The 1153433-nt window shown below is 36.3% G+C and overlaps 5 protein-coding genes, 1 long non-coding RNA gene, 3 other non-coding genes and 2 pseudogenes across 14 annotated transcripts; 7 read left to right on the forward strand and 4 right to left on the reverse strand.

The window, feature by feature from the left end:
- Positions 1-3972: 3972 nt before the first annotated feature.
- Positions 3973-528109, reverse strand: CFAP299 (cilia and flagella associated protein 299). 2 transcript variants are annotated; one of them, XM_074318035.1, is made up of 6 exons: positions 527972-528109; positions 512565-512695; positions 309970-310054; positions 73574-73716; positions 17294-17423; positions 3973-4213 (listed from the first exon to the last, which is right to left on the reverse strand). In XM_074318035.1, the coding sequence occupies exons 1-6, from the start codon at positions 528080-528082 to the stop codon at positions 4118-4120; spliced, it is 696 nt and encodes a 231-aa protein (XP_074174136.1). In that variant the 5' UTR covers positions 528083-528109; the 3' UTR covers positions 3973-4117. The 2 variants fall into 2 exon arrangements, with proteins under 2 accessions (XP_074174136.1, XP_019575478.1); XM_019719919.2 differs by having other exon boundaries at positions 309964-310054.
- LOC141570341 (U6 spliceosomal RNA) lies at positions 387029-387135 on the forward strand. The gene has a single exon (XR_012494335.1). It is a non-coding gene; the product is annotated as a U6 spliceosomal RNA (small nuclear RNA).
- LOC141570336 (U6 spliceosomal RNA) lies at positions 443091-443197 on the forward strand. The gene has a single exon (XR_012494329.1). It is a non-coding gene; the product is annotated as a U6 spliceosomal RNA (small nuclear RNA).
- Positions 477220-477561, forward strand: LOC109439634 (BET1 homolog; annotated as a pseudogene).
- A 37222-nt stretch (positions 528110-565331) lies between the features above and the next one.
- Positions 565332-588908, reverse strand: FGF5 (fibroblast growth factor 5). 3 transcript variants are annotated; one of them, XM_019719937.2, is made up of 3 exons: positions 588165-588903; positions 579935-580038; positions 565332-567327 (listed from the first exon to the last, which is right to left on the reverse strand). In XM_019719937.2, exons 1-3 carry the CDS (start codon positions 588520-588522, stop codon positions 566980-566982), a joined length of 810 nt encoding a protein of 269 aa, XP_019575496.2. In that variant the 5' UTR covers positions 588523-588903; the 3' UTR covers positions 565332-566979. The 3 variants fall into 3 exon arrangements, with proteins under 3 accessions (XP_019575496.2, XP_074180492.1, XP_019575505.2); XM_074324391.1 differs by lacking the exon at positions 588165-588903 and adding an exon at positions 587834-588133; XM_019719946.2 differs by lacking the exon at positions 579935-580038 and having other exon boundaries at positions 567177-567327; positions 588165-588908.
- A 58584-nt stretch (positions 588909-647492) lies between these two features.
- On the reverse strand, positions 647493-667358 carry PRDM8 (PR/SET domain 8). Of its 3 annotated transcripts, XM_019720138.2 has the most exons (8): positions 667051-667358; positions 663383-663550; positions 655653-655769; positions 655150-655405; positions 653985-654121; positions 651495-651715; positions 650263-650494; positions 647493-649865 (listed from the first exon to the last, which is right to left on the reverse strand). In XM_019720138.2, exons 6-8 carry the CDS (start codon positions 651711-651713, stop codon positions 648262-648264), a joined length of 2055 nt encoding a protein of 684 aa, XP_019575697.2. In that variant the 5' UTR covers positions 651714-651715; positions 653985-654121; positions 655150-655405; positions 655653-655769; positions 663383-663550; positions 667051-667358; the 3' UTR covers positions 647493-648261. The 3 variants fall into 3 exon arrangements, with proteins under 3 accessions (XP_019575697.2, XP_074180500.1, XP_074180505.1); XM_074324399.1 differs by lacking the exon at positions 663383-663550; XM_074324404.1 differs by lacking the exons at positions 655150-655405; positions 655653-655769; positions 663383-663550; positions 667051-667358 and adding an exon at positions 654278-654381.
- On the forward strand, positions 654526-658670 carry LOC109439959 (uncharacterized). Its single transcript, XR_002136582.2, has 3 exons — positions 654526-654869; positions 655344-655600; positions 657854-658670. It is a non-coding gene; the product is annotated as an uncharacterized LOC109439959 (long non-coding RNA).
- Positions 667359-749981: 82623 nt separating the features above from the next.
- ANTXR2 (ANTXR cell adhesion molecule 2) lies at positions 749982-891492 on the forward strand. The gene is made up of 17 exons (XM_019720146.2): positions 749982-750808; positions 751415-751486; positions 753559-753630; positions 769724-769805; positions 770266-770373; positions 770490-770558; positions 771369-771449; positions 787502-787562; positions 789934-790032; positions 791876-791945; positions 806384-806462; positions 816047-816142; positions 829771-829815; positions 831297-831389; positions 836403-836570; positions 836874-836954; positions 890735-891492. The coding sequence occupies exons 1-17, from the start codon at positions 750657-750659 to the stop codon at positions 890771-890773; spliced, it is 1467 nt and encodes a 488-aa protein (XP_019575705.1). The 5' UTR covers positions 749982-750656; the 3' UTR covers positions 890774-891492.
- LOC109439975 (large ribosomal subunit protein uL24) lies at positions 813163-813679 on the forward strand. Its single transcript, XM_019720155.2, has one exon. The coding sequence runs from the start codon at positions 813201-813203 to the stop codon at positions 813597-813599; it is 399 nt and encodes a 132-aa protein (XP_019575714.2). The 5' UTR covers positions 813163-813200; the 3' UTR covers positions 813600-813679.
- A 150004-nt stretch (positions 891493-1041496) lies between the features above and the next one.
- LOC109439540 (protein FAM136A) lies at positions 1041497-1041904 on the reverse strand (annotated as a pseudogene).
- A 44105-nt stretch (positions 1041905-1086009) lies between these two features.
- Positions 1086010-1086116, forward strand: LOC141570236 (U6 spliceosomal RNA). The gene has a single exon (XR_012494247.1). It is a non-coding gene; the product is annotated as a U6 spliceosomal RNA (small nuclear RNA).
- Positions 1086117-1153433: the final 67317 nt, after the last annotated feature.

Raw genomic sequence — 1153433 nt, forward strand, 5'->3', positions numbered from 1 at the left:
TTAGATTTGTCTCTTGCAACCAGATTTTGGATAATACACTTAAACTATCACTTGGAGAAAATTACACTTAACCTGCAAGGCTATTCTATTTAGTTGAAGGAGTCTATAAATAGATTAGAAAAACAGCAAGAAGAAATCATAGATGTTTTGGATTTTGAAGGGACCTTCAAGAGCCAAAGTCTGGAGAGATAAAGTGATTTGGCCAATTACCAACATTAGCTTGCCAAATAGTCTGGTTCTTAATGCTCTTTACTCTTTATTGCATTGCTCAGTTTCTTGTTTAATTTCCTTTCAGTCAGCTAGCTCATTTTTGGTCCTGTGTCTTTGGCCCACTGTCCTTCTGATCCTCACTGACTTTCACATATTCCCTTTCCTTGGCCCTGCATTCAACCATTAGCTTCAGGTTTTAATTACTTTCTTAATGTACCCTGGACTCAGGCATAACAATTCTCTAATTGCTTTCTCTCCTCTACTGGGTAAAAGTCACCTTAATGAGCTTATATGAAAGGAATTTCCAATTTCCAATAGTTGCATTAGTTTGACCTTAGAACTGTGACCACAGAACAAGGCAAGATGTAAGAGGTATGCTCAGTACAACAGTTGTCATTTAAATATTTATAGGAGTTGGGGTTCTGCTGATAGAAAGAATATAAAAACAATTCAGAAATAGAATGAAACCTTAAACAGATTCATTCAATATCCATCAACCTGGGTGGGCGCTACAAACTCAAATCAGACTACAAAATTAGATAATATGACATTGAATCCAAGGTTCTTGGATAGCAAGGCAACTCATGTTTGAAAGGCATGATATTGGAACCTTCAGAGGTCTAGACTTGGCTTGGCATTGGCTGAGAGGTCTGGTCATGAGAAAAATGTCCTGGATATTTGTAGTCCACATCCCAATTATGGGCTGAACGGTGTCCTGCATGAAAAATTCATAGTTGAAGTACTACCCCCTCCAGTACCTCAGAATGTAACTGGACTTTAAGATAGGGCCTTTAAAGAAGTAATTAAGTTAAAATGAGATAATTAGAGTGGACTCTAATCTAATCTGATTGGTGTTATCATAAGAAAAAGAAACTCTGACCCTTGAAGAGACACCAGGGCTGCCTGCACAGGGGAAAAACCATGTTAAAAAACACAAAAAACAGACAGAAAACAGCAAGAAGCCTGCCATCTGCAAGACAAGGAGAGAGGCCTCAGAAGAAACCTTAATCTTGGACTTTCAGTCTCCAATAAATTGGTGTTGTTTAAGCCACTCAGTCTGTGGTATTTTGTTATGGCAGCCCTAGCAAACGAATACATCCCACAACCCAATTCAAATCTCCGTTCAGTATTTACTACCAGTAAATTCAGTTCAGAAGTTAATGTAAAAATTCCTTGTTATGGTATGATTGATTTTTTTAGTGTCTTAAACCTTGGAATTAAATATGGGGTATAATCTGTAGATACTTGTATATTAAATATTTCAAATATTTTAAATACCTATATTTAAAAATGTTTGAAATAGCTAAAACATTTTTTTAAAAACTGGCATATTGGAGTCCAGAGTATCTACTAGGTAGGTCTCACTAGTCTAAATTTAAATGTGATATTTGAATAATTAATTCAGACATGATTTTAAATTGAAATATTATAAATTTTTAAACCTTATTCAAACTTTTAAGAGAGATGAGTCATCATAAGTTTAATTTATTAAACTCATAAGAGTCATTTAAATATGCATGAAAGCTTATTTGCTAATTAAAAATTTTATATCATTAGAAAGTTAAATGTAATGAAGTTTATAAATATAATTTAAAATGTTTAAAGGAATTTAAACTATAGAAGGACTCATAAAATGATTAAAATTTCATCAAATCTACAGATTGAACAAGAAAATTTATGTATATATTTAAAGTATAAGTAACTAGCTTTGAATTTATAAATATAATAAATCAAATATTTATTTTATGTCAAAATAATCTCAAACTTACAGAAAAGTTACAAGTACAAAACAAAGATCTTTTCCCCCTAAAATATTTACAAATAATTTGCTGACATGATGTCCTTCGAGTCCCAAATGCTTTAGGGTAATTTCCTACAACCAAGGACATTTTCTAATATAACCACAACATCATCATCAAAATCAGGTCATAAACATTTTTACATTACTATAATCGAATCTTTAGAAACCATTCAATTTTCACCAGTTGCCCCCAAATTCCCTTTATAGGCTAAGGATACAACTCAAAATCATGTGTACATCCGATGATAATGTCTTTCTACTCTCCCTCAGTCTGGGACGGTTTCTCGGTCTTCTATTTTCATGATCTTGACAATTTTGAAGGTCTCAGAGCAGTTATTTTGTGTAATGTCTCTGGATTTGGGTTTGTCTGGGTGTTCTCTTGGTTGAATTCAGGTTATGCAACTTGGGCAGGATTATTATAAAAAGGATGTTGAACTCTCTGGCTGCATCTTATTCAGTGGGGAACAAATTCGGTTTGTCTCATAGTCTCTTTTATCAGTTACTGAAATTGGTGTCTTCCAGACTTTTCCATTAGTTTAGTCCCTCTGTAATTAATGGGTATTTTGTAGGGAGAGACTATGCAAATATCCCATTCCTCCTCAAACTTTCCATTTATTCATTTATGTGGATCAGAATGGACTCATGGTTTCTTATTTTACGCCTGTTATTATTATTATTATTATTTATTTTGATGTCCAAACAGTCCCAAGATTTGACCAGTGGGAATCCTTTCAAGCTGGGTTCTGTGTCTTTTTGATAAACCCCCTTTATTTCTTTGAGAACTTCTTTGCTTTCTGGCACAAAAGGATATTCTGGACTCTTGTATTTTCCCTGCCTCAGCCCTGGAATCAGTCATTTTCCCCAAGAATCCCTGCTTCCTTTTGGTAAAAACAGTATTGAGAAACTGAGATCTGGGTGCTAGTTGTGCTCATTGAAACTGGGTGTTGCGGCCCCTAGGTCCTCTCCATGGATGGGACAAAGCAAAGGAATATGTACGTATACACACATTAACATATATTCTGTATCTGTTTATTAAAAATGACGAGATCACACCAATACATCCAATTCTAATTGACTACTGCCCTCTTCACTCTGACCGGGAGCTGACACCTTGTGCAGGGGACCATCACCTCCCTCACAAATACGCCCTTCTTACCCCATTGGAACACTGACGCTCTGCTCTGGGCTCTCCCTACTGCATGCTGGACAGATTCCCCACCTTGCTTGGCCCCACCTAACTGCCTTAGTACTGGATTGTGCAGAAAGGGAAGAGAAGAGAAGAGAATGAGAAGCAGAAGACGAAGAACCAAATATTCATTTTAAATCACAAGTGGCCTCTGAATAGCATCTTTTCTGCACAAAAGCCACCTGCAGGGGGACATAAGGAAAACGTGTTTGTTTTTTTGTTTGCTTGTTTGTTCTGTTTTTCCTCTCTTATGAAGTCCTCATCTCTCTAAAATTTTCTGGCTTCCTTCAGATTTCATTTTCTCAGCTTCCTTGTCCTGGGGTTCATATCATCCAGGCACATAAAAATATCTAACACTTTTATTCATTTTATGCATCATCTTATGGGATATTTCAGATACTATTCACGCATTTGCTGTTATTGAAAACCTTGTATTTATATTTCTTGATGCCTGTCCTCCAATTTGTGACCCTTATCAATATTCAAGGTTTTATGCCACATGACATAATTTTTGGTCCACTAGATTTGGCAATAGTAGGACCTGAAACATTTTTGTTTTGGAAAATCTGAGCTACAAAATATGTCACTAATTACTGTATCCTTGAAGTAGCAACAAGATTTTCTCCCATGAACTGTTGCAATCAGCCTCAGTGGTCAGGGGTAGAAAATTAGAAAAACCTCAAATCAGATTAAGAGGCTAGCTGCACAATAAATAAATAAATAAATAAATAAATAAATAAATAAATAAATAAATAAAAAACAGCCAAGGCTATGGTTTCCTTTCTAATTTTCTTTATTAGCTTTTAATATTCTAATTTGTCTTCCAGCTATTGAACTCATTTATTATTCTAATTTGTTTCAGGTTACAGGTTTCATTTAAATTTCGCAAACAATTAAGGAATCATCTAACATGTTGGTAGTTAAGTCTTTCTTCTGGAAATGTGGTCAAAAATGACAGCTTGTATGTACAGTTCTGTCTCGATAGGGATTCTAGTAGAGTTGTCACCTGGTCGAGCCTAAAATACATAAATCATATTGTTAATCAGTCCAGTCCATGCAAATAATTGGCGTTAAATTAATTTTCTTCTTGCTTCAATATGGTAACAAACAGATCTGAAAAGGTTGTGGCCATGGAGACATTTTCATGTTTCCTCACAGATTATCTTTTTCAGGAGTGGTGATAATTCCAATCAGGAGATTTGAGGCCCTGGGCTGTGACATTATTGAAAATATTTAGGATCAAAACAGTGTCCCAGACTCATATAATAATTGTCTAGACTCTGCTGAACTCCACGGGTCATTAACTCTGCAGAATTCCCAGTGAAGGACTTTGCAAATGCATGTGATCACAGGTTAATAAATCAGAAAGAATCCTATCTTGAGTTTGTGAAGTAAAAATGTGTCGAGTTTGGAACTAATTCAGACTAGTGAAAGTAACCTGTTCATGGTGGGTTTCATGAAAAGCTGATCACTTTCAAAATTATTGATATACTTTCTTTCCCTTTCAAACTATAATCATTAAAAAAAAAAGATTTGTTCCCTTTATCTTTATTCAGGAGAGTCTATCACACTTACAGGCTCCTAGTGAGCTCCTGTGGGAACTGATCTAGTATTGATAAGAGACGTGAGATACTACAAGAGTTAGACAATATCTACAATTGGAAAATATTATTCATTGGGCCTTTTCTATGTTTGATATACAAAAGAATAGTTACTTGCTCTCTCTTCTTTTGTGCAAAGAGAGGATAAGAAATTTAGATCTGGGACTAGAGAGAAGCTTTGGTATTGTCTTTTCCCCATAGTACTTAATTTCTTATGCTAGCTGGGAATGAATATATAGGATTATATTTTTTATTAAATAGAATCAGACTTTTGAAATGGGTGAAACAAAAAGAATGGGTGCCCTGAGTGGCTCATGCATCCAAGTTTTTTCTGCCTTTCATTGTTTTTGTGCTATTTTACAACTCTTTAAGTTATAGAAGACTGATAAGGCAAATTATTCTTGGCTACAGAAATGCAAATTAATTGTATCCACTGGCATGTAATTAAGTATTGCCCTGTATTGGGACCTGCTTTGCATCTATTTGTAAACTAATTTCAATTTTTATTTCCCAGGTACGTCATTCTCTTTTAAACTGTGTGTGATATCTTACTGGTTCCCTCTATAATTAATAAATTAAATAAAATTTTTGGCACATTCATTTTATATCTGTATGAAAGTCATATATGACTATATCCTTTTTAGAAAAATTGGAAAGTGGGGGTGGTAGATGAGGGTAAAAGGGATCAAATATATGGTGATGGAAGAGGAACTGACTCTGGGTGGTGAACACACAACATGATATATAGATGATGTATTACAGAATTGTACACCTGAAACCTATGTAACTTTACTAATAATTGTCATCCCAATAAACTTTAACTGAAAAAAAGTTGTCTTGTAAACATTTTCGAAGTGTTTGTTTCGATTGTTTCGGTGAACAATCATTCACCGGTGATGCCCAATAGATTCACCTGACAGCTGAGAAGCCTGTGTTGCCAGAGGAGTGCTGGACAACTTCAATCCAGGCATTTCTTTTCGGTCCAAGAGGTGAATTTCCAGGAGCAACAGAATGTTCACTTTGCTGATCCCTTGTTTCTTTAACATATTTTCCATTTTACTATTTTTGTGCTTTGTTTTTGTTTTGGGAAGTTTTACAATCGATAAATTATTCCCCATTGGTGACAGCAATGATTCGGAATTTGGTTTTATGGCCTAACTTCTGTGAACTCTGTGAATGAATGGATTATAGAGATTTATTCTATCTTGCTGAGAGACAACAGAGAAAATGATTTGTTACTATTTTCTTTTCTTTATTTGTCTACTTGTCTATGTGGGCTCAAATGAAAAATCTGGTACCCACTAGGAAAGAGAATAACTTTTTGATATATGGAGCGTTAATATTTTTGTGCTGACTTTTGGCCCATGGCTACAGTTTAGATCTGAAGCTATAAGCTATCTATGTGACTGTGTGTGTGTGTGTGTGTGTGTGTGTGTAGTCGTTGTTCAGGTCTTTTTCTCTTTTGTTTCTTCTCAGAACCCTTGTCCAATCTTGGGGCTTACTGAGGACACCGAATAACTTTTTTGCATGATATAACTATCAATATTGTAGCCAAAGGTTTTCTACCTTTTATGTACAGAATACTTGAAATTTAATGGAAAAAAACCTCTATTAAGATTCTATAGAAAACTGTGTAGAGGGCAATAATAATTACAGAAGCACTACAATATAGTAACATGCACATGGAAGAAATGTTCATTCCTAACAATAATTAAAAATGCAAATTAAAATGACCCCACATAAATTTGGACTACAAAATGAACAACATTCAAAAAGTATGCAAAATAAATAGGGCATGGTGAATGGGTAGTCTTATTTCATGTGTACGTAATTGGAAAATTGATATGGTGTGACTGCAAAGTGATTTGATAATATCTTTCTAAAGCTTTATAAAGTATATCTCTTTAGATGAACAATTTCCATTTTAGGAATCCATCTTAATGAAAAACAAAAACAAAAACAAAAATAAACCAGAAACCTGGTTATAGAGAGTTTCTTTAAACTTCAGGAGAGGAACAGAAACCAACCTAAGTGTCCATCAATGGGAGATTCTTACATAAATTCTGACTACTTCATAGGATAGAATATTATTTACATTTTTATACAGGTAGTTTTTTTTTTCACCGAATAGTGTATCCTGAACATCTACTAGTTCATACTAGTTCATCAATTTCAACAAATATAGCTTGAACTGGTTTTTAAAACTGCTGCATATAATTCACTGTGTTGATGTCGTATAATTTATTTAGCCATTGCCTAGTCATGGACATATAAATAAATTCCAGTTTTTAACTACTGCAGTGAAAAATGCTATCCTTTTAGAACTTTCACTGTTTCTAAGTTGATACACCATCAGGAAGCAACAGTCATTCACTGAGCACCTACTCAATGGCACATTAAACACCTTCTCTCATTTAATCTTCACAACGATCTTTTGTGAAATGGTTGTGTTTACAGATTTTACAGATGAGTAAACAAGGTAGAGAAGTGCTCAAAGGGGTTAAGTAATTTGCCCCAATCACAAAGCTCCTAAGATCTCTTTAACTCCAACTCATTTTACCTATTGCCCCTCTTACACAGTTTTCCCTGTCTGAGTCCTGGCTAATCCTTGTCCTGTTGTTCTTCCATCCCCTTTCAACTGCTCCCAGGTATCCTGGGGAGTCCTTAGGTTTGCAGTTCTCAAGTGTAATTCATTAAGAGACTTAAGCAGGTCTTTGAATTATTATACTGCTCTGCTTATGGCCATGAGTGCATTTTCTTTTTTGAGTAAGTCCATCAAACTTCTCAGATTTTTTTAAAAGTAAGTTTTATTTTTCAAAGGTTACAATCCTATCCTTGGGAGCAGCCTCAGGTTCTTGTGAGGTGGTTTTCCGGGCTCCAAGTTGGGGCTGCCATTTGTTTGTTTTGTTGTGTTTTTTTACTCTTGCTGCAGCTAGTGGGGGCAAGTTATATTGCTTAGGGCACCAACGTTTATGCTGAAAATATCTCAGCCGGCAGTAAACACTTAGACACTGCCAATGTGAGATTTTCCTCTCTTGCCAATGGCCTTGATCACTGTTGATACTATGGGTTCCATGTTCCAAGATGCTTCACTTCAATAGCCCTCACCTCGCTTTTGGGATTTCAATACTGCAGAAACTGTAAGAATTTGCCCAGGTGGTGACTGGTTACGAAGCATTCATGGGAGTCGACTACTTGTTCAACTGTTGCGACCCAGGAGAAATCATGCTCTTTGAATTAGAAGTCGCCCCTTAACCGTGGTCTCGCACTTGCAGTGACTCCATGCCTGACTCATGTTTTGTAGTGCCTGCTTCTTTGTCATTAATTATCAGGTCTTTGAAACCATGGAGGCAACAATTATTTTGTTCTTTTAAATAAAAACCTTCAATTTTTAAAATTCTAAGCACATTTTTAATGTTATTAGCTTTTGTTAATATTATATAAGTTTTAGGTGTACAACTTTATAACACAACATCTGTATACTCCATTGTTCTTATTCAATCATTTCATCCAGGTAGAAACCTCACTTTCCATTGTCTCCCATGCTCCTTCTCCTGATTTGTGACAAAAAAAAAAAAAATGTGTGAAAATGCGAGCCTGAATTGGGGCTAAGCTGTCTTTTTCAGATGCCTCCATCCTCACATCCCTTGGCTCTATTGGTACCTTTTACCTTTGGCATAATGTTTGATCAGGATTGTCCTTCTAATTAGAAGCTTAAAACAGTAATTTTTTTTTTTGGTCATGAATGTATTACTGGGATATGTACTTTTCTTTTTACTGCAGTTATTCAACTTGGATGGTAAAAAGTTATCATTTGTGCTCTTTATTACTAAATATTGACATACATATAATAATTCAAAATTATATATTTTAGTTTTTCTTTCTTCCAGCTTACCTTTCCTGCACTATTACTTCGTATATGAGTTCATACATTGGACACTTAACAACAATGTGCTTATCTCTAGGGGTTGTTCCATACTACTGCATATAAAATTAAAATCAGTTTTCCAGGTCAAGAGGAGGGCATAGCATTTAAGTTTTAGGAGTTTTAATTCATAAAAGCCAAGGTCTGTTATGTAATTTTTAATATATTCCTCAAGGCCATTGATTTTAGCAGCAGTTAGTTGAGTAAATACTTAATTTATATGTGGTAGACTTTTAGTTCAGGTGTACCAGGTGATTGCCCAGGGGAGAAAATGTTTAAAAGCTTCTTAGTATGTGGGTGTTTTAGGGCTATAATCAACCAACATTCAGTAATTTGGGCAGCAAAACCAGAAAGTTGGCAAGGCCTCAACTTTACTTAATAACTGCGACTGTGCCACAGTTAAAAAGCAACGTTTACAAGAGGCCTCCGAGGAAAATCCAGGAGCCGAATAAGTGGAAAGTGGTGTGGGTGATTCAGTAAGTGTCCCTTGCCCCATTACTTCAAGTTTGTGTGGTGTTTGAGGAAACACTGTTGGAGACTGAAGACGCCATAGCCTTGCTTCTTGCTTAACTTACTTTTTTCAATGTGAGGTGTGTGTTTTGGTTTTTTTTTTAATATCCAATAGGAAATATACCTGGGCCCTGTAAAAAGATGGATTGTAAAATTGAGGACCTTCACTGGAAGGGTGGAGCTTTAAGAGATTAAATTTGAACCATCTGTGGAAAGGATGTAGGAATGTTATGGGCCTCCATTTTGAGAAGAGCAATTTCAAGGCTGTGACAGGCTCCATCTGATTTTAATGTCTGCATGGTAAGGGACATTAAGACCAGCCAATGAACTGCAAGGCAGCATTAAAGAGGCAATTAACACCTTTCCTACTAATACTACCGTGTTTCCCTGAAAATAAGACCTAGCAGGACCATCAGCTCTAATGTGTCTTTTGGAGCAAAAATTAATATAAAACTTGGTCTTACTTCAATATAACATAACATAATGTAATGTAATGTAATGTAATGTAATGTAATGTAATGTAATGTAATGTAATGTAATGTAATGTAATACTGGGTCTTATATTAATTTTTGCTCCAAAAGACGCATTAGAGCTGATGTCCTGGCTAGGTCTTATTTTTGGAAACATGGTAGCAAGTGCTCAGTCCACCAGTGGTTGCTTGGGAGGGGCAGGACAGAGGAGAGAGGAGCTGTGAGAAGGTACTTTCTCTAAAACAAACAAACAAACAAACAAACAAAACCAAAAACATATTTTTATTGGTAGATGTTATTTTTAACTTTAAACTTTGCTCACCTAGATAATCTTTTGCTTATAGAAAAACAGAGTTTGGCTTTTCTTTTTTTTTTCTTTTCTTTTTGCATTTGTATAACATGACTACACATTTATTTTAAAAATAATAAAAATAATAACTTTTTTCATTCACCCATGGACCTAACACATTGCCATTGCTGTAAACACCCAGGGTCAGCACCCCACAGTTCAGTAATGAACCCCTGGGGTTAATTCACCTACTCCGGTAATTTTCATCTAAAAATAGTGTTAGTTCTACATATGTTTCTAGTGCCTAAGATCCTAAAATATTTTAAAGTTAACCGCAAAAGTTTCCAGGATTATTTTTGGCCCTACTATTCATTTCTTTAGCAAATATTTAATATTCAATTTATTCATTCCACAGATGTTTACTGAGCACCTACCATATGCTAGCATTGGAGGTGCAATGGTAAAATGACCAGCAAGGGTTTCTGCCCCACGTTTCGGTTTATGTTTCACAAGTCTCTGTTACATATATTGTTTCATTTGTGCCTCCGGACAAACCTAACGGACAAAGTGATTCTTGATGAGGCAGTGACAGCAAGAATGGGTACCACCAGTCCCACTCTATAATGATCCAAATAAGTGAGAAAAAAGAACAGCAGTTTATCAGCGGAAGCATCTACTGCGGTTGGTTACATTACTGCAGAGGTTATCCAGAAGTCTTTGGTATGTGGTCTGCACTTTCTAGTCTGTTTGTGCAGCCTCAGGAAGGTGTAATTTAGACTACTTAAAATTAAGTCTGTTGAATTAAAACTTGTTTCAGAGGAACGAAGTTTGCTCACTCTATGGACATACAGTAAGGTGAAGCAACAGCTAATAAAGTACGACTACGTATGTAAAGCAGTGGATATCAAATCCAGCTAATCTCCCTAAGGATCACTTAGGGAGATGTTAAAAATACAGATTCCTGGGCCTTACCACAGCCGGATTCAGTCTGAATTTCTAGGGGTGGAGCCTAGGGCTCTCAAGGTTGGCTACCGTGAGGAGATAAGAAGGGAAATACTTGACCGAACTGACAGACTATTCCTAATCAAGCCACCGTGGGTTGGATGTTGACAATAAACTCTTGGAATAACATTCTGCACTCCAAAATAACACATTTTTTATGTTTCAACAGCTGTGATTTTCATTTTCAAAAAGATGAGTTTGGATCATGGGGCACTGGTGTACAGTGAGGGGTACTTATATGTAAAAAGAAAAGAAATGCATCCTGCCAAGTCAGTGCACAATCTACATCGTCCATGCCTTTCAAGTTCTGTGACTCTCAGAATGGATCTAGAAAGGTTTATTCTACAGTGTCTTTTATTTCACCAATTTCCTACATCTAATAGAAACCACAGCATTTCTAAGATCTTTTAACATGTTCTTTTTCTGTTTACCTGTTTTGTCATCAGCCATTTATCAAGCAACTACATTCAAGATGTACTCCATTAGATACAAAGTAGCAAAAAGGAGACTGATTTATTGAATTTCATTATTTTTCATACAATGGGTTTTCTTTTGTGTACCAATGAAATTTAGGCAGCAGAAAAATAACATGCCTCCTTTTATAAAGGCCTATGCATTTTCAGACTTAGAAATTTTGATGTTAAGTCATGACACAAGTGGTAGAGACTCTTACTGGACTATGCAGAATGGCAAAAACTCATTTGATTTGGCTTCCACAATGGCAATTCAATTTTCTCTCCAAACTTCTCTGCCATTACTCTCTTTCTGATACCTTGGTCTCAACCTTGGTTACACATTAGAATAACCTGGGGAGCTTTTGAAAAGTACAGATGCCCAGGCCTTTCACCCAGACCGACACAACCTCAGTCTTTGGAGAGGAGGCCAGGCTTTCCATGTTCTAAAGCTTCCTGGGTGATTCTGATGTCAGGCTTGTGTCGAGGATCACTTTCTAGCCACAAGAAGGTCCTCTCCCTTGCTACACAACCCCACGCTCTGTGCTTCCTTTGTATGTGATGTTCCTTCCTACAACAATACCCCTTCCATCCAGTCCCATGTCCTCACCATTCCTACTCTTCAAATTCAGTTTAGATGCTACCCCTCCATCACCTCATTTTTCAATGCCTTAGGTCAAAAGTAAATTCTGTCTCCTCTGAATTCTTATAGAGCTTTTTCTGTTCTCTCAGGTCACTTTCTAGATTATTATTTCTGTGCATATTATATTTCCCCACCCACCCATCAATTAACCTGTAAGCTCTTTAGGGCAAGAAACCCACCTTTCTGATTCACTTTTTATTCTTCACAGTGTCCAGGAGGTGCTCAGTAAACATCAAATGAGGAAAAGGAGGATGCAAGGAAAAATGAAGAGGTGACAGATGCACTGACATCCATCCAGCTCATCTTTTTTTCTCTATAGTCCTCCAGTACTAGTCTCCCCTTCTCCCCATCCTCTCCCTTTTCTGAGGGTTGGGGTGAACTGAGATCTCTCAACCCCTTTTTCTAGATATATATGCATTCTACAAGTTTGGCCTTTACCCGAATCATCAGGTAGTTGAAATATTAAAAACATCAACCCAGAAACTTGCCAACTACAGCACGACCCCTAGTTCTAGTTCTCTTTGTTTTCTACTTGAATTGTTGTTATGCTCTCATCCTCTCCAGGTTTTCCTCCCTAGTCTGTCCTAATCTACACCCTCTCATGTCCTTAAAACATAACTTTCATCCTGTTATTTTGCTGCACAAGAGTGTTGGCATATTTCTCCATTTCCTATCAAGGTCAGTCCAAAATCCTCATCAGTCCTGCATTCAAGGCTTTTCATAACCTTTCCACACTTAATTCCCACTTCACTACTTCTGCAAGCCGCAGCAGACAAATTGAACTACTTAGATTCTCCTTTGTCTGTTTTACTTGCACACTCTTCAACCTTATCTTTGCTAGTAGGTTTCAGTCCTGGGATTGCCTGCCTCTTCATCTGTATGAGTTCAATTGCTCATCATTCTTCAAGTCCATTTAAAAAATGACCTCCTCTAGTATCGCATAACAAACATTATTCCCAATGCTGTCCCCTCACCATCCCCCTCCACTGGTTCCTGCTGTAGATCATAAACCACCTCTTCTTCCACTGAATTCCAAAAGCATTTCTCTCTTTTGCAACATATCATTTTCTGCCTTATACTGTAGTTATGTTATTTACATACCTGTTTCCCTAAAAATACAAGTACTAAGCACTGAAAGGGCTAGGGTTGAAGGCTTGCTCATCTTTACATGCTCTGTGATGTCTCATAATATTTAAGTTTAAGCTCCATTGCTAGATTCTACTAATAATGAACTATGTGATCTTGAGCAAGTCATTTAACCTGTTTGAGTCAATTTATTCATAAATCAAAAAATATATTCTAGTTCAAAAGTCTTAAATTGAGATGGTTTAAATTACATATTCTTGGTACCACACAAGAAGACTTGAAAGCACATACCAAAATGAAGATTTCTGCATGACCTCTAAGAAACTTAAAAGTTGTTTCCACTGATGAATTTCTGCATTTTTTTTTTTTTAACTTGGATCAATATAGAGTGTGATGGCTGTATTCTTTCTATCATTGCTATAGCAGGTATCGGTGACATAATCCAATCCTCAACTTTTAATTAGTGTAGCACTATTTTTATGTGTTTGTAGGGAATCATTCATTCAATCATTTATTAATGAATATTTATTGAGCATCTATTAACCAGGTAGTTTTCCAGGTGATGGGCTTCACATTTAGTAAACGGGAGAGGAAAGGAGAGAACAGTTAATGTAATTAAGGGAGATTTTTTTTTCTATTTATACACTCTATTTTATACAATCTCAACTATTTTATACAATCTCTCTCATTAGTACATCATGAAGGTTTTAGACCACTTATGCTATGCTAAGACTCAAAGCAAACTCTCCCATGGTTAATGTTTAATAAAAGCAAAAGAAAAATGCCTATTTTTTTCATTTGTCCAGATAATGTAGGGGAGTGAGTGCAAAGTGCTTCCACTCAATCCTTCTAAAGATAATACACTGGAAACATTTTGGTGGGTGTGAATCACTCAAACAAGCATTCTTCACTCAAAAATAGAAACTTGCCTTATTTGTTCCAGATGTTATACAGCTGCAGGGAAGTTAAAGCCAGTGGTCCTGTTTTCAATGCAACCAAACTCTTATTGCATTTGGAATTTCTTAACCAATGAACACATATTATTTGTTCTAAGACCTGCACAATTTGCTTTTTCCACTGTAACCATTCACAAACAACTATGTTTCATGGGAACCATACTTCAGAATTAATGAGTCCACATCTGTGCTGTACAAAAGAAACACATCCTGTTTATCACTGTTTCCGCCTTTCATTTATCTTGACCTCTTTAATTTGAAGCATAAAATATTTCAAAGAGAATACTTGAAGGGAAGGAAAAAGAGAGTTGAGTTGTACTGTTCTTACAATGTTTTAGAGTACCTTCATTGTGGAGTTATAAGAAGGTGTTTATCTTAGGAAGAATTTCAGCAAAATTATTAAGAAAAATATTGAGTGTGAAACGTAATTCTTATCATTGCGCATTAGTAGTTTTAAAAACTTGACATTTTAGCTTATTTCTTGATTCTCCTGTAAGTCTGTAACAGATGCTATGTGGATGAATAAAATATAAAAGGATCATGGCTCTGAAGAAGGTGAACACATTAAGAAATTAAATAGGGGATGTACTGGTTCATTTTATATCTAACCATACAAATTAAGCTACATGTGTTATATGGACACTTACGTTACAGAACACAGTGCCAGATCTCTTGAGATTATTATTATTATTATTATTATTATTTTTTATGTTTATTATTATTGTTATTTTTTATGGAGATTTTCTCAAATTGTATTTCATGGACAATCTGTAGCAGACTGACACTGGCTGCTTATGAAAATATGTACTTGTGGGCCCAGTTGAGTCAGAATCTCTAAGAATTGGGCCTGGAGCTGTAGAGGGACCCTAGAGATCAGAAAAGAAAACACTTTGATCTTCCAGGTGTGAACATGAAAGCCCAGGGAGGTGAAATGCATTTCTCCAGGCCTTGTTGCCAGGTAATAGTAAAGGCCTAGAATGTCATTTACTGATACTGAGACTGATATTGTTTGCCAGTAAGTCAGCTATTAAGTTTTACCTTCAAAAGATAAAATTTAAAGAAATGTATCCAAATATTATCAGGTATCCCATCCAATAAGTCTTTACTCTTATCACTAATTAACTAAACCCTTGTTCTTTCTCTAGGATTGGGAAATACCTTTCTTTCAGACTCATCATGAATCTTTGGAATTATATTCAAGATCTTTTCAGAAAAAAATGAGGAAAATGTTACATTTCATGGGTTGTTGACTAAATCTTTGAAAAGTGTTTTAGTTTGACTAAATCTTTGAAAAGTGCATTTAATAATGATTCCAGAAAGACCATAAAAAGTATAATTCATGACATACAATCTTGAAGTATGTATATGCCATTAGTTAAAATAGAGCCTTCAAATAGTTGAAGTGTGATGTCATTCAAAACTGATTCAAATATTTGTTTCACACATCTTAATGAAGCTATTAATAATGTTACATCTTTTCATATATATATATATATACATATATAGCTTTCTAAAAGGAAAATACTCTGTAAATGCTATTTATTAAGTTTTCTGTACTTTGTCCCAACTAATAATATTTGACAGCCATTTATGGTAAGTAAAGAGGTACCACTAGAGAAAAAGGTGTGCTGATAAGCTTCCCTGGTATTCACAGATTTATGATAAATATGGCCCTAAAGATTTTCAGGTCTAGTCCTTCATTTTACTAATGAGAAACCTGAGACCAAAAAGAGAGTAATGTTTTTTGGAAGGAGATAGTATTGTGTCAGAAATTGCTTCCCAAGCCTCTCTTCTCCCTTTCCCAGAACTTCTGTTTTCAGATGACTGATCATCTGAATAAAAATTACGTTTCCCAGTCTTCCATGTAGCTAGATAGGACCATCTAACTAAGTTCTTGCTTTGGAACATATGCGAATATTTGTGTGGTAGCTTTTGGGAAATGTCTTTAAAAGGCAGTGGGAGCATGTCCTTTGCACCCTCGGAATTCCCTTTGTTAATTCTGTGTGGAATGTGGTGGTTTTGGCTGGAAATCTATTTTGGCCTATGAGGATGAAGCCCTCCCTGGCCCAGATAACTGTGGAGCTGCCATTCCAACTTTGGACTGACATTGTCTACACTCACACACGGGAAAGAAAGAAGGTTTTTCTGTTAAAGTCCTTGTCTTGGGGTTTCTGATATTTGGAGCTGTATCTGATTACAGACAGTACTCCATTTCTTGCTACAGAATTTCATGCATTCATTCTTTGAGCACAAAATTATTGAGCACTTTTTATGGCATGGAAATACACTAAGTGGATATGAAACAAAAATAATTTTATTTCTGATTCTCAGTTTCTAAAAAGTATTGGAAAAATTTTTAGAACCATATTCCCCTTTTTCTTTGTCCCATCTTCGCCACTATCCCAGGCATATCATACAGTTCCTATTTCTTTCACTATGAAAAAATATTTTTCTTGACTTTGGATTTTAGATTGGTGCTCTCATGTGAGTAAAATATTTTTCAAAAGTTAAAAAAAAAAAGTATAAGGCATTCAAGCACATACGACTTTAAGTCAAGTTTTAACCTTCACCCCCAAACATGAAAAGTCATGATTAAAAATCATGATATAAATGCAGTCTTTGAAATATGTAAGATTTAAATATTTGTCCTTGAACAAATTCAAAATATGATAGGTCATATCTTTAAAATATTTAAGTAAAATGTATTTTCTAAGTTAATACTTAAAAATACACTAAAGACCATCCTGTTTTCAGTGTTAGTTACATATAGAAAGCGATATTAGAATTCTGGGTGCATAGGTGAGGTGAGAGTCTCTCCCAAAAATGACTCATCTCCCCATTTATAGCAAAAAGGGACTGGAGATCCCAGGATCAGAACAAACAAATGCATGACCAACTGGCTCCCAGATCTAATTCTGCTGCTAGGTATCAAGAAGTGTTCCCGTTTCTAAGTTCTTTTTAAATTCCCCCTAAACTTTTCCTTATTGATACCAGATAATTCATTAAGTTTTGGAATTTTTTAAGAACAATACATGCTCTAAGTTTCAACATAGTTTTTCATTTCTAGATTTAAAAACATAAAGCAGTCCAACATTTAATAGATTTTTGAATAATGGTATAAATACAGTAACACTTGGAGATAAATGTAAAAGCAGACTTACCTTTGGGTCCACATTGAGAATTTTTCTGTCTCTTTTGTATTTGAAAAGTAAGCCTTCTGGATTACCAGCAATCACTTGATAATTGGGAGTTGAATTCCAAACAGCAATATGACTCTCCCAGTTGTAAAAGCTATAAAAATAAATATTTATTAGGAATTAATATGTGTAATACATTAAACTGACAAATATATTTCAGAAAATATTAGGGGCAGTTCAGTTTCAAGATAAATGAATCTGACCATAGTCTGCATAACCGTGTAGAACATATGTGTACCTAAATTCTTGCACAAGACCTTAGACTGGGTTATTCTCAAATCATTTACATATTTCTCAAATCAGATACATATTTATGGCCATTTTGCATGATTTCCCGGTTTGGACACTCTAGGACTTAGGGGTTATTCCAGTATTATATTCCCAGGAAGTCAAGAAGAAAATTGAAGCAATTTAAAGCTATTTTTTCCAGCTCAGACTCTTCAAGGTATTAAGAGTATTCAGGGTATTCAGAGACTGTTTACTGGAAGGAGAGGCAGGCTAACTCATCTCTTTTCATTAAAAAACAAATTAATTTATTTATTTCAGGCTCTGTTTTTCAATATTATATTTCCAAGGGACTGAGGGAACAATTTGCATCTGATAGGTTACAGTGGCCAGACATGATGTGATGTATTCTGTCACAACCCATGTGAAGTTGCTCTCACTTCATAGACAAGGCAAGTAGACTAGGGGAGATCAACCAGGATAGTTAAGGCTCTACAAATAATATGTCATGAAACTAATATTTCAGTCCAGATCTGTGTGTTTCAAAGCATATGTGTGCTCTTTCTATTGTTCAACTTTGCCTGCAGTTTATCCTTTTATTTTTGTTATCTATGGAAATGTCCTATTTTTTTCATGTCTTGTTTTGTACCTACTTATCAAAAATGAATTTAACACTGTCACAAGTTGGAAGAATCATCAATATATTTATTTTGCATATCTCATTCCTGTGAACACATTTCTAATATTATTTTAATATGTTCAAATATTGACACATTCCTACTATGGCTAATATTATCCTATTTCTGGTTTGTTTTGCCCTCTATTATTCCCCTTCTTCATTTTGAAAGAGATTTCATTGATTAAGTTAACTCTGAATTATATTGTTTTCTGAAGCATCAACTTTTGTGCTATAACCTGAAAATGCAATGTTTACCCTCAAATGTTTTAATACTCAGAAAGGACTGATTACATAAATCATATATTTATATCACAGGCATAACATGAGAACTATTTCTCTTTCTTCCTCCACTACTCTATGTCCAAGACATAGGAGTGTCTCCCTTTCTGAGGCACAAAGTTAGGAAAAGTAGTTTTCCAACTATGTTTACTCAGTCCTCCTAAAAAGAGCAGGGATGAGTAATAACTATGTATGGTGCCAGGTGGGTACTAGATTAAGTTGTCAGGAGGATCACTTTGTAAATTATATAAATGTCTAACCACTATGCTGTACACCTGAAACTAATGTAAAATAATACTGAATGTGAACTGTAATTGAAAAATAAAAAAAAAGAGTGGGGGACAGGGGGAAAGATGAAGGGGAATAAGAGGTTCAAATGTCCAGGTATAAAACAAATAAGTCATGGGGATGTAATGTACAGCGTAGGGAATATAGTGAATAATATTGTGATAAAATAGTACAGTGTCATATGGTTCTGGACTTATCATGGTGATCACTTCTTTAGGTATATAAATGTTGAGCAACTATGGTGTACACCTGAAACTAATGTTGTATTGTATGCTAGGTATATTTTAATAAAAATCTTGAAAAAAAATAAACATATCAACGAATGACACACAAAAAAAGGGAGCTGGACTGACTATCTGGTGCATTGAGGAAAGGAGCGGAGATTCATGGTTTCCGGGGCCTCACTTTAGCTGGCCTTCATAAGTGAAGTTTATCACGGAAGACTCAGCCCCCTGTAGGATGACAGTAGATAGCAGCCTATAGTACTGGAGATAAATTCAATTCACTGGTAAAGGTATTAGAAAACAGTTTAACTATGCACCCAAACTGGGTTCTCTAATTCAGTTCAATCCATAACAGATAATTTGATGTCCATCTTACTGGCTGTTCAGGTAGGAGATTACTAAATTGGAATAGTGGACATGGGTGTGATTCTAAAGCTTACATATAAGTCTCTCTAAATAATTATTTATGAGATGTGTACATATCGGTAATCCCAGTAAAATGCTTGAGTCATAGCAATGCTCGGAAATGTCATGGTTTATTTCACATCTACCTTGTTGTTCAGACCTTAAATGAAAGCCTTGTTAAAGTCCAAACAGATTGTATGTATAGATATATACATATGTATAAACACACACACACACACACACACACACACACACACACACACACATTTACTCTTTATATTAAAAAGTTAATGTGTAGAGCACATGGTATTAGGTTGGTGCAAAAGTAATTGGGGTTTAAAAGGTTAAAAATAATTGCAAAAACCGCAATTACTTTTGCACCAACCTAATATTTTACTGAATCAATTTGGATTGTTTGTCAATACTTTTGTTCTTCTGGTAGGGATGGGAAACAGATTTCATTTCAAATCCAATTCAAATAGCTAATAATTATTAGTATTTAATAAAGATAACATTTACTTAATAATTATCAATTATTTTGAGCCTAAGGAATCTATTATCTCATTTAATCTTATCATCAACCCCATGAAGTAGGTAAACAATTATCCCATTTTAGTCATGCACAGCCAAGGTGATCCTGAAGTGTACTTGGATGAAAATGAGGGGCTGGATTTGAGAAGATACTACAAAGTGGACTCAATGGTGAAGAGAGAGATATTGATAAGAATACAGGATTACTCTCAGATTTCTGGTTTGAATTACTAAGTAGTTGGAATTATTTACTAGAACATAAAATATAAGAGAAGGAACAGATTGCAGGAGGTAAGGGGGGGTGGGGTTCATTTTTGGACACATTGAAGCTGAAATCCCCATGAAACACACAAGGAAATAAAAGTAAGAATCTTTGTGTTGTTTACTGCCCTATTTCCAATACTGCCACTCAGCCCATCCCTGACACAGAGTAGATACAGAATGCATATTAATTGAATAAATAGATAATGGATGAATTTCTGAACTTTAGACAGTTTTTAAAGATGAAGTAATAGATCTGAAAGTATCAGTGGTGCTTAAATTCAAAGAGGTGGCTGAGACAGACAAAGGAGAACACAGAACCAAGGATGAACTCTGGAACATCAACTTTACAGGAAAGGAAGCAGAAGAAGAAACTGAGAGAGAAAAACAGTGATCTGAAGCCACAGAAAGAACCAGGAGAATGTGATTTTGTTGTAGAAACTGTAAGGAGACTATATCGTGAAAGAGTACTTTGAGAAAGACAACAGTGCGAAATGCTTCCTAAGAAGAGTCCATCAAAATTTGCCCTTGGAAGGATTTTACAGGGAGAGCAGTAGCAGTGAAATGGCGGGAGCAAAATTCACGTTATAGAGAATTTAAGGAAAAATGAGAAATGATTAATTACTGTATAAAATTAATTCCTTTAAGAATTAAGTTGTGGAGAAAACAAGAAAACTAGGACAGCACTAGATAGGGATAAAAAAAAAAAATCAAAGGACAGGGTATTTTCTTTTTTTGAAGATGGAATATTCTTGATTGTATTTTCATGGCGTGAAGAGGAAAAATTAGAAAATGCAGAACCCTAAAGAGGTAAAAGCTGTAAAAAGGGCTTTGTCATAAAACATATATGAGAAGATTTATTTAATATGCAACAGTACTAACCCATTCCTTTATCTATGTAGACTATTTTATTTCAGTAAGAGCCCTGAATATTTATTATAATTCCTATTATACAGATGACGGAACTGAAGCTGAGAGAAGATAATTACATTTTTTAAGTTTAGATATTTAGTCAGTACTAGAATAGTTTCAAACCCAGACTATAAATCTAAAACAAGTTCTCTTTAAAAAATTTTTATATCATTGTGGTAAGAACACTTCACAGGAGATTTGCCTTTCTAACAAAAATTTAAGTGTACAATACATTGACTGTAGGTATAATGTTGTACAGCAGATCTCTATAACTTATCCATCCTGCTGAACTGAAACTTTATGCTCATTGATTAATTACCCAATTTTCACTCCCCCATCCCCAGGCAACCACCATTCCACTCTTGGAGTCTATGAATTTGACTATTTTAGATACTTCATATAAGTAACGTCATACAGTACTTGTCTTTGCAAAATTTCACTTTGCAAAATGTCTCTAAGTTTCATCCCTGTTGTTACATATTACAAAATATTGTTCTTTTTAAAGGCTGAATAAATATTCATATATATATATATCACATTTTCTTTATCCATTCATCTGTCAATGGACATTAAATTTCCATATCTTGCCTATTGTGAATAGTTTCTTTTAGAACCCAGATAGTTGATTTTTTTTTAAATAATTCATTTATCCACTCTATGTCTTTTGACTGAGGAGTTTAATCTATTTACACTTAAAAGTAATTATTGATAGGAAAGGATTTTACTCTTGGCATTTTATTAATTGTTTTCTGTTAGTCTTAGAATTCTTTTGTTTGTCTTTTCCTCTCTTCCTGTCTTCTTTTGTGTTTTTGGTGATTTATCTTTTTATTGATATAGGGTGAAAATTTTATCTTATTCTTTTTTGTATCTTCTATAAGTGTTTTAATTTTTTTTGCAGTTACCTTGAGGTTCACATAAAATATCTTATAGTTGTAACAATAAATTTTAAGCTGATAATAATTTAAGTTCAATCACACACATAGAAAAATATTACACTTTAACTTCTCCCTGCTATGTACTATATGTTATTATTATCACAATTTACATCTATTCATATAGTGTGTGTTTTAATGTTTTTTGTTATAGTTATTTTTAAAACTTATACCTTTTAACTTTTATAGAATAATTAATAGTGATTTACCCACTACCATTACAGTAACACAGTACCCTGCATTTATTTATATATTTACCTTTATCATTGAGTTTCATACTTTCTTATGCTACCATGTTTCTGTTTAGCATCATTTTATTTCAACTTGAAGAATTCCCTTTAGCCTTTCTTGTAAGGCAGGTCTAGTAGTGACGAAATCTCTCTCCCAGCTTTTCTCTGTTCTTGGAAATTATCTCTCCTTCATTTTTAAGAATAGTTTTGCTGGGTATAGTATGGTTAGTTGGTAGCTCTTTTCTTTCAGTATTGTGAATATATCATTCCACTTCTTTCTGGCCTGTAAGGTTTCTGCTGAAAATCTGCTTATTGTCTTATGGGTGGGTGGGGACTTGGATGTGACAAACCACTTTTCTTATTCTTTCAAAATTTTCTCTTTGACTTTTGACAATTTGATTATGATTTGACTTGATGTGGATTTCTTTATATTTGTTTAATTGGTGCTCTTGAACTTCTGGATCTGAATGTCCATTTCCTTTTTCAGACGTGGGAAGTTTTCAGCCATAATTTGTTTGAGTAAGTTTTCTGGTACTTTTACTCTCTCTTTTTCTGGGAATCCCTTAATGTGTACATTGGTTCCTTGATGATGTCCATAGACCCTTAAACTTTCTTCATTCTTTTTCACTCTGCATTCTTTTTGCTCCTCTGACTTACTTCCAATGACCTGTCTTTGAGTTTACTGATCATTTCTTCTGCTTGATATAGTCTGATATTGAAATCCTCTAGTGAATTTTTTTTAGTTCAATTATTGTGTTCTTTAGCTCCATGATTTCTGTTTTGTACTTTTAAATATTTTCTATCTCTTTGCTGAATTTCTCACTTTGTTTATGCATTATTTTCTTGAACTCAGTCAGCATCTTTATGAAAGTTATTTTGAAAATTATTTTTTAGGTAAATCATATTACTCCATTTATTTTGGGTCAGTTTCTAGAGATTCATCTTATTCCTTTTTTTGGGAACATCTTTGCCCAATTCTTGATTTTCCTTGATTCTCTGTTTTCTTGTCTGTACGTTAGACAAAGCAGAAACCTCTCCTAGTCTTCAAGGACTGGCCTCAATCAGCCTGGCTGGAGATTCTGGAGGCCTCTTCCAACTTTTTCCCTCTCCACATAGCAGCAGGTAGCTGTGGGTTTTGTCTGTTTGCTCTGTCATGAGCAGGGGGTAGATTCTCTGGTGTCTATCAGCCCAAGCCACTGTCTCCATTTTCCCCTAGGTGTACAGACTGTTCAAGACCTATCAGAGCTCCAAGACTGGCAGGATAAAAGCAGGTCCTCTGGTGAGCCTCCTCAGAAAAGTTGGAAGTCTGCATAGACAAACTAATCCCTTCTCCTGAGGGAATCTGCGAGCTAGGTTTTGTTGTTGTTGTTGGTTTATTTGCTATTTTTTATTTTATTTTATTTCTATCATAAGGTGCTTGCTGAGGGATAGGGATTCCAGCAAGAGGGTGAGCCATACCTGTCTACTAGCTTTGAAGCAGGTTTTGCATTTGTGTGCAGAAGCCTTTCAGTTAATATCTAGATTTCTCACAGAGAGAACTTGTCTGGGGATTGTTGCTAAATCTGTGTGTTTGTAGGGGGAATGAGGGTCCATAGCTTTCTACTTGGCTATCTCGCTGATGTCATCAATCCATATGTTCTTTATTTTTTTGCTATTCTTTGATTAGTTTTAAGTGGCAAAGTAATTGTCGATGAAGAATGGATTAACGTATATTTCAACCTTAATTCCACTTCTTTTAAGCCACCTACATCCACATCTTCACTCTAGATGTTGTAATAACTCATAACTCTATTTGAATTTTTATTGTCTATTAGAATTTTTTGTTAGTTCATCTATACTGCTGTTTTGACCTCATTGAAGCCTTGGCTTCCTGACTTCTCCTTTTTATCCTAATTTACAATAGCTATTATTTTTTCTTACTTCCTTACTTGTCCATCATTCACAAGATACTTGCCAATAATTACGAATTCCGTGCTCAGTTGACCGTCTCTATATTGAAAAAATACCAGCTCTACACAAATCCAAATGTTTCATTTCTCTGTTTCTGCATATGATCTTGGGGCAACTCTTACTGAAAATAACATACTGTACTATTGATGTAATTTTAAATTCCAAATCTCTATCCTCAGTTGGATTCCAGACACTGTAATTTTTTACGTTTTGAGTTACCTTTCCCTATCATTCATTACATTATTCCAGTCTCCTATTCCTTTACTTTCCTCCTTACTCTCAGAGGATGACCTCACCTCTTACTTTATTAAGAGAATAAAGTACATTAAATGGGAACATCATCAACATCCTATGCCATCACTAGCACATTTATTTATACTGACAATGTTCCCTACCTCCTTCCATTTAATTCAGAGGAACAGGTGCCCCTCTTCCTTTCCAAGATAAAAATAATCTCCATGTGTGGTCTGAATTCCATCCCTTATTGCCTCTTAAGTTACTTAAAATAATTATCCAAAATTTCTCTAATATAATCACTCACCTCACTGTAAACTTTCCCCAGAACTAACAAACACATGCAAATGATCTCAACTAAACAAAGCAGAAAGAAAGAAAAAAGAAGAAAGAAATGAAAGCAGAAAAAAAAGTAGAAGAGGAGTAAGAAGGGGAAAGGGAAGAAGAGAAAAGAGAGCTTAAACAATTTCCTCAAACTTAGATTCTCTCCAGGCTGTCACATTTTTCTCCTAATACATTATAATTAAACCCATCTTCTCTACACCAACCTACCCCACCCCTTCTCCAACTCAGATCTCTCGCTTGAGCTGCTGATCCACATGACCTGCTCAACTGCACTTACTGGGATAAACTATAAACACCTAAATCTCAACATAGCAAAAATTGAAATTTTCTTTCCTACCCTCCAAATTTATCCTTGCTATACTCTCTGTATCAATAAGTAGCACTCAAGAAATGTTTACTCACTAAATAAATGATACATGCCCATTTTTACTATTATTATTTGTGATCCAATTGGTTATATTACTTTCAGTTATTACAGAATTAAAATAAAGAAGTAGCAAGTAAAGTTATTTTTAAAGGAAAATTAAGAGAAGTGATTTGGAACGTCAGTTCTGGGACTGATCTGGGACTTAGGAAATCTAAACCCTCGTGCAATGGTTTTAATTTTATCTGAAGTTCAGAGGTTGAACTATATATTGAAAAGGCTCTTTATAATGCTAATATTCTTTGATTGTAAAAGCCTTCTTTGATTCAGTAAGTTCTTATACGTTATTTCAATTTATGTATCAGTGTTCACATCTTAAAAATACTTATAGAAAAGTTCAAACATACTGTATCTACAATACATAGAAAACCTAAGAGATCTTTTATGTGAAATGATTTAAGATTTTTGGAATAAAAGAACAATTTTCCATTTGCTCCCCATGATAGACATCCTAGGAATTGAGTATTTCAGTGCATAGGTATAAGAGTATACTTATACACAACTTATACAAATAAGTTGAAATAATAAATATGTGCAAAATCTGTTCATTAAGTGATAAGGGGACCTCTGTGCATGTTTTTGGAAACAATTACTTGTTTGTCATTTATTTTACATGGTAATTCCTGATATCAGAGAAAATATTTTGATGAGATCGCGGCAACAGAACTTTGGACCACCAGGGGGAGAAAATTTCACAGTCATTGTCTCCAGAATACCTTGCTTACCCTTGTTTTTATCAATATCTTCCTTCAAATGGAATGGAAAGGGCATATTTATGGAAATTATGAAAGCACAAAATGGACAATGTTAAGTAGGGTGACCTTATAACTTTACCGTTTAAACTAGGATCCTTTTGAGAAAGAAATGGGTTGCTACTAATAATTGTGCCAAGACAACAAGAGTAAGCCCAGATAATGCTGGGTAAACTGAGATGTGTGGTCTCCACACCTACAAACCATTTAAACATTGCTGTTTTAGTTGATTTATCCAATGTTTGTATAAAATGCTTCCAAAGTTTTGCCATAAATTTGCCAAAAATATGATAAAGAGGTTTAAACAATGCTAAAACATGTGTTCTCATGGTTGATCCTTTTTGTTTTATTTTGTTGCTGTGGAAAAATTATATGGAATTGCAATTGCTGTATAGAGACATGAAATTTAATCTAGAATAACAAATATTCCTGTTCTTTTTCTATTTTGAAAATAATATCAAAGCAGTAAAACATTCTATAATAACTAATTTTCTGAACCATCATATTCCATGTAAAAATACGCATATGTTTGATAAGTTGGTTGGTAAGAATATGAAATCTAAAATTTATTGTTTCCATAAGTTAGTTAATTTGGCTCCTATTCATGGCTATTTATTGTATTTCAAATTCAATCAGTTACTTAATAAATGCATATGCCAATTGGGAAAATATAGATAATTATTGAACAACCAAGTATAACTATTAATATATTTGAAAAAATTAAAAGTCCTAGTGACAGATAGTCAGAAGAGTCACTCAATTCAATTCCATACAATTTTGAGCATCTATCCTGTGCCAGTAATGTTCTCGAGTATTTAACAATGAAAAAAAAAACAAAAAAAAACAGTTCTTACCTTCAAAAAACTCAGAGTTTGTGGGATGTCAAAAATGCAAACAAAGGATTACAAAACAGTGTGAAAAATAATACAATAGAAATTTATGTAAGATATTTTGGGATAGTAGGAGTCAAAAAAGAATATATGTTTTAGTTAAATTGATTCGAATGAGATTTTCCTGATGGAAAGCAGCAGGGCCAAGCATTTTAGACAGTAAGGACAGTAGAAGTTATATTACGTAAGAACTGAAAAATGTACATACGTCAGTGTTAACCATTATGAGAGATTTTCAGGAGCACTTTGGGAGATAAGGCAGAAGGTAAATAGCTGTGGGCTGAGAATTAAATATGAAATATGATTCTTAACTAACTCCTGATAAAGTGCAGAAACTTTGGGTGCGTCTTCTCTTTGGGGCCAGAGTAGACTCAGAGTAAAGGAAGCAAGGACAGCTCATAAGTTTGGCTCTCCTATCACTTTAAGACACATGGATGGGAGGGAGAGTTCATTGCCAGCTGGCCATCACTCCTAATTTTCACTTGAGTAATAAGACAGATGGGCACCTGTTCGGCATGTTCACCACGTCATGTGCTTTGAACCAAAAGTGTGGTGTCAAGTGGATGGACTCATTGTGAGTGGAATATAATACTTGGGATACTTGACTAATTGTAATAGTCCTCAAGGGTAGAGAATAATGTAACCTGGGTATATTTCTTAAGTCACCACTAAGGAGCTCCTTATGCAGAGCGACCCTTCTAATAGATAGAGGTTTTGAGGAAGGATTTCATATTCACTTCCATTCTCCTAAACTGAAAGCTGGCCTCCTCATTGGGAACCCTGGACCTCTGGTGGAGCAGTCGGAAAGGAATGGGTGATTATAACAGATGCACTCATTACCAGATCTCTCCCATGGTGGGCTATGGAGACAGATTTATGAGTTACACACAGCTCTTTCTGATTTTTCAATCAGAGCAAGTATTAGAAACATCCTGGAGTACCTCTCAGTTGCAGATCATAGAGTGAGAACCTCAAGGTCAAGCAAGAATGCCAATAGCTAGTCTTAAAGCAAGTGTGGCCATTTGTGGTCAAGAGACTGAAGAGGAAGCACTTTTCCAAAGCAGAAACGTGAGGAGATGGTGTACGGATGGGATGGATGTCACAGGGAGTCTGACCTTTCTGATATTATGGAAATAACTGCTGCCAATGTTAACTTGCTTTACTGTGGTACTTGATCATTTACAAAGAGCTTTCACCTTTAGACTCTTGTTGAATGTCCAAAACAATCATGTGATATAAGCAGGGTATGCAAATATTTATTATTATTATTAATTACTACTTTAGAGGAGAGAAAATTGAAGCTATGGAATGTTCTAGATATTATGCAGCAAAATCAATATTAAATCTGTGGTTTTAAGGTGAGTATTTCATTGCCTGCCTTTGCTAACTATTACTGTATGTCAGGCTTCTTGGGCTAGGCGAAAGTCCTATATCCCATAAGAGCAATAAAGATTCTCCCTTGAGAGCAAACTCTAGGGAGAGAAAGGCAAGGAATAAACTCCAAACAGGGAACGCTGTGAGCCAAATTGTTCCTTTATAGTAAACAAACAAACAAACAAAGCAGCTACAAAGGAGTTGTTTCATCTCAGGCAGCATATAGAGTGATCCCTCTCAAAAATTGGGCCTGTTTTATCACATGCATTAGAGCTGGGTTAGAAACCTCTGAGCTTTGCTAGAGCTTGCCAGGCCAGGTGTACGTGGGGTATGTGCATTAAAATCTAACAGATTTCTTGGCCAAACCCAGGAGGTGACTGAAATAAACTTTCTGTGCAGTCTCTGTGTTCTAGAGGCCCCTCTTGGCATGTCACGGGTATTGTAATGAGGGAGATCTTGCAGGAACAATTGCTTGTGTGAGGACCAGGGTTATCACCTGAGCGAGACCTAGTGTGCATGGAGATGAATAGAACTGACAATCTAGTCCAGGCATCTCCAAATCCATGTCGTCATTTATGGCAATTTTGTCAATTGGCAAAGTTAAAGGGGTGCTCCCCAGATTAGGCACCATCTCCTGTCCTTCCTCCTACCTAACTAGGCCATCTGAGATGTTCTACTAAAATCAGTGTTTAAGTAAATGAAGCTTTTGGAAGGTTTCTGGCCATAAAGTAGTCTTTTGTTCAATTTTTCCTGCAGGTAATGAGGAAAATATGTTGTCTGGAGGCCACATGACTTAGAACAAGGCAAGGAGCTGAGAGAAGTGCCTGTAAAGTCACTAATTCACCCACACATTCATTTTTTTGAAACTTAACATTAATGGAGAGGATATATTACACATCAAGCACAATTTTATGTGTTTAGGATAGAATAAGAAATAAGATACAGTTCCTGCCTCATGAGTTCAGTGTCTAATAGGAGGAAACAGATAATCCCAACACTACAGTATGCCTGGAATTTGAAAGGAAGACAGAGGAGGGAAACTTGACCCACACTGAGGGAAGAGAAGGAATGTAAGGGTAGCTTCCTGGAGAAAGTAACTCAAGACCTGAATCTTAAATGAAGAAGAGGAATTAGCAAGGTAGAGGGATGGAATCAGGGATGGAAAAATAGCCTTCCAACTGCATAAGACAGCATGGGGAATGCATGTTTTTGACAATCGGAATAGGGGTCTGGGGGTAGAGAGGCTCCACAGAACAGAAAGTGTAGACAGGTGGGTGAGAAATAGACTAGAGATATACCCAGATAACAAGTCACAGAAAGCCTTATTTACCACACTAAACAATAGTATCTTTATCCTCTAGGCAATGGGAACACCTGAGGGTTGTAAATAGAAAAGTAACATGGTTAGATACGCAATTTGGATAGATTATTCTGGCAGTGGGCAGACAGTGAATTTAAAGGGCTAGCTGTGAAGAGTGCTAGAAACCAGGGGATAAGATAAAAGTCTGTTTCATTAATCCAGGCTAGAATTGAAAAAGGATTATAAGTTATGGAGTTGGAGAAAAGAGATATAATTAGGGGATATACAGCAGATAGCAATTTTAGAAGCCATTAGTGAGAAGTGTTACGAATGACTCTTAGGTTGCTAGACTGAAAGATTGGATGGATAGTGGTACTAGCACTTAGGAATATTAGAAGAAACACCTTTTCTACATGCTTCCAGTTTCTATGAGGAGAAATTTTTCTTTAACACATCTGGCCTTTTGCTCTACTGATTTGGTGGGAATGAGAACAGTGGACCCCATGATCTTAGTGTATCCTAAATGTTTACAAATGTTATATCCTCTTGTTGGATTGACCACTTTAACATTATATAATGGCCTTCTTTGCCTATTATTGCAGTCTTTGGTTTAAATTCTATTTTGTCTGATGTAAGTATAACTACTTCGGCTTTCTTTTGATTTCCATTTGCGTGGAGTCTCTTTTTCCATCTCTTCACATCCAGCTTTGTGTGTCCTTACAGCTGAAGAGTCTCTTGTAGGCAGCATATGATTGGGTCTTGTTGTTGTTGTTGATTGTTTGTTTTTTAATCAATTCAGTCATTCTATGTCGTTTGATTGGAGAATTTGGTTCATTTACATTTAAAGTGATTACTGATAGGTGTAGACTTACTATTGCCATTTTGTTTTCTGGCTGTATGCAATTCCTTTGTTCCTTTCTTCTCCTGCTCTCTTCTTTTGTGTTTTAATAATATTCTGTAATGCTATGCTTAAATTCCTTTCTCTTATATTTTGTGTATTTATTAAAGGTTTTTATTTTGTGTTCACCATGAAATTTAGATAAAACATCTTATATTTTTAAGTCTATTTTAAGCTGGTAACAACTTAACTTCAAATGTATACAAAAGCTCTACATTGACACAGTCCCCCCTCATTTTATGTTTTCGATGTCACAATTTACATTGGGTATACATAAGAGAAGAGCCTGAGAAGGAGTCAGAGAATTGCATACTGTAGGGTAGATGTTGAAGAAAATTTGCCTTCATTGGTTGATGTAAGCTTTTGTCTATTAGCTTTTATCTGTTCCTATAGGTGAGGTGATTTCTGTGCTATGATCTGGGGTTGAGTAAATTCCCCCTTTGGTCTCATTCTCCCGAGCAGGGGAGATATGAGATGATGTTGCTTTTCTGTCACTCTTTGGTCTCATTCTCCCGAGCAGGGAAGACATGAAATGAGGTTTTCTGTTTGGTCTCATTCTCTTGAGTAGGGGAGATATGAGCTAACATTTGTTGTTCTGTCCATTTTGTGAGGTGATTGTTAGCTCAAATAAATTCTTGATCAGGGGTTGAGAGAATGCTTCTTTGTTCTGTTTGTTTCACCCACATCAGCAGATGAAGTGAAGAAGTAGCTAAGTTATATCAGGACGATGTGACAGGCACATTGCCAGGCTCTGGAAGACCTTGGGCTGATGGTCCCAAGCAAGAATAGTAGATATTGCTTATCCGGACGAATTGGCTCTTTGGCCGGATGGACAACATTCATATCAGAAACTGCCAGACCCTCCTGGAACTGGCTATTCCTTGAGAAGGGAGGCAGGAACATAAAACTTGACTCTGGGGTGCATCTAAAGAGATATATAAAACAGACGTCAGGTGGACTGATTGATTGATTGCTGTTTCAAGGAATTGCTATTCAGAAGATTTGCTGTTTCAGGACTGCTTTACAGGATTGGATTGTTTCAGAGTAAGAGATCAGAACTTGCCTCAATGGACAGTAGAGACTTCTTTTGTTGGTGAATTGTCATCATTCTAGCATCTCTGGGAACTTGTATGAACCTGCAGCTTGCAGTATCAGAAGACGTCCTAACTTCCAACAACTATAACAACAACAACGCCAACAGCAGCAGCATTCTTGGGAACTAGAAAACAGCGGTGTGGGAGACGTCTGAGGTTCTCTCAGCTACAGACCTGGCACGTTTTTGATTTATGACTTTTCCAGTGCTGTTCTCCACCCCAGTTTGGTGAGCTTGTGGCATCTACTGTAATAGTTACTATCCTATAGAGCTTATTACTGCTTTTGGATACTCCTTACTGATGTTATGTGTGTATTTAGCCAAGCGATTTTTGATCAATAGTAAACATATGTTGAGATATCTTAAACTTATAAGTATGTGTGCTCCTTTGACATGACATTGGTATCAATGTATATAGTTTAGTCTTAACCACCTCTAATCTCTGTCATTAGCACATTCTATCAATTGCCTTTGTCTTTTACTATTGCATAATGCTAAATAAGTTGATTAAATATTACTAAATAAATAATCAATTAGCCCAATTCTAGCCTGTGTGCCTCCTCCTTCTTTTCCCCGCTCGTCATTACACATACAAATGCAGGAGGAGTATTCGGATAGGACAGTACCATGGGAATCAAAGGGAACAGAAGGTATAATGAAACAACGGGGAGATTTCCCTTATCAAATTCCAGAAAGGAATGAGACTATGAAATTTGGTAACAGCCACCAAATTTAGGGGCTAGTGTGTATTTTTCTTAGGCTGAGATTGTATAGATAAGTAGTCATTGCTGCTGCTATTGGAATTATAAGCTTAAAATTCTGTTCTTTAAGAAAAACAAACATTCTTTGACTCAACATATTCTTCCTATACTGGCAGGTCTTGGCAACTCAAATTTTATGAATATGACAATATTTTGAGCTATTGCATCAGCAACCTCATCACTCATTTTTACAGTATGAATACCGAGATGTTCTTGAGGCTTATCGATCTATGAATAGCAGCAAATTCTGCATTGTAATCACCATACTTTTCCTTCATCTCTGTAGATAAAGTTCTAGACTTATAATTTTCCAATCATGACTATGTGATCAGGTAAGGATTTTCATCAAAAGCAATGTCAATATATTAGGGAGAGGAAATCATGGCATGTCTTACGTCCTAGGGATTAGGCAGAGAAGTCAGGAAGAAAAAAAACTGGGATATAGGTGTGTTGTGAGGGAGACTGGCCCCTCCTCCAGCCTCAGGCACTTTAGCTGTGCCTTGAGGTAAAATGGCTCTGAATTGTGTAAAATAAAAGAGTTGCGCAATGTAGAACCTTTTTATAAACAAGTATTATGGAATGAGTTTGAGGCAGCGTAGAGCTGTGATGGAGGATCACAATGCTGGGGGAGAGCGACTTCCTTCTTTGCTGCTGTACATGAAGACGCATCACCAGATGAGCAGTGGAACCCTGGCTCCACTTACGGTATCTTTCTTAAGTGGACAGAAGCTTTACTAATACAGTAGGTGGATGCATTATGAAGTTTTGATGGTGTACTTGTCCAGGAAATGGGATTATTTAGCAGTACAAGTAAGATGACTTTGAGAAGAAGGCTGAGGTTTCTGTGTGCAAATTACAACCCTCTAGGAAGGGAAGGCAACTGAGCTGCTTGGAGGCTAGGTTTCAACAGGGACAACTTGTTGAAAGGGGGCTGGTTGGCTATCGGAAATGGTTTTGTTAGTTTGTGTCCTTCAAAGACAGTAACTAAGAGTTTCCCCTTAGGAACAGATAGGCAGAATTCAAAATATCCTGTGATCTCTACTCTCTGGAGTTGTATCCACAATAGGTGATGCTGCTTGGGAAAGAAGACTTGCTGATGTAACCAAGTTTACTAAATGTATGACCTTAAACTAGGGAAAACGTTCTGGATTATCTGGATTGACACAATGTAATCACAAGAGCACTCAAAAACAGAAAATAAGACATAAGAAGTCAGAGACATTCAAAGCATGAGAAGAATTTGACGCACTTGCTGTCTTTAAGATGGAGGGGCCACGGGGACCTCAGTCCTATATCTAGAAGAATTCTGCCAACAATCTAACTGGGCTTCAGAGTGAATTCTTCCCCAGAGCACCCATAAATGAATGCAGCTCTGCCAGCACCTTATTCTCAGTCTTGTGGGACCCTGAACTGAGAATCCAGCCATATCAAGCTGGACTCCTGACCTAAAGATGGACATAATAAATGAGTTATTATTTTAAGGCACTAAATTTGTGGTAATTTGTTACTCAGCAATAGAAAGCTAATATATTAGGCATCGTGGGGGCTTGGAGTTACCTTAAGGGTGCGTGTTGAGGAGGAAATAAACATTTTATGACAGTTGGAATGCTGGGATGGACTGGAGGCTCAAAATTTATTTTCAATATTAAAGGAATGTGATCTCATTTGGTACTTGAGATTGGAGGAGCAGGACTATAAGGGATAATCAGAATGTGAACTGGAAGAAATAACAAAAATAACACTGAAACAACATAAATTAAAGCAGTGAGGATCCACGTAGTAGAAAAACAACCTTAGGCAGAAAGAGAAGCCAACCACTTCACAGCCTTTGACTTTTCACTGGACAACTTTATATTTCTGTAGATAATATGGAAAGGTATCTTTTATAAATGTCTGTCTACTTCAACTGGATAGAGCTAAACCAAGGAAAGTTGTGCTGGTTCTTCTGGGCCAGAATTAAAATGGGAGCAGTTATTCGTTGGGGCCCATCATGGTGATGGTAGTAAGAATTGAGGAGGAAAAAGCATTAAGTTTAAAAAATCAGGGCTGCTCAGCCAGCTATGTCTCCTCATCTGACATACCTCCTGGTGAAGGCCTTCTTCATTCAAATAATAGAGTGCTCAGTGTTTTGTATTTACAAATGAGATCATTGCTCATACCATCAATTCCTATATCAAAATTTTTTTCCAATCGACTACAGTGCTACTCAATCTTTTTTTTCCTTTGCAACCAATTCTTCTCTTTCCTTTGCCATTTGTTAATAGCGAAAAAGAGGCAATGTTTTATCATGTTTATGAATCATAATTCGATGAGTCATCGCTAAGTCATCCCTTTATCCACCCAGTCACCCAGGCTAGAAATATGGGTCACCTTAGGCTTTTCCCTCTCCCTCACACTGCATCCTGTCTCTCATCAAGTCTTACGGATTTTATCTCCTTAATCTTTCATGTCCATCCACTTCTTTCCAAATGCTGCATCACACACCAACTCTTACTTGAATTAATATAGTTGAATTAATGCAATCAGTCCCCCTGCCCCTTTTGTCTGCATCCCCTTCATCCATCATCCCCTTGCAATTACAATTATCTTTAAAAATATCACATCAGATATTATATCCCTGCTTAAAATACTTCCAAGGGCTTTCTAAATCCATCTGTAGTTTAGCACACAAACTCTCCAAAAGCTGGGAGCTGCCTCTCTGGCCACCCCATGCACTCTCAACACCATATTTTTCTTGAGTGTTTTCTACTATGTGCATTTCTTTAAATATGCCATTCTGAGCCCTGGAGGTGCCTTACTACCTGTTTCCTTCCTGGACTGCCATTTCCACATTTTTTTCTTTCATCTAGCTAAGTCCTACTCATTCTTCGAATCTTGTATCATACACTAGGTCCCATGGGAACCTACAGCCCTCAGATATCCTAATTTATATTCCAGTCTCTGGGATGAATAGATAGATACTCTGCTATAGAAAGTGAGGTTCTATCCTGTAATCATTGATTTACTTTTCAGTCTTCTCTACTAGACTTTCAGTCCCATAGAGGTAGAAACCAGGCTTTATTTGACTATTCCTAGAGCTTACTGCAGTACTTAGCACTTGGTTGGATCCAGAAAACATTCAGCTTATTCCTCTGCTGCTACGAGGCTGCCATGAGTCATGTGATTTGACATTGACTGTCAGCATCAGCTCCCTTCTTGCTCTTGTGTCTACTTTCACCTTCTTTTTCCTCTAGTCTTTTACAAAGAGCTTGGGGTCAGGACATTATTAGACACTCACACATTAGCACAAAATAAGCTGTCTCCTCTTTCATTTGTTGATATTATGTATCTCTACATAACATCAGCAAATGAATGGTTGTGGGGGTGTATGCCCAGTCATTTCTAAGAGGAGATATTTCTGGGAGGACAGGTAGTTTCATAACTCTCTGTCAACCACATCACATACTCAGCAACCTCTTTTGCTTGTACAAAGTATAATTCTCTTGTCAGTATGACTGAAGCACCATGTAGCCCACTGGAAGCTAAATAGCAGAGGTCATTATAGTTGGAAAAAATACACCGCATTTAAGAGTCCTTTGTTTTACCCTAAAAAAGCTAGTAAGATATGCCTTTGGCACACATTTGAACTTGATACTGATGATGAAACCTAAAGAGGTAAACCAGCAATATTTTGTTCAGGAAAGACAGAGGAAGAAGATTGAGAGAGAATGCACTGTGAATATTATTAAGCCTCTAGACTCTAGACTCACAGGGGTGTCCAAACTTTTTTCAACGTTTTTCACCAAGGGCCATATGCGGTAAAATATACAAACAGCCAGGCCACTCACTCGAGGTGAAGTACGTATTGCGTCACCTGGTTTATTTAAGTAAACTAAATATATTTTTGGAATTTGCTGTGGGCCAATTAAAACTGGATTGCGGGCCGCAGTTGGCCCGCGGGCCGCAGTTTGGACACCTCTGCTCTAAATGAAATGATCTAGGAGGATATGTAGGTTAGTTTTTATTTGATTGGCACATACTCAAGGATTTTCTAAGTTTAAAAGTAATGGAAAAAGTTCTAAAGGAAAAGATAGATCGATTTAACTTCATAACAGTTTAAGATATTGTTATATCAAGAGAAATCATAAATAAAAATAAAGGCAAACACAGAGAAAATTAGTGCCACAAATGTCCTTAAATTATAAAACTCTCTTATAAAGCAATTTTAAAACTTTCAATGACTCTAACTTTAAACATTGGGAGAAGACAAAAATAGATAGATCACAGAAAATAAAATAATAGTCAACAAATAATTGAAATAAGCATAAGCTTTGCTAACAATAAACAAATTTAAGTAAAATAAAACGTTTTTGTCTTTCAGAAAGTGGAATACTTAAAAAGAGTATAATATTCCCTACAGCTAGGGTGCTGTGAGACAAGCATGCTCATTGATAGCTTGAGGGAGTACAAGTTATTACACTTCTTTGGAAAGCGATTTGTCATGGTGCATAAAAAGTCTTATAACTATTCATATCACGTGACCCAGCAATTCCATTTCTAGGAAATATAGACAAAGATATATGCACATAAAGACTCTGTACAGGATTATTTATAATAGGAATGGTTTGAAATTAGTGTAAGTCGTCCCAACTCTCATTCTGGGCAATCAGAATGTCAAATTCTGACTTAAACTAGGAGTGCAACAAGCAGTAGCAAAGAGTTAATAATGAAAAAGATGGAACCTGGAGAGAACTGTGGTTTTTAAATGGCGGATACTGTGGTCCTCCTTTGTATTGTAAAATCAGTTTGGTGGGTCACAGCCAGAATGAAAATACGGAACAGTGTAGACTGGAATAGAGGATATCAGAGGGTAATTCACTAGGTAAAGATGAACAAAAGTTTCACAAAATATCTATCCAGCATATTTATTTAGAGACTCAGGTCATCTCCTCTTCCTCTATCAAAAAAATAAAAATAAAAAAATAAAAAATTGTGGAACATTTAAACATACCTAAAAGTAGAGAGGCTAGAATAATGAATCCCCATGTACCCATAGTCCAGCTTCAACAACTATTCATAAAAAGTCCTTTAGTTTCATCTCTCCCCTCCCACAAACTCACTCCTACCAACTAAATTAGCAAGTCCAGGACATTATATCATTTCAACTGAAAAATCTTCAGTATGAATCTCTGTGATATTGTGATATAATAAAAAAATATAAATTTGGTCTTCATCTCATTCCTTGCCCAGAGCTCCTAAAACCCTTGTAATTTCCTGATAGAAGTTAGAGGAGAATCCATTGTTATTCATAAAATCCTTTAAACCTTACTTGAGTTTATGTTAATGAGGTGACTTGGTGAGGGCCCTAGATAGCTTCAGGATGGGGGTTGGTTGCCAGAGGAACCAAATTTGGGATTACAGGGTTAAAATTTTCAGCCCTCCTTCACCCTCCTTCAGACTTCCAGGGAGGGGAGAGGGGCTGGAGGAGATAGAGATTTAATAATAACTAATGGCTGATGATTTAATCATTCATGCTATATAATGGAACCTCCATAAAAACCCTAACCAGTGGGGGGTTGGAGAGCTATGGATTGGTAAACACATCTATGTGCCAGGAAGGTGACACACTCCAAACTCTACGGGGACAGAAGCTACTGCTCTTGGGACTTTCCGTGACCTCACCCTATGAACTTCTTCCCCTGCCTGTTCATCTGAATCTTTGATTATATCCTTTATAATAAACTGGTAAATGTAAGTACATATTTCCCTGAGTTTTCTGAGCTGTGTTAGCAGCTCATATGTGATAGGGGTTGTGGAACCCCTGACTTTGTAGCCAACGTCAATAGAAGAGTGGGCAGCCTGGGGATCCATTATTTGCAACCAGCAACCAAAGAAAGGGAAATCTTGTGGGTCGGAGACCTTAAACCTGTGGAGTCTGGGTAGTTCGTGTCAGAATATAAAGCTAGTCTGACACTAACTACCTGAAATTCTGACACGACCTGGAGTTGTGTCAGACTTGCATTAAATTAGAGGATACTCAGCTGGTATCCTGAGAGTTGGAAAATTAGTGTGAGGAAACCCCCTCACCCCCACCACACACACATACACATTTGGTGTCAGAAGTATTGTGAGTAGGAAAACAATTTCCCTTTACTTTCTAAAAGGTGGTTCTTTCTAAAAATATAACTCCAGTTTTATTATCATACCTTAAAATTACAATAATTCTTCCATATCACCAAGTACACTGTTAGCATTCGAATTTCGCCAACTGTCTCCTCCTTAATTTTTTTTTTTTTTAATTTATGGTTTGCTCAACTCAGAATCTAAACAAGGTCCATATTTTGTAGGAATCTGAGACTTCAAACAGTGGAGAACAAAGAGCCCCAGAGAGCACTGAAATGATTAGAACAGCCATAAAATGAGACACTGGCAGCTGCTAGAACTGTAATCCATGAAGAATTTTCAGAGAGATTGTAAATACTTACAATATAATCAGAGTTGTGTGTATACAGTAAGGCAGCAATAAATACACTTTCATGAACACACCTACACATGTCGTTCACCACTTGCGCGTCACTGTCATTTTCGATGACACTTCTTCCTCCTTACTGTAATACACCGTGAAAATGGGCCCATACGTTCTTGAATGCTTACTGGCATTTAGAGCGGCATCTATAGTATACATGCTGTTTTCCACATACATTGAAAAACTGTAAGGAATGATAAAGTAGAAGGGAAGGGATAGTGGTAGATGTGGTGAGAGAGTCACAGTTTGGGACTCAGTGGATTCAACCCCAGCCTCACAAATGGGTGACACCTGAGTGTCAGTAACCCCTTCCCTGACTGACTGGGGGCAAACTGTTCTATCAGCAGAAGCCCTTTGAAGGCAAAGGCCATAACAACCATGAAGGAAACCCTACTTGAGCTAGTCATTTTTTCCCCTTGGAATGGGTTATTTAAGAAAAATGTAAATGTTTTGCAGCTCTTGCCTTGTTTAGCAAGTAGCAGGCATGTCGCTGATTACATAGCACACATTTGATCTACAGTCTCTGACCTGGTGAACACACAATTTTGCCCAAGAGCCAATCTCCCATCTCTCTTTTAATACATATGGGTGTATATGTGTACGAGTATATCTCTAATATACGTGTTATATATGTATGTATATACTAAAATATTTATAACATTTTAAAATATTTATATTTATAAAATTTTATATTTGTAACATTTTAATATTTATAACACTCTAAGATTTTGAGTTGGGAATTTAGGAGAAAGTTCAATTTTCTCTTTTATACTTTATACTCTTCTATAGTTTACATATTTTCGATAATGAGTATGCATTACTTTTTAAATCCAAAAAGAAGAAAAGTTTTTCCTTTTAAATAGAGGAAACAAAAAAGCTCCTTATTATAATATGTGTATAGAGTTGATAAATGAGATACATGGTTTTCTTTTGGCTCCAAGTATCTGTCTGGATCTGATATGCTGTGTAAGATTATATGAAAGATCTTGGAATATCAAGCGCAGTTGATTTTGAGAAACAGTATCCTTGAAACAGTTTTTATCTGCGACAGTAAGAATTGACATGAAATCCATCTATAAATAGTAAGTTATTGTTTTATTTTTAAGAACAGTATTTAAAATTGCTCCTTAACTGTTTAGTCATAACATCATGAAAAAGAACTGTACCCATTTCCTTATCTGTTTATATTTTAATTTGCAAGTAAAAGTTTAAGCATATCTGCCAACTATATATCTCAAAAAAATGTGCTACTTACCTATTTACAAAATTATAATAGTCATTCTTCAAAAACAGTAAACAAAGCTAGTACTGTAAAAGGAGCATTGTTACTGCTGATGGTAGAAAAGAGGACCTCCTTGGATATTTCATCCTCTTTCATTGTTTCAGTTACTATTTATATTTTTAAAAATATTCCACCTTCATTCCTTGCCCAGACATCTCAGAGATTTAGACTTATATATCTTTCTACTGTATTCTAGATATTCCACTGGCTCTTTAACTGCAACATGTCCAGAACTGAGACCTTGATCTTCCCCCTTAACTACTATTACCCTGAATTTTCTATCACATATTTGTTGGTACCTCTGTTAACTGACACACCCATGCTTTAGATGTGGTGTTTTCAATTTTTCCCTCTCCTCATTGCCCGTTTCCACTTGGTCCTGCCAGTTTCCCTCCATAAATATTTTTCATATCAGGTCCCTTATCATCATGCCTCCTTCCACCACTGCCTAACACAGGCCCTGAGCAGCAGCTTGTTTGTCTCCTTGCCTCCTGTTTTATATCTATTCAACTCATCTTCCACACAGCCTCCAGGGGAGTTCCTCACACACAGATTTAACTATGTTACTTACTCCCTGATGCAAATCCCTTTTAATGACTCACCATCACGTATAGCATAAATTCCAAGCTTCTTAATTTGGTTTGCATGGCCCTTCATGTCATGTCATACTGCTCCCAGTTTGAGGTTATGCTATAGCAACCCTGAACTGCTAATCATTTCTCTTTCATATATCGTGTTGTTTTTCAGTTTTATGCTCTCGTCCATGCTGTCCCCTCCGCCTAAATGCCGTTTTCCCATCTTTCATGTCTGGAAATGCCTACGCATTCCTTTAGAATGAGCTCTGTCAGCACCCTCTGGGAAGCCTTGCCTTCTCCTCACACTAATTTCTTCTCTGTTCTCCTCTCTACTTGGGTATGCCCTGGGCATATCAATACCATTGTGTTTCCAATTGCATTGTATAATTTCTCTCAGTGTCTGACCTACTACTAAACAATATATTCCTCGAGGGAAGGAATTGCATCTTATTTATCTTTTATCAAATCACTGAATGCTATGCCCTACTATATAGTAGGCTCATAAACAGAAATTTAGAAAATAAAGTCATAACTAATGTGCGGGAGGACATACTGCACTGTTTTCCTCAGCCCTCCTGAGGATTAAGGACATGAGAATTGAGCTTGGTCCTTGGCTTTGTCAATTAATGTGGGAGAAACTGTGTCACACAAATTCAGACTAGAAAGAGACAAATGTGCAAATTAGCAAATAAGAAAATGGTTTTTAAAATCAGGTTAATAGAAGGAATTTGTGTTTTTCGTAAGGACTGGGTTGTAATTCTCAATAGGAAAAAACATTGTATTGTTAAATTGGGTTTAATTTTAGTTACCTTTACAAAATCAGCCACAGCCCTTAGGAATAGAAATCCTTACCCATACCTTAACCACATCTCAGTCCTTCCTTTCCCAAATCTCCATATATACTCCCAAAAGTAGTAGAAACTGAGCTCACCCCTTCCTACTACAGAAAGAAGTAATGGGCATTCTGGGGATTTCTGGACGTTACTAGTAAATGACAACAACAACAGCAGCAACAAGTCCTGGAGGTTGAAACATCACTATTTTGTAGTAAATGTCACATATCTCAGGGCAGGCTGGCTCAGGAACATCGCATGGAAAGGAGTTAAAAGCAAGATGCATTATAGGAAGAGAAAGTAGGAGAGGGGCTAGAATTGAAGGATAAGAGGGCATCCAGGTGACATACCTTTTCCAGACCTAAGGACATCATGTGAAGATATAAGTCATGAATCTTGGTCTCTGCTGTAGTACAAGGAAGCAGGTTAGGTATGCTGACACTGCAGTCCGGCTCCTACTCTACATGACCCCACCCCCATTGCATTGGTTCAGTTTGGTTTAATTAGGAAATGCTTTCATCTCTAATCCGATCCATCATGTATTCAGCAGGTGAGTGATGTCCAGAGTGATGAGCTAATAGTCCAGCTCCACATTAGTCTGATGGATATTGATCAATCCTCATTATGAACTATTTGTCAGGAAGGAATTTTGATCAGGATTATTTTTCTTGTCCTATAAGTATGAAAGGGAACATACTAGGACAGAAGTAACTTCAGTGCAAGATTCTGGGGTGGTGTTGAGGGTGGGGAAGCACATCATACAAGAGTAGTATTCGCATTGAGGAGGTTTCACAAGTCAAAATTTTTACCAAGAATTTCTAAAAATAAGTCGAATAATTCTCTAAGAGGGTAGTTATGTTTGTGGCCTATGTCATGGAAGTGGATGGGGTATCCTGGCAGGCTCATACATACTGAGGGCACATCAAAACCATGCCTAAGCAAATGATCTGGGGTAGGCACACAACTTCTGACACGCAAGAGAGTTGGTTTCATGTGAAAAAATTACAGCTTCTTTTGATTTTATCTGGATGGTGAGCTTTGCAATAGTAGTATCTAACATTGTCTGGAATTAATAGACACTTAAGTTTTCCTTGAATGAACTCGATGTCCTGATTCTATGTGAACCTGATAAATTTGGACTAAAACAATAGAAACTAATGTCTACCTTGTAATGAAATGATCCAGACATATTGAGTTTGTGAGTCATGGACTCAGAAGAAAAACAGTTTCTTATGTAGCCTGGAAAATGAAAGAACTGCTTAAGTTTAAGTAATGGATAATTCAACTTTACCCGAGGATCTCACACTAATAGTTGAAAATAGAAAACATTTTAATAGCCTGAAACTATAGAAAGTTCTATCCACTTGAATTATAATGTGCTGAGAATTGCAGATGACTGCATTGCTGCCTCAGACATGATTGTGACTAGAGGCTAAATTCTTGAACTTCATGTAGCACATTTGTCCAATAAGTTGAATTAGAGGGTTGCATGGTAATTCAACATGGTTATTAAAACATATGGAGGCTAAAATATTGATATAATACATTGGATTATAACCTGAATTGGAGAATCTGGAAATCATTCTAACTAGAAATATTCTGTTTTGTAATTTGCTCAACTTGTAGCATGCTTTAGGAACTATTATTTAGAACTAAATGTGCATTTACTGAAATAATGTAAAGAAAATAAACTCAGGTCCTCAGGGTTTTGGGTTCAGTGCCAATTGTGGAAACTACAGACAATCCCTGGCTTTTGCCCATACAACTTATAACCAACAGTTATGCATGGTGTTCTGGGGGCCTCTTCCTTTACCCTCCTGATTGACAGAGGCGTTCCTGGGGCTGCGGAATACCTCAGCCACCACCAGTCTACAGATCTTTTATTTCCACTTAGCTTCCTTACAGATGAAGCCTGTAAATAGAACTTACATCCTCAGAAACCACTTCCCTGGACTCAGAGCTTCCCCTGATTTAGCAGCTTCCATTGAAGCAAACCAAACATCACTGTAGATTCTATCAGCCTCTCCTGCCTCTCCCCCTTTCTTCATTTACTGGAGCTTCGATTGTACAGCCTCTGCCTGGGAAGGGTAGGGATGACTCCCTTTCAGTTTAGAGTTGGGGGAAGATATATTATTGGTAACAAATTCTAGAATTTGTAAAAACTTTTAAAAATATAAAACCAGTACTATAAATACCAAAAGTTATCAGTTTGCCATTGAAAGTTAACACACATTCACACACACACACACACACACACACACACACACACACACTAGAAGTAATAGTATTATTGAATCCACCTAACTGCGATATATAACATTGTTGGGAAACTACAATAAATGTTTATAATAGCCAGTTTGCAAACTTCTGTAACATAAATCATTTGTAAAGTGGGGTCTACAAGGATAAGCTAGGTATGATTAGTCATAAATCAGAATCTATTATTTGTTAGCTTTTTCCACCATTTTAAAGTCGGGAGGAAATTCACTTTGTGAATCATAGCCACGGAAACTAGAAATTTATCTCGTAATTAAAGTTAAGGCATGTGATAACAAAAGAGATATAAGCAAACTGCTTGTTTTAGATGTGTTGTGAAATCAACTGAATCATTGTAGGCTGATTGGAATTACCCGGTATTATGCAGCTGCTTTATGAGTGTAATAGAAAACCAGAACAACATAAGATCCTGACACTTAAGGTGAATAAATCAAAGAAATCATACTTGATTGACATCTTCTTATCTTAAGAGGCTTTTCAACAATGTTTACAAAGGGGCAGCAAAGGAGCAGTAATGATACAGCATGTAGCACTGAGAAGAATATCAAATTTCATCCTAGTTCTACTTGTACCATTAACCTGGACAGGTAACTATACCATTTCTTACCAACAATTTCTACATCTACACAATCAAGCATCTGGAGTAGGCACTTTCTAGAGTCCCCTAGAATGCTACAATTTATGCTTCTGTGTAATGATTAATTTAGAGTAGCAGTACTGAATGCGTTGCTACCCTAGCAAATGGTTTGTAGAGAACAGAAAATTGTATGATGTATTCTGGAAGTTGTCTATTTCATGAAACGAGCAAAATAATAATCTATTGTGTTTTTAGAGTCTATTTTTGATGTACAAAATCTTCCCTTAAAACACAAAAGGCTCAGATTCTTTGGGAAATGTTCCATGGAAAGGAAATGAAAGCATTAGCCTGGCAACTGCTAATGGTGACTATTGAACTATTTGGAGGCTTGTTTATCTAAAGGTTAGCCAAAATTCTGGTAAAGAATATGGGCTGGAGTTCCCTCAAACACAACATTTAATGTGAGGCTTCCAATACTTGTGTAAGTAATTACACAGAAGAATAGTTTCCCTTGCATTATTATGATATTTCTAATTCCTTTTCAAATCTAGAAACCAAAAGGCATTCAAAATCTAAAACAGAGAAAATATTATTATTGTTCTTTTCTTTTTGCTAAAATAAGATTGACATGAAGATATAATTTTGAACAGTAATATGTTTAAGGAACAACTAAACTAACTTATATTGACCATATCATTTTTTTTTTTTGTCCAGACTTAGGTCTCCTACCCAGATTTATTATTTATGAAACAGTATGTTACCTTTTAACAGCCTCCAGGACACTGTTACTTGGATGCGCCACCTTCATCATAAAACACAAGTCCAAAATGTACTCATAATCTCCCCTTAAAAGCTATTTTTCCTTGTCCATTTCTTTTAGTATCACCCTAGGTAGAAATCTTGGAGTCATCTTTGATTCTTCTGTTTCCATTTCTAATATCTTTCTATCCAGTTTGTCATCATGCCTTTCCTTTCAAATAATTTTTTCCATCCAAAGGTTGCTCGTATTAACCATTTTCTCTCTGCCTTTGCTCCCAGCAACCATTATTCCCCTTTCAGTTAGAACTTTCTGGAACTTGCTCTGGTTAGTTTGAAGAGATAGGAATTTATTTTAAGTATCAAAGTAAGAGTTCCCAGAACTCACACATGGTTGGAAGTAGCTCATATTTCTCACCAGCCAGAGTGTAGATCTTACAATACATGAGTTATTGGGAAGAGTCACTGGAACAAACTAGATCTAAACTTGAGGCTGCTCTGGATCTTCCCTAACATAGTTTAAAAACAAGTGTCAGAAGGGTCTTACTATTTCCATATAACTTAATCACATTTCCAGACAAAGAGCTACAGTCTTTAAAAGAATACAAAAATACCCAGCACTCAGCAATGTAGAATCCACAATGCCATCTAATCAGTATATTAGATAAACATAGTAGTAGGAATATGTGATCTACAGCCAGAAAAAAATATCAATTAATGGAAACAGACTCAGAAATGACAAAGGTGATGGACTAGTAGACAATTATAAAACAACTAGTATACTCGAATAAGTATGCTAAAAAATGTACATGGTAAGGGAAGAACATGGAAGATATGAACATAACTCAAATGAAAATTTAGAGAGGAAAATGTAATTTCTGAAATAAAAAAAATACATTTGATGGGATTACCTAATAGATTAGACATTGCAGAAGAAAAAAATCAGTGAACTTGAAGACATGTCACTAAAAGCTATAAAAAAAACTTAACAGAAGTTCAGTGAACTAAAACATGTAATTGAAGGTGAGAGGAGAGAGGAAAGATTCAGGGGGAAAGTAGACAGGAGGTTCAGAAAAAAATACTCGAAAAAATAAAGACCTAAATTTTTCCAAATGTAATTGAAACTGTAAGAAGCTCAATTAACCTCAAATAGAAACTTGGTATATTAAAGAAAAACACACCAAGGCAGCAACATACTGAAATTTGAGGAAAATATACCAAACTGTGGAAAGTCAGTGACAAAATTAAATTTTTTATAAACTAAAGAAAAAGACACATTATATGCAGACTTAACAAAGGATAAGAATGATAGATAATATGACACTATGCAAACTAGAGAAAATGGAGTGACATTTTTTAAGTACTTTAAAAAATCTGTCAACCTAGAACTTTATACTCTGTGATAATATCTTTCAAAGATAAAGGTGATATGGACACAAAGATAATTGAGAGAAATTACCATTTTTAAATAACCTGTGACTCAAAGCAAAAAGCATAATTGTATTTAGAAAATATTGTTAAATGAATGAAAATGAAAACAAATATACAAAAATTTGTAGGATGAAGCTAAAGCAATCCTTATAGAAACATAGTAATCAATGCTTATATTAGAAAAGAAAAAGTTTTCAAATTAATGATCTAAGAAAAAGGAAATAAGTATAAAAGTATAAATCAATAAAACTGAAGACAGAAAAACAACAGAAAATTTATGAAATCAAAAATTTGTTTCATGAAAAGATGAACAAAATTGAAAAGCCAATTGAACTTTATCAAGAAGAAAAAAGAGAGAAGACATCCTACAGAAAGTAAAAAGGGTAATGAGGGAATATTATGAACAACTTTATGTTAATAAACTTGACAACTTAGATGAGATTGACAAGTTCCTTGAAAGATATAAACTAAATATTCAAGCTCAGTTAGGAAATAGATAACCTGAAGAGCCCTGTGTGTAAACTCATGCAAAGATGCTCACTGTCCATCATTAGAGACATATAAATTACATCCACAACAATATATCACTACATTAGTGGTTCTCAGTAGGGAAGAGGGTATTTTCCCTCGCGGGACTTTTGGCAATGTCTGGAAACAGTTTTAGGTGTATAACTGGAGGGTTACTACTGGCATCTAGTGGGTAGAGGACAGGCATGCTTCTAAACTTCCTACAATGAACAGAACAAAAAATTATCTGGCCCCAAATGTCAACAGTGCTGAGGTTAAGAAACCTGACACCACATACGTACTAAAATAGCTAAAATTAAAGACTTATAATACCAATGTTGGCAAGGATGTGGAGCAAAAGGAACTTATAAAACGCTGGTGGAAGTGAAAAGTGTTACAGCATCTTTGAAAAACAGTTTGGTGGTTCCTTATAATGTTAAACATGAGTTTATCCTATCCAACAATCCTATTGATAGGTATTTACCCAAGAAAAATGAAAACTTATGTCTACACAAAGACTTGCATATGTTCATAGCAAGTTCATAGCAATGTTACTTTGTTCAGATTAGCCACGAACTGGGAAGAACTCAAAGGTTCATCAACTGGGAAATGAATAAACAGATTATGGCATATCTATATAATGGAACACTACTCAACAATATATAGAAATTACTCATACATACAAGAACCTGCATGAATCTCAAAAGCATTAATCTAAGTGAAAAAAAGCCATACCCCAAAGACTGCATGCTGTTTAATTGCATTTATATGAAATTAGAGAAAAAGACACGCTCAAGTACCAAAGAATAGATCATTGGGGCCAGCGTGGGCATTGGGGATTGACTACAAAGGGGTAAAAAGTAAATATACTTTTTTTAGGGGTGACAAAAATGTTCTCTATCTTGATTGTGGTGGTATTTGTATGACTTGTATACATTTGCCAAAACTAATGAATTGTACACTTTCAAATCAGGAAGTTTTATAGTATATAGATTATCTCTCAAAATAAACTGATTAAAGGAAGAAGAAAGAAACTGCATGCCAGATGAGGGAAACCCCTTCTATAACTATGGGTTTCAGAACCACTCAGCCTCTGCCAAAAGTTGGAAGCTTCCTGCTCAGGTAGGAGCTGCCTCTTCAAAGCCAGCTCTCTCTACCTCCTTAGCCACAGTGCACACCACCCATCTGGATGCTTACCACCCTGCCTCTCTCGCCATCAACTCCCAAACTGAAGTAGAGAAACCTATTTCTCAGTCAAAATCCTAACTGTACTGGAGTCTGTGTAATGTGGTTTTTAGCTATCCCGATTCCCGTACATTAAGGCATATTAAATGGAAGTTGGAACCGAAAATGAATGAGCCATTTCAAAGTACTCATAACAGTTCCTCAACTCACCTTCAAGGAGTGACCAGCCAGTCTCTTCCCTGTTTCTTACAAGTAATATGTTTATTTTTTTTCCTTCTTATTTAAGACCTCTCCCTTGCTGCCTCCTAACCTTTCTGTCTTGCTTACTGTCTAGTCCTTCTTTCTTCTTATCTGGTTATTTACTATCTTTCCAAGCCTAGCTCTAGCCCTTCGTTCTGACGGCACTGCCTTTAGGCTGAGGGAAGCAGGGCTTACATCTCAGGAGCCCCCGTGCTTTGGGGAGTGCCTTTTTTTAAAAAAAAAAGGTCTAAGTACTCTTATTTAGTAGTGGTACTTAGTAGTGAGGATAGACTGTGGTAGGCAGTGCTGTGTGGGCGGAGAATCAGACGGCACCAAGTCCTGTGTTATCCCTGACCTCTGTTAGTGCCCTCCAGTGTGCTCTCTGACCCTCTACTCCTGACTTTTGCTTGTGGGGTCCACAAGAAGACTCAAAGAACTCCAGGATTCATACCTCCGAGATCTTCCTGGACTCTCCAGATGGGCCAGGAGGGTGGCCTGGCAAGGGGATGGCTCCCACCAGCTGTTGCGGCATTGTTTCACGGGATCATGAGAGGTTATACTACCAGGATGGGGCTGAAGGTTGATAACTTTTTTCAGACACAGGAAGTGTTTAGGACAATGCGTTATCCCTGATGGATGCGCCAGTATCACTGTCTGTGTTAGCATTGCAGCTGTGCTCAGGTCTAGAGCGTTCCATGCCTCCACTGGCCTTAGGCAATAAGAAAGGCCATGTTCTAGGATTGGCCATACCTAGCTCCTCCAAGGGCTTTCGACATCCTTGCTCAGCTGTGCCAGCTGGCTCTTCCAACAGATGTTCTGTCTTGACTCTGATTGATATGGTGACATCATGTTCTTCCAGATCCATCTTAGGCCATGTTGGTTGAAGTTGCACCTCCCTCATTCCCTCTGACCGTGAGCCCTCACCTGTCCTCCTGGTATAATGTGTGGAAGGCAGGGGTAAGGGCATCATTTGATGTCTAAGTATTCTCTAACTGCAGCCAAAATATTAATTTCTCTGGTGGAGAGAGAGTAAAATCTTGGAGAAGAGGCATTCTATCTTAAATTTCTTTTGCATTTTTTCATTGCATCTAGCTCTGTTAGGCACTAGCATATGATTATTGTTTATTTGTTTTTCTTTGACAGATTGGTTGCTAGGCCCACAGAATAGTCAATCTTAATAAATCAAACATTTCATTCAGAGGATCAGATGTTTAATATTTTCTCTCTAAAAAAGAAGCTATTAAATAATGTTGGCTTATTGCCTTGAGGTCAGCACTCCTCAAATAAAGAAAAGTAAAATATACATTTTTTTCCTTTGGGCAATTCCAGGCAAATTCTGTTTTAGAAATTGAGTTGTAAGTCTGTTATGATGTCAAAGACTAAACCATTTTTGGATGTATGAAAAAAGACGAAGTAAATGGACACAGGTTTCTTGAATGTAAAACAAGTGTCTCTTCCTTTTTTGGAAATCATTCTCCCTCAAGAAGTACTTCTTAAGGCATTATGATGATCCTGACAGAAGCAATTCTGACTTCCTTTGTCTGATATGTGTTATGGTTTTAAAGGCTGGTGTGATGTACTTTACTATGACATGAAAGTCATCATGAGATTTACGGAATTGACCAGAATCTTATTGCAGCCAGATTTTTCCTAGAACCTAAGCCTGACATCAATTTGGACAATGAATCCACTCAATTTAAATTTCCGTTTAGCATAGAGACAAATGAGCGGCAAAAATATCTGCCATTTGGAATAGATACCTGCTTCTAAATCTATCAAGATCCTGTGTTGGTAGTAAACCTGAACTGAAAAATGTTCTGATTCTTTTTTTAATCAATATGTTAACTTGTATATTTGATGTGAAAATTATTGCAAACTGATTTTCATTTATGTCAGAACAATATCTTCAAATGTGGATTTGGCAGAATAGAATAGGAGGAGTAGATGAGTAAAAAAGATGGGAAAGCTTAGAAAAATAAATGATTACACTGGAAAGAAAGATATTTAAGATGGCTTAAAAACACAAAAACTGAACAGAAAACAAGCAAAAACTTTGAAATAATGGAGCAGACTAGAGACATAAGAGAACAGAAAGGGACAAACAATTTATGTTTTATTTTATTTAAATACTTTGAAGTGCTCAACTATAAATGCTTAAAGATTTTAAATATAAATACTTATTTTAAGAATATATTAAGTTTGGGATGAGTCAAGATATTGAAAGCCAAAGATTAGGAAAAGTTTAGTAAGGTAAAGTGTTATTGAACACTTATTAAATTATCCAAATTGCTTTTTAAAAAAATTTGGAAGTATTTGCAATACTCTATTCTAAGAACTAGAACATATGGCACAAATCTCGCAAAGAACTCTGAGCTCATATTTCTCAGACTATTCTACTTTTCAAGTAGCCACTGATGACAATGACCTAATGAAGTTAATAATTTATGTAAAATAAACTGTCCATTGGAGATAAAATTCAGATGTAAACTCTGGTGTGCAAATCTGCTGGGCTAAGAGAGCTTTTTATGACCAAAAATATATTTAGTGATTTGAAACTTTTCCTTGCATATTGAATTTAGATGTGAATATCAATTTGTAAAGTTTTTAAAGCATGAATTAATTCAAGCAACTGTTATTAAAAACAGTTAATAATAGGTTGCTCAAATTCCACTTATAGTTTTCAAATAAATCAATTATTTGACTAAATTGAACCATTCAAAAAACCTGGTATTTTTGTAAGCCTGTTTCAGAAAAATACTGAAATTGAGTAGAGATTAAAGCATACGGTTTTCTAAATTTTACATAGACTATTTGTTCCTTTTTAAAATCACAGATTTTATTTATCATTTTGGAATACTGAAATATTTCAATTTATAAAAGAAAATAAGACTTTTAAAATTATAGGACATTCTTTTCCCATAGAAGTTTTAGACAGGCAAGGAATAATGAAAAAGTTTTCTTAGAATAGAAACTTTAGAACTGCAAGGTACACATTACATATCAAATTTATAGTTTAAATGTTTTCTGGGACTGTTAATAGTACATATTATTAATACAGATTCCTTTGGAATCATTAGACCATTATAGAATTCATTTCCCATATCAGTTTAGAATAGCTAATTATGAGTTTATTATTTAAATTATTACTTCAATTAAATTACAAATTTTAATCTGGTACCAAAGCCAGAAACTAAATCTTGTAACAAATATCCAGGTAAACTCTTCTAGAAAATACTGAACTTTTTTAAATGCAATGATGAACCGCCCCAGGCACTTACGAAAGTTCGGTGATTACGAAACTAAATATAGTTAATTATTGGTATTCAAGTAGTGGAAAAAATGAAGGCAATTGGTGAGACATTTGAATTTAAATGCATAATCACCACTGTAGATATTTGTTTTAAGTAAGTGATTACAGATTTTGAGTTTGTAAAATTGAGAAGAATCATGGAATTAACAAAGTTGGGTATGTATTTTGTAGATTACAGTCTTTACCATGCTATGAGACTTTCCAGAAGTTCAGGGATATAATGTCAGCATTTGCATGTGACTCTCATTACAAGAGAGTTCAAATCAGGGGGAACTAAGACAGAATGTGTGTTTGTGTCTGTGTACACACGCACGTGTGTGCACATACACATGTGAATGTTTGAATATTTAAAATGCATTGCCAAATATTTTAATTCAATCCAGACTTATGCTTTTGGTATAGATCAAGCACAAGAGTAAAGCAGTGATGAGAGAGATGAGTATTAGTACCTAAGGATAGCATCAATGAACTTGCAATCTCCTTTAGCAAATACGATATATCAATTGGCAATTGAATGACCTTAGCAATATTATCCGAGGCATGGTACACCAACACCAACAAGGCAATTTGGCTTGCGCAGTTACTTCCAAAGCATATTTTGATCTGGAGACGTAATGAGAAGCAGCACTTAAAGAGATGCTTTCTCTCTGGTGACTCTAATGTGTAGAGGCAGGTGCATCACCAAAGCAGTGTATGAAAGAGTGAAATTCTGACATGGGAGGAACTCTGCCTTGGATTCTTTCTCCACTAATTTTTTTCAAGCCTTGTTACTTAAGCAGGTAGGAATGTCATGTTATACCCATACTCTCAAAATAGTAAACAAAAAGTGGAGGAGGACAAAACCTGAACTAAACTAAATGCTTTTAAAGTTTAAACTCTATGGGACATCCTATCAGCAAAATCAATTAAGGATTATTGACTTGTGTTTTGTGGCTGTTTTCACAGCTCTGATAAATGTGACCCACAAGATTTCTCCAGGACTTGCAGTCAAGTCGACATCATACACAGATGTGAAATGTCTCAGCTGCAACACCACAGTTCATTACACACCCTCTAACTTAGCGACTATTTTGGACCATTGAGAAAACAGCGTAAGAGTTTATTAGAGTTGAGAAATTCAAACACCAATGAACAAGACACTTGAAGCTCCCTGAGCAAAGTTGGAAAACACTTTGCATTTGTCTGTTAATCTCAAGATGAAAAGCATGATAAAAAATTGCAGAGACAAGCTCTTTGCCACAGAGAAATTCTGCACTGGAAGCTAATGGGAACTAACAGAACCATTCCAGCAGTCTCAGGTCAGGAGTAGGAATTAGATGGCCATCCACATTTATGGGCCAGTTCACCAGTAAGTTTAGTCAGATGAAACATATCACAATTTTACTATTTAAAAGCACCGCTCCTGACGTTTTACTGTTTTTTTTCGGAAGGCTGTATATGTATATACAGGCAAAAGTGTGTAATTTTAGAGAGGAAGAGAAGGAGAACAAACATTAGCCTACATCTAGTTGGCCAACTCAAGAGGAAGAGGAGGAATTCAATTGGAGAGCCTCGAGAAGAAAAAATGAAAACTATTCTAAAATTTTAAAAAGAGATTTAATTTAGAGTTCTCTTTGGAAATTGTAGGCTTAATAAGTCTTTAGTCATATTCAAGCTAAACTAAGTATCCATATCCAAAAGAAATGAGGGAGTTGGACAAATAGTTGGAAATGATCAGGCCAAGAGGATAAAATGTTAATAATTATTAAATCTGTAGTCCAGAAACCTGTTATTCTAGACAGTGGAATAAGATGAAATTTCACACAGTGACCCAGTTTCAGTGAGTTTTAACATTCTAAGCACACAAAAGAGGCTGTCACATACCTATGGCAATACCTAAGGGTCAGGAAGCAACTTAGAACTGACAAAGTGAAGACAAATATCTTCCTTAAAAAAAGTTTACTACCTTTGATGACATGAGAATGACTGCTGCTCTTTTTTACCCTCAGAAGGACCTGGAATGTTTAATAAGTGTATCTCATAACACCCATTACATCATTATACTGCTTCTTGGATGGTTTGCTGAAAGGAGAAGAGAATGTTTCTAGCAGATTCTGAGAGTTGCTAAAAAAAAAAATTCAACCCTTTGATAAAGGATTTCAAAAATTAAAATTGCTTAATATGTAATGTGTTCGCGTGTGTGTGTGAATGTACATGTTCTAGTATGATGCTACAAGAACAGATTCTATACCTGAAATTATGTTTTATACTGCACTGGGTGTACTTTGTTTACCTCGCTGCATTGCTTCTCCAACTTTCATCACACCCCAAGGGAGAGTCCTGTCTCAATAGGCTGCTGTAACGTCTGATTTGTTGTTTACCATGGTGATGCTTTGTGCTACATGTTCCACAGATGTCCGTTTTCTAGTTTCACATCTTATCCATTCATCCATTGATGGACATCTTAGCTATTGTGAATAACGCTACAGTGAACATGCGGGTGCAGATTACTCTTTGAGATCCTGTTTTCATTTCCTTTTGATATACACCCGGAAGTGGGATTGCTAGATTATATGGTAGTTCTATTTTTAATGTTTTGAAGAACCTCTATACCGTTTTCCAACACGTCTTCATTCCTGAAATACTTTTCTCGCTTGAATTCCATAATATGATTATGTTCTGCTTTCCCTCGTGTGCCACGGTACCTTCCTTCTCAGTTCAGTTTACTGGGTTCTTTTCCTCTTCCCAACATCTAAAATTTGGCATTTTCATGTATATGTCTTGTCTTTTCTTCCCTAGTTAGTCACCTTCCTTCCCAGAGATTTAAGCACCAACATTATATGAATACTTTAAAATTTGTATCTGTAGACTTCTTCTCAACTCTAGACATATCTCATAAATAACTCAAACTTAACATGTTGGAAAAGTTAATAATAACAAACGTTTTTATTGTACGTGCTATGTGCCAGTCACTGTTGTAAGTGCTTTACATACATCAACTCATATAATCTTCTTGGTACTTTTCTTATGTAGGTGCTATTATTATCCCTGGTTTATGAACACAGATAATAAGTTACGGAGTTTGAGTAATTTGTCCAAGATCATAAGGTAAGTAATGGGCAGAGAAAAGTTTTTAGCTTAGTTAGGTTCTAGAGATCTTGCTCTTTTACTACTAGACTCTGTATGATCTCTTTGCCTAACGTCTTTTCCTTTCTCTCCATGTGAGAAGTTAGGAAACACTTCTCATTTTTTAGGAACTTTACCTATTCAGAGAGGCAGCTCCTGCCTGCTTATCCTCAGTCTCAGCTTCCTATCTATTTCCGTGAAATTATTTATTAAAAGTTGAAGGTCATACAATTTACTCATCACTTTTGTCAGATGCCATGGATTATTTTGTCCAGTACTCGAATCCCTTTCTGGTGTGCCTTCCTGTATTACAGAGGCGAAAGACCTAAAACCTAGTGTTCTAAGTTTACCACACAGCTCAGTTTTCCCATGTCATTTAGTTTTCACCAACCAGAAGCTCTCACAGGAGAAATTAATTCAGAACTAAGTTATGTGGGAAGAGACAGAGGACCTGAGGAATAATGTTGCTCAAACAGGTTATGGAGAAAAAGCATAATTCTACCAAAAAAGCACAGTTCTACAGCTCCTCAGGTATGGCAGAAGATTCCAGATACTGCAGCTCCTGATTGTTGCAGAAGCAGCATGTTTCTGGAGCTGCCAAGAGGGGTGGAAGCTTCCTGATAATGTATTTCCTGATTGTAGTGGAGGCTGCAGCTTCTTTGTTAGCTGAGTTCTGCAGTGTGGCTTAAGTGTGGGAACTAGAGTCTGTTTCTTCTATCCTCAAGTGATTCTGTGGACTTTTTTTTTAAAATTTATTGGGGTGACAATTGTTAGTAAAATTACATAGATTTCGGGTGTACAATTCTGTATTACATCATCTATAAATCCCATTGTGTGTTCACCACCCAGAGTCAGTTCTCCTTCCATCACCATATATTTGATCCCCCTTACCCTCATCTCCCACCCCCACCCCCTTGTGGACTTTTTAATGCGTATGTCCTTACTAAATCTCTTTGTGCTTAAGCCAGCTTCAGTAGACTGTTGTCTGTAACTAAGAACGCTGATCAGTACATCTAATAATTTTTGTGTCTGTCTTATCTACTAGAATATAAGCACTCCAAGAGAAATTAACCTTTATCGTCAATTAATGAAACTCCAATGTCAGTTACAGCTTAGGTCATAGTAGGTGAATTTCACGACATAGATTTTAGAAAGGTTTAGTTTCTCCTACAATGATAGAAACTGCTTTGGAATAAATACCCTCTAAGGAACTTCCTGCCAGTCCACTCTGCTCTTGCTTCCACTCATATTTGGAATACCCTGTCCTCCACTTTTCTACTGAGCAAACCCCTACTCATTTTTCAAGGACAGACTGAATTATTTTCTCGCAGCAGCCTTTCCTGTACTTCCCAAAATGATTAATTAATTATATCTTAATTTGTGTTCCCATAATACTTTGTAGATCTTTTGTTATATCATTTCTAGAATAATAGATTACATTTTATTGTACTGAGTGACTATGTTATAACTACTACATGACATAAAATGTATGGGTGAAAACCATTAAAATAACAGTGCTTGTGAAAATGTGCTATAAACTCACAAATATAAGTTACTATCTTTATTATGACATGCAGAAGCAGAGAAAAATTGTTGCTCAAGTTCACTCATTTCTATTCCCAGACAGGTCGAATTCCAGTTTATTCCATTTATCTTCTTTCTGTGGACTTACTTACACATGATCTGATTTTTTCAGGCTCTGGAAAGAAGGGCCAGGGAGCCCTAGGAAGCCACATGTTAATTTGTGTGGCTGACTGGAAGAGTGGAAGGTTCCCTCAGCGTAGTTCCTTAGAAAATTAAGGGATAATTCGGTTTGGAACTAGTTCATTCCTGGATACAGACATTACAATACTGCCCTCAAGCAAATAAACATAAGTGAATCATTTTTACTTCCTTTCATCCTTTTAATTGAATTATTATACCCACTTTGAAAATCATGCTGTATTGCAAGTATCCCAAAAATAACTATTCCTCTAGTCATTTGGAGAATTTTCTTTTTATAGTATTTAATATATGATGTAACTCATTCAAACAATAAATGTTTATTATTTTCAATATTTTCCTTAGAGATTTTTATCAGCACATGTTAGAGAGGAGATAATATTTTGTATTTTGAATATTTTATTTGAAACATTTAGCATTTGTGATATTAATACCATACCTCTCCACTGATTTTTATTTTATTTTTGTTAATAAACCAAAATTTACATCAAAAATAAAATAAAAAAGTAAAGAAGTAATATTTACAAAATTAAACATAAGCCAGATGTGGAAGCATGCTTTTCCAGATTAAACATTTACTGAGTTGGCAGGAAAAAGACTTTCTTCCTCATTCACCCAAGTAAGTTTTGTTTGAATGGATTCTAATTTCTTATTCCTTTACCCCTTTCACCATTTTTCTGTTGCTTTGTTTCCCTAATAGTGGTTTTCCTTACCACTGCCTTCCACAGTTCTGCACAGCTGCTTCCCAGATGAGCTAAATAGCTCATTTTCATCTTTATACAAGTTTAAACTATGGGCTAATCCTGTATGGCTTTCTGAGAAACAGTGACTGAAATCTCTTTGTGACAGTTCTCATTGCTACACACATTATTTTAAAGGGAGTATTCAAGGGAACGTGACTATAGAAAAACACAAAACATCATTATTCGGTTCTGCATCCTGCAAATCATATATATTTTTTGAAAACTAGTGGGGACAAGGCCTAGATTTATGAAGAACATGAGGTATGTTTTCAGAAAATAAAGAAAACAGGCTTTTCCAGCAAATTGGGAGAGCTTTCTAATTTCATTCTTAGCTACTAAAGGTTGATTAACCAATTTCCACAGAGTATTTCACACAAATGCCTTTAAAATGGTGTCACTCAACATGAATTCAAGAACCAAAGCAACAATTCTTGTTTAATGGACTTATTTCATGTCTTCACACATGAAATGAAAATATTCAAGGAGAACATTTCCCAATTTTGAGATAGTTCAACAAACTTCAAGCCCTTCCTCCCTCTCTTCTTTCTTCCCTCCCTGCCTGCCTGCCTTACTTCTTCCTTCCCTTTCTCTTTTTCTTTCTCTCTTCCCCCCTTCCTTTCCTTTCCTTTCCTCTCCTTCCTTTTCTCTCCTCCCCTCTCTTCTCTTCCTTCCCTTCCTTTCCTTTCTTCTCCTCCCCCTCCCCTTCCTTTCCTCCCTTTCCTTTCTTTCCCTCCTTCTCCTCCCACTTCCCTTCTTTTCCATTCCTCTCCTCTCCTCTCCCCTTCCCCTCTCCCTCTCTCCTCCCCCCTCCCCTCCCCTTCCTTTTCCTTGTTCATTTTCTGTGATTTCTGGACAGTGCATCATAGTCAAAGTACTTAGGTACCCAGCATACTCTACAATTTAAACAATAAAATTCTAAATGTTTGATATCGCAGACTTCCACTCAGATGGATGATGATGAATAGAAATTATGGGAACTAATAAGAAGGCATGGTGGCATTCCTAGTGATTTGCCTTTTCATGTTGGACTTGCTTATTGCTTTCTTTATTTTAAAGTAAGAGAGGGAAATGAGAGCTGGAATTCTGGATTATGACTAAAGAAGCTAAATTACTTAAGAAAGTTCCATTATTCCATTCCATTCCATTTTGGCACAGAGGTGCATGCACTTGTTACTGGATTGCAAGTTGTGTTTATGAATCAGAATTACTCTACTTGAGGGTTTATATGGTTCACATGCTTTCTTAAAAAATGATATGTAAAAAAATAAGTAAAACTCAAATATAAATATTGATAGAAAATAAACATGCTGCATTGTTAAAAGCATAAAAATATTGGTATGGGAGTTTGAGATCCATGTCACTGACAAGTTAACTTCCCTTCCGTTGTGCCTTTAGAAGTTAACGGGTGATTCAACATAAATGACTCAGAATATTAATGTATTAACAAGTCTTTACTATATTTGTATGTGTATGTGTGTATATATGTGTGTGTGTGTACACACGCGAGTGCATGTAAAAGCTTGAATAGACATATTGTACTGCTGTTTGCATACCTAAATAATATCAAATCTGCTAATGTGGGAAAGTCACACAATCAATGAATTATATTAATCATTCCTGAATTCAAATGTTCAGGAAAGCTGTAGTTAGGTTTGACTACTTGAGTTATTGTGGTTAGGACTAGGTGTGAAACCTTTGTATGTTTCTGGATCTTCTTATAGAAATAGACAAGGGGAAGACATAATCAAATCAGGGTTTCTGTTTCATTCTTACTCAAGTTTGTCCATGGATACAAATTGAGGTCTGACGAAATTGAACTTAATTATTTAGTTCTTTTAAAATGGCTTTTTTTTACTCCTAAACATAGGCATAGGGAAAATAGAAAATAACACACAGATTGTTTTCTTTACATCAAGATTTTTAAGATCAATTCAGTTCTTCAAATTGTTGTTCTGGTTTTGAAATTCTTTTATATGACAAACATTTTGTAATATTAGAAAATGAAATAATATATTGCTTGAAGAAACTGGTCTTGCCTTGTTTCATTCAATTACATAAATTAGTAAAAATGAAATGAATTTAATATTATAAGTAATTTAGCAGTTGAAGTTCTAAAGTTTAAGCATAAGCCCTTGTTTCCCAACTTACTGCCGATGCAATTCTTTTATGTAACAAATTAGAAACAAATGAGATTTTGATAATATAAAGAAAATCATTCCATTCACTCTGCACATATCACACATACTATACTCCTGGATATTTATGAAAACAATGAAATCAGGACTATACTAAAATTTTAATTATTCTCTAACCTCTACTTCATGTGGTAAGATAGACTTTGGTCTGGAGAACTCATAGAAAGGTTCTAATCTTGCAGTTTGAAATCTAGTGAAAATTCTGTCCTACCACCAAAACAAATTTTGAGAGTCAATGGCAAATGTCCAAACTTAAAATGTAATATAATAAGATAATATAAATATAATAGAACAATCTTTTGATAGAATTGCTATGCTATTAATATCCAGTACAAACTCAATATTATTGTTATTAAAGAATAAATATCAGCTGTACATAAAAGTAATACACACCTTTCTCTTTTATTTGAATAGTTTTCCACAACGCTAAAATGTTTTTTTTTAAGTTAAATATTTTAAGCAAAGACTACATTTCTGAAATCTTCCAAAATTGCATTAAAGTTTTCCTTCGTAAAAATCTCTTGTTTCATTCAATGTATTCATGTAATAGATATTTAATCAGTCCCTGCCACATGCCAGGCCTTAGGTTTACAACAGCAGTACAAATATGTTAAAAACAGAAACATATTCCCTCACATTTCCACAGGAGAGCAGCTCCATGGGCGAGGTAACTGATTTAAAGAGGTCACCTGATCGCTTTGGGCCCTGTGTTCCCAGAGGTAGAGTCAATGCACTGAAAGTCGGTAGGTAGCTGGTTAGTGAGATAGGGTTACAGGCCTATCACAAGTTGAGGAAGAGTTCTCAGGACCAACACTAAGAGCCATCTTTCTCTCAGGCAGCCCTGATATTTTGTGTCAACAGAAGGATGCAGAGGCATCCTCCTGGACCAATGTTTTTTTGTTGTTGTTGTTTTAAGGGGGGGCGCAGCTCACAGTGGCACACACAGGGATCGAACCGGCAACCTTAGTGTTACTAGCACTGTGCTCTAACCAACTGAGCTAACTGGTCACCCCACGGACCCGTGGTTCTTAAAGTGTTGTCCCTGGACCAACAGCACCGCATCACTCGGGACTTGGACAGAAATACAAATTCTCAGGCCTCATCTCAACTCTACTAAGTTAAAAACTCTGAGTGGGGCCCCAAAATCTGATTTTAACAAGCTGTCAGTTCATTCAAAAACATGCTGACGTCTGAGAACCACAGACTAGACAATTTTATCAGAAAACCCAGTGTTTAGAATTATGGGACTGCCATTGAGAAAGCTGATACTTTGGTTCCAGCAGCCTCTGCTTTTCCCTGCTTCTATCTTTGCTCTCTCCATAGTTTTCACTCAGTTCTGTAGACAACATGATCATGTAAAAATTTAATTCACATCACATTACTCCACTGCTACGAACTCCCCAGTGGCTTCCCATTTTACTCAGAAAAAAATAAAAACAAAAACAAAACAAAAACTGACGTCCTTACAATGACCTGTGAGGCCAACGATCTGGCTCCTGTTACCTTTTTGACCTTATTACCGCACCTGCTTCCTTGGCCACACCGCTGCAGCCACCCTGGCCTCCCCGCTGCTCCTCACACAGACTGCCTCACAGCCTTCTGGCCTCTGCTTACCAGCCCTTCTGCCTGCTCTCTTCAGGGCTCACTTCCTTCAGGTCTCTGTCAAAGGTCAGCTTAACAGAGCACTGAGGTCTTCCATGACCAAATTAATTTAAAATGGCAACCAGAAATCCCCTTTCTCTGCTAAGTTTCTCCATAGCACTTATCTTCCTACAAATATACAGAGGCTGAACTACTTAACATATATATAAATAGATATAACATACAGTATATTAGGTATTATAGTATATACTATACATTATATAATACATATATTTGTATATATTTAGATAGATAGATAGATAGATAGATAGATAGATAGATAGATAGATAGATAGATGATAGTTTTTGTCGTTGTGTATTTTCTGTCTCCTACTACTGGATTATAAATCCCATGAGAAAAGGGATTTCATTATTCTGGTAAATGTTGTGCCCTCAGTTCCCAGAACTTGAACATTGAATACTGAAGGTGTTCAATAACTATGTGATGAAAGAATGCACATTGGGCTTTTGTGTTAGTTCTTTGTCAGTCATAGCCCTGAGAACATAGGGCTACAGGTATTTGGCACCCCAAACCTCCAATACCACGGTTGTTCCTGTGTTGAGGGACTCACAGTAAACATGATAACATCATGTTTAACTGATGTAAAGGAAAAGAGGTGGACAAAATTATATGGAATCACATTGGTAAACTCTGTGCAGGAATAAAGAGCTCTGAAAAAGTAGATCACACTTGAATTGTGTCCTCAGGGAATGGTTCACTGAGTGGAGAATGTGGGTACAGGTACTTCTGGTAGACAGTCATGAAAGAGCATTATTTATTTAGGAAACAGTGAGTAGTTCTTTGTATGTAATTCAATCATTGGGCATGTGGAGAGGTGAGTAGACACAGGAAACAAGACAGGAAAAGTTGATGGAAACTGTTTTTTTCTTCATACTGGAAGATTTTGATTGCCTTGAATCTTAAGAAAAAAAAAAAACATTAGGTGTTTAAGTAGCATTCTAAGTTACTGAATGCTAATCTCCACTCACGAAGTTTGAGATGATTTTAATGACAAGGAAGGTAGAATTTCCAGGACAAATAGAAATCAGGATAGGAAGAGAACAGTTAATATCTCTTAAGTTCAATTCCAGAATGGTTCCACAATTTTCCCATAGGAAGTATTGTAGACAGATACAGATTTAGTCCATGTTGTTTTATTCTCCACTCTTCTTTGCATGTTAACTCAGTCAAGAGAAAATGTCTTAAATACTATGTCATTATAGCAATTAATTAGAAAAAGTGAACTTGTTTTTACTTAACACCTGGGCTAATCTAGTATGGTTTTAAAAATAATATTTTAATAGTGTCATTTTTTTTAAAGTAAAGCAAAATAAAGAGACTCCAGTCATGTACAAATAGATAAATACACAGGATGCTGGAATGTTAAAAGTATCTGGACTAGGGATTAGGAGATTTAGCACCTAGTCCACTTCTGTTGCATCTACTCTTTAGTCTTAATCTTTAGGGTAGATGCATTACTCTTAGAAGTCATTACTCTTCTAATTTGTGAAATCTACATTCAAGCTTCCTTAGATTTCTAGATTGCCAGTCATCACTAGATTTCTAGTGTTCTTGAGGTTATGAACATAGGACTTCTGAACAGAATCTACCTGGAATGTATTAACCATATATTCTAAGAATTGGAGCGATGTTGTTTGCTACCCCAGAGAGCAAGACGCGTTCCCTAAAGTATCACATTACTTCACTTTTTTGATTCTGTGGTGGTCACAGATACAGTATCTGCAGAAAGATAGTCATGGTGCATCCCTACTTATTTTATTAACCCAGATTAGATGGTCACCATATAGCTGAGACAGGGAAGTTGTAGGACGATGGAGACATTTATTTTATGTCTTCAAGTTTCTTCTTGATACATACAACAAAATTAATCTTTAATGGAAATAATGGGTTTGGCATTTTGTGGGATGGTGTGGAAAATTAAATGGCAATTACTTTAGGAAAATGGTTTTGAGCAATTTTGGCACAACATTTATTTGCACATGGGAAGTTGTCTATGACACCTGCTAACTCTACACTATAACTTTAACTCTATTTAAATTTTGTTATAACAAATACATCCTTTCTTCTAACTTAGAAAATTAAATGAAAAACTCTGAATATCTAGGTTAATTTGCTACATATCCTTTCTTAAAGGAACCCTTGTACACTGTTGGTGATATTGTAAATTGGTGCAGACACAATGGAAAACAATATGGAGGTTCTTTAAAAAAAAATAAGAATAGAATTGCCATATGATCCAGCAACTCCTCTTCTGGGTATTTTTCTGAAGAATATGAAAACACTAATGCAAAAAGATACATAGATCCTTATGTTCATTGCAGCATTATTTGCAGCATCCAAGATATGGAAAAAACCCAAGTGTCCATTGATGAATAAATGGATAAAGAAGAAGTGGCGCGAGCGCGCGCGCACACACACACACACACACACACACACACACACACACACACACTGGAATACTACTCAGCCGTAAAAAAAAGATGAAATATTGCCATTTGAGACAACATGGATGAATCGTGAGGGTATTGTGCTATGTGAATTAAGTCAGAAGGAAAAGGTCAAAAATCATATGATTTCACTCATACAGGGTATATAAAACAAAAAAATAACAAACAAACTGACAAAACAAATTCAGATAGGGACAACAAAATAGTGGTTTTTACAGACGGAAAGGTGTTGGAGGGAGGATGAACTGGGTAAAGGGGGTCAAATACATGGTAAAAGAAGCAAACTAGACTTTTGGTGGTGAACATGCAACAGAGTATACAGATATTGAATTATAATATTGTACACTTAAAATATATATTATGTTATTAACCAGTGTTACCTCAATAAATTAAAAATAAATAAATATGTAGATTTTAAACAGGAAATAGATTTTAAACAGGAATAGATTTTAAACAGGAAATAGGTTTATATAAATAAATCACTGATAGTTTATGTTATTTTAGCTACCAGAAAAATTTTACCCCCAAAATGAAAATATACCATTTTAGAGGTGATATTGAGCAATTCTTTTATGAAGGGTCAAACTGAGCATCGCTAACCATGGGACAATTTGATATTAGAAGCCTTTTCATATGATGCGATATGTTACTCACCAATAGAGAATTCTTGCTGAAAAAATATTTACACTAAATATAATCAAGCCTTTAGACTTATCTCCTAGTTTAAAAAAAATACATAGAAATGGATGATACAACAAGGAAATAATAAGACAATTCCATAGGGCAGGGCAATATAAAAGGCAACTGGCCTTATCTCTTTAAAAAGTCAATGTCATGACCAAGAAAAAAACTATCTTGTTGGAATGTGGGGGGTGAAGGGCTGTCACAGAGTGAAAGACAGTCAGGAAACATAAGCAATGAAATTTTTGTCTATTGATTGAACAATGGTTTGCAAAACTAGCTATCAAATACATATTGGGAATAATTAAGAAATCTAAATATGAGCCGGATGCTAGATGACAATAGGAAATAATTATTGATTTTCTTATTTATGATAATAATGATGCTATATCGGATAATGTTCTTATTCTTTGTTAAGAACAGTGGTACAGAGCAACCTGACAGAGTCCAAGCAATGAACCTACCCAGAGATTCAAGTGAAATATTTAAGGGGAAAAATCTGCAAGCTACTTTAAAATGCTACACACACACACACACACACACACACACACACACACATCAACATACTTTAGAGAGTTAAAGAAATTTTGGAAAAATGTTAACAATTTTTTAATCTAGGTTGTAAGTATATTGGTATTTTTGTACTGTTCTTTGAGCTTTTTCAAAAAAGTTGGAAAATTGCTCAACTTCAATGCCACTGAACAGAACACTTAAAAATGGTTTACATGGTAAATTTCATGTTATGTGTATTTTACCAATTTTTTTTAAATGTTGGAAAAAAATCTTGTGTAAAGAATAATTCTATCTTAACCACAGTAAATGTTGCCAATAAATTAGAGGTTGTCTCAGATCTCTAATTATTCACTTAAGGTTTACCCAGAGACATAATCTTTAGGAAAACACATTCTAGGCAATTAAAAAGACTACCAGGTGATTGTTCTGGGATTCTGACATATTTTAAAGCAATGAGCCAAATAGGGCCTGGATAAAATTCTATCATGGATAAAGTGCAGACAGATATTCCAGTAGGAATTCAGTAGGTGCTATTAGTTCTAGTATATTTGGATTTTATAGACAGGCAGGAGGAGGTCCATCTGAATACAGCTTTTGGGACCTGCTTCTCCATCCATGGAAGATAGTACATAATGTTTAGCTTGGGATAAAGGGAAACTAAATAAGATAAGTATCGGAAAGTTAAATTTATTTGTCAAAGAATTCCAAGTAAATATTACAAAAATTATGTGAACCACAGTACAGAGGATATGAATAGATTTTAAAGTATTCTGGGACATAACTGAGGTTCAACAAGTCAGGGCCAATTTTTCCCAAAAGACTTTAAGGCTGAAGCCACAATTAAAGGCCACTTTTAGTTCCGTTAGAGCTCTTTCACACACAAAGCTGTGGGACACTGTAATTCTTACTCATAGTGACTGAAAATAAAAGCCTGGTTAAGTACAAAGGGCTGTTTTCTGTCAAGCTCAATGAAAGGAGGAAGTGGCAAGGGTGGGTACAGGATGGCTGAAATTCCCCAGTCTTAACTATGGACAGCAGGATTGCTTAAAATTCTGAAAAACAATCCCAAATAAGGCCTTGTAAAGTCAGATACACATGTGCATATATATATATATATATATATATATATATATATATATATATATATATATACACGCATGTGTATATATGTGTGTGTGTGTGTGTATATATTTACATATCTCCTGACAATGACTAGAACATGGGTATAAGACCAAAGGGGAAAATGATATCTTTTTAAGACAAACTCCTAAAGTAGAATCACATATTGATTAAAAAAAAAAAAAAAAGTGGCATTTGGAGTTCCACAGATCTTTATTTGGTTCTAGACTTCTAGTTGTGAGTGCAAATGTGTCTGTGTGTAACTTTGGTTAAGCCAATTAACACTTCTATGACACATTTTGTCAAAACATGAAAAAGATCCCATAAGCCTATGGTAAAGAATAAGTGAAATGATGTACATAAATTATTTACAGTGCCTTGTGCAATGGAAGTGTTCAGTTAATTTTTATCACCATCATAATCATCTCAGACTCTGACCCCGTCCAGCCGTGTTAAGCACAGTGGTATGGAGCAACCTGACAGAGCCCAAGAGCTGAAATTAAACCCACCCAGAGTGGTTGAGCAAAGGAAATTGCTGCTGGGCTAACGGTAAATAGGACTTCTAAAATCTAAGACAGTCATTTAGACCAGAAGTCACAAACTCAAATGCCTAGAAGAATTTGAAAGGTACTATAAATGAGCGGCTCAAGGGTGACGGTGCAGCAGCTCGTATGTGTGAGTGGTCATGTCCGTGTTAATCTTGTGAGATCATACCCCATCTCAAGGAGCAGCAGCAATTTAATTTTAGATAATGGTTGGGATGAGAGAATGAAGGCCCATGTGAGAAGACTTTATTAATTTTTAAGAGAATCTGCAAATCCAAAATGTGTATATGATATTTCATGTTTCTCAAACATTGAAAAAATGTTAAATACATTGTGCAGGCCAAATAAAACATGTCTGCAGCCAGACACTACAAACTGGTGATCTCTGATCTAGAGCTTGTTACATCATGCCTATCTAAGATCAGTACTGGTCCTAAAGATTGGGATGGGATTGAACCTCTGGGTTGGGGACACATAGACCAGAACAGAGCTCATATATATGTAATATATATATATATATATATATATATGATATATATGTATATGAGATATATATGTATATGAGATATATATATATATATATATATATATATATATATATATATATATATAATATGTATGAGAAAGAGAGAGAGACAAAGGAGAATGTGAGCCATATACTCATATGTGATTTTGAATTTTCTAATAGCGACATTAAAAAAGTGAAAATAGGTGAATATTTTAATTGTGTATCTAATTTAACCTAACATATCCAACATATTTTTAACATGTAATTAATGTGAATTTCTTAATAAGATATTTTATATTTTCTCTGATGTCTTCAAAATCAGGTGTGTATTTTACACTTATACCACACCTTAACTCAGGGTTAGTCACATTTAAGGTGCCTGATAGCCATATGGGGCTGGTGGCTACCTTACTAGACAGCACAGGTCTAGAGTAAGTTTCTCACACTTAACTATGCATATCGAAAATTTGGGGATCGTGTTAAAAATGCTAATTCTGATTCACTGGTTGGGATAAAGCCTGAGATGTTTCACTTCTTACGGAAATTGCCTTTCTTTATATCAAGAATCATATCAACAATCTCAGGTGATGTCAGAGCTACTGGTGCATGGACCACACTCTGAATACCAAGGAGCTAGATGTTGTGGGAAGTCTCCCTCAGTCAGCATCCTTTTTCACCCAAAGCATTTCCTCCTCTTTCGAATTCAGCAAATATCTGTTGAAGAGACTTAACTGATATTCTAATAGTTAGTCAGTCATCATATTTAGATGTGGAATAACATTAATAACTTTAAAATAAGCAATATTTTATATACCACTTGCAGAAACACCGACTCACTCCTTTTTTAAACAAAACAAAAAAGCTTGGGAACCTGCCAATATATTACCAGATGTTTTCATGAAAATGCACTTTAGCACAGGATACAGGATAAGCACAACTTAATAATTCTAACTTCAGAGGTTTGGCATATTCAACATTTTAATAAAACAGACAATGGAATTGTTAGGGGAATTTGACTATAATACCTCTCAAAGCTTTAGTATTTAGGGGCATTCCTCAGTCAAAGGTATGAATATTTCACGGACTGTCCAAAGAGAAACAAAAAGAACTTTTTATTTCCTCCTGACCATCCTATTTGAGGGATAAGTAGAGTTCCACAGGTAGATATATCTTAGATCTTTGTTCAGCAATATATATAAAAATTTAAGCAGCTACATGTGGGGCAGGATATAACTCAAGGATTCTATATAGTTCAATTTTCCTCAAGATACAAAAGCTTTTAAACACAGGATAGTGTTCTGGAGGTGAGCAGTGAATTATAATGCCTAAGAACTTGTTTTCATTCATCATCAGTTTGCCTGTGAACTTTTAGCAACTGGTTGTCTCTATTTTTTTCCTTTCTCAGATGGTAAGAATAACGCTTGTTGAACCTATTTCGTGAAGTTGTTACAGAGAAGTGTAAAGGAACTTGGTAAACTTTAACATGCTATTATAAGTTATTCAAAAGTATGCTGAGAGGCAGGTATTGACTCTTAAACACATGGTCAAGATGGAGTCTGAACTAAAAAGATGATCAAGGACTCAGGGCCCTTTCTACTGTTGCATATCATAGCAGTTGTGGCAGTCTTTTGATATTTATATTTTCCACAGTAAAAATACAAGACAGGATTCTAATCAGAGAACTAATGTCCCTTCCTACACAGAAGAAAACAGCATGTCAAAAGGCAAGTAAATAGAAAGAGACCTTATGAAATTTTAAAATCTTCGTTTTAGTTTCAAATTGAACTAGGTATAGGACTATGTATACCAAAGATATTTTTTCCTCTAAAAACCGTTTTTAAGTCATTTATTGGCATGAAATCTCTTGAGTGAAAAATCTGAAGTTTGATTCTGATAGATGGCTTAAACTCATGTGGTGAAAATTATCCAGTGGGATCATTGGAATAGAACTAATTTTGTTTAAAAGGTAAAATATTATCTGCCACTGAGGAGAAAAAAAAATCCAAAATGATAAAACTCTCTAATTGAGAAAATCATAAAATATTATTAAAATATATTGACGAAGGCACAAGTAAATTTAAATAAATAAATGGAAGACTTAATATGATAAAGATGTCAGTTAATTGTACATTGGTCATAACTTGAAAGGAATTCCAATCAAAATTATAACTTTTTTGTGGGTGAACTTTACAAGTTGATGCCTTAATTTATATGGAAGAGTAAAGGGCTAAGATAGCACAGATACTCCTGAAGAAGAAAATAAGGTGAAGAAATTGCCTTTCATTATATCAAGAATTATTATGAAAATATAACAAATGAGCAAGATTCTGTTATTTCAAGGAGGATCTACAAAAACAGAGTGAACCCAGAAACAAACCAACACATACAAAACTTAAGTTATGACATAAATGGTGTTGCAGATGTGCAAGAGGAGTGGTGGACCTTTCAATAAGTATTGTTAGGACAAATCATTAGTCACACGGGAAAACAAAATAAAAAAGTGTACTCTTACCTAACCACCACATACAATATTAAACTCAGGTAGTTTAAAGTTATAAAATAAAAAGCAAAACTACGATAGTCTATAGGACAATATCATTATGACCTTCTGCAAGGTAGGGATTTGTTAAACAAAACATAAAAAATGCAAACCTCAGAGGAAAAGATTAATAAAATGCATTAATCTGATACTATCAAAATGTATGCCTTCTGACCATCAAAAGTCAATGTAAAGGAAGTGAAAAGAGAATTACATATTGGAAGAAGGTATTTTTCAATACATATAAGAGGCAAAGGATTAATCAATATCCAAAAAATAAAAAAATAAAAATCTATAAGGAAGAATAAATAAAGCCAAGGAAAAATGAGGAAAAGTCTTAATAGACACTTCACAGAAAGGAAATCTGAACAACTAATAAAAGATGCCCAAAATCATTAGTAATCACGGAAATGAAAATTAAAACCATGAGAGATCATTTATAACTCACTACAGTGGAAAAAAGTTTGTTAATATGATGTGTTGGTGAAGGGGAGGGTTAACTAGAGCACTTATATAGTACTTCTGGTGAGTACAAATTGGTATAACCATTTTGAAAACAATTGGGTATTATCTGTATAGTCTTGTGTTTTTGGCTTTGCACTTTTTTCATAAACTGAGGAAAAATAATCAAATATTTATTTTGTCTTTCTTCATAAATTGAATTCTATTTCAGGGTAACCAAATAAGTAATGAGGAAAAGTTTTTCTCTATGTAAGAATCTAGCTAAAAAATACAGAATAACTGATAGAATTTGAAAATCACCGTTATGCAACCCTTAGTTCACAGGTTCACAAAAATATTTAGATAGCCTCCATTATTGTATTCTAAAACCATTGGGTAAAAGTTGATGGGATCTTTATAATGGAGCGATCAGACTCACACCATCTGACCCACTGATGAAGCTCAAAGAGCTTCACATATTAAAAATTTTTACTTAAAAAAAAAATGACCTTGAATTTCATCAAGCCAGTTGACAGGATAAAGAAGAATAGAAGTGGATGCAACAATCAATAGCACAAGAATGATCAGCCACATTTAGAATATGAGACATTTCTTAGGACAAATGACCTGGTTTCTCCAACAAATCAACAGCATAAAATATGGAAAGAAGGAGGGCGACTATCATAAATTAAAAGGGTTGCAAAAGATAGAATAAGAAAACAATATTGTTTGGATTTTGATTTGGTTAAACCAACTGTCAAATGATAACTTCAAGACAATTAATGAAATATGAATAAAGACTAACTAGGTAATCACATTAAATGATACTAAGGAATTATTTTGTTAGGTATGATAAAGTCATGATGTTTTCTTTTAAAATGTTATTAGATAAAGATTCATACGGAAGTGTTAACAGGTGAAATGACATAGCTTGTATATGCTTTAATATAAACAAAACTGTTAAGGTAATAGAATTTAGTATTTTTAGTAAATTATTAGCTATACGGGTGGTGATGAAGAGGAAGAGGTCTAGGTTAACATCAGGATTTTGCCTTGGGTTGCACAGGTAGTGCCATTTGCAAAGACAGGGGATACAAAAGGCACAGCAGGCTTCAGAGATTAAAATAAGTTTAATTTTGAAAATTAAGTTTTAGGTGCTAATGGGATACCAAGAGGTTCTCTGAAGTGAGCAGCAGGATAAGTCTGAGATAAAGAAGAAAGATCTGTGCTGGGGTTGTAGTTGTGAAGACAGCTCCACTTCAGAGAAATGATCAAATCACCCAGGGAAATGTATATGGTAAGAAAAGAAGACCAAGGATGAACTCTGGTGGATAGCCACATGTATGAAATAAACAAGGGAAGAGTTCAATTAGGGATTCTGAGAATAAAAGGTTAGAGTATTTGAATAGTTTTGAGAAGAAAAGATTAATCAGCATAATCAAATAATGTAGAGAAGTTACAAGTAAGATGAGAACTGAAAATAATCCATAGGATTTTGAAATGGGCCGTCACTGGTGATTTTAGCAGGAGTTGTTTCACTTGAATAATGGTGGCAGAGAACTAATTGCCATGGGTGAGCGACTACATGAGAAGTCCGAATTGGAGATACTTGTTATTTTGAGAGGAGTTTAGCTGGAAAGTGGAAGAGGTAGGGCGATGGTTGGAGTACAAAGTGGATTTCCTTTCTTTAATATAGAAATAGCGTCTGCATGTTTAGAGGCAAAATAAAGGAGCCAGTCGAGAGGGTCAGTTTGAGAATCTATAATATAAAAAAAAGAGGAAACAATAGATGAAGTACAGCTTCAGTGGAAAGAGGAATAGAACACATCAAAAACAAATTGGATAAATTAGCTCTAAATAACACAAGAAGTTCTTTTGTCTCCGAATCTGGAAAAATGTGACAGTACATGCATAAAGGAGTATTTTGCTTAGTAAGAATGATTTTTTTTTTTTTTCCCAAAGAAAAAATCCTGTTTCTAAAAGTAAAGTGCAGCCACCTGGGGTGAAACCTACTTTGTTTCAGAAATGCCACCAGAAAAGCCTGACACACTTTTAAGGCACATATTCCCTCATGGTTCTTGGGGAAGCCTATGCCTTGCTGTGTGGGAGGCATGTGTACAAGTTTGCAGCAAATTGACCCTCTGAGAGGTGGGTGGATGGTCAAGATGGCATGGTGGTTGCCCAGACTCCAGGGCAGACAGACATGCTCTGAATGTAGAAGGCAGTCTCAGGGGCCAATAGAATCAAATTCTGACTGGAAACAATCAGAAGGGCACTCTGAAGGGAGTACTGGTTTACAAGGAAGTCAATTTTGGTTGACAGAGAGACAGACAGGTCAGGTGGTAGTTTCTGTTTAGACCCAACGTTCTGTGAAATGTGAGGCAAATCATATATAGAGAGGAGTCAGGGTGAGCAGTTGAGAACAATGGTTTTGAGAGTGGTTAAGCTTTAGACTAGTTTCAGGGAGGACCATGAAATTAAGAGTTGAGAAAAAGCACAGAAGTGGGTGGCTGAGGGCCACTCCAGCTGAGTTTGGAGACCATAAATTATCAATAGCAGCCACCCACACCTTTTAAAAATGTCCTGGAATCTCCTTCAAGCAGTGCTCAGATGTCCAACTACAGGTTCAGGCAAGAGATGTCTGGATCAATCTACTTTGGGGGTTAGTAGGACAGATATAATCAAAGCACAAAAGACGTGCAGTGGGGACTATGGCAAGAGAAGTTAAATGATAGGCCAGTGTCTAGGTTAGATAGGAAAAGGGTAAGTCCATGCAAGTGGTGATGAGTTAGGGAGTCTTTAGATAATAAGGATGGATAGAAGATGGCAGGGATGTCAGAGGATAGAGTGTTGTTACCAGTGTCAAATAATGAGTTGCATACAGCAGCGGAGAGTTAAAGCAGAATGCCGCTACTGCTCAGGTATTCCATAGTAAGTGAAATAGAGTAAACTTCTATAAGAAATTTAGCTTGAGAGCTATTCAGAAGGAGGCAGAAGAATGGGATCTGTGAATAGATTGGCAGTGTAGAGTAGGTCCTATGTGATGGGATCAGGGCTCCAGGGGAAAGGGTAGGTAGGGGTCAATAGTAAAAAGAATGATGAGCTGAAGGAATATCAGAATAGGCCAGTGAGGAGTTCCATGAAGGTAAGCTAGCCAGAGGCCTGCATTTTGGTGGGTGGCCAAAGAAAGTGGGAGGAGAATGTGGCAGATAGACTGCTCTTGTGGCATCTAGACAGACTGAGTCCCAAGTGGTGCAAGTGCCTAATGAGGTTAGCAATTTTTAGGCTCTCCTTATCACTTAAAAGGAATGTCACTGGGAACTTACTTATCTCATCTCTGAAGAGAGCCCTTCCTCAGGCTGTTAATGGAAAAAATGCATCTATGTTGATTCCCTACTTTAAAATGTATCTATTTTTTATTCAAACCACTCTGACCACATTCCTACTACATATACATTAGCATTCTAGGCACAGTGTAGAACATAACATAAAAATCCTTTATCCCTGCCTCTGGAGCTTGTTCTCTTATCAAAAGTGTGAGAAATGTGCACAATTTACCTCAAATCTGTGGGTTTTGGAAGAAGTCTTCTTTTTCCATTAAAGTAAACTTCAAAATCTTCAGTCTTTAGCCTATGGGCATAGTCAATGTATCCTGACACCTCCTGCCCCTGAGAATTTCTGTCACGAATAAAGATCACGGACTGGTACAACAAAAAAAAAAAAAAGAGAATGAAGAGAGTAAATGAATCAAAGTCATTTGAGTAAATTGTATATGCTAATCCAAGCTACAGTTATTGAGTGTTACATGTGTCAGATCCTATCCTGTTTTATGTTTCAACCTTACAATGATTCTATGAGGTAGGGACTATTATTTCCTCCTGATGAAGAGATTTATGAAAAGTTAACTGAGCATGGAAAAAATGTACATTTACAGTAGTTTTATATAACAATATAAATAATAACTCTTAGAGGTCAGGTATTGTTTTAAGTGTTTGTAATACATAATTTATTTACTTACCCCCCAATCGTATTGTCTTCTCTTTGTCATCATTTTCAGATTAAAAACAACAACAACAACAACAAACACAAAAACCTAAGAACAGACAGGGTGAGTACCTCATTCACCTCAAGTACCTCAAGGTCTTATAGCTAGTAAATGGAAACACTCAGATTAAAAACCAGGCTCATGGGTTTGTCCTTCTAATCCCTACATTCTTTTTTTTTTTTTTTTTCACTTGACCTCCTATGTGTTTTCTGTTATAGAGATATAGATTGGGTACCTTTTTCTCAGTACCATAAGAGTAAACAAACAAACAAAAATGTTTCTACAAAATTGAAATCTCTTTACAAATTAAAATTGCTTTACAAAATTAATTCCATAGGTCAAAATTATACAGGAAGTACATAATTCGCATTGATAGTAATTCCTTCACAAATGTCATTGAACACACGTTACATGTCAGACACTGTTATAGGTGCCAAGGATACAGTGATAAACAAGACAGTACAGGTCCTAACCTCTCAGAACTTATGTTCTGGTGATGGAAGACAGACAATAGACATGAAAAGAAAAAAAAAAAAAAAAACTTCCAGTGAGTGGTAAGTGTCATAAAGCAAATAAGGAAGATGGTTGTCTAGAGGGTTGTTGAAGGTGAAGGCTACTTTTGGTGATTAGAAAAGACCTTGCGAAGTTCACACTTAAGCCAAGACTGAAAGGATGAGAAGAAGTAAACCATGTGAAGATCTAGAATAGGAGTCTATCAGGCAAAGGGAACAGCTGGTACTAAGGCTGTAAAGTGGACAGAAGGTAACACACATGGATGAGTTACAGTCTTTTCCCTATCAATCTAATAGACATCGATCTCAAGTTCTAGGAGGAAAAAAGAAAAAAAGAAAAAAACAAAAAACAAAAAACCCTACTGTCATTGGAGAAGCTCTTAATGTATTTATTTCTAAATCTAGATCAAAGGCAGAAATCTGTAAACAACCATCCTTTTCCTCTTAGCAACCACTGGATGTTACTTATTGGGAGTTTGTGTAGTCAATACAGGAAGCACTGATGTAGGTTACCTTAGATAACAGAGCTTCCAAAAAGGTGAAGTTAGAGAACTTAAAGAATTCTTTTCCCTGCTGACCTGAGAAAACACATTACTAACAATATCCGAATAGAAAAATGGAAGAACAGACACACTATTTACAATTAGTTGTTATTCTGTTGATAAGCATCATCTTCTTGCTTTCTCTGGTCGTTTGGCATCAGGTGATGAGAGTACTGTGCCGAGAAAGACTGTGAGACATGTTTTTGCCTCAAGGAAGTGTTATGATGGATTAGTAATATTTCCCAAAGATATGGCTGGAGGAAAGAGCATTCATTGTTATTCCTGTACTTAACCTTATATAGATTCAATCCTTAGTCCTCTTCATTTCTCCCACATAACTTTATATAGATTGCGCCATAATTTTAGTCTTATTTTTTAGCTTTTATAGCACAAATGGATAGTAAGTCAAAGAGACTTCTTGAGACGCTTACACTACTAAACCAAGAGCTAGCATTGTTGTCCCTTCCCTGCTCAAACAAGACTATAAGCTATAACTATCAATACTTCATATGGAGTCCTAAAGGTGCTTGGAATCTTTATTCCATTAAGGCTGCTCCTGATGTTGTTAGGCAAGTCATGCAAGGACAGAGGGAAAAAAAAGGTCCAACATAAGTCCTCTACTTTTAAAATGGAACTCAACAGAAAAAAAGCAAAGATCTCCTCTCTCTCTCTCTCTCTCTCTCTCTCTCTCTCTCTCTCTCTCTCTCTCTCTCTCTCCCTCCCTCCCTCCCTCTCTCTCTTCCTGCCTCTCTTTCTCTCCCCCTTTAAATGCAAGACGAGCCAGGCTTATTTTTCCAGCAGAATAGCCTATCAGACATTGTGACTGACCTTCCTGCTGAAAACAAATAAAAAGTCTGGATATAATCTAAAAAGCAACTTGTAACATGCATTTATGCTTTGGCAAGAAAATGAAGAGTACTCAGAGTCCAAAAACTAAGGGAAAGCAGAAACCCAGAAAGGAAAGCAGAGTCCTAAAGTCATCTTTGTCCTGTAGGCATTTTCCCGACCCAGGGGAATTTAAGCAAGGGTTTTAAGACCTTGTGGGGTGGGGGTGGCAGGAAACAGAATCCAGCCTGCAGGTAGAAAGACTAACAGGACTTATTGCCTCAACATAAAGTTGAGAAATCATAAATGATGACCAAATATTTTTGATGTGTCCAGAGAAAAGAAGATTCATTCCATAGTTATACATCCACATCTTTCTAGTGAGCAAAATACAGAAATTTTTAGACCAAAAATAGGAGATATTTAGTTAATAACAGACTCTTACTCAAAGAAATTCTGCATGATGTACTTCAGGTAAAAGAAAGTGATTCCAGCTGCAAAGTCTGAGACAAAGAATAGAATGACAATCAAATAAATTAGTAAATACAATATTGAACTGTATAAAATAATAATAACAATTTCTTTTATAATAAAAAAGAATAGTATGTCTAAAGTTTATTCAATAAACATGTGTTTGGAGGGAGTGCAGAGTTAGTGTTGGAATATCTTTTTTTAGAATGAGGGCAGCTATCAACATACGAGTATTATATAATTTTAGAATTTGATAAATATGCATGTATAAATCTAGGATCACCATCAACAAATAGGAAGTAGTATATATGACCTTTAAAATATTGGAGGAAAAAAATAAAATGAAAAAGTGATCAATCAGTGAAACAAAAGGAACAAAAGGAAAAAAATATGGAAGAGCAGCACAAATAAATTACACTAAAATGGAATGATAATGTTATGAGCTGAATTGTATTCTCTCAGAATCCACATGTTGAAACCCTAACCCCCCACTACTTCAGAGAATACACTTAGACTAAGGGTCTTTAAAGAGGTAATTAAGTTAAAATGAGTCAATTAGGGTAGTCCCTAATCCAATCTGACTTTCTAAGAACAGGAAATTTGGACACACAGAGAGATATTAGGGGGTTATGTGCACAGGGGAAAGAAGATGTGAGGACACAGTAAGAAGGGGCCATCTGCAAGCCAAGGAGAAAGGCTTCAGAACAAACCAAATCTGCTGACACCTTGATTTATCTTGGACTTCTAGCCTTGAGAACTGTGAGAAAATACATTTCTGTTATCTAGTACACCCAGTCTGTGGCATTTTGTTATGGCAGCCCTAGCAAACCAACGCAGATAGTAATGAATTAAAATAATTAAGTAATTACAATAAATGCAAATGGCCAAATGTTTAAGTTAAAGGGCAATGGTTATTACAGTGGATACAAAAATTATGATACAAAACATAAGGTTGAAAGTTAAATGATCAAAGAATATATATATGTAAAAAAAAGCTGTATAGTATATTAACATTAGTCAAAATGGATTTTAAGGCAAAGCATTACTAGAGATGAAGAGTAACTAGATATTGATAAAAGATTCAATTCACAGAAAGATATAACAATTCCAACCTTTGACCATATAGCCTTAAAATATGTAAAGCAAAAATTGAGAGAGGTATAAGGATAGACAAGTCATCATCACTGTGGTAAATTTATCTTTCTCATCAAGTTCTAGATCAAATAGAATAAATACTTAAATGCTATCGAATTAATATAGATTTAAAGAATTAAAAACACAAAGTTGAATGCTCAGTTTTCACATTATTCAAATATCTAAACATGTTCACTCTTCAATGTTCTTGTGGGTAAAATGACTGATGGTCTAAAATTATAAATATTTGATCATAATTTCACTATTTTACATTATTATATATAGTCCTCTCATGTGAGCTAAAGCGCTCTGTGTATGGAAATCTGAGTAAATTTATTTCAAATTTCACTTTTCCAGACTTGTGAGAGTTAAGTGTCTCTCTATATTCATAAGTCTAATGGCCTTAAGTAGGTTCCTGCAAAACCCAGCAAGTTTCTACCAAACCAAATGGAACACCCTCAAAACCAAAAAACAGCAAAACAAAGGATAACATCCTGCTTGGACCTCAGCATTTAATTAGTTAAGCCTTCTTGCAGCCTCTTCTTATTTCTCCTTCTTGAAGCCTCTTCTTATTTCCTCTTCTTATTTCTCCTTCTTATAACTCTATAGAGCAACAGAATAAATTCTTCTGCATATAAATATATGATGATGGAAAGAGAACTGACTCTGGGTGGTGAACACACAGTGCGGTATATAGATGATGTAATACAGAATTGTACACTGAAAATATATGTAATTTTTCTAATCATTGTCACCCCAATAAATTTTAATTAAAAAAATTAAAGAATTTTCACACACACACACACACACACACACCACACACACACACACACACACACACACACACACACACACAAAGAATAAACTCTTCCTTTTGCCTTGCATGGAACCGCTCAGTTCACATTCAGATACTGTCAGGGCTTTACTTTCTGCCCCATATACTCAATTTGTAAGGAACATGCAAATACTCTTTCTCAATGGGAATTCTACTGATCATCGTATCTATGATTTCTTTTATTTTCAATAGAAACAAAATGGCTAATTAAAATTTCTACAGTTTTAAAACTAGAGAAGATAATCACAAGGAGCTGCTTTCACACAAATCTATACAGAGCAAATGAAAATGACTTCGCTCATGTCTTTCCAAGTATGGCTGTGTGTAAAAGTATATTTTAAAAGTCTTTTTAGTGAAGTAAGAAGAATATTTGCTATAACTAAAAATCTTCCAAATGAACAGCATGCTTCATGAAATTATTTTTAAAAAATTGATTAGAATTATTGATGCACAGTAACTGGTGATAAATTGTCAAGAAATTAAAACTCAACATTTAATTTTAGAAATATATCATTGTAAAAGCACAGTGTAGGCTTATGAGAAAAAGTAAAGAGACAGAAGAGGTGAGAGGTCATTGTAAAGCACTCGCCAGCTAGTCAAAATCTTCCTGACTCTTGTTTAATTTTTATTATATGAATTGTCCAAGATTTAGAATGAAGTTAACTAATACTTTTGACTCATTAATTTCATGTATTCATTTATAAAATATCTATTTTCCTCCAAAGTGAATAGTAGTTACTCCTACTAATAATTCGACTAGCCATCACTTATTAAGCCACTATGTCCTGAGCAAACCATTAGAAGATTTATTTACATTCATTATCTTACTTACGTTTCTCAGAAATGGATAATGGCTAGACAGCATTATTCGCCTCATTTTATAAATGCAGGAGCTCAAAGCATTGAGAGTGTGAGGTACCTCCTCAAGGACATGCAGTTTGAGAGTGGGGCAGCCACACTCATGCCCAGACCCTTCCATGAAGACCCTGTCCCTCACCACCACACAATGTCCACACGGCCCTGGATCCAAATGCTGGCCCTGCCACCTGCTTCGTTTGAGACGCTAATAAGTTAGTTACCCTTTTTAAGATTCAGTTTCCCCTATTATAAAATGGGCATCACAACTGACTCTCAGGGTTCCTGTGTGAATTAAATAATACTATTTTTGCTAAGCAAGTAACAATGCCTGGCACATGGTAGACACTCAGTAAATATTATCTATTACTTAACATTTTTTTATTATTACCATTACTCTTGTATTTATACAGTGTTAAGAGTTTTATCAGTTCCTTAGAGATAAGGAAATGGAATAATTGTATCAAAATTCCATTGCTTAGGTGTGTATACTTATGTTTAGGTTGCAGTACATAGTATTTATTCCTTTGTTAAGTTTAGTCATTCTCAGTTAAAACTTTGGATGTATTTTGAAGTGAAAATTCAAACAATTCTTCCAAGCATTATACAGGATGGACCTAATTGACAAGAAATCATGATTCTGGCATCCAGAATGTGCAGAATATATTAAGAGAGCGTTTTGAAGAATTATGTTTATTTCAGCCTGAGTGTTACATATTTTAATAATTGAAAGCTTTCTTATTTGGAGCCCTCTATTGTTTCTAAAGGAATTGGAAAATGTTATAAATAATTGTTTCAAGTTTCTCTAATAACTTTCTTTTTCTTTAACTATAACAGCTTCACTGAGGTATAGTTTATATAACATAATATTCACCCCCAAGTTTTAAGTGTGATTTTTAGTAAATTTGCAGAGCAGTGCAGCACAATCCAGTTTTAGAATATTTTCATCACCCTGAAGAGATCCCTTGTGCCCATTTCAGTCATTCCTATTCCCATCCCCTGCTCCAAGTAACCACTAATCTACTTTTTGTCTCTATAGAGTTGCCTTTTCTGGATTTTTCATATAAATGGAATCATACAATACATGGTCTTTTTCATTTTAATAACATTTTTTATCACAGTTAATTTCCCAAAAGACACATGAAAACCATACTGTATATATTTAAGGGGTCTTTTAAATGATGATGTTATGCTTGCAAAAGGAAAACTGCCAAAATAGTCATTGTTCTTAGATAAGACCCTTTAATCCTCTCTAGACAAGTCAAGGTATAACCAACACAAGTATTTCAGTAAATCAAAAGCTATTCATTTGAAACTCTGAATATCTATCTATGTTTATTTGCAACCTAAGCAGAAAACACTAGTTTTTGTTTAAGCATCATCAACAACAACAACAACAACAAAACCCCACAAGAACAAGTTATTGATAAATATCAAGATACAAGTATTCCTGATACCGAAACAGGGGTTTGGATGCCAAGGAGTATGTGAAATCTGAGATTTTTACTGAGATGGTCTGTGACCTCAAGTGTGAGGCCAATGTCAGTTGAAAAGACTTATGGAAGGCTTACTTAGGTCCTCATTACTTCTCATGTGTTGGTAAAAGATAAATTAAAGTACAATTTAGACCATTAATATATCATTTCAATCTTTGGCTGCTTCTCTTTTCCCAGAAGTGGATTAAAATACAAAATCATAAACTTGTTAGGAGTTGACTACATGTGTTGCCTGATTTTTCTTGCCAAACATTAACAAGGAGACATAAACCTGATAGATCAAAATGGGATTTTTTTCAACAGTGAAAAAACACTTAAAAAAAAAAAAAAGGCGTACTAAGCAGTACGTCGCTGCACTAAAACTGAAACATCCATTTCAGGGAATGAGAGCTGTCAAACAAGCTAAGTTCTTGTCCTCTGAGACTGTCAGCATGCTCCTCGATGGAGACAAATGAAGCAAGAATTCTTATCTCCTAGAATTGTAAAACTCTGCAGTGCTTTTATGAATCAGTTATTTTAGGGAGTTTTTATTTTATTTCAGTAGAGAAATCAGTTTGCAAATGGAGTCTAAATTCTGACAAACAATTGTTCTCTAACATTTCAAAAGGTCTGTCAGTATAAATTTCTCTGAAACAAGTTATTTTCTGAAGTTTTTTTATACTGATAATTATTTCTAAAATTCTGTCTCCTCTTACTCAACTGCATTTCGACACATAAATTTTCACTACTCACAGAATTCTGAGGGTTACGTTTAAGACAAATATGATAATTATTTTTGTCTTTCCCATTGGAGGCCTAGGCTCAGAAACAGCACTTTTACTTCCACATCCTGTTGGCCAAAGCAAGTCACAGACCAGCCCAAATTCAAGGTAATTCAAGGTGGAGAAAGAGACTTCTCTTAATGGGAGGAGCAAAGCGTCATTGCAAAGGGACAAGGAAAAAGACAAAGTGGAGAACTGGGGCCATTTTTGCAATCTGTAGTTATTTACCATAAAGAACTAAGAGTTTTGCATGTAGTTGGTTCACATGTTCATTTTGCAATGGTTAGGGATGTGATTTCTGAGGGGAATCATTGTCTTTATTATTTTTTCTCTCTCACTTTATATGCGATAGCACATTTGAAATGGCTTTTTTTTGCATTACCAGTGAGGTTAAGAATAATTTAGAAATATCTGGTCTCACTGTAAATACCCAAAATATTCTGGAAACTTTAGCAAATAAAAATAATATTAAAAGCATATATAAACTCTACTGGAAAGGAGAAAAAATTATAATATTTGTATACAAATTGATAATATATTTAGAAAATCTAAAACAGCTAACTGAAAAACTTCTAAGACAGCTCAATAAGTTGATCCAATACAAAATATCTATGCAAAAAATAATAGCTTGGCTTTACACTAGCAATACCTATTAGCTGCTGTGCATGCATTCTTTATTTGCATTATTTTTTTAAATTATAACATTCCTCCAAATATTTTTTATAAAAAGACTTTTCTAAAATAATATTTATAAACTAAAAAGAGACTAAATTGCTAAAGGAAAGTTATTACTATAAATGTACTAAAATTCTAAGTAAATACCAATGGGGTATTTTTTATTACTTAAAATTTTACCTTGAAGAATAAATGGTTAATTCACTTAAGATAATTTTGAAAAGGAGAAATAAACAACAGAACTTGCACTATTAGATAGAAGGTTAAAATAATTAAATCTATGTCATTGGTACAGTAATAGATAATGTAAAGTAATAACTTCAGAAACACACCCATCCACATAAATGTACATGCACATAGTATACATATTTTTCTATCGAGTGATATTTTCTCAATTTTCTGCAATGAATATCTACTCTAACTACACAATCCCAAAATCTTGTCTTTAAGCATACCAGTCTATGACATCCATCTCCTATTTTCTTAGCTGACATACGCTGGAAGCCCTAACTCAACAACCCTTTGAGATCTTTGGAGCTGCTCGTCCATTAAACCATCACATGTCACTGCTCATTTAACTTGCTTTATATATACTCTTTCCTCTTTATCCAGCTTTGATTCCATAGTGAAGCATCACAATTGCTCACTTGCCTATTACCCCTTCAAATTCCTTGCACACATCCTTCTGTTACACTCATTGAAAAAGTTCCAACACTGCTTCAGCCCAACTTTCCTTTTATTCTGTTTTTACATAGCAACAACCAAATTTGGTTAGAGTAAAAGAAAACTATGATGACTATTAATATTAATAACCATAAACTCAATTGGATTCATAGTTCTTGCATAATAATTGTATATGATGTGTTCTTCCTGTCTCCTACACTCTCAGTTTTTTTCATATCTTCTCTCCTCAAACTTTAACAATACCTGTCTCACACTCAATGATTTCTCTCTCTGAAAACAGAAGCAGTCAGACCAGGACCACCTCATTTTCCTCCCATTAAATCTGCCTGTGCATCTTCATGTGAACCAAAGTTCTTCCTTCTATCCTGTTTATAAGAGCTGGAATACCCAGGCTTCTCAAGGCCAACCTCTTCTTGTGTGCATTGAACCACATTTCCTCTCTTGTTACTGTTGAATCATTGATTGTTTTTGTTTTGTTTTTCACTTTCTGTAAGATCATCACTATTGACATATAAACATGGTATAATAGCTGCTGTTTGAAAAAGAAGCAGCTAGTTACAGTTTCAAGTTTCTGCTGCTCTTTATAATCCTCATGATCTCTTTAGCCATTACAGTCTTTTTCCTGGACCACTCTGCTAAGTAGACGTCTCTCGTGTCTACTATTCCATCTTGCCAAATCCCATGGTGAATTCTCATTTTTTTATTTTATTTTACTTGAACTTCCTACAGCACTTGACATAACTGTTCACCTTTTTCTTTCTTGAGTTTTTTGTTTGTTTGTTTGTTTTTGTTTATTTTTCATCTGGCTTTAGTGACATCACATTTGCCAAGATTTTCTTCTGCTTCACCAATCTTTACTGGCTTCTTCTCTTCTTTCTGATCTGAGGTTTTGGAGTTCTTCAAGGCTAAATCCTCATCTTTATCTATATTCACTTACCATGTATCTTATTTAGTTTCATGGCTTTAAGTATCAGTTTTTACTCCTTCATGAACTTCAGACTTGTGTGGATAGTTTTTCTCAAAACCTTTGGCTCTGGCCTTGAGGTTTCCCTTGAATTTCAACATTGTATGTGTTATAGTCTACTACATCATTCTAACTGGATGTAATCCAGGCATCATTGTTCTATAAATCCACTTTTAATTATACTTCCTACAACAGCAAATAGCTTTACCATCAAAGTGTAGAAGCCTCTGTATTAACTTTGATTTCTCTTTCATGTCCCACATCTAATCAATCACCAAATCCTCTTGATTTTACCTTTAAGATCTATCTCAAACCATGCTTTTGATTTTTATGACCGTAGCCAACATCTTACTTCAAACCTCATAATTTCTCTGCTGATCTATCATAATTACTCTCCCTGACACCATTCACTCCAGCCATCTGCAAAAGTGTCACAGAATTTCCTCTCTGAAACAGAAATCTGAATATGTTTCTCCTTGTTGGTGTTCTGAAGTACAACATCTTTGGTATTCTAGACTGCCCAAAATCTGATGCCAAACTGCCATTCCAGAGCCACTCTCACCTCCCCCTTTTAGGCAACCCCTTTTGTGTAAGATATTTATGTTTAAGTTCATATTTACAATTTATTTGTATTCAATAATGTATTCATATATTTTCTACGACTCAAATACTACCTCAATGCATATCAAGAAATATAGTTTTCCCTTCATTCCTCCCTAATCATGATACTTGTTTCTCAGAAGAACCTCATTTGACTCTTTTAGCTGTTTCTAAATAACATTAATACTGACATTTCTTAATTTTTTAACTTTTAACTTCAAAAAATTGCTTTCACTTTTCTTCTCTCCCCGCAGTAGAGCAAAATCATAGTTTTAGGTTAAGTGATCATACAGTGTTTACAATTTTAGTACCATTTAAACATTTGCCACCGCTGAGCCGTAGAATCAGCAAGGTCAAAGTATTCATTCCCTCAGATATGAAATCATTTCCTTTCTCCAACAAGTCTTCATTTCCTAAGAGGCTAATTGCCTTGGCTTTCCACTCCCCTCAGTTTTCTATGTACCTATCACTAACCCACTCCAAAAATTCCAGTAGAACAGCGGTATTCCTATCTTCCCCATGCATTCATAATCTTCTGGTTTTTATTTTTCTTGGAGACATACCCTCAGGAGAACACAGTCTTCTTTCACCTGTACTTGATTATTTCTAGGCTTCCACCAGAGCTATCATTTTGGGGAATTTTCTACAGCATCATTTTGGGAATTTTCTGTTTCTCACTTGAACTCCCATAACAGTTTTTAAAATATTTCTATTTTTGCACTTACTACTTTATATTGTAGTGTTTGAGGTCATTGCAGGCTATCTTTATCTAACTTTGTATCTTTATTTTCCCTCCTGGCTCTTGGTTCAAGGCAGGTTTGTAACCAATATGGTTTTGGAATTTAGGTGATTAAACAAAGTCCAACAAGATAATCTTCCATGGTGCTATTTATTTAATCATGCTTCACAGAAAATGTCACCATGCCATGGAAAAATAGTGCTAAATGTTAACTTTTAATGAGTGCTTATGTGCCAGGATTTCCTTTCATTTAATTCTAACACACATTCCATAATGTAGATACCATTATTAATCTTGTTTTACAGATAAGAAAACTACTGTACGAAGAGGTGCAAGGCCTGGGCTCATATGGTTCATGTGTCAGTCAGAATTCCACCAGAAAACAATGAAAACAGTTATTATTTACACAGGGATTAATGGATGGCACGTAGGATCCCCATGAGGAATACTGCATGAAGCCACGGATAATGATATTGAAATGGACACCATCCTGGCCACCAGCCTCCCCCTTCATCCCCCAAGTGGGAGAGTTTATCAGAATGCAAAAAAGAAGAGAGAAATATATAGATTTAGAACATCCTGGAGAAGAAGAACGACCTTATGTCAAAGGACATAGACAGTTGTAGGTAACCCCACAGAAGAAGGGCCAAGGAAATAAATACCTTCCTGCTGGAGTCTCAGGTTGTACATATCTAACTAGGGCCAGAGACCTGATATCATGCATGTACTCCCACAGAAGCAGCCTCAAGTAGAGAGTAGGGTGGAGAAGAAAGGAAAGGAATCTGAAACAGCAAAACAAAGGTACTAGGAATAATTGGTGACTGTGCTGTCATTTGTACCCAAGCATTTGGCTGTATGGCCTCTGCTCTTAATACTATACGATGCATGTGGGGTGACAGGCAAGAAGGGAGGTTCTGTTTTTGGTTCAGATTCCAAAAACAAAGTGACTCTTAGGAACAAAGGGATTTTTACTTTCTGTCTACCATCAGCATTAGTAGGACATCCATCTTGCAGGGAGAATATAATTGATTAGGAGAATAAGAGATAATCTAGGAACCTAACAGAAAAATGACATCGCACAGACATTCTCCTTAGCAGGAGAATAGGCACTCAGAACTTTGTAGAGTTATTGGTTTGGATCAAAGGCTTTGGCCACAAGCAAAGACTGAAAAAATCAGAAATAAGAGAGGCTGAAGAATGTGGTCATCCCAGTGGGATAACTGCACCCCGAGACACACAGTAGAGGATGTGACCAAACTAGAATAGAGTTTCATCAATTGATGACTAAATATGGGTTAGAAATACTTCCATAGTGATTAGAAACTATAAAATGATACCTGAACTCACTATACAGGCTTTATAATTCATTGAATCTGAATATCGTTCTGAATATTGTTCATTATAGACTGGATTTTGTCAACATCAAAAAATCCTTTCATTGTCTCCACACAATTCTGAATTAAAAAACAAACTGATCTATATCTTTTAATATAGGTTTCGGAGTATATATAGGAGCAAATCATATTATGCTTTAGAAGGGTTCATTCAAATATACTTAATGAGATACTAGTGTGTGCTGGGTGCTGTCTTAGGTGCTAGAGATCTTATGGTAAACAAACTAGGATCCTGACCTCATGGAGTTCACAGTCTAGTGAAGAAGACAGACAACTTCTAAATCTGGAAATCTGGAGTGAACTTCCTCTCCTTTACCATCTAAGCATTTTTTCTTATCCTTTGAAACTCATCTTCTTGGAGGGTTTTGTGGACCAATCCTCCCTCGCCCATGCAGTGTCCCCACAGACCCCGTTTCTTAGCTCTTCCCTAAACCAGCACTCTCTATCTTATTGGTCTCTTGACTGCTTTATCCCCGTTAGATGGTGAGCTGCTTGTGAGCAGTGAAGCTGTCCTTTACCTTGGTTCCTCCGAGGCAAGCCTCATGTCCAGCACAGAGAAGACATGGAATAATGTTTATTAATTAAATGCATAAATAAACAAAAGAAAAGAGAATAAAACTATCTTCTACCCACTTCCCATGTTAACCCTGAAAAAGGCAGGAGTCATCTGCATGCTTGATAATAAGAATATAGCAGTCACAATTTATTGATAATCTTCCATGTGACAGGGGTTTTACTTGTATTTCTACTAAGTAACTTAGGCATTTCTAGTTCCATTTTTTTAATCACATAAGAAAAACATTAACTGTTTTGCCCAAGGACCCACAGCCAAGTTGGTGCTTTGAATGAAAGTTCAAAAAAAAAAAAAAAAAAAAAGCCTAATTCAAGTCTTTGCTTCCTTCAATGCACTTGCATGCATTCCAGCAAACACGGAAGAATGTCTCAAATTAGTTGTAAATTGTTGGTATGATAATGAGCACATTTTCTAGCAAGATGTCCCCAACCCTATGTATGAAGTAGGAATACAGTACAGTTATGAAAACGCACTACTATGCTTCCCCTTCTTGTGCATGGTCTAAGGAAATCTGACTCAATTATTATTTCATTTTCCTTGCTTACTCACTGGGGGTTTACACTTGGGTTCAGGGCACCATTTTTTCTTTAACCTATAGATAAAATATCAAGCCCCTTATTTTAGTTGATGAAATAAACTTTTAAAACCTTGTAATCTAATTAAGGTAAAGATCAAAGTACCTATCTCCCCGTGGCCTTAAACAGACCTTTAAAATGTTTAAGTTTAGAAAAAAAAGAACTTAAAAATAATATCAACATATCTGAATTTACAAATAACTTGTGGTTGTTTGGGGTTGAGGGGAGACACAATGGGAGAACTTTGATGTTCTTGAGAAATATCAGCATATTACTTGCTTATTCAAGTTAATCCACACATTATGAGAAAACTCTCAAATTAAAAATGATGGGACATGCTGAACTCTTTTCCTGTTACAGCTTGTCAGTGTTTATATGGATACCTAGCAGCATGTTTACTTCAATAATTACTGAACAAACCACAAGACGTTGAGTAAATTGATTTAATTAAGAACATTATTCAGAATTCACATATATCTGTCCACTTTACAAAAAAATAAAAATGTAAGTTTAAGAATAAAGATGGATAATCAAAATATATATATTGTAAGTCTCAACATATGTTTATAATTCATATAACATAATACATACAATAAATGTTTAATTTATTTATTGCAATCAACACCTACTAGAATGTATGCTTACCAGAGCATAGAGACTTTCTCCTGTTCACTAGTGTATTCCCAGAGTTTGAACAGTGTATGACACATACTAGGTACTCAATAAATATTTGTTGAATGAATAAATGAATGGCTAATTAAATTAAGGAAATAAGGCATGAGAGCAATTCATGTTGATTGCCATACATTTTTGCTTAAGTTATCGTGGGGATTGGATTGAGGGGCATAGACAATGCAAACAAGTGCGAGAAAGAATAAATATGGTTATGAGGAATGGCATAGTAATAAAGAATGTACAGATAAAGCAATGAGAAAAAAAAAAACAGCTATAGTTTGGAGTTGCTCAAAGGACATAGGAAAAAACTCAAAGAATTTAAAGATTTGTGTTTTCTGGGACCAGTTATCCGTAAGTGACACTGCCTGGAAGTGAAACCCTTCTGGTAGAAACTCTAGGGTCTATCCAGGGGTTTATTAAGTGTCCCACCTCTCCCTCAACCTCTCAAAAATAGAGGTGATTGTGCCCAACCCAGCAATCAGTGAGCAAATGAACAAAGATAGACTGTGAGGTTTTACCTGGAAGTAAAATTCAGGGTGACCATGTGGAGAGTTAAAAGGCTTATGTAAAATATCACGGCTGTAAAGGTAGCAAAATCCTAAACACTATTATTCAGTGCTGAATAAATTTCAGAGATATGGAAAGGGGAGTAGGTAGAGACCAACTCACTATTAAAGGAGTATTTCAGGCCATACATTCATTCTTACATTTAATAAATATTCATTGAGAGTCCATGAGCAAGTCACTATTTTAGACACTGATGATAAATGGTGAATAAGATAATATACCTGCACTCAATAGATTACTTTACAGTGAAGAAAGAAGAATCATAAATATGTAAACAAATAATTGCAGGTAGAGATATTGTACTGTGAGAACAATAAAATTGATATGAATTGGAAAGAACCTAGCTACCGGATAGAAGGTTGAATTATGTCTCTCTGAAAAGGAAATGTTTTAATTGCAACTTGACTAATGAGAAAGCAATGGGAAAATGCAAGGGAATAACATTCCAGGCAGAAAGCGCAATGGCCTTCATACAGGAAATAGCTTGGCTTGTTCGAGAAATAGAAAGGCCCATATGTCTGGGTATAGTGAGAGCAGGGAAGGGGTAAGGAAGGGATGACATGAGATAATTTTGGCATGAGGTAGGAATCGAGTCAAGGAGAAAGCTCTAAGAATGGCTTTTAATTTGATTTAAATACAATAGGAAGTCACTGAGTAGTTTTATGTAAGAGTGCTACGGTCAGATTTTTAATTTAAAGACATCACTGGAGAATTTGAAAAGTCTACTGGAGAAGATAGTGATAACAAAGAAAGAACAGAAGAGATGACTGAGATGTATAAATAAGGTGAAGATTTTTCCCTAATCCTTCAGGATTGGAGGACTGCTGCAAGCAATTTGAGCACAATAGACAAAAATTCTATTTATTCATGTTTCAGGCAGTATGTTGGCATTTAACTTACATTACGGTGAAAGAAATGGTAGTAAGATTGGATTTAGCAGGAATACTGCAGACCCTTAAACCTTATCCACCACCTACTCCTGCAAAGAGTCTGAAGGAAATGAAAACTTAAGATTAGTGAACATGCGTGACTACGTGGAAGCTTTGTGGGCAATACCTGGAGTCAGAGCATAAACACTTAGGCTGAATCATGCTCGAGGCAACCCTAAGTCTAAGATTATACAGCTCGTTAAAAGGCCTCCTTTTCCCATATACCATTTAAGCTCACAGACATGCTTTGGCTATTATAATTAACATCTAATATTTGCTGAATGATCAGACTGGGTCATGCATTGCGCTAAACACTGTACACACAATATTTTATCTAACTACTCACAATGAACTTACTAAGCAAGCACTTATCACCTTCATTTTACTGGTTAGAAAACTGTGACTTAAGTAATTTTGCAACAGAGCTGTAATTGGAAGCCCAATGTGTCTGAGCCCACTTTCTTCACCATTACACTCTACTGCCCTCTACCACCCTGATAGTGAGGAAAGGCTGGATGGGTCAGCCAATCATATGAGAAAGAAAGGAGGTGCTATCCATTCCCCAACGTCTAGGGTGGAAGTGGTAAAAAACTTGGCCAAGTTCACCCAAAAAGTAGGTAGTGGAGCCAGGATTAGAACTCAGAAACACTGGAATATTGCCCAACAATATGCTGCAGCCTCTTCTCATCTATATGTAATGTGTTATTTCTGTCTGGAGAAAGATCCAGGCAAAATCCCCCAGCTCTTCCACCTCCAGTAGTCATCTTGCTTATACCAGGCCCAGAAGTGATGAATCAGGTTCCAGGATATGGAAACTGGCAGGGGAATTAGGGGCATACAGTCTCTTTTCCTTGTTTGCACACTAAAACTAGGGTGCATGGATTAGGCTAGTTTTCTCTTGGCCTTAGAAAGAAATTCTGGCTTGTTTTCTTGCCAAAACTTTCTTATTAGACTGATAAAGATTGAAAAGAAGGCTCGGATGAAAAGAAAACAAAAAGTCCTCCCAATCTATTTCAAGTGTCTTTGATCACTTAGGACAAAATCTGGTACAGACAAAAAGGCAACCTTCATGTGGTTTAGCTTAGCTCATCATGGGTCTGCTATGGGATTTGGGACGAAACCTCATTTTATAAGAGGGTACCCATTTGCCTGGTTTGGTTTATTGTCTTAGGATCCTTCCCATTGGGGAACGTTGTTGTCATACAAGTTTCAGTTGTCTGGGGATCAAATACAATTTTTTTGATTTAGATCAAAATATAATCATAATACTACTTTAGATACAACTTACATTACCTAGTATGATTGTGTAATTTTTCATTTTTATCAATTGTTTACTGATTTTTAAAGTTTTTATTAAATTTATTAGGGTAACATTGTTTAGTAAAATCATATAGGTTTCAAGTGTACAATTCTGTAATACATCATCTATTGCATTGTGTGTTCACCACCCAGAGTCAGTTCTCCTTCCATCACCATATGCCTATTTGACCCACTTTTCCCTGTTCTACCTCCCCCGCCTCCCCCTTACCCTCTGGTAACCACTAAACTGTTGTCTGTGTCTATGAGTTTTTGTTTGTTTGTCTTGTTCATTTGTTGCTTTCAGTTTTATATCCCACATATGAATGAAGTCATGTAGTTCTTGACTTTTTCTGCCTGACTTATTTCACTTAGCATGATAATCTCAAGATCCATCCATGTTGTTGCAAATGGCAGTATTTCATCTTTTTTATGGCCAAGTAATATTCCATTGTATATATGTACAACATCTTCTTTATCCAATCATCTGTCAAAGGACACTTCTGTTGTTTCCATGTCTTGGCACGTAAATAATGCTGCAAAGAACATAGGGGTACATATATCTTTAAACATAAATGTTTTCAGATTTTTTGGGTAGATACCAGGAGAGGGATTGCTGGGTTGTATGGTAACTGCATTCTAAATTTTTTGAGGCACCTACATACTGTTTTCCATAGCAGCTGTACCAATTTACATTCCCACCAACTGTGTATGAGGGTTCCTTTTTCTCCGCAGCCTATCCAACACTTGTTATTACTTGTCTTGTTGATGATAGCCATTCTAACAAATGAGAGGTGGTATCTCATTGTGGTTTTGATTTGCATTTCACTAATAACTAGTGCAGTTGAGCACTTTTTCATGCATCTGTTGACCGTTTGTATGTCTTCTTGGGAGAGGTAATTTTTCGATTACTTACTTGGTTTCTAAAAATCTTGATAAAGGACCCAATAGTGACAGAAATTGCTGAGCCTTGTGTGGATCTGTCTACTCATCTGGACAGCATAAGAATACAGTCAGGGACTGTGTTGGAACATCAACTTGGGGGCTTGAAATAATTGCATAGGAACCTTTGTATGGTCACTTTGAACATTAGGATTTTCAAGATCAGTACTCTAGAGGTTATTTCCTCCTAGATAGGAGAAATTTATGACCCTTATTGCTAGTGAGACCACAAAATTGAGGCTAATTGAACAGTGAGACTTCAATTAAGATGCTTACCTCAGTCAGAGGCAATGCATTAATTCCTACGTCATGTTATAGAGTAAAATCAGCACTGGTGAGCAGCTCAATTATTCAACATATATTAATAAAGTGTTTATTGCTATTGTGTAAATTAATAAGATACCATCCTTGCCCTCAAAGTTCCTACACTCTAATGTATAATTACATATTTATCCTTCTTGGCAACATTTAGTTGTCATGAGTGGCCGTTTGTATAGTAGAAAGAGTCTAGAATAGGTGGGAGTGAAAACATTAACATCTATGCCCAGTTCTGCAATTAGTCAGCTATATGACCAAAGATAAACAACTTAAGCTCTTTGTGACTCAACTTCCTCATCTGTAACAGAAAGGCGGAGGGAATGGTTAGACATCTGAATCGAAAACTCTAAGAGGCAAACACATTTTTTGTGGCTATTTTAGTTTGGTGTTTCACAAAAATTCTGGCATAAGTTGTGTGCTTCATAAATATTAAATAAAAATAAGATCATCTTAATCCTCACCTTGCTTTGCTCATAAGTCTAGAGGATTTTTAAAGAACTTAAAGCTATCAGGTATCATGCTAGGGAAAAAAAAATCAAAACAAACTCTGAGGATAAGCATTAGATAAAAAGAACTTCCCTTAATCCTAAACTCTCTGAAATCAAAAACATGCAGGATGTGGTTTAAGGGTAATGTGCAAACACAAAATTGTGATCTCAAGATTAAAAATATAATAAATGTGTGTTTACTTTTTTATCTGCCCGTTCAAAATACCTTTGCTGTTAACCATGATAATTATGCCCATATAACCCATTAGCGTTTATCTTTAAGACAAAAACACCAACTTGTCTACTTATATCGATGCCAATTTAGAATATCAAATCATCCAAGTCCTTTCTGCTTGTATAATTTATTGAGGTGTTTTTAAAGCCCATCAAAAAGGTAAACATTTTTGATAGACATGGCTATAGAAGTACCTATACCTTACTAATTAATGAAAATTAGAACACAACATACACAATTGAGGTCAAGTTACATATTTTGATTATGAGAAACATCAATTTGAATGTTGATTAGTAAAATTTGAAATGTCAAATTTGTGACTTTTTCATAAAAATATATTTATTAACATCAACAGATTAATTGATGAATATTTTCAATTTTCCTGAGGTAAGCACCTAAGAACAATAGCCTTTGCATAAGGGTTTTCACAAAAATTATCTCATTTGCAACTCACAAAATCCCTGGAAGGCAGTTTTGTCATCTGGAGAGTGGGGGCAACAATAACAGTTCAGCTCTGTTAGGCTTCAGAGTGGGCTTGCTTTTTCCTGGGTGGGAACTTGATAATTTCTCAGATGTTTTCCAGGAACTTCAAGGTCTCAGCAGCAAGGAAGGAAAATGAGCTGCTCTATCTAGTGTAGCTCTGTAAAGCAGAGAGGGGCTTTTCCTACCTTGAAACACATTCAGGGGGATTTTTCAAATGGGAAATCCACAGAGGATATCTTTTAAAGACCATTTATCTCCTTGGGAATTTTTATAGGAGGAGGTAATTTTAAGATGACCATGAACAAGAATTTGGCTTTTAAAATAAATTTTACTTTTTAAAATTATTTTAAATAAATTTTACACTTTTTAAAGTGAATTATTTTCTGTTTTCTTATTTTACCCACAGTATAGCCCAGAGGTGTATATAGGAAAAAATCGCTATAGTGGCAATTTTGCAGATGAGGAAATAGAGCAATGGCTGAGATGACTTGACTTGCCTAGAGTTAGTATGCTGGTGAAGGCCTAAAGGAGTGTGAGGCAGATCTCCTGATTTTTTCAATCCCTTAAGATTTCCATTAGGTTACACAGGCTTTTTGTCCTCATAACTGGCCCATGAATTCAGCAGTACAAAAGACGGTATTTATTTTCCTGAGTGTGATGCAAGAAAAATATTGTTAAGCATGTTTGAGGTCATTCTTTGCTGTTCTAGATTATGACTTGTCATTTTCTCAGTTATTGCTTACTGATGAAGCTAATGATAATGAGGATGTGATACTGTTGACCAATCAACAAATGTACTCTAATTACCTACAATGGACAGAGCAGTATGATAAGTACAAAAGGAATATGCAGAAACATAATGTATTTCATGTGCTTCCAAGTAGTTTACAATTCCTTTGGAAGAAAATGTTTATCTACACAAAAAGCAATGAAAATATTTATGTACATGAAAAGCAATGAATAACTCAAGAAAGCTCATATGCATCAAATGAATATACGAAATAAGCAGTTTAAGTGTTTGGAAAAAGAATCATATCACTATGGGTTGGGGTGATCAGGATAGACTCATTGGAAGACAGGAATTTAATGGGTTTTGATATATTTGTGCATTTGAGACAAACAGAAGTGTCCATATACCTAACAAAGATCAGCCAGTTAGAGTCCACTAATTTTCTCTAAAAATTAGGCGATACATTCAGTCAATATGTTAAAATAATACCACGAATAACGTGGTTAAAATTAAAGAAGTACAAAATGAATTATAGGTAAAATATTTGCTACCTCTAATTTTAGCTTTTTTCCCTCCTGAAACAGGCACTGATAAAACCAATCTCTCTACCTCAGAATGTTAATTTTTAAAAATATGATAATTCTTATCATTCGCCTCAAAAGAGAACATCTTTTGATAGTAACTAACAAGTTACTAAACAATATATTTTTAAATAGTACTATTAAAAATTATATGTCTTACAATGAACTACAAGAAAGGGATATTAAAGTAAACAATCCCATTTATAATTGCATCAAAAAGAATAAAATACCTGGGAATACATTTAACCAAAGAGATGAAAGACCTGTACACTGAAAACTATAAGACACTGATGATAGAAATTGAATATACCAATAAACTGAAAAACATTTTGTGCTAATGGATTGGAAAAATTAATATTGTTAAATTGTCCATACTACTCAACACAATTTACAGATTCAATGCAATCTCTATCATAATTCCAATGTCATTTTTCACAGAAATAGAAAAAAAAAATCCTAAACCTAGTATGGAACTACAAAAGGCTGAATAGCCAAAGCAATCTTGAGAAAGAACAAAGCTGGAGGCATTATACTTCCTGATTTTAAACTATAATACAAAGACACAGTAATCAAAACAGTATGTTATTGGTGTACAGACAGACACATAGACAAATGGAACAGAATAGAGAGCCCAGAAATAAACCCATGCATACTCATATATGGTCATTTAATCATAACAAAGGAAGCAAGAAGATACAATGGGGAAAAGATAGTCTCTCTCATAAATGGTCAACCACATGCAAAAGAATGAAACTGGACCCCTCCGTTACGCCGTACACAAAAATAAACTCAAAATGGATTAAAGACTTGAAGGCAAGACCTGAAACCATAATATTTGTAGAAGAAAATATATGGGGGTTAAGCTCCTCGACTGTGGTCTTGGCAGTGATATTTTTGGATGTGAGTCTAAAAGCAAACGCAACAAAAGCAAAAATAAACAAGCAGGACCACATCAAACTAAAAAGCTTCTCCACAGCAAAGGAAACCATCAACACAATGAAAAGGCAACCAAATGTAAAGAATGGTAGAAAATATTTGCAAATCATATACCTGATTAGGGTTAGTACTCAAAATATGTAAAGAACTCATACAACTCAATAGAAAAAAAGTTTTAAAAATAGGAAGAGGAACCGAATAAACATTTTCCCAAAGATGTACAAGTGGCCAATAGTACTTGAAAAACTGCTCAGCATCACTAATCATCAGGGAAATGCAAATCAAAACAACAAAGAGATATCATCTCATATCTGTTAGAATGGCTATTATCAAAATGACAAGAGATAGTTAAGTGTTGGCAAGGATGCGGAATAAAGGGAACCTCTGTGCACTGTTGGTGGGAATGTAAATTGGTTCAGCCACTATGGAAAACAGTATGGAGTTAATTTTAAAAATTAAAAATAGAACTATAATATGATCCAGATATTCTACTTCTGGGTATGTATCTGAAGGAAACAAAATCACTATCTTTGTTCTTTTTAAAGTTTATTGGGGTGAGAATCATCAGCAAAGTTACATAGATTTAAGGTGTACAATTCTGTAATACATCATTTATATATCACATTGTGTGTTCACCACCCAGAGTCAGTTCTGTTTCCATCACCATATATTTGATCCCCTTTACCCTCATCTACCACCCCCCTTCCCTCTTCCCCTCTGGTAACCACTAAACTATTGTCTATGTCTATGAGATTTTGTTCATTTGTTTGTCTTGTTCTTTTGTTGTTTTCAGTTTTATATACCACATATCAGTGAAATCACATGATTCTCAACTTTTTCTGTCTGACTTATTTCCCTTAGCATTATAAACTCAAGATCCATCCATGTTGTCTCAAATGGTATTATTTCACATTTTCTTATGGCAGAATAATATTCCAGTGTGTGTGTGTGTGTGTGTGTGTGTGTGTGTGTGTGTGTGTGTGTGTATATCAACTTCTTTATCCATCATCTATTGAAGGACACAATGGTTGTTTCCATGTCTTTTTGGCCACTGTAAATAAAGCTGTGATAAACATCAGAGCACATATGACTTTATGGATAAATGTTTTCAGATTATTTTGGGTAGACACCCAAGAGAGGGATTGCTGGGTCATATGGCAATTCTATTTTTAATTTTTTGAGGAATCTCCACATTGCCTTCCATAGCAGCTGCACCAGTCTGCATTCCCACCAACAGTGTATGAGGGTTTCTTTTTCTCCACAGCCTCTCCAGCACTTGTTATTATTCGTCTTGTTGATGATAGCCATTCTAACTGGGGTGATGCTATCTCATTGTGGTTTTTATTTGCATTTCTCTGATGATTAGTGATGCTGAACATTTTTTCATATGTCTATTGGCCATTTGTATGTCCTCTTTGGAGAAATGTCTATTCAGGTCCTCCGCCCACATTTAAATTGGATTGTTTGTTTTTTGTTGTTGTTCAGTTGTATGAGTTCCTTATATATTTTGGATATTAGCCCCTTATCGGAGGCGTTGTTTGCAAAAATCTTCTCTCATTCAGTTGGTTGCCTCTTTATTTTGTCAATGGTTTCTTTTGCTGTGCAGAAACTTTTTAGTTTGACATAGTCCCAATCATTTATTTTAGCTTTTACTTCCCTTGCCTTTGGAGTCAAACTCATAAAATGCTCTTTGAACCCAAGTTCAATAAGTTTAGTAAATAAAAAAAAAAAAAATTCCTTTTGCAATTGCAACAAAAAGAATAAAATACCTAGAAATAAACTTAACCAAGGATGTGACAGACCTATAATACTGAAAACTATAAGACATTTTTAAAAGAAATTGAAGAAAATACAAAGAAATGGAAAGACATTCCATGTTCATGGATTGGAAGAATCAACATAGTTAAAATGGCCATGTTACCCAAAGCAATATACAGATTTAATGCAATCGCCATCAAAATCCCAATGGCATTTTTTAAAAGAAATAGAACAACAACAACAAAAAATCATCATATTTGTATGGAACCACAAAAGACCCCAAATAGCCAAAGCAATCCTAGGAAAAAAGAACAATGTTGGAGGTATCACACTCCCTGACTTCAGCTTGTATTACAGCATAATAGTAATCAAAATAGTATGCTATTGGCAGAAAAACAGACACAAAATCACTATCTTGAAAAGACAGTTGCACTTCCATGTTCATGCAGCATTATCCACAATAGCTAAGATGTGGAAACAACCTAAGTGTACATTCATAAATGACTGGATAAAGAAAATGTGACACACACATACACACCACATATAGGTACAGATATATATATATATATATATATATATATATGTATATATATACACATATATATGTGTGTATATATATATATATATATATATATATATATATATAATATCTAATATATAATAACACCACATATATGTTATTATTATTCAGCCACAAAAAGGAAATCCTGCCATTTGCAACAACACGGATGAAACTTGAGGGCATATACTAAGTGAAATAAGTCAAAGACAAATACTGCCTGATCTCACTTACATGTAGAATCTAAAAAAAACAAACTCATAGAGACAGAGGACAGATTGGTGGTTGCCAGAGGCAGGGGGTTGGGAATGGGCAAAATGAGTGAAGGTAGTCAAAAGGTACAAACTTCCAGTTTTAAGATAAACAAGGGGAAGTAATATATAGGTATGGTGATTATAGTTTTAAAAATTATGTATTCCTGATTTAGGAAAAACAATAATTCCAGTATAAAACTACCCTAACAATGATTATCAAAGTAGCTGAAAGCCTAGAATTGTATTTTGCAACATTATACAGAGAAAATAGTTGGATGAGCAAAGCTTTAAATGAGAACTTTTTAAAAAACGGAGTGACTTTAGAAAATACAGTTACGATAAAAAATCAAAAAGGCTGTTCTGTTTTCTAAAAAATCAAAAAGGCTGTTCTGTTTTCTAAAAGTGCAACTGTAATATGAAATATTAAAACTTTCTATATCCTCAAAATTAGGTGTAGAACAAGAGAAGCTATACTGCCCCCCCCCCAAAAAAAAAAAGATGTTGACATCTTAATTCCTGGAATCTTTAAATAGGTCTTCTTACATGGCAAAGGGACTCTGAATTTGTGATTCATATTAAGAATTCAGAGATGGAGAGATTATCCAGGATTGTCTGGATCAGCCCAATAAAATCATAAGGCTCCTTAAAAGAGGAAAATCTTTACCAGGTGTGATCACAGATGGAGATGTGACTACTGAAGAAGGATCGAATAAATGCTACATTGTTGCATTGAGTGTGGAAGAAGGGGACCATGGGCCAAGGAATGTGGGCAACCTCTAAAAGCCAGAAAAGGCAAAGAAATTGATTCCCTCCATGAGTCTACTCAGGAGGGAACTCCGAGCCTTGCTGATACTTTGATTTTAGCCTGACAAGACCCATGCCAGAGTTCTGACCTACATTGTGTGGTTTTAAGCTTCTAACTTTGCTGTAATTTGTTATAAGGAACATAGAAAACAATACAGCAAGAAATGTAGCTTACTTTTCTTTTATACTAGAAGGGGTTATTCAAATATGAGTTACACCCAGGGATTATTTAGAAGAATCCCATGCTATAATTAATTACACATAGGCTTGTGCAAAAGTGCTGAGCCAATTGAAGACTTGCAAGAGTTAATGAATTAAGTAAATAGGCCCAGTCAGTGAGATACAGAAATGTTAATGTCATTGCTAGATAGGTAAGTTTACATGTAAGTAAAATGAGAAAAACGAGCAGGTTATGTCATGCAGGAATATGAAGATATCATACAATGGACATTTTACCCATCTCCTTCTGGTTCCTAAAAGGTTATGAGTCTTAATGACACTGAAGGATGAGAGGTATTTTATTCAAAAAGGAATTAAAGCTGGTATATTTGTTTCCTATAACTGCTGTGAAAATTACCACAGACTTGGAGGCTTAAAGCAACAGAAGTTTATTTTCCCTCAGTTCTGGAGGCTGGAAGTCCCAAACAGGGTGTGGCAGGTCTGCATTCCCTCTGGAGGCTCTAGGGGGAGAATATGTTCCTTGTCTCTTCCAGATTCTTGGTGGTGGCACTGGCTTGTGGCTACATCACGCCAGTTTCTGCCTCCATTTTCATATGGCCTTCTTCGTGTGTGTCTATTTTCCCTCTGTCTCCTAACACTTGTGATGGCATTTAGGCAGCACCTGAATAATCCAGGACAATGTTTTCATTTCAAGACCCTAATATCTACGAAAACCTTATAACATAAGGTAACATTCACAGGTTCCAGGGATTAGGACCTGATGTTTTGGGGGCCACCATTCAGCCCACATAGTTGATTCCTAGAGTGCTGGTAATAATTCTATTTGTGCTTTTTAGTCTGGGTGCTATTCTCAGGTGTATTTATTTTTAAAAATATACCTAGACCTACTGAAAAAGAATCTGCATTTTAGCAACATTCCCCAGGTGATTTATGTGTACGTTAAAATTTAAGAAGTGCTGCTTAAGAAACATTTAAAGGTCATAACTTGTCATAACTGCATGAGTGATTGAATGAGGTGACTGGCAGTGAAGGAAAGTAAGGAGTAAGTAAGTGGGAAGGCAGCATATATGACTTTATCACAAATTTTATAATTTAAAGAAATAAAGTTTCAATTTAATGGAACACAAATTTTTAGTTCCAATGAACAAATGTCCACAACAAGAGAAGAATGGCAGAGATATTTGGAGTCTGTTTGTCACTGGTCTCTGAAATTATTCTTTAGGTATCTGTCCATTGCCCAGAGGTGCGAGTCTCTCCTTCATACAAGTACTGATGACATGCTCCACGCTCATCCAAAACATTCCACAAAGTTTGGTTCCTGCTACATGTGAAATTAAAATGATAGTACTTCACAAAATAGTTTATAGGCTTGTAAATTGTGCCTTTTATTATCCAAAATATTTGACCCACTTTTGGTTACTATGTTCAGTAAATACTGCAAAATCTGTTTTGCATAATCACATGCTAATTGAGTAAAGTAAAATATTGTTAAAGTATATAGTCAAGAAAACATAATTACTGAAAACTCACAAAAGTTAAAATGTAACACTCTCTTCCAGTTATAAATACTTTGCATTTATACTCTTTTATACTTGGATTAGAAGATCTAGAAAGCAAAACAAATCAATAGTAAAAGAGCAACACTAGATTTTATTTTATTTTTAATTCAATTTTTTTTAAACTAGATATCTCTAAATGGTAACAATTATGTCCAATTTCTTAAAACATTTGAAAGGTACTATCTTCTTGCTTCCAATGTGAATGTAAAGTGGCAATATTTATATTGGAATCTCTGTTTGATAAAAACATATACTTAATCATCACAATAGATATTTCTGTAATAGAAAACACATTCTCTAAGTGGGACCTCAGCTTTTGTGACAACAAACATGGCTGTTTTGGAAATGAATTTTAAAATCATCTACTTATTTACTTAAATAGTAAAGATTAACATTAACAAACTTAAATCTTTACATTTTAAATTAAAGCTGAATTATGGAAAATTAGAACTTTAAATTTCCTTTAAAATGTACTATTTTTGAAAATTGTATAAACTTTTTTTGGCAGCAATTGCCACAATTTTATCACTTTTTTCTTCTGAACCTAAGTATCAGTGATGTTATCTTTGGTGAATACATGTCTTGATTTCCTTTTATTTACCAATGTGCTTTTAAGCTATTTTAGTCTACAAATGTACATGTACCATTTTGAGTAATGGACATGTTTTCCAATGTGATGTAATAGGAAACAGTAAAACGAGACTTAATTTAGAACTTTAAAATTCCCTTGGGGTATAATTACTGACTCTCAGAATTGGCACCGAGCTGCACACCATAGACCACAATATGAATGGGGCCTCTTGGAGTTGTGCAGTGCACATCCTGTATCACTGTACACGACAGCTGTAAGGAGCGGACACATGGAATGCCAGCTCCAGGGGACACTTAAAGTCCATGAGCATTAAGCAACAAATATTTGGGAGTATCAAAGGAGTAAAACTCCATTTAGATTGTGCCCATTGTTCCGACACAGAAAAAACAAATCTCACATGATTTCTGTGGAAGCCTTATTTGGAAGCAGCTCCTGTAACCTTGCCAAGGAGTAGATTTATTATGAGTAGGGATAGTATAGTTGTGACATGAAAAATTGTTTGGAATCATTAACAAGTACCAGTTCCTGCTGATGCAAAGATTTGCGTTCTCTCTTTCACACGATAGTGACTGTTTCGGGAATAATAAGAAATGATTTTGTTTTTAAAAAGTTAACAAGAAGAAACAGAAAATTATTAGATGCTACAATGGTATGTCATCAATGGATAGTATCAGTGTTACACATTTGGAAGACTAATGACATAGCTTTTATTATTATAATATCTCTATAATATGAATGCAGATAAATACCATTCACTAACAGTTGTAAAAAAAATTATTGTAGTTAACTGTTACTTGGGAAGTCAGTTAAAGTGCAGTTCCACACTCTCAGAGATTCTGATTTAGAAGCATGGGAAGGGGCCTAGAATTTCCACTTTAATAAGTATGAACTCCCAAATTCCTAATGCCAGTAGACTTGCTCTCCCATTTTGAAAAAACCCTCTGCCATAAACTGCCATTTCTGAGAAATTTGAGAAAAATACAGATACTTCTTCATATATTTACTACACGGGCTGAAGTCCAGATATGCCTAGATTTTTAAAATTCTACAGGTGATTCTGATTTCCAACTAGGCTGAGTACCATTGGTAAATAGAATTAACTTCCTTTCGCTGTTTATTATTAAATGCTTTTCATAGTTGACCTATTTCACTTATGAAAAATAGTTAAACTTCTTTCAATAGTTTGATCAGGAAAATAATAAATTTAAAGTGTTTTAAAAACATTTTCATTATCTTGATCCCCTTCCCCAACACACTCTTTCCCGTTTTGCTTCAGTAGATGGTCATATCATCTACCCTGTTGAAGAGACTGTTCAGGGAGTGCTGACGAGCATGGGTTTGGGAGTGAACAGTCCTCGATTACAGACCCATTTCAGCTATTTCCCATCCATGCCACACTGGACATGTTACCCAGCATTTCTACAATACTAAATAAATACCTTGTAGATAATTGTGCAAATTAGATGATTTGTGCAAAGCACTTAATGCAATCCCTGGGCCGTGATGAGCTTTTTTATTTATTTATTTTTCACATAGTTTCTTTCAGTTTATTTATGTCTTCTTTAATTTCTTTCATGAAAGTCTTCTTTTTTCAATTACAGTTGACATTCAGTCTTATTTTATATTAGTTTCAGGTGTACAGCATAGTGGTTAGACATTTATGTAATTTATCATTTTCACTACTCATATAAAATCATACAGTATTTGTCTTTCTGTGACTGGCTTATTTCACTTAGCATAATGTCTTCAAGATTCATCCATGTTATAGCATATGTCTGACTTTCCTTCCCTTTTAAGACTACATTCCATTGCACGTATATATACAGTGAACCCTTGTATACATGGTGCCTAGATCCTATAATTAATATTTTTGCAAGAGACTCTATTCAAAAATATTAACTCTATAACTTAGCTGGGTAACCTTGGGCAAGTTACTTAACCTCTTTGAAACTTAGTTTCCTTATCTAGAAAAGGGGGATAACCATTGTACTTACTTTATGCATTGCTGCAAAGGTTATAGGATATAATCTATGCAGCATACTTAACACATTGCCAGGCACAAGACAGATATATGCAGTCAATGCAAGCTATAGAAATTAGTATTTGCTGAGTACATGAATTAATGAATGCATAATAAAGTTTCTGAATCTTCTAAAGGAACTTTACTAGCTATATTGTAGCTGTTGGATGTAGAACTGTGGTGTCGCTGTTTAAGGATAAGCATTCTGAAGACTATGAATGCAGAAAATTTTTGAAATAGCTGAACCAATGCACCTATATATTTACTATTTTAATTGTTCTGGTTACATGCAATGAAAGAAGGTCTCCAGTATATCCCTTGGATTTCTTCCACACACACAAAAAAGAAAACAATAAAAAGACAATATGAGGGAAATGCTACAGTTTCTGACTTATTAATATATCGTAGGAACTACTGGCTATACTGAGTTTCAGTTGTCTGTTGGAGCCAAGAGGAGAGGTGTGGGAGGCGGGGAAGGGCCACACCAAGGTGAAGCAGGAAATAAGAGGGGCGTTGGAACAGTCTTGCCAACACAAACTAAGACTAAGGCCCTTGCTCTCTCCAGGTTCCATTTCTGTCCCTGAGGAGTCCAAGGGCATGTGTTTAGGGTTAGGGCAAGGGAGAAGGTGCTAAGTGGGTCCAGGTGGAATTTTCTTAAGGCACATTGGCGTTTCTCCAGGTTTCAGGTCTTGCTCACATACTTTCTACAGCTGCATTGCTGCTTAAACCACAGCTGGTGTGTTCTCTCTTGTCCAAGAATGGTTTGGACTATTCCTAAGACTTGATGTAAGTGATTTTAAATACTATCAGAAAGATGTACTTTGTTAATGAGAAAAAAATGAGACAAAACCAAAAGATTTCAATATGCTGGAGTAAACAATATTAGAGATAGTACCGATGATTTTACTCATTTTTCTTACAGAAAGTTACTGTATCATTGAAAAATTCAAAAGGAAGACATGCACAAGATAGGCTGCACAATATTCTAGAAAGAGCATTGTATTAGAGGTCTGAAATCTGGTTTCTATGCTAACTTTGACCTCATCTTTTGTGGCCCTTGTTTATGTTATGTTACACCTTTGGGTTCAATTTTTTTCCATTATGCTCCCTCATAGATCTTATCCAGTTCAAAAATATTATAAGCAAATTGAATCTTAGGTTTTTGAAGCTGCACAGTTATTAAAATCAGCTTTCTTTGATTTCTTCTGTCATGAATAACCATTAATCAAAAATATTGTGTACTGAATATTTAAAATACCAAGCAGTGCCTTTAAAGATATTAATTATTATATTTGAATATATTTTAAAAAGTTACTTTCATAACATGATAAATGTTATTATATATATACATACATACATATATATGTGTGTGTGTGTATATATATATATATATATTCTTATTGATCCATTACCAACTTAACTCATGTTTTCTGAATTATTTACAAAAATATTTGAAACTTGAATTCATGGAAGAAAAAAAAAGACCTTTGTTGTAAATTCCAAGAAACCCAGTTCTGAAAAGTTTTCACATCAGTGAAGGCTTTTCAGGTTACTTGAATGCACCTGCTTGATCAGAGCTCCGCAAAGTATTTTCATTGGCAAAAATATAATTTATGAATAAATAAAAAGTTGGATCCTGAGAAACTGGAATAATAAGCTCCATGCCTTCAAGTCTTTGTGCAGAGGCTTGCATGCAGTTTCTACCAAACTTCTGCAAAATTAATTTCAGCAAGTCCAAGTGCTCGGGATACAAGGGGATGACTGCATACAGAGGCCTTTTCACACATTGGTCCCCACAGTCAGCAGTTCTTTTCTATTAGCTCTCTTGGCAGTCCAGCAGGCCCTCAGGTGGGTCCTCGGTAAACTTCTTTTAGGTGTGTGTGTGTGTGTGTGTGTGTGTGTGTGTGTGTGTACTGAGCCAGTGGATGGCTACCCATCCTCCCCCAGTCAAAACGTTTCCCCTTGGATGAACAATCCGGCACTGTGAGTGTTCTGCAGGTGTCTCTGGGTGTCAGCTGGCCTCTGTTTATTATTGGTATGCTGTGTACAGGGAGGCCGAGCCGGCCATCAGTAACAACTCTCTGCAAATGGGTCAAGGAAATGAAAATAAAGCCTGTGCAGCAGGAACTTTTAGGGTCTGGGGTTTTGCTAGCACACTCTGCCCGAGTTCCTCTTTAGGTGCTACTTTAAAATTGCTACTTGTTTGCCTTGGACCAGACTTCACATGGAGGGCCTGTGAGAGATATGTGAAGGGGGGACCGGCTGGAAGCAGGTGTGCTGCCTTTTCATTTCAGCTTTTACCAGAAGAACACATCTTCTGCTTGGTTCTGAGGCACTTCGCTTTTTCAGAAGTGTGTTTGTATAATTTGTTTTCCAAAAATGGGGGAAGAGTGGTTACTATTAAAGGAGTTAGGAATCATTCACATGATTCTGAATTATTTTGTTTTTCAAATCTATTACTCACAGTTGAATAGAAGGAAACAAACATCTTTTAAAATTGGAAAACTTTTCCTCCTCAACTTATATTTTCAGTGACCCAAGAATAAGAATGGAACTTTCTTATCAGCACTGCTCTGTGATGAATTTCCAAATACCATTTAATATAAGGAAACACCACTGATTTACTTAGTAGGCTTATTCATAGTTAAGTATGTCAAGTTTAGTATCTTAATTACATTATTCAAAACCAATTTCTGCTGAAGGAAGTGCTAATTTATAGCAGTTACTTAACACAATTGTTTTGTGATAAATCAGTTCTGTGACCATCTATGCCATCTTTCCCCGTAACAGACTCCAATAACTATGCGGGGAGATTTTTAACTGGTTCTCAGTGATTAAAATTTTTCTCTCTGCCCAATGACCTATATTACTCAAAATGACAGCTTACATAATTTGAGAAGTTGTTATTTATTATATTCATGAATTCTATAATCAGTCATAAACATTGTCATTTATTCATTTATTCACTGACTCAGTGAGCACCGATTGAACCGACACTGAGTGCTAGGCAAAATGACAGGCAAGGTAGTGACACACGGAGAATAATGATGCCTTTCCAGGCCGCTGTCCATCCATCATATTCCCCTAAGGTATCCAGGGAAGCCTTTTATAACATGAGTCAGATCACATCATCCCTCTGCTTTAAACTGCTACAATCGCTTCTCAGGCTAGCTCCTTCCTCCCCCCCAATCCTCATGCCCCACTCCACCCCTGCCCTACCTCTGCTCCAGCAACTATGGCCTTATTTGCTGTTCCTCAAATGCATGGAACATTGTCCCCTGACTTCCTGTTCTAGAAATTGTAGTTGCATAATTCTCTATTATCTCCACGGTATTTCTCTCCTGGTCTGATTCTGTTCTCATTAACCTCAGGCTTTGGTCTGAACTCGTGTTTCTTTTACGTTTCATGTGGGCAGATGTTTTTGCTGTTTCATTTTTCTCTCATGTATCTCCTGTGTCTGGAACAGTCCTTCATATAGTAGAAATGCAATAAATATTTGTTCGATCATAGAATGAAAGCATTAATACTTGGTCCTTAGTCTAATTAGAGAGGCATGTGAATAAATTTAATATATTACCATAAATCACTATAGTGTTGTGGTACAACATGTTACAGTGATCATATACCTGTCCATATTTCTTAAAATGTAAATTTACTAAAATATAGATCTACATGATATTACAGGTATGTTTAGAAGTCAAGGAAAGCATTGTTTGTGTCAAGCTTTCTTATATTTCTAATATTTCTTGTGGCTACTGTGTTATAGCCCTTTTCATCTGTAATTCTTTTACCATTTCTCAAACTGTCAAGAGATTAAAAAAGAAAATGTATAAAAAGAAAGAAGGAAAGAAGGAAGGAAGGAAGGAAGGAAGGTAGGAAGGAAGGAAGGAAGGAGAGAAGGAAGGAAAAAGGAAAGGATTGTTTTCTAAGAACTTTTAGCGGGTTCTCAAGAAGGTTGTCTAGAATTTTGTCGTTAATCTTAGGACAACGCCTGAGGCTCTGACTATCCATGAGAATGGAACCTTTTTAAAGGTCTATAAATAATAGGAGCATGATGTTGACAACATTGTTGTACTCGTTTTTTGTCAGTTTTATATTAAGATAATCATAGTACTTAAGCTAAAAGCTTTTTTCAATTTTATTTTATTTTATGTGTTGGGATGTTTCCCAATGGACTGTTTCAGTTTAGGTAAATAGAAAAGAAATGATTAAGGTCAGTGTTCATAGTGCTCATTCTTGTAATCTGGAAATGAATAATTCTATTGCTTTTATGCTTATTGAGGTAAGTTATACAATTTCCTCCTCCACACCAGTTAGCTATTTTTCAATTTTTCTTTTTCACTTGTCTAGAAGTCAGGTTAATCTTGACCACCTATCTGCCTTATCTGACCTAAAAAAGCTTACCTATTTCTGGTGGACATGGTCAGCTCCTTAGTATACCTTTTGTCTGATTTCCTTTCTCTCGTTAGTCTCCAAAACCTATCAGTTAATTTGATCTCTTCCTTCACCTAACACACTTTTAACACTCTTAAGTATAACAGGAGTCCTAGGTCGCCTGCACTCCCCTGACGAGGCTGGGCCTTTAGGCAGTGATTTTATACGGAGGGTGTTCTAAACACCTCCAGTGACTTTTCTGAAGCCCACAGACAGTTTCTTTTTACACTCAGAATTCTTTATTGTGCACTTGAAGCCCTCATAAATCCTTCATACCTTCTTCTCCTAGCTGAGGATTGACCGCTCAAATGTTCACCACTTTCAGCTTTCTCTTGTCACATGTTAAATCAATTTCCTATACATGACTCCCTAATATACCCAAATCAAAGAAAATCACATTCCTCTAGCTCTCCTTACATTACACATGTTCATCAATTCTTCTAAGCAGCCATCTGTCTCACTCTAAGCTACATGTACACTTTCTAGACCTAGCTTAGAATACTGAAGTTAAAGTATTTTCCTTTCCCTCACAGGCCATTTCCTGTTGAGAGAGAAACTCTCATTGACCTCGCTTCAATGTGCTTCAGTAATTTAGGTCTTTTCTTTTTCTAAGATTTGTAGTCAGTGATTTTTATTTAATTCAATTAAAATTATACCATGATGACTTCATAAGCTAAATTTAAAAGGGTGGGTAATAGGACCACATTTCAAAATAGGCGATGTGAAGCCTGAGGGAGGGGGAGAGGCAAAGAGAAGGGATGGTTCATCAGCCATCATTTGCCAAGATAGTATATAATCCTGTTTGGTTTGGTACAGCAGGCCTTTTATGGGTAATATATTTCCCAAACCTAAACCAGGGACTACTAGGTCATTTTTTAAATTTAGTAATAATATGTATTTAAGGTATACAACATGATGATTTGATACACACACACACGGTGAAATGAGTACTACAGTCAAGCTAATTAACATATCACCCCTCATATATGTTTACTTTTTTTGTGATGACAGCACCTGAAGCCTACTTGCTCAGCATATCCAGTATTCAGTACAGTATAATTAACTATAGTCATACTGCCTATGCATTAGATCGCTAAACTTATTTATCCTACATAACTTCAACTTTGTACCCTTTGCCCAACATCTCCTCGTTCTCTCCACCCCACTCCTGCTTCTATGACTTTTGTTTGTTTGTTTGTTTGTTTTAGATTTCACGTATAAATGAGACCATACAATATTTGTCTTTCTCTGACTGGCTTATAATTCAGTTGTTTCTGATTCTATTCATATTTACTGTTTGGGGGACTGCAAAATCATTTTGAGGTAATAGTACATTTCTATGGTCCTAGGTGACACTTTAATGTGACAACTCACTATTTTTAGTTCTTTGTGTCAAACTGTTATCAAAGTTTTCTATTATGATAGCTCTCTTGGATCTGTTTATCCCAATTTCAGCAAATTATTGAACATCTAGATTTCCCTTCCTTCCTTCTTTCCTTTTTTTTTTGGGTGGGTGAAGGGAATTTTATGAAACGGTTCCTTATGTTCTCTTGAAAGAATGTAGAAGAATCTAGTGAAATGTTAAAGAGAAGAATAATGAAGCATGTGTGTCTGGAGTTCACTATTGCACAAATAGCCAAGATGTTGTCACATTGAACAATGGAACCAAATATAATAGACCTAAGCACATACAAATAAGTTAGTATATAAAAGGGTAGTGTTTCAAAGCAGTGGTGAAAGGACTGTTTATTTAATAAAAGCTCTTTTAGCTTTTATTCAAAATCTAAACTATTTGGCAAACAAAAGAAAATTTAAAAAATAGTTGCTTTCTGATATTGAAATATATTACACGTAGATTAAATCTGAATAATATATAATAGAGAAACTGTGAAAGCATTAGAAGAAAATAATGGCACCTGAAGAAAGTTGAAATGGTGGTAAAATATACTGAGCACACAAACAAAGCCATATTTGGGAAATTTATTCCATCATTAAAAGTTCTTTTTAAACATTGATTTTTAAAACATAAATAAAATTAAGATGTAAAAGAAAAGTTGGGGACAAAATATAAATCTACCCACAAAAATGTTATTGAATAAGAAATAATTCTAATTACATACTATATACCAGATTTGTCCTACATGTGAATCACTGATGGTCCCTGTTCTCATCAAGTTTCCAGTCTAGTGGGATTAAGCAAATTTTTATTTTATTAAACAAATATCTACACAGATAACTATACAACTAGGTTTTTTCTGAGTTAAAGATTATGTTAGGAAAGTAGCAAAATCTTTCTTATTTTTAATGTTATGGGTATTGTGAAAAAAATACTGTGTTGCAAAAAATTATTCACTACAGTTTTCCATCCCTACCCCTAAACCTAGTTCAATTCCTACTCCAGAGGGAAACATTGTGAAAAATTTGATGCATACCTTTCTAGATTTTTACCTATGCATTCACATTTATACATATAGATAAGAGGTTACCTCAGGCTTTACCCTGTTTATTTTTCTAGCATCAATATTTACTCAGGAGTTCCTTTCAGGCAAACTGTCTACTTTGTTAAGAAAGGAAACCAAGATTTTTCACCTTTATTTTAAATTGATAGCTGAAAATAAGTAAAAATAACTAATTTTCCTAAATACTCCAAGGAAGTATTTTAAATCACATACTCAGAGCTTAAACTAGTTGGAGACATTAAAATTACTCCCAGATTACAAAGACTCTTGGAAAAAAAAATCGTATGAACACAAAACTCACTGGGGAGTTGATTTCTTGCATATTTTTCTATGGAATGTGTGTTCTGGCTCAAGTATTCTCCTCTCCTTGAAACTATCTAAAGACCTTCAAAATCTACTATAAACATGGAAAAAACACCTCTTATGGGTTTACTAATGACATGATGACACTCATGTCCATCTGTGTTTGATACCAATATGTGCCAACATAAGTACACTTTCAGAGCATGGAATAGGCACGTGCTTTTAACAAGTTTAAGGGGTTGCTGAGGAACACATGTAGTTGTCTGAACAAACATTTTAAAGGAAAGGACGTCATTAGCTCACTTGTTTAAGGGAAGTGATGAAGTGCAATAGAGTTCAACCTGTTCAAATACACTTTACAAAGCTTTGAACAGTAATGTTCTACTTCTTAGAGTTTTGGGAGAGAGCAATCACAGAAGACAGAACACAGAAGAAAAATAACTGTGCTAAATAAAATTTTCTAGTACTTTTGAGAGGTATCTAACATATAAGCAATCACAGGAGATTGAAATATGTCAAATAAGGTACACTAATTTTTAAAAACATTCGTTAATTTAGAAAAGAGAAAATAAACAGGATCGAATGCAGCTTATCTTTGTTTAGCAATAACAATAAATCCAGACAAACTGATCAAACTGATTTACAATTAGCTAGGAACTTTTCAAACACTCCCTTTAAATTAGCTAGGCTGTTCTTTTCCTTTTTTGGGTAAGAAATTATATCAAATGTTTGGCTGCCTTGAGTTTGGTCTTAAATCTATATTATACTTCTGGCAATGATCAGACGGTGCTATTTTCTTTTTTTAAATTTATTTTTTAAATTTATTGGGGTAACAATTGTTAGTAAAATTACATAGATTTCAGGTGTACAATTCTGTATTGCATCATCTATAAATCCCATTGTGTGTTCACCACCCAGAATCAATTCTCCTTCCATCACCATATATTTGATCCCCCTTACCCTCATCTCCCACCCCCACCCCGCCTTACTTGTTTGTCTGTCTTATAACGCTTATTATGACTACTCATATAGTACCTTTCCCCAAACAATAGATGTTTAAATGAACTCCAGTTTCTAAACTTTTGAATTCTATGTGAATCAAATTAAGGTCATTTAAATTCTCTCTCATTAGGTGCAGATATAATTGATGAGCCATTAATTTTATTCACAAGCCCAGAAGGCTTATTATTTGGACAAGATATCTACTTCCAATAAATATATTAGAAGAAACAAAAGAAGGTTTTCCTTTCTGTAAATATAGAGAGAGAACCACTTTGCCCCTTTGTTTAATATCTTATATACAATGCTCCTTGGTTTTTACAAAAATTCTTTGAAGAATTTAATATTTAATATAGTTTTAAGAATAAACTCTTAAATTCCAGAAAAATTCCTTTGTTCATGGAAATCTGCCTTTCATAAATATAGTTGTTCAGTGATACCAAATTGCTTCTCAATTTATTATGACAAAGACCCAAAATAATCATTTTTGTCATATGTTTAATGATATTCTAAACTTTGATGATATAACTTATTTTTGTATGCTAGTAAGTAGATTTTAATTAAGTACATACATTTTTTACATGCAGTCTATATTTGTATATAGAGGCAGAAAAAGCATTTTATGTGACTGCTGGACATTATAATTTATATATGATGATAGATTTTCACATTATTCTTACATTATGAAGTGTTCAGTTAAAATATCTTAATGTTTGAAGGCAGCACATTTTTCTCCTGCAATTAAATACTTTCTTAATGTATTAATAGAATACATGTGAAATGTCAATAATCTCTTACAGCACTGTCCACAGACTTCAGTGAGTATGCCTATAAATATTAGTGATGTCATTAGATTCAATTATGAAATATGAAACCAACATGCATTGTAATAATACAACAACCTCAGCCATATTTTAGCCAGTCATTATGATAAAGTGATCTGAAAGTTATTTATGCAAATTATGACCAACTAAAGTATTTTCTCGGTAGCCATTCCATTTTTAATACGAATGTTCTATTCTTCCTAGGTAAGAGTAGGTAGTTTAACAAATGCTAAGTAAATAAATGCAATAGATGCAACCTATTTTTCATGACAGATTTTAGTGTCTCCACCACTTTTTAGAGCTTCTTTCTGTAGTTTAAGTGTTATCTCATCTGGGAAGTTTTCCCTGCTCAAGCCCAGAATACGGGAGGGGAGTTTCTTATGTAAGTGTAAAGTCTCTGCATACAAACCTTTATCAAAACACTTGTCACTTCTACATTAATAGTGTCAGTGCATCCACCCACCTCTTCAGTCTCATGGTAGGTAGAGACTATGTCTGCAGAGAAGCTTCTGGCACATAAAAGATGATCAATAAATGTTGAAGAAAAAAAAATCAAGGTAATCAAGAAACAGCTTATTCTAGCTGTGACTCATTGGTCAACTTATCTCACTGGGTATAGATGATAGACATCACCATTTTCACAAGCTTCATTTTTGGAATTTTGAAGTATATATTACTCTCTGTCTCATGAAAAAGAGACTCCGTCTACCACTGTTGAAAGTTGTGGCTACTGTTACAGGCCCTTTTCATATAACCTTTTTGTTTCTCAGCTACTTCATATAATGCAATTTGATATATTTATTGCCTCTCCTAATCCTGCTTTATTCTAGATTTATTCAAGTCCCTGATTCTTTCCAAATTTTTTGCTTTGTGTTTTGTTGTGCTTTCACATCTGCTGTCCTCTCTGTCCATTTCTGGCTCTGGGCCATCAGTTTACATCAAGTTTAACCTCTCAAATCTGCAGTGCCAGATGCTTTATCTTCAATCTTTGAAGTTCTTTACAACCGGCTCTCCAGCAATGCAGCTTCTCAACTCTCTGCCCTTTCAACACAAAGTAGACACAACTGACCCAGTGTTTGTAGGTCACTTCTCTGAGTGACCACAAATTTGTGAGTCAGCCAGCTGTGGTACAGGGTATAGTCTGTAGCTGCAAAACCACCAGGCCATAAGGAGATCAAACCCAGGGCCTTAGCCACGATCCCTGAAGCACTAATGATTAACAACTCAGTGAAATAGTCACCAATAGATCCTTATTAACTAGATGGCAAATTTGGGTCACATGTTTTTAAACATGCAAACATTTTCATCTAATAAATGAAAAATTTCATGAGAGACAAATTATTATCATAGCTAATCACAATTTAGACAATTAAGTCACATTTTAAAGAATAGTTACACTATGATGGCCATATATTATATAAAATATGCATATTTGTTATGGGTATATATATTTTTTTGCAATTGATGTTGGCTACATATGCTTCTGGCTATCAATGTGATATGATAGCACTGAAAAGGTATTTAAAAATATACACTTTGTATATTTTAAATATTAAATTTGTATTCTTACAATATCTTGGTAAAAGATGACTGGAATTTAAGTGAGTTGTTTTTACGGCAGATTTTTCTATACATAAAGAAAACCACATTATCCATAAAGTACAGAGGCAATTTGGATCAATCAGTTAAAATTCATCATAGCCTACAGAATTGAAATTACTCTCTGGGTATAAAAATGTGGGGGGCCTAGTTTTCATCCTTACATAGTTTATAGTCCTGCTGTGAAACCAAGACACATGCATGTGAAACAGCAATAAGGTAAGACAAGATAGAAACAAAATGAGTGGGGCAGGTAGCTCGTTTCAGTAAAGGGTTAGAGAAAGGAAGGTTGATGTCAAGCTGGGATGATTTAATCAGTGAAGTTTTCTCCATGTCGGTGGGAACTGAACTGAAACTTGAAAGATGAATAGCAGAATGCTTACATGTTAGTTTCCTGAGGGCGCCACAACAAATTACTACAAACTAGGTGGCTTAAAACAACAGGACTTTATTCTCTCCCATTTCTGGAAGTCAGAAGTTCAAAATCAAGGTTTGGGCAGAGTTGGCTCCTTCCGGAGGCTCTAAGTCTCCTGTGCTTCTCTCCTAGCTTGTAGTGTTGTGGCAATTCTTAGTGATTCTTGGTTGTAGACACACCCCTCTAATCCCTACCTCTGTCTCCACATGGTCTTCTTCTCTGGGTCTCGCTGTGTCCCCTCTTTTTCTTAGAAGGATGCCAGTCAATGGATTTAGGGCTGATGGTAAATCCAAGATAATTTCATCTCAAGATTCTTAACTAATTATATCTATAAAGCCACTATTTCCAAATAAGGTCACATTCTGAGGTTCAGGATGAACATGAACTTTTGGGGGGGGACACTGTTCAACCTCACGTTAGCTGGGTTGCTCACAAAGGCAAATTACTCTGATTAAATCCCTTAAAGGACTGGCTAGGTAACACTAAAAAAATGTGAAGTATGTTATTAGACAGCAAGATAGTCTAAAAAATATGAAAACGAAAAATAATTAAAACTTGGCTTGCCAGGTAATACACTTCTGGAGGAAAGATTCAGCTAGAGGATACCCAGTGTGTATCCTCCAATGAACGAGAACAACAATAAAATGGCTATCAATTTTTGAGCCCTTACCATGTGCCAGGCACTGTCAAAGTTTATTATTAACATGTTAAATTTTCACCAAAACCCTAAAATATGGGTGTGATTATTGGACCCACTTTGATGAAGATATTGAGCTACTGAGATGTTAAACCCCTGGACTCCAGTTACAGAGCTGGTAGTAATGTGCTTGGATCCCAGAATTGGACAATCTGAATTCAGGACGCCACCGCCATTTCCAAACTCAATACTGATACAGCCCTATACGAAGGGACACAGCTACATCTGAGAGCAGCTTTTGAAGCTTGTGAAATCCAGGTAAGGGATATTGGTCTCTATTCGAAGAAACAAGGATTATTGAAGTTTGTGAACAGACATGTAACATGATAGAAACAGTTAAATTGGGAACATTGTGCTAATGATTAACATTCAGGAGAGACTGAAGAATCGGGGTCTTGATGCGGTTTGTTAGGAGACATTTGCAGTAAGAATTTTTTGCAATAGTCAAGAGGTGATAAAGACTGAATTAGGGTGTGGTGGCAATTATGACTCATTTCAAAATATGCTGGAGGAACTAATCCTGCCTGTGTAGTGATCCCTCTTTCCTCCTCTCTTTTTCTTGGAATTTAAAGAGTCTATGCAGTTAAGAAAAAGTACGGCGCATTATCATAGAACACTTTTTCTATTTTGTGGACAGTCTTACTTAAAAATTTCACTTGTCACCTAGATCGAAACTATGCAACCCTCCTGTTCCCACCCAAAATATTTAGCTATAATACACTATCAACAAAATCATGACTGACTGATCCTTTCCCATATAATTACAGGGTGTGCCACAGTGCAGATGTCTCTGTACAAAACAGAAGTAGCCTGCAATTAGCCAGAAGAATTCTGCAGCAAATGTGGTTAGAGGCAAAAGGTTTACCCTAAATTTGACAGCTCAAGCTATAGCTATAAATAGTTTGCTGTTTTTTTTTCCCCCTTGTCTTTGTCAAGGACATTTTTGCTTCATCTAAGCATTTTCTGCAAAACAATGTCACAGCTATGGATGCCATGTGTAAAAGCTGTTTTTGCTTTGGATTGGTTTCTCCCCACTCAAACTGGTCTGAATAATCCATTATGAAAATGTCTCTGCATTTTCCGTGCATCTGGAAGGTATGCATATGAATTTACAATGCTTATGTGAGGCATAAGTCAGTGGTTAACCCATCTGATTGTAAATCATGTGACTATGAACCATGACCACATTAAAACTTAACCACAAATAAAAAGGGAGAATAGGCTCTAACCTATAATTGTGGCTCTTAGAATCAAGACTCCCACAAGCCTTTAGTCCTCAATGTGTCACATGTAAGAGATGTTTGAAAAATCACATTAGTTAATGTCTAACATGTGCAGCACATGCAATGGCAGGTTAGCAGCTTTGGAAATGCTTATTTTATGGAAAGACAGAAAGGATCACAATATACTCAGTGCAAAGGCATTATGGCAGACCATGTAACATATACTGAAATCAAAGACCTTTACTTCACAAAATTCAATAAATTCCCTACACATCAGAATTAAGAAGGTATTTTAGAGCATCAGAAAGCACACATTTGAACTCACAATTAAGTTCAACATTTTTTCATGAAACTATGGTTTTATTATCTCAGAAAATAACTTTAAAATACAGATTGACAACACATCACTAGTCACTAAGCTTGGTATTTCCGGTTAAACTAATGCTTCGACCATTTTGAATGCAAATGCTTTCACAAAGTCATTCAGGGTAGCAGCATATTATGATCTATGAATGCCAAATTCCTTCTTCAAATACAATTTTGATTAGTAACCAAAGAAGTCAGAACAAATATGGCTTTGTCATAATGGTAAATACATACATTTTAGAAAATTTTAACAGCCAAATTAACTTTTCAATATTTCAATATTTCAGTATCAAAATGGAAAAATTGAAATATAACTTCATGAACTTTCAAGTATTTACATATAAAATTCTTTAATTTATATATAACATTTTGAAAATTTTATATTTTAAAACAAAATGCTTATTTCTCCTTTTGTTTTCTCTGTTCCTCACTAACAATATTTAAAGTGCTCATAGTTCATCGCAGGTGGTTCTCTTCTTGGTTTTTCCTGTTTGTGATATCTGCATGCAAACTTTAGAAATAGGATAATATAACCAATGAGGTTCCCTCCCCACCCCCAACTTTTAATGGTAACAGGGAAATGGGTTGTGTTTTTATTTTAACGCCAAGATATATCATTACTGAACTGAGGTCCCCTAGCATGTAAGCTTTGAAAGGTCTGAACACTGTCATCAGTCAGGGAATACAATAAATTACTGTCAGAATTTTTAAAAAATGAATGCCCTTTGTCATGTTTATTCAATGTGATAGCCCTTCTTTAAACGAGTTAGAGCAAAAGAAGAGCATCTTTTCAGTACTTTGTGCCACGATATAGGGTTGATACCCAGGGACTTTATTAAAGTTCAGTTTTTAAGAGTATACTTTCCTACTAAAGCCTCGTTATTAAAAATTGACTCATCCGATGTATTGTACTTGAGTCATTGAATTTTTTAAAGGATTAATTAAATGTCCATGACTAATTTCTGATTTTCCTCGGGTGCTTCTTTGTGATAAATGAGTATAACGTAAAATGTGGATGGTATGCTATAGTGCAGTATCAATTACTTCACAGACGGTAGATATATGTATAAATTTTGAATTTAAACTAAATTAACTCTGAAAATCACAATGTATTCCTATGCTGTGATTCTTGAGATGGTTGTACATTTACAACATACATCATGTGTTTCATTGTAAAGATAATTTTTATTTAAAATATTTGGCTTTATCTGTAGGCAATATTAAGTGCCAAAGTGTATTATATTTATTTATCATTACAACTACTCCATTCCCAAATAAGTTTATACATTGTTTTAAAAAAAAAAATCCCTTCTTTAAAGTGCAGAACCCTGTTTCAGGTTGATAATTTGCTTCTATAGAAGTAGTTGGTGCAACTTTGTATCTATAAACCACCATCCTTCCACTGACAATCTGGACACCTGATGAATGAGTCCACAGATAATTCTTATTTTCAAAGTGTACTTACTATAACTGGGTCTGTACTCTTACAATTATTCACCAAAAAGCTAACATCTTCAGATTATTAAAAATTAACAAGATACACCTAGAAATGTTCTGGCATTTTCTACCACATAATAGGATTTAGATGTCACTAACATCATACCATCCAAGAGAAAGTGAATGTTGTGTATGAACAGATACTGTGGCAACCAGTCTCCCTCAGTGCCTGCGGAAAGGCTGCTACTTCCACCAGCAATGATTAGCAACTTTGTTAACATTCATGTTCATTGAAATTATCTGGAGATAAATTATGTGACTAAAGAAAGATAAGGAACATCTAAAATAACAACAAATAGGTAGAAATAATATCTAGAGAGCAGAAAAGCACGGAGAAGCAATGGCTGAATGGTTAAGTTTATGTGTCACCTGCATGAAAATTTCACAAACCACAACAGAAGTCTATGTAACTACAGGGATAAGAATAAAATAAGTTTTCTTAAGTTCAATTACATTTGGTAATATACTGGCAATAAGTATGCTTCCATTATACTCACAAAATTGTTTATAATACCGTGTTAAAGACATTTTTCCTAATATCTTTAATGATTCCATTATTAGATAGATGTAAAGGTAAAAATCAGATCATCAAATACTCATTTATCTAGATGGGTTGTGAGTGCTCTAGTTAATTGAATTCTTTGGTTATTAGAGTATTATTACCTCATAAGTTATATACAAATGATCAATTTTCAAGTGATTAGAGTTATAGCTAACACTCATATAATTTAATAGTATGCCAGGCACTGCTCTAAATGTTTCACATTGATGAACTCAATCCTAACAACAACCCTGTGAGGAAGGTAAGTTATTATCCCCATTTTACAGAAGGGAAAACTAAAGTGCAGAGGGATCACTAATAGTAAGTGTTAAAGACAAGATTCAAACACAAGAAGAGTGACTCTAGGGTCTGTTTTCTTAACCCCTATACCAGATTACACAGAGTCAAATACAAAAATACTCGGGTCAATGAGAGAACCAACCATGGACCTCTCTAGATCAGAAACTATGTATCATTCTTGGGACCTCCTGCTCCCTCATACCCACCTCAAATTGGTGAATAACTTCATTCAGCTTTACTTCCAATCCACCTTTCAATTCCCCCTGGTAACCACTTTAGTTCACTCCTTCCTCATCATTACGTGGACTACTGCAATGACCTCTCAGATCTCAACTGCAGTCTCTTTGCCTACAATCTGCCCACCTTTAATTCACTTTCTAAACTGCCAGCAAAGTGACACAAATTGGTCATATTATTCCCCTGCTTAAAATAGGTTATTGCCTATAACTGAATCATTCATTATAGTAGCCATTAGAACCGTGTAGCTATTAAGCACCTGAAATGTGGTTAATTCTAATTAAGATGTGCCATGAGCATAAAATATATATGGGAATTTGAGAAATTAGTGTTTGAAAATTTTAAATATCTCATTAATAATTTTATTCTGATTATATGTTGAAATTTTAATATATTAGATATATTGAGTTAAATAAGATATAATATATAAAATGCAATGTATTATATCCTACATATTATTAAATTTAAATTTATTATTATTAAAATAAATTTTACCAGCATTTTTTTTTTTTTTTTTTTTTTTTAGTATGGCCACTGGAAAATTTAAAATTATGTATGTAACTGATGTTATGTTTCTATAAGGGTGAACCAACCCATGGGATAAATGTAAGCTTCCCCTGGGTCTAGCTTCCACCTTCCTCTTCAATCTCTTAGCTGGTCATTGAATCAGTGTGCCTGTGGTTCAGCCTGTGATCTAGTTTGGTATACATTCTGTGACCTAGCCTTTGTGATGCTCTTACACAAATTCTAATTTCTAAACACCCAAATCTTTTTGTTGGAAAGCTTTTTGATCTTTGATTCCCTTGCTGAAATCCTAGTAAAATCTCAAAACTTATCTCAGTGGTTTTCTATATGAACTCTTCTTTGATCTATCAGGCAGCACTGATCACTTCTTCATTGATGATGTTCTCAAATCTACGTGCATGTTAATGATTTCCCTTATCGCACAATATTGTAATCACTGGTTCAAACCTATCTCCTAAGACTGACAGTGAGTTCTCCCACACTGTAGATGTGCTTCATAAGTGTCTATGGAATAAAAGAACATAAATGGAGTTTGGAATCAAACAGATTTGCTTTAAATTACATCCCCATCACTGATTAGATATATACATTTGAAAAATTTATTTAAACTCTAATATGCAGATGCTCTAAGAGGTTGACCTAAATCTGTATTTATTCTATTGCATAGCATTTGATAACTCCTTTAAAAAATACATCTTTTATATCAGCTTCTTTGCCACTTAATTTTTTGTCAATAAAAGATGTTTCCAGATTTTGGTTTAAGGTTAACGAGAAATTCCAGTATAAAAGAATTACAGAAATTTATACAAATTAATAAAGCAAGTGCCATCATTTAGAATGGCAACTTCTTACATACTGTATGTTTTTAAAAACTGTAAAATTTTTCTAAACTTACAAAACTCATTCCAGTTAAATGGACACAAAATGCTTATACTAACAAAAGGCCAATTGAAAGATAGTGTATATAATCTTTTCAAATTATATTTAGTGAGGGAGATGGAAAGAAATGTAAAGAAGGCATGGTGGGACTCATTTCATATATTGATCATTTTCCCAGAATTTCTTCTAAACATTGGAGGTTTCAAATATCAAAGACTGTTTTTGATGGCAGGAAAAGTGGAGTGTATCTGAAAGCATCTAAGACAGTGGAGGGAATGTCTAAAGTGCTCATAGATGACCACTAACAAACTAACATCATTGCAGCTAACAATGAAACCATATTAAAGGCATGTGTTAGAGAACCACTAATTCTATTATTCTTTTAAAATGAAGTATGATAGGTGAGACTAAAAAGTGAAAAATAAATAATACCATAATCATATATACCACAACTCAAAGAAATTATCCACTTCTAAAAATATGTATTTTGAGTAAAGCCAGGCTTCAAAATGGATCAGCCTATGTGTTCTAAAACCTCTGTCCTATTGCATTCAAAATATATTTAGAATTAGTTATTTACTACCCCCCTTCCATTCCTACAATCCTGCATCTAGTCTTTCTGTTGTAAGCAGACCAGGAGTTTGAGATAAGAATGTTTTCAGATTCGTTCATTAAAATGAAAATAAAACAATTATATTTTGACAAGTTTTAGGCGAATTCACTTTGAAAGTTTAAGTCAGGTTTTGAAAAATAGTGGATTTTTTTTTCCTTTTAATTCTAATTTGTTACTTCCTGCTTTCTAGAGACAACACGTTTCTCTGACATCAAAAAAGTGCTTGCAAAAAACACTGTTGTGCTGAATTAGCTGAAAATGAATAAAAAACATAAGGATTGTATTTCTACTGAACTTCACAGGAGCTTAATTGCAAGAAAGCAAAGAGTGCTTTAGGCAGAATGGGTTTGAGATTTTACTTAACCCATTCTTGTGAAAGCTAGAAGCACCTCTTTTTGCACTAAGGTTTCCCTAGTCCAGTTTGATCGACCATCTATTTTGCTCTCTTTTGTCCCTCTTCCCAGTTGATACTATATCAGTACAGAACTTGAGAAGAATGTGCAACAATCTTAAGTGGAACATGACAGACATCTTGTCATGCTTTCTTCTGCTAACCATGACTCAGAAGAACCAAGAAATTCTGGTTTAATAGTTCATAAAACTGAGTTGGAACAAACTGTCTAAACTATAGCCTTTATTTACTTTTATATATGTGAATTTAAAGAACAGTCTACTAACGTCTTGTCAACCATTTTTCTCGTAATGACTGACACATTTTTCCCTTTATTTGAATTTTACTTCATAGATTTCACTACAATTTTTAGAGTAAAGTGATAAAGATACCCATTTTATCAATTAAACTCAATACATTACTTACATTTGTTATTCATAATTTATAACTTTTATAATTGTGTGTGTGGGGGGATAACCATTGTTGATAGAAAGTTCTCAAAACTATAGTTTCAAAAGTCAGTTACTCATTTAACATAATGAAAATGATTTTTGAAGCTCAAAATTTATTGTTTTTGTTGTTGAATAAGAAACAGGTGTCCCTTAAGTACACGGTCAGAAAATAAACAGATTAGGTATCATTAGATCCCTACTTTTACATAAACATTATGGAAGAACCAAGCTCAGAATGTCCCTTTGATGCACAGCTAAATGTACACAAAACATTAGACGACCAAGTTTTCAGTGAGATCTAAGTGGATATATGTTGATGTTGCAAAACTCAAATTTGCCTACACAAACTGGATTTTTGAAGGGATAAATGTAGAATACCCATCTGAACAAACATTTCCTAACTCAGGCTTGGTTTATGTAAGAATATAAAGAAACGAGATTCCAGGTATGATTTACTTAACAACTTTTAACTGTTTGTCTATCAATACTGTCTCAAACACACAACCACTGCAAAAATAACATTCAAAAGTAGTATTAAAATTCATAATCACTATAACAACAGCATCAAACATCAATATTATGATTTCACCCAGAATTTTTTTTTTTTTTTTTTTGAGTTCTAATGAATTTCTAGCTTCTCTGAAGATTCTTATCTCTGGGAGGTATGTTTGAGTACTTACTTGTCTAGTCTATCACTCATGGTTTAGGATTTTAATCCAAAAGCATAATAAGTCCTACTGCTACTCATTCGGAAAACTCAATTTGCTTATGAAACCAAATGTTATTAAACATCCAACTCAATGCCATTGGGAGCTAGATTTTTAATTTCAATTATACTTTAATATTCATATATAGTCAGTGATTATCATATTAGATAAACTATCTGATGAAAATTCAAGCCACACTCATAGAATTATATATAATGATGTGATGACACTATATACATCTTCAGACAAAATTTATTGTGATATCAAGTTACTCATTTCAAGCGATTTGACGTGTTTTTGTTTAGTAGCTCTTTGCCAAAATTGTTTATATTTTTGATAACCCTGCTTCTCAGTATCTGCCATGCTTCTAAGAACATGTGAATAACTATGATTTTTATTCATTTCAAACATATATTTGTCAATATTTCATTCTGTGAGGGAATGTGTTCTCAACTTCCTTTATCAGTGAGATTCCACATTTTATATTGATTGTTTACGTAGGTAATAATACAGCTTAACTCCTTGAAATCTTCACTCATTGGCTTTATCCCTAGACTACTTTTCTTTCTATATGTAAAGTCAGCTTACATATATTTAAGGGTTTGCAAAGGTGTAGTAAACCATGTGTTACTTTTATATTCCTCTTCACTGGTCACATGCTCATTCCCAGATTTCAGTGTTAGCTTCTAATATGCATGGAGGGTTTACTTCTTCTTTATCAAAATATGTACTATATCTCCCTCAGTAACTGCTATAATTGCTAATATATATTGAAGACCTCCTGTGTGCAAAATTGGTACTACATATGAGGAATTTCTCACTTAATCTTCACTACTACTCTTGGAAGCAGGTGTCATAATCCCCGTTCCCCTTGATTAAGAGTCAGTGAGGTTAAGCATTTGCCCAAGTTCATCCACCTAAGAAATGCCAGAGCAAGGATTCAAACACAGTCTGGGCAACCTTAAGTCCACAAACTTAAACATTTTTTTCCCTGAAACTCTCAGTTGTAATAGGGAAATTTTGTCTTTTATATTCATGAAAAAGGAGACTGGCTAAGTAACACATTTTCTTTCTCTAGAATAATAATAAAACCTGCTTAAGACGTGAAACAATAAACTGCATAGAAGAAAGCATACGTACTAAACTTATGGACCTTGGGTTCAAAGAATATTTTATGAATTTGACCTCAAAAGCAAGGGAAGTAAAAGCTAAAATAAATGAATAGGGCTATATCAAACTAAAAAGATTCTGCACAGCAAAAGAAACCACCAACAAAACAAAGAGTCAACCAACCAAATGGGAGAAAATATTTGCAAACAACACCTCCAAAAAGGTGCTAGTATCCAAAACACATAAAGAACTCATACAACTCAACAACAAAAACAAACAATCCTATTAAAAAATAGGCAGACGACCTGAACAGACACTTATCCCAAGAAGACATACAAACAGCCAATAGATGTATGAAAAAATGCTCAACTTCACTAGCTATTAGGGAAATGCAAACCAGGACCACAATGAGATATCACCTCACACGAGTTAGAAGTGCTATTATTAACAAGAAAAATAGTAACAAGTGTTGAAGAGACTGTGGAGAAAAGGAACCCTCATATACAACTGGTGGAAATGTAAATTGGACAGCTAGTGGAAATGTAAATTGGTACAGCAATTATGGAAAACAGTACGGAGGTTCCTCAAAAAATTAAGAATAGAATTACCATATGACCCAGCAATCCCTCTCCTGGGTATATACCCCAAAAGTCCGAAAACATTTATCCGTAAAGATATGTACTACGATGTTCACTGCAACATTATTTAAGGTTGCCAAGACATGGAAACAACTGCAGTGTCCTTCATTAGATGATTGGATAAAGGAGATGTGGTATATATACACAATGGAATACTAATGTACCATAAGAAAAGATGAAATACTGCCATTTGGGACAACATGGTTAGATCTTGAGATTATTATGCTAAAAGAAATAAGTCAGAGAGAAAAAGTTGAGAACCATATGACTTCACTCATATGTGGGATATAAAACTGAAAGAAACAAATGAACAAGACAAACAAAGAAACAGAAACTCATAGACACAAACAACAGTTTAAGTGGTTACCAGAAGGAAAGGAGGGAGGGGGATGGTAGAAAAGGGGCAAACATATGGTGATGGAAGGAGAACTGACTGGGTGGTGAACACACAATGTGATGTATAGATGAGGTATTATAGAATTGTACACTTGAAATGTATGTAATTTTACTAACCATTGGCACCCCAATAAATTTAATTAAGAAAAATCTACAACCAGTCAGAAATTAAACTTAAAATTTTGTTCATGTATTATTTCTTTTAAGCCAAAGTTAAGATATAGTCATTGAAAACTAAAGAGGTTTTTTGCTGTTGTTGTTTTCTTGTTTTTGTTTTCTTGAGGTTGGAGAAATATATGTTTGCCATTATATAATTAGAAAATTGCAAAGTCTCAGTCATATGGTCCAGAGTTTAAGAGATATTCAATGTCCCCATTAGAATTTTAACAGGGGGACCATTTCTGCTATTTAGGATTTTGAGTGAAATATTTCTAATCTCATCATTACATACATGTTCTTTCCTCACATGTCATGTTCATGGTACCTTTAGCAAATAAAATCTTCAGTATAAAATCATGGGTGTTATGATGGTGGTTCAAGATAGGTCCAGTGTCTATGGGAAAGAAAATCATGCTATGACCATTAAGATAGATTTTCAAATCTTTTAGAGTTTGTGAAATCTGCCTGTGTTGTATGGTGACGATGAAACTTCAAAGAGGTGGCGTGCGCTAGAAGACAATGGAGAAGCTGCACGTTTCTACTGGTAACTTCATATTTCAAGGAAACCTATGCATTTAAAATGGAACCTGGTGGTTTTCAAACTCGACAGTAATGCTTTAAAGCAAATGATAATCCTTGATCTTTAGGTACAGTAGAACTACAAGAGGAATTCACATAAAAAGGCAAAACAAGAAAAAAACTGGGGGAGAAAATATAGTGATGTGGACTCTGACTTGTTTGTTGGATAATCTTGAGCAAGTCTCCTAGTGATTCCTGAAATATTATACTAGTAGACATATTAGTACTTACCTTTATCTGCCAATTACAAGTTGAATATGTAAGGGTGGAAGGTATATTTTCATTTTTTAAAGGCACATTAACCCTTAGGTGAGTGGTCCATGTCAGCAAAATTATTGGATGGCTAACATACAGAAAATGTTAATATACATCTTTTCATTGTGTGAGAAGGTTAATAGATCTTAATGCTTGATGAGAAGTTCTGAAATGTAGTTACGTTCTAGATTTAAAGTCAGGAATTGGTTCTAAGTCTGCTTACTAAGAGTTATTTTCTTGGGCAAAACTCTCTTATTCAGAGCTTCTGTTTGCTCACCTCTAAGATAGTGATAAAAAAAATAGCCACGTGAAGAATAAATGTATGTTAAAGAGCCTGAAACATAGTAGATGCCTAATGTACTATGTTTGGCTATTCACTCACAGGTGGTGAAAGTAATTCAGCATAGGTCCATAAGGATGCTTGTGGCAGAATAATTTATCAGAGTATTAACAAAATCCTCTTCTAATAATTCTGTATCAGGTAACTTTGTATCAGTATTAACTTTTACCTAAGTTAATAAGGTTAGGTTCTAATGAAAATCAAGTCTTTTCTAAAAGTTAGTTCATGCTGCTCTCCTCCCAAACCTTTATCTAAATATACCAAGAAATCAGTTTACTCTTGGTACTTAAGTCACTTCAACATAGGAGTAAGATATTCCCAAAGGCATGCCAGTTTCCAGGATTTTGGTGGTAAGAACAGCCTCAGCGACAACCTAAAAGCCTAACAGACTGAAGCACCTTCATTCTTGGCCAACACTGGTCAGAACAGAGCCAACTGTCTATTTCTATCAGATGATAGCTGTTCACTTATTTTTCCTAGAATTTTAGATGTTTTCATAATCAAAACCCATCAGTATTTTGGTTTGCACATAATATAAAATCTCCAGATGGAAAACTAACCTCATACTATATGTTAATCATTATTCAAGAGCTGTATTTCAGCAACCCTCAAGTGACTCGGCAATGTGCCGAGGAGAGCAGATACAGGAGATGAAGAAAGTATTAGATGTTTATATTAATCAACCACATTTCATTTAAAGGTTTACCCATTCCAATGAAAACCCAAGTTTTGAAAATTCAAGAACATATTGTCTAACCCTAAACCACTTTAATAAACAAGGACTTTCCACTTACCACAGAAAATCATTTTTCAGAGGCCTGTTATATGTTCTCTTGTCCTCCATATAATTTCTCTTCCTCCTCCTGCTTCTCTTCCTTCTGCTTCCCCTGTCCCCCCCAGCCCCCCTCCCAGTAAAACTGGCCATTATAAGCAGTGCAGTTAATATGGCTAGTAAATAGAAGAGACTTTTCAAACTAATTATTCATCATTTTAATAAAATACCACTTACTAAGAAGATATACTAGCCAATGATCTCATCACTACACACACACACACACACACACACACAGAGCGAGAGAGAATTATATCAAACATATATGTATATATGTGACATATATGTCAATATATTTAATATCTTCAAAATAACCAGATCTGATGGGTACTAGTTTTAATCCTCTAATGGAGATGAGTAAACTAAAGGCTTGACAGCTAAAATTAGTTACCCGAGTTACCCTACAGCTAGTTGCTAATAAAATAAGTTTACAGGTGCATTTCTGCCTAACCCCCCAAGTCTATAAGCTTTTATTTTTCAGCATTCATTGCTTACTGAGTGCCAGGCTCTGTGCTCAGGTACTGAAAGTGCAGATAAAGACAGATAAGACCAAGTTTTTTGCCTTCCAAGAGTTCACAGTTGGGGAAATTACATTGTCTTATTTTTTATGTTTAATTAAAACCTAAGACAGTGATTCTTAAAATCTAACCCCTAGACTATATCAGCATCAGCTTCTCCCCAGGGACTTGTTAGAAACGTAAAATCTCAGGCCCCATCCCAGATCCATTGAATCAGAAACTCAGGAATCGATATTTTACCAAGCTCTCCAGATTACTACTTTGGGGTACATTGAAGTTTGAAAACCAGTGGCTTAAAGAGACAGGGGTTGTAGGGAAATACATACTGAACCTGGAAATGTGGCAGAAGGCTTCCTGGAGGAACTGACACTTGGCCTGTGTCTGGAAGGATTTATAATTTTCTTTTCCAGGCAGAAGGGACAATATTAACAAATACAGAGAGAGAAGAATAGCATGTTTGATATTCCTAGAAACTGAAGGTCAGAGGCAGGGGATGCAAATAGACAAAGTGGATTTAGATTGGGGCCAGAGTCTATATCAATGCCTTCAATATTTTAGGTCTTGCTTCATACAGGGCTTGGTATAAGCCTCTGGAAAATTATTCCAGGGACTCACTGTGAAAAAGACATGGAATTGAGATTTCTGCAAAATTTGTTCGTTTTTGGACATCTAACAGTTACTGACCATGACTCCCTTTAGCTCCTTCAGGATACTGTTAGGTAGTGTGAGGGAAATGCTTTGCTGTTCATTAAGGAAATGCTGGGAGAGAGAGAATTAGAAGAAGAAGGCTTCAGACTCAGGTGCTTCTAGATAGATGCAGAAGCTGGGCTGTGAGAAATTTAACCATAGGTGACTGAATTGGAGTAGAAACAGGTTAATAAGAGGGGAGGAAGGATGGGAAAAGGAGTTAACTAAAATTCAGGTTAACTTTATTCTAAATAACACACATACAACAACAACAAAAGGGAAATTAAGATTAACCCCATGAATATATATGGTTATTATATAATTACTATAGCTAATTCAGTTCACAGAGCAGGAGATAGGACATTATCTATACTTCGTCATTATCTAATATACTCTTGACAGAGAAAGGGTAAAGGATTAGCTCTTCACACTCCAATTTATTACGTCTGGTACCTGCAGAACAATCTGTTATTTATAAGTTTGGGAATATTATTTTTTAATCATCAAACCCATTTTACAAGGGACAATCTCTGAATATCTTATTTGCCCATTTTACTAACCAAGTGTGTCAGAAGGACAAGCTTCTTTGAACAAATGGTATACACATTTTGAACAGTGAGGGATTATATTTAAAGTAAATATTTTGTATTAATCACTGGGGAATCTGGGTTACAGAATGTGGCGGTCTTCAAGAATTGGTAGCATTGTAGCAACCAAAAAACACTTTCGAACTCTGGGGCCTCCAGTGGCTTAGGAACAGCTACAAATTTAGCATTCCCTCATTTTAAGCATTCCAAAATATTTTAGTGATTGTCTTGATAGGATTCCAGTAAAAAACAGCTGTCAAAATGTATCATATATTTGCAAACCTCCTACACAGCACTGTTACTATAATTGGTTGAGGTTTGTTTTGTTTTTTCATTTGACTTTAAAAAGGTTGTGGAAAGCATAATTTCGGTTTGGTCAAACTTTTATTAATGTTCACAGGAGGACTATAGTCCATAATTAGACTTCAGTTTTTAAAGTATTTCATATTTGAAAAGTAAACAAATGCATAGGTGGAAATTTTTCTTTATAGCTTCATTAATCTGAAAGTCAAACCCTCTTGGCCTGTAGTATGTACATGGTATTGTAAATCACCACTTTTTAATCTGTTGTATCTGCTCCATCAAATAACCAAAGTAATTCGGTCAGCAGTGTTTTCATTGGTTTTAATATCTCCTTCCCCACCTCCTTTCCACTCCAAACTATGACTTAATTGCACTAGGGTTATCCTTTTAAAACCATGACATTAAAATAGCTTGGAGTACTACATTTCTTTCTGCAGAAACCATAGGCCACTAAACAGAGGGTCTATTTCACTAGCCATATGTCTATCATGAGTGTCTTAGAATTTGGGGTAAATAGTTTACTGGTTAAATCAGAGCCAAAGACAATAGCAGTTCCAAATTGCAAGATTTCTACAAAATATGTGGAGGTCCCTCTGACATTAAAAAAACAAAACAAATAAAACCCAAAAAAACAAAAACAAAACAAAACAAAACAAAACTTTTGAGGTTTTTCTCTTTTATTCTTCATTATTCTGTTCTGCTTGGCCCTGAACATTGAGTTATATTGCCAGACTCAAGAAGGGTACCTCAAAAAATACTATTTTACTGCTCTGAATTATTTTAACTGTGTTTTGAAGCAAGGCACTTTCCTAAATTGATGAAACCACTTACAGTTTCTTTCAATTGAAAGAAAAGTTACACTGTGGAAAATATTAACGCCACTAATCACTGGGAAAAAATATCGATTCATAAGGCTTCAATAGGCAGCTCTATATGCCTCATAGATCAGAACTCCTAGCCTGACCTCTTGCCGTCCAGGCAGCCTAATGAGTCTCATGATCTACAGGACACTGCCATTTCATTGTTGTCCAAAACAAATTTGTCTACAGGGGAGCCCATAATTCCATTAGTAAATGTTTAAGGTATTTATTTTATAAGCCCAGCAGAGTTGCCAAGGTGATTAGAATATGGATTGAAATTTTGACCATGGGAATGAAGAGGAAATGGTGGATCCTACAGATGCTCTGCAAGAATCATAGACTTGATGGGTAAGAGAACACCTTAGCTCAAGGACAGCACACGAGATACCATTGATGGGGTGGGAAAGTAGGATGCCATGTATAGATATCCATGAAAGTATATAACCTTATGTTTTCAGCAGGGAACTTTAACACATGTGAAACAAGAATCTCAAGTTAAAGAAAAAAATTGCAGAGGACAAGCAAACTTGAAATGCTAAAACCACTACAACAAGGAAAACATTTAAAAGTTTTTGTTGTTGTTTTTGTTTTTCTTGTTATTAGGGTAGTCACACATAGTTTCTCACCAAAAAATTATATTGAAATTTGGCAGCATGTATCAGCAGCCAACCTAACTCCGCTAAAACATTTTTTTAATATAATCACTTAATACACTTGTCTTCTTTATCAATCACAAAGAATTTGCTTGTTTTGTAATACAGACCATGCCATGCAGACAACGGAGTATAAAGACACTCAAACAATTATGAAACTCTTCACTTTATGAACTGGGAAAAGCCTTCTAAATATACTGTTGGTACAAAAAAAATATGAAAGGATGAGGAAAGGCAGGCTATTTAAAGAAAGAAGAATGAACAAGAATAAAACATTAATTATTTAAGGTATTTTGGTGAGCTAAAATTTTTTTGAATGATCCGTTAAATATTTGCTCTACATAGGGTTATTTTTTACTTTACTTACAATTTGCTTCTTCCCAGGTAAGTTATTTACTAACTAAAACTGTAGTGACATTGGGCTTGTTATTCTCTGTCCTCCTCCGTGGGACTTCTCTGCCTGGCTCCATCCCGACAGCTGACCCTGGGAAATGCACTCAAAGCGTCAGGTTTGGGCAATGGAGACACCAGGGATGTTGTTCCAAATGCCATAATATATGAGAAAACTCTTTGAAAAGCTTTTGCAGGAATATATTGCTTTAAGCCTTACTAATATTTGTTACGGTTTTGAAAAAAGACATAGGTCAGTATTAGCGTGATAGAGATAAACATTAATTCTATAGTTTTACATCTACTTATGAAGAAAAATGAGTTCCTGACTATTTTATAATTAAGTAATAATGGATAACATTTACTGAGATAGTTAACTGAAAAATTGCATTGTGGTTAAGAGAGCAGATTCTAGAATGAGACTAGCTAGGTTCAAAATCTTCTTCCATTACTTAATGGCTATGTGACCTTGGACACAATACTTAAATATTCTATGCCTTAATTCATATATCTATAAAATGGAGAGAATAATATACGTTGTGGTTAGCCAGCTTCCAAGATGGCCCCCAGCAGTCCCTGTCTCCTTGTGCAGTCCTCTCCAACACTAAATAGGGCTAACTTGTGTAAGCAATAGGATGTTAATGCAAGTGACATAGTATTACTTTCAATACTCAGTCATAAAAGATATTGAAACTTTTTTCTCTGTTGACTTGTTCTCTTCCATTTTGAAAGTGGAGCCTCAGTCAAGCCTTCAGAAATCTGCAATCTCCAATTACATTTTTACTGAAACCTCATGAGAGACTCTGAACCAGAACCACTCAAGCTGCTCCCAAATTGTTAACTGATAGAAACATGAAATAATAAATGTAGGCTTCGGTGTAATTTTTTACGCAGCAATAGTTAAGTAATATACCCTGCCTAAAAAGGTTGTAAAGATTCAATGAGAGAATTATGTGAGGCCAGTAGAATAGTATCTAGAATATAATGAACAAACAAATAATGTTAGTTATATTTCTGAGCACCAGTATGTTTTAGGAACTGGGACAGAATATGTATATATAAATTGTCTCATTGAAACCTCATATACCATATGGTTAGCATTATGTTTCAAGTGTCAGAAGACCCAATTCAAACTGGCTTAAACTGAACCCTCCCCACCCACTCCCAAATAGGGAATTTGTTGATCCAAGTAACTAAAAGTACAAGGGAGAGGTTTTTTTTACAAGCTGCTAGATTCACGGGCTTAAACAGTACCTCCCTGGTATCTCTCTATCCTTGGGCTTTGCTCTCCTCTCATCTTATTTTAGTTCTCAAGCTCATCCTGGCAAGGTGGCTGCTAGCAGCTTCAGCCTGACATTCTTCTGGGTTCCAGTCCAGGGGGAAAGAAAACGCCTCCTTCTCTCAACAATCCCAGAAAAATTCTCATTGTATCATTTTTGCTCTGACTGAGCAACGTCAGTGTCTCTGACCCAATCACAGAGCCAGGGGAAAGAGAGCATACTCAGCCAGGTTCCATCCCAGGCTTCCTCTTGTGAACACAGAGGCTAAAAGTGGAGGATGGGGTAGCTGCCAGAGGAAAATTAGGGTACTAGGGTCTTGTGATTAGAAGAAGGGTAAAGGGGATGCTGGGCAAAAAATCAGCTATCTTCCAGGCCTCATAACAATTATTTGAAGAAGTTAGTATTATTGTCACATTGCACAGAGGACAATAAAGCACAGAGCTTGAGTGGCTTGCTGAGAATTGCATAGCTCATACGTGGAATGGCCAGTCGGATTCCAGAGCCCACGTGCAGCACCACCTTATTATATTACCTCTCTAAGTGATCCTATAAATTAGCATTTTATTGTGGCTCAGCAACTTGAGTTATTAAGACACTACATGTGTTCCACTCTTTCTGTCCTAAATTATACTCCTCGTCCTACATAATCTGGTCAATTTCTTCAATTATCCTATCTACCGAGCTGTGAAACCTAAATGTTTGAGTCAGATAAAATACCTAAAATGGGCTGGGTTATGAAAAATCAATGTATAATCTTGTTAACTAAACCTTCCCTTGTAGTTACTGGGTGAACAATGAGTCTTAATAAGTTTCCCCTCAGCCTGTGCAAATAGTCTTATTCTAGTTCTTAGCAGACTAGATCAGCAAGTTTTTGTTGGCGGTCCTTTCTGCTCTTTACAAAATCTATTCCTTGGAGATTAAATCTCAGAAACAATCTACAACTCTAGACTACTATACAAAGGTATAGGTACCCACCTACCTCTTTATTTAATAGATCAGGAGTTCATATATCTCTGTTGTTGAAAATTCACATCCCAGCCTCTTTTGACACACCACTTTAAAAATGTTAGTAACTATTAAAACCACTCTAAGTACTTCATGATCAACAATGTTAATAAAAGAATTCTGATGATGATAAAATAATTTCTGTCAATGTTAGCTTCCCTGAAATAAAAAAAAAATGGTATGACTTTTCCCTCAAAACAGCATTCTTTAAATTATTCATCCACAATAGCAGATATCTGGGGGCATCTGATTTTTCCTCTTCCTTTCCCTAATATCTCATGCTGGGGCTTCTTGAACTTGATTAAATATAAACCACCTTTAAAGAAAACCATGTGGTATAATAATGTTATTTAAATATAAAAAGTATATGATTATGTATGTGATAATTATGCAACGCACATTTTATATAAAGTTCTTATGGTAGGCAGGTCATCACAAAGAATCAGCGTAAGCATGAAAATACATGAGTTTGTTGTCCAACGCATGGGCATAACATACTTGGGGAAAAAATCATCTTATCAACCATTTTTCTTTAGATTTTTCAGTTATACCAACTATGTACCTATTTCTACTATAAACATCTAGACTTCATCTGTTTAGTCACCAATTGTGTAATCATTGACAGGCTTAGATATTATTTTTGTATATGTTTCTTTTCCAGGTTCAGTTATACAAGCATATAGGCTCAACTAGTACATTTCCATTAGCCCAAGTCATTAGCAATAACTCTGCACATGTGATCAAAGACAAACATTTCTCTAACCAAAAGTGTGTAGCAATAGATACGAGGAGATTATTGATTTTAAGAGAACTGTGAGGCCAATAAAAGTCATTTGCTTGTTTCTAAGCCTACCTAGAACTGAAATGCTATTTCCCTTAAACACTGAGCACATCATATAATTTCTATATCCAATGCTGTCATGTTGTAAACATTTCAGTTATCCATTTAACAAAAAATGTCTGGGTGGGCCATATATGTAGTATGCTGTGCTAATTGCTATGGGAATAGACAGAAGTATTTTGCCTAAGATTACATAGTGGCAAAGATGGGATTCTGAGAAAGTGGCACTGCCATTCAAGAGCTTACAATAATGGCACAAAGAAACCATCAGCAGAAATAAATCCCAACAAACGGTAACATTATGAAATGCCAAAATGACACATTGGTGCAGGCAACAGTAGTCAAAGAGATTCTGGTAAAGAAAACAAGGGTTGGGGGTGGAGTGAGGGAAGGAGGCAGTTTCTTAGCAAACCTTTTAGAGTTTATTTGAAGAATGAATAGAATTGTAAATGTGGAGCGGGGAAGGTGAACATTCCAGGTAAGAATAAAAAGTATGAATCAAAGTGAAAAATGAACAACCACAGCAACAAAAGTGGGAATGTGGGGAGGAGAACAACAAGGTCCAGGGGAGTGGAACAAGTTGTAGGAAATAATATACAAATAGAGTAAATACAAGTAGAGGTGTTTTCAAGGTCTGTTCCACAGAGCCTGGCGGGATTCTAGAAACTGTATTTTTTTCAGTACCTCTTACATACTGGACTTTTGCATATGCTTTCTTGAAATAAGAGTACTACTACTTTATATACAGAAATATGTAATACACACATAAATTTTAAAAAGCTGATATCCAAAGATTGAGAAGAAGACGCTATGATGCTGAGTAGGGGACTGACAAAGTGGAGATTTAGGAAATGGAGGGGCAGGTGGATGAAAAGGAGAGTGTCATTAAGGGATTGACAGTGGAGACAGGGCTGGAGAGGCTAGAGGAAGATTAAAAAGGCTGGTCTGTTGTAGTAGATACGTTTGTCTGTCTGTCTGTCTGTCTGTATGTATGTATGCATGAGTATACTGGGGTACAAAATAAATGCATACAAGTAGACACTTTGATCAATGTTGCTCAAGCACTAGTTCGCAGTAATCAGAAGTGTCTGGACACTGATGGTAACCACTTTGAGCACCTCTTGTAATTGCAGAAGTCAAATGTGACTTGTATTCATCTTTTGTTATCGGTGTATATTGAGTATTATAATGTTAATAGTTTTCCTTTCTTAAAATGTGTATACATTTTTTCACACACTATATATATAGTGAATATCTGAATACAGGAGTGTGATGACAGGATTTGGACCTACCTTTGGTGATATGAAGAAGGAATAATGGGTTCAAGGGAAAGAGGAGGCAAATAACTCTTGTTATTCTCTCTCCAACACTGTGCTAGACAGTTGACTTGCCTGGTTTCATTTAATCCTGCTCCAGCAAAGCCGGATATACAGCTAGCTAGGTACTGGCCAGGTTGTGACCTGAACTTTGAGTCACAAAAAATAGCTTCTCTGTGACAGAACTAGATAACATGTTGAATAGAGCTGTTGACTCAAAAAAATTCTCATTTAGTGGCCATTTAGAAAATATAGAAGTGCTGAAAAATGAAGTAATTTGTCAGGGCATACTGTGGAGAGATTAAGAGCACAGATACTGGATCAGAACGCCTAGCTCAAGTTTCAGCTTTGCCCCTGGTTTTCTATGTGACATAGGGGTGAGGGACTTAACCCCTTTGCCTCAGTTTTTTCATCTTTAAAATGGAGACAAGAAATCCTACTTACTTTCTAAGCTTGTTTTGAGTATTAATACATGTAAGATACTTAGAACACTGTTGAGTATATATTCAACATTATATGTGTTAGCTGTTATTTTTATGATTTGTCTATTAAGACATAGTATCAGCGCAAAAGCATACACGTAAAAATGTGTGAATTAACCTATACCTGTGACAAAATTGCATTGTGCTAAATACATATGCACAAATGAATGCAGGTAAAATTGAAGAAGCCTGAATAAGACCGATGGGCTGTGTGAATGTCAGTATACTGCTGTAATATTGTACTAGAGCTTGTAAAATGTTCGCATTGGGGAAAACTGTGTGAAGGATACCATTTCTTACAACTGCATGCGAACCTATGATTATCTCAAAATAAAAAGTATAATTTTAAAAAGTGCGGTTTTTCCCTTTATAAATCTGTGGGAGAAATGGCTGTGGTGCAGTTCACTGGTTTATATGAAGGGGAGGATTTCATGTGATATGGAGAGAAGAGTCATCTCTTAAGGTCTCTAAGGCAGTTTGCACCAGCAGTGTGTGAAGGAAGGAGGGAGTAGAAAACCAGAGAGAGGAGGAGGTGGTAGTAAATCAGTAATTTTCTACGAAAAGAAAACTCATCTTAACTGGCAGTGGAGCCTGGATGATGGAGAAAAGATTTCATAATCCCCAAGGCCGTCACAAGAGTTTACTTAATTTGTTCAATACACAATAACACCCAGATGAGGGTTCAGCAAAGGCTGGAACCCAGAGCCCAGAGAAGACGTTTTTTCTAATGCACACAAGGGAGCTCTAAAGGCTAGCTAGTGCAGGTACACAGTAAGACTTGCTCCTCTCCAAATTGGTGTACAAAGCACTGTCTGTACAAGTGGTTTCTAAATAGTTGTTGCACTTCAGCTAGGAAATTTTGAACCAGTTTCTATAGAAAGAAAGAGGGGGAAAAAAAAAAAAAAAGATCCTGAACCTGTATAAAAGGACTGGAAGTTTGGAATCTAGAATTGTTGTTTTGACTTTTCATGTTCCTGTGAAAATACCTGGGACTTAGGTATAATAAAATTATTCCACAGATGTGCCTCTTTTTGGTATGAATTGTAAGCTCATTTTGTTCAACTCAAAGAGCTAAAAGCAAATATTTTCTTTTTAAAATTTTGTCTTTTTTACTAAAGGTAGGTTCTAAAACACAAATACAGATATAATAGTATAATGGATTTCCTGTGTCCATCAACCAGCTTCAGAAATTATCAACATGGTAAATCTTACCTCGTTTATCCATATCGCCACACCTTTACTGAATTATAATAAAGGGAATCATGAATATCTTATTATCTGTATTTAGTTTAGTATATAACTCTAATTAAGGGCTTTAAAAACATATTCATAATAGGATTATCACACCTAAAATTTTCCAATTGTTTCATAAATGTTTTTGAGTCTATTAAAATCAAGACTCAAGCAAGGTTCCAACATCGCATTTGATTAATATGCATTTCGAGATAATTCCTTCTCCTTCTCTCACCTTCTCCTCCCTTCCTCCCCTCCTCCTCCTCCTTTTTCTTCTGTCTGATGAAGAAACCAGTTCACATGCCATTTGAAATTTTGACATTCTGGATTTGGCTGATTTTACACCTGATGATATACAGAGAATATTTCCTCTATGTTCTTGTGTTTTCTGTAGTTATATTTAGAAGTTCGGTTTCCATAGTTTCTGGTAAATAGCTGCCAGTCTTATAGCAGCTTTACTGAGAGAAATGTACCTTTTTTGTTTTCTTTTTGTCTGGCTGTTTATACAATTTTTTCTTTGTCTTAGGTTTTCAAAAGATTTATTATGGGATACCTAGGTATGGCTTCTTTTCATTCATCCTTGTTGGGACTAATAGAGTTTCATCAATTTGTGAAGCCCTTCAATAATTAAAAGAACCCTTTCAACTAGTATCTCTTCAAGTTTCCACCCCATTATCTCTCTCTTCTATATTAAGACCCCTTATAACAGTTGTGTTAGGCCTTTTCATCTGGTCCCAGGTCTTTTATATTCCTGTATGTATTTTTAATCTTTCTTTCATGCATTGCTCTAGATAGTTTTTAAATGCTGGTAAACATGTTCTTAATTTTTCAATTTTAGAATTTTGAATTTTTGCAGATTACGGTTCTGTGGTGAGTTGTCATGTTATCTATTTTCCTGAATATATTCATCACAGTTTTAAATTCTATACCTGGTAACTTCACTATCTTGACCACTTTAAGCTTCTTTTCTATTACTTGTGTGTTTTTTTCCCCTCTTGCTTTTTTTAATCATTTGTCCCTGTCTCCTGACATTTCTGGTAGTTATTGATTAAATGTTACGTATTCAGTATGAAAAATTGTGGAAGTTCCGGATAAAGTTATGTTCTTCCCGAGAGGATTTACTTTCCTTCAAGCTGTATCAAGGACCTTGATACAATCAATGACTGACATACATCAAGGCTGGTGTTAGGCTTGGTGGAGACTGGTCTATTTTCAGTTTGCTCTTATTCACAAAGGATAGCCTTTCCAAGGTCTCAACTGGAACACTGTTTTCTAGGACCCTTTTTCACTGGAAGCCCTAAAATCCAATGTTTGTCCTTCCAGCTCTGTGAGAAGGATCTAAGTTCTGCTTTACATGCCAGACAGTCTCTGATGAAGCTACTCAGCTCTGCTGTTGTCCTGCAGAAGCAGCCACAGAAACTAACCAACGAGCATGGAGTGCCCAGCGAGTCAGATTTGGCCCATGTTGTTGTCTGCTGACGCCTACTTTATACCATCACTTTCTGTTTCACCTTGGTGCTATGCCTGAAAATTGGCTAATATTCCATGAGGAAAAATGGCAGAGAAAGCTGGCTCACCTAAATTTCTCTCTCAAACATGGGGCCCTCAAGCTGCTTTGGTTGTTCACTGATTAACTTTAAAACATTTATTTATTTACCATTTTTTTATCCTGCCTTTTTAATTTACCCAGTAAAAGGGATGTTCTAACACAGAATACTCCAAAAGTGCCAGAAATAGGAGTTCACTAACATATCATTTTTTTTTATTATTATGAAACCATCTTCAATATAATCCCCATATTCTTTAATAGCTTCCTTGACTTCTGGCACAGCAAGATGGTCTAGGTTTATCTCCTATGTTTGGAGGGGGGCAGGTGTTGCAATATGGATAGGCTGGCTTCACTTGAAAGACATGAAGGAGGAGGAGGAAATACTGATTTTACTTTATTTTATTTTTATTTTATTAAGGGAGGAAGAAAGGAAGCAGGGTGCATTACAGATAAAGTGAACAGCAAATAAAAAGCCTTGAAATAGGAGTTGGTGTGAAGCATTTTAGGAACAGCAAGAAAGTCAGTGTGGCCAAAGCTGAATAGTAAGGATGGCAGCAGCAGGAGGAGAGAATAGGTTTAAGGTTAGAGGGATGCATATGGTATAAAGCCTAAGAATTTACTAAGTATCCCTCAGTTTTATATATGTATACAATACTATAAAGATAAAAACACTGGTAACGTTGCATGTAGTGAAAAGGGAAAGAATAGAGCTGTTTTAAGAAATTATGTATAGATAATCTTTTCTAATTCTCGCAACACTATAAATTAGATATTATTTCCATTTTATAGGTGAAGAACTTGGTACTTTGAGATGTTAACTAAACTGTCCAAGTTAATATAACTAAAAAGTGACAGAACTAAGATTCCAACTTCAGTATGTTACATCTATATGACTTGTATTTCTCCATATGCCATGGTGAGAAATTTGGGAGGATTAATTAAGATCAGCACTGATGTAATTAAATAGGGAAGCTGGTTTTGCATGAATGGAAAGTCAAAAGCAAAAGAGTAGATGCAGGAGGCGTTGGGGCTGGGGTACGAATGGGGGACACACAATTTTGCTACACTTTATAGAACTGTAGCAAATATTGCATCTGAACACATAAAAAATTTATTTAACTTTCAAAGAGGAAGAACATTTATTATGGCTCCCTCCAAAAGTAAATATTTATCTATTATTATGAGTATACAGAATAAGAGGAGAATTAATCCTCTTTGGTGTGTGTGGTTTAGATCACACCTGAATATTACAATCTGGGAAGAAGCAATAAATTCTCAAATTGGAGTGTGTATAAAAGAGAGTGGGCATGATGATGGGGCAACCAGTCATCAGAAAGGAAATGATTAAGAAAATGAGGATGGTTAGATTAGAGGAGATTTCAGCAGAAAAATGGTGAATGATTTGTTCTATTTAAAGGATTATAATCAGACAGAGTGACTAGACTAATTCTGCATCATTCCAGATGGGGCTTTAGGCGGGGAAAGAAAGGTAGAAATTGTTAACTTCATATAACTTCAAGGTTATTTTCTGATCCTTGAAATTCATTTAGGCATTCCTATGGTGTCTATGACCCCAAGTTAAGAACCCGAGAGAGAGAGTGACAGTTCTCCATTTCTGGTAACATCCAAATAGAGGCTAAGTGGCCACTGTGGCCTGACATTGTAGAGTAAATGGAGGAATGGAATCACGAACTTTTGGCGATGATCCTAAAATAACTGTGAAACTTGCCAAATTAACATGATATATCTGTACGTTTCCTCTCTAAATCACCTGTACAAGTATATCCTTCTATCCTAAACAGTTGTAAAGGCCTCTATTACCTTCAAGCATTTCATCCATTGCACCTTTTAAATTATTTCCAGGGTGTTAGAATTGGCAAGAGAGTGCTTTGAACCTGGTGGCAACCATCTCCATCCAGGGGGGAAAAAGAGAAAAAGAGATGCAACCTAAGCCAGAACCACCATCTACTCTACAAGACAATTTCTTTTATAAAATGCCAATATCCTCAAATGGCATCAAATTGTCATAGTTATTTTGTTGACTCAGTTGTTTCCTACACTGCAATTCAAATCACTTACTGGAATATTTCAAAGTGTTAAAAATAATATCAAAGCAAACAAAGACTCATGCCTTTCTCACTTTGTACAACCATTTTGTTTATGAATTTGCATCCCAGACAAACTTGTTTTATTTGGATAGCCAGTGTTTCAAAAATATTCTCCAAAGTTCTCACAAGCCCAAGATTTTAAACTTTTGTACAAATATATCTGTACTGTTTTTTTCCCCCACTTTTAGTGTTCTGGTGCTTCTTTTAGTTAATTTTCAAATTATTTATTTTGCAGTGTAGTCTCAGGCAAAGAATACTTAGTTGGAATTGGAAGACTGTGTTCTCATTTCATTCCCCAAACTGATTAACCAAATCAAAAAATACAAAAACTAACGAGCCAAATAGCAAGAAAGTAAATATGCTGCATTAAAGATGGAAGATGCCTAATTATGAATTAGTGAATACAATGAATGAATACATAAAAGTGAACATCCATTATTTTTATTATTAAATTTAAATAATTTCTTGTGTGTAATTATTAAGGTAATCCATGCTCATTGCAAGACACTTGGATATAGAGATGCATAAGGAAAACATATTGAAGACTCTGTAATTCTACAACCCTGAGATATTAAAATTATGTTATAATACTTTCCTGTCTTCTTTTGTTCCTTATAAATATATCTCCATATTACATATTCATTTTAATTAGAAGCATGTTTATATAGATTTAAATATAGGAACTGTAGATTTATTTATATTTATATATTTATATATAGGTTTATATCTTAGTTTTCCACTAGGCTATATTCTCATACCGACACTCTAAAAACACAATTGTTAATAGCTGCATTATAGTTCATCAAAGGAAAGCACTATTTTTTAATGAGTCCTTTCTTTGAATATTTAATTTATTCCATTTTTTATAAGCATGACTTGATGAATATCCTTGTCCATAAATATTTAGAAAAGAACCACTAGATCAAAGAATGTGGTACATCTAAGCTAATTGACACACATATTACCAAATTATCTGCCAGAGTCTGCCTGTTTTCATCATCCATGTGCATGAGTGCTCTTTTCACATTACTAATTTTGCCAAGTATGTTCACTAAAAAATGGCCTAATTAAAAATTGAAAATTAACTAGTTATCTTAATATATGTTTGCTTAATTGAAGGTGAGTTTGGACATTTTTTCACATATTTATTGGCAGTTTGTAATTCTTTTGTGAATTGGTTGTTTTAAGATCTTCGTCCAAAGAAATGTGTTTTTTTTAAAAAGAGAAAATAAACTTTATGTATACATATATATGAATATATTTATATTAGTAGAGAAAAAACTGTGCAAAGAATGTGCCATTGGAAGGGGGTATTTGGAAGTGCACAAAGATTATTTACTTTTTATATGTACCTTTGCTTTGTTTAAATTGGCATTACTTTTGTTTTTAAAAATATAAGTATTACAATGCTTCTGCTTCATGGGTATTTGTCTGTGCAAAATTTTGGTGACCCTGAGAATAACTTCTGTATCTGGAAATTAATCACAGGTAGTTGGATTATTTAAATTGATATTGAATTTAATAAAGTCACAAATTCACAGATATATTTTACTCAAGGTTTTAAGTTCAATTTTTAAGTTGTTTTATATTTTCCATTATTCTTTTCACAAATTGAGTAAATCTTAACAATATCTTTCAAGAGAGCTTTTGACTAATGTGTAATCAACCTAACGTAAACAAACTGAAATCTCTTAATCTCTACCATTTACAGACTTAGTTAATTAAATTCTTTTAAACACTTTCAGCTACAACTCATGTATAAATTTATTATATTAACGTTTTTTTGAAGTACTCCAAGTTAGGAATTTGCTAGATTATATAAATAATGTTAGAAACCCTAATCTATTAAACTCTGAAATATAGTGACACCTAAGGCTCATTAATAACATGAAAAATTATTTTATTTTATAACTTTTGAGCTACAAATTGCGGGTCCTAAAAAAGGACTCATATACACATTAATTGGAATCTAAGGTTAACCAGCTAAATACTCTACTATTCCCAATTCCCTATTAAAATATTTAAAATATTAAATAAAATGAATTGGTGAAAGTATTACCAACAAAACACCCTCCATTTCTAGATTTAACAAAAACATAGTAAGGCTATGATGATAATTTACACTTATCATCTATGTTTGCAATTCTAATGCTCCCAGAGTTTTAAAGAAAAGTAACCAACAGGGAAAAAAGAAAATTGGTATCACCATTTCTACAAAATGAAAGATAAAAAACAGACAGCAGACATCCAGATGGATTTTTCCCTTCCCACTGAGGGACAAATTGGGCCAATTTTTCTAGTCACTATAACAACCATGGATTCAAGTCCATACCTTCCAAATGGAGTTGGATAACAGCACTAGGCCTCTCAACTCAAGAAACTTTAGCAGAGATTATCTTCCGTCTGGATTGAATCAATAGCCTCATACCCTACTCATTTTACCACTTAGTAGGATTCAATGACATCTATTCCCTGCTTCATATTATTCTGAATTTATTTCATATCTTACAGTATAGCCAGGTCACAATTCTTAAGAATGTTTAAATAATATCTGATTACATTTCTTATAGCTCTCAGAGCTATGTTGATTCTATGGTTACACCATTAAAACCAAACTAATGACAATTATAAAAAAAAAATGAGCATATTAGGAAAATGTGCTTTCTCTAGTGGTTATAGACAAATATCAATCTAGTTATATGTGTAACTTTAGTTTACTGGTTTACAGAGTCATTCTATTTAGCACAGGGAATGAGTTTATCATCTGAATCTGAGCTAAGCGAAATGCACAGTACCTGTTTGTCACACAATTGTGTGCCTGTGTCCTTATATGATGTCATATACTCTGTTCTTCATATCCTCTGAAGCAATCAAATACCTGAACCATACTTTTTTCTGGCAACTGTTGACACATTTTTGTCACTTTTCTTCAAGCTGCATTGATGTTGTATTTTTTTTTATAACGTACTTTGTAAAGCAAAGAATTTCTATTGATACCATATTGGCCACTGATCTTTATCCTCTCTGTATTCGGTTGGTACCGTAAAGGTGTTTGTTTGCCCCAAGCCAGTAAAACTTTAGATTTTCATGTCCGGTGTGATTTTTTTGCACTATTATTTGCCTGCCTTTTATTAGCCAGAAATGATAGGTCAAAACTGGTCACAACAACCTAAAGTACTAGCCAGCAAAACTCAGGGCAGCAATTCCAAAACATGTGGCAGCCATTGCTAATAACCCTCCAGTCTCCATTTTTCCTTTTTAATATAAGAATAAAAGTGTTGACTGGATCCATCACTGTTCAGCAAAGACAAAATTTCTTAAAGATCCTTGCAGCTAGGAAGGACCATTTGACTAGATCTGATAAAAATGGCACGTGGGAGGAAATAACTTTTAGCTACTCTCTTAAATAGAAATGTCCATGCTCTCTCTGTTCTTCCCCTTCTTCGCTGGAATTATGGCAGTGGCTAAACGAGTACGTGATAGAAGACATGTATTTAGCATGGCTGAGCAACAACATAGATGAAGCATGGGTCCCTAGCACCAAAGGGCCACTATATCAGACCTACATGTTTATAACCAACTTGCTAACTTCAGGGAGATTAAAAAAAAGGATATCTTGTACTTTATTATTTGTTACTAGTCAAATGGAACTCTACCAACAATATAATCTGAGAATATGTACAGTAATGTGCCAATCTAGTTTTCATTGGTTGGAACATATAATAGATTTTATTCAACTAAATTGATTGGGTAGAAAAAAAATTTAGTTACATTAACTGTACCAGTTCAAAAGTATTGTAGTTAATATTTACATATGTAAAATGTTTCTACAACAAATGCCTATATTTCTGAGCAAATATAGATTTATCTCTTCATTGGTGGGAAGTAAATAAATTCGGCCTATGGTTGATACTTTGAAAAAGCATACATCTATGCTGTTTAGCATATTAAATTAAAAAATATGTTTCAAAATAATTATAGGAGATGGCAGTATAGCATAATACTAAGGGAAAGAGATTTAGAGTAAAAGAGATCTAGAGTTGGATTATAGCTATGCCACTGTGGTAGGCAGAATTCTAAATGGCTCACATGATTCCTACTTCCTGGTATGCATACCTATTATAATCAACTCCCTTTGAATTGAACAAAACCTGAGACTACTGCAGGTGCCAAAAAAATGTATACAAGTGGACACTTTGGTCAATGTTGCTCAAGTAGTAGTTCACTATAATCAGAAGTGTCTGGACACTGATTGTAACCACTTTGAGCACCTCTTGTAATTGCAGAAGTCAAATGTGACTTGTATTCATCTTTTGTTATCAGTATATATTAAGTATTATAATTTTAATAGTTTTTTTCCTTTCTTAAAATGTGTATACATTTTTTGGCACCCCCGGTATAATAGGCTATCACAACTATAATTAGTTATTTATCAGTTGATTTTGAGTTAACCAAAAGGGAGAAAGCCCAGGTGGGCCTGGCCTAATTAGCTGAACCCTTAAAAAAATGACCCAACTATTCCTAAAGTCCAGAAAGACTGGAAGCGTGAGAGGGCCTATGGAGAAGTGACATGTGACAAGGACGTGAGAGCAACCTCTAGGAGCTGACAAGTGTTCTCTGTGGATGAAAAGGGGGCCACATACTAAACCTAACAAGCTCAGGGGAGGCCTGCATGGCCAGCCTTACAAACTCAAGAGACTGAAGGTAACCACATGGGCTGGTCTGAAGATAAAAATTCCTAACTAAAAGCAGGTCATGGTGGGTAGTCATGTCCTAGGCCTGTGGCTTCCTTAACAAAGGTCAGTCTTTCTCGATCCATTGAGATCTTGCTTCCCAGCAATTGCTGTCGGGCTCAAATAAATTCATAAAAGTTCTCTACACATTTGGACATTTCTTATGTCAACATCCCCAACTGACAGATGGTAAGACAACAGGGATACGACTCCCACAACCAGAAGAAATGTATTCTGCCAAAAATTTGAGGGAGATTAGAAGCAAAAATTTCATTAATTGAGCCTCTGAATGAGGAGGCAGCTGGCTGACATCTTCATTTACATAAATGTGTTTTTGAAAGAAAAGATAGCGTACCCTTTAAATATGTATACATGTGTTGGTATATATTTATGTTACCAGATAAAAATGTGTGAAAGGATACACACCTCTGTATCTGGAGGGGATGTTTGGACATGCAGAAATATTAATTAGTTTTCACATGTTCCTTGTTCCATTCTTAACAAGAGGAAGAGAGATCTTTGTAATGGCAAAATGCTTAGCGAAACTGTCTTATGCAGTTATGTGGAAAGCTGAGCTTTTAATCAATAAACTTGGACATATAGTTGAGGAGAGTTCCAAGCAAAGCATTGAAGGTTCTGCCTGGGTTCTTCTAGCTGCTTATAGAAAAATGTCAAAAGATTCAGTCATATACATGTTATTTCAAGAAATTAGGGCTCCCTGAAATCCAACATGGCAGAGAAGATAAACATTATGAGATCCTCCTTCTGTGAACATATTAAAATTAAAACTAAATTACAGAACAATCAACCTGGAAAACCACCTGAAGTCTGGCTGAACAGAAGCCACATCAAGACTGGTAGTGGGGCAGAGATTCAAAATAGGCTGGCCCCAAACCTCCCTGTGGTTGTTGATAATCAGGAGGAATATAAATGTTGAATAACTATGGTGTACCCCTGAAACTAGTATAATATTGCATGTTAGCTATATTTTAATATAAGTATTAAAAATAAATAGAAAGGAAGAAAGAAAGAAAGAAAGAAAGAAAGAAAGAAAGAAAGAAAGAAAGAAAGAAAGAAAGAAAGAAAGAAAGAAAGAAAGAGTTGTCTCACTGAGCTCAACCAAACAGGAGGACGTCTAAGAAGGGGAATCAAAGAGAAAGGAGGGGTTATCTCAAAAAGATCTGTGGGTATGGCTTTTGTCTAGTGGAGTGAATGCCATGGGAACCCATAAAAAGCCCACAAAGTTGCAAGCTTGGCCTGAAAAGTACAGAAGAAATACAAATAAATGGAGGTTGTCAGACAGCCCCCCCCCCCAAAAAAAAAAAAAAAATGTCTAATGCCTGGAAGCAGGATGATGAACTACTCAATTGCAAACATGTGCTACTTTTCATAAAAAGGAAGGATGACTCAGAAGGTGAAACCAAGTATCCAGAGGATAGAACTAAGAGCCACCAAGAATTATTTAGTCTTTACAAAAAATCAAGAAAGTCTCATCTGCCAGCTGGATTAGGAAACTGCTTTGCACCAGTGACTCCTTTTTACCTTCCATTTCCTTTTTGAACCAGAATATGTATAGCTATAATCCATGCCTGTCTCACTATGTATGTGGGGAGTGTTGAGGGCAGGCATTTTGTCCCTACTTTTATAGATCTACAGATGGAGAGGAATTGTGCCCCAAGAGTTGTATTTATGGCTTACAGCAGGAACCTCATCTGCACCTCATTAAGATGATTTAGATGATGAGATTTTTGACTTTAAGGAGATTTAGATACAATTTTGGGCTTGACCTGATGAAATTATGAAAATTTATATTTTGATGATGAGATTTTAGACTACAGCTGATGCTGTAATGGGATGAGTCTTCTGGGAACTTTGGAAAGGGAGTGAGTGTATTTTGCATGAGAAGCAGAATTCTGAGAGGGCCTCCAAGATGTCTGCCCCCTAGGGTACACACCCTGTATAGTCTCTTTCCTTCAAGTGTGGGTGGAACCTGTGAATATGATGGGATAATTGCTCATTTTTTAGGTTAAATTTTATGCCAAATGGTAATAGGATTGTCACTCAGTGATTACCTTACATTATATAAGGCTCCACCATAGCAGTCAATAGAGGTATTTAGAAGTTAGAGGGATCAGCTTCCGCTGGCTTGCAGAAAGCAAACATCCATATTGTGAACTGCCTATGGTAGTCAGTCAGTTGACAAGGAACTATGGGCAGTCTCTAGTTGCTGAATGGTCTCCAGCCAACAGCTAGCAAGAGGGCAGGAACCTTAGTCACAGACACAGAGAAATGAATCATGCTATTAATAACAACAGATGAGCTTGGAAGAGGCCCCAGGCCTCAGATAAGAATCACAGCCTTGTTTAAAACCTTGATTTCAGCTTGGTGAGACCCTGAGCAGGGGACTGAGATAACCTGTACCTGTACTTTTGACCTACAGGCCTGTGAGATAATAAATGGGAATTTGGGAATTGTTTTAAGCTACTAAGTTTATGGTAACTTGTTACACAGCAATATAAATGGAATATAGCTAGTACTAACTGAGCTATTTCACCTTCAGTTAAAGTTCAGTAAAAGACTCACTAAGCCTCAGTTTCCACATCAGTTAAACAGGATCATAATACCTACATCATACCATACATAGTGTATTGGATGAAACAATTCTTATTAAGCTGAAGTAGACTGTCAGGCACCAAGTAAGCACTTAACAACAGGTACTTGTATATGTTATTATTTTCAAGAAAATTATGAAAACCTTAAATTTTTCTTTCAACTGACTCTGTTGGCATCTATCAAAACTTAACATTAGGTAATCTAATCTGCTCTGTTCCCCTACTTATTCTCCACCTTTGGAAAGCATTGCTGGACATCACAGATCAAATGCCTCTTTTTGCCTTAAGCTTTACTTGAATCCTCTTAGAGAGCATTAATCAGTCCATCGTCTGAAGGACCACAATATATGCCGTTTGACTTCTATTGAAGGCATATTTCATCCTACCTGGTATATGGCTTTTTTCTTGTTACTGTTGAACAATCTATCTCCTCAACTTCAGGGTAAGTCATTTATACTTAAAATAGCAAACAGATACAAGTTACTGTTAGTTGATGCCTTATTTCTCAGGTGTGTCACGCAACTTCTTGAACACATCTGTGGAACCCTCTGTGCTTTTCAAAAGCTCTTTTAGAATCATAGGTGTCATTATTCAATATATTTGGTTACTGATGATTCATTCTTCCCGAAGGGAATAAAATGGGTGCCAATAACATTGATGGCACTCTGGACCTCACTTATGAAAACGTTCTCACTTGCAAATTGAAAGCACTAAATATATTCTTATATCCAAGGCAAACAAATTATGTACAACCAGAAATACTACATTTTACTAGAAATTACAGCATTGATTTTTAAAACGGAAATGCTAACATTAATTTGACACAGTTGTATATAGGGCAGTAAAAGGAAATGATAATTAACTAGTGAAACAAAATAAAGGAGAGTTGTATTTGATAAACAGAAAGTGGAAACATCAACTTAAGTTCTGCAAAAGAATGAAAGTCATACAAGATTACAGCAGTCAGGTGATGAAAATCATAAGAGAGGTACAACTGAATACTGAAAATAATACTAAACCAGTTATTGCCTTTATTACCTTATTCAGGGCTTGTAGAAATGCAACATGACTCATACCTGCTTAAAACTAAAATTTACTCCTAAAACACACACAATTTTAACAAACTGACTCTTCACTTAAAAGTCTTAAATCAAGGAGTAAAATAAGAATGAGGCAATGGTTTCACAGCAATTTGCAAAACAAAATTTGATGACATTTGGAAAAATTTCAGTTAGTTAGACTTCAAACACAAAACATCATTCTAGCATGTTATCTGGCACTCACAAAAATCCCAACATTCGTGACAGCTTGTTTTTTGATTACTTGGTGGGTTTTAACTTGTGTGGTATAGTCACGAGAACAAAAGTACTAGAGTGAAGAGACCTGGAGAAGTATTCCTGAGCCTAAGTTAACACTCTCTGTCAAAGAGAAATCATATTCCTGTGTGATCTAACTTTGTGTGTGTGTGTGTGTGTGTGTGTGTGTGTGTGTGTGATAAATATGTTGTTAAACTATTGCATTAGCTGCAAAGACCCCATAAATGATATAAAACTAATCTTTGACCATTGTCAATGATTTCTTATTGCAATTGTGTAGAGAGGATAAAATTCAATTATCTTAAGGAGTTGAAAACAAGCAAATTATTTCCTGTATATATTCTATATCTGTATAAATAGAATTGTATACTTAAACAACTGTTTAGCTGAGTCTAGAATTCTCATATAACATTTATTGTCCCTTCAAAAGTTGAAGCTATTTTCTAATTGCCTTTTAATCTCTATTGTTGACATTTTGGACTATTGGAGACATTTTAACTTTGTCTAACTGTTTTTCCTTTGTAGGTGATCTAGGGTTTTTTCAGTTGTTTTGAAGATTTTTTCTTTGTCTTTTATATTTTCACTTTGTATTATACATTTTCACTTTGTATTTATACATTTTCACTAAGTTGTGTCTAGGTGATGGTTTATTTTTATGAGTAATTATCCTATTGTTAACTCATTTTGCTTCACAAATCTTAAATTCATGACTCGTATGTATTCAAAAAAAATGTTTAGCTATTGTTTTCTCAAGTATTGTCTACTGTCATTCTCTCTATTCTGTCCTTCTGAAACATAGTAGATATGTGTTGAACCATCTCATTATATCATCTGTGTGTCATAACCTCTTTTATAATTTCCATATATTTTTGTACTGCACTCTGAGTAATTTTTTCACTTCTGTATTCCAAATTACTAATTTTCTCTTCAGTTTCTTTAAAATTAATCTGTCCATTGAGACTTTCTTCCTCCTTTAATTACAATGTTTTTGTTTCATCTTAGAAGTTCACATTAGTTGTTTTAAAATTTAATATTTTCTAAGGATCCGATTATTTTTAAATCTATTCATTTAAAAATACTAATTTTAAATTCTCAACCTACTTATCCTAAATTCTTGAAACTTCAATGCTTTAGCATATTTATGTCTACCAATTAATTCATAGTGAATATTTCTTATGTGTTTTGTAAATTTTTATTGTGAGCTCATCTTACTAATGCTGCTTCTTTTTTCCTATGGAAATCATTTGCAGTCTGGGTGGTGTTACTGCCTCTTGAAATAAGTTTAGTATTCCTTTTTATGTCAGTGAAGGGAGGTGTTATCTCTGGCTGAGGATCAATTTCATGATAATTTTTCAGCATGACACTTCCTGAACCACATGGGAGGCCCACATCCAGCGGTTAGATTTCTCAGTCTTTTTTTCCTCTCCTACAGAGGATCTTGGAACAGACAGATAACCCTCCTGTGCCTTTAGGCAGATTATCTCTAGCCTACTCTTTCACCAAGCATACATGTCACAGATTGGGTTCTCTGGAAAACAGACTGAGAAAATGTTTAGTGTTCAAGCCATTTGTTAGGAAGTGCTTTTGGGATTAATACCTGGGGAAGGAAATAAGAGTGGACAGTAGATAAAGTTGAGCTGTGCTGCAGTTACATTAAATGCCTCTGCTGCCTCTACATGTGGCTTTGGAGTTGGTATGGCTCTTTATAATTGTTTCCCACTGAGGAAATAGGGCCAGGCTGTATTTTATAGCCCTGTCAATCAGTCATTGGATGCCGGCAATGCTGAGAAAGAGCCATGGCTTTGGTGAGACAGCTCTCTTTAGCTAGACAATTTCCAAAAGGGGCTAGTGGAAGAGAACTCTCTGTGTTACTTCTAATGACTGGGGTAATATGTTCTTCATTCCTGAAAGGGGATCTAGCAGCATATCATTCACTACAGTGCAGACTTCTAGGGCCCCAACTCCCCGTCTTAGGTGGATTCTAGATCTCATCTCCTGTTGCCACATGAGCATTAACTTATGCTCTAACTTACTAACGTCACAATTACAAACTCCATTCCCACTATACTCCACACCCTACTCTAGGACCAGGTGCAGTAATTGTTCATGAGTTTCTAGTTCCTGTTTACAATTACTGGACTCATCCAAACCAACAGATTTTTGGAAGTCCAATTACTCTTGGACAGTAGGGCTGTCCCAGGCGAAATGGGAAGTATTATTTATTTCAAGTATCTTTCTTTCTTGTGATTTTATCTATGAGGTCAGTTTTTTGGTTTTTATATTTTCTTCTCCCACCCCCCAGCATTTCTATGTTTATGTGGGAAGTTTTTCATGTTATCTTAGTCAATCAACTTGCAGGAAAGGAAGAGTATGTTTTCAATTTTTAAATCTTACCCTGAATTTATCAGAATTCTATCAAATATAATATATGCATATCCCATTATATTTTGTACCAAATTAAAATCTAACACCATTTATGAAATAATCATTCATCCATTGATTTAAAATGATACATGTATTATATTTGAATCCCAAACACACATGAACATGCACACAGATATTCAAACACTGAAATCTGTTCTTGTGTTTTTTATACCTCTCCATCAATCTGCTTACCTATTTCTGTACCAGTATTACATTGATTTGATATTTGTAGATTATAATTTATTATAAAAGATTGTCTTATGTTTTCTGAACATAGACTAACTATTACTTAAAACAAACAAAAAAATCACCTTTAAAACTGTAAAAAAACTCCCGCTAGAAATCTGATTGGAACTTGTTACATTATTTAGAACCTGCGTATTTTTATTTTTCTTATTATTATTTACTTGCATAATTGTTTTATATTTATTATTGATTTTTTTTCTTTTCTTTACAGTTGGGTATTGTAGACAGAGGAAAGCTTTTGCTTTTTTTCTGTATACATTGTGCAGTCATCTACTTTATTGAATATACATTTTAGTTTTTATAGCTTGGGTATTTGAATCTAAGGTGAAGCATTTGCTTCCTCTTTCCATAAAATATATCAATTTTTCAGTTTTGAATAGTGCAGCACATCATTGTAACTAGAGACTGACCATGCTAATAATAAACACAGGAACTAACGGTGGAAGTGTCTTAGCAGTCTAATGCTAAGCAAAATTCTATTGTGGTATAATTTACAGGAGAGTCCTTCTATATTTCCCTTTGTATAAAAACAAAGACCACAATAGTGACCACCCAGAAGTAAAGGACTTGTTGCTAGAAGAGTATATATAGAGAAAAAGTTTGCTTAACCACGTGTTCTTGTTTACATTATACTTTTAGACAATTTTAAATTGAGATTTTAAAATAAAATGCAGTTCCTATCTGATTTAATTCTTTCTAAAATAACTGGTGTGAGACAATAATTGAAACCTACTCTTACCTAGGATGAGAGGAACTTTTAAAATGAAAATCCTCGTATAAACTGAATTACTACCAAAATGAGTATAGGAGCAGGAAAAAAATTAAATACATGTATAAACAGTTACCAAAGAATCAGTAATTTGATCTTCATAGGTTACCCACTTCTCCTGGGGACCCAGTATTCTAGTCAACCCGAACTTCTTTCAATTCTCACAAGACACCATGATATCTCGTGGTCCTAGGGCATTTCACAGGTTACTTTCCTTCTCCTACTTCTCTCCCCCATCAATCATACTTGCTTATCCATGAGGTATTTAGTTTAGAAGTCTCACTGTCTAGGAAGGTTTCCCTGGTAAACTCTTTTGGAAGGGGATCAGCTAATCTCTCCCATTTTCACCTGAATTTCTCCTTACACTTTAATTGCTTCTTATATTTTCATCCCTGAGAAGAAGTTGAATTTTGAGGAGAGGAGACATTCTGGTTTAGAACTGATATCTCCAGCAACTAACAAGAAGCCTGGCAAGTGGTAAGTATTTATTAAATAACTGCTGAATAAATGAATGAATATGTAAATGACTTTAAAAAATAGGAGTGTGGTAGTCTTGTACTACCGTGTTTCCCCAAAAATAAGACTGGGTTTTATATTAAGGTTTGCTCCAAAAGACGCATTTGGGCTTATGTTTAGGGGATGTCATCCTGAAAAATCATGCTAGGGCTTATTTTCTGGTTAGGTCTTATTTTTGGGGAAAGATGGTATGTCAACTTGGGTGAGCTGAAACTGTTTCTCAGAGTCCCCTTCCCTACATAGTTTCTGGTTAAAGTTAGGCAAAAGAGAAATTTACACAAAGTTTGGAAATTGGAAATTAAATAGTAGCCATTGTGCTTTGAATGCCATGTGGTTAGACACGGTGGAAGCAGATGCAGGGAAGGGGGGGTCCTATTTTGTTCTTGGCGTCTTTTGGCCTGTGTTCAGTGCTTATTTCTCAGCTTCTTCCACAACTACATAAGATCTGATTCCTATAATGAGTCCATTATTCCATAATTCTCATGGCAGTTCTGTTTTTCTGCTAAAACCCTGATTGATACAAAGAGTAATAATCATTATTTCTCTCTCCTTCAGATTATTTCATACAGTGTTAAAAATGCTAAAGATCAAAATTAAGGTTAATGATTTTCTATGAGATTTTCAATGCAGAAAAAAAATTGAACCAATTTGGAAATTTAAAAAGACAGTCTGTCTATCCTTATGAAGAGTTTATAGGAGCCATAAAATTGACTAAATCAGGGTAAGATAAGGTTAATGATTTTTCTCTGGCTGTGGACATGTTTCTTAGAGGTTGTCTGCAGCTGTGGGCAAACTTACCCATAACATAATCCCAAATAGAAAAAAATGTTGTGATGGGATCTAGAGGGTTTTATTTTTTTAATTAAAACAAAAATGTTTAAAGGCAACCAGGTCCATATTGAGATGAGTAAAGTTATGGAAAATCAGGAATAAAATATGGAATAAAGTTATGGAATTAATCAGGTTACTAAATAAATTCAGTGTAAGAGTTATTTAAATCATCATTATTTCTATTTTGTTAAATCCCTATAACACTGACATTAAATAATTCCAGTTTGCTATGTTTACTGGAAAGTCTGTCTATAACAACAAAAACAATTTCCAGAAAGAAGGAAATAATGGTGATGTCAAAAGTGTCATGAATATACAATAGTCTATATTATTAATTGGATATTCACCCCCATATTACTTAACACAGATGAGAATAGTGTTTGAAAGGAGAAAAATAACACAATAAAACAAACAAAACAAAAGAAAACTTTGCTCACATTTTCCTTCTATGGCTTTTGAGCACAACCATAATCATAATTGCCCTTTCCTCAAAAGTTTTTAATGAGTACAGAATAAAGTTCAAACTATAATCATGACATTCAAAATTTTCCCTCTAATCAGAGCTCAAACTACCACTTCAAATCTTTTTCCTCATAGTCCTACCTAGTACATTTTGGTCACATAGATATGGTCTACATTCTATATCAACTGTTGAACTGTGGGTACCATCAGAACCAGGTCTATGTGTTGACCAACTTTGTATCCTCTTCAGAGCCTAACACAATACCTGGCACATAAGAGGCATTGGGAAATATTTATTGAATTAAAGTGATTTGAACCACACTGGAAAAAAAGAAAACCCAGAAAGTTTTAGGCACGAATATTACACAAATCAAGTTTTATGTCTTTTTGTGGTTGAAACTTTTATTTTTTGTAAAAATACAAATATATTTTTCAAAATAATTTGAATGAGTTTCACCATTTCTCTTCCAGAGTTAATTTTAAGAATAAAAACCCAGGACGGTACAAAAAACATCAATAATGCTTTCCTGCTGTTTTAACATTTAGAAGATTGTAGGAATTCTTTTTTGGTCCGTACAATTTGCCCTGATTTTACCCATATTTAAGAAAGTTTACCTCTGCTTCCTGGTCATCTTTGACATACAATTCTCTGTTTTGCTAGCCTTAGGAAATATAATACATCATCTTTACATGACCAATATGCATTTTTTTGCAATCAAATTAATAAACACTGGGAGAAGGGAAATGTTGTTATGTCTGTATTAATATCATTTAGGTCCACAAACATATCATTTAGACATTCTTTATTATCCTTTACTATTTACATTATGAATATACGATGGAACATTTGTCCTTGAGGAAACATCAATTTAATTCAACTTACATTGGGAAAATAAAAAACTGACTTTGTGAAAAAGACAGAACTAGTGTTTAACAAAGAAATAATATCCACATTAACTTGCTAATATCTAATACTAGACTAGCAAACTTAATAATGGAATCTTAGCCCTGGTAAGAAACTATAGAAGCTTTCAGTGTAAAAGCATTGTCTTGACATTGGAAAGACTATAAAAAAATATAAGTTTGGTATAAATAAGTTAGTTGTCAGTAAATGTTTCAAATAAATAAATATAAAAGAATAGTAATTTTCTACCAAAATATCCCTGAAACATTGATATCCCTCACTGGTAATAAATCCAATTGTTGTACTCATGAGAAAAGCAATTTTAAAGTTACTTTTTACTGAACTTTGAATATCAAACAATCCTTTGATTAATAATATATTTTAAAAATTGAAGTTTTGGTAGTTATCAAGTATTCAATATTTCTAATTATAATTTTTTCTTTTTAAAAAAAATTCCTTCTAAAGTCTCTGATGTGAAATAACGATGAGATTATAAAAACTGACTGACCAGAACATAAGAAAAAACAAATATTGATGGGTTGTGAGGATAGAAAAGCAGTATTGACTTCTATGTGTGGTTTGAGTAATCATTTCCATTATTTTAAAATTGTTCTTCATATGAAATGATTAAAACCCAAATTATGGTGTGTGCACTCCTGGGAAGGTATCAGCCTTAGCTGCATATAACCAGAAATGTCAAATACATTACTTTCTAAATAAACAATATATTTGAGGATACATTATATTCCTACGATAATAATGCCAATATCCACCCCTTTGCATTGTCCACTGTTTGGCACACTTCTTTCTCCTTGGAATATTCTCATTTTGATCAGTCTAGATGCTTTATATACAGCAGAGGTCAGCAAACATTTTCTGTAAATTGGCAGGTAATAAATATTTTATGCTTTGTGGACCATACCTTTCTATGGCAGCTACTCAACTCTGCCTTTGTAGCAGAAACCAGACGTAAATAATTTGAAAACAAATAAGTGTGGCTGTACTTCAATAAAGCTTTATGCAGGAACATTGAAATTTGAATGTCATATACATTTTATCTGTTATGAAATATTATTCTTCTGATTTTTAAAAATTCACTCAAAAAATGTAAAACCATTCTTAGCTCATGAGTGTACAAGAAAGATTGGATAACAATCGTAAACTTATTGATGGTGGTCAGACATAGAAAAATAATCAGCTTAAATACATTTCCATACTTAGAGAATAAACCATAGCAAGTTTGTATCAAGATAAATAGATGCAGTGGCACCATGCAAAAGCAACCAGCCAAATATCTGAAAACTGTATTTTCTTCACAGAAAAAAAAAATGGAAACAGGGCACAGAAAATAAATCATAATAATAATAATAAAATTAAGAAAGCCACACAGATTAATCTATTATGCAATTTGATTTTCTGTTGGAGAACTGTTACAATTGATTCAACACCGGCACCCTATTTTCTATATTAAAACCTACCTAAACTGCAAAGTAGAAGTATATGGGTTCCCTTTGAAAGATAAAGCTTTAATGGACAATAAGGTGTCTGACAGGACCTGTGTTTTTCCCTTCCTCCCACAACCTTGAGTAACTGATGTCTTCTTGAAAGTAAAGAGAACAGAGTCCACACAATGTAGCTCTCAGATATCTTGGAAGAGAGAGACTGTGAGCAGGATGGTAGGACCACCCTAAAACTGAGACTAGCCCTTTATTATGAAAAGCACCAAAGGAAAGAAACAGGTCTGCTTGAGCCAGTCTTTTTTATTTATTCATGCAAAAGTACAAAAATACTTGCTAGTAAAATGAATTAAGTGGATGTTTCTGCTGGCCACAGAGTTCTAATGAAAACTACACTGCTCATTGCACAAGAATTACAGCTTAGAAAGGGAGCCTTTGAATTTCTTAAGCAGTGACCTATCTAGGATTTACATTAATTGGAATATGTTGGATTTCACCTCCCATTCAGTTTGACTTCTACTTTTCATTATCCACTTTGTCACCTTGAAGAATAAAGGGTGAACTTAATCATTTAATGGTAGTATCTCTAAGCAGTGTTCTAAGTGTTTGTTCTATGTGATTTATGGTCCTTTAATTTCATTCCCAGAATACTTTGTCATAATGTATAATTGAGAAAACACTGATGAATGGTTTCAAAATCAATCAAATGAAATAAAAAGAAGCATTAAATTTTAATGACTTATGAAGACCTTAACATCTCACCCATGATTTTTGTTTGGTTGTTTCTTTCTTTTTGTTAGATCTGACTCCAAAGGAGCTAATTTTGCATTTAGCCTAATGACTTTTGGTTCTATTCATCTCTCTCAAAGAGGAAATAATGTTACATTTGGACTCTGTAACAAAGTCAGGCAAAGTTAATAGGGATATAACACCACTGCCCACTTATCTACCGCTTCCCTTTTCAGACTATTCTAGACTCTATCTCATTTTATTACTATTGACCTAGAAAAACCTCAGACTGAGCTGATCTCTGGGACTAAGATTGTCGTTACCTCTTGACAATTAATGACTTAAAAATGAATATCTGGTTCTACACAGGAGATTGCCACCACCCTTAAAACAACAACACCTTCAACAATCAAAAAAACATACAACTGTTCTTGAACTTATCAGAGAGGTGAATTCACAAACTAACGTGAAATCTAAGGAAAGGCACTCATCTCCAGAGACAGAACACAAGCACTTGCTTACCTGGAGCAGATACCAAAGAACATCTGGAAGAAGAATTCAGCTAACATTTTTAACAAGTTACTGGAGGCCAACAATGAGATAGCAAGAGAATATGGAACACTTGGGAACCACAGACACAAGGAAAATTCATACCAGCTCACAGGCCCTTCTCACAAAAACAGACCAATGAGAGTGATGAGAAAGCCTCATATGAGGTGCAGGCTTATTGGAGCCGAAGAGCAGCCACTTTTAGAAAAGGCACAGCACCCTACCCAGAACCTTCTCTTCATTTCCCCGTGAAAAAAAGCAAGCCTTAGGAGAAATGGTAGGAAACATTATCACCCTTAGGGATCTCATGAAAACTCAATGCAAATAGGAGAAGGGAACTGGAGGAAAAATAAATAAATAAATAAACCCAAACACTCTGCTCTTCGGGGAGAAAGAGAGATACAAAATCTGGAGTCGAGACAGGGTCACTGAGATGGCCCTACTCCAATACCCATTGATAAAGTGCTTGCATAAGAGTAGGTCTTTCAGTATAAAAAAAAAATGAAAAAGAAGCTCCTCTCCTCCAGCCACAGCAGGATGGCAAGCATTGAGGTATTGAGTAACAGCAGTGTTCCTTCTCTGGCAGAGGGACAGAAGCTTGGACCATGACAAGGGAAGACCTAAAGCTGAGGGTGAAGCTGCCTAAAATACATATATTAGATAAGGAAAAAAAAGATAAAAGTCAGTAGCCCCTAAGCATTCATCCCAGGGAGATAGAAAAATAACAGAAAGATAAATTAAGGAAATAGAATACAGGGACTATAAAAGATAAAAGCTATAAGGAGGAACCTTGGAGATAAATTTGGATCATTGATAATAACAATAAAAATGTCCCCTGGGGGGCGACCTGATGGCTCAGTTCGTTAAGCGCAAGCTCTGAACAATAGGGTTGCGGGTTCAATTCGCACATGAACCAGTGAGCTGCACCCTCCACAACTACATTGAAGACAATGAGCTGCTGAGCTTCCAGAGGGACGGCCGGATGGCTAAATCGGTTAACTGCAACTGGACTTGGAGCTGAGCTGCGCCCTCCACAACTAAGATTGAAGGACAACAACTTGACTTGGAGCTGATGGGTCCAGGGGAAAAACACACTGTTCTCCAATAAAGTCCTAGAAATACACACTGTTGCCCTTCCCCAATAAAATCTTTAAGAAACAAAAAAAAAGTCCCCTGGTGCTACTGACAAAAAAAAAAAAAAAGTAAAAGCACAAATGACCAATGGCAAGAATGAAAAAGAACATTACTTCAAATCATACAGACTTTGAAAAGACCATAAAATGATTTTACAAAAAGTTTATGCCATGTCCAGATTAATGGAACCAGATTAATGGAAAAAGAATTCTTGTTTCAGAGAGAATGTTTGACTTATTACTTTTCTTTTATGCTGTGTTCAGCTGCTAATGTCTAGTTCAACTTTTAGATCTGTGATTCTCAAACTTCAGAATTACCTGGATGGAGGACTTGTTAAAATACAGCCCCAACCCCAGAGTTTCTGGGATGGGGGAGAATTTGCACTTCTAAAAGTTCCCAGGGGTGCTGATACCGCTGGTCCAGGAATCACAATCTGAGAACCGCTGGATTCGATTGACTGTTTCATTGGATGTTACAGCTAAATTTCCCCCCAACTCCATTAGAATATAAATGCAAGAATTGAAAAAAAAAAGTTTATGCCAATAAATTGGAAAATCTATGATGACATAAAATTCATATAAAAGTACATCCTACTAAATTGACATAAGAACAAAATACTTTTCTTGAATGCATAAATAATTTTATTTGAATCCATAAATAAAAATCTTTTGTACAACAAAACTCTGGCTCAGACAGTTTCAATAAAACTTACTAATAATATAAAGAAGAAATAATGTCAACCTTGAAAAAAACAAAAACTCTCCCATAAAATAGAAAAAGGGAAAATACATCCAAACTTGTTTTATGGGGCTACGATAATGTTGATGCCAAAATCTGAAAAGAATGTTGCAGAAAGAGAATATTATAGGCCATCATATGGATGAGAATGGGTGCAAATATTTACATCCAAAATATTGACAAATCAAATCTAGTCATATATAAAAGAATAATATATCACTACCAGGTTAGGTTTATTAATATTAGAAAATTAATTGATGTGATTTAATACATTAAACAGGATAAAGGGTGGAATATCAAATTGCCATCTCAAATAACATCCAGAGCAAAGCATTTATAAATTTGTGATTAAAAAAAAAAAAACTCCACAAAATTAAGATTAGAAGGCAACATTCTTAATCTAGTAAATAAAAGCAACAACAAAAAATCTAAGCAAATTTCATCCTCAGTGGTAAATCTTTTCCTCTGATATCAGGAACACGATATGGATGCCCACTATTAGCCTGTCTATTCAAACTGTAGTAGAGAGACTCATCAATGAAATAAAGGGGGGAAAAAGAATAAAAGAAAGAAAGCAACATCTGAATTTTAGAAGGAAAAATGATAATTTATGTGTACATAATTTGATTATGTATACAGAAACACGTAAAAGCAACATTTTTTTAATATTAAATAAGTGACTGTAGCCATTTGGCTTGATAGAAGGTCAGTATTTTAAAAAATAAATTCATATTTCTATTTACCAGCCACAAAGAGTTAAGAAAATGACATTTTCAAGTTACCATTTATAATAATCACAACATCAAACACTTTCTAATGAAAAATTTAGAATATTATCTTGAGAAACAAAGTAAGTCCTAAATAAATGGAAAGGAATATCGTGTTCATGAATTAGAAGGCTATTTTTTTATAGGTCCCAATATTCTCCAAATTGTTCTATAGAGTCAATAAAATTAAAAATTCCATCAGATTTTTTGGTGCAAATTGACCTAATGATTGTAAAACAGTTATTGATATGTAAAGGTCAAATAGTCAAGACAACCTTGAAGAACAACCAGATGGGAGAATTTACTTTGCCTAATACCAAGACTTATTATAAGTCTACATTAATTCAGACAGATGTGTTTGTGCAAGGACAAATAAATGAAAAACAAAATAGATAAGAAAATAGACAAACAGATCTATGATATACAATTATCTCATTCACAAGAAAGGTGCCTCTGAAGAAAGAAAGGGAAGAATAGTTGTTTTAATAAATGGCCCCAATTCCAAGGGATATCTTTACAGGGGAAAAAATAAAACCTCACCTCTCTACCTCATATTATATACAAAAATCCATTCTAGATGGTTGGTAAACATAAACATGAAAGGTAAAACAAGATAACATGGGAGAATATCCTTATGTCATTAGGACAGGGAAATGTTTCTTAAACATGGCAAGAAAAAGGCACTAACCATAAGAAAGAGATTAATAAATTGAACCACATTCATATTGAGAGCTTTTGTTCATGAAAGACACAATTAAAAAAATAAAAACACAAGCTATACAGTGGAGATGATAATTGCAACTCAAATATATTCGTTTTCTAAAATTTCTCTGACAGATTACTACAAACCTGATGAATTAAACCAATTGAAAGGTACTATCTCACAGTTCTGAATGACTGGAGTCTGAGTTCAGTATCATTGGGTCAAAATCAAAGTGTCAGCAGACCCTAGAGGAGAGTCTGTTCCTTGCCTCTTCCAGCTTCTGATGGCTGCAACAATCAAGGCTCTAACTGCCCTTGCAGGACATTTGGTCCTGTTCAGAATGTTCATGGAGACATTTGGTCCATGCCAAAAGGTCCCTGAAGTGTGAAGAGGAACAGCAGAGCCATGAATAAATTATCACCCAGGTTCTTGGTGATCACAACTATGGCCACCAACAGAATCGTCCATATCACCAAAACTGCTCACAGGTAAGGAATAGAAGCCAACAATCAGGTCAATATACGCCTATACTTGAGAGCAATTGCTCACTGATTTCAGAGTAACCCTGTCAAACTTCATAACGAGGAAGAACAAGAATCAACATGAAATCCAAGATTCTTCATGAATTACAAAACAAAACAAAAATAATAATGTTCCATGTAATTTGAACGAGGTTCAATGTTTGTATTCTGACCAAATGTCTTCTTGGATGCTTTGGACAGGAGCAAATGTCCGCTAATCCTAACTCTTTGTTGCCTTATCTTTTGTGTCTGTACCAAATCTTCTTCTGCCTCCCTCTTAAAATGATGCATCTGGTTGCATGCATTTACAATCCATCCAGATAATCCAGGATAATCTTTCATCCAAAGACCCTCAATTTAATCACACCCACAAAATCTTTACCATATAAGGTAACATTTATAGGTTCCAAAGATTAGGACCTGATACATTTACGGAACCATTATTCAGCCTCCTGCACAATGTAACTGACAGGGGGCTCAAATCTAAACTATGTAAAAAACTCCTATAAATCAACAAGAGAAAGGCAAAGCAATACAAATTAAATACACGACTTCACAAAAGAAAATATCCAAATGGCCAATAAACATATGAAAAAATGGTCAAAATAATTAGAAATCAAGGAAATGCAAACTCATTAGATTGGCTAAAAAAGATCTCAAGTTTTGCTGAGACTATTGAGCAACTGGAAGTGTCACGCACTCCTGATGGGAGTATAAACTGTTAAAACAACTATGGAGAACTGTTAATATTTTCTACTAAATGAGAAACCAACAACAACCTATGACAAAGCAATTCCACTGCTACCGGTAAATGTATTTCCTAATGTACGCAGAAGTCCACCAAAAGAAAAGTCAAATAATGTTAACAGCAAGATTATTCATAATAGTCCAGGGCTGGTAACCAACCCAAATGTCTGTAACAGCATAATGGATAAATAAAACGTGGTGTAGTTATACAGTGGTATATTATTTATAACAGATCTTTCTGTGTTCCACCCATATCTCCTTGTTTACCTTTGCCATCTTCAGATTAACTGCATGAACCTAATTTACCATGCACTCAGAGAGCCAGAAGTGCATGGAAATTTATTATGTTATAGGTAACCCTCAACCAATGAGTGACAGGTGCAAGAGCCCAGGCATACCTTGGAATTATTGCAGGATCAGTGCCAGATCACTGCAATAAAGCAAATATTGCAATATAGTGAGTCACACAAACTTTTTGGTTTCTCTGTGCACATAAAAGTTATGTTTACACTATATTGTAGTCTATTAAGTGTGCAATAGCATTATGTCAAAATGTACATATAATACTTTAATCAAAAAAATAACTTTATTGCTAAAAAATTCCAACTATCATCTGAGCCTTCAGCAAGTCATAACGTTTTTGCTGGTGAAGGATCTTGCCTCCGTGTTGATGGCTGCTGACTGAGCAGGGTGGTGGCTGCCGAAGGCCAGGGTGGCTGTGGCAACTTCTTAAAATATGACAATAATGAAGTTTGCTGCATCAATTGACTCTTCTTTTCACAAATTATTTCTCTGTACCATGTGATGCTCTTTGATAGCACTTCACCCACATTAGAACTTCTTTCAAAATAGGAGTCAATCCTTTTAAATTCTAACAGCTAAGTTTATGTAATATTCGAAATCCTTTGTTGTCCTTTCAACAATTTTCATAGACTAGTCACTTGGAGTCGATTCCGTCTCAAGAAACCACTCTCTTTGCTCATCCATAAGAAGCAACTCCTCATCTGTTAATTTTATCATGAGATTGAAGCAATCCAGTCATATTTTCAGGCTCCAAAATTTTAAAAATTGCAAAAATAAACCGCCACATGTTTAACTACCATAATAGCTACAGCATGGTCAAAGTGATCCATGAACCATCTATTTTCTTGTTTATATTACAGCAAATCTCAATTTGAAATTCAAGATTTTATATGTATAAATAATCTTTAATTCACATATGAATCATTTAATATATGACCAAGTAATTGAATCATATATCAAAAACTATTCAAATCAAAATAATAACCTGGATGCACATATAAACTCTGTGAGATAAAAAATACCAATTTTAGGCAATGGTGTAATTTATATGCACTTACTTCGCTAGTCTGTCATTTTGCCTAAAATTAAGCTTAATAACACTCTTAAAAGTTCTTCTTAATGTCAATTTCACTCGTGCTAAGAATTACTCTTTTGGTAGTAGAACAGAACTGAGGAAGATGATACATTTACATACTCGTATAGGAGAAAGTATAGATGTTGGAGACCCAAGTACTAGAGATAATGGGCTTCCAAAAATATTGAGTCACCTGGTTGCCTGGTTCCTCTGAACCAGATGTGATAAAGGTGAGCCAAAGACCATTTGCAGCTACTTAATAATTTTGGTTAATGAGACTTTAACTTCATCATCACTGTCATTATAATCCCTTTTAATCTTCAACTTTGTCATCATCATTATAAACTAGTAAGTACTTCAGATCCTGTAGTGAAGGCTGTAGATTAACACACAGTTTGTATCAGTTTAAAAACCTGTTAGATTTTTATCTACTAAGTTTTTTTTTATTTATTTAAAATGTTTGAAATGTCCTTTTCTCCCCTAATGACAGATGCTTTTCTTGAAGTTGTTCTTGGCATCCAATTTTTACAGAGACATTGTCTGTAATACCACAAACTGGGCAGCTTATAAACAACACATTTATTCCACACAGTTTCTGGAGGCTGGGAAATCCAAGTTCAAAGCACTAGCAGATTTGGTGTCTGGTGAGAACCTGCTTCCTGGTTCACAGATGGCTGTCTTCTTGCCTGGTCCTCACATGGCAGAAGGGAGAAGAGAGCTCTCTATGGTCTCTTTTAAAAGGGCACCAGTCTCAGAGATATAGAGAAAAAATTGAGGGTTGCTAGATGAGAGAAGGGTGGGGATGAGGGAGAAGGTGAGGAGATTAGAAAGTACAAATTGGTAACCACAAGATTGCCACGGTGACATGAAAGACAGTTTGGGGAATATCATCAATAATGTTGTAAAGATTTTGTACAGTATCCAATGGACACTTGTCTTATTAGGGAGACCATTTCATGGGAGGTATAGATGCCTGACCATTGCAGTGTATACCTGAAGCTGAAGCTGAATAATAATAAATATCAACTATAATTTAACATATATATATATATATATATATATATATATATATATATATATATGGTCACGGGATGTGGAGTACAGCATTGGGAATAGAATCAATGGAATTATAATAGATATATACGATGTCAGAGGGGTAGTAGATTGGGGGAGGAAGTTATCACTTTGTGAGGGGTGTAAATGTCTAACTATTACTTCGGTTTGTATACCTTAAACTAATAAAAAAGAAAGAGAGAGAGAGAGAGAGAGAGAGAGAGAGAGCGAGAGAGAGAAAGGGGGCACTAATTCCATTCATGAGGTCTCTGCCTTTGGACCCTGAATCAACTCCCAAAGGCCTCACCTCCAAATACCATCACATTGGGGATTAGGTTCCAACTTATGAATTTTGGAGGGTCATAAACATTCAGTCTATAGTAGGCATGTTAAATTAATATGCAGGAAAAATAACAGTACTTACATTGCAAATAGAGTGCTTCATCTTTTCACTACAGAAATAGTTGCAGACAATATAAATGCGGACTGAACTAAAACCAGTCTGATTATGTTTTATAAAAATATAACAGCATTCCTCTTTTAAAAAAGAAAAGATCTAATACTTAACAAAAATGAAATGACTCAAATTAGAATGCCTGCATAGCTTTACAGTTTTACACTTCTTAGTTTACAATTTGTTAATTTTTTTAAAACTTAAATATAACAAACAATGAACTATATTTTTTCCTTTTAAACTAAACCCACCTAAATCTTTTGCATTTCAAGTTTTTACTCCAGAATGGTAGCAAATAAATAAAACTACAGGGTAACATATTAGGAGACATACATTTGGAAATAATTTGGGGAAATAGCCCATGAATATGCTTATAACTAAAACAATCTTTAATACAGAATGTTTCTTTGAACTGAATGTCAATGCAGAGGGCTTAGCATGTTTCAACATTTCTCCTGCATAAATAGCAGCTAAGGACATAATATTTAGCTTGTTTCCTGAAAAAAAAGTAATCCTACTCTGATATATGACATTATTGTATTCAATAAACTAAATATTGATTGAAAATGCCCAGAGCCTAAAATTCAAACCTGTCGTCATGTGATGACATGTATATAAACTTAAGAATATATGGTCTCTCTATAATGATTTCAAATTTCTTTGGCTGGAATTAATTGTTCTACTTTTTTTATATTCTAATTTGCTCAAAATCTACTACAGAAATTTAAATTGTGCCCCCCTCCCTGGGCTCCAAATTCATATATTGAAGTCCTAACACTCGGTACCTCAGAATACAACTGTATTTGGAAATGGGGCTTTCAAAGAGGTATTAGGTAAAATGAGGTCATGTGGGTGAGCCCATGACAGCTGCTCTTATAAGAAGAGGCAATTAGGACACAGATACACACAGAGGAAAAACCATGCAAAGACACTAGAGGAAGAAGGCCATTGAGAAGCCAAGCCCAAGAGAACCCTTAGGAAAAAATCAACCCTGTTGACACCTTGATCTTAGACTTCTAGCCTCCAAAACTGTGAAAAAAGAAAATTTTGTTGAAGCCACCCAGTCTATGGCACTTTGTCATGACAGCCCTAGCAATGACTACACTGTATATAACACATTGCCTTTGGCTAGAGATAGCTGTACATGCGGATATTTTAGATATTGGAGAGAGGGAATCGCATCCTCTTCTTCTTATTGTATATCTTCCTCTTCCTGTCTTTTCTTTTTCTTTTTGTCCTTCCTTCTTCTCTCATTCCTTTTTCATGGTGTCTCCCACAGTCCTTGTTCAATTGTCAATAAAGTTGTTAATGAATAAAAATTTGTGAACAGCAACTCTGATATTTAGAGAAGGCGGAGTGGAGAAAACAATGGAAATGCTTTAGGAAAAATGAAAGTAATAAATATAAATCCGAAATTTTCGATGAATAAATTTTAAAAGAAAGGAATATTGGAAAGACAGTTCTGTTTTGAACAATGCTCCTCATTTCTATTTTCTTTATTCTTAAGGCGTGATTCCTGATAGGTTTTTTGTTTGGGAACTTATCATGCTGCCTGAAACTCTTACTTTCCTTTTCCTCTTTCCGTGTTTCTCAGATCTCTAAGCTCACATGTAAAAGCCTCACCAAACTCCTGAAACTCTGAACATGGTGTTAACTGGCAACACTTTTTATGATTTTGTCTTTCTTAAAAAACAGTTTCAGCAGAGCCTCGCATAATCCAAAGCACATTTTGTTTCTGATGTCTTCATAACATGATCAAATCATGACATTGCTAAAGTAACTCATATGGGCTGAAGCTTTCAACATGACTTAAACACAAGTCTGTCCTGTAAATAACACTCATGGTTTCAAGCCCATAAGATAATGAAAGAAAGAACAGAATTAATGACCACTGTGTTTTCTTATCTGATAGACAGGTGCACTTTCGCTGGTGTTGAAAATTATGGCTGAGTTCCAAGACTATAAATCCACAGGTGGATTACTATTATACAAGATTGATAATTCTGATTCACAGATTTCATTGTTTCCATACATGTAATGAGCTAGATAACAGTATTATTCCACATGTAAACTCAGCAATTATATCAGAATGTCACAAAGTCTAACAATTACTTGAGTATGAAGAATAAAATCCTTTTCCCAGTTAAGTATGCAAAGCACATAGCAATTTATCATCTAGATGGTCAAGCATGTTATGAATACTTTAAAGTGTTATCCTTTTTTTTTAATATTACTATTTTCAAATGTAATTCTATAATGATAGACTTTTCATTATAATACCATTTTATACAGTTTGAATGATTTATCATGTATTTGTATAAATTATACCATATTAGAAATTTTACATTAGAGAAAATACGTATAGGCATGTATCATTATTTTAAAATATATTGTATACTACAAGCAATGATTTCAAAGGAAAGATTTATCTTCCTAAGTTTTACTTTAGTCCTTGCTAAGATTTATTAGTTGCACTTTCTTTTTTAAATCTCATAAGAGCCCTATAAGGTGAAATATATTTTTATTTCTATGTTATACACAAGGAAAATAAAACAAGTAGCTTGAACAGCTTTTATGTAGTGCGATGAAGATTCAAAACCAGGTTGCAAAGTAGATCCCAAAGCCTTGTACCTCATGCTCAGTACTGCCTCCCAGGCATTGAACAGCATGTAGCATTATTATTCACGGTTCCCTAACTATTCAATAAAAGTTTTAAAATAAGTGGATGAATGTTCTCTTTCTATTTAATGATGTATAAATAGATCTCAAGCATATATGCCTGCATAACCGTTGCCTATTAAATACTAAAAGTGAAATGGTTAAAGAAAAAACACCATATTCTACAGAAAAAGAGGAAGTTGAAACTTCCAAGTCCTTCCAAGACAAATTGGAAGGACTATGTATGATATTCACATTGCTGTATTGTGTGTATGGACAATTTACTTTTAATATTAGACCTCAAATTTTGGAAAAAGAAAAGAAATAACTCTGTCCATTGTTGCAGTGTGTCAAAGAATACATAAGCTGAACCCATGGGCAAATGATCAGAAAGTATAATTCTTCCAAGAGAGCAAAGCCAGTCCCAGGCCTGTAAGAAAATCATGGCAGAAATTTTGCAGAGCATATTGACAATAAGGGATATGTCAGGGATATGATAAATGAAGACACTCTACTTAAAATGAATTTGAGCATATTCATAAACAACATTGGTGGGAAACACACATAACCAAAACACTGATACTCCAGTATAAATGAAAATGTGAAAAAGAAGACCATGATACATTCTATCTCTTCAGTAAAAATGTATCGAACTACCACTAAGTGCCAAAAAAGAAAAACAGTATGTTTTCATGAAGGTTATAATCTAGTATGGAAGGCAGACATTTAACTAGGAGAGTAACAAGAGATGAGGCTGGAGAAGTGAAATACACTAAATCATGCCACAGGAAGGGATTAAGGAATTTTTGTTACACTAAAGGCATGGGAAATCATTGAAGCGGTTAAGCAAGGGAATGACAAGTTAATGTTTGCATTCTAAATAGATAACTCTTCAACGTGAAGAAAGGATTGGAGCCACAGAGAAAATGTAAAGGGACTAAAGAACTGTTGGTGTAATCTATTTGTGACTTGATAGTGCCTTAGAAAAGAGAAATATTTAATAAGTAGAAAGTCAAGATTAGGTGATTTAATAAATGAGAGACGATAAAGAAAAGGTGTAGAACTTGGACTACAGGATGTATTTCTTTTACAAAATTCTGCTTTACCTAACTGGAGAACACTGGAGAGTTTTAGAAAGTTCATGAGTTCGTTGTTGGACGTGTTTGATTTAAAATGCCTCTAAGACATCCAAGTAGGGACATTACTTAGTTGGGTCAATAGACCAGGAATTAAAAAAAGATATTTGATCTGAAGATACAAATGTGTAAATCATCTGCACACAGCCATGATGGTGAATAAGACACCTGAGAGGGAATAAACAGTGAAAAAAGAAGGAAGTCTAGGACAGAGCTCTGTGAATTTCACCATTTCAAGCCAGATGTCACAGAAGTTGGCAAAAGAGACTGAGAAAGTAACAACAATTTCAGGTAAGTACTACGCAGCTATGTCAAGGAAGACAAGGGAAATATTAATTGAGTAGTACGTAGTCAACTATGCAGAATGCTATCAAGACATGATACAAGATGAGAATGTAAGCAACACATAAAAGAAACCATAGCCAAGATTATTGTTGTCATTGTCCATAATCTTCAGGAAGTCAAAGTCAAAATTTATTTCAATACTATATAACTATCTTATATATAACTATAAACCCATAAGGGCAAAGATGAAAAAACTGGGCAACATTCATATTGGGAGCTTCTGTTGATTGAGACACAAAGAAATGTAAAGGCAAGTATAGAGTGAGAAATGATATTTACAATCCATATAACTCACAGAAGACTCAAATACAAAGTATGTAAAGGGCACTTACAAGTCAACAAGCATAAGGCAATCCAATTAAAAATTGGCAATCGCTTCCACAACCTCACAAGAGATATATCCAAGTGGCCAGTAAACATAAGAAAAATTTGTCAACCCTAATAGAAATCAGGAAAATGCACATATTGCAACAATGTAATCCCTACAAACTCACCAGAATGGTATAAAAAGGGATCAAGCATCCCAACTTTGGTGAGGTTATAGAGCAACTGTGAATCTCACATACTTCCAGTGGGCACATAATTTGTTAAAACTACTATGGTGAAGTGTTAATATTTCTACTAAATGTGAAGCTAACAACAATCTGTGGCCCAGCAATTCTACTGCTGGTTGGATTTCCTATAGTAATGTACTCATATGCACAACTCTATCATAAAAGAATGTTCATAGCAGCATTATTTGTAATAACCCAAACTAGAAACAACTCAAATGCCCGGTGTTTGTTTTTCTATCTCTTTTGACCCTAATCTTTCTTTTACAAAATTCTGAAATCATATTTCATAAAAACGATGTCATCTCTCATATACCTCAAATGAAACTCACTGAAATTCAGGGATCCCTAGTATCCAAATCTGAAATACCCTTAAGTAGGTAAATTTGCTGACCCAAAGTGGTACAGGCATCTGTTAAGCAACACACACATAGAAACAAAATTATCATCAGTTGGCTAATAGTTGTCTCTTGCTATCCCAAGGTAAACTACAGGGCTGAAGCCTGTGGAAATCTGGAATGTGTCATTACAAGAATGAATCAAGGAGATGCGGGAAAAGAAAAAAAGGGAAGGACCTAATAGGCATCAATCTTTGTTTGGAATATTGATTTTTTTAATCCAGATGAGTAGCAGTTAAATGTCAGCAACTCCATTCAATGTGATAAATATTACTCCATTAATGTGATAAATGTGTACTTACTAGATGCTGGGTACTAAAGGACCACTGACTTAAACCACTGATAATCCCAGTGGGCAGATTAGAAAGCCCTCAGCTAGTAACTGCATAGCCATGAAAGTATACCATGGTATGGCTGAATGCCAACAGTCTCAGTACCCTCCTTTTCTTTCTTTCTTTCTTTTTTTTAAAGTGACTGTTCCTTGTAAACATAATTTGATATAGTAGTGAAATTACAGACACCAACTGTTTAGAACTATTGCCTTGGTAATGTGTGTAATGAAGGCTGGTTTAGGGAAACAGATTGGAGGCTCAGGATATTGTCCATAGGTATGCTGATGTCACGACATCTGGAGTGACAACAGAAAATGGATTCATCTGGAAGCCAGTTGGGCTCTAAACACAAGACTGCCATTTGTTTGGGCACTGATTGCTTTCATTGAGGCTTTCTAGGTCCATTACATCCCTCCTAAAAAAAAATTAAAATAAAAGAAGCTTAGATCCAAGAATATTTCTCTTTCTTTGTGCATGTAGCCATTTGTCTTTCTTTCTTTTTTTTTTTTTTTTTTTTTTTTTTTTACCTTTGTATGTGTCCAGGAATACTGGCTATATTGAGAGCCTCCAAAATCATTAATTTTAATGCTGCTTTGTTCTTATAAAGCAGTAAACAGTGAGAACAACAAATGAGTCTGTATTTTCTATGATTATAATTATTATCTAGAAATATGTTCAGGTTTAAGGCTCAGGTGAAATTTGAAATTTGCTAACTTGGGAAGATCACATTCCTTTAACGGAGACATAAAAATACTTGCTTTTCATGGTATTTTACAATTTTCTAATTACTTTCATTTGGAGCTTATATTAGATTCAGTTAGTCCACACAACACTATTACTTATCAATGAAACAATTCAAACTATACATATGAAACAATTCAAACTATACATAGTCCTGTCATGAAAATGTTTGTTCAAAATAATATAGATTTTAAGCAACCTAGATGGAACACAGGATTCTGGTCAAAATACCTTTTTCTCCATTTTTAATTGTTATTTTAAACTTAATAATAATGTTTTTAATGTGTCAAACTGCATTGTTTAGACCTTAATCATACAATCAACTCAGGATATAACAAACATCACCTTAGCATCACTTGATTATTCAGTTTATTAACTGTGTATCTTCTTTGTTATTTTTGGCTCCCCTTATTCTATTTGTGGGATCTTGTTCACTCAAAAAATGGCAATGCCAGTCCTTAGAGCAGGAAAGGAGTTATTTTATATGTTATCTACTTATACTCAATTCACAAATGTCATTAATTTTTTATTTGATATATTTCTGCCAACTTACTTCTGAGTCCATCTTAGGTTTTGGTGTCTGGGGTTGATGTGACAATTGTTATGCCCTATTGCTTAAAATTAAATTTGAACAAGTTTAGTATAAAAATCACTATCAAGCTAGTATTTTTATTTATTGAAAAATTAAAGAGATGTAGATGAAGTTCATTTGTAAATTTTTTAATTTTTTAGTTAGGTACTCCGTGTATATTAAATTTTAAAGTTCCCTCCATACCTGATATTTTTTGAAACTTTACTTAGTAAAATATTAAAGAGCATTTTTGCCATAATATATATGTATAAACAACTTCTATATATTACTTGGAGCAAACAAATTTTTATTCTTATTGGCTGTATTAGTTATTTATTTTCCTCCCACAATATTTATTCCCATTTGAATGTGTGGCTCATTACCCTGTTCTTTATATGCAAAGCCTTACAAAATAAGACTGGGCTGAAAGCAAAATAAAATAAATCCTCTTTACAGACAGATATACTTTATGAATATATAGAAACTGCTTCAATGGAAATGTCTAGTAAATCAAACTATTCAGTTATTTTTTGAGATTATTACAATTCTATTACAATAATGGAGGACAGACTAACTCAACTATGAAACAAAGACAATCAAATATCTAGCATTCTCAGGCAAAAGTTATAAATTCCCTTACATTGCAGAGGATCAAATTCTATCTGCAAAGATTTCCATGGTCTCTCAGACATATACCAGGGATCTCCTCTCCTTTTATTCTATCTTTCTTTGCTTCTCTATATCAATAGACTTAAAACCATCATCCACCTGCTACAGATAAACTTAAAGTTGTCTTATAGAGATTTCTTCCAAAATCAAATTAAATAGAAAGCAGAAAGAAGCAGAGAACATTACATTTCTTTTAGGCTGCCTGCCAAATTCTTCCTAAGCTCAGAGCCCAATTTCCATTGAGCCCATTCTGGTTTCTTTAAAGCCACGTATACAAAGGCCAGTCCTTGTTATCATGATTACTCAATTGTCTCTAGCTTGTTCATATTCTGAAGATCATTTTCAAGTTTCTAGTGTGTTTTTCTAATGGCGTTATTTGTGCACACAAGCTTTGAATGGGCTTCATTAGGTTACTTTTCACAGGCTAACTGAAAAAATGCACTACAAATAAGACTGCATACCATCTCTTGCAATTTTCACTATCCACTTGAATGGAAGTCTATGAAAACATCTGTCTGTTCCAATACTAGCTTATTTTCACTTGAATTAACTATTACTTGACGATGAATATAATGTTAATTGTTAGTTACTCAAGCATGATCAGACACTAAGGAGCTGACCCATCTCTGCTCCTGAAGGATGTCATATCAACCTGATTGATAGGTATCTCTAAATCTGATAAACCACAGAATTTTAGTACTCTAAAAAACCGAACAGATTTTTTACTCAGAGAAACAGCTATGGTGTCATTGCAGTGAAACTATATGCAAAAATTAACCCTTAGGATAACATGTCTTTCCGAACTTAAATAGTCTCACAAATTAAGTAGGCTTACTTCTCAAAATACTCATTTTAATAGATTTTTATAAAGGCTTAGTCTGTACCCAACTCTGTATTTAGTATCGAATAATATTTTTTAAAACTACTACTTATTAATAGCTTACTAAGTGAAGGAAATACATCAAAAAGTTAGCAAGCTTCCTTTCTTACAACTCCCTCTAAAGTGGGAGTTGGCCCTTTACTTCTGAGTAAACTGGCTCTAGGAGATTAATTTATTTGCCCAAATACAAAAATCTAATAAATGGTTAAACCAAGACTCAAGCATATGTCCTTTCAGCCTTCTGTGATATTCCCAATTCTTTACTGGCAGAAAAGCTCCAGGTCCTAAATTGCCTGGTCCTTGGGCTCTTTACACCATGACTCCTCAACCCAGATGGGATTGATAGCCAGAAGACTGCAGAAAATTGGGACAGAATCTGAATTCCTTGGGAGATTTCTTAGCTCAAGATACACATGAGACAATCCCTGCTGATGGATGTTCTCACCAGTACTCCTCAAAACTGTCAAGTCTTCAAAAGCCGAGATACCAAGAGGAGCCTAAAGAAGCATGATAATTAAATGTAATGTAGGACCCTGGATGGGATCCTGGAACAGAGAAAAAAGATCTTAGGTAAAAACTCGGAAATATTAATAAAGTAGGGACTTCACTTAATAATAATAAATCAATACTGGTTCATTAATCCTGATAAATGTATCATACTAATGTAAGATACTAATAATAGTGTAAACTCAGTGTGTGGTAATGTGGGAACCCTTCGTACTACCTTCAGAAATTTTCTGTAAATCTAAATCTTTTCTAAAATTAAAAATTTATTTAAAAAGTTAAAAAAAATGCTTCTTTGGAATTCAGTTTACTAAAACATACTTATAAACATAATTCTCAAACTGAATACAATATTTTTGGTGAAAATTTAACAGAAACATATAAAAGCAATTTTATTTGGTGCATCGCATCCATGGCAATATTCCATTAAAGTTTGTTTCATAGTCTATTTGGGTCTCCTGGTCGTTTTAGCAGTATAATTTTTATATAACCTATATCATTAGTTTTATATTTATCATTAAGGCATGACCTTTAACAAACTCTTTATCTAGTTTCATCTGTTTCTTTATGTGTAAAGTTGGGATAACAACAGGTAAGTTACAGGATTGAGGTTAGGACAAAAGAAGACAATGATATCAAGTCTGATGGAAGATCTTCATAGATATAATTTCTTAAAATATATTGCTCTCCTATCCTACTCAAACATCATTTTTGAATATATAAAATCAAATGTTGCTCCCCTGCCTGTACCCATCTGAAAACTTCCGGAGGGCATGTGGAGCAGATTAGAAAGATCCCTTTAAAATTTCACTGTAAGTTGGGCTAAGCACTAGAGCATCTGAATGGATCACCAAACAAGAGTACTGAGGTGTTACAACACAGTGATGGGCAGCCACCATTTCTGAAGGTTTGCTGTCTTACTCCTTCTAGGTCATGTTGTTTCCTGTGACTTAATGCTGCCTATACTGTGGAGTTGGCTCAGATACTTCGTATGTTCATCACCTCTATTTCAGAGTCAATTTCTTTCTCTCTCTCTCTCTCTCTCTCTCTCTCTCTCTCTCTCTCTCTCTCTCTTTTTTCGTTCAGTTTTTTAGCCAGATGAATTGTTTGGCTTTGTCTTGGTTGCAGCAAATAATGCACTGGAAACTCCTCTTTGATATTCTAAGCCTTCGTTCAGAATGCTTTTATCCATCCATCAGAAATGTTTTATTATCCCTCAGGAATATTCACTGCCACAAGTAAGATGACCAAACCCAACTCCCCAGTCCGTGGAAAAGCATAGTATTTTTTTAAAAAGTGATCTGCATCTGAGATAATTTGGGTACTTTTCAATCATGAAATTCGCTTTCTCAAGTTGAGGAGAAATTTGAAGCTCATCATTATTATAAAAAGATGGTCAAACTTTTTAACAAATCAATGTACTTCCTATCAACTATATAAATGACTCCCAAGGAATAATGTATGTGCTGGAGAGATCTTATGCATTAACAGGGATTAATAAAGTGAACAGCCTTTAAAAAGAAAAAGAGAAAAACCACAGAAGGTAAGGGAGAGGAGGTGCTCACAGGCAGAGAAGCAGGGCTATTTGCTAAAAATGGTGCCCTACATGCAAAATGTTAGGGCTGACCTGAATTAGTAAAATATGTACTCAAGCTTTACAAAGGTGGAGATGGGTGTCTATCCATCTACTTTGCACTATTTATTTACCTTCTTTTATTTTATTTTATTTATTTTTATTTTTTTTTGCCCAGCTTCTGTGAACCATAGGAAACCCCTCTGAGCTGGCTGGTCAGGTCTGGAGGAGAGCCACACCCCACGATACAGCAGGGATTACAACTACGACCTGAATGATGTACACTGTCTTTGGATTATTCCCAGAACATCCTGGCCATGGAAAGACAGCAACAGAACTTCTGTTAACAGAACTTCAGTTCAGCAACAGAACTTCCTATTGTTGTCTTTAAAATGAGATCACGCTTTTATGAAGAAACCACCACCTTATTTTCCTACTTTTTTGTCCTATTGTCTTCTTTTACAAAAAAATCATTAAAATTTCACTAAATGAATTACATGAGTAATGCTATCATATACCTTTAAAAGATAAATGAAGTAATTTAATCTATAGTTTGTAGTGAAGTATAAAGATATTATCTTTACGGAAAACTCACATCTGTAAAGAGTTGCAAACAGATTGAACTAAATTTCCCAACAAACAGCCTGGGCCCATATTTACAATCTGGCAATAATCACATTTACTACAAATGATGAAAAATATCACTTGTGTTGGACATATAGAAATGAAAAACCTTTAGATACATTTGCTTTTATGGCTTTTGACATGTGGCAAATTAAGTCATATTTTATAGATTTCAGTTCTACTCATCTTCAAATACCACTGAACAACTGAATAGTCTCTTTTTAAGATCTCTCCTTAGGCTAAGCCAGAAACTAGTTTGTGAAAACTAAGTCATTATATATTGTGGGCTCAAAATTCAATTTGACTTTATATTTATAATTATTTATCCATATATATTAATGGCTATCGTCAAATGCATTTCCTATTTTATCAGAGGTTAAACACAGGATCAAATAAACATATGTGTGTGTGAGTGTGTGTGTGTGTGTGTATGTAAAATAATATATATAAATATAAACTTATCTAAAGAAATAAGTTGGGTTATAATGTTTGAATTTTTCCTTCCTCTTATTTTTTCATTATTTCTAGCAACAAGTTATATGTCTATAAATCATAGTTCTACAAATATTTTTTGCTTAATGTTTCTGTGCTGTTTTGAGATTGCCCCATTAGCATTTACATGCCAGGTTACAGGATTAGTGGAGGAAATTCAAGGAATGTTGTACCAAAAGTGAGCTAATGTGGAGTGAAGCCTGGCTTATGACTGTGCATGACAATATATTAACTCCTTGAAGTGAAGTGTATTCATGATTTAAGTGTATATTTAATAGTTATTTTTATGAGACTTTGGGCAAGGATTTACATCTCCTCCATAAGGAAGAAATGAGACTGTTTTATCTATCTAGATACATGCTTTCAAAAACTAATATTTATCATTTCCTTCTGTTTTTGTAATTAAAATTTAACTAAATTTGAATGAAACAGTTTGATTTAATTTTAGGGACAACAAAATACAACTGTTATCTGCTGGTAAAGGGAAGAGAATTCTCTCTTGACTGAAAACGTAACCAGCTACCTGAACTTGGAAAAGAAACCTGATGATTTAAACTCAACTTCTTCCTAGAAATAAAAATAATACCCTACTGTTTGCTATTACTAATTACTTGCCAATCTACCTCAAAGAAACCCTGATACTTCAATGATCATTAACAAAATAATGTTTGGAAAATGGCCTGAACCTTTCTATGAATGAAACACATTATTATATAACTTAAATGCATTGTGTATGTAAACACACACACATATAACTTTTGATGACATATAAGATAAAAATTAAATTTGGTAACAAGCTACACAATCAAGTTGAGTCAACTACAAAAGTAGATGCAACCAAGTCAACTGATTTTTTTTATATGATATCTAATTGTTTTTATAAATAATACTGTCTACATATATATCTGAATCACCTTTTTATACATGAGGGACTAAGGCAATTGAATTGCCAGAGTGAGTCACATTTCCCATGAATTTGTCTTGAGTTGAGCTTTTAAACACATAACAAAGAGGCTGCCTACATGTCATATTGAATTAAGACCAATATTTTTTGGCTTCCCTGGACATCCACAGCTGGTTGCCTACTCTCACTCTTATCTAAAGTCATATATTCTTTAAAATTGTCTCATTTGTAGGAAACATTTTCAGATCTTGATATCATCATGCTGATAAACAGTTCTCCTCCCCTTACCACCTACCTGATAAGCCACTTATTCTCTGACTCTTCAGTTTTCTTCATAGCACTTATCAAGGGCTGACATTATTCTTTGTATCTGTCTGCTTATCTGTTTGTCTGTGTGTCTGTTTATCATCAGTCTATGACAAATTTGTTTATGGTCTGTTCCCACAGCTAGCATTTCACCACCCTGAGAGCAGGGGATTTGTTTTATCTTCTGCTACAGCCTAGTATTACAATGATGCCTGGTACTTTGTAGAAACTCAATAATTATTTATTGAATGAATAAGAGAATAAATAAATAAGTATAATGCCTTTCATTAGAAAAATACCTTATTTCTTCTATAAGAACTCTATACACTTATTATATCCCTGTTTAATGTCCTATGTTAAGCTGAGACAATATTAGCTGTTCATTAAAACTGGCATAAGTTCAAAGAGTAAATTAGTAGTCCATTAAAAGTTTACCATATGACCCAGCAATCCCTCTTCTGGGTATCTACCCCAAAAATCTGAAAACATTTATCTGTACCCCTATACAGATATATGTACACCTATGTTCATTGCAGTATGATTTACAGTGGCCAAGACATGGAAACAACCAAAGTATCCTTTGATAGGTGATTGGATAAAGAAGATGTGGTACATATATACAATGGAATATTACTCGGCCATAAGAAAAGATAAAATACTGTAGTTTGCAACAACATGGATGGATCTTGAGATTATCCTGCTAAGCGAAGTCAGACAGAAAAAGTTGACAGCCATATGACTTCACTCATATGTTAGATATAAAACTGAAAGCAACAAACAAAGAAACAAAAACTCATAGACACAGACAAATTTAGTGGTTACCAGAGGGTAAAGGGTGGGGGTGTGGTAGAAGATGGTAAAGGGGATCAAATATGATGATAGAAGGAGAACTGACTCTGGATGGTGAGCACGTAAAGTGATATATAAATGATGTATTATAAACATGTATACTTGAAACCTATATAACTTTACTAACCAATGTCACCCCAATAAATACAATAAAATGTTTATTTGCATGACTTTACAACTTTTAATTTACATCCAATACCCATTCACAGATTTTTAGTTATAGTTCAGGCTGGTAGATTTATGTAGGTTTCAAAATTATTGTATACAAAACTTATTATATTACTGTCTCAGAATTATAGCCACATACAGATTATAAGCCACCGTAATGAGATTACTGATGTAGGCCCAATTAATATTTGGCAGTATACAGGTATAGTCCTGGAAATTTTGAAGATAACCTATACCAAACACTTCAATAAGGCTTATAACTCATCAAGAGTTAGAAAACAATGCTAAAATTACTGTCATGGGTATTGGCAGATGATAAAAAATTTATATTGAAGTTCTTCCTTCTTGCTTTCTTTCCTCAAATCATTTGTTGAGAGTCCAACGTACTCTTTTTTAATACAAAAATTGTACAGAGAGGAATGAGCTCAAAGTCTAAGGGACACATAAAAGTAAACAAAAAATAATAGTGCAGTGTGAAAAGCACTAAGCATGGGGAGGAAAGACGTCAGAGAAGACTTTCCTTGAGGAGACTGGTTGATCTTAAAATTAAAAGAGGCATTCAGGGAGAAAGAAGACAAGGAAAATGGCTATTGGGGGCAATTGCTGCCCTATTTTTAAAAGCTGAATTGAACAGTAAGAATGAAAGATTATAGTGTTTCAAAAGACCTTCTCTCCAGTTGTTTGTTTCCTTTATTGGCTAAGTGGAGGAAAACTCAGACACATTTTCTAACTAACTCTCTGTATGATCTCACTGCCTTCTGTATTTCCAGTCAAAAATGAATGCAATTTCTTAATTATCAAAAAACTGAGGAACCATGGTTAATGTGTAATAGAAGAATAGGTAGCAGGTCAATCTTCACATCCGGAAACAACGAGCAGAACTCACAGTTCAAGGTGTGTGATTCTTAAAGCAAACTCTCGGAGTATCTATGGCTTTTCTCCAAGTAAACAGCAAGATTTATGAAGGAAAGCCATGCAACTGAATCGTTTCTTTCAAATATTCCACCCTTTCTGGCACAGTTCCAATCAGATTGGTCTTTTTTCTGCTTACAGTGTCTACACTCAAAACACATAATATTGTTTGTTTGGTTTTTTTTAATGCACGGAAATCTTTGCACAGAATTTTAAAGGAAAAATTGCCTCTAATAGAGAGAGAAAAGGTTATGGAAGCTTTCAGTAATGAGGCAATTAGGGGTTATATCATGGCAAATACATGACATGCTGATAAATTAAAAATTATAAATTATAAAAATAAACCTACAAAGGGCCACATTGAGAGTTGATGAGAATTTTAAAAGTCAGGGATTTTTTTTTAAGACTTTTATATCTAGGAAGTGAACAGGTAATAATCGTGACATTATGAGAAAAAGCATGAATAGCTGATGAAAATCAATTTGGCCAAAAACTTCCGTAGTTTCAGGCCAATGAATTTAAGAATTCAAGATCCTTCATTATTTGATCATGGTGAAATCAAGGAATTTTTTTCTTTACAGTGTAAATTGTGCTTGCCATGGTGGTGCTAAATGAGTGAGATGATGAGGGCAAACAGATGGGGTGGGCACTGGGTAACAGCCAGTGATAACGGGATTAAATGAAAACCAAAAAACGTGAAGAAAGTTCTGCACCTGCACCCATTAAAGCTTGGTAATGCTCACTGGGCCCTGATAGAAACCAGAATGCTTGACTCCTTGTAATTTAAAAGTTATTTTACAAGCCATTACTGTGCATTTCCTCATGCATGCCTTCCTTTTTATTGTCAGTGGAGGGTTCAAGGGAAATTGCCACAAGGCATTTTTAAAATGCAGACGATCTGGTGATTTTACTGTGGCTGTTTTTGTTTACTCACATATTCTTAAGTTAATGTTTATTTTAGCAATGTGGAACTACCTTGTACCTGTTTCAATATGTGATTTAATTTGCATTTTAAAGCTTCCAGAAGTTAAGAAAATAAATAAACCAGGCACCAACTACTCTCACAAAAAAGTACGAAGGAAAGTTTTTCTTTTATTGTTTTTCAAGAGGAAAAGTAGGTGTCATCTTTCAACACGCACACAGAGAAAAGAGGCACATAGAATTAAGCTATATATTTGTGAGTCAGCGTACCTCTCAAATCATTGCAATAGATTCTGAGCAGTAGGTACAAAGCATAGCAATAACACAGAGGAAGTGCTATTTAAGATGACCACCTCAGAAAACCCCCGAGTAAGACTAGAGAACAAGTGGAGTTGAAGGGAAACCTAGGGAGAAAAAAGGCATGTGCAAAGGCCAGAAGAAATGAAACAACCTGATGGTGTGTATGGGAATTTCTAAAGCAGTTCAATATTTTAGCAGTGTAATTAAGCTAATGGCATAGAGGCATAACAGTTTTGAAGAATATGTATTAGTTACTATAGATTGCCCAAATTAGCCCTAAAGTTAGCACCTTAAAACAACATTTATTATTTCATAGTTCCTGTGAGTCAAGAATCTGGGTCCAGCTTAATTGGGTGCTTCTGACTCAGGGTCTTTCATGAGGTTGCAATCAAGCTTTTGGCCAGGGCTGCAGTCATCCCAAGGCTTGACTGGGACTGAAGGGTCCACTTCCAAGCTCACTCAAAGGGGCCTTTCCCAAGGGTTGCTCACAAATTGTCAGCTTGCTTCCTGTAGAGTGAGCGATCTAAGAGAAAGTGACCAAAATGGAAGCCATGGTCTTTTTGTAACCCAATCTTAAGAGTGACACACTATCATTTCTGCTGTATTCTATTTGTTAAAAGTGAGTCACAAAGTCCAGCGCATTCAAGGGGAGAAGATTGCATAGTGCATTAATATCAGGGTGAGGATCATTGGGAGCCATTTAGGAAGCTGCTTACAGAAACATGTGAATTTACTTCCAGGCATGGCTTAAGGTGGCATTGCTGAGGCTGAGGAATCAGCAACCAAAAGAGTGTTGAGCTGGCATTCGTGTAACTTTTTATAGCTTTTACATGGAACCTTTTCTATTACTCTATGAGACCAAAATGGTGGACCCAGTTCTACAAATGGCTAGGAAATCTGTGAATTTCCTTAGGGTAAAGATGCATTTACTTTCTATTTTTTTGTAATGGCAACCTCACCACTGAAGAGGACAAGCCAACAACAGCAACCTGCAGTCTTTTGTTTTATCTAAGAAATTTTGTCTTGGTTAATTAAACTCACTTTTCCTTATCACAAGAAAAAGGAGTTGGTCTCTTTTGCTTGCATGAGGGTTGTGGGGAGCTTTTAGGCATTGTGTCTTTTAAAAACAATTGCTGCAAAGGGCAAAGCAAAACAATGGGCAGTAGGCAGGAACCAGGAAAGACTGACTTTGTCTTTCACACCAAAGAGCTTAGATTTATGCTGTGGACAATGTGTGACCTCTAAAGAGTATTACATTTTATAGAGAACATATTGACAACAATGTGGAAAGAGAGTGGATTTATAGACTATTGCTGGAACTAAGATTGGGCCAGAGAAGACAAAGAAAGAATGGAATTAAGAGATTTTTAAAAAGAAAAATGCATGGAACTTAGCGATTAATTATTGAATGTAGAATATATGGAAAAAGGAAGGGTTTAGGTTAGTTCCCAGTCTCCCAGTATAGTTGATGAGATCAATGGTGAATATAGAAGAAAATATAAGTTTGAAAGAATAATAATAGGAAAGGATAAATAGTAAATATGGTTCTGAACAGTTTCACAAATCTAAGGTCAAAAGAAAATGAAGAACTAACTAAAGTGTGCTACTGGAAAAAGAATATTATATTTTTTGAAATAGAAAAGAGAATCCATAGTAACATTCTTCAGTCTAATGCCTTTTATTTTTCCACAATATTTTTTAGTCTATTACTCCTCTGTCATTGGAATATGTGGAAAGTGCTAAGCCAAAGTTTTGTGGATTTGGAATTAATGAAAAAAGCTCTAAGATTAGAGAAAGGAATATTCTACAGGTTTGGAAACACAGGGGACAGAAAAAGAATATTACTATTGTGCAACAAATCATATCAGTTGGAAAATTACTTACTGAGCTTTGAATATGGAAATATTAAGAATAGTTTTCTTTCCAAAACCAACTGGTATTCTTTTATTGCTATTAAATTTTAAATTGTAATATGTTCTGAAGGAAAATCCCGGACATTTGTGGCTATAGAAATAGAAATTGTTTTTTTGTTATTCATTAATTGTGTAATTGATTTGAGCTTTTCTTAGACTACACATTAATTGCTACAAAAAGAAATACCAGTTACAAATTTATTAATATTGCTTTCACTTCAAAATACTATGAAGAATTTCCTAACAAATTTTACCAAATATTCACAGTTGTTCTCTAGACTGTTTTGTGAAATCTATTTTGCTTGTCCATAGAAGCCTAACAAGTCAGGAATCAAGATCTAAGTTTTCTGTCCCAAATCTAACAACAGTCTGTATTTGGGCAACATCTTAAAATGAGCTTCCTGAACTTGGTAATGATAACAGTTTAGGATAGTTTTGACAATTAATACATAACATTACTGAGTTCTTACTAAGTAACTGACACTATGTTATGCTTTTTATGTGTGTTAGTCTTCTACAAATTTCTTAACATTTTGGGTGGCACTATTATTAGTACTATTTTAACAATAAGGAAACCAAGGACCATGCTTCCATAAGACAAGAAGTGGTGGAATCAAGATTTGAACTCAGGTAGTCTGGCTTAAAAGTCCATTACTCTGTATTACATCATTTGTACACCTGAAATCTATGTAATTTTACTAACAATTGTCACCCCAATAAATTTAATTAAAAAAAATAAATAATAAAAGTCCATTACTCTTAGCCACCTCTACTGTATTTCCTCGAAAATAAGACCTAGCCGGACAATCAGCTCTAATGCGTCTTGTGGAGCAAAAATTAATATAAGACACGGTCTTATTTTGCTATAAGACCGGGTATAATATAATATAATATAATATAATATAATATAATATAATATAATACCGGGTCTTATATAATATAATACCCGGACTAATATAACAGCGGATCTTACGTTAATTTTTGCTCCAAAAGACGCATTAGAGCTGATTGTCTGGCTAGGTCTTACTTTTGGGAAAACACGGTTCATATTTTTCCAGGCATTTGCTGTCCTCAAAGCAACAACACATGGTAGTAGCATGCCAGTTAATACAATTGATGTTCTACAATCTTTATCCTTTTGGAGGAGTAAAGTTAAGTACAGGCTAGTTAATAATTTTCTGAAGATATTCAAGCTATTTAAAAATATAATAGTTAAGCAGTAAATAAAATGTTCCAGAAGGAAAATAAAAGCATGTAGATATCATCATTAAATGATCTGGAATTCTGAGCTATGTCATATTTTCCATGGAGCTGAAATAAAAATTTTTTCTAGAAGCAATATATAGATATTCTTTCACATTGAAAGTAAATATTTTTCTTAAAATATCTAAATGTTATCTTAGAATATACAGGACATTGCCCTAAAACATGATGATCTATTTTCTTTTATTTATTTTCTACCTTATTTTTCCTGGAAGGCTGGGGGTGGGTGTGAAAAGGAAAACTTGAGATTTTTTTCTGAACTAAATTACTGAACCGAAAGAAAAACAATACAATCATGAAAAGTATTCCTAGATGAGAAAAGACCAATTGATAAACACATACCTGTATCCAACTTGGGTGCTGTGGTAATACTGTAGAAACATGGTTCGTATCTTTGAAATATCAGATTTAATTTAAATCAATTTCAAGCCAACTACTTTATTCCACTACTGGTGAGTAATACTCATACAGCCAGTCCCCACAATGTTTAAGTTAGTGAAGAAATGGAAAATCAGGGAAATAACATATGCTAGTGTTGATCTGCTATGGATGTGAAATGCCAAAAGCATTACAAAGAAAGATAGCTCATAACACATGTCAGCACCAGTGAAGTGTGGGGAAAATAGTTAATCTCTTCTTGATACATTTTGTTTTTCCTTTCCTTTTCATTTTCATTATGATGGTTTTTTATTCAACCCTGAACATAGGCTGTATAAATATATTGTTTTATTGTTAATTTAAGTATATTTAAAATAACTAGTATGAAATAAATGGATTTGGAGGCTTTTTAAGAGACATTTTCTTCTCTCTGCAAACATAACTATATTTTATCAAGTATTAGTGATCACCGAAGGCAAAAGGAAACCCACTAAAATACTTGAAAATTCCAGGAAGTTTCAATATATAAATTTTAATGTTACATATTATTCTAATTGTGTCAGAGCAGAAGAGTCCAAGCTTCTGGTTTAGATATGACAGACTGAACACCTCTGCTCCCTCTGCAAAGCCTAATGGAATGACAGGAAAGGAATACAAATTGTATAAATTCATAATGGCAATAAGAACAAGAGAGGAAGTGAAGAAGAGAGAAATCCACACTGTAGAAGATACAAAGCAGATTGTTGATCACTACTTAAAGGCAGAAGAGGTTGAAGCCCAGGTGTTCTCTGCAGAGGGGAAAGAAACTCAGAGGCACCAGGCGCGTGAAGGTGCCAGTGGGTGTGGGGCTGCAATCAGAATTATGTGAAAGCCTGTCTGAGGACCAGTTAGAACTACGTTCCATCCCCTTCTAGCTTTGGCAGCCAGGGAAATGTCCCTCCCTCTCTTATCACCTCAGAAGTTTACAGAAGTTGAAACACACAGAATCTCTGATGAAACTCAGAAATCAGTCAAACAGGAGGATTAGCAGCCATACGAAAAACAGAATCATGAAGTGAAGGCCAACAAATCAGAATGTCTGAGTAAGAAGACCCTGGCCCTCTTTTCTACTTAGGTCTCAGGTTGGCAGTCAGATCTGTACTCGCCACCTTTTTCACCTCATTATGGACAGAAGATTAGAGAAAGCCTTGCTGGGGAAACTGACTTGGAAAGGGACTGCCTTAATTAGTGGCTCCTCCACTCAACCCCTCTATCTACCTTTGTACCTTTGGAAAAGTCAGCCGCAGGGATATGGACCTTCCAAAATGGCTTTTTAGTGCTTTCTCTTAAATAATATAAATAAACCAAGGATCTCCAAACACTGGAGGGAAGTTTCTAACATGAAACAAAAGTGATAGAAAAGCCAAACAGAAAAAGAGACTCAGAGGAAATATAGTCAATGAAAGCATGCAAAATAAGAACCTCGAAATATATAAAAACTAATATCCTCAAAGAATTAAGAGAAAGTAGTTCATCCATGATATAAAAAAGGAACTTTCAGAAAATAAATCAAAGCATTTGGGAATTCAAGAAATAATGGAAATAAAATATTCAATAGAAAATATTTAGAAAGCAATTACATGTAGTGGTGAGTGGAGGGTGGGGTAATGGGAGTGGTCTTATCTGGTGCAGGCAAGAAAGGCATTGTGCATAGAAAACTTAAAAACTGATAAAACCAACTAAAAGGAATCTTTTTATTATTAGCATGAACTATGTCAGTGATAAAATATTCTTATCCACAATACGTTTATGTACATCTAGCCTCTAAACAGTTGTTGGTTCTAAAAAGAAATGAACCCAAGGAAACAAAGATATGGATTGTATTAACATTTCTGGAATTTGTTGTGAAATGACATTTTAATGTTTTAATGGTTATTTACCTCTTTTCATTTCTTATTTTATGCAATTTTGCTTCCCTTCCTTTTTCTCTTTATGAAATTAGCTGGTGGTTTGTCTATTTTAACTTTTTTTTCATAACAACAGGATTTTGAATTATTAGTTAGTTGTCTACCTCATTGACCTCCACTTTCATACTTAATAATTCCTCCTTTGAGCTTCCTCCAGTTTGCTTTGTTTTGTATTTTAATCTAGTTAATTTGTGGAAGTCGTTATTTAATCCACTTATTAATTTTATTTTATATTTTAAATAGGTACTATTGTCATACATTAAAATATGCACATATTTATAGTGTACTATTTATGTTTACCTGTGTAAAACCCATAAGACCATCTGGACAATAAGGCTAGTGAGCATACCCATTACCCACAGAAATTTTCTTGTTCCTTTCTGCAACCTTCCTCCCACCTCTCCTCAACTCCTCATAGTGAGACAATCACAGATGTGCTTTTTACCACAATAGATTAGTTTGCATTTTTAGAAATTTGTATAAATTGAATTATCCATGAACTCCATTCACTCAGTATAATCATTTTGGGATTCATCCATGTTGTAACAGGCATCAGCAGTTCATTCCTTTTTACTAAATAATATTCTTTTGTATGTCTATACTCCTGCTTCTTTGTCCTTTGGCCTATTAATGAATATTTGGGTTGTTTCCAATTTGGGGCTCTTATGATCATGCCCCAATGGCCATTCATGTAAATGAGCATATCTCTTTGATAACTAACTGGGAGAATGGCTAAGTCATATGGTGGGTATATGTTGAACCTTCAAGAAACTCTCAAAAAAGTGCTCCAAAGTGATTGTACCATATTATATTCCCACTAACAGCATCTGAGAGTTCCTATTCCTCCACATCCTTGCTAACGGGCGGTATGATCGGTCTTGTTTATCTTAGACATATTAATAGATGTGTAGTGGTATCTCACTGTAGTTTCAATTGGCATTTACCTATATAAATTTTTTAGCTTCAGGTATACAAAGCAACATAATAGATATTTACATTCCTCACAAAATGTAACCACCTCCCAATCTACTACCCCTCTGACATCGTATATAGCTGTTACTGTACCATTGACTATATTCCCTATGCTGTACTTTACATCCCATGACTATTAAATGTTCTTCTACTTTAGCCTCAGATGTATAGCATAGTGGTCAAGCATCCACACAGTCCATGAAGTGATCCCCCTGATAAGTCCAGTGCCCCCCTGGTGCCCTACATAATCTTTACAACATTATTGATGATAAACCTCATATTGTATTTCATATCCCTGTGACTATGTTGTGACTACTAATTTGTACTTTCTAATCCCTTTACCTTTTCCCCCAACCCCATCCCCTTCCCATCTAGCAACCATCAGTTTTTTTCCTCTATATCTCTGAGTCTATTTCTGTTATGTTTGCTCATTTATTCTGTTCTTTTGCAGATTGGTGCAACCACTATGGAAAACAGTATGGAGGTTCCTCAAAAAATTGAAAATGGAACTACCTTATGACCCAGCAATTCCAGTTCTGGGTATCTATCCAAAGAAATCCAAAACACTAATACAAAGAAATATATGCTCCCCTATGTGTATTGCAGTGCTATTCACAATAGCCAAGATATGGAAACAACTGAAATGCCTATCAATAGATGACTAAAGAAAATGTGGTACATTTATACAATGGAGTATTTACTTGGCCATAAAAAAGAATGAAATCTTACCATTTGCAAAAACATGGATGGACCTACAGAATATTATGCTAAGTGAAGTAAGTCAGACTGAGAAAGACAAATACTATATGATCTCGCTTATATCTGGATTCTAAAGAACAGACTTAATTGTTTACTGCTGACAAGTTCTAAAATACTATACAGAGACACGGCTCCTATATATTTGTATTGATGAAAATAACTGTTTTAAGCACATTCCTTATTGAAGAGATTCTTTCCCCTTATCTGTATGTTCTTCAATTCACCAAAAGTTTATTAAGTATAATGTGGGTACCATAGCTACCAGGTGGAAGACTTGGTCCCTTCCACGGAGGAAGCACGGTAATCTGCCGTGTTTTCCCCTGCCTAGAGTTTGCTAGAAGTCCTTATGATTTTGTTCCCATATTTTTTAAGTACAATGTTCTAAAGACTTACTACTGCCATATAGTGTTACTCAAATCATTGTAGAGCCTGTCCAGAAAAGCTAGGCTGAGGCTCACTAATAAGAAGATGTGTGTCATCGCCACTTCTTCATGTTCTCGCTTACCTTTCCTTGCGTTACAAAGACTTTGGTTTCAACAATTAGTAGGGCATTGCTGTTACTAAGTGTAAAATAAAAAGGAGAAGCCAATAGATGATTATAATTATAAAACTAAAAATGGTCAAAATTACAGTGATTATTAATGAAAAGCTATTTGTGAAATGCGGAAGTCAAATGTTTCAGCTAACACAGTTGCACATCCAATATTTTATAAAAGTTCATGATTAAAGAATCAGGTAAAAATTAAAATAACTGTACCTCAATTTTTATTTGCACAAAATGGTGATGAAAAACCAACTTTATGGGGTTGATGGTAAGATCAGAACAAATGAATGTAAAAGCTTTCCTAACACACGGAAGGCACTGGATATACAGTAGTTCTTGTTTTGATTATTACTATTTCATTCTTATATAAATATAGACATTTAAACATTTTTAAAACAATGATCCTGAGACATAAATAACTTAAAGGAATGTCCAGGATACATTTTGGGGGAATTCAGATGTTTTGTCTACAAGTAGTTGGAAAGAAAGAGTAGTAGTCATATGTGATTTCTGCTGACCTTAGTTTATTTCCAGTATCACACAATGGTCAAAACAAAGCATTCAAATGTGACTTTGTAGCTGGAGCTGCACAGGAGAAAATCACTGCCAGACTTTCTGGTTCCTTCTCTTATTTAAAAATGGCTCAACTCATGCTTCAGTTTTTGGCTTAAACATGCTCACTTCCTCAGTGATGCCACCCCCTTTATTATTCTATTTTTTATTTTTTTAAGGAGGGCGCAGCTCACAGTGGCCCATGCGGGGATTGAACTGGAAACCTTGATCCTACCAGCACCACGCTCTAACCAACTGAGCTAAAGAGCCCCCCCCAAGGCCACCCCCTTTAGACTAGACTCTTGTAAGTTGTCCTATGCCCGAACCCCAATTTCTCCTAGTATAATTTCATAAATTTTTCATAGTTATTTTTAATTGCATTTCTTTCCAATATATCGCAAACTCCATAAAAAGGGAGACATGTCTCTTATTCATTGTTGCAGTCCCAGCATAAAGCTGACTGCTTGGCACTACATTGATAATAATAAATATCTATTAAATAAATGAATTGGTAAATAAATAAATTCCTTAATAAATGTGCAAATTTAAATTGAGGCTCAGAGATAGCTCTAGAATCTGGATCTGAAGCAAACACAAGAGACCATGCATACATATACCTCCAAAGGTTTTGATAGAGTAAGAAAATGTTATTTGCATCCTCAGGGAACCTCTCTATCATGGATAATTATTGCAGATCCACAGAGACCTTCAGGATTGGCATTGCTTTGGAACTAGTTAGAACCCCTTAATCCATAGCTATACATTGAATGTATACATATTGAAATTCAATTAAACTAATTTGTAGAGACCTAGCTATATACCAGGCTAATAGCTAGGTGCTTTGTCATGTAATTTCACTCCAGCGCTTTGTCATGTAATTTCACGCACAAACTCTAATGTGGCAGGATGATCATTTCTATTACAAATTAAGAAAACTGGTTACTAAAGAAATCATAACTTGAGCAAAGTCATGCAGCCTGTTAGTAGAAAAACCAGGATGCATATACAACAAAAAAGTCTGCATGCTGAGTGTGAATGTTCTAGGGTAAAGCAGAGTCATGTGATTATGCTTCGGTTGCTTTTGCATGGAGGTGGGCAGGTCTGCACAGGTCATCAGTGAATTCAACTGAAGCCTAAATTAACTTACTTTTAGCATGTACTTGGAATCAGAGTTATGCTTACTAACATTCACTTGCTGTCAGATGTTAGTATCCTACACTTCATTTTCCTTATCCACAAAGTAACATTACTGTGTGTCTTGTGTCTCTCACAGGATCATGGAGAAACAAATGAGACACCCATATAGAAGCCACATTGTATTAATATAGTGTTTCAAAGATTTAAAGAGATTGTTAACACAGCTATCATCTCAATTTTCTCACTCCATTCCTATTTTTCTGAGCAAGGTTTATTCTCTTCTTATGTTTGTTTGGAGCTTTATAGCCTTACACGTACCGTGTTTCCCTGAAAATAACACCTAGCCAGACAATCAGCTCTAATGCAATCTTTAAAATTAATATAAGAGCAAAAATTAATATAAGACCCGGTCTTATTTTACTATAGTACTATGTACTATAATATTATATAAGACCGGGTCTTATATTAATTTTTGCTCCAAAAGACTGCATTAGAGCTGATTGTCCGGCTAGGTCTTATTTTCGGGGAAGCAGGGTAGGTTACTACTCCTGCGTTCTTTCAGTCCTATGAACATTAGCTTAGTAAATTTACAAATGGGAAAGTTATTTTCAGATTCTGACATAATGAAAATCAAATCCGGTTCCCAGAAAAATAACGTCTACTTACACTAAAGGTTTGTTATGTCATGATTACCATGAAAATGGGTGAAAATTCAAGAAAGTTTGAAGGAAACATTGGACTTGACTTTTAAACATAGCTCTGGATTACTAGAATTGCAACCTTTACTTTGAAATCCTTATCAATAAAATGGGGATGATAAACTCAAACCTTAATATCATCAAATTCCAAATTTTAAGTAGCAATGTTATAAAGAGTTTATGCTGTACTCATATAGTCAGTATTTAAGGAAAACATGCATTTAGGGAAAACGTTTATTTCTGTATTTTAAATCAATATTTATTTGTTTTTAAAAACATCTTTTTTTAATTTCTGAAAAGCACTTACCCATAATGTTAACTAAATTGATGAGAAATAGAATATATTTCTTTGGCAACATACTGTAGGCTCATTTTGGTCTTTCAGAAGTACAATATTTATGACAACCCTCAGGAAATTAAAAGGTATGCTATTTCTACATCAGGAAAAAACAAAAACAAAAACAAAAAAATGCCATCACAAAACACAAAATAAAACTTTTGGTGGAAAATATTGCTTGATCTATTACTGTGTTTCCCCAAAAATAAGACCTAGCCAGACAATCAGCTCTAATACGTCTTTTGGAGCAAAAATTAATATAAGACCGGATCTTATATTAATTTTTGCTCCAAAAGACACATTAGAGCTGATTGTCCAGCTAAGTCGGTCTTATTTTCGGGGAAATATGGTATTATCAGTAGCAAACTTACCTAAGTACTGCCAGGATTTGCAGGGAGATCAAAATATACTTGAGGTAAGCCAACTTGTCATTTTTCACTTTTTTTTCTCCTCACTTAGAGATTGTGTCATATAGAGGCAGCAAAATGCTTTGTGTTTCTTTTACTGGGTTCTAAACAAATCACACAGCCAAGTTTCAATACCATTATGTTTATATAATGAGCTTCAAACACCTACTTCCTAATTTGGATTGATCAGAACATCTTCAAAACATCTGCCCAACTTGGTACCCTGCCCAGGAAGTCTTTTGAAAAAACGAGATGTATTGGCTAAGACGGGGAACTACCTGGAAAATTATGAGGTTTTAGTAAGACTATCAGTACTCCTAACTTTGCCAAAGCGTCAGCCATGTGGAATGCTGTAAGAACTCTAGGCAGCTTTAAAATAAACTCGTTGATTAAATGCAATTATAAGAAATTGTCAACTGTCAGAATCAATATATTTCCTTGGAATAATGTAAAAGTCATCAATGTCGGAAATATGATTAGTAGATTTCCAAAACTGGCTCAATTTTCCTACACAGTATGGTCTGGAGGTAAAGGGATAGCCTACTTTCTGAAAACTCCACCTCCCTTTCAAGTCCTGGGATGCTTACAATCTGACTTTCTAAATAGGTCTTGTAAGACTTTCCAGAGGGCAGGGGCACATAGCAAGGTAAGGGTGTAACACAGAAAAATCAACTGGATTACTGCCAAACAGCATAAAAGGAGAGCATTTTCCTTGATGAATTCACCATGACTCCAGGCCAACCCTCAGTTTTCGAGTCTTAGAAATTTGATTTGGGAGCATTCTGGGAATTGATTTGTGTCTCAGGAACTTACACATCAACCAAAGCTCGTAGATATGTGACAGCTAAAAACAAAGGCTATTTGAAGAATGAAAATTAAGAACTACACCTGCCCATGTATCCAGGTACTTCATCCTTTATCCAGAGCATTTTCTCTAGGCAGTTCAACCACAATGAAAGTCAAATTATAATCAAAAGTTTGCTTTGAAGGACAGAATTTGAATAAGGACTTTTTACTATGTGATTTGAATATTTAAATTTATTCACACGGATGACTACTTTAAATTAGAGGTAGGCCTTTTATGAGGCAACCCTTTCCAAGTACCTCTGAAGCTTCTCTTCCCCTGTTTCCCCATAGCTCACTCTTTATACAAAAACATCCTCTAGAAGAACTACCCCACCGAGTCACTAGCAAACATGTCTGTTCAAATCAGTGTCTCAGATAACTTTTTATCCTAAGAGGTGGGCAAGACACCATTTTAACATTAGATCACAGGGAGGAGGATAAAAGTCGACAAAAAATAAGGGTAAAGAGACGAGATGTGCTGAAGATATATTCTACTATTCCATAAGTTAAAATAGGACCTGCTTTGTGGCTTACTACTGTTTAGGTCTAAGCAGCCTCCTTCTCGAGAGTTCAGGCACCATCAAAATGACTACCAACTTGATCCAGCAATTACCCTTCTGGGTATTTATCCAAAGAAAATGAACTCACTAATTAAAAAGATACATGTACCCCTATGTTTATTGCAGCACTATTTAAAATCGCCAAGATATGGAAACAATCTAGGTGTCCGCTGATAAATGGATGGATAAAGAGATGTGATACACACACACGCACGCACGCACACACACACAGACACACATACACACATACATACAGTGGACTATTAGTCAGCAATAAAAAATGAAACCTTGCCATTTGCAACAATGTGGATGGACCTAGAGGGATCATGCTAAGAGAAATAAGACAGAGAAAGACAAATACTGTATGAATGCACTTATATGTAGAATGTAAAAAACAACAAAACAAAACAAATGAACAAACAAAACAAAACAGAAACAGAATTACAGATACAGAGAACAAACTGTTGAAAGCGTGGGAGGGATGTGTAAAAAAGGTGAAGGGGAGTAATATGCACAAACTTTCAGTTATAAAATAGCTAAGTCATGGGGATGTAATATAAAACTGGTAATATATAATTAATAACATCAGAATAACTTTGTAGGGTGATAAATGGTTACTAGACTTACCATGGTGATTACATTGTAAGGTATATAAATGTCAAATCATTATGTTGTACACCTGAAACTAATATAATATTGTATGTCAACTATATTTTAATTTAAAAAATAAAAATAGGGGCGACCAGATGGCTCAGTTCGTTAGCGTGCAAGCTCTCAACAACAAGGTTGCCTGTTTAATTCCCACAACTTGACTTGGAGCTGAGCTGTACCCTCCATAACTAAATTGAAGGACAATGATTTGGAGCTGATGGGCCCTGGAGAAACACACTGTTCCCCAATATTCCCCAATAAAATTAAAATAAATAAATAAATAAAAATGCCTCTTTGAAGCAAGGTCAAAAGCAGTCATAAAGCCTATTTACTTTTGATTACTTTAGTAGAAAAATTTATTCAGCTTTTATTCTGAAAGCCATTACTTTATTATTTTATACAAACTTAAAGCTGTAAATTAAATAACCTTGGTTGCATGGTAGCTAAGACCACAGCTCTAAAACAGACCTGGGTTTGAATCTCAGGTCACCCATTTCCTAGTTGTGTGACCTTGTCTAAACATGGGAATGATAGCTCACAAAGTAGTAGTAAGGATTGCACTGGAGCATGTAATAAAGTCTTGGCAGAATGTCTGGTGCATAGCAACATAAATTCCGGTTGCTACTGATGTTGCCACGGATGTTACCACTGTTGCTATTGGTGATGCCTTTGAGGGATTCTTCTGATACACTCAAATTCTTCCCACATTATAGAAAGCAATTTATGTTCTATGGAATAAGAATAGTCTAGCTGAGACCATCATCATCTCGTGCCTGGCCTCATGCCTTGTCTCCTTCCTTAAAATCAGATATTTCCCTTCTCAGAATTGCACCCAGCTGCCTCATACACAGCTGGATATGCAATTCTCCTGACTTAACTCCTCAGTGGTCCCCTTCAGGGGCTCAGGCCCTTAACAGGGTCCTCGTAGCCAAGTTTTGCCCAAGTCTCCAGCCTCTTCTTTTTACTGCCTGACCCATTAACACCTGTAGTCCTTCACACACAGTGTTGTCTCTCAGGCCCATGTCTTTGCTCCTGTCTCTCTGGTCTCCTACGGTAGAATGCCCTCTCATCCCCTGTCTACGAGGATAACTCCCCATATCCTTCAATAGTCAGTTCTTACATCCTCTCCCAGCCCCCTGAATTGATGTTTCGCTCACCACGATCCTCCAGCACCCAGCACAACTCTTGGCACAGAGTAGCCTCTCAAAAAATAAATGTATGGAAGGATGCCCCTCTGAGAGGGTACCCTACCACAGAGAGATGAGGAAATCGAGGCACAAGAAACTTGCCGTTTATAGGCCCGAAGTACGATATTGGCCAGATTGTAAAAAACAGTCTTTATATATATATATATATATATATATATATATATATATATATATATATATATATATATATATATATGAACATAGCAGAATTTTTAGTATCTTTTTGATAAATGTGAAGCTCAACAGATCATTCTAAGACACACTATTCACTAATTTGTTAGAATGATCCAGCTATTATGGAAAGACAAATCATTCCAAATCATTTCTATATCTGATTTCTAAAAAGTCTTTGGACCCATTATAATATATTTGGTTGTTGATTTGAAAGTTTACTCATTTTAGTGAAGAATTAATTGCAAGTTGTTACGTATGGATCATACAGTTAGTCACCATTATTGACTTACATAGTTAATTTGTTCAAGTCAAAACAAGATTTTTCGTACAGCCAATACGACAAGTTCAAGCTAGTAGCTAAGAAATGAAGATTGCCATTGTGAGTTGGTCTTCCTCATACTTTATGTTACATACATAACCTAGATTCTGGTCTTAGTACTTATCCGAAGGTTTTGTTGATACATGAGATTAAATGAAACTAATCTACTCTATTCCAGCTGTACTGGCTTTATAATATCAACATGGTACAAATGTGGGGTTTCATTCTCAATATGCTAAACAGTCATAATTCAGATAGTACTGAAGGAACAGATGTTGGGAGATAATGCTTCGGAGGACGGCGTGGCTATTGAGAAATAACCAAATGCCTTAAGTACATAAATGGGGCATTTGTCAGTCACTTGTACCCTTAGCTTTCAAGAAGTATGGTTACCTCATAACCACAGCTTCAACCTGTGTGAACCCACCAGACATTTGGCTTAATTCAGCTTTTGAGGAGTTTTTAAACATTTTGAACTAGGAGACTATTGCCTCCTTATCACTAACATTAGAATTTAGCCACAGAGGAAGCTCCATTTTAGAAATGCACGCAAAGCATGTACCTTTAAACATTGGGATGATAACTCCAACTTCACATTTTAGTCTGATTTAACAGAATACAATCAATTCATAGAATTTGTGTTCTACAATGTCTGGGTGAAAAAGTACATCTTAAGTCTATTGAGAGGGTCCAATCTTGAAGTAGCCTCAACTTGATGAAAGGTAGCAACTCGTTTTTCCATCATCATTAGAAAATATATCACTCTAGATGAGAACATCTCCAGATGACTAAATATTTCCACTTTTTAGGTGCGTAATTTAAAAAAATGACAATAGTAAACAATAGTTGAAGGAAGTATAGTATAATAGAAAGACCTTCAGTCTTGGTTCCAGTTAGGTGAGAATTAGGACCCTGGTCCTGCAACTCACAAGCTTTGTGGCTTTAGACAAGTCACTTAGCACCCATCAGCCTCAGTTTCATCATCTGTAAAATAAATATAATATTACTACACTATAAGATTGTTCTGAGGGGCAACCTCAGGCACATAAAAGGAACCAAATATTTAGCCAGTATTATTGTTTATTCTAATATTATTCATAGAGACTGATGGGTTTAGAGCAAAAGAAAAAGGCAATAGAAAGAGAGGTAGAGAGGTCTCAAATTCAAATTCTGTCAGGGACAAAACAAGGGCATGAGGAAAAGGAACAAAGGGTAGAGTACAGCGTCCTCTGTGGCTAAATTGTAATGTTAGCAATAAGGGGGCAATAGTTATCTAGTCCAAAATATTCAAAAACTCCTCAAAAGTGCAATCGAGCCAAATGTCTGGTGGGTTCACACAGGCTGAAGCTATGGTTATGAGGTAACCACACTTCTTGAAAGTGAAGGGTACAAGTCTCTGACAAATGCCCCATTTATATACTTAAGGCATTTGGTTATTTCTCAATAGCCACACTGTCCTCAGAGCCATTATCTCTGGTGGAATTGGGGAATGCATAAAAGCCTCTTTAAAGCTTTGATTCAAAATCTTTTAAACACCATGGGAAAGAAATTCTCACTTCAGTTCTTCAAGTTTGATCCCCGGCCACCAATCTATAATGCCTAATATTCCAACATAATTAATTTAAAAGTAAGAAAGTCAATGCTCAAAGAGACCATTACTTGTCCTAATCACCCAGCAGTTTACTGGCAGAGTTGCAATCAGAATCTTCTTCTCCAGTATGTTTACTTGAGTTTCTTTCTTTCAATCCCAAGTTTGTCTCTTTGTGGAATCCTGAAGAAATCTCATTTCCTTTTCTGGTTCTTGCATGTTGCTTTCCTTGGACAAAGTTAAATCTATTTCTCTCAATCATCCTGGCCAAAGAGAAAACAACTTTACCTACTTCCACATTGGGCCTCAAATAATAAAGCTCAGATAAAATGCTCTCCCAGCTCACATTCTTCTGATTTTTCAACCCTGGAGCTAGGTGGCTACAGTTTTCTTCCCTCTTTACGCCCCAATATCTAATATCACCAATTTTCTATTAGCTACTTTCTTAATCACCACTGCCTTATGTAATTAAATCTTGATTTATCTTTCTTATTGTTCTGAGAGCAGTATCTCCAGCTAACAGTCAGATAAATCTGATAGTTGTCTAATAGCTATTGATTTTTATTGCTTATCAGAGTTATAATAAGAAGTCAATCAGTTGTGCACTATTTATTATATATATGTAGTATAAATTGCAAGTAGACAGGTTTTATTCTGGCTGAATAACAGCTGCAAGACATTCATTATGTGCTTAATAATTGTCATAGGGACATTACATGCATTAATTCTTTTAACCCCTAAATTAGAATGTAGGTGCTAGTATATTGCTCCCACTTTACAGATGAAGAGGTTGAGGCATAGAGACATTAAGCAACTTGCCTGACGTCACAGAGCTGTAAGACTTGGAAGCCTGCTCCAGAATACACGCTCTTAGCTATCATACTCTACTGTCTCTTAAAATCTACTCATATTACTGAAACAAAAGTTGTACTAAGTTAAAAGAATTTCAAAGAAAATGAGAGTTCCCATTATACACTGGCCCAAACTCCCTCCCTATCTCCTTTCCTTCCTCAGATATGTCTTGAGCTCCTACAGTGTTGAAGCGACACACCAAGATTTTTGTACATTGCCAGTAACATGAGTGAAATCTGGGTCATGTTATGAAGTGTTGACTTAACAAAACAAACTTCTTGTTCAACCAGTCTGTTCAACCCTGTGCCTGATGACCCCAAGGACCCTGTCTGTGTTCGTTACATTTTTATCTAGCTTGTAAATGACAGAACACCACGGGTTTTGTGGAATCAGATTGTCCAGTATCTGAACTGCTAGGGAGGAGGTGAATCGCTGATCCGTTCAGATTAAAGCAGAAATCTGAACTTGGGGAGAAACTTGCTCAATAAAGATTCTTAATCATAAGAGCAGTGATTTATATCAAAATATGAATGAGGAGAGCAGCAATATATAACAGAACTTCTGACAACCCTGACAGTTAGCCCAGATTATTTATATGCATTACAGGCTTCTACTTGTTTGCAACCTTGGCAAATTTTCTTTTGTCTTTATGCTTTACAACAACATCATTTGCTTTCATTTACCCACACAACGGAGAGGCTGTAAGTCAAAACGTCTTTCAAAGAAGCCACAGTCTTTAACAAATGTAAACCATGTGAAAGAATAAAACAGCTAAACTCTAAAAAGAAAAATGGCACTTTCTAGCCACTGACTGATATCTAAGTGTAAAAGGATTTGGCTACAGGGATATATTTGCCTTACTTATGTTATAACATTTACTGGACTCATTTTGGTTTAGCATGCTTTTTCCAGCTATTGAAAAAGAGCAAAAGTGTTAATAGTCATAGTATTTATAATAGTAAAAACAGAGCTAACATTTTGTGTGACTTTTACAGTTTTAAGGCTGATATTCCACAGATCACATGGCAAATTAACCATATGCTGATTCTCTATATTAATCTTTACATATTTTTTCTTTACATTTAAAAATAATGTTGATAGTCATTTATTTTAATATGTTACACTGTGCTTTTGGCTACTGGTAACTAAAGTTTAAATTTAACTCATAATATATCAGCCTTAAGTGTTATTTGTTTTTGTTTTTGCTTTTTTAAGATTTTTTTATTTAGGGAGAGGAACAGGACTTTATTGGGGAACAGTGTGTACGTCCAGGACTTTTTTTTTTTCCAAGTCAAGTTGTTGTCCTTTCAATCTTAGTTGTGGAGGGTGCCGTTCAGCTTCAAGTTGTTGTCCTTTCAGTCTTAGTTGTGGAGGGCGCAGCTCAGCTCCAGGTCCAGTTGCTGTTGCTAGTTGCAGGGGGCGCAGCCCACCATCCCTTGCGGGACTCGAGGAATTGAACTGGCAACCTTGTGGTTGAGAGCCCACTGGCTCTGTGGAAATCAAACTGGCAGCCTTCGGAGTTAGGAGCATAGAGTTCTAACCACCTGAGCCACCGGGCCAGCCCAAGTGTTATTTGTTTTTAACTACATTATCATTTGGATTGTTTTTGTGTGTGAGTGATCAGAAGCAGAGTGAGCTTACAATACAACAACTTTGAAAAAATTGCCTAAGTGGCTCTCTCCATTGAAAGAAAGCTGTTTGGACACATCCATATGTACTCCTTTCAGCATGTTAAAAATACTAACATCAAAGGCATTTTTTTCCATAACAATTTTACACTAATTTAAAATAGAATCCTAGCAAACCTTATAAGAAAAATACCAACCAACAGTCTTTCTAAATTGAATTTCTCTATGAAGAGTATAATTTGAACTGTACATTGAAACTAAGAAAGAAAATGCCAGGCGTTGTGTGGAATGTTGGATTCAGTTTTAGTGACATTCAGTAAAGCAGAATGAATCTGAAATACGTTCACATAAAGAGCAAAAAGACAAAGAACATGATGTTTGCTTCCTACTGCGATTGGACTCTAATCTCGGTGGTCTGCAAAGACAACAAAAATGTACAAACATAAAGCATAGATAGAACAGTCTTTTTTTTTCTAGCCAGTTCAAGAGGAGAAGTGGATGAAATCTAACAGGAAATCCTTGTGCCTGCATCATGGTCAAACTGTGAAAATCACATGGAATAAAGCAACGTAACTGAAAAACTTGCCAAGAGTTGAGTTTGCTGGTGAGAAGCTACCACCTGGATATACTAGAGAAGTTAACCTTTCCTAATAGCTATTGACATGGGTCCAGATTTTCTGATTTGAAGCCCATAGTCTTAACTTGCTGTCCCTCATGGATGATAATAATTGAAAGTTCCTGATTTGTGTTGCCTGGATCTTCAAAAACTCCTCATCAGAGTCTTGAAAATGTCTTGTCACTTAAATCTGATTCATCACAGCTAGTGTGGTTGTGGCAAATGGCCCCATATACCACAGCACTTTCTTGAACTAGAAGAGAACACTAATTTCCTCCAATTTTGTGTTTGCTACATGGATAATTACAATTTAGGAACATGTGTGACTTATTCAATGGAGTTTTATAATATTCAAAGTGGGAAAGAATGGGATTACTGTTCAGATAAGAAACAGTTGGATGAAACATTTGGGACTCTAGAATTTATTTTCTATTCCTAGGAACAGAAGAATGGGAATTAGGAAGCATTGTGGACACCACCTCAGGGATGATGTAGATGCCTGATCGTTGCACTGCACACCTGAAGCTGAAGCTGAACAATAATGAATGTCAACTACAATTTTATATATGTATATAGTTACAAAAAGTGGAGTACAGCATTAGGAATAGAGGCAGTGGAAATGTAATGGCTGTGTGCCATGTCAGAGGGGTAGTTGATGAGGGGAGGGGAGTTGTCACTGTGTGAGGGATATAAACGATAAATGTCTATTACATTGTTTTGTACACCTGAAACTAATAAAAAAAAAAAAAGAAGAAGAAGAAGAAGCATTGTGAAGTAAATACTATGGTGGGCAAGGTGAGCTATTGAGCAGCAATAATGGTTGGGTTGTGTATGACCTAGAAGTCACATAATTTTAATAGTGAAAACAAATGATAATTAAGGCATGGTCTAAAACAGATCTAAATGTCAAAGTGAAGAAAGTAGATTCATGGTGATTATAAAGATTATAAAGCTATGATGAAGGGCAATAGGTGTGCAGCTGAGAGCACTGCTAAAAAGGCTGATTAATCGTTGTGGCTAAAAGAAGAAAAGTTACATAAGAATGAGACTGAAGAAACAGTATGGTGGGGAGGAAACTGGAGGCTGCCATGGCAAGAGTAACTATAATTAAAGACTGAGAATGTGGTGAAGTTGGAAATATAGGAGCCTGTTGCTTTACCAAATTGATGATACTGGAGATGAAGCAGTTTTGAATGATTAGGGGATAAAATGTTTCATGATTTTCTTTATTCAGACATTTTCTGAATACTTACTATGTTTCAAGCACAGTGAAAGATGAAGAGGATATAAACAGGAGTAAGACCTGGAGTGTTACTTGAACTTGGAAAATTCATGTTCATGTCATGGAGACAAATGTAAACATGTAATATGAAATAGAGAGGAACACAATAATATCAAAGCTATAAGGAACCTGCTGGAGGAGCCACTAAATCTGATTCCCTATTTCACTCTTTCAAGCCCATTTGTGGACTATATATGTGTATGTACACAGCATTTTTCTAAATCCACTATCAAATAATATAAAGAACATCAATATATTTATTAACAGAAAATCCTACATGAGCTGAAATTTCCAGAGCATAAAATTATAATAAAGCTTAATAAAGCTGAGAGGTAAAGATGTATAGAGAAGCAACAGACAAAGAGAACTGTAAAGATGGAAATAACGGAGTTGTGGTTTTTTTTGTGTGTTTTTTTTTGATAAGGGTGCTGTGTAGCCAGTCCTGTATAATACATCACTCAGAAAGAAGCACAAAAATATATAAACTGTCACTATCATCATGGTCCCACAGCAAATTACATCATTCTAAAGCAAGGAGTGACAAATTTTTCCTTTATAAAGACAGATATTTTAGATTTTGTAGATCAATACACAAAATTGAGAAAATTATGTAGGGAATTATGAAACAATAAAGAAAATTTATTGATAAAATTCAAACAATAATAATAATGATAGATTTCAATTTTTTGTAAGACAGGTCTAATAACAAGAATGAAAATCCTTGTTTTTTAAAATTATACTTTCCTTAATTGGGGTTCAAATATATTATTACCTCTCATCAAAATCAATTGTAAGTGTTCATCTGTTAATGCCAATCTGTAATGAGATTTTACATACTCATATTTGAAAATGTCTCTTCACACATGTATTGCCAAATACTGATATCAATCCACACAACTATGTTTTTAATTGAGCATATTAGTTGCTTGGAAGGTATTTATAGAATTCTATTGCATTCTTCTTTTGCTATTTTCCTTTTAGCTTGTTATTACATTGCAGATTAATCACTTCCACTTGAAAGTTATGTGGAAGCTTCTCAATTGCACAGTTAAATGGACTTTTAATTATAAAAATTTCCTTTGTATTAGGTTAGTGCAGAAGTAATTGCAGTTTAAAAGGTTAAAAACAATTGCAAAAACTGCAATTATTTGTGCACCAAGCTAATACTTACATAGAAGTCTAAGAAACATTACTGTTTGTATGCTTTGAGTTCCAAATATGTATCCACTACAAATTTGTGTGGAAATGGAGATCTCGCTTTTCACTTTACCTTTCAACAGCACAGGAAATGCATACAGTACCCAGGCATGTCTTATGCGTGGTAAGTAGAATTTTCAGATGGCACCCAACATCCCCACCCTCCGGTGTACATACTCTACATAATCTCTAGGACTGTGACTAGGGTGGATTTTACTCCCATTACTAGACCTGACCACAAGAGCCCTTGAATTCTGGTCTAGATATCAGAGATAGAAGAAGTCCAAGATTTTAAAGATGAGAAGGATACACCATTGCTAATTTGAAGATGGAGAGGGCCAGCCATGTGGCAAGAAATGTGGGAAGTCTCTAGATGCCCAGAGTGGTTCTTGACTGAAACCATCAAGGAGGGTTGATTTTCCATCCTATAACTGAAAGGAATTGAATTCTGCTAATAAGAAGAATGAGCTTGGAAGTGGGTTCTTCCCTAGAGCCTCCATAGGAGAACCCAGCCTGCCTGACACAAATTTCAGCATACAAAACTGTGAGTTAATAAATGGGTTTTGCTTTACACTGTCTAGTTTGTACTAATTTATTTAGTACTTATTGTAGCATTGCTGTAGTTACACAGCAATGGAAAAGTAACATGTTTGATTCAAACATGTAAGTTATTGTTGAAATGACTTTACTGGAGTAAAATCTTTCACTTACCGTGTTTCCCCGAAAATAAGACCTAGCCGGACAATCAGCTCTAATGCGTCTTTTGGAGCAAAAATTAGTATATTATATTATATAAGACCGGGTCTCATAGTAAAATAAGACCCGGTTTGTGTTGTATTGTATTGTATTGTATTGTATTGTATTGTATTGTATTGTATTGTATTGTATTGTATTTTGTATTGTATTGTATTGTATTGTATTGTATTGTATTGTATTGTATTGTATTGTATTTGTTATATTATATTATATACCCGGTCTTATAAGACCGGGTCTTATATTAATTTTTGCTTCAAAAGACCGGCTAGGTCTTATTTTGGGGGAAACACGGTATAAGTACTGTTTCGCTTGTAAGTTTAGGTTGAGTCCATTAAGAAACATTATCAAATCTGAAGCAAAGCTAATTTCCAAAATAATTTGATATTTGAAAATAGTGGTTCAAGGTTGTTCTTCCTGTTCAAAGAAATTTCAATTTCAGCTCTGAGTTAAAAAACAAAACTAAACAAAACAAAAACAAACAAAACAAAACTATAATAAAACTTGACCACTGTTAAGCCATTGAACTGCTGAATAGGGCAGCTCAGGATATTCACTTTCTATTTCTGACAAAAATTCATGGAACTAACAATGAGTGGTTAAAGCCACAAGAGTGAATGAAGTTCACCAGTGACACTGTTGGTTCAGTAATACACTATGGACTCAAATATTTTCCAAAAAGTACCCAGTGATGAATAATTTAAACAACTTTCATTTTCACAAACTTTGTAAATTTCTACAACTAATCCTTTCTCTCCTCTATACATATTTTCAACACCAATAGTTACAGCATCTTAGCTAATTCCACTTCAGGTTGTACTGAATTCATGTTTTCTCAACTTCTTTAAAAACTTCTTGCCTGTAGTTGTTGAATGCAGGCTATTCATAGGGGCTAATTCTTTAGTCACTTTACACTTGGCATTGACTCCTCAAATAAACAATACTGAGCAGTATCCGCAATATCTTTTGGCTGATCAAGGGCTAAGGAAACCACTCAAAATCATTTGCTTTATTTTTCAATTGACTATTAATGTTGCTCCCAACATCTTCAATTCTTTCAGCAACTATTCTTACAAAAAGGCTCATAGTCTCAAACAAGTTTATTTTCTCTAGATAAATTTCTTCAGCTACTACAATCAAACATGATTTAATTAACTCTACATTGGCAAATGGCTTTTCCTGCTTGACTAGCAAATGAGTAACTCAAAAACTTTGGTTGCATCTTCATTTTCATTTTTTACTTTTGTGAAGAAATTCTATTATGATAAGATATCCCATTTTAATTTTCTAATTTTTATGACTATTGTTTTCTTATGAGTTGGGAATTTGTTGATGAGTGCATAGTTCGGTGATATCGACAGGTGTTGTATTATTTTAGCACAACTACTGTGCCACTGCATATAAACACAATGCTTTGCCAATGCTCTGATATGAACATACACGTGGCACGTGAAAGACTATACAATTGTAACAGTATCACTGTGACTCATGGTGCACTGAGCAGCAATGCAAAGTAATGAGAGCATAAAACATTCTATCTGTGGTGGCTACTGAACTTGGTCATAGTAGTGCATAAACCACTACAGGTGATACATAAACAGATGAACATGGCTGTGTTCTAACAACATTTATGGGCATTGCAATAGGAATATAATTTTCACATGTCATGAAATATTATTATTCTTCTGATTTTTTTTCAGCCATTTTAAAGTATAAAAACCATTCTTACAGGCCCAACAAAAACAGGCAGCAGGCCAGATGTGGCTCACAGGCCATAGTTTGCCAGCCCCTGTTCTAAAGCGTAGAGGCTTCCTGCTCAAAGGCAAAACAGGGTGCATTACTGATCAGGGTATCCATGTGTCACTATAGAATTCAGATTACATATGAATCTAGAAGAGCATAAAATATTCATTTCAGAAACATCATTTTGCGTAAGCCTTGGTGTAAGAGGCATGATCAAAGAAGTCAAACATCGAAATATTCTTCGATGTACTCCTTAAGGCAGTGCTCCTTGACATGTAATCCATGGATTAAGCCCCTTGGTCAGGGGGTGTATAATAAATGCACATTAACGCTCCTCCTCTAATTTTATTTTAGTAGAAACTTAAACTTTTAATAAGCTATCCAGTTATTTTTTGTGTATACTATACTTCAAGAACAACTTCCTTAAGATAGAGCTATTTTGGTAGGTGTTGTAAGTGACCAAATCAATGTTTTATGTTCATGAGTGAAACCAGAGGAGTCCGTATGTATATCTAATTATCTATAGTAATGTTGCCAAAATGACTGTGGCATAAACCTTTTCAGTACATATCACTCTAACAAACTGATACTAGGACGAAGGAAAACTAGGAAATTGAGTTTTACATCTATGCTAAACATACACAGAGAGACATACACATAGACAAACACAATCTTCTGTCCCTCAGGAAACAATTTAATGCATCTCTAAAATTTTATAACTTTCTTATAATTATTCAGGTGATAATTTCATGTATTGATATCTATGATTATCAGGAATTTGTAAGATTGTATGTTAGAAAGGTATTAGGAGAGACGAGGGTAAAAATTTATTTTCATTTTTTAATATTTTTTTATTTTTCAATTACAGTTGACACACAATATTATATTAGGTTCAAGCATACAACATAGTGATTAGACATTTCTATAACTTACAAAATGATGACCCCAGTAAGTCTAGTATGAATCTGACATCATACATAATTATTACAATATTATTGACTATATTCCTTATGCTGTACCTTACAACCCAATGATTACTTTGTAACAACCAATTTGTATTTCTTAATCCCTTCTCATTTCTGACCCGCCTCCCCAACCTCTCCCATCTGGCAAGCATCAAAACGTTCTCTGTGTCTATGAGTTTCTTTCTGTTATGTTTGTTTGTTTATTATGTTCTTTAGATTTCACATATAAGTGAAGTCATATGGCATTTGTGTTTGTCTGACATACTCCACTCAGCACAATACCCTCTAAGTCCATCCACGTTGTTGCAGATGGCAAGATTTCATTCTTCTTTATGGCTGAGTAATAGTCCATTGTAAATTATGTACCATCTCTTCTTTATCTATTATCCATTGATGGACATCCAGGTTGCCTCCCATTCTTGGCTATTGTAAATAATGCAGCAATGAACATATGGATGCACATGTCCCTTTGAAGTAGTATTTTGGGTTTCTTCGGATAAATACCCAGAAGTGGGTCCTTCTTTGTCTGTTATAGCCTCTGTTTTAAAATCCATTTTGTCTGATATAAGTATTGCTGCCCCAGCTTTTTTCACTATTTACATTTTCATGAAATAAATTTTTCCATCCCTCTACTTTCAGTCTATGTGCGTCTTTCAACCTGAAGTGAGTCTCTTGTAGGCAGCATATGTGAGGGTCTTGTTTTATTAGCCATTCAGCCACCCTATATTTTGATCAGTGCATTTATCTTTAAAGCACTTGTTGAGAGATACTTAGTTATTGCCATTTTATTATTCACATTTTTAAAAATTTATTTATTTTATCTTAAAGAAATCCCTTTAAGATTCCTTGCAATACTGCTTTGGTGATGATAAACTCCTTATGCTTTTTCTTGTCTGGGAGGCTCTTTATCTGTCCTTCCATTCTAAGTAATAGCTTTGCAAGATCAAATAATCTTGGTTGTAGGTTCTGGTTTGTTTTTCATCACTTTGAGTATTTCCTGCCAATCCCTTTTGACCTGCAAAGTTTCTGTTGAGGAATCATCTGACAGTCTTATGGGAGCTCCCTTGTAGGTAACTTAACTTTGTCTTGCTGCTTTTAAGATTCTCTTTTTGTCTTTAACCTTTGGCATTTTAGTTATGATATGTCTTGTTTGGGACTCTGTATTTCCTGGGCTTGTAGGTCTATTTCTTTCACCAGGTTAGGGAAGTTTTCCATTATTATTTCTTCAAATAGGTTTTCAATCTCTTCTTTTTTCTCTCTTCCCCTTTTGGTACCACTATGATATGAATGTTGGTATCCTTGATGTCTCAGAAGCCCTTTAAACTATCTTCATTTTCTTGATTTTTTTTTCCTTTTTGCTGTTCTGATTGGGTGTTTTCTTCTACCTTATCTGCTAAATTGCTGATTCAATCCATTGTTTCATTTAATCTACTATTGATTCCCTCTAATGTTTTCTTCATTTCAATTATTGTATTCTTCGTTTCTGATTTTTTTTTTATTGTTTTCTATCGCCATTTTTGTTGCCTATCTCTTTGTTGAAGTTCTCCCTGAGATCACTGAGCATCCTTATAACCAGCATTCTGAACAATGCATCTGGTAGATTGCTTGTTTCCATTTTGTTTAGTTCTTTTTCTGGAGCTTTGTCCCGTTCTTTTATTCTGGACATGTTTGTCTCCTCATTTTGACTGCCTCCCTGTGTTTGTTTCTATGTAGAGGTACGGCTGCAATGCCTCCCAGTCTTAGTTGAGTAGTCTTATGTAGTAGGTGCCCTGTGGGGCACAGTAATGCAGTCTCCCTGGTCACCTGATCCAGTGCTTCAGGTGTGTCTCTTGTGTGGGTTGTGTGTTGTTCCCTTCTGTTGTAGTTGAGCCTTGGTTGCTGTTTGCACATCAATGTGAAGGACTGGCCCTTGGGTTGATTAGTTGTGAGGACTGGTTGTGACTACTGTGGAGGAGCTGTTTTGCACCTGCTGACACTACAGAACATGATTCAGGGCTCTGGTGACTGTCCAATCAGCCATTTGGGTGTGTTATCCTTGTTTGGGTTCTCGGGCTTGGTCCAAAGCTGGCCACTGTGAGTTCTGGCCCCAGGCCTCCCCAAAGGGGCTCCACGACAGGCCAAATTCAACCAGAGCCTGTGCCCTGCCCAGGGCCACCTGGCATGAGCCACAGCAATTTTCAGGTGGCTGCCCTCCATGATGGGCTTAGAGGTGCCTTTAAAGGGCAAGTCATGAATCAAGGCCAACTGCTGCTAGTGCCAGACTTGGAGCTGCTTAGCAAGCGTTACAGAACATGCTGAGGCCAGATGCTGCTTGTTTGGGATTTTGTGATGCTTTCAGAGAATTTAGGAAAGTCTCAAGCAAGCATGAGCTGAGACAGGCTATTTATGTGAAAAAAGCCACTGGAAACAGCTTGGGTGGGACTGAATGTTGGGTGGGTGGTATCTCAGGGAATCACCAGAGTGACAGGTGTTAGCCAGTCTCATGGAGACCCAGATATCGCAGCCATCCTGAGTCTGCACACCTGGAGGAGGGTGGGCTCAACAAAGAAACAACGGATTCTACTAGCACTTCTGTCTGTGAGAAAGCTGCCCCTCCAGCACTTGCTCTGAGGTCAGACAATTCAGTTCCTCCCCATATTTTCCTGGAGCCTTTCAAGCTGGAACTCAGAGTGAGTGAGTCCATCAGTGAGTAGTCCATGCATGGGTCCTTACAGAGGAACACCTTGACTCTAGCCTTCTTCCATCTTACCCAGACACAGTGTCTGCTGGTTTTCACAGCCAGAAGTTATGGGGACTTCTCTTCACTAGAACACTAGGCTGGGGACCCTGGTGTGGGGCTGGGACCCCTTGTTCCTTGGGGGGACATCCACTGCCAAGATATTCCTCCCTGTTTTTAACTGCCACATGTTGGTGTGGGACCAGCGAGTTTCAGGTATGTCCCTCCAACTTCTTTTCCATGTCCTTAATTGTAGGATTCATGTTCAGCTAGACTTCAATGCAATTCTCAATGATTGTTGTTCTGCAGTTTAATTATAATTTTCATGTGGTTGTGCAAGGAGGCAAGCACAGCGTTTACCTACTTTGCCATCTTGACTGGCAATCAAGAGGATAATAATTTTAAATATGATTTGAACTCTTGTTTTCCCCAGAAAACCTTTCCTTTGGCAAAATCTTCATTCTTTGAAACTTTGAAGCTTGTGCTAACTAGTGAGGCCAAGATTTAATATAAATGATTTTTCAGTTTAATCCTTAGACAATACAAGAGTTCTAGCATATTCTCATTTGTCTTAAAATTTTCAATGTTTCAAGATATGTTCACATAAACCCTACTTTCAAATATAAGAAAAAATAAACAATAGGTTTTTAAGATAGCACCAACCACATAATAACAAAGGATAACAATGATAACACTTTTTAAAAGAATGCATCTGGGTATACTTGCTTATGAGAGTTTACATTAAAAGTCAAATTTGGGTTATAAGGGAATTATAATTTAAATCCCGAAAATTCCATAGCAGCCATTTAAAGATAACATATACATTAACATACCTTATCATATGCACTTAAACACACTGGAAGAACTTATACTCATCATTTAAAAAGTAAGAGGTTTTATTTATTGCATAAATAATATTGCAGCAATAGCTGAAATTTTAAAACTAAAAAAAAAAAAAAAGTAAAATCCCACTACCTGAACAAATAAATATTCTCTTGCCCTCTAGTCAAAATACACTAATTATTTTTACAGTTGCCAATCACTGTGGAGATAAAACTTTATGTCCTTAGAAAAACTAGAATTTTTCATGTTGCCTAATTATCATTATTTAGGGTCATTTATAGCAATGACATGAAGAGGTGAATTCTAATTATATTCAACAGCCTCTGCATGTTATATAATGAGCCTAATTGCTGATATTTTAATTTTAAAACTGTACTCAAACAAGAACTAAAAGGAAACCAGCCCAGTGCTCACAATCATTAAGTGGAGATTGGGGTTCAGTAGGAGATAGCTTTCCCTGCAAGACCAGCATTCTTGTCATATCTCTTACTCAGCCGTTAGTATGGAACTCACTATGAAGCCAAGTTGTTCCATACCGTTTTCCTATTTTCTTGGACACACACTCGGTTGCAGTCTCAGCTTCCCTTACTATCAGGTTTGGCCACATGACAGAAGTTTTTCTTTATTATTTCTTTGAATATGTTTTCAATTCCTCCCTATTTCTCTCTTCTCCTTCTGGTGCCCCTATGATACAAATGTTGGTATGATTGATGTTGTCCTAAAGGCCTCTTAAACTATTCTCATTTTTTTGGATTATTTTTTTCATTTTGCTGTTCTGTTTGGGTGTCTTCTGCTACCTTATCTTCTAAATAGCTGATTCAATCCTCTGCTTCATCTAATCTACTGCTGATTCCCTCTAATGTAGTCTTCATTCAGTTATTGTAGTCTTCATTTCTGACTTGTTCTTTCTTATGTTTTCTATCTCCACTTTCATGTTTCCTTTCTCTTTGTTGAAATTCTCCAAAATCATTAAGCATCCTTATAACCAGTGTTTTGAACTCTGCATCTCATAGATGACTTGTCTCCATCTTTTTCTAGAGCTTTGTTCTATTCTTTTATTTAGGGCATGTTTCTTTGTCTCCCCATCTTGGCTGCCTCCCTGAGTTTGTTTCTATGTATTAGGTAGAGCTGCTTTGCCCCCTAATATTAGTAGAGTGGCCTTATGTAGTAGGTGTTCTATGGGACCTGGTAGCGCAGTCTCCCTGGTCATCTGAGCCAGGTGTTCCAGGTGTGTCCCTTGTGTGGGTTGTGTGTGCCCTCCTATTTTAGTTGAGCCTTGGTTGCTGTTCACCTTAAGCTGATTGGTTGTGAGGACTGGCCATAGCTACAGTGGAGGAGTTGTTGTGCAGGGGCTGACCCTACAGAGCAGGATTAACTTTAGCAGGGCTCTGGTGCTTGCCCAGTCTTCCCTTTGGGTGTGTCATCCTTGAAGTTGGCCAGGTGATGCTTCAGCTTGGTTTGAAGCTGGCCTCTGGGCATGCCTTCCACAGGGCGTTCTGGATGGCGGGGGCAGGGGGGTGAAGGGGCCACTGCAGGCCAAGTTCAGTAGCAGCCTGTGTCCTGCCTGGGGCCACTTGGCATGAGCCACAATGTAATAAGCAGATGGCCACCACTTGCGCTAAGCTTGGAGCTGCTTCAGAAGCCAAACCATGAATGGAAGCCTGCTATGGCTAGTGCTAGGCTTAGGGCTACTCAGCATGTGGTAACAGACACGCTGAAGGCCTGATGCTGCTTGTTTGGGTTTTTGGACCTTTGGGATATTTTAGGAAAGTCTGAAGCATGAGCCAAGACAGGCAATTTGTATAGAAATGCCACTGGAAGCGGCTTGGTTGGGCCCAAAAGTTGGGTGGGGTGGGGTCTCAGGGAATCACCAGGGCCAAGAGAAGGAATGGTGTTAGCCAGTTTGATGGAGACCCCAATATAGCAGTCACCTCTATCTTCACACTGGGAGGAAAGAAGGCTCAACAAAGAAACAATGGATTCTACCAGCACTTCTGTCTGGGAGATAGCTGTCCCTCCAGCCTTGGCTCTGAAGCCAGACAACTCAGTTCCTCCCTGTATGTCCCTGGCACCTTTCGAGCAGTTGCCCCAGAGCTGGAGCTCAGACTGAATGAGTTAGTCAGCAAGTAAGTCTATCCACAGGCCTTTTAAGAGGAGTACCTGTGACTACACCTTCCCTCTGTTTCACTCGGCCACAATCTTTCCTGGTTTCCACAGCTAGGAGTTGTGGAGAATTCTCTTCCCAGCACTGGAACCCTGGGGAGCTTGGTGTGGAGCTAGGACCACTTGCTCCTCTGGAGGTGATCTCCGCAGCTGAGATATCCTTCCTGATTGTCAATAGTCACATGTGAGTGTGGGACAAGCCCTTTCTGCGTCTTTGCTCCTCCTACCAGTCTGGAGGTGGCTTCTTCTGTATGTCTTTAATTGTAGGTCTTCAGTTCAGCTAGACTTCAGGAATTCTCACTTATGATTGTTCTGTAGTTTAGTTGTAATTTTCATGTGGTCCTGAGAGGAGGCAAGCACAGTGTTTACCTAGTCCTCCATCTTGACTGAAAATCCTAAGTGATTTATGTCTTAAAATAAGCACGGTGGCTCAGAGAAGTCAAGGGTTTGTGCTAAAGTGGAAGAGTCAGGGACTGCACAGGCAAATAAGTACTAGGCCCATGTTCTTACAATCCTATAACTTAAGTCTTTCCAAAGATACCAAAAGCTGCCAGTTGTATGTGCCACTCTCCTAAGTCTGTTAAACCTAGTAAAAATAGATTGTGCAGACAACAGAGGCAATAAGTGTTTTCCAAAAATGCCATACTTTAAGGAAAGGTAACCTGAGATGAGATGTTATATTTTTCCCAATGACAAACGTACACAGGTCAGTTTACTCAGTTTTCAGATTACAAAGCAGATTACATTGCTCTGTAATAACATAAATTAGATTATTTTTCAAGAAGGAAGGGAGGAGTCAAGATTATGTATGCTTTGGTGATTACAGAGAGACAAATGGGCAGCCATCGTTAATAAGTGTCTTCTCACAAACGATATCAGAAACCTGAGGGGAACATGAGAATACAGAAAAGAGGGGAAAAGACTACAGAGAATTCTACAGATATTCCAATTTTGTTCATAGGTCTTACATTTCCATAGTTTGATTTAAACTCAGTCTTGTTTCTTAAAATTTTCATATTTGGTCACAGGAAAGATGCTATTATGCTGCACAGACAGTCTAAACATATGTTGATTGTCAGTATCATTTCAATTATCTAAAGGATATAGTAGCACTTCGTAGTGGCCAAGCTAGATTATTCTTTTTGTATGTCTTTCAGACACTGACGTTTCCTCTGAGGTAATATAGTATTAGTTACAGATAGTAGTAGATCAGCAGATCCAGGTCTAATCAAAAGCAGTCTTTGGTCAGAAAGATTTCAGTTTAATAAACAAGTAAACTATAAATGTTAATTGGAATTAACCTGTAGAAAGCAAGACCTACTAACTTCTTTAGTAAGTAGACATATGTTATGTTTATGGTAAGGGATAAGTATAGATTCCCCTCCTGTTCCACTAAGTCATGACAGGTCATGGAAGGTGAAAAAGACTTAAGTAGGAAAAGGACAGTTGAGTATATGTTGAGCTGAAGGTGATCTATGAAAGATGGCATTAGCACAGTTTATTTCCATGATATCCTTCCAGAAAGTTAAGCATTTTTTCTTCCACTATGTCAATTTTTCCAAGGCTAGTACAGAAATATTTCATGAATCAGAATACAGAATACAGACCCAAATAGAATACTTTTGAGTTTTTCTGATGAGGCCTTATTTGTACATGATACAAGATTTTAAATCTCACTACCAATTAACTAGGGTGAAATGATTAATATAGGCAAACTTAACTAAGACCTCCTGTGCTTACTTTTGAAAATTTAAAATGTAATATATTTGCATTTATTTCTTACTTAGCAGACGTTGTGAGGCAAGATAGCCAGGAAAAAATACTTAATAAAATTCCAGAATTTACCCAAATAGCAATAACTTTAAAAGGGATACATAAAAAAAAATAGCTGTATGGTCTTATCTGAGTACAATTTTCTAGAATGACCTAATCTCCACCACAGACATGCAGATCAGCCTGCATTAAAGCCAACATTTCAGACATTTGGTAAGGTATTTATCTCTATTCTACTTAAGAAACATCTCAGTACTGTATACTAAAGCAGAGAAATAATTTATTTCTTCAGCATTTCCAAGGGAAATTTTCTGTGCCATAAATGTCTTTTTAACAGAAGGAAAAAAAAATAAACTGAATATAAATCCATGAAATGTATGCAAAAAGAGTTTTTGAAAAATAAATATTTATCAACATTGAAATACGTCTTCTACATTAAGCAAAAGAAAATGCAAAGTATTTAATGAGAACTTCCTAACCTTGCTGAGTTATTGAAAAGGCCGAGAAGATTTTTGAAAGGACATTATAAAATAAATCAATTTATGAATCTCTTCAAGCATCACTGTAGAGTTTTTCCACTCCACCTCATTCTCCCACCTGTTTGGAAAGATATGTCCTGGCAGCGTGTCTAGGACCTAATATCATTCCTAACCACATACAAATTGAATTCCAGCCTCATAGCATCAAATCTCTGTGGAATAAAATCTGGCCACATACAAAGAACACAAACTGTTCCTTAACAAGATGGCAGGTATTTGGCACATGATTTGGGTTTTGTTTAAACAAGCTGATTAGCAGTATCACGTTGGCAAGTTCATTGTTTATAATCATTCTATTTCATTTGCCTATAAAAAAGTAGAAGCACACATTTTGTTTTATAAGCCTGGTATGAATCAATAGGGATTTTTTCCCCCTAGAGTAAATACTGCGTAGCTAAAAACAAGATGGGAAAAGATAATTTAAGTGCAAGAGATTTTAAAGCCCACCAACACTGCTGCAAGAAAAAGGTTTCTGTTAACAATTACCCCATTAACCACACTCAAACTTTTGTGGGGGAAAAAAAAAAGACACACCACTAAATTTTACTGTATTTCCTGCTTAAAATCAGTGTAGATAAATGGACTCACATCTAGGATTATTACTTTTAAATATCTCCTTCAAATCTTTCTTGCCAAAGGAGTCTTTGCACTGTCTGAAGAGAACCAACACATTTAGGTGTTTTTGAAAAAGCAGTAAGTTAATTAAACTTGTTTGATGATTGGTGTTTGAGAACTGAATATTAGGATTCAGACATCTTTAATACAAATAATGTCACTTCTATTTTCACAGGGGCAGGGCTATGAGAAATCTCTTTTCTATATCCTCTTACTCATTAAACATCATCCTTTCTAATCCAACCCAGAGATTCTTAAACCATGTCCTCAACTACTTGATGCTCTTGATTTTTCCATTTGTGCTCTTACTTCTAATTCCTACTACTGTTTTTAGGATCATTGTCCATTATCCTTTTTATTCCAAGTGTTGGAAGCAAAATAGTACAATGCTGAGAGACAGGAACTTGGGTAGCAGGCAGTCCTGGGTTCAAGGACGTAGACTCCAAGCTTAGCTTCGTAAACCTCAAGCTTCTCCTTCTAGTACCCATCTTGCTTGGTTCTGAGGCTCCAGTGAGATAATGCACATTAAGTGCTTAGAACAGCAGGTGACACAAAATAAATGTCTTTCCATTAGCGAATACTTAACATTATCTTTAATTATGATATTATTAAATATTTTACTGTCCTTGCCCTCTTCTGACTTTGTATAAACTCAGCCTATAAATATATTGAATCTATTCCATTTTTATTTAAAATATTATAAAACTGTATTTTAAATGAATTTATTTAAAATAATTCGTCCTCTCTTTGGCTACTGTCATACTTATTTTCCTTCTCATCTACAACTTCTTGAAAGAATAGGCTAGACATCCTGTCACCACATTCTCATTTCATTTATTCTTGAACACATTAGTTTCTGTTTAGTATCCAAACCCTAGTATATTTCTTAGAAGGCAATCTTACCTAGTCACATTCTTCTAGCCAGAGCCCTTGCTAGAATTGCAGACTCACCTTCTGGCTGTATGTTGATGCCCTGATATATGACTGACACCTCAAACTCAGTAAGTCTAAATCAAAACACTATCTTAGCTTTCAGATTTGCTCTGCCTCTTCTATTGTGTATTCCAGTTTGTGGCACTACTACCATCCACCCAATAATATTAAAATAATAAGAAATATTATACTAACTGTAAACTATAACAGCAATAACTAAAGCTATTTAAATGTTTACTGTGTGTCAATCATTGTTCTAAGTATTTACAAATATTGACTCAGTGTTCACAAAAATCCTATGAAGTAATTATTATCTGAGGAAGCACAGGTTTAAGGAACTTACCCAAGGTCAAGCAGCTAGTAAGTAGTAAAACCAGGCATTCTGCCTTTGGAGCCAACATATTTAACCACTTCATTATACTGACTTCAACTTGGAAGCTAGAAAGATGAGAGTCACCTTAACTTCTCAATTTCCTTGACTTCTTTTACTGGGTTAGTACCAAATTCTGCTCATTTTAGCTGCTATATACCTAACAAATAGATTTCTTTAGATTCTCATGTTATCTCGCCTATATGATTGCTACATTCTTTGTTTCTAGTTCTTTCCGACACATCAACCCTAATGCTGCCAAAAAGATCTACCTAATACTAAATTCTGATGCATTAATCCTCTGCTTTAATGGTTCCCAATGCCTTTGAGGGTAAAAAAGTTTCACTATACAGATACTGCCCACTTCTTCAATGCCAGCTCTTGTCACTTTTATCCCCATATATAATGTTCCAGGAGAATTGGGATCCCAAATTGAGTCTAGGCTGTGTCCAGAGCTGAAATTCAGGCATGTGTAATAACCTACCAGAGTCTATTGAGCAGAACACTTAAGAACTTTCTGGAAAAATTCAAACTTAGACAAAAATATTTTTTTTAAAAAAATTGAGAACTGACCAAAAAGTGAGGTAGGAGGTTAGGAGTCGAGGTTAAGTTTGAGAGATAACATAATGAGTTAAACTCTGGAAATATTTGAGGAGCCAGTGGCTACCCATATGCCAATGTGCAATAAAATAAACCTCCCTAGTAACAAAGCTCTAGTCATCAGAGGTAAGGAGTTCTTTCAAATACAGCACATTGACCATCTCTTCAACTGTTCTCGGGAACTTGACTACCTGTAACAATTGAAGAAACTAAAATATTAGCTAACAGCATTTCTTGAGACTCTCTAATACAGTGTAAATCAGAGGAGAGAAAGCTACCTTCTTCTTGCCCATTTTGCCATCAACTGCTTCCTATTTGGGTACTATGGGAATTCAGGGTGTCTCTAGCTCTGGCTGGTGGAAGAGCAATTATGCTTTCTGCATCTGGAGGAAATGTGGCAGGTGACGGGGAATTGTGAAGTCTGGAAAAGCAGCCATAGATAACATGGTATCTGTCGGAGTAACAATGAAGTGTTGCAGAGTGAAATGTTGACAGGCCACCCACGGCCCAGCAGAGCGCCTACCCTGCCCAACACAGCCAATGCAGAACCTATTTGTATCAGTGTACATAAATACATTTGAGATAATATTGACTAATCTCAGACATAACTAAGTTGCTGGGGGTGGGTATCAGTTATATCTTTCTGGTGTCTGGGAGCCTGAGGCACTTTTTAGAAAGGAGGAAGAAGCAGCAGAATTTAATAACTCTTTGGTATCAACGAACTTACGGGAACTAGAAATATTAAACATTTGGTAATTTTCCAAATATATTAAAACTTGACCTGCTTACTGTTCTAACCAATATCTGTGCTGGAATTATTTTGCAGAATATGTTGTGAAGTCTTTGAAAGCAATGATAATCTAACTAAAAGAGTGCTTAGTACATTGTAGGCACCTAAAAATATTTACTGGACTAGATTGAATAAAACTTGAGGGAAAAAAGCCCAATTAATTTAACTTATTAAGAAATTCAAATGCAGTAGACTCATGCATTTATTCACCCATTCTTTTATTTATTCAAAAACATTCATAGACTGCTTGGCACTGGTCTAGATTCTAGAGATGTAATGGTACCAAAGCCACAAGTGTCCTCAAGGAGCCCACTGTGATATAAAACAGCAATGGCAACTGCTAATTTGTAGTACTTACTGTATGAGAGACACTGCCATGTTTCCCTGAAAAATAAGACCGAGTCTTATATTAAGTTTTGCTCCAAAAGATGCATTAGGGCTTAAGTTCAGGAGCTGTCATCCTGAAAAATCATGCTAGGGCTTATTTTCTGGTTAGGTCTTATTTTCAGAGAAACATGGTATATTAGTGTCTATAAATGAATCATCTCATTTATTTCTCACAAAATGATGAAATTTGTATTATTTCCCCCATTTTATAAGAAGTGGTCACTCAGAGATTAAGGTGATTTGCCAAAGTCACACAGCTAGGAATTTACAGAGCCAGAATTTCTATGTTAGGTCAGTGCTATCATTCCTCACTCTTCCATCAGTCAGCTATGACACTGGCAGTTTGTGTGATACCAGGTACTACTTCCATTTAAATAGGTTCTCTTGGACTTGTCTAGAGCAATTACGTTTGTGAAATCCTTAGTTTGATGTGTTACTTATTTTTTTATGCATGCAATAAAAGATTTCTATCAAAATAAAGTTTGTCCTTACACTACCCTAAGTTATCTTAAGTGTGACTTTGTATGGACACACTGCCCTCTGTCCTGTTACCTCACATGAAACTGAAGGACCAAAGTGAAGCTGGATGGTAGTAGCCATAAATCTTGCTCTTGTCTGCTACCATTGTGAGAAATCTAATTGTTATGCTCACTCTTACCTCTCACTATGGCCCAAAGCCACTATTCAACAAAACTAATATATATGTATCACCCATCCCAGGGAGTGGTCCCCACTACTCTCACCCGATGTCGCAGCTGAGGTTTAGCCTCCATTGTGTAGGTTGAGAACACCAAGTCCAAAAGGCCAGGAGCCATTTAGTTCAGTCTGTCTTTTGCTGTTGTTGCTTTGTTTTAGTTACTTGATTGTTTGTTTGGAGATGAGGGCAGTCGTGGCTCTGGCATCTGTTTGAATAGGCTGGGAAAGGTGACGCAATAGGGTTTTCCATTATAAGAGTCGTAGGGATTAACAAGACAACAAAAACAAAGATCATACAAACATATTTGCTTCTAAAATTACCTCCAGAGCCTTAGACTATCCCATAAAGAAATTCATCCTCTTCAAGGCCTCATTTAACCAGGATCTCCAGTTCTCAGCTGTTTCAAACAGGTTATTTTTCTGATAACTGGAAATAACTGCTTTCAGGACTGACTCATTTTTAAATATTGAACTACTCTGATTAATTTTTTTGTAAAAACATTAGTCCTTTATATGTCTCAAGTGTACAGAGCTTCACTTCATCTTCTCCATTGACACACAGAACGTAATCCAAATTGCTTCTCGTACAAAGGGTCACTAGGATCTGTGTGTGGCTACCTCCCACCCTTATCTCATATTGCTTTTCCCAGGGCTCACCACAGATCAAGTAACACTGAACTTACTATCCTTGACACACATTAAGTTAATTTATGCATCAAGGTCTTCACACTTACTCTTCCTTTTGCCTGAAACACTTTCATCAGTTCTTCCCATTGCTCTTCTAGCCTCAGGCCTCACCTCAAATGTCACCGTCTCCGAGAAACCTTCTATAACCACGCTTTGGAAGTTATCCCTCACTCTTTATTGCATACCTTGTTTTTATTCCCTTTTGCATTTATCACATGAAATTATCAAGTTTATTTTTTTATTTATGTGTTTATTGTCTGCCTGTCCAAATAGAACATTAATTACATAGAAAAAGGAACTTTGTTTAATCCTCAGCTCTACATCTTCAGTGTCTGCTTTATTCACTGTTCTATAGCCTTACTATCTAGAATATAGAAGACAATAATTATTAAAGAATCATTCTAGAGACCCTGTGATGAAGATTGCAGATTCACTGTACTTTTATAGGTCTTGTGTTGCTTTATTTTTCTGTCTCTTATTTTGGTATTTGATTGTCATTTATCACTTTTGACTGCTATCAAGGTGTTTTCCTCTTACATGGTGCAGTAAGACCACATTATTCATAAATACAGCTTTTTCTCTTTCCTTTATGTCCACTGAACAAACAACTCATTTGTAATTATTATATTTAACACATTATGCATCAAATTTTTCTTCTACTCTTTAAAAAAGTTCTACCTATATGAGGCTTTTGTCTGTTTATGCCCAAGTGTTTGTAACGTTTAAGATGATAAAGATAAGACCCGGAGTTGTTTTCTGCTCAAGTAGAGCATGTGTGGTCTGCCTTGGTGATTTCTGATGCAATCAACTCCAGCTCTATGAGAGAAGAAGATCAGCTGAGGATGCAGTGATGGGGAATGATACAAACAATATTTATACAGATGCTCACATCCATTTGGTCCACATGCTCATTCAAAAAAGAGCACGTAGATGAAAAGAATACAGCTTGTCCCATCTGGGTAGTGAAAGTATCTGCTGATGGTGGCAAGTGGACCTCACTACATGTGAGGAAACTTCCCAGGAATAAAGTATGTGGGAAGAGGCCAGGTGGTAAAAAAGTAAAACAAAACAAGGCGTTTGCAGCCTGTAGATGAACACTAGACTTTACTTGGAAGAGATGCTAATGGAATTGATTTTCTAATGTATCTAGGATTATCAGAATAATCCATACTGGCTATTAGTTAACAACACATCAGATATTTCCCTAAATGAATGAAGAAGTGTGGATGTGTGATAGAAATAGCATCCTGTGCCCAAATAAGGAGAAAACATCTGCACATTTGTATTAACTTGGCTTTCATCACATCTAAGTATATACTCAGTTTGTTTTAATAATGCTACTGTGAGACATTTCCAAATACTATAGCGTATAGGGTGTGTTAGCAAACTGTAATGATCTGGTCACCACTGGGACAATTTTAGCCCCAAAAATCTGGCCTCTGCATCTTACAAAACAGCAAGTTATGGAGACTCAAGCTACATAAATGAAGTTTTTGTTTCTGCTTTAGGTTCTAAAATTTATAATGTATTTTTTTCTGAATAATTCAATCAGTTTGTTCACTTTATTTTAAAAAGTGTCCAATTCAAAACACACCAAAACATATAATTTCATCTAAATACATGTCACAAATAATCTGAGATATCTTAAAAATAGATAGTAAACATGCTTTCTACCCACAATTGGCATTATAAATGTAGATAACAATGATTTCTACTGAAAACTGAAACTTTTGAAAGAGTTATTGCCAAGTTAAAATTCAAGATTATAAATTAAATACCATGTTAGTTTGGCAAGTAATAACTGAACTCACAAACACTATGCAGATATTGGCAACTATTCCACACACTTGTTACTACATATAACAATGAAATTTAAATATTGAGCACATTTGGCAAATCATCTGCTCTGAAACTATGCTGGTAATCAAAGCTGAGAGCAGCATATAGATTTACTGTCCTTTCCTAATGAGAAAGCATTACCATATATAAAACTGCTGGTGACCAGCATCAGGCCTTGTCAAATAAGTATAAAAAACACAGACTCCTCCACGCTCAGCCAGGTGGCAATGAGTGCTGGGCTTTTTGCTGGAATCTGCAGGAAAAGAGCTGAGGAACGCCTGTCTTGTGAGACGTATGTATTGACCTCAAAGGGTGAAAAGCAGGGCACTATTTATTCAGGTGAAAAAATACAAAGCTTTGCATGTTGTGCAGCAGTGATCAAACAAAGAAGATTCCAAAGAATGTACTCCATGTGTGACTTTCAGAATTCAACTGTTGTATTTCCAATATTAAATGGTGAGGCAGAAACATCACAATTGTGAAGGCAGCGACAATTACATTCATAATCAATTTTCAAAAATAGTTTTATAGTTTTTGTGTATAAAACAAAGAAATACTAGGAATGGTTTCCTCTATGACTAAATTTGGCTGTTAATCACAGCTGTAAGGGCAATAATCTACTAGTTGAATGAATTTTATAAATTTTCTTGTTACAAAGTTTCTAATGATGGAAGCTAATACTCATGGTTTGGACAGCCTTTAGATGACTAAAAATGGTCACCATATTCTGTCATGTAAATCTGATGAGGATGTTATCATCAAATTATTTACAAAGTACGCATTATATACTTTCTAGGTGATAGATACAGGACCTAAACCCCGATCTCAAAGAATTTGCAGTAGCAATGTACCACCTCAGGGCGAATTCCCTCTGTGTTTCTTTACAGCTTTTGCTTTAAAATAGCAAGTTAGCAATTTTACCTTCCATGGGTCTCAGTCTTCTTACTTATAAAATGAGACATGAAGCTAGATTATTTACAAAGCTCCTTTCAGATTTGAAAATTCTGAAACGCTACAATAAGTAATTTCAAGAGTTCTGAAGCTGAGGAGATCATGAGTGATGGAGCTGGAGTTGAGATGGGAATGCGAAATAATGGGGCTTTAATAAATAGGTCGGATGGAGAAGCCCATTCCAGGCAAATGGAATTGGGCAAGCGCAGGTTAGAAGAAAGTTGACATAATATCAGAAGTCTAGTCATGGGAGAGACTTGTTTCAGTGGAGACATACTGGTGGGTAGCGGAAGAGAAAGCTGACTGGTAGATTGGGCCAGATGGTGGAATGATTTAATTGTTGAGCTGGGAGTTCAAAACTTATTAAAGAGGCAAAGTATTTTCTAAGAAGGATACATTTCACAGAGATTAATGAAACTGATATATATGGGTGTATCAGAGGGCATAAGTCCAATGAGGAAGCCATAGGTATGTAGGACAGGTATATAAGAAGCATCACTCAGGTGGTTTCAGTCGGAAGTGTACAGGAAGGAACACTCCTGTTACACCATGCACATGGTCTCCAAATCACCATACTGTAGGGTGAAGGTCAGTTTTGCATATGTCTTTGGGTAAAATCTGTCCATGTTTTCATTTTGCAGGGCAGATGCTTCAAATCACAGTAGAAATCTAAGCTCAGAAAAGGCCATATCCTGGTTAAGTGCCAAAGATCTGATCAATAATTATAGTCTCTGGCCATCTTGCTCCTCAGAAGTAGAAATGGCATCGATGTGTTACCACTGCGCTGTGAACCCTGCAGTCGCTCTAATTTAGCAGCAAAACTCTCAAAATAGTGAGAGCTGCAATAGCATTTTAGCAACCAGTAGGATGGCAGAAAATTCTTGTTCACGTACATTTACGTGATTATAAAGAACTAAAAACTTTCTTAGCTCTAATGACTATTTTAGGAAGAGGATAATATCTGCAATGCAAATAAAAACATTTTATAACATTGCCTCAAAAAGGAGTAAATGGAAAGCACAAAAAGGTACAGGGTCATGAGTAACTGGAGGACAGACATTGCAAAATGTGGATTTCGCTAGATAGGGCAACAATCTAAAAAGTTCTCTTGGGGTGGACTCTAATAGCATTCAAACAAAATTTTCACCAAAGTTCTCATGGATTTAGTTAATCCTCAACCCATAGGCTATATTTGGTTGGTTAGTGCAAATTTGCAATTAAATTGTAAAAATGGTTCTTAGCATGTTACCTCTGGGGTCCTTTTTTCTAACTTAGTTCCCACAAGAAGATGAAAAATATTAAGAACCTGAATCACTCAGTATTACTTGTGCCAGACATACTCTGTAGATCCCATGGCAGGCATATTTAATGAGGGAGTCAATTGTTGCCTCAGTTCTAATTTGGCCTTTCCCAGTGTCCAATATGTTTCTCTCAGATGAACTGGTCCACTGGGAGCTTCAAAAAGTCAGGGTGTGTGAAGAGAAGGAACAGGGAAAAACCTCAGTATTATGACAGTTTTCTGCAAGCTTTATTTTTTACAACATTATGTCAATTGATTTCTAATGCTTTAAATTAACCACAGCATAGGCACCTTAATTAATCAAAAATTCCTCTTAGTATCAACTCACGCACATGCTACCATTCCACAGTGGAGTAACATATTTCTGAATTGTCCTACATATGGTCCAAATTAGCACCTGCATAGTTCAGTTATTAAATGAAAAACAGCTCTTTATTTGACCTATAGAGTTCTTGTATACAAGAACCTATCCAACAGCATTATGTCTTCCCTTATCAGATGTGTGTGGTATGACATAATGAATGTAACACTTCAGTGCAATTGGCAAGATTTCAATTCCCAAGCCTGGGGTCACATTTCCCTGCTCGTTGTTTTGAAAGCAGACATTATGCTTTGGGTAGCTAATGGTGAGGCTCTGGAGTTTGTCCCTCAGAGATCTCAAACCAAATCTGAGAAACTGGTCATCTAAATTTAATAATAGCCTGAAAATTCATTCACCAAACAAGAGCTTCTTAGAATAAGTGATGAAAACTCCAGAGCAATGTTAGGTGAATGTGTGGGACCAGCCCCAAAGGCTCTTTTACCAAAACAAAAACAAAAACAAAAAACACATTAAAGGATGATAGCATTGCATAGAGCATTTAATTCTAGTTTTGAGAGTAAGCTTCCTGTTTGTTGCCTTGATAAAGCAACATTCAGATTCAAATTTTAAATAATTTTCTAATAAATTTTAAATTATAATTACACAAATAATACAAATCAATATCATTGCACTGTTTTTATGTGAACTTTAGTATTTTACCATTTTTATTTATTTTTAAATTTTTTTCTAGACTTTAAATTGCAACAAACGATATACACATATGTCTGAAATGCCTAGGCTTCAACAGAAGAGTTCTGAGACTGTGTAAACAAAGACAATAGAATCTACGGAAAGATATACTTTCATTTACAAAGAAAAAGAAAAGTGTGAAGGTGACTGTAGTAAGGGTTTTTAATGATGTAAAAGACTGATAGTCTTGGCAAATAGTGGCTAAACCTTACCCACTGGGTAAAGAACAAGAAAAATGAAATTCATTTGGAACAGCAGGGGTCCAGTTTAGATAATATTAATGACTTCCTCGTTCTAAGGAATTAAATCACCATGTAATAGTTAGAGAGATTTTAAAAATAGATATCTCAGGGTAAATGACAGAAATAAAACAAACAGACAAAAAAAAGCCTTACATGCCCTGGAACAATGAACAATGGTCTTGTATACCTGGAAGCTTATATTCTGACTAATCAGCTGTAGAACAGAAAAGAGACAACCAATCTGACAAAGATTCAGAAATGGTCAACTGGGATTCACAAGGCGGGTATTTAGCACTCATGTGAGAGTCATTTTACATTTGAAACGACTGGGACTCTGGTTCAGAAAGTGAAACTTAAAAATAGGTTGGATGAAAGTGTGTTAAATCCTAAAAGTTATAAAAATGGACTTACTTGCCAAATATTAACATATGAGGACTAAAGTGCACTCCTTGACACTGAAAGAAGGAAGTTTTATAGGAGAGAAAAGCAAATGTACTAGATTTCCATAACACAATAGCTCTTTCAACAAATATTTATTGAGCATCTACTGTGGATAAGGCACTGTGAAATAGCATGCGCTCAATAAGTGTCTCATAAATGTGGTGCTAGTCCTGTTTTCCAAAACCAAAATTATAAAAAAGTTCTAAAATACTTTAAGCAGTTAACATATGGAACTCATTAACTTTAAAAGTTAAGCCAAAAATACAAATATGTTCAAGCGATATTTCATTAAATTCAATGTTGATAGATCCTTATTACGCTAGTTGAAAGACAGTAGAGACTTTCCAGGTATACCTAAAGTTTTATGTTATAAAACGAGTATCAGTCTTCCTTATTAAACATCCCTTGGTAATGACAGAATAAGAAAATATTAGGTTGAGTAATCAAACGGAACTTCTGTAGGACTTTTGACTTCATGGAAATTTAGATATCAGGCACTAGATTTTGTTACTAAGAAGCATAAGGACCTACAGAGATTTAAGAATTGAATGATATAATGATTAATTTGTCACATGGAGGAAAATGTATTGTGAGTCCCTGTGAGATATTTTCCACCTTTGTGAATCTATAAATAATAGTTTATAGAGGCTTCACATTTACATTATATTTCCCGCCACCATCACTACAGCAGCCCATAGAATAGCAAATTCATTCTATTCTATTCTCTCTCTCTATATATATATATATATAGAGAGAGAGATATAGATATAGATATAGATATAGATATAGATATAGATATAGATATAGATATAGATATGTACATATATATATATCTATATATATATCTATATATATATATATATATATATAGATATATATATATACACACACTATATATGTTACATATGTTGTAGAGATGTTATACTAGTGAGAGAGAAAAAATTGACAAAATCTGTGGACCAGGTAAAAATGGGTTGAATGGAGGAAATTCACAACCTGTAAATCAGCAGCCCTCAAAGAATGTTGAAGGATGAATGGATACAACATAGGAAGGGGGTCTTTGGCAGAGGACCTCAGGGCTCTGTACTTGGTACCAATCTGTTCAATTCTCAAAAATTGAGAAGACGTGGAGGTATTATCCAATGGCAGGCTTCAAGAGCTAGGAGAAAGATGTGGGATGACAGAAACAAGATTGGAGGAATCCCAATGAGTCAGAATTGATAGGGTGAAGCTTGAAAAATGAAATTAAAGTGATATGCATAAAATACTGCCTTTGAAGTCTTAAAGGATGTGGAACATCTAGCCTAAAAGGAGTGAAAATGTGACCTTTGGGAAAAGGATTTAACCTTTTAAGTCTCTTCTCTCCTCTGTGTGATGGAGGTAGTAACAGTAAGATTGTTGCAAAGAATAAATGTGCTAGCATATATAATGCACAGTGCTTGGTATTCAGTCAGGGATCGATACATTTTAGCTACTGTTATTATTATTAACTATCTTGTAGAGGATAATTGGAATCTGCCAAATATCTCATTGGGACTCCACAACAAACTATTAAAATAAAACACAATGACAAATACCACGTGCTGTTCAATTGAACACACTGCTCTTTTCTAATCATTAAAACTCTGTTACTCTTAAGAATATAAAATGATAGTAATATTTCAGATCTTCTAAGATAAAAGAGTTAGGCACAATTTTGGGAGCGGAAACATGGATTTTGAAATGAGACTGACCACTCTGTCACTAGCTACCAGTGTGATTTGGGGTAGATTACTTAAGGTCCTTGTGCCTCGGTTTTCTCCTCTGTAAAATGGGAAAAAGATTAGCTAAATAATAGGGTTTCTGGGAGGGAGGATTCCAAAAATAAAATGGGCAAAGCTATTAGCGCAGATCTAGTTCACAGTAAATCTCAATCAATATTGTTATCATTAACAATATGTGTTTGTCATCTAAATTAAACAATTCAAACTGCAACAGAACTAAAAGGCTTTGACAATACTTTGTATATTTTCATGTTAAGTCTTGGTTTTAAAAACAGAGAAACCAGAAATAAATGAGAAAATATGTATTTTACAAAGAAATTTAATAAAGTTAAACTTTCATTATCTGTAAGATAGGTAAGTGGAAGACTCATTCCAATGCTTACAGCTCACATGGGATATTTTATTGATGAGATTGAATTTGGTCCACATTTGGATGATCTTAATAGTAGTATGAAGAAGTTATTTGATGCAAAATCCTATACTTGAGGACTTTATCAGACATTCATTAAATACTAACTTCATGTCAGGGCTGGTCTCCAGAAATCTAGAACGTGTCAGTTCTCCAGAATTGAGCTTCCCCAATATTTCCTTTTCTGCTAACCCCTTCTATTTCACAATGTTCTCTCTTATCTTTCTTTCACTTTTATTGGAAATAAAAGTTATACCTGTTAAACTGTTAACATCCGATAAGACTGTGATTCTCTGAGTGTCTCATGCATACTTACTTTTATCAGGAACTGAAATCATAAAACAAGGGACTGAATCTATCCACCTGGGTTATCTGCCCACAGAGCTCCAAACATCATCTTATCCTGCACTCATTTACAACTCTTATCTATGTTTTACTCACCAAAGACACTAAAAGATATAAGAGGAAATCAAAACCAATGCATTCTCAAGGGCAAGTTGAGATACTCATTTCTTAAGCCACAAATCAAGGTAAAGTAAAATACAATCACAGTGTACCAAGAAAATTTAAGGGCCTTGAGGATCATTGCACTTTAAAAGTAATGAAGATCATTTCCCCTAATTTTCTTTGCAATTAGGCAAGAAAGAATCAGGAAGTTGGGTAGAATAAGCCTGTTCAATAGATGGGGTGTATCTAATATCCTCAAGTACCCTTCATATGTTTGGAGAAATCAAAGAACATTAATAATTTGAAATATTATCTTCTTCAGATTGACAACTTGCTTTCACTTTTAAAGTGCTATATATATATATATTTATTATTAATTTCAGGTGCACAAAATGTAATAGTTAAGACATTTCACCCCTCACAAAGTGATAACCCCTTACTCCAATCCACTGCCTCTCTGGCATCATATATATTTACTACAATTCCATTGACTCTATTCCCTATGCTATACTCCATATCCCATGACCATATGTGTGTGTGTGTGTGTGTATATATATATATATATATATATATATATATATATATATATGAAATTATAGTTGACATATAATATTATTCAGCTTCATAAAGTGCTATATTTTAAATTAAAATTGAATCTATGTTTCTGAAACTTTCATACTTGCATATTTAAAACTCATTTTTAAATGATTTGAGTATCTTTAAATTTTTTCCTGATGGCTGCCTGAAGGTGGAGGAAATGTCTAAGAAATAAGCTCCATTTCCTTTCCTCCCTTCTTTCGAACAATGTCCCCAAACAAATCAAATTCATGCAGCTCAATATAAAAAAATAGCATCTTCTAAGCATAATAATGAGATTTATATCTTTACAATGAAAAATAAAACCTTCAGGAATCAACTTGTTTCTTGTGATTGAACCAAAGCATCAGTTAGTTGGACAGTTGACACCACCCAAGGATTAACGTGGCTTCCTCTTTGTTCTATAATCTCTGTTCTGAGAACTTTGCCCCTAAATAGGATATTAAATGAAATTTTATTTATGTGGTCGCAGAATTTGGCTAAAGAGTTGACATTGAAGATAAACATTGACAAGTGTTCCCACAATCTAAAGAAAGATGCTAGACAATGGTATTTACTAAGTAGCTGGACAGATTTCTCCTTCTATCGAACTCTCTCTCTTTACCCTACTAAGAGAAGGCTAGAGAGATATAAAGAGGAGAAAGTAAAGAGAGCGTTATCTTTCTCTTTTCCCTTGGGATGGGAAGATAGTTGGAGTGATATAGAAGGTACATCCAGGAGATTATGGTCAGCAGTGGGGCAAACTTCACTTTTCTATTCGGCAGGATAAAAATGCATCAGTTTTGGTGGGTCAAGCTGTCAGGTGGAAGGTTTGACAACTGTCCTCCCATCTCACCTGTGTAAGAGGACTGCTCATTGGAACAAGGGAAACTCAGCCCCAATAATAATAGACAATATTTCATGCTATATGTCAAGCACTGTTCTAAGCACTTCATACATGTTAAATTGTTGTATCTTAAGTGTAGGGTATGATTCCAAGTTTACAAATGGGAAGTTTAGATACTTAGTAACCACCCAGTGTCACAGAGTTAGTTAATGGTACATAATTTTTTCTTTATGCCTGGTAGATTGTATACCATAGTTAGAGAACAAAACTAAACTGGTACAGCAAAGAGATTAACTAGAATTGCATCACCTGTATCAGTACACTATAGTGGCTATTCCCAAGGTTGGGGTGTGTGGGTGGGAGGTCTTCCAAAGAGCCCACTGGCACCCAAAGGAATATTATCCTTTGGACACCATTCAAAGAACTGGTGGAAATTGATGCTAAATACAACAGCATCAATCACATAACACCATTCCCCCTTCTTTCTCTAATCTCTCTTTCTCCAACATGAACCAGATGCAGGGGAGGACAGGTTCAAAATAATGTGAAATAAACAACAAAACAGATCACAGCTCCCTACCCCAAATGTAAGGTGACACCTTATCTGATCATCATAATTGCACATTAGACAAATATCTGATTTAGACAAGACTGGACTTTTAAGAACTGAAAATGAATTGAATTACCACGAGACTACATTTTAGTGGATAAAAAAAAAAAGGAGAAAAAAAAGGAAAGAAAACTATGCCTGTGATATTGTTCAGGGAAAAGGAAGGTAGATTCCCCAGAACAAATCTGAGAGCAGCTCTTGGAGAACTATAAAAGTAACCTTTTTTGTATATCCCACTGAATTTGGCGCATTCAAAAAGTTAATTGATTCCTTTTCCTTTTCATATATATTCCGGTATCACCTTGTATGCCTATTCTCTACTAGTTCCTGAGGCTGTAAATTTCGAGGGCCTTCCCCAGCGTTCTGGAAAGTTCTGATGGGCTACTGTTCTCCAGGTTCTTGACTTCTCAACGTCTCCCTCTGCATTCGGCTACATGGATATGGGCATGAAAATTAGTCCTTCGTCAGTTTCCACACCAAAAATGTTTCTCACACAAAGCATTCATGAGCTTAGGGGACTTTACCGAGCATTTGGTATTTACTGGTCAGGATCACATATGCATCTTACATATTTTGCCATCTGTTAAATTACTTTTGGCTAATCCTATGCTACATTACATTCTCTTTGCAATTGTTTCCTGTTGTTATGCTTCCCTCTTCCCTTTTAAAACTTTAGAAATATTTCTTTCTTTTTCTCCATCTCTGTATCTCTAGGTCCCTGGGCAACTAAAGAAGTGGGTAGTCTTAATTCTAGTTCTGACGCCTAAGTAGAACTGTCATCTGCTACCCAAGTTACCAGCATTCTAGTCCCAAATTTTCAAATACTTCAGGCTTTCCACTGCCATTCCTTCACTAGCCTCTCAACAATGTTTGGCCTCTGGTGCTAACTCCTTGTGATTTCTCTTGTTTACCTGACTCACTCCTTCTCTCTGCACATCTGGGTACAAATGTCTTTCATCCGTTGTTAAATGTCCACCTCATCCATCTCCTGATTGAACATTAACAAACATATGCATGTACAAAATCCACAAGAGAGCTTTACCTCTGCCACAGGAAGGGATGCATGTAATCCACATTCAATAAAGAGAAGGGCTATTTTTTATAATCATAATATTAGCTAGGAGTTGGTAGGGAAAGGGACTAAAGCACTATCATGCAGAGTTTCCAAAGATTATATTTTTCATAAAATTTTAGAGTTGTAACACATCTTAGAGATAATCCATTTCAATATCCTCAGTATAAGAATAAGGAAACTGAGGCCCAGAAGGATTAAATAGCTTGCTGATGACCACATAGCTAGTTAAAGGTTAGAACCAGAGTCTTTCAACTTCTCAACTGCTATTCCAAGGTTGTTTCCATTACATAATGCTGTCTTTCTTTATATTATAATCTTTCAGGTACTACCATGTTTCCCCAAAAATAAGACCTAGCCGGACCATCAGCTCTATTGCATCTTTTGGAGCTAAAATTAATATAAGACCCAGTATTATATTATATTATATTATATTATATTATATTATATTATATTATATATTTTATAAGACCCAGTCTTATATTATAGTTAAATAAGACTGGGTTTTATATTAATTTTTGTTCCAAAAGACGCATTAGAGCTGATTGTCTGGCTAAATCTTATTTTCTGGGAAACAGTATTAATATAAAAAAATATGCAATATTCTCCTGTACTAAAAAAAAATACGATGGAATACTAATTGCTTTTTTTCTTATGGCCATTTGTGTGGCTGAGCAATGAGAGGACAAAAAAAATGTGGTGGATAACTAAAATTCATATGGAATCTCAAGGGACCCTCAGTAGCCAAAATAATCTTTAAAAAGAACAAAGTTGGAGGTCTCACATTTCCTGATTTTAAAACTCACTACAAAGTAATCTAACAGTCTGGTACTAGCATAAATATAGACATATAGACCAATGAAATGGAATATAGAGCCCAGAAATAAACCCTTACATGTATGGTCAAATAATTTTTCAGCAAGGGTGTCAAGTGTATTCCATGGGGGAAAGGACAGTCTTTTCAACAAATTGTGTTGAAAAAACTGGATATCCACATGCAAAAGAATGAATTTAGACCCTTACCTTATATCACATACAAAAATGAACTCTAAATGGATCAAAGACCTAAACATAAGATCTAAAACTATAAAACTCTCAGAAGAAACAACAGAGGAAAAGCTTCATGACATTGGATTTGACAATGATTTCTTAGATATGACAGAAAGCTAGACAAACTGGACTTTATCAAAATTACAAACTTTTGTGCATCAAAGGACATTATCAACTGAGTGAAAGGAAGCACAAAGAATGGAAGAATTTTTAAATCACATATCTAAGGGATTAATATCCAGAATATACCAAAGAACTACTACAACTCAACAACAGACAAACAACCCAATTAACAAATAAAGCAAAGGACTTAAATATTTCTCCAAAGAAGATATACAAATGGTTAATAACCACATTAAAAGATGCTCAACATCCCTAATTATTAGGGCAATGTAAATCAAAACCACAAGGAAATACCACTTCACACCCATTAGTGCACTGCTTGTGGGAATTTAAAATGGTACATTCACTATAGAAAACAGTATAGCAGTTACAAAAATTAAAAAGAATTACCACATGATCCAGTAACTCCACTTCTGGGTATTCACCCACAATAATTGAAAACAGGGACTTGAACAAATATGGGTACACCCACATTCATAGCAGCATATTCACAATAGTTAAAAGGTGGAAGCAACCCAAGTGTTTATTGATGGATGAATGTATAAACAAAATGTGGTATATATATATATATCTACAATGGAATATTTGTTAGCCTTTGAAAGGAAGAAAATTGTGACACATGCTGTGACATGGATGAACCTTAAGGACATTATGCTAAGTGAAATAAGTCAGTCACAAAAAAGACAAATACTGTGTAATTCTACATATATTAGGTACCTACGGTAGTCAAATTCACAGAGGTAAAAGTAAAATGGTCATTGCCAGGGTCTGGGGGAAGGGAGAATGGGGAGTTATTGCTTAGGGATGTGTATTTTACCACAATATAAAATTGGTCAATGATAATATTCAAACTGTTTTCACAAAGATGGCACCGAAAGCCAAGAAGGAAGCCCCTGATCCTCCCAAACCCGAAGCCAAAGCAAAACAATATTTACATTTTAAGTATTCACTTTCTTTCCAAGGCATTAAAAAATCCTTTAAGCATTCAAAAGCCACAAGAAATAAACAAGATAACTATAGATGAAAGATGTAGGTTTTTAGCATTAAATAGTAGATGCTGACCCCAAATGCAAATGATGACCAACATTTTTATTTTTTGTTTGGAGATTTTTTTTTTTTAATGAAAAAATCTGAAGCTGTATAATAGCTGAAGCTATAAACAATCAGTTAAAATGTAAGCCAATAATAAGGAACATTCAGAGAGGCAACATTTTCAAAAACATTTTTAAATGATTAGAAAAAAAAAAAGTAGAGCAGGAGAGACAGAAGAATTGAAGAAAAAAATGAAAACATGAAAACTCGCAAAGGTCTAGCATTACCTAATAAGGAAGAATACGTGGAAAAGAGCAACTATTTCACATAGCTTTGACAAGAGAAATTACTATAATCCAACCAAAAATAGGATTAACAATTTTGAGAGGTCATCATAACAAAGACTACATAGAATTTTTAGAAACTTTGAAAAAGAAAAAAAAATTGTATTTTGTCAGAGGTTGCTATGAATTTCCAAAGTATCCAGGAAGTAACTTAAAATATATCTCAACAGTCGCATAACAATAATACATTTTGTACAGTCTCAAACCACAACAATAATTGTTCTGCACTAATTTTTTAAAAATACCTTGAAAAATGTTTAGTGCCAACACTGAAACAGCCAAGAAGATAAAGTTATACTTTTAATCTGAGCCGAGCATTGGTCTATGCATATTCAAAATGAAGTTGCACAATTTAGTGCAGGTGTTCATTACAAGCAGATGAGAGGAAATCATTAAAGCAACTTCCAACCATCTGACTTCCACCTTCAAATAGAAAAGAAAGTGGAAGAGAGCAGGAAGATGGTTTACATGCAAATAAAGGGAAGAGAGACAAAAATGTAAATTTCTTTATAATATATGTGAATGTTTTCATAAAATGCAGTTGGCAGCTTTCCAGCTTTCCTGGTGGGGCTCAATGTTTATAATTCCAGTAGCTAAAACTCACATAATTACAATTTGAATTTCACTTCGAGAATATTGTTGGGCTTCTTTTCTGCCTCATCAACTGAACAGATGTGTCTTCAGGTGCAAGTGTCTACTCACTGTTTCAAACATTTTAAAAACATAAAATAAGATTCATATGTGATACTATTATTAACAAAAAAAAAGAAGTATTCCTTTGCCCTTGGAAGATGAAGGGATTGCTCTTTTATTCGGTCTTCAAGAATAATATATACAAAGCACAGCTGCAGAACCCAGTATCCTTTCTAGCTTTTATAGATTCAAATTTAAGACCTATGAAATGTCTTTCCTGCCATGATTCCAGAATATTTGTTTTTAAAATCAGTATCTCAGTGATACTGCATCAGGTGCCAATGGAAGATAGGTTATCTTTTAGTAATTTCCAGTGTCACCTTTACAGTAAACACTTTCTTTCTATCCGTCATGCTAGAGAAACTACTTAGCAAAAAGTTACATTACTGGAAATGACAAATGCACAACTAATACATTACCAATAGTTTAATCGGAAAAGTCTATTCCAATAAATCGGTTTCATTGAAAACCTTGACTGTCTTTCATTAATTCCGTATAGAATACAAATTCCTGGGGCATTATTTTAAAATAAAAGTAATAAGTTAATATTGATAATTATGTGGTAACACCTGAAACCTAAACTGGTATTATCATCCTTAATATCTCTTATAAAAATATTTCCTTTTGGGGGGTCTGACTAAAGGGACTAGGAAACAGAAGTCTTAGAATATTTTTTACTTAAATAAATGAAAATATCTATTATTCTTCAAAAACAATAACTTGAAAAATGAATATACAATTGCACAAATTAATAAATTAATGTGATATAGGCAGTGTATCTGTGGACACTCAGAGTTGTGTGCTTTAATTTTCTACTAATATTTTAAGCTCAGATAAATTTATTTGTATCAGAAAATTTCATAATAGACTAATTGGCCCTAAAACATGCAGTGACCTAAAGTCTGGAAAAAAAAAAAGAGAAACCAAGAACCATGAACACATTATTAGGTATAGAGTTTAACAAGATCTCATAAAAACCATCAGGACTTTGGAGCACTGCAAAGTTTATGAAAATTCTATGAACCATCTACACTGACCAATAAAATGCCATCTAAATCCTCTCATCTAACTTTATGCCTTTCTTTTTTTGTGCTTCTCTTTATCCTGAGTGTATAATGAGTCACTAAATGTGCTTTATCATCCTTGAACATGAGCAATTAAAAAGATACCTAAAGGTTCAGAAATCATGAATCCTTTACTGTACTGATACTTTTGATCTTGTCAGTCAGCTCTCAGAAGTTGCCCATTATTCCCCAGGAATCCAACATCATGGAGCTTTAAAATCAGGTTAGCCATATTTTAAAGCAAATCTTATACCTGAAATGTAGAAATTACGAGTGAGCATCTGAAATAAAAAACACTTAATGTCGACCTACCACATTCATATAAAAAATGAATTCTCCTTAACTAGCATGATATGCATACTCATATATACATAACAGATATTAACACTATGTGAGCAAATTGAACATAGACTTGATGGAAGTGAATAACTTCATAAAACACTCACATGAAATGTCCAGCAGGAAAAGAACACTACACTGCTGTCCAATTTATCAAGAAAAAGTATCTTAAGCTATGAAAATTTTTTCAGTATTGGAATGCAATATTTCAAGTGATGAACTCTGAAATATTTTAGTGAAAATCAAAACCATTTTAATATAAGAATAAAGTCTTTCCTGATACCATCATCAATTTCCATTCTTGTATTATATAAAGCATTGTATAATTGAGTAAACACTTCTGAAATAGTTTCTAATTTTTCCTTTGCTCTCAGGATGTCAGCTGTCTTTTCATACTTTTATGCCTGTGTCTACCTCACAAGTACCTTCTTCCAGGGGAAACCAAATGGTGACATTTATTATCCACTATATTTAAATGAGATGCTCAGAATTTTGAATGGCCCTTTTTATCTTGTTAAAACTTTTAATTTTACCCTGCCTTTCTTAAATATCCTCTATTCCCTAAATATACTAAATTTTGGCTAATTTTATCAATTTTTAAAAATATGCACTATCAGTAAAAATAAAATAAAAAACAAAAGTATTTTAAACTTGTGTCCTTTATCTGTTTATTTTAAATAGATGAATACATACATTTATTCCTTTATTATCAGGTATGCATGTTGAAATACATAAAACATATTTTTAAAAGGATGCACTAGAGACGAAATATGGGATATTTTAAAAATAATCATGCTTCATTTCCCTCCCAAATTTACATCTAATAGTGAAATAGTGCTTTAAAAATCTGTTTCTAAATTAGGATCTGTTGACCAATTGCTCTTGATGTCTGTCAGAACAGAAAAAAGGTAACTCACAAACTTACTTAGATGCAAGTAGACAAAGTGCAATCCGAGCCGCACTCACTAAATCATGACACTTATTTTTCAACTCCATCCACACATTACACAATAGTGTTGGTTAAAACACAGTTAGCAAATTTCCATTTTCCCTAATATCAATCATTTTCTAAAATTTTGAATAGAGATGATTATTTAGAATTGTCTTAAAATTATTTTCAGCAATAAAATAATACTGGGAAATTTTCAAAATGTTCTTTCCCATAGCCAGCAAGGGTTTGCTTCAAAAAATTGTTCTAGGTGTTTAACTTGCAAATTACTGGAACTGCATACTTCCATTACTAATATCTGAAGGCTCAGTATACACTCCTGATAAGAGTCACTGTTAAAGATAGTGGCTGTAAATCCATGCTTCCATTGTCTTCTTGCTAAAATGTAATTTAGTTTGGCCAACTTCTTGCCATTCTAATCAGCTCATCACTGTTTTTATCTCTAATGTGAGTGATAGGAGCTTGTACCACATGCATGGGGTCACCTCTGCTACTTTTAAATCATTACTTGTGTTTTTATCATCAGTATTATTCCTAATAGGCGGGCTTTCTTTCTTTCCATCCTTATCTTCCTCCCTCTTTCCTTCTTGCCTTCCTTTCTTCCCCTCCCTTCCCTCTTTCTCCTTCCTTCCTTCCCTTCCATTTTGCAGAAATATTTCTTAGCTTCTTGTCCATTTTTTGAGGATTAGTTTAATTAAAGCCAGATATTATAATTAGTAAATCCATTTAACGTGGCACACATAAACTGCAATACGTCAATATGTGCTGAAAGAAAGGAAACAAGTAAAGGAACGACTGCCAACTTCTCACTTTTAAATTCCCACTGTTTCCTCAATATATCTTGATACTGTTCATAACCAATGGCCATAGAATATATAGATTGAATGGGAAAAAAAAGTGCCAATCCCCATTTTAATACTAATAAAGACTAATTTCTTCCTGATTTTTTTACATTCAAAATAGCAAAATGTTTTCAGCACAAAAAGAAATAATAATTACATGACATAATAGAGGTGTTAGCTACAGTCATTATCATATTACGATAAATAAATGTATCAAATCAAGAAGTTGTTTGCCTTAAACCTACACAGTGTTCTATGTTAATTATATCTCCATAAAAATAAATTTATAAACCAAATATTAGTGCTAATATTTTCCTCATGCACTCCACAGCCTCCCTTGATCACCCTGAGGTTATGATTTGGAGACCACTGATATAGATGTTGAGGAGACATAATGATTTTTGAACAGGAGGATGACATTGACAGATAAGTGTTCTAGAATGTTCATTCTGTGTAGAAACTAAATTTGAGTAGGCAACATAACAGATCAATAAGGAGGCCACTTTGCTATTTTTAACTACATATGTAATCTAGCTGAGTAAAAATGAAGCCCTAAATTATAGCAGTGAGAAGAAAGGAAAACGGAAACATAGCAAAGGTGGAATCACTGGAAATGGAGAGGTAATGGAGGGGATAACTTTAGGATGTCTCCTATGTGTCCTTTCTACACCATTTGACAGTTGTCCTGCAGTTCATCAAGATGTGGCACAGGAAGAGGAGTCCTGGAGTAAGTGTGAAGATTTAGCTATTCAGTTTTATATAGGTTTGACACACAAGTAGAGAATGCAGCTGAATGCGGAGGTGAGAAAAGAAGTTTGGAGTGAACATCAAACATCAGTTTACAGTTTTAAGTAGACAGCAAAGGCGTGGGGCACTGTCTCTGAAGGTCATTGATAACGTGAGACAAAGGAGAGAAGAGGCCCTACATCTTTTATTAACAACTTTCATACGTTAGGTTTTTTTTTTTTTGTTTGTTTGTTTTTTCTGACTCACTGAGTCTCCATTTGGAAAACATGAATCTGGGACTGTGGGAACACCAGAGGCAGAAAAGAGACCCAACAGGGGTAGCAGGTCAATATAGTGTGGGAACAGGATGGGGAAAAGGGAACCAGAATATGAGGGACATGCTTGGCACAGGACACATGTATTAATATTGACCATGACTGCATTAATTTTTAAAAAAATTGTAATTTAAAAAATTAATTATTAATATTTTCATAGCTTATTCATGCAAAGCCTGTGTAACACCACTCAAACATTCTTGGTACCCTTGTACCATATTTACAACCTCCCTTTCTCCAAGAGGTAACCATTAAACTAAAATTTGTTTTTCATTTCTTGCTTTTTCTCTATAATATTGCCAAATATACAAATACATATTTTATAAAATATTGTTCATAAAATTTTTATACTTGGTGAAATTTTACCACATGCAGAGAATCCATTTAATGAAATATTATTTGTACCACTGAAAGTTCTATGTTTGTTAACAGCATTTCATCATTTAACATGTACAGTGTCACTGCTAATGGGAAACATTTATTGGTAATCATGTAGTCAGCTTTCAGTTCTCATCAGATAAAATTTTTGTTGTGGCAATCACAGCTTAATTTGTCTGAAGTGTTCTGAGAGACTTAGCACTGATTTTTATCTTCTAACACAAATGTAGTTTTCATCATCCTAGGAATTATCTCCTGTATTGTCAAAACCACCCAAATACATTGATTTTGAGTAGTATATGTCCTGGTTTCTGATTGTAAAAGTAATACCTTCCTTTTAGAGGGAACTTATTAGCCCCACAATATTGTTAAGGCCTCAACATTGCAACTTAAGTGAATACTTAAATTAATAAGTATATAAACAGTTTACATATAAGCTCTTTGACTTTGTCCTAAATGAAATTTAATAATATGTAGTGGAATAAAATTTCAAAATTTACCTGAGTGCTTTTCCCTTTTTATGTGCCTCCTTAACACAGCCCCACACCAGACACACACATACACACACAAGCAAGCAAACAACTACCCCCACCCACAAACACGGGTGCATATACCTAAGAGACTAGACAGGGAAGCAACATCTTTGGATTAGACTCATCAAATTATAAATATCTACATTTCAAAAATGCCAGGAACAAAATATCAAAGCAAAGAACAAGAGGAGAAAAATACTTGCAACCTAAATGACAAAAAGTACCCATATAAATGCACAGAAAAGTACATGAATGTGTAATTCACACAAAAAATACAAATATCACTAATTAATATAAAACATGTTCAATATCAAAGAAATGATTTTTAAGCAGAAAACTACAAAAAATAACAAAAGCAAAAACAAAACAAAATATTATCTATGATGGGAGAGTTTAGAGACAGTATGCATATAAATTGAATAACTATTTCACACTATGAATCAAAAGCCTTAAGATACTTACTTACTGCCTATATCCCTGTACTCTCCTCTAAGAGACAGGTAACAAATATTTAGGTCTCAGACAGTTAGTTAATCCCCATGATTACATTAGAGACAATAAGAACAGTGTAAATGCCAATCTTAGATGATTTGCTAAATAAAATATGATAAACAGTATATCAATATGATAATATTTGTGTAAGTCATTAAGATCATTTCTTGAAAAATAATTTAAACTATTAAAAGAGGCTAAAAGGATATAATGAATAAAGAACTGAAGTAAAAAAAATGATGTATCAGTGCAATTTCTATCAGAAAACAGTTTTTTAAAAAAGTCATTTACACAGTTTTATGTATACATAAAAGGCATATCCTACAAAGTACTTTTTGGGATGGTAAGATAAAAAGTAATTTTTTGTCTTATTGACATTTGAATTTTTTTAAGTATTAATTTAAAATTTTTGTTTTAAAAATAAGTACCCTAATACACAAAATTACAGCTCTCAATATATGAATGCCATAAATTCTGCAAATGTCAACCTTCCTAACATTTTAAAATGATTCCATATATAGACTGTATTCATAGTTTCTTACACCATATGTATTATATAAGGCACTTCTGTACTGCGAAGCTATTTTGTTGCTATTCTGCTTATTTACATGCTAACCTCTCGAGTGAAAGCCAGTACAGCACTGACAAAAATGATACAATTGTACTTCCTTTCCCTATTAATCATGCAAAAAACCAAAAGTAAATGTTGTAAGAAACATATTCTTCAGCGATTTATAGAAGGAAGCTCTTTAACGACTAAAAAGACATTTTTCATAAATGTACGAAATTGAACCATATGACAACAATTAGAAATCTTTCAAAAATATTTAAAAATTCAATCTTAGTAGCCTTTCAAAAAAAATAACACAATTTGAACAAACATTTTATTTTTCTACACAATTATATATTTTTTTACCTTTCATTTCACTTAAGAATAATAATTTGTTTGTGATCTAAAGGTTTTTTTAAATTAATTCTTCACTTTAGTCAAATGTTTTCAAGACACTAACTTAATGGTGAAATTTCTGAATACAAGGGAAAAGGACTAATAAAGTAGAAGGAAAAGAAAATTTCTCAATTTAAATTCCATTAATTGGAATTTATTTTTAAAAATCAACAGTAATTGCCCTGAAATGAAGGGAAACTGTTTTACTAAGTTCATGAATTATTTTTCATTGTACCTTATGTGAGTGTTTCTGCCTTTGGTCTCTTCCCCTTTCAATGCCCTGTATGTAGTCCCAAAGCATGTATACATCAAGTCAAAACAAAGTGTTATCTCCTCTATGAAGAAGCTTCCCTACAGGCAGAATGAGTCACATTTCACAGGTTCTCCCATAATACTTTATACCCATCATTAACAGATATGCCATAAATTAATGATTGATGTCATTTTCAGGCTCAAGCAGCATCAGTGATTCAAGAAAATCAACTTACTTAAAAGTTCCAGGACTGTGGCCTGCAGGCAACTCACTCCCTCCTCTGACTCCAAGATCAATACCTTCTTCCCTTCTCTGTAAATACTTTCTGCTACTCTTATATCACCCTTCGCTGGCCCAGTTTCTCCTCTCTCTGCAATTACCTTTCCCTCCAGCTATCTGCCAGAAAACGGCTTATTTTAAGGCTGAGTTTAAATAACACTTCCTAGGCAAACTCTCCCTATCCCCTTAGTGGGAAGTAAGCTCATCATCCATTAATTTCCTTTGTGCCAATGTGATGTTATCCTTGCTTTTGTTTCTTGAAAGCTCAGACAGAGTCTGAATAATTTTTGTACACTCTCAAATAGAGCATTTGAAACATTTTTTATAAAGAAACATTCTTCAGAAGAAAACTTACACAGATTCTCCCAGTGTATTAAAATGTGCTTTAGAATTTCTTGCTTAGGTTTGTATTTGTAATCTACTTATTTTGTAGGTAATCAGTAAAAACAAGGAGGCTATTTTGAGAGACATTTGAAATGAGTGGATCTGAGTAACATTTATTTTCACGTCTCTCAGCTGTACTTTTTCATTTCTGAATTTTCTTTAGGTTGTACAATATCAAGAAAAACATGACTCACACAATTAAGTTGCAAATGGTAATGGATTTTTAACACCTCGTCTTTTAGTCTCAAGACCTTTCAATTACATTGTCCCAGAAGCACTGAGAGCAGTGTAGAAGGAAATCTCAAAGTCAAATTATAGTAGAAGTCCTGTCGATTGACACAATTAGACTGGTAATTAGTCTGTGTGTCAAAAGAACAATTAAGGACAGGATTATGAAAGGATACAAACTTAATTTTTATGTAAAGCATACAAAGGTCCACACAGTGGCTATTTTTAAGCTACAGATAAGGCCTTTTCTATGCAAGCGACTGCTCCTGAGAGATTCTTAGTATCTTTTTACACAAAATATTTCAATACTTCATCCATAAAGTCTAGTATCCATTTCTTGAAAACATAGCAGAAACTTAGGGGTACTTTAGCAGTAACTTGCATGTGAAACTCATCTAGATTTTGATGATTCTTTTGCCAATAATTTATAATTATTTTTTCTATACTCAGTTTAATTGGGATTTTAACCCAAACTATCCAAATCACCTAACTTACTTTTCTTAGAAACATTTCTTTTGGCTCCCATATTTCATCTGCTTATATAACAATTGATTCAATTACATGAACAATTAAATTTAATGTGTTAGTAAATAAAAGAACAACAAGCATAAAAGGTTTGGAAACAAAGATAAATGGCTCTTGATTACCATACAGTACACCTTCTGGGAGCAGGAGTGCATAGACATGCAATGAAGTGTCTCAGTAACTTTGAACATCCACCATACCATGGGCTTTCAGAGGAAATGGATCCTTTCTGCAGTACAGTGAGTCATGAAATGCCCAGTTAGAGGGCTTCTATGGTACTAATTACTTAACAATAGTTGACTCCCTATTAGAAATATAAAATACAGAGAAAACATAAATATGTGTTAAATCTATCTTTAATATCACCTTACTACTCGTCATTAAAACATTGCCTGCTATTGCACACTGACTACAAAAACAAGAGCATACGCCAAACAGATGTGTCTGAGACTTGACTGATGTTTGATTGAGCTCTATGCAAGAGAGTTGAAGACACCATTAATTCATTTAATTAACATTTATTGACTCCAAAAACATGCAACAAACTGTGCTAGGTTCTAGAAGTATATGGATAAAAAGATCCATTCCTTTACAGGACTTGTATCTTAAGTTGCCGTCTCCAAACTTTTTGTTCAAACATCTCTACCAGTAAACATATTTGAGGATTACCTATATCTACATCTGTTTATTTATAAATATACATTTATCTATATACTTATATAAACACATAAGGGCATATTTATATATGTATATTTATAAATTATATGCATGTACATCTGTACGTATTATGCTGTATGAAATATGCACAGTCAACTTTGAATTCCATGGGTCTGAATGTGGTCAAATTATTTTTTACTTCCACCATTTTATATAAGGAGACATTCACAGAAGTGAGTTTTTCTTTTTAACATGACTAGTGCAAAGAACAGTGCAGCCATCCATTTGATTAAAATATATATATATATATATATATATATATATACACGATGAGTCATATGCACAGTGATTGAAAGAGAAAGTTTATTTCATGATCTACACCAAAAACAAAATACTTATCTTCATAAGTTAACAAATTGGTGGACACAAAAAGTCTTACAACAAGAGTGTTTTAAATTATATTTCAAGGCATGTTCCTAGAGCCTCTGCAAAACCCTAGCATTCATCTGCACATAGTCAGAACACCACTGCTCTCTGGTCTGCAGCATCCAAGTGTAACGTTTGGCGCAGAAGCTCTCTATAATATTTATTACTTGACAAATGTTATTTTAAAGAGGATTGTTCATATACTTGAAAAGCAAAGTATATTATTACACTTTATTTTTCAATGCTTTAGAAATATTTATATATGCAAAGAACTGAAAAACCTAATTGAAATCAGTTACAAATCTTTTTTGTTAACTTTATGTGCTTCAAAATCATGGTGTCAGAGCGGAGAATATATTATAAAATGGAAACATTTATTAATCCATTTGGCATTTACGTTAATTAGCACAACTAAATATGGCTTACAGTTTTAAGGGGAAAGAAAAAGGGGCGAGAAAAGAGATGGGGCAAGAGAAAAGAGAAAGGGAAGGTGGAAAAAACAAAAACAGTATCAACACTTTCCACATTATCTGGCATCTCAGATTGAGAGAAAATAGTGACTATCACCAGCCAAAATCACTGTGCATTATTTTCCAGAAATGAACATAACAAAGTTGTGATACAAGTCTTTGTTTTCTGATAAGACTTTAACAATGATTTGGATTTATTTTTCTCTAACCTTTTAAAGACACTCAAAAATTAATGTGGCTCACACAGAAGATAATTAATTAAATGTAGAATTTGTAAACATGAAACTGAGAATAAAGCTATTGGAATAAATTGCAGCACTCTTGTCCTGCACAGCACATGTACTGTAATTAGCTGATTAGAAATTTGGATAATAATTCACCAGCAATCATCGATTTAAATTGGATCCAGGAGGCCAGCACCAGTGGGGTGCTGTTTTGTGACAGTAAAGCCATGGTGAAAGAAAGACTTTCCAGGCTGACTAAATATCACATCTGGGTGAAGCATGTCTGTTCCTTTCTTTTTCTTTTAGTTAACACATATTGCATGGGACAAAGGAATTTCAAGGCTAAACTCTCTAATACAGATGTACAGCACATGCAGTTGTGCCAGCTCAAAGCAAGATTACAGACACCAGAGGCATTGCTGTGGTATGGCGGTTACAATTGTCCATTTTCATTAATTTGTGGTTTGAAGATACCACCACATTTAGGAAAGGACCCTTCCCTTTCAGTGACTGGTGTGTTAAAAGCTAAGTCCTAACAGCTAAAGAGTGGAAAGTGCCACATGTTTGGAGATCATGCTAAATTTCAAGTATTTCAAACTGAGAGCCATTCAGTTGCAGTAAAAACACAGGTTCTAAACAAAAACTCCTTGCAGATCATGTTTACTAAGTACTTTCCTCGTTTTCACTTGCTATTGTTTGTGAGAAAAGGCACAACTAGTGTTTGACCTTCCACGTCATGAAGGCCTTGGAAAACATGCCAAGAGAAAGAGCCTCACAAACAGAAGTCAGTATCGTATCCCTGCCTCAAAAATAATCCAACTGATGGGAAGACATTTCAACTATGCAGAGAGCTGTTAGTCTTCCTTTTTTTCCTGGTTATTTTACATTCCGTTTGTTAGATGGCATATAACCTAAACATCCCAAGTTCTAAATTCTATAGTTATTTTCCCAACTGATTGCTGCAAGGGTGACCTAGAAAAAATAAAGTAATTAATTCAGCTTCTGATTATAGTATTACTTGCTTTAAATCAGTTCTAAAACTAGGCACTTACTTGCATTACATAAAGTTAAACCTGCTCTCGATGTTCATATCATCATATACTTGAATAATGATATTTCATCTATTCTTTCAAGGCAAAATAAAAAACAAGACAACCTGTGCAATGAGAGGGAGTTTGCCCCAGCATTATGTTTTTTTGTTTGTTTGTTTGTTTGTTTGTTTGTTTTTGTCTGGTACTGACCATAAAAATTATAGGGTTTTGGAGTTGAAAGAGAATTTTTCATTTTCAGACAGGGACACACAGGTTGTAATTTGCTCAAGAAAGGGAGGGAGCTTTGAAAGATGGAGATTTGTCTGGTGTCCAACCCCATTCTGTTATGGGTACTTCCATCTGCATAGCTCCAGCCACACTGAACAAGCGTGACCTCAGGAGATTCACTGTCGCAGGCAGCCTGGACATAAAGGAAGAAATAAGCACGAATTACCTCACTTACCAATTTGTTTTACTCTGTTAGTCTACTGTGTTTCCAGACTCATAAGCTCCTGTAAACGCTTATTGTACAACTGTGATTTTATTGGAACACCTAAGTAAGAGGTATTCAGAAGATAGAATATCACTGACCCTGTAGCTCATATCATGGTTGATCTCGCATTCTCTCTCTCTGAGTTATACATAGTTGACACCCCAATTCTATCTTCCTTTTTTTAATGCATGTGTGTGTTTGTGTGTCTGTCTGTAATTTGCATACATTTTCTAGGGTGAACCCATGTGTTAGGTAGAATAGTGTCCCCCAAAGAGGTTCAGAACCTAATCCCTAGAACCTGAGGATAGGTTGGTTACATGCAAGGGTGAATTAAGGTTACAGATGAAACTAAATTTGTTTATCTGCTGGCTTTGAGGTGAGAAGATTATCTGGGTGGGCCCAATGTAATCAGTAGGGTCATTATAACTGGAGGAGAGAGGTATAAAAGGGGGAAGCCGAGAGATGGCAGCATGAGAAAGACTCAGCCAAACACTGCTAGAGGGATCGCAAGCCAAGGAACACAGGCAGCCTCTAGAAGCTGAAAGTGGCAAGGAAACAGATTCTCTCCTTGAAACTCCAGAAGGAACGCAGCCCTGGCAACACCTTCATTTTACCCAGTGAGACTTGTTTCAGGCTTCTAACCTGTTGGAATTTTAGGATAAAGAATTTGTGTTGTTTTAAGTCACTAAGTTTGTAGTAGTTTGTTACAGCAGCAATAGGAAACTAAGATGGTCTGTAAGGAAACAGGCAAAATAAAAGTGGCTCCAAGATACTAATTATCAAACTTTCTCAAGTTTCCATTAGGGAGAGAATGTGCTTCCAAGCTCACTCTGGCGGCTGTTGACAGAATAAAGTACTTCATGGGCTACTGGACTACAGGCCTTACCTCCCTGCTAGCTGCTGAAGTGCATCTCCACAATTGGGTGGATGATAGCTATCTCTGGTTCCTCCTCTTCTGCCCCTTTTTTCCACTTATAAGAACTATAAGGCTTTATAAGGACCATCAACATTCACTGAGATGACAAATATTGGAGAATAGTAATGGGAAAGATGGGGAGTTCATCGTGAGCAATATCAGGTTTGAAGTGTTTTGATCTAATGAAGAGGATCTATACAGTAGGTATTCTGGAACTCAGAGAAGAAGTCTGACCAGAAGACATAAGTGTGGGTAAGATTTCTGTGGGAAAGTGCTGTGTCACAGAAGCTATGGTAATAAAGTCTTACAAGAAGGAGGGCGAGATTAAAAGTGATAAACACTGATGAAAGATCAAGAAGCGTAGAGGTAAAAAAAAAAAGAAATGCTTCTTCATCTAATAACCTTTTTTCTCACATTTTGCTATGAACTAGGAATTTTTAAAAAATATTTCATTTCAAATTGAAGCATATGAAATATTGTCCCATGAGGTTAGGGAAACAGGCCTAAAGTCACACATAGACACATTACAGGCATGTCTAGCTGCCTTGGCATAAAATTCTTCCAAACAGGGAGCAAAATAGACTCAAGGGACAGAAGTCTGCATTCCCTAAACATTCTGCTCATCTGAATTAGCCTTCACAGAACACTTCGATAAATACTTATAATTATTGGTTATTTCAATTACCAATTGAGCTATGTAATTCCTGTGGGGATGTATGTAGGAAGAAGAAAATAGGACAGTACTATGAAAAATTCAAAATATGCAAAAAGTCAATGAAGATTTTTATTTTTTATGAAAATAACCATTTTATGAAATAAAATAGAATTAATTTTAGTTTTTACTATTGGGTATATTACTGAAAGATGGTATTGAATGATTCAGTCTCTAGACCTATTTGCTCATTAGTTTTTAATTTAAAAAAATGTATCCTCATTATCATCAGGGAATGAGTAAAAAGATCTATAAAAATAAAGCCGTTAATCCCTCCATCACTCTTTCATTCTCACTCCTAAAAAGGCAATTAATGTTAATAACATACTATGTATCCTCTAAATTATGTTTTTCATAGTAATAATGTGATACACAAAAATACACATGACACGTTTCATTTGTTTTTATAAAATGTGGGATCACAATTACCCTTTAACTGGCTTTTCTCATTTGACAAAGACATATTGGAAATCCCTTCAGTCCAATAAATATAGACCTATCATAAATTTATTTTCTAATAGCTACATAATATTCTCCAGTGTGGATGTACTATGATGTATTCAACTACTTCCCTTCTGATAGATATGTAAAGGTATTAAAACTTTATATTAAAATTCACATGATGCAAAAATCAAGATCTCGTGTAGATCCTAAAGCATTCTGTACTGTCTAATGTTACAAATATCGTTCAAAAGACATATTACATAGTAACATGAAATTATTTTTTTTCCTTTTAAATCTATTATAAAATATTTTTTTCTGATTATTGATGAGAGTTAACACACAAAAACTCCTCATTAAAAAAAACAAAAAAAACTCCTCATTGTCAGCTAATTTCCTTAATTCTTATTTTTCTGGGGTGAATAGGGACTGAAGCAACAAGCACAAAACTTCCACATGTTCCCCCCGATCGAATCTATCAATCCCTGCATCTGGACCCCAAAATGCTGCTCACCCTTAACACAGAGGATGAAGCATCCATCTTTCTATCCAAGAGCCAACTCTCCAACTTGTATGCTGGATGCCATCACCCTTCATCTACTCAAGATATTACTCTAGAATTCTTCCCTTTACTGACTCTATCATTACTTTTCCTTCTCCAGTGGATTTTCCCATCTACATACAAACATCCCTTAATTTCATCCACTTCAAAACAGGCAAACCAACAACCCTGTGACCCCTCTTTCCTCTCTAACCACTGGCATATTTTCCTACTCTCCATTACAGCAAACTCATCTAACAAGTGGTATAGTTGTCTATACGCCTTCTCTCTCCCTTTTTTTCCTTGGTCCCACTCCACTCTGGCATCTATCCTCACCCTTCTCTCAGAACAGTTCTTCACAAAGTCACCAACAACTTGCATCTTGCCAAATTTGAGAACCATTTGTTTTCCTGTTAATCCACCAGCAGCATTTGGCCCAGTGGATCGCTCTCTCCTTCTTTAAACAATTCCTTTACTTCTCCTTCAGTTTAGCGTATCTCTGGAATTTCCTCCTGTATCACTTAGGGTCCTTTGCTGTTTTTCCCCCCACTAATACATGGAAAGCTCCATGAGGGGAGGGTTTCTGTTTTTGCCTGTTTTGTTGACTGCTTAATATTCCAGCACTTAAAGTGGGGTCTGGCATGTTGCAGACCACATAGCCAATCTAGAGTATGCTGGCAAAACTGGATTATCGGCTGACTTTTCACGGAATTATCAAGGTAGACACTGGTAATTTTGGTACTGTGAACCTCAAGAGTTCCTATTAATTTGTGAAATGCCTAAACAGCATTAATTATATCCTGTCACAAACCAGCTTTTCTCTTGACTTTCCTAGTTCAATGAAAAATGCCACTATTCCTTTCCCTGGCCAGCTAGATTATTCAGAACAGAACTTCAGTTCAAAGTCAGCTGCCAACTCCTCTAAGGTTTTATGTTTACTATGTACCTTCCAACGGGACCCATTGGCCTCTATCCTTCCATAGCTCAAATTATTCTTCGTACTGTTAACAGATTAATCTCTCCTCAACAAAAGATTTAGGATGATAATTGGCAATTTATAAATGTTTTTTACTACTTAGAAGCAACAGATTAAACACAAACATTTGAAACTGGACAGCAAAGCCCTATTAAATGAAACTATCCCCCTCCATTAGCTTCTAGTTACCTCTACATATCCACGAAACTGAGCCACCCCTTTTTTCTGGAAGTAGGTGCATCCAGCAGTGTCAATGATTTTACAGGTTCCTCTCTACCCTGAATGACCCCTTCATTAAGTACATGTCGAATTGTACTAGCTTGATTTCAGCGTGAACAGATTCTCCCTGTCCTGTTTGCTTATCTTACATGGTACCTTTTTGCTGTTAAGCTCAATGATATGTGAGTGTCCCCTGCCAGGGACCATATAATGCTCTTTGAGGTCACATCCACACAATGCTCTCTCTAGTCTTTCTTACGGTAATCATTTGTACTCTTGTATGAAATGTAAGCTTGGGTAGATTTCTTATTCATGCTTAAGTTCTGGATAGCACCTAGCACAAAACCTTGAACAGAGTACATACTTAATTTTAAAAGTTCTTAACCTAAGTTGAAAAATAGGGCAAAGTGTCATGCAATCTCCAGATAAATGCCATTTTGAAATTGGATTTAGAAGAAAAATTTTATTTTACATAGCTAAACATGCTATGACGAATATTCATTTCACTGAAATGACTGAAGTTGTGAAGTTTTACCTTCACAGACATGTGATATTATATTAAGAGATAAAGATACTAAGATATAAAGATTTAGTTATAAAAATATGGTTTGACCCAACAAAACTAAGTTTTGACATATAGTACGTAATAAAATTTTTCAAATTTATGTAATTCACCTGATGTCATATTTAGCAGATATTAAAATTTTATATCTATAGTGACAAAATTTCCCAGGAAAATCTAACGAACGGAAATGGCATATTTGTTTATGTATTACTTTAATACCTACAATAACATTCAAAATATTTTCATCTGGATTTGTAGAGCAAAGTAATTGATAATATTCTCCAATGATAAACTGCAGAGGCTGTCACTTTCTATACTCAGGGGGGATACTAATTAACCCTGAGTAACCGTCTGAGGCACAGAATATAAGCAATGTGCATAGGGGAGAAAAATAATAATTCACCAGCAAACAGGCAGAGAAAAAACAGACTACATTTAAACAAATACAATGAGTATTATAGGTGATATCTGGTGTCACTACCGGAGTTCACACTGGGGGAATTATGAAATTCCCAGGACTAATCTTGAAACATGATTTCATGTGTTTCCCAGCACTCTGTGGAGGAAACTATATGAAGATGTATTTGGGGCTGCTGCTAAACTAACCACGGGCAATGGGAATACTCTGAGTGTTCGTCTGTTTTCATAGGATAATCAGTATTAAACTCTGAACTTGAGATAGAATTACTTTGCCCAAGGGATGTATACCTGAATAAAACAGGTGGCTTATTAAGAGGAAAGAAGAGTAAAACTGGTGAAGTAAGCAAGCCATGCCATCTGCTAAAACAACTTGGTCTCAGTCCACTGTTCCAGCTCTCACCTCCTGCCAGCCCCATACACCCACATACAGGCCACCAAATGTCGTAGCCAGATGCAAAGACTGACCGTGGCCCTAGCAGGCTGCAAATCAGAGCTGGCTTCATGGGCGTACCTCCCAGCAGTCGCACAGCACTTTGAACTCACAAGGGTCCTGTACTTCATTTATTGTTTATTGTGGTAAAATATATGTAATATAAAATTTACCATTTTTATCATTTTTAATTACACAACTCGCTGGCACTGAGTACGTTTACGTTGCTGTGCAGCCATCACCACCATCCATTACCAGACCTTTATCATCATCCCAAACTGAAACACTTTACCCCTTAAAAATTAACTCCCCATTCTCCCCTCCCCCACTCCCTGGTAACCACTAGACTACTTTCTGTCTCTAAATCTGACTACTCTAGGTACCTCACATAGTAGAATCATACAATATCTGTCATGTTGTCCATACTTAGTTTAATGCTTTACTGTCACTGCCTTGAAGTTCTTAAAAATAATTTTAGAACAAGAGATCCTGCGTCTTCATTTTATACTGGGCCCCTCACAAACTATGTAGCTGGTCCTGCTGTGAATATTTACAGTTCCCTACCTATGTCTTCACACCAAAAAATACTTCCATGTCCTTCTGATTTCTACGTAAATTTCATCTCTCCTGTGAAATGAACAGACACTATGGCCCAGTACACCCCTTAGAGTGCTTGCATTTTGCTCACTTATGGCACTCTTCACATTGCATGTAATCTTTTCTATTTAAGTATGTCTGCCCTGCTAGAGGAAATGCCTGTGCCTTACTTATCCTTGTATCCTTTGGACTTGGTATAGCTCCTGGGTTATGGACTGAATTGTGTCCCCACCTCCACCCCAAATGCATATGTTGAAGCCCTAATTAGTGTGATGATATTTGGAGAGGGGCCTTTGGGAGCTAATTAGGTTTAGATGAGGTCATGGAGTGGGGAGGCATCATGATGGGCAGTACCCCTATGAGAGCTTGCTCTTGTTCTCTTTCTACCATGTTGAAGATACTTTGAGAAGGCAGCCATCCGCAAGTCAGGAAGAGAGTCCTTGCCACAAAATGATTATGCCAGCACTCTGAGCTCAGACTTTCTGCCTCCAGAAAATGTGAGAAAATAAATATTTGTTGTTTAAGCTTCCTAGTCTCTGATGTCTTATTATGGCAGCCTAAGAAGACTAAGACAACTTGATACACGATGAGCACTCTGAAATGCTCACCAAAAAAGTACCCATAGTGGACCACCTTCGGCATTGTTATTGAACTTTGAATATAACATTAGCTGAGGGAGAAAGAATAAAATTTTCCACCAAGAAATGTGATTGTTTTGGTGATCCAGCAGAGAATTGATACAGTCACTGAAACTGTGAAGTGTAACCTAGTGCTTATATTCTCAGGAAGGTATGACGCAGGTCTTAGAGTCATCCAAAAGGCCTGTCCTAGTGTTTCTGATTCTGGAAGTCTCTAGCTCCTTTTCTTTGAAATAAGGCTACCTTGCTTGTTTGTGTCTTTCATTTCTACCTTGTATTCTCATCTGGGGACCTATGACTAGACCTAAGAAGGATGGCTAAATAGGCTTCGAAGCTTATAGTATCGCAAAAACACATATTGGCAAAATGACTGATAATATTTAAATGTCAAAGAAAATGTCCTCAAATTGGAGCCGTTTGGTATAACAACTCCTTGACACACCCCAACAAGTAAACTGAATAAAAGTTCTCCAAGTAGTAGAGTTACAGTGGTACACTGTGTAAAGAGCCTTTTAAAGGAAGTTGGAGTCATTCGTTTCTGACCTAGCAGGCATGTTCCTACTTGCTGTGTAACTCTGGAGATGAGGCTCTCTGAACCTCAGTTTACCCATCTGTCAACACAAGAGGAATTGGTGAAGTGAATCTCCTTAAACTCGGAGCACTTCAAAAGTCACTGAAGTCCCAGTTTTCTCCCATCTAAGTGCTAAGTTCAAGTAGAAAGTTAATCAAAATAGAATTTTCCTTATTGCTAGAAATCAACCATATTATAAATTAAATATTTTAAGATAGTCGACTGTGCCTGACAAAAGAAAAAAAAAAACAACACACACACATTGTACTGACTTTTTAACTGTGAGTTTTCCAGTGAAGAAAGGCGCCATGACCTGTAGTTGAACTGCTGCTTGGACATGTTATTTTTTAAAGGACATGATAGAGATTATATACTTGTGTTAATGACTCTTTTTTTGCTATTCTTTTAAGTCATGTAATAGGCTTGTTCTAATGTTTCTGTTAGATCCTTTTCTATGGAATGAGACTACCTTACTTGTTTGTATCTTTCATGTCAACCTTGTATTCTCATTTGGGGACCTATGACAAGTAAACGAGCCTGGCTGGTGGAGAGCTTTACATAAAATGAAATGCTATAGTGCTGGGAATTCTTCTTTAATTTTAACTTTAAACTCGATCTTTCGGTTGCATGACTGACCACCTTATTATTACCTGTACTGAGAAAGGTCCCATCGATACTAAATGTCTTAGGTCCACAGACCAAAGACAAATGCTGCCATTGTGCAGCATGGTATAATCTGTCAAGGAAATGCACAGGCATTGACAACCATTTCTTTCCTAAGTAAGAGAGTTTCACAAGAATGAAAATGAATGTCTATCACTTCTCCTTTTTACTGTATATTACATTATATCTATGATAACTTGCTGACAATGACTTTTTTCTCATTTTTCCCTCTATTTTGTTGGAATACAATTTAGAGAATATTATTCATACTTTTTTATAGACCTTCCCTACTAACTTTTTGTCTTTATTAAACATAATACAATGAGCCTTAGATTCTTGATCTTAAAAAATTAAAACAGGTAACTTATGACAATCAGTCTCTAAAACATCTATGGGTGGCCATAGTCTTTACTTTTTATTAGAGGTTCAGAGTAAAGTTTCAAACTATTGTTTTTGATAGCCATATTGAACAACACTTCTTAAAAAAATTCAATTTTTCTCTTTTCTAGCATATCTTCATACCTTAATTCTCTATGGCAGGGTTGGTGAACTTTTTCTGTATTGAGCTAGATAGTATGCTATAATTAGTTAACTTCACCATCTAGCACAAAAGCAGCCATAGACAATATGTAAATGAATGAGCATGGCTGTGTTCCAATAAAATTTTATTTACCAAACAAAACAGCAGGCTAGATTCGGCCCACAGGCCATGTTTTGGAGACTCCTGCTCTGCAAAGAATAGATATAGAATAATATCTATTATCCTATTCTTTATATGGAATATATAGACTAGAATAGATCCTGTTCTATAAATGGTGTTATGCACATCATAAATATAGAATGCCAAGATATATTGATTTAAAACAAACCTTTCTATCAACTACGTCACTTTGGGCATGTCTTTTAACCTGTCTCAGCTTCCTGGTCTATAATTTGAAGGTGCTTGGTCCAGGTGAATGTTATCAAACCCTAATATTTCAAATCACTTAAGCATGCCCTGACTACTTATGAACAAATGCTAAGAAACTAAATGCTGAAACTTGTGGACAGTTTTTTCAATCTTTAAAATTAAAATATTTTTGCAAAATATTTTATTTTTTAATTGCTTTCCTTTGAAGAGTAAACTTTTAGAACCACTAATACAATTCCTGAATGGTTATAAATGAAATGTCCCATTCCCCCATAGCTGAACTTTCAATATTGAAGAGAAAGGGTATGAGGATAACCTGGCTGTGGCATCTGATAACAATTTGAATGGCCAAGGTTAAGGCTGCTGTTCTGCCCAGACAGGCTGATGCCCTCTTTCTCCCTCTCTAATTCCTGTCTTTACCTCTGAAAAAGAGAGTGAGCTTTCAGTGAAAGATGGGTCTTTATATTCTGAATCTTCTGAGGAATATTAGGAGCTATAGTACACGACAATTGAGGAAGTACTCAAAAGGTTCACTTTGGTAATAATATAGGACTTCCATTAACTAGCAGAAATGCTGATAAGATTTTCATTTCATGGTACATTCCCTTTGTGTATTAGTGAATTTATGTGAAGTTTCTTCCAGGAAATATATCATTTCTATTCCTATGAGAATGTGAAGCTATCCAATTATCAGTGGGCAATATTTAACGAGATCTAAGATCTCCAAATTCTCTGTAGTTACCTAAGGTAATAAATTGGAATAACTTATTCCATGGTTGGGCCTATGGTTGTTAGAATGCTACTGACAAATGTTTGTTGCTACTTTCAATACTAACAGCGGTCAGAAATATCTGTTTTCTAGTAAATTGTATTATTTTACATGCTCATTTATGTTTCCGCAGCTGCCCTCAGTAGCTGAATTACCTGTGAGGAACCTGAGGGCAGCTGTAGAAACAAAAAGGAGCATTTGAAATAATGACATAACCTGTTTCTTTTATCTTTATATTTCCCCCTTATTAATTTCAACTCTAAGAATAAATCACAGAGGATAAAGAAGACATCGAAGTCATTAAATATATTAAACTTGTGACCAATTTTGTTTTGGAAAATTTATCCTAGCTTTTAATAAAATACTGTATTTTTTTGGAATATTATTTATTTTGTGTAAATGTAAATGAAGTAAAGTAGGAGAGTGAAAATGGCTTAGTTATAGGGTGGCTGTAGCAGGGAGGAAAAAAAAGAAAGAAAAAGCAGGTTATAGTTATTTAACTTAGAGAAGGGAGATTTCATTCCAGGTTCAATATTCTGTGTGATAGCTCTTTCTCATGAAACACACTTTCTATGGGGGAAGCTGCATATGACAATCACTATTTCAGCTGCTTTTAGCTTAGTTCTACTTATATTAAACTCAAGATGAGCTGGAATGTCAGAAATGAAAATTTCTTCTGTAAACATGCACGAAATTCATTTCCTACTTTACAATTCTAAGAATTACAGTATTTTATAAAACTGGATCACTCTAAGTATACTTATATTAAGGAAAGTACAATTTTTATATAATTAATCATTTCATATATTAAATTCCTTTGGGAGAAAGCATAAGAAATTAATTACAATGACCTCAGTGGAATACATAATGTCAACTGTATTTCACTATTCACATTTTGCTCATTTCAAGTTTCACAAAGGGTATCCTACTACATTCACTAAAGGAACTCTTAATCAACCATAACTTTAATACAACTACAATCAAATGATAGTAGATGTTCATAATAATGTCTCCAAAGAACTAAAAAAAAAATCCCTAAATGCTTTGTAGAAGCTTAGAAAATTCAAATTAGGAGATCTTATATGTTTGTACTTTGGAGTACAATTTAATGATTTAATTATAGCAGCCTACTGAAAAAAATTTAAAGTGTGTTTTGTGCCACACATTTAATCTATGCGCTCTAAGACCATACTACTTCACGATAATTGCGATCAAAGTGCGATGTTTTAAACAGTGAAGTGGAAATGTTAAAAGTAATAGCTTACATTAATATTTTGTTTATAAGAAAAGCAGGCACATTTTGTGGAGGTTTCTCAAAAAAACAGGCAATAGTTAAGAATGGAATTATCATATGACCCAGCAATCCCTCTCATTTTTTGGGTATCTACACAAAAAATTTGAAAACGTTTATCCATAAATATATATGTGCTCCAATGTTTATTTACAGTGGCCAAGACATGGAAACAACCAAAGTGTCCTTCGATAGATGAGTGGATAAAGAAGATGTGATATATATATATATATATATATATATATATATATATATACATACACACACACACACACACACACACACACAAAATGGAATACTATTCTTCCATAAGAAAAGATGAAATAGTGCCATTTGTGACAACATGGATGGATCTTGAAATTATTACACTAAGCGAAATAAGTCAGACAGAAAAAGTCTAGAACCATATAATTTCACTGATATGTGGGATATAAAATGAAAAACAACAAAGGAACAAGACAAATAAAGAAACAAAACCTCATAGACACAGGCAATAGTTTAGTGGTTACCACAGGGTAACGGAGGAGGGGGGTGGTCGATGAGGGTAAACGGGGTCAAGTATATGGTGATGGAAGGAGAACTGACTCTGCGTGGTGAACACACAATGTGCTATATAAATAATGTATTACAGAATTGTACACCTGAAACCTATGTAACATTACTAACCCCAATAAACTTTAATTAAAAAAAAAAAAAGCAGGCACACTTTTAAATGTGCCATTTTACATATATATAAAACGAAAATGACACTCTGAGGTAGATCTTATCTTCTCTATTTCACACATGAGGGAACTAAGGACCCAAGAGATTAAGTAACTTGCCCAAGAGGTTGGCCACAGAGCAAATTTGAACTCCGCTTGATCTGGCTCTATCTCCTATGCCTCTGCTCTTAACCAATGTGCTGTGCTGGCTCAAGGGCTTTCCTCTGTGTGTTTGTTTTAATAGTTGCATGGTTTGTCATTCTGTTTTCTACACTATTAAACATATTTAAAGAGGGAGAATATTAAACCATGGAGGAAAAAAAATCTGTATTTAAGACTAATTATTTTCAGGAAATATTGCTTCTTATACAATATACTTGGTACTGTTGTACAAATTTAATCTCTGAACAAAGTACAGTTAAAAGTAAATTATTCTCCCAGGAAATTCAGAAGCAAGAAAAGGAGAAAGATTTTATTTTACTTTTAACGGCCATTTTAGTTGTAATCTTAATTAGATGCAATGAAAACTCAGGAAGGAAACTATCTGCATTCCTGATGGTATCTTGCCATATATAAAACCGTACAGCCATGGCACAGTCTAGTAAAATGTGTCCTAAAAATGAAAAATTAAACCAACTCATAGAGTCTACTGTGTTTCCCCTACCCCGAAAATAAGACCTATCCCGAAAATAAGCCCCAGTTAAGCTCTCAGCCAGATGGATGTATTTAGTACATTATGACAATGTTCCAGAAGAAGATGACATGATTGTATTTGAATAAATATAGATTGTTGTACATGAAAAAACAAGACACCCCTGAAAATAAGCCCTAATGGAGCAAAAATTAATATAAGCCCCAGTGTTATTTTTGGGGAAACATGGTATTAAAATTAGCATGGTAATTTTTAAACTGTAATTTAAAAATTTAAGTATTTATATTCACATTTTAAGGAAGAGGATTCAACTAAATGCATATGATTTACATGTTTCTCAATTTTAAGAAGAAATGATAGTGTTAGGAAAGACATTTAAATGCATTTTTCCAAGAATAGCATTTATAAAAAGAAAAATTATGTTTAATATATGCCCTTTCATCAAATCTATATAATGCATTAGTGTGATATCAAATACAAGTCACTCATATAAAATTATCCATTTATCACATTGTGAGTTTTCAATATGATACAGATTGTTTACTGAAATAACATTATTCATATAGAAGATAATTTTTAAGCTCTTCTCTCTCTCTTTTTTTTTTATAAATCAGATAAATGGGTACTTAAAATTCTATCAGTGATATCTTAGGAAATATTTAAATTTCTATTTACTTGAAAATATATTTTCTCTTAGTTCTTTTAAGTGTTGAGTACAAGGTCGGACAATTAAGTTCACGAACTCATCCTAGAAAAAGTGCTACATACCTCATTGCTGAATATCACTATGGTCACCTTGGAAATACTCCCCTTGGGAAGCTATGCACTGACACCAGCCTAGTCCACCCTTCAAAGCAATTTTGGAACTCTTTTTCTGGAACGGCCATCAGAGCTGTCATCGTATTACCCTTGATGTTCTGAATGTCCTCAAAATGTCTTCCTTTCAATAGGGAGGGTGTTCCAATACAGTTATTTGTTTACTTGCTATAAACTCCCTCACAGACAGTGCCATGTGAGCTGGTGCATTGTCGTGATGTAAGAGCCATGAATTGTTGGCAAAAAGTTAAGGTCCTCTTTTTCACGCAGCCTTTACAGCACTTCCAAATAAGAACTTAGTTAACTGTTTGTCCAGTTGGTACAAATTCATAATGAATAATTCCTTTGATATCAAAAAAGATTAGCAACATTGTTGAAACAAGTTCACAAACTTGATTGTCAGACCTGGTATATGCAATAACCTTGCAAAATGGTATTTCCTCGTCAAAAAAACATTTTACTTCTCATCAATATGCATGGAAAGTAACAAGTATGTATTCTCATATGAATGTAAACGCAAATTAGTCTGCCCCAAATAAGCCATTATTCTTGATCTCTGTTTCCTTCATAGTATAGTAGTTATCACTATATTTTATTCATTTGTTCACTTGTTTATGGTCCACCTTGCCTATGAAGCACTAATTTCCATGATGTTAAGAGAATTGTCAATACTGCCCAATATTTCATCACCAGCAGCCATCACTTGCTAGGTGAACAACAGATGCTGAATAAATACAGATTCATTGAATGAATGAGTGAATAAACTAACATTGAGAAAAGGGGAAATGAACAATTAAATTTTAATAATAATTTCAGGTATATCTGGCTTTTGTCAAAAGAAAATCATATGTGTAAAAAATAATTTGGATGCAAGAAAATGATTTTTATCACAAAACAATTATGTGGTAATGACATAAATTAATAAAATGAACTACAACATGAAATGACAGAGAAAATGGTCTGATTAATTCTATTTTCCAAAATGTTTTGCTAATGTGACTAAAGCAACCATAATCCATAATCATATGAATTAAAAAGAAGAAATATTTGAAAGAAAATTTATGTAAATTGACTAACTTTAAAACAATATGTTCATACAGACAGAATTATGACACTACTTGAATATTCCAAGAGGCAAAGTGAAGTACTTCCTCATTTTCAAATGAAACATATATCTAAACATCTGAGCTACTAGGATTATAATATAACAAAAGCATAAAGAAAAAGATGCTTAATGGCAAATTGTTAAAAGGGAAGAAATGCATATTTCTGGGAATCCCACCTATATATACACATTTGTTTTTAGTATTTGATTTTATCAACTACTAATTTCTATCCCTATTCTTTAATTCATAATTTGTACTTCATATTTATGTATCTATTTGAAGTATTTGCACTGACTCGCATGAAATTTATGTAATTTATTAGCCAATAATATATGTAAATACAATTAATAAGGCATATATTATGTAACACTGTATCGACAAATATTTCACATAAAATAGACTATAAAATAACAATAGAGTTTAGTATTCTTATCTACTAATCTGGCAACTTTCAATAAGCATAGAATTAACACTTCTATTGTTCTTCGAAATTAAAGTTAAAAAGATAATCCTAGCGAGTATTAGTGACTATAACAGTTTAACATGTCAGAGACTGGGCCAACTGATGTGAAAATAATGTTATTTTATAATTAATTTAAAACAACACTACTCTAATACAGGAAGCAACTAGGATTAATGAATAGCCTTACAACTGATTATACTTCTTTTATGCTTTCTAATTTTAATATCTCAACTGTCTACATGACATCTTCCTGTCATTAATAGGGAATTGGTGATGGTCTATTCTCATTTTAAATCTAATTAATTTCTAAAACATTTTGTGCTAAAGTAAAGTAAATAAGTTAACATAACTCTTCAGTATGTTTGGGTAAGAAAAACATGATTTACAAGTCTGCCTATTCTTGGTATTTATTTCGCAGAAAATCTACCATTAATTAAGTAATTTCTTTTAAGGACTTATAAAAATATCATACAGCTATGGTCAATATATTACTCAATAATAGATGAATCATTAATTTCCATCTATAACAATACTAAATAATAAATAATTTAAATCCCATGTACTAAATAATTAAATGTATATGCTGAAAAGTTTATGATTATGTCTTTGTCCTTTTTTTGAATGAGTCCCATGGCCTTTAAGAGATTCATTTTCCAGGTCCCTGGACTATTTCAGACTTTTGACAAGTTTATCCAAGCAGAAAATAATTAAAGACCTTAAAGGAAGAAAAGCAAACGGTAGAACCATTTCTGTTTCCAAAATATAAAGACAATTGATATTTTCAAATACTATATTAAGGAAAATATTTTATAAGTTATGAAGTTTAAGCAAACTATGAAGTATACATCTATAAGCAAACCCTTAAAAGAAAAATTCTTAGATTGACTTAGTTGCAATGTAGCGTTTGTGTACCATACATCTTAGCAAATCAAGTACTTCTACAATTGCATTATGAGAATATTCACAAAATTTCAACATATTGTATCATCTACGTTGGTGGGTTTCTTTTTAATTTTCTAAGAAATTTTATAATTTGGAATGTATTTAGAGTGTGGATTATTAACAGCTACTAAGATCTTTTCTAAAGCATCCTAAAACATAGTTACTTCTCAAACTCATCATTTCAGAATTTACTTAAAAATTGTACTCTTCTTAATATAATCATCACTCAACCTAATGCTTTATAAAACTATGCTATTCACCAACTTATAAAGTAGAACACAAATTTAGAGAAGGTTGCAAATTTTTCTTTTAAGACATCTTTAAAGACAAGACTTTCTAATAATAGCAAAATAAGTCTGGCATATGCAATTTACACAAATGTAGAGTGATGAGGTTGAATTTGAAATAATTTTACTCTACCCTAATTCAGTGTTTCCCTTTTTTCTGCTACAAAGAAAAACATAAACAGGCACATACATAAATGTTACTTTAGTACCATTATTTCACTTGCTCCTAGAAGTCCTGTCCAAAGTATGTTGCAGCCTCTCAATCTTTCCTCCAAATCTCATAGCTATTTTAACATATGTCCCATCTCTCTGCCTCTCTGTGCTGCATTCTTAGTAAGTTTCTCAGTTCTACCATCCAGTTCACTAATTGTCTCTTAACTGTGTTCAATCTAGAATTTATTCCATATAGTAGTTTCATTCCAATAAAAATTGTTGTATTTCTAAAACTTTCACTTGGTTCTAGTCGTGTCTAAATTACTTTTGTTTCCTTTCTGCTTTTTGTTTCATAATGTTTGTTCTTTATTCATGAATATTATCATATTACTCCTTAAAATTAATTTCATCTTGGAGACATTCTTGTGAACATTTGCCTAGTTTGTGGGCTGTATTTCTTAACATTAATTAGTTTGCTCATGTACTTAGTAATCCTGGCTTGCAAGCTCATTTGAATGAACAGTATGTCCCTTCTACCAACTCCTTTCTCTCTCTTTCTATCTTCCCTATTATATTTTTATTCTTCTGTATTTCAGTTGTTTCCACTTAGCCCCCTAATGAGTTAAATCCAAACTAAACCATGAAATAGTTTCTTCTTTATGATGATATCAGTGATAACACAGATTCAGTCACTAAACCGTTGAGCAACTTGACTCATTTCCAATTAAAAAAAAAAAGTGATGTACTGGTGTTCTCACCAACTTTGGTCTACAGTGTCTGACAAAGCCATAGCCCCAGGCTCACAATCACAACCATAATTCTACCTTCCTACCCGGAATGGAACTGGATTAGGCAAGAGCCATTTTGATCCCAGACATGAAGCAGTAGGCCACTCTCTCTAGTTTCAAGTATTGCATAGAGATTTGTTTAGACCATGTGACTCAACAACTGGACCCTAGAGCACTGTAGCTTTAGACTCACCCACAACTTTGTGTTTCTGGTCTATAAAGATATTGATCTTGTTTTTGAATCCAGCTATGTATTTAGATTTTCATTATTTTCACTTTTCACTGCTATTGTTTGGGGCAAAGGTAGTGCTTTAAATATGAACTCATTGTACTAGCCCAACCAGAATGCAAGCTACTATTAGAAACACATTGATACTAAGAAATTTAAAGCACAATGAAGTTAAACTATTATGAGTTAAAATGGTTTTTGAAAAGATGCCTTTATAAATGTCTTTATCTAAGAAAGAAAAATTTGGCATACTGAGATTTGAAACAGAATTCTGATCGATATTCTCTGGTCTGGCTCATCAGGGCAAAGTCATTCTGTGTTGATCTGAAAAGGAGAACAGAAGCACCCAGAATAGTTCAGACTACACCCAGACTGTTGTATTCCTATTCAATGTCATTGACCGTCTTAGTTCATTTTATATTCTTTCTCACCTGGGCATTTGCAAGTCTCCCAATTAGTCTCCCATTACTGGTTTCTCCTCTCCCATCACCAGAAGAATTATTAGTCTAATAAAAATGATCATTGTAGATCTTTACATTTAAAAAAATCCAATTGTACCCTGAGCTTACAAGAAAGAATCCAACTGCCTACGCATGACACTAACAATCTAATCCCCAATCTATCTCTGTGGTCTCAGACTGTAGCATTAAATGCCTTCTTTGTCAGCCAAAACATACCTAACATAATGCTTCACTCCCCCTACCAGCTCCTCTACTTGAGCTATTTTCTTTTTTCCCTAATAGTCTCCTCAGCAGCCCCTACCTCCCCCAATGGCCTAGAAAATTCTTACTTCCTAAAGACCCAGGCTAAATATCTTCCTTTTCTGCACAATCCAGCACTTGGTTTACATCTCATTTGAAGCATTTATCATGTCATAGTAACTATTTATAAATGCATAATTACCACTAAGATCTTCTAGAAAGAATCCTTGTCTTACTCACCACAAGATCCGCAATGTTTACTTTTAGGTATTAGTTGAGTTTTTTACTCAGTGAGTGCAAAAATAATTTTAAAGGATCTGATATTTAATCTTTCATAAGGTTTCATAATATAACTACTCCCTTAAAAGTGTTCAGTAGTCTAAGCCTACTCCTTAGAAAAAGGAAAGAAGTAATCTTTACATGGCAACATTCACAGTGTACATTTCAATGCATTTAGATAAAAGTGTGACTTTGCACCTATAACTGGATCCTAGAGAAAAATGTGTTCCATGACACATCAAATATTCAAGGCAATAACTGAAGGAGGGAAGCACTCCACTGAAAATAACCCCTGGGACCACTAGAAAAGGGTATCAGTGACTTTGCTGAAGGTCACTCGTTTAATGATGAAGTGGATGGAGCTGTTGAGAGAGTGCAGAGCCCAAAAGTAGCAGTCACAGAAACAGCAGCTCCAATTTGTTTAAATATGCACCAGGAAAATAAGGTTTATAGAGGATAAATAGGCCAAAGTCTCATAGAAAGTGACTAGGACAAAATTTGAACCCAGGTCTATTTTATTCCAAAGCTGGTGCTCTGACTTCTTGTAGGGAACAGACTTAAAAATAAAAAAGAGGCAAGAGAGATTGTCAGCCCGTCAGTGTAAAGTTGATTAAACATGACCTCAAAGAACTAATTAAAGCAAGTGATGAGAATGATGACAGAAATAAGGGGAGCAAACTGAATTTATCAGTATGGAATCAGGAATCAAGCCATCACCCTGAAGCAAGAGTAACATAGTTTATGTTCACTCGATTGAACATAGATCAAACACAAAATACAAATGGAAGGTTTATTAAATTCATTCCAAAACTTTTATATGAACATCTTTGGCGAGAGTCCCAGTGGCACTCAATCACCAAGCCTTTTCAGAATCTTTGCCCGCTATCCCCGAGAGAACAGCTCCTTCATCACCATGACATCCCTGGCACCTACACGGTCTTCCCCCTTTTAACAAACTGTTCTTTTCATTCTTCTCTGGAGTCATCCATTGATAAGCCCACCCAGAAATGAAGTTACACATTGTACTACTGCTGTGACCAACAAGCAAGGGTGAAGGCAAACAAACATTCAGCCCCAAAGATTCTTGTCCCGAAATTCACCACACATCCTTGACTGCTGTGCTCTCCCTGCAGGGGTTGAGATAAGTGTGTATCAAGTGTGTATCGATAGAACGATTGGGGTTTTTTTTTGTTTTTTTTTGCATCATTTTTCATAAATGTAACTCATGAAAATATGTAGCATTCAATCTAACAACAATAACAATGACAAAATGCCTTGTGTTTATATTACATACTTAAAATTGTTTCCACAACTCTATACTACTACCTTACTCTCTCAATGCTTCTGATTGTTGATGATGTTTTTCATTAATATATTGATATATTTGTATGGAAATTGGAAAATCATAATTTTAAAGCTCATAAGTCATTTGCACCGTGGAAAATAACAGTTAACAGTGTCACGACAAATTCCCTCAACCTCAGCTTAGCCCACTGCAATATAAAGAGATATTACAAAACCATGGATACAATGACCCTGGAATATATGTATTCTTAAACATAAAAGGCATATTTAGACAGATATTTTAGCCAAATCAAATCAACTGTTACAGCCAGTGATAGAAGCCTGTAGAGTGAGAGTTTTAATAGGTGTTTAATAAATACCTGTTTGCACTGTGTTCTGAGATGAAGGAAAATATACTACTGCATTCATTCATTCATTCAAGGGTATTAAATATAGTTGGCTGGCATATAATATATAATAAAGATTTGTGTTCTTCCCTTGTTGGTTTCTTCCTTCCTTCTTTTAGAATGGAAGAGAATAAAGGTCAAGGAAATCAGTCATAAATGTTTTTCAACACTAAGTGTATTCAGAAAATTCCATGTGTCTTAAGGAAGTTCAATTATCAAGAAATGTAAGAAGGAAGTAAAATGTCAACTCTGAAAAGACGGTCCCTCAGTGCCCCCTAAAAGGACTCCACCTTGAGCAGGCCATTGCCACCTTGTAGCATTTTGATTCAGTGAGTTTTGATACATGATACATTCCTAACATAACAGAATAAAGTATAAACTGGAGTGTGAATCCTTTCCAAAAATTTACTTTGGGGGTAAACTGATTCTACTTGAATTTTAATGCTGTAGAGGTAATTCTTTTCATATCTTAGTTTGTATTTTCACATGTTAAGACAAGTCAATCAATTACCTTCTAATAAAATAAATTATTCAACCACTTAAAATTGTCCTTGATTTCTAAAAGAAATAAAAAGTGATAGGTAACCAAACATCACTTCAGTAATTGTGATATTAGAAATGTATAACCAAAATATATTTCTCTGATCTATTTGGTCTCATCCACTATTCCTGCCTCAAATCTCCCCAAACCCTTGGAATTTCCTGAGCTATAAGAGCAGTGAGCATCATTTGTTAGAATATTTGCTCCCTTGTCCTCATTTCCTGAAAATGCTTCAGAGCTGTAAAGGTAAAACGGGGTCTTGTTTTTCATAACTAGCTCCTTTCCACCACAACTGGGTTTATGTTAATGAAAGTGACTTTTGGAAAGCACCTAAAGATGGAGGCTGGTTGCCAGGGAAACCAACCACATATAAAAGATTGGCTTTTCCAGTCCCACCCCTGATTACCAGGGAGGGTGAGGGGCTAGAGTTTGAATCGATTACTAATGACTAATGAGGTAACCATGACTATGTAATGAATTTCCACAGAAACCCAAAGGGAGGGAGTTTGGAGAGCTTCCAGGTTATGAAACCAGAACATTTCCACCTGCCACCTTGTGGCCCCAAGCTCCATGAGAACAGAAACATAGGTAACAACCTGGGCTTACAACTTATGTCTGAAGTGAATGGTGGTCTTGTGGGACCACCCCTTTACCTGTGGAATCTGATTCTATTCAGGTAGATAGCATCAGAATTTAGTTGAATTCTTGGATACCTTGCTGGTGTCTGAGAATTACTTCTTGGTGTGGGGAAGTCTATACACATACACACACACACACACACACACAGAGCAATTGGGTCCAGGAACCCAAAAGAGTACTAAACATTATAATAGAGATGTCAAACATTATCTATTTTTTAATGAATAATTTTTAGTATGGGTTTCACATGTGCTTTAAATACAAATTTTATTTTATTTCTACTATTGTAATGTTTTGAGCCCCTATTGGTTTTGTTTATAATATAGTATACCCTACCCTTATAATACTAAGTAAAAATCCATCAGTTATTAGCCACCTTGTCCTCAATTACATTGAAAAATTATTTATTTAATGTATTTTTTTAGTTTATTAGTAATAAAAATGATAGAAATAGAGTTCATGTGGCTGATTTGGCTGTAAGCCTTCAAAAATGACTCCCTTTCTGCTTCCTCCACTAATTTTATATGATGTTGATTTGTGCTTCCGTTTTATCCTCTAATATTTCATTGATATTTACCTCATATCATTTTACCTCTAAATTATTTTTATACCAGAGGTGCCAAAAAAATGCATATAAGTGGACACTTTGGTCAACGTTGCTCAGACAGCAGTTCGCCGTAATCAGAAGAGTCTGGACGCTGATGGTAACCACTTTGAGCACCTCTTCTAATTGCAGAAGTCAAACGTGACTTGTATTCATCTTTTGTTATTGGTATATACTGAGTATAACAATTTTAATACAGTTTTCCTTTCTTAAAATGTGTCTAAATTTTTTTGGCACCCTCTATATGTCCCTAATGTTTTTCTAACATAGTAGAGGTCCTCAGCCTTTTCTGTATTCCTGGTACAATTTTGAATATAAGAATATTTGACCACAAACTTAAGAGAATTATGTTATCAAATTACTTGCTTGCTTGGTTGTCCTTCAGTCCTATGCTTCTGTTTGCAACAAACTGTTTACCCTTTTTTCTTGCATGCTCATGAGATACATTTTTTATCATCTAGCTGATATTTTTTTTCTTTGAAAAAAGCTTGACTTTATGCAATACCTTCTACCTCTTAATTCCAAGAATCATACCCTGTTCTACCTTTTGTTTTTTTCTTCAAAGATCTGAAAGAGTCAAGTTTATTCCTTCCAGACTTGACTTTCATCCAGGACCATGAAATGCTTCATATGTTATCAGGGAGTTTTAACCCTTCATTGTCATGTCATATGTTTTGGGGCAGCCAGGAAGCCTGGGCTCACAAAAAAGAACCACTCTGATCTGGTTCCAGCGTTGACACCCAAAATACACAGATGAAAGTTTACAGTTTACTTGGGAAGACACACAAACAAAACTTACATGGAAATAGGATATGATACAATTTGATACTTGTTATAATTTAATATGAGCTTAACGCTTAACTCTGAGGTTATATCCACCAGTCAGAGGAAATAGCTCTCCTTTCCTGGAGAAGGTTATGAACTAAACACTAGGTAATTAAGGCTCATTACCAGCTCTGTAGGAGCTGAAGGAATGAAGCTGAAGGTGACCCCTAGGGAGCTGTACTTTGAAGGAGGCACTGACAGTCCAGATACCCACCCAGCTAAACCTACTCCACTCCGTGCCCACAAGTAATAATGTGGTTTCTTTCAATAATGTCCTAAAGTTCTTCCAGAGGTTGCTGAGTGAAACGGGAACACATAAATTACTTTTAACCTACCATTGCTAGAAATACCAAGATGCATGCGCACGTGAGGGTGAATCAATGGTATCAGTTTTCTATTCCAAAGAAGACACATCGAAGTTAGGTATTAAAATACTCCTAAAGTTTCACTTTGTAAAGAAGTTTGACTTCCACTAACCCATGATACTTTTTAATAAATATATGGAAATATTAGGTAAAAATAAATGCAGTTATGTACTTTGCACTTGTACAAGTTTGTTTCCATATCATTATTGACTTAAGCCAATGACAATGTTTCAGCAGTAAGTAGCTAGTGATTTCTAAATTCTGCTCTTTGTCAGCAGTTCCCTAAGCTCAAATCCAGGTTCCGAAAGGCTAGTAGGCTAATTTGCTCATATAACTAAAAATGAGCCTCTTTGGTGCTCAGTATTAGCCAAAATATATTGCCTACCCAGAGGGCAGAAAAGAGTTAATGCAATAAAAAGAGAGATTTTCAAATAAAGTATTTTATTAAAATACAAGTGAAGTTTTAATACTCTCTTTACCACTGAGGGAATAATATGGTACTTAAATTATAATTAGTTGATAGACATTTAAATATATCAATGAAGAAATGGGAAACTTGAGACTACAATTAAGTATACTGATTCATAAAGATTTTATACATGCAAGCAAAGGTGTCTCCTGCACGTTGACCCTAAAATCGTGTTTTTCTCTTCTGATTAGAAACCATTTCAAAACAGTTCAACCTCAAATAGCATTTAACAGCTAGTGTGTGCAATGCTTTCACAAAATTTTTGATAAATGGGACTAACTCGTTGAAATTCAAGACTTACAACCACATTTAGAAAGAGCTGCATTGCCAGCAATTGTGTGCATTTAACCTTCCAAGTTTAAAAAAAAAAAAAAAAAAAGTGTATTGTTCCTGATATCTTCTAACTTCTCTGTCAAACAAATTCCATTAACTTTGCCACCTAAGCTTTCAATGGTGCAGCCAGGCTTCCAATACACACAGAACACATGCTTCTCCAGCAGCTGACCTGGTCCCAGTGCTTTCCTATTGCCCACACCACATCAGGCCCATCTTCTCTAGAGTATCTGTGATGTCTAATACAGCAAGGTCTCCTTTTCAATAGACGTGCCATAATTTAGAGTTGGTGTCTCACCACTAGCATGGATTGTCTGTCATCTCTATTAAATCTAGAGCTACTGGGATCCAGCCATCGTTAGTCACACAAACACATCTCTTAGGATACACTGTCAGGAACACACTTTCTATCTGTTTTGCAACACCCCTTAAGTCTTAAAATATTCTAAGGTAGTAGTTAATTTTAATCAGAACTCTTCCCATTAAGCTGGAAAGAATAGCATAATTTCAATGAAAACTGGCACTAACATTTTGTGGTGGCGAACTTAACGTGTAAATGGATGCTGTTATATATAGAAAGAGAAAAACACAGTACAAAGTACAAATGTACTTAACAGATAGGCAGGGGCCTACAAACAATAACATCAATTCTCAAAACCCAACTACATACAAACTGGGAAACAATTTTAATACTTAAAATAATTGGAGAGAATGAATAAAACAGGCCCGAGGTAGAGGGAAGAGCATAGCCAACAGTTACCACAGTTATGAACTGAACAGACTTTTAATCCCCCCCATCATTTGTGCCTCAGTCAATAGTGCTTTGGTCAAGCATTAGTCTACAGGTGCGGACGTATTGTGAAATTCAGTTAGCTGCAAAGCACCCATTATCTTAAAGGACAAAGGGAAATGATGTTGAACTGAAAGGCAGTGGTTCTCAGACTTTATGCACCTAAGCCCCCATCCCTGATGACCTAATTCAGTTTTCTACAAGAGCAACATAGCTGATTCTCATGCAGGAGATATGTGGATTGCTCATTTTGTAAAATATTGCTATGTGGTATGTGTGCATATTGGTAAACCATACAAAGCCGCTGCAGTTTGGAAAAGGGGGAAAAAGTGCTTCAATTTGTCCTGATTGGCATTATGTATGTGACCTAGTTTTGGAGAGAGAATGGAAAAAAAACATGTAATTTGGGCTTATAATGAATTGAGTTGGATAAACGGAGTTATTTAAATTTCTTGGAGACACCATAGGTGCTACATCAGTTTTATAGTTAAATGATTCAGGCAACAATAACACAGATATATAAATTAATGTGTTAATTATCTTTAGAAAATGAGAGTTTCCCAAAAAGACATACTGCCAGCAACTTGGAAGCTCTGTATAGGTTAATCATTTCTATGGATCTTCCTAAAATGGATTTTCTACTTCTTGCTCCAACAAATATACTGGACAACATTTAAACTGGTATAGGTGATTTACGTCATCCAAGTGAACACGTACCATGGACTTAAGGTAAAATATCCTGAGTTGATATCCCTATTTGGCTGCCTAGCAGCCGTGTGGAATTGCATGCCTTATGCGCTATGCCTTAGCATACTTATTTGTGAATAGGTAATACCTCGTGTAGGCTTGTGGGGATTAAATGTGATAATGCATGTGAAACAGCCTAAAAACATGCCCAACACAACTGCCCCTTTTCCTCTCTCTCCTTGGCTATTAGTCTTTCCTTTCTCACCAACGTACTTAATTCTTTTAGTTTGATGCTTCTTATCTTCTAAGGTGAATAAAATATATAAACAAGCTTGTTAAAAACCATGTGTTATATGGACAGACTTGGAGTGAGAGCCCAAGGTGACAATGTTAGGGTCTAGGGTATTCAGAGGCATTTCATACTTAATTCAGAGGACTGACAGTATTAAGTTAAATCTCTACTTAAATGGAAGTAGTATTGGAGCACTCTAAATTAAACCACAGAAGACTATTTGAGAATTATTTGGATATACACATAAGGATAAATCAATTTTCACAAAGTATTGATATAAAGATTTCACAAAACATAATAATAACAGCAATGCATTTCCAGCCTTATAGATGGATGAGGTTGTTTCTATAAATAAAGATACTAGTCTATTAGGTTCAAAATGGAAACTTTAGGTTTTTTTCTCATCAAACTCTAATGGTAATCATTTCCAGAGAAATTAAATTCACACTGTACTTTTGAGAGCAATTCTTTATTTTAGCAACAAGCTGAGCTAATCTATCTTTCTAAGTTTTAGGCTCTGATTTTTAGTTTATTGTGTTATTTTTCTCCTTAGGGGAAAGAAGAAAAGGGAAGACAGGGTAAGATACAAGGTATAGGAATAGAGCAATTCTATATTTCCTTTGTGTTCTGAAAAAAAAATATGTTTTCCTAATAATTATGGGTGGCTAATTGTATTCGTGTATTCTTAGCTGCATCAGTAATCTAAAAACAATTGATATATACTTTCTCCTTGAGGGATGACAACAACAACAAAATTTATAGGGCGTGACCATCATCAGTGATTTGTGAAGTTCACACAATATTCATTCATTCACCTCGTTCAGTTTCAGGACACTGATCAAAATCTTTTCCCTCGCACTCAAGTGTATCAGGCCAAATATACTTGTATTTGAAGAATTCTCTGCAGGGGACAGTGTATGATGTGAGCAGTAATGACACAGTTCATTATTCTCATTGCTTCAATCAAGACCTATTACGATAGCACTATGGGTAATGTTTTCAGTTTCTGGCTCCTTTTTTATCCTCTGGTTAATGGGGAGTTAAGAGACCACGTCCCCAAAACTTTCAAGAGCGTTTGTTCAATGGAGTTCAAATACCAGGCTAAACGCAAATGGCAATTTTTATTTGAACCCTGCTTCCTACTAATGTCCAAACCCAGGTGTGGCCTGCATTTGATAAAACATTAACTTTGTTCTCTATGTAAATAAAATGGTGGCTGCCCAGGTGCACCTGCTATGGTATTACGAGCAACCACAAAGTTATCAGCGTGTAACACAGAAAAAATAAACAGAACAAGTGTGCTAAGGGGCACAGTTACATTGCTGTTGTAGATTATGTATACAGTTAAATCTTTCTGTCAAGTAAGTCTAATAATGTAGTTACTGAATATAATGCATAGCTCACATGAAAGCTAATTTCCCCAAGATTCCCATACCATCTTCCAATTTAGGTATTTTCTAATTTATCTCAACAATTACATAACTAGAAGATATTTAAAAGTACCATAAAGAAAAAAAGTGTTACTAAATGAATACGAAATAGGCTATGGTTCCTCTTAATTTCTTTTGTGAAATGACAAAATGACATTTATTACTGACAGGTGTAATTTCAGCCCTACTTGAAAGGCCATGACTTTAAAAGGAGATGAAAGCCTCCAGCTGATGAATGAGGGAAGAAAAGTCTGACAGGAATAACATGAAGGTCTCACGGGACGTGAGTCATGTAGTCCTGCGGTTTACCATTTGGCCATGAAGTTACAAAGATTTACAGTGTGCTCTGAAGGGGTTTGGAACCGTTTATTTGCATTTACTTCTAGAGAACTGATAGAACAACTTTGTGAAACTACAAACAGTGTGACCAGCTCATCCCACAACTGATAATGACATAATGGCTACAGGCCACCCAGAGCAACTTAACCATGACTGATGAAATCCTCTTGCCAGGAAGTTTCCAGGCTAATAACAAGATTTAAGATAGCAATATGGGTATAAAAAGGCTTAATAATTATCATTGAACATGAACCACAGGTTTACATTTAGAAAGGGGCTTATATCACTTTGTAGATGTTATAATACTGAAAATAAGTTCCCAAAGGACCTTTTAGCTATGCATCCATTCTGATAAAACCGTAAGATAAAAGGTCTTTAAATTATATTAATTAAACAACAAACATTCTATACTACTGTTATTAAGGCACTGGGCTTAGAAACTGTTTAAGAACACTGAAAATGTAAAGGAGAAAAGATACAAGTGTGAATGACTATAAGAAAAAATGTGTTGAGTGTCATAGGAAAGATACAAGATAGAATGGGAGATAAAAATAAGTGGCTACAGCTCTTTAGGCATTAAATTAGCATTTTGTTAGAATTTACTCTCTTTTGGGAGAAAATATGTGCAAATCATATATCTAATAATAAGTTCAACAGCAAATTTTAAAAAAATGATCTGGTCAAAAATGGGCATTTGCGTCATTTGACCCAAATACACATTTTTACAAAACAAACATACAAATAGCTAACATGTACATGAAAAGGTGCTCAACGTCACTAACCATCAGGGAAAAGCAAATCAAAACCATAATGAGATATCACCTCATATCTGTTAAAATGGCTGTTATCAAAAAGTCAAGAGAGAAGTGTTGGAAAGGATGCATAGAAAAGAAAACCCCTGTACACTGTTGGTGGAAATGTAAACTGGTATAGCCATTATGGAAAACAGTATAGGGGTTCCTCAAAAAAACTGAAAATAGTACGCCCATACAATCCAGGGTTCCCACTTCTGGGTATATATCTGTCTGAAGAAGATGAAGTCATTATCTCAAAGAGATACCTGCACTGCCATGTTTATTGCAGCATTATTTATAATAGCCAAGATATGTAAAAACACAAAGTAGCCATTAACAAATGGATGGATAAAGAAAAGTGAAATATATACTATTCCACTGTATAGTGTGTGTATGTTATCAGCCATAAAAATATTGTTGTGGAATATTATTCCTCCTTAGAAAAAAGTGTAATATTGCTGCCACTTGCAACAATACGAAGTAAACCTCAGAGACGTTATGCTAAATGAAATAACCCAGACACAGAAAGAAAAGTACTGTATGATCCCACTTATATGTGAAATCTTAAAATAGTCAAACTCACAGAAGCGGAGTAGAAGGGTGGTTGCCAGGGACTGTGGGTGGGAAAAATGGGGAGATACTAGTCAAAGGGTAGAAACTCAGTTATAAGATGAATAGATTCTGGAGATCTAACATACAGTACAGTAACTATAGTAAATAACATTATACAGTAGATTTGAAACTTTCCATAAGCGTAGATCTGTGTTCTCATCAAACAAACAAGCAAAAAATTAAGCATATGTGATGGACCTGTTAATTAGCTTGACTGTGGCCATCATTTCACAATGTATATCAAACCATCATATTATACCCATTAAATACATACAATTTTTGTCAATTAAACCTCAATAAAGCTGGAAAAATATCCTTTTTTTTTTCTTAAATGTGCCTCTCTTCACAATTTCAGTACTATGTCCAATTGGAAGGAACTGGAGGTTCAGATGAGTTCACGGATATTTAGTCCAGTGAAATCAGTGTAACATCTTTCATGAATAGAAGGCAAACACTAATGTCCCTCTGTACCTTACTGGTGTTACTTATTTTTATCAGAGCTTTTATAAAATTAAAGTTGTTAATACAATCAAAAAGAGACACTAATATGATATAAAAGAGGAACTGGAATCTCTTCAATTAATACATTACTTAGAACTACTTCAAAAGTATGAAGATTAAATAAGTAAGCAAATTGTCTGAAAATCCATAGCTATTAATGAGTATTGCTCAGCCTTTTTTAAAGTTTTAAGAAACTTCCTATGGGTAAAATGGTGCCCAGATAGGATTCAGAGAAGGACATAACTACTAAAATGCATTTGGTTTGTTAAAACACAGCTTATAATTTTTGGCTTCTTTCCATTTTATCATTTTTGAAGGTCATCTATGGACTATTCAAATAAAATTACTGTTTTACCAGACAAAATCCACGAGTGGGCACAGGGATACATGGTCACAAAAAATAGAATGTTGCACACAAACATACAGATATATAGACAGGCTATGTATCACTGGAAAACTTCCAAAACATACTGTTAGATATAAAATATAAATTATAAGAAATTCCACTAATGCAATATAAACAAAAAATACAAAAAGTTGTAAACATTAAATGCACCATGCAAAAATCATTATAGCACTCCTTGATATGTACCCAAAGGAGATAAACAGTTATATCCACAGGAAAACCTGCACACAGATGCTTATAGCAGCTGTAGTTATAATTGCCAAAACTTGGAAACAACCAAGATGTACTTCAGTAGGTGTAAGGATATATAAACTGTGGTACATCCACAAAATGGAATATTATTCAATGCTAAAAGAAAATGAGCTATCAAGCCATGACAAGACATGGAGGAAACTTAAATGCATATTACTAAGTGAAAGAAGTCAGCCTGGAAAGTCCGCATGTCACATAATTCCAACTATATGACATCCTGGAAAAGGCAAAACCATAGAGACAGTAAAAATTTCAGTGGTTGCCAGGCGTTGGGGGGCAAGGATGAAGGGATGAATAGACAGAGCACAGATTATTTTTAGGGCAGTGAAAATACTCTGTATGAAACTGTTATGGTAGATACATGTCACTATACATTTTGCCCAAACCCATAGAGTGTACAACACCAAGAGTGAGCTCTAAGGTAAACTATGGACTTTGGATGATGATGATGTGTCAATGTAGGTTCCTCAATTGTAACAAACAGATCACTCAGGTGAGGGATGCTGATCATGGTGGGGTCTGTGCATGTGTGGGGGCAGCAGGGAAATGGGAACTCACCGAGCCTTCCTCTCAGTTTTGCTGTGAATGAACCTAAAACTGCTCCAAAAAAAAAGTCTTTAAAAAATCATTACATATTTCATTATTATTTTGGCCCACTACAAAAATATAAACAAGAAATTAATAAAATTAACTCTTATTACTCTGAATTGCTTCAAATTCAATTGACATTAAAGAAATATTCTGTTGAAATAATCCAACTTTAATCAATATAATTTATTATATTTATCAATATAATTTAATAAACCACATAAAGCAAACCTTGAAACATTTCTAAAAGGATATCCCTCCCAAATAGCTTTCTTCTCTCACTACATAGTTTCCTGACCTTGGAAATATTTACAAGAACAGCATGACAAAGTCATCAAGATTCCTTAACACAGTTAAATAATGTCACAGAAAAACATACTTTAATAACTGTGAATATTATTCAGATTGTACTGTAAAGTTCTGCTCATATGAATAATAACACACAAGGCAAGAATCCTATTTATTTACCAAGTCACATTATTTAACATTATATACTCTTTTTTTCCCCCAAAAAAACAACCTTAAGTTTCTAGACATAGTAAGGTGATCAAATAGCAAATATATGTATACTAAAAGCCCTTGGAAACTTTTCCAAGAAATTCATCCATACATTCCTTTATATTGAGTTATAAGCCCTAATTTAAGTCACACACACTATGTGAACCTCAAGTACACAATTAAAATAAATTGAAATCCCAAATCATTTGTAGAATTAAATTTTATCATGAAACATTTTCACGCAACATTTCTTTCTTTTCAGCTCCCCTTCATTATACTCCTTTTCCCTACACACACACACACACACACACACACACACACACACACACACACAGTTAACTTGACCCATTTTATATAAGAATTCTAACCCACTTCTGACCCTCAACATGATTGCTGTGTTTCAAACTCTCTATTATTACTCATTAAACCTCCAGGCTTCATCCCATAGGCAGGTAACATCTGCTTTCTATCAATGCCAAAAGAGGCAGGATTTTTAAATAAACCTTCCTTAAAAAAAAAAAAAAAAAAAAAAAAAAAAATCAGAATAAAAATGTAGAAATTGTATGGATCTTTAAAATGTAGAAGTCTAAGTTCTTTTATTACATCCAAAATGAGTTTTTTCTAAATGAAAGCACTCCATTTACTCCAAGAAAATTGTGGAAACTATCAACATCTGAGTATCGCAATAAAAGCACTGCTTGTACCTGCCATTCATCCAGCTGGTGAGTAATTCGGAAAACAGTAGCAATAGACCTCGGAGTATAGTATGTGTAGGACGAAGCCAAAATGTTTTTCTAACTTGTAAAGGAAACTTTTCCATGAGCACTACTTTCTGCCAGTTGCTTCTTCAAGGTCTGAGCAGCATCGGCTCCTGTTGATTTAACTCCAATCAATGGAAAGGCAATCCAAGTGAGGCATGCTCCATAAGTTACATTTTCCTATTAATCAGTGTAATTTGAATCCCATCCTCTGATATTACTGGAATCAGTGATCAGTCAGGTACATTGATAAGTGTGAGAATATTGATAAGTAAAATGAACAACAAAAAAAAGTGCAACCTGCTATTAATTATTTAAATATTTCACTTACTATACATTCCTTTAATTAATTCACTTTCCAATGCTGGTGAAAGAGATACATGGCCCAAAAAGGAGTTAGTAAGATAGAACAAGCAAGAAGTTTATAAATTGAGTAATCCATTTCCTAACTATTTAGGTTTAACAACACTTGTGAATGGTATAAAATTTAAGATAGTGCATTTCTTTAATATGAATGTCTCCATACATTATTAAATCATGTAAGTGAATAGATAGACAGCCAGACAGACAGATAGATAGATATAAAGGTACATATAATTACAATATAGTAGAATCAAAAAGAAATTTTAGCTAGGAAATGCTTTATAAACATGTCCACTATATTACACTCTAATCTAAAATAAAAATAAGCAAAACTACCTTATATAACACTGTTGCATTACCTGGGCTCCTAATCTAATGCTATTTCCAAGCTGCCCTCCCCTCCACCCCGTGATAGATTCATGACCGTTATTACGTTTCTACTCCCACAGCATTAACTAATAGAAAGCAAGTATTTCACTTTTACTGTGAAATTTCCCAGTTCTCTTTGTACCAATTAAATTGAAAAACAAGGCCTCAAAACAATACTTCTTATTCTGGACTCACGCCCTTCCAACACTCATAACTTTCATCCTGCAATCAGAAACCAAGCTGTGGTCATCAGCGACTTTGGTTTTCTGGAAAATGACCCAATGTTCCCTGAATCTGACATCAGAAAATAGTGACATTCTTATGACTAAGGGTTTTTTTCTTACCATTCATTTTTACATATTTCTACCATATTTACAGCTTTAACCAAGAAGGCATCATCAACCTTCGTGTCTCCTTCCCCTTTCCCTCCCTCTCTCCATTCTTCCTTCTCTACTTTCTGTCTCTCTCTCTGTCTGTCTCTCTATCGCTCTGTGTGTCTATTTCTCTCTATATCTCTCTCTCTGTCACTCTAATTCCCTCATCCCCCCTCTTTGCTTTTAACAAATGCTGGGCACTTAGATATCCCTGTGAATTAGAGAATATACTGACAAACAAGAACAGCCGCGGTCTCTATCCTCATGGTGCTTCTTGCTTGTCTGCCTAGGAAGACAGACATTGGAAAAAGAAAAGAGCAAGTGTGATGACATTTAGGGTGTGACAGGACCATATAATAAAAATATTTAACATTCTATTTATTATATTCTTCCTGAGGACGTAATAATCCAGCTGGCCTCTAAAAGATGTAATAGGTACTCAATATTTTTTTTAATTATATAAATAAAAAGATAAAAGAATAGAAAATTGGTAAGTAAAGGCAATCGTAATCTTTACTGTGAAGTCCCTGTTCTCTTTCACTTAAGTAAAGGAAACTGTCCCCATAAGAGTAGCTCTCCTGGCTTCCTTCCCTTTTTCCTTCCTCCTTTCCTCTCTTCCTTCCTTCTACAAACAGTTTCTGAATGAATATTATGTGCCAAAGACAAGAAATTTCAAACAACAATTATCAAAATTATTTAACAATTACTATCACAATTTAAATATCCTGCTAAGAAGAAAAAGCTCAGATAAGAGAAGGCTATACAGAGCAAATGTATGTTTATTAGTTTTGTAACAGCAAGAAGGGAAAATATTAAATGTTTATCATTGGGGCATATTTTAAAATTATGGCATATCCATACAATAAAATATTGTGCAACTTTTAAAAATATTGAGGCTGATTGATTTACATGATCTAATATCACAAGCTAGTTCAGGTGTATTGTTACGTGGAAACAGCAAGCTGCAAATGAGTGTATATAGCATAATCCCATTACATAAAACATGGAAAAAGATTTCTAAGTCTATATCTGCAATTCTATTTATAGATGATTTTATAGTCACATATCTGTCTGTAACTATATACCTACCACTATAGTGATGGCTATATATCTTTGTATATACGTAGAATATTTCTGGAAAGATTTACAAGGTAACATTAGGTTGAAAATGGGATTGTCATTTTTTAAATTTATACCTATTATTAAGTCTTATTTACTTGCTTACATATTCACTTATTTATTGTTTTTAACTTATCATTAGGTAAATCAGTCGGGAGCTTCGTTGATTCTTCTTTCAACAAGCACAGTGGTGCCTCAGGATTACAAAAGAAAGACAGTTTGTCCCCCTTGCCCTAAGTGGATTTGTGTGGACTGGCCAAAGCTGTCCTTCCCCAAAAACCATGAGAAACAGGCATGCTGCCCATGAAACACATGAAACAACCCAGCATGACTAATTTTTGTTTTAAGTCCTCAATATACTAAGATAGAAAAATGCCATTAAAAATGATAGGTGACAATAGGTGAATCTGGGTATATTTTTCTGTGTTATATTCTCTGTGTTATATTTTTGCCTTTTGGTTAGTTTGAAATTATTTCGAAAGAAAAAGATTCAAGAAAGAAAAACAGAAAACTGGCATCGTGATATGTTATCAAGTAGATGACATACCTGTGTTTTTTGTTTTTATAAAAATAAACAAATGTCCTCTTTTCATTTTATTTCCAGGTTATGTTTACAGCCAGAATAAAATACCACAAGTAAAAAGCTCATTCATTAAAACATATTCCTGACATTTTTTCTATTTCTTATATTTAAAAGATGATGTAATGCAATCAGTAAGAGTATTTCATAATGTTATCCTGTTGGCTATATAATCTAGTTTTTCAGTTTTCCAGTCTGTATTTAGAGTAAGATGTATTAGTGTAACTTCTTTCATGTTTAAAGTGATTATAATGAAAACACTTTAGGAAAATCATTTTGGTATTTTTCTTCACCTCCTATTAGGCCACTTTTTACCTTTGGAAAATAAAGTCATAGACATGCTTATTAAGCCTTTGGTTGAAAAGTAAATGCTGTTCAAAAGCAAATGTATTTGCAAAGAAGTAGCTCTTCAATGAAAATAATCTAGTTCCCACTTTCTAAAATATGAATAAATGTCTTAACATGACCTCAAGTACAATTACAAATAACCATTTCTTTTAATTGAGGTATGAATCTTACATAACAGCCTTGAAAAATGCAGCTTTAAACAATTTTTATCTATCAACTTAACTTACCTTTTGAGCCCCCAGTTTCACTGGTGGCAAAACATGTGATCTTGCCAGTGTAAAATCAACTTGGTTACTTTTTTTCTAGTTTCAACACACTGAGGAAAACATTTAGCTGGCTCAGAATCCTCCTCCTCCCCATTCTCCTTTTTAATCCTCCTGGGTTTAAATTTTTCCTTCTGGTATCACACTGGCCTCAGAGGACAGGTGTCCAAGCCAAGGGCATTGACATCTATTCATCCTGCCTTTCTGATATGATGTGCAATTCATACTTTTCGACTATACACACTTTCTTTTTATGGTTGTCCCTGCATTCACCATGAAACATGGGTGTCCCTCTTTACTTCCCAGTTGCCAGGTATGGGCACGCACCACCAGCATTTCACAACGCAGATCAAAGATGGGGTTAGCAAGAGAAAGCTGATAAGCAAAGAGGCATTAGAGCACACAGCACCCCCAGCCCTCAGCAATCCTCACCCACTGCTCAGATCTACATACATATGGCCAGCATTCCAGCAGAGAAGGAACTGAGTCAGTCACACCCCACATACTTATAAGGTTAAGGGGCAGGGGAATCTACTCGTATGTGATCTGGACACAGTAGACACCTCCTCATCAAGAAACGGCCTTGTTAGAAAGGAGGAGCCTCTGCACCCCAGCAATTCTTCTGTTGAACTAACACACTTGTTGAGCCAACTCTAAGCTAAGCAACCAAGAGAGGAAAGGAGATTAGACACCAGGGCCACTGCATTTGTCTCGCATCAACCTAAATCTAACGGTTGATTTTTTATATATACTGTATTTAAGTTTTCATCCTGAAATTCTCCTCTGGTATAAGGCAGAGATCTGAGATTTGGTCTCCTTACTTAGTAGTTTTCATGATTTTCTAAATCGGTTCTCTTAAACTTTGGGGAAAATGATATCATTGTCCATTTTTGATTCTTTGAAACCTTTCTTTCCAAGTTTATATATTTTTATCTATTTTATGTTATTTCTTAGGCTAGAGCCTCTAGGATAATCGTGTACAATTGCAGTGATTGTCACCATTCTTGTCAAGCAGTCTCACTTTAATAGGCATGCATCAGGATTTCATCCCTTCCTTCTCCTCATTGAGATTGACTTGGAACATCTTAACTAAAAAATTGAAAAAACAAAACAAAAAAAACCTGCTTTGTTCTACCCCTTAGTCGCCCCCACAGAAATAGATAACTCAGTCATCTTCATTTCTCTCAACTAGATGGAGCTAATCAAACAAAAGCTGCAAGTGTAAAGTGGTGTGGTGATCCTAGGTAAACATAGATTCAGTAGAGCAAATTTCCCTTAGGCTAGTTGTTCCAAAATGTGGCCTGGGAAAAAGGGTAGCTACAGCCAGGCCACTGGCTTTTTCCTCAGCCATACTTTTAGTACAGATTTACTCGTTTGAGAGTCAGTATCATTTTCTCATTCTGTGTGACTTACGCATCTTCTCTCAGTAAATTGCAAATTTAAGTGAAGAATAGAGAAGTGGTACATGAAGTCCTCAAACTCCAACGATACTGATATTTATTGTATATTTATTCTTACCATTTACATTTCAAAATGCACAACACATGGTGTCTTTTCCACCAAGGAAAATTATTCAAATGAAAAGTTTTAAGAAGTATCCAAATCAGATAACCTCAAAATTTAGGCAAAACTGAGTTATAGTAGCACAGTTTCCACTTTAAATAATGTCCTACGATAAAACAGTGAGATTAAAAGCTTAACCTCTTTGATTCATCTTATTAGATAATTAAGATGGATAAAATAAGCCGTCACCTCTTCGAGTCTCAATTTTATCATCTATACACTAAAAGTAATAGAACCTTTTAAGTTTTTCCTAGTGGTTTCTTTCATCTGCCATTTGGGAAAGTCATTACTTTATATAATAATTTCATTTGTGAGTCTTAATAATACCTAATTTATTAAGCACTCACTACGTACAGACACCTACTAGTACATTACATACTCGATCTAATTTAAAGCATTCCATAACACAATGAGTGAGAGCCACTGTTACCCTCATTCCACAGCTGAGGAAACTGAGGCACAGAAAGGGCATATCATTTTCTCACAGGGTTCCAACTAGTAAATTTCAGAGCTCAACTATAAATCTTAAATTCTGACTCCAGCACCTACTCTTTTTACTGTAAAGTCTAAATCCATTTATTAAAAACCTTCTTCCTTATGTTTTGAATACCCAGAACCATTCTTTTACAACCTGTCCATTTCCAAGAAAAAAGAAAAAAAACACGCTGAACTTTTCAATGGTTAAAAGAAAATAGACAACTACAGTGTATAAAAACTGTCATGGGAGCTACAAGTTTAGACAACATTCTTAATTTTGCTACTTTTTGCAGCTATAAAAGAACTTAAGACAAAGCTTGTTTTCTTGTTTCAAACCTCATAACAGGCACAGGGTGTCCAGTCTGTATTATCATACATTTGCATTTGGAAAATAAATTTACACTGTCAAAGGAGAAAACGGAGTTAAACAGAAGCTGATTAAATGCGTGAAAATAATTCGAGGCATTATACCATTGAAGTGGTTCCAAGAAGTGACATGGATGTTAATATAAGATCCTGAACTACATCAGAACTCCAGGATTCAGCAAAAGAGTAAGAGGGGAGTTAATTCACATAGAGGAAGAGAAAATTTTCTTTGGACTAGTTATATCAGATAATATGTTTGTTTAAGGAAAAATAAACAGGTGGGAAAAAGTTCTGCATGCCTACCATGGAAGGAAAGCATATTTGTGCCTAATACATTGCAGAAACTGTTTTAGTACAGCTCATACTTTCAAAAATATTACTCTCATACAGTGGCCAAGGTCAGTTTGCATTTAGGTAATATGCTATAAATAAGTACGGATCATATATGTTGAACTGATCTCAGAGGTATTCTGACACCCTACCTTTTAAAAATATTTTCCCTGTTTATTATTCATGGATTACTAATTTTTCCCTTTGAGATCTGGTAATCTTTAACTTTTTATTTTGTTTTGTATCCCAATTTCAAGTGTATAACATCCAAGTTTCCTACTGATAATCAACAACCTTCATTCCTTCATTGCTAAAAGCTCATATTATGATTTGGTCACATGCCTTACAAAAGCACTACTGTAAATGTTTCAGGAATAAATGATCCCTTACAACCTAAACACAAGTTTCAGACCTCAAAGGTTTCCTGGGAGTGTAACAGTAGTAGCCTGCAAGATCGGGGCAGCAGTATCTCATTTTACATGAAATTCATAACAACGTAATCATGAGGTACACCTGAGACAGTTCTGAGTCTGTCCTCCCTGCTAATAGGGGTCCTTAAATTCAATACCTCAGCAATTTTGAAGTCATACTTTGTGGACTAGTGAAACAAGAATAGGACTGGAGATGAGGGAATTTATTTTCTAGACCCCACTGAGCCAATAACTACATTGCCTAACCTCGAAAAGACTCAGTGTTCTTATCTCTCATGACCAACTCTTTGGATGACGGTAGAAAAATCAAAGGGTGTTCACAGCATATGGATATCAGGCATGTGACTAGAAAGAGCCAAATACTGTCACAGCTAGTAAGGACTTAAAAACCACTTTGCAACAACTTATGGAGGTGTCTTAAGGAACAGTAAATCACAGGAAAATCCTTGTGAACAAAGTATCAGAAAATGAAGGAAAGTATAGTGTAGTTTCAACCGCAGTGTAGGGAACAGACCTAGAGATTAGATATAAGGTGTGATGGCAGGGATCCATAATCCATTTTATGCCCTGCATATCATCTAAAACAGTGCACTACATAAAATAGGCACTTTGCAAACCTTGTAACTGAAATGAATGCATATTCGGGAACTTTTCCTTCTTAAATTTGGCTGAATAAAAGCTACTCTGCACAAAGTTTTTCCTTTCACATAGTTGGAGGTGACTAGAGGGCAACTGTGACATTTAGGCATGCATCATACCACCTTATGGATATTCCTTTTTGCAGAGGTATAATACATGAACACTGGAAGTAATTTACTGTAACAATAACGTGGGCAAGATTCCAGTGTTAGGTGCCCCACTCAAGACTCAAGTGGGGATTCAAAGAAACATTGTTTCTCTCATAGTTTCCTTCCAAGAAGAAGTTGAGGAAATATGATGTGGATGACTGTCATGCAGGGTGTCACGTGGGGTCTCAGCTCCTGCTCCCCACATAAGAACGCAGGATATGGTGAGGCCAAAAATGAACACCCACGGAGCCGTAGATATGGGAGTCATACCACTATATTCTCGCTGGCGGCTGGCTGGGTTGGAGACACAGGAGGCAGGAGCCACACTATCCACAACCCCCCATCCACTTGTCTCTGCCAAACAATCTCACTTGCTAGCAATCCACTTCTCTGCAATCCACACTCCGCCGCTTGCTAGCTCAGCCACCATCTTCTTGGTAGCCCCATTTTTCTGCTAGCGTAGCCACGGCAGTTATATTATTGGCCAATGGCTCACTGGTTACAGCTGACGGCCAACTAGCCATAGCTGATGGCCATCCAATCACAGCTGATGGCCATTTACTACCCGAGCCAGCACCTTTCCATGTGAGGCCGAGAGCCTGGAAACTGCCCTCCTGGCTCTATCCCCACAATGACATTAGGTGAATAGCTTTCCTCAAACAAGGTTTGAGATTGGAAACAAAGTCAGCTAGAGGAGGAAGGTCTCTAGTGTACCAAAGATTTCAAAGTATGATTCTACAATATCCAATATTTGCTATCAGTCATTTGCTTATCAAAGCTACAAGTGGTGAATGTACAGATGTATTAGAAATAGCTAACATATCCAAAATATCCTGACAGGTGGAACAAATGACTTGAATAACATGAAAACTTTATAAAATGTTCAAGAAAAAAATGAAAATTGCTGCTTTTATATGCAAACTAATCAGTTGCATTACTGCAGAATGAAGGGTTTGGCTTAATAACAATTCATATTTAAAAATATGGCATTCTGGTTTACCATAAATTTAATTAAGTTTATATTCTGACTTCACTGTGGCATAGCCAACACAGTCATGGGATACACTACTAACGGTCGTATTTAGATGCCAGGAATCTACAGCACATGCTCTGTATTAGCATACTGCACTCTAAATTAGCACATAGTGGAGTACTGACTGTAATTTTGTGTGATATTTTGGAGTGCCCTCTGGCTTCTTCTAATCTATGCTCATTTATTTAGCAATAGCATCTAATCTTATGTCTTTAAGTAGCATTTGTACACTCCCAAAACTTTAACTCTAATGTGGACTGCCACTCTGAAAACCAAATGTTTATATCCATGCCTGCTGGACATCTTTGCTAGGACATGCCATGGGTGTCTCAATGGAAGTTGACCTCTACTTCATACCATATGTGAAAAAGTAATTGCAGGTCAAATATACATCTAAATGTAAACAATAAAACTTCTAGAAGGTAACATAAAAATATGATCTTAGAATAGCAAAGATATCTTAAATAGAATAGAAAGAGCTCTGTCCATAAAGGGAAAGATTAATAAATTGAACCATATTAAAATTAGGAACTTTCATTAAGAGAGCAAAAATTCAAGGTACGAAGTGGAAAAAGATATTCCCAGCACATATAATCAACAAAGAGTTTTTATCTTTAATATATGAAAATGCTTTAAATTGATAAGAAAACGGCAAAAACTACAGTACAAAAAGGGAAAACTCTTGCACAGACACTTCTCAGAAGAGGATATCCAAATGAGCAATCACCACAAGGAAGACCTCATCAAGAATCAGAGAACTGCAAATAAACCACTGAGACAACATCACACATTTATTAGAATATCTAAAATCAAAAAATAAAATACCAAACGTTAATGAGACTGAAACAATAGAAACTCTTGTACATGGTTGCTGTGAATGGCTGTACATGGCCCGATCACTTTGGAAAATATTTAGCATTATCTACTAAAGCTGAGCACACATATATCCTTTGACTTAACAATTTCACTTGTATGTATGTATCCAATAGAAACTCATGGGCATATGTACACAAAGATATGTACAAGAATCTTCTGAGCATCATTATTCATAACAGACTAAATTGTAAACAGTCCACTGTTTACATAAATAGTAAAACAAACGGTATTCATACAATGGAAAACCACAGAAATGAAATAGTATAAACTACATACAACAACATGTATGACTCTCACAAACAAAATATTGAGTGAAAGAACACAGACAATATGGTTCTACTTACATAAAATTTCAAAAATGGCAAAAGTATTTTATGATGTTGGAAATCACAGTAGTGATTATATTGGGGGGTAGGACAGCAGTAACTAAATGGGAACACAAGAGCCTTACTTGATGTATGTAATGTTCTTTTATTTTATCCTGGGTATTGATCAATGGTTTGTTCATTTGATGGTAATTTATGGAGCTGCACATTTATAAGAGGTATACTTTTATATGTATGCTATACTTCAATTTTTTAAAGTTTTTAAGGGACATTGAAAATTAGAGAATTTCAAGAAGAAATCAATTAGAATGCTACAAGTTTCAATAACAAGTGAGTGAAGGAATTAAAAAATTAAACTTAAAAAGACCAAGAAATTTTAAAAGAAAATAAAATGAATGCTATGTTCAAAAATCACAGTGTGGTAGTAGCATTATTTATATTGTTCCAGAAGGTGAGTAATGAAAAGGTGTTGTTCTTTTTTTTCCCAGCACTGTCTAATTGTTAGAACTCTCTGAAATGTAAACAACCTACAAAGAAATGAGCTACCAATCAATAAAAGTGTTTGAAATATTATCTCTGTCACAGAAGCTGAAAAAGAGATCCTTGTATTGGAAAAGAGGCTGAAGAAGATACACTCTGCTTTTTGCATTTCTAAGACTACAGTTCATGATGAAATTGGTATCAAATGTCTGTCCCTATCTCCTTCTTCCTTTCCATCCTTTATCCTTTCCTGTACAATCCTCCTCTCTCCCCCCTGTCTCCAAAAATATAATAATAGGAATTGACCTCTTTTATTTTCTCAATTCTATTTCAGTCAGGCTAATCACACAAAGACCTCCAAGTGTGATGGGAGCCCCCACCAGGGCCTGATGTCCCGGACTATGTATTCCATGCCCTGCCAACTTCGCTTCCCCCAAAGGAGAAGGTATTTTGGAACGGGATGTTCCTCCTCCCCAAATAGTTTTCCAAGAATCCTGGAGAACTCCGCTATCTCAGAAAACACACAAGAAAATATGTGCATAATTGCCATTGCTAGATAGCAATAAATATTTCATACCAGATTACACATGCCAAGGTGGTATGCAGCATCCTTTCAATGATACCTTATCTATTAGGTCTACGGAAACACCCCCTTCCCAAACACCAGCACTTTAATGAGTTTTATATTCATTTTAGCATATTAGTTCCCAAATAATTGAAGTGTCATTTTATTGATTATTCTTTTTTATTTTTCAATTACAATTGACATTCAATATTATTTAATATTAGTTTCAGGTGTACAGCATAATAGTTAGACATTTATATAATTCATAAAGTGATTCCCCCGATAAGTCTAGTACCCACCTGGCACCCTACATAGTTAATGGAATATTATTGACTATATTCCCTATGCTGTACTATACATCCCCTTGATTATTTTGTAACTACCAATTTGTACTTCTTAATCCCTTTACCTTTCTCGCCCAGCCCCCAAACTCCCTCCTATCTGATAACCGTCAGTTTATTCTTCATATTTATGAGTTTTTCTGTTTTGTTTGTTCATTTATATTCTTTAGATTCCATATATAAGTGAAATCATATGGTATTTGTCTTTGTCTACCCCAATTTTGTTTTGTTTTTTCCTTCGCATTTGCATGAAATATCTTTTTTCCATTCCTTTACTTTCTTTCTATCTGAAATGGATCTCTTGCAGACAGCATATGTTTGGGTCTTGTTTTCTTATCTATTCAGCCACCCTACCTTTGATTGGAGCTTTCAACCCATTTACATTTAAAGTGATTATTGATAGATGTGTAGTTTTTGTCATTTTATTATTCATATTTATGTTCTTCCTTTTTTTCTCCTTCTTCTTCTTAAACATTTAAACTTCTTCTCCCTTTAACATTTCTTGTAATACGGGTTTGGTGGTGAGGAAATTCCTTTAGCTTTTTCTTGTCTGTGAAGCTCTTTGTCTGTCCTTCCATTCTAAATGATAGCTTTGTTAAGTAGTCTTAGTTGTATGTTCTTGCTTTTCATTGCTTTGAATATTTTGCGCTAATCCCATCTGGCCTGCAAAGTTTCAGTTGAGAAATCACCTGGCAGTATAATGGGAGCTCCTTTGTAGGTAAGTAAGTGCTTTTCTCTTGCTGCTTTTAAGATTCTCTCAGTCTTTAACCTTTGGCATTTTAATTATGCTGTGCCTTGGTGTGGGCATCTTTGGGTTCATCCTGTTTGGAACTCTGCACTTCCTGAACTTGTGTGTCTATTTTCTTCACCAGCTTAGGGAAGTGTTCTGTCATTATTTCTTCAAATAGGTTTTCAATTCCTTGCTCTCTCTCTTCTCCTTCTGGTACACCTGTGATGCAAATGTTGTTATGCTGATGTTGTCCCAGAGGTCCCTTAAACTACCCTCTTTTTTTATTATTCTTTTTTTCTTTTTGCTGTTCCAATTGGGTGTTTTCTGTTACCCTGTGTTCCAAGTCGCTGATTCGACCCTCTGCTTCATATAATCTGCTATGGATTCCTTCTATTGTATTCTCATTTCAGTTACTGTAGTCTTCATTTCTGACTAGTTCTTTGTTATGGTTTCCGTGTCCTTTTTTTCACTATCTCTTTGTTGAGGTTCTTACTGAGTTGATCTATCTTCCCCCGAGTTCATTGAGCATCTTCATAACCAGTGTTTTAAACTCTATCTGGTAGATTGCTTACCTCCATTTTGTTTCTTTTGTTGTTGTTGTTGTTGTTTTTGTTTGTTTTTTTGGAGTTTTCTCTTATTCTTTTATTTGGGGTATGTTTGTCTCCTCATTGTGGCTGCCTTTCTGTGCTTGTTTCTGTGTATTAGGTGATCTACTATATCTCTCAGTTTTGGAAGAGTGGCCTTATGTACTATCGTATTTCCCTGAAAATAAGACTGGGTCTTATATTAATTTTTACTCCCAAAGATGCATTAGAGCATATTTTCTGGGGAAGTCTTATTTTTTCATGTACAACAATGTACTGTATTATTCAAATACAGTCATGTCATCTTCTTCTGGAACATGGTCATAACGTACTAAATGTGTCCGTCTGGCTGATGATTTTAACTGGGGCTTATTTTCGGGGAAACACATAGGTGTCCTGTGGGGCCGAAAGGAACAGTCTCCTTAGTCACCTAAGCTGGGTATTCCAGTGTGTCCCTTGTGTAGGTTTTGTGTGCCCTCCTTTGTAGTTCAGCCTTGATTGCTTTTTGGTGCATCAGTGGGTGAGGTCGACCTTCAGGTTGACTGGCTGTGAGAATTGGCCATGACCACAGTGAAGGCTAACACCACAGAGCATTATTTGCCCCAGTGGGTCTCTGGTGTCTGCTGAGACCACCTTTTGGGTGTGCCATTTGTGGAGCTAATCAGATGGTGCTTTATTGTGATCTGAAGTTGGCTACTGGGTATGTTGGTTCTAGACCCTCTTAGGAGGGCCTCTGATGCAGGCTGAGGTCAGCTATTGCCTGTGCCCAGCCCAGAGCCACCTTTCAGAAGCTACAAAGTGATCCTCAGTTGGTAGCTGCTTGTGCTGGGCCTAGAAGCACATGGGTGAGGCCATGCTGCGACCCAAGGCTGGCTGCCACCCACAGTAGACTTGGGGCCACTCAACAAAAGGAACAGAGCACACTGAGGCTAGTTGCTGACTGCCTGGACCCTGTAGACCTTGAAGAATTTTTTGCTTTTGTTTTTTGTTTTTTGTTTTTTTAAGTTTGTAGCATGGCAAGGCTCAGCCACTTAAAGAGCCAAGGGCGATGCATGAGTTGGGTGGAGTGAGATCTCAGGGAGTCAGCAGGATGGGGCAAGCAGTGTTCACCAGATTAATGCAGATTCAGATTTGGCACCCACCAGCACCTACAGACTGTGGGAGAGGGCTCAACAAAGGGACAATGGTGGCCACACAATTCAGTTTCTCCATGTGTGTCTCTGGAGCCTTTTGAGCTGCTGTCCCTTTACTTGAGCTTAGGATGAGTGTTTGTGAGTCAGTGAATCTGTGCATAGGACCTTTAAGAGGATGCCTGGGTTTCCAGCAGCCCTCCATCACTCTGGGACTGGACAGAATCCCTGCTAATTTTCACAGTGAGCTGTTGTTGGGACTCCTCTTCTGGCACTGGAGCCCTGGGCTGGGGAGCTCAATGTGGGGCTGGGATCCCTAGTTCCTCAGAGGGGACCTCTATAGCTGATATATCCTTCCTGATTGCCAACCATCACACATGGGTGTGGGACCAGCCCATTTCATGTCTCCACCCTTCCTACTGTCTCCATGTAGCTTCTTCTTTATATCTTTATGGCTCCTTAGTTATAGGAGTTCCATTCAGCTAGTCTTCAGATGGCTCTCCAGGTTGATTGTGTTGTAATTTTGATGCAGTTATGGGAGGAGGCAAGCACAGTATTTACCTACTCTGCCATCTTGACTGGAAAACCTCTTTGATTATTTTTTACCCCAATCCAGTAAGGTAAAAAGCATTTAGATCAAAGTGAACCTTAGTTCTGACCTATCATGTAGCATCAATTTCAAAGCAACAAACACATATAAAATACTGGGCAACCCCTTGCCCCAACATAATGCCCAGAAAGTTCCTAAATCATTTAGTGTATATATTACTTTTATTGATATTCCTAATCATCTTTAAAATATGGGAAAAACTGCTGTACCAAAATTACATTAATAAATGAATAGACTATTTCGCGTATGTATATATAAATTATACACACACACACTCACACACACACACACACACACATATATGAGCATATTATAAGCAGATTATGCACCATCAAACATTAGTTTCTTAGACTACAATGGCATTATTCTGCTTTAAAAAATAAAGCCCTATAATAGCTGAGGATTAAAACATATCTATCCTTATTAATAAAAGGGAAGTAGTTGGGGTTATTCATGGAGGAAGAAAGGAAGGAAAGGTAGCAGGAGGGAGGGAAGTGGGAGAGGTCTGCATCCAGGAAGAAAACTGATGGCATCAGTTGACTCCTGGGGAAGCTCAGAACTATTCCAGTTACATAGGTGTCGAGGAGTAAGAAGTGGGGCTACATACAAGACGATCAATCAAAAATATATTCCACCTGCATGAACAGAATTATCAATAGGCAGTCATGCCCCTCAAACACTCAGGCAAAAGATTAAAGATTGATATATAAAGAAACTAAACAAAATCCCTAGGGAGAATCAGAACAGGCACTTGATGCCACAAAACAAAATCTTCCGTATTTAAGAGGGTTTCTGACTAATGGTAAGCTCTTTGACCAACTACAAATACAAAACCCATCAGAGCCTACAGTCAGCTTTTTTTTAAAATTAGTTTCAGGTGTACAAAACAATGTAATAGTTACACATTTCACCCCTCACAAAGTGATAACTCCCTTCCCCCAATCTATTGCCTCTCTGACATCATATATATCTATTACAATTCCATTGACTCTATTCCCTATGCTATACTCCATATCCCGTGACTATATATACATATATATATAAATTATAGTTGACATACAATGTTACTCAGCTTCATCTTCAGGTGTACAGCACAGTGGTCAGGCAGCTACACCATCCATGAAATGGTCTTTTGTTGCCTTTTTCTTAAATAAGAATGAATAACCAAAGATCACAAAAAAAAAATTGAGAACAATCTTGCAACACGATAGACACAAATATATAAAAAATATTTACCTTGGAAGACATAGAAATAATTTAGGCAACAGAGAAAATTAACAAAACAAAACAAAAAAAAATGGTAGCCTCCTTCAAGATCACAAAAGAACACAATACTAAGATGAAAGTACATCAGAACAGTTTTATGCCTGTTCAGCCTGTTGATATCAAATGATAAGAACATGACAGTAATGGAAGAAGAGGAATGGGCAATCAAAATTAATAAATTAATCTCAGACAACGGGGCAATTTTAGAAACTGGAAAATACCCAAATATTTAGAAACTAAATAACAACTTTTAGATAAATCATGGGTCATAAAGAAATCAACAAGGAAATCAGAAAGTAATTTGTACTGCATAAAAATGAATGTATGAAAATGAAAACATGACCTATCAAAAGATCTATTGGAGCTAAAGCTGTGCTTAGAGGGTAAATAATAGCACTAAAACACCTATACCACAAAATAGAAAAGTCTCAAAATTGATGACCTAAACTTTCACCTTAAGAAACTAGAAAAAGAAGAACAAATTAAACAAAAGTAAGCAGAAGAAAAGAAATAATAAAGAACAGAGGTCAATGATGTAAGCAACACAATATCTATAGAGAAAATCAATGAAGTCAATAGTTGGTTCTATGAGAAGATGAATAAAATTGATAAATCTCAGGCCAGACAGCTCAGGAAAAAAGAGAAGACACAAATTACAAATATTAGGAGTGACAGTGGATATCAGTAGAGATCTCACAGATGTTAAAATGATAAGGGAATATTACGAATAACTTTATACAAATAAATGTGATAAATTAGAAGTGCCAACACAAAGTAGGCATTCAATGAAAGATGACTATCTTAATTACAATTGTGATTTTTAGCATTGCAAAGGTTCTGTATTGGTCAAATATGAAGAAGAGTAGAGAGTTATAAAAGCAGAATGACAAGTAATCTCACTCTTCTGAGACTTTCCCTCCATCTCTCAAGAACTAAAGTAGAATATAAATGTATTGGCCTCCACGCCAAAGCCAGCAGGTATTCTTGCTATCTTCACCATAACGTAGACATTGGTTCAGATCTGGTCCATCCCCTTAAACCTCTTTACCCGGGATGAGTAAATATAAAAGCCAGCAATGGTGAGACATATGGAATTGGTCCAAAGAAGAGTACCTGGCAGCATACCTGGCAACACATGCACTGTTTTTCTCATCTAAAGGAACACAACCCTGTGATGACCCACTTGTAAAATAGATGTTTCCCCTGGGACTAGAGGGCAAGAGTCAGGGGGCAAGGGGTGAGGAATAGGGAGGCTCAAATGTGTTTCCTTTTCAGTTATAACTTCTAAATAAACAGAATACTGCCTCAAAAGCTTGGCTGTCAAGAGCACTTAATGAACTCTCCACATACTGGAGTTAAGGAAGAAAAGAGAAATTAACATGATTGCTAAATTTCTGTTTGTAATCCAAATCTTGCTGAAAGCATACATACTAACGTACTAAATCAGAGTCATTTGGAAAATGAAGAAGAAAATCTTTTAAATATGGTGCAACATAATGTTTTCCTAATAGCACACACATTCAAAAGTTGTTCGGATATGCAACGTTGACCCAAATTCACCATCACATTTTGCAAATTAGGTTGAACAATAATGTTCATAAATTTTAAAGAGTAACCATTCTATCCCTCTTATTGTACTGACGGTCAGCTGTGTTATTTATTACAGTATAGTCAACGTCTTCCCTGACAGCTAATTTTCACTAGAAAGTTCTTTATGAGACCCTCTGCTAATATTAGGAAGTGAAAGTATTTGTTGACAAAAGAGCATTTTGATTCATTCATTTCTAATAATATGGTTCATGTATCAAGATTATTTCTTTTCCTACTGTTTGTTTTGTATAATTTACAAATATGAAAGTCATTATGTTTGTTGACATTAAATACCAGTTTTTCCTTAAATTTTATGAATTTAAAGAAAGGAGTACTAACATAACGTTGCAGCAAGGGTCAAACAGTCTCATAAATATACTTGGCCCTCACTGCACATGTCTGAATCCAAAACAATATGTAAATTTTCCCTCAGTTACATAGAATAGCAGCTTTATCAACACAATTTTTTAAAATAAAAGCCATTATGTATATCACCATAATCAGCACAACCACTAATCTTACATTTTACTTGATCTATAGCATTTTGCATTGCATCTTTCCAAACTTGACAGTAGTTTTTCAACAGCTCTTAATTAACCTTTGAATTGCTGGGTGACAAGTACACAGAACTGAATTTAGAGGAAGTAATAGCTTTCCTAGATGCACAAAGAACATGAATCCATAGATTCCAATTCTACCAATGCTTCTGGAGGCTTCTTGTGAATGGAATTGGAAATAATCTGTTACCACAAAAGGATTCTGCTAAATGATTATCCTCTCTGTATTAGAGAAAAACTTTACTAATTTTAAGATTGCAGTTAAAGTTCCCTTACTGTAAGCCAAGAATTGAACTCAATGCAAAATGGAGGATTTATTGGACTGGTTCAGCAGCATCTCCCAGAGTCAAAGGCAAGGCCAAATATTCAAGACACAGGACTAGATACGGAGGCAGCTCAGGGAACGCAGCAGGTGGAGCTCATGGCCATGCCTTTAAAGTGGTTAGCTTCATTGTCTCCTTAGCTCTGAATTTCAACGTTTCTAATGTGACTTTCCACTAGAGAGAATCCTATTGGCCCAACACGAACCAGCCATCTAAGCGGATAGGGAAAGGCAGGATACCTGTGGCTTCTGGCAGCCCTCTTCTTGATATGGGCTCCGTTCCCAGAGCAAAGACAATCGAGAGCTACCATCCCAAGGTTTGCCCTTTGTGTTTGACCTCTTGGCTGCATTTTTTTGTTTGTTTCTTTATAAATATTTTACTAGACATAAGCTCACATATTTAAAATTTTTCCAAAATATTATAATCTAGGTTTATTGCTTCCATTTCTGACTGAAATATTCCAAACATAAAGAAAATTACAAAAGAGATTAACATAACTAATATTAACATAATTACCATAAATAATATCCATTAGCCAACATCCAGCTAAGCAGCTTACTCAAATCTTCACATTCTCCCATACTGTTATCATCAATTTTAAAGAAAGAAAACCTGACATCAGAGCCTATTCTTCAGTTCTGTTCTTTTCCCCTTTCCTTTCCAACCTCCTCCTACCTTATACAATGTAACCACTTTCCTAAATGTGGTGTGTATTATCCCCATGTAATTTTTATACAATTAGGACATGAGCGTATCCATAAAAAATTATCAAGTACTTTGTATGTTTTTAAACTTTATGTAAATATTTTTAATAATCATACTTGTAGAGAATTTACTATGTTCCAAATAGTGTTTGAAGCACTTTGTCTGTGTTAGTTCCTTTAATCCTCACACCTGTTCTACTAACTTGATACTGTTATTAACCCAATAAAACACAAAGAAACTGAGACAGAGAAAAGAACAGAGCTTGTCACTGACTGAGGGAGGGTCCTGAACACCTTACTCTGAAACATACGTTTTTCTTTTCACTTAACATGATATTTTTAAAATGATTCCATGTTGATACACAGAACACACCTAGTTTTTCACTTTGATTGACGTGCCACATCCCATTCTATTGACAGAACCACAATTTGTTCTCATGTTTATGAACATTTAGGGTATTTTGCTATTCGAAGCAATGCTACAATGCACCTAGTTGTAATTATCATATATATGTGTGTGTATATACATATATATACGTATACACACACACATACATATGACAATATGTATAGATATAGAGATACATATATAGAGATATAACAGTTTCTCTCAGATATATATCTTCTAGTTTAAAGACTGCGCATATTTTTCTTTTTACCAGATATTACCAAATTGCTCTGTGAAATGCACCTAACAAGGCACTCTCCTGACAGCTCTGAACATGGTGTCTTACTTCTCATTCTCACTTGCATTTAGAAAGAATGATCTTTTTATTTTTTTCCAGTCTTTTGGGTGTAAAATATAACTCATTTTAATTTTCACTTCTCTGATTACTAGTACAGTTGAGCATTTATCTAGCCATGCCCCTGTACCATACTGTCTTAGTGATGGAGACTTTTTAATGTATGTTATTATCTGATAGGACAGATTACCCACACCATTCTTCTTTTTCAGTCTCCCCATTATTTTTAGGAATGTAAATGTCATTCATTTACTAAAAATCAGTAATGACTTTAATTAAGAAATCATTTTTCTGTGAATAAATATTTTGCACTGGAAATATTACACAGCAATGACAAAATGTGTTCATATGCATATGTGGCAGGTAACAGAATCAACTAGTAATTAACCAATCACATTTCCCTTTGCTCCTAGCACACAGCTAGACCACATTTCCCAGTCTTCCCAAGGAGGTGTGGCCATATGACTGAGTCCTAGACAAGAGAAATGGGACAGAGTATTGTAAACCATACTTCCAGGCCTGACGCATAAAGAACCTTCTAATGATCTCTCTCTCTCTCTCTCTCTCTCTCTCTCTCTCTCTCTCTCTCTCTCTCCACACGCTCCACACCCCTCTCCCTCTCCCTCGCTCTCTCTTCCCTGAGCTGATTCCCAATATCCAGAGAATTTTCACAAGCTGTATAGTAAAGATAATAGAACTTATCTATCAAAATAGTTCCCTGAATGAGTACATGAAACAGAAAAAGCCCTACTGTGAGTTTAACACAGTAACTGAGCATAAAGTAAGAGAACAATACATTTTTATAAAACCATTAAGATTTGTTTTGCTTTCTTATACAGCTCATTTTACCATAATCAATACAATACTTCATATATATATAATATATAATATATATATATAAAATATATACAGATATACAAAATATATATTTTGTACACAACTATATACAAGTTTATAATCTATTACGTGAAACCTTTGGAGCTAGAATTGTTTTAGAAGTCAGAATATTTGGAATTTGGTAAGATAATATGGTAGATAAACAAATATTAATCGACATTCCCAGGTAAGCCTAGGACAGCATCCAGTAACCAAACACATTAATTTTTCTCCAGTGAAATAAAGGGATAGTCCCACTAAATGAGATACAGTCTATAAAAAGCTTCATGTCAGGTCAGGTTTCATTGCCAAATAACTTTATTCCAAACTTTATAAGATCCTTTGTTTTTCAGAATTTTGTGGATTTTAAATTCGTGGTTAAGAGGTTGTAGACTTGAAAGTTCACATAAACTTTTGTTATCAGTGCACTTGCTGTGAGTAAATCTGTGGTCTTTTTACTATTAGTAGCTCTATTTTTATTTATAAAGAGAAGCAATACATTCTTAGGATGTTCATACCTCTATTAATGTCTAAAGAATCCTACTACATTTCACTTTTAGACAAATATCCAAGGTAACTTGTTTGCATAGAACATTGGGAATATAACTCCATAATCTGGCAGAGATTCTTTTTTTTTTTTTTTTCAAATTTTGGTGACCTTATATCATCTTTACTCTTTTTTGTAGTCCACAAGCATCCAGAAACATCCAAAGCTAGATCTGAAAATGTATAGTGTCCAGAAAGTAGTAAACTGTATCTCCACTCCTTATGATGGCAATTGTTACTTATTATAATCACAAACGTATCTTTCGTGAATGCACTCAGACACGATGCAGGTTGCTCACTTATGAGTTGCTTCATTGGCTTGATTCTGTCAATCCAAACAAAACGGCATCTCTTCAATATGAGGACATGTACTAGTGGATCTAAGATTTAAATGGGAAAGCTTACTATGTATGCAACATATCTGGGCCTGAAAACCATGTTTGGACTTCTGATTATTTGTAAATGAAGATGTTTTTCGAGTAAAATACATGTTATTTTACTTCAAATGACTATGGAAATGGGACACTAAAGAAATTAATTACACTTAGATCTAAAAATGATTGATAAATTAGACACTAAACAAATAATTAAACGTTCATGTAAAACTACCTGATTAATTTAAATATCTTAAAACATTTTTGTCTATACAGGATGACATTATTGAAAGAGTGGCACTCATTCTTTCAAAAGCGGCAGAACTAAGCTTTGCATCTGCAGTGCCTGGTGGGGGTGTCCCTCCGAGGTCTGGCTCCCAGGTGGGTGCACCCAGCTCCCGATGCTGCAGGTGTTAAAGGCTAAAGGTTCACACCTGCACTCTTCTCAAAAATGTCTGCCTTTGGCTGACAGGAGCAACTCTACTCCCTCCTCCCCCGACCTCTGTGGCAGCTGACCATGAATTGACAGAGACTGGAAAGTTGCAGAAGGGCGTGGAGGAGCACATCCCCTTTGCCTCACAGCAGAGCAAACTGATAACGACTCACACTCCAGGGCTCCCTGTGTAATTAGACCAAGGCTAGGTTTCCCCTGAAACCGCATGTCTGCCTACCTGTTTCCTCTGTCCTGTCATGCTTCCCTCATGCCTGTAAGCAGGTTTCGCACGAGAAAATTTACTAAACCACTTGCATTAAAATCTGCATCTTAGGCTCTATTGCTAGAAAACCTGAGCACAATACACATTATTTATAACTTATTGAACACCTACTAAGGATTCGGTTTATTTGTGCTTTAAATGTTACATAATTTTATTCTAGATATAGCTTAGCTGTATGAAATTTTTATCCCCATATTGTGCATGGGGAAAGTCAGGCTGTGTAGAGTTGAGGAAGTTATTATATTTAGCTAGTAATAAGTGGGAAATCCAAGATTCAAACTCAGATTAATATGGCTCCATAAACTCCACTCTACAGAATTTCTCACTGCCTCTGTATCATATTTTTAACCAGGAAATAAAAAATTAAAGATCTATTCAACTATACTTTTTTTAGTGAAATGGAAATTGATGTGCATTTTATTTTCCACAAACATTGATGTAATTTGTTTAAAATGAAGGTAAGATTGTATGAGTCATATAATTTCCATAAGGGTTTATTAGTGGACAAGCATGGATTCAATTAAAAAGGAAATAAACATATGTATAATACCTTCATTTTCTTAAAAGGGAACATTTTATAGAAGTTGGAAAATAGCAAGGAGGGAAAAGATCATGTCAGCACAATGTTACTGGTCATATACAACGCAATCTTATGTTTCACAGAGATTTCAACACAGGAAATGGGTATATTAGGAACTGCCTAATTCATAGGTTTTCCTGACCCACGTACAGTGGTTTCTTTGAATGACTCTGAAGAAAAAGCTGTAAGCAGTGATTTTATACCAGCTTCAATAATGCATATTTCAAAGCCCAAACTAGTCAGCCATGTAACTATTTACATAGTCAACATTCAGTGGGAAAATAAGTGTCAACAGGTTCCACTTTCCCAACCTGGGACAGCATGTGACCTTTCATTACAATTCTCATGAGTCTCTGATTAGGAAGGGAATATTTCATTTTTATTTTTTCCATTCAATAAACCCAGGATTCTTAGTTTACTACCATCTGAAAAATAACAACACCCCCAACCCTGTACCTTAACCACTTAAAAGAATTACATAATCCTACTACTTTAGAAACACTATAGGAAGGGCCCGTGTATTTTCTGTTTGTTTATGGCAATAGCAAACTGGTCAGCACAAAGTAGAACATTAATGAGATGGACTGTGGTTTCCTATAACATAAAAGAATTCCATAACATAATGTGTTTTTCTAATATTCTTATTACTATAACATCTTGCCAATGACCAACAATATTTAGAAGCCTAATAAAATCTATAAATATCTAATTGTCCCAGGAAACCCATTCAGTCATTTTTTTTTAAAGAGAAACTCAAAACTAGTCAATGCTTCCCTTAAAAACGATCCATGAAAGTACTGCATATTTTTTTTACTTCTATTTTATTCACAATTATAGCTCTAGCAATGTTAAATTTTTCTTTTACTGCAGAAATCATATTACTTATTAAATACTTGTCATGTATCATGCACTGTACCAAGTGTTTAATCTACATTTTCTGTTAAATACTCAATATTAAGATAGGGGTACTCTAAATCTCTATGTAACATAGCAGGGCATCATGGCTTAGAAAACTTTCATAGCCCCTTTGCAGTCTGTAATACAGGATAAGTGATAAATCTGGAACGTGAGTCTAGTGACTGTGTACCTCCAACTTCTATGCTCTTAACCACTAAACCACACTAAATCCTCTAAAGCCAGAATCACACTTCTCTTCCCATTAATAAAATTAGCATGTACTCCATTGAATCCCCCAAATAGAAACATGTGGACAGTACTTAAAAACGCCCTCTCACCATTTCCTACATCAAAACTAAGAACACAGTTTGCAGTTATCTCCAAAATTTCTCAAATTTTTTCCCACCATTCATTCTATCATTTCTTTATCCTAGCCTTCTATTACCTATTGTTTGAAATGTAACAATGGCCTATCAGTTGACCTCCCTGTCTCATATCTCAACCCCCGCCCCTGCAGACACATACTTATTCTCACATACTGCTGCCAGTATACTCTTAAAATACATATCTCATCACTTTGACCATTTGTTTAAATTCTGCCATGGATACCCATCACCTCTGGGGCAATGTCTACGCTATTGAGCACAGAACAACAGAGCCATTAGAACTGGCTGTTGCTTACTGCTTCTTTTTGCCACCTCCCCCACGTTTATTTGGCATATATTCACAAAGTAGAATTAACTAGACTTGGTGACCAACTGGATGCAAATTCTGAGGAGTGGAAGAAGAAAAAGTATTTGGTTTAATTGTAGATTACATGTCAATATCTAACGTATAGCAATGTGGGCATAAACATTGGGGTTGAGTGCAGGGTCTTTTTCTTCAGCTGTCTACTTAACATCTCAACAACTTATTTTGTCAAAGACAATGCAAACTCAGTATCTCCAATACCAGATCCATGTTCTCTGTACCCCATTCCTGATCTTTGAATGCACCATGTCTTAATGAGTATAGCACCATCTAACCCTCTGTGAAGGCCCTTATCCATAACCATTCCCTTTGCCTCAACCACCTCCTCAGCCATATCCTGTCATCACATCCTGCCTAGTTTACCTTCTAAATAACTCACAAATCAATTCTATTTTCTTCCTGGTCCATGCTACCATCTCATCTTCTATCATCTAATCTTGCAACACATATATTGGCATCTATTTATCTCCTCTGTAACTTATTCTCTATACTGAAGGCATACTGACCTTTTCTATCTGAAAGTCTGATCATATCATCTCTCAACCCACTTATACACAACAAGAATTTTTTTGTGTTTTTCCTTCACAGTTGCAATTTTGCTTCATTTGTATCCTTATCTGATTATACACTTTCCCAAGGAACTCTAAGCTCCATAGACACTTGCTATCCATTGTCTCCAAATAACCAGAAGCTAGCACAATGCCTGGTACAGAACCAGTTATCACTATTTGATGAATAACTAAATTTTGTTGAATAATAATTAATAGATGGACAGCAGAGAATCTTCTGTTTTGGTAGCAAGAAGCATCTGACTGACAATTAAGTTCGCGAACTCATCCTAGACCAATTACTACATATCTCATATCTGAATATCACTACGGTCACCTTGGAAGTACTCCCCTTAGGGAGCTATGCACCGGCACCAGAGCCTAGTGCACCCTTCAAAGCAATTTTGGAACTCTTTTTTCTTGAATGGCCATCAGAGCTATCATTGTATTACCCTTGAAGTCCTGAGTTTGATCAAAATGTCTTCCTTTCAATATTTCTTTTATCTTTGGGTAAAGAAAGAAGTCATTGGGGGCCAGATCAGGTGAGTAGGGAGGGTGTTCCAATACAGTTATTTGTTTACTGGCTCAAAACTCCCTCCCAGACAGTGCTGTGTGAGCTGTTGCATTGTCAGCACTGATGTAAGAGCCATGAATTGTTGGCAAAAAGTTCAGGTTGTTTTGTCTAACTTTTTCACGCAGTCTTTTCAGCAATTCCAAATAGTAAACTTGGTTAACTGTTTGTCCAGTTGGTACAAACTCATAATGAATAATCCCTCTGATACCAAAAAAGGTTAGCAACATCGTTGTAACAAGTTCGCAAAATTAATTGTCAAACCTTATATAGACAGTGAGTTCACGGGTCTGGATGATTAACTGAGGGAAAATGTGTAGAATGGAAGAGATGCAGTGCAGGTCAGGTGGAGGTATGAGGTGCTCAGCCCAAAAAAGAGATTGAGATACAAAAACAGAAGAAAGTAGGAAAAATATAACATAATTATGTCATAAACACCAAGATAGGAAAGAAAAGATATTGATAAGCTATGTAAATACCTCAGAGTACTTTAGTAAGAAATTGGAAATTATTGTCTCCAAATAACCCCTTTTACCTCTTTACTCTAATTTCTATGTAGTCTTTTCTTCATACAATCATCACACTTTGACTTCTAAAATTTTCCTTAGTCTCTATTATATATATGAAATGCTCTCAAGATGTTACATCTTCGTGCATCCTCTGTAATTCTACCATTTCTATTAAGACATTCCTGGAAATTGCAAGAAAAAATACCCTTAATCTTAGTCTATTTAAATATTCAATTTATTTAACATTTTCACTGATTTTTCTGAGAAAATGCATTGTGCAATATCTCACATATTAACACAGTGTGTTCAGTTCTGTGAATTTTTTATGTCCTCCTGCAACACTGTGATTTGCCACACTGATGTGAGTTTCTGGATTCGTAGAACCAGATCTGTTCAATGTGCTTTTCCAAGCACTTATCATAAACATACAATTAATAAATGCTTCGTTGCGGTGGTAGTGTCAAAAACTTCGTAGCATAAACAATCAGAAAACTACACTTTCTCAGGAAACAATAAATCTACTTACAGATGAGAAGGAAATGGCTAATCATTTTAGTCTTAAAGAATTATTAAATCTGAAATACATGGGGCATGAGGTAGAAATGTTTTCACATATGAATGGCACATATTTAAAACAAAATTAAGTAGTTACATTAATAGGAAAAAATACTCATTGTGCCATTTGAAGTACCACACAATTAAGCCTTCTAAACATTTTTCTACATGCATTGCACACAAGGCTCAATATTTTGTCTAAACTAAATGCATGGAATATCATAGTCGTTTGTTTTTAAAACAGAGTATTTTGGAAAAAATGTAAAGAAAGAAACGTGTGTTTATATATAGTACTTGTATAGTGATATGTATGTATGATACATGTACGTATACATATATCATATATAGTATATTTGATATATGAAAATCAGAGGCATTCATAAAATAATACTGATTTTTTTAATTAAATTGGGTTACCTCTGGATTGATACAAGCTTTTTTTAAAAAAGTTATGTATCTATATAATATCTATGTCAACAGAATCTATTGAACTGAAAGTTTTAAGGAAACATATTTTAAAGTATTTTTATTCTTTGACTAGCAGTTATATAAACGTATCAAATTTTCATAAAACCCTGCTTCCTCCCAGGGCATAGCCTGAGACTACATGTCCAAGCAGTAGCTTTGTGGGAATGGTATGAATGTATATAATAAATAACTTGAGCACTGAAAATATGGGGTGGGGCTCATGGGAATGGGGAACAGAGGGAAGTGCTGTTTGCCAGAGCTCCAGGTTCTATAGCAGAGTAAATTCAAGGCCTAAATGGAGAAAACTAGTAAATCAATTTTGCAATTAGTTGACTAAAGGGAGAAAAAGGACACCCAGAACATGACTGAATTGCACAAAATAGCATTTGCAACCTGGGACCACTAAAATTAAAAGTACAATAAAAAGTGTGACTGTGGGAAAGTAAATCTAATCTTCTAATTTCCTAGCTACATTTAAAGAAAATTACCTGGGACAATTGCTATGGAATGTGTCCTGCAAGCCTTATTTGGCCACGCAGGTCAACTGTGTCAGTTCTGAAACTATACTATATTTTTTCTAGTATGTATTCTCAATAAGATGACACAAAAAGACCAGCCAATGTGCTTCTGGGTGGAAGTTCTCCATTTATTCTGTATTCACACATGATGTGGAGAGATCCTAATGTTTAGGAAATAGTCTTTTCCCTTGGAGAGTTCAGACCACATAAAATTCACATATAATTTCTGCTGACAGCAAATTAATACAGATTCAAATCTCATGAATATTGTATGTTTTACAGGAATACTTTTTAAAAAGCACATCCATTTAGTAAATGGCTTTAAGTAAGCTTATGATCCTAATAATTAGTCTTTCTAAACTATGTTATATTTGGTTGTAAACAGTTTGGTATAAAACCACTTGGAGTCTGCTTTAAGACAAGATGAGGAAATAGAAAATTAAGCCTAAAGTGCCACACTTCACACAAAGATACGTATTCTCCTGATTGTTATAATATCACAAATTCAAAGGCCCAAATAAATGACTATAAGTTATATTCAGAGTCAGCAAGTTACGAGTCTGACAAGATTCCAGTTTCCAAGTCAGTGACCGCCCAACATCAAATGTTAACTACTTAGCATTCTGAATAAAAGTTAAATTTAGGACCTTCTCTAGGGGGAAAAAAATCATAATGATATAATTAAACATTCGGAGTAACAATGTAGAGAAAACAGATAAACTTGCAGGAGAGCTATTGCATCTTCCCAGGTTCAAATCCACCAACCTACTTGGCAGAAGTGCCTTCAGCCTCCTTTTCTCCTGCTCTAACTTCACTAGTGGTTTCTGCCCCTCTCAAAGGCAAACCCTTTCCTGGTGCTCTGGATCTCATCTTCCACTTAAGAAATTCTCTCCAGCAAGTATTCCCTTTCTCCCCTACACCATCAATAGCCCTCTGTCTACTAGATCATTCCAACAATGTAACACACAAGTTAATATTATCCTTCTTAAAACACAACAAAGCAAGCTTCCTGGACTCCGGGCCCTCCGTCAGCTGTCACTCAACGTCTGTGCTACCCTTCACTACAAAATTCGTAAAAAGAAATTGCTTCTCTTTGCCTTCACTTATATACTTTTATCTTTTCTCTACCTATTTCCATGAAACATTTAACCACAGCCCTCCATGGAAACAGCCCTCGCCAATGCAACGGTATTTTTTTTCCTAGTCATAAACAATGGCAAATTTTTAACCATTTGTTGTGGGCTAAATTACATGCCCCCAACAGATATGTTGAGGTCTTAACCCAACACTTGTGAATATGACCTTCTTTGGAAATAGTACCTTTGTAGATGTAGTAAAATTAAGATTAAATCATATTCAGTTGGGGGGCAGAATCCAATATAACTGGTATTTTTATAAAACCAGAAGACAGAGATTAGACACACAGGGAGAGTGCCATGTGATGGTGGAGGCAGAGATGAGACTGACATCTCTGCAAACAAAAGGACCCCAGCGATTGCTGGCAACACCAGAAGCTAAAGGACAGGCATGGAACACAGTCTCCTACATCTTTCAGAGAGAGCATGGGTCTGCTGACACCTTGATTTCCCACTTCTAGCCTCCAGAACCGTGAGAGAATATATTTCTGTTGTTTTAAGCCACTCAGTTTTTGGTAATTTGTTATGGCAGCCGTGGGAAACTAATATATCATCATATTTAACCTTTCAGCAGCTTTTGAGATGGTGAGCATTCTTTGTTTTGAATTTTTTTCTTCTCCCGTGTTTGTAGTATCACTCTCATCTGATTTTTCTCACTTTCTACTTCTCAGTATTATTAGCTGGCTCTTCCACACAATCCAGATCTTTAAATGCTGGAGTGTCCTAAAGATCTGTCATAAGACTTCAAACTTTTTACCTATACTCTCTGCCTAGTAAACTTTTGCAAGGCCATGACTTTACATACCATTTAGACATTCATAACTTTCTATTTAGATTTATATTCTAGCCAAGACTTCTCCCCTAAGTTCCAGATCAATATGTGTAAATAACCAATCAGCTTCTCTATTTAGATATCTAATAGGCATTACAAAAGTAATACAGCCAAAATAGAACTAATTATTGATTCCTGAAATAAGCATTCTTCAACAAGAATTCTGTCACAATGAATGCCACCATCATCTACGTACTTGTTCAAGCCAAATTTCCTCCCTAATATTCCACATCCAACCCATCAGTGAGTCGTGTCTGCTTTGCCTCCAAAACATGGAAACAATTCAGTAACTTCCCTCTATTTCAACTATTACCATGCTGTTTTAAATGTCACCTCTTGCTGGTTGATTATGAGCTCCCTAACTTCTTGCTTCCACTCTAGCTCTCTTTCCCACATCTTTTACGTTACACAGAAGCAGCAAGATCAGGTCAGGTCACTTTTTGCTTAAGATCATCTATCAATTTTCTATTACAGTAATAAAAGAATAAAAATTAAAGAACAAAATAAAATTTCTTAAAATCTATATGATCTGGCTGCTGACTTCCTCTCTAATTGCATCTGTCTTTATAATCCCCTTCAATAACTATATTCCAACTATCTGGTCTTCTTACGTTGACTATGTTATGATTTCTGTTATCTCAGGAGGTTTTCATATGTTGTTTCTTCTTCTTGGAACATCTCCCCCTCTCAAACACTTTTTTCCTGTTTCGTGTGTCTCTCCCTTCAAATTTCATAGTTATCTTTATTTCCTTCAAATCCCAATATACGTCACCCCCTAAATGTGATTTTTCTGTATACAGTGCTTAAAGCAACCAAACACTCTGTATTCAATAGCTCTTTATTCAATTTTCTAATTTTATGATCTTCAAAGCACTTATCCAGAGCTGAAAGTAACTGTTTCACTTTTATTCTGCTTAATTATTTTGTCTTCCTCCCTAAAATATAAACTCTTTAAGGACATAAAATCTGCAGTGTCCCAGTGACTAGAACAGTTCCAGGTTTGAGCAGGTGCACAAGAAATATGTCTTGAGTGATTGAGAAATGGATGAAAGTTGGGTAAGAAAATATATACACATATCCTTCAGGAGGCTGTTATAGTAATTCGTTTAAGGTAAAATGGGAGTTTGAGTCAAGTAAATGACAGTTGAAATGGTGAAAACTGAAGTGATTTGACTTATTCTGTTGGTACAAAAGTAATTACAGTTGAAAAGGTTAAAAATAATTGCAAAAACCGCGATTACTTTTGCACCCATCTAATACATTTAGGAGATCTTGAGAGGACGTATACCATTATAATAAAAAAAACATGGGTTTACACTCTCTAAAGCTGTTTGTGTTTGTTGGTACTACTGTCTAACGGTGAACCATTTCTTCATCCCTATGGAATCTGATTTCCATCCTTAGTATAGATGTAACTTGTTCTTGTCAAATAGTTTTTTAAAGTTTCTTTAACGTTTCAATTACAGTTGACATACAATGCTATATTAGTTTCAGGTATACAACACAGTGATTAGACATTTATATAATTTACAAGGGGATCACCCCAGTAAGTCTATTAACCACCTGACACCATACATAGTTATTACAATATTATTGACTATATTCCCTATTCTGTACTTTATATCCCCATGACTGTTTTTTTCTCAAATGTACATGTTGCCAAACACAATAGATTTATTTCAGTCCTTACCTTGCTCGATCACTAATGATCGTTGGCTCCTTCTTCAATGTCCTTATCATGAATTCCTGTAACAGCACATTTTTCTGCATTTCTTCCCATATTTCTAGCTGCTCTATTAAGAGTCAGATAAATTCCAAACTTTTCTGTTGTAATTTACAAGGTCCTCCAGAGTCCAGTCTCTGCCCATATTTCCAACCTACCTCTTTAAATCTCATTCAGCCCACTTCCTCCAAGAAACTTTCCCTGATTTCAAGTCCAGGTTAATTCTATACAATTATATAACCAAGGTATGATTCTTTTTTTCTCTGAAGTACATTGAGAATTTTGTCTATATGTGAAATTTTTAAGAGACCTGACAATGAGAAAAATTCCAATCTTTTTACTGAGAAAACTTTGGTAAAATAGACCACCACAGATGCATATTTTTCTTTTGCTCTAAATTTTTCATCATACTACTATGACTATTTTTCTGTAAGTCACTTATTACAGTTTCAGCACGAAACTGTTTTCTTGACTTGGCACATTTTAAGACTTACAGAAGACTGTTATCACTAATATTATATTAACGAAGGGTAAAAATAAATATGTATTCCAAACAATGTTAACAACTTGACATATTTGAAACTAGCACACATTTTAATAAAGCAAGAGCATGTTCTCCTTGGATGATTCAAAATCATCTCTCTCATCATGTGCTTTTTATCCCATCTCCCAGGGTAGGACTGCAGGGCAGACCCTAGAACTATCTTCTAGAGGTAGCATGAAATCAAGTAGGCGGGGCAAAAGTTAGGGACCAGTGGGTGGTGTGACTTGGAGAAGTGTACTGGGAGGTCAAGCTAAAAAGAAGCAGGAAGTTTCTACACAGGCATAGCACAGAATTGGAAATAACAACCAGTCTGCCATGTACAGGCATTTTCCCTGCAACAGATGATTAGAATCTTAATTTTTTTCACCATTGCACTACTTCCACAGATGTAAATTGAAATAAAAATATGTCTACATATATTTCTATAATATATAAATAATAAAGAGCCATATTATATCCCTTGTGAATTACTTTTCAGGGAAGATATTAAAAGTCATATTATCAACTAACTACATATTATACACTAACTGTGCCTTTAGTGTATATACTTTTAGTTGTTGGATGAGATGTACTCACGCTCACTTTTCCATTGCGATTGTCTTCTTCTCTCACTGCCAAAGCCTTCAGAAAATTATCCTGCAGGTCTTTACCAGCACTAGTTAGTGTCCTATAAAAAGCAGGTCTTCGATTACAATATATCAGATAGCAAATATATTTAAAACACTCTGAGGCCAAAGTCCTTCTTTATTCTAAGTTATAATTTTCTTATAACACTAAAACGATATATACACATTATACACAGTCATTATAAAACATGCACAATTATTATAGTCTACTAGATTCCTCAAACTTCATACAGTTACAGAGTCTTTATTTAAAAATAATTGGAATTGAGTCTATAAATAATATACATACCCATATTAATACTCATGCCAGATACAGTTAATTTCATTTACATGCCCATTTTATTCTTTTTATCATGCCATGAAAATTTAATATATTTATACCCCTCACTATAATATTTATAGCCCAACAATTTTAAATTGCCTATAATTTAAATAGAATTTATTTTTTTAATATAAGAAAATTAAAATACTAGAGATGCCTATTCAGTTACTGGTATAGAGCATTAATTTTAGCTCTATGAGTGGAGATAATCAAGGCAAGAAAGGAAACTAGATTGAGTTATCCCTGTCAGATTTTTTAAAAAGCATTAAATATTCAAAAGAAAAATGAATTTCTCTAGAAGTGAAATTTAAAGGAAATGTATCACGAAGATCTTGATCAAGCAACATTAAACCACATAATGAAGAGTGAGTTCTAGAGTGATTTGCGATATAATAATCCTTTCTTCAAATTGCAATTTCCTATATATTCAGTAAACATTTTTATTGTCTACAATGTACCAAGAACTGTACCAGGCACATAATCCCTGCTCGCAAGTTGCCTGTGGTCTCTTAGAGATGAGATACATAAATATTATAATGTCATACCATGTAATATCTGTAATAGAGATATGCATGAATATCAGAAGAGTTATTAAGAGAAATGTGCAATCTATTCAAGGAAGTCACTTAATCTTAAGCTTTAAAACATTTACTGAACTAAACGTCAGAAGATGAGACAGCATTAGTTTGGAATGGAGGTGGGGTGAAGAATGAGAGCGGTGTCAGTAACTACAAAGGAATATAAGAATAGAGATGTAAGAGGGCAGAACATCCTAGAGTAATTCCAAAGCAGTCAGATAGTAAGTGCACAAAGTGAGGGAGAAACCATATAATATTAACAAAAGCTAAAATTTTTATTGACACACTGTTGTGGCAAGAATAGGGATAGATATCAAAAATATTTAAGAGATAAAATGGACCTGGTTATTTCCTTTTGTGACAAGTTAAAGAGAAATTACTACCAGGCTTCATTGAATCAACATGGACATGTACACTGTGTAACCTACTGATTACTTTGTTGATCTAGAAATTAAACACTTTAAATTGATCATAACTTGTCAGCTTTTGCTTTTCTAGCTTTATATGCCTTGGCTTCTAGTATCAATATCAAATAATAATTCAAACAGCCAAATATACATTAAAAATAACTACTAATTGGTACCAATGGAGAGAATCAAATATTTGAGAAATTTTTCAATCCATTGGTCTGTCCAAAAGCGAGTCTTCCATATTACAAAATACCTATGCATGCCCGTCTCTGATATTAAATCTCTAATATTTCAAATTTATTTTATCAGTTGTTTGACCAAAGAAACATGTATTGTTTCTCCATTGCTCATAAGATAACTTCTCATCACTTGGTCAGTTTCTACCTAACTTCCTTGCTTGTATTCTATATTTAAAACCAGAATAAGTTATAAATTCTCTGTGAAATTTGAACAGAGAATTAGTTTTACAAGTGTATCAGTCAGGACTGATTAGGTGATGCTAGAGTAACAAGTGGCCCAAATATCAGTGGTTTATAATTCAAAGGATCGTTTCTCAATAATGCAATGCTTCAATAGTAGGTTGACGGTGGCTCTTCACTTTTGAGGGATGAAGTGAAAGGCTGATGAAACAGCCTTTACCTGAAACATTTTTGCTTATTGTGCAGAGGGAAAAGAGAACATGGCCACACACTGGCTCTTAAAGCATCTGCTTATAAGAGACACATGTCACTTCCCTCACATTTTATCAGCCAGGCCTGAAATCAAGGGGATGGGAAAGTACAGTCCTGCCCGGGGAACAGTAGCAAATATTTGTAAACAGTAGCCCATGCGTCCCTGGTTTCCGATAGCATAACCGAAAAAGACTGAGAGTAGATAGCACAGCAAATAAGAGCAATAAGGTAAACAACTTATGAGTAAAATTTTAAAGTACAGAAAATGTGTTAAACAGTGTAGTTCATTACAATATAACCAAAAAAGACCTTTGTGAAAATTAAGAGAATCTTAGCCCCAAAGCACAACCTTCCCCCAAGACCCACAGAACATTTTAAAAATTATGGTTGAAAGAATGAAATACATTTCGGTATGTGGGCCTCTGTGATAATGGTACACACCTGTTGTTCTTACCTCCCTAACATGCCTCCCCTTTTACTGGTAACAGAACCCTTATTTTTATTTGGGCAATGGTCCCTCCCATATTCTACAGCTTGGTAAACAGTCAATCAAGGTACCTGCTTACTCACAACTCTTACCCCATAAACTCCAGCTAATGAATATGCCTCAAGCTTGACCAATGTCACTTCACCCCATGAGAATGTACAGCATTAACAGAAGACACGGGACGTAAGGCAGTTGGAGTTGTAGTGACTGTCCTTATCTGCTACTACATGGCCTCATCATTCAATTTTTCTTCCAATCTATGATCATCAGAGCTGTTCCAATAACTTCCTTTTTTTTATTTAGTTCATTAGAATTGGCTTCTATTCCTCACAAACAAAACCTATAATTGATACAGTGGCTATCCAGTTAAGATGCTCCAGAGTTCCTAAAAGTTTTCATATAGAAAGTTTACGCCTTACTCCTCAAACCTCCCCAAACTCATCTTTTGTTGTAAATCTTTAGAACATTACAGGTAAGTTAAAGTTCAATTTGATCACCCACCAAAATGCCAAAACACCAAAGGAAACCATGATTAGCAGTTTTGCATGCACCTTTCAAGGTTATTTTCTATAGTTCATATACATATTTCTGTACCCATAAAAACATATACTCATAGTGTCATGTGGTGAGTTGTTCATTTTATTAATATAATTTGTAACTTACTGTCTCATTACCTTGTTGTTATTGTTCCTGGGAATAGTTTACAAGAGTGCCGAGGAAGATCAAAATTATCCCCAGGGATATCAGACATGAAAAGGCAAAAGAATAGATTTATAGGAGCCATTCACTAATAGGGAAGGATCTCCTAATATTCTGCCAGCCCAGGCTCTCTTGCTAATGGGTGAGGTTTTCATGAGCTATCTGGGCCAGACCGGACAAGGGAGTAATAGCAGTAGAATTCTTGCTGCCCCTGGACTATGGCAGATGCTGTTCTTTCATCTATAAAAATAAAAGTTTTCACCTGGGCATATAGCTTCCTGGAATAAAGACTATATTTCCTAGACTCTCTTGCAGCTATTTATGTCCACCTGACTAACTTTTTCACAATGGGAATCAAGTGAAAATCATGTACAACTTCTAGGAAGTGTATTAAAGGGGATAATGTACCATTTTACCCATAGTTGGAATGCAATATAAGGACTGCTGCTCCAGCTGCCACCTGGACCTAAATTGGAGGCCACTATTATGGAGAAACAAGAGAAAGGAGCCCAGTCGCTGACACCTTGGAGCACCAACCCAGCCTTGATTGACACCCTATGCAGTTCTGAAATACAAGATTGAAAAGAGTTTATATTTTGCTGTGGCCACAGTCATTTTGGGTTTTTCTATTATGTTTAACTAACCTTTATATAAACAGATACACTCATCATAGGAAATTTGCTCATCCTTCTAAAAAAGACATCTCTGTGGTATTGACATGGCAATCACAGTGGACTTTAACCTGATCTGTAATGTTGTAAGGATTCCCCAGGAGACTATATTACTTGTGTAATTAAAATGAATTACTTTTTAAATAGTCAAAAAGTTAAGTATTTTAAATGGAAGCATGAGATAATGAAAATTAAACTGAAATATAAGATGGAACATCAATCTTCAATTCCTATTCACCAATTCACCACATTTTTTTGAACCTGGGTTTCACGATGGACTAAATAATCTTGAAAACCCCTAACAGCTGTAATACTTGTGATTTAAATGATCATACTCTATCATCAATCACCAAAATTCATTTATAATCAGTCTAAGAAATGTGACTATTTTACTGACAATACATTAAGATCACACTGTTCCCCTTTTACTATGATTCAAGTCTTACATACACAGACTTACATAATTTCCTACAACCTCTATGAGGAAGATAAAAGTATTTTTGTTATATAAATTGGGAACAAAGAGGATAAAGTCTATAACCCCCCTAAGCTATTTGCAGCAGAGTAAAAAAGTTATATAAACAATCAATTATTATGCCACACTACATCTGACAACCTGAAACTTCTCAGCAAGGGGAAATATTAGAAAAGAAAGTTAATGTAGAGGGTATGGTAAGGAATTCTTAAATCTTTAACATGCATTACTCTTACTTAACTAGATTTATTTAACAGTCAGTGACCTGAAAAACCTTGCTTAAATAAATATTACAAAAAGAGTTACTTCCTCAAGAAGTAAAGTAGGTCTGTTACAAAATCCTAGGCTTATAAGTTTTATAAAGGGAAATATTCCAACTTTGTTGTTTACATTGCACCACACTTTCAAACTGGGGTAAAAGTTATATGGATGAGTTAATTTTTACCAACCTCATTAAATCATTAGCTAAATGTACTTATATAATCCTACATGAGTGACTCTAAATATATTCTTAATCCTCAACAATTAGGCTACTGGTTTATGATTTAATTATGCTGTTTGTATATCACACATATTCACATTATCAGATTAACACTCAGAGAAAGAATAAATAATGAAAGAAAAAAAATTTGGAAACTGCTAAAATAGAAACTTACTTTCTTAGGAGTTCACTTATTTTAAAGATTATAAAATCTTGCAGTAATAGTTATGCGATTAAGCATCGTGAAATTTTAAATGTCTAATTGGGAGTGTTCTAATAGGCAAGGTTTGATTAATCATTGAGATGTGTTCTAATAAGAAATTTCTGAATAATCACTAAATCAAATCTGTGATTTTAGTAGCAATATATTTAATCTACTTGGAAGCTTCAGACTAGTCTCTATGCTAGGCATTTTGCAAACAATTTCAATTATCCTCAAATAAAGCCTTAGAGGAGGATATGTGTATTTCTACTCTGGAGAAGCACTTGATTATAATCAGCTGGAATTCAGCTTTTAATCTAGATATCACCATTTCCAAGGCTTTATTCTACTATAGTGAAGCCTCACAATATATCAAAACATTATATTTATATCATAACATTTTCACATCATGAAAACAGTGAGAATTCACAGGGGATAAGGAACCTTTCGACAGGGGTGGGGCAGGGGAGAGGGGTGGAGGGCGAGGTGTGGGTAGGTGATGTGAGCAGCCTTCACCTGGAAGTGCCCCTGGGAGCTTCCAGAGTATGGCCTTGAGACCCGTATGGAAAGGTAATCAGCCATAATCAGTCCAGTCTATACTGGAATGCTGATGAACTTCTCTGTTCAGAGGTATGTTGATCTCTTCTAAAACCAGCAAACTCCGACACAGTCTATATTTCACATGTTTAGAATTTACATTCAGCTCATTATCATTTGTTTGAAAAAACAATTCAACCTCTCTGTGCCCCAGTTACTTTAATGATGCTTTTGTAAACTCAGTTTGAAAAAATTTAGTGGAGGATAAAGTAAAAAATAATAGACGAGTAAAAGTTTATTATAAAAATTCTATAATGTAATCTTTTTAAAAAACAAACACACTTATCTATAAAAAAAAAGCAGTTTTCAAAAATAGCTTAGTTTCCCATGGTAAGTTTACTGAGAAAACTATTTGTATGTGTTTGTATTTGTATGGTTTCAAATAACATATATTTGATTTTTCAGAGGCCAAAGTAGAAAAATTGTTTGCAAACTTGATTTAAAAACACGATTTTATTTAAAACAACGTGAATTTTTAGACAATGAAGTATTAAATATGCAAGATATATATTTTTATAGTACTTTAATTTAGGGCACCTGTTGCTTTGTCAGAGAGAGATGATCTTGTACATTTTGTCCAGGACAAAACAATAACTTTTTGTTTTGTCTTTTACATAAATGAGGAGGGAAAATATCCCACTTTCCCCCCAAACACAATGTTTTATAAATATTGCCAATACTGGTAAATCTTCACATTTTTTTTCTCAGTGTATTATAATATATTTGCTCTGTTTTAGCTCGGGCTGCCATAACAAAATACCATAGACTATTAGACTTAACGAACATTTTTCTCACAGTTCTAGAGATTGTAAATCCAAAGTCAGGGTACCGGCATGGTCTGTTTCTGGTGAGAACTCTCTTCCTGGCTTGCAGATTGCTGTTTTCTTGCTGTGTTCTCACGTGACAGAGAAAGAACAAGATCAAGTTCTCTGTTGTCTCTTCTAACATGGCAGGAATCCTATCATCCTATCATAGGGCCCCACCATCATAATCTCATCTAAATCTAATTACCTCCCAAAGGCCTATGGCCAAATACCATTACACGGGGGATTAGAGTGTCAACATATGAATTGGGGGTGGGGGGGCAATTCCGTCCATAGCACGCTCTTTCTGCCTTCAGAACTCATTTCCCACATTTTATTTTTCTTTCCGTCTCCTGTCTTGCTTGCCTTATAACCTCTTTTGTGCAACTTGGAACTAGTTCAAGTTTTCTTTTATCATGCGGAGTAAGTTAGAAAGTTTTCACCTCTTGAGATACATATTATGTTACTGAAGTCAGCTATTTGTTCCTCTCCAGCTCTCTTTAGTAAGGTGCAAACCATTTCAAGCCAGATAACCACAAAAAGACCCAAATGACACAGACTACGGTGATTTGCCTCAAATAGCATGGAGAAAAACTTCCTGTTCCATATCTTGAACATGAAAATAATATACTAATTATAAGGTGATTTTAACCTTTATATGTGTGAAATATAACAAGCATACATAAAACAGCATAACACTTAAATACAGAGTTAATATATTATGACAAAACCAATCCTGTAACTCATCACCTAGATCAAGAAACAGAACAATGACTACACTCCGGAACCCCCTGAGTATTCCTTCCTGCTCACAATGCCATCTCTCCCTCACTTTCTCACTTTTATGATACTCGCTTCCATGCTTTCTCCTTATCTCAGTCTTCAACTTTCATGATCATCATTCCTTTTTGTCACTTAAGTGTGTAACCCCAAACAACATAGTTTAATTTGCCTGGTTTTGAACTTTCTATAAATGGAACCATGAAATGCATATTTCAATATATTGTTTCTTTCATTAATATTTTATGTTCCATACATATTGCTGCACATGGCTGTACTTCATTTTCATTGTATTCTCTTATAAGAATAAAACTATTCATTTATCCTTGCTACTACATAGACCTCACAGTTGTTTCTCACTTGGGTCTATTATAAACATGTTGCTAGAATTTCCAGTACTTGCATCCTCGTATAAATTTCTCTAAGATCTGTAGCTAGCAATTAGCTGTGTTCTAGGATATTTGTAACTTTGACTTTACAAAATAATGCCAAGTTCTTTCCAAAATGGTTAAAACAATTTATACACCCACTACTAGAGCCTGAAAGTTCCTTTTGCTCCATCCACATCATTCCCAACATGCTGTATTTTAGTACTTTTTAATATTAAGCAACTCAATGTGTTTGTACTAGTCTCTCATCATGTTTTTAATTTGCAGTACCTTGACTATTTTTATGTTTTGTGTGTATATACATTTTACATCTGAACTGTATGTCCTCTGAAAGCTACAAGAATAACAGAAATTGTACAGAAGGGGAAACACAACCCGGGAACAATTTCAAGTCCTTTCCTTTGAGCACAAATTCAATAGAAGAATCCACCTTTAATATCTGAGGGATTATTTTTTAAAGATCCAAGAGGGAAAAATATTGGAGCTAAATCCAACATGTGGTTTTTGAGTCTCACTTTCTCTTGTAAGCTATTCTTGGTGGCCTTTCATTTTATAAAAAATATGATTTAAACAATGTTCCTTAAGAGTCAGATCAGTCAGGATTACATTTAGAGGTCTTTATGGTTTAGGAACTTTTACACTACATACTGTGATTTCCATGAAATTTCCAAGAGGTCATCAATTTATATTCTAATAACTCTCAGAAAAGGGGACTACTTGAGAAATGAGATTCATTTATTGGTGAGAAGGAATGAGAATCAAATTTCCATTGAGAAGATAAATAGCACCACATTCCCCATCCTTTTCTATGTGAAAGAGTTTTTAAATCATCAAATGTTCAGTAAAGCTATCAGCATCTCTGGCAAAATAACTGCAACTGTCAGGAGCTCACAGAAGAAAGACGAGAAGTGCTAACACGTACACTAGACAGCTGTTTCTTATCTTTTTCTATTTTGAGGGAAACCCAAGTGGGAGGCCTGAAAACTGTGGTATCTTACATCAATCAAACTCTACTCCCCATGGATGAAAAGTTTTGCTTTTCTTTGGGAGAACACAATGGGTTGGCTTCTGTGTGAGAAAGTGTTTCTCAACTCTTTTTTTTTGTTTGTTTTTTAAATTTGGCATATTTCTCTAGTTGATTCTTAAATATGGTAGGTTAAGATGTTCTCACACTTTAAGGGGGGGAAAGGGTTGCTCAGAGAGGAAATAAATGCTCTTAGTCTCTGAATGTGTTTGATTTCATTCTGAAAACACATTAAAATGTAACTACTTTTACTCTCTTCTGGGAAGCAGCTAAATCTTTTATGTGATTTGAAATATACTTCCTGATCCTCCAGTTATATTTATACAGTGCAAGCCAATGAGAAAATAAAAAGCAAGGAAAGTGACCCCTTATTTGATATGCTGTCCTCCAAATTCCTCTCTATCTGTGGGAATCAGCCTTCCTGCTGCATCGAACACTGAGGTTGGTATGCAGAGCACCCTAAGCAGATAAAGTCTTAGAAAGGTGAAGGTCCTGAGGCTCAGCATACTTATGCTAGGTAGATATAATACCTAGTCTCTACGTGTGTGTCTCTAGTTAATAATTTTTGAAAGATTATATAAAGAGGAAGAGAACGTGATACAACGGAATTCCAAAGAACAACTCACCAAAGAAAAGCAATCAAAGCAGAAGCCCATACTGCATTTCTCAAGAATGGTACACGGCAATGGGGACTATCACACATCAGGAATGGTGGGCACTTCAGTGCTCAGAGCAGAAGAGTATTCAGATGAGGGGAGGGACTGCATCAAAGAGTATTGGTGTGAGACTATGGGGAGAAAGATGCCTGAAGAAGACAGTTAAGAAGTTCCTTCAACCAAAGTCAGCCAATAAAGAGTTATGGCTCCCAGAAATGGATCCACCTTAATATCCATCCCACACTTAATTACTGGGGGAAAGCAGCCCAGCAGAGGTGTGGCCTGGGTGCAAATGCACAGCAGGCTTCAAAGAGCATCCAATGGGGCCCTCACTTAATTACACTTCCTATGTGAGATGCATTCTCCTGACAACCACAATTCTCCCTTCCAAAACAAAAATCCTGAGGTTCAAAAACACCAACATAATAACTCATTTCTTTTTATCACAAATATAGTCTCAAGGTAAATTGCCTAAATTGTTTTCAACAATATGCTTATTGAAAACACTGTAAGATTATTTTGCAGATCGTTTGTTTCCTTAAGATATATTCCACTAGGAATGTATGACCAGATTACTGTGTTTTAAAGTCACTACACTTGGAAAAGGTCCTTTCTTTATGAATATGATACCAGCTCAATACATAATTAGGTTCATTTATTGATTTTTATTTCAATTTTTAAGAGACTTAAAGTTTGCCTTATAATTATATAAAATACTTATAGAATTCTAAAATCAAATGTATAATTTAGAGATTTAAAGAAGTCTTGCTTGCATCTCTCCCAGTTCACTCTACCTTATTCTACTCCCTTCCTTCTACATAGACCATCATTTAAAAAATGATTAACCTTATACTGCTTTTTAAAGTGTTATTATTTTTAATATAAGCGTATCTACCTATGATATAACTACCAGCTATATATTTATTTATGTAAATAGTAGCATTCTATACACATTTTTCTCAACCTTGCTTTTTCACTTAGCATTATATTCAGGGAGTTATGCCATAGCAGCAAAAGACATTTTTACTACTTTTTTGGTTGCATAGTACTATATTATAGAAACATACCGTAGTTTAGTCACCTACATATTCATTTGAGTTGTTCCCTGTTATTTGCTATGATAAATATTGCTTTATTATACAGTTTTGTGCATAGGTCATTTCATATATTTACCAGTATATTTTGGAGATAAATTCCTAGACATAGAATTTTGGCCAAAGAACACCGCAACATTTTATTTTGTTAAACATTATCAAATTCCCCTTCAATGAGGTTAAGCCATTTTGTAGTCCTCACAACAGTTTATAAAAGTGTCAGTTTCTACACAGCCTCATCAATAAAGTATTTTGTAAAGCTTTTAGATTTGTGCTGATCTAATAAGTGAGAAACTGTAACTCAGTATACCTTTTGTATTTATATTATAATAAACCAAAGTGAACATATTTTCATGCATACACTATCATACATTTCTTTTTCTGTGAACTATATGTTGATACCTTATTGTAAAAATAGTACTGTTGGCCTCTTTCTTTTCTATATTCTTCTTTAAATGTGAAGAATTTTAGCTCTTTTCTGAGACAGACAAGTGATACAAGTTGTAAATGCTTTTTTCATGTGTCATTCTACTTTACTTATAGTTCCTTTTAACAAGAAAATGTGGGGTTTTTTTAATGAAATGATCAATCTTTCCCTTATTATGGATTTTGAATCACTTACAAATTATAAAGGAATTCATTCATGCTTTCTTTTAGAACTTGAATGGTTTCTTTTTATTTGTTTTAACATTTATATCTCTAACTCCTTGAATTAAACCTGATGTATGATGTGATAAATTGATCCAATTTTAACTTTTTTCTTTTTGCTATTTAGTTATCCCAACAGCAATTATTTAAAAGTCCATCTTTGTTTTTTACATTGATTTGAGGCGATATCTTTATAATTCTTTATAGTGAATTCCCGTATCTACTTCAGTCTATTTCTGTTTTGTATTTTGTTCTACTTTATGTGGTCATGCATCAATACCACACTATCTTGATTATAGAAGTTGTATGTTTTAATATCTGGTAAAATTATCCCTGTCGCTCTTTTATAGGTTTTTTTTGTGGATAGTCTTGCTTGCTTTTCCAAATGAATTTTATAATTAAATTGTCTGTTTTCAAAAAACCATTCATCATATATTAGGATAACTTTAAATATCTAAACATTATAGCTTGTGTTTCTAAAGATGATTGTAACAATGCTTCCCATCTCATATGTTATTTTGTAATATGAGCCTTGCTCTCTCCCATTAAAAAGTGGAATCCACTTCTCCTCTATTTGACCTATATAAGATGGAAAAAGTGACATTGAATAATATTTAAAAGGCCTGAAAGTTTCCACTTTTGTACTTTAACGAATCCACCCACCAGGTTAGATTTCCAACTATTCTGAATCTGCCATGTTATATGCAAGTCCAAGCTAACTACATGAAGATTCCACATGAAGAGAGATAGATGTTTGGCCATCCCAACTGAGAAGACATGTAACTGAATAAGCCATTTTGGATATTCCAGCCCCAACAGATACCACATGGCATAAAGATCAGCTATTTCCAATAAGACCTACCCAAGTTGTAGAATCATGAGAAAGTAAATAAATTATTATCATTATTATCATTATCATCATCATCATCATCATCATCATCAACCACTGAGTTTTGGGCTGGATTGATTTGCAATGATAAACAACTAAAATAGAAATGATCAAGATTTTTCTCCTCAGCATTATTTACATGATGGATTATATTGTTTTCAGTCTCCTTTGTTTCCTGTCTCCCTCTATTGAATCACTTGTTAGATTTTATTTAAGATTTTTGCATCATATTTATAAGTAAGGATAATCAGTAGATATGTTTTTAGGTATAAGCTTTGTAAGATTTGTGAATGAATACTAAATACCCTTCATAAAATGAACTTGAAAGTTTTCTTATTTTTCAATGCTCTGAAACAGTCTAAGTAGCACCTGGGACTACTATCTGATATTTAACAGTTTAGTGGAATTCCTGTGACAACAACTGTGCCTGGAACTCTTTTTTGGTGCAGCTCCTTAACTCCTCTGAGTCAAGAGTTAACCTCAGGCCTGTGTCAATTCAGCCTGCCTAAGAAAATGACCTCTAATCTATTTGCACAGCACTGCTTCCTTTGGAACTACGGAAGGTAGACAGATAGGGAATTTTGTGTCTGCTCTCTCTGCTGTGTGGGGCTGCACTGGATTGAGGGAGCTTTAAATTGAAATGTAGGCCTTGACTAGAAAGGGGTATAAGATTGGTATAAAACTGGAGTTGCAGCTTCTCTGTGTCATGGTCAGGCACATGTACTCCAGCTCACAGACTCGTAGATGCTTCTATGTACTTCAACTATTGCTAGGCCTTTCTCAGAGAGGGAGATGTTCCATTCACCTTATTGCCAGTCCTAAAATTTCTAGTGAGCTAATTAAATGTAGTATTAGATTAGAGCCATGTGTTTTATGAGTCTTATCACCAGACTAAACACAAAAACTATCACACTGTGCACACCTATTCTATTTTTGTCTACAATAATTGATCTGTTTAGACAGTTAATCCTTACTATGGCCAATTTTGGATACTTACATTTTCTAGAAAATGTACCTATTTCATCTATTGTTTACAAATTTATTTTCATAGTGTTGTGTGGTCTCTTCACTTTTTATTAATCTTCTATTTTAATAGTTATACCACCCTAGTCATTTCTCATTTTACATGTTTGTAGCTTCTTTTGTCTTAATTGGGTTAGCTAGTGGTTTGACTATTTTGTTGATGTTTTCCTTCAAAGAACTGGCATTAGGATTTATTAAGTCCACATTTTTCTCACTTACTTTGAATTTTTAAATTAATGTCTTCCTTTTTCTTTGGGGGGGTACTTTGTAGTCCTTTTCCTACCTTTTGAATTGAGTGCTTAATTAGTTTTTATTTTTTCATTTTTATTGATATAGATATTTAATGCTATACATTTTTCTCTGAAAACTGCTTTAATTGTATCCTATAGATTCTAATAGTTTATTTTTTCTATTCTTATTTTTAAGAAATCCTATTTCATTTTCTCTTTCCCCTTTGACTCTAGGGTTATTTAATAACATGTTTTTTAAAGTCCCACTTCAAAAGACTTTTTTATTGTTGTTATTAGTGTTATTTGACTGAATTGTGGTTTGCTAATGCTCTTTGTAGTAATTGTGGGGGTGAAATTTATTAAGGGAGTTTTGGGAGGGTGTATATGTGTGGGCAAGATATAGTCCAATTTGTAGACTGTTCCATGTGGACTTGAAAAGGTAAAGTCTTTATTATCAGAGTTTAGAGTTTACCATATGTTTATTAAAATGGATCTTGTTAATTACATCATCTTTTATCTATTTAGTAAATATTTGCTCTGTTTTGGATTGAGAGAAATGTAATAATGTCCCCTATTATTAGTGTGCATCTACTATTTGTCATTTCATCTACTGTGGCTTCTGATTTATAAACTTATAAATGTTACTGGTTAATTAAATAGGTAATTATTAATAACTCTCATTCATAATACTGTGATTTTAGCTTTAAGAATTATAATTGACCATCATTGTCTATTAATGTTTTTTATTTGAATACTAATTTGTTAGATATCAAAATGGTAACTCATACTTTTTTGGTGTTTGTCTAGAATACTTGTGTTCTTTTATTTATTTTTACACTTCTATATTTCTTTAATTTTGATGTGTCTTTATATGAAATACAGAACATTTTGTTTTTATGATTGAATTGTTTATTTACATATATGTATTGATGTGATTAATAAATTTGGCCTTAGTTTATGTCATATTGCATCTTACAGACACACACACACACACACACACACACAGTTTTTCACCATGAAGTTACATCTTCACCACTGTGTTGTATCTTTTTCTTTATATGTTCTCTGGCATTAAGAAAGGCTTGTATTTTGAGTAAATGATACCTCTATATGAATACCTTTATAAGAAACTTTTGTCCTCTCTCTTTTAGCTAATGTTCACTGTTCCTACTATAAAAAATATTGAAATTAAGTACCAGTATTTTTTCCTCCCACTCTTTCCTCTAAACATTTAACTTGAAACAATATGCCTTTTACTTTCAATGAACTTATTCTATTTTCATATCCTTACCTTATTTTTTATAATTACTGTAGCTATATTGTCAGTGTACGTAATAATTTTATACTGTACTGTCTCCTTCACATCCTATTTAGGCTTAGTTTTACAGATACACACATATTTAGTATTTACCAGTCCTTTGGTTTATGTCTTCCTGGTCATTTTGGTGGTCTGAAGTGCATTCTCCAGTTAATTCCTCAGTTAATTCCTCAGGAGGGCTCATTCTTGCATGCCCTTGGATAGTGTGTTTGCAGCCTTCATTCAAAAAGTTTAGTTTGGCTGGATATAAAATCCTTGAGTCATATTTTCTTTCTTTGACTCTCTTAAATATTACTTTATTATTTGCTGGCATAAAACACTGAAAAATCTGATGACGATCTGAATTTCTTTTTTTTATTATTAAAGTTTACTGGGGTCACAATTGTTAGTAAAGTTACATAGATTTCAGGTGTACAATTCTGTAATAAATCATCTATATATCACATCATGTGTTCACCACCCATTGAAAAGAGTTAGTTCTCTTTTCATCACCATATATTTGATCCCCTTTACCCTCATCTACCTTCCCCTTTCCCCTTACCCTCTGGAAACCACTACACTATTATCTGTGTCTATGAGGTTTTGTTTCGTCATTTGTTTTTCTTGCTCTTTTGTTGTTTTCAGCTTTAGATACCACATATCAGTGAAATCACATGGTTCTCGACTTTTTCTGTCTGACTTATTTCACTTAGCATTACATCAAGATTCATCCATGTTGTCACAAAGGGTACTATTTCATCTTTTCTTGTTGCCGTATAGTATTCCATTGTGCGTATATACCACAACTTCTTTATTCATTTATCTATCGAAGGACACTTTGGTTGTTTCCATGTCTTGGCCACCAGAAATAAAGCTGCAATGAACGTTGGAGCACATATGTCTTTATGGATAAATGTTTTCAGATTATTTGGGTAGATACCCAGGAGAGGGATTGCTGGGTCATATGGTAATTCTATTCTTAATTTTTTGAAAAACCTCCACACTGCCTTCCATAGTGGCTGCAGCAATCTGCATTCCCACCAACAGTGTATGAGGGTTCCTTTTTCTCCACAGCCTCTTCAATACTTGTTACTATTTGTCTTGTTGATGATAACCCTTCTGACTGGTGTGAGGTGATGTCTCTTTGTGGTTTTTATTTGCATTTCTCTGATGATTAGTGATGTTGAGCATTTTTTTCATATGTCTATTGGCCATTGGTATGTCCTCTTTGGAGAAATGTCTCTTCAGGTCCTCTGCCCATTTTTTAATTGGATTGTTTGTTTTTGTTGTTGGTGAGTTGTATGAGTTCCTTGTATACTTTGAATATTAGCTCCTTATGAGAGGCACTGTTTGCAAAAATCTTTTCTCATTTGGTACATTGCCTCTTTATTTTGTCAATGGTTTCTTTTGCTGTGCAGAAGGTTTTTAGTTTGATATAGTCCCATTCATTTAGCTTTTACTTCCCTTGCCTTTGGAGTCAAATTCATAAAATACTCTTTGAACCCCAGGTCCATAAATTTAGTACCTACGCTTTCTTCTACGCATTTTATTTTTTCAGGTCTTATGTTTAGATCTTTGATACATTTTGAGTTAATTTTGGTACATGGTGACAGACAGCAGCCTACTTTCATTCTTTTGCACATGGTTTTCCAATTCTCCCAGCACCATTTATTGAAGAGGCTGTCTTTTCTCCATGGTATGTTTTTGGTTTCTTTGTTGAAAATTATCTGTCCATATTTATGCGGGTTTATTTCTGGGTTCTCAATTCTATTCCATTGGTCTGTGTGTCTGTTTTTCTGACAATACCATGCTGTTTTGATTATTGTTGCCCAGTAGTACAAGCTGAAGTCAGGGAGTGTGATATTTCCAACATTGTTCTTTTTTCTTAAGATTGCTTTGGCTATTAGGGGTCTTTTGTGGTTCCATACAATTTTGATGGTTTTTTGTTCTATTTCTTGAAAAAATGTCATTGGAATTTTGATGGGGATTACATTAAATCTGTATATTGCTTTGGGTAATATGGCCATTTTAACTATGTTGATTCTTCCAATCCATGAACATGGAATGTCTTTCCATTTCTTTGTGTCTTCTTCAATTTCTTTTAAAAATGTCTTATAATTTTCAGTATATAGATCTTTCACATCCTTGGTTAAGTTTATTCCTAGGTATTTTATGTTTTTGTTGTTGTTGCAATTGCAAAAGGAATTGTTTTGTTTTTTGTTTCTTTTGTTTTTTCTTTTTCTGAGATTTTATTTTTAGTATATAGGAATGCAATGGACTTTTGCACGTTGATTTTGTAGCCAGCAACTTGACTGTATTCGTTTATTGTTTCTAATAGCTTTTCGGTGGAGTCTTTGGGGTTTTCTATATATAGCACCATGTCATCTGCAATTTCTTTTTCTTATAAGTCTTGATCTTTTTGCTTATTTTCCCCAAAGGCTATTTTTTTTCATTTCATTAAATTTCATTTTTCTAGACCATGTCCTATTGCTGGCTATTCTGTGCTTTCCCCCCGCCCCCTAGAAAGGTAGCATGTCCTTCTAATGTGTAATTTCAAGTCTTTTATTAAAGTATAATGTTTAGTTTTAATCTTATTTTGTTGTTTTGGTTTTTCTTCTCCAGAAACTAGTATTGTGTGTGTGTGTGTGTGTGTGTTATCCATGCCCTTGATACTTTTATATAGTCTTTATCTATCTACTATTACTTTCAAGTCCTTTTAAACTCTTCATCCTGTGTAATTTTTAATTTTTTTCTCCTTTTCATCTTCTATTCCTCCTAAAGCATTGTGCATTGCTTTTATTCACAACTATGTTCCTTTTAGTTTATTCTTCACTTATTGAATGTATTTTTTCTAACTGTATATTCTGTTAGCTTTCTTAATTTAATAATGAGAATCCAACTTTTTTATCTCATTGCCTTTGTCTATAAGATGAATGTTAACTATATACAAGGTGAAATTATTCTGATTGATGTCACATCCAAGTTAAAAAAAAATAAAAGCACATTAAACAAATGCAACATTAATGAAAATGTCTTGTTGCTGCCTTTTAGCAATTCTTGGCAGCCCAAAATAAACCCAGAATGAAAAAACAGCATTAATAACAACAGTTGATAGTCAACGGGGTTGCTGTGGGCTTAAGATATTTCATGCAAGGATGCCTTTAATACATTGCCTGGCACATAAAAGGTGCTCAGTAAATAAAACTCTTTTTGCTATCATTATTATTATAATTATCATCGTTTGATGGAAAATCAAAACAGAGAAAACAAAGATGGCTGGTGTAATAAAGTTTTGGGTTATATACTTTGACATTAAAATTTTGAGTCTCTTTTATCTTCACCTGTCCCTCCTTATGCTCAGATCAAGGGGAAATGTGGGCATCCCAAATAGGCTAATCATAAACTGTCCACTGCTTTTAAAAAGATTTATGGACATCATGCTAGACTGTAGATCCCAAAGTGGCAGCAATAACGTCTCCCATCCTACATGCTCTTACGCACTGTGCCTATGCCATCCCTCCCAGCAAGGGAGTAGTCTTTTTTTACCCCTCTAGCTCCTGGAATCAGATTACGTTGAACATTAGAATACAGGGAAATAACACGGTGCCAATTCTGGCCCAGGCTTGTTAATTAAACTGGCATCTTTTCTCCCTCTCTTTTGAAACACAATGTCTTAGAAGCCAGCTGCCATGTAAGAAAAGCAACTATACTGAGACCACCATGCCAAAGCCATATGGAGAAGCTCTGGAGAATGAGCTGCCAGTTGGAGAGAAGGAAAAGAACAGAGACAGCGACACTGGTAGAGAAAAGACTGAGGCCCTAAACAAATGACTGAGGAAGCCATCTTGGAAGTGGACCCTCCAGCCCCAGCCCACTAAGATGACACCCACTGAGTAAAGACCCGCTGCCCAGCCAACCCCTGCCTAAAGTCTGGACCCACAGAACTGTGAGCAAAGCAGATATATATATTTAAAGCTATGGTGTGTTTTGTAGAAACAGATAACCAGAATGAATATTTATATAGATGATATGGAATGAAATTTATTTCCTGTGGAAAAAAATATTATAAACCTTTATCTTTATGCCCACAACAAATGATTTTCATGTGCAAAGAATGGAAAGCCACTTTTTATTTTATATTTCATTTCATAAAATTGTCTGTCATTCATAACTAGCTATTCATTCACATATGCTCTAAGAATAAAACTACTGGCTGTAGTAATAAACTCTTGTTCAAAATATATTTAAATCTTTGTATTTAAAGCTTTCATGTTAGGAAAATATTTCCTTTTTTCTATAATTCTTTTCCTCTCTACAGTTTCCGTTCTAATATTCTGGACCATACAAATACTTAGAAGACATATTAGGAGACTTTAAAGTCTAGATAATAAAATAAACCACTCACTTCCAATAAAAAGCACTATGGCTCATGCTATTCTGGTTGAGAATTTCACCTGGCTGGCTCAGAGTTGGTGGCGCAATTACATATGTGCTATGAAAACATTTAACAGGTTATAGCCAGGGAAAAGATATTTTTCTTTTCATTTCCATTTGAGGGCACTCTCTACTTCAGCAAAAGCAGAATCTATTTATATTTTCCCAATTATAAAAGCTATCAAGTGTGGTAACCTGAGTTAACTAGCACCATATTTCCAATTTAAACCAGCAATATTTTAATACCTCTTATTAACTGATGTCCCAGGCAGCTTTTGTTATGTTGCCCCAATTAAGAAAACGAACTAGATTCTATTATTTGAGTGACTATTAGTATTTAAATACTTCCATGAAAGGCACAGTATGTCATTATGCTTTTATCTTAAGTAAATTGATGGTTTCAGCCCCTTTAAAAACATTAGTAGATATACTACTTACATTAAAAGCTTTTACACACAAAAATTGAAGTATTAGTCATATGAAGAAATAGTAGGCCTAATATTAGAGGAATTATACACATAAATTTCCATGTATAAAACTAAAACCCTTTCCAAGAAAAAATAAAAAAACAATTTTAACACAAGATATTATTTATAGTACAGTTAGTTGACATCTGGACTTAGAATATATGGATTAGAAATAACAATGTATATGTTATAAGACTAAATATATCTCATTTATGTATACACTATCTTTCTATTAAGTATTTTATTTTTAAATTAAAGATACTTTAAAAATGTGTTATCCTTTACAAGAAATAATTGGATTAGGAAGTCATTTTTTTAAAACTTAGACTTAGTCTAAGTTGGCATGTTGTCAGCTGAAAATCTACTATAAAAATTTGATTGCTACTTACATAATCTAATGTACAGGAAATGCCTTTGTAAGGACCTTAATACCGCATATTTTATTGTTTAATAAAATGAACAAGTAATTGTAAAAACTACACTTACTATATGATATTTGAAACTCCATAGAGTAAATGATTTTAAAAAAATATTATTATTGGTCACACACTTCAGTTGAACAGTTTCCATGGTTATCAGAGTTTTGGCTTACACTGGAAGTCCACACCTGACCAAATATTGGCACGAATGTTTCAAACAGTTAACAGAGCTACCAGCAGCATGGCCCATGTCACTTATCCAGCATTAACAATATACATATATTTTTAAAGTTTCTTTATCAGCTTTCTGCTAAGTTTGTAAAACCTACCACTTCCAGAAAGGGGGGAAAAAATGTAACTGAGAAGCTCTCCTTACGTGGTTATAGCATAGTTCAGTATATATATGGAGAGGAAATTTTTGTCCTTCTTATTTCATATTTAGAAGTGTGTGTGTCTGTGTGTGTTATGTTAGTTGCGTTGAGTGATACTTTTAAATATGTAGAAAATATTATAAGTTATATACATTACTACACCCTGAGTCATATGGGAAGTTAAGTTAGGGACAATGCTAATATTAGGATAAAAATGATCGTGATTAAAAGAAGAGGAATCAGGGTCAGACTCTAATATTTTTGATATGACTAATAACAATAAATAATAAAACAGAATCTATTTTTAATCTATTTAAGAATATTTTATTACCCAAACAAAAATCTGAAGACATTTGAGCATTAAATTGGCTACAAAAAAAGTAGAATTTGTCTATTTCAGCCAAACATAGGTAGATAAATGTGTTTTTAAATGTAGAAAAGAAAGACTTAATTAGATATGACTCAGGATTCAGCTGATTCAATTAAAATATAAAGGAATAACCTGCACTTAATATCAATCAATAAATATTAACATGGGCTAAACATTTGATAGCTATAATATAGTTATCATGTCTTATCACTGAATTTATATGCCACACATGCTGAATACAGGTTTGAGCTCAATAAATGACTGTTGAATAAATAAATAAAATCTATTGTACTGGGAAAATTAAGGCTATATTGTGTGAAACTTAAAGTAGTTATTTATTTTTTTTACGTTATACTCTTATGGAGTAATCATAAAATATTAAAATTATAATGGCATTTTATATATATAGCTAAACTGCACAATATAAAAATGAATGTTATTTAATAAACTGGTAAAATTTAAGGAATTTGAATGAACAAAGAAATAATTTGAATAAGAGTAACCTGTGTAAATAAATTTTCATATTTTCCTTTTATTTTGCAGGGTTATTTTGGGTTATCAAAAATTATATTCTGCTTTCAATGTTTTTTTCCAAAGTACTTTTTCCTCTCAGTTCCTAGAACACATAAATACTAAATCAAGTAAAAGAATTCATTAAAATATAGTTTAATATGAACAATTAAATACTTTTCTATGAGAGTTTAATTTTCTATTAATATGAACAATTAAATACTTTTCTTGAGCAGTACATCCCCAAATATGTCCAGTATAAGACTAAGCTTACAAGAATTTCATTGAAAACAAGAGTTTCTATTGTCACCCTGCTGAAAAAACCACAATGCCCATTAGTATATTAAAGGCACTGAAAAGAATTACAGTAAAGAAACCTCTTTAACCTGCTGAACTTCTGTGTTTCCAAAATTTATTTGACCACAGAATCACTTTTTGTAATTTCATGGAACATCTATTAACATACATGTAACAAGTATACATATAAACATATTAATATGTTTTTGGAAATGCTGTTATAAACATTTCAATAGTTTAACTCATTGATCATCTCTCTCTTCACAAAGTCTCCCTCTATGATATGTCTAGAATCCCTTCAATTTTCTCTAACTTCTTTCCCATTGTCCTAAACCCAACCTTCATCATCATTTATGTTAATTACAATAGCCTCTTAGCTGGCATTTCCAATTTTACTCTCCAATCAATTTTCCTCACTGAAGCCAGAGTACCGTAAAAATGTGTGTGTATATATATTGATTGCTAGATTAAACCTCTTTAATTGTGTCCTGTAGAACTTAGGACAAAATATAAAAATCGCAAACCTATCCTGAAAGGCTTTGCAAGATTTTTCTTGCCACTCTCCTCCTCTCATGCTCTCTGACCACATTGGCCATGTATAGTTCTTGAAACGTGATGTTTTTTCCTACCTCAGGTCTCCCTACAAGATGTTTCCTTTGCTGAAAATACTGCCTCAGATGGTTTTTGTCTCTCTAATTCCTGCTTATCTATAATATATCAGCTTAAATGTCATACTTCAGAGAGCCCTCCCCGACCACCATTGTAATTTAGGTCACATAGTGTATCATTACATAATTTCAATGAAAGCTAACTATAGTACTTGAAAACACAGCAAATTAAAACAAAAATCATGTTACATAAGACAGGAATACTAGGTGGAGAATAAGTTAAGCAAACCATCACACCCTGATTAGAGTCCCAATTCACACAAACTCACACAGAGAGAGACGATAGCACCTCACTTCCCCTCAGGGGGATAAGACAAAAACATGCTGCAGTCATACAACCTGAGCTTCTCCTATCTTACAGAGTTTCCATAATTAATTATGTAGATGGTATTTTTAGAGCGGAGCTCTCATGTTTTACAATGGCTTTTTGTCATTTTTCTTATGAATACACCTTCTGTCCTTTCCCTTGCTCATCCTCAGCCAGTGTCTCCTAGTGATCTAGTACCATGATAATAATAAGTAAACGACATGGAATTCCTACCACATTATTTTAGTATTCCCATAAATCCACATAGAATCCTTTTCTTTTTCTTTATAGCACTTACAACATTTATTTTTGCATTTAACTGTTAAATGTTTATTATCCTCACTGGGCAGAATCTAGTGAGACCAAAACCCTTATCCATTTTGCCTAACTCTGCATGACCAATGAGTAGTAGAATGCTTCAATAAATGTCTATAAACTGAATGAATTATTATATGAATTACCTACTGGATCAGGTACTCTGATAAGAATTAAGAGAAGAAATGTGATATAACATATAATTCCTTCCCCTAAAAAGTTAAACATGCAGTAAGGGAAGATAGAACATTAAACAGATCATTAAAAGAGTTTCATAAAAGCTATGCAGTATGAGTACCAAATAAGCCTGTAGAAATGGTATATAATACTACAGCAGAAATATTCTAAGGTTCTCTTAATTAACATATAACTTTAAAAAGAAAAAAATATATATATATACATATATATATATATATATATATATATATATATATATATCTTTAACGCATTTATAACTTTGATTGAACTAATCCATCTGCTTCTTTGAAGAAATGTTTAATTCTTATAATGATCAGAACTACCAACCACAATGAAGCAACATGGAAACAAAACAACAAATACACTTAACCCTGTTTATATGGAATACATGTAAACAGAGAAATTACATTTCTGCAATATCTAAGGAAAGTTAGACAAAACTACATGTATATTATTTCTCACAATTATCTTTCCTGTCATATGAAACATTTATTTTCTGTCCACATTATGTCTAACTTACATAATATTCCCATCATGTTTCTTGAAAAAAGCAACATATATTTCTAAATGTCTTTTAAAAAAGCAAATTTCTCTTTTGTAACAAGGTTTTAATTTGACTAGGACACAAAGATCAGAGCAAGAATTGAATCATCTGCTTCTCTGATCCTTCTCTGTGGTTAGCAGCTCTGATAATTATCAAGAATAAAAATCCTCATCAAAGGAATATATGAGAGTTTTGCAAAATTTAAAGGGTTTGTTAGATAGATCCCTGCTAGTCACTACAAAGCTTTCTTATATGGCATAGGAAAAAAACTACTTAGGGCTATTTGTGGCATATTAAGAACTCTTCATTATTTCTGAGTTTCAAGTACACAATATTTACTTTACACCATGGAAATAAAAACCTACATATGGAGAAAATATATACTTCATCCTTTTTATTTGAACCAGAGGTTTTTAGCTTGCTATCCATGTGTAGGGGCGTGCTGGATATTCTGATGTATGATCACCAACTCTGTCTTTCCTCTCTGTTACACGTGTAACACACTTTGTTTTGGTTTCTAATTAAGTTGCTCAATATAAAGAGTCATTTTCCTCTAAATCTCTTTGTGTCATCAAAATAGTAATAAAAGTCTGTATTTATAATTGCAGTTTACAAGTGAATTTGCCTACATTTTTTTCTGACCTTATTTGGGGCATGGGAATTATATAGTCTTGCAACATACTATTTACTTAACCTGCTTACAAATTCTTCATTTTATCATATGATACAATAGCTACTTATGTTTCAAACCAGAATTATTTTACTGATACTCATATGTAATTAAAACAGTTAATTATTTTCAACTATGTATGTTTGTGCTTTCTATTTATTAAAAGAAAATTCAGGAAAATGAAGACTCTTAGAAATGTACCTTATATCTCAATGTTCTTAGTTGCAAACAACAGAATCCACTCTGGCTACGTTAAGCATAAATGTACTTCATCAAAGAATTTTAAGCAGCTCACAAACTTTGTAGGTCACAAATCCAGAGTCAGAAGCTACTGGAAAATTCCTGATCACACTGAATTGGTGGCTTTGGCAAAATCACCATTGCCTTTGCAGTTTGGCCAAGAAACCACAGCTTTTGCAGACTCTATAGCTTATATAAAATTACTAAGACAAGATTCCAGAAGATTCTCCACTGATGGAGATGGTTTTACTCACCAAAAGACATATTCTCAATGTTCTTGCTCCCCTTCACCTTGGACCCCCTCCAAATCCAGGTCTTTTGCCAATATACTGATTAGTCAAGCTAAAATCAAACGTTTATGCCCTAGCAGGAAGACAGGCCAGGAGAATTGATCTCTGGCTTCTACTTCAGGGCAGTTGTTCTGTGTTTTCTTAAATTCTGTGTCTATTTGTTACCCGTTATTCATAGGGTCAAATTAACAGTCAAAATTGTTTACATTTCCCCTATGATCCAGCTTTCGCAGGCATATGAAGATCATATTACAAACCCTCCAACCAATCGTGACTCCATATTCCCAACCATCTCCTTTATATAGCTCTCAGATGCCAAGCAAATATTTCTCCTTCCCTAACTCACCCAGAGCCAGGTACCAAACAACTAGAGACTGCCCCTATTGCACAGGGCCGGCTGACATTATTCAAACTAGCCAATCCTAGGCTGTTCCCCTGGCCCTGCCTTGCCTTTCCCATGGAAAACACAAGAAAGGTTCTGGGCCATGCTTTTCTCCTCACTCCTGCTTCTGACTCCTGACAAAACCTGATGCTTCTCCATGTGGCCCTGTATGGAATGACGTGCTCCCTTCTTTTAGAAAATTAAAGTCATAAATTCTTCTTTCAAAGGCAGTTGTCTTCATGTCTGTCACTTTACCATACCTAATTAAAACAAAATCCACAGAACAAATTTTAGAACAGGAGTCTTAAGGCACACCCCTACACATGGACAGCAAGCTAAAACCATCTGGTTCAAATATAAAGGATGAAGTGTATTTCCTCCTTATGTAGGTTTTTATTTCCATGATGTAAAAAGTAAATATTGCATACTTAAAACTCCATATAAGGAAAGTAACCTTGCTTTAACCAATCAGCAAATGCCTAGTATAACTGCCTAGTTCCTGTTCACTTTAGTCAATTGAAACCCTCTCATTTTGTACAACTCTTTGAAACTCCTTTCTGTTTTCTACACTAGATGTTTCCTGATCCACGAAGCACTAAATAAAAGCAAACTAGATCAGTAAACTGTGTGTGGAAAATATTCCTTTAGCACACTAAATCAGCTTATTTCTATATACGTAGACAGAATGAAAGTAAATTTGTTAAACTCTAAGAAAATCATCAAAATCTTGAGATAATTTTCTATATCTAATTACCAAGATTAATTATGCATTATACTTAAGTATATTTAACTACTAAAACTAAGCCACTATAAACTGCCAAAAACTAGATGAGATGAAATCACCTCATACAGAAATGTTATAAAAGTTATCTGAACTTTCTAAACCTTAACAAAGTATAATAGTAAAGTTTTGGTTGACTTCTTTATGAGTTTTCTATTTAATGTGTGGATGATTTATGTGTTTAAGGAAAGATTCTGAAAATACGTTATTTTGCTGTTTTGTTTCAAGTTAGAAAAATAGCAAATTCATATTCTCAGAGGTTTGAAAACCAGAGATAAACAAACATAGAAAAATGAAATTCCCTTTAATCCAACCTCACAGAAATGATCACTTTTACTATTTTGGGCAAGAATTTTAAATATATAGCATTTAGGATGTTAGTATCCTTTCCTTTACCTATGGCAGATATCAATAATTAATCATCATATTCTGTCCAGGTGATCACAGTATTTGCCTCACAATTTTTCTGAGCACAGTACTAAATCAATGAATATTTATGTATATTTCCATTATTTCTATATAATACTATGCAACATATTTGTTTTTATTTCTTTTTTTAAAATTAAAATGTATTGGGGTGACCACGGTTAATAAAATTGCATAGATTTCAAGTGTACAATTCTGTATATCACATTATGTGTTCAACACCCAGAGTCAGTTCTCTTTCTATTACCATATATTTGACCCCATTTACCCTTATCTACTACCTGCCTCCCCCTCCACCTCTGGTAATCACTAAACTATTGTCTGTGTCTAGAAGTTTTTGCTTCTTTATTTGTTTGTCTTGTTCCTTTCAGTTTTATATACCACATATCAGTGAAGTCATACATTCTCAACTTTTTCTGTCAGATTATACCCCCAATCAGGGAACTACTAACACAACTAAAGGGAGAAATTGACCAAAACACACTTATAGTAGGGGACCTAAATACATCATTGACAGCTATGGCTAGATCATCCAAACAGAAAATAAATAAAGACGTATCAGCCCTAAGTGACACATTGGATGAAATGAACACAATTGACATTTATAGAGCATTTCATCCTAGAACATCAGACTATACATTCTTTTCTAATGTACATGGGACATTCTCAAGGACAGACCACATATTGAAACATAAAACTAGCCTCAGCAATTTCTTACTTAAGAAGTCACGAACATATTCCCAGGTCACGAAGCAGTTTTTTTTTACAATACCACTTTAAAAGAAGACAGCTTAGTATTCAAATGTATATGGGTTCTACATTTTACTGTGTAAAGCTGTCCAGGTATTTTGTATTATAAATAACTGTTTAATGAACATCCTGGGAGCATGTGTGCATATGATGTGAAATTCATTTGCATTAAAAAGCTTCTGATATATATTGCTAAATTGTTGTTAGAAGGCTTTTTGAAACATTTTTTTTGTTTCAAGTATTGAACATCTGTGAGAAATGACTGAATCTTTCACATTTAGCCCATAGAATCTTCTCCAATCTTTTTTTAAAATTTCCCTGAGGCAGGAAACCCAGTAGCTTTGTTTTACCAACAGTTAAGGCTCTTCTATAATTAAAATTGCAAGAGGTACCCACCCTGAAAAGGAAAATGTATTTAGTGGCAAAAACTTCCTTTCTAGCTAGAGGAATCCAACATAAGGTTTAAAGAGGAGACTGGAACATTCCAGCAAAAGAATTTATAAATAGGAATCCTAGAATTCCACACCTGTGCATACTAGTAAATGTTAACAACATTCATTCAACTTTGTAAAGAGTAAAAGGTAGACAGATTTAAGGAACCATGCTTGAAAACAGTGTTTTTATCTTTTGTGTTTAGCCAGGTAACAACTGACAGCTTCAATTACCCAGCTACTATGATGCAAATGAAATTGAAGCCACAAGTTGTGCACCTGTGCTTGCCTCTGGATTTAATATTTCTAATGAGTTCTTAAATCCTGTTCTACAGACAAGCCTGTGAGATTGCTCAACTCAGATTACAGTGGAACAGATGAAATGCTTTTCAAATGGAGATAATACTTTCAAGGAATTCAATAAGGCATAGTATACATAAGGTTTAGACATTGTCAGGTGGGAAACAGACACAACAAAAGTATACTAAATTATGAAGATGCTTGTTAGTATTGTGATGCTTTGCCTAGTGACATTAAAGTAATGACAAGAAAGAGGTAAAGAACAGGACTTAGCTGGACACAAGGCTTCCCCTTGTGGGAGGTCCTCTGTACCGTCTTGGCAGCCACGCTTGGTGCAACTATATCAGATGTGCAGCCCCTCTAGCTCCGTGAGCTCCCTTCCTGCTTTATAAACCATGTGTTGAACTCAAACTTTATTTGCAAAAATGTTAATGGTGTCACTCAAATAACATATAGGTCTCTATCAATGGCAATAATAACAACAATAATAGCAGTTAACATGTAATTGGCTCTTACCATGTGCCAGACATAGGTTACAGGATTTGGGGGGATTTATGTAATTTACTTATGTCATTTAATCCCGACAACAAACTAATGAGAAAATAACTATTACTGTTACTCTGCACGTGAAGAAATGGTCCAAGGCTACAAAAACATTAAGGGACAAGACAGGAGACAATCCTAATTCTACCTGACACTACAGAGAGGTGAGCAAGACAAATTATAACTCTCCAATACTACACACCAGAATATTGCAAAGACATGAACAAAAAGTCAAACCGCTGATAATGAATGTTAATATTATGTTTCCTTCTGACAAACCTTTTCCCAACACTTAACAGTGAAGTATCTAGAAAAGTGCTTTGTTCTTCCTTATGCTAATTTCCCTTAGTTAAAAAAAAAAAAAAAAAAAAAAAAAAAACAGAATATTAAAGTATGATACGATATTCCCAAACTAGCCAGCTCTCCAGGACATTCAATACTGACTGAGATTTTAAGATGACTCAGAGCTACATAGGAAGAAGAGGAAAAGGCAACAGGGTGAAGTTAAAAAATCTATCAGCAAATCTGTGTACTTGCGCTTGCCTCTTACATCTTAATAGCCAGAACTGGGCCACATGGGCACTGTAGTTGCAGGGAGTTGAGAAAGTGAGCATTTTTAGCTGAGCATATTGCCACCTTGAACCGAATCAGAGATCTACTTTTAATGAAGAAGAGGATGGATATTCAATATGTCACTATCAGCTGCTTCTCACAGACCAGAAGAGCCTTTCTGGTTTTTCTCTGTAGATTTTGAAAGATGATAAAAGACTATAATTTAGTATTAAAATTAAAATTATAACTGTAAATTGGAAAATTATATCAGCTGCAGAAACATTAAAAATTATGCTCTAAGCATGAAAAAGAAATGTGTGAAATAAAGCGTAACGGTAAAAATTTTAAACAATTCATGACTCTCACTCACATTTCATGTCCAATACATCAGGAAATGTTTTGAAAGCTACCTTGAAAATATGTCTGGAACATGGCGACAGCTTTCTATTTAGACACTCTTACCACGCTGTTCCAAGCCACCCTCATCTCTTGCCTAGAATATAAAGTTAGTCTTTTAAAGGGTCTCCCCGTTTCCTCCTTTGCCTCTCAACAGAGTAGCCACAGCCATATTTTTAAAGTGTAAAGCATTTTGCCACTGCTTTCTCCCATCTAAAAGATTCCAATCTTTTTCAGAACAAACTCCAAGTTTGTACATTGGCATCCAAGGTCCTACGTGACCTGTGCCATCATCCAGCCCCACACCTCAGACCCTCACTTCCTAGCAGATCTCACTTCTCCACTGTAGCCACTCCTTGAAACACGTCCACTGCAAGCTCTTTGCCTGTGCTGTCACTCTGCCTGGAGTACTTTCTCCCTCAAATCTGCTTTGCTTTTTTCTTCACTTTCATCTCTTAACTGTCATCCTATTGATTAGGCATTGCCTGGCAACACTGTGAAAAATGGCAGCACACTCCCCCTTCTCTAGCACTCATCCCACCTCTCTGGCTTTCTCTTCCTCCAAGCACTTATCATCATGTAACATACAATACATTGTCTTGTTACTTGTCAATTGTCTTTCTCTGTCTCCTTCAGAGTCAATGCCATGAAAGCAGGAACTTTACTTTTTGTTAACTAGTGACTCCTTGTGCCTGGAACGTCGTTGGCCAATAGGAGATACTCAGTAAATCTTTGTTGAATGGCTTGATAGATATCACTGTCTACATAAAAAGAGAAAAAGCCTTACAGTTCAGAAAAAGAAAGAACTGGATTATGGTTTAATTAAATGACTTTGTTTTTTGCCTTAGATGTCTACAACTAATAGTCTCTAGAAAATATCACCTTGATAGCTAGGTACCCATGTTATTTTAAAGTACCTTAAGATTATTTCACTTGACTATTACAGGAAGTACCGGTATCTTACAAATAAAATATATACTATTCCAGAAAGAAATTTCCAATATTAACATGATATATTTTGCCACTCTTTGCATTTCAAATTTTGAAACACTATGATCATAGTTTCAGATATAGTTTCAAATATTTTTTGTGATGTCATTGTAATCACACTCCAAAGTATACATTTAGAAGTTCAAATCCCTTGTGTGCTTCATATAAATATTTTCACCACTGGGGACATGACCTACTTTGCTAACTCACATGCAGTTTAAAAATCAGTATTTATAGTCTATAAGGAAAAATATTTCTACTTGGTGATTTATACAATTTCTTCCCTCAAGTCACATTTATTTTCCCTTCACTGTCTTCAAATGCTGTTCTCAAAACAAGAGATCAGGTGTTTTAAATGTTTAAACCGTAGTAGAAAAAGAAAAAATTCCACTATTTTTTACTTCAGTTAAATTGCAAGTAATTCGCTTTCTTCCTTCGGGTCCACAGAACCTACCTGTTTTCCAGGAAAAGGAAGACACTGTATCTAAAGAGGGTAGGTAAGCAAGGCACCCTAAGACTCTCTGTACGCACACAGAAAAGAAAAACAAAATAAAATATATCAGTTCCAAAATAGTTCTTTAAAATAAGTCCCTGCTAGAGTCCAAGATAAAAATGCATTCATGGTAGCCAGTCAGAGGACTGTCCATCGGCAATGACTAAACCTCATTAGGAAGATCCAAACAGCCAATTAACTCCATTACAAATGAGCGAATGTATCAGCTCAGACTGAGAGGAAATAAAGAATCCAATGCATATATACAGTAGCCATTTAGTACTTTTAAAAAAAAATCCTTACTATGCTAGTTAATGTTTAGAACATAAAGGCATAATTTGTCTTACAGGATGCAGTAGATTCTAAAAGTGAACCAGGGAAGGCTTCTCAAACCATTATCATGACTAAACTGAGACCTGAGACACGAATCATATTTATTCCAGGAAGGAACTGGAAGTGACTGATAGGAGGCAGAGGAAACAGCACATGCAGAGAGAATACAGTCCCGGTCAAGGTGCAAGTGACTGACGGGGGCTTGAAGTATCGGCCGCAGAGAAGAATGGCAAGCTGCAGCCAAATCACATAGGGCCTCGAAAGCACCAACATGTTTCACTGAGTTTTAGGAAAATTGCTTTCACTTCAGGTGGAGAGTACGTTGAAATGGAGATATTCTGAAGACAAGTAAAGAAGGTATAGTAATAATCCAGTCCAGACAGTTACATGGCCTAAAATAAGATAGTGGGTAAACAAAAGTAAATGCATTTGGAATCAATAAGGTAATAAAAGTGGTAGGACTTAGGAATAGTTTGGGTAGTCCCAAAAAGGGAGGGAAATGGCAAGAATAAGGGGGAGAGATTGGCCTCTTACTAGGGACAGGGGCAAACGGTGATGCCATTCACTGAAACACCAGAGGAAAAGTGGAATCTGAAGAGAATAGGACGAGGTTAGTTTAGGATATACTGATTTGGAGGTTACTGAAGGCTACTGGAGGCCAAAACCAAGGAAGAATCCTTGTCTCTTCATTCAGTCCATGAGAAAATCTTATTGGCTCTAACTTCAAAATACATCCAGAATCTGAACTGACCACTTCTCATGATTTCCTCAGCTCTTACCCTAGTCCAAGCTACCCCATCTCTCTCTGGGATTATTGCAACAGTCCCCTAATTAGCCTTCTTGCTTTCTCCCTTGTCCCCTTACAGTGGATTTTCAATGCAGCATCCAGTGTGATCCTTTTAAACTTAAGTCAGATTGTGTCATTACTTGGCTCAAAACCCTCCAAGACCTCCCATCTCACACAGAATAAAATCCAGTCCTTGGCATGGCCTCCAAGGTCTTGGTCTCCACGCCTGCCTCTCTGTCCAAATCTCTCACTATGCTCGCCACCACCACCACCCCACCCCAACTGTCCTCCCTGCCATTCCTCAAACACCACAAGCATGCAACCATCTTCAGGCTCTGTAAATGTTACTCCTTCTGCCTGGAACATTCTGCTGCCAGATCCAGATATCTGCACAGCTCCTCCTGTATTGAGTCATCTTATCAAGGAGGTCTTCCCTGGTGAACTTATCTAAACTATCACCCTGCCTTTCTCTAGCTGTTTGTTTAATCATCCTTTTCTTCATGATGCTATCACTACCTTAAATCAAATTATGCATTTATGCATATGTGTTATCACTACCTGAAATGAAACTATACATTTATTCATATGTGTTAAATAGGATATATTGCCTATATCACTCTATGGAATGGAAAAGTGATGAAAAAAAAATGGTCTGTTTTGATCACTGTTCTATCACTTAGAACTAAGTTCCTAGTACGTAGGAGGTGCTCAATCAATATATTTTGAAAGAATTCAAGAGGAGATATCCAATAGGCACTGGGAGTTATGAGTCTGAAAAGATGCTAATCAACTCGAAATATAGATGTGGTAGTCCTCAGTTACAGCAATTAAGGCCATGGGAGCAAATGTTCCCAAAAGGAGAGGAACACTAGCATTTAAATGTCAGGCAGTCACAGGAGAAAGGGACTAATACATAAAAGTATCTCGAATCTCTATGTTTGGGTTCCACCTTTCTTCGACAGGTTTTATTCTCATATTTCTTTGATTCGTCTATTAGGTATCTCTACCTGACTATCACACAAGTGCCCCTGCCAAATGGCTCCTCTCTAGTTCACACCCTCGCAGTTAAGAAGCTTCGTCAAATCTAGTACCTAATTTATCTCTTGATTCTATTTCCTCCTCTCAATCCCCCTCTGCCACTGTATTCATTCATTCACTCATACAACAAACTTTCACTAGCTATCTACTACACGCCAGATACCACACGAGGAGCAGGGAATGCCAACATAGTTTCACAAACACAGCTAAGTGAAGAAGTCAATAATGTGAACAATTATGAAAAAATGCAGGGAACTGTGCTTAAAACCATGATACTGCACAAGACAGGCTGTGAATGCACAGTTTTGGAAATGGGGGCTGGTAGATTTGTGAACTGGGACATAGTAAGAACTTCACCACGATATGGGGAGATGTGGCCTCAAAGAGATAAAAGAGCGTTTTCAGAGGCAAAGAGTGGGAGACATAAAACAGCATCTTGTGTTTCGGGAAGTAGGTATAACTGGGTATGGTTCTAGTACTTACTTATCAGCAGAAAACAGGAAAGGGGCGATTTTTTTTTTTTTCCCTAGAAGAAACAAATGTTGTCAAGAGTAGTAGGTTGAATTACACTTTGAGCTTCTGAGATCTTTGTATAGGACTTAACTCCTGTAAAGCAATGAGCAAAGCAGGACTGGGCAAAGGGAGAAGCTAACTATAATGTGGGTGCAACAGGGTTCTCACAGAGCTGGCATAGTCCTTTAGAGTTGTCCAGTTTGAGGCGAGGAGGCCAGATGTGAATATTCTGATATACACTGGTTATCGGATGTGGGCTGCTCCTGAGCTCTGGGTGGTAGGGCTGGGAGCTGAGTGTTAACCTTGAGCCAGGCAGCTTCCTTCTGCAAGGGCAACTCCAGGAGAGGGCAACTCCAGGAGAGGGCAACTCCAGGAGAGGAACTCAGCTGAGGCTACAGCAGCCAATACTCTTCTGGAAGCTGGAGAATAAGGGTCTGATCTGAAGGGGGATTGCTTGAGGCTAAATGTTTGTATCTCCCCCAGATTCATAGGTTGAAATCTAATCCCCAACATGATGGTATTTGGAAGTGAAGCCTTTTGGAGGTGATTAGACCATAAGGGTGGAGCCATGATGAATGGTAATAGTGTCCTTCTAAAAGAAACTCCAGAGAGATTCCTCACTCCTTCTGCCATGCTAGGACAAAGGAAAAGACAGCCTTTCTATTACCAGGAAACAGGTTCTCACCAGACACGAAATCTGCCAGTGCCTTGATCTTGGACTTCCCATCCTCCAGAACTGTGAGAAATAAATTTCTGTTGTTTATAAACCATCTAGTGTATGGCATTTTTGTTATTGTAGCCCAAATAGACTAAGACAGGAATCGTTAGGGATCTAAGCGTCTCTCAATGATGACCACTACAAATCAAGGTACTGACACATTAAACTTAGAATGGTCCATGAACCACTATTATAAAGAATAAGTGCTAAAGAGAGACACAGGAAAGGAGTTGCCTTTTTTCTTTTCAAAGTGGCATCAGCATGTTGTAGGGAAAGATCCAGCAAACAGAATGAGATTGCAAATACAGGATAGGGTCTAATGGTCTCAAACAACCGCTAGAAGAACGCTAAGAGTTGCAATTAAATACAAAGATGGAATGATTTCCATTAAGATGAAAACTATCCAGCAACTTCTAACCTTTCCTCTCCCATTAACTTAGAATAGCACACAACAAAGTGGAAAATGCAACTACACTAGAAAGCAGGAATCTTAATCAATAATCTACCAGACTGCAAGAACTTTCCATTAATGTGGATGGGGCTCTGAATCAGGAACCGTGACCAAACAGAAAGAAGTTACAGGTTATACCTACCACTACTTGTAAGCTTACTGCAGAGATTACATGATTTATCAACAGCAGTTGAGAATAGCAGTCATTATCTTCATGGTCTGAAGCAGCTTTAACCAGGCTCACCAATCAATTCTTTTCTTCATATAATAATATCAGAGAGTATCCCTTCTTTTCAAGTATACCCAATGTTGACAAAAGCAAACAAAAGAGCCACAAAGACCTAATAAATTCTAAAATAGAAGGCTCTCTCCAGGCAAGGAGAAAGACATGAGTGGAAGTGTGGAAGTGAAAATGGTCATGGAATGATCATTCAGTGGAATAGAGAGATGACTGGTCCTGGGGTAGCAGGGACCAGTATTCATTTGGCAAAAGGCGGGGAAAGGCCTGACTGTAGAGGGACCTTTGGCTCTGATTCTGGCTTTGCACACTGTCCTCTAAATAACCGAAAGTCACTAAGGGCTTTTTGTAAAAGGTAGACAAATGATGAAAGTGGTATTTTAAGACAACTAGTAAGTCCCCATGTCCTTCTTTTGCTTCTTCATTGCCAACACTGACATACACAGACACTGCAAGGAAAGATGCATCACAGATAATTCTTGTAATCACTTCTTGTCTCTTCCTACCCTACTTTGTCACAAAAACTGCTTCTTCCCTGAGTAGGATAATATCTTCTGTAAAAATTAATGTTACTGTTAAGATTAAAAATTCTTAGTAGTGTATCCCAGTGATTTGATTACAAGCATGATATAGCTCTGAGGAGCACACTTCTGAAAGATGATGATGAGTTTATATAAAGAGCAAATAATAATTGCTAATATTTCCTGAACGTGCTTAGTATGAACTAGGAAGTCTATTAGGCACTTGTGTGCGTTAACTACTTTTATCCTCATAATAATAGATGAGGTAGGTACTAACTGAGGAAAAAGCAGCTTCAAAATTCAAGTAAATGTCCCAGAGTCACACATCTGGTGTCTTGCTCTCATACAGCACACTTCAGAAAGAGATGGGAAAAGTTCAAAATGCACCGTTGCCTAATTCATTGTATGTAACACCTTAAAATAAATATATATGTGCTTATTCAAGAACTAGATATTAGGCTCTCAGAATGTGTGTAGTGCTAGTCTGGGAACTAAAAGCATATAAGACACGATGAAGAGCTAAGTGAATCCATTCTGCAGTGCCTATATGTCAATGTGTTTGTTTGTTGGTTAGTTTTAAGTAGAATCACAGCATATGCCCTGCAATTTATAGAATAATCTTATTTACTAAACTGACAGAAAACCAACACTTCCAATTAAATAATGGAAAGATCTCATTTGATTTTAATGTTTTAATTAGAAAACGTAGGGTTGTACAGAGATGAAAAATCTATACTCATCAAAGATCATTAGAATACTTAGAAGGTTTCACTTCCCTTTTAAATGTTAAGACAATATGATATTAAAGACTTCTAGAGATTTTTAAATTTAAATTTGCTCCTTAATAAATATACATTAGCACAAGCAGTAGAAACTGTGTCACCCGTCTCTAGCGATTTATGATTTTGATTAGTATGTATTAGTAGAATTTGCATAAAGGATTTTTTTTAACTGGGTAGTAGAAGGATTTGGGGCCCTAAGGCAATAGAGAATTATTTTCCATTTGAACTTCTGTTCTTTTTTATATAATGACTATTCTCCTTTCTATGTCAAATGTAGTCTTTCAAGCTACTTTCCAAATGAATACAGTTTCTTAACTTCTTGATCAAAATTGCTGAGCAACTCATCTCAGTTGAAGTTTTCTGAGTACTGAACTGCAGCCTGTGTAGTCTATTGGAACTGCCACAACAAACGTAAACACAAGTCTATGGCAGATGGGTAGCACGTAAACAAAAGAAGTGTTATTTGTCACAGTTCTGGATGCTTGAAGTCCAAGATCAAGGTGCCAGCATGTTAAGAGTTCTCTGGTGAGGATGCCCTTCCTCGCTCATAGTCAGAGCCTTCTCGCTCTATCCTTCAATGGCGCAAGGATCTAGGGCTCTCTGGAAGCTTCTTTTATAAGATATTAATCCTATTCATGAAGGCTCCACTGCCATCATATAAGCACTTCCCAAAGTCCCCACCTCATAATACGTCATCTTTTGGGGTTAGGACTTCAACATGAATTTTGGAGAACACAAAATATTCAAACCACAGCAGACCCCAAGCACAAGACACAGCTAAACTAAACCTTGACTTCTAACCTACAGAAACTATGAGATACCTAACTGCTAAGTAGGGCATATATATGCAGTCCTCATTTTAGAATCATTTGATATTAAAAACCAAACTTAAAGTATCCATATCTTCTATATGACTGAAAATTCCTGAATTATCTCTCTGATCAATTATACACCTACTAAGTCCAAAAATAAAATAAAAAATTTAAAAAAATGTAATGCCTATTATATTCCAAGCATAGTGCTTCATGCTGAGGCTAAATAGGGAGCAAAACAAAACACAGTCTCTGCTTCATAAAGCTTGTTATCTAAAGGAGAGAGAGATTATTCCATTTATCATACATTCACTTGTAACACTGGAACTGCTATATGGCATAATAAGAGTTTATATTCACAGAGGTCAGAAAGTTTCTCTGAGGTAGTGAGCTAGGTGAAGAAGAAGGCTAATATCTTTTTAAGACAAGAAAGGAAATGCCTATAGAGATTCTGTGGGAGGAACCAAAGGATCTGAAAGAAGCCAAAATGACTAAAGCAGAGACATAAAAGGGAGCAGTGAGGGGAGAGACCAGTTATCTAGGTGGGAAATGACCAGATTATGCAGGGGTCTTGTAAATTTTGATAAGGCCTTTTATCACATTCCTAAGAGCTCTTGAAAGCCTTTGAAGACATTTAAGCCAGCAGGGGACTGAACATATTTGCATTCCAAAGAGATCACTCTATGTGGTGGTGAATGAATTGGAGAAGGCCGGTGTGGGTGTAGACAAACTCATTAAAGAAGATACTGCAACTGTCTAGATAAGTGATGATGACAGGTTGAAATAGGTTCACAATAAAGGATGAAGAGGAGACAGATAGAAACAGATAGATATGAATAAACATGTTTAGGTGAAATGTACAGGTATTGATGATAGACTGACTTTCTAGTGGGGCAACAACACCCTAAGAGAATCCCCAATGACTCATGCTTTTATATAACCTCCTTGAGTACAGGTGGAACCTGTGACTTGCTTCTAACCAACAGAATACAGCAAACGTAATTACATTATATCATAGATGACACTGTTTTAGCACACTAGAGAAAGATTCCTTTGCTGGCCTTGAAGAAGCAAATGCCACAGTATGTACTGCCTGCAGACAGGGCTGTGTAGCAGGAAACTGTGGGCAGCCTCTAGTACGTGAGGACAGCCGCCAGCCAACAGCCAGGACACAGCCAGGGCCCTCAGACATGCAGCCACAAAGAAATGGACTTTACTGACAACCAAAAGGAGCTATAAGTAAATTCTCTCCCAGTCAAACCCTCTAACATGAATAAAGCCCTGCTGACACCCTGATTACAGCCTTGTGAGACCCTCAGCAGAGAAACCAGATAAGCTGTGCCAGACTCCTGACCCAAAGAAAATGTTACATAATAAACATATGTTAAGCTGCTGAATTTGTGATGCTTTGTTACAGGTCAATACAAACTAATACATTTGGAAGAAGGGAGATGATAGCTGGGTTCTGGCTTGCATAGCCAGAGTACGTGGTACTTTTCAATCAATGAGTGAGCAAGCAATGGTAATCACCCAGGTTTAGAGGCAGGAGTTCCATAATGAGGTCTGCTTTGGGTATGTTGAATTTGAGGTTTCTTGAGATGCCCAAGAGGTATGTCCATTAGTTGTAAATATGCAGCTGAAGCTCAAGATCAGTCTAGATCAGTGTTGATTTTGTCCCTCAGGAACAGTGGACAGTGTCTAGAAACTTTCTGATTGTCACAACTGGGGTTACTACTGGCATCTCGTGAGAGAAGCCAAGAATTCTGCTAAATATCCTTTAATTACACAGGATAGATCTCCATGCTTCCCCCATGCCCCACCCCCAAAAACAACAACAACAACAACAACAAAAAAAAAAAAAAAAAATAATAATGCCAACAATGAGAAACTTTGGGCTAGGTACATGAATTTATGCATTTTTGTGTAGATGATGTATGGGTCAATGGGCATGGATTAGACTACCTAGAAAAAAAAGCATAACGTGAAAAGTTGAGACAAGCTAGGAGTAAGCCTTCAGGAAGGTGAACACTTTATGGATGGATAGAGAAAGACTAACCCGCAAAGGAAATGAAGAAGGAGTTGCAAGAAAAGAAGAAGAGAGAGTAAGTACTGTATTACATAAAGGTTTGAGTTCTTCCAGTTTGTCCTAGGTATTTCCTCTTCTAAATTGTACTCTTCCTTCAATAATCTCATCCACTATGGAGTTTCAACAGAACTGAGTGTTCTGGGGTTAATCCCAAGCCTTCCCTACTATAAAACTCAATGGTACATGATTTGACTCCTATCACCATGTTCCTAGGTATCTGTGGGTTAGTATAAAAACTTTACCCACGCTGATTTCAATCCATGGCTTGCCCAATAAAAGCATTCACCCAGTAATGAACATGTTATAGCATTTCACCATTAGTGAATACGCTCAAGCTCAGTTTGTCATAGTGTCTATAGTCTTAGAAATGTACATCAGTTCTTCTCTCAGTCTTTACTTGTGCAATATGAATCAAAATATTTCATCTGTTCTCAAGTAGACATCTAAATATCACTCTTCTTTCATGTCTTAAAGGGTGCTCAAACAAAATCTTCCAGGAAAGATAAAGTCTGCTGGCGGTCTAAAGATGGCCTTGAATTTTAGTGGTCTGAACGACTGCAGTACTTCAACAGCAGCTGATCGATTTTCTTTCCATGAGTCAATATGTGAAAAGGTACTCAGCCTCACTCAAAGGTAACTAAGTGCAAGTAGAAATACAGTAAGATACAATTTCTCATTTGGGAATTATAAAATATAAAAAGGAAGTTTGATAACATCCCATAGTGGTTAAGTATAGTAAATCTCATGGCCCTTTAATAGGAATGTAAATTGGTAAAGCTTTTTTGGAGGACTATTTTTAAATATCTATTAAAACTTATATATGTAGTTTAGCCCAGGAATCCACTTCTCAAAATTCACCAAACAGATATACTAGTAAAAGAAGAGCAAAGATATTAATATAAGGATGTTCACTGTAGCATTTTGATAACAGTGAATAATTGAAAAAAAAAAAAATCTACACATCCACCAATAGAAATCTGGTTAAATAAATTACAGGTCACCCATATCTCAAAGTAATGCAGTAAATCTATATCCACCAATACAACATGGTATTCAAAATATATTGGTAAATGATTTTTAAAAGGCCACATTATATTATTCCACTTATATATAAAAATGTATATGCATATATACACATATAAAAACTCTATATATTTTCTATAAAAAGAAAATATCTGAAAGGATGACCACTGTAATATTTTCAGTAGCTTACTCCTATGAGTGGATTAGAAGAGAGACGTTCACTTTTTGTTTCATACAATTTTATATTATAACTTTTAAAATGAATATATATTATTTTGTAATAAAAACAGTTTAGAAAAACGATAATACAAAAACTTTTTTCTTTTGTAATGTACCTTTCATTAAAGTACTGTTGACATATACTATTATATTAGTTTCAGGTATACAGCATAGTGATTCTACATTTATACAACTTATGATGTGATCACCACAGTAAGTCTAGTAACCATCTGTCACTGTACAAAGTTATTATTATTATTACTGACAATATTTCCTGTGTCGTAGTTGCATTGTGACTTATTTATTTTATACCTGGAAGTATGTATCTCTTATTCTCTTTCACCTTTTTCACTCATCCCTCCACCCCCTCCACTCTGGCAACCATCAGCTTGACTTTTTGATGACAGCCATTTTGACAGGTGTGAGGTGATATCTCATTGTGGTTTTGATTTGCATTTCCCTGATTAGTGATGCTGAGCATCTTTTCATATGTCTATTAGCCATTTGTATGTCCTCTTTGGAGAAATGTCTATTCAGGTCCTCTGCCCTTTTTTAATCAGATTGTGTGGTGGGTTTTTTTTTTATGTTAATTTGTATGAGTACTTTATTATTTTGGATATTAACCCCTTACTGATATGCCATTTGCAAAAACTTTTAATCAAAAATAGTAATAATTTCAACATGAAAAATTCTAGTAAATAGTGTTAGTTTCAAAAATAGATTAATCATAGTCTGTATGTGTGTGTATATATACATATATATTAAAATGCCCTCAAAAATAGATTTAATAATATAAAATAACTTTTTCATATGAGTAACACATAGAAAATAATACAGAAAATTTAATGAATTTAAAAAGTATTTCCTTTAAAATTACTTAAATATGGTTGTAGGATCAACTGGATAGATGTCAGAACAAAAAAACAAAAAAAAAAACAGTTTTAGGAAAATACAATGTGATTTTTTTTTTCCTAAGTAAAAGGATGCTTAGGAGGTAGTTTGGGAAGCAGGATCCCAGAGGCCTGAATTTGTAGACATAATATAGAAAAAATTCTATGGTGGGCTACAGTTTTCAACACATGCCTGGAGCAAAAGTAAAATCTCCATTTGTGAAACTAAGAGACTTATGAGTTACATTTTTAATTGTTCATTTCTTTTTCAATAATATTGGATTATTTTAATAAAATGCCATGTTTATTTTCATTATGTTAGTCAAGCAAATACCACTGTAGTCAATCATATCCACAGTACACTGTCACACATTAAAATTAAACATGTAAAATATAAAGATATGTCAAATAAGTGCCACATTACAGTAGCTAAGAAGAAATGTAAACTCAGTCCTAGCTCCCAGGTGATACAACTTACATCCATAATGAATAGAATCCTTCAGGTGCCAAGTGATTGCTTCCTTTCTCCCCAGTGTTGTCCAAATGTTTTTAGAAGCTCACATGGAGAAACTGACGAGATCAAACCAATCAATAAGGACTCTGAGACACAAGGTACATTATTGTGAAAGACCATAAGGAACAAACAAAAAGCTAAGATCTAGCCATTTGCTACAATCATATATGAGCTTGAGCTTTATGTACCAGTTAAACGAAATTCATGCAATCATATTTGTATTAGGCCTATAAAATTCTTGCCTATGCTTGGCTCTTGCTTTGTTTCAAGATTTGCTCCATAAGTGGTAGAAATACTGAGAAACATGGGATTCATTATAACGAGAACCCTAAACTAGTGTGGTGAGAGGGGAAAGGGCCCAAGGAGTCTTGTTGGAGACATGATGCCTGAGATGGTCTTAAAACCAAGTAAACAGGAACTGGGAAGAAGAAACTTCTGAATAAAGATAATAGCATAAGGCCACAGAGAGAGAGACAAGAACAAGTATAACATATTCAAGGAAACACAGCAGTGGGAGATTTCTAAAGTTTAAGATAAATCAGAGTTGAAACTGAAGAGATCAGGGAAGGACTGCTCAGCCACATGAAAGAATTTGGATTTTACTGTATATCTGACAGAAATATTTTAAATATCATTAAGGAACAAACTGACAGTTCTGATTTTCAGTTTAGAAAGCTATTTTGGCAGTTATGTGAAGTTATATCTAAAGACAATAGGCCAGGAGGCAGGAATTTCACTTAGGAGCTGCATAGGTTGAATTGTGTGTCCCCCAAAAATATGATGAAGTCTTAACTTCCAGTGCCTCAGAATGTGAGCACCTTTGCAAATTGTTAAATAAGATGAGGTCAAGACAGAGTAGGGTAGGCTCTTCCTCCACTGTGACTGGTGTTCTTATAAGAGAGAGGGAGAATGCTGTGTGAAGACACAGGCAGAGATTGGAGCGAGGCCAAAGGACTGGTGCCTTCACCAGAAGCTAGGGCAGAGGCGTGGGGCAGATTCTCCCTCAGAGCCCTCAGGAGGACCTACGCCTATGGACACTTTAACTTCACACGTCTGGCCTCCAGAACCGTGAGAGAATAAACTCGTGCTATTTTAAGCCACCCAATTTACAGTACTTTGTTAAGACAGCTATAAGGCAGATCTAAACAGTGGTACAGAAGAGCAGAATTAGGAAAATAACATTAAAGGTGGACAGAAGAAAATGCTTTCTGAAAATATTTATGAGGTAAAATCGACAGATGTTGGCAATAACGAGAAATTCGGAGTGAGGCTGTGAGAGGAATACAGGGTGACTCCCGGCTTTCATGGAAGATGGAGGTGAACCCAAATAATATAATGAATATTAAAGAATCTATTTCAAGGGGGATGTGTTTATTTTTCAATGCATTGACATACTAAGGTAAAGTTAAGGGATTCGGAAAATAAATTCTGGGAACACTGGGCAGGTAGTAAGTGTCCAGTCCAGTGGAGTCACCCATTCTGGAGCAACTGAATGAGGAACCTAATAATATTGCCAAAGTTCTGGGCAGACAGGCAGGCAGAAATCCCTAGTGGGAAAGCTAAGCATGTTCTGGAGAGCAATAAGCCTTAAGATTAAGGGTTCCAGGGCTGGCATCCTGTCTTTGGCCACAGAAAGCCAGACCTCAGGTTGGGAGAAATGAGTCCTGAGAAAGATAGAAGCTTAGGACTTCAGCTTTTAGAGGCTGTTTTATGTGTTCTTCTGGGTTTTTTTCTTAAAGGTTATATTCTTCTTCCCATCACCCTAAGATTCTTCACTTGCTAGGTACCAAAAATAAATACTAGAAAAATCATTAGAACTCAAGATGTTAAATTCCCAAGACATTAGTGTTTATTAAACTGGTCTTAAGTCTCAACAACAGAAAAAGACTTCGAGACCTAAAGTTTAAGTAAGGGAGAGACTGTGGGGTGAGTGGTATCTCTTAGCAGACTTCAGCACATATACTAGACATTAAAACTTACTTTGTCTATTTAAAAAGTTCGTCATACTTATTTCCCACCTTCTCCAGCTCCTATTACCTCCTGCACTTGTTTTAGTCTTACTTTAATACAATTGTATTAGTCTAATTTCTACTATTAAGACTTTAAACTCCTTGAAGGCTGAGAATGTGCCACCTATAATTTTATTTTTGATATTAAAAATAGCACAGTGCTTTGGAGAAGCAGACATTTATTAAGTATTTCTTAAATGGGTGGATTGGTTGTCAAGGTTATACCGTCTGATAAATAAAGGGCTGAGTCAGCAAATAACTTGATGTCTTATTGTTTTGGATGAATTTCAGCTGCTTCTACAGTGACTTACAGCATTCTTTGCCGTTTACTTAAAACGATAGTCTGTAGTTTAAAGAACATAATTGGTATTTTTATCATTTTCTCTTTTGAAAATAAGATATCGTGTTAGGCAAGATAAATTTCCATTGTATGAGCAAAAATTATAGTACACATAGGGCAGATTTGTTCCGAAGTATGCTGTAATTAAAAAACAAAAAACTGGGCATGAGATTCAAAATTTTAGGTTCCTATTCTGCAATCACTAGATTATTTATGAAACTTTCCCCCTAAATTTGTTGTATGGCTTATTTGTTTATTTTCATTCAAGAAAAATTCTGAAAGTGGTAAATAACACTTCAGTATTTTATTTAAGTAACTTACCCTTTTCAGAAACGTGTATAAGACATTTGGCATAGAACAAGAGATTTTATTCATGTTTAGACCATTGTCTTATTTTTGTCATAGCCAAAGACTGTATGTCATAAAATTAGTTTATAGTATAAAAACATTAGTCTTATATAATAGAAATAGAAACCACAGCAATTTAAATCAAATTGTAAAATATCAAGTAAATTTTGTGATAGTCATATAATAATTAGGATTTATCTTTTTTGTATCTAGGGAAGATCTGTACCCAACCTGATATCATTTGGTGAATGTTTCACTTAGAACAATGCATACAAGAGACTATTTTCTGGTCAATTTAATCCCTCAGGAGTGAACCTAAAAGCTCCATCATTCCAGTTATTAATATCTAATTTTTTGTACTATTTGTAAGTTTTCAAGTGATCTTAAGGTGTTGTTTTTTTAAATTAAATTTATTGGGGTGACAATTGTTAGCTTACATAGATTTCAGGTGTACAATTCTGTATTACATCATCTATAAATCCCATTTTGTGTTCACCACCCAGAGTCAGTTCTCCTTCCATCACCATATATGTGATCCCCCTTACCATCATCTCCCACCCCCCTCCCCCATTACCCTCTGGTAACCACTAAACCATTGTCTGTGTCTATGAGTTTTTGTTTCTCATTTGTTTGTCTTGTTCTTTTGTTGTTTTTGGTTTATATACCACAAATCAGTGAAATCATATGGTTCTCTGCTTTTTCTGTCTGACATTTCGCTTAGCATCATATTCTCAAGATCCATCCATGTTGTCACAAATGTTCCTTTATCATCTTTTCTTACCGCCGAATAGTATTCCATTGTGTATATATACCACAACTTCTTTATCCATTCATTTATCGAAGGACACTTTTGTTGTTTCCATGTCTTGGCCATCGTAAACAAAGCTGCAATGAACACTGGAACAAACGTGTCTTTATGTATAAATGTTTTCAGATTTTTTGGGTACCCAGGAGAGGGATTGCTGGGTCATATGGTAATTCTATTTATAAATTTTTGAGGAACCTCCACACTGCCTTCCATAATGGCTGCACCAGTCTGCATTCCCACCAACAGTGTATGAGGGTTCCTTTTTCTCCACAGCCTCTCCAACACTTGTTACTATTTGTCTTGTTGATGATAGCCATTCTGACTGGGGTGAGGTGATATCTCATTGTGGTTTTGATTTGCATTTCTCTGATGATTAGTGATGTTGAGCATTTTTTCATATGTCTATTTGCCATTTGTATGTCCTCTTTGGAGAAATGTCTCTTCAGGTCCTCTGCCCATTTTTCAATTGGGTTGTTTGTTTTTTTGTTGTTGAGTTTCATGAGTTCCTTGTATATTTTGGATATTAGCCACTTATCAGAGGCACTGTTTGCAAAAATCTTCTCCCATTCAGTTGGTTGCCTCTTTATTTTGTCGATGGTTTCTTTTGCTGTGCAGAAGCTTTTAAGTTTCATATAGTCCCATTCGTTTATTTTAGCTTTTACTTCCATTGCCTTTGGAGTCAAATTCATAAAATGCTCTTTGAACCCAAGGTCCATAAGTTTAGTACCTATGTTTTCTTCTATGCAGTTTATTGTGTCAGGTCTTATGCTTAAGTCTTTGATCCATTTTGAATTAACTTTGGTACATGGTGACAGATAGCAGTCCAGTTTCATTCTTTTGCACGTGGCTATCCAATTCTCCCAGCACCATTTATTGAAGAGGCTGTCTTTCCTCCATTATATGTTTGTAGCTTCTTTGTCAAAAAATATCTGTCCATGTTTATGTGGTTTTATTTCTGGGTTCTCAATTCTATTCCATTGGTCTATGTGTCTGTTTTTCTGCCAATACCATGCTGTTTTAATTATTGTAGCCCTGTAGGAACAGATAAAGTCAGGGAATGTGATACCTCCAGTATTGTTCTTTTTTCTTAAGGTTGCTTTGGTTATTCGGGGTCTTTTGTGGTTCCAAACAAATCTGATGATTTTGTGTTCTATTTCTTCAAAAAATGACATTGGGATTTTGATGGGGATTGCATTAAATCTCTATATTGCTTTGGGTAATATGGCCATTTTAACTATGTTGATTCTTCCAATCCATGAACACAGAATGTCTTTCCATTTCTTTGTGTCTTCTTCAATTTCTTTCAAAAATGTCTTATAGTTTTTAGCATATAGGTCCTTCACATCCTCGGTTAAGTTTATTCCTAGGTATTTTATTATTTTTGCTACAATTGCAAAAGGAATTGTTTTTTGTATTTTGTTTTCTGAGATTTCATTGTTAGTATATAGGAATGCAATGGACTTTTGTACGTGGATTTTGTAGCCAGCAACTTTACTGTATACGTTGATTGTTTCTAATAGCTTTTTGGTGGAGTCTTTAGGGTTTTCTACATATAGTATCATGTCATCTGCAAAGAGTGATAATTTAACCTCTTCATTCCCAATTTGGATGCCTTTTATTTCTTTCTCTTGCCTGATTGCTCTGGCAAGGACTTCCAACACTATGTTGAAAAGCAGGGGGACAGCCCTGTCATGTTCCTGAACGTACAGGAAAGGGCTTCAGTTTTTCGCCATTAATTATGAGATTAGCTGACGGCTTGTCATATATGGCCTTTATTAAGTTAGGGTATTTCCCTTCTATACCTATTTTATTAAGTGTTTTAATCATAAATGGATGTTGTATCTTGTCAAATGCTTTTTCTGCATCAACTGATATAATCATATGATTTTTGTCCTTTATTTTGTTTATGTGATGTGTCACATTGATGGATTTGCGGATGTTGAACCATCTTTGTGCCCCGGGGATGAACCCCACTTGGTCGAGATGAATAATCTTTTTAATTCATTGTTGTATTTGATTTGCTAGAATTTTGTTTAGGATTTTTGCATCTGTATTCATCAAAGATATTAGTCTGTAGTTTTTTTTGTGTGTGTTCTCCTTACCAGGTTTTGGTATCAGGGTAATGTTGACCTCATAAAATGAGTTAGGGAGTACTGTCTCTTCTTCATTTTTTGGAAGAGTTTGAGCAGGATTGGTATTAGATCCTCTTTGAAGGTTTGGTAGAATTCACTAGTGAAGCCATCTGGTCCCGGACTTTTGCTTTTGGGAAGGTTTTGGATGACTCATTCAATTTTGTTACTGGTGATCGGTCTGTTTAGATTTTCCAGTTCTTCATGGTTCAGCCTTGGAAGGCTATATGTTTCTAAGAACTTGTCCATTTCTTCTAGGTTATTGAATTTGGTGGCATATAGTCCTTCATAGTATTATTGGATGATCCTTTGTATTTCTGTGGTGTCCGTGATAACTTCCCCTTTTTCATTTCTGATTTTGTTAATTAGTGTCTTCTCTCTTTTTATCTTAGTGAGTCTAGCCAAGGGTTTGTCAATTTTGTTAATCTTTTCAAAGAACCAGCTCTTTGTCACATTAATTTTTTCTATTGTCTTTTTGTTCTCTATTTCATTTAGTTCTGCTCTGATTTTTGTGATTTTTGTTCTTTCCTTTCTTCTGCTGACCTTGGGTTTCACTACTTCTTCTTTGTCTAGTTCTTTAAGGTGTAACATGAGGTTATTTATTTGGTAGTTTTCTTGTTTCTTGAGACAGGCCTGTAATGATGTAAATTTCCATCCTAAAACTGTTTTTGCTGCATCCCAAAAATTGTGGTAGGATGTACTTTCATTGTCATTTGTTTCTATGTATCTTTTGATCTCTCCTCTAGTTTCTTCTTTGACCCAGTCGTTCTTTAAAAGTATGTTGTTTAATCTCCATGTATTTGTGTTTTTCCTGTTTTCTTTTTACAGTTGATATCCAATTTCAAAGCCTTGTGATCAGAGAATATGCTTGGTATGATTTCAATCTTCTTAAATTTGCTGAGGCTGATTTTATGTCCCAATATATGGTCTATCCTTGAGAATGTTCCATGTACACTAGAAAAGAATGTATAGTCTGATGTTTTAGGATGAAGTGCTCTATAAATGTCAATTATGTCCATTTCATCTAATGTGTCATTTAGGGCTGCTATTTCATTATTTATTTTCTGTTTGGATGATCTATCCATAGCTGTCAATGATGTATTTAAGTCCCCTAGTATAATTGTGTTTTGGTCAATTTCTCCCTTTAGTTCTGTTAGTAGTTGCTTGGTATATTTTGGTGCTCCCTGATTGGGGCCATAAATATTGATGACTGTTATGTCTTCTTGTTGTATAGTCCCCCTTACCATTATGAAATGTCCATCTTTGTCTCTTGTTATCTTTTTCACTTGAAGTCTGTTTCATCTGATATCAGTATAGTACACCTGATTTTCTCTGGGTACCATTTGCTTGGAGTGTCAATTTCCACCCTTTCACTTTGAGTCTATGCTTGTCCTTATAGCTGAGATGTGTCTCTTGGAGACAGCATATGGTTGGGTTTAGTTTTTTGATCCAATCCGCTACTCTGTGCCTTTTTATTGGTGAACTCAGTCCACTTACATTTAGGGTGATTATTGATATGTGATGATTTCCTGTCATTCTATCTTTAATTTTCTGGTAAGGCTGTATCTCCATTGTTTCTTTGCCTTTTTGTTGTTGTCTATTATTTCTGTGTGGTGGTATTCTATGATGTTTCCCTCTGTTTCGTCTTTTATTACGTTATATATTTCAGTTCTGTATTTGTTTTTTGAGTGGTTACCCTTAAGTTTATGTAAAAGAAAGTTTGATATTTAGAGTATTCCATTTTCTTCAGCATGCCTACTTTCTCCATTCCCATATTCCGGTTCAGGCCTTTACTCTCCCCTTTTTTATGTTTTGGTTGCCACAAATTGTCCCTGTTGATGGTGGTCGAATAGCCTCCTTTAGTATTTCTTGTAGTGCAGGTCGTGTATTAGAAAATTCCCTCAGCTTCTGTATGTCTGGAAAGGTCTTTATTCCTCCTTCATATCTAAAGGATATCTTTGCTGGATATATTATTCTTGGCTCATAATTTCTCTCTTTCAATAGTTTGAATATTTGGTTCCACTCCTTCCTGGCTTGTAGAGTTTCTGCTGAAAAATCTGATGATAATCTAATGGGCTTTCCTTTGTAGGTTACCATCTTCTTTTCCCTGGCTGCCTTGAGGATTCTTTCTTTGTCGTTGATTTTAGACAGCTTCAATACAATGTGCCTGGGAGAAGGCCTGTTGGGATTGAGGTAATTAGGTGTTCTATTTTCTTCTTGGATTCGAGGATCTAGTTCTGTCCACAATTTGGGAAGTTCTCATCGACAATTTGTTTGAATATATTCTCTGTTCCCTTCTCTCTTTCTTCTCCTTCTGGTATGCCCATTATTCTTATATTGCTCTTTCTGATGGAGTCAGAACGAATCTTGTAGAGTTCTTTCATTTCTTTTAAGTCTCAAGTCTCTTTCTTCTTCCATCTGTGTAATTTCCAGGTTTCTATCTTCGATGTCACTGATTCTTTCCTCCATCTGGTCAACTCTACTACCTAAGCTGGTTATTTCATTCTTAATTTCTTCTATTGAGTTCTTAATCTCCAGAAATTCTATTTGGTTCTTTTTAAAAATTTCAATCTCTTTTGTAAAATGCTCATGTTGTCCTTTGATTGTGTTTCTGAGTTCATTAAACTGTCTTTCTGTGTTTTCTTGCATCTCTTTGAGTCTTTTCAGAACTGCAATCTTGAATTCTCTGTCATTTAAGTCACATATTTCCGTATCTTTAATTTCCTTTTCTGGAGACTTTTCACTTTCTTTCTGAGCTGTCTTGTTGCCTTGATTATTCATAGCAATTACTGATTTATTATTTCTCTTCCTAGACATCTACAGGAGTGGCTTCTGCAACAGGTTGATAGGAAGAGGTCTTTCTTTTGTTTTCTAGTACTTGTTGGTAGAATGTTTTATTTTCTCTCTGACTGCAGTCTTTTTTTCTCTCTCACACGGTAGTGCTATGTTTTCTCTGTACTATTCCAGCTTCTCACACAATGGGGGGATTCCCTGGGAGACGGGCTTCTCCTCTGTTTATAGTTCACCTGGGTCACAGGGCGCAGTGTCCGTGTGGGTATGTGGAGAGCTTTTGAAGTTCCAAAGCTCTTCCTGCACCAGATTCAGAGCCCATATGTTTCAGCAGTTCTGTTTACTCCTGCAGGGATCCACCCAGATAGGTGGGGCCAAGGGCAGGATGAGCTGTGAGAGGTGACCCAGAGCAATGGCAGCGACCACCACCACAGCCGGTCCTGCTTCCACAGCTCCCTCCCCTTTGCCAGAACTAGTTGGGCTGCGAATCTGTGTCTGCGGTCCACAGTTCTGAGAACAGAAAATATTCTGTTCTTTTGATCTGACACCGCTACCATTCCGCTTCTAGCACCAGCAGGTGGGGGCGGGGCGAGCTCTGGGAGGGTAGGGAGGGGACGGCTAGTCTCAGTGCCTAAGGCTTCCATTCTCTGCTCGGCAGTGAGGGCTTAAACCACCATTTTCAGCCTTCTTCCCTCAGTCTTTTCTCCAAGGTCTCTGCCGTGAGCATTGGGTTCAGCCGTGTTATATGCTGCCCCCTCAGTCCTGTGGGCCATAAGCGGACCTCAAGCAGTCCGAGTCCTTCCTTCTCCCGCAGCTGCGGTAGTTCCGGGAAACAGCGAGCTCGGAGCATGGAGCTAGGTCTGCGTCCTGTGCCCGCGGGGTTCCGTCTCCGCACTTCTCCCTTCCCTCCTCCCCGTTTGCGCGATTTGCCCACCTTTAGGTGAATTCAGTAGTGGGCTTCTTTGTCTTGTCTGTCTGCTGTGCATGGAGTCCTTTGTGGAGTTATTGTTGTTCGATTAGTTGTAAATTCCAGGGGAGCTTTACAGAGGCTCACCTCACGCCGCCATTTTGATGACGTCAATCTGTTTTGGGTTTATTTTTTTTTTTTTTTTTTTTATTATTATTTTATCTACATAACTGGTTTCATTAGTTTACTGGCAAAAGATTTCTCTATTTTTTTCTTACTTATATAATTCCTTTTTTTCATCGCCTGATAAAGACTTAACTTGGTAGCCCACTATTCACATGCATAGCACTCTGCAGTACGTGTTTTCATAGGAGTCAAAGTCCTAGCTCCATTTTATATTTATTTTTCATTCATTTTCTTCATGTTTCTAATTTATATCTGCTTGCTATAAGGTACCTTAAATCATTTGTGGAATAAGTTAGAATATAATTATAACTTTTAAAAACTGGCAGAAAGTCGTCTTTAAATGCTCATAGATATAGCTTAATTTTTTGAAAACTGTCCTTAATTTTATTTTTTTCTAAATATGTATGACTTGGGGGTTTTATGCTAGCCCAACCACTTCTGCTTGAGTAGACACAGATAATCAAGGTCTTACCTTCTAACACTCAAGGCTTACCTCAGTACTTTTTGAACTTGCATGCTATTGAAGCATGATTTGGTGAAGCTACATTATAGCTGAACTACTGCTTGTGGGAAACATTTAATGATGCCACCTGGGAATTTTTTTCCCCACCTTTACTGGGATGTAATTGACATATAACACTGTATAAGTTTAAGAAGTACAACTTACTTGTTGATTTGATATGCTTATATATTGGAAAATGATTAGTACTGTAGCATTAACTGATACCTCCATCATGTCACATAATTTCCATTTTCTTCCTGTGATGAAATTTTTTAAGATCTAATCTCTTTGCAACTTTTAAGTATATAGCACAGTATTGTTAACTACAGTCACCATACTGTACATTAGATCCCCAGAACTTACTCATCTTCTAACTGGAAGTCTGTACCTTTTGACAACATCTTCCCATTTTCCCTACCTCCTAGCCCCTGGTAACCATTCCACTCCATTTCCACAAGTTTGGCTTTTTCAAATTCCACATGTAGGTGACATCATACAGTATTGATCTTTCATGTCTGATTTATTTCACTTAGCATAATGCCCTTAAGATCCATCTATGTTGTCCCGAATGGCAGAATTTCCTTCTTTTCTCATGAATGAATAATATTCCATTGTGTACATATATACCACTTCTTTGTCCTTTCATCTATTGATGGACACAAAGGTTGTTTCCATATCTTGGCTATTGTGAGTAATGTTGAAATACACATGGACTGCAGATATCTCATTAAGATCCTGTTTTCATTTCCTTTGAATACATACCCAGAAGCAGAATTATTAGATCATATGCTAGTTCTATTTTTAATATTGTGAGGAAGCTCTATGTTGTTTCCCATGGTGGCTACACCAATTTACATTCCCATCAACAATGCACAAATGTTCCCTTTGCGCCACATCCTTAGATTACTTTTTCAAATTGTTGACTGTTTCTTTTTCTGTGAGAAGCTTTTCAGTTTGATGTAGTCCCACTTACTGACTTTTGCTTTAGTTGCTTGCACTTTTGGTGTCATATGCTAAAAAGTGTTGCCAAGACCAATGTCAAGGAGCCTTTCCCCTTGTTTTATTCTAGGAGTTCTGCAGTTTCAGGTCCTATGTTTAAGTCCTTAATCCACATCAAGTTAATTTTTGTGAGTGGTGCAAAATAGGGGTTCGATTTCATTTTTCTGTAAATGGTTATCCAGTTTTTCCAACACGATTTATGGAAGAAATTATCCTTTTTCCATGAGTATTTTTGGCTCCCTTGGGAAATATTAGTTAACCATATATTCGAGGAGTTATTTTTGGTCTATTCTGTTCCATTGGTCTATGTGTCTATTTTTATGCCAGTACAGGACTACCTCGAAGACATTGCAGGTTCAGTTACAGACCACCACAATAAAGCAAGTATCACAATAATGCAATCACACAATTTTTTTTTTCCCAGTTCATCTAAAAGTTATATTTACACTATACTGTAGTCTATGAAGTGTGCAATAGCATTATGTCTAAAAAGAAAAAAAAATGTACATATCTTAATTTAAAAAATACTTCATTGTTAAAAAATGCTAATATCATCTGAGCCTTTAGCAACTCATCATAATCTTTTTGCTAGTGGATGGTCTTTCCTCAATGATGATGTCTGTTGACTGATCAGAGTGGTGGTTTCTGAAGGCAGATGAGGCTGTGGCAATTTCTTAAAACAATACAACAATGTAGTTTGCTGCATTGACTTATTCTTCCTTTTGGTTTTACAATGAAAGGCCATTATAGGAATAACAATTCATCTAACTTCAATATTGTTGTGTCTCAGGGAATAGTCAGAACACACACATTTACTGATTAAATTTGCTGTCTTATATGGGCATGGTTCGTGCTGCCCCAGAACAATTACAATAGTAACATGAAAGATCACTGATCACAGATCACCATAACAAATGTAATAATGAAAAAGTTTGCAATATTGCAAGAATTATCAAAACATGACATAGAGACACAAAGTGAACAAATGCTATTGGAAAAATAGCACTGACTCAATGCAGAGTTGCCAGAAACCTTCAATTTGTAAAAAAATGCAGTATCTGCAAAGTGTAATAAAGTGAACTGCAATAAAATGAGGTATGCCTGTACCATAATGTTTCAATTACTATAGTCTTGTAATATGGTTTGAAATCAAGAAGTGTAATGTCTCCAGCTTTGTTCTCAAGATTGCTTTGACTATCTGGATCTTTTTCATTCCACACAAATTTTAGGATAGATTTTCCATTTCTGAGAAAAATGACACTGGAATTTTGATAAGAATTGCACTGAATCTATATATGGCTTTGGATAGAATAAACATTTTAACAATATTAATTTTTCTGACCCATGAAAACAGGATATCTTTCCATTTATTTGGGTCTTCTTCAGTTTCTTTCATCCAAAATTGTAGTTTTCATCGTACAGATCTTTCACCTTCTTGGTGAAATTTATTCCTAAACATTTTATTGCTTTTGATGCTGCTGTAAATGGGATAGTTCTTTTATTATTTCATTTTCAGATGTTTCATTGTTTGTAGATAAAAACACCATTGATTTCTGTATGTTGATTTTATATCCTGCAACTTTACTGAATTCCTTCATTAGTTCGAACTGCTTTTCGGTTGAATGTTTAGGCTTTACTATCTATAAGATAATATCATCTGCAAATAATAATTTTGCTTCTTCTTTTCTGATTTGGATGCCTCTTATTTCTTTGTCCTGCAAAATCACTCTAGCTAGGATTTCCAGTAGTATGTTGAATGAAAATGGTGAGAGTGAGCACCCTTGTCTTGTTCCTGATCTTAGAGGAAACACTTTCAACCTTCCATCACTGAGTATGATGTTAGCTGTGCACTTGCCATATGCGGCCTTTAATTATGTTGAGATATGTCCCTTGTAATCTAATTTTTTGAGAGTTTTTAATCATGAAAGATGTTGTATTTTGTCAAATGCTTTTTTTTTTTGCATCTATCAAAATTATATGATGATGTTTGAGATCTTTCTTTAGTCTTCATGTAGGTGTTTATTGCTATAAAGTTCCCTTGTCATAAATTTCAGCTTTTGAAGCACACCATAGTTTTGGAATAATGCATTTTCATTTTCATTTACTTCAAGATACTTTCTTATTTCCTTTTTGAATTATTCTGTGACCCATCAGTTGTCCAGGGGTTTGTTGTTTAATTTCCACATACTTGTAAATTTCCCATTTTCCTTTTGCTATTGATTTCTAGATTCATAGCATTGTGGTCAGAAAAGATACTTGGTGTGGTTTCAATCTTCTTAAATTTTTTAAGACTTGTTTTGTGGACTGTCATATGATCTATTCTGGAGAATGTTCCACGTGCACTTAAGAAAAATGTATATGCTGCTATTGGATGGAATGTTCTATATATATCTTTTAGGTTTATTTGGTCTAAATTATGAGTATGGTTGAAGTCCAACATTTTCTTCTTGATTTTCTGTCTGGATGACCTATCCATTGTTAAAAGTAGGGTACTGAAGTTCTCTACTACTATTGTATGTTCTCTATTTCTCCCTGTAGATCTGCTTAATACATAGGTGCTCTGATGTTGGATATATATGAGGTGTGATCAAACAATGTGGTGAATGTTTAAATTTTTAAAAATGTATTACAGGGAAAGACACATTGCCATTAATCCCTCTGACAATACTCCCCCTCACTTCGAACACACTTATCCCATCATTCTGGCCACTTTCTGAATCAGTTCTGGAAGTCCTCTTTTGTGAGTGTCCTTAGTTGTATTGTCATGGCTGCCTCGATGTCCTGAATCAATTCAAAATGTTTACCTTTCATGGTCGTTTTGACTTTGGCGAAGAGCCAGAAATCACACTGTGCCAGATCTGATGAATAAGGCAGATGAGGACACACTGTAATATTTTTATTTGACAGAAACTGCCATACCAGAAGTGATGTGTGACACTGAGTGTTATCATGATGGAGGATGAAGTAGACACTCACAAAAGAGGACTTCCAGAACTGCTTCAGAAAGTGGCAAGAATGATGGGACAAGTGTGTTCGAAGAAAGGGGGAGTATTTTGAGGAGGATTAATGGCAAGTGTGTTTTACTGTAATACTTTTTTTTTATTTAAACATTCACTGTATTTTTAATCACATCTCATATATGATAATGACTGCTACACCTTCTTGATAAAATGACCTATTTTTATCACTATATAATGACTCTCCTTTGTCTCCACTTTATCATTTTTGGCTTAAAGTCTATTTTGTCTGAAAGATAGCCACCCTGCATTCATTTGGTTTGCACTTGCATGGAATATCTTTTTATATCCCTTCACTTTGGGCTCATGTGTGCCCTTAAAGCTGAACTGAGTCTCTTGTAGGTAGCACATAATTGAGTCTTGCTTTTTTATCCATCTAGCCACTCCATTCCTTTTCATTGGAGAATTCAATCTACTTACATTTAGAGTAATTGTTTATGGGTAAGAACTTACTGAGCCATCTGTTGTTTTCTTGCTCTTTTATAGTTCCCTTGCTCCTTCCTCCTCTCTTGTTTCCTACTTTTGTGAATTGATGATTTTCTGTAGTGGTGTGTTCTGATTGTCTTCTCTTTATCTTTTGTAAATCTACTGTAGGCTATTGCTTTGTGTTACCATGGGACTTACATAAGCATCTTATAGATATAACAGCCTAATTTCCACAGATAATAAATTAATTTCAATTGCATACAAAAACTCTACCTTTTACTCTCCCCTTTTAGGTTTTAATGTCACAATTTACCTCTTATTATGCTGTTATTCATTATCAAATTATAGTATTTATAGTTATTTTTTAATACTCGTCATTTAACCTTTATGTTATACTTAAGTGGTTAATACACCACACTACAGTATTGTTAACTTTACTATTTACCTTAGTATTATGTTGTATATTTTCATATGTTTTCATGTTAGTAGTTAGTGTCCTTTCATCTCAGCTTGATGACCTTGTTTCAGCATTTCTTATAAGGAAGGTTTAGTGGAAATGAATTCCCTCAGCTTCTGTTTGTCTGGGCAAGTCCATTTCTCTGTCATTTCTGAAGGATAACTTTGCCAGATAGAGTATCCTTGGTTGGCAATTTTTTATTTCTTTCAGAACTTTGAATATATCACCCCACTTTCTCCTGGCTTGTAAGGTTTCTGCTGAGAAATCTGCTAATGGCCTACTAGGGGTTCCTTTGTAGGTTACAAACTTATTTTCTCTTGCTGCTGCTAGGATTTCTCTTGCAAGCTATCTTGATTTTTGACAGTTTTATTATAACGTGTCTTGGAGAAGATCGGTTGGGATTGAAAGAAAGGGGTGATCTATTAGTTTCATGAACTTGTATGTCTAAATCTCTCCCAAGGTTTGGGAAGTTTTCAGCCATTCTTTCTTTAAAAAAAGCTCTCTACCCCTCTTCTCACTCTCTTCTCTTCCTGGAACTGTAATAATTCACATATTGGTTCTTTTGATGGTGTCCTATAGATCACATAGGCTTTCCTCATTTTTTTTTTCACTCTTTCTTCTTTGTTCTCCTCTGGCTGGGTGTTTTCAATGTTCCTATCTTCTAAATCACAGATTGTTTTTCTTTTCAGTCTGTTCTGTGGTTGATGCTATCTATGGCATTTTTCATTTCATTCTCTGAATTCTTCAGCTCCAGAATTACTCCAGTTCTTATTTATGATTTCTATCTCTGTGTTAAATTTCTCATTGTGTTCATGTATTGTTTTCCTGATTTCACTGAATTATCTCTCTGTGTTTTTTTATAGCTCCCTGAGTCTCCTTAAAACAGTTATTTGAATTATTTATCAGGTAAATCATAGATTTCCACATCTTTGGGTTCAGTTACTGGAAGATTATTGTGATCCTTTCATGATGTCATGTTTCCTTAATTTTTCATATTCCTTGGAGTTTTGTGCTATTGTCTTCACATTTTAGATAGCAGTCACCTCCACCAATCTTTCCTAGCTGCCTTCAGGGTAGAAATACCTTCTATCAGTCCTGTTTGAGATTCCGAGGCTTTCTCAGACCTTGTATGAATATACTTACTCTACACTTCTTGTTCCCTGTTGGAACAGAATTCTTAAGCTTGTATGTTTTCTCTCAATACTACATTGAACTGATAGCCTCTCTTTTGTTTTCTTGACGGTAGCCCTACAGCTCAAGTTTGTGACTTCCCCCAGGCCTGCAGCTGCTAGCCACTTTCTGCACATGCTCAATAGCATCCTACCAAAGCTCACAGTCCTCAATGTCCAGAACAAGCACAGGGAGCCAGCAGCAGTTGGGGAGAGGTGTAGATGAGGCATGCAGGTGCTGGGGGGTGTTCGTGGGCTAGTTGGGGAATTCACGCAAGAGGCTTCTCCAGCCACGCATGGGCAGGCTTCCTGATGGAGTCCACTATGCAGTCAGCAGTAACAACGTCCCTCTAATGCCATTTTCTGAGAATTTTATCTACTGTTTTCTGATCTCCTTCCTCTCCCAGTCATGGAGCTCCTGACTTAGGACTCTGAATTCTGCGAGTGAGAAATGAGTCTCTTTGGCAGCATCCTGCAAAGCTGGAGGAGCTGGGAGCTCATTCACTAGGTCTCCCTTTCCCCTGTGGAAGAAATCTCAGGCCAGACAGGTCACACTTAGCCCTGAGCCGTGCTACCTTGGAGGAGGGCTGATGCAAGCAAAGTCAAGCTGTTTTTCTATCCACTCCAATTTCTCGCTTTTTTTTTTTTTCCTCCAACAGAGTGCTGGAACTTCTCCTGCTGGAAACCTGGACTTCCACAAAAGCTCTCTTGTCCCTCTGTGGGTAACTGCCCAAGTCAGTGTTCTCCAGGTGCTCCGGCCCACTGCCAAGAGGGGCTGGAACTGGTTCACAGGCTACTGCAGTGTCTACAGCTGGTACTAAGGTCTGTCAGCCTATTACCTAATACATGGGTGGGCAAGAGTCGCTCTGGGTCCCTTGGCATATGGTGCTAAATCCCACGACTCCCACAAATGAACTTTTATTTGTGGATGAATGCCAAATACTTGTTCTTGTGGGGTGGACAAAATCGAGGGACATCTCATGCTGCCATGATGCTGATGTCACTACCTCCTTAGGAAATGTGTTGACACTTCCATATTAAAGGTAAAGGAGAGACTTTTAAGGTAAACAAGAATCTTAAACAATAAGTATATTATTTTGGCTAATCATGGGAAAATATAACCCTCCCTAGTTTGTCAGAGAAGGTTATCACCTTCTCTGGTGCTAAATGCTGATAGAGAACAGGACCTGGTAAACTCTGAGATACTGGTGCAGGATATACTCCACCTAGCTGGTACAGTCAATATGTTGGTGCTCAGAAGAGATAAAATTAGTTAAGAAATGGTCCTCCCAGAACAGCGCTTAAGCCAGGCTTATTTCTGTCTGAGCATGCTACATGATAAAATTAAACAAGTAAACATATTGGGTACTTAAAACAGAGTAAAGACATAGAAAATTAAATACAGAGCTTTTCGAAGGGCTTCAAAAGTCAGCATGTATTTCTTTCATGCTGTCTCCAAGTATCTGTTGCTGGCTATCCAGTGAGACCCCAAACTAGTGGTAGCTTGGGATGGAGACAGAGGAGATAGGGAAGGTGTAGAGTCTCTCTTCTATAGCTCTTTGTCCTGGCTGATCCCAACACACACTAACTGCAGTTCTGACACTACAGGAATCACAAAATTCTGTGCTCAGAACTCAAAATGAGGCTCCAGGTGTGAGTTGACATGTGCGTTACAGGGTTCATACCCACTTTGCTTTCGTAGCTTCTACTATGCAACATACATTTGTGGGCCCACAAATCTGGCAGTGTGTGATACTCTTGACACATATATGGCTATGGTCAACTAAAACCACTATGTTTTCTAGTCTTGAACTGCTCTTTAGCCTGGCTTACCACCACACCACCACTTCCATTCTGCACTTAGGTGGCTGACTTCTTGAGCATGAGGCTAAGATTGTATATAGGTCCCTATATTAAATTATATCTCACTGTTTTGGGCCCATTCAAGTCTGGCTTCAAATTTTTTGAATTCTAATTCAAATGTGTTAATTATTCCTCAAGGCTTTAGGTCACTGCAAATGTATTTGTTGAAGAAATATTAACAGAGTGCTTTCCCTGTGCTAGTAACTATGTTAGGGAGTGGGGTTATAGAGATGAAAAAGACAAAATTGCTTTTTATTTAATCACCAGCACTGGTAAAATTTTTTTCACTTTTAAAATCAAGCTTTATTATTTACTACTCCAGCCCACATATCCTGTGGCTCTATCCATACTGAGGTTTTCACCATTCACTTTATTTGACAAGTACTTTTCCAACTTGTATTTCTTGGTGTGTGCTACTTTTTCTACCTATTATTCTCTCCCATGCTTCTTCTCTAAGCAAGGTCCTACTCAGTTGTCAAGACCTCGCTGAAAGGCCAACCTAGGCCATAGGTAACTCATTCTGAGCAACCTGAGGCTCTCCAGGCCAAAAAACAAGATGACCATGTTAAGCCAGCGTGCCTCACACAATCCTGTTATCTTTCCTTGGTTACCACTCAAGGTTAAGCTTTTTCAGTCATTTTCTCTCTCTTAAATGTATTATCTCCGTACTGTTCTGTAATTCCTCTCATCTGACCAAGCATGTCAGTGCTTTCCTGCCTCTTAAAAAAATGAAAACAAAACAAAACAAAAAACCATGAAAAATAAACTGACCTGCATTCTGGAAATCTTCACCAAATATTTTCTTTACGTCATTGCCTTAATTCAAACCTGGTTCTCCCATACAGAACTCACAAATAAAAATCTATTCATTGCCTCGACTTTGTTTTATGTTGGAGTCAGGATGAATAGTTATCATTGTCTTAAATTATCACTGATGCCTCCAGATCTTTATACCCAGAATTCTTTGAGAACCTTTGATCTTCAAAGGCTTATGTTGCACTGCAGCTTTCTACCCCCATCTGTCCTTGTTATTATGATTGAGCTACACATCTCTTAGTCATTTCTCCACATTCATTGAAGGCCTTTGCACTTCCCTCAGCATCGTTTCCTATCAACCAGTTGCTAATATCACCTTGGGTGTCCGCAAAGTCCAAAAGGACAATCTTAATCTCTCAGTTCCTCTGCTTCTACGTCTTCAATGAACGTCATTTCGACTCCAATTTACCATCCAACTCTCATGCCCATGCTTGGTCCGCTGCCAAACTCAAACACCTATAGCTGTCCACTACCCTACCTCTAACACTCAGCTTTTTTTCTCCCTTGCAACAGGTCTTAAATCTCAGTAAGGCCCCCAATTTCTAAATGCTTCTACTTTCTCCCTATTAAATAGCCTGCTCATCCCTCCATAGTATTTCTTCTCATATTCAACTCCACTGTGCAGTACATCAATCACCCTTAACATGTCTTCACCTCTCTTGCTTGTCCCTATAATACACCCTCACTGATTTAAACCAAATATCTGCTTTATATGCCTGGACTGCTGAACCTTGCTAGAGCAAATAAGAAGTGCATGCCAGTGTCACTATAGATCTGTGGCCTCCAACATCAACAGCTTCTCTAGGAAGACTTCTGGGTTTCACTAGTGAATACTGTCTTTCCATTCCCCATAAAACCATTTCAAAATGTCTCCACTCATCTCAAAGATCTGGCTACAACCTTGCTCAACATAAAATAATAACCTTAATATTGCACAACAAAAATTAAAGCCAATAGGATTCCCTCAATTCACTGCCATCAGATCTACAAACTTAGCTGCAACCACACACATCTATCTTCTTTCCTATAACAGTGGGAGAGGGCTTAGTGATCCAAGTGATGGTAAGTTCTTTTCCCATGGTCTGGGTCATGCCTCTGACAGCTTCTCATGGACCTAGCTCTATTAATTATACTATGTCTCTTCAGAAGGCTTCTCAGCAGAATTTCAAGATACTCAGATCTTTCTGATACAAACAATAGAAATCCTTACTCAAATCAGTTTCCTTCCTAGTCCACAATCATAATATTTTAAGTGCCACTGCAGACTCCTCTCATTCACTCCTCAGCAAAATGTGAAACTAGACATTTCACTAAAATATCAGATCTCGCTGAAGTTACAAATAATCTCTTATTGCCAAATTCAATGAAAACTCATCTTTGTCTCAATCCATTCATTCATTCAATAAATATTTACAGAGGCCTTATTATATCAAGTTCACGAACTAGGTGCTGAAGATAGAGTTGTAAAAATTAAACACAGGTGCTGCCCTTGTGACTATGAGTCCTAATTGGTTACCCTGATAAAATGCTAAGCTACACACTGGGAGGTATACTTACCGAAAGAACTTTAAACTCTCTTCCTAACAGACTTTTAAACCTATAACCAGAGTTCCTCAGCTTTAAGATGGTAACTATTTTCTTGAAAGAGATGACCAAATGTCCTGTTCTCCCATTAGGAATCATATCTTGCTCCCCTATAGTATAGTAATGCACGTACTTTTGTGCACATATCTTCTTACTTGTACTATGATCATGTAAGTTATCTGTCACTCACACTATAGCCATGAGCTAGCTCTTCCAGCACAGGTTTTATATTAAATTATCTTACTGCTCTATATATCCCAGAGCCTTATACATACAAGGTTTCTAAAATATTGTTAAATAAAGAGATAATCAGATAAATGTATATGTGTATCAGCACAAGAATAATGATTTAGTATTAAGTTCACAAATACCCCCAAAAAAAACGCAAAGGCAGTTTTATTAGGTTCTATAGATTCCACGAAGCAAAGAAATAATTTTTATGATTTATGCTATCACAGCTTGTTTCCCTAACTCCCTGTGACATCATGTTTTCTTTTCATTCTAATTAGAAAATTAAGCAAAGATAAATTTAAAGTTCTTGTGTTATAATTGTTGGCACATACACTAATCATTAGCTTTCTGATTAAAAAAAAAAAACCAGCACGTAAACATGCAAAATTTTCAAAGACTTAGGTCAACTCTAAATGATGTTAAATTTTTGTCATTTTCTTAAGAGGAAGATTATGCCTATAAGGACAAAATGAGATGAAGCGTATAGCAATTATCTGAGAAATTAAGATCAATCAAGACAGACAACTTGGATAATAATGTTAGGCCTTTCTCCAACAACAGACTGTGGAGAACCATTTATTTCAACAACAATCTCAGCTTTTATCATAATTTCATGTTGTAATAGCCTTTATGTACAAATATATTTCTAATGTTTGCATTCCCAAAGAAATCTTGTCTAATGGGAAAGCACTTGGAGGGGACACTGCAACCACTGATGTCTGATTTAAAAACATTTCTTTGGGTATTAAATAAATAGTTCTAAAGAAAGAAATTTAAGTCATTTTTATTTCTCTGTAGAATAAGATACTAAAATTGCTGCATGCAGTTTTTGTCATATGAATGTTCCATTAAAAGGCATTTAAGCAAAATAGTTTGCTTTGCAGCACTTGTCCTTTCTATGAGAACAGACATTCCTGAGTGGGGATGCAGTGACTCATTAATATTTTGTGCCCTCTGTATTAAGAAAACCATTTTCATCAAATTGAATTTGGAAATAAGACCAATTAGCCTTTAATCCAATAACGTGAGATATTAAATTACTATTTTTTTTACTTAGTCCAGTAACTTCAATATGTAGTTATTGAACTTTAAAGTGGCCATGCTTTTATCTCCATTAGATGTTTTGTTTTGTTTTTTTCTAAAGGGACATAAAATGATACTCTTTGTAAACAAGTAGAATCTATTCAAAGAGGGAGGTAGGTGAGACCAAGAGAAGGAAGTAGAAAGGTACGGAAAGAATCACCGGGTATACAAAGACGTGGTTAGGAATGACAAGAAGCTATACAGCTTAAAGCTTTGATGTGCTTCAATTGCAGCCTCAAGGGACCAATGGGCTTTAAACAATCATTTTAATTTGGAAGTGGCTTGCCAGTCACCTTTGGTAATTCACCTAAAGTAGCCCATTTTTATGCCAATAATTCTCTTCCTATTGACTTGAAGAATTAAAGACTTAAAATTCTGATCTACTCTATTGTTGGCCTTCTCTTTTCCCACCATGCTATTATGTACACTTAAAGTTTATTGTAATTATTGGCTACCTCTCAGTTAAATTATCAAATTGGCTTAAGTGTTATTAAATTTCTGAAAGATTAATAACAGGATCAAAGAGCAAAGCCCATCCCTTAAAATAGAGTTCTCAAATTTTGGTTTCAAATTACGTCTAAAAAGTTCATGGCCTATGGGTGTCCCAAGCTCTCCTTGTCCTTTTCTGGTGTATTTCTTAAATTCATGTTAGGCTGAAATCACAAACCATCTCTTTGACCATGATGAAAGAAATTTGTAACATAACATGGAAAGTGTATGTTTAAGGGATCCCAAATGATTGATAGGCTTTCAACAGTAATTCTATAGTAGAAATTTATTGCAACACTATTCATCATGAGAAGAAATTAAATTATTTCATGGTACTCTTCCTTCTATATTGTCTCTTTTCCTCCTTCATATTTAAATATTAATATATGAGTTAAAGTTTCTCAGCTAATAATCTTATATGGGGTAATTTAATTAATTCTCCTTTAGTGTATATGTGTATTGTGTTTAACTCAATAAATGTGGATGGAAGTGATCAGATACTCCTCAAGTAAGAATTTTATTATTCTCATTGTAGCTCAGATGAGTTGAGAAAATTATATAAAGTATAATAAATTAATAATTTTTTAAAAAGTTAAAAAATCTATTTACCATTGCTACCCATTCCCTGATTTAATAAATATATATTAAGTGACTATTGCATAGCAGACATTATGCTACATCGAGGGGGACCCTAGAAGCCAGGAGTTTATTTGGGAACGAAATTATCTAACAAAGGTACAGCTTCCAAAAGAGCTTTCTTCTACTGAATAATAACACAAACTCTTGAGTACTGTACAAATTAAAATCAACAGAAATGAAGTATATTAGAAAAAAAGTGCTATTCTGTGCTAGAAAGAAGTAATATTTCTTTACTTTAAAGAATATGGACTGCAAAATATTTGGAGGATTGCATCAGAAAGCAGCACCAGTAAGACTGAGCAAGCAGAAGAACTGATGCTTGCTATAACCAGATATAATTCTCACCATTACTTGTGGCTCACGTCTGTTGCCTGAAAATTTCCAGAATTAAAAAAAAAAAAAAAATTATTGAAGTATAGCTGGCATACAAAGTATTAGTTTCATGTGTACAATATAGTGATTCTACATCTATATAACTTACGATGTGATCACCATGATACGTCTGATAACCATCTGTCACCATACAAAGTTATTATGATATTATTGACTACAGTTCCAGAATTTTTTAGGTTCTAAAAGCATTTCACAAGCAAATTGCTTGCACTAGGTAGGATGTGCATATGCTTTATTAACTAAAGCACAACATTTTTGAGACTCAAAGCAAGTGTTATGAATTATTATGCTGGGACAAATGACGTAATCTGAGTCTATCCAGACATGCATATGGTCTCAACATCAAGGGACCAAAGAATGTATAATTCTGCCATGTATTTTTATTTAAATTGAAATTCAATCTGAAATTCAAAGTTTCAATCTGAACTTGGCTTAGGTGATAATTGAAAATATTTGTAATCTACTGTTTACTTAATGCTTTCAAGTAAATTACTTACTTTAAGAACATGTTACATATTATTTTAATCATTACCATTAATCATTTTATGTGAAGATACAGAGAGAAAATGAGATTTTAAAAAATTCTGTTTTTATTATATTAGTTTCAAGTGTACAAAACAACATAATGATTAGACATTTACACCCCTCACAAAGTGATAACACCACCAAGTCTAGTACCCCTCTGACATCGTACATAGCTATTATAATACTATTGATTACACTCCCTATGCTGTGCTTTACATCCCGTTACCATATATATATATATATATATATATATATATATATATATATATATATATATATATATATGCACGTGCGCACACACACACACACACACACACACACACTTTAATTATAGTTGACCTTCAATATTATTCTACTTCAGCTTCAGGTGTACAGAGCAAAAAAAAATTCTGAAACTGCCAAATATGCGACTATATATAGTTGAACATGGTCTCGTAGAGGCAAGTACAATGCATTGTTTTCCTCCATGTTATTATTACTTAATCATCAAGTACATTTTACTAAACTTTCTTGGTTTTGATATCCAGAGATTCTTTTTGTTTTGTTTTTTGTTCTGCTCTAATGTAATTTCTTTGCAACTGGACGATGAGGAGTTAGTTAACATATTGGTTGAGAATTGACTAAAGGTGCTTATCAGAAGGTTACATTACAACACTTGCTAGAAACTGTTTATTTATTTAAATATTATAGCCCAACCACCACCTCTCAAAGTAGCTCCTGTTGTGAGGTTATATTCTGAGGACTCTTCAAAGGAGTTGTAGGTATTTGCTAGACCTGGCTATCACAAAGAAGGTCAATGAAACACGTCTGGGAGAGGAAGGCTGGTTAAAAAGCATTTGCTATGTAACTTGAGTAACCATTGTCACCCCAACAGACTTTAATTAAAAATAAATAAAATAAAAAATAAAAAAGGAAAGGAAAAAAAAACCACAGCATTTGTTTTGTTATCAGTCACAGCTGCGTCACATCACCTGTGCATTACCTTCAGGCTCTCTCTTGGCCTCTGGAATAATGTAGCTGCCATTGCTGTACAAGTGTATTTTCTCACTGCTGACAATGCAGAAGTTGTGTTTGGGCAGGTTTTGAAAAGTTCTCTATTCATTATCAATTCTCATTCAATTTCACAAAAATGCAACTTTCATTTAAACAAAAAAAACAACAACCTCCATTGAAGCAAGTGAGTCAAAAAGAAGTGAAAATGAAATAGGCTCATTTCTATTTCTTGTATTCACCATACATTTATTTAGCACCTACCCTGGGAGATACAGTGGGTAAACAAAACCCTCAAGATCTATTCTCATGTCTCCCCTCCTCAAAAAATTATTCAAATACACAAGATAATTTCATATAGTGGCTTAGGATACAAACAGTAACTCTAAGTGAGAGATAGTGACTCTAAATAAAATCCACTACAGTTACCTTAGTTTCTAGATTCTCCTCTTTATCTTTTAATGACACTTATTTTCATAAATGTTAGCACCAAGGCTATCACCTTTTCTTTACAGTCACCTTCACCCCAAGGTGTCAAGTCATCTCTTCAATTATTCACACCCACTAATACAAATTAAAATGCACAATTCCAATTTCACCATTCCAGTGAAGGGGCACGGTTATTTGTTTTGTTTTGTTTTTTTCATCAAAGCCCCAGTTAAGGCTACCAGTTAGTCACACTTTAATGTGTATCTGTTTATGGGATGTGGTCCCAAGTGCCCATTATATAAGAAAAAAAGAGTTTGGAACTGATAGAAAGGGACAGAGGGGGCAAGAGTGTAAGAAGTTATTATTTTTAACACTTTTGTGATAGGGTAGACACAAAGGAAAGTACTAGAGAAAAGGCTTTAAACAACCAGTGTAGGCACCTTAAAGGCATTATATTTATAAGAATGACTGAAAGGAGAGTATACAGTGCTGGAAAAGAAACAAGAGAGCAGAAAGGGAAATGGAATACTATAAAAAAGAAATTCAACAGCTTTAGTTTTTCACTTTTTGCTCGGCCATGCCACTGAAGATGTTATTAAACGTCTAGCTTGTCTCCCCTTACGTGTAAAGAAGGGAGGCAAGAGTAACAACGGTTTAGGAAAAAGCCAGATATAGGGATGTAGAGATTCTTCATATATGCACTTTGTGTGTTATGTGTATACATATAGAGACACACACACGTATATACTCATATGCATATGTGCATCTGTTATATCGACACTGTGTGTCTAAATACATATATGTACGTGTATATGTATATGTGTATACACATACATGTATATATATGTGTATATGCATACCTTTAATCCTCACATAAACCCTATGAGGCTGATACTAGTATAACTGGCTTCACAGATGAGGATAAATAATGTTTCCGAAGTCAAAGTCACACAGAGCCAGCAAGTAGATAAGCTGGTATTTGAACTCCTGCAGTTTGGCCTTTGTGTTTGGGTTCTTCCCATTATGACAGATGTGAGTATTGGGGGGGTGGGGACAGGGTGCTCTAGGAAAGTTGCAGATATTTATAACCTGTTATCATTTAAGTCTAAAATTTAAGTTTTAATTTCTACTTTATAAAATATAACTTCAAATGTTCCTATGGAGAAAAATTGAGTTACACTGAATGCTTTACTTTATCTAAATATAAAACTTTTTAAATAAAAACATGCAGTAAAAACCAATTTTGCACTTTATTTTCACTAGCTAGCTTTTGGCATGAATTTAAATACTAGAATTGTGTTAGAATACAAATTAGGCTTTACTTCAATGCTTTCGGCCTTATGTATCTTGCCATTACAGTAGTTCTGGAGAGCTAAATATTTGTATTTAGGTTAGAAAAATCAGTTCATCTTGTTCAATGGCTTTGAAGCTAAAGTCATTTATAGCATCTGGTCCTGTTTACAAGTTTTCAGTCTTCCAAGACACATTAACAAAAAATATAATGGGGCAAATTTGATTTTTACAGAGTTATGCTTGTCATAAATCCTACCTGATATAGGCAGATAGACATTACTATATCTAAAAATAACATGGAAGGAGACTAGACTTTGGGTGGTGAGCACACAGTTCAATATACAGATGATGTATTATATAACTGTACACTTGAAACTTGTATGTTTTAAATGCTACCCCAATAAATTTAATTTTAAAATAATAATATGAATTACAAAATATTTCAAATTCCATATTTTTAAAATAATGTAATAATATAGAAAACCAGTATTAAAGGGCAAGTAATCCTTAAACATTTTAATAATACTAAACATGCAAAGTAGAAATTAAAATAGGAACACTTTTTCCCTTGAATTCTGTACAGAGTTTATTACTAAATTACCAAATAATAAACTAAAAATAGTCTGCATTTACAGAGTGGTTGTTAAGTACCAGGCATTGTTCTAAGTATAATAATTCACTTAATCCTTACAGCAAACCTACCAGGTAGTTTCAATTATTCCTAAGTTTCCAATGAAAATACTGACACAGTGAAGTTCATTAACGGACACAAGGTCTCACAAGTGGTTAATGGGGGAACTGGGATTTGAACCTAGGCAGTGTGACTTTGAGCTTCACAGGTAGCTCCTTTCCTGTAGTACCTCAGTCATACATGGCTCCAGTTGTCTTATTAGGCAGCTTACACATAGAACCTAGTCACTAAACACCTGAGGACTGCATCTTCATCTGGATCCAAAATGTATCACTATACTGAGTACTGCCATTTAGAGCTGTTACCCATGTGTGCTCCATAAATTGTTCTCTAAAAGTTGAGTACAATTTTTCTTTGGCAGGTCACAACTCTTCTTACATAGCATGTTGTGTCACCTTCTCCCACTTTCTTCAACCTAGTGGATACCTAGGTAATCAATAAGAGAGAGAGCTATGGGAAAAGACGCCGTTCAGAGCAATTCCTAAGGCACGAGCGTATACGGTGTAAAATGTGTTCCTGCCATCACTGCCCAGGAGAACTGATCTTTTCATTATTTTCCTCTTCTATATTTGTGCTTCATCTTCATTTTAATCTGATTACACACATATCAAAGTGTTGAGATTTGGAATGAACTATTTGATTTGTCCCAGGTCGTGAAAACACTTAAAGGGGGACCTGCTCTTTATATAACAACTTACGTTTTAAAAGTTGATAATATGAGAATAATTTCCCCAATTTAAGAATTTTTAAAAACCAACTTCTAGGTCTCTGTAAATCTCTCAGGATTTCATATGAAATCTTAGTCTTAGCTTAGTGATTTGTATAATGATCCTATGAGAAACTAACATTAGGGAAATTCCCAAGTTATTATAACTTTAAAGAGAAGAGGACCTGTTATTTTATGCTTGGTTTGACTACAGTTATTGGACACACCATTACGATATATAAAGATTCTCTTTAGTCAACCTTTAGGTCATGTGATGGGCCTGGGGTCAGTAGCTTTATGAATGCCGCAATACGGTTTGTTTGAAGATTCTGGTTATTAATAACAGTCAAGGAAAATAATCACACCCTAAGCGCTGTACAGGGACCAAGTTCATTATCACGTCCATAGTCACTATTTTCATTGTTAGTAACTACTGACTTACAAAAAAAATAGATTTAAAAATATCAGTCATACTTTAGTGGAATAATATAAACAAGTAGTTTTGAATACCTCAATATATTAGTTATATTAAACCATGATTTTATTTCCTCATAGGAAAGATTGGCTAAAGTAAGATATCTAATCATTTAATATGTTCAGTAAATTTCATTTACAAATCAGCATAGACTATAGCTGTAAAACACTCAAACAGAAATTATTACATGCTATGGGCATCTCCCGTATACAATGTCAATAGTAAGCTTCACCTATATCAATATAATACTTCCTATGTGTTCTCAATTCTAATCTTTTCATGTATACTTAGTTCATCCATAAAGCAGGTAGGAACTTTTACTACAGATGAGGAGGGGCAAAAAGAGATTAAGTAGATTGCTCAAGGTGTGAAAAATAATATAAATGCAACCACTTCAAAATGGTATTGGAGCTGCCATGCCAGAGGAACTGCCTTGCACATCTTACTCCTCAAACCTGTGAAATGTTTGTGCAAAATAACCTTTGGACTGGGACTAAAGCAGCATTGAATTCCAAACAACTGTTTGCAAAGAGGACAGAAAAGTAGATGTGACTACGGGACGGAAGACAGTCTTTAATATTATATTTGCATCGCTCTGTTAGCTTATTTGCACCTATACCTCCTTAGCTTATTCACTAACACACATAGAAGTCCCTTCCTTCTATTCATTCCCCTGCCCTTTCTCACAAATCCCCTTTGCCTTCACCTCCTAATCAGAACACTATTCGGGTTTCTGCCTGAATCAGTGATTCCAGCTATTATTTAGATCTCAAATAAACTGCTGGTGCTTCTCACTTCGGCCTTTTATTTTTAGGTTAACGTAATATACAGATAAGTAGGAGCGGAACTTGAACTCAGTCGAACATGAGGCTCCATGATTCTAACTACACATGACGTTCTTCTCCGATAAAAAGGTACATTCAAAATTAGGTTTAATACAGATGGGAAACACCAAACTTCCTACTTTATCTGAATGAAGTCCCTCTCCGAAAACTACCAGACTCATCTCTACTAGCTAGCTAAAAAGGAGCCAGAGGATGAAGTTATCTATTACCTATCAGAATGAAGTATTGAGTACCTGTTTTTCTAAGGCAGCACTAAACAGGGCAGGAGTCTAGCAACCAGTGATTAAGCAGAGTTTTGTATTTAACATTATACTATCCATACTATGAAGAATGACTAGTTGGAGAGCTTTACATTTTGCAAGCTTTGATTAACACAACTTTGGTTTCCACAGATTTATTATCAAACATACCCACACTATCTTGATTAATCTTCCAACTCAGACAGGGCATATACTGATGTTATTTTAAGATCTCAAGTATTCTTTCATATTCCTTTTCATTAGGGTGCTATACATTGGGGGCAAAGAACTTTCTGGTAACAGCACTGAATTCAAAAGAACTGAATGTGCACACACAGTCACACAGTATCAAAGAAAGATATTTGGTCTTTGTCTCTGGTTTCTGGCAAAAAGCTTATAAAACCCTGTAATTTTCCATGTGATAGGGACAACAGTGTCTTTTGTTAATACGCAATGAGCCACTTTCAACCCCGAGTTTATACTAATGAGGTGACTCTCGGTGGGCTCCTAGGTAGCTTCAGATTGAGGGCTGACTTACCAGAGGAATTAACCAACCCTGTGATTAGATGGTTGGAACTTTAAGCCCTACCCCCCATGTCCAAGGAGGAGAAAGGGGCTACAGGTTGAGTTCAATCACCAATGGTCAATGATTTAATCAATCATGCCTATGCAATGGAACCTCCATAAAAACTCCAAAACGACGTGGTTTGGAGAGCGTCCGGGTTGGTGAACACACTGAGGCTGAGGCGCTAGGAGGGGGCTGTGCCCTGAGAGGCCATGGAAGCTCTGCCCCTCCCCCCAGTATCTTGCACTATACATCTCTTCCATCTGGCTGTCTCCAAGTTGGAATAAACTGGTAATAGTAAGTAAAGCACTTTCCAGAGGTCTGTGAATTGTTCTAGTGAATTATTGAACTGTGGCGGAGGGGAGGGGGTGTCATGGGAATCCCTGAATTTGTAGTCTAACAGAAAAAAATGTGGGTGCCCTGGGCACCTCATTTGTGATTTATTCTAAGGTGGGGGAGGTCTTGTGGGATGGAGCCCCTAAACCTGAGGAGTCTGACTCAGTGCCAGAATTGGCTGTTGTCAGGAGGAAAAACACTCCAGAATTAAACACATATACTAAAAAAGTAGCAGGATCTCCTTTTTATCAAGTAATTTTACAATTACAAGTATAAAAATATCCAATATATTTTACATCTTAGAAATGGATGTACATCAAGAAATATTTCATAATGAAGTATCAACATCCAGTTCCCAAATGAAAAATAAAATCTGTAGGCAATTAAGAAATGAGACATTAATACTACACTTTATATCAAATAAAACTTGAAACAAAAAATATTTACATTTACAATTAAAATATTATTCTTTGAATCTTTTCTGGAATATCACTGAGATAGCTTTTTTATTGGGAAAACTGTAGATTCACCTGCAGATGTGAGAAATAATACAGAAAGATCACGTGTACACTTTATCTAGTTTTTCCCCATGGTAACACTGTGTATACTTACAGTATAATATCACGATCAGAATGTTAACATTGATACAACCTACCAATATTATTCCATTTTCCCCCGTTTTAATTGTACGCATGTGTGTGTATGTGTGTGTGTGTGTCTGTGTGTGTAGTTCTATGTAATTTTACCACATGTGTATCTTTCTGTATGTTCCACTTAGTCAGGATACTGAATAGTTTCATCACTACAGAAATCCTTCTTGTTGCCCTTTTGTAACCTCTCTCATCTCCCTCCCATCTCCAACCCTTCCCTTCCTTGTCCCTAGCCTTGAACACCCACTAATCTGTCCTTTATTTAAAAACTTTTATCATTTCACAACTATTCTATAAACAGAATCAGAGTACTGTAACCTTTGGCGACTGGCTGTTTTTAACTCAGCGTAATTGCCTAGAGATTCATCCAACTTGCAATATGAACCGATAGCTCCTTTCTCTTTATTGCTAAGCATTTATAAGTATGAAATATTAAAACTAACAAGTCAGTGAGACTGAGCAGGAATGACCAATGAGTTACAAAAGCTAGAGGGAAATGTAGTTTTTCTAGAAGAGTCTTGGTAACCAAGTAAAGATGCTGTTTCAAGAAGAATAAAGTGATTGTCTCTGTCAGACCAGCACTGAGGATCAGCCATTGGAAAAAACAACATGGAAATCAATGGTGACCTGAACAAAAGCAGATCTGGTGGAGAGGTGAAGATAGAAGGAAGCCTGATGAGAGAGGGTTCAAGAAGGCATTGCAACTTTATGATAGGAAAATCAATGGTATGTGTTTCAAGTCATAGCATCCTACATTAAGACCATACCAGAGAGCATTGCTAATAAACCACTTCTCTGGCTAGCGAATGATAGTCAACTACAAGATAAAATGCTAATTCTCACTGTCACAAAAGTAGCTACAAAATATGCTGTGAATTTTTTAAAAAGTGAAATGTCACATTTATTTCATTGGGAATTTGGTAAAGGAAGACTTTATTAGTAACCATGTTTTTTTATAAATGACACAAAGCAAAAAGCTTTTAATACATTAAATGGAAAAATTAAATAAAACTCACTAGTTCAAGAAATCATGAAAAAATAAAACAGATCTCATACACTACATGGTGCTGATCAATAAATTTGAATATGATTTTTTCTGCAGTAAAAAATATTAAGAGGAAAGGATCTGGACACAGAAAGAATTACTGTTTCAAGTAGTTTTACTGTAAAAAGGAACAGAGAAATGAGATGAAATCTAGAGTGAAATATGGACTCAAGATAGGGATTTATAAGATGAGAAAATTTACAGCATATTTTTCCACTGATGTGAATGATCTAATAGTGAGGGGAAAAAAGTTTATGTTGAAAGTAGAGAGGGCGGCTGGAGCAATATCCTACAGTTGGCAAGAGGGGATAGGATCTAGTATATCAGTGGAATGATTAGCTTTTAATTGAAGCACAGTCAGTTCATTGATAAAAACAAGAGGAAAGTCAAAGTATATGGATACAGACAGATATAGATGGATGGTTTTGGTTGCTGCAGTGATAGTAGCTTTTATAATTTATGTTTTAGTTATTTCTATTTTCTCAGTAAAGGTGAGAATGGTGGGGGATGTGGGGTGTTTTAAACAGATGGAAGGTATGAAAAAGTCATCTAGGAAAGTGGGAGAGTAAATGGATTAGGTAAATGTAATAGGATTGCCTGGAAACGCTAATAAGACACCTGGTTTAGTGATCATGAATTTGGAGTAAATTTCAACCTAGCATGCATTGTTTTCCAGATACATACATCTCCATAGGTACAACCACATATTCAGCAGACAATCGGGTTTTACCAAGTTTGGGATTTTATCAGGTGAATACAAAAGAGTGAGACAGGACCAAGGAAGTAAGCAGTTGAGTCTGCAAATGAGTGGTTACAGTGATGGGCTATGGAATTTTGGTGAATAACTGGCAATTGAAAACATTAGTGAAAATGTGAGAAAATGAGTGGACAGTGAAAAGACATAAAATAAGGAAATTGGAGGCCCTGGTGAGTTTGAAGAATCTTCAGAATTAGCATCCTTGAGGAAGTGAACTGAAGAGATGGTAGTTGGAGAGTTGTCTCCTTGAAATTGAGATTAAAGATAGGTTGAAGTTACTAACAATTATAAAGTCACGGTTACGACATTGGGATTGAGGGACAGAGGTAGAGTGAAAGATGACATAATTTGAAGAGAGAAAGCCAAGGACTTGATATGATACATTGGCGTAGTGGAAAATGTTGAAATCACCTAGAAATCTCTCTCTCTCTCTCTCTCTCTCTCTCTCTCTCTCTCGTAGTCAATTGAATTGATTAGGGTTGAAGAGATTCTAAAGAGAGATCCACTTGATAGAAGGTCAGAGGCATTACAAGGTTTATAAAATTAAGTTCTTATTGGAAACGTTCCTGCCTTAATTATACTGAATAACAATAACAAAAAATCAAAACAGAAGAGTTGCTTATACAGGACCATCTATTCCATAGAATTGGCTGTAGTCAAGAAAAAAGGTATCTCTTTCTACCACACGTTAAAAAATACTTGTGTTATACAGAACCATATCACAGAATAGTATCATAGTCCTTCTCTGTGAAGCAATTTCTTGAATGGATGGTCAATGTATTTGGATATTAATATGAAAAAGGCAGAAGTGTGGTAAATTTCAGAATATAAGTAAATGAGTGGGGGAAAAAAATCAAACTCATACTAACTGCTTTCCCCTAGAGAAACAACACCTTTCTCAATACAATCTAAATATAGGTGTGTGTTTTTCCCTACAATGCAGTAGACATGACATAATTTTTAAGGTCTCAATTATGTATTATTCTTGTATACCAGCTGAGACCAATTTTAAAAATGTATCTAGTATAATTAAAGTTATTTTTGTCTAATTATAGTGTATAGTATGAAGACAAAACTGTTATTTTAAAGTGTCATCTATCTTTAAATAGAAATCAGTTATAATTTATTATTTTTGAATCAAGGAACTACAACATAAATCCCAATAAGTGAAGCTGCTGGAACCTAAGAGTTCGTCACAAAAGTTCCTGAGGTTTGGAGTTTGGCACTGTAAAGTGTGTCTATTGTGAAAGTACCACACAGGGGGTTTGTGGAGAAGAGAAGTGTAAGCACCCACACCAGGTTAAGAGGTGGCTGTCTATGGAGGAAATGATGTGACTGGACCAGAGCAATGGCAGTAAAACCAGGCAGATGTCAGTGAATTTAAGATCTCTTTTTCAAGGAGAATCAACTTGATTGACAGATGAGATTTCAATTAAAAGTGCATCTTCCAAAAGAAGACTTATAAAAGATCCAAGACAGTAATGCTTCTAAAGCTGGTATTATAAAATCAATGCAACAATCTGAATGTGCTATTTGGAAAAACTGCCTCAGTTCTTTTTATAGGATACAGTTCTAAAGGTTCTCAAGTACATCAATAATATTTTCAAGTAAGTATAATCAGGACTTATTTTAGGAGCAGATGGAGTAGGAAGACCACGTGATGTTCCAAAGAATGCCCCTCCCCCAAAGAATGCCCCACCCCAAAGAATGCCCCGCCCATCGTGCTGCCAATGGCTTGGTACTTTGAGATTTCACTGTTAGCAATGCCTTCAGGTGTCCATGGCAATATGATGACCTGAGCTGATAACAGCTCCTTTCCCAACTACCTACAACAAACACATATATGCGTACTATAAACATGAAGAAATAAACCTCCATGAAAGGATGTGAGCAAATGTAAGACACTGGAGAATCAAAATCTCTACAGAAGGAAATAACAGAACAATCTGAAATAATTAGCAGATAGATTCCATTTAACTTGAAACAAATTCAGTTCTTAATTAAAACTCAAATAAGCTTAGAAAGTATAACATCCTTAACATCTAAAAATGGAAACTTTGTTAGACTTTCGTTTGTGGAATTGGATTAATTACCATGGGCCATGCATGACCAGTTTTTCTTCTTTTCTTTATTTATATTATACCGAACCTCCATGAACTGAACAACCAACTCTAGAACTAGAACACTGACAATAATTCACACCTATGTGTGTGTATCCCATCGACTTTAATAGGCTTATCAGGTAATGAGAGTTGAAGTTTCTGAGACTGAGACAAAGAATAGTTACTTGAGATTAGAAATAGGAAAAGAGCTTTTGGAAATTAATGCAGGGAGGTAGGAGAAGAAAAAACAAATCTGTCTATCTCACAATTTACACACGAGCTTCCTGGCTACTTTATATGAACACATCAGTCGATATACTGTCAACTTATTCAATTGACAGACAAATTAAAGTTTATTCCCCAAATTCTCTTTTCCTGAAAAATTATAAGTAGAAATTAAAACAAGAGTGGTAGTAAACATTTCATTCAAAGCATTTCTTAGAAATAGTAACCCACAGACTTTCATTTAGCTAGTCTAGCCCAATGAGATTTCTCCTCTAACAAGGAAAATATCTCAACTACCTTTATCTTGCATGTACACATCCTCCACAGATTCTAATAATAACCATGTAACTATAAAAAACTAAGATTTCTCACATCCAGGAAATCTCTTTATATAGATATGTGCTTCAAATAGTTTCACCTGGATTTACTATACCCAAAAATGATTAAAATAAGAACTGATGTGTGCTTGCTTCGGCAGCACATATACTAAAATTGGAACGATACAGAGAAGATTAGCATGGCCCCTGCCCAAGGATGACACGCAAATTCGTGAAAATAAGAACTGATGTTAAAATATATCTATCTACTATAACTCAGTCTGGAAATTTATGAATGGCAGTGTTTCACATTTAAAGTCTCAAGCAATTAAATGTCATTTTTATCACTTTCATCTAAATGTTATCTCCCACACTAAGTCAAGAAAAAAAGCATAAAATACGTACACTCAAATTTATCAACAAGCAGAAATTACCAAGCATTTTTTTTTTTTTTTTAAGAACACAAAGGTATGACCCATAGGACTTCCTTTTGAGGTGTGAATGAAAAAGGGGTTCTACAGCAAGTAACTTCACAGGGTGATCTGATCATGAATTCCTAACTGGGCAGGTCATGGTGAGTAGTTAAACCCCAGGCCTATAATTTCTTTATTGAAAGGTTTTTAAGCCAGCCCTGTCTGTGGGTCTTGTGCGTCTAGGTTAATACACCTTTGAAATGCCAGGAGTCAAACAACAGAAGGCGTAACCACCCTCAAGAGAGCACGTAATCTTAACTATCCTGTAATCCAATCCCTACCTTGCTTTCTCCCATCTTCATGTAATCTTCCTTAAGTTCCCTCCTTAATTCCAAATGCATAAAAGAAACTGGAAACTGTTATACTCCAAAGCATTTGAGGTCTTGCTTCCTGGCAACTGTTGTCAGTTTGCCTTAAATAAAATCTTATAAAAATTCTTTATAGGTTTGGATGTTTCGTATGTTGACAGAGGTGATTAGAAAATATTTTTTCTTCATCGATTATATACCTTAACCCTTGACATAAAGTATCTTCCAAGATTTCACATTAAAAGGGGGCTAATTTCAGTTCAAATATTTATACACATGCATTACACTTATATGCATGCATAACATTTATAAACATTTTTATATCTATGCATGCACATACTTTAACAGGCACTCTTCTTGCATTGCTTCGTATCCAGGTGCCTTGGCTGGAAAAAGGAGAGGACGGCTAAACTACTTTTGTCATTATTCGTAAACAATTTTCACATTTTATGAAATGACTTCCACTTTTAAATTTTTTACAAAGTCATGGTTGCATTGTTACTTTTAACAGTTTTATTGTATCATTCCTAGCCTCTGTCAAAACAAATACAACTGCACATGAGAGAAGGTAAGAAAGCTTACATAACTCCCCTGGAATAATAGGATAGGTACTATTTCACAAATCTATTAGCACCTACACAAGTAAATTAATGTAGAAAAACACATTACTTTAAAATGTATAATACCAAGTTAACTCCTCCACTTAGGAAAGAACAGGATTAAGTTTTGGTCACTACACATATAACTTAGCAGTATACTGCAGTATTTCTCAAAGAGTGTACAAGAAATAAAAATTGTGAGTCCTAAATGCCTAATCTATTACTGCTACAGAAGAAAAATTGTGTAAAAGATTAGATTTCCATCATACATACACACACAGGGTACCAAAAAAATGAATACACATTTTAAGAAAGGAAAAAACTGTATTAAAATTACGCTGATGGTGACCACTTGGAGCACCTCTTGTAACTGCAGAAATCAAACGTGACTTGTATGCATCTTTTGTTATTGGTATATATTGAGTATTACAATTTTAATATAGTTTTTTCCTTTCTTAAAATGTGTATACTTTTTTGGGCACCCTCTGTGTGTGTGTGTGTGTGTGTGTGTGTATGTGTGTACACACACACACATATATAAATATCCCTTCTATATCATATATCCTACATATATATACTCTTTCATATATATATATATGTGTGTATCTTCCTTCTTAATCATACGTATCATATACATATATACATATATCTTTTATATTAATATATCTACATACACATACTGAGATAGATAGATAGATGATAGATAGATAGATAGATAGATAGATAGATAGATAGATAGATAGATAGATCTCCTTCACCTTCCTCTTCACTCCTATTACTTTTAGGCCTTGCTAACCACATGCGACCCTCTTCTTAGCCCACTTGTCTTGGCCTTGCCAAACAATGCCACATAAGCCCTCATTTGTACAGTGACTTGTTATCACCTATTCTCCACAAATTCCAAAAAATCTTAGAAATTGAGATCTTAATAAACCAAAATTGAAATAGTTTAATGTTTTGCCTCTCCAGTAGTGCATATGTTTTTAGAAAGGAAGCTTCACTTTATTTTCCCAATGAAATTTAAGAGATGATTCATTCCATTCTTTCAAAGGGAAAAATATATACATAAAATTATAATAGTGGGATTTTAAGTAAAATTTAAGACAATGTTTAAGTAAAACTTAAAAGTAAATAAAATTTTTTTAAAAGGGCAAAACTGAAGTAAAAATGCTAGGCAGCTGCCTACTTTGTAGGCTTTTAAGGCTTTCCCTGGATATAAGCACAGGAAGGACCTTTCAGGTATCCTATGTCGTACGGTATATATTTTTTCAAATCCATTCAGGTCTCTCTATCTTCCTAACCTTACCTAACCATCACCAAACTAATAGAAATATATCATCACCTTCCTAAAATATCAATTTATATCCTTTCCAGGCCCTTCCATCTGCTTTTCACACTGCATGCAGAGAATCAGTTTTTCTCTAAGTGCAAAATTAACAACATCCAGTGTATAAAGTGGTTTCCCATTATTCTTACAATACAAAACATACTCCTACTCTACAAAGACCTACCTATAGTGCCACATCTCCCACCATGTTCTCCCTGCTCTCTCTGTCCCAGCTACGCTGCCATCCTCCCCTCATGCTCACCAGGTTCTCTCTGCCACCAAGTTCATATTTATTCCTCCATCTCATCTCAGAACATCTATCACTTCCTCAGGGAAGCCATTCAAACCTCCCAAACCAAGTCAACCCCCCCATCCCATGATAAGCACAAACAATGTCACATACCACCCCTTCACAGCACTAGATACAGTTTGAATTATACATTTATTTGCATTATTTAGTTAATACCTTTCTTAACAATCTTATGTAAAATTCACAAGGGCAAGAACCTTATTTCTTTTCCCACCAATTCATCCCAAGTTCCTAGTCTTGTGCCTGACACAGAGTAGGTGCTGCATAAATATTTGTTGAATGAATAAATGGTTCTGATGCATAAAAGGCAACAGCACCCCATCAACTAACTGAAGCCTGAGCTTTCATGCTTTGGCATCCCTTTCAACTCAATCTAACAAGTTTCTCTTGCTTTTCATTTACTTTGTGGTCAGCACAAAGGTAAATAAGATAGCTTCTACCCCCAAGCAGCTTGTTGCCTAAAAGTGCTGAATGATGTATAATAAAAATGTGACAACAACAGCTAAGAACCTGACTGTTTAATACAAGTCAGCCACTGTTCTTAGAAATGAATACACATGACCCTTACAACAACCCTATGAGAAAGCCGCTGTCATTGACTTGTACAGGATCACACTGGTAATAAACGCAGGAATCGGATCCTGACTCCAGGTGGTCCATGTCCAGAGCTACTGCTCTTAGCATCAACACAACACTGCCTCTCATGAGAATGATTTGATAAGAGCGTAAAAAAGTCATGTAGAAAGTTCCACAAAAACCCATTGGTGAGGAAACTTGCTGAGGCACAATAATATTTCATTGCATTATGAATGTTGAGTAAGACATGCTCGCCAGGAAAACAAGTGTGGAAGGAGGACAATTCAGGCAAAGAGAATAGTAGAAAGCAAATGACCAAGTGTCACATGTGTACTATATATTTAAGGGCTGACCAAGTAGATCAGAGGGAATGCCAGAAATCAGATGAAAATGAGCTTGAACCAAGGATATGAAGGACTTTGTGTCATAAGCTAAAGGTTTTTGACTTTATTTTGTAGAGGATAAGACAGTACTAAAAGATTTTAATCAGGTATTACTATTATGAGAATGATGTTTGGCAAATCCAATTTTAGACAGGATGCAAGAATCTTGCTTGTTCTTCTCCTTCTTCATGATATTATTTCCACCAGTGCCTCCATATTCCACCTCAACTATCAGTTCCCCCAGGAAGTTTTCCCTAAACGCCTTTCTCCAACTAAGTCAGATTCTCCCTTTTGTTTTTTTAAATTATTTACTTATTCTCCTAGCTCCCCTGGAGTTTTACTCTAATACCTACTATTGTTTGTAATTAGGCTTCATGGGTGTTTCAGGGTCATGAGCTAAGTAAGTGTTTGTATGCATATGGAACTGGGAATCATCAGTATTTGAAGTCATAGGAATAAGTGAAATAAACAAAGAAAAACATACCAAACAGAGAACAAAGAAGCAGATGTGAGATACCACATAATAAGCTTAGGCAGGAAAAGTACATCCAGGGGAAAGAGCCCCAAAAAAGGATCCATGGAGGCAGAAGAAGGTAAAGTAAGAGAGAGGTGCACCATGTTAGGCAGGAGTTGACATACGCGTACTTGCAGTATCAAGGAGGTGTCGATCTTGAACGACAAATGCTATTTACAAAGATCAGGTAAGATGAAGATAAAAATAGCAGTGGACTTGGCTTTTTTCAGAAGAGCTCGAATAAAATGGTGCGAGGAAATCAGATAGATAGTTAAGGATTGAGAAATAAGAGCAGCAATTGCAGACTATACCTTAAATAAATTCCATGGTAAAGAGAACCACTGGAGTAAAATCAGATTTGAGAATAAGCTTGTTCAGACACCAAAGGAGAACAATCTCAATTTACCAGTTCCATGTAATTCCTCAAGTTTTCTGGGAAAATTCAGTTTAATAATTCCTACCATGGCGAGTGGGGAGGGGAGAAGTCTTTCAAAATCCTACAGAAAGATCTTTGACCCTACATTTCTCTCATACCCCCTTCAGGAAGTTAAAGACACTTATCTACCCTTTTCCCCACTCCACTGCCCACTTCACCACCTAAGCTTATGCTTCCCACTAGAGTTTGGTCAACTGTGCACCAGATTCTCAGGAAACGAAGAGCATTTAGTCAGCATGTCTTTTTTGCCTGTTTCTATCTAAAAAAGAGAAAAGAACAACCTGAGTAAAGGAAATTTTCTATTTTAATTCACTTGATAAGTAGTTATGTGGTGTAAAACTTACCTACTTCAAGAAAAGCATCTGTTTAAAGTTGACTTGCCTTTTCTGATATTAATGTAAAGTATTTGCTGGCCCTGCCTAGAGCTTTGGTTTTCAATATGAGATAAAAATCATTGAGGTAAGTAATTTCTATCTCACATCAACAATCAAAATACAAAGTACCCATCCTTTATTTTCAGCTTATTTTAACAAATCACCTGCTGAACTAATATCTGCAAAACCTCAAAATAATACAAGTTCTAAATGTTGATAAAATTAGATTCTGACCCACAATGATCTTAAATAAAATTGTGGTTTGTCAACACCACACAAATGTGACTCATTCATATAAGCATGTCATAATATAAAAATAGTGGGAACGGGGTTATATCATGCCCTTTTCTAAAATCAGTCATCCTTGATTGAGAATAATTAAAAAGGACTACCCACACATGAAAGTATTTCAAATAATGTACCATGTTGTAAAATATTGGGCAGTTGGGCCAAAGTGAGCAGAACCAAGATACTGAATTATAACCTTAGCAAAATTACCAGAATAATTAAAATTCATCCTGAAAAATTAAAAAAAAACAATATTTTCCAAAGTACTACACTTTATATGCTTCGTTTTCTCTATTATGTTATAAATAAGAAAAAATAAAGGAGATAAATGTTACATCAAAAATAGTGGTATCTTTGAACACTGTAGAAATTTTTTTCTGTGTTCAAAACTATTGCGAAAAGTTCAAACTGTTAAAAACTCTTAGAACCATATCCAAAATTGTATAAATATTTTTAAATTTTTAAATTAATTTTAATAAATTAGTTTCAATTTATATTTATTTATATTTATAAATTGAAATTAACAAAGAATACATTATTTTAATTACAAAAGCATCTACTGAGAAAAATTCAGTGCAATATTAAGCACAATACACCAATTCCATTTTTAGTACTTTTGTTCCCATTTAAAATAATTTAAAACTCAATAAGCAGTAACTCATATTTTAACTACAAATGTCCAAGGGCAGTGATAAATAAGCAAGAGTTAAGAGGGCTCAAGTTATCTTACAAATGATGAGAAAGATTGATCATTAATGTACTGGTCTGCACTTGCTGTGACCACATATTTGATAAGCTTCAGTGGGCTTTATTACGTCTCCCAGTTTCAGAATAATCAGACTTATATAGCTGTCATTTTAGATATCTATCCATGTTTTAGTTAAGAAAACAATATCACCTTCCATTTGGTCATTCCAGTAATTTTAAGTACTTAGGAGATCCAGGAAATCTAAAGTGCCACAATGAGTACGTAGGCGGCCTGATGGAAGGGGTAAAAAAGGTTTTAAAAAAAGAGCTAAAATCACTTCCTGTGGTTAACATTTTAGAACCTAGTCCAGAATAGTCTGTACCAATATTGTGGGTTTGTTGGTATCTTATTTATGAACATCGGAAACAGACTTGCACGGGTGCCATGCTTTGAGTAGGACGCACGTGTGAGACAGATGGACTTGTATTTCTATCAGATGTAATTAAAGACTTACGGAATATTCTGCCAAATACTACAAATATTAAACATTTTAGAATAAATTTACTATTGCTTTGACAGCAATTTCAACAAAATAGCTGGTTAGTCCAACAAATGAGTAGATTGAGTTTACTGAACTAGTAGAATTATTGCAAGTTAAAATATGATAATTTGATGTAGTCTAATTTTATTAATACAGTACAACTTCCACAGATGTAAACTTAAGGATTTTATTGGAATAAAGTACATCAGGCTCTTGTATGTGAAAACTTAGGAAACAGCTTTTAAATGAGCTCTCCCAAGAAGAAATTAATAAGTCAGAGGAGAACAAAGATTGAACACTGACTGAAACTACTTTCCATGCAGTGGAAGAAGGCCACCCAAAGGAGACTGCCCCTTACAACAGCATTCTCTCCTGGTTTCCCACCATATTCTGTGCAATCCCTTCTCAATGCCAAATGTGTCAGAGAGATGACTTAGGATAACACTATTAAATGACCAACTAATTGGTTAACTAGAAGTCACTGGTGATGCTGGCAAGGGAAATTGTAATTGATATGGGAGTTCAATCCAGGCTGCAGTGGTCTGACGATGAATGGAAGTTCTGATAAGAGTTCCCCCCCAAAAAATAAAATTTGACTTATTGCAAAATAAATGCATAAGCCTGTCATTCAAACAACAACAAATAATGACATCAATAAAATAAGTACGTTTCTAAATTCCTCAGAGCTATCAATGGTTATTTTATATAAATAAAATATGAGCTGCAAAATAGCAAGGTTTAGTGAGAAGTTATGAAACATGTTTTGTCATCATACTCTACAATGGGAGTTTTAGTCAGAGAAATACTGATTTTACACTTATTATACCTTAGAAGAAAAGTTATCAAGAGGAGCTAGAGGAAACCTAAGTGTCCACTGATGGATGAATGGATAAAGAAACTGTGGTGTGTGTGTGTGTGTGTGTACATACACACATCATATTATTCAGCTATAAAAAAGAATGAAATCCTGCCGTTTGTGACATGGATGTACCTTGAGGGCATGATGCTAAGTGAAATAAGTCAGACAGAAAAAGACAAATACTGCTCAATGTCACTTATATGCAGAATCTCAAAAAAAAAAAAAAAAAGAAGTCAAACTCATAGAAACAGAGTAGAATTGGTGGTTGCCAATGGCTAGGGTGGGGAAATAGAGGCTGGTAAATGGGTAAATACTTTCCATTATAAGATAAATGCATAACATAGAGACTATAGTTTATAATACTGTACTGCATAATTAAAATTTGCTAAGAAAGTAGAACTTAGAACTTAAGTGTTCTCACATACACACACACAAAAGGTAAATATGTGAGGTAATGGATGTCTTAATGGAGTTAACTCAATGGTGGCAATAATTTCACAATGTATAGATATATCAAATCATCATGCATAACTTAAATATATACAATTTTTCATTAAGTATGTATTTTATAAATAAACTAATAAGTTACAGAAAATATTCAATGACTTTGAACACTGTCTATGTTATACTGTTAGGTTAAAAAGAAGTTTCAAAACACAATATATGGTATGATCAAAATTTTAAAGTATACAAAATACAGATTCACATATATAAAAAAAAGAAATGAAGGGAAAGAAATAGATCAAAATATCAAAACCAGTTGGCAGAATTACAGGCAATTTTTATCATTTTCACTTATTTTTTAAAATTTTTTATAATGAATATATATCACTTTTATAAAAGGTTCCCCCTAGAATAATGAGCATTGACTTTATCTTATTTAATACTCTGTTTCTTAACTTTAAAATTAGCAAATTTCTGTTTTATTTCAAGCATCTCATTTATTAAAGCCATGTAAGGGCATCTACATCAAATGATAAGACACTTGTTAATTAACAAAAATTTCTTTACCGCTTTGAGAAAATTTCACAAAAGAAAAAATTCACATGAATTACATAATTACTTGAGCAGAAAATTTTTAAAAAATTCTTCTAAATGAAGACAAATTGACTACACAATTCAGTTTTTTTACCCATATTAAGAATTTCATGATGACTAAGAATTGGCAGCTAAATGTGTCTATGTTTCTTTATATCATTTCCTAAAATGTTATTTTAAATATATAGGTAGAATATGTTCTTGCTGCAGATCCTTTATTTGTTAGGAGAGTAAGTCATATAAGTATACATTTCAGGAAGGAAGTTAGAGTTTCAGCCAAATTAAATAGCTTTTTCTTCTCCTTCCTCTTCCTACCTTCATTGTAAAACATAAGTTAATACTGAATTTTAGCACTGTGGAGGAACACCAAATTCATAAAATCAACCTACCTTTATATGCCTTAACAAAATGAAATAAAATTTAGCATATAAACTGTGATCATTTTCTTTAAAAAATATGAGGTGAAACAAATACACATCTCCCTTTATATTAAAATTGAGACAATGTTGGACTTAGCATCAGATATACTGAAATTAATACTCTTAATTGCCATTGATGATCACTTTGAATTTTCTGCATCTACCATACACATTAATATATTTATTTATTCCACAAATGTTGACTATGTACATATTCTAGTCACTAGAACATAGGAGTACCATTAAAGCAATGGGAAAGAGAGAGAAAGAGAGACAGGCTAGGTCCCAGGCCTCTTGAGAGTTTCATCTCATGGCATAAAAAACAATAACAAATACATGAATGACCAAGATAACTACAAACTGTGCTTTTAAAATAAAACGATGCAGGAAATGAAATTGACATAGGTTTAAGGAGCCGAGGATGGCTTACTTAACTCAAGTGGTCAAGGAAGACTGGTCAACATAATTCATAATGGCGCTGAGACCCGAAGGAGAAGGTGTCACACACGGAGAACATGCCGCCAAGCAATCCAAGCAGAGGGCAAAGCAAGTTAGCAAAATGGGAATGCACTTGGGCAGGCGGCTCAGAAAGAAGACCTGGCTGGCCAGAGGGTCATGAGCACATGAGTGCAGGTATAGTGCTATGAGATACAGGTAGAACGCCAGCAACTGTTACACCATGTAGGCACTGATAAACCACAATAAGGAGTTTAGACTTTATATATAAAGGAATTTTACAAGTAAGCAGAGGTCTTAAGCAAACTGAGGTTTTGAAATATGTGTTTAAAAAAACTGTACTGCCTATTATGTGAAGTACTGTAGGAGAGCAAAAAGTGGGAAGAGAGGGTACTTTGATGACTTGGTCTAGGATAGTGGAATTGGAGACAACGGGAAGAGGAGCAGATTTGAATAAAGAATGGGGTTGGGAATCAAACAAACTGTTAACCTCAAGAATATGATACAACCAGCTGTGAGATGTAGAAGAAACAGATATACCAGGCTCAAGCTCAGAGAGAGGTCAGAGCTAAACCCACATTTAAGTATCAGCATATAAGTAGTTTAAAAGCCATGGGAATGTACAATGCAGGAAGTAAAGGAAATAATTATAAATACTATATTCACCTAAAGAATTGGTGAGAAACTATGTTTAGCATGGTTTTATTCTGATGCTAGGACCCTGGGGTCTGAATGACCAGGGAGAGGCTGCCATTCCTTGGGATGGCCAATTCCTAGAGACAGTAAAGGACTCTCCCCAAAGTGCACCTACCCTTCATGTGTAAACCAATAGATTCAAAGCCCATAATCCCAATCATCTATCTCTTCTCTTTTCGTGTGCTCTCCTGGGCTCGAACACTCCAGGCTACTGTCCTCCGGCCCTAATCACTCCAGCCCAGGTACCAGACAACTAAGCCAGCCCTATACTCCAGAGCCTGATGAAATGACTCAAACTAGCAACTCTGGTGTTAGACTACTCCAAACTGTATTTCTTTTTGGCTCCTTTAAAACACATACATCCAAGCCCCTCCCTTTTCTCCTCCATAAAAACTCTCTGCCTTTGGACTCCTACTGGTCACAACTACTTTCCCTGGATCCCTCCAAGAACTAGTTTATCATGAGCCACCACATGCTTATCTACTTTTCACAGACATCTATATAATTAATTCTTCTTGACACTGGACTGTAAACGATAACTAACCCATGAAATTTGGTGGAAGCTAACAGAAAAGTAAAAGTTTATCAAAGTTATTACACACATATACGGGTTGTGTAATATTGTTTACCTAAATATGAAAAAAAATATTTCCTTAAATAAATAAAAAATGGCTATATTACCCTGTCCTATTTATGAATATTAACTATTACATTTGCATATTATATGTGTTATCCTACATATTTTACAAAGGAGTTCTTTTTTAGAACCTGAGCAAAGTTCATTATTCGTTTAAGTGCTTTTATCAAATGGCATTCAGAATTCTAAGTCCAATTTACTACCTGTATTTTTTATGAACATATTAAACTTACAGAAAACCTGATGTCCAGCCTATATTAATTCTATTTTTAAACCATGATATTATCCTTAGAATTTTTTAAAGTCTTGCTCATTAAAACAATCATTACATAAAACATGTGGTCTTTCCTAAAAAGCATACTACAATTACTTTTATTATAGTTAAAAAATTTTGATTCACAGCTTAATGACATCCATATTAGAAAAAAATTAAGCATATTAAACAAAGCATTTCATGTCAGAATATTTTTACTCTTGGCAAATAGTATAAAAATGCTAAACTGAACTTTTTTCTACGAGACTGGAAAGCTACTCAGGCACTGTTAAAACGTAAAAATAATGTCTTTCCTGACATAGAGAAGTAAATAAGATTGATCAACCAAGAAAAACAACCTCTTTATAGAAATACTGTAGAAAATGAAAGGGTATGGATAAAACTGTCTTAAAAAGGCAGTAATCCCTTCCTAGAACATTTTACTAATTTACTGAATAGATATATGGTTTACATCTTATACATAATGACCATTTTATGTACTGAATTTCAAACTATGAGATCGCAAAAGAAATGTACTTGACTTTATTAAGTGCTAATTTAAACAACAACAACAAAACACATTCAGAAAAGGTAAATGTAAAGAATATACATTGGGAACTCTCAGAATCTATAAATTATACTATTTCTAGAAGAAGAAGAATAGGTTAAGAACCCACTTGGTTCAGCATTTATTCAATATCTAACATCTGTTATTATCCAGCAATTCTTCTAGATACTAGAGATTCTTAATGAACAAGATAGAGGAGGTTTCTTCACCCATGGATCTTATACTCTCTGGGATGAGGGTTGATATAGTAGAACAGAAGTGGGTGGTAACTTATAAAATCAAAGTTAGGAGGCTCTTTAAGAGAGGCAACATTGGCAGGCTGACACAGAAAGACCAGGTGCCAAAGATGCTAAGGTTTAGTAGAGTCAAAATCAGAAGCAGGTAAGGATTCTAAAACCCTCTGGGTGATAGAGCCTCTTATCTACTGTATGTATCTGCCATACATACGGAAGAGAGAATGAAGAGGTCCTTACAGATTTCCCCAGAAACACCTGAGTCTGGTAGATTGTATTTAAGATTCATCTAGGGATATTAAGTACAACAGAAAGAAATGTCAGGCAAAAATAAAACAGAATTAGTATTCCATTTTCCTAGACCTAAATTATCATAGTTCACAAATATCATTGCTGATAATTTTTTTAAAAAGTTGAATGTACCTTCTATTATCGGTAAAATAATGTAGTAAACAGCTTAAAATCACTCAATTGATTATTTTGCGTGTTCTTTGGTGATATAAGTTCTGTACATTTTTCCAAAGTATTTGACATAACTGAAATAACACTACTCAATAGCAACACCTAGAAATGTGGAGAAAACAGGTCAACCTACAGAAAGTGCCCAAACATACTTGGGACTTGGCATTCAAGAAGTTAAGTTTCGCTTACTAAATGTTATTATATTGGAGACAATACAGAGCTAGATAAATACAAAAGCTCCTCTTGTCTGCCTGCCTCTTCCACTTTGAAACAACCCTGAGATTACACTGGGTCTTCTGGGATAATCTAGGACAATCTCCCTACTTTAATGTCAGCTGATTAGCAATCTTATTTCCATCTACAGCTTTATCCCCCCTTTGCTACAGAGTAACATATTCACAGGTTCTGTGGACATGTTTGGGGGTCCATTATTCTGCCTACCACACGTCAGTTCTCTTTGAAGCCCTTGCTTTGGAATTTATATATACACTATTAAATATATTTAAAAGACAAAAGTTGAGGTGACATTACCATTCGCTGAGAGTTAGTGTTCAGAGGGAGAACTTATTTAGATTTCAGCTTTAGCATTTAATGGCTATTTAGCATACTTTGAAATTATTGGGGCTTTCCTCATCTAAGAAATGGAGAGAAAAATACTTCACAGGATTGTTGTGATGATAAAGGCAAATTAGGTAAAAGAGTGGACACAATGCCTAACTTAGTATAGTAAGAACTTCAAAAACACTAGCTAATACTATTAGATTACGTTTTACTATCAAAAGCAATAGACTATTTGCTACCTCTTCAAATTTCTGCCTGGGGTTAAGACTATTTTCCTTCATATATTCTATACTGCTTTGTTCTTTATTGCTTTACTAACTTGAACAATTGTTAAAATACACGTCACTATAGCCAGCATGCCAAGATATTTTAGTAAGTTTATATGCTAAATTTTTTTTTATTTCTTGGATGATTTAATAAGAGACTTCTTAGGACTATTATAATCTTGAATGTTATTTTAATCTTTTCAAAAAGAACACTTTCTGGGTGATACTATTATTAAACAAATGATAGAAATGTCATCTAGCCAAAAGTGACAATCCATGGGATTTCACTCTGAATTTCCTTTTATCTGCTAATATCTATTCATAGCCACAGAAAAGAGAAAAGGCTATTAGAGACAGTGCTGATATCACTGTGATGAGTTTAATATGTACTTTCTTATTGATCTAGTACACATTTCTCATAAAAGAATTTCAAGCGGGCCGGGCCGGTGGCTCAGGTGATTGGAGTGCCATGCTCGTAACACCGAGGTCGCCGGTTTGATTCCCACATGGGCCAGTGAACTGCGTCCTCTACAGCTAAGGTTGTGAACAACGGCTCTCCCTGGAGCTGGGCTGCCAGGAGGTTGGCATGAGCTGCCGTGGGCTACTGTGTGCTTCCAGGAGCAGCTGGCAGCCAGCGTGAGCAGCCAGCAGCCAGCGAGAGGTCAGATGGGGGGAGCTCAAGTCTCATAACACCAGCATTGGCCCGGGAGCTGTGTCCTACACAACCAGACTGAGAAACAACAGTGTGAACCAGAATTAGGGGGGAGGTGGAAAAAAGGGGGGAAAAAAGAATTTCAAGTATCATAAAGTCTTTCCTTAAATTCTACATTCCCAAACAGTTGTCACGTGTGCAGTTACAAAGCCATTTTACAAGATTCTCTGACTCTTCCACTTCTTTTATTAATATCCAGTTTTAGATAGTAATCGTTTCTCATATAATCACTCAAAACATGTGTTCCCATATTTTCAAATAATGCCATATATACCAGAACACAAAATATTCTTTTTATTTCTTGGAATGGGATCTCTAAATTAAATGTTTGAATTTCAGTATCAAATTAAATGTTTGATATTGAGTATTGGCGAGTTATACGGCTAATGCTCATATAACTCGTAATTAAACTCTACTCGTATAAACTATCCAGTAACCTGGAACCTTTACCAGGTCTTAAATATAAGCCAGGCAGGCTCTTACTGTAAAATTCTTATATGAGCACAATATTAATGGGGGGGAAATACACAGTAGCACCACTATTATCATCCGTTAACTGGTCATAATAAACATATAATCATTCAAATACATTTGCTATTTTCAGGTTTAGTAGGAGGAAAACCTGTATTTTAGCTCCAGCTTTGACACTAATTAACATGCAATTTTTAAGTAAGTCGCTTTTAAGCCCTTGGAGACATGCATTGTTTCCTTAATCTGTAAAATAAGAAAATAAAAACTAAGTTTCCAAGTTTCCTTCTAGTTTTAGATTTTTACCCACATGTAGTCCCTAATCAAAATTCTCTCAAGAAAAAGAAAAAATCATATTAACAAAACTATTTCATGTGCTTTGAAAAGCCAGTAAAATAGATAACTCTTTCAACAGTTTTAAAAATGCCTTAAACTGAGTACAATATCAGCAATGAGTTTCAATTCTGTTAATTTAAAAAATCAATAGCTTAAAATATTGTGTTATTTGCTATGAGTTCAGGGGATTTAACCAGTAGCAACTGATAATTTTAGCACCTTATTTTGTTTCTGTGGATTATGGAAAGTTTCCAGAAATCACTAGCTATGAACTTCACACGAGCATCCTCATTTCAACGAAGTACTGTATAGACTATTTGTCTTTACAAGTCAGACCTAAAATCCTCAGAACATCTGTTGGCTGCCTCTACTAAAACTAAGCTTTTCCAACAAAGTGTCACCTCTTAGAATTATCGATGATTGTGCTTTCTCAGCTACCATACATGACGATGTTGTCTTTGAACAAACCATTTCCGCTTACATGCCTTAAGAGACCAATAGTCTAAAAATATGTATGTTGGGGGCTGCCGGACTGCTCAGTTGGTTAGAGTGCAAGCTCTGAACAACAGGGTTGCTGGTTCAATTCCCGCATGGGCCAGTGAGCTGCGCCCTCCACAATTAGACTGACAAGGACTTGAGCTGAGCTCGGGCTGAGCTACCGCTGAGCTGCCACTGGGCTGCCGGTGGGCAGCCAGATAGCTCAGTTGGTTATAACACTTGCTCTTAATTCCTGCTGGTTCGATTCCTGCTATGGGATGGTGGGCTGCGCCCCCTGCAACTAGATTGAAAACGGCTACTGGATTTGGAGCTGAGCTGCACCTTCCACAACTAGATTGAAGGACAACTTGAATTGGAGCTGATGGGCCCTGGAAAAACACACTAATCCACAACATTCCCCAATAAAAAATTAATTAAATAAATAATTAATTAATTAAATACAAATATGTCTGTTGGGCATTTTGATACTTTGGCAGGGATAATGAATGCCTTTTTGGCCATCAGTTGATCTTTAACAATAGCACTTACTTGATTAGCTAGATGATTTATGAGCTAATATAGAATGATTTAAAAAATACTTCATGGACAAATGTATCTTATACTGCAGTCTTTGTAGATTGAGTTGAGCTAACAAACCCAATCCCTGAACTTCAGAGGTTTTCTACATATACTATAATTTGAAATTCATTTTGATAGGAATATATTATCTTGAGAATGTAAGTTTTTTGAAACAATCGATCCAATAAACAACAATCAATAGCATCTTCACAATATCCACTTAGACACCTTGATTCCTAGAGTACTATAATCCGTAAGGAAGCATGGGAATAATTTGTGACGGAAGAACACCGGTAAAAGTTTTGCATTAATTTATTTTTAAGAAAAATGGCCTAGTACAGGAGGAAAAGAATATATCAACTAGGTATTGCCCAGGTTTACATTAAATGGCTACAGCTGGATATAACCATAAAAATTTTTAAAAATAAAATAAAATAAAATAAAATAAAAAATCTGGATACACCCATTAGCAGATACTTGGCCAATATAAATCAGAACATATGTTTTAGCTTTATGGCAATAGGCTGTGAGCTTTTTGTCACTTGGTTCTCTTAAGGCTTCCCAAAATGTGTTAATGTTCCAGGTGTCCACTTAATTCAGTTAGCACCAATATAAAGATTTTTTTCAAGATGTAATCTAACTTCATTGAACTAAACAAGTTTATTGGACTAAAGTGATAAAGTTCTCTATAATGCTGCAATAATTTCACATGTCTACTTAACATTAAAATACCTAGTTTGCATTTATTTAATTAATTGATTTGTTTACAATGCTCTCTATCATTCAAAATAGACTAGTTTTCATAACAAATAATTCAGTTCTTTATTAGTCTGCAACAAATGTTTGCCCTTTTGATCAGGAATGTGTCCTAGTCTTGCCTAACAGTTGAAAAGACCAATTGATGATAGAAACATTTGTTTAAAGTTGAATTTGGTGTTTTCCCACACTGTGTTCCACTGTGGGAATATGAAAGTATTTCATCTGTTTTTCTTACGCACGTTAGTATAGTAAATGGTCTGAGGAATTTAGAAATAAACAAATGAGTTTGATTTTCTTTAACTCATCATTTCACAAATTTAGTTGACTATGGAATCCTTATATCCCATAAAAGATATTAACCTCATGTAAAAAGTACTTCAAAACCTTTGGGATGGAAGAGACCACCAAATCTTTACATACTTTATTTTTGACTCTTAATTTGTTTTTAAATGTTCAAATCTATATTTTTTCATCTGAAGCCCCCTATGTCTCTTTCTTTTTTTTTAAATTGAGGCTACTGATAAACTGGTAACCTTAACTTCAACTTTTACATACTCCAACTCAATGAAGTAAATATTCATTACGGTACAGTGCTTGACATTGTAAATCTGTTATATCATCCCTTAGTTTTCACTTTGGTAAACTAAATAGACCAAAGTTCTACTTTTTTTTCCCCCCTTATATCACAATTTATACCTATCTGATCATTCTTCTGGAACCCTAGCTTTTCAAAAATATCTACAATCATACTAAATTATGATTATCAGCATTAAGCATATCAGTCTAATTAATGTCGCATATTCAGTGAATCAGGAGCCACTTTAAACAATGAGACTTGTCCGATATTATTGTTGAGCATTCCCTTGTTAAAATGGAGTTCTTTAAAAATTTTATGTGAAGTCACCATATCCACACCCTCTTCCCTATCTGCCCCCCAAATATATATATATATATTTATACATATATATATATACACATATATATACATACATATATATGTGTGTGTGCATATGGCATATATATATATGTGTGTGTATATATATATATATATATATATATATATATGGCTTCTTTTGCTAGAGAACTCCACTACAGCAAAATCTTTCTAAGCAAATTATTTTAAACTTCATAAATAAATGATAATAAATTAAATAATAAATAATGAATAATAATGAATTAAGACAAAGACTTAAACTTCCAACTAAAGAACATGTAAGGAAATAGAATCAATTCATACCCAAATATTGCATTCAGAAACAAATGGTTTTAGTGGGTGCACATATTTATCAGAACTTAAAAATTAAGTCAGTGTTTTTGAACATTGAATTTCCAGTATTTTTTTTTTAGGCTTAACATTGTTTTTCAAAATATGTAATCGATATTTTTATTTGATCAACTGCTTACTGAAAATATGCATTAACTACTTAAACTGCGAGAGCATTATGCTCATTGAAAAATATATGATATTTTAATTTTTATTTATACATATTTTTATTCCAGATAAGTATGATATGGTGATAAACGAAAGCCTATCAAAAAAAAGTACACATTAAAATAAAATCCTGTGGGTTAAGTGAAATGGAAATAGAATCAAGAAGAAAAATGAGTGAGAAATATTTTCAATTGTTATCAAACTATGTCTGGGTTTTTAATGGAAAATAGTGGACATCATCTGCTACTGTATTTAGTTTCCATTGAATACATTTTAAAAGGTGGCATACAATACACCACGTGTGACATCCTTTATAACAATTTAAATTATGGTGAAAATATTACATATAAACTTAAAAAACACATGAGTAAGTACATAGCTTTTCAAAATTCTTCTAGGAAGTAAATGAACAATATGTGTGAAGACCACTGATACAGCAGAGTGAGGGAGTAAACAAGTGCACTAGGGAAATGTAGTAGGATTGCTAGAGCACTAAGGGTCCACACAGGGGAGTTTTCGTGAATGCAAAGTGAGACCTGTCACTTTTGCAGGTTTTTCTCCAGCCATGATCAAATCTGCAAGTGCAGGTGTGGAGGGAAAAGAGCGTTGGCTTTAACCTGAATTAGAGTTTTGCCAGACAACAAAAATAAAGCAAAAAATGAAAGCAAGGGCGTTGATAATGTCTGCAAGGGAGTCATTACAATGACAGATTGTGGAATCTAAACTAAGTATAGAGGGAAACGAGAGAATGGAGATTTAAGGGATAGTTTTTTGTTTGTTTTTTTGTTTTTTTTAATTTATTGGGGTGACAATTGTTAGTAAAATTACATAGATTTCAGGTGTACAATTCTGTATTACATCATCTATAAATCCCATTGTGTGTTCACCACCCAGAGTCAGTTCTCCTTCCATCACCATATATTTGATCCCCCTTACCCTCATCTCCCACCCCCCATCCCCCTTACCCTCAGGTAGCCACTAAACTATTGTCTGTGTCTATGAGTTTCTGTTTCTCATTTGTTTGTCTTGTTCTTTTGTTGTTTTTGGTTTATATACCACATATCAGTGAAATCACATGGTTCTCTGCTTTTTCTGTCTGACTTATTTCACAGACTGGTGCAGCCGTTATGGAAGGCAGTGTGGAGGTTCCTCAAAAAATTACGAATAGAATTACCATATGACCCAGCAATCCCTCTCCTGGGTATCTACCCAAAAAATCTGAAAACATTTATACATAAAGACACGTGTGCTCCAATGTTCATTGCAGCTTTGTTTAAGGGATAGTTTTTAAAAGTGGTAGGAACCAACTGCAGAGACACTCCCACAGGTCAGCAGCAGGAGGCAGAGGCAGCTCCGGGCTTTCAGCAGCTCAGAAATCTCGCGCCCTACACAACACACACACACACACACACACACACACACACACATACACACAAGTGTCCTAAGATTGAGGAGACCTGGGCACAGGGCTGGCTGTGGAACTCTCAGTGCGCATATGTGCAGGCAAAAGCAGAAACTGCCCTGACTTTGTAAAAATTACCATCCAGACCCCATAGCCCCTCTCATCTAAAACTGCAGTCCCAGGGTCACTCTGGGCACCAGGTGACAGGCTCTGCCTGCACAAGACACAGAGGACTCATTGGCACAGCAGAGGACAACCTGGAGATTACTTGGTAGGCTTAAGCCAAGACTGGCGCTGCTTTTTTTGTTTTGTTTTGTTTTTGTATTTTTGATATTTTTGCCTGTGTTGAGTGTGGGTTATCAGTTGTTTTTACATGTGAGTGTATTTGTTTTTTTCTTTGTTGTTGTTGTTGTTGTGCTTGGCAATTTGCTTTGTTCTGAAATAGCCTTACACCAGGGCCCAGCCCAAGAGGCACAAGATTCAACACACCCAGAGGCCAATTCCAGACTAAACCAGAGTATTACTAAGTTTGAGCTACAAGTGACACACCCAGAGGGAATTCTCTACGCATACAAGAGCCCATAGGGGCCGAGCCTCATTTGAGCGGTCAACCCTCAGGCAGCAGATCATTCACTGTGGGCAGAGCCAAGTCTCACAACTAGTCAGCCTAGGAGTCAATCCCACCTACTGACAAGCCAAAAGCAATTAAAGATCAACTTTAACAGGACAATATACATAACACAAGGGTCACCTTTGGAGCACATACACAGGAGAATAGGGAAGGGTGTAAGTCAAATATAAAGGACACGTACTACATAAGATAATCCAGCAAAGACCAAGAACCCTAGGGGATCTACCTAATACATCGAAGCAAACACACAGAGTCAGCTAGAATGGGGAAACAAAGAAACATGTCCCAAATAAAAGAACAGAAGAAACCTCCAGAATTGGAACCAAATGAAATAGAGGTAACCAACCTATCACAGACAGAGTTCAGAACACTGATGGTGAGAATGTTTAAGGAGCATAGTGATGACATAAAGAAGGATAGAGAAATCATAATAAACAACCAGTTAGAACTAAAGAATACAATAACTGAAATAAAGAACACACCTGAAGGAATTACCAGCAGGTTAGATGAGGCAGAGGATCGAATCAGCGACTTAGAATACAAGTTAGCAGAGATCATCCAATTTGAACAACAAAAAGAAAAAAGAATAAAAAGCAATGAAAATGGTTTAAGAGACCTCTGGGATAAAAATCAAGTGCAACAACATGTACATCATAGGAATACCAGACGGTGAAGACAGGAAGCAAGGGATCGAGAACATATTTGAAGTAATAATGACTGAAAACTTCCCTAACCTGGTGAAGGAAACCAACATACAAGCCCAGGAAGGACAGACAGTTCCAACCAGGATAAAACCAAACAGGTCCACACCAAGACACATTACAGTTAAAATGGCAAAGGTTAAAGACAAAGAGAGAATCCTAAAAGCAGCAAGAGAAAGACAGCGGGTTACATACAATGGAACTCGTATGACTATCAAATAACTTTTCTACAGAAACTTTGCAGGCCAGGAGAGAGTGGCAGGAGATACTCAAAGTGATGGAAAACAAAGGCCGACAACCTGATTGTTTTATCCAGCAAGGCTACCATTTAAAATTGAAGGAGAGATAAAGAGCTTCCCAGAAAAGAATAAGCTAAAGGAATTTATTACCACCAAGCCAGCATTGCAGGAAATATTAAAAGGGCTTCTGTAAACAGAAGAAAGGGCTTCTGTAAACAGAAGGGCTTCTGTAAACAGAAAGAAAAAGATGGGCACTACATAACAATAAAGGGATCAATACAACAAGAGGACATAACCCTAGTAAACATCTATGCACCCAACATAGGAGCACCTAAATATATAAAACAGATATTGACTGACAAAAAGACAGAGATCAACAGTAACACTATCATAGCAGGGGACTTCAACACACTTCTGACAACAAGGGACAGGTCTTCCAGACATAAAATCAATATGGAAACAACGGCCTTAAATGACACATTGGACCAGTTGGATTTAATCAATATTTTCAGAGCATTTCACCCCTAAGCTGCAGAATACACGTTCTTTTCAAGTGCACATGGAACATTTTCCAAGATAGACCACATGTTAGGCCACAAAACAAGTCTTGATAAATTTAAGAAAACTAAAATCATACCAACTGTCTTCTCTGACCATGGTGCTATGAAATGAGAAATCAACTACAGGGAAAAAACTGAAAGACACACAAATTCATGGAGGCTGAATAACATGTTACTAAATTATGAATGGGTCAACCATGAGATCAAGGAAGAAATCAAAAGATATCTCGAGACAAACGAAAATAAAAACACGATGACCCAAAATCTATGGAATGCAGCGAAAGCAATCCTAAGAGGGAAATTCATAGCAATGCAGGCCTACCTAAAGAAACAAGAAAAATCCGTAATCAACAGTTTATCTTCACACTTAAGGGAAAAACAGCAAAATAAGCACAAAGGGAGCACAAGAAAGGAGATAATAAAGATCAGAGCGGTAATACATGAAATATAGACCAGAAAAACAATACAAAAAAAAATCAGTGAATCCAAGAGTTGGATTTTAGAGAAGAGAAACAAAATCGACAAACCTTTAGCCAGACTCATCAAAAAAAAAGGACCCAAATAAAATCAGAAATGAAAGAGGAGAAGTGACAACAGACACCACAGAAATACAAAAAATTTTAAGAAATTACTATGAGCACCTATACGCCAACAAATTAGACAATCTGGAAGAAATGGACAATTTTCTAGAAGCATACAACCTTCCAAGGCTAACTCAAGAAGAAACGGAAAATCTGAATAGACTGATTACCACCAAGGAAATTGAATCAGTAATCAACAAGTTCCCAGCAAACAAAAGCCCTGTACCAGATGGCTTTATAGGTGAATGTTATAAAACATTCAAAAAAGAATTATCACCTATTCTCCTCAAACTATTTCAAAAAATCCAGAAGGAGGGAAGGCTCCCAAACACTATTTATGAGGTCACTATCACTCTAATCCCAAAATCAGACAAAGACATTACAAAAAAAGAAAACTACAGGCCTATATCCCTAATGAACATAGATGCAAAAATTGTCAACAAAATATTAGGAACAGAATTCAGCAATACATTAAAAAGATCATATACCATGATCAAGTGGGATTCATTCCTGGTATGCAAGGGTGGTTCAACATCCACAAATCAATTAATGCGATACACCACATTAACAAAATGAAAAATAAAAATCATATGATCATATCAATACATGCAGGAAAAGCATTTGACAAAATCCAGCAGCGATTTATGATAAAAACTCTTAAGAAAGTAGGAATAGAGGGACCATATCTCAACATAATAAAGGCCATATACAATAAACCCACAGCTAACATCATACTCAATGGGGAAAAGCTAAAACCATTCCCCTTAAGATCAGGAACAAGGCAAGGTTGCCCACTTTCTCCACTTCTATTCAACATAGTGCTGGAAGTTCTAGCCACAGCAATCAGACAAGAAAAAGAAATAAAAGGCATCCAAATTGGTAAGGAGGAAGTAAAATTGTCATTATATGCAGATGACATGATACTATATAGAGAGAACCCTAAAGACTCCACCAAGAAACTATTAGAGCTGATAGATGAATTTAGTAAAGTAGCAGGATACAAAATTAATATTCAGAAATCAGTTGCATTTGTATATACCAATAATAAAATATCAGAAGGAGAAATTAAGAAAACAATCCCATTTACAATTGCTTCAAAGACTGTAAAATACCTAGGAATAAATTTAACCAAAGAAGTAAAAGATCTGTACTCAGAAAATTATCAGACACTGAAGAGAGAAATTAAAGAAGATACAAATAGATGGAAACACATACCATGCTCATGTATAGGAAGAATTAATGTCGTTAAAATGTCCATAGTGCCTAAGGCAATATACAGATTCAACGCAATTCCTATGAAACTACCAAGGACATTTTTCACAGAAATAGAACATATAATCCTAAATTTATATGGAACCATAAAAGACCCCGGATAGCCTCGGCAATCTTGAGAAATAAGAACAAAGTGGGAGGTATAACGATACCTGACATCAAATTATACTACAAGGCTACAGTACTCAAAACAGCATGGTACTGGCATAAAAACAGACACATAAATCAATGGAACAGAATAGAGAGCCCAGAAATAAATCCATGCTTATTTGGTCATTTAATGTACGACAATGGAAGCAAGAATTTACCATGGGGTAAAGACAATCTATTCAATAAATAGTGCTGGAAAACCTGGACAGACACATGCAAAAAAAATGAAGCTGGACCACCTCCTTACACCATATACAAGAATAAATTCAAAATGGATTAAAGACTTAAATGTAAGATCTGAAACCATAAAACTCCTAGAAGAAAATATAAGAAGAAAGTTTACAGACATTACCCAGAGTAAAATTTTTATTGATATATCCCTTCGGGCAAGGGAAGTAAGAGAAAAATTAAACATTTGGGATTACATCAAACTAAAAAGTTTTTTTCACAGCAAAGGAAACCATCAATAAAACAAAAATGGATCCTACTGAATGGGAGAAATTTTTAAATTTAAACTTCTGACTTACACACTCAATCTGCTTTTTCTTTGCACCCTGCAAGAGCTTTCTAATCTGATGATCTCTTACATCCCATTATTATATAAAACCATATTTAGTTTATAGTTTATAGATAACCATAGTTATCATAATAGACTGATGGTGAGATGCAGAAAGTTATTCTAAAGTCAAATTTGAACATATATATTCTCTATCCCACCCCATCATGCTAAAGAAGGAAACTGAATTTATCTTAGATTGTTCGTTTGTAATGGATAAAGAGGGAAATCATTTAATATCTTCTTAATTTAATATCTTAGTATGTATTTAATGTCTTATTATTTAATACCTGATTAACCTTTCAGTGTTCAGAAACTGACTTTAAATTTATTCTCCCATCCAGAAAATTTCCACGTAGAAAAACCAGATTTTAATCATAATCACTTTATTTCCATTTTAAAAAATAAGGAGTATTATTTGTCATGTCAGTAACCTCACTTCTCAGCTTTTTGAAAAGATTCACAATTCAATAAGAATGTATATAAGATTATATTTATCAGATAAAATATGTATCCAAACATTTTTGTTCAAATGAACATTAGTTTTTTTACTTTTATTACTCATCATGTCCCTTTCATTAATGAAGACATTGATAATTCAAAATTGAATAAACCTGAGAAACAAACGTAACATGATGAAAATTGAATTTCTTTTTCTCCACCTTTATTGAGATATAATGAATATAACACTGGCAAGTTTAAGTTGACTTGATACACTTATATATTGCGAAATGATTAGTTCCATAGTGTTAGCTAACACCTGCGTCACGTCACATAATTTCTGTTTATTTTGGTGGTGAGAACACTTAAGATTTACTCTCATAGCACCTTTTAAATATATAATACAATAGACTAACTATAATTAGTATGCTGGACTTTAGATCCCCTGAACTTATTCATTAAATTAACTTAAATTTAAATTTATTCATTAAATTAAATTTATATTTATATATTTTTTAATTTATTCATTAAATTACTTTAATTTCAATTTTAAAATTATAATTTTAAAAGGTCAAAATAGATTTTAAATAGTAAAAAGAATGCTTTATAATAAAATATTTTAATAGAAATTTTTAATTAACATAAAGATATTTACTTTCAATGTAGTTATAATCAACTCCTTTTGGTAGTTTTTTGACTAAAACAAAATTTCCATTTTTCCAAACAGTCTGTACTCTTATTTTATTCAAAAAGGGTACAGAATCTCTAAATAAAAGATATTCCATGAGGGATACTCCACCTCCCTAAAAAAGTTGCACAATGGATTTTTTTGGAATCCATTAAATGGCACCATTTAAACATAGCAAAAACTATAAAATTTTAAACTTTAGAACCACTTGAGAAGGATTAATGATCCTTGCCCTCAGACTAATTTTACTCAATTTGTTTTGTAGAACTATGTTTTGAGTTTGGGGGATTCACACATGCTCTGCCTTCTGTTTAGTATACTCTTTACCCTGATCCTTACCTGCCTGGGACCTGTCAGGTCTCAGTTTGGCTGTTTCTCTGTCTGTGCTGCCTTACCTGGCCCCAAAGCACCTGAGTGAGTGGTCCCTCCTATGGATTCCCAGGGCACTCTGCACGTCCCTTCTCTTATTTGTGTCATATTATAATGGTTTATTTGCTTTTCCGTAACCCCTAATCAATTTTAAGCTCTTTGTGGGCAGGAGTTGATTATCTTCTTAAGCAAAGTATCTGTTACCAAGCATCACAGTTTTTTATGAACCACTGAACTGAGTACCAATCAATCACTTCAGTCATACTCCCTGTACTTGAATGCAGCCACAGGACCCATAATTTCCCAACACATGAAGAGGTCAATGCACTCCACCATTCATTCACCAGGTTCTCACAGCAATGGCATATATTTTGATGAATACTGATTATGCATCAAATTTTTCACTAAAAAGTAGCATCGAAAACCTTTAACTGTCTCTGCAAAGATGTGTTACTGTACAGTTCTTTGCTTTATATATTGTACCTGAAACTTAAGAAGCATCAGAAAAACACTATCCCTCCACCCACTTGCTATCTACTTTACTAAATAATGCACTTTAAGTCCATGATCCCTATTTTCCAAGAGATATAAATGAGGGGAATAGCTTAAGTCCACATAAAAGCAAAAAGTTACATGAAAACAACTACCCTACCTTTTTAAAGTTCAACAGTATTTGTAAGACATAATCGATTCCAGTTTAGGATTTAAGAAAATGTCTAACATTCTAAAATGAGTGAGATTCAACAAACTGATTTATATTAAATTCCAAGCTTAGGACTCCTAAGTCAACATTCTAACAGTGCTAGCTAGTGAAAGTGCAGAGACAGTGCGGCTTGCCATGGCTGAAAGCAGACCAAAAGCTGTGAGTGAGGGATGGCTTCAGGGTCATATGCTGCCAAGGCCTCAATGTAAACACAGGTGTGTGGGAAGGAGCAAGGGCTCTCCCATCTAAGCAGCTAAAGAAACACTGGCAGTCACGCTGTGGAGTCTGAATGCTAAACTTTGAAAATAGATTGTTTTTGTAACGTTGATACATCTTATTACACATGTTAATACATCCTCAACTTAAATGGTTCATGAAGCACACCTTACCCCCATATCAGTGTTTTATACTGAAAAATTAAGAGATTGGAAAGCAGATCTTTTTTTTCCCCTGCTGAGCATCTCCCTGCTGAGTAAAGTAGTTTCAAGTTATTACCACCTCATTTGCTGGCATTTAGCAAAGATTCTTTTTATGGTTGCATGGAATTAATGCCACAAGAGGAATTTTCCTGCCAAAGTCTGTAAATGGCAGAGCAGTGCTTTTTAGATTATGAAATATGCCACACATCATCAATACATTTATCAATAGTAACATTTGTTAACAGGTTTGGAAGGATTTGTTTTCATTTTTAGAGTTTTGCTTCTTTGTAGTTGTTTTGAGCTTTGTTTCTGTTTTTGTGGGAGGAGGGGCTGGTTCAGTTTTCTGATATAGTGTCTGTTCTTATCAAAAAGAGTGTAAAATAACCTTTAGGGTAGCCAGTGTTTATGAACATAGGTTTTTGAAGGCAAACAGTCTGGTTCATATTTTAGCTGAACATCCTACTACTATGAGGTCTGAGCAGGTTACGTAAATTTTCAGGTATTCCTTTGTAAAACGGAGATAATTGTGGTATCTCCCTGTATGAGGTCATTTTGTAGATTAAATGAGTCAATGCACAGGAAGCACTTAGTACAGTACCTAGTAATAGGGCAAAATAACTATTACTGTCATTATCACCACTTTGTTATTAGTATCAGCTTATTTCATTTAAAATTTAACTTAATTTGATATGGTTTTCAAACTGCTTGGTTATATGAAATGACTGACTACAAAATGCAAACAAATATATTTATAATTAGTTTCTCTGCTACAATGTAATATCTCTCCCCTAGCCTATTTCTCCCCTCCTATTTTCTCAGTTTTGAACATTTTTCTTGAGGCAATGTTATGCTGGATAAAATATGGCACTTGCTAAAAACTGATGAAATTCATCTCAGGATTTCACTAATAACACGCCATGAATCATTCCTGATTCACAAAATAACTGACTAATTTTAAATCAACACATTATTCTCTAAAATTGATACAACTGTCATATCCCCAATTGAAGCTAAAAAAACCCCACAAAAGTATGGGTCATTAAATGACATCAAGTGACTCAGTAACAATACATATAATAACAATTACAAATGTTTAAGGTATTTAAAAGTATCCCATTTCCATTTCAGGCAATATGGATGTGAAACGTATAGCATGTTATTAATGAGAAAAAGAATTAAATTTATTAAAACATTGCCCTAAACTTTGTTCTGGAAGCTGATATATTCAGGTACATTGGCTTGAGAGAAAGAGAAGGTAGACTGAGAATCCATTCATTCATTGTTTATTCATTTATTTAACCAACAGTAGCTATGTGACCAAAACTTTGTATACATCAGCTTCAATTTACATAGTGTTTTGTTGTTTACCAAGCATTTTTACATATATTTTCTTATTTGGTCTTCATAATCCATTTAAGAAATGAGGGACTGAACATATGACATGTCCAAGGTGGAAGAGGTTTGTGGTTGGTTTTCCTGAATACTGTCTAGTGCTCTTTTCACTATGTGGTCCTGGAGAAGCATTTTTCATTATGCAAAGGAGAGAGTGAGTCTGAGGAAAACTCATGACCACAGAAAGAACACACAGGCATTCCATCAGTATTGAGACTTTCCTGATGTTCCTAGAATTATGTAGTAAACCCCTTTTGCTAAATCAAATGATACCCATAGCTTTTTTCTTCTTTCTCTCTTTTATTTTTTACCAAAACAAAAATAAAAAGTGTGAGAGAGCTTATAATCAGGAATTTATTTAAATTTTTTTAAGACAAGAAACAGGGAAAGGAGGATGTAAATATATTACACAAGAGGCTTTATAAAATTGATGCAACTATCAAATTTGGCCCTGAGTATCCTACTAGCCAAAGTAAAAATGAACACATGAAAAATTATATAATTCCCATTAGCAGAAATGAATAAGGGCACTTATTTTTAAGGAAAAATAAGATATTTTTGCTGGTATTAAAATTTTAGAGAAAATTTCTTGCCTTGTTTCTTTAATTGTGGATTGATGGATAATACATTAAATGACGCCCTTTCCCAAAATTCTAACCCAGCATTCTTCTATATATTGTTAGCTATTGTCAATACTATTATTATTGTTGTTGTTGTTATTATTATTATTTGTATAATGATGATGTTTATGTGTTTTTACACAGTGTATCTTTTGAGTTAGATACTGTTATTATCCCCACTTAATGGATAACGTTTGTACAAATAAGAAAACTTAATAGCTTGCCTGACATCACATAAATAGTAAATGTTCATGCATTTTACTTATAAATACTCATGCACATCTTGTTACTCAAAATCCCATGTTCTCTTTCAGATAGAAAGATGGCATCAAATTGGCAGTCAACTCTATAGCCAAGGGTTAGAGCAGTGGCTCTCAAAATTTCAGCAGGCAGGAGTCACCTGGAGAGCTTGTGAAACACACTGCCGGGCCCCTCCCTCCATCATAGTTTCTGGTTCAGTACACTTGAGGTGTAACCTGAGAATCTGCATTTCTAATAAATTCCCATGTGATACTAATGCTGCTGGTCAGGGACCACGTATTGAGAACGACTGGCCTAGAATTTTAAAGCTTCTAAATATATACCACACTTTGCTGATTACTTTTTCAGTCATCTAAATTTATTGGGCAACGGAGTTCCAGTCACTGAGATAAAGAATAATGGAAGAGGAGCCCCAGATGATATCTAGAAATACCATCCCTTCCTAAACTATATTTACCAGTGAGTCTTCTAAAATAAACAAAAGGACCAATGCTCACTTTTGTTCTCACTGCCTTCATTTATTATAGACATCTACAAGGTTCACATTATTTCATTTGTTCAATTCTATTTTATAAATGAACAATCTGGATTACATAAAAGGGCGGGGGGAAAAACAGGTAACTTTATGCCTATGTGGCACCAACTTTTTCACTCTGCAAGTTGACTCTCATCCACACTCATATCTATCACTTAGCATTAAGATCTACATTATTTAGACTGTATTACATATTCCAGAGTTGGAGAGCACATGAATGGAAAACATTTTCCCACACAATGAACAAGAGGGATACAAGTGCAGGTAAAGTTGTGGACTTAGAAGCCTGCCGGGTTGCGACGAGGCAAGGGATTGAGGAACTTTGGAGGGGAAAAGATACAAGAGGCAAATGAATTTACAATAAAGGTAGAGTGGGGAAAGTTGAAGGGCGGGGGTATGGATTAGTCTGGAGAAGGAATGTAGAGCAAAATGAATATGAGAGAAAATTAGGAAAATGAGCAAGGCTTGCATTATAGGCCGTGGTTAACAGAGTGGTACCACCAAACATGGACTTAGAATGGCTTTTGCTGTGCTGCTCCAGTCACCAGCAATATCCCCAAACCTGGGTGGGAGTGGAGGGTAGGGAAGGGGAGGGAAAAGGCCCTTATTGATAGCATTTGCCAGTATCCATGGTGTAAAGGTGTAATTACTCCCATCTTGGCCAATTTAAAGCTACCAACAGATGGCCTATCTGGGAACAGAAGTGCCCAATCGACTTGCTAGCTTGTGAAAGCTGGCTCCAGCACACGACTGCCCCAAACCCACCTTAAATGAAAACACAACCTAAAAGAAATAGAGTCGACTTGCCACTCAAACACAACTTTAAGACAACATCTCTACAGCCTTCCGCCAGTATGTTGACCCTAAAATCCTCTTAGGCAGAATCAAGAGCCTTCCCTTCTTTGTAATTGATAGAGAGGCATGGGATTACCTGCTTTCAAGTCTCTAAACAAAACCTTAGCATACAGTTATTTTATCTTTTGGTACTGACATACATCTCTCCTAATAGCTGCTCTCATCACTACATATACCCTATAATACAAGGGTCTGAGATGTTGCAAGACTGCAGCAGCCTGGAGTGAGAAAGCATCCGATGGGGTGTAAGTCAGCTACAGCGGACCAGACCAGTAAACACAGAATTCAGGAGCCAAGAGATAAAAACTGCTGCCTTCAGCTGACTCCCTGTGGTTTGGGGTGGGCTGGTGACCGGCTAAGCCCCTCCACCACAGTTGGCTTCTGGGGAACTAGAAGGAAAGCAATTGCCCCAGGAGCTGAAGGCCCCGTGAACCACTTACCATACATAGCTCTAGTGCTGGCAAACAGTCCAGAAAAGGACCTTACCTCAAAACTGAAGCCTTGGGTTATACATTTTGAAATCTGGTTCTAGATACTTTGCACCTATTTTAGGTCGTTATGCATGTTTATTTTTTAAAAAATACCTTGAGAGAAGCCTTCATGTAGCTCCTTTCTTCCAACATTTATGAGCAATTCACACAGAATTTTTAGTCTGTATCACTGATAGCAGTATTTTATCACTTATGAGTTTTCTAGCATCTCAAAATACTCAGCTCCTTTTGTTTAAAAGAATGTAACGATAAATACTTATGGTGGTATTTCCATGATTTATACTTGTTATTCCTTTTCACAGAAAGGTTCCAGAAAGATTTGGGCTCAAAAGGGGCTTCTTATTTGTATTTTGAGCTTTTTTTTTTTAAACATTTAAGTAGATGCTATTCAGGTCTCGGTTGACATTACATAAGAGCTAGATTTTTTTTTCAATTATTAACACATATACATTTTATATGATTAGAAAATAATTTGGGTGTTCTAAGGTACCCTGAATTATTCTGGGGTATCATCATTTAAATTAAAAAAATCACAACTGGGAAGCTCAAAACCTGGAAATTGCTGCATTCCTCTGCACCTCTGAGAGGATCTGTTTCTTCCCAGAAATTATGGCTGCTGAATGAAAGAGTAGTTTACTTTCATCTGTGTGTGAAATACAGCTTGAGTTGCCTGGCTGCAGCCCTCAGGCTTGTGAATGTTAATCATATGAAGTGTTTATTCATTAGGCGTTCCTGTTTTGTTTTCTTTGGGGCTGCCTGTTTCAGAAGACTTGCTCATATATATATGTTCAAGGAAAGAACAGCCTAAGAGGGTTAAAACATTGAGGAAGAGCTCCAAAATGTGTTGGAAGGCTGTCATTTGTTATGTTTGCGTGTTTGGTTTTGTTTTGTTTTTTATTTTGTGTTACTCTATTTCTTCTCTTGGTTTTCCTCCTTTTTCACTCTCTCAATAGTGGGGTGACAGGGATCAATTTTAATGTCTTCATAATATAGTAACGGGTTTTAGTGTGTGGAAAAAAATGGAGCGCTGGTGAAGCAATTGGTCCCCTACCCCCCTCCCCATAATCCGGCATTACCTTAGGTTGCTCCCAGTATCTGTGAGGCATTTTGGAATCTTTCCCTCTGCAACCCTCTGCCATCTTTTTTCTAATTTAGTACAAATTTGCCCCTTCCTTTTTCTCCCTTCACTGGGAACTAGGACCACTCAACACCATCGCCCTCCTCTCCGTCAGCTTAGTCTGTATCAGTGATAGCAGGATTTTATCACTTATGAGTTTTCTAGCATCTTCATTTGAGTAATCTAAATCAGGCGATCACATATAATAGAAATGTCAAATTCTATTTTTGTCTTCTTGACTTTTGTCTGCTGAAAAATAAGGTCCAGTACATAAAATGAGTAGTAATTTCACAAAATTATCTTGATTCATTTACGTTCTACAAACACTCAAGAATTATAGTTTTGGGGTGGCCAGATGGTTCAGCTGGTTAGAGTGTGAGCTCTTAACAACAAGGTTGCCAGTTCAATTCCCACATGGGATGGTGGGCTGCGCCCCTGCAACTAAGATTGAAAATGGCAACTGGACTTGGAGCTGAGCTGCGCCCTCCACAACTAAACTGAAGGATAATGACTTGGAGCTGATGGGCCCTGGAAAAACACACTGTTCCCTAATATTCCCCAATTTAAAAAAAAGAATTACAGTTTTTATTCCTCTTTTGATTATAAATAAAATTTGATGAATACCTTAAAACACTTAGCCATGGGAAAATAATTTTTAAATGGAATTATGAAATAATTTTAATACAATTCTTAAAATATTGATGCTCGTCATAGAAGAGGAAAAAATGTTTGTCAGTTTAATCTTTCCAGAGTAGAAAATTAAATTAAAAAGTAAAAGATGTAAAAGTATTCTCGGTAGTTTACAGGATCCTTGTTTTTCTATTAATCAATATTCCAGGTACTTTTTTAATATGACACTTACTAGAAGATGTCAAAATATTATGACAAGGTAGAAGAAGCTATAAAATATCTGGAGTTTACAGTTTTTATGTCATTTGGTCCAACTCACAAAAAGCTTAACACATCTAGAATTTATTAAAAATGACTTATTTTGGTACTACTAACTTTATCTGCAAATGGCAAACTCAAGAAAAAGTGTGTTTAAAAGGAAAGGTTAGAAAAATAACAGAAGTAAAACAAAAACGAAAAGTTTGCTAGTTTGCAGTTTATTTTTTAAGCCTTTGAAGTTTGGAATCCTGGACGATATACCTCATCTGTAAAGCTCTAAAATGCTGGGAGCTAAGGTTTAAATATTGGAAAATTGAAAGACACTCATTGTTTCTAAAGTTCTGCATAACACACTACGAGTATAACATTTAACATCGCAATGTTTTGAGTGGCCAGTGAATGTCACCTTTTTCGCTTCTAGGTAAAAATCATCCATTTTCTTAGTGAATGCTGAAAAGAGTGAAATGCATAGAAAATACAGCACACACTTTCACATGTCTCGAATTATGCAGCTGCATTCAGTTTCCTTTAGCTTAAGTACTAGTAATGCAAGTAAATATTATAGTAAGCAATTGGCAGCACAGTGATGTGAAGAATCTAGCAAACTCCCACAATTTTAGGGAGTTATAATTTGGACTTAACATTGACTCCAGGCTTAAACTTGGCATGGAAGTTCTTGATTGGGGTGTGCAATTTGTTTTAACTTACACAATAAAGTCAAAATTAGTTTTCTTGTTATTTAGTCAAAGATGGCCAAAAATAACATAATCTTGGCTGAATTTAGATACTTTTATGCATCTCTAATTTAAAATGAGTTTTAACTTTAAAAATGAAATGCTGCAGACATTTGTAGATAATGAATGCCAGGTCCGCTTGGCAGAGCCTTAGTGTTTGTGCACGTGAGCCTATGCATGGAGTAATAATACTACCTAGTAAGCAAAACACCAGTTCAATGAACCTCTGCTCTGTTCAGTATAATGTTATGGACTGAACTGTGTCCCCTCAAAATTCATATTTTGAAGCCCTAATGCCGGCACACTGTGACTGTATTTGGAGATTGGGTCTTTAGGGAGGTAACTCATGTTAAAGGAGGCCATAAGGATGGAGCCCTAATCTGCTAGGACTGGTGTACTGATAAGAGGAAGAGACACCAGAGTGTGTGCGTGAGCTCTCTCTCTCTCTCTCTCTTTCCCTCACCCCTCCCCGCCCCCCATGCACAGAGGACTGGCCTCAGGACACACAGAGAAGACAGACATCCACAAGCCAGGAAGTGAGGTCTTACCAGAAAGCAAACTGATAGCACCTTGATATTGGACTTCCAGACTGTAGAACAATAAGCAAATAAATTTCTGTTGTTTACATCTCCCAGCCTGTGGTATTTTTTTTATGGGAGCCCAAGCATCATAATACATATAATATATAAAAAACCAGAAGGACCTAGGAATACTTCAACTAAATATTTGTATTTCATCTCCTTAACGTCATTTCCTTTTTTTGCTAAAATTCTTCATAGAGGCTCCTTTGATGGTATCTTATGTTCCTTCTTCATACAATTTTATAGCACTCATTCCTAATTGATTCATTCCTATGATAGTGTTTTTAAAGTAGCCATATGCTACAGATGATTTTCAGAGTTTTGTTTTTCTTCTGAGTGTTTAGTCTGATGTTTCTCTTCCTTTCTTTTATAAAAGTTTTAGTAAGTCTTGTGCTAAAAAGACTTTTTTTAAAAAATTTAAATCATTTTATTCAGACTTAGTGTTGCCAAAAGATAGGATTTAAAAATTGTCCCTGTCCCACTCACTGTTTTGGGGGAGCAGCTGATTTATTTCCTCAGATGTACAATATCAAAACAACCTGATGGACACAGCTTCTGTGCTACTTCCAGTTTTGTTCAGATATTCACCTAGTCTTATTCGGGTGCCCTGGGAGTCAACTTGTCATGCTCTCACTACCTCATTCCCCAACACTGAAGACTGAAGTAGTAAACTGGAGACAAATCTAAAATTTCCAGTAATATGCTATTATTAGGACTTTGCTATTCATTGAGAAGGGAAATTTAGGAAGAGAAGGAAGTTTTCCTGGGGGCCAGGCTGATGAGTGCTCTTTGGGACCTGCTGACTCTGAAGCATCTATGGATCATCCAGGTAGAGATTTCTAATGAATATCTGACTAAACAAATCTGAGGCTGAGGCTATTATTGTAAACTGGAAAAGCGTGGATGGGACGAGATCACACAGAGTCTATAAGGAGAGAAGACAGCAAATAAGAGCCACCAGCCTTTAATAAAGTGATGGGAGGCAAGGACAGGAAGATAGGAAGTAAACCAAAATGATGTGTCAGGGAAACATGCTGGGGAAAGTGTGCGGGAGTGACAACATTGTGGAATTCAACAGAGAAATCAAGGAAATGAAGACCTGAGGAGTGGTGATTTACTTTACATGAAGAACTACAAAGTCTTTGCTGACCTCAGCAAGAACGACGCAATGGGCTGACGAGGACAGAAGTCTAGCCATAGTGGCTGCTGTCCTGTTGAGAATCCTAGCTGGACCAAAGGCTCTAAAAAGGAAAATGACATTAGGATCCAACTGAAGTCATTCACTTCGAAAACAAAAAGAATCAGCTCTTTCATAGAAGTGGGATAAAGTGTGCATAATGAAGGCAGGCACATCTGTAGATGGAAGGGAGGAAACGGGAGTTTGAAGAACTTGAAGGTCTTTCCTATTTCTATGACACAGAATTCAAATCATGTGCACAAATGAGGAAGGTCATAGTAAAGACTGGAAATAACTATTGAAAGAAATGAGAAAAAGAAACAATAGGATACACAGGATAATCACCGAGCAGAGCTGATAATCCAGCTAAAATAGAAAACGGTAGATTTTGGTACAAATCCACACGATGGTGTGAATTTCTACAGTAGGCACTCAGTGACAGACCAAATATGGAAAGGGAAAAGACAGACATGTGGACTTATCTTCGGTTATTATAATACTAGCTGCTTTTTAACAGATTGATTTAGAAATGTCAATGGTTTAACACAATAAAAGCTTATTTCTCATTCATCCAAAATTCTTCAGAATAAAAGCGAGGATTTATTCATGAAGTTATTTAGAGAGTCAAGCTAGTGAAGACTCACCTTCCTTCAGCATGCAACTTCCATACACACCTTAGATGTTGTCATCCAACCAGTAGATGGGGGTGGGGAAGAAGGTGAGGGTCATGCCCAAGGTTTAAATAGACCAGGTCTAGAAGTGGCACACATTTCTAGTACTTACAGCCCATTGGTCAAACTCCAGACACATGCTAAAACCTAACTGCACGCCTGGGTGCTAAGAAGAAAAAAGATTTTTTGTGAACAGCTAGCCAGTTTCTGACATGGGTGGCAGGGGAGGGGAGGTGGTTTAAGAAGTTAGGATGGATATATGTATGGATGGATGGAAAGATGAGGGAGGGAGGGTAGGATGACTGGATGGATGAATAGATAAAAGTGGGAGGGAGGGAGGACAAATAGAAGGAAAGAAAAAGGAAGGAGGGAAAGACAGAGACAGACTAAGAAGTTAATAACACAGGCAAAGGAAGATTTAAGTAGTAATAGTAAATGAAGTTACGCCAGAGGGGAAGGAGAGACTTGAAGTATAAGCAGGTAAGGGACTGGAAAATTAAAACTGGAAAGTAGGAGAAAGCTAGAAATGTTACAGATTGTAACCCAAAGTTAGGATAGCAGAATTTTGAAATCCAAAGATAGAGGCATCCTGGAAATGAGAGGGTCCAAGATGCAGTTACCACCAGTTACTGTAAAAACTGTGAATTTTCAGAGCCATGAGCCACAGGAAATAATGGTGAAAAATGACAGCACTTGGAGTGACAAGTAAAATGGAACCTAGGTGTCAAAGTCCTTGACAAACACAAGAGATGGATTAATATGCCACAGGAGGATGGAAATAGGTGTCAGGAATAAGCCTCAAAGGAGGAGGAGAATTTTTACTGGAAGATGCAGGAAATGGTCCAGAAAATCAACAGGGAGTCACAAACCCTGTGAAACACGGGATGAATAAGTAGTCTCTATGTAGCTGGTTGCCAGAAAACTCGTGTCCACAGCAGGGGGCCTCGTTTTGGTTAGGGCAAAGATGCTGCACTGAAGTATTCTACGTAAAATGAGTGCTACGGGAGAATGTGGTTAAGGGAGGCTGGGAAGACATCTCAAAATGCTCCACGGGGCAGGAAAAAACTAGCAAAATAGTGTCAACTCAGGAGAAAACCGTTACTACAAAAACCTTGGATTTCTGAGCAGTGGCATGGGAATCAAGAGCCAGAGTGAGAGGTGTGATGGTTTTACATAGAACTCTTACACATAAATGTGTTCCAGTGCCTCCGGAAGGTCCCAGAAGAATGGCATTTGTTGCCTCTAGCCACACAGGCCTGGAAGCTGAAAGGTGCCCCCATGTCACACCTAAGGCACAGAATCTCTGATGTGGCAAGGACACTCCATTCTTAGGGACCAGGCCCCCTGGGCCAACCGTGCAGGGTACTGCTCTGAGGTGAGAGATGGACCCCTTGCTATTCAGAAGATCTGACAACCTCTATCCCACTGAATCAGGAAGAAAACTGTTCTGTCCCTTTCTTCACTTTCAAAAGTTGGGCTCTCTCTCCCCTTCAGGAATGCAAGCAGAAGCCTTAGGAAAATAAATGTGGTAAGGAAATGCAAAGGACCAATAAATAATATCTCAACAAGTTAACTTACCACATAATGATACAGTCACAATAATTGAAGTAGTAACAGCATTCTAGATACTCAAAGACTATATTGAAAGCAATAATATTTCCTACTACTCTGCCAATCCATCCAAGCCAGAGGGATTCACTGGATAAACATCTGTCACCCCATTTAATTTTGCATAAGTGTGGAAACTCAAAAGAATAAGTTTTTAAATATCACCAACATGGCAGTCTCTTTGACTCTCTTCCCTGAACTAGGGAAATTCCCCAAAACAACTTGCCAACATGCTCCAATAATGATTTCAGGTTTCAGAGGTGCTATTAGAACATAGGTGAATAACAAAGACAATTACTCAATTTCCCATGTGATTTATTAGTGATGGTGAGGAAAATGGTGCCTGTGGATCATCAAATAGTGCCCTCTTGCCTTTCAATTTAGTGCTTAACTGAGTAATTTCTACTCTACTCATTTCAAAGTTGTATTTGAAGTGGCTACATTTTGGTATAATGCAGACTAGTACTTGGGCTGTGTGACTCTTCGATTTTTACATACTCGTGTAGCCTCATAAAATAATAAGAGCACTACCACTACCCATTTGCACGTGAAAACATTTTTACAAAAGCATTTGAAATAATCGATCATTGGCTTCTCCTCAAAACACTTTCCTCTCTTGTTATCCAGAACAACATACTTCCTTTGTTCTCTTTCTGGCTAACCCTTCTCTGCCTCCACTAGTTTGTTCTTCCCCATTGGCCAGACCTCTGTATGTTGGAGTGCTGCAGACCTCAGTCCCTGCAACCCTTCTCTATCTTATCCATTCACATGATTTTAAAATCCACTACACTTGCAGGACTCACAAATTAATATTTCCAACCCCCACCTCTCCCGTGAACTCAAAATGCTTGCTTATCCAACTGCTCTCTCCGTCTCCATTTGGATTTCTACATGGCATCTCTAACTTGATATGCCTGAAACACCAACTCCAGATTTCAACCCTCATAAAACCCTCCTCCCACTGTCGTTCCTATCTAATTGAAAGGTTATTTCATCCTTCCAGACACTCAGGCAAAACACTTAAACTCATCCTTGAGTCTTTTCTTCACCCCTTATACCCAAACAAAAGTCTGTTTTTTCTATCTTCCAAATATTTCCAAAACCCAGACACACTTCACCAACTCTACCATTATCATCCTGGTCCAAGTGGCACTGTCTCCTGCTTTACTTATTACAATTGCCTCGCACTGCTATCCCTGCTTCCATTCTTATTCCCACTACAATCTATTCTTATTCCCGCCAGCGAGAGATCCTTTATACCAAATTATGTCACTTCTGTAAGCAAAGCCCTCCAATAATTTCATATCTCAAAAGTGGAAGCCACAGTCTACATTACGGCCTGTCATCAATCTGCCCCACCCTCTTTATTTCTCTGATCTCATTTACCTTTAAATCCTCCACTCCAGCCACACTTGGCCTCCTTGCTATGTCCCAAGCACACCAACTTTGCTACTGTCTTAGGGTTATCGGCTCATTTCTCCCTCTGTGTGGAAATATCTTTCCCTATCTACCCTCTTGGCTTGCTACCTTGGTTCCTTTAGCTTTTTGCTCATGTCATCTTCTAAATGAGGTTTTCTTGATCATTCTTTTTAAAACTATAACCCGCACCTAGCACCATCCTATCTCCTTTTCCTGCTTTGTTTGTTCCAAAGCACTTATGTCCATCTATCATACATTTTTGTCTTTTGTTTATTGTCTACCTTCCCCAACTAAAACATAAGCTCTGTAGATACAGAATTTTGTATATGTCTTGATCACTGTATTGGTCACTACTTGGTGCTTATAGTAATGGTGGATATATAGCAGATGCGTAATCAATACCAGCTAGTAAATGAATAAAGCATAACTTATTGACGTGTGAATATTGAATATCATATACTGGTGGCTGCCAAAATTCATATCTGAAAATATTAGCTTAAAAAGATTTAAAGGCATTTCAAAAAAGTGCTTATTCCCTTGGGCTACATGGCACAAAATCAAATAGGACCCTCAGTATATTTTCTTCTACTCTCTAGGAATTTTCCTCAACTTTACTAATCCTACTTTTGAAATTTTTTATTGCACCTATCTTTTCAAAATCTTTCTTGTTCTCCAAGTGTTGTTTTTATATAGCATTATATCCTTGTTTTGAAGAATACTAAATAAAGTACAAAAGCATGTATAAATGAGTGGTGGGAGAAATCACTGAAATTCCCAGATAATTTCAGTATATGTTTCATTTATGCCCATGTGTACATTTATGGGGCTTTGAAAAAAATATGTTTATCTTCGTTTTCCTTTCTTATTTTTCAAGCTTCCTCAAATGTCTGTTGAGCATTAGTTGTATTTCACATTTAGGAATGAGGCAATAAATAATCCTAATTACCTGGAAATGTGTGTGTGGGTGTTGGTGGAATTTTTTGGTGGTGAGCTGGGCATTATGCTTAAGAATTCCTATAACCCAGAATGTTGATGCCTTTGCTCTGGGCACCACCTCCCACACCAGCTGTCCCCATGCAATCCAGGTAGTCACTCATTTCTGAAGGGAAGAACCCGTCACAATTTTGCGTCCATGAGTTGATGTTCATTGTTAGGTATTCTGTCCACCATGTGAAGGAAACGATTATTGTGACCTACCATATACAATGGCTTAATGCTCTTGTTTTTCAACTCCCTCTTCACTCTGGTTTGTCATCAGCCTGGCATTCCTGAGTCCTGAGCCTCTTCGGGACTCAGCAGGGCACATCACCTCCCTCCCAGACCCTACCCCTCTCTCTATCCTGCTTCTTTCACTACCTTTCCCCAGAAAACTATTGAAAATTGTTAGCCACTAAGAGTCATCTCCTATATCTTCATCATGGTGTTTACATGTTTAAATCCCTTTAATTAAGGGCTTTGAGATGGTAAAGGACACAGTACCATGGGATTGGTGTGCCATTGTGAAGCAAAAATCTCTACTCTTTTAAGCTACTGTACAGCTAAAATGCTGGGAGAACAGGTAGGTGTATAAAAATGAACATCAGACTTACGAAAATAATTTTACAGAGTAATTTGAAGTATGGGGATATGGGAAATTTGAAAAAAACTATTTTTAGAGCATTTTGAAAGCTTGTTTATAATTTAGATTACTGGGTCACCCCAATGACTAATTAAATTAAGATTTATAAGACAGGATGCATGCACACGAAAATTTGAGAACAAATGAATTAAAAGGATGATATATGAGAACTCATCTCTTAGTTTGAATTCTCTTAAAAAAATTTAAATGCCTCTGCCTGAATGAGGCAGAAAACTGTTGCCTATTAATAATTGGAATGTTTGTAACGTGCAAGGCTCAGTAGACCAAAGTATGATCTCTTCTAATGGTTTTTATGATTTTAATACCCTTCCTTAAATATAAACAAAGAAAAGGGATTATGTTCTCACTGTTTATGCTATAGCCCTGCAGAATAATAGATGTGTGCATATTATGTCAATCACTTGATAAGACTGCAGTTTGTATGAGACCCACTCAGGGTTTACACTGATTCCCTGAGTCAGGTATGTTAATAACCTGTGCCAATTTTAGTTTCGCCTCTGCTCTCAATCTCTATACAAATACCAGGAGCTAATTTAATGTAAACATTCTAAGTACCAAATGCATCATCATGGCCATCTGTTCTTACTACCATTTCTCATGGTGTCTCTGACTTCAACTACTAATGCAAACATCATTTTAAAATTAATCATAAACAGAGCAGTGTGAATTGTTTTAAGTTAAATTAACATCTCTGAAGATGACTAATGGAAAACACCAATGTGGACACATGTTTTCATTTGGGGAAATGTGTTACATCCCTTCAAACAAATCCCATAATCTACCCCCACAACTTCTGCTTAACAAGTAATCGAGTAAAATATAATAATCTAATTACATTGCTTTACAAACTTATTGTTTTACCATACTGTTCTCATTCAGCTTGGTTTAACAGCACTTTTAATGTTAAAAATATTAACAATAATAGCTTTAGCTCCAAAAAGCATTAGATTTCTGTCATCTACAATAAACCAAACCATAAGATGCATTTTACAATAGTCTTTACCCAAACAGCAGGATGTTTGCATAACAGCTCCACACAGGATACCCATGGCCTTTACAAACCTAAGAGACCGACAAATTCTCAGAAGACATTCTACAACTACGTTTATCCTCTTCTCTTTCCCAGAAATGGCAGTAGCCAGAAAAAACTAATTTGGATTCACATGTCCTATAATTTATTCTGTTGGGTGTTCCTCTGTATCAAGACGGACAAGTGAGGAAAGAAATGAATAGCTGAAGGCCTGTTTGCCCCAACAGGATGATGTAATGGACTAAAAGATAACCACAGAGCCCTGCAAAGGCTACATGTTCCTTTAATGTAAGGGAAGGAATCAGGTTACAACACACAGCTTACTAGATATACCAAACATGATGTGGCAGCACTGTCAAACAGAGGGCAGATTTCCCTGAGTCAAGGCCCCGTAAAACATCTATCACCCGGATAATGTCTCTTTGGGGTGAAGATCTACTAAGGCTTTCTAGAAATTAAATTTATATTTATTCTGGTTAATCCATACATTTTACTGCCATCAGTTGTTCTTTTGCCCACTAGACCCAAGTTAACAGGTAATAACCCTAGCACATTTGAGTGTTTACAGCAGGACCTGGCCAGTTTCCTGGGAAAAATTTTCCAGATAACAGGCTCAGGCTTTAGATATGATGGGATATAGTCTTTCACTAAGTAATTATCAGATCAATGTAGTCAGTCATGAACTAGGTTTCATCTCTTCTGTAGCATTTTTTTTTAGAGTAATGGATAAAGGTGAGGAAGAGACTAAATTAATATCAGCAATCTATCACTAGAAGTTTTTTCCTTTATATGTGTAAACAGTCAAAAGAGGAAAGGAAATGAACTGACTATATTGTCAAAGATTAAAAACAAACTCTAAATCAATTATTTAAAAAAAGTTGTTTAGGTCAGAAACATGGTGGCCTTGATTTCTCCCCTTGAAGTTACAACAAGATTCCCTACACAACACACAAACACATCTGAGAAATCTGTGCATCAAAACTTCTGAAAGTGGGCAAATTCAGGTGAACAGGGGAAGAGGGAAGGGAGAAGGGCAGAGGCGGCTGCCACCAATGCAGCCCAGGCTCACTGTGGCCCCGGGGCAGGGGAGGGCTGAGACTGCAGGTGCACTCTCTGTGACTCCCAACATTCCTGCCTGAGCGATCGGCATATAATACACTGAACCCAGTGATCAGGGCATAAGTCTCAGGGCAAAGAGCAAATATAGAACAGCTACAACTGTGGTCTAACATCCCTTACTGAGAGGCAGAAAACAAAGCCCTGGTTGCCTCCCCCAACCCTCCCAGAGCTCACTCTCCCAACATCCTCCCAGTGTTAACAGAGGCCCCAGAAAAAAAATGTAGCAGTGTTGGATTAAAGAGCACAATACGTACAGCGCTGAGAACTGGAGACACAGTTCCCAAGTGAAGAAGCTCACTGTGGCTAATCCCAGTGACAAGGGAGGCGAGGCAGCTGTGGTCTGGCTGTCACCATTACTCAGAAGAGAACAAAGCCACAAACACACCAGTGGCCTCTCCCAGCAAAACCCACCCCCACCTTTCATGGCTGATCCCAGCAGACACACCCAGGGCTGCTGAGGCACACAGCTCTGCATCTGGCTCCAGCGGCAGCTCTGGGATTTCAAAGGCTCAGAACCCAATTGCCCACCATGTTCTCCCACAGGGGGGTGGTGCCCTGAGATTAAGGCAACCTGGTCATAGAGGAGACGCCCAACTCCCCAGGAAATCTTCCACTGGAGAAGCTGGAACAGGGCAAGAAAAAATAAAACACTCCAGTGCTACCTACTGGAAAACAAAAGAAAGACCTTTGATATCAACTTGCTGCAGAATTCATTCCAGTAGATGCCTAGGAAGAGAAATAATCCAAAAATTACCATGAATAACCAAGGTGGAAAGGCATATGGAGGGCACCAACTACCCACCTGGGGCTTGTGACAGTTGTCCAACAAAGAGTACAATGAGGGTGGGTCTGTCTGTTCACCGAGAAAGTGCCTCAGTTGTTCAGTGAGTTGGATGGGGCAGGGTCCCAATGGAGTTACCAGGGTGGAGCGAGCCGGTCTCCAGAGTGAGTGTAGTTTACCAGATCAATGCAAATTCAGATTTGGCCATGTGTCAGGGTGGCTCAGCACAGGAAAGATGGCACCCGCCTGCCGGTTGCATAGCATGAGGGTTCTACACAGGGAAAATAGCGACGGTCCCTCCAGTCCTCTCTCAGAAGCAATACAACTCAGTCTCCCCCTGTATGTCTCTGATGCCTCTCAAGTCACTGTCCCTCCACCAGAGCCCAGGATGATAGCCTGCAAGCAAATGAGTTTGTGTATGGTCTCTTTAAGAAGATGTCTTGGTTTCCCACAGCCATCTGTCCCACACAGAACATCGAAATCCCTACTCTTTGTCATAGCCAGATGTTGTGGGGGCTCCTCTTCCTGGAACTGGTACTTCTGGCTGGGGAACCCGGTAAGGGGCGGGGGGCCTTGTTCCTCTGGGGAGGACCTCCACGGCCAATATATACCTCCCAATTCTCAACCATTACACGCAAGTGTGGGGCCCATTCCTCACTTCCACCCCTCCTACCAGTCTCAATGTGGCTTCTTCATTATATCCTTAGTTATAGGACGTCTGTTCAGATAGACTTCAGGTGGTTCTCCAGGTTGACTGTTCTATAATTTAGTTGTAATTTTAATGCGGTCTTGGGAAGAGGTAAGCACAGCATTTATCTACTCCATGATCTTGGATCCTGGTTCAATTCAGTTAAATTTTTAAATGAGCTCTTACAATGTACTTAATTGTATTTCTAGACTCCTATTATGAGCTGAATTATGTCCCACCCAAAAATTCATATGTTGAAGTTCTAACCCCTCATTCTCAATACTTCAGAATGTGACTGTACTTGGACATAGGACTTTTGAAGAGATAATTAAGGTTAAATAAGGTCATATGGATGGGCCATATTCCAATATGACTGGTGTCCTTATAAGAAGAGGACATTTGGACACCCAAAGTTACACAAGGGATGCTTCTACACAGTTAGAAGGCTGCCATCCACAAGCCAAGGAGAGAGTTCTTCAGAAGAAACTAAACCTGACAACTCCTTAATTTTGGACATGTAGTCTCCAAAACTGAGAAAATAAATTTCTATTGTTTAAGCCACCCAGTCTGTGGTATTTTGTCACAACAGCCTAAACAAACTCATACAATCCCCATTCATTCAACAAATAAGAACATGACCATGGGTTTGGGGCTGCAGGCTGCTGGTTTAGGTACAGTGTTGCAAGACTGCTCCCCTTCTAGCTACTCAGTACGTCACAAAAACACTTCCAGTGTATTTCTCAATTACTAAAAAACTATATAAAAATCAACAAAGTTTTTTCAGTAACTACCTTCCTTATTCTATTTTAGAATTATCTCATTTGTTTTTTATTCTTTCAAAAAATATCCAACTCATTTAGTCCAACTTTTCTAACCACTACTTTCTTCACCAACTATTTGGAAAGATGCTGCTTTTGTCAGCCTTTATAATCTCACCAGTTGGTGACTCATTCTTCTCCCCAGCTGAATTATAAAGTGGCTCTCAACCTTTTTTCAATGACACACATAAAAATAAAATTTTCACAAAAATGAATTTGGAAATATCTATATGGGGCTTTTCAGAAAAGTAATGCTTTTTTTTTTGTATTTTATGATTATAATATAAATAAAATACAAAGTTTTAGGGAAGATTTTAAAATACTGAATAGACATGAACTTTCAAAAAATATTTTTTTTCAAAACTTTTAATAAGAAACATGAGATTGAGGGTAATTTAAGATGGCAGCATAGGAAGATCCTGAATTTCTCTCCTCTCAAAGACATAACAAATATACAGCTACATATAGAAAAATAGCCTCTGAAATAAACCTGAGAACTAGCTGAATACCTCCTCCACTCAAAGGATAAAAAGTCCACATTAAGATGGGAGGAGAGACAGAGACACACTCCCATCAAAAACCCTATCCTGTAGTGTAGTGACTCACAGTCCAGAAGGATCTAAAAAAAAAAAAAAAAAAAAAAACAATAAATGTTGTTTCTTCCTGAAATGCATGGGGTTTGTACCTCCCACCATGCACACACTCTTGGGTCTTACACCAGAAAGAATGGCCCCCAAAACATTTGGCTTTGAAAAGCAATGGGGTTTATGTTCAGGAGAATCATGGGGCTATAGGGAATTAAAATCCTACCCTTAAAAAGCTCGCACGCAGACCCACTCACCCTGGGACACACCATTAAAAGCAACAATTTGAGAAGAGCGTAGACCATATGTAAAAGAGATTTAGTTGCTAAGCTGGGGAATCTGCCAGGGTGGCAGAAGTCTGCTGGAACTCTCTACAGGGATGCAACACTGGTGGTCCCCATTTTTACAGGCTCCTTCTACCTTGCTGGTGCCAGCGGTGGTGGGAGCCATTTTTGTGCTCTCACTCAAACCTGCTAACAGTAGTTGAGTGAGCAGCCCTGCTACCCACCCACACCACTTGCAGGATCCCACCAGATCCACTGAGTGCCTGCAGCCCACAGAAGAGGATACCCCTTGGACACCTAGTTCTGGTGGATGGAGGGATTGCACTTCTGGGATATCTCCTACACAAAGCCATTCCTTCAAGACTAGGAAAGGCAGCTGATTTGCCTAATATATAGAAACAAGCAGAGAATCAGGCAAAATGGAGAGACAAAGGAAAATGAAAGATCAAGACAAAACATCAGAAAACCATTAATAAAATGGAGATAAGCAATCCACCTGATAAAGGTTTAAAAGAATGATCATAAAGATACTCAACAAACTTGGGAAAAGAATGGATGAACAGTGAGACTTTCAACAAAAAGTTAAAAAACATAAGAAAGTTAAGAGCTAAAGAATACAATAACTGAACTGAAAAATACACTAGAGGGGTTTACAGCAGGCTAGAAAAAACCTGAAGATCAGATGAGTAAGCTAGAAGAGAAAGCAAAGGACTCACCCAGACATAGGAAAAAAATATATATTAAAAATGGAGATCTTTATAGGAATCTCCAGGACAATATCAAATGGCATCACATTCTCATTATAGAGAATCCAGAAAAGGAAGAGAGAAAACATCAGAAAATGTATTTGAAGAAATAATGGATGAAAACGTCCCTAATTTGAGAAAGGGAGGTTAAGAAATCCCAGGGTGTTTCAAGTGAGATGAGCCCAAAGAGCTCTACACCATGACACATTATAATTAACATGGTAAAAATTAAAGAGAGAATCTTAAAAGCAACAAGGTACAGTGTTGCAAGACTGCTCCCCTTCCAGCTACTCAGTATATCACAAAAACACTTGAATACTGTCAGCTGCTTTTCCTGTATCTATTGAGATGATCATGATTTTTATCTTTCATTTTGTTAATCACATTGATTTGCAGATGTAGGACCATTCCTGCATCCCTAGAATAAATCCCATTTGATAATGGTGCACAATCCTTTTAATGTATTGTTGAATTCAGTTTGCTAATATTTTGTTGAAGATTTTTGCATCTATGTGCATCAGTGCTATTGACGTGTAATTTTCTTCTTATGTCATGTCCTCATCTGATTTTTGGTATCAGGGTAATGCAAGGGAAAGCCCATAACGCTATCAGCAAATTTTTCATCAGAACTTCGAAAGCCAGAAAAGAGTGGCATGACAAATTCAAAGTATTCAAAAGAAAAACTTCCAAACAAGAATTCTATACGTAGCAAGATTATCATTCAGAATTGAAGGAAAGTTTAAGTTTTCCAGAAAAGCAAAAAGCTAAGAAAGTGCATCTCCACAAAACTGGCTGAACAAAAATGTTAAAGAGACATCTCTAGACTGCAAAGAAATGGCACTAATTAACAAAAAAACATTCAAATTTTTTTTTAAATCTCACTGGAAATTGTAAATATATAGTAAAAGTAGTGGATCAATCACTTAGAATGCAAGTATGAAGTCTAAAGAAAAAAATTGTAAAATTAGTAACTAAAACTACAATAATTAAATAATGCATAAATAAAAAGATGAAAATGTGATACCAAAAATATAAAATGGGGATATAAAGTTTGGAATATGTTCAAATTTAAGTCACTATCAACTTAAACCATTATATTCATAAGAAGTTGTATGTGAACTTCATGATAATGACAAAGCAAACACTTATAGTAAATAGATAAAATAAAATAAAAATGAAATCCAAATACAACCTAAAGAAAGCCATAAAACCCAAGGGAAGAGAGAAAAGGATGAAGAGAGGAACTATATTTGCTCTAACTATTGTTAAGAGCAAACACTTAACAAATGGCAATAAGCACAAACCTATCAATAATTATTTTAAATGTAAATGGCTAAACTTTCCAATCAAAAGATGCAGAATGGCTGAATAGATTTTTTTTTTTTTTAATGGACCTGCCTATATGCTGTCTACAAGACACTCACTTCAGAAGTAAGGACATAGACAGACTAAAAGTGATGGAATGGAGGAAGATATTCCATGCAAATGGGAACACAAAGAAAGCTAATGTAGTTCTACTCATAACATACAAAACAAAGACTGTAATAATGAAAAACAAAGAAAGAGGTCAATCCAGTAAAAAGACATAACACTTATAAATACATATGTAGCTAATATAGGTGCACTAAGACATATAAAGAAAATATTAAATGATATAAAGGGAGAAACTGAAACTTTACAATAATAGTAGATGACTAAAACCCACTTACATCAAAGGATTAATCATGGAGACAAAAAATATAGAAACATTGGCCTTAAATGACGCATTAGACTTGATGGACTTAATAGATATATTCAAAACATTTCATCCAAAAGTAACAGAATACACATTCTTCTCAAGTGCCATGGAACATTCTCTAGGATATATCATGTTAGGACACAAAATAAATTCAAGAAAATTGAAATCTTATCAAGCATTTTATCTAACCAAAATGATATGACACTAGAAATCAACAATAAGAAAAACACACAAAAATGTGGAGATTAAACATGCCACTGAACAACCAATAGGTAGTTGCATAAATCAAAGAAAAAAATATTTCAATACATAGGTACAAAAAAACAAAACAAAACAAAACACAAAAAAAATCCTAGATACAAATGAAGACAGAAATACGACTCACCAAAATCTTTGGGATGTAGCAAAAGTTGTTCTAAGAGGGAATTATATAGTAATACAGGTCTACTTCAAGCAACAAGCATAATCTCAAATAAACAAGCTAACTACACCTATAGGAGCTAGAAAAAGAAGGACAGACAAAGCCCAAAGTTGTAAAAGAAAGGAAATAACAAAGTTGAGAGGAATAAACAAAACAGAGACCAAGAAGACAATAAAAAAGATCAGTGAAACCAAGCGCTGGTTCTTTGAAAAAAAAAAAAAAAAAAAAGGATAAACTTTTACCTAGACTAACCAAGAAAAAAAGAGATAGGGCTCTAATAAACAAAATCAGATATGAAAGAGGAGAAGTTACAATTCATATCACAGAAATGCAAAGGATCATAATAGACCATAATGTACAATTATAAGCCAACAAATTAGACAACCTAAAAGGAGTAAATACCTAGAAACATACAATCTTCCAAGATCAAATCATAAAGAAATAGAAAATATGGATAGACTGATTACTAGAAAGAAAATTGAATCAATAACCAAAAACTTCCAAAAACATAAAAATCCAGGATCAGAAGGCATCACTGATGAATTCTAACAAACATTCAAATAAAATTTAATACCTAACCTTCTCAAGCTCTTCCAAAGAACTGAAGAGGAGGATATGCTTCCAAATTCATTTTAGGAGGCCAGCACTACCCTGATACCAAAATCAGATGAGGACATGACATAAGAAGAAAATTACATGTCAATAGCACTGATGAACATAGATGCAAAAATCCTCAACAAAATATTAGCAAACTGAATTAAACAATACATTAAAAGGATTGTGCACCATTATCAAATGGGATTTATTCTAGGGATCTGCAAATCAATGTGATTAACAAAATGAAAGATAAAAATCATGATCATCTCAATAGATACAGAAAAAGCAGCTGACAATATTCAACATCCATTTATGATGAAAACATTCAACAAAATGATTATAGAGAGAACATACCTCAACATAATATAGGCCATATGTAACAAACGGATGGTTAACATCATACTCAACAGAAAAAATCTGAAAGTTTTGCCTCTAAGCTCAGGAACAACACAAGAATGCCGACTCTTGCCACATTTTTTAAACATATATTGGAAGTCCTAGCCACAGCAAATAGGCAACAAAAAGTAATTAAAGGTATCTGAATTACTACATGTAGATGACATGATACTATATATAAAAACCCCTCCCAACAAAAAAACATGAAAAAAACTGTTAGAACTAATAAATAAATTCAGTAAAGTAGCACAATACAAAATCAATACACAGCAATCTATGACATTTCTATATACTAATAACAAACTCTCAGAAAGAGAAATTTATAAAACAGCCCCATTCACAATTGCATCAAAAAGAATAAAATACCAAAGAATAAATTTAACCAAGATGGTGAAAGACCTGTACCCTAAAAACTATAAGATACCGATGAAAGAAATTGAAGGAGACACAAATAAATAGAAAGATATTCCATGCTCATGGATAGGAAGAATTAAGTACTGTTAAAATGCCCATACTACTCAAAGCAATCTACAGATTCAATGTAATCCCTATCAAAATTCCAGCGGTATTTTTCACAAAACTAGAACAAATACTACTAAAATTTGCCACAAGAGATCTCAAATAATCAAAGCAACCTAGAGACAAAGCTGGAGGTATCATGCTGCCTTATTTCAAAATATACTACAAAGCTAGAGTAATCAAAATAATATGGTATTGGAATAAATACAGACACACATATCAGTGGAATAGAATTGACAGTCAAGAATTAAACCCACACATATACGGACAATTTACGACAAAGGAGCCAAGAACACACAATGAAGAAAGGACAGTTTCTTCAAAAAATGGTGTTGGAAAAACTGCATTGTCACATGCAAAAGAATGAAACTAGACCACTATCTTACACCATACACAAAAATAAACTCAAAACGGATTAAAGAGTTGAATGTAAGAGCTGAAACCATAAAATTACAAGGAGGTGAGTTCCTTGACATCAGTCGAAATGATGTGTTTTGTTTTGTTTTTAATATGACTCCAAAGGCAAGGAAAACAAAAACAAAATAAACGTTTTTGCATAGCGAAGGAAACCATCAACAAAACAAAAAACAACCTACTGAATGGGAGAAGATATTTGCAAATCATATATTTGACAAGGGGTTAACATCCAAAATATATAAAGAACTCACATAACTCAACAACATAAAAACAAACAACCTGATTAAAAAATAGGCAGAAGTGCTCAACACACATTTTTCCAAAGAAGACACAGAGATGGCCAACATTATACTTACATTATACCTGATTATACTTAAACAGGCACGTGACAAGATGTTCAACTAATTATCAGGGAAATGCAAAGTAAAACACAATTTGAGTTATCACGTTGCACTTGTTAGAATGGCTATTACCAAAAAGACAAGAAATAAGTGTTGGAGAGAATGTGGAGAAAAGGGAACCATGGTGAGAATGTTAACTAGTGTAGTCACTATGGAAATCAGTATGGAGAATCCTCAAAAAATTAAAAATAGAATTTCCACATGACCCAGCTATCCCACTTCTGGCTATTTATCCCAGTATACAAAAACACTAATTCAAAAAAATTATATGTACCCCTATATTTATTGCATCATTTACATTAGCCAAGATATGGAAACAACCTAAGTGTCCATCAACGAATAAAGAAGATGTGGTACACACACACACACACACACACACACACACACACACACAATGGAATACTACTTACCCACAAAAAAGAATGAAATCTTATTTGTGACATCATGGATGCTAAGTAAAATCAGCACGATAAAGGAAAATATCATATGATTTCACTCATGTGGAATCAAAAAAAAAAAAGAAACAAAAACAAATGGACAAATAAAACAAAAACAAACTTAGAGATACATAGCACAGATTGGTGGTTACCGAAGGCGAAGAGGGTCGAGGAGTGGGCAAAATGGGTAAATAAATGGACAGCAAGGTGATAGATGGTGACTAGACTTTTGGTGGTGATTACTTTGTAGTGCATACAGATGTCAAATTATAATGTTGTATACCTGAAACATGTAACATTATATACCTATTTTACTTCAACTTAAAAAAAAGACACATGAGAATTCTTCTGTGAACATAATGCTTTTGGATATGGTTTTATGTTTGCAATGATTATACTTAAATCCTTATCAAGACTTTTTAATGATGATCTTCTTAAATTTTTCACAGTAATATCAAGGATAAATATTGTTCACATAAAAGCGGATAGCAAATTAATATATATTCCCTGTGTATTTCAATTTTGGAAATGGCTTTCACACAGAATTACCAGAATTCAGATAATCTGTACGTGTAAATTATATTTCAAGGGTGAAATCAGTCTTTAAATAGTCTTCCTTCTTTTCTGTGACAAATGTAACAGAGAACATTCTTATGGCAGTGCTGATTTTGAACCTTCAAGTATTTTATTTTAAAATACTAAAGATTTTCCTTGATCCTACACAGATTTTGCTAGGCTCACCCTAATGCTTCAGAATTCATACTTCTCCACTATCTGTATCAGTACAGATTTAAATATTTTAATTTGGCTCCTCAGAAGCTGAAAAAACATAAGCACACTATGTTGTATGCAAATAACAATCCCTTTTAAAAATGCGCAAAGAAAAACCAGCTCCTCCTTCTCTTTCTTCCATTTCTATCTACTGCCCTCTCCCTTCCTTCCCCCCACCTCTCACACACACACACAAACACACACACACACTTAATCAATTATTTTATAAACTCTTGCCTAACTCTCCCTGGGCAACCAATGCACTTCAGTATGAAGTAGTGTTCTGATCATATTTCTTTTAATAAATTTGAAAATGGTATTTTAACATTTTAGATTTCTATTATACTCACTATTTTTATAACATCTTTTATTGTGGAATGTTGCTCTATGAATAAACATTGACATATGCAAACATCACAAATGTTAATTAAATAATGTATTTCTGAATTCCAGGGTTTAAAAAGAACTCTTGATATAAATTTTGTATACTTTCCTGCAACCTAACATAACCATCAGTGCAAAAAGATACCCAGTGTTTTCCTAGTATTTTGTTTCAAGTATTACTTTATCACTTTGAACATTTTATTCTCAATAGTTCAATTAAGAGTTTCTTTGGAACAAATAATATTCCTCCAATCATTTCTCTTCAGGGATTCTAAGCATTTTGATATTAAGTTAATATAGTTACTACTTCTGTAGAATCATAAATTTGCAATGAAAACTTTTTGGTGTACTCATCTGGATTCATGTTGTCTCTCATATTTGATATGAAATCAATGTATTTACTTATAGCATTATTTGAAAAGGAAACTTTTCTATTATCTTCTCTAATTTGGTATTATATACAGTTAGATAAGTTTTTATATAGACTGGTAAAAGAAAAGGTTTGCAGTCATGTGAGGTGTTTTGTTTTCTGACTTTAGTGATTAACTCTGAAACTAGGTTCTTGGGCTGCTCTGACACTGTTATAAGCAATCCCAAAATATTTTTTTTTCTTGGTGCCAACATAGTTTACTTCACGCCACTGCTCTACTGCATATATTTTCCAGGTAAATAAGACATTTAGGCAAAGGAAGAGAGAAATTATTGGGGCACAAAAAAGCCATTTGAGTTGTTTTCCATTAAGTTGCTCAATTAGTGACAAGGTAGTCTACCTTGTGAATCAGATAACTTTCCAGCTTTGAGAAAGAAATTATACATTTTGGTGAAAAATCAGTATCTACAAATATTGAATTAAATATAAAGTACTTGAGAGTATAGGCCTCTTAGCTTCAGACAATTAGTTTGTCAGTGTTTTGTAGGTGTTGGCATTTTTAGAAATTATGTGACAAAACACATTGAAAACTTAAAAGTAATCATATGTTAGCAAAATAGAAAATCCTGATAAATTATTTTATTCAAGTTCATATAACTCCGGAAAATTAAAAAACATAATTATCATTCATAATCATAATTTTAAATGTTTTTATAAAAATCAATTTCTGAATCCAGTAGGACAAATAATGTCCTTAATAAATTAAATTATTTTCAGTTATTTGTTTTCAGAAATAAAACTTTTCTACCTCTACATCAAAAAATTATGTAATTCCATCAAGAATCAGACTTGGCTAATTGCTAACATCAATAACCAATAAGGAAATTTTAAAAACAAGAATTAAGACAGAAATAATTAACAAAATAATTTTGATTACGGACAAATACTAACAATAGTGAGTAATAAAAATAATTAAGAATGAAATCATTTCAATACAAAAATTCAGAGCAAAATAATTCTTAAGAAAAATTGAATGTTTTACTTGCATCCACACAGCAAAGAATTTTATTGATAAATATTATGACAAATCATAATCAGACAGGTAAAAAAGTGAGGGGACAGTCCCATGTCACTACGCAAACTTTGACTACAAATCAAAACAAAGTACAAAAATGCAGGTGGTACATCTTTGCCCCCGGGGGAAATAAGACCATCTGCAATAGGATTGGTATAATTTGTAGAGTGCACCCAAGAAAGATGTGGAATTTCTTGTCTTGACCTAAATCTCCAAAACGATACATAAAGCTACTCTGCCTGATGCTTTTAATTTAGTTCTACCAGTGGGGAGACGAGATTAGATGATCACCTAGGGTATGTTTCTGTCCCAGGATCTGTAACTGCCTCACCATTGTTATATATGCAAAGCCCAGAGCACCAAGAACTCTCTTTTTAAAGTATGTTTGGTAACTTTTTATATTGAATGTCATAATTTCATTAACATAATAAATTTTTAAAACTGTAACTTGATTCTAAGAATTACATAAAGCTGAAAATAAAGTCTGCTAACTGTTAAAACTGAGTCCAGAGATGTGATTTCTCTATTATGTTCAATGTCACTAACACCTAAACACAGCAGGACACTCATTGTGTTACCAGCCATAGGTGTCGGTGATTGCATCAATTTTCAGAGTCAGGATCTGGGACCTCTTGACAAGGTAAAGACTTTTTTTTAAACATTCAGGTTAAAAGAAAATTATCTTAAATATTCAATGTCATGTTTACATTATAATAACTACAAATGTATATTTACCACTAAATACTATTAAATAGCATCTCAAAGGTAAACTCAACCAACCATATTACTTTTTAATACCTCCAATAAACTTCTTATTGTATTAATAGAATGATGATTAGAGTTTGCAATCAGATGAATGAGAGAGGACCTAGACTTTTTTTTTTTTTTTTTTGAGGACCTATACATTCTTAAATGCCATGAGTAATACTGAATCACCAGTCAACAATAGAGCACCTTGGATTTTTTTTTTAACACTTTCACCAGCAGACACTCAGCGTCTGACATGTACAACATAAAAGAAGTACTAAAAGTGAAAAGATCACCCAGATGACAAAACACTGTTTGGGAAGAAATAAAATCTGCAAGACTGGGGCAATCCAAGCAAAGAGAATAGGATGGACAAAACTACAATGTACATAGCAGGTATATAGATCCACCCTACAGCATATGTAAAATATGACGGTTGAGTGACAGCAGGTGAAGCTACAGAGATCAATAAACATTAGATCATGAAGAGCTTTGTATGCCATGTTAAGGAGCTAGAACTCACCAGGATAAGCCAGTGGTATAATTGAATTAGAGGAATATCCTGGTATAATTTGCACTCTAAAAAGATTAAACTGGTATGAATGGAAATTGCCAATATAGAGTCACTTATGTCAAGAGAACCAAAATGGAGCCAGGAGGCCATGAAGAAGTTTGTCTTATGCTTTTCCCAATTATGAACTTTTAAAATTTTGAACCAGCCTTGAAACCACATCCTGAACTTTACCTTCCTCCTTACGATGTCATCCAGACCATCACCTTGAAAGTGGCCAAAACATTTCACCAGCCAGCATCCTTCATTCGTATAGAGGACCTAAATGAGGTTGGAACTCTTGCACTTCTGTGCTTGCCATAGAAAAACATCCTGGAAATTGCTTAGCTCAGAGTCTCACCACCAAGACCTGACCAATCTTTTTTTAACTAGATAAGTTTTGCAATATGGTGGTTTTTGCCTTTATAAGCTCTGGGTTTTTTTGTCTTCTGCAGAGCACTGTTTGAGTTGCTACCTGAATCTGTGTCTTCCAGATTGGAATCCCTTGCTCAAATAAATGTTTTTATTCTTTATTGCTGCCTAAACATTTTTTTTTTCAGTTTACACTGGCAAGAGTGTAGAAAATGGACTATGAAAAGGGGAAGGGTGCTCGCTTCAGCAGCACATATACTAAAATTGGAACAATACAGAGAAGATTAGCATGGCCCCTGAGCAAGGATGACACGCAAATTCGTGAAGCGTTCCATGTTTTAAAAAAAAGAAGAAGAAGAAAAGGAGAAGGGTATGCATTGGGAGGATAATGTTAAAACTGAAAGAAGTTTATTAACTGATATCAATAAAACTGTGCTCACTAAGTAACATAAGAGAGTGTAAGTGTCTAATTAAAGAAGGAGATGAGGTTATTCACAGGGAGAAAAAAAAAACAGCAAGTAGTATTGGGGAGGAAGAGACTTTCCTCACTGTCAAGTTCCTTTTAGCTGGTCCAATAATCAAACACACATGAAACAGGTTAGTAAGAGAAAATGACCAAATTTAATTATATATGTATGTATGGGAACCCCACATATATGAGAGTCAGACACCCCACATACATGCAAAGTTCAGAGACAAAAATGGAAATTGTAGTATATAAGACATTCTGAACAAGGGATGAAGTAATACATCTTGGGACTTCACAAGGCAATTGCAGGGAAAACACATGTTTGGTATTTAGTAGTTTGCCCTGCTACATAGGTAGGTAAAAAGTTATTTCTGGTGATAACTCATCATGAGCCAGGCTCCTAATTTAAATTTTTGTTGACAGTTAAGGGGGAACAGAAGGTTCTCTTGAGCCTAAAGGTCTCAGTTGCCTGTAGCATAAAATAACGTTGTGCATAGCACTGAGACACATCTTGGGGTGGCTTGTTCTGAACCCCCACAGTAAAATGAACAGATTGTGGTGATTGAATTTATAGAGTGAAGCTATACAACAGGAATAATTTCTTCACCATCATGCTTAATCTTTTTTTTGGATCACAAAATCCTTTGAAAAATCTGAAAAGCCATGGCCCTCCCCACAAAACACACAACTAGGGACAACTTCAAGACCCCACAAAGGGTAGGCCAAGGCCTTCCCCGAGCTACACCACACCTTCACCTCTCTCTCTGCCCATTCCTGCTTCCTTATCCTCCCTTCCACAGCACTGCTCTCAACTGACTCACTCCCTACTACATGCCCCACCTACTCATCTCTACCTCAAAGTCTTCCTCCTGGGAAGTCCAACCTGCAACACACACACTGAAGGGAGTGACGCCATTTAAAACTTCCAGCAGAGTTTTAAAGAACGTAAGACTTGGAAATTTTAAAAGATGACAAATTAACACGATACTCATAAACATACATCTTCGGAATACAATGATGACTCAGAAATGGGAAGTTTATTAGTATAATAAACCCTATTCACTACATCTAAGAACATCATATGATCTCAAAAATCAAAAATCAACACAGTACATTTAACAAAATTCATCTTCCATCCTTGAATCTTTAAATTCTCAGTAGTGTAACGGCAAAACCAGCTCAAAATGATCTTACCCTGTTTCTAACAAGACACTGAGTTGCCTTTCAGAGACAACAGACCCACACCGCAAGTCATGAAGCTGAAGCATGCACAGCAGAGAACTCTGACCTCCAGTGCCAGCCAGAAGCAACGTTCTGCCCTATCACAGAACCAAAGGACCAGGACATGACCAGAACTTGAACACCGGAACATTCTCATTCAGAAGTGAAGTGTCTCTCATGCAGGAAGACCCAGTGCTGAAGCCTCTTACCGTATCTTACCATAAATGGCTACATTCCAAACCTCTCCAGTCAAAACCTGCACCCTCAATCTTTGCCATGAAAAACCCTTGATTAAAAGCCATCAGGGAGTTCAGATTTCAAGCAGTAGCCTCCCATTCTCCCCGCTTGGCACCCTATAAATAAAATAGCTTTAATTTTTCCCTTGCAAATCTCGATGTTCAGTGTTTGGCTTTGCTGCACATCAGGTGGATGGACCCACATTCCATTCAGTTCAGTAACAGTAGCACAGAAGTAGGTATTTTCTTAACTCGATAAAAATATGTGACTCAAAACAAATATCCTCGTTACACTTAATTATGACACACAAAACACATTCTCTTTAGAGTAACATGATAAAGATTCCCAGGATCATCACCATAATTTGATTTTATTCTCAATGTACTAATCAAAAAAGTAGACAATAGAAAGAAATACATCATATAAATGTTGGAAAAGAGAACAAAATTTTAAATAATTGCAAATTATATAGTTCATTTCAAGACAACCCAAAAGAATTGACTGAAAAACTATCTTACATGGCAGCAAATTACAAAATTAATATACAATATTAGATAGCTTTTCTAAACAGAGAATTATAAAATAAAAAACAATTCCACTTCAAATAAAAATTGAAAAGAAAAAAGACCTAAATATAAACCCCCAAACCAAAAACACATTATTATATTTTAAATATCTATTAAGGAACACAAAAGAATATTTAAATAAATAAACTAACAAAACACATTCTTGTATGGAATGACTCAATATAATACACTTGCCAAATCTATCATCTATCAAATGCAATACAAATTAAAATACCTAGAAGATATTAAAATTGGACATATGGATTATACATTTCAATTGGAAAAATAAAGGGGAAAGTGGAATTTCTAAAAAGAGAAGTCATAATAATTAAAATAGCTTGCCAATGAATTTTTAAAAACCAAATAGAGAAACAGATCAATGGAACAAGAAAGTAAAAAAAATAAGTAAAAACCTAATTCAGATTAAAAATTTATTTTAGGACAAAGGTAACATTTCAAACCAGTGGAGAAAGAAAAAGGCTACTCAATAAATTATCTTAGAAAAACTGATAACCTTTTGGGAAATTCTCTATCTTAACACTTACAAATGGATGAAGCATGTAACACACACACACACACACACACACACACACACACACACACACACATTAAACCATAAATTTGTAGAGGAAAAACTAATTGAATTCATATTATCAGTGTTGAGATGACCTTTGGAAACTGGACATGCAACACATAAGCAACAGTAGCCTTCCTGCAATTCCTCAGACACAGGAGGCCCACGCCAGCCTAAGGGCCTTACATTTCCTCTTGGATTTTCCTAGACCTCTCCCATCCATCTTGCCCTAAATAGCTTCAAGGTTTTCTCACTCCCTTCAGATTTTTAGTCAAAGGTTACCTTCTTAGTAAGTCTTTGTTCTCAAAATGCAATCTTCCCCTATTCTTTTTTCCTACATTAATTTTCTCCTTAGTACTTGCCACCATTTAACATGTTATTTTATTTATTTATCTTATTTATTATGTAACTTCCCCAAGTAGCCAGCAAGCTTCATGAAAGCAGAGGTTCTTTTTCTGTATTTTTTTACTTCTCAGCGCCTACAAGACTACCTGGAACATACTGCTCAAAACATACTTGATGAATGAAGGAAAAAATGAATAAAAAGTCAAATGAGTAAGAAGAAAGCGTATGGAAAAATATGTAATTAAAATCAAAACAAGAAAAACGACAATAGTGCTGTAATCTGTAAGAGACCAAGTTAGACAACTAGACAAAAGTGGCCATTAGAACAAAAATTAGAATGTCGCTAATGACTTTCTGACAAGAGCAGTTTGGGAGACAATCTCCATGGGTCTCTCATCTCTACATGTGTTGCTAGCAGAGATACTGACTGTCCTTTATTCCAGAATATGTTTTTCAAGTATATTTGTGGAGTGAACAGCTTTGGAAGATGTAGTGTTTAACTCTAGAGTGAAAAGCAGGTTTGCTAATAACTTTGTAAGGTAGAGGTGTCTCTCTACCTGTAAGGTGTCTCTCCTCTGGAGCATGCTTACTACCATTAAAGAAAGAAAATTGGGCTCTTTGTGCTCAGGATTCTTCTCCTGTAATGTAACCCACTGAGTGTTCACATACCAACTTGACTTCTTTGTGTTCCTGTGAATTGGGGCTTGGAGAACAGGAGCAAAAAATGTGTATGCTCTGGTTGCTCTGAATGCTGTGAATAATAAACTGTCCTTCATCTCTGACCCAGGAGTCTTGGTCTCCTGCCATCATCTATAAAACTACAGCAGGTGAACTTATTAGTGTGTAAGTAGGATAAAATCCCGGACTTTTTGCAGTTAGAATGATGCCAACATGACAGGATTTTGTATAGATATCATTATGACTACACGTACACTAGCATTAATAATGATAGTCATTTATTTCCATTCAATACACCTTAGAAACGTCATTCAACTTCTCTTTCATCTAAATGATATTCATAAGTGCATAACATTTATATAGAATAGTTTACTAGTCATTTATTTATCTGGCTATCATAACTCTTAGCTACCAGCAATACAGAGGGTGCCAACAGAAATGTACACATATTTTAAGAAAGGAAAAAACTGTATTAAATTACACTGATGGTAACCACTTTCAGCACTTCTTGTAACTGCAGAAGTCAAATGTAACTTGTATTCATCTTTTGATATCGGTATATATTGAGCATTACAATTTTAACAGTTTTTTCCTCTCTTAAAATGTGTATACATTTTTTGGCACCTTCTGTATACACACTCTGGCTAGGAATATATGGTCCCAGAAGAATAAGAGATATGTGAAGCAGAATTTACCAGATTACCTCCAGTATAAAACACAGCTGTTCCAACCAACCCATAAAACCACTAGCAAAAAAATAAATGCTTATTTTTATGCCAGTGAGATTTTTATATTGTTTGGTATGTCATAATAGCTGACTGATACAAAACCCAACATAGCAACACTCTCAATATGACAAAAGATTATTTCTCCCTTGTGCTATGGTCTTGAGGCAGGCAATACAGGGCTGGGATGGTGGCTCTGCCACACAAAGTTGCCCAAGCACAAAAGCTCCTTCTATCATGTGGCTCTGCCCTCCCCCAAAATCAGCTTTATCTTTCCAAGATAGTTCACTATCTTACCCATGTTCCAAAAAATGGGATGGAGAAAGGATGACAGAAATGCAATATACTTTGCTTTTGAAAACATCCTGGATTTTGCATGTGCCAAGTCTCCTTACATCCCATTGGCCAGATATTAGTCATGTGGCCACACCTAACTGCAAAGAAGGTAAGAGAAGTTACTTTATTTTGGGCAGCCCTGCACATAGCTAAAAATCAGGGGCTATATCTCTGTTAAAGGAAGAAAGAATAAAAATTTCAGTACAACTAGCATTATTTGCCCTCATCTATTCATGCGGCAACCCAAATATTCATCATAACCTCTCTCTTTCACATAGAATATATTGATCACTTCCACAAGGGAGAAAATTCCAAAGCCCCATTGGTTACTTTATCCAGTTAAAAGTCTCTCCTTTCTGGGTGATGTAGAGCCCTTTCCAGTAAGCATGGATGTGGAACCTCGTGGTTTGATACCCTATAAACTAACACATAAGTTTATCTGTCCCCAATACCCTCAATACTCAAAGCTTCTGAAGAAAGTAGATATGGCAAACTAAATTGTCTCTGCTCAGCAAGAAGGGGTCAGTCACTGGGTCATAGCAATAATCAAATCTGACTAGATAGGAGTTACAACTATTCCCTGATCCAAAAATAAGGCAAGGCCCTTGGTTAGTCTCATCTGACAGCCACTGATTCTGCTTTCTGGGAAGAAATGTACATTTTCTTCCAAAGACCGTAGCAAAGTGGTTCTCTATCTTTTGTCCTCCTTTAACATGAATCAAGTAATTATTACAAAGATTGCTCTTCTTAGAGACTGCAATGTCTTTGCTGGTCCAGATTTGGCAGCCCCGGGATTTCCTAAGGGGTTAAATAATTGCAGTCTTTTGCAGGCTGTGTTGTTGTTCTTTACCCATACAATTCCCTCAAAACCTTAGCAAGCTTCCAGGCAATTTGTTTTGGATTAGTTCCATATGTAGGTAACCATAGCCAAAGATTTAATCTAGATGTAGTCTTTAAGCCTGAAGATGCTTGTCTTTTCCTTATTACACTGTGTGCTTTGCTTAGCCCCACTCTGGATGGAAGCTACACCCAGGCTATCTGAATCATTTTGTTTGGGTGGAAAATCAATACTCTTAATTTGATTTTGCCTCTGGTCTGGCTCCTAAATCTGGCAGAGCATTGAGTTTATCTCCTACTAAGGCAGTGGCTTTGAAGCTATCAATTATAATTGCTTTGGTTTGGAATAAAGAAAGAGTTGACTTTTTCAACCTTTCAAGGCCTCAAATGATAGGACTATCAGTGTCATTATTTTGCTAACTTGACATAAAGAGACTTTCTTAACAGAACTGTATATTCCTTTCTACCCTGCTTGCAGACTGGTTAACCCTAGCATGAGTTAATCTCTGTCACAGGATTTTGCTGGAAGAGCATGAAGCAGCCAACCCACCTCAGGATTTTGCAGCTTTCCTATGATTCCCCCGAATGTTATTTATGGCCTCAGTTACCATGTGGTCTGCCTTCTAAAATATTGCAAGCAACAATTATATCAATGCTTTGCTTCAGCATATCAGGGATCAATGAGCCTTTAGCTTCCAATATCGGTGTGTCTGCCTCCTGCCTCCTGCTAAACATATTATGCCACATATCAAGGTTATACCACTTTATGCATCCCGCATCTGGTTTCAAACTCTGTTTTAGTTAGGATGTTGGTTTGGGATGTGTAACAGAGATTCAAATACAGTACATAAAAAATTAGGTTTAGTAATTTCATATTACAGTCTGGATGTGGTAGTCCAGAGCTCTTATGGGGGATCCAGTCTCTGTCTATCATGTAGCTCTGTCATCTCTAAGATATTGCTCTTATCCACATGGTGCAAGATAATTTATTACCACAAACACTTTTCAAAGCAACAGGATGTGAAAAAGGTGGCAGGGGGCAACTTTCCTCCCTTTAAGAAATGTCTGGAAGCTATACACATCACTTCCAAGTGAGCTTGGGAAATGTAATTTTTACTCTGTAGCTACATGTCCTGCTACAAAATAAGAGTCCTTTCATTTTAGGAAAAGGGGCACTTGGATATCAATGAACCAATAATAGTCCCGCTATAACCTTAAGACAGGTGACATTATTTATTTTGACCTAACATTTTGGGGTACTGTGAACCAATATTTACTTGTATAACAATAAAAACTAAGTTCAGTAGAACCTTATTTTAAGAACAGCTGCTGGTCTAATAATACTTATAGAATATTTTACAAGGTATAACATCCAAAATATAAATTTTGGTATAAATAGATGTAAATTTACAGTTTACTTTTACATAATAAGCATTTGATAAATAGTTGTTGAATGAAAGAATGAATGAACTAACCAATTAACAAATATGTACTGAGCACTTTCTAAAAGGCCATAACTGTGTTAGACATCAAAGAGATTAAAAACAAAAAGTATGACATATATTCCCATAATGGAAGAAGTTGGCAGCATTTTACTTAATGATACTGGTGACACAACGTGTTAACTACCTCTAATAAAGGTATAAAATAAGAACACATAAATAATTAATATGATAATGACATAAATAATAAATATTATCAAGAAATTTTCAATAAAATTTCCAATGCGTGCACAGAAAATAACACTTTTCTAAATTTAAAAAATGTGTTCAAACATAATGCAATATATAGATGATGCATTATAGAATTGTATACTTGAAATCTATGTAGTTTTGTTGACCATCACCCCAATAAATTTTAATTTTACAAACGTGTTCTTAAAATAATTTTATAATTTCAAATAAAATACAAAAATTAGATATCCTCTTTTTAATTTGCTCTGAATCTGAAAGTTACTCCAAGGGCAAATGAATTAATTGTTATTTGTGTAATTTTTATATACCATGTTTCCCCAAAAATAAGACCTAGCCAGACCATCATCTCTAATGTGTCTTTTGGAGCAAAAGTAATGTAAGACCTGGTCTTATTTTACTACAATATAAGACCCAGTCTTATTTTAATATAAGACCCAGTCTTATGTAAGACCCGGTATAATATCATACCATGTCATATCATATCATATCATATCATATCATATCATATCATATCATATATCATATCGGGTATAATATAATACAATACCGGGTCTTATATTAATTTTTGCTCCAAAATATGCATTAGAGCTGATGGTCCAGCTAGGTCGTATTTTTGGGGAAACATAGTAATACCAAATTGTTAACCAAATACTCCATACATAAGATTTTAGAAAAAGTATTTAAACATTTAGCATGAAATTGTGACATAATTATTTGCTTACAATGGAATGTTTTTCAAGTAATTTAGTCAATGACAAATAAGTGAACTATTTGTTTACAACCATCAAAGCCATTTGTGCTTTTACATGAAGAATAAAATAATTCATTTACAGTTTTGAGAAATTGATGAAAGCAGACTTAAAGCAGTATTTTTTTTTAAGGTATTCTCATTTTTCCACCAATGTTTCTCTCTTCTATCTTTCCATTCTTAGAAGCAAAATTTAGCTATCACCACAGATAATTTTTAGGAGTATATAGTTATAGATATTGGGATATATTACTTAGAAGGCTGTTTATACATTAAGGGAAATTACTTACCTACACACATATATAAAATGCTTGGTTTAATCACTCAGGTACATGATACATCCATATTGTTTACATAAAGTACACCTTAGGAGAAATCACACAACTTTAGCCTTGTATAACTCTTTTTTTCTCTATAGTTTTGCAAATTTGGGAGTTAACATTGTACGAAATAAATTAAGGACAACAGGTGCACGAAAACATTGCTCAATATCTGCCATGCCATCAAGAACAGATATTTTTTACAGTCCCTTTGATGAGAGTAAATTTTTGTTCTTTTAAGAGTAGACAAAGTCATTTAACATTCTATTGGGCATATAAAATGAGTAATGAAACTGATAAATATTTTATATTAAAAATAAATATTGATGAAAATATTCTGGGAAAGATGGAAAGCTAAGCAGTTATTCCCCTTCATTCAACTTCAGATTGCAATCAACATGCATAAAAATATATTCTAAAAATAGGGCATACATTGTATAAGAACTGGAAACTTTGTACCCCAAACTACAGATTTTTATTTAGAAATAACATGGATGAAAAAAAGAATAAAGTGTTGATTTCCAATATTTTATCATCATAAAAGGTTCCATTTTTATTTGCTTTTAGATTTTTCTATATAGATTTAGACTTTCCTTCCTTTACTCAACAAGTATTTATTGTGTTCTTTGGTGAAACAGGCACTGTTCCCAGCCTTGATGTTCAAACAACGTTCCTACCCTCATGATCTTACAATTTGCTGCCATGAAGAACAATAAATGATTCTGTGAATGTAGTATAGTATCATGGGAAGTAAAGGAGGGCCATCCAGAGCCCCATTGGAAGGCTGCAACTGGAACACTCACTGCAGGAACAAGCCACTCTCAAAACAGAAGAACTTTTGCAGCTACATGTCAATGGCATTCAATGGGTACTGAGCTGCCATCAGAATTAAAAGTGTAGGTTGATGGGCCGTGACCCTGAAGAAAAAGAGGTTTCTCTAGAATGTCCAGGCAGCCAACTCTTCAGAAAGACTAGACAGATTTTTCAAATATCTGTAGCTGCCAATCTAAACAGAGAGCTAGAAATAGAAAATTGGCCCTAACTCTGTAGCTTCCCAAAGTCTGTTAAGAAAAATGGAAGAGGGGGAGGGGAAAGAGGGAAGAGGGGAGAAGGATGGAAGGAAGGGAGGGAGGGCAGGAAACCCTGTAAAGCTGTGGTTCTTCTGCTGCTGGAGCCCTACATTCCAGTGAGGACATACTGAATGCCAGGTACCATTTTGGATACTGAACAAAACAGATGAAAATTCCTGCCATGGTGCTCACATTCTAATGGCAGAGAAGTCAGCAATGAGTGCAAAGTAAGTAAAATATATAGTATGTTAGACAAGGATAAATGCAATAAAGAAAAACTTAGCAAGAGACATAGAGAAGAAACAGTGATTGTAGGGAAAAGGGGTTAATGTTTAAATGGATTCGCCACAGAAGGTCTCACTGAAGTGAGTTTGGGAACAAACCTGAAGGCTCTGAGGGAATGATCCATGAGGATATCTGAGGGAGGAGATTTCCAGCAAAAGACTGAGGCTGGATCATATCTGGAGTAAGAACAGCAAGGAGGCTAGAATGGCTGTAGTTGGGAAACAAAGGGTATCAGTCACGGTGGACATTTTGGCCGTAAGGGTGTGGCTATTAACTTGGTGACAGAAGAAGACAAGAGGACTCTTCAAGATATTGAGACCTTCTATAACACCTCCATTGAGGAGATGCTGCTCAATGTTGCTGACCTCATCTGAGAGGAGATGGCCTGCCACTTCACCCCAGCCAGGGTTCAGTTGTTGGGCTGAGGAGGGGGGAGAGAAGGGAGCCAAGAGATGGACATCACATCATTTTTTTCTTTCTTTTTTTTTTTTTTTTTTTTTTTTGAATAAATGTCACTTTTTGAGGCAAAGAAGGAATCATGAACATTTTAGACACCCTTTTCTTTGCGGAAGGCTCTTGCCTCAGGTGCCGTCTCTTGTCCTAAAAACACTAATCTACTTCCCTTGTCAACCTCCAAACCCCAGAGGCTCTCCCCACCCCAGCCAAATTCCTCTGAAAATTATTCAAGGGGGCTATAATGTCACCCAACCTCATTTGCTGGACCAAATCTGGAGGGAGAACCCCTGAATTAGGTGGCCCAGGGGATTGTCCCCAGGTGGGGGAAGCGGGGGAGAAAAAAACGGTAGCCATTTTTACATTGTTTCGTATAGTATTTATTGATTCAGGAAACAAACACTAAATTCTGAATAAAATGACTTGAAAACTGGAAGAAAACAAGACAATGAATTAGAATTGTATTGGGAGAGAAGCAGAAGTGAATGATAACACTTAGATTTTAGGCTGAGGTTATCACTTACTGAAATGGAAAAGCCTGCAGGATAAGTTGATTGAGGAGGGACAATCAGGAGTTTATGTGTATTAGACATTCAAGAAGATAAATGGAACAAACAATTCAATAATGAATCTGGACATCAGGGGAGAGGTCTGAGTTGGAAACTAATGAGTAGTGAGTGTATTTAAAGCCATACTAATAAAAACAATCATTAAGGATGCAAAGAAGACAAGCAGAAGTTCAAGGACAGCTCTGGAGCACTTTAATATTAAGCAGTTGAGAAGATGAGAGCAAAAGAAATGGAGAATGAACAACCAAAGAAGAAAACCTGGGAAAATTGCAAAGCTAAGTGAAGAAAGTGTTGCAAGGTAGATGAAAAGATCAGCTGTGTGGAATGCCACTGGAAGTCAAAGAAGATGAGGACTGAGAATTGATCATTGGATGTGTTTGTTTTGTTTATTGTCTTTTCTTCTGCTATAAGGTAAACACCATTTGCTGTTTCCTTTATTTTTTCTATCTTAGTCATTAATGATTCTGAGGGACAACAGTGCCTGGCACATAAATCATGTTCAATAAATTTATGTTAGTAAATAAACCTCAGTTATGAGTATAAATATAAAAATCTAGATTAAATAAAATTTAAAAAGGTTTTATGATGGTAAACTATAAATATTATTAAATGAAAAATATAGGACTTTGCTATAAAGCTTCAGGTTCTAGATGGTAACAATTTAAATACAAAATGCAGAGGCTTCCAGTCAAGATGGTGGAGTAAGGGCTGTGCTTTGTGCTTGCCTCCTCCCACAACCACATCAATTACACCTCAACTACAGAACAACTATCATTGAGAATCACCTGAAGTCTAGCTGAACAAATGTCCTACAACTAAGGCTATACAGAAACCATTTCGAGACTGGTAGAAGGGGTGAAGGTGAGGAATAGGCTGGTCCTACACCCACATGTGGCAAGTAAAAATTGGGAGGGATATCTTAGCTGCAGAGGTACCCCCGGAGGAGCAAGGGGTCCTAACCCCACATTAGGCTCCCCAGCCCAGGGTTCCTGTGCCAGGGAGAGAAGTCCCCATTACTTCTGGCTGTGAAAACCAGCAGAGATTGTGCCTGAGTGAGATGGAGGGTGTCCTCTTAAAAGGTCTACAAACAGGCTTGCTTGCTGATGGACTCAATGGTTCTGAGATCAAGCACTGGGTCAGCAGTTCAAAAGGCACAAGGGACATGGGGAGGAACTGAACTGTCTGGCTTCAGACTGAGGGCTAGAGGGGCACCTTTCTCCCAGACAAAAGTGCTGGAAGAAGCCATTTTTCCTTTATTGAGCCCTTCCACCACCCAAGCAGGCGTCATACCTGAGTCTCCATCAACCTAGCGAACACATATAGCCCCACCTTGGTGATTCCTGAGACCCCGCCCCACCCAACATGCAGGCCAACTCAAGCCTCTTCCAGTGATTTTTCCATATAAACATCCTGCCTTGGCTCATGCTGCAGACTCTCCTAAACTCTCTCACAGGTCCACAAACCACAAACAAGCAGTTTCGAGCCTCAGAGGGCCCTGTACCTCTTGCTAAGCAGCCCCAAACCTGGATTAGTGGTAGCTGGCCTTGGACTGCAGCTTAGCCCTTTTTCAGGCATCTCCAAGCCCAACATAAGTGGTAAAAATATGTAGATCACTTTGTAGCTCATAATAAGTGGTCCTGAGCAGGGCATAAGCAGCATCTGAATTTTACCTACACCAGCGCCCCTCCATAGAGGCCTCAGAAAAAACACACCTGGTTGCCAGCTTCAGACCACACAAGAGCACCATCCAACCACATCCACAAACAACACATCCAAAGGCAGATATGGCAGGCACCAGAGCCCTGCTAAAGTGAATCCTGCACCATAGGGTCAGCCCCTGCACAACAGCTCCTCCATTGTAGTCACAGCCATTCCTCACATCAGTCATTCTGAGGGTCAATCCCTCCCACTGACAAACCAACAGCAATCAAGGCTCAATTACAACAAGAAGGCACACAACCCTCACCCTCACAAGGACACATTTGCAACACTCATATCAGGTGACCAGAGATACTGCACCACTGGGCCCCCCAAAATACCTACTACATAAGGCCACTGTTCTAAGACCGGGAGTCATGGCAGCCCTACCTAATACATAGAAACAAACACAGGGAAGCAGCCAAAATATGGAGAAAAAGAAACATATACCAAATGAAAGAAAAAAACAAAGCTGCAGGGGGGAAAAAAAACAGAGAAGAAATCTATCAGAAGCAGAGTTCAAAATACGGGTCATACGAATGCTCAATGATCTCAATGAGAACTTTAACAGTGAGATAGTAAACATAAAAGTAGAGATACAAAAACACAAAAAGAACCAGTTAGAAATGAGGAATGCAATAATTGAAATAAAGAATATATTAGAGGGAATCAAGAGGAGATTAAATGAAGCAGAAGACTGAATCAGCAATTTGGAAGAAAAGGTAGCAGAAAACACCCAATCAGAACAGCTAAAAGAAATAGAATCAGTAAATAAGAGGCTAGTTTAAGGAGCCCCTCGGACAACATCCAGCATAACACCATTCAGATCATAGGAGTACCAGAAGGAGAAGAGGGAAAGCAAAGAATTGAAACCCTATTTGAAGAAATAATGATGGAAAACTTCCCTAACCTGGTAAAGGAAATAGACATACAAGCCCACAAAGTGCATAGTGCTCCAAACAAGGTAAATCCAAAGACGCCAACACCAAGACACATCATAATTAAAATGACAAAGATTAAAAACAAACAGAGAATTTTAAAAGCACAAGAAAAAGGCAGTTAGTTACCAACAAAGGAGCTCACATAACATTGTTAGCTGATTTCTCAACAAAAGCTTTGTAGGCCAAAAGGGACTGGCAGGAAATATTCAGTGATAAAAAGCAAGTACCTACAACCAAGATTACTCTACCCAGAAAAACTATCATTTAAAATTGAAGGACAGATAAAGAGCTTACCAGACAAGAAAAAAACTGAAGGACTTCATCACCACCAAACCCGTATTACAAGAAATGTTAAAGGGACTTCTTTAAGAAAATGATGAAGGAAAAAAAAAAGGATTAAAAATATGAATAAGGGGCCAGCCCGGTGGCTCAGGCGGTAAGAGCTCCATGCTCCTAACTCCGAAGGCTGCTGGTTCGATTCCCACATGGGCCTGTGGGCTCTCAACCACAAGGTTGCCGGTTCAATTCCTTGAGTCCCGCAAGGGATGGTGGGCTCTGCCCCCTGCAACTAAGATTGAACACGGCACCTTGAGCTGAGCTGCCTCCCGGATGGCTCAGTTGTTTGGAGCGTATCCTCTCAACCACAAGGTTGCTGGTTGGACTCCTGCAAGGGATGGTGGGCTGTGCCCCCTGCAACTAGAAAATGTCAACTGGACCTGGAGCTGAGCTGTGCCCTCCACAACTAAGATTGAAAGGACAACAACTTGACTTCGAAAAAAAAAAAGGCCTGGAAGTACACACTGCTCCCCAATAAAGGCCTGTTCCCCTTCCCCAATAAAAATCTTTAAAAAAAAATATGAATAAAATGGCAATAACTACATATCTAGTAACAATTCCTTTAAGTATAAATAGATTAAATGCTCCAATCAAAAGACATCAAATGGCTAAATGGATAAGAAAACAAGACCCTTACATGTTGCTGTAAGAGACTCACATCAGATTGAAAGACACACACAGACTGAAAGTAAAGTGATGGACAAAGATATTTCATGTAAATGGAAATGGAAAGTGTAGTAAGACTTATATCAGACAAAACATACTTTAAATCAAAGGTTATAATAAGAGACAAAGAAGGACCCAGTAATCCTGCTTCTGGGTATTTATCTGAAGAAACCCAAAACACTACCTCAAAGGGCCATATGCACCCATATGTTCACTGCATCATTATTTATAATAGCCAAGATATGGAAGCAACCTGAGTGTCCATTAACAGATGAATGGACAAAAATGTCGTACATACATACAATGTATTATTACTCAGCCATAAAAAAGAATGAAATCTTGCCATCTGCAACAACATGAATGGACCTAGAGGGTATTATGCTAAGTGAAATAAGTCAGACATAGAAAGACAAATACTATATGATCTCACTTATATGTGGAATCTAAAAATCAAAATAAATGAAACAAAACAGAAACAAACTCATAGATACAGAGAACATTTTGATAGTTGCCAGATGGGAAGGGAGTTGGAGGGACAGGTGAAAAGGGGAAGAGATTAAGTACAAATTTGTAGCTACAAAATAGCCATACAGTGCATAGGGAATATAGTCAATAATATTGTAATAACTGTGTATGGTGTCAGATGGGTACTAGATATACCAGGGTGATCACTTCGTAAATTATATAAATGTCTAATCATTATGTTGTACACCTGAAACTAATATAATATTGTATGCCAACTATAATTGAAAAATAAAAAAGTATCTAAATAAATAATGCCAAGAGAATGAAAGTATATAGGAAAGAAAATCTGGAAATAAAACATAAATATTTGCATTTCTAATTTCCACTTTAGCATCCAGATTATTTATTTTACCTAAACCTTGCACATTTACAAATAAGGCCATTTTATATAATGTTTTACAGTGACACATTACAAATTATAATCTTTAATCCTAAATCAACTTCTTTAAAAAAAAACAATATTTAATTATATTAAAAGACAATAAAGAACTCCATTAAAATCATATTAGTTATTTAACTTTTCATACTTGCTCATGCTCTTAAAAATAAAATTTTACACTCATACTATAATAACCAATATAAGTCTGTACTATCAATATGACATAAGCTTTTCATAAAGCGGAATTTGTACTTCAAAAGGATATACAATTTCAGCACCATAGCCACCAAAATAAATTAACAAGTGGTGAATGTTGATTGCATAGTAAAAATACAACAGTAACATGTCATTAAATAAAGTTAAAGCACAGACATTTCTGGGAGGTTCGTACTTAAGATTTTACACTGAGATATATAGATTTATAGATTTATAGTTATAGTATGTCTATAATTCTATTTTACCAATAATACAGTTGTCCAAGGTATTTTATATTCTCAAAGATACAAATTTCACATTTATACTTTCTCACCAAATTTTAGGCAAAAGAGTACTTGAGTCTTCCAATTAAATGTACCCTATTGTTTCAACAAGGCTAATAAAAGAGTCATCTTACTCAGACAAGTAACTCTAAAGCAATTAGTTAGTCCCAGCTAATGACTGATTTTATAATATTAGTTGAATATTGGGTAGGATGCATGGAAACCTACCAGAATTTTCCTAGGCTCTTTGCCAGAGAGAATTCTTGTCAAGAAAAACAGTACTGTGACTTCAACTTTGAACTCTGAACTGTACATTATGTGAACTTGTCAAATACTCATCCCACAAATAACCTCATGATCTTTCTGGAAATCTTGCCAAATGCAATGAATCTGATTTAGTGGAAAAAAATGTTTAAGGCCAAGAAAAATATGCACATTGTGTATAGAGTGTCAATAATTCTGGAAATATTAGTTTACCTCTATTCGTGATTTCACTTTCAAAGAATGCAGTGCTGTTTCTGCCGAAATATTTTTACTATAATTAGTTCATTTTTTCTCCCAAGGAAATATTTTCTTCATACGTTACGGCATTTGTACATTTTCTTAGAGTAATTAATTCAGCTAGTTAAAATGTGATGCTATTAAGTTCAAGGTTTTAGATTTTGCACCCCATCATACCCCATTCCAATGCAGATATTAAAATTATACCTTGTGACCTAAATCCTGCCTACGTCACTACATAAAATACACATAAATAATAGGCCATGCCTGTTTTCAATGTAGAACAGAACTTTTATAGCAAGATATTGGATGGATAGGGATAATAGTAGAACAAAAGTAGAAATTTGGTAGAATTAAGACTCAAACTAGAAATAAAAGGAAAGTCATTAATGGGAAGAACTTTAACATAGAGCCAGGGAACAACATAATAAACATCGTAAGTAATGAGAGCAGAGATCTAAGTTGCAGGGCTGCTCAAGAAACTCTGCCAAAAACACACTTCTTCAGTTTCTGTTGTTTTTATTTTTATTGGGCCACGAGCTTCTGCAGTGGCTTGCTGTCTAGCATATTAGCTTTACTAATGACCTTTTGAGAAATGTAAAGTTCAAATGAACAGCTATCTCTTAAAATTACCTGATGATTCTTCCCCTCATTTTCATAGCATCTAAAATATAGTAAATAGTAGCTATTTAATAACCATTTGTGATTTAATAAATTTTAAAAAATAAACACATCAGGGATCTGAAGCAATAATGAAAAATCAAGTTTGAATCTGCTATTAAATATTTAAAAAATGAAAAGCATAACATCCCATGCCCTTTTATACAAATCCTATGCATTATAGGTAGTTGAAATAAAATGTCCTAACTGCTATCATCAATATATTATAATGCATCTTCCTAACTTGTTTAGATATCTAAATTGCTGTTTAATGCAGCATCTTGATTTGGGCAAGGAAAAACAACTACCTCCTATAGAACAGTGGGTCTTAATTATTTGGGGCGGGGGGGTCACATAATTCTTTGAAGATCTAATTTTAAAACAATGAGCCCTCTCTACAGTAATGTGGACATTCTATACAAAAGCCCATACCCAATTTTGGGGCTGTTCATGCCAGTCACTGAAACCTGGAAAGGTCCATGGGATGCAGATTAAGAAAACTTCCTATAGAGGAGATGACAGTAAAGTTACAGATTTGTTGTTATCTTTAAATGGCCAGGAAAGATTCATTACATCAGTGTCCAGTATAATACCCCACCCATTGTAGGCATCAAATAAAATATTCATTTATATTTTCCAAGCTAAAATTGGTTTTAATAGGTAGTAGTAGACTAAGTAATTCATTGTTGATATGCAAAGTAAAATAAAATATACTGGAGAAAAATTATGTGGTTCAATGATCTTGGTTATTTAATTATGTAGAATTACATAGTTAAATGCTAGGTTAAACAAAGTTAAGCCTGTATTTCTTTATTACTCAACTTTTGAGAGTTGTTATTACATAAACATACAAAATGGGATGATTGTGTAGCATTTCCTCAACTTCTGACCATAAAGTCCCCTTTTCCTCAAAATACCTGATAACTGTTGAAAATTACTTATGACAAGTGTGGTAAGAACTACAATTACTTTTATTAATACTGAATTTTGAATGGAAAAAATCTACTTGAATGGAAATTTCCATTCAAAATCCATTTGAATGGAAATCAAATTTTATTCCTCTGGAAAGAAACCAAGATACCAGAATAAAAGAAAAATAACATATCTGAGCAGATGTCTTAGAAAATTTCTTTAGAACCAAACAAATAATTTTGCATAGCCCTTCATTAGAAGTGTTATCTCTGAATAACCTGAGAGACTTCAAAGTAGTAGGGCACAGGGTCACAGGTGACAGTGAGGCAGTTTGAGCCCAGGAAAGAGTGACTCTGCTGAGAGTGTGAAGGTAGAAAATTCAGCCCGCATATTACGGGGCTGCAACAGCCCTGAAAAATGGCACCGTTGAACAATTCTTCCCCCATGGGAGTACTGTCCAATAGCTGTCCTCTAATTTGTGCAGACACTCTGTGTAGCAGGAAACCTGAAGCAAGGATAAAGGTTTTAAAAAATAGAAACTATTTTTTGAAATGTTATATTTGTTTTTGAAACACATTTTGTACTTCCCCGGTTAAGAACGCCAAATTTCTTACAGTTCATAACATAAACAAAGTAAGAAACATTATGGGGAAGAAATGATAAGAACTAAAATACAGCTCTGCTTCCTACTAAACATGACCCTGCTGCCATACCCAGCCCTACTGAGGATGGTGATGATTTTACAGTTCCTGAAATCAGCTGAGTGGCATGGGTATTACCCCATCTACAGCACTTTACCTCTGATTTCTATTTTAAAAGCAGTAAGTGGGGTAGCTGAATGGTAGTTAAGTCAGAATAAAGCACAGAAGAGGTAAATCAGCTATTAGGTAACTGATGGTTGACGCAAAAGTTGTAACATTGTCAGATGTAGATAAATGCATGTATGGCAGATATTTAGGACAATTACTTATAAACAAAGGAAAATAAAATGATGAAAAGGTAGGTAAGGTTTCTATATTTTACTCAAACTAAAAAAAAATGATTATACCAGTAGATTATGATAAATTATGTATGTATAATTAATATCTAGAGCAACCACTAAAAAAGCTATGCAGAAAGACACACTCAAACAATATAAATAAATCAAAATGAAATTCTAAGAAACAGTTCAAGAAATACATGGGAAGACAGAAAAAACAAAACAGAAAACAAAAACAAAAAATAAAATGGCAGACAAACCTTAACATATCAATACAGATGTTATATGTAAGTAGCCTAAATATACCAATTAAAAGACAGAGATTGGCAGAGTGAATTAAACACCATGGACTAACTATATGCTGTCTGCAAGAAACTCACCTCAAATATAACAATATAGGTCAGTAATGGAAGTAAAAGGATGGAAAACAATGTATCATGTAAACGTTAATCAAAGGAAAACAGAAATTAGCTATATTTATATGGGGTAAAATATACTTTAGAGCAAACAAAAATACCAGAAACAGAGACACATTATCTAGTATTAAAAGGATAAACTGACCAAGAAGACATAACAATCCTAACGTACCAAATAGGAGATGCAAATTATGTGAACTCCAACCTGCTAACACTGAAAAAAATAAGTAAATTCAAAAGTATAGTTGGAGACTTCAACACCCCTCTCTCAAAAATTGATAAAACAACCAGACAGAAAATCAGCATGGATATAGAAGAATTTAACACCACCATCAACAAACAGAATCTCAACATTTATAGAACATTCCACCCAATAACAGCAGAATACACACTTTTTTTCAAGTGCCGAAGGAATACATACCAAGATAGACTATATTCTGTGTCATAAAACAAATCTCAACAATTTAAAAGAACTGAAATCATAAATAATGTGTTCTCCAATAAGGGAATTAAACTAGAAAACAGCAACAAAAAAAAGATAATGGAAAAATCTAAAAACACTTAGGACCTAAACTTCTAAACAATAAATGGACAAAAAAAGAAGTCTCAGGGAAATTAAAAAACACATTGAACGGAATGAAAATGAAAATTCAATATATCAATTTGTGGGAGACTGCTAACGTAGTGCTGAGAGAGAAATTTATAGAGTGAACTGAATGCAACAGGAAAGAGAATAATTCTCAAATCACTAATTTAAGCTCCCAATTCAAGAACCTAGAAAAAGAAGAGCAAAATAAACCCTAAGCAAAAAGAAAGATGGAAAAAGTAAAGAGCAGAAATCAATGAAATTGGAACAGAATAGAGAACCCAGAATGGGTCAACACAAATAAGTGCAATTGATTTTTGACAGAAGTACAAAAGCAATTCAATGCAAAAAATATCATATTTTCAATAAAATGTGGGGGAGTAACAAAATAACTCCCCTCCCACCTTCTAAATTCTTCTAGCTGAGCTAATAATCAAATTAACAGAGTCAGATTAACAGAAGAAAATGTGTAAAGTTTGTTTCTACAAATGTACATTTGGGGGTGCCATATGATATACCCAAAGAGGCACTGGGCAGTTGAGGATCATATGCCATTTTGCACAAAAAAGGAGGAAGGCAGGGTTCTGGGATTTTGAAGGGAAAGCAGGCAACTCCCAAGTAGATGAAAAAGAGAAAATGGGACACAAAGGGTAATCTAGCAGAACAGGTTTTTGCATGGATCCTTGTCTACCACAGTTAATTCAAATAGGCTAAGATGGATATGCTAAGATTCCCTTCCTGAAGCAGGTCTTTCCACCTGAATCTCTTAGGAAGGAATGGGGAGTGTCAAAGGTTCTTTCTGAGACCTTTGTTTCTTAATAACCAGTTTAAAATCAATATCCTAAAAGGAACATTTTGGGGTGACAAAATTTTGGTCCCCTTCAAAACAATGCTGGACAAGAAGACATCCATAAACCAAAATAATGAAACGTGACCCAGGTCTCATTCCTTATACAAAAATTAGCTCAAAATGGATCACAGATTAAAATATAAAACTTTTAAGGAAAAGAAAAAAACCAGGATAAAATCTTGGTAATCTAGGATTAGGCAAAGTGTTGTTAGACTTGCCACCAAAAGCACAATCCATAAAAGGGGGGAAAAAAATGATAAACTGGAAGTTATCAAAAGTAAAACCATTTGCTCCGCAAAAAAACCATGTGATAAGCATAGAAAAGACAAATTACAGTCCAGAAGAAAACATTTACATACCACATATCGGTCAAGGGACTAGTATCTAGAATACATAAAGAACTCTCAAAACTCAAGAGTAAGAAAAAAACCAAAAATTTCAATTAGAAAGTGGGCAAAAGACATGTCAATGAAAAGGATATACAGATGGCAAAAAGGCACGTGAAAAGATGTCCAGCCTCATTAACCAGTAGAATTCTTTAAAACCACAATGAGATATCATTATACACCTACAAGAATGGATAAAATAAAAACTAGTAACACCCTCACATGCTTGTGAGGATGCAGAGACTCTGGATCACTCACACTTTGCAGGAAATGTAAAATAGTACAGGCACTCTAAAAAGTCTGGTGCATGCTTATAAAACTGAAATGTAACTACCATATGACCGAGCAATTGCACTCCAGGGCAATTATCCCAGAGAAATAAAACCTTACATTCACACACACACACACACACACACACACACACACACACACACACAAATAGTTACTCCAATATATATAACAACTTTATTCATAATAGCCAAAACAACCCAGATATCCTTCAATGGGTGAATTATTAAATAAAGTGTGGTACATCCGTACTGTGAATAACTACTAAGCAATAAAAAGGAATGAACTTTTGATACACACAAAACCTCAATGAAGCTCGAGAGAATTATGCTGAGTGGAAAAAAAAAAAAAGCCAATACCAATGATTACATATTGTAGTATCCCAATTATATAACGTTCTTGAAATTACAAAATTATGAAATGAAGAACACCTTAGAGATAGCCAAGGGTTATTAAGGAGGGAGCTGAGGTGAGAGGAAGTAGGTAAAAGGGCACCATGGGGGGTCCTTGTGGTGACAGAGATGCTCATCTGCAGCTTGACTCTATTAATGTCAATATCATGGCTATGACTTTCTGAAATGTTTGTAAAATGTTACCAATGAGGGAGGTTGGGTAAAGGGTACATAGGATTTCTGTATCATTCCTTACAACTGCAAATTAATCTACAAGTATCTTGAAATAAAGATTTTAATTCAAAAAAAGTTACATAAAGAACAATAAGAATATTAACAGCCTCTATTAACAACAAAAAATTAAGAGATGCTTGTGGAATTAATACATGAACAGTTTTCTGTATTCAGCTCCATCAACAGTCTCAGTGTTTTCTGAGTTTTATCTCTGAATTTTGCTTCAAACACCTCTTCTTCCAAAGACCCAGTCCAATTCCATGCTTCTAGTTTATTGTATTTCCTGTCTTCTTCCAGCAATGCAATACCGTACAGAAAGAAAGAAAGAAAAAAAAAAGTATGTTTTTTAAGTGTTTGCTGATCTTTTATGATCTACAACAAGGGTGCTAAATATATATATATATCTCCAGTGAGTCACGAGGGCAGACATATTAGAATGGACACCAGATCATAATACCAATGACTAAAACAAGAATACTCAGCTCCCTAAGATTTTGAAATTCAAGCTTTAAAAGTTGCGAGGAAACTAGCAGGTCTTTGTGAATTGACATAAACTTGTGTGGTGTTATTAACAAATTAATTTAAAAAGGTGGTCATTAGACTAAGGTGACACTAATGCTGGGGTGGTCTAGGTAAGCAAACCAAAATCTAAGCCTGTAAATGCCTCAGGGTTATGAAACCAAAACGCTAAGGACAACCAATCACAATCAACTTGGCTTTAAGCTACAACAAATCAAATAATCTCCTTTCTTTGCTTCTGCACCTTCTCTACATAAGCTGTTCCCTTGGTTCTATCAGCAGAGTGCTCCTAACCTAACCACTTCTGGTTTGGCACTGCCCAATTCAAATCAATTTTTGCTCAGATAAACTCTTAAAATATTTAATATGCCTCAGTTCATCTTTTAACAATGGTCAGTCAAAATTGGTCACATTTATTTTTCTCAGTATTTCCTGCTTAGTAGCCGCTAATGATTAAAGGCCAGTGAGTGGTAAAAGCATCCTTCTCTACAACTCACTACCAAAATATGTGAAAAACAAAGTTAGCTTCACAATGAATTCTTCCAGATGTATAAACATTTACAGCAAGAAGGCACAAATCCAGTTCTGTAAACTAGAGGAAGTCCTCACTTGCCCTTGGGCTCTCCAACAAGAGCCTCATATTAAAGATGGATTCAGAGACAAACACAGCATTCTAGGTGCAGGATTAGCTGATCTCAGTGTCATTAAAATAGGCAGTGGCCCTTCCTTTAAGCAGTGGAATAAAGGATTGAAGGAAAGTCTACAAATCTGCATTAATCCAAAGGGATCAAGCTGTGCCCCCTGCAACTAATTTTTCTACCCTAGCAATGCAGAAGTGATGGGACTTGGACAGTTTCTACCCAACCTACCTATCTTGAAAGTTACTATTTCATCAATGAAAAATTAAGGCTAACATTACTCATGCTCGTTAATATAGTTTACCATCTCATTTAATCCATACAGCAACTCTCAGTACATTTTACCACTGCCCCCAATTTATATACGAGAAAACTGAGGTTTAGCGCTATTAATACCTTCCCCCATGGATATCCTGTTAAGAAGTGGTGAAATCAAGATTCTAACTCAGCTTTTCTAGGCCCAAATACCTGCTCTTAACCACTACTCAATGTTTCTATTAATATGTTTAACAAACACTCCAGGCCCCTTCCCCTGGAGATTTGAAACCGAGGGTCCTTATGACTTTGATTATATTTAGTTGTAAATCCTAGCTCTAGAAATCATCTCTCTCTCTCTCTCTCTCTCTCTCTCTCTCTCTCTCTCTCTCTCTATATATATATATATATATATATATATATATATATACCCCCTTAGAGACCTAGCCTTTTCCCTGAAAATTACCAACTCCTGTCACCAACTCCCAAGGCAGCAGAAGATACCGTGTTTCCCCAAAAATAAGACCTAGCCAGACCATCAGCTCTACTGCGTCTTTTGAAGCAAAAATTAATATAAGACCTGGTCCTATTTTACTATAAGACTGGGTATAATATAATACCGGGTATAATATAATATAATATAATATAATATAATATAATATAATATAATATAATATAATATAATATAATACCGGGTATAATGTAACATAATATATTATTATATAACATATATTGGGTCTTATATTTTTTGTTCCAAAAGACGCATTAGAGATGCTGGTTCAGCTAGGTCTTATTTTCAGGGAAACCGGGTAATAGCCCAGACATGACTGATGGTCACAGGGTCTGAACCTCTGCAGGCTAAAGATAACATCTTGACATAAATTATGCTTTAGTTCCTGAGCCCTAAGGTAGAACCACCCCCTGGCTACTTTCCCATGAGACCGGACAGAGAGGGACTCCGGAACAGACCTCAGAACTGTCCTCAAGGCCTGAAGAAATGTGTTACTTTCCTCACCTCCAACCAGTCAGCTCCCAAAACAACCCTGAACCCCTAGCCCACGGTGACTTGTGGTTTTGCCCTATATAACCTGTAATCTACATACCATCGGGGTTTTGAGCATTAGCTTCCCATTCTCCTGGATGGCACCATTCAACAACAAAACAGCAAATATTTCTCCACTGCAATTCTCGATGTTTAGTGTTCGGCTCTGCTAGAGCCCAGTGGACAAACTCTTTCTGTTCTATAACAGATTCTGACTCAGCAGGCATGGGGGACCCAAAAATCTACTTTAGCAAGTACCCTCCCAGAAGATTTTTGTGAACAGGTAAATTTGGGAAATCCACCCTATGCTATGCTCAATCTCTGAGAATTCTGATATACATAACCTAACTTCTAACATAGATGTAAACTAAATTTACATATTCTAGCTTTTAGATTCACTTTTTTTCCCCCCTAGGAGGATGAAGAACAGCAGATACTCTTTCATCTTAGTATATTGTCCACCTTTTAGGAAATTGTTAGGGAACGCCATATCCCAATATAAAGAAAATATCCAGAGCCTTCCAAAAAAACATACAAAATAAAATATAAAGGTCATATTTAAAAAACAAACAAGCAAAACAACAACAACAACAACAAAAACCAGTAGATGGAAATAAGATTAACATTGTCTTTCCTAAATGCCTTTTTAAAATAACTGAAATAATCTGTATTAAACAAGCACTGAATATGTTCAGGTAAATAAATGTGGAAACAGTCAACATGTTAAATGTCAGAATAATGTTTCTAAAAAGTCAAACTAAAAGCTCTAGGAACTCTTGTTAAACTATCTTTGGTGCTGCTGTAGGGGAGGAAGAATAATTTTTCCTCAACCCTTCCAGAGTCTTGGCTGAGATCATCGCCCCTTCCCCACCCCCCACCCCCTGTAATAAAAGACAGATTAACAGGAGAAAAATAATTACAGTTGAATATCACAGATACTTCCTGGATAGGAGGGAGAGACCCAGGAAAACTCAGTAACTCCCAGAAATGTCCTAAGCCACTGCATTAAACACCTTTTCCAGCTAAAGACAAAAGAGTATGTTGGGATGGAGATGTCAGTGATGGGAGGTTATCAGGCAAGCACAGCAAATGAGGGTCCAGTTGTTGTACAGACCTAGGTCATTCATTGCCTCCTCCATCGATGATAAGAGTTTCTACAGATTTAATCCTCCTCCTCCTCCTCTTCTGGTTACAGAGAGAGAGACACCCTTACAATGGAGATTTCCCTTACAAATAGAAATGTACCTTACAAAACGGTCCCTCTGGGAGGTTTTCAGAGCTTTGCCTGTCTCTGCTGTTTCTTAAAAAGTAACCAGCTTGTGGCGGCCACCAGATGGCTCAGTTGGTTAGAGCAGGAGCTCTCAACAACAAGGTTGAGGGTTCAATTCCCTCCATGGGGTGGTGGACTGTGCCCCCTACAACTAAAGATTGAAAACAGCGACTGGACTTGCTGAGCCGTGCTCGCCACAACCAGATTGAAGGATGATGACTTGGAGCTGATGGGCCCTGGAGAAACACACTGTTCCCCAATATTCCCCAATAAAATGTATTTTTAAAAAAAAGTAACCAGCTCAAGATAATCCTTACGCCAAAGAGGAAAATTTTGGGGGTGGCAAATTCTATTCCCCTTCATTGGTCAATTTTATTAAATATACTGATGCTGTAACATTTTTAATATATATAGCTGTTGACTAAATGATCTTTTTCTGTGTGTTTGGAGAAAAATCCAACTGAATCTATAAATTTACAAACAGGAAGCATTGCTACTGAGATCAGCTTTCAGTGAGCTTGTTTACCAGACTTTTTCACTTTAACCTAAGACTGCTATTTTTACACACTATAATCAACACTATAATCATTCCCCAGTGTCAAATCACTCCCCAGGCCATTCAGTGGCTTAATTGGCAACACCACCCTTTTACTAACAAGTCCACAATAAAGGAAATGTTTCCAAACAGTGAATATGTAACAAGGTAACATGTGATTAAAATTCAATACATTATCTCGTTCAAATTTTATTACTACAGGTGCAGAACACAACTGTTCAGAGGCTTACTAAGGGTAAGGTTCCTTTCCTTGAAGACCATTCTATTTATACACCTGTGTTTACAAAGATTCTAAATGTAAAGACCTAGGAACAGATACTGTAACAAGAAATAACACTAAACATTATCTTCACAGAAGCCTGAATCAGTCCTTTCCCAAGGAAAGGAAGGGATGAAAAAAATCCATGATCCAGTAAAGGTATCCCCAACTATACCTTGCTCTCAGAAATTTATGTATTAATTAGAAAGGAAAAATATTTTTTATCATAACCCAGTGAAGAAACAGTTACTAGGAGCAAGCAATAAGAATTTGCTCCATGTTGATAAAGACTAATTGGAACTTTAAATAATCAGCTGGAAGGGTCTATACATCAGGGTAACTCAGGCTCAGGGAAGTTCTCGCACTCTATGTAATCACGAGAACTCTACACAGGAAAACCCTACAGGAAGAACCCTATGTTTATAATAGAGCGCTGTGATTCTAACTTCCCCTTCCCTTAACTTCCTTTTCCCTTCTGTAAATAACCCTCCATCTTGGCACAGAGGCCAGAGTGTGCATGTGGCTTGCCATGTCTGCATGCACTGGGTTGCAACCCTTTCTTTTTCCCTAAATCCTTTTTGGTGATGAAACACCTAGTCAATATTATTTTTCAGTCGACAGTGTCATTTGTTACACAGTTATCCCTTTCAATTCAGCAGGTATGTATTAAACATCTATTATTCATTCAACAAACTTTTACTGAGAGCCTACCACATGTGTTGGGTATACAGTGTGGAAAAAAAAATGTGAGAAATTATGGGCTTGACTTTGCAAGACATAAAAAAAAATGATTAATAAATAGGTATACTAAGTACAGCTTACAATCCAATTACTATTATAAAGCATACTATACACTGGCTATCCAGAATAATAATACAAAGCGCTACAAAAATTCAAAGAGAAGGAAAGAGGTACATTGATGCAGTAAAGACTTGTAGAGTGTCTTTCCAATGCCTGACACTATTCTACATCAACAAATTCATTTAAATCTTTTTTTTAATTTAGAAATTTAAACACGCAAAGAATGAGAGTAGTATATTAAGTTCCCCAACCACCCAGCACCCAGTGTCCACAATTATCAATGTTTTTGTAAATCATTTTACCTATCATCTCTCATTCTTCTCTAGCCCTCAAATATCTTAAAGGAAATCCCACACATCTTATGATTTCACACTTCTCTAACAGATAAATACTTAAAACACATGTGCAAACATATACATATAATACTGCTCTCACACAATTTGTTATGAAATTTAAATTCTTAAAAACAAGTTAAAATAAAATTCCTTTTTACCATATAATCCTATCTTCTTGCTACCATTTTTTACCTACTTAATTTAATGTCACGTTCTACATGGACTTTGTTATAGAATTTAGTTTACTTTGAAGTTTCTCAAAACCCTTTTCAATTGTTATGTGATTGTGACTGTTGAAACAAGGATGTCGCAGAGTCGGCAGAGATTTCCAAATGGTTTCATTTTGTTTAGTTCTACACAGTGGAAGGGAGGGCATTCCTTCCCATACATTAACCACCTCTTTAAGTGTCCATGGCCATACCATGTTTTGAGTAGTTTGTAAGTCCTCAGACCACTAAAGGGGTATTGCCATCGATGGTAGATGGGAGCCGAACAGTCTCTAGGAAACAGATGGCACCATTCTTTCTGGACCAAGTACTGATTCTCAATGGGCTGCCTCCAGTGTGTGCAGGGTCCCTGTCTATATAAACTATTTGATGAAATAATGTATTTAAAGAACTCATATCTAGAGACTGATGACAATGCAGTATAATGGTTAGAGAACAGGTATTTAAGTATTTTTTTTTTATTGTCCAGTGAGTGCATGCAATGATTTGTCCTAATGTCTAGGTAACAGCTCTTCTTGAACAGGTCCAGGAACTATCTCTTCATTTTCTTTATCATCAAGTGTGCTAGTCTTGGTTAATTTCCTATCCCTTTCATCAAGGAAAAAGTACCAATGCTATGAGAACGCATAATGCCATGTCATGGTTCTTTGGAACTTGTTTGTATTGAAACAATACAAAATGCCTCTGCACTTCTCTAATACCAGTTCTTTCATGCTGAGTTCATCATTCCTAGGAAGCTGCCTCATCCCTGGTGCCACCCATGAATGCCGGTGTGCAATGGCTCTCAAAGGATGACATTGTGCTGTATTGATGATAACCACAAAAGCAAGTCTCACCCAAAGCACACAGGAAAGTGAGATATAATTGACATACAGTTATAAAAGTTTAAGGTATACAGTACAATGGCTTGACTTATATATATTGTGAAATGATTACCACAATAAGTTTAGTTGCCATCCATCATCTCATATAGATACAAAAAAAGGAAAACGAAAAAAATGGTTTTGTTTTCCTTGTGATGAGAAGTCTTAGGATTTACTCTCTTACTAACTTTCAAATACACTATACAGCAGTGTTAACTATAGTCATCATGTTGTACATTACATCCCCAGTACTTATTTATCTTACAACTGGAAGTCTGTATCTTGGACCACCTTCCTTCAACTTCCCCTCTTCCTACACCCCCATCTCTAGTAACACAAATCTTATCCCTTTTTCTATGAGTTTGTTTTCTTTTTTTACATTCCATATGTACGTGAGATCACACAGTATTTGTCTTTGTCTGATTTATTTCACTTAGCATAATGCCATCAAGGTCCACCCACGTTGTCATTAATGGCAGGATTTCCTTTTTTTTTATTGCTCAACAATATTCTACTGTATCTTGTTGGGGCCCAGGGCAAACCACCCCCAAATATCCCACAATGGCATACTGCTAATTGAATTAAGTTACTTGACAGTATAAGAAGGGCACGTTAACCTTCCCTTGTCTCCTGGAGTGCAGGAAATAAATCTCCACTCTACAAGGTGCCCTGAGAAATCCTTATCACTAGAACCAAGAGATCCAGGGCCCAAGAGCTTATATAAACAAACCTTGTTGTCTCTTTCTTAATTTACTACTCAAGACCAAACTTTGTTTAGATTCCTCACTAATGAATACCCAAATCTTGCTTAGATTCCTTTCTAATGAGCAGAAAATTTTTCTTTGTCCTGTCAATTCTTCACAAATTTATTGTTTCTTAGTACAAAAAAGTATAAAATGCTGGCTGACCAATTCTTCATTTCTGACCATTATTTATGATTCTCCTATGTGCACGTATTGTGTTTTCTCCTGTTAATTTAATCTGTGTTGATTTTATTATTAGTCCAGCCAGAAGAACCTGACGGGTGTGCGGAAAATTCTCCCCTCTTTCTGACAATATGTATGTACCACTTTTCTTTATCCATTCATTTGTTGATAAACATTTAGGTTGTTTCTCCATCTTGGCTATTGTAAATAACGCTGCATTGAACAGGGGGGGTACAGATATAAGTGTTTTTGTTTCCTTTGGATATATTCCCAGAAGTAGAACTGGTGGATCATATGGTAGTTCTATCTTTAATGTTTTGAGGAACTGCCATATTGTTTTCCATAGTGGCTACACCAATTTCCAATCTCAGCAACAGTACACAAGGGTTCCAGTTTCCCCACATCCTCACTGACATTTGTTATTTCTTGTCTTTTCGATGATAGCCATCCTAACAGGCATGAGGTAGCATCTCACGGTGGCTTTGATTTGCATCTCCCTAATAATTGTTGATATTGAGTATCTTTTCAGGTACTGTTGGCCATTCACATCCCATTTTGGAAAAATGTCTATTCAGATCCTTTGTCCAATTTGTCACTAGATTATTTGCTCTTTGCTATTGAGTTGTATGAGTTCTTCATATATTTTGGATATTAACCCCTTATCAGACACATGATTTGCAAATATTTTTCCCCATTCCACAGGTTGCCTTTTCATTTTGATAACTGTTTCTTTTGCTCCCTTAGAAGCTTTTCAGTTGCACATAGTCCCACTTGTTTATTTTTATTTTATTTTTTCACTCGTGCTTTAGTTTTCATATCCCAAAATCATTGCAAAGACCTCAAGAGGGTTTTTTCCTGTTTTCTCCTACGAGTTTTATGGTTTCTGGTCTTACATTTAAGTCTTTAATCCGTCTGAGTTCATTTTTTGTGAGTGGTATAAGATCAGAGTCTAGTTTTATTTTTTGCACGTGAATATCCAATTTTCCCAGAACCATTTATGGAAGAAACTATCATTTCTCCATTGGGTATTCTTGGCTCCCTTGTCAAATATTAGTTTACCATATAGTACTTCTTAAAATAATGTTTTCAAGAAGAGCACATAAGTAAAAATGCTTTCCAAACTTCAGCATATGTGCATATTTACATTGTTCTTTACATATAGATGGAAGTTTGGGTTTTGCAGAAATGACTGTGAGGACTATCTGATATAGATTTTCATGTAAAAAAACTATTTTATCTGCCTGGATACTTGTACTGTACGTGTATACTGTACAAACATATTGATCATCTACTAATACTTTATTCTACTTAATTATTTACATGGCCAGGGCAGGATTGGCTGCCTGAAGACTATATCTTACTCATCATTTAATGCATGCTACTCAGTCCTGGCCCAGGATACATAATAATAACTGGCAGAATAATTAAGTTAATTCTATTTAAGGTCAAAACAACAGGATGAGGAAAAGCAGGAAGTTGAAAAGTGTAAGACCCTGCAAGAAATCTCATTTATATGGAACTTAGGAACCATGTGTGAACATCCTGGGAGACGCAGTTAAAGATGCAGCTCGCTACCATGTTGTGGATGACTGAGCTGATTTTTTTTTTTTTTAATTTGGGTAGCATCAGAAAAAAGAATGCTTTTTAGATTAGTAAGTGGGAAAACTATTTATTTCCTATAGAGGCCTGTTTCCCATCAGGTATGTAATACCAAAAATTTTATAGGACACTGCATCATGGTGGAAAGTTATGAGACAGACTAAGTGCAATGAGACTGTCATTCCAAAGTCATTCATTGCATTATCTGTTTCCTCAAACCTTGGCCAGCTTTAAGCAATATAGCATTTTTTCACTCCCTTTTAGTACTTAGGTAACAAATAACATGCTCTTTCATAATTGCATACCAGCCGTTAGGGTTATTGACTTCACATTTTTGTATTTCATCTTATTAAGATGGGCGGGGCTGGGGGGCGGGGAACCAACCTTGACAATCACTTCTCCAAGTCTTACCAATGAATGGTCTTTTACCAAGCTATACCAAATGACTGTCTATGGCATGGAGCTTTGCTGACAACCATAATCTCTAAAATTAGCTTACACATAGAAATTAATTTTACAAAGTCTTTCATATATAGTGACATTTTTTGAAATATCAGAATAAAGTAGAAGGATGAAGACTAATTAGAACAGTGGGTTTTTTGAAGTTGGTGTTTTGTTTTGTTTTATTTTTGTGTAAAACATACCTTAAAGAATTGGATAAAAACTACTGACTCACACACAACAAGATTTGAATATAATATCGTGGAGTTCCCAGACTATATAAAGTCCATTCATGGAGTTCCCCTCTTCAAGGAGTTTGGGAAACCCAGGTTCAAAACTTGATTTGGCCTACGTTGAATTTTTTTCTATAGTTTTTTTTTCGTTTTTTTCCTACTTATCTTTCTTATCAAAACACTGTAAGTAAGGGGAAGACAAGACAGAGGGAAATAAATATTCATGGGAATATAAGATAAACAATCAGTAAGTCCTAATTATTTAAAAAGCTGCTGTACCAAGACCACAAAATGTCATAAAGTACTAGATATATTGGTTTCCTAATTCTTCAACATAGAAAAAATTTAAATTTAAGCTGGTCTAAAATTTAGTTATTTATTCCACAAATGCTTATGACAATCTACAAAGTACCATGCTAGGAATTTTGGGGGAAGCAGTGGGACTAAAACGTAATCTGTGTCCTCAAGAAGACTATAATCTAATAGATGTTCTAAAAGCCTTACATAAGTAATGATAATGCAAAACTGAATGTGACTTGTCATTAGAAAAATATAGGTAATACAGTATTTGTCATGAGCTCCCAGAGGAAATACAAATTGGGCTATTAAGGTATATCAAGGACAGCTTCAAGAAGTGTTTCAGCTGGGCTTTGAATAATGGATAGGATTACCCACGAGGAGATTAAGAAAGAGGTCATTTTAGTAAGAACAAAGCTGTGCCTGGCACAGAGCAGGCCTCAACACATAGTTATTCAATAAATGAACAAACAAAGGAATATGAAAAGGCAAGGAGCAGGGCAGTCCAACGCCCATGTGGGTGAAGGGAAGCTGTTAAAGGATTTTGAGTAGAGAGAAGCAAAACCAGAGAAGAATGCAGGACATAAAAATCTACGTTGAGAGCCATAGAACTGTGGGGCGCATCGTAACCACTCCCTTTTGAAAACCTCTGTACATCCCAATGCATCACCCTGCATCTTGGGCAGGAAGAACTGGAAACATTCTTTTATGTAATGGAATATGAAACACAATTGGATTTCAAATCGCCATCCAAATGTGAAACTAATCTTTCTGTAAATAGTAAAAATGACCTATTATCGTCAAAATGGGGGAGAAGGAAAAAGAAAAAACCACTGACTACCACCTAGAGGAAAAAATCACCACTACAACATCAGAGTATTTATCTGAGGTATCACGTCCCATGATGCGGCTATTTTACTGCTGATAAGCTGCTGTGATAGAACTTCTACCCAAGTGCTTCCCTTTTCCTTTTCCTAAATCCCCAGGCTTTAACATCTACAAATGGGAGCTTGTTATAAATTAATCTCCAAGTCAAAAATTATAACAGAATGATGTAATTTATAAAATATCTTTACATGTTATCTAGTTTGGATCAAGTTTATGGAAAGATCTTGAAATGTCATGCAGAAATGTGCTATATTTCTTTTCTTTCTGATGGGCAAAAATGTGTAGATTTACAATTTTATACAAATAATATAACTACCATTTACACCTATGGTGAGATTCTGATTATCTATGGCTTGTTTTTTAACATATTTTCAGCTACATGTCCTAAATTATAAACCTTCAAAGAAAGGACAATAGGTAGTTTGTCAAAAACCTAACCAAAAAAAAAAAAAAGAAATACAAAAATGAAACTAAAATCTGTATGAAATAAATTACAATCAGAACATGGAGTCTTAACATATGCAACCAACCCACAATGTTAAATGGCAACATCAAATGGACCATCATGAAGACAACCCATAATTAAAATGTTTCTGACATAACTTTTTAATAACCCTTGGGTGTGAGGGTTCCTAAAATATGGGTATCAGCTGGCTTTCTAGCATTTATACTAATGACAATTAAGTTGCTTTCAGCAACTTTTGGAGAAAAGGATGTTTCTTCAGACACTCCACTGATGTGACGGCACTTTGGGGAAAGAAGCTGGTGTTTGCCGGGCCCGGTCCCTAACACACAGTCCAGGTGACCCTGGCCCCGTCCTGCCCACTCCGCCCACCTTTTCCCTCCCTCCTCTGGCAGGATGAGGCATCCAGACCTGGATAAAGGAGTCCCTCCTGGCAACCATGGAGGCTATGCTAATCGTGGATATGGAGCCTGGGAAGAGGACAATGAGAGACTGTCGAAGAAACAAAGTAACTGCTATAAAGTCTCTTTCCGTTGAGACAGACTATGAAGTTAAAAATCAAAATAAATTATTAGCTGAAATGGATTCAATTGGATTCTACAACTGGATTTCTAGGTAAAACTACGAAAAAACTGAAGATTTTATCTAGACAGAACCAGACAAAGCTGCTGTGCTCTATGATGCTGTTTTCATTGTTTTGCCTTTTGTGTCATTTATTGGATTATTAAACTGAGGTGACACAAGGAAGTGTGAATTTTGAATTTGTTACAACTTAACGGCATGGAGTACCACTTCAGTAAAAAAAAAAAAAAAAAAAAACCAGCATCAAAACATTCAAAATTTTCAAATAGTGTGGCTGTTTCCATTGACAATTACCGAAATTGACTTGTTTTATAAACCATATTAGATAACACAGTGCTCTTTGAATACTGTTGCGTAGTTATTTATTTTCCCCTTTCTACAGGGATATTGAAATGGCCCAAAGTCTGGCTCTTACAATTGTTCTGTTGTTTGCCGTCACATTAAACAGCAGGATAAGAGTCTGCTGTTACCATACATGTAGGTTTTTATTCTATGTACAGAAACTCGACGGGAGAATAACAGAATGCCTGGAGAGCCTAATGCTGAGCTCCTGAGGGAGTAAACAAGTGTGTGATGGAATGGTAAATGTATTTTCCTGAATTGCTATCAACTCTGTCTTTAAAATGTTCTTAATTTATCTATACTCATTCAATACAATTATTGCCTCAGCACATCTGTGTTCCAGCCAGTGGTCTGGGTTGGTAGGGGTGATCACAATGGTGAACCAAAAAGGCCAAGTCTCACTTTTCATGGTCCTTAACACGAACATATAGGAAACCATTCACATAAATATACATGCCAAAATAAAGAGTACTATAATTGAAATAAATATGTCAATTAAGATGGGATTCCTTTAAGGCACCCCAAGAGTAGTTTCATGTGGATGCTGTGGGTGGGGGCGAGAGCTAGAAAGAGAAGATGGAAACTATTAGGATATAAAATACATCCTTCAGAAGAAGGGGCAGGGAGGGTTCCATGCCCCTTGACAATGCTTTAGGCACAGTATTCCATCTGCATCTGTTTTATCTTGGAGTTGCACATGAGATTTCATTTGTAAAAAGATTCTGCTGAAGGAAAGAAAAAAAAAAAAACTTTGAAAATCATTGACCTAATTACTGTGTTTCATTTTATTCCTTAAACTTGATAAAAACCTACTTTTGAACTATGTAAAAATCCTTTCACATTCTGGAAAAAGTTTTGAATTGGTTTCTATTTTTAAATTAGATTTGGGATAATATTTTTCTCTAGTTTCCTTTTCCAGACATGTCCCACGACACCAGTAATGCCCAGATAATTCTTGCATGCACCTCACAACCCACTCCAAGACAACTGGGTCTTCCTTTCAGAGAAGATATTTATGCTTGTTAAAAGGACAGTGGACAATAGATTCTGCTCCCTTAGTCAGAAGTGATTGGTGAGTCAATCACAATTTTTTTCTCCTGGAAATTTGCAATTGTGACTCACAACTTTTATCAGTTTCTGATTGCTTGAACAGAGAGGCATATAAGGCTGCAACAGTCATTTTTGTGGCATAATCACAGAGAAACAGAGAAGCAGGTTTGTAGTTAAAGACTGAAGAAAAAAAAATGACAGACGTGCAGGCAAAAGCAGAAATAAGTGACCATGAGACTCTGGAGAGACAGAGACAGTAAACTTCATTCCCGACTTTTGAATCCCTGGGTTCTGATGCCTCCTGAGACCTAGCTCGAAAATGGGCTTCTGTTTCTTTCCTCCAGACTCTCTAAGGCATCCACTCTCCGCAGCTCCTCCAGTTGCTTGGCCCTTTCATTGTCGCAGATTGTCCTTCCTCCTTTTTTACTTGCATTGAGTGTCAGTTTGTAGGTACAAACAGGGTTTTACCATATGTAATAAGCTCGTTGGCAGGTGTTACCTCTGTCTACACAGCTGCAAACATCTCCAGCTCCTGAATCCCACCCTAGGAGGTGTCACAGGTGAGCTCACACAGTCTTGCTATCTTCCACTCTGGTCCATCTCAGAAATGCCTGCTGCTTGCACAATTATCTAAGGATGAGACTTCAAAGCTGCAGAGAGCATCACATCAATGCCCAAATAGCAACCCTAATGTCTGAGTCTGTACTTGGATCTATGCTTGATGCCAGTGATACCGTGATTTATAACAAGAAATATATGTTTGGTCTTCGCCCTGCTTCTGGCACAGAACTCCTAACACCTTTGGAATTTCTGGGAGCAACAGAGGTCTTTTGTTATGTTAATCAGGTGACTTTTGGAAAGCACCTAAGGATGAGGACTGGTTGCCAATGGAGCTAACCATGTGCATGATTAGAGGGTTGGAACTTTCGGTCCCACCCCCCCATTTCCAGGAAGAGGAGAGGAGCTTGAGGTTGAATCCATAGCCAATGGCCAGTGACTTTTGGTCAATCATGACTATGTAATGAAACCTGCATAAAAACTCAAAAGGACAGGGTGCAGGTCCTTTTCAAGAGCTTCCAAGTTGAAGAACCAGAACGCTTCCACTTACCACCATGTCAGGCCCCAAGCTCCACGACAATGGAAGCTCCTTTGTTTGGGACCTTGCCCTATGCTGTTCATCTAGCTTTTGATTCTTCATCTGGCTGCTGATTCATATCTTGTAATATTCTTTATACTAAATTGGTAATCTACTGAGTTAATGTGTTTTCCTGAGTTCTGTGAAGCACGCTAGCAAATTAACAGAACCCAAGGAAGGGATCATGGAATCCTCTGACTTACAGCCAGTCGGTTAGAGTACAGGTAACAACCTGGCCTTGCAATTGGCATCCGGAATTGGAGAAGATCCTTGGAACCTACAATTTGCAGCCAGTTGGTCAGAAGCACAGGTAACAAGGTAGGCTTGTGATTGGTGTCTGAAGTGGAGGGTGATCTTGTAGGTCTGAGCCCTTTACCTGTGGAATAAGATCCTATCTCCAAATAGTGCCAGAATTGAGCTGCATTCTCAGATACCTTGTTGGTGTCCTAGAATTGCTTGTTGGTGTGGGAAAGCCTCCGTGCACCTGTTAGAATGGGGTCCAGTTCCACTCCTCCAAGTGTCTCTTTTAAACCCATTCCATTTAGAATTTGATCCATATTATTAATGTCACTACACAGATGGCTTTGGGATACAAACATGATTCAGATTCAAATCTTTCTTCTTCTGTAGCCTTTAAATTCTGCTGATAAACCTTAGTTATTGCGTAAAAATTTTTAAGTCTATTTAAGCACTCTGATAGACCTTAAGTTCTATTTACAAAATTAAATACCTTCAAACATGTTAAAATGCATTCATAAATTCAACATACTGTTTCCTTTTAAAATACTTCAATTGTCTTATTGGGGAAAAAAGCTTTCCAAAGTACTTAAGCAATTTTTATACATTAAACATATAAAAAGGGCAATCTTAAATTCTCTTAAATGTTCCAGTACAATATATACATTTAGAAACATTTATATATAAAATCACAAGTTGTCAAAACCACAATGAGATATAACCTCACACCTGTTAGAAAGGCTATTATCAAAAAGACAATAAATAACAAGTATTGGAGAGGGTGTGGTGAAAAGTTAACTCTCATACACTGTTCATGGGAATGTAAATTAGTGCAGCCACTATGGAAAACAGTATGCAAAAATTAAGAATAGAACTACCATATGACCCAGCGATTCCTTTTCTGAATATTTACCTGAAAAATCTTATTTGTAAAGATAAATGTACCCTTATGTCCACTTCAGCATTATTTACAATAGCTAAGACAGGAAAATAACCTAAGCATTGGTTGACTGGAAAAAGAAGTGGTGTGTGTGTGTGTGTGTGCGCGCGCATAATGTAATACTACTCAGCAATAAAAATATTAAAATATTGCCATTTGCAACAACATGAATGGGTCTTGAGAATATTATTCTAAGTGAAATAACTCAGACAGAAAAGGACAAAAACCATATGCTTTCATTCATTTGTAGGATTTAAAACAAAAATAACAAACAAAGAAAACAAACTCATAGATATAGACAAGAATGGTGGTTACCAGAGGGCAAAGGAGGTTGGGGAGAGCAAAATAGGTAAAGGGGGTCAAATATATGGTAACAAAAGGAAACTAGAGTTTGGGTGGTGAGCATGCAATAGAGTACAACAGATGTCAAATTATAATGTTGTATACATGAAAATTATATGATGTTATTAACCAATGTTATCCCCAATAAATTTAACTTTAAAAAATTTTTTTAAATCACAAGTTGAATTACACATTTCAGTTTAAAGTTACTAGGCCATTATTCCAAAAGACTGAAATTCACTCAGTTTAAACAAATATAATACTAAATATGGGCAGATTCTTCCTTAACATACAAATGTTAATGCAATAATTTTGACTCTTGAACACTTTAATACTCCATTTTAAATCTTCTTGAGGTTGACAAATGCATAGCCAAGAAGGACCACTATCATCCCACTTAACTGAGATTACTTTAACCAAGGATTTGATAAAAGAGTGACTAGACAGACGAGTGGATATGTGTGTGTCGAGATGCCATTCCCTTGTGTTCATGATCCAGCAAATAATTGAGGTATACTCGGATATCAACATGTTGCTGCATTCCCCAGAATCCTCAATGGGACAAAGCTGCTGCAAAGAATGCCCCCATTTCCCATACTGCACATTGTCTGTGCCCACATGTCTCATAGTTACCCCATTTCATACAAATCCGTTAGCCTCTCTCTCCCTAAAGCAAGGTCCAATGCACCATACTTGGCAAATCAGAATGAATCTCTCCCTCCTCTGTGCTTCTGGAATATGTTGTTTATACTTCTCTTGTACCAGTTAGCACATCCCGCTCTATGCAATATATTTAGTTGAATTTATGTGTTATTCTCCTCTCTGAACTCTAAGTTCCTTAATGAAAGAGGCTTTTTTGTGCTTACTTTTATCCCCAAGTGTGTCACGCAAAACACATTCACTTATAGTACCTTATAACAAACATATTTAAGTTGTAAAGCTTTTATGATTAGTGCTTAATAAGCAAAAAGACCTGTTGATTTGGACTATTAATTAGAAATAAGGTGCAGAAAGCTTGGGACAGTTGAACTGACCCATTATGAGATTTTGCACAGGCAACTGGTCACAAATAGAGAGGCAACACAGCATGAGGCTCAAAGTACTGTCACGAAATTGCCTGGGTATGAATCCTAACTCTCCCATTTACTCGCTGGGTGACCTGGGTAAGTTGCTTAACTTCACTGTGACTCAGTTTCTTATTCCATAAAAGGGGCCCAATGAAAGCCCCTGAAAGCATAAGATGATTATGAGGATTAGATGAGACAATACCTACAGAGCATGTAGCTTAATACCTGTCACACTGAAAGCAAGCCACCACCCAGAACCCAGCACAGACAATGCCCTCGGTGTTATGTAGTATTATTATATTAATGTATAACTGTTCTCTCTTTCCCTATATGGTGAAGTTAAATGAAGTCTAAATTATGGAATGCAAAGAGAAATTGGGCAAAGAGAAATCTTATCCTAGAAAATAACATTCAAGGGCTCTTAACACCTCTGCCTGATAAACTTTCCCAAGGATCAGATGATATCATAGCAACAAAACAAAAGCAAAACCTGGTGAAAGAATTCAAATTTCTACTACCTTAACAAATTAAGAGTGCATAATACATAGCCCCAGGTTCTTAAAATTTTTCATTGAATAAATAAATAAGAAAGGTACCATTTTTCTAAAAGCAAGATAAATGTTGTAGCAGGTTAATTGCTAATTTTTACTTAAAAATAGATTGTTTATATATCCCTTTTATCTATCTGGATATTCCCAGAAATATTTTTTTTTTACTAGAGATACAAAGATTCAGATTAATTTAACTCTAAACAAACTTTGGGCAATAATAAAACTATATGAGGACAGTTAAGAATGAGCAAATTAAGCACCAAATTATGAATTGCTATTTATTTAAATCTCCTCTAAAATAGGTATATTATCATTTTGTGTTTAACTCAACTGTAGAAGTTTTCAATATCCCATGTCACTCATGCCTTTTGGAACTCTAGATGCTCAAACTCCAAAGCTTATTTGAACTTACTGTAAAGCTTTTATGATTCGTGGGGCCACTGTTCAATTGTCTTAATTATGAATCAAATGGCCAAAGGAAATAATCCCTGGTTACATACAGTGCTGCTTTGGTGACAGGGGAAACTTTAATTACGACACATATCCCAAAACATCCCATTTTACCCCAAACCTCATCCTCATTCATTCAATACGTATTTCCGTATGCTTTCCCAATGTAGATGATCATTTTTGAGCTCATTCTAATTCCTAAAACTAACAAAATCTGGCGGTATCAATGGAGAATCCTTCTAAATGCCGAAAACTTCTCCTTAGAAAACAAGAGACAAGAAGGCCAAGGTTTGAATTCTGCCTTTGTCACTAATTCATTGAAGGACCTTAAGCTAATAACGAAATATTCTGTCTCAGTTTCCTTATTTGCGAGAGGAGAAACATACCACCTTCCTGTGGTTGAGATAATTTGGTGCGATGCCTGCCCTTTCATATAACATAAGCAAGTATAATGTCCTGAATTATTCTACATTCAGAAAGCTCAAAAAAGAAAGATCACATATACGACAAGTCTACAAATCAACAGGTAAGAAATACTTTCTTCTCACTGGTCCAGTCACTAATTCTTTTGGAGTTAGGAGGAGATCAGAGATAATCAGAACACTAGGTCCTTTGATCTCTGCCTGGGCTGAATCCTAGCTTCTATCCTTGGATAAATACTAACTGACTGTCTCCCAGGTAACTCCACAAGAGTGGAAACAACATGCATAGAATTTGAGTTAGAAGAGTTTCAAAAAGAGATACAGGGTAGTTCCCTGCACTGAGCTGGAGAGACAAAGCATCCAAGGCAGATGACGGTCCCTAGCTTTAAAGCTTTCTAAGGGTTGAATTTCCTCATATCCCTCAGTTACCTGTTTCAATGTATAATTCCTTCTTTACAGTTATGTCCATCTTTATGACCAACTGAACTTTTCTCTGGGTACAATTTAAAAGTATTTCATTTTATTTGGTCTCCTGTGGAAGAAAAGAACATCTGTTCTGCATCTTCCATATAATAACCTTTCAAATACTTGAAGACAGTTAAATCACCCCTTCGTCTTCCCTTCTCCAAGTTAAACAGCTCTGATCCCACTGAGCCATCTCTTAGGAGCTAGTCCCCATTTCTTACATCACTTTTGCTGATCTTCGCTGGACCTTCTCCAGAGTCTCCATATATTCTTGGCCAAATGCAAAGACTGAAATCGAACACAGCAATAATGCCAAATAAAGCAGAAGGATTACTTTTCACTTCTGTATCCCTCTCTCGATAAAATATTCCAAGTAGTGTGCTTCCCTTTTTTCCAAAAATATATTGCTCTTTCTAATCCTCTTTGCTTTGTAATCATATATACTATCATCTTGTGGTACCTTTCTCCAGGACTCATATCAGATTTCAGGTGCTTCAAATAATCCCTTCCTGTCAGTGAGGAACAAATTTAGAAGCACACAGCTTCAGAATATTTGTCTACCTTCTATTAAAGCTAAACTAGAAAAGCTGTAAAAGCAAAATCAAAATTCATACAATCCACAAAATAACCATCAACATTTATATCTTGATGGCATTTTAGAAACATGTTCTCTTTGCATGTATGCAGAAGTCCATTTTCTTCGAACATAAGAATGACATAATCTGACAGATTTTACAGGAATATCCTGTAAACAAACAAAACAAAAAAATGAAAAGATTAAAATTTAAAGAAGAATTTATCAATACATTTGTGAAAATGGTGAGTCCTCAGTGCATTTTAAATCTGGTATGAGTTTTACCATTTTAATCTACAATCCACTTTATAAAAATAAACATTAAATATACATTTTTTTATATCTCCTTGGTTTAAATGTTTGAATATATTTATCAAGGGATACATTTCTGAGGGTTTTAGAGCTGCCAGTAACTCTATTATTTTTATTTTAAACTATTATGAATAACTATACTTAAAACCAACTGAAATGTCTCTGTTTTTTTTTCCTTTTTCTCTTTACCTTCATGAAGATACCTAACTATGTACAAATTTTCATTTCATAAACGCATTAAGCCAGAATTATATAGTTCCTTAACACATGTTTATCAGTTGTTTCTATTTTTCACACACCACTTAAGCATTTATTGTTTAAGAATGCAAAAACTGAAAGATGTAAAAAGAAAAGTATCACAATGATTTGAAGAAAAACAGCATGTTTCATTTCAGAAATTCAGTTTTAAAAAACGGGATATTTTCCTAAATTTCTCCCATCTCTTCAGGGCCTCTTTTGGGTATCTGCCATTCTTAACCATTCCTTCAAACAGCACTACACAATCGAGGGCATGTGTGGAGGAGAGGACGATGCAAAATGCAAATGCGTAACCTCATACTCAAGCTCATTTCATATTCTGATTGTCAAAAGACACCTTACATTAAGGGAGAAGACAAATTACAAACTGGGAGAAGCTACCTAAAGTATATAAAACTGAAACGAGCATAAATAAAATGTTCCTACAAGTAAGAAAAAAATCACAAATAACCCAGCAAAAAATAGACAAAAGACATGAACAGGCTTTTGCCCAAAAGGAAACATATGAGTATATGGCCAATAAACATACAAAGGGATTTCCAATTCAGTATTTCTAGTAATTAGGAAACACAAATCAAAACTGCAATGAGAAGCCACTTTAAAACTATTTGAACAGCAAAAATAAAAACAAATTCTGATCATACAAGTATTTGATGGGATGTAGAGCCAAAAGATATTTTATTATTCTGTAATAGGAAGGCAAATTGATTCAACAACTCTGGAAGTAAGGTTAAACACTCACATAAACTGCAGCTGATATACTCCAGTGTGTGGCATCTGTCTAGGAGAAAGTCTCGCATATTTGCATTAGCAGACATGTCCATTAGCAGCTCTGCTCACAATAGCACAATCTATAAGCAATCCCAATCCCCACCACCAAGAATATTTAAAATTCAATGGTGATACAATCAGTACAATGCTGTACAGAGACAAAAATAAACTATAGCAACACGTAACAACATAAATGATTCTTAGTAACAAAATATTATGTGAAAAAGCAAGACCGAAAAGAGAACATATAGCAATATAATCTCTTTGTAAACTCAAAACAACTAAAATTTAAAAATTTACTTTTGAGAATCACATATAGATATAAAATTATATTAAAAAGGAAAGCAAGAGAATGATGAAGGCAGAACTCAGGATGTGGTTAATTCGTGATTGTATAAATGACTGCAATTTTACAAAAATGGGCTCGGTCTTTCATATACCTCTCCCTATATCTACACCCTATGCAATATAATTTTGCACCTTCTTTTATCAAAAGGTGGTGTCTATTTGTCCACCCCTTGAATCTGGACAGCCTTGTGTCTTGCTGTGGTGAACAGAATGGTACAGAAATGAGTGTGCCAGTTTGAAGTCTGGGTCTCTCTCCCTTAGACTCCTACCTCTGCCAGGAGAACATGCCCAGGACCCACACTTACTCCCTCACACCCCTGGATGTTAAGAGATCACACGGCACAGAGCTCATTCATCCCAGCCAATGCCATCCCAGACCAGGCAGCCCCGGAACACTCACCAAATGATCACAGACTCAGGGACAAGCCCAGCAAAGATCATCTAAGCCAGTTCCATAGCAGCCCATCCAACGACGGAGCCCAGCCAATCCATACACTTGTGAGCTGAATTAATGATTGTTTTGTTGAGTCACTAAGTTTTGAGGTCATTTTTAATGCAGAATTTTCACAGCAATACAAAACTGATACACCTCGGGTTGGAGGAGTCAGGGCCGTTCTCTGTATGTTCTTATTATTTTGTGTCCTATTCAATTTTTAAAGCTCTATTTCCATTCATTGACACTACCTCCATACTGATAATTTTAAGTATTCTGCTGTATTTCATCTTAGTGATACACCAGTTTACTTAGACTCATTACTCTATCATTAGAGAGTACAGCAAAGTCACTCTGATTTTCAAAATATTAACGTAGGGTAATATAAAATTTTGCCATTGTTGTTTATGTGTTCCCCTATGAAATCATCTAGATATGGTACTGCACAGACTTTGGAAACACACAGACGTCTGCCACTAAACCAGCTATTAGGGTAAGTAACTGAACTTCTCCGTGCCTCATTATCATCACCAGTATGATGGAGATGAGTGCACTTATCTTTCAAGATTGTTGTGGGAACCACATGAGATGTTCATTCATAGTTCATTGACATAATAGATCATCGTAAGTGCATTCTATGTGAAGGGTTTCACAAGTATTGAATTTTGAAAAGTTTTTCCTTTTCACATACTAATAAATGTGAATGACACCTATCAGTTTGATTTAAAATGGATGGAGTATGAATCTGAAACTTACTGAGAAACACAAACCTTAAAACAACCAACACTACATACCGCTACCTGAGATTTAAGAGTGCTGAACTAGGCCTTTTGACATTTTGGAAGCAAATGTACAGGGTCCATTAAATAATGTGTGCTAAATGTTAAATATATTGTCATCCCTATGTCTATCAAAAATCATTCCTCTTGGATCTTGTGTGTGATGTTACCTTTGTTATGTTTCAGTTAAGACATGGCATATCCTGATGGGTAGATATAGTAAAAAATACCACCCATAATGCGACAGTTTTTGATCAGCTAATAAAAAAGCATATGAGCTGATATCATTAATAACTATTATCAGAGATATAGTTAATATATTTTCAGGAGCTGGGAAAAGGCTCTAAAGTGAACAAAAATAATAAGCTATTCAGAAAATCACTAAGGAAATTCTGACACGTGCGACAACATGGATGAACCTTGAGGAAATTACGGTAAGTGAAATAAACCAGTCACAGAATAGACAATACTGTATGATTCCACTTATGTGAGCTATCTAGAATAGTCAAATTCATAGAAACAGAAAGTAGAATGGTGGTTGCCAGGAGACGGGGAGGGGGAAATAGGGAGTTTCATTTAACAGGTACAGAGTTTCACTTTTGCAAGATGAAGTAGTTCTGGATATTGGTTGCACAATATTGTGAATACATGTAACATTACTGAACTGTACACTTAAAATGGTTAAAATGATAAATTTTATATAATGTATTTATACCACAAATATAACATTATTTATTTATTTATTTATTTATTTATTTATTTATTTACATTTGCTACATAACCACTGACCAGCCAATCTAACTTAGGAACAATTTGCCTAATTGTATAATTACACATAGAAGTAAGTTTTTAAAAGGTATACGTAGGTATAGATTTTGGTGATGTGATTATTTTCAATAATGTAGGTTCAAATTGCATGAGTTAAGTCACTGAACTCGGGACAGACAATGGGGGCCATACCTAGAACTCCACTGTCAATGTTGGATAAATGTCGTGTTGCAAATTGAATGACAAATATCTTACTACTACTGCCTTGTCTATGACACATGCAGCAAACTGGCACTCTCAGGTGCTGAATCAGAATGTCATTTGTTTAACTAGCTGTTGAGAACCTACTATTCATCAGGCACTGGGATTGACTCTGATGAGAGGGGTGAGCAAGAGAAAAAAGATACCTGCTTACATGTAGCTGAGGAGAAAGACTGCATATGCCTATCAATCAATCAATCAATACAAACAAAAACTTATCAGGTAATAAGACCTCAGAGAAAAATAAAATAGAGCAATATTGTGACAAGTGACTAGTTGGCTGGTTTAGATTAATGGTCTGGGACTGCCTCTGCTGAGAGGTGATGTATGCACTGAGGTCTGAATGATAAAAAGGAAGCAACCAACACAAGGATCCATCAGGGTGAAGAATTTTCCAAACAAAAAGGGCATCCAGTGCAGAGTCTACGTCAAGAACAAGATTCATGTTCACAAAGGAAAACATCAGAACTATCCGTTAATATAAAAAAGAAAGAAAGAAAGAAAAGGAAAATGATGGAAAACAGCAGAATCATTCTAAACCTACCATATGCATTACAGCCTTGAACTCCACCAACAAATCATTGTGTTTACTCCAGCCCCTTTTCTGGAAGATTATTAACTTGTTACAAACAGCAACAATCCCTACTAAAAGGGAATGTTTTGTTGCACCTATGTAAACAAATTGTATTTATTTATTGCTGTGGGCTTTTCCAAAACTATTCAGAATTAGAATATTTTGAAATCACAGAAAAAAGTTTTAAAGGAGTCCAAATTTATTCTTAGGCTGAGAAAGTTTGTTATCGCTGTCCAAATCCAGGTGCAAAAACATTTTTGCTAATGTTACAAAGTCACTACTTAAGAGGGAAAAGCTACCCAAACACACCTGCACCTTTTCAGAACTGATTTAATATTGTGTTAAAGTAAACATATTAAGGACATGAATGTTTAGTCATCAAAAAGCTCTATTGCCCAAGTTACTACTTAGAGTGAATGAAGCAAGCTACTTGGATTCTGATAAAGATAAACCTGTATTTTAAGACTTCCTTTCCAAACCCAATATTATCAGGTAGTACTCGGTGCTTATGGTTTCACTTTAATATTTGCACAGTCATATGACTTACATGATTGAGAATATATAGAATAATGTATAGGATATGTTCTGAACATATGGTAGTTAATGCCATATTTCATTATATTGGACGAGGGAGTGCAGTAAACAGGCTCTAACACCAAACTCCTTGGCCTTTCATCCTCCTTCTGTCCCTTACTGGTAGTTTAAACTTACACGTAAACTCTATGTACTTAGTTTTCCATCTGTAAAATGGGGATAACAGTGCTTATATCCACCAAGGTGGTTCTGAACATTAAAACAAGTTAAACATGTAAAATTATCTACAGTGCCTGGAACATACCAGCAAATGATAGTTACGATACTACTTATTATTATTATACACAAAATACACTCAGATCAGTCTACTGTCTATTCACTCTCATACTCCCATGGAAGTTTATGTATCTAAATACATGTCTGTAGACCTATGGACATAAAGAGAGAGAGAATACATAAAGTAGAAAATGAAAAAATCATAACAGTGCAAAAAACACAGAAATTAAATTTTAATTTTAAAAATCTACTAATTTTATGATGATAACTCATTTCAAGGATGTGCCATAAATTCCTTTAACCTTATAGCAAAAACAAACAAGCCAAAAAAAAAAACAAAAAAACCCTCTGGTATAAAAGAAAATCTGTGGTTTTTAGAATGTGTAAGTAAAATCAAGAAATTAGGTCATATCTGGAAATTGTTTCAACACTTAAATTAAAAAAGGGAAACATTGTAAACAGATCACTTATAATCATCTTGAGTGGGATAATTCAACTAGTAGGATTATGTACACTAGAAAGAACTTAGTGTATATTACCCATTTCTAAAATTAATATTGATGCTAATAAAATTAATAGTACACATTTTTAGAACTCATTATCCAACTGTTAGAGATCTGAAATGCAATGTATATAACACATATTTTATTGTCCCAATAGATGTTTACAATTACCCTTGAGAATATGTTTAGGGCAAACAGAAGTGTTTGATGTTATGATGTACTGAAGTGACTCATGAGAAATATGAATAAATCCTGTTTACCCATCTCCTGATACCCTTCCATATTACGCACCCATTGATTACCAAAAATGAATGTTTCTAACTCTAAAGGGAGCAAAAGACCATTGTAGTGGTTTTTCCCATCCTCTTAGATCAAATATATGGTTTTGTGGTTGTATTTTTAATTTTCCCATTAAATAAAAATTAAAACAAACAAGAAAAAGAATTTGTCAACTAAGCAAATTAACTGAATATGCTGAAAAACTCTAGAGCAATGTAGTATTGTGGAAAATATCTATTGCTGTTTTCTTATTTTCCCTCAATCAGGACTCTAAACACATTAAAAGAGGGGGGGGAGAGAGAGAGAAAGAGAGACCAACCATGTATGTATGTGTATATATGTGTACACACATGTGTAAAACATAAGCATTTTTTTAGGTTCTCCAGGCTCAATCATATACCATTTCTGTGTTAACTGATTATCATAAATATAGTAATGAGGAGTTAAAGGAATTAACAGATTTTTAACAATAATTATTATATTGTAAATGACTAATTCAGTGACTTGATATAAAATGAGTTTTATGGGCTTGAATTTAGTTGTAAAACTTCATATAAATTGGTAAAAACAGCAAAAAGCTACATGCCACAGGTTTATTTAAATCACTTCATGTCTTTTTTATCCAATAATCTCTAGTCATCAAATTAAGACTCATTAAACATAAACTAGAAGCGTCTCACTTATGGCAGGGCCCTTAGAAAATATTTTAAAATCTCTCTGGTAATAAATTCTTAAACAAGAAAACCACTGCGGGCTCTAGAGCCACTCTGCCTGGATTTAAATCTTCAGCTATGTACTAGCTAAAGGATTTTAGGCATGTTTCTTAGCTTCTCTGTGCCTCAATTTCATCATCCATAAAATTAAATTAGTACTAATAAGCGCATTTTAGTATTAAATGTCTGAATTTTAGTATGTGTCCAATAATGTTAGCTATTTCTGTTAGCACCTAAACACTGACGGCATAAAGTAAAAATGGCTCTAACTAACTCAGCCAACGTGATACCAGAATCTGAGTTACCCAGACCATAGGCCTTGATTCTTCAAGGACAGAATCAAGCCTTTCTCCTCAAATATACATTTTCTGTCAAAGTCTTATCTTTCTACTCATCCCTGATACCCAGGCACAGCTAAAACCAAAATGTATTCCACTTATCCTTCATTCCTCAGGTTCTATTGAGTTTCTGCTTTGGTTTTTGTTCATTCTGACCACAAGTTTCTTGACTAGACTACAGATTTAGAAACCACTGAGGATTGTCTTGTTGTTTAGTTCTTTGAGTGTGGGACCAGAGCTATTAAAATTGAGTTCATTTTAGTAAATCCTTGGACTCTTAAAATGGGGCTTCTAAAAGACTGATTTAACCCCAGAAGTGAATAGGAGGCTGGGGTGGGTAGATGGTTAGAAGGTAAAGCCCTGAACAGAAGAGTTGTTTGTTGTGGTGATTTGAGGTAAAAGTGATTAGCAGATAAGATTGGTAGAAAAACCCAAGAGACGAACCAGATAAGTTATTATTATCTAATTGAACCCAACAATGAATAATAAAGATAATAAACACAACAAACACGACTAAATTGAGCTTATCCCAAGAATGCAAGGATAGTTTAGTATTAGAAATCTCTTAAATATCTTTCACCACTTTAATAAAGAGGAAAAAGTCATATCATCTATATCAGTAAACTGCATATAAAAGGAATTTTCCATGTCAAACACACACACACACACACACACAATAAGCAGAGAAACAGTAGATACTATCCTTTTAAAATCAAGAACAACATAAGAAAGCCCACTATCAACACTTCCACTCACCTATATGCTGGAGTGCTTTACAAGGTCAATAAAAAAGCAAAAAGAAAAAGAAATTAAGCAAAATGATTGAGAGAAGAAATTAAAATACCATTATTTACAGATGATATGATTACCTACATTGAAACCCCACTTCCTCAAACAATGTACTAGAAAATTATAAGGAATATAGTATATATGGCACAATTCACATTTCTATAAAAAATTTAAACATGATTTTTCTAGGAAGCATATGTTTAAATAAATGTATGAAACGAAGAAAGCAAGGGAAATAAATTAAACTTTCTAAGGCAGATGTGTGAGGAAGAAGAGAAATGCAATTGAAAATGAAAGGATAAAGAAGGAAAATATTTAAAAAAATAAATTTTTTTTCATTAAAGAGGAGCCTAGCAGGGACTCATGGTAACAGCCCGCTGTGCAATGAAGAGCACAATGAACTCAACTCTATGCTCCCAAGGTCCTTCAAAAGGGAGTGGGAAGCATGACATTGACTGTGCTTTGGCAAACAAATATCTTCAACGTTCTTGGTTCAGGTACAACTTTTCTGAATAATTTCCTTCATCACATCTCCCAAATCATGTACGAAACTTTTTGTCCTGACTGATCACTAGACTGGTGCTTTTCCTCTCATCTCTTGGAATGGGTATACAGCCAGTGCATTTCTTTCAAGCTCACCCAGCATCCAGAAGAACACATTAGTTAAAAATGCAGACAAAATGAGTTCTCAGGCAGGCACCAATAGTGCACCTTGAGTTTCATCCATAGATTGTGAAGGAAACATTGCTAATCGAATGCAAGATTCTTTATGAAGTGAAAATTGGTTTTCTAAAATCGACATCACTCAAAAACTTATGAGTAATATAGAAACTACTGAATAATTGTGCTTTCATTGTAATTCTCAGCATAATCCTCACTAGAAATATAGAATATATGTCCCTACAACTAGCAGGAATTCTTTATAGTCCATATCCTGGCCCTCTGGGTAGTAGAAAAGATGATTAAAAGGTAGTAGAATGTGTGTGTGTGTGTGTGTGTGTGTGTGTGTGTGTGTGTGTTCGGTAGGGAGATTGTAGGGAATGGATAAGGAAAAACAGAAAAACAGAAAACAATTCTTGGGAAGAAAACAGTACTAGCTACTGTAGGTAAGACATTTTGAATAAAAGTCAAAGTCAAGCAGATCCAAGGTCTCTTGAGCCTTATAAACTCACTATTTTATGAAAACCTGGCTAAGATCTTCTCCTATATTACACTGAATGTCTCACCAGAGCAGAACCAAGTAGATATACAAAACTGCAAAAGAGCAATGTCAATTCTTGAGACAAAAATCTCTGTCTTCTTGAATTCTAATCAGGGAAAGAAAACCAGCAAAAACAGACAGAACAATTTGAATGAACACAAGAGCACATTGCAACATTTCTGGTGTCTAATATTAATTTTAGACAGTTGCTCAACATATGTGCTTAACAAATAGCAATAAAAGATAAACTATGATAGAAAAAATTAGGTAATTTGATAGGGTTTTAAGTGTAAAGGATAAAATTTCCTATTGATCCTATAGGGCAAGAGTGAAATCCTTTTTTTCTGTAAACTTGGTATTATCACTGTAAAATGGTGGTGGTGGTATTATTGTTCACTCTGCTATGTTAGGTTCTCATTACGTGACTCCTTAGAGGGAAAAAGTATCTCAGCTCTGATGGGGTTAGGATGCACTACCCCAAAATGTAGCACTTTGGCATATTGAATATGTTAAGAGAAGCAACAGGTTCACTCTGACCTCCTCCCTGCTCATCCTTCTTCCTTAAAACAGGTCATAAAACCCTCATGTAAGAGGAGCCCTCCCTATATCCAGAGGAAAGGAACATCCTTATCTCCAAAGACAAAGGGACACCAAGAAGAATCTGAACAAACAAGCCTTGCTCAGTTTCTCCCAGTTTACTACAATTACCTCCTTAACCTCTCATATTCCTCCACAACTGTGCAGTCTTCATCAAACCTAGCATAAAATACTCAGGTCTGTTTATTTGGGTCTTTATTTCCTCATGAAGGCTCCTGTGTCACATAAAACTTACATACATTTATATCCTTCTCTTTTGTTAATCTGTGTTTCAGTTTAATTTTCAAACCTATCCAGGGACCCTAAGACAGTAAAGGAAAATTTATCCTCACCTACAGCAGTTAGAACCAGAAATAGCTATAGTTCTGGTCGGTGGTTCTGTTGTTCCAGGTAGACATAATGAATCATGTAATGTAAATATTTCACTCGGAATTATCTGCCCAAATCTGGCATGTATTTGAGACACTAACCTCTACCTCAGTTTCATTGCATTTATACAACCTTTACGTGTCCTTGTCTCCACCATTTGAAATCTTATTGCCATGAGATATTCATATGTCCCTTGTAAACTACCTCAAATTCTTTAGGAGGGATGCATATTTAGACAGTTGATAGAAAGAGGAAGGAATGAAAAGAGGAAAGGATGGAAGGAAGAAGATGTTTTGAAAGCTGTTTAACAGAAGCATGATCTAGCAGCATGGTATTAGAGGATGAAGAAAATTGCGACTGAACCATCAGGTAAGAAATTGAAATAAACCAAGTTGATTGGAAGAAAAACCAGATTAGCAATGTAGAACCAGAGTGATAAACGTATGACTGTAAGAGCAAGTATAAAGAAAACAGTCAACAAGAATCCATGGTTAATTGCCTTTTAGAATTGCTCATCAAGTAGATTTTGAAGATATCCTAAAATAGAAAGCTTAGATTAAAAAAAGATAGTATTACCAGCAATAAAGAAATGGTATTTTTCTGTGGGAAGCAGATCTGTAAGAGAAAAATAATGAGACTATTTTTTTTTGGGGGGAGGGGTTATTTTATTATTGGTGTGACAACTTAATATTAAAAAACAGATATGGAGCTAAAAGCCCAGGAAATAAGTCAGAATTGGAGATCAGACTCAGGAGAACTGAAAACATAAAAGTGGTTGAGATATGAAAACATGGAATATAAAAAAGGTGAAAAAACTAAGGACTGTCCTTTGGGAGAGATCCACGTTACTGAGAAAGGAGAAGAAGATACAGCAAAGAGAGCAGACAACTGCAAACACAAAAGAAAAATAAGAAGTTATAAGGTAATAAATCAAAGGAAGGGAGCATTTCAAGAAACTACTAATCCCAAATTGCTGTTAAAGGCATCAGCAGAAGTCAAGCAAGTCTGATGAATCTGAGAAGAGATCCTTGAATTTGCCTACAAAGGGATTATGAATGGCTACTGAATGAATCAACAAAATTGATGCCAAAAGCTAAATTAAGAACAAAAAAAGAAACAATCTGAATAATATTCTGGAGAAAAGGGCTATAACTTTTTAAATCGTGTCAATTTTATCTCCTTTTTGATTAATCATTTACTGAACTATCATCAGTATTGGATTTCGTCTACATAGTTTTTTTTTACTCTTCTTAGATTTATTTTAAGCTCAAAGAGGCTAAGATTTATAACTAAAGGTGGCAATGATAACAATATGTTAAATACAAAAATAATCAATTCATCTAAGCAATGGGTCCATTCACTTTCTGAGTTAGAATTAACTGCACTTATGAACGTGTTCATGTAAGTATTCAACAAAAGAGTAATAATAAAGATATAGTTGAACTTTGAACAACATGGGGGTTAGAAGCACCGACACTCCATGCATTCAAAAATCCACGTACAACTTTTGACTCTCCAAAAACTTAACTACTAATAGCCTATTGACCAGGCCTTAGCAATAACACAAACAGTAATTAACACCTATTTTGTACTATATATTGTACTATATATTGTATTCTTACAATAAATATGCTACAGAAAATTATTAAGAAAATCATAAGGAAAAAAACACACATTTACTGAATTTACTGAAAAAATCTGCATACAAGTGGACCCACACAGTTCAAACCCATGTTGTACAAGGGTCAATGGTACATTTCTTGATTGATTGATTGATTGATTGATAGACAGATAGATAGACAGACAGACAGACAATGATGTTCCTTGAAATGATCAATAGTATCTAATTACTTGCTTGCTGGAGAGAGTGAAAAGGAAAACAAGAGAGAAAGGGAAAGAGGGAGAGGGAAGAAGGGGAAACTTCAGTTTTGTTACAATATCCAACTAGTTGATAATGAACATTTATCAATATATAATTTTCAGACTCAGTGAGTGTATCTGAAATAATCTTATGATTTACACACACACTTAAATACATGAAAGAATAGCTCAGTACAGAATTTTGTACATAGATCTCATTTGGAAAGTGTTGCACTTGAAATTTCTCAATAACAAATTCCACATAAACATTTATTTACAAGAGTTATAATTCTAATAAACATTAAACAAAACCAAAGTATTCATAAAAAAACAAAATAGAAAAGAACTTATGAAGAGAGAATTTCAGCTGATAATATTCACACTTATTTAACTGGATATAAAAATTTAAGAGGTTGGAAGACACTACTCTTACAATTAGTAAACTAATTAAACTGCTTTTTATATGTGTAGAATAAAAGCCATTACTTGTAGTACTTACTCCCTACAATTCTAAGAAGTAGAAATTATTCATCCTTCTAGATGAAAGCATAAAAGATGATTATCTTGATCAAGCTAAAGAAACAGAAAATGGCAACTGCCAGAACAAAAACTAAGTCAACAGACTATTTATTCTACATTAAATTTGTCATATGACAGATACAGGGCTGCGCTACTGCTGAGAAAAGTGCAAGAGCATGGACAGAGAGAAAGCCCACCCCCATCTCCAAGGCACAGATGTGCAGGGATTACTGATAGTTGAAGGTAGATCTGAAACCTGAATTCTATACCCAGCAAAAATATCTTTCAAAAATAAAGGTAAAATACTTTTGTCAACAAATGATAGGTGAGGAAATTAATTGCTAGCAGACATGCACATAAGAAAGGTTAAAAGAAGTTATTCAGTTAGAAGAGCTGCTCTCCAAAAGAGAAATTTTGATCTACACAAAGAAATTAAGAGTATCAAAATTGATAAAATGAGGGTAAATGTAAAAGAATATATTTCTTTTTTAATTATTTTAAAAGATGAGAATCTTAAGTGAAATATTAACACTGCATTGTAGAATTTATAATGCACTTAGAAATAGTGTATAAGAAGCATAGAACACGGGAAGAATGAATAGAACTGGGGTAAAATTCTTACCCATTATCGGAAAGGATTGCATTATTTGAAAGTAGGCTATAATAAGCTAAAGATGAATATTACAAACTCTATAGCAAACACTACTTTTTGAAAGAGGAATCACTAAAAAAATGAAAGTTTAAAGAAGTATAAATAAGTCAATTATGAAAGTTGAATCATTTTAAAAAACTAGATTTAAAGGAAGGCAGGGAAAGGCCATATTGGACAAACAGAAAACAGATAACAAGATGACAGATTTAGGGGCAGCGGGATGGCTCAGTTGGTTAGAGTGCAAGCTCTTAACAACAAGGTTGCCGATTCAATTCCAGCATGGGATGGTGGGCTGCGACCCCTGCAACTAAGATTGAAAATGTTGACTGGACTTGGAGCTGCGCTGCACCCTCCAACAACTAGATTGAAGGACAACTTGGAGTTGATGAACCCTGGAAAAGCACACTGGTCCCCAATATTCTCCAATAAAATTTTTTTTTAAAAAAATGATGACAGATTTAAATCATGTATATAATTACAAAGACATAAATGGCTAAAATATACCAGAAAAAAAAGCAGTGCTTGAAGACTGAATTAAAAAGCAAGATTAAATATATGCTGTTCATAAGAAACCCACCATAAATATGTAAATATAGGTGTTAAAAGTGAAAGATTGAAAATATACCATGCAAATACTATTTAAAAGCTCAAGTAATTATATGAATAACAAAAGAAGTAAACTTCTGAAAAAGGAATATATTACTGGGGAAAAGGAGTTATGAAATAAATGATAGAGACAATTCTTCAAGTAAACATAAAAATTATGAAGCGTATGCATCTAACATTTGAGCATCAAAATGCAAAAAGCAAAAATAAATAAAACTGAAAACATGCACAGAAAAATCCATTTGTAGTTGACAACATTCATCCCTAAGGAATTGGCAGAACAGGTAGAACACAAAATGAGAAAGCCTGAAAACACAATCAAGCAATTTGACCTAATTGGCTTTTTCAGAACACTCCACGTAAAAGAGCAGAATATACATTATTTTTAAGTGTACCTGGAACATTCATCAACATAGACCATATTCTGGGGTAAAAACAGATCTCAATAAATGTTAAAAGAATGAAATTATATAGAATATATTATATTTTCAAAATAATTTCACTAGAAATCAAAAAGATTTTTTTTTAATATATTTTTTTTTCAACTACAGTTGACATACAATATTATATTAGTTTCAGGTGTACAACACAATGATTAGACATTTATATAACTTACGAAGCAATCACCCCAATAAATCTAGTACCCATTTGACACCATACATAATTATTACAATATTAATTTACAATATTCCCTATGCTATACTCACATCCCCATGACTATTTTGTAACTACCAATCTGTACTTCTTAATCACTTCACCTTTTTCACCCATCCCCCCAATCCTTCTCCCATCTGGCAACCATCAAAATGTTCTCTATATCTGTGAGTTTGTTTCTGTTCTATTTGTTTATTTTGTTCTTTAGCTTCTACATATAAGTGAAATCATATGGCATTTGTTCTTCTGTGTCTCACTTACTCCACTCAGCACAATGCCCTCTAGGTCCACCCACGTTGTTGCAGATGGCAAAATGTAATACTTTTTTATGGTGGAGTAATATTCCATTGTATGTATGTACCACATCTTCTTTATCCATTCACCCATTGATGGACACCCACCTTGCCTCTTTATCTTGACTATTGTAAATAATGCTACAATGAACATATGGATCCACATAGCCTTTTGAAGTAGTGTTTTAGATTTTTCAGATAAATACCCAGAAGTGGGATTACTAGGTCCTTCTTTGTCTCTTGTTATAGCCTTTGTCTTAAAGTCTATGTTTTCTGGAATAAGTATTGCTAGCCCAGCTTTATTTTTCATTTCTGTTTTCATGAAACATCTTTTTTCATCCCTTTCCTTTCAGTCTGTCTTTCAATCTAAAGTGATTCTCTTGTAGGCAGCATGTGTAAGGCTCTTGTTTTCTTATCCATTCAGCCACACTCTGTCTTTTGATTGCAGTATTCAATCCATTTACATTTAAAGTAATTGTTGATTGATATGTAGTTATTGCTATTTTATTATTCATATTTTTTATCTTTTTTTTCCTTCTTCTTAAAGAAGTCCCTTTAACATTTCTTATAATACTGGTTTGGTGGTGACGAATATCTTTAGCTTTTACTCGTCTGGGAAACTCATTTAGAACCAAAGCTATGCTTCGATTCTAAATGACAGTTTTGCTTTGCTGGGTAATCTTGGTTGTAGGTCCTTGCTTTTCATCACTTTGACTATTGCATGCCAATCCTTTCTGGCCTGCAAAGTTTCTGTTGAGAAATCAGCTGACAGTCTTACAGGAGCTCCCTTGTAGGTAAACTTAACTGTTTTCCTCTTACAGCTTTTAAGATTCTCTCTGTCTTTAACCTTTGGCATTTTAATTATGACGTGCCTTATGGTATGGGCCTCTTTGGGTTTTCCATCATTATTTCTTCAAATAGGTTTTCAATTCCTCCCTATCTCTCTCTCTTCTGCTCTGGCACCCCTATGATGCAAAGGTTGGTACAGTTGATGTTTTCCCAAAGACCCCTTAAACTATTCTCATTTTTTTGGATTCTCTTTGATGTTCTAATTAGGTGTTTTCTGCTACCTTATCTTCTAATTTGCTGATTCGATCCTATGCTTCATGTAATCTACTGCTGAGTCCCTCTAAGGTATTCTTTATTTCAGTTCTTGTATTCTTCATTTCTGATTGGTTCTTTTTTATGTTTTCTATCTCCATTTTTATGTTTTCTATCTCTTTGTTGAAGTTCTCACTGAGATCACTGAGCATCCTCATAATCAGTGTTTTGAACTATGCATCTGGTAGATTGCTTGTTTATTTCTCTTTCGTTTGTTTCTTTGTCTGGAACTTTCTTCCGTTCTTTCATTTGGAACTGTTTCTTTGTCTCCCTATTTTGGCTGCCTCCCTGTGTTTGTTTCTGTGTATTAAGTAGAGCTGTTACGTCTCCCAATCTTAGTAGACTTGCCTTATATAGTAGGTGCCCTATGGGTCGCAGTAGTGCAGTCTCCCTTGTCACCATACCATACGAAGTTCACCTGCTGCCTATACATTGCACAGAGCCACCTGGCATGAGCCACAAAGTGTTCCAAAGATGGCCACCATCAGTGCTGGTGTGGGATGCTCTTGGTAGAGGCCAAGCCTTGATCAGAGGCAGGCTGCCACCAGTGCGAGGCTTCAGACTGCTCAGCAAGAGGTACAGACAGGGCATGGCAAGGCTGGATGCTGCTTGTTGGGGGTTTGTGAATCTTTGAGAGATTGTAGGAAAGTCCCTAAAAAGTTATTTTAAAAATCTATAATATTTGGAAGTTAAACAACAACTTCAAAATAACACATGGGTCACAAGGGAAATTTTAAAAACTTTCGAATTGAATAAAAACCAAAGCAAACATCAAAATTTCTGAAATCCAGTAAGACTCTGCTGAGAGAGGAATATATAGCTTTAAAGTTGTATATTAGAAAAGAAGGTATAAAAACAGTATCTAAGATTCTACCTTAGAGACACGAGAAAAAGAGTAAACTAAACCCAATGCAATCTGATGGAAATAAAGATAAGAGCAGAAATAAAATAGAAAACAGAAAAATACTACAGAAAATCATTAAAGCCCAAGGCTGGTTTTTTGAAAAGGTCAATAAAATTAGTAATCCTCTATATTGTTAGATTAAGATCAACTTATTAATACGAGGAATGAAAGAGGGAACATCCTTACAGAGTCTACATATATTAAAATGATATAACAAAATATTATTAATGACTTTATGCTTACATATTTGATACACAAGTGAAGTTAATTAATTATTTGAAAGATGCAAACTACAAAAGCTTATTAAGAAAGAAAGAAATAATCTGAATTTCCCTAAAACCTATTTAAGGAATTACATTTGTAGTTAGCAGCCTTCTCACAAAGAAAACTTCAGGGTTAGAAGGTTTTACTGGTAACCTCTACCAAACAATTAAGGAAGAAATAATATCAATTCTACACAAATTATTTCTAGAATGTTTGGATGATCAAGTAAAACTGTGCAAAGCATTTTATGAGACAAAAATCACCCTTATATGAAATGAGAAAAAGATATTACAAGCAAAGTGGAAGTAAACATACTGAAGAAAACATTGGCAAATTAAATCCAAATATATAATATGTGTGTATATGTGTGTGCATACACTATATATATGTAATATATATGTAACATGTATATTAATATATGTTATATATATATATATATTACATATAGTCAGACAATCACGAACTCATCCTAGAAAAAGTGCAACATATTTCATTGTTGAATATCACTACAGTGACCTTCGAAGTACTCCCCTTGGGAAGAAGCTATGCACTGATGCCAGCTCCTAGTCCACCCTTCAAAGCAATTTTGAAACTCTTTTTCTGGAATGGCCATCACAGTTGTTGTCGTAGTACCCTTGATGTCCTGAATGTCATCAAAATGTCTTCCTTTCAATATTTCCTTTATCTTTGGGTAAATAAAGAAGTCATTGGGGGCCAGATCAGGTGAGTAAGGAGGGTGTTCCAGTACAGTTACTTGTTTACTGGCTAAAAACTCCCTCACAGACAGTGCCATGTGAGTTGGTGTATTGTCGTGATGCAACAGCCGTGAATTGTTGGAGAAAAGTTCGGGTTGCTTTCATCTTTATCTTGCAGCCTTGTCAGCACTTCCAAATAGTAAACTTGGTTAACTGTTTGTCCAGTTGATACATATTCATAATGAATAATCCCTCTGATATCAAAAAAGGTTAGCAACATCAAATGTGTGCGTGTGTGTGCATATGTGTGACTGATCATAAACTATGGTGAATGTTTAAACTTAAAATATTTATTACAGTAAAAGACACATTGCCATTAATCCCCCTCAAAATATTCCCCCTCACTTCAAACGCACTTAGCGCATCATTTTTGCCACTTTATGAAGTAGTTCTGGAAGTCTTCTTTCATGAGTGTCTTTAGTTGCACTGACGTGGCTGCCTTGATGTCCTGAATAGATTCAAAACCTTTTCCTTTCAGGGTCATTTTGACTTTGGGAAAGAGCCAGAAGTCGTACAGTGCCAGGTCCAGTGAATAAGATGGATGAGGACACACCATAAATGTGTTTATTTAACAGAAACTTCCATACCAGAAGCAATGTGTGACATGGAGCCTTTCCGTTGTGATAACAAAATATGGTGAATGCTGCTGCCAAGTGCCATCCAACAGAAAGTCAGGGATCTTCAACATGGGAAGCGGCATGTTGAACCTTAGTAACAGTGTGTGACAAGTTTCAACTTATTCGGTGCGATCAGTCGGGTGGGAACTAACATGTTTTAAAATGTGCCATAAATCATCCTCCATTATGACAACGCTCTGTGGCATACATCGTTTCTGGTATGGCAGTTTCTATCAAATGAAAACATTACAGTTTGTCCTCCTCCACCTTATTCACCAGATCTGGCACCATGTGACTTCTGGCTGTTCCCCAAAGTCAAAATGATTCAGGACATCAAGGGAGCCATGACAGCGCAACTAAAGAAAACTTCCAGAACTGGTTCAGAAAGTGGCAAGGATGATGGGATAAGTGGGTTTGAAGTGAGTGTGGGGTGTTTTGAGGGGGATTAATAGCAATGTGTCTTTTACTGTAATAAATACTTTTTAATTTAAACATCAGCTGTATTTTTATCACACCTCATACATATATACATATATTTATTTATTCATATATGTATGTATATTTACATATATATGTATACATACACATATATATGTATATAGATATACATACATATACCAGGGTGCCAAAAAAATGTATACATATGATTTGTATTCATCTTTTGTTACCGGTATATATTGAGTATTACAATTTTAAAACATTTTTTTCCTTTCTTAAAGTGTGTATACATTTTTTGGCACCCTCTGTATATATAAATATATATAAATATAAACATCAATTATGTATATTATATATTATAATACGTTATAATATATATATATATATATGAATGACATGAGGAAGTTGAATTTATCCCACGAATGCAAGAGTGGTTAAACTTTTGAAAATTAATCAATGTACTTCACTTTATCAACAGACCAAAAGCAAAAAACCATAAGATCATTTCAATAAATAGAAAAATATCATTTGAAAAAAATCTAACTTCTGTTCATCATTTAAAAAAGAAAAAGAAACCTCTTAGGAAACTAGGAATAGAAGGGAATTTCCTCACCCTAAAAAGAGCATCTACAAGAAACCTATAGCTAACATCAACATTATACTTAATAGAGAATGTTTCCTTAACATTGGAGAAACAAAAGCAAGGATGTCTACTCTTTCCACTTTTAAAAATATTATCTTGGAGGTTCTATGTAGTGCACGAAGGAGAGAACGAATAGAAAGCATACAGATTGGTAAAAGAGAAAAGTTTTTATTGATGCTCTTCTACATACAAAATCACACACACAAAAAGGCTACTATAGCTAATAAGTTTAAGAAAGTATGTGATATACAAGGACACTATAGAGAAATCAATTTCATATTTACATACTATCAATGATCAAAAGACAATACCATTTATAAGCATTAAAAAGACGAAATTCTTAGGGATAGATCAAATAAAATATTTGTAAGACTTGTACATTGAAAACTACAGAACATTGCAGAGAGAAAAATAACAAATGATCTAAGTAAATGGAGAGATATTCATATAGTGTTCATACAGCAGAAACTTAATATTTTAACATGTAATTCTCCCCAAATTAATCTATATAGTCAAACAAAATCCTGGCAGGCTTATTTGTAGAAGTTTACAAGGTTATTCTAAACTTCATATTGAAAATCAAAGGGCCTAAGATATAAAATAATTTAGAAAAATAATGAAAACAATGTTGGAGGACTCCTGTTATCTATTTTTAGAATCTAATGACAATGTGTTTTTCACATAATGGTAGACCCACAGGTCAATGGAATAGAATAGAAAATCTGTAAGAAATAGACCCATACATATATGGTCAATTGATTACTGACAAAGGTACCTTCAAATCCAATGGAGAAAAGATAGTCTCTCAACAAATAGTGCTGACAACTGCAAGTCTAAATTTAAAAACAAAAACCCTTGACTCTTATCTTGGAAAATATACAAAAAAAAAAAAAAAAAAAAACAAACCTCAAAACGGATTCTATACTAAATATGAAACCTAAAACTCTAAAAGTCCTAGAAGAAAATAACAGGAAAAAATATTTGTGACCTTGGAATATTCAAATAATTCTTAGCATACACACACAAAAACGCTGAACCATAAAGAAAAACTGTTAAGTTGGGCTTCATCCTAATTAAAATCTACTATTTGAAAGACACTACTAACAAATTTTTTTAAAAATGCACAGAGACAAAATATTTACAAAATGTGTATCTGGCAAAGAAGTTGTAACCAGAATATATAAAGAGCACTTATAAACAAATAATTCACCAAAGGAGAGAGATAGATGGCAAATAGCACATGAAAAGATGACCAGCATCCCTAGTCAGTAGGGAACTACACATTAAAACTGTAATCAGATACCACTACACCTGCTATACTGGATAAAATTTTTTAAATTGACAATACCATGTGTGTTGTCAAGGAAGTGGAATGACTGGAACTCTTATACATTGCTAGTGGGAAAGTAAAATGATACAGACACTTTGGAAAATCCTTTGAAAGTTCCTTATAAAATTAAACATATACCTGCCATGTGAATCAGCAATCCCATTCTTGGGTATTTACCTAAGATAAATGGAAATATATGTCCTTACAAAGAGCTATTTATTTATGAATATTTACATCAGGTTTATCAGAAAAACTAGAAACAACCAATTGTCTATCCATCAACTAGAAAATGGATGGATACAGAAATTGCTGTGCATCCATTAAATGAAACATTACTCAGCAAAAACAAGATCATACATACATGCAACCACATGGTCTCAAAAGCCTTATATGTAGTGAAAAAAAAATGGCTACAGTATGATTCCGTTTATCTGACATTCTGGAAAAGGCAAAAGTCTAGGTACAGAAATCAGATGAGTGGTTGTCAGGCTGGGAGGAAGGCACCAATACAAAGGGGCATGAGAAAACTTTTTGGGGTAACAGAAATGTTCTTATCCTGATTACGGGGGCTCACCACTGTATATATTTGTCAGAACTCATCAAATGAAACACTTTAAAAACTCAATAAATCTGACTTTCAAAAATGAATTATAAAAATAAAGGAAGCTGCCTGGCTTCAGAGAAGATGTTAAGTGACAGCTTCCAGTTAACTGTTTCTTGATCAGCCTCCGCAATTGAGTAGATATCGTGTTGTTCTCAGGGTGGCCTCCACAAACCACTGGCGAGACAATGAATGTTTTACCACATGAGGTACCCCTCTAACAGGCAATCTTTGCTTTGCAGACCCTCCATCGGTCTGATAGAGACTTTGCGAGGAGATCAGTAAGGTCTGACAGTTCCCCTTGACCAGCCCTGCTTCCACCCTTTTCCTTTCATGTTATCACTTCCAGGTTAACATTTTGAATGCTTATCTCCATCTCTGTGCCTGCTTCCCGGAGAGGCTAATTCTGTGAGACACTGTACCTGGAGTAGCCTGAGAAAGCCGGCAGTAAGATGGGGTTTAGGGCCTGGAACTCTCACCGTGAGCCCTCTAGGAATGAGGCCCACAGCGCTGGAGATAAGTAGTGTGCACAGAACCCCAGCACCAGGTGGGCAATGAAGGCACCACTGAATCGCCAGCTTAGAGGTGACGTAGTTCAAGGATGAGGTGCCATCCTTTAGGACACTCTCACCAGGGAAAACACCAAGTGTCTAACTGGCTGCTACATGGGCACTCCGGGCTTCCTGTGCCCAGGGACCAGCGAGCAAGAAGAGGAGACAGCATCTTGTGAAGAGGAACTGATACTGACCAGCAGGAGAAATAGGACGGCTGTTACAGAATGGGGCTGGGGGAAACATGCAACAAACTCGAGTGACGTACTCGGGCACCTATTGGTACGCCCTTATGAAATTTTAAATGAGCACGACAAATGCCGCAACCCAGAGCCTGAGGAGAGTAGGATCACCAGGTCTTCTTCTGAATGAGACCGTGAGAGTTGATACGTATCTGCAGGAAGAGAATGTAGAACAGATAGTGGAAAAAGGAGATGAGAACCAGTCCTGACCCACAACCCAACAGCAGTGATGGGGGCTGTAGCTCACCCCACGACCTTTCTTCTTCAGAGTTTCCTCTCAGGGAGAGGCCCACAGTGCTCTGGAGGAGCTGCTCCCCACAGGCACCAAGAGGTTCTGTGTGTCACAAGGGGTGGAGCAGGGAGACCTTATCACTCACACACCTCTGGAGAAAGGCCCCCAGCCTGGCCCCCGACCTTATCACTCAGAGGAGTTTGCTGAGCTGACAGCCTCCAGCTGTTAACCCTTTCTGCCACAACTTTCAAGCTGAAATCACACTTTTCTTGCAGCAGCCCCCAAGGCAATAACTGGACACAGTAGGGGTACTAGGGCCTGACCACCTCACCCAATGTGGGACTCCTTTGATGGACAACCTTTACTCTGGAGCTTTCTGGTGTGCTGGTAGAGTCTTTGAAACCTTGACATCAAGGTTCTGACCCTGCTTAGTCCTGTTTCTTCACTTTTCCTTTCACAAATGTTACTTCCCCAACAAGCTTTTTGCACTCCTAACTCTCACTGTCTGCTTCCTTGGAGAAGCTAAATCTGCAACAAGCTACCACTCCATGTTTTTTCTATGAGACCTACAAAACATATGAGAATAACTTTTTTAAAATACAGTATTTTTAAAGCAAAGTAAAAAGTTGAAACCATTTCATAGAAATCAGATACAATCTAGCAGAAGCCTTTAAACTTACATAAATTCATTTAATTCACAAGTGTTAATATATGGTGTTCACTTTTGATCATGAAGTGAATAAAGTCACTTTACATGAAACAAATTTTTGTCTTTTCTCCAACTTCATCCTCATAAAATTAAAATAGTATATATAATCAATTAATAGATATTTCCATCTCCTATTTTTAAAAATAAATTGAAGAAAACTCCAAATCATGCCAGAAAGTAGTTGACAGATGATAAACCGACTAGAATGACTAGAACAAGGAAGGTTGGGGATTTGCCTAGCTTTAACATTTAATTCCAGATATACCGGAGGATTAAAGGACACAAGAACCTTTCCCTAAATCACCACAAATATCGTCTTCATTTAAGCAAAAAAAGGTCACAGGGATTCTTGTATATTCAGCATCTGAGACTCCTGTCAGGCTGGTACAGGGAACCATTACAGGAATTCCCAAAGGCTCATCAAAGAGTCTCTCAAGAAGATGACCATAGCCAACCAGTACAATTACCAGCTCCATCAGGGCCACCACTTACTCCATCTATCTGTGTTTCAGATGCTGCATTTCAGTAAAATAAGGTCACTATCCCAGAAGCAGTTTTAAGAGGGGCTAATTCATCTACTAGAAAGATAAGTTCACCCAAAGTGAAGAGGCTGATGATATTACAAACTCATCCAGGAGAGAGTTCAGCCTGAGGGACGACTCAGTTATAACTACTAATTACACTCCAAAAACCCAATATTCAATTTGAGTTGCAAATAGTCAAGGTCCATCTCTCCAACACCTGTGGAAATCCACTGACTTCTCATTACAAATAGAAATTCTCTTGCGCTTATGATGGTGGTTACCTCACTAAACACCATGGCCAGCCCCCAAGGGAAAGAATACTTTTGTCTTGACAAAAGGACCACCAACTAAACTATTCCCATCCCTCTTTCCAACCTTATAGCCTCTGCCTTGTGACTATTACACCCAGCTGGCATGAATCTCAGGGGGGGAGATGAGAGGTGAGGTTTACATGACAGTGAAGCAGAGATGGTTTTGAAGCAAAGGTTGAGGGAGCGAGAAGAATGCAGAACCCACCCACCACCTGCAATTCAGTAAACATGGAAGTAAGTGGCTGCTAGCTGGTAGGAAAAGTCTTAGCAAGAGAAAGGGTACAAATTAAGACAGAGTGGAAGGGAGAATGATTTGTGAAATAAGGAGAGCTTATCTATCCTAGAAGTGAGGAAAAGGGACGTGTCCATCTTCACACCCCTCTTTGCCTGGTTAACTCCTACTTATCCTGTAAGAGTAAATTCAGCAGTGATGCCTCAAGAGGAGCTTTCCCTGTTCTTCACATCCCCCCAAATCTTGACGTAGTACTACTTCAGGGTGTCACCACAGCACCTAGGACAGCCTATATATCTGCTGTTGTAAGTGCTTTTTTTATTAAGATATAATTCACACATCATAAAATTCAAACTTTAAGGAGTACAAGTCAATGGTCCCTAGTATATTTACAAAGTTGTGTAATCATCATCAATATGTAATTCCAGAACATGTTATCACCCCAAATGAAACCCCACAGCTGTTAGGAGTCACTCTCCATTCACCCTCCCTTCAAGCTGTGGCAACCACAAATCTATTCTCTGTCTGTAGGGATTTACCTATTCTGGACATTTTATATAAATGGAACTATACAATATGTAGTCTTTTTGTCTGGCTTCTATTGCTTAGCCTAATGTTTTCAAGGTTTATACATGTTGTAGAATGTAACAGTACTTTACTCCTTTTTATAGCCGAATAATACTCTACCATATTATCTATACCATATTTTTTCATCCATTTATTAGTTGATGTACATTTGGGTTGTTTTACTTTATGGATACTATGAATAATGCTGCTATGATCACTGGTGCACAAATTTTCAAGTGGACATGTGTTTTCAATTCCCTTGGACATATCTATACCTAGGAGAGGAATTGATGGGTCATAAGGTAACTCTATGTTTAACTTTTTGAGGAACTGCCAAACTGTTTTCCATTTTATATTCCCACCAGCAATGTAACTGTCTTTCATCTAACCCTCAAATTTCTTGAGAGCAGGGACTAAGCCTTCTGTTCTATCGTATCCCCAGCACCTAGCATAGTGCCTAATGCAATATGGTTGTCTGTGAGCATTTGTGAAGTGAATGGCTGAACAAAGGCCCACAATAATTTTTTTCACTTTATGCCTTCTTCCAGAAAAATACTTATCAAACTACCCCGCTCTCAATACCTTTAACTTTCATCTCTTCAGACTCCTTCTCTTCTGAAACTCTTATAAATAAGTGACATACTCTTAGGTGCCAGCGCTTCCTGAAACGGGTGCTAGAGGACAGGACTGTGACCCACTTGGGCTGCTCACCTGCACATTAGCGAAGTTAATATAAGATACCCTGATAGCAGAATCAAGTGGTTCCAAGTTGGGACCAGTTGGCAGGCAGTCAGATGTTCATGCATATTTTCAAAGTGATCCTCCAGCAAATATAGGCACAGGACATGTTTGGCTCTAGGACACTCTCTGCTGGCCCTGCTGTCAATAACATGACAATGGACCTGGCAGGGAAGGGAGCAAAGTGACTCCCACATGGGGCAAGAGGAAACATATGGGGCCCACGCACTACAGAGACAGGCTGAGAAGATCTGCAGATGAAAGGGCCTTCCAATTCTAGCAGCTCTGGGTGGGGATTAGTCTCCCACGATTGGCATTTAAGTAGCCTAATGACTTCCAGCTCTGGCCAGTTAATGAGACCAGGCCATAGAATAAATACCCACTTTGATCCTCAAACGCAACATGGACATGAACATGGATGGAATTTACACTTGAAACACGACAAACTCCTCTTGATATGAAACAGGATACATCTCTAATAAAACATGAATATACATTAATTCCTTGTAAAATCTCACAAATATCTTTTTTACTTCTGACTGATAAACATTTGTTGATACCTACAAAAAGAGAAGCCTCCCTTGATGTTTTATAGAAGTCATTTCACATTGAACACATGTACTTTGTATCATTTCAATTTTCTAAGATTAGAAATCAAGTCTAACTGTGTTGAATAAATTACTGAAGCTTTACATAAATTACCTGTGTTAAGCAGAATGTCCCCCCAAGCATGCCCATGCTCTAAGCCCTAGAACCTGTGAACATGTTATTTTACATGGCAAAAAAGACTTTAGAGATATAAAGAAGGTTATAGATCTTAAAATAGGGTGATTACCCTGGATTAGCAGATAGACCCAGTGTAATCACATGAACACTTTAAAGGAGAGATCTTTCTCTGGGTGGAGTTAGGAAAGATCCTGCAGAAGGGGAAAAGTCAGACAGATTTGAAGTGTAGGAGGATCTCGACCCACTCTTGCTGGAGCCGGACTACACAGAAAGCATGAAAAGGAATGTGGGTCAACTTGTAGGAGTAAAGATCAGTCCCCAGATGACAGCTGACAAGGAAAGGGACCTCAGTTCTACAATCACAAGGAACTGAATTTGGCCAGCAACCTGAATGAGTGTAGACAAAGATTCATCCTCAGAGCCTCCAGGGAAATCAATCCAGCCAACACCAGGATTATAAACCTATGATGTACTGAGCAGAGAACCCATCTGAGTCACTGTACTCTGACTTCTGACTTATAGAACTATGAATAAACACATTTGTGTTATTTCAAGCCACTGAGTTTGTAGTAATGTGTTATGGCAGCTATAGAAAACTAATATATTACTAAATGTCAGTATTTTAAATTCCAGTGTCCTATGGTTCTAAAACACAATAACAACTACAACCATCAATTAAAATTGCACATTCCCAGAACCAATTCATATTACACTACTGAACATTATTTCTTTCGTAACAAATACATGGGATTTCTATCAATAATTACTGGATATTTTTTTAAATGTTATCGAAGTATAATATACCGATTTCTAAGTAATTATACTCTTCAACATTTACAACTTTAGCCTTCATTTTTAAGAAGTAAACAGATAATTACTTTGTGAAGTCTTTTTCTGTCTTATCAGTTTGATATAGTTCACTTTAGGTGTACATCTCTTTCATAATGTTTAATGTGTCTTATATAACCATATATTAATAACATTAGCAAAAGCCAGTGATCGTTAATAGAGTTGAATGAATCAATGTTTACAAAAATGTGAGAACATAAATGATGCAAATGTTTCTAGGCCTCAAAAGTACAAAGAATTCTAAGGTAAAAGTCACTCCTAATTTTACTATATAAATACATAAAGCCAATAATACTGAGTGAATTTTTCACAGGATGTTATTGGTATAATGGCCATGTTTTGGTATTTATATTTCTTAAATTAGTAGCTCAAAGTTGCATGTGACATTCTTGCAAGCATACCACAGTTCCTCCAGTCCCTGATCTGCAGAACACACACTTAGGGTGTTCCAAGTTCTACTGCTCAACCAACGTTTCTAAATTACAGCAAAGCCAACAGAGTTGGATTTTTCCAGAGATTCTACAATATACTGTAAAATCTAGATTTGGAACATGGACACTTACTTTTTCTGAGTTCTTTCGGCCAGCCTTGCAATCTCTATAGCTGCCTTCCTTGCTTCAAAATCTTCCCTTTTCACCACTTCTCCAGTCCCTCGGTAGCCTAGCTCCACCAACTGGCGGGCCAGGACTTCATCCTAAACAGAAAATCAATTGTTTGATTTGAGGACAGCTTATTTTATCCAATGCATACTGAATAACTGTTTTAAGCGGAAAATCAAATATGTTGTTTAAAAATGAGACAAGATATATTAGACATGAAAAATTTTAACAACTTCTAAAGACATCTAAAATTCTAAAAATGTCTAACAATATTATACTTCTATAAACATCTGATTTGTCACCCCTTTCCCATGGATGTAAGATGAAAGAAAACATAACATCAATCACTACATTTTCTCTAAGGGATTAGAGGACAAAAGTCTATTGTGTTTTTAGTCAATTTATGAAAACAGCTGTAGATAATTAATAGAGTATCTTTAAAACAATTAAACTAGAGACAATAGTATTCATACAAAAAAGACTTTTAAAAAATCAATCACAGAAAAAGAGAATTGGGCTGCTTTTATAAAAGTCAACATTTCAGAGACTTACTTCCATGAAGTTAATTAACTGATGACACATAGCACTGTAACTTCAAATACAAAACAAAGAGCAGATGAATTTCTCATTTAAATAGACAGATATTGTTTCCATATAATGTTGGTACCAATAAAAACAGAAAAGTAGAAACCCAAGATGACCACAAAAAGCTTCAAATTGAAATTTTTCCCACAACCCATTGAACCTTTTGTATTTCAATTACTTTAAGAATTGTCTCACACATTTTTGTCACTTGCATCACATATTAAAAAAACAATATTGTTTCCCCATCATTTGAAGATATCAATTTACCTGAAGCTACTAATATAAAGACTAAAATATTACATTAAAATATTTATATAGCAGTAATGGTCCTTATACTATCTTAATATGAAATAATTTGAAATATCGTGAAAATGGTACATATTTTATGGCTATAGGCCCTTACTTAATACATCACTATTGAATGCAAGTACTGTCAAATAGGATTAGTAAATGAGGAAACTTTAGGTGCCTCATAATCATCTATTCAACCCATACAAGCTATTTTAAAGTTCAAACTATTGGAACAAAACCAAAAATTTATAAATTACCAATCTAGAAAACTTGCTACTTTTCTTTGCTCAACAGTAAAAGCAAATATTGCACTCTGTGTTGCAATGTTGATACATATGCCAACAAAATACAATGCAAAGCACCAGGCCTGGGGCGAGCTGTCTTCTATTGCGAGCTGTCTTCTCTTTAACTTGTTCCCTTTCTTACTATCCTTGGATCCTTAGTCTCTTTAGTGTGAACACAAAACTGAGCAAATGCCTCCACCTAGTGGAATTAATATTAAATAGAAAAAGCAATGAAGAATTTGGGTTTAACTTACATTAACCCAAATGAAGTGAAATGAGTGTAAATTTTCTTAATATATTACTAAAAGTGAGCCCATGGGAAGAACTCTCAGCTTAGCTCTATGAGACTGTGGGGTTCTAGCTTAATATAAATTGTTTGAAGTCAACATTTTATATAATAAAGGACATTTAAAAATTGTTGTATTAACTTTATGGAGTGAATTATGCATTCCTATGTACATTACCCGGGCCACACAAAATTATTTTGGATAGTTATGCACTCATCTGCACTAACGTATCCTGCAACAAATGACAGGATCTACTTAGAAAATAAGGTTGAAGCTGTTTGCTTCACTCACCATTATAATGCTCTAACTCAGGTGTCCAAACTTTTTTCAACATTTTTTACCAAGGGCCATATGCGGTAAAATACACAAATAGCCGGGCCACTCATTCAAGGTGAAGTACGTATTGCCTCACCTTGTTTATTTAAGTAAACTAAATATATTTTTGGAATTTGCTGTGGGCCAATTAACAATGGATTGCGGACCGCAGTTGGCCTGAGGGCCACAGTTTTGACACCCCTGCTCTAACTAGTGGAATCACGAGTCATTTCTCAACTTTAAATGGTCAATTTTCTTTAAAGATGCTTTTCTTGAAAGAAACTGAGAAATAAAATGTTTTATCTATTCACATACTTAGCATTTCTGGTGTTTTCCATTCCTCTGTGTAGGCCCAAGTCTCCTACTGATATATGATTTTCTTTCTACCTATAAAACTTTAATATTTCTTATAGTACAGGTCTGCTCACAACAAATTATCTTGGCTTTTGTTTGGTGGAAAAAATATCTATTTCACCTTAATATTTGAAAGACATTTTTGATGGATTAGTGTTTCAGGTTGACTTTTTACCTTTTATCCTGTACTTAGGATGTCATCGCATTGTGTTATGGCTTATATGTGGCTGATGAGAAGTGTTCAGTCTTTCCCGTCTGTTTTATTCTACATACCATGTTTCCCCTAAAATAAGACCTAGCTGGACCATCAGCTCTACTACGTCTTTTGGAGCAAAAATTAATATAAGACCTGGTATTATATTATACCCGGTATCATATCTTATTATATTAATTATATTATATAAGACCCGATCTTATATTACAGTAAAATAAGATCGGGTTTTATATTAATTTTTGCTCCAAAAGATGCAGTAGAGCTGATGGTCCAGCTAGGTCTTATTTTCAGGGAAACACGGTAATGTGTCCTTTATCTTTAGATTCCTTTAAGATTTTCTATTTATCACTGGTTTTCAGGAAATTTAAGATAATCACACTTAAGATAGAGTGATTTCTTTGGGTTTATTCTGCTTGGAATGCTTTCTACTCCTTGGCCCTATTGATTTATAGTTTTCACAAAATTTGGAAACTTTTAACCATTATTTTTTCAAATATATTTTATTCCCTACTTCCTTCTGATCCTTCCAGGATGACACATTTTTTTGAAAGAAAATATATTTTATCACTTTTATATTAAACCTAATGGTTTGGAGTATAATAGTTCATCTTAGCACAAATAAGAGATTAGCCATGATAGTCAAAGTATATAAATAAGACCATATTATTTTATTAATGGTTAATGCTTTTATTTACTCATGTGATCACGAGTCATTCACTTTTGGATACTAGCAGTTTGGGGGCTTTAGCTATAAGGAGGCATCATGCAAAACAGAACCCAGAGACAGCTCACCCCTGAAGAGAAGGCTACAGATTTGAAGTTGCACATGCACTGTTCCCTCCTTGTGCTGGTTTCAAGCTCTACTGCCCCCCCACCCTGACACCCCCAAACACACACACACACACACACACACACACACACACACACAGCCTTTGGGCCAGAACCCATTTTCCCCCACATGCCTACACCACTGAGGCAAAGCACCTCTGCACTGTTTCTTTGAGTGGGGGTGGGTGCGAGGGTAGACAAAGATTGGATGGTGTGAGCCAAACTCTTCCGAAGGAGTCTGGGACAAAGGGCATCCAGCAACTGGGACACCCAGGTGTTTCTCATCCGAAGAACTAAAAAGGAAAAAATAAAAAGTCTACAGCCACTAGAATGCTTGACATTGCCCCATAGGTTACGGGATTCAGTTGGCTTTTGTTTGTGTCATTTGTTGCTATATTGTTTATTGCTGAAGAACAGTTTTTGTTGTAGCTCAATCTTAGATTTCTTTACTAAACTTGCTGATTTGTTCTAATAGGGTTCCAATTAATTTTCTTGCATTTCCATGGTAATGAAATCATACTGCCTATGAGTAATAATATTCTGACTCCTTCTTTTAAACATTTACGATATTTTCCTCTTATTGTATCATTGCTTTGGCCAGACTGCCAATAAAAAGTTAAGAATACAAGCAAGCATTTTTATCATGTATCTGATTCCAATGCTAAAATGTTTTACAACTAAATATGATGTTTATTACAGCTGTTTGCTATATACTCTATCAAGTTATGAGTTTACAATTTTATCCTATGCTTTTTCTGCATCTAGAGAGATTATCATATTTTTCTTTTTTAATTTGTTAATGTCATGAGCTCATCCTTGCATTCCTATGATAAATCACACTATTGTTAATCTGATTTATTATTTCTTAATATATTCCTGGATTCATTTTGCATTTCTTTTCATTCAGTTCTTAAGTAAAATTCGTCGTCAGCTTTCTATTTTGTGCTATCTTTTTCTGAGTTGATGTCAGGATTACACAAGGCCTATAAAATGATTTAGGAAAATTAAAACTGCATCCTTTTCTTTTTAATTTTTAATTACAAGGTCTGACAATTAAGTTAGTGAATTCATCCTAGAAAAAGTGCTACATACCTCATTGCTGAATATCACTATGGTCACCTTTGAAATACTCCCCTTGGGAAGCTAAGCACTAATGCCAGCGCCTAGTCCACCTTTCAAAGCAATTTTGGAACTCTTTTTCTGGAATGGCCATCAGAGCTATTGTCGTATTACCCTTGATGTCCTGAATGTCATCAAAATGTGTTCCTTTCAATATTTCCTTTATCTCCAGGTAAAGAAAGAAGTCAGTGGGGGCCAGATCAGGTGAGGAGGGAGGGTGTTTCAATACAGTTATTTGTTTACTGGCTCAAAACTCCCTCACAGACAGTGCTGTGTGAGCTGGCGCATTGTCGTGATGCAAGAGCCATGAATTGTTGGTGAAAAGTTCAGGTCGCCTAACCTTTTCATGCAGCCTTTTCAGCACTTCCAAATAGTAAACTTGGTTAACTGTTTGTCCAGTTGGTACAAATTTATAATGAATAACCCCTCTGATATCAAAAAATTTTAGCAACATCGTTGTAACAAGTTCATGAACTTAATTGTCATACCTCGTATACCACATTTTGTTTATGCATTCATCTACCAATAGATACTTGGGTTTTTTCCACCTTTTGGCTACTGTGCATAATGCTGCTATGAATATGGGTATACAAATATCTGAGTCCCTGCTTTCAATTCTTTTGGCTATATACCCAGAAGTGGTATTGCTAGATCATATAGTAATTCCATATTTAACTTTTTAAGGCACTGCCATACTGTTTCCACAATGGCTGTACCATTTTACATTCCCACCAGCAGTGCACAGTGTTCCAATTGCTCCATATCCTCACCAACACTTATTATTTTCGGGTGGGGGGGGGGGTTTATTTGCTTGTTTGTTTGTTTCTTTGATAATAGCTATCCTAATGGGTGTGAAGTGGTGTGTCACTGTGGTTGTGATTTGCATTTGCCTAATGACTAGTTATGCTGAATATCTTTTTATGTGCTTTTGGCCATTTGTGTATGTTTTTTGGAGAAATATCTGTTCAAGTTCTTTGCTCAATTTTTAATCAGACTGTTTGCTTTTTTGTTGTTAAGTTAAGGGAGTTCTTTGTACGAGGTGTGATCAAACTATATGGTAAATGTCTAAATTTTAAAAATTCTGTTACAATAAAAGACACATTGCCATTAATTCCCCTCAAAACACTTCCCCTCATTTCAAACACACTTATTCCATTGTTCTTGCCACTTTCTGAAGCAGATCTGGAAGTCCTCTTTTGTGAGTGTCTTTTATTGTGCTGTTGTGGTTGCCTCGATTCAAAACATTGAATCGATTCAAAACATTTACCTTTCATGGTCACTTGGACTTTGGGGAAGAGCCAGAAGCCATACAGTGCCAGATCTGGTGAATAAGATGGATGAGGACATACCATAATGTTTTTATTTGATAGAAATTGCCATATACCAGAAGTGATGTGTGACATGGAGTATTGTCATGATGGAAGATGATTTATGGCACACTAAAACACACCTTCTCTCAATCGCAGCTCAGACCTGACTAACTGCACCAAACAAGTTGAAACTTGTCACACACTGTCACTAAGTTTCGACATGCTGCTTCCCATATTGAAGATCCCTGCCTTTCCATTGGATGACACCCTGCACCAGCATTCACCATATTTTGTTATCACAATGGAAAGGTTATGTGTCACACATCACTTCTGGTATGGCAACTTCTGTCAAATAAAAACATTACAGTGTGTCCTCGTCCACCTAATTCACCAGATCTGGCACCATGCAGCTTCTGGTTCTTCCTCAACATCAAAATGACTGTGAAAGGTAAACATTTTGAGTTGATTCAGGACATCGAGGCAGCTATGACAGCGCAACTAAAGACACTTACGAAAGAAGACTTCCAGAACTGCTTCAGAAAGTGGCAAGAATAATGGGATAAATGTGTTTAAAGTGAGGGGGGAGGGTATTTTGAGGGGAATTAATGGCAATGTCTTTCCCTACAATAATTTTTTTTTTTTTTAATTTAAACATTCACCATAGTTTTTCATCACACCTTATATATTCTGAATGTGAATCCTTTATCAGATACATAATTTGTAAATATTTTCTCCCATTCAATGGGTTGCTTATACACTCTATTGATAGTGTCCTTTCATGCACAAAAAGTTTTTAATTTTGATATCATCAATTACAATTATTTTTAATTAACATTTTCTTCAGAGTTCTGAAAATCTAACCATCTGCCTAGGTGTGGATCTTTTTCATTTATCATACTAGGCAGTTTATGGGTACTTACAATCTTGTGCTTATCTCCAACACAGAGAATATTTTTTATTCGATTATTTTATCCCCTTCCTTTTCTATATAATTTCTTTCTGGAATGTGTATCAGATAGACATGGAGCCTCCCGGAATTATTCTTTCATATAATTTTCTTATTTTCCTCATTTTTTTTACTGCATTCTGGATAATTATATCAATTTTAACTAACAGATCATTAATTTGTCCTTTAAAAATGTCCATTCTACTAGTTGGCCCTTTTTAAGATGTCATTAATTATGTATCTATTTTCTAAGAATTCTGTCTTGTTCTATGATTGCTCCCTTTTCATACCAGTCTATTATTCTGCTTATAGATTTAACAGATACTAAAATATGTCTGAGGTAGAAAGTTATAATTTATTTAAACCTCTCTCTAGGTTTTGAATGTTTTCTCTGACATTAGTTGTTGTTCTTATCATCTTGGGCCTCCTCTTTCACGCTATTGTGTTTCCTCAAACCTCTGGAGATGCATATTTATAGACAGAGGATTGGGTTAATTGGTATAGTCATTAGCATGGATTTCCTCTATAGTTGTGCAGGTCTAGTTCCCTAACTGGACTTTCCTCTGAATAGGTGAATTGTGAAAGTTATGTGAAAGAGCAGAGTATTGCGATGTTCAGACTCCACTTGAGGATATGTGGATACGAAGGAAGGAAGGAAGGAAGGAAGGAAGGAAGGAAGGAAGGAAGGAAGGAAGGAAGGAAGGAAGATACCCCACCCTCTCCAACCTAACTGCCAAAATGAGATGGGCTTGGCATAGTAAGTGTAAACTCTTTCTAGATTTTCTTCTCTTCTTCAGCATCTATTCTGAATTTCTAACACTATTTAGTTAGTTCAAGCTTACTTCTGATTATCTCTGAGGCCCCTTTACCCCATCCAAGACTCCGTGTTAGGCATATATTTCACTTGCTTTAGAGAGAAGTTCTCTCATATATCCTTGGGTTAAACATTTGCAGACATACATGCCAGGGACAAGGTATTCCTCTGGCCTAGCTACGTAGAATTGACTTCTTTAATCAATTACAGGCTCTCTCTTGTTCTTTATATTATTGTTGACTCTGCTTTTCTCTAAATCTGTTTTACCTTTCCAATACTTTTCTGCATTATTTATTTAGGGCTATGGTTTTCTCTGCCTTGTTAATCTTATACTATCTTCTTTCTAACTTACCAGAAAGATGCACAATTCCTGGTCCCTAAGAGTAGCATTATTTCTTATTTTGTAGTACTATTATTGATTTGTTCTTTTTCATATTTACAAGGAAAATGAATAGACAGATGATAAAAAGGAAGGATGGATGGAAGGAAGGAAGGAAAGAAGAAAGAAGGAAATAAGTTTGATTATATCCAGGGCTCTCTCTACAAATTTGCCATGTCTGCTTTAGTTCTAACCACAATCTTCTCTTTTTTTATATAATGAAAAGGCTTCACAAAAAAGTCTTCTTGCCTCTAGTTGTACACCAATACAATCCATTCTCGCAGTGGAAAATCGAATGAGTAAACTTGAAAGTGTCCACCGGGTTTAGTGATTGTCGTGTGGGGCGGCCTGCAGGGTCTCAGCTCCCGCTCCCCACATAAGAACGCAGGACATGGTGAGGCCAAAAAGGAACACCCACGGAGCCATAGGTAGGGGAGTCATACCACTGTATTCTCGCTGGCGGCTGGGTTGGAGACAGAGAAGGCAAGAGCCACACTATCTGCAACTCGCCATCCACTTGCCTCTGCCAAACAATCTCACATGCTCCAATCCGCTTCTCTGCAATCTGCAATCCACACTCTGCCGCTTGCTAGCTCAGCCACCATCTTCTTGCTGGCCCCCATTTTTTCCTGCTAGCATAGCCACAGCAGTTATATTAGTGGCCAATGGCTCACTGGTTACAGCTGATGGCCAACTAGCCACAGCTGATGGCCATCCAATCACAGTTGATGGCCATTTACTACCTGAGCCAGCACCCTTTAGCGTGAGGCCGGGAGCCTGGAAACTGCACTCCTGGCTCTGTCCCCACAGTGACACATCCCACATTTGTCCCATGGCAAGAACAAATTCTATGGAATGATGAAGATGGGTGCCAGCTTGTAGGGGGTTAAAAAGTGGAAGATGAGGAAATGAAGGCAGTGAATATTTTACAAGTCATTCAAGAAGAAAAATTGTAAAAAGGTGGAAAAAAAATATATGGTGGGGCAAAATGAAAATACCTCAATGAGCACAGAAGGGACTGTTGAAATTAAAGATGAGAGTAGTTAATCCCTAGAGAGAGTTCCCTAAAAATGTGAAAGGAAAAGGAGAATAATGCAAGCGATTATCATCACCAACCAAGCCTACTAGCTGCAAACAGCAGAACTTACTGTAGCCAGTCCAGATATAAAAAGGAATTAAAATATAGTAGCTCAAAAATAAATCCCTGGAAAAGTGAAGTTTGAAGCCTGTGTAGCTAAAAACAACACTCAAAGCCACATGAACTGTTTTCAGCAAATAGTCCTCTGCTGGCACCCCTGAAAACAGATACTGCAACTCACCTGTTGACCCTAGAACTTCAGCCACTACATCACCTGAAAGACAAAAGCCTCTACTGCCGAATTTAATACAAAATGGATTCCACATGGTGCTTTCTTCCTGTTACTCTTTTCTAAAGTAGGTGTGTATGACTGGCAGCATATAAGTCCCATGAAGATACAAGAGCAGCAAGGGAAACTGAGGAGGTGAATTTCTGCCTCCACCTTAAGAATGTGGGACTCAAGTTGGGAAAATTCTCAAATAATTATAATGATAATAGGTGTTGAAAATTATAACATATTCAGTAAATGGAGAGACAGGCATTCCATATGGTAGATACTATTAACATAGGAAGGAAGCAAGAGGAGGTGGGCAGAAATGAAGGTAGTTGTATAAGTTTCCTGGTAGAAAACTAAAGAGGGTTCCAGCCTGATTAACTCTTCTTTGTTGACCTGAAGAAATGAGGTCATCGACTAAGAGTCAGAAGTCTAAAGAGAGTAAAAAAGGTTTGGAAAACAAGTCGTGGAAAAAAATAAAAAGCAAGGTATATCAAAAGGCAATTCGTAAAAGAAATGCAAATGGACAAGAGACATTTAAAATGATGATAAACCTCGCTAATAATCAGGGAAATTAAAATTAAAACAATTAGTTTTTTTCACATATGTTATTGGTAAAATAAATAACAAGGTTGACAATATCAAGAGCTAGTGATGGTCTGAGGGGAAAGGTGTCTCATATACTGCTGGTGGGAGAGTAAATGGCTACTCTAGAGACCACTTTGGCCGTGTCCATCACAACCCATCAATTCCACTTTCTGATATATTTACAACTGCACACAAGGAGGATATACAAAAGATGTTCATGTCACTGTTGTTTGTGATCAGGAAAATGAACTTCTAAAGGACCATCCTAAGTAAACAATGGATTCAATGCAGCAACTTAAAAAGAAAAGGGAGATCTATGTAGTGACATTAAAAGGTCTCCAAGATCATGTAGAAAATACCAAAAAGAATTACATTTGTTATATGCCAACAAAGAAATTATTATACATAAATATTTTCAACATATTTACAATGAAAATATTTATAATAAATATATATATATATATACACACACACACACACACACACATATACATATATATACAATTTTTGAACACTACTCATAAGTACGCAAGAAGAGGAAAGATACTGGGCTGAACTTCAGACACTGCTGCTGCAGCTTGACTCAGAACCACAATAAATACTCATCATCTCCTACTTTCACCATCCAGTCTAGATTCCCCTCACCTTCTCAATACGTCTGCTGGTCTTGGTAGCATATCTAGTGGTGTGAACCAGATCCTCATTCCTGAGGGGTCTGAACCGCTGGCCATAAAACCCCCCTCAGTTTCAGCTGTTGTTCTCAAATTGGACCACTCCACTTCCAGAGAATACCTGTTAACTATTTTATAGTTTCTCGTTTTGGAGTCTTTTAGATTCCCCATTGTTTTCTTGCTTTTCTGCCACTTGGATGCTGATACCTTCTAGGTGTTGTGGTTATGAATGTTTCTCCCCATCTGATTTTATGTTGGGGTTCATTGGAATAACTCTCACCTAGTTGTTCATGGGTTCTTTGTTTTGCTATTCAGATGCCCTTGGCTTCTGGATCATCCTATTCTCCTTACTTCCTCCTACCTTTCTGACCCCCCTTCCATTCTCCTTGGTGAGCACCACCTCCATGCCCATGCCTTAAGTAATGGTTTTTCTCCCACATTTTGTCTTCAGCACCCCGTCTTGTCTCATGCTATACACTCTCCTCGGGAATTTTCCCTGCTTCTACTCTTGTCTCCTCCCAGTAGTAGCTTTTGAAGTCAATGTAAACAAAAATTGAATGGAATATACCTTAAATATACAGAATGTAGATTGTAGGGGATTGTTGGAAACACTGCGGACATTAGGCTCAAAGCATTTTATTTTTATCATTATGATAAAGTTATAGAAGTACTTTGGGACAGCATTCTTGGTTCAGTTTCACTCCCTGATCATCAGTATGCTCATGAGGAAACTAGATATTTTTATTTAGTACCTCTGTGAACCCACTGGAAGAAAAATATAGTACTCCTCTTAAACAGCAGCTAATTTATACCAAATTGTTTTTCTATTGAATAAACAAAAGAGTATAAATGATTTGAAATAAATGAATTAAGACATTTCATAGAGAACAGTATTTACTCTGAATCTTGAAGCAATAAATAATGGAAAAATTACAACAGTTGGTCATTAGTTGGCTTATTGTATAATCATGGCAAATTAAATGACTAGATTTTTCCGAGAATCTCACTTAATCAATATCTGCCAAATAATTTTAAGATTATATACAAAAGGTTTAATTTTTGTGACTTATTTACTTATATTTTCTAAATAATGGGCAGATAATCTCTAAATAAAACTTCCACATTACTGATCTCTAAATAATTTAGCCATGATTGGGATCCATTCATCAGGGAAATTTTTAAGTAATTCTAAAAACACCCCCTGATTTCTTATCTAAGAAGAGCAATTCAGTAGGACTTTTAGTTCCCCAGTGGTCACAGGCAGCCATTGAAATGAAGAGACTGTGTTTACTTAACATGAAAGAATTACCAAGAAATAATGTGGGAAACCACAGTACAAAAATTTTGCCAAAACTTTTTCAGTATTTGTATATTGATTTAGGGGATTGGTTTCATTAGGTAAGATGATACTCACTCCCAAAACAAATATTGTTATTTGGGTTGGCAGAGATAAATCTAATTGTTGATACTGTTATAAATTTATTTTGATAACTTAGAGGTATCTAGTAAAATGAGTAAAGCATGGCAGACATAGAATGAAAAGCGTCTTTTATCCTCCTGAATCACTTTACCCCTCTCCAGCTCATCAAGTCAACTGGTGTCGTCTTCATTTTTTTCCTCCTACTTCCCTTCCTTCCTAATCAAGTATCATATAAAAAACTTTGTGGTTATTACATTCATACACTACTTGTATACTTATAGTAGTGTGAGATGTTAAATGATAATATAGAGGTGAGGGTCACGACAGGCAAACTCAAAAGATATGATTTAAAGAATAAAAGCATGATTCACAATGATATGGGCAAGACTAATAGAAACCAATATGGGATGGTGAAGCATCCTTAGGCTAGCAATAGTGAGAAGTCTTTAACACCATTAGGCCTACAAGGAAACAGGAGAAGAAACAGTTGCTAGAACAGGGAGTGCTGCCAGCACCTGGGAAGAGTGCTGTAGCTGATGGAATGAGAAGTTGGCCACACCTGATGAGTGCAGCCACATCCAAACCACAACCAGTTCGAAGATAACAGGGAATAAATCCTCTAATTACTCTCTTCTAGCCCTCTGATGTATTGGCTGAAACGAACCCAAACCCAAAAGAGCATAGTTAATGACTTCAGAAGACAGCTTCCAGGGACACAGATAAAGGTGGAGAAGGGCAGAGAATGCATCCAACAAAGAAAATATGGCCATTTTGTACTAATTTTTATTGAAATTAATTGAAACTTTGGGCAGTAGAAAAATATACTACACAATAAAAGTACCTACAAGATAGTAAATACAGTGATACCTCGATTTTCTAACGTAATCCACAAGCTCTGAAACATTCGAAAACAGCTGACAGCTAGGTCTCAGGATCTTCCATTCAGGGGAAGCTGTGTGACATATTTGACTTATGAGTCGTGTTCGAAAACCGAAGCATTTACTTCCAGTTTATGGCATTCATAAACCAAAATGTTTGTCAACAGAGATGTTCGAAAACTGAGGTACTACTGTACTTGTAAAATGTTTGCTGAATAAATAAAGCTTAGATTGGACTGTAAGCACTATACTAAAATTAGGTGGCTAAGATCAAGTGTAGAACTGATTCTTACTTAAATTCTTAGAAATTAAGGCAATATCTACTACTGTAGGCTCTTGGTGAAGGCTTATTAATTAAATAGATAGTTGGATGATAAATGGATGGACAGATGGATGTACAGATGACTCATAAAAGTTTACAGACATAAAAAAATTTTGAATGTAATCTTGTCCAGCTCCTTCATTGGGCAGATGAATTAATAGAGTTTCAAACTGGTTAAAAGCACAATACAAAATTCGGACCCAAATCTCAAGGTTTTTTAAGTATAATATGCTATCTCTCATTTACCACTTAAAATTTGTTCCATTCAAACCAAACTCTGATGACCTGTCACCCCCCCCAGCCCCCCAAAAAAGAGCAAGAATTGCCTCACAAAGCATGACCCATAATACATGGCCCATGATTGCAATACAACTAAAACAATTCTGAGGAGTGCATTTGTCTCTGTGCAACCTACGTGGGCAATTAACTTGCAACCCCAGAAAGTATTTGAAAATATAGGTCCCCAGAGCTAATGGCACTTAAAATTTTTCATTACTCAATCCAAAAATATAGACACTTGAGTAATATCATCATTCAACTACACTTTCATCTTATTTTTTATTAAGGTACAACAAGAATAAGGTTAACCAATGGCAATTTTAAAAGTAAGTTTCTTTGATCATGTCCCTAAATATAGTCCCCCACTTTCTATTTTGGAAGCTTATAAAGTTCTGATTGACAAAACACAAAGTATTAATTTCTTACTCCTAATCAACATTGTTTTTAATTCCCTACTTACATGAAAAGCCCTGCCTTAAAAAAAAGAAAAAGTGGAAACCCTCCTTAATGATACTATGCTTAATAAGCTTGGCAATATTCCACATGTGCTATGAAGATGACTGTATTCTATTGGGATGTTTATTGTCTATATTGCATTCTTTTTAAACAGTCAAAAGTGTGGATGCAAACATTGTTTAGCACCATTACTTTTTCCCTTCATTTCAGTGACTTAGATGCAAGGCATAAAACTCACTTTCATGACTTTGAACATATCTGTATTTAAAAGCTTGTTTTTGAAGCCAGAAGCTATGTTGGAAATATTACCAGGTTTTATTTTTAACACATAATTCCAGAAAGATCATATTTCTTGTCCAAAGTCACAAAACTGGTTTGTGGCAGAGATAAGACTAAATTAGAAGGTTCTATTTTCTTAAAATTATGTTCATATCTAGCATATTAACATGTTTTTGAGAATAAGCACTTTTCAAACCTTGGAATCCACATTCAAATAAAACCCCGCTTAACATGGTCTTTGGAGTTCAAAATTTTCAATCCCCTAAAATGCAGAATTACGCTACTGCAGACTAGACTGCAGATAAGGAGTTTCCGGGGTTGGCGGCAGAATACAAATCCTTTTCAGATTCAGGTGTGGTCTGACACCACATAGTGGCGCTTCTTCTCTCAGGCCTAAACAGGGAGGGGGCAATTTGGGGTTCTGTGGCTGTTCTCCAGGACAGCGGAATCTCTAGGTCAGTGCCCATTTAGTTGGCTCGCTCTGGGAATATACCAGGACTATAGGGACCCACCATCCACCTCCTGCTACTCCCCAGAACAGGTCGCCTTTTATTTTCCAGCCCATCCTACCTGGTTGTCCTCGAGAAGATAAGAACTCTATCCCCATCCCCCGCCATCAACACCCCCATCATTCACACACACACACTTTCATAAAGCGAGGAGGGGCATGGTTGCTAGGTAGAAAACAGTAGCCAATCCGATTTTGCTGTACTGTAGGTTTTCGGTGGTTTTGGGGTTTTTGTTTTGTTTTGTTTTTTTGTTTTGTTTTGTTTTGTTTTTTGGTGGTTTTTTTTACTATCAACATTAGTTGTGATCATAAACTCGATAAACATGAGTCAGGAATGTGCAGGCACAACGACCTGTAATGTGTACCTATAATTAAAAGGCTTTCTGAATCAATTAGCATGGGGTGGAAATCTATGGACCCAAATGCCATATATAGTAACACCAGACACACCAGGTTAGTGTTGCCACTTGCCCTGGAAGAACAGTCTTATGTTAACACAAATTGGCAAAGAAAATAAAAGCAGGGAGTCAAACCTGAATTACAGAAGTCTCAGCAGGCCACCGAATTCAGCCACCAGTTACTGGCAAGAGAGACCGCTGGGAGGTGGCAGGTGAGGCCGAGCTACGGAAGTTAAAGGCTCCCTAGCGTGCGCACGCGCGGGTTTCTGTGCCAGGCGCTTCGAGGGCCCTAAACACTGTACTGACTGATGCAGCGCAGGGCGGGTAGGATGCGGCGTGAAATTCACCTCCGCCGCCGCCGCCGCCGCCGCCGTCGGGAAACTGCGGGGCCTGACGTCCACCGCCAGGGGGCGAAAACCCCATGATGAGGGGAATCGGAAAGGACCCAAGGACTGGAAGGCGACGCGGCCGCTTTGCGGCCCTGCAGTCCTTACCTCCAGGTAGTACAAGTCCACGGTAGTGATCTGCGAGTCGAGGAAATCTTCATAGGTATTGAACTGAGTGACTATATTGTCCACCGCCGTCAGCCCCTCTTCCTGCTCCATTGCAGTTGCCTTGGCCGAAGCGTCCCTAACAACGGAGGCACAAGGGCGTAGTCAGAAGGTTCCACCCACTTCGAACCTTCCAATCAATTGGGAATCGGTGCGGAGTTTTGAACGTTAATCCCGCCCCGGTGTGTTGTTACTCTTTCGGGCTCCTGCCTAACTCCAGGGAACTGGATCAAATTATCCACAATAAATTCACATCTGACACCCGTCAACTGACTCAGACTTGGGTGGAATGTGGAGACTCGCGAGAGATGAAAATTGCAATCCAAAACTTAAAATCATAAAACGGCCACGATATGTAGACAAAATGTTATAGATCAGAGTTTATAATCTCATTGTAAAACAATGTTATGCAGGACAAAAATATAGAGGTTAGTTCTCTGGTACCTGAAGGTCCATTTTTGCAAGTAGAGTATCTCAAAATAGAAGTCTTTGAAACCAAGACTTCTTGTGACCGAAACCAATTCTTTGAAACATTATAACTTAAAGACAAATTATTGCTAGTGTTTGGATACAAGGAAGAATTAATGAATTTTTCAATGGTAGAAACTCAAAGAAAATATCTTTGAAGTCCTCTGTTGGTCCCAAGTGCTTGTTTTTTAAACTTTTTTTTTTTTTTTTTTTTTTTACTTTTTAAGTTTCAATAAGCACACAATGAAAAGCGTTGGCTTGTTGAAGCTGCCCTTTTTTAAGGGTTAAATATTTGTGGAAACTTAGAAAGTAAAGGCTTACACGAAACACTTTTCCTTTAGAACAAAGTTTTGCATTTTTAAAACATGGATTAAAGTAATGCAAAATGGTAGCTGGCAAAACTTTTTATTAGGTTGATGCAAAAGTAATTGCAGCTTAAGAGGTTAATAATTGCAAAAACTGCAATTACTTTTGCGTCAACCGACTAGGATCCATTTTTGGACTTTAATATTTTTCAGATCATCCTTGGGAATTAGCACAGTACAATGTAGAGCCTATGGTAGTTGTTCCCTAAGTACTTATTAAATGATTTTGAAAATTATCAAAGATCTAAAAATGTTTTTTTCAATAAAAATATCTGGAAAAAACTTCACTTTTAGTTAGCTTTCCCAATTTAAAAGGTCATCTCAAAAATTAGGGTGTTACAAATGTACAAATTTTAAGTGATACAGACAATCTCCAAGATATCACTGACTTCTTTTTTAATTAATAAATATATTCTGAAATGTTTTAAAAGGCCTTTTTGACATTGTTTTAAAATTTAATTATTGAATCAGGAGAACAGAAAAGAGAGAGAAACCCTGGACACTCATAACACAAAACAACAATAATAAAAACAACAAAAAAGCAAACTTATGGAGTGCTCCCTGCATACCAGGCACTGTCCTAAGTGCCAACACTGGATTACAACCTTGGTATTTGTACTAAAATTAACAGCCACTTACAATTTGACATCATCTAATATCTAAAACAGGGGTGTCCAAACATTTTTCAACGTTTTTTACCAAGGGCCATATGCGGTAAAATACACAAACAGCCGGGCCATCACTTGAAGTGAAGTACGTATTGCCTCACCTAGTTTATTTAAGTAAACTAAATAAATTTTTGGAATTTGCTGTCGGCCAATTAACAATGGATCATGGGCTGCAGTTGGCCCACAGGCGGCAGTTTGGACAACCCTGATCTAAAAGGTATGAAAATTCAAATAGCCCAAGAATGAGAAGTCTATCTTACTTAAGGCATTCTAACTGATAAGGGACACATAGGTCTCAGTATTCTCTATTATCTAGAGAGTTTTATAAGCCTCTCCTGAAAGAGGCATTATTCTGGGCTAAGGGAGCACAAGAAAGGACTTACAAAAGTTTCAGCCACGTAGTGTGTACAGAAAATATGAATATTTGCTTTAGTATGATACTATTTAAGACTTTACCATGTGCCAGCCCTGTTTTAAATATGCCACATGCATTATCTTATTTAATCATGAAAGTAGCATAAACATTATTCTCAATATAGAGACACAATGAGTCTAAATGAATTGGCCAAAGTCTTAAACATAAAAAAAAAAAAAGCAAACAGCTTATTACTCCCAGTTTCTCAAAAGAGAAAGCAGAGATAGAGGTTTGAAAAGTCACATGGAATTATGAAAGTTGTTTTTATGTTTATTAGAAAAAATTGTATCAAATTGTGAATGGAAACAGATTGGCACAAATAAAAGGATCAAAAGGAATGGCATATTATAAGACATGGAGGCAAGAAAGATCAGGGCCTATGTAGGGAAAAGCTGGACATTGTTTTGACAGTTGTGAAGGACCCAGTAAGGAGAGTAGAGGAAAGGAAGCTGACTGGAGGAGGAAAACCGGTAGGAAAGCTTGGAATACTAGTGTGGGGACAGAGCCAGGAGTGCAGTTTCCAGGCTCCCGGCCTCACGCTAAAGGGTGCTGGCTCAGGTAGTAAATGGCCATCAACTGTGATTGGATGGCCATCAGCTGTGGCTAGTTGGCCGTCAGCTGTAACCAGTGAGCCAATATAACTGCTGTGGCTGCGCTAGCAGAAAATGGGGGCTAGCAAGAAGATGGTGGCTGGCAATGGCGTAGTGTGGCGGAGTGTGGATTGCGGATCCTGTGGCTCCTGCCTCCTGTGTCTCCAACCCACCTGCCAGCAAGACTATAGTGGTATGACCCCCCTACCTATGGTTCCGTGGGTGTTCCTTTTTGGCCTAGCCACATCCTGCGTTCTTATGTGGGGAGCGGGAGCTGAGACCCTACATGCCACCCCGCACCACAGCTAGGTTGAAGAGCTTACAAAAGGTAGTAATCATATCCTCGACCAACAGAGGGTTACAATGAAAATGAGTGCTGATCACTCAAAAAAAGTGTCTCACTGCTAACTGCAAGCACTAATTATATTTATAACATTTGCTTTGAAGTAAACGTATATACTTATTACATTTATATTTATTACATTTGCTTTAAAGTCCTCTTCCATCAAGATTTAATCACTTTCAAGACTGCTAAAGCATCTAGGGAATCTTCGGGTCCATTAAACTATAGCAGTTTGATTACAAGGACCTATATGTTAGTAAAATGTTAGGTCACTGTTAGCCTATATATCATTCTATTATGACCCATTGTGATTGTGCATTTTCAGTGGAAACCGCATTAAATTTACCATTTGGTCAACAGCTCTTTGATGAAGTAATTTCTAAAGGGTCTAAATTTAAATAGTCATGAAAACATTTTCAGTCTATGAGTTTAGTAACATCTTGCAGCTCAAATCACTGAGAATGATTTTCAACAAAATCATTTTCTCTATGATTGTTAAAGAAAAACAGAAAAAAATAAATTTAACCTTGTTCCTCATAGAAAGACTTGAATGATAGTCGATCTATTTCAGTTGTCTTTTTCTTAACTTTCACTTTAAGTTTGAATGCACTTTCAGACCGGTGCCTGAGAAATTACATGAAAGAACAGTAACAAAGAAATTAATGAGCTTCAGCAACTCTCTATTTCCGATTGCAAAGTCTTTGTTATGATCAAGAAGTACTTTATTTTAGATAACATGCATCCCTATTAAAGTTCGGGATTTTTGAAGATTTAAGCCTGGAATTTAGCACCCAACCCCAAAGAAATTCCATTCTTTGTAAAAGGACCAGCAAGTATTATGTATATGCAAGTGGGTGCTCAGCACTGACCCTCAATCTTATTGTTTTTACTCTTCAGTTCACTCTTATTTTCCACAATGGCTTTTCCTACTTTCTCTTCTCTCTTTAATGTTATATCCTCCTGTTTCAAAGCAGATAATCTTAACTCCTACTCCACAAAGGAAGTAAAAGAGATCAGATTAGATATCCTATAGACAAATATGTAACTTATATATCAATCCTTTACTTCTTCCCTTGTGTCAAAGGAAGAGATTTACCTCCACTTAGACCTTTACCCTGCAAAGAATGTTCTCTTTCTACTTTTGCCTTCTCAGGATTTGATAATCCCGTCTCTCCACTATATCATTAATTTATCTCACCTCTCTCTCGCTCTCGCTCGCTCTCTCCCACCTGCTTTCTGATTTGAAGAACAAGGAAACGAACTCAAAAACATACCTCCTTGGACTTCACAGTCCATTGCAACTGTAAGCTCTCCCAACTTTCACAACAAAGCTTCTTGAAAGAGCTATCCCTATCCCCATTTGCTTACCTTCCACTTTCTGCCCAACACATACCAATTTAGTTTTACACACTGTTCTACTGAACTGTTTCCACCAAAGTCAATTATGACCTTTTTGTCATTAACATCAATAGACATTGTTCTATCCCTCGTATTACCTGATTCTCAGGGGTGTTCAACACTATGAGGACTCCCTCCTCTCCAAAGCTCTCCCTTAGCTTCATCACATTACTTAGACGGAGGTTAGTTGGTTGGGTGGTTCACTGGTGGGTCGGTTTTCTATCAGCTGTTTTTCTTAGTTTCCTTTGCTGGCTTCTCTTCCCCTTAACTAACTTTTAAGAGTTGGAATCTCAGGGTTCTGCCCTAGACCTTTTTCAGCCTCTACACTCTCTCACTTTGAGACAATATCCACACTTATAACTTTACCTTTGTCCTATATGCATATAGTCCCCAATCTACATAACTTAGCCAGGTCACTTTCCTGAGCTTCAGATCCCATATCTGTCTACTAAACACAACTGAAGGTATAATGTGTATACAAGAATTTTTCCTCTCCTCCTGTCTCCTAAACTGCTCCTCCCACAGTGTTCCTTCTTTCAACATAGGTCTCTTGGTCATTTATGGCAGAAACCGGGCATTTGTGATCCTTGCCTCTCTTTCACCCCCAAAATATATAGCCCGTTATTTCAGTCTCCCAAGTACATCTCTTGAAGGCTTTAATTCTCTCCAATATCCTATCTATTGCTCCCTTGCCTAAGCCAAAAACCGACATCTAGACTCCAAAAATAGCCGCTTTTCTGGTTTTCTGATAAACCTCTGGCACCCTCTCCATTCTGATCTTCACAATGCAGTCAAAGTGATTGTTTAAAAATACTGATCTAATTTCATCACACTCCTTTGAAAACCTCCACTGGCTTCCCATTGTGCTTAGAATAAATTTTCTTTTTAACATGGCTTATAAAGCCCTTCACATTCTGACTTTCCTCTGACACACTCTATTTCAAAAATTATGTGTTCCAACCACACTGGACTACTGTCCTTTTTCAAAGAAGCCACCATCTCTTTTTCCACTGGATTTTTGAGCATGTATTTGCAAAATGTCTAACCCCTCGTTAGAATCTGTGCACCTGAGGACAAAGACTATGTTATCCTTGTTCACCACTATATTCCCAGCACCTGACATGGTACCTGGAACATAGTGAGTCCTCAAAAGTATTGACTGAATGAAACAGTTTCCTTCATGTTTCACTTCATTCATTTTGGAAACTACTAGGTGAAAGTCATTACACTCAGTGTGAGGAACACAAAGGTAAACAACCTAAATTTTAGCACCTAAGTAGTAGAAAGGCACTTTACAATACTAATGTAATAATAACACAAGACAGAGTGATATTTTTGAAACCCCGTGCAAATTCAGAGCAGCTAGAAATCACTTCTAACTGGGGGGATTCAAGGAAAGTTTAAAAGATAACGTGGCCTTTGTAGTAAATGTGAAGTATGGAGACAGGTATCTGGGGCTCTGAACAAATGTCTATGTGAGTGAATTACATGTGCTAAAGTTTTAAAGTGAAAAAACACAATGTTCAGGAAAGAGTGACCAGGTAAATTTGATTATCTGTGAGCAGGGGATGGTATGATATGTCAGAAGCTGACCAGGGTGTGATTTATCAATTTAAAAAACTTTAATTGTATTCTTCATTCAAAGGAGAGCTAAAGGAAGTGTTTGGAAAGGGCTGTTAATCAGAACTGTAGTTTAGAAAAGTTGTCCTGACAGCAGTAAATGACTGGAAGGGAGGCAGGAGGAAGGAAGGGCAGTCTGAATCTGAGAAGAGCTGTAGGAGAGATACATTAAAGAAACGTTTGGGGAAGGAATTGCACAGCCGTGGAACTGATTTCGAGTTCAATACACACTTTTTACCCTCGAGTAAGATTCAGAAGATTTTCATCTTAGATCAAATTTTGCCTGCTCAAAATAAGAAATGCAACGATGTGGTTGGTTTTTAATGACATCTTGCTGGTACTTAATAAACTCAAATAATGAGGCACTGACTTGAATGTAAAAAAATTCTGATGAAATTTTAGGAGAAAATAAAAAGTGACAAGACACCTTTAGAACCCCAGAGACAAGGTGAGAACAGGCTGCCTCTCTGAGGGGGTGTATTTAGCCTCTCTAAATATACAGTGCTTCTACAGAATTCCTAAGAGGAGAGGTTTGATCTATTTTAAACCAACATCTTCTTTCTAGCTTCTGAGTACAGTGACAAAACTCATCAGGTACTTAAGTATTTTTGCATCCATGGTAATAATATAATACAACCCCAGTCATAACTAAGCCAATACAGAAAGGAGAGAAAAACGATCACTAGACTTAACTAGACTGTCTAGAAGAACCATTAAAGGAAGGGATGCTAATTCCATTAAGAGTCAATTCACTCATACTTGGCTCTACTTTTCCAGGATATCAAATATTCTCTGACTACAAATAAAACAATCACAGCCATTACAATAAAAAGTGTTTTGATCCATTTTTTCCACTGACTCTTATTTATTAAAGCAAAAGTAAAACTTGTTCAGTCAGCAATAATTCAACATAACCAGATCACGTATGTACTGGGCTAGGCCCTGCAACTGCAACAAAACCAAAGCCTGGTCCATTATATCATCAAGGGTATTATAATTCAGGCATGGGAGATAGAGGGCCTGAACTGGCAGCTGGCTGAATGAAAGAAAAGGAGATAAATCAAGCAGATTTGGAGAAACAAATTTGTAAATAAATGAGAAAAATAAAATGTTATTGGAGCTATGATAAAAAATATTTACAGTTACAGAGTGGAATATAGGTGAGAAAAATTGATTCTATATGTGAAGAACAGGCTTATTAGAAAAAATACAAGAATGTTGTATTTTAAGAAATCAGAAAATAATTTTGTCTTCTCCAAAAGAATGAGTTAGGACTGGATTATCTCTGAGATCACATCTAGCTTCAAAATTCTGTGATATTCTCTTATGACATATATGTTCATTAAAAGCATGGTTTAACCTAAAGAAGTCTGAGAACAGAGGGAAAGGAGAATTATTCCCCTATAATGCACTTTGCTGGAAGAAAACACATTGTATTGAATTATTTTATGACCACAAATCTCAACATGCTTGGTAAGATTATCATATTGTCTTCGTGTGTCTGCTTTCTTGTTAAAAAGAAAAAAAGTCTATTTCACATCTTCTTTCCTATTCAAAATTGTCGCCTGCCCTCTCCCTCCCTTTCCACTCACCTCCACCACCACTCCCTGCCTTCCCACCCAATGTAGCCATATCTACACAGCAGTTTAATTTTTAAATATAAAAACAGATAACATGAATATTATTTTAGGGAAATTCAGACATCACTAAAGCTAACCCTAGCCATATAATCTGAACACTAAATGTATGAAGATATTAGAATATATTTATGAAGAAAAATGAAAAGCTTTTATAAATAAACACTGTTACCATTTGGTCTTAACCATAACTTTAAATGTGGTTCTATATGCATGCTTATCAAGTACCAAATGCATTAATAATAACTTAGGCCTCTCTTTATAATACCATGTATAATGCACAATGCTTCTTAATTTTTCCCCTTTCCATTTACTATTTAGTTTATGAGTCAATTATTGGATTTTGTGGGGTTTTGTAAAGGGCTGATAATAAAAATTGATTGCAAAGTGCTCTGAGAGCCTTTCCTAATCACTCTGGAGAGAAAAAGTTTTTTACTCCATGTTCTCTCGTAATATTTCCCAGTAGATTACACATTCCTGAAAGAGTATACGTGTAGCATAAATTCCTGAATTTTTAAAAACTGTAGTTTAAGAATATTGTCCTTTACTTTGATTAAAAATCTAGTATTTGCCTTGAAGCATTACTGCAATGGCAGCTATCAAAAACAATGCAATTATTGGCAATCATTCTAATTAATTTAAATCATTCAAAATTTCCAAATAGTTATTAATACACAGGGGGAAATCTAATTTTTAATTTAAAACAGACTAAAAATATGCTAAGTAATTTAAAATTAAAATGGAAACCCCTACTGATCTCTAGAAGTTTGGCCTGTATAATTATTCAAGAGTGAAGAATTATATTATTTTTATGAAATACTTGCACACTTTCTATTATAGGCCTGTTTAATTTATTGACCATTATAATATACCTGATTATGTAACTAATTTGTTCCTCCACATGTTAATCAATCTTAATTAATAGCTTTTTTAGGCTAATGTAATTTTTATGTAGGTCTTTGGATACTAACAGAGAAAAAAGTAATTAAACCTTCTGTTAGGTCAAGAAAAAAAAATTGTTGAAGAAAATTTTCCTAAGAAGCCGACATTTAATAGATATTGTGCTGATTTAAGTTTTAGAAAATAAAGGTTTAATTATGTTTATTTAATTGGAACTGTAATCAAATCCTATGACTCCTTTGTATCTTTCTTTCTCTATTGAGAGATGGTGATAAAAACTTACAACTTACATCAAGTCATAGTTAAACAGTGAGGTTAATTGAGAGAAATGAGTTACATGAAACAGAAATTATGTTTTCTGCTTTTCATTTAAGTCACGAGCTCTTCAGTCTATGAGGTCTGAACCCATGATATTAGATGACACCTGACTTCCAATCACTGTTCAGGTTCCTAACCCAGAACCAATTGCCCAGATCTAAACACTGTGTCACAGCCAGTATCTGACTTTGTCATTACGATGACGTTTTGTCATTATTCCATTTACAAACTAGCTTTGCTTTTCTGCCCTATATTTTACCCTATTTTCCTAGTTATGACCTTGGTCATTACTTCTGGCCTGGAGGTGGGTTTTTCTCCTATTTTGCTTCATCTTTCCCAGAATAATGCATTGAGCCCAACCTCCTGTGGGTGGCGCTCCTGCCTGAGTCTCCCCAGCCTGAAAGCGAGCTACAAAGGCTGCTGGAGGTGCCCTGCAGGGACAGCTTACTCACAGGTGAAGGCCATAATGTGGTGTGGTTTGAAGGGCATCAAGGCTGCCAGCCCAAAACTCCCCTGGCAGCCTACGTGAAATTCCAGCCAAGGATCATTAGTGTTGCTCCTTAAAATAACTATGTTGTTTTGAATCTGAAGCCTTGTAGCCCCCACTCCTCCCTTTTCATGTAGAAATAATTGTTTTCCTACATGATATGGAGAACTCAAGATTTCTCAAGATTTCAACAATTGTATTATAGCAGAGCAGACAGTTCTGCACGATTTTTGTTTCTTATAGTCAGTTTGTATCCCTTTTATTCTTAGTATTTAGAAAGAAAAACCCTATTTTAAACCTCTTTTTAAAAGGTTTGCCTCCTCACTAAGGATAAGAGATAGTGCAGACAGAAGAGAAGATTGGCCCAGGGATGATGGTAACAGAAGTGATGGAAATTGTAGCCAGAATGAGAAAAATCCAAGCAGAAACACAGGAAACAGTATCAAGACTGATCTTCATCCGGTGATTCTACTTCCAAAAATCCTAGGATGTTCTGAGTTTCTGTTTCACTGTGGAGGTTGTTTTCATTATAAATGCCTTTTGAGCAGGGGTAGATTTTAACGTGATTAAGCCTTTGGTTTCCTGGAAAAAAGAACACATTAATTAGTAAATGGATCATCAAAGATACATTCAATTAATAAATTGAGCTATTTACAATAGCACAGCACTTCCTGGAACAAATGGAGACCTAACCATGTTGATTTGGGGTTGGGAGGAATGAGGTGATCCAAGGAAAGAGCCCAGTCCAGGTGAGGTGCCCTGTTGTGGTCAGAGATGAAAAGCAGCCAGGGATAAACATGGGAGTATGATGTGACTGAGGTGTTGGGAAGAAATCACCAACATGAAGAAGAGATGCATAAAAGAGAGGCAGAGGAGACCAAAGGGAGAGCTTAACAAACTTTACCATTTTGCCCAGGGTTTGCAGTTAAATTGTTCTGAAAACATCTTCTCCTTGCAGAAGAGAGGCAGCAAGCATGGAAACATACACATAGGAGGATGTCTTCTAAAGAATAGTTAATATCTACTCCCAGGCCTACCCCCAATATTTGCATGGCCTGTATCTCACTCTCCCTACTCCCCTCATCCCTGATGCACATGCATGTGGACACCCCAGGCTGAAGGTTAATCCTGGCCCAAGCGCAGCCTCACCACCCCTGAGGCCAGGTCCATACACCTGTAATGTGGAGGCACTGTTAACAGCAAATTCTGGGATCCCGAATACCCAAAGCCTAGTCTAAAAGGAAAACATTGGGTCCAGGTAGAGGTGTCCTTTTGTTCACTTAACTCTCCAAATTGGGAGGGGCAGAACAAGAGAAGGAAGGCACACTTAGAAATACGGGGGCAGACTTCAGCCTCTTCCTCCCTATGCGACACTATGAGGAAGCCGATTGATGGTGAGCAGGGTTGAGGCATCAAAGTGCAGTTCATAAAATGGCCCATGTTCCAAGATTTGACTTCTAAGAACATTTGCTAACCTTACTGGGTTACAACCACATTGTTCCTCATGCACATTTTGGTTTTGTTTGTTTTTTTAATTGGGGAATATTAGGGAACAGTGTGTTTTTCCAGGACCCATCAGCTCCAAGTCCAGTTGTTGTCCTTCAACCTAGTTGTGGAGCGTGCAGCTCAGCTCCAAGTCCAGTCACCTTTTTCAATATAGTTGTGGGGGGGCACAGCCCACCATCCTATGTGGGAATTGAACTGGCAACCCTGTTGTTAAGAGCTCACACTCTAACCAACTGAGCCATCCGGCCGCCCCTATTTGGTTATTTTTTTTTTCTTGAAAAGGGGAAGAAAAATAAAAGAAGATGGACTAGAATCCAACAGTCTCAAGAATAACAAAATATCTGTCCTCTCCTCTCTATTCAGACTGGAAGGAATTTACAGCCATTTTAGAATCATGACACTATACCATAAGTTGCCTGATGTCATATTTCCACTGGTGACTTTACTGTAATGCTATATACACACTCAATTTTCACTTAAAGTGACTTTAAATTCAAGACATGCAAGACTTTATTAACACCACTTAGAAAAATACAGAATATCTCAGTGAGAAAACATTGCATTAAGTGTGCAAATAAGGGTAAACATTCTAATTGATTTGGAAGAAAGGTCAAATGTGTTAACTTCTGCTTTCTGGATCATAGGAGAATTATCAAGTTTACAGCTTAAAGAATATATTTCATTTTACAGATGAGAACTGAAATCCAAGTTTAGAAATCTAGGCAGTACCTTGTATGGTATGTGCTTATAAATATGTGTTGAATGACCAAAAGCCAGAGATAGTGACAGAGCCTGTGTTAGAAACTAGAAAGACTCCTGATTTCTGGTCAATTGTTTTTGCAGAACTGAGACTCACATTTTCCCCAGCCATATTCAACATTAAAACACGATTGTAGTCATGTCAGTCCAAAACCCAGTATACAAAGGGAGAAGGAAAACAAAAAAAATGTGCACTTCCAGTCACAGAAATGCATCTTTCTACACTTTTTAAGGGAACCATAGTGCTAATTCTTTCAAGGGCTATAACAAAATGTCCTTGCCTTGTGCTCGATGGGCACAAGACCCTGGCAAAAAGGAAGCCATTCTAACCTTCTGCTCAGATGGAGTTAGAAGTTTTCAAACTTTTTAGTCCAGATTTGCGTGCGTGCACGCGCGCACGCGCGCGCGCACACACACACACACACACACACAATATCAACGTACATTGATATTGCTGTATATCAATACTTTTGTGTGCCTGAAACCTCTTTCTTCTAAAGAATTAAACCAAACTCTGGCCTACCATAACTTCTTATGGTATGTGCCTCAGCTAATGGCCTATGCTGGTTTTATTTTATAGCAGCAAATATTGCATTTAAATACAGTAGTTACTTGAGTCAGAAAACTGAATTCAGTGAGTCTTTTATTAACAGTCTTTTTTTTTTGTTTTAATAATACAACTACAGATCTGCTAAAAGCATGGAGTCATTCCCTACCAAACCAATGTTCCAAATGTAATTCCATCTGCTTGATACTTTGACATTTTAGGTCTGGAAAAGCACAGGGTGAAAGATGGCAAAGAGCAGGGAAATTATAGTTCAGAAGTACAACAGCTTACTTAGAACAGAACTGTAAGAAAGCAGAATCCAAAACCACTGTGACTAATACATTTCTTCAGATTTATTAAGTAGAAAGGCTCAGAGGCAAAAAGAGAAGCAAGAGGCAAACAGAATTGGCTTTTGCGCCAGCTCTTCAGGATTCTGGTGCCCTGCCCTAAGATTATTTTCGTAGCTGGGTAAGAATGATAGGTTGTAAATGTATAATTCATCGGCAATACAATACTTTCTGAAAATAGTATTTTCTACTGAGATGTTAACAGCAAAAAATTAGATATAAGGGTTACACCAACTGTTTCACTGTATAGGGTGCACCTGTTTTGAAAAGGAAAATGTCTGAAGAATTTGTTCTCCTATTTCACATCCTTTGACCTTTTCAATCATTAACTTCACAATGCTAATAAGTGACAAACCAGACTTTAAATGAATCTGTACTTTAGAAGTAAATTAGATATTTATTCATCCAGACCAAAAAAATTTCTCTTAAAAAACAGTTTAAAATATGTCCTCGTTTTTCATAGGTATAACTGGGAAACCCATGTTGAAAGTGCTGAATATTTAATATTAAAATTGTGTGACTGTTGCTTCAGAAATAACACTTTCTTTGGTACCAGCTTTACTGAAATATAAATCACATCCAATATGATTCACAAATTTCGAATATATAACAAAGATTTTTAGTATATTTTCAGAGTTGTACAACCAATCAACAATCAGTTTTTAGAACATTTTATCACTCCCCAAACAACTGTGTACCCTTTAGTTATCATTCCCCACACCACACTCTCCCACCCCCAGCCTTAAGAAACCACTAATTTACTTTCTGTCTCTGTAGATTTGCCTATTCTGAGCATTTTATATAAATGGAATTTCACAATATGTGGTATTTTGTAACTGACTTCTTCCTCTTATTTTTATGGTTTATCTATGTTATACTCATATTAGTACTTCATACCTATTTTTGGCTGAATAATATTCCATTATGTGAATATACCATATTTTGTTTGTCCATTTATTAGCTGATCGACACATTTAGACTGTTTCTACCTCTTGGCTTTTATAAATAATGCTGCCATGAAAATTGGTGAACATGTCTTTTATGTATACATTTTCATTTCTCTTGAATATATACAGCAAAGTGGAATAGTTGGGTAAAGTGGTAAATCCATGTTTAACTTTTGGAGGAACTGCCACACTGCTTTCCAAAGTGGCTACACAGTCTTACATTCCCACCAGAAAAGTAAGAGGATTCCAATTCCTTCACATCTTCGCCAACACTTCTTATTATCTGATTTTCTTATTATAGCCACCCTAGTGGATGTAAAGTGATATTTCACTGCAGTTTTGATTTGACTTTCTATGATGGCTAATTATATTGAACATCTTTTCACATGCTTATTGGCTATTTATATATTTTCTTTGGGGAAATGTCTAATTATATCCTTTGCCCATTTTTTAACTGGGTTGTCTTTTTAATATTGAGTTGTAGGAAACTTTTCTGTATCCTAGATACAATCCCCTTATCAGATATATGATTTGCAAATAATTGATCTCATTCTGAGAGTTGTCTTTTCACTCTTTTGACAGTGTCCTTTGAAGCACAAAAGTTTTTAATTTTTAAGTTTTTAATTTTAAAGTCTATTTAATCTAGCTTTCTTTTTTGTTGCTCGGGTTTTTGGTAGTGTATCTAAGAAACTATTGCCAAAGCGAGAGTCTTGAAGATTTATCCCTACATTTTCCTTAAGAGTTTTATAGTTTGGGCTTTTATATTTAAGTCTTTAATACATTTTAATTTTCACATGTAGTATGAGATAGTAGTCCAACTTCCTTCTTTTCCAAGTGGAAATCCAGCTGTGCTAGTGCCATTTGTCTAAAAGCCTCTTCTTTCCTCATTAAATTGTCTTAGCACCCTTATTGAAAATCAATTGACCATAGATAAGTGTATTTATGTCTGGATTTTCTATTCTATTGATCTATACATCTATCCTATGCTGTCTTGTTTACTGTTGCTTTGTAGTAAGTTTTGAAATTGGGAAATGCCAACCCTCCAACTTTGTTCTTTGTCAAAATTGCTTTAGCTATTTTAAGTACTTGAAGTTTCTATGTGCATTTTAGTATCTGCTTGGCAGTTTCTACAAAGAAGCCAACTGGGATTCTGATAGAAATTATGTCAAATCTATAGATCAGTTTGGGGAATATTGCCATTTTAACATTACGTTTTTCAATCCATAATCACAGGATGTGATTCTATTTACTTAGTTCTTTAGTTTCTTTCAACAATATTTTGTAGTTTTGAAGTGTTAGGAATAAATTTAACAAGATAAGTGTAAAACTAAGTATTTTTATTCTTTGTGATGGTATTACAAATAAAATTTTCTTGATTTCATTTGGGATTGTTCTTGCAAGAATATAGAATATATACTCTTATATATACAAACAATGCATAGATTTTTATATTATACATTAATCTTGGATGCCACTACCTGGCTGAATTTGTTTATTACTTCTAATAATTTTTAGTGGATTTTCCTTAGTATTTTCTATATACAAGATCATGTCATCTCAAATAGAGATAGTTTTACTTCTTAGTGATGTTTTTTAAAATAATTTACAACATTTTAGCTTTAAATTAAACTGTTGAATATACAATGTCAGATAATAAGTGAGAACTTAGACAATTATCTGGATTTTTCAGTTTTGTCAAAATCTACTTTTCACTAATATATGATTATCTCTGATAAAACATTATTTTTCTCCTCTTTTTGTTGTCTGTTCTTTAATGTAAATTGCTTGGACAATTGTTTCTTCACAGTAAAACTGTTAACTTTCTGAAAAAATAAAAATATTACTATCACTTATTCTGAAAGAATTATTTAATCAATTAAAGGGTCAATAGTCTTTGATTCATTAAGACAAATTTCTTTACAAAATGATTTTATACAGCAATCAATAGGACAGAAGAGCGACATCACATCTGTGGCAGGAAATTTGTAGTGATATAAATAAGAAAAGAGACCATCTGTCCATGAAAACCCATTTAAATGTTTAATGTATGTGTCCTCCATGTCACAAAATGTAAATACCTGCCACTTGTGGCTACTTTTCCCCTCTACATATAAAACCGCTCCTGCAATCACTTTACAGCACAGTGAATATGAAAAATACCAGCAACGAATAGCAATACTTGTATCAGACAAAACAGACTTTAAAATGAAGACTATAGTAAGAGACAAAGAAGGACATTACATAATAATAAAGGAATCAGTCCAAAAAGAGTACATCACCCTATTAAACATTTATGCACCCAACATAGGAGCAACTAAATATATAAAACAAATATTGACCGACATAAAGGCAGAGATTGACAGTAATACAATCATAGCAGGGACTTTAACACCCCCTTGACACCAATGGACAGGTATTCCAGACAGAAAATCAACAAGGAAATGGTGGCCTTAAATGACATACTAAAGCAGATGGATTTAATTGATATTTTTGGAGCATTTTTCATCCCAGAGCAGCAGAATATACATTCTTTTCAAGTGCACGGGAACATTTTCTAAGATAGACCACATGTTAAGCCACAAAACAAATCTCAATAAATTTCGGAATATTGAAATCATATCAAGCAACTTTTCTGACCACACCGGTATGAAACTAGAATTACAAGAAAAAAAACCTGAAAACACACAAACACATGGCGGCTAAATAATATGCTACTAAATAGTAAGTGGGTCAACAACGAGATCAAGAAAAAAAATCAAAAGTCACCTGAGACAAAAATGAAAACACAATAACCCCAAATCTATTGGACACAATAAAACTAATATAAAATAATATTGAATGTCAACAAATAATTTATATATATATATCATATAAATTGCAGCATAGGTAATATGTTATTGTGATAGCTATGTACAGTGCCCAATGAGTAATAGACTTGTTGGGGTTCTCATTTGTGAGGTGCGTAACTGTCTAATCATTATGTTGTTTTGTACACCCGAAACTAATAATTTTAAAAAAAGAGAAAATAAGAGTTGGGGGGAAAAAGAAAACTACCAGCAAGCATCTGGCACAAGACTGATAGCAAAGCAATAAAATTAGTCAAGAATTATATAACTGATCCTAGGAATACTGTGAGGCTTCAACATGTCTCTCTGTCTCTGTCCAAAATCCATCTATCATCCACATATGGCTGTCTTCATTAGAATTTTGTTTCTGAGGCACTCATTAAGGAGCTCAGCTGATGGGTTACTGTGTTACCAAAGAGGTGACTGAGTTCAGAGGCAACCTCCTGACCCCAGGTTGCAGCCTCCCCAACCAGGAATATTATATAGACAAGGAGGGTGGCCATGAAGTTTCTGTGAGAAAATATTTCTTTTAAGAAGTTTTATCTGACAGTTAGGAGAGAGACACACACGAAGAAAGAAAGAGAGAGACAGAGATGCTGCATTTAGGGTGAGATTAAAATTCCTGATCAGAAGGAAATAGGTTAATCTGTGATACAACTTCAGCTCTGTTCTGACGTATTTTGTGTTGTGTACTTCTATAAAGGGGATAAATACATAATCACAGGGAGGTTTTAAGCAATAACTCCTCTAGTGTGGCTGGTTATATTTCATATTTTTAACAATTACCAACTCACACATTTTTTTTAAGACAAAACTTTAACTATTGTAAAAAATAGTTATCAAATTTATATTAAAATTTGGCAGAGTTGATAGCCTAAATTATCACTAACTCAAAATAGAGCAAACCACAAGAATGCTTACTTCCAAGTGACTTATCAGAACATGCCCCCATAAAGTGTATTTAAATACTGTTGATTTAAATCTCAATGAAACACTGAAGCATCCATATTAGTGAAGAGGTAGGAAAATCAATGTAGAGTTGACTCCAAAAACTTAGGTATTAACCAGAATGATCTGAATTTTAATCTTGGACCTACCCTTTTGTGGCTATGTCATATTGGATAAATCACAAAATCTCTCCTAAGCCTGTTCTTTTACTTATAAACTGAAAGTAATAAAGTACTTAGCTTATGACGTATTTTAAAGGATGAAAGGAGAAAATGCAAATAGAAAAATTTAGCACGTTTGGCACATAAAAAAGTCTCAAATAGACTTTGAATTATATACCAGTTCTTAGCCTACCTATCTCAAAATCTTAACTAATAATTTATGTGTCTTATACTCATATTTATTTTAATTGTAATTGAGAGCTAATAAGAATACACTATAATTTCCTCACTTATAACATATGCATTGATAGTGTCTACTGTTGATATTAATGAAACACTTTAAATTTAAAATATATATAATATATATTTTATATATCTACCGTGTTTCCCCAAAAATAAGACCAGGTCTTATATTAATTTTTGCTCCAAAAGACGCATTAAGGCTTATTGTCAGAGGATGTTATCCTGAAAAATCATGCTAGGGCTTATTTCCCGGTTAGGTCTTATTTGGGGGGAAACATGGTATATATGTGCTATATATAAGCATATATGTTTATATATGGTCACCCTTGAATTATCTTGGCACCCTTACTGAAAATCCAAAACTGCAAAATATTGTTAAAGAAACTAATGAACTAAGTATCCACAGGGGAATAGTTTCAGAACCCCCTGATAATACCCAAATGCTTGATGTTCATGTCCCTTATATAAAATAATATAGTATTTGCATATGCACTATGCACATCCTTCTGTATACTTTAAATTGTGTCTAGATTACTTATAATACCTAATACAATGTAAATGCTATGTAAATTGTTGTTGTACTGTATTGTTTAGGGAATAATGTCAAGAAAAAAAAGTCCATACATGCTCAGTACAGACCCAACCATCATGGGCCTAACCGCACAGTACACATCAGCAACAACATAACTTTTTTCCCCAAGAATATTTTTGATCTGCAGTTGGCTGAATTTGTAGATGCAGAACCCACAGATATAAAGGGCTGACTGTTTACAAAGCATATACATGCTATATATAATATGCATACATGTAAGATTTTCCAACTTTTCCACCTTAGCATTCAGCTTATTAACCTCCTTTACTTCCAGGAAGGCAGTACTTCCTGGATGGAAGACTAGCAGATAACAAACCACAACCTGCATTGAACTATATACCCGCATTAATTCAACAGCTGCTATTATGTCTAGGGTGTGTCTTTTTCCGAGGGACTAGGCACACACTAGATGAGACACGATAAGCCCATTTCATCTATGTATGACCTAGAGATCTTAGCATAGGGCTAGGAAATAGTAGGAGCTGAAAACATATTCTGTGAAAAAGAACTACATCCCGTACCTGATGAAAGATAGGGGAAGATGATCAGGTAGATTAAAAAACTGAATGATATGCTATAAATCAATATAAAAATATTTTACTCTATTTTAATATATATTGATAACTACATATCAGGTGTGTCAAAAAAAGGTGTACACATTTTAAGAGATGTTATCTTAAAATGTGCACACCTTTTTTTGGCACCTTCTGTATTGTTACAATAGTACTTTTATGCAATTAGTAAATAAAGATATAAAATTTGGGGTGTGGGCTTAAATAACTTTGTTAATAGGGTTGATTTTAAAAGGTATGGGACTTTGGGGGGAGGAGATTGCTGAAATATTTCTCATCTATCTACCTATTTATCTATCTGCCTATTGATCAATCCATTTTTTCTTTTTTTTTTTTTTTGCTTGAAATTTCTCTCACCTAAAATTTTTTTGTCCAGATATGATGGAATAGAGAACAGGAGGTATCATTGAGTATCAGTGGACATACAATGGACTGTGACAAGTCTCTCAGGCATCTAATTCCTCAGGTTTCCTAGGTACCACACAAATTGTATCATCAAAGTAATTCTACCTATTAAACTCTTAATATGTCCTTGAAACACTTCACAACTCATAGATGGAGAACTTGTCTTGATATATTGTTTGCATCTCTCTTGCTGAATTAAAGCAGTCACCTTCTTGTAAGTCCTCAGTAAGATTTGTAAGGATTTGGGTTTTTTATTTTTGTTTGGTCTGTTTTCAAAAAGGACTGTGGCTGCCTTTGCTTATGAATGAACCCAATATCCTAATTTATCCACTTAGTATATTTTTGTTACTAATTTTCTGTCATAGGTTGTCCCCTACATCAGTGGCCTTCCTTTATAAACATGAAATATTAATATATGATATATGTAATATATGTTATATACGATATATAACATATGCATTATAAATATATATGAAATGGAAATTGAAAAGGATGAGATAAAATGTAGTTCACAATGTGTTAAATAACTGTTGTTTACCAATAGTTCAGATAATTTTGCTCTCAGTAATATTAACTGAAAGCAATACAACTGAGTGGTTTGTTGTTTTTTAAAAAACTCGGTTTAACCCTTTGTGGTACAGCAATTCAAAGCTCTGGGTCTAAATTCAGTATATTTCAATATGTGATTTTAAATAACTGTTGTCACTGGAAAACATTCTTTACAAGCTACATAGACCAAAATGAGAGAGGTGCAGTGCCGGCTCTGCTTATTGAATCACAACACTATTTTTCAATATCATCTGCAAATTACATAAAGGATTTGTGTTGAAATCCAGGAAATATATCTCTATCTTCCCTGATAACAATTGGTATTCTTTTATGCTAGTTAGAAACTACTGTGTATCTTTAACAAGAGGAGGTCTCATTTCCTCCAGTCCAGTACCACCTCGTTTACTGTCTAGTCTTGGCCCAAGTGACTGCCTTCAAGACCAGGTTTTGGTTAAAGAGAAGGAAATGGTTTTGCTGTTGAGGCTGTAAATAGGTGGGTGTGTGCGCACACATATATATGTATCCAGACACACATATGTGTATCAAGGTTTGTTAAAAACATGTGAATAAAAATTGGCAGTTTTCAATTGACCTGTGCCGCAACAAAAATAAAGTTAACATGAAACTCTCAGATGAGCTTTTCTTTAATAGTGCTTGGAGATATGTTAGAGTAAGAGGGAAAGAGAGAAGGTGGAAGGGAGGGCGGGTGGAAGAGAGAGATCTTTTATGTTACAGCAGAAGGAATATTTACAACATTAAAATGTAAGAAGGATAGAGTACAGGAGCAATAAAGACAGAGGCCATATCTGTCTCCTTCCTAAGTACTCCGTTTAAAATCTGATCCTTGTATGGTTTCCAAACCCAGCAGTTGAAACCAAGTATGATGAATGGACCGTAATAATTGTGTGATACGCTTCATATGGTACCTCTCAGAATCACATACTATCTGGAGCATCACTTATGAGAGGAAAGGAATGTGCTGCATCCAAGCCCTTCTCAGCCTTCACTTATGAGTTGGTTTCAATATAAGAAAGAATCATGAAATCAAATGAAAGCACATCTAACAGCAGTCTAAAATGCAGCCAGAGAAGCTTTTTGCCATTTATAGTCAATTCAATTTCTTTCATGAAAACTTGATTTTACAGGTAACTTAATGGATTGCTCCTGGTGGCTTTTGCAATTTTACAGTTGGAAGAGGTAAAGTGGACACTCTCAATTCATAGTGTGAACATAATCTGGCAATTTCTGTATTTCCCTTACAGCATCGATCTTTTCTGGCAAAAAGTGAAAGGTTGGGGCCGGCCCGGTGGCTCAGGTGGTTAGAGCTCCATGCTCCTAACTCCGAAGGCTGCCAGTTCGATTCTCACATGGGCCAGTGGGCGCTCAACCACAAGGTTGCCAGTTTAATTCCTCGAGTCCCGCAAGGGATGGTGGGCTCTGCCCCCTGCAACTAAGATTGAACATGGCATCTTGAGCTGAGCTGCCACTGAGCTCCCGGATAGCTCAGTTGGTTGGAGTGCGTCCTCTCAACCACAAGGTTGCTGGTTCGACTCCTGCAAGGGATGGTGGGCTGCGCCCCCTGCAACTAGCAACAGCAACTGGACCTGGAGCTGAGCTGCGCCCTCCACAACTAAGACTGAAAGAACAACAACTTGACTTGGAAGAAAAAGTCCTGGAAGTGCACACTGTTCCCCAATAAAGTCCTGCTCTCCTTCCCCAATAAAATCTTTAAAAAAAAAAAAAAAGTGAAAGGTTAACTTTAATAAATGAAAAAGCCAAAGGAATACAACTCAAGGATTGAGACGACATTGAACTATGTCGTCTCTTAATAAAATATAAATGTACAAATGTTCACTATGTATGAAACAAAAGAAACTATGAGGAAAGCTTTTTTCCTGAGCTGGAAGAAGCTTGAGTCGTATAGTTAAGGAAACAGGTGCGGAGCATTTAAGTTATTTGACCTAATTATAGAACATGTCAGTGGAAAGGCAGGATCTCCAGTGCAGATTTTCTTACTCTGAGATCAAAATTCTTTCCATGAACCTTACTACTTTCCCTTCACACAGAGGATAATTGCAAAAGGGGCAGTGGGCTCGGTTGAATGGTGTACAATTCTGCTTGTACATAGGCCCAGCAAACAGGTCAGACTAGGAACAGTGACAGTGGCCTTGTAATCTAGACAGTCTCCTAATTGTGACAGAAGCTCTTATCAGAGCTTCAGCTTACTGGTAGCTACGTATTATCATCCAGTGCTTAAATTGTACTTTAAAGAACTATCACTAACTTTCTTCCATGATATTTTAAGTTTTGCAATGTTCCAAAGTTCAAGTCTCTACAACAGTGATTCTCAACACAAGTCACCATATTAGTCTTCTGAGGAGCCCTGGAAAAAGGGAACTTTGGGGCCCCATAGCAGGAGGATGAAATATGAATCACTAGGAGGTAGCCCAGAGTGGGTTTTTTTGTTGGGGATAGGGGAGAGGGGGGTAAAAAAAAACAACACTTTTTGGAATGGTAGTTTTCAAAGTGCCCCCTAATGATTCTATTGTGCAGCTGGGCTGGGAATCACCTAGAGCTTTCTCTCACCCTACTGTTAGTTTAATGTCCTTACGAAAGACTCTACTAGGAGTGACAGACCAGAGTCATAGCTAAAATCTTAGGCCAATATACATTCTACCTTTTTTGTTCCTTTCTTTAGGAAAATTGCGCTAGGACAGTGTTCTCAAATTATCCTGTTCATCAGAATCCCCTGGAGGACTTGCTAAAACACATATTTCTGGGCCCCTGCCCAGGGTTTCTGATTCAGGTCTAGGATGAGACCAAACCATTTGCAATTCTCAGGAGACGCTGTCCCGTCCAGGGACCACCGTTTGAGAACCACAACGCTGAGCAGTTGGTAAAAGCCCACCAGGTTCCTTCTTCCATAATGATCCTTTTCTCCAGAAGCCAAGATTTTTTGACAACTGACTCTCCCAAGTTTCCTTCTGATCAGTGCTTAATCTCTAGCAAATATATTTCTCTTTCAGCAGCTTTAGTAAGCTTCTAGCAGATTTTATCAGCTAGACTCTGCCATTGGCTTTTAGTTCTTAAAGAACAACCCTCTTTTCCTAGAAACGTTTCAAATACATTCGAACAAAGTAATTTTCTAAAGACAAGATATTTTCTATAACTGCAGCCCCACTGTGATTATTCTACTTTGTCCGTGCCCTGTAGACATGAGAGGGCAGAAGCATGTTACATCCTGCTTCTTCACACAGTGCAAACAAATGGGTAAAATCTCCCCTGATTTTCCCTCTGAATGCATTAATTCAAGGAACCTGCTGGACTAAATGGAAACCGATGCCTAAAGTCTGGGGACCGCCAGCCTAAACTTCGATCAGGAAACTATGAGGGCCATTTATAATTTAGAATAAAAAAGGTCCTAACATTTAGAATAAAAAAGGTCCAGAGCATTACACATTTTTAATTCACAAAACAGCAATCTGTTTCAGCAAGCCCTCCAGGTGAGTCTTATGCAGACTATCATTTGAGAACCATTGATCTAAGAAAATAAATATTTGAATGGTAGTATTTTGGAAGGGAAAGAAAAAAAAACCATGCTGGGGTTTTAACAGGTCTGGTGAGAAACAGGTCTGAAAGAGAAACACCTAATGAGGGAAACAAGGTAGCTGGAAACTTGGGAGATAATCCTGGTGGGGGGGCAGCAGCACTCTATAGAGAAGAAATGGAGCCGTCGTTGTTTTCAAGCAAGCTGCGTGTGAACCCTGTTGCCCTCTTGTGGGGTGCTCAGGCAGAATATGCTGGGGGACCCCTTCTGGAGAGGTGAAAAAAGGATGTTTTAGACACAACCTGACTTTCAGGATCCCCAGGGATTCTACCATTCTGAATGTTCACACGACTGCCTCACAAATATGTCAGAAATATGAATGAATTTACTGATGGAGTTGAGAAAGAAATCGGGTTTGTGGAGAGCAGTGAGGGGGCATACAAAGCAGGGGATGGGACGAGAGCACTGCCTGAGTCAGACAGATTTTAGACTTAATTCTGATAGTCACTTCCTAGCTGGTGATCTCAGGCAAATTACTTAATCTAACTCAGGTTTTGTCCTTATCTATAAAAGGGGATAATCATACCTACCTCAGAGAATTGTTGTGAGGATTAAAAGAGATAATGACATGCTTGGCACCCAGTAGGAACTCAATTGTCCAAGGCAGCTGGCAGACCCAGCTCTCCCTCCGGCATAATGGAAGTAGTCCTACCTTTTTTCTTAAGGAGAAGCTTTTTTTGATAGGTTTTTACTTTTCATTATCTGCTTTGTCTTGTGTGAATAGAAATGACCAGAGAGAAAGAGCATCCTCGTCCTCCCCTGAGAGTAGGTGGGAACTGGTTGCATATCATCTCCTTCTCTCATCCTGCTTCCCAACCTTTCCAGGTTTTCCTCCCCCCTCTTGTGTGGGTGGGGGTGGGGGTGCCGCCACAGGCATGTTTATGTACTGCTCCAACACTCCGCCAGCTCTGCTTAGAGAATCATTCTTAATTAGTCACTTACCTAGCATAACTCAGCAAATCTGTGCTTTAAGTAGAACTAGCCTATATAGAACTTAATTTCTTTATTTCCCATTTCGTCTCAAAAAGGTGAAATGGACTATTGAGGATGGACGAGGCTTAGGCCTCATTTTTACCTCAATCTACTGTTTAGGATTTGTGGATTTTAGAAATAAATACTTATGAGGCGTAGAGGAATCCTTCATGCCAGTTACCTGTCAAGGGTAGCAAGTACTCAGCCAGCTACTGCATTACGTTTTGGTTTAAAGCCTCTCTAAATGATTTATTGTTTTTAAATTATTTACATGGCATTATTCCTTTCTTGTAAAATGCAAAAGTGCTGTCAGGAACAGCACAGCAGCAAGGTTATGGATGGTACTACAAGTAAATCAGGGTAATTAGAGGCTTCAAATTGCAAATACTGACAAGTTCTCCACCAGCCACCACTTCACAGATGATAATAACATTTGCATGATTTCCTGACATTATACTCACCACATATTTTCACTGCACGCTCACTGTAATTACTGAGGGCATGATCTCACACCCATGGCAAGCAGAACTCTCACTGAACCCAGCCTTGGCTATTACAGATGCTTAGAAATGAAGCAGGTAGAATTAAGGAAAGAGTTCCCTACATAGCTTTAGGGATCTGTGATATAGCAACTGAATTTTAACAGCTTAGAAAAAGAGAAATATTCTGAAGTACTCCTAAGCTATGATCAGGTCAAATTATAATGAGACTAAAGTATCTCAAAGGCAGGATTTGGGTACTGGATTTTGTGACAATTGGGTCCTTCTATTTGTTTTCTGGTTCTTTGATATTAAAAAAAAATCAAAAGTGATTTTAATCCCTGATATGAAAGCATATTTAGGTATAACTCTAGGTGTAACTATAGAAAGAAAAATTTCGTGTTATTCTTCAAAGATCAGAATAAACAAGTAAAAAGGATTCAATACACCAAAAGGTCAGTGCGCATCTCTAGACATACAAGGTGACTAAAGCAGGTCAAATTCAATATCTGTAATGCATATCCAGCCTTTCTTTTTGTCAAGTTATTCCTCAGTGCTGGGTTCATCTCTCATATATACCAGGACACAAATTCATACACTCTACATGTACAGGTTCAGTGAGCCAAATTTACATCTGACAACTTGCTCTTCTTTTTAAAAACCTACAGCAGCCCCACGGCTGTCTCAATAGAGAAGTTTAGGTTTTGAACTGTGTAATATGTAACAGTTTTGAGAATGAACATAAACCAAACTAAAACTTGGAAAACAAGAAAAAAAAACAACAATTTGGTTCTCAGCATTGCCTTGTGATTCTGGAAGATTTAATCCCTCAGCCTTAGTTTCTTCAACCTGAAAAGGGGGAAATTGGTCATTCATATGTGGTGGGTGTGAGGGCTAAACAGATAAGGCAAAAGCACTCTGTACAGTATTTGTGCTGAAGAGACAGTCAAATATGAATGAAAAGATAGAACAAATGATCCAGAAATGTCTTACCCTAACCCATAGGTGTTTTAGTAATCCACATAGAATGGCAAGCTGTCGTGCGGGGCGTCCTGCGGGGTCTCAGCTCCCGCTCCCCACACAAGAACGCAGGATATGGTGAGGCCAAAAAAGAACACCCACGGAGCCATAGATGGGGGAGTCATACTACTCTATTCTCGTTGGCGGCACTATAGTCTCACTGGAGGCTGGATCCACACTGTCCGCAACCCGCCATCCTAACTGCAATCCGTGCTTGCCATCTCAGCCACCATCTTCTTGCTAGCCCCCATTTGCTGCTAGCGTAGCCACAGCAGTTATATTAGTGGCCAATGGCTCACTGGTTATAGCTGACGGCCAACTAGCCACAGCTGATGGCCATCCAATCACAGTTGATGGCCATTTACTACCTGAGCCAGCACCTTTCTATGTGAGGCCGAGAGCCTGGAAACTGCTCTTTGGGGCTCTGTCCCCACACAAGCCTTCCTCTGAAAAGTTAGCATCTGAGTTCAGAGAAAAGTAGGAGACAGAAAGAAAAGGAGGCTTATTTTCTAGAATTTAATAACACTCCGTAGGAACTAAAAAGAAGGAGAATTTTAGGAATGAATCATCTCTTCCCCAGTCTTGGAAAGCCGATGGGGCACAATATAAAACCCACCTCATTGGGGCTACCAGATCTTAGGCATTGGAAGTTATTTCTCCAAATCGCAGTACTCCCAAACCTAAAGGGTTCTCCTGGTAAATCTGTGAAGTAATGGAATTCATGAAAGATTCCCAGATCTTAGCCTGAATCTGGGAAGTTACAACCATAGTTACTGGATCTAGCTCCTCCAGAACTGTTGCTTTGTATGAATATGTTAAGGAGGGGGTCACTTTTGTAATGGTAAGATATATGAACTTGTAGTAACATATATGCAATCTTTAGAAAAGTAGGAAAAAAAGTCCATTGTAAATAGTTTGTGTTAATTACCCTAAAAGATTACATCAAGCTCTGCGGTAGGTTTACTCATCTTTAATTATATCCATTTTTAGACCAGTAGTAACTTATGAGATTTCTGGAATGTGTTTAGTAATCCACTGAGGAGACTGACTCAGAGTAATAGAAGAAAGATTTTCAGTGTGTCCAATTGCCGTGACTGTTGACTTCTATCATTTGTTCCCCACACTTCAACATGAATAGGGAATGCGTCAAAAGTACATACCAGTTCAATTAGCACAATAGCTAGCATGAAGCTATTATGTGGATGTGACATATTTTCTATTGAATCACATGAGTGGTCATAGCTTCTGCTAAAAACATGCATGTCATTTTTATTAAAGTGCCCTTTCCTTTGCCCCCTACTGTACTTTGGAGACAAAACAGACCATCTTTTGTAGATTTCAGCTATCTGCTCATTTTGTTATTGTTGTTGGTAACAATAGTGTTCTCATTTCTCCCATTCAAGATATGTGGAAAATTCATCTTACCAACCCTCTCAGAGACAAGATCACAAACTTTCTGAATGAGTACCTCATTACTGAATGTGTGGCTTATCAAAAAAGAGCCAAATGTTTAAGCACATCTTAAGGTTATTTAAGGGCTATTAAGGTTATATTAAGGTTATATTAAGGGCTATTACCTATGAGGGCTATTACCATGGTTTTCCACTTTCGTGAGATTTTGAACAAATGACTTCAATTATAATTAATATAGCAGCTGGTCAATCAACATGTTAATAACCAGTGAGTTTCATGTACTTTTAAAAGCTTAGATTTGATATGCCTTAAAAGCAATTTAGTCCAAATTCCTGTATCTCAGCGTATATACACTTTTCTATCTTTGCCTTGTTTTTGTCATGTTTGTGTTTATAGCTGGTAGAATTTTTTCTCTCTTTTCATTTGGAAATAATTAACTCTAAGAAAGACTAAAAGTCTTAAAAGAGAAATGAGTTTATGTATCAGTGGGTTCATGTGAGCTACATTAGGAAGTAATCCATGTTGGGATGGTTAAGTTAAAAACAAGATTTAAATCTAGCAGGAGTTTAAAAGTTGTGGTTATCTATAAATTGAAATAATCTCATCAACTCATTTTACTCCAGAGTGGAATAATGTTAAAAGACTTTTGAGAGTTGACCTACACCAGCAAAAGAAGTAAAGAAATGTTTGTTATTTTTTTGTATTCATTCAATTAGCTGTACTGATTAAAATATGTCTTATTGGCATCCTTTCCACCCCCTCAGTAGTTTGTAACTGTTAAATTGATAATTTCTGAGTGCACTATGTTCGAAAGTTTCAAGGACTATGTATTCTTAGAGAAGACTTTCTTATGTATGTCTATGCATTAGGACCTTCTTATAGGGAGCTTGCAGAGGTTTGCAGAGATTTGGTGGAGGAACAAAGAGTTTTCCATGATATCATTTACAGTCTGAATAGAGGGTTCACCCTTAAATGAGTCACTTTGGAAGTTGGGCTGGAGGAGTTTGCTGAAGAACCAGAAAACCCAGCTGTGATGTTTAATTTTACATGTCAACTTGTTTGGGCTAAGGGATGCCTAGATAAATGATAAGACATTATTTCTGGGTGTGTCTGTCAGGATGATTCTGGAAGAGAGTAGCATTTGAATCAGTAGACTTAGTAAAGAAGATGGCCCTCCCCAATGTGGGTGGGCATCATACAATCCATTGAGGGCCCAAATAGAATAGAAGATAGGTAGATGGATGGATAGATAGACAGACAGATGGATGTTGAATTGCAGGACACCCCCGTTAGTGTCAGAGAATTGCTTGCTAGCATGGGAAACCCATACACACACGTTGGAGTTGCTGATTCCAAAACTTTTATGTGTAGTATATATTATGTATTCCTATGCAGCTTGGTTGACCTGAAATGCCTAGTATTTCTCACAGATGAAATTGCATATAAGAAAACCCCAAATTCACATTATGATCAAATTGTTCCCTTATATATCAATTGAGTTGGAACAAATTAGTTGTTAAAGAGAAAACCACAGGCCCAAAATGGCATCACTCCTGCTGAAATTCCATGATACCAAATCTAGATTTAATACCTGATCTAATTGCAGTTTCAACCTCTTCCAAAAATGTAATCTTAATCAACTGGTCTGGAATTTTCTGGTCTAGCACCAGTCAAGTAATCTGTCACTTGGGCCCTCTCCATCCCTCATAGAAAGAAGAGGCAATCTGCATGATAAAAACCCTTCCCATTCTCCCCCTCAAAAAAAAAAAAAAAAATCCCAAAATAGATAGGGAAGTCACACCGCTGTAGTCTTGCTGGCGGCATCCGCCTCTCTGCAATCCGCTCTTGCTAGCTCAGCCACCATCTTCTTGCTAGCCCCCTTTTTTTCTGCTAGCGTAGCCACAGCAGTTATATTAGTGGCCAATGGCTCACTGATTACAGCTGACGGCCAACTAACCACAGCTGATGGCCATGTAATCACAGTTGATGGCCACTTATTACCTGAGCCAGCACCTTTCTATGTGAGGCCGAGAGCCTGGCAACTGCTTTCTGGGGCTCTGTCCCCACACAGACTCACAGCTAATTTCTTGTGTGGTGGAAAGAAGACTTACTGTCTCAAGCTCTCACTTGGGATAAACACTTTAGAGTTTGTATAGCCACTAAAACGTCTTTGGCATTGCTTATGACTATAAAGGTCTTTATTTCCATGAGAATGTTGAACTATGTCTCCCCAAGTGTGGAAAGAGATCCTCTTAGACCCTGTTTTTGTTCCCCTCTGCATTTTTCTTTGCAGTCCAGAGTACTCCTTGGTGTTTCCTTACCACAATACGTACCTTTTCGTAGAGAATGGATTCAATGGAAACAATCTGTGGCTGAGATGAGCACACAGAAGGTTTATTGGAGAGGGCTCTTAAGAGTTACACCTGTAAGTCGTGTTGCCAATTTTAGCAAATAAAAATACAGGAGGCCCGTGCAATATTTGAATATACTAATACTAAAATGTTATTCATTTTGTTACCTGCAATTCAAATTGAACTGAGAGTGTTGTACTGTATCTGCATCCTTATCTTACAAGGAGGTGAAGAAGGCAGGGGAAAGGGAGAAGGTGATCCTCTATATGGTTACAAGGGAGGCCTCAGCTGATCCTAGCGGTGCCTTGAAACTATTATGGCCTTCCGTATTTATTGCAAATCGTGGCAGGTGGGCCCACCCTTGTGTCTCTGAATTAGCCAGTCATAGGCCTCACGGTGCCTCTGGGAATGGGTGTAGAACTGGACAGGGCAGTTCTGTGAGGCACAACCTTGAGCAGCTGCATCCCCAGCAGTTGGGGAAAGAGTCACAGTACTGAAGAGGGAACTGGGCACCACAACATGCAAGGTTTAAATGCCAACACCTGAGAAGCTCTTCATTTCCTTTTAGGTGGTTTATCTCTATATCTAATTAGATAAGGTAGCCAAATATATTCTGAAAACTAAAATGCTAAACTAAAACTAGAAAGTAGCATTCCAATGTGAGGTGGTAGTAGTAATTTTAGTAGTCAAGTTGCTAGTACTAATATTATTGCCTGCTGGGTCCAGCCCCTCCACCATAGCATATGGGCTTACTTGCTTCATTGTTCATCTTTTCATCTAGACTATATACTTCTTGAGGAAAGTGTTATTTATCTCTGTGTACCCAATGTTTTGTATTGTATTAGGCATTCAGTAGGTACTCAACCAATGTCTACAGAAAACAAATAGGCAGTAAATAAATAAGTAAGCCACCCAAATTATAATTTACAACAGCTAGACCCACCTTTTGTTAGGGTGGAGGGAAGCTGATTTTAGGTCCAAAAATCAATGTGAGACATTATTCTCATCTTTGCTGTTATTTTCTTCAGCAATACAAAACTGGTTCTACCTTCTCTGGCCTTTGAGTCTCTTTATTAGGCAATTAGAACTCTGACCAAACCCTGAATCATTCAGTTCATTAGATATTCACTTAGTGCTTTACAGTTTTGATGCACAACTCTTGACATCTTTTAAAGAGTTAAGGAGACATGGACCCTTTCCCACTTGGATCCCTGCCATTTGGAAATTTTGAGAGTTTCCTTCCTAAACAGAAGATGAGATTCCAGCACTTTGCCTCAACTGTGAAAGCCTGGTGAGAAGTGCAAGAGGCCTCTATTTCTCTCTTAACCTGCCTCACCTCTTATGAATGCTTCCTTCCATTAACCCTTGAGTGAGTCACACTGATGCTTGATGATAATCCCTTGGTGGACATGCTTCTCCTTCCAGAATGAGTGTTGACATGAAGAAGTCTCCAGATCCCCTACAGCCAGACCAGTGATCCCAAATTTTAACCACATTGGATCCTGCCTGTACATCCTGCCTCTGGCTCCATACCCACCTTTACGCCCACAGCATGAAGCTGTGACTACAGAGGCAGACACTTGCAGGGTGGTCCTCTGAGCACACCCTCAGGCAAGAGACATGAAATATTTATTGACTGCAGGCCAACTTTACAGGAACGCTGGCTGAAACCACTGCAAGGGTGCCTCTGTAACACCCAAGGTAGACACAGCAACATTTGCCAACCCCCTCAAATGTCCTGGGGGAGGTGTGTTTGCACTAATCCTAGCAGCCCCAAAAGCAGCAGCTGTTTTCAAAGGCACTCTGATATAATCCTTTGTTTAAGACCAACAGTTGGAGGTGTTTTATTTTTTTCTAAATGAGCTAAATTGTTAACAATTTTCCAGCTTCCTGCAAACAGGTAGAAAAAGAGATAAACAATTAGGTGAGACTCAGGGTCACATTCACTTCTTGTTTTTTTAACCCATACACGTTTCTGTTCTGTGGACGTCTTTGTCTTGGGAAATAAATCAGACTCTGGGAAGTACAAATCAGTTTTTCCCATTTCTGAGCAACCCTGAAATTAGATGGTCATTGATCTTCCAATCCCAGCTATCAAGGGAGTGTTAGTTATAACAGAATTTGAGGTGTCCCTAAAAAAGCCTACATCCCGGTTTCTATGCTCTTCTATTGGGCCCCTAATTATCTTTTAATGAGTGTAAAATAATCTTGCATCTTTGTAAATAACCAATGGAAAGCATGCCATAAATTCCCAAAGGGAGGGCCAAAGGAATTTGTGAAGCACTTCCAAAGTATATAATGTAACCAAGTTTAAACTTTTGGGTCTACTGTGAATAGTATCCTAAGGTATTAAATTCCTTTGGCAAGATTAAGTGTCATTTTTAATTGAGAACTGCATATAACACTCAAAGAAAGATACAATCCACTGCCCTGATACTATAAGAATGTAAGTTTTCCCCTGAACAGGTGCCATGTTTAAAGCTCTACTCTAGGACCCCAGCACAGTGCCAGTATACTGAAAGGGGTTAAATAAACCGTGAATGTTTTTATTAGAAATTAGAGATTTCTGGGGCGGCTGGTTAGCTCAGTTGGTTAGAGTCTAGTGCTCTTAACAACAATGTTGCTTGTTCGATCCCAACATGGGCCACTGTGAGCTGCACCCTCTACAACTAGATTGAAACAACTACTTGACCTGGAGCTGGGTCCTGGAAAAACACACTTAAATAAATAAAAAGTTAAAATAAAAAAAAGAGAGAGAGAAACAAATTAGAGATTTCTGCCATAAATTATTAGCAACCAAGAAATCATTATTTATGGGGCCGGCCCAGTGGCTCAGGTGGTTAGAGCTCCATGCTCCTAACTCCAAAGGCTGCCAGTTCGACTCCCACATGGGCCAGTGGGCTCTCAACAAGGTTGCCGCTTCAACTCCTCGAGTCCCACAAGGGATGGTGGGCAGCGCCCCCTGCAACTAAGATTGAACACAGCATCTTGAGCTGAGCTGCCGCTGAGCTCCCAGATGGCTCAGTTGGTTGGAGCCCGTCCTCTCAACCACAAGGTTGCTGGTTCGACTCCCTCAAGGGATGGTGGGCTGCAGCGCCCCCTGCAACTAGCAACAGCAACTGGACCTAGAGCTGAGCTGCCCCCTCCACACCTAAGACTGAAAGGACAACAACTTGAAGCTGAACTAAGATTGAAAGGACAACAACTTGACTTGGAAGAAAAAGTCCTGGAAGTACACACTGTTCCCCAATAAAGTCCTGTTCTCCTTCCCCAATAATAATAAAAAAAAAGGTTATAAATAACAAAAGGAAATCATTATTTAGTTTGCATAGGCTTTTAGACCTTGGAGTTTGCTAGACCAAGTTGATTTCACATCATTAAACATTAAACTCCCTTGACTACTAGAGAGATCTTGTGGTTTGTGCTCTGCGCCAGCATGCTGGGATACCTGTCTTTTTCTCATTTGGTCTCTTGCTCTCCAGAGGTAAAGGCTGAGAATCTTAAGCAACATGTCTAAGGTGAAAACAAACTCAGTGCTGACCCAATTTTATTACCCGGTGATACTAATGTAGCAACATAAATAGGCATGACTCCCCCCACCAATCATAATTTACAGGAACTGCAGGCCTCTGTGGGGATTTATAAGGCATTGTGATCACTTATTCTTTCATTACTTAAATAGAAAACATGTTTTTACTCCTTTGTAATGCATCCTTTATGCAAACAGAGAGAGAGAGAGAGAGAGAGAGAGAGAGAGAGAGAGAGAGAATAGACAGAAAAGATACTTTTATGCTGCTTTTTGTTTCTAAAATTAAAACTTATTCTGTTCCATGCTCCATTAGGACGGAGTCGGTTAGGGAGGACTTACTATATTCTTCTGGTGCATTTACTATTCTAGCACAGTTACACTTGCTCTCAGGGGTCCTTTATGGAGAATGTAGGACAACTAGCGAACCTCAAAACATGTAAATATATAACCTGTCAGAGTATGGAAACAGGTTATGGAATGCACATATCCTGCAAAGAGAGCCCTATGGTGAAACAAGGTATCACTGTGGAAGCATAGCCCTAATTGCACTCCAGAGAATAAAAGACATTGTACTGCCTCCTCAGCAGAAAGTCACCTCCCTATATGAAAATCGGATACATTTTCCAATTTCCCACAGAGGGAACAACAGAGAATTTAATGAGAAATGCATTGGAACCGGACCTGTTACTGTGTGATTATGCATTCACTAATCTCTCTGTAGGGTACAGAAAGAGGCATCTTCCCTCAGAGGGTTTATCTGAGGAAAGGGAAAACACATCTAAAAACAAATTACCAAAAATAAATGTTTTCACTCTCCCACTGATACTTACCAACATCCCATTGGACTGCTTGTTTGGCCTACAAAGAGCAAAATCATCAGGATTTCAACAGTCACCTATTTTTATGATTGCCAATGACAGTGAAGTTTCATATGATGACTAATCTATTGATACTTAAATACAGCTTGCAAATTCCTGATATTTTTAGTTTGGACTCAGGGTTTGCATTTGAGAAGTCCAAGTAAAGTCAGGGGGTTAACCAGTGTATTTACTCTTGTTGTAAGAACCATTTCATATCTCACATAAAGCTCTCTTAGTCATAATAATCATCTTCATAAAATAAATCTTATTCGACACCTATATCTATCCTATAAGCATTTTTGAGCACTTAATATATTCCAGGACCTATAAATATAATTATATACCCAGTTCTGTAAATTAGGATATCTAACAGCCTCCACAAGGTGTTTAAGTCAGAGGAAAACACATCACTCAAAATTGCTATCAGCTATGAGCATTTCACAGGTTCCTTTTATTAGCCTGGCCCTGGTTTGGGCAATGTGCACTGAGAGCTGCTATCTTCCCCCTGAGAAGTTCAAAATCTGAGAGCACATTGATGTTAATATCCACAGGGAACATACTGAACAAGTACTGAGCAAATAAAGGGATGTTTCATTAGCTGAGTGCCTTGGCAAAGCAAGATCTTAGAAAATACTGAATTATTGGGAAAGTAAGGGAATGGTGATGGAAAGTTAAGAGCTATGCTTATTTGTAGTGTCAAGATGAGATCACTGATTTCTTCATGAATTTCTAGAAGGCTTCATGGAGAAAGTGGGATTTCAGTCAAAACAGAGATGTTCAAAAATTACATGTTTAATTAAGGTTCTAGAGCTATTTTACACTGATTCTACTCTGGCCATCCTCCTTTGGATTAATTCAAATATACAGTCTCTCATACAATGCTAAGTCCAGAATTGATCCCCATTTTTAAAAATCTCTTGATCTAATTTCACAATTACCTAAGTTTTTAAAAATCTAAGATAAGGCTTTAAAAATATCTCTGTTTATTACTTCACTGACATTGTTTTTTCATGTGGTTGTCCAGTTTCACCTGAAGAGGAACTATGTCCTTTTTTGGGTACCTCAACATTTCAAGATTCATGCCATCATTGATGACAAAGTTGGAAATGACATTAGAGATCATACGGTGGAGGATAAAACAAGACCCAGAAAGTGACTTGTGATAATTAAATGTCAGACTAAAGATAAAATAAAAAGTATGTAAGAGCTTTCAATTTCTAATCTAGTATTTTTATTACATAAAATTGCTTAAATACTGATGGATAATTTGTAGCTCAATTGTCTGATGATATGTCTGAATGACATTTAGATGTAAAAATGCCTCCACTGACTAGGTTCTCCAGGGTTTTCTATCAGAGAGTAAGATAGAGGAGATAATTCTTTTCTTCAACTAACTTCTAATCGTATGACTCCTAATCATATGATAGTCTTTTTTTTTATTATTTTATTGGGAAATATTGGGGGACAGTGTGTTTCTCCAGGGCCCATCAGCTCCAAGTCATTGTCCTTCAATTTAGTTGTGGAGGGTGCAGCTCACTGGCCCACGTGGGAATCGAACCAGCAACCCTGTTGCTCAGCGCTCACGATCTAACCAACTGAGTCAACCAGCCGCCCCCAATAATCTTATTTCAAAAACTGGCCAGTACAATTGGGCTGACTTCTAAAAGAAAAATAAATGAGTCGCATTCATTTATCTAAAAGTTTCTTTCAAAATTTTTTCGAAGATCATTTGACTTAAAAATAGATTTCACATGATCAAAATTTAGATGTAGCAATGAAGTAGATCTTAAAATGGGTGTAGATTTCCTTTGACAAGTTAGTTTTGCTTCCCACTGCAGCAATGTCTACAATACTGTTTTCTTTTTTTAATTAACTATACGAGCAATTTTCTGTAACTATAAAAATGGTGCCAGAATTCAAGTGTAGTGCAGTATTTTAATTTTGTTACTGAAAACGTGGGAAGTCATGGCTTAGTTCTTCTTTCCTTTGGAAGGGGGAAAAATGTAAGAAAATTGTTTAGTTTTCTATTTCGAAATCAATTTTATAGAAAATGTACCTACCAGATTTATGGTGTTTCATTTTTAGTTACATGAAATAAAAACATCTAAGATGATATAATTATTAAATTTGGAAATAACTTCTGTTAGTATCACCTATTATCATTACATGATTTTAAACTGCTGTGCTTCTTTCTATAACTCAGCTAAAATAATTATGGTAATTTATATACATCCACACTCTCAAATTAGTTTCTTTATGAGGAAGTAATGGTATATTTTGTTAAATTAATATCAGTGTTATTACATCTTATAGAAACCTCTATTTACCTCTATTGATATTCCAAATAAAGAATATTTTACATTAAATAATATAATTAAACTGAAACATCAGTCTGAGAGTCTTTGTCACCTGTCTCCTGGAAAAATTAGATTCTTAAATTTTAATGTAAAATTAATTGACATTTTTAGATGAACATAATCACAATTTAACAACTTCATTTGAAGTTAAATGGGTCCAGTTATGTTAAAAATCATCAAAAACTACATAAGCAAAAACCCTCTTAGAAAGTTCTAGGTATTAATAAGGAGTTTTATTTATACATGTTTTCTGTACATGGTGAGTTCATTCAATTAATTAATGTAGGTAACTTTATGCTTCAGTGAGCTTTAATTAAGTGCAATTGTGTATGGCCAGTAAACTAAAGATAAGTGTAATTTAAAGGTTTTGTTTTGTTTTAATTTTAGCTTGGCTTTAAATTTTGAAATTAATGAGTTCTGACTTGTATAATATATATTTGGTAGCTATCCTACTGTAACCTTCACATACTAATCAAATCAAACTAGGAGTACAAGACAAGCTATTATGTTTTAGTTAACATAAAACTACCAGCAGCATTAGCCTAATACAATATATGCATTAATTTAGCTTGTTGTTAATCATCATTAATATCATCTTTTCCTTGCCCATTTAGGAGCACATGTCTACTGTTCTCTTGCTTTACAACTTTAATTTTTCGTGCATACTAGGAACTTGATATACAGTGCACAATTCTTAACAATATATTAGAATAAGCTAGAGGATCACTTTTGTGCCTGTAAGGTGATATGCCAGTTGGACAAGACAAATCTTTGCTTGCAAAATATTGTTTCATTTAACCCAAGAGAATTTTAATATAAAGTTTGAAACTTTATAAGTTTCAAATGCTACAAGCATTTCATTTTATATTTTAAAAAATCATACATTAAATGCAGAGAATGTTTAATCAAATTATTGGTTTTATAATAAAACACTATACTAGAGTATATGCATGATGTTTTAATTGATGGATGGATTTTGCTTGTCATTTTATATATATGAATGACAAGCAAAAATATATATATATATATATTTATATATATACAAAATACGTGTATAGTTTGTTTCCATTAAAACAATGCAATCTGCTTCAGTGGTAGTAAGTGAATTTGGCAAGTTTCTACTTTGCATTTGTGCACCAAAATAAACTATACATTTTGTAAAAAAGAAGTTTATCAGTAGTCTCTGAAGGAAAAGAAAGATGCTTATATAGAAACCACAAACTTTCTGTGAACTCTTTTGCTCTTCCTATGAAAGACATACTTCTAAACATTAGCTATACCTTTTTTATTGCCATATTTCTGAAGATAAACACTTCTGTTTCATAGCACTCCATAAAAATGATTACCTAAGAAAATAAATAAATCATATAAATTTTCTTAAGTAAAATTTTCCGTGATTTATGCCCAACATTCAGTATTTGGCTTGACAATTAAATGCCATTTTCAACACATCAAATTCCCAAATTAAGTTTCCCGTATCTCCTGGCCAGCTTTTTAAAAATATACATAAAAACTTTCCTTATAAAAGGGCAGATCTGTTCGCTGGAATGGTTTCCATTAGGATAGGAAACTCAAAGGGTGTTCTACTAAGTAATAAGAATATTTTTGACAGTGAGACTCAACATGGATAAGAGTTACACGATTCATCACCTTCAGTTCTCCTTGTTTATCCAGTAAGTGGGTTGCGCCCCGAGTAGGGATAACAGAGGGTCATAGAAGAGGTATTTTAAGAACTCCAGTTTCATAGTATATGTTTCACAGACAGAATACAATGTTTTCATCCAGCTGTTCAAGAATGAGGGCGAGGGGTAGACAATAGCAGAAATGAAGGCAAGGTAGAATTAGATCTCAAGAAATGCTGTAAACTTAGTGTACTTGTACCTCTAATCTTCTTCCTTATTTCCAACTTTTAATTCAATCAAAAGTCCTTATACTTTCTCCTTAGTTCTAACCCATTATAACCCAGCCACCAAAGGGGTAGGATTCCATATAAAGTCATGAATTTACACACACACACACACACACACACACACACACACACACACACAAATCCAAGCTGAGACTTTGGTGTGTTGGAGAGAATTTAAACAGTTTAAGATGTAGAACCAAACTTACATTATCTGAGGTATGGTAAAAAATATATAATAAAAATAAAAAGTGCAATGAATAAGAAAAATGAAAAAGAAATCCACATGTTACAAATGGGCTATAAACACATTTATAATTCATAAACTGCATTAAAATGGTTGTGTCATATTAATTAAAATAATAAAAGTAAGAAAATATGCTCAATGCAGAGGTACTTTAACAACAACAACAAAAACCCAAAAAGTTAATAAAATATTTTATCTGCATCAAAATATTCTTTAGAAACCAAAAATAAAAATGTATCATGTATGTTCTTTCAGGTTGATCTGTAAAAGTCAGAAAAATATATAGTCCATGCTGTTTAACTTTTTGAAAATAGAGTCCTAGTACGCACCAAGCATAAAGCAAAAAGGCTTTATGTCTTACTGAACTGAAGAAGTGTACTCCCGATATTAGTACAAAGAATTCCAGTTCAGTTCCTATCAGAAAACATTTTTGTTTCAGTCACACTGAAACAAATGACCTGACTTAACTACGGGGTAGTAGAGCTGAAGCTGTGTCCAAAATTTTTCTTCAGAGCTGTAAAGACACCTACAGAAACTCCTGAGGAGAAAGTATGGTTTCTCACAAGGCCAAGATGAACATTATCCAAAACGAAACTTCAGTCTGTATTTCACTGTGTTGGGACTTCTCCTGGGTGTAGAAAGGGGAACCTTTGGCTTGACAGGATTAGGTGGCTTTTTCTTCTCAGGAACAGTAACTGTAAAAGAAAGTTCTGGTTGCTCCGATTGCTTGAATCTCGGCAGGAAGTGGGTAGAGATGTGCTGGGGTTTAACCCGGGGGCTGCAGCCTCGTTTAGCTTTCCCTCTTTTATTCAGGGCCACATACCACTCCCGTCCTGTTTTTTCAGTTCTGTGTATTGCTGAGGCATAGGTATTATAGCTGTTTTCTTGAAATCGCTCCCTGAACTTGCAGTCATCTGTAAATTTGGCCTAGGGGAAAAAAAGAAATTTAAGCAGTAATAATATTTTCAGCATGTAATAAAATGAGGTCTTGTACTATAACGAAAAACCAATAATTCCTTCAACCCCTACCTTCCTACTACATTCTTTTATAAAGAAATATTTGCCTCTTTTAAAGTTGCTTTAAAATTACTATTTTTGTTTCTATATTCCTATTTTATTCATCTTTGTAACACTTATTTCTGTTTACTATCTACTTAATGAAATAATATCAATGCATATAAAAATGACAACAGGAACTCTTTAAAATATTTAAATTTGTTAGTATTTTTTAATTACTTAAAAATTTGTAGATAAAAAATTAACTTTTAACATATTATTTTTTACTTCATAAGCCATCAAGAAAATAAATAGAACGAGATTACTAAGAAACAATTGTATAAAAAACATGAATTCATGTTCAGAAAAATGGGGTCATATTATTCCTTTGAAACAATGATACTTTCTCAGTGTTATCAGTATGATTCATGGTGCTGAGAGAGGGGTAGCATATGGCCCTATTAATATTGCATGTGTTAGAGTTCTTTAGGAAAAAATATATCTTTACACAGCGATACAAGAGAGTATATTTGAAGAAAAAATTACTTTTTGGAGTCACTAGCAACACTTCAGCCAGATAGCTAGCTATTTCTCTCTCTCTCTTTCTTCTTGAAATGCTCATGGAAGAGTAGAAAAATCAGACAAGCAGACGTATGTTACGGTGCACCTTGATAAATGGAATGATGACAGAGGTATGCAGAGGGTACCATGATAGCACAGAGGAAGGGAATCTAAGAGGATAAAGGTGACCAGCAAGGCAGGTGAGCTGAGAAAGGCTTTTCAGGGAATGGAGTGAGAACAGTGTGTTCATAGGTCAGCATGACACTACTGTAACTCAGTGTGACTTACACTTAGCATGCATGGGAGAAGAAACAAGGGGTGAGGTGACAAAGCAGGCCAGTACACACTCTATAAGGGCCTAGTTGAAGAAATTGAAGAAATTAAAGGAATATGGTATGGGAGAAGAGCCTGAGCATGGAGTCAGACAGACATTCCATCAAATACGAATACTGTCAATTGAGGTCTTAGTTTTAGGCTCCTTACAGCACAGTTCTTACACATATAGGGCTATTACGAGAATAAAAATATTTTTCTAGGGAAAAGATCTGTACCTTTCATCAAACACAAGAGTCCATAACCCCCCAAGTATTAGAATTCCTGCCCTAGACCAGACCACCTGGTTTCACAATTTCAGAGAGCACCATTTGTATAGAATTCCTGTGCTCAGAAATATCAAATGTTTTAATGCTTATATATAAAAACACTAAATATATATATATATATATATATATATATATATATATATATATATATACATATACACATATATTAAGTTCTTACTTAACATCGTCAATATGTTCTTGACAATGTGAAATTAAGCAAAAGGATGCATAATGAAATCAACTTTACCATACTAATGGACATAAACAAGAGTTAAGTTCCTATGGCATATTTCTCATTACAAAAACATCACCATACTTCTAAATAAAGATCCAAAAACACTTCTAGTATTAAACATGGAAAGAAATGTGAGCTATACAGACATTTAAGATTAATAAAAACAAGTAAGAAAATTCTTTTCCAGAATTCTTTTCAAGGGTGACTGGAACCCATCCTGGCAGCTAAGGGCACACGGCAGAACCCACCCTGGACAGGATGGCTTTCCATCTCAGGGCGCAGTCACACCCGCACTCAGATGGAGACAATGTAGACACACTAATTCACCTCACATGCACATCTTTGGTATGTGAGGGGAAACCGGAGTCCCCAGAGAAAATCCATGCAGGCATGCGGAGAACATGCAAACTGCACAGACAGTGGGCCCTGCCGGGATTCAGTAGTTTTTCCCTGTACATCGTCACAATGAAACGACATTGAACAAAATGACATTATTTGAAGAGATGTGGTATATATTTTCTATATCAGACCAAGAGGTTCTATACTGGAATTAAAAGTCTTTGCTTTTTCTAATAATGCCAAACTTTTCTTTGCAGTACAGATCACAACATTATAATCTGAAAGTCTAACACTGCAAGGCAATCCATGCAGATCTGTTGATGTGGCCACATGGAATTTTTGACTTGTGCCAAGTACTGACAATAGCAGAAGACAACCAATTTCAGAGCATTCCCAACAGCACATTTATCTTATGTATGAGGTCTGACAAATAAGTTCGCAAACTTGTTGCAACAAAGTTGCTAACCTTTTCTGGTATCAGCGGGATTATTCATTATGAATTTGTACCAACTGGACAAACAGTTATAACCAAGTTTACTATTTGGAAGTGCTGAAAAGGCTGCGTGAAAAAATTAGATGACCTGAACGTTTCACCAACAATTCATGGTTTTTGCATCATGACAATGCATCAGCTCACACGGCCCTGTCTGTGAGAAGAGTTTTTAGCCAGTAAACAAATAACTGCATTGGAACACCCTCCCTACTTACCTGATCTGACCTCCAATAACTTCTTTCTTTACCCAAAGATAAAGGGAATATTGAAAGGAAGACATTTTGATAACATTCAGGACATCAAGGGTAATCCAACAACAGCTCTGATGGCCATTCCAGATAAAGGGTTCCAAAATTGTTTTGAAAGGTAAACTAGGCACTGGCGTCGGCGCATACCTTCCCAAGGGGAGCATATCAAAGGTGACTGTAGTGATATTCAGCAATGAGGTATATAGCACTTTTTCTAGGATGAGTTCGCAAACTTAATTGTCCGATCTCATATGACCGTTTACCTAAGTTATTTACATTGAAGTATAGGTCAATCAACAAAGCTCTTTATTTGGGAGCGAGGAAGCTATATATCTAAAACTTCCACAAGTCCACTGGTGGTTCCCCGGATTTGATCTCTAGCAGGCTGGAAGCTGGTGTTTTAATGAATCACCATCTATGGCTTTCTGTCATCTTGTTGTAACCTACCAGTCTGTCTGGGCCTGTGCTGATATCACTTTAGAAGAGCACACATTTGTTGTTCCTATTTTATTATTATTATTATTAAAAAGAATTTCTTATAAGTCAAATGAAGATTTATCTATAGCTGCTTACCTTTAAAAGGACTGGGCTGTTCTTTCATTTAATTAGATAATCCCAATGTTTTATTTTTTTTTTAAAAGTTATAGCCATCTGGAATGTTTTCTGCTACATAAAAGGATAAGCATTTTAAAAAGGTATGGGGGGGTTTCATTTTAAAAAGTAGCAGGTATATTTACCCTGCTTTAGATTTTTTTTCTTAAAATGCATTTGAAAAACATTTTTTAAATACGTAATACATTATACCTTGACGTCACTTCTACCCCTGTTTCACAAAACTCCCTTTTCCTGAAATAGAGAAAGCAGTGATTGCTGTATTCAATTTTGATGGTTAGGTTTAAGTATACTGCATTATCTAACCTATTTTTTTCCCCTAAGAGTGTCAAAGAAAATAAAGAAAAAATGTGTCATTTTTTTTATTGATGTGGTACACACACACCACAGTGAATTAAACTTATAGCAATTCCACCTTAGGGTCTTCATATGATTAAGAGTTCGCTGACTCCACCCGCAAAAATTATTCCGTCTAAAACCTTTCTCTTTTCCTCTTCAAAATTCGTGTTCTAAAATTCTGTCTTAAGATCAAAGATGGCTGTTCATGCTGAAGATTTTTCAGGGGTCACCTAACTGTCACAAGGGGTAGAGATGTTCAGAATCTGAGGACCCACATACTATTTGCAGTCCCTTAGTCATTCTAAATCTCACATTAAGACAGGAGTAAAGGCAGTCAGACTGTTTTGGCTTTCTTTAATTGACTTCTAATTTAATGTTTTGTCTGAAAAATTCCTCCAGCTACGATGGAACAGAACCATTTGAAGCAAACATTTGAGTGAGTTTTTTCATCAGGAGCTCTAGTTTCTTCTTGAGGGATCGACTGTTCCTGTCAGTATTCCTGGCCTTGTTCAGGCAAGATGGTGACCCTGAGCAGTGTATCTCCTAATAACATACATGAAGCATCTTTATAGCTGACTCACTAAGCAGCATAGGTCTTTGCTACTGGCATTTAAATATACACACATTCACCATTATATAATTTTGGATAATAAATTTCCCAGGCTACTTTTAATTGTTAAAAACTCCCTTGAATTATACGTCCTTTAGCAAATCCATACTTTTAATAATAGAACTGTTTTATTTCCCTAGAAAAACTGAAGTTGACATAAAGATGGTTTCTACAGTTAAGCTGTGAAATAGAGGTGAATCAAATTTCAAATAAGCTGCTGAAATCAGGACCGCAACCCCTCATTGCCCTATCACCATCAGCCACTACAACACAACCAATCATTAAAAATGCTCATAAAGCACCTCTATCTATGTTTCAAATTCCTTATTTCACAAATTTGTTCAACAGATGTTTATTGACTATATCACATGCCAGGCACTGTGCTAGTTGCCACTTTTACAATGAAAAACAATACAGACATGGTCCTACCCATGTTCTTTGTTGACTTAAATTATCTTCGTTTTTCTCTTTAATTTCTCCTGATCTTGCAAATGTAAAAACAAATTATATTCAATGGAACATTACTCAGCCATAAAAAAAAAGAATGAAATCTTGCCATTTGCGACAACATGGGTGGAGCTGAGATTATTATGTTAAATGAAATAAGTTAAATGACAAAGACAAATACCATATGATTTCACTTATATGTGGAGCCTAAAAAACAAAACAAATGAGCAAATAAAACGAAACAGAAACGAACTCATAAATACAGAGGACTGCATTTATGTTGCCAGAGGAGAAGGGGGTGGGAGGTTGGGTAAAAAAGGGAAAAGAGATTAAGAACTACAAACATTCAGTTATAGAATAAATCATGGGGATGTAATGTACAGCATAGGAGATAGAGTCATCAATATGGTAATAACTATCTGTGGTGTTAAGGGGTACTAGGCTTATTGTGGAGATCACTTTGTAAGGTATATATATTGAATCACTATGCTGTACACCAGAAAATAATATAATATAGTATGTCAACTATAATTAAAAATAAGTTAAGAATAATTAGATTAGCAGAAAAAGCTACAATCAACAAGCCATAATTGCAAAATTAAAACGAAATGTTCAAATCAGCTAATTTCTACATAATTTAATATAGCCCCAATTGAAAAAATAAATAAAGCTTAAAAAAATTAAACTATTTTTGCTTGAATATCAAAATTATTCAGAGGAGGGGAAACACGGTGGTATTAAGGAAAATAAGAACTTTTGGATTAGAAGAACACTTTAACTTGATTGTACTCATCTCTTCACACAGGGAGGACACACAAAGGATATTTAGATGAAAGGTCAAATTCAGTTCACAGAAGGTAAAACTTTGGTTAACTGGGATATCTCCCAAAAAGACGAATTCTGCTTAATTGAAATCTGAGGATCAATTAAACCAAACAGAAAATTCTTTCTAAAATGATATTTAAAAACTTTCTAAACCCTCTTAGTTTCTTAGTAAATATCACGTTGTATGATAATCGAGGATCTTTATCACGTTGTATGATAATCGAGGATCTTGTAATGAATGAGGTGAGGCTGTGCAAACCTGTACCAGTTCTCTTTATAAGCAACTGCAGAAGTAAATATGCAGTCTATGAAAGTAATATAGAAAGAGGAGTGAATTTGAAGTAACACCAGTATAAACCTTGATATTTGCTGGGTGTTTAATCAATTTTAATTCTTCCTTTCACTTTGTTTTCTTTGATTTGCCTCTTTCCCTTAATCCTTATGAAGAAATAATTAACCAAATATAAATAATTAAAATGTTTTTATAGGCTGTAAGATTATTAAATAATTAAAATATTATTATACACTGTAATAAAAATAATTATAGACCAAACTGTGCTCTAAGCAAAGTTTCCTTGTGTACGCACCTCTACTTCTCTTTCCCCGGCATCTTTTAAGTGCTTCTTGGTTTTCATCCCCACTCCCACCAGTGGGGTTGCCCCCGACAGGTGCCATTAGCCCAGGCTGTTTTGTATGCTTGTGCAGGATGTTCCCTGCCCAAGGAACCCACCTTTGGTGGTGAATGAAGGCTGAAAGCCAGACCCTGCTCCAAATGCTCCCAAGCAGAGTACCCCAGAACAGGGCAGCATGCACCCAAAGGGGCTGCCCTTTACTCTTTCCTATAGCATCAGTCTCATAAGGGTCAACTGTAGACACATCATGCATCTCCAGAACATGGCCATGTTTCCTGCTGGGCCCTGGCCATCTTTCCATTCTATATCTCAGTTCTTCATACTGGGTAACCAAGGGACAATACAAGCTGGTTTCATAATAAACCAACCTGAGCTCATGTAGTGAAGGATACCAACCACAGGATTTCTCCTCTGAATTTCATAAACTGACTTAGTTTACTGAGGGAGCCGGTTCAAAATGCAGACTGCCCAGGCTCTGTCTCCAGAGATTGTTTCAGTAAGTCTGAGGTGAGACCCTGGACTGGCGTCGTTAACCAGCAGGCCATGTGATTTTGATGCAGGTGAGATGAAGACTACACTTGGAGAAACGTAAGATAGGAGTTTTCTTTCTGATGCTCTTAATTACTCAATAAAGCAGAGCTATTGAGCGCTACAATGTGCCAGGTGTTTTATGTATATTATTTAGTTCTCACAATAATTCCATGACTATTAGGGTGTTATTATCTGATTTTCCAGTCAGAGAAGTAAAGAAAATGATTCATCTAAAGCCCCACATTTATCAAGTGCCAGGGTAGGCCTGTGACTTAAATCTCAGATCTTCTGATCCCTAGATTCAGGCTCTTTCCATAACACCCAAGGGCATCTCCTAGGCTTTTATATAGTTCCACCTGCCCTGAAGTTGCTCCATGTTAAAACACTGATGAAAAACAAGTGCCACTCCTCAAACCATCAGAGAACATAATACCATCTCTTGCTTTAGGCTGAAATGGATCTCTGAAGCTACAAGTCACTTCATCACACCCAGATTTCCTCAACAAAATAAGCCTACTAACCAGCTTTACATAGTGTGAAATTAAGGGAAAACTGGTATGTATTGTAAAGGCGGAATCCTGAACCCATTTTTGAGCCTGAATTACTACACGTTTGCTTTTACTGTATAAATGGAAAGCTCTTAGAGGGCAAGGGAAGTTTCTATTCAAGTGCCTTTAGGTAGCTCAAGGTCTGGAAGAGTGGAGTGCTTAGTAAGTTATTTTTTTAGTGATGATGAGAACTATTGCTCAAGCTTCCATTTCCTTATAGTTAACACACCCAGCTTTAGGGGCTGTCTCCTCTCCTCACTCTGCCCCCAGCACAGGAAGTCCAGTCCAGAATCTCATTCCCGGCAAGCCAGCTGGCACCTTCTGAAACCAGGAAAGGAGGACGTTCTAGTCCTCGCTTAGGGCTGATCAAGCATACATTCCATGCCTGTTTCGTAAACTCTGCAATTAGCTTTCCTTCCAAACATGATCCCTTAAAACCCTGAGAAACAAAAATAATTCCACCGCATGCTTCTCTTTGGATCTTTAAAATAAGCTCAAGTTTCTTCGCAATAGGCAATGAGCTATCATCCATACTTTATGAAAAGACTGAAGACTACACAATAATCACCTTTTCCGGGATTTTTTTTTTTTTCAGGAAAAAAACAAGATGAACAGTAGGGCTCTGAAAGAATTATGAGATTATGACCATAGGAAATCCTTGCCTCTTTAAGAGCTTGATCCTGGGAATTTTGCTTTCCAATTAGGTTCCTTTGGGAAAGGAGATAAGGGGCTACTGTATGCACAAAAAGTTTAGACCTAAAGAAAAAAAGGTCAATGATGAATAGGATTTGGGGCTGGTCTAAATATCTGAGGGGTCACAGCTGCCTGACCCCCAAATCAGAAACTCTTCTAAGAGAGGAGATTGGGAATCATGAAACAGCTGTCTGAGAGCAAATTCAAGACCTTTTTTTAACATTAAATCCTGAATACTTTCCAGGCACTATTCGAAGTGTTTTATATGTATTATCTCATTTTAAATGCTCAACTATCACAATAGATTATTACTTTAATTTTCCTACTTTTAGAGCTGATAAAACCAAGGAATAGAAAGATTAAGTATAATGACAAAGTTTAACTTAGGCAGAATGACACAGTCTAACCGTGCTCTTAACCACTACACTCAGGAAGGCCTTTCACTCTGACATCTGGACCCATCTCAGATAAATGCAGAAAGGCCCTCTATGGCGCTTTCGATAAAGACAACAAACCTGAAGAGAGAGCAGGAACAGAGTAAGGAGGGATCAGGGACAGATGGGCAGGCAGAGCAAGAGAGACAGGAAGAGAAGGGTGCTCAATTCTACAGGGGACCCCAGTTTGGGAATGAGTGAGAAAGTTCCCAGTGAGGGCTCTGACTAGCCCTCATGACTCTTGGCGAAGCAATTACCTACTCCTACTCTGGATGATCCCCAAAGCACTTTGAGAAGAACATACACCTTCATCCTTATAAAGAATGCTGAAAAAACCTGCATGGTACGAATGTGTTAGCATTGTGTATTTAGAGTATACTCCCGAGGTTTTAAGGAGAGCTGTACATCGATTAGTATGAGTGTGTAGATTCAATGAGTGAGTGCACGGAGCAGTACAGACTGAGATGGTTGAGGTTCAAAGAAATAGTCTTCCCGAATTCACAAACTTAGCATGCAAAGAAAATCAACATAAATGTTGCCTAAGTCTAACCATTCTGGGCTGATATTTCTGTTTACCATCTTTGCATCCACAGATGATGAAGCATTTTCTCAATGAAGACTTTCTGTGAACACAACAGACCTCTCTTCTGTTTTAAAAAGTTCATCTTGAGAGGGGTTCCTGCGCAAGTCATTATCGCACTGAATAACCAACATTTGTAAAACTCTGTGACAAGTTCTGTGGTAGACACATCCCCTCCTTTCTAGATTTTTAAAATCAAGTATTGGAGATACAGAAGTAGATGGGGAAAAAGATCTCAAAAAGACCTATGAATAAGACAGGGAGAGACGGAGGGAGGGAAACAAGCAAAAGATTCAAAGCATTCATTCTTTAAAATGTAATTTGAAATGTATTATTAAAACCTGCAATTATTAATTCTTATAAAATAATATGTGAAAACAATGCAATTAGTTCCAAACAAAACAATATCTTCTTTTAAGCTAACTTTTACCTACCAAATATTATAGTGTTCAAAAAGAAAGAGTATTTTAAAAGGTTATAGTTCTGGTTAAATCACTTGTTAACTGCATTAACTTAGGAAAATACTTAACATCTCCAAGACTCTTTTTTACCTAATTATACAATAAGGTGATGTGAGTGAGCTTTTAGAGAACTATGTAAATACAATATCTCTGTCTAGTAACTAATGTATAATATTCTGATTGTTACTATAAAAGCAAAGTTAAAAAATTTAGTTATCCATGAATATTTCTCAATACCATGTGGGTTTACTTGCCTCAGAATTATATGAATACTTTATATTTTCAGTTCACATTTACTTTGTAAATAAAACCCTAAAGGTACTCTTTATTAATTTTGTCCCAGTTTTATTGAGATATCATTGGCATACAACATTGTGTAAATTTAAGATATACGTGATTTTACACACACAGCAGGTCCTCGAATAACGTTGTATCCTTCAACATCATTCTATTATAATGTTGATAAGAAAAAAAACGTATTCCTGTCCAGGGCCACCGCCCGTGTGGAGTTTGCACATTTTCACCCATGTCTGACTGGGTTTCCTCCAGGCACTCCAGTTTCCCCATATCCCAAAGATGTGTACATGAGCTGAACTGATATGACTATATTGTTCCCGTCTGAGTGTGGGTATGGGTGTGACTATACACTGTGATGGAAGGGTGGGCATCCTGTTCAAGGTAGGGTCCCGTCTGGTGCCCTGAGCTGCCAGGAGAAGCTCCCGCCGTCTATAGTCCCGCCTCTGAACTATAAGAGAATAAGCTGGTTGGGAAGGAATTCTCTTGTTTATAGTAATCTGTCTTAAATATCTGTATAGCTCACATTTCTCTCCATTTTAATATTAGAAGTGTTTGGGGTCTTTATTTAGAAGTGTGGTGATGTTTTTGTAATGAGAAATATACCATATGAATTCAACTCGTGCTGATATCAATTAGCCTATGGTATGCCTATATACAATATATACATATAGCTCAAAATTATTGTAAATGTACTCTTTAAATGCCTCTGCACAATTATTAAAGAAAATCATGAATTTACACATTTAATCCTAAAAGCATAAGGGTTTTAGCCTTTCAGTGATGCAATTTTGTAAAACAACTAAATCAAATACTGTAATTCTACTTAAAGTTACAAGAACAATTTTCCAACATGTTTAAATTGAAGCTGATAACAGGAAATAAACCATCTGGGCATAAAACTGATAATTGCTGGGATTAATACTATTTCTGAATTCAAAATCCTTAAAAATAAATCACTTTATAATTTAATTAAGTTTCCATCTAGAAAAAAAGTGCTAATAAAAGCTCTGATAAAAGAAAGTAGGCTTAGACAATCCGTTTAAAAGGAATCCACATAATCATACAACTTCATTTTTTATCTACAATTCAGCTCAAAGTCATCAGAATGACTTTTATATCAAAGAGCTGCAGTGAGTGACAAGAGCAAGACTTGCTTTGTACTGTTTAAAAGTCATTATTCCATGAAATAACTTTAGCCTGCCAAGATGAGAAAAAATAACAGATGCTGTTTTTGCATTATCTGCATTATTTCAGCCAGCCATCCTTAGACATTTGGGTCAAATTTCTGGAAATTTGTTACTTGCTTTTGACAGAGGAATCATGTATCCTAACCTCTCAGTTTGACCTTTCTAATTGGCATCCATTTGTAATACTTCGCTTTCTGTGGCAATTAGCCTTAAACTGGCCCAAGTTTAGTCTAATTTTGTGCATGTACTGGGGCATGAATCTGATTATTTAAAAAAATTAAGATTTTCACCCAAAACAAACAAACCAATAAAATTTTTTTTACATGCACCGCACATTATGATGCTTCAATTTTGAAGATGTTTCAATCTTTTTACAACCTTGAAGTTAACTGAGGAAAAATCATTCAGTGCACATGTGTTTGATCATTGTTTTCTATTCTGTATGTAGATTTTTCAAAATCAAATTTTTAATAAAATGTTATGTCCTACTTTCACAAAACAATGCAGACATTTGCCCCTTAATGTAATTTAAAAAATCAAACAGCAATTATTTTATGAATACCATATTATACCTTGCTAGAATATAATAAACCAGCCCAGAAAATGAAATAGGTAAATCTTTTTATAATTCTTGCAATGGGTGATTAAAGAGGTTAACAAAGGTTTTCAATTTATATTAATAAACTGAGATATTAGTAGTTTATTGTATTTAGATTATCACATAATAAGTAATATTTTTTGAGCACTTACAATGTGCCAAATACTAATCTAAGACTTTTATGTGTATTATCTCATTTAATCCTCAAATAACTGTAAAAATAGCTGGAATTCTACTGTCTTCTCCAAGAGATATTAACAAACCAACTTTGGATGCTAGGGAAAGGAAAATTGAATCTTACACATTTAACCAAGTGAAATTCTCATTGAATTTTTTAAAAGATCTGTAAAGTAGAAATCATAAATAGTTAATTCCAACAAGAATTAAAGAGAATGAGAATTAAAGGACTAGCACTGAAGACTTGCTTTTTAAAATGATTAATGTGACAAAACTTAGTACACTACAGAAAAAGTATAAATCACTTTTAAGTGCTGTGCCTATGTACTAATACAAATTAACAGAATCTGTGAGTAGGAAAACTAAGCTAAACATATTATCTTTAAAATGCGTTATTGTTTCCCAAGCAATCAGCATTTTCAGAACAAAACATAGAAATCTATAATTTATAAATTGATTACAAAATGTGGTCTGAAGAAATGTTTACAAGTGCAAAATTAAGTTTTTATAGTTTTAAGAACTGTTTTTGATGCAACAAAAATACAAGATGAGAATTCTGCAATGAACTGAATAAAATTTCGCTATAAAAGGTCAAAGTTTTCTCATTATTGGTTTCCTCCCTCCATACTTAGTAATATGAAAATATGTTGTATAACTTAGACCCATTTTTGACATCATAACAGCTTGTAAAATTAAATAAGAACCTGGGCAACTAAACACACACACGCCATAAACATGCAAATTTAAATTGTTACATTATACATTATTTCCATACTATTTCTTCTCACTTGGACCATGTTTAAGAAATAAATAATGGCAATCACTTTGAGAATGTTATTTTCAAATATACGTAACCTTAAAATTTTTTGTGGACTCTATCTTTCCAAGTAAATAAAATATTTACATGATTACTTACACAAACATACACAATTCTCTTGGTTAAATGTACATATAATTTTACAAAAACAAAAAACATTAAGTTCTCTGGTCAAATTTTCCTACCTACTAATTTAGAAAATTACTTAATTCCATTTTACAAATGTAAAATCTCCATAATGCTTTTAACAAATATAAAGTGGTTCTACTTACACTTGCATGGAGTTTTCCTTTTTTTGACATCGCTAAAAATTTGTTGCTGAAAACTCCTCGTATTCCTACAATCCCCTGAGACACAGCAAATATTTCCAAAATACCTAGGATGACAGAAATCCCAAAATAAAACACAGACTCCTCCATAAACCATTGTGAAGAACTGAATTGCTACATAAATTCTTTCCATTCTTTATTATGTGATTTTTAAAAAAGAATTTAACATTTTTGATATTCATTATGTAAAAAAAAGGCTAGCACTCAAGTGTTTATTTAAAGTGATAGATTTCAAGATTCAAAAATGTAGTTCTGTTTCATTAGTAATTCTTTTTTTCTTACAAATGATGTCACTTTTAGTAAACAATGTATTGAGTTTGAAATAGAATATTTTCAAATTCTAAAGGAACTGAAAACTTTAAAAAATATTTTTCAAAATAATTCTCATACATTGCTTTTCTATCAGAGATAATACACTACTTTTAATATTAAAGCACATAAAATTTGTACTCAAGATTAGTATAGACTGTTGAAAGCCTTGAAAATAATACTTATTTACACAAAAGAAATCCCTCTTCTCAAGTTATCATAATTATAAAAGTACAAATCAATATATACCATATTTTGAGTAGCTCATTTAAAGATTACACATAACAAGATACTAAAAGCATTATAAATAATTTGGTATTATTGGCTCAATGAAATGTTTAATGGATTATGGATTATGGCTTGAGACATCTTGCATTTTAAATGACTGTTCTGGAAAATATTTAATGAGGTATTTTATTACGTTATTGCTTATATTTGGTATTTCATAGTTAATATTATCAAGTCAAAGTCCCTCTGTCTCCTATAATTTGAAAGCCCACATCCCTAGGTCAAGAGAATCATGCATCACAATTCACAGAGTATTTTAAGAAAGATACTCCTAGTCTGTATATAATTGGAATTTCTGCTGGTTTATCACAGAGTCATATACATTATATGAACACGAGAAAAGCATACTGCTTTTTGATAATTGTCTACATTAAATTGTAAAGAAAAAAAAAAGACAACATAATATAGTTCACTAGAGCTAGTAAAAAGGGAAAAAAATTTCAACATTTTAATCTATAATATTTTGAGCATATATACTAATTAAGATCTCAATAGGACTCTGTTGAATAGAAATTCACGTGACTTTCTTGAAATAACAATCTCCCACTGAAGTATTTGAAGTACATACAAAATTATTCAATTTACAAAAGTAGTAAATTGTGAATACACATATATGATTTGTACCGTGTTTCCCTGAAAATAAGACCTAGCTGGATAATCAGCTCTGATGCATCTTTTAGAGCAAAAATTAATATAAGACCTGGTCTTATTTTATTATAATGTAAGACAGGGTCTATTATAATATGATATGATATGATATAATATAATGTAATACCGGGTCTTATATTAATTTTTGCTCCAAAAGATGCATTAGAGCTGATTGTCTGGCTAGGTCTTATTTTTGGGGAAACATGGTATAAATACATATGAATCTTTATTGAGCACTTGTGTTGCACAATGTGACCTAATGCCTATAAATATATTAAATACTGCCCCTTATTTATTCAATTTGATTTCTTAATATTTGATCGGAAAATTTATGGAAGAAAGGGCTAGCAGAACTATTAGTTTTGTTTAAGTGTTCTTAGCCCAGAGTAAACAAAACACATCTCAAGAAAATTGCAGCTACCAATTATGGATGTTTCTTCAAAAGGAAAAAAAATAAGAAACTATTAGAAAGGAACTACTTTTGCTTTAGAAAGAAACTGCTGTCTCATAAATTCTTTTTTGCAAAATGTTCAAAATACCATTTACAATAGATTTTGCTGTATAAATTATGACTGTGATGCACACCCAAAGATCTAGAAGCATTATCATGTTATCAAATAGTAACAAAACACACAGAATGCTTTGTAAAGTTAAACACACTATGGGATGTTAACGTGTTTAATAGTATTTAACAAATCATGACTAGAAATCTGATATAAGTTATATTTCTATCAAAATTATAGAATGACATTGAAAACAGCATTAATGATTTTGTATATTTGGGAGACGGGCGATGTAATTGTGAATACTGTGTAAATGTGTTAAAAAGCGAGACAGGGAGAACATGAGAAATTGTCCATGTGTGGATTGATAGCTGCAAAAGACACAATATGGAGTTCATAGAAAAGGAGAGTTGGTTGTATGTTTCCCCCAATTTATTCATGGTACTATATTGTTAAGAGGTTTTTTTTATTCCATTTTCTGGAAAATTACCTGTTTTTGTGGGAAAAAAATGCATGGCAGCATAAAAGATAAAATTCTCATTAAGTATATGTGTTTGCTTGCTAACATTTAAGAGGTCAAAACAAAAAGTCTCTATAAATAGCTGTTTAGTGGGAATACTGCTTTGCCTATGTAAACTATAGTTGTCTGACAATTAACATTCTATTTTTAAGACCAATTTTCTTTTAACTTATTTACTAACACATGTTACATTCTGCATGTATATATGAGTATATTATGCAAAATTTGCATTGTAATGAATTTTATATATGAGGAAGATGAAATAATGTATGTGAAAGTGTTATTTTATTACATACTGCATGGTTTCTTTTCTTGTAAGTTCCATCATAAAAATGACAGCTTGCCTGAGAATTAAAGAATTTTATCATTTTAAAAACATTATATTTACATGTATACACATTAGAAACATGGTTATCTTTGGTGACCGTAACAAATGCCGTTTCTTTGGCATGGTAGAGGAAAAAAAACTGATTGAAATGCTATTAAGGGGGAAAAGGAAGTGAAACAGTAAGGACAACTCCTCTAAAAAAATAATATTGAATTGAAAGCTTTAAAAATATACTTTTACATATATCATTCTGTTTAAAATTATGACAAATACAGAGGAAAAAGATGAGGTTAAATGAAATATTTTTTCACACATGTAACTTGGGTATGATTTTCTAAATCTTAATGTAATTATGGCATAATATTGTGATCACTGTTAAGATAGGAATTTACAAAGTAATTTCAACGTCTTTTTTTTCTAGAATATTGGAGCAGATTCTACAAGTCCCACAATTCAACTTTCTCCCCTCCCTAGAGATCACTACGCTAATATATGCCAAATATTTGTAACTCACTAAAGATTCTGCATAATATTTTAAACCCATGTATGTTAAATCACACATATATAAATCCCAAGGAGCATTTCTCTAAAACTGATTTTTTTCCAATTTCAGTAATATCCTGACTCTTATTACCCTGTTTCCCCGAAAATAAGACCTAGCCAGACAATCAGCTCTAATGAATCTTTTGGAGCAAAAATTAATATAAAACCCAGTATTATACTATATGATGTTATATTATATTATATAAGACCGGGTCTTATAGTAAAATAAGACCAGTTCTTATATTACTTTTTGCTCCAAAAGACGCAGTAAAGCTGATTGTCCGGCTAGGTCTTATTTTCGGGGAAACACGGTAGTAGGAGTCAGTAATAATGAATTTGATGGGAATTTACAATTTACACTGTGGATGCCAAGATGGTATACTTTGTGGAAGGCTAAATGTGTCTCACAGATGACAGATAATCAACGAATGTTAAGCTAAATTGGATTGTTTTCTTTGACTTCACTACCTCTCCTTCCCTTTTCAGGGTACCCCACATACACAAGTCTACGGACACATGTTTTAGTACTCTACTGCTATTAATATTTTCGTCCTCACCTGTTTGGGGAGTGGGACAAGGGGAAAAGATCAGTATAAATTAATTCACATTAAAGTGTTAGTGACAATGTGTTATTTTTCCTAGGGTATTCACATTTAAGAGGATCAAAAGAAAAGGGCACCTCAGGGATGTTGCCCTTTTCTTTTGATCCTCTTAAATGTCAATACCCTAGGAAAAATAACACATTGTCACTAGCACTTTAATGTGAATTAATTTATACAAAAAAAATAAAAATAAATAAATAAATAAATAAATAAATAAATAAATAAATGGCAGTGCTGAGAGAAGGAATTCTCTCTTAGTGGAATTTTGGGGTTGACATCTAGGTTGAAGGACAAGCACTTGATGTCTTTCAGATTATACACACACTGTTTAATTCACTTATTTACCACACAGACATGCAATTCAAAGTAAATTAATTTCAGTAAGAAAATATATACCTAGATTTCTTAGTTACTTAGTCCCTTCCAGATTTTTTTTAAATACAACAGGACTCTACTAATGACGGCTGATATAATTAGATAGACTTCTCCCTTTTCTCTTTTTGTAGTGAATAAGACACAGATAGTCAATACATTCAGAAGCTTTCAACAGCACATCTGAAAATCCTAAAAGAAAAATAATTTAAAACTGAAGGTTCTCTACTTGCGTCCCTACAGCAACAGATAGACTGCATTGTTACCAAATCTATCTTAAAATACCCAGTTCAGCAGTCTTCATTGATTAGACTAATAACAAATTTTACACTTGAGTTCTTCCATACAGTAGACACAGATTCTGGTTTATCTAGTTTTGCAGGACTATATAAAGGTTGACCCTACATGACAGCAAAATTGATTGTGAACTAAGATTTTTAAAAATAGGTAAAATTGAGGATTCAGTTTAGTCAAAATATATGATAGCAATTTTCATATTTCATGTGAACACTTTGGTTTTGTGTAGCCATAGCCTTAATCGTTTGCTCCCTAAATTGACAATTACTTAATTGTCTATTCTTCAATGACCCAATGTAAATCAGCAGAAGCACTGTATTGAAACTAAACTTGAAAGCATAAAACTTAAAGCAACACCTTTGCTTCTATTCAATAGTTGGATTTCATCATCTATCTTGTTCATCTTTCTTCATCCTTCCCTAGGATTTCCCCATAGTAAGAGTTTATGTGAAATGAACTTGATTCTTTGTTCTGTCTTCGAAACTTGGGATAACTATTGTACAAGAGAACTAAGAATATATTAAGTAATATATCTTAACTAAACAAATTATATTTCAAAAATCTGTGGCCAGAGTGTACTTCTGATGGTGAAACTAGAAAACACTGTTTGCAAACATGTTAATGTCAAATGATAGTTGGGAAACATATATGTATATGCAAATTATATATATATGTTTGTCTGTTCTGGCAAATATTACAGAAAATTATTGACTTTAAAAGAACACAATGGCAAAGTTTTGACTTTTCTAAAGTAGCAAGCTATGACAAAAAAAAAATGTTTTTTTTTCATTGCTCACTCAGACAGTAGAATTAGATGATGCGGTAAAACTCTGATGTACCCTTTATGGATCTCTATGATTCCAGCTCTCCATGTCTCTTGTGAGACTTAGACAAATGTTTTCTCATATACTCTCACTAAAAATCCATGACCAGAACCTTAGTTTACATATGTCTCAGGAAACCATCGAGTGCTATGCCTTCAAAGAGGTATATGACCAACTGTAATTAACTTGCTTCTGTTTTTCTTTCACAGGGCAGAGACTCATTTTAAATTTCCAAATTGTATATTATCCTACTAACCAAGACATATTCCATGAATTTTTCATGGATCAATGGTCATGAACTCTTATGAAATAGTATTAAACACTCCAGACATCACAAAGCAGAAAATCACCATGATTTGAACACTTACATTATGAGAAAAACCTATGGAAGGCAAAAAACAAACAAACAACAAACCCCCAATTAACCCAAAAGTGATCAAAATATCAAGTTGGTGAGGTACCTATACTATATTGGGTGCAGGAATAAATGAATGAATGAATGAATGAATGAATGAATGAATGATCACAAGCTGTGTGAAACATACAGACTAAACTCTGAAAGGCTATTGTAAACTGGAATGAATTAGGAAAGTGTTAGTGAAATTAAGGAAGTTCTTTTAGGCACTGTTTAGGAAACACTTCTGTTCTTTTGCAGATATCCTTCAAAGCAGATTTTAAAATAAAGTGTACCTTGGGAATAACATATTGGTCAATGTCTTCTTTAGCTGGGTTTATTGTTTGGTGAGCTGTTTTCACTTTTCTTCCTATGTTTTTCTACAACTGCCCCTTGGGTAAGGCCTAAGCTGCAAAAAATACTTGTCTATATGGTTTCTTCCAAGAAAAGAGGGTGAATATCTTGGAAACAAGTCTGGTTTTCAGAGATCACTAACACACCCAAACCCACCCCAGACACATTCTTTTACTCCCCTGGGATCCAAACTGCTGCTTGAGGCATGCTAACTTTAGGTTTTCCCCCTTGGAACACAGAAGTTATCCTCTGTTGGTGCTGATTTTCTGAATAAGCTATAAAAAGACCAAAATAGAAAAGGTTTTCACATAAGAGAAAGGAGGAAAGATTTCCTGGAAGTGGAAAATAAGCTCTGATGTCTGATGGAGTAAAGAGCTGGGTTGGACAAAATGAGGACAGATTGAAATACAGGAATACACAAAAACCCTCCCTGCTCCTAAAAACCTCAGAAAATTCCTTCACCCTAACAGATCTTGCGCTTTATCACCGAAGATGGTGAGTTGTTTGATAAGAGTAAAATGAACCTTAAAAACATAGAAACAGGCTCCTCTAAGAAGCGTGTGGGTGGCCCTGGGACTCGCTGGGACGTATGTGGAAGGCCACCTCACCACGTGCCAGCCGCACAAGCCAGCTGGAGCTGCACAGCCCGAATGACTAGTCAGGGACAGGGGGCGGGCATGGACCCGCTCCTCTTCTGGCGCAAACCTCCAGATCTGTCTCACCCCGCCTCCTGATTCCCCAGGAGAAGGCTAGCCAGCCCGCCACCCTACGGCTGTGGACACCTCCAAGCCCGCCCCTCTGTGGCGCCGGCGATCCTCCGGAGCTTGGGTAGGACGCCCAATGGCTCGTGGGGTCCTTGGTTTGAGACGGAACAAGTTACCAGCTTCAGCTTCTTCGATCTTAAACAAGGAATTTATACACTCAGCAAATTAAGTGTGCAATTTCTGTGGGCCACGCATTGCTCTAGGCAGAAGGAAAGCAATAGTGGTCAAAACAATGAAACTTACAGAGGGTGGAGATTGAAGTACACCTGGGAGCGACCAGGTTCACACTTGAGAGCCGCGTGCCCACGAGCAGTGCCGTCTGCTGACCAGGTTTCCGCTCTCCCTGGTATTTCAGAGGCCGGGGCTATGGTTCTATCCGTTGGGCTAATTTCCCTGGGGCAGCTCTCTGGCCCTACCAAGGTAAAGCCTCGCAGAGATCGCCTCAGTCCCGCACACAACCCCAACCCCAAACCATCTCTCCCCTAAAGGCAGTGAGAGGAAGCTGTATAGCGTCAGTGACATTCTAGAAACGCAGACAGGATGCAAGGAACAGAAGATGAGAAAGGAGGGAAAGAGAGAGAGCTAAAAGGAAAACTCAGAGAATTTAAAACTTGGGCTTAAGAAACACCTACACAATTTGCACCTATACCGAATTGAACCTCTTCTGAATTTCTTCTAAAATAAAAAACTTTCCCCTAATTGTCCTGTGGGACCAAAGGCTGGCCACTCTTCCTAACAAGGTGTTGTCTGGGTCTCAAAATACTAAACGTTGCTAAATCCATCTACAGAGTTAACAATGCAAACGTCCATCAGGTCGCCCTCTCCAAACGTGTCCAGTTTTAGAGATTACTGTCTTCTCCCAGGCAGAGTATTTCTGGTCTCCCCTTAGGATACGTGCAAGCATGTAAACACAATAGACATGCCTATTCATACATTATATATTATTTGGGGGTTTATGGTGACAGTTCAGGGGAGATAAGATTTGATTCTTCTAAAAATTAACTTTCAGCTATGGGCTGGAAAAAGAGATGCACTTTGATGCCTAATGAAAAATACTAGCTTAGTAAACAGAAGCAGAAAGTAAACAGAAACTAACCGAGAAAGATTTTTGTTTTTTCTCCAGGCACGGGCTGGAGGTCCTCTTTGAGACCAAGGTAAACTGGAAACAAGGTGCCTGTCTGTGCACCAGCCTCCGGATAGCCTACACTTCAGGAATCTCCATTCCTTATACCCACGAGTGGGGTGCGCGTGTGCGCACCATATAGACGCATCTCCACCCAACGCGCCCGGCGATTTCGAGGGGTCAGATGGGTCCCAGCAGCCAGGGCTTCGAAAGGTGCGCTGATGGCCCAGGGAATCACCGGTTGTCCCTCCCGAGGCTACCGCCGCCGCTTAGGATGTGTTTTGCAGGAGAGCGAGCAACTTACTTAACATATTGGCTTCGTGGGAGCCATTGACTTTGCCATCCGGGTAGATCTGCAGATGGAAACCGATGCCCACTCTGCAGTAGAGGCTGCCGGTCCGGCGCCCCGAGGGTGTCCACTGGAAACTGCTCTGCTCCAAGCCGCTTCCTTGGCTGCCCAGAGAAGCCGCGGAGGGAGAGGAAGCAGAGGAGGAAGAAGAAGAAGACGTGCTACTGCTGCTCTGGCGGCTGCTGGCGCCTCCCGGGTTCCTATCAGTGGCAACGGATCCCGGTTGCCCTTTGGGGGCGAGGCGCTTCTCCCCGTGAGCCCAGGCGCTGAGAATCAGGTGGCTGAGGAAGAGGAGGACGAAGGACAAGCTCATTCTTCCAGTAGCGGGGGTCCTAAGTACATCTTGTAGGGCTGGTTCTGGGCTCTGTAGCCCCGGTGCGGCTGCGTGCCTCTGGCGCTGCCCCCCTCGCCGCACTGGGTGGACATAGCCTCTGGGAAGAGAGAGGGAGAGGGGGAGAGAGAGAGGCCACCCGAACGGATCTCGGCGCTGGCACTGGGATATTTATAACGCCAGTGATCTCACTGCTCGGTGCACGCCTGAGAAGCTTCCCCTCACCCGCCGCTTTGTGTACTCTCTGGCGGGTGCCGGGAGAGAGCCTGGCGGTCCCGGGGGCGGGGGTGTGGAGGAGGGAGGGGATGACAGAAGGGAGGGGGAGGAGAAGCCCAGAGGAAAGGAGCTGCACCCCGACCCCGGGCACGCGCACACCAGGGCCACGCACCCCAGCGGTTCTCACGCGCCACACAGCCACCCTCGGACTAGAGCCAACCCTGCGCGGAATTCAGCTTTGCGAGCGTTGAGTCCTCTCGGGGCAGCGAAGGAAATGGGGGGTTAAAACGTGGAGGTGAGTTCTCGTCCTCTCAACCTCTGCGCACGCCTGCGTGTCAGCGAAGCACTCTTGCCTACCCAGGACCCAATTTCCAGGTTCTCTTCCCTGTATCCAGCGGACCCCTTTCACGACTCTGGCCTGGGAATCCCCGGGGAACTGCGTCCCTCCAGGAGATCCCACTGCTTCAAGTGCTTCGGCGGGGAACCAAGCAAGGATTCATCGCAGCTCAACTTGGGAAGGCTTTGGTGTGGCCGGGTTGGAGGAGAAGGCTGTTTTCTGTTTGGTGGTGGCTGTCACTGATTTACTAAAGAGTTAAGGAAGGGGTTTATTTAGGGTTTAGAGAGACACTCTGAGCCATTACGCCACGAGTCGTGCTGCTTTCCTGTTGGAAACTCTCCGTCGCGCTAAATATTATGCCGAATTTGTTTTTTCCTTCTGGGAAGCTATCGATCTGTGTCCGGGAGAGGGAACGCTCTCGCACACCCGCGCTCAGAGCCGGGCAAGAGGGGCAGGGGCTGGGCACCAGCACATGTGACTGGCTGTCCAGTTGTCCTCTCTCGCCCCAGGATCCCGTTGGCAGGAAGGATTAGCTAACAGCTCGCTTCAGCTTACTCAGAGCTGCCATTGACTGAAGGGCAGACCCCAATGAATGATTAATGATGCGTGCGCTGGATTTCAGGAAACCTGAGAACCGAGAATTTCCATGTATGCAATGCCCCTACTGTCATTTATCTGAGAAATATACCTGACTCGCATTCTTGGAATAGTTCTGTCTGAAAACATATTTGAAGCTTTAAGCTACGCTCTGATACATTATTCATTGGTCATTTTAATGAAAAGGCTGTGATTTTGACCGATAAGGTCAATTCGCATAAGCCAAGGTTTATGCTAAGATATGGCCTCATCCATTATTGAGTACCCACTTAAGGATTCCTGTCTCCATAATGAAAAGCATGTAGATTTTTCAGGATTGGAAATCTTCCATGGCTAGAATACACACAGCTCAGCAGCTGTAAAACAGAAAGTCAGCTGGACAACTTAGTGAAGCCTCTGTGGGGGGAAAGGGCACATCACACATACATGTGTACAGTCTGGGCACAATGTCCCTGACACATTATATAAGATGCTGTCCTGGGCTGAACACCTTTCCCTGTCCACTGTTCTAGGCTCAAGCTCTACGCTTCTGGCTTAGCTAGAGAGTAGGCAGACCCTTACAAGGCAATCCGGAAAGTGGACGTTGAAAACAGAAACCCAGTTCCCTCAGGACAGTCCACTTGACCTCTTTCCATGGTGAATACTTGTCAGCTGCTGAGCCAGGGCACTGTGTCTTCAAGTACACACAGTGGGTGTGTACAAAGCTGTCAGGGGTTAAGGCCCAAAGGTGCTGCTGGATGCCATCAGTAAGTCCCCTGTGTGTCACACAGTCTACCACATCAAGTGGCAAGAGTTTTTCCAAAACAAATCCAGTTGTTGGTTTCTTCCCCTCCTCTTCCCTAGGAGTCTGCTATATGGGCAGGAGACTGGATCCTGCCACAGACGCACTATCAGCCTCCTCCCCAAACCCTGGAGGTGAGACCACTCTGGGGCTGAGCTTCTGGAGCTGAGAGTTGGCCTCTTGTTATTTTTTTCTTTGTTTCAGCTCCTTGAGCCCCACCTCCACTGAAACAACCATTCTTATATCCTTCTCATCCCCTGCAAGGTTCCAGCTGGGGATCAAACCTTTCTCTAGGGATGAGGCAGCAAGGCCGAGGTGCCTGCTTGGCCTTTTTTAGTCCATCTCAACTTGGAGGGTGTCAGGGTTCGCACTAACCTCCTCTGGGGTCAAAGGGTGAGAATTTAGGAAAAGCTGAGCACGCACTAAGCAGAAAGGAGTGGCCAGTTGTGCTCAGTGATTGAGTTTGGCAAACCAGAGCCCAGGTCCCTTCAATACTAGGGGGTTTAAAAAAAAAAAAAGAAAGAACGTGCTCTCTTAGAACCAAATTGGCATGGTGTGTGTAAACAGGTAGAACGGATGCCACTAAATTTTTAAAATCTGTATCATGAGGGTTGAACCTGTATTTGAGTCATCAAAAAAAAAAAAGACCTGCGAAGCTGAACAGTGTAAGAAGACAACGCTGCGCGTGTTCCGTGCGCTGAGCCGCCGAGCCCCGTCCCTCCGCAGCTCCGAAGAGAGAGGAACGGGTCTCCCTGAGCTCCCAGGCTGTTCCCTCCATGCCCGGTGCCCTGACTAACACGCTGGGCTGCCCATATTCGCTGAGCCTGTGTGCACTGCAAATCTGCAGTCAGAAAAATTCTCATTTCACCGTCTTGGCAACTCCGGGCTCTACTCGAGTAAACTCCACTCACAGAGAGTGAAGCCTGTACCACTTTTCCTCTGGTCATCACTTTCTTATCATCAAAATCCTGCTGGCGGGAGACGTTTTCTCAGTTGATTCACAGGCGGCGGAGCCTGGGCAAGGTCGCCAGGGCTAGCTGGACGTGCACGCACGGCCGGGGCGCTGGGCTGTTCTGAATTCCCACGCTCTCCCAGCCCCGGAAGCAAGGTTGTGGAGATGGTGCCTGCGTCTGGCTACCTGCAGCAAGAATGCCAACGCTTCTCAAAGGCTAGTTTTCAACCATTGCCAGCCGACAGAGGACCAAAAAACTAACAGATTAATGGGTCCCACCAGTCTCTTAGGCACCAGACTCGGAGTGCGCGTGCGTCAGCTGGAGAGGGGGTGGGCATCCCCTCGGATTCATTTGTCTCAGCTCCTTAATCCCTAGACCACACGTTTGGTAGCCCCACCACCTCAGGCTTACCTTTTCCAACCCCAATATCTGAGCCTTCTTTCCCAGCCTCTCCTAATTCTGTGTGGGAAACCGGGCGGTGAATTTCTCTTGTTTTCTGTGGATGTAGGTATGATCCAGTCACTAGCTACAGAAATCAATTCAAAGCCTATATTCTCAACCTGGCACCCAAAAGCTTAAGGAAAGAGAAGTCAAGGTGAAGAAGTCAATATATAAGCTTTTCTTCACCTAGGGATAAGTTCAATATCTGTAACCTTCCTTTGGTTGTACACAGAGTCCAGAAGCTTCCTGAGAGCAGCGCTCTGAGGACAGGCCGCCAGCACGCCTGGTGCTTGCCACCCAGCATCATGCCGGGACTGAGGGAAGGACAAGAGGTAGATAGTGGTACAGAGTGAGCAATCCTGGGCAGTGAGTGCATGCCAGTGTCCCAAGAGGCTCTTCTACTCTGGAACCATGTTGCCACCGTGCCAGCAAGACCTCACACAAGCATTTTTTCCGAGAACTTCAGTGGCTCCACATCTTCCCTCTTGGAGGTGCCCACACTCTGAGGTTTGCCTGGTCTTGTTTTGATCCAAGCAGACAAAAAGCCTAGATGTTTTCAGAATGTTTTCCTATGTGAGCTGCTTGATCCTGACCCTAAAGGACCATATGGCCCTCCCTCTCCATTCCTCCCACCTGTACTCAGAGGGTGTATCTGGATAGTAGCACCACTTTTTGCTAACCAGGTCCCTGGTGACTCCGCAGTGACTTCTAGTTCCATACCATTTTTAATGGAGGCAAAGTTGTATTGTGGGAGGAATCAGAAGCTGATCCTGTTGGGCCTTCAGCCGGTGTTCTTGCCAGGACCCTCTATTTCCTCCAGGCCTGGCTTCTCACCAGCCAAGTTGGCAGCAACTACACAACAAATAGCCTGTGGCTAAAGGAGCAATGAGCAGGCTGAGAGGGTAGGAAGGGCCCACTGTGAGAAGGAAACAAAGACTAAGCGTGTACATGCAGGGTGATGATGGCCTGATTGGAAATTCTGCAGGTCCTGAGGTTAGATCTCTTCCCCTTTCTCCAGGGTCTATTACTTCCCTCTGAGGAGGCATTTGTTTTGACATGGCCACAGGCAGCTGGTCTTCTCTATATCTATAGAGTCAGAAAGCAAAACAACTTTTGCTAGAAGAAAGAGGTTTTTTGTGACCTGAATTGGCTCAATGAAATCAGTTACTTTTTCTAAAAAAAAAAAAGAGAGAAAGAAATAAAAAGTAACTCAAAGCTCAATTAAAGCTCAACTATAAAGCTCAACTCAGGTGCTTTCCAACTAATCAGTGACTATTTTTGCTTTAGCTTCTGGTACATCCATACACTGAATCCCAAAGCACCACAGGTCCCCAGATGTCTCAGTGCACAATATCCACTTGCAAGGAAATTACTGCTCTTAAACTACTAGAAGCCCTTTACCCTGTGTATGGCCAGCTATAAAAGATAGAGGATGCAGTTATGCTTGTTATACATGAGTGAAAAGTCATTTTCGAAGATCATACCACCATCCCTTTCCCCAAACAGAGCCCACTCTGCCCTTTCTAATGGGTTGTGTTCCTGGCACATCTGTATCAAATAATATCTAGAGAGGTAATTCTGAGAATATACAGAGAGGTGGCTTACTACCAGTCTTGATTCCCCACAAGAAGGGTGGGCAATCAGAGACTTTTCTCATCTATGAGAGAAAAAACGGGTGAGTTAGAATTGCTGCTATTGGAATAGTTCTAGTATTCTGGATCTTTTATTTGTATCAGAGAAACAGGCCATCAGCAAATGGGCATTCATTCAAGAAAAAATGAGGGTGAGGATAGAGAGAAAGGAAGAACAGTGTCCTCTTCTAGGGCTTCCTTCTTGTGCCAAATGAGACAGGGGAAGAGAACAGAAGTGAGACCAAGCCTGGTACCCGCGATAAACAGATAGGAAGCTGCTGAAACCCAGGGTGCCTGGGCTATCCATTCACCAATCCAGTCAAAGGCCATTTGTTCAGAAAGTAATTTGATCAAAGCTGGTTTTTCAGACTAAGTCTGAGAACCAGTTGACACAGACTATAAGCTTTTTCTTCCCCCCACATAATAAGATGCTTATTTTCTTCAGTGTTAAAGGGGTAGGGGGATTAAAATTGGAAATGCAACTGTTGGAGAGCAAGCACACAAAATTTTAGAGATATCTTCAATAATAGCATGTGAATGTCTTGCTTCAGTTTAAATTTCTTTTTCCTAAGAAACGTTTAGGCCTCACGTTCTGGAGAAATACTCCCTGCATACTTTTTCTAAAAGCAGGAATTTTCTGAGAAGTCCAAAAAGTGATTTCAGCTTAACTAAAAAAATTAAAAAACAAACAACAAAAAATTATTTGTGAACAGTCATTTTTGTTTCCTCTTGTTTTTGTTTTTTTTTTTTTTACACTGCAAAATTGCTAGCTCAAAAATCCTGGCCCATTCTTTTGATAATCACAGTATAAAAGCATTTAATAATCACAGTATATAACTGCTAGAGTTAAACTACACACATCACTTCCCCCTCAGCTCGCATGTAACATATACAAGGGATTTAAAATGGTGCAAAGGGACATAACACATATAATTTATTTTGAATATTGTGATCCTATATAGATAACAAGAAAATCACGTCCATGACTTCTCATCTATCTGTGTCCTCTCCCTTGGCTAATGCCACCCTTTGTTTTTCATTCTAATAGCTAGCTCAGATCCGAGCAGTGCCAAAAAATATATACACATTTTAAGAAAGGGAAAACTGTTAAAATTGTAATACTCAACATATATTGATAACAAAAGATGAATACAAGTTACATTTGACTTCTGCAGTTACAAGATGTGCTCAAAGTGGTTACCATCAGCGTCCAGACACTTCTGATTACTGCGAATTACTACTTGAGCAACATTGACCAAAACATCCACTTGTAGACATTTTTTTGGAACCCCTGGTATATGAATTAGTCATATATATATATATATATATATATATATATATATATATTCATGTCACAGATTTTTTTTTAAAAAAAAAAGAATTTACCTGTGCAAATCATTCTGCTATCTGCCCTATCTTTGAAGCTCCTGCATGATCCTTAAGGGAGGGATTGAGGAGCATATAGCATATACTATCAAGACTTTCCTTGGTTGTAAAGGAAGCGATTTCCTGCTAAGAGTCAGAGGGATGGGCACACAATGGAACTGTGATAAAAGTCACCACCAAAAGCATTGTAGTTTGCTTACTGCTGAGCTGTTTCACTTTTCTTATAGGTATACACGGTCTCAGGTAAATCATAAGCTCCTCAAAAGCGGTCTCCTTTCAGCATACACTGCCTTGTAATCCCCAAAATCAGAACATATAACTCCTAACTGAGAATCCTTATGAGGAATGGTTTCAAAAGATACCGTGTTTCCCCGAAAATAAGACCTAGCCGGATCATCAGCTCTAATGTGTCTTTTGGAGCAAAAATTAACATAGGATGTGGTAGTATATTATATTATATTATATTATATTATATTATATTATATTATATTATATTATATTATACCCGGTCTTATATTATATTAAAATAAGACCAGGTCTTATATTAATTTTTACTCCAAAAGACATATTAGAGCTGATGGTCCAGCTAGGTCTTATTTTTGGAGAAACACGGTAGCTTAGTAATCATTTCAATTTCTCCCAGAAAGAAGTGAGACTGTTAGCATTTCAAAGTACAATGCATATATTATGCTTTAATTTGTGTGTGTTTTTTAAGGAAAAAACATGAAAGGATAAAAAGTACATTGTAATGCTAGGTCTGTCATTTCCTCTATCAAGGGGACAGCGGATTTGGAAGAGTGTGAGTGTAAGTGTGTATGTGATTTCATCGTTTGCATTACCACTGCTCTTAATTACAGTAATCATTTTTGCAAATGGGTTTTGTTTTCTACTCTGGCTCTGGCTTTTGGCAGACAGCACCAGGCAAACACCTGTTGTCTGAATATACAGAGAAACACCTGTCTGCGGAGCCCCTAAGTACTAACATAGGGGCTGTCATCTGGGGTCTTGGGAACCTTTGCTATTGTCAGAAGAAAAGCAGGAGCACCAGCTTAAGGCCCAGGAGGGCTATAATAGCGCACCGACTTCTGACAGAAGATATCGATGAATCCATTCCCTTCCTCTGCCTACTCCCAAGAAATGCAGCCTGGGGCTGCAACATCTGTCAATGAGTGAGTGAATGTGGTCAGGTTTGAGGAAAATTCCTTTTTAAAGGAAATGAGTTTAATAATACAGGGCTTTGTGGCATCAAACTCTAAATAGGTTTTGTGGATGAATATGCAGCTGGTAAGAGTGGAGGAAGGGAAGCAGAAAGAGAAGAGAAAGTGCAAAGAAATGTTGGGAGGGCATGAAAAATGGGGCAAAGACGTTTTCTGTATGATAATCTCCTTCAGCAAATAACCATTTTGAGTTCCTTGGTGAGTGGTTCTGGGCTGTGTCTATGTAGAGGCAGGTATGTCAGTTTAATAGGTATCATTGGAAAAAGTCAGTATCAATTCCTGAAGTAATCAATTATTCTTTGACAGTTTAGATATTTAGATATCGCTTATTCCTACCCATGGAGAAGAAAGAGAATGAAATGACTAAAAGGACTGGGAAGGAGACAGACATAGAGGAGATAAAAACTTACCTTTTTCAAAGACAGTACCAATATTTATTTTTACATTTTCTAACCTTCTGTTCCCCAAACATAGAAATCCACACCAGTTCAGGGAAATTTCTTGAACCTGCCTCATCCTGTGAAAGATTTACCACGGAGCTAAATATTATGAGGATGGGGCCATCAAGCCTTCCCTCTGTATCCCTTTAGAGTTGGAGCTGTTCTCCACAATATTCTGTGGGAGGGGCTGCCAGCCTGAACGCCTTCTCCAGGTGGATTATGCGTCTCTCTGCTGTTTCATTGCCTGTCACAAATCCACTCTCCTTTCCTTACAGTATGATTTTTCCTAGACTGGGGAGCTCTCTTGGCATTATATGCAAAGAGAAAATGGCGGTGGATGAATAAATGGTGGCAGGCAGGAGGGCAGACAGGAGACATCATTAAGAGAACTTTCTATCTTAAATCCAGCCTTGATTTTCCTCTGCCTCGTGCCCACTATATGCAGTCCACCTGAAACTCCTTTTCCTTTATCTCCCAAATATATGCACAATCCAAACACGTCTTACCATCCCCACTGCAATGCTCGGATTTAAGTCATCATCACCTCTCACATGGATGACTGGTCTCCCTGCTTTTGGCCTTTTGCCCTACCATTTATTTTCAACGCTGCAAAATAATCTTTTTAAAGATAAAAGTCAGTTTATGTCACTGCTCTTCTTAAAACTACCAATCACTTCTCATTTCACTCAAAAGAAAAGCTAAAATCCTCCCGGTGGAGGATTTCAAACTCCTATGCAATGCCTGGGCTCAATGCATTCAAGCCACTGGCTTCCCTGCATTTTCCCACTCAGCAGCCACTTGCTTACGTTAGGACATTCACAAAGACCACTCCCTCTGTTTGGATTGTGCTTTCCCAATATATTTGTCTGGCTAACTCTTTCACCTTCTTCAAGGCTTTGTTCATATTTTTTTCCTCTCAAATGTCACCTGACCCCCTCAGATGAAACTGCACCTTCCACATACTCCCTAACACCCAAGCTATTTTTCTTTTAATTTCTTTCCAAACAGCAATGATTTATTTAATAGACAGTTACATAACTCTGTGATCCAGGCATTCTAGCCAGGTGTTAAGTCATCTAATGCACATAGCAACCTCAGGGAGTAGGTACTCTTGTCTATTCAATAGGTCATAAGAGACTGAGGCACAGAGAAGGTAAGTAACTTACGCAAGTCACACAGCTAGGAATTGGTGGAGGTGAGGTTCAAGCTCAGACAGTCTGATTCTAGGACCAATGCTCTTATAACTCTGCTTTGCTGCATTTATCACTTTCTAACATACTCTAGGGTATAATTCTTGTACTATGTGTATTGTTCAGTGTCTGTTTCACCCTGCTAGCATATAAACTCCATGAGGGTAAGGGTCTTTGCTCTGTTCACAAATATTTGCCAAACAGCAAGAATGATACTTAATATGAAGACGTCATCAAAATGGCGGTGTGAGGTGAGCCTCTGTAAAGCTCCCCTGGAATTTACAACTAATCGAACAACAATAACTCCACAAAGGACAGCCTGCACAGCAGACAGGCAAGACGAAGAGGCCCACTACTGAATTCAACTAAAGGTGGGCGAATCGCACTAGCGGGGGAGGAGGGAAGGGGGAAGTGCAGAGATACTTAATACATTGTGGGTGCCCAACAAATATTTGATGAATGAATAAATGAATCTGATAATTGAGATGATTTCCCCAGCTTGGGAAATGTTATTTCAGGCTCCACTTCTAAGGGACTTCAACGTATCCTTTATGAGATTTCAGGTAGAGTAAAACAAGGAGAAACAGCATTCTAGTTGAGACATTCTATTTCACCCTATGATTTTTGAATGAGTGGAATTGCCTCAGAGATGCTGCTCTGATTTTGTTTTCACTTTGAATTTCCTTTACAACTCCATCCACCCATCCCCACCCCATATTTGTGTGGATAGATATGAGAAGAAATAAGTAAGGAAAGGAGAAGTCGGGTGTGAGGGTGTGTTCATTCTTGTTCTTACACACGTGTACCAAACACCAGGTAACCTTTTAAACCTTATTTATTGTAATAATTTGTAATGAGGACCACACACAGATAGAGGGTCTATGAGCCAGAAAATGGGGACTATGTGGAGACAGAAATGCAGCCAGTTCGTTGTGGTACCCATATTTGAACGCAAAACAAAGCAAACCTCATAATCTAGATTTCTTAGAATTCCAGCACAGCAGAGTGGAAGCCTGCAGCATTTCAAAACCTTGTTCATTCTGTGATGACAGCAGGGGGAGTGGTGGAAAAGACCCCCTAATGAGAACCAATATACCTGAATTCTCCACATAAGAAAACACACACAGTAACTGCATAGCCCTTGTCAAACCTCAGTACTACTAAAAATAGAGATAATAATTTCTGTTCTGATGTCCTTTGTTTTGAGAAGTAAATAAGAATGCAGGTGTGGCTGTGAATGTGAAATCACTATGCAAATTTAATTTATAATTAAAATTAGAGTTGTTTGTTGAATTTGTCAAACAAATGTAGTTCCTTAATATACAAAAAAGTCTAACTAATGTATGAATATAAAAATATTTTAATCAGTTCATCTTGCTTTTGGAGAGACACAGATAGTAAGATAAATAATGTTGTTGCATGTCATAATTTGTGGCAGAAGAGCCTGGTCCAGTAGCTTTTTACAAGGCTGGATTGTTCCCTACAGGTATCTCTGCAACTGAAAGACAATTCCTGTGGACATTTGTAAGTTGTAGGATGAATGGGATTTATCTGCCTTATTCTGAAGAACACTAAAGGAAAGGAAGAAAACCCAAATCAAGAAGCCCATCTGCATTTTCAACTATCTTCTTCAAATCATGATCCTATTTATTGTCAGAACTATAGAAAGGCAGCAAGAGCCACTTGTGTGTCACCTTTTCTGACTCTAAGGCCTTCAGCTGGTGCAGCAGTTTGCAGAATATGGGGATCAGTCCAGACAGCTGGTCCACCCTTTAAAAGAAAGGGGTTTCTCTTCAGATTTCCGTGTTGGAAAACCCTTGTAGCCGCCACCCTAATGTCATGGCAGTTACAGCTGTGTGTCATAAAATCAAACAAATAATCTCACAGTGCCTGAGTTTCTAGTGAAGATCACTTGTATCAGGGCTGGGGAAACTTACCCCTTCCCGCTTCAGTTCTTCCGGCTGGTCACATTAATACGGGCCAAGCGAGTAGCCCCCCCACTGAAAAACTTTTAAGTTTTCTTTCCTGTAGGGATTTTAAGTTTCCCTTTTCTTAAGTTTCCTTTCCCCCAGTTTCTTAGTTCCCTAGTTTCTGATCTTAATCATCTTTCAAATCAGCTTTTAAATCTTAAACAGAAGATTGTTCCTAGCCTGAATCATAGAAGTCCCCTGTCCCCTGCTCGAGACCATTCCAGGCCCAGCTCCTGGGTGAACACTGCCACCTGAATGACTAGATTAACCAAAGGAAAACACCACAGGCTCCACAAAGCTGAACAGAATTTCTGTTCTGACAGCCACCTTATGTCGGTGACTTTGGGTCTTGCCTCTTGGGCCAACACTTTTAACTCTGTTTAACCAAAATCTATTTTTCCTCATTTAGGAGCGTTGGGGATACAGACTATACCCCAGCAAGATTACCAGTTCCAACCAAGAAAAGCCAACATGGTCTTCCAGGCGGCTCTTGAGACCCCTTCCTGTTATCTAAGATCAGATAGGGCGAGAATTCCGTGAATCCCCAATAGGTAGGGACAGCTCTATGCCTCTGCCCAGCAGGAAGCAGATACAGAAGAAAAGACCCCCTATCCCTCAACTTCCTATAGAGATTTTATGGGGATCATGTCTCTCAAGGGGAAAACAAGGCAGGCAGTTAGAGATAGGCATTGGGTCTCTCCATTCCTGCACAACCTACAGAATGTGACCACCCAAAAGACCTCCCCTCTCAGCCCAAAACTTCCCCTTTTCACTGTAATTATCTACCCTTATGAGGAAACAAGTGAGTACAAAATGCACAACTGGATTAGACCAGTTACACCTGCGCAGTAAAGGCCACAACGACCTTCATTTGACCTGGGCCTCAGCATGCCCTCATTATAATATCATACATATACCCAGAAGTTCATTAATATTATTATAACAGACTGAATTCTGGGAAGGAACATGCACAGTTTAAAAAGATGAGGTAATGGTTTGTCAATCACACGTGTCAATCAAGTGGCCTCATGCCTGGAAAGGAACAGCGCATATGGGAGAAAAAGGGATAAAAACTCCAAGTCCTCACCAGTCAGTGCCTCTTGAGTCTTGCTTTTGCTCAGGGCCCACTCCAATCCCTTTGGAGTGTACTTTCTCTTCTAATAATGACCCTTGAGAAACTGCTTCCTGCTCAGCCCGCTTCTATTTCTTTGAAGTGTACTTTTTCTTCTAATAAACTGCTTTTTCACTACCTTACCTCGGTCTCTCATTCAATTCTTTGCTCGATATGCCAAGAACCTGGACACCACACCGAGGATAGCCCACTCTCCTGTAACAATATAATTCAAATGACATACAGCAGATTAACAGAAAAAAAATCAAATTTCAATACATGTGCATGGGGAATTCGCATAAGCATGAGAATTCCAAAGACAATGAATCAAAATGAGGTATATATGTCATTTTGGACAAAGGGGAAAAGGGGGGGAAGGGGTTCGGGGTTTCAAAGGGGAAATAGACATTCACAGGTAGCTGAGAAAGTGGCAAACAAATTCTTGTTAGGCAAGTCAGAAACAATGGGACAGAAGGGAATCTAGTGAACACATTTTTGCTTGGATCCTTCCTGTCTGCCACACTTCATTCGAATGTGCTAAAGTGAATATGGTAAGGTGATTATGCTAAGATTCCCTTCCTGAAGCAGGTTTTTTTCCTATCTGAATCTCTTTAAGAAGGAAAGGGGCAGGAATGGGGGGTGGGAGAAAGCTCTTCCTGAGTTGTTGGGCCTTAATTGTTTTCAGCTCAAAATAATCTGAATGCCAGGGTGGCATAACTGTGGGAGACTCACTTCCAACCCCCACACTTCAAATACACTCTAATCCATTTTCACCTCATTTTCTCCATTAGCAAAACTGAGATACAAACTTGTCAGCTTTAAGGTTTTTCTCATGTATGATTAACTGTAAAAGTTTTTTTAAATGTATTTTAGGGCCTCTTACTGCATTAAGTTTCATCTGCAATGCACTTTGATTGTTTTAGAGAAAAATGAGCAACAGGAGTGTATGTGTAATATAACACAGCATCAGGATAAAAGTTTTGGGCATGTCGAAGATTAAAAAATTTAAAGGTCGATGTGTTTTAAGAAAGAAAAACATAAAGGAATTGTCTTTCAATGGCAAAGCATTTTGAAACATTTGAAATTGTTATTTAAAATATTACTGTTGTACTTATTAATAAAGAGGAGGGAAACTCCTGCACTTTCCTTTGCAATTGTCTTACACCTGATCTATTGCCGTTGAAAGTAGGATTGTCAATGAAACAAAACCCTGAGGGACTCCTCTGTTACAGCTTCTTAAAGGGAATCACCGGAAACTACCTTCTATGTAAATGCTGGAAACCAGAAAGTACTGACGTCTAAATATGAATTGACACAATACAGGTAGGCAGGCATCCAACAGGAAGAAATCAGCATACACCTAAACATCAGCACTAAAGGCTGCTTGAGTGAATTATCCAGTGTTACTCTTCTCCACAAGCACAACTAACCTTGGCCCATAGAACACACAATTGATACTCGGAGACAGGGAGGCTCAGAACACTTCCTAACCTTGCAACCTTGAGCAAGTTGCTTAACCTCTCATGGCCTCAGTCTCCTCATCTGTATAATGGAGACATTAATAACCTCTGCCTCTGAGTGCTGTTTTGATTATTGTTGTAAAAATTACAGAGCTAATACACATAAATGAAGCAGTACTGTCCTTTCCGGGTACATTGGGCACCCCAATAGTGTTGACCATCAAAATACAACCCCTCTTTTTCTTCTCACAGATTTTGGAGAAAATCATTTAGGAGGAGAGGGGAATTTCATTTTAATGCAAATCAACAAGTGCATCTAAATGAACTTTCCTTTTCAAAGTCAGATTTCTTCAATTCTGTGAAAGGTAAAGAAAATGCTATTTACCCCAGTGGTAAAAATCAGATGGAATTTCCATCGTCAAAAATATCAGAGACTATATATATCATCAGAAGACACGTGGAGAAATGATAGTCCTCTGCGTTAACAACAATGGTGCACAAGTTTTGCAGGCTATGAAATCATGTTCTTTCATGTCTTCCCATTACTGGAGTGATGACATTCAGGCACCTATATCATGTGTTGTACCAGTGCGTGCAGCCATATCTCTTCTAGATAACAAAGGCACCTGTCACGCATAATGCCACAATCAAGCCTTCAAATGACACTCCATTTGTCAAATCAGTATGTTACAAAACACATTTTTCTTCTAGAGATTTCCTCAGTGTGTCTACATATTAAAGCCATACTAACAAGTCTTTGTGTTAGAAATATAAAACAGTCAAATAAAACAAGAGCAAACATTCCATTCACATGGGAGTAGAATTCCCAGGAAGCAATAATCATGTACACACTTGGACATGATTATACTTGTTGGTGTTCAACATTAGGCTGAAGGAGCAACTGGACAACAGTAGTCAATACTAAATTCCTATTTGGTTTTATTTTGTTTGTGTTTCTTTTTAAAATTTACATACAGTAAAATTTATTCTTTTTGGTGTAGAAAGTTTTGACAAATGCATACACATGAAACCATCACCACAATGAAGACCTTAATTATTTTTTTCTGTTTGTTTGTTTTTTTTTTAAGGAGGGAGCAGCTTACATTGGCCCATGCGGGGATTGAACCGGCAACCTTGGTATTATCAGCACCATGCTCTAACCAACTGAGCTAACCGGCCATCCCCTAAATTGGGTTTTAATTGACCCTAAGATATATGTAATGCTATATAAATGACAATGTGTAAGAGATTCAGTCCTTTAAATGGAAACTATGAAAAAAATGTCAGAGAAAAGTTACATAGTCTTCTGTCTTCTGAAATGAATCCTTCACTTCACATAATTTTCCTTGACTAATTTCTTCTCTCTTATTCCAGTATTTATTTATTTTTTAAAAAAGATCTCAGCTTAAAAGCTGCTTTCTCATAAAAGCCTTCTCTGACCCGTCTCCCACCCAAATCTAGATAAGACCCTCCCAGGATGTGTTTTCAAAGTATCATTCTTTTAAAAGTATCCCTACATACCACATTTGTAGCTATACAGCTTTTTTTTCTACATAGCTTTTTATGGGATAAGTAGTCTAATGTCTGTCTCCCACACAGCCTAAGCTGAGAAAGGAATTGAGTATGTAATAGGGCTTGATAATCTCTCCAAAAATGACATTTGCTTCAACAATTTTTTTCAGGCACTAGGTTAAAATAAGCCTAATTCTTTCATTAAATTCTTCAGTACGCCATACCAACCTTCCTCTAATGATTAGATAAAAGCTATTTGAAAGTAAAGATCAGTGTGTACAACTGCAAGTCAGTAGGATGATTTATAAAGTGTATAAATGAAATTAAACGTGGAAGCTTTTTTATGTGATCTTGTTTGCAATCAACAAGTGGCATGAGACCTGCCACCGGTCACCCTCATCCATGGGGTGGACTCTACAGTTAGCTACAGTTTTTGTAGCTTTCACTGGACAATAAGCTCTAAGCCAGACTGGGCCACAAAGAATGATCTGGATTTAAATACTGACAAGAAAGGCAACCTAGATGTTAGCAAAGGTGCTTTCACTTTGCTTTACTGCAGAACCAATAATTAAGCAGAGTAAAGGTTGTGCAGCACAAGAGTTTACAAAGGAGAGTATGTGACCGCTTGTTACTTCTCAGTTCTCCCTCACGCTAGTGTGTGCAAAATGCATTGGTTTATTCCGTCTTTTAAAGAACCAAGCCTATGAGAGGAGCCAAAGAACCACAAGCCTACTGCCTTATATACTTGGAGGCTGGGGGAACAGGCTACATCAGCAACTAAGATCCTATCAACTAGGAATTGCCACTCCACAATTAAACGTTCCTAAGTTCTCTTTCTTATGTCATCACTAAATAATATATGGCAGCCTAGCCATGGCCTGCCATAAATTCCATGAGAGCAAGAACTGTGTCTATTTTCGTCACTATTTGAATCCCCATTCCCTAGCATGATGCCTGCAACTGACAACGCACCAGAAAATAGTTATTGCATGAGTGAAGAAATGAATGGATGAATGGGTTTTGTTTCTGGCTGTGCCATTGATTAACATGTGGTTGGCCAAGGTACTTACTTCCTCCATGTATCCGGCTTTCCTCAACTGTAAAATGTAAATCTGTACAAGTGATTAGATTAATAACTAAGATTCTTTAAAAATAAGAAAAATGTCATAAATACAGGATCACCAAGCAAAAATCGCTTATCTCTACTTCTAATCTCAGGCTTTACTGAGTATACTGCAGCCTATTTCAATTAAACTACATTAAATGATCAATGGTATGTTTCAGTCCTGGCAATGCTGATTGTCGGTATGTGGCTTTAAAGATATCACTTAAACAGCATGGACTTTCCTTTTCTTACATATAAACTTAGGAGAAGAAAGAGAATATTTCTGATTTTCTTTTATCACCAACATTTGATTATTCTACTTTCTTGTATATGTTTTATTTAAAGTTGTTATTTTTGTGTGTGTGAAAATCCTTGAATTACTGTGTTTTAAATGCCTAATTTCTAACAATTCTCTTTAAACTTAAGTCAAATCAACAAGTCCTCTAAACCTTATGAAGAGGATAAGTATCCTGGGGAAAAAAATATTTCTGAAGACAATAGACAGTAGGTATAAAACAGGGAGAAACAAAGCACAGGGGGAAAATGAAATCTCAGGAGATGAGGGTCATTGTGCTTGTTGAAGGATTGGGATAAGGAAACATGATCACAGCGTTCTTGCCACAAGACAGGGAAGAGTGCTCTAACTTACAAGAGTGGATTAATCATTTCATCTCCCAACTTTTTGTTTTTTGTTCTCTTGGAGACTACAATTTTGATTCAACCAGAAAAATTTCACTTCTCTTAGGACACAAAAAGCTTTAATTTCTGCAAGGATTTCTTTCAGCCTTTGGAAAAGTGCCAAAGATCCTGGTTTTCTCCAGATTTCAACCATATTTCTGACACTGTGCATCCAATAAGATATGACACATGGACATAATGGGTTGCTAGATTTTTTTTTATTTTTTTTTAAGACAGAAACGAAAACTTTTTTGTTACAAGAGTTAACCTTTCTTAGACTGATAAGACCAGGCAGGGTCAAATATCTTCCATTGTATTCTTTCACATTTTTTTAAAGGATGGTATTTTGCATTTGATGAAAACAAGGCACAGAAAGGTAAGGAGCACGCCTTTATCCAGAACAATTAGATTGAGAAAAAAATTAGGTGTGACCCTATAGACAGATGCTCAAGAGGGACAGAAGATTATCTGAAAAGAAACTAGAGCTGTTTATAGTCACATATGATGCATTTGAGGAAAAAAAAGGTGAGACCTTTTTTTAAACAAACTTTCTGTTCAGTAACTTTCTTACGATCTCAGACTTTTTTAGAGAGCAGTAAAATAGGAGAGGGGCCATGGAACAATGATAATTGTAAATGAGTGATAGAAAAAATAAATTTGCACAGATGAAGAGCAAAATGGTTCAAGACAATACAAAAGGCCTATTTTTGAGATGACGCTAATTAATTTCTAACTTTCTAATGAACATCTTCAATTAATCTTCCACAGACTCCTAAAACTTTATATATCCTAAATGTAACTCAATATCTTTATCTTAGTTTTCATCAGAGCTGGAGACAAGCTTTGGCTATAGCTAGTTCATTTGGAAGATGATCCTAGAAAGCAGAAAAAAGGGAGTTGAGAGTATTGAAAAGAATAAAAGTTTTGCCTCCACAAAATGTGCCTTTTGAGATATTGATTTTAAGCTGGTTTTTAAGAAACATAAGACTCAGAAAGAAACTTTGAGGCCCCCTTTCCTGCCTCAGAGATTCAGATGGAAAGACCTGCTCCAAGAAGCGACTCTTAGTATGGTCACCTTAGCATTAGATAGAAGACCTCCGACAGGGGCCTGAAGCTAGATTCTACCCCCCACCCCAACCCCGTTGTTCCTGGGTTACCTGGCAATAACTTGCCGGCCATGTGTGTTCTACTCTTCCTCAGTTACCTGTGAATTGCCTATTTCCTTCAAAATCTCAGGTGCCTACCCAGTTTCTCCTTTTCCGTAATGCCATATAAATCTCAACTGCCCAATGTGTTTGGGGTCTTATATCTTATGACACCCCCAACATGTGCATTCATAATAAACTTTGTACTTTTTCTCCTGTTAACATGTCTCTGTTAATTTGATTATTAGCCCAGCTAGAAGAATTTAGAAAATAGGAGAAAATAGTTTTTTGGGTTTCTTTTTAGCCCCCACAGTATGAAACCAGAATTGGGGGGAAAGGCAAACAAATAGGGGGCAGATTATTGAACTGGTTACCAGCATCAGGAACTGAGGCTCAGACCCAGTGGGGACATGCTGGGAACCCTGTAGAACCTGCCTCAAAATTGTTTCACAGAGGGATGGGGAACTTGGAGCAACTATTCATTGATTCCTCTGTCTCCCATTCCAGGCTGCAACTGTGTGCTGGCTGAGGGTACCTATGCCTTAGAAGAAAGCCCTGGGGTAGAAAACCAGAGAGGTGCAACAGTTCCCATTTGAGATGGGACCCTGGCAATACACAGGCAACAGCTTACTCCAGCAGTGCTAAGATCATTTGGGCAAAGAAGAGGTGGTGCAAAGCACCCCAGTATCTATTAATATCTCCACTCCAAATTGCTCCTCCTCATGTATATTCACTTTTTCCATTAATGCAATCACCTCTACCAATTTGCCCAAGCCGGAATGCTTTGAGTGATCATACACTTTTCCATCTACCATACCTAATATTGAAAAGTTGTACTCTTTTCACACTTTTTAAAAAGTTGTGGTAAAACACACATAACATAAAACTTACGATACTAACCATTTTCAAATAATGCTGGTTCAGTAGTGTTAAAACACACTGTTGTGAAACAGACTTCCAGAACCTTTTCATCTTGCAAAACCGAAACTTTATACTCATTAAACAACTCCCCTTTTCCCTTTGCTTTTTATACTTTTAGGCGAGCAACAGACCACATCAGCACCCAAGACCCTATCAACTAGGAATTCTTGTTACTCCACAATTAAAATGTTCCCAAGTTCTCTTTCTTATGTATCTTTGGATATGTAAGTTTGTTCAAACAAACAAAATGAAGGTCATTTTAATTTTTATTTAAATATAACTTTTCATTTAAGTATCATTAAAGAAAATTAGAAAACTATCAAAAAGGGAGGGAGGGCAATTTACTTATGATCCTCACACCTAACCATATTTATAATCAATAATTTTGGTCTATTTATTTTCGTTTTTATCTCTTTTAACAAGTAGGCATATTTTTCACATAGTCATAATCATACTATATATACAATATAGTTCCTCTTATTTTAACACAATGAAAACAATAAATTGAAATAGATAATGATAAGTCCTCTATTTAGGCTAAAAAAGTCAATTGTTCAAGTACAAGATAGATGATAGAGGATCTAACATAGTTTGTGTTAAAATGTTCGCAAATATAACACACAAGTTAAAGAACTGCAGTTGTTAGTTTGCCACAATCTCAATGTAAATTTCTATTGAGATAGGCTTCTAAAAATGAATTTCAATAGGGGGACACTTTAAGAAAGATATAAGTAAATGTTTCCAAAGCAGAATAACATATCTTAAAAATAGAACCAGAGAATTATAACCAATATAGTGTAAAAGATCTGAGATTATCATTTGATAGAAAGATCTTGGGATGTTTAGCATAGAAAATAGAATTCGGAGGGCTATACCTTTTTGGAGTTATAACTTGGATGTATTCCAAATTTCAACCCAAATATAAAGTAAGTACTTAAAAAATAACAAAGGCCTTATTGCCATAACTGTATTAGAGTTGAAAAACTGTAAACAGAGTCCTTAATGATTCATGTATGAAAACAAAAGCTCTGTCCCTTATGTATGTTTGATTGGGAAAGGGACTATATGATTTCCAAACCTGAGAAATCTTAGAAACAACTTCAATTTCATGTACAGTTCTAAAAGAGCATAGATTGAGTTTTACATTTAAAAATATGTTTCGTGTTTTTAGATATTAAAAATTAAAATTAAAAAAGGAATGCAAACTTATTTAAATAAAAGAGATATATGTTTAAAAAATACAATCAATATTGATGTGTGGTATATTATTCCATGCCTTTTTCTGTGGTATCTCAAACATTTATCCTCAAATAAATATTTGGGCTGTTTTTGTTTGTTTTAGGAAATGAGGTCTTTTAATACACATGGTTGTGTTTCCTTCACATAAAAATACACCAAGGGTAGAAGATGGCAGAATAGATAAACACTCCTTCCATGAACATACTAAAATTACAACTAAATTATAGAACAATCAACCTGGAAAACCATCTGAAGTCTAGCAGAACAGAAGTCCTCCTTCATAAAAAATATAAAAAAGAAGCCACATCAAGACTGGTAGGAGACGGGAAATGAGCCCCAAACCTCTGTGTGGCCATTGAGAATCAGGAGGGATACCTCAGCCACAGAGGTTCTCCTGGAGGAGTGAGGGACCCCAGCCCCCCACATCAGGCTCCCCAGCCTGGAGTACTGGTGCCAGGAAGAAGAGCCCCCACAACATCTGGCTGTGAAAAACAGTGGGAATTCTGACCATTCTGGTGGGATGGAAGGCTGTGGGAAACCCAGACGTCCTCTTAAAGAGCCCACACACAAACTCACTCGCTCGCAGGCACTCACCTTGAGCTCCGGCAGAGGGACGGTGACTTGGGAGGTGTTGGAGACATACAGGGGTACAGACTCAATTGTGTAGCTGCAGGAGGAGGACTGGAGGACTGTCAGCATTTTCCCTGTGTGAGGTCCATCTCCCGGGCAGCCGGCAGGCATTTGCCATCTTTCCTGTGTTGAGCCCGCCCCCACAGGCCAAATCTGAATCCGATTGGCCAGGATGAGCTCCACTGATCCACCCTGCTGACTCACTGGGACCCCACCCCACCAAACTCCCCCAAGGCCAGAGGCACTTTCTCTGCGAACAGGCAGCTCTGCCTGAATTGCACTCTTTCTTGGAAAACTATCGGAGTTCAGCAGGCCCCAGTAACTGGCCTCGGTGTGCTCTGAGATTTTTGCTGAGTCACTCCAGGCTCAGCACTGGCAACAAACCAGAATTTACATTAACCTCGTGACCACAACTCTTCCCACTCTAGTGAGATCCTGCCTCACTCAACTTGCATATTGCACGAGGCTCTATCAACAGCTAAACCTTAAGGGAGCTGACAGGTGGCAGCAGGCCTTAGAGTGTCCTGGCTTTTTGCAGAGCTACCCTAGGCCCAGTACTGGTGGCAGACTTCCTCGGTTCATAGCATGGCCTCTCTCACATGCCTCCAGGTTTAGCACAGGCAGTGAACAACCACGGATCACTTTGTTGCTCCTACCAGGTAGTGCCCAAAGAGTCACAGGCAGTGGGTGACCTGGGCCTGCACTGGAGCCCCTCCCAAGAGGCCCCAGAACCAACATACTTGGAGGTTGGTTTCAAACCATAACAGAACACTGCCCAGTTAGCCCCACAAGTGGCACACACAAAAGGTGATCTCAACAGGCACCAGAGCCCACTGGGGCGAATCCCACTCAGTGGGGTAAGCTCCCAACACAGCAGCCCATAAGTTATGGATGTGGCCAAACCCCAGCCAGTCAGCCTGAGGGTCAATCCCACCCACTGATGTGCCAATAGCAATCAAGTCTCAACTATAAGAGAAACACACACACAAACACACAAGCAACACTCCTGGAGCACCTAGAGCAGGTGACCAGGTATACTGTGCCACTGGGTCCCACAGGGCACCTACTACATAAGCCCACTTGTCCAGGACTGGGAGACTTAGGAGATCTACATAATACATTGAAACAAATGTAGAGAGGCAGCCAATATGAGGAAACAAAGAAATACATCCCAAATGAAAGAACAGGAGAAAAATCCAGAAAAAGAACTAAATGAAATGGAGGTAAGCAACTTACCAGAGACAGAGTTCAAAACAATGGTTATAAGGATGCTCAAGAAACTTAGCGAGAACTTCAACAAAGAGATAACAAGCATAAAAAAGGACATAGAAACCACAAAAAAGAACCAGTTAGAAGTGAAGAATACAGTAACTGAAATGAAGAATACACTAGAAGGAATCACCAGCAGATTGAATGAAGCAGAGGATCAAATCAGAGATTTGCAAGACAAGGTAGCAAAAAACACCCAATTGGAACAGCAAAAAGAAAAATGAATTTAAAAATTTGAGGATAATTTAAGAGACCTCTGGGACTAAATCAAGCAAGATAACATTCTCATTATAGGGGTACCAGAAGGAGAAGAGAGAAAGCATGAGATTGAGAACCTATTTAAAGGAATAATGACTGAAAATTTTCCTAACTGGGTGAAGGAAATAAATATACAAGTCTGGGAATCACAGAGATTCCCAAACAGGATGAACCCAAACAAGCCCACACCTAGACACATTATAATTGAAATGGCAAAGGTTAAAAACCAAGACAGAATCCTAAAAGCAGCAAAAGAAAGGCAACTAGTAACTTATAAGAAGAGAGCTCCCATAAGATTGTCAGATGAGTTTTCAACAGAAATGTTAAAGGCCAGACGAGATTGGCAGAAAATATCCAACATGATGAAAAGCAAGGACCTACAACCAAGGGTACTCTACCCAGCAAGGCTAGCATTTAACATTGAAGGACAGATAAAGAGCTTCCCAGAGAAGAAAAAGCTAAAGGAGTTCATCACCACCAAAGTTGTATTACAAGGAATGTTAGAGGGACTTCTTTAAGACAGAAAAAAAAAAAATCAAAATTATGAATAATAAAATGACAATGGCTACAAATCTATCAATAATGACTTTCAATGGAAATTAACTAAGTGCTCCAATCAAAAGACATAGGAGAGCTGAAGGGTTAAGAAAACAAAACCCTTACATATGCTGCCTACAAGAGACTCACTTCAGATTGAAAGACACACACAGACAGAAAGCAAAGGAATAGAAAAAGTTATTTCATGAAAATGGAAATGAATAAAGAAAAAAAAAGCTGGGATAGCAATACTTATACCAGACAAAACAGAGTTTAAAACAAAGGCTATAAGAAGAGACAATGAGGGACCCAGTAATCACACTTCAGGGTATTTATCTGAAGAAACCCAAAATGCTACTTCAAAAGGACGTGTGCATCAATATGTTCATTGCAGCACTGTTTACAATGGCTAAGATGTGGGTGTCCATTGATGGATGAATGGGTAAAGAGGTAGTACATACATACAATGGAATATTGCTAGACTATGGAAGGAAATGGGTTCTTGCCATCTGTGGTAGCGTGAGTGGACCTGGAGGGTTTTGTGCTGAGTGTCAGACAGAGAAAGATATATGCAGTGTGATTTTGCTTATATGTGGGATCTAAGCACAAAATTAACAAACAAAACAGAAACAAACTCATAGATACAGAGAACATTTTGATGGTTGCCAGATGGGAAGAGGGTAAGGGTGTGTGAGTGAAAAAAGAGGAAGGGAGTAAGAAGTACAAATTGGTAGTTACAAAATAGTCATGGGAATGTAAAATAAAGCATAGGGACTATAGTCAATAATATGGTAATAACTATGTATATTGCCAGGTGGGTACTAGACAATCAGAGGAATCATTCTTAAATTATATAAATATGCAACCACTATGCTGTACATCTGAAATTAATATAAAATAATATTGAATGTCAAATGCAATTGAAAAATTTTAAAGGGGGGGAGATGAAAGGGAATAATAGGTTCAAATTTCCAGGTATCAAACAAATAAGTCATGGGGGTGTAATATACAGCATAGTTAATACAGTCAATAATATTGTGATAGCCTAGTATGGTGTCAGATGCTTGCTGGACTTATCATGGTGATCACTCCTTTAGGTATATGAATGTTGAATAACTATGGTGTACCTCTGAAACTAATATAATATTCTATGTTAGATATATTTTTAATACAAATCTTAAAAACAAAACAAAAAATGTATATATATCAAGGGTAGCCCTCTTGGACTAGATTAATACATATAGATCTAATTCATTCTCTTAAATATTTTGTTTTATATTCTGTAGAACCATGCAATAATTATATATTCTCTTACAGTTTTTAAAGTTGTTTCCAGTATTTTTTACCATAATTACTTACAATGTAAAACATTCAAATGTACCTATGATTTTATTTCTGTGAGAGATATTCCCAAAACTGGGACAGCTGGATCAAAGGTTATATGCAAATTTTATTTGAATAAATTTTCCAGATCACTTTGCAAAAAGTTTAGCTCTCCTCAGTTCCATCCAGCAGTGCATGGAACTCTTGACTGTCCACTTCTGTAGGAACGTGGCTATTCTGGGTTTTATATTTTTGTAAAGATGTCTTTAATTATTTAAATGGATTTGGTAATGAGATTGGACTGTTTTATATTAATATTATTCTAGAGCATAGAACTAGTATAAATGAAATCAGTTTTTGGCTTGTTATAATTTTTCTAGCAATTAGAGCTGTTCATAAATAAAATAGACTGCCTTATTACGAGATCAGTTTACTGTTTCCGGAAGCCGTGATTTGGAAATAACCTGCCTAAAAATAATTGTTGTATTTGCACAATAGTTTATTGTTTATATAACACATTCATATCTTTAGATTTCCATTAAATTTTGGATCTTCATTAATCTATTATTCTATAGATATGCATGTTTTTAAAATCTCTTGTTTTCTGAAAATTTATTTTAATCCCAAATATATTCTTTCATTATCCTTCTCTCTCTCTCTCTCTCTCTCTCTCTCTCTCTCTCTCTCTCTCTCTCTCCGCCCCCCCAGGTTTCTCTTTGGCATTTTGGAAAAACAGAATATTATGGGGCACATCAATCATCCAGAAGTATAGATATAGTCATCAATATCCTAATTATTTATCTCTTACAAATCACATCCTAACTTAATATTCATTTTAAAGTCTATGTTTAATTCAGACTTCCCTGTAAACATAATAGGACTCTTTGATTTAGACTTATTTCTATTTCTCTAGCTCATGTCAGCCATGCTGAAACCAGACTTCACAATATATGCCTCCCTTTCTCTCCCCATAACTAAATTTTGATTTGAGAATCAAAAGATAGGACTTTTAAAACAAGCTTAATGGAGTAGTTTCGATTAACAGTTAGGTTTTATTTTGGTAGAGGTTGCAGTTCTTAGAAAGCTGGGAAAAGCAAATGTTCTTAGAGCAGTAAACACCAGACCTCAGAACTTCGTGGTTAAATATCTTGGCAACAATGAGAGTACTAAACCATCTCAAGGACAGATGACATGATATTTCCCAGATGTCACTGTTTAGTCGTGTCACTGTCCAGCAGCAGCCACTGATTAGAAAAAAATCCTTCCTCCCCCGAAGGAGCGTGGCCAACACTGAAGGCAGTAGGGGAGATGTTGGCAGGGTACCGGGAACAGGTGGCAGCAGCAGGTGTGATAGGCGAGAGATGACAAGGGCACAGAGTGTGCTGCTGGCAAGCTGTCGGTAACCAGAGTTCAGGAACTACTGATAGCAGTGAAAGTGCAGAGACAGTGGCACGGGGATAGAGGAGCGGGGCCGAACAGACTGTCATAGCAGGATAACAGGTACCCCCTGAACAAGCACAAACTGGGAACATGATGAGAGTGGAAGTGGTGGCCTGCAGCCCCAAACTGGCTTGGGAGGATCACACCACGATGACAGGGAAGCCTGCAGTGCTCCAGCAGACGTGCGAGTCACCCAGAGCTCAGATGCCAGAAGGCAGTCCATACACTGAAGCCACCACGGAGAGAGAAAAACAAAGAGGAAGGAGACTTAGTGATGTTTTATTTTTCATTTACTGTTGATGTCTTGCTTTTTTTCTCCACGCAAGGAACAACGATCTGAGAGGAGCATTTTGGCATCCCCAAATATTCCAAGAAGTCAGAGTTCTTACGTTGGAATCAGAAATTAAACATCTTGTTACAGGTCCAATTCTCTCTGCTCTATAGCCATGTTGAGACCACATGTCAAGATGGCTAATTACAGATGATTGTAAAATACTTCTCTCATATGAGCCAATTGAGTAAATATTTACTGATACCAGATTACGGCATAAAAGTTCTATAAAATAGGAAGTCACTTAGGAGTCCTGCGATGCTGCATTTGGATACTGCCTCAACACTATGTAACCACACACTGTGAAGACATTTTAATTCAATGTGATAGAATTCCATCAATATTCTATTTTGTTTACTTTGACAAATTGTCTCACACAAGAAGATATTCCTCTCAGACGATAATATTCGAAAGTGTCATTCCTGCTCAGGGGAGAGCTGAGTTGCAAAACAGAGTTTAATTTCAGTATCTTACAATATATTATGTTTCCTGATACACCTCATAATAATTTTCAATGTGATGGTTTTAAAAATGTCAACTTGTAGCAATGACAAAATTGATTTATACATTTAAAACATTTTTTCTGAGTGCTTATTTTGTACCAGGTATTATTTTAGGTGCTAAAGATGTCATAATAAACAATAACAAAAAAGCAACCATGAGCTTTATTGAACAATCACTGTAGTGAAGGGAGGGAAATGATAAATAAATAAGCCACTAAAAAATATTAAACATAATAATCAGGATGGGGATATTAGGTTGGAGGATAAAATGTTGCTATTTTTGTAGAGTAGCCAAGAGCAGTTTTTTTGACAAAGTGTCATTGGACGGAGACATAAAAAGTGAGGGAGCAAGCTATGATGACATGGAGAGGAAAAATGTTCTAGAAAAAGCATGCTTGGTGCAATTCAGGGAGAACAGAGAGGCCAATGTGAGAGAAAATGAGAGTGGTAGGAGAAGAGGTCAAAGGGAAGAGGGATGCTTATCACATGTAACCTGATGGCAAAGACTGTGCAGTTTATTCTAAGAAATAAGGGAAACTGTCGAAGGGTTCTGAGCAAAATTATATGGTCTGAATTACTTTTCCAAAGGATTACTCAGGTTGTTGGGTAGACGATAGACTGTAAGAGACGCAAACTCAAAGCTGGAAGTTCTGTTAGGAGGTTATCGAAACAATCCAGTCCTGAGATGATGTGGCTTGGACGAGTGTATTTGCATTGGAAGAAGTGGTTGGATGCTGGATACATTTTGAAGAGAGAGCAACAGGAGCAACTGATGGATAGAATGTGTGTAGTACAAAGGAAACGGAGGAAGCTGGAAAGAACACCAAGATTTTTGAACTAAGCAACCTAGTGGAATGGATACACTGAGACAGGGAAGGCTGCTGGAAAGGTAGATTTTAAGGAGAAAATCAGGAGTTCTGTTCTGGCTATTTATTAGGCAACTAGGTGAAGATACTGAATACATACTGATTATAGGCCATGCTTAGCAGGTTGAGAAATGTTATCTTAAACTGGTCGTGGGACAGGAGACTGTGAGTGTTTGGGGAGAGAAGCTTTTTCTTAAATACTTTTCAGTTGTGAGGAACTAAGTACAACTCTCTTGTGAATATGAATTTCCAAATGCATAGATACATGGACTATAATTTTCTTTATTTTATGTAACAATTGAGCTTATTTCTCTGGGTCCTTACTATGGCAGATTGGCAAAATATTGATGAGTCATTCTTGAGCTTTCCATCCTTCTCTCCATGTTTGGAGCAAAGTTGGGAAGATCTAGGGGGCCTTGGCTATTAGCTATTTGTGAATATAGTGTGCCCTGAACTATCCCTTCAGAATTGTTAAACTTGTGCTAGTGTTTGTTGTATATGTGGTATGAATCCACCAGTCCATTTTCTCAAAAGTTTTCTTCCTCTCTGACAACACTGCTAGAGCCTCACAGTCTCTAAATATCTCTCTCCTCATATACCCTGTTTCCCCAAAAATAAGACCTTGCTAGACAATCAGCTCTAATGCGTCTTTTGGAGCAAAAATTAATATAAGACCCATTATTATATTATATTATTATATTATATTATAACCAGTCTTATAGTAAAATAAGACCTTTCTTATGTTAATTTTTGCTCCAAAAGACACAAAGAGCTGATTGTCCGTCTAGGTCTTAGTATCTCCCTCCAGACTACCCTACTCACAATATCAGAAGGTGCCTTCTTAGTCTATGCATGGGAAAGATTTACCTCTGTCCTTGAGTCTCTAAGGTACCCTGTTGATACCTGAGAGTCCCCTTGGCCCCTTGTCTTCATCGCAAACCCTTTCAATTCTCCTCAGTGTTTGGGTTTTCAGCACCCTGGAACACTTGTACTCTGTTTCTGCTTCTACCCAGACATGTAGTTCCTTTAACACAGTAAAGTAACTTGTTTGGATGGAGGTCAGGGACAGTGGAAATACATAGATAAAGGGAGTCAAATTAATAGCTCAAAATATTATCCTGTCATATTAAGAAGGTGTTCATGACTACTTCTAATAGAGAGACACCTCTAACAAGAGTCATATTTTGAAAATAGTAGATATAGTCTTCTCTTCATCTTTCCTAGCATAAGAGCTTTATCAAGCTGACCCCAAAATACACAACTTTTTGTGAAGGGGAAACAATGGTAAGGATTTGTTATAAAACACAGAAAAAAGGAGTGAGGTGATATTTTACTTCTGACAAGCAAAATAGAATTAGGCAGCAGGACTAGTTAGGAATAGATTTGCAAACCAGCCGGTTGTCTTGATAGATCAGGGTTTCTCAGCCTCAGCAATGTCTCTTTGTTTGGGGGACCATCCTGTCCATTGTAAGAAGTGTAACAGCCTCCATAGCTTGTACCTAGCAGTACTGCACTGCAAGTACGACAGCCAAAAATATTCCCAGATACTGCCAAATATCTCCGGGAGAAAAAGAAAAAAACAAAACAAAACACCCTTCATTGAGAACCACTGTGATAGAAGATTTAATAAATTCCTTTCAAGTCAGGCCTGAAGGACTTGTATAATAGAATTTTCCATAACATGAAGAAAGTACTCCTTTTACCTAGAGTAGTTAAGCCATAGAATAAGGGTATAATCCTAATAGAGGGGGAAATGTATAATTAGGCAAAAACTCCTTCAGTTTCTTTATAGTAGTAAAAATATGCTTCCACTTTTAGTCCAATTACCATCCTCTGGGAATAAGTTTAATTATTTATTTAATTGCTCTTCCATTTAATAGCACTTTAGCTATTTGAAGACAGTTTTCATGTCCCTTCTAGTTCTTCCTCTTTTTGAGTAAATCATTCCAAATTCCATCAACCAATTTTCCGTACTGGTAGATTTTTCTTGTGAATCATTTTCATGGAGGCCCTGGAGGAAAAAGTCTAAGGCGTCTTCATCTCTACGTGAAAGTAGGCAACAGTATACATCCTCAGGGCTTCTTCAGGTGCTCAACAGATGTGTTTCTCAAAACACTGACAATAGCCACAATTCTGTTCCTTTCATGGATGCATAATTATCTTAATTATATATTATTGGCCTTTTGCCAAATGCACGAGCACACCCTTCTGGTGTGGATTTTGGCAGTGGCAAGCCAGAATCCATTATAATGACTGCAATGTTAAAGAAGGATGCGAGAGCCCAGGGACTGCCTGGGAGTGGGGACACCAGTCTCTAGTGTAAGCTCCAATACTGTCAGCCTGACTCTTACTTGGTGACTTAAATAACTGGTGTTTCTTCTTTTTTAACAATCATTGTATCTTTTTACCTTTGTCCTTAAGTTGTCACATGATAACGACTACTGGAAGGATAAGGAGAAGTAACTGATGATTGAAAGAATTCCAAGAGCAGTTACAAGAAATTACCAAAAGAGGAAAGAGTGGGAAGCATATGCCAGAAAAGGAGTTAACAGCCACAGGGGAAGGAGGTGGGTGTGGCAGAGGAGGAGCAATGACAGGAAAGTAGCCCAGAAGTACAGAATATGAATATGCTTTCTCCTTCTTTTTGGAAACTGACGACTCCCAGTCAGCTATACCAATGGGAAGGAAGGAGGGCAGAAGGAGGGTATGGAAAGACCTGAATAAGGAAACTGAACTCCTGAGAAAGGAAAAGGAAGGAAAGTGACACCATAATGAGAGGAACTGTGAATATTAAAAGATAGTCCAAGTATCGGTGTGTCCCAGCCAAAGGAATGGAAAGTGAGCAGAACGAAAAGAAATCTGAATTTAAAATAGAAGTAGGTCATCAGAACAAAATTTAAAGAAGGCAGCAAACTGTGGGACCTTTGTTAAAACATACTGAGAACAGATAGCTCAGAGGTTCTATCAAAGAATTATAAACATAATTCTAGAAATGTATATATTGTTATCATATAATTGTAAATATTATCTATTAAGTAAAAATAATTTGCAAGAGAGTTAAACAGGTGATCTAGTCAGAATAGGAACATAGTTAGGATGCTACTATGCTGCTAGTGAACTGGGAATGTTGATTCATTTAACCAGAATTTAAAGTTGAATGGTTTTCCAAATTCTCCTTATACATTGCCATGGTAAGAAAAAATATTTTGCAGCAATTCTATTCAAGAATGAATATATGTAATTTAAATTTTGGAGGGAGAAAATATATGAAATATTTTCAAGGAAATTGGGGGCTTGGGTTTGGTTTTATGATGTGTTTGCACCCATGATTTGCAACAATGAAATGCTGAATCCTGCTTCACCCAGAAGCCTCTACAAAGGGCTGGGCCTGATTATTCAGCCTCCTCTTTTACTATACTCTACGTTTGACCGAGAAAACAAGCATAGGGCACATTTAAAACGTATTAGAATAAAGAATCATTTATTTTAAAGTTATTCTATTGTGCTTTTAGACTGTGACTACCAACCCAACTAACTGTAATGAACTCCAAAATGGCTTTTTTGTTTGCCATTGTCATGCGGGGTCTCTAGTCTTGCTCCCGGCACAAGAACGCAGGATATGGTGAAGCCAAAAAGGAGCACCAACAGAGCCATAGATAGGGGAGTCATACCACTATAGTCTCGCTGGTGGCTGGGTTGGAGACACAGGAAGCAGGCTCCACACGATGTGCAATCCGCCGTCTGCTTTTCTGCCAACCAACCAACCCACCTGCCCCTTACTAACTGCAATCCACGCTTGCTAGCTCAGCCACTGCAGTTGTATCAGTGGCTAATGGCTAACTGGCTACAGCTGATGGCCCACGAATTACAGCTGATGGCCATCTACTACCCGAACCAGAACCTTTCCACGTGAGGCCGAGAGCCTGGAAACTGCTCTCTGGGACTCTGTCCCCACACTGAGCTAGCAAGAGTGGATTGCAGTTAGCACGGCAGAGTGCAGTTACTGAGGGGTTGGTTGGTTGGCAGAGAAGCGGACGGCGGGTTGCAGATCGTGTGGCTTCTGCCTCCTGTGTCTCCAACCCAGCCGCCAGTGAGACTATAGTGGTATGACTCCCATATCTATGGCTCCGTGGGTGTTCCTTTTTGGCCTCACCATGTCCTGCGTTCTTATGTGGGGATCGGGACCAGAGACCCTGCATGACACCCTGCATGACAGCCACGAAGGCCTGATAGCCCCTCTATTAGAGACTTTTTTTTGGGGTGGGGGGTGACGGGGAGCAAAGCTAATTTATAAATTCCAAAGAAGTTCTTATAAAATTTAAACTTCAAAATGGGAGGAAAATGTATGATAATATGCTATTTAAAACACTATTTATTAATCTTAAGACTAGAAATACATTTGTGGATCATTCCCAGTGTTTCCATGAAGATTAAATGAAAAAAGAAATGTATGTGAACGCTTTGGTAAGTATAAAATACTAAAGAAATTTAAACACTATCATTCATTTTTCTCCTGAAAGGAAAGTCATTGTAAATGAGCATTACTGATAGTTTAACTAAATGAAAACATTAAATAATAAAATGTGTTGTTATTTTATTATATAAAATAAAGATAATTCAGTTCCTGCATATTTAGAGAAAATGAAGTTTGGAAGACACTACAGATATTTAAAAGAGAAAATGAAGGAAGGTTGACGGAAGTTTAAAGAGGCAAAGTGTTTACTACTGTTACTCTTATAAGGAGATAATTCCCTCTCAATACGTGGAAACGTACTAGATTTACTCGTGGGCAAAAATTTGCATAGAAATACCTTGTATTTATAGTACATATTTCAGAAAGAATAAGAAAAATAGACAAATAAGAGTTTTGTAATAATGTGCAATGTTAATAATAAATGATTTTGTAAAGATGGGGAAGATTGGTAAAAAGATATGCTGCCTCAGATAATTTGTATGACTAGCATGTGAAGATAAGTATATATATATATATATATATGTGCATATATATATATATGTGTGTGTGTATATATATATATATATATATATATATATATATATATATATATATATACATATATATATATATATATATATATATATGGTCAACAACAATGGAAACTCTGTACAAGATGAGTGTAAGGAATGAAGGGAGAGTTTTCTGGATAAAAGCTCCTTGAAAGAATGAGGAAAGAAGGGAAGAGATGACACAAAACAGAACAGGTTTGTCCCACTGCCTCGACAAGACAGATACCTGGCTGATTGATTTCAGGAACTCTTGAAATAGGGTCCATTCATGGACATGTGACCTATGCAGCTGCTTAGGGCTGGCTCTTTCTCAGAAAGACCCTGCTTGGTTTAATGCTGTGCTCTTGCCATCTTGAAAGTTTAATAATTTTATCTTTGAAATTATGTTTTGGAAATGAAATCTGATGGGACAATGGAGCATGTGTGAGGTCAGAGGAGATATGCCCAACATGAGCGTCTGTTCTTGCTGCCCCATTCACATACAGTGTGTGTGATGCCCCACGAGCGTGGAGTTGTAGAGGACCCCATGATATGTGAGAGTTCAGTGAGGCTCAAAGCCAGTCTAGATAAGCTTATTATATCTAAGGCTAAGTAAGGCTAGGAGTGAGGGGGGAGCTGCTGACAGTCCTGAGAGGCCACATTTCCAGTGTCAACCAGATCGTGCTTTGGATGCAGAAAACAGCAATGGTGGTATGCCACTTGTCTGTAACAGACACCCACTTATGCTGAAAATAACAGAAGGCAAGGGAATGCTAGGACAAGCCACAATTCCTTTTCCTTTCATTCCTTAGTTATTTATCAGCAAGCCCAAAAGTGAAGTATTGGGAGAATGTATGTCCATCAAGAAAGGAAATAAAAACAGTTGAGTTGGGTTATTTTATATATATATATATTTCATGATTTCTTTAGTTGTGACGGTCATGATCAGGCAATCTCTTTTGAATGATCAAATAAATTTTCTGCTGGCCCAGCCCCAGTTACTATTTGTTTATATTTAACCCACTTCACAGATGAATGCATCAAATTTCACGTTCATGATAAATTAATGTGGGTTCTTTATGGTAATCCTGTAAGAGAATTTCTCCCTCGACTTCTTTTATTCTCTTAGATAAGAAGGAGTTTAAAAAAAAAAAACCAAAAAAAAAGAAAAAACACAACTTCTAAAGTCATAATGAAAAGGCAGCATGGGAAAGCTTGGTTTATCTGGGTTTGTACCCAGCTCCGTCGCTTCCTACCTCTGTGGCCCGAAGCCAGGTACTGGAGCCTGGTGTGTCAGTGTCTTCCTATGTAAAACAAAATAATAGCACCAACCTCATAGGGCAACTCTTAGAATTTAATAAGTTAATACATTTAAAACTCTTGAAATTGTACATGGTGCATATAAATTATCAGTGGAAGTTGGCTGACATTATGATTATATTGCCTGTCACTGTTTTAGCTATAGCTTACATAAAACTGGTCAACTCACCCTGCTGTATCTGAGAATGTCCATCTCTGGGGAACAGTGGTGGGCCTTTCGCAAGAAGCCCACACCATCTATTCCGCATCCGGAAAGGAAAGTTGAGACCAGTTGCTATGCGTCCTGAACAATTGCAGAAGCTTGCGTACGTTTCCTGTTGTCAGGCAGCCGTCCCAGCATTCAGTGAAAACAGCTTTCTCGTGGGCGGAACTTCAGCTTTGTCCAGGTCTAGTGCTTTGTATCTTCCTTGCAGCAGTAACAAGACTGTAGAGAGTTCTGTAAACTCTCATCCAGAAGTCTGAGATTCTTGTGTCTGTTGATGCCAGATGTGTTCATATAATGATCTGTTTGTCATTTGCTTTTAGGTAGAAGACAGAGATGATCTGGTCATACATCCAGGAGGTGGTGCAGTACGCACAAGAGGGTATATGTTGATTGTCAAAGAACAAAAATTCAACAGAGTAAATGTAAAGGTCTAATTGGCTTGATTCAGTGATTCGTGAGTTGGGCAGCCTCCCATCCAGTGCACAGAAAGTTGCTCTCAACAGTTGAGTTAGATTTGTGTAGAACGCCACTGTACTAGCAAGAACCAAATAAATACATGCATGATGTACAAAATAAATTGTGTTATTTCATTGACTGATGGTGCAGGAGAGTTAAATGTTATATTTACATTTAAAACTGGAACTGGCATTGCACAATATGAAGATAAACAAAAATTTAGGCAATAATACAAGTTTTTCATTTTTCTTTACTAAAAAAAACATTAAATAGCTAATGAAAAACGTATGACAAGTTGAGAGAGAAAACAAAAAGAAAAGGAAAAACTTTTGTATTTAGTGCTTTTTTTTAATTTATTTTTTAAATTTACTGGGGTGACAATTGTTAGTAAAATTACATAGATTTCAGGTGTACAATTCTGTATTACATCATCTATAAACCACATTGTCTGTTCACCAACCAGAGTCAGTTCTCCTTCCATCACCATATATTTGAACATTTAGTGCTTTTAATGGCACTCTTTTCCTGCTTTTTGAACAAGAGGCCCCACACTTTCATTTTGCACTGGGCCCTGCAATTATGTAGCCAGACCTGTTTGAAATGTCCGTTCCACACTACCTCCCAACCATCACCCCAAATCCCCTTCCGCTTACTTAGTGGGGCCTCAAATTCTGTTAAAATAACACAAAGGTTGTCATTTAACAGTAACAAAGATGCTTACAATGCTGAAATCTGATTGAGTTCCAGTACTATCACCATGTGTATTTGGGGAACTTACATTTTCTGGCCCTTGATTTCCTCAACTGTAAAATGGGCTAAAGTATCTACCTGCAAGCCACTTCAAACTCAAAGGAATCTATAATTAAACCCATACAAAGCATGTATACATGGCTAAATTACAGCACTCTATATAGATTTTGAGATTACTGGAGAAAAAGGCCCTGATATCTGAAATGGGAAAGAATTAGGACTGAAGGGGATGAACTGCTTCACTTTTTTTGTAGAACCAGCTCTGTTAATAAAACACTCTAGTAGAAGTTTAAAGGAGAAATAAAGAAGGGCTAGAAAGCATGACACTCTATAAAATACCTGCTGTGCCAGGCACTTCGCATCTTATTCCATTGCCATCACATATCAAGCCCAAAGTGAAAGTAAAATTGTCATGTTGAGAGTGAAGAAACTGAGGCTCGCAGGTTAAGCAAATCAAGCGACATTGTCAGTAAAGTGGTAAGGTTTTGAACCGAGGTTTGGATGCCAACAAAGATCATACTCTGTACTGTAACAGGAAATAAAAATATTGTTTGGATAGACAATTAAGTTATAAGAAATAAAAAGATCAAAAGTTAAGTTGCAAGGAACTTGGAGAAGGAAACTCATATGCTCATTCCATACTAGCCTTCATAGGTGATCAACCATGAATCGAAGAAGGACAAGGGAGATTAATTACATTCTTAATGATGTAATTACACAATTTTAAAATTTTGAATAACAAGATGAAAATATATAAAAGTCAGAGTCAAAAGAAAATATGAAATCTGTATATATTTTCGAATAATTGTCTTGTTACTCTTTTCTAACACTAAATAAATTCTTTAATCCTCTAGTTCTCCCATTTATACTTCTAAAATATATCCTTTGCAGACCAGCCCAAATTATGTTTATTTCCTAAATTAATTTTCTTAGAACATTAGTTAATTGGGTTTCCTTCTAGCCTCTCAATCCTGTAATCAATGCAAAATGTAACTGGAAGAGCTAAACTTTTACTTTAAATACACCTATAGTTTCTTCATTAGCTCCAGTGAGAAACTGAAGGCAGAGGGAAATGCTTGCCTAAAATTTCAAAGCAAGCCAGGAACAGACTTTTAAGTTTTATACTTCTTGTAGGAGGTTAGACAATTAAGTTCGCGAACTCATCCTAGAAAAAGTACTATATACCTCATTGCTGAATATCACTATGTTCATCTTCAAAGTACTCCCCTTGGGAAGCTATGTACTGACACCCGCGCCAAGTCTATCCTTCAAAGCAATTTTGGAACTATTTCTCTGGAATGGCCATCAGAGCTGTCGTCGTATTACTCTTGATATACTGAATGGCATCAAAACGTCTTCCTTTCAATAGTTCCTATATCTTTGGGTAAAGAAAGAAGTCATTGGGTCCAGATCAGGTGAGGAGGGAGGGTGTTCCAATACAGTTATTTGTTTACTGGCTCAAAACTGCCTCACAGACAGGGCCGTGTGAGATGGTGCATTGTTGTGATGCAAGAGCCATGAATTGTTGGCAAAAAGTTCAGGTCGTCTAACTTTTTCATGCAGCCTTGTCAGCACTTCCAAATAGTAAACTTGGTTAACTGTTTGTCCAGGTGGTAGAAATTCATAATGAATAATCCCTCTGATAGCAAAAAAGGTTAGCAACATCGTTGCAACAAGTTCGCAATGTAATTGTCAGATCTCATATTATACCCTGTAAATGATTTCTGCTTGCTCATTCCCACCACAGCTCTGTAACTGTGGCCCAGTCCTGGCAAGTTGATCCTCAGAATATTAATGTGAGCCAAATTAGCAAAGATTATGTGATGTTGCCCATACATATCCTTTGACTCATTCATTCCTTTTGTCCACACAACACGCTGTGAACACTGGCAATGCAATAGTTATTTACGGCTAAGTCAAACAGCCCTTCTTATGAGATGTAACTTTTTAAAACTGTGAAAAAATATTTTTCACTTCCCTCATTTATAATATAGAGCAATGTTACTTAACCAGACTAGCTCACTGTGGTTTTCTGAGATTTGAGTAACATATGAGGAAGAGATTTGTAAACTACAAAGTAACTGTTTCAATGCAAAGTTATATAATAAAAAATGAACAAATCATAAAACTTACATTTGAAATTGGGAGACTGCTAGAAATTATAAGGTTTCTATATTTCATTGGTTTGTAGGAATGAAATGAAATTTGGTGTTTTCTGATAGTTTTCAGAAAAATAAACTTGGATATATATCACATTGTATTATTTTCTGTGGTCACTGAAGAAACTCTATTACTCTATGTTCTTTCTCTGTATATGATAGCTAAAAATCTCCCAATCCTAAATAATTTAATTTTTTTAGGATTTTCAAAAAAACCTTTTATTGAGTATTTTATCTCCTCTGGCTAGCATCTCTGTTGTCTTCCCTTCCTTTCATCTTCTGAATCCACTATCTCTAGGATAAAACAGAAGAATTCCAGCTAATAATTGAAGAATAAAATGTTAGAATTAGAATGCCACCATTTGTCAACCTTTAATAAAATAATGAATCAAGGCAGTGACCCTCAGTGGTCATTATCATTTCTAAATGAAACAACCAGACAGGTGACTCCTGATGCACGTTCACAGTTCCACCCATGAAGAATTCTGATCAAGTCTAGAGATCGAACTGCCATTACACAAGAAATAGAGGTGACAGAGAAACATGGTTTAATGACACTGCAAAAATGCAATCAGAAAAATATAGAATGTAGGAAATTTTATAGGACAAATGGCCCAGTTTTCACAGGAAATAAATTCCAGGAAAAAGTAAAGAAAAGATTTGTAGATTTTAAAAGGTTTAAGACACATATAAATAAGTTGCAACTTAGATCTTAATTCAAACATTGTAAAATTAGTGTGAAGCAATCAGGGAAATTTGAACACTGATATCAAGAAATTATTCTGAATTTTTTAAATGTGGTATTTTTTTTTAATTTTTAAAAGATCCCTTATCTTTTACGTTTGCATACTGAAATATTTATGAATGAAATTTTTTGCTGTCTGGAAGTTGCTTCAAAATAACCCATTAAAGCCGAGTTCATCATTGTTGAATTTGGGAGATAAACACATGGGTTTACTCTATTTTTTTTCTACATTTGTATGTTTGAAATTTCCTGTAAAATGAAAAGCATCCAGAATTTAATCATTTGCTGCCACTACCTCTACTGCCACTAGCCCAGGTAGAGAGTTACCATCACCTCTCACCTGAATTATTACAGTCTCTTCACTGATCACACTGACCCACTCTTACCTCCTCTGCCATCTATCCTCAGCACAGTCCCTAGAGTCATTATTTTAAAATTTAAGTCAGATCAAGTTACTGAAGGTGGAAAAGGGTTTCAGCAAGGGGAAGTGTTATAAGGCTTTTATAATAATTCAGACTTGAGATCATCATGACTCGGACTAGGAAGGTTGGTAGTGGCAAAGATGATGAGATGTGCATCATATTCTGATACATATTGATGTGGAGCCAATAGGATTTACTGATAAATTGTATGTGGAATAGGAGAAGAAAAAGAGGAATCAAGGATAACGCCAAGGTGTTTAGCATGGAAATTGTGAGAATAGAGTTGGATACATTTTATGAATAATAGTCATATTTTCCAAAACCAAAAATAATTTAGTAGAAAGAGACAGATACATTGTTTAACATTTTTGTAAATCTCTTTCCTATTTGTATTGAAAGGGAGCTGGATTCTCATATCTGCATGCAATTCTGCAGAGATAGAGCAAATCCTGTAGCCTCTGAAACATGGCAAGCCAGTGTGAGAGATTGAGATTGAGATAGTGTTGACATTGTGGATTCCCCAAAAGTACCTCAGGGTTCTCTGTACTTTTAGAATTGCGGTTGTACACCATTGGTAAATATTAAGTTCAAATGTCTGTTTCTGCTTCTAGAATATGGGAATGACAATTGAATCAATTCCTCAGATTTTTAGAGGCATCATTTTCCTCCAACTTTCAATGTTCATTTTCTATTCCTGGCACAAAATAAGCATTCTTTAAATGCTTTGTTGAATAAATTATCACTGGTTAGAAATATTAATTATAACAGTGTTAAGACTAATAGTGGACTACCTATTAGTTGGTAAATATTAAGCACCAGTGTTCTTAGAAAAAATTGGACAAAGTATTTATTATGTAGTTTAAAATTGTGTTGCATTTAATATTTTAATCACCAACAGTAGTATATTCTTTATATCACTGGCTACAGATTTCACTGACAAGCAGCCTTTAAAAAAGAATTTAAGAGAAAATCTGAAAGTTAACTGTTTTAGCTGTCTCTGAATATTTTTTTTAGAATTAACCCCAGTGTCACTCACATTAGATGTCTAGTAGAATAATGTATATTGTATGCAATTTATTTGGAGTACTGGGCAACAGAATAATCCATTATAGTTCAACACTTTCAAAATAGCAATTACATGTTTGACAAGAATAATATTTTATTCCATTACATGCATATTTAAAATTAATACTGTGTTCCCTAACTTAAAGGGTGGCTGTCAAAAACTTCAGCAAAATCATAATGATGATGTATTAAAATTTTTCCTATTAAATACAATAGAAGACATAGATGTCCAATATTCCTTCTATTCAACATTTTAAAGATCTTAGTTAATGAAATAAACCAGGGAAATAAATAAGAGGTCTATGTCTTAGAAAGGAAGAAATAAAACTGTCATTATTTGATCATGATATGACCACTGATGAAAAATCCATCCAAGAGGATCACCTGATAAACTATTAGCATTAATAATTAGAATTAATCCAGTCTGATAGACAGCCACAAGATCAAACTTTAAAAATATGTAACTTTCTTTCACACTAGCAATCACTAGAAATCACAAAAGAATAAAAGGTCCCATTCACAATATCAATAACAATAGCATAGTTGTGAATAAACCTGGCAAGACCAGTATATTAGAAAAATATAAGTTAACCAAAAGACGTATATGACATAAAAATTTCAGAGATACATATATTCATTGATGAGAAGACTGATATGTCATTTCTCCCCAGATTAATATGTGAATTCAGTGCAATTCTCACTTTCAATAGAATTTTTCAGTAACCTTAACAAGCCAAATCTAAAGTTAATATGAAAGGATAAAATGAGCAGGAATAATAGCAAAGATAATTTTAACAAAAATGAAGAAAAAGAGTTTGATATGTCAGCAGAAAATGTGCTGGTTTTTAAAATGTGGTGTTACAGAGAAATACACAAATAATAATAACAATAAATTAATAGTAAAGTGCACAAAAATAAATGAACATAGGGAACTTTTATATTATCATAAAAGTAGCATCTTGAATAAGTAGGAAGATATTAACTACTTATCAAATGATGTTACAAATATTTGTTATCCATTTGAGAAAAATAATAAAATGAGATTTGTACTTCACACAGGAAAAAGATCCTTAAAAAACCTGATGACAATAATTATAACAATAAAACTATAAAAGAATTAGAAGAAAATATAAGGTAAAGATAAATGTATAAGATACACATTTGCTTTGAGGGTATGGGTGGTTTTCTTAAGCAAACACCAAAATTAAAGTAATAAGAGAAAGAATTGATAAATTGACAGCATAAAAATAAACAATGTTTTATAACCAAGAAATCATAAACAAAGTTAAAAATTAAAAGATGTACTGGAAAATACTTGCATGACTATAACCAGTAAGCACTTGATACTCAAAATATATAAAATATCCTAGAGATTAGTAAGAAAATGCAAGTGATGCAATAGAAAAATGAACAGGAAATACGAATAAGAAATTCACAGGGACTGCCGGGTGGCTCAGGTGGTTGGAGCGCAGTGTTCCTAATGCTGAGGTTGCCGGTTCGATTCCCACATGGGCCAGTGAGCTGCACCCTCTATAGCTAAGATTGTGAACAACAGCTCTCCCTGGAGCTGGGCTGCCTGAGTAGCTGCAGGTTGGCATGGGCTGCCGTGACCTGCCGTGGGATACTGTGTGCTGCCATGAGAGGCCAATGGCAAGTGTGGGTGGCCAGTGCTAGTGGCTGGCAGCCAGCATGTGAGCGGACAGCAGCCGGTGAGAGCTGCCATGAGCTGCTGTGAGTGGCCGACCAGCGACCGGGGACCGACTGCCTCAACGGGGGTGGGGGGAGCGCAAGGCTCATAATACCAGCATGGGCCAGGGAGCTGTGTGTCCTACACAACAAGACTGAGAAACAGGGGATTGAACCAGAGTGGAGTGGGGGAGGCAAAAGAAGGGGGGAAAACAAAAAGAAATTCACAGAAGAGGAAATACAAATACCCAATAAATGTATGGAAAGACAATGTACCAAAATAGTACTAATATATAGGCAAATACAATTTCAAACATGAGACCATAAAAATGACAAAAAATGTTAAATTTGATACTAAATACTGAACTGGGTGTGGGGAGTCCTGCTGTTTTCCAATTGTTGCTAGTCAAGAGGACATTGGTGTAGACACGTGGAAGAGTTGTTTGATGGTTTATATTAAAATGTTCAATGCCTCTTCCCTCTGATCTTAGCAATTCTCTTCACAGTATCCACTGTAGAGAAATGTTTGATCATGTGTTGGAGGATATACACAGAGATGTCACTTCTAAGAGGGAAAAGATAGGAACCAACTAACTGTACTTCCCTAGGAAAATGTGCAAAGTATGGATTATGTCCATTCTCAAAGACACTATGCCATAGTTAAAAAAAGAGAGAGAGAGATTTAAAGAAATCAGCATGTATATAACTCCATCTATTATTGAATAAAAATCAAACACATAAGTGATAAAACAACTTGTTCAATTCTGCATAACATTTATTTTAAAAACAGATTGTACATAAAACAAAACAGCATGATGTGTATTCTAGATGATCACACATTTGAATATTTATCAAAAGATCTGGAAGAATACACAAAAGCGTTAGTTACCTTTGGGAAGGCTTGAGACTAGGACTAAACAATGAATGCTGCAGCTTATCTGTAATATTTCAGTGTTTTACATGGGGAAATTATTCATCTATTATATTCATGCATGAAAATAATTCTAACAAATAATACAATTAAAATCAGGTAGTATATGTATAATGATTTAAAGCACATCTGAAGTTTTAACTCTTTTTCAGATATTAAATATTTTCTTCAATAAAATTTTTTCAAATGCTGTATAAATTAAAATGGCCTTTATTATAGTGTATTTAGGTAAGTGAGTAGTGGTGAATGATAAGAAGAAACAAACATTCTTTTGGAAGACAAGAATAAATCTCTATGTGATTTCTTTATAAATGTCTTCATTTAATAGAAAAATGAGATATTGCACTATTTCTGAGTTTAAAAACTGCTGATTTGGAGTAAATTTTAAGAAGAGCTGAACACGTATTTTTAAATCAATAGACTTATGGATATAGGAGGGATATAGTGGGCAAAAGGAAGCCTTTTGTAACCTTATGCAGATGGCTTAATAGAAAATACACAAGACTCTATTACACACACACACATACACATATATAATACATATATCTTTTTAATGTTTTTATCTTTTTCATGTTACTTTTTACGTACAAGTAGTGGTACTAACAACATAATAGCAGCTTGTGAATATTTTCATGCTAGTAAAATCCTCCAGTACAAGGAAAAATAGATAAAATGTCTTTTAGATAAACCATAATACTTCAGGCATTCACATTTCAGAGTCATTGCTTTTTAAAAGTGGTGCAAAACATAGTTCTACTGGATCACTAGGGAAATTAAATAAAGAATGATAAAGTTCAGAGATTCACTTCAGCAGACGTTGATGCTGGATATTTTTCATCAGCACTAGTGTTTGTGGCAAGGAGCAGAAATTGAATGGCTGCTTCGAAGTCTTGAGAAGGCTGTACATTGCTGGTTCTTTCACACTAACATAGCATTATAAAGTCCACTAAAACTTTAGGAAATAAACACATGTTGCTCATGTTCAAACAGTGATATCTAACTAATCAAAAATAATGTAGACCTAAAATGTATCCAAGTAGTCATTAAAAAGGTCAAATAGAAAATATACTTGAAATATAACAATAGATAACCCCAGTATCAGAAAGATTTTACAAAGAAAAGTTTGAGAGATAGCAGAAATTTTTCTGGGAGAAAACAAAATTCCAACACTGGAAACAAAGGTGTGTAAAAAAGACTCAATGATAGGAATCAAGGCTGAATTTTTCCGTTTTTAAGGGAAATAAGTTGAGAAAGTGACCTCTAGTGGACTCTTAGTTTCACGTGTAAAATTACCTCTTTGCTTCGAAAAATAAATAAATAAAAGTTTTTATTATGAATATAAATTGCTAAGGACATAGAATCTGGACAATGTATTAAAAAAACATTTTGTAACACATTGTATTTATTGTGATTGTTTTCAAAATTTAAAAACTATTATTTCAAAAGGAGTTTACAAATTCTCTTGATAGAATCTAATATACTCAAGGTAACGTAAACTTTAAAAACTCCTTTTCACATGTGGATTAGTGTTTATTGTCCAAAAATGCATTTCTAGTCCGGCTAGGATAGACACAGTTTGGATTCATGCAAATGAGTGGTACGATGTCATCAGCACATGCATCTGTGGACCTGATGTTTCATTTTTTTTTACCTTCCACGTTACTGGTCAATGGTACACATCAATGCCTGCCGGACAGCATATGCTGGTTTCTCACATTCTAAAATCAGGCTAATCCTCTACAAGGGCCCAGAGCCTCTGCTGAGCAAGTGCCAGAGACCAGCAGCAGTTATTTCCTGACTTCAGGATCTTGAAGGAAATTCGTTAAAAAGCACACGTTGGAAACAGGGTTCTGATCTATCGTAGTGTGATAAAATACAAAAGTTTAAGTCCTCACCGAGTTAAAGGCGAGATTTCTCTTCAAAAAGTACCACAAAATATATCTTTATAAAGATAGGAGAGATAACCACTTTTTTCCCTAAAGAAAGATGAAATTTAATGAATAAAAAGGAAATGTATTCAGAAACAATATTTCCAAGTAAACACAGGAATTGTATGCCAATTCCAAAGTGTATGTGGAAATTCCCTGAATGCCCATTTTACTCTTTCTAACCCAGGAAAATTGTCAAATCAGTAATCATCTTGAGGTTAGGAGATGTTTAGGAGCAGAACTTCGTAAATCATCCTCAACTAAGATAATTCTGTAGGACTAACGGGGCTTCAGTAACTGTTGGAAACCTCTGCTAGTTCAACTTAACACCTATTCAGAGAAATATTAAAACGGATATGGTGCGTAAGCTCATTATTACTTTCTCCTACTTTTAATATATACTTCAAACTTAGTTAAACAGGGACTGATTTTTATTCCTGACCCATGCCTTGTGCATTTTTTTCTTTTTACTCAAGTCTCTTAGAATGAAAACCACAGAACCTTGAGCTTTTCCTTGTTATTGGCTTAAATTCTTCTAGCAACTAGGCAATTTAGAAAAAAAAATAGATCTAAAAGGCTATTGAAAGAGAAAGATAATTTTTTTCCAAAGTCAAACATAGATGTGTGAAAATGTTCTATACAGAATCATTTAGGGCTCTAATAGGATAGTATTGTAATAACATTCATGCTTTTACTCTTTTTTGAATACAGACTTCTTAGTGACCACTTGACAATTTGTCTCACCAGCATATGTACAAGTGCTCAAAAGGCATCTTACATCCTCAGGTAGTCAGTTTATCAGGACCTCCCATGCTGCTCACTCCAAGATGAGTGAGCAAACAGGTCTGGCCAGTGTGCCCTAGAGACCAGCATGCCTGGGCTCCACCAGACCACCAGGGAAGGGAGCTCTCCTGAGCGGTGAGCTTCCAAAGGAGTCTGGGGGAGTGGATTTTCACCCATGATGTTTAGGGGAGATATGGAATCTCCTGCAAGGAGTGGAGGAGTCCATGGTTCAGACTCTGCCTTTATATGTCTTAGTCTCCAATCTACAATTCTCAAGGAAAGCAATAGTCTGTATCCCAGGATATTTCACCATTTCCCAGCAACATCTTCCTTTTTGTAGAGAAAGAGTATAGGAGATGCCTCCCTTCATTCACAAAAGAGAGAAAAGAGTTTATAAGCCTAAAGTTGAGAAACCACAAGAAAATGGAAAATTCAAAGACCTATAAAGAGGGATGATGAAAAATAATAATTTTTATGTATCTACTGCCTACTATGTGACTTGGACTTCCATACTTTATCTCCAGTCTTTACAACAACCCCGTACGATTTTCAATATTCCAGTTTACAGTGGAGAAAACTGAGGTTCAGAAAAGTGACTTGCCACCAGTGCACATTGCAACAGAACACAGAGAATGGTAACGCCAAGGCCTTTTGGATTCCAATGCCTACTTTTGCTCCACCTCCCAACAGAGCCTAGGAAAGCCGTGGTCATTGCTTAAGTCATCAGTAATTTCAATATCTGAACAATCGTTCTTATTAGCTGCCTACCCAATAATTCTGAACCCTGACTTAACAAGTATTGTCCCACCAATGAACTAAAAAAAAAAAAAAATCAGTAACAAAACATAAAACAAAAACTTGTGACTTTTCTTGGGCCACTTAAAAGACAAGTACATCCACTCAAGCACACAGAGGTATTAAAGATATCAGATATAATCCCCAAAGACTTTAACTATAATGTAGATATAGAAAGTATGTAGGCTTGTATAACCTATCAATTAAAATACATTTTAGAGTGCAGCAACAAGAGGACAATGAATTGTTATGATTTGAAAGTCTGAAAAAGAAACACAGACTTTGGATTTCTGAGGTATTCGTTTGACTCTTAGAACACTGGAATATTCTAGGCTGCTTGCCATATAAGTGTTTAATTGAATATAAATAAACTTATTATCATGCTTATGTATAAATATGTACAATAGAATTGAGGGTTAATAAAACATCTTATACCTAAGCAAACTGATATTTTGTCAGAAAGAACCATTGTCAGTTTTGTCTATATTTCCAGGACATTTTTCCATCTTAACACTCTCTGAATTCTAAATATCAGTAGTATTTTTAAATTATTTCATTATACTGCAACTTCTTTCTATTATGAGCCATAGAATATGACTGGAATTTAACATGTATGACTTTGGAAATCTCTTCTCATTTGTTAAGACAAAGACCTTTAACTTTCTTAACTCGGTTTCCCTAGAATGTGTATCACATGAACGTGTGCATTTTGATAACAACAACAACAAAAAATCAATGCAGTCAAAACAAAATTACCTTATAACGTACCCATTCGATGGGTCTGCACTTAGGATGACTTCTTTAACTGAAATAGAATAGTTTAATCATAGATTACTAGGGGGGCATCATCTCATCATTATGCATGTTATTTAATACTGTCCTACCACAACGCAGGAAAAATGCTGTTTTAAAGAGAATAATAATGGTAATCAATTGACGGATGTATCTGTTCAAGAAACATATTTATTAAATTATGTTGAAATTTCAGTCACAGATCAATCTGAGAGATTTTTTTCAAACCTATAGAAATTGCTTCCCTAATGACATGTGTCGTGACCTTTAATTTGTCCTTGTCACATCCGACTGTTGTTTCAGGCATATGTCTTCCATATTTTATTACTGCAGCTACCTACCTAACTGAGGGATTAGAAGATATATAATAGGCTGGTGCCACTGATAATGAAATGATGTGAGGCACTCATACAACCTGATAGAACACAGATTGTTTCACATTATTAACTGGAATTTTTTAAACTCTGAAACTAGGTAGATCTGGTTACTAAATTATTTGTGCAGAAAGAGCAATAGAGGAGAAACAATTATACATTCTAAGAATTCAGGTAGCTTTCAGCTTCATATTTGAGACTTAAAACATTATTTCTCTGTTGTTTTACTTATTTGAAAGATAATGGGTAAAATGGGCAACAAATGTCACAAAATTCACCTCAGAATAAAATGTTACTACAGGAACACACAGAAAGAGTTTCTAGGAAGAAAACATGAGGCCCTAGGTGTCTTCTCTGTTTTCCTCCGCTATCAGAAGCTACTTTCCCACACATCATTAAGAATAAATGTACTCTAGAAAATTAACTCTCTCTCCCTTTTGTTTCTTCTCCTTTCTCTTTTCTTTTTCCTTTCATTCCTCCTTTTCTTCCTTCCTTCCTTCCTTCCTTCCTTCCTTCCTTCCTTCCTTCCTTCCTTCCCTCCCTCCCTCCCTCTTTCCTTCCGTCCTTCCTTCCTTTCTTTCTTTTGTGGAGATGGAATAGAAGAAGGGAGAAGTAATAGAAGTTATTGCAGATATTGTAATCTAGGATTCCTGAATGCCTTATCTCTCCACAAAGCCTCCAATAAAAGTTTGATATCAATCTTTCCTTTTTCATTTGTTATTTAAACTATGCTATTGATTATATAAATGCAGTTTCTCACAACTAATTAGTTAAAAGTTGAGTGATTGTAGCAAACCACCTACCTGTAGTATTTCATAACACCTACTAATTTAGCAATCCTTGTTTTCCACAGACATTTTCACATTAAGCCCAACCTATTTGAAGGGGAAAGACTTTCAGTGATACTTCTATCTTAATGCTGTACAGAAAGAAATTGTATCCAACAATTTGAGCCAACACAACTTGATAACTTAAGCTCCCTGCATTACATCATCTGAAATAGGAACTTTCAGAGGGCATACACATAGTAGGGTTAACTAATTAAGGACTGTGACATTCTTGGGACATACCAAGGGCTAATAAAAGGGAAGTATCTTTAAACTCCTTTCCTTCCCTGGCCCTGGGTAAGAAATTCTAACAGAATTACCAAGTCACAAATATCATCCTTCGTGCTTGCTAAAGGTCAGCAACAGTAACTCAGCCAATAGCAACTTCCTAAAAGTTTAGGACAGGAAACAATAAAAGATGCTATATCCAAATAGAAGCTGCAAGGATAACTTAGTTGGATAGAATGTAATTGCTAAAGTTAAAATTAGCCAGGTCACTGTACGCTTGTGGGGGGAAAAAAGTCCCAGGGAACCTGGCAACCAAATAAATAGATAGGAACTTCCTTCCCATTAATAAGCTTCTTTTAGTTCTATGATGAAATGTTATTCCAAAGCCATACACCTATTAACTCACCAATACTCCCTAAATCAAGTTTGGGCACTCACCTAATTATTAAAAAGACTCTGAGCTAAACAACTATGAGTGTGTATTATAGATATATATTTTGATCATGTTAGAATTAAAAATATCTTATAGTCCTGTAGTTCAACCTCACATTTTCAGGTGAGGAAACATGCCCACAGCTGTTACTTGTCCAAGCTCAATTAGCTCTATATTTAGATTGGTTATTTGCTATACTACTGACTTTCTGTCGGTGGTAAATATGTTTTATATTTACCTGTAAATTTTTTGTCATTTTTGCTAAATGTCTTTGAGGAAAATTATGTTCAAATTTATCACTCATCATATAGCAATAGCACGTGTATATGAGTAGTTGTTAAATAAAAATAAAGAATATTTAACTTAAAAGTCAATAGTGATACAGCAGCTAAACACAGAAGACAAACTTTAATTGGCAGAGCGTAATTATTCATGATCAAAAAACATTTTAACCATTTCTTGTACTAACCATTTTGTGGTTTAAAAATTGATTATAACCAGACGATTCTGTTTTCCACTAGGTGGCAATATATCTTTTTCTTTAAGATCTAAGTGTGTTTTTCCAGGGTATGATGAAAAAAATACCTCTTTGAATAGACCCTATTGAATATTAAAATTAAGACAATCTTAAGAATGGGACATGAGAAATTAGGGATGTATTAGGCTAGGGGACAGGTTTGCCCTATAAAACCCAGAATTAAAATTAAAATAAATTCTGCTTCATGTACACTCATAATTAAAATCTACATTGAATTTACATAATAATACTAAAAAATTGGTAGTGATTTGTTGTTTAATTGAAATCAAGTTTGTTATTTATGATTGGTAGCAAAAATCACTGAAAATTTTCTAAGTCCTGTTAATTAAACCATCATCCTTAAGATTAGGGCATAGTATTTTAAGCTGCATTACTTATTTCCATAGCTTATCTTCAATCAGGACTTTGATAAAAATGTATCCATTAAATTACATTCTTTTTTAATACATTTAAATTTCATACCTTTTTTAAGTGTATTTGTGTCCATACTTAGAGATAAGTTAGTCTTGAACCAATAAGACAAAGTATATTCTTTAAAGTCAGACAGGTTTCAGTAAACTATTTGACTAATGTATTAGGCTACTATGACAAAATACCACAAAGTTGGGGGCCTTAAACAACAGAAACTTATTTTCTCACAGTTCTGGAGGTTGAAGTCCAAGCCAAACGTTGACAGGCTGGGTTTCTTCTGAGGCTATTCTCTTTGGATCACAAATGTCCACCTTCTCACTGGGCTGACGTGGTTGTTCCTCTGAATTGTGTGTCCTGAGCCCCTCTTCTTATAAGGACACCGGCCATATTGGATTAGGGCCCACCTGTGCAACCCCATTTTACCTTAATTATCTGTTTAAAAACGCTATCTCCAAATACAGGTACATTCTGAGGTACTAGGGGTTAGGAAGTCAATGTACAAATTTGGGAGGAACAGCCCATGATGACTAGTAAATCTCTGTACACAGAATGCCACATGTTTCTAAACTGAGGATTGTGGTACAGAACCAAGAATCCTAGATTGGAAGCTGGAATTCTAGAGCTAAGGAAAGATCTTAGAGATGATCTAACCCACTGATTCTCAACCCTTGCTGCACAAAAGAATTTTACAGCCCACCAATGCCCTGGCTCCACACCTAGGTATTCTGATTAATTAATTTGGAGAAGGATCAGTCATAGTATTTTTTAAAACCTTACAAATGTTTCTCATATGTGGCCAGAGTGGAGAACCACTGATCTAGATAAATATTTTCCAAAGGTGGTTATAGAATCGCCCAGAGGGTTTATTAAAATGCAAATTCCAATACACTGGCTGCTGCACCTTCATTCGGAATCTCCAGACACAGAGCAGAGTCCATTTATCAAGCTTCCTAGTAATTATCATGAATCCTGAAGTGTGAGAAGATCTGATATAGTCTAACCCTCTCATTTTACAGGTGAGAAGATTGAGGTTTAGAGAAGTTAGTTTATCCAAGGTCACATAGCTAGGGAATGACAGAGCCAGAAGGAGATTAGATGTTAGATCTTCTGACATCTAATTTTTAGCAGAATACCCTGTGCTAATAAAGAACCGTGGGGAGTTTAAAATGATCTGTAGCTCAGGCCCCAGTACAAGACTGCATCTACTCTTGAATTCAGACATGTCCTGACAAATCTAGAAGCCTAGTAGGGCAGGATTATCACACCTATGTTTACATTGAAAAACGCATTCCGGGAGCCCATACTATGTTCCGGGATAATGGGCACCATCAGAACTGACCGGTTCTTGTGAATACTGTATTACATGTCGTGCTGCCAGGCTCTTCTGGCCCTGCCTCCTCAGATGTAGGCCTGAGTCCTTGGTGCAAGGAGACTGTAATAACTAGTTAGCAAATTCAGTGAGACAAAACCAGTGGAGGAGTCTGTTTCCCTGATACCAGTAGCTTCTGCAGCAGGAATCGGTGGCTTAGAATCATTCACGATCAGAAGATGGCAGCCTCTGTGTAGGCATCGACTGGCAGAGAAGCATCAGTGATTGACTGGTGAGCTGGAAGAGGAAGCAAACTTGTATGTAGCTCAAGAGATTTTCAATTCCACTGCTTTTATACAAAGAATGTGGGTAGAAAGAACTCTTGGGAGCTTGGAGTCAGAGACTTAGTTGATGTAGGTTGTGAACACAGAGAAGTTGTGACACAATTTTAGGAAACCTAACGTATTGCTTTCCAAAAAATAAAAGACAAATCCCTTAGGGAGTAATGACCCATGAACATTTTAAAATTTTTCCATAAAGATTTACTTTAAAGGTTTTCTAAACAGGCTTTCTATGCCTTTATATATTTTTTGTGGTTCACAGTAATGACCATATTTGAGTGGGAAAGGAAGAACAAACTGTTGACATATTACGAATCACCAAAAATTGAAAATAGATCTAAAACAGAGCACTACTGAAGATTTAAAAATTTTGAATGTATCTTTATAACACTATGAATCAACTGAGCCTTAATACGTCTGAAATATAGCAATTTTCTAGACTGAGGTACTCCTATGTTTTAATTTAAGTCTCCATAGGGCTGGTTATTGTTCTATATCCATCACAGTGTTTCTCAAAATTTGGGTCAAGAAACATCTGTTCTAGAATCACCTAGGATGTGACTTAAAATGCAAGCTCCTGGGCCCCTTATCTCCAATTTCTGGATATTGTCTAGGAATCTGCATTTTTAACAGCAACCTCGGTGATTTAGAGAGATTGTTCCTTTAGGACCTCTATAATATCCGATAGATATGATTACTTTTTCTCTCCTCTATAGGCTCTTAATATCTATCATTCCTAATGAAAATTTCTGAGAATGGGAGTCTTGGGGAAATTATCTTCTTTTGGAGTTGTTTCCTTACTGAGTCACTGAAATTATGAAGTCATTATCAGAGGTCCTCTTTTCTCAGTATTTTTATCGGATTTGAAAGTTGATCCTGCTCCTGGGTCCCTGAGCTGGCTATTGTAAAAATGCTGATAAGACAGGGACTCAGAAATTGTACATATTAAACTCTAAATTTCCTCTCTTGAAATGTGTTCAAAGGCAAGCCACCATCCCAGAGAACAGAGAAATTTGTGCTATCTGAAATCTCAAGTTCCTATTTCTGAGCTGTTATAAAATTGGCTAAATACCAAAATAAATGTATTTTGAATATTTAAAGGACTTAAGAAATTCAGATGTGAGCTGCTGGCAATCATGTAACTTGATGAAACTTGTTTTACCATGCTATTATCTTGACTATGCATGGAATTAGATATTTGAAAGGTAGGTTTTCTAAATATCTCCCTGGTTTTAAGTTTAGGCATGTTTGGAGGCTTAATAAACAGTTTCAAATGCAGCCTCAAAATGAAAGACCTCTGATTTGGAAGCAGTTTTAGGCATTATCACCCCAGGAGGAAAAGTACCTCTCCACACCAGCGCTTCGTCTTTCCTTAGACTGTTCCAAAATTAGAAATTAAGACCAAAAAAGCAAATGAAGGAAGAAATACTTTCATGTAAATTCCAACCTTTTTTCTTGCTGTTCATGTTCATTGTTTCTATGTTCATACTGGTTTACCACTGCTTTGCTGGAGAAGAAAGAACTAAGGGAGAACTAAGAAAGCCTCAAGTAGGGAGGCAACTGAAGATGGGAGGTCCTGCGATGGAATTCAGAGAGCAGATTGAATGTCCAGGAGGATAAGCTTTTGGCATTCACTATTTATCTAGCTCTGCTAATGCAAACAGTTTAACTTGCAGTTTCTCCAAAAGCATTTTAATGGAGAACTAGGAAGGACTTTGTAGTAATAGTCCCTTTAATTTCTTTCTTCCACCTTCAGTTGGTTCCTACACTGGATTTCTGGGCCTGGAGAACAGTGTAGATACTAAGATTTTTCTAACTGCATGATCTGCCTCATTTTCTGGGCTGGGTGTCGCTGTTTGGCTGTGTTTGCCTTTCTCAAAAATCCAGTTAAATCTTGCCAGGGGGAAAACAGATCTTAACCCATTTGTTTGGAAGAAAAGAAGTCATCAAATCCTTTAAAAAAAAAAAAAAAAGTTTCACACTTAAACAAAAAGTAACTAAACATAGGAAAAACTACTATAAGTTCTACAAGTCATGATGTAACACCAGCACACCCATCTGGAGATGAATCCCCAGGGAAAAGTATAAGCATGCTACAGTTTTCCAGATTTCAACCCCCGCAGCAGGTGTGCTCTGGGATCTTGGTCAAGGGTAGAACTGATTTCTGTATTTCTCCTCTGACACCCACAATCCTGCTTTTCTCCAGAGAAGATGCAAAATAAGGGATAAGAGGAATTTGGAATTGGTGGCTGGACATCTGAAGGCAAGGGACAAAAAACTGATAGAATTAGTTGCTTTTGTCCCACGATTTTTTTCCTTCCACTCTCATTTCTTTTCTTGGGGTTTACAAAGGATCTTAATATTTCCCCAGAGAATCTATTCCCTCGAGAATTTGGGAAAGAGAAGAAAATGTTGTATGTATTCTTCAAATCTCCATTTTAAAAGAGGTGAAATGTATGATAAAATAATGCATTGTAGTTCAAGGTCCATTTAAAAACACTAAAAAACTGGAGCAGGAGTCAGGGGTCCTTTCTGACGATATTAACTGATGATGAGTGTCATTCATGAATTACCATGGTCTGCAGACCCAGAGTTGTCTTCATTAAGCATGGAGCACAGGATACCTTTCTGAGCAAGGTGCTACTTGTTACATGGCACCCAGAAAGAGAAAGGGGCTACTCGTCTGCATATTTTGACCATCTTGTCTGCAGCAGGGCAAGTTACAAGTAGGACTTGTCTTATAGCCCTTTTTGTTCTCAGTGTTATGCTGGCTTTTAATTTTTAAGTACTGGGACCACATTGTACTTATAATTTAGGATTATTATAGCTAAGCCAATGGAAATTAAATTTACTTGAATGGACCTATAGGCTTGTTTGATTTTATTCCTCAAATGTTTTTTTCAAAGACCCTTCTGTAAGTTTAGGACATTAGGAAGAAGCACTGAGTGGTTAAATATACACCCACCAACTCAAATCAGCTGTTATTCCCACCTCTGCTTTAAAATGAGCAAAGATCGTTAAAGGAAGTCAAGGCCACAAAAGATTTCTTATAGAGGTACTAGAGCACCCTGACCACCTGAGGAAGGTAAGTTGTGGCTCAAAGGATATCTCTTTCACCAACAGGAAAGTCAATCATGGATAATAGTATGAAAAGCTTCTACATGAATGATTTTATTGGTTTTTCAAAACACAGCTGTATGATAAGTCCAAAGGTGGTATTATTCACAAGTTCAAGTAAATTAAACTCAGACACATATGCATAGATGGAAAGGTCACAAAATTTGGAGCAGGCCTTCTGACTTAGGAGTCACTATTTTTTCAGTTACACTTTATTATATCTCTTCCTTCTGTTCCAAGGTGACAACCATACCAACCACACAATCCTAAAACAGGATAGACTGGGACCCTTCATAGTCTTCGTCTTGGGTAGATTATGAAAATTAAACTAGGTCAAGATGTGAAAAGTACTTAGTGCCTGCCAGTTGTGTGCCTGTGTGTGTGTGTGTGTGTGTGTGTGTACTAAAATGGATATGTACATTAGTATATAAAATACATAAATATATATATATGTAATATAAACATATATATGTGGATATATGCCATGTGTGCAAACATGCATACATATATATTCCAGTACACACATACACACACACACTCACACACACAAAACGTGAAAAGGGATAAGGAAATAATAATTAGCATAACTAGGTTAGCTATTCAAGTAGGATACTTGCCTATACCTCTAACCCTTTTAGAGTATAAAAAAGAGGAAAAAAAGTTTTAGTGAACTGTTTCTTCATCTACTAGTTTTGGAGAATAGATAACTTTCTAAAAACTTTTAAGTCTCGATTTAAAGTAAGAAAAGCAAAGGTTGCCTTAGGAATGTGATCTGTGAAGCAAAGAGGCAGACAGCACCCCTTTTCCCTGTCCAAGCAGATTACAAAGCCAGCAGGCATTCGGGCCCACCAGTAAGACACGTTTCTGCCTCAATATTCTAGGCCTCATGGCCCACCTGTCAACCAAAATGCATTTGGAAGAGGAAAAGGTGTCCCAACTTCTCACTCCATTCCCAGTTCTGCTTCTAGGCAGGCTAAATTTTCTACACCCCTTGGAGGTATTTTTACACCTTCAGCGGAAGACAATGACATTTCCAAGAAAGGTCCAAATCACACAGTTCAAAACCCAGGCCTTTTCAAACTGTTCAAGAGGCGGCTGGGAGGGTGGGGTGGGGGTGGGGGGGTGCTGGCACTTGGCCATCTCTTTGAATCTGGATGGAGTGTGGGGTAATCCTCAATGCCCAGCAATTGACAGTGCAGTTTCCCGTTGGGCTGGTGCGACCACCGTAGGAGTTACCTGGATGGGTAAGAGTCATCAACAGGGGTTTCCTCATAAAACTCCAGGAATGATGTCAAACCTTCAGAAGTGCTTAAGAGATTGAAAAGAGAGTGGAGGTGAAGAAGGATTGAGGGAAGGGGAACCGGGAGACACCATAGAATGAGCCAAATTGATTCCAGAACATGGGATTGGGCATCGGGAGAAAATAGAAAAACTAAAACCTCTGGGCCGATCCTCGCCAGCGTGCGTGCCCGGCGCTCCCTCGGGCGGCTGTGGCCCGCTCGCCGCGGTGTTTCCGCCCGCGCAGGAGCACTGAGGGCTGCGGCTGCAAGGGGGCGTGTGCGCCTCGCAAGCGCACCTGCGCGGGCCCTGCAGACTAGCGCGGACTCCTCCACCTGTGCCCGCAGCACCCTCCTGCTGGCGGAGAGCGCGGAGTCCGGCGGATACTGGGTGGAGAAAAAGACGGAAAGCCCCTGACCTACGAGGCGAGGCCGCTCTGAGGCTCAGGCCCTCGGAATCCACCCCGGGTAGGGAGGGGGTTGCACTTCCTGGCCGGTTTTCTGGATCTGACTGGTCCCGGGTGTCCAAGGTGTCCCCGGTTGGGTTCACGCTCACTGGGCAGGGCGCCTAAGGAGATAAGCTGCGAGGAGTGGAAGCTTAATAGAAGACAGGAAGCGGGCGGTACATAGCGGTTCAGAGACCCGGGTGGGAAGGAGGAAATGCGAACCCCGCTAGACACCTGTCCCCGCCCCTACCCCCACCCTGCTCACCCCGGCGCCCGACGGCCGTCGCGCTTCTGTGCTTGCAACTGGGCAGTGCGTGGCTGTGACTGCAACACGCGGGACTCTGGGCCTCGCAGGGCCTCAGAACCTGGGAGTGGGTCCGGGACCGTGGGAACTTTCCCCAGGTAGGTCCGGTTTCGGTCTTGACTTTTCAGTACCTGCGAACTGGTGCAAAGATGTGCGTGCGACCCATCCCGCACCTTCTGTTTCCCGCATGCCTATGGGTGTTCGCTATACTCTTCAAGCACATCCTGGGAAATACAGGCGTCCCCCCAACTCACAAACGCCAAATGAGGCGAGGGATTCTGAATCCGTTCCGAAAGCACGCTTAGAGATCACAAGCGCTAGGCGACGGGTAAATCCCAAGCATTCTGTCCCTGATTGGGACACCACAAATGCTGGTGCAACAACCGCTTGGTTTTCCCTTGCCACAGTATTTAGGACCTGCACTTGGCGCTGGGAATTCAGGCCACCTGCCTGGACTTCACAAGACCTGTGCAGCTCCAAGATTGCATTATCTTGTGATCTTGTTTCTTTCGCAGCTGTGTTCAGACGTTTACGCCCATGGCCTCAGCTAGCGACCGCAGCTAGCTGGGCAGATGGGTAGGGTTATGGAGTCTTAGAAACTCATCAGAAAAAATTCAGACACGGAGAGAGTTAAGATACATCCGAAAGCTTGTAAATGCAGGATTAAAATAAAACAAATCTTGAGTTTGCCTTGGCTGAGGGCAAAACTAGCTCTGGGCACCCTTCCCCTACTACTTCCCGCCAAAAAGGTCTTTGTGGGCAGATTGATCAGCACTGCTGCCTAGTCCTAAAGTGTCTGCCAGGAACACACCTACCTGGATCGCCTGGGCAGTAGCTCAGCCAAGGCTCGGCTTTCTTCCTGACTGTGTGGTTAAGTTAATGACCACACAAAGGAAAACGCGCGGGAAGCTCCGGGAGTGTCTACCTGTATCTTTCAAACTATGTGATTCCAGACTATAAGAAACCCCTTTTCAAAGAGCTTTATTTGCTTACCTTTTTCTAGACCTAAGTTCATCTCTGAATCCCCAACAGGTAATGAAGTCAACTATAGTGAAAAGAGATTCTGGAAGGATCTTTAGGTTAGGCCCCAAATAGCTTGGATTTGTTTGTTTTTAAGAAACTTTTGCTCCAGAGATCCACTAGTGTCCCAGGCATGGACCGTTTAGTCAGCTTCTCAGGTATTGTGATTTAAAGATCTCTTGAGGCCCATCTTCCATTTGCGCCCAAATATCTTTCTCACTTCTTGCCATCAACTTTGCTTCACAACCAGTCTTGATCTTTTCTCTAGAAAGTCCCCTTTAGATTTAGTTGGAGCCTGATCAACCCAGTAGAAAAATCAATGCTGCAGTGCAACAAGTACTTCACAGGTAGCAGAACCTGCCTCACTCATTGGACACGTGAGAAAACCAAGATGCAGCTAAACTGAATGATATCAGTAATGAAGCAGGATCAGACTAGTCATGAATAGCAGACAGAGTTAGAACTGGAATTTTGGACTGTTCTCACCATACTTTGCTGAGGATTGGTGTTTCAGATCATCCAACTGTTGCCTAGGAAAACTGAGAGCAGGCCTCAAAAATATGTAGTACAAAAAGTGCTTGGATGATCTTTTAAAAGTCAGTCTTTTTCACCAACCTGGGCCACAATATGGATACACCTCTTTGTCCTGTCCTGGTCTTTACCTGCTCCCTGCCCTAATCATAACTAGTTCTGTAATCACCTTAAGATAATGAAGACTTCAAAATTCTTTTAGGAAAACCTTTGAAAGCCTGCAGTAGGACCTTGTGCAATTTCCCATTTCAGACCTTTTCACAAGTGTCCTCCTTCTGACAGGGGAGGATTGGAAAAATGTGAAGGAAAGGGGTGAGGGGAGGGAAATGGGAAAGTACACCTCCTGTGTTAGATAAACTAGTGTCACCTCTGTAACTAGAACAACCATAGGGTGACTCTGAAGATGCCCATGGATTAAGTACATGCCATCCTAAAACCTAAAGGATCATCATCCATTTGGATTTGCACCTAATGGTTGCCAGATATAACACACACACATATGTATACTCTATTTAAGATTTCTTGTCAGTATATGAAGAGTAGAAAGGGATTTCTCATAAGAGGAAGGGTAGGAAGAGGAGGAAAGTTATCCAGTTCTTCTGTATCATAATGCTCTAGAGCTAGTTTTTGGTGGTTTTGTGTGTGTGTGTGTGTGTGTGTGTGTGTGTGTGTGTGTGTGTGTGCGTGTGTTTTTCCAGAGGCCATGCAGCTGCTCAAGCTGTTAGAAGGAAGTCTGGGCCCTGCAATACAGACTGCTGTGGTCATTTCACCTTAGTTTCTAAAGAAACTTTCCATTGAATCTCTTAATGGGTAAGGCCAGAATGTTGACAGCTTCTACAGGACAAGATACTCTTCCATGTCGGCATCACCAATAGAAACTTAAGTGGGCTTTTCATCTGATCTCCCTGATTGAGGCCTGAAAATTGTCTCTGGCCACTTCTGAAGATGGTAATGATCCTGCTGCTGAAAAGAATGCTGACATCCCAGTGAAAGTTAGCTCCATGGCAGGGACCTTTGTCTAAATGATTTGTCCTGTGATCAAGATGTCCAACGCTTTCCAGCTAAAGATTTTCCAAATAATCATCAAACCTGTCTTCTCACTTTTAGACTCAAAATTGGCTCAGAGTACATAAATGCAAGTGAGGCAGGGTTTATCATCCGTCTCATGCTATTTCTTCTTTTCAGGGACTCAATAAAAATAGATGGTATCTACTCAAAGTAGCCCTTGGTTATAAAAATGCATTTAAAAATACTTTCCAAATAATTGCTTTGAAGAAAATAGTCATTTATTGTCAAAGCATCCAACATACCTGGATAATCTATAAAGTTTAATAAATCTTTCCAGGGATAAAAGAAACACATAACTATTCAGACTCCATTTCACTGGCACAAAATTACACTTTGTATTAAAAGGAAATACATATTTACATAATGATGACATTCTTCATCGAAGTCCATAATCATCTCATGATACATGCACTTCCCCCTGGAAACTTAAATTGAATGGCGACCCCCTTTTTATTCAGTTTTGTTTATTTTTGTAAGAACACACAAACTGTCATCGAGAAATGCAGAAAGCATCTCGCCCTCCTCCTTTATATCTAAAATAATTTTTGCGCTTACATATAATTATTACATCTAAACTGTAAGTGCTTAATAATTTAAGTAGAAACGTATGACAAATGCATCAATATGCTGCAATATATGACATTTTTAAAAATGTACCTTTGTTTTTGGGAAAGTGAAAATGCGTGCATTCAAAAGAAAATCCCTCAAACAACCCACCCAATCAAAAATCCACCATCCTGTCTCGTTTGTGAGCGTGTGTGTAGTGTAGTGTAAGTGCGGGTAAACATTTGAATGAGAAGGCTGGGGGAGATTGTGTGATTGTGTGTGTCTTTGTGTTTGTGTGTGTGTGTGTGTGTATGTGTGCAATGTTTCAGGTCACGAGGAGGTGGTGGATGTCCTCGCTTATTTGTTCCTACAGGTGGCTTGACTGTGCGTGTGAGCGCGTGGAAAGCTGGGGTCCCTTCCGCGTCAATTATGCGAGGTCATGTGCCTGGAGAGGTGGTGGCGCTCCCTGAAGGACTCGTTGCAAATGGGGCACTTGAGTTTCTCCTCCCGCCTCCGCTTCACCAAGGGCTCCATGGCGTACTCCTTTTTGTGATGTGACCTCATGTGGTACACCAGGTCGGAGGTCATGCGGAAAGAGGCATTGCACTTGGCGCACCAGTTCTGCGCGGGCAGACACAGGGAGGTGAAGGAGGGCGGCAGCAGCGTGAGCGCCGAGGGCAGCTGCAGCTGCAGGGGCCCGGCGGCCGCGGCCGCCGCTGCTGCCGCGGCCGCGGAACTCTTGGGCCAGAAGGCGGTGGCGTAGAGGAAGGGGCTCTGTTTGGGCAGGCCGCCGCTCGGCAGGGCCCCGCAACCTCCGTTCAGGTCCGCGGCTCCCTGCAGCTTCACTGCCAGAGGGTCGGTGGCGGCGGGGTAGAGTCTGGTGGGGCCCACAGCGTCGCCGGGGTGGCACGGCTCGAGCGCGCTCAGCTTCTGGCCCAGCACCAGCGGGGACAGCTGCGAGAAGGAGCGCGCTGGCTGCGAGAAGGCGCTTTTGCGCTCGTCGGACGCGGCGCCCTGGCCGCCGCCCGCACCGCCCGCGGCCCCCGCGCCCGCGCCGCTTCCCGCACCGCCGCCGCCCGCGCCTCCCAGTTGCGGCACTGAGGTGAAGGCGCTGCCCCGCGCCGGGCTGCCACCCTCCAGCCGGCTGGGCAGCGGGCCCCCAGGTCGCGGGGCCAGCAGCTTCTCGGCACCGGCAGGCGACGCGGCCACGGGTGTGGAGGAGCCTCCGCCGCCGCCCGCGTCCTGGTCTTCGGCGGCTGTGCCCGCACCGTCGGCTGCTGCCTCCTCCTGCAGACCGGCCGCTCGGGCCGCCTTCTTCACCTCCACGAAGGCACTGCGCTTCGCCTCGCCGGTCTCGGGGCTGGGCGGCGCGAAGAGGCGGCCGTTCTCTTCCAGGCCGAAGTAGCTGCCAGAGGCGCGATACTGCTGCGGCGTGCACACTAGGTCCTCCTTAGAAGCGGGCACCGGCCGCTCTGCGAAGCGGCCCCGGCCCCCCACCAGCCCCGCGCCGCCGCCGCCTCCCTCTGCCGCCTCCTCTGGGAATTTCCTCTTCCCTTTGCCCAGGCCCGCGGCCTTGCCGTCGGGACTCAGCTCCGCCTCCTGGTGGCCGCCGCCGCTGCTGCCGCTGCTGAGGCTTCGGCCGGGGGAGCAGCTGCTGCCTCCCCCGGAGTTTTCCAGCTCCCGGGCCAGGTTGTGGAAGTCCGTGGACGGCTTCGCGCTGCTGCCGCCGCCAGCCACGGGTGGGTTACTGCCCTCGGGGGAGGGCGTCGGGTAGTGGTGGATAGGGCCGGCTTTGCAGAACTTAGGGCCGGGTCCCAAGGGAGCCTCCTGTTGCTGCTGCTGCTGCTGGTCCTTGCCACAGCCGCCGCCCGCGTGATCCTTGGTGCCCACGCCGCCGCCTTGCTGGTCTTGGGGGCTCCTATCAGCGCTGTGAAGTCTTTTGGGGCAGCGGAAGCGCAGATGCGCCACATAGGGGAACTCAAACTGGAAACGTTGGCTGCATTCCAGGCATGTGTAAGGGGACGACCCTGCAAACACCACACACGTACACGCGCGCGCGCGCGCACGCACACACACACGCACACCACATGGTTACTCAGTATCGTCTCCAGGCTACTTTTCCATCACCCCCTTCACAAATCCACCTTCATCTCTCAGGGCCTGAGTGCCTGAGAAAAGAAGATCCTGTGCGACCTGATCTAACTTTCCCTCCTGTTTTGGGGGGAGTGCAGTAATTAAACCAAGTGTCCCCCGATTTCTCCTCACCTATCTGCCCTAGTTTCACTACGGACTAGCTATCAGATGCTTCGTAAAAGACGCCCAAAGAGAGGAAAGGCGCGCCCAGGCGCCAGACTGAGCCCCCGCCGTTCCGGAGTCGCTCCCCCGCTAGCTAAGGGCCCACACGCAAATCGCGAGCCAACCTACCATTCATTTTGCTGTGAGGTCTAGAGGGGCAGAGCAAGAGTAACTCAGTCAGTTCTTTCCCGTACCAAACTAGTAACTCCTCGTCTTTGGCAATCCTGCGGAGAGAGCGGTAAAACAGCTGTCCGTTTTTTATATAGGCTTCAAGGTTCTGCTCTTCTTTATCTCTGGCTGATTGGACCAGACGCAGCCACATGAGACCTTCTGAGGAACCATTTGCCGCTGAGGTGTCTACCTACAGTTTAGAAGAAAAAAATACAAGAAAGAAAGGGGTGGAGAAAGGAGACTTGTAAGAGAATGGAGCCAGAGGAACCAGGACCATTTCCTCTATGCCATTCTTTTCCAAAGAATTGTCTGAGATCAAGATTCCAAAAACTTGACCCAAGTTGGCACCCCATCCTCATGTTTGCAACCAGCAGACAAGATAACCGTCCTTTGAAATGCTGCATCAATCTTATAGCTTATTTAAGTCGCCATTTTCATATACTGGTTGAACAGCAAACGAGGGAATGTCTTCTTACAAATCCAATTAGCGTTAACATCTTCAGAATTTACTTCCAAATTATCCCATATTACAAAAATGTGGGTGGATTTTGTTTATTTTGGAAGTGAAAAGCAAGCTTAGCTCTCAGAAATGATTGTGTCATTCACTCACCTTCCTAATTTTGGCTTAAACAATAAATAATTTTTCTTTGTAAAGAAAGAATAGAAAGTGAGAAGACTTTTATCTTCGAACTCAAATATATGGATTTAATGATGTTTTATTGTCAAACCATTAACATTTTTATTTAAATACAAACTCTGGGCTCTAGCTACCTTTCCCAGACTGAATAATATTTAGGGCAACAGGAGACCTCCTAGGTTGGAAGACAAATGCGTTCAATACTTTGAATAAAAGTACTTACAGAAAGTACTTAGTATGCAAATAGCCTCAAACCTTGTGAAATTTCCCAGAATTAAGGAAGGTAGTGTTCATTACTAGGAAAGCCCAGGATTGAGGCACTGATTTAGACATAGTATTCCAAATCAAATTTTGTCATTTATTCCAGAAAAATCAGTTGACAATAATTTGAGTTTAATTTTCCTTTTCAATTTTTGGTGTGTAAAACAGGATGACTCACATCACTGCATTTTCTACATTTAGAACCTGTCTCAGCTTGTCATTGGAATGATTCTTCCTCTGTTTTCAACTGGACATTACCCGCACACCCTAGGCAGCATTGGCCAAGACTTACCCGGAAGATGTAAGGAACTGTTCTCTTGTCGGTGGACTTGAGAGCTATGAAAGCTATGCTGTCGTACAGGGAAGTATGGCTCAGGACGCAGGGACCGAATATAGCGTTCTCAGGAATGTCGCAGGTGGTGTAAACGCTGGTGAAAATATCTGTCAGACACTGTTGGACAGCCTTGGCATCCCCGTCCCAGATGCCTCGCTGGATGCCCGAATCCTCCATCACTGGAGACAGATACACAGGACAACGAAGCGAATTACATTATTATTCTTTTTGCCTTTATGAAAACAGGCAGAACATTTTAACTATTCCAAATTTTTTTCTTGAATTCGCCTGATTTTTGCATAACTCTTATTTCACAAAAAAAAGCCAATGGCAGATTAAATCTGGCATATTTTGAAAATGCCAACTAAGGAATACTTTCCTTTTAAAAAAATAATGGGAATAGTGGGAGCTCAGGGTGGACTGACTGCTTGTGACAGAGAAAGCAGGGAGCTAGGAAAGACGAGATCGGTATTTTTTGTTTTGTTTTGCTTTGCTTTGCTTTGTATTACCGTATTTGGGAGAGCATAGGACAGAATTTGGGGGGGTGAAGGTAGGGGAGAATAGTACTTTTTACTAGTCTATAGACTTCCCTGACTGGAAGAAACTTCTAACCCTTGGGAGAAAGCACCTCTCCTCTCCTCTCCTCTTAGGTATTGAACCGGATGCCCAGGAGCTGACTTTTATATTTTTTCTTCCAAAGAGGGGAGCAGCATTAGCGAACAGGCGGAGAGAGCGGAGCATGGCGAATGGATTTCAAGTGGAGTGTCAGGGCCACTGATTCCATGTCAGTTAACCTTTCTCTGCAGCCTACAAGAGGGGACGTATGTCTGCTCATTACCATAATCCAACACTGTCCCTCCGAGGCTTTAATTAAAAAGCAGCAAGCAGAGGTAATTATTTTTTTCTCGACATGCTTATTTATGGATGAGGGTGAATCCCAGTTACCTTGTTATACAAGGGGGTGGATTGAGTCGCATGTGCTTCATGAAGTGAGCAGGTACAGGGCAGGCCAGAAGTGTGCCGTCTGAAATACCGCGTGTGTAATGATTGGTGAATTCTCGCTCCCCCAGAAAGGACCCTGTGTGGGCAAAGGGGGGGGCAGCCCCGCTTGCGTAGACCTTGGTGGGCTCTCCAGCTGTTTAATCCGCAGCAATTTAGAAAGTAATGCCCCGATGGAGGGCTTTCTATTAAGCTGCCATAAAGAGATATTTTACTGCCATTACCACTGGACACTGTCTACAAGACTTACCATTTTTAAAAACACAAAACAGCTATTTTAATTTTAAACTGGCTTTCAGCTAACTGCATTGTTCACTCTTTCTGCCTGACTAAAAGATACCTCTAAGTTGGTTTTTCCCTAATAATCCCACCACAGGCAGTAATTTTTGTGTATTTGGTATAATTTAAGTCGCAGGAAAGAGTAGTTCTAATTCTTTTCCCAAGAAGCTGTTCATTACGGAATAATATCAGCAATGTCCATTTTTTATCTTAATGTCTATTAACCAATTAATCTCGCAAATGTGATTCCAAGGTAGTGGTTTTCTTTTTCTTTCCAGCTAACAGAGCATGAAACTTTGGCGAGCCTCTGCTACATCTCCCAAATGTCAAGTATTGGGATGTGTCTGTCAGACAGAAAGAAGATGAATATCCATAAAGTAGAAACTTACTTTATTGTGATACATCATCTATCCCTGTCCATTTTTACCCCACACGCGGTAGCCCTCCTGATCTTCAATTGCAAATTTAAATACATTTTAAAAATCCTCCAGAACCTCTCGTCTCCTTTGCAAAAGAATCCTATTCTTTCCTTTTCAATTTCCCCAATTCAGGGCTTTATGCCTCAATTTCTCCTTTTAAAAGTCTCTTTCACACAAGCGTTTCATTGTGCTGGGCGGTCGCCCCGTCACTTGGGGCAACAGCAGGGACGCAATCATTAAAATGCAGTTCTACCTAACAATACGGTGAAAAGATCCTCGCTACGCCGAGCTAATAGGGGTCCGCGTCGCTGTGGCGGCCGCCACGAGCACCGAACCCGTCACAATAACCGCTGGGCGAGAGCCTGATCCAGCCCGCCGTGCGGTCGCCTTTACCACCCAGCCTTTCACAGCTCAACATCCTCCCCTAGGCCCCCGCTTCTCATCCGCCGGGGCGTACTCTCCAGAGCCGGCTGGGCTTGCCGAAAACCTGTCGCAGCCGCTAGCCGCTCGCCCTCCCCGGGAGGCAGGCATTGTCTGGCGGCCGCGCGCTCCCCGGTAGCTTGCTTCTCCGGCAAAGTGCTCTCCATCGAGCTCCTCCCTTTGTATAATCTTATTGGCAGTAGAGATCCCCTCAACAATTATTTCCCCCCTCTTCTGGATAATGAGGAAACGGAGAGCAAAATTTTTCACTCTCCGCATCAGACCTGCCTTTCTCCCCTCCCCCTCCCCCCATCAATGCAAATAGACTTACCAGGAATAAGGTCAGGATGGAATCGCCCAAATAAGGCCACCAAGAACTGGGAGATGCAATCGAGTGTTTCTTTTGCCTATTGTATCAGTGTATTTCCATGTCAAGAGGTGTTGGTGTTGCTGTCTTGTAGGTTCTGCCTAAAGAGAGGACAGAGAGATAGAGTGATGGGGATAGAGAAAAGAGGGGAGAGTAAGAGGAGAGAGAGAGAGAGAGAGAGAGAGAGAGAGAGAGAGAGAGAGAGGAGTTGTACAGATGGATCCGATGCAGTGACTGACTGGCACGCAGACACACACTTTTTGTTTGCTGCACATAATCTGCCCAATGACGCGTGACAGCCCACGTCCCCTCCCTTTAACTCTTTGCTGGGCTGGGCGCTCTCTCCGGCTCTGCCTGCCTGGAAGCGGTCTCTCTGGCTTGCCGGTGCCCGGCAGGTCCTGAGCGCCTTCCCCAAGAGGCAACGCCTTTCTGAGCGTGGCCCGGCCCGCCTCCTCTTAAAGCATCGGCCCTTTGGGACTGGTAGGAGGGGAAAATCAGTTTCGGGGTCGGAAAGGAAGTACCAAAAGAACTGGAAAAGGCCTTTTTTCCGTTTCGCTTGGCACTTGGAGAATCTCTGGCAGGAAGGTGGCCACTCAATGAGCGCACGGAGCCCACGCGCATTTCCCGAGTCTGAGTTGGGTGCAGGGGAGGGGATTGAGGGTTAGCCCGAGGGATTCTCCTCCAGCCTTTGAGCCATCGCTGCTTCGCGCAGCTAGTTGCCTGGGGCTGATAACCCAGCGCCAGCTCTCTCCAGGAGCGCTCACTTTACCAAGCCCTTCCCAGCAAGGTTCAGAAAGGATGCGCTTTGGTGAGAACTTGGCTCAGTCTTTCTGCGGAGCCGGAGATGGGGTAAGGGGAATGGAGTGGGGATGCTGCCAGACCTTGGAAGGGGATTTACAAGGGGCATCTGATCCCAGGAAACAAGTACCTGGGCAGGGGATGGCGTGAGGGGCAGATGGGTGGGAAGAACCCACGTTACCGGACTCAAACATTTCCTGCTGTTCGGTCCTCTGCCCGGCACGTTCTGCGTAATCCCCGAGAGGGTCCCAAATTGGGGGCGTCCATATTTTAAGACTTCCGTGTGTGTGTGTGTGGGGGGCAGAGGATGAGTCAAAGTAAAAATTATTACCGAGATGTGCTCCAAAGAAAGATGTGCTTTTCACGTCCAGCGGTGGTGGAAAAGTGGATAGAGTTGCGGCGGCTGTCTCGGGAGCCCGGTTTGTGTGCTAAGCCACTTAGAGGCGCTGGCTGGCCCGGTTAGTGTAGCAGCTGATGCTAATGACTTGAGGTCTTTAACAGCCTGAAAGTTGACTCCTTCTACAGGGACCGCAACACATTTTCGCTGGGGGACTCTCGAGGTTCTTTTGCGCCGTTCAACTCTACTCCTAAGGGAAGAAAGGCCTTTGAGTGGTATAGACGGTCCCACTCCCTCAGCCCCACCCGCCACACCATTACATTGAAAAAGGCAATCTGTTAGCTTTAGGATAAATCGGATGTGAAGTACGCTAAAGTAGACGAAGCAGAACCACGACTTATGGAGGAGAGGAGACAGCCTTGTTTTTAATCCAGTGTGAAATAAGGTAAGTGGACTGGGGCTTGGCAAAGGGCAGCTTAAAAGGAAAAGGTGCATACCGTGTTAGATTCTCTCGCAGCTCTGAGACTTCACTCCGGAACCCAGTGAGGCAGCGAGGCCCTGAGCGCCTTTCCTTGCTGGTGCCTGCGGTCCAAGGAAGCCAGGGAAGGATTTTGCTGAGGGAAAAAAAAGATTGCGAGGAACTTCCCACTAAATGAGTTATTTTCTTCTCTCTCTCTCTCTCTCTCTCTCTCTCTTCCATTCTCTTTTCACCCGGCCCTGGTCAGTCCCCCACATAATTTTCCCAGTCCTTCGGTTTAGACAGAACCCTCACCTAGAATTAAACTGGGAAACAGAGAAAGTAGGGTTGGGAAACCCCCATATATTAGGGAGGAAGGGGGGGATTTTCCCTTGATTTCCATGTTAGCTACTGACTTTTCAAAGAAAGCTTCTCAAACAGCAGTTGTCTTTTATCTTACCATATCGTTTTTTATCCATGTGTACATACTTTGGAATAGTTTGGCTAAGGACAACTTATTTAATGACCAAAGCTCAATACTGAGGGCTCTCACATGTCTGTATATCAGAATCTATAACTGTATTTAGCCAGTTGTCTATAATTGCCTTATGACTGGATGCTCCATTCATTTCTGTCTCTCTGTCTCTGTCTCTCTCTCTCTCTCAAGTATCCCTGTCCCGCAATCACTTATTTAAAGAAAGGGTGGGGGAATTAGAAATGTCAAAAGAATTGCCTTAAACATCTAAAACAGTGGCCAGATACTTAAGTGAATACAGAGAAAAGAAGAAGAAAAAGGTAAAAACAAAAACAAAAAAAAGGCAAAAAGAAAGAGACGTGTAAACAACAGCAAGTTAAGCTAGAGAAGTCACCATAGGAGAGTTGTAGTCCCTCAGAAACTACAGCCTGATGAAGTGAAGGAAGGTGTGTATGTGGTTGGGAGTCAGTGTCCGAAATCTAATTCCATTAAACAGTTGAACAGAACACTCATTAGATCCTTCTTTTCCTACTATTTATAGAACAGGAAGCTTGCCTTTCCCAGGAAAAGTCATCTGTCCACGCAAGCCACTTAAGAAAATCCCCTTACATGTTGTGAATATAAAAGAATCACTCTACATGGAAGGCATTTTTCTTTTCCCTGGCCTTTCCTTTCCTAAATATAAAGGGCACATCTTAGACTATGTCTCCTTTGAGGTATTGAAACGTAGATTCCAGTTTGTATAAAACACTGTTTCTGGTACTTAGGTTGGGGGTGGGGAAGCTTGATTTTCCAATTCTGACGAAGAAAATAGCTAAGATTCTATACATCAAAGAGGAGCGAGGTGTATTCAGAATCTGACTATCAGATGATATTTCCTCTCAGTTTAAATTTTCTGCCTCCTTATTAGAGTTCCCCTATTGATTTTGGGGGGAAAATCCCAAAATAAAAGAATTTCTAACATTTTATGAATCCAATTCTGTTTTATGTATTAAATGACTGGCATAACAAAAAAAAGTATGGGTAAGATTAAACTTGAAATTCCTGCTTTGAAGGTTTTTCCAGTATTTTAAGTGGTACATAATTGCTAGGTAATATAAATGGTCTAAATGACAATCATTAATAGGAGGGAAAGAAAATTTACAAATTATTTTTATTTTTCTAGAAATTTATGGGCTAAAATGGTGCATAAACTACTTTGAAATCCCTCTGCATTATTACTTACTGAAATTCTCTGATACTAAATGAAGGGTTGAGGCATTTATTCAGCCCCAAATAGTACTATAAAAATATGGTTTTATCTAATTCACATGGAACAATGGATTTATGCATATATTTGGAGTTCTTTTCCCTGGGATTTTATTTCCAATTAAATGATTAGAGGGATGACAATAGAGAGGGAGGGTATGTTCACTTTGGCTCCACTTTAGCAAGGCTTCTGGCAGTTATGGTAGAAATACATGTGTAGACAACTGCAGTACTGCTTTGGAAGAGAAAGCTGGAGAGAGGCTGATGAATGATTCCTGAGGTGGTGCCTTTTATGGTCTAAGTGAGAGGGTGGAGAAAGGGTAAAAAAGGAAATCTGATTCTTAGGAGTATTAGAATGAACAGGTTGTTTTTACTCCCAGGGTAGAGGAATGGGGCCCAACATTTCTCAACTTTTGTGAGAGGAGGTAAGTAAAGTCTGTAAGAATAACTCACTTAGAAGGATCGTTACTCTATAAGAATGAAAACACATTGTATTTTCTTTTTCTTTCCATTTCTAGGTCCTGGTTCATCCCTCTCTAATCCTGTTTCCAAAGCACTACATCAGCAAAGGCTTAGTTGTCAAAAAAAGCGCAATTCATGGTGAAGGAAAGCCACACCTGAAGACAATGAAGACAAGAGGATGCCAAGGAAGCAGAGACTTTTCCCCTAAGCTTATTAATTTCCCACTGGGAGGTCTCTAGAAGGGGCTGTGTGGATTGGGGAAGGCAGAGAATGAAACTTCATAGCCTCACCATGGAGCATGGAGAATATGAAAGTTTCTAAGGGGTAATTTAGAGGCAGACTTGCTGAGCTGGATAAAGGTTTACTGGTTAGGGGTCTCTTTGTTTTTTACAAGTATACATGGCAATTTCAGTTTGGGTCCATTAGGTGATAAATGAGTGTTTCCCAGCCTGGTCCTGGGAGAGGCAGAGATTTAAGGAAGGAATGGATCATTTTGTAGCCTGTGTGCAGGGACTCCGGGCTACCAGCTACAGGGGTCATTACTCCTGACTTACATTTTTCTCTCTTCAGTTTTTCCTTTCTCATTGAATGGTAGCTGTTTTTAATGCTGCTGCTGTTGCTGCTGCTGCTGCTGCTGCTACTGCTGCAGTCATGATAACCTACCTTTCTCAAGTTTTAAACCTTCTCTCTGAGGGATCTCAAATTCCACTTGTCATTCTGTTGGAGTTCAGCTGTGAGCTGGATAATCTTTGAGAACTTTGTGTCATTCATCTCCTCTCCTGGATCTGGTTTGTAGTCAACTGGCTTAATGGCTTCTGAGTATGACTTCCATCAGGGCTAGCAACTGAAGTGATATTAAAGGCAACTACTCCAGATCTAAAATCAATGCCTCATGTTCACAGCTGTGTGACCTGTGACCCAGATCCAATACCCAGCATCCTGACCCCCTGGAACCTCCCAGTTTTATATCCTTCCCCAGATAAATATTTAGAGATCTGGCAAGGAATATCCTTGTGTTCCGTCAACTCAACTCCACAAGTTACTAAGTTTTTCCAGAGTCAGACCTCAGTAGTAGACAGAGGATGTGAGGAAGGAAATGTAGGAAGGGCCACAGTCAACCACTCTGAGCTTCCTCACCCTCCGGGACAGGCTTTCCAGGTAGACTGGGGACCAAGGGGTGTCCAGCAGTGTCAAACGAGAGGGAGCATCAGATTTTGAGAAGATTGACTCTCTAGGCCTTAGGAATGTCACCAAACTGAGGGGCTGTCCATCATATTTCTTTGTACAATCAGGAAAAGGGACATGATCCCAACACTCACTACCTGAGTTCCACCTCATTTCCTCTCTCTTTTAGACTGTATGTAATTCCTAGTAAGTTAAAAAGAGAGAGGCTGATTGACACACGGTGGTACCTGTTCTCAGCTAGCCCTCTGAAGCGTGAACTTAGATTATCAATTGGGCTGCTGGGGGATAAGCAGCATGAAGCATTTCTTTCCTGGGAAGGGGATCTAAGCAGAACATACACATGACCACGATGTTCAAGCTTATAATTTATCCATGGAATACTTTCCGGAAGCCTGAGGAGAGGGACAGCATCTGATGTTCTCAAAGGAAAAGGAAGACAAAACAGAAAAGAAAAAGATTTGGGGGAGTACATAGCAGTTAGTAACCATAACAATGATGACTCACATTGCCTTGGAAATAAAATTTATTTCTTTACAAACTGTGCTCTCATACCCAAATTCCTCCCCGGTTCATATTGTAGATTGGACTGTTTGAGTGAAACACATCTTTCATGATTTTAATTAAAATGAATTGCAGGTGTTTCATGATTTAATCCAGGGGTATTACTCTAATGCTGATGGAGGACTATATCCCCAAACATGTATGGAAAGCCAATAAGTTTTAACAGATTTTCATAAACATTTAAAAATGACCAATGTAAATCTTTCCTTTTAAGTCTTCACTTGGGGAGGTGCTCTCTTAAAGATTTCAAAGATCAACTTGTCACAAACAATAGTAACAGCGTGGCTACTATAGAAAATACTGTGCATATATTTCAAAGTAGCAGAAATAATAGGCAGGGAGGTTGAAAGATATTTGTTCTCTTGAATTTGCTGATTGAAAGGCCAATTCCCAGATTGATTTGGCAGTCTTCTGGTAATGTAATATAAGGGTAACCAAGATATTCATAATCGCCTTTAACATTTTAAGGAAAACCCATATTTGAAGAATAAATAACATCTAGATTTGTCAAGTACATCATTCACAAATTCCTAATAAGAATAAACACATTGAATATAAAGACGTTGATGTTGAGATTTCCTGAAGGCCTAAAATTCAGTTTAGGTGTGAACAAGTTTATACCTGATCAGACACGGTTGTGTGTGTGTGTGTGTGTGTGTGTGTGTGTGTGTGTGTGTGTGTTTAAGTACGTTGTGGGTGAATATTGTTGAGAGTAGCAATTAAAAAAACTTTCAGGATTGTCATTTTTCTTGGTTGCATATCCATAACGTAGTCAGTGCTCCTTTTTGCATGTTTTGTGTAAGATGGTTTTGAGAAAATAGTTTGTGTGAAGTCATATAGGAGGGCAATTGGTCCTGCAACACTGAGTAGAGTTCTACACTATATATTTTCTACATATGATTTTTGTATCTGGTACATTGTGTATATGGTCAGATGCCTCACATCTACAATCTAGAGTAATTTTACCTTAGGCCCTAGGAAGTTAATGTTTCCAGACAAGGGGGATCCTGTGAACTTGTGAAACTATCCTGGGGAAAGTCAGTAGCTGAGAGTGCAGTGGGTTCCATTTCCTACCTGGGGTGCTGAATGAGCCGCTGTATCCCCTAAGCCACTCACAGCTGAGTTTGTGCCAAAAATTTGGGCAACCAGGCAAGGCACAGAGTGCCTGCTAGAATTCCTGCCTGGATTCTGCGGTGCTCATGACTCTGTAAAGGGAATGACAACAGAACTGAGGGTGCAGAGAAGGCCAAACGCAGAGACAGGCTTCAGCGAAGGCTAAGAGGTCTCTCTGAAAGAGCATCAGGGAGGGCACTGCCCCAACAGCATCGCAGACGCCGCTCCCAATACGTTTGGGATGATTCACCAAGAGTGTAGGATCCTGACACGGGTAGGTACTGGGCAGAACCAGACAAGCCACCTTCATTGGGGGCTCTCTCTTTCACGCGCAAATCCTGAACTTCGGGGAGGAAGAGACCACGCACGCGCTCGGTGCGCCCCAGGACACACGGAGGACTGAGCAGGGACCAAGCACGGTTAAGGGCCTGTCCACGTTTTCCACGTTCTCCAGCCTCCTACCGCCTCCCTGGAATCAGTGCCAACACTTGCCTCCTGCTAGGTGACTACTTTCCGCGAAAAAAGGCGTCTTGAGGACCAGGCTTTCAGGGACAGCTAAGATCCTTTCTACCCTGTTTCCCCGAAAATAAAACCTAGTCAGACAATCAACTCTAATGCGTCTTTTGGAGCAAAAATTAATATAAGACCCGGTCTTATTTTACTATAAGGCCAGATCTTATCTAACATGATATAAGACTGGGTCTTATATTAATTTTTGCTCCAAAAGACGCATTAGAGCTGATTGTCCGGCTAGGTCTTATTTTCCGGGAAACACGGTACCACCACCACCACCATCCCCGTCCCCTGCGCACGTCCTTCCCTGGCAGGTCCTCCGATTGCCATTCCCAGGGTATGGGTCTGTTTTCCCATCTCTCACAACTGACAGTGATCTGTCCCAGTCTTGGTTTCCTCCTCAGGCAAACTAAGGCTGGCAAGCGCTGCCTCCCGGGTCGCGGTGAGGACTCAGTGAGGGAAAGAGGGCGAGTGCACTTTGGAAAGCCAGTTGTAGAGCAGATGGTAAGGGATTACTTCCAAGAGCTGGGGTTAGTTTAATGTCACCCTTGGACATCCCAGAGAGGTCTCAATGCCTTCATTAAGTAATATTCTCCTTAGAGGTCTGGAGAACTAACCAAGAAAGACCAACAACTCAGGTTCAGGCCACAACTCCATCAGGGGAACTAGACTGCCTGGGTTTGAATCCCAGGTCCTGACCCTGGGCAGGTAATTTAACCCGTCTGTGCTTCAGGCCCTCATCTGTGAACCGAGGGTAATAGAGGTCACCTCTTTAAAAAGTTATTGTGAGCGCTGATATTGAGCAAGCGCAGAGCACAATGCTTGGCACATAGTAAATACCCATTTACTATGTTACTCTTGTTACTGTTATAACACTGCCTTGGTTTCCTCGTTAGAAAATTTGGGAATTGTATTGTGCACCCGCTTTCAAAGCCACTCAGTGAAAGCTGAGGATTTCTCCCTGTTTCTAGGGAGATCGTTAGGAGGTACTGGAGGATAAAGCCGGCAGCAGGAACCTGTTCAGGTGTTCAAGGATCCCCTCGACCGCTGAAGGAAGGGCCGGGTGTTCCATCCATAGCCGCAATCCCTCCTCCCTCCTCCCCTCTTTATGGAAAAGCGAGCAGTTTTCTGCCTGGAGGCTTGTACTTTGGGCTCCTACCCGCCCCACCCCCATGCCCATCCCGGAGCTCTTCCTTTAGAAGCCACGTTAGAAATGCGGGCAAAGCCAGGTCCGCGAGGGATGAAAAGCGTGTGAACGCATCGCCGATTAACTCCAGTGCGGTGGCCAGAGAGCCGTGGCCTGAGTGGGCAGAGGAGCCTGGGGACCCAGGCGTCCGCCCTGACCAGGGCTCAGGGCCTCCACGCGGCGCGGCCTGCCCGCGTCCCGGCCCTGAGGCAGCGGGGGCAGCTCCACGTTCGGGGGGCGCGGTGGGACCAGCCCCAGCTGTCCCGGCCGCAGCCACGCGGGCCGCATCCCGGCTTCGAGCCCGCGGGCTCCACGCCGGCGGCCCTCAGGCCCCGCCCCCAAGGCCCGCACGAGGGCTGCGCGCGGAGCATTGTGGGCCGCAGGGCAGACCCCGCTCCGCGACCCGCCTGGGAGGCCGGGCAGAAAGTCCGCACCCAGCCGCACTTCGCAGCCCGGGGCAGGCGCCTTAAGTTCGCCCCACGCCTCCAGTCTCGGGCTCTGCGAAGCCTCCCGCCCAGGCGAGGGACCCGTGACAGAGGTCAGTTGTGGGTTCCCCATTGATCTTTCTTCTGAAGGATCCGAGAGAACTTGAAACTTGGGATTCTCAACACTTAGGTTTGAACCCCAGGTCTTCACTCTACTAGCTGCGTGTCTTTGAGCAAATTACCTAACCTCTGGATTTTTAGCTTGATATTCATTTGTGAAATATCAAAAACAACGTTTATCTCATAGGGTTATGACTACTGTTATGACTATTACTAGGGCAAGCCTGGGTTCAGATCCCAGCTGGACCGCTTGCTTGAGGTAGGTAGCCTTCCCGTGCTTCCGCTTCCTGTGAAGGACGGGTATCTGTGAGCTAGGGATAATAGTACTTAACTCAAAGGCTCATAAGAATTAGATGCAATAAATATGGCAGTGCAGTCAGCCTACCACATACCGTAGTTAAGAGTCCAAATAGCTGATTATTTAAAGCATCTCAATGCCTGCCACTTTGAAATGCTGGGTACATATAATTTTTAAATCTTACCTCTCCTGCTCCACTTTTTCTCCTCTTCAGAGAGAAACAAAATGCAAAGGTGCATGTCGGTATGTGGGGTGATAGCACATGTAGAATCGGGAAGAGGTAGCTTGTGGCAGAAAGTTAGGTGACACTTCGGGAAGCTGCATGCCTCTCCTGGCCTTTGCGCTTCAGTTTCTAGGGACAAGGTAAAATAATAGGACAGGCAGCGAAAAAGGAGCTTAGAATATGGAAAGTGCTCAACAAATACGTTTTTCAGTTGAAAATGGCATTTCAAGTATTAAAGAGACAGCGTGTCTGACGTGGAATGGGAGACCCTGCACTGGGATTGGTTTCCATCTCTCTGTGCCTAGCTGCCAGTAGGCTTGTTGGGAGCATTTCTGTGTGATTTCATGTCATGGCCCTTGGGAGGGGAAGATCTCAGAAAGGGGATGGAAGAGAAGGGGGCACTGCTCTACGGGAACAGGTTTTGGGGACAGGAGGAACGATAAGGTGCACCCTCTTGCATGTGGAGAAGAGATACATCCCTGCAGCCGACGCAAAGCATACCTGACTCAAAGGAAGTAAAACTCAGGAGAGGGGAAAAAGAGAACAGATATAGGGGTGAATTCCCTTGGGGTGAGTTAGGCCTTCAGTGTAAGGTTGGAATCTGTCTATTCCCCAAAGCTTGAAAATTCAATTTGGAGTCCAAATGCTTGCATTCACAGACATCCCTTAATCATCCTTACTACAGCTCTGGTTCTTTCAGAGTGAGGGAGCATACCTACATCACCATATGCCTCTTCACTGTCCCACTCCTTCAGGACCAGTGGCCTCTTCTTACTTTTCCAATGGGGGCACTTACACCTTTGTTGTTGTTGTTCTCTATGGATAATAGGATAATGGAGGGTGCTGTTTTTACTCAGCAGCTAACAGGACGTCTGGGAAAGCGTGGCCCCAAGCAGCATTCAAGACCATGCCTCTCTGCATTCTCCCTGAGGGCAGAGAATGCTGATACAGCAACAACAGTCTAAGGGATTTCGTAAACTTCTGGCTCTTAGTGTCCTTTCCTCTCAAACCCTGACTAAAAAGTGCTGTTAGCAGAAAGGAGAACACAATAAAACAAGTTCCTCAGTTTTTCCACCCCTGGGCAAAGGAGACAACTGATGAAAAGGAGCCACAACTTGGAAAAGGTTTCTTTTTCCTGACCATAAATCTCATCCTCCTGTTCGTCTGCCCAACGAAGCATGATAAGCCCTTTTCCATAAAGTATTCAGTATTAGAGCCACAAAGCTCCCCCAATCAGTAGCCATCTGCTTCTACCATAACTGCTGCTCCCGAAGCAGGGAAAGCAGCAGCAGAGAAAGGGCACCACTGTTAGGCGGCTGGACAAATGAGGAGACTGAATAGCTTTGGTTTTCCTTGTGTATCTGTATCTATAGAGACAGGGGAAGAAAGGCCGCATTATATTGATACAACAATTGTAAAACAAAACACGGAAGAGGCATCTAAAGGGCAATATCGCATGCATCAGGGGTCTCCAGATAAAAGGGGAGCTAACAGATTTATAGAAACCTTTAATTGGTTTTCAATTGAAAGCTAAAGAAGCTGGGGCGAAGCTGTGAAGAGTGGCAAAGTGCTCTCCTTCAGCCGTCTGGGAGGCGTGATCGATTTCATGGAGGGAGAAAAGAAGAATCCGGAACTCGTCCGGCGCCTCTGCGAGGGCAGGGAGCAGCTCCGTGTCAAGAGCTTTTCCTCTTTGGCCAGGGAGTAACTGATGTGATCATACGTAATAACAGGATCTCTCTTCTTCCTCTCTCTCTCCTTCTCCCTTCCTCCCACCTTCCATCAGACTGATAGACACGTGGAGAGGGAAGGAAAGGATGAAAAAGTAAACCTATTTTCCCATCCCCGGAAGAAATAGACCCCAGCCGAAAACCACCAGGCTTTAACCCTGTTCATCGGCTAGTAGGAAGGCCTCTTTGAAAGAAACAGGAGTCCTGCCCTCACCCTACCCCCAGTCCTCTCTCCTTTTCAAGACTTAAACAGGAAAAGCTAAAATCACAGGAGGCCGTCCACTGTGTAGGGTGAGAAGTCTTGGCTTGAGCCCACTGGGTTTGTTTCTGAGCGGATCTCTCCATTCAACCGGCACTGCGCGCCTTTTCTTAACCCTTTCCTGCACGGCGTGCGCCAGCCCACATCAGCCTCCATCCGCAGTGCCCACCCACACAGCAGCCCCAGACGTAGGTCTGTTTCTAAGGCTAATTTATTGGCCCGACCCTCCATTATCTTTTTCGATTTCCTAATTAATCAAAGATAAAAGGCAATGGTGCAAATTACGATTATGAGGAAACTGGAAGACGGTTTTGAATAAAATGGGAGAAAGGAAATATGATTGATTGAACGGCATGACAGTGAAATCTCAAGTGCGAGGAACAGACCCCAGGGGGTCAAACCTGACCCCTTTGTGTTGCAGGTGGGCTGCTCTGTCTGCCCTAGCGTTGTCGCCAAGGGGACAGTCCCCAGATTAGGTCACTTGGTTCCAAAGCCTCCCGAGGAGAGAGCTGGGTTTCCTCTCAGGGTCCCAATCCCACTAGGTGCCGGCCCCCACCCTTCCAACGCACACTCCGCTACCCCTGCTGAATTTCAGGACGCTTGGCTACTGATTCCACTCCACTTCAGGAGCGTCTTTGGATCTAAGTATACCCCACCACTGCGCTAACGCGCGGCAAGTGTCTCTCATAGTTTCCCTTCTGTCTTTGAACATTCCTCTTGCGAGGCTAATTCCTCGTGAAATTGCAGGCAAACAAGTCTAGTAGGTCAGAGATTGTATTTGCTCTTGTAAGGGATTAATAGAGCCCCTGTCTGATGCTGCTTTCCAGAATTACGTTCGGGATTAAAAGGCAGACACGACACGGGAACACATTTTGCATTCACTGGTGGTTGTGATTAATGTTTCCGAGGGGATTTGTGCTGGGAGCTTACAAAATGTGCTCTCCGGGGTCTAATGCCCGACGGCCGCGTGGCAAGGGCGGTCAGGAGGTCTGTGGGCACGCGCCTGAGCACTGAGGGATTAGAGAGATGTCAGATGGGCGCGGGGCGCCAGGCGCAGTGGCCTTTTAGCGCCTTCCTCCCTCCACCCCACCCCGGCACAACTGCTTCGGAGGACAGCAGTGAGGACTGTCTCAGGTGGCAGACTTTAGGTTTTTCAGGGCTATGTGTAAGGAGAAGATACCCTCGAGTGTCCTGACTTTTGGGTGGGAGAAAGGGGCTCATTACCAAGCCACTGAACTTCATCCATCAAGGGGGAGTTCCGAGCTCTGCGCTCAAGGGGAGAGCCGCTCAAACACATCAGTGACCCCCAAATCAAAGCCTCCCAACCCCGGTCCGGAAGAGAATTACCTCACTCCCGCGAACCTACCACTCTCAGGGCTGCTTTCGCACCCAGGGAGTCACCAGTGGAGAGGAGCCAGAGGCTAGGCACGAAGTACGTCCCCCTTTCCGAGCGGGTGAAGGGACACGGGAAGGAAAGTTCCAGGATGCAAGGGGGAGGCAAGGAAAAGGAAAGCAACCCAGCAAGCAAGTAAAAAGGAAGCAAATAAGAAGCGAGAGAAGAGGGTAGTGAGAGGAGGAAAACGGGGAATAGGTGGACGCAGATGGTGGACATTACGGTTCTCCGGCAGAAGGGGGCATCTTACCGGCGGAGACAGCCTTGCATTGGGCTGGGGCGGAATGCCAAGGCAGAAGACGCCCTCCAGCCCGGGCTCCAGGGTGCTGGGCGCCCCCTTCTGGCAGCTGCGCGGCTGCTCCCCGATCCCGCGGGTACTCGGGTGTAGCGGCTGCCCCCTCCCGCGGCGCCGGGGAGTGCCGGTGGTGAGGGGAGGAAGGGCAGGAGTCGGAGTGGGGTGTGTGGGTGGTACGAAGCTGTCAGGCTGTCCCTTCCCTAAGCGCTCCCCCGCGGCCTCCTCATTTGGGGCCTGTGAGTCTCCTTCCCCGCCAGCAGAGCTCCTGCGTGCCCTTCGGTGGCCGGGCTCCCGCCCCAATCGGAGCCTGAGGAGGAGCCCGCCCTCCTCTCCCAGCGCCCGGGTCTTACCGCAGCAGCTGGGAGGGAGGGAGCGACCGCCGGCTGCTGCCGGGCGGCGTCTGGGGGCCGCGAGCCGAGCGCGAGGAGCCGCCATCTGGAGCCTCGGCAGCGGGCGGGGGTGCGGGAGCAAGGGAAGGGGCCTGGCGGCTCGGCCCGAGGCGTAAGAAGTGCAGGGGTCTGAGCGTGGGAGCGGCGCCTGTTCTGCCCCAGTGCCGGTGTGTGTGGTGAGGGAGTGTGTGTGACGGGGGTATGGCCCCTGGGGTGCAGGAGCGGAGGCCTGCCCCTTTTAAGTCCTCTGAATTCCGGGGCAGTCCCGGCTGGCAGGTTTAGCGAAAGAGCCTGGGACCAGCTTGACAGTCCTCCAACCCCCCTTCCTCTTGGGAGGTGGAGAGCTGGGAGGCTGGGAACCAAAACACTCCTACACGCGCACACACCCGCTGTCGGTCAGAAGTGGTTTTCTCATTTCCCTTTCCTCCCACCTAGTCGATCCCACTCCAGGAAATACTTTGGACAACTCCACACTAAGACAACTACTTCAGCCAGAACATGGGACAGCTATTGACAGGATATCACCCTTGGGGATAAATACGCTCTAGTTTCTGTGGAAAAGGAAGGGTATGGGGTGAGGGAGGGTCATCCTTGTACATTTAGCGCAGAGGAGAGAATAATTGAGTGTGTGGGAGTTAGGAAGTGTGGTTTCTCCCTCGCCCCTTTTCCATTTCACATCCAATGTTTTTATATCTTTAACTTTAAAAAAAACATTCCCCTTTCTTGACTTTGGATGGGGGTGTCGGGAGCAAATTCAAGGAAGGGAAAAGGTGATGAGTGTGGGACACAGCCAAGGGAGGTGTTCCGGGAACAAAGGTATAACGCTTCCAGCGCTGTCTCTGAGGGAGATGCGCTCAGCCAAGGTTTTAACCCAGTGTAAGGGGAGCTGATTGGGTGTATGAGTAGTGGCGGGAGGTCTGAATTAAAAACAGAAAAGAAAAGTAAGGCAGATCCACTCCCACCCAGAGGCATTAACCCCCCCGCCCACCAACACCACCACCTCCCCTAGCTGTCTCGGTGTCCGGCAGCATGGCATTATGTAAAAGATCTGGCATGTCACCCAGTGGCACATCTGGTAGGTGTAGATGGCATTCATTAGCACAGGGCTTCTACTCTGCAGCATGCCAAAGCCCTGACAGAGATGCCCGCTGCCAATCATTCATTCGCTGCCAATCCCAGAGCACGGCTGGGCGGGATGGCTCCCTTCCACCCTGGCATCAGGACTGGAGGAAACAATGTGTTGAGATGTGAAAAGATGAAAGCAGAGCTGAGGATGTGAGGCACCCAACAGATGTATCCCATGAGGAGATAACGGTGTGAAGAGTCATTTAGCAAGAAAGCATATGCAGAATCTCAGGAGGGAGGCTTGGGCAGGGGTCTGCCTGGCTAGGGCTGAGTTGAGGGAGGGGCAGGGAAACCCCTTTGGAAACCACAAAGTTGAAGTTGCGTCTCTAAAAACACACAAAGACTTACCTCCCAATCCTAACTATAAGACCTCTTCCTTGCTCGCCCATAAGTATTTCTTATCTAAGTAGCTCTAAAAAGATGAACTTCTCTGACCTCTTCAAGACTTCTGATGACCAGTATAAAGAGCACCTTCCTGTTTTTAATGTTGTATCAGTCTCTTTGCCTTGCAAATTGAGGAAGTAGGGAAGCTATCAGGCTTTACTGCATAAAATCTTTACTGCATTTTAAAAGGTAAAGGGTATTGGGACTAAGGTGTTGCATATGCTCGTATTAACAACATGGCTAAAAATGGGTAAAGTTCTTATTTCAATTTCTAGACTTTCAGAGGGGACAAAGATGAACAAAGGAAAGCAAGGGAATTATTAAAATGGCAAAGGATGGGTAAACATGAAATCTAGAATAGAGGTTGCCTCTGATGCTCTTTTCCTTAGGCTGGGTTGTGGTTACTAGGTGGTCAGTGTATTGTATTTCTTTGTGCCATGCACGAATTTTAGAAAACTTTTTTATCCATTCAATATTTAATAAAACAACAAAACTCAGAGGTTTAAGGGTTTGCGAAACTCAGTATTTGAGCCTAACAGCTCTTTATTGAATATATTCGTGCAAATGTATTATGTATAAAAATATAATATTCTTTTTAGTATACGTATGTAGTATTCTAGTATTATTAAAGTATACAGTATCTGGCTCATGGTTACAAGATGATTGGCACAACTCCAGACATCGTACATTGTTCTAATCATGAAGAAAGGGACAGGGCAAAGAAAATTAGTTCTTTCATTTTATCAGTGAAGGAAATGCTTTTTGGTATCCAGACCTGGGTCACCAGGCCACAGAGACCTGCAAAGGAGTCTAGGAGAACTAGCCTTTAAACTGTAAAAAGATAGGGATAAGGGGATTGGTAATGGTTGTTGAGTTGCAACAAGGGTGTCTGCTAAAAAAACGGAAGGCGAAGAAGACAATGTTAGCACCAGGCAAGAGCAGACTATCAAGTTTTATCATTGTTTTAAATAAAATGTTTTGTTTACATTATAGTCATTAAAACTTATCAGTCAGGGATACTGTACTTAAATTTAGCAATTTCTTTGTGAATTTCATCAAATTCTATTTCAAAATAAACGCTTAAGGTTAATGTGTTCATAAGATAGCCAACAAAATCTGATTGATATTTAAATAAAATTAGTGTTTGGAAGAAAAGTGTAAATGGAATCTCTTTACAAATTTAAATGAAATAAGGAAAATGGCTTTTGCTAAAAGGACTAGTTTTAATCTCAACTCTTGTGATGCAGTGGATGGTATTTTACTTGTCTAAGTCATCTGTCCTTATCTGTAAATGGATTAATACTGTTAATAATGCCTTGCAGGCTTATGGTGAGACTTAGAAATGGTGACACTCATGGTAAGTCTTAAAATGTGGTAATTGTTAGGGACCAGCAGGAAACAGAATTCAGTCTAAATGGATCATATGAAGAGACTACTTAAAAAGATGTGGGCATGGTTGTGGGAACAAATGAGGTGATGAGGCACATAAAACAGCATAACAAGAAGTTCGTAGGAGAGGAATTAGTGTTTCTAGAGCCCAGTCAGGACAGGAACCTTGCAGGGGGGGTGCAGTGGGAGACATAAGGACATACCTACTGCCAGAGAGACAGTGGTGTAACAAGGCCAGAGCAGGAAAGAAACACCCCAACCTTTCTCTTCTGACATCCTCCAAATTCATGGAAGGATAGGGAGAATAGATTTCATGGAGACAAATGAAGAATAACCAGCACATAGCTATTATTATTCACAAATAAGATTCTTAGAGAACCCTTTCTGCAAACTTCTTTTTGAGGCACAATTCCGACTGGAAGTACAGACTTAACAGGCATTGTAAACCTAAGCATCCAAGGTTTTAAGAATTACCTCAGAGCCCTTTGGCTGAAAGGTTCCTACTAGCACTCATGAAAGATTTCCAGAGGTCTTGTCACGCTTTGCAAGCGAAGACCTGGCAGGCTTTGCAAGCCAAAACCTGGAAGAATTTGAGAGTACATCTGATCGGCTTTGGGCATCCCCAGGTCTCTCATCATTCTGAGGCTTCCTGTGTCGGGATTAGTCTCGCTAGCCCTACTTAGTCACTTGCTGACTTGTTTTCAAGGAAGGCAGCCAGGCTACAGCAAAAGGTGACTGCATTATAACAAATAAATCCCACAGCAACAGGAAATCTTACTAATGCCTTCCCTTGAGTCTGTGTGGACTTCAGATTGAAATAACTATTTATCTTTCCAACTTTGCCATGCCTGTCCCTTCCTCCTGAACCTGAACTAACCCATAGAGAAAATGATGAAAGAGGACAGTGGTGGAGAAAGATGTTCCTTTACCTAATTTCAGATAAAAATTATAACTAATATCAGAAAAAATATAACTAATATCAGAATCTGACTATATATATAATATATATGTTATATATTATATATATATACATATACATATATATATATATATATATATATATATATATATATATATATATATATATATAATTTCATTTAAAGCCACTGGAAGTAGTTCTAAAGGCAAACAGCAGATGAAGAAATATCTATTCAAGAAATTCTATGAAAATTTGGTAAGAGAGGTTGGACTCTGTGGTATTTGAACCAAGACCACCCCTCGGCCCCTCAGTAAGCCATAGACTCAACTCCAGACTGCTGCAGCCAAGATCACTGGGCTCCCTTTAGCTCCCATTTCCTAACTGGAGAATTTTCTTTGCAATAGGAGAAGGATTTCTGCCTTTTGCTTCCTGTCCCCAGCTGCCTGTTGTTACTGAGGCTAGATCTCAGGATGAATGTGGTTGGGAGAGGGGAGTTTCCTTCTTCTGACCAATGGAGGGGGCAGAGCTTCCTTCTGACTAACGGCTTACTTGTGGAAGGAGGTTTTGCTTTGGGTGTGGTGCACTGAGAATCCTGGGGCCCTCATAACACATCCCTCAGTCCTTGAGGCAGAGATTCTATGCCAGGAGAAACAAGCTGAGACTGCTGCAAACACCCCACCCAAATTCCCTTCTAAGCACTCAACTCCTAGACCAGGGTGTCACTCAGAGAGAAGCTTGTCATTGTTCCCACCCCCAGCTCTTAGAGCCCTGGCACAGGAATTTTGCCTGTGTGGGCAGGGGGGAGGGAGAGCACCAGATCCTGAAGCAGATATTTCCTAATCTCTTCCTAAAAGAATTGACTTCATTTGCAACAGAGTGGTGAAGTTCAGGCCTACCTAAGGCCTACTTTCAACAACAGTAGAGATTGTGATAAAAGGCAATTGAGAGGAGATTTGTGGATCTACTGTAGATGCAGCCTAGACTGTAAACCAACTATCAATAGTTTGTGTGAAAGAACAGGAATAAGAGCTGGAAGGAGCCCTCCTGGAATTAGTACAAATATCAAACATTGACCTCAGAAACTGTTCCTTCCATCCAAGAATCCACAATATGATTGGATAATTTTATAGAGGAATTCTCCTGGGAACTTTAAAAAAAAAGATTTATATTAAAATAATACAATATTATATTAGTTTCAGGTGTACACTATATTTACTCAATATTTATATACGTAAAGAAGTGATCACCATAAGTCCAGCAAGCATCTGACACTGTACCAAGCTATCACAATGTAATTGACTATATTCCCTATGCTGTACATTACATCCCACTGACTTATTTGTTTTATACCTGGAAGTTTGAACCTCTTATTCCCATTCATCTTTTTTTTTACCCTTTAAAAATTTTTCAGTTACAATTGACATTCAATATTATTTTATGTTAATTTCAGGTGTACAGCATAGTGATTAGACATTTATATAATTTAAAAAGTAATCCACCTGATTAGTCTAGTACCCACCTGGCACTGTACATAGTTTTTACCATATTATTGACTATATTCCCTATGCTTTACTTTACATCCCCATGCCTATTTTGTAACTACCAATTTATACTTCTTAATCTTTCACCTTTTTCACCCTGTTCCCCAACCACCCTCCCATCTATCACTCCAATAAATCTAGTAGCCACCTGACATCATACATAATAATTACAATATTACTGACTATATTCCCTATGCTATACCCTATATCCCTGTGACTATTTTGTAACTACCAATTTGTACTTCTTAATCCCTTTCCATTTTTCATCCACCCTGAACCCCCCCTTTCCATCTGGCAACCATCAAAGTATTCTCTATATCTATGGGTTTGTTTATGTTATGTTTTTTTTAAATTTTTTTCCAGCTTTATAGACAAATACAATTGTACATATTTAAAGTGTACGAAGTGATGATGCATTGTAAAATGATTACCACAATCAAGTAATTAACATCCATCATCTCATATAGTTACCTTTTTTTTTTTTTTTTTTTGGTGAGAATGCTTAAGATCTACTATCTTTGTAAATTTCAAGTGTATGATACAGTATTAACTATAGTCACCACGCTGTGTATTAGATCCTCAAAACTTGCTCATAACTGAAAGTTTATATTCTTTGACCAAAATCTCATTTCCCCCACCCTCACAGCACCTGGCAACTACCATTCTATTCTCTGTCTCTATGAATTTGACTTTTTTTTTTAGATTCCACATATGACTGAGATCATACAGTATTTGTCATTCTTTGTCTGTGTTTATTTCACTTAGCATAAGGTCATCCAAGATCATCCATGACGAAAATGGCAGGATTTTATCCTTTTTTATGGCTTAATAATATTCCATTGTGTGTATGTGTTTGTGTATACACACACAACTTAAGTGTATCAAGAAAATGTGATCCACTTATTTTATATATATATATATAAAATGTGGTATATATATATCACATTTTCTTGATCCACGCATTCATCAACAATCCCTTAATTGTTTCCATATCTTTGCTATTGTGAGTAATATTGAAATGAACATGGGAAACAGATATCTCTTTGAGATACTAATTTTGTTTCCTTTGGTTTTATACCCAGAAGTGTGATTGCTAGACCACATGGCAGTTCTATTTTTAACTTTTCAAGGAACCTCCATGCAATTTTCCATAATGGCTATACAAATTTACATTCTCACGAACAGTGTACAAGGGTTCCCTTTTCTCTATATCCTTTCCAATGCTTGTTATCTGTTGTTTTGTTGGTAATAGCCATCCTAAAAGGTGTGAGGTGATGATCTTGTTGTGGTTTTTATTTGTATTTCTCTGATGATTAGTGATGTTGAGCATCTTCTCATGTGCTTGTCCATTGAGCATCGTTTTATGTACCCATCTATTCAGGTCCTTTCCTCATTTTTAAATAGGATGATGATGATGATGATATGATGATGATTACTGTGTGCATATGTGTATGTGTGTGTGTGTTTTACTATTGAGCTATAGGAGTTCCCTATATATTTTGGATACTAACTGCTTATCAGTAGATGGTTTGCATGTATTTTCTCTCATTCCATAAGTTGTCTTTTCATTTTGTTGATTGTTTCCTGTGCTGTGCAGAAGCTTTTTAGTTCAATGTAGTCCTGCTTGTTTAATTTTGCTTTTCTTGCCTGTGCTTTTGGTGTCATATTCAAAAACATTATTGCCAAGATCAATGTCAAGAAGCTTTCCCCCTATGTTTTCTTCTAGGACTTTTAAGGTTTCAGATCTTACATTTATGTCTTTAATCCATTTCAAGTTAGTTTTTGTGAATGATGTAAGATAGGAGTCCAATTTTATTCTTCTGCATGTGGCTATCCAATTTTCCCAACATCATTTATTGAAGATATTTTCCTTTATCTGTTGGGTGTTCTTAACACCCTTGTCAAAGATTAGGTGACAGTATATGCATAGGTTTATTTCTGGGCTCTCTGTTCTGTTCCATTGATCTATGTGTCTATTTTTATGCCATTGCCAAACTCTTTTGATTATTATAGCTTTGTAATATAATTGGAAATCAAGAAGTGTGATGCTTCCAGTTTTGTTCTTCTTTCTCAATATTGCTTTGGTATTCAGGGTCTTTTGTGATTCTATATAATTTTTAGGATTGCTTTTTACTGTTTCTGTGGAAAATGTGAGGGCACTGTTGAAATAGGCAACAGGCTAGGAATTAGCAGAGTTTAACAGCTGGATGTGATGAAGGAAAGGGTAGAAGAGAATACTACTAGTATCACTGTCATCCCAGAGTGACTTATAGGCTGTGCCTCCCTGATTAGAGAGTACCAAATGTTTAACACTATTTATATGTATGTGGGTGGGTGGGGAATACGAACAACAAACCTGAGGCAGGGGACTAGTTCTCAGAGTTGCTACAATGTATTATCTAACCTGCCCAGTTTCCAAGAAAAAAAATTACAAGGCCTGAAAAGGAATACCAAAGTTTGACCCATATATTGGATAAGAAGCAGGCAAGTGAAAATGCCTGTGAAAATGACCAGATGTTGGATTTAATAGAAAAGGATTTCATAGTAGCCATTATAAATATGTTCACAGAATTAAAGGAAGAATGACTAAAAAAGTAAAGGAAGTTTTGATGACTGTGTTACATCAAATTGATAACATAAAGAAAAAGAGATTAAAAAAAAAGAAACTCTGGAGTTAGAAAGTGACATAAATGAGGTAAAAAAATTACTGGAATTGCCTAACAGTAGATTTGAACTGGCAGAAAAACGAATTAGTGGACTTAAATATAGATTGATAGAGAGTGCACAAGCTGAAGAAGAGTGAGAAAAAAAGAAGAGAGAAAAATGAACAGAGCATCAGAGAAGTGTGAGACACCATGAAGTGTACCAACAGACATGTAACAGTAATATGGGAAGGAAAGGAGAAGAAAAATAGGAGAAATAATAGCTGAAAAAAAATCCCACATTTATTGAAAAACAATAACCTACTCATCAAAAAAGCCCAATGAATTCCAAGTAGAATAAATGACAGGACAACTTTAAATAGACACATCATAGTGAATATGTTGAAAGTCAAAGGCAAGGAGAAAATTTTAAGAGCAGCAAGAGAAAAATCCCATGTCACTAATAAGGGAACCCCAATAAAATTAATAGCTGATATCTCAGCAGAAACAATGGAGGCCAGAAGGATGTGGGATACTATATTCAATGTGCTCAAAGAAAAAAAATAAACCTGCTTGGTTGAGCCCACTCCTTGGGAGCTACTCCCATATGGCCCCCTGGAAAAGAAGAAAGGTCTCAAATCAGTAATCTAAGTTTCTACCTTAAACTAGAGACAGAAGGGGGAAAGAACAGAAGAAAATAAATAACAAAGTTAAGAACATAAATAAAAGAAATCCAAAAAAGAAGCAATGAAAACTCAGCTGGTTCTTTGGGAAAAAATTGCAAAATTGACAAGCCTCTATTAAGGCTGGCAAAGAGAAAAAAGACACAAATTTCTAGTATCAGGAATGAAAGAGATGTGGACATTAAAAGGATACTAAACTGATATTATGAAAACTCAACAAATTCAACATACCAATTCCTTGAAGACTACAACTACCAAAACTCACTCAAGATGGAGCAGATAACTTGAACAGTCCTATCACTACTAAAGAAATTGAATTCATAGTAAAGCAACAACAAAACAAAAACAACAACAACAAATTCTCAAAAAGAAATCTCGTGCTGAAGTGACTTAACTGGTGAACACATAACAATGATTCTAACATCAATTCTACACAATTTCGTCCAGCAAGTAGAAGACAAGGAAACATTTCACAATTCATTTTATGAGACCAGATAAGAAAAAGGCAATACAGAAAAAAAAAAATCAACAGGTTAATATCCTTCATGAACATCGCCACAACATCCCCATGTGAAATATTAGCAAATTCAATCAACCAATATATAAAATGAAAATGACACTAAAGAAAAATGGAATTTAGCCAAGAAATGCAAAGCTAGTTCAATATTTGCAAATGAATCAGTGTACTCTACCATGTTAACATGGTTTTTTGAAGAAGAAAAATGCACATGATCATATCAATTGATTCTGAAATAGTATTTGACAAAATTCAACATCCATTCTTGATAAAGCTCTCAGCAAACTAGGAATAGAGAGGCCTTGTTCAACCTGATAAAGGGTATCTACAAATAATCTTCAGCTATCATTGTACTTTTTGGTGTTAGAATGAATGTTTCTCTCCTAGGAATGGAAAAAGTCAAGAATGTCTGGTCTCAGTGTTACTATTGAACATCATCCTAGATGTTCTAGCCATTTCAATGTGGCAAGAAAAAGAAATAAAAGTATATTGGGGGGGTGGAAAACAGAAGAGATAAAAGATGTATGGGGTGGAAATGAAGATGTATAGGGTAAAAATGAAGAAATACAATTAAAAAAAGTTTGTAGATGATATGATTTCCAACATGAAAAAATGCCGAGGAATTTACATTTAAAATCCTAGTACAAAGATGTGAGTTAAACAAGGTCACTGAACACAGGTGAATACACAAAACAGTCATTTTTACTACTAGCAATGAACAATTGGATACCAAAAAAATTCTTTTTAAATTACAAGTTCCCCACAAAAAAGGAAATACCTAGGAATACGAGGTCTGAAAATTAAGTTCACGAACTCATCCTAGAAAAAGTGCTACATGCCTCATTGTTGAATATCACTATGGTCACCTTTGAAATACTCCCCTTCAGAAGCTATGCACTGATGCCAGTGTCTAGTCCACCCTTCAAAGCAATTTTGGAACTCTTTTTCTGGAATGGCCATTAGAGCTGTCATTGTCTTACCCTTGACGTCCTGAATGTCATCCAAATGTCTTTTTTTTAACATTTCCTTTATCTTCAGGTAAAGAAAGAAGAAGTCATAGGAGGCCAGATCAGGTGAGGAGGGAGGGTGTTCCAATACAGTTATTTGTTTACTGGCTCAAAACTCCCTCACAAACAGTGCTGTATGAGCTGGTGCATTGTCGTGATGCAAGAGCCATGAATCGTTGGCGAAAAGTTCAGCTTGTTTTCGTCTACCTTTTTCATGCAGCCTTTTCAGCACTTCCAAATAGTAAATTTAGTTAACTGTTTGTCCAGTTGGTACAAATTCATAATGAATAATCCCTCTCATATCAAAAAAGGTTAGCAACATTGTTGCAACAAGTTCGCAAACTTAATTGTCAGACCTCGTAGATCAAACCAAACTTGCATTATCTATATGCTGAAAACTAGAAAATGCTGATGAAAGAAGTCAAAGATAATTTAAATAATGGAGAAATATGCCTTGTTCATGAGTTGGAATACACAGTATAGGAAAGTTGTTAATTTTTCCTAAATTAATCTATAACCCTAACATAATTACAATCAAAATACAGAGGCATATTTTGTAGATATAGACAAGAAGATTCTAAAATTTATATGGAAAGACAAAAGAAATAGAATAGCTAAAACAATTTTTAAAAAGAAGAATAAATACCTAGAATTTATAGTACCTGACTTCTAGATTTACTATAAATCTACAGTAATCAAGACAGTGTGGTATTGGCAAAGTAATAGACAAACAGATCATTGGACGGAGAGTTCAGAAATAGATTCATACAAATAAAACCATTTGATTTCTGACAAAGGTACAAAATAATTAAATAGAGAATGAATAGTTTTTTTCCAATAAGTGGTGTTGGAATAATCCATAGGCAAAAACCAAAACAGCTAAAGCTCATATTTTATTCCAATATTAATGAAAAATACATCATAGATCTAAATGTAAAACCTAAAACTATAAAACTTTTAGAAGGAAATAAAGGAGAAAATCTACATGACCTGGGGTTAGGCGAAGAGTTCTTAGGCATGGTATCAAAAGAATGATTATAAAAGAAAAAATGATAAATTGGACTTACAGATTTAAAACTTTTTCTCTATGAAAGGCACTGTTAAGAGAATGAAATGACAAGCTATAGATCAAGAGAAAATATTTACATATCATATATCTAACAAAGGACTTATATCCAAAATTGAAAAAAAACCCTCTTAAAACTCAAGAAAACAAAAAGCCCAGTTAAAACATGGGTGAATGATTTGAAGAGATACTCACCTGTGAAAATATATAGATGGCAAATGAGTACATGAAATGATATTCAACATCTTTAGCTGTACAGATATGAAAATCAAAACCACAATGATTTTCAATATTAGTATGGTTAAATAAAAAAATACTGATAATGCCAGGTACTAGTGTATTAGTCTTGGACTGCTATAATATTATTAAAAATACCATAGACTGGGTGGCTTAAAAATCAGACATTTATTTCTCACAGCTCTGGAGGCTGGAAGTCCAGCATGGTCAGGTTCTGGTGAGGGCTCTCTGGCTGGTTTGCAGACAGCCACCTCTTGCTATATTCTCATATGGCAGAGATGGCAGGTGGTGGTGGTGGTGGGGTTGATATCTGTATCCTGTCTCTTCTTACAAGGGCACTAATCCTATTCGAGAGGGCTCCACTCTCATGAACTGATCACCTCCCAAAGGCCCCACCTCTAAATACCATCACATTGGGGATTCAGCATATGAATTTTGGATGGAACACAAACATTTAGTTCATAGCAGCTGATGAGGATGCAGAGGAATTAGAACTCTCATATATTGCTCGTGGCAATGTGAAATTGTCCAGCCACTCTGGAAAAGTTTGACAGTTTTAAAAATAAAGTTCAATATATACTTATTTGACCCAGCAATCCTATTGTTTGGGTATTTACCCTGGAGAAATGAAACTGATATTCACAAAATCTTATTCACTACCATTCATAGCAGTTGTATTCATAATTACCCAAAACTTGAAACACCCAAAAGGTCTTTCAATGGGGAATGGATAAGCCACTTTGGTACATACATATAATGGAATACTACTCAGCAAGAAAAAGGAACAAACTATTGATATATAGAAAAACTTGGATGATTTGCAGAGGAAGTAAACTGAGTTGAAAGAAGCTAATCTGAAAAGGTTACATATTGTTGTTTTTATTTATATGACATTATCAAAAAGACAAAACTGTACTACTGAGAAGTAGGGTATTATTCACAGGCTTTAAAACCTAGTGGAATTTTTCTGTGTGTATTTCAAATTTACCTGGAACTTGTGACCCCTTTATTCTTTTCAATTTCTCCCGTTGGAATGAGAATGTCTATTCTGTGTATGTCTAATATCTGTGCTTATCCCACTATCATATTTTGGAAGCAGACAACTTGTTCTCTTGTTTTGCATGTCCACAGAAAGAAAACTTTTGTCCCAGGATGGATTATACTCAGTCTAACCCATCCATACTTGATGTAGATGATGAGATTTGGGACTTCTGAGTTGATGATATTTAGATGAGATTTGGACTTAGAGTTGATGCTGTAATGAGTTGAGACTTTGGACAATGTTGTAATAATGTGAATATACTTTACATGTAAGGCAAATGTAAATGTTGGGGGTCCAGGGAGAGGATTGTAGTGGGTTGAAGGGTGTCACCTTCCAAAAGATATGTCCACATACTAATCCCTAGAATCTGAGAATGTGATCTTGTTTGGAAAAAAAGGGTCTTTGCAGATGTAATTAAGTTAAGAATCTTAAAGGTAAGACCACCCTAGATTACCTGAATGGATTCTAAATCTAATGACAGTGTTCTTAGAAGAGACACACAGAAGTATGATGTATAGGACAATAAAGAAAAGGCCTTGGGAAGATGGAGGCAGAGATAGGAGTTCTGCAGCCAAAAACTAGGGAATCATCAGAAAGTGGAAGAGGCAGGATGTTTTCTTTCCTAGATCTTCAGAGACAGCAACACCTTCATTTTATGCTTCTGGCCTCCAGACTATGAGAGAACTCATTTCTGTTGTTTTACTTTATTAATTTTAATTTTATTTTTTTAAAATTGGGGAACAGTTTTTTTCTCCAGGGCCCATCAACTCCAAGTCATTGTCCTTCCATCTAGTTGTGGAGGGCGCAGCTCAGCTCCAAGTCCAGCAGCCATTTTCAATCTTTAGTTGCAGGGGGCGTAGCCCACCATCCCATGAGGGAATTGAACCGACAACCTTGTTGTTGAGAGTTCATGCTGTAACAAACTAAGCCATCCAGCCGCCTCTCCGGGAACTCAGTGGCAGCTCAGTTGTCTTCAAGATAGTTATGGAGGGCGCAGCGCACTGGCCCATGTGGGAAACAAACCAGCAACCCTGTTGTTCAGAGCTCACGCTCTAACCGACTGAGCCATCTGGTCACCTCCATTACTGTTGTTTTAAGTCAGAGAGTTTGTAATAATTACTATGGCACCTCTAGGAAACAAATAAACCTGCCTTTTAATGTTTTTAAACTTAGAGCTCTGTCAAAGGAGGATCACACTAGCATTATAGGAGAGCCCTCATATATGTTTGGTTTCTTTAGAAGCCTAGAATTGTTGGTTCTGGAGTGATTGGGACATGGAAAATATAGCACCAAGTTTGCATAGACCTCTTCATATCCTCTGTGCAGAGCAAATTCTTAGGAAAAGCTTAAGATTCTGTGTCATACAATTTTGCATCGTATTGAACAATTCCTCTGACAAAGATATTTTGTTTTTAATCTCTTTCAATTTGTGGTTGAATTACTTTTAGAATAGGATGTAATTTTAATATATAGTTGAGACTTAATGACAAGAGGGCAACCTTTCTGAGCTGGTTTTCTCATCTGTGAAATGGGAAAGCACCAATATCCAATTGCAGAATTGTTTATTTTTTTTATGAGAAAGAATGTGAATGTGTTTTTCAAAGCTGTAAAGCACTACTTGTGATTGTTGATTTTATGTGTCAATTTGACTGGGCCATGGGGTGCCCAGATTAAACATTACTTCTGGGTGTGTCTGTGACGGTCTTTCTGGATGAGATTAGCATTTGAATCAATGCACTCAGTAAAGTAGATATGACTCCCCAGTGTGGGTGGGCAGCATCCAATCTGTTGAGGGCCTGAACAGGACAAAAAGCAGAGGAAGGGAGAAGCCTGCCTGCTTCAGCTGGGATATTTTGTTTTTTTTTCAGCTCTTGGATTAGGATTTACATCATTGGGTCCTCTGTTTCCCAGGCATTCAGACTTGGATTGGTTTTCTTGGGTCTCCAGTCTGCAGATGGCAGACTGTGGGACTTCTTAGTTACTATAATGAGGAGCCAATTCCTCATTGCCTTATCTATCTATCTATCTATCTATCTATCTATCTATCTATCTATCTATCATCTATCTTGGTTCTGTGTTGGTTCTGTTTCTCTGGAGAACCCTGACTAGTACACTACACAAATCTAATTTAAATATATTAATATTGTTAGACGATTTTAAGCCAAAATATTACAACATTTATGCTTTAATATTTTGGACGATTTACCTATTCCAGGCCAAATTCAGGCTAAGAACTTCCTGTTCAGTTTTTGAGACTATTAAAAAGAGTAAACTGCCTTTGGAAAATTTTGAATAAGCCGTTCTCTCCTGCAGTTAATGTATTCATCAAGTCATTCCCAGTGGGCTATCAGTTACCTGTCACATACCAGAACCATCCAGTTATTTTGATGTTTATCTTATCGGTAAAAGGTTGACTATGGGATTTTTGTTTGTTTCTCTGTTTTGAGAAAACGAACTATTCACTTATGTTGATTTTTATTTTAGAGACTTCCTATGTCTAAGAACAAAAACAGAAAATGTAGATGCTAGCTGAAAATCTCAGCAAAAACTCTAAATAAATATTGCCAAATAATTTTTCTGTTTTAACCTGGATTTTTCTGTCACTGACTGTAGCCTTTATGTTAATTAAGTTCAATCAAATGGAGATTATGATTGTAATAAGAAATTTCAGAAAGAATAAGGTAAGAAAAATATGTCAACCCTCACTATTCATGTTGCAGTCTTTAGCTCCAAAATAATAGAATGAAAGGCTATCTAAATTTATTTATGCAAAACAATTACTTCTCATATCTGATTCATTACTATGTAGCCATGTTAACTCATGGTAGATTCATTTCCTTTATTTGCTTTCTCTGAAGGCATTTTTTTTCACTTTACTGTTTACTGCTTGTCCAATATTTTGTTTTTTCTACTATTCTTTGTTCAAACTGCAAAAATCTGAAATAAAAATATAATATAGAAGTATAGGCATCAGCTAACATTTTCTATGGCATATGGTACTTCAGATGCCATATGTACCAGTGTTTAGTGATTCTGGCAAAGAGGCATAGAATGGTGAAATCCAACTGCCAGGATTGCTGAAAACAAATATGTAAATGCTCCAGGGCTTTTGTTATTCATAACATACCTCTAACACAGCACATACAATATGCTGTTCATTCTGTAACTAGTATAACTAATAAACCACATTTTCCTCTCTTATTTTTTGACGACTTCTCCAAGTGTGTGTGGTCTTTTGCCTCTAACCTTGAACCCCACTACTGAACTCTGCATTTCATGAAGCTCATATTAATGAAAGAGGCCTAGGGAAATACAGCCATCCTTTTTCAAGGGCATTTATTTATTTATTTATTTCAAATTAAAATCTAAAAGTCTTCTGCAGGCCTCTTCTTGAAACAAAGAAAATGCACTGGGCATGTTCTCTAGACATACGTAGTCATTGGGGGAAAGCAGCAAACACCAGAAAGGGCCAATTTGGGTGCAGAACAGCAAAACGTTCTTCACTGTGAGGCTGTTCAGTGGTCTTCCCAACAGCAAAGTTCTGTAGGATGTAAAGTGAGAGGCGGTCTGTGGATAAAATTACTTCCAAAAAGGGAAATACTGATAATTTAATTACTTTTCAGCTGCTACAAGCCTTCAAGCCCATGTAAAATGATCATAATTTAGAGAATAAAAATTGACCTTGTTTTGTTGTGTTGTGTTTTTTTCTGCTGATGTAGACATAGCTGATGTGAAGCACTCCTAATCTCCTCCTTTCTGTTTCATAGATGGACAACCCACACAAAGTGGAGAAAAGAGCAGACTAGTAACCAGCATACTTAGAGGTCAGTACTTTCCCTTTGTCATCAGACAAGCCATTGAACCTCTTTGAGCCTGTTTCCCTATGTACAATGAGGATAATAGGATACTTTCTTCCCTGGGGATATTACTGTGAGGATAATATGATATAATCCTCGTGGAAGTGCACTTATCTAGCATTATTATTATTATTAAAAAGAAAGCATCTGTAGATTTGCTGGTAGTTCATAAACCTAAGGAGGCTTGTACTACTTACCACTGAGTACTTTTCTGTACACACAAAAACCTGGAAGGAATACTGGAAATGGAAAGTTGTGAACGTGGCAATAAGATGGTCCGCAATGAAAATGACTCCTTCTGGGCTTAATTCTTTTAGGTTGAATCAAGTGAAATTGCCATTTTTATAAGTCAAAAGTGGTCTATTGTAAGAAATATCATTTGGTTCTTCATAGCTGTTTTGATGGGTTCCCCATGATAACATAATATAACATAACATAACATAACATAACATAACATAACATAACATAGCATATCACACACACACACACACACACACACACACACACACACACACACACTTTCCTTTCAAGCAGTACCTAGTAACTAGAAGAGCAGTATGATTTCCATTTCTGCTTAATAGCTTTTTTCCTTTCTATTCCCGCCCCCCAATTTGTACCAAGTTATTTTGATTGTGACTCTGAAATGCCTCTCAAATGTGAACCCTTTATTTCCACTGGTAAGCCTCAGTCCGGGTCTTCATTCTTATTTAGATTATTGACATATTCTTCTATCCAATATTTAACCTACTAATTCTCTGTGGTAGCAGCAATGGTAATTTGAGGGCATTGGGAAGGGGAATGGGAATGTAGTCTGCAGGATCAGGAACCTGTCTCCAGATTTAATCTGAGATCCAAGGTAGAATTATGAAGAGATGAGAAGGGCATTAACAGAAGGTTGGGAGGAGAAACTGAATGCTTAGGAGAGCTGTTCCAAAGAGGAAGATCAGATTAAGGAATCGGGGAGCTCTAGGATAAGGTAACAGAACTTGCATTACAAGAGTTATTAAAACTATCTATGCTGTAGTCTTACTGTCAGACGTTGGGATTGGGCAATAAACCTCTTCTTACCTATAGGTGAAAAGCGTCTGGAAGAATTGTTTCCCTGGCAAACGTGAGAACTTAGACTTCCTATAGGAAAAATAGAGTTGTGTTACAGAGGAGCCTGTAGAAAAATTCCCAGATGAGGCCTAAAGTACCTGGAATGCTATCATATAATAATAACTTTTCCTTCCAATGGATACAGGTAACACTAGTAAATTGTGACTTTTTATTATTTTTAAAGCAAGATGGCTTAATGTTGCTGAGCTCTTTTTTGGAAAGTTCCATCACTGAATTGAAAGAAAAAAAATGAGTAAAACCCCCCTTTAAAAGCTGTTTTTGTTTAGATATTACACTTGATTAGTATTTTGATATGTATATATTCACATATAAAATAGGGAAAACCTTGTCTCTGAACTCTAAAGAAGACAAAAGGAAGTTACGGTTGAGTCACCAGTGAAATAATTCCAGATTTCTACCTGGAAAAAAAATAATAAAAAATTCTAAGCATAAGTGTCTCTTTTCTCCTTCCTGGTATGGCATGTTGGACAAACATGCAGAGAATCAGCAATTAGGGACAAGTAGTCCTCTATCATTTAGTTCCAATTACCGAGGAAATAATGCCGATTCTGGGACCATGAACAATTAAAATTTTGTGTCTTCAGATAGAGATGTATGACTTAGAGGAGAAAGCATTCTCAAATTCAGCAGAAATTACAACACATTGGTATCCTAATTTTATCATTGACCTAGGACTTGTTAGACATATCTGCTCTCCTAGAGAAGTCCTACAATCAGAAAACGGTAATAGTGGTAATAGAAGCTCAAAATAGCTTACCTCTGATCATTAGAAGGAACCACTGTAAGGCAGACATACTGCAGAGAATAGCATCATCCACATTGATGCTAACAATTCTCAAGTGAGACTAGGTCATGATACTTGCTTAGATCTTAGTTAAAGAAGTCAGACTTCAAAAGAAGTTCAAACTACCTTCATGAACTTCTACTAAATACATTTTGAAAAATTCAGAAAGGACAGAGAAAAATGCTTCATTACAAAGTAGAGCTCCCAAGAACAGCAGGCACATTAACCCAGGACAGACACATGACTCATTGGATCAGTCAATCAATCAATTAATTCGACACCCTAGGACTAGATTCTATAAGAGACACTAATGATAGAGTATAAATAGGACGTGGTCTTAACCTGCAAGGAGTTTATAATCTAATAGAAGAGGAAGAAGAGAATGACCAAGAGACTATGCAAGTCTCATCGCCATGGTATAAGGTAGGAAGTGACTGATTCTGTTTGGGTTGGCTAGAGAAGGCTTCACAAATGAATTAGCTGAGCTTGATCTTGAGAGATGAATAGGAACCTGCCAGAGAGAGGGAGGGAAGGCATTACAGTCAGAATGGATTTAGAAGGCCTGAAAGAATCAGATGGGAAAGTGGAGGAAATAAAAGATTGTGATTGGCAAATATGGGTTCTAGAACTAGGGAGATGAAGAAAAAATAGAGATTTGGGAACTTGGAAATGCAGTAACTAGATTTTATTAGTAATTCACAGAATAAGGAATTTATCGATGGTCCAGTTATTGTGATCAGTCAACTAGTAGGTGCAAAGCATAAAAAAATTGGCATAAATTGGACACACTCTCAAATGGCAACAGGTAGTCACATATCTGTAATGCTGGATTATCCCGACCTTCTGATCCTTTCATCCCCTAACTCTCACCTCACTAAATGTAGCTAATCTACATGGATATGTATGTGTAACCACTGTGGAATGGTTAACAGCTGAGGGTTTGAAAGCAACTACTTTTACCACAGACTGTTGTGTATCACTCCAGTAGTTACACCAAGGACATTTCTTGGATGTCCCAGTGTTGCTGGTCATGTCCTTACTTCAGCCTGATTTTGCACATTCTTGAAATGACCAAAGGGAACAAATCTGCTGATGAATTCTGGTCAAGGGAGTATCTGAAGAACAAGGGCAACGGTAACATTTCTCCTTCAGATGCAGAGAGAAATGAATTGAGTCAACCTTTTGTTCATCCTCTGGACCAATAGAGGCTTATTTATAGTTTTATATTTTAAGACATATTTTCTGTTTACACTACGACTATACTTATTCTTGTGGATCATCTTCTGAGACGCGCACAGTTGATGCTGGAAAGTGCATTTTATTTTTACTTATTGATTTATTTTTAAATTTATGTTTCAATTACAGTTGACATACAATATTTTATTTGTTTCAGGTGTACAACATAGTGATTAGACATTTATATTACCAGACGGGAGGAAAGTTGGGGGGATGGGTGAAAAAGCTGAAAGGGATTAAGAAGTACAAATTGCCAGTTATGAAGAGTGCATTTTAAATAGAGATAAATACTGTACTGAGGACGTAGGATCTCATTGCTTTTCCATTAACAGGATGTATTTTCTAAGTAAATAATTATTTATCATTATAATGGCATTATAATAACTCAGGTACAAATGTTACTATTAAGGAATTAAGAAAATATTTCTATATATTCATCTCTATATATTTTATAGAATATTTAGTTATACATACATGTGTGCGTACACATACACACACAAAATGTACTTTAGAAAAGAGCCCAACCCAAACTCCTTTATGACAAATTTGCCAACAGAATAAACAATCTTGAATATAATGCAAAGCTTGCCAAGTCCTGTCAGAAAGCTCTTGTGGCTCAATGCAATTCTCGGATGGCAAGGAACCACTAAAATAACCCTTTCACTCAGACTCCTGTGATTCCCTGCAGGGAGCTTTCATTGCAGTTGTCACTGTGGAAAAGCAATAAAATTTAACATATAGATACAGGGAGCGAAGGCGTGTGTGTGTATGTGTGTGTGTATGTGTGTGTGTGTGCGAGCACTCTCATGTGCATGTGTGTATGTATGTATGTATATAAAGGTACAACTGAGGTCTTTGCTCTAATAAACTATATAAGAATAATGGGCAGAAGGGGTATGTTTGGATTTCAATGTCTGTTTTTTTCACTCAATAGAGTTCAAATTTTATTAAAGCTGATAGAGATTTTCATTCATGTGTACAACATATTGATGGAGTTTTTAATCCACACCCCATAGGACAAAATAGTCACACAGAACAGTACTTTTCAAGTCATAGGTTGTGATCCATTAGGAGATTATGAAATAAATTAAGAGAGCTGTGACCAGCATTTACAGAATAGAAAACTACAAGAGTGTGCATGTAGTGTATAGTAAGTGTAAGTGTTTTTGTGTGTGAAACCATTGTGTGTGTGTGTGTGTGTGCATTGGATCACAACTTCCACTTTAAAATGTGGTTGTAATTTTTAAAATGTTGAAATTTGCTGGCTGTATTAGTCTTCCCAGGTTTTCTTAACAAAATACCATCAACTAGGTGCCTTAAACACAGAAATTTATTTTCTGACCGTTCCGGAGGCTGGAGGTCGGAGATCAGGGTGCCAGCATAGCTGGATTCTGGTGAGCGTTCTCTCCTTGACTTGCAGACAGCTGCCTTCCTCACATAGTGGGGGAGAGAGAGTAAGCTCTTTTTAGAAGGGCACACTGATCGCATCGTGAGAATTCCAACCTCATGACCTTGTCCAAATCTCATTATCTCCCAAAGGCCTCTTCTCTAAATACCATCATATTGCAGGCTAGGGATTCAACATATGAATTTTGGGGGTACACAATTCAGTTCATAGCGCTAACATAGAGCTTATATCTTAATTTTATGTTTAGTTTATAGTATTTTCATGCTGGAGACTGTAAAGTCCCTGAAGGCAAGTGTTGGATGTATGTCATCTTTATACCCTCAACAGCCCTAGGAGTGTCATGTGCTTACTGGAAGATCACAAAATAGTTATCAAACAAATGTGGAGAGCTCCAGATGCTTGTACTTAAAAGGGTAATAAAGACAATAGTTTACATTGATAGGGCACTTACTACTTTGCAGAGTGCTTTCCATCAATGATCTCATTGATAATTCAGAACTATTCTGTTGTAAGGAAGCATGTAGAATGTTGCATTAATAAGTTTAATTATCTCCGAAGAGTATTCCACATTACAGAGATCCGCAATAAGACTTTATTTACGTAGGCCCTAACATTTGTGTTAGGGGAAGACCCAGGTTTTGTGAGGCGTGAAGCTTTGTAGAGTTTTGGAGAACTTCATTAAGAAAAAGAATAAAAAATAATGAATAGAAAATTAAGTACAACAGTGAACATTTGTTTAGAAGGAAAAACAGAAATTGCAAAAAATTTTAAAGTTGACAAGTACCTAACTTTAATTCCCAAATGTGTGTTCTTAGACTATAGAACTACAGTGGATATTTTTGATTGACTTTGTATCTTGTGACTTTGCTTAGTTCATTTACTAGAACTGGTAGCTTTTTTGTAGATTCCTTAGGATTTTCTACAAAGACTATGTCTTCTATGAAACAAAGAAACATTTAAAATTTCTTCCTTTCCAACAAGAGTCCATTTTATTTATTTTTATTGCCTTACTTCCCTGGCTAGGATCTCCAGGGCATTGTTGAATAAAAGTGTCAAGAGTGATTGTTTTTGTCTTACTCAAATCTTACAGGTAAAGTAACCAGTTATTCACCACTAAGTATTCTACTGATGATAGACTTTTTCATAGATATCTTTTAGGTTGAGGAAGTTCCTTTGTATCTGTAGTTTACAGAGAGTTTCATCACAAATGGATGTTGAAGTTAGAAAACCATTTTTTTTTTTTTTTTTTTGCGTCTACTGAAATGATTATTATGTATCTTGGCATATTTTTCTTCAAGTTTGTCCTGCTTGGGGTTTATTGAGTTTGTTAGATTTGTGGGTTAAGTATTTTAATCAAATTTGGAAACTTTTCTTCCATTATTTTTTCAAATATTGTTCTGTGTCTCTACCTCCTTCTCTCCTTTGGGGCTTTAAGCATTTGTATGTTTGACCACATTACTAATGTCACATTATTACCTGCTTATTTTTAAATATTTTTCCCCTTTGTCTTTCATTTCAGAAAGTTACTATTACGTTTTCACATTCACTGATATTTTCTTCTCTAATGTCTAATCTGCTGTTGTTCCCCTTCCATGACTGATTTTTTTTCCTTTTCAGATATGGTATTTTTACACCTCTAGAATATATATATATATATATATATATATATATATATATATATATATCTCCAGCCTCCATTTCTCTCCCCTGGTCATGTTTTCCTTTACCTTTTTAATATATGGAGCTTATTCATATTAATGGTTTTAATATTCCTGTCTGCTAGTTCCATCATTTATGTCATTTCTCTCTGTGTTTCTACAGTTTGACTTTTATTCTGGTTAATGTGTTATATTTTTCCTGTTTATGTGAATATATTGTAATTTTTGATTAGATTCAGACATTGTGCATTTATGTTGTTGGTGGATGGATTTTGATTTATTCTTTCTTTTAAGTAATGTTAAATTTTGTTCAGGTATACAGTTAATCAGTTGTATTGTTTAAAGGTTTAATCTTTGTTTGTAAGTGTAGAAAACCCTTTAGTCTGGAACTAATTTAGCCTTACTATTAAGGTGATGCCATTAAGAGAATTTCATCTGGTGACCGTGTGTTATGAGATCTTTTCACTCTGACTGGAGGGAAGACAAACTATTCCCAGCCTTGTGTGAGTTCCAGAATTGTTTTGCCTATTCCTCTTTAGTGCTCCCCCTGCCCCCCAACCCTGACCTTGCCTAGTTTTCTCTTACATGTGTGGAGATCGGTACCTAGCTAAAGACTCAGTGTGATCCATGTACAGAGCTATGGGGCTCTTTCTGTATAGAGCTCCTTCCTCTTCATAACTTTCTTCTGCAAATTATAGCTGCCTTGAACCCTATCTCTGTCTCCTCAATTAGGCAATACTAATGGTCTTTACTTGGGTTCTTCCTTCTTGTTCTATGGACTGGAAACTGTCTCTGAGCAGTAAGCTGGTGAAAACGTAGGGGTCAACTTGTTTGTTTCCCATCTCTCAGGGATCACAGTCCTGTGCTACTCGCTAGCCCATGTCTGAAAATTGCTTTTTCATATATTTTCCCATGATTTTAGTTATTTAACGTGGGAGAGTAAATCTGGGCTCTGTTATTTTTTTCTGGTCAGAATTTAAAGTCTAGAATATTTTTAAGTCTGCATGGTATTCCATTTTATAGATGTATCATAATTGAACTAGTTACCCGTTCTTGGATACTTACATTTTTCCAATCATAAAAATTCTTATTCATAAATATTATGAAAATTATTATGCATACATATTGCTACACTTTAAAGTTTTTAGATAAAATGTCTGAGTGAAAAAGTATAAAACCCAATACTTTTTTTTTATATGGTTATTAGTTACCCCTTTTAAAATAAGTGCTGGGGTTTCTTAGGAACTCATTAATAGCAGTCTTCTTTACTACCCAATTTTCAAACAAACTGGCACATAATACAAAGGAATGCAGTTAGGCCAAAATAGAACCTTGTTGCCTAGAGAAAGTAAGTTAGATCGTGTGAAAGGTAAATGCACCTGCTAAATGAGCCCAGGGTGAACAGACTTACCCAATTACGGATAATACTGGACCGGGGTGGGGGGGGGGAAGACCTTCACTATAGGGACAGAGTCTATATCTGGAGGAGTAATGGGTGGTGTGTTCCCAGTGGAAGACCACTGGCAACAGGTTCCCCGGAGGAAACGGGAAAGAGCTAATAACACTCCAGTTTATTGTTCCCAAATCTACCAGTCAGATAAGTCATTCCACTTCCTGGGGCAGATAGAATAAAGCTGTGTAAAAGACACCAGTGGTTACACTAATTAAGATCTCTCAATATGGAAGAAAATATCAGGAGGGAGGAAGAAATGTTTCTCTGCTAATAAATAATAGTTATTGATATCTTACTGTAACATGTGTTATTTCATTAAATCCTTACCTTATTCCTATGAAGTAGGGACCATTTTATAGGAGAGGCTGAAGATCTACTGAGGGGGACCTAGAATTCAGTAGAATTCACAGTGTTTGTCAGACTGGTTTGTAGGCCACTGCAGCAGAAGAATTTACGGAGCTTTTTAAACTGCAGTGGGTAGCACAATTTCCAAAATATGTGGCAAAGTATAACTTTTATAAAATTTTCATATAACTTGATTTAATTTCTGCCTAGAGCCGTTGTTCTCAATTAATGACAGAAAAATTAATCTACTGACGTTCAGTTAAACCCAGGAATTCATGGATTATTCTGTCATCATAGGTTTAAATTTATTCATATTCAGAGTTGTGTTCCACCCCCTTTTCTAGATGTTGTATGTTAAGTTCCAAAGTTAATTTTTAATGGTTCCACAGCATCAGAAGTTTGGTGTTAACTGTTCTCTAAGCTTCTTGGTGTTTGCTGGCCAGGAATTTCATATTACGCATAATTCTATTCTTCCCTCTGCATGGTTCCTTTTTCTCTACTTGGGCCAACTCCATCTCTTCTTGGACTGGGTATGGATGGGGAAATGGGGTGTTACCTGACTGTTCTTCAAATCTATTGTCTGTGGTATAATCTTTGGCTTTTGCTGTCCAAAATAAGCTCCTGTTTCCCTTTTAAAGTTGTATGCTCTGTGGAACTAAAATTTTTGTTGAACGCTGATAATTAGATTCTTGTTATTATTTTTGTCTAAGGTAATGCTGCTTCTGACTGAACAGGGGAAGAGAAATAAGAAAATTTAGTAATTGGGTGATAAATAGGTAGAGAAACCTTAGTCGCTGTTACCTCAAAATATTAGCCTCTTTTGTGAAAATGCAGAAGGATATTTTGAATCAGACCCATCATTTTCCTAAAATGATTTCCTAGGGAATCATCATTTTATAGGGCTCCCCAATTTGAGCACTGATCTCAGATGGATTCCAGAGGATTTTGAGGATACTGGAGATGACCTGGTTGGTTTTATAATAATGTGAACACTTGGCTGCTCAGACTACACATAAAAGTTTGTTTGAATTTATCACGATGCATATGCTAGTGAATCAAGGAGCCTTTCATAAAGTATTTTGTCTTTCAATCTTTTTCTTTCTCCTGGATTTCTGCTTTTTTACCCACGGTACATTCAGTCTCATTTACCCAAGGTTTCATTCCTTCCCTTCCTAAATGCGGTGGAGTGTATGTGTTTGGATGGGGTGGGCAGATTAATAGTTACCTGGGCATCTATGATGTTCCTGAAATTTTTTATGATCTCACTTAATCTATACAACATCCAGCTAATTCTCAGAAGGGTTAAATAAATTGCTGAAGATTGCATAGGTAGCAGGGAGCAGAGCTGGGCTTCAAATCCAAGCCCATCTGGTGTCAAAGCTAGGCTGTAATTATTTTACTTTGCTGCTCTCCTTGGCAAAGGCTTTAGTGAAATCCTGATTCCCTCATCATCAGCATCTCCCCTTCCTGGCCACATGGAAGACCTGATCTCACTTTTTCTTTTTCCCATATTCACGATCAGACTGAGTCTGTAAAACACATTTTATTCGCTGTATTGCTTTTTCTGTTTTAGATTTCCAATAATAGTATTCTTGTTTTATGGCACTTCGCAAAGTACTAAATGAAGTCATGATGTAAGGCATATTAATTAATACTGGCATAGGTTTGAAGCTCAGACTGACAGTGGTATGGGCAAATTAACCTCTGAGATCCCCATATTTCTTTTTTCTTTTTGTTTTTGTGTTAAGAATATATATATATCAGGTCTGAGGTGTTGAAAGATTCCCTTTGTTTGTGATTATCTGTCTTAATGGCATTTTGGTTCAGAGTGGTTGAATTACAGATTGTTTAGAGAAGATATAGGACAGGTATAGAAGTAGTGAGAGGATAAGAGTTTCCAGAGAGAAGGAGAAGGGACAGGGACAGTTGTTATTTGCTTTTTGGCCTGTGGTCCTTCCAGGTTCCCTGAGGTCCAGCATCGTTTAATATAGAGCCCCATCACTTTCCTGGTCTCAGGTGGTGCGGCTGGCTGCATCCAGGGACACTCCTGTCTGTGCAGCCTGCTGTGCTATGCCCTTGCCTTTCTCTTTGTCTGCGTCTCTGAAATATGTAAGTATGACATTTCTGGAAAGTGTGTGTTCATATATTTCTTAATGTTTCCAGGAGGCATATTTTAAAAACTAGACATCAAAAGCATTTTCCCTTAATAAATAAGGGAAAGTGTGGATTCATTTACATTGGAAAGACATTAAATCTATATAGTGGGGGTAACATTAACATACAATTCCTCCTCTTGAGCCCCCCTTTGCTGGATCGTGTGTACTGTGCTATGGCAGCATTTATACTTGCCAGTTAAAATAATTTCAGTCTCTTGGTTTAAAACAGTCCCATGTTCCATAAATATTCAGACATCCCAAAGTTCAGCTTTCTAGGACTCCTCGTCTCCTATCTTACTTGAAAGATGCTCTCTGGATTCAAGAGGGCTTCTGTGGCATGGTCATGGGAAAAGAAGAGATTGATGTATGTGGGGTTTGTGTTCTCCCTCTCCTCTGCATCATGGCGCCCCAGGGAATCACCTGCAGAAGTCCGAGGCTGATGACCCCTGTTGTCTGGTCTCTTGCTATGGCCAGGGCACAGTGATCCTCCACTTACAGAAGTGGCTCCCCCTTCACTCTTGGTGGCAGTGCTGACCCTCAGCAGCTTCAGCAATGATGCCATCTCATTTCTCATCTCCCCCTACCAGGTCTTCTGGCTCTTGGCTCAGTTATATCTCATCGAAGTTTCTAAATCTGTTATAAACCTCACAGAGAAAGACTCAGAAGGTGCTATTTCTTGCCCCCTTTTTTTGTGCCGAAGTGTCACATGACAGTTTCTAGTCTCTGTCAGACATTCTGTGTTGATGATGATCAACTCAGGTGATGAGCTGCTAGAATTCCAAATGAGACAAGGAGGAAACTTCTTCCTTGCAATTCTCCTTACTTGTGTATCTTAATATGTATTCCTCCCCAGAAGCAGCCCCAGAAACCAATGTTTGGGTGCACTTTTGGGAGAGGATTTCTGGAAACACCAATAGGGGAGTGGGGAAGTGGAATCAGGAGGGGGAGGGGCTAATACAGAGTGCATCATGAAGTAACTTATGATGTGGTTTGAAACAGCATAGAACGTATGCTTCAGAGTTATCTCGTTCAAAGGAGAAGTGAGTTGAGGTATTTATATACCAGTCATTAGTTGAGGGTTGATCTTAGGGTCATTCATATTCACCAATTCTCTGTCTGTTTTGTGTGGAGGCAGAGCAGGCTTTGGTGGCCAGAGAAAGCCATCAGGCAAAGAGATGAAGGTACTATAGTTGGAAGTCAGGCTGGCATGCACAGACGGTAAGGGCTGAGGGGATATGGCGTCTGCTACAGTCCACTCCTGGCTCCACTTAGCTACACTCGTGACCCGTGATGAGTTTGCTCTGTTCTGTCACCGATTCTTCAAATTTTTGGCTGGTCACTGTGTCAAAAACAAAAACACAAAAAACAATAATAACACCCCAAATAAACTATTTAACACAGGGGGGTTAGTGGGAAAATTATAGACCCCACTTCTATAGTTAGCGCTGTGGTTATAACTGCAATTCATTTATTTCCCTCCTTTATTACACATTGTAGATTCTCCTCACCCGTGGACAGCACTTCTGCTTCTTTAGATTGCTCACTCAGATATCCCAAACCTTCGCCCCTGAGGGGTCTGAGGCCCTGGTTACTATGCATTTGTCTGGCTATGGTTCCTGTAATTTTTCACTTATTCGATTTGTGGTTACCATCAGGTGTGTAGGTACTAAGAGGCGCTTCAGTGAAGTCCCTGAATTCCAGATATACCTCTTCCTATTTTATATCTGTCAATACAGTGATTGATAATGATGATCAGGTAGTAATAGTGACATTTCTTTGAAAAAACAATAGTGTTGTTTCTCTGAAACAACTAGGTGTCAGCTTCAACTTTAGGTTTATTGGAAAACTTATTATATCTCCTGCTAGAAGGATTCACCTCAGGGAATCATGAACTCTAGTTCTGCAGAGTTTAAAATTATGGAATGGGAAGCATCAATTCCCTCCAGTGAGTCACTAGGAATAATGGTGTGAGAGACCCTTCCTACTTCCACCTTTTGGTGGCCACTGTTTCAAAGTATATATAGAGCCCATCTTGAAGGACAGGACCTAGTGCTCCAGCATGTGAGCCCTAGCTAGAAATTGCCTTCTCCCTTAAGAGGTCATTCCAACGTTCTGTCAGGCTTGCAGCTTCTGGATGATGCTGTGTACAGGAGGTTAAGGGATCCACTGGTCACGCGTCTTAATTCCTTCACTACAAATATTTGCATTGTATTCATTTTATCTCAATCTTTGTATCCAATAGCCCTGTAAATATTTGGATTTTCCATATTTATCAGTGTAAAATTTCTCTTGAAAGTGGTTATAGGTCACTCTGGGGAAGAATAAGGGGGATCGCTACTGCATGTACTTACAGTGTGCAGGCTCCTTCCGCAAGGACATTGGGTTCCCCTTTGATCAGGAAGCCCTAGGTCTGAGAACTGGCTGAGATTTGGAAACTGGGTGACGAGTCATGACATTTCATTCCAGTGTCAGCCACTGAAACCTTTTGCTTTCTTGCTCTTGATGTTTTTTTAATATATGTGTGAAGCAATACACACCTTGTCAAGTTTGCCTCTTGGAACTCCAAGGTCTATTGCCAGATGGTTCCTTTGGGTAAGGACCCGTCATGGTCATTCCAGTTTTGCTGCCTATGTTCATCTTGCTTCAGGAAGTTAAGTGCTGCCACCTGGTCTCTGCTATTTTGGAATCCTTTCTTTTCCATTGAAACTAGGGGACCCAGTTCCATAAGAGTAAGTCCTGTTCTCATCTCTGACTTAAAGAGGACTGTCACCTCACTCAGTGGTGCTGGTGTCTTCCTTGGTGCTTTAATGAAGGGGGCAGCCTTTGTGCCCTCCTAGGAACATAGCTGAAGGGTTGTCTGGTCATATACAATAAATCTACTTTAATGTGTTCACTTCTCTGAGCCTTTAGACTCGATCATCAATTCTTTGCCAAGGCAATCCTATCTCATTTGCTGTAGACCACTATCATTCCACTTCTCAGTGAGCTACCCCAGCAGCATGTTTGGATTGGCTCAAAGCATTTTTTTTGTTGTTGTTCTCAGTGTCCTGGGCCACGTGAGAGTGGCTGCAGATCAACATACTCAAAACTGCTTTATATCTGCTCCTCCCCCATCCTCTACCCTCAGATTCTTGGGCATGCTTTCTTGGTTCTTACTGGTACAAATTAGTTTCTGAGGCTTTTTTTTTGAGAAATCACTTCTTTTTCCCCAGCAGAGACAGACAGTACTTCCCTAATCTGGGCTGGTCTGAGAGTTGTTCCCGATTACTGTTCTAACACAGCGGTTCTGCAAGTGTGGTCTCCAGACCAGCAGCGTTAGCATCCCATGGGAATTTGTTAGAAATGCAGATTCCAAAATCCCATCCTAGACCTACAGAACCAGAAGCTTTGGGGCTGGTGACTCAATAATCTGTGATTTAACAAGCACTCCAGGCGATGCTGATGCATATTGAAGGTTGAGAACCACTTATCAAAGCCATGAGCAGAAGTGAGGGCAGATGTTGAGAGATGCAGACATCATCTTGTGGGTCATCTACCTTCAGTGAGGACTTTTCATGCAGTGATCCTCTCCCAAAGAGAGAGTTGCTTTTGCTACAGAGTTTTAGAGGACTTGGTGGTTCAAGATTCTTATGTGTATACATCCAGATGTTCTTATTCTGGGTTTCAGGTCCCCTTCTTCCCTATCAGGGCCAGGAATTTAGCAGAGGGTCTTGCCAGGGCACTGGAAAGTCAGCTCTTATTTGTAACTGCTACTTTTCTCTTAAGATCCATAGGCTGGTTTTCAGAGCAGTCCGCCTTCTGGCTGCTGAAGATGAGGGTCTCTTTAAATATTGCCATAACAGACCAGTGGTTTTCACATTATGTTTTGAGTTCGTAGTTCCCTGATAGGACCTTATGATTTGCTTCCTTCCCCACTTTGATGGAACAACAACACCCAAACATCTCCACGGGTCTTATCCTTACCACTGTCTCCTGGCCTCTCAAAACCCAGCCATGTTGCATAAACCAGTGCTCCTCTTCTACAGGAATCCCATCCCAATTCACCAGATGTGAGACTCTTATTATGTTGCTGCAGTATTATCGGAGTTACCTCCATTGCTGTCTTAGTTTGGGTTCCTCTAGAAGAATGTTCTAAGACAAGGATTCAATTGCGTGTAGATTTAGCAAGTCCCATCTCATTGCCCAGGATCATGGCATATGGCCTAATTGTATTGATGACTATTTAAGTGAGTATTTAGTTTCCCTACCTGCTGTAATGGGAAACAGCAAAAGAGGAGGGGGCTAGAAGTGGATATTGACTCAGCCAAACAACAGTGTTTGCCCCAGGAAATATGTAAGAAGTATTACACACAAACACTTGCATGTCGGTTACCCTTGGGGATCTTGCACTTCTGGCTACCCAGGAACTCCAATTCTAATGCATGCAAGGAACTCGAATTCAAGTGAAAGAATTCAGAGTAACTCATTCTTGAGTAACTTTTAAGGTACACAATAGTGGCCTGTATTTACCTTGTAATCCACTCTGTTGTATTCACATTTATTTTGACAAATAATTATTTTCTTTCCTCACAGGAACTGGAAGTAGACAATGGCAAGAGTTGTAAGCAATTGTGTGATATTTCAGATAGTGATAGATCCAGAGAAACTTCTTCCCAACTTGTTGGGGGTGGTTATTTTGCTGCCCCTCCCCATTCTGAATTCTCATTCCAAGTGAAAGGTATTTAATTAGTGTGACATTCATGCCCTCTGCCCATGCCCTTAGAGAGGAAAGAGCAACTTATCTGATAGTTGAATTTTGCAATTTATCTGATAATTTATTCCTCTTATCTCCCATTTCTCTTGGAATCTAGCTGTATAGTTAAAACACATATATAACTTGATTTCTCCTGTCCTAAGATTTACAGGAGCATGCCTCTCCATTCGGGGATGGATGTCTGCAGTAGTAAATTATGATTGAGTAAGTATGAAGAAAGCCCCTGGCCTGTAAGCAAGTCTTAAGTAATCAAAGTGGTATTTTGTTTTTGTCTGCTTGATTCCTTTTGTTTTTCTCTTAATTAGTCCAAAATGTGGTTATAAAATGAAGGATGTTATCTATTATTCCCACCCAACATTGTCCTGTCTTCAAGTCATAGAAACACTTTGAAATTTCCTGACAGACTTTTCCTTTTTGTGTATGGTTTCTTAGAAATGACAATGATTATAATATTATGCCACTTCTTGTAATGAATGTAGTTCCTCTTCCACAAATCTCACATCTACAGTTCGATTTGCATTTTTTTTTTTTTTTTTTTAGCAAATCAGGCATATATTTCTGCAACTTTTTTCGAGCTGTGATATACTTTTCATCAGTCTTCCATGATTTTACTTCACAAAAATTGTTCTTAACAGATAAAAGCTATTTTTCTTTTATTTGTTCATGGCATTCATGTCATGACAGATTGCCTGTTTTCAGGACTGTTCGATGACAAGACAAATGTATTGATAAATCTGATATACAGATACTATACCAGCTTGAGTTCACTTGAAGCAGAGACTGAGACAAGCACCTTAGATGCTGCTAGTTTATTTGGCTGTGGGTGCAGAGGGATTCTGGTTAGACGGTAGGGGAGGGAGGCAGGGAAGGAGGGAAAGTCCAGATGGGACATCTTACTGAGTTGACTTCTGCTGTGTGCAATAGGGGCTCAATCCTACTGGGATCCTCTGACGACTCATGTAGGATGCACTCAGAATTGTCCCTCCAAAGAATGGGAGACCAGGAGGCCAGGTCACTTGTCTACTCTCCTCTTCAGTTGATTGAAGGTTGTTCTTGGGATAGTGAACTACTCCTAATTTCTGGGTCGCCCCTGTGCAAGCAGAATGAGGAAAGGTGGAGTAATGCAGCAGGGACCTGGGCGGGGGTGGCAGGGAAACGTGCGGCTTGCACAGGATCTGTCCCCCACAGCTACAGCTGAGGCTCAAGATGAACTGAAGAGTTGTGGCACAAGGCTCTGAAAGTGTCTGCGTGTATTATTATGCAGACAGTGTTCAAAAGAGAGCAACCATTTGCTAAATTCATCCCATCAATATGGACCTGGTATGACTAAACAATTGTTTGCTTTTTCGCAAATTCAATTTAAGTTGCTTTGAGACCTTGCAAATTCCAGAACAGTCAGATACTCTCTATCTATCTCTATCTCTATCTCTATCTCTATCTCTATCTCTATCTCTATCTCTATCTCTATCTCTATCTCTATCTCTATCTCTATCTCTATCTCTATCTCTATCTCTATCTCTATCTCTATCTCTACATCTACATCTGTATCTGTATCTATATCAATTTCTATATCATCTATATCTATATCTACATCTACATCTACATCTACATCTACATCTATATCTATATCTATATCTATATCTATCTCTCCACTGATCCAGTCAAGACTTCCTTTATCTGGCACTGACTTTGAGTAAATGATGTATATTATTGGAATAATATTTATGTTTTAATATTAATACTTAAATAACGTTAATTGACAGTTGATTAATTGGTCCTGGTAAGAAAATTGCTCCTCTTTACTCTTCTATGTGTGTATCTCTGGGTCAAAAGTTGGGATTGTCTTGTGATTTCAAGATGATGATTATCCTATTGTGACTTACTTTACAAAACTAAAATCAGGGCTTCATAGGTCTCCAAGTGCATTTCCTAGATTGATGCTGTTGACAGGAAGAGAAGGCAGACACCTGGGAGGGAACTAAAAGTGAAAGCTTAGGTTATTGAATGGTGGGTGCCAAAGGAACCTCTCTTTTGGAAGCCAGCCAGAAACTTAAGCTCCAGAAGGAAAAAAAATTATAGTTTATAGTTCAGCTTCTCTAGATTCAATTTCTTTCTATGTATATGAGGCCTGACAATTAAGTTCATGAACTTGTTGCAACGATGTTGCTAACCTTTTTTGATATCAGAGGAATTATTCATTATGAATTTGTACCAATAGGACAAACAGTTAACCAAGTTTACTATTTGGAAATGCTGAAAAAGCTGTGTGCAAAAGTTAGGCGACCTGAACTTTTTGCCAACAATTAATGGCTCTGCATCACTACAATGCACCAGCTCCCACGGCCCTGTCTGTGAGGGAGTTTTTAGCCAGTAAACAAATAACTGTATTGGAACACCCTCCCTACTCACCTGAGCTGGCCCCCAATGACTTCTTTCTTTACCCAAAGAGAAAGGAAATATTGAAAGGAAGACATTTTGATGACATTCAGGACATCAAGGGTAATATGACCACAGCTCTGATGGCCATTCCAGAAAAGAGTTCTAAAATTGCTTTGAAGGGTGGACTAGGTGCTGGCATAGGAGCATAGCTTCCCAAGGGGAGTACTTCAAAGGTGACCATAGTGATATTCAGCAATGAGGTATTTTCTAGGATGAGTCTGTGAACCTAATTGTCAGACCTTGTGTGTTTCTTTTGTTTTCCTATGACATTAAGTAAAACCTTGTTGATATGAGGCCTGACAATTAAGTTCGTGAACTTGTTGCAACGATGTTTAAGTCCATTCTCCATAGTGCTCATGGGTATTAAATAAAAGATTTGGTGCTCACAATTGGCCCTTAGTGTTAAGGGGCAGTAACATCCACATCTTGTGTCCTGGTGATGGTTTTTGGGAATCTCTAAGAGGAATGTCCAGTTCACATTGCGGAGACTTTCCCTTCTTTGTCTTTTGTTAAAGAAGGTAGTAGTTTCCTACAGGGTCTCACTTTGAATAGTTAAGGGTCTCCTTAGCTATTATTGCACCTTCTATAACAGCTGATTTAATTCATTTCTGAATCATATAGATTCAAAACTGTCTCTTGCATTGGAATAAAAAATTTAAGGATTAATTCTCCATAAATTGTTTTATTTTATGATCTGTTCAACCACTTAACATGAGGGATTGGCTCTGGGGTGGCTCTTACTGACATCTTTGTAACTGATGTGGAGAAGGCAGTGTTCACAATGAAATTCCCAAGTTTGCCAATGACTCTAAACTCCTCTGGTTAATGAAATGCCACGCTGATGGGGGTAAACTGCAGGATGTCCTCATGAAGCTGTGTTGTGGGCAGAAAATTGACATATGACCCTCAGAGAGGACAAGGATAAGATAATGAGCCAATGCATTTAGGAAAAACATCCAAACTCTACTTGCAGAGTAATGGGCTTGGAGTTATCCATTACAACTCAGGGATCATTGTGTACTCTTCTCTCAGGATAGTGATGAGTCTGTTAAAGGCTGATAAAATTCTGACAGTCACCAGGAACTGAAGGCAAGGGAAATAAAAAAATACAGACAGTTATAGTGCAGATGTGTTTCTTATTTATAGGTCTGATCACAATATTCAAGAATATAATGAAAAAGAAAGCACTAAAGGGTAAGATCTATGAAGCAACCAAGGAAAATGACAATGCTGCCATGTAAATGTAGACTAAAAAGATAGAAACTCCAATATAGATTGGCAAAGTTTGAGAGGAAATAGAGCTCAAACCTTCAAAATCCTTAAGGAGTTTATTTTGTATATGAACACTAGGTAACTCTCTTAAAAGAGCTAAAACAAAGACAAAAAAACAAAGGAATTTTTAATGGACAGATTCAGCAGAAAGTGGATTTATGAAACTCATTTCCTGGAGAGCTTGTTCCTGATGAAGGAAGAATTTCCAAAATAATTTAATAAATTTTTGTGGTATAGAGTTAAGTTGTTATTTAAGGGGAAAATAACGATTATAGATTTATTTCTAGCCCTTTAAGCTTAATATTCTTATGACCTATCCTTTGGTGTCCATCAGAGACAGAAAAAAAAGCAGCTAATCAGGACCAGTAGTTTTATGAGTTGAAACGTTAAAAGTGGGGACGTATAATTAGTACATGAGTTTCTGAAACATCTGTCACATCATATTGTTTAGTTACTACTGAGACAAGGCAGTGAACATCTAACAGATTTAATCTTGGTAAAACAGAAACACTTCTCAACATTTTTCTTTCTTAAGCAAATTAATGAATTCTCATTTGGGGAAAACGAACCAATATTAGTAAAACTCCTGCTGAAACAACCTGGAAACTCAGGATTTCTTTATGATTTGAGTTTATGGTTTAAAAATAACTAGACCATAACCTTAATTGTTTCAGTACTGTTGATTTTCAATAACTAATTAAGAGAACCCTAGGGTAGAATCAGTCAACTATAGTGTGACAGACACTTGATGTTATTCAAAAACAACCTAAGAATGGTTGTTTGACAGCCATGCATAGACACAGTCCAATTCAAAGGGAATTATACTTTGGTGGCTATGATCTGTTCTCATTTGGTAAAGATTTTTAAGGATGAACAATAGTAAAAAATGAACTAAGGCAGGGTCAACAAACATTTTTTGAAAGTTCCAGATAACAAACATTTCAGGCTCTCTCAACCATATGGTCCCTGTTGCAATTACTCAACTCTGCCATTGTAGCACAAAGACAGCCCTACACAATACATAAACAAATAAGTAAGTGAGGCTGTTTGTTCCAATAAAACTTTACTTCCAGTAACCAGCACTAAGCCTAATTTGACTTGTAGGTCAGCTGACATCTAAACTAAGGGGTAGCTGATGTTAATGAAATATGACTTATGTAAGCTTTCCAAAGAAAAGACATTAAATTAAAGCCTATATTTCACAGGACTCCTCTTTAGTTTAATTGGTGTGTATAGTTGGCCTTTACTTTTAAGACCTGTTCTGTTCTGCCCAGGGTTTTATGTTGAAAAGAGTATGGGATTTGCAGTCAGGGGGCCTGAGCGTGGGTCCTGTTCTTCCACTTGCTACCTGTGTGACCTTGAGCAAGGGACTTGACTTTTCTAAGACTTGGTTCTTTCTTGATAAAAATGAGACTATAATGTTTAGTTGTGAGAATTAAATGAGATAATATTAATGGGAAGGACTTTGTAAACATCACCTATAAATACTTAAATACAGTAACAGATAGTTACTATTACCACTAGCCTGGGTCATTGGTTAACAAGTGCCATTTTCCTCTCTGTCACTATCTTCACAGGCCAATTAGTCTGTGTCTTCCCTACATGAGAAGTAGACCAATCCAAGGAGGATCTGGCAATATAATCTACTTCACTAAAAGAATTAAGTTACCCATTAATCGTAAGGTTTTAAGAAATGTACGTTTATAGAGAAAAAGACACTCTAACATTTGTAAAAAGAAAATATAAAGGGAAGTTTTCGTGGCTGATATAAATGATAATATGAATTTAAGAAGAATGTTAGCAGGCAAGAAATTAGTGAAAATAAAAGAATGGAAGATGAAAATTAAGTCAGAGGTCAAAACCAAAATATGGCCAACAGTGGGAATTTAGTAGGGAAAAGAATTAAAAAAGCAAAGTTAATGAAAGTAGGTCTAATTCAGAGTAAATATCAGAGTCTGCAGGCAAAGCACTGAATAGAAAGCTTGCAGCTCTGGGCTTATCTGTCCTCATTACCAGTGTGACCATTTTGCCTTCTACATTTTGTTTTAGTTATTACACTTGAGACCTTCCCATTTGTATCTGTATTTTATGACAGGCATCCCAAGATAAGGACCAGGGAAGCATTTCAAATAATAGCCCACAGTTCTATTGGTTCTGCATTTCTAATCAGAGAAAGCTTCCTTGAAAAAATGACACCCATGTGCCCTGACTACAAAATGAGTTAAGATAAATGAAGATTAAATAACAGACTTGTTAATCAGGATTTGGGGTAGACTTAAATTTTCACAGTCCATTTTCTCGCTCTCACTTTCTCTCTCTCTCAAGCCTGTATTCCTGCTTATACATTCTCACAAAACACATCCACACCCACGCACGCCTGTCATACTTTCTCTACCCAGATGGATAAAATGGACCTAAGTTGGGTGCACCAATGTGTCTTTTATAATAAGTATTCACTGTCTCAGAGTCAGACAAATGAGGAGAAAATAAAAAGCACACTTTTTTTTTTTTTTGAAAGCATAGAGAAATGACATTCCTGGGTTTTTTTCCTGTTATGACTCAAACTAATCCATTTAGGTACCACGTTCATATTAAGTAGGTATTCAGTTCTGCCATCTGGCAAACAGAAGGTTAAAAGTATGACTGTTTAAGGAGAAACAAACAATTCAAGAGGATTTTATTTTCATCTCAAAAAAGAAGTATTTAAAATATATCTCTTCATCCCCAAACATAGTTATTTTCAGCCACTGGATTATATGTGGACTTGGCTATACAAGACACTGAAGAATTGTGTCTTTTATTATTTTGAAGTTGTAGTGGAGTTGGAAGTTTGGGCTTACTAGAAAAGGAAAAGCAATTAGATATTGGTAAAAAGAAGAATGGGAGTGGTTTGATATGTGAGAGAAAGGAATTCATTGCTTTGAGGAAAAACACTGAAAATTCTATGAAATATTATCTAGGGTTCCCAAAGATGAAAATCTTTTCAGAAAAAAAATAAGGTCAAAATATTAATGGCATTTTTATATTTTTAAAATGAGTTTAAGAATGGAGGAAAATGTATTTTGGATACTTCCTAAATATCGATGGAGAAAATGCATATTCTGGTGGTAACACCATCTCTCTGTTTCATTTCCACCAATTTAGGTATTATTCTGTAATGAAAATAATTTAATAGTGTTTTCCTCAGGCCCCAAATCCCCCATCTTTAATAAGATAAATCATTTTGTATTCTTCTGTTACAGAACTTTCTTTTTCTGATTCCAAATTTACTTAAGCCCTTTCTAGTCAAAAGAGAAAGATTCCTAGGACTATGCTTTCAGTATATGTTCTTCCAAAAGGACTGAAGTAGTCAATGTAAATTCTTTTGTTTTTAACCCAGTGATAGAAAAAGCAAGAAGACATAGCGCTAATGGTTTCCTCATGCCAGGTCAATTGTGGTTGCTACCACTAACTATAAGTAGATAGCACAGGTATACACTTTGACTTTTAAATTTTATTTTGCTAATAGATTTTAATCTATCTCTATAACCCCAACTCACTCATAAAACAGTAATTTTCAAGCATAGGAAGACCATTATTTTAATCAGTAAGTAGAGGCAGGAAGACTTGAAGGAATGACCTGAATTGAATTGAAATTGCTTAACTCAAAATTGCTTTTTATATAATTATATATACCTGAAGTAATAAAGAACGTGCACATACGCTTTGCAGAGCAGCTTGTCAAAGTCTGTTTGCTTAAGAATATCCTGTTTTTGCTCTTTTTTTTAATGCATTACAGAATAAACACTCCACTATGGTAACATATGATGGAAGTGACACTGATTTGGAATGTAAATATATGCAGGGTGTTTTAAACTGACAGCATTTTGTATGTAAAAATACTTTATACATATATATATATATATATATATATATATATATATATATATATATATATATTTGAAGTTAAATTGACAGAGAAGAAAACAATAACAATCATTCTATTCTAATTTTTAAAATATATGTTGGAAGAGGATAGATATTTACTCAAGGATATAATTTTTTACTTTGTTAGAAAAGAGTGACTATCTTACTCATTTTTTCTTTTTTAAATACTTAGCTATGAAGTGGAGCTGGTTGAAAAATTGGCCTTTCATTAGATTGAATCACATGAAATTGCTGATATTCAAAAATTAGTTTTTAACCCACATAGAGAATAATTTCACAGGATTCAACCTAAAATACAGGGCTCCCTCAAAGGAATAACATCTTCCAAAAAAGGATACTTTTAAGACAGAAGTTCTTTCATGTTTTATATATTTTGATTAGTATCTTGAGTTTTGCAATTTTGCCACTTGTCATTTTTCAGATAAATACTTGTTCATGCAACTTCCCGGTGTTATTTTTCTGGAAATTAAGTGGAAACATTTGGAATCCACATGGATTTAAGGCTCAAATCTAGACTCACATTTTTAATGTCTTGAATATAACCATTGGTTTGTCAGGACAATTTAATGAGTTGTTTTACTTTTACACACCTGTGTATGCACCACCAAAGTCAAAATATAAAACTTTCCCCACCTTATGCTCTTTTATAGGCAATGCCTCGACATCCCCAGGCAACCACTGACCTGATTTCTATCACTATAGATTAATTTTACCTTTTATAGAACTTACAAAAGTGAAGCTATATAGTATGTCCTTTTCTGTTCCTGGCTTCAGCCAGCATAATATTTTGGAGATTCATCCATGTTTTTGTATCAGTAGTTCATTTCTTTTATTGCTATGTTGTAGTATTCCACTGTATGAATATATCATAATTTTGTTTATTCACCTGCTGAAGGACTGCTATCAGTTTTCGGCTATTATGAATAAAGATGCGATGACTACTGTGTACAAGTCTCTATTTTTCATTTCTCTTGGGCAGCTACCTAGGAGTGGAATTGCTGGGTCATGTAATAAATGTGTGTTTAACTTTTTAATGGATTACCAAATTGTTTTCTTTCTTTCTTTCTTTCTTTCTTTCTTTCTTTCTTTCTTTCTTTCTTTCTTTCTTTCTTTCTTTCTTTCTTTCTTTCTTTCTTTCTTTCTCTTTCTCTCTCTCTTTCTCTCTCTCTTTCTTTCTCTCTTTCTTTCTTTTAGGTGTACAAAGCAACGCAATAGTTAGACATTTACACACCTCACAAAGTGATAACCCCCCCAATCTACTACCCCTCTGACACTGTATATAGCTATTATAATACCATTGACTAGATTCCCTATGCTGTACTATATATATATATATATAATATAAAGAGTGTAATTATAGTTGACATTCAATATTATTCTGCTTCAGCTTCAGGTGTATAGACCAAATTATTTTTCAAAGTGTAATACCTTGAGTTTTGTGTCATAGCCTCTTTATTAATTTTCTTGTTGCTGCTATAACAAATTATAAATTTCGTGCTTTAAAACATTTATTATCTTACCGTCCTGAAGGTCTGAAGCATAAAATGAGTCTTCTGGGGCTAAAGTCAAGGTGTTTGGTAGCACTGATTTCTTATGGAGACTCTGAGGGGAGAATCTGTTTCCTTGCCTTTGTTAGCTTCTAATGACTGCCTGCATGCATTGATTCATAATTACTGTCCTGTTTCAGTCTTCACATCTACTGTCTCTTTGATTTCCTGTCTCCATTTTGTAAGGAATCCCATTATTACATTAGACCTACCTAGATAATCTGAGATGACCTCTTATGTCAAGATCCTTCACTTCATCACACATGCGAAATGCCGTTTGATATATAAGGTAACAGTCACAGGCTCTGAGGATTAGGACCTGGATATCTTGGTGAGCTATTAGCTTACTACACCTCTAACCTACAAGTGAGTCTCTTGTAGGCAGCATATGTATGGGTCTTGTTTTCTTATCCATTCAGCCACCCTATCTTTTGATTGGAGCATTTAATCCATTTACACTTAAAGTAATTATTAATATACATGTAGTTATTGCCATTTCATTATTCATATTTTTGATCTCCTTTGTTTTCTTTTTTGTTGTTGTTGTTGTTCTTAAAAATTCCCTCAAAGATTCCTGGTAATAATGGTTTGGTGTTGATGTCCTTCTATTCCAAATGATAGCTTTTCTGGGTAGAGTAATCTTGATTAGGTCTCATTTTTCATCACTTTGAATATTTCTTGCCAATCCCTTCTGGCCTGCAAAATTTCTGTTGAGAAATCAGCTGGCAGTCTTATGGGAGCTAACTGCTTTTCTCTTGATGCTTTTAAGATTCTCTCTTTGTCTTTAACCTTTGGCATTTTAATTATGATGTGTAGACCTCTTTGGGTTCATCTTGCTTGGGACTGTCATGGGCTTGTATATTTATTTCCTTCACCAGATTAAGGAAGTTTTCCATCATTATTTCTTTAAATAGGTTTTCAATTTCCTGCTCTCTTTCTTCTTCTGGTACCCTAATAATACAAATGTTGATACATTTGATGTTGTTTCAGAGGCCCCTTAAACTCTCCTCATATTTTTGGATTATTTTTTCTTTTTGCTGTTCTGATTAGGTGTTTTTTGCTACCTCATCTTTTAAATCACTTATTTGATCCTCTGCTTCATCCAATCTACTGTTGATTCCCTCATGTAGTCTTCATTTCAGTTATTGTATTCTTTATTTCTGACTGGTTCTTTTTAATGTTTTCTGTCTCCATTTTTATGTTTCCTATCTCTTTGATGAAGTTCTCCCTGAGATCATTGAGCATCCTAATAACTAGTGTTTAGAACTTTGAACTGGGTAGATTGCTTGTCTCCATTTTGTTTATTTCTTTTCCTGGAGTTTTGTTCTGTTCTTTTATTTGGGACATGTTTCTTTGTCTCCCCATTTCGGCTGCCTCCCTGTGTTTGCTTCTATGTATTAGGTAGAGGTGCTATGCCTCCCAATCTTAGTAGAGTGGCCTTATGTAGTAGGTGTCCTGTGGGGCCTAGTGGTGCAGCCTCCCTAATCACCTGATCTGGGTGCTCCAGGTGTGTCCCGTGTATGGGTTGTGTATGCCGTCCTGTTGTAGTTGAGCTTTGGTTGCTGTTTGCATGTCAACAGGAGGAATTGACTCTCGGGCTCATTGGTTGTGAGGACTGGCCTTGATTACAGTGGAGGAGCTGTGGTACCAGGGCTGACCCTATAGAGCAGGGTTTGCTTTAGCAGGGCTCTGGGGCCTACCCAGTCTGCCTTTTGGGTATGTCATCCTTGTAGGTGGCCAGGTGATGGTCCAGCTTGGTCTGAAGGTGTGCCAACCCTGCACCCTCCTGGGAGGGGACTCACTGCAGGCCAAGTTTAGCTGCAGCCTGTGATCTGCCCAGGGCCACCTGGTATAAGCCACAAAGCAATCTGTAGATGGTTACCACCCACACTGGGCTGAGAGGTGCCTCAAGAGGCCAATCTGTGACCAGAGTCTGACTGTTGCTAATGCCACGCTTAGGGCTGCTCAGCCAGAGGTACCAGACACACTAAAGCCAGATGCTGCTTGTTTGGGTTTCGTGAATCTTTGAGAAATTTTATGAAAGTCCACAGCATGAGCTAAGACAGATTGCTTGTATGGAAAAGCCACTGGAAGCAGCTTGAATGTGCCTGAAAGTTGGGTGGGATGTGGTCTCTGGGAATCACTAGGGCAGGGCAGAGGGAAGGTGATAGCCAGTTTTATGGAGACTCAGATACGGCATCTACATCTACCTGTGTATGCACGCAGGGAGTGGGGAAGGCACGCAGGGTGGGGCGAGGGCTCAACAAAGAAACAATGGCTTCTGCCAGCTCCCTGAACCAGGGGAAAGCCTCCTCTCCAGTTCTCACCCTGAGCCCTACAACTCAGTTCTCCCCAGCATGTCTCCAGCACCCCTTGAGCTGAGCCACTGCCCCAGCGCTGGAGCCCAGAGAAAGTGAGTGTCAGTGAGTAAGTCCACGCTCAGTCCTTTAAGTGCCTGGCACTCCAGCTGCTCTCGGTCTCACTCAGCTACAATCTACACTGGTTTTCACAGCCAGAAGTTATGGGGACTTCTCTCCCTGGCACTGGCACCTTTGGCTGTGGAGCCTGATGTGGGTCTGGGTCCCCGTGCTCCTCAAGGGTGACCTCTGCAGCCGACATATTCCTCCCACTTTTTAGTGGTCACACATGGGTGTAGAACCAGTCTGTTCTGTGTCTCTATCCCTCCTACCAGTCTCAAAGTGGCTTCTTCTGTATGTCCATAATTGTACTGCTTTGGGTCAGCTAGACTTCAAGTAATTCTCAGTGCTTGTTGTTTTGTAGTTTAGTTGTAATTTATGTGGTCCTGAGAGGAGGTGAGCACAGCATTTACCTACTCTGCCATCTTGACTATAAAATAGGTTCTTCAGTCTCTAAGTCACACAAACAAGGCAATATTAGGTGTCTGACTAGTTGCTAATAACAGCTTGAAAATGTGAGTATCACTGGGCTGTGAGTATTTTCTGAAGTTCATCACTCTACTATTTTAATGTGAAATATTTATGGGGGAGGAGAAGATGCAGATCTAGCTTCAATCTCCTGTTGATTGCAATCATGTCTGTCATTCACCTGCTTGAACTGCTAAAAACCTTGAGGAGCCTGATTGTAGAAGCCTCCTGTTAAGTGGAAAAAAGTGTCCCTTGCCTCTTAGCAAGTCATGGAAAACATGTCAACACATTAAGGGATGTGGTAAACTTTTGAATATGTGAACATCTGATGAGGAGATCTTTTTGATCGGAACTTTTATGTTGGTTCAGTAGGCAGGACTGGTTTTCCACTTTGTTTACTTTCAGGTGTCTGAGACAGTTATACACACATGCTAGGATTTGGGGTCAGCGTTCTGTGAAATGTATGGAAACATTTAATGCATGGGCTTTTGAGTCTTCTTTGACCCCCCCCCCCCTTGGTATTTTAAAACAGGAGGTTCTGCCTCTAGGATAGTGACTAGATATTCTAAAATAAATACATTAAATCCCGTATCAAATGTAGTTAGATTTTTTTCCTGGGTGTTTGCAGCACATTTGTACAAGTTGTTAAAAGATTTGTTTTGCTAAATTTTCATTAGCACATTAATGCGAGATAGTAACATTCACTATCACTGACAAATATATTGGGCATCTCTAGTAGGACTTTTTCTTATTACTGGGTTTGTAAATATTCAGGAGTTGGCAGAAACTCTAAATACTGGTAATTTAAGGAATCCAACGGTTATTCTAATCACCTTAGTATTCCAACTAATAATTACCACAGCTGTACTTTTTGAGCACTTATTATATCCCAGGCATTGTTCATAGTGCTTTCCATGTGTTACCTTATTAATCACAACAACCCTATTAGGTAGGTACTACTATTATCCCCATTTTAAAGATGAGAAAACTGAGGCAACTAAGAGGTAAACTACTCTTTTCGAGGTTACATAGCTGGTGAGTGGTAAAGCTGTAATGTGAACAGAGTCAGTCCAGCTACACAAATAGTACTGTTAATTCTGATGTTAGTAATTTGTGTCTTCTCTCTGTCTCTGTCTCTCTTTAAGTAGCCTAGAGAGAGGCTCATTGCTTTTATTGATCTTTTCACTGAACCAGCTTTTGGTTTTGTTGATTTTTCTCTGTTGATTTCCTGTTCTCAGTTTCATTGATTTCTGCTCTAATTCTTATTATTTTTTTGCCTTCTACTTACTTTGGATTTAATTTGCTCTTCTTTTTATAGTTTCCTAGATGGAAACTTAGATTATTGATTTTATATTTTTCTTTTTTTGGAATATATTAACTCCATGCTATAAATTTCCATCTAAGAAAGTGTTTGTTACATTACGCAAATTTTAGTGTTTTATTTTTATTTTAATTCAGTTAAAAAATTTTTAAAATCTCTTGCTATTTCTTCTTTGACCCATGTGTTATTTAGAAGTGTGTTGTTTATTCTCCATATATTTTGGGATTTTCTAGTTATCTTTTTGTAATTGATTTCTGGCTTGATTTCACTGTGGTCTGAGAAGAGACACTGTGTGATTTCTGTTCTTTTAAATTTGTTAAGTTTGGTTTTGTGGCCCAGAATGTGATCTACCTTGGTGAATGTTCCATGTGATCTTGAGAAGAATGTGTAGTCTGTTGTTGCTGAATAAAGTAGTCTGTAGATGTCTACTGATTGATGGTGGTGTTGAGTTCAACTATGTCCTTACTGATTTTCTGCCTGCTGGATCTGCTCATTTTGGGTAAAGGGGTATTGAAGTCTCTAGTTGTGGTGGAGGTGGTTATGGCTTGACTGTGGCTTCCATCCAAGTCAACCCTCCATGATTTTATGTTGTGAAAAGATAAAAGGATCTTAGTCTACCAAAAACCCAGAGGACTAGAGGCCAAAGACAATATGCTGGAAGTGGAAACAAGATGGGTAGGAGCAAAACAGTCTGAGATTAAACTTCTTGGTCTAGACTAAGGCCTATCCCTTGAAAGAGCAGAAACCTCAGTGGGGACTGAAGAATTGTCTGTATCCTTGAAGAAGCTCTGGCAATGTGGAGTGGTTTGCGTGTGAAATGGTTGGCTACTCAGGATCCCAATGATGAATACTTTCAGGAGAAGTTATTCTCATGTGTCAGCAACATTAACTCATTTGCTCAACAAATATTTGCACTGTTATACTGGCAATAATGAGAAAGACAGACTGACGGAGGTCAGACCAGACTAAAGGACCAAATGTCAAGATTAAAACTGAAGATAAAGATCTTTGTTTTTGTCAGCATTATAGGTCATTTAATGATAAAAAATTTTATCCCCAATTTTCTACTTTTTGCTGTTTGCCTAATTTGGGCCTTATTTTTAAAGAACCAACTTTGACTTGGCTGATCCTCCTGATTGCGTGTTTATTTTCCATTTTATTAATTTTTTCTTATATATTTTCTTTTTCTACTTTCTTTGGCTGTTTATTAAAATTGAAATAGGTGTTTAGATAATTGAATTTTAGCCTTGCTTTCTGTTGTATGTTCATTTAGTGTTATAATCTCAGCTTTAGCTGCATCCCACAAATTTTGATAAGTAGCATTTTCACTATTGTTCATTTAAAATATTTTTACTTCAATATTCTCATTTCTTCTTTGACACTTTGATTATTTAGAACTGTATATATTAATTTTCAAACACATGGTTTTTTTATTACTGGTTTTAGTTTATTTTTATTGTGGTCATACCTTGTACATACATTGTATGCAATTTCAATTAATGGCCCAGTATATGTCAGTTTTTGGTAGTGTCCTGTGGGAATTCAAAAATAGTGCGTATTTTACAATTGTTGGATTCAGTGTCTGTTACATGACAATAGATCATATGTGTTAAGCATATTGATAAAATCTTCCATAGCTTTACTAATCTTTTGCTTATTTATTCTATCAATTTCTGAGAGAAGTATGTTATAGTACCCTATTATGATTATCGATTTATTTATTTCATTTTTAGGTTCTCTCAATTTTTGTTTTCCATGTTTAGAATTGTTATCTTTCTGGTGAATTGAGACTTTTATCATTATGAAATGTTCTCGTCAGTCCTAATAATGCCTTTTGCCTTAAAATCTACTTGGTTTGATATTAATTTGGCTATACCAGCTTTCTTTTGGTTAATATTTGCAGTATATATCATTTTTAAAATAAAAAAAACATTAAATTAAATTTATTGGGGTGACATTGGTTAATAAAATTATATAGGTTTCAAGTGTATAATTATATAATACATCACCTATATATTTCATTGTGTGTTCACCACACAAAGTTAAATCTCCTTATGTCACCATATATTTGACCCCCTTTACCCTCTTCTGCTTCCCCTCACCTTACCCTCTGGTGACCACTAAACTGTTGTCTGTGTCTGTGAGTTTATGTTTGTTTGTTTTTCTTGTTTGTTTGTTGCTTTCAGTTTTATATCCCATATATGAGTGAAATCATATGGTTTTCTACTTCTTCTTTCTGATTTATTTCATTTAGTATGATAATTTCAAGATCCATCCATGTTGTCACAAATGGCAGTATTCATATTTTCTTATGGCCAAGTAATAGTCCATTGTATATTTGTACCACATCTTCTTTATCCAATCATCAATTGAAGGGCACTTGGGTTATTTCTGTTTTGGCCACCGTGAATAATGCTGCAGTGAACACAGGGGAACATATATCTTTATGGATAAATGTTTTCCATTTTTTTGGTAGATAACCAGAAGAGGGATTGCTGGGTCATATGGTAATTCCATTCTTAATTTTTGAGGAATCTCTGTACTGTTTTCCATAGTGGCTATACCAATTTACATTTACACCAGCTGTGTATGAGGGTTTCTTTTTCTCCACAGCCTCTCCAACACTTTTTATTATTTGTCTTGTTGATAATAGCCATTATGACAGATTTGAGGTGGTATCTCATTGTGGTTTTGATTTGCAGTTCCCTAATAGCTAGTGAAGTTGAGCATTTTTAAATATGTCTGTTGGCTGTTTGTATGTCTTTCTGGGAGAAATTTCTATTCAAGTCCTCTGCCCATTTTTCAATTGGATTGTATGTTCTTGTTGAGTTGTATGAGTTCTTTATATATTTTGGAAGTTAGCCCCTTATCAGAGGTTTTGTTTGCAAATACCTTCTCCCATTCAGTTGGTTGCCTCTTTGTTTTGTTGATGGTTTCTGTTGCTGTGCAGAAGCTTTTTAGTTTGATATAGTCCCATTCCTTTATTTTTACTTTTACTTCCCTTGCCTTTTGAAGTCAAATTCATAAAATCGTCTCAAAGACCAAGGTCCATAAGATTAGTACCTATGTTTTTTTCTATGCAATTTATTGTTTCAGGTCTTATATTTAGGTCTTTGATCATTTTGAGTTAATTTTGGTGTACGGTTCTAAACAACAGGTTAGTTTTATTGTTTTGCATGTGGCTTTCCAGTTTTACCAGCACATTTATTGAAGAGACATTCTTTTCTCCACCATATACTTTTGGCTCCTTTGTTGAAAATCATTTCCCCATATATATGTGGGTTTATTTCTGGGTTCTCAATTCTGTTCCATTGGTCTGTATGTCTGTTTTTTGGCCAATGCTATGCTATTTTGATTATGGTCACTTGGTAGAATAATTTGAAGTCAGTGAGTATGATACCTCCCGCCTTCTCCTTTCTCAGGATTGCTTTGGCTATTCATGGTCTTTTTGTGGTTTCATATAAATCTGATGATTTTTTTTTGTTCTATTTTTTAAAAAAAATGCCACTGGAATTTTGAGGGGAATTGCATAAAATTTGTATATTGCTTTGTGTAATATGGCCATTTTAACTATGTTGATTCTTCCAATCCATGAACAAGGAATATCTTTCCTTTCTTTGTGTCTTTTTCAATTTCTTTTAATAATGTCTTATAGTTTTCAGTATATAGGTCCTTCACATCCTCTATTAAGTTATTCCTAGGTATTTTATTTTTTTGTTGTAATTGCAAAAGAAATTGTTTCTATAAATTTCTTTTTTCTGAAGTTTCATTGTTAGTATATAGGAATGCAATGGATTTTTGTACATTGATTTTGTATCCTTTACTGTATTTGTTTATTGTTTCTAATAGTTTTTCTTTGGTGGAGTCTTTAGGGTTTTCTATGTAAAGATTCATGTCATCTATACAAAGTGACAATTTGACTTTTCATTCCCAATTTGGATGTCTTTTGTTTCTTTCTCTTGCCTGACTGCTCTGCGAGGACTTGCAGTATTATGTTGATTAACAGTGGTGACAGGGGGCATCCTTGTCTTGTTCCTGATCATAGAGGAAAAGCTTTACTTTTCACACCATTAAGTGTGATATTATAATAACTGTGGGTTTGTCATATATGTCCATATATGTATTATGTTGAGATACTTTCTTTCTATACCCATTTTATTAAGCATTTTAATTATAAATGGATGTTGTATTGTATCAAATGCTTTTTCTGCATCTATTAATATGATCATATGATTTTGATCCTTTATTTTGTTTATGTGATGTATCACATTGATGGATTTGCATATATTGAACCATCCTTGTGCCCCTGGGATGAACCCCACTTGGTTGTGATGTTTAATCTTTTTAATGTATTGTTGTATTCAATTTGCTAGTATTTTGTTTAGGATTTTTGCATCTGTATTCATCAGAGACATTGGTCTGCAGTTTCTTTTTTTATGTTATCCTTACCAGGTTCTGGTATCAGGTTGATGTTAGCCTCATAAAATGAGTTAGGAAGTATTGCTTCTTCAATTTTTTGAAAGTGTTTGAGAAGGAGAGGTATTAAATCATCTTTGAATGTTGGGTAGAATTCACTAGTGAAGCTATCTGGTCCTGGAGTTTTCTTTTTCTTTTCTTTTTGTTTCTTTAAAGTTTATTGGGGCGATAATTGTTAGTAAAGTTACATAGATTTCAGGTGTACAATTCTGTAATACATTATCTATATCTCACATTGTGCGTTCACCATCCAGAGTCAGTTCTCTTTCCATCACCATATATTAGACCCCGTTTACCCTCTTCTAGAGCCCCGCTCTCCCCTCTCCCCTCATCCTCTGGTAACCCCTAAACTATTGTCTATGTCTATGAGTTTTTGTTCTTTCAGTTGTTTCTCTTGCTCTTTTGTTGTTTTCGGTTTATATACCACATACCAGTGAAATCATATGATTCTCTATTTTTCCTGTCTGACTTATTTCGCTTAGCATTATAATCTCAAGATCGATCCATGTTGTCACAAGTGGTACTTTTGGGAAGTTTTTGGTGATTGTTTCAACTTCTTTGCAGTTGATTAGTCTATTTAGATTTTCCAGTTCTTTGTGATTCAATCTAGGAAGGTTATATATTTCTAAGAACATGTCCATTTCTTCTAGGTTATTGAATTTGGTGGCATATAGTCTTCATAGTTTTCTTGTATGATCCTTTGTATTTCTGTGGTATCTGTCATTGCTTCTCTTTCATTTTAGTTGAGTCTAGCCAGCAATTTCTTTAATCTTTTCAAAGAACCAGCTCTTTGTTGCATTAGTGTTTTTCTATTGTCTTTCTGTTCTTTATTTCATTTAGTTCTACTCTAATTTTTATTATTCCCTTCCTTCTGCTGACTTTGGGCTTCATTTGTTCTTTTCTTTCTAGTTCCTTAAATTGTAATGTTAGGTTGTTTATTTGGGATTTTTCTTGTTTTTTTTGAGATAGGCCTGTAATGATATAAACTTCCCACTTGTTGTTACTTTGACTGCATCCCAAAAGTTTTGGTAAGGTGCATTTTCATTTTCATTTGTTTCTGTGTATCGTTTGATCTGTCCTTTTATTTCTTCTTTGACCGGTTGTTCTTTAGCAGCAAGTTGTTTAATTTCCACATATTTGTGTTTTCTTCTGCTTTTTTGCAATTGATCTCCAATTTCAAAGCATTGTGGTTGGAGAATATGCTTGGTATGATTTTAATATTAAATTTGTTGAGGCTAACTTTGTGTCCCAACATATGGTCTGTCCTTGAGAATAGTCCATGTGCACTAGAAAATAATTTGTAATCTTGTATTCTGGGATGAAAGGGTCTGTAAATGTTGGTTATATCCATTTGATCTAATGTCATTAAAAGCTGATGTTTATTTATTGATTTTCTGTTTGGATGATGTATCCATAGCTGCCCATGAGGTATTTAGGTCCCCTACTATAATTGTATTTATGTCAGTTTCTCCCTTTAGTTCTGTTAGTAGTTGCTTTATATATTTTGGTGCTCCCTCATTGGGAGCATATATATTGATAAGTGTTATGTTTTCTTGAAGTATTGTCCCCTTTATCATTATGAAATGTCCATCTTTGTCTCTTGTTACCTTTTTTATCTTGAGATCTATTTCATAAGTTATAAGTATAGCTACACCTACATTTCTCTGGATGCCAGTTGCTTGGAGCATTGTTTTCTACCCTTTCACTTTGAGTCTGTATTTGTCCTTGCAGGTAAGATGTGTCTCTTGAAGGCAGCATATGGTTTGGTTTTGTTATTTTGATACAATCTGCTATTCTGTTCCTTTTTATTGGTGAGTTTAGACCATTTACATTTAGGGTGATTATTGATATATTATATGAGGATTTCCTATAGCCATTTTATCTTTTGTTTTCTGGTAGCTTGGTGTCCCCATTGTTTCTTTGTCTTTGTGTTTCTGTTATTTTAGTTTGGTAGTATTCTATGATTTTTTTCTTCTGTTTCTTTTTTTTGTTGTTGTTGTTATGTGTCTCAGTTCTGGATTTAAAATTTTTTTTGCGTGGTTACCTTTAAATTTATGTAAAATAAACTTTCACATATACCATACTTTATTTTCTTCTGCATGCATCTTATCTGTATTCCCTTTTGCAAATTCAGACCTTTACCTCCTCCCATTTTATGTTTTTGTTGTCACAAATTCCCCAATTTATGCTGTTACTTCATTTCCAAGTTGCAGTAGCAATTATCTTCTTCTCTTTTCCATATATATATAGATATATATATATATCTATATATATATCTATATTAATCTCCTTTAACTTTTATGTTATATTTAAGTGTATATTGTGCCCTATTCTGAATAGGGTTTGCCAGTTCTGGCTCCTGTCTGTTACTATATATATATATATATATACACACACACACACACACACACACACACACATATATATATATATATACATATATAAAATAATATACATATATAACATATATAATTTTATCTTTTTGTTTCAGGTAGAATAAGTCCCTTCAGTATTTCCTATAATGCAGCCCTTGTGGTGGAAAATGCCCTCAGTTTCTGTATATCTGGAAAGGTCTTTATTAATCCTTCATATCTAAAGGATAATTTTGGTGGACATATCTATCATTCTTCAGTGGTTATTCTCTCTTTCAATAGTATGAATATTTAATTCCACTCCCTCCTAGTTTGTAGTTTCTGCTGAAAAATCTGATGGTAATCTAATGGGCTTTCTTTTATAGGTTACCATCTTCTTTTCCACGGCTGCCTTGAGAATTCTTTCTTTGTCATTAAATTTTGACAGTTTCAATATGTTGTGCCTTGTTGATGGCCTTTTTGTTTTTTGTTTTGTTTTGTTTTTGTGGACCACTTTGTTGTTTAAACTTATTTATTTTAAGTGTGTTTTTCCAGGACCCATCAACTCTGAGTGAAGTATTTGTTTCAGTCTAGTTGTGGAGAGCACAGCTCACATTGGGCCATGCAGGGATCAAACTGGTGACCCTGGTGTTATAAGCATCACACTCTAAACAACTGATTTAACTGGCCACGCCTTGAAGGCCTTTTTGGCTTGAGATAATTAGGTGTTTTGTTTGCTTCTTGGATTTGAGGATCTAGTTATTTCCATAGGTTTGGGACTTTTTTGTTGAATATTTGTTTGAATGGGCTTTCTGTTCCCTTCTCCCTCTCTTCTCCTTCTGGTATACCCATTATTCTTATATTGCTCTTTCTGATGAAGTCAGATAGTTCATGTAGAGTTCTTTCATTTCTTTCATATCTCAAGTCTCTCTCTTCCATCTGCATCATTTCCAGATTTCTATCTTTGCTACTACTAATTCTTTCTTCCATTTGGCCAGCTCTATTTCCTAAGCTCACTATTTCATTCTTCATCTCCTTTATTGAGTTATTCAGCTCCAGAATTTCTATTTGGGTCTTTTTTAAAATTTCAGTCTCTTCAGTAAAGTATTCATTTTGTTCATTGATTTTATTTCTGAGTTCTTTAAACTGCCTATCTGAGTTTTCTTGCATCTTGTTATTTTCAGAACTGCAATCTTGAATTCTCTGTCATTTAAGTCACCTATTTCCTTGTCTTGAAGTTTATTTTCTGGAGATTTTTCATTTTCTTTTTGAGCTGCTGTGTTGCCTTGGTTGTTCATGGTATGTGTTGATTATTTCTCCTCCTAGGCATGTATGGGGATGAGTTTAGCAGCAGGTTGATATGAAGAGGTATTTCTTTTGTTTTCCAGTAGGTGGCGCTGGAGCCTTTTACTTTTTTATTGCCTCGGTCTGGCTTCTGTTGGTGGAAGATTCCCTGGGGAGATGGGTGTCTCCTCTGTGACCAGGTCTTCTCCATCTCAGGGCCCCACCCCCCCATGGAAGAGTATGGTGGGTGATAGTGCTCTGAGTCCCTGGAATCCCAGTGCTGCCCCTGCAGCCAGATGCAGTGCTGTGGTGCCTCAGCTGTCCCAGGTACCCTCCCTGGGATCAGCTGTAAAAGGTGGGGGCAGGGTGGGCTGGGAGAGGCCCCTGATGTGTTTGTGGCTTTGTTCTCTTCTGAGTAATGGCTCTGCCAGACCATAGCTGCTTTCTTTGTCTCTGTATCTCCATGCTTGTCACTAGGATTAGCTGCAGTTTGCATCTGTTGCTCAGGAACTCTCTCCAGTTTTCAGGGCTGTAGATATTCTACTCTTTAACCCAACACTCACTGTTATAGTTTCTTCTGGGGTGTGGGAGGGTGGGGAGAGGTGGCCAGGCTTTGTGGCTTTGGTTTCTGCCTAGCAGTGAGGGCTGTTAGACCACTGCTGTCACACTTCTGTGTTCGGTCTTTGCCCTGAGGTCTCTGGCCTGATAGCTGGGTTCAGCCATATTATATGCTGATACCTCAGGCAGAAATGCTGAGGGCAACAAAGAGTGTACCTGCAGAGTGACTCCTCCCCTCTCTTGCAACCCGCAGTGAGCTCCAGGCTGTGTCCATGGACCTGCCTCTGCTCTTCTTCCTATTCTCTTCCCCTGTTCACTCCGATTTGCCCACCTTTACATGTTTTGATGTGGGGATCTCTCAGACGTGTTTGTGTGTTGCACAAGGGATCCTTTGTTGAATCATAACTATTCAACTTGCTGTAACTTCAAGAGGAGGAATCCAGGGGGACTTCTCACGCTTCCATGTTTCTGACGTCTGCAGGTATATCTTTTTACTTTCAATCTTTGCGTCCTTGTAATTGCTTATTTCTCTTGTATTTAGCAAAGAGATTTTTTTGTCTGTTTGTTCGTTTTGTTTGTTTTTTGTTTTGTTTTGTTTTTAATTCTTGTGTAGCCAATCTTCATCTTTTAAATGGAACACTTAAGCCATTTATATTTAATGTAGTTACTGATATATTTGGATTTAAATCTATCATGTTTCTATGTACTTTCTATTCATCCCAAATCATCTATTTTTTCCTTTTCATCTCTTTTCTTTCCTTCTTTGGATGGAGTCAGTGTTTTTCAAATTTTTCTCTAGTATCTTGGTAATCAGACATTCTTCTATTCTTCTAGTGGTTGCACTAGAGATTAATACATCTATCCTTGAATTCTCAAAGTAATGTAAGTTAATGTTATTTTCTTTTTCTGATGATACAAGGACCTTATCACGCATTAATTCCACCCCCTCACAATTTTAATGCCATTGTTGCCATCTATTTTAATGCTTAGTAAATTTTAAAGTTTAAAAGATATTATTGTTATTTTTATACATATTTATGTAGAACTGCACACATAATTACCTTTTTTTCCCCTCTCTCTCATTTCCTTCTTGAATCTCAGGACTTTTATGTGGGATCATAGTCCCCCAGCTTGAAGAATATGCTTTAGAATATCCTTCAATGTGGGTTTGAAATCAACAAATTCTCTGTTTATATTTGTCTTAAAATAATTTTATTTTTTCTTAGTTTTTGGAAGATATTTTTTTTTCAGTGGTAAATTCCAGATTGGCAGTTATTTTCTTTCAACAATTTGAAGCTATTTCATGGTCTTCTATCTTCCATCATTTCTATTCATCCTTCTCAATTCTCTCTCTTTCTGCCTTCTTGGTTCTTCAGTTACACATGTTAGATTTTTTTCTTCAGTGTACATTCTATGTCTTTAACATGTTTTTCTTTATTTTCCATACTTTTGTCTCTCTATACTTTGTGTGAATCTTCTGACTTGCTTTTGAGTTCATTAATTATCTCTTTACCTTATCTAATCTGCTCACAAACCCCTACATTGAGTTCTTAATTTTGGTTATTGTATTTTCACTTTCTAAACTGTAGTTTATTTAGTTCTTTTCAAAATTCTTTTTATTTCCTTTAACATTTCAATCACAATTATTTTAAAGTTACTCTTGACATCCCTGTGTCTCTTTTTCATTTTCTCACATTTTTCTTAGGTTTGATCAGATTGTTTTGTTTTCTCTATTTCTCCTTAATTTGGATTGCATGTCTGACGTTGTGTATGGAACAGTGTAAAGAAAATTTGAGACCTAAGAGATAATATATTTTTCTAGACATATTTTACATTGGCTTCTCAGATTTAGGGACAATCTTCTATACCTTTAATTCAGTCAGGGGTTGGGGTAATTTGAAGATGGACTACAAAAAAATTTACTTCCCTTCAGCCATCGCTGATATTGTTGTATTCTGAAAACAATCCTTTAACCCTCACTCTGTCATCTGTCCCAAATCTTCAGAGCTTAAGATTTCAAATTAGTGTCGATATTCACAGTTCTCTTAAAAATGACTCCTATCTACCTTTTCAATCTATCTTCCATTATTTCTCAAAATTTATATCTATTTTGTGAAAATAATTTATCTAGAACCCAATATATAATCTTCCACTTTATCATTTCTGTGGCAGCATTTTCCTGACTGGAAAGCTCTCCTCTGTCTTCCAAATCCTCATCCCTTTCACCTTCTGGGCCTACTCCAAATTTTATCTTTATGAAGCCACTTTTTATAACAAGCTCATGCCACTATTTGCCTCACCTTTTATTTAGCAAGTATGACATACCGACTGTAGTGCTAGTTATGACAACAAGAGATTTACTTTCCCAGCTAGGTGTAACCTTCCTTACAATAGATACTTTGACTCTCTGACCTCATTATTTCTGCAGCAGCCAAAAATTTTATATCTAATACTTAGGTGTATAGTAATTGCTTGAACAATACAAATCTATTTTAAGCCTCCATTGTTTTCTTAAAATCTGGAAGGGCCATTGTCTAGGGTTCATATTACAGCCTGAAACAACCTTTCTGAGATTTCAGTAATGTGGGGATTCCTTCTAAAAGGGCTCTGATGGACCCTGAGAGACAAGTTAAATTATTTTATTATAACGATCTTTAACTAATTAAAACAAAAGTGTTGGGGATAAATTTTCTATGCTTATGGTTCTTATGTTAATAAAAACAAATTTGCCCATCAAATCTGAACAAAATTAGAAAACTGATGACATTAATTTAATATAACAGATGATATTGTTTTACTAAGATTGAGCCACTCTTTGGTACAGATGATCTGTAGATCAGGTTTTCCAGAGTTCACAGTACTTATACTGCAACGTATGTGGGATGGCTCCATCTTCCATCACTTTTCTCTATTCCAAAACCACGAACAGTTTTAGAGCATGTGTGACATAACATGAGTTTCTTGTCATAACATGAGTTTTTTGTCAAAATAATTAAGGTATTCATTTTATTTATTTATTTTTTTAGCTTAATACTTATTCAGATAGGATTTGTGCAAAGCCAATTTTAAATATTAAAGAAAATTCTACATTTTGGGTATCTCTATCACAAAGTGGTCATCAAGATGATCCATAACATATATATATATATATTCTTCAAACCTGTGAATCCCCAAAAAACATTTCATCACCCTTTGAGAAGTTCAGTCTGCAGATGCAGCTTGAGAAACACTTGCTTACTTGTTCCTTTAGTATCAAATGTCATGCAATCTCAATCTTTTATAAAAAGTTGTACTTGATTGCATGCCCACAAAGTACTATTTTAGACTTAGCATCTTAGTTATTTGTAAATTCTTATTTCGGTCTTCAGGTAGAAGTTAATTTAACAATATACTCTGGGATTATATAAAACTAAGAAGTTTTTTTAACAACAAAGGAAACCATCAATAAAACAAAAAGGCAGTCTACTGAATGGGAGAAGATATTTGTCAATGATGCATCTGATAAGGGGTTAATAATCAAAATTTATAAAATACTCATTCAACTCAACACCTACAAAACAAACAACCCAATTAAAAAATGGGCAGAGGACATGAAGAGACATTTCTTTAAAGCAGACATATAGATGGCAAACAGACATATGAAAAGATGCTCGACATCACTAATCATCAGAGAAATGAAAATAAAACCCACTATGAGATATGACCTCACTCTGGTCAGAATGGCTATCAATAATAAATCAACAAACAGCAAGTGCTGGTGAGGATGTAGAGAAAAGAGAACCCTCATGCACTGTTGGTGGGATTGCAGATTGGTGCAGCCACTATGGAAATCAGTATGGAGGTTTCTCAAAAAACTGAAATGGAACTACCTTATGACCCAGCAGTTCCACTCTTAGGTACCTATCCAGAGAAATCCAAGATGCTAATTCGAAAAAATTTATGCACCCCTATGTTTATTGTAGCGCTATTCACAATAGCCAAGATGTGGAAACAACCAAAATGCCCATTAGTAGATGACTGGATTAAGAAACTGGTACAATTATACAATGGAGTATTACTCAGCCATAAAGGATAATGGAATCTTACCATTTGGAACGTTATGGATGGACCTGGAGAACATTATGCTAAGTGAAATAAGTCAGACAGAGTAAGACAAATACCATATGATCTCACTTATTTGTGGGATCTAAAGAATAGAATAAATGAACAACCTAATCAGAAACAGTTTCAGAGATGTAGAGAAAAACAGCGTTGCTAGATGGGAGGGGGCTGGGAATGAGGGAGAAGGTGAGGGGATTAGAAAGCACAATTGGTAACCACAAGATTGCCACGGGGATACGAAAGACAGTTTGGAGAATATAATCAATAATGTAAGGATTTTGTATGGTATCCAATGGACACTTGTCTTATTAGGGAGACCACTTCAGGGACGGTGTAGATGACTGGCCACTGCAGTGTACACCTGAAGCTGAAGATGAATAATAATGAATATCAACTATAATTTAATATATATAGTCACAGGATGTGGAGTACAGCATAGAGAATAGAGTCAATGGAACTGTAACAGCTATATACAATGTCAGTAGGGTAGTAGATTGGGGATGGGGGGTTGTCACTTTGTGAGGGGTGTAAATGTCTAACTATTACATTGTTTTATACCCGTGAAACTAATAAAAGAAAACAATATACTCTGGACTTCTTTTTCTCTTTTTGAGCATATGGTTTAAGAATCTTACTCAGATTGTGGCATGTTTATATGTTTGAACTGATTTTTAGGTGCCTTTCAATTTTGTTGAATAACTGAAAGAAAAGTTGCAATACTTGAGATATTTGATTTTTAGTCATCAGAAAATGATTTTCGTCCTGAATTTCCAAAATTACAGAAATTCTCCTAGTTTCAGTAATTGGAAAAATAAGTATCACAATTATCTCTTTATTTTCTTATGTGTTGAGCAGATGTTTTAGTTCTTTGTTTCATATCCTCTCTGCCCACTAATTTTAGCTGTTCTACCATATTTAGTTATGAGTAAACTCAGACTTACGTTGACAGCATCTACTATTCTGTATCTTTCTACTTTCTTCCTCGGGCCTTCTTCAGAGCTCTGGGAATCTACTTGTGCTTCTTGGAAGTGTGGGGATAAAAATGCACCCAGCGTGGCCCTCAATCATCAGAGCCTACAGATAAATGCTCCCGCCTCCTGTTTCTCAAGTGGACAATTCTACGAGTGTGCTGTACATAGCTCAGAGGTTCCAGGGGAATTGAGCTCCTATTACCTAGTAAGCATCATTCATTATGAACCCTTATATTGGCTTTTACTCCTGTGCTAAATCATTCCCCCTATTCCATCATTCCTGCTTCCAGAGATCATCTTCCATATAAACTACCACAATTATTTTCCATATAAAGTACCACAATTAAGTTCTTGTCTGATGCTATGCTTTTGGGGAACCCAAATTAAGCCAGTTAGATCATTCCTTTATGAGTTTAAGGATGGACTACAACTATATTTATTTAACAAATATTTACCGAGACCTACCATGTTCCAGGCACCACTCACGATTCTCCTGGAAACGCAGAACGAAGAAAACAAAGAATCTCTGTTACCAAGTTTATATTGTGGTACAAATCACAACCAAGTCCTCCAAGTTTTCCCATAGTGAATGAATCTGGATTGGGTTTGTAAAGAGGCAAAGTAGGTAGGATTTGAGAGACGATTGGAGAGAAAGATCCAGAGCCTGAGATAGAGGAGCTGATGTTCGTTCCTCATACAGAGAGAAGCAGGAAGCCACTAGATTCCTGGAGAGAGAGAGACACATACAATTACGGTTTGTTAAAAGTTTGAGATGGGAAGGGGCCAAACGAGATTTGCCTATGTCACTGTTTTTCATAAGGATCAAGCTTAGTTAATAGATAGGTACTTAATAAATAATTGTTGATTTACGTACAAGTTGGAGGTTAAGTCCTGATTCTACTGCGTACTTTGAGTACGTAATTTAACCTCACAATACTGATTTCTCCATCTATAAATAAGGACAATAATAATATTGACCTCATAGGATTGTAGTACAGTATAAATAAAGGATTAAAAGTAAAAATCACATTTTAAATTATAAAGCAAATATGAATATCATTTGTGGGGTCAGAAAGGCAAAAGAGTATGCAGGTTAGTGAATGCTCCTTTAGGTGCCAGAGAAGTTCAGAGCTCATCTAGAAGGTTCTCTGACTGTTGAATGAGTCATATTTTGATTTTTTTCCCCTCAAAATCATACAGTAGGTCTAAGCACCTCAGTGGTCAAGCTATTTGTTAGTTTTGACATCTGATATAGGTATTAGTTTGCTCTGGTTTATAGTCCATCCCTAATCACAAATGGCGCTGAATTTTTTTGTTGAAAATGACATTGTAAATGTAACCACAAGTAAAGCAAGAAAGCTGCCCTTTCAAGAACAACCATATAATGGCATTCTTTTCATTTGCAGACCTTGGTAGAAAAAGCCCAAGCCTCACTGATGTTAAATAGCGTGGCTCTATCACTATGCATATTTTCTTTCTTTTCCTCCCTGCGTGCTTGAGAATGTCAAATTAATGAAGAAAGCAGCATCCATGTGAGCCATTGTTCTCAGAACTATTAGGCACACGAAAGAGTATTTCATAGACTTAACGTGACAATGAATTACACATCCAAAACAGGTTGTGTGTGTGCTTTAGCAAAACACAATTAAGAGTCATTCTAGGGAAGGACATTGCCACAGCTTTGGCATAATTAGGAATCATCATAATCAAATATAGGAAATTGGCACATCTGCTTTTCAGGCTGTTGATCCAACTGTGAGGCTGCCTGTGTGCACTGGTACAGGCGGTTCTGATGCAGCTCGATGTGCTCTGCAAAGCTGTCTTTGCATAAATGTTTACATAATTTTCTCCCAACACCGCTATCAGCAGTTAATTTTATAACTTTTTCTCTTTTGGGTTATTCTTTCTTTCCATCCCTACTCCTGGTGAAGGGACGATCACTTGGTATTCTAAGTGTTTCTCTTCAAGAGAAGTATAGAGGCAAATCTTGGAAACTGAGACTTTTATAAAATGAGTGAAGGGGTACCTTTCATTTGGTATGTTTTTCTTAACATACAAAAAAAACTCAATCCAACCGAGCTGTGGGGAATGCAAATTAGAGGGACATGAGAGAAGCTGGAGAGAGAATCCACTCAGGGTTTGAGATGGATAAAGAACAGAAGGTCACATTAGGTGAAGTTGAATAGCATGGACTTAAAGAAGTGATTTCCCTACACCCTCCATTTTCTCTAGTTATTAAAGGCTTAAAAAGTCTTCTACAGAAACATTGGTTGAGAAGTTTTTTGGTTTTTTTTTCAATTACAGTTGACATTCAATATTATTTTTTATTAGTGTCCGGTGTATAGCATAGTGGTTAGACATTTATATAATTTACAAAGTGATCACTCCAATTAGTCTACTACCCATGGTTGAGGAACTCTTTCACTTTCAGTTGCTTAATAATTTTGATAGTTCTCTTGTCCTTAATATGATCTAAAGGATCTCTCTTGTCTCCCCCAATTTTGATGTTTTGTTTTATACTGTTCAACTATGCATATTTTAAAATGACATATATTTTATATGTTTAAAAATCCAATTAAAAAAATCTGTCATCTTCTGTTTTCCACATTGTTTTGCTTACCAATGTGCATGTGTCCTATTTTTATTGTAAGTTGTATTAATGACATCTAAATTGCAACAGAATATTTGATAATATTCTAAATATTTATAAGGAATCTCCAGTGTGGAAGGCATAGTTGGCCTCTGTTAACATGAGCCCTTTGCCTTTGATGCAGACGTTTTGGCATATCCCAGTGCTTGTGGGATTTGTACATTTCAGGGAGACATCGGATATATTTTATAACATAATAATTAAGGGGTTTACATGGGTGGAGAAAGGTATGTTTATTTTTCCTCCTAAAGCATTAGAAAGAGGCAACTTTTCAACGATTTGCAAATTAAAAAATAGAAAGGATTCAAACTAGAAAAAGGCAAGATATCTCCCTTAATCATTTCCCCCACTTCGACTTACATTAATATATAAATTATGAATTATTGGCAGTTATCAGTTGTGTGGTTTCTTATGTGTGTATATAAATCCTAGAATGTGAGTGGAGTTGTCTGTGAAAGGTGCTTATTTTAAACTTTTTAAAATGAGCTTTATTTACAGTTTCATTACAGAATCACTTCTTTTCAATGAATTCTTACATTATATTAAACCATAGTGAATGATATGAATTTCTTCAAGTAATATTGTATTTTGCCATGTATAATGTGCACCCATATTTTTGGCCTAAACTTTCAGGGGGAAAAAAATCTTCCGTTTTAATTTTTTAATTCAAATTTTTATTTGTTTACATTTAGGTACTTGTTTTTTTGTATTATAAAGGAATTTTAGCATTTATTTTTTAACATATGATACAAGAAATTTTATGTAACAAATAACTACAAAATACAAGAACAGATACAAGGTACAAGAAATTTTATGTACGGGTAACAAATTTATGATATTTACGCATCATAGAAGGCCAAGTTTGTTGTAAGTTCGTTGTAAGTTCAACAAAACTGATTATCATATTGCAAATGGATATTGCTATTGATTTCTAGAGTTACACGTTTAACTCATAAGCATAAATAAAAGAATTAAAAATGTTTATATAGATACAGAATTGGTACTACCCATGTATAATGTGCATCCTTATTTTTCCTTCACAAACTTGAGCAAAAAAGTGCACATTATACATGGCAAAATAGGGTATTTAAAAAGGCTTTTTCCTCTTTTCACTCTACTATCCTTAGAGCATTGTTTTTTGTTCTCTTGCTTGTTTTTTCGTGCACCTCAAGTAACTGCTATGACACCAAAAAACACAAGCTAGGCGAAGGGTGAGAAGTGGGCTTTTTGATGGCTCCTTCTGCTGGGGATCCATTTCTGCTGTCTTTCACTCTCTTTTCTCGTGGTATCTGTCTTAGGCTTCTCATCCCCACCCCAGGCTGCTTCTCCCTTCGGTTTTTAGATGAGCTGATATTGGCTTCATGTCAACAAATGGGCCCACTGGGTGCTTTCATTTTGTCTGTGAGACTCTGGGAACAAAAGTATTTGAAATGATCCAATGAGTCAGAGTCAGATTTAGAAATAAAATCATGTGTTTGGTGTTTAATTCATAGTCGTCTTGTACTGATAACTTATTCAATCTTTTATAACTTTAGAGTTTATCTATGTGTAATGTTTTGTATGATGCACATGTACACCTGTTGATATTTTTAAAACCATAGAAACCCTCGCATAGATATGGTGTAGTGTGTGTGTGTGTGTGTGTGTGTGTGTGTGTGTTTACAAATCATTCTCGTCCATCTGTTAACAAGTTGTTCAAACTTTCAAACTTTCTCTTTACATCTAAGTGTGATTACTCTCTGGAATTTTCCTCATTTTTTTTTTGCCAGGTCCTGGTAGTGAACACTTAGTTATATCTCTGACTCATCATGGTTGTGATCTGATTTAAAAGCTGAGGAATTGTCAGCAAGTTCTTTGATCGTATCTAATACTAACCAGCAATTTTCAATTTTTTTTCTGCTTGCACTTATCTAGGGCAAAACTTTTTTTAACTCCACATGTGTCTTATCATATTTGCATTTTATAATTAGTTATTGTCATTCCTATCCCTACTTAAAATTACTCTGAAAATTTGTAACACAATCTTCAAGGTTTAAGAGATAGTGTTGTGTGGTGAAAACTGCTCTTTACTGGGAATTTAGTGTTCATGTTCAGGAGCTCCAATTTCTCATCTGTAAAGTGAGGAAATTGGACTAGACAAAATTTTAGTCAACATTTATTGAGCAACTACCATGTGCCAGCAACTGTTGTAGGTGCTGAAGAGAAAAAGAGACAGAGTCTCACTTGGAGCTTATGATATTATTGGAAGAAGAGTGAATTCATAAATAATACAAAAATTATAAAAAGTCTCTATTAGGAAATGCACAGAGTACTAGGGTACATAAAGTACCTTTTTCCAGAGAGAGTCAGGGAAATTTCTTGGAGTAAATTATGTTTAAGATAAGAATGGAGAATAATAATAAGGAGCAGTAAAACAAAGAGAGGCAGAGTAGTATTTAAGATAGAAGTCCCCTTATGGTGGAAAAATGTTGTTACTGGATCATTTCAACTGCGTTTATATAATAGTTAAGAGGATAGGATTGCTCACCTTTCAGAAATAGGGAACTTAGGTTTTGCCTGTAATGATAGATCCTTAATTATTTTAAATTTCATGTCATATTTTTCTTCTTCAAGAGTTCTATCTTAGGCCGGCTGGTTCAGAAAAGGAATATTCATAATTTGAGCTGCATAACTGAAGTAATAGAATGTTCGAGCTGGAAAGAACTTGCGTGTTTGTTCAGTTCAACCCTCTTCGTTTGCCTAATGCTTCTTTAAGGCAGAGAGACTAAGAAACACACACTAAGTCCTCATAGCTGGTTAGGGTTGAGTTTGCAGTAAATGTAGTTTCTGATCTTGGTTTAGTAATTGTTCAGGGATTTCAGGCTGTCTTTTCATAACATGAGGATAAAGAAATGTACATTTTCATAGTATTTTATATCCACCTATCAGGAGAATAAAATTTTAAAAAAAGAATAGAGGCAAAATGGAATAGGATAGATTTTTTTTTTGTTTATTTGTTTTGTTTTGGTTCTAGTTAGTGGTTTCACCATTGCGATAGTTATGAATGTGTTTCTCGAGTTAAAAACATGGACATATTCACTCTTGCTTTCTTCAGGATACATTTTGATATTAATTATATATCTGTGCTAGTATTTTAATTGAGAAATAAATATTGTTTTAAGTTAATATGAGTCTGAATTTCTCTTTTTCCTAATGATATCTAATTTTCTGGTACTATCTTTTAAGTTACAGATTAAAATTCTTATATCAGTTTGGTTGGCTTAATTCTTAATTATGGTTAAGAATTAAGGTTCTGCTTTAATTCTTGGTTAATTCTGGACTCCGTATTTATAAGTTATGTGACCTTAGGCAAGTAATGTAACTACTCTATAATTCTATTTCTTTACCCGTGAAAAGGAGATGAGGTTGTGATGAGGATTTAGTGAGATAGTTTATGTAAAACATTTAGCCTAAGCCTAGAAAAGGTTCACTGTATGTCAGTTGTTATTATTGTTATGAGTCATGAAAAGTTACGTTCTCAGTAAAAATAATGGTTGGAGGTGGTCTCCAGAAAACTGCTTGCAGGAGTATTTGTCAAAGCCAATAAAAAACAAATTTTTACATTTGTGGAATGGACCAAACCAGTTTTGATATTGTTGTTACCGCTGCTGTTGCTAGAGACCAGATTTAGTTTATGGGTCTTGGCTTCCAGATGAATGAAGCAGAGAGCCAATTTTGTATAAGTGGGCCCCTTGATTCCTGGGAGTGTCCGGAATGTGAGGAAGGCGCAATGTGTGTTTCTGTTGCAAATCTCTCTTCCTGCCAGGAGTGACATTATCCGGATAGCTTGGCTCAGCCTGGTTATCCCACCCTGTTGGCAGTAGGACAACTGTGAGACAGAAGCAAACAGTCCGGGACAGGCGAGATAAACCACTGGGGAATGTGGAAGGGGCTGCAGAGGGCTTGTGGAAAGACAACAGGAAGGAAGATGTTTGGGCAAGGGTGTGATAAAATAAAAGCTGAAGTAGATCAACCCCATGGGATTTCAACTGGAAAAGGTGGGACAATATTTTTGAGATGTTAATCAAGTTTTTCTTAGCATTTCCCATTCCCACTGTCTTTCCTCCTAAGCTGGTCCTCCATTCCCTCCCCATGTGCAGACTGAAGCTGGTTGGCACATGCCGTACCGACAGATGACACTGAGGACCAGATCATACCTGTCCTTTCTACACTCCTTCCATGGATGTAAACACCTTGCCACTGAAGAAGCCCCTCTGACTGTAAATGCACCCTGAAAAAGGGAGTGGGGAGTCACTGGGATTGACCGAGATTGCTTAATTACGTCAGGGACTTATTATCCCAGTCAAAATTTAGTAGTTAGAACAAAGGAAATAATATACAAATTTTGAACAGCTGAATTTGCAGATTCAAATGTGAAACATACATACATTACATATATTTTTCCTCTTGAATTTCCAGTTTCTCTCCAAAGTAGACATTAGGTAGAATATTTTAAGAAAGAGTCATATTCTTGCAATACTTGTGAACAAGGAAGTACTAGGAAGTTTCTCCTGAAGATTTTACTGCTGTTCTCTATAATCATGGAGCCAGTATCGACGTATTATAGCTCCATTTGAAAACAACGGTGACAATAAACCCTAAAACTTTCTTGCTGACATGAACTTAACCTAAACCTGAGGGATGGGTCTTTGTGTTAATTCTTTCAACAGACGTTTTATTGAACACCAGTTACAGGTCAGGCAGCATGCTTGGCACTGGGGATATGCTGACAAGAAGCACACAAGGTCAAAAGAGAGGGACGGTATACAAGCAGACAATCTAAGATTCTATGGGAGGTAGAAGGGCTAGGTTTATCGTTCTTACAAGTAATTTTCACATAAGGTTATTTAATCATAAACTCAAATGGAAATTGAATAATCTGTAATTTCCTCTCCCAAACCAACACTCTCATTCCCTAAATAGCTTTGGAGAAGGCCAGGATACTGAGAACACTGTGGGCAAGTGTGTTCTCATTGGTGTATCTGGCTTGCTAATTCAAAGTATAAGACCTCACCTCTCAATTACTCACTTAACATTCCAGTACATTTTTGGAACAATGGATAATTTTAGAAGCTGCCAGGCAGATGGATGAGTGGTAACTGACTTAGCAGATCTAGAAAAGCTGAAACCTAAGCTTACCAATGAGCTAATTAAAACTGCTGAACCCTGAAAATGCTCCCAAATTGAAACCATAAAGGGCTTTTGGAGGTGAGAATACAGGATGGGGCTGAAAGCAGGGGAATAATTGACAGTGTTACAAGGAGGAGTTCCCATTCTTCCTTATCCCCACTGCTCCCGAAGTAGAAACCTGGAGGTTAACTGGTTGAACCAAAGATGTTTTGCTCTTGGAGATATACCAGCTACAGTTAGGAGTGGATATGGAGGGTAAATACCATAATAAAAATGGGGAAAATGTGAAAGTCTACATTCTGAAAAATGAGACCCTCAGCACCCCTATACATGGGGCGCTTAACATCAAAAATACTGGAGGTCAAATTTATACTCCTCAGACAGGAAGTTGTAGGATTCTTCTCTGTGGAACAGCCCATAAAAAAAGACCCATAGATGTTGTCAGTAATACAGCTCTTCTGGGAAGATGAGGGGAGGGAAACGTGTACACGTGAGGCAGTGGTATAAGGGACTTAAATCTTATCTTTTATAAGATGTAGTCATTAGTGAAAAATCAAGATACATCACAACAAGCATGTTATTTGTTATTACACAGTATTAGAACTATAGAGATAATACCAGAAGATGCTGCTAAAGTATTTGAAAATAGATTTATTTGTTTTGCTCTTCCTATCAAGGATTAGTAGTGGGGTAAAAAAAAATGAGAAATGTGTTATTTTACAAAAATTTAAAAAATATAAACACAATCAATAGAGTTCCATGGAGTCAAACATATCTGGAGTCAAATTTCAGCTTCTTCACCTGTGAGCTCTGTGATCCTGGTCATGCTTGTTGTTTTCTGAACTTCAGTTCTCTCCTTGGAAAATGAATGAAAATGTACAGCCAAGCACACAGTAAACCCCATAAATAATATCTATATTTCAGGGTTATTTTGAATATTAAATAAGATTATATTTAAATACTTATAGTACAGAGTAACGCTTAACTAATACTAGTATGACAATGCTCTGTGAAAGAAGAGAAGAAAAATCAACTCAGAGTAAGGAGCGGAGTAAATATTTGACTCTGAGAATACACACAAGCACACACAATGTACGAGGTGTGATCAAACAATATGGTGAATGTTTAAATTAAAAAGTGTGTTATAGTAAAGGACATATTACCATTAATCTCCCTCAAAATACTCCCCCTCACTTCGAACACCCTTATCCCATCGTTCTTGCCACTTTCTGAAGCAATTCTGGAAGTCCTCTTTCATGAGTGTTTTTAGTTGTGCTGTCGTGGCTGCCTCAATGTCCTGAATTGATTCAAAATACTTTCCTTTCATGGTCTCTTTGACTTTGGGGAAGAGCCAGAAGTCACATGGTGCCAAATCCGGTGAATAAAGTGGATGAGGACACACTGTAGTGTTTTTATTTGACAGAAATTGCCATACTAGAAGCTATGTGTGACACGGAGCATTGTCATAATGGAGGATGAAATAAAGACACTCATGAAAGAGGATTTCCAGAACTGCTTCAGAAAGTGACAAGAATGATGGGATAAGTGCGTTTGAAGCGAGGGGGCATATTTTGAGGGGGATTAATAGCAATGTGTCTTTTACTGTAATAAATTTTTAAAATTTAAACATTCACTGTATCTTTTGATCACACCTCGTGTGTGTGTGTGTGTGTGTGTGTGTGTGTGTGTGTGTAGAGGGTGCCCCAAAAATGTATGCACATTTTAAGAAAGGAAAAAGCTCTATACATTTTTTTGGCACCCCTGTTATGTATGTATGTATACACACACACTCTCTCACACACACACTCACACAGAGGTGAATGAGGTATAGGAACAGTAAAACTTATAAGGGACAGTTACATTTGTTCTTTATGTTTAAGTCAAAAGAACCCAGATTAAAAGGAACAATTTCAATTCTAGTAAGAAGGATGTAGAGAGAAAAAGAAGTTCCTAAATAATCTTTTGTTGACTCGTCTCAACTCCTTTGCCCAGAAAGTAACATATAAATAAATCCAAAGGATTAATTGAGTACCTACAATGTGCAAGGCACTAATTTCAATTATAAAATTACATAGTTATTATACTTAATAAAAGTACTTTCACTTTTATTTTTATCATTTCCTGTGAAATAGGTGGGATAACACTTTCCAGTTGCTTTTTTTAGGAGGTAAGAATTGGGGAAGAGTGGTAAAAAGGAAAGGAAACTATAGAAAGGGAACTATGCTAGATATCAGCATAGCCGTGGAAGCAAGATAGAGGTAATCATTTTGTTATAGGTACTTGTTTTTATAACTCAGTGTAGCAATTTGTTTATTAATTTTCCACGAGAAGTACAACTGCCAAATGAACTAAAATACTGATGTCACCTGGTTTGCACATTTTCTGCCCCGTAAAAAAATGTTTCTATGGAAATTCAAATTGGCTGGTAGAAATGCCATCAGAGCACAGTTAGGGGATGAATGTAATGGGTAATGTCATCAAATTCTGACACATGATGTCCCCAACACACTCTAAGTCCGTATTTGCTAAGCAACCAGAGTGTCCACATTAGCTGGCCAAGTCACCTCCATGTCTGGGTGGTGTGGAAACTACACTGACAGAACTGTGTTCTTTGACTAACTTCATGCAGACCATCTGGTGACACTTATTCTTCAGATATATTTCAGTACAGTTGGTTAGGTTAAAGCCTTCTCTTATATCAAGTCACATTCCAGGCGTGCCATCTTGATGAATATTACATATTTTAAATTACAATTAGAAAACTCAGTTTCTCTAGCGATTAAAAATGCGTATGGTATCCATATGGTTTTCTAATATTCTTTAAGTGCATTAAAAGAAAACCCAACATTGAACTACAATGAACTTCAGTTCATTTTGATAAGAATGAAGCTAAAGATGATTAATCTGTTGGACTAAACAAATATGCCATCAGAAGCATAGGCCCTGGTGTCAGAAAATAGAATGCACAGTCTGTGATATTCTTTATATTGTGTGTACATTTAAGATACTATCAAACTCTTTTAATCACTACCCTTATGTTAGAAGCTTTGTTTGTCTTAACTAGTGAAATGTCACTTCAACAAAACCAAAAGAATTTAAAAAAAATACCCACATGCTTAGAAAGCAGAAAATAGCAAAATGTGGGAAAAAAGTCATCTTTGCAAGGAAAGGTCAGCAGAAACATATGGATCCCAAGTGAAATTAAAATAAGGTTTCTGTACAGACTAGATACTGTGGCAGATAACGGTGTCACAGGCCAGACAGAAGGTTGCCAAGGCCCCAGGCTGCTTTCTTACTTCTGCTCTGCTCAAGACTTTATCCAACATTATTTTGGTGATAACACTTGTTATACATCCTCTGGGTCCTCAGATGCTAAATCATCCTGTAATAGACTTCATCCAGGAAACCTAAAGGCCAGCCATATTTCATCATTTCTTAAGTTTCAGTGATTATAAAACAGCCATCTGTACATGTCTGGAAGCATATTTTTATTTGGGTTATTATTTGATAATGTACCGACAATCCTATCTCCAATTCTCTCGAATGTGTCTATTAAAAAAAGTCCATAGGAAATTTTTAAATGGTTATATTTTATAAATTTTTATTTTATTTAGTTGAAGTGTACATAAGACTTCTTGCATTCATATTAAATAGGAAGAGAAGAAGTAATTACAATGGATAACAAAGAATATGTTCATTGAAAAATATTTGACTATATTATGTCATTGAGGTGTTTTTTGTTTCTTTTTAAATTAAGCAAACTGCCATGTGCTTCGAGTTGGAGATCATACATAAGCAACCTATATAGAAAGCCCTCCTGGAACTCTCCATTAAAGCACATTCTTTTACTTTTGTTTAATGTGTTAACTATCAATTTTTATCTGTTAGATGCTTTTATCACCAACCAGATTCATAGTAGGGAATGAATTAGATGCTTTAAAAGTAGCTTTCACATTCACTCCCTCCCCTTCACTACAGACCTTTGAGCCTACTTGGTCAAAAACACCTGACTGTAAGCCACCTGCAACAGATGCCTGGCATTCTGCCATTACATGTTTATTCTTTGAGATTAAGGCAAATATGCAAATACCGTTGGTCAGCTTGGAGACGGAATAGAAGGAAAGGCAATACATTAAATATTTATTAGTGATGCATATGTTACTGTGAATGTTTTTTTTTTTTTTCAGATTTCTTTCAGTTTTCTTTTTATGAGGAAAGCTTGAAGATCTTGTTTGTCTAGAGCAAGAACTGAAAGAATGATACTTTAATGGGAGGAAGGGGGAGAGTAGTTGAGATGGAGCGTGGTAGGTGTGGGAAATGGGATTGGACATTAGTAGGGAGTTGGAGAATGCTGTTTAGGGGTGGGCCATACCATGGGAAAACATTCAAATTGGATAATCTAATGGAGAGGTGATGTATAAGGGATGGGGTAGGAATAGGTCAGGAAGGAGTAGAGAAGGAGACAGCTGTGTAGAGAGGACTGCCTGATTCAAGCTGTGCCCTTTGATGAGAAGACTACAGAGCAAGAGCTAAGGCCTGGTGGAAAGTTACACTGGTTGTACATCAGAAGACTTGAAATTAAATTTCTCCTCTGTGATGTGCTAGTTAAGTTTTGATTCTCTGTGCCTCAGTTTTCTCATCCAGATATATTTTCCAGAAAGCAACTGTGAGTGTCAGATGACACCATTTATATGAAAGCTCCAAACAGAGCTCTACAGAGAAGGAAGGTCAGAAAAAAATGACCGCTTAATCTCAGGAGGATGCAAAAATGAAAAGCACAGGAAGATCTCTTTACCTGAAACAGGTCCTAAGGCTAATACACAGAAGATGTTAATCTGCATATATGTGCTCACAGGCAAATATTTCAGAGGCGTATGTGTATAAATATGGGATAAAGTCAGCAAAGTTAGGAAGAGAGGGGGACTGAGGGAAAATGCCAAAAAACAGCAACAACAACAACAAAACAACAACAAAAAACCCCAAAACCCTCAAAACATTTTCCTGAATCATTAGGATCAAGAATATTAAATATCTGTTGCCAGTGGAGGTCTGACTACAGAGACAGTCAATCAACAATGTAGACGAAATTACCAGGTCCATCTCCTTCACATACTGGAAAGGGAATAGCTTGTAGTTTTTGGCAAAGGGATGACTGCAAATCTTTTGTCATAATTCTTTAGAACTTTATTTTATACCATCCTATACATTTTTAGTCTGCACTGTTAGCTTTCTTATTAAGCCATAGCAAAGGGACTTAAAAATACTTTTTTTTTTTTTTTGCCTTGTTTCCCTGTGGAACTAGCTTTCAGTTTAAATTCCAGCATATAGTAATACGTGAAGACTGTCAATGCACTTTATCTCCTGCAAGATGCTCTTGTAAGAAAAATTACTAGTTAAAAGGGATGATACACTTCTTAAGTCTGCATCGGGGAAAAGAGAAATTATTTGTTTGATCTCATGAGTTTGGTATTGTGTTACGATACCACCTCACATGAATGCAGTTTAAAATTCTATGTGAAGTCCCTCTGTTTTGACTGTCAATTCAGGGTGGGAAACCATTTTGTTAGAAGTGTCAAGGATATGATGAATGGTGAAGATATCAATTTTGTTAGCTGATTTTTTTGACTGCCACATGATTCTTCTTGTACCATATCATGTATGAACAAAAAAGGCATTAATTCAAAGACCAGAAATTCAATGAGTTTTAAACTAATCACCTCAAGGTGCAATGAATTTATCTGCGGTATCTTTTACATATTGATGTTTGTGCCTACTTTGCTCCCTTGGTTTATATTCAGTATTTGTGCTACAGAGTGGAAATCATTAATGAATGCTTTTAAAATGCAAATTTATCAAGGTCAGAGTTTCAAAAACAGAAGTTTTGTTGAACCATGCACTGCATTTTATTTCTCTTTAATAGTTGGTGAGATTATCAATCAAAATGTTCACTATAATTGTTAAAAATTTATAAAAGCCATTATCAGCTTTTTCTTTGTCTAATTGAGCTTCATGTGAGAGAAAAACCTTTTGAACAGAGAGGAGATGTGAATACGATTGGTATAAACAATACAGAGGTTGCAATCTATGGAATTGTGGTATCCTATAGAACTTGGGTGTAAGCAGAATTTTTGCAAAGTAAATCTTGCTCCCGTGATGACTCTCTTTATAAAAGAGGGGCTATACTTCTTGTGGAGGACACCTTTTGAGGTGTCTTCCTAGCACCCCATCTCTAGGAAAAGTCCTCTCATCACTAGGGATGGGGCCCTATCTGTCATGCTTTGGTTACACATTCATGCCTCTGAACTTGAGCTGCAATCAAAGGTGGACACCACTTCCAAACTAAATCAATACAACAAATTTTCTTTCCTGGGAATTTAAAATTGGGACCTGGGCTTTCCCTGTTAGACTCTAGTCACATCCATAAGTTCTATAACAGTCCTCGAATTAGTTCCTATGAGATACTCTGTAGCTTAATAATGCTTCCCATTGTCTTTACCTAGCACACATTGTATCTGTTACTATAACCAAATTTACTTCTTCCTTGGGGTAAACCCTATGGATTGGATTGAAGACTTTGGTTTAGAAGCGGCAGGCTTACTATTGCCAAGACCTTCTGGGACCCTATTCCAACAATGAGATTTCCCATGTGCTATTTCCTCTGAGCCTTCCCACCCACAGTCTCATGTACAGCTGCCCAGTCTCCAGCTTTTTTCCAGGCGTATCTTACCTCCAGACGGCACGTATTTCCCTGAGGCATAGAAATTCCCTTACCTTCCCACTCTTAAGAGTGTCATTCTTCTGATTTACTGTTAAATTTATAGTTTTGAATCAATCTCGGCTTTAGGATTTCATTGGACACAAGATAAAAAGCAATAACATAATAGTAAATTTTATCTATTTTGACAATAGTTTTAAGTGCTCTCAGCAACTCTGTATCTTTCCTCTTCAACTTGTCTTGCCACAGTGCCTGATCATCCTTCTAAAAGCATAACTCTGTTCTAACCCTTCTGATGTTTAAATTTTATTATTGTCTTCACTTTATCTACTCAAAAATGTTCATACACTAAACGATTTTTATCTAAGGCAGAGTTTGGCAAACTTTTTCATTGAAGGCCACATAGTAAATATTTTAGGCTTGTGGGCCATCTGGCTTCTGTCTCAACTATTCTGCTCTCCTATTATAGTACAAAAGTAGCTAAGGACAATATATAAGCAAATGGGCATGGCTGTGTCCAATAAAATTTTATTTACAAAACAGATGCTAGGCAGGACCCAGAGCCTTCTACGTATTGGACCTCACCCAGCTCTGTCAATTTACTTTCCCTTCCCTCCCTTCACACACTCAGTGCTCCACTGAAATTAAGTTTCTTTCTGTGTCCATTAGGTATTCTGTACATTCAATACTCTATGCTTCTGTTCCCTTGGATAGTGGCTGGAGTGAGGCATAGAGAGACTTGTTTCTCCAAGCACATGTTTCATAAGAGGTGCCTTTACATCAACTTTAAGGCAATGTGTTGTCTTATTACTTGTTAAGAGGATGATAATATTCTGAAGGAAACATAATAAAATATATGACTATAACTCAATACTAATACTATGATACAGGTAATACTATGATACAGATAAAGAAGGTAGTCAAAGTGTCGTGCCTTTTAAAAAAAAAAATATACTTCTTCTTCGCCCGTCTTAATTAATGATGCCATCCTTTCACCAGCCCCTATTCTCATATATGGAAGCTAGTTATGCCTTTTCTTTCTGCAATGTTTTCCCCTTCATCTGAGCTAATCTTAAAAGCACTACCCATCCTTCAAGATGCAGGTTAAATGCTTTGTCCGTTATCAGCCCTGATCTTTCCAACTAGAAGTAATTTCTTCTTCTTCAGGATTCCTATTGCACTCCATCACATCGTTTTGATCTTGACATTATGGTAATTTATTTAAGTATCTTAGTTGAATAACTAGAATATCTCACTAGAGCACATCTCTTAATGGACTCTGTGAATCCCAAAGTACACAGATTAGTGCTCTGCAGAGAGTAAACATTAAATAATTATTTGATGAATACATTTTAAAAACTTGTAAAACTGGATTTCTTCAAATTGAAGCTCCCTTTATTTGATGAAGAAGTGTTAACTCTGTATAAAGATCAAGGTCAAAAACAAACGTCTGGCTTACTCATCTTTAAAAAATGTCCTCAGGCACTTGTGGTCCAGTGTTGTTGAACTTAAGGTGGTATTTTTTCAGCCATATTTGCTACATATGAAACCCATTGGCCATTTGGGGATTGACAACTTTCCTACTGTTCCTTTCAAAGAACTTCCTAAGAAAACTGGGATAGATAATCTATGTGCCATATGTGCTGTTAAAATAAAGTTGGATATGCACTAATCAAGCGGTTTCCATGAGAAACGCTAGGCCTCCAAAATACGAAAAATCTCTTTAATTGTAGTTCTTATGGTAGGCACTCCAAATAGCAAAATCACATTTCAAACTTTTTTTATCTAAAAAAGAAAAAAAAAATTTATACCAAAGCTTAAATATCCTGGAGCAGAAACACTATTATGGCTGTTTAAAGTGTTATAAAACAAGTTTGAAACAAGCAAAAGGAAGTTTTTTTCTTTCAGGCTGCCTGTAAAATCTTTAGTGCTTAGCTTAAAAGAGATTTTATTTTCTTTTCGAAAAGGCTGGAGACACAGGTATAGACTATCTTTCCCACAGCAGACTGCAGGTAAGAGAGCAAGAACAGCCACATCTGAATTCCCTTCGCTGAAAGGATTGGCTGAGAACATCCTGATTTAGGTATCATACCTAGGACAAGCCAGGCTTTTTGTTCGTTTCTTGTAAGGAAGCTGATAGATTAAGAGGCATTGAGATTGAATACTGTTAATTTTTAATGCATCCAGCGTCTAAAGCCAGCTGGTTGAAAACTGGAATTGCTGATCAAAAAGACAATATAGTAGAAAACACGTAAAAGTTATAAATGGTTATCCAAATGTGTTTCTATTATTATTTTCCAAGTTTTATGTTATCATAACATATTGTAAAATAGATATTACTATGACAACTTAAATTCTTCTAAGGTATTCTATATTGTAACCTCTTGGACATAGATATAAACATGTAATTTATTTGTTTAAAGTTATCTGGGAGAGGCAGATTGAAAGATTATTTATGCCCTTTGCAATTGCAATTAATTTTGGCTATAACTTGTTTCATCTCCCTTCTGAGTTTTCTGTTTCTATCTATAGTCACTCCTTTTCTTTGAATTTTGTTATTAAAAATTCCTACCTCTGTGTCTGTAGGTGACTAAAATGATTTGTACTTGTCTTGCAATATTCTCAAAGAAGTAGATTGGATTTTGTTTTTTCTCAATCTGATTCTCTTTTTCCTCCTGGGTATCTGAATTTACAAGGAGAGGAATGATTATCAAGTGAGTGCAATGGATAATGTAAAAATTCACAATTTCTTATCTTTTTTCTTTCGTTTATAACCTTTTGCATAATTATAAATGTCAGCAACATGAGTAATTTAAGGTTCATAGAGATTATAGAATGTTTGGACTTGTTAATGTCTTTGAAAACAGAATGTACTCCAGCTACTTTAAATGAAAGGGGCTTATTAAGAGTGTAAATAGCTCACAGAGTCTTTTGGGTTCCTGCAGAAGAGTGAAGGCTGAACTTTCAGTAACAGCCTCCAAAGTATACTCCAGCACTGAGCTGCAAAGGAGCTTCCTGCTCAGCTGTGATCAGGGAGGAGGTGAACCACGAAGCCATCTAATGAGCAGCAGCTACTGCCTCCTGCACGCTGCCTCTGGCATGACCCACACCGGCAAAAAGGGCACCCCACATCCTTTCCTCACGTAACTCATATCTGATTCAAAGTCTGACGTGAACAATATGGGTGGATTCTAAATCATGAGGAAACCCACCTGTAGGGGAGTCTAGGAAATGTCCATTTGAAGCTTTTTCTAGCATGCAGAAAGACATGTTAGAGGAGAGTTGGATCAGTGTTGAGTTCATCCACATGGCTGTCATTTCAGGCAACTTTTATTTCCTCTTTTCTTTGATTCCCACCTCCCCCCACGTTGGGATGCAGATAAACAGCAAAATGACTAGAATATGAATCAATCAAGTTGTATCAACATGCATCAAGGACCTATGAGAAGAATAACTAATTTCCTGTTTCCTTCTGTAGATCTTCCTTCTCTGATGGTGAAAATGTGGCTCCCATTATCTACATTTACTTATCAATCCCCCCAGTTTTTCCTCAGCACTGTTAGCCTCCCCCAACATTGATTCCCTCAGCCTGTAGGGGTTCTGACATTGTCACCACCCTGTACCCCCACTCAGGTTCTGACAGTCTGTACATCGCTACCACTTTGCCTCGGCACTTTCTACAATCCATGTCTGGATTTTCTGACACCCTATGGGGGGAGAATGATCCCGGACAAAAAGCCTCCCCCGTGTTACTTGGGTTTGCCTCCCATGCCTGGCTGCCCCCTTGTGCTGAAGCTCTGCCTACCCTGCTTAGGCGCAGCCGCACACCAGCCCGCCTCCCTTGCACAGAATCCCCCTCCTACTGCTCCGCTCCAGTTCTTAGGCCCGCCCGGTGCTGCCCTGGCCCCTGTTCGCCCCCCTCATGCCCCAGCATTCTGGACAGCTCATCTTCCCTCCCTGCTCGTGCTCTGACACCCTGCTGTGGGGTGGGCCCCCTGCACAGAAGTCCAGACTTGGAGTCCCACTACTCCGCTGTGAACTTCCTCCCATACAGAAGTCCTCCTCCCCTCACTTAGGTTCAGTGCCACCTCCACACACACGTGTCTTCCTCATATGGCTGGTTCTTGGACTCCTCACGCTGGGCCACTGCCCTCCCATGTGAACATCTCTCACCCTTTGCGCGTTCCAATGCTCCATGCCAGGCTGCCTCTCCCTGCTCCAGGGGGATACTCCTCAGTCTGCTGGGCCTCTGACGCCCTGTGCCAGACCACATAGCTCCTCTCCACCCTGACACCATTGCTTGGCCTCACCTAGTGGTGTTGGATCTGAGTTGTTCATTACGGGAATGAAAGAGAAGAGAAATAGGAGATAGACATTGACACTTGGAACACCGTGTCAGGGAAATGGGGGTACGAAATGCGGTAAGACCCAAAGGTGTAATTGTGTATGTATATGAGGGACACAGTGACTGTCCTGGTTTCTCTGGAGCATAGAGCACACGAGGTGACTTAATTTGTTAGCAGGGAGGATATAGAACTAATTTGTGATGCTATTGTGGAGAGCTTTAAATTGTTAGGAAATGATATCCCATTGGCAGTTATTAAGTTGGTGATTAATATGATTGGCTTTACAGTTCAGAAAAATATATCACACTGAAGTGTGGAGGAGGTGTGAGAAGACAGAATACCATTAGAATAATTCCACTGAGAATTGAGAAAGTGACCGACCAGATCTATGATAAAAGGCATGAGAGGAAGGGATGCAGTTACAGGACTTTATCATTCTAGGATGGCATTCTGAGCCTGACCTGGTTTGTGAAGGTCTGACATTGCATGTGAGATGAATTTCATCAAATGAGCCCCCAGGACAGGTGGCTTGGCTTTTGAGGACATTCTAGATGCTGTAGTTGCATCACCTAGATGCCTCCGTCAGGACTGACGCACTCCTTCCCTACAGCCAGGAGTCTGGTTGCTGACAGCTCACCACTGAGTTCCTCATTATAATTGCCCTAACCAAAGAGAGCCACCTTGACCCCAGGTTATGCTCCCTCTAAAGGGACAGACCACATTTTCATGACTGACTGACGAGGGGACACAAAACCCTGGCGCCATTGCTGCAATCAAATCAGAACAACTGAAATACCGTTCCAACTCCAAAGCTACCACTGGGGGTGGCTGAGGCCTCCTTTGTTATTGCATCACATCCAGCTTCCCCTCTGAACGTGACGCAATAACAATTTCTGCTCATCCCTCAGTGTTTGCTCCTGAGAGCGTGCTCCAGTGTGTCTCCTGTGTGCATATCTCAGAGTCTCGGATTTGTTTTGGGACTCTGGATTTAAAACACACTCACTCCCAAATGCAGATGTCATTGACATTTTCTGTCATTGGTTGACATCGCCTGTTGTCATACACGGAGATACTAATTTAGAAGTAACTGCACCTTCCAACAGCATTTTGTTCACTCACAGAAACTAGTTTGGACATTGAGGAAATCTAGTTCTTTAATGACAATACCTGATAAAAGTTTAAATAAGGTTTGTCATCCACGGGTACCAAAGATTTATTTTCTTTCTCTGAATCACTGTAGGTATCACATAATGAATCACTCCGCATGTAATGTGAACATGAGTCACTTCCAGTGTGGTACTTTCCAGGAGAGTCATATTGGTCATTATGGATGCCATACAAGTAGATACATACAAACATATCTACTTGTAGAGATTATATGATTTTTTACACATAAAGTGTACATTTATTTCATTTTATTTTCCTATATTTATTGTTGTCGCTTATTTGGCCCTCCTATTTGTTGTTTGTTGGGATGAGGGAGAGATAGAAATAAATTAAGCTAGGATGTTGGGAAGGTGAACTCCTGAGAGGAGAGGGTATAAGATTTGTGCTTAGAACATTACCAGCTACATAGGAGGCATCCATAATACTTGTTAAATAAACGTCAGTAAAGAAATAAATAAAATTTAACAAGAAGTCCATAGGAGCCCGGCAGGCCAAGGAGATAGTGATAGAGGGCCTAGTGAACACTTTAGTCATCAGTTGTCATTCTCAAGCTAGTCTAACTGCGTTAAACTAAGTTTAAAATGGTTTTTAAATGGATTTACTAGCATATTTTATGTACTGAGGTGATAAATTCTATCGCTGAATTCAAAGTTTGGCTTGATAGAAAATATAATTTTCAGAGAGTAGGGGCTTGCATGGATTGTGAAACAAAATACTTCAGCAGAAATCTAGATAATTTGATGAAAGACAAATATTATAGATTTATCTAAATAATTCCATCTAGCCCCTCTCTCTCCCTCCCTCACCCCCCCAACCCCCACTTCTTTCTCTCTCTGCTTAAAAATCTGCATTCCCTATCCCATTCTTGATTTAAAATGGAAAGAAACAGAGTTCCAGCATGTCTGCCAGGTGCAAAAGTAAGCTTGAAACCTTCCCTGGCTAGCATCTGTCTGTCACAATGCCCCATCCTCCCACCTGATAGAGGGGAAGAAAAAGTTTTGCTATTGTTCCTGCTCCTTCTTCATGGCTTGGTGAGATTCCCAGTTCTGCCCTCGTTATTGCTTGGGAATACAGTGACCGACAGCCCCCCTCATCAGGGACTCTCCTAGGGACTGCTCCAGTTTTATGAGCACTGAAAGTCCCCTGTCCCTGGACATCCTCCATCTGGGACAAATCAGGACAGTTGTTTGCAACTGTCAGGACAGTAATTAATGACTTTCTCACTGACTTTTATTAGATGAAAGTGATTCTGATAATTGTATAATTATTGGTCTGTGCCAGGTTAAGCCACTTCCCTGCTTTTGCTGCGGATCTTATATGAGCATGTGAGTGAAATGAAAAGAGTTCCAGAACTGGGCTGAATGAATTACACAAAGAAACAAACAAAAGAATAGTGATATGCTTTAGTATGTCAATCACCTCTGCTGGCTTTGTCGTCAGGAAAGAAGAACTGAGTGGGATGACTTGAGGAGGGCCTGGGAATTTTGAGGAAGAACATACTTTAAGTTCAAGGTATTCTGCTTTAGTTTGGGCCTAAGGCAAGAGAGTTTCTTAGCCCAGTTTGTGGAGTTCCAGAAGATGAGCAGACAGTGAGTCAAGAAGCTTGGGGAAAAGGAAGCCAATAAATCTAAATTTAAAATACTTCCTGAGGATAGAGTACATGGTAGTATCACGTTTCACAATTCATTACCTTCTGTCCCCTTCTAACTTAACACCAGTTGTCATTATTTTTTGGTACATATTCCCCCCCCCCCCCAGCTTTTATTCAGTCATATACTGATAAGGTATTAATTGCTAAATGTATATGATATCTTTGATTCTATCTTGATTAAAACTAAAGTTGAAAATGAAGACGTTTTAACCAATAATAAATGATAAAAACCTTGAAAAGAAACTTTAACAAGCTGTTGATACAAGTTTCCTAAAAAAGTCAGTCTGTCTCAGCTTTGTTAGGAGAAGTCAAGCAGTTTAATGTATCCATGCTGGGCCCAAACTTGAACTGAGAGGAGGCAGCACATCCCTGAAAGCTTGATGGCTGCAGAGGAATCAGAATTTTAGAACCTCGAGCAAACATGAAGCCAAGGAGGACAGAATTAGGATGATTTTAATATAGCCATCCGTCTGCTCCAACTTCCTTCTAGAGGTCAATTACTTGAAAACAATGGAGGGTTTGTGTTTCTTTCTAACAAAAGTATAAGTTATCTTCCATTCAATCAACCACTTGCCCCATTAGTACCTTCCCTACCCATTCAGGTAAGAAATGGTGGATCCAGTGGATGGTACTGGAATTTCCACCCCCGAGTGGCGGATATTTCCCAACTGAGGGTCCATCAGCATTTATTGAAGCTCTCACCCATTCATTTCTCTTGGTTTAGCTGCTACAGGGATGATGGTCCAAGGTACCATTTTATTGTGCCCTGATATTCTACGTCTCCTAACTGGTCTTCCTGCTTTCATTGTTGCTGCCTCCAAGTCCATTGTATCATGTCAGCTGAATGATCTTTAAAAAACATAGATCATATCACTTTATCCCCTACCCAACCCTCAGGGTTAAATTCTACTGGGCTCCTATCAGACTTAACATAAAAGATCTGAATTCTTTATCACAGTTTATAAAGCATCACATAATGTGGCCCCTGCCTACCTCTCTTACTTCATCTTACTGCAAAAGGTCCAGCCACACTGTTTCTCTTTCTGTTTCTGGAGTTTGCTAAATTAATTCCTGTGGGGAGTTGCAGGAGTTAGGAATGTTTCCTCTTTTAGTTCCTGGAATAATTTCCTTCTTTTTGTTAGTTGTCTACTCAGTCATTCTCTTTCATATGAGCATATTTTAAATCTCTGCAAACCACCTTCTAATCTGGATATGTATGTATGTATGTATGTATGTATGTATGTATATATATATGTGTGTGTGTATATATGTATGTTTTTCTTCTTCAACCAGACTCCAAGCTTCATGAAAACAGGGGCTTGTCATCTTGTTTTGTGCATTAACTGTAAGTCCTAGAGCAATGCCTAATAGATAGTTGATAATAAGTTTTTGTTAGAGTGACTGGTTTCTATACTCAGAACGCTTACAAATATGGTTGTATGTCAACCATAATGTAAATGAAAAGTTATATACACATGACAACAAACAGAAAAGATACTATTAGTTTGGTGCAAAAAAAAAAAAATCGTAAAACAGCAACTACTTTTGCACCAACATGTAATTAAATACTATATGAACATTTTATTATAAATCATTGATTTAAAGACAAAGGAGGAGGTGATACCTCATATCACTATTAATCATTGTAAATTCTAAAAGCCAGTTTCAACAAGGGGAAGGCAGAGGTCATAGGTTGAGGAGCTCAGGAGGAGAGAAGAGGATGGAGTATAGAATGAGTACTCCTAGAATTTGAGTGCATGCAACCGTCAGCTTTGGCACAAGTTTGGTATCTGCTGCCTAGCTTGCCCCAAGATGAAGTTCTTAATATCTGGAGCTTGTGGTGAATGACAGTGGAATTAAATATTTGGTAGTACAAGTCAATTTGCCACTCCTGAAGAGTTGTCTCCCCCTTTTCCCCTCACCTTTTCTTGGATTGGTGAGATGAAACTACAAAGTAGGCTTATAAGAAAAGAGGAAGTTGCTTCGGTAGGTATTGGTTTCCAAAGTAAAGAGGATGTGTGCTTATGCTAGTGGGGGTGGGGCAGAGTGAGGAGACCAGTTACCTCCCTTGGAATTGCTAGTCTTTGGTCTCCCAGCCACACAGAGGACTGTTCTGCACCGTTGCTGAAATAGGCCCAGCCTGCAGGATACAGTATATGGGTATTGTTTAGTTTCTACAGGACATTTGTTTTGTTAAACTAATTCTCCCCTTTCCAAAATCTGGCAAGCGTTAGTCATTTTCAACTCAGGCAAGAACCCACAAGTGTGCGTGTGGCTCTTGGGCTTCAGCTCAGGCCCCGCCCTCGCCCTCAGGCGCACACTGACACACTTAGACAACACTTAGCCAGATCGCTGTTGGCCCAGATTGGAGTGGCTTGTCCGAGCCGCTAGCCCAGAGCCCGCTCGGCCTCCTCCCCTCAAGGGGACAGCCCGGCTGCGCAGTGCCAGAGCGGAGCACTGGGCAGAAAGTTTGGAGTGCGGAGGGGAGCTGGGCCGCGAGCGAGGGAACCAGAAGACAGGGATCTCCACCGCAAGTTTGTGCGGCTGTCGCCGCGTCCCGGGAGAGCCTGCCCCGCAGCACACTGCATCAGCCGGACGTCAGCCCACTCCGGAGGAACGGCACTCACGGTTCGGGTCCGAGGCTGGCGCTAGAGGCTCGGCCAGAGGCTGAGGAGGAACTTGTCTTGCGCGCTGTCGCCGTGGGCCCTCATTGTCTGCAGGAACTCTCCGGAATCCGGAGGGGAAGGGCTGGATTGCTCTTCCACTGGGATTCGTCAAGAGTTCCGGCGGCAGCTGCTGTGGTCGGTTGCAGAGTCTCCCTTTGTCCTCCTAGGACCTCCCTCCCTCATTTTTTCCCTCCCTCTGTCAGTTGGTGGATTCCGCTGCCCCAGGCGCGGGTGCCCTAGCTGCTGGCTGTCCCGCACCCCAGGGGCCCTGGTAACTCCTACCACCGTGGCATCCCCGCCGGGTCCAGCCGAGGCGGCTGCGAGCACGACGGAGTCGCAGGCCCCTGGCCGCAGGATGGTGGCGGGGCTGTCCCTGGCTCGCAGTCCTGGGAAGTGGCTGGTCCCCGGGCTATGGCTGCTGGCGCTCAGCGGTCCTGGGGGGCTGCTGAGAGCCCAGGAGCAGCCCTCCTGCAGAGGAGCCTTTGATCTGTACTTCGTCCTGGACAAGTGAGTGCCAGAGGGAGGTCCAGGTTCTTCTGGTGCGGGTGGCAATGGCTGAGCTGTGGCTGGGGAAGCGGAGATGAGAGCGCACCCTGGGGAGGAGTTTTAGGAACCCGCCGATGAGTGCCCTGTTGCTGTCTCAGTGCAGAGGGCAAGCACTTGGGGATCTGTGCGGGCTTGGGGGGAGGGGAGTGAGAGGAGGAGCCCCGAGCTGCTTGACTCTCAGGGGAGGTGGGGTAGTCACTGCTTGCCAGTCAAGGGGCCTCTTGGGAAATGGGAGTGAGGCCACTGGGGGGTCCCAGGAACCCAGAATTTCTCGGCCTCTCAGTCCTCACCCCGTCCTGCTGGCTAGAGTTTGCCAGGTTTTATCCTAGTTTTCGCCTAGGGTTTGCATTTCCTGTGGAGAAGGCTGTGTTTGTTTTAAAGACCTTGGGTTCTTACTCCAAACAATTAGCAGACAAGTGGTCCTGGAAGATGGGCTGGCTTCTTTGATTTCCTTGATTCTTGCAGCACCTAAGTTTAAGCCACTGATACTGTCACTGCTTTTAGAAGAGGCCAGGCTACCCCCATGTACACGTTTGTTTTTCTGATCAGTTTAATTTCATTTTTCAGGTCTGGGAGTGTGGCAAATAATTGGATTGAAATTTACAATTTTGTCCAGCAACTTACAGAGAGATTTGTGAGGTATTTCTCTCACTTTACTTTTCTAGGCAGGGGAGTATGAGGTGGCGGGGAAGAGACCAAATGTAGGGTATCCCTTTTTTGAAACCTTTTGCAGGAAAAGGATGCCCTGAAATGTTGATTTTTAAGTGGCTCAAAATCGATGTTATACACATGCTGTTATTAGGACAGGCTTTCAGTTGTTGAGGGTTTATTTCATCTGGATCCCAGAAACTTGGCCCAGGCTCTGGGGAAGTATCTTCAAATACTATTCCAAATGTCTTTTCCTTTCTGAATTTTCATCTGTTTTGAATTTCAGTTATGCTTTCTCATAATTTATCACATCAGAATTTTTTATGCTAATAGTATCCATAATATATTTTGCTTTCCACACAATTCTTAGCATTGTAGAGGTCATCATTTAAAAAAAACAAAAAAACAAAAAAAACCTGTTGGTAAACTTAAAATAAACATGTGTTAATAACCCACTACCAGGAAAGGCACTTGCATGTATGTGTAAAGAAATGGCTTGTGTTTACACAATGTGTGGGTGTGTGACTGGTTTAAAATTTAACTGTTCTATATATGCAATTTTACTAGGAAAAACTGGTTTCTCCTCCCATATAAAGCATAACTGCTATGAAATCCAGCTTAGTCTCTTATTTAGAGGTAACTAACAATTAGTGGCATCCCTATTTAAAAATAGCCCCAGGATACCAGGCTTTTGAGGCTTTTCTCCCCCTCCTTTTTCTTTTTTAAAGAAAAAAAAATGCCACGAGCAAATGCAAGTTTATCAAGATAATGGAAAGGACATGAAAAGGAGCTGTATCATTAAATATTGCTTCTTTCAGTCTTGTTAGCCCAAATGTTTTCTGTAAAACAGCCTTGGATGATCAAAACATTTTGAAAGTCATGTTGCAAGTAACTTCAACAATCTGTAGAGGCCTAGGCAATCCTTGCTTTCAGTTATTGGCAGCAGTAAAGTTATCCCTATAAAAATGTATGCTTGTCCATGTTCAATCATCAGTCTCCTGTTTAAGAAGCCAAGCATAACACTCTCATTTCTGGACAGGGTCTGAGGTAAAACTGTCTAGGAAAGAAAAATAAACAAGGCCCCATGTCCTTAAATGTCAAAGGCAGAAGAGAGAGTTTTATGACATTTTCTGATTTAATCCAAGAGTGTGCAAAGAGTCTGTCTTATATAGATTTTGATCGAAAGCAATGGATCGTTTCAGTACAACATTTTCAAGAAGTGGGGCTCTTATTTATTTGGCCTGGTTTGAAAGTTGGAATTCTTTAATGCACAGTTCTCAGGCTCAAGTTTAGTTTCTCGGTTACTAACTAACAATACATTGTAGTAAGTCAATAAAGGGTGACTACTGAAGATAATTACTTTCAAGATATGTATTATGAGCCTTTGAGATCATTCTGGTCGTCAGCTTAAAGGTCTTCATTTCATATCATCAGTTTTAATTCTCAGTATTAGTTGCAAAGAATGTCTTAGAAACAAGAACCATTTTATGAGATAAATGCCTAAAGCTTAAAAGATGTAGCTAACTGGGGCAGCTGTTGACAATTGAAAGACTTGGAAAATTGAAAATGCCTAATTAAAATGCATTTTTTTTAAGTCTCTTTCACATTGTCCATGGCTCTCTTTAGGTATTCTTACTTCAGGATAACTTTTGTGTGAAAGCATGTCATAATTGTGCTAATTAAATCAAACTGAGTGTTCTCCAGTCCTAAGTGTGGCTAACAGTCACTCTGAAGGGTCTGACTTCCTTCAAGGAGATGAGGTAGAACACTAGCATTTTCTAAAAAAAAGTTTTACACTGGCCTAGAATTTATCTTTCTAGTTGGTGTCTTCCTAAATGTCCCTATGGAGTAGTGCTTGAGTGCTGAGAAGCTCTGACTAAATCCAAAATGACTTATGCAGTAATGTTAAGCAGAGTTAGTGTATCTACTTAGGGAGTTCCATTTAAAAGAAGCCTGGATCATTCAGTGAGACCTATTTTAAATGAGACTCCCTAGCTGTACATCTGTATTGTATCAATCTTTCTTTTAAACATGTTTTAACTGCCTCTGTTCTTATTTTGCAGCCCTCAAATGAGATTATCTTTCATTGTGTTTTCTTCCCAAGCAACCATTATTTTGCCATTAACTGGAGACAGGTTAGTGCATTATCATTTCACTGCAGGCTTTTAGTAGAGACTAATCTTAAAAGAATGATTGATATTCCAAGTGGTGATTCAGGCCTCTCAGTGGAATCAAGCAAATGCACAGACAATTTAGTTCTCTTCACTAATAGAGGGGAAAGGAGGGGTATGAGTAATATAAAAGAGCAGATAATCTGAAAATCAATATCATTCATATTGGCTGTGGAATGTGCAATGAAACCAAGAACTCTGCCTTAGTTGTATGTTCACTACTTCCCACCTTTTCCGTCTCTGTTACTGTAAGTAGTTCTATATCTTTCTTGTTGAGATGTAATATATTAATCAACTAGGAATTTGAAGAGCATTACGGAGGAGAAAGACATGGATTTATATGGATAATTTACTAGATTCAGCAGACATCCTGGATTTCTAGTCCTACTCTGAGGTCTACGCTGCTGAATATATTTACCTTTATAAAGGAACTTGCTTTCTATTCTATTACACACACACACACACACACACACACACACACACACACACCGTATAATACACATATATCACATCTTTTGTAAAAGGTGTGGCTTTTTTCCAAGCCAATGTCACAATATTTTATATAACTATTTCTATGTCATTTGAACCCATTGTGCCAAGTTGGAAGTAGTCATTGCCATATTTTAAAGAATGACTGCTTTCTATGGGATTAGTTTTATTTACTAGACTCTGAGTTCCATAGTGGAAAGGAGATTTTCTTCTTCATTTTTATACATCATTTAACATAAAGTATGCAAGATAGTTCTTGCTCAGTTCTTGTGGAATTAACCAATGGTGTGTTAGCATGATTCTGAAATCAAGTTTCTCCAAACTGTAGTTTTATCAGGGGAGGCTGGCGTCCTTTGTTTTGCATAATATGTGGATTTCTCAAAAGTCATGTACGAATACAGTTTTTTTTATAAATTGATTTTGTCTTTAAAAAAATGTTAAGAAAGCATACTATTTAAAGGGACACAGAACGTATGTAAACTTTTAATTTACTTGTGTTTTAAGTATTACTTTTGGAGATGAGATCTCTCTGTAGGGGGGGAGTCCAGCTTACAACCTCAGTCTTCTCATTGATACTTCCCTTCCATACTTTCTTATGTGTATCTGGGTTTCTTCAAGGGCAGAGCGATAATAGTCTCTTATAACCCATACACAACAGCTTCTATACCCAGTGATATAACAGTCCTTGCCTCCGTGAAAAGACGTTTTCTCCACTGGACAGCTTAATTTCCAAAGAAATAGCTGTGGGTCCAGCTTATCCATTAGGAGAAAAAAGCAAACAAACAATGTTAACATTTATGGAGTGCATATATAGAGAAAAGCACTCAGCATAATGCCAGACACACAGTAGACTCTCAGTACTTGTCACCTGCATGTGCTGTGCCAAGTTCTCTGTCTGACACTTTTCATATGGGTCCTCCATCACTTTGAAGATGAAGTGTAGTCACTGGTTGACAAGACGGATATTGCTTAGACATGCATATATAAAGTTTAAATTGTTAATTGAAATTAGGGATTCTTCCCTTATCATTGGTTGAATCTAATAGGGAAAAGGTTGGAGTGGGATAGAGGCTCCTATTTTAAGAGACAGCATAATGTTGCTGTTAAGAGTCACTGAAGCAATTTACTAACTAAATGGTGATGGACAAGTTACTTAACTTCTTTATGCTTCCGTTTTTTCCATCTATATAATGATGACAATGATGATGATGATTATAATACCTACCTCATAAGATTGTGGTAAGAGTTGAAGTCAATCAGTGTAGAGACTGCAGGGCAGAGTCTGGCACATAATGTATTCAAAAGATGAAACTTTGTTGTGGTTATTACTAGCTAGAGCTAGGGAATGTGCAGTGTTTTAATGATCAGGGAGGAATTGTGCTGATATAAAGAGATTATTGTCTTAATTGAAAAGATTTATAATATTCCAGGTGGAATTTTGATAATGTTACTTGCAACTTATTTTATATGTAGTTTGCTTATCTGTCTCTTTACATAGAAATACATTCAGTTTTAATGAATTGTGTTATTTGTGGCATGTTGAATTAGTTTGGGGGGGGGCGGGGGGAGGCAGAAAGTACACTAAAAAGGCCTGAGTTAGAGTTCCAGTTTGGCTACTTACTGATTTAGAGACTATTCAATTTATCTATTCAATTTCACTGTGTTAGATTTTTTATACCTATAAACTGCAGATTTATAAACTAGCAGTTTTTTTCTTTAAGAGAGACGTTGTAAAGATCGAAATAAGATAATGCATGGAGAAGTACTTTCTATATCACAGAATAGTCTCCACTAAAGGATATTGTTTTCTGCTCCTCGTTGTTCTTTTACTAATTTTATTTAATCAAATTAATAACTTCTCAAATTTCTATGCTCTTCTATATTTGGATATAGGGCTATTTTTCATCTATTACACACTTTCGAGTGTGTAAACAATTTGCATATTTAGATGAAAGATCCCTGAACAAATGTTTCCACAACTATTATGGATCTTTGTATCAAAGCCTAGAAACTGGAACTCTACATACCAACTTTCTTGCTGTCATATATCACACTGACAAATAGATCTGAGAACATGAGAAACGCAAAGGTTGTATAGCAGGTTTCACAATTTTGGTTCTGTTACTCAAAATTCTTCAGTATCTTGATAAATGTGAGAAGTACCGCTTGTGTTTCTCAGAGTGTTGCTAAATATTTTCAGTAGAGATGAAGCAAGATTGGAAGGCAGTAGGTCCTTATGTTAGGGCCATGTCTTCTGTTAGGGATTCAGCCTGGTACTATGTAAATGCATGAATAGAATAACAAACATGGCAAGAAATGATCAGTTATAAATTTTAAATACTCATCATTAAAAAACTTTCTTGTTCTAAATATTTTAGTTTGAAACACTCCCTTCTTTTCTGTTGTCCTCATGATTTTTATCCTCCACGTATCTGTTAGTCCATCCTTCCACCTACCTACCTTCCTGCTTGCCTTCCTTATATAAGATGCATTGAACATTGTGGGCTCTGGGGGTAACACAAAGATGTATAATGTAGTGTGTGTGTGCGTAAGGGGTGTGAACATACACATACATAGTTCAGGGCTGTCTTATAGGATCAGTAAGAAGGAAGTGCGAGTGTTGATTCACTAATGAAATATCCAGACTCTCAATATTAGAGAATTTGAATCAGGACTAATTTTAAAGGATGTTTTTAGTTATTATGTTGCATAATTGGGCCAGTGAGTTATGCTCAGTTTTGTTCAATATGATCTTAATGATATAAAAGTGATTTAGTTGAAATCATTTAGTGAACAATTATTATGTGCTAGGCAGTGTGCAAAATGCTTTCCATTCATTACCTCATTTAATCCTCATATCAGCTCCATGTACTACATACTATTATTATCTCAACTTTATGAATGAGGAAACTGAAGCTAAGGAAGGTAATGTAGCTTGTCCAAGGACACATGGTTAATAGGTGGAGAGCAGTATATTAGCCAAAATGGTCTCTTAATATATAAAGTAGATCATGCCACTCTCACGCTTAATACAATCTAATGGCTTAGAATAGAATGCACACTTCTCCCAATGGCCTAAAAGTCCTACCTGATTGCCTCACCCAATCCTTTCAGACAACATCAGGTGCTACAGCCTCACTCACTGGCCTTCCTTCCATTCCCCGAACAGGCCAAACTTGTTTCCACATTAGGAATTTTGCTCTTTCTCTGTCTCAGATCTTGCCCTGGTTAGCTTATTCTTGTCATTTAGGCATCATTGCATGTGTCACCTCCTGTGAGAGGCCTTTCCTGGTCATCAAGTCTGAAGAAACCCTGTCCCTCCTGCCCAGTAATTTCTCACAACACTCTATTTGGTTATCTCTTTTTGGAATTGTTCTATTAATTAATCAATGAGATTAATCATGAGAGCAGAGGGATCTTCTTTGTCTTGTTCACCCATATATCCAACACCTAGAACAGAGCCTGGCACTCAGTAGATGCTCAATTAATATTTGTTGAATGAGTGAATGTTTCTGACTCTAGAACCTGAGTTATTAACTGTTATATTTTCTCTCTTTGAGAAATGATAAATGGTGATATAGTTGCTAATTTTCTCATTCCAATTCTTATAGATCAGTTATATACATTTCCAATTCTCTTTTCAATATACTTGTCCCCAAATTGAAAAAGTTATATAGTTGTGTGACCTGAACACAATCATCAATTACTTAGGAATAACTGTTTCTTAGGCAAACTTGTAGGAAATTAAAGAGAAGCCACTTGATTAAGTTTAGATAACACACATTTGTATCATTTCTATTATTTGAAAGAATTGCTTCTAATTCCTTATAATATTAGTTAAAAATTTACTTGTGATAACGTAGTCCTTTTAAGAGTTGGTATCTCATAATTGGTTCATTCATTTTGCTGGGAAATTTTACAGTATCTGTAAAAGTTTAGAAGGTTCCTAGCAGCGGTTCTACTTTTTGAGACTAGTATGTCCTACTGAAATACTAGCATCAGTATGCAAAGATATGTATGTGCAAAGTTAGAGACTGAAGTATTATTCATAATATATCTAAGATATATTGAGAAAAGAAAGTTGCAGAACACTGTTAAGTATGATTTTATTTTTTAAAATAAAAACAAAAAATCTTCAACTGTTTTTATGCTGTGTGTGTGGTTATAAATACATGGGGAAAAGTCTGGAAGATACGCAACAAACTGTTAACAATGATACTGTGTTAGCAGTGAGAGTCAAGTTGGTGAAAGCCTTCATGTTTTTAATTTCCATATATGTAGGTTATTCAATCTTGTTTTAACAGTAATGTAGTATGTAAAAATTAAACAAGTGCTTAAATTAAAAAGAAATGTTACTGACTTTTCCAAGACAGAGAGAGCTGTCTTGGAAAAACAACGAACTCAGGGATTAGAAAGAGTAAGCATTAGGAACAGAGCATATCCAGCTGTTACATTGGAGAGTCCTGAAGGCTCCTTGTTAAAACGAAAACACCAGGATTAGACTGTGGCCCAAATAGATATAAGAGCTATATACTAGCTGTGTGACCTTGGACAAGTTACTTCACCTCTTGCTGCCCAATTCCCTTGCCTGTTAAAAGGAGCTAAACCTTCCTACCATATAGCAATGTTGGGACAATTAAATGCATACGATGCGTGAGGATGCCTAACTGATGACTGGGTGGGATGGAGGCTGATGTTGGAATGGGATTGGAGGCTATCAGCGTACACGATCATCATCATTTTCATCCTGATGTGCCAGGATTCTAACAGAAGCTCAGAAATGTGACTTTGCTCCCAGTGACACAGCTGTCGGTAGAGCCAGGATTCACATGCAGACCTGACTCCTGAGCCTGGACACTGCACAACTGCACTGCCCGAGACTCTCTCTGTTCCCCCTTTTCCAGTCTTCACAATTAGTCTGAATTTGTCATAATTCAGAGACATATTTATCCTCTAAATGTATTCTGTTACTTTACAAACCAGTGATGTGATGTTAGGAAGTGACTATAGTTGGGCTTAAAAAAAAAAAATCGAATAGGGAAGTAATTCCTCCTATTTAGAAAAGTCAGCTTTGGCCATGTCAGGTGCTCATCCGGAGAGGTCTGGGCATGGCAGCAGCTCAGATGCCAGTCATGGATATGTTAGTACCTTCCGTGAAGTGCCCTATCTACTTTGTGAATATGTTCTGGAAAATGGAACATTGTTATTCATGTCTGGGAGACAAACCCCGCACACTGAAGTGGCGAAACTCACAGGTCGTTTTCTCATGGTTCAGTCAGGCATTGAATGGGGAAATGGAAGAAAAATATACAAAAAGCAGCATGTATGGGCTTCAGGTGTGATCCGTGTACCCCACGTTGGTTCGCGTAGACTAAATTGGGGAAATAGTTTTCATAAAACCCAGGCTGTGTGGAGCATTTTGTAAGCAGATGTTTTTGAATCAGAACTGCTACCTTGGGTTCAGTCGTCTGGACTCTGGACTACAGAGACTTTGGCATATGTTGGCATCAGAGTAACAGGTTAAATAAATAATAAGCACGTTTTTATATAAAGTGGGAGCTAAATCTGCTAGTTCCTAAGATAACAGAATGTATTAGCAATGTTTGTGTTTAGAAAATAACACTTCACTCTTTTGAAACTATAAACATTTTTAAGTAGAGGAGCTAATAGAGAAAAGTGGCTTTTTTGCAATGTACCCTTCGTGCAGTATATAATATAGCAGTATGTAATAACACAGATAAGTAGAGTAAGTGTGTCTGAATGAATGAACAGATTTCCCCTCATAAATTTTTTTCGAATTTTGTCAGCCTGGTTAATATTGTGGTTTATTAAAGGAAGGAGACAATAAAAATAGTACATAAAGTTCACTGAGCACTCACTGTGTATCAGACATTTTGCTAAATGCTTGATATGCAATCGTTCAGGTAAAGTACGGTGCTAAGTGGATTACAAATCATTAGTAATTTTGTATGGACATAAATAACATCTTGAGAACATTGTTTGGTTTCATATTCCACTTAGTCTACGAAGTTTTACCTTCTAAAACAAGCATCTAGTTATGTTATGTAACTGGCCAGCTATTATAAAATTCTCAAGTATTGCTATGTTTAGTTTGCAGTTACTGTTTATTTTCAAGGACGAGTGTCCCTGGCTAATAATCTCTTAAGGATAAAGAACCGAATTGTCCTATGATATAAATACCTAGACATTTATGTTTATGCAGTTTTCTAAATTGGCATTTGGCTGCATGGATGTATGAAACTTTTAGCTTTTGTGGTAGATTGTTTTTCTGTGACCCCCAATGAAGCACAGACTAATACATATACATACATATATACATATACCAGGGGTGCCAGAAAAATGTATACAAGTGGACACTTTGGTCAACGTTTGTCAAGCAGTAGTTCGCCGTAATCAGAAGTGTCTGGACGCTAATGGTAACCACTTTGAGTATCTCTTGTCATTGCAGAAGTTAAACGTGACTTGTATTCATATTTTGTTATCGATATATATTGAGTATTACAATTTTAATACAGTTTTCCTTTCTTGAAATATGTATACATTTTTGGCACCCCCCTGTATATATGATTATACATGTAAAATGCATAATATATAAAATAAATATATTTATTTAAATATATAATTTTAAAACTTTGGGCTGGCCTTGTTGCTTACTCTAATCAATAGATTGCAGCAGACATCAACATGAAACTGTACCAGTTCCAGGCCTAAGCCTTAGCAGGGCAAGTTTCCTTGATAGTAAAAACTGGAAGTGAGCAAGTTGGGGTGTGGAAGTTTCCTTGTTTGTGGTCTGGGCAGCCAGCTGCCATATAAGCTTTGACTACCATGAGACCAACATGGTAGGAGGAAACCCAGGTGAGCCACATGGAGGAAACTACAGATTCTGGTCCACAGTCCTAGCTGAACTCATCGGCAATAGCCAGCACCAGCAGCAGCATCAACTTGCCAATGTGAGTGAGGTCATTCAAACTCTTCCAGCCATTCCAGGTTCCCAACAGTTAATGTATGAAACGTCAGAACTGTTCATTCAATGGACAGTGTCACGAGAAATAATAACTTGTGTTTATACCACTAATTTTTGAGTAGTTTATTATGCAGCGGTAGATAACCACAACAGAGATCATGACTAGGGTAGAAGCTAAATGACCTTGAGGAGATTGATAGTAAAACCTGGAAGTGAGCAAGTTGTTATTGGAGGCTGAAGCAGAGATGACCATTTTATGTAGTGGTGGAAAGTTTGGTGGTAATGTGGAAAATAGAAAGTGTGCATAATGGACATGTGGATAAAGCTAAGGAGATTTCCAGGAAGACTGTTGGAGGTGTCAGTTGGCTTCTTTCAGCTGCTATGATGATGTATGAGAGGTGTGAGATGAGCTATAAAAGGAACTTTTCAGTTTTCAAACAGTGTTTAGAGGAAATATAAAGAGCCAGGACTTCATGGATTTGAAAATAAAACTCTCATCCCCAGTCTCCTTGGCAAAAATACTACCCTGATTTAAGAAATGGCCTTAATTCAATGATCAAACCCAGATTGCTGCCTGTAAAATGTGGCATCAGGGAAAAATCAGATTAAGGGTGCAATTGACAGACCCTTTGTTATGACTTCAGAAAGGTTTAAGAGGATGTTTTGTAGACCCTTTTATCCAGATCAAAAGGCTTAAAAGATGTGCCTCACAGACATTCTTTGGTAAAGGTAGGGCTTCTGAATCTTTTGGGTGTGTGTCTCACCTGATTTACAGTCTAAAGTAGAGAAGAGCCTCTTTTGAGGAAAATTTTGCATGTGGCTTTTGTTTAATAAAGTAGATTATAATTTAATACATAGGAATCTCACAAAATGTTCAAAGGGCTCTTATCAACATGAATTAAAAGAGACAGATATTTCAATATGAAAGAGACTTCTGGACCCTCAGCTTCCTATGGGCAGGAAGGAATCATTCCTATGGGCTACTTCTTATGAAAAAAGAAGGATGACTAAGAAAGTAGAGTCACAGTTCAGAGGGTAGAGTCAAGAGCCACAAAGATACATTCTCAGGTAGTAGGACTGAGCCCCAATCAAAGAATTGAGAATGTATGCAGCAATGAAATATCTGACACTTAGCAATCCCTTCCTCCCTTCTTCCCTTCCTTTCTTCCTTCTTTCCTTCCTTCTTTCCTTCCTTCCTTCCTTCCTTCCTTCCTTCCTTCCTTCCTTCCTTCCTTCCTTCCTTCCTTCCTCCCTTCCTTCCTTCCTGTTATTCAGAAATTATTTTTGCATGAAAAAGCAACCCCAAAACTTAGTGGCTTAAACAACAATTTTATTATCTTGCACAGTTCTGTGTGCGGACGACTCCGCTGGGAGTTTCTCAGCCCACGGTGGTGTTACCTGGTGCTGTAATCACAGAGGCTGGTTGTTTGTGGAGCTCAGCTGGAGCTGTGCAGTGGAATAACTTGGTTCTCCTCCTGTGACCGCTGCCTGTGGCATAGGCTTCTCACAACACGATGACTGGGGTCTAAGAGAAAGGATTCCAAGAGCAAGTGAAGGAAGCAAAGTCTCCAATTCTCTTAAGAGTTGGACTCAGATGTCCAAGAACATCACTTCTATACCTTATTCTGTTACCACGCAGTATCAGCTATGGTGGGTACAAGGGGTGGAGTGTCTAAATTCCATCTCTTGATAGGAGAGTGAGCACATACAAAGTGGGAAGCGATTGAGAGAGGTCATATTTGGAGATTAGCTGCCATAGTTTATATGAAAAGTAATAATGAAATTCCGAGATGACTCTCTTTCTGAAACACACATGTCAACTTTGGGGAAAAATATAAACCTTGTATATAACCAAAATAAATTAGATTGGTAATTTTGGCACTAGTCTTTAGATTCTAGTGCAACTCATAACCCATCTCAGTAAAATTTAAATGACAAATGTCCTTTACTTCTATTATTTATTGTTAACCTCTCCATCTCATTCCTCTTATTTTTTTGTATGAATTAAAAATATTTGTTTATTAACAACATTGATAATATTCTCTTTTACTGTTAATATTTTACTATGACCAGTATTTCCTTCTTGAATTAGAGTAGAATAGATCGACATGGTTCCCTTTACATCCATGATTTTGAATAGTATTAAATTCAGGATTTAAGAATTAACAATATGTAGAAATACTTTGCTAGTACAATGTGAGGGTGGATGTTTCCTTAGAAATGACTACAAATTTCCCAAAATATTTAAAAAAATCTGTGCTATAAAAGAAGTACCTTTTGAGATTCTTTATATTGAACTGTTTATTCACGATCAATACTTAGGCATATGATTTACAGTTTGTACAACTTACTATAAAATTTTAAAATTCTGTGTGTTTTATGAGAAACTAGGAGAGGGACAGGGCTCAGATGAGGCCGACAGTTGGTGACTAACTAGGCTAAGAATTCATACTTAGTTCTCTTGTATTTATAAAGAGACAGAAGTATAGTGAATAGACACAAACAGTTGGTATTGATTGTTGACCACTTATGTGCCATGCAGTATACTGAGTGTTTTACATGTAATAGCCCCTTTAATTTTTGTCACAACTCCACTACGTAAGTACTATCAGTATCCTGATTTTTCACAGGGGAGGAATGGAGGACCAGAGAGGCTACACAACTAGGAAGTGTTAAGACCAGTAGATGTTCGGGCTGGGAATTGAGGCCTCGGCCCCATGCCTGACCTGTATGTTGCGCTCATTGTTTGATGCAAAACAGCATAATGAAGGAATTGAGGGTTGACTGGCCCATGACCTTGCTGGGTCCCTCACATATCATATGATGAAAGAATAATAACTAATGTCTGTGTAATGCTTCCTTTGTACCAAACACTTGAAGTTATTTGATTTTCAAAGAAGACTTTGAAGTTAGTATTAGCGTTACCTTTATTTATATGGGAAGCAACTGAAGGATGCAGAGGTTAGAAAACTTGCCCAGGTTCACATGCCTAGTAAGTGGGGAGAGCAGTTGGCTCCAGAGCCTGGCATCCTATCCATTATACCTCAGATTCAGCCTGCCTTCATTTATAGGTTTTATAGCAGTGTAAAGGAGAAACTATAATGAAGAAGGGTTTCTTTTGGGTGCTACTCACTTCCTTTCTCCTCCCTCTCTCTAATATTCTTTCTGTCCACCCACTGCCTTCTGAATACTCAAGGCTGCCAAATAACGTTGCATTATAAATATCATAGTGGGCACCTAATAAATATCTATAGAATGAATGATTGAAAACCCCATTGGGGCAGGCATTATTATTTACATTTTATGGATATGGAACTGAGCTCCAGGAAACTAAATAACTGCTGATGGTTACATAATTCATTAGTTGCAGAATTAGAGTCTCAATTCATCTCTGATTTACTCCAATCCCTGAGTCTTCCCACCTCATATTATAAAGTTTTGCATCTAATTCTTTTCTAGGACTTTCTAGTCACCGATGCTTCAACATAACACTTTTCACCTCTCTTCTCTTTCCTTTCCCCTCCTGTCTGGTCTCTGTATCAAAAAATTTCAACCCTCAGTTCGCTGACCAAGCTCTCCTTGGAATCAAGAAGAAAGTAAAGTGAGTGAACAAAATCCTTCTAACAGGGCAGGACTAATATCAACAAATGAGAACAATATTAGCCACAACTTTCTCAGTACTTATTATGTGCCATATAAGCCTCACAATGGACCCATTGGGTCGATATTTTCATCCCTCTTTTACAAATGAGGAAACAAGGTAGGGCTTGGAATTCATCTCTGTTCTCTCTGGCTATAAGCCATCCCATCCCATAGGCTGTATTTTATAGTTTAAAAGATTACCGTAGTCATCCCCACAAGCCCTTCAATGGAAGGACTGACTGGCAAAATGGGTAAGGAAAAGAACATTCCAACAACATGGAAAGATTTTTAAATTAGATTGGATCAGAGGTTCTTAATTTGGGCTGCATGTTAGAATACTCTGGGGAGTTTCCATAAAATACCCTAACCCCATCACAAACCAAGCAAATTAGAATCTCCTCAATTAGAGCCCAGAAGAGATTTTTAAAAAAGCCCTTTAGGTGATTCTGGTGTATAGCCAGGGTAAAGAACATGGCATCTGTAGAGATGTGTGTATGAGAATAGCCCTGGACTATGTGTGAGCCATTCTCCTATCACCTTATAGACTCACAGTGTTCACATGTGGTGGGTACTCAGCAGATATGTGTAGCTTGATCCACTGAAATCTGTGAAAAGCTTTGAAATCTGGGAAGTTAAGATGATTGAAAAGTTCAAGTACTATACAGATATGTTGTATAAATGTACATCCTTAGTCACAAGTAAAAGGTACTTAAATAAAATTGTGCCTTAATTGTGCTGGTTGGGAAAGTCATAATTCTCTGCCAACCCTTTTATTATGCTGCTCTTTATAAAAGTATATATTTATTTTAGTTATGACATCATGAATACCTTCCACAATCCAAAGTGTTATATGGATGGAGAAAAGCCATTGATGTGGCACAGTGCCTGGTAGTTCCAGTTGCTATCTGCCCTCCCATCCCCTCCTTTCCCTTCACTTCCTTTCTCTTCCCTGTCCTCCGATTCTTTTCTTTCCCTTTTTGTCTCTTCTTTTCCCTACTCAGCAGAGAAATTTGAGAGATACTAACAGAGATGAAAGTGCTAATTTTATAGATTAAAAAAAATGAGTATTTTTTGTGTGCCCTCCCCCTTCAATCAATATAATTATAAAGTAAATAAGAAAGAGTTGATGATTATAGAGTTTGGTCCCCTGATTTCTCAACAGAAACAACAACAACAAAAGCAGAGGTTTAATATACCATTTTGTTTAAATTCTTCATCTTTCCAAAAAGCATGTGAAGCTGCACAGAACATAATATTTCAGAAATTTAATAACATACAAAAATAAAACTAAAGATCTTGCAAAAGAGGACGTAGCAGTATGATAACCATAGCAACTTAGCAAAACTTTGTGAATTTGAAAGAAATTTACTGTGGGTTTCCTGATGGGGAAGAAACGGTTTAATAGTTGTAGTTAGCAGAAAGGAGGAAGTGTATAGTGATTACTCAGGGGATGATAAGAAACTTCCGCTGTGAGACCTTACAGGGGACATTGTGTGTCTGAGCAGCAGCATCCTTGACGACAGCTTCATAACAAATACCAAGTAGTTTCAGTATTGCTGTTGCTGATAGTTGACAACATAATGTCAAAGCCCAACTTAGTGAGATGATCTTCTCAGGAGCTGTTGGGTTTGAGTTGATCTTTATAACATATCCATGTTTTTCCTTCATTTAGTTTTGTCACTTTCCCCCTTGTTTTCTTTTAGAGATTTAAGTCACAGTATAGATGAATGAATTCTGTTTTTAATCTCATACTTGACTTCGTTTTCCCCAAGGTACCGTATTTCCCCGAAAATAAGACCTAGCCAGACCATCAGCTCTAATGCGTCTTTTGGAGCAAAAATTAATATAAGACCCAGTCTTATATTATATTATGTAAGACCCGGTATTATACTATATCATATCATATCATATCATATCATATCATATCATATCATATCATATCATATCATATCATATCATATCACATTACATTATACCCGGTCTTATAGTAAAATAAGACCAGGTCTTATATTAATTTTTGCTCCAAAAGACGCATTAGAGCTGATGGTCCAGCTAGGTCTTATTTTTGGGGAAACACGGTAACTGTTTATGAATAGAGACATTTAGAACGTATTTTTAGTTGCTTGGGATCCTTTCAAGGCCTGAAATGTGCCCTGTCTCGTTTTGGTTTTCATTTTCCTTAGAGACATTGGTTGATGGAGGAGAGGCTGACAGACTGTAGTGATGCCAGAAGGAGACAAGAGCAGGACTTGTGTGTAGATGTTATTGGCTATGGGTAGGGAACATCTTTCCTCCTATGACTATGCAGCTGCAAAAATAATGGTGGGAATACAAGTATTACAGTGACACGTATAAGTATGGATAGAAGAGCAAGAGGTGTTCTGATTTTTTCAGTGGGAAAAGCTAGGAGAGACCTACCTTCCCAAAGACTCTGAATTCCAGATTTGGCAAGTTGTGTTTTAAGCTTAGAGTCTTCTGCTGGTGTTGTCTGGTCCTCAGAAGTAATGGTGAGCTGAATCTGAACTGAATGGGAAGGTGATTTTTGCCATGTAAAATCTGTGTAAACTTGAATTTCAGTTGTCTTTTTCACTTTCTTTTTGGCAGCAAACATTAATGCTTGAGGACACACTGCCACTCATTTCTGGGAAGCACCAAATATTTGGTTTTTATCTGTATTCAGACAGAATCAGTTTCAAGTTGTTTCTGTAGATACTAAACATAAATATTTAGATAAAACAAGTTTACAAATTATGTAATTTACTCCATCATCTGTGGAATTATGAATTTTCTTGTAATAGACGGAAAAATGTATTGAGCACTTACTTTGTAAAAGGCATTATAATAAGTAATAAGTGCAGAGTTAGGGATACATCATGCATAATAGACATGGGGACAGCCCACTGTAAACTTTCAGTCTAGTTGAGAAGTGAAAATATTAAACTAAATTAGTTGAATTATTTTAAAGCAGAATGTTTTTAAGAGACAAAATTATTCATTGTAGTGAAAATTGAACATGCATATGTTTGGGGCACCATGGAAAAGAGAATGTAATAAAGTTAGAAATAGGTTCAGAATAGGTAAGATTTTTATTTTATTTTTTTTATTAGTTTCAGGTGTACAAAACAATGTAATGTTAGACATTTATCATTTATATCCCTCACACAGTGATAACTCCCTTCCCCCCATCCACTACCCCTCTGACATCGCATACAGCCATTACATTTCCACTGTCTCTATTCCTTATGCTGTACTCCACTTCTTGTAAATATATATGTATAAAATTGTGTATATATATATATATATAAAATTGTAGTCGACATTCATTATTGTTCAGCTTTAGCTTCAGGTGTACAGTGCAGTGATCAGGCATCTACATCATCCCTGAGGTGGTCTCCCTAATGAGACAAGTGTCCATCGGATAGAATAGGTAGATTTTTAAACCAAATATTGAAAGAGACAGTCATCATGGGTTAGTAGAGATGACTGAATCAGGAAGGAGGAAGATTAAGGTCATGCTTTGAAAGTTGTCTTGTGTTTTCTGGAAACTTCTTGAGATGGAAAACTCATCTGATAATAATTTTCATTACAATATTAAAATATAATCAATAAGTTACTTTTAAAATGTGATTGAGGCTCTGGCGAATGCAAGTATTTGAAACACAACATTGCAGCATGCCAAAATAATAATTGTTAATCTTTAATTATTTTTGACATGTGTTTTAATAGTATATGAAATATATATATATATAATTTTGTGTACGACCCCAGTAAGTTCCTTGATGTTCAGATAATACACTTTTTATAATCTGTGTCTTTTTAAATCTGTCTTTATAATCTGTCTTTTTAAAACTTGAATTTCAGTTCTTTCATCTATCCTTTATCATCCTCAGTAGTGTGAGTGCTCTTCATGTTTTATTTAAAACATTATACTTTAGTTTTATATGTCAAGCCTTTTATTTAGAGAGGTATTTTCTTTGCTTCTATTTAAAAACAAATTCTGAAAACAATATATTAAGATTTCTGATCTTTTAAATTTAAAAATTTAAGAAGTTTTAAATATTTTGGATTGTTTTTGCAACATTATTGTATTTAACCTCTTAAGATTTTTGTTTTAATTTTTTATTTTTTTGTCTCTTTTTAAAGGGGTCTTTGAATCTATACTAAAAACATCTGAAAAATGCATCTTCTGTTACTCATATACACAAAATAGTTCTACTTTTATAGTCATATTTCCTTTAGCCATACTTCATTGGGACAACTAATTAGTCATGATGAAAAAGATTATCCTATGTTTTTTTCCTCTTTTTAATTCATCCTCTCTCAATAATCCATTGTCATCCATCCATCTACTTGTTCTTTTATTTGTTCTTCAAGTATGTGTTAAGTATCTACAATATTCAAGAGAATATTGTAGGTGGGTGGGTGAAAAGGTGCTACAAAAATGCCTACATCATGAGACTTGTGACTCTGGGAGACAAAGTAGAAAATGTTAATTTCCATAAGGGTTAAGTATCATGATTTAGGAACTTGTAGATAACAAAGAAAATTTCCAGTTCATAAGGAGGTGGGGGTGAGTCCTTCAGAAATACTTTCTCAATTAAGCTGACCTACTCAATCCTTGTTGTTTTCACTCCTTAGCATTTAATAAAACAAATATGATTGAAGATATCTGTTCTCAGTTCAAAATGTCTAGAATATGCTTAGATTTTCAAGACATTTTACATTGTTAGCATTTTTATTTTTGTAGTTAAAATACAGAAGTCATTAAATACTCATTAAAATGACAAAAACTATGAAGAGCTATCTGCTCTCAAAAACGCATGTTCTTTCCTTTTCTTCCTGAAGAAACTTAGTTGTAATGCTCCCACATTTTTTGAGAAATGATTATTGTGATCTTTGCTCATTTTTCTTTAGTTTAATATTATAATACGTTATTTTCAGAGGCAAAATCACCAAAGGCTTGGAGGATTTAAAACATGTTATTCCAACAGGAGAGACATACATCCATGAAGGACTAAAGCTAGTAAGTTCTTTCACATTTATGAATATGGGAGTGAATGTTTTCTGTAATGAAATAAATTATAACTCTCTAGTAAAACTCAAAGACCCCATAACATGTTTATCTTAGAAAAATTTTTTATTGCTTTTAGTTGTTCTAGGGATGAGACTGATAGAAAATATTATTTATCGTGGTAATAAGAAAAGTTTAAATGGCATTTTGCCTTTTAAGGAATGTTCCATTTTCTCTGTGGTTGTATTTAGACTAATCAACCAAAGTTAAAAATCTATGTCATTCACACTCAGTAGTAACTACTCTATAATGTAAATGTATGCATATTTTGAATAAATAATTAACATAAATTGTTTTAAAAGTCAGTCCATAATATTTTGATTTTGTCAGATTTATAAATTCAGCTTAATGGAACATGCTGGTTAAAAGTTAAGATTAAATTGTGAGTTGAATAATTATTCTTCATTTTCAGGCAAATGAACAAATTCAGAAAGCAGGAGGCTTGAAAACCTCCAGTATCATAATTGCTCTGACAGATGGTAAGTTGGACGGTTTGGTGCCATCATATGCAGAGAAAGAGGTGAGTATTGAACTGAAACTGTTCTTTACACCACAGTGTACTTTGCTGTGTGTCTCTGCATGTATAGCCTGGTATTTGAATAATTCACCTCTCTCTCTCTCTCTCTCTCTCTCTAGGCAAAGCTATCCAGGTCATTTGGAGCTAGAGTTTATTGCGTTGGTGTTCTTGACTTTGAACAAGCTCAGGTGAGTACAGAAGATCTGCAAACTTGAATCTAAATCACATAATTGTCTTGAGGGTAGTTTATCAAATTATTTTCTCATCTGATGACTTATCATGACACTAATCAATTGTTAAAGATTTTCCATAAAAATGTCCACATATCTTGTATGTCTTGATTACCAATAGAAAAATGGATGGACAGGTTTTTTTAGGTTTTATTGCCGAAAACAAAACTCTAAATTTCTTGAACATTTATTTGGTTTGGAGGAACTCATATAGGACAAACATTTGCCCTGAAATAACATGGGTACTCTTGTTCTTTAATGGAACCGACAAGATGATTATTACCGTCTTATTGAGAAGTTTGAGTTTGATGTAAACCTGGACCCTTAGGGGTGTAGAGATTTGAGAATTTCTCTTATGAGTTATTTTTAATAATTTTCCTTACAAAAACCAATTTTTTTCATGAAGTTTTAAGGGTTTATCTATTAATTTTCTTTTCCACTTACAAAGCGATTTGACATTTAAATTTTGGATTGAACTCAGACTCCTGTGTCTCACGCCATTTACAGCTAATAGAGTGCAAAAAGCACTGTGTTGAAATTGAAACTTGAGGCCAGTGTAAATGGGCAGTGTCTAATCTCAATTCATTTCCTTGTGATACATTTAGAGTAAAATCAGTACCACCACCTTCAATTCCTGACAAGCTACACTAGTGAATTAATACTGTAGTGTAATTTTTTTCAGAAACATATAACTGAAACATAATGAAATTTATAAAGTGTTGTATGTCTCAACCAACCTTTAATTAAATTTTCTTCCTTTTCCTAAAGCTCGAAAGAATTGCTGATTCCAAGGAACAAGTTTTCCCTGTCAAAGGTGGATTTCAAGCTCTTAAAGGAATAATTAATTCTGTGAGTATTTCTCTGGGAGTAGGAAAGCCTCAAAATTTTAGATATATTTTAAACTGTAAAAAGTAATCTTGATATCCAGTGCAGGTGGTCATTATCTTGAAGAAAGAGATTAAGAAGGAGTTTGTTTGGTATTATGAACACAGTGTAATTCACAAGATCTGGATTTTGTTTGTAAGTGAGACTTGGTATTAATTTTTGCAAATTGGGCTCTGTGAGGCTGGGTTTATGATTTCAAGTTTAAGATTTTCATAAACAGTGTTAGACACTTCTACTCTTGAGCATAGAATTCCTCACCGTCTTGATATCTTGAGAGTTTTATAGGCTTTATAGAAGAAATGTATAATAAAAATTTGGATTGGAATGTGTGATTACTCCCTCTTCCCAGTATGGTGTTTCCTAGCTATCAGTCAGGCAACTTGTACCAGTGGCTGAGTATTTGACTGCTGTTGTTGTTCTTTCCATTTTAATGATTAATAGTTTCACTGGAGCTCATAATATTTCTGTTTCGAATTCAGTTGAGCTGTCTCTGCTGATCATTAGAATCTGGGCTATCCTGAAGAGGGTATGGGGAAGTGGAGTGATGAAATGCAAAGCAAAACTCCTGGGCTTTCACAGCTGAGGTTTATGTTTCATTTTATTGCCTTTTGCTAGAAGCACTAGGAACAGTTGCTATTAAGTATTTATGATATTTTGGTAAACATCCTAAAATGGAAGTGAATAATATATATTCTCTAAGCCCAAGCTTTTCCTTTAATCTTTAGGTATTTATTGAAGGGGGAAAAAAAATCTCGGTTTCCTCTGACATTTGGTTCTGGCATTTAAAATTTCTCTTTAAAGATCATGTTTTTTGGAAACACGGCATGAGATTTATTGAATTTGGTTTTAATATCACGTAGGCTCTTTTTCTTTTCTAATTAATAGAGCTTTTCAGAGAAAACACAATTTGGTCCTATCACATTATCAGTACTTCTAGTGGACAGGCCAAATGTAAATGCAGAATAAAACAGAGATTTAAATATTTTATGAGTTTACATATATTATTGTGTTTAGTTTTTAGGAAAAAATGCAATATAAAAATAGTAAATATTTTTAGTGCTAGATTCAAGATAAATACTCTACAAATGTGATTAGTTTTCACATATAGGAAAATGGATGGACAGTGCAAAAGGGAGGCTAATTTGACCCTATAAATAAGTAAATCAGTGGATTATATTTTAAATAGAACTTCATTGTGCTTAGGAATTTATAATTATTTTTATAATTATATTGGGAAGGAGAAAAGTCCTCTGGGTTATTACCTTTGGAATTTTATTTTCTATATATAAAAGGTTTAATTCAATATTCTCCAGATAACTAATGGCCTTTTCAAACACACTTTTTGTGGGTTATGATTACAGATTTCTCCTTCAAGAAATTAGTAGTTGACTTCCAGAGAAGATAAAGCTGTTGTTGTTGGTTTCTTATATTTATTTGTTAAATTTCATTTTTTTAAAAATTGTATTAGGGAAACTTTAGAATGGAATTTATCACTACAGTCTTTCTTGCCTGAAGTTCCTGATGGACTTTAGCTTGAGAAAGTTATGTTGGAAGATTTAGCTTGCTATTAGGTAGATTTGTTATTTTAGTTATAAATTGCTAAGCAAGCCTCTTGAGATTCATCTGGCGGGGGCTGATGAGTATAGCTCTCATATCAATATAGTTAAACTTCAGCTCTTTTGTCACAAAAGGAGGAGTAAGTTATTCCCAGGGAAGCCAGCCTCTGGGAAAATCCTGGCAGTAACATGGCCAAGTTACCAGGTAGACAGATGGAGCCTTTACAACCAAAGTTGATCTCACTAGTGGCTGAGATTTTTATCAATGTGGTGATGGTCTGGGATTTTGCTCACTTTGTAGAAATTTAAAGCACTTCATGCACTTTATCTCTCCTCAAGGCAGAAATTGCTGCACTCAATATAGAAAAGCTATAATTCTGCCTCAAATTTGAATTGCATTTTATATTTACAAAGTACCATCTTGTGTTTAAAAATTATGTTTGGTATTTAAAACAAATATAGTGTATCTATTTCAGGGTAAGGGAAGAGAGAAGATAATATCCTTCTATTTTTTACGATTTACCAAATTAATGGATAAAACTGTACTTGGAATGTATTTACACAAAGCTAAGCAAACGAAAGAAATTAGAAAAGTTAAATCTTTCAGATATTTGGTGCCATGAAGCAACAATATTTGCTAAATTGATAGATAATTATTTTTCCTGCTAGAAGTTATTTAAATATATCAGGCCTTATTAATTAAAAGTACATTAATTTATTTCAAGTTACTCTATAATTAAGAAAAAATGATAACATGGTTTTCTTGTTTTCTTTGCCCTCCCTCCCCTGTCCACCAAAATCCAGTAATCTAAATGATCTGTTCCCCTTACTGTATAAGATACCACATTTTGTAAAGACATAGTAGTGTCGAACAGAAAGAGTTCATCCACCCAGCTCTACCAGAGCCAAACACTAAACACCAAGGATTGCAGTGGAGAAATATTGGCTATTTTATTATGAATGACACCACCCAGTAGAACGGGAAGCTAATGCTCAAAAGTCTGAATTACCTGGTGGTATGCAGGATGCAGATTCTATAGGGCAAAATCACAAGACACCATGGGTTAGGGGGCTTGGAGTTGTGTTGGGAGCTGACGGGTTGGAGGTGAGGTAAGGGTAATGAGTCATTTCTTCAGGTCTTGAGGACAGTTCTGAGGTCTATCTGGTTTCGTGGGAAAGTAGCCATGGGGTCAGTCCACTTTATGGCTCAGGAACTGAAACATAACTTAGGTTGTGTTATCTGGGGCTAATTTAGACAGTATGTTTAGATGTTATCTTTAGCCTACAGAGGTTCAGACAGACTGTGTGACCATTAGTCAGGTCTGGGCTACTGTCTTCTGCTGCCTTGGTGGTGGCTGATGAACCGGAGAAAGGCTAGGTCTCAGAGGAGTATATATAGAGAGATATGAATTCTAGAGCTAGGATTTAAAGCTGAATTTAATCAAAGTCATAAGGACCCTCAGTTTCAATTGTTTGTCTAGAATCAACTTCTTAATCAGCAAGGATAGGTGTTTACATTTTGGAGCCTGTCTTTGTTGCGGTTAAAAAAAAAAGAAACACTGTAGTAGTTCTGTCTTTCATGACTTCAAAAGCAAGGGACTGAAAAGGGTTTTTGTTATGAATATTTTGCATGTTAACAACTTAATACCTTTTGTAAAATTTATTTGATTTAGAAAATCATTTTAATGCTCTATTTCAATTTGGAGACATTATGTCATTTCAAAATTTTTAGATTTCTATCCATATCTATCTAATAGATTTCTGTCTATTCTATGTAACATTTTTTTGGAATATTGGTTTAATCTCCAATCTTAACTAGTACTTATGAAAGTTTAAAATTTATTGTTATCTCAAATAGGTACTGGTGAAAAACTTTCCTTCTTTTTCATCCTTCTTTTACCATTATCTAATTTATTCTTCTATTTACTCATTTATTGAGCTCTTACTGTGCTTTGGGCTTGACTTAGGCTTGGAAGAGGGGACACACACTTAAATAAGACAAATTCTCTGCTCTAAAGGGGCTTGAAAATAATGATAATTTGAGATTTGGAATATGACGCTGTCCTGCAAGAATTATAAAGTGTGGGGATTTGGAGGAGGGAAATTTCAGTGAGTCACCCCCATGTGATACAAAGCAATCCTATAATTCAACTCATGTTAAATTGCCAATTTGGTTCAAGTAAAGTTGACAGAAGGATGGGATACGTTTGGTTATCTGAAGTTATGACAGGTTTTTGTGGTGGGATTTGAACTGCACGCCCACAATTGGAGTATATTTAGTTAGAAACAAGGAACACAGAACTTTAGGAACAGTCTGGGCTGCCTTGCTGAGGCACAGGAGGGAGAGTGGCTTGGCTTGGATCATGGAGGGATATGTGGTATAAACGTTGACAGGTAGGCTGGATCCAGATCATGGAGACCCACTATTGTTCGGATGGGGTATTTGCACTTATTTCATAAAGAATCAGGGAACCATGGAATATTATTAATTCAGAACATGAGATGTTCTGAATGTTTAGAAAGAATACTCTAATGGTAATATATAGGATAATTTGGAATATGGAAGGGTATGCTATAAATCTCTTGCAATAGCCTTTGAGAGACATAAGAAAACCTAAGTAGTGGAGACAATATGAGACTGGGAACAGGAAGACCTGAGTGTGAGTTCCAACAATGCCACTGCCTAGCCATGTGACCTTGTGTACATCCTATAATGTAATCTCTCTGAGTCTGAAACTTTTTATCAGTCAAATGGGGATAATGACATTCATTTCATTGGATAGTTTTGTGAATTAAGTGAGATAATGATTAAGAATGATCTAACTCAGAAGGGCTGGGCCTTGAAACATTGGGTAGGAAGTTAGGATAATGTAGGATGAGGTTATTAATCCTTCTGTAGGGCAGTCCACTGAGAGAAACAGCTGGCATTCTAAATAACCAATGACTTAGGTCTAAAAGGGCGTAGATTGATATGTGAGAGGATCAAATCTAGCAAGTGGGCTATAACAAAGATTTCTAGATGGTGTCGTTACCCAAAGTTAAGTATTTGTCTGTGTCCTAGTTCCAAATCCTCAGGCCATGGGACTACATCCCAGTCAACTGGGAAAGGGGAGTCAGTATTCCCAAGACAAAAGCTAGTAGAATTTTAGGACCCTGCATTCAGAAAAGAGCCACAATTCTCGTGAGGGAACCTATGGTCCTAATTCGTGATTTAGAGTAGAAACCTAGTTGTTAAGGGGGAAACAGCATCCCCAATGGACCATATTTCCTCAGGGGTTATTTCAGGCACTGGGATTCTAGGTCTTTTGTAATAAAAGTAGGTCAAGGACCTTGAGGGAAATGACTAATAAACTCTCTGCCCTGGTCAGAACCTTGTCAGGGACAGGGTGGGGCTCACCCTCTAGTATAAAACTGTTTTGCTGAGCCAGGCTCTGAAGTCTCTGGCAAATACTAGCTGGCAGCTATTAGTTGTTGTTATTATTGTGAGGACAGGGAAACTGGAAATAAAAAGGTAAATCTGGGAAGCTTTGAAAAGTTGATAGAACCTGAGAGCTCCCTGGATATATGATGAAAAGGATAGAGAGGGAGTCAAATGTAACTTGGGCCTTCTCCCTGTGACTAACATGAATAACTAAAAGCAGTGAGAGTGGAAGCTGTTTTGTACAGAGGGGCATGGAGTAGTAGAGGACTGGTAGAAGGGCAGAGGGAGAGAAGTTGAACTGGGCCTAGGAAGAAATCCTGGTGGGGGGTTGTCCCTTAGGGAAGTGGAGGTCCAGTGAAATGTTCAGGTCAGAAAACTTCACAATTTCAGTCATTGTTCCTCCTCTTGTTCTTTCTCCCCTCCCATGGCCCACAAACACAACAAGGATTTTTGGTTTCTTGGAAAGGTGAGTGCAGGACTTTTATTTGCAAATGGAATTTTATTCAAACTAGTATAGGTCAGACTGAGATATGAGTACCATGTGGTTTCTGGTTCCGTGTTTCATTATGCAGTGCTGTATTAGAAAACACTAAACATTTAAAAAAGCCAGGATTGGTGAATAATATGGAAAGGAAAATCAAAATGCTCTGTGGAAACCTTCCTCCCTTGTTTTTTTTATTTTTTTATTTTTATTATTTATTTATTTATTTATTTTAAATAAGACCATGGGATATTTTCTCTTTGCAATTATTTCCACAATTTTTTTTTTGATAGAGTACCTCAGAAAGTATTAAGCAGAAGAGATGAATCAGTTGTGAAACTGATTTTTATAAATAACCCTGATCCAGAAGAATTAAGAACACTGCATCCCAGGTGATGGCAGCTAATGCCAGAGTTCCTAAGTACTTAATGGAGAGGTACAGGAGCATAAATAGGAAGGGAATGATCACTCATTTGTGTAGGCCCTTTAAGGAACACAGTAATAGATTCTGTAATACATCTAAAATATTTTTGACATATATTCTAGTAAGGCACTCCCTTCTAAATTCCAATGAACTAAAAAATAAAAATGGAAAATTTGCCTTAAATTACTCTTCTTTTGCTGAAATTTTATAATGTTATTTTAATGTCCATTGTCTAGTGCTGTATTTGCATTTGTACTATAATTTTACTTAATACTAACATTATTCTTTTTCTTTATTTGGTTGGGATTGTAATTTAAGGAAATCAAGTCCACTTTGAATAAATAATTATAGTTTTTTGATATTTTGTGAGAAAACAAAACTGGTGACATTAGGTTACATAGCCAAAATTAGTGCCAAATGTTTATTTCTTAACATTAATCTGTTGGGCTACAAAAGGAGATGACTTATAGAGCCTCACCTGTTCTGGAAAGTAAATTCAATTGAGTAGAAGGACATTGAAAAGGAAGATAAAATGGTTAAGATTTATGACTAAATGTGCCATCAATGTAAATTATAATGGATAAATGCAGTTAGATCTTATTTTTCTCAGTTAGATCTTATTTTTTCACCCAATATTGTAATTCCTAATTTATTCAGTAGCATTTATTGAATACCTGGTATGTTCAAGATACTTTTCTGAGTATTGGGTGACAAAAATGGATGTGGTACCCTTGATTTTCTGAGCTCAAATTTTAGACATGTATGTTTGCTGGTAAAATTAATAGAACTGATAAAACTTTTTTTTTTTTTTTTTTTTCTCTATTCTTGTTGCATAGGAAAATATTTTATTTGACACTGGAGTTTGGAACATAAAATGGACCAGATATAGACTTAAAATGCTTGGCATATATGTTTAACATTTCAGTTAATAAAACATGAGAGTGGGCAAATAGGGCTACGTAATATGAAATAATATATGCATCAGAGTGAAAAACATGTCGGGACTCAATTTATTTAAATTCTGAAACACAGTGCATTTATTATTACTCTGTTCCATAATTTCCATGCACTTTTTGTGGAAAGTCTATTCATCCTTTAAGAAAGCACTAAATGATTATTCTGAGTTTTTGCTAACCAAAAGAAAATAAAAAATAAAAAATGGAGAGGCAGATAAATTTTTGTTTCAAATTGCAATTTAGTTTTGGCAATTTTCTTTGTTATAGTGAGAAAGGAAGACCTAATGTGGTTTGCTATTAAAAATTACAGTTGTGAGATGTAGAGGAACTTGAATGTCATTTGGGTTTTTTGTTTCACAATTTATGATATGGGCACATTTTCACCAATAGTATAATCAGAACTACGCATCTGTTAGGTTTGGAACTGAGAAGAGTAAAAGGCAATGATTATAATTTACGTTCTTCCCTAGATGTCTCAGAGTAAAAGTTTGTTTAGAAATTTGTCACTTGTGCTTATATTACTCGCTTGTACTTGCAAAGGAAGAGAGAATCCTTATTTAGAAATGGGTCAGGGCAGAACATGCTGAATTGAGCAACTGGTGTTTTGAAGCTCCAAGCATTTTTAAAAAACAAACTCAACTAAAACATGTGATTACAAATGACAATTGTTTTTTATTGAAGTATTACCTCTTAGAGGAAAATATACTTGGTAGGCTGTTTGGTAGCTAGAGAGAAAATAAAAATTACATCTCTGTGTATTGAAAGGTGAAAGGCAAACAAGAAATGACTGTGAGAAACATCTTTCCAGCTGTTTTAGCTGCTTATTTTATGCACATGTGTGGCTAATTACTAAAGCTTCATTTTGTTGAGAACTTTAGAATTAATGTTGTGCAGTGATTTTTCCTTAAGAGATTTAAACTTGGAATCCTTCATATTTGAGATGAGCTCCTGTAGTGCTTAAAGCTGCTCAATGAGTCAGAAAAAAAATGCTTGCGTTTTAGACCTTATTATCCTTACTGATATTTTCTGACATGCTATATGTCATGGAAATTAGCAGTTTATATCTGTTAAGAACACACCTAGGGTGCTTGTAAATTATCTGTAATGTTCTGTTGTAGGTGGTATTAAACATCCAAAGTTGGTATTAGAAAATTATTGCTATGATGAATATTTTGAATTTTTAATAAAATGTTAAAAATGTTGGAGATGTTAGGGTATCATTGTATTTAAATATAAGGAAATAATCTATTTTGAGGGGAAAATCCTTATTATTTCGAATTGAACTTAAAAAATGAGATCAGAAAGGAAATCATTCACGGGGAGTTAATATCCTTTTTCTCTTATCACATGTCCTATCTAAATTAGCCCCTTTCTTCAAATAAGATATAAATCTTAAATTTGTGGGGGTTTTTTATTGTTTCTTTTTCTTTAAAAATTTTTCCTGCATCTGGCTCAGTAGGTATAGAGATCCAATTGTAACCCTACAGACAAACAAGATAAGAAATCGCTTTGTAACCAGTGGGGTTCTTGGAAGACTTGTATCTCTGACTGAGCTATGGTCCCCTCCTCCTGCACATCCCCACCCCACGCCCAAAATCTTGCCAACTCTGGCTTCAGAGTGCATGTCTGCCACTTGTTACCTAGTATGCAAATTTGGCCCACAGTGAAATCCTGCAATATGACCACACGACCCCAGATGTAGACTCAATCCAAATTAATTTGAAACATGCCTGGTGTCTAGAGTGAAACACCATTCTGATACTTCATTCAAGTGGCATCAGAGAAGGGACAACACAGTGAGATCTACTTTCATCTCCTGCCAAACATCTGTAATCTCAGGGGGGGTCAGAAGGCAGTATGGTCAGAGCTGACTCCCAAGGCTGCATCTGGTCTTAACTGCTAACGAAAAACTAACCCAGAGGGAGGCATTAGCAACCTTACCTTATTCTACATCAACCTTACCAAATAGAGAAATTCCATGAAATTGGTGTTTATAGTGTTTACTATTCTGATTATCTGAAGTGTACAAATAATGTATCAAAATTGTATACAACCAGTTAGAAGCAACAGAAAATAAGTAATTAAAATTTGTTAAGGTGAATGACATTGTTCCACCTGAAATGACATTGTTCCACCAAACAACTTGGAAGATGGGAACTGTCTGGATTTTAACTTTCTTATGTTCATATATGGTAGGCTTTTTAAAATAATTAGTTTCAGGTATTCAAAACAATGTACTAGTTAGACATTTACACCCCTCACAAAGTGATAACCCCTCTCCCCCAATCTATTACCTCTCTGACATCGCACATAGCTGTTAAAATTCCATTGACTCTTTAATCACACATTTTAAAGGAGGCATTCAAGATCAATATATTTTAAATAGGAAACAAAGTTTTGATGAGAGGACAGTGACTGTCATTATAGAGACTAAATATTTAAAAATATCTTTACGTATTTTATTCACAGTTTGGGACAACATGTTGGAATGTAGAATTTTTACCCAAAGTACCAGAATTTGAATTCCAGTTACCAGAGGGGACGGGGGAAGGTAGTGGAAGAAGATGGTAAATGGGGTCAACTATGTGATGATGGAAGGAGAACTGACTCTGGGTGGTGAACACACAATGTGAGATATAGATGATGTATTACAGAATTGTACACTTGAAATCTATGTAATTTTACTAACCGTTGTAACCTCAATGGATTATAATTTATAAAAAAAGAATTCCATGTACTTTAACATCTTTTTTATCATTGATTTTCACTGGCTTATAAATACAAATTTTGCAGATGGTCTCGTATATACCAACAGCTACTCTGTCTTAGACTCTTGGAAGTTCACGCCTTTATCTCCTATCCAACCTGTGCCCTGTGGGTGCAACTATAGGTTAAAAAAGGTTTAAAGACCCTGTGGTTCACAAATGTAGGAGGGAAAGAAACTAAGAAAAAGAAGAATAGAGAACAGACCTCCTTCGGGCATACATGTAGGCAGGCCTCATTTTCCAATGTTGGCATTCCATTTTAGAAAACATGTTCCCTCATGCTGCTTGCATATCTTGCTTTACTAATGGTTATGCTGCCTGAATTTCCACGGCTAAAAAAACCCTTTTGAGTTTTCCTAGGTATAATCCTACCTAGGCTCTTGGAAGGATGACATTCACATTCACATATTAGTATGAATGAATTCGTGAAATGCAAACAGCTGCATTGAAATGGACTATTTTAGGAGGTAGGGTAAACCTGGGTAGTGATTGTGTTTAGTAAAGGAGTACCCCTGTGAGACAGGGGTGTGGGGAGCAACAAAGACTAATTTAGTCTCTTTCAAAAATTTGCCTAAGGTCAGTTTCACATCCAGAAAAAAAACACAGAGTAAAACCAAACAAAATAAAAAACCCCAAACTTCTGCCTCCCAGTTCTAAATGTCTTTTCTGTTCCCAGAGCTCAGGGAAGTTCTATAGTTTTTGAACAGTGGCATTTGAAACCTAAATGCCACTGGTGTCATTACTTTTATGAAAAAAAAAAAAATGTGTTCTAAGATCTAATACCAAATTAGTTTTTCTAAACACAGTTTAATGTTAGTTTTCCACGTGCTTGCTGTGTCCCCAAACAGGAGTTAGGACCTCTGGTAGCCTGTGGTTCTACTATGGCATCTCTTGTCTTTTAGGTTCTGGTTGATGCTGAGAAGTAAAAAGTCTAAATGTTTTATTTGTATAAAATAGCTTTGAGATAGAAAGCAGTAATAAAGTAAGACAATAGAGAAAAAATAAATAAAAAGAGAGACAGCCCTATGCATTTGTGTATCCCACATACTACTAATTCATAGGATGATTTTAATTTATTCAAAGTTGTGGTTTTGGGAATTTTAAAACAAACCTCTAAAATCCCCAACAAATAAAAGTCCAAGATTAGTGACATACTTTCGAAGAGAATAAATAAGCTATATTTTAGATTGTTTTTGATAGTATAAAGGGAGTCCAGGCAAAACAGGCAGATACATTTTAATAGTTTGTTAGATATTAGGATTTCTAATGGTTAGACAGTCAAAAGTATGGAGGCTCGGAGAGTGCAATGGTTATAAGAATGGGCTTTGGACTCAATCAAACCTGAAGAGATCTGGCTCTACTATTTAAAATTAGTTGTTCTAGGACAACTTTTAAAAATCTCTGTAAGCCCCTTTTTCCTTATCTATAAAATGGGCAGAAAAACTATGTATTCATAAGACTTGGGAGGATTAACTGAAGAAATTCAGATAAAGTGCTTAGCACAGTCCCTGGAACATAATAAGTGCCCAACAAATGGTAATTATTATTACCTTTGTTGGAAATTCATTTGAATTTGTGACTACTGATATTTTTACTACATTTAGAAAGTTTGACTTTTGTCATCCATATTAATATTTGAGGATTTAAAAATAAGGATTAGGAATAGTGTACATATTGTTTGCATCTTAAATATTCCTTAATACTAATGTCACTTTTTAAAATTTTTTTATTGGGGAATATTGGAGAACAGTGTGTTTCTCCAGGGCCCATCAGCTCTAAGTCGTTGTCCTTCAGTCTAGTTGTGGAGGGCGCCACTCAACTCCAAGTTCAGTTGCCATTTTCAATCTAGTTCTAGGGGGCGCAGCCCACCATCCCACGTGGGAATTGAACTGGCAACCCTGTTGTTACGAGCTCATGCTCCAACCAACTGAGCCATCTGGCTGCCCCTAATATCACTTTTTGTGTGAACTGATAATTTTGTGTGAACAGATATTTCAATAGTATACTTTTTTCATGGTGAGCATCAAGTTCTTTGACAACTTATATACCAGGGGTGCCAAAAAATATATATACAAGTGGACACTTTGGTCAGTGTTGCTCAAGCTGTAGTTCCCCATAATCAGAAGTGTCTGGATGCTGATGGTAACCACTTTGAGCACCTCTTGTAATTGCAGAAGTCAAACGTGACTTGTATTCATGTTTTATTATCAGTATATATTGAGTACCGTGTTTCCCCAAAAATAAGACAGGGTCTTAGATTAAGGTTTGCTCCAAAAGACGCATTAGGGCTTATGTTCAGCGGATGTCATCCTGAAAAATTATGCTAGGGCTTATTTTCTGGTTAGGTCTTATTTTCGGGGAAACACGGTATTACAATTTTAATACAGTTTTCCTTTCTTGAAATGTGTATACATGTTTTTGGCACCCTCCATATATATGTATCCCAAAATCTCCAATGATGCGATTTTGCATCTAGTGTATACATGACTTAAAGTGCCCTAGTTCCATTAACAGCATTGACTTGTCTTTAAATTTAGTCTATGGTGCTATTAGCTCTCTCTGAAGTCAACTAAAGCTGACCTTTAGTGGAAACTATTTAGTGGAAACTATTGAGATATAATGAAGACAGATGGCAACACATATTTGAAGAAACATCCTTACAAGATCTTCTGTTGCATTAATGATGGAAGTACAGAGTATGAAAGATAAAGTATCAGTTATCATAGATGGGACACCTGATCCAATGTTCCAACAATCAATAACAGTGTTTAATTTGGTAAAAATTAACTAAAGTGTTTAAAATATTTGTCCCTCTCTGTCAGTTGTCATTTAATGGTGACAATTTTAATATAATAGACTCATTTTGATATCTTCAACATTTGAACTTGTGCAATTACTTGATGAGAATGGATTATGAACTATTTTGTATTTATAGAACTGATTGTTTAAAAATTTAATTATGTAAACTTTTTGCATATAAGCATTAAATTATTTCGACTTCTAATTGTTGTTTTAATAGAAGAACATGGTAAATTCTAGATCAAAAAACTCAAATTAGAAAACACATTATTATCTAAACTTTCTTACACTTTCTTCTTTCTCTTCTCTCCCGACAAAATTCTCTTTCTCTCTCTGGTTATTTTTCATTTGGAAATGGTTTGGATGAACTTAGTTTCAAATTTTGGGTCTGGATTTCTAACATTCAGAATTTATTGAAGGACTAGGTGCTTTTTCCTGTAAATCAACTTTCTTCTGCCTTGTCTTAATCCTAATATGGTTGTTGTTTTGCTTCCTAGGTAGACATTCTTAATATTCTCATTAATTCATGCATTCAGTCTGTGTTACCTGTCGCGTCCTGCACGACAAGATCTGTGGGAACCAAGAAGGGCGGTGCAGGGTTAAGAAAGACAGTAGCCAAGAACAGAGTGCAAGTGGGGCCAAGGGACTCAAGCCTCAAGGACTGAGCCCCGAATCGGGCCAAACGCATAGCTTTTATTCATGGACATAGGAGGAAGTAAAATAGTTTTTTCCATGGTCTGTGATGTCTGTGCCTGCTGGCTGTTTTCCCTAATTGTCCCCATTGTGCTCCAACACATACTGTGCCTTCACAGGCACATAATCCCGTGAGATGAAGTCATTATTTAGAAACCATCTGATAAGAGGGGGGATGACTGACATCATTCCATCGGGTCTCTGCTCTGTGGAGACACTTCCTTTGGTGCCACAGGATCTGTGCTGGGGAACAACCATTTTGGCAGCTATAAGACAACAGTTACCTATGCATTTGTTGGTTGTGTGCATGTATAAAAACAATGGGTGGGTTCTGAAAGCGTTGTTTTTCTATACTCAGAGAGTTTGTCTTCTAATAGAGGAGGTGATTCATCCACTCAAATAATATGATGTATGGTCCAAAGAAATTTAAAAAATTAAAATAAATTTTAGAGAAGGGCAGGTAATTGACTGTGGGGAATTCAGCTGCTTTGCATCAGATGGTGATGCCACTTTTATGACTCATGTTCTAAACTGTTTGCCTTTCAATGAATGTGTTACCTGAATCACTTCTCAATTCAATACTATCATTTCTATGAAAACTCATTTTATTAAAATAATTAAGTACAAATATTAAACACATGTAAATGTATTCTTATGTATAAATGTATATTATACAAGTTACTGCAAGATATAACCAACCTTTACTTATTCTTAATCTTTGAGTAATGTAAATTGACTTATAAAATCTCAGACTTGAGTGCAACATAAATTGACTAATGACCCTTAACTTTTTCTTTAAAATAAAAATACCTTAGAGGGGATTAACAGGGTTTGGCTACAGAGATGTAAATCATCAGTAGTCCTTGAAGGTGTTTATTCTCCAGTCTTAAGGAGAGATCCATAAGGAGAATTGCTCATTTGATCTTGCTATTAGAGCTATCATTTAAAAAATGTTTTGGTAGAGTACATCAAATTAAAAGAGAAATCAATATATACACATTTGTCTCAAATATTATGAGACTTGATTAAATCATGGCCAATATTAGTATGAGAGAGAAAAACCAACATAATTTTAGTTCACACAGGTCATTCTGGGATGCATGTTCTTTGATATGGCCTTTAGAAAATCTCTTTGTAATTTCTTGATTTACTTTATTCTAAGGAATTTAAAAAAAATGATTTCTAGTTCCAACAGATTCAATCTTTAAACCTCTCTTATACTTTCCCTTGATGCTTGAAATGTTTTCCAATGATGTTAACAGAGGCATGGCTAAAAACTAATAAAGAGATTGTAAACTTAATGGCGCAGTCAGTCGCCTTAATAGTATCTATTTTAAAATAAATTTCTTCAGAATCGCTAGCAGACAAAATAGATTTGGGGGTTTTGTGTTGTCCTTTGAACTTCCATTTTGGTAGCTCAACTGTTCCCACTTTTATCTTAGATCAACCAAAGTTGAAGCTATAATACCCCCTGCCCCCCGTTTTGTTAGTTGGAAACTTTTTAGCTCCGTATTCCTTTAGCGAAGCTTTTCTATTCTGTTCCCTTTATAGTCTTGTTATCTGAATTATGTCAAAATGTTTAAAGATGTTAGTGATTTGAAATACTTTCCCTCCAAGAGGGCACATTAACCTTTGACAGTAGTCTTCAATTCTTACTTCAATTCTTAATTGAACCATGGTACTCACTCCTTGAAAGAATGAGTGTTGATTATAAGAGATCAAATAGCAGACCCAGAGGGAATGTTTGGGTACTGAAAGATTTTTGGGTGCCTGTGCAATCTCTTTGGTCATTTCTGAATTTAAAGAGACCTGATCCAGAATTTCTCAGATATAATTTTTACTATATTTGTTTCCTAATCACCAAAGCTTCAATCACTATGTGAAAAGTAGATTCACGATGAAACAATCTGAAAACCCATTCCATGATGCATATTCAGCAATAAAAAGTCCCTGATTTGATCCAGCTGATTTTTAGAGTCTGGCTATTTATATTTCCACTGATATTAAACAAAGCATCGAAAGCATTATTTCCTGCTACAGTCCTTCCTTCCTCTTCTAGTTATGAGCAGGAGATGCTAGAAAACACTGTACATCATCCGTCTTTAGCTTCTGTCAAGAAAGGAATGTCTTTCAAAGATCATCTGGAATTTGTCTGAATTTGATAATGTCGTGCAGAGCAGTTCCAAAAATAAAGGCAGGATTGTCATGTCCTTAAAAAACAGCTTATTTCATCATTGTTGTTTTTCACTTGTAGCCTTGTGCCTTGTTTGGTGGTTTCTGTTTCTCAGAACAAGCTAAGAAGAGCCATTCTATTTCTGTGCTGTGGGAATGCAGGAGTAAAGAATCTGTGTTTTTGAGAATAATATTTGGCTCAGAAAAGGAGTCTGTGTTCTGCAAGTGTAATGTCTGATGCGAATGAGGAGTATTCGCATCCATGGGAATTGAGTGAGGCTGAGAAAGTGAATGGAAATACCCCCGTCAAGTAAAGAAGTGTTTATTTATTGGTATTGTATTGAACCTCTTACTAGAAAATATTAAATTAGAATAAGTAAACAGGAAGTCTGATATGCTATCTTGTTTTTGCTTGATGGGGAAAGTTGATTTTGTGGCTCTCAGGAAATTTTAGTTATCGTTTTGTATACAAGGCTACTGGACTTGGAGGGAACAGCTACTTTATCTGTGCTTATCTGTATTTACTTTAACCAAATAAGCATTCCTACAGAATGTAGTCTCAGAAAATATTCTGAAAGACAACACAGAAATTTCTAACAGCTTGGTCGCTATATATGTGATAGTTAATAGATTTTCTCTGCCATCTATTGAGGTTAAGGGGAGGACCTCAAGGTTATTAGTAATCTTATAATTTACTTCACATGTTACAATTTACGTCCCTATCTTGATCTTTTTTATTTCCTTTTTAGATACTAGCTCAGTCATGCACTGAAATCCTGGAATTGCAGCCCTCAAGTGTCTGTGTGGGGGGTAAGTGGTTAGAATTTAAAAATACCATGTAAGAAAATGTATTTTTTCCTCATTAAAATATATGATTTGAAACTCATGTTGGAAAGAGAATAGCAAAATTAACTTTTTTGGCATCTTTTTCTGTAAGAATTTTTAAATAATTCCTTGAAATATTTCTATTTTAAATTCACATTTTTAAGATTGGAGTGTTATTTTAAATAATGAACATATTGTGTGACAGGCTTTTAGAATCTTCTGTATATTTAGTTCATGTTTGAGACCTTTCCCATGACAGATAAAATAAAATATGAAATTTTTTCTTTTATCTGATTATACAGTCATGTATCTGTAGACTTGGAGCTCCATTGCCTAATATAATATAATATGACTACAATATGAATATAATATAATATAGTATAATATAATATAATATAACATAATATAATATAATATAATACCTGGTCGTGTTTTACTGTAGACTTTCACTGTAGACTTTGAGCTCCATGTAGACTTTGATGGCCTGGCCCAAGTGCAGAATCAGCTGGTTCAGGGCATATAAGGAAGTGACTTATGGCTGAATGGCAGGAAGGAAGCAGGTGGCTTCATTAGCTGGTGCTAACAACACACTCAGGTTTTAACACTTCAAAGCCATCCTGACCTAAAGAGAACGTGATTCTCTTTGGCATATTCTATTTCTTCTTCAAGTCTGACCTGGAGTTCATTTTAACCTGAATTTACTTAGAAAAGGAAAAATATTGGATCTGGTGAGGGAGGAAATATGCTGTGTTATTTACCATAGAGCCTTCCAGCTGCAGGACATGGTATTAGTTCTGCTTCTTTTAGTCTCTTTAATTAATGCTGACTGAGATGTTCAAGAGAAATAGTGCCTTCGAACATCCCAGCAGTTTTATAATCCGTGGTTCACAGATGGGGAAACTGAGGCATAGATAGGTTCAGTGTTTGCTATTGGGAATTGTTCTATTAGGAATTGTCTGTCTGACTCTAAAGCTCATGTTCTTATTCTTTTTTACTATATTATATTTAAAGTTTTACCTGCATTTTATTTTAACTTACAAGTAAAGTTCCTTTTATACCATGTTTCTCCGAAAATAAGACTTAGCCAGACAATCAGCTGTAATGCGTGTTTTGGAGCAAAAATTAATATAAGACCTGGTATTATATTATATTATATTATATTATACCCGGTACTGTATGATATGATATTATATCTGGTCTTATATTATAGTAAAATATGACCAGGTATTATATTATGTTATATTATATTACATTATATTATATTATAGTATACCGGTATTATATTATGTTATATTATATTATATTATATTATATTATATTATATTATATTATATTATATTATATTATATTATATTATATTATACTGGTCTTATATTATAGTAAAATCAGACTGGTCTTATATTAATTTTTGCTCCAAAAGATGCATTAGAGCTGACTGTCCGGCTAGGTCTGTTTTGGGGAAACATGGTAACACCCTCAATGGACAGTGGCATGGCAGTATTTTCTTCTATAGTTAACTACTACATATGTGTTAAATTCTGTTAGATAAAGGGTATTTGAGAGGACTGAGAGTCAATCACTGTTAAAACAGTGAATATACCATCTTGCATCTAAGAAGCAAATATTTATTTGCCGATCAAAATATTTGATCAGTTAACTTGTCTTCTAGCGTATTTCACTCTCTAATATTTAGTGGCTGCTCCTACTGTATAGATAGAGTACAATAAGTTAAATCAACTTTCTTTAGTGACTGGCTATAGATTACGAATAATCCAAAATTCATCATCTCTGACGAGTTGTAAATTTGTAAGCAACAGAAAATGAAACTGGGATTGGTAATGTGCACAAGTTATTTGAGAAGAACTCTGTATGAAATGTCATAGATTAAAGAAAATACAACACATGACTGTTCCAAGAACCAAAGCACAAAAATAATTTTCTTCGCATTCCCATACCTCAATTCCTGAAATTAGAGGAAAACAAAAAGGTTTCTTTTCTGATGATACTTTCCTAAGGATAGAATTTGGGGAAGTTTGTATGGTATATGTCTGGGAATGACTGGTATGCTTCAATTCCAGTATCTTGGTCACTCCTGGGAAACATTTTGTTTAAAAAATAAAATGCCTCCCTATGTGGTGGTGAATGGTATCTTCTCTGTATTTCCTTTAAGGATCTAAGAAAGCAAGTAGAGTTGGAAATAGAGCCACATCTTCTTTGTTATTAGTTGGCTGAACTGTATGAAGAAATTCATTCTGTGCACCTTGATACTTTCAAGTTATGTAGTTTTTTTTCGTTTGTTTGTTTTGTTTTTCTGTAAAGCAGTGATTAAAATGTTTGTTTTTCTTTTTACTTCTAGAGGAATTTCAAATTGTTTTGAATGGAAGAGGATTCAACCTGGGCAGTCGGAATGGCAGTGTTCTGTGTACTTACACAGTAAATGAAACCTACACAAAGAGTAGGTCCACATCGTCTCAATGTTGCTTTAATACCTGCAAATGTTTTCCTCTCTTCCTCAAGTATTTTCCTGTCTTCCCCAACTGAAACCAGCTGTCCTATATTTTTTTAACCAAAGAAGAAAGAAGCAAAGTCCAATGATAATACAAGTAGTAACAATAGTTATTTAATAGCTATTTAATGATGACAATATTTGTTTATAACTTAATAAATGCTGGACCCCATCCTGAGTAGCCTGTTTATAAAGAGGATGATCTTGTGGGTAAACGAGTCAAATAACTTGCCTGTGGTGACACAGTTAATAATGGGCAGAGCTGAGAGTTGAACCCAGTTTTCCTGATTGCACTTTGTATGGACTGTATCAACCGCCTGATTTAATTGCCTCTGTCCACAGATTTATTACTTGTCACTCTTGCCTGAAAATCTAACTAACTTGGACGACTCTACTACTTACTGCCTTATTTAATTGTCGCTTGTTTTCTTTATCTGTTTTCCCAGTAATTTGTCAGTCAGCTTTTTGAGACAGGCTTTTTGTCTTACAGCTATTTTATATCTCCACTGCCCACCCAGCACAGTTTGTTGATAGTTATTATATTTGTGGAATTAGGTTTTATTTTGCCTAGTTAGGATTTCAAAGAAGCAGATGAGTATAATGTTTTTATCTTCATTCTGAGAAAAACTCCTCTTACATGATCTTAGTATTCTGAGCATTTTGGGTTTCTATTAAGACATTATTTTCCTCATTGATGATTATAGTGTCTTCTAAAATTTCATACCATAAGGCAGATGCTGAAACTCTGTGAAGTCTGGTAGAGTTATTTTTTGAGAGGTTCATCTACAGTTTTTGCTGTTTATCTGATGGTACTAAACACTCCAATTAGCACAGCTTTGGCTACACACACAGTAACTGTTCGGTATGTGTTTGTAGCAATAAAGTAGTGATAAATGTTATAATGAATACCTCTCTTTTCTATTAAGATCATTATTTTGGTAAGATAAGACAATAAAATCTGTAATAAATTCTGTTTGTAGTAGGTACCACAATTGAAGGGGTCAAAATAATTTTCTTTTTATTCAGTAGGCATCTGTATCTGAGCATTAGCTTTACCTAACTCCTCTACATAAGGTTAAGTTTAATAAAGTAAATCCTCAAACAAATAAGTGGAGTCAGATTGTATTTTCATCATTCTCATACCATGTGATCATGTAACTTTTGTGAATATTTATAGTCTGGATCATTTTTCTCATATATTATTAAAATTACAAGGACAATTTAAACATTCAGATTTATAAAAAAATTTTCTTTTTATTGTAGACACAACTGTTTTATAAAACTCTTGAAATAAATTCTTTCTCCTTTGGATATTCATCTTTTCCTTATCATTTTAAAATTCTGCTTCAAAAATACATTTTTTAATATAAAATATAAATGTATTTTTACATTTTGAAATATAAAATGATATACAAATTATATACAAAATACAAAATGATATATAAATATAAAAGTATGTACATCATTTATCCTTAAAATATTTGAGATATTTGCAAACTTGAGGAAGAAGATGATAATTTTATAGTATCTACAAAAGTATATGGGCTTAGTCTAAGGTTAAAAAAATTATAATGTATGATTTATTGATACTATATATCAGTGAGGCATATAATCTCTATTTTTCATTCTCTTTTCCTTCTCCTCTTTCTTTAGATGAGTATCTTTTTGGTTTTTCATGCTAATCTATCCAATGTTCTACACATGGACTCTGATTGCCACATGCTCTCCATATTATTCATGAAACTGAGATACATAAAACTCTTTATTAATTCAATGGCATTTTCTTTTCCAGGTGTAAAGCCAGTAAGTGTGCAGCTTAATTCTATGCTTTGTCCTGCACCTACCCTGCATAAAGTTGGAGAGTAAGTACTTCATTAAAAACATTTTTAAAACATTTTAGCTACAAATTATTAGGAAACAGTGACAAATATACAGTGATTGTTTTATTGTATCTTGTTGTACAGATTAAACATGAAATAGTAAGCCCTGGGCAAACTCTCTGGTTAGTACTTTAACTATAGTCTTAGTAGGTCGAAAATGATAAAGTCTGTTTTATTGTGAATATTGATTAAAGGCTCTATAAATATTATTGGGGGGTTTGAGAGCTATTGTTAGAGCATTTATTTATTTATTTATTTATTTATTTATTTATTTTATTGTTAGTTTCAGGTGTACAAAACAACATGGTAATTAGACATTTACACCCCTTACAAAGTCATAATGCCACCACGTCTTCTACCCCTCTGACACCATACATAGTAGTTATTACAATACCATTGATGATATTCCCTATGCTGTACTTTACATCCCATGGCTATATAGTTTTTAAAATTATAGTTGACATTCAATATTATTTTATATTAGCTTCAGGTGTATAGTCAGTGGTTAGGCATTTATATAATTTATGATATGATCCCCCCAATAAGTCTAGAACCCATCTGACATCATACATAGTTTTTACAGTATTATTGACTCTATTTCCCATACTGTATTTCATATCCCGATGGCTATTTTGTAGCTACCAATTTGTACTTCCTAATCCCTTCACCTTACCCGTCCCCCAACTCCCCTCTCATCTAGCAACGTCAGTTGTTCTCTGTATCTACAAGTCTATTTATATTTTGTTTGTTCATTTTTTCTGTTCTTTAGATTCCACATATAAGTGAGATCATATGGTATTTGTCTTCCTTATTCTGACTTATTTCACTTAGCATAATAACCTCTAGGTCCTTCCATGTTGTTGCAAATGATAAGATTTCATTCTTTTTTATTGCAGAGTAATACTCCATTGTATATATGTACTACAATTTCTTTATCTAGTAATCCATTGATGGGTATTTCAGTTGTTTCCATATCTTGGCTATTGTGAATAGCACTGCAGTAAACATAGAGGTTCAAATATCTTTTTAAATTAGTGTTTTGGATTTCTTTGGATAGATACCAAGGAGTGGAATTGCTGGGTCATAAGGTAGTTCTATTTTCACTTCTTTGAGGAACCTCCACTATTTTCCATAGCGGCTGCACCAATCTGCAATCCCACCAACAGTGCACAAGAGTTCCCTTTTCTCCACATCCTCGCCAACACTTGCTGTTTGTTGATTTATTGATTGATGATGGCCATACTGAGAGGAGTGAGGTGATATTTCATTGTGGTTTTCATTAGGACTGATAAATGAATTTAGTAAAGTAGCAGGGCACACAATTAATATTCAGAAATCAATTGCATTTTTATACACCAATAATGAACTATCAGAAAGAGAAATTAATAAAACAATCCCATTTACTATACAATTACATAAAAAAATACCTAGGAATACATTTAACCAAGGAAGCAAAGATCTGTGCTCAGAAAATTGTAAGACATTGAAGAGAGAAATTAAATAGTATACAGATAAATGGAAACATATACTATGCTCATGGATTCGTAGAATTAATATAGTTGAAATGTCCATACTACCCAAAGCAATATATAGATTTGATGCAATCCCTAGCAAACTGGCATTTTTCACAGAACTAGAACAAATAATTCTAAAATTGGAACCATAAAAGACCCTGAATAGCCATGGTAATCCTGAGAAAGAAGAACAAAGCTGGAGGTATCACACTACCTGATATCAAATTATACTACAAGGCTATAGTAATCAAAATGGTACTGGCCTAAAAACAGACACATAGATCAATGAAACAGAATAGAGAGCCCAGAAATAAATCCATGCCTATATGGTCACTTAATCTATGACAAAGGAAGCAAGAATATACATTGGGGTAACGACAGTCTATTCAATAAACGGTGCTGGGAAAACTGGAGATACATGCAAAAAAATTAAACTGGACCATCTTCTTACGCTATATACAAGAATAAACTCAAAATGGATTAAAGACTTAAATGTAAGATCTGAAACCGTAAAACTCCTTAAGAAAAGGTAGGCAATAAACTCTCTAACATTACCCTTAGTAATATTTTTACTGATATATCTCTTCAGACAACAGAAACAAAAGATAAAATAAGCAAATGGGACTACATCAAACGAAGTTTTTTCACAACAAAGGAAACTATCAACAAAACGAAAAGGCATTCTACTGAATGGGAGAAGATGCATGCCAATGATACATCTGATAAGGGGTTAATATCCAAAATTTATAAAACAACTTGTACAACTCAGTACCAAAAAAACCGAACAATCCAATTAAGAAATGGGCAGAGAACCTGAATAGACATTTCTCCACGGAGGACATACAGATGGCCAACAGACACATGAAAAGATGCTCAACATCACTAATCATCAGAGAAATGCAAATAAGAACCACAGTAAGATATCACCTCACACCTGTTAGAGCTTTTAAATAATCAGAGCCATAGTCATTATTTTGAATTTCAGAGTATTGAATTTACACATGCACACACACACACACACACACACACACACACACGAGTTCCAAAGTGAGATTTTAGCTAATTACTATAGTTTTTAAATATTAAGATTAAAGAGGAAAAGGAACATGTTATAAAACACACCGAAAACTTGGAAATATTTGTGCTTTAATTAGTTTCTCAGTTCTGTTAAGGTCTATATTCTCATGTTCTTTGATGTGGCAAATAAACCATAATGATAGCTGTTTAAAATAGGGATGTTCAATTTGGAAAAAGACTTTTATTTGAATCACCAATACACAAGTGATTTCACTAGTATTTCAGTATTTCCATTTGTGATTTTTTCCCCCCTAATCTCTCTATTATGAAGGAAATGATTGCAAATAGTTCAAACATTCCCTAGTCCAGTAGTAGTCAATGCAATATGTTTATGATAATAAATAGATTAGTTTTTTGGATCACTTTATACTGATCTTGAACCTAGAACAGAGGAAAGTAAAATATACAAGGCCCCATTCCAAAGTCTGGATTAGTGTTCAGAATAAAGATTATATTTTCTCCACGGAACCTAAGAGAATCATTTTAGTAATTTGAAACTAACTTGAGTACTTAACTTCTGTGGATGCTTAAACATTCAAGATATCTATTGGACATCACCTGTGGTTATGTAAGTAATGGAACAGTATCAGCTTTCTATTTTAAATTGATTAAAAGGTGCTGCATAATATAACTTAGCAAAGCAAGACTATCAGAATCCTTTATTTTTCCCCTATAAAAAAGCATTCATTGTCTGCGTCTTGTGATAATCTAGCGTTATTTATAACATGCTTATGGCTATATTAGACTGTTTCTTGGAAGTTGAGGCAGGCCCATTTTGCCTAGGTCCATCTTAACTGCCCCGTGCATGGGGGGACTGCATGGCTTTCTGAGTAATCACGTCTTGTGTTAGTAATAATAATTCTATTGATTTATAAAGTTGGGACCTATTTTAATGAATCTACAATTCTATATTGATTCTTCTCGTTGTTTCCCCAATCTGCTCCCAGAGCTGTTTTCTCTATCTTAGTCACTGGCAGCTCCCTCCTTTTTGTTGCTCAGGTCAAAAACTTTGGCTCGTTAATTTGTCTTACACGCAGGCCATCAACAAACCTCATCAGTACTAATTTCAAAACGTGTTCAGAATCCAATCCTGGCCCTACCACTTCCCCTGATACCATCCTAGACCAAGCTCCTTTCATCTCTTGCTTGGTTTATTATCCTGTCCACTAGTTTGTCAGCTGCTGTCTTTGGCAGGAGTGATCCTGTTAAAACCAATTGGTTTGTGTCACTCCTTTGCTTAAAATTCTATCTAAGGAGTTCCCCATTCCACTCGCAGTGAAAATCTAATCACTACAGCATTCCACAAGGTTCTGCAGAATCTGGCCCCTCATGGTGTCTCAGACTTCATCTTCTCGTTGCCCCTTCTGTTAGGGTCACACTGGACTCTTTGCTCTTCCTTACCCATGGCAGCTTACTCTCACATCAGTATTTTTACACTTGCTGTTCCCCTGCTTACAGTGCTATTCCCCTCATGGCTCACTGTCTCACCTTCTCTAGTATAATTCAAACATCACCTTCTCAGTAAGCTCTTCCTGATCACCCTCTTTAATCATACAATCTTCCCCCTCCCTTTTGGAACTCCCTGCTCCCTTTTCATGGTTTATTTTTTTCTCCAAAGCATTTATTTGTTTATTGTGTGTCCTTCCTGCTAAGATGAATTTTGTTTGACTGGTTTCTTGCTGTATCTCTAGCACCTGACACAGTGCCTGACACATAATATATTATATTATATTATATTATATTATATTATATTATATTACCCAGTCTTATATTAAAATTAGATCGGGTCTTATATAAATTTTTGCTCCAAAAGACGCACTAGAGCTGATGGTCCAGCTAGGTCTTATTTTGGGGGAAACATGGTAGTAGATTCACTAAATGTTTGTTACCTGAAAGGATGAATACATTTTTCTCAAATATTTTGATTGACTATTTATATAAAATGCCAAAAGAGTGCATTTGGTTGCTGGTGGGGAGGGGCCTATATTGGGTAGGAGAAAAATGATCAGAATCCTATTTTAGGGGTAATTCTATTTAAGAGAGAAGAAAACTATCTTGTTTTTCTTAAATAGTAGTGACTAGTTAAGGAAGACAGCTTACTTTCTTTTCCGGAATAATTATCAAATGCAATATGCCTGTTCTAGCCCAGACACTGAATTTGTTTTCTCTAGAATTTGCTTGTAGGTGCCATCTATTTTTGAAGAGACTACCACTGTGGGGACAGAGCCAGGAGTACAATTTCCAGGCTCTTGGCCTCACATGGAAAGGTGCTCACTCGGGCAGTAAATGGCCATCAACTGTGATTGGATGGCCATCAGCTGTGGCTAGTTGGCTGTCAGCTGTAACCAGTGAGCCATCGGACACTAATATAACTGCCATGGCTATGCTAGCAGAAAATGGATGCTAGCAAGAAGATGGTGGCTGAGCTAGCAAGGGCGGATTGCAGCTAGCCAGTGAAAGTCGGTGGGTTGGCAGGCAGAAAAGCAGACAGCAGGTTGCAGGTCATGTGGCTCCAGCCTCTAGTGAAACTATAGTGCTACCAGCGAGACTATAGTGGTATGATTCCCCTACTTACGGCTCCGTGGGTGTTCTTTTCTGGCCTAGCCATATCCTGTGTTCTTATGTGGGGAGCGAGACCAGAGACCCCACAGGCTGCCTCACACAACAACCACAGAGACTGCTGACATTCTTTAGTGATTTGTAGATTGGCTAAATACTCAGGAGATGTGATTGTTAAAAATCACATAGAGCATAATAAATATTAGACATGAGAAGTCATCATTTGTTTGGCTTTTAATATTAATATTTCACCTATAAGCCAACTGAAAATATTTTGGGGGAAGAGATCTGCCTAAAATAATTTCTTTTGATTTTTTTTTAAAATCAGTACATGATACCACTGAGGCAAAACTTGAGAAGGTTTTATTTGTTAATGTATTAGGTATTTGGGGACATCATTATTTGTTCTGCTGAGTATGTTGCAAGTAATTTGGAGCTTTCCTTTGCCTTGAATTTTCTTTAGATACTTTTGTAGGTGATGACTTCTCTTATGAGACTGCATTGAAATCAACACAACTGAAACAGTTTAGCCTTGTAAGGTGACTGATGCTTAATGGTTGCCTAATTAGCTTTTGGCTAAGGATTCAAACCCATTAAGTAGCTAGTTAGTCTATATTTCCAATAAACACATCTGGCCCATTGAATGAAGGTTTTTCCTGTGTGAGGGTGACAGATGTGGTGATGGTTCCCCCTGTTCTGTCACTTAAATAATTAACAGCCACTGGTGAAGTAACCTTAGACAGACAGCCTCAAAGCCAGATATGCAGTCTCAGAACTGCATCCACAGCCATGTGCCTCATCTCATTAGCCTCCTCTAACAGTTCCCTTCTTTATGTTATATTTCCGGAATTACATTTTGTTTAAGGATTATTTCTTTAGAAATCCAGGGCTCATGGATGATTTTGGTTTGAAGGAGGGTTATCATGAAAATGTTTGCTTGGAGATACAGACGAAGAATGTGGCAGAGTACTCGGGACATACAAGTAGGTTTGTATGTCCTGTATGACATCAGAAATTGATGTCATAGAGTAAACAAAAGTTAAAGCCACCTGGGCAAATCTTATGGAGGTATATGATTGTTTAGCATTGTTGGAATGGGTCTTTGAAGTACTTTCTTTGAGAGAATCTCTATTTGTTAAACTTTTTTATTTGACAGGGATTTTTAAACTCATCCTCCTCATTCCAGAGCAATCGCCTGTGGTGTAATGTGCAGGTGTCACCAGTATTTGCAATATGGGATTATTCTCTGACCCTTATTTAGTGAGACATCAACAATAGCACAGCTGCTCTGCAATAGTTGAGATCTCAAACCTGCAATTTGGCAAGGAGAACAGAGCAAATTGGGTAAATACACATAAACACATTGTGAAGAAAGAAAAACAGAACAGAATGAACCAGAGCCTTATCCTACAGCTTGTTTGATAGAGATGATTTAAGAAGGCATATGGTATAGTTAAATGTGCTTTCAAAAATGTTGGCCAGAATCTTCTGGCAAATATGAAATAAATATCTAAATTAGTTGAAACTGATAGTATTAGTTCTCCTAAAAGGCAGTGTGGGAAGACACTTGCCAGAGTGTTTTGAGTAAGAAGTGGTGGTCACATCAGTGTATATGAAAAATTTTAAGCATCTGATTCTGAAGGAACACTGAGATGAATGGTGCATCAGACTTGGATTTAGAGCCTGACTTGGCAATAGAATCATCTTGTTTTCCTCAACATTGTTATTTTTCAATATAATCAATTTTCCTGGAATAAAATTGGTTAATTTCTTTCTTGACTGGACAAATTCTGCCTTTAGCCCAGCTTCTCACATGAACACTTCTTTTCAGTATACCTATGCACATATGTGTATATATGTCTATAAAGTCCCTAATTCCATTATCATAGTAGCAGGTGATAACCACAATTTTATTCTTTCTTCCGTTTCCTATGAGGAATGAGAATCTATTTATTTATTTTTATCATGGATACTAGTTATATCATTATTTTGAATATAAACATGAGAATCTTGTTGAGATGGGTTAAGTCTGAGAGACCTCTCTGTTCCTCTACTTCTCGATCTGGCCCCTGACGGTGGAACATTTATCTTTACTTTTACATGGTGTATTGCTTTCTGATTATACCTACAAATGTGATAAATTCACCTAATTTGCATTGTATTTCCATTCTAAATATTATATTCAGTTTTGAAAATTGTGTTTTAAGAGGAACAACAGTTAATTCAAGCACATCTAGTGATGGCCTACAAGATGTTGCCAAGTATGGAAATGCTAAATAGGATGCAATTTAAAATTCTAAATAAGATATAATTCAGGTGTGACACATCAGCTCTCTTCAAACATCGGGTCTGTCATGTGAAGGACAGATTTGACTTATTCTTCTTTACTGCTTCAAGGAAAAAAGAAAGAAAGAGTGGAAGTCAACGGGAGGCACCTTTCAGCTCAATATTAGGAAGATCTTTCTAACAATTAGAATTACTTAGAGAGTGTTTTGGTAACTAAAAGTGTTGAAAGAGGCATAGCTACATGAGGTAGAGGATAGCCTTAAATGTATATTTAAAATCTCTTATGTATCTGCTTCTAAATTTTATATTATCAAAGTTTTTACTGTTACTAACACATTTTACATTTTTGGATGAAAAGCACTAAAAATTGAGTGATTATTTCCATGTCTTTTTATTAAAATCACAAATCAATTAAGAATAAGTTATTTTCAGTGTAATACTGAACACATTAACAATACAACTTTAGGTGTGATGTCCAGTACATCTCTGAAGATAGTTTTTATTCCTTCTGAAATATAGCAATCTTCCTGATTGCAATGTTTGTTTTAATTATACACATATATTGAGATACCTCAAAAATAAATTATTTTATTCAAGGATTTTTATAACCACTTTGAAGAAAATATCCTTAGACAAAACATTAATTTATATATATACTCATAAATAGAAGTGGAATCTTTAAACTATTCACAAAAATGAAACCTCATTTTTTAACTCGTAATCTTTATTATGCATAGAACTAACTTTTAAAAACCTCTGCAGAGTATTAAATAGTAGCACTTGATTTCAAAATACCTTAAGTCACCGTAATTTTAATAACTTTTTGAGTAGTTGCCAGTTTAATTTTCAGTATGTGCACATTGGAAGTAAATTATTTAATGTTTCCAGCAAATGTTCTTTCACAATTTTATTTAATTTTTTCAACTTTTTTAATGGATCATAAAATGACAGTCTTTTAATGGATATACATAAAAGTTAGTAGCAAGTGAATACTTTGCACATAGGTTACTGTGGATTGAAATGTCAATCATATTTCATGGAGTATGAAATTTCTCAGATCAGAGTAGCTCTGACATATGGCAGTGAGCTATTCTCCTGTTTTGGAATTGTCGTATGTCTTTAAACATTAAATAACAGCACTGTGAGCATTAGGACTTACTGAATTTTATTTACTTAATTATATATCACAATACAATTTAATGATTTCTCATGTGGAATGAAGTTAGTTTTGTCACTAATTGAGTACCAATTAATATTAAAATGCACTTCAATCTTTTTGTTACATAAGTTGTTTAGTTCTATCTGCTTTGTAAAACATATTCATAGGATGGAATAAAGAGTGGATTAAGATATTTGTAAGCAATTCTACGCAATGTAGAACCAATTTTTGGAAAAGGAATTTGAGTTGTCGGTTCTTAGCCATATCTTCCCTGGCCGCCCTGCATTATCTCCACCGTGGGCCAGTCCTGTCTCAGGAGGTCCTTCCTTGTGTTCATGACTTCATATCCTCACCTCTCTGGCTGTTTCTTCTCAGATGTCACCTCAGGCTCTTATTCTTACAGTCCCGTAACTCTTGACTTTCACCATTGTTGGATTCCTGACCCATAAAGTCATCTTCTCTAAGACTTCCTTTCCTTGCTGATGAGCTCCAAATCTCTAGAAAAGATCTTTTCCTAAGCTCTACATCCACTATTCAAATGTCCACTATCCCCACTATCCAAATGTCTACTAATTCACTTGGATTTCCCAAGGACACTTTAATCTTGAAGTTCTCAAATTAAACTCATGTATTTCTGTTCAAACCTGCTCCTTTTCCTGTGTTCCCTATGTGAGATTACCCACCCACCTGTGCAAGACAGAACCTTTGAAGTCATCTTTAACTATTCCTTCTTCCTCACCTTCTATATCCAATAAATGTCCAAGCCCTTTATAGTCTTACTCCATAATATCTCTCAGTTTTCCTTTTCACACTACCCTTATTGCCACCATTTTAGAATTGCCACCAATTGTACTTTGGTTCTTATTTGAAATATACTAAGACATTCTTAATTGGTTTTTCTAGTGTAGAAATTTAGTCTTCCAACCCATGCTCTACATGGCAACAAGAGTGATATTTGTAAAACACAATTCTGACTCTATTTCTATCTGAAAAACTCTTAAGACTAATTCCAAATTTCTAAAGATGGCATCCTGGGTTCTTCATGATCTTTGTCAAATGCCCCTTTTCAGCCTGAACTCATATATTCTCACTCTCACACTCTGTGTTGCTGCCATATTGAAGGGTTTTGGTTCCTTGACTGTTCTGTGCCTTTCTTGCCTTCCAGCCTGTCAAGTGGTGTGTTCTCTTCTTGGATCCCTTTCTAATCTCTTTTCCTAACTAAATTTAGATAATTCTTTAGGATTCATCTTAGAGGTGACTTCCTGCAGGAAATCTTTGTTACTGTTCTCTTGGTAAGGCTGAGTTAGTTGTGTCTCCCACATGGTCCTCTAGTACCCCTGTGCATATACCCATTTTATTAATATCACACACTGTTGTAATTGTTTGTTTATGTGGCTGCCTTTCAACTACCTTGTAAAGCTGTGTTTTATTTGTTACTGCAGCCCTATCATCAAGCACAGCCTAGCTTTGCCTACTGAAGGCAATTTATAAATATTTGTTTAATTAACTAGTAATAGAATGATTGAGTGATTAAATGAACTTATTGGCAAACATTCATAAACCAATTTGGAGTGCAGTTTTAGGTTTAAGCACACAGCTCAACACAGCTGTAATGTTGGGTTTAATCAAGATAATGTTTTGTAACAGGAAGGAAATAACATTGAAACATTTCTTTACACGGATCTGCATGATATTATATACTAGGCATTTTTTGAACAGTTTAGGTCTCTATATTTTTATGTGGCAGTAAGTAGAATAAAAGTTTTTAGGTTTAACAAAGTATTAGGTAACTTTTATTGCTGCTATACATTCTTCTGTATTATTTGTGTGTTGTTGTTTTTTTTTAACTTGAATCGAAAAGCTTTATATAAAAGTGCCTTGATATTCTGAATACTCTGTTAGACAAATAGGTGTTACAATGTACAGAGTAACTGCTGTGTTCTAGGTACTGTGTTGGACATTTTATGTATATTATTTTATCAAGCTTTCCTCCCCCAAATAACTCTTAAATAGGTACAATCATCCCCATTTTACAGATTGAGGAATGCAAGATTGAGAGTGTAGTGACTAGGGTTCAAACCCAGAATTCCTTATTCCCCAACATGTGGGCTAAATTTATCCCCTTTTTCAATTTTATTTGATTCTTGGGACAATTAAAGATGAAATCTCCCCCTCACTTTCACTTACATATTTACATATGAATTAAGTAAAAATAACATGGCTTTAAAACATTTTTGTCCATAATAAAGTATAACAGAGTATGGTTCTACTGTCATAATTATGTAGAAGCAGAAGTTATATAGCAATAGGAATGAGAAATCCATAGATATTAACAGAAGTGACATAAAATATGACAGAAACATTAAATACATATATCAATCTTGGGGCAAAGAAAGATCAAGGTATTGAGTTTGGGTCAGAGGGTGAGATAGCTTTATGAATCTTTGTGCCAACAAGGAAGTAGCATAGTTTTGGACAAAGGTATCAGCTCATAAGAGTGCCAATATCGCACCAATCTGTTAACAAATGTTTTTCTAAAGAACAGAATTTAAAACCAGAAATAACTTTTAGAGTGTTTTTAATGTTTGCAATCTTCCGAAAATTTTCCCCAGCAAATATATAAATTCACAAATAAATATCTTAGCCTTTAGTAAATGTCATTATAATTAAGCATGAGAAATATGTGAATATAGTGAAAAACTGGAGGAGTGATACTAAGCCCTTGCCAGTGAGAGGAATTTAAATATAAGACTTTGAAATGTTTATTGAGGATTAAGGCAGTATATGGTAGAAGGGAAAGCACTTTGACCACAGAGTCAGAGAAGTCCAATATTTGGGCAGGTTACCTTTTCAAGCGTCAGGTTTCTTATCTGGAAAATAGAGATCTGCGGCTGCCTACCTCAGTGGGTTGTTGTGAGAGCTAAATGAGAAGAGGAGTGTAATGTGCCTGGTGTATAGTACGGACTCGATAAATGCCGTCATTATCATTGTGGTTGATGGCAGTGTTTTGATCATGCTACTACTACTCTCAGGAAGGTGACGATTATATTGTTTCAGTTGAGTCCACATGTCAAAAGAATCATCAGGTGGCTTTCCAGGTCTGTGGAGACTTAACTGAGGTGTATTTGACACCAGCTGCATTATACTAGACTGAGATTTGGGGGATAATGTGCAGTTATTTGGTTGCCTATAAGATCTCATGCATCAGCATGCGTTTCTGCTTTAGGAAAAGAATGAACTTTGTTACGAAATTAATACTTTGTGCTGTTGATCCCTTGAAAGTTCAATCAATACGATTATCTGCAATGATTATACATTAATACAAATCAAATAATCTTCCCCCAAACTGAAACCATGCCTACCATGTCAATATGCTTTCTGGTACATGCTTTAAAAGAGGGGAATTAGGAACTAGGAAAGATTATTTTTGGATTCAACTATGCTTAGTCTTCAACAAAACAAAACAAGGCACTCATTTCTGCAGAATAAGCAGTTAGGTTTAAGTTTTCTTTTTTAAGTAAGCCACTTGGCATTCTGTGTTGGAATAGTTCAGAAGTTCAGTTAAGTTGATATAAACACCCCAAGTTCTCATTCTGTTCTGGATTTAGCTAAGCTTTTTATTTATTTATTTATTTGTTTGTTTATTTTAAATAAGGGCTTTTGAAGGGAATATTTTACAAGAAATAGTCTCAGAATTCTTGAATTTTGAAGAGGAGTTTAGCTAGAACTTTACTAGTAGTATCTTTCCTGTTGCCTCTTTTTTCCTATATGAATCCAAAGTAAATACCACATTGAGAAAAGAAACACATTAAGGACTTACATTTCATTATGTGTCTGTAGTATGATGAATAGAGTTCAAAATCTATTAAAACCCTAGTTTTACGACTTTGGGCAAGGTAATTAACATTTCTGGGCCTTATGTACCCCATCTGTAAAGCTGTGAAACTGCTACTTACTTTAAGAGGTATTGTAAGGATTAAATGAGGCAATGTCCATAAAATGCCTAGGATAGCATCTGGCACATAGCAGGGACTAAATAATATTTCTCATCTCCCCTCTTTGGCGTCATCATTGAAAATTTTACCAGTGGCTTGAGATTGTTTCTGTTTGATCCTAACTCTCTGTAACTAATAGTATTTGGTACTCGATTCAAGGCATGGAGAAGAAATCTTAATATAACAAAATTCTACTAATTCAGAGTAATAAGGGCAAAGTTTCTGGCTGTTAACTTTTAGAATTTAGAATATATTATGAAAATTGGAACATAGCATCGTATAGAAGCCAGCTTAACAAAATGTTCCCTACTACTTTTGCTTTAATGAATGGATAGCTTGGATTTGTTGACAAACCAATTATTATATGATAATATTCTTTGTTAATTCTTTTTGAAAAGAGCTGTTTCCTTAATATTTTACAATCTCCTTGTGATTTTTTCCTTTGATATTTTTTTTAAAAATTGCTAATTTCTGGCTGACTGACCCCAAATGATTAATTACTAGACTCTGAATTAGTGAAATTTTAATTACTATGAATTGTTTTATAATTTGAAATCATATTTTCAAAATGCGAGCTGTATTTTAACTACAATATTTCTTAGCCGTGGAAAAAATTATCCTTCTTTTTTCTACCTTTGTCAAGATATTTTAATATTCTGGGACCATCTACAACAACTGGTTTATTATTTCCAGTTTCATATTCTTAAACAATGATCTTGTGATGATAGTAATTTCTAGAGATAGGGAAAATAAGCTAAATAGGAATTGAGGACTTTTTTTTCTTGTTTAGGTTTTTGTGAATCAGAAATAATCTCCGCATTTCTCTGGATTAAGGAGTTTCTTTTTTTCTAATTTATTTAAACTATAGAAGTCCCCCGTTATCCATGGGTGATGTGTTCCAAGACGCCAGATTAATGCCTGAAACCGCGGATAATACCAAACTCTATTTATATTATGTCTACACACACACACACACACACACACACACACACACAGTGCCAAAAAATGTACACACATTTTAAGAAAGAAAAATAGTGTATTAAAATTACACTGATGGTAACCACTTTGAGCACCTCTTGTAATTGCAGAAGTCAAATGTGACTTGTATTCATCTTTTGTTATCAGTGTATACTGAGTATTACAATTTTAATACAGTTTTTTCCTTTCTTAAAATGTATATACATTATTTTGGCACCCTCTGTATATATATTGGAGTATTTAACGGCTTCTCTTTAGCATATCTGAACTGCCAGCCTCACTGCTTCTGCACTTTGGGCCATTCTTAAGTAAACTAAAGGGTACTTGAACACAGTCGCTGAGATACCTTGACAGTCAATATGATAACTGAGAGGGCTGCTAAGTGACTAATGGGTGAGGAGCATATACCTCATGGATAAACTGGACAAAGGACTGATTCAAGTCTGGGGCAGGATAGAACAGGATGGTGAAAGATTTATTATACTACTCAAAAGAGCATGCAATTTAAAATTTATGAATTTTTTTATTTCTGGAATTTTCCATTTAATGTTTTTGGACCATGGTTGACCACTGGTAACAAAAACTATGATAAGGGAAACTACAGATAAGGGGGGACTACTACAAAAAAACAACAGGAATCTCTTAATGTTAATGCTTCTTTTAGGAACAATAGGATCACTTAAGGAATTGGGTTCTGGCTATTCCAGTAAGGACTGGAACTAAGAAAGAAAAAAAGCTGGGATAACTGATCAATACCTTTGACTTTTTAAGTAGCCTTTCTGGCTGATTTTGAATTATCCACTATACTCTAATTTTTAATTTATTTTTAATTGTTTCTTCATTTTCTTTCAGAACTCTTGATGTTTCAGTGAGCTTTAATGGAGGAAAATCTGTCATCTCGAGCTCATTAATAGTTACAGCCACGGAATGTGTAAGTAAAAAGTTTGCATAAAGTTACTTGTTAAAAGTAATTATATCCAGAAATGATTTATGGATTCTCACAGTGTTGTTGCATACGAAGAGGGTACAAACAAAAACACTGTCGACCATTATAAGGAAAAGTTTGTGTAGAATTTATTTTAGGTTTTTTTTTTTCCTGTAGTTCTTTATAAGGGATTTTAAGATAGTATACATTCTATTTCGATATTTAAAAAATTCAAAAGTCATATTTAAAATTGACATAAGGTAGGAGAATGATTTCCAAATGAAGCATTTTTTAAAAAACATTAAACCTATAAATGGAATAATGTTTTTGTGTTATGAAGGTTGCATTATAGTATCTAAGACATTTATCCTGTTTTTGAAATTATTAGTGCATCCTAATGATTGAGTTTATTGTTTTGAACATTTTAATGTGGGTGCTTTCTCATATGAGTAAGGAATTTGATTTTGATAGCTTGATAATATCTTAGTTTGAAACTACACTGAAACTATATTTTAGTTGAGATGAATGATTTACATTGCCCAAGATACAATATTTTGAAATGTAAACTCCATTGATAAGATACTGTTTTTCCTTGTAGATTAGTTTTTGGGTTTATGGAAAATTTTTACATTAGATTGTTGAACATGAAAAAAGAAAGTACTAAAAGGGATCGATCAATGGCTATTATATTTATGAGTAAATTTTCTTTGTAAAAAGAAAAAAATACACTCATATATATGTGTGTGTATATATATGTATATATATATATATATAAATCAAAGCAAAAAACCAAATCAAACCAAAACAAAAACCTTGCCTTTAAAAGACCAAAATCCCAAACCTAAACACTTGCTCACATCTCATGGTTTCATAATTTTATATTTTGATCCTTTAATTTAAGAGCTATCCTTCTTCCAGGAAACAAAATAACTCAGTATTATCTGTAAAGAGATAGTTGTGTTTCTCATTGTAAGAAAGCATTGCGAGGAAAACAACATCCATATGAACCCTGGGGTCACTGTGGAATCCCCTTGATAGCTCTTTATCAACACCTGTTTCTATTTTGAAAATGGCTAGTTAGCTCCCCTCCCCCATCATCTGGAACTCATGCTGCCTTTTGTAGGTTTTGTGGATGTTGCAATTTTCAGGTTTTCTGGTCTCTCAGGATGTGGTTGATATTACAAACATTTGTGGTATATAGTTTGTCAGTGTTTAGCTTACTGAAATGGCATCCTTTCTCCATCCTTCTTCCTGTTCTGCACCTCCAACTGACTGTCTTTTTTTACCTCTCTTCCGTGCAAGAAGGGAAATAAAGCTTATCTGTATCTTATAACGACACATGATTGCAGTGTGCAGGGATGCTAAGATTAAATGCCTCGTCTGGAATTTACAAGTTGTGTGCTTTAAGGAAGTCTTCCTTGTTCTCAGGAAAGCGTAATATGACTTGAGTTGATTTAAGAGTAAGGTGATTTCAGAAAAAGGGACATCGGTTGTGCTAGAGATGGAGAGAGAGTGAAGGGGCAAGTTATAGTATTAAGGGATTAAAATAATTTTCATTGAAAAGAGATTTAAGCAAAGACTTAAGGAAGGTGAGGGACTGAGCCCTTATGACCCCCAAGGAAATAGTGTTTCATACAGAGGGAGCAGCTAAAGCAAAGCTCTAAGTTGGGACTGTGTCTGACAAGTTTAAAGAGCAAAGGGTGGAGGTAGCTGAGGGGAGCAGGAGTCTAGAGATGAGTAGGAGAGAGTGGAGGGCGGGGGACCAGTCATGTAGCATTTTCTAAGTCATTGTAGGGACTTGAGTTTTTCTTCTGAGTGAAACAGAGAGCCATTGGCAGGTGATATGGTATGACTTAATGTTTTTAAAAGGATCATTCTGGCTTTTGTGTAAAAACAGACTTTGTTGGTAGGGTCCAAAGTGGAAACACAGATATCAATTCTGTGGCTATTTCAGTAATCTAGGAGAGGGAGGGTGGCTCCACCAGGGAGATGGCAATAGAGATGGTGAGAAGCCGTTGGATTCAAATCTATTTTAAAGATGGAGCTCATGGGATGTTTAGACAGATTAGATGTGGATGTGAGAGAAAGATGTTAAGGACAGTGGGTAATATGAAAAATACCCAGGCATTGTATTTAAGTGATAGCCAGTCTTTCAGGCATAGTCAGATATGATTAGTGAAATGATGCTTTGGGTTTTCACAGGCATTTGGAAGCCAAACAAGATAAAACACCATTATTTTAGCAATTGATTAATCCTTGTGGAAATTCCACAGATAAGGAAGCCCTTCTGTGTTCTCCGAGAGCATCTGAGCTCAGTCCTGTTAAGGCACTTATGTCACTGAGTTGTCACTTCCTGTTTACTTCTGGGCCTTTCTCAGCAGTCTTGAGTCAGTAATGGTGGGGCTTCTGTCTTGCCTGTTGTCCCACTCCCAGTGTCTGGTCCTTACACAGGGCTTGTGTGCCCAAATTATTTGTTCAATGAATGAATGAAAGTAGCTAAAAATCTAGTTTAAAAGTGGGGGAAACTAAAGTTTAAATTTAAGAGATCTCAAATTAGAGCCTGAGGAGGGTTTGTACTAAGGTAGTCATTTCTCTTCATCTATTGCAGAAGATCTCCTAAATGTGTCTCTGCTTTAAAAAACACAGTTAAAGATGTCTCCCCCTGCCCCCAACCACTGCTCTTCTTCTGACTCATTTGGAATAATAATACCAAGATCATGTTTTTCGAACATGTCTTAAGTGCAAAGAACTGGGCTAAGCACTTTATGACTTTATGTCATACTCAAAACTCAAGAGTAGGCTCTTGCTTCACTTTAATTTTACAGATGAAAAAACTGAAGAACTGAGAGCCACCTATATGGTTAGTGCACATGTATGCAAACATGTTAGAAGGTGCTTCTTCTGTTAGGTGGACCCAGCCCTCAGCAGGGGTGCGGGACTCAGTGAGCAGAACGTGGGCAGATTAAAGCCCACACTGTCACGGAGAGAGTGGAGGACTCAGAACCTGGAGTTTCTGGAGGTCAAGTTACTTGCATACTGAGCAAGTAAACAGTTGAGTAAATTCTAGAATTGAGAATTGAACCCAAGTCTGCCTCCCCCTCCAGCGTAAACACTTGCACAATCTGCCATTTATAACCAGGTCCTAAACTGATTTTTATAAAACAGGTGTTGTAAAAGGTCAGATAGTAAACATTTCAGGCTTTGGAGGCTGTATGGTGTTTGTCACAGCTACTCAACTCTGCCAAGTAGTGCCGGAGCAGCCATAGACATTCTGTGCACAAGTGGGCGTGGCTGGGTTCAACACAACTGTGAACACTGCAATTTGAATTTCATGTAACATATTCTTCTTTTGATTTGTTCAGCTATGCAACAATGTAAAAAACATTTCTTAGCTTGTGTATGTGTGTGGAGGGGGGTGTCTTTGTGAAATAGATGAGTTGATTTGGCCTTTGGGCCATAGTGTGCTAATTCCTGATATGGAATATTCCAAAAGAATCCAGTAAATAAAATGTCACCTATTTCATGAGTATTTTTTTCTTTTCCTAACTCTAAATTCATGGAAATAAAATTGTGGGGACCTAGTTCCCCTTTTCTGGGTCTGTTTTGTGTGAATGTGGTTGCTGTGATTGTTTTCTAGATAATTCCATGGTAATCAAGCAATTTTGAAATTTTTGAGTGATTCCTTCCTTCCCATAATTATTTTGCAAGTACAGGAGTGACTCTGGTTTGTTTTTATACTTCTGTGGTTCTCTTAACTAGACTTCAGTTATATTTGACAGAGTCAAGTTTTTGATTGTACTTTATAACTTGCTTAAGAAAGAAAAGGAAAGAAAATTAGATGCAGATGAAGTTTAAAAACTTAATGTGTCTGGGATGACTAGAAAATGTGTTTCTTCTACTCTAACATCAAGATCAAGGTTTTGGTATGTCCCCAGTTAACCCTTATAAGAGTTTTGGCTTCATGCCTTGACCAACATCTGGGTACTACCGGTAAGTCTCTGATTGGACTCCTCAGCTAACTTTCACAAAAGACTCCTCAGTTGTCTTAGACATCTGAAAATGGACCTTGTTCAAAACTACAGTTAGAAAGAATTAATCCAACAAATGGCCAATTGAAAAGTCATTCAACAAATGGACAGTAATCCAACAAATGACCAAACGTTTTGTAATAAAGAGAATTACCACTTTGCAGAAATTTGTGTTTCCTGTCTTTTCTTTAGCTTCTTCAGGTGCTACCAAGTCCCCTCAAACTCTATGTTCCAGCCATATTTGTCTTTTTCTTGCCAAAAGCCACCAATTCTGCTCCACACCTTCCCTCAGGCTTTCTTATACTTCCTCAAGGAGGCCTCTTAGAACCCTAGACCAGGTTAGTTCCCACTTGGACATGTTTCTCTTGTAGTTTCCTTCCATACTCCTCACATTTATAGTTATTTGTTCAGGGCTTCCTGCAGACTTGTTCAACATTATCACTCTGGTACCTATATATATAACTCTCTAGCACGTAAAGAGAGGCGTGCCTAAACTGAAGGGAGAGGCATTTAGTTCCTGCCTATGATGTGTTCTCTGTGTCATCATACCCAGTTTCATCTCACTCTTAAATCTAGTTTGCAGCATGGTATCTGCTCATAGGACTACTGAAGTCTATGTGTTTGACCTTTCCTTAATTTGTTTATAAAGTTATGTGAACAATGAAATTATTTCCCTTTCATGCCTGAGGTCTTTCATGCTCTGATAATGGCTCTGGCAAATCCAAACAAAGGAACTGGGAAAGTCTGAATTTGTATCCAGTTAACTGAGCCGATGTCTGGGACCAGGCTTCCAGAGCTTGGTCTCTCATACGTTTACAGCAAGGTCAGGTTGCATTAAACATTTGCTTCCTCTGACCTGTTTTCCATCATGTTTAGCTTAAATATGATAAAGATTAGGTCTGTGGGTCTTTAGAAAGTATATATTTTTGTTTTAATTTTATTATAGAGAAATCTTTGCAATAGGAAGAGATGATAATATTGTCATACTAAATGCATGTTTGCAGCTGGACATGCACAGTGTTTTGTCAATGCTCCTACTAGGGACAGTCTTTCAGGGAAAATCAAGAGTTTTAACTGCCTGTCATGGACAGCCCATCTACTTTATGGTCTGTATGATTTTCCGAATTTCCTGCTCATGACACCTTCCTAGAAAGAAGAAACTAACCACTAAAGTTTTATCAGATTCACACCCCCTAGTTGCATGTCTTTATTTCTGAACACAGGGTTTGATTCTATAAAGGAAATCAAAGGCTCATAGAACCTTTTTTTTTGTTTGTTTTAGATGTACATACAAAACAATGTAACAGTTAGACATTTATACCCCTCACACAGTGATAACCCCTCCCCCAAGCTACTACCCCTCTGACATCGTATATAGCTGTTACAATTCCATTGACTCTATTTCCTATGCTGTACTCCATATCCGTAGAAAAATAAATTAGAAAAAAAAATATATATGACATTCAATATTATTCAGCTTCAGTTTCAGGTGTACACTGCAGTGGTCAGGCATCTACACAGTCCATGAAGTGGTATCCCTAATAAGACAAGTGTCCATTTGAGACCCTACAAATCTTTACAACATTATTGATTACATTCCCCAAACTGTCTTTCATATCCCTGTGGCAATATTAGGACTACTAATTTGTACTTTTAATCCCTTTACCTTCTCCCCAATCCCTACCCCCATCCCATCTAGCAACCATAAGTTTTTTCTCTATATCTCTGAGTCTATTTCTGTTTAGTTTTCTTGTTTATTCTAAAGAAGAATGAAATCTTACCATTTGCAACGACATTGGATGGACCTAGAGGATATTATGCTAAGTGAAATAAGTCAGATGGAGAACGATAAATAACATATGATCTTACTTATATGTGAAATCTAAAGAACATAGAATGTTTTTGAAAGTTATACAGCACAGCCAAATAGTGAGTGATTTCCCTAAGTGCTATCTATGGCTAGATCCTCATGGAGGAGAGGTCTGGTGGGGAATATCGTATTCATTCCATACATGAATAGTCACAATTTGGGTTGGGGGCATCTTGTATAAGACCTTATATTTGAAGGAGATCATTATTTTATACATTTGACATTTCTGCCATAGAATACTGAAGTTTTCTATGTATTTCTTTGACATTCTTTTCCTGTTATAGTCCTGTTTGCCTAGATTTTAGAGCTGAGCTTAATCAAACCTGTGGAGAGTTGCATGATTTTTTCATGAATGTTTAGAATTCTTTGTAGAAAGATATACTTTGAGTACTTTCCTAAATAGCCTGATACATGCTTTGAATTGTTTCCTTTGGTTTTCAGAGAACTTAGATATTTGCCTAGAAAATTTCTATGAAGTATCCGTCTCTCCTCTCCTCTCCTCCCCCCCACCCTCCTCTCCCTCCCCTCCCTCCCCTCTCCCCCTCTCCTCTTCCCCTCCCCTCCCTTCCCTTCCCCAGTGTTCTCTCTCTCTCTCTCTCTCTCTCTCTCTCTCTCTCTCTCTCTCTCTCCCCTTTAGATGTTTAGGTACATCAATAAGCAAATGTAGAGCTTATATTTTTATTCTACAATACTCTACATCAAGCAATTGCTAGATAAGTACATGTCTATTTTACTTCTTATATTTCAAAGTAGTTCTTTATGGTAAATAGCATATACTATCTTTGAAGTCTTTAAGAATGGTTTAGCTTCCCTTTTGCGGCCATCGCTGAAGCGCCAGCGGCCAAAATGAAGTTCAACCCCTTTGTGACTTCTGACCGGAGCAAGAACCGTAAAAGACATTTCAATGCACCTTCCCACATTCGCAGGAAGATTATGTCTTCTCTTTCCAAAGAGCTGAGACAGAAGTACAATGTTCGATCCATGCCCATCCGAAAGGATGATGAAGTTCAGGTTGTCCGAGGACATTACAAAGGGCAGCAAATTGGCAAAGTAGTCCAGGTTTACAGGAAGAAATATGTCATCTACATTGAACGAGTGCAGCGGGAAAAGGCGAATGGCACAACAGTTCATGTGGGCATTCACCCCAGCAAGGTGGTTATCACTAGACTAAAGCTGGACAAAGACCACAGAAAGATTCTTCAACGGAAAGCCAAGTCTCGCCAAGTAGGAAAGGAAAAGGGCTAATATAAGGAAGAAACAATTGAGAAGATGCAGGAATAAAGTAATCTTATATACAGCTTTCATTAAAAACTGTTAAAAAGAAAAAAAAAAGAATGGCTTAATAGTAAATGGTAGCATTCTGTGAAGATAGGGTATGTGTATGTGTGTTTTTATAGTAAGTTTTGTTGTCTTCTGAAAGATAGATTAAGTCAAATGCTCAAGGATTCTAAGTGATACTTTGGTGGTGTCTGTTTTGGTTAATTTGCAACCTACTATCAGCTACATTAATAGCCAATATGGTTATTTCCTCTTCCATCCAGATACAAAATTGGAAATGAAAGGATAGCTTTAATTGTTCATGTATATTTGATTCTTAATCTTTTCCTGAAAATTTCTGAAATTACAACATTTTATGGTCTATGCTGCTCTGAAAATTATTTTAGAAGTTATTTTGTAATGGATTTATTAAACCTGAAAGTCTGCTAATAATGAATATCTTTGAAAATTGATTTTTTTTGGTACAGTTTCCAAGCCACTATCTGGTAGTCTTTTTCTTTGTTTTTCATTGTGATATTATACTAACAGATGATACAAGATTTTTCTAATTAGCTAAACCAAGTGTATGTTGCTAATACTTCCTTGCTAATACTTTTGAAAACTACCTCTCTTCTCTTTTCAGTTATTTACAAATAGCTGTCTACATAAAGATTATTATCTCTTTTGTATAGAGATTATTTTGTATTAGATTTCAAATTTCATTATAAAATGTTCTAATTAAATGCTACTTCCATTGCAGCTTAAACATGGGAAAGTCTCTTAGCTTTGATCAGTCCTAATGTTTTCCAAAGTGGATTCCAGGGAATCCTAGTTCTGCAGGATATTGAAAATGTTACGAGAAAACAAAAAACAGAAAACAATGTTTCTGTGATGCTATGAGTTGTACTTCTTTACTCCAGAAACATTCAGAGCTTTATCAATGTTAATGTGCAAAGTGGTTTTCTAAGAGAGATAAAATAGTCATGGCTTTTCCACAGTTTCATGCTTTGGGAACAACTGTCTTTCTTATTTTGTGGGTTAGTCTAGAGGTCTAATTTTAAGCAAGTTGTTTAGTTTCTCAGGGTCTCCATTTTTTCATACTTTTAATACAATGACGTTCAAGGTGGATACTGGTGAGTTCTCTGCTCCCCCCCACCCCTCCACCACCACCTCTCTCTGTGAGGTCTTGGGAATAATGTGGCTCTAGCCCTGACTCCTGAGTTAATACTTCCTATTTGTTTTGAATGACAGGAAATGGCTCTGAAAAGCTGCCTTATAAAGTCCCATATTTTCACCCACACATTATATTGATTTATTATTTTTCTTTCCTGAATTCTTTCCCTTAAGACAAACAAAACATTATTAATGTGGATCCCACAGAATGGGTTAGGAAGAGATATCTTGTTCCCTGGGAAACTTTACACTGAAAATTCAGTGAATACTTTTCTTTGTGTTGGTGGCTTTTTGCAGTTTTATCTCTTTGGAGTTGATTCTCTTAACAAATAGCCAGGCATGCAGGATACATTGGGAAGTGGGTTGGATTTGGCCCCTGTCTTCTGAGAGCTCACAGTGAATAGTGGCAGAAAAAAAAAAATGAAATAAATAATTACAGTTCACCATAAACGAACAAACGTACAAATTGTGATAAGTGTTAAAGATTAGACTACAGAGAACTATACATTGTTTAGTAACGAGGGGCACTTCTAGTCAAAGAGTGCAGGGAAGGCTTCCTGGGGCAGTGACCTCAGCTAAGATTTGTAGGATGAGTAAATGGTTGCTAGATGAAGGGAGTTGGACTAAGAGCCCAGAGCAGGACCTTAGGATTTGAGGAATTCCTCATTCTGAAGTGAAAGGACACCAGCGTGGTTCTTGTGGGGTTAGTGCTTGAGCTGCCATGACAGGTCTTCTGATACACGAATGAATGAGATTGCATCCATGTATCCGTGTGTGTATATACTATTGGCGGACAAGAACCACTGTTGTTTGTCACCTGCTTGGTGATTTTTGATATTCATCTGCCCTATCATTAAATATATAAAGTACATAGTGTTCCCTCACCCACAAGGCTGGAAAAATTCTGCCTAAATTCTGCCTTTAGTTAACCATGCTTGTAACCAAACTAACCCTTTCCCAGAGACAAAAGATAGAGGGACCATAGGGACCATTCCTATACCCCAAGTAGTGATTTTTTTCCTACATTGTTTTAAGATGATTTAAAACAGTCTCTAGCACTTTGGAATATTTTATATTTATTATTACCTGTCTTATAATAACATTATGAAATAGAGTATAAAGGAATTTACACAATTTAAAGAATTTAAAGGTATATAACATCTTCCTTTATTATTTTCTGGTGTTTCCTTACAAAAAATGTGTATTGGGATTTGACCCTAAGCTTTGCTAACTGCCTCGTTTTTGTTTTCTTCCTACTCTAGTCTAATGGGATTGCAGCCATCATTGCTATTTTGGTGTTACTGCTACTCTTGGGCATCGGTTTGATGTGGTGGTTTTGGCCGCTTTGCTGCAAAGTGGTGAGTAAGAAGGACTTAAAACCCTACTTTTTTTTTTTTAAACCAGTGATACGTGAGTAAGGCCTGAAATATTAATCAATGCTACATTGCTCTACAACAACAAAGTTTCAATTAGGAAATTGAATTTTAAGTTTTTATCACTGTAATCAATTCTAGAAAACATGCATGCCAGTAAATGTTTATTATGAAACTTAATATAAAAATATACTTCAAAATCAGGTTTGGAGGAAGAAGGGGAGAGGATGGTAAGAGAGTCACAGGGATAAAACGTTTTCCACTCAAAAGAATTTCAAGGAAATTGAATGACATTTTCTACTGGATTCATTGGGAGAAGCTGATAACCTGTCAAGCTCTTTTTCCAGTGCTCATTGAATTTTTCATTACCTCTTTGAAAAATCTGCTATTTCAGGATCTTCTTGGTTTGCCTCTCAGAAAGACATTTTAGAAATAAGTCATGTGCAAATGTTAGGGTATCTGTTAAATGGTCACTTTTGAAATTAGGACAGTTGGTTTTAGTATGTAACTTTTTGTGTTTGAGTAAAACCTCTGAAAGAATATGGGTACATATTAATTTTCTATCGCTTTTGTAATAAAGTGCTACACATTTGGTGGCATAAAGCAATGCAAATTTATTATCTAACCATGATGTAATCCCAGATCCAGCATGGCTCTCACGAGGCGAAACTGGGCTAAAAAGTAGCAGCAGGGATACATTCCTCTCAATGCTCTAGAGGAGAATCTATCTGTTCCCTTGCCTTTTCCAGCTTCCAGGCCACCCACACTCTTTGCCTCCTGGGCCCTTCCTCCATCTTCAAAGTCAGCAACGTGTTGGGTCTTTGACCATTCTCCCTCTGACTCTGGGACAGGACCTCCCGTGCTAAGGAACAATGTGATTAGGTTAGACACTTGAATAATCCAAGATAATCTCCTATCTCAAGGTCTTTAACCATAATCACATCTGCAAAGTACCTTTTGCTCTGTAAGGCAATTTATCACAGTTCCAGGAAATTAGGGTGTAGACATCTTTGTGGGGCCATAATTCTGCCAACCACAGGGTGGAATGTTGAGTAATAAATATCAATAGATTTCAACCAATCCAATTTGGATTCTTCAAGCTTCATAGAAAAGATTATCCTGAAGAAGCACTTTTTCAAAGGGTACTTACTGTTTATTTTGATAGTATTCCTTTTATCAGCACATTATATAGAACCTTGTATTCTGTAAAACACAGTAGTGTCTTACATAATATTACTAGACTGCTTCCCCCACACCCCCCACCACTGTTGCTGACTGATTTCAGCGTCCTTGCAACATCAGGAAGTGCTTTGTATTATCCCTGCATTTGTTATTAATTGTTCTTCAGTCTGCTTTCATGAGGCAACTTTACAGTCTTTTGTCTCAGAGCAGTTGGCCCAGCACAGCATTGAGGAGGAGGCACAGCATTAAGTTAAACAACAGGAGAGACGAGAAGCATCCTGTCTCTTTGCCGAACTAATCAGTTTCCTGCCATAGCCATGTATGCACAAGCAGTTTCCTGCTATAACCTTGGTTATCATAGATACGACTATCTTAGGGTGGCTAGCATTCTTGAGTAGCAAACTAAAAAGCAAAAAAGGCTCCCTGAGGTGATTTGTGCTCCTTGTTTTTTTAAATTTAAACTTTGCAGTGGTGGATATCCTTCCTTCATTACTTTGCAATTTCACTTATTATGGACCAGAGGGCTCAAAAATGCCAACATGTATGTTTTTTTAAAAAGATACTTGCAAAACCTGAAATGAGCTTCTTTGGGAGGTTGCTGGCTGTGTTCAAATAAAGCCTCTACCATCATTTTGGGTGCTATAGGGAGGATTCAATCATCAGTTTATGAGAACAGATTCGTTCTGACCCTGGGACTCTGCAGACTGCAAATTGCGGAGTATATTTCTTTATGCCAGGCATCGAGGGACTCCTTTAAGGTGTGTTTTCAGGAAGTCAAGAGGGCTTCCCATCCTCAGAAACATCATGAATGCTTGCTAATTTCTGGAATTATATAATAGAGAGAACGACCTTTATATTACATTTAGAAATATAGATTAAAGAGCAGCTAGCCCTGAGTATGAGCTTATATTTTAATCTAGGGATAAACAAATCATAGCAAATGATTCCTATAGTAGGTTTAAAAGCAGGCGAGGGTAGAGGCAACATTCTGTGTTCAGCCCTTGGCAATCCAATAATATGTGTCCGTACTGTGCTAGGAACTGGGTGCGGGTACGAAAATGGTTATAATATGATATGGAAACTCAACATTTTAATACAGAAACACAGAACTTTGGGCAAAGTGTAACTAGAGGGTCATGAGTACTCCAGTAGCAACCCATGTAGAGTAAGAACACAAAGGAAAAGGCATTTTCCAGAGTTAAGGGACTATTTCAGAGAAACCTTACTGAGTTGCTGCTGACTTCAAACTGAGTTTTGAATAATAAATAAATTATTGACAGTTGACAAGGGACATTTCAGGTGAAATGTATGCAGAACTACTAGTCATTCTGGCCTGCTTTGGGGAGGCCTAGGGTGCCAGTGAGAGGGAGTGGTGAAAGATGGCTTGGAATTTAGGCATGAACCCGATTAGGGAGGGACACCTATGTCTTTTAGGAAGTTTGAACTCACCCCAGGGATGATGAGAGGCCACCCACCAGAGATTTGATTAGTGTAATCCCCTGAAACAAGCTTTGCTTTCTCCTTGGTTAGTGATTCTGCGGTCAGGTCCTAGTGCAGATTAAATCTGTATCCAACTGAGTTCCATCAAGAATTGAAATGGAAAGCCAGTGACAGGGGATGCACCTTCTATGTGACTGTTGCAAAGTGTCTCAACAAAGTGTCGAGAGTATAACATGGGAGCTGAGTGATCTAGAGAAAATGAGGAGGAGAAGTGAAACGGAGGGACAAAGGAGACTATAACCTTGTGAAAAGAAGATTGAGTGTATCAGAGACGGTGTTGTAGTACAATTGCAGGATATTGATTTTATTTTGTTTCATTTAGAGACTACATATGTGCAATGCTGGAATTAGAATGTGGGAGTTAAATATTTCTTAGCAGCATTGACTTACAAAGGATCAGTTTGACTTTGCCTATCTAGTGTTACTAATAATGTTACTTTTTAATGGGTAAAGAAATGCATTTATTTCAGCTTCATGTTGTGCAACTTTCTTTTTGTTTGAATGTGCTTTAAGTACTAGTGGCTAAGATTTAAATTGAGTCTTTCAACTGAGATATGACTAAACAGCCTGAAATGTCAGTTCTCAGGCTCATTTAGATTGTATCTGTGATCCACCTCTTTGGGAGTAACATGCTCAGGAGCTCTTATCAAGATAGAAAAAAACCTAGAAAAAAAAAAAAAAGCCATGAACAGAGGCCTCAATATTTGTCATACATTCTTTATTCAATCATCTCATATTTTATGAAAATAGGTTATGAAATGATTTAATCATTCATTGTTCAGAGATTAAAATTTCATGGATATCTAATAATGACTCAAAGATGACAGTGTTACTTATATCTTAGACAGTGATTCTCAGTCCTTCCCCCCACCCCCACCCCCATTACCAAAGGCTTTTAGAATAATGGCTGTCAGATTTCCAATGGCGGCAGTTTGGAAAAGACCCTTGTGGTAGACTGAATAATGATCCCTAAAGTTATCTAGGTCTTAATTCCTGGAAACTGAATGTTATCTTATATGGCAAAAGAGACTTTGCAGATGTGATTAAATTAAGGATCTTGAGGTAGGGAGATTAGCCAGGATGACCTAGGTGGGTTCTACCATAAGTGCAATTACAAGTGTCCTTATAAGAGGGAGACAGAGGGAGATTAGACTACAGAAGCGGGGAAAGTAGTGTGACCATGGAGGCAGAGACTGGATGATGCAGCTTACCAGCCAGGGAATACTCGCGGTTACCAGATGCTGGAAGAATCAAGGAACTGATACAGCCCTGCAGCCAGTAGAAGGAACCGGTTCTGCAAATACTTGATTTTAGCCTTGAAAGATTCAGTTCGGACTTCTGGCCTCCAGAACTATAGGACAGTTAATTTCTGTTGTTTGAAGCCACTAAGTCTGTGGTAACTTGTTATAGCAGCTTTAAGAAACTAATACATTCCCACAATGATTTTTATATTCCTCAGGGTTGGGAATCATTGCTTAGGGTTATGGATTTGGGGAATTCTTACTCATATGTTTTCAGATAAACTCATTACACAAACTGTTCATGGAGTACAAGAGGTTGTAAGATGGAAGACAATGAAATATTCTTCAAAAGGTTCTAAGGTGATTAAAATAAATATGTATTCTTTAAAATTAGAATTACTATTATGTTTTATTTTAGGTAAAGTAAATATGCATAATGATTTATATTCTAAGTTGAATTTGCTTACTGATTCAGAGTGACAAGGAATTTTTGGAAGAAACAGGTTTCTAAATTTCAGCAGTATCCAAGGCATATATGTTATTAGAACTAATAGACAACAGGGGTCCATGGACAACTTTCTCAGGGGCCTTGTAATTTGCAAAAGAAGTCAGTATGAGTATAATTCCATTAATATTTAGACACTGAACTATTGAATCACCTGAAAGGTAGAAATTATTATTAGTTCAAGGAAAGAACTTGAACATTTAACTAAATGCTCTGTGAAACTATGACATATACCTCCTTAGCAAGTTGGTATCAGGAACAAGAAACACATCAAAGTTACAAATATCTCCTCTAGAATATTTTATATTAAAATTTTAGCCACAACCCTTAAAAAGTTACTCTGCCAGGGTAGAAAATGGTACTTTTTTGGTGATACTTAAATGAAATCATGATTAAATGATTTATGTATTTGCTGAACATTTTTCTCACTTTAGAATCTGGTAATTTCATGAAGTCAAGTAGTGTGTGTTTTACTCATCATCGTAAACGAGGCATGTTGTACAGCAAGCACTTATCTTCGTTTTCTTGAATTATCTCAATCCTTAAAATTGAGACACTTCATATCTCTTTACCTGGAAGACAACTTTAAAATAGGGTAAACCGTTGCCAGTTTTAATCAAAATTCTGTCAACTATGGGGAAGTATTGTGCATGAGACGATTCATCATACAGTCTAAGTTCCTTGGATGATTTTCATTGACTTTATTTAAAATGTGTCCCTTCTAATGTATACAGGATAGGAAATGTGGCCTTTGTAATTCTATATAATAGGAACTAAGATAAAATTAGGTATGAAATTTTAACTATAAAAAACTCTGAAGTCGAAGCAATTTAACTTTTTTCTAGTTGTTTCTAACATACCCCCACAAGGATTTCGAAGCTGAGGATTATGAACTTGGATGGAAAAATATAATTATATTTACTTCTAACTGAAATTTATCATTTCCATCATTTATGAATGTCGGCCACAGTCCACAGAAGTATCAGCAGTTCTAAAGACTTTGTCACCAGTATTAACCACAGATATCCTACATCACATTCATAATCTTTCAGATATTTTTGAAATATCTTTTACGCGTATCACTACTTCAAACTTATGATAGTTCCTAGGCCTACTATTATAGTTCATTATTTAATGAATTAATAAAGAAGCACATATTTCTATATCACAGATTTTTTTTTTTTACACATTTGATAATTATATTTCAACCTATTTGGGTTTCTTTAAGTCCTGTGTATTTTAATTTAGCTTAATTATTCTGAGAAGGGGTTCCATAGGTTCACCAGATTGCCAAAGATGGGCATAGATTAAAAATGGTTAAGGAAAAAACCCCTGCAGTAGAATATCTGGACACCCAAGATGCTTGTAATATGAGACTATTTCAAAATTTTAAATCTTTCAGTTCATTTTCATGAGCATTTTCAAGCATGGAAGAGAGATGGTATCATGTAAAATGTTGCAGAATAGTATCCTCTCTGTGCCTGGGCTTTCCATGACAGATAGAAATCTAAACCAATGATATTTAGAGAACTTTATCTAATAATAATCATAACAAAAGAGCCCTCATGCAAAGCAGAAATTTTTAGGCACTACCATTAGTGAATTGAGGAGTGTGTTGAGTCTGCAAACTATCCCATAAGAGGAAGAGGAAAAGTTCTCATTTTCGTGTGAAGTTATTTCTCACCATCTGTTAACGAGTCTGTATCCTGTTTATTGAGTATCCTAACATCCATCTTTTACAACTGCTTTTCTCTAACAAAGACATCACAGCACCCTTCCTTTTTCCTTAAATTAAAAAATGGGACCAGAAAGATTAAAAATAAACATATCGTGTATTGAATCGTGAGTGAAATAGCAGAAGATAATGATGTCTTCATCATTGTGTAGCTTAGAAGGTATGTTGAGTTTATAGCAGATTTGTTTTAGCATCAGGATGGCAGAAATGACAGTCCTATAGTTGCATCATTTGGAATAAGCAGACACTCCACAGAATTACAGATGTAAGGCTAATGAGGTGGCAAACAAAGGCTTTCTGGAGTATGGTCAATTAGAGTATGTTCTACAGCTGCAAATAAATATCTGAATATGATGGAAATGAGAAATGTTCACTCTGCTCCAGTGTCCTTGGTCAAAGTTCTCTGTCCTCCAGGGAATACTGCAGCTCATTTTCCTTGGTGCATTTAAGACATCACATAAAGATCTCATAAATCTTCATTTAAAAACCATTTAAAAAGTTATCTTTTTAAAGCCCAGTTTGCTTATAAGTAAGTTGAGCTTTCATGATGAGGATATATCTGACTGGAGATCTATAGAATCATTTTCTCAGCCAGCAACAGCTGTGCTGTTTTTTCTAAATAGTAATAATGCTTGTATATTCACTTGTTTTCTATTGTTAAGGAGGGCTCTTGGTGCCTTTATTGAATTACTTTGAGAGCAGCCCAATTTTTTTTTCTTTTTTGGAATGCACAATAAAACAGAAGTAATTTAAATTTTAATATGCCTTCCTTGCACCATTAATTAAAATGATTTATGTTTGGTTGCCTCCTTGAAACAGAGTGTGATGTTAGTACTTATTGCTTCCATGGTGATGTTTTCCAACAGAGCATCATTTACAAAACAGGGTTTCACACTCTTCCTGGTCTTAGTTTATTTGCTCGACAGGAGCACCTTTACTTAACTCCTGGTAGAATAAATTCTCACACTCTTCTTTCCAGTTCTCATTTATGGCATTTTAAATGCTATTTATTGTCCAGACTTCCCATCAGTTATTTATTTGTTCAAAGTAAGAATCTTTGAACATTGATGATTCTGCCAAATAGGAAAGGAAAGGGAGGATGAGGTAACCCAAACCATATTTTGAAAGCATCAAATTTTGTGAGATTCACAAAAGGACTTCCCAAACACCAATATAAGAGAATTTGTGTTTATGCATTTCAGAGGAAAGGAACTACACTTGCTCTCTGATCTTATCAAAAAAGAAATGAGAATGAAAGGAAGACCTGCCTATATTTTAAACAAATTTTTGCAACCACTACAAATGACTTCTCTATTGTCTGTGGGCTCTTAGGCATTTAGATGACATCGCTGACAAATTGAGCATTTGTTTTTGTCACTGGTAAGAATGAGCTCCGAAACACTACTTGATCTACAGTTGTTGTACAGTGTCTGTTTTTTGTTTTTTTTTTACATTTTTAATCCAAGGCAGTTCACTGTTGACAGTTCTTTTCACTCTTTTCTGAATATCAGAACATATGATTACATCAAGCTGGCTGCAGGCTCCAGTGCTGACATTTTCTAGTGCAAAGAATGCCCACATCACTCGAACATTTGAAAAGTGTTAATGAGCAGATCAAAGGGACTGTTGCCTGAAGCAGCTAACTTTTTTTCCCCTGAAGAAGTCGGCTCTCCTCCAAACTGAAATCTTCATTCTAGCAGCTAAGTAGATGAGATGTAATCCTCCCTGATGATGATAATAACAAATGAAAAAAAATTGGAGAAGAATCAAATTCTGCATATGGTTCATAAAGTGGTGAAAATGTTTTCCAGAATCTTCAATACAGAGCTAAAGGATGCTAAGTGGAAAAATTCCTGGCAACCAGGCAATATTATGCCTTTTAAAATCTGCAAATTCTCATAAAATATGGTGCATATGAATACATCTATTTCAAAAATGAATGTGTTCTTGCACTATTTAATGCAAGAATGGGATTCACATGACTGTTATTTTTAATGTGTTTGGACTAACAGTAAAGTTTCCTTTTCTCCTGCGCTGGTTTTACTGAAATGTACGGATATCAGTTGGACACAGATTTTTTTGCCATTTTTAGCTTTTGGGCCGAATGGCTTCAGATTATTTTCACCCTTCTTTGTTACTTATGAGGCTGCATGGTAGAGTGAAAATAGGGAGCATTTTGAAACATTAAAAAAAACACATTTTATTTCTTGTCCCATCATTTCCAGGTTAGTGATGTTGGGCATGTGAATTAGCAAGTTATATCTCGATAAAATGGGAATGATAACTGATTTCACAGTCATCATAAAAATTATATCTGTCTGTCTACCTGTTTATTTATCCATTCATCCAGGCATCCTAGCAAGTAACAATTACTCAAGAAATCTTAAGCCTTTCCTTCTGCACCCTTTACTTTTGCAGTCTAAACCTTATTTTAAAACGATGTCATGTGGCAGAAGAAGTTAGAGTTTGGAAATAGATGGACCTGGGTCTTGGGTTTGAATCCTAATTCCAATGTTTTCTATGTGTATATCTTTGAGCAAGTTACTGAAGTTAGAGCCTCTTTCTCCTTATATTTAAAAAGAAGATAAGCATAGTCACTGTACAGGGTTATTAAAATAAGGGAAATACAGTGTGTGGTATATGGTAGAACCAATAAAAGGTGCTTCTTGTTAATAGTAATAATAGCACACACACGAGCTTCAGTTTCTGAAGGTGCTGTTGTTATTTGTTGTGATGGTCGTTGTGTCTCTTAATTTACCAGATCAAAATTTAACTTGCGCAGAGTTTTAAGGCCTTCATTTCCATTGTTAACAGTGTAGAAAATATACCTCCCAGGATTTCAAAATCAATTTAAATTTATAATAAGTCATGCATTTAGTCATACGTAAGATTAATTACATGTTATTGGAAAAACAAACCCTAATGTTTTTGTTTGTTTATTTGTTTCTGGAATAAGGTGAATACACATGCATTTAGACATATGGCCTACTTAATTATGGAAAGGCATGGAAGCAAAAGTCCTGGTGGAAATACTATAACATGTAGTTTTTTAAACATTCTATTAGAATTTTCATGTTGGAAAGGACCTACAATTAATTGCATTTATTTCCCAGATGAGGAAACTTAGGGTAGTCTTATGTCTTTCCATCTGCCATTGAGTTTCTTAGTTCTGATTTTATTGGTTGAAATAGAAATTTGATGCTTCATTTTCTCAGAAATTAGCAATTTTTTAGTTTCATGGAAATCATCCGTTTATCATTCATATATATATATATATATATATATATATATATATATATATATAATTTTTTCCCCCTCAGTATTTTTCTTATAAATTTAGAGGTTGCTATGAGCTTTTGTGAATGTTCTCAGCTATTTCTTTCAACTCTCTTTCAATCATATTTTTTGAAATATGCTGTTTGCATAGCACTTTCTTAGGCACTAGTGATATTTATAAAGAAGAAGAAATTATTATTCCCCTTAAAAAAAATCTACATTCTTAAAGGGTAATAGAAAAATTCCAAAATAAGCATAGAAATGCAAGTTAATGAACCATGAACGGTTCACCCGGTGCGGCAACATATAGATGTAGAAGTTTTAAAACTTCTAGGTAAAGCACTCATAACTTGGTAGACTAGTCTGTGAAGGCTGGATGGGACTTAGCAGGGAAATGGTCATTTTATTTGGGAGAAGCAAAGGGGGATCTTTAGTCTGCCTGAAGTAGAGATAAATGTGAGGGATGTTTGTAAACAGGCTGTTAGGGCAGAACTATACCATGCTTTGATATTTAAACAATGAGAATAGAAGAGCTGGCTCAGCACTGAAATGGAGCTTTGGATTTCCAGGTTGTGGCTTAGGACACCAGATAAAGGGTGTCCCATAAAGTGAAAGAATCCAAAGAAACTTCTCCTTATCTTGTTTTGTGTTTGTCAGCCGTGATCATAGAAGGATTTTAAATTTAAATTAATTTTGCCCATATCAACGCTAAAACTAGATGCTACGCAGGATAATGAGTATGGCCTTAAAAAAATAAATGGAGTCATGGAGGGGGACGTTCAATAATTCTCAGGAGGTATAAAGTTGGGGATACTACTTTCATGTCCTAGGATCAGGACTAAAGAGTAGAAACTACAGAGAGAGAGGCTTTGGCTTCTTTGGGGAGAAAATTTTTCAAATGAGGTGAGCTCCTTGCCAATGGAATGAATTACATTGTGAGGTAGTGAATTTCTATCTATTGCAGGAGTTCAAACATAGTTGGACAACAACTTGGTGGGAATGTTTCAGAATATTGAAGTTTTGGTTGAATACATTGGAGAAGTTGAAAATATTGCACTACATATTTTTAAAGTCCACAGAATCTTGAGTTTATGATTTTAGGTAGTGACAGTGAGAATGGAATGCAAAGAATCTGTCCATCTTCCCTGGTTCTTCCTCCCCTCCCCCCTTCCACTCCCCTCCACCCTTCTACTCGCCTCCTCCCTCCAGTTCTTTTTAATAATTTCCCTCCCTCCTCTTTTTTACCTTTCCCACCTCCCTCCTTTCCTCTCCTCTTAATTTCCCCTTTTCTCCTTCCTTTCTTCTTCCTTACAAAATAGAAACTTTACTAAATACTGGGAGTACAATGAAGAACAAATACGTAAAACCTATCTTCATGGAAGTTGTTGGTTTTGGACCCAGAAAAAGTTATCAACTCTAATAAATGCTAGGGAAGAACAAATAGGCATCTACGCATATGAAGGGAATCTGACCTGATTTGGGAAAATTGAGGGAATTCATGGAAGAGGGAGAATATTTCAAAGAATTGGATATGGTAGATGATTTAGGGAAGTTATCTAGAAGAAAGGATATATTATAGACATGTGAACATTTGGAGCTTGTAACTAGAAAGAGTGATTTACTTGAAAGACACAAGAAAGATAGAAAGAAGAGTTCACTTTTAAATGAAGATGTTTAGGTTGGTTTTGATCCTATTTAAGTATGAAATGTTGATAGCTCTGGTTTTCAATGATTGATTTGGGGCATATAGTTGATAATGATATGAGGTGCTTCGTTTTTATCAAGGAAATGCACCTGTATCTTGCTATCAACATTGTTGATAACCTTAACTTTATTTTATTTTTCTACAATGTTATTTTAAATTTTAATCCTACTGGCATTTATTTCTTGGCAAACTATAAAAATTCAAAGATTTTTATCTTTCAAAATCATTAAAAAGAACTGCAATTTTTATGTTTATTGATAAAATAAAATTGAATTAAGTAAAGGGTGAAATAGAAATAACAAATTTCAAAAACTTGAATGCTACAAGAATGAGTTAGTTTGAGATTCAAACTAAATTACTGTCCAGTTATGTGTGGTGGTAATTACTGTTTGTGTGTTTTTTCCTGAGATTTAGATCTAAGCTAAAATTAGAACAATGAAAATTTTATACATAAAAAAGAGTAAGTTCTCTAAACATTAACATTAAAAATTTAAAAACCTTTCATTAAGGAAAATTTCAAACATACACACAGAGAAAGACTAAAGTAATGAATCTTGCATGTCTCCTTCACTCAGTTTCAATAATTCTCAATTTATGGCTAATCTTATTTCATCTATAGTCCTATTCACTTCCCCACCCCAAATTATTTTGGTGAAAATATCAGAATCATATCATTTAACTTGGAAATATTTCAGTATATATCTTTAAAAGACAAGCAGTCTTTTAAAAAAGTATCCAGGATAATAGTAATATACCTAAATAGTAATTCCCTGATGATATTCATTTTTCAGAGTTATTATTTTAAACTTTTGAAAATTTAATAATATAATTGAAATGATTTGACATTAGATGAAGTGAAGCAGTTATATTTTGAAACAGGTTTTTTTTTTGTTTTTTTTTTAGTATAGAGATTTGGATGTGTACCTCAATGGTCAGAAGTCATTGGCAAAAAAAAAAAAAGAAGAAAAAAAAAAGTCATTGGCACTTAGTCAATGAGTTTCTAACATGATGGTGAGAAAGTCCAGATATACCAGTACCAACAAAGGTCATTTAAATTAGATCTCTGGCTGCATTCCTCTCACATAAAGAATTAACTGTATAAAATTTCATGAAAGAACATATTAATAATGATTTACAGGAAAGGAATCTGGGCTAAAAAGTTAGTTTCTAGGTTAACAGCTGGGGCAACAGAGTATGTTAATTTCCTTATCTGTCTCATCCAAAGCAAGCTAAGTTTTGTATTGTCACTTTATGAAAAAGTCAATGAGTCATGGCAGGATGATTTTCCTAGCCAGTTCCTACTCTGTTTGAGGGGACATACTGTAAACAAGTGAAAAATGATTGCATTTTGACATTAGAAGAACCACTTGGTGAGACTTTGTGCAAGGTATTTCACAGTTTTTGTTCTTGTTATTCACCTGGAAAATGAAGCTACTAATATATCTCTATCATAAAGATAAAATGAATGAATATGTGCGGAATTTTGTGAACTTGAGGTCCTTTTACCTAGTACTGCCTAACAAATGACTCCACAACCTCCTGTCTTCAAACAATTTAGTGCCTTCACAGTTCTGTGAAGACTGGCTCAACAGGGAGCTTCTCACTCTGGTTTTTTCTCATGTGATTGCAGTTAGGTGGCAGCTGGGCTGGAGTCATCTGAAAGTTTAAGAGGCCTGTATATCCAAGAGAGATTCTTCTCTCACAGGTCTGGCACCTCAGCTGATGACTGGCCAGGCGCCTGTTTCTCATCACCCATCTTCTCCATAGTTATCCTGGCTCCCTCATAACTTGGTGGTCTGAGGCCGGACTTCTGATATAACAGCAGGCTTCCCTCAGAATGAGTGCTCCAAGGGTGTTAGGAGAAGTGGAAAAACTTCTTTTGACCTAGCCTCAGAAGTCATGTGGTACCACTTCTTGGTTTTTTTTTTTTTTTTTTTTTTTTTTTTTTTTAAGGAGGGCACAGCTCACAGAGGCCCATGTGGGGATTGAACCCGCAACTTTGGTGTTATTAGCACCACGCTCTAACCAACTGAGCTAACCGGCTGCCCCCATGTGCTACCACTTCTGTCTCACACTAGTTAGTCAAAAGCCAGTCACAGGGAAGCCCAGTTTTAAAGGGAGGGGCATACATATTGGGAGACAAGGATCACTGGGGACATCTTTGATAGTATTTTACTAATCTAATTATTATTATTTTTTATTTATTTATTGGGGTGACAATTGTTAGTAAAATTACATAGATTTCAGGTGTACAATTCTGTATTACATCATCTATAAATCCCATTGTGTGTTCACCACCCAGAGTCAATTCTCCTTCTATCACCATATATTTGATGCCCCTTACCCTCATCTCCCACCCCCCACCCCCCTTATCCTCTGGTATAATCTAATTATTTTTACAAATCCTTACTGATTGTTCCTGAGGCCACCAAAATTTTTAACATTTGATTTTTTTTTTTTCTTGGATAGGTTATCAAGGATCCACCTCCACCACCACGCCCTGCACCAAAACAGGTAAATGAGTATCAGATAAATGACGACAGTGGTTTTTTTTCTCAATTTAGTTATTATCCCCAAATTTGACCAGTTACATTGTTGTTAGATAACTATGATACCTATGTATTGGCTTTTGAATTTATAAAAAACAATTGTTGTTTGTCCTCTTCTGATTTCTCTCATGTGCTAGAGGAATGAGTCCTTCATACATTGATAAACGTAGACTGACCATCGAGTTCAATCCTTTATAGAGATTTAATTTACTTCGTAAATCAATAATTCTGATGTCACTTATTTTGTTTACAAAAAGTTGGAAAATCCATACTGGCAGTTTAAAGATATTACTTTCTTCAAAATGATTTTTATAGTAGTCGCCCTTTTCCACTGTTTCCCTTTCTGAAGTTTAAGTTACTCGTGGTCAACTGAGGCCTGAAAATATTAAATGGAAAATTCCAGAAATAAACAATTCATAAGTTTTAAATTACATGCCATTCTGTGTAGGGTGATGAAATCTTATGTCATTTAGCTCTGTCCTGACTGGGACGTGAATCTTTTGCCCAGTGTATCCATGCTCTGTACCCACCTGTTAGTCACTCAGTAACCAGCCGTCTTAGTTACCAGATCCACTTTCACACTGTCGCAGTGCTTGTGTTCAAGTCACCCTTCTTTTACTTAATAATGGCCCCAAAGTGCAAGAGTAGTGATGCCGGTAGTTTGGATATGCCAAAGGGAAGCTGTAAAGTGTTTCCTTTAGGTGAAAGTTCTCAACTTAATAAGGAAAAGGAGAAAAAAAAAATCTATGATGAGGTTGCTAAGATCTATAATAAGAACAAATCTTCTATCCATGAAATCTCTTAATTTATAGATTAAGCTTTAGCACAGGTATGTATGTATAGGAAAAAACCTAGTATATATTATAAGGTTTGGTACTATCCACAGCTTCAGGTATCTGTTGGGGGTCTTGGAACATATCCCCCATGGATAAGGAAGGACGACTGTACTTTTATATTGCTCTGTTTGTTAGCCAAAATTGTGTTAGCAACCTGAAATATGAAATGTACAGTTGTTATGGATTTTCAAAGCTTCTCAACTGCCAATCTTTTTAGTACAAACTTCACAGAGTTCAAACTTACATATATGTTGATGCTTCTAATGATTATTAAAATACTGTCTAATTTTAATATTGTATCTTTTTAAATATGAAGTGATGAATAGGGAAAAACAACAACAAATGAGGCTCATAGCAACTTTTGCTAACCGAGTTTAATAAGGAAGACTCCTAAACTTGTGGAAAGGAAGGAGTCCTCATATTCCATAGAACTCCACCTGAAATTTATGTGTGTAAGCACAAATATGGCTACATGCGCTATATATAATTTTCAGTACATTTCTTCTATATCAATGGCATTGTTCAGAAAAATGGTTAATTGAGCCAGTGCTGACTAAGCAATATTTTAAGAATTTAATTTAATCAATGTTTAAAAATTGTATCTACATAGGAGGAAGAAGAACCTTTGCCTAACAAGAAATGGCCAACTGTGGATGCTTCCTACTATGGCGGTCGAGGGGTTGGAGGAATTAAAAGAATGGAGGTTGGTATCTTTAAAAATAAAATAGAAGCTGCTAATTTGGAATATGTATTCCTAGAACTATTAAGCCATGGAAACTGTGCTTTTTATAATTCAATATCACAATACATCCATTGTTCCTTAACACTGGGTCTTTTGGGGATATTTTTTTCCCTATGGAATCATCTTAGCCATTTCAAAACTGTTCAAGAACTGACTTCATTAGTCAAAGAATTTTGTTGATAATATGTTTGAATTCTAAAGGGCAAAACAAAGTTAGGGTTTTTCTTACTATTTTGGAAAAAATTAGTACAGAGATCAACTTTGAAGAAGCCAACCACTTAAAAATTGTAACAATGTTCATCTTTGAAAAGATCCAACAGTTATGTACTATTTGGGGAGAAAATGTTAAAATAGTCAATAATATGGATATGACCTCATCACAGATGTAGAGGAAGCACATTTAAGGCTTTTTAAATACAGCTTTTAGTTACCACTTATGAATGATCATAATTAATATTAAATATCATTTATAGGATATATTGAATTTTTTGACTGGCTCAAATTGTGGAGTAAATTGAACTTTAATATTATATCTTAAAAAATCAAATGAGGTCTTCTGACCATTACAGAAAAATTTTCAAAGTGATTAATTAATTAATAATAAGCAATCATTGCCAGCACTGAACCCTTAGCAACAATTTAGATAGGCCAGTGTCTCACCCCAACAAGCAATTGAAGGGATTTTCTGATTGATATATTGACTTTATTATTAAACACAGATCTTGGTATTTTTCTCTTTATTAGTTATCCTTTAATTTAACTTCTTTATAAGGAGTTTTTTTTCTGTAGTGCAGTTATTACACAGGTCTCTTACTCTCATATCAGCTTTGTCCCATTACTGCCAGAAAAAAATCAATTAGCTAATTAACTAATTAACAGCCTCACAACTGTTGCAATTTTCTCTTTTTTATACATTTCAATAAAATTCAGATTCCCAAGGAGAGTTTCCCCTTTTCAGAATAAATTTCAATATTTTCAAAAGAAACCCAGGCCTACTTAACATGGTTGTCATTTCCAAAATGGTTATTCGAGTCATCTGATAGTGATTCTCACTTTCTTGAGCACATCAATCTTAAAATAATTCCCATTTCCCTGACAGCTTGCCACTGTATTGCTGAAATAGCCTCTGAGACAAGTACCCCATTGACAATAAGCCATAGAAAAGGCAAGTGCTAGAAGCTGTTAAGTTTATCTTTTAGAGAAGATATTGCATATGTGTTTGCATGTGGGTAATTGGGACTATCAAGTAGTACTGAGAACATGGCTGAACTAGCTTTTCTTGTTTGATACAGAAGATAGGTCATTTTCTTTCAGCTTGCCTTTGTTGTGTCATTCTAGGCTTGGAGGGCTGGAAAAAAGTGGATTAGATGTTCCTATGTATATAAAAAATATACTTGTAAATAAAAGTGTTACATATGGGTATCTAAATATGATCTGTCACAACCTATTTTTAGTTTATTTAGACTCATTCCAAAAAGATGTAAGAAGAAAAAAAAAGATTTGACAGGATATACCACAAAATGTTAGAATAGTTTCTTCCAGATAGAGTGATCTTCAATTTGTGCTATATATTTCTGTTTTTTTTCTAAACTTATTTGACATTGAACATGCACTATTTATATTTAGAATAATACATTTAATTCCATTTTGAAATTCACACGTGTAAAATATCACATGACAACAAGATGTGGGTGTGTGATGTATTAGTATATTTTAAATGAGTAAATAATGTTCTTCTTAAAAACACTAGGAATTATGCCAGATTTTTGTTAGTTCAGTATTACAGTGTTCCAAAGATTGAACTATCTTTCTAAAAAAAAGAAAAGCTTAGGCATGCTCAAGAAAGCCAAGGGCTCATGCAATTCTTGAATAATTCACATTTCAAGTTTTAAGCATTGACTCTTAATATGTGAAATTATATTGCCCATCCTGTTCATTGAGGAAAATTTATGAAAAGGACTCACCCACTTTTAATAAATTGAGGTCTATTTTAGCTTTATGTAATTCTGGCTACATTTTATGGATTATTCCATTAATGAGTTGGAAATGGGAATGAGAATGGAAAAAAATGAGAAAGTAAATGTGGGAAATACAAAGGAGACACAATACATAAAAATGTGCAATAAAAATTGAACTGAGAATTAAACGTCGTTAAACTTTCTCAAACATGAACATACTTGAACTTGGAGAGGGAAAATAGACTATATAATCTGTTTTAAAATTATGCCTATTCAAACTTATAAAGTATTTCCCTTTAAAAATATACCTTCAACTGAGGGAAGTAAAAGGAATTATAGAAATTATGAGCACATTTGAATTACAGAACAAATCTTCATAATTAATGCTATTTTAAGCCAGTATAGGGATTTTACCTAGAAATTTTGTTTTACTCCTCTTTTAAATTAAATATTTAAACACTATGGTAATGGAAATGTGCAGAAAACTGGAAATGAGCTGATGTTAATAACAGCTGTTAGCACAACTGATCCACAATACCTAATAACTTCAAATGTGCGCTTCTGCCAATTCAGCGTGAAACTGTTTTTGTTTCTTTCCTCGATTCTGAAATTGTTCCTTTATGATATAAGCTTCTAGTCATCCAAATATGCTCTGGAAATTATGAAATTTCATTGTTTATCATGCAAGCCAAGTAGAGTTGAAAGAATTTAGCTATCAAGCTTGCACTTACTTATTTATTTGTTTTCATAGTTGAAAAAAAGCCAGATAGATGAACTCTGCTAGGGCTCCTTTAACAGTCTATTCTTGTTATTCTTCTATCCTTTTTGACTCTGTCAATGGGATCAAATTAAAATATTAAAATGTATACATATGTGTATATATATTTAATTGCTTTTAAGAGTTTTAGGAAAACTCTATAACGTATTTCCTAGAGTTAGTCTTTGAGATTGAGTAAGAGAATTGTTGGTTATGTTGTTTGCGGTGATGGTGATGGTAATGAAACAGCTACTTCATAAACTAACACTAATGGATTAATGAGTTTCCTTTAAAACTCAGCAACTATATTTCATAAGTATAGTCCTTTGACAATTGAGGCCCTAGAAATGCCAGATTGGGTTAGAACTCCAGTTTAAGTGGCTTCATGTTCTTTATCTGAGAATGGTGCCAGTGAAAGTTGGAGGGAAAATATGATTACCATTACCTCTGCGATATCAACTGTGAAAGCTAGGCTAGGTAGGTGTATATGTTAAGATCTATAATTTCTGAATAGATCTAGAATGTATCTTCTTATGGTTCTGTTCTGACTTCTCTGAGTTATGATATTCATGTTTACTTTACTGTATTTTTCTTCATTTTCTTCCCCTTAAAATTGAGACTTTACAACTGCAAGGATTTGTATCCTGGTTTTAGGGTTTTGTAGTTCAATACAGCTATTTCTAAAGATTGTAGAAGTTTTCGTTTATCTAAGTGAAGACACTGTGATTTGAGAGAGAAGGTCATTTCTCTGGAAAGAGAGCCAACTATCTAGCTCTAAAGGCTTAATGGTGTTTAAAACAATTTTAACAACCTCATAAAGAACATTCTAGTACCACTGATCACACTGAAAGATACAGATACATTTTAATGACTCAATAGGGTCCACTTGAAATTGAAAGCCTATTCTAAAATTGTAGTAAAAAACAAGGTAAAAACATCTAAGAAAGCCTTATCAAAAGCTGTGAAGAGTTCTTTCTATGAACAGTAATCATCTGTATTCATTCCTACCCACTAACCTCAGGTCATTAAAATGCTTTGGAAAGTATTTAATCATTTTTCCGATGTAGAAATCACTTAACTCTGGAGAGTCATCGTGTGCCCTGGACAGGCCTTCCTGTTTCTTTGTAGAGCTTCACTTATGTTATCTTTGTCATCTTTGAAAATGTTGTTGGTTTTTGAACTTCTCCACTGATCCTCATTGGACAAAGCCTTCCTCTAGGGGCCACATCCTATTCACGTGCCCACACATGAAAAAGTTTGACTCAGATTTAGCCCTTAATTCTTGTTCATTGAAAAATAAAGAAAACAATCATTTGACCGTGTGGTTTTTCAATGTCCAGAATTTTCAGAGAACGGAATTCCCTAAAATCTGTGGAATTCCCTAGTGTCCCTGAATTTTTCTTTTCAAGGCAGAGATTTTTTTTTTTTTCCAGATTTGTCTTCCTCAATGAAAAATTGATATGTCAAGTAACCATACTCAGATGAGCTCAGGAACTAATGACTGAAAGTTACTTTACAAGGTCAAGCTTTACAAAAGTAAGGAAAAATCATACATAATTAGTTTACTTCCGAAGGCTAAATGTTTAAATCATGTTATACCTTACTCAGACTTGATGAAAAGTTTGGAAGGAACAATTAACTCCTTTGTGTAAACTACATTTATCACATTCAAACCTATTTGAAACTTTTAACCCATTTAGACTACTTGTATTCAATCCCTGCCCTGCTACTTACTAGTTTTGTGGATTTGGGCGTGTCACTTAACCCCTCTCTGTCTCCGTTTCCTCATCTGGAAGGAAAAAAAATACAGTATCTTATTGTGTTTCTGTATTGACTAAATGCAGATCAGCACATAGTAATCATTCAATAGATGCTTATTATCATTATTGTCATCTGTTTCCCCCACTGCCATCAGTATATATGGGTATGAGTTTAGTTGGAAGGAGAACCTACCTAATTAGAGAACAGAATTACACATTGCCGTGCATTTCTCATGTAAACCACAAATTAACTCCTCATTTGAAATAATGGAGAAACAGTTGCTTCAAATTTTAATTGACCCTTTAATTTAAGGGTCTTTTTTCCCCCCTAGGATCTTAATATCAAATACATAAGAAGTGGTGAGAAACCTAATAAATCTCAGAAGAGGAAAAATTTAGTTAGTTTACTGACTCATCTTTTTACTTTGCAGTGGCAAATTGAGCTTGTTTTCCTAGGACACTGTGTGCCTGATATGAGTATTTCCCCTTTGTTTTAAAGGTTCGTTGGGGTGATAAAGGATCTACTGAGGAAGGTGCAAGGCTAGAGAAAGCCAAAAATGCTGTGGTAACAATTCCTGAAGAAGCAGAGGAACCCATCAGGCCTAGGCCACCTCGACCCAAACCCACACACCAGCCTCCTCAGACAAAGTGGTACACACCAATTAAGGTAATTGTTCAAATTTTGTGTAATTTAACTGAACTTCCCAGAGAAACTGTAACTGTTTTAGTCCTTCCCACCCTCCAGCTATCTGAAGGAGGACCAAGCTACATCAAATACCAGACATTCATTTTGCATGACAGCAACTGAATACTTTCTCAGCACCAACAACCTCCTTGTTTATTTGTTTAATTTATGAAATATATTGAGAGTAGAAAATAAGGCTTTTCCTTCTTCACTGTAACCCATTTATTTATTCAGTAAACAGAGGTTGAGTCTGTTCTCTAGGAATTTACAAATCTTTGTCTTTAGGGTCGTCTTGATGCACTCTGGGCTTTGTTGCGGCGGCAGTATGACCGGGTTTCCCTGATGCGACCTCAGGAAGGAGATGAGGTTTGTTGTGGGGATGTGTTGGGAAAGAGCTGATCCCTTGGGTCCATATAACTAAAGTAGTGAAATACTCAAAAAGAATTTAAAGCCCTCATTCCACTTGAGGAAGGAATTATTGTCTCATGCAAATTACTATTAAAGAGGGTGCTTAATAAATTATTATCTATTGTTAGAAAAGGTCTTCAAGCCGCGATTTTACACAAGTCCCTTTTCGAGTAACACATATAAAAAGTATAGTCCATCGTACACATGGTTTAATAAGCACACTCATTGTTTCAGCCTTTGACTTGGACGACATCACATTCTGAGGTTTTACCCAGTGAGAGGACAGACTGGGGAGTAGGAGCTGAAGTCTTTCTCTAGCATTTACTAGCAACGAGGCCTGGAGAACACGCCTCAGAGCCTCCATTTCTTTAGGTATAAATATGGTATTATCCTGCCTCCAACAGTGGATATAATCTAATTTCTTAAATATATGAAAGTGTCTTTAAAGTTATAAAGCATTATACAAATCTGCGATGGTGATATATATGCATATATATGTATATATATATACACACACACACATATATATATATATATATATATATATATATATATATATATATATATATAAAACACAAATACACACACACACTCACATGTGCATTTTCTCTACCTAGGAAGTCTACTTGAAACTTTTTTGGTTTTGGAAATTTGTCTAGAATTACTCCAGTTTTATAAGTTTTTTAATACATTAGCACTATTTCCTATTGTATCAATGTAAGAAAAATTGTTTAAAACCTTTTAATATTTAACAATGGGCAGGTTTGGTTCAGAGACACCATTGTTAGTGATAATCACAGGATGTTTTCATTGTGTGTCAACATGATCATTTTTATGTGTGAACAAGTCCATGAACTTTTTCGCTTTAGCTTCAGAGGACTTTAGGTTCATTCAAGTCCGAGAGGCTATTTTTTTTAAGGATGAAATAATTGATGAGATTCATATTTACTTTACAGTGCCAAGCTAAGCTATATTTAGTATTATATGATTCTACGATTCAATTTGAGAAAATATTCGTAGAATATTCCCAGCAATTCTTTTACTCTTTGTCAGGATCACAGGTGGAGAGGACCAGGTAGGTTATGAAGCAGACTCTTTCATTACCAGACCACTATGATTAATAGAATGTTCTTATATTTAATGAAATTTGTGCCTCTGTTTAAACACATGCATGATTTGGAATTCTGCCTCTGGAACAACATATAGAAAATCTACTTTTCCTTCAACATACTTTATGTTTTGTTTTGTTTTTTTTCTACATTGTTATGTTTTAAAATAGTTTTTATGACATCTTAGTTTCATTCCATTTCAGTTTTCTCTCCCCCCGTCAGACATTAGTTCCTTTGTTCAATAATTTTCACTTTTTTAAGTGTTGAGTATTGTGCTATCACTGTAGATGCATTCGCCAACAGAAACAGTGGTTCCAGCACTCTTGCCGATACTTTATATATTCTTTTAACTCTCAGAGTGAAAATTTAATTTTTAGTCTTTAATCATTCCTACTAATTTTGATTTAATTCAAAATAAGTTTTGGATTAGAAATATGCACAAGTAATGGCATCAGAAAATACTGAGGGATGGGTACAAACTATAGTCTTTGCCATTAAGAAACCTGAAATTTTGGAAATGAGATACATACAAAAATATTTATTCCAGAATGTAAAATAGGCGATAGTATAGTTAGGTATCAAGTACTCTTGAGTGTGTAGAAGAAGAGAGATGAACTCTTCCTGGAGGGATTTGGGAATGCTTCTTCAAAAGCAGGCCTTTTGTCTTTGAAAATGAGTAGGATTTCATCAGATGGAGTTGGTCGAATGAGCATTGCCACTGATGAAGCATCATGAGCAAAGTCTCTGAGGCAGCCAAGAATACAGTGATTTGTGGATTACTGGGTAGTCTGGAGGTTGTGGCGTAAAGCCAGAAAGATAGGTTGGGAATAGAAAAGGTCTTTTGAGTTTGGATAAAGTGATGTATTTGGTTTATAAATGATGCATTGCACTCATTCTTTCATTCATTGAACAAATGTTTATCTAGTGCCGAACATGTACCAAGAACATTGTTAGATACCAAATAAATTTAACATTCTTCTTAATTATAGTGCTAGAATATTCCACGTGTTGTCTTAACAGGTTAAATTATTTATTCTTCCATGATTGAAAACTAATGCTTCCATTATTTGACCAAGATTTCCTTTGATTTTTAGTCATTTTGTTATACTTTTGTTTAATATAGTCTTGAAACCTTTTATTCTAACTCTTGACATCAAATTGTTTCAAAATTCAGAATTTTCAGATTTTAAGGAATCTGATATAGTCCATATACCATATTTATGTAAAGTAGCACCTCCTGATCACATTCTCCAGACGTCTTGCTAGGAAAGTATTAATTACTAAAACTGGATAAAAATAAACTATTAATATAAGTAGGCTCAAGTTAGTTCATGTAGGTTTTGCTTCTAAATGAATTTTGGTGACAAACTTAGCACAAACTTTGTTTTCAAGTATTTTGTATTTCAAAGTTTAGATAAAAGATAGTAGACCTTTGTTATGTGTGACTAAAACTCCAAGTTTTTCCAGTCTACACCTATGTATGCTATTTATGATTTTTGTTTGTTTTTACTTAAATGCAGCACTTTAAGCTTAGTAAACTTAAATCAGTTGTTGGTTCATTTAATTGAATTTATTTTTCTATCAAATATATATTATGGTTCTATGTGTGTTTGACACAGTCTGACTTAATCTTTCTTCTTAATACCTATTTTTGATTTATTGCTTCCAACATTTTGTCACCTGCAAATTCTTGTCACTTATTTCATGCCACTTTTAAAACCTCTGTGTTAAAAGCATTCTATGAGAGCTTTTCCCCACAGGTTGACGCTCCATAGTTAACTGACATTAGTATGATAAAGCTGGGAACCCCAATTGTGCAATCTCAGATTAGCATCTTATTCACAAGACTATTTAATACATTTTGTCAAATTATTTGCTGAATTTAAGGTATAATGTATATTTATGTATTCCCCAACCAGTGATGCAAAGTTGCTTGATCATGGAAATCAGGTGAGCTTGGCATGAGTTGTTCTTTTGCTTCTGTTTCTTGCTAGTGATCCTTCATTATATTTATTATTTTTTAAGCTGGGGTTTGATATGAAATCTGTAATTATCAGCATATAACTTTTTGCCTTTAGACAAGGAAAATCTTTGCCCTCCCCCCTTATTTCCCATCTCCCATTTTTCATGTTTCACAAAGATTATTAGCATATCTGTTTCTGTCAACTCCACATCATCAGCCATGTCCTCTTTATTTGATAGATTTCCAATGTAAACGTCCCATCCCACACACATACATAACTATAACCTGTATTTTTTCAGATATTACATTATAGTATTACATAGCAAAAATCATTCTAATTCTTTAGCAGAATTAGTATTCTGAACATTATTAGGATAACTGAAGAGTTCCATTTTTTTTTTTTTATATGTTTATGTTTCAGAAAGCCATCATCCTAGTTTGGTTGCATGGTCCTTCCTTCCTTCCTTCCCTTCCTCACTCCCTCCCTCCTTCCTTCCTTCTTTCTTTCCTTCCTTCTTTCCTTTCTTCCTCCTTCCTGTTCTTTGTGTTGGATTTCCTAGGTAAGCCGGGGCATAACCATTGAATGAGAAAATTAGTCTTGGAGTTGTTTTGATTGCTTTTTAAATAACCACATTCATCTGTGATAGGGTTCCACAGCATCAGGAAGGGTAAAATCCTGTCTTCAGCCTTGCTGCTGGAAACCAATCAGCACCTGCTTAAACTAAATTAAACATTGAATTCAGACTGCTCATGAAAGATTTCATGTGTATATGGACATACACGAGATGTTCGTTGTCCTTTGAAACTGTTTATCACTTTTATATCACAAATCCATTTTTCCCATTAAATATTAGGAAATTTATAAATAGTATTGTGTCAGCTTAGAATTAGATACATTGATTCCCTCTAAAAACGTTTGTCTCGGTCTATCAAATAATTAATTGGAACAGGTGTTATTAGTTATTCAAGGCCAGTTACTTTTAAAGGAAACTTTATCAACATATAAATTGGTGAATAACTTTTGCAAATAATTTTGTTATTTTCCTGTGCTTATAAAGGCTTGTGAGTGTTTACTATTGATTATGCTTCTTACCAACTATTTGTATAATGGTATAGGAGGTGTGTGTGTGTGTAGGTGTGTGTGTGTGTACATTGTAGATATTATGTAGACTTCTGGGGAAAATATTTTAGTTGGAATTGGATGTAGTTATTTATATTGTCAAAAAAAACAACACGAGAATGCTTTCTCATTTCTGAATTTTTAAAGGAAATAATAGTTGCTCTTAATGCTGCTTAAGATACAATAAAACAATTGTTTTCAGGCTGTGGCTGAAATTACAGAACCTATGTCTATTTACAGCCACGTTTTCTGCCTTGGAAAACAATCTTGTCATTTATGTATAAATTGTTTACTGCAGATTCTGCCTCTTGAGAGTTTAGTTTAATAAACAAATCAGCGAACGTAGAACTAAACCCAGATTCACGCACATTTACTCTGCAAGTCTCATCACTCTGAATTTCAAGCCAAATGCTCTCCTTTTATGGCTCAGAGGCCGCACCGGGCTCATTTGCAGAAGAATTCACTGCTGAAATGAAGTCCTTGATCAAGTAATTGAAGTTAAGGCACAAAGTATCAAAGCGACGCGAGCAGTCTCCCCGTCCCTCGCTCCCGCTACCTTTCGGCTCCGCCAGCTCCTGGAGAGGTGGCAGGGTCCGCGGGCTGCACACACACCAGGCATAGGCTTTGATTGTGGCTGCGACTCCTCCGAGTCATGAATGTTTCAGCGCACGGCGCGCGAGATTAGGGCCGCACGTCCAGGTGTAAGCTAGCAGGTTGTCGCCGACATCTGTTTGCAGCAGCGGCAGCGGCCTCCCCAGCCGGCTGCGCGCGGCCCGGTTGTCAGCAGAGGTGGTTGAGAGCAGCAAAACCGTTTTGGTCTCACACTCGCTGCCTGGAGGCCCGAAACACCAAAGGTAGGAGTAGGGGTGGACACAGCTGCGCTCCCAAACTTGCCTGAGGCACAAATGAGGAGATCTAATGCAGTTTGACTCCGTGGCGGTTGGGAGATGAGGACGAAAGCCACTTCAGAGACAACTTAACGCTGCAACATCTGCCGCCAAGTTTCCAGGGAGTGACGGGGGACAGCAGGTACGGATCGAAGTCTCCACATAAACAACCTCCATTAAGCCATGGACGCTTTTGAAGGGCCTCCATCAAACAGGCTGGAGTCCGCAGCAGGAGTTTGTTTGGTTTTCAAAGCAGTTTTGTTTTTGCAGTAACAAGGTAGTTTATAAATGATGCATTACCATGCGTTCTTTTTAGTATTATTATTATTTGAAAAGAGAGAGGTAGAGAAGCAGAAAAGCAAAGAAAGAAGAAAGCACAGCACTAGTTTTGGAGTTGTTCCACAAGCCCATTAAATCTCCGAGGAGCTTCTTGGCTGTAATTGAGGTTATGTTCACCTTCACACCGCAATCCCTCATTCACCAGTAAGCAGACATACATTTATATACTGCAGGAGAAGAATCCTAGTAATAGTAACACCCGCGAAGCACACCCACTGTTTGTTTTTTAAACTTGTATCACAGGGCTTCTTCTTATTACATGGAGGCAAAATGGAATTAGTTGTGTTTTTTTTTTTTCAGATGGATGTACATGTTTAGTAAAACAAAATTTAGAAAATTGCATTGACTTTAATTTTCTTCCCATTTATAAAGGCTTCATACCCATAGTTGAATATTAAAAATACAATTTGAAGTCAAAAGTAAGAATTACACATTAAAGGATTTTTCTTTTTTGAGAGGGTTTCTCCCTCTACCACCTAGATGCAGCCAGAGGGAAAAAACAATAAAGTAATTTTCTCTGCAAAGAACTCATAATTGTGCACACACACATATAGGACATAATTTAGTTCAAATATTAGCCTGACAAGTGAAGCTCCAGGGTATGGTGAGATAATAGACTCTATGGTAATGTAAACTCTATTATCTTTAATATACTTTAGGCTCCCTCACTTGAGCAAATAGTTGCATGATGACTGTGAGATAAAGGAAGGTGTCAACTTAAAGGTATCCTTTGAAATGGGAATAGCTATGGCGCAATGGTCAGAAAGAGGTGTGACAGTTTTCATCAGGTGACATAAGCAATAAGGGTGCATAGTGGATTTCCAATTAAGTTAAATTTATTACGTTGAGAGGACTTTAATTATACAAATATAATTTTAATTTTTTTGAAATGATTAATGGTAGCTACTTAAAAAGAAAGTCTGATCTGACAGAATTCAATGTCAGTCTTCGATTTGAAAAACAGAAAAAAAAATCCACAGAAAAAATTTTGAGAACATAGCACAGGTTCACTTAAAAGAGACCAGAGTAGCCTGATAACCTCAGCGGCAAATGATTCACGGCTGGTCCTCCTGTTTGCATCTCGAGTTCTAGATTTATGTTCACGCCTCTGTCAGGGCTCCTTCTGAATTCTTATGCTCCAAACAAGCTGGCCTCACCCTCTTTCATGGTGGCTTCTTTAGGGATTCTAACCTCCCAAGGATCACTCTGAGCTCGTCATGCTTACAGATCACCCAGCGCTCAGTGCTGTCAGCCTCTTCATCTTCAGACTGAATGAACGTCCTGATCGCAGGGAGATTGTGCCACACAGCCTATTAAGTTCCTACCACATTGGCAAACTGTAAATCACTTGTGGGTGGTTGCAAGCAGACTGAAACCGTAACTCAAATGATTCGATATTTCAAATATTTTCAGTGCCTGGAGTTATGCTGTTAATGACTGCATTCTTAAACGTAGTTTTTAGGTTCTAAATATTGTGTCATGCAACCAAATTTTGTAATAGATTTTAGGGTCTGTAAGAAAACCCTTTACCTTAGCGTGAGTCAGTACAATTGTACACAAAATCCCCACTGTACTTTCATACCTTCCCTTTTTGGCACTTAAATGAAAGAGTAGAAAAAAAATACCAGAATTTTTGAAACCTATAAAGTGATTGCTTACCTTTTAATTCTGTAAGATCTGAAATTTTATATGGCCCTGTAGGCCAATTATGATGTTACATCACTAGGAAAAGGTACCACAGGTTTTTCTGTCTTTTATGTTATCTTTCCTATCTCTTGTTTTTATATTTCAGGGCATCCTTAAAATACCTTAAATATCCGATTTAAATTACTATAAGTAATTAACTTTGGTTTATACAAACTTGAAAGATAATTTTTTACTAGAATAACCCACATAATGAACATGCCATTACCACTACAATCCCAATGACTGATCTATGTGTGTGTATGTGTGTTATCATGATTAATATAAATATATGCATATATATTTTTTTCTGTAGAATGTATTTTCTCAGTGTGTGTGTCATCAACTGATGTCTGCTTCAGTGCAAAATAGCAAATTTATGAAATAGAGTGCTTTTTTGATACCATTTCTTAGCTTAAATAAAATCATCTATTAATTATATGTAGAAGAAGCCAAGTGTTGACTCAGTTTGGTTCCCTAACGTGAAATACAGAATATGTGAAATTAATAATTTAAATTACCAAAGAGATTTATGTTTTTTTAAGGAAGTATAAATAGAACTTGGCTATATAATTGGTTTGTTTACCCCTCTGATACAGACATAATTTGTATTTAGTGGTATCATATACATTTTATGTACTAATAAGTTTAGGTAGAGATATTTCTTGGTTAAAATTGATAAGCAACCTTTTGAACCAAGAGACAAAGATTACTAGATTAGTGTAAATATCCTCTTCTGAAATTAATGCACTGATTTTAGAAATAAACTTTTTTTCATCATTAGTGAGTTTTGGCACACTAAAAGAATATTATAAAAATATCAAGCATTACCATTGGTTGTACAGGGCTAACATGATTTTCTTAGGCTCAATACACAGCTTTGATGTAGAACACCTTGAGTATCAATTAAATCATCCATTTGGGAGCAGAAATGTCAGCACTGACACTATTTTTAACCTCCCTTTTTCTGTTTTTGTGTCCTTGATTTATAGCCTTTATATATTTTTAGTTACCGAGGATTAAATTCATTTATTTAAATAAATCACTTTACAATAGCTAACTATTTGCAAAAATCTGTATTATTCTTCATATGTTAAATATACAATTTTCAATTTAGCACTCAAAGGCCGAGTCCAAGGGAAGAAAAAGGTGCATTATTTTGTACACAGTTTATTCTTTTAACAGAGTGCATTACGATGGTGCCTTTCTGTCTGTCAGACCCTACTTATAAGTTCAGTTTTTAAGGAAACCTTCATAACTCAGTTAAGGAAATTGGCTTGAATAGGAAGCTTTTATTGTTCCTCCCCAATTCTTAAAGATGGATTTATATTAACACATTATACAGAAATATACTTTTAAGGACAAATAAATGTCCTTTTTGGCTACATACTTTTCATTTCCTGTTCTATTTCTAAATAAAACGCTAGGATTTTTATAATATACATTTATAATCTATGTAAATCATCTTTAAAATTGTTTCACATAATCTTTACTTATATTTTCCATTAATTCCACTCTGAATGAAATCACAACTTCTAACATTTGAGACTTTGAAAATTTATGTAACTTTGAGGTATAAAATAAAAATGATTTGGTTTTCAAACTTTGCAAGAAATTATGTTTAAGAATACCAATGGAATTGTTTACCATTTTATTTATCTGATTTTGGATTTAAAATGAATGCTTTTATTTCAAACAGTCACATGAAATTTTTTTTCCTCCTTATGTTTTTTTTTTTTCCAATTAATGAAGTTGGTATCATTTTTACAAAGTTTTTCCCGTTTCAAAATAATTTTATTCTCTGATATACCTCATATCTCTTTCCTTAGCTCTTTTCACTTCAAAAGTGTGGGAAAGTAATTCGGTTCTAATTTCCTAAACTTTAGATTCCCATAATGTTTCTTAGCAAGCAGATTAGTGTACTGAAAATAATACATATTATGTATGCATTTTTTTATAATCTTGTCCAGTACTAAGCAAATTTTTGTTTAAATCAAAGTTAGAGTTTTCTAACAATGTTTTTTTTTTTGTTAAAATCAAGCACTGTTTCTTGCTTACAATAAAATTTTCTACTAGAGCCATTTCCTGACAATTATGATTTCTTAAAGAGTTTATTATGAATTCAATATATTTCATATTTAAATAGCATTAAGATCTACCCTAGTGAGAACTGTGCACACACACACACACACACACACACATACACACACAGGCTTATATGGATTTGCAATTATACTCACATATCATTTCATGTCTTAATTGCCTAACAGAGTTAATAAGTAAATCCGTAAAACATGTTTCAATAAAAAATTCAAATAGCACATTTATATACATGGCATAAAGATAAAAGTTCTAGAGTAAAGAGCAATTACTCTCCAATTACCTTTCTCTAACTCTCTTATTTCTCTCCCTTCTCCCTCCTAATCTGGGTTAATTCCTAAGATTTAACCCTTGGTCTTACGTTTTTGTCATGTCTTACTTTTCTGGAGAGCACATAGACTTTCCCTGCTCTGCTGGTATCAGTAGGCACATCCCTTTTAGGCTAACTGTCCTCTGTCCTGAATTCTACTTGCATGTCTCTGAAAGCTTATATGAATTTCCCTTTAGGATGTCCTGTTGTCATCACATTATCTGTGTTTAACCAAACTTACCATATTCCCTATGTATGGCTTTCCAATTTTAACTTTTCTCTCAATTATCCTCTTTTTACCCTTCAGCTGATTTATCTAAGCTGAGGCTCATCTGACCTCATGGTTCCCACAGCTCAGTGAGCAGGGTCAAGATTTTAACTTCCTAATTCTGGGTATGACGTCCTATGCCAACGAGTCACAATATTTCCCAATGATATATACAAGATACTGATTCAGTGAAGGGAATTGTGTCTCTTACTGTCCCTCTTAGTTTTATCACAATTGGTTAAAAATAAAAATGATCTGATGAATGTATGTGTTAGAATCTAGTGATTCTTAAGAGATACATCATTTTGACTTTGTAGAATTTAAACGTTTTTGTTGTCAGGACTTATAATTTAACATCGTGATTGCACCTTGAAACTAAGCTACTGAGAAGATTAAGATATCAAAGCAATTCTTAAATTTGACAAATCTGAATTATTTCTTATAAAGATGTGGCTGAGGATGCTGATACCTAAAAATGTTATTTATATGGAGTGAAGATTGATAATTTTTGGATGATGATTAATTTTTAATCTATAATTAAATCTATTAAACATTTTCTGAGTTATAAAATCATGGCACAATCATTTTCCTTTAGGTTGAATTCTGAGTAGATGAAGGCTTGTAATTTTTGTTAATTCTCTTCATCAGGGTATTAGTTTGTTGCTTGCAGTTGCATTCTTCTCATTTTTTTCTAAAGCATATTTAATCTTTGTTTCAATTTGATCCAAGAAGAATTTTTAGTGATTGGAATTCTTGTGAGATCTCTGTTTGTCCCAGTGAAATCATACATTACAATGTCAGTCTTTTGCATAATCATCTTCTGTGCAGGCCTGTGTGTGGCTGATGCTAGCTTTCAGTATCTCATTAGTCCAGTTTACAGAAACACTGGCTCTTCTCAACAAATAGTGAGAAGAGGGCTGACAATTGAATTCAGTTCCTACTCTCCAGAAGAGGTGTGATGGCTTTATCTGTCCTCCGAATCCAGATTTATGAACTAGTCCTATGCTCCTAACTAGATTAGTTCCTTTTTCATTAACTGCTTAAAGTAGGGCAGCTGTCTGAGCTGTTGGTTGTAAATTTGCTAATGTCTACTTCGTTAAGCTCATATACAAAAGGCAGCAGATAACAGGATCAAACTTTCAGGACCTCAGGTTTTTATAGCCTGAATTGAGCGTGGAAGGGTCCAGAGTAGGGAATTGAAGAGATGGGAGGAAGTATTACATTGGGGATAGGGGGATGACTTCTGTCATTAATCTTAATTAATTGCCAAGAGTTTTAAAGCTGAATTATTAATACTGAAGTTAAGCTCTTAATACACTGTTTATGTTTTGGAATCAGATGCTCTTTTATGAGAGAAGAGGTCTAGGAGGGAGAGAGAGAGAGAGAGAGAGAGAGAGAGAGAGAGAGAGAGAGAGAGAGAGAGAGAGAGAGAGTCTTACATAAATATTTTCATTTACATCTTTCAAAGATTTCCCTGGGTTAATATTCAGTCCTTCACATTTTGACAGTTACTGTAGGGTAGTTAGGAATTATAGACAAGTAGCAATAAATCCAAATAAAATCTCTGGGCATAGCAACAGCAGTAAATCTGTGTAATATTACTTTCATGTTTACCAGCGTACAAAATACTTCACTGAAGAGGAAATGTCAGATTATGGAGTGAAATAGAAGGCGGTAGAATCAGGAGCCAGAAGGGGGAAATGAAAGGAAGAACAAGGCAAAAGAAATGGGGAAGAGAGATTATTCCTCTGAAAAACATGCAGAGGCCACAGGAAAATGAAGTGTTTATTTAAATATTGAGTTACAAATTATATCTGTGTAAGATTGCATATTCCACTATTACAATCTTAATCATTGGAAATTCAGATTGAACCGTGAAATGACTTAGAAATCTTTTCTTAAAATCTTTCTCTTTTATCCTCCCCTGGTGGCTGTTACATGCATTTGTTGGGTTAAACTCCCTTTACTGTTAAATCTGTGTTATTATTCTAAGATACTTTTCAATGTGAAATTGTAACTAACTGTATTAATTATAAGTATTTCGGCCATAGAAAAATGCTTGTAATTCTTCAAGGGGAAATCTTTTAGAAAGATGATAAAGTTCAAGAATTCAGAAATGTAATTTCAGAATTAATATGTCATGTTCTCCATACATTTGGACAAAGTAAAAAGAAAAGGTCCATAATGAAAACATACAATACACTAAATTGATTTAGTTTTTACATGTATGTCTTACTTTTGATGACTGTGACCTGAATGTCAGTAGCTAGTTATAGTCAGTGGCTTGAAATTATTGTCTACAAATTTAAAATTGCAAATTTGGCTTTGAGATTTATATTTCTTCTTTACAGCAGTTTTTCTTCCTTTTATGACCAGCTTTAAATGTAAATAGAAAAAAAAAACACATGAAAATGAAAGAGTATTTATTTATTTTATTTATTCGCCTACTTTTTTGTATATAGTCACTAATTATTGGAGAGACTGCAAAAATCTGCAGGTGTCAAGAATTTAGGTCTTAATATGTTGGCAGTGAAGAGCCCATAAAGTTTTGGAGCTGGGCAGTAACATGATCAAATGAAATTAGAAGTAGGGTCTTGGACAGTTTGCTATAAATAAATGTATGACAGCAGTGAAGATAATATCTATTTTTTCTGTATAGCTTAGCCCCATATCAATGTTTTTATCTTTGTATGTAGTTTTTCATCATGAGTCACACAAAAAATATCACATAAAGTTTGATGCAGCAAGTCTGGTGTGGTAAAATGGTTTCCTGGATAAAATAACACTTTTGTTTTTCCCAATAGAAATCACCCTCCACCCTCCTTTTTAAAGAACACCAAGTTAGGTTCACCAGCTATAATAAAAGTCAGAGATTTATGGCTTCAGATATTTTTCTTGATTTGTCAGAGGTTCCTTCTTGCTTTTTAGAAATACTTAGCTGGATAGCAGAAGCTCAGGCTTACAATACAAATGTATGTGATTGTGTGTGTGTTTATGTGTACATGTATGCCTGTCTGTGTGGGGTTGGTTATGTGTCTGTGGGGCTGACAAACCATTGTACTTGCTAAGGGCACTCATGATTTCAGGAGAGGGAACTTCTTTCATAGGGAAAGTTTAGAACTCCAATTCAGATAACCGTCATTGAGCACCTACTATTCTTAACTATGTTAGTTAGGGATGTTCAACTCTTAACAGTGTTAAGAGTTAGGAGTCATATTATTCCCATTTTACAAATGAAGAATATGAGACCCAGAAATGTTTTGTGAATTTCCCAAGGTTACATTGCTAAAAAGTGACAGAGCCTAGATTCACACCCAGTTTTTTTTTAAATTGATTTTCAATTCAGTGAGTGGTCCTTAATGCCACACTGTCTGTCGTGTTACAGTGCAGCGCTTGATTCTTCTCCCGAGTCAGTGAGGGCGATTATGTAGTGAAGTACTTTTAAAATTTCAGTTTTGAATCTGCTTCTTTGGTGAGGAAATGATCAATTTTGTATCTATGTCTGTATTGATAAATTATTTTCAACAGGTATTCAGAATGCAGGCATATTTATTATATATAAAATTTAATTTTATATTTAACATTAATATTATATATTTAATTCTGCATGCATAGATCAATAAAATGCAATATTTAGAAATGGCAAAGTTCCACAGAAAGTCCATGTGCTTCCTGGAATAAGGGAATTTTGCATGAATGAAGGATTGTGCAATTCATCCCCTTCCTGGACTGCAACGTGCACGTCCTATTCAATTCTGTGCCTCCAAAGGAACAAGAGGGATGAAATTACTTATATATTCCATAAGTTGCAAGTAGTTTTCTAGGCTGGAGCAGAAGACTGGTAGTTGGGGAGGTAAGTGATGGGAAGAAGGCAGAATTACAGCAATTCCTAAAGCCCTTGTGGCATTTTGGTAATATCATTACATTAAGAATCAGAAAACTTGGGATCTCTGTACTGTCATTGATGAGCTCCAAACCTAGCACACATTTCCTCATCTCTCTGGTCCTCAGTCTCTCATTTGTATGTAAAGAAATAAATAATTACAAAGACACCCTTGAATTCCAGCAATCATGTTGTTTTATCTAATTCCAACCCAGCCAGCTCTATGAAGATGAAACTTTTTCTGTTCTATTCACTAGGATAACCCCAGGACCTTGTGCACTGCCTCTCAGAGAGTAAGCTTTAATAATCATTGATGAATGAATTTATGTAGATAGAAAGTTTGGTCCATTGTTTACAAGTCTGCTTAAATTCATGCTTTTTAAGTTATTAGACATTTCGTGAGGCTATCAATAATTAATAAATACACATAAACATTTTGCTAGTTACCGTAAGAATTAAAAAGTGATGTGTATTCCTCACAATATTCTGGAACATGTTTGAATAACAATACAAAATATCCATAATAGATAGTTTGCTACCATTATGCTTAAAATAAATTGAAAAATATTATAACTGAATATGGAAGAAAATAAAGATGATACAGATTTAAGAGAGCAGTACATTTAAATTTTATGCCAGTTTTCTGTCTTTATAAGACTTGTCTCTTTCTTGCTGCTTTTCTTCTCAAAAAAAGAGAAGATATTAATGTGTAATGTTAGATTATTTCCATTGTCATTTTGATACGTTGCAATTTTCTGCTTAGCGTCACAACTGCAAAATTGCTTAAACACAAAGTTTCTTTTATTTAATACTGTTATAAGCAACAAAATACTACCGTGTACCGGTCATTAAATGTACGTAGCTACACGGAACTGCTCTCCCATTGGGTCACACTGAAATTGATTTTCCAACTTGGGCTAACAACAGTAGACAAATGCTAAATGAAAATCAATCACTGTGTAAATCAGCTAAATACACTTCTTTTATTAAGTGGCTTTTTCCCCTATAGATAACTAGATGACAGGTAACACTTATGATGGCCTCTAGTCTTTGAATGCTTTTAACATAAACCTCTAAGGACAATGGCTTGAACATCATTTTATTCTTATATTAGAATTATCTTGTTCTTGATCAGTTAAAGTATATTTTAGATATTATTTATAAATATAAAAATTTAGAGTTAATATTATTTTAATCACAAATGCTTAGACTGTTGATATTTCAAATGTATATCAGAAATATTTCATTATGAGTAAAATGTGGATAGAAATAGCAACCTGTTATCGGGAAACACAAACATCTAGCAAGACATGGAAACACAGCAACCTTTAACTTCAGTTTTAGAAGAGGAAAAAATAAAAAATCAGGAAAGACCCCAATGTAACATACACCTTAGGTAATTATAGTGATGTTGGGACAGTGTCAGGATCTAAAACTGTGACTGCCAGCACAGAAAGTCAAAACTTGAAGACAACTAAAAAATTGAGAATATAGTTCTATGGAAGTCAGCATACGTTACCATCATTATTAATATCATCATTAATAATGAAAAAAACAACATAATCTATAGAGCAGCAGCCATGTGCCTGGCACTGTACTAGTAATCTGACATATGTTACTCTAATTCTCAGAACAACTCATGGCAAAGTACTTTTATCCCCATTTTATAGATAAGGAAACTGAGGCTCAGAAAGGTCAGGTAAGTTGCCAGGGTCCTGCAGGTAGGTGGTGAGTGAATGTATTAACTTTGTTTGAACTTTAAACAAGTTATTGGAAATTTTAGTTAACCACTTAAATTCTGCTTTAATTTATGTTTAAATTACTTGGCCAATTATGAGAAAATGTACCACAGTTTAGAATTCAGGGTTTTAATTGTAATTTATGTGCTCATGAGTTAAATTGAGTAAATTAAAATAGTGAAATTAATTGAAAAGGCCAATATAGAAGTGGGAGTTACTAGTAAACTATTTAAATAACATAGGAATCACTAGTGACTATTTAAATATAAAATATCCAAAACATAAATGTTAAGTATTTTAATCGTATTGTTGTAAATACTGGGGTTAGAAAATTATTTGTGGATTTATTTTTTTGGCATCTACAGATAATTACACAGTGGCCAAGGCTTAGGAACAATTATAAGAGACATGATCCTTAAAAAATAAAATGAAATACAAATTAGTGGTAGAAAATAAATCAATAAGTTACTCTTAATATTAAACTTTGAAAATTGATTGTTCTTTCTAACGTGTAAAATTAAACTAGGAAAAAGAGTTCCATCTTGAGGCTAAGATTATGACACAATCCCAAATGTGCTTCATAGCAAAACTCATTCACTATAGAAAAGCTGTAATTTTTAGTTTAGGATACTGCTAGCATAATCATAGTATTTATTGTTTATACTTCCTCTTAAAATCTAGTTTTCAGAATATTCCATCATCATTTTAGACTTCAGTTAAATTTATATTGCATTTCCTGTTTATTTCTCCAATCATTCTCTCTTGCTTGAGTTTTGATCTATGGAGCTACTGGTTCCACTTGTCAAAGTTATCCTTTGATCTAGCTGCAAATAGTGTGCCCAAAATTATCCCCCAAATCCCTCACTGAAATGGTTTGTAAAGTGTCTCCTCAGGTACATTAGTGAAAATCGAGGCAAACAGGCTGCCAGCCATTACTTTGAAGACAAATCCCTAGACTGTAAGTAGTGAACACTGAATATTGAACGTCTGAAGGTCTCTTCAATTTTGTTTGCCGTCAGCATATGTGGTTCTTCTGTTCCTTACATGTCATGTGGGGAAGCCAGGGTTGCCTCATGATAAAGCTGTATTTGATCCTGTTACTTTGGCAGGGCATCTTGAAAGACTTCATGCCATGGCATGCTGATGTTATCATCATCATTATTATTATTGTTGTTATTTTGCTAAGAAAATAACTTTTTATCAAACTGTAAGAAACAATGTCTCCCTTATTCTTCAGGTATCATTCTGTATATCCTGTTTCATATAAAAATGTTAATATCAAAATAAGAGTAAACAAAACAAAACAAAACAAACAGACTCAGATACAGAGAACAAACTGATGGTTGGGGGATGGAAAAAATGATGAAAGCAATGAAGAGGTATACACTTACAGTTATAAAATAAATCACAGGATGTAATGTACAGCATAGGGAATATAGTCAATAATATTGAAATAACTTTGTTTGATGGCCGATGGTTATTAGACTTATTGTGGTGATAACTTCGTAAGATACGTGTCAAATCACTATGTTATACACCTGAAACTAATATCATATTGTGGTCAACTATAATAAATTTTTAGAAAACAACAATAAAGAAAAAAACTCCAAAATTAATAGTAATGATAAGACCATTTATGTAACTGAAGGCATAAGAGCAATGTCCATATAAACTATATTTTAAAACTTAAGCTGTAACATACATACATACATGTATGTAAAACTTAAGCTATAACGTACATACATGTAAGCAGTTTTTCTAATCATTTATAAATATTTACTGCTTTGTTTCTGAAGTCTTTAGGAATAAGAAACAAAACATTGGAATAATTAATGGTATTAATGAAATTATATATAGGATTGCAGGTGAATATCTACTAGAATATAAAATTATTAATGCTAGAATTTTTCTTTTTGGTATGTTGGAAAACATGAGCATTTAAACACATTTCTGACTTGTCTTTTCTAAATTTTTGGTTAGGATGTTTTTCAGTAAAATTAGACTGAGAAGAAAATGAACTATAATCTCGTCAATTGACAATTAGGAAAAATAAACTTTTAAAAAATTTAACGCTGACTAGAAAGACCTCCCTGCTAGGAAATTATGATCTAGTTGGGGCAAGAGACAAAGTAAAGCCTCAAAAATTAATTTAAAGCAGAGCAAGCAAAATACAATTAGAAACAGAAACAAAAAATAAAATACAATCGAGATGGAAATTAATTCCTAATATAATTTTCTACCATTGCATGGCCTTGAAATCTATGATAATGCCGCTGTTAATAAATACTGTATTTGAAGAGGTAAAATATTTTTGCTTTATAATAGTTCTTACTAAAACATGCACAAATGTATTACAGATAATGTATGATGTGTATTATACAGCAAAGAATGGTTTAAACAGATGTAAACAGATGTATCTCCACAAGTATAATTATACATCAAACAATTTGTAGTTTTAAAGAAATGAACTAGAATTAGGATGTGAAAGGCCTGCCTACAAAGATTAATCATTTCTTCTTGAGCACCCACTATTTTAAAGCAGTCTTTGAGACTGCAAAATATTTACTACACATTTAGTATTTAATATTTAGTCCTTATTAAATTTATAATCTACTCAAAGAACCAAGAATTATAGACAATAAAATAATGAAATATTTAAATATCAGTCCAAGGCAGTAATAAGAGAAGTTGCAAAATTTTTGCCTAATTAATTTCCAAATGAGTGTTGTAGACATTAATTGGTGTTTGAGTTTTTGGAAAAGGGCAAACATTTCAGACTAGAAGTAAAAGGCAATAGAACAGTCCACAGAGGAAGAGAGATTGGAGTTACCTTGAAGGATTTGTGCGGTGAGAGAATGTAAGAAAGTGCACATTTGTTCTGGGACAGTGGCTCAACTATTTTTTCTAGCAACTTCCAAACTATATATAGAAAATAATAGGAAATAAATCTTGGTCATATCTAATTCTGGAGGGTCTAGCATATGGGACTAACACTTAGTAGTCGATATCTGGCAAATATTTATTGCACTGTTTCTCCAGCTTTTTAAACTTTGCCCCACTAGACAAAAATATTTTATTGCATTTTGTTTTCCAGTTTTGTATTAGGATCTTAATGAAAAAAAAAAAGTATTAGCTTGGTGACAGGCAGTATGCTTTTGGAAAAGACAGAAAAGCGCTGGGCTAATGCAGGAACCACCCAGGGACACCCTGCAGGAGGGCAAAGGACGATGGGTGCCTTTGGAATGGAAATCAGAGTTGAAAATGGGGCCCCTAAAAGGACTTGATTATTCTGTGAGGCTAGATGTATGGCAGGGAGGGTAGGGAGGGGAGAGAGAGCACCTGAGGCTGGAGCCATGGAATTGAGCTTAAAAAAAAAAAAAAGTTGGAAATGCTCAGTAAGAAGTTAGAATGTTGGAATTGGAAGAAAAATCAGATCTGGACATGGAGACTGGATAATTGAAACTGTGGGAGTGTTTAGAAGAGTGAGGATCAGTCTTGTCCTACATTAGGATCAGATGTTTTCTCTCTTATGGGTCAAAAGCAGCAACTGTTTTAACATTTTTTTAAATTAAAAGTAGCATCCTGACCTCTCCTTGTCATGAGGTTTTTAGTTTTCAATTCTGCCATTTTCGATAGCATGAAATATACAAAATCTGAAGTATCTGAATAATCCTCAAAGGAGGAGGTGAGTGAGTAGAGTGTGGGGGAAGGAGGGAGAAGAAAGAAGAAACAGTAACTTTGGTAAAATTCTGTTAAAAAATTTAACTTTTGTAAAATTCTGAAGCTACTCTGTTTCCCTGAAAATAAGACCTAGCCGGACCATCAGCTCTAATGCATCTTTTGGAGCAAAAATTAATATAAGATCCGGTATTATATTACATTACATTACATTACATTACATTACATTACATTACATTACATTACATTATATTATATTATATTATAAGACCCGGTCTTATATTATATTAAAATAAGACCGGGTCCTATATTAATTTTTGCTCCAAAAGATGTATTAGAGCTGATGGTCTGGTTAGGTCTTATTTTCGGGGAAACACGGTATCTTTGGTTTGTAAAATTGTGAAGCTATTAGCTTGCCTCGGCTATTTCAGCAGCTTAATTCTTTCCAGGGACAGATCTGTAGCTCCTGGAGATGTGACCTTTTTTTCTTCTAAAGCAGTGGGAGTTTCAATTGACAAGGGCAATAACTGAGAGATGAGGATCTCCAAGGTCGTGTGAACCATTGTATCTGAAGAAGTGTTAAAGAATGATATGGATGATGATATTTGATGTTTTTAAAGGAATGGTACAAATAGTAACTGTTGAAGTCTTGAATGGACTAGGGAAAGAGTATGAATGAAGGTATAAAGACACTTTTGGCTGTTTTCTACAACTGTTTCTAAGACTGATGATCCAGTGAAGAGCCAGGATGACTGTGAACAGAACGAACAGAAACTGAACAAAATAATGAAAATTGAGTGGGAATTTTTTAAGAATGGAAGTTTCTAATAGTTTTCTAGACTTAGTTGGAACCATGCATATTCACTGATATGATAGCTATTCCAGTCCTTTTGTAATCATAAAATATTAAATATATTCATTATTTTAGAAGTATTAGATCCTAATTCATAAATTATAGAGTTTGTACATTGATGTATTTTCAGCAAAACTTTATGAAAATGACACACGTTCACTAACAGAAAGTGAGTTTAGTCTAATTTCACTAACATGTTCACTGGCTTAGGAGATAACTAAAATTTATTCCATGCCTTCTATGGACCAGCTATGTTACACTGATTTTTCTGTGTAATCTTAATAATATGTAGGTTCCCTTTATGCACGTAGAAGATTAACAAAGGTCAAACAGTTAGCAAGTGGTGAAATTTAAAATCAGAGTTTGATGATAGCAAAGCTTTCACTTACATTACCGTGGGAATAATGATTTGTAAAAGATATAATCTATCAACGAGTAAATTCTTGGGGCATTGAGGACACTGAGATTTCATGTGTGTTTCTGTATACAGTAATTATTATTTTTATATTTTAACTGGCTCTATTGGCCTGCACTTTCTCAGGGAGACTTCCATCGAGAGGATATGGCAGTGTGGTCACCCACCTGGGATGGTGACAGCTGCCGCAGCTGAATCCAGCCCTTGTCATCATTAATGACCTGCATTTGACACTTTCTCCCAGCCATCCTTGTTCAGTGTACAATGTATTGCATTAGAATAATTACTACCAGTCATCCTCTATTTAACAGACAGCTCTTAGTCAACCCAGACATGTAAGTGCCATACGCTAATGTACCAAGCCCATGTTAGCTCCTTGTGCTCAACCTATGTGTGGACACCTCTGTCCTCTGTTTTTCCTTTTTTCCCCTCACAATGGTCAAATACATTTTATACCTAAATTGAAGCATTTTTAGTCTACCACACATACTGAAAGGATTCGTCTCTTTAGTTTTTAAGTAATAGCCAGACATTTTATTAAGGGATTTTATTTTCTGAACATAAAGCAGAGCCGATGGATTTAGAGTCTCTATGCATCCTGCTAAAAATGCTGGAGAGCTAAAGTAGAAATCAGAGAAAGGAATAGCAGTGCTGACTCAAGGAAAGGATGATGACCAAATTCAAAAGGTATAAATCGTGTACAGAGGGAATTAGAATGCCTATATTAAAAACTTTGTTTTAATTTAAAGATCTGAGTGACTTCCAAGGACAATTTTCTTTCTCATTTTTTTTTTTTTACCTTTCATTTAGTTTGAGAGAGAGAAACATGGCATTCACTAAATTACTGAAATGGAAGAGACCTCCACCATGATTTTAAGTCATCATAATGTTGTTGAATATTTATTGAATGGGTTTAGAAATAATTTTGTCCACAGAGTGAAGATTGTGACTTTTTTTAGACTTGTATTATCTTTGTTTTGCTTAAGTCCCTACTCATAGGCATCTGTTATGGTTTATTTTACTTAGGAGAGTTAATCTAAAATGTGCTAGTGAATTTCTGTGTATCTTAATTTGACACTTTCAGAAAACAAAATAAATCATGCCTGAAATTTGGAATAACAGATGCCTTGTATTCATTATGTAATTTTCCCCAACTTTGTTGTCAAAAGTTTAGGTTCAAATATTAGTTTTTCAGTTTATCCAGTTGGTTGGTCTTGAGCAAGTTGTATAACCTCTCTGAACCTTTTTTTTTTTTAAGCAAAAATTTTCAACTAAGGCATTTGAATCACAGAACAGAGAAAATAATAAAAGGGACTATTTTCTCATTCTCCCAAGGATGCTACACAAGTAGCATAAGGCTTAAGGGAGAAGTTAGTTTATCATGTTCAATAGATGTCTTCAAAGCTCTTAATGTATTCATGTAAGCCTGGTTGAGAAAGGTGAGGATTAAAATTTTTTTTCCACTTTATATATTTTTTACTGCTGTTTTTCTCATTAATTGAGAAAAATGCTTTGCTTTTGCAATCTAGAGGTGAATGTGGTCAACTAGTAACTTATTTTCTTTAGCTCCCAGATTGTTACTCAATGAAAAGGAGATTTCTCTGAAACTAAATTTAATATCTCGAGTATGCACTTCAGGATAAGGTGTAACTGTATAACAATAATGAATGGCAAGAACAGAAATCTGTTTTTAGGTGGACTTATTCAAATCTATATTTGTGATACTAAGTTTATGTATACATTGCTACATTTGGAATGCAACCTTTCTTAGAGTTTTACACTCTTTACTGACAAGATACTTAATAGTAGATAATTATTATGCATGCCTATGTGTTTTTGCAATAAGTTGTAACATCACTCAAAAGTGACCTTGTTAGGTGAGGGGGAAGGCAAGAGAGACATACAGTGCCTCTTGAGAGCAAGTGGAGTGATGCGTATCAGGAGAAGACACTAAGGATTTATTGTCTGTGGCAAAGGAAACACAGATCTCTGCTTGTGCAATAAGTGTTTGTGACAGCGCCCACAGTAAAGGGTGATTGGAAGCTGTAGGTTAGAAAATGTTTTACTGGAGCAAAATAATAAACATTTTTATATTGTTTGTATCATGAGCTTATCTCACTGTTTAATCTTTGTAGCACTTAAAACATGAATGATGGTCATGCCAAACCAATCCTTGTCGTAAACAGGACCTTGCTATCCCAATAATCAAGATTGAAACAATATGCAAGAACTGATTTGGTTATAAAAGGAGGTAGCTATGCGGACGGCATAATTATGATTTTTTTTCTTCCACTCTCATATTTTGCTATGAGAGCTATCTTCCCTGTGTACATATGCTAGTTTAAAAACAACCACATAAATGTGAGTGAGCCACTTAGCCTGAAATTTGAAGGAAGGAGAACATTTCTTCTTCTTTTTTTTTTAATTAAAGTCTATTGGGATGACAATGGTTAGTAAACTTACAAGATTTCAGGTGTATAATTCTGTAATACATCATCTATATATCGCATTGTGTGTTCACCACCCAGCGTCAGTTCGGAAGGAGAACATTTCTAATGGGAAGAACTGCAGACCTTCAAACAGCCCCATGTAGCTGAGAAGTAAGGATTATAATTCAGTTATTGGTTCCTACGTATTTGCTTCTGGCCAGAAGAAGGAAGCATCTTACACACAGATGAGATTTGTAGCAATTTGGAATATTGTCTATGTGGGTATATAAATCTTTAGTAAGAAAAGAGATAAAGCATTGTGCCCTTTTTATTTTGTACGGTATCTAGATCCTAAGGTTTTAGGATTAGGGCTTTATGGAATATAAACTTGCTGGTATATATCTTCAAGTAGCATTAACCATCCTGAAGAAACACATGCCTTCAATTTAAAAACAAAGACAGGGAGGGTTTAGTGCCTTATCATCTATTCTCTCTCTCTTTCTCTTTCTCTCTCTCTCCCCCTCCCTCCCTCCCTCCCTCCCTCCTTCCCTGTCCTTCTTTCTGTTTCTCTCTTTCTCTCTCTCTTTCAGTTGGGCAGTTCATGAGAATTATAGGATTATAGGAAAAATGTATTTCCTCTCATGGTTCAACAGAACAGCGCAGGGCAGCCTAGCCCACATTCAATGACTGATTGAGGTGGGGGTGCAAAAGCTTGGCTCTCTGCCTCAGTCCAGAACAACTTGAATGGTCATTCCAGCTTCAGAGACCCCCATGGAATTGGTTGGGGCCTCTGTTGAAACTACAACACAATACAAAGTCTCGCTTTGCCCAATCCCACTGCCTTCACAGAAGGCATATATTTTCGCCTGTAAGAACAAATAAAGTAGGGCCTATTTGTGATGACCAGAATAAATTTAATTTAGGTTCTAATTGGTGTGATTCAGATCTTTTTGACTGCATGGGGCTTTTTCATCCATTCTCGTATCAGAGGTGAGATGGCTAAACCTTCTGGAAGGGTGCTAAATGAACACCACAAAATGAATCAGAATGGCTATGATACAAAAGTACTGTGTTTCCCTGAAAATAAGACCTAGCCGGACCATCAGCTCTAATGAGTCTTTTGGAGCAAAAATTAATATAAGACCCGGTCTTATTTTACTATAAGACCCAGTATAATATAATATAATATGATATGATATGATATGATATGATATGATATGATATGATATAATATAATATAATACAATAATAGAATAATACTGGGTCTTATATTAATTTTTGCTCCAGAAGACACATTAGAGCTCATGGTCCAGCTAGGTCTTATTTTCGGGGAAACACAGTATCTAATGGAAACCGAGCATTTTGGTTTCAACTTGCATCGAGGATCTCTCAAATCAGTAGACAGTAGGCTTCTTAAGGCAGAAAACATAAAATTGCTTCCCTGGCTTTATTTTATGTGATATTAATACCCTGCTTCATTTTTGTGAAGATTATATGAATTAATATGTGGAACACTTAAAACATTGCCTGTACTCAATAAATGTTAAATATTTTAGCTATTAACAAATATTAATAGGAGATCAGTCTATTTCTTCCAACAAAATGATATAAGATAGATGATGGTTAACATGGAAATCTGGAAGCTGAAATTGTAATGGGAATTTTGAGGAATAAGATTATTCCATATTAGGTTAACTACTGCTTTATAAAGAAACTCTGGGCATATTCCTAAAGAAAAGACTTCCATATTAAACTTTTGTACATATTGCTTAACATAATAAGTTGTCTTCTAATTGGGCAAGAAATCTCCACATATTTGCATTCTCATCATTACCTTTAGTGGGCAGGAGGCTGAGAACTTCACGCTCATGGTTTCAGTAGCTCTATGAGGAAGAATCTGTCTTCATTAGAGCTGCTTGAAACTAAGCCTGGATTCACGAGTTAAATAATTCAGGTAACGTTTTAAAAACCAAGAATTATCTGTGTGAGTAAGCTTGATTTTACAAAGTTTAAAAATAGAAAATTATAGTGTCACTAGGCAATTACAATATAGCTCTGTAATTTCAAATGAATTTCTTTATCTTCCTGTTGGCAGGAGTCACTGGGTTTGCTGAAACCTCCAGCTCTAGGGAGAAAATACTGGGCTGTAAGGAAGGAGAATCAAAGGAGCAGGAGAGTCTGGCAGCAGTAGTGGACATGCTTAAATGTATTTAAAAGATTAATAGGCTATTGAAATTAAAATTGCCAACACAAAGCATGTTATACCAAACTCACAAATGTATGTGTAGCACCCATATGGGGCTTCAGCATAGGCCAATGGCTTGTGTTTATATTGTGACAGGCATAGAGTAGGCCTTTTTTTATTGTGAAGGATGAAAAAAAAACACCTTTTATTTGTCACACAAATGAAACATATACACTTAAACACAAGAACTCATGTTCACGTTGTTTTCGCCAAGTAGTGCAGTGCATATTTTTTTGGTGTGGTGCCAGAATATGATACTGTAAAAATCTGACTGTTTTTCTCCTACTGCAGCAGTTTAAAATGGTCTTGTGATTTAGGGGGGTTTAATGAGTATAATAGTAGTAATGAGTCCTATATATAATACAATATATTAACCACCATGGATTACAAAGTAGCAATGCTTAATGTAATGTACTACTTTTTCAGCAGTATTTAAATTTTTCTGTAGGGACTGAACCGGGTATAGAGAGCTTGGCATGAATGCGCAGAATATGCGTTTTGGATCCATGTCGTGGGCTTGAATTCTAGAGCTCTCTTCTCTTTCCTGCTTTTCCATCACTGTTCTGTGGTTCACAGAGATATCCTCTAGAGGAAAATATTTTGTAATTTGTATGCGTAGCACTCACTACCAGTGATGTTAGGCTTTGCAAAGCCTCTGGCAGGTTTTAATTAGCTTGATTCAAACTCAGAAGTGAATGACACTCTGCCTTCAGACCCTAGCAAGCAATCTTGCCATTGCGTTTAGTGTTCCTGCCTTCTGACCATCTCTAGCTACATGGCCCGTCTCTATCTAATGTTTATAATCCACCTCATGAAAGCTTTTACAAAGAGTTGAAACAACAAATTCCTGAAAATGAGGAGTGGGTAAGGCAGTTATTTATGAGTAAGAACAAGAATAAGATAGTAACCAGATGTCACAGTATCATTCTTGTTTTTACTGAACAGCAACGGATCATTCAGTACTATTTGGGAGTTTTGAGAACACCAGCACGGTACTGGGTACATGGCTGATGCTCGGTATAAGTACTTGGCTCAATAGACACTTAGTTGCTCAAGTCGTACTTCGTTAATGACCCACAGCATTTTATGATTTCTTTATTTCTAGGTTTGGTAATGAAACAGAAATCTGTTGTTTGAGAATGGCACAATCCAGGCAGTATCTCTATCAGGGTAGAAATAAGTTAGAGTTGGGAATGAGTAGCCCAAGTGAGTGGCAGAAAAAGTCACTTGGAGATGGATGATTTTCTGGGGATACACATACTACAGTGAGAATTTCAAGGAAGATACATCCGAGTGCAGATAATCGGAAACCAGCCTTACTTGCCTATACTTTTATGGATATTGTAAACAATCTTCCAGAGAATTTTTTTATTCTGTCCTATTTTGTGCTGTTTTTTAGATAGTTATATGAGATTGGTTTTTAAGGAACTTAATTGAACCGAATCTGAATCTTTTGAGGGTTTCCTATTACTGGTAATTGCCTAATTAAGAAAGTGAAATGGGCACCTTTTTTTTTTAATGCTGCTGTTGAGACTATAGTGATTGGTCCCTGTTCTTAAAACTGAATTAAAAGCTTAATTAAGTTTTTGGATGTTTTTAAAACTCTGTAAAATTAAGGCTAATTCATTTATTAATTCCTTAAGAGTAAAGCAAAAAAGTTATCATCGATACACTTTTTCTTCTTTGTAACAAAGATTAAAATAAGAAATGCCTTCCGATGATTGAGTGAATACATACGTTTTTCATTGCTTGCTGACTTTGGGTCTAGAATTGTATAAGAGATAGAAAAAATAGAAAATATAAGTATAGTTCTTACCCTTGTGTAGTACTAGATAGGAATGATATTAATAAGTGCAAAGGTCACCATAACCCGTAGTATACTGCATAACCAGAGCTTAAAGTGAATTATTGTAAATGTGCAATAATTTGAAAATTAATTGCTTTCTAATTATGTCACATGCTAGTTTTTTTCTCCTTCATTATCTTTTAGGCTTAATAAAAGATTTTTATTTCTTTTGCATCATCCTCTAATCTCTGAGACCAACTTGAATACTGTTGAAATATTTCACTATTTTCTTCCATCAGCAATTATACCTGAATTTTTATGAGGGAATATATTATCTTAAAAGGAAAAGAAACTTGGATAGAATTAGAAAAATATGAGAACATTTTGGCTGTTCATTTAGGTATTGATGTGAATTAAGGGGAAAACTTGTTTGGGAAGCCTCAAACCAGTTACCAATAATAGTGTTGATTTAGGAAAGAGAATGGTAATATAATAGTTTTGAAAGAAAATAGTCAAGTACCGATGAGAGAAGATCCGAAAATAGCACAGTTGAATAGCATTGTATCAATTTTAAAGTTAATGTGACTAGAGATTGATTAAAAATCCAGCAAAAAAAATGCACCTATGACTGAATAATTATGTCATTTAGCATTCTTGGGTAAGAGTGGTGTTTGAAACAACTGAACCCCTTTTGAAAGTAGCTTCATAATTATACAAGCAATGATCTTTAGTACTCCCTATATTTACAACTTTGAGTAATATCTTACTATTGGAATATATGGTCTGTAATCAGATTGTACACAGGCCAAATCCTAATAAATCCTATCTTTTTTTTTTTGTAGAAGAAGCCTTTATAGTTTGAGAGGATAGATCCTACTGGAAACTAAGTCATCTCTTCAGAGTGTATTAAAACTCAGTGTCACCCTTTAATATAGCTATACAACATCTAGACTCTGGTAGAAATGTACGACATATTATTGTAGTGAGTGTGAAGTAACAAATGTTCCTTCCAAAAACAAGTAGCCAACTTATACACAAATGGGCACTCATCTCTAATTCACCTTAGGATTCCAAGTTCTTTGAATCGTAAACACATCTTAAAATTTCTTCACATTACAATATCTGTGGCCAAAAAAAACAAATAAATAATGACTCTTCCCATTTTGTTCCACAAAACTTAGGCACGCAAGCATAAATATCAATGTGCTGTTTAGCTCTTTGGTTTCTACTTTGTTTCCTCATATTAGTGTTTCACCAAACCTCCCTAATCACTGTTCCTTCTGGTATTTCCCTCCAGTTTTAGGTTCCCGGTTTTCCAGGCCAGCTAGCCTTTGTGCTTTTATTTTTCTGTTCTGTGTTTCTCCCTAGATGATCTACCCCCAGCTCTTTGTCACTACTTCATTTTCACATTTGTTGTCCATGATGGACCACCACACATGATATATAATTTCAGGAATGCTGTTTTGAGTTGAGCAAATGATGTCCTGCGTAAAGGTAGAAACTGAGGGAGTAATGGTGGTGGTCACTGAAATCCAGCCCACTTTGTGGTCAGGCTGAGTCAGCCTGGAGGGAAGGGTGCTTGTTCTAGTTGGCCAAGGTCATACCTTTTTTTTTCAAAGGAAACATACAATTTTAAAACTCTTCACATTGGTAGATGGCATGCACTTTAATTTTAGGAGCATGCCCTGTCAATTCTTAGCAATGGCCAGCCCTGTTTTGTTGTTTTCTTAATATAATGCCCAGAGTCCTCTGAAAGCACACTAGATCTCACTCCAACTACTAGAGCCTATGCTTCATGAAAAGAATTGCTGAATACATAAATATTTCTTTGGTTTGGAATTTGACCAATGAAGGTGTTTTGTTTTTGTTCTTGTTTTTCATCCTTTGAAATTTTATTTAAAACAATGCTATGTATCAAACTATTTGCTGTTTCATCTCCGTTAGACAGACATGGTAGTAAGAATACACGCATTTATTAGAGTTTATCATGTATCAGGCATTGGGCTTCCGGTGCATGTCTACAATTCTCTCACTAACTCTATGAGGCAGTACTACTGTTTTCCACATTTTATAAATGAGGAGAAAAGATGGAAAAGATACATTGCTTTGAGTTAAATGACTCCCTAATTGTATATTTGGTTTCCAAAGACAAAAAGAGCGCATAGTCTTGATCATTCCTTTCATCCTATTTAAAAGTATTGACAGTCATTTACTGCTGCTCTTGTCACAGAAATTCTGTTCTATTGCTTTTTCCCATACATGTTTTTTCTGTGCCACATTTTGTAGCTGAGAAAAAACTCAAAGTTATTAACAGCTATTTAGTTTCCTCCAGTAATTTGATTCAGTGCTGAGATGTGTGTGTGTGTGTGTGTGTGTGTGTGTGTGTGTGTATGAATGTGTATGAAGAGGTAGGGTAAAACCACTAAGGTGGTAAGTTTTCTTTTAATTTTTTTCTTATTACAAAACAAATCTGTACTTATTAAAGAAAAATTGCAAAAGTTTCAAGACAAAGAAGAAAAAAGTATCTTCTCATATTATATAAGCCAAAAGTATGAAAGAAAGTAATACTTCATAGTTTTTTTTTTTGAACCTGGTTTTTAAATATACATGACATATATAAATACTAACTTTTATCCTTTAAAATAATATCATTATTTTTTATATTGTTAAATAGGTTTCAAGATAATAGCCACATAACATTTTACCAAGCATTTTATTATAGTCAATTTAGGAATCCTCTGTGTTTGGATATTTAATAATTTCAATGATGGAAAGGGCACCATTATAACTAATGTAGCAATGATTACTTTTATTACAACTTGGGTATATTTGAGGAGAAAACAAGTAGGTTTATAATGAAGAATTAGAAAGGAATATCTTTCTCCAAGGAAAATGCATCCTTCCTTTATGCCATTAAGAGTTGTTGTGAGTCATTTAAATAATTATATAGGGGAATCCTTTCTTCCCTGCTATCGGTCCCTTCCTGGAATGTCTCCTTCACTCATCTTCCTGCTGCCTCTAGACTGAATCATACACTAAATATTTAACACTTTTCTCTTCTTGGGGACATTCTTCATGAAACAAACTTAACCATGGGATAGGCACAGATAGGATTACTAAACAAAGTTAATTTTATTAATGTTTTGCTTGTATTTAAAATTTAATTAAAAGTGAATATTGAAGACTTTAGTTAGTTTACCTATACAATGGATATTTTGTGGGCATTCTAAATTTAGGGTATGGTGATAAGACTTGGTAGAAAAAAAAAAGAGAAAAAATATTAACTATTCTCAAAGTAACATTATATCAGCAGTTTACAATAAATTTGAATGTACATCAGAATACCTTTATGAGGTAAGAAAATAGAGAATGGGAAGGAAAGAGTTACAGATACTCAGATACACACAGATTTGTGAATGCATTCAGACATTGCGTAAATTAAATTATCCTCATTTAGTATTATTTCTAAGGATATATCATTTATTTAAATGCCATCTAAATTAATACATTTGTGGCAAATAAATTAAATATAATCATTTGATCAAGCATTTCTATTGTTGATCTGGGAACAAATAGTGAGCTCTCACAGTTGCAGCTTTAACCTTGCCAATCACAGACTTCCTGTAAGTGCACTGCAGTTATTTGGAACCTTTTCTGGGTTGGCGTTGGCATTCTTTTGCTAGATTACATTTATGCATTAGTACCATCTGTGCCTGCTGTACCTTCTGTGAGTTAGCCCTGGCCAAATGACTGGCATTTATCTGGAAGAAGTGGGGGGTGGGAGAGAGACGGGGCGGGGGGGGGGGGAGAGAGAGAGAGAGAGAGAGAGAGAGAGAGAGAGAATATGAATGAGAGATATCCTAGAGCATTTATTTTACTCACTGTTGGCACAAGTAGAATTTAGGAAAGGAGACACATTGGTGAGCATAAAATATTTGCAGCTGGTGTCCCTGACTTCAACCCTTATAAAGTTAACTCTATTCATTTGCTTTCTCTGAAAAAAATGTATGTATAATAGCTATTTACTTTTAGCCTGTGATATGCAAAAGAAGTTCAAACCAAGCATTTAAATAAGGAAATACAACAAAACACATTTGCAAAATTTTCAAGTTGAGAGAAATTATGTACAATTTAAATATGTGTGCACTTCTTATGTGACAGTGAATATACATAATGTGGGTTTGGCTTTGTTGTTTAGATTTGGTAGACTGCTTCAATTGGACTCTATTTTGGTATACGTGTTGAAATGTAGACTTGAGAATATTACAATCATTTATAGGAAAAGTATGGTTCTATATTCAACATATAATCAGCACTGAATTTATTCTGTAGAATCTTTATGAGATTATGGTGTTTTTTTTTTAAACTGTAGGGTATTGCAAAATAGATCAGCAACTCCTATGTCTAAAGTACACTCTAGAGCTGTAAATGGAAATAAATAGATAAATAACTCTCTGATCAGCAAAAATAGATGTAAATAGATCCAGCTCATTACACTAATCTCTGTTTCTATTTTATACCTACTTGTAGTGGGTCTCTTATCTGGTTTCCATGTATGTAGCAAATTAGAAGCAGTACAGTGAATAGAATGGGAGAGAGGGTCTGTGAAAGATGGACACAGCACAGTAATGAGAGTTAAAAGTTGCAAGGGAGACAGTGACAGGACTGATAGATGCAAGACTCACACAAACCCTGCAAGCTGGGGCCATTTGATGGAAGAAGAAACAGCTTCACATCTCCCAGAATGCCCTGAGGATATTGCTGGGCCACACCCTGGTATACTGATCAATATTCATCATTACAACGCTTTGTCTAAAATATGAAAACATGTACAGACAACTCAGCGTAGGAAGATGGAAATGTGAATACATTCTTGTAAAGAAGTCCATCCAAAATGGAAAAATGTACAAAGTTGTAGGACTTAATGTAGTTAATCCACAGTTATCTTTGTGTACTAGCTTATATTGTGCTTTCAGTTCTAGAGCTCCAGAGAAAGTTCACTTTCTGTGGTCTTCAAGTATGGTCTCTGTCTCGTATAAGTTTCCCTAATATATAATTATATTCCTTTTCATAATGTTCTTCAGACAATAATTTATAATGTATTTAATTTCTGTATTCCAACTGGATTTAAATTTCATAAAGATAGGCATTGTCCCCATGTATTCCCATCCAGTAGTATTTCATTATCTCTGATGTAGTCTTAAAAGATCTATGCAAGTTCCGGAAAAATGGCGGAGTGAGGTGAGCCTCTGTAAAGCTCCCCTGGAATTTACAAAGAATCGAACAACAAAAACTCCACAAAGGACTCCCTGCACAGCAGACAGGCAAGACGAAGAGGCCCACTACCGACTGAAATCACCTACAGGTGGGAGATTCGCATGCGCGAGCGGGGGGAGGAGGAAAGTGAGAAGCGGGCGGAGACGCAGCTCCGCGGGCGCAGGACTCAGACCCAGCTCAGTGCGCCGAGCTCGCTGCTTCCCGGAACTACCGCAGCTGCGGGAGATCGGACTGCTAGGGCTCCGCCAGGGCTCCACAGGGCTGAGGGGACAGCATATAACACGGCTGAACCCAACGCTCACGGCAGAGACCTCGGAGAAAAGACTGAGGGAAAAAGGCTGAAAACGGTGGTTTAAGCCCGCACTGCCGAGCAGAGAACGGAGCCTTAGGCACTGAGACTAGCCGCCCCCTCCCTCCCCTCCCAGAGCTCGCCCCGCCCCCACCTGCCCGGTGCTAGAAGCGAAACAGTAGCAGTGTCAGATCAAAACAACAGAAAATTTGCTATATTTGAGAACTGTGGCCCACAAACACAAATCCACAGCCCAACTAGTTCCGGCAAAGGGAAGAGAGCTGTGGAAGCAGGACAGGCTGTGGTGGTGGTTGCTGCCATTGCTCTGGGCCACCTCTCACAGCTCACCCCGCCCCTGGCCCCACCTATCTGGGCGGTTCCCTGCAGGAGTAAACAGAACTGCTGAACAAAAGAAAGACCTCTTCCTATCAACTTGTTGCAGAAGTCACTCCTGTAGATGGCTAGGAAGAGAAATAGTAAACCAGTAATCGCCATGAGTAACCAAGGCAACAAGATAGCTCAGAAAGAAAGTGAAAAATCTCCAGAAAAGGCACTTAAATATACAGAAATATGTGACTTAAATGACAGAGAATTCAAGGCTGCAGTTCTGAAAAACTCAACGAGATACAAGAAAACACAGATAGGCAGTTAAATGAACTCAGAAACTCAATTAAAGAACAGTATGAGCATTTTACGAAAGAGATTGAAATTTTAAAAAAGAACCAAATAGAATTTCTGGAGATTAAGAACTCAATAGAAGAAATTAAGAATGAAATAACCAGCTTAGGTAGGAGAGTTGACCAGATGGAGGAAAGAATCAGTGACATCGAAGATAGAAACCTGGAAATGACACAGATAGAAGAAGAAAGAGACTTGAGACTTAAAAGAAATGAAAGAACTTTACAAGAACTTTCTGACTCCATCAGAAAGAGCAATATAAGAATAATGGGCATACCAGAAGGAGAAGAAAGAGAGAAGGAACTAGAGAATATATTCAAACAAATCGTCGATGAGAACTTCCCAAATTTGTGGACAGAACTGGACCCTCGAATCCAAGAAGCAAATAGAACACCTAGTTACCTCAATCCCAACAGGCCTTCTCCAAGGCACATTGTACTGAAGCTGTCTAAAATCAACGACAAAGAAAGAATCCTCAAGGCAGCCAGGGAAAAGAAGACGGTAACTTACAAAGGAAAGCCCATTAGATTATCATCAGATTTTTCAGCAGAAACTCTACAAGCCAGGAGGAGTGGAACCAAATATTCAAACTATTGAAAGAGAGAAATCATGAGCCAAGAATAATATATCCAGCAAAGATATCCTTTAGATATGAAGGAGGAATAAAGACCTTTCCAGACATACAGAAGCTGAGGGAATTTTCTAATACACGACCTGCACTACAAGAAATACTAAAGGAGGCTATTCGACCACCATCAACAGGGACAATTTGTGGCAACCAAAACTCAAAAAGGGGGAGAATAAAGGCCTGAACCGGAATATGGGAATGGAGAAAGTAAGCGTGCTGAAGAAAATGGAATACTCTAAATATCAAACTTACTTTTACATAAACTTAAGGGTAACCACTCAAAAAAAATCCAGAACTGAAATATATACTGAAATAAAAGAAGAAACAGAGGGAAACATCATAGAATACCACCACACAGAAATAATAGACAACAACAAAAAGGCAAAGAAACAATGGAGACACAGCCTTACCAGAAAACTAAAGATAGAATGACAGGAAATTCTCACATATCAATAATCACCCTAAATGTAAATGGACTGAACTCACCAATAAAAAGGCACAGAGTAGCAGATTGGATCAAAAAACTAAACCCAACCATATGCTGTCTCCAAGAGACACATCTCAGCTACAAGGACAAGCATAGACTCAAAGTGAAAGGGTGGAAATTGACACTCCAAGCAAATGGTGCCCAGAGAAAATCAGGTGTAGCCATAATTATATAAGAAATGTAGTTGGAGTACTTAGTTCATTTAAAAATATCTACAGACATCTTATGTTCAGTCATCTCCACATTTGGTGAAATTAATTTATTTTTAAAATAAAATAGTTACTTCCACATGCAAGTCTTTAGAGATCTTCGTAAATTCCCAGTTTTTTTCCTAAGCATAAAATCACATCTCTTTGTATGCTTCCGTATGGCAACTGTCTCATTCCTCTTTCCATCCACATAAGCTAACACAACTTTCTAGACCGGATGTTGACATGTAGTTTGTAAAATGGTAAGGTTAGAACTAGAACCTTCTGACATCAAATTAAACACAATTCCTATCTCATTGATATCATGGTGTAATAACATTTTGTAGACATGATTGGGATTTCTGTGTTTTGGTAAGTTTAATATTCTGGTTAACTAAATGCTTTCAAAAACATATACAACATATTTATCTTAAATAGAGTATTAATTCTTAAATTGGATTCAAATTCTTACTGAAAAATATTGGTTGACTTATTCAACACATATTAATCACTATTAATTCAGCAAATTGTGGGCAGTGTTGAGTTTCCCAAAGTCATTATGTTGAATCAATTTTTATATACAGTCTCCCAAGGTAAAGAACATGAGACATTGAAGTGGTTTTAAGAACACACTGATTGGTGGTAGATAATTTCTAAGGTTATTTTGTTCAGTATAGTTTGTGGTTTTTCCCATTGCAGTGAAAAGCAACAAAAGAAAAATGCCTTACATTTTTTTTCTTGTCTAGAGAACTGAATGATGTTAAATTATTCTTTGTCAGGCTTTGTTTGCTCAATACTTGTTCATGGACACCACCTCTGTGATAATGCAGTTGAGTGGATAGATGGATGTTGTTACACTAACAGTACTAACTGGTTGCTGCTAATTAATTCACTGACTGATTTGTAAATGTGTTATTTTTATATTGTTCAATAAGAAATGACCCCAAATCACACAAACAGAAGGACTCTTTTGATGTAATCCTTTTAAAATCTGGGAATGAATTTTTTAGAACCTGAACAATGAGATATCAACTGTGGAAAATTTAAATCCTGAAGGTTAGTATGATTACAGCAAAGAGATTATGTTTTTGTTAGATTATGTCTCAGTAGATTTGAGACTGCATGATTTTAAATTACTATAAAGTAGCTTTTGAAACAATATTTGTGCCTGGAACTCAGATTTGCTTTTTCTTATTTTCATATGCTCTGTTTTAAACATATGTTGAGTTGTATCTTTAAAGCTAGAAGTACCAAAAAGCCCACATTAAAATATGTTTTCATCATTATCAAAGGCTTCAATGCTATTATCATTTGGGGGAAAAAGAAACTGAATATAAGACTGTAAAACAGATTTTTTAATAGCACCAAATAGAATGAACATCTGGCTTTCTTTTCGCAAGTTGCACTGATGTTGTCAAAAGAGACAAAAATGTTGCTAACGATTGTCCAGGTTTGGGGTTTGCCAATACAAGAATATTTTATTCATTCAGTCTTCCCTAAGTTCCAAAGATAAGTGTTGACGCTGATGAAGAAATACAATGATATATATTTACAATGACCGATCTTTCAGATTGAAATCTAAAAACGTGCAGCTGCAGTTGGATTTTTCTCAGGGATGACATTCAAATAGCCCATTACACTGTCATCTCACATAGCCTTTCTGGATGCTAGGTTAGGGCCTGACAGCTCGACACAGCTTTTACTATGGCATTGTGCTGGTGCATGACTATGAGCACCTCTCTTTTGTTTCAAAGAGATGTTTTCAGATGGAATGATTTTGAAATGGAATTTTCATTGTCATATTTAAAAAGTGTAGCAGAGACTGCATTTAAAGAAAGCAAGCTTTATGAACCCTAACTTTCTTTTTTGTTTTTTGTGGGTTTTTTTTTTGCAATTGAAAAGGGCAGTTTCTTGTCTTTTCCTTTATGTTTCTGACTCAGAATTGTGTTCTGTGCTCCAGTCCTGCCCTAGATTTAATAATTTCTCCAATAATCTCTCACCAATGGAAGAACAACTCCCACAATGCACTGTAGAGTAAGAACTTTTTCATTAATTTTAAGCAATATGTAGGAATTGAAATTGATTTATCAAGTTATGTTTTATTCTTTCAAAGAATGTTTTCATTCTTTTTAAGTCCCAATCTTTACTTTTTGATAAAGAGTCCATTATCAACTAAATGTTAAACTTTCACATTTGTCAGCAAATGCCATCAATTTTGAGGGTGTTTTAAAAATAAGTGTTTTGGGAACTCTGAATGAATTATGCTATATTGTTTTCAAATGTCATGATATTAATAATTAATAAATGTGGAATAATTCCCCCTTGATGCGTAACATGGTCTCTGGAATTTTATTGACACACATAGAGATACCAAACAGTATGTATGCCACTTGTACGAAGAAAGAATATTGACTTCTTTGACAGAAAATAACAGAGGCATAGAGGAAAATAAACACTCATGAAATCAATTGACTGGGCACTGACTTAATATTTCACTACTGCATAATATGGTTTGCATGTGGTTATGTTGCTCATAATGACCACTTCCTGCTTGTCAAAACATGTGTTGTATTTAGATCTAAGAATCATAATAGACTTAGAATATATACTTTTATTTCTATCTTCCCTGTCTGTTGGTGGTTTCAGGCCTGAAACTGTCTCCATTTCCAACCATCTGCTCTCTATTTAAAATTGACATCAAGTTCATTTCCTCTCTGATGCCTACTTGTTTCCCGGCTTCAAACACTTCTATCCTGCAGTTCAGTCATTACCCTGTTATGCCTAGCCATTGAGCCAACATATAAGAAATGGGACATCTAGGAGTGCTTGAATATTCGTGCCACAAAATAAACCAGGAAGACTTTTGCCCATGGAACTATTGCTTAATTATAAGTCAGTTAGTAAAAACTGAAGTATAGTTTTATAATTTTGTGTTTATATGTTTAGACAAGTGAACCATTATATTTTATTTTGTAGCTTGCTAATCACTGTGTTGTTAGATTGAACTTTCTCAATTTCATACAAATATCAATATCAATTATGTTTCAGAGATATTAGGCACATAGATCAAATTTAATATTTCAAACCCAGTATTTATCATTAATTTGGCAAATATTTGTAAGAACTTAAACTATAGGGTGAACATTGCATTTGCAAAATGTTAGTGAAAAAGAAAACATCATGGAAATTACAATCTAGGACAAAAGATAGAGATTAAACAAATACTTATATTTGTTTTAAAAAATTAGAAGAGTTGTTATAATGCTGAACCAACTTTGCTATTATCTAGTCTAAGTATATTTTTGAAGTAGGATATTAGACTATATTATTTCTTGTTTATCAAATCATTTTGTCTTAGAATATCAGAATTTGTTTCTCAAAGCTATCTGAAAATGGACATTTTATATCCACATCTATATATCTATGCTCTATCTATCTATCTATCTACCTATCTATCTATCTATCTATCTATCTATCTATCGATCTATCGATCTATCGATCGATCGATCTATCGATCTATCGATCTATCGATCTATCTATATCATCTATTTTGCACTAACACTAGACACCAATAATTTACTTGTAGATAGACCTAAACTAGTTTCTGTTTCTGGGACTTACATTGAGTAATTATGTATAAACCATCAAATGGAGATTAAATAATCAAAGGCAACCTCATTTTGTTATTTGATTCTTAAATGTAAATATCTTTAGTATTTTTGAGTTCTGTAGACCAAGAAGCAAACTGCACTTTGTCCATAGAAGTAACTGATTACACATAAATAAGTAATTAGCATTCTGAAACACTATCACAATCATGTTTGTTTACTTATTTGAATATATCTAAATGCATGTACCTGTATAAATGTTTAACTTTGAAAGTTTATTCTTTCCATTTTAGGGGGGGTGAATTATATCACTAAAGATGGTTTAAAACAGTTGTTTTACGAGTCTTGTTAGTTGATATGTTATTTAGACAGGGAATGACTGTATTGATTAAGGGACAAAATTGATGCACTTTTAGTTTAATTTCAAATTGTGAGCAAGGATTCACATTAAATGCTATTGTATACTCACTGATCAGTGAAATGACATCTGGGTCACAGTGGCATCTATCTTCGCAATATAAACCCTGTGGCTATGTATGAAATGTGTGTTCAAATTTGCACCTGCTCATAAAAGCAGGGAATTTAGCCATCTGACAAATGACCCAAAGAGCTGTGAATACTTTTAAGTGGAGACACCTAATGATAATCTGTATGAATCAAGTGTAGGCTGAATTCATCAATATATTTTTAGTTATTAATTTTTTAAATTAAATTTATTGGGGTGACAAAATGGTTAGTACAATTATATAGGTTTCAAGCATACAATTCTATAACACATCATCTATATGTCACATTGTGTGCTTACCACCCAGTCTATTACTAATTTTTTGACTGGGACAACATATACTGTTAATTTAGGGTCCCAAAAGTTCTTAGAAACTTAACTCTGGGTTTAATTCTTAGAAATTTAAGTATGGGTAAATTGTTTGCATACCTAGAGTCTTCCATTAGGAAAACCACTCAGTAAATGTTTTTCAGTGTTAATGGTACAGAAGCTTTCAGGATTTCTCTTTAAATGTGCCAAACGCAGTTTAAGACAAATCATCTCAATGCCTAATTTTCTAGGAAAAAGTACATGAATTACCTATAAAAAATTTGTTGTATGGTATTAACATCTGAGGTTAAACTTTCAAGCCCAGAAATACTTTAGTGAAAATGAAGTGTTTTCATGCAGCATTCTTCCACACACTGAGTAAATTAATTTATTCTGTTTCCCACCTGATTAAACTGTAGTGATGTCATATGCCTTCATTTGGATTTTTATAACATTTTCCTAAATGCATAATTTAAATATGGATTTTGTTTTCAGTTAACCATTATTTGACATAATGTTTGTTGTAGTTTTATTTCTTTATTCTGATATTGTCTGGGGTGTGTGTGTGTGTGTGTGTGAGAGAGAGAGAGAGAGAGAGAGAGAGAGAGAGAGAGAGAGAGAGAGTTTTTAAAAAGAGGATTTATAACAGTTATTGCTCCAAGGCTTTGCACGATAGTGTCTCTCCTTCTCTCTCATCCCCTCTTCCACTTTCTCCATTGCTTAATCTGCTCTTGCCACAATATCTATTATTTTTCTACAGGCATGGCAAAGATGCTTTCACCCTGGGGCCTTTGCACTTCTCCAGATAGTTACAATTTCATTGACTTCCTTTGAATGTCTTCTCAAGTGCTGTCTGAACACTTTATAAAATTACAATGCCTCTAGCACTGGTCCCCAGCACACACTTATATATACTTATTGTCTGTACCATTTTACTCTGATTCAGATTCAGCTTTTTCTTTGGGCATAGATTATTCATAACTGGTGCTGTGCATTTTATAATGCATCACGTCAATTGTTCTACTATTAATGATGCTGAGATAAATCAGAGAAAGCAGGTGGTAAAAGCCTGATCAATCATATTGGTTATTATATATTTTTGACTTGGTCCACATTTGTTTTTGATAAATTTCTTTTGTTGTGACTTAATATGTCCCAGGCTAATCAGCTACATTTTCTATTTTAAAACTGGAATAAAACATTCAACTCCAAAGAGCCCTAGATGTTTTTAGTGGATAATGATATTTAGAGAACACATTTTGGATAATAGGGGTGCTAATTGGTAATGGGTTGTCATTGCTTCTAAGCATTTTCAGCAGGTAAAGCTAGGAAATTCAATAGTTTTGAAAAAAGTTGTGAGTTTGTAATATTTTTAATTCTAATTTAGCATTAAGTAATCTTACTGAATATTTTTGAATTTATGCTTGTACCTCTTTTCTCATTCATGACAAATCTTGGCCTTAAAGTACTTACTTATTTGCTCTGTCCTATAATTAACATATATAGCTATAAATTAATAATAAAATAGTATTAGTAAAATTAAGACTAATGAATGAAGTAAAACATTTCTTTGCTGTTCTATTTATTCTTAGAAATAGCAATATGCTTCTTTAATATTTCACACACAACCATCAAATAATATTATACTAGTTTAAGAACAATATATAAACATTACAGGGGCCTAATTTCCATTTCCCTCTCAAATTCTGTGCACTCTTATTGTCATGTATTTTACTTCTACATATGTTATTAATTCAGTAATGTGATATTATTTTTTGCTTTAATCAATGATGTCATAAAGAAATTTTTACTTCTTTTATGTACTTATATTTCTTATTTATTCATTTAATTTACTGTTTTGTTTTCTTTATTTTTTCCTGAAAATTTCGGCTTCCAATTTAATGTATTTTCCTTCAGTTTCAAGAACTTCTTTTAGTACTTATTGTTGTTCAAGTCTATTGCAGATAAATTATGTCAGATTTTGCTTGTCTTAAAATGTCTTTAGAGAGTTCCATTGTCTTATGTCCTCCATTGTTTCTGATAAAATGTTGGCTGTTATACTTATGGATGTTTTCTTTGTATACAGACAGTTCTCAATTTATGGTAATTCAACTAGCAATTTTTCAACTTTGTGATGGTGCAAAAGCGATATGCATTCAGTAGAAACCATACTTCAAATTTAGAATTTGATCTTTTGCTGGGCTAGCAATATGCAGTACGAATCTCTCTCATGATGCTGGGCAGTGGCAGTGAGCTGCAGCTCTCAGCCAGCTGCATGACCACAAGGGTAAACAACTGACATGCTGAAGTGTATTTATTGTGTTAGATGATTTTTCCCAACTGTAGGTTAATGCGAATGTTCTGAGAATATTTAAGGTGAGCTAGGCTATGATGTTCAGAAATTAGGTGTATTAAATCCATTTTTGACTTATGATACTTTCAATTTATAATGGGTTTATTGGAGCATATCCCACCATAAATTGAGGAGTATCTGTATAATGTCTTTGGAGGTGGTGATGAAGAACAGAGAATTATGCTTTTATGATATTTTTTGGTGTTCATAAGTTTTACTTTATATTCTCTGATATGGTTTTCTATGTATTTATATTGCTTGAGGATCACTAAGATTCTTTGATATGTAGGTTTATGCCTTTCATCAAATATAGGAAGTTCACAGTCATTATTTTTTCAGTTTTCCTTCTGCCCCATTCTTTCTCTTCTTCCCTGGACATCAATTACTCCTATGATAGAGCATTAGATATTTTCCCACAAGTCTCACATTCCCTTTAGTTATTCGTTTCTCTTAGTTTTTCCACTTGGGCAGTTTCTGTTCTCCTTCTTTCAAATCCAATGAGTTTTTCTTCTGCTATGTCTGGTCTAATTTACATGAATCAAAAATATTATTCGTAATACTGCATTTTCCTCTCTAACTTAGCCATTTTGTTTTTAATTATAAATTTCATATCTCTGCTGAAATTTACCATATTTCATGCATGCTATCCACTTTTCTCACTAGAACTTTAAATATGTCTATTATAATTATTTTGAAATCTTTGTCTATTAACTGTAGATTTGCCTAATTGTGTTTTCCATTGATTGTAGGTCATATTTTCTTGCTTCTTTGTGTATATCATAATTTGTGATTTTCATGGTAGACATTGTACATAAAAATTGGGACTAACCTAGGTAATATTTACATTTAGAAACATGTAAACCATTTCCTCTGTCATTCCTCTTCGTGTTGCCCCTCTGTAGTTGGGCTGGGACTTGATATCTTGCCATCTTAGTTATTTTCAGTTTACTACTCGCTTCAGAAAATTGCAGAGCAGGATTCTGGATTTCCTTTCAACAGAACAACCCCCTGCCCCCCGCCCCCCTGCTCTGCTTTACAATATACCTGTGAGCTTCTTGGGTTGCAGTGGAGTTCTCTTTACTGTCAGGATCCTGTCCCTCTGACCCCCACCTCACCCTCTCGCCCCCACCACCATTTTCTGTACCTTGAGAGACCTGTTTTCATATTGATTCCCTGCCTGCAGCCTATGACTAGTCAATTCCTTGTACTCTGAGAAGGACCCACGAGCTTTGGAGGGATCTTTCTCAGTTCTTCTGTTCCAAAGTTTCAACAGACTGCTGCCTTACGGTTCAAGATGGCCCTGGGTACCTCAGGGCTGTTTTTTCTCATTCCTCTTGCCATGCCCCAAACATTCAGTGAGCTGTTTCCTATCCCCTGGGGAAGGCCACATGTGTCTTTGAAGAAGGAAATAGTTCTCTTTTGTCTTGCCTTTCTCCCAGACTTCAGTTGACTACTTCTTTGTTCTCAAGGAACTCCTCATGTACTGTGGAGGGATCTCTCTTGGCTTTCCTGCCATGTCCTCAGCTTTTGGCAGGTTCTGCCTTGCACTTAGTGAAGACTATTTTAGTTTGTAGGGATTTCTTTTTCTTACATAACGTTTTGTTTGCAAATGTAAAATATTTACATGGTTGCATTTGATAGCATATAACAAGATCTATTCAAAGATATGTTATTTACATTCTCATCACTCCACTCTGCGCCCTTTCTCCACCTATCAGTAATTAATTTTGTTTTCAAAGCAAATTTAGTTTTTTTTCTTTCTTTTTGAAAATATAAGTATATATTAATTCTAGTATATTTTCTTCCTTTGTAATATAAAATAGAACATCATGTGTGTACTATATGCACCTTGATTTTTTTTCCCTTAATAAATCCTGGTCATCACTCCACAATAGTGTATACAGATTTTCCTTATTTTCAACAGCTGTATTTTATTTATAATATTCCATTATCTTGCTATATCTTATAGATTATTCATCTTGTTCCTACTTATGGATATTTGTGTTGTTTTCAATTCTTTACTAATATCAGTCATGGTATTATGTACATGTGCAAAACTTATTTTCTGTTTTTCTATAGCTTGAAGCTGTATTTTTTTAAGTAGTTATTTTTTACTATCGATTTAACACCTAAGACATAATTAGTAGTCTAATTGAGATTAGAAAGAGAAAATAATTAGAAAGAGAAAAAATTAGAAAATTATTCCTATACTGCCTATATGATGTGTCCAAAAACAACAAAAAATGTTAACCAGCTAAAAAGATATGGAATTCTTTTCTAATTATATATATATATATATACATCTCTTTTGACATCTACGTTTCATTATGACTTATCATGAGGCCCAAGAGAAGGTATTACAACAATGATTTCTGGGTGTGTGTGATATATATATATATATACACACATATATATGTATGTGTGTATATATATATAATATATATATATATTTTAATATAAGACCAGGTATAAAATAATATATAATACAATATATAGTATAATATAATACCAGATATAATGTAATATAATATAATTTAATAATACCAGGTCTTATAATATAATATAATATAATACAATACTATATAATCCCTGGTCTTATATTAATTTTTGTTCCAAAAGACGTATTAGAGCCGATGGTCCGACTAGGTCTTAGTTTTGGGGAAACATGGTATATATTATATATGTATGTATGTATATTATATACGGGGTGCCAAATAATGTATACAAGGTGACACTTTGGTCAACATTGTTCAGGCAGTAGGTCGCCGTAATAAGAAGTGTCTGGACACTGATGGTAACCACTTTGAGCACCTCTTATAATTGCAAAAGTCAAACGTGACTTGTATTCATCTTTTGTTATTGGTATATATTGAGTATTACAATTTTTTTTTAAGATTACTGGGGTGAGAATTGTTGGTAAAAATGCATAGATTTAAGGTGAACAATTCGGTAATGCATTATCTGTATCACACATTGTGTGTTTACCACCCAGAGTCAGTTCTCTTTCCATCACCATATATTAGACCCTGTTTACCCTCTTCTAGAGCCCCACTCCCCTCTCCCCACTTACCCTCTGGTAAACCCTAAACTATTGTCTATGTCTGTGAGTTTTTGTTCTTTCAGTTGTTTGTTTTGTTCTTTCGTTGTTTTCGATTTATATACCACATATCAATGAAATCATATGGTTCTCTACCTTTTCTGTCTGACTTATTTCACTTAGCATTATAATCTCAAGATCTATCCATGTTGTCACAAATGGTCCTATTTCATCTTTTTTTAATGCCAAATAGTGTTCTATTGTATATATATACCACAACTTCTTTATCCATTGATCTATTGAAGGACATTTTGGTTGTTTCCATGTCTTGGCCACCATACATAAAGCTGCAATGAACATTGGAGCACACTTGTCTTTATAGATAAATGTTTTCGTGGGCAGATACCCAGGAGAGGGATTGCTGGGTCATATGGTAATTCTATTCCTAATTTTTTGAGGAACCTCCACAATGCCTTCCATAGCGACGGCACCAGTCTGCATTCCCACCAGCAGTGTATGAGGGTTCCTTTTTCTCCACAGCCTCCCCAACATTTGTTACGATTTGTCTTGTTGATGATAGCCATTCTGACTGGGGTGAGGTGATATCTCATTGTGGTTTTTATTTGCATTTCTCTGATGATTAGTGATGCTGAGCATTTTTTCATACGTCTATTTGCCATTTGGTATATCTTCTTTGGAGAAATGTCTCTTCAGGTCTTCTGCCTATTTTTCAATTGGGTTGTTTGTTTTTTTTTTGTTGAGTTATATGAGTTCCTTGTATATTTTTGGATATTAGCCCCTTATCAGAGGTGTTGTTTGCAAAAATCTTCTCCCATTCAGTTGGTTGCCTCTTTATTTTGTCGGTGGTTTCTTCTGCTGTGTGATGTTTTCAAGTTTGATATAGTCACATTCATTTATTTTAGCTTTTACTTCCCTTGCCTTTGGAGTAAAATTCATAAAATGCTCTTTGAACCCAAGATCCATAAGTTTAGTACCTATGTTTTCTTCTATGCAGTTTATTGTTTCAGGTGTTATGCTTAAGTCTGTGATCCATTTTGAATTAATTTTGGTACATGGTGACAGATAACAGTCCAGTTTCATTCTTTTGCATGTGGCTTTCCAATTCTGCCAGCACCATTTATTGAAGAAGCTGTCTTTTCTCCATTGTATGTTTTTGACTTCTTTATCAAAAATTATCTGTCCATATTTATATGGGTTTATTTCTGGTTTCTCAGTTCTATTCCATTGGTCTACATGTTGTTTTTCTGCCAATATCATGCTGTTTTGATTATAGTTGCCCTGTAGTACAAGCTAAAATCAGGGAGTGTGATACCTCTAGCATTGTTCTTTTTTCTTAGAATTGCTTTGGTTATTCAGGGTCTTTTGTCGTTCCAAACAAATCTGATGATATTTTTGTTCTATTTCTTTAAAAAATGCCATTGGGATTTTGATGGGGATTGCATTAAATCTGTGCATTGCTTTGGGTAATATGGCATTTTAACTATGTTGATTCTTCCAATCCGTGAGCACAGAATGCTTTTCCATTTATTTATGTCTTCAATTTCTTTTAAAAATGTCTTATAGTTTTCAGCATATATGTCTTTCTTATTGTTGGTTAAGTTTATTCTTAGGTATTTTATTCTTTTTGCTGCAATAACAAAAGGAATTTATTATTATTATTATTATTATTTCTTTTTCTGAGATTTCATTGTTAGTATATAGGAATGCAATGGACTTTTGTATGTTGATTTTGTATCCAGAATTTTCCTGTATTCGTTGATTGTTTCTAATAGCTTTTTGGTGGAGTCTTTAGGGTTTTCTATATATAGCATCATTTCATCTGCGAAGAGTGACAATTTGACTTCTTCATTCCCAATTTGGATGCCTTTTATTTATTTGTCTTGCCTGATTGCTCTGGCGATGACTTTTAGCAGTATGTTGTAAAACAGAGGTGATAAGGGACAGCCCTGTCAAGTTCCTGAATGTAGAGCAAAGGGCTTCAGTTTTTCACCGTTAATTATGAGATTAGCTGAGGGTTTGTCATATATGGCCTTTATTATGTGAAGGTATTTTCCTTCTATATCTGTTTTATTCAGTGTTTTAATCATAAATGGATGTTGTATCTTGTCAAATGCATTTTCTGCATCAATTGATATCATCATATGATTTTTGTCCTTTATTTTGTTTATGTGGTGTATCACATTGATGGATTTATGTGTGTTGAACCATCTTTGTGCCCCGGGGATGAACCCCACTTTGTCGTGATGAATAATCTTTTTAATGCATTATTGCATTCAATTTGCTAGAATTTTGTTTAGGAGTCTTGCATCTGTATTCATCAGAGATATTGGTCTGTAGTTTTCATTTTTTTGTGTTATCTTTACCAGGTTTTGGTATCAGGGTAATGTTGGCCTCATAAAATGAGTTAGGGAGTATTGTCTCTTCTTCAGTTTTTTGGAAGAGTTTGAGCAGAACAGGTATTAGATCCTCTTTGAAGGTTTGGTGGAATTCGTTAGTGAAGCCATCTGGTCCCGGACTTTTGCTTTTCGGAAGGTTTGGGATGACTGATTCAATTTCATTACTGGTGATCGGTCTGTTTAGATTTTCCAAGTTCTTCATGGTTCAGCCTTGGAAGGCTATATGTTTCTAAGAACTTGTCCATTTTTTCTAGGATATTGAATTTGGTGGCATATAGTGCTTCATAGTATTTTTGGGTGATCTTTTGTATTTCCGTGGCATCCGTGATAACCTCCCTTCTTTCATTTCTGATTTTGTTTATTAGTGTCTTTTACCTTTTATCTTAGTGAGTCTAGCCAAAGGATTGTCAATTTTATTAGTCTTTTCAAAGAACCAACTCTTTGTCACGAGTATTACAATTTCAATAGTTTTTTCCTTTCTTAAAATGTGTATACATTTTTTTGGCATCCTCGTGTGTGTGTGTGTGTGTGTGTGTGTGAGAGAGAGAGAGAGAGAGAGAGAGAGAGAGAGAGAGAGAGAGAGAGAGAGAAATGACATTATATGCCCTCTCTTCAGTCTTGTACCTCCAGTTGCTGTAGAAAATCTCCACTCAAAGAGCTCACTGTGTCCTCAAGTGGACATCCTTTCCTAATATTCGTGATTTCCTGGATCTCTTAAATTGTCTTGTGTCTGTTTCTATGTGTATCTGTGCATTGTATACTTTAAATTTGAATCACTGTTTACTGTTGCACAAAGCATAAAGGTTTAGCAAACTCTTTTTTAGAAATGAGGATATAAATAAATCATCTATATGTGTTTGAAAAGTCTAAACTGAAGTGCAGTTGTATGCTTCAGCTTGTCAATGGATATTTATGAGGTGAACATAATACCATAACAGTTCTAGCCATGAAATATATCCTGTTCAGATAGCTAGTAAAGGAGCTTGCAAGCGTTAATGCTAGCAGAATTTTAATGTTCAAGGGATTGGAAACATGACACTTGCTCTGGTTAATGCTACTCTTACTGGCTACAGTGAAAAAAGAAAAAAATGGGTGAAATCAATTTTCAAATATTGCAACAGAGTTGGAGTCTATATAATAGTTAACCAACAGGAAACATGTCCGTTTGTACTATTGTCTTGTTTTCATCTTTTGGTTTAGTTAACTGCAGAGCAGTCACATACAACAAGACAGTTTCATTTTGGCCATCAACTTCCAATCCCTACTTATTATGAGACCCAAGGGAAGGAACTACCAAGAACAATTTCCAGAAAAATGTCAATGAACTTCTTATTCTAGTAGATAATTGTTATTGCCTGAAAATCACTTCGGTGAAGTTAAAGCTGACAGATTCTAATTGTGAATTTAAATTTGTTATGAACAAAGTTTGGTTTGTGATTTATCCTTGGCACATTCTGTTCCTTCTTATACTGAGGGAAAGTGGGTAATGGAGTAAAGCTTCAGTACAGAGCTCTGCTTTAAGAGATGAACTGGGATGTTAATACATTTCTAGTATATAAAGAATCATACTGCGCTTATTTTTCCTAGCAGCCAAAGAAAATGATGTTAAGCATTCAGTTTTTAGACATAAGGGATTTTTTTTCTTGTAAAAGAACTTTCGGGATTTTAAGAAGAATACTATAGTTTTAACATGCTTGCATGTATAAATCTCAAGTTCATATTTATTATCTATGTTAACTTATTTCAGGTTAAGTTCAATTTAATCATCATTTGAAATCAGCTACATGCAAAGTACTTCATTGACTCCTACCGGAATAAGAAGAGGCAACAGAGAAGGGAAATAGACATGAAATCATCTTTTTATATAAGATAGAGGTTGAGGTTGAGGGTCTTAGGTTTAGATGAATTTGGAGTCTTTATGATTAAGAAAGTTGAGAATTTATATATGTATATATATCACATATATATATACATACACATACACAAACACAGAGGGTGTAAAAAATGTACACGTTTTAAGAAAGGAAAACTATTAAAATTGTAATACTCAATATATACCAATAACAAAAGATGACTACAAGTCACGTTTGACTTCTGGAATTACAAGAGGTGCTCAAAGTGGTTCCCATCAGCGTCCAGACACTAAAAACTAATTTTTTAAACTATCAAATATATGAACATACAGAAAAGGTATAAAATAGAATATAAGAAACCATATGCAATTCCACTACTCATAGCATGTTGGTGTATTTTCTGTTAGTCTTTTATTAATTAGACATATATTGCATGATTACAATTATGTATATATACAATTTGGCATTTTTTCACTTAGCATTTCCCTATATCTTTAAAAAGTTTTCTTTGAATTTTCTATTTTAATGGTTACATAATATTTAGATAGATGGATCATAATTTATTTAACTATTCTCTGATTGTTAGACAGAAATAAATATAAATTTACTGATTATGTTTTTCATTATTATAAACATCCTGTGGTAAATATTTTTAAATCTTTGACTAGATATTTTATGGGGCTGAATCTCAACATGAAATTACTGTGTCAAGGCATATACGCTTTTAAAAACTGTTAACTATATACACTGTTTACTACATAGTGTTTGCTAATTTATACTTCCACTAGAATGCATGGAGTTTCTTTTCTTGCCATTGAAGCTCATTAATTAGGTAATGTGATCAATATAAGGTTGCATAAGACTGTATACCTTAAAAGGGAGGGAGTTTTATTCCTTTTAAGCTATATTTTTATTAGGCAGATAAAGTGTTGTCATACCAAGGTCAGATTACAATGATGCCAATTATTAATATATAAATGCATTTCTAATATACTATAAAACATTTTATTTTTAGTTGGTAAACATACCCATAGTAATCATGTTTACAGTTAATTTGCCTAACTCATTATATGGTATACTGAGAAAGTAAACTATAACCTATTCAGCCAATATCTAAATTATCACAATTTTGAAATTAACATTCCTTAAACATGTTTGGCTATAATCTAAAGTCAGTAGTCAAATTCTGTTCATTCTGCCTAATCTTAATTTCTTCAAATATTGGGAAATTTTACTCCTAATCTCCTGTTATGCAAAATAAGTAAATTTAACAATTATTTCATTGCATCCAAGGAATTCTGTATTCCCAAGACAAAAGAAGGAATGCACTCATAGTTCATTTATAAATGAATGTAGTCCTCAGATACTAATTTAATTCAATTTTATGTCAACTATATTGTTGAAGTTGATGGCCTAGTGATTTATAAAGCATGATAGCAAATTCAAATTGATTGTATAGATTGCCTAATTGAAAAAGTAGTGTGGGTATTGCCTAAAGCATCACAACAACAGTATACTTTGATTTTATCCACTATTTAGATGCATGATTTTACATCAAGAAAAATTATAAAAAATTTTGAATTAAAAATTCAAAAAATAAGGAAAATTAATGTTATTTCTTCATATTAATCATTATAGTTTATAGTATGTACATGTTATGTCATTCTATAAATACTTATGTTGCCTGTGTTCAAATTTTAAAAATTGTTTTGTAAAATATAGCCTAAGTATAATATTATACATTTATTTTAGCTCTTGCTAGCAGAAATCTTGCATTCATCTATTTTAGCATAATATAATTTTAGTGGTTTATTCTAAAGACTATATACTCCTGTTACCTGATACTTGTATTGATCTCTATATAGAGAATAAAGTATTAAAATTATAAATATATGTCTCTATGTATATTTCTGGATGTTTAGATTACATTGAACAGTTTTTATTAAACAATTTAATTAACTTTTTAAAAATTTTTAGCACTTGTATTATTTATCAGTAAAGCGAAATATTCTCAGAAAAATGAACACGAATAAATAATACTCTTTTCCATTCTGTACTAATTTTTGATGAATTGTATGTTCCAGCTGTTTTATGAGCATATTGCTTTGCTTGTTACCTTGATAATATACCTTTACTGTGTAGGCACTGTAAGCATGAAGATATGAAATCTTGTAAACCTTGTCATATCCCATTTTCTTCAAGTAAAAATTGCTCAACATTGGTCTGGCTTAGACTGCTTGCTGTGACATCAGTGGCAGCCCAAACATCATGACCTTGAACATAATTAACATTATCACGATGGGTTTTATAAGATAGTATTAAGTAGTGTTTGAAGGGCCTTAGACACCTAATCACAGTCACTTACAACCAGGGTGTGTTACTTTGGTTTTAGAATATTATAGTAAATAGATGGTAGCAGCTAGCATGAAATTATCCCCTGAGAGTATGATGCCTGATGGAATGCTGAATACAAATTTCCTTTTGTATTCAGTAGTTTCTTCTTTTTCTTGATTATGCCTTTTCTATCTTTTCTTCTTATGGTTTCTCTATATTTTCTTTTCTTCTTTCCACCATTGCATTTTTCTCCTTTGTAATCCTTTTTTTCTCTCTAAAATTCATGCTTATTCTATAGTCCCATTTTTGATGTCTGACTCCTCCCACAGTGGAAGTCTGGTTATTTTGTATTCATTCATTTATACCCTCGTCATCCATCCATTCATTTGTTTTTAGGTGATTATTTATTACAAGTCTGCTTCATGTTAAGACACCGTGCAGTGACATTGTAGAGGGACGATGGATAATAAGTATTTATTTTTACTTTGAGTTTACCATATGCTAGGCACTGTTCTAAGTGCTTTATGTATATCAACAGATTTAATCTTTTTTAACAGTGTTAACAATAGGCCCAATCTTTAACCATCATTTTACTGATGAAGAAGCTGAATTACACAGCAATCAAATGTTGCCCCTGGACACACAATTAACAAGGGTCAGAGTGGTATAATGTGCTTTGGCTACAGTGGAGATGCAATAGGATCTTTGGGGAAGGAGCCCCATGACTTAGAGAACTAGGCAACACTCCACAGAGGAAGTAACTGTGTTTAGCAGGGGGTTTTGGGGTACTTGAATCAATAGACATCTGGCAGCTGATGATCAATACTTAATCACAAACTTTGGAGGAATTGAACTTAGGATCTCAGGGTCAAAATAAATAGGGTTTTCTTTATTTGAGTTTCTGTGTCTTTAATTGAATCACACCAAATCTGACAGAACAAAATTTAGGTCTGGGATAATTTAGGTGTTGAAGTGATTTTGAGAATTCAGGTGAACTGTGAGTCTCACTTTTTAAATGATCCAGTTGCTTAAAGTAAATGAATCAGACTCTCCAAGATTAATCTGGTATGTAGAACAGAAGTAGTCAGAGAAGGAGCCTTATATCTAAATCTAGTTGATTAGTGATGAAACTCAAGTAATAGTAGAGATTCATGATAACTTCTTTTCAAAATTAAGCATAAAAGAGAAACTACTGTTTTGGTCCATAACTGTACGATAAAAAGATGTCATTAATTCATATCTTTGCTGTCAATATCATCCCTCATATATTTGTTTGATCCTGAAAAACAGCCAGAAGATAATATTTTTAATTTCCATCACTCTTTTAATTGCATAGTTAATATACATTTTTATGGCATATCTACATTTTTATTGCATATCTGTTGTGGCTTAGAAGCAATGCTTTGATCAAATATATATTGTGTCATTTTCCTCCCTGCCCCCCTTGAAAAAATATTTGGAAAAGAGTTATGTCACAAAAATAACATTTTTAATGTTTTCTTGGCATTTGGTGTCATATTTAGCAAATCTGGAGAAGAGCATATTTTCACTTAATATTCATTCTAAAGATCTTGTTTGAAGGTTTTAGATAATACAGAAATACAGTCTGACTATCCGACCTATGACCATTGCATTTACCAACAAATTTTGACCTCATTTGAAGATGCTCTTCTCTCTGCTTTTCTCCCACTTCCTTTTGCACAGATATTATTTGTAGACATTAGGCACAAAGTAAGTAATAAAATTGACAATTGTAGTAATAATGTTGCTTCCAGAATTATATAGAAGACAGATAATTTGATTAATGTTGGTCTTTGAGTCAAAAACTAATGGAAACTGGTTTGCTTCTTTGCTTTTTTTCTGTTTTCTTCATTAACTTCTGAAATTGACAAATTTATTTAGTAGTCATTTTTGAAAGGAAAATGGACTAAAATCCTGCTTTTTATGTTCCAAGTTCTTTCCCCCAACAATATGTGTTGTTCTTTTTGAATATTACCATGGATTGTAAATGAATGCATTGTTCTTAGTTAGAGGGAAATACAGAGAAGTTCTATTATCTGAAATTAGAGAGCAGGTATTATGAGAAATAGAAAAATCTCAATAGGGTGATAATCTTGACCCTAAACTAGAAAGTAGTATGTTAGCTTTTGGCTTGTTGAGGAATCTGGACATAATTTATGTAGTCCCGTGTATTAGCAGTGTCCTACCAAGGAGAGGGAAGGAGGAGATCCTTTATCACTAATTGGAAACTTGGTTTTCAAATGAATCTTATTTACAATTACATATGAAACAATGTGTCTCCACAACCTTTTATCGACTTGCCAAGGAATTGCAATGGCAAAGTCTCTTTGGAAATGTTTAATGCAAATAATCACTGTTAGTAGAGAGCACAAAATGGTGGTGTGCGGTTGTGAGAAATGGTCAACAACAATGGGCAAGATTATAAATAAGTCTCTTGCAAAAACGTTTTGTACAATCAAATCACAAAGAGATGGCATCGCTTCCCTTTCTCCTTGACGCCTTATCTTCAGTCTTACTACTTACCATGTACTCCTCATGAATTTTAGAAGCACCGTTTTATATTAGTTTTAGAAGCACCAGATTGCATAAAGCAATATTTTAATTTTAATTCATTGTAGAAAGAGACATATAAGGTTGTGGCTTTGATATTTTATTGCTATAATAGTAACACTATACTTTAAAAAGCAATAACATATTTCTCTTTTCATAGAATTTTTTCAACTCTAATTTTACCATACCATTGTGTAGGTGAAATTGCTGTGGAAAAGATCTGACTGAACCATCATGCTTTGACCCAAAGGGAAAAAAACAACAACTTATAACTTTGTGTCTCATCTTAACATTGACCTTACCGTGACTAATGACATATTAAGGCAGGAAAAGTAGGTGTTCTTAAGCTTGTTTATAATTTCTTTGATATTTCAACAAGGATTTGTTTCTTTCCTAGGGCCGGTGCATAAACTTCTCCCGAGTTTCGTCTCAGTAAAAGGAAAGCAGGAAGACTAAGAAGTATGAAGATGGTGCACTTTCACACTGCTGATTTTCAACCAAATAAGAAACAAATAAGTGCATTTTAGAAGTTTTTGGAAGAGCAGCTTTATTCCTCTCGGTCAGGAAATGTTTTCTCTGCCTTCTGCTTTGCTTGCACCAGACATTTTCAAACACTTGTTCTGCCATCTACATATTGAGCTGATGAAACCCAGCGTAACTCAGATTCATGACATTGAAAATAAAGAGGAACTTTAATTTACATGCTATGGTTTATACAAGAAAGTTTGAATGTGTAGAAGAGGAACAAAGCAGAAACAACAGCATGATGGTATCAAAACAGGAACCACAGAAAAACTGGCTGTGATGGATCTTTAATGGAGAAGAGAATTTCACATGGAAACATGGCACTTGTGTTTTTATATGGCAAGATTGTTTAGCCACAGGCAGACTATGAAATCTCCCACCAGGCTAAGCAAATAAAGGAGTCCATTGCCTTTTAGCTCTGTCAGATCACAAGTGCCTTCCAAGTTGCCGACCACTATGTGCCTTACGGGAAGGTTCCAACTGGAAAATCTTGTCATTCTAACACTGAAAAGTGCACACGCATGACAAAATGTAAACAGAACGCCTCAAGGTATTGGTAGCAAGCAAGATTTTGCCCTTTAGTTTTTGAAGACACCTTTCTTTCATTATGCACTTGGGAAAAGAAGAAAATTAATAGAGCGTTTTTCCAGAGGAAGACAGCCTCTAATCAGAGATCTTGATTGGAGTGTAAGAGACTCATGATTTGAGAACTTGTCCCTGTGATTGGTAGATTTACCCATCTTTCTATGTTTAGGGTTTAGTAGTGCATAAAGCATTAATATCTGTAAACATACCTAGGAATTTTGTTTGCTTTTAATTTAAAGGAAGCAGGAACCACAAAGCTTCCGCTCAGGGTTTTTTTCTTTTGCCAAGTCTCCGAGGGCTCCTCAGCGTCACAATCCAGCAACTCTCTTTGCATGAAAATTTCAAAGTTTAATTAATATAATTAAAGGCAACAGCAAGCAGCAGCCTGTGAAGATTTTGCTCATCTTTTTTATGCCTTTTGACATTGAATGACCTATTACTATATGCGCAGTCCTTGGATTTTGAGGAGCACTTTACCTTGGTTATGATTCAGTAGAGAAAAAAAGACCTCCACTCATCAATTTATAAATTAAATTTTCAGGAGGATCAGCCACCACAAAAACATCGAAAATTTATGTATTATAATTTTTTAGAAAAACCACCATTGTGTCATGTCGACGATGCCAAATTATGTTAGCGTGAGCGGAAACACCGTGGGGGAGGAAGAAGGCAGCAGCTAAAGGAAAAAGCTCAAATGATCTAGTCACTTTCGATACTGTACTTCAGATGCGAAATGGATATTTGACTGGAAACCTGACAAAGTGCGCCTGCTTTGATGTGAACTGGTATAGACAATGACCAGTGGCCAGGTCAGTGGGATGTCTCTCTATGAGCACAAAGGCTTTTCAAATGACACTAAAAATAAGTTCAACAACCATCACAGTGGAGGGGAGAAGGCGAGCATTTCATGTTTGGCGGGCATGTGAGTGCACAAGATGGAAAGAGCGATTTTGAACAACCCAGTATAATTACCCCCATTTTCAAAGGATGGGAGTGATTTGTTGATTGGTGTCCAGATTTGTGGCACTGCTCCAAGAAGCCTGACTCACACACACAAATATATATATATATATATATTCACACACACCAACACACACACACAAACACACACACACACACATATCCTCTAGTTTGAATCTTTTGCTCAAGTTTATTTATGTCACTGGCTGGCTGGATCCAAAGTCATGTGTCTACATATTCATAAATAAAATTTTACCTGTGCCTCTGCTATCATGTTCTTTAAGCCTACATAAACTCAAGCCTTGTTTGGTTGACTATATAGTCATCCTGGTGGTCAGGGACAGAATTACATTGACTTCCAACATGTCTTATATGTTCACAAATGACACTATTGGCAGTAACGATCCATATGTGCAAGTGTGACTTGGAAGCCAGATGCACATCCAATGAGTTCTGGTAGATCTTTGTTCCACATTGGCATCTGGGACAGGGCCGACTGTTCTTTTCTTCAATTGGCACTTCATTTCTGACCAGTGCACACCCCTAAATCGTGTGTAAGAGCATCAGGATGCTTAGAAGGTAAGGCTGTTAGTTTGATAGTTACTTTAAATTTGTCTAGTGTTATAAGGCATTTGTATGACACTTGTATTTTGCTACATGAGCACTGTACATACACCTTTGCCCTTAAATGGCAAAATAACTTTCTGTAGATTGTCATGCAAATGGATTTCCAGTTATAAAACCACTATGAAGAGCTGTCAATGATGAGGGAGAGGCAATGGTCTATATGTAGCCTAAAAAAGTACCATTCATAAAGTTCAAAGACAGATGGAGTTTCATTGCACTTAAAGATGTGAATCAGCCTTTTGTTACGTTTTTCTCTGATTAGGCTGACTAGCAGATGAGAAGCATTTGCTTTAAAGAGTACTGTTGTTTTCACCAAAGGACTACATTGAAAACTTCTACATCTTTCAAACAAGAAAATAAAAGGTTAGGATAAAGTCATTTCTATAAGTTTAAGAACATTTTATATTTAATATAGAGAAATAGCTCCTCTTTAATTTTTTGGACATAACGTCAGTCAAGATCTTTCTGTGAACACATGACTGAGTCCTTATCCATAACCCATTTGTGTTGCATAAAGTTGCAAAAACAATTAAGTGGTAAATGACTCCTAACTTATGTGTCTACTCTGCCTGGAAAGAAAGTTTTGAAGGCATCTATATATATTTCATAACAATGTCTGTTCTTTATGGATTTGATCCATAAATATTTATCTATCTGAAAACTTTGATACTTGGAATGTTTTCCTTAAAGCATTTGGTGCTCCAAGAAAAAACATTTGGTGCTAAGAGTTGCCTCACTGATGCCTTTCCCCAAGTTAATTTTATTTTAAAATTTCATATTTGCTTCTCAATGAAATGCAGAGTAAAATTTGAGACCCTCCATTAAGTAGAGAGCAGCGTCTGTCACTGTGGATAATTACTATTTTGACAAAAATATGTAAAGTTTAAACCTCCTATATTTCAAATTGTTGGAGAACAAATGATTTGCTTATATTTCTCTTTAACTTTATTCTAACCACTTTAAATCATAAATTATTCAGTATTTGTTTTTTAAATAAATCTTTACTGGATGTAAGATCTGGTGTCTGTGAACTTAATAACTTTATGTAAATATCAATGACCATTGTTTACTGCTCAGAGGCAATTTATTGGTTTATTTTTAAAAGTTAAAACACAATCTATATTATAGCCAACAAGGTGTCTAATGCATTTTTTGATTGATCAGCTTCCTATTCTTTAATTTTAAGAGGTCAAAATACAATTAGGTCATATTAACAAGTATTGTAAAGCACTGTAACTTCCTCCTTCATCGCAAAGCCTTGTGATTAACTTTTACTAGATTTTGTACAGCATCACATTACTTTGGGAAATTTATTAGTGTTTTATTGCTACTGGGAAATTATGGTGGTTGTGTGTGCATAGGAGAGAAATGCATACAGTCTTTATTTTAATGTGAAAGTAAATCTATAATCTAGGTCTATGGACCATATCTGGTACATCTGTTGTATGATTAAGGAAAGAAACAAGGTGAGGTGAGGCTGGAGAGTGTTGTCTTATTTGCAAGGAATAAAGTGAGTGCAGCTGTGTATTCTAGTCTCGGAGTTAGACTAATATTTCACTTAGTAAATTTCTATGGCATATTTCTGGAACACTTTAATTTTAGTGTATCTATACATTTACTAGGATCTAATTCAGTCAATTTGGTAAAATAAAATAAAAAATTCTTTTTCATAATGTTGCAAGCTCTGTCCTGGTTTTTTAGGTACTTTATTTTTGTGCTCTTCTGCCAAAAGAAAATGCTGATAAGAAAGTACACAATATAACATGCAAATTAATACTTAAATTTGCTTGTTCAGATTGCTTTGCAAGAACTATAATAAGGTAAAGTGTGTAAGTGTGTGTGTGTGTGTGTGTGTGTGTGTTTGTGAAAGATACAGACAGACAGACTGTGATGCGTGCTACAAATCGCCTTGGTTTAGGAATCTGGTGATGGAAAGCCTAGACCATAGACATGGCCACAACTAGCTTGCTAAAATTGAACAGGTCAGCCTCTCAACCATAGGTTGGAGATGAACTGAAGAGATCTAAAGCTCCTTCCAGCTTTGACAGCATTTCTATGAAGATAGTCAAATTGGAGGTTTTCGTATTTATGTATCTGATATTTTTAATGACTTGCTTTACATGTAGAACATGGTAATATTAGCTCTGCAAACTGCTATTTAGTTACAAAAACATTGAAGCATACACATAATTTGATAATTAGCCATAATAGAGTAAGTTCTCAATTTCTTCTAACTAGAATTTGTCGAACTGATAATAAAATTTATGTCTGATGAAATCTCTCAAAAGATGAGTGAAATATTGGGAAACATATTCATGTATTTCAGTCTGACTTTAGTCTTAACATGTGTCTCAAAGGCATATATAAAAATGTACAATTGTCACCCCAATAAATTTTAAAAATGAATTTAAAAAAAAGAATGTATAGAAATTGTCACAAGATATATATGCCACCAATTTTAATGATTGAGGTAGTTCATACCCTGCAGAAATTTAAACTATTAAATTCTTCTTTCCTTAGTCAAAATTGGGAGAAAAAAAAAATCTCAAATGAAAATAACTATGCATATGACAAGTATTTTGTTAAGTTTCCCATAAGAAATATTCAATGGGGAACATTTTATTGAATAATTTGAACACAGCTTAGGCCATGTAATATGTCAGAATTCCTAATCTAACTACAAAAGTTACCATATTGTAGAAGAAAACAAAGTAAGAATTTTTTTTTAAAAAAAGGTCCCTTAACATTGCTTCAAATTACTGTAAAATTATCTGTATCTTAAATGAATTGTATTTGTAAGACTGTAAATGTCAATGGATAATCCAAATTCAACCGCAAAAGTTATTAAACTGTACATTTAAGTAGATTTCAATTTGATAGAAGCATCAAGAGTTAAACTTCTAGAATGTAGACTATCAAAAAGATATGTGTTGCCTTTATGCACTGAAAGTCAAAGTGATTTTAAAATTTAGATGTAGTACAAAGGAATTGAGAGCTTTCAAAGTCATAGATGATAGTAAAAGGAAACATCATGTACTGAATTGTTACATCATGTACTAAATTCAAAGCAAATCTGAGTCTCTGCATGTTTTTGTACTCCACCATTTGATTTGTATATGTAATTGGTGAAAGAAACACTGACAATACAAAATAAGATTGATAAGTTCTAGCAGATGACACCTGTAAGTAGAATTTTTACTAGTTGAAATCCTAATGTGAAATGAGATGATTATCATCACACTAAAGTTTCCTTTTTTGATTTTTTTTAATGTCCTCTAATTCTAATAGTCTCTGTTAATTAAACAGAGCAATGACAGACTATTTACTTTGTTTGTGTGAGGCTGTCACATGGGAAGAAAGATGAAATTTTAAACAATATGTTCAAGTGTAAAAAATCTTCAACAAATTCTTAATGTTTAAAAAGGAGAAAGTTCCAGGACTTTTGTAATTGACATCTTGGGATTCTTCATAGGGAACTGGATATTTCAGAAAGTTTGAATGGATTTGAAATAATTTTTAAAAAGGATATTAAAGACTAAATTATGCCCTGGAATGTTCAGTGTACTTTTTCTCATTTTAAGGGATGTTGATTGGTATGATTACAATAATATGGCACAACACTAAAATAAAACAAAATTACCGTGGCATTAACGATTGTTCATCATCTCTAAAATGATGTATCAATGATTTAAAAAATTCTAATTCAAAATAATAAAGGCCAATTCACAAGTGATTTCAAAATTATTAACTCTATTGAACTGGTAAAGTGAAAATAGTATATTTCTCAAATTATTCCTTTAAAATCATAGATTACATAGAAGGCATCCCTTTGCTTTAAAAAAAATATTTCTTTTGACTCTTTAAATATATGTCTGATAAATCTCAATACATATATTTATAATTTCCAACGTTGCAAAAACACTTACAATATCAATTAAATTGAGAAGAGAGGGCTTGTATTAGTTTTCTATTGCTGCTACAACAGATTACCACAAATTTAGTGGCTTAAAACTCTTTCTTACAGGTCTGGAGGTCAGAAGTTTTCGTTGAGCAGAGCTGGTTCCTTTTTAGGGGCTCTGGAAGATAATTTGTTTCCTTTTTCAGCTTCTAGTGGCCACTTGTTCCTTGGTTTGTGGCTCCTTCGTCTGTCTTCAAAGTGCATCATTCCAGCCTCTGCGTCAGTCATCAAATCATCTTTTTTCTCTCTGATCTCCTTCCTCCCTCTTATGAGGACCATTGTGATTACACTGGGCCCCTAGGATAACATCCAGTAACTTCCTCATCTCAAAATGCTTAACATAATCACATCTGCAGAGTTTCTTTTTCCATTAAGGTAACCATCATAGGTTCTGGGGATTAGAACATGGACATCTGGGGCGGGGGGTATAATTCAGCCTACCGCAAAGATTATGATAATTTTCCTTTCATTAAATATGTTCCTTGTACCTGACACCATAAGAAAATATACAAATTGAGTTCAGCTTCCTCCATTAGATCCTAACCTGCCTAAATTCTTTAGATCTTGTCTTCACACAAAGTGATTTTAATTTTGGAGGAATTCTACCTGTTCCCATTCTACTGCTTTATATGTTACTTGATATTATTCTCAGAAAAGGAAAAATGCCAGAGAATAAATTCTTGGAAGATTTTTGCCAGAAAAATAAACCTTACACAAGGCTAAGAAGCATATGGGCAATTTTCGTTGCCTCTGGAGCATTTGCCTGGCCTATTGCATAAGTCCAGAAGTGCACCTATGTTTAGTCCCTGTGAAATTGCTGCTGTCATACTTGAAAATCTATTTAGAAGTTAGAAGGTATTGAAATGTCACTAGAGACAAAGCATAAAAATAGTTGATGTTCTAACGCTAACATCAGCAAGAGACATAAAAAAGAACTTGATAAACATTTCTTAAATTATTATATTAACTATTTTGTCTTAGAATCATGTGGCATTCATTCATGGCACACCATTGTTTACACAGGTTATTGATTTGAATCTGACCACTCATACATGTATGTATGTATATATATGTATATATACATATTATAATATATGTGTGATATATACATATGTACGTGATATATATATATATATATATATATATATATATATATATATATATGTATAATTTTTTAAATTTATATTGTTTGGTTCAATGTTTGATGCTATTCCAGAACATACATTCCACAACAGAAAATGCAATAAATAATTATTAAATGCCTACTGAGGGCTAGGCAATATGTGAATCACTAAGGAAGTGATAATGAATAAGTCAAGTTTGCATTCTAGTGGAGAAAACAGGTAAGTAACAAGTGGGATGAGCATTTTGGGTGTTTAAAGTGCTGTGGTTGCATGTAACAAGAAGATTTAACCAAATGTAGGGTTTCAGGGTAAAATGGAATAAGCAAGAAGTTTGTAGGATAAAGACACAAAGGGAGGAGGAAAGAAGAATGTTGTAAACAGTGAAAAATTGTGCCCTAGAATTATTAGGTTGATGCAAAAGTAATTACGGTTTTTGCATTTATTTTTAACCTTTTAAATCGTAATTACTTGTGCACCAACTTAATAATAGAAACAAGCTATTTTTGAGGACCGAGAGATGTGAATTACAAACTAGAGAGTAAGGAAGAATGAAAATAGATGGGGCGTGACGATATAGGAAGGAATCATTAAGTGTAGGGCCATGTTCACAATTTTTTACTGTATTTTCAGGATGAAACGTCATTCAACAAGTATTTGAATGTCTAAAGCAGGGAAGCAGTATTACTGACATTTGGAAGCAACAACAGATTAGGAGACCATAAAGGAAAGGGTATATCACAGATAATTCAACATTTCTCCTCAAATCTCATGTCATTTTATACATTGTCTGGATATTATATTTCTGAGCTTGTCATAATTCAAATTCCCTTTGAATTATGGGAGCATTTACTTTCCACTGCCTCAAAACATATTCCCCTCAATTTTAAACAGATGCCATGTGTTTAAAGTTAGAATTACTCGTTCTAGCTTCATATTTGCATTTTTTTTCTGTTACTTATTCAAGAGGAGCACTATTTTGAATAATTTGGCCCACAGTACTACCTCTCCCCACACCGCCATCTCTGTGGGACTTCTCACCCCTGTGCCTAGATCTCTGGGGTCTGACCTCCACCCAGGTGTCCTGTGGCTGCTCGCATTGGCTGGAGGTGACCTGCTAACGCTACTACCACGAGTTTCACAATATCACCATGTCCTGCCCAAAAGACCTAGCATAATGCACATCAGGATATCACCCTATTACATTGCTCTTGACTTTTGGGACTTCTGCTGCAACTGAGACAAAACCCCACATAGTGTTGTGCTACAATTTATTAAGAAAGCACCATTCTGGGTGCCGGGAAACAGTAGTGAAGAGACACAGATCTTGGCTTTCGTGGATTTTACACTCAAATAGGGGAACAGAAAATAAACAATGAGACTTCCAGAGACATACTTTCACAAGGTGTCAAGTGTATATGCCATATGTGGTGTGAAGAAAATAAAGCAGGATGAGATTAAAAACTATTATAGAAAAGGATTCGTAGTTAAGGTGGTTAGGGAAGGTCTCTCTGAGGGAGTGAGAATTCCAGGTAGAGGAAGAGCACATTCCCAGGTCCTGAGACAAAAATGAGCTTGGTAAGAACAAGAAGTTGAATGGAGAAAGGCAGAGGGTTTGGAGAGAGAGGGTGTGTGACAGAGGAAGGTGAGGTGGAACTTTGAAGGCCATGTAAGGAGATAAGATTAACTGTGACAGGAAGCCAGCTTTTGGAGGATTTGAGCAGGATAGTGATATGTTCTGCTTTATACTAGGAGAAAAAAAAAAAAAAGACTAGCTTCTGGGTGGAGAGTAGGCTTTAGGAGGCAAAAATGGAAGCAGGAAGACATGTAAGAAGTACTGAAAGATCCTCTGTTTTTAAAATTCTGTGTAAGTGTAAGATCATTTATATATATTTCAAAGCACAGTGATTAATAATATAGAGGATCACATTTCAAGTTGTTCATAATGTTATTAAAGGAAATACCAGGTAATTAAAAGCTCATACTCTAGTTGTTTATATACTTGGGTAACTGGAAAAATAAACTTCCTTTCCTCTCTTCTTTATAGTGAACAAAGGAACATGGCAGCTTTTGTCAAAGAACTTAACTCAGTGAGGAGGGGCTCTTGGAAGTCATACATTCAAAATTTCATTTGAGTTCTTATATACGAGTGAATCTCAGATCTGAGTTCTTAAACAGTGGCTGAATAAAACTGAATTTCCCTGCATAAAACAAGTCTTGGAGGGTTTCCCCCTCTCCTAAAATGGAAGGGAAATAAAATGAAGGAAAAGAAATAGCCAGAGGATGGCTGAGCAGCATCATAAGAGGGTAAGCGTAACTTGAGAAAATGACAGGGGAAGTTTTAGTGTTTTTAAGAATGGAAATGTCTGATATTCCATTTTAAGTTGTATGTACTCCTATATTGTAAATTCTTCCATCTCATAATTCCAGATGTCTGCTAACTCAGTTTTTGTGTTACTTAAGGAAGTTGGCTGAGTTCAGGGAAAACACCTAAGGGATGGTAAAATGAGTCTTAAAATGAATATAAAAAATAAGGCTCTCTGAAAATTTGCAGAAATATTGAGGCCAATGTAAAACTGATGAGTGGGTTTAAGGTAATATAAGGATCTTAAACAGCAAGTTGCCCATACCTGTTAACTGTTTTTTTTCTCCATAATTTTATATATATATATATATATATATATATATATATATATATATATATATATATATACATATATATGTGTATATATATATATGAAAGAAAGGAGAGTGATTTTTTTTTAAAGATTTTATTGGGGAAGGGGAACAAGACTTTATTGGGGAACAGTGTGCATTTCCAGGACATTTTTTTTTTTTTTCCCCAAGTCAAGTTGTTGTCCTTTCAATCCTAGTTGTGGAAGGTGCCATTCAGCTTCAAGTTATTGTCCTTTCAGTCTTAGTTGTGGAGGGCGCAGCTCAGCTCCAGTTCCAGTTGCCGTTTCTAGTTGCCGTTTCTAGTTGCAGGGGGCAGAGCCCACCATCCCTTGCGGGACTCGAGGAATTGAACTGGCAACCTTGTGGTTGAGAGCCCACTGGCCCATGTGGGAATCGAACCGGCAGCCTTCGGAGTTAGGAGCATGGAGCTCTAACCGCCTGAGCCAACAACCCGGCCCCAGGAGAGTGATTTTAAAGTTAATAAAACTTAACATTAACTTCAAACATTGTTCAGGTGATAATCTTGAACAAAATATCAATAAAATTGATAAACTTTAAAATGATAGAAATAAAAAGGATCAGATTCTCCAGCTAGATTGCCCTTAAAATATAACACCATGTGCCAATCGCCCTTGAGTTCTTTGGAACAAATTATTAAATTCTATTTATGCACTAGGAATTGTGTTTACATCTGTCATATTTTTGTTACTTTATATAACTACACACACACACACACACACACACTCTTTCTAGGAAGTATATTTATATTCGAAAATGTTATAAATGACTCATAACGTGAACTTTTATGTGTTCCACGATCCCAAGGCTATCCCTAATCATTCCTGTGAAGCAACTTGACGTCTAAAATAATGATTTCTTACCATGTTTAACAAAAAGCAGGCAAACCACTGGATAACATTAACAACTTGCATTTATATATCATTTTATAATTTTCCATAGCACTTCACATGTATTATTCATTATTTTATTTAACAAACATATGCTGGCTGCATATTGAGTATACCTTGCTAATTTGCCAAAATCTAGGCAAATTTAGTATAAAATTGTAGTGGAAGGGTATAGGTGGAAGGTGGAAGAGGTTTACTTTACTCTGTAAAAAAAAAAAAAGAAAAAAAAAGTCGCACAGCATGAATCCTGAGAGGCCCATTTAAAAATAAACTCTGCTCTTATCAAATGAGATTTAATGCCCAATGAGGGCTGTTTTCCATTGGACAACCCCAGAGAACGTCTGTGCTGCTGAGAGTAGCTCACGTTGTTACCCCACAATTTTCTGTGGAAAACAGCCTTCCTGAGGAAGCAAAATACTTTTAAATCATTCTATTGGTTGCAAAACATTGCTTTGGTCTAACTCAGAGGTCACTTAAGCACATAAAAATGTAATATTCCCCAAAGATAAACCAAACAAAATACCATAAAAATGATGAGGTTAAGAAGGTTGACATGACTCCTTGGAGAAAGGGAGGTTTCTGCAGGCATTTATTCTCAGGGCCAGCTGAAGGACCTTCTGACAGAGGTTGTTGCTTCACACAATGTCAGAGGCAGTTCATGTTGAACAAGAATGGAAAGAAAACCCAAGACAGTGAAAGGATAGTTAATTCTGAGTCTTCTTTTTAATTTCCGAGAATCATGGTAAAGTGACTCTTCACAGTGGAAACCTAAACTAGATTTATATGTTGCTTTTTTACCTGTCATAATTAACTGTACCAGGTATTTAGTCTGTTTTGACTTCAGTGCTTCCTCTTCATTTTATCAACTGACCTACACAAAGCAGGTAAAGAGCAATGCTGCTTAGGGTGAAGCCAGGCATGGCAGCCTTTCAGCCATCCCCAGCACCCTGGTCTTCAGATAGCCCGGGGAAAGGGTGGGGGCAGTGTGTCTGGAGTGGAGTCCTGTGATAGAGGACTTAGTGCCAGGAGTGTGAAGACCCCCAGATGAGTGCAAACCACGCCTACGCTAAGGGAGTTGGCTCTGCACCAAGAGAAAGGAGCCAAAAACTGACCAAGAAGTTCAGAAGCCATGCAGCAATTGTACAGGGATGACAAGCAACAAGAACAAAGCCAGAAAGAGGGAGACATTGCCTTGAATTCACACATTCATTAGCTTAAATAATGAATATTGGTGGGTGTCTAGCTTGTGCAAGTCTCTGCACTTGAGAAAGACAAACTCGTCTCGCCAATCTTATTGGCCAGTGGAGATAGACACTGAACAAGAAGATGAAAGATCATGAGTTACAAAAAGGGAAATACGAAGTGCTATAAGAGCGTGTAATGGGAAGGGGCTAACCTAGTCTGAGTCATTAGGGAAAGCAGGGCTATTTTTGCTGGGATTGGGAGGAGGAGTATTCCCTCCCTCCCTCCCTTCCTCCTTCCTTCTTCCTTCAGTACTATCCACCTAGCAACATAAGTACAGTATAAAATTGCAGTGTCTGGCACTCCTAATGAATACTGGTTAATGAGTTAAAAAGTGATTAATCAGACTTCTAGGTTCGAGACTAAGCAGCCCCATTCCTCCCGTGTCCTTCCTTTACAACTAAAAATCTCTGGAAAAACAGCAAAAAACATGGGAAGTCTCTGAAAGATGGAAAGAAGGCAGATTATTTAAGGAGTTGAGGAACAACTGCAGGTGAGTGTCCTGAGTTTCCTTTTTACCTTATCCTACACAGGGTGCCTGGGGGAAAGACCCACTGGCCATGGGGGACTGACACCCACTATTGAAGCTGACCTTGCTCTGGGTCTTTATGTAAGTAAAGCATGGTTCCATCCAGTGCTTCACTGCATTGTATTTGCCTCCAATACCAAAATGCAATGGCCAGAAGTGTTTAGAGTTCTCTCTCGAACAGGTAACTGGTACTCCGCTTGACAGATATTTTTTCAATTTTTTTATTGTGGTAAAATACACAAAACATAAAATTTACCACATTAACCGTTTTTAGGTGTATAATTCAGTGGTATGAAATAAGTTTCTACTATACTGCCATGACTTATCATCCATCTCCCAAATTACACAATTAAGCATTTTTGGAATTGCTGCAACGTTTAAGTGGTTTGACTACTTTTATCATTTTTACAAATTGACTGATGTGCTATTTCCTTTTTTATTTTCCCTGAATGGCAGAAGGGTTAAGCTTTCCTCTGCAAAGGGTATAATTAACACATTTACGTGTGTGTGTGTGTGTGTGTGTGTGTGTACACTCTTTTGAACTACTTTAACTTGTTCAGATTCAACATTAAAAGGCCTCAAGGCCACAGTTATAATGAGATTCATATTTTGGAGGCTACATTAGTATAGTAATGCATTTCGTGCTGTTGTTCCATAATATGCCTAATCAAATAAAATGAGATCAAGCATTGCATTGGAAGGGTCCAACCTCTCCATTCATACAAAGTTTTACTTAGCTAATCACGTAAGAAATTACTCTTTTCCCAGGGTTTTGTTTGCATTTTTCATGTAGTTAGAAGTCAGAATTTAATCAGCATGTTCTGATCCTCTCTTAAAATCTAGTGAGAACATCTTCCCTACTAAGTAAAGTCAAAATAATGAGAATGATGTTTAGGGCTTAATTACTTACTTAGTTAAATCAATAGATATATTGATTCTGGGTACCTTACAGGCACTTTGTTGGCCACATATTTTTACAGCAGTAAAAAGACAGACGCATGATTATCACCTTTCATGAAGCTTCTTATCTCTAATTTCAATAGTTTTCTATTGCTTCTATAACAAATGATCATAACTCTCATGTCTCAAAATAACGCGAATTTATTATCTAACTGCTCTACAGGTCAGGAGTCTGACTGTACTCCTTACGGAGACTATAGGAGAGGATCTGTTTCTTTGAGGTTGTAGGACTGAGGTCTCTGTTGTTTTGCTGGATATCAGCAGTCGGCCATCCCAGGTACTAAAGGCTACTCACATTCCTTGACTCATGGCTTTCTTCCTCATATATATATATATTTTCCACACACACACATACAGCATACCTTGGTGATGTTATATTCTGGGTTTGGTTCCAGACAACCACAATAGAGCTAATATTACAATAAAGTGTGTCACAAATTTTTATAAAAGTTATGTTTACACTATACTGTAGTCTATTAAGTGTGCAAAAGCATTATGTCTAAAAAATGTACATACCTGACTTAAAAAATACTTTATTGTTAAAAATGCTAGCTATCATCTGAGTCTATTGGAAAAATGGTACTGATAGACTTGCTCGATGCAGGGTTGCCATAAACCTTCAAGTTGAAAAAAAATGCAATACTTGCAAAGTACAGTAAAACAAAGTACAATAAAACAAGGTATGCCTGGTGTGTGTGTGTGTGTGTGTTGTTTTCCAGGATCATGTATAGCTTTATTGCAGTTAAGAATAAATACCACTCTTTCCTAGAAGGAAGTTTTGAAAACTGACATAAAATCTTTAACACATGCATTCTCTAGAATCAAACAGGTTTGCTTTATGTTTTCTAAAAAAAGAAAACAAATCAGATATATGATCAAAAATATAGCCATATGATTGAATATTGCAGCACCATCAGTAATAATAAAATATTGGAACCTAACTTAATAACAATAATAGGGTATTGGTAAAATAAATTCCAGTACATATGATAAACTGGAGAATACTTGATACATGAGAAATGTGCATGATATATATATATATATATATATATATATATATATATATGTATTTAAAAATGCTAGGTTATAAAATGTAGGTACACTGTAATTTTCATTATAAAAACAATTAAAATCATATAATAGAAACAAATACAGATAAAGATTTAGAAGTATAAATTTTAGATATAACAATAGATGTACACAAAAAATGTGAGTAGTAATACTGAATGGTGGCATTTCAGGTAATATTTTTTTTAATATAATTTTATTCAAAAACAAATATATTTTCAATTACAAATGCCATTTGAATTGCCATCTCAGATGCAGTAATTTGTAAATATTCATAATAAAAGAAAATAATAAAATTAAAAGTTAATTGAGTGAGATACAAAGACTACAGAAGTGAGTTGACAGAATTGAGTCAGTTAAGGTAAAAATTGGAAAGAAACTGAAAATCTTAAAAGTTAGATCAACAAAAATCAACATTTCGGGAAAGATGCTACAAAATATTTAGTCACATGAAGTAAAAACATGGAAAAGCTCTTTTAACATTAAGAAAAAAATAAAAAACTACAATGATGATGAACTTGAAAGATCCCCCCTCCAACTCACTCACCTCCCTTAGTCTAGCAACTATTGTTAAAAGAAAATTTTCCACAATTTACTGATCAAATAGCCTTCTATTCAGTGATTCATGAATTGGGCAACATCTAATCTAGCAAATAGAAGGGAGCTTTGAAGAGCTGTACAAGGCAAGAGGGTTTTATAGCTCAGAGTGATCAGGAACTTGAAAGTTATATTGGGCATTTGCTGATCAGTTAAAGCAGAGTTACTTCCTTTGTAACAAAGGAAAGTGAAAAGAGCGAAGTGAAATCTTGGAGCCAGTCAGGTAACTTGTGCTGAGCTAGCAAACACTGATTGATTGATCTAGTCGTTCTTTTTCTGGGAGAGCTGGGCATAGAAACTTAGTTAAGGTTTGGTTTGCTGATGTGAGGTTTAGCATGAGTGACTCCATCTTGGGCCTACTATAGATATTTCAACACTTTATTTTCATCTTCAGACAGATCTCAAATTAATTATCATTTTCTCTTGCAAACTGCCTCTGATCCTTCAGGTGCCCCTTTACTTCTCCTATATATATATATAGTTTCTTGTTTATTATTCCCTGCTGAACTGTAAAAATATCATCTCAAGATTTATTTTATTCTTAATTCTCTACATATAGCACAATATCCCAATAAATATTTATTGAATGATTTAGTTATTAAAATGAGTGAGACAATGCATGGAACACCTGAAAAAGAAAAAAAAAATGATAATGAGAAGAAATGAAAAAAAAGCTGTAATCTAAGACATATTTGAAGAAAATGTTTTTGCTCTAAAAGAAGACCTGAGTATACAGATGAAATGACCTTATCATATTCTCAGTAAAATAAATAAGTAGTAAAGAAGAAAGAAAATATAGACATACAGCAGTACATTTTTTAAATTATGAGGTTAAGAAAAAATTATGCATGTGTCTAGTTAGAACATAAGAAAGATCATCTTAGCCTCAGAATATCTGACGAATTAGAGGGGCAAAACTTTGGTAACTTCCATTTGTTACACATAAACATGTTTAAAATGTGAAGAAAACAGTAAGTTGTGAAAAATCCTATAAACCATTGCATCCATAATCTGGTTATAAAGTAGAATTACAAAATTAATTCAAGAGCTTATTTTTTAAAAGATAATAATAAATAATTATTTAAACCATAAAAAATATGTTATCTATAAATGACATATAGACCCATGATTTATACTCATAAAGCTTTCAAACATAGTGTTGAGAATTATGATGTGGAAGAAATAAAATCATGATATAGCCTTGGTTTTACATATGGGAGAATATGTAAATGATTTCTTGAGTTTGATATTTAGAGCCATTTCTATTGAAACTTTTCAAAAATCATTTCAAAAGTAGACACTTTTAGAATTAAAAGAAAGTGTTTGTTTCCAAATAACTAGGAAAGACAAAAACAAAGCTAAAGAAAACAAAATTGCTTATATAGCAGATGATTTAAAAGTAGTGATGAAATAAATATAAAAGAAAGACAAAAAACAGAAACTAAAATACCAAAATGACAAAAGTAAGACCAAATGTATTATTCACAATTGCAAATAAAAATGATTTAAACTCTTTTGTAAAATTCAGTGGCTTGCATTTTATCTTTAAAAAATTAGAATAGAAATAAAAGTAAAATTTAATAAATCTAATTAAGCGACACAAATATAACAGAGGAGATAAGTACAAGAAGCATAAATCAAAATAAAATTCAGCAAATCTAATATGAATAATACAAAAGTTGGTAGGTTAATAAAAGATAAAATACAAAATCAAAATTCAAATTATTCAAAGGCCAAGAGATCCAAGATGATAGAGGAGATAAACCCTGTGCCTGCTTCCTTCCATGAACACATTAAAATTACAACTAAATTTTACAACAATCAACCTGGAGAACCATCTGAAGTCTAACTGAACCTGTTTTATAACTAAGGATATAAGTAAGAAGCTTCGTTGAGACTGGTAGGAGGGGCAAAGATGCAGAATCAGCCCCAAACCTCTGAGTGGCAGTTGAGAATCAGGAAGGATATATCAGCTGCAGAAGTTCCCCCGAGGAGGGAGGGACCCCAGAGCAACACCAGGCTCCCCATCCCGGAATACTGGTGCTGGGAAGTGGAGCCCCCACAACATCTGGCTGTGAAAAATAGTGGAGATTCTGACCATCTGTGTGGGATGGAAGGTTGCGGGGAAACCCAGACGCCCTCTTGAAGAGCCATCACAGACTTAACTCACTCGCAGGCACTCACCCTGAGCTCCAGTGGAGGGATGGTGACTCGAGGGTTGTCGGAGGCATATCGGGAGGGGAGGAAGAGACTGAGTTGTGTGGCTTCAGGTGAGGGCTAGGAGAGTCACCACTTTTGCTGTGTGGGGTCCTTCTCCCATGTAGCCAGTACATGGGTACTATCTTTCCTGTGTTGAGCCCTCCCACTCATGCCCATGGCCAAATCTGAATCTGAATTGGTCTGGTGAGCTCTGCTGGGACCCCACCCACCCAACTCACTCAACACCAGAGGCACCAGCAGCCAGGCCTGACTGCATTGCACTCACTTGGAAAACTATCAGAGTCCACAGGCCCCAGATGGGCAGCGACTGGCCTCGGTGTACTCTGAGACTTTGGCTGAGTAGCTCTTGGTTCAGTACTGGCACCAAACCAGAATCTACATTAACCTGGTGACTACAACTCTTCCAACCCTAGTGACTCCCTGAGACATTGCCTCACCCAACTTGCATACCTCACAAGGTAGCTGAATCTTACCAGTGGCTGAACCTCAAAGGAGCTGGCAGGTGGCAGCAAGCCTTCAGTTGAATAGTCTTTTTGCAGAGCTACTCTAGGCCTGATACTGGTGGCAGCCATCCTTTTGTTGCAGCGTGGCCTCTCCTATGTGCCTCCAGGTTTAGCACAGGAAGTGAACAACCATGGATCGCTTTGTAGCTCCTATCAGGTGGTCCCTGGCTGGTCATGAGTAGTGGGTGACCTGGGCCTGCACCAGAGCCTCTCCCACAAGGTCCCAGAACCAACATACTGAGAGTTTGACTTCAGACCATAGCAGCACACCGCCCGATTAGGTCCACAAGCAGCACACACAAAGGGTAGTCTCAACTGGCATCAGAACCTACTGGGGCTGAGTGGGGTAAGCCTCCTACACAGCAGCCCATAAGCTGCGGAGATGGCCAAACCCCACAATCAATTATCCTGAGGGTCAATCCCACCCACTGACATGTCAATAGCAATCAAGTCTCAACTATGAGTATATAGGAGGGCACACTCAGCCTACACAAGGGACACTCCTGTAGCACCTGGAACAAGTGACCAGGGAGACTGTGTCAGGATCCCACAGGGAACCTGCTACATAAGGCCATGTGGCAAAAACAGAGATATAGTAGATCTACCTCATACATAGAAACAAACACAAAGAGGCAGCCCAAATCAGTAAACAAAGAAATACATCCCCAGTGAAAGGAGAAAACTCCAGAAGAAGAACTAAATGAAATAGAGGCAAGCAGCATACCAGATACAGAGTTCAAACCAATGGTTATAAGGATGCTCAAGTAACATAATGAGAATGTCAACAAAGAGATAGCAAGCATAAAAAAGGACACAGAAACCATAAAAAAGAACCAATCAGAAGTGAAAAATACAATTACTGAAATGAAGAATGTACTAGGAGGAATCACCAGCAGACTAGATGAAGCAGAGGATTGAATCAGTGATTTGGAAGACAAAGTAGCAGAAAACACCCAATTGGAACAGCAAAAAGGAAAATGAATCCCCCACCCCGCCCCACAAAAAAAAAGTCAGGATAGTTTAAGAGACCTCCGGGACAACATCAAGCATAACATTTGCATCATAGGGGTGCAAGAAGGAGAAGAGAGAAAGCAAGGGTTTAAGAACCTATTTGAAGAAATAATGACTGGAAACTTCCCCAACCTGGCAAAGGAAATAGTCATACAAGTCCAGGAAGCAGAGGGTCCCAAACAAGATGAACCCAATACCAAGACACTTTATAATTGCAATGGCAAAGCTTAAAGACAAAGAGACAATCCTAAAAGCAGCAAGAGAAAGACCACTAGTAACTTATGAAGGAGCTCCCATAAGATTGTTACCTGATTTCTCAACAGAAACTTCGCAGGTCAGAAGGGGTTAGCATGAAATATTCAACATTATTTCAGCAAAGCGAAGATCTACAATCAAGGGTACTCTATCCAGCAAGACTATCATTTAAAATTGAAGGAGAGATTAAGAGCTTCCCAGACAAGAGAAAGCTAAAGGAGTTCATCACCACTAAACCAGTATTACAAGGAATGTTAGAGGGACTCCTTAAAGATGAGGGAAAAAGATCAAAATTATGAATAATAGATGGCAATAGCTGCATATCTAGCAACAATTACTTTCAGTGTAAATGGATTAAATACTCCAGTCAAAAGGCATAGGAGGGCTGAAAGGATAAGGAAAAAATTTTTTTTTTTACATATGCTGCCTACAAGAGATTCCAGATTGAAAGACATACACAGATGGAAAGTAAAAAAAAAAAAAAAAGGAAAAAGATATTTTATGAAAATGGAAGCAAACAAACAAAAAAACTGGGGTAGAAATACTTATACCAGACAAAATAGACTTTAAAGCAAAGTCTATATCAAGCAATATAAAAAAAAAGACCCAGTAATCCCAGTTCTGGGTATTTATCTGAAGAAACCCAAAATGTTACTTTGAGGGGACGTGTGAATCCATATGTTATTGCAGCATTGTTAACAATGTCCAAGATGTGAAAGCAGCCTGGGTGTCTGCCAATGAAAGAATGGAAAAACAGGAGGTGGTACATATATACAGTGGAATATTGCTCAGGCATGAAAGTGAGTGGGTTCTTGCCATCTGCAGCTGCATGGATGGACCTGGAGTGTATTGTGCTGAGTGGCGTGTAAGACAGAGAAAGACAGATGTAATGTGATTCTACTTATATGTGGAATCTAAAGAATAAAATAAACAAACCAAACAGAAACAAAGTCATAAATATAGAAAATATTTTGATGGCTGCCAGATGGGTGAGGGATTGGAGGTGTGGGTGAAAAAAGGGGAAGAGGTTAAGAAGTACAAATTTGTTGTTACAAAGCAGTTATGAGGATGTAGAGTATAGCATAAGAAATATAGTCAATAATTTTGTAATAACTATGTATGGTGTAAGATAGGTACTAGATGTATTGGAGTGATAGATGGGAGGGGGTTGGAAGCAGGGTGAAAAAGGTGAAGGGACTAAGAAGTACAAATTGGTAATTACAAAATAGTCATGGGGGATGTAAAGTAAAGTGTAGGAAATATAGTCAATGATATGGTAATAACTATGTTGGCAAGTGGGCACTAGATTAGTCAGGAGGATCACTTCTTTTTTAAAACAAGATTTTTATTAAAATATAGCTAGCATACAATATTATATTAGTTTCAGATGTATACAGTAGTTTTTCGATATTTATATACCTGAAGAAATGATCACCCTAAGTCCAGGAAGCATCTGACACTGTACTATGCTATCACAATATTCTTGATGATATTTCCCATGCTGTATATTACATACCCATGACTTATTTGTTTCTTACCTGTAAATTTGAACCTCTTTTTCCTGTTCACCTTTCCCCCTTTTATTAATTTTCAACTATAGTTGACATTCAATATTATTTATATTAGTTTAAGGTGTACAGCATAGTGGTTAGACATTTATATAATTTAAGAAGTGATGCTGTGCCTCCTGGTCTTAGTAGAGTGGCTTTATTTAGTAGGTGTCCTGTGGGACCCAGTGGTGCAGTCTGCCTGATCACCAGAGCCAGGTGCTCCAGGTGTGTCCCTTGTGTGGATTGTGTGTACCCTCCTGTTGTAATTGAGACTTGACTTCTGTTTGCATGTCAATAGGAGGGATTGTCCCTCAGGCTGATTGGCTGTGAGAACTAGATGTGACTACAGTGGAGGAGCTGTTGTGTAGGGGCTGACTCTATAGAGCAGGGTTTCCTTTAGCTGGGTTCTGGTTCCTGCCAAGTCTGCCTTTGGGTGTGTCGTTGTTGGAGGTGGCTGACTGATGCTTTGGTCTAGTCTGAAGCTGGCCACTGGGTATGCCTGTCCCAGGGCCTCCTGGGATGGGACCCACTGCAGGCCAAGTTCAGCTACAGTCTGTGCACTGCCTGGGGCCATCTGTCATGAGCCACAAAGCAATCCAGAGATGGCTGCTACAGCACTTTGCTTGGAGGTGCCTTGAAAGGCCAAGCTGTGAACCAAGGTTGGCTGTCACTATGTGCTGGGTTTAGGGCTGCTCTGCCAGAGGTACAGGACATGCTGAAGCCAGATGTTGCTTGTTTGGGTTTTGTTAACCTTGGAGGGATTTTATGAAAGTCTGCAGCATGAAGCAAGGCAGGCTGTTTATACGGAAAACTTGTTGGAAGTGGCTATGGTGTAACTGAAAGTTAGGTGGGATGTGGCCTCAGGGAATCATTAGGGCGGGGCAAACGAAAGGTAATAGCCAGTTTGATGAAGAGTGTGGGGGCAGAGCCCCAGAAAGTAGTTTCCAGGCTCTCGGCCTCACATAGACAGGTGCTGGCTCAGGTAGTAAATGGCCATCAAGTGTGATTGCATGGCCATCAGCTGTGGCTAGTTGGCCGTCAGCTGTAACCAGTGAGCCATTGGCCACTAATATAACTGCTGTGGCTACGCTAGCAGAGAGAGAGAGAGAGAGAAAGAATGGAGCTAGCAAGAAGATGGCGGCTGGGCTGGCAAGCGTGGATGGCGGTTTGCGGACAGTGTGGATCCAGCCTCCAGTGAGAGTATAGTGCCGCCAGAGAGAATATAGTGGTATGACTCCCCTACCTATGGCTCCGTGGGTGTTCCTTTTTGGCCTCGCCATGTCCTGCATTCTTATGTGGGGAGCGGGAGCAGAGACCCCCAAGGCCGCCCAGCACGACAAATGGCGCTGTGAGCAGGATGTCCCGCACGACAAAGACTCAGACTTGGTGTCTGCCTGCGTCTACATGTAAGGAGGGGTATGGTTCAACAAAGAAATAATGGCTTCTACCAGCTACTCCATCTGTAAGAGAGCTGCCCCTCCAGCTCACACCCTGAAGCCAGATTTGGTTCCTCCCTGTATGACCCTCGTGCCTTTCGAGATGCTGCCCCAGCATTGGAACTCAGAGCCAGTGATTCCATAAGTGAGTAAATCTGTGTGGGGTCCCTTTAAGAGGAGAACCTGGGAGTGTAGTTGTTCTCCGTCTCACTCAGCCCAATCTTTGCTGGTTTTCACAGCCAGAAATTATGGGGATTTCTCTCCCCAGCACTGAAACGCTGGGTTGGGATGGAGCTGGGACCCCTTGCTCCTCAGGGAGGGACCTTTGCAAACAAGACATCCCTCCCAATTTTTAATGGTCACATATGGGTGTGGGACCAGCTCATTCCATGTCTCTGCCCCTCCTACGAGTCTTGAGGTGGCTCCTTCTGTATGTCTGTAGTTGTATTGTAGGGCTTTGGTTCAGTTAGACTTCAGGTGATTCTCAATAATGGTTGTCCTGTCAGGGGGATCACTTCTTAAATTATATAAATGTCTAACCACTATGTTGTACACCTGAACTTAATATAAAATAATATTGGCTATCTCAAAAAAAGGAGAATTAGAGCTTTTATTTTTCAGGTGCACAAGACAAAGCAAAACTTAGACGTTTATCATTTATATCCCTCACACTGTGTGAACCCCCCTCCCCCCATCCACTATTCCAAGGAGGGCTATTTTTCATACTTTACCTGCTCATTAAATGCCAAGATAGTTTTTTACTCAGTTATACATCTGCCAATGAAAATGGTGAGCAAAACAACACAAGGCCATGTTTTCACTTCGATCATTGTTCCCTAGTGAATTAAAGGTTGTGAGCTCTCCTACAACAATTTATATCGACCCAGGCTTCATAAATCTGATACAGCAGACTGGGTTGCTGAGCTATATGTTGTGATCATGTCTTTCTACTAACAACATTAATCACTTACTCAAGAGGAAGTAGCAGTTCAAGTGTGTTCATCAGAAGCGGCATCTTAACCAGAAGGCTTTAATGTTGCCCTTTCCCTTCAGAAGACTCTAAACTCACTCCTCTACATAGGTTTTCAGGGTCTAACCAATCTTGGACTCCTTATCAGGCAACGTCAAAATGAACAATAAATATACAAATTATATGCCCATGAGAAAAACATTTGTAAACAAAACAACAACATTATATTTGTAAGCCAAAGTTTTGAAAGATGGAGATAAAATTAAAAATAGTTAATTGCAGTATTGTGAAATTTATTTATGTCACATTCTTGTGAGCACCATGGCATGATTATTTCAAGGGATTATCAAATTGATCTGCTGTTCACAGGATTTTTGTGTCATAGAGATTTTCTGGCTTGTGGGTTTTGTTCTTCTTGGCCACAGTGGAATACTCTCAGTATAACGTATGGATATTGGAAGGGAGTGAAGGCATATTGATCAGTTTTACAACTTGCTAGCTGGAAGCCCTCCTTATTAGTGAGTGGTAAACTCCAAAGATTCCCTTGGTGAAAGTAAAATCCTGAGGACATGTGCTTCCTCTGGTTTGTGTAAGACAGCTCTTGCAGACTAAAGCATCCAATGTTAATGATCTAGCTTTGCATTGGTAATTCTTATGAACAGGGGTAAGAGGCACAGTGAATATTTGGAACTGCAAACAGAAAATGCGCATCAATAAGATTGCCTGTGATGGTCAAATTAGTAACCAAAGCAGTGGAGGTTGTCACTGTGTAAATTAGTTACCTGTTTTTCTAAGAGTAAAACCTGTGATTAAGTACCACAAGGAGAATGACAGGTGGGGTTCCAGGGAATGGACCAACAGAGACTTCTTCTGTTGCAGAGTGGGCAGAAACTATGCCATTGGTGGAAAAGTCCCTATTGCATGAAGAGGCCAGGAATCTTTGAGGGTTAATAGATTTTTCATTTTTATATTTCTTCTTAGATACATTAAACTAGGCATCTTAATTTTATTAGAATTAAACTATGCACAGAGATTATAATTTAAACAAAAGTGATCACCACTCACACTCAATCCCCACCCCTGAGTTCCGTTTCCCAACATGAATCCTTTCAGCTATTTCTTCTGGTAGTCCTCTCCATTTGTCTAAATAGCACAGTGATATTGTTATTTGTTTTTTTAAAAGGAAAAAGATCTATTTATTCTTTGTGATTTGATGCACAAATGAAACATATTGTTATTTCTTAATTTAAAAATTTTACGTTCTACTGTTTGATTTCTTACACAGACAATAAGTATTTATATCCACTCCTCTACTCAGGCGCCCCTAACTACAGGCGTACATGTTTCCTTCTTCTATCATTCTAATATAGTTGCTTTACCACTTTTCAGTAAGTCAATATTCGGTATATACATTACTGTTATTACATAGATATTAATTACTGCTGAGCTGCTTGATGTAATAAAGTGGCTTTCCATTCTTGTACAATTTTTGTTTTTTCTAGAGTTAATAAGTGTCTTTTTTCATTTATTTATTTATTTGCCTTCCACAACTGCAATGGAAATTAAGCACTGTTCATCTCATTCAGGTTCTAGTATGTACCTCTCAGAAAAATGAATAAATGTCAGTCCTTTCTGAGTTGGTTCTCTAAGAGCAACTAAAAACAGTGAACAACACGTTCAAAGAACCATGTAATTCAGACAAGGCTTTTACTGATGAGAACAATTTTACTAAAGTGTGAAGGCTTTTTAAAAAGAGGATAATGTAAGAAATAGATGTAATAAAAGGACTGAGCCTTTTAGATAACAATGGGGTGATAATAAGCATTTGATGGTGTGAGTTATTTTGTTATTTTATTCTAACGGCCTGAAAAGTCCTTTAAGCATCATATAGGTGGATATACATTATATGGAGGTAATAGTGCAGATGATGCTTCCATTTGACTTTAAAATAAACTTTAAAGTTAGAGAACTTTCTGTATTATGTTGGATTGTTGAATTTTGAAAGGCATGATTTCATATGCAAAACATCTTTCCAACACGTGCATGTTTTAAAAGAATTCTCTTACTCGAAATGTAAAAACACAAAGTAACTACCATAATTTAACCAAGAGAATTGGTTGATGAGTCCTCTAATAGAATAATGAGTCAACTCTGCCCCTTTAAAACCCACCTTTGTCTCTAATGCCTGAGCCATCATTGAAGATTAAAGACAGGATTCAAGGAGGGCTATTTTTTTCTTTTTTTGGTCTTTAGTTTTACTTTGTGAGTGAATTCCTCAATTTTATTTTATAATATTCTTACTAATTATTTATATTTCTTCTCTCTTATTTTTAAGTTCCAAAAGCATTTTCTCATTATCTGAACATTTTCCATTTATGTTATCCTGTTCTTATTGCATGGCTGCAAATTCTCTACTTACTTCTGTAAGAATATTAATTATAGAGTGTTCTTTTTATTTTTATTTTGTTTTGCGACCTCTATCTTTTTATGTTAAAAGTTTTGTTTTTGTTTTCCTATTTTAAGGTGCTTAGAATATATTTATAAGGTAATGGACTAATCAAGGTTATTTTAGGGTTTTTTGGTTGTTGTTTATTTTTAAGCAAAAGAGAGATAATTAGATGTTCATGTTAGAAAGGTTATAAGATGCAGAATGGAGAATGGGTTGGAGGGTGTAAAATTTGTAGGGATGTCAGCTGGGAGATTGTTCCATGATCTTTGCCTGTAATGGCTATATATATAGAGAGAAAGTAATATATACTGGAAAAATATATTATGGAACTAGAATAAAAAAGATTTGGTGACTAATTACCTGTATGAGATGAAGGGAGGCAGGGAATCAAGACACCCCACAGGTTTCTGCTCTCAAGAGACTGGTGATGTCATTCCTTAGTATGGGAAAGTTTGACCTCGGCTAACAATTATTTTCGTTAACTCACTCACATGGCTGTTGGCAGAAGACCTGAGTTCCTTGACAAACTTGTTGGTGGAGCTTCTTGAGTATCCCCATGACATAGAAGTTTTCATCCCCAGAACAAGTGATGATAGAGAGAGAGAGAGAGGTGGGATGGAAGCTAAGTGAAACTCTGATTGAGATCCCTCTTTGAGAAAAATCTTTTAATATTTTCTGGGCCTAAACAATTAAAAGTCATTGCAGTGGTTCTCATGACTAGGGTCTTGCTTTCCTATTCAACACCATCTCTCAAAACCTCCTGCCTTAACCTCAAAGTCCCAAACTAACGAAAATACCATCCTTCAGTGCAACATGCCCCTCTCTTCTTGAATTTCAGCATGTAGTTTTGCCTTTGCTTGAATATTATGTCACTGCCCTTCGCCTTACACACCCCAATATGCTTCCCAAACACCGGTGCTTTCCTCACCAGAGGGCCTACCACACCGCACTGAGATTCCAGGATACTCGTCAGGCATAAGAGTAGGAATTGTGTTTTCTTAGCCGTTGTACCCCCTGGCCTATATTTTCTAGATTTCTCCCATCTATGCACTTTGTCTCGATCCAGCTGGACTATCCATAACTTCCTGAAACTGCACCTACTGTCCTTCCTTTCCCTGTTACTTTCCCTTAAAATCACCCACATTTGCCAATATCTTACTTGTTCTTGCATGTCCCTTCCCTGCTTACAAAGTACAGAACTTCTTAGAGCCTTTGTAACAATTATGTGACACTTATCTGGCCTTGTATGTTAGGTGAAATTTTTCCTATCTTTTGCCTTGGCAGAGGCTACACATTATATACCGTTGTGCTCTCCTATTAGTTAATACTAGTACCAGGAAATAAGTGTTTTATGTATCAATAGATGCCCACTAATCTCCAGGTTCAGGAACTCACATGCTAAATGTACCAACCTCTGTCTCGGTATCTCTATTCCTGGCAGGCCTCTCTTTTTCATCTCTGAAATCCCTCTGCCCTTTTCCTGATTCACCTTCTTAAAGAGTCAGTTAAAACGCCATATCCTCCAGGAGGCGCTGAACTCATCTGCCATATTGTGACTTCTCTTCCACTCTCTTTTTTTCTGTGTTTCCTTAGCATTTTATTTTATTTCTTAGAATATTACTTTGCAGATGCTAACATATCATGCTGGTTGTTTACATGTTATCTCACGGATATTTGTCTCCTAAAACAACTTTTAAGCTCTAAAGATATGCTTTCTAACCGGACTTTCTGCTATAATGGAAATATTTTATATCTGTGCGATCCAACAGAATACTCACTAGATATGTGTAGCTCTTGAGCACTTAAAAAGTGTCTAGTGTAACTGTGGAACTAAATTTTTACTTAATTTAGATCTAAATAGCTATATTTGGTTAGAGGCTACTATACTGAACAGTGCAGCTTTCAATGCTTAGAGACAGTATATTTTAAGTTATTAGTCTTCCCTCAGGTGTCAGGTACCTAAAAGTAAACAATGTCTCACTTTATTAGGTACTTTACAATAAATATATAAAATGTAATCAAATGTAGAATCCTACTTAAGTTTTAATATTAGTTTGTATTACTTAGTATTACTTTGATGCCAGCAGAATAAATATTATTATACCCATTTGTGAAATATGGTAACCAGGAGGCTAACTGGCTCATTCAAGGTCATATAGAAGCCATTGGTAGATTAGTATCTTCCCCTTTTAAAGTTATTTGAATGCTTATGCTATTCTCCTTTCCTTTTTAATGTTATGTTGACATTTAATATTAGGTCTCCCAATATTTACTTTGTAGAATAAGAATCTTACTTAGACCACGGAATCTTCACGACAGATCATTTATTTATTCATTCAGAAAATATTTATGAACCAGGAATGCTAGGAACTAGGGATAAAGTGGTGAATATATGGATGCTTGCTCGGAATGGGGCTGACTGTGTGTGTGTGTGTAGAATTATCTCCACTTGGTAACATCATTGACACTGTGGAGGCCTATTTGTACCCCAGATCTTCTTTGCTATGTCCTCAACTATCACAGGTGTTAACTAATATTATTACTATCACATTGCTATTTAGCTAATCTCAAATTAACTTATAATGAGGTATTGAGGGATTAGTAGTTCAATGAATTACTTTCCTGCTTTAATAAGAATTGTTGATGCTTTCCTCTGAAAACATAATTAACACTGTGAATTCCAGACATACCTGTGTTGGAAACAGGGCTATCCTTTTGCTTCTACTCAATTTGTGGTATATTTATGTACTTTTGCTACTCAACTTAAGATGGCAAAAATAAATTCACCTGGTCATTTGTTTCCAGATATCTAGCTTTTCCATCAAGCAGATGAAACAGTGCAAAATATTAATTTTGCTTTACTTTACATTTAGATTGTACAGACATAATTTTATTAAAATTTAAACCCACTTTCAGAAGTTCATTTGGTAAAAAGTGCAGCACACTAAAAATCATGTGAAATGTTGTAAACCGTCTAAGTCAATATGACCAGAATCATTTACTGAATTTCCCATTTTTCTTTTGGGCGTCTTATCTGAGACTCATTTATTTATTTATTTGCCTTCCACAACTGCAATGGAAATTAAGCACTGTTCATCTCATTCAGGTTCTAGTATGTACCTCTCAGAAAAATGAATAAATGTCAGTCCTTTCTGAGTTGGTTCTCTAAGAGCAACTAAAAACAGTGAACAACACGTTCAAAGAACCATGTAATTCAGACAAGGCTTTTACTGATGAGAACAATTTTACTAAAGTGTGAAGGCTTTTTAAAAAGAGGATAATGTAAGAAATAGATGTAATAAAAGGACTGAGCCTTTTAGATAACAATGGGGTGATAATAAGCATTTGATGGTGTGAGTTATTTTGTTATTTTATTCTAACGGCCTGAAAAGTCCTTTAAGCATCATATAGGTGGATGTACATTATATGGAAGTAATAGTGCAGATGATGCTTCCATTTGACTTTAAAATAAACTTTAAAGTTAGAGAACTTTCTGTATTATGTTGGATTGTTGAATTTTGAAAGGCATGATTTCATATGCAAAACATCTTTCCAACACGTGCATGTTTTAAAAGAATTCTCTTACTCGAAATGTAAAAACACAAAGTAACTACCATAATTTAACCAAGAGAATTGGTTGATGAGTCCTCTAATAGAATAATGAGTCAACTCTGCCCCTTTAAAACCCACCTTTGTCTCTAATGCCTGAGCCATCATTGAAGATTAAAGACAGGATTCAAGGAGGGCTATTTTTTTTTTTTTTTTTTTTTAGTTTCAGGTGCACAAGACAAAGCAAAACTTAGACGTTTATCATTTATATCCCTCACACTGTGTGAACCCCTCCCCCATCCACTATCCCAAGGAGGGCTATTTTTCATACTTTACCTGCTCATTAAAAGCCAAGATAGTTTTTACTCAGTTATACATCTGCCAATGAAAATGGTGAGCAAAACAACACAAGGCCATGTTTTCACTTCCATCATTGTTCCCTAGTGAATTAAAGGTTGTGAGCTCTCCTACAACAATTTATATCGACCCAGGCTTCATAAATCTGGTACAGCAGACTGGGTTGCTGAGCTATATGTTGTGATCATGTCTTTCTACTAACAACATTAATCACTTACTCAAGAGGAAGTAGCAGTTCAAGTGTGTTCATCAGAAGCGGCATCTTAACCAGAAGGCTTTAATGTTGCCCTTTCCCTTCAGAAGACTCTAAACTCACTCCTCTACATAGGTTTTCAGGGTCTAACCAATCTTGGACTCCTTATCAGGCAACGTCAAAATGAACAATAAATATACAAATTATATGCCCATGAGAAAAACATTTGTAAAAAAAAAACACATTATATTTGTAAGCCAAAGTTTTGAAAGATGGAGATAAAATTAAAAGGACATTAGATGTATTTGCACATGAAAATAATTCATCTTCTGTGCCGAGATTCAAAGTTGGAGATGTATTTGAGATAAAATGATTTTTATGTTTGCCTTTATGATGGACTCTTTCTAACTCATTTTTAAAATGAATAATTTTCTCCTTAAGGAAGTGCTAAACCGGAAACCAGCCAACACATCTGTCTCTGAAACGTTCCAGGGCAAATATATTAACAATGAGTCTGGTAGTTTATACATCTGGTCACCAACATTTTATGTGGAAAAAAGGAGGGCAATGACTAATATACAGGAAATTATGTCATTTGACACTGTATTACATTAGAGAACAAACAAAACAAAAAATTGGGCTAGTATGAATGAAATGAAATAAATGAGATCATTTTAGGTATCATACACTGTAATTACACCATTGTTTTAGTGCAAAAACAGGAGCATAGCTATGTATTTTTTACTAAAGAATTACTGAAAGTAATTAGATATTCTTCTACAATCTGATTTTTCACTTGCCCTCCTGCAACTGTTATTAGTTAACTCTTATGGGGGATTTAATTTCTTTTATATGCAAAGTAATTTATAATCAAAAGTCAATTATTTTAAAAATAGGATACATTTTGTTGAACACTCTTCTCCCTGGCACTACTGGCTAGTCCATAGGACTTTTCTTTCTTTCTCTCTCCCTTTCTTTCTCTCTCTCTCTCTCTCTTCCTTCCTTCCTTCCTTCCTTCCTTCCTTCGTTCCTTCGTTCGTTCCTTCCTTCCTTCCTTCCTTCCTTCCTTCCTTCCTTCCTTCCATTCTCCTATTTTGTTTTAAACTTTCATGAAGTACAAAGTGTGTAGGGGACACTTAATTTTAGTTCTTAAGGCAAATAACCCCATATGATGGAATTTTATTGAAGAGAGAGAAGAATTGAATTCTCAGATTTTATTTATTTTTTTCTTACCAGTGTAGAGCACCTGTTACACTTTCAGAAAAATGTTCCCATCCTTGGTTCCATCAGTTGTGATAATTTTTGAAAGCCATTTAAATAAGGGTTTAATTGTATACATTTTATGAGACTGATTTATTTCCTATGGCTGGCAGTTTTAATTACTGTTGATAATATTGATTTGCCAATTACACTGAGTCTGGAATAGGAAGGTCAGTGGAGTTGACTTTTTAAAATATATAAAATGGTAATAATTTTCTTCTACCCTTTGTGTAAAGGACTAAAATTTTAATCTCATGTCTTCCACTAACTGGCAGCTTGTTAAGCCATGGATTCTCTCGGTTTTTCTGTATGATGAAGACCTTTTTTTTTTTTTTTTCTTTTAATACAGCAATCTCATGATGAATACAGAACCAGATTGTTGAAAGATTTGTTCCCTGCTTATTAAGTCATCTTTAAACCATCTGTACCTGGACTACATTTTGCTTACAATAAAATCAAAATGAGTCTGTGTGTAATAAAGACATTTAAAGGAATGTTGGATTATATAATTCAAAGCACTAAAAAACAATACCAATGCCAACATTATTTTGGACAAATACAATGCAATATGATAGTAAAACCACTGTATCAATAATATTTATTTTTATAATGTAAAAGAATGCTCACAAATTATAAAAGCACAAAAAATGTAAAGAAAGAAAAAGTCCCTCATAATCTTGAGGGATACATGTATTTTAGAATGTTTACTCCCACTTTTTTCTATTCATACACTACTTTGTATTAATTGCAAATTTACAGATTAGGATGTCTGTGAAATCTTAATCTACATTGAAGCAAGAACATTTTCCCTGATCAAGAAACTTTTCTTGCACATATAAAATTAAATTAACTCACACAAAAGAATATGTTAAAAGGTTATTTTAAAGAGCAGTTTTTTGACAATATCTCTCCTCCTCAACTGTAAACCTGGTTATTTCACAAAAGTAAGATCAAAGTCCTTCAATATTGAAATATCAGCAGGTTTCTAGGAATATCCCAAGAGAGAACTTAAATAGTAAATGGAAAGATTGAGATTGTGATTGGCATTTTGAGTTTTTATGTAGGAGATTATTTTAGATATTTTTTTGTATAGAGGAGTTAAATGACAAAAAATGAAAGCATCTGCCTCAAGCAATGGATGACAATTAGCACAATATCAAGAAAATTAAGTTGATCCATCTTCAAAAAGCTAATCCAATTATTAAGTACAGAAAAAAAACCTATTAAAATACTTGAACTCATTTTTCCTGGAAGCTCGTACAATATCCTCCATGTGCGAAAGAATTTTAAATCTTGACCTTCAGTGTGGTCTTTCTTTTCATTCCAGACTTGTGCATCCAACTGCCCCAAACTAACTATTTGGATGATTCAAAGTCACCTTATACTCAGTGTGTCCAAAATTGAACCTAGGACATTTTGCAGAAGCCAGAAAACAAAGGGGGAAACACTCTTCCCTTTAAACTCCAAATTGAATCAACAATCAAGTCCTGTCATTGTATTTAAACATCTTTTGACTCTTTCACTTCTGTCTGTCCCGCGTTGATCCTCCATTCAGATCATCATTGTCTCTCATCCACATGTGCTACAATAGCTCCTACCTGGTCTCCTGGTCTCCTGTTCTTCTCCAATCCACAAGGGGGGGGGGGGGAGAGAGAGAGAGAGAGAGACAGAGAGAGAGAGAGAGAGAGAGAGAGGTGGGATGGAAGCTAAGTGAAACTCTGATTGAGATCCCTCTTTGAGAAAAATCTTTTAATATTTTCTGGGCCTAAACAATTAAAAGTCATTGCAGTGGTTCTCATGACTAGGGTCTTGCTTTCCTATTCAACACCATCTCTCAAAACCTCCTGCCTTAACCTCAAAGTCCCAAACTAACGAAAATACCATCCTTCAGTGCAACATGCCCCTCTCTTCTTGAATTTCAGCATGTAGTTTTGCCTTTGCTTGAATATTATGTCACTGCCCTTCGCCTTACACACCCCAATATGCTTCCCAAACACCGGTGCTTTCCTCACCAGAGGGCCTACCACACCGCACTGAGATTCCAGGATACTCGTCAGGCATAAGAGTAGGAATTGTGTTTTCTTAGCCGTTGCACCCCCTGGCCTATATTTTCTAGATTTCTCCCATCTATGCACTTTGTCTCTATCCAGCTGGACTATCCATAACTTCCTGAAACTGCACCTACTGTCCTTCCTTTCCCTGTTACTTTACCTTAAAATCACCCACATTTGCCAATATCTTACTTATTCTTCCATGTCCCTTCCCTGCTTACAAAGTACAGAACTTCTTAGAGCCTTTGTAACAATTATGTGACACTTATCTGGCCTTGTATGTTAGGTGAAATTTTTCCTATCTTTTGCCTTGGCAGAGGTTACATATTATGTACCGTTGTGCTCTCCTATTAGTTAATACTAGTACCAGGAAATAAGTGTTTTATGTATAAATAGATGCCCACTAATCTCCAGGTTCAGGAACTCACATGCTAAATGTACTAACCTCTGTCTCGGTATCTCTATTCCTGGCAGGCCTCTCTTTTTCATCTCTGAAATCCCTCTGCCCTTTTCCTGATTCACCTTCTTAAAGAGTCATTTAAAACACCATATCCTCCAGGAGGCGCTGAACTCATCCTTCATATTGTGACTTCTCTTCCACTCTCCTTTTTTTCTGTGTTTCCTTCGCATTTTATTTTATTTCTTAGAATATTAATTTGCAGATGCTAACATATCATGCTGGTTGTTTACATGTTATCTCACGGATATTTATTTGCCTCCTAAAACAACTTTTAAGCTCTAAAGATATGCTTTCTAACCGGACTTTCTGCTATAATGGAAATATTTTATATCTGTGCGATCCAACAGAATACTCACTAGATATGTGTAGCTCTTGAGCACTTAAAAAGTGTCTAGTGTAACTGTGGAACTAAATTTTTACTTAATTTAGATCTAAATAGCTATATTTGGTTAGAGGCTACTATACTGAACAGTGCAGCTTTCAATGCTTAGAGACAGTATATTTTAAGTTATTAGTCTTCCCTCAGGTGTCAGGTACCTAAAAGTAAACAATGTCTCACTTTATTAGGTACTTTACAATAAATATATAAAATGTAATCAAATGTAGAATCCTACTTAAGTTTTAATATTACTTTGTATTACTTAGTATTACTTTGATGCCAGCAGAATAAATATTATTATACCCATTTGTGAAATATGGTAACCAGGAGGCTAACTGGCTCATTCAAGGTCATATAGAAGCCATTGGTAGATTAGTATCTTCCCCTTTTAAAGTTATTTGAATGCTTATGCTATTCTCCTTTCCTTTTTAATGTTATGTTGACATTTAATATTAGGTCTCCCAATATTTACTTTGTAGAATAAGAATCTTACTTAGACCACGGAATCTTCACGACAGATCATTTATTTATTCATTCAGAAAATATTTATGAACCAGGAATGCTAGGAACTAGGGATAAAGTGGTGAATATATGGATGCTTGCTCGGAATGGGGCTGACTGTGTGTGTGTGTGTGTGTGTGTGTGTGTGTGTGTGTGTGTGTGTGTGTGTGTTGGGGGGATCAACGTATGACATAAATAAGCAACTAACTATGTGGGTAAATGTGTAAGTAAATAAGCAAATGGCTACAGATATAAAAGTGCTGTGAAGAATAAAAACTGGGTAGTGAGGTGGAGAATAATTGGGGAAGTCTCTTTCAGCTAAAGTTACCAGAGAAGAGTTCTCAGAGGAGGTAACATGTGACTTGAGATTTAAAGAATGAAAAGAGCTGGAAGAGAATTCTAGGCTGGTAGAGATTTGATGAGCTTGAGGAGCATAAAGAGGCTAACGTGGCTGAGGCATGGTGACCAGGGTAGGGGGCATCTTCGTCTGCTTGGGCTGCCATAACAAAATACATAGACTGGGTGGCTTACACAGCAGAAGCTGCTTTTCTCACAGTTTGGAGGCTGAAGGTCAGGGAACCAGCATGATCAAGTTCCGCTGAGAGTTTTCTTCCTGGCTTGCAGATGGTCCCCTTCTTGCTATGTCTTCACATGGCCTCTCCTTGCTACATGCGCATGAAGAGAAAGATCTCCCTCTCTTCCTTTTCTTATAAGGGCACCAGTGCTATTGGATTAGGGCCCCACTCTTACAACATCATTTAACCTTAATTACCTCCTAAAAGTTCTATCTACAAATATGGTCACATTGAGGGTTAGGGCTTCAATATATCAATTTGAAGGGTACAGAAATATAGTCCACAGGAGGAACATATTATAAAATAAGGTTAGAAAGAAAAGTGGATTGTATCATGCAGTGCTTGGTAAGTAATTTGGATTTCATTTAGAGAGAAAAGGGAAAAATATAAAAATGGGAAAGTCTTAAATATTAAACTCAGTTTTCACTCCGTTTTTTAAAAATTATATTCATCCAGTGGACATGTGTTAAGTTCTTGTTTAAGAAAGACACTATGCCAAATTTTAAGATTACAAAGATAAATCAAGCATATCCTATCACTGAAGGACTCACAATTGAAGAAGCACACAGGTAAAAAAAAAAAAAAAAGACAACTCACGGGAAAGAAGAGTCTTTTCAACAAAGGGGTTTGGGAACAACTTTGACTTCCATCTTGTGGTGTACACAAAAATGAATTGGAGATAAATCATAGCCCTCAATGTAAAAGTGAAAGCTACAAAGCTTATAAAAGTAAATGTAAGAGAATATCTTTATGACCTTGGAGTAGGCAAAGAGTTTTTAGACAGGATAAATATATATAATATACTGAATTAATTGTTAGTCAATTATAATATAATATACAATATAATACATTGTGCACTATAATTATAAGTATAATTATAATACAATATAACATGATAGTTAAAAAATAGACTTCATCAAAACTACTAAAAATTTTTTTGTTTATGAAAAGACACTGTTATAAAAATGAAAAAGCAAGTGACAAACTAGGAGAAAATATTCACAATACATTAATACATAAAGGACTTGTATCCAGTATGTATAAAAAAAAGTCATACAACTAAATAACAAAAAGATAATCCATAAAAAATAGGCAAACAGATACTTTATAAAAAATATATAAGAATAGTCAATAATAAGCACAGGAAAAAATGTTCAATATCATTAGTTATCAGGAAATGCAATTTAAAACCAGAGAAAGGTACTACTTTCTCACGAGAATTGCTAAAATAAAGACAAACAATACCAAATGCTAGTGATGGTGTGAAGCAAGTTGACTCTCACATTTCTAGTGGAATTGTAAAATGGTATAACCATTTAGGAAAACAGTTTAGTAGATCCTAATAAAGTTAAACCTATACCACCCTATCACCCAGCAATTCCACTACTTTGTATTTACCCAAGATATATGAAAACACGGATCCAACAAAAACTTGTACATATATGCCCATAATAGGTTTGTTCATAACAGGCAATAACTGGAAACAATCAAATATCCATCAACAGAAGAATAGATATCAACTTGTGTTATATTAGTTTGATGAAAAAAAATCATTAATAAAATGGATACATTCAACATCATGAATAAATGACTAAAATATTATACTGTGCAGAAAAAAACAATACAAAAGAATAAATACAGTGTGATTGTATTTATAGGAAGTTGAAGTGCAAGCAAAACTAATCTTTAATGATAAATATATTTTTTTAAATTTCCAGGGAGGTGTGAGGGTGACTGTAAATATTGACTGGACAGGAAACATTCAGGGGTGAAGGAAATCATCTATATCTTGATTGGGTGATGTTTACATAGATGTGTCATTTAATCTGACTTATTTGAGAACCCATGTTGGGCAGAGACACAGAGGACTGAACTCACTTGACAGCAGCATTCACTCCACCAGGTGCATGGATCAAGCTCAATGGCTGGATACTTCTTCCATTTCTTCCCACCTGTTAAGTCCAAACAAATACTCCAACAACTACCAGGAGATTCTTTTTTTCTTTTCTTTTCTTTTTTTTAATTAAAGTTTACTGGGGTGACAATGGTTAGTAAAGTTACATAGGTTTCAAGTGTACAATTCTGTAATACATCATTTATATATCACATTGTGTGTTCACCACCCAGAGTCAGTTGCCAGGAGATTCTGATCTTAAGAAGAGGATATTGAAATTTGTGATGAGATATGAACCCTCCCATTAAGAGAACCCATTGGCTTTGTCAGGTCGAGTTTGAGCTCTGCTAGAATAGTGGAGAATCTTTAATTTTGGAGTTTGTTTCTGTTGTTGTTCTGTCTGAGCCTGAGCGTGCTAACCTCCAAGGCACAGGGCGAGCCTCATCTGTTCAGTCTCAGTATCAAGGGAAGGGCGGTTCAGCTTTAGTCTCTTTGGCAGGGTGGGGATGTCAGTTTTCAATGCTTTTACTTGTTAATTTTAAGTACATGCAGAAGGCCAGCAGTTGAATGAGACAAATTAAAATTAATACGTCCAAGATAGCATATTAAAACATCTACAGCTTTTTAAAGAATGATACTGGAAAATAAAGAAAGATTAACTCTGCCTAGACCTGGATAAATATTTGAATTCCTTGATACTCATTTGCACTCCTTTTTAAAGGACCCTTTATATCTGCCCATTTCCCTGGCATGCTTCCTATTCACCTACAGTCTCCTCGAATCCTCACATCTGCTGTATTTCTGCTGCTAAGAACTCAATTTATTGAACCCAAATACCAGCAGATTGCTTTTATGATAGCGTTGAATCTGTACAATAACCTATGATGTATGTACTATTATTATTCCTTATTAACAGATAAAAAACAAAGGCACAGGGAAGGTAAGCAACTTACTCAAAATTACACAGTCTCTAAGAGAGTCAAAAACATTTTTTTAATTAAATTTTATTGGGGTGACAATTGTTAGCAAAGTTACATAGATTTCAGGTGTATAATTCTGTAATACATCAAATATATATAACGTTGTGTGTTTACCACCAAGAGTCATATGTTGATCCCGTTTACCCTCACACACTCTAGTAGAGATGGGATGTTTAATCATCAAGCTAAGCTAATTGTCATCTCCTCCTTGGTCTGCTCTCCTTTCTCCCTCTTTCTCCATAACCAACTTTGATCTTTTACATACAATATCTAATTTAATCCTTGCAATAACTATGAAAGGTAGGATTTAAACTTGTAACAGATTTTTTTCTTAAATAAATAGGACACTAAAGTTCAAAAGGTTGATTAACTTGCGCAAGCTTGCACAGCTAGAAAGTTTTAATGGCACTTGAATGTGAACGCTTACCTATCTGCTTCCAGAGCTTTGAGTCTTTCTACCTAAAAGACAAACTTTTATGTGGGATGTAAAACTGAAAGCAACAAAGGAACAAGACAAACAAAGAAACAAAACTCATAGACACAGATAATAGTTTGGTGGTTTCCAGAGGGTAAGGGGGCGGGGGGGTAATAGATAAGGGTAAATGGGATCCAACATACGGTAATGGAAGGAGAACTGACTCTGGGTGGTGAACATACAATGCGATACGTAGAGGAATGTATTATAGAAATGTACACTTGAAACCTATATAATTTTACTAATCAATTTCACCCCAAAAAATTAATAATAAAAAAGGACAAACTTTTGACACAGAATTTCTTCCAGGCTTATTTGTGTTTCAATAAATTACTAATCCACACACTGTGAAGTTTCAGGCATCTGAGGAAGGTATGTGGGAAGACAGTTTGGGATACAGGACCCTGAAGTGACACCACATAGTGGCCTCTTGTCCCCTCCTGTAAGGCTGACACTGTGCACCTATGCAATGGAGAATTCGGGGCTACCTGGCCTTCTCCTATGCACATTGCCCAGCAGTCAGTCTCTGCCTGGCCTGGTGATTGTTATCTAAACTTGGCATTTTACACTTGATTGCCTGACCTCTTTATAACATTACCACTCAATCCATTTGGAAATCCTCTAAATTTGCTTCTTCCTGACATCTGACCTGGACAGTTCAGACAAGGTAGCTCACTGACTATAATGTGATTAGTCTTCAGAACGTGCTGAGGAGAAGAGGGTTTTAACGTGTCTTTGGAATCCTTTTCAGTATGTGATTTACCTAGTGAGGTTTCACTCAAGCTGATTTTAAAATAGTTTGCATTCTATGGGCAAATATACAGGGAGAGAACCCAGATGTGAGTTGGAGGTCTAGAGAGAAACAGGCCGTGTGGATATAGTTGAAAGAGTGTGGGAAACACACATTGTATATGTATTTTTCAAAATCTTGAGACTTTGTTACTCTTCTTGTAGTCAATATATTAGATTTCCCTAAGCCCTATTTTCCTTATCTTTAAAATCAAGACATTAAACCCAATTTTTAAGATCTTTTCCTATAAAACATCTTCTTTTCTATATTGTAATATGCTTTGTCTATATATTTTTGAGTTTTAAAAATATATAGAAGTATAAATAGGATGGATTCATAATTTCATGTATTCATCTGGTTTTTTATTCCACAAATATTTATTGAGAACCTGCTAAGTGCCACGCCCCATGTTGACTTGGGTACAGCAAAGACAAACCGGACAGTCCCTGCCCTCAAAGAGACTGATGCATAGAATCGAATAAAGCAATACAGAAGGCTAATAAAATTCTCACAGGTGACAAACTTCCCACAGATAACAGCTCACAACGGCTCTTTCTTTCATCACAAAACGTACAAAAGTTCCTTTTATTTCATACACCAACAGACACACGTCATTCTATCAGTGCGCTTACCTTTTGTATAACTTCCTCAGAACCATGTTTTTAAATTTCTTTTTTTTTTCTGTACATAAATGAATAACACAGGAGACAACCAATAGTCAGTTGATACTCCCTGCTGTCCTTCCAAAGCTTCATAGCCCAAAATAAAGGTGCTGCGGAGGTGGAGAACCCAATTTCCATTCTAAGTTTCACACAGTGGGTTTCAGTCAATTAAATTTTCTGTTCCTAAGATACAGTTGCTTATGGAGGCAAGTAGCACCCACATTTTTTGGAAATGATGATCTCGGTCTATAGGAACTGTCTTCCCCCAATACTTGCTGAGACCTAAATCAGGGGATTCTTCTCAGTTGCTGTGGGGGTGTCATAAAGCCAATTTCATCTCCTTTCTCAGGCATCAACTTCTTATTACCTGGGTTTTGACTCCTCTAAGCAACACAACAAACATCTTGGGGGAGAAACAACATGTTTGTCGTTCGTTTCTTCCTCACTAATGCATTGGAACTAGGCCATCTGGCTGCCTTTTGGGTAACTCCATTTTATAACAAGATTTTTTTGTGTGTGTGATTCAGTAATTAAACCCCTTTGGATAGAGATCAAGATGGACCTACCTTATGCTGAATTTTGCTTTATAGCAAACTGTTAGTCACAAGTGCCAGTGAATTTATAAATCAGGATGAGAAATCCTTTATAGATTTCAGAAAATCTGTCATCTCCCTGAGTTTCCTTCAACCTTACGTCTGGTTCACTCTTCAGAGGTGACCAAGGTGAGAATGTGCTTAAAATTGCACCCCCTCCCCCAACCCATAGCATTACTAAGATTGTTATCTGCCATCTTTATCCAAACCTAACCCCCTAGTGCTGAAATGTTGAAATAAGGACAGGAGAATCTTTTTTTTTTTTTTCAAAGTAGTTCTTTTTAAAAAAAATTAAATTTATTGGGGTGACAATGGTTAGTAAAATACATGGGTTTCAAGTGTGCATTTCTAGAATACATTATCTATATATCACACTGTGTGCTCACCACCATGAAGGATGGAGGTGTGGTAGAAGAGGCTAAAGAGGGCAAAGGGGGCCAAATACTCATACATGGTGATGCAAGGACAACTGACTCTGGGTGCTGAAGACAGGAGAGGCTTAATTTTGTTACTTATTGCCAAAGTATAGACAGCATAATAGGCTTATCTATTCACTCATTCATTCAATAAGTTTGTGCTAGATACTAGGCCGAAGACTGAGAAATAACTAGAGAAACTTGTGAGCTCAGTTTTATTAAACCATGATTCATTAGAGACCCACTGTTCCTCTCTTGTCATTGTGATGTGGGAGCTTCAACCATCAAAATGTGATATGCCGTGACAACATCTTTGGAATACTTTCTGAGACTATTCATTTCTTTTCAGCAAATTACCTTGCCATCTCTTAAACTCAAAAAGTATAAATCAATACAAAATTATGGTTAAAAGTCAAGGGACCAGTCATGTTTTTCTTTTTCCAGTGAGATTTTTAAAATCTTTTTTTTTCAAATTAAATGTATTGGGATGAGAATGGTTAGTAAAATTACATAGGCTTCAAGTGTCAGTCATGTTTTTCTTGATTTCTTGTGGGAAAAATTTCAACTTCTTGGCTAGTTGCGCTTCCAGTTACTTTTGCCACTAGTCATGGGAAGTTAATAATCAGTTTGAGAATTTTCTTCCAGTCATTGATTCATATGAAAATCCCTTTGCAAACTATCAGCAATTTGATTGGATTCTAGCTCTCTGCCTTTCTTCTTGCTCTTTTATATCACTTTCTGATTGGGTGGGGGGAGATGGCCATCTCTCCACATGACTGTGTTTCTTAGCTATGATCTAGTTATAACGTCATTCATATCAGTAGTACTGAGAGATTGTTTGGCAAGGAAAGCAACCCCCCTGTGACAATTAATTGGGTAACAATTCACTTTTATATAAAGCTAAATTGTTGGAATCTTTTAAATAGATAATGAGCTTGGAACTTCTCCTCAGGCATAAGAACAATTTGCCTTGGGAGAAGTAGGCCATTTGAATTCTGGCATTTTTCCTGCTTGAACATAGATTTGCTTTTCTTTTTGAGTCCCTATGGATGCTTACTGTGCTCTACCCTCCTTGAGTAGACACAGAATGTTTCTAATTCCTGGAAATGTATCAGATGGTAATAGACTTCAGAAAACCAGTGGTGACGTTGCCCTTGTGGCTTCTGTGTTGACTGTCATAAAATGCACCCCTATGAAGGGACAGCTGATGTTTGTAATTAGAGAGGAATCTGCTATATAACTTGGATCCTGACTCTGCAAGGACAAATGGGGTAACGCAATAGGTTTAGGGGCACAAAGACCCACCCATCGTTGGAATTACATCTGGGGCCACACTTGGGAAAGGTTTTCATCTTGTTCATGCTGAGGTTCTAAAAAGCTGCTTATACAATTGTAATTCACTGTGAAACTGCCTGGAAAACAACTTCATCGTGACATTTTAATTTTATTATTTTATTTTAGTTTGCTTAATAGAACCTGCATTTTACTCTAATTTTACAGATGACTAATCCTCAGTGATGAATTCGTTTTTCAAAAAGTCCAAAGTCTTTAGTTCATCAGTTTTTTAAAATATAGCTTTTATTATTCGTTTCAGGTGAACAAAACAACATAATGATTAGATGTTTACACACCTCACAACGTGATAATCCCAACAAGTCTACAACCCATCTGACATGTACACAGCTATTACAATACCATTGACTGTATTCCCTATGGTGTACTTTACATCCCGTGACCATATGAGGTGTGATCAGAAGATATAGTGAATGTTTAAATAAATTAATTAATTAATACAGTAACAGACACATTGACATGAATCCCCCTCAAAATACATCCCCTCACTTTGAACACACTTATTCCATCGTGGTTGCCACTTTCTGAAGCAGTCCTGGAAGTCCTCTTTCGTGAATGTCTTCAGTTGTGCTGTTGTGCCTGCCTCGATGTCCTGAATCAATTCAAAATGTTTACCTTTCAAGGTTATTTGGACTTTGGGGAAGAGCTAGAAGTCGCATGGTGCCAGATCCGGTGAATAAGGTAGATGAGGACGCACCGTAATTTTTTTATTTGACAGGAATTGCCATACTGGAAGTGATGTGTGACATGGAGCCTTTCCAGTTGTGATAAAAAACTATGGTGAATGCTGCTGCTGAGTGCCAGACAATGAAAAGGCAGGGATCTTCAATATGGGAAGTGGTGCATCAAACCTTAGTAACAACGTGTGACAAGTTTCAAGTTGTTAGGTGCAGTCAGTCAGGTGTGAGCTACAGTTGAGAGAAGGTGTGTTTTAAAATGTGTCATAAATCATCCTCCATCATGACATTGCTCCGTGTCACACATTGTTTCTGGTATGGATATATATATACACACACACACACACACACACACACACACACACACACACATATATATATATATATATATACATATATACATATATATGATTATAGTTGACAACAAATATTATTTTATATTTGTTTCAGGTGTACAGCTCAGTGGTTAGGCATTTCAATCTGAGGTGGGTCTCTTGTAGACAGCATATACATGGTTCTTGTTTTCTTATCCGTTCAGCTACCCTATGTCTTTTGATTGGAGCATTTAATCCATTTACATTTAAAGTGGGTATTAATGGGTACCTAGTTATTGACATTTTATTATTCATATTTTCTATCTCCTTTTGTTTGTTTTTTTCCTCCTTTCTTCTGCTTAAAGAAGTCCGTTTAACATTTCTTGTAGTATTTGCTGATGGTAATGAGTTCCTTTAGCTTTTACTTGTCTGGGAATCATTTTATCTCTCCTTCAATTTAAATGATAGCCTTACTTGGCAGAGGAGTCTTGGTTGTAGGCCCTTCGTTTTCATCACTTTGAATATTTCCTGTCACTCCCTTCTGGCCTGCAATGTTTCTGTTGAGAAGTCAGCTGACAGTTTTATGGGCGCTGCCTTGTAAATAAGTAGTTGTCTTTCTCTTGCTGCTTTTAGGATTCTCTCTTTGTCTTTAACCTTTGACATTCTAATTATATGTCTTGCTGTGGGCCTGTTTGGGTTCATCTTGCACATCTCTGCACTTCCTGGACATGTATATTTCCTTCACCAAGTTAGGGAAGTTTTCAGTCATTATTTCTTCAAATAGGTTCTTGATCCCTTGCTCCCTTTCTTCTCCTTCTGGTACTCCTGTGATACGAATGCTCTTATGCTTGATATTATCTCAAAGGTCCCTCTTAAACTATCTTTTTGTAATTTTATTATTTTTTGTTGTTGTTGTTACAATTGGGTATTTTCTGCTACCTTTTCTTCCAAATTGCTGATCAGTCCTCTGCTTCATTTAATCTTGTGTTGATTCCTTATAACGTATTCTTCAATTACAGTATTCTTTATTTCTGAGTGGTTCTTTTTAATGGTTTCATGTGCTCGTTTATGCTTACTATTTCTTTATTGAAATTCTCATTAAGTTCCTTATGGATTCTTATAACCACCAGTGTTGTAATCTCTGTCTCTGGTAGGTGATTGCCTCCATTTCATTTAGATCTATTTCTGGAAGTTTCTCCTGTTCTTTTATTTGGGACATGTTTCTTTACTTTCTTGTTTTGGTTGCCTCTCTGTGTTTGCTTCTATATATTACATAGATCTCCTATGTTTCTCAGTCTTTGTTGGGTGGCCTTACATAGTAGGTGTCCTGTGTGGTCCAGTGGCACAGTCTTTCTGATCACCTGTGTGTGTGTTCCAGGAGTGTGTGTTGTGTGTGCTCTCCTGTTGTAGTAGAGCCTTAATTGTTTTGGCAAGTCAGTGTGTGAGATTCCCTCTTAGGCTGACTGACTGAGGATTGGCTCCACCCACAGTGTATGAGCTGCTTTGTGCAGGCTGACTCCTCAGAGGGGGATATGCTCCCATGGGATTTTGTGTCTGTTGAGACCACTCTTTGGGTGTGCTGCTTGTGGGGCTAGCCAGGTAGTGCTCTAGTGTGGTCTGAGGCTGGCTTCTGGCTGTGTTGTTTCTGGTGTCTCTTGGAAGGGACTCCCGTGCAGGTCAATTTCAGCCTTGCCTGTGACCAGCCTGGGCCTACCTGGTAGGAGCTACAAAGTTATATGTAATTGGTTGCTGCCTGTGCTGGACCTGGAGACATGTGAGGGTGGCCTCACTGTGAACTGAGCCTGGCTGCCACCAGTATTGGGCCTGGGGTAGCTTAGCAAAAGGCCCAGGGCCCCCTAGGCCTGTTACTACTTGCCAGCTAACCATAAAGCTCAGCCACTGAAAAACCCTTCTTAGGTATGTGGGCCCAGCTGATTAAGCTGGTGTTGAGAGTTCCTCTGATGATGCAGCTCTAGGTGGGTAGGGCTGGGTTGTGGGGAATTACAGGGTATGAGTGATGGTTTTTACAAAATTAATACAGTATTGGTTCTTGTACCAGTGCCAGCCAGTAGGCACTTCTCAAAAATGTCCTGAGAACAATGTGGCCAGCCACTGCTCTCCTCAGGCCCACAGGTCTCCAAGAGCTGCCCAAGAGAGGCTATGGCACAGGTTGTGGCTCACTGCCCACCTCAAAAGTTCCCCAGGCCACCGTGGGCCATCTGCTGTTGTAAAATGGTTCTGCAGCTTGTGGGGTGGGTCCAGTGCCCAGGAGCCAGGAGTACCCTGGGCAATGCAGTACTAGCAGTGTGGGGCAGGGACCCAGGGTATCACCAAGGTGGTGTGCACGCACAGATTTTACCAGACCAATGCAGTCTCAGATTTGGCCCTTTGGAGGAGGTTTCAAAACAGAAAAGATGGCACCCTCCTATAGGCTACATGTGAGGCAGGCTCCACATAGGGACAATGACTCCTGTTCTTCCAGCCCTCTCATTAAGCCACACAACTCATTCTTTCCTTGTATGTGTCTGGCGCCTCCCTAGTTGCTGCCCCCCACTGGAGACCAAGTGAGTGTTTGCAAATGAATGAGTCTGTGTGAGGGCCCTTTAAGAAGGCGTCTGGGTTTCCAGCTGCATTCTGTCTCCGTGGGACATGAGTGCTGATTTTCACTGCCAGATGTTGTGGGAACTCCTCTTCTCAGCACAGGATCCCTGGGCTGGGAAGCCTGGTGTAGGGCTGGGGGTACCTCTCTCTTCTGGGGGTACCTCTGCCACTGAGGTATCCCTCCCTGAGTTCAACCACCATCTGTGGGTTTAGGATCAGCCCATTTCGTGTCTCTACCCCTCCTACCACTTGCCCCTCCCACCAGTCTCAATGCGGCCTCTTCTTTATCTCCTTAGTTACCAGGTTCTGCTCAGCTAGTCTTCAGATGATTCTTGAGGTTGATTGTTCTATAATTTATTTGTAATTTTGGTGTGATCCTGGGAGGCAGTAGACATATCGTTCAGCTAATCTGCCATCTTGGACCTTCCCATCATGAGATTTTTAAAGGCATTTTTAGTTCTGGTGGGGTCCCATACTCTAAAATTATCTGAAGTGGAAGCCAAGATATGCTGCCATCTAGGCATGTTTACAAAGAGGCAAAATACCACAGGTGCTAAAACCTCTCAAGAGCTCACTGAGTTTAGATAAAATTAAAAATAGTTAATTGCAGTATTGTGAAATTTATTTATGTCACATTCTTGTGAGCACCATGGCATGATTATTTCAAGGGATTATCAAATTGATCTGCTGTTCACAGGATTTTTGTGTCATAGAGATTTTCTGGCTTGTGGGTTTTGTTCTTCTTGGCCACAGTGGAATACTCTCAGTATAACGTATGGATATTGGAAGGGAGTGAAGGCATATTGATCAGTTTTACAACTTGCTAGCTGGAAGCCCTCCTTATTAGTGAGTGGTAAACTCCAAAGATTCCCTTGGTGAAAGTAAAATCCTGAGGACATGTGCTTCCTCTGGTTTGTGTAAGACAGCTCTTGCAGACTAAAGCATCCAATGTTAATGATCTAGCTTTGCATTGGTAATTCTTATGAACAGGGGTAAGAGGCACAGTGAATATTTGGAACTGCAAACAGAAAATGCGCATCAATAAGATTGCTTGTGATGGTCAAATTAGTAACCAAAGCAGTGGAGTTTGTCACTGTGTAAATTAGTTACCTGTTTTTCTAAGAGTAAAACCTGTGATTAAGTACCACAAGGAGAATGACAGGTGGGGTTCCAGGGAATGGACCAACAGAGACTTCTTCTGTTGCAGAGTGGGCAGAAACTATGCCATTGGTGGAAAAGTCCCTATTGCATGAAGAGGCCAGGAGTCTTTGAGGGTTAATAGATTTTTCATTTTTATATTTCTTCTTAGATACATTAAACTATGCATCTTAATTTTATTAGAATTAAACTATGCACAGAGATTATAATTTAAACAAAAGTGATCACCACTCACACTCAATCCCCACCGCTGAGTTCCATTTCCCAACATGAATCCTTTCAGCTATTTCTTCTGGTAGTCCTCTCCATTTGTCTAAATAGCACAGTGATATTGTTATTTGTTTTTTTAAAAGGAAAAAGATCTATTTATTCTTTGTGATTTGATGCACAAATGAAACATATTGTTATTTCTTAATTTAAAAATTTTACGTTCTACTGTTTGATTTCTTACACAGACAATAAGTATTTATATCCACTCCTCTATTCAGGCACCCCTAACTACAGGCGTACATGTTTCCTTCTTCTATCATTCTAATATAGTTGCTTTACCACTTTTTAGTAAGTCAATATTCGGTATATACATTACTGTTATTACATAGATATTAATTACTGCTGAGCTGCTTGATGTAATAAAGTGGCTTTCCATTCTTGTACAATTTTTGTTTTTTCTAGAGTTAATAAGTGTCTTTTTTCATTTATTTATTTATAAAATATTAGTTAATTCATAAAATTTATGCAAGAACTGACCAAACACATCAAATAAGCTATCTGTTAAATTTTTTTCTTTAAGTCTTCTATATTTCTCCAGGAGTTTTCAGTTTTCTTGTCCCAATCTTGACTGTCAATCACTAAATCTTCTGAGATTTCTTTATCTTGTCCTTTTCTGTCTTGGATCCCACATTGCCGGCTTTCATATTTTCTGCATTAATGATTCACTCTCTAATTGTGTCAAAGTGCATCCTCCAGGAGCCTTCTGAGGAAGGCTGTGTGAAAGATTGATGTTTTGAAGTACTGCATGTCTGAAAATATTTCTACTCCATTTTCTCAATCATTGGTACTTTGGCTGGTGGTAGTATTTTAGGTTGTACTCTTTTTTCGCTGTCTTTTATTTTAGGTCTTAGTGCTGATGTTGAGAAGTCTGATGTTGTTCTGATCACTGATTCTTGGCAAATGACTAGTTCTTATCTCTCTGGAAGCTTTTTTTATTCAATTTCTCCCATTCCAGGTGTTCTTTAAATGTGAAATCACAAAGACATATTCTTAAGTTCTAGAAAATAGGAAACTTATTTGTATTCTGTCTTCCTCTTTGACTTGTTAAAATTTTTATTTTTTGTAGAATACCTATAAGTTGGATGTTCATCTCCTGGTTTGATTTTTTCGCTTTTTTTTTTTTTTTTTGTCTTTCAGTTTTACTTTGTGAGTGAATTCCTCAATTTTATTTTATAATATTCTTACTAATTATTTATATTTCTTCTCTCTTATTTTTAAGTTCCAAAAGCATTTTCTCATTATCTGAACATTTTCCATTTATGTTATCCTGTTCTTATTGCATGGCTGCAAATTCTCTACTTACTTCTGTAAGAATATTAATTATAGAGTGTTCTTTTTATTTTTATTTTGTTTTGCGACCTCTATCTTTTTATGTTAAAAGTTTTTGTTTTGTTTTCCTCAAATGTCAAAGTTGACATCTCTTTATGTTGAAGAGATAAGATGTACACCTGTTTCTGGAAGTATGAAAGGTTAGATATTCTAAATGTTTCTCTTAATTAAAATAAACAAAATTCTAGATAAGATTTATATAAAATTTTAATTGAATGGATTTGGGGCTTGCATAAAAGAATGTACAGAGGCCAAAAACAAAGTGAAGAAGGAACCCTTGAAGGTAAGATACACCCAAGCCTGCCTTTTTCCTGAGGGATTGAAAAGAGAGAAAGAAAGTCAATGAGATTGCTGGATTTCACGGGACGATGGAGTAGTAATTCCAGCCTTACTACGCTTTGGATACAGCTTTAAAAATATTTTATGTTATTTCTCATTGCCCTATATTTAACTTCATAACATAAAGTTTGCCCCCCAAACTTATACCAATGTGTAAGTCTATGAGAAACAAATGGATGGAGTGAAGGTTATGGAAGAGGGCCAAATATCAACAGAATTCTTGGTGGATAAAGTTTTGGAGATCTTTAGTCTATTGAGAGCAAGGAAAAACTTTCTACCACTTATCAACAGAAATTGAGTGAGCTAAGAAATGTTTATTTTACTTTCCTTCCACCCAAACATTTTCTTATGGGTAAACTGAGTTAGGTTTTCTATAAGTGATAGAGTCTCTCATTTTCCAACTTAAATATGTTATGGTTCAGTATGGATTTCTTGTTGTAAGGTAATATTCATGAGAAAATTCTTTGTTTAATGTTAAACCAAAGCTCCTGTCTAATGCTTGCTCAGACCTTTCTTAGTAACTGACCATTTCATACTTTCCAGTTGAGATGGCATGTCTAAAGCAAGAAGCTTTTCTTTTCTCCATTTAAATCATAGGTCCCTATTTAATTTATCTTTTAATGTTTTTCTTTCAAACAAAATTTAAAGTATTTAACAAACGAGCCAAGAGAAACAGAAATTATTCCTCATCCTTTGAGTGTAAAAGAACAGTAATAATCTACTACCGAGAGATGTTACAATAGTGTCTACTATGAAAGTATTTCAGAAAAACAAATGTTAGAAGAGAGAGCAGCATATGTCTCAGGAAGCAGGTGGCTCTACAAGAAAAGGAGCTCTATGATGGCTGGTCTGCATTTGTGGAAGCTTGAAATACTGTACAAGCACAGCCTTAATATAGCTACAACAGACAGCCGTGTGTGACTTAATGATCAAAAATAAAGAAAACAATTCAGCTACAGGTGTTACACGGTGAAGCATGAAATGGAGGCCCTGAACCATGGAGCTGAAGTAACTTAGCTAAGTAACTTTAGCACTTCTGCAGGATATTTAAATCTCTGGATTGAACTAAAATATTTTTAAGAAAAGCAATGTTATTTTTTTCAGGAGCTGTTTTAGTCATATCTACTGTATCTATTATGGTAGAAATCATTTCTAATTGGCTAATTCATTCAGTTATTTACTTAAACCTTAATTGAGTACTTATTCTGTGCCAAGCCTCATGCTAGGCACAGTGGATGCAAAGATGTCCCAAAATTCATATTCTAGTGGTAAAGGCAAACAACAACTTTACAAATCACACTACAGGATAATGAGTTCTGTGATGAAAGGAAGACAAGGGTGCTGTGCAAGCAGAGCCACCTAACTCAGCCTGGGAGCTGGTACTGAGGCAAAGTGAGATTCATTTGGAGGAAGAGTGGTTAGGAGGTTCCTCCCAGGGAAAGGAAGAAGCATGGAAAAAGCATGAGAAACTTGGCTCAAATCAGTAATTCTGAGTGTACTGTTACGTAGAGCGCAAGGACTGGGTAGGAAAACTTAGATAACATTATGAAAGGCCTTAGCTGAAGTCCTGCTGAAGCCATTATAAGATTTAGAAAGATTAGGCTGATGACAATGTGGCAGATAAGTTAAAAGGGATTTCAAGTGAAGGTACAGAGACAAGAAAAAGCCTGTTACAGTGAACAAAGTGAGAAATCATAAAGTTCTGAACCAAGGTAATCACAGATATAAGGCAGATGTCAAAAATTTAGGAAATATTTTTTAAAATAGAGTCAACAGAAATTGATGACAAATTTGATATGGGATACGGGAGGAAGGGAAAGTGGTGGTCAAAGATGATGTTCAGGTCTGACTTGAACAATGGGTTCACGTGCTGCCATTTACCTAGAGAGGGTTGTCTAGGAAGAGAAGCAGATCTGGAGGGAAACTGATGGGTTCAGTTTGAGATAGAGTTTATTTACAGCGTCTTTTTAGGTATCCAAGTGGGGATTCCCATAGGTAGTTGTAGTATATAAAAGCCTAGAGGTGAGGAAGGAGATCTGGGTTTAGAGATGTACAATTGGGAGTTATTGCACAATAATAATAGTTGATACCATTAGTATGAATATATTATCCAGGAGGAAGTTTAAGGGATAAACTTAGAGAAATACCAATGCTTCAGAGTTTCTGGAAGAACGGGGAACTTAGTTAGCACTCAACAAATGGCTACCATTGTCTGCTACTCTTAACAGTTTTCTTGTTGAGAGGAAATCTGGTATAAAAATAACTCAAAGCTAGATCTCTGAGATTTCTAATTAGGGTTCCAAGCAGAATATTGGTAAGAAATCCTAGGAGGGTACTAAAGATTCAGAATTAGTTAACTCATTAGAAAAAGAGAATACCTTCCTAGCAGTTTAATAACAACTACAAAATGTCTACCCAGTTACTCTTAACAAGTGTTCTTTCAGACACAAACTTCCTGGGTAAACCTTGGATTCCCTGGGCAGATGATAAGGATGCTTGATTATTCTGTGAATAGTGCAGTTATTTTTTCCCATTTCAAATCTACTCTTACCTTGGAAAAAGGCAAAATATTGATGGAGGGTGTGGCTGTATCTTCTAGTTAATTTGTGCTTTTCCTGGATTTTCTTTGATTGTATAAGCCCTTGAGTTCTGCTGACAATTGCTGTCTATAGTATTTACTTTTCTAAGAAATCCTGGAGATATCCAAGTCATGAATAAGAAATCTTAACAATATTATTTTGCCATTTAATTAATAGGTATATTATATTGCGTCATGTGTGCACATGGAGAATTTGGATGATCTCTGTCGGCAAACCCATTTATCTTATTTAAATCTACTGTTTTATTCCTTACCTGCGTTTGCCTTAGGATTTTGTGTCTTAGTTGCCTCTTGGCTTTCTTGACTCTATGTTTTGACTCCAATTCCTTCTCTACCAGCCCTGGAAACACCTTCGTGGGGGATAAGTAACTCACTTCTGCTCCAAAACTCACTCTAATAATGTTAGAATGTACATGATGCATGGGGAAGCCAGGAAAATCACTTTCAATCCTTCTACCACTGATTCTGGCCCAGAGTATAGTTTCCTCATGCTGTGATCTTTTCTTTTGCTTTAAAAATCCACAGACTGAAAAATAGCTCTTACCCATCTAAACAAGTTTCCACACAAATCATCAGAATTCACTGTGATATTACCAAATGGGGGAGGTAACTTGGTTCCTTTCAATGTCAGAAACCACCTTAATGTCACCAGTTCTCTCGTTTCCCTTTCATCCACCAGTAAATTTTGGAGCATTCTCAAGATCTTACTTCAATGCAAAGAATCTAGTCCACCCAAGTAATACTTCCTTTATTTATGGTTGTGGGGTTTTCCCAATAATATAAATATTCAACACGAATATTTTAAATTAAAACTGGAAAATTTTTTTCCCAACAGAGCCATAGCCACGGATCTCTCACGTCTGTTCTTTAAATGTTAGTTTGTACTACTGGACATAGAGCACTCCTAAAAGTCCAGACAGTGCAGGGGTCTTGACACAATGAGGCGACTGTGTTGCTATGGTGATTCTACAGCTGGCCAAGTGGTCACTGGTTGATTTACACAGCAGGAGTTTTTGCAAAAATTACTTGGATATAAGTAAAATAAAACTCTGATTTTTTTTCTCCCCTGGAAGCTGTAGGAAAGATCGATCAATGAATACATTTTAATTAACCGTAATGAGAAAATGATAGAAAAGTAAGGAAGGTCATTGGTCAGGGAAGTTTTTGGAACCCTATTGAAGCAAGTGCTAATATTGTTTTCAAGGTGAAAGACTAGAAGATAGTGAAGTTAAACTTGGCTTGCCTCTCATATGGTATGGCTCAGAGGAGAGGTTCAGGGAAATTTAGTCCCTTTTAAACAGATTGAATTATGTGATCATGAATTTCTGTAGTACTAATTAGCTTTAATCCAATGAGAAATAATTTGGTAGAGTAAGAATATAGTGCCCAGAACAATGAGAAATCTTGAAAAATTGTTCATGATATGTTGTGGCTCTAAAGAACACTGTGATATTAAGCAGAATGAGATGAAAATTGTTTACCTATTTTCTTTCTGCTACTCGATCTATTATTCAGTGTCCTCACAATCACACATGCTAAATAACCTGTGAGGGAATTAGAGTCTAAATCAGGCTTATGTAACTGTACCTGTTTAGATGTAATGTAGCATTAAGGATTCTCAAAAAACCTTTTTTGTTTGTTTATTTTACTGATTAAAAAATAAACTCATGCACACACCCACATGCACACATATATTCCTAAATTGATGATTAGATAAATATTTAAGTATGTAGTTATCCCATTGCTGTGTATGAGTAAGCAAATGAGAGACATTTAAAGCACTGAAGTAGCCTCAATGAAAGTGTAGTATTTTATGTACATTAGTTCTTCAAAAATGTCTGATGAATGAAGGAATAGATGAATGAAGAAACATATTACTCTTAGTTTACTGGGATGCCGTTTTACTTAAAATATTATGTAAATTTTGTATTTTACTATGTGTTTATAGCTGTCTTACACTTATTATAAGTGTAATGTCTTACATGTGTAATAATTTCTTGAGGAACAAAACAATAATGAAAGTTTTCTTACTTAAATCTTTGAGTAAGAGATTTTTTTCAGAATGATGTGTTTAATTTTTATGCTATAGTTCTATGTACCACTGGGCACACCCGAGCATTGCCCTAATTTGGCTGAATAATAGATACACTAGGTAACTTTTTAAAAATGCCAGGGTCTGGACCTAGCTAAAGTCCAGCTAAATCTGAATCTCTGGGATAGATTTCTAGCATTGATTTTTTTTTTTTTTAATAATAGCATCATATGAATCTAATGTGTTCCCAAGGATGAGACCCACTGCAGTAGCTGGAGACTTATTCCACTTTGAGAAACACGGATGAGGTTATATTCGACAGTATCCATCATTATACCTGTCTGCACATCATCGTACCTCTCTTTGAAATTGTCTTTCATCCCTGGGACCTTAGAATAGCTGTAAATACAATGGCAAACTGATTTCAGGAGAGTGGAAACTCAGTTCGCATTAAAACCCAGACCCAGTGTGTGATCCCATGTGACCCCCTCCACCCCCCGAAGAGCCGCATACAAGCTTTTTGTTGAGACTACAGTAGAGAAACAGAACTACTACTTCTTAACTCTTTGAGTATCGATTTTTCCCCCTCACAGTAACTGCCTATATTTAAAGAAAATTTTATTTTGACAAAATCCAAATGGTTGATTTTTGGAAAGTATTTAATAATTACAATTTTATCAGTTTTGACTTTTTAAAAGCCCACCAAATTCTCCTACACATTTTCAGTATGTGCTGAAGGATGACATCCCCCTTGCCTTAATCATGTGCCAGATTACTCGTAAACCTGGACCATATGCCACTGCAATTTGTTGATGGGCCCAAGCTGTTTTGATAGATAAAAATCCAAAGGGATTAGAATGGCTCGATCCTCACTGTGAACAGAGCAACGGCAGGAGGGGAGCTCTCACTTGGCTCTCTCTCCCGTCCATACATCACCTCTATTGTTCTCATTCAGAGCCTTAGTAACCCAAACCTGCAGACCACATCAATGCCTGCAAACCTGTATTTTACTCTAATGAGACCTTTCTTTAGACGCTTAGACAGAAACCACATTTCAGAGACACACAGATCATGCAAGGGATGGAATAGTGATCATTATGTGCAAAAGTAGGAAATCCTTTCTCAATTTTGGCTTTAGGATGGTCCTGGGGGAGAAAAAGCACTCTTGCACTGATGAACGACGTAAAGCATCCTTCTCCTTTATTTGGCCCCTGTTTTCTGCTCAGCACAGTTAATGGTGCTATTCTCCGTCGTCAGTAGTTGAATGACTATAAGTTTTCCTGTTTATAATAAAATAAACCTCTATGACTCTTGACTTAAAATCAGAATCAGATGGTTGATTAAAGTATTAAAATTAAAAAAAAAAGTATTAAAATTTTAAAATAACATTTGGGAAAATATAATTTTCTACAAGACACTTTCTCACACTCTACTTTTCCTTTCTATTTCAAGTGAAATTTCCCCCAAATAATCACTGTAATTTATTTCTTGTGTCTTGAGATCCTTGACACGCTCTTGATAGCACACTTGTAAACATCTGCCATGGTGTCTCTAAAGATGAGGCAATAAAGCATGTTGATTTAAAGTCTACTGGTTTTCATACTGTTAAGAGTGCTTTAGACAAATATAGACCAGTGGGAAATACTGGTTCTTCAGATTTCTATGTTGCTATTTAGGAACTTGCATGCTAAACAGTTATATGTGGATCTTGGAGGATAGAATACTTGAAGTTTAAGGTTGAAAGCAGCATAGAAGTCATTCAAGCCAATGCAGGAATCATCTTTGTGTTTTCCTCTGTCCAAGTCAAGAATCCTCTCCAAATTTTCCTGAAAAATCTTATTTGAATACTTGTAATGATGAGGAATGCTAAAGAGTCATTCTTTTTATTTGAATCCTACTCCCTGTAATTTTCATTCATAGTTCTGCCTTTGAGAGCTCAGCAGAATTATTTTAGTTTTGTTTTTCTCCATGACCACCCCTTCAATATTTGTCTGAAAGACACACCTCTATCCTCAGGAATTTCACAGTCATGATAGCCAAGTTGATAAATGCATTTGATTTTCACTAGAGACCCCACTCCCTATATATGTGGAGTGATACTGTCACTTAAAGCTGTTCAGAATGAATTGTGCACATAGAGGACAGCTGTTCAGTCACTTACTAATGACTGAGGGTCTCGTTCTGAGCAGTGAGAAAGGGATCGTGCTCTCCTGGGAATTCTCATTGTCTTTGTTGTTGAACATAAAGTATGGCTTATTTAGAAGACCTGGCATCACACTATAAAAAGGAATTCATATCCCTTTCACATTCCCAGTGGTGGGGAGTTGTTTCTGAATCACATACAGAGGGTGTCAAAAAAATGTATACACATTTTAAGAAGGCAAAAAACTATTAAAATTGCAATACTCAATATATATCAATAACAAAAGATGAATACAAGTCACGTTTGACTTCTGCAATTACAAGAGGTGCTCAAAGTGGTTACCATCAGCGTCCAGACACTTCTGATTATGGCGAACTACTGCTTGAGCAACGTTGACCAAAGTGTCCACTTATGTGCATTTTTTTTGGCATCCCCGGTATTAATAAAATGATTAATTGACTAACTGCTTACATCCTTTATCAAGTTTTTTTTTTTTTTTTTTTTAGTTTGAAAGTGACACAAATGTAAGTCTGACTGACATAAGAAACAAAAGGATTATTATAATTATTCTTGCATAAGCAAAGCTAAGGTGTAAGACTGTAGTATAATATTCAAGGGATGTAATCAAGACTTCCTTTCTCCTAATCTCTTTCTGTCTGGGGAAAAACACACTGTGTTCTTTACTCTCACATTACCACCACACTTATGACAGTTTTGATACCAGAAGAGTGCGTTTATTCCCAACTGACCAGTTCTCCAACATCAGCTGGGTGTCCTATATTTCAGTTCAGTTCTGACACGATCTACCTGAAGTTAGCATCAGATGCCACAAGTTAAGGGCTCAGATCCACAAGACTGTCCCCTCTTCAGGTGCCAGTTCCAAGTCCCAGGTTGTCACTTGTACTTCTTAAAGACCAGCTAAAAATCAGGGTTCCTATAACCCACTCTTTAGGTTCGATAATTTGCTAGAACAAAGGGTTTTAGGAGCTCTGTGAGAGGAATCAGATGAATGGTGAATTGCAGATTAATGGGCTGGAAAAAGGGTTAAGTAATAGAGAAATAGAAACCTGTTTCAAATCTGTTTCCACACAATCTCTTAAAAAAGAGCAAAGAGTAAAGATTGGCAGGAACAAGAGGCAGAGACATACATGTCTTTCTCTCTATCTCTATCTCTATCTCTACATCATATATATATATATATATATACATCAGAGTTAGAGCATGAAGATAGCACTGTCCTTTGAAGTCTCTGGACAATATAATCGTCATCCCTTAGATCTGTATTTAATTAGAAACCTGCCCCTCAGGCCACAGCTGTGAAGGTAAGCTACTAGACCTCTTTCACAGAAAGACTTGGCATTTAAGTCTGCTGCCTCTGCACTGGACCCTTGAGTGTAGCCACGGTGAGTTCACATAACCCACTGGAGAACTGTTTCTCAGATCATTATAACCTTGTGAAAGCCAGATTGGCTTTAAAAGCTAGATGTTTGAGGGCTTGCCTCTCAGATATAGATTGTAAAAGTTGGAATGCCAGATAAGGGGTTCAAACCCTTCAATCCTCCGGAAGAGGCTTGGAGTTGTGAGTTCCTTCCTGATTGTGGGTCACCACGCTGGGGGTGGGAGTTATGGTGAGACTGTGTCTCAGCCTCTCTTGCCCATTTAGATGTGGGTATTTTTTTTTGTTGGCCCAATATGTAGGAATAGCTCAGCTAGATTTGGGGTTACTTTCAGAGGAAATTGTTCTACTCGTGTATGTAAGTGTGTCCTGGGCAGGAGGTGAGTTCAGGATTCTCCAATATTGTCACCTGGAACCTCTTTGGTTGCCACATACCATATTTTCCAGAAAATAAGATCTAACCGGAAAATGAGCCCTAGCATGATTTTTCAGGATGCTCGTAATATAAGCCCTGCCCCCCAAAAAAGCCCCAGTTAAGATCATCTGCCTGACGAACGCATTTAGTACATCCATTGCAACACACGACAGATGCATTGAATTATAAAATAATATTCATATATAATTAAATATAAATAAATACTATTATTGATATTAATACTTAAAATAAATGATAATATAAATTATAATTAATTATTTGTGAACACCCAAGCGGGGCCTTGGACAAGAGGTAAACGCCTATGTAAACAGATGAACTTGAGACTTATTGCCAAATGACCAATCAGAGTACAGATACAATGCATGAATAGCATGAGCACTTGATAATGAATGGATGTGGTTGTGTCTAGTGTGAATCTGCATAATTCAATACGTTGTGTGTTGTAAGGGATGTACTTAACGCACTCGTGTGAAATACAGAAACATTTTCTGAATTTTGGTGCCTGCAATTTTTTATCACTTTTGTGTGGACCATCATTGTTAATTGTCATCATGTTTGTTGCCACTCCTGTCTCATAAGTCTTCAATTAACGCTTGATTTAATGGTAGATTTAAAGAGAATAATATTTTGACCCCCAGACAAGATTAGTGCAAAAAGAAAGAGCTATTCTGTTGAGTGCAAGAACGGACTCGTGGAGGACTCCCAGGGCAAGAATCTTATGGCTTTCTGCAAAGAGAAGTTGGATCTCTGAATGGTCTGAAAATGGCAAGCAGAGTACAATAACCGCAGTCAACAGGTGGATGAGGGAAATGCTAGGAAGTCCAAGTGTGGATCAGGTCAGCCACCATTATTTCCTGAGCTGGATGATGTCATCTGTGAATGGATTGCTGACAGGAAAGCAATGGCTTTGGTTATGTGCAGGGCTGATATTCAAGCATTTGCCCTCGCAATGGCACTATAGTTAGAAATATCCCCAGAAGAATTCAAAGCTTCACAACACTGGCTGGATGGCTTCCTTCAGCTATATGAACTGTCTCTAAGATCAACAACACTGTTCAAGGTGGAAGATACTGAAGTTATTAAACGTGCACTTGCATTCAAGTCCTTTATTGATGGCATCGACTTTTCTAAATACCAACTCTCCAACATGATTGCTATGGATGAAACTGTAGCGTTTATGGACAAAGGATTTCAAATGACAATTGATCAGAGGGGTGCCTCATCAATCTACATTCCCTCTACTTGTTATGAAAGTGCACATGTTACCTGTATTTCCTCTGGATTGAAAGAAAGCCGCACCTCTAATTATCACTAAGGGCAAGAAAGATAACATTGAACGTGTTTCAAGCATTTATGTTCTTGAAACTGAAAAAGCCTGGTGCACTCAAGCAGTTATAAGGAAGTTTGTCGACTTAATGCAGCCACTTGTTTTGCAAGATAGCCAAAGAGGTCTGCTAGTCAGGAATTCAGCCAGTACTCACCATGCTAACAACATGAAGAACTTCCTTGCAGAAAGAAGAATAGGTCAAATAATGATCCCACAGGAATGACTGCCTATCTCCAGATTCTTGATATTGCAATAAACAAGCCATTCAAGGACAATTTGCGCATGAAAATCAATGACTACATTCAAAATAGAATGCAGAGAAATCAGCGTGGAAACTTTGTGAAGCCTAGCCTGCAAGAGGTCATGACTTAGGTGAAGAATTCATGGGATAAAACCACTGACAGCTGTGTTGCCAACGCACTACGAGCAGGCAGCTGGACAAGAAGTGCTCATTTAAGGAGAGCTCTATTGCTGAACATGAGAGATTAGGGCCAATTCTTCTACAGGAGATGGAGTTTGGAAAGTTATGACGATGTTCCAGGAGAAGATAACATGACTGTCTTTGAATAAATGTAGATTTTTGTACATGAATAAATGTAGATTGTTGTCATGCAGGGTGTCGGGTGGGGTCTCAGCTCCTGCTTCCCACATAAGAATGCTAGATATGGTGAGAGGCCAAAAAGGAACACCCACGGAGCCATAGATAGGAAAGTTATACCACTATCATCTCGCTGGCGGCTGGGTTGGAGAAACAGGAAACAGGAGCCACACGATCTGCAACCCTCACTCCACTGCTTGCTAGCTCAGCCACCATCTTCTTGCTAGCCCCCATTTATTGCTAGTGCAGCCACGGCAGTTATATTAGTGGCCAATGGCTCACTGATTACAGCTGATGGCCAACTAGCCACAGCTGATGGCCATAGAATCACAGTTGATGGCCATTTACTACCTGAGCCAGCAGCTTTCCACATGAGGCCGAGAGCCTGGAAACTGCACTCCTGGCTTTTTCCCCACAATTGTTGTACATGAATAAATGTAGATTGTTGTACATGAAAAAATAAGACATTCCTTGAAAATAAGCCCTAATGCATCTTTTGGGAAAAAAATTAATATAAGACCCAGTCTCATTTTCAGGGAAATACGGTATCTATGAGCAGGCTGGATCCCCAGCATATTCAACTGGAACTGTAATTCACTTTACATGGCCTGGAGGAAATTCAGGTTTCTCATTCATCCAGAATACTTCTTGATCTTGTCCCCATTTTCTGCAGTTATGGCTGGTGCTATAACATAGAGGGGGAAGCAACTCTGTTTGCGGGACAATGATATATTTCTTATTATTTCACACTTGCCTTTGTTAGTTCATCCTTTTGTGATCCAGTCGTCTTTCTCCACATGGTAAGTGTTATGGTTTAAACAGCTTCGGATTCATATCATTTCAATTCAGTGACATTATAGGAATGAACGTGTTCCTGTAAGACTCTGCATGAAAAATTCTAGGGATGTTGGGGCCACTTGCACATTCTTGAGCTGGTGACCATGACCATTGGATGTGACATAACCATTGGTCAGGCCAGACACATGCCCCGCTTTATACCCAGGTTCCAGTAACTCGGTGCTTATCTGATCTCTCTACCTCTTTTCCATATTCCTATGGAAGGCATGGTGGTATGGTTACACGTGCACATAATCATTGTGAATGTGTGAACTTAGGATTTGAACTTCCTCAGTGATTTTTAGAAATTTGCAAGCTGGAGAAACATGTTTCTGAAATTATTATGCTTCTGCTGCTGAGCTCCATCTCTGCAATGATCTAAAAAAGTGAACCCATTTCTGAAAATATTTTCTTTTGTTCTGAGATTAATTACACCATTAAATACACACACACACACACACACACACACACACACATCTCTGTCATATGGAAAAGATAAAAGGTGGATTTATTTATAGTGATAAGAAAACAAAACAGAATTTATAATGAGTATTCTGAGTTATGAAAAATATCTTTCAGCTATCAATTTTAAAAGATTTCAAGTTCCATTTTGTCCAATGAAAGCTTAACAATACCAAACTGTATAAAGAAGTATTTATTTAGTTTTGAAAGTTAAATAAACTAGCATTTGAAATTTTTCTAAAATCTTAAAACATCTTAAGCAATTCTTATAAACTGAGTACAAGATGTGGGATGTGTGAAATTAAAAATGTTTTCACTCATTAGAGATAACCTTATATAGTTTCACCACTTACGCGTTATCAGGACATCTGTAACTTGTGAAAGTGATTTTCATTTCTTATTCCCAAATATTATGTATTTTCTCTTCATTTTTGAAAACATGTAAATATACAAATGCACATATTGGGAGAGATTCTTTTTTATATTTACTTAGTTATACCAAGTTGTGAAAATAGGAGTTAAAAATCCATTCGTTAAGATATCTCAACAAAACTTACTACCAAAATTATTTATGTCCTTGCTCCTTCACTGAAAAGGACACTTTCCCAGAGGCACAACAAAATGGTGCGTTGGGTTATAGAGAAACATCAATAATATCAGATACATTTTTTTACTTGTGTACTGAAGGTACAGTAAAGTGAACATAAATTTTTAAAAATTTTTAAGTAGATGGTGAATGACAGATTAATGGGCTGGATAAAAGAGTAAAGTAGATAGAGAAATGGAAATCTGTTTCAAATCTGTTTCTAAACAATCACTTTTAAGAAGAGGGTATGAGAGGCAGTATCTTAAATAGACAAGTTGGGAAAACCAGGCTGATGTTTTGGCATGATTATGCTGTTTGGCATCTAAGTTGGGTGCAACGCATACCTTGCCTTACATCTTCTTGGGACACTTTCCACTCCAGCCATTGCTGCAGTAACAAGTGTTGTGTAATAGTAATATGACAGGACTTTGCCTCAGCTGCACAGCGTATCTGTGTCTCCACAAAGCAGGGTGAGGCTGAGATGATGTCAGCTGGTGCTAAATGTAACAAGGAAGCAGAAAAGGGTGCCAGAGTGGGGAGAGGGGTAGGTTGCAATTTTTTAAAAGGTGGTCAGTTAAGATCTCACTGGGAATATAGTGTTGCAAAAAAGACCTGAAGGGAGTGAGGGAGTGAGTCTCCCTGGAGGGGAGAGCCTTCCAGGCCCAGGAAAGAGAATGTGGAAGCTCTGAGTTAGCAGCATGGCTGGAATGTGCACAAGTGTCAAGGAAGCCAGGGTTGCTGGATGAGAGCTAGTCAGAGAGACAAAAAAGCAGGAAATTAGGTGAGAGGTATGGGTGCCAGAATGTAGAGAGCCTCATAGGCCTCTCTAAACATGATGGCTTGAACTCTAATGAGATAGGAACTCATTGGAGAGTTTTGAGAGAAGGACCGACATGACGTGGCTGGTGTGTTGAGACTAGACTAGAGATTGTGTGGGCAAGTGTAGAAGCAGAGACATCTGTTAAGAAACTATCGCAATAATCCAATCAACAGATAATAGCAGCTTTGTAAAAGGTGGAAGAAATAGATGCAGGAAGATGAGGCGAGATTTTAGGTACATTTAGAAGGCAGAGCCAATAGAATTTGCTAACAAGTAAGATGGAGATATGAGGAATGTTTTATATGATTCTAATGTTTTAATTGAGAAACAGAAAGGTAGAGCTTGCTATTAACTGAGACTGGGAAGACTTTGGCAGAAGGTAGGATTGAGGAGGGGGTCAGATTTTGGATACAATGAGTTTGAGATACCTATCAGATATCAAAATGTAAAGGAGCCACGAAGAAGTGGACACTGAGATAGAGGTTAACAGGGAGAGTGAAATCTTGTCAGCCAGATGGAGAAAGAGTTTCAAGTATCAAACACTGAAGGGAGGTGTGTGAGAGGAGGAGTGAGAATTGACCATTGGATTTAACAATGTGGAAGTCACCTGTGACCATGCGGAGCAGTTTCAGAAGAGTGGTAGGGGCAAAGGTCAGAGGGAGTTCAAGAATAAAAGAGAAGAAAATCAAAGACAGTGAATATAAACAACTTCTCAAGGGAAACCCAGAGTGGAGTTGTAGCGGGAGGGGGTCCATGAGGTCAAGAGAAGGATTCTTTTGTTAATATGAGAGAGATAATAGCATATAAACTCTTGGAAACTATTCAGTAGAGAGGGGAAATTGGTGATGCCAGACCAGAGAAAGAATTGCTAGAACTCTGGCCTTGAATAGACAAGAGGTCATGTGATCCAGTGTACAAGGGACCTTAGATAGCAACACAGTTTGTACAAAATGACAGGATGACAGGAAGCTAGAAAGAATACGTGGGCACAGATGCAGGAGGGTAGTTAGGTGTGGTGATGCAAGCTTTTGGGAGTTGTTTTTTTTATCATTTCTATTTTTCTGGTAAATAGGAAGCAAGGTCAACAGCTGAAGTGAAGATGGGCGAGGAGGTGGTGGGTGTATGAGGATAGAGAAGGAGGTTTGTAATGGTCCTCTAGAAGAGTGGGAGAGTGAATGGATTAGGTAAACATATATACTCCTTGAGCAACAGCAGGGACCCATTTGATAGTGGGGCACAAACACTTCAAGTTGTGTGATTTTTCCAACTACGGTCAGCTGAGTGGAGGAGCAGAAAAACCAGAGAGTTGAGTTTAACCAGAATGGGAGTTTTGCCAGTCTAATATGCTAAAACGAGAGAGGTACAAGAGAACTGCGGACATACACAGGGAGAATTTTCACGCTAGCAGGGTTTTATACTAGTTTCATGCTTTCTTTTAAATTAATTTCCTCAACTGACTTCAGTCTTTCTACTAAATGTACCACCTATTATTCATCCAACTTTGGAATCCCGGAATCATTTTTGTGTCTTCCTTCCTGTCACTGGCTCAATAGCCTCAATCACCAACAGCAGCTGTTCCATCATTCCCATTGTCACCAGTGTCGCTGTCACACAAGGTAAATGCAGGAACTGATGATGCAAGGAGGGGAGTAAAGCAGGCTAAGGCTGGAAAAGCATCTAGTGTCAGAAGATGGAGGTTCTAGAAATCAGAGGTAAAGAATACAATCTTAATTAAACAGGGAGCCATGGAAGTCTTCCCTGGTGACAAACTTCTCCAGAGTATTCTGCCCGGAGAACCAGAAAGAAGCTGCATGGCATTTTCTTTCTGCTACTCGATCTATTATTCAGTGTCCTCACAATCACACATGCTAAATAACCTGTGAGGGAATTAGAGTCTAAATCAGGCTTATGTAACTGTACCTGTTTAGATGTAATGTAGCATTAAGGATTCTCAAAAAACCTTTTTTGTTTGTTTATTTTACTGATTAAAAAATAAACTCATGCACACACCCACATGCACACATATATTCCTAAATTGATGATTAGATAAATATTTAAGTATGTAGTTATCCCATTGCTGTGTATGAGTAAGCAAATGAGAGACATTTAAAGCACTGAAGTAGCCTCAATGAAAGTGTAGTATTTTATGTACATTAGTTCTTCAAAAATGTCTGATGAATGAAGGAATAGATGAATGAAGAAACATATTACTCTTAGTTTACTGGGATGCCGTTTTACTTAAAATATTATGTAAATTTTGTATTTTACTATGTGTTTATAGCTGTCTTACACTTATTATAAGTGTAATGTCTTACATGTGTAATAATTTCTTGAGGAACAAAACAATAATGAAAGTTTTCTTACTTAAATCTTTGAGTAAGAGATTTTTTTCAGAATGATGTGTTTAATTTTTATGCTATAGTTCTATGTACCACTGGGCACACCCGAGCATTGCCCTAATTTGGCTGAATAATAGATACACTAGGTAACTTTTTAAAAATGCCAGGGTCTGGACCTAGCTAAAGTCCAGCTAAATCTGAATCTCTGGGATAGATTTCTAGCATTGATTTTTTTTTTTTTTAATAATAGCATCATATGAATCTAATGTGTTCCCAAGGATGAGACCCACTGCAGTAGCTGGAGACTTATTCCACTTTGAGAAACACGGATGAGGTTATATTCGACAGTATCCATCATTATACCTGTCTGCACATCATCGTACCTCTCTTTGAAATTGTCTTTCATCCCTGGGACCTTAGAATAGCTGTAAATACAATGGCAAACTGATTTCAGGAGAGTGGAAACTCAGTTCGCATTAAAACCCAGACCCAGTGTGTGATCCCATGTGACCCCCTCCACCCCCCAAAGAGCCGCATACAAGCTTTTTGTTGAGACTACAGTAGAGAAACAGAACTACTACTTCTTAACTCTTTGAGTATCGATTTTCCCCCTCACAGTAACTGCCTATATTTAAAGGAAATTTTATTTTGACAAAATCCAAATGGTTGATTTTTGGAAAGTATTTAATAATTACAATTTTATCAGTTTTGACTTTTTAAAAGCCCACCAAATTCTCCTACACATTTTCAGTATGTGCTGAAGGATGACATCCCCCTTGCCTTAATCATGTGCCAGATTACTCGTAAACCTGGACCATATGCCACTGCAATTTGTTGATGGGCCCAAGCTGTTTTGATAGATAAAAATCCAAAGGGATTAGAATGGCTCGATCCTCACTGTGAACAGAGCAACGGCAGGAGAGGAGCTCTCACTTGGCTCTCTCTCCCGTCCATACATCACCTCTATTGTTCTCATTCAGATCCTTAGTAACCCAAACCTGCAGACCACATCAATGCCTGCAAACCTGTATTTTACTCTAATGAGACCTTTCTTTAGACGCTTAGACAGAAACCACATTTCAGAGACACACAGATCATGCAAGGGATGGAATAGTGATCATTATGTGCAAAAGTAGGAAATCCTTTCTCAATTTTGGCTTTAGGATGGTCCTGGGGGAGAAAAAGCACTCTTGCACTGATGAACGACGTAAGGCATCCTTCTCCTTTATTTGGCCCCTGTTTTCTGCTCAGCACAGTTAATGGTGCTATTCTCCGTCGTCAGTAGTTGAATGACTATAAGTTTTCCTGTTTATAATAAAATAAACCTCTATGACTCTTGACTTAAAATCAGAATCAGATGGTTGATTAAAGTATTAAAATTTAAAAAAAAAAAGTATTAAAATTTTAAAATAACATTTGGGAAAATATAATTTTCTACAAGACACTTTCTCACACTCTACTTTTCCTTTCTATTTCAAGTGAAATTTCCCCCAAATAATCACTGTAATTTATTTCTTGTGTCTTGAGATCCTTGACACGCTCTTGATAGCACACTTGTAAACATCTGCCATGGTGTCTCTAAAGATGAGGCAATAAAGCATGTTGATTTAAAGTCTACTGGTTTTTCATACTGTTAAGAGTGCTTTAGACAACTATAGACCAGTGGGAAATACTGGTTCTTCAGATTTCTATGTTGCTATTTAGGAACTTGCATGCTAAACAGTTATATGTGGATCTTGGAGGATAGAATACTTGAAGTTTAAGGTTGAAAGCAGCATAGAAGTCATTCAAGCCAATGCAGGAATCATCTTTGTGTTTTCCTCTGTCCAAGTCAAGAATCCTCTCCAAATTTTCCTGAAAAATCTTATTTGAATACTTGTAATGATGAGGAATGCTAAAGAGTCATTCTTTTTATTTGAATCCTACTCCCTGTAATTTTCATTCATAGTTCTGCCTTTGAGAGCTCAGCAGAATTATTTTAGTTTTGTTTTTCTCCATGACCACCCCTTCAATATTTGTCTGAAAGACACACCTCTATCCTCAGGAATTTCACAGTCATGATAGCCAAGTTGATAAATGCATTTGATTTTCACTAGAGACCCCACTCCCTATATATGTGGAGTGATACTGTCACTTAAAGCTGTTCAGAATGAATTGTGCACATAGAGGACAGCTGTTCAGTCACTTACTAATGACTGAGGGTCTCGTTCTGAGCAGTGAGAAAGGGATCGTGCTCTCCTGGGAATTCTCATTGTCTTTGTTGTTGAACATAAAGTATGGCTTATTTAGAAGACCTGGCATCACACTATAAAAAGGAATTCATATCCCTTTCACATTCCCAGTGGTGGGGAGTTGTTTCTGAATCACATACAGAGGGTGTCAAAAAAATGTATACACATTTTAAGAAGGCAAAAAACTATTAAAATTGCAATACTCAATATATATCAATAACAAAAGATGAATACAAGTCACGTTTGACTTCTGCAATTACAAGAGGTGCTCAAAGTGGTTACCATCAGCGTCCAGACACTTCTGATTATGCTTGAGCAACTACTTGAGCAAGCTTGAACTACTGCTTGAGCAAGGTTGACCAAAGTGTCCACTTATGTGCATTTTTTTTGGCATCCCCGGTATTAATAAAATAATTAATTGACTAACTGCTTACATCCTTTATCAAGTTTTTTTTTTTTTTTAGTTTGAAAGTGACACAAATGTAAGTCTGACAGACATAAGAAACAAAAGGATTATTATAATTATTCTTGCATAAGCAAAGCTAAGGTGTAAGACTGTAGTATAATATTCAAGGGATGTAATCAAGACTTCCTTTCTCCTAATCTCTTTCTGTCTGGGGAAAAACACACTGTGTTCTTCTTTACTCTCACATTACCACCACACTTATGACAGTTTTGATACCAGATGAGTGCGTTTATTCCCAACTGACCAGTTCTCCAACATCAGCTGGGTGTCCTATATTTCAGTTCAGTTCTGACATGATCTACCTGAAGTTAGCATCAGATGCCACAAGTTAAGGGCTCAGATCCACAAGACTGTCCCCTCTTCAGGTGCCAGTTCCAAGTCCCAGGTTGTCACTTGTACTTCTTAAAGACCAGCTAAAAATCAGGGTTCCTATAACCCACTCTTTAGGTTCGATAATTTGCTAGAACAAAGGGTTTTAGGAGCTCTGTGAGAGGAATCAGGTGAATGGTGAATTGCAGATTAATGGGCTGGAAAAAGGGTTAAGTAATAGAGAAATAGAAACCTGTTTCAAATCTGTTTCCACACAATCTCTTAAAAAAGAGCAAAGAGTAAAGATTGGCAGGAACAAGAGGCAGAGACATACATGTCTTTCTCTCTATCTCTATCTCTATCTCTACATCATATATATATATATATATATATATATATATACACACACACACATATATATATATACACATACATCAGAGTTAGAGCATGAAGGTAGCACTGTCCTTTGAAGTCTCTGGACAATATAATCGTCATCCCTTAGATCTGTGTTTAATTAGAAACCTGCCCCTCAGGCCACAGCTGTGAAGGTAAGCTACTAGACCTCTTTCACAGAAAGACTTGGCATTTAAGTCTGCTGCCTCTGCACTGGACCCTTGAGTGTAGCCACAGTGAGTTCACATAACCCACTGGAGAACTGTTTCTCAGATCATTATAACCTTGTGAAAGCCCCATTGGCTTTCAAAGCTAGATGTTTGAGGGCTTGCCTCTCAGATATAGATTGTAAAAGTTGGAATGCCAGATAAGGGGTTCAAACCCTTCAATCCTCCGGAAGAAGCTTGGAGTTGTGAGTTCCTTCCTGATTGTGGGTCACCAGGCTGGGGGTGGGAGTTATGGTGAGACTGTGTCTCAGCCTCTCTTGCCCGTTTAGATGTGGGTATTTTTTTTTTGTTGGCCCAATATATAGGAATAGCTCAGCTAGATTTGGGGTTACTTGCAGAGGAAATTGTTCTACTCGTGTATGTAAGTGTGTCCTGGGCAGGAGGTGAGTTCAGGATTCTCCAATATTGTCACCTGGAACCTCTTTGGTTGCCACATACCGTATTTTCCAGAAAATAAGATCTAACCGGAAAATGAGCCCTAGCATGATTTTTCAGGATGCTCGTAATATAGGCCCTGCCCCCAAAATAAGCCCCAGTTAAGATCATCTGCCTGACGAACGCATTTAGTACATCCATTGCAACACACGACAGATGCATTGAATTATAAAATAATAATATTCATATATAATTAAATATAAATAAATACTATTATTGATATTAATACTTAAAATAAATGATAATATAAATTATAATTAATTATTTGTGAACACCCAAGCGGGGCCTTGGACAAGAGGTAAACGCCTATGTAAATAGATGAACTTGAGACTTATTGCCAAATGACCAATCAGAGTACAGATACAATGCATGAATAGCATGAGCACTTGATAATGAACGGATGTGGTTGTGTCTAGTGTGACTCTGCATAATTCAATACGTGTGTGTTGTAAGGGATGTACTTAATGCACTCGTGTGAAATACAGAAACATTTTCTGAATTTTGGTGCCTGCAATTTTTCATCACTTTTGTGTGGACCATCATTGTTAATTGTCATCATGTTTGTTGCCACTCCTGTCTCATAAGTCTTCAATTAACACTTGATTTAATGGTAGATTTAAAGAGAATAATATTTTGACCCCCCCGACAAAATTATTGCAAAAAGAAAGAGCTATTCTGTTGAGTGCAAGAACGGACTCGTGGAGGACTCCCAGGGCAAGAATCTTATGGCTTTCTGCAAAGAGAAGTTGGATCTCTGAATGGTCTGAAAATGGCAAGCAGAGTACAATAACCGCAGTCAACAGGTGGACGAGGGAAATGCTAGGAAGTCCAAGTGTGGATCAGGTCAGCCACCATTATTTCCTGAGCTGGATGATGTCATCTGTGAATGGATTGCTGACAGGAAAGCAATGGCTTTGGTTATGTGCAGGGCTGATATTCAAGCATTTGCCCTCGCAATGGCACCACAGTTAGAAATATCCCCAGGAGAATTCAAAGCTTCACAACACTGGCTGTATGGCTTCCTTCAGCTATATGAACTGTCTCTAAGATCAACAACACTGTTCAAGGTGGAAGATACTGAAGTTATTAAACGTGCACTTGCATTCAAGTCCTTTGTTGATGGCATCGACTTTTCTAAATACCAACTCTCCAACATGATTGCTATGGATGAAACTGTAGCGTTTATGGACAAAGGATTTCAAATGACAATTGATCAGAGGGGTGCCTCATCAATCTACATTCCCTCCACTTGTTATGAAAGTGCACATGTTACCTGTATTTCCTCTGGATTGAAAGAAAGCCGCACCTCTAATTATCACTAAGGGCAAGAAAGATAACATTGAACGTGTTTCAAGCATTTATGTTCTTGAAACTGAAAAAGCCTGGTGCACTCAAGCAGTTATAAGGAAGTTTGTCGACTTAATGCAGCCACTTGTTTTGCGAGATGGCCAAAGAGGTCTGCTAGTCAGGAATTCAGCCAGCACTCACCATGCTAACGACATGAAGAACTTCCTTGCAGAAAGAAGAATAGGTCAAATAATGATCCCACAGGAATGACTGCCTATCTCCAGATTCTTGATATTGCAATAAACAAGCCATTCAAGGACAATTTGCGCATGAAAATCAATGACTACATTCAAAATAGAATGCAGAGAAATCAGCATGGAAACTTTGTGAAGACTAGCCTGCAAGAGGTCATGACTTAGGTGAAGAATTCATGGGATAAAACCACTGACAGCTGTGTTGCCAACGCACTACGAGCAGGCTACGTGGACAAGAAGTGCTCATTTAGGGAGAGCTCTATTGCTGGACATGAGAGATTGGGGTCAATTCTTCTACAGGAGATGGAGTTTGGAAAGTTATGACGATGTTCCAGGAGAAGATAACATGACTGTCTTTGAATAAATGTAGATTTTTGTACATGAATAAATGTAGATTGTTGTTATGCAGGGTGTCAGGTGGGGTCTCAGCTCCCGCTTCCCACATAAGAATGCTAGATATGGTGAGAAGCCAAAAAGGAACACCCACGGAGCCATAGATAGGAAAGTTATACCACTATCATCTCGCTGGCGGCTGGGTTGCAGAAACAGGAAACAGGAGCCACACGATCCACAACCCTCACTCCACCGCTTGCTAGCTCAGCCACCATCTTCTTGCTAGCCCCCATTTACTGCTAGTGCAGCCACGGCAGTTATAGTAGTGGCCAATGGCTCACTGATTACAGCTGATGGCCAACTAGCCACAGCTGATGGCCATAGAATCACAGTTGATGGCCATTTACTACCTGAGCCAGCAGCTTTCCACGTGAGGCTGAGAGCCTGGAAACTGCACTCCTGGCTTTTTCCCCACAATTGTTGTACATGAATAAATGTAGATTGTTGTACATGAAAAAATAAGACATTCCTTGAAAATAAGCCCTAATGCATCTTTTGGGAAAAAAATTAATATAAGACCCAGTCTCATTTTCAGGGAAATACGGTATCTATGAGCAGGCTGGATCCCCAGCATATCCAACTGGAACTGTAATTCACTTTACATGGCCTGGAGGAAATTCAGGTTTCTCATTCATCCAGAATACTTCTTGATCTTGTCCCCATTTTCTGCAGTTATGGCTGGTGCTATAACATAGAGGGGGAAGCAACTCTGTTTGCGGGACAATGATGTATTTCTTATTATGTCACACTTGCCTTTGTTAGTTCATCCTTTTGTGATCCAGTCGTCTTTCTCCACATGGTAAGTGTTATGGTTTAAACAGCTTCGGATTCATATCATTTCAATTCAGTGACCTTATAGGAATGAACGTGTTCCTGTAAGACTCTGCATGAAAAATTCTAGGGATGTTGGGGCCACTTGCACATTCTTGAGCTGGTGACCATGACCATTGGATGTGACATAACCATTGGTCAGGCCAGACACATGCCCCACTTTATACCCAGGTTCCAGTAACTCGGTGCTTATCTGATCTCTCTACCTCTTTTCCATATTCCTATGGAAGGCATGGTGGTATAGTTACACGTGCACATAATCATTGTGAATGTGTGAGCTTAGGATTTGAACTTCCTCAGTGATTTTTAGAAATTTGCAAGCTGGAGAAACATGTTTCTGAAATTATTATGCTTCTGCTGCTGAGCTCCATCTCTGCAATGATCTAAAAAAGTGAACCCATTTCTGAAAATATTTTCTTTTGTTCTGAGATTAATTACACCATTAAATACACACACACACACACACACACACACACACACACACATCTCTGTCATATGGAAAAGATAAAAGGTGGATTTATTTATAGTGATAAGAAAACAAAACAGAATTTATAATGAGTATTCTGAGTTATGAAAAATGTCTTTCAGCTATCAATTTAAAAAGATTTCAAGTCCCATTTTGTCCAATGAAAGCTTAGCAATACCAAACTGTATAAAGAAGTATTTATTTAGTTTTAAAAGTTAAATAAACTAGCATTTGAAATTTTTCTAAAATCTTAAAACATCTTAAGCAATTCTTATAAACTGAGTACAAGATGTGGGATGTGTGAAATTAAAAATGTTTTCACTCATTAGAGATAACCTTATATAGTTTCACCACTTACGCGTTATCAGGACATCTGTAATTTGTGAAAGTGATTTTCATTTCTTATTCCCAAATATTATGTATTTTCTCTTCATTTTTGAAAACATGTAAATATGCAAATGCACATATTGGGAGAGATTCTTTTTTATATTTACTTAGTTATACCAAGTTGTGAAAATAGGAGTTAAAAATCCATTCGTTAAGATATCTCAACAAAACTTACTACCAAAATTATTTATGTCCTTGCTCCTTCACTGAAAAGGACACTTTCCCAGAGGCACAACAAAATGGTGCGTTGGGTTATAGAGAAACATCAATAATATCAGATACATTTTTTTACTTGTATACTGAAGGTACAGTAAAGTGAACATAAATTTTTAAAAATTTTTAAGTAGATGGTGAATGACAGATTAATGGGCTGGATAAAAGAGTGAAGTAGATAGAGAAATGGAAATCTGTTTCAAATCTGTTTCTAAACAATCACTTTTAAGAAGAGGGTATGAGAGGCAGTATCTTAAATAGACAAGTTGGGAAAACCAGGCTGATGTTTTGGCATGATTATGCTGTTTGACATCTAAGTTGGGTGCAATGCATACCTTGCCTTATATCTTCTTGGGACACTTTCCACTCCAGCCATTGCTGCAGTAACAAGTGTTGTGTAATAGTAATATGACAGGACTTTGCCTCAGCTGCACAGCGTATCTGTGTCTCCACAAAGTAGGATGAGGCTGAGATGATGTCAGCTGGTGCTAAATGTAACAAGGAAGCAGAAAAGGGTGCCAGAGTGGGGAGAGGGGTAGGTTGCAATTTTTTAAAAGGTGGTCAGTTAAGACCTCACTGGGAATATAGTGTTGCAAAAAAGACCTGAAGGGAGTGAGGGAGTGAGTCTCCCTGGAGGGGAGAGCCTTCCAGGCCCAGGAAAGAGAATGTGGAAGCTCTGAGTTAGCAGCATGGCTGGAATGTGCACAAGTGTCAAGGAAGCCAGGGTTGCTGGATGAGAGCTAGTCAGAGAGACAAAAAAGCAGGAAATTAGGTGAGAGGTATGAGTGCCAGAATGTAGAGAGCCTCATAGGCCTCTCTAAACATGATGGCTTGAACTCTAATGAGATAGGAACTCATTGGAGAGTTTTGAGAGAAGGACCGACATGACGTGGCTGGTGTGTTGAGACTAGACTAGAGATTGTGTGGGCAAGTGTAGAAGCAGAGACATCTGTTAAGAAACTATCGCAATAATCCAATCAACAGATAATAGCAGCTTTGTAAAAGGTGGAAGAAATAGATGCAGGAAGATGAGGCGAGATTTTAGGTACATTTAGAAGGCAGAGCCAATAGAATTTGCTAACAAGTAAGATGGAGATATGAGGAATGTTTTATATGATTCTAATGTTTTAATTGAGAAACAGAAAGGTAGAGCTTGCTATTAACTGAGACTGGGAAGACTTTGGCAGAAGGTAGGATTGAGGAGGGGGTCAGATTTTGGATACAATGAGTTTGAGATACCTATCAGATATCAAAATGTAAAGGAGCCACGAAGAAGTGGACACTGAGATAGAGGTTAACAGGGAGAGTGAAATCTTGTCAGCCAGATGGAGAAAGAGTTTCAAGTATCAAACACTGAAGGGAGGTGTGTGAGAGGAGGAGTGAGAATTGACCATTGGATTTAACAATGTGGAGGACACCTGTGACCATGCGGAGCAGTTTCAGAAGAGTGGTAGGGGCAAAGGTCAGAGGGAGTTCAAGAATAAAAGAGAAGAAAATCAAAGACAGTGAATATAAACAACTTCTCAAGGGAAACCCAGAGTGGAGTTGTAGCGGGAGGGGGTCCATGAGGTCAAGAGAAGGATTCTTTTGTTAATATGAGAGAGATAATGGCATATAAACTGTTGGAAACTACTCAGTAGAGAGGGGACATTGGTGATGCCAGACCAGAGAAAGAATTGCTGGAACTCTGGCCTTGAATAGACAAGAGGTCATGTGATCCAGTGTACAAGGGACCTTAGATAGCAACACAGTTTGTACAAAATGACAGGATGACAGGAAGCTAGAAAGAATACGTGGGCACAGATGCAGGAGGGTAGTTACTTGTGGTGATGCAAGCTTTTGGGAGTTGTTTTTTTTTTTTTTTATCATTTCTATTTTTCTGGTAAATAGGAGGCAAGGTCAACAGCTGAAGTGAAGATGGGCGAGGAGGTGGTGGGTATAAGAGGATAGAGAAGGAGGTTTGTAATGGTCCTCTAGAAGAGTGGGAGAGTGAATGGATTAGGTAAACATATATACTCCTTGAGCAATAGCAGGGACCCATTTGGGGCACAAACACTTCAAGTTGTGTGATTTTTCCAACTACGGTCAGCTGAGTGGAGGAGCAGAAAAACCAGAGAGTTGAGTTTAACCAGAATGGGAGTTTTGCCAGTCTAATATGCTAAAACGAGAGAGGTGCAAGAGAACTGAGGACATACACAGGGAGAATTTTCACGCTAGCAGGGTTTTATACTAGTTTCATGTTTTCTTTTAAATTAATTTCCTCAACTGACTTCAGTCTTTCTACTAAATGTACCACCTCTTATTCATCCAACTTTGGAATCCCGGAATCATTTTTGTGTCTTCCTTCCTGTCACTGGCTCGATAGCTTCAATCACCAACAGCAGCTGTTCCATCATTCCCATTCTCACCAGTGTCGCTGTCACACAAGGTAAATGCAGGAACTGATGATGCAAGGAGGGGGGTAAAGCAGGCTAAGGCTGGAAAAGCATCTAGTGTCAGAAGATGGAGGTTCTAGAAATCAGAGGTAAAGAATACAATCTTAATTAAACAGGGAGCCATGGAAGTCTTCCCTGGTGACAAGCTTCTCCAGAGTATTCTGCCCAGAGAACCAGAAAGAAGCTGCATGGCATTTTTTGACCAAACCTCAGAAATCTGAGTTAAAGAGTAACCTGTTTTAGTAAATAAATCTTATTGGAACGCAGCCACATTCCCTTATTGTCTGTGGCTATTTTCAAACTTCCACAGCAGAGTCGAATGATTGCAACAGAAACTGTATGGTCTACACTGCAGAGACTATAGGGCCTAAAAGAGTTACCATTTATTGGAAAAAGTTTGCTAAGCCTTGCTCTAAAACATGAAAGAAAGTATCCTCTGTGGGAGCTCTCAACCTGACTAGTTACGGCCTTTGTTGTAGAACTGAACCTCAAAATGTGTAATGAAAATGTATGCTAGTCATAGAGCCATATCTACAGAAAAGATCAAATTTCTCAGTGAGATGAGAGCAATTCCTACCCTTCATTTCCTCCTTCCAGAGATGTTCCCTAAGACAAGACAAAACACATGAACTGCACCCAGATTTAAACATTAATTTTGGGATGTTTGCCAGACCAGATGGTTAGAAAAGCTAAATACCATTGATTTATTTCTTACCCTTTATGAAGCAACATTAGAGACAATGGGCCTTATCAGAACAAATGAGAATAAACAACAGAATGCAGATCAGAGGAGACTTAAGAACAAATGCTATTGGATTTTATTATGCTATAATTAATTTTGTGTGTAGAAACGCACTAATTATTAGTAAAGTGTAAACTGCACGAACCAAGCTTTATATAATGGCAGCTGGGCAAGGATGGACCTTTCTGTTTCACAAATGTGACTTTTCCTCCTGCAGTATTGTTGCAATAATTTCCAGTACCCTAAGAATGCTCTCTTGTGAATGCAGTTCATCATCCATTAAATGCCTTTTGAGCACTTAGTACACAGTCCAAGCTGGGAAAATGGCGATTTATAAAACTTGATCCCTGCAAACAATATTTAGTTCTTACATTGTTTTGATCTCAGACCCTTAAGTGATTGTGATCAAAGCTGCAAATCCTATTTTTAGGGAAAAAAAAATGTGCAAAGACACATATAAAGAAAATGTTACATATAATCTCAAGAGATTTTTTTATTTTCTAGAGGTCATTTATGAAAGTCTACATGGGGGTCAATCCCGTTTTTAGCATCTTTGTGGTATGGTACAACATGGGCACAATTGACAGCGTGCCAGGATGTGCCTACGTGTGCACGCACACACATGCAAGTATCTTAGTTCCTTCAGGAGATTAAGATGGAAAAATATTTTGTAGGTGGGAGAAATGGCTTATGCAAAAATTATGAGGCGTGGTGTGGCAGGCGAATTCAGGAAATCAAAGCAGTTTGGTGTGACACATCCTTAGTGAAGCAGGAAAGCCTTGAGAGAAGAGGCTGAAAAGAGGCTAGAGACAAAGGTTTTGTATATTGTATGCCTAGTCCTATCTCTTTTCCTTCAGAGATTATATGTCCTTAAGGGGGACACACACTATGGGACATGCCATTTGTCATAGAACACTTAAAGACACATTTATTTGCTTTTGGCTAGTTCATTTTCTCTTTCCTTGATTATTTTTGCTTTTTTGTTTGTTTGTTTGTTTCTGAATTAAAGTATATGCTACTAAACAACAATCTTATATGTACTACATTTCATAATTTAATTGAGTTTTGTAGCATTCCTGCTGGGTATATTTTATTTGACATATCTACCTATAAGAAACAGATCCAGGAAGTTACTAACTTGAGCAAACCTACACAGTTGAAAGTGGCATAGCAGGGAATTAAATATCCTTTTTTTTTTTTACTCTAGGTTTTATATTCTTTTCTCTGGGCTTATTTATACTGAGTCAAATAAAATTTTATTTGAACAGAGGGTAAGGGGGTGGGGGGTGGAAGATGAGGGTAAGGGGGATCAAATATATGGTGATGGAAGGAGAACTGACTCTGGGTGGTGAACACACAATGGGATTCATAGATGATGTAATACAGAATTGTACACCTGAAATCTATGTAATTTTACTAACAATTGTCACCCCAATAAATTTAAAAAAAAATTATTTGAAGAATAACTGATTATTTCTGGCTAATATAGAATACTCCTTTAGGGTAAGTGAGGTTGTCAATTACAATCATACTTAATATTTAGTAATATTATTTGGTAATTTTATTTAGGCCAAGAATTATAGAGGGAATAGGACTTACTTCTATTTTTGAGTGATCCTTTACTCTTACTTTGGTTTTTACTTTAGTAAAGAGAACATTGGAGGAAAGCTTACAGCTGGGGTTCCACTGAGCAAACCGGACAGACCAGGAAAGGATTGGAAGGGCTAAGACCTGGATTACAAGGCACTGGAAGCTCCTCCACAACACAAACTCCAAGCAATACACAAAATGACTGTGCATAACAAAGAGAATTACACATAAAGAATTGTTTTAAAAATGTTTTCAGCCTTCTCTAGGGGTGGTGGAAAAGTATTACATAATCACCAAGTGGAGACGGCACTGATGTCTGAAGATATGTAGGAGAAACGCTGCATATTCACAAAGACAGTTCTCTCCAGGGTCAGATGTGGCTTCAAATTCTGTTACCTTTGCTTTTGGCATAGGAGATTATTTCTAGACAAGCTTTCACATGAATTCCTATTGAGAACTAAATGCTAATTAAAGACTACAGTTCCTGAGGTTATAGAGAGAGAAGGAAGGGACCGTGCACACACAAATTTTGGTTGTGAGAAGATTTAGAACATTAAGCCATGAGGGAGATCAGACTAAGGCATGGCACATTAATCTCAGATGAGTGCAGTTTAAGGACATTGAAACTCTAACAGAAAAAGCAAAGACAATGGTGATTGAAGATGTCAAAGGAAGGAGCCTTCCCTAGATGAATTTGGCTGGCTTCATATTTGTGCTTAGGGCCTGCTCTGAATACAGTACAATAAGATTCATCACTTGGTGAAATAATTTGCTAGGAGACATTGAATCATGTTCGCAAGAGAGAAAAAAACATGTCAAAGGCACTTCCTAATGTTGTATAAATGAAAGGGAAGCATTTCTGGAACAGAACATGTTGAGTGTTATTTGTGTGTTCCTCTCTGAAGGACAACCTCTAACCCTGTTACCCCAGAGCCAGTCAAGTCACGCCTCTGTTTATGTGGATGTTTCTGTGACCTTTCCGGCATGCTTTCCCCTCAGCTGGATCCCAAGCACAGTCTCATTTCACAGCCTTGCATCATCCTCGGAACCCGGCCAAGGGGAGAGGGAATAGCTGGGAAGGGATGATTGGGAAAAACCTCAAGGTTTCTATAGATGGTCCAGAAATCCCCTTCACTAAGTAAACTTAAGGGTCTTGAGGGCACTTTTTATCAAACACAAGGGCATTGTGAGAAGAGAGAAACAAAATGCGAGTTGAGTGGCCTGACCACACTGCAGGGCAAAAGACGTCTGTAATGAGGCTAAAAGTTTTGTATCTTTCTTAGCATTTGGTAATGTGATGACAGACACGTTTACTAAAGCCTAAGAACAGATGCTCTTGATACAACAATAGGGCATGAAGTCCCACAGTAAATATAGAGTCTCACTGTATTTTCATAATTGAAATACACATTTTAAAGATCCTTTCACTGGTCACATTATGACTCATTTTTGTAAAAAAAAAAGTCTCAATTTCTAAAATGACTCTTCAGAACGGCCTATAGATCCATAATATGAACTGAAATTATTTTCAGACAGTATCACTTGTTTTTTAATCTTATCTCATTCCTCTAAATTGAAAGACTATTACTAATGCATATTTCAGAAAGATATGAAGTGTTATTTTCTTTCTATTTTGTTTCTGAATGGATTTCATTGCGGCTTCATGATTTACAAGCTGGGCATTATTGTGGAACTTTTAAATCTCTCTATACCTCTCTATAATTACAGCTACAAAATGGAGATAGTATTAGCATTTACCTGCTACAGTTGTTTCAGAATGAAACGGAATAATATATGTAAAGTGCTTAGCAAAATGCTGGGACATAGAAAGTGCCCAGCAAGTGTTAGCTATAATAATCTTTATCATCACCATCGTTATTCATTTAAATTCAGGTTAGTCAAGAATACAGTAATTTTTAAATTATAAATTGTATGTTTGAAGATAACATATAACTTCTGACTATTAACTTCACATAATTATCATTACCGTCTGATTTGAAAATGTACAAAAAATTCAGCACTTTTCAAATTTGCTTGGTAAGGGAGGCATATATAATTTTAGGGAGATGTGGTGTGTTTTTTTTTCAATTTCCAAGTTAAAAATTTCCAGGTTTAATTTTCAAGCATGATGACATTTGATTTGTGACAAATCTGAAACTTTCATAATTAAAAGATAATTAAAATTTGTTGATGATCATATTTGCATTATATATTTTTTCTAATCTTTAAATCTAATAATCCAATCTAGAGTCTTTGATGTTTGCAAATTTGTTTATTCAAAAGAAAACATGGAAACATTTGTATACTAATGTGGAATGCTTAAAAAATGTGCCATGCAGAGGAAGTTGGAAACAATGTTTGTAAACATCAAACTCATCTTGTTTACTATGTTTTAGGGCACTAGATTCTCCAGCTTTATTGAGAAATGTTCAGAGATAAGTGGAAAGTGTTTTGAAATTGGAAAAGAAGATATGTATCAGTGCCTCCCTTTGTTTAAAGGTCAGCCAAGCATTGTCTTTGGAGCTTCATGTAGTATCCCAGTGACATAAATGGGAGTGTCAGGTTGAAGTCCTTCCAGCCTTGGATACATCATGGGCTGGATTTTTTTAGACCTGGACATAAGAATAGTTTCCAGGCTTAGAATCAGATATAAAGAGAATTAAATGCCCCTACAATTAGTTTCCTAAAAGCTACAAATATAATTTAATTGAAGTAAGTCCTGATCTAATAAACAAGTAAAGTTTCCCAGGTCTCTGTGTAGAAATATAATTCCCTGAAATCATTAACATTTTCATGTTTCAGAAGTTGTTGCCTTCTGGCTCACCACAATCTTAGATTCCCTGATAGTCGTTTGTCTTAAATACTCCTTGAAGGCAGATTCTAAGACAAAGCCTTCTGTATAGGTAGTTTATTCAAGAATAGCTGGAAAGCAAGAAGCAAGTGACACTGGAAAGTACAAAGTGGTGGAGGATTGAACAGGAAGGAGGAAAAGCGAATGGAAGGATGCATTACTGAGTTGGCCGCAGCAGTGGTGCTCGATTCTGTGGTTCCTTCTGAAGAGCCTTATGGTATGTGTTTCAGTATTGACCAACTGGGTATCAAAAGGGTGGACATCAATCCTTTAGCTTCTATTTCCCATTGGTCAAGGGAGGACTCCCTGATATTTACTCCTTTGCAGTGCTCATGATTCTCACAGATGGCCTGGAGGTGCTTCAACATGAAAACCAAACAGGACTGAATTGAGGGACAAAAACCCAGGCAGGAATTGAGGGATCCTTAACACAGGCCTGAGTCTACCGCTGTCAGGCTGCACCTGTGGGAAGCTGGGTGCAGCCTTCCAAGAACTGGTCACCCCAGCAGGCCTGGAGTAGAAAGTAGAGAGGATATGGGGCACAGGCTAACACGTCTCAGTTTCTCTCATTCCCATTACAGTGTCCCTTTGAAGGTAGTGGCCAAACTTGCAAGGACTTAATAAAAGAGAGTTAGTGAATGAGCTACAGTCCTCACTGCTAGAGCTAGTCCTGAGGTCATAATCAATTTTTCTCTCCTCTACCATCCACTTTGAATTTCCATTGTATTTGGCTAATAAGATGGTCTAGTTATTGACCGGAGTGATGACCCCAGAACTTTATCACTGGGGATCTGAACTCTTAGTTGCCTTACCCTTGTGGGGCTGTGCTTGCTGTAACGGCTGATTCTCAGGTACTGCTCAGTACAGAAGCACCAGAGACGACCCTATGAGTCTTCTCTTCTTCAAATACATTTCTCCCTGACCCCACAGTGTAGAGCAATCCTAACTCTCCATGGGAATTAAGGGCAATTATCATCCACAATATAGTTAACTCTTTGTTTGCTGTCCATGGCATGAAGAGCCCAACTTGAGCAGATGTAGTTGTAGCTTCAAGTACCCTAAAATGCTTACAGTGTGCCTGATGGAAGTATTCCATCCTGGGAAACCGGACTTCTAATATGACCTAAAGTGATGGTGACAGGAAGCATAAATTCTGAAAGTGGGAGCCTGGGAGTGATGGTGAGAAGCACCAACCCCACTTCTACCCTTGTTTCCTGGGCTTGTATATCCTACCAAGTTTCCCTGAAAATAAGACCAGGTTTTATATTAATTTTTGCTCCAAAAGATACATTAGGGCTTATGTTCAGGGGACATCATCCTGAAAAATCATGCTAGGGCTTATTTTCCGATTAGGTCTTATTTTCGGAATGGAGAATGGTCTTATTTTCCAGAAATGGAAATCCCTGATGTCTCCCCATCCTTCTTCTGGAATGGTCGACTTTAGCTTAAGGAATCTTGAGTACTATGGGCAATTTAGAAAAAGAAAATGCAGTTTGAAATTCTGAATTTGTTTAGCATTATAATCTCAAGATATATCCGTGTTGTCACAAATGGTACTATCTCATCTTTTCTTACTGCCGAATAATGCTAAGCGAAATAAGTCAGACAGAAAAAGTAGAGAACCATATGATCTCACTGATATGTAGTATATAAAACTGAAAACAACAAAAGAACAAGACAAACAAATAAAGGAACAAAAATTCATAGACATAGACAGTAGTTTAAGGGTTACCAGAGGGTAAGGGGGTGTCGGGGGCTCTAGAAGAGGGTAAATGGGATCCAATATATGGAGATGGAAGGAGAACTGACTCTGGGTAGTGAACACACAATTTGAGATATAGATAATGTATTACAGAATTGTACACCTGAAATCTATGTAACTTTACTAACAATTGTCACACCAATAAACTTTAATTTAAAAACAAACAAAAAAAGAAATTCTGAATTTGTAAAGTGCTATAAAAGTAATTCATAGTAATGAGTTTTAAAAGTCAACTTTTTATTGCCTTCTCACCAGTTGCAAAGTGTTATGTACCAGTGAATTTTTGCAATAATACAATATGGTATATTTTTTCAACTTTCAAGAAGAACACTTGAACTTCCAAAAAAAAAAAAAAAAACAAAGAGAGAGAGAGAGAGTGGGCAAAATGTGTGTGCAGGCCCTGGGGCAGGCACAACACAGCAAGTCTGAAGAGGGAAAAAATGTAGGTCTGTGCTGCTGCTGGAACGCGGACAGTGAGGGCTGCAGTTACTCACCAAGAACCCAGAACTGCGAGGTCTGTGCAGCAGCTGAAGTAAAGCAGTAACCCTGTGCTCAAGGATATTAACTTCAGGAGGCTGTCCTGATCCGCATGCAGTTTATTGTAAGACTGTCTTGGATTTTAAGCTTTCTTCACGGCGAGAGGAGTCCACCTGGGCACCACAGAGGACACCTTCTACTCCTCTCAATTTGTTACGGGATGTGTCTCCATTCCCTGGCAGAATGAGACGATTGACTCTGACTGTTTCAACGACATCAGTGAACATGAAAATGAGGCAAATGTGGCATTAGGTTTAGATAAGACAACAGATCACCCAGTTCTCAGACATAAGAGAGGCTTCTTTTATAGACTCCTCAGAAGAGGAGGCTGCCTTAACACTGGCCCCAGTAGGAAGAAAGAGCTGCCCACAAAACTATGACCTCTCATTCTGCAGAGACAGGCCTCAGGGCTAAGGAGCACGTGCTCAGTGTTTCATCCTATCGGTGAATTGTAATAAACGTGTATGATGCATCTTAAAGTGTAAAATACAAAAACAAGAAACAATCTGTTAATGTAAGATGGTGTTATATGTGATACCATGTCAGTGGGTCAGGCATTAGGTAAATACTCGAATAGTAGTGCCAGAGATGACTCTATAGATTATAAGAGGAATACCCAGGTGTCAGTCTGGTAAGGATGATACAGGATGGAAGAGGCCCAGTGTAATGAAACTGAAGTCAGACGGTTGGCTATTCTCCTCACGGATGGTGCCACATTGCTGCTGGTGGTAGGGCATTCAGTACTGGCAGCAGCTAGATCATTCTTAATGAGAGAAAGCCCAGGCTATATAGTTCATGTATATATAGTCTCTATCCCCAATACGATGGCCGCATCATTCATAATTCATTGTGTCAGCACCACTGAGTTGAGGAAATCAGATGATTGACACTCACAGGATAGATTGTCTTGTGCAGTTGGTGGCTGAGTGACTCTTTTGTGGTGGATGCTCCTCAGTGGGCATTAACGTGAGATACGAATATTTGTGTGTTCTAAGCCTACTTTCATTGTGCCATCTACTTGCCACTTTTCCAGACTTCCTTCCTTCTGATCTTTGATTGTTGTTCCATCAGGCACAGCGGTCAATGTATATTCTTAAATCAAACCCTGTTCTCTCCACACATGGTAAATGATAAACTGTACTGCTCACAGTTTTGAACACTGAAAGAATTTCCTTCACCACGGTCTTGGGGCCACCTCTGAGTGAGGCTGTAGTATGACAGCAGTACATTTCTGGCTAGTCCCAATGTATTACATCTTCCCATCTGTGGACCAGACCTGACTTTTTCCTCCTCAGTTGATCATAATTGTTTCAGCTTGGGTTTCCCAGGAAGCAGATTCTGTTAAAGAGATTTAACATGCAAGAGGTTTATTAAAGTGTGCTCTTGAGAACAATATCTGTGGAATGAAAAGGAAGAAGGAAGGATTGAGCAGAGAGAGTAGTGATGCAATTTCTATGGAACACCTCAGCCAGTCACACAGAGAAATCTGAAGACTATAAGACCCTGAGGGCTGGTCTGAGTTGGGACAAGAGGCCCAGAACTTTATATGACTTTTCTATTGGTCTTTGAATGTAGGCTGCTCAAGGAGAGGAGTGATCTTAGGCAAGAAGGCTCTTCGCAGCTGAGCAATCAACAGGAGGGCTGACAGCTGAGGGCTGGCTGTTATACCAGATGGGGGAAGTCTGGGTAGTGAATCTCAGCAATGCCAGCATAGTCAACCTCGAGAAGGTATGATCTGAAGGAAAGGCAGAGGTTATTTCCGTGGGAGTCTGTCATGTAATTTGCTTGTTCTCTCTAAATCTGCTCAAGTCTGAACCTGAATGAAACACTGTCCCATCATACACAGGGCTGCTCCTGTGCCCACTGTACCTAGAGGTTTGGTTCATCATGATGGGAAGCACCAGCCCCATACTCATCTGCTATTCCAGGTAAGGCTCCAATTCTAAATACCATGTTTTTAATCATCAGATGCAAGAGAGCTAAATTCATAGCTAGAAATTTTTCACATTGGTGAAGACCTTACCCTCAAGAATCTTATCTACCATATTTCCCTGCAAATAAGACTGGGTCATATTAATTTTTGCTCCAAAAGACACAGTAGGGCTTGTTTTCAGGGGATGCCTTATTTTTCCATGTGCAATAATCTACATTTATTCATTTATTCATGTACAAAAATCTACATTTATTCAAATACAGTCATGTCATCTTCTTCTGGAAAATCATCATAACTCTCCAAACCCCAAATTCCGGCTTGAATTTACTGTGACTCCATCTCCTATAGAACCACTGGCCCCAATCTCTCATGTCCAGCAATAGAGCTCTCCTTAAATGAGCACTTCTTGTCCAGGTAGCCTGCTCGTAGTGCATTGGCGACACAGCTGTCAGTGATTTTATCCCATGAATTCTTCACCCAAGTCACGACCTCTTGCAGGCCAGGCTTCACAAAGTTTCCATGCTGATTTCTCTCCATTCTATTTTCAATGTAGTCATTGATTTCCATGCGCAAATGGTCCTTGAATGGCTTGTTTATTGCAATATCAAGAGTTTGGAGATAGGCAGTCATTCCTGTGGGAATCATTATTTGATCTATTCTTCTCTCTGCAAGGAAGTTCTTCATGTCTTTAGTGCGGTGACTGCTGGCTGAATCCCCAACTAGCAGACTTCTTTGGCCACCTCGCAAAACAAGTGGCTGCATTAAGTCAACCCACTCACTTCCTTATAACTGCTTCTGTGCACCAGGCTTTTTCAGTTTCAAGAACATAAATGCCTGAAACACGTTCAACCTTACCTTTCTTGCCCTTAATGATGATTAGAGGTGGGGCTTTCTTTCCATCCAGACAAATTGCCAAATACAGGTAACATGTGCACTTTCATAAACATTGGAGGAAATGTAGATTGATGAGGCACCCCTCTGATTAATTGTTGTTTGAGATCCTTGGCCCATGAACACTACAGTTTCATCTATAGTAGTGAGGTTAGACAGTTGGTATTTACAAAAGTTGATGCCATCAACAAAGGACTTGAATGCAAGTGCACATTTAATAACTTCAGTACCTTCCACCTTGAACAGTGTTGTTGATCTTAGAGACAGTTCATACAGCCAGTGTTGTGAAGCTTTGAATTCTTCTGGGGATGTTTCTAACTGTGGTGCCATTGCGAGGGCAAATGCTTGAATATCAGCCCTGTGCACAACCAAAGCCTTTGCTCTCCTGTCAGCAATCCATTCACAGATGATGTCTTCCAGCTCAGGAAATAATGATTTCTGATCTGATCCATACTTGGGCTTCTTAGCATTTCCCTTGTCCACCTGTTGACTGAGGTTATCGTACTCTGCTTGCCATTTTCGAACCATTCGGAGCTCCAACTTCTTCTCTTTGCAGAAAGCCGTAAGATTATTGCCCCGGGATTCCTCCATGATTCTTTTCTTATACTCCGTGGAATAGCTCTTGCCTTTTGCACTAATCTTGTCTGGGGGTCAAAATATTGTTCTCTTTAAATCTACCATTAAATCAAGTGTTAATTGAAGACGTATGAGACAGGAGTGGCAACGAACATGATGACAGTTAAAAATGATGGTCCACACAAAAGGGATGAAAAATTGCAAGTACCGAAATTCAGAAAATATTTCTTTATTTCACATGAGTGCATTAAGTACATTCATTACAACACACAACATATTGAATTATGAAGATTCATATTAGATACAACCGTCACGTCCAGCGCAACACAAGCAATGAGCGAACGAGAAAAGGCGGTGAAGGGTTAAGAAAGTAAGAAACAGAAATCAAGAAAGTTATGAAACAGGGGCCAAGGGTCTCACAGCCTCAAAGGACTGAGAGCCCTGAATGGGGCCGTCCTGTGGCTTTTATTGATGCACACACAAGAAAGCAACATCGTTTTCTCCAAGGTCTGTGAATCTCACACATTATACTAAGAAACTGATTTGAACTAATTACCCTTGCCTGCAAGCAGCTGAACTCGTCAATTTCAGGATGTACCTGCTGCAAGCATCTGAACCTTTATGCTTAAACTTACTGAAATGTATAGATGGAGAACTGATGTTATTACACCATTGAATCTCTTCCCAAGCAGGTTGTGGGAAGGAATGCAGCCACAAAGGCAGAAGCTCTCCTTAACTGGGGGAAGATGAGGGACTATGCTCACCTCTATCAATCCCGTAGGTTCTCCTGCTGGTCCCCACTTGACTGTGCCTGGCTTGAGTTGTCCCCCACATGGGGAATCTTACTCGTCATTGGCTAACCAGCCATCCTCTGGGGCCAAACAGGGAGACGTAAGGTGTAAGCACAAAGATGAAGCAAAGTCCCAGAAAGGATTAGTCTCACAGTCTCTCCTTTCTTTAGGGGCAGGTACGAGGGGACAGACAGGTAGGCTGCTGCATGACAACACACAACCACATCCATTCATTATCAAGTGCACACGTTATTCGTACATTATGTCTATACTCCGATTGGTCATTTGGCAATAAATCTCAAGTTCATCTGTTTACATAGGCGTTTACTTCTCATCCAAAGGTGCCTATTTGGGTATTTACGAATACTTAATTATAATTTATATTATCATTTAATTTAAGTATTAATGTTAATAATAGTATTTATTTATATTTAATTCTATATTAATATTATTTTATAATTGAATACATCTGTCGTGTGTTGCAGCAGACGTACTGAATGCATCCATCTGGCTGACTATTTTAACTGAGGCTTATTTTTGGGGTAGGGCTTATATTATGAGCATCCTGAAAAATCATGCTAGGGCTTATTTTCCGGTTAGATCTTATTTTCGGGAAAATACAGTAGATCTATTTTCAGCCTGTGTGGTTTACTGATGACTATGGCAATACCATGGAGAATTAGGGTGTTAGAACACTAGTGCACAAATAAAAGTTGGAAATTAACATGAACTCACTCTTTTAAACAGAAAGATTTCATAGAGGTAATGCAATGACATGACTGAACAGAAAGAACATACATGATACATGATAGGACTGCTTACAAAGTATTTTCAGTTTTCTCTTTTGGCAGCCAATATCTGAATAGAGTTATAATTTAAGTTTGTTTATTATGTTTTCTTTTCAGAATGTAGGTTCATAGAACACTTAAGTTGCTACAGATCTTAAATCTTCTAGTTAGTGCCTTTGTCTATAATTAAATAGCTATGTTTAAAAAATTAATCATCTGGAAGAGATACTAATCTTTTAATAGTCTATTTTAAAACTTGACAGCTGTAAGTGAATTCTTCTAGTAATGAATTCACATCCATTGATCAATCAATGCATATAAATATTAGAAGAATTTATATATAAATTATGTGTAACATATATAAAACATATATATCTTGAATATACTATGTACTTCTCGTATAACATATAAAAACTTTAGAGAAAATTAAATTACATAGACTGCATATCTCTGTAGGATTATACAGTGGTTTTAAAAGAAATTATTTAAACTTCTTCCTATCAAGATTTGGGATCTGAAGTTCCCTCCCTTTAAATCTGGACTGGCTTTAGTGACTCTCTTATAATTCACAAAATGTAGTAGATGTGAACTATGTAACTTCCAGGTCAGACCAGAAAAGACAATGGAACTTCCATCTGTCTCTCTTGAGAAGCTCACTCTGAGAAGAGTAAGAAACCATGTACTCTGATTATCCTGAGACTACTACCATGTTTCCCCGAAAATAAAACCTAACCAGAAAATAAGCCCTACATGATTTTTCAGGAGGGCGTCCCCTGAACATAAGCTCTAACACATCTTTTGGAGCAAAACTTAATATAAGACCCAGTTTTATTTTTGGGGAAACATGGTAAGCTGGAGAACACACAAGTAGACACTCTAGTTAATAGCCCATCTAAGCTACCAGCATACAAACAACTCCATATGTCAGCATTTGAGTGAACCATCTTTGACATCAGCCCATTCAGACTATCAGATGACTGCAATCCCACCAACATCTGAGGACAACCATATCACAGACCTTCAGAATGAGTGATATAGACAACCCTTTCTTAAATTATTAACTTATACAACGAGGAGCAAAGTGAAATATTTGCTTCCATAGTTTTTGTGCTATTTGTTAGGCAATAGTAATAACCAATTAGTATGTGCCAAGTCGTCTGCTCCATGCTTTATCTCAATCAACTCCTTTAATCTTGACAACACTGCAAAGTGTTATTTCATTTTAGAGATGAGGAAAGGGAGTTTCAAAAACGTTAGCACTCTCCTAATGTCATGCAGCTAGCAAGAGGCAGAGTAAGAGTTCAGAACCAAGTCTGCCTGACTAACCGTAACCTGAAAAATAAGATCAAAATAATCTTAAACAGAGTAAGGCCCACTCTTCGAGAAGCAAAAGAAAATTGGCAACATACCTGATATTAATTGAATTAGAAATACCCATATTCAAATGAAATAGTTAGAACACTTTTTAGAGTTCAGCATGTGCAGGCTGAAAATGAAAAATTTGGATGAGAGGGCCCTAGTGAAAAACAAATTTAACTATTACCATATGAACATTGTTGCCTGAATAGTGATGATGCCAAATGGCTGAGCAAAAGGTATTGAAAATAATCTGTAACAACTTTTGTGAAGATGTTTTGGCATGAAAATGAAGAGCAGTTTCATTCTGCAATACTGAAAAGCATGAGAGTACATATAATTAGTATCTGTAAAAAGTGAATAATTACAGTGCTTTGCTTTAAATGACCTTTGATGAAATTCTAGTTCTTCATTATGCCATAACCCATTTAACCTAACATAAAAAAAAGGAGAAATCAATTTTATTTTTTTGCTCTTCATCCCTTTTATAGGTCCACTGTTAAAACTGAAATATCAGACTTAAACTACTTATTGTATCATATGCCCAGACTGAGGGACTATAGTTATGCCTATTCATGCACAAAAGTAAAAGTATACATATTTTTAAATTTTTTCTGATTGTATGTATATGTGGTTTGTAATTTAATTATACCATTTTTAATGGTATATAATTTACTTATAACATTTTCCATTTTTATTCTGTTACCTTACAGTTTTTTACATATTAACTCTAAATACTGGCAAAGAATCTTTTCCTCACTGATTACCCCTTCACCTCTCTGACTGCTCTTATATCTTCTTCAGAGGTTGTTTGCTTTATTCCTCTATAATATTTGATATTTGGGGAATATGTTGGATGTTTAGGGTATATTTACTAGGATTTGATTTGTTTGACCCGTGGTTCTCAAACATTAGTGAGCTCAAGAATCATCTGGGAAAACATGATAAAAAACTATAGATTCCTGGGCCACATTGCCAGAGATTCTAATTGGAAGGCAGTGGGGTGGGGCATAGAGATCTGCATTTGTAAGGAGAGCTCTAAGAATTTCTGTTACATAGCTTCTGGGTATTATATTTGGACAAACACTTTCTTATGTTATGCTAATAATTTTAATGACTGCCATCAGATTGTAGGATCCCATTTACCTAAGTCGCCAAATGTATAGGCCACATCCATATAAAGGTATTTGGTTTCTTAAAAAAAACAACAAAGCTTCCATACCCTATATATATTACTCAAAAAAATTAAACCATTAAAGTAAAACCAAAAATAATTATCATAACTATTTGAAATTATTATTACTTAAAACAGTTTTATCAAAATTTAAAGAAATACATCAACCTTAACTCAGAATGTTTACTTTATACAACTGATCATAATTATGCATGATTATATATTTTAATACATGAAATATATCATAAATGAAATATATACTTTCATAATTATCTAGAAAACAGTAGTTATAATTAGACATTAAGTAAATAATCATTCATTTAATTTTGTTATCTAGCTTAATTAAAATTTTCATGAAAATTTGCAAAAAATAAAAGTGACCAAGTTTTAAGCAGTTACACAGTACTCGCAAGCTGGTGGCTTATTTATCTGTGTGCTCACTATTGTCTGAAGTATCAGAGGTTGATACCTTGTTTCCCCGAAAATAAGACCTAGCCGGACAATCAGTTCATGCATCTTTTGGAGCAAAAATTAACATAAGACCCGGTCTTATTTTACTATAATATAAGACTCAGTCTAATATAATATAATATAATATAATATAATATAATATAATATAATATAATATAATATAATATAACACCGGGTCTTATATTATTTTTTGCTCCAAAAGACGCATTAGAGCTGATTGTCCAGCTAGGTCTTATTTTCGGGGAAACACGGTAAGTAATGCCTATTACCAGATACTCACTAAGTACTCAGACTATAAAATAACACAGGGGCACTGTTCTCTAAGATACCTTCTATAATAGGAGCCTGTACTCCAAAACCTGAAATCAGTTATCTCAGGGTTCTTTTGAAGTAATTATTTCTCTTCTATATCTCCTCTTTGCTATTAAAGTAGTTAGTATAAAATGTTAAGAGAAGGAGCTTTGAAATCTGCATTTTCAAGGATTCTATTCAAATCGTCTCTTATCATGAATTGTGATGTGTAATAAGAATAATTTTCCTATCTATAAAATCAGGATGCCAATATTTAATTCACAGAGGGTTTTTCCTCAAGTATTTCAAAATGTTCAAAAATAGAATAAGATAATATGCAGGTTGTACCTACAGTATCACAGTGTGAAGAATTCTGTGGACCTGCTTCCCAGAAAAACTAATAAACACTATTTAAAAACAACCACTTAAAGTCTCTGGAAATGGATCTGAGGGCATACAACAAATGAAGAAATATTTACTCAAGAAAATCTACTAAGATTTGGCATGAACAGTGAGATTTGGTGGTACTTGAATCAAGACCCATTACTTCCTCACTCTTCCATCTCAGCAAGATGGAAACTCCATTCCAGATTTGAGTGGCCAAGAACACAGGGCTCTCTCTCATTCTAGCTCTAAGTCAGAGGGCTATTTTGCTGGGATAGGCAGGACAATAGCATTTCTGATCCTGCTCCCAGCTTTCCGTTGCTGGGCCTAAGTTCTGGGCCAGTGTGACTGACAGGAGGGGGCTCTTTTCTTCCACTCAGCCACTATTCATGGGACAGAGACTCTATAGCATCACTGAGAAGCCTGAGGCCTGTCATATTCCTTGCTTGTGAGATGGTGGTTCCATGATGACAGAGGCAAGCTGAGAAGATCTGAGGCCATGTTTGCTCCCTTCCACTCAGCCCCTAAAGCAGTATGTCTCAGAGAGATTTACCATTGTCCCCACACCTAGCTTCAGAACCATGGCTAATATATTTTGCCTAGAGTGAGAATCAGGCTATATATCAGAGAGTTCTGAATCTCTTTCCAAAGGACCAAACTTCATTTGCAATGGAGTGTGGAGAAATTTAAGCCTTAGTGGGCTCTCAAAAACAGTGGGGGAGATTGTGGTGACACAAAATATTGGTAGGAAATCGATAGTTTCATTGGGAATTGAGGCAAAAGTGTTGTCTAGCTAGTTTTGCAGAGAGAGTCAGGGACACAGATATCTGAGAGGAGCACCTCTGGGCCAGAACAAATCTCCAACACTGATCTCGAGAGCTATCTCTTCAAAGGAACCCATTTGATTGGATGGGATCCTCCTCCAGGACATTGTTGAAAACAATAACACAATTAGCTGGCAATTATTGTAGTTTGACAGCTAGGTGTAGGCAGAAAAAGAGACAAAGAGAGTCCTGCTAAACTACTGTCATCCCTGGGTGACTGTGGGCTATTCCAGGCTGTGTGCCTTGAAGAGCAATATCAGAAGCTTCACAAAGTGGTGGGTGGGTGATGATATACTTTACTAAAATAGTCCAGTTAGTCATTAAACAAATAACAAAAGCAATAACAATAATAAGTCCTGGAGGATTGTGACCTGTACTGGAGTTGCTGTAATTGATTATCTGTAAGTTCATTTCCAACAAAAATGTGTGAGACATGCAAAGAAACCAGAACGAGTGACCCATACATTGGGGGTGGAAAAAGCAGACTGTGTGAATGACTAGATGTCAGATTTAACAAAAACTTCCAAGTAGCCATTATACAGAGGGTGCCAAAAAAATGTATACACATTTTAAGAAAGGAAAACTGTATTAAAATTGTAATATTCAATATATACTGATAACAAAAGCTGAATATAAGTCACATTTGACAATGACAAGAGTTGCTCAAAGTGGTTACCATCAGCGTAATTTTAATACAGTTTTTTTCATTCTTAAAAGGCGTATACAATTTTTGGCATCCTCTGTACATGTATTCAAGGTACTAAAGGAAACCATGATTAAAGAAGTAAAGGAATACATAATGACAGTGTTGCAACCAACTATCATCAATCTATCAATAAGGAGATAGAAATTATAACACAGAACAAAAAGGAAATTCTGGAATTGAAAATATCAGTAACTGAAATGAAAAATTCACTGGATGGGCTCAGCAACAGCTTTGAACAAGCAGGAGCAATAATTAGCAAATTTTAATGTGGCTTTATAGAGATTATGCAATCTGAAGAGCAGAGGGGAAAAAAGAATGCAGAAAAACAGATATTCAGAGAATGTGAGATACTACTAACTACACCCACATACACATAATATGAATACCAGAAGGAGAGGAGAAAGAGAAAAGAGAAAAAAAAAGTATTTGAAGAAATAATAGTTGAAAACTTGCTAAATTTATTGGAAAACATTATACATCTACAAAGCTCAACAAACTCCACAGGATAAATGCAAAGAGATCCACAAACAGACAAATCATAGTAAAAATGCTGAAAGCCAAAAGCAAGGAGAAAAATCTTTAAAACAGCAAGAAAAAAATTACTGATCACTTACAGTTACCCCAATAAGATTAACAAGTAAATTTTCATCAAAAACAATGGAGACCAGAAAGCATTGGAATAAGGTATCCAAAGTCTTCAAAGCAAAACGGAAAACAAAATCTGCTAACAAAGAATCCTATAGGTAGCAAAGTTACCTTTCAAAAATGAAAATAGAAAAAAAGACATTAAAAGATAGACTAAAAGTGGAAAAGTTAGTATTCACAGATCCACCTTTAAGAAATAATAAAGTTTTTCAGGCTAATAGCAAATGATATCTTTTTTTTTTTCAAATCCATACGCTAAAAAGCAAATCCCTATAGAGGTAATTATGAAAGAGACTATAAATGCATATCTCTTCTCTTCACTAATTTAAAGATTAATTGTATAAAACAAAAGAATATGTATCTGAAAATTGTTGAGACTGTACAACTCAGAAATGTCATATATTTGCCATTAACAGCACAAAGTAGCTGAGTGGAAACATAGCTGACTTGGGCTAAGGAAATGACTCAAGATGGTAACTCAAATCCACAGAAACAAATTAATATATCCAGAAATGATAAATGATGAATATTCTTGCTCTTTCCCATAATCCCTCCTTTCTAAACGTGACAATGGGTTTACATGCTGTTTCTTACCCTCTGCTGGGATCCCAGGTGGTTCCTGCTCTGGTATGTTTTTATAATGCAGGAGGAGAGGAAAAGGAGGAGAGGCATGAGCCAACGATCAACCAGGGGTCCCTCTACCTCATTTCCCAGGGTTGTTGAAGTCAGGAAGAGTTAGGAGAAGTTGCATGTGGGAAAAGAAGAATTAAAGAAGTATGGTTGTGGAGCCTCATTATAATATTCAATCAATTTAAGTAAAACACTTGACAGCTGCTTTTGAAATTGACTTTTATTTTCTGATCTACTCTTTTGATAGATACCTTGCTGAGCTACCCTATTCCTAGGAAAGACCCACACTGTCTCAAGAGCTCCCCTATGGAATTGAGCCAGTCCTCCAAGGGACTTAACTTACTGTGGTTCCCTTGTATGGCCTCCTTTCCTTCCTGATCCCACTTTCCTACTCCCCTAAACAATTTTTCCTGGGAACACTTCCTAATAAAACACTTTCAAGTGAATCCTCATTTCAGAGCCCCGAAACACCCTAACTAAGGTGTATTAGTTTTCTATTTGCTGCTGTAATAACTCACCACAAAATTAGTGGCTTAAAGTAACATTAATGTAGTATCTTACAGTTCTGTAGGTCAGAGGTCCAATAGGAGTTAAAACCAAGTCACTGTTGAAACCATCACTCGACTAAAACCAAGGTGTTTCAAGGCTGCTTTCCATTTTCAAGGTTCTGGGGAAGAATCCATTTCCATGCCTTTCTCCATCTTCAAAGTCAACAAAGACTGGTCAATTTCTTTTCACATCATTCTGACCTTCTCTTCTGCCTCCCTCTTCTACTCTAAAGGACCCTGGATAATCCAGGATAATCTCATGTTAAAGTCAGCTGATTAGCAACCTTAATTGCATTTGCAACCTTAATTCCCATTTTTCCAGGAAATTTAGTCTCAAGTTCCAGGAGTGGGGGAATGTCATCATTCCACCTACAGCAGATGGTAAACACTGAGTGTAAAAGGGTCATGGTAATGAAAACGAGACTTTTTCTCAGATTGGGCATTATCCTATACGGTTCAAAGTGTTATCAGTTTCTGCCTTTTTAGGGAACTGGAGACCTAGAAGAAGGCACAGCAAGATAAATTATTTCTAACTTGTGTCATCCATCTTGCTTCTGTTAATTATTTGTGTCATTGGCTAATTAAATCTGGAATTTAATCTGTGTGTATCTGGTGAGGGTAGCAGAGTCTCTTTTTGCCATTCTACAACCAACACAAAATAGCAGAAATCCAACAATGATGAAGTTATAATGAACTATTTTTCAACTTAGAACTGAAGAATGAAAGTCTGAGCAATGCTGCTTTGCTAGTGAATTCCCTTTCAATTCTAGGGTTCAAGAAGAGATTGTCAACTGCTTAAGGACATTGCAATAATAATTCCAAGTATGATGGGGATTAGACTAGATTGTGTCTAAAATACCTTCTATCATGTGTCTTATTATTTTAACTATATCAACAGTTAATAATGATTTGGGAACTGACTTTTTACCACAATGTAACTCAACCACATCCTCATTCGCAGGGCAGAAAAGGAGACTGCTCTGTAGCAAAACTTGCCCACATTCTCACCGATGACATAATAAAAAACAGATTGGGAAAGGACAGCACTCTGACTCATATTACTAAAGGAGCTTTTAAGTTTCCAGGAAAGTTTTGAAAACTCTTTTTGGAACCTCTAGTAAGGTGCCCAGAGCCATAAATTAAGTTTTCACATGGAAGAGGATTTTAGAAGCCAGAAGATATATGTTTAAATATGCCTGTGCTCTTTTATTTGAAGCTAAAAAAGGAAACAGTATAATTGTTTGTCATATCTGAACTGTTGCTGAGAAACTAAGAAAGGTATTTCCAAAGTAGGATGCCAGTGAACGCTGAAAAACCTTGGGAGCTGCTTGCCAAGACTGTAAACTCCATTTGTCACAGAGCTTGTGTAGCACAGCGTTTCTTCTAAATTTATCTTCTCCATTTGCTTTTGTCTTGGAATTATAAACAATGTGGGGGTTAGACACAAGAAATTGCTATATATGTTGCTTCTTTTAGCTCTGTCAGAAGCAGCTTTGTTTAACATCAACTGCAATGTTAAAATCAGATTCATTAGATCCTAACATTGAAGGTTAGGGATGCTGCCTTTTTCCTCTCTGCGTGCTCTAAGTTGCCCAGCTCAGTGGCAATTTTACCTGGTACATATTACGTGTTATATACCATCCAGGCTTATGAACCAATGAATGAATGGATAAAAGAAGAGATTAAAAATATTACTGACTAAAAATCAATATAGAGGTATTTCTTCAATGTTTTGTGAAATATGATATTGAACAGATGTGGTAAATAGAACCACATGAAATTGTTGATACATTATTATTTTTGATCTACAAAAATGGCAATTTCTTACAGTTTCAACTGAGTAGATGATTAGTTAGTAGTTTACTTGTCTTTCCCCCCGCCACTTATTATATTCAGATGAAATCACAATTTATTAGGCTCCTAATTAAGGGCCAGTTATTCAGGTGTGTTTTTCCATGTTATTTTACTTTATCTATAAAACAACCTCATAGTAGGAAGATTTCTAAAATGGCCTCTAAGATGCACACCCCTGGTTGACATTTGTGTACATTACATTACCCCTGGGACTGTGAATCTCACAGATTTTACTTTGTTAATTAGATTATGTTAAATGGCACCGCTGACTTTAAGAAAGGAAGATGATCTGGGTGGGTGGTACCTAACCACATGAACCTTTTAAATCTGGGCCTTTGAGGTCCATGCAGAAGACAGAGATTAGAAGCAATAGAGGGATTTCATTTGAGGGAAGTTCGCAGTTGCTGACTTTGCAGATGCCCGGAATATATAGGAAGGAATGGGGACAGCTTCTAAGTGTGAAGAGTGGTCCCACACCTACAGCTAGTAGGTAAATGGGGGCCTCAGTTCAACAACAACAGCAAGGACGTGAATGCTGCCAACAGCCCAAGTACTCTGAAAAGGCCCCTGAACCACAGATGAGTAATGTAGAACCAACTGACACCTGAATTTTAGCCCTTGAGATCGTGAATAGAGATGTCAGTCATGTGTGAGCTATAGAAACTGAGAGAGATTAAATTTGTGTTGTTTCAGTGCCTCTGTTTGCAGCAGGTAATTGGTTACACAGCAACAGAAAACTAATACAAATCCTCCACACTCTTTCACTTCATTTTACAAAAGGAATGGAGACTCAGTGTTAATAACTAATTTTCTCAAGGATGGGCAGAGCGGATTTTAACATAAGACTTTTGACTCTGTGGTTAATATTGTTTTTTCTAATAACAGCCCTAGTCTTAGTAAAGAGGTTTGGAAGAAGAAATGAGAATTTGAGAATTAGAGTTCTGTCAAGTCACTAGTGAATTCTCTGGTAGGTTAGAGGTCACACAAAGGGAAGGTCTCTTACTTGTGGTTCTATTAAACTTTACATTTCTGGATCTTTTGATGAGGGACGTAAAGATCCTCTTGAACTCAGTTGAGTAAGATCAAGAGACATTTAGCAAAAAGAATCACATGATGTTGGTTAACTGTCTTTCCTGAAGTGACAGATGCTTTTGTGGTAACTTCCACGGTTCATGAGATTTCTCCTCATTTGTTTCTCTTTTGTGGAGAAAACAGCACAACAAGCCCAACATTTTATGAATCGTTTTTTAAATAAATTACATTATGCTATTTCATCGCATGCTGCTATGTTTCTTATGGATCTCTAGGACTAAGAAAAGCAGCACATAGTAAAATTGCCAAATAGGCTTCCTATCTTACTGCATTAAACAATATGTGTGTGTGAGAGATGTCATTCTGACTTCTAAAACTATCCTATTTACGTAGAATTTTATTTTATTTATTTTTTTAAATAAGTTGATTTCATTGTTTTGTTTTTGGCATGTGAGAGTCATATTTTATATAAATCATATATTAAGAGAATTCCTAAGATTTTTTAAAAGTTATTCACAGTCCCAATACCTAGTAATAATTATTCTGTTTTTATTAACTTTATTCTAGACATAGTTTTATGTATATACCGTGTTTTCCTGAAAATAAGACCTAGCCAGACCATCAGCTCTAATGCGTCTTTTGGACCAAAAATTAATATAAGACCCGGTATTATATTATATTATATTACATTATATTATATTATACCCAGTCTTATATTATATAAGACCCAGTATTATATTATATTACATATTGTATTTTAATATTATATTATATTAAAATAAGACCGGGTCTTATATTAAGTTTTGCTCCAAAACAGGCATTAGAGCTGATGGTCCGGCTAGGTCTTACTTTGGGGAAAACACGGTATACAGGTAAAAAGGATAGCTAGAACTATAATAATTCAATCCAATACCTTGGGTATTCTTGGGTCTTTTCATTTTCATATAGATTTTATAATAATCTCATTAATTTCATTCACTTAAATTAAATCTGTGGATCAATTAGAGGACGGTTGACATTTCTATAATACTGACTCTTCCAAGCTATGAATATGGTATAGGCTTCCATGTATTAAATCTTCTTTAATTCCTTTTTGATTTTTTTTTGGGGGGTGTAGAGGTCTTATACATATTTTACTATACTTATTTCTATATATTGATTAATTCAAATAATATTTCTGTAGATTCTTTTGGACTTTATAATCAATTAAGTTGTCTTTGAATAATTACAGTTTCAATTCTCCCATTCCAATACTTATAACATATTTTATTTGTCTGTTTTTGTTTTGTTTTATACTTAGGACTACTAGTACATTTAGTAAGCAACCATATCTAATTCTGAACACTTGGAGAAAATTTTTCAGTAATTTATCATTATAAATGTTTGGTAGATTTTTGTACATAATCTTTCAAAGATTAAGGGAGTTATTTTCCTTATATATAAATGTGGAATTTTATAAATATTTTTGCGTCTATTGAGATTATACCATATTTTTTTTCTTTTGTTTATTAATTTAGTTTCAAATGTTAAACTAACTTTATATTCTGGAGTAAGCTCCTTTTTCTTTCTATATATTTTTATTAGTTTCTTTTTCTTTATTGCTGTATTCAATACTATTATTCTGTTTATAATTTTTGCATCTATGATTATGAAAAAGAATAGCCTGTGACTTTTTTTAAACATCCTTGTCAGTTTTGGTATAAAGAAAATCTTGGACCCATAAATGAGGGTTTCTTTTTTCCAGTTTCTGAAATAATTTGGATAAACTACTTTCCTTAAAATTGTAGAAAAATTTACTGGAGAAACTTTCTGGATGTGGTGCTTTCTTTGCAGGGACATTTATAACAATGGATTTACTTTCTTTAATAGATTTATAATTATTAAATTATCTATTTCTTTTGGTGTCAACATTGGTAATTTGCTTTCCCAAGGAATTTGTTCATTTCAAATATACTGTCAAATTTGTAGGTGTAAAGCTGTTTCATTATAGTCCATCCTTATTTTTTATTATTTCTAGGATTTGACTCTTGTCTATTTTTTCCCACTGTTACTAGTAATTTGTGTTTTTCCTATTCTTTTGGGGGCATTCTTGCTAACAGGTTATCAATTTAATTCATCTTTGTCTAAGAGCTGACTCATGACTTTTTACATTTTTCTCTACTGTAGGTATTTCCCCTATTTCATTGATACCTTGCCTCTACTTCATTTGAGTTTGATTTGCTGTTCTTTTTCTAGCGTTTAAGGTGAAATATTAAGTCATTTGACTTAGATGTTTTTTCTTCACAGATGTAAGCATTTAAAGTTATGAAGTTTTATGACCTTAACTGCATCCCACCAATTCTGATATTTTCTAATTCAAATATTTTCAATTATCTAATTTCTTTCTATTTCTTATTGGCCCATAAGTTATTTAAGAGTGTGTTATTTACGAATGTTTGCATCTTTCCTAGGAATATTATTGTTAGTCATTTCTAATTTAATTCTGTTGTGATAAGAAAACTTAGTCTGATATATATCAGTTTTCTTCATGTTTATTGAGAAGTTTTTTTTGTGGCCCAGTATATGTTCTATCTTTTTTTCAATTAAAGTTGACATTTAATATTATTTTACATTAGTTTCAGGTGTACAGCATGTTGATTAGACGTTTATATAATTTATGAAGTGATCTCCCCAATTAATCTGGTACCCACCTGACACTACACATAGTTATTACCATATTATTGACTATATTCCCTATGCTGAACTTTACATCCCCATGACTATTTTGTAACAACCAATTTGTACATCTTAATGCCTTTACCTTTTTTACCCAGTCCCATAACTCCCATCTGGTAACCATCAATTTGTTCTCTGTATCTGTGTGTCTGTTTCTGTTTTATTTTTTGTCATTGTTGTTTATTTTGTTCTTTAGATTCCATATGTAAGTGAAATCATGATATTTGTCTTTGTCTGACTTATTTCACTCAGCATAATACCCTCTAGGGCCATCCATGTTGTCACAAGTATATGTTCTATTGTGATGAACAGCCACTATATACAGGAAAAGAATATATTTGCATACGTTCCTCTTGTTAAGTTAAATGTTTATTAATGTCAAGCAAAATAATATGGTTGCTAGTATTATTCAAATATTCTCTATCTTGTTTAATTTTTTGACTGCTTTGTTTTATCAATTACTGATAGAATGGCATCAGAACTTCCAGCTATGAAACTGTGATTGTCTATTTTTTCCTTTAGTTTTATCTATTTGTCTTCCATGTAGTTTGAAGTTCTGGTATTGGGTGCATAGGCATTTGTGATTTTTATGTCCTCTCAATGATTTGACTCCTCTACCATAAAATGTTCCCTTTATCTCTGGTAATACTTTTAAAGTCTGTTTTTTGGTATTAATATAGTAATGATAATTTTTATGCTTATAGCTTCCATGATATACGTTTTCATATTTGTTTCAGTTTATCTCTTAGAGTGAATAATTTATAGAATGTACATAGTTGAATCTTACTTTTTTTATGCAGTCTGACAATCTCTTATGTTTAAATGGAATGTTCAATCATTTTATATGTCATTCAATTAGTTCATTTAGTTGGATTTATAGCTAATATTTTTGCTATATGATCTATTCAAATGTCATTTTATGAGATTTTCTCTATCCTATTTACCATTTTCTGTTTTAATCACATATGTTGTATGTTGTTGTTGCTTTTAATGTGGCTTTCTTCTCCAAATATATTTGTTTTTCTCTTACAAATTGTTTTAAAAGTTTGCTGGTCCGACCTCATCTCTTGATTTTGTGTAATTTCATCTTTGAAAACTTTGTAGTATTTGTGGGGTTTTGGGTCTTTGCAATATACAATGATGTCTATGAAGAACTATTTTAATGACTTCCTTTTTTGCTTCCTTAGGTATTTACTCTTGTGATATGTGTCTTTCATCTGTATTTTACTTACATTACAATCCTTCTTCGTTTATCCTCTTCCCCACCTAAGAGTTTCATGCTGATTCCATTACTATTATTACTTTGAGTGAAGCTAATTATCCATTCAAGATTCATGTGGTTTGAAATGGAGATAATGAAATGAGCCAGTCAGCTTCTTCTCGGAATTTCTGTGGCAAGGGCCCTGTTGTTTCCTTTGCACTGGGGACAACTTTCTTGTAGTTGTTGTTGTTAGTGTACAAGAGGCTTGTTGACGTCATTAGGTCATAGCACTCTGCCTTGCTACCAGACAATCACTTTCTACTTTTTCTCCTCGATTCTTGTCTACTCTCTAATGGCTCCCTAGGCCAGCGCAGTGAACACAATAGGACCTGAGCAATACAGTTTCTCCCTGTGCTGCATCTCCCTTTGCATTCTGTGGTCTCACACAGGCTCTCTAACAGGGTCTTATCCATTCTCTCAGGTGATACACGTACACCCCTAATTCTTGTCCCTCTGATCAAGGGATATTTGTATAGTTCATTTGTGATAATACTCCTTACTTTTAAGAAAAGTCAGAAAAGAAGAGGTCAAATCTCATCTTTCTCTTGCATTTAGGTCCACATTTTTCAGTATTCTGCAAGTATACTTTGGGTTTCAGGTTTTCTATGTTTTTATTATTTATTACTTTTCATGAGTTTCAAAGAAAAGGAATGAGAAGAAAAAAACAACAATACCTTTATTCTGCTATATTTAACTGGGAGTCCAGCCAGTACTTTTTGAAGCTTTTAGTTTATATTGTACCTTTTAGCTAAAGATGATAAAGTAAGGTCAAAGATTTGTGATACTTCCTTTGTACTTTAGGTGTTTTAGGATTTCTTGAATCTTCCAGTACCAATTTTACTACATCTCATGTAAAACTTTTAGCTCAAGCAATATTTAAAGCACACAGTGTTGTATTGAGGTTAATATGGTTTTGACGTTACACAGGCCTGGGTTAAAGTGTCCGATCTACCACATGCCTGTTGTATGACAATTGAAAAAGTTACTTAATTTCCCTAAATCCTAATTTCTCTCTCTGTATGTTGGTGATGAAAATACCTACCTCATAGCGAAATGGTAAGTGTAAATGAGATAACACAGAGAGAACAATTGGTATGGAGTTATTGCTGAATGAACAGTAGCAATTATGATTATTATTCTAGATAGAGATGTTTGATTTAATCAAATTGGGATATTAATTGTCATAATATTTTATTGCAGAAATTCACCTTTCATAACCCTTGGGTAGAAACATATATGTAACTCTTCCCATATGAGTAAAATTATTTTGCTAAAGAAACATAAAAATGGTTGACAATGATTCCTGTGTCCTAGGACCTTGGTATCTGAGGGTTGAGCTGACTAGGAGAAAAGTCTTGCTCATGGAAGTCTATGCCAGCTGGTGGCATGTTATCATTTTTCTTGCCTACACCCTGACCTTTCAGCTTTATAACTTCCAAATGTTTATGTAATGAGAACTGCCCTTTTAAAAATTGACACAGTGATTAAAATTGAAAATGAGAGCCGAGACTCTTCTCTAATAAATAGGCTGGATCTGAGCATACATCTGTCCAGCCATAATCTAAGCAAGTGGACTCACATTTCTTTGCTTGTCTCGAAAAAGTAAAGGTGACATTTGTACCATTCAATAATTTTTCTCTCCATCTGTTTATTCAATGGAGAGATTTTGGTTGGCAAATGCTACACTCACGTTGATACTACTCCTAGGCTATCTTTCAAATACTCAGCTTTTAGATGGATGCATCCAGAGCCTTGTTGACATAAATTTCTAATAAATTCCAATTTATAAGGAAACAGTTCAGAAAGAGGACTATAATCAAAGCAGAGCTCACCCTTCTCCAGCAGTTCATCTTGCTAATAGACCTGCCAGTTCCATGCAAGTTTCCCAGGTCTTACAACAGGTTGTTCTAACTACTTTCCTCACTTCCAGGCATATATATAACTTTCTTCATATCTGAATAGAGATGAGTTGCAATTATTCAAAACCATTTTCCTCAGTGACAAATGGGGAAAAAATCCCCAAAGCATAATAAAATACTCATAGTAACTTCATCTTTGTGGTATGCAAAGGACATAGTGATTCAGAAGAAAGATTTAATGAAAATACAATATTTTTATTCAAATATAATTGAAATCAAGTCAGATGTGAACCAGACACGGGGATTTTAATTTTTCCTCTCCCTTACCTTGCTTTCCTTTACCTAAATGCTAGTCGCAGTGACCTCCTTGTTCCTTGAGCATGCCAATTTAGATCCTTTTGACTAATTTTTAAGACCTTTACCAGCAGCTGATGTTTCTTCTTGGAATACTGTTCTCAATATTTTTATATGACTGATTCCTTTGCAATTCAAAAGTCACCCCTTCTAGAGGCCTTTCCCGATCTTTACTCTTTAAACTAGTGCCCTGTTTTGTTTTCTTTAGAACGCACAGTATAAAATTACAGATGCTCCTCAACTTATGATGGAGTTACATCCCAATAAACTCATGATAAGTTGCAAATATCATAGGTCGAAAATGCATTTAGTACACCTAACCTGCAGAACACATAGCTTAGCCTGGCCTACCTTAAATGTGCTCAGAACCCTTACATTAGCCAAGAGTTTGGCTATGATCTTGAATTTCCTGTCAAGAGTAATTGCCTACCTCTTCTCACCAGAAGTAGGGGAAACAGATGGGCATTTTGTACACATGATGAGATACAAAAACTCAATATCCAAAAAATGCTGGCAACACAGTACAATGTAGAGTATCTGATTACCCTCATGACTGAGTGGCCGACTGGGAGCTGCTGCCCACTGCCAATGCCCAGCATCATGAGGGATATCTCACAGAATATCTCCAGCCCTGGAAAAAATCAAAATTTTAAATTTGAAGTAAGGTTTCCACTGAATGTGTATTGCTTTCACACCATTGTAAAATCGAAAAATCCTAAGTCTGAACTATTCTAAGTTTGGGATTGTCTGTATTTTTTTTTTTTTAATAAAAACATTCTCCCCCCCACTAGATTATAATTACACGATAGGAGGGACTTGTGTTTTTCACTATTTCCCTGTGTGTAAAAAAATGCTTATAATATAGTAAGTGCTCAATAAATAGTTGTTGACTAGATGAATGAACAAATAATATTTGCAACCAGATTTCAGCTTTCTTTTAAGCTTTCTTTATTGAAGTTTGATTCCAACAACTTTAGTTCTAAGCTAAGGTCTAAAGCTAATCACATTAAATCATGGTGAATATACTTAGTTCATCTGTGCTCTGCTTTTCAGGTCAACAGAAGGCAGCTTCTTTTATTTTAAAAGTCTGAATCTCCTACTTGTCTTTCCACTAAGTCCTGAATCCAAATTTGAGAGATGATAAATTTTACTCATGTACTAGGAAAAGAACATTGACACCACTTGGTCAAACAAATGTGACTCTCTTCAATTTCAAATTGTTCTAATTCTCTCCCTCATATAGGGAGAGATGCTATGAACATGCCAATTTAGAATATTTAAACCTTTAAATATTCAAGTAATAATAATAATAGTTTTTCTATCATTCAGGAATCTACAAAAATCCTGAGAAGATAGGAAGTTCTCATCATTTTGTAAAACATTCCTTATTGTTGAAGCATGACACCATTCGTGTGCTGTAAGAAAGGACACTAATTGTTCAAAGTTGAGGGATATAAGGGATCTCAAAATCACCCCGCCCAACTACTCTTCCAGAGCTTGGATTCTCTGTGTAAAATTTATCCCTAGTGATTGTCTTGTGAGTCTGCCTGAACATCTTTATTAACAGGATTGACATGATGATTCAAGACAGTAAATTCTATCTTTGGACAATTTTGATTGTAAAAAAAAAATTCCTCTTATGTTCAGTGGTTAAATGTTTTTCTGAGGTGTCCTTCAATTGGTTCCATTTATATTCCATGGCATATACTGAACAATTTAATTGCCAATTACCAAAATGATTTTCCTGTTGATATTTCTACTGTGAAAACAATAGAGACATAATAAAAATGAAATAATATAAAAGGATATAAATAAAAAGTATCTTTTCCTTACTCCATCCCTTCAGCCCTACTCTTCAGAAGTCGCCACTAATCAAAGTTATCTTGGGGATCCTGTGAGAAAATTCTCACCTAAAAACACTGATATATTTTCTACTGATATATTTTCTATAAATTATATAGATTTTAAAGTACAATGTAAAATGTACACTATTCTGACTTACTTTTCTATTTTACAATTGATTCCTAGTCCCCTATGAAAATGTACAGATCTACTTCATTCTTTTTATTAGTTGCAGAGTATTCCACTGGACAAATACGGATTGATATAAGTTTCCATGAATGTGTAAAAATATGTGTAGGATCAATGTTTCAAAAACAATTTATTGGGTCAATTTTGCATTTACTTCCAAAGCAAGAATTTTGCTGTTTTAAAAAATAATTAATATTTTGTTCTAAAATGACCTAACACAATTACTTTTTTTTAAAGTTTCACAATAAGTCTTCCCAGTTTCATAGAAAAAAGCATGAAATAAGTATGTTGCGCCTGAGATTCAACTTTTTTCATTTTTAGAAAAACAAGATGAAGCTTTTAATATTGACTTGCTCAATACCTTTAAATCTAGCAAATGAGTATATATATAAATATATGATTTTTGTTTTGTTTACATTGGAAGTAATAGCCTGTTTTTATAGTAAAGTTATGGAAGTTGTTTGAGAACTGACTGCTGATACTTTCTTTTATTTGTTTCAAGATGAACTTCTAGAAATGCATCCACTAGTACAATTTTTCTATAATAAAACCTTTTTATTTTTAAATAACTTTAAACTTAAAGTTGCAAATACAGTAGAGAGTTCACACAGTCTTCACTCAGATTCCCATAATGTTCAGATTTCTAAAACCATGGTATAATTGTCAAAACCAGGACGTTAACATTGGTATGCTACTATTAGCTGGATTACAGGCCCGTTCAAATTTCCATTTCCCCTTTATGTCTCTTCTCAGTTCCACAATCCAGTTAGGATCCCACATTCCGTGTAGTTGTTGTGTCTCCTTTATCTTCTCCAAGTTGTCACAGTTCCTCAGTCTTTCCTTATCTTTCACAATTTGACAATTTTCATGAGTTCTGGTCAGTTATTTTGTAGAATGTCTTTCAATTTGGTTTTGTCTGACGTTTTCTCATTTTTAGAGTTTATGGATTTTGGCAAGAAAACCACATACGTGATGTATCCTTCTCACTGAATTATGACAAGGGGAAATTATTTTCATAGGCATTAAAACTAGTGGTATAAACCTCAGTCATGAATTGATGTTTTGTTAGGTTGCCTAAGTTTCTCTTAAGGCCTGTCTCGTCTTGCAGACGGCTGTCTTCTCACTGTGTCCTCATATGTCCTTTCCTCTGTGCATGCACATCCCTTGTGTTTCTCTCTCTTCTCACAAGGACACCAGTCCTAGGGCCCCACCCGTATGACCTCATTTATCCTTAATTACCTCCTTACAGGTCTTATCTCCAAATTCAGTCAAGTTGAGGGTTAGAACTTCAGCATATGTGTTCAACGCATAAAAGCACTTATTTGTGGTGATGGAAGGAGAACTGACTCTGGGTGGTGAACACACAATGGAATTTATAGATGATGTAATACAGAATTGTACACCTGAAATCTACGTAATTTTACTAACAATTGTCACCCCAATAAATAATAATAATAATACTAAAAAGCATTTATTTGTCTTCAAATGTCTTTGATTAGCAGTCAAAGTTGGCTGCCACTCATAGCCTCTCTTTCTACACTGGCAATCTGCTTCTGCTGAGGCTGTCTTGTTTCCCTGATTCCTCATTCTGCCTTCTCCCCCTGCTTCTCTATAGTATGAAAGGGCCATGATGATGCTCTCACACTTTCCACTCTCCTCAGACATTTTAATTGCAAGCAGAGTCATTGTTTGAACCCTTCCAGCCCAGCTGTTTATAGGGAGACTGCATGATGTGAAAGATTGGGAGGTGTTGATGTCCTCTCAGAAATCTTTCTTAATTTGGTACAAATTCCATTGAATTTGGCAGCGTTCAGTCCTAGTTTGTGGTTTTGCCGTGCTTTCCTAGTTTTGTTGCAGATGAAGTGTCCCCTCTGTTGTCCATTGTCTTTATTGTTTTCAGTTAGCTTCAAGAACAGTGGGGGTGAAATGCCTTTATTTGGCCATTATCTTTAATTACACGTAAACTAAGTTATTCAGTGTTAATATTATGGAAGTTCTAAAGAGAGAACTGTGGGTATTAATGGAGATAATATACTGATAGATTTTAAAACTTTCCTCTAAATGCTTGTTTGTGTTGAATATAATAATAATTAAAATAAGAGTAACCAACATTTATGAAACTCTTACTATACACCAGGTGTTGTGCTAAATATCCATAAAGAAAACCTAATTTACTCTTATAACCACTCTAAAACAGGGATAACAATATTAAATTTTAAAAATGATGATACTTGTTCAAGACCTCACAAGTGGTGAATGTTAGAGCTGAATATTAAGTCTACCTATCTAAATTAAATATTCTCAACCACTATGTTGTAGAGATTATCTTTGGAAGAAAAGTAACAAAAACAAAGAAATAAAAAGAAACAACAATAACAATCAAACACACCTCAATATTTTACAATACTATTTTCTTTACTGATTATTCTATTTCCAATAACATCACTCCAATAAATGTTAACTCATAAACGTATTCATAAAACAAACACGTATATGTCATAGTCATTACATAATTTTTCACTTACAGAAGCAACATGTTGCCTCTACTGTGAGTAGCCTATTTGTTTCATATTTATTTACTTCTATATACAACAAATCTACACAGGAAATGAAATCCTGGCACTGGTTGCTATACTAATATAGCCAATACAGACTGATGCAGTTTTCTTTCTGTGCCCAAATATCTATTAACATGGAGAAAATCTGGATTATCGGGTACTGAATGTGCAAAAATGAGTTTAGCTTTCTATGCTGGATGATTGAATGCATCCTTGGATCAGCCTATCAAGGTTTAATTGAACTACAAATCCAATGATAATTGGAATAGAATTCCAGTCCAAAACAGGACACAAATATTCTAAGCTTTAGTTAATGAACAGAGGTAAATGGAGGCTTTGTTTATAACCATGCCATCCTTTGATTAATATATAAAACAACATGGCATTGTAGTATTTAAAATAGTTAAGTAACAATAATTATGCAGTAGCCACTTTTTGCTCAATAAACAATACTAGAAAAATTAAATGCAACAATAGAATATTTTAAATTCTTCAAAGGCTATATGTTTCTTCATCCAATAGTAATGCATTATTAAATACATATTAATTGTTAAATATATATTTTATTTGTATGTATGAATGGCCAGTCTTTGGAGGAAGTAGATTAGTAGATGAGGTATAATAGATTATATTTATTATAAAAGTTATATTAGTTGTAAAAAAAAAAAGGTTTGCTTACTGAATAAGGGGATGGATACTAGTTAGCATTGTAATTGCTACTGTCAACATTTTCATCTGGTATTTTGAATGAGTTCATTGGTTTAGAATTGCCAAAATTAGTTAAGCCACATGAAAATTCACTTAACATTGTCACCTTGACAAGGTTTGAGAGCTTCATATTTATTTCTGAAATATTTTTGAAAGTGTTGCTACTTTAAAAATTCACATTTACAAATGCACACAAAAGTGATCGAATAAACAAAAATGACAAAATTATAGATATGGAGAAGTGATTCGTGGTTGCTAGGTGTTAGAGATGAGAGAGAAGGTGGAGAGGGGTGTGACTATAAAGGGTAGCCCGAAGGATATTTCTGTGGTGATGGAATTGTTTTGAATCTTGAATGTGGTGATAGTTGTAGGAATCTACACATGTAATATGCATGATACTAATGGAACATGTAATGAAATATAATAAGATGACACAGAAACATTTATTAATATCAATTTTCTGGTCTTGTTCTATCGTTACATAATATGTAATCATTGGGAGAAACTGGGAGAATAATACATAAGTCCTCTTAGACTATTTTTGCAAATTCTTATGAATTTATAACTATTTCAAAGTAAAAGTATAAAAATGATTGAGCAGAGTTAATATTGACTTGTATAATAGTTGTGTTTTTTCTCACCACTTACATTGAAATGTTTTCTACAATTCTAGTTTGAATGATGCTATTTACAAGCTGTACATATTTGGACTTTTGACAAGCAGTTGCAGGTGGCATAGCAACTCATCAAATGCATAGTGTACTCTTGTTTTTAAGTGATGAACACATGGCATCCAATCTGATATTTTTCTTTGGAGGGCAGAATTTCTCAAGTGTTTTGGTCGAAACACTGTTGTGACACTTCCTTGTTTCTACCTTTATTACACATATAGTTTTATATATTTTACCAGTCCACTAAAAAATGTGAAATACTGTAGTTGTCCTGATTTTATAGTTTCTCTGTGATGTCAACTGTACTTTGAAACAATATATCAATATTCTGCTATTCAGTTTCTTTCTTGTGTTCCTATATAGGACACTTAGGTGATGGTATAGCTCTTCCTCATAATGCATAAGTAATGCTGTAATGACATTGCTGGCATCTTCATAAATATGTATAAAAGTGATTGAGAAAGATGTTACAACTCTTTGGCCCTGCCTAACTCTGACAATGCTAGGGACCACCCATACGCAAATAACCATCTCATGGTTTCCATGTGCATTGTCTTGAAAATTAGTGAAATTGAACATTTTATCATTTACTTCCATTTGTATTTCCTATTTTTGAATTGCCTCTTTGTAATGTTTTGCCTTTTCCCCCCTACGTAGGTAATATTCTTTTCCTGACTGATTTAAGGAGCTGCTTCTATTAATATGGAGCATTTATTGGATGTGTAGCAAATATTCCTCCTTAGTGTATCTTCACTTGGAGGAGAAAAAACAAGGTTTGTTGAAGGAATTGAAAAAAAGGAAGCACACCAGCCTGAGGTGGCTGCTGCATGGAGACTGAAGGGGAGCAGGAACCAAAAAAATATCAGGAATATGGAAACATACAGGCTCTGTAAATGGTTTTATCTTTTATTCTAAAGCAAGGAGAAGTCATTGAGATGTTTTAAGTTGGGAGTGTGGGTGGGATGAAGTGTGGAGATGATGGTGGTGGTGTAATTGAGTTTTGTTAGAAAAATTATTTTTAAATAATCTATCAAAACTCTTAGTTAGCAAAGAAAATGGACTGTAGTAAGCATTTAACACATATCTGAGTTCATTGTTAATGTGAATATAATGATGACTCTTAACATTTGTGTCAGAAGGAGACTCTGAAGTCTGGGGGAGCTAGATAATTATTCCAATGCCACAGATATAAAGAACCACAGATAACTGTTTCTAAGTGAGATCTCACTCTCATTCTGAAACCCAGACTGTGAGTGTGTCTGCAGCGAGTAATTTGTGAACTCACAACCCAAATCTAGTCAGGTGATCCTGTTAGAAACTTAGGCCTATTAACAACAGAAATTCAGCCATACACTGGGTCACTCTCATGGGAGTCCCACCAGTGAACGTGATTAATGTACTGGAGGCCTAAAGACTCAGTTAAAACAGCATTTGCACAGAATAGTTTTGGGAAGCAATATTATCCTCGTTATAGAGGTAGTGTGCCAGAGTTTACAAGTGCCATTTTTCAAAACTAAATAATCTATAAGCTTCATGTTCACAAACACACACATACTCTGTGGGCCCTCAATAAATACTAGCTGACTGACTGAGAGATAAACACCTCCATAAACAGATAAATGCTTTTAAGTGAACTGTAGCCATATATTTAGAGAGGCAACATCAGATCTACGTGTATAAACTGGAGATCAAATGTATAAGAAACTGTGGGGGTAGAGCCCCAAAGAGCAGTTTCCAGGCTCTCGGCCTCACATACAAAGGTGCTGGCTCAGGTAGTTAATGGCCATCAACTGTGATTGGATGGCCATCACCTGTGGTTAGTTGGCCGTCAGCTGTAACCAGTGAGCCATTGGCCACTAATATAACTGCTGTGGCTATGCTAACAGAAAATGGGGCCTAGCAAGAAGATGGTGGCTGAGCCTGCTAGCGGTGCAGTGAGGGTTGCGAACAGTATGGCTCCTGCTTCCTGTGTCTCCAACCCAGCCGCCAGCAAGAATATAGTAGTATGACTCCCCTACCTATGGCTCCGTGGGTGTTCCTTTTTGGCCTAGCCACATCCTGCATTCTTAGGTGGGGAGTGGGAGCTGAGACTCCGCAGGCCACCCCCCACGACACCTGTGTTCTTGTGCTGGGAGCAGGAGCAGAGACCCTGCATGACACTCTGCACGACAAATGGCGCGGTGAGCAGGGTACAGTGCCGGCCACAGCTCTCCGAAGGATGGTGGAGCAGTTTGTGTGTATGAACACTCAGTCTCAGGAAGACCAGAAGGAGCAGCTGCTGGAGAGCTGGACCCCCGTGGAGGGGTGGAAAGCCGTGGACGGTTCCCCAACCAGCATAGGCCAGAGAAAGCGAAGGTTGTTGTGGCCCTGCAGGCTGGGAATTGCTTGCTGAGGCAGCCCGGATGCAGGACTTATAGTCCCAGGAGGAAACACTTGCTGAGTCCTCCTTGGGAGATGAGGGTGAAGTCAAGGTCATCCCTCACCCCCAGGACAGCCCTGGCGAATGACTATGGACTATGGGGAATTGTGCTCCATCCCTAATTTAATGGACTGCTTGACTCTTTGCTTGGGAACATGCCACCATGTAGTGGAACTAGTGGATGTTTGCTTTTGTGTCTTGACCGGCCACCATTGAGAATATGTAAGCACCTTGACTGTGAGCCGCTATTGTTCCAGCATGGTACCCTGAGAGGCCCAGAGAGGCCCTGAGAGCCCTGGCTGAGTCCAGGAGGTCTGGCTGAGCCCAGAGAGAGTGGCAGTGCTCTTAGAGGCCCTGGCTGTGCCTGGGGAGACTGGTGGTACCCTAAGAAGCCCAGGAAGTCTGGCTATGCCCAGAAGTACTGGTGGTGCCCTGAGAAATCCTGGCTGTGCCCAGAGAGCCTTGCTGTGTCCAGAATATTGCATTCACCTCCAGGCTCCTTGCATAAGGCCCCTCGTGGAAGATGCTTGTCACGTAGATTGTGAGGCGAGACCCTGTAGGGGTGGAGTGTGGGGACAGATCCCCAAAGAGCAGTTTCCAGGCTCTCGGCCTCATATACAAAGGTGCTGGCTCAGGTAGTTAATGGCCATCAACTGTGATTGGATGGCCATCACCTGTGGCTAGTTGGCCGTCAGTTGTAACCAGTGAGCCATTGGCCACTAATATAACTGCTGTGGCTACGCTAGCAGAAAATTGGGCCTAGCAAGAAGATGGTGGCTGAGCCTGCAAGCCGTGCAGTGAGGGTTGCGAACAGTGTGGCTCCTGCTTCCTGTTTCTCCAACCCAACTGCCAGCGAGAATGTAGTAGTATGACTCCCCTACCTATGGCTCTGTGGGTGTTCCTTTTTGGCCTAGCCACATCCTGCATTGTTAGGTGGGGAGCGGGAGCTGAGACTCTGCAGGCCGCCCCACACGACAGAAACATAGCAAAAATGCAATACTGAAAATATCTTTGTGAGTTCCTTGAATAGCAAATGAAGATAAAGTCCAGCAATTATTAAAATGTCCCAAAAAGTTTTATAAAGTAAGTTTACTCTACAAAATGGGTGCTCTTCCAAGATTATAAACAAATTCATTTTTGTAAAGTCAATCTTTAACCCTCCTATCAATTAATTTGTAAATAACAGGTACTACGATCTTGTGTGATACCGTGTTTCCCCAAAAGTAAGACCAGGTCTTATATTAAGCTTTGCTCCAAAAGATGCATTAGAGCTATGTTAAGGGGATGTCATTCGGAAAAATCATGCTAGGGCTTATTTTCCAGTTAGGTCTTATTTTCGGGGAAACACAGTAGTTCTTGAGAAGGATGTATATAAAGGGACAGCTGAGACAAAACTGAAGATCAATAAGTGGACATTTGACTACAGCCTCTCTTCTCAGTTTTCATTAATTAAAATCTCATTAAATATCTTTACCTACATCAATGAGCATATCCCTAACAATTTAATTGAAATTTAGCAACACTTGGACTACAATCTTGACTCCAATATTTACTAGTTTTATGAATCTTACAAGATTGAAAATTTCTGAGTTTAATATTTTTTTCATCTCAATAATGGGAATAATCCATCACACAATTTCTTTAAACAAAATGTTTTTAAGATATGTATAATACTTGGTACGGTGCTCGGCATTTCATCAGCATAAAAGGTTTCATTTGCTAATATTACTTATGAACTTAATTTTCCCAGTAACAAAGTTCCATTGAGCATAATCTCTTTTGATAACGGACTGTTGGGGCGTTCTGCTTGCGGCAGCTGAACTTACAGGATGAGAGAGTAGAGGAGCCTCCGGAGGCCAGGACAAGTCAGGCTGAAAGAAGGGTCCTGCTCTCTGGCTTGGCACAGGCTGGAGGTTTGAAATGTGTCAGTGACTCTGGCCAGACCCAAAGGAGAAAGTGAAGACTACAAAACTGCCATCAATTCACCTTAAGGGGAGAAAAATGGGAGGAAATCGCCTTAAGGAAGAGTGAAGAGGAAATCAAAACCTTGGAAGGAGGACTTGATCCAGCTATTATATTAAAGGTGAAAGAGGAGGATTTTGTTGTTGTTGTTAATTGTTTTAAGAACTTGGAAACCCCACTCCTTCAAGCTATGGTGCATATAGATTTAAGTCATGCCTGAGACTAAAACAATTTTCAGTGGTCACAATCATTCCAAGTACTACTTCATTTTTTACAGAGGTTAGAGATTCTTTGTAAAAAGGACTATAAAAACACAGTGCCATATTTTAAAGATTGATCCAAATAGTCCAACTTGTGTATACCGTGTTACTAGAGTACTAATGAGTACTATGAATGAGGTAGAAAGTGACTCACCAATGCCTAAAATTAGGCTCTTTCTTTGCTCATTCCCTCGCTTCTCCTCTTTCCCTAGAAATGGGGCTAAGCTTGAATGGAAAGTACAGATCTGCTATGTTAGGCATTAAATTTGCTTTCTAAAACTACTCCAAATGTTTTCCTCTTAGAGGTCTTAATAATATTGTAAGAAGCTATTTTTAGATGAAATTTAGTTGAGAGAATTGATTTTAGAGAAAAAAAAGTAACAGTCCTAATATTAAATAATAAATAGGAGGTGGAATTTTAAGCTAATAATGTTTAAAATTCAGGAAGACACACTATGTTTCTGATGGAAAAAAATTAATATTGCAAGGATATAAAACAATCCTAATATATAAACTTTTAATAAAATTGCAATCAGATGTTCAAGGTATTTTGTTTTAGCTGATAACAATAATTAAAAATACATATGGAAATACAAGACTTTAAGAATTGCCAAGAAATTTTGAAGACTATTGGGGAAAAACTTCACCTATCTGTTAAAAAAAATGTATAAAGCTGCACACGGAATAATATTATGGCAGTCACATAAGAACACAATAATATGGCAGTGACATAAGAACAGGTAAATAAATGAATGGTTCTGGCCATAGTTAAACTCCTAATTAAAACCACATGCAAAAATAAATTCCTTAAGGACTACATACCTCTACCTATCCCTACCTCTATATCTATTCCTAACCCTATTCCTATCCCTGTCACTATTCCTACCCCACTCATTTCTCTATTTCCCTGTCAATCTCTCTCTCCACCTATTTATCCTATATCTGTCTCTATCTATCTATCTATCTATCTATCTATCTATCTATCTATCTATCTATCTATCTATAATCATCTAACTAATCTGTCTATATAATATATATGGAATCAGGAAGAACATCTTATTTAGGATAACATAGAAGATATATTGGAAAAGACTAAGAGGTTTGAATACAGAGAATATTTTCAATGTTTGCAGAGAAAATATATGAACCACAGAATCAAAAGACAGATAATATAATTAACAATATTTCCAACACATATGATAATGTGTTATTCCTAATATACAAGAGATTTTATTAATGAATAAGAAATAAATCAAGCAGCTCAATTGTAAAATGTATAAAGAAAATAAATAAGCAAAACCAAAATCAATATGGATCATTACCTGTGCAATAGTATCTGTTATTCTTTAAGATACCATTAGAACTTTTGTCAAAAATTAAGCAGTGAAAATTCTACCACCTTTATTCCCCACGATTTTCTTTTAGTTTCTCCTCTTAACCCAGGACCAGAGAATTCAGTACTCTATATAATTTGTCCTACTCTAAAATTCTTCCTTCTCCAGAAGACTTTCCCGTTAAAATCCCCAGTTGATTAGAACTACTAATATCAGCTAGAAATTGATTTTAAAAAATACATGCTAAGGTGAGAGAAGGCCTATACCTTCTAGGGTACCTGTGTTTGCACAAATAAAAGACACAAATATTATTCATTCTTTTCTATAAGTTGAGCAGGCAGAAGGATTCTACTGATGGATTATACAAGATTCTAGACAGAGCTACATTTAAAATTAGAGCTAAAATTCAGGGATAACCATCTTCCAAAGAAATTAATCTTCATCTTCAGAGATATAACATAAATATTCAGCAAGATATAGCATAAGTACTCAAGGTAGTCTTTTAAAAATATGCAGATATTATCAGTGAAGACTCAAACCCAGAGAGATGTGTGTTGCACATTGGATTGATTTTAACCTGTAACACAGAGGAAAAACTCCTTCGTAGTGATACTTGATATTGCAAATGATAACAAAGTCAGCAGAACAGTAAATAATAAACTATGCAATCAGATGCAGAAGTTGGATCACTTAACTACCTGGGCTAAAAGATGGCAAAAGCCAGAAATCAATACAGATAAATGAAGAATACTGAATCTAGAGAAGAAAAAGAGTTGATGTTCACAAAAGTAAAACAATAAAACAAAACAAAAACAAACAAACAAAAACCTCCACTGCAGCATATTTCCAGAAGAGCAGGTTTTGGAGTTATGGAAAAATTATCCAAGTGAGCAATACATTGTAAAGCTCTCCAATGATGAAAGCCAAAAAGACAGTGACACTCTTCCCCCAGAAATACAACAGAAATCACAGGGAGGAGCAAAGGTTTTCAAACATCTCTAAGGAAGTGACTGAATCTCTGGAGTACATTGCCAATATTGTTAGAAGATCTATGGATAGAAAAGCATGAGTGGCGGACAAGGTATCATAGACAATTCTAACGGCACAAAAAATTCCACCATTTTTGTCAAAATATTTTTATGAACTCCCCATAGATAGTAAACCAAATAAAGGGTTTGCATATTTGTCAATAACTTTGTTGTTAAAAAGAATCATCACTTTTATGTGAAACTAATCTAACCCAATACGTCCCTCTCAAAATATTGAATTGAATGATTTCTCCTTTAGAAAATCATTATTTTGAAAATAATCTGTTTGCCAATGCTGATGTCTTCCCTTCCTAACTCCTTCTTCTCTCCCCTTCCCTCTTTTTCTCTTTTCTTCCCAATAGCAGTTCACAGGGAAAACAATTTCTCTCTAACTTTCTACTGCTGCTATCTTTTGCTAAAAAATATATCCTAAATATATAAATATATAAAATATAAAAATATATTCTAAAGACATAAGTGGTGTTAGTTTTTCTTCCCTACAGTATTGAATTCTTTGGTATCTTTTCCATAATGAATGTACAGTTAACAATTTGGTGATTGCAAAACAAACTTTACAATCTCAATAACCTGTGATAGTATTAAAAATTATCCTGTGACAGGCATTATGTTAAGTGCATTACTTTTTATTTTTATCAAATTTTACGGTCTAAATCCTAGAATTACTTCATTTACAAATGAGGCTCAGAGAGCTTAATATCACAGGCCTAGTAAGAGGGAGAGGTGAGTTTCCTGAACGCAGAGGTGACTGGATTTGGAGCGCTATTTACACCCTTCTGTATCACTCGATAGGCCCTGGAAACAATACTTTTAGCTCTTGTGGGGACACCGTATTCATTAGCAGTCTCCAAAAAATTCAATGCATTTAGAAATAACATTACATTCTATAGTCTCATGACAAGGCAGGGACTGTGTCAAGTCCTATGAGAGAGACAGTGTCCCATTTCTCTGCCTCATTCTTCTCATTTCCTTATGCTGGTTTGTAAAATCAAACAAAAATACAAGGTCTGACAATTAAGTTCATGAACTTGTTGCAACAATGTTGCTAAACATTTTTGCTATCAGAGGGATTATTCATTATGAATTTGTACCAACTGGACAAACAGTTAACCAAGTTTACTACATGGAAGTACTGAAAAGGCTGCATGAAAAAGTTAGACGACCTGAACTTTTCACCAACAATTCATGGCTCTTGCATCATGACAATGCACCAGCTCACATGACACTGTCTGTGAGGGAGTTTTGATCCAGTAAACAAATAACTATATAGGAACACCCTCCCTACTCACCTGATCTGGCCCCCAATTACTTCTTTCTTTACCTGAAGCTAAAGGAAATATTGAAAGGAAGACATTTTGATGACATTTAGGACATCAAGGGTAATATGACAACAGCCCTGATGGCCATTCCAGAGAAAGAGTTCCAGAATTGCTTTGAAGGGTGGACTACGCACTGGCGTCAGTGCATAGCTTCCCAAGGGGAGTACTTTGAAGGTGACCGTAGTGATATTCAGCAACAAGCTATGTAGTACTTTTTCTAAGATGAGTTCGCAAACTTAATTGTTCAACCTCGTATATGAAATATTTAGTGAACGGCTTGGCTTTGTATGGAATATGTGAGCCTGCTGGTTCATAGATTTTCCATATCATCATTTTACCTTATTTATATTTTTCTATCTCATGGATAAAAGTAGCCAAATTGAAACTCAGCCTTCATCTTTGTCTCCTGGCTGAGGCTGGCAAGAACACCTTCAGGTTTTATTCACCAGAAAAGGCACATCCAATCTGCTTTCAATAGTCATCTGAGCAACTATTAAAGATACGTTACCATTAGAAGGAGAAGTAAGAAATGAGTGTCAAAGTGCTAAAGTCATGAAATCCTAATTAAAGGAGCCCTGTGGAGAAAGCCAGAGAGGGTACAGACAGAGCCAAAGTGATTGTGAAATCTTATCTCTGCAGATATCTGTGTCCTAAAAGCTGGTCCCTTAATTAGAATCTTTTTTCATTTTGACTAAGCTAAAGACACAAGAACTCATTGCAGTCACGCTGCCTGGAAACTGAGTGGCTTAGAACAAAAAGATTTGTCCTGGAAAAGAAAATCAAGGTTCTAACAGTCCAGATATATAAATATGTATATGGACTATCATTTTCTTGTAACAAATGGTAAAAAGATATGTAGGTGACAGTGAGAGAGTCATGTGGAGGGCCTGCTTTATCACCTACCTCCGACTATGTTTTCCAAGCAGCATTCTCACCATTCCTAAACCCTGGGCTATCATTAGTCCTTGCACATGGAAGCAATGAAGGTGTCTCTTAAAGTAAATCACTTGAGGATTTTTATAATCTCAAATAAAATTTTCTAATATTTTTTTCTAAGTTTTCCAGGTTTAAGGTTTTAATCTTTTATTATTTATTGTGCAGCAGTTCTGAAGAACATAGTGAGAAGTCCTGGTTAAACAGTTAGATGGCAAAATCAGTGCTGTACAATTCTCTGTTAAAAACTAATGGGTGCTTCCTTTTTCATAGTATCACTGTTCTCTCCTCTAGTACTTAATAATTAATAGCATGTGGTTTACAAACCTTTGTCTGTTGATCAGCAAAATTTCTGATAAATACATTTTAGGGATTGCATGGGAAAGGAAGTCTGCATATAAATTTTCTCTTCAACTGCCAGAAAAGCCATAGGCATCCATTTCAACTGAACATATTTTACAGTGTTTTTTTTTTTTAAATGGTATTAGGATAAAGAAAATTACATGTCAACAAAATAAAACAAAATCTATTCCAAACTGCAACTTTGAAAATTAATAAGAAAAAGTGTTAATAAGGCAAATGCTATGGAATATAGGTAAACATTTCTTACTTTACTTTTAATGAGGATTTGATAAAACAACAAGTCATTGCAAATAATTTTTTTGTAGAATTAAATGAAAATAAATTCAGTAAGAGGAAAAGGATACTCTTCTAACATCTTTTTTGAAAGTCTTAAGCCTCTGTATTTATTTCTAGTATTAAGTAGAATTGTTTTGTATCTGATTGTCTTAGATATATACTTGGTTAGAAAGTTATAAAAGCTAAAAAGTCTGACCCTTATCTAATGAGGGAAAAATAGAAAGCAGACACACTGAGAATCAGTACAAAATGTGAATTCAAAATGTGAAGTCATAATGACATTGACTATTGAATTATTGTTCTTGTGTATTTATGCATTTGTAAGTCTAACATACATAAGAAGGAAGGCAGGAAGGCAGGAAGAAAGAAAGTAGGTAAGAATGAGGGATGGCAAGTAGAAAGGAAAAGAAGAAAGCTGGAAAAATGAGGAAGGGAAAAAAGAGGAAGGCAAATGATTACTGGTGAGTGTGTGCTAAGAACTGAATCAAATATAAAAGGGCTTTCTTGCCTATGCTGCTTCTTTAACACAATTCTAGCTAAATATTTTTTTCTCAGCATTTACAACAAAATAATACATCTATTCTTTCAAGTATCATCCTTCCTTCTCATAGACTATGATTTTGAAAAGGCTGTTCTGTAATTTTGGATTATGTATGCCATTTGGGCCTTCAATTTATTTGTGGCAGCAAGCACTGATGACTGTACTGTTTGTCCTAGAATTGCTATCTTCCAGTGAGCATTTGGTTCCATTATGATCTCCTAGAACATTTTATTCTCAAAAAGAGGTGGTACAAACTGATTCTTCATTTTAAGGACGCTCCTTTAACTTTCTCAGGTTTTAAAATATTTAAAATTCTCTTTTGAATAATAAAAAGTGTGTGTGTGGGGAGAATGTTCAAAACTGGGACACATTTTAAAATTTATATTGAATATTTCTACTTTTATTTTGGAAATGAAAATGTGTTACGGCATGTAGCCTGACACAGACAACTCCTTCGTGATACACATTGATAATATAAATATGTAGATGTAAATAAATTCATCGGTAGCACCATAGGGTAATTCTGCTTTTACCACATCATAATTTTTACTTTTCCTTATTCAGGTATCAGCAGCATCAGTGGTAAAGTTGATTTTTAAATAAAGACTATCAGTTCAAGTGTTGCTGTTTTATTTTTTTGATAAGAATAATGACTTTAAGTGTTTTATAAATATTACATTGTTGCTTGCAAGCCATCTTTGTGATTTTTGAAAATGAGCAATGGGTGATTGGGAGAATATGCATTTTATTTTTAAGTATTTAAGTAATTTAAATTATCATTAACATTGTATCAAGGCCCATGTGGAAATGTCATATAAGAATTTGCTATAGAAATCAGTGTTTACAACATATACATATCCTGTAAAAAAATGATCTGATGTGACACACACAGAGTAACAGATGGTAATAAATAAAGTTAGAGAGGTCAAAAAACATATTCTTCAACAAAATGTGGTTGACAAAAAAAAATTGTAACATGAACATATGACAGGGCACTACGATTTAGATTTAAATATAGCCCTGGGCTTCCAGATTGCCAAGTCAAATTAGAGTACCGTGTTTCCCTGAAAATAAGACTGGGTCTTATATTCATTTTTGCTCCAAAAGACGCATTAGGGCTTTTGTTCAGGGGATGTCATCCTGAAAAATCACGGTAGGGTATATTTCCCAGATAGGTCTTACTTTCGGGGAAACACGGTACATTTCTTATTACATGACAAAAGAAAACATACCAAGTCTTCTCACAAGAAAAGATAGGTACCACTATGCAAATGACATGGTAAATAATTCTGCTAGAAAGAAGCTAATTCTCAAGACACAGGTTATAGATTGGCTTATGCAAGTCCGAGTATATAGACAGAAATTTCCTGATGTCTTTGGGAGGAGAAGGGAATATTATCGTGTCCGATGACTATTAGTTTTTCATATCTACATACAAGCTTATTATATAATTATCATATACAGTAAGGGAAGCAGTACGTTTTGCACTTGTAGCTCTCTGCCTGAAAGGCTCACTTTCCCTGCTACATTGAAGTAATTCCTATTCATTCTTTAATCCTCATCACAAACTTCATCTCTGAATGGAAGGTTTCTCTAAGTATCTAAGTTTTCTCATAGCACCCTTGTATGGTACTTTTTACTGTGTTATAGTTGATTTACTTCTCCCTACTAGACTATAAACTTGCTAAAGACATTGAATATTTTAGTTAATATTTTATTCCCAGTTCCTAATGTGGTTTTTGACACATAGTAGATGCTTGATAAATCTTTGGTGGATGGATGAATGGATGAACGAGTGAATTTCGGGTTGTACTGGGCTATCTTGTTATCAGTGAATGGGTTTGGGGTGAGAAAGTCCAGTGAAAAGAAGTGAAAGGGAGGAAGTGACAGCACTATATAAGGGAAGGGATGGGTGTGTCTCAGCCTCAGAGCTCAGATTCCATCTGCTTCCTGGAGCAGCTTCCCAATCATTCAAAGTCAGCATGGATATTGATTCTGATGAGTGGAATTTGGTGAGGGATGAGAAAAGGTTTTATTTAATCACATTTCCAAAGCTCAAGCTGCTGTGTAATGGAGGGCTAAAGGAGAGAATCAGAGAAGATCTTGATATAATTCTATTCTATGAAATGGATTTTTCAGGCATTCATTTTTAATACTGTCTTTATCATAGTTGTCTTTGAGGAAGGCAATTTATATTTAGCAAGAACTGCTATTAATTAGTATTCATGGGCATAGCCTTTCTTTCTGTTTGTTCTGATGTTCCAAAATTGCAAGGAAAAAAAAAATGCCTGCCATTTAATTATATTAAATCAGATATGTGAACAACAGAATTCTGGCGTCAAGGACTGTATTAGCAAATTGTGCCAATTAGAAACACACAGCAAGTACCATGCACTTTCCTTTTGCATTGGTGGCTTTTAAATCATATAGTAGCATAGTAACAAATACAGTTAGCATGGTATGACTGTCACATTTTCCACACGTTCGTTTTTAGCTACTTTGCCTTTTAAAGAAAACATACAGTATGCTGTAGGCCACATAAAATGCTTCCCAAGATATAAGAGATAATTACATACTTAAGGAGTAATATGCAAACACGCTTCTTCAGATAATTAAGAACATTCATTTTTTCACATGGGAAACTAGCCAAGAAGGAAAGATATACTGCACTTTGGGAAGTCATCCATTTTTAATAAATGAGGCAGTGCCCTACCAAATACTACAAAAAGAAAGTTATCAGATTTCTTGTGATCAATTGAACAACGAAAAGTGAAAAGAAATTCTAAAATGACAATTAATGTCCATCACACGGTGCCCCATTAAAAACCAATCCTATGAAGAAACAAAATCTGCTATAAGAATAAATGTTGTCAGTCATCAAGAAACATTCCATTTTTAATAGATTCTGAAGATATATATCTCTTCCTTCTTAAATATATATTTAAAGTGATCATTGATATGGTTTGATTAAAATCTACCATCTAGCTAGCTGTTTTTTATTAGTTCCTTTTGTTCTTGAAATCTCTCTTTTTTGTCTTTCTTGGGCTTAATTGAGCTTTCTTATGATTCCAAGTTATCTCCTCTACAGTTATTCATATATTTATAAAAAATAGTGGTTGTCACTGTGCTGTACACCTGAATCTGAATAACAATGAATGTCAACTATAACTTAATATATATATGGTCACAGGATGTGGAGTGCAGCGTAGGGAATAGAGTCAATGGAATTGTAACAGCTACAGTATATACAATGTCAGAGGGGTAGTAGATTGGGGGATGGGAGTTATCACTTTGTGAGGGGTATAAATGTCTAACTACTACATTGTTTTGTACACCTGAAATTAATAAAAGAAAAAAATAGTGGTTGTCCTAGGAATTCTGGTATATATGTATGTGTATGTACGTGTGTGTATCTGAGTTTATATTCAAATAATATTATACCACCTCACATGCAGTGAGGACCTTATTAATAGTGTATTCTCAATTCCCACCCCTTAAGCCTTTGTCATTCTGTGCCATACAATTTTTAATTTTTACATATGCCATAAACACACAATACACTGTTACTACCTTTAGCTCCAGTCAGTTATCTTTAGAGCAGGCAAAATGAAGAAAAACATAAATTTAAATTACCTTAATTTATTCCTTTTCTAATGCTTTTAGTATCTTGTGTAAATCTAAATTTCTTATATTCTTTCTGCCTGAAGAACTTCATTAAACATTTGTTTTCAAGATACTCTGCTAGAGGCGACCGGATGGCTCAGTTGGTTAGAGTGGGAACTCTGAACAACAGAGTTGCCAGTTTGACTCCCACATGGGCCAGTGAGCTGTGTCTTCCACAACTAGATTGAAGACAATGAGCTGCCACTGAGCTTCCGGAGGGGTTAGAACCTGAGCTCTCAACATCAAAGTTGCCAATTCCCACGTAGGGTGGTGGGCTGTGCCCCCTGCAACTAGATTGAAAATGGCAAATGGATTTGGAGCTGAGCTGCGCCCTCCACAACTAGATTGAAGGACAATGACTTGGAGCTGATGGGCCCTGGAGAAACACACTGTTCCTCAATATTCCCCAATAAAAATTTATTTAAAAAAAAAAAAAAAAGTCTGTTAGCAATAAATTCATTTTTTTTGTTTGTTGAGAAAAAATATTTCTGCTTAATTTTTGGATGATATTTTATTGGATATAGAATTCTAGATTGATGGTCTTTCTGTGTCTTCCAATACTTGAAAAATATCACTTTATTTTATACTTTCTGGCATGGTTTCTGATGAAAAGTCTACCGTAATTGTTATTGTTTCTCTGTAGGTAATGTCTTTTTTCCGTGATTGCAAGATTTTCCCTTTGTCTTTTAGGTCTTGGCAATTTGGATAGCATATGCCTAAGTCTCACTCCACTCCACCCAACCCCATGCTTTTCTGAGCTTCTTAATTGTGTGGTTTGGTGTCTTTTCATTAGTTTTGTAAAATTCTCAGCCATTTTAGTTTCAAATACCCCTTTAGCCCCATTCACTCTCTTCTCCTTCTAGGATTCTAATTATTCATATGTTAGACTGTTTGATATTATTCCAAAACTCATGTATGCTTCCTTTTTTCTCTTTGTATTTTAGATTGGGTAATTTTTATTGACTTACCTCTAAGATTATTGATCCCTTCCTTGATTGTGTAAAGTGTACTGAAGGCAGTCTTCATCTCTGTTCTTGGGTTTTATATTTCTAGCATTTCCATTTAATTTTCAGTTTCTATTTCTTTCATGAAAATGTCTATCTGATCTTACGTGTGCTCTACCTTTTCATTAAGAGACTTTAACATATTAATTATAGTTATTTTAAATTGTCTGCCTGATGTTTCCAATATCTATGTTAGATCTGAGTTTGGTTCTGAGGATTGCTTTGTTTTCAAACATTTTTTTTCATTTTCATGTGTTTTGTAATTTTTTGTAAAAAGCTGGACAGTAGAACAGTAGAAACTGAGCAGTAGATACTGTGATAAATCATTTTTTATAATTGGATATGTTATGCTTATCCCTATACCGTGTTTCCCCCAAACTAAGAACTAGCCAGACAATCAGCAATAATGCATCTTTTGGAGCAAAAATTAATATAAATTCTGGTATTATATCATATCATATTATATTATATTATATTATATTATATTATATTATATTATATTATATTATATTATATTATATTATATTATATTATATTATATTATATTATATTATATTATATTATATTATATTATACCTGGCCTTCAAATTTCTTTAGTTATAGGGTGTAGTTTTGCAGAACATTTTTTTTTTCCTCCTAAATATTTTCTCCCCATAGAGAACAAAAATCTCCTGCAGCATCCTATTACTATAATTACCAGATGCTTGTTAGCATGGTGGTGGGAATGGGGGAAGGGAAAATGTTCTCTAATGTTCTAATTAAGCCTCATTCTTAGAGGTTTAATTAGAGTCATTTGGTCTTCTCAAGTGCTTCTGTCCTTGCTCCACCTTTGGTGCTTTGCTGAATACATATTCCTGCTCCTTCTCCAGAGGTAGGACTTTAGATTCTCCCCCCACCCCTTTTTTTTCCCCTTCTAGATGTAATGGGTTTCCAACAGTGCTCCTAAGCAAGAGTTTTGTGGCTCTTTTCTCTGTAGACTATCTCCCTACAGGGGAATTAAGGGAGATGAGTTTGGGTGGGGTTTTGACAGTGGTTGCTCTTCGCCTCCCCCTGACAAGTGTCATGAAGGAAGTTTTGTCCAGATTCTAAACAGTCTTCTCTGTGAGTATCTGATGTGGTTCATGAAGGAAAAATATGTTAGTTGGTGCAGACCTCTCCTATAAATGCAGCTACAAATGACTTTATATCCTCCATCAATACACATTTGGCTTTTAGTAATTCAGTAAAATTTTAGCTGACTCTTTTTACTGGCTTTTATGGCATCTAATGGCATTTGACCCAGGTATGCAAAAGCTTAGTTTCTTTTTATCCATGAAATTTCTTCCCTGAAGTTGAAGTTTTCTGAGAGATTCAAGAAAAAGTCATTAATTTGCATTTTGAAAAAAATATATTGTGAGCATGAGATCAATATTCTTTACTGCTTATATATCTATGACACGAAACAAGAAATTTATTAATGTTATTAGTATATCCATTCTAGCAGGGGTGAAGTGGCGTCTCATTGTGTTTTTAAATGTGATGCATTTTCTGATGACTAATGATATTGAGCATATTGTTAAGTGGTTATCAAGCATTTGTATATTTGCATTGCAATTGAAAAAACTTTATTCTCAAGTTTTTTACACATTGCTTAATTGGGCTGTTTGTCTATTTATTACTGATTTTTGTAAGCGCTCATTACATATTTTAGATACAAGTCCTTTGTCATATCAATGCATTGCCAATATTTTCTCTCTGGCTGTGGCTTTACATTTAATTTTAAATTGTGTCTTTTTATTTCTATGAAGTTCAATCTATCAATTTTATATTGTTCTTGTTTTTTGGTGTCTTTTTATAAAAACCTACTCTAATAACAAAATCATTCTCTTATTTTTTTTCTTCTAAGAGCTTCATGATTTTAGATTTCATGTTTAAGTTTATGATACACCTCAAATTATTTTTTGTGTGTGGTACACTGTAGGAGTTGAAGTTCACTATTTCCCCTAAATATTTATGTAGTTATTTCTAGCACCATTGGTTGAAAAGTCTATTCTTTCTCTCATTGGATTATGTTGGTACCTTTGCTGAAAATCAGTTTGCCACATCTACTCATATTTGTGCCTATTGCCGGACTCCATATTCTTCCCATTAATATATTAGTCCACCCTTAAGCCAATGCCACACAAATGCTATTACTATAGCTTGTTTGTAAATTTTAGTTCTTCTTTTACAATGAATTCAAGTTGGATGGTATTTTATGTTGTGATGAGTGGGAACTGCAGTTGGACTCATAAGACTCAATCTCGTATCTGCTTCAACTTCACTAGCCAAGAAATTAAACCAAGACTTTTAAACCTTCTGAGGTATTCTACCTTCTCTCTCTCTCTCTCTCTCTCTCTCTCCTCTTCATTTATTTCCTAACCCCCTTTATTTAGTTTAGAATTTAAAAATATAATATCCACCTTTCCTATATATCAGGTAAAGCTGCTTTGAAACAGCATTGCTCTGTGTAGAGTTATAAAGTTTTGTGTTTTTTTTTGTATTTAAAAGCTTCAGATTTCTTTATTTCTGATTTTGACTTAAAAACAAAAAGAATCAGGGACATAAAGCCATAGAAGAATGACAGTTGTATTTCAATTAAAATAGGGCCTCTTTTCTTCTCATCACCCAATACTTCTATTTATAGGCAGGCAAAAACCTAATTAGTTATTAATTGATGTGCATTAAAATTCATTAACTCTGCATGTGAGGCCTGGGCTATAATTAACTGTCTTTCTTACCTTTTGTTCTGAAATCTCTAGGTAAAAGATCCCATTGCTTATAAGGAGAGAAACAGTCATGCATTCTGTAGTTAGTTAGAAGCAAGGTCTTCAGAAGGCTGGGTGACTGAGTGCCCCAAATGTCTGATCATAACCAAGAGGCATTGTCAAATCTCCAAAAACTATTTTCCTATGTGAAGTTTATTTTTGACATATTTGAAAAGGGAAAAAAAAGTGCAAATAGTTTACAATGTTCTGATCTTATGATATTTACACATTAAATTATACTTTGTATATGTCATCAACCAAATCAAAACATATATTCAAACTTAAGACCCCCCCAAAATACTCCTGAATGTGCACTTTTAAATCAATAGTTTGAAAATATCAATTTTAAACTAAATGTATTGAAATTATTCTGTATGATCGCAATTTCCTAAAAAGCTGGGTATGAGGGGAATTATGCACAAACTTCATTTAAGTGATGATTTTAACCCGTTTTGCAGTGGATTCCATCCATGGATAGACTCAAAAGAAAGAAAATCATGTGAAATGAGAAATAAAGAAAACAAAATTTGTAAAATTTAGAGAAAGCTATTAGAATTTTTAGTCTCTCCATTCTTCAAATTAGACAACCGGGGCCCCATGATTTAAATGACTTTTCCAAAGCCTTAATTCTGGAAAGTGCCAGAATTGTAAGATGAACCTGTTTTCTATCTGGTTCATAACCAGTTTTCTCCAAGACATATGAACTTAATTCTCAATTTATGATTGAATCTATAAAATTATCATCATTTTTATATTAATCTGGATCCAGATATACTGTAGATGACTCAAGCTCCCAGAAGAAACAGGTATGTGTGATGCTCATAGCTGGTATTTATTTTAGTGCTATTATGTTCTAGGCATTATTCTAAGTATTTCTGTCTATCAAATTACTTAACCCTTTTGTTAGTGCTGTGAGATAGGACCTGTTAGTATCATCTCCATTTCACAGAGGAAAACACTGGGGTTCAGAGAGGTTAAGTCACCTGATCAAAGTCCCATAGCTAGGAAGTGAGGGTCTGTGCTTAAAAGCCTGTGCCCCTAACTTCTGAATGTTTATATATAACAATGTCCCATTGTGGTTACGTGATATACATGAATCCAATTCTATCATATCAGCATCACTTGGAAATTTCTCCAAACTTTTAAAATATTTTCAAGTAATTACCTATTGAATTACAAGTGAGACAATTTCCTCTTAGGTCTTGCTCTTCAGATTCTTACTAGTGCTTAAGTAAGAAATGGTTGAAGAATAGGGTTCTGTTTCATTACTTGTATATTTAAAATTTTGAGAAATTATTGAATGAGATGTATTCTGGTTGTTTTTGGTCTCCTTGCTGGCTCCTCTTTCTCCCGATGGCAATTGCCCCAGAACTAGTTCCTGGGTTACATTTCTCCTTCACATTATCTCACTAAGTGTTGCCATTCAGTCGTTGAGCTTTAAATTCATGTATATGCCTGTGGCAGCTAAATTTCTATCTCTAACCATGACCACTGAATTTCAAATCTAAATATTTGTTGATTTGCCTTTTTACATCATCACTTGAATTAATAAATATCTCAAATTTTATGTAACCTAAATAGAACTCTGTCATCCTGTCTGCCCTCAATCACAGATCAGAAAACAAAAATGAAAAACTTACTCTTACTTACTTCAATATTTTCCATATCAGTTAATACCATCCCCATCCATCTAGTTGTTCATCCCCCAATTAGCAGTCCTTTAGTGTATGCTCTCTATTCTTCTTCCAAACCATATTTCATGTCCATCTCCTTTACTTTTTTCTGCCATCATTCTAAGCCAAATCACTTACATCTCTTACCTGTATTGCTGGGGAACCTGATATTTGATGTCCTTGCTTCCACTCTTTCTCCTTTATAATAAATCTCTAGGTATCAGCTAGAGGTACACCTTTAAAATGTAAATCATGGTACATTTCTCATATCATTTTGCTGCTTAAAGACCCAGTTCTTCATAACCTCCAAGACCCTATCTATGTGATCTCAGTCTTGCTAAACTGTCTAATTTCATTGTCTGTCATTCTCCTCTCTGCTAATTACATTTCAGTCACACAATTTTGGTTTCAGTTCCTTGCACAAGCCAAGCATGCTTTATTTTGGTGCTTTGCCCCAGGAATATATTACTGAAGAGTGTGAGTTTGAGAAAAAATAGTCATTGATGTACTGTGTATTTCTCCCACAAACTCTTGAGGAGATGTCTTCCCCAGCCTCCAAGCCAAGTAGTTTCAGAGACCTACTCAACATGGGGTGGGAGAAGATTAAGAACATAGGAGCTGCTGCCTGACTTTCATCTGAAGATATATCATGGTTAATGACCTGATAGTGGAGGAGTAGAGAATATTACAGAGGAAGGAAGCTGAGTTTCCATTGATGGGAGGATAGTGTGAATTTTTCTGGGGGACTAAGTGAACCCTTGGAGAAGGGAAGGAATTAAAATTGATCCCTGTCTGGAGGGGCAAGTTCTTCTCAATAGATAGTGGAATTGAGTGCTGGAAACCAGAGACTGAAGGGCTAGCTTGAGAATTTAGCTAGAAAGGACATCTCCATACCAGGAAACGCTTAGTGAATAGTTAACAAGCAAGAATGAAACTATGGACTGAATTGTGCCCTTCCTCCAACCCCCAATTATCTATTGAAGCTCTGACGCCAAATGTGATGGTATTTGGAGATGGGACATTTAGGAGATAATTAACTTTAGATGAGGTCATGAAAGTGGGGCTCTCATGATGTAATCCCTGCCTTATAAGAAGAGATATCAGAAAGTGCGAGCTCTCTCTCTCTCTCTCTTGCTATACATACATATATATATACATATATACACATATATATACATATATATGTATATATATATTTATATATATATTAGATAAATAGATAGATAGATAGATCCCCAATATAAGGACATGACAAGAAGGTGAGCATCTACAAACCAAGGAGAGAAACCAATAATGCTCGCACATTGATTTTGGACTTACAGCCTCCTCCAGAATTGTAAGAAAATAAATTTCTGTTGCTTTCCAGACAACCTTTGATATTTTGGTATAATGGCAGCCAGAGTTAATCAAGCCAAATAGCTCTCAGTTTGCTGATAAAATGTTTCTACAAGATAAAGAATTTTTTCTTGTCATTTGTCACACTCAAAGGGATAACACCAGATTAAAACCAGATAGGACACCAAAGATTTTACTCTTTTTATCAATCCAACCCCCCTTGCTAGATCTGGCTGTGCTTGAAACCCGTTGGGGAGGAGACGATGCATGGAAGAGGAAGAATCTGACCAAAATTGCCCTCCACTGTCAGGTTTCTGAAGATGAGTCAGACCTAAGTTAGAGGAGAAGAGAAGCTTGAAGTTGGATAACAGATTAAAGATTTTTCATTTTTTTTAAATTAAACAATATTGAGTTTTCCACACATGAAAAAGTTAAAAAAAAAAAAAGGGGGATCTACCCAAAATTTAATCCACAACCAAGGAAGAAATATGTGATAAAGTCAGTTGAAGGGATAGTGATGAAATAGAATAAATTTGTTTTCTGTTTCTTCTCTACAAAATACAGATTAATTAATTAACCAGATACACAATTAAAATAATGCAATACCTACCAGAGAAAGTCATGAAAATGCCCTGTAGGAATACATGGAGGTGGTAGGAAGGGGGTCTGTGGAGCAACTCATTTTGCCTATTGGGTTGGTAAGGCTACAGAGAGAAAAGGGGCTTTGAGCTGGGCCTTTAATAATGAATAGAACATTCTAAGGTACAATAAGATGCAGGGAGGAAGAGAAAGACATTCCAAGAGGAGAAATAACATAGGTAAAGGAAGAAAGCTTGAAAGTCCTTGAGGGCTCAGAGAATTGTGCTTAGTTAAGCAAGGCTAGAGAATAACGTGTTTGTGGCAGAGAAAAACGTAAATGATTCGGTAAGTGTAGGTTAGGACCACATTAGTCTTGTTAAGTAATCTAAACTTGATCATAGAAGTAATTGTGGGTCACTAAAAGCTTTTCAGACAAAGAAATGACTTTGAAAATTATGTGCACATAGGTAGAGATTACTAATGAGACACATATAGAGAGATTAAAATTAGAGGATTTAGAACAAAACCTGCGGGAAAAATGCACATATGAGGGTGACCAGTGAAAAGTGACGAAGGAGCAGTCACAGAGAGAGAGAAAACCCATAAATACAGTGTCACAGAAGCCCAATGAGAAGAGTGAGCTAAGAAGGGAGTGGACAATTGTCAAATTCTGCAAAGAGATTGAGGGGAATGAGGAATGAAAAGATACCACAGATTCCAAAGTTGTGTTTTAACTTCCACCTTTAGAAAATAAAGGCTGTACTTCAGGTAGTTGACGATGTTGCAAAACAAACAAAATGAAACCACACAATACTAAACACCAAGTGTTACTTCCAGTAAATTCAGACTTTCAAGAGGTGAACAATAAAGATTTATTTCTTTGCACCTTTGGAGAATCCTATCAGGACAGTGTGACATTCATAGGGTAATTTTTTAACATTGTTTTAGGCTTTCTCCAATTTTAAAGAGTTGTCCCCAGGTTTTGGCAACTGAATACCTATTAAATTGTTTATACATCATGCAAAACTGTCCAGTTCTCCAAAGTTATATCAAAACAGTAGAAATAAAGTCTCTGCTATACATGTGAATGGAACTGGAATTTTAAAGCCAAGGGAACCTTGCGTGCCATCTAGTACATGCCTCCCACCTCCATTTTGCAGATGAGGAAACTGAAGTTCAGAGAGCAAGTGTCTCCTTCAGTGTTATATGGGTAGTTATTGGCAGAAATGGGAATAGAAATCAAGTTCTTTTAATTCTATTGACACCTTTTTAAGGGCATAGTTTCACTGTATCACACTGGTGCTTCTCAAAACTTAGTGACTGGAAAGTAGAAAACGATCATTAGCAACGGGATGAAGCCGAAGCAGATGCTCTGGTGAGGCGAAGCTTATGGCACGGAGCAGACACACAGTTAACAAACACTGTTGGATTTGCCAGGGAGGAAGTGAGTTTTATGACTCATAACAAAACCCCACAAAGGAGGATTTGGGCAGTTTCAGGTCAACTTTCAGCAGCTCTTGCTTGAGATTCAGCTTGCTTAATGGGCTGAGCCACCCTTGGTCCTCCTGGGGCTCATTACATAAATGACTATGGTCTTTAGACCTTGAGATTTGGAGCTGAAGCTGCTTGTGCTGCAAGAGGCAGACTAGCAATGACTGCTAATATTCAAGAGCAATAGATCATTGGGATTTAAATTAGGGGAAGTAATTCCAGTTCTCTTCGGAGGACATAAAGAGATCATGCAAGGCATGGGATAAAAGAATGCTGTCAATCCCATTGTAATCACAGAGACTTTGAATAAGCAAAGTCACGTATGAGCTCTATCTTCTCATGGTTTTGCTCCTTCATTCTGGGTCGCACCAATAAAAGTATTATTTTCTACCTATTGGCCAAGAGATAAATGTTGCATTAAGTCAAAACATACGGTAAAAATGGGAGAGTTACTTGTTTCTCTGAGTAGTGCAAAGAATGGTAAAACTGTAATAAAACCTAACTTACAAATCTACAGCGCAGTTAAACCCCACATAAGTAACTCAGACCGCACTACTAATGGTTGCTACCAATTTCACATCCAAACCATGGTGCCTTAAATATTGTGTCTTTCTTCTCAAGACCTCTAGAACTTCTGGAAAATTAAATAATACAAAATTTTAAAAACAGGAAAAAGTCTTTTTTAAAATATTTATGTAAATAAATGAAGGCATCTTGCCCCAGCCTCATGGCCACATAGCCTTGTAATTGGTGGCAGCCACGTGTTCCAGTCCTGTGGAGGGAGAAGTAACTGGGCTTGCTGTCTGTGTGGATGACCTTTCAGAGTTTAACCAGTCGAAAGAAATTTTGCTGAATTTACTTCACTGTCAATGATACTTTCGACACTGGATGTGCGTGACTGCATTTTTTTCCCCCTTGAATGTTTCTCTTTGAAGGGAGTTGCATTACCTGTTAGAAAACATTGCAAAAGTGATACTAATTAAAGTATGGGTTCATTTCTTGCAAAAGCCTCCAGGGAACTTAGATTGTTCAGTTTTCAATGTTAAGCTGAAGATGAGAATTAGTGAAAATGAGGAGATGGGTCTGAGCCTTGCTGGCCTTGGGCTGAGGAGACTGGGAAGTGTGCACTCAATCTGCTGACAACTGATGCACTTCAGTTTTGTAAATCTGTCAATGAACCGCAATCACAAGTTTGTTGCCTATATTAAATTCTAACTTCCTTCCTGTTGGGGAATTTTCACATTGGACTGGGATCAATATTTTGCTCTGCCAAGAATAATCACTAAAGAAAGCGTGGCATACAGACCCTGTAATTCATTTAAAAATATTAATCCTACAGTCTCCCTCCACTGAAGATTGATTTTGAAAACTCCCACAATATTATTTTCTCTTGTGTGACAGATCCCTTCTGAGCAATCTTAAAGGGGGAGAAAAAGGTACTCTTATGGGAGAAGTTTTGAAAATGTAAAGGTCAACAAAATCCTTTAAAATATAAATCTATTGTCACCCTTCCTATTTTCTTGTGAGCTTGCTTTCTAGCCCTGTCAGTAATTTCTTCCTCTTTTGGGAAGCTGAAAGGAGCAAGCCAGTTTAAAACCGTGATTAGCAAAGTCATGGAGGCCATAGTTTCTCATAAGTTGCTATCAAAATGTACCCGCCTATTCTTCTATGAGCTTTTCTGTGCTTGTCACCATTTCTGAATCTGGAAGTCTGAGGAGAGATCAGATGGACTTGGTGGCCGAAGGAAATGTTCTGGAACAGTGGCTCTGTTCCATGCTCTGTTACTGTCGAGTGGTCTGATCTCACCCTCTGTTTCCGAATTACATCTTGGTTACCTATAAAAATAATGACAAATTATTGACTCATGTTGATTGCTCTTCATTTGCTGTGAGACACATTTTATTCAGCATACTTTTCGACTTGCAAGTTATCTTCTATGAGAGGTTACTAGAGAAAGTCGCCCCATTTGGAAAGTGTCAGAGGTATAGTGGGGAGGAAGGAAAGAGAGGGAGGAAAAGGGGAGAGTGCATTCACTCCATGGCTTTTTGAGAAATAAAATTGCTGCCAATATGTGTCAGTGACAAATTCCTTAGCAGATTTTACAACATCTTAGAGATGTTTAAGACACTGTGTTAGCCAGCAGCTGGGAAGACCACCAGCAAGCAGCTGACTGATTCTCTGCTTAAATTGGGCAAAAGCCCAGTTAACAGAAAGATGAGAAGTGGAAAAAAATGACCATTTCCTCCCTACTTCTACGACTTTAGGGATTATGGAGGCACCCTGTGAAGACAGAGAAGGCGTGTGGGGCATATAACTCGTGTCATTACTGTCTATACATGTGAATAGTCCCAAATGACAATCTCCTTCTGAAGGAAAAAAGGCAAATTTTAGAAAGTGTCTTTTCTGCCCAGTGAAAGAATGTTATTGTCTAGCATTTAGAAAAGAAACAACCATAAGTAACAAATATTGGTAATTCCAAATAAGCAGAAGGGAGAGGCTGCACATTACTGCCTTGAAAGCAGAAAAGTTTTCTTCTCTTCTGAAATCAGTGACCCCCAAACTCTGTCATTAGTAACAATAATTAAAAGGTGCTCTAAGAGTGAATGGTTGGATGATTGCCACTAAGAGGCACATTCTCATTAATTTATTACTGATTTTTAACTTTGCTTCATTAGGACATGTCTGTTGAAGGCCATTTAGGACTCAGGGGATTTGCCTGCACTTCATATTGCCTCCATATTGGTTCCCGGGAAGGAGGATCACTTCAGTTTGTTGTTCTCTATGGACCTATAGGTACAGGCAGCTGGAGGGAAAGCCAGTGCCTTGTAAATCTTCCAATCAGGGAAGTGGTCAGCTTCTCTCGAATGTTCTTGGGACTGGCTGAGTGGGCTTTTCAGAGCCAGTTCTGGGAAACAGTCATCAGCTAAGCAAGTTGGGAAGCAGTTTGCATGTCCCTCATGCTTCTGCCTCAATGAGAAGTATGAATAAAATTTGACCCCATTCCAGATAAATTAAGAATCTGGGCTCAGAGATTCTGAAAGCACCCTAGGCTTAAGTTTCCTCAGTATCTTTTGCTCTCTCTGCTTCCAGTTGTCACAGACTTCATGAAGACAGCCTCGTGGGAGAGGGGAGCCCTCCTGCATGTCTGTTCTTAGAGTCAAATAGCAGTTGTCACCCCACATGGTAGTAGAGGGCTCATTCCAGAGACGGTCTCTAAATGAGCTCACTGCGCAGAGGACATTTTTTTTTTTTTTTTTTGAATACTCCTGGTCAAATAAATTATCCCTATCATCTTTCTGCCTGAGGGCTAAACATCCAATCTAATTCTCTCGGTTTCCCCATGAGTGTTCCTTGTGATGGGGCTGTAAAGACATAAATTGATCTATCTCAGAGTTGGGCTACCACCAAGGAGACTGCAATTAGGCATTTGTTAGCTGTCACAATTTACTAGAGCTCGTCTCCGTCTCCTATAGAACAGCAAATGCCATACCTAATGACCTTGAACTTTATTCCAAAGGGTCAACTATTTAGGAGCCTCTAGGATGAAAATTTCCCTATTGTTGCCATTGCGTTTGTCTCCGCAAAGCCAAACACAAAACCTGGTAGAAAGTAGAACCTCACTGTATCGTACAGACCCCGAATAATTGAATCAAGTGTTAGTTCATGCCCTGAATGCAATGGCTTTTCCTATTCTTTCTCCCATGGTGATGTGTAAAGAGAATATGATCCAAGGTCACCTGGAGTAAATTCTTTAATTAAAAACTGCTCTTATATTTGCTTTGGTCATATAAATAAAGGAAAGCATTATTTTCTTTAATTTGGTGGAAGGCTTGAACATCTGAATTATGCCTTTAGGTATCTTTTAAACAAACCTGTTAAAGATAAGAGAGCACCCAAATCGCTGTGGTCAAAATAAATGCACAAAATGAACCCATTATCCAACACTCATAGAGCTCTGTTTACCAATAATTAACAAATCCAACTGATTTAAGAACTTAGCCCCTTCTAATGGAGCAGAGCACAGGGAGAGATCAAAGAAGTGCTAACAGCTGGCTTGTTAATATTCTCAGTCTTTTTATTTATTTATTTTTTGTTTACAAGAGAAAACAAATGGGAAAGCACAAAAGCAATTATACAGTAGTCCTGTTTAAGATAAACCATAAGAAGTAAAACTACTGACTGGATTGATAGTATAATCATATCCCAGATCATATATTCTAGTGTTGGTTAACAGGAACATAAATATTATCAGCATGAGAATCACTAATATACCAGCAACAAATTTTATTCTTCTAAATAATAAAAGAAGGACCCAATCTGAAATCTTAATGGGGAGGAGCGTTTATCTTGCTGAGCCCCTGCTATATGCCATCTGTTTCTAAGTCAAACTCATAGGAAAGAGCCCTTCAAATAGAAAAAAGACCACAAAGAATTTGCCAAATTTCACCTTGCTTGCATGTTTTATTTTTTATATCTTAGTTTATTTTTAACCGTTGTGAATGTAGTTATTTGAACAGGTGAAAATGAAAGCTAAATACACAGCTAATCCTTTGCAGAGGAAGGTGCTACCCTGTCTTTCAGATTCCTTCTGCCCTTCCTCACACACGGCTGGACACACAAATCAGGGGTCATCTTGAAGGTCATTTGGGCAAAGAAGCCTTCCCTGACTCTTAGACATGAAAAGCTCCCTGAATGTGTGAAACGCATGCTGTCTGGATCATATTACTCAACACATATAAGTTTCCAGGTGCTAAGATACAGTTCTATTTGGCACAGTTCTATTCTCTTCATTACTCAGTGGAGTGCCTGGCACATGGTCGACATTTAATCAGCACTTGTTAAATAAATGAATTAAAAGCGCAAATGGTAAAGATACAATTGTATCAATAGAACCCTAAACTAAGTAGAGATTTTCAGATAATATTTTATAGGCATGCACTGGAAAGATATGTTTAGAAACACTTTATCAGCAGAAATTTATACTTGTTAAGCCTGGTTTCAGACATGTCTATCTCAGTAGCACCCAACTCATTTAATCTGAGTGTGTGTGTGTGTGTGTGTGTGTGTGTGTGTGTGTGTGTGTGTGTTGTAGATGGAGAGGACACTTAGATTCTCCAACAGCTTTTTGCATTAAGATATTTAAGTTTCTAAAGGGCCATTTGTGAAAAGTTATATTTCTCTGAGTCATTGTAACCTCCAGTCCTGAAAGACTATTTAGATCTCATGAAAGTTTAGACTCAGTTTTAAACCAGAGGAGAATCCAACTGATTATTATTAGTCTGGGCCTTCTCATTCCAGCTGCTTGAAGTCATCATTTTCCTCATTGTCAGACTATCTCCTTTCGCACAACTCGTGCCGGGAATCAGGGCCCACACTGACAGAACCTAACTATATAGTATATGGAAATATTTGAGGATGCTATAGTCCAGCAAATAAAATTTTGGGCAAAAGATTGGTAAAATTCAATTCCACTGAAAGAAGGATGTGATCTATTACCTTATACTTTGTGTAATAATTAAACTATTTCCGTTTAAGTCGGTCTGAAACAAGTATATAAAAACCAAAATTATTGTTCACACACTTCATGAATACTAAATACTAAATGGCCTAGAGAGTGAAATAAGGCAAGGAAGGACAAGAATAGATTTAAAATACCATTAACCTTTATACTTTAATTTTACTGTTTGGAGTGAGGGGCTCTTGATATAGTTTCCAGTTTTTAGCTGTTCTGGTTTTGAACTGTGATAGCACAAGGAATTAAGAAACAGCTGTATGGACTCACAGAATACCCCAAATAGTCAAAGCAATCCTGAGAAAAAAGAACAATGCTGGAGGTATCACATTCCCTGACCTCAAATTATACTACAAGTCAAAAATAACCAAAACAGCATGGTGCTGGCAGAAAAACAGACACACAGACCAACAGAACAGAATTGAGAACCCAGAAATTAACCCACATATATACGGATAGATAATATTTGACGGAGGATCCAAAAACATGCAATGGAGAAAAAAGAACGCCTCTTCAATAAATGGTGCTGAGAAAACTGGAAAGCCACATGCAAGTAAAACTAGACTTCTATCTGTCACCATGTACCAAAATTAACTCAAAATGCATCAAAGACCTAAACGTAAGGCCTGAAACAATAAATTGCATAGGAGAAAGCATATGAGGTCAGACAATTAAGTTTATGAACTCATCCTAGAAAAAATGCTACATACCTCATTGCTGAATATCACTATGGTCACCTTTGAAGTACTCCCCCTGGGAAGCTATGCACAGACGCCAGCACCTAGTCCACCCTTCAAAGAAATTTTGGAATTCTTTTTCTGGAATGGCCATCAGAGCTGCTTTCATATTACCCTTGATGTCCTGAATGTCATCAAAATGTCTTCCTTTTAATATTTCCTTTATCTTCAGGTAACAAAAGAAGTCACTGGGGGCCAGATCAGGTGAGTAGGGAGGGTGTTCCAGTAAAGTTATTTGTTTCCTGGCTAAAAACTCCTTCACAGACAGAGCCATGTGAGCTGGTGCATTGTTGTGATGCAAGAGCCGTGAATTGTTGGCAAAAAGTTCAGGTTGTTTTCATCTAACTTTCTCACGCAGCCTTTTCAGCACTTCTAAATAATAAACTTGGTTAACTGTTTGTCCAGTTGGTGTAAATTCATAATGAATAATCTCTCTGATAGCAAAAAAAGGTTAGCAACATTTTTGCAACAAGTTTGTGAACTTAATTGTCAGACCTCATAGATACCACAGTTATCAGTGAATTGGCCAAGAGTCCCTTAAATGTAGGCAAAGTTGCAGGTGGTAGAAGGCAATAGCCAGGCAGCCAGAGCTCAAAGAAGAGAGACTTTAGCTCTGAGAAGTCAGAGCAATGGATTTATAATCTGGAAGCCACAGTGAAGAACTATAGAAAGCTAGTTTTGTCACAGAGAAAGAAAAAGCAGACTCCATCGTGAGAACTACAGAGACTTATGGGTTCTTTAGGAATGGGCTAAGTTTCCATAATGGAAAGAAGGGGAAAGAGCTTTGTGTGGAGGAAACGAGAGAATATAGGATGCAGGCCGACACTGCTGGTGTTCCACTCGGACCTCATTCAATCCCTTACACTCGTTCTGTGAGCCCCCCCCACCCCTGCCCCATCTTTGTGCCTCAGCCCCACAGCTCTTAGTATGAAATTCCAGTAGCCTGGCCTTTGTAGGGTTTCTAGGTTTACTAATAAAAATACAGGATCACCAATGAAATTTGAACTTCAGGTTAACAACAATCAATTTTTTAAATTTTAGTATAAATTTTTCCCATGCTATATTTGAGACACACTTATACTAAAAAAAAAAAAAAAAAAAAAAAAAAAAAAAGTGTATCTGGGATAAACTTGTAAGTGTAATTTAGGCTCCACGGCTCCTCTGTGGGATCAGGTTTGAAACTAAAACTTTGCCTGAAAGTGGATCCTTGCCTGACTTCTTCCTTCTTCCTGCCCTGCTTACCCCATTCTCTTTCCAGTCTCTCCGGGTAGCATAGTGAATTACTTATGCATGATTCCCTGTCTCAGTGTTTGAGGAACTTATTTAGAGAGAAACTGACTATAAAATTGAAAGAGTTTGCAGGGAGGTCATCAGTGAGAATGTGAGTCAGAAAGGAAGCAGTAGGAAGGAAAACCACCTCAGTGTTTCAGATGAGGGAATTGTCACCTAGAAAAATTTCTTGACTTGCCAGGCTAATACAGTCAGAAATGGCAGTGCTGAAGTGCAAATATAAATCTGTCTGGTGCCAAGACCTTTACATACATGTCTCCACACACTGCTTCTTCTGGAAGGCAGAGTAACAAACATGTGTGTAAGACACTCATTGAGTGCTGGTCCTTGACGATATACCACTGAGTACCATCCACACCATGAACAATATGTCGAGGTTAAAGGACAGAGCCTGGTTTGTATTTTGTGTTGAAACCATTGGTAGCAACTCCCTGTGGCCTTGGGAAGATCAGAACTGGAACGGACATCAGCTTTCCAAATGCCCTTAATAGGAGAACTTGCACGTCTTCTCAGAAGACTTTTCAGTATGAATCACTTACATGCTATAAACACACTTTTCTCTCATATTATTTAAATTCTCATTATGAAACATGCTCTGTGTTTAAAACTCACAAATATTTTTAGGTGAAAACATGAGGATGTTATTTTTAAAGTAAAATACAGTTACTTAAAGGTGCCTTAGTGATTTATGTCATGTTCTCTGTGATTTCCTCACTATGACCTATTTTTTCTTTCATTCTCATTAATGCACATTCCTTAAATATAAAATATTAGTGATATTTAATAAATAATAGTAGTGTTTTTCAATTGGAGGAGATTAAAAGTTTGGAGAATGTGTGGCTGGGAGATGTGGAATATATCTTTGGCATTTAGACAGCTGTGGCTCCAAAATTTGGAGTTAACAGGCAAGCAAAGAATGTTTTATTGCTACTATCTAAAACAAATTTTATTGGAAACTTTTATGTTTGTAGGTTTGAGTAGTTTTTATAGTGAAGAGTTTTGAAAACTGCCATAAAATTTTGCCTTGGGGGTTATGATTACATTTGTATCTTTCCCAAACTTATATAAATAAAAAAGACAGTTTTTACTGTGAAAGCTTAAAAGGTTAGAGAAAGATTTGGTTTGTGATGAACCTTTTATAGGTTTGATGTTATAGGAATTTATTTTTAAAATGTCAATAAAAATACAACTTCAGAGGCCTTGATAAAGAAATTGCAGGAAACTTGAAGTTGAAGTTTCCACTCAAATAGACTCACTACAAATAATTTAATTAATTTATTGTACTATGAAAACTCTCTCTAATATTAGCTGACGCTACAATTTTAGATGGTTGTGATATGTAATTTCTAATGTGTTTCTTGATGGCTGAACAGTAATAAGAGGTAGAATTTTCCTTGCTAGAGCTATTTAAACTTAGACTGGACAATCATATGGCTGGGAAATTACAGTATTCCTGCAAGACCCCCAGTGGATACCTGTAACCATGGATAGTACCGAACCCTACATATACTGTTTTTCCTATGCATACATACTTTTTATTTAAAGGAAGCACTTTATCATTTCTCTTTGGCATACCTGAAATGCCAGCATCACTCGCTTGTGTTTTGGGACCATTATTAAGTAAGATAAGGGTTACTTGAGCATAAGCACTGCGGTACCGCAGCAGTTGATTTGGTCCTGTGATGGCTACTAAAGTGACTAAGTGGCAAGATATGTATAAAGCGTGGATACATTAGGCAAAGGGATGATTCTTGTGCAGGGAAGAATGGAGAGGGACAGCACAAGATTTCATCACACTACTCAGAATGGCACGCAACTTAAAACTTATGAATTGTTTATTTCTGGAATTTTCCATTTAATATTTTTAGACTGCATTTGACCATGAGTAACTGAAGCCTCAGAAAGCAAAACTGTGGATAAGGAGGGATGACTGTATAGAGGAAGTTGACACATCTTAGAGGAAACCAGATGAACCCCAAGAGCCAGTTCCAAACTAGACACTGTTAATTTTAAGTTATCAGGGGATACTTTAAACATAATATATGGAAATGTCCCTGTTTCTTCCTCTTCCTTCACACCAGAGGTTTTGTCTTACCAAAAGATGTTCTATACCAAAGAGGAGGAGGAGATGGAAGGAAAAAAGGGAGGGAAGGAATACTTACAGGATAAATCATGTATCACACATGATATAAAATAACTATGTAAAGAAGGAAATATTTCCTCATTTTGTAAATGAGGCAACTGCATCAATATAGAGCTAGAATTCAAACCTGAGTCTCCTTGATATACAAAATGTACTTTTCCCCATTATATCAATTTTTAAATTTTACTACTGAGAGTGAAAGGAAAGGTAAAACGTGAGAAAGTGATTGGCAGTTTGTATTATCTAATAATATATAAGAGATAACGTGGATTTGGGCTTCAAAGGCAATTCTCTAGATACTCTGGGTCAGTCAGTCAATCACCAAATACCATGTTTCCCCAAAAATAAGACCAGGTCTTATAATAATTTTTGCTCCAAAAGATGCATTAGGGCTTATGTTCAGGGGACGTCCTTCTGAAAAATCATGCTAGGGTTTATTTTCCTGTTAGGTCTTATTTTGGGGGAAGCACGGTATGTGTCAGACATTGTTCTAGGAACCGTAGAAACTGTAGTAAAAAAAAGTGAGTAGAGTTCTTGCCCTTAGAAAACTTATCTTCTAGTGGGGGAGGAGACCAACAAGACACATAAATAAGACAATTCTAGGCCTTGATACATGCTTTGAAAGAAAATCCAAGCAAAAAGAAAACAGTAAGTTTGGCTTGGCTAAGAGTAAATAATGGCTAATTATGGTGAGAAATGTTAATATACAATAGTTTGTAGAGAGCGTAGAAAGCCATGCTAACAAATTTGGGTTTCACTTGCAGGTAGTGGGGGATTCCCTAAGAATATTTTTTCAAGAAAATTACATGATTAAATTTGTGTGTAGACAGTTGCCTCTGCAAACAGTGGAATGGAATGGGAGGACACAAAAGGTGGAAAGAAAAACTAGGAGGCTTTTACAGTAATTCAGGAAATGATGATCACATTACCAAGGCAATGAGGATAGATTCATGAACTATTAGTAAAATGTAAGGGCTAGTACTAGTGAATGGATATAGAAGATGAGCTGCACAGTGGCCAGATTTGCTAGTCCTGGGCAAAAAGATAGCTTTCCTAGTCTTAGAGAAATGAAAGATGGTTTTCCGGAGGTTATAAATTTGGTTTTGGACAGCTGAATTTAAAGTATTTGGTGGCATCATCCAAGTTGATTTATTTCACTAGGCATCAGTATTCTCTCTGGAGGTAAAAAATTAGGGCGTTAGCAACTTAGATGTGCTAAGTGAAGCTATGAGAAAGGATTGACGATGATATTACAGATTTTAGGGGGGCATGAATATTGGGTAAACAGTAAGAAATAACTGTGATTATCATGCTTTTGCATGAGCAATATCTTTAGAAACTAATATAGTAAGCACCAAGGCTACTTGAAAAATACAGACAATTTCAAAACAAAGACAATTTCCCTGGAGTGTGCCTGCATCTTTTGCTGCCCTGTTACCATTTCTGCCCTCCTCTCTTCCACCCTCTTACCTCACCATGCAACCTCTTCATTCATATAATGCTCCGCCTCCTCTTTTCTCTTCAATCTCATTCTCTCCCTCTTCCACATGCAGATCCCTTCTCACTTGGTTCTAACAGTATTTTACACGATTCTCAGCCTTTCCTTTTCTTTTATGGTAAAATGACTCAACCAAAGAAAATTAAGGCCTTGGGAAGAAGAATGCCTTGTACAGATGAATAGGAAAGTTAGCATGGCATATGGGAAAGATCAGGAACTATGTCACCAAAAAGCCTGGGTTTCCAGGCCAGCATTTCTACTTACTAACAGTATGAGGTAGGTCACTGACATTAATCCCTTTCAATCTCTGTATTCCTCATAAGAATACAGACTTTGCAGGATTGTAACAAGTGTTAAATGAAACGATATATGTAGATGTGTTCTGTAGAGGGCAGTACAGATGTTAAGTTTTCATCTACTATCTGGCTTACTCATTAAATGTTTGTTGAATGAATGATCACCTCCATTAAGGATTCTTGGATCTACCCCTATAGATCTGCCAGTCTCTATAAAATTGTTTCTTTAAGAATTTATAGCTGCCAAGATTTCTGGCCTTCAGTATGTTTATAATACCCCCTGTATTTTTTATTGCATTGGCTTTATCTTAAATAACAAATGTATTAAACTATTCAATAAATATTTATACCAGATAATCATTATTAAATTATGCTAAAAATAATATTAAATTTTTTCTTTTTGATTATGCCTTTGCAATAATCTTGATTTCTCTTTTACTGTAAATCTTTCTCATTCAGTTCTCAACTATACACAAAGAACATAAAAATATTTAAATTACTCTATAAAAGGAAACACAAAGGTATAGCAACCAGAGAAGGCTATCGTTTAGTTCAGTTCTCATTCAGCCATGATTTTTATATTGCCTACTAAATTGCATTTACTTTTTTACATTTTTCCTTACTGTAAAATATTCAAAATTGACTTGTGGCTTCTCTTAAAAACTTGAAGCTTGAAAACTGTGATTATTTCTTAGAACCTCTGTGGACTTCTACATATAATTATATGACCTCAGACAGGCATAACACTCCAGTCTACAGCTTTCTTTCCCATCAGAATAAACTCCATCCCATGCCAAGCTTATAGATTTGGTTAGTTTGCAGTCTAAACCTAGTACAAATACACTGTAGAGGTTAATGATGATGCAGACGTGATACGAGACAATAGGCTTTAAGAAAACAGGCAAAGTTAGATATTTTTAATATCATATTTTCAAGATCTAGCATAGAAATTACACATAAAAGCTTATGTTGAACTAATGAATGTCATATGTAACAAGTTTTAGATTATAATTTCAAAAACATCATTTCATGCAATTAAGAGTTTCTGTCTAAATTAGAAAGCATGCACTTGTTGTCCACTTGCTGCTTATTGTTTCTTCAACATACCAAGCTTGTTCCTATTTCGGAATCTTTACCCTAAAATATTCCCTTTGAATGGAATGCTCCCCCCCACCCTCATAGACCTGTGTATAGTTTGTTCCCTCACTTTGTTCAGGTCACTGTTCAAATATCTTCCAGAGGAGCATTCCTTGACCACCTCATTTAAACAGTCTTTCTCTAATTACTAGTCTCTGTCTCCTTTGCTTAATATATTTTTATTCGTAGTACTTATCATTTCCATAAATTAAACATTTACTTGCACACTCGTATATTGTCTGTCTCTCCGCAGCTGCCACTAGACTATCAGGTTTGTGCAGGCAGGGATCTCGTCTGTGGAGACCACTGTTCTATCTCCACAGCTTAGAAGAATGCTTGGGAAGTATTAGGTGCTCAATAAAAAATTGTTGAATTGATAAATGAATTCCTGATATTTCTGTTTGATATATCTCCCAGGAATACTGGAAGATCTTTGAGAGTAGAAATTCAATCCTATATCTCAACAGGCCATGGTAGGGTCAAAATCACTGAGTAAATATTTAAATTTATCATTTGTTTGGGACATGTTATAAGTCAGTTGCTCGCATTTTCTCATTTAGTCCTCAAAACAACATTCTGAGGTGGTTATTATTATCCCATTTTAATGATAAGGAGACATACACAGAAAAGTTAAGTAATTTCTTCAGAATCATTGAGTTTTTGTTTCTTTATTTGTTTGTCTTGTTCCTTTGTTGTTTTCAGTTTTATATCCCACATACCAGTGAAATCATATGGTTCTTGACTTTTTCTGTCTGACTTATTTCAATTAGCATAATAATCTCAAGATCCATCCATGCTGTTGCAAATGGCACTATTTCATCTTTTCTCATGGCAAAATATTATTCCGTTGTGTACATATATCACATCTTCTTTATCCAATCATCTATCGAAGGACACTTTGGTTGTTTCCATGTCTTGGCTGCAGTAAATAAAGCTGCAATGAACCTCAAAGCACATATATCTTTACAGAAAAATGTTTTCAGATTTTTTGGGTAGTTACCCAGAATAGGGATTGCTGGGTCATATGGGTCAAAATAAGAATTCTATTCTTATTTTTTGGGGGAACCTCCATACTGCCTTCCCTAGCAGCTGCACCAATCTACATTCCCACCAACAGTGTATGAGGGTTCCTTTTTCTCCACAGCCTCTATAACACTTGTTATTATTTGTCTTGTTTATGATTGCCATTCTAACTGGGGTGAGGTGATATCTCATTGTGGTTTTTATTTGCATTTCTCTGATGCTTAGTAATGTTGAGCATCTTTTCAACCATTGGCCATCTGTATGTCCTCTTTGAAGAAATGTCTATTCAGGTCTTCTGCCATTTTTTATTTGGATTGTTTTTTTTTGTTGTTGTTGTTGAGTTGTGTGAGTTCCTTATATATTTTGGATATTAGCTCCTTATTGAAGAAAAAATCTTCTCCCGTTTGGTTGGTTGCCTCTTTATTTTGTCTATGGTTTCTTTTGCTGTGCAGAAGGTTTTTAGTTTGATACAGTCCCATTCATTTATTTTAGCTTTTACTTCCTTTGCCTTTGAGGTCAAATTAATAAAATTCTCTTTGAACCCAAGGTTCGTAAGTTCAGCACCTATGTTTTCTTCTATGCAGTTTATTGCTTCAGGTCTTATGTTTAAGTCTTTGATCCATTTTGAGTTAATTTTGGTACACAGTGACAGATAGCAGTCCAGTTTCATTCTTTTGCACGTGGCTTTCCAATTCTCACAGTACCATTTATTGAAGAGGCTGTCTTTTCTCAGTTGTATGTTTTGGGCTCCTCTGTTGAAAATTATCTGTCCATATTTATGTGGGCAGAATATTTTACTATCACATTTTAGCACCTGAGTAAGTCTTATCTGTTCCATATCCCCTCATTTGGGATCACACGCATCCAACTTTATTTCATTAGCATCTGTGTTACTAATATGCTAGGTATAACATGATTTGATGGACAGTGGAAGTTGTGAATCCATTACTCACAAAACTAAACAACAAATATTTCAATATAGAATTGGATCCCAGGATATGAAAGCAAGGATAGAACTGACAAAGAAAACTTGGACCAGACAAGTTAAATAGGCAAGGAAGACTTTATTCAAGACTACTGAAATAGAGGAGAGAGATTGAACTCAACTCCTCTGAAACAAAAAGCAGAATAATTTTTATATACTGGAGTGAGGTAGTGGAAAAGTCCAGAAGGATGTTAGAGGGGAGGTTGGTCATCATGATTGGGTCATCTCTGTTTGTTCATGGACGTTAGGCACCTACTTTCCCAAAGAGACTGGGAATAGGGGCATTATCTTTCTTGATGATAAAATTTCAAAGGGATGGTTCCAGGTCCTTGAGGAAGACATTCCTGGGTTGTGAAACTGTCAGGAGAGTGGGAGAAGATTTATATCCCAAAGAGGCAGAAAAAAATGTAAATTATCAGTTTTCTAATGTAAATGCTCTAAGAAAAGGGAGGTCAGGGTCTTATAGTGAGAAAGAAACCCTCTCTAAAGTTTAGTCAAACCGTGGGGATTCTTCAGACCACCTTGGTCAGTATAAATAGGTGATCATCAATGCATACCAATTATTGCTATTCACAGAGTTGGATGATTGTGTCTTTAGCTAATATCACAAATAGTTTTGAATTTTTCTTGTGAGTCGGCTTTGCAGGGTGATTATGACTACAGTTTATCAGATGAATGAACTGTTCTAGAACTACTATAAAAGGCCCTTTTGTCTGTTTCAGAGATTACTTACTATCTAATGAGGGCTTTTTGGGAGATAATCGCATCACCTTGTTAATTAGACCAAAGGGCTGATTCCAGACTGGGAATTCCAGAAGTGCTTGGCTCCTGTGGGTGGAAAGGATTACTTTAGAGAGCTAAAATTTACATGCTTCAGAAAACAGCATTTGTTATGGGTCAAGTTAATATAATTATTTACGTTATTAGAATTTTTTGTTTTGTTAGGACTGAGTTGTGGAAAACCCAACAGATTAACCAAATTTATAACTTGGCAGAGCTCAAACTTCAAACCCCGTCTTCCTTGCAGATCTTGTCAAGACTAAGATTTGTTATGGTGAGTCTGGAGCAGTTCTTGTTCTGGGAGAGTATGCTACTTAATCCTAAATCCTGGCTTTTCTGTCATTTTAGCTGGATACTCTGGCTAGCATGTGACTCTAAAATCTTCCAGCATTGTTTGATTTCAGTATTCCTGTTCTATTCCCAACCCCATAGTGGCTGCTCCCTGGTAAACCTTGTGTAGTCTTGCCCTGGGCAGGCCTAAATCTTGAATAAAGGCTGTGAAAAATCCTACCCAGACTTTGAGGTTCCCCACCCCCATCCTGTTAAGTCACATTTCCACCAGGTACCCTGCCATACCTAATCATTTCATCAGTCCCAAAGAGCGATTTTTGCCTCTTTAACTAGTCAGGCCATTGACTCCAGAGTCCTATGACATGGTGGGAAAATTATCCACATGGAGAGAGCAGAGTGAATATGGGGCTTACACTAATCAGTTTCCCTTCTCTCTGGGATCACAGTCTTTGTGTACAGTCTATTGCTGAGTACCTGAAAACAGTTACTTCATATATAGCATAGCTTTGTAGTTGATTATGATGGAAAGGCAAGACCAGTACTCTGTCATAAAACAAAGTCAAAGACTTCCGAGAATAGTAAATTTTAACGTTGTTTTAGGGTGATTTGATAATATGCTGAAAGCTACAGACTGTTTCCTCAGCATTAATAGTTATTTGCATAATCTAGAGCCTATATTTTGACCTCATGGGGAAGGAGGAGATGATTGAAAAAAGTGCTTCTGGTAATTTCTACTTATGTCTTACACAATTTAAATAATATGCAATATGTTGCATAGTTTCCTGATATTGTTTGCAGCCTTTGTTTTATTTTTCTGGCATGTTCTTTTATACTATTAATTATTTCATTATCATGAATTATTCTGAGTCAACTTCTTTTGGATAAGCCTGTAGTATTTAGTTACAATGGGATTTTATTGTATTTTGTTTTAACCAAATCCAAGAGTCCCTTCCAATTAATTTATGAATTTTTATTACATGTAGATTAATCATTTCAATGGTATTTTCATTTTACTTCTGTTGTCTTATTTTATTTGTGTGTGTATAAGAATTTGTTTCTCTAATTTATTATCTTTGCTTAGTAATTTTGGGTAATTAGGAAAGGACATAGTTCTGTTTTTTAATTCTAATAGTGGCTACTTTTATAAACTTAAAAAGTAATGATAAAATATATTTCTTAGTCTCTCATCCTCAGAAATGAGGCAGTATCTAATGAATATCCACTATGAAATATGAATAAATTTGCACAGTTACACACACTTTTAGTCCCTCCCTCTTTCTTCTTTGTTTCCCAAGTTTTGTTAATTTGCCCTGAGATTTTTTTTTCGTCCACTCAATTTTAGCAAACATATTATTATAATTTTTTACATGGTTGCCTCAATGATATCCTTAGGTCCATCTTTTTTTTTTTTTTTTTTTTTTTGAGGAAAAATTAAATCTTATTTATTTTTTTCAAACCAAACCACTAGGAAGCTATATCACAGCCCTGAAACAGCAAACAGAGAAGGTATATTATCATTATTTCACGTAATAAGGTGGTAAAAAGAGAACAAGGTCCTTATCAAAATGGTAATGTGCAGGAACACTGCATGTTGCAAAGGCCCCAGACAGAAGAGGTATTTGGTAATGGGGAGCTACTCCTCTTTTGCTCTAAAGGACTCACAGCTCACCCCAAGTAGCTTACTTTTTCTCCCTGACCTTCTTGTCAAGGGATTGTCTCAGTAGGACTCTGTTATTTCAGGTGGCTAAGTAAGGAACACTGGATTTAGGCTTTCATTCCTGAAAATCAGGTTTTTCCCAAATCCAGTAGTTCATAACTCTCTTAATTAAGCAGCCAACAATTCCTCTTTCACTGTTTATTCCTGGATACTGGTATATAGCACAATCAAAATCCTCTTTTCCTTCAAGGCAGAGTGTCACTGCAAGATTGTCCTGTCACTCTGTTGCAGACAGCCTCAGGGCCCATCGTGGCAGCCAGTGAGAGGGAAGGTCTGCTTCCTACCCATTGTGACATCACTTCTCAAAGTTTTGGAGAGCTCCAGGCTGAGAGATGTAATGTGTGAGAAATCTTAAGAAATGTATATCCACATCTGATGGCCAGAAATGGATATCCAAAGGAAGGTTTTACAGTTCTTATCCAAACTACCTCTCCCAACTCCACTTCTTAAATCAACTTCATGCCCTTGTATATAAAACAAAACCAAGCAAAACAAGAGACCCAGAAAAACTTTTTCCCCTTCTAAATTAGTGACCTCATGGACTTTGTTTTACAGTTTGGGAAAAATGGAGTGGTGACGCTTTTGGTAAACATGATGTTGGCAACATCAGAAACACCTCTCCTTACACTCCATCAGGTCACTGGCAGGTTAGCGGAACCTGCCAGCCTGTTGGTACTACCTGTGGACTAAGAAGAATCTGGTACCTTGGAGGGCTCTGGCTTGGCATGAGGGAGATGCCTATTGCCGGGATAAGCACTTTCCACAAGAAATTTAGCCTCTCAAAAACCCTCTGACCCAAATTTTAGCATTAGATTTTTCCATTCCGTTTTCTGGGATTAAAACATCAAGGAACCAGTGTCCAGAGGCAAGTGACATATGCCTTAAACTTGCTGCCATCCTTAATTTCTTCATTCATAAACTTCACTTAAAAGACCAAAATTCTCTTTCTTTTTAAAAACGGATTCCTGCCCTTATCCCGATGGCCAGTGGCAAAGAGTTCTATTTCTAAATGGACGCGAGAGACTCCTCTGTCTTCTTGGTGGTGGTTGGAATGAGGTTCATGTGGTCGTCCACACACTTGATCACACAATTCTCCAGCTGCCGCTTCACCTGAAGCTCTTTCCTCCCGGCACCTATTGAATCTTTAGCTTTGTCGTTGCAACGCATAGTGTCCTGGGCCAGGTGATTCCGGAACTTCTCCAGTTTGCTGGTCACCAGGGCCCGTGCTTAAGCCAGAGCGGTGTGACAGCGCTTAGTGCACTGGTGCACCTGCTGCATGGATGCCTGGCTGTCTTTATAACAGCCCGCGCTGCAGAACACGAGGCCCTGCAGCTTCCGGATGTTCTGTCTCTCTAGACTCTTCACCATGGAGTCCAGTGCCTCCTGTACTGGCGCTGCTGCAGCTCTGCCCATGGCAACCCCCCACTGCGCCCGGCTGCTCCGGTATCCACATCTGGGTCCACGTTTAAAGAGAGTCAGTGGCTCCTGCCATTCCTTTCATACCACACCTCAGGGTTGGTTAATTTATACCCCAAGGTAGATTGAGAACTTGGTGAATTTTGGGCAACGTGCTAGGAACTAGGGATTCAGCAATGGGTAAGTTAGTAACTATCCTCCCTGACACAGCTTTCAGCGTAGTAAGTAGAATTTTCAAATAAGGAAAAATGCTTCACTGTTTTTGTAGTTTCAATAATGTTCATTTTAAAAAAGAAATACTTCGGGAGAATTTGAGACCTTGCTCCCCTGCATGTATCATCAGTTTGGCTCAAATAAACCCTTATAAAAGTAAAAAAAATATATATATGTATTTCATTTTATTCTTTTACTTTTCTTTGAGATCTCATTTAATAGTAGGAACCTCTGTGGCCACCCCAGTCTCATTGTTTCATGTGTGTTTCTAGGCATGCATACTTTTAATTTTCTATTCTATGTGATTCTCCTGTCTTCACAAGCAGCTCTTCGGTTTACCTCTGAGTAAAGAACGTCCCATCTCGTCTGCTTCATTCACCCTCACATATTTGTTTTGAACATTTGGATTTGTGCTTGTTCAGTGGTGTGTGAGTTTGAAATGCCAGGGGAAATAATTGGACAATGCAACCTACTCAAACTTTAAGCATTTAATTATGTTTCTAATGTTCTATCAGTTGTCAGAAGCCCACTGTGTTGAATCCCAGAAAGTTATCAGAAGTTCCTGTTTCATAAAAATTATCCTGAGAATTAATTTTTAAGGCATTGTCTCAATTCATTTCCTTAGAGATCTCTTTCCATTCACAAATCATTATCACTGCCCTTCCAAGTTTCTTGTGAGAAAGGAATCTCTGAGAGATATATATATTTTTAAAGTATCTAAATTGTCAAATGGAGGTTCTAAAAAATTGGAAACTTTGTTTCAATCCTAGATCAGATCTGGAGTCCCCTATCTTTCTGTGGTGATATATAAAATTGTTTTCCTAATTTATTCCTTTGTGAAATGTAGTGGGGAGAGGAAAAAGATTATAGCAGTTGCCCTTAAATCACCATCCTGAAAATTCAAGAGGGTATCCTGGTCTGGGTAAGTCCACTTGCAAAGACATCTGGGAAGAAGTGCCACTTAAGCTGCTTTCAACAGAATATATTTTTCTTTAAAACAAAACAAAACAGCAACAACAAAAACAAAGCAGTTCCAGGATACAATCTCATTCAGAAAAAAACTTCATTTTATATTTTTGAAAGCTTCACAATGTATAGTCATATATAAAAGTTTAAATGATGTCCTGTGAAATGTAACAGTTTATTTATTTATTTGTTTGTTTGTTTGTTTTTATTGAGCTTATCTTTTCCCAAACTTAATTCATTTATTTTCTCCACAAAACATCTGATAACAGTTTGCCATTCTTATTGTTCTAGGAAACATAATTTGGGGGAAACTTGCGTTACGGAAATGTTTCTCATGAAGCCTAAGACTTTGTGATTTAAGTTAATAGTTTATAGAGGAATAGAATGGCAGAGACTCATTTTATTTTACACTTGACTCTTGACCAACTGAAACACACAAACACACTACATCCATTTAGAAAGAATCCTTTGTTGAAAAATGCTGTGTCTATACTTAAGCCCAACTCTAGGACTAGGATGATTCTGTGGCTCCTTGTTTCCAAAATATAACCCCACTTCTATCATTACTAAATATTAACACCTTCTATATCATTTTAATGCACAAAATAATAAATCTCATTTAAACTAATATTATTGGATGTAAGTTCACTTTGAAGTATTAATTACTTATTAAGGAATTCCAAAGGCGTTCCTCAAATTGAGAGGCAGAATGGAACACAGAATTACCAAAATCATGAGGAAAGTGAACAACAGTATTGGGGCTTAAAAGAGGAAATGTTCTCAAGACAGATATTGAGGGACTGCTACAAAGATAACATTTCCTGAATTGACAATTTGGTCTGCTACCTACTCTAGCTGTGCTATACAAAACTATTCCCAATGCACATTTCTAAAGTGATTTCCAAAAGGAATGGCCAATTATTATTAAATGGCATTGTGTGATAGACATATCTCTTTGCACCCTTGTCAGGTTAAGTATTATGATTTTTTTTATCTTTGCCAGTTTCATGTAGAAATGCTCTCATTACTTTTTTTCATTAGTTCTTTATTAGTGAAGACAAATATTTTAATTTTTTCTGCAAACTATATTGCAGGAAAGGGCTAATGATTTAATCTGTAACAGTTCTGTCCCTTTATTTCACTTCCATTCTCTCAATTGTTCTGCTTTATGAACATATTCAGTGAGTACAAGGTGCAAACAAAACAAATCAATTTGCTGTCTTATCTCAATAATCCTAGAGGGTGACTTGATGATGAAGTTGCTCAAAACTGTGATGAGAATACACTCTATTTACCATGTTTATACATTCTATTTACCATGCTATTATTAGTTTGGTTAAATATCATGAATGTCAGAAAGAAAGCTCAAGTACTTGCTATCACCTTTATTAGTTGACACTGTTTAAAAGAGCTAGTTATTGTTTTATACCAAGAAAAGGAGATATGTAAAGTTATTAGAAACAGGAGATAAACAAGCTCATTTTAAAATATAAAGATATCTGTGTTTAAATTATGAGAATAAATGGATTATCCCGAAGTCTTTGAATATCTTGGATTGTGTATATCCCCTGTATTATGCAATGAAAGCCTATGTTCCCCATGGAAAAGGTAAAATTTATCCTACTTAAACTGAAATCTAGATGAAACCCACACAAATTATTTCACATAGAAAACTAACTCCAATGTCTTGGTATTCAGGGAATATATGTTCAGTCTTATTCAAGTAAAGTCTCACCAGCAAAAATAATTTTCATATAACAATTTTTTAGAGTAAACTAAATTTTTAATAATGTGACCAAATCAAAACAAATAAAACTCCCACAAGATGGGTAGTTCGATACATTTGATATACCTGTTTATTACACTGATGATCTAGATTTGTGGCTACTTTTTGAACTTGTCTGAATAGCCAAAATATTCTATGCTAGCTATATGGAAAGACATAAGGAATAAGGAGGGAGAAATTGAAAGGACTGTTGCAACTAGTGAAGAAATTTGTGTGGTATGCAAATGAGGCTAGAAATATCTAATGATATTAATGGTCAACATTTACCATTTATTATTTATCAGGCATTGTACTTAAGTGCTTCACATAGAGTATAGGTTTCAATCTTCAGAACAAATTTATGAGACAGCTGATATTATTATCTCCTGATAAGTGAATAAGAACTGAGGCTTAGAGAGGTGAAATATTCTTTCCAAGATCAAAAGAGCTTAGCAGCAAAGATAGAGTTAGTGCACAAATCTATATGATTTAGAAAACTGAAAATTAATAAGTCCTAATAGCAATTAATTAGTTAATTTACTTACTTATTTAAAGTAATATATGTACCTAATTTAAAAATTCAAATAGTTTAACAAGGCACAAAACTAAAAACAGCAATTAGTTACCTTAAATCTGAAATCCCATACACCAGATGTAACACTTTCAATTCTTTTACCTTTGTTCTTTGGTCTTTCTAAATAACAAAGGTTGCACCACATTTTTATAAATCAAAGTTACTGAGCGTTAATTTATTATATCACAAGGTATACTCTTCAGTGAGCTTATGTAAATGTGTACATCCATATAGTCACCACCCTAATCAAGAGATAGATATTATCGTCACCCCAGAAAGTCCCCTTGTGCTTTTTCCAGTTAATCCTTCCACCCACCCTGACCCAAGGCACTGAGGTACTTTTTATCAGCATAGATTTACATAAATTAGTGTTACCTATTTAGAATTTCATATATAGTACATTCTTTTTTGTGTCTGGCTCCTTTTTAAAAAAATAATATTATTTTTTTTATTAGTTTCAGGTATACAAAACAATGTAACAGTTAGACATTTACCATTTATTTCTCTCACACAGTGATAAACCTCCTCCTCCCATCTACCACCCCTCTGACATCGCATACAGCAATTACATTTCCACTGTCTCTATTCCTAATGCTGTACTCCGCTTCTTGTAACTATATATATATATAGATATAGATATATATGCATATATACATACATATATATCTATATATATATGCATATATACATACATATATATCTATATATATATAATTGTAGAATTGTAGTTGACATTCATTATTGTTCAGCTTCAGCTTCAGGTGTACAGTGCAGTGATCAGGCATCTACATCATCCCTGAGGTGGTCTCCCTAATGAGACAAGTGTCCATCGGATACCCTACAAATCTTTACATTATTGATTACATTCCCAAATTTGACTTTTATATCCTCCTGGCAATCTTGTGGTTACTGACTGTGCTTTCTAATCTTCCCACTTTCCCCCTTATCTCCGCCCCCCCACCTAGCAACCCTTAGTTGTTCCTCTATGTCTCTGAAATTGTTTCTGATTAGTTCATTCACTTATTCTTTTCTTTAGATTCCACATATAAGTGAGATCATATGGTATTTGTCTTTCTCTGTCTGACTTATTTCACTTAGTATAATGTTTTCTAGGTCCATACATATTGTTGTAAATGGTAAGATTTCGTTCTTCTTTGTGGCTGCGTAATACTCCATTGTATAAATGTGCCACAGTCTCTTAATCCAGTCGTCTACCGATGGTCATTTTGGTTATTTCCAGGTCTTGGCTATTGTGTATAGTGCTGCAATAAACATAGGGGTGCATACATTTTTTTGAATTAGAGTTTTGGATTTCTCCGGATAGCTATCTAGGAGTGGAATTGCTGGGTCATAAGGTAGTTCCATTTTCAGATTTTTGAGATACCTCCATACTGTTTTCCATAGTGGCTGCACTAATCTGCAATCCCACCAACAGTGCACAAGGGTTCCCTTTTCTCCACATCCTCACCAGCGCTTGTTGTTTGTTGATTTATTGATGATAGCCCTTTTGACTGGGGGGAGGTGGTAGCTCATTGTGGTTTTTATTTGCATTTCTCTAATGATTAGTAAGGTTGAGCATTTTTTCATATGTCTGTTTGCCATCTGTATGTCCTCTTTAGAAAAATGTCTCTTCATGTCCTCTGCCCATTTTTAATTGGGTTGTTTGTTTATTTGGAGTTGAGTTGAGTGAGTTTTTTATAAATTTGGGATATTAACCCCTTATCGGATATATCGTTGGCAAATATCTTCTCCCATTCAGTAGGCTTCTTTAATTTCCAAAATAATCTTGCGATTCATCCATGTCATTGCATGCATCAACATTTAGTAGTATTCCATTGTATAGAGATGCCATACTTTTAAAAATCTATTTTCTGTTGATGGATATTTGAGTTATTTTCCAGTGTTTGGTTATGAGGACTAAATCTATGAATATTTATGCACAAGTTTTTGTGTGAACATGTTATCATTTATCTGTGTAGTAAAATGAGGTAGGTATATGTTTCACTTGACAAGAAACTGCCAAAACATTTTTCAATGCAGACCCATTCACATTCTCATATTAGTGTGTGAGCATTCTAGTTCTACATCCTCACTGACACTTATTTTTGTCAGTTTTAATTTTAGCCATTACCTTGAATGTGTAGTCATATCTCACTATGGTTTTAATTTACATTTTCCTAAAGAGTAATGATTTTGAGCATCTATTCATGTACTTATTGGTCACTGATATATTTACTGTTGAGAAACAGCTGTTGAAGTACTTTGCCTATATATTTTTTTTTGTTGTTTTCTTCTTATATTTAAATTATGAGTCATGTATATAGTTTTTATATATATAGTCAGACATATTTATTGCAAATATTTTCTCCCAAGGTGTAGTTTGCATTGTTATTTTCTAAGTTATGTTTTTGAAGAGAGGTTATAAATGTTGAAGTCCAATTTATCAATTTTAATTATATTATTAGTATTTACTGTTCCCCATGGCAGCTGTACCTTTTCGCAATCCCATCAACAGTGCAATAAGGGTTGCAATTTCTCCACATCCTCACCCACACTTGTTTTTTGTTTTGTTTTGTTTTGTTTATTCGATAATGCATATCCTAACACATTTGAGGTGATATCTCAGTGTGGTTTTGAATTGCATTTCCCTGATGATTAGTGATGTTAAGCATCTTTTCATATGCTTGTTGGTCATTTGTACATATTTTTGGAAGAAATGTCTGTTCAAGTCCTTTACCCATTCTTAAATTATTTTTGTTGTTGATTTGTAGAAGGTCTTTACATATTCTATATATTAATTCCTTATCAGATATATGACTTGAAAATGTTTTCACTCATTCCATAGTTTGCCTTTTCACTGTGTTGATTGTTTCCTTTGCTATGCAAAAGTATTTAAGTTTGTTGTAGTCCAATGTATCTGTTTTTACATTTGTTGAATACTTTTGGTATCATATTTGAGAAATCACTGTCAAATTCAGTGTCATAAAGATTTTGCTCTATGTTTTCTTCTAGGAATTTCATGGTTTGAGATATTACATTTAGGGCTTTAATCCATTTTGAGTTAATTTTTGTATAAAGTGTGAAGTACGGGTCCAACTTCATTCTTTTGCATTCGAGTATCCATTTTTCCCAGCACCATTTGTTTTCAGACTATCCTTTACCCATTGTGCAGCCTTGGCACCCTTGTAAAGATCATTTGGCTGTATACACAAGGGTTTATTTCTGGGCTCTCTATTCTGTTCCATTGGTCTATATGTCAGTCTTTATGTCAGTACCATACTGTTTTGATTACTGTAGCTTTATAATATGTTCTGAAAACAGGATGTGTGAGGCCTCCAGTTTTTTGTTTGTTTGTTTTCCCCTCAGGTTATTTTGGCAGTTTGGGGTTCATTGAGACATTGGGCTATAAAAGTAGAGGAAATCTTACTTTTCATATATATACATTCACATTAGTCTATGTTTTCACTGTAGCCTCTCCACCCTCAGCTGAGCTGAGTGTTCTTTGTCCACGGTCCCTTTCATTCAGCAGAGATTAAATCCTCAGTCTTCTGCTGTGATAAATATAATAAGGGTGGGGATGGGTGAGAGTTGCTTTGCTGTGTGGTGTATGGATAGAGTCTGGGATTTCCAATGATATCCTTTATCACCTTGAAGTAAAGACTCAGTAAATGCTCAGTGGTTGATTGATCTTTTCTTTCAGCATTGGTGGACTGATTGCTGGACTGAGGAACAGACAATCCAGACAAAATAAGTACAAGAAAAGTTTAAGTAAGAAAAAATTGATATTGTTGAAAATGAAAGTTATTAACATTGTTAGATTCCTGAAATTTCTAACTGCAATCCATTCATGAATATGAATATATGATTTTCTCACAAACTCTTTTTTACAAAGTAACATTATGGAATTTATATCTATAATATTTAAAACTCTGCTTTTGTAAGCAGAAATACTAGAATTTTAAATGGATAATCACTGAAGTTATCCTACTTAGTTTTCACATGTATAGAATTCTAAATATCTCTGCCAATAAGATTAGACATTTAAGCCATTCTTGAGAACAATTTAATTTCCTGGAATAGCTCATCATTTTCTTTCTGGGGTTTTTCATGTAGGCTAGGTAGGTGAATATTAAAAGTGTGAATGAAAATATTTTGTACCCATGATGCTACAGATTGGCGTCTTCAAAAGATAAGTGATATTGCCAAGTCTATCACTAATCAAGTTTTATAATTTACAACCTGTGCAAACTGTGGGCTGAAAACCACAGCAGTTGTGCTGAGCATTTCTGGGAAGTTACCATCCTCCCAGCACCAATTATTAAAACCTCTTATACACATTAAAGCTATAAAGATTAAAAATATAGCACACTTGTCATTAAATATGGATGACTTCATGTAATATGCATTATATACAAAAACAATGTCCTGCCACTTGAGCTTTATCACTACCCTACAGAAAATCCAGAAACCCAGAGTCCCACATCAAAACTCATTTTGGCAAAGACAAGGAACAACTTTGTCATACAAAATAAACACAGATGTTCCACACTCGCAAGAGGAGATGGTGCATAGGGGGATGCACGGCTCTGTAAAAGATAATACCTCCTTACATATCGTACAGCAGTTTCTTTTATGGAAGCTGCAAACGTTGTTTAAGGGGACTGATTCTTCTGTTTAAAAAAAATTGTTTTTTTCTGACAATAGCTATGAATACATTGAACTAGTTCTCTCTGCATGTATGTAGAAGTATAGACACATAGTCTGAGGATGTCGGTTTGAATGTTTTTGAGCTAAAGAACTAAATTTCACATGCATCTTAAGCAGTACCTTTCTTGTCAGTGATTTATTGATTTCTGTCTGTAAGGTATAATACTAATAACCATATTAATTATAAGACGGTCTGAGGAAGGAAAAGTTTCTAGCCTCTTCCATTAACTGACAGTTAATGCCGGGTCATTCCAAATGATGAGACAGCTATAATTGACTTCCTTTAGGTCCTCACATTCATTCTCAGCTAACTGCAATAGAATAGCTCTGCTAAATAAACATTCCTGGACCTAAATGTATTTCTCCAGAAACAAAAATAGAGTTGCAAAAGATGGAAAACACATGTTTGGGGTTTCTGATATATGCCCTAGAATTGCATTGACATTCAGTTATGGACTATTTAAAATACTTAAAATAGTTTCCCCTCTTCCCCTATACTGTCATATGATTGGGAAGAATAGGATAGGGTAGGAATGGAAAGAGAAGGATAAGATTTGGGGTTATGGAGATTTTCAAACTATAGAGTTTTTGTGAACACCTCTGTTTTGAAATAGTTTTAATCCAAAATATAACTAAATCTCTTGAAGAGTAGTGCTAGAAGACTAACAAAATCTGCCTATGTTCTGCCAGCAATATTGTCTTGGTTATAATGGGAAATTGATCCTAGTAATCATATTCTAATTATTAGGAAAAATACATTAAAAGCATTTTAGTAAATAATATTGTCCTGAGAATACCAGAAGTCTTGTCCACAATCTTTCACCATTGTATATTATGAATATGCTGCCCTCGTTTGATAGGTGAAAATTTCAGACCATGTCCCATTTGTCTTTTCTGCTGCAAGTATTTGTGTGCTCTCCTGCTCTCTTTATTTCAATGTCTTTTAACTTTTCTAACAATGCACCCTTATTAATATTCTGCAAACAGACTCCAAATATGTATTTATTTATTGCTTTATGACTCATTAGAATAATATATTATGTACATTGAAAAGCATACTCCAAAGTAAAAATTAAAAACAGATGAGGCAAGGATAAAATGGAACAACAATTTTAATTTTATTTCTTATTATTAGTTTAAAAGCCTCCTTGTATTATAATTTTATTTTAGACTACTGTGACTATAGGAGAGAGAGTCGTGTGATCAATGTGACTAAATATGCTTTACAAATCAGACTTAACCTTTATAATACAGCAATTTAAGGATATGGGTCTAGGTGCAGTTTACATCCATACTTGGTTACGATAACTGCCATAGTTGAAAAGATAACTTCATGGAAATACAGAGAGAGCGAAATGGGAGGATATTTTTGACTGTGATTAATAAATCATGATACTCGTTCTTAAAAGCCCAACCCCCAATGAAGTAAAACTTTGTCTTAAAATTTGACTAATACATTACTATCTTCCTTGATGTCAATCAGCTTTCCTTGCAAACTAATAGGTTGTTAGTCATTAATTTTAACAAATTGCTTCAATCCACTGTAGATATTATTGTTGAGTTTTTAGCATGTACAGATTTGAAAATATTATATAGTTTTATTTGTTTTGGGCTAAACATATGACTTAATGATGGTAACATTTCCAAATGTCAGTTTTCAAGATGCCCTCTCTATAGTCCAAGTTACTTTCTTACTTGTATTAAAGTGTTACCTTTACCCTGAAGGAACATACAGTGCTTCCCCCTTATGCCCAGGGGATATATTCCAAGACCTGCAGTGGATACCTGAAACCAAAGATAGTACCAAACCCTATATAGACTGTTTTTTCCTACACATACATACCTTTTCATTTAAAGGAAGCACTCCATGGTTTCCCTTTGGCATATCTGTATGTCAACATCACTACTCTTGTGCTTTGGAGCCATTGTTTAATTAAATAAAGGTTATTTGAACACAACCATTGTGATACCGTGACAGTGGATCTGATCACTGAGGCGGCTGCTAAGTTACTATTGGCAGGAAGCATACTCCTATAAAATGTGGGAATGCTTGGACAAAGGGATGATTCACATCGTGGATGGAATACAGTGGGATAGCATGAGATTTCATCATGCTACACAGAATGAAATGGAATTTAAAACTTATAAAATGTTTATTTCTGGAATTTTCCATTTAATATTTTTACACCGTGGTGGACTTCAGGTAACTGAAACTGCACAAAGCGAAACCACAGATAAGAAAGGACTACTGTATTAATATTTTTCCAAAAATATCTGTTAGCTAGCATACTCCTCTCAGTCACTTCTCATAACAGAAAAAAGTTAGTAAATATAGAATGCTTTACTTTTCACAAAAGAAAAATGAGTAACTCATTTTAATTCCAACAACTGTTCTTTACCACGAGATAATTAGTGAATCTCTGTGAGCTAAAAAGGTTCGTCATTTCTTCCTGTTTTATTATACAACAACTATATTATAAAATGCCCTAGTGGTTTTTATATTTCTCATTTCAACTTCTTTTCTGCAATTGTTTTCTAAAAATGATATAATGAATACATTTCATAAATGGTGCTATTGATTAGTGTAAGTCCAGAATTCCTCTTTAATTCCATGTGAAGCAACTGCTCAGAGTTTAGACTTCCAATGTTGGACTTATATCAAATATGTATTTGGAGGATATATTATTTTTATTTAAAAAAGTCATTATTATTAAAGTACCTATCCTCTGACATAGCTTTTCTTAAGCGGCTCATAAAAATGGTTAGTTATATATTTCAGTTTTGAAGTAGAATCTAGTAACTACCATAAGCTGAGAGAAACCTATGGGCAGGAGATTGTTGGAAAAGGAACCTGAATAAAATTCCCTTTCCCTATACTTTTGACTTCCAGCTCTTGTGACGCTCTGGTCCTGGGACCTAGGGACAGCTGGGAGTGAGTCCTGCGGCTCTATCAAGGTCCTGTCAGAAAGAACAAACTAGTTGGTGATGACCTCCCTCTCCTCTTTCCTGCTATGCTCCAACCATGGGCCCCTTCCAGGGGCCCTAGAAGGGGCCGACAGCCTTGCAGCTTCTATAACACAAGTTCATGGAGTTAGAGACCTTCTGTGATATTCATGCTCTTTAGGATAATTAAAAAAGATGGAATTAAGCCCCAGGAGTCCAATAAAGAAAAAGAACAAACCCCCTAAGTGGTTCAGCAGTCAGAGAGAGGATGAATCGTCCAAATAATCAGTGTTAGGTCCAATGAAACAGAATACCTTGGGACATAGACAAACACATAAATAATTTTTAAATGGAAACAATAGCAAGAGAAGTCAAGGGGATTTGAGTGCAGTGCATGTGTGTGTGTGTGTGAAGTTTTTTTTTTTTAAATCAACTAAATATTCATAGATGAAATGAAGTAGAAAATGATTTCTGTAGATATTTGTTGTTACTTACAAAGAAAATACCAATATATTTCAAAAAGTAGAAATTATACAGGCCACTCTCTGATCATAATTCAATAAAATTAGAAATTAAAAATTAAATAGTGAAAACAGTCTTATCTACTTTAAGAAATATACTGAAATCAAAGAGCAAATAAATATAAGGAGAATAATAATATTAAAAGTTAATATCAACATTGTTGGGTTGTATACAAAATACCATGGCCAGCCAAAAGAACTCTTTAAGTCACTAAACAACTCAAGGATTGTGAAAGGAGTCTATTCTCTCATTTAGACATATGTTTGTGAACTCAGTTTTCATTAAGTGCTTTAGAAGACTTGACTGATAGAAATGACCAAATATGTACAAAGTTTAAAATTCAGTTTAACAGATAGGTGAATAACAAACTCTATGAGGACTACAGTGCATTTTAGAGATTGAATCATTTACATCTTGAGTGCCTGCTCTCTGCCAGGTCTAATCGTTAGATTCCAGGGTTATAGTGATGAACAAGAGTAATATAGTCTCTGTACCTAAAGCCCTTACAGTAAATTTGGGGACACAGACAAATAGACAAAAATTACACTGAGCCAGGGAGAGGTGTATGTGCCAGGATGAAGGAAATAAAGGATGTTATGGGAGTGCCAGAAAGTGTGCCTGTTGGGATTGCAGGGACTTGGGAAGGCTTCCTGCAAGAAGCAACACTTAGATTATAATAAGAATATTTACTTTAAGTTATTTTCTTGCTGTGTGTTTGTATTAATTACATAAGTAATAGTATTTAATAGAATAATAATGCAAATATAATTGCTATTTAGAAAATATATGATTGGGCAGAGGTGTATTTATTATTAGAGTAATGCTGGGGAAAGTTATTTTCTAATTATGCTAATATTTAATGCCTCTTAGTTTAGAAAGTGTTTGGAACCATCTTATTTAATTCTCAAAGCAATCTCATTGAGGGGTGATTATTCTTTCCACTTATAGATGAGAAAACTGGGTTTTAGATTGTCATTCAGCAAATCCCTTGTTCTTTGATTCTTTCAGGAACTTTTAGAATCATTTTTCCTTGTATGTCCATTGACCTTTGTTTACATCAGCTTTGCAGCAATTATGGCACTGCATTGAAATAGTGTGTTTATATACCTAGTGGCCAAAATTATATCAATTGTCCTTTTCCATTTTCTCAGCCCCACAATCAATCTCTCAGTTGAAAAGCTCTGTCAATTTATCTATGAAGCATACTTTGAATCCATCTAATTTTTATCCTCACTTTTACCTCTTTAGTGTAAGCCACCATTACCTTTCATCTGGACTGGTATCATAACTTCCTAACTGTTGTCCCTGCTCTACTCAGTCTGAACTCCTTAGAGAAGTTTATTGATCTATCAGAGTATAAATGAAATCATGCCACTCCTTAGCCACTGGCTTCCCATATGCTTGGAATACAATTCAAAATCCTTACCCTGGTTTAAAAAGTACTGTTATTTGGCCTCTTTTTACCGCATCCCAGAATTTGTAGCCTTCTTTTAGTTGGTTGAATACACCCATCGTGACCCATCACCACCTCAGAGAGGCCTTCACTGGCAGAAGAAATAATACAAATATATAATACATAAATTTATAAATAAATAGTAATGCAAATAAATAATAACTTAGTAGAAAAAATAACACAAACAATAAGCCCCACAAATAGAGCAGCTAGATAAAAATGCAAGACATAACAGTTTGAAAATTCTCCAGAGAATACGTAACTAAAGCATAGGGCAAAAATAAAGTACATTGGCAATGGTTATTAAATTTTGACTCAGTAGTTCTGGAGGGTGGTCTGGGCTTTTAAAAATTTAGTTAGTTAATTTTAATTTAATTTAATTAATTTTAATATTGGTGATTCTGAGGCAGACCATTCATAGGCAATGCTTTGAGAAATATCACTTTAGGAGGTCAAAGGGGAAAGACCACCTGGAATGAAGTGAGAAGAAAATGCATCATGATAGATAAATTTTATAATCTGGGCTTTATAGGTTTGTTTGCTAGACATGAAGAAAAAGGAATATTATTCAAAATAGAAAGCATAAGAGTAAAGACTTTCATAATATAATGGTTTCTAGATCAATAAAAAAGTATCAGGGTATTCAAATAATCTTTTAAAATTTAAGTTTTAAGGTTTCAGGAATATTCATATATTATCAATTATCCTTAAACTATTGTGTCAAATGTTCCTCTGCATACCAGAATATATTATAATCATGTCATGAGCTACTATAAGAGAAAGTATTCAGACCTAGCGTCCTGAATTTACTTCCATCAGGACAGAGAACAACTAAGGATTTAAAAACTGTGTTACTTTCTCTGTATTGAGGTCATGAAACTGCCCTGAGTCCCAGCACAGGTGGCCACTCTGCGTGAAATGCCCAAGCCTGTAGAACAAGAAGGTGTGTCATGGATCTGTGGTGATCACCAGCAAACGGCGTACTTCCCTCACTACATCTGCCTGAGTGAGGCAAAGAATTCGTAGGAAGCAGAATATACAAAGCTGCCTAATTAACAAAGTCTTCTCCCATTTAATTTACACATATACTTGGGAGATGGGATATCCTAAGCAGAAAGGTTTAATCTTCTCTTTAAAGTATGGTCTTGAATACTTTTGAGTGACTTATTTGTTTGTTTTCTACAGATTTTGTCACCTACTACCGATAACTCAGTTTGATACGAAGCCACTACTTCTTCAGCTGCCCCAGGTGACCGTTTTATTTCAGTAGATTTTGTGGCTATTGATATTGTTTATTATTAACACAAATGAAGAAATCTATCCTTAGGGTTAATTAACATTGAGTTCAACCTTTTAATTTTTTCACAAAAACTATCTCTACATTGACATATTTTTGATATTTTTGGCAATTTCTTTGGGGGAAGAGGAGGGAGACAGCCTGTTCAAATATCAACAAAATACTATATTTATAATATATTACAACAACCATATATGAAAATATACTGATTTCTAATTTAAAAATAGAATAACAAAAAATAGAATATATTTAAGAAGTATGTTTGCATTAATCATTTGTCTTTGGTTATCATTTATTTACTGAATCTAGATACTGACTTCCTCATGGTGTATCCTCTCTTTCCTTTAAAATATTTCTCACACAGGTTTATATAAATTCTGGGAGGTATGATCCTATACATCTCATCTGCATAGTAGAGAACAGCAATATAATTGAGTTATTTGTTTTATCTTGGGGAATATGATGAATTGAACAATTAGAATCCTTAAGACTGCAACATGAATAGGCTATTTCATAAGGACTAACGACAAGTATATGCTATAGTTACCAGTTACCAATGCAAATGGAAAAACATTTTTTAAAGACAGAAATAAAAATAATGGCCTTAGAACATTGTCACTTGACTTTCCAGAACAGCAGAATCTGGAAGCTAAAGTGTTAACGTCTATAAGCTGTTCCAACAAGGGAATATATACTGTTAAATATTGGGAGTTATTTAAAATGCCAGTGAGTATAATAGCAGTGCTCTGAAATAACCATTTCATCTGCCTACATTACTCTAAAATTAATGAATAATGAAGCGATGCCCTTCACATTCTCTTCCCTTTCCATTCCAAGATATATTGATCAGATGACATTTATTTAAGTTTGGGATAATGTATTAATTTCAAGATAATTATTCAATATACTTTTGTCACTGTTGATATGCTTCAATGTCATCCAGGGGCCGGGGGATGAATAAACTGTTATCTGACATTGCTGGACAGGGTGCTAGAAATAAATGCAATTTTTCTCCTTGAGATTCACTCACTTGGGTTTTTATTTGGGGAGGGGTATGAAAGAGGAGACAGCTGAAGGTGGAGAGGGTATGACGATGTAACCTGCAAGTGCTTTTCCATTGTTGCTGGGGTCAGACTGATCCTCAGCAAAGCTGACAGAGCCCATCCTTAGTGGATGCCACTGCAATATTAACATTCATTTGGAGCAGATGTGGCTAAAAGCATGAAACATTGAACAAACAGCTGCCACAGATCCAGTGCCATTGCATAAGCGCTTATGTTCTGTTAATGCAGTGGATTGCTGAGGCCAGTAGGGCAGACATTATTCCCCACAGTTCTTTAGCAGGTGGGCCGAACGATGGCTCCTCAGAGAAGTGTTGCCCCATTGAAGCAATCCTTTCATCTTTTGTAAAGATTCTAACACAAAACCGTCTCCTCACAGAAAGGATGCCTCGAAGGTCAAGATATTTTGTAGGTATGTATTTCAACATGTGTTCATTTTGCTTTGTTCCATTTTGGTGTTGATAGTGTGCCAGTGTTGCAGTGTTCTTTCTTCCTCTTTTTTTTACCTTGTGTTTGTGTGTGTTCATACATGATGAATATCGGACTCTGTGATTCTGCACGTAGGTTAAATCGAGATCCCGGTATTTCAAACTTGCATTTCTGCTTGTCTGACTTGGTGAGCTCAGACACAGCGCTTCCAACTCTACAATTACCAGTTTGAAACCCATATGGGCTTCTTTCCTCTTCTTTCATCAGAACAATTTAAAATTTAGGACCTCAAAGCAAAAATGTCAAATATTATGAATCATAACTATAATTTGTTCATTATAAAAATCAACAGGTCTGATTCCCTGTAATGCAGAGAAGAGATGGGTGGTGTTTGCAAGTTTAAAGAGAAAAAGAGCAGGCAATAATTCTAGCTTGTTCTCTCTCAGGCTGATTGGTACTCTGCTGCCTTCCCACATCCCCATGCAGCCTAGAGTCACTTAGGTAATCCTTACTAAGCTGACACACGGATCCCCAGCAAATGGGTAACTCCTGCAAGTTGAGCAGAAGTGGGAGAGATGCTGTTTGGAATTATATTTCTACGATTCTCAAAGAATAAGTTTTCCTAACCAGAATTGTAATTCGGCATTTTATACTAAGTTCTGCTCCGATGTCAGGAAGGAGGAGGAAGAAAGAGAAAGGCGAGAGTAAGTGGAGCCATAACTGGGAAAGGATACAAGAAAGCAACAAGCATTTTATCTGTTCGTTCTCCTTGGTCTGTTGAGGAATAGAAATGAGGCACTTTAGCTGCCTCTGCTTGAAGCCTCTGTATTATGATGTAGATTTACCTTTTTTGATTATCTCAAGTGGACACTTGGGGGAAGGGAGGGGATGCAGAAGGAACTTAGCCCTGTAACTTTGGCCCTGTTTAGCCAGTGAGCTCCCCGAGGATCCCTTGAATAGCAGTTGCCCCCATGGCTCTGTTCTGTAGTCAAGATCACCATCCAAACCCTAGGCTGCTCTCTCAGAAAAGGTGTCACGTCCCAAAAGAGAGAGAGGCAGGTAAGTGTACCTGTCTCTGTTCAGCCCCATCCTGCTTACCGTTCTGATAGTGGCCATATTTTCAACTATGGAAAACTGTGGAACTTTACTGTGGTACCAGAAAGTGTCAGAAGAAAGCTGTACGCCTTAGAGTTTGCCCAGTTGCCTCAGAAATGAGTGGAACAAAATGAGCTGAGAATGGTACCAGAGAGGAAGTCGATTCAAAATGTTCTCTCTCTTTTTTTAACCTAACATGAAAGAAATCCAAAGCCAGGAAGTGGCAGTTCTAAACAAGTCGTGCTACACGCTGCTTAGAAACAGCAAAAAGATGTGTGAAATGACTGTGTCATGTTGAAATGTTCACTGCTCTTATGAGAGAAATGACTGGAGCCTACCTCTCTTGAAACTCTGGAATAAAAATATGAGCAATCCCTGTGTTGGCAAGTTGATGTTGATAAAAGCAAAAGGACAAGAAACAAAGGGGAGTAATTATAACACACCCATACAGACATGGAGAAGATGAAACAATGTGTGGTGAAGGAGGGGCCTATACCCAGATCCAGAATTTTGCATATGAGTTATTTAGTACAATGTTTTAGAAACAATGCATCTTAAGCTTCTGCTTGAATGTAAAATTACTGCCTGGTATTCTTAGCTTTATTCTCAGGATTATAGAATCAGAAAGTTCTTAATGAATTAGCCCATCTAAATGATTTTTAAATTGTGTTTTACTGAATCCTAGGGAGTTAGCTAAGGTATATCAGGTGTTCATCCCCTGGGGATTGAGGGGATTTAGAAGGTGAGAAAGAGCTTTCAGCTCCCCACCCCATATTCTAGTTGGTTCTCTTTTAAAAAAACAAGTACATAAAGGTAAACCTTATCTTTATAAAGACAGGTTGTGGAAGGAAGTTTTAACTGAGGCAGTATGGTCCGCTTCTTCCTTTGGGTGGGTTTGACTTCTTGGACATATGTGATGGTTCCAAAGCACAGATATCAAAGTAGATGGAACCTGAGTGGATCTAGCAGCATTTATAGGCTATTTTCCAGACTACTTTCTCTACTTCTAAAAAACATCATGACCTGTCTTGTTTGCCAGTATCCTGATACAGTTCTTGGCATGTGACTGGTTCTAAGAGATTGAAGCTTGTTATAGAAATTGTCATTCTGTTGTGGCAGATGAAACTCTCACTTCTTGTCTGGGACTCTCTATGCTGAGGCCTTTGGAGCCCAATCTTGCTCATGTTAAGGCCTAGCCAGCTTATCCCTCTTCCACGCAGATCTCCTGCACCACTGCAGGCCTCAGTAACCTCTCCTCTCCTCCTATAGTCTGATTGCAGAGAGTCTGTACTCAAGCAGCCAGTCTCCTTTCACTTTGGCTGGTGAGCCTTCTGTTACATTTGCTCTGTCCACGAGATTGTAATGTTCTTAAAAGCACAAACCTGGCCTTAGATTTTTCTAAATATACATTTCTCAAGAATGCAAGCATAGAACAGTGCTGAATTCATTATAGGCAAGCAATAAATATTTGTTGCTTGATAAGCCTTGCTCATTTCAGAAACATTACAATTTTTTGAAACTTACACCAACTTGGAAAACATCGCTTAGTTATAAATTTCCATATTACCTTTGCTCTTGAAAGGATTTAGAATAAATTTTATAATGAACATTTTTCATTTCTCTAATACATATGTAATCCTATTCTAGATCAAAATTAAAAGAGACCTGTATTCTACTGTCTTTCAGTCTTGTCATTAGCGGTGACTATAACAGGGATGCAAATATACTGATATCACTCAGAATTTTATATACTCCACAACTGATCTGTTAGCTTGTGTATGACAATCAGGACTCCTCTATTTTTATCTTGTATCTATCTCAAATTTCTCATGATCTTAATTCCAAAACATCACACCTGCATTTCAGGTTTCTCATTTTTAAAGTGGCTAGCTCTTCCTCATCTCCTTGTGAGCCATATTCTAAATCTGATTTAGATGCAGTCTGTGAGGTGCTGTAATTGCCTTAGAGAACAGTGCTGTATAAATACCAGAGATCATTGTTATTGTGTCTCCAAGACGTTATTCCAAGAAACGTAATTCCCTGGCCTCAAATGTAAGTTAAATGATATAGCATACGCTTTGCTTGGAGCATTGATGACTCTGGTAAAGCTGCCACCTGGCTAACAAGCCCAATGAGAAATGTACAGGGGGCTCCGATGTCATTTATAACAATGCCTATACATTGGATAACAAGGGCAGCCTTGGCTCCCCCCTCAGTTGGCTGTCTTAACTGCTGGAAAGACTGATCTGCCTTCTGAGCGGCTGCTGGCCATTACCACCTGCTGGCTCTGGCACACCACTCCCCTGGCTCCCCTCCTGGTGTTGTCCTGGCAGCCTCTCCAAACTGCCAAGTTTGAGCCAGAGAGCATTGGAGTGTTTGGAGCTTTCACATTGCCGAGACTGCATCATGCAAACCGGCTGACGGTGGGGCATCTTGGTGCTCTCCAGGGTCAGTCTGTTGACTGCTATGGTGATCAGCTGGCCAACAGCAGCGGTGACTGGAAATCGCCCCAGACAACGTCATATACTGGCAAGGAGAGACTACCGAGGGAGCAAGCCTTCATAAGAGAAAATAAACAATGCTTTATGTGGTAGCGGCCAGCATTTTCTATCCAGCCAGAATTCATTTTAGGCATTCAAAACTTTTCTCAGATAGTTGATATTTTATATTTTCGGCTTGCAACTCTTCATTCCATTGGTTTTACTTTTAAGTTCTTGCCTAGAATTGAGGCATTCCCATTTCTCACGTGAAGGGTCAAAGCTTGTCAAGGTGGTTTCTGGTGACAGACCTGTAATGAAATATCAGGGTGCTCACCGTGTCTGGTGCTTTAAGCACTGCCACAACTTATTTATATATTTAACCATCTGCATGACAAATAAAAGGGTTTTGTGTGCATTGTTAATACACTGAATAATCCTCTCTTAATACGGGTGGAACCGTTTATGAGCTTTTGTCCTAACCAGGCTGTAAAAGCCCCAGTTGGAGTCATAGCTGACTCTGCACTGTTAAAGCCCAGCACAAACAGACTCATAATAACAAAGCCAGAGGTCCAGGGAGTATAAATCAGGCCACGAGACTGAGTTTTTCTGGAGTGTTTGCAAATGTAGATTTTATTTTTATGCAGATAGTGTGCGGCTAACAAATTAGGAGACAATTGCCATTAAAAAGATAGGTTTGTCTATTGACAGATACAAAGAAAAGGGAGCATGCCATGCCAGGGGGGCCACACTGGGAAGCACCAGGGTTGGTCAGGAAGCAGAGGGAGCAGGGGGAAAACGTGGGCAACCGTTTTTGTTGTGGTTTTCACGGAAAGGCATGGGAGAGGCAGGGTGTGGGGGCTTAGGATCAACTAGTTTGAACAAATCCAATGGCTCTGGCCCATAGTGGCTGACCCTAGTTGTCTGATACCTGGCTCTGGGGTGATTAAGGCAGGGAAACAGTGACCCTGAGTGTGACAGTCTGATAGAGGGAGTGGTTGGGCATGGGCTGTAGTTTGGTTACTTTGATGTGAAAGACATGCTCCCAGGTAAGTGGTTTGCTGTCTCTAGGAATTAGCTATGCCTGGGAAGGGCAGTTTGGCCCCAGGTGTGAAAGCATCAATAATACAGAATCAAAAGACACACTTAACACATAGAATTCACCAGTCTGCACAGTATCATGCTACACTGAATTTACTACAACAGGGTTGTATAGCTTATTTGCTCTTTATATTGTCTTCAATGAAGAAATCTCAAATCAAATCATCCTTCAAATTTTCTAAGAACTGCTTGTGGTATTACAAGGAAGGGAACAGTGACCCTGTGACATTCAAAATTGCCAGCCACAGTCATTGCATAGCAATGTGCAGAGAGGGGGCAAAAAAAGAAGAGAAGAAACAAAATTCATCAGAAACAAATGTGTGCAGAGAAAACGCTATGGATTGTGGTGGGTGGTCCATTGGATATGCCACAAATCTGATGAGAGGAAAGACATATTAGAAAAGCACTCAATCCTAATTTTGTTTTTTTGTTGTTGTTTTTTGCTTTGTTCAGTGGCAGGGAGGTTTTCATTTTGATTGAGATTATTTGCCTTGCAAACAATAGGCAGTCATGACAACTTGGAGGGAGGATGACCTGGACTTGGAGCCTGGCTCTAGTACTTAGGAGCTCTGCAATATTGGGTTGAACTCACTAGGTCTAAGTTTCTTCATCATTAATATGGAGATAATAATATCTTGAGTAAGTGCTCAAAAAAATGTTAGCTTTGAGTGAGTCAAATCCCATTAGAAAGAACCAGCATAAGAAAATTTGATTAATATTGTATCTAGTATATGATTCTCCTTATTTCATACACTTATTAACAAATATAATATTTTCATTTTCCATTTTTATTCCCTTCACCTTGGTTACAACATTTCTAGTCTTTCTACCAAAATTTATTCTGAAGAAAGTGTGATTTGATCATGTGTTACCCACTTAAAAGACTAAAAAGTACAGACACACTACAAGGGAAGTTTAACATATCAAGAAAATTCTCTAGTCTTAATGAAGTCTTGTGTTCTGATTTTCTTCTTACTTACATATAATAGTTGAGATATATTTATGACCCTTTTCTTTTTAGAAGCTATGTAAACTCATAGAAGAAAAAATTTTTAAATGTTGCATAGGAGGAAGAAGAAAAACATTAAAACCATCCATAGTCTTTTCATTCAAACTCTCCATTTCATTTTCATGTTTGCTCATTGTCATTCTTTTTTTTCTACACCAGTGTTTTAAAAATGTAATTGTTATTCACATGATACGTATAATTTTCATCTTTTTAATAACATTTTATCATAAGTATTTACAAAGTGGTTGCATAGTCTATTGTATCATTTTTAGTGTCTAAGTAATCTCTTTAATACTTTTCAGATTATTATAAGAACTATTGAGACAACTGAGAAAATGTGACCAGGGAACAAAGATCCCAAACTGATGGCTCATGGGCTAGAACCACCCCGGAGGCATATGTAGGAGGAAGGACCAACTTAAAAACAACAACAACAACCTTAACAAATATGGATTTCTTCTTCTCTCGAACACTTGGACCTAGCAACACTGTACCTGCATTTTCTTGTGTAAGAATCTTTGGGAACATAGTAGGGTCTCCTTTATGGACTTGGTATGAGCTTTTCTATTTGTTGTAAGTCCCCATACTGTGTTGCTCCCAATGACTTAATTTAATTACATTTGAGATTCAAAGAGACTTAGAGGGGATTCAAGCTATGTGCGTGGTTGTGCCACTAAGGCCACACCAAACTATAAGAATCTAAGTCTTTAGTTAAATGATGAGGACCCAAGGACAGAATGGTGCAGCAATGAAATTAAACAACTCAGTGCCTATAGCAGATGAAGGAGATTACATGATAGTGATAACATTTTGAGACTGGTTAAGTACGAGACTGCCAAGGTCACTGACTGATGGGGAAAGATGACAAATTTGGCTTTTTATCTATAGATATTTTTTGTCCTCTGAAATTCTTTTTATGGAGAAACTTAAAGGTATCAGTTATCACTATTTGTTTGCATTAACTGTGTTGCTTCCCGAGACAAACACAATTCCTAAGAATGGCCAGTACAATCAGTGATTTCTCTTTCTGATGTTGGGCTGAAATCAGAGGAAGAACTGAACTACAGTCTACAAAGTCCAGCCATCAAGTCAGCCAAGGTAAGAGGCTCACTTTACTTGTCAATGATTCTGATTACACTTTGAGTATTGAGTCGAATCACTCCATCCAAAGCAGAAAGGACTTGAGAGTTTGTCCCAGGAAAAATTATTACAATAATCAGAATATCAGCCTTAAAAACATGACAACTACTTTCAAGAATTTAAGGGTGTTACTTGTATTACAAAGGAATTGATTTCCCTTGAGTGACCTCAAAATTAGGAATAATAAGTAAAAATTGTATTTTGGCAAGTTTAAGAATAAATGTGGGGTTTTCTAAAAATGAGAGGTCTCTGGAAAGTGGTGACTTTCCTTTCACCAGAGGTATACAGACACATGCTGGAAAATGGCTTGTCAGGAAGCTGGAGAGAGCATGCAAACACTGACCAAGTGGCCTCTAAAATCTCATCCAGTCCTCCCATTATGTGATTCTATAAGCCAGAGTATCCTACAAGGAACTCCAGAGACTCTTAAATTGATAGAAGTGGCAACTCCGAAACACAACTTGCACTTCTAGTAGAGCCAAGAACTTGAGAGTAATCTTATATCTCCTACTCAGATCTGCACTGGTTGCCAAACTGCAGGGGAGTAAAAGCTTCTGTGTTATCTTGATAGACGAGCTGGCGAATCCCACACAGCTGTGTTGTGGAAATGTTCTCAATTTCCCTCGTGATAACATTGAGTCATAAAAGGAAGAAATGAACACTTATTTGCCAACTCCACCTGTCTGTTGGGCCCACCATATCTATAGTAGTACCAAGGGAACATGCCTATAGTGTTGAAATTTTTATCAGTAGGAGAGAAGGAACTGTTCTTTCCCTTAAATTGTGGTTAAAGCCAGTTTCGTTTTTCCTCAGAAGCTAAGTGATAAAAATTGAGAGTTGGATGACTCACTTGTCAACATTTACATTTAGTAAAATGTTTGAAACTAAAAATCTCAAAACTTTTGTGCTTCACATTTTAAATATTCAGCACTAGGGTAAAAATTACTTTTGTTCTTAATCTAGTCTGATTATGAGAAACAGTATTTTAGAATTTACTTGGGTTTTCTAGATAAAAGCAAGGTCAGTGAAGGAGGTGAAAAGAGGTGAATGAAAATTCAAGAGGAACAATATTTTCTTTCAATCCAAAATTCTGGGATTTATCATTTTCTTAAGTTTTTTGGTAAGCTTATTATTTCTGAAATGACTGCAATGGCATTTCTTCCATTATCAAAGAGAATTAATGTTAGAGTTGAGTAGGAAGTGAGTTTTCAGTCTATCCAGATTAACTGATGCATTAATTCAAATGCCTACTTTCTTTTTATTTATATTTCCAATTAGTGCATCTGCTTCCTTACACTTGTAGGACCAGGTATTTGTTAGGCAGATTTCTTTTAAAAATTGACCCTACCCTGTGACCTTGACCTATAATCTCAAGTTGAAGTATTAAGTCTTATGGCCTAGTAAGACAATGCCTGTTGTTCTGTTTTCAAGAATAATGCAAACACCAAACAAAAATAATCAATAACAAAACAAAACACGTTCTCAGGACCACAACACCAAATCAGACCTGGCATCTGTACCCACCACCTTCACCATTTTATTGATAAGTGTGATTTACTGACTCTCTCAATTACTCTGGTTTCATTAGAGTTTGAGAAATGTGCCAAACACTCATTTGGATTTTATTATCTTTCTAGCCTTATGCTTGCTTGAAATGTCCAAAACTGGCATTCAGGAAAAGGATAGGTCAATTAACTATAGCCAAAAGAAAAAAAAAAATTAGTTTCTTCAGTGTGACTCTGCAGTCCGTATCATATTGTATGATTACTAAAAAACATATAGAAAATGCACAATTATCATTGGGCACTGCACACCACCACACAGCCTGTTGTTCTAAGTTCTCCTAATGAGCAGAACCTATGCATATTTGGCTTTTATTTTATTCTGCTACTAAAATCCCTTTTCTGGTCTCAGGTGAACAGAACCATTTTTCAGTCCATTGTAACAATCTCCTTCCTCTGCATCTACTTGGTCAATGATCCACACATAATACAGTTTTGAAATGACCTTGAACTAAAGGGACAACACTGAACCTTAAGACTCTAGCAGTTTTTTAGTGTTTTAATTACATAACATTTGCACAGAGAGCAAAAATGACAAATTATGTTCTTTCTTTCTGGATAGAAAATATCTGGATAGAATATATGAACTATTTCCACAGCCTCCTTAAGATTGGGAATTCCCAAGCTTTAAACTAGCAGCTTAAGGAATGCCCAAGCCTTTTACAAATTTAAATAGAGTTTCCTAACTCTGGTCACTAAATTTTACTGGAAATTTTAAGACAGAGGTTGACTCTAGGTGTTAATTACTTAGTCAGAAATCCAGGTCCTGTCCTTCGATTTCCATATTCTGCAGTTACCTTCAGGATGGTGGTGGATTTGTTTCCAGGTGTAGTCCAGATATACGTCAGAAAATGAACAGTCTAGATGGTTGCCACCTGTGCAGCTTAACCTATAGCATTTGGCTTTATTACAATGTTGATAAAACAAACAAACAAACAAAGAAAACTCCAAGAAAAGGAAAGGTGACCCCTCTCAAACTCTATTTCAAATCTGAGTATTAGTATTCTTGTTGATCTGTTTCTTTGGCAGTAATACCTAACAGTAGTCTCTCCAATCATCTTGCTCCTCTGGCCAATGCCTCACTAGGGCTTTTCCAATAACCATGTGTTAGGATGGAATTTGAAATGCGATCTTCCTCTCTATTACAACATTCCAACCTGCAACCTGGAGGCTGGGCCTCCTCACACTTGGCCCACATCCAGTCCGTTTCAGCATAGCTGCTGCTTCTTTTTCCTCACCCATTCTTGCTTGCTTGCTCCCCTGGGTTATTTGCATGCAGTTTATTCCCTGGACGATGTGGTCAGCTCTTCTGGTGTTGGGATATCTTCAAATGCATCTTTGTGGTCTTCCCAGATCCAAATACAGAACTTCAACATACACATTAATAACGTATTAATTTTTGATAGGTACATTAATATATCTGAAAAATCATCTATATCTTAACGTTCTTGGGCTAGACTAATAGAGAAACTATAGTAACATTTTCTCAGGTAACATTTGTTTATCACATTAAATTTCCATCATTTTCTTAAGATCACAAACTCCAGTATGTATTTTCTGTAATCCAAAATTTTGGAATTAAACTATTGTTGTGTAGGATTATATGTATTTTTTTAAAAAATTCTTAGAAAAGTTAAACGAAACTCCACTTTCATATTGCTGTCTTCACATTTTTAAATTTTTTTAACGCCTTTCATCGATAACAGCCTCATGTCTTTCCCAAAAGATTAGCAGACTCACTAAGGCCAGGATTGTCAGTGAACGCTCTCTCTATTCAGTACATTAATACGGAATAGTGTACTGATCGGATCCATTCCAATTTTCAGGTAGAATCCCTCCTGGATACATTTGATAACTTTAGAAAAATCACCCTTAGAAAGAAAGTATTCATAAGAAAGAATGTAAAGAATAAAAAGACAGGGGATGTCTAGGAAAAGAAGAAATGCTTACTAATTTATATCATGTTTCCATTAAAATTGTATAGTAAGCACTGTGTTTATGTGCAACCTTTACTGGGTCCAAATGGTGTCATGCCTATAATACTGCTATGTTAGGGCACTACCTCAATAGTGGTCCATATCCCTTTCTTTTTAATAAATCACAATGATGTTTGCTCCCATGGGTCTTAACATATTTATGGGCGTGGACATAAATAACATAATGTCCACATTATGTGTATTTTCTTTTTAAATAGTTTCAGCACTCCTTCTTTGTCACTGAGAGGAAAAGGTAAGACTCTACAAAAAGTAGTCTATTTTGTAAAAAGAGGTGTGGAAAGAACAGGTATAAGTCATGATAAGAAAGTCATGATAAAAAAAAAAACAGATAGGAGTTTTAGATTGCAAGATATCTATTAATCACTTTTCATTCAGTTATTAAATTCCAGGCACTTAATATTTCCAGCAGTGCTCTGAGTTTAGAAGCTAATATTTCTATCTTAGAAATATTAGAAGCAGTTCCGGTTCCTAGCAGTTCCAGATCTTAGAAACAGGAACTTAGAAGCAGTTGCTGTTCTCAGGGAGTTTTGAGTCCAGTGATCTTTAACATGGAAAGATATTCTAAGTGCCTCAATCCATACTATGTTGTAGTTGGTCCAGAACTGGCATAACTATGGCCTAAGGGCCAAATCCGGCCTGTCACCTGTTGCTGTAAAGTTTTATTGGAGCACAGCCACACCCATTCATTTGTACATTGTCTATGGCAGCTTTTGCGCTGCAGCAACAGAACTCAGTAGTTGTGACAGAGGCCGTATGATTTGCAAAGCCTGAAATATTTACTATGTGATTCTTTACAGGAAAAATTTGCCAATCCCTATAGTAGGTGAAATGACAACTTATAGACAACTTTAACTGTTTAAGTTGAATTTATCTCCTAAATCTTGATAAATTGTTCTAATACCTCACTGGGTTTTATCAGTGAGAAAACTGAGGGCCAGAGGGGTTAAGTATCCTGACTAAAATCTAACTTACCAAAAGACAGATTTGGTATTAAATGCTGGTCTTCTGATCAAGGCTGGCAGTCCAAGGTCTTTGTTCACACTGTGCTAAACTGGACCCCACGATACAACAGAGAGAAAGATATGAGGTCTGACAATTACATTTGCGAACTTGTTGCAGAGTGTTGCTAACCTTTTTTGATATCAGAGGGATAATTAATTATGAATTTGTACCAACTGGACAAACAGTTAACCAAGTTTACTCTTTGGAAGTGCTGAAAAGACTGCGTGAAAAAGTTACATGACCTATACTTTTCGCCAGTAATTCATGGCTCTTGCATCACAACAATGCACCAGCTCACACAGCACTGTCTGTGAGGTAGTTTTTAGCCAGTAAACAAATAACTGTATTGGAACACCCTCCCTACTCACCTGATCTGACCCCCAGTGACATCTTTCTTTACTTGAAAATAAAGGAAATATTCAAAGGAAGACATTTTGATGACACTCAGGACATCAAGGGTAAATATGACAACAGCTTGATGGCCATTCCAGAAAAGATTCCAAAATTCCTTTGAAGGATGGACAAGGCTCTGGCATCAGTGCACAGCTTCCCAATGGGAGTACTTCAAAGGTGACCGTAGTGATATTCAGCATTGAGGTAGGTAGCACTTTTTCTAGGATGAATTTGCGAACTTAATTGAATATATATCTTGTTCCCAATTAGAATATCAATTACAAATAGAGATAAACAGTAAAAGATGTTCCCTTAATTTAAAGCAACTAAATTTAGAACAAAATTTACTAACACTGAGATTGGCGTAAGAACGACAGTTTCTGTTTTATTATTTTAGGAAGACTCATGCTGTAAAGTAGATCATAAATAGTAAGGGATACTATTTTCTAACAGCTGCTGAAATTATTCTTGAAGTCTTTTTCTGATTTATTACATTTTATTAAGACATGATTTGCTGGTTTAAAAATCTATAAATTGAGTTTAACTATTTTAATCGACTGAATGTTTGTGTCCCCCAAAATTCATGTGTGAAACCCTCACCCTCAATGTGATGGTATTAGGAGATGGGGGCCTTTGGGAGGTGATTAGGTTTGGATGAGATTATGAGAGTGGAGCCCCTGGGATGGGATTAGTGTTAGAAGCACAGGAAAAGACCAGAGCTCACTCTCTCTCCACCGTAGGATGATACAGCAAGAAAGCAGCTGTCTTCAAGCCAGAAAGAAGGTCCTCACTAAGAAGTCAACCATGAGCCACCCAGTCTGTCACCATCAGCCAGAGTGACAATGGGGATTGGATATTTTATCTACTTATGTTCGAGTTCCAATCTATACCATAACAGCTGAGTAGGACTTGGGATGGAAAGACTGAAAATTAATTTCCATAAACAATAATATACTAATGTAAGAAAATGATACAAGAATTTAATTATACAGGTGATGATGTAGCTTTTAATTTTCCAGTTAGCAATTGCTCTCACACTGATTGTTTTTAGTAGATGAGTCCAAAATGGCGCCTGATGAAATCTAAGGGTTTCCATGGATTTTCATATTAGAATTCTTCAAGGATAAATTTGAAACAAAGAACAGAAAACCTTGATCACGTACAAGTTATTGACAGTTATTTGAAGCAAATAATGCATATTGACACTCATCAAAACATCTTTCAACTTTTCCTTTGGTCCAGTTAGATACATACGACAGTTGTTCAGTCTTGTAATGATCTCCATTGTCACCCAGGTTGATTGTGATAGTTCTTAAATTTGACAATAGTATATTTACATTATCATAATAGACTTTGCTCCACAATTATAAAAGTAATTTGAAAATTATATGAGAGCAGAATAAATTAGGAATAGATTACAGGTGCAACCAACTTTTTAAAAAAAATCAGTATAAAAAGTAAAATTTTATATAGTAGATAAATTATTTACTGAGTACTTGAATTAGAAATGGGTTCAGAAGGGTTCATTTTTTTCTTCTAAAGAGAAGTTTTCCTATTTACATAAAATATTCTGTGATTTGTAAAAATTCCATTTGACATAATATTTCAGGAATGTATTACTTGCCTTCTGTATCAGTCTGTGTCTGGTCAGGAAAATCTTGATATTTCAAACAAAGAAATAGAAGAAGGAATTGGATTTAAAAAAAAAAAAATGTCAGAATGGCTGGAGGAGCCAAAGGGAGGAGTTGAAGTAACCCAGATATTAGTAACTGTAGAAAGCTGCTATCACTCAGGATGGAGGAAAGAAAATCACCCAGATCCCATGATCACTGTGTAGCTGAGGCTGCTGCAACTTCCGCCATTGGAACCAGTTGAAGGAAACCAGGAGCTCATACCACAACTAACCTTGCAAAATCCCTATAGCTGTCACTGCTGGATCCAGAGCCCCAAATCACTGTGCTAAAGAGACATCGGAAGTGCCTATGCCTCCACCACCTCTACCACATGAACCTGAGTCCATACACCTGCACAGGAGCCTGAACCTTCACTGTTATTTCTGCCACTGCCAGAGAGGCACAGCTTAAAAGAGAAAAGCAAAAGGAAAATACCTCTTTCCTTTCCCTTTATAACTTTCTACCACCTTCCTTGCCAAAACATAGTAGGAAGCCAGCTGACAAGGGAGTGGGGGTTACTTTGAAATGTAGGCTCTAGACTTCTAGCCCTCGTGGCACAGAACAGAGCACAGAATCATAGAATGGGCAAAGAGAAAATAGATATTGATGTCACAACCCTATATAGTGTACAACTGCTAAATATTTTTTCTTCAGTTTATACTTGGAAGATGTAAAAGTTAAAATAATAATTATACTTGTATTATTATGTATTATTAACAAATAATTATTTTATTCTTATGCTTTGAACATAATTTAACAGGAAATCTTGACTATATATGTACACACAAATAATATGTGATTAGAAAGCACGGTAAAATTCTCACTATGTCAGGGACATAGGATGATTTCCCAGTTATCTGAGAACACCGATTCTAATCTGTGTTGACTCTCTCAGCTCATCCTAATTTGGGGACAGCTACTGCAGTTGCAGGCTCTGCTGTGACAACTTGCAATACTGATGCTGACTTCCGGATTTGGTCCACCAGCTTTGGGGTTTCCAGGGCTACCCTCACTTCTGATCATCTGACTACAAACTTTAGGTTCTCACTACCCCTCAGTTTTGATAATTGTCTAGAACAATTCACAGAATTCAGGAAAACACTATACTTATAATAGTTTCATTATAGCAAACAAAAAGATGCAAATCAGAACCAAACAAAAGAGATGAGGTGAGGTCAGAGTGGGTTCCCAATGTGAAGCTTCCTGTGACATCTTCCTGTAGAGTCAGGATGTATCATTCTCCCAGCACATCAATGTATAACAACGTACACAGGCTATTGTCAGCAGGGAAGCTCCCTTAACCTTTTGTGTCCAGAGTTCTATTGGGATTTCATTAGTGAGCATGGTTGTTTGAATCACTGGCTATGTGACTGAACTCAATCTCCTGCCCCTTCCCCCTCCCTGGAGGTCCAGTTGATAGCACATGGCTCAAAGCCCTAACTAACTACATGGTTGGTCTTTCTGATGTGATTAGCCTCATTGCCACAAACTATTTAGAGGCCCACCATGAATAACAAAGATACTCCTATCACTCTGGAAATTCCAGAGATTTATAGGCTACCTCTCATGAACCAGGTAGAAAGTCCAATCAAATTCTTTATTATACAGGGCTAATTTGTAGGCCAATCCTTAACAAGATGGGAGACTCTTACAATCTTTTTCCATGTTAATAAATGAGCATGTTCTTGCTGCTCTAAATCTGGCAAACAGAGCCAAATTGGTCTCTTCTCTCAGGGTTATTGGAAAATGTCTCTGTGTCTCTGTGATTGGCAGCTCCCACATGGACACATTCCATCTGCACCTAGGAACAAAATTGCTTTTTAATCCCTATAGTTAAACTCTGTCCAAATATACCCTTTGTCTTGCCTTTACCCATCCATCTAAATCCTTTGAATTATGACTGCAGCATGGATTTGGACTGAGTATCTTAATCCTCTTTGGACAATGTGATTTTGGGCAGTGGCTACTTTCTACTCTGGTGGCCAGTTCACCAGTAAGTACTCAACAGAATGTATCCAGTTATGACAGGATAAAGAATTAGATTTCAGACAAGAAGCTTATCACTAACATAGGGTTGCCAGGTGTTTTTGAGACAAGGAATTAACAAAAAGAATTCCCTAATGGTATTGTATTGAAAAGGATCTTTCAAAATAAGTTAGAAAGCAGAGTCAGATCTGATGCTTTTCTTTGACTGTTATTTCATTGATTCCTAAGAAACTTATTAAGCTTTATAAAATGTAGAAATGATTGCTTCATTTGTTTTAGTAATCTTTTCAACTACATAACCAGATTGATTATAGAATTATTAAACTGGCATAATGTTACCTACTATTGGCATGGTATTTTAGAAAATATAATAAAAATCCTGGATGTAGAATTGAAAAATAAATTAAGTATTACTTTCCATAATCTTTGGTAAAATAACTTGGATTATTTTAGCGAAATATCAACTAAGTGTTCTATGGTAGATTGAATAATTGATCACAATTGTAAAATTGTTTAGTTCCTGCTAGTAACAATATGTATCTACACTTTGACATGGTCTTGGGGTACACAGAGTATACTACCCTAATCCTTATCTATGTAACTTGCTTTCGTCAAAAATATGTTGGCAAATGTGATACAAGCAGAGGACTGAGATGGGCTGAGAAACATCCAAACATTTAGAGAACTTTTATGAGTTTATTTGAGCCAAACTGATGACAGTTTCTCAATGGATCAAGCAAATGCTCCAGAGAATGGCAGTTTTGCAGCTTATTTTATACATTAGACTAAAAGGAGGAGATGTAAGGAGGGTGACATGAAATCCATTGATGGCTATTAAGAGGATGGGCGAAAACAAAGCAGGGGATCTCTGGGGTTAGAGGAAAAGTAAAATGGAGACATATACTTCTTTTACACTGACGACACAGGATAGTTAATATTAACATTTATAGCACACAGAGATGGTATGCAGGGAACAAGGTAACAATGAGGGGATCTGTGGTCTTGTGTTCTGGTGCCTTGAGGGGTCTGGAAAAAAAGATTACTGCAACATTTCAGAGGTATGGCATCTTAAATGTGAAAAGACAATAGACAGACTCACTTAAGGTAAAGACTGACCTTTGTCAAGGAAGCTACAGGCCCAGGACATGACTACCCGCCATGACCCACTTTTAGTTAGGAATTTCATTGTTCAGACCATCCTATGTGGTTACTTTCAGCCTTTGAGTTTGTCACGTCCACCATGCTGACTTCCCCTGAGATTGTCAGGTTTAGCATGTGGCCCCCTTTCCATCCATATCTTGTACACGTCTACAGTTACCATGAGGAGAGCTTCCATTGGATAGCTACTGCAGTTGCTCCCGAACACCAGAATTATAGCACTTGGAACAGACCTGGGGCTAACCTGCAGTACAGACTAGAGCAGACTCAGACCCAACCCATAGCTTGGAGCCAAGACAAGCTGAGCCCATCCTAGTTAGCCAAGCCCTGGCTGACCTACGAACACACAAAAGGGAATAAATGATTGTTGTTGTTTTCAGCCACTAGATTGTGGAGTGATTTGATGAGTGGTATTATTGTGTCAATATTGACTAATGCAGAAATTTGTACCTAGAAGTGGAGTGCTGCCATAACAAATACTTGAATTATGTGACATCAACTTTAAGATAAGGTGGCTGAGAGGGGAAAAACAAAAAAAAACTTTGAGAAAAGTTTGGAAAAATATTATGTAGTGGCAAACATTTGGTAAAATTGTCACATGTGAGAACCCCAAAGAAAGAAAAGAAGTACCTATTGATCCTCCCAGGATGGGAGGAGGAAATTTCGAGTCAGAAAGTTGAAAATGTACTTGCTGATTGTTAGCTGCATTTAGTAAGGTCCTACAATATTGAGAGAAAAGAGCTACATGGGCACTTATCAGAAGAGGGGAGAAAGACCCTCACTGTTATTAGGAATCCATGTAATGAAGTTCAAATTTCAGTGTGTCAAACATTCCAAGTTTAATATAAATATTTTTAAATATTTGCTCAGTATATACATTTCCAGAAGGCTCATCCAGTAAAAATGATTTGTTGTCCCTCAGTGTGCTTTCTACTCTGGGTCATGAACCTCTTAACAGGGACATCTTACCACACGTCATAGATTTCTTTCTTTCTTTTGTAACTGGAAAAAAATAGTCTCTTTCCATTTCTTAACTTGCAATTGTATTCCCTGTGCCAAGCCAGACCTTTGGCTGTCCTTTCCTTTAAAATATAAGCTTTCCTGGTATTAAGGACCTTTAAACATTTTCTACAAAAGAAGGGGTTTGTTATTTTTATTTAGGTTTTGTTTGCTGTAAAGTGAGAACATTTTGTTTTTAAAGACTCACTTTAATTTGTTGGGTGATGCCTATTTATATGAAATATGTAAAGTCAGAAGACGTTTACATATTAAAGAGTCTAGGTGTTAAGAGTAAACTGAATGGATTCTTGGAGTAGGTTTGATTCTGTAGGATTCTGTTTGTGATTAAAAAAAAAAATCTCTTGTTAATACCTTCCAGATCAGTCAAAATATTAAAGCCAAGGTTATTTGCATCCATCAAATGCAGTGAGACCCACTCACATCAGGGCTATGGAATTCTGGGCTTCACTGACCCTGGGAGTCAAAGGCTGTAGCGATAAGCTATTAACATATTCCCACAGACAAGGCGGTGGAATGATTGAATATTTAACTAGTGCCAAAACATCACAGTACACCTCCTTTACTTGAGAATTGAACCTGTCAGCTCCTAAATTGTGTGCATTTTCAAGCAGTTAGCACAGTTTACTGTATGAAAACCATCACATCACCCTCATTCTTATAGCAAATTGCTTCATAAATGTTAAGTTAAAGGATAATGTTATACTTTCAACCATAATTGGCAGACAGGGATCATGTGTTCCATGTATATTTTATCATCGACCCAAGAGGGAAGTGCAAAAAGAGGCATGGGAACCACTGCTCACTTATTAGGTATACAATAATGGTTGGGTTTTTGTTGTTGTTTTGTTTTGTTTTTTAATCTAGACGAATCCAAAAAGCTTGTATTCAGTTATTGAGAGAATCTGATGTCATCACATCCAGCAAAAGTGGTCAAGTTTCCATGGTATTTCACATCTGCAAACCACAACATTATTTCCATCAGCTGTTAATGCTTCTACTAAAATTAAGTCCAGGAACTCCACAGCTTAAGCAACTTAATTGGGTTTGGAAATAACATTTGTTCACCATCTCTTTACAAGGTTATGATTTTGGTTAAGTATAGTGTGTTAAAGGAGCTGATTGTGGGATGTATTTCTACATAATTAGCTGTAGCCAAGTTCAAGGGGTATGATGCCTGTTTTAGATTTCTCAGTTCCACTTCACTGTGTTGGAATGCCTTCCCTCAGTTTGGCTCACAGATGCTATTTCCTCTGGACTGGAGTTGTAAAGAAGCAATTTAAAATGCATAAACACAGTGTTTGAGCCATGCCATATATCCAGCACCCAGCAGGGCAGTCACACTAAGCACTGCCTCACTTCCTAACTGTTCTACTGAAGTCCTGACTCCCTTCTCATCCATAACATTCATGTGAATTGATACCAATTCGGTTCAGGTAGATTGAAAAGCAACACTTTGGATCATCATAGAATAACTTGAAAATCTAAGAATAAATTTTCCCCAGAATATCCTTTACAAAATGAAGACTCGAGCATTTTTTTTCTTCTTAATTTTTAGTGCTGTTAAAAAAACAAAAATAACAACAACAACAAAAACAGAACTAGATATCAGGAAGCCTGAGTTTTATTTAGCTTTGGCTCAGACATCAAATAATTCGACAATTCAACCAATATGTGTAAGTGTTCACTATGTGCTTGTCACAGTGGTAGATGCCAGAGTATAGAGGAAATTCGTTCAGTTTGCTTTTACAAAGTCCACCGTCTAGTGATAGGAATTAAACAGATATTTCATTTTGGCAAATAAGAACTTTACCAGTCTAGAGACTATACCAGTAAAGTGGAATCATTAGAGCAGCTGTTTTTTTTTTTTCAGCTGTGATTTTATGATTTGGTATTAACAAGTGATTCTCACAAGTTAAATGTTTTCAAAAGATACCACGTATGAGCTCTATGCATTGTACTTTATGTGCATGTTGTCCCTTAATTCCCACAAAAACACTATGAGGTCAGGTTCTAACACAGAAATATTATGTAACTGGTCCAAGGTCACCTAGCTGGTAAATGGCAGACCCAGAATTAGGACCCGAGTCTGTCTGCTTCCAAAGGCCATGCTCCCACAACTCAAACTAAGCCTAAATTTAGACTGTCCCTCAGTGATATGATTAAGATGGAATTATAGCCCACAAGAAAAAGTCATGACACATTTTCAGGGTGAAACTGATGTGTTGACAGGAAGATTGAGAGGAATCATTTCTAGATCACATCTGTTTAGAGATTAAGTACAGATATGTACTATTACATTCCATAATTTATATTTTTTCTTATTAAACAATAATCAAGAGAATAATCAAAATCAAAATATTTTGAACTGGAATGTGGTGGTTGGGAATCATAAAACATGTTATCTGTCTGCGTACATTTACTGCTGGCTGGCTGAAGTAGAAACTGTTTAACAATCGACAGAGGCAGCAGCATGGTGTCCTGGAAAGAGCCTGGCCTGGGAACAGGCTCTTGCCAATGACTGCATGGCATTGGGAACACATTTCCTTGCACTGGGATTCAGTGCTCCTATCTGTAAAATGAGGATGATAGATCCAGTCTAGCTTTTACCTTTTATGACTGTTCCTAAAGGAATTAAGCTCCATGATACAGTCTGACTTTAGAAGTAGACAGCCCAATATCCACTAAATATGCATACATACATTTATATATATATAAATAAAACTTTGGCCTTTGTTTCCTGTTAGACACACTTTTCAGAGTGATGTCATAAAAATGGCAGCATGAGGTGAGTCTCTTGAAATCTCGCCTGGAATTTACAACAAATTGAACAATTATAACTCCACAGAGGACTCCCTGCATATCAGACAGGCAAGACTAAGAGGCAAACTACTGAAATAACCTAAAGGTGGGCAAATTGCACAAGCGGGGGGAGGAAGGAAAGGAGAAGTGAGGAGACAGGGCTACATGGGCGCAGGACGCAGACCTAGCTCAGTGCTCCAAGCTCGCTGCATCCTGGAACTACCACAGCTGTGGGATAGGGAAGAACCCAGACTGCTAGGGCTCTGTTTATGGCCCACAGGGCTGAGGGGACAGCATATAACACAGCTGAACCCAACGCTCATGGCAGAGACCTCAGAACAAAGACTGAGGGAAGAGGCTGAAAACGGTGGTTTAAGCCCTCACTGCCAAGCAGAAAACAGAAGCCATAGGCACTGAGCCCAACTGACCCCTCCCTACTCTCCCAGAGCTCGCCATGCCCCAAACTGCCCAGTGCTAGAAGCAGAACAGTAGCAGTGTCAAATTCAAAGAACGTAATACTTGCAGTTCTGAGAACTGTGGTCCACAGACACAGATTCTCTGCCCAACTATTTCTGGCAAAGGGGAGGGAGCTGTGGAAGGAGGACTGGATGTGGTGGTGGCCGCCGCCATTGCTCTGGGCCACCTCTCACAACCCACCCTGCCCCCATCCCCACCTATCTGGGCAGATCCCTACAGGAGTAAACAGGGCTGCTGAAACATATGGGTTCTGAATCTGGTGCAGGGAGAACTTTGGAACTTCAAAAATTCTCTGCATCCCCACACAGACGCAGTGCCCTATGACCCGGGTGAACTATTCATGGAGGAGAAGCCCACCTTCCAGGGAATCCTCCCCATTGTGTGAGAAGCTGGACTAGTGCAGAGAAAACATAACACCACAGTGTGAGAGAGAATAAAAGGCTGCAGTTGGAGAGAAAATAAAACATTCTACCAACACGCACTGGAAAACAAAAGAAAGACCTCTTCCTATCAACCTTTTGCAGAACCCACTCCTGTAGATGCCTAGGAAGAGAAATAGTAAATCATTAATTGCCATGAATAACCAAGGTAACAAGACAGCTCAGAAAGGAAAGGAAAAGTCTCCAGAAAATGAACTTAAAGATATGGAAATATGTGACTTAAATGATAGAGAATTCAAGATTGCAGTTCTGAAAAATCTAAATGAGATGCAAGAAAACACAGACAGGCAGTTTGATGAACTCAGAAACACAATCAAAGAACAAAATGAACATCTTACCAAAGAGATTGAAATTTTAAAAAAGAACCGAACAGAATCCCTGGAGATTAAGAACTTAATACAAGAAATGAAGAATGAAATAGCTAGCTTACATGGTAGAGTTGACCAGATGGAGGAACGAATTAGTGACATTGAAGACAGAAACCTGGAAATGACACGGATGGAAGAAGAAAAAGACTTGCGACTTCAAAGAAATGAAAGAATTCTACAAGAACTTTCTGACTCCATCAGAAAGAGCAATATAAGAATAATGGGCATACCAGAAGGAGAAGAAAGAGAAAAGGGAACACAGAGTATATTCAAATAAATAGTCAATGAGAACTTCCCAAACTTGTGGAAAGAACTGGATCCTCGAATCCAAGAAGCAAATAGAACACCTAATTACCTCAACCCCAACAGGCCTTCTCTAAGGCACATTGTATTGAAGCTGTCAAACATCAATGACAAAGAAAGAATCCTCAAGGCAGCCAAAGAAAAGAAGATGGTAACCTACACAGGAAAGCCCATTAGAATATCATCGGATTTTTCAGCAGAAACTCTACAAACCAGGAGGGAGTGGAACCAAATATTCAAAATATTGAAAGAGAGAAATTATGAGCCAAGAATAATATACCCAGCAAAGATGTCCTTTAGATATGAAGGAGGAATAAAGAACTTTCCAGACATACAGAAGCTGAGGGAATTTTCTAACACACGACCTGCCCTACAAGAAATACTAAAGTAGGTTATTCGACCACCATCAACAGGGATAATTTGTGGCAACCAAAACGGGAGAGTAAAGGCCTGAACAAGAACATGGGAATGGAGAAAGTAAGCATGCTAAAGAAAATGGAATACTCTAAATATCAAACTTTGTTTTACATAAACTTAATGGTAAAAGCTCAAAAAAAAAATCCAGAACTGAAAAATATAATGTAACAAAAGACGAAACAGAGGGAAAAATCATAGAATACCACCACACAGAAATAATAGAAAACAACAAAAAGGTACAGAAACAATGGATACACGGCCTTACCAGAAAACTAAAGATAGAATGATAGGAAAGACTCACATATCAATAATTACCCTAAATGTAAATGCACTGAACTCACCAATAAAAAGGCACAGAGTAGCAGATTGGATCAAAAAACTAAGCCCAACCATATACTGTCTCCAAGAGACACATCTCAGCTATAAGGACAAGCAGACTCAAAGTGAAAGGGTGGAAATTGACATTCCAAGCAAATGGTATCCAGAGAAAATAAGGTGTAGCCATACTGATATCAGATGAAACAGACTTCAGGGTAAAAAAGGTAACAAGAGACAAAGATCATCATTTCATAATGGTAAAGGGGACTATACAATAAGAAGACATAACAGTCATCAATGATTATGCCCCCAATCAGGGAGCACCGAAATATACCAAGCAACTACTAACAGAACTAAAGGGAGAAATTGACCAAAACACAATTATACCAGGTGACCTAAATACATCATTGGCAGCTATGGATAGATCATCCAAACAGAAAATAAAGAAATAGCAGCCCTAAATGACACATTAGATGAAATGGATGTAATTGACATTTATAGAACATTTCATCCTAAAACATCAGACTACACATTTTTTTCTAGTGTACATGGAACGTTCGCAAGGATAGACCATATATTGGGACATAAAACTAGCCTCAGCAAATTTAAGAAGATTGAACTCATACCAAGCATATTCTCTGATCACAAGGCTTTGAAATTGGATACCAATGCAAAAAGAAAGCAGGAAAAACCACAAATATGTGGAGATTAAACAACATACTTTTAAAGAATGACCGGGTCAAAGAAGAAATTAGAGAAGAGATCAAAAGATACGTAGAAACAAATGACAATGAAAATACATCCTACCAAAATTTTTGGGATGCAGCGAAAGCAGTTTTAAGAGGGAAATTTATATCATTACAGGCCTATTGCAAGAATCAAGAAAAATCCCAAATAAATAACCTCATGTCACACCTTAAAGAACTAGAAAAAGAAGAACAAATGAAACCCAAGGCCAGCAGAAGAAAGGAAATAAAAAATCAGAGCAGAACTAAATGAAATAGAGAACAAAATGACAATAGAAAAAATTAATGTGACAAAGAGCTGGTTCTTTGAAAAGATTAACAAAATTGACAAACCTTTGGCTAGACTCTCTACAATAAAAAGAGAAAAGACACTAATAAACAAAATCAGAAATGAAAGAGGGGAAGTTATCATGGATGCCACAGAAATACAAAGGGTCATCCGAGAGTACTATGAAGGACTATATGCCACAAAATTCAATAAGCTAGAAGAAATGGATAAATTCTTAGAAATATATAGCCTTCCTAGGGTGAACCATGAAAAACTGGAAAATCTAAATAGACCAATCACCACTAATGAAATTGAATCAGTCACCCAAAACCTTCCCAAAAGCAAAAGTCCGGGACCAGATGGCTTCACTAGTGAATTCTACCAAACCTTCAAGAGGATCTAATACCAGTCCTGTTCAAACTCTCCCAAAAAATTGAAGAAGAGACAGTATTCCCTTACTCATTTTATGAGGCCAACATTACCCTGATACCAAAACCTGGTAAGGATAACACAAGAAAAAGAAAACTACAGCCCAATATCTCTGATGAATACAGATACAAGACTCCTAAACAAAATTCTAGCAAATCAAATGCAATAATGCATGAAAAAGATTATTCATCATGACCAAGTGGGGTTTACCCCAGGGGCACAAGGATGGTTCAACATATGCAAATCCATCAATGTGATACATCACATAAACAAAATAAAGGACAAAAATCATATATCAATTGATGAAGAAAAAACATTTGACAAGATACAACATCCATTTATGATTAAAACACTTAATAAAATAGGTATAGAAGGAAAATACCTTAACATAATAAAGGCCATATACAACAAACCCTCAGCTAATCTCATTATTAACGGTGAAAAACTGAAGCCCTTTGCTCTATATTCAGGAACATGAGAGGGCTGTCCCCTATCACCTCTGCTTTTCAACATAGTGTTGGAAGTCCTTGCCAGAGCAATCAGGCAAGAGAAAGAAATAAAAGGCATTCAAATTGGAAATGAAGAAGTTAAATTGTCACTCTTTGCAGATGACATGATGCTATATATAGAAAACCCTAAAGACTCCACCAAAAAGCTATTAGAAACAATCAACGAATACTGTAAAGTTGCTGGCTACAAAATCAATGTACAAAAGTCCATTGCATTCCTATATACTAACAATGAAATCTCAGAAAAAGAAATAAAAATAAAAAAAATTCCTTTTGCAATTTCAGCAAAAAGAATTAAATACCTAGGAATAAACTTAACCAAGGATGTGAAAGACCTATATACTGAAAACTATAAGACATTTTTAAAAGAAATTGAAGAAGACACAAAGAAATGGCAAGACATTCCGTGCTCATGGATTGGAAGAATCAACAGTTAAAATGGTCATATTATTCAAAGCAATATACAGATTTACTGCGATCCCCAAGAAGATCCCATTGGCATTTTTTAAAGAAATAGAACAAAAAATCATCAGATGTATGGAACCACAAAAGACCCCGAATAGCCAAAGCAATCTTAAGAAAAAAGAACAATGCTGGAGGTATCACACTCCCTGACTTTAGCTTGTACTACAGGGCTACAATAATCAAAACAGCATGGTATTGGCAGAAAAACAGACACATAGACCAATGGAATAGAATTGACAGCACAGAAATAAAACCACATAAATATGGACAGATAATTTTTGATAAAGCAGCAAAAAACATACAATGGAGAAAAGACAGCTTCTTCAATAAATGGTGCTGGCAGAATTGGAAAGCCACGTGCAAAAGAATGATACTGGACTGCTATCTGTCACCATGTACCAAAATTAACTCAAAATGGATCAAAGACCTAAGCATAAGACCTGAAACAGTAAACTGCATAGAAGAAAACAGGTACTAAATTTATGGACCTTGGGTTCAAAGAGCATTTTATGAATTTGACTCCAAAGGCATGGGAAGTAAAAGCTAAAATAAGTGAATGGGACTATATCAAACTTAAAATCTTCTGCACAGCAAAAGAAACCATCAACAAAATGAAGAGGCAACCAACTGAATGGGAGAAGATGTTTGCAAATAGTGCCTCTGATAAGGGGCTAATATCCAAAATATACAAGGAACTCATGCAACTCAACAACAAAGAAACAAACAACCCAATAGAAAAGTGGGCAGAGGACCTGAAGAGACATTTCTCCAAAGAGGACATACAAGTGGCAAGTAGACATATAAAAAAATGCTCAACATCACTAATCATCAGAGAAATGCAAATAAAAACCACAATGAGATATCACCTCACCCCAGTCAGAATGGCTATCATCAACAAGACAAATAGTAATGTGTTGGAGAGGCTGTGGAGAAAAAGGAACCCTCATACACTGTTGGTGGGAATGCAGATTGGTGTAGCCGCTATGGAAGGCAGTGTGGAGGTTCCTCAAAAAATTACGAATAGAATTATATGACCCAGCAATCCCTCTCCTGGGTATCTACCCAAAAAATCTGAAAACATTTATTCATAAAGACAAGTGTGCTCCAATGTTCATTGCAGCTCTATTTACGGTGGCCAAGACATGGAAACAACTAAAATATCCTTCAATAGATGAATGGATAAAGAAGTTGTGGTGTATATACACAATGGAATACTATTCAGCAGTAAGAAAAGATGATATAGGAGCATTTGTGACAACATGGATGGATCTTGAGAGTATGATGCTAAGCGAAATAAGTCAGACAGAAAAAGCAGAGAACCATATGATTTCCCTGGTATGTGGTATATAAACCAAAAACAACAAAAGAACAAGACAAACAAAAACTCATAGACACGGACAATAGTTTAGGGGTTACCAGAGTGTAAGGGGGGAGGGGGGTGGTAGATGATGGTAAAGGGAATCAACTATATGGTGATGGAAGGAGAACTGACTCTGGGTAGTGAACATACAATGTGATTTATAGATGATGTAATACATAATTGCACACCTGAAATCTATGTAACTTTACTAACAATTGTCACCCCAATAAACTTTAATTAAAAAAAAACAAAAACGAAGCACTTTTCCTTTCTCTAACCCTCACCGAAACACACACATACACACCCCTCCCCTTCTCTCCCCTTCTCTCTCTCCTAGCTGCCTAATCCCTAGTCATTAGTCATTTTTTCAGGTCTCCATTTTGAAATCACTTTGTTAGGGAAGCTTTCGCTGACTCCCAGTCTTGGTTAAGTGTCTTCCTACTGACCTCTATAAAAGTACTCTGTACTTCCTTTGTCACTGAGTAGTTGTGAGGGTTAGATTATATAATACATGTGCAGTGCTTGGAACCATGCTTGGCACATGAAAGTACTCAATAACTATTCATTAACATCATCATCACCATCATCATGATTTTTAAAGTTATGACACTGTTTTATTAGTCTCTGATTCTGTGTCATTTACTAGGTGTTAGCTTTGGGAGGGCAGGGACCATAACAGTAAGACTTACTGTTGCAACACCGGCAGCTTAGCCTGCAAATGACAAGAGTAGGTAAATATGTCTTTATGAGTTAATGTTAAATAACATGTAGCAATTTATATAAGGAGACTTTCATTTATGTGACAAAGCAAGTTAAGCCTTTCAGCACTTGTATTCTAGCAGAATAGACTGAAACACGCAATTTTAAATAACGATGTGCTGAGGGCTGTAATAAACTTATAAACTAAGGTTTATGGAGACACAGAAAAAGAATAGATTTTGCCTGGGGGAGGAAGGACACACAACACTTCAGCTGAGCCTTGGAGCACCAGGGCGATTTAACCTAGAAGAGATGTTAGAGAAGGGTCATTTCACATAGCAAAAAAAGATGAAATAAATAAAAATGCTAGGAGGGAAATTGCATAACGTGTTTGTACCACTGACTTATTAGATCATCAGGAGGGGGCACTGGGGTAAGGAAGAGGTTGGTTAATTAGAGACTAGAGATGAGAATGGGATGATAGATTTAGACTTTCAAATGTCTTAAATGTCATGTTGTTGTTATATGGCTTATGGAGCTTTCATAAAGTTTTTCCTCATCTCTTAGTCACCACTCAATATTATGTGATCTGTATCTTGTCTGTTATGGAAAAGCTAGGTACGCATCACCCAAGCTATTAAATTGCAGTTACATTTTGTCTTTCTCTTTAACATTTCCTCTTTTTTACCTTCTATTCTCACTTCTGAAACAACTCTCAAATTCAGGTATTCGTGTCCATTCTCTCTGCTGCTGACTGAGTTCATATTTTTAAAATATTATCTACCTGATCTCCTATTCACAATATATCACTCACACTGCTGCCAATTACTTCTGAAACATTGAATATTGACCTGATCCATTAAGCTTTTAAGGTTTTAATTTAATCTGACAGAACCACTATTTTAAGTTTTTAATTTAATTTGATGGAAGCACCGTTTAGTTTACTTTTAAAATATTTTGTGTGCCTGCTTTGGCAGCACATATACTAAAATTGGAATGATACAGAGAAGATTAGCATAATCCCTGTGCAAGAGTGACACCCAAATTTGTGAAGCACCAAAATAATAATAATAGTAATAATAATAATAATATTTTGTGAGGAGAAAGTATTGTAGTAATGTCCCACATGCTAAAAGATCTGCATTTTCCTTTTATATTACTCTAATTATCGAAAGCTTGATCAGTAAGGTCATAATCGATGACTAAATTATCACAAATATGCTCAATGCAATCAACCTCCTATGAAGAACACTTTAAAAGTTTAAGTGAACAATATTTTATATTGTAAATATTCTCACAAAGATAGTCTGCTATAAAAATTCCTATTCTCCAGGTTATAAATCAACATTTTTTTAATCTATCCATACAATCCTTCCACTATTATAGAGAGCTCTTTTCTCTTCTTAGAGAAGATTGAAATTCACTTTCTGATGTTAAGATCCAAAATAAATATCAATTATTTTACTAAAGGTTACAAAATTGTGATTTGTCTATTTGTATCATTTTGAATAAGACTAAATCAAAGATACTGTAGTTCTTAATTTTTCATTCTTAAGTGTCAATACAATTTGGGGCACCCTGATTTGACTTATAGTATAAAGAAATGTTATAGGGAAGTGGCTCATAATAGTATTTCACTGTAACTTGTATAAATGTTACAATCAGAATGTTTACAAATACTTCCTCCTCTTTTTAGGTCATCTTGTTAGAACAAGGAATCCCTCCAGTAACTTTTGTTATGGACTGAAAGTTTGTGTCCCTGTAAAATTCATATATTGAAGCCCCAGTGGGATGTTATCAGAAGGTGGGGCAACTGGGAGGTAATTAGGTTCAACTGAGGCCAGAGGGTGGGTCCTTATGATGAGATTAGTGTTCTCATAAGAAGAGGAAAAGAGACCAGAGCTCTCTCTATCTCTCCTCACCATATGAGGATACAGAAAAAGGCAGCTATCTGTAAATCAGGAGAGGAACCTCACCTGGAACCAAATTGGCTGCACCTTGATCTTAGATTCCCCAGCCTCCAGAACTGTGAGAAATAAATATTGATAAGACAAGTAAAGAGTTAATGGGAGTGGGCTTGTGAGCTGGCAGGATGGGACAGGCAAAGAGTTAACAGGAGCGAGCTTGTGGGCTATCAGGAATGAGGTTATACATTAACTGCTTGGCTCTAACTCTCTTGCCTAGCACTGCACCTACAAGCTGAGAAGCACCTTACATCCATCATAGGTGCTTGAGAACAGAATAGTTCCCAATCACAATGACAACCCCTTGCAGACTGACATCCATCATAGATGGAAACAGGACTGTTCCCAGGAGAAAACAATTGTAACGGCAGCCCCCCTGCAAGCTGACAAGCACCCTACATCCTGCATGGAAAAATATAAAACCCCAGCACACCGTCTCATCAGGACAGCTGTCCCCTATCGGATTCTGCCCTGGCTGTTAGGCCATATTTAGGCCAGGAACAGGAACCTTCTCATCTTAAATGCCATCTTGTCTTGCTTTGTACTTTGTACCTGCCGGCTTGTTTTTGCCTTAGGCCTGGAGAAGCCATCTTATCCTGTCTTGCTTTGTACTTTGTTTGTCTCCTAGGGGCTTGTGATGGAGGGCCTGGGCAGGCCTGGGTGGTCCCAAGGGGGTCCCGGGGGCCAGGGTGTAGAGCTGGAGGGCATGGGAGGGCTTGGTCATGCCTGACACCTTTTGTTGCTAGAGACAATGCAACGAAACCCCCCTGAAGCGTTGAAAGGGGAACAACCTCATTTACCCCTCCTATAAAACTCCATAACCCTTTTTGCTTGGAGAGGTTATAGTCTTTTCTTGCCTGACCTCCCACAGCTCAAACACGCTAAGTAAATTCTAATAGACCAATTTTGGTCTCCTGCGACTCATTCCTCTGGCCTACCTAACACTTAAGAACATGTATGGCCTTAGGAATTATGTATATTTACTCTACATGAGTATTTTCTTTTTCAGCCAAAACTCCAACATCTTTCTTTTACCTCATAGCAGATGAGAAGGAGCTATCTCCTTTGGAACAACCCAAAGGCAGGCGTGTCTTTCCTGTAACTCACATCATATCTGTCCTGAGAGTCTTTGCTAGGGGCTTGTTTTGGCTTCCCACACACCTTTGGCTCTCCTAACCTTCAGCCTTTTCAATCAGAGCAGAATACAGAAAAAAAACAAAATTAGGGAATAGAGTGCACTACCATATTTAACAGCACAAAGTACTATAATTTTTTTTAAATTATTTTTAAATCAGGAAAAAAGATGTCTTCCCCATAGTCTCTTAACACTAGTTTTTGTAAATGTTATCATATCATTTATAAACATAAATGTTAAGCAAGGCTATATGATATCATTATAAGGTGATAAAGAATAAAAATTCAACCCAGTCAATTTTAAAGATCTTATTGGTTTTATTGAATGATTCACGAATCAGGCAGGATCCCATCTACTAGAAAGCAGAAAGCGTTCTTTGAGATGTTGTGCACAAAATGTGAAGTTTTTATAGGCTGAATCTGGGTGAGACTAGAAAGTTCTTAGCAAAAGAAAAGAAAGAATGGTTTGGGACAAGGTCACCTATCTTTGGGGAAGGGGGCAGGGGTCTTCTCAAGCAGATTACTTCACTAGTGTTGATCAGGAAATTCCAGTTTAAAGTCACATTCCTGGGAGGGGCTTACACCTCAATTAAGTCTTGGTCTGTTACCCTGAGGACAAGGGATTTCACTTTGGGCTTTTTTTTTTTTTAATTGTCAAAATGCTGCCAATACCCTATTTTGTATGACATTGATGAACAGAAGATTTTAATGACAGATAATTTGGAGTTGATGATATTTTACCATTTTTCATGTAATTTCCATTATTCATATACTAGTTCTATTAGTCTAACTTTATTATAGGTCATCCATAAACATTTAATTTGTTAAGATGTTTACTTAGTATCAAAGGACTATAGTGAGAATTGAAGAGGTAGGTTTTTGAATGTCTACTCATGGTTTTCCATTATCCCTTACATAAGGAAACATTGTGGATGAAAAGGTGATGCTATAAAAAAATCTGATTAAGTCCAGTGACTGAAAGTAATCTCACAGGATGATCTGATCATAAATTCCTAACTGATCAGGTCCTGGTGAACGGCTAGTCACACCCAATGCATGAAACTTCTTTAGTAAAAGGCGTATCTTTGCCTTAAACAAGCCCTGTCCACTGTTTCTGTGCATCTAGGTTAACACACCTTTGAAACGCCTCTTTTTCAGACACCACTGTAACCACCCTCAAGAGAGCATATTATTTTGTTAATTATCCTATAATCCAGTCCCCACCTTGCTTTCCACTATCTTTATGTAATCTTTATGTTCCCTCCTTAATAAACTGCAAAACTGTCATTCTCTGGGACATTTGAGATCTTGCTTCCCAGTAATTGTCATCAGTTTGGCTCAAATAAATTCTTTAAAAAATTCTTTACATGTTTAGAGGTTTCTTCCATTGACAGCATCAATCCAAGCTTCTGCCCCCTCTCCATGTTCCTTTACTAGCTCTTTCCCACAGAAGAGAGTGGGCATGATGGGATTTATCAGACAAGGAGACAATAGTTGGGCCAGTTTTTCAAATAGGAAGGCTAACTGTAACTTACAGACAGGATCCTATGTTCCACAGCTGATTTACCACCCCCAGGCCTCGATGCAGGCCAGGTCTGTTTAGGTTCCTCTGCCTGAAATTGGTTAGAGATTATACCAGATAGCAGCCCAAAGGAAACACAGAAGAATTACAGAGGCCTTTCTCAAAACAGACATCTTGGGCAGGTGACAGCAACTAGGTCTTATACTAGTAAAGAATCAGTACTTTGTATCTCATTTAACATTTTCCTTTTGTCTTCAAAACTCAGCAGAAAGAAGTAAATATATTTGGGCAGCACATCTGAGCACCAACCCTTGACACTGAAAACTCTAGAATGCCATTCTCTACTCTTTTTGTGCCAATGGAACAACTTCCTCCACTCCCATCAACACCATAGATCATCCATTAACATTGTTTTAGACTCTAGAAAGCCACAGACTCAGATTAGTTAATAGCACAGATTCTGGGCTTAGGTTGGTTGAGTTCAAAATCCCTGATCTACAGTTTACCAAACTGTAATCCTGATCATCAGTTTACCTTTCTGTGCCTTGGTTACTTTGTCTGTACATAATATAATATTAATAATATAACAATATATTATAAATATTATTATAATTATATAACTACAATTATAATCCCACTCCTATGTAGTAGGATTCAAAGAATATTATGCATCTTACATGGTGGAAAGTTTGAAAACTTAATTGTCTGATCTTTGTATATAAAAACATACATACCTATGTATGTCATACATATTATATATATCAAACGGTGCCTGGCTTATGAATTAGAAATTCTGGTTTAGTGTTTTCATTACGTTGTTTTTATAATCATTACAATTTATTCCATGGTATTGAAAGTTGCAAGAGGGCAGGTGGTATTATCTCAAAGACATAATTGAAATCTTTTTCAAAAAAATTAAAATATATATTATTTAAAAAAATAATATACTATATATTATTTTTAAAAAGCTATAAAGCGTATATACATACATGTAAATATGAATATTTGATAACAGAATAGTGTACTTTTAAGTGAGTAAAATCAATCAATTAAAAATACTTTGTGAAAAAGGACAGAAAACTAAATGCAAAATAAAATAATTATTCTTTGATCTGTGATGGTTTAAATGTAGATGTATTTAAAAGTAGGAAGTTAAGCTCTGGAGGCCCTTTACAAGGCTCTAATTCCAAAATACAAAAGGAAATGTTCCCAGTTTTGAGATTAATGCATGAATATTTTCTATTAAGATATACATAGAGAAAGAAAGTTAGGTAGACATACACTGTAATTCAGATTTGCCTACTTACAGATGGTAACATTCTGTGCAATAATAATGCTCTCAAAACCACTTGCAAATTTGTCCAGCAACAACTCTGCCTTTAATGATGAAGTTTCCACAGTGGCAGATGGTAGAGTGAGCAGTGAAGGATGCTTCCGACCCACCAGGGTTATGTCTGTCACTAAAGAGATCTGGCTCCAAAAGCCAAAGTCTGTTGAGGTCATACTGGCTATTGCTCCATTGGAAGGACTTGATTGATCACATTTGTGGTTATTCCATAAATGATGACCTTATAGATGGGGTCCTGGCAGTTTCATTCCGCTGAAGGGGAGTAATAGAGAGAAACACAGTGTCTGCAGTCTATCGAAATATTATAGAAACACAGAGGCAATTTATGAAACTTAAAAAAAATACGTTCCTTGATGTTTCTGTTCCCTCTTTGTGTCTGAATGGTTAGGGAGCCTGTAGAAACATCACGATAGCACTTTTAATATTCATGTCACATTTAGGAAGAGAAGGAAAAAACAAAACAAAACAAGACAAAATATACTATTTAATGAATATTTTTTTTAAAAAAACTACAAAGATTGTTGTTCTAATGTTCTAATGAGAGCATATGAACATAAATTGAGATCCAATTTATTCTCTAAGCACCTAAAATTGGCAGATGGTACAGATAAAAGAAAGTAAGTAAGTAACCTTCAGTGCCGAAGAAACCCTTGGTATGCTTTGAAGAAAATTATATACCATTCCATGGGAAGGTAAACATAATATAATGCCACGTATGAAGTATACTGTATTGAAATTGCCAAGTTCCATTTATAGTGTGATATTGTTGGACTCATTTATCATAAAGTGAGTGAATGTGTGTATCTTTTAAAATTGAATTTACTTTCAGAACATGCCTTAGGCACTGGAAGGAACAAAGTATACCCTTTCTCCTTATTTATTGAATAGTAAAAGAAAAATTACACAGGAATATTAATTCTCTCATGTCACTAAAATAAGAAACACAGCTCTTGTGAATAAAATTGCTCATTAATAGTAATAACAACAATTGTTGTCATTTATAATTACTTGCTCTGTTCAGAAACTTCTAAGTACTTCACATATATTACCTCTCTTCAATTTTTATGACAACAATGAGACTTATTTATCTATTTCATCAGGAGCCAAGCCAGTGATGTGCTGAATCAGTGAGAGCGGCTAGTTAAATTTTCAGGAAATTTGCAAGTTATTGTTCAACATAGCTATTGTATAATGTTAAATTATATAAACTTAACATTACATTGAAAACAAAGGTAATAAATACTAAAAACATCACATCCTAATTACTTTATTACATTTTACTATTACCTATATTCTTGAGGTTTTTTCACATCTATTGTTTATGTATCTATATGTATGGAATACTGAGCAGTGGTATGCTACTGTGCATTTCTTCCCAACTCTGTTGAGTGATGGTATGCTATGCAGGCAGCTTGAAATCAGCCATAGTGGGAATTTATACTGTAGAAATTGGCAAATGCTGTAAATCAAGATCCTTCCTCCCCAAGAGGCAGGTGTTAAACAATTACTAGCCTACTACTATGTGAGACATTTTTCTGACTTCAAGGCACATTGTCGAGTAAGCCATGCTGTCTCCTACTGAATGCTTTGCAGCATGGGCTTTTAATATGGTCTCTACTGACTTTGGGGGAAGGGTATGGGCATAGGTATAAGCTTTTTCTGGAGAGACAATCCATAGTGTCTGTTAGATTCTCAAAGACTACCCAAATTAAAGAAGTGTTTAAAAATTAACATTTTTTCAGGAAAAAAAATGGATATTTTCTGCAAGTATTCTTGTTTCTTGAAGCAAAGAGATCACGTAGCCTATATTAGACATAATTAAGAATTTTGCCTCTCCTAATGTTTTCCAGAAAATGTCCTTTATGTGCATATTTTACCCAGTAAAATCTTCTTTTTCTCTTGCTGTTTCCTCTTTAAAAAGGTTCCCAAATTTAGCAAAATAGACTCCCAAGAGAATTAAAAACAGTAAAATACATAGGAATAAATTTAACCAAGGAAATGAAAAACTTATACACCACAAACTATAAGATATTGATGAAAGAAATTGAACAAGACACAAATAAATGGAAAAAATGTCTCATGTTCATGGATCAGAATTCATACTGTTAAAATACTACCAAAGACATCTATATATTCAGTGCAATCCCTATCAAAACTCCAATGGCATTTTCCACAATAGAATAAAATAATCCTAAAATTCATATGGAACCACCAAAGCCTGCAGCAGCCAAAGCAATCTTGAGAAGAGTAAAGTTGGAAGCTTCACACGTCATGATTTCATAACTATATGACAAAGCTATAGTAATCAAAACAGTATGGTATTGGCATAAAAACAGACACACAGAACAATGGAACAGATTCAAGAGTCTGGAACTAAATTCATAAATACATGGCCAACTAATATTTGACAAGGGAACCAAGAATACTCAATGGGAAAAGGGGTAGTCACTTCAATAAATTGTTTTGGGGAAACCAGATATATACACATGCAAAATAATTAAATTAAACCCCTATGTTAACTCCAAATGGATTAAGAACTTAAACATAAGACCTGACACCACAAAACTCCTAGAAGAAAACACCGGGAGAAAACTCTTTAACATTGTTCTTGGTGATGATTTTTCATATATAAAACTAAAAGGACAAGCAACTAAAGCAAAAATAAACAATTGGAATTATATCAAACTAAAAAGCTTCTGCACAGCAAAGGAAACCATCAACACAATAGAAAGGCAAACCACAGAATGGGAGAAAATATTTGCACATCACATATTTGATAAGGAGTTAATATCCAAACATATAAGGAACTCACACAATTCAACGGCAAAATAACAAACAATCTATTAAAAACGGGCAGAGGAACTGACTGAATAGACATTTTTTCAAAGAAGACATCCAAATGGCAAACAGGTACATGAAAAGATGCTCAACAAACATTACAAATCATCAGGAAAATGCAAATCAAACCCACAATGCACAGACAATAAAAGTGTGGTTACCAGAGGGGAAAGGTAGTGGGGGGAAGTTGAAGAGGGTAAAGGAGGTCAAATATATGGTGACAGAAGTAGACTAGACCTTGGATGGTGGGCATACAATGCAATACACAGATGATGTATTATAGAATTGTACACTTGAAACTTATATAATCATATTAACCAATGTCACCCCAATAAATTTAATTAAAAAACTAGAAAAAATAAAAAACATAATAAGATATTACCTCACTCCTGTTAGAATGGCTATTATCAACAACAACAAACATGAAAACAAAAACAAAAACCAAGAGATAACAAATACTGATGAGTAGAGAAAACAGAACCCTGGTGTACTGTTGGTGGGGATGTAAATTCATACATCCACTATAGAAAACAGTATGGAGGTTCCTCAAGAAATTAAAAATAATACTACCGTATGATCCAGCACTCCCATTTCTGGATATATTGGAAGGAAATGAAATCACTATTTATCAAAGAGATACCTGCACCTCCATGTTCATTACAGCATTATTTACAACAGCAAAAACATGGAAACCGTCTAAATTTCTGCTGATAGATGAATAAAGAAAATGTGACACACACACACACACACACACACACACACACACACAATGGAATTTTATTCAGCCATAAAAAAAGAAGGAAATCTTACCATTCTGACAACAAGGATGAAACTTGAGGGCTTTACGCTAAGTGAAGTGAAGTAAGCCAGACAGGGAAAGACAAATATTGTATAATCTTACTTATACATGGAATCCAAAAACGTCAAACTCATAGAGACAGTTGTAGGGTGATTGTCAGGGGCTGAATGGTGAGGGGAATGGGGTGGTGTTGGTCAAAAGATACAAACTTTCCATTATCAGATGAATAAGTTCCAGGGATCTAATGTACAGCATGGTGAGTATAGTTAACAATAATGTATTATATACTTACAGGTTGTTATGAGAGTAGAGCTTTAATGTTCTTACCTTAACAACAACAAAATGGTAACTACGTGAAGTAAAGGATGTATTAATTAACATTATTATCGTAAAGCATTTCCCAGTATGTGCATGTATCAAATAAAAATAATATTTGGCACATATTTATTCTAAAATATTTATTTTTTAACTAAAGTGCAAATTTAACTAGGCATTCTCTATTTTATCTGGTAACTGTACTGCTAAAGGCCTTCTTTCCTCATTTTTCCATCTTCTTTTCTTTTTCACTAAGAAATCTAATAGATTATTGAGCCACAGCCTGACTTTTATATTAATCATGTGAATACGAGCCAGTTTTGTCTAAATTCAATCCCAGTTCCATGTCTTCCAAGTTACGACAATGGGAAACTTATTTACCTTGTCCAGGTCTTGCTTTTCATGTCTGTAAAATAGGCCTGCTTAGGATTGCTGAGATCATATATGTAACAATTACTGTAGTGCCTACCAATTAGTAAGCCTGCAATATATACTAGCTCTGCCAATGGTGATATCATCGTCATGTTTTAACTGCCATAAAGCTGTAGCTCTCTGGATTACCACTGACCTCATCTCACCCTCCATTTCTCAGCATACATACCCCTCCTTTCTCACTTCATCTACCTTTTTTCTGGAATGAATCATCAAACTAACATAACAAGTCCTATACATGACCATCAGGAGAATACCAAATCTTCACCAGATTTTATTTCCTGTTGTTTTTTTTCCCCAGCTTTATTGAGATATAATTAACATATGACATGGTGTTAGTTTAAGGTATACGACATGATGATTTGATGTACTTGTCGTGCGGGGCAGCCTGCGGGGTCTCAGCTCCTGCTCCCCACATAAGAACGCAGGTTGTGACGAGGCCAAAAAGGAACACCCATGGAGCCATAGGAGTCATACTACTATATTCTTGCCGGTGGCTGGGTTGGAGACATAGGAAGCAGGAGCCACACTGTTCGCAACCCTCACTGCATGGCTTGCAGGCTCAGCCACCATCTTCTTGCTAGCCCCCATTTTTTGCTAACGTAGCCACAGCAGTTATATTAGTGGCCAATGGCTCACTGGTTACAGCTGACGGCCAACTAGCCACAGCTGATGGCCATGCAATCACAGTTGATGGCCATTTACTACTTGAGCCAGCACCTTTCTATGTGAGGCCGAGAGCCTGGAAACTGTACTCCTGGCTCTGTCCCCACAATACTTATATATTGCAAAATGATTACCACAGAAGTTAACACCTCCATTACTTCACATGATTACCATTTCTTTTTTGTGGCAAGAACATTTAAAATACTCTCTTAATAATTTTCAAGAATATAATACAGTATTGTTAATGATAGTCACCATATTGTACATTAGATCCTCCCAGTTTTTATGTTGATGTAGCCTTAACATGCTCATTTATGCTGAGGGATCAGAGCCGACTCAACCATAACTTTGCTAGCACTGGCCAGACAGCCGGCCAGTGAGAAGGATAATAACGACAATCTCTCAAGTCTGAATTCTGCCAAAAGTATATTATAAATAGGGCCTCTTGCATATGTTTTTCATTTAATCCTCCTAATACCTTTGTAAGTATTACTATTGACATTTTATAGATACAGAAAAGGAGACCTTATAGGTAAAAGAAGCAAAAAACCAGAAGATGTTTGGATTTGCATATCGGTAGGGAATTCTCCATACTTAGGTAATTATAATTTAGATTAGATAAATATTCTCGAGGTTTCCATTTTTCTCTAAGGATGTCTACATACACAATCTCATTTATCCTTACAACTGTCCTATAACTTAAGAAAAGTAATTATTATAAAAGTAATTATTTTCTCCATTATATAGGTGTCATGCAGGGTCTCAGTGCCCGCTCCCCGCATAAGAACACAGGATATGGTGAGGCCAAAAAGGAACACCCACAAAGCCATAGATAGGGGAGTCATACCACTATAGTGTCGCTGGTGGCTGGGTTGGAGACACAGGAAGCAGGAGCCACACGATCCACAACCTGCCATCCTCTTCTCTGCCAACCAACCTCACTTGCTAACTGCAACCCGCCATCTACTTCTCTGCCAACCAACCAACAACCAACCCCCTAGCGTAGCCATAGCAGTTATATTAGTGGCTAATGGCTAACTGGTTACAGCTGATGGCCAACTAGTCACAGCTGATGGCCATCTACTACCTGAGCCAGCACCTTTCCACGTGAGGCCGAGAGCCTGGAAACTGCTCTCTGGGACTCTGTCCCCACAATAGGGAATGAAACTGAAACATTGGGTGGTTAACTATTTTGTCCAGAATTATGCAGTAATTAGCATTATTACTAGAGCTCAGTCCTCTAATTTAATACCCTCAGTTTTTCCTGCTGTACCAGCAAGGGCAAATAACTTTCATCACGCATAAAAATGCTGATCAATTGGTATTGGTTACCTGGAATACCATGTTAATATGAATTCTGCGACCATTTTTAGGTTCAACAGCAAAGAAAGCCATGACAAATTACTAATATTTGCTATGGGCATGAGAAGTGAGGGCAATAATGATCACCTGAGGGGAGTGTATTGAACAGTCTAGTTGAGGAAAGTGTGAGATGCCCAACATAAGCAATAAATTACCAAACTCCAAAGTGACCAATCCCAGGCACTTCTATGGATTCTTTATTGAAAGCCCCAAAGCAATAATGCCGTGTCATTTAATTGCTCAAAAGAACAAAAGGATGAAGCAATTTATTCTAAACCACCATGTGCTTTTCCTCCACTGCAATTTGTTTCTCTTACAAAAATAAAATTTTAATTGATCAGATTGATTTTAAATGTTCCTTTCACTCATGGCCTATTCTGATAAAATGGTGATTCTATAAGTGGTAATTTTTGAGGATGGACTTACAGAAGAAACAGCTCATGTGTTCCCCTTTCTCATCTGAGTAACTTTAAATTCATGGAAGGTAGAGTGAATGAATATGTCAACCTATGCAGATTATAAACACCAAATCACAGTATGAAAACTACAGATATAAGACATTTTCGATTAGCACTACCTGGACAATGAGTAATATTACCTTTTGAAAAGTCTATGAATTTAGCCAGATATTCATTTCCTTCTCTGTATCCATGGAAATAATTTACAGATAATAGGAAAACCACAGGGTAGAAAATCAAAATACTATATTCTGGTTATAATTTCACACAAATGTGGCCAAGTTCCTTCATGATTCTAGTGCTTCTTTTCTTTATCTATTAGTTGTAAGATTGGAATAAATATTTCATTGATTTGTTTATCAAAGACCTGCCATGTCCAAGTACAACAAATCAACACAAATCGTGGACTTCCTTTTTAACTCTAATGTTCTAGGAATCAGTATCTATATACAGAGATCACTGTAGTCACTAATATTGTTTTGCCTCTAATATCCCCTAAAAGTTTCTACTTGATGTCCTCTGCTTCATGAAGAATAAGTTTTTGATAGCATCCAGCTTGACATCTAGGAATAATTTTCCATGAACTAATTTTGTATGATTAATATATTTGTTAAAATGTTTTTAAACTTCAGTTCAATAATTCAATCTGATATTTACAGGCACAAAAAGAATATGTTAAAACACATAGAGAGCTCTTTGAAGTCAAAGGTTATATTCATAGTTGCCTATATGACAGCATCCAACAAAAACTGTCATATACTGGGTAAACCGGGTGACATATATAGCGATAGAAGGAGAACTTTCTCTGTGTGGTGAACACATAATGTATTACAGAGATGATGTATTACAGAATTGTATGTACTCTTGAAACCTATGTAATTTTATTAACCTTCATCACCCCAATAAATATTAAGTAAAAAAAATACAACCTCATATATTAATACTAATTGATAAATTTTCTTTGCAATTGAATGGAATTAAATAGGTATAGTATATGAGGTGTGATTAAAAATATGGTAAATGTTTAAATTAAAAAAAAAAACAGTAAAAGACACATTGCCATTAATCCCCCTCAAAATACTACCCCTAGTGCTTTTCTTGGCACTTTCTGAAGCAATTCTGGAAGTCCTCTTTCGTGTGTGTCTTTAGTTGAGCTATCATGGCTGCCTCGAGGTCCTAAATCATTTTGACTTTGGGGAAGAGTCAGAAGTTGCAGGATGCCAGATCCAAATAAGGTAGATGAGGACACACTATAATGTTTTTATTTTACAGAAATTGCCATACCAGAAGCGATGCATGACAGGGAGCATTGTCATGATAGAGGATGAAGTAAAGACATTCACGAAAGAGGACTTCCAGAAATGCTTCAGAAAGTGGCAAGAACGATGGGATAAGTGTGTTCAAAGTGAGGGGGAGTATTTTGAGAGGGATTAATGGCAATGTCTTTTACTGTAATATTTTTTTTAAAATTTAAACATCCACTGTATCTTTTGATCACACCTCATATATACATGCAATATATACAGTATGTGTACTTACTATCCTTATATATCTTTATGCCTTCGAACACTCTATTGTTCAAGACACCCATAAAATAGGCAGTATAGCATAGTGGTTAAAAAATGTAATTTAATATTAGAAAGACCTGGACTCAGATTCATGCTTTGTCATTTTGGACCTATGTGACCTTGAATAACTTATTTGACCTTTACAAATTACAGTTTTCTCAACTTTAAAATGAGAAAAATAGAACAATACCTCCATTGTGCTGTTGTTGTGAGGCTTAAAGGAGATACTGTACATATTTTACTTAGCACAGTACTTTTACAAAATAAATATCCAGTAAATATTAGCTAATATTATAATTGATAATAAAAAAATGTTAATTTCAATATTGTCATTAGTATCAAAAAAGAGCGAGTTTTTGAAGGTTCTCCAAATAATTCTTCTTGGAAGGAAAGTGAAAGAAATTAATATATGTTCAAAGACTACTTGTGTGTAATTTGTATATAATGCTGAATTTCTAAAATAATATCTCATTAAATTCTCACAATCAACTTGTGAGGTAGTTGTTATATCCATTTTACAGAGAAATTATGGAACTTATTTAAAATCATATAGCTGGTAACTCACAGTTGAAATACTCAAACACAAGTCCATACCCAAATATCATATGTCAAGTTCTACACTAAAGACATAATCTGGGGTTTATTATGTGACCAAAGAATTTAATATTGCTGACAAATGTACATCTTGAATTATTTAAAAAGTAGAGGCAATAATCTCAAGTACTGTTCCATGAATTTATGTGAATGTGAAGCAAAAAAGAGGAAGTAAGGGGAAGCAACTCTAGGAAGATATACCGTGATCACACCATCAGCCGGATGCTTGTACAGATTCTTCCAACATTTCAATTATACACATAGCCCGTCTTTCCAAACTCCTACAAATTAAAAGTCTTTGGAAACTTCCTAATTCTCTCAAATTGAATGAAGAGACATCTAACATGTATAAGACGACTCTGAAATTCTTGGCAAGCCTTTGTCATGGCTTTTCTTTCTAGCTCTCCTTAGGTTTAGGACATGTATCTAGAAAGGGAAAAATGATAAAAATAGAGGTTCTTTTGATTTTTTGATAATGAGGTCCAATTACCCAAAGATAACAGATGGAACATTGATAATGGAGCATTGATTATCATTCCAGCAATCCAGGGTCATGTGAACAGTCTTCCAGGAATTATGAGGTTATATTTCAGAAGAATAAATCTCTCAGTTGTACAAAGAGCAGCTTACCTTACAAACAAAAAATAAGTCCTCAAAGTGAACCATTGGTATAAAAATTAAAAATAGTCAAATACAGATGTCATTTAAAAAATAAAGACTATATAACAATCCCTCTGTCATGAGATTCTTATAGGAGAGTCGTAATCGTTTCTCCAAGGATCTGAGGTTGATTTTATTCATTCATTTAAGCAATGTTTATTGAGCCCCAACCTTATGCCAGGCATAATTACAGGTGCTGAGTTACACTAATGAACAAAATAGGCAAAGTTCCTGTTCTTGTGGAACTTAAATTTTAGTGGGAGAAACAGTAAAATATTAAGTCAATAAAGTTATAACATATAAAATGGTACTAAGGGCCAAGAGGAAGAATAAGCTGGGTAAAGGGGTGGAGAGTGATGGTTTTGGAAAGAAGGGTAGTTAATATTTTACAATGTGTGGGCAGCAAAGGCCTCTCCAATGAGGAGATATTTGAATAGAAACTTGAAAGAAGTGAGGGAGTGAGGCATACTAAAATCAGGGGGAAGAGCATGGAAGCTGGAGGGAAAAGCAAGTGCAAAGACCCTGAGACAGTTGTGTTCTTAGTGTGTCCAAACCACAGCAAGAATGATTGGAATAGCCAAAATGATTGGAACAGAGTAGATGATGGGAAAACTAGAAAACATGATTTTTTTAAGGCACCCAGATTGAAAATGTGCAATTATCTATTCGTCTCCTTATGAAATTAAAGGATGAATCCAAAAGGTGAAGACATTCCAGAGATCTTTGCTTCTATCAAGCCTTATCTCCATCACTTGTGCATCATGAAGAAATCTGAAGTGGTAATGAAACCCTGGCCAAAGTTGTTATCTGGCACTTAACTGGCAAGCAATTATAGCTGTATTTTAGTTATGTTGCTGCAATTTAAATATTTTTACAATTTTAGACAATAATCCTGAGTGATTATACATTTTGTGAACGAGACCTTATGCTTCAATTGTATGTGGCAGAAAAATTATGTTATCAAGAAAAAAAATTACCTTGAGAAATTTTAAACAGTACACTTAAATTGATAATTGATGTAGTTTATATTCTATTCAGAGTCTTAGCGGTATATTCTAACTCTCCACTGCTTATTTCGGTCAATGGCCAACTTTTCCTATGATTCATAAAACATTTAGGAAAACATTAGTTCAGTGGATGTGTCTTTCTAATTCATGACAGAGCGGTTGCTTTTATAAATTAAAAAAGTTCGTGAATTACCAACTCACCGATGTAAATATTTCTTGATTTAATCACTTCAATGTTTGATAATTCAAGTATCAGAGTCATTTGAAATACATTATTTTTCTTACTAAGGAAAATGAAGATTCTGGAAAGAATAGAACTGCAGTATTCTCTGTTAATATTTGTATTTCTTTAGTGGTCTTTTCATCAGAATCTATGTGAATACATTTTATTAATAAATAAATCATTGTTTTAATTGCTGAATGAGCATACATTTTTAAAAATGTTGATTGTGCTCCAAGAACAGTAAAAAACATTTAATAGTTATGGGGTCAATTTATTGTAATGTAAAACGTCTTTTTGACCATGAGGTGACTACTTGTCTGCTCAATTCTGACCACCTGCCTTATGAGAGAATGAAAAGCACCAGCAGAAAACAGATCAGATGGCAGAATTTGGGAAAAAGCCAGTTTGCAGAAAGTGAGATTTTGCTGAATATATTATCAAAAGGTCCCATATTGAACTTTTTTGAACACATACAGGAGATGGCTATGGTAATTAACTGCTGCAGCTTGTTTCGAGTTCAACCACTGGTCATTATTTCCTTAACCACTGGTCATTATCGTGTAAACCTCTTTCTTAGTTTAGTGAGCATCTTCACTTGAGTTTATTCAGAAATTCTAAAGAAATTCAGACCTCAGAAATTTAGATCTGGTAAGGAGGAGTTTTCTACCTGTGTTAGGTTAAAATCACAAAGTACCTGAAATCCATTATGCCACTCAACCCCACCACACCCCGCAGTTCCCTCAGTGCCAATTTTTATGTGGTCTTATAAAATAAAAACCTGGCTTAAAGTCATATTCTACAGAGCCACATTTGAAGAGCTGTGGGGAACTAAGCTGGACATGAGTTTTTATAAAAAGTTTTTTTTTAGATTAAACTATTATGTTATTTCTGGAAAAGGTAAAGAACTTCATTTCCAATTTGTTTAAATAGGGTTGAAGGAAAGGGGAAATTTTTTGACATTCATTAGGAATCTAAATGTACCAAGGAGGGTTGTAAAATACATTTTATTGAAGCTCATTTAGATTGGAAGCAGAGGAACATCTGTAACTACTCTGAAGGGGACTCTGGAAGAACTTTTTATGAGTAAACCGGGACTGTTGCTTTTAATTATTCGAGTGTATAGATTATTCAGTAATGTGTGTAAAGAGCTATTTAGCTACCACTTCCAGGCCACATCATTGAAATATAAGAAGATTGTTTTTTTTCGTTTCCCTTGCTTGTGCTCTGTAATTTAAAATATAATCTTGAAAATAACTGAAGCAAGTGAAGATGTGATTTATTTGCAGTAGCGACTTGTTCTGGAATTCCTTTGCGGGTTTACTTTTCTGGGTATCATTTTGCCACACCTGGTAATAGCTACATTGTTTTGTACTATATTGTATTCCAAAGGTATAACTTTTTTTTTTTTCTTAAGAACTAATCATATGTAATCTTGTTTTGGAATTCTGTAGGGGTTTCCAAAGTTCAAGTACAGTGAACCAATCTCTGTCTGCAAAATTTAATCCCTAAAGCATTTAAACTAAAATCTTGCTAGGTATTCTGTTTTTGAAGGAGCCAACATCCTACATCATTCCAACATAATGTCTTCAGCCCCTAAGCTGGTATGTTGCAGAAGGATGCATGGTCACTGAACACTTATTAATACAAGCTCTACGTTTGGTTAGGAAAGGTGGCGAGACCACAGTGTGCTGTTACATCAGTCCATATTTGATAGAGAGCACACTCAATGAATGAAAGGTCATAGTACTTTTCCCTTTTCCATAATCAAACATGTAAAGGCAGCATAGATAATCGCGCACACACACACACACACACACACACACACACACACACACACACACAGCTTTTAACTGCATTTCAAATGCAGTTTATTTTATTTTCTAGGATGCATCTTAATGAGAGAATCATTCTAGACTTTCCACTAAGTAGATAAGCATCAGCATTTGCAAAAAAGGGTTATTCGGAAAAAAGTTCCTCATTCCAAAATGTAAGAATTTTTCCATAACTGAGAGATAAACAATAATCAGAAACTAAACATGTCTGAAGTCACAAGTCCACACAAGACATTGCTAAAATAGCATAATAATTTGTGCAAAGAAAGCTGTTACCTTGGTATCGATTTTTTTTTTTATTCCTCTTAACTTGGGAATAACTTGACTTTTGTGGAAATTCACTAAATGGTGTCTTTCTGTTCACTCTGCTTAGTGCTACAGGTAGGAAAGATACATTTTCAGAAGAACGAGCTTTAAATTGGTCACTCTGGCATGGCAGATTTTATTACGGATGCCTACGTGCTCCTCAGAAAGACACTTCTCTACTCCCTGGGAAGAAAGCATATGACTGAATTTCAGTAGTTCAGTTTTTTCATTAAAATATGGCCAGTGAGGGGTTCCAATCTGTCAGGGAAAAGTGGACATGCGGCCAGAGTTATCATTTTACTTTGGGGGTCTTGTGTTTGCCAAGTGGTCAGCCAGCTGTCCAGGCTTTTTAAATGAGGAAACCAAAGAATCTGAGAGGTAAATTGCACTGGAGCATTTAATATTCATTAAACCTGAAGGATTTTTAATAAAAGATAGAGAATTGCTGTTTTGATAAATTTGGAGTTTTAATAAATATTTCCTTAAATTCCATGTAAACAGGTGGGAAATTAAATCTCGCACAGCTGTGGAAATTTTTTCATGGTTCAAAGAACATTGACATGAAGGTTGAGAAGCAGGATTTCAAAATTTGCTACTGCTATTCAATAGTTGTATAAACTTCTCTCTGAGCCTCAGTTCTGTTGTCTGTAAAATGGGAATAATAATAACACTTATCTTGGAAAAAAAATGTGTAACTATCTGTGCTAATGGATGTTAACTACATTTATTTTTGTAATCATATCACAATATATACATATATCAAATCATTATGTTGTACATGTAAAACTAATACAATGTTATATGTCAATTATATCTCAATAAAAAAGACTAAACAAAAAATGTTTTTTGATATATAGTAATATATTTAAAGCACTTGGCAGATAGAAGAAAATAAATTATAATAAACTATTTAAATGTACCTTAAAGGAATAGCAGCTGGAGGCTGTGATTTGAAAATAGATTGCTAATTACTTTTTAGCATATGCCAAAAAGGGTCACAATTTCAGAATATGTGTAAAGTATCAATGCAGAACATGGATAGGTGAAATTATCAAATGCCTGTCTTCCCATCTGAGTAAAGAGGTTAGAAGTGAAGCCTTAGGAATAATGGCTGCAAACCAAAGACATTTTCTTGATAATAAGGTTAAATTTGGTTTGCCTACTTTCTTGGGGGTGCCATGGGGAAGGCTGCAGGGGGAAGCGCCAGGCAGTCACGTTTGCATGAGATAAATAATCAGTTGTGAGCTCAGTGTGTGATTCTCGTTAAAATCCAGACATTGGAACGGTTCCCGAAACGCATTGCCACCACCACCACTACCAATCTCTTTTGCATCTCATTGGCATTTGAGGACGTTAATTGACTCATTATTGCAATTCATATTCAGGAAAGGAAGTTGATTAAGGAAGGCAGATGCAGAATCTCCAGACACATTCATAGCTGTGTTGTTTGTCCCTGCAGTTTACTTGAGTTATTAGAATATTTAGGAAGCTAGAGCCAAAGGGACAGGGAACGTGTCCCACTAAGTGTCACCCTCATAGAATAGATTTTTACTAAAAACAATGTAGTTCTTGAATAACCTTGCTCTACCTTAAGGTCTAAATAGCAAAGTTATTTTTGTGGCTTTTATTCCAACTACAGCCACTCCATTTTATTTTAATAGCTCTTCTGGAAAGCTGATTTCTGATACTCATGTTGTATCAAAAATATTTTTTAAAAGTCAATTAAAAAGTATCTCTAGATTCTATTGGATTATAGAACATTTCAATATTACTGTCAGTAGTAAGATTTTATAAACAGTTTTAAAGTTTTCCTATTTTGGAATTCTTAATTCTGATTGAGTAAGCTGTGATAAATGTATAGAGCAAACGTATTTCATTATTCATTTGAGTGGTTGTTTCCTTTTGTTACTTTGCTCATCTTTAAACAATTGGACTAGTTTCATTTTTATGCCTGATACTGCATACATATAGTTATATATATATATATAAATATATACGCTTATTACATGAGTGCTTTCTATTTTGATATTAAGCTGAATCTGAGAACTATTCTCAATAATTGATTCTTAGTAATTTGACAAATACTCTGAGAATACTTCTCAGATTCAGCTTAATATAAGTAAAATACAATGCAATTCTGAGTTCAGTTTGATACAAATAGTATAATTCACTTGCTCTTTATATTGAATTTCTTTAATAACAACTAAATTTTGAGAAAATCATTTCTTTTCTCTTCACCTTAAATGTGAAAGAATTGTTCAGATCTCACTATGAATAGTTTGATTACCTAAAAGAAACAGAAAATGATCTATAAGGAGTTCATCCAAAATAATTAGTCCTGTAAAAATCTTGTTTGGTATTAAGCATAGTCACCCTTGTCATTTAACAATATTTTTCCGTTTTTCCAGACTGTTCTTGGTAATCCCACACAATCTCTTATTATTTTTCCTTTTCCTCACATTTCCATATTAATGATTAATACTTATTATAGCTTTTACCTCATCACGTCATAATTGTCATTAAAATATGACTATAACAAAATAATATTTGATATTTCAATAATGCTTTTCTATCATTTGTTTGTTTAATCCTCTCATCAATCTTGTGTGGTGGACAAGATAAGCATTGTTATCCCCATTTTATAGACCTGCAGTGAAATGACCAAACACAGTATCTGGTATAGAGTAATCAATTAATAAATATTTATTTGAATGAACTCTACAAACAGGTGATTGCTAAAACTCTCTCAGAGATCCAGGTTGTAATCGTAAATTTAAGCATGCCCCCCCGCTGCACACGCACAAAGACCTAAAACTTAAGAGGGTAAAAATCAAGTGAGAAGGTATCTATTTTATATCAAACCAAAACATTGTCTCTTCTCACTGAACTAAACTAAATAACCACTATCATACATGTCCTACTTCTAACATAGGTGTAATACCCAAATAATGGGACGTTATACCCAAATAGCGTCCAGGTCTCAAAAACCAATCACTATGAAATAGAAACAATCTTCTCTGCTGTCCTCCCAACAAATTTCACAAGCATTCTCTTCCAGATTTGTCAAGTTAAAAATCCTACAATAATATTTTCTGAGAGACATGATTCGCTAGAATTGTCTGAGAGCCATATATTAAGATAAATACCTGATGTCAACCCTGTGTTATAGGACTTGTGTGATATTTCCAAAGCAAGTCTAAAGAATAATTATGTCAATTATGAAAGCTCCAACCAATTGGTAAGGACTTCCTGAAAACACTGGATTAAAGAGTTGGGTGAGAAAAAGTGCCACAAGTGATTGTCAATATCTGTCAAGAACAGAAGATGAAGGGGTGACACATGTGCAAAATATTTTACCACCTCATTCTAATGGCAACTTGACTCAAACTCTGATGTGATGAGATTATGAGATTTCCAGAGTGAGTCTTCTGATGTTCAGCTCTCTTCAAAACAAGGTCAGGCTTACGTGAAAAGTCCCCCCTTCAGTGAGAAATGTAACCTTTTGCTAGGAAATCTGGCATACAGTGCTGAAGATGGCAGTTGATGCTTTCATCAGACACAGAAGTAGACAACTGTTTCAGTCAATTCCTAATTGCACGTTTGCAAATAATTTTAACCTAAGTCTTGGTGTTTTCTGCATTAACCAGCTGACATTTATTGCAAAGGGAAACGATGGGAAATGTAATTCAAATGAAAACTAAGCAATCATTTTGAATTTGTAAAATGAATTTCTCTCTAGAGGGCCTATAGAGCTAATGGGAGTGGGTGTTAGAAATATAAATCCCCATGCATCAACATAAATAGAGATAACTAAACATGACTGATTATAATAATAGAGAGAACTCTCTAGAGGGTTTTATGCACATGGACAGATCCAAATGTTATTTTGTTTGCTAAGTTTTCCTAGAACTGAACATCTCTGTAGCTTGTTTTACCTGAAAATGGATTGCTTTCCCAGACACTTGATCATTCTCTCCTGAGCCAGAGTTGCCTTCAATTTAGGTGACTTCTTCAAGGTCACTGAACATGAGGGGTAGAGTAGAGGATATTTCAAAGGCTTTGGAGTTCCAGACTGCTGCTTACCCACTGAACCTCATAGAGGAAAATGTACAAAACCTGCAGGTCTATTTATCTACATATTTTCTTTGGCTGAAATTGTGCATTTATAAAGTGATACCTGCACTCATGTCATGGTCCCTTCACTTCAAAGCCATGAAAAAGAATTTTATTCAATCCCAGGCAATTTATGTTCTTGAAGTATTCTGGGGTTATATAACTTGACATAGGAAAAGCTGTAGTTTTTATAGTGCAAAATGCAGCAAGAAAATAGTTTGAAAGTAAAAACAATAATAAAAGATAAAAGGTATTCTACAGATTTGGATGAAAGTGAGTCACGGCACCTGCCCGTATTGTCCCCCCCAAAATTTACACTTACATCTTCTATCTGAAATTTTATACCATACCACTATTCCATCTAATATTTCAGATCTATTTGCTTTCCAGAATACTTGTGCTGATTCCTTTGTCTCCTGCATCAGAAACAGCATGTCTACAACTAGTTTACCTACAATAATCAGAGTATAACCAGGAAAATAGAAGCCATTGTAGATCTTTCAAGTGAAGAAATGTAAGAGATGAAAGTCAAACAAGAGATGATAAGACAAACCGAAGATCATTAACAATAGAAAGTACCATACCCTAGAGCTGAAGGAACAAAGGAAGGAGGAGGTGTTTCCAGAATTCAGAAGCCAGGGCTATCCAGCAGGAGCTAAACCATATGAACAGTTGCACAGTGGGAGCTGGGACCATAAAGAGAACTGCCCAGTAGACACTGGCACAGTGGAGGAGGCCAGCCCTTTCTGGGATGTTTGACTTCCCTTTCTTAACGTCCGCTCTTCCATTGGGGCCTCACTTTGCAAGAAAACAAGAGAGTCTGGAAGATAGTTTCCTGAAATGCAGAGCAGGCGAAGAGAGAAGATGAATCTGAGAGCAAATGAGCAGTTGACCATCTAATTACCTCACTTATTAAAGGATTCTGCCTAATCTTAAAATTCTGTACTTGAAAAAACTGTTAATCTCCTTCCCATAGAGAGAAATTTACCTTAATTTTTATTTTTATTTTTTAATCTCTTTCCATCCAAAGTGCACTGGTAGGACTCTATTTATTTGTGAGTAGAAGTCAGTCGAGACCACTTGGGGTGGGGGCTAGAGGGAGGGACCCAGTGGCATTGGAAGCAAGGATAAGAGGTAACACCAGTTTAGTAAAACAAATACTTTTACTCTGAACAAGCAATTCCTCTTCCTGGATTCTGGCCTCTCAGTAACCATCTGACTATTTTCATTATTAACAGACCATCTTTTCTTTTGTTTTGTGTAGAGATCCTTTTGAGAATATGATGGCTTCTTTCTGTATGCACATGGAGAAAAAAAAAAAATCTTGACTATTATTTCAAGGGATTCCCCCGCTTCATCCAAAGACTGATAATATATCTGTAGGGGGAAAACCTTTGCTCTATTCATACTAAACTCTCATTTGCTCTTTGCTAAACTCCTTTATAAGTCTTCTGAGGATCATAAAAGGTCTCCAACCAAGACTTAATATAGTTGGGCTTCAAATACAGCATCTGGGAACACAGAGAAAATGGATGCTAAGTGTTGTGTTCATGTGTATTTCTCTTAAGGAAATGTTCAAAACCCCCAAAATATTTAGAGACAAGGTTCTAGATATTCCCCGAGGGATGTAAAATGTATATGTGTCATAGGCAACACCTTTTTAGATTAATAGAGTATATCAATACAAGTAGTAGGAATATACTAAAGGTAGGAAAAATGTCTTACAAGAATCAATCTGCAATTTACCTTTGATATGGTTTTTTGAAAGTGCCACACTGGTTCTTCAGAAGCAGAAATTACACCCCTCTTGGCTTCCATACTGAATGACGTATAGGTCTTCCGATACTAGAAGTGAAGCTTCCAGATACAGCTTCTTTTTCTACAAAGAAACATAATGAGCAGTCCTATATCCTTCTTTTTCTGAGTTACGATTGGATATACCAAATATTATCAATAAAAACAACATTCTAAACCACAATTGTTACCTCTACCAGTACAGATTCTTCATATGGTCATAGAATGTCAGGTCTAGAAGGGATCTTAGAACTTATTTATCCAAATGTTTATTTTATACAGGGGGAAACTGAGACCTCATAAGAGAATATGACATGTCTAGTACTGTCACTTCCATCTATCACATTCCAAGTGCCTGGTACCTATACTTTAATGGTTCTAGGCTATCATTTGACCTGTCATTTAGGGTGAATTTATAGAGGATTTTCAATTTTCTTCTGAACTTTTTGATTGAAGATAGCAGTTGAACAAATCCATAAACATAAAAATAAATACCCATCAGTGCATTGGCAGTTTTCTCTCTGTAGGAGCAAATGGTAAAGATAGTTGGCTCCTGAGAAAGACCTCTTGGTTTCAAACTCTGGTTCATGAGGCTCGAATGTGACCAAAGATGGATAGCTAGAAGCTGTCTACCTTCTTTAAACCTCATTTTCCTTATTGGTGAAATTAGGACAATCAGAACATCAACTTCACAGGGTTGTTGTGAGAAATAAATGAGCAAAATGCACAGAAAGGATTTAGACCTAGAAATGGCCCAACATGTATTAAGTTCTATTAATACATGTCTGCTATTGTTGGTATTAGGTGCTTTGGATCTGAGTATACTGGATGCTCATACTTTCTGAAACAAAACTGGAAAACATTGGGGCCAGCCCGGTGGCTCAGGCGGTTAGAGCTCCATGCTCCTAACTCCGAAGGCTGCCGATTCGATTCCCACATGGGCCAGTGGGCTCTCAACCACAAGGTTGCCGGTTCAACTCCTCAAGTCCCTCAAGGGATGGTGGGCTTTGCCCCCTGCACCTTGAGCTGAGCTGCCTTCCCGGATGGCTCAGTTGGTTGGAGCACGGGCTTTCAACCACAAGGTTGCCAGCTCAATTCCTCGAGTCCCGCAAGGGATGGTGGGCAGTGCCACCTGCAACTAAAATTGAATATGGCACTTTGAGCTGAGCTGCTGCTGAGCTCCTGGATTGCTCAGTTGGTTTGGAGTGCATCCTCTCAACCACAAGGTTGCCAGTTCGACTCCCTCAAGGGATGGTGGGCTAAAAAGAAAAAAAAAAAAAAAAGAATGGACAACAACTTGACTTGGAAAAAAGGCCTGGAAGTACACACTGTTCCCCAATAAAGTCCTATTCCCCTTCCCCAATAAAATCTAAAAAAAAAAAACCCCAAAAAACTGGAAAACATTGCCCTAATCATGTAAATGGAGACATAAAACTTTGCATCTGCTAAAATTAACAGCTGATAAATGCTGGACAGGAAGAAATTTCCATTTGATAAATGGTTAAAATGAGTTATGAGACAAGAACCAGGAATAAGATGTATTATTTATCAATGAAGAGTTCATGATAAGTTTAAAATGAGTTGCTAGAAGCACAATCTTGAAGCAGGAATACAAAAAATAGGGAAAAAAAGCAAATAAATAAATGCTTTAAGGCTTATAGCCAGAAGCCCGAAAACTGCTTGGTCCAGAAGCTTATAAGCCATTCCTTTCTAGAAGATTTTGGAGTAATTGAGGTGGTTGGAGATGCTAGGATAAGAAAGAAATCCCATTTTTCCCTTTTAGAAGCAGAGATCTTGCCCAGATTTAATTTTTGTTTTCCTTGTATGATACAGTTTTGCTTGTTATCTTCAGCTTGGCAGAATGTGGTCACAAAGATGCCTATAGCTTCTTCTAGTCTGTCTCTCCCTGCAGGGTTATCAAAGCCTTAAATCACAAAGAGGGAAACTGTTGAAATTGTTTCTCTTGATCTTGAGATTTCTTTTATGTTACTTTTACTTTGACAAAATGCATTTATTCAAGCACAGTCTCGTCGGCACTCTAGAAAATGTGATACCATTTTGCACTGAATTTTTAGATGCAAAAAAAATTTGGCCGATTAACAAATATAACTTCTTGTGATTTTGTTCCAATAATCTTGGAGAATCATTGTACTGTAAACCCAGAAAATTAACTTTGCCAGATAAACAGTCTGATTATATCTGGCATGATCAAGGTTTTACAGTGAGAAAATGTACAGTTTCCTAAGGCCTCTGACAGAAAGCCACTCTCAGACCTTTTCAAAGGTTTGCAGAAGTTATTACTTGAGATTAACTATGGCATGAAGAAAAAGGTTTGAAGTCTTGTTTATAATTAGCCTGTGGCTCTGAGTTAGCAAGTTCTCTCTTAAATGATTGGTATTTGAGTTCTGGGTACTAATGAATGAAGGTTAGCCACAGGGAATGTGGATGAAGGGAGCAAAAGACTAAATCATTCTCCAAGAGGAGAAATAAGCATTAAAATAAAATCTCAGTGATTTTTAGAAGTCTAATTATGTTTTAATCAATACCTCTAGAATAAGCTGAAGAAGTCCCTCTGACGATCCCAGCTGTAAGAGTAGAAGTCTGGTTTCACATTTGCATGATTTTGAAGGTCAAATGCCTGCTATCCAAGTCTTACTGATCCATATGGACTAGAAATGCCACAATATGCAATCATCATGAAGGCAGATTGTCTCCTGTAAATCTGTCCTTTCTGTAACACATTCAAAATGTACCGTATTGGCTGGATTATAAATCGTTTCAGGAAATGCATGCACATTTGTAGAAGCAGCAGCTTCACATTGATGGATGATGGCATTGATGTCCAGAGAACCCTTAAAATAATTTATCATATGTGTAAATCTGGTTTTTCATGTATCTGGATTTCCTGTGACCAGGTATACCTGTAACTCAATGTCCTGTTCCAGAAATAAGTAAAACCGTCTTCAGGCTGCTCCCATGTTTTCTGTAGATGTGAGACCTGTGGATTTTGTATTATTCTAGATCCCAACTTTACTTGCTAAGGAGAAAGTTAGTTGTATGAACCCTTAAAGTTTTAGAATATATTTATCAAAAGATTCTTCTCTACATTTTTTATTTTTATTAAATAATCATTGTCTCTATGTTTAAAATATTACCGATTTTATAATTACTTAAATATACACAGTATTTTCAGAAAAACCGCCATTGTATAAAAGAAGGAAAAATGGATTTGATGATGATTCCAAGCACTCCACTATGTTGTAGAAAATTAATAATTTTCACCTACCTATTTTTGTGGATCTTCTAGTAGGTGCTAAACATTGTTGAACTCAACAGCTTCCACTGTTCTCTAAGCAGCTTACCTCACTGTTGTAAGCAGCTTACCTTACAACAACAAAAATATCATTCTTTCACTCTTAGAGGTTATGTACCTCTTATAGCATTGATAAAAGTGACACTTTCCTTGCTCATAAATAGATAGTAAGATCTATTCTACGGATATACAGCAACTACTTTTCTAAAAAAAACAAAAACAAAAACAAAACAAAACAAGTGAGTTCTAATTTCAATTGCTTGACAATATTATGGGAAATCAGAATTAGAAGGTGTTGCTTTCTACATAAATACACTTATTTAACAGAGAAGCTGAAATCCAACTTCAAGTGACCAAATAAAATCGGATGACGAATTATGGCTGCCTCGGAGCAAGGCTCTCATAACAGTGTACCTGTTCGCTATTATGTCATAATTCCTCTCAATTGGCTAAAAGAATAATATTTGATAATAAAAATCAGTTGCATTTCTATATACTAACAATGAACTATATGAAAAAAGGAAAGCCATCCCATTTACAATACCATCACAAGCAACAAAATACTTAGGGATAAATTTAACCAAGGACGTGTAAAACCTATATACCCAAAACTATAAGGCATTGATAAAATACATTGAACAAGATAGAAATAAATGGAAAGATATATCAAGTTCATGGATCAGGAGAGTTAATACTATTAAAATATCTGTACTACCCAAGGCCGTCTATAGAGTCAGTGCAATGCCTATCAAAATTTTTCACAGAAATAGAAAAAACAATCCTAAAATTCATGTGGAACCACAAAAGACCCCAAATAACCAAAGCATTCTTGAGAAAGAACAAAGCTGGAGCATTGCACGTCGTAATTTCAAACTATATTATAAACCTATAGTAATCAAAACAATATGGTACTGGCATAAATCCAGACATATAGAACAGAATTAAGAGGCCACAAATAAACTCACACATACATGGTCAACTAATACTTGACAAAAGATCCAAGAACACTCAATGGAGAAAGGATAGTCTCTCCAATAAATGGTGTTGGGAAAACTGGACATCCATATGCAAAGGAATGAAATTGGACCCCTATCTTACACCCCTCACAAAAATTAACTCAAAATAGACTAAAAGCTCAACAGTAAACTCCTAGATGAAAAAATAGGGAAAAAGCTCCTTAATATAAGTTTTGGCAATAATTTATTTTGGATATGACACCAAAGGACAAGCACCAACAGAAAAGATTAAAAAGTGGGACTATATCAAACTAAAAATCTTCTTCATCGCAAAAGAAATCATGGACAAACTGAAAAGGCAACCTACAGAATGGGAGAAAATATTTGCAAACCATATATCTGATAAGGGGTTAATATCCAAAATATATATGGAACTCATACAACTCAATAGCAAAAAAACAAACAACTTAATTAAAAAATGGACAGAGGAAATGAATAGACATTTTTTTCAGAAAAGGCATACAAATGGCCAACAGGTACATGAAAAGGTGCTCAACATCTCTAATAACGAAAGAAATGCAAATCAAAACCACAAGGAATCATCACCTCACAACTGTCAGAATGGCTAGTATCCAAAAGACAAGAGATAATAAGTGCTGGTGAGGATGTGGAAAAAAGTGAACCCCTGTGTAATGTTGGTGGGAATGTAATTTTGTATAGCCACTATGGAAAGCAGTGTGCAGGTTCCTCAAGAAATTATAAGTAGAACCACCATATAATCCAGCAATATTTAAAAGAGATGAAATCACTGCCTCAAAGAGATATCTATACTCCCATGTTCATTGCAGCATTATTTACAATAGCCAAACAATGTAAGTGTCTGTTGGAAACGATGTAAGTGTCTGTTGATGGATGAATGGCTAAAGAAAATGTGGTGTATGTACATACAGTAGAATATTATTCCGCTACAAGAAAGAAGAAAATTCTGCCATTTGCAACAACATATGCTAAGTGAAATAAGTCAGACAGAGAAAGACAAATACTGTATAATCTCACTTATATGGGGAATCTAAAAACATTGAAATAGAAATAGAGAATAGAATTGTGATTGCCAAGGGCTGAGGGATGGGGAAATGGGGAGATGTTGGTCAAAGGGTACAAACTTTCAGCTGTAAGTTCCAGGGATCTAACGTACAGCATGGTGACTGTTGTTAACAATACTCTATTGTACATTTGAATGTTTCTATGAGAGTAGAACTTTAATGTTCTCACCATAACAACAATAACAACAACAACAATATGATAATTGTGTGAGGTAAAGGATGTGTTAACTAACCTTACTGTGGTAATCATTTCACAATACATAAGGGTATCAAATCATTACGTTGCACACCTTCAACTTACACAGTGTTATTTGTCAATAAAGCCAAGCAGGAAAATAAATGAGGAACTGAATAGATGTCTCACGAACTGTTTGTTTGTTTTGCCCAATCGAGGCCTTGTTTTACACTTTAATCAGTTTACTTATGGTACTTCCTAGAAAGTAAGGTATCATTCATTCATTCCACAAACATTTCCCGAGAACTGGATATATGACAGGCACTCTAGTGGGAGGTACAAGACAATTTACAATCTAGTAATATAACCCAGGGTGTAGCAACACAAACATAGATGAACAAAAGGCTTTCTAATGTAACCCTTGCATTTGTTTCTCCAAGTAATTTTAAAATAAGATGCAAATTCTGGAACCACACTGTCTGGTCTTGATCTCAGCTTCACCACTTTCTAGCTGCTGGTCTTGAGGAAAATTACTAAATCTCTGGTTTAGTTTCTTAATCTGTAAAATTATAGTACTATCCTTATAGAGTTGCCGCAATGATTAATTACTTGGGTTAATAAATAAGCATGATGTGAAAATTTTAGAATCAGGTAAACATTAGATATAATTATTGTTATTATTGTTTTATGATTACTTTTACTACCATCAGTAATGAAAATGTTCTCCACAGAGAGCCTCCAGGATAACTACGATATAAACTTCATTTCATATTATTTTAATCCCTTCTAATTCACCTACCTCTCCTTTAATTTCCAGAGCATCTCATTTTAAGATATTATTTGCATGGTTATTTCTGCAGTCAGAACATTTAGTTAGCAGTTTGGGGATGAAATCAGGGCAGTCTAAGATGTCGCATTCTAACTAGTTACACTGCACAAAGCCTAACAGTTTGCTTTCTGTTTTTAAAGAAGCGTTTCGTTTAGCCATACTTGTGGCAGCACATGTAATTGAAAAGAGGCATATGGAGACCAGCATGGAAGCCTAACAAACACTTCAGAGTGGCTTAAAAACTATGCTAATCAGTTTGAGAAACCATTTTTAATCTTTGGGGAAAAAAAACAAAAAACACCCAAACTCCTCAAACCTAAGGTGAGTTGATATGAAATGTAATCATTGTTGATGTTATCTAACACTGGTTTATTTCCCTCTGCTCTGGCAAATACTGGAAATAAAATTGAATCATATAAAAAGGAAGAAATGAGAACACCCGTGACCTGTCGTTCTGTGGAGCAGAAATGAACTTGTGAAGGGGGTAAACCAGGACACCAGCCCCACTGGCAGAGTCAGGGTGTAGACCATCTCTCCTCCAGGACAGAGGAGTGACAGGACTCACAACACCCTTCCCCCCTGCAAGAAGGCACTGAGCATTACCTGAAAACAAGGAAAGCATCAGATGAACAGACCTTTATAACAGAATGTGCATCTGCCAAGACAAAAATACACGACAAGCTTCTGGTGCTGGCACACTGACAGTATGAGCAAGCTGTCTTAGCAGTGATTTTGCAAATCATTTGAGTTTAAATTCTATATAGGCCGTAGGGCCCCTGGAGCACCACTTGCTATATTTGGCCTCCTCATTTAGCTATGTTTGGAATAAATAGGCTATGGGTAAAAATCATGCCCTTTAAGAGTTTTGCATACACAGACTAGTTCTGCATAGATATTATATGCGAACAGAGTGTATGATGCAAGTCTATGCACACACACACACACACACACACACACACACACACACACAAACACTCGCTTTTTAAATGTATTTTCAAGTTGTTTTCCTGTGTGACTTTTTCTCTCTTTTTTTAAGTTCAGCTCCCTGGCATTTAGTAACCCACAAGCTGCTGTTTCTTTTTCCAAATAAGTTCAGCTTGATGGAGGGGCCAAGAAAAATGAGCCCAACTGATGATTGCGATCTCAAAAGAAAATATGCTTTTTATCAGAGACCACATGTTGCCAATGCCAATTAGAGTAAAACTGGGAGATTTTATCAGATACCAACCTGGAGATGAGAAATGATGAGCCAAGTGTAAGAAAGGAAAAGTAAGCCTCAGGTAGAATTGCTGGGATGTTAATTTAAGATGAAAAAAATTTAAGGCGGAGAGGGTAACATACGTTGCAGACTGAGCAACTCGTTAACTATGTGGATAAGAAATTCTACAAAGGCAACACAGTGGACTTTGATTTAAGCTGATGTAGATGAAATCCTGGCTCTGCCACTGACTACCTGAACCATCCTCACATCTCTGACCTGTAGTCTCCTCCTTTAAAAACCAGGAATCACAAAGTCCATTTTGGATGTTTTCAAAAAACTTAAAATGTGGATTAAAACATCAGTTTCATAGTATTTGCTTAATATATGTTGAAAGAAATGTATTGACTAATTTTTGGACAGAAGCTTTAATGAAAAGATCATGTTCCTTTTCTAAAGTATTATGGGCAATCATTTAGGCACATTCATCTTGCAAACATATTAAGTATTATGTGCATTATTTTTGTCTCTTTCAAAGGTTGATAAGGAGTATTGTAATGATGTGACATGTTCTTATAGCTTTATTTCTGATGTCAAATAATATATTCGTGAGATCATCCAATTGCACTCCATCAAAAAAAAAAATCACTTTTCTACTAGCTTGGGAGGTATAAGATGTCAAGGTTAAAAGGTTCACTTTGGAGTTTCTCTGCATTAGTTTTCATTATCCCTAAAATGTTTATGCAGACCTTGGAAGATTATTGTAAGGGTCAAATGAGAGAAATGCAAAATTGCTTGTACCCAGAATATGTTAAAGGTTAGTTTCTTTCTCCTTTTTCTTCTGGTGAGTTGAGAAGTTTTTATACTTTTAAGAAATAGTAGGAATTTGTTGGTTAAATGGACTGAATATTTAATTCTGAAAAATTGGTACAGGGCTGAAATTCTCACATGGAGGCCTGGAAATTTTTGTGCTTTCCAAAGTATTGAACTTGAAGGATTTTTCCAGAACTTGGTGAAAATAACTATTTAAAAAGTTACATCATGTAGGATGCAGTAATTATGATATGAAAACCAGGTACTGAGGTATATATTTTTCATAATAAAACATGTCCTTAATGTAAGCCTACTACTACTCACTTTCACACCATTTTGAAATTTATAGCAAATAGAAATACTAACTAGTACTATACTCCGTTAGTTATTCCACTAATTTGAATACGTTATTCCACTAATCCTAAAGTTCTGAAAATTGTTCATTTCTTTCTAGAAAGATTCACTGTACATGAAGTGAGAGACCAACAATCTCTTACTCAAATAATTTTTCTTTTCTTTATAGGTATACTATTAAAGCCAGTTAAGGAGTTTGGAGAGGAAGCAGATAACTAGGCCATAAATGTACTATCTTGACAAAGTTTGAGGCAGTGCTAAGGCCAATGAAGAAAATAGGTTTGTATTAATGTGTCATTTCAACTTCTCATATTTGGACCCAACCATAATAATTATGTGCATTTGGTCAACTGTCCTGGGAATTTTTCACTCTTCCACCTCGAGAATGAATATACAGTTGACACTAGAACAATACAGGTTCAAATTGCATGGGTCCATTTATACTATAAGTGTATGTTCTCTTCCTTATGCTTTTCGTAATAGCATTTTCTTTTCTCTAGCTTACTTTATTATGAGAGTGCAGTATATAATAAATATAACATTATGTGTTACAAAATATGTGTTGATCAACTTTATGTTATCAGTAAGTCTTCCAGTTAACAGTAGGCAATTAGAAGTTAAGTTTTTGAGGACTCAAAAGTTACATATGGATTTTCAATTGAGTGTGGTGGGATGGGGTGGTGTGGGGGTGAGGAATGTCAGCATCCCTAAATCCCGTGTTGTTGAAGTGTCAACTGTAGAGTGACAAGGTCAAAGAACTAAATACAGTGCAGCTGGGCTACAACTTTTGTGGAACAGAATATCAACTGCTTGGCTGAGAAGTTTTTCTTCTGTGTGTACTATTAATTATATAGATCCTTCACAGTGTTTCAGTCCTCTTCCTACCAGCTCCAGCTTGCTGAAATTACATTAAGACATTCTCAGGAAAGCAATATAAATTTCATTCATACTATTAATCTGAATTAGTTATCAAAATAAATAGTTATTTTATTTCCATAAATGTGGACTCAAGTTGGGTACACACAAAGACAAGAAAATAACACTTTTCAAATAATCTGGACATTGCGGTTATGAGCGTCTGAAGGGTTTACATGAACAGAATACAATGTTTTCATGAGGTGCTTACGTATGTGGATATCTCTATCAGCCTATTAGTGTTCACCTTTTTGTTACCCTGTTGGTGGACTTTGTCAAAAAGAATGAAAGCACATTGTTAACATAAGTTTTTATTATAGAAAAACAAAAAGCAATCTAAATATTCAATAAGGTTAAAATGGTGAAACATTATAAAATGTTGTTAATATCCATGTGATTAATGTTTTTTAAAACTTGACTTACAGGTGTTTATTAAAAAAAGAAATTTTGGGGCTGCACCTCATAGCTATTATATCAGAGTTTTCAGAAAAAGAACTAGATTATTTGCGTTGTTAAGAAATAGATCAAGTAACTTTGGAGAATTTTTAGTGTTTTGCTTGCTGCTACAATGCTCTGTACAGCATGATCATTCAATACATTTATGACGAACAAATGAATTATTATCCTCTATGAAAAAGTGTGTTATTTTTAATAATAATTGTAGAAATTATATAGTAACACCAAAAGATGCTCTTGATATAATATTTAATGAAAATATAGAAAAAATTGCGTGCATTATAAGGTTACAAATATTTTAAAAGGCATTTTAAGTGAAAAAATAATACTTAGAAGCATCGTCTATATAAGAAAAAAATGATAAATAGAATTTTACCAAAACTAAAGTTAGGAGAGCAAAATATTTGTAGATCAAATATCTAACAAAGGACTGTAAAGAATATGAAAAGAACTTTTGGAACTCAATCGTAAGAAAACAAAAACAATTTTAAAATAGGAAAATGATTTGAATAGATATTTAACCCAAAATGATATCTGGATGGCAAATAAGCATAAGAAAAATGCTCAGCATCATTAGTCATTAAGGAAGTGCAAATTAAAACCACTATGATATATTATTACACACGTATTAGAATAGCTAAAAAAAAAAAGTGGATAATACCAAGTATTGATGAGGATTCAAAGTAATTGGAACTCTCATTCATTTCTAGTGAGGATGCAAAATGTTAAAGTGTCTTTAAAAACAGTTTCACAGTTTCTTATAAACTTTAGCATACTCTTACCACATGGCCCAACAGTCACACTTCTAGAAATGAAAACTTATATTTACACAAAAATCTGTACACGCATGTTTATGACAACTTTATTTATAATCTCTAAAAACTGGAAACAAAGCAAATATACTTAAATTGATGAATGGTAAACTGTGATATAGCTATACAATGGAGTACTCAGCAATACCTAAAAATGAAAGAAAAAGAAAAAAGAAATATTGATCCGTGCATCCACATAGATGAATCTTAAATGCATTATGCTTAGCAAATGAAGCTACATACAAATTGCTACAAACTGTATGATTCTATTTATATGACATTCTGGAAAAGGCAAAACTATAGGGACAGAGAAGAGATTGGTAGTTTCTAGGGGTAAGCGTGAGGCAGAATTTGACTCCAAAAGGTCAACATAAGGGTATTTTTTTTAGGGTAATGAAACTATTCTGTATCTTGATTGTGGTGATGATTATGTGACCCTACGCATTTGTCAAAACTCAAAGCTATACATGAGAAATAGGGAGCATTATTGTATGTACACACACAAAAAAACATTTGAAGAAATGGAAGGAACCCCCAAATGAAAGTAGTCATGTGATATGGTGGTGAATTTCTTTTTTTTAGTTCACTTTGCAAATTTCCCTGTGATGTGGGTTGAAATATTTATTCAAGTAATAATCAAATTGTTTTCATATATATTAATAATAAAAGACTGTATAAAACACCATGCTTGATTAGCAGAATCATGTGTCATTTGATCTCCCTCACAAATTAATGTTGCATTTCCTTTTACAAAGTTATGTTATTTGTAGCAAGGTCTATATGTTTGCAAACCAACTGATTGAAAAAAAAAAAAGTCAACCAATCAGATATTTTCTGTATACAACTTTCATCTGAACTGAAAAAAACTGACTGAAAAACACCAACTGACTGAAAAAAAGTCAATGAATCAGATATTTTTTATATACAACATTCATCTGTTTAATTGTTATATTTAATAAAAAATGTAACTTTTCTTGTACTTTCCATCTTTGACTCAAGCTTTTGCTCCTTTTGTTTTCTCTCCCCACATCCACATCCATACACATACATATATGTAAACATTGCCACACACAGAGACATATTTTCAACCTGAAAAATTCCTGCTCATTGTTCAAAAATATGGCTTTGAAGTTACCTTTCCTAGAATCCCTCTTTGATTCCTCTGCCCAACCTTCCCTCCAAGGATTTGCCCAAAAGGCCCCTTCTCTCTGCCTACACAGCAGAGTTGATATTAAATTTACCACATTACATTAAAACAGTTTGCAGGTGACTTTACACACCAACTATATTATAAGATCTGTTACAGCAGCTTGTCTATTTTTATTATATAATTAGATAAAAATAATTAGATAAAATCCTGGAACATGATAGCTACATTTTTATTGTCCCAGCCTGAACTAAATAAATCTTTTGTTTTGGGGATACCTTACCCATAGTTTAAGTCTTACAGCCAATCTTTTTATTTATTAAGAACATCTTTTATAAAAGAAAAGAAAACCCTCGTTATTATATATTGGGGTGATTGGTATGTGTCTTATTTGAGTTATATAGGTTCTTAGAGCCATACACCTTGCTGGGTTCATTCATTGAGTACCTAGAATGGTCAACACACTGAAAGCTCAAGGTACGTAGGAACAAGCCTTTCAACAATGCTACCAACATGCCTGCTTTCTAAGACCTTGTCAGTTACCTTATTTTACTATTTCTTGTGAAGAAACTATTAAGAAACCAGATAAAGCAGGTTCAAATTTCACAGAAATTAAAAATTAAATACTATATAGAGACTTTGTAGAAACCATATGATATTACTTTATAAATATCGTAATAAATCTTCTGACCCCGAAAGAACACAAGATCATAAACTCATAAAATCAAAATAGATGTGACAAAGCTACCATCTCACCCTGTTATTTTCTTTGTAAATTAAATCTCTCACACACATTTTCCAGCTAGCTAGTAACAGAACCATAATCAAAACTTATAAGTCACTGAAACGTACATTGTTTAGTAATTCTTCTGAATTTTGAAAACAGAACAGAAAAAAAGAATGCACCAATGTATAATATGAACAGCTTGCATATTTTTCTAAAACAAAGAATAAAACCTTAATCTCTTTGATTTTTAATTCTGTGTCCAACATCAAGGATAGAATAACAATGTTGGTTTTCTTGATTTAATTTACCAATAATATTTTCAAAAGTACTGAAGGTGAAAAGTCTGAAGAAGGGTAATGTGATTCCCAAGGTGTAAATACCACAGCACAAGGATTCTTTATCACAGAAACTAGCTCAATGCTATTTAGAAGGACAAGGAAAAATCTCATATTTTACCAAGATCTGCCTGATGGTAGACAAAGAGGAGCTCAAATTGCTAGGATTATCAGTGTCTGAAACATCAAAAAGACAAAATAGTTTTATGTAAATTGGGAAAAAATGGCCAACTTCTGTCCTTGAGTCTTGCTATTCCATGCTACCAGTTGTCAGTAAGGATGACTTACAAGCCTGCGAGCAGAGCTTACTTTCAAAGACAGGTGGCTAAGGAACTGTAGCATAAACAAGCTCTAAACCCTGCTCATCTTATTGAAACACCCACTCAGCGTGACACTTGCATTTGATCCATAAGCAAAGAGTTTCACCTGATATAGGTGACCCCATTAAAAATAAATACCTATCTCTTCCATGCCAAGCTTTCTGGGTTTGACAACACACTGTCCATTAAAGGTATTACTGGAGGACTCAATCACATATCTAAAGGAGATGATGAATTAAAAAGTGCTGTAGGGATAGAGGTAGCATTTCCATGATAACAAGAGACCCATTAGGCTTAGTTCGAAAGAACAGAAGTGACAAAGCCAGTCCTTCTTGACCATTAATTATCTCTAACAAAAATAGTAGTCATGTCTCTCAGTGAGATATTCTGCATCCAGCTAGGGTTTCAGCCTCAGCCCCCAGTGCATGTCTCCCAAGCCTCACTGTCCTTGGGTCTTATGCCCACCAGAACTTCTGCAGAGACAATGAATGAACCTAAAAGATTCACTGGCTTTGATTAAAAAATTCAAATACGTCTTTCTGTTACTGTCTCTTTGTGCAAGAAATACTCCTGTGTTTTCTTTTCTTTTTGTTTCTTTTCTTTTTTTTTAATATAGAAATTGGGTTAAACAGCATGCTTTTCAAACAACAGATAGGAATGCTAATTAAAGGACAGACTTCACAGCCACATATAAAGCAGCTCCCCACAAAAGTCTTCACATTCCATTTCAAACATGGTGCTAGCGACTTGGTCAGACAGAACTTGTGTGAACTCCGTCCACTAAAGAAAACACCAGCAAATAGTCTTAGCAAGAAAGGTAAAGTCACAAATGTAAGTGGTGATTCCCTTACATTTCTATTACAATCGTTAATATTTGATTGGTATGGGTGAAAGCTAATGTCTTGATTACAGCAAAGAAAGTGTTAGTTAAGCCTGGGTTTGTTCTAAGACAGGCAAAAAAATATAATGTTAAAATGTGATCTGACTGCTGAAATTTTAATACACTTTTTATCATTGCTCAATGGAACAAAAAGTTTAATCAAGAGAACAATTTAATTTTAAAATCACAGCAGGGTAGAAGCATAGATATAGCATAAGCCTTACTTTTACTATTTTTTTTTAAAGTTTATTGGGGTGACAATTGTTAGTAAAGTTACATAGATTTCAGGTGTACAATTCTGTATTACATCATCTATAAACCACATTTTGTGTTCACCACCCAGAGTCAGTTCTCCTTCCATCACCATATATTTGATCGCCTTTACCCTCATCTACCACCCCTCTCCCCCCTGAACCTCTGGTAACCCCTAAACTAGTGTCTGTGTGTATGAGTTTTTGTTTCTCATTTGTTTGTCTTGTTCTTTTGTTGTTTTTGGTTCATATACCACATATCAGTGAAATCATACAGTTCTCTGCTTTTTCTCTAATTTGGGCATCCTTTATTTATTTAACAAGCTGATATTGAGTGTGCCAAGCCCTGTGCTTTGTATTACAGATACAAAGATGATTAAGTCATGGCCTCTAATCCCAAAATATGACACTCTAGGAAGAACAAATGATGCTTGAACAGATGGCTACAAAATAAAGGCAACAACAGTTAAATGCACAGAATATTCCAAGCATCTTCTTTAGTCTAAGAAGTGTGTGTTGGTGTGGCTATAAGGGAGGAAGGGGGACTGATCAGGGAAGAATTCCTGGTAAGGACAGAGAGGAGGTAAATATATATTTCAAATGGACAGGGCATGAAATTGGAGCAGGGTGTTTGTGCTATAAGTAATTTGTCATTACTTGAATGTACAGAATTACAGGAGCTTGAATGTACAAAAATGCTGGAACTGTAGGCAGCAGTCAGATCAGGAAGGCCCTGGTACAGAGTGCTAAGACACAGACTCTCTTCTCTCGGTCAGGAATTTATCAGAGACTCCAGTAGAAGGCTGGAGTGTGTAAAGTGAAGAAGACCCCCAGGGGAGTCTGTCATGCTCTTCAGGGCCAGAACCACATATAAGTATTCGTTCATTCCTTCAACAAATAATTGTTGAGTGCTCACTTTGGGTCAAGCATTGTTCTGGGCACAGGGATGCAATATTGAACAAGATAATTAAGATCTCCTTCTTTGTGCAAGTGGTTAGTGGTGGCCAATTTTTGAATATTAAGTGCAACTTTAAAACTTTTTGTTATATGGAGGTTGGATTTGATGGGACCAAGACCAGATGCAAGGAGACAAGTTAGGGGGCTCTTAGACTAATCTGAGGGAGTCAAAAGATAGACAGTGGTAGTAAGAATAGACGAGATAGATTCTGGAAATGTTTAGAAAGCAAAACCAACAGGACGTGATTAGAAGTAAGGTAGGGTGGAGTTGGAAGAGGTGAGGGGAGGAAAAAGTTAAGAATGAATCCTAAGTTTTTAGTTGAGATTATTGGGTAGATGGTGGCCCCAGCAATCAAGATAAATAATACATTAGAAGTAGTCTATCTTTATTCATGACCACTATATAAAAGGCATGGGAGAAATAGCTATCGCATTGCATGCAGGATTACATGAGTTACCCACATTATGTAGAGGACTACAATAAGGATGGACAGACAGCTGCTGATATACAGTGTTCTAGGGAAAAATAAAGCATTTAGTGATGTATCAAAAGAATTTCAGAAACAGGACATTTCTATTTTCTCTCATAAATAAAAGTGTGGCATCACATTTGTAGAAGGTTTTAAATGAAGGATTTCAAAAATACTGAAATTTTGAACTTCCTTTGATCACCACTTCTCTATTTATACACGTTGCCTATTGTTCAGGTTAACACTAGCATGAACTAACCATGGGTCAGGTGAGAAAAATGCAACTGACACCATATCTTCCTCTGCCAATAACTCAGGAGGGAAGGAATCTACAAATTAGGTTGACACATGGTGTCTAGAAAGAATTAATTCCCACTCGATTCTGGGCAGACTTACAAGCTGGGCTCCATCCATAAAGACTGATGGGAAGTCTGAGGTTTGGTGTGTGTGGTGATATTTTCTATCACCATCACCAATCGGACAGAAGAATACCCATCACTGAAGAACACCTTGTTGTTTTGCTGCTCTATTATCCAGAGACACTTGGGAATTGTTCCACACTTGCAAGTTGTTCTTGACCTGCATTGAATAGTTTTGCTATATTTGTCATGTTAATATCTTCTGGCAGGAATATTTAGACATTTATTGTTAAGTGCTTTATCAGGGGACAAAAATATTTTGGATATGCCAAATCAAATTCTAATGCACTTGAACAGTCATCATCTATGTTTTATCCATGATTAGCATTCATTATGCAGCATCAGAAGGATTTACATTAAGATTAATAGACATCATAAAATATATATATATATATATATATATATATATATATATATATATATATATATGTATATTTAAATGTTTCCTGCTGAAACCAGTACTGCTTAAGGAGCAGTTATCCAGCATGACTGGATTAAATGCACCCATAGTACTCTCCCAAATATTTCTAACACATATTGGCTGGAATTTAAATTAGCTTTTGGCAAAATGGTAAAATAGGCCAATTTATTCCTTTTAAATCCCCTTGTTTCCAATTTATTCGTTTATTCATTCGAGTTTGAGTATCTACTAGGATCGTATAAAAGTAATTGTGTTTTTGCAATTATTTTTAACCTTTTAAACCACAATTACTTTTGCACCAACCTAATATTATGTAGTAAACAGTATTCTAAGCAAAAGTTCCTGTCCTCATGGAGATATCTTTCTTCCAATTTTTCTAATTCCCAGCCCTCAGTTTGGCCCTTCACTCTAATTCACTCTAATTTTCCCCAAAATACAAAATACCACTATTCTCTTTCAAAATATATTGCATTCACTAGCAATCACCTTCCCAAAGGCTTCCGGAAAACATGCCTATCTCAACGACATTACTATAACACTGGGGAATTCAGTTATGTGTCAAGCTAATGTGGGAAATATTTGAGAAAATGGAAATAATTTGGAACACTCATATCAAATCATGATACCTGAAAGCTATAGCTCCTGGACAAAGTGGTGGCAGCATAACACAGCAGGCGAGGGTGAGTTCTGTAGCTGACAGATGGAGGTTTAAATCCCAGCTGCACTCCTTGCTAACTGTATGATTTAACTTGCCTGAGACACTATTTCCTAGTAAATATAATATAATATAATATAATATAATATAATATAATATAATATAATATAATATATATATTCCATGACTATGTAGATTTGCCTTTGGGCTTCTGGCATTATTATGTGCCACTGATTTTAAGATCTATGCAGTTTTGGGGGGGAGAGGAAAATTTTTTTTTTTAATTTTGAAATAATTGCAGTAAAGTTGGATATTCAGTACAAAGAATTATTCATTTGCTAAACCATTTGAAAGTAAAGTTGCTGAACAGATGTGTTCTTAGCCATGACTACTTTAACATTTATTCCTACAAAGACATTTTAAAACCTAACCACAATAAGACATCTAAATTGAGAAGGCAATACTGATGCATTATAACCATCAAATTCTCAGAACTCATTCCAGTTTCACCATTGTTTCAATGATGTTCTTAATAGTAAAATGATCTAGTTCTTAATAGCACATTGTATTTACTAGCCATGTCTCTTTAATCTTCTTCAAACCACAATAGCTCCTTAGTCTTTCCTTGACCTTTATACTCTTGAAGAAAACAGGCCAATTATCTTGTTGAATATTCCGCAATTTTAGTTTGTTTGATATTTCATCATGCTTAGAGTTATGTTATGCGTCTTTGGCAAAAAAAACAAAAACAAATATATCACAGAAGTGATGCTGTGTTTTTATTGCAGCCTATCAAATATTGCACAGTTTTGATTTGTCCCTTTACTGAGAATGTTCACTTTGGTCAAGTGATTAATGTTGTATCTGTTAGGTATCTCCATTGTAAAGATACTCTTCCTTGTTAAGTTAATACATATTTTGTGGTGTGGTACTTTGAAATTGCATATTTCCTGTTTCATCATCAAAATTTTTTTATATTCATTTATTTATTTTCATAGAGTATGTACTCATGGATTCCAATTTCATTCTTTGCATTCTAATCCATTACTATCATTCTTTATTTTGATGCTAAAACTATCCAAGTTTTGGCCAGTGGGAGCTCCTTCAAGTAGGCTTTTTGGTGTGTGTCCATCATTCATGTAGCACCACAAGATGCTCCAGCCTCATCTGTCACTTTCTTTGCCCCAGCTCTAGGAATCAAACATTTATCCAGGGAACCATACTTTCTTTTAGTGTAAAACAGTATCAAGAAGCCAACATCTGGGTGCTAACTGTCATTGGGGTGTCTCTTCTCCCAGATCCTTGTTGTGAACAAAGGTAGAAAATATATGTATGCATATTTAGATCTATATTTACTTCTATATCTATCAAAAGACACTGAAAAACATGAGATCACACCCAATACTTTCAAATCTAATCCAACACCACCGAGAAAGAAAGGGAAAGAATAGAAGGGAAGGAAAAGAAGGTGAAGAAGGAAAGTAAAAGGAAGGGAAGAGAAAGGAAAGGAAGGAAAAGGAAGGGAAGACCAGGAAAAGGAAGGGGGAAAGTAGGGAAAGAGAAAGAAAATGAAGGGAAAAGGAAGAGAGGAGGAGCAGAACTCTGTGATGTTTAAGATACCCCTTTGAAGAGCTTAGAGCTGAGGTTGTTCCCGACCAGCCATCAGTCAACCAATTCTCAAATATGTAAGAGAGTCCAGCCAAAATGAGCAGAGCTGCCTACCCAATCCACCCAATTCATAGCTGGTTGTGAACACAAGGGAAACTCAGCTGAGCCTAGATGAACCTCCCAGTTAACCTGTAGTCCTGTGAACAATAACAATTGGGTTATTATTTTAAGTCACTGAATTTTAGAGTCAAGTGTTATGTAAAATTATTCTGACTTGTTGAATAAACTAGAAGCTATATTTTGAAATTATAAATTTTTTTGTATCAATTATAAATTTCCTGTAGCATTTAGTAGTCCATAAGCATTGTTATACTCAAAGATGGGTAAATAATCTACAGTTAAGAAGTTTCAGGGTAAGGTAGATATATATGCATGAGACCTTTGTAATAGGATTGCATCTCTGTCTGACTTACTACATGACCACAGATGACAATCCTCAGCCACGTAGTGAGCTTTCCAAGAGCACTGACAATGTGTTTTTTTTTTAATACCTAGCACCTAGGACAGTCCCTACTGTATTATTTGCACTATTGTAAGCACTCAGTCAATGAATAAAAAGACAAGTGAATCCCAGTCAGTTATTTTAAAAGTTGAGTATAATAAATATTTGTTTAATGAGTGAAGGAATAAGGATTTAACTTCACTAAACAGGAATCTCTCTCTTTAAAACAGCTACTCCTTTAATAAAATTAAGGAGTGGAAAAACAGGCAAATTGATAAACGTCTACAAATGAAGAAATATGCAGGAATAAAGGAGAGATGAGCAATGTTGATGAATGGGACAGTTTTGTAATGTAAGCATCACAGCAAAAGAGTTAGGAAGGAAAATATTCAATTTTGCCGAAAAATCAGCATCCTCAGAACTTCTCAGTGTATAATTCACGTGTCACATAATCCTAAAGAGAGCTAGACATACAGGCAATATTTTCAAAATGAGTGCACAAGAAGTACACCCAAGACTCCAGATTTCCTGTAAATGAGAAAAGATTGCCTCGGAAGGGCCTATAGTTGTGTTTCTTGAGATTTCAATAGAAATTAATTTGTTCTTAGCATCTTTTAAAAAATAAATGTAAAAGCTCGACTTTATTTCCCATGTTCCAATTAAAATCAGGATTTTAATAATTATTCTCAGAAACCAAGTTGATGTTGGTCCATTACTATGCGAAGAGCTCTGTGTTGCAGCAACGATGTTTTGTGCTTGGATGATAATAACTGTCAAAATGCAAGGGGTTAGTGAACAGGACCCGTGGGGGATGGCAGGATGACACTCTATGCAAGACATTCTGCTAATAGGTCTGAGAGCAATTACTGTATGGTTTATGATCACAACACTTAACCCTCTCATTCTCAGATGGTAAGACGCTTAGCCAGCAAACTGCATGAGGACATTTTTGGCCCTCCATGTTTTATCAGTAACGTCCATTTAAGGGGCATGTTATTAAGACTGTCAAATAGGTCTGTGCAATAGAAAAATCAACTTGGTCTATAATATGACTGCTGCACAGAAAATGAGCAAACCCAGAGAAGACTGGGGCCTCTGAATTCACCAGCTCCTAAACCAGCCTATTCTGATTACTTGCATTTCTAACTTTGAGTTGAGTTGATGAGTTACTCTTTCCCTGTTTTCATGCACTGCTCCTTCACATCAGCATTAAGGTCTCTTTATTTTGTACTTGAACGTTGTTATGACATTGTGCTAGCTCCTATTTTCTTTAAAGAAAGTGTAATCATATGAGTTGTATTTACAGAAGACAAAATAAGCCCTTGGTAATCATCTCACTTACCCATTATTCAACATTCTTTCCAAAATATTCCAAATCTGTTACCATCGCTCTTCCTGCCAACCAATAAAGTACCTTGGTTTCTCAACTCTATAATATTTTCCATACACCAATTCATGTTCTATTACTTACTTACCTCATCATCTGTTACTGAGACAGAAGAGCAAGTTACCTTCAGATTAAATCATAACAAGGTGTGTGGGGCATAAACAAATGTGATTATTGAAAGGAAGCTTCATAATTTAGAGATTTGGAGAAAGAGAGTGACAATATGGTAGAGGTTAGATGTGACATTAAGCCACTAAGTGATTTGAAAATAGTCTCTCAGCCCATAAAATTCACATATAATAGGTTTCTAATTCCAATCAGCATGCCTTCCAGTGACTGACAATTTGAATGAGCAATTAATGAAAAAAATTATCTTCCAATTTGATAATTACATATCACATAGGCATTTTTACAAATGACCTCTGTGAGGTCCTTCTAACAAATAACATGTTTTGGGTAAATAAGACTATTTTTTTTCCTCTACATTCTCATACAATAAACTGTGCTTTCCTTTGTGCAATATTTGACTGCATCAATTTGCAAAATGGAAGTTCTATTGCCAATAATAACTTTCATTTTTAATACTCACTAAAGAAAGTTATTTAAAGTGTCTGCTTACTTCATGAAAGCCCCAACCAGGTCTTCTAGATACATTTTTGTAGCTTATAAATCTAAGGAGTACTATTTACATTTGTTGTCATTACAGATATATAGATATATTTATTATATAGACTTATTATAACAATTTTCCCAGAATGCAGCAGTAAACCTTTGTGAGGGATGGGCAGTTTTTTCTACTTCACAGATAGGTACTATTTAGGCCAGAAATCAAGATGATTTTTTCTTAGATTTGCTTTTCAACCTCAAAATTTGAGGTCCCTAACAGAAGTTACAAAATTTGAGGTCCCTACATGACTTTGCCTCCCTGGCTAGAAATGGTTGGAACAGTGGTGGACATCGGCCCATGCTGGGACAATTGGAATTTTCTCCTGGTCTGTTTTCCTGTGTAGTTGGAACTGAGGACATGAAAAGTCAAGAGTTACAGGGAGGCCAACTTTGCCTTGTGATGAAGTCAAAGAAGCGAATCTTCAGGGAGATAAGAATAATAAAGACATGAAGAGAGGAGGCGGGACAAGAAGGGGAGGGACATAGTAGCTAAGAAATGATGGGCTTAGTTATCAATGGCTTTCCATATACTGGTTCCAGTCACTTCCAGAGTCTGTTTGCCTTTTGTTGTCATAGATTTTAGGAGATATGTACACATCATTTTAACGAAACAACCTCCCCTTCAATTGAAAAATTATATCTGATTGAGGGGAGAGGAGTAGCCTTGACAATAGGAAATTAAGACAGTTTATGATGAATTCTATGATGGAAAATGATAGGGCATTGGACCACAGATCGAAATTTGGGAAGTTTTTCTACAGGAAGTATCATCTGTGGAAGGACATGAAAGAAAGGTGGAGTTAGCCAGACAAATGACTGAGAAAGGATTCCAGAAAGAGGGAACAGCGTTATGAAGGCCATAGAGCAGAAAGAGCAAAGGGAGTTGAAGGGAAGGGGAGTAATTCAGGCTGGTGGAAGATGAGGCTGGACGATTAAAGTTCAGATTTTTAAAAGGCTTCAGACACTGTCTTAAAGACATTTGACTTGACCTTGAGAGCAGTGGAGAGCACAGAGTGCAGCCATTCAGGGATTTGTAGGTCTTGTTGTGTTAGTGACTCTGGTTTTTTTCAAAATAGCATGTTTAAAACAATGGAGAACAGATTGGCATTTTAGGGGAGAGATAGCTAAATCTAGTTAGGATTGTCACTGAAAAATCCCAAGTTCAGCTGCTCACCACTTGAGAGCCAGTACTTGACAGACAACTGTAGGATGGAGAGAAAAGTTTGCTTTCTTCAGGAAGCCAGTGGCCTGGGAAGACCATGGACTAATGTCCAAAGACCATCTCCAAAGTGCTGGACCAAGCAGAGAGTTTTAAAGAGGAGGAGAGAGGCAGGGGGTAATTCCAGGAAACAGAGAGAAGGCTGTGTCTCTTTAGTCATAGATACCACTTTTTCACATCAGACTCCTGGGCACCTGTACCTGGTTGCAGCTACCTTGGAGACATGCCTTCCTTCTGCAAAACAAATTTATAAAATCTCCTTGAGATTTTACTTCCTCCTGCTTAACAAAGAAACAGCACATCAGGAACTTATGACTACATTTGTGAGAACAAAAGGAGTTGAGCAAGAAGAGCGGTTAACATGCAAACAAAGGCCTAATTATGAATTAAATTATTTAATTCTAACTGCCCAAAATACTAGGGGCATTAAAATTACAAGGAGCTCAGCTACAGGATGACTCTAGAAATGTAGGAAAGAAGTGGTGAGAAGAAACAGGAAAGGAAAGGAGGTGGTTGCATGATTACAAGGGATATTTAGCAGATACACTGGATGCAGAGTATCCAGGGAAGAATCTTAGAGGATAGCTGGCAGTTTGAAATAGACCACTCTATCAAGCAAAACTGATGTGTGACTTTTTCTTTTTTTGGAGGGGGAGCATTTTTTTTCTCCCTTTCTTTCACTGGTATATTGTGATAAAGTGGAAAAAACAGAAGTACAGAAGATAGGAACTGAGGAGGCCTAAGTAGCTACAAAACCCACTCTATTTGGGAGCACCTAGCTGGTCCAAAGAAAATATCCAAGGAATGAGGTGATCTCTAGCTTAATGTGGGTAAGTGTTGACATCCAAAACCCTTTTGTTTTAACAAAAGCATGATGGTATTAGTCTATTTATCCAAAACCCTTTTGTTTTAACAAAAGCATGATGGCATTAGTCTATTTATTCATTAAATTAATATTTATTGAGCACCTACTATGCGCAAGGCACTATGTTAGGCATTGGGGATCTATTGGCAAAGAGATACACAAAGTCCCTGCCCTTATAGATCTTATAGCCTACTAGGGAAGACAATCATTAAACAGACAACTTTAAAATTATTATAATTTTGAGAGTATGTAACAGGGAGCTCTGATTAATGTGTGTATTTGAGAAAGTAGTATTTGGATGATGTTATAGACTGAATTGTGACCCCACAATTCATGTTTTGAAAGTTCTAAACTTCAATGTGACTATATTTGAAGAGAGAGTCTTTAGGGAGGTAATTAAAGTTAAATGAGGTCATAAGTTGGGGCCCTTATCCAATAGGACTGGTGTCCTTGTAAGAAGAGGAAGATAAATCAGAAGTAAGCCAGCAGAGAGAAAAGGCCATGTGATGTCACAGCTAGAAGGCGGCTGTCTACAAGCGAAGGATAGAGGTCTCCCCAAAAACCACCTCGATCTTGGATTTCCCACCTCCAGATCCTTGAGAGAATAAATTTCTATTGTTTAAGCCATCCAGTCTGTAGTAGTCTATTGTGGGAGCCTGAGCAGTCTACTAGAAGTGATATTCTAAAGGATGAATAAGGATGTTCTTGCCAAATGAGGTAAGGCAAGAGGGAGTTCATCACGCCAAGGGAAAAGCATGTGCCTAAGGTGCGAAACGTCATGGAGTGTTGGAGCCACGGAGAGAAAATCAGTGTGAGGGGAGGGGGCAGTGTGGCCTGGGCCAGAATGTGTAGTGTTGGAGGCCTGGTTATGTTAGTTTTTTATCTGAAAACTATTGAGAAAAACCACTGAAAGATTCAAATCAAGGAAGTAACACAATTAGTTTTGCTATTACAAAGTATAATTCTGACTTCAGTCAGTAGAATGGACTGGACAGAGCAGAGGAAATGCAGAGGGTTTGTTCGGAGGCCACTGCAGAAACCCTGGAGACATGGTGGGTGGTGGTGATGTGAAGGAGAGGAGTAGATGAATTTAAGAGATGCTTACAAAGGGGCATTGACTTGTCTGGGGGATTCATGGGCTATGGTGAGATAAACAGATGGAAGTGCCAAAGTGATTTTTAGGTTTGGGGCTTGGGCACTGCAGTGGGTTGATGGTATGGTTTATTTAGATAGGTAGGGAACTGTGGAGAGGGGGTACTGCTTTCTGGCAGGGAGAACTAAGTCAGTGGGTCTTGGTCTTATTTTAGAGACCATTGATCAATGCTTAACAGGAAACTACAGACTGGAGATGCAGTGAATAAGACCCAGCTCCTACGAGGAGGGGCTCTGTGAGAGTCAGGAAGTGCTCCAGGGATCAGGGTTGGGGCAGACTCCAAAGGAGAAAATCCTCAGTGTAAATATTGGTCAATGTAGGGGAAGTTGGTGTTGTGGGGTCACACTACTTCCAGACTTTATCAACACACTGAGCTCCTGAGGAGCCCCTGGTATCCAGTAGTACAGAAAATACAGAGGGAAAAAAACAGCAATACCCACTGCCTCCACCCCCAACTACCTGAATTTACCTTATAATTCTCCTACTGTTGAAAAAGAACAGAGTCTCCCTCTAAGTATTTATTAACAAGGTTTTGGGCCACCTGTCATGTTACACAGGGACCAAATGTAGAAATATTATTGTTGGTATTACTTAATGACTGTGGCATTTTGTTTGCATGGTAGTTAATTGTGTATGTGTACATGCATGCGTGGGAACGTGTGTGTGTGTGTGTTGTATTTTGAACACACTTTCTCTGTTTTTATATTTTTAATGGCAATGATTTCGATCACCACCTGTGTAGGAAGAATCAAGGTAGGCCTTGATTCTTAACCTCTCCTTGTATTCAAGCCCTTTGCCATGTGTCAGGGTCTGATTCAAATATTAACCTTATCCAGAAACACCCTCACAGACACAATTGAAATACTGTTTGACTAAATGTCTGGGTACCCGTAGCCCAGTCAAGTCGAAATCCAAAGTTAATCATCACACCACGTGACTTTTTAGTTACTCTCACTAAAAATATGAGCTATTTCCTCACCCTTTAACTTATATTTGGTTATGTGACTTGTTTTGACCCTTGGATTGCTAGCAGGCATGTCATGACCTAAGACTTAAAAAGCTCTTTCATATTTCTACCTGTTCCCTTGTATCTCTGCCATAATTGTGAGTTAATATGTCTAGGATAGCCCTCTAGGCCCCCGAGGAAAATGAGCTAGGACCCAGCCCAAATCAGCCAACTCCACCCAATCCACAGCCACATTAACTAAACACAAGCTTAGTGTTGGATGACTCTGGGAATTTATAGATTTTGTTATACAGTGTATTACATACATAGCTAACCATTACACCACCCATTTTATTTATATGGACCTTTTCTCAGTTCTACACTTTCAGTGTTGCAAACTTTCTTATAGTATTTGGTCCTTTCGTCTGGCTTCTGTAATGATACCCAAGATTATTATGGCAGGAAAGACAGTTTTACGGAGGTTTACTATTAACCTCCTGAAGAGTATCATACTCACTTTCAGTATTGAAAGTTTCATAGGACAAGTTAAACTAACACAGCCAGCACTCTGTAAGTGGACGGTTTAAGATAGCCTGTACTTTAATGCAAAGGACTGAAACACTGTAACAGATGTGAGCCTGTCAGTCCCCTGCTAAAAACTCTTTGATGTCTCTCCACCAGTTTACAGAAAATTCAGAATTCTTAGTCTGGTAGCTAGACCCTGTTGCATTTGGTCCAAACTCCTCTTTTTGACTTGTGTAATCTGCATGTTGAACAGCAGAATTAATGAATTGTAATCATAACTTATCTTCCGCCATTCCTTTAAAACTGTTCAGTGTGAGTAGTCTTTCTCCTGCCCTAGATGCAGATTTAGACAATCTCATGATATTTTCCTTCTGCTTAGATGTTTTTCTTTCTTTTACTCCCTTTAAGTTATAGACATGATCTGAATTCAGTGACTAAATATGCCAGTTGAATGTGCCAATCAAAGATCTAAAATTAATGTAAATCTTAATTTTTTTCCTTGCCCTAAGCTGGGTCCTGGGATACAATACGGCTTGCAGTAGAGATTATTATGCTAAGAGAAATAAGCCACACAGAAAAAGTTGAGAACCCTATGACTTCACTCATATGTGGGATATTAAACTGAAAGCAACAAAGGAACGGGACAAGGAAAGAAACAAAAACTCATAGACACAGACAATAGTTTAGTGGTTACCAGAGGGGAAGAGGACAGGGTGGTGGTAGAAGAGGGTAAAGGGGATCAAATATATGGTGATAGAAGGAGAACTGACTCTGGGTGGTGAGCACATAATGTGAAATATAGATGATGTATTATAGAATTGTATACTTGAAGCCTATGTAATTTTACTAAACATTGTCACCTCAATAAATTTAATTTAAAAAAAAGCTGGGGGGAGAGAGTCTCCTTTTTGTCTCATTCATTTCCTCCTTCACTAGTCAATTGCTGTTTCTTATCTTGCTAGGGTAGAACCTGGAGTACAAAAGCGAGATAAGAGGGTAAGAAAAGTGTTCATCTGACCAATACTAAAATACATGGCTCATGCTCTCTGGTCCTGGCCAATGTGTAAAGCTGCCTCTTGCTTTGAATGCAAATTCTTCCATGTAAGCAGGGCCTCCCATTCAGTTGGCTACCCCAGAATTCTTTCTGAGCTCAGTAGTCTCCTACAACCTCTCACGGCTGGGGTCCACTCATTTTAGAAGGCCACCATCTTGAGCAGAATCCTTTTTAAGGTAACAACCCTACCTTAGTTTCCAAGTCTAGTCCTTTGAATTTACAAGCATCTGACTAGCTACAAGAAGAGAGTTAATGTTCCCGATGTGACTCTCTACTTTGCTGCCCAGATCATTGCACAGAGTCTGGTACTAGTCACCATGTCCTTGATTAACAGGTACACATTTTAAGCCCTCTGAGTAGCACCATTAGAGTCCCCTTGCTAAATTTGTTGTGAGAAAATAACGCGGGGGAGGGAAACGTCTCACCAAAGAAATCCTCCTCTCTAATCCTGCTATTACTATTTGTTTTTCAATCCTTTTACAATTTGATGTGCTGAGAAGTTCAAGAGAGTCCGATGAATGGTTTTCAGCCAAATCCTTTGAAATTTTTCATGTGGCTCAACACCTCTATTGTATCTTAGTGTCTCAGTCAAAATTTCCAATTTGTCACGTTTCAATTGTTTCTCATTATGTCACATGTGGCCCTATTGTTCACTTATGTGATTCTTGTGGTTCCCCAAACTTTTAAGCATGTGTTCCGTCTTTTGAGAATGCTGGGCTATCCTACTTTTCTGTACAAGTCAATATTCTAGTCTCCCTTCAAAGATTCACACAACTGTTTCCTTTTCATAAAAACTTCTCTGATTATCTGTTAAAATTAATATTTCCCTTTATTTTCTCAGGGCATGTGGCACCTTTTAGAACTCTTATTACAGTACAGCCAGCATTAGAGTTCCAAATTACACTATTTCATGGATTCTAGGATAAACAGTCTTTCACACTTAAACATCTCTGAAATCAGCACACATCTTACAGTCAATGCAATGACATCTTATAATTGCTTCACAAGTTTTGTTTTGTTTCACCTTCATGTTACATAAAATAACAGTATATCTCACAATTGATAGCATCTTAGTAGTTTGTGAGCCCCTGGGGATTAAAGACTTTGCCTCATTCCTTCTCTCTCTATTCTTCAGCAATAAATGCAGTGTCTTGGAGAAACTAGATGCTCAAAATTTTGATGTTGAACCAAATGTGTGTCCTGTATAGTGCTGGGATACTATGATTTTCCTCAGTGTCCAACACATTCCAAATTATAGTTCCATTCAAATTAAAAGCGCTTTGATGGGATATTCATTACTTAAAAAGAGGTCATAAAGAAAGTCAACTAGAATTATTATTCTAGGAAAAAAGGAGACCTAAGTGAATAAAATAAACCCAAATAAGTAGTAGTAGGGCATGGTTGTGATGCTTAAATGCCTTCCTATGCACAAAATTGAATCATCAAGACTCTTAATTTAGAATCACTCAAGAACACAACATTTACTAACTTATAGGTAATTTCATTTGCTCATAGATGTGTACAGAGGCCTTAGAGCAGAGAAAGAAAAACAATAAAGAGATGATAAGTCTGGAGCAATCCTAGCAAATCTTAAATGTTCCGCTTCCTGGACATCAGCATGAAAATATTTAGGATGAAAAAACTTATTCTGTACATATACTAAGTGAAAATCTTCTATATAACAAGTAAATCTGTAGCTTTCTGCCCATATATTGATTCATTCTTTCATTAACTTTGTTCCTAAGTCTTTTTTGAGTTCCCCAAGAAACAAAAAGGAACTGTGGAATTCTAAGAGGTTATGAGGCAGTTCATCAAAGATTGGGTTCAAGAATGAAATTTGCTATCTAGAAAATTCATATTCTCTCATATTCTCTTGAATAAGGTAACTAGAAGTCCGCAGCCATGAATTATAATAGCTATATTAAATCACCAACTATGCACATATGGTAGTTAATCATTTTTCATAATAGCCCTGAAAAAGTGGTGTTACCATCTTCATTTTAGATAAGAAAACAGAAATTCAGAGAGAACTAACATACGGTAAAGCCAAGATTTGAATCTGGGTCTCCCTGCCTTTAAAGAGCACAGGCTCCCCACTCTGCCCCACTACAAATGTGAAACTTTGCTGCAACTGTATCTGTTCTAGAGTAGAATTACCCTTAGAGTTAGTTTGAAGGTTACTGAAGCACCATGTTTAGATGGCACTACGCATTATTTGGCATACTCGTATATGCGCTATAGAAGTCAAACTTTGGTTTCATATACAAAAGAATATTCTAAGGATTAGAGCTCTTCACAATGGAATGAAAATAATTCTCAAGAAGGGGCAGGACCACTGGCAGATTTTGTGAGCTACCCTAGTTTGGATGACAGTTTGGGCAACTTAGATCTGAAAAGGCCTTTCCAATTTTGACTATTTGTGGCAATCTTTTATTAGGTAGCTGTGGTGAAGTAAAAAGAGTAAAGTTATGAATCACAAGTCATGGGGTCAGTAGTCATGGGTTTGAGTCTTGAGTCTTGACTTTTACTATAAAATCTTGTCTGAGGGATAATTTACCTCTGAGCCTCAGTTTATTCAACTAAAAATGAAAATGAGGCACAAAAATCCACTTCACCCAGTCACAATAAAAATTAATTAAAAAACTAAAAGTAAGCATACTTTATAAACTGTAATATACTGATCACTGTATTATGCAGCATCTCACATGCATAGTGGGTATAGTAATGTATCCAGAAATGTTCTTTATTAGGAAGTTCATTCATTCTGAAGGGAATTAATCTGTCTTTATTATTATAATCCCAAGCCTCTCTTATTTTCTTCAACCATTTTTTTCTCCTTCACTTAACTATTTCAAATAGAAAATCTGTTGTTTTTGTTTGTTTGTTTTTTCCCCTACTGCTATGCTCTTGACTTCCTCAGGAATTCAATATGGGTGTCCCCTCCCAGAATAACTTAAACTCCAACTAAGAGTTTGCAGTGTGTCGGTTCTTTCAGAAAACCTCTCTCTAGGCCTGAAACTCCATAACTTATAGATATAAGTAGCTGACTGTGCCCTCTGCTATTTTGACTTGCCCTTTCTTTCTCACACACTTACTTTTTAAAATGATTTTTTGTTCAGTGTCAAACTATACTTCAACTAATGGCTAATTGTTGTAAAAAAAGAAAAAGTAACTATTATAACTGCCTGTGCTTTAAAACAAATGTACTCTATTCTCATTAACAATTATTATAAAAATTAAAATTCCTAATATTTATTTTCTGCCAAACATAGTGTTTAGGAGTTATGTAGGGTTGCTTTCTGCATCTTAAGCCTATTCCATTTCAAATAGTGTAAGGAGGATTGTGGGGGGAAAAGAGAAAATTCTTGGGCTTCATTTTATCCCTACCTGTATATTTACCTAATTCTTGTAAGTAATTTATAATAACTCTGCTGTGAATGAGAAACTCAAATATGAATATGCTAAATAATGAGACCCCAGACCTGAAGTTCAGTCTCTGTGACCCAGCAGAGCACCATCCGTGAAAGCAAGAAGCTTCGAGACTGGACAACCAGGGTCCAAATCAGAGCTAGGACTCGAAGCGAGGGCTTGGAGGGCAAAACGTAACTCATGAGCTGAAAGGGCGCTAGAACAATATAAAAAGTCCATGTTCACTAGCCAGTGTAGAACGAAGGAAGCGGGAGTTAGTGAGGAGACAATGCATAAAGGCTGGGCGGGGGACATGTTGAATCACGAGAAATGATCAAGAGCTAGTGTTAAGCTCTAGCCCCTGGTTCTGCTGTTGAACAGCAGACCAACCCATCTGTATTCGCCTATGCAAACCTGGCAGCATCCCTCCACACCATTTCTGCACTAGAATGAAACACACTAGGGGAGCAAATTTTATGCTTGTATGTGTAATATCTATGCCTCCCAGACACGGTCATATCAGTTCTGCTTTCATCAAGGGAAGACTGTGTTGCTCTAGGAACAACATTCAATGGGTGCAGGGATAAGAGAATTCCCCTGACCTGAAACAGGCCCAGAATCATGTACCCAAGTTCCACAAAGGAGCGAATCACCCAATGGTAACTTTATCTCCCCTGAAGCTCTGAAATGAGTATACTACAACAAGAATCTAGCCTCTTCAAGAAAGCATGCTAACAATTTCACATGCTTAGGGAAAAAATAAGTATGCGGCTTCTGTTTGGGAGTCTCATAGAACAAGAGTGCATATACTTTTCAACCAACATTTAATGTTTCTAAAGGAACAACCCAATACTTGTCATTAGTTCTCAATATAGTATCACTAAGTTATTCCAAGTCCATTTTTTTCACTTTTCTCTTCTATGTCATTAGTGGTTGGATGATGCCTGCTAGAATTGCCATAGTGAACAGGCAATTCTTAAGACCAACAAGTCTTAAAAATAAACGCTTGTTGGCAAAGATTTGTACTTGCAATTTGGGGTGGAATTTTGGCACCTAAAAGATCAGCTCCTTAAATGATTTCATATGTGTTTATGTGTATAATGAATTAGTTGTAAAAGTTCTCACATAAAGAGAGAAAGAAAAAGCAAAAGCCATAGTCACAAATAATTTATCTATCTCAAAATATGGCATTTTAAGATAATTCTGTCATAAATTCATAATTAAACATGCTACCACCTTTCATTCTTTTTTCATAAGTTTCAGGTGTACGAAACAACATAGTGATTAGACATTTATATACCTCACAAAGTAATAACCTTAATAAGTCTATTACCTATCTGATGTCATACATTGTTATTAGAATATTATTGACTGTATTCCCTATGCTGTATTCTATATCCTGATTATTTTTAATTATATTTGACATTCAATACCACTTTTCATTCTTTGCAATATTTTTGTCATAATTATTTGTAAACTGTTTTCTCCTATTAAAAATAAATACACTTACAAATTGGACTTCCATTTTGAACATCACTTAAAGACTAAAATAAAATATATCCTTATATTAAGTAAGCCCCCCACACACACACACACCTACATAGATTATAACTCTATTAGTGAGAATTATAACTCAAGTTTAGAGACAATCTGAAATGGAAGTGGTGGCCAATTAAAATATAAACTGATTTTATTGCAAATAAATTAGTGCATGTATTACATAATATTTGAGGGATTAAAAAGTCACTTGTTCAAGACTAGACCCCTCTGCCCCCATGCAAAGAGTTCCAGGCAAGATGGCGGAGTACGTAAATGTTGAGCTTGCCTCCTCCCATGACCACATTGAGATTACAACTAAATTATAAAACAATCAACCTCAAGAACCATCTGAACAGAGCTCTTATAACTACAGATATAAAGAAGAAGTCACAGTGAGACTGGTAGGAGGGGCAGAGATGCAAAACAGGCTGGTCCCACACCCACATGTGGTGGCTGAGCATCAGGAGGGATGTCTTGGTGGTGGAGGTCCCCTCTGAAGAGTGAAGAATCCCAGCCCTACACCAGGCTCCTCAGCTCAGGGTTAAAGTGCCAGGAAAAGGAGTCCCCAGAACATCTTGCTGTGAAAATCAGTGAGGATCCCACCTGTCTAGGTGAGATGGAAGGCTGCTAGAAACCCACACATCCCCCTAAAGAGCCTGTGCACAGACTCACTTGCTCACAGGCACTCACTCTGGGCTTTGACAGAGGGATGGCAAATCAAGAGGCACCAAAGGCGTACAGGGAAATATTGAGTTGCGTGGCTTATGGACAAGGGCTAGAGGGACAGCTGCCATTATCCCTCTGTTGAACCGTCCTTCCATGTAGCCTATAGGGGACACCATATTTCCTGTGTTGAGCCCTCCCCCACACAGCCAAATGTAAAACTGCATTGATCTGGTGAACTTTGCTCCCGTACCCCAGTGAGTTCCTGGGACCCGCACTACCCAGGAATGCATGGACAACCAGGGTCTCATATACCTGCTGCTGTGCCTGTCATTTATCCCCAGAATGCTGCTCTGGCAGGTCTGGTGTGTGTGTGTGTATTATCTAGCTATGTTCTTTGTTGTAGCAACAATGACAATGACAATAAGAGCTACTATATAGTACCTAATTTATTAGGTTAAAAACTATTAGCTTTCACAACAATCCAAAGAAGTTATAAAATTGTCTTCATTTTAGAGGTGAAAATTGAAGACAAAAGAGGTTAATTAACTTCCCCTCATCTACTTAGTTAATAATTAATGGGGGTCAGATTTTATTTTTATTTTATTTTTAAATTTAAGTTTAGTTATTTTATTTAGGTATACAATATTGTATTGGTTATATTAGTTTCAGGTGTACAATATAGTGATTTGACATTTATGTGTCTTACAATGTGATCTCCCCACTAACTAGTAAGCATCTGTCATCATGTAAATCTATCACAATATTATTGACTATATTCCCCTTCATCTTTTTCACCCATTCCCCCCACCACCTCCCTTCTGGTAACCATTCCTTTGGTCTCGGGCTCTGTAAGTCTGTTTCTGTTTTGTTTTATTTGTTTTGTTTTTTTAGATTCCACAGATAAGTGAAACCATATGGTAATTGTCTTTATCTGCCTGACTTATTCCACTTAGTATAATACCCTCTAGATATATCCATGTTGTCACAAATGGCAAGACTTCATTCATTTTTATTGCTGCATAATATTCCACTATATGTATACACACACGCAACTTCTTTATCCATTTGTCTATCAATGGATACCTAGGTTGCTTCCATGTCCTGGCTATTGCAAATAATGCTGCAATGACCATAAGGGTGCATATATCTTTTCAAATTAGTGTGTTGTTGTTTTTTAAATAAATACCCAGAAGTGGAAGTGCTGGGTCATATGATTTATTTATTTTTAGTGTTTTTCAGGAACCTCCGTACTGTTTTCCATAGGAGCTGCACCAGTTTGCAGTCCACCAACAGTACACAAGGATTCCCTTTTCTCCACATCCTCACCAACACTGTTATTTGTTGACTTTTTCATAAAAACCATTCTGACTAGTATGAGGTGGTATCTCATTGTGCATTTCCCTGATGATTAGTGATGTTGAGCATCTTTTCATGGTGGGGTCAGATTTTAAACCCAGATTGGACTTTAAATCCTTTGTTCTAAATCCTTTGTATCCAATTGTTCAAACTGTAGAACTAGAGAAAACTTAAGTTTTTAAACTAATTCTTAAACTAAAGATTCTTAAATTACTGTTGACCAAACATAAAGTTTATTGGAATGGCTGAAACCTCCCAAAGTGCTGGTAAAAATCAAGCGTTTAAACTTGTCTTAGAGAGAGAGTTGGGTGCCTGTCTCCAACATTTGTGGGCCTGGAGCAAATAAACAAATGGAAGATAACATAGCACTTGTCTTATATTTAAAAGTTATAAATCAAGCTAATAATTCATAAATAAACCATGTTTTGCTCTCCTACCTTAGTAAGTACATTTTAGTAGCAATGAGATTAATATGTACACAATACATATATGCATAGAGTTTTTAATATGACTGCAAATCAGCAAATTATCAAAGACAGCTTAACTGAATTATTGTTGTGCTCATCTCAATGTTCTCTTTACACCTGTTATGTTCAAATAAACAATAAAATAGATGTATAATTCACTAATTATAGTGTTTTTGGTAAATTCTACTTTTTTTGCTTTTCATTTCAGGAAAATCACAAATTATGTTGCTACAATCAATACAAGGTCTGACAATTCAGTTCGCAAACTCATTCTAGAAAAAGTGCTACATACCTCATTGCTGAATATCACTGTGGTCACCTTCAAAGTATTCCCCTTGGAAAGCTATACACTGATGCCAGCACCTAGTCCACCCTTCAAAGCAATTTTGGAACTCTTTTTCTGGAACGGCCATCAGAGCTGTTGTCATATTTCACTTGATGTCCTGAATGTCATCAAAATGTCTTTCTTTCAATATTTCCTTTATCTTCGGGCAAAGAAAGCAGTCATTGGGGACCAGATTAGGTGAGTAGGGAGGGTGTTCCAATATAGCTATTTGTTTACTGGCTAAAAACTCCCTCACAGGCAGTGCCGTGTGAGCTGGCGCATTGTCGTGGTGCAAGAGCCATGAATTGTTGGCGAAAAGTTCAGGTCTTCTAACTTTTTCACACAGCTTTTTCAGCACTTCCAAATAGTAAACTTGGTTAACTGTTTGTCCAGTTGGTACAAATTCATAATGAATAATTCCTCTGATAGAATAAAAGGTTAACAACATCATTGCAACAAGTTTGCCAGATCTTATATAACTTACTACCTTTAAACCTCTAAGTATTTAATTCAGTATGACTCCTGCACTAAATGCACCGAAAGATAAAGCCAAACACTCTTGCAGGGCATATCAATGCTTTAATCATGCACAGAGTCATGATTCTGCAGCCTGAGACAAAATATCTGGAGAGGATGAAGGTCACTCAGCATACAGAACAATTTTAACAGGTGCAGGAAAATTAGTCCAGTGGAAAGGGCTGAGGCTGAAGGTAATTCTCTGTGTCTTATCCAAAAATGTGTCTGGGAATCATTGACCAGTGTAAATGCTCATGGCTCTGGCTTCAAATCTTGCCCAAGAGGAGAAACAAGTTGTCACAACAAAGTATCTGAGTGCCTTTTTGGCAGGTATTGCACATATTTTCCAGGAGGAATAGTTTTCTGGGTGAAGTCACATGTATATTATATGGACACAGACATAAGCGCCTTAGTTAAATAGCAATGTACAATGTGGTAAGTGTTAATACTTCTGACAAGTGTTAAAATTGAAGATCTACTTTTCAAAGCCTTGTGGGTAACATCTCTTTGTCTTTGTGATGTATACATAATTTTATAGTCAAGTACCAGGAGCAATGGCCCTGGGCTTGAATTGCATAATTTGGGGGTAGGAGAATTATGAGAAGTAACTAGGTAACAGTAACCCAAACCAATTTATCACATCCTATATTAATGTGCAAAAGAGACAACTTTCCATAATTTATCAGGCAGAGACAATGAAATGCTGTTTAGTCCAAAAAGGATGCTGTACAAGATGCTTTTATGAGCCCTGTTAGTATGGGAAGCAGACTATCAGAATACAGGATACACACACACATAAACACAAACCACCCTGGCAACCATCCCTCTAAAATCTTTTACTTATTTTATAGTTTGAACCCAGTTTTCCCTCTAGCTTTGAACATGAGCCTTATGGTTGGAAACTAAACTCAGCCAACATATATATGCAAGAGAATCAACCCTAAATGATGTAAAAAAAAAAAAAAAAAAAATCTTAGTCCTGGACACCATAATTTCTGGACGTATAACACTATGCTGAGGGGAAATTTTACTCTATTCTTGCCACTACAAAAACAATAAGTCTGACAGGTGTGTGAATCAAAACACATTTGACCAGTATGTTTAATACAATAATAACCACATGGAGAAGCAATTTGTGAAGAAAAATACTCATTTTAACAAGAAATGTTTGATTTAGTTTTTATACTGTCTAATGGTCTAAAAATGTATATCCAAAGTTTAGGTATAGTGAAACACAGAAGAGGATTCATCTTGTAGTCTTGGGTGGATGGCCTACTTCATCTCCCATTCATTTATTCATTCATTCATTCAAAACAGATAGTGATATTTACTGTGTGACCAGCGAAGTATATAGGAATTCAAATACATAAGTGGCAAAATTCCTCAAAGAACTTAAAGCCAATTTATTGGCAGGGACACATCTATAAGGGAATAATTATAAACATATTCATAAAATGAGCACACATAGCAGGGCTGTGACACTGTACAACTCCAGAGGGAAATGGGGAAAAGGAATTTCAAGAAAAGTTTACGGAAATATTTGGGCAGAATATTACTTACTAAAGGTAAGAAGGAAATATCAAATAAAAATGCATCATATATGGTAGAATACATAAATGGACATGGGGACAATTGCAAGCCCAAATCTGTAAAGGTAGAATGAGGCCTGATAATTAAAGATGTTGCTTGGCACGTAAGCATTTAGATTTTAAAAGGTGCTAGGGGCCCACTGAAAGATTTTTAACCATGTAACATGAGCAGATATATATTTTAGGAACATAACTTTTACAAACGTGGTTATATTGGAGGAGAGGGAGAGTAGAGACAGAGATAATATGCAATATAAAAGAAATGGGAAGAAACTAGACTAAAACAGTGATTTAGGTGATAGTATTGAGAAATGCTTAGATGTGGAAATGGGTGAAAAAGAAAAGTTGATAACATTTTCTAGATTTTTACTTTGGAGGTTCAGGTGGATGATATGGCATTCAATAATATAAGACATATAAAGAAGGGAACAGATATATAGAAAAGAGTGAAGAGAATGTTCAACTATGGTCATATAGGACACAGCGGTAGAATTTTCTGGTTGACATTTGGAAATACAGATATGAACTTCAAAAGAAAGGTAAAAAGTGGAAAGTCACTGAGAGTAGGAGTAGAATTTAATGTGAAAGGTTTGGATAGAATCGCTCATAGAAACCATTATTGAAAACAGAAGAGAATTAAGGATAGATTCTTAAAAAAGATTCCATTTAAGAGTCAGACAAGGGCGGCCGGATGACTCAGTTGGTTAGAGTGCGAGCTCTGAACAACAGGGTTGCCGGTTCGACTCCCACATGGGCCAGTGAGCTGCGCCCTCCACAATGAGATTGAAGACAACGAGTTGCCGCTGAGCTTCTGGAGAGGTGGCCGGATGGCTCAATTTGTTAGGGTGCGAGCTCTCAGCAACATGGTTGCATGGGATGGTGGGCTGTGCCCCCTGCATCTAAAGATTGAAAACAGCAACTGGACTTGGAGCTGAACTGCGCCCTCCACTGAAGGACAACGACTTGGAGCTGATGGGCCCTGGAGAAACACACTGTTCCTCAATTATTCCCCAATAAAATAAAATAAAATAAAGAATCAGACAAGAGAAGATGAGAGGCTGCTAATTTTAATTCCAATCATTACATCTGGCTTATCTATGTCTCTTTTTGTGTGCATTTGTTACTTGTTTGAATTTTCCAAAATAGATTCAATTCAATTGACCGGTATAACAGGGAAAACCCTAGATTTGAATACCATTTCAATAAGTTGTACTAAATATTTTTAGATGAGTCCCAATATGAACATACATTAAAATATTATGCATATTGTTTTGCATTTGTATCAAGAGTTCCAACAATTTTGAGAGAAAAAATAGAATCTTCTACATAGTAACTTTCTGAAAATATCTTCAAAACACCTCCCCAAACTATTCAAGAACTATAGTATAGTGTTAACCAATTCTTTAGAGTGACCAGACCTTAGATTACAAATTCAAGAATGAAAATCTGACAATCTTCTTAGGGGAAAATAAAGAATATGTAAATCTGTCCATGAAAAAACATCACATCTCTAGGTATACAGATTTCAAAGAATATTTACCAATGGGTAAATAGTCTTTCATATTTCTAATCTTCAGGGAAGCTTAGATGAAATACTAAGAAACTTCAGCCTTCCCATCTGGAGAATAATAAGAACAACAACAAAATACAGTGTCCCAACTGTTAATTGAAAAAGAAAAAAGGCTACTTCATAGATATGACACCAATAAGTTTTACTTGAACTAAATTAACCTTGGATCTAAGACAATGTGGCTTTATCCTTGACAGTTTGCAGTAAGTAGCTGGGTAAATAGTTCCAGTTTTACTTTGCTCATACAGTAACAGACATAAGAGAAGCTTAAGATTAACCTGGCTTCTAATGAGACATTTTCTAAGCCTTAGCATTTGACACAGTTTTCCAAGTATTGTTCTGCCCAAGAAAATAATTTATAAATTTTGTTTTTATATATCTAGTTTTAGATAACACATTAACTCATTTGATACTCGAAAGAATCTATAGCACAGACAAAGCTGATATAATTATTTCAATTCTAGATAAGGGGAAACTGAGACAAAATAATAATAAAGATAATGTTAGTTAGAGCTAATAACTTTCCAAAACTTAGCATGTTGCAAGCACTGTGCTATGAACATTTCTTTACTAAATCTTCACAGCCAGCTATGGAGTTAACACTAATTTTATTTTCAGTTTCCAATGAAGAAACTGAGTTTTAGAGAGCTTTGGGAACTTTTCCAAGGTCACATAACTAGTGAGTGTTAGAAATGGGACCCAACTTGATCTGTCAGAAGCCAAATTCCATGTTTTCAACCTTTGTTCTACTTTCTGGATGTGAAATGGCTTTGGGGAGAGTCCCTGTAGAGGAAGAGGAGTGTAGAAAAAGCTAGAGAATCTATACCGTGCAGCAACTGTGAATCACTTCAAGGTTTACAGCTACTACATGGGAGAACTGGGATTGAATCCAGGTTCATGACTCCAAATTGTGGGACCCAGAATTCAAAACTTTGCAGAGTACCCTAACTACTTGACACAGATGAATTACGCAGATCACCAAATTCACAGCCACTCATTAACTTCATCAGTCAGATAGAAGATAACTGACAACTTTGGATTTAAAATGTTCATACCATTATATGATTATCTATGCTGACACCTAGAGTAGTTGAATTTATTTAACACTGATTGGTCTCTATGTGTCATTTAAGAACAACTGACAAAATTTTACTTGAATACTAAACCTAGGAAAATTATGACAATAATGATAATATCTATTGAGTGCTTCCTATGTTCCATGCACTGAGCTATGCGATTTATATAGATTACCTCGGTTAATCTTAAACATCCCTGGGTATTATAAGTTTTTAAAAAATATATATTTAAATTTCAAGAGGCATCAGGTTTTCAAGGGCATCAATGTCCAAGACATGAAATAGGGCTTCAGGTGTTAATAATATGTCTAAGAGTTTTCCAGGAGTAATAGATGGGGTTTTCCAAAAGCCCCTCGTTGAGACCAAATTGCTGCATGATAAAAATGTGTTCTTACATTTCTTAGACTGGGAAAGTGACTAGTGACATGCTCACTGAATGGCTCAGCCCAGGCCTTTCCTGACAGGATGCATTTTATCTTTGTGCTGGCCGTGCTTTTGAACCAGAACTACATTTTCAGTCCAGCGAACCCCTGAGGCAGAGTGCTTTCAGGGCAGTCAGCTATGAGGTTTGGAGAGTCTTGCATTTTGAAAAGCATTATAAGACAGTACCATTATGAAGAACAAAGAGAAAACGCTAGAACTCGGTCCCATCATAAGGCACAAAGTACTTGGAAGGTACAGAGTAACTGCCTGTATTTATTCAGTAAGCAACTACCGAATTGAAAAAATCAGTTTGCTCACCTTGTGGTTATGTAGGAGAAGTAACAGCTTCTAAATTAAAATAATACTGTTCCTTTAGTGAGTGTACATGAGCATAATATTCTATGGAATTTTTTTCCCAGACAGTAAAATTAATGCATTGGAAATGCACAATAGTACATGATTCCTTCCAAGAAGCAACACGCAATCATTTCTTTTTCAGGTTTGATTATATGCCCTCTTCCTGTACAAATTTTATGTCTGTGCCCAAATTGTACATATCCATTTCTGATGATTGCACAGAGCACAGACTCTGCATGATCCATCTCTAATATCGTGTAAACTCAAGTAACAGCAGTTTTTTCTTGTGCTACGGCACTGCTCACCTTCCAGGGGCCCATGCGCATGCACTGTGTCTGGGGAGGGCTCTGAAGGATGCTATATACATAGGCTGTGTGACGGTGCCCACTCCCCAACAAACTGTGCAATGGGATCTTGTTCTCACCGGCGGATAGGAGAAGACTCTAACTGAATCGGGTCTTTGCTGTAAGTGAAACAGAACTATCTCACTGAACAGAAAACTTGCACTGGCTAACGGTCTCAGAGGAGGACGCCAACTTCATGACAGACAGCAAAGATCATCACTCTGACGACCGCCAGGAATAAAAGTTCTAACGCGTCTCCCCAGGCAAGTTGGTACTGAAGTCACCAAAGAAAGCACAACATAGTCAAGCATTGGATGCAACAATGCTTTACTCGCCCAGAGAAGAGACACAGCAAGATCAGCTTCAAAAGTGGGTGTCAGTCTCCCATGGTCTCTCTAGGTAGCAGTTGACCTGCCTGAACCCTCCTCATGCTGCAGTAGAAGGACCCTGTCCCTTCCCCACGGAGGACAGATATAGTAGTGGAGTTGGCCAGGTGCCATAAGATGCACACGCTTAAGCAGAACAAAGGAACATACACTGAGCTTGAAACAGGGGAAGATATTCCCACACAAGGCAACAAACCCAGCACAGGCTGTGTGGGCTCTTTATCTCTTGCTAAGGAAATGGTCCAGGTCCAAGGTACATTTTTATGTGGCCTCATGTGAGTCAACTGCATGTGTGACACTGCCTTTCCCAACACAGCTCAACCCCACCCCATCACTTTGGCCACCCGTCCCAAATGACCTCCTCAGGAGAGAAGAGGAATCAGATTTTCTGAATGATCTTATCTTACCTTTTCCTCACCCCCATCCCCTAAGAGTCTAATCCAGGTACAGAACACTGACGATATATGTTCTCCATCTGGAGGCTGAATGATCAGTAAGATAGTACAGGAGATTCCTGCCTGGAACAGAATCTCAAAACAGAGTCCAATAGAATGAAAAGTAGATTCCATGAATGGTGGCAAATTAAAAAAGATTAGGCGCATTTAGATTCAGAGTGGCCGTTTGCTCCATCAGCAAGGTGGAGATGTGCTTAAATTATGAGAACAGGCTCAGTAGCCTCTGCTGCAGTCTTGTCAGTCCTACTTATGTGGCCATTTCGCTAGTCATGTAAGAGGTGAGCATCTTCAGCCACATGGGGAAAGGGCTTGGGGGGCCAGGGAGCATTGTCCATGCTCTGCAGAGGAATCAGACAAGGAACAGAACTACAAACCAAATGTGAAAGTCCATAGCACTTGTTAGAGTTGATTAATGTGCACTCCTTTAGTTTGAAAGCATTACACACTATGCTTTTTTGTGGAAAAAAAAGCAGGTTTGTGGAAATTATTTAGCTGGTTTATGAATAGATTTGACATTTAGTTTTTCTCAGATATACATGGAAAATGTAAGGAAAAACAGCAAAAAAGGTCTCCTGTCTTAAAAAGAAATCAAAATCAGGGTCAGAAATTAACAGTAAAAGTTGTGACTTTTTTAAAAAACCATAATTTACAATGAACCTAGGAAAGTAGTACTACCTGACCTTTGGGTTCTGTGAGACACCCATTATCTTTCTAAAGAAGTCCCCTGCTTAACTTTCTTTGAATAGGGTCTGTCATTTACAAACAAAATACCAACTAATAAATTGCGGTAATGACAATTGCCTTGCAGGTTTCTTTCTCTTTTTTTTTTAAATTAAAGTTTATTGGGGTGACAACTGTTAGTAAAGTTACATAGATTTCAGGTGTATAATTCTGTAATACATTACCTATATCTCACATTGTGTGTTCACCACCCAGAGTCAGTTCTCTTTCCATCACCATGTTAGACCCTGTTTACTCTCTTTTAGAATCCCCTCCCCCTTGCCCTGTGGTAACCCCTAAACTATTGTCTGAGTTTTTTTTCTTCATTTGTTTGTCTTGTTCTTTCATTGTTTTCAGTTTTATATACCACATATCAGTGAAATCATATGGTTCTCTACTTTTTCTGTCTGACTTATTTCGCTTAGCATTATAATCTCAAGATCCATCCATGTTGTCACAAATGGTACTATTTCATCTTTTCTTACCGACAAATAGCATTCCATTGTGTATATATACCACAACTTCTTTATCCATTCAGAATCTATCGAAGGACATTTTGGTTGTTTCCATGTCTTGGCCACCATAAAAAAGCTGCAATGAATATTGGAGCACACTTGTCTTTATGGATAAATGTTTTCACATTTTTTGGGTGGCTACCCAGGAGAGGCACTGCTGGGTCATATGGTAATTCTATTCTTAATTTTTTGAGGAATCTCCACACCGCCTTCCATAGCGACTGCACCAGTCTGCATTTCCAACAGTGTATGAGGGTTCCTTTTTCTCCACAGCCTCTTCAACAGTTGTTACTATTTGTCTTGTTGA

This window comes from Rhinolophus sinicus, linkage group LG02, assembly GCF_036562045.2.
Source record: "Rhinolophus sinicus isolate RSC01 linkage group LG02, ASM3656204v1, whole genome shotgun sequence".
Taxonomy (NCBI): Eukaryota; Metazoa; Chordata; class Mammalia; order Chiroptera; family Rhinolophidae; genus Rhinolophus; species Rhinolophus sinicus.

What these genes read in the sequence shown, in the direction of transcription:
- CFAP299 (XM_019719919.2), bottom strand. Translation starts at nt 528,082, where the DNA reads ATGGAGCAGGAAGAGGGGCTGACGGCGGTGGACAATATAGTCACTCAG. An exon ending in CCAAAACCCACAGATTTGAG is followed by an intron (nt 17,424 to 73,573) that starts GTAAATTGTGCA and finishes TTATTTTTATAG; the next exon opens with CTTTTACAACTGGGAGAGTC. An exon ending in TTCTCAATGTGGACCCAAAG is followed by an intron (nt 4,214 to 17,293) that starts GTAAGTCTGCTT and finishes TATGTATTTTAG; the next exon opens with GCTCGACCAGGTGACAACTC.
- FGF5 (XM_019719937.2), bottom strand. Translation starts at nt 588,522, where the DNA reads ATGAGCTTGTCCTTCGTCCTCCTCTTCCTCAGCCACCTGATTCTCAGC. An exon ending in CCACGAAGCCAATATGTTAA is followed by an intron (nt 580,039 to 588,164) that starts GTAAGTTGCTCG and finishes CTGTCATCCTAG; the next exon opens with GTATTTTGGAAATATTTGCT. An exon ending in AAGGAAAACTCCATGCAAGT is followed by an intron (nt 567,328 to 579,934) that starts GTAAGTAGAACC and finishes TTTTTCCCCTAG; the next exon opens with GCCAAATTTACAGATGACTG.
- PRDM8 (XM_074324399.1), bottom strand. Translation starts at nt 651,713, where the DNA reads ATGGAGGATTCGGGCATCCAGCGAGGCATCTGGGACGGGGATGCCAAG. An exon ending in CAGTTCCTTACATCTTCCGG is followed by an intron (nt 650,495 to 651,494) that starts GTAAGTCTTGGC and finishes TCTAAACTGTAG; the next exon opens with GTAGACACCTCAGCGGCAAA. An exon ending in ACCTCACAGCAAAATGAATG is followed by an intron (nt 649,866 to 650,262) that starts GTAGGTTGGCTC and finishes TGGTGTTTGCAG; the next exon opens with GGTCGTCCCCTTACACATGC.
- ANTXR2 (XM_019720146.2), top strand. Translation starts at nt 750,657, where the DNA reads ATGGTGGCGGGGCTGTCCCTGGCTCGCAGTCCTGGGAAGTGGCTGGTC. An exon ending in TAGTTACAGCCACGGAATGT is followed by an intron (nt 806,463 to 816,046) that starts GTAAGTAAAAAG and finishes TTCCTACTCTAG; the next exon opens with TCTAATGGGATTGCAGCCAT. An exon ending in GACCTCAGGAAGGAGATGAG is followed by an intron (nt 836,955 to 890,734) that starts GTTTGTTGTGGG and finishes TTTCTTTCCTAG; the next exon opens with GGCCGGTGCATAAACTTCTC.
- LOC109439975 (XM_019720155.2), top strand. Translation starts at nt 813,201, where the DNA reads ATGAAGTTCAACCCCTTTGTGACTTCTGACCGGAGCAAGAACCGTAAA.